Source organism: Diceros bicornis, chromosome 35 (genome assembly GCF_020826845.1).
Source record: "Diceros bicornis minor isolate mBicDic1 chromosome 35, mDicBic1.mat.cur, whole genome shotgun sequence".
NCBI classification, from domain to species: Eukaryota; Metazoa; Chordata; class Mammalia; order Perissodactyla; family Rhinocerotidae; genus Diceros; species Diceros bicornis.
This window is the reverse complement of record NC_080774.1, coordinates 21,521,328-22,626,246: the sequence shown is the minus strand read 5'-3', so window position 1 is coordinate 22,626,246 and position 1,104,919 is coordinate 21,521,328. Positions and strand designations below refer to the sequence as shown.

Genomic DNA, 1,104,919 nt, shown 5'->3' with positions numbered 1-1,104,919 from the left:
GAGGCGGAAGGCCAATCTGAGCCCCGATTCATCAGTGGTTTAAACCTTGCTTCAACCTGTCCCTGATTTGCAGTGGCCACCCAACCAGGAGTCACAAACTCAAACAATGCTCCAGGGGCCAGGCAGGGAATGTGACTGAGTGAGGTGGGCCAGATGCAAGCAAAAATAACCCAGCAAGTGAGATGATAAATGGCAAAAAGACCTCGGGCGGAAACACCCTTGGGACTAATGGCCTGGGAACACATGGCTTTCCAGAAGGCCTCTAGCACACATGCTGCTCTGGGGGACGTGAGCCTAGGATTCACAGATCTCCTGATTTGTTCAAAACAAGCAAAAATCCAGATATATTTGTAGTGTCTCCTGGTTTTTAAATGCTTACAATAGAGTTTAAAGATTTGTATTGCTGTGTGGGGCCAAATAAACACATCAACAGGTCATTTTTGGCCCAAAAGACACAGAAGAGAAGTTTGACAAAGTAGAAGCTGGTTGGACCTGGTCATAAAACTATCAGCTCTAGACTGTTAAGGTGGAGGAAGAGGAAGAAACTCCAAGATCTGAGAAGTATAAATACTGCACTATATAAAGGAGACAGTTGCGTGTGTGGGCAGTACCCTTGACCACAAGAGGCATCTGTCTTCAGGATGAAATATTTAATTGACATGGAAATGTAATCACATGTCTACTTGACCAAGAAATGCTGATAGTAGATGAGCGGTCATTAGAGCTTTGAAAGATAGGCAAGAGAGGCTGCTTAAAAGGTTGCATTGCTTATACTTTTATTTGAAGATAAAGAAAAAGGATTGAAAGAAAACAGTAGAAGAAAATAATAGCCAATAACCTGGTTTTGTCCAACTGTATGAAACAGGGTGGCTTAGCACAGAGGTGAGTTAATAGGAGAGAAGAAGGAGCTTGAGTGAGAATATAGAAATGTACACTCCATTCACACTGGGTGGAAGGCAACCTCAGTTTGCAGGGAGGTAGTAATGGACAGGAATTGTTGACTCAGCATCCCTTCCTATGGGTAACCCCCCCTTTCTGGCCCACATCATCTTGCTGGCACTGTCAGTCACAGAGTTCAGCTCCCCAACATATGTGGGCATGTGACCCAGAATAGCCAATCAGAGTACTCCACTCTCCTAGCTACAATGATTGGTTCAGAGGTAGGCATGTGACCAAAGCTGGGCCAATCAGAGTCTTCCCTGAAATTTGACCTGTTAGAAACTGGGAGAGAGACGGTTTGTCTTCCCCTGTGGGATCTCAAACTGTAAGGATTAGGTAAATTTAAACTCTGGCTATTTTCCCCAATCACATAGAAAATGCTGCTGTAGGAGAAGAAAGAGAAGCAGAGACAAGCTGAGATGAGACAAACAAGAAGAGAGAAGATATTTGCTGCATCCTTCAAGCCCCTGCATCTACCCCTATGACAAAAGACTCCTGACAAATACAACAGGAAAGCTGACTAGTTCAGTGACAGCTTCAGTGACAGTGGGGAGTAGACACACACACACACACACACACACACACCCCATAAAATGAAAGAAATGCTGAGATCGAGGTAGGTCAAGAAACCCAAATTTTGCTAAAAGCAATTGAGTCAAACATAGTTTCATTTTGAGTTCTTTAGTAACTATCCCCCCAAAATTTTTGCAAATCAAGAAAAGTGAAAAAGAATTCCAAAGCAAAAGATCTAAAATAAAGAAGTGTTCAGTATATTAATTAAGTGAATGGATGAATAAACGAATGAATGAAGCAGTAAATACTCAGACTAGAGTTCCCTCTCATATCAATTTGAGAACACTTAGAAGAAATAACTCACTATACGTAGAAGACAACAAAACTGTAATCTCCAAATATGACATAGACTTCAAAGAGGCTTTGCACTTGATTGCAGAAAGACACCTTAGAGATCATATAATATAGTTGTTGTTGTTTGCTTGACAGAGGAGAAAATCAGGACCTAGAACCCGCAAGCTAATAGATCAATACAAATTACACAGCACAGCCTTTCCCAGTCACCTATACCTTCTCATTTATACACAGGTGCATCTGGCAACGATTAAACACTGGGCACAGATGTGATGTGGAAGAAAGCTATCCCACAAGTTTGCTTTATTAGTTTGTGTGTTTGAGGCACTGATTTGCAGCAGTGCCACCTTCTCCTGTCCTGGTCAGCTAGAACCTTGAGGATCTTAGAAGACATAGCCACCAGGCTCAAAGGAGCTGACAATCCCTTCCCAAGAATAGCTGTGTGAATGACGTTACTTTCATCTCTCATACTTTTTTCCTTGCTCTGGGCATCTCCCCTGTTTCCATCTAAGACAGAAGAAAGATGAGAAAAATCAAGAAACAGGAACCTGAAATGAAACAACAATGAGAATGAGGTTTGAAAGATGCCAAAGAATTGATGATGCAGAGTGGGAACTGGGGCAACTCCTTTGGAGGACAATTGGGCAAAATCTATCAGAATTTAGAATTCATCCGCCCCTTGGATCAAACAAGCCCACTAGGGTAAACTTATTCTACAGATACTTTTACACCTGCATGCAAAGACTTATTTACAAGGGACCTTCATTTTAGCACTGTTCATAGAAGCCAAAGAGTGGAAACAACCTACATCCACCAATAGAGGATGAGTTATGGACAAGTGATACAATAGCCTAGATTTGATTTAAAATAATGCATTGGGGGAGGAAGTGTGGGTGGGGTTAGAGATAAAACAAGATTGGCCAGATGTTGTTAATTACTGAAGCTGGGTGTGGCATACATGGAACTCCTACATTCTCTCTTTTTATGTTCAAAATGTTCCATGATAAAATGTTTAAACATTTATTTTTATTATTTTTGTGTGTGTGTGAGGAAGATCAGCCCTGAGCTAATATCCGTGCTAATCCTCCTCTTTTCGCTGAGGAAGACCGGCTCTGAGCTAACATCTATTGCCAATCCTCCTCCTTTTTTTTTCCCCCAAAGCCCCAGTAGATAGTTCTGTGTCATAGTTGCACATCCTTCCAGTTGCTGTATGTGGGACGCAGCCTCAGCATGGCCGGAGAAGCGGTGCGTAGGTGCGCGCCCGGGATCCGAACCCGGGCCGCCAGTAGCGGAGCGTGCGCACTTAACCGCTAAGCCATGGGGCCGGCCCTGTTTAAACATTTACATTATGATATGTCCATTAACAGAATATTCTGCAACAGTTAAAAATGAAATAGGCCTATATGTGCTGATACAGCAGGAGTTCCAAGACATACTGCTACATACAAAACACAGGGTACATCATACAGCATACATGGTATTTTCCCAATTTATTTTTCTCTCTGAACTTCAGGTATATAGAATTAGATTAGTCATAGCAGACACATCATTGGTCCATGTATGGCCTGCTTTTATTTAATTACTTAGTTACTTTTAATAATGTAATGACACTCACGATCCCACCATCCAAAATGAAAACTAGGACCTTCCTTGAAAATAACCTACAGGCTATTGTACAATGACATGTACCACATTTTAAGAGAAGCACTACCTACAAGAGCAAAAACTTTGAAATAGCTCATCAACAGAATGACATAAACTCTGATAAATGATATATCCATGCAATGCAATATTATATAAGAGTGAAAATGAGTGAACTTCAATGACTCACAACAATATGGATGAATATTAGCAGTATATTAAGTGGAAAAAATAAAGAAAGGTCTCAAAAGATTATATTAATTATGATATTCTTTTATAAAGTTAAAAGAAATAAAATGAAAAAATAAAACTTTTAGCATTACATATAGATGCAAATAAAGTATAAAAAGAAAGCAAAGGATTCAAGATGAGGGATAACTAAAGTAGGGGAAGGCAGAGGCATGAGGTGGGGAAACTTATAGTTAGATATTCCCTTTTTTGCAAAACAAAAACATATTTTTTTTTTCCTGGAAAGTACAGAAGAAACTGTAATCAGAATTGCTTGGAAAATGGCAAATTGGAAGTCTGGGATGGGAGAGAGACTGACCACATTGAATCCTTGCTTTTAGGATAACAGAAATCCGATTCAGACTGCCTCAAGCAAAGAAAAAAGAATTAATGATTCACATAACTGTTTTCCTCTGTGATGTCATTTTTCTGTTTCTACACTGCAGCCCCTCTCTTCCAGGCTCATGTCGTTCATGAGGCCAGCACTCCCAGCGAGGAGAGAGTCTTTCCTCTGCCCTCCAACCCACCATGAGTTGATTTTCATTGGCCAGAGTGAGTTTACGTACACCTCATTGAACTAATCACTATGGCCAAGGGGGTGGAATATGCTGATTGACTAGATCTGGCTCATCTGCCATTCTCTGGAGCTGGGGACATAGGTCAGTCCCTTCCAACCACATGGACTGAGATTGGCTGATGACTGTTTCCCGTTAGGAGAGGGGGAGTGGATGCTGGGCAGGCAGAACCCACAAAAGCAAAAATAGATGTGGTACTCGCCTCCTCCGTCCCTGGCTCCGCACCCTTGGGTGGACAGGTGCTCCTCCCCCTGTTCCCGGGGCACCTTAAGCAGATCCCTTTTAGAATTTGGGTCATGTTGCACAACATTCGTCCATTTGTGTGTCTGTTTCTTCCTACTAGACCGATTAACTCCTTGAGGACAAGGACTACGCCTTTTGCTTAGGTAGGGAATCTCTGGCAAAATGCCTTACATACAGTTGGCACATGATAAATATTTGCTAAATGAATGAGTGGCTCTTCAGTCTATGCCAAAATAAAGTCCTGACAATCAAGGCTTTTCCTGATTGGGCCTCAAGCCATCCTTCCTGCCTCTTCTGCACCTTCCACAGCCTATAGGTCACACACACCAGGCCCTTTGCCACCTCTAAACCTTCGTCTTGCTATTCCCTTGGCCTGGCTGCCCTCCCCTCACACCCAAAGAGTTCATGATGGAGGGATCTGGAAAGGTTGGCCAACCAGTTTTCGGATCACAAGACCCTGCTGTTGAAACTTCTGTAATAGAAACCTTTTGACTAGTCTGCTCAGCTTCTCATCTCCACTTTTCTTAAAACTAATCCATACTCACCTGATACTGTTTGAACAAAAGGACTCACCTCTCTTCTTTGCTATAGTTGGTTCTCTGGCTGAAGAAGTCAGAACTGGGGTGCTAGAGGGTCCGGCCTGTGGCGTAGTGGTTAAGTTCGGCACGTTCTTCTTCGGCAGCCTGGGTTCGCGGGTTCGGATCCCAGAGCAGACCTACACCGCTCATCCGCCATGCTGTGGCAGCGACCCACATATAAAGTAGAGGAAGACTGGCACAGATGTTAGCTCAGGGCCAATCTTCCTCAGCAAAAAAAAAAAAAAAAGGGAAGACGAACTGGGGTGCTAGTAAGTTGATAGGTGAAGCTGGAGCCAGGAGAGCCTGGAAGGCTGATTCCTATCACGTGAGATGATAACAGCAACTTGTGTTTATTGAGCATCTATAATGTGCTAGGCACTGTGCCAAGGGCTTTGTGCATGTTACCTCCTTTGATCCTTACATGGGGACCATAGTGTCCCCATGTTATAGGTGGGGAAGTAGAGACAAGGTGGCTTCCCTGAGGTTGCAGAGGTAATAAATGGTGAGGCCAGAACTGGACCCAGCTCTGATGCTGACACCCTTGCTCTTAACCCCAAAATAGAGGGAAGAATAAAATAAATGCTCAGTGAGAAGTAGAGTTGGGAGCCTATGTAGTCCCAGAAAGAGAGAGAGAAGGGGACAGTGGTTGCCTTTCCTCCTGATGACTTTGCTGGTCCTGGCCTCTGTCTTTTAGGAGGCCCAGCTATGCTTACCATCCTGAGGTTCCTAAACATGCCCTGAACCCTAACAATTCATTCCTCTTTTTGCTAAAGCCAGCTCGGTTTTCCTTTACCACTGACGAGCTGTGTGGCCAGGGCAAGTCCTCTCCCTCTCTGGGCTTGGGTTTCCTGGTCTGTGGAATGTGGGCAATCCTCGCCCTACTTCAGAGGGTCGGGTTGAGGATTACATGAAATGCTGGATGGGCCGTGGAGGGCAGGGTGACTGGCACGTGGACGCTTATGATGGCTGCGAGCTCTGAGTCCCCTAGCTCTGAGCTGAGGGCAGATTCTGACTGTCTTTATGCATCTCTTCCCACAGCACCTGGCACTGTGACCGGCTTGTAGAAAGTGCTCAGCAAATGCTTGCGCTAGCCTACAGGAACCTTGAGTGGCAGCCACTCCTGATAAGCAGGACTTCTTAACTTCCGTGCAGCTCTCAAGTCCTGGTGCTGGAGATATGGCCTACACTCTTGTTTGTTTCTTCAGTGAGTTAATGATTTACCTCCAGTGTTTAATTTTGTTTAAACAGACATGACCCCATTGGTGTCCAAGGCTCTGTCCCCGCCAAAGCGGCCGGGGGATCAAAGAAGCCCAAAGACACAGGGAGCCCTCCCACTGCCCCGTCCCAGAATTGTCCTTTAGCCTGCTGGCATTTGCCTCTACACTGTTGCCCCCTTGGCGTTACTCACTCTGCCTTCAGCCATACTCTGGTTAGCTCTTAGCTTCTCTTTGAGATTAGTCTGTCTCTCTCCGGCCCACTGCAGTAGCTGGTGTCCACCCCCTCACTGCCTGGTGTTCATTGAGCCTCCCTGGGGTCCCCCCTACCTCTCTCCCCTGTAGATGAGGTATCTTAAGGTGTCTGGAGTGGATTCATTCATTCCAGTGAGGACATTGAGAACCAAGGGTCCTTCAAGTGTGGCCCTGTCACTCAACCCCCTCCATGACGGCTATCTCCCCGACTCTCAGACCTGGGGTAGTGTACTTGCCTCCTGGATGGGGGTTTGGACAGGTTTCATCCTGCCCCGCATCTCGTCTTCTCAGCCCTCCAGTCTCGGCTCCCTGTCCATCGGCTTCTCTGGCTCCCCACTCTAGCTTTCCACCTGTATTAGTCTCCTAGGGCTGCCATAACAAATTACCACAAACTCGGTGGCTTACAACGACAGAACTGTATCCTGTCACAGTTCTGGAGGTCAGAAGTCTGAAATCAAGGTGTCACCAGGACCATGCTCCCTCCAAAGACTCTAGGGGAGGATCGTTCCTTGACCGTCTCAGCTTCTGGTAGCTGCTGGAGTTCCTTGGCTTGTGGCTGCATCCCTCCTATCTCTGTCTCCATCTTCACACGGCCTTCTCCTGCTCTCTGTGTGCCTTTTCATCTTCTTTCTCTTATGAGGACACTTGTCATTGGATTTAGGGTCCACCAGGTAATCCAGGATGATCTCATCTTGAGATCCTTAACTTAATTACATTTGCAAAGACCCTTTTACCAAATAAGATCACATTTACAGATTCTGGATGGATATATCTTTTGGGGGGCCACCATTCAACCCACTACAACTAGTATTAATTTAGACCAGAAGAATATGGACGTGCCAGGTAGTAAGAATAAAATCAGTGAAAGCTTGGGGTAATAAAGAGCCTGGTCCGTGTGGCTGGAGCACAGGAGGATGGTGAGAGGTGAGGTGGGGGACTTGGGGGCAGTTCGTCCACCACCTAGTAGGCTGAGGCAAGGAGATTGGGGCTTCTCCTCATGGCCCTGGAGGGCCACAGAGGGTTTCAAGTAGGGGAATGACACTGGTCAATTGTCATCGATTATTGAACATCTGGTGAGCAGACAACTTGTTATCCAAATAGAAAAAATGGCAGAGGGGATCCTTGCATCACAACACACCCCAAAATCATTCCAAGAAGATTAAATTCCTCAACTTGAAAAGCAAAACTTCAAAAGGCAAAGATTGTTTTCACTTTGGAGTAGGAAAACATTTCTTAAACAAGTCACACTATAAAGGAAAAGTGACAAATTAAACTTTAAATCTTCTGTTAAACAAAGACACCATTAAAAAGAGAAAACACGAACCACAGATGGGAAGATTTTTGCAACATGTAATCAACAAAAGATCTGTATGGGGAAGACATAAAGAACATCTATAAATAAATAGGATAGAGATAAGCACCTAATAGAAAAGTGGGCAAAACATAACCAGGATAGCCACAGAATAGGCAATCTGAACAACCAATAAATGTATGAAGAAACTCACTTATAAACAGGGAGGAGGAAATTAAAACCACAACGAGATCCATTGCACAGCCATCAGATTGGCAAAAATCAAAAAGTCTGACAATACCAAGTGTTGATAAGGATATGGAGCCACGGGAACTCATGTCGCTGGGAGTGTGTAAGTTGCACGGTGGGTTTGGAAAGCAATTTCATAATATCTGGTAAACCGAAGATGTGTACCCCCAACAACCTCTCAGTTACGCTCCTTCATGCACACATCTGCAAAAACTCTTGCTCATGCACACAAGTAGGCGGGTCAAAAATGTTCAGCGAGCATTGTTTGTAAAAGCGAAAAATTGAGGAGAAAACGACCATCAACAGAGAATGGATAGATGTGGTACATTTGCTATGAAATAGCATAGAGTAAGTGAATGAATTATAGCTCCATGCATCAAGTTGGTTGATTCATAAATGCTAAATAAAACAGTGAAGAAGAACACATGCTGTATGATTTCATTCAAATAATGCAAAACAATACTACTTCTTCTTAGGGCATTCAGGTTGATATAATAAATTTATAAAGAAATACACGGCAATAATAAACATCAAGCTTGGGATAGTGTTTTCTTGGGGGAGAAGAAGTGAATGGAAATGGTGCAGAGGGGATTCTGCAGTTTGGGGGATGTTTTATTTCTTAAGCTGTGAGATGGGAACACAAGAGTTTATTGTATTATCCTTTATATCTTTTGGCATGTCAAATATTATATACTTTAAAAAGAGGTGATACCAAAGAAGATATGAATATAGCCAACAAGCACATGAGACAATTCTCAACATCATTAGCCATCAGGCAAAAGCAAGTAAAAATCACAATGAGATATTACTTCACACCCACTAGGATGGCCATGATTTAAAAAAAAAAATCTGTGAGGATGCAGAGAAATTCGAACACTCTACATTGCTGGTGGGAATGTAAAATGATGCAGCTGCTATGGAAAACAGTTTAGCAGTTCCTCAAAAAGTTAAACACGAAATTACCATACGATCCAGCAATTCTACTTCTAGATGTATACCCCAAAGAATTGAAAACAGGGACTTGAACACCAACATTCATAGCAGCATTATTCACAATAACCAAAAGGTGGAAACAACCCAAATGTCCAAATGTTTATCAACAGATGAATGGATAAACAAAATGTGATGTACAGGGGCAGGCCTTGTGCCATAGTGGTTAAGTCCAGCGTGCTCCACTTCGGTGGCCTGGGGATCACGGGCTTGGTTCCGGGGTGTGGACCTACACCACTCATCAAGCCATGCTGTGGTGATGACCCACACACAAAATAGAGGAAGACTGGCACAGGTGTTAACTCAGGACCAACCTTCCTCAAGCAAAAAAAAAAGAGAAGGACTGGCAACAGATGTTAGCTCAGGGCCAATCTTCCTCACCAAAAAGCAAAAAAAGAAAAAAGAAAAAAAATGTGGTGTATTTAAGGCTGAAAATATTATTCAGCCTTAAAAAGGAATGAAATGCTGATACATGCTACAACATGAACGAACTTGAAAATATCATGCTGAGTGAAATAAGCCAGACAAAAGGGACAAATATTATGTTATTCCACTTGTATAAAGTATCTAGAATAGACAAATTCACAGAGACAGAAAGGAGAATAGTGGTTACCAGGGACTGGGGGAGTTATCATTTAATGGGTACAGAGTTTCTGTCTGGGATGATGAAAAAAATCTCTGGAAATGGATAGTGATGACAGTTGCACAACATTGTGAATGTACTTAATGTCACTGAATTGTACACTTAAAAATGGTTAGAATGGTAAATTTTATGTTATGTGTGTTTTATCACAACAAAAATAAATAAATAAATTTTTATCACAGTAAAAATAAAATTCACCAAAAAAGTAAAAGAATGAAAAAAAGATATACCAAATAAATTCTAATTTGTATTAAATTAATTCGTATTAAATTTGTATTTAATCATGTATCTAATGATTAACATGTATCTAATTTGTATTAAATCGTGGTGATTGTATTAAAAAAAGACATTATAGCAAAGTGATGCACTGCTGAATCTAAGCTAGCTGTCACCAATATTTATTATATTTATATATTTAAAAAAATGAACTCTTAAAAGTAAACTGTGTCAGGAACACGCACATTATTTAGTAAACTTTTTATTGAAGGTTAACGTACTCACAGAGAAGTGCAAAAATCACAAGTGTACAGCTTGATGAATTTTTACAAAATGAACACATCTCTGTAATCAGCTACTAAATCAAGAAACAGAATGTTATCTTGCCCCCAAGAAGCCCTCTTAATATTTACTCCCAATGCCTACCTTCCCCCTAAGTGTAACCAGTATTCTGACCTTCGTAACCACAAATGAGTTTTGCCTGTTTTTCAACTTAATATAAATGGAATTATACGGCATATAGTTTTTTGAGTTAACACTTTTTTTGTGTGTGTGAGGAAGATCAGCCCTGAGCTAACATCCATGCTAATCCTCCTCTTTTTGCTGAGGAAGACCAGTTCTGAGCTAACATCTATTGCCAGTCCTCCTCCTTTTTTTCCCCAAAGCCCTAGTAGATAGTTGTATGTCATAGTTGCACATCCTGCTAGTTGCTGTGTGTGGGACACGGCTTCAGCATGGCCGGACAAGTGGTGCATCGGTGCGCACCCAGGATCTGAACCCGGGCCACCAGTAGCGGAGCGCGCTATTAACTGCTAAGCCACGGGGCTGGCCCTTGAGTTAACACTTTTAACTCAACATTACATTTATGGATTCATTCTACTGTGGCAGGTGATTTTAGTTCCTTCATTCTCATGGCTGTATAAAATCCCATTAGTGTGAATCTACCCCAATTTTTTATCCATTCTCCTGTTGATGGGGTTTGGGGCAGTTTTCAGGGTTTGCTATTACAAAGAGTGCTGCTATGAACACTCTAGTCCATGTCTTTTCGTGCATATATGTACACATTTCCATTGAGTGAATACCTAGGAGTGGAACTGTTGGGTCACAGAGTGTGTGTATATTGTTGACTCCAGTAAATACTGTCAAACAGTTTTCCAAAGTGGTTGTCCCAGTCATCACTCCTGCCAGAAGCGTATGAGAGTTCCAATCATTCCACATCCTCAACAATTGGTATTGTATGCCTTTTTCATCTTTTTTTTTGTGTGTGAGGAAGATCAGCCCTGAGGCTGCCTGAAGATCTGCCAATCCTCCTCTTTTTTTGCTGAGGAAGACTGGCCCTGGGCTAACATCCGTGCCCATCTTCCTCCACTTTATATGGGATGCCACCACAGCATGGCTTGCCAAGTGGTGCGTTGGTGCGCGCCCAGGATCCGAACCGGCGAACCCTGGGCCACCACAGCAGAGCGCGCGCACTTAACCGCCTGCGCCACGGGGCGGCCCCTGCCTTTTTCATCTTAACCAATCTGGTGGGTGTGTGGCATGCACATTTTTAAGACTCTTGAGTCATGTTGCCCAAATACACCTCTGGAAAGTTGCCCTAATTTACATTTCTGCCAGCAGTGCATGAGAGCTCAGAAATCTTGAGTTCCTTGACTAAGTTCAAGGTGATAAATATGTCCCCAAAGGGTCTCTACAAGAATCTATATCATGTTCCCTTGAAGTTGTATGATGCATTGTCCTTTGCAATGTACTTTCAGGTATATGATCTCATTTGACCCTCATAACCTGGGATAGGTAGAGCAGGTATAATTATCCCCATTTTACAGGTTGGGGGACTGAGGTTCTGATGTTCTGAGATGTTGAGTCACTCAGCTTGTAACGGGTGAGGCGAGGTACATAACCCAGGTCTTCTGACTTCTAGTCCAGCAATACTATTAACAGCACACATTTATTTCTACCCGTATTTAAATGGATGGTGGCTACATCATACAACGGGGATATCTTCCAGGAATGAAGTTCGAGTTAATTCCAAATTTACTTAGAAGAACCTGATCTTTGTGCCTAAATGTAGCCACATTCTGTACCTAGACCTGAAAATTCCAAGCGAAGTTCTCAAGGTCAAGGGCAAAGTTGAGTACATGCTCTCTTGCCTCTTAATTGCTTTGGAACGTGCTGATCAACCTCTCCATACACGTAAAGGCTTTTTGCTAAGTCAGTGGGCCAAAGCCTTACGTTCTTCAAACCTTGCTAAGCATTATAATCATGTAAAGCAGAAAACTTTTCTGTCTCTACCTAATGTACAAAGTCATTGAAACACTGACTCCAAACCACCCAGAACCAGCTTAAGCTGGTCAATACCGAGAGGTTTCTGCTATTAAAACTCCATTTCCATAGAAGGCTGGCACTGGGAAGAATTTTAGATCTAAGGTCAAAGAGACAGCAAAAAGGTTTCCCCCATGGGCCAACACTCACCAGCTGTTGTGTTGAAAAAGATTCTGAGGCTGTGTCTGGACTTGGCGGGAAAGGCTCCAACGTCACACAATGTGTCATTGGACAAGCTGGGACTTCACTGAAGGTCTCCTAGCATTCAGGCTCTGACTGTTCCTCTCTGTGCACAGACTCAGTGGACATTTCCACCACGTGCTGGTCTCATCCGGACATCATAGAAAGACAGTATTACTAAACTTTTCTCTTCCAAACAAAATCTCAGTCTACACTTCAGTTTTTCTCGTTTGGGGTGTCCATTTGTCATCCACAGGCAATTTATTACCTGCATGCTGTCTCTCCAACCGCATATGTGATCCATGACAGATAGAAAAGTGATGGATCCAAGATCTCACGGGTGATTCAGCCTTATTCCCTTTGGTGGAAGTCTGAGTCTCTAACCAGCTTGGTAGATAGCTCTGATTTGTGTGCTTAGGGTTTTGGAAGAGGTCAGGGAACCAAAGCAGAGAGCAATCATCTTTCTGCATCTAATAGCAAGAACTACAATAGCACAAAGTGTCCAATGTTCTGATTATATTGCCCCCTAGTGCTAGAAACAAGAACAACACACTAGATGAGTTGTAACATTTTCCAGTTGCAAATAATTGACCACAGAGATCTTAATTCAGTCAAAACCCTTTATTTCAAGTTCTTATAAGGACACTAACCCTATCAGATTAGTGAGTAAGTTGAGGAAGGCAAGGTCCACAGAGAGGAAGGAAATCACCAGAACATACGGCAACTTAGTAGTAAAGTTAGGACTCAAACCAAGACCTGAACTTCAAGCCCTCTATTCAGGACATTACCACAGAGTAACGAACTAAGAAATAATTTTCTTAAAAGAAGCAATGACCTAACATAGTACGTGCTATAAAACACATAGAAAAATGCACATAAAAAGTCTTTCTTCTTTTAGAATGTAAATTACTTTTTTGTGTTTGAGGAAGATCAGCCCTGAGCTAACACCCGATGCCAATCCTCCTCTTTTTGCTGAGGAAGATTGGCCCTGGGCTACCATCCATGCCCATCTTCCTCTACTTTATATGCGACGCCGCCAAAGCGTGGCTTGACAAGCGCGTCCAGGATCCGAACCTGTGAACGCGCCCAAGCAGAGCAAACGCACGTAACGGCTATGCCACTGGACCGGCCCCTAGAATGTAAATTACTTGGAGGCAGAAACTTTGGGTGATATACTGATTACCCTGAAGATTAAGAAATGGTAATGATAATGAAGATGGCCCTTACCGTCTATAGTGCTAGTCCCATGTGCCGGCCCCTGGGCTTGGCATCTGCGACCACCACCCCTTCCTCCTTCTTTCATTCATTCAACAAATACTCAGGGAACTCCTCCTCTGTGCCAGGCACTGCTATTGGTACTGGGGATGCCAAAGTAGCCAAAACAGAATCCCTACCCTCAGGGAGACTAGATTCCAATTGGGGGAGATGGATGACAAACAAGTCAATAACCAAACACATGGTATGTTGGTGTAATGGACTGAATGTTTATGTCCCCACAAAATCCATATGTTGAAGCCCTAAGACCCAGTGTGACTGTATTTGGAGATAGGGAATATAGGGAAGTGATTAAGGTTAAATGAGGTCATAAGGATGGGACCTTGATCTGATAGGATTAGTATCCGTATAAGAAGAGACACCAGAGAGCACTCATTTGCTCTCTCTGTCCCCAAGTGCACAAAGAGGTCATGTGAGCATACAGTGAGAAGGCGGCTTCATGCAAGCCAGGAAGAGAGCCCTCACTGGAAACCGAATCAGCCAGAACCTTGACCTTGGACTTCCCAGCCTCCAGAACTGTGAGAAAATTCATCTCTGCTGTCTAGGCCACCCAGTCTATGGTATTGCGTTATGGTAGCCTGAGCTGACTAAGCAGGTTGAGTAGGCATAATTAGCATGAAAAGAAATAAGGCAGGGCCATGGCATCAGGAGGGTGGGAGGCAATATGATGCTTCCAATAAAGTGGTGAGGAAAAGCCTCTCTGATGACATCTGAGGGTATAGCTCGAGGAATTTTTACATATATCACACTCATGTTCCATCTACCCCGATCAAGATATGAAACACTTCCAGCACCCCAGCATGTTCCCTTGTGTCCCCTGCCATCAGTACCCAACTAAGAGTAACCATTATTCTGACTTCCATCAGCACGGATTAATTTCATCTATTTTTGAACTTCATAATAGTGGAATCCTATAGCATATTGGTGGACATTTCGGTTGTTTCCAGTTTGAGGCTATTATGAATAAAGCTGCAAAGAACATTCTTGAATATATCCTTTGGTAAATATAGCACTCATTTCTGTTGGGTATATGCCCAGGTGTGGAATTGCTGGGTCATCGAGTATACATATGTTTAGGTTCAGTAACTACCGCCAAATATTTCTTCAAAGTGTTGGTATCAGTATGTGTTCCCACCAACAAAATAAGAGAACTCTAGTTGTTCCTCACCAATACTTTGTATGTCAGTCTTTTCAATTTTAGCTATTCTGGTGATTATGTCATGGTATCCCTTTATGGTTTTAATTTACATTTCTTTCATGAAAAAAAGATGTTGAGCAGCTTTTCAAATGTTTGTTGGTCATTTTAATATTCTTTTCTGTGAAATGTCTGTGCAAGTCTTTTGTCCATTTTTAAAATTGGGTTTTCTACCCACAGAGTGGGAGGAAATATGTGCAAATCACATAAAAGTGTCTAGTATCCAGAATATATAAAGAACTCATACAACTCAACAACAAAAAGACAAACAGCCCAAGTAAAAAATGGGTAAAGGACTTGAATAGATGTTACTTCAAACAAGATATACAAATGGCCAACAGGCACATGAAAAAATGTTCAATGTTAGTCATCAGGGAAACTCGAATCAAAACCACAATGAGATACCACTTCACACCCACTAGGATGGCCACTAAAACAAAAAAAGGAAAATAACAAGTATGGGCAAGAATGCAGAGAAATTGGAACCCTCATACACTGCTGGTGGGAATGTATAATGGTGTAGCCACAGTGGAAAACAGTTTGTCAGTTCCTCAATAAGTTAAACATAGAATTACCATATGACCCAGCAATTCCACACCAGGTATATTCCCAAAAGAACTGAAAATGTACATCCACACTTGTACAAAAACTTGTATACAAATATTCATAGCAACTCTATCAACAATAGTCAAAATGTGGAAACAATCCAAATATCCATCAACTGATGAATGGATAAATGAAATGTGGTATATCCATACAATAGAATATTATTCGGCCATAAAAAGGAATGAAGTACAACATGGATGAACCTTGAAAACATTATGCTAAATGAAAGAAGCCAGACACAAAAGGCCACATATTGTAAAATTCTATTTATATGAAATATCCAGAATGGACAAATCCATAGAGACAGAAAGCAGATTAGTGGTTCCCAGGGGATGAGGGGAGGGGGAACAGAGAGTGACTTCTTTTTTTTTTTTTTAATATAATTTTATTTATTTATTTTTTCCCCCAAAGCCCCAGTAGATAGTTCTGTGTCATAGCTGCACATCCTTCCAGTTGCTGTATGTGGGACACGGCCTCGGCATGGCCGGAGAAGCGGCGCATCGGTGTGCACCCGGGATCCGAACCCGGGCCGCCAGCAGCAGAGCGCGCGCACTTAACCGGCAAGCCACGGGGCCGGCCCGAGAGTGACTTCTTAATGGGAGCAGAGTTTCTATTTGGGGTGATGAAAAAGTTCTGGAATTAGATAGAGGTGATGGTTGCACAACATTGTGCATGCACTTAATGTCACTGAATTGCACACTTTAAAATTTACAATGGTAAATTTTATATGTATTTTACCACAATAAAAAAATTGGGTTGTCTGTCATTTCTTATGGATTTCTAAGAGTTCTTTATATATTCTGGATATGAGACTTTTGCCAGATATATCTTCTTCCTCTCTGTGTCTTACCTTTTCACTCTCTTAATGTTATCTTTTAATGAATGGAAGTTCTTGATTTTAATGACAGTGAATTCATCAATCGTTTCTTTTATAGTTAGTGTTCTTGATGTCCTACCTAAGAAATCTTTGCCCATTCCAAGGTCATGGAACATTCTCCTATGTTTTCTTCTAGATTTTTGATTTGTTTCAAATTTAAGTCTATGATCTCTCTCTAATTAAATTTGTGTACAGTGTGAAGTGTGAGTCAAGGTTCATTTTCTTCCATACAGAAATTAAATGCACCCAGATCATTTATTGGAAAGACCATCTTTTCCCACTGCACTGCAGTGTCACGTTTGTTATAAATCTGGTGACCATCTATGTGAGGGTCAGTCTCTGGACCTGTGTTCTATCTATTGGTCTGTTGCCCACCTTGCATCAGTACCACGTTGTCTAATTTGTTGTAGCTTTTTAGAAAGTCTCAAAGTCTGGCAGTGTAGGTCTTCCAGCTTTGTTCTTTTCTGATATTACCTTTGCTATTCTGGGTCTTTTGCATTTCCATATAAATTTCAGAATCAGTTTGCCAATTTACACACACACATGCACACACACACAAAACCTACTGGGATTTTGATTTGGGGATTATATTGAATCTATAGATCAGTTTGGGGAGAACTGATAGAGTCAAGAGGCCATCCTCAATCTTTCTTTCAGGGAAGCAGGGAAAGATTCTGCTCCATCAGGCTCAGCTGCCTCCCCGCAATCCCCTCCCCACTTTCCTGTCATCTGCAAGGTTCCATTAATGCTAATTTCTCCCAGGAATACTTGCTTCCTCCTCTGAACTGCCATAGAAAGCTCTCCACATCTTTCTAATGTATCTCAACAGTCCTACATTGTATTCAAGTCCTTTGGTTATCTTGTTGCGTATGAGCTTCTAGAGAACAAGGAACCACGACTGAGTCATTTAAGAGAAGGCAGGATAAGCAATATAACGAAGTGGGAAAGGTATAGACCAGGACAGTCCGATAGAACTTCTGTGATGATAGAAACGTGCTATATTTGCACTGTCCAATACAATGGCCGGTAGCCAGGTGCGTTGAGTACTTGAAATGTGGCAAGTGTGACTGAGGAACTGAATTTTTAAATATTCTTTCATTGTAATTAGTTAAATTTAAATAGCCTTCCGTGGCTGGTGGCCACCGTATTGGACAGCACAGGAATAGACTTTGGGGAATGCAACTGACCCCTAGCTCGACCACTCATAAGCTGTCACCAAGCCCTGTCCACTCTACTTCCTGAAGGTATTCCAAATCCATTGTCTCCTCCTTGTCCCAGTGCCACAGCCACAACCTGGCCCAGGTTATTTTCCTCCTGCTGCCACACTGATCTTTTAGACAAAAAATCTGATCCTGTCCCTTCTCTACTGAAAATACTTTAGTGCCCCCCGCTGACTAGAGCTGCTTCTCAAACCAGGAGCTAGTAACATATGCTTGGGGCTCCCTGAGTTCTCTACGTTAATTTTTTTTAAAATGTCAAACAGAAAAGTGGAAAGAACAGAATTCATTTAGAATTACAAATTATTAACCTTTTGCCCTATCTTTCTGTTTCGCTTTTGCCGAACCATTTGAAAGTAAGTTGTAGATATGAAAACATTTTGCTCCTAAACACTTCAAAATACATCTCCTAAGAATAAGGATATTTTCTTACATAACCACAATTTCATTATGTTTATGATCATCTTAATGTTTTGTTTTAATAATGTAATTAGACAAAATAGGCTAGATTATGCTGCAGTAAAAACAGCACCCCAAACCTCAGTGTCTCCTAACAATCAAAGTTTATTAGTATCTCATGCTATATATCTATTACATGTTGGTTGGTGCCTTGCTCCACGTCACCTCCCTCCAAAAGCCAGGATAATACCAAAGCAGCCCCCGTTTTGAATATTTCTGGTTGCCATGACAGAGGGAAATAGAGTCCTGAAAGGTCTCAGGCCAGCAATTAAATGCTGTGGCCCAGTTCACAACTCACTGGCCTATAGGTGTCGAGAAGTCAGAGAGGCAGAAATTTTGGTGAACAGAGTTAATGAGCACCACAGTGTCCAAGTTTCTGTTTGTGTTGGTGATCATCTTGGAGATAAGAGAGCACTTTCTCATGGGTTAATAAGAAGAGAACAGAATTGGACTTAATGCTTAAAATTTATGTTTGCATCAAGTGAAGGCTGGTGACATCCCAGCATGGTGTCCAATGGAAGGTTTCAGAGACCCGCCTTTTCTTCCACCCCATCCTCCTCCCTCTCCTGCTCCTAGTATTTCTACTACCCCTAATACAAGCTAAGCATTTGACATGAATTATTTCATTTCACTCTCCGTATGAGATAGGTATCATCACTACACCATTTTACTCTTGAGAAACTATGGCTCAGACAGGTGAAGTCATTTGTCCCAGGCACACAGCGAGTAAATAGTAGAACCCTGGGTCTACCTCAGGCAGCCTGACTCAAGAGCGCACACTACTAAGACCAGGTGTTGTAGATATTCAGACAGAGAAAAGTATGGGAAAACAGAGTCAGCCTGACCCACTGTCCTATAAGCAGATCAAACACAAAGAACTGGGTCATTGCAGTCAGCATCATCTGTCTGTTTTGAGTGGTAATTTAGTTTCAGCAAAACAACATGATCTGTCACATTAAATTGTTGATAATTGTGTTTGTTTTGTTTTGTTTTTGCTGAGAAAGATTCGCCCTGAGCTAATATCTGTTCCGATCTTCTTCTCTTTGCTTGAGGAAGATTTGCCCTAAGCTAACATCTGTGCCAATCCTCCTCTATTTTGTATGTGGGATGCTGCCACAGCATGGCCGCCAACAAGTGGCGTAGGTCCACGCCCAGGATCTGAATCCGCGAACCCGGGCTGCCGAAGTGGAGAGCACCAAACTTAACCACTAAGCCATGAGGCTGGCCCTGATAACTGTAATTTTTATTTGTAAATTTGTTTCTAGAGTTCTGTAAGGGTTCTATCCCTAGTGCTATGCATCTACATTACAATAAAAGTACTTTCAGTGAATACTATGTGGAGAGAGGGTCAGGAAGTTTTTTCCTTTAAAAAGGTCCATGTATACATTACTTGGGTTTGAGGAACAAAAGCCTCCAGAATAAATCTGAAGTTCCTAAGCAAGTCTTTGAAGGCTCTCAGTGATTTGGTCCCTGCACACATCTCCAGCCTCATCATGTCTATACTCCCTTTTCTCCAGTCCTCTGAACCACTTATAGCTCCTCGTCTTGTTTTCTCAAGCCTTGTTTAAGTTAGGAGTTGGTTTGGCTCCGTATAACAGAAAACCCAGCTTACAGTGGCTTAACCAAATAGGAGGCTTACTCCTCTCATGTAATAAGAAGTCCAGAAGTGGGCAGCCCAGGGCTTTAGGGTGGCTCCTTGATGCCAGAAAAGACCCCCACTCCATCTGTCATTCCTCACCCCCGCTGTGTGGCTGTCAGCCTTGGGCTCATCCCCTCATGGTCACAAGATGGCTGCTCCATCTCTAGCATCTTCTCTGCATTCCAGGCAAGGACAAGGGCAAAGAGCAAAAGACATGCCAGCTGAATCTGCCCCTTTTAAAATAGTTTATCCAAAAGCCCCTTTTAGCCTTTTTGTTTACATCTCATTGGCAAGATCTCTGTGATCTGTCCCGCGGCCTCTAAAAGTTCACTTACCTGCTGGTAGTGACTCTGTATCTCTCTGGTGAAATTGAGTAAATTAATAGGATTTCCACATCCTGGACTGCCTGCTTCTACCACAAAAACTTCCAAAAATACAGATGTGTCACTTCACCTTTTCTAAGAAACAGACACCAAGATGGGATTAGATGCACAAGAGATTTATGGGAGAAACACTGGGGATGATAAAGGGGAGGGGGCCAGAGACGTGATAAAGAAGGGGGAGCCTTTAGACCTTGATGCAGGTCTCACACCTGTGAGAGGGAGGAGAAGGAAGGAGGTTTGGTTAAGAAGAGTCTCAGATGTTTATGCAGTTCCAATAAAGTTTCAGTGAGGCCAGTGGGGAGCTCTTGAGCCAGAGTTGCCTGTTGTAGGCGGCCTGTGTCTCCTAGGAATGGGTCTGCACCAGTAGCCCCACTGTGCTCCTTCATCGGCTGGGAGGCCTTGGTGTGAACACGAATGCAGGGTAGGTTCAGAAGGGCAGCACGTTTTCATGACTGCCATACAACACACTACATTTCTGGATAAAAGGACTTGCGAAAATTCTCCCCCCACAGTGCCTGCAGAACCAAGTCCAGGGCTGGCCCTGTGGCTTAGCAGTCAAGTGCGCGCGCTCCGCTACTGGCGGCCCAGGTTAGGATCCCGGGCGCGCACCGACGCACCACTTCTCTGGCCATGCTGAGGCCACATCCCACATACAGCAACTAGAAGGATGTACAACTATGACATACAACTGTCTACTGGGGCTTTGGGGAAGAAAAAAAAGGAGGAGGATTGGCAATAGATGTTAGCTCAGAGCCAGTCTTCCTCAGCAAAAAGAGGAGGATTAGCATGGATGTTAGCTCAGGGCTGATCTTCCTCACAAAAAAAAAAAAAAAAAGAAAGCAAGTCCGAAGTTCAAACTCATATCCTGAACGTCCTGTATTCTTCTCCCCCACCACCCAGGGTAGAGGAGGGACTAACAACTACTGAGGGTCAAGTATGTGTTGGGGCTGTTCTGCGTGCTTTTTTACCCCATTTAGTCATCAAAGCAACTCAGCAAAGCAGTATTGCCTCACTGGCTTCATAGAGATGTGGTGGGTGGCTGAGCCTGGCTGCCTGGGGTGGGGGCAAGCTCGTAATTGGTGTTTTGGGCTTCTAGGGTGGGAAGTAGGTTCTTCCAAGACTTACCTAGTAGGGAACTCCACAAAAACAGGAAGGATCCATATACTGGGCAGGGAGAAAAAAAAAGAAAAGAAAGAGAAATCTCCCTCTACTTTTCCTGATCGGGACCCTTGCCCAGGAAGTGCTGCAGCTCTCTCCTTCGTGCCCACAATAGACCTGGTCCATGCCCTCATTGTGGCCCTGATCATACTGGTGACAACTGCCTAGACTCATCTTCCCTTTTTTTAACTCTTTGCTTATGTGCAAAGGATCCTTGTCATCATTTGTTCTTGTAGCTCTCTGAGCACTGGGGATCCAGTGGTAAAGGAGATGGACACTATCTCTGCCCTACCAGAGCTTCTGGTCTGGTGGAGAAGATGACAATAAAACACAAAGGATGCAGAGATGGGGTGTACAGAGTCCTGTGGGAGGACACAGCAGGTGAATGAAGCTGGGGCAAGGGGCAGAGTGAGTGTATTAAAGCCGATGCTAGCTCTATAGCTTTTATAGCTGGTGCTGCCTGTCTGGCATGCTCTCCCCTGTCTGCCCACCCCTTCCCACCTCCTGTGGTCCACGTAACACTCTCAATCACAATGCTCTGTCCTTCTGCCACCACCACCTTGCCAGGCATGTGATCCTGGCTGGCCAATCAGAACGCCCATCCCCATGCCCACAGGGATCGGTTAGGAATGGGAGTGGGAGCCCAGCAGGGCCATTCAAACTCTTCCCTGAGCTTTGATATAAGGGAATTGGGGGACAGGGGCTTCTCTTCCTTTCAGATTATAAGCTATAAATATAATGTAAACAGGAGCTGTTTCCCATTTTCCCAGACCACATGGAAAAAGCTACCTGAATAGGCAAGAATGAGGCTGATACACAAAGGGAAGTAAATAAAAATGGAGTGAAGGGAGAGCCATGGTGATATCTTTCGAGGCCCTGGATCCATTTGTACCTGAAGTCCACCTCTAGACTTTTTAGTTAATGTGAATCATTAACTTTTTTAAAGCTGGTTTAAGCAGTGTTCTGTCACTTGTTAACAAAATCATCTTGACTGATACACTGAACCTTTCATCTTGGATTTTTGGTGCTTAGCCCAGAGTAAGAAATTGATAAATATTTCTTTTTTTTTTTTTGTGAGGGAGATCAGCCCTGAGCTAACATCCGTGCTAATCTTCCTCTTTTTGCTGAGGAAGACCGGCTCTGAGCTAACATCTATTGCCAATCCTCCTCCTTTTTTCTCCTTCCCCAAAGCCCCAGAAGATAGTTGTATGTCATAGCTGCACATCCCTCTAGTTGCTGTATGTGGGACGCGGCCTCAGCATGGCTGGACAAGTGGTGCGTCAGTGCACGCCCGGGATGCGAACCAGGGCCGCCAGCAGCGGAGCGCGTGCACTTAACCACTAAGCCACGGGGCTGGCCCTGATAAATATTTCTTAGATGGATAGAGGTTATGGTGGATGTTGACATGAGCCAGTTTTCTTCCTCCATCCTGTTTTTCAACTTCTGAAGCCTAGTAATTGAAATCCTCAGTGAATAATTCCTAAATTCACTTCCTTTTTTTTTTACATTTTAATGTATTTATTTTTTCCAGCTTTATTGAGATATACAATTAGCCCTCCATATCCGTGGGTTCTGCATCTGCAGATTCAATGAACCAACCAACCTAAACCAATCCCTATGATGGTTGTGTCTGTACTGAACATGTACAGACCTTTTTTCTTGTCATTATTCCCTAAACAATACAGTATAACAACTATTTGCATAGTATTTAATTGTATTAGGTATTATAAGTAATCTAGAGATGATTTAAAGTATACGGGAGGAGGTGTGTAGGTTATATGCAAACATTACACGATTTTATATAAGGCATTTGAGCATCTGCATTTTTTGGTGGGGTGGGGAGCATCCTGGAACCAATCCCCTGTGGATACCCACGGATGACTATAATCGACGTAGAACATTGTGTAAGTTTCAGCGTACAACATGTTTTTTTGATTTCTGAAAAATATAGCCACACAACTATGGCTTTGTGGCAGCCTACAAGAGCTTTTTCATTAGGCACAGAGGACCATCTTAAGTAACAAATAAATTGTTTGTGCTTAAAAAAAAATTTTTTTTTCAAGATCCAAAATGTAGCCCCAGGATCTAAAATAATAAAAAGTACCATGATTGGGCACAGCTAGAGTCCAGATCTTGGCTTCTAATATCATTTTCCAAGTAAAGGAACCAGAGCTTCTTGGAGAAACGGCTGATTCCAGGACTGGGGCAGGAAATATACAAGATGAACCTGGAGCATCTTGTAGTGGCAAAAAGGTAAGGAAAGGCCCAACAACAACAAACATACTTTGATGGAGGTGTTTCCAAGGGTCACAGAGCTCCCAATGACCAAAGTTGGAACAATTTGATAAAATAATTATCATAATATAATAAATAACATAAATAAAGTAGTAGTGTTAGATTATAGCCCAAAGCATAAAATAAATACCAGTGAGTCGATACTGATATAAATAGTTATTGAATAAAGAAAGAAATAGGGGAGAAGAGATGAATCTCCCATGCAGAATAATTCCAAATAATCTGTGTAGCTACTCTGCCCTTAAGAAGGTGAAATATAACTCCTCACTCCTCAGGTGTGGGCTGTGCATAGTGATGCCCTTCCAAAGAAGACAGTATGGAAAAGCAGGGAAAAAGAGAAACATCATAGTGGAGAAAGCTGATATAGACAACCTCAGCCAGGTGATCAAGGTCAACAGCAACAGTGACAAGTCATGTCAGGGGTGTGTATCCTTAATAGGATATGATGAGAATGGGACTTTACCTCGGTAGTCTTCTTCCTAAAAACTCATAACTCTGGTCTAATCATCGGAAAAATATACCTGACCAGTACTCCTCAAAACTGTTAAGGTCAGGGGGCCGGCCCCATGGCTTAGCGGTTAAGTGCGCGCGCTCTGCTACTGGCGGCCCCGGTTTGGATCCCGGCCGTGCACAGACGACGCACCGCCTGTCCGGCCATGCTGAGGCCGCGTCCCACATACAGCAACTAGAAGCATGTGCAACTATGACACAACTATCTACTGGGGCTTTGGGGGAAAAAAGGAGGAGGATTGGCAATAGATGTTAGCTCAGAGCTGGTCTTCCTCAGCAAAAAGAGGAGGATTAGCATGGATGTTAGCTCAGGGCCAGTCTTCCTCACAAAAAAAAAGAAAGAAAGAAAACTGTAAGGTCAGGGGCCGGCCCTGTGGCCTAGTGGTTAAGCTTGGCGCACTCCACTTCAGCGGCCCAGGTTCATGGGTTTGGATCCTGGGTGCAGACCTATACCACTCGTCAGCCATGCTGTGGCGGTGACCCACATATAAAGTAGAGGAAGATTGGCATAGATGTTAGCTCAGGGCTAATCTTCCTCAGGGGGGCAAAAAAAACCTGTTAAGATCATCAAAGCAAGGAAAGTTTGAGAAATTGTCACAACCAAGAGGAGCCTAAGGAGACAGGACAACTTAATGTACTGTGGTATCCTGGATGAGATCCTGGAGCAGAAAAAGGACATTAGGTAAAAACCAAGGAAATCCGAATAAAGTATGGCCTTTAGTTAATTATAATCTATCAATATTGGTTCATTAATTGTAACAAATGTATCCTACTGATGTAAGCTGTTAATAAAGGAGGAAGTTGGGTGTGGGGTATATGGGAACTCTCTACTATCTCTGCAGTATTTTTTTGTGTATCTATCTTAAACTGTTCCAAAAAATTAAACATTTTTTAAAAAAATGTATCAGAGTTAGCAACAAACATATACAGAATGCTGTGAAGTTGTCACGGTAGTCACTGGCCGTAAGACCTCACCCCCTTTTCTTGAAGGCTAGTAAATTTGAAAAGGGGAGCTATGGAAAGCAGAGAGCTTGAGCTGACTGCTCAGGTGTTTCATGAGCAGGTTTAAAGGCCCCAAACAACCTCAGAGAAATGCAGGCTAAAGAGAGTTCAACAGCTTCCTTTTACTGTGACTGAAAATTTCAGTTCAACTTAAAAATACCGGGGCCGCCCAGTAGCACATCTTAAGTGCGCGCACTCTGCTTCGGCTGCCCGGGGATCACAGGTTTGGATCCGGGCCGCGCACCAACACACTGACGCACAGCTCGTCAGGCCATGCTGTGGCGGCGTCCCATATAAAGTAGAGGAAGATGGGCACGGATGTTAGCCCAGGGCCGATCATCCTCAGCAAAAAGAGGAGGATTGGCATCGGATGTTAGCTGAGGGCTAACCTTCCTCACAAAAAATAAAAATAAAAAATAAATAAATAAAAACACATAGTCTGTGGTAGCCCTGGCCAGCCCTGCTGCATTGAAACTTCAAGGAGGCCTAACAGAGCAGTGAGAAATAACATGCAGACGTGACTGGTAACTGAGGCACAGCAAGGAATTTTGAACATTTAACTCAGACATTAGGCTCACTTCACAGTGGCTGACATGGTCCATTTCTCACAATAAAAAGGGAAAAATGGTCCCCTAGCGTTCTAGACTCCTCTGATGAGGCACATCCCTCATCCCACTAGGAAAGCTGAGGGCACTGGACTTCAGGTGCACCTCTGAGGACCAGGGCCGGGGGGTATCTTCAATCTCAGGTATTTCCTTCACACAGCTCTTCAGTAGGTTCTGTAGAAAAACAAAGTGAAAATAATTTCAGCTGGGTCCAAGTCATCTGCCCCACCAGTCCTTGAACCCGGCCCTTGGGGCTCTGGCCTAGCTCATATTCTCACCCCGTTATGGGTGGTCACAGACTATAGATGAGGACAAGGGTGAGGAAATGGCTTGAAGGGTGAGGTACCCCTCCCAACATGTAGTAGGTCAGAAACAGTCACTTGATACTAGCAAGCCTGTCGCTTTTCACTTTATAAAGCAATTTGTCATACAGATGCTTTTAATTTTGATACAGTCAAATTTTAACAATCTTTTTCTTAATGGTTTGTACTTTTTGCATCTTATTTAAAAGATCCTTCTCCACCCTGATGCTCCAAATATATTCCTTAAATTTCTTCTAAAATTGTAAGGTTTCATTTTTCACATTTAGAGCTTTGATGCATCTGAGATTCATTTGTGGTCTGATGTGACGTAGGCAGCCAATTCTATTTTTTTCCATATGAATAATCTGTTGTCCCAACACCATCCCTTCCCCACTGACCTGCTCATCTGGTGTCTGGGTGAGTCAAAGTGGATCAATTCGGCCGACCCCGTGGAGGCCTGTTGGAGCAGCTGCCATCCTGGTCACCGAACATTGGCCTCACAGCCAGCACCTTAGAAACTGCAATGATGAAGGAAGACGCCTGTTACGGTTTTAGAAAAGCTGTGGTTTAAAACTGTAGAAACATTGTGGGCAGAGAGAGAAGAGCGGTACAAGGTCATAGTTATAGATCCAGGCTTTAGAGTCGGACAGACTTAGCATCAGATGCCAGGTTCCCTCTCAGACGTGTTTCCTCCTAGCGTTCTCCTAGGAACCCCTCCTCAGGAGCCCCTGCTCCGACCACATCCCCCCCAGCTCTTCCCTGGCTGCCTACCTGTGTGTCCTTCCCTGAGTCACAGATGGCTCAGGGGAGCCCTGGATAGAGGGAGCCCACTCTTAGGGGCTTAGGTTGTGTTCCCTAGAAGCAGAGACGGAGGCAGGTGAGGATTCTTGTGCTAGTGATTTATTGAGGGAGGGCCCTAGGGAGAGACCTGTGAGGGAGCGAGAGAAGCAGGACAGAGCCAGGGAAGAAGCCAAGCAAATATGTGCTTTCAAGAGAGGTCTAACCACAGCCTGATCCCACAGGGAGCTCTGGGGTGTTTATTACACGGCAGAGTTTGTCCCGCCTCGAGGCTAGGGAGCTGGGCTTTATGCCCCACCCTGTTAGTCAGTCATTGGCCATGGGCCACCAGGGCTGTGTGTGTCACCGCCCAGGCATCTTCTGGCAGGGCAGCTCCCATTAGCTAAAAGAATCCTCCAAAGAAGGATGGAGCCATGAGCTTTTAGCAGCCAACACCCAGAGCAGCTGGGAAGAGGGTGCACTGGCCTATGAAGAGGACCTGGGCAGGGGACCAACAGCACCCAGCGCAGAGACAAATCTCGCTGTACGCTGCAAGTCAGTGTGACTTAGGATGAAAGACTCTAAGCAAAGACTGAGGATGTGATGACTGGAAAGATTAGTGAACAATATGCGCTTGGCTACATCTTCACAAAGCTTCATCTGAGAATAATCTATTTTATTATTTAATGTTTATGTTATGCTGGTTTAATTAAATTGTCCTTTGGCTTTATTCTTTCTGATAACAAAATAAATCTATGTGCACTGTAAATTATTCAGATGCTAAAGTAAGTTATATCTTAGAAAGTAAAAGTTCCAGGGCTGGCCCAGTGGCCTAGTGGTTAAGTTCAGCGCACTCTGCTTCAGCGGCCCAGGTTCGGTTCCCGGGCACAGACCTATACCACTTGTCAGCGGCCATGCTGCGGTGGTGACCCACATACAAAATAGAGGAAGATTGGCACAGATGTTAGTGCAGAGTCAATCTTCCTCAGCAAAAAAAAAGAAAAGAAAAGAAAGTAAAAGTTCCTCATAATGTCATACAATCTCTTCCACAACCCCAACCTGATGTAACCACTGTTAAGAGTGGGAAGCATATTATCTTAGCTATTATCTGTGGAAGTCATTGTTTTGAAAAGTCTAGAAAGCAGAGGAGATCTCATGAAATCTGACCCACTAAGAACCTTTAGCAAATATACTAAATGGTAAATTTGAAAGCTCTCTTTCTGAGATGGGGAACGAAACAAAGACACCTGTTCTCCTCATAAATATTTACCATGGTCCTAAAGGCCTTAAGGCCTTAGGCCATGAAAGAAGGCAATAATTAAGGCACAAGGTTTGGATAGAAAGAAGTAAAACTGGCATTATTTAATAGCAACATGATTGTGCACATAGAGAGCCCAAATGAATCTAAAAATAAACTATTAGAATCAATAAGTTATTTTAGCAAGTTTGTTAGACAAGGTCAAAAAAAAATTAAAAAAAAACAAGCAACAGCTATAAAATTAAATGTAAAAAAGCACCATGAACAATAGCACCAAAAATTAAAATATCTAGGGGCCGGCCCAGTGGCGCAAGTGGTTAAGTGCGTGCGCTCCACTGCGGCAGCCCGGGGTTCGCCGGTTCGGATCCCGGGTGCACACCAACGCACCACTTGTTAAGCCATGCTGTGGCGGCGTCCCACATAGAGTGGAGGAAGATGGGCACGGATGTTAGCCCAGGGCCAGTCTTCCTCAGCAAAAAAGAGGAGGATTGGCATTGGATGTTAACTCAGGGTTGGTCCTCCTCACAAGAAAAAAAAAACAATTAAAATATCTAGAAATCAATATAAAAAAGTTGTGTACAATCTCTTGACAAAAAAACAAAACAAAACAATCCAAAAAACCGACAACCACTATAAAACATTATTGAGAAGAAGTGAAAGGTTTCTGAGACACTGCTCGGGCTTCTTATTGACTTAGGCCTGTTTGGGTGGGTTTCTGTTCCTTACTGGACTATGCCATCTTTCCATAAGCATTGAACAAATCAATAGCAAATGTTTGCTTGTCAGGAACAGTGGCAAATACACGACGTGCACACTTTCCTTTATCTTCAGAACAATCCTGTCCACTGTTCTCTCCATTGGACAAGAGGAAACTGAGGGTCAGAGAGTTTAGATAACTTGCCCAAAGTCACCCAGACAGCAAACTCTAACCCAGGCCTGCCTGACTCAGGAAACAGTGCTCAGAATCATGATTCAATGGCTGGAAACTCAATCTTCAGATTTACCATGAGACAATATTTTTAAGTCCAAGATTGTAGGAACGTTTATAAAATGAATTTCAAAAATAACACAAAATGGCAAAGGTTGACCCTCGTGTCAGAAACCCTGGTATGAGTTAACCGTTTTGGGGACTGTGGAATAGAATGGCCATCACTCGCAGGTGCAGTGAGGACAATTGGCCACTAGATGGCGCTGCAGCTCTTTGCGGCGTCATCACCAAGCGCCTCGGCCTGTTTGCTTATGTTGGCCAAAGCACAAAGAAAGAAAAGAAAGGAGAAAAATAAGCACAAAGCAGGGCATTTTTCAAAAGGCTTAGTGCATTCAATTTAAAAGACCATCCTATATTCTGAGATCATGTCCTTCCTACTTTCTTTGGGTGGTAATAGATGGTTGTTACTTGGCAAATATTCCTCTTTGGCAAAATTGACCTATCGTGGCACACCTCCCTACCCCCATTTTTTAAATAATCTTACTGAATTGTGAATTTTGAAAGTCTGGGATCAGTAAAGTACCAGCTTCCCATGAGAAATGGATCCAAGTCAAATTTCTTAATGTGGTTTAAAGATTCCCAGCCCTCCAAGCAGTGGCTCTTGACATAAACAAGCCAATGTGCCTGTGAAAGTTAAATACAGTCAGGATCATTATATTTGGAAGCTCTTCTTTTCTTTCTTTTTTTTTTGATAGTGAAATGAAAAGATGTTGATAAAAGAATCATGAAATCAAGGAAGCTCAGAGTCAGTAGGAATTTCCCAAGGGAAATACTGACATCAACTGTTAAATGGAGTGTCAGGAAGGTACAGACATGGGGAGTTGGTTCTAGAGAAAGTAAAGCAAGAAGTCTTGAGTACATCACAGGGCAAGGCACAATTGAGGGGTTGACCAGAAAGCTCAGACCTGCCAGGGACTGGGGATGGTCTGAACTGGAAGGGAGGGAACAAGGAAGAGGAATTGTGGATGAATGTAATCTTCTGTTTTACATTTAAAGGTGGCAAATGTCTGTGTCTCTGGGTGTGGCCAAAAGGCAGCAGGGCCCCGGGAATGCATGTAGAAGACCATCCAGTTATGGACATAGCCATTTGGTTTTTCTTTTCCTTAAGAACTCTTGAAATCTGAAACCCTCAGCTCAGCCTTACTTCCAGAAGTCTTCACTGACTCCTGCTGCCCACGCACACACGAAGCCAGCTGTCTGCTGCTGTTTCTTAGTGTTGCTTGAAATTCTACTTCAGCGTTTCCTTGGCTAATAATTTCCTCAGCTTGTGCCAGTCATGGTTCTAATTACTGTACACCTTGAATCTTTACAATATGAATAATCTTTCCCAAGTTCCAGTAAGGATCCTGAGACTTACAGAGATGTGGCAATTCTCTCAGGGTGACTTTCCCTCTTGGTCATGCCAGTGGATCCTGGGTTCTGCCCAGGTCAGGGCTCCAGGAACTGGGCTAGGCGTTGGTGGCCTGCAGCTGTGGGGTGTGGAGTATAGAGAAATTGGAGTCTGAGCCCTGGATAAGGAAAACCATGGAAAGTCCCAAGTGTCAAGTTTAGGGAGGTAGGTGTTGGGCAAGAGTTAGGTAGGAAGCCAAGATGGGCATCTGAGAACAAGCAAGACAAGCCAGTGATTTTGGGAAGCAGTGCTGGAAAGATTCTCAGAGATACAGGGCTTGAAGGGGAAGAGCGCTCCTGGGGGTGCCACTGTATGGTACTTGGAATCTATGACCTCAAATGGCAAACAGCAGCAAGAAAAGAGGCTTGCCCCAGCATCCTGGTTCCTCTAGGTGGCCCCAGGTGTTAGATACAGCTGGGAAGGTGGAGAAGAGTGTCCCCTGCTTGGGACAACTCTCCCTCAATGCTCCTATTTCTCTCCTCCCTCCTCCCTCCTCCCTCTAGGTGTTCTGAGCGCTAAAAGTACCCCAGGTTTTTTGAATAGGAAATAGGCATGCAAAGACTTCAGTAGGCATCCAATTTGATCATTCTAATTCTAGGTTTCCATTTTTTCAACTATATTTTAAGTAACATGCGCATATAGCTTGTTTTATTTTTAGTCAAGGCAGATTTAAAAGGCTTGCAACAAAATCCAGGTTGCCTACACCACCCCTCCCCTCTCCTCGGTCTTACTCTTCTGAGGGAACTTCTTTGCTGTTACTTCATGTTACATCATGTATTTATCTTCGTTTTTCTAAAGAATAACATTATATTGTTCTATCTTGATTATCAATCTTTGACTTCATTAATTGACTTCCAGATGAGAAATTAGTTCTCTTTTTACAACCACCCCACTTCCCCTCATTCTTCCAATATATTTTATGTCATCATTTTTATTAATGGAGTGCATTATTATGATTATGTAATTATTATTCACAGCTGAGACACATAGTTTATGATGATTAAGTTTTTTTTTAATAACTCTTTATTTTTCCTGCACTTAATTACTGCCTCTTGTTTTCATTTCCTTACTTGTCTCTGTATCTGTTGCTTTTTTTTTCCCCCCAAATACTTCTATGGATCTTTTTTTATTCCTATCTAGAGCCCTCCTGCTGCAGTGTAGACTGCTTGCTCTCATAGCCTGTGGCACAACCTTCCTGCTCAGATTCTCTTCACCCTCTCCTGTGTGGGAGTTCTTATTTCCTAGATCCCATGCCTTCCTCTTTCTTGGGATACTTTCTTATTTTCCTGAAGCACATCTGGCCTTTAGCTTCCTAAACATATGCAATGTACATTTTTAACAGTTTAATTTACACATAATTCACATACCATATAATTAACCCATTTAAAGTGTAAAATTTAATGATTTTTAGTATATTCACAGAGTTGTGAAACCATCACCCCAAAAAGAAACTCCATACTGTTTAGCCATTACCCCTCAACCCCTCTCACTACCCCCACCACTCCAGCCCTAGGCAACTACTAATCTACTTTCTGTCTCTATGGATTTGCCTGTTATGGACATTTCATATAAATGGAATCACACAATATGTGGTCCTTTGTAACTGACTTCTTTCACTTAGCATAATGTCCTCAAGGTTCATCCATGTTGTAGCATTGTTACCGAACCCAAACACAAGTTCGTTTACCTGGTGCATAGTATGGCCAATAAAGAAAAAAACTAAAACACCAGGTTTGTGGCAAGGAAAGAGGTTTACTATTATCGAAAGGCAGCCAGACGAGGAGGTGGGAGTTAGAACTCAGATCAACCTCCTCGAAAGGAAAAAGGTAGGGGTTTTTATCTGGGGTTTTAGGTAGGGGAGGGGGAGCATGTGGCTGTGCTGGTTGGCACCTTCCCACCAGCCTGTGTTTGACCTTAAAGACTGAATTTCTTTTCCCTTGACTGTCTGGACTTTTCTGATTAGTTTTCATCGTCAGCCTGCATTTGGCCTTGTGAGGCTGAACCTGGACGTCTGGACTTTGAATTCCTGGAGAAGACAGCTCACTCGTATACTAAGGAGGGACAGAAAGGCCTGGTTAGTTTTAGACAGCAGTTGATTATGCTGAATATGCACAGCTGCAGTTAGCAAAGCTTATCTCCAAGTTTTTTGCTCTAGGGAAAACTTTTTAACTTCTTCATGCATGGTTTCTCCATGTGTCAGAATTTCCTTCCTTCTAAAGGCTGAACAATATTCCATTGTATGTCTAGACAGCATTTTGTTTATCCATTCATTCATCAAGGGACACTTGGGTTGCTTCTATCTTTTGGCTATTTGTGAATAATGCTGCTATGAACATGGGTGTACCAACATCTCAAGTCCCTGCTTTCAATTCTTTTTATTGCCAAATAATATTCCATTGTGTAGATATACCACATTTTATTTATTCATTCATCAGTTGATGGACACTGTGTTGTCTCTACTTTTTGGCTATTATGACTAATGTTGCTATGAAAATTTGTGTACAAGTTTTTGTGTAGACATGTTTTCATTTCTCTTGGTTATATACCTAGGAGTAAAATTGCTGAGTCATATGGTAACTCCCTATGTTTCACATTTTAAGGAACTGACTGACCGTTTTCCAAAGCAGCTGCCCCATTGTACGTTCTTATCAGCAGTGTGTGGGGGATTGATCCCCATCTCTCCACATCCCTATCAGCACTTGTTATTATTTGTCTTTTTCATTACACACACCCTAGCGGGTGTGAAGTGGTAGCTAATTGTGGTTTCTATTTTCGTTTTCCTAATGACTAATGATGTTGAGCATCTTTCCATGTGCTTTTTAGCCATTTGTATATCTTCCTTGGAGAAATGTCTACTCAGATCCTTTACTCATTTTTAATTGGGTTGTCTTTTTATTATTGAATTGTAATAGTTTATATATTCTAAATACAAATCCCTTATCAGATATAGGACTTGCAAAAATTTTCTTCCATTCTGTGGGTTGACAAGATATATTTTTTGAGTCCTTGAATGTTTGAAGAAATTCTTTATTCCATCCTGACACCTGAGTAGTGGGTTTGGTAAGGTTGAGAAATCAAAGTTGAAAATCATTTTTCCTCAAAATTTGAAGACATTGCCCATGACTTCAAGATTTGAATGTTGTTGTTGAGAAATTCTACCCATTATGATTCCCAATCTATTGTATAGGATTGTTTTTCTTTCTAGAAATTGAGCATTCTCTCTTTATCCATGGTGTTGTAAATGCAACAGTGCCTTAGTGAGGTTCTTCTCATTTTCTGTGCTGAGTAGTTAGAAGATCCTCCTAACGTAGAGATTCAGGGCCCCTACTGGGGAATTTTTTTTTTTTTTTTGTATTGTTTCTTCAATAATTTCCTCTTTGTTTTCTCTGTTCTTTCTAACTGGAACTCCTATTAGTTGGATGTTGGGCCTCCCGGATTGAGCCGCCATTTTCCCTACTTTTTTCTCTCCTATTGTCCATCTCTTTTTTCTTTTTTTTTTTGGTGAGGAAAATTGTCCCTGAGCTAACATCTGTGCCAATCTTCCTCTATTTTTTGAATGTGAGAAGCCGCCTAGCATGGCTTGATGAGCAGTATATAGGTCCACGCCTGGGATCCAAACCTGCAAACCCTGGGCTGCTGAAGTAGAGCACTGGAACTTAACCACTATGCCACTGGGCCAGCCCCCATGTCTTTGTCTTTTTGTTCTACTTCCTAGGACATGGCTTTGTCTCTATCTTACAAACTTTCCATTATTTTATTTTTTAATTTCAACTATCATACTTCTTAATACCAAGAGCTCTTTTTTTTTTTTTTTCACAGCATCCTGTTCTGGTTTTGCGGATGCAATATTTTCTCTGTCTCTCTGAGGATAATAACTCTAGGTTGGGGTATTTGTTTATTGTTATTGTTGTTTTGTTCTCTCATACACTCTGCCTTGCTTCTGTTTTCTCGAGTCCTTTTATCTTTTCCTTTTGCTCTCAATCTTTCATATTGAAGATTTTCCTCAAATGTCTGGGGACCCTTGTCCATCAATTCAAAGTTAAGAGTAGGGGGACTAGAACCCTGACTGAAAGTTCTGTATTTGTGTGAGGGGCTTGTTAACCACTTGGTTTTCCCTGTAACATAATCAAGGGAAACCCTGTCTTTTTCATTTGAGGATCCCCAAAATGACAGAGCATATGGGTCATTTATCTGGGACAACTCAGTTTTTCTAGAGAAGAACCTCCAGTCTCCTGTTTGGGGATAAAGTTCCTGGAGATAAGAGAGAGAAAGAGACCTGGAAGTCTAAACACTGATTGTGCAGACTTTCAATTAATCCCTTTGTTCTTGGTTCTGAGTCTTATCTCCATCACCTGCCATGCCTGGGGTCCCTAAATCTGGAGACCCTTAGGCTCAATTTCTCCAGACTCTAAATTCAGCTCCACAGGTGATATTTCTAGAGAACCAACTGATGGATTCGAATCTGTTTGTCACCAGATATATCATTTCATTTTATCTCTTAATGATGACAAGACTTTCTATAATGCTTCAAACATAGGGTTGCCCAATTTAGCAAAGAAAAATACAGGATGATTGGTTAAATTTGAATTTCAGATCAACAATGCAATATCTGGGGTAATCTTTGTGTTAGTCAGCTTGGGCTGCCATAACAAAACACCATAGATGGAGTGGCTTAAACAACAGAAACTATGTTCTCACAGTTCTGGAGGCTAGGAGTCCAAGATCAAGGTGCTGGCTAATTCGGTTTCTGGCAGGAGCTCTCTTCCTGGCTTGCAGGCAGATGCCTTCTCATTTTCTTTACAGGGCATGGAGAGAAGAGAGAGCAAGCTCTCTGGCATCTCTTCTTATAAGGACACTAATGCGATCGGATCAAGGCACCACCCTGTTGCCCTCATTTAACCTTAATTACTTCCTCCAAGTACAGCCACACTGGGGGTTAGGGCTTCAACATATGAATTTGGGGCAGGGTGGGGGGTATGGACACACAAACATTCAGCTCATAACAATCATACACTAAAAATTATTTGTTGTTTGAAATTCAAATGTAACTGGATGTCCTGCATTTCCCTGGCAATCCTACTCACACAATTTATGCCCTTCACTGTGCTGGGCTCTGGGCATCAGCTGCCCACTCTGTCCTCATGGCAGTGCTGCTAGGGAGGGCTGTTATCATCCCTGCTCTTACCCCAGGAGGAAGCCATGCCTTGAGAGGTTAAGCAACTTTCCAAAGTCACACAGCTACCAAGTGGCTGAGGCAGATAGATGAGGCAAGAGTCAAACCGCTGAGGCGGGACGCAAATCCAGCGCCTCTGACGGCAAAGCAAGGCTGGTAACCGCTTCCTCAAAGTCCCTCTCCAGAGAGGGCTAAACCCATCGTCCTGCTTGGGACCAGGCTCCTTTAGCTCCAAGTACATAAAGTGCTCCGAGATGAAATTATGCCCAGAAGTGAGTAATAATGCAACCTCCTCCCCTCCGAAAACTGTATTCCTAAAACGAGCAATGAAGTAACAGAAAACAGTTCTTCAGGGCAACACATTGAAAAATGGATGACCCGACTCCAGGGAAACTTGTTAAATCAAATATTGCCGGGTCCTCTGCCTTTTTTCTAGGATGTTCACTTTTACTTTTTTTTAATTTAAAATTTTTTCCATTTTAATTATTTAATGAGTTATAATTAGCAGTGAATGAACAGATCTTAATGTACGATTCAATACTTTTCTGTTGTTGTTTGCTGAGAAAGGTTAACCCTGAGCTAACATCTGTTGCCAATCTTCCTTGTTTTTTGCTTGAGGAAGATCAGCCCTGAGCTATCATCTGTGGCGATCTTCCTCTACTTTTTATATGTGGGTCACCACCACAGTGTGGCTGATGAGTGATATAGGCCCACGCCCCGGATCTGAACCCACGAACCCGAACCCGGGCCGCTGAAGTGAAACACACCAAACTTAACCACGACACCACAGGGCCGGCCCCCAATTCAGTACCTTTTTGACAGTTGCATATACTCTGTAACAATTGCCCAAAACAAGATGTAGCATATTTCCATCACCGCAGAAAGTTCCCTTGTGCCCCTTCCCATCATGCCCTTTCCTCCCCCCACTGCAACCACTGTTCTGACTTCCATCACCATAGATTAGCCTATTCTCGGACTTCAGATAAGTAGATTAACACAGATCATACTCTTTTTTTTTCTGGCTTCTTGACTTAACACAATGCTTTGTTTCTGTTTTTTTTTTTGAGGGAGATTAGCTCTGAGCTAACATCTGATGCCAATCCTTCTTCTTCTTTTTTTTTTTTTTGCTGAGGAAGACTGGCCCTGGGCTAACATCCGTGCCCATCTTCCTCTACTTTACATGGGACGCCGCCACAGCATGGCTTGACAAGCGGTGCATCGGTGCACACCCGGGATCCGAACCTTCGAACCCTGGGCTGCTGCAGCGGAGCGCACGCACTTAACTGCCTTCGCCATGGGGCAGCACCTGTTTTGTTTTTGATTGAGGTTAAATTTACATAACATAAAAGTAATCATTTTAAAGTATACAATTGAGTGGCATTTAGTACACTCACAATGTTGTGAAACCACCAGCTCTCTCTAATTCCAAAACATTTTCCTCACTCCCCCAAAGGAGACCCGGTCCCCGGTAAACAGTCACTCTCCAGTTCTTCCTCATCCCCAGCGCCTGGCAACCACTCATCTGCTCTGTCTAACCTTTACTTTGTATGGTTCATCAGTTGTTAACTGTCTGGTAAAATCCCACAAGTAGAGAGGAATTACTAAAAAGGGCTCCAAAGAGGGGAAGGCTGGAGGACAGAAGCAACACTAGGTAACACAAAATTAAGCTGGATGATCAAGCCACGAAGAGGGACGGCAGTCCTAACCCCACCAAGATGAAGCCTACTCTTCCCCTCGAGCAGAAGGCTGCTCCACCGGCCTTGAAGGCTGCTCTGGTGCTATCTGCTTGAGTGGTGTTTCTTTTCTGATCAACAAAGTGCAATTCAGCGGCAATGTTGAAACAGAAAAGCCCCACAGCTGGCTCTTTCCACAAACGGCATGAAGACCAGAGTAAATGTTAACATCCTGGAAACGAAGCAGGTGTTTTAAATACAAGAATAGCAGGGCCGGCCCCGTGGCTTAGTGGTTAAGTGCACGAGCTCCACTGCTGATGGCCGCGGTTCGGATCCCGGCCGCGCACTGACACACCGCTTCTCCGGCCATGCTGAGGCCGCGTCCCACATACAGCAACTAGAAGATGCAGCTATGACATACAACTATCTACTGGGGCTTTGGGGAAAAAAAAAAAGGAGGAGGGTTGGCAATAGATGTTAGCTCAGAGCCGGTCTTCCTCAGCAAAAAGAGGAGGATTAGCACGGATGTTAGCTCAGGGCTGACCTTCCTCACACACACACAAAAAATAATTAAAAAACAAAGAATAGCAGCCACTGGGGAGAACTGTGACCACTTGCTAAGTAGTATCTACTCAGAATTCATTTGAAATCGTAACAGGGACGATTGATGACTTCTAGGTGCATTCTATCATTGGTCTTCTTGCTAGGTCTTTCTTTGCAGGGGATTTCTGGATAATTTCAGATGTTTTCTAACCATCTTCTTGCTCACCACCATACTCTTTTTTTTTTTTTTAAGATTTTATTTATTTATTTTCCCCCCAAGGCCCCAGTAGATAGTTGTATGTCATAGCTGCACATCCTTCTAGTTGCTGTATGTGGGACACAGCCCCAGCATGGCCGGAGAAGCGGTGTGTCGGTGCACACCCGGGATCCAAACCCAGGCCGCCAGCAGCGGAGCGCGCACACTTAACCGCTAAGCAACAGGGCTGGCCCCCTACCGTACTCTTAGCACCTAGCACCTAGTGTGATGCTTGGCGCATAGTAGGTGAACAATAAAAAATTCTGGAATGAATGAATGAACAAAGTCTCTGTGCTACTGATTGTAAAAGTGGAATCATAAATCATTGCATTTTAGATTCAGAGGAGAACTAGAGAGAAGGACCTCTCATCAGGGACTGTGCAAGGCCGTTTCTATACATTACCCCATTTAATCCTCACAATTACCTTAAAAGGTGTCACGATGCCAACTTTGCAGATGAGGAAACTGATGGTCCAAGAGGCACCCTGCTGTCTCCTAGAACACTGAGTTCAAACCTTTCACCGGGTAATTGAGGAAACACAGGCCCAAGGCAGTCAGGGGTCTTGACACAGGTGACAGAGCTAGCCTAGTTAGCAGCCTGATTAGAATGATCCCTGTTTCTAGAATGTCTGTTTCTAGCTGAAGGCATGATGTAATGATCCTAGAAGCAAAATGACCAGTTGTGTGTAAGGCATAGAAAGTTTCCAAAGCTAGAGTATTTGCTTCTGTGAGGTGGATCCTATTATTCTTGGATGAATGATAGGAAAACAGAGGCTCTGAAAAGTTAAGGTCTTGTCCTGGATCACAGAGTGTGTAAGTGGTGAAGCTCACACTTGAACCCAGACCACTGGATTTGACCCTCTGCATGCCTAACCACCGAACCACACTGCCCAAGGCAAACTGCCCCCTGAGGCCAGATTGGACCTCAGACGTCATGGAGTTGATTTCCTCCACTTCCAGATGAGGAACAGAGAAGTACAAGCATTAATAACGGCAGCACCAGGACCAGAGCTCCAGGCTCCTGGCTCCCAGCCCATGGGCACATTTTCCTGGTTGTCTCCCTGGGGACCTTGCACACTCTCCCTGGGCCTCCAGGTGCTATTTACTCAGCTAGGTGTGGGCTCTGCCTGGCTCCCAATCTGTTGTTTGCACAGTAAATGCCACCCAGGCCCCACTAGTCTATACCCCCAACCAAGGAATGGGAACAGAGACTGAAAGGATCATTCTTCTGCTGGTTTCAGACACCTTGACTTGAGTTTTCAGTTTCTATCGAACACAATGCAAATCACTTAATGTGGGGGTCGCCTCAGAAGCATCACGTCCTAAAAGCAGTGGGCCAGGCCTGGGTTCTTTCCATGCCTGTGCAACCTCCAGGGAACTGGGCAATGTCTGAAGTCACAGGGATCTAGGTTCGAATCCACTGACTAGTTCCACCACCGACTAGTTGCATCACCTTGGGTTTAACCTCTCAGAGCCTCATCTTCTTTCTCTGAGAAATGGAGCCAATCCCTACCTTGCAGGAATAAGAGAGAACAAATGCCAAGTGCTTTTGCACAGAGCCTGGCACACATCCCATGCTCATTTGTTAGCTATTGTTCCTCGTATTGACTTAGTTCACACACCCTCATGCTTGTTTCTTTGAAAATAAAGGGAGCTTTGGAGTAAGGAGAACAAAAACAAGGCTTAATGTTCTTTGCTACTCTGATTTGCTATTACCTGTCTTCTTCCTGGAAAAGGGTTCCAAGAACTTTTAGAAATAGAAGGTGAACAAACAAGGGAGATTTTAATTGGTAAAAACAGACGTGCAGATTCTTTCTTTCTCAGGGAGGCCACTGCCTGCTGCTGGAACCAAATCCACTCAATCAGTAATTTTCCCTCCCTGATCAATTTCCAAAGCGGTGCCTGTTCTTGAACCAGGATACGCACACAAAGACACTTACTAGAAGGGAGCTTTCAGGGCCTCCGGATTTCAGATTTCATCAGCTGCCCACTCTCCCTGGAGAGCCGGTGGGACCTGTCAAGCCAGCCGCCACAGCCACCAACGCCAGAAGGCAGGCGGAACATTTCAAGGTCTACCGGGCCTCTGGCTTGTGAGTTTTTAATTTGAGCGGGATACATTTGAGAAATGCCAAGGAGGAAACAGTGTGGATTTATGGTTGCCAAGCCAAGTGGGGTGCAGGAAAAAAACAAGATGAAGAGAAAAGGTCAGGTATCTCATGCAAAGTGAGGAGGCGGGACCGGTGCAGGGAGCACAGCCTCAGCTCTCCATTCCCAGCTCCTGACCTCAAGAGATAACCTCTCCCTGGGACTCCAGGGGAAAGCGACAGTACTGCCCACGCTCAGACACCCGGAAGTCCCTTCTGGCTGCTTTAGGGAAAGAGCCGGAGCAGGAAAGAGGGGGAGGGAGTAATTGTGCAGAATTTGAAATCAAACAAGGGCATGCAGCTGGGGTGGAGGTGGGGCTGGGGGCGGGGGAGATGGGGCGGTTGTCTCTCTTTTTCTCATATTTCTGCCTCTATTTTTTTTTAGAAAAGTTGTTAGTTGAAAGAGAAATATTAAGGAAATCTTGAAGGGGGCTGAGGATGAGGGTAGGAAAGGGACAAAGGATGTCCCAGGAGAGTTAAAATAAGTATACAGAAATCCAGAAGGATCTTTTTATCCACTTAGGCTTGTGTTAAAGATTGTAGCAGGTGTTAAAGATTGAATATACATTTTTGTGTTAGTTTCAGGTCTTTTTTAGCCCCAGGTGAACTATTACTGCTTTCTTGAGAGTCTATCTGAGGGGCCAGGTGGCATCTAGCTTCTCTAGCAGGGAGAAGAGGCTAGGGGAAAAGAAAAGCTAAGTCCTGTACAAACTCCTACTCATCCTTCAAGGCCCCTGCAAACATCCCCTCCTTTATGAAGCCTTCCCTGATGGCCCTTGCTCCTCGGTCCCACCACTAAGGGCTGGTTACAGTTACTGCATTGAAATGATTTCTGTGTCTCTCTTCTCTTCTAGATTCTGCTCCCCTAAGAGCAAGATAAAAGTAGCACAGAGTTCAGGATGAATGAATGACCCCAAATCAAGGTTTTTCTGGCTGTGGTTCTAATCATGATGCTGGAAATATCAGTTTAGTGCACGTGAACACCCAGCCCCTGGACAGACCAAGTTAAAAAAAAAACAATCACTGAATGCAAATGGTTGAGCACAGGTGAAGGGTGGAGATTTTTAGAGAACCTCAAGTCAGTACAAAGGCAAACTGTTCTCCCTCTCACACTGCTCCCTGGGGGTGTGTGGGGCACTTGGTTGATCAAGATTAGAAAACACTGTCTTCAATTTTTCCCCTAAAATTTGTAAGTCAAACTTAGACTAAGTCAAGCCATTTCTTGCAAGCCTGAACAAATTTGATTTTTCAAGCACTGATGAAACACTTTAATTGAGAAATGTTTATTCCCATCCAAAGATGTACCCAGGGCAGCTATTTTCTTTACCCATCTATGTGTTAACAGAAGGTAAAAAAATCAGACTCACAGACCCTCCAAGCTGTAAAGCCACCGAGTCAGCTGGAGGGTGAATCTAAAGGATCCCGTCTCCCCAGGATGTAGCTCTGAGATGTCAGAGAACCTGCGTTCCTTCCTTCAGCAGCTGCACCTGTCTCTGTACAGGGCTGCCCCCTGGGGGGGTGTCCGAGAGTCAGTGGGCATGTGCTCTGGTCACCTGCACACGTGGTTCCCACGCACCCAGGAGGCCGTTTGTGGGCAGGGAGGGCTCACGGGCAGGGGTTTGTTCCTGTTGCTATCATCCTTCTTTAGATTCCAAGGCAGAGCCTCCGCAAGTGAAGCAGTGGCTCAGACTGGGAGGGGCCGCCTCTGCTCTGGAGCCTGGAACTAAATGAAACAAGCTCCTTCTTGTGTTCCAGGCACTCTGCTAGGTTGCTTTCATGCCCATTCCCACCTTTTCTAGTAAAAACAAACAGCAACAACAAAAAAGGAAGTTCTTGACGAGGTTGCTGGTTTATTCCAGGTCATCCAGTGGAGCCGAGCGCCAACCTCCATCGGGCAGCTCCAGGTCAGCGGTTGGTGCACCACCTCTGAGCTCCCGAAAAGGCTGCAGGTCGATGCAGGGACAGACAACAAGTATTTTTGGAAACACATTGTGAGTCCTAAGGACTATAATAAATTCTATAATTCTGGAACTGTATGCTGGAAAACACAACTTATTTTCAAATGGAAGATGACCGTGTTCTGTATGAAATAGCAGGGTCCCATTTTTAAATTGCACATCTCAACTTCTTTCCCAGACTCCACAGCCTCACTCACCTGTTCTGTGCAGAGCAGCTCCCATAAGCCTCCAACCCCCGGTTAGGGCATAATCCAGGCCCTGCCCCTGGAATCTTGCTGTGGGTCACAGGTCTGTGTGCTCAGCAAATGTTTGCAGCCCTCTGCTGGGAATGTTATCCCAGGTCACACTGACAGGGCAGATCACTGGCAGCCTGTGGCCAGGTCTAGCCCACCCAGGGGTCAAGTATTCTTTGTTCTCAGGTTGGGGGAGGGGGTAATTGGGGAACACTCACCTGGTGTCCATTGCTATGACATTTTTCCTGCTTTGTAGACCCCATCCCTGCTTGTGACTGGTAATCACATTTTATACTTAGGCATATTTTAAAGACTTGGACTCTCCATTGTTCTGCTTAGCCTTCTGGGACCTGTCAAACTCCTGGCTACGAAGTATCAAAAGATGGAAGAAACGATGAGATTAACGGTAGACTAGGAAGAGCTTGGGAATGCCAGTTGGCATTAGGGTGGACTGCTGTTGGTAACAATAATACTTAACACGTATTACATGTTTTCTCTATGTCTCACACTGTGTGAAGTACATTATCTTGTTCAATATTCAATTCTCATTTTACTCATAAGGAAACTGAGGCTCAGAGAGGTTAAGGTTAACTTGTTCAAGGTTACCTACCTAGTACGTGTTAGAGCTGAAAACCCATCCTCTGTCCGTCCATCTAGTTCACAAGCCGAGGCCCCCAGTACCCAGGTTGTAATGACTGTTCTTACAGGGTCTGGAAGTGGAAGGAAGATGGATGGTCTCTGTCCCAGTGTTCTCTGAAGCAAATATAATTCTATTTCCTCCTCTGCTTCTGAAGCTTTTCTCTTCTCATATCCTTAGTCACAAAACCAGAGTTGAGACTATATTTTACCCAGCTAGCTCTTGGAACCACATAAATCCTGGCTGTTTTCATGGAAAAAAAAAAAAGTTTATGAGAGAACAGAAAAGGTAGAGTCTACTGTCTTTCCCCACATGAATATCAGATGCACAAGTCAGCTATAAATAAGAGAGGATTTTTTTTTTTTTAATATTGAGAGTCCCTAGGCCACTCTCAGGAAATCCAGTCTTCTATGAGCCAGGTAAAGGCAAGGCCATCTCACCAAGGCGGGAGGGATTCCGTTGCTGTTATTTTGGAATCAAAGCCTCAGAGTAGATCCGTGTCTGGGAAGGTTGAATGAGTAAATTCAGCTCTTCAAATAAACATCATTTACTGAAATTAGTCATGAAACATTTTGCAAAAATAGATGTACCCTACAGAGCTAAGTAATCAAAACCAAGGCAGAATCCTGGAACAGACAATGGGCATTAAGGGAAAAATTGGTGAAATCCAAATAAAGTCCAGAGTTTAGTTAATAGCAATGTGTCAGTGTTGGTTCTCAGTTTTGACAAATGTACTATTGGTAATGTAGGCTGAAACATTAGTGGTGGCTGGAACTGGGCGGGTGGGGAGCGTATGGGAATTCTCTACTGGCTTTGCAACTTTTCTGTAAATCTAAAATTATACCAAAGTAAAAAGTCTATTTAAATATTATCAACCCCAGTGAACTGATATTTATTCTTCTAGTATTAATGAAGGGGGCCCGCAGTGCTTAAATGTCTTTCAGGTAAGATAAAGCTTGCTTTTCTGGCCGCCTTTGAACCTTGGTGTAATAAAGGCACCAACGATGGCGAGTTCGCACCTTCTTTAGAGACAAGAACAAATGCAGAGCTGTTTACTGCTCTGGGTCAATGCCAAGTGAAAAGGAGAGACGTCCGGTATCTTTGCACTTTTCAAATGTATCTTTTCCTCTTGTTTTTGTGCCCTTTTAGGCCCTGTTTAATTTACCAGGCAAATGAACTGCAGGGTTTTGCAGAAGCCAAAGGAGTATTGAATTTCTTAGAACCCTAATACACACCAATGAATTCAGGAAGTGTTGCAACTCTTCTCCAGAAAGGGGTGGGCAGCCGCAGGATTGAAGGAAACATTCGTCAACACGACCGGGAGGATTTCCTGCCCACATGCTCTGTGTCTCAACGTTAATTAAACGTTTCATAAACGTCCTCCTTTAAAAATATATTCATAAAATTAAAAGCACTCGTCGTAGCAAACCAAACAACCTTCATCCATTTCTAGAGGGTAATGCAGCTCTGTGCACCCAGATTGGTTTCTTAGTTGTGACAAATGTACCACCGTCCTATAAAATGAGAACATTAGGGGAAACTGGACTGAGTGAGGGGCGTACATAGCACTTTCTGCAAGATTAAGATGCAACTTTGATTCCATTAGGGATACAAAAATATTGTATATTTTCGTATACAATTTACAATTTGTATACAATTTTGTTCTTCATTCTTTCCTGTATCATTTAAGAGTTTTTCATTTTTCCTCGTGAGGATATAAAAGTTGTCTCAGAATTTGTGCTTTCCTTTTCTATTTTCACTGGTGTTTAGAACTATGAGCAATGTAGTACTTTCTAGCTAGAATCTCCCTCTTTTTTTTTTTTAATATTCTGATTAAGCTATCATGCTTTATTTATTTATTTATTTATTTATTTATTTATTTTTCCCCCAAAGCCCCAGTAGATAGTTGTATGTCATAGCTGCACATCCTTCTAGTTGCTGCATGTGGGACGCAGCCTCAGCATGGCTGGAGAAGCGGTGCGTCGATGCGCGCCCGGGATCCGAACCCTGGCTGCCAGCAGCAGAGCGCACGCACCCAACGGCCAAGCCTTGGGGCCGGCCCTAGAATCTCCCTCTTGACTACAGTACGGGAGTCTGTAAAATACGATGCCAAGCGAAGGCGTGGGATACAGAAGTCTTTAACAGTGAGTGTCAAAATCATAGCATCAGGGAGCCAGAATTCCTGAATTCTATTCCCATTCTTCTCCTGAACCATTTTTAAATCCACTTAGTGAAGAAACAGGGGGCTACAAAGATGAGTCCGATGCAGTCCCTGCCTTCAAGGTGCTTACAGTCTCATACAGAGATCCAGGCAGGTGAACTTGTACTTCAAATGTCACCGGTGTTTTGCTGGAAGTCCGTGGAGGACTGCATCGGAACAAAGCAGGTGCAGAGTGGGGTGATGTTTGACGTAAGTTTAGAGAAGTGGTTCTCAAAGGGGGAGATCTTGACTCCCAAGGGACACTTGGCAATGTCTGGAGATAATTTTGGTTGTCATAACTTGCGGGGGAGGGTCATGTGCTACTGGCATCTAGAAGGTAGAAGCCTGAGATAATACTAAAATCCTGCAATGCACAGGACAGCCCCCCACAACAAAGAATTGCCCAGCCCCAAATGTTGATAATGCCGAGGTTGAGAAACTGTGGTTTAAACAGACAGATGAAGAGGGGTTTTCCGGGCAAACTCAGGGGAAAAGGACATTTCAGAAGAATGGTAGGACTGAAGTGTGGGACGGACAGATAAGTTAGAAAAGTAATCTATAGCCGTTAAGCTGATTATATTGTCCCTTTGAACCTCAATTTTCCCGGCCACAAAATAGTGATGCTGTAAAGCTAAATGACTCATCTCTTTTCCTGGTATCAGAAGTAAGTGCCACTGATAAAAATTATGTCCCTGGGACCCACCTACTTCCAGTTGCCCTACTCAAGCATACTTGTTCCTCAGTGACGCTAGTAGCCCAATCATGAGAAAAATAAAGACAATGTTTGGGAGATCTAACTTAGGGTAATGTTGTGGGCATAGTGCCTGTGAAAGTGAAGATTGTATTGTATGGTGTGTAAAAAGAACTCAGCCACCATGGTATTTATATTTTTTGCATAACTTGGGATCTGGAAGTGGGCAATCTAGAACTACAATGGGGCTAAATGGCCACTCCACGATGCCATCAGGAATCCAGACCCCTCCTGTCTTTCCCCTCTGACATCCTTAGCATGTGGCTTCCTTCCTCATGCTTGCAAGATGGCTGCTGAACCTTCTCAACCTTTTGAACTTTCATCAGCATTCCAGGCAAGAAGAGGTTAGGGGAGAGAGGGCAACAGACAAAAGGTGAAATGCACCCCAGTTGAGTCATTTAACAAACTTTCCTAGAATCTTCTCTGTCTAACACTTCCACTTATACTTTGGCTTGAACTGCATTACACAGCTATCCATAACTTCAAGGGAATCTGGAAGCTGACTGTTTTCAGCTGGGCACCTGAACAAAATTAATTTTTTTTAATAAGGAAGAAAAGTAGAATAGATGCTGTGTAGTAACTAGAAATATTGCCTAAGTGCCTTAAAATGAGTATATTCCAGGCTTTTGGAATGAGTCCAAGATAGACCAACCTTATGTTGAATTCTGCTTTCAAGAAAATGGTATTATCTAGAAATCTTCCAGGGTAATTTAAAAGATGTTCGGTCTTTTAAAGCATATTGCAGACAACCTAACAGTTCAATAATCATTTAAAAAATATTTACTGAAAGTCTAACATGTACTCAACACTATACGAAACACAGAAGACAAAAGAAGTATAACACATGTTTTTGTTTTTAAAGAGCTTGTTGAAATCCAGCTGGAAAAAACATACAACATAAGCAAATGGAAAGCCGGGTACCAAAGAAAGAGTTACACGGCAATCTGCAACAGTAATATAAGAAAGTAGTACCTTGTTGGTGGGAATGTAAAACGATAAAACCACTTTGGAAAACTGGCAGTTTCTAAAAAAGTTAAACATATGCCTACCACATGATCCTGCAATTTCACCAGTAGGTGTTTACCCAAGAGAAATGAAAATATAAAAATTTCTTTCACACACAGATTTCTACACCAATGCTCACAGTGGCTTTATTCACGAAAGCCAAAACTTGGAAACAATTCCATTTCTAAACCTAAAACACAATGGTTAATCTCACTCTTCAGGAGTAAAATGGAATCAAATTTCGTGAATGTTTCTTTTTTGAAAAAGGTATGTGTTCTTGATTGGGAGGAAAGTTCTCTATTAGATCAAACTTCTTAATTGTGCTATTTCAATCTTTTTTGTCTGCTCCATCTGCTGATTCTGAGACAGGTATATTCGTCTCTCCTTGTGATAGTGGATCTTGTGGATCTGTCATTTTCACCACTAACTTTCAGTTTTTGTTTTATACATTTCAAAATTATGTTACTATGTTTATAAAGATTTCTGACTGGTTAATTTGTACCTTTAATCAACATGAAACTCCCCTTCTTTGTCCTTGTTAATGCCTTTGCCTTACATTTTATTTTGTCTGATATTAACATTGCTGCATATGCTTTCTTTCTGTAAACATTTGCCTGGTAAGCCATTTTCCATTCTTTTTTTATTTTATTTTATTTATTTATTTATTTTTCCCCCAAAGCCCCAGTAGATAGTTGTATGCCATAGTTGCACATCCTTCCAGCTGCTGCATGTGGGACGCGGCCTCAGCATGGCCGGAGAAGTGGTACGTCAGTGTGCGCCTGGGATCCGAACCTGGGCCACCAGCAGCGGAGCGCGCGCACCCAACTGCTAAGCCACGGGGCCGGCCCGCCATTTTCCATTCTTATGCTGTTTTGTTTTATGTGTATCCCCTGTAAACAGTATATGGCTGGATATTGGATTTTTCACTCAACCAGAGCCTCTATCTTTTATGAAGAGAATATAATCCACTTATGATTATTTTTGATTTTTTATATATTTGGGCTCATTCCTACCATGTCATTTCATGTTTTCTTGTTACTCTGTTTCTTGTGCTTTCCCCTTTCTTTTTTTTTTTTTTTTTTTGCCGAGGAAGATTGGCCTTGAGCTAACATCTGTGTCTATCTTCCTCCGTTTTGTATGTGGGATGCCACCACAGCATAGCTTGATGAGCAGTGTGTAGGTCTGTGCCTGGGATTTGAACCTGTGAACCAAAGCGGAGGTCTCGAACTTAACCACTACGCCACTGGGCCAGTCCCCTCCCCTTTTCTTATATTTTCTGGAATGACCGTTTATTGTTCTCTGTTTGTCTCTCTCACTCTTCCTCTCACTCTTGTCCTCTCTTTCTCTCTTCTGATTATTTTGGTTCTATTCTTCTACTACAATGGACTTAAAGCTTCTTTGTTCACATGTTCCATAATTTAGTGAAACTATATACCCCACATACGTTTTAAATTTGAATCTAAAATTTCTCATCACAAGCTTAAATAGTTGCAAAAGATGTCATTTATAATGCAACTGGGAGTATTGGCACTTTAAAATAAAACTTTTGCATCATTCTTTTAAATGTGTTCAATGGAATCTAAATACCATAGTTATTTGCTATCCATCATCATACACTTTTATTTTATTTTATTTTTTTTAAGTAGATATTTATTTATGTTTTTTTTAACTTTTTTTTTTTTAACTTTACTTATTTTTTTCCCCCGAAGCCCCAGTAGATAGTTGTATGTCATAGCTGCACATCCTCCAGTTGCTGCACGTGGGATGTGGCCTCAGCATGGCCGGAGAAGCGGCACGTCGGTGCGCGCCTGGGACCCGAACCCGGGCCGCCAGCAGCAGAGCATGAGCACTCAACCACCAAGCCACGGAGCCAGCCCCATCATACACTTTTAAATATGAGTTGAGGATTTGGCCAAGAATGGCTGGCTGGGATGGGGGTTGGCATGTTCTGGGACTGAGGATTCAACTAGTCATTGCTAATAGATTGGTCACATACATTTGCATACATGAGAATTTAGAAAATAAGTAAGTATATTGAGGTTAATGGGAACCTGTTTTCCTATTGTCAGAGAACAGAGTTAAAATTATGAAAAGAGGAAAGTTAGACTAAACTCTTAGGTGTTGGATTGGAATTGGAGTTATTAGTGTGCGCTCATGAGTTTTTAATATACATAGATAGGTTGATATAAAAACAGGTGTAGACATACATACATCTATTTCTATATCTTTCTATGTATGTGGGTATGTATACACACACACATGAATACCTATTTTACTTCTATCCACTGAGAGGACCCAGAAGCAATGATACCCCAATAGCAATGGGCACACCTAGCGCCCAGATCTTTGTACTATATATCATTCTCCACTAAAATGAGCAGAGCTCCTTGGAGAAATGGCTTATTCCAGGGCTGGGCTGGGGAAAGAGTAGATGAATCTGGAATATCTTGTTGTACCAGAAAATAAGGAAGTGCTCAAAGAATGATTGGGACATGTCAGAAAGGACACATGTCAAAAAGAAGCTCCCACACATGCTACAACATGGATAACCTTGAAGACATTGTGCTAAGTGAAATAAGTCAGACACAAAAGGACACATATTGTGTGATCCCATTTACATGATGTACCTACAATAGGCAAATCCATAGAGACAGAAAGTAGAATAGAGGTAACTAGGGGCTGGGAGGATGGGGGAATGGAGAATTATTGTTTAAATGGGTACAGAGTTTCTGTTTGGGATGATGAAAAAGTTCTGGAGATGGATAGTAGTGATAGTTGTACAACAATGTGAATGTACTTAGTGTCACTGAATTGTACACCTAAAAATGGTTACAATGGTAAATATTATGTTATGTATATTTTATCACAATAAGAAAAAGGAGCAGGGCTCCCATTGGCCAAGTCTGAGACAGTCTGAGAATCAAAAGAAATAATGTAGTCATACATTTTTAACCCATTGAGTAAAACAGGACTCCATGAGTTGATACCAATATGAATAAATAAATAAGTAAGAAGGGGAAGTTCTACCGTACCACAGAATTCCAAGTAATAAATGCAGAAGGAATGATGGAATTAGGGAATCACTATTTGGAAATCATTAGGCAAGAATCATCAATGGATCCTAAAACTGGTGGGTAAAAGTATAATGAGGAACAAGGTAGGTAGATACCTCAAAATACTTATTATTAATAAGTACCACACTTAATTATTAACTTCACCGTGAAGAAACTTGGCAGATGCCATCTTAACCAATTGTTAAAAGTTAACATCACCAGTTTGAGACGAATCAACATCGTGTGCCGCCTGATATGCACTGAGAAAAACTAGCATCGCTTTTGTGGTTTTCCTGACACAAACACATAAATCGCTAGGTAACATCAGATAAATCCAAACTGAGGGACATTCTACAAAGTAATAGACCTGCACATTTTAAAAATGTCAAGGTCAGAAAAGACTGACAAAGTGTTCCCAACTGAAGGACACTAAAGAGACATGATAGTCACCATATGCAATGCTTGACCTTGGTCCAGATTCTGCACTATAAAGGACACTATTGGAACAATCAGCAAAGTTTGAACAGAGTTTGGGGATTAGATAGGGATATTGTATCTACATATATGCTAATTTCCTGATTTTGATGGTTGTACTACAGTTACGAGAATATTCCTTTGTTTTAGGAAATACACACTGAAGTATTTAAGAGTAATGGAGCATCATATATGCAACTTATTCATAAATGGTTCAGAAAAAATTGTGAATATATACGATATAGACACATACACACATACATAGAGAGAGAGATTGATATGGCAATGCAGTAGAAAGTTCATTGGGGAGTCTGAGGAAGGAGTCTGGGTGAAGAGCATGCTGGAACTCTGTATTATTCTTGCATCTTTTCTGTAAGTTTGAAATTATATCAAAATCAAAAGTTAAAAAAGTGTGCCAACAAGCTTCTTATTACAAACCAGAAAATTTACCTCATTTCTCTTTCTCTTTTAAGTTATATTTCCATTTTACTTTCTCTACAAACTTTTATCTCAATGTAATATAGTTTCATGCTTAAAAGTCTATTATTGATTACCTAATAGGCTACCTTGCAAAAAAAGTATATACATTTAAGTATTTAAAAACTTTCTTGGGCCGGCCCCGTGGCTTAGCGGTTAAGTGTGTGCGCTCCGCTGCTGGCGGCCGGGGTTCGGATCCCGGGCGCGCACCGACGCACCACTTCTCTGGCCATGCTGAGGCCGTGTCCCACATACAGCAACTAGAAGGATGTGCAGCTATGACATACAGCTATCTACTGGGGCTTTGGGGGAAAAAAAAAAGGAGGAGGATTGGCAATAGATGTTAGCTCAGAGCTGGTCTTCCTCAGCAAAAAGAGGAAGATTAGCATGGATGTTAGCTCAGGGCTGACCTTCCTCATACACACAAAAAAAATTACTGTATTGAACTCTCAGCTGACAACTCAATTTTGTCTTCCATCAATTTTATTGAAAACAAAGAATTAGAACCAATGGAGTTGGAAAGGATACTCAGTGATGAGGGTCATTTCCTTTTTCAACACCATCACCAGTAACTAGACCGGTTTATTTGTCTGGAGCCCAGAGGTGTTTTTTCCTCAGGGAAATGCACCTTGGGAAGATTAAGCGTGGGTGAGAAGAGGGTCTCCCCTCGGCAGAGTGCAAGAATGGGGACTGTGAAAAAGAGAGGTGGGAGAAAGAACCTGCTTCAGAGGCACAATTCTCAGGCATTTGGATCTTGGGAAAGAGATTTAGCCATGTACTCACACGTGGCTTGGAAAGTCTTTGTGTACCATTAACAGTACATGCACCCTAGTTCTAAAATCACTATTAGCATACCTATTTATTCTAACAGTGTCTACAATTAATTGTTATGCACACTTTTTCCCTGAATAAGGCAGGAACCTTGGCACGCACTCATTTCCCTCCTTCTTTCTCTACCTGTGCCATTGCCCACATCGAAATCATCTAGTCCAGCGCTGTGCAATAGAAATATAATGCAAGCCATGTGTGTAATTTAAAATTTTCTAGTAGCCAATTAAAAAAAGAAACAGGAAAAATTAATTAAAAAGTTTAACCAAAATATCAAACATACTACCCTTTCAACATATAATCAATATAAAAATGATCAATGAAATATTTTACATTATTTTTTTTATACTGTCTTCAAACCCAGTGTGTATTTCATGCTTGCAGTACATTTTAATTCAGACTAGCCACATTTCAAGTGTTCAATAGCCACACAAGGTTAGTGGCTATCATATTAGACAGAGCAGTCCTTGAATTTTAGTTTCAGGTGGTTACTGGGTTTTCTTTTGTTTTTTTACATTGACATTTATTTAGACTTAATGATCTATTGCTTCTCATCACTGTTTCCTGCATTTCACAAAGACTAAGAACATTGTATTTCATATATTTATAGCTCTTATCACAAATGTCTAATAAATGTTTTAAAATATTAATGGCACCTGATGCAAGAATTATCAGATTAATTTTACAGAGAGGATATGAAACTGTTCAAAGGTTTTGACTTGAGCAGTCGAGCCTTCATAGATAGCAATCTGCATTGAGTCCAATTACTGTTTTTGAGCATGATTTTAAATGTTTATCAAACATTTTGGCTGGGGGAGTCAATTTCAAATTCCATTTCTACTCCATTAACCAAGACCAAAATGCAATCCGTTGACCTTTTCTCCTCTGCCCCAGCATATTGTGCCTTCTCCACATGGTTACTCATTTATACCCTGCTGAACTAATAGGGGCCTCATGCATTTTCTTTTTATGTTAAATGATTTAAATTTCCTTTAGTTTCACTGGGATTTCTTACACAGTGCCAGACATTCTCTTGGCATTCACAAATGTTAACTTAATAAATAAAAGGTTGCATGACAATTACATGACTTTGCTCAGAACTTCTTACAGCTTTCCAAGGTCCTTTAATATAAACGTGTAGTTCTCAAACAGAAAGCACTCCAAAGATTTCTCCCAAAAGGTCCCAGAGGCCAGGAGTGAGTCTCCCACCCCTGGAGGTACATTAGGACCCACACAGCTCAAGGCTGATGTGAGTTAAAAAGGAGGCTGGCTTCTTTGTCCTGCAAAGTCTCTGATCACCCCCACCTCTTTTCCAATCCACAGAAGCAGTGTGTGCTCAGGTCACCCTGAGCTGGGCCAGCTCAGTTTAGATAAATAGTCACTGATTTCCCTCTGCCAGTTTGGAGCAAGAAAATGTATGTTAGGAGACTCACGACCCAGTCCTGGGAATAACAGAAACTGTTCCCCTTTAAAGGGCCTGTATATCAAGACACTGAATTGCTTTAGTTCCTTCTTCTCATCGTGTCCCCTTCCCACCAAAATATAATTGAAGAGCTAATTTGATTTAATAACACCAAAGAATTACCTAAAACCATGCTATCTTTTCACTTTTCGCGTATCTTCCAACCACCAGCTATGAGTTTTACTAATCTTTGTACCCCTAGAACCTAGAACAGAGCTAAACCTGGAGGAAGCAGTAACTACTTATTAAAGAAAGTATTGCTTTGTAATTCTAGGGAACTTAACATTTTGTAATTTCCTTCAAGAGAATGACCATGCCTGTGTGGGGTGTTTTCTCCGTTTTAATATCCGTGTGTCTAAACTGCTCCCTCGCCGCAGTCCGGAGGTCCCTCCTTCACAAGCGCCAGGTCCCCCACTGCGCCGCAACAGCCGGGCAGGAGCCTCGAACCTCCCGCGCGCGAGGGGTCTGAAGGTAAACCCCGGGACCTCCGTTTTTACAAGTGAAATTTTCTTTTCTCCTCACTAAAAAACAAACAAAAAAACAGTAGGCTTATATTATAAAGTTTAAAAATGCAAAGAAATTAAATTACATGTATTCCTACCACTCGGAGATAACATCTGTCGTTTATTAAGCCCTTTCTATGAGCTAAACCTAGTTTAAAATGCGCGATCTCATTTCCTAAACATTTTATTTCGCGGAATTTCTTCGCAGGCTTCTTTCTAACCCAAGGCCCGATTCGCGCTCCCTCTCGACTTTCCGCTCCGCTCGGAGCCCGAGGGGGCGCTGGAGATAAAATGCTGTCAGGCACAGGTGAAAATCTGTTACTCTCGGTAAAAACTCCCCAGTCTGGAAATCTCTCGGTTTGGAATTAAACTCTCGTTCTGGACGAAAATGCGTCAGCCGAGCGGGGGAAACCCTTGAGTTGAGGAAACTCCGCCTGGCTCCAGACCCTTGCTCATCAATCGGGGGCGCTCCCGGCTCTCCCACGCCCCGCCCCGCACAGCGCCGGGGGACGCCCACTGGTCGCCCTCGCCGAAAACGCCCCTGCATCCCTGCCGCGGACAGCCGCCGCCACGCTGGACGATCTGGCTCCGCCCCTCTGGGTGCGCAGGACCAATGGACGCCTAGATCGGCCGTGCGTCACGTCGCGCTGGCCAATCGCGGAGGGCCACGACCGTAGAAAGGCTGGGTGCCGCGGGGAGGGCCCGCTGGGCGGCGGCGGCGCGCACTCGCGTAGACGCTCTCGGACCATGGTGGTGGTGGCACCCGCGCAGAGCCCGGCCGCCGGCGCCCCCAAAGTGCTGCTGCTGTCCGGCCAGCCCGCCGCCGCCGCCGCCGCATCCCCGGTCGGCCGGGCTCTGCCGCTCATGGTGCCGGGCCAGCGAGGCGCCAGCCCGGAGGCGGCGAGCGGGGGGCCGCCCCAGGCGCGCAAGAGACAGCGCCTCACGCACCTGAGCCCCGAGGAGAAGGCGCTGCGGAGGTGGGCGAGAGTCGGGGCGCCGACCTGGAGGGCGAGAGGCCAGGGACTGGGACCGGATCTGAAACCGGGACAGGGAGCTGGGGTCATGCTCGGGCACCCTTGGCCTGGCCGGTCCGCTGCCAGCGTGGCGCGGGGCGGGGCGGGGCAGGAAGCCTGGACTGATCGGATCCACCGCGCTGGGTGGAGTCCAGGGCTGCCCAGGCCTTTTAAATTTTTTTCTCTTCTATCTCAGAGATGACCAGAGCTGGGTATGCGGGCGCCTGGGTTCCAGGCCGTCTTGCTGTGTGCCCACAAACCCGTCGTTCAGCTTCTGTAACTTGGGCTGTGACATGGAGTCGATTAGTTACTTCTTGGTTTACCTAGTTTTTTGGAGGGGCACGGAGCCGAAATGACAGCTATTGAAAGGGCTGCGACTCTGTAAGGCTCGTTAGACAAACTCAATCTCTGCGTCCTTAAAACGATGTCTACTTCGTGAGGTCGTTGGGGAGATTGAATGAGAAATGCCTAGTACGTAGTCCTCCGTAAATATTAGTTCTTTTATGATCCGTGTGCCTCTTGTGATTTATTAAGAGCTTCCTCTAGCAGACACGGGCCCAGCCACAGGGGTCTGCCTAGGATCTCAGCACTAGAGCGAAAGGCATCAGTCTCTCCCTTACTTGAGTTGCGTTTGGGGAGGGAGGGTTTATGTCATAGCATGATGGCAGCCTTCACTAGATTTAATCAGTACAGGTTGGACCCGGTTTGAGGGAATTGGAGTCAGGAAGCAAGGGGGGAGTTGAAAGAGGAGGAGGAAATTTCTTATGATGCAAGGTGAGTAGTGTTTTTGTCCAGCCCCCATGCTGTGGCCGGGGTGGATGATGCAATATGAGGGAAAATAAAGCAGGTCTTCAAGCTAGATTGACAGAAGGCTGTATTTTTTTGTCTTGTTTTGTCCAGGGGAGGAGCCTGAAGTACATTTTACCATTAGTCTGCCTTATCCTATAAATTAAAATGAAAGCACCAGCTGGCTAAGTTTTTAAATAAAGATATAAATAAGGTTTGAGATGACTCAGTGTGGTATATCCCTCTCTTTTCAGGAAACTGAAAAACAGAGTAGCAGCTCAGACTGCCAGAGACCGAAAAAAAGCTCGAATGAGTGAGCTGGAACAACAAGTGGTAGATTTGGAAGAAGAGGTAAAAGTACTTACAGCCAAATTCTTATCTTTTATCCGTTGTATATCTTTCCGTGGTGAATGTTCTGATGTTTGCTGCCCATCCCAAGTTGTTTCAGTAGCTTTAGAATACAATTCAACTTGTAATTAAAAGTTAAACTAATCTAAGTCAGGGTAGATAGGTAGTTGGTTAAGTGGTAAAGCTTGATGAGAGCAGAAGTGATTGACCCTCGAGCATTTGGTGCCAGATCTATCTCAGAGTTGGTGAATTACATTACAACAATGTCTATTGAGTTAGTGCTAAGAAATTAGTAAAAGCAGATAGGAAATCAGTGCTTAAACTTGAGACCCTTCCTGGCTTGGCCAAAAGTCCACTAACGGTTCCCTTCCCCTTCTAGGGTCCACTTGTTACCTAATCTTAAATTGTTGCCAGTTGCACATCTTGAATACATATGAATTATTTATATTGTTCTTTTTTTTTTTTTTTTAACATATTTTGGTTTTATGGTCCACCACTACCACTTTTGTTATTACCTGCCAGTTCAAGATAGGATTTATTTTTTATTTTATTTTATTATTTTTTTTGAGGAAGATCAGCCCTGAGCTAACACCCACACCAATCCTCCTCTTTTTGCTGAGGAAGACCGGCCCTGAGCTAACATCTATTGCCAATCCTCCTCCTTTTTTTCCCTTTTTCTCCCCGAAGCCCCAGCAGATAGTTGTATGTCATAGTTGCACATCCTTCTAGTTGCTGTATGTGGGACGCGGCCTCAGCATGGCCGGACATGAGGTGTGTGGGTACGCACCCGGGATCTGAACCCCAGCCGCCAGCAGCGGAGTGCACGCACTTAACCGCTAAGCCACAGGGCTGGCCGTCATCAGGTGTGTTCTTAAGTGAAAGAACTAGATGTTTTAATAGCCTCATGTGAACTTTCTTTCAGAACCAAAAACTGTTGCTAGAAAATCAGCTTTTACGAGAGAAAACTCATGGCCTTGTAGTTGAGAACCAAGAGTTAAGACAGCGCTTGGGGATGGATGCCCTGGGTACTGAAGAGGAGGCAGAGACCAAGGTAAGTCATCTCCTTTATTTGGTGCCATATTTGAGAACTGGTTCTAAGTGACATGATGGCTTTCCTTAATGACAGTTAATCATTTTTCAAGTGTGCAGTGAATAGTTCTAAGTCCTAATAATTAAAATAAGTTACATGGCTCTCTAAGAGCAAATATTAGCAAATGGCAACAGCCAACAGGAATTACCACGCCAGCATTAAGGAGAACCAGAATAAGAGAGCTGGTTAAATCTGACTTTGAATGCTACTAAAATTATAGTAGTTCTTCCAGGACTATGAATGAGTAGAGAAAGGATTCATTGTGATAGCGATGCCTCTCTGATAGAAGGGTGATGCGTGAGTTTTAATCTATGGATTATGGTAAATTCAATGCCAACACTTAAGTGGTCCTGGGCCTTATTACAATAAGGCACTTCTACTCTGTGAAGGTAATGTTCAGGACAAACTTAAAAAAAAATTACTATCCAAAAGGATTCTGGGCCTAAATCCACTATAGAACTTTATTACTTAGGAACATTATTATTAATGAGAATATGGTTAAGATGTTACTTAAGAACATTAGTCCTGCTTCAGTCTTTGCATGGGGAGGAAAAATGTTTCATTGCACAGAAAATCACAATGAAAAGTTAGTCTTACCTCCCTTTTCTCCTCTCTTCTTGAGGAAGACTCAAGAAAATGGAAATAAAGGTCAGGGAAAGATTTCAGCTCTCAAGAGTAGTTTTCTAGCTTTCCTGAAAGTCAAGAATCACAACTGCCTAGCAAGCATTTCCTTGGGGTCTCAGCTGTTGGAGCTGTTTATTCACTTTGGCTTTTCCTCCTAGGGGAATGGAACGAGGCCGGTGGCCGGGTCTGCTGAGTCCGCAGCACTCAGACTACGTGCACCTCTGCAGCAGGTGCAGGCCCAGTTGTCACCCCTCCAGAACATCTCCCCATGGATTCTGATGGCGTTGACTCTTCAGACTCTGAGGTAGGGATTATTTGGATTTACTAAAGTGCTGTATAGCTAGTTAATTCCATCTGTTTGATGCCTTAGCATCCCTAACCAGACAGATGAGGGCAGGAGAAGTTAGTTTTGGTTGGGTTAGAGGTGAACATCACCTACCTTCCTATTCCCAGATGATTTAGGACACAGAGTGAAGTGTAGACAAATGGGTCTGGGGGGTCCTGGAGATCATCCTGCAGCGTTATCCTATAGTGTAATGATTAATTTTCATTATGGAACCTAGTACTAAGTGTTCTAGGTAGACTCTCAGGTGCATTCTAATAGTTGGACTCTATTTAATTTTTGCCTCTTGCAGTCTGATATCCTGTTGGGCATTCTGTTCAACTTGGACCCAGTCATGTTCTTCAGATGTCCTTCCCCAGAATCGACCAGCCTGGAGCAGCTCCCAGAGGTCTACCCAGAAGAACCCAGTTCCTTACCGGCCTCCCCTTCTCCATCACTGGGGACGTCATCAGCCAAGCTGGAAGCCATTAATGAACTGATTCGTTTTGACCACGTATATACCAAGCCCCTAGTCTTAGAGATACCCTCTGAGACAGAGAGCCAAGCTAATGTGGTAGTGAAAATTGAGGAAGCACCCTTCAGCCCCTCAGAGAAGGATCACCCTGAATTCACTGTCTCAGTGAAGGAAGAACTTGTAGAAGATGACCTCATTCCAGAGCTGGGTATCTCAGATCTGCTTTCATCCAGCCACTGCCTGAAGCCATCTTCCTGCCTATTGGATGCTTATAGTGACTGTAGATATGAGGGCTCCTCTTCCCCCTTCAGCGACATGTCCTCTCTGCTTGGTGTAGACCATTCTTGGGAAGACACTTTTGCCAGTGAACTCTTTCCCCAGCTGATTAGTGTCTAAGGAGTGATCCAGTACTGTTGCCATTTTCCTTGACTATTACATTGCCTGGAGGATAGCAGAGAAGCCTGTCTGCTTCATTCAAAAAGCCAAAGTAGAGGGTGTACAGTCCTAGAGAATTCCTCTCAAGTATTTGTTTAAACCTCATTAGGTCACCCCAAGTATTGGTTTTTGACATTCAGCAGTCCAAGGTACTCAGATATATTACTATAATCCAGAATTCAAGCTTTTGAGGTTGTACCTTTATTTTAAGGGCAATAGTTTGCCCTAAAATACTTACATAAAGGTCATTGGACAAGTATCTTAGATGTGGAATTTATGAATGGCCCTTTATCATTTCTTTTCCCCCTTCTCAGCATCCCAGGCTTGCCTCCAATTTTAGGTCCTTTAGTTTGCTTCTGCAAGCAGAGAGAACACCTACCTGAGGGGGCTCCTTTTCCCTCATGTACGGTTCAAGTAAAGATCAAGAATCTTTTATAAAATTATAGAAATTTACTATGTAAATGCTTGATGGAATCTTTCCCTGCTAGTGTAACTTTTGGAAGGTGCTTTCTCCATTTATTTAAAACTACCCGTGCAATTAAAAAGTGCAATGCAGTGTCTTTGTTCTTTGATTTCCTTCTTGGGCCTTAAGTCTTAACTGTGTTCACTCTAGGTGTTTCACTGTTTGCTGTGGTAGTGATTTATCCAACTTCAGTGAGCATGCCACTTTTTAAAGTGACTGAAGGTTTTTTCCCCTTAATTACTGCCTGCTTCAACTCCTGGCTGCCATAAGTGATATAACCTACTCTTTGAGCAGTTAGACAGTTTTCTTCAGCCTAACCAATGTCACAGCTGGTAAGTGGCAGAGCTAGAGCTCTTAACTGTTTTGCTATACCACTGTTAGAGAAGGAGGTGCAATTATATATCAAAATTCTCTTATCATTATTATAGGGATTAAGACCATTTTCTAGTCTCAAAATCCCTGGGTTCAATTCTGCCACTGGTTAGCTGAGTAACCCTGGACATATAATATCACTTATTTCCTCATCTATAATGCGGCATAATAGTCAATATCTCTAAAGGTTGCTAGAGGATTCAAAGAGATGATGCATTATAAGCACCTAGTATATGCCAGGCACCATCCCAAGCACTCAAAAGTTAACTATTACCTCCTAAGCCACTTCAGAAGGGTTTTAATCTCTTACAGAGTTATATACACTCTCGAACTTGTTTCAAAAAGAATGAACCTGTTCAAGAAAAAATCCTAGAGACAATACAATCCCAAAACTAGAGACTTGATAACCTCATCCTTCATGGTGCATCTTTCCTTTGGGAATCCTCTTAACAAGATATTAAAGGACTTCCCTCATTTATAGAAATTATTTCACCTATGCCAGCATTCTATGCCGATATTTAAGACTACCTCTGGGGAGGTCACAGTGAATGAGTAGACAAAAGGAGGTGAAGAATCCCAAGCAGCAAGGCAAAGCAGACTATAGTTTCAGCCAAGTACAGGGAATGCCTTTGGTGTGACTGGAGGCAAGTCCACAAGCATACTTGAAGGCAAGACAGCCTAATATCCTTGGTTGCTGAAGCCAGAGCCCAATCCTAGTGCTTGGCAATACAAGCTTGCTTAAGCTCTTGAGTTTCCATATCCTAAATGTAAGGACAGCCTCCAGCTGTCCCCATGATTTAAAAACTGATCACCTTATTTTCTAGAACTGAAAACTTAAGCACTGAGAATCTATTTAGGGATTGTATAGGCAGATGTAATTACAGATGTATTTTAGCCTCCATCATAACAGAACAAGCAGCTGGAGATAGAGGCTAGAGTAATTTACATTCAGTGACATCACATGAAAGAGGCAGCTGTACTAACAGGAATAACACACAGGACCTACAGAACCTGTGTAGATGATGAGGGTTTTCATTTCCTGCACAGATGGGTGACAATTACTTAACACGGTGCTCAGCCTTGAGAAAACACCTGGTATTCAAGGACATTGTCATATTGAAACACTAAATTGAATGGTTAGAAATAAAAATCAAGATCTTTTTCTGCAAAACCAAAGCAAGATTTCTATTAAATGCAGAGGGTTGTCCATAACTGCGATTGAAACAATCAGATGACAGATGCCTGCACACCATATCCCTGGGCCTTGTAACACCAAAATGTGTGTGGTTCCTGGCTTCTCTACTAGGTATTCTTCTGGAGCAGACACAAAATAGGGACAGAACTGTAGGCAGAAGGTAATGCTGCCTCCTCCAGGAATATTGTATGGCATCAGTTAAATTCTAATCTTCTAAGAATTAAATCTTTACCCTGTGATTTCTGAAGTTCATTAAGGGGCAGGAAGACTGGCTTGTTTACCCCCTAATCAGTTGTTGGAAGACAATATCCTCGTCTTCCTAGAGCTGTAGTCTAACGCTGTGATATACACAAAACTATATACCCTCAAGAAGTTTAACATTACATTGCCTGAACCACACTTTATTGTAAAACCACTGGTCAAGTAGGAAGAACACTGGACCTGGTGAGTTGGATTATGATATTAAATTGTCACTATCTACTCAGGCTCTAGTTTCCAAACCTGTAAAATAGAGAAACGAGATAGCTTTGAGCTGCGATTTCCAAATTTTGGTGAAAAACAAAACAATACCCTGAGTTTTCTGTAATTGGAACCCAAACTTAATTCCACCTGCCCACAAATCAGGGATCCACGTTTATCAAACAATGGTTGTAAACACATAGGCAACACTGCCACCCAGTGATCTGTCAACTCTTAAGAAAGGAATGATCCTTTAACAGAACATCATGGAATTTTCCTATTCCCTATTTTTAAAGGTCTCAAATCTGTTAAAACAAAACGAAAACACAGAACTGTGAACTCTATATACCATTTCTAACTCCATATCTGAACCTTTTTGAAGACTCAACCACCATCACCATCTGAATACTGGCAATCATTCACCACTGCCAATCAATGCTATTGACAATAGCAGTGAACTGCTAAGTAGAGTGGAAAGCATTCTATGGGTTCTTTAATTTTTTTGTGAGGAAGATCAGCCCTGAGCTAACATCTATTGCCAAACCTCCTCCTTTTTTTTCCCCAAAGCCCCAGTAGACAGCTGTATGTCACAGCTGCACATCCCTCTAGTTGCTGTATGTGGGACGCGGCCTCAGCATGGCTGGAGAAGCGGTGCATGGGTGTGCGGCCGGGATCCGAACTCGGGCCGCCAGTAGCGGAGCGCATGCACTTAACCACTAAACCACGGGGCCGGTCCTCTATGGATTTTAGAATGGCAAAACATAGTCTGCCTATTTTGGAAATAGCTAATTCATTTATGAAACTTATTTTTAACCCAACATAATCATCTCTTCAGAATCAATTTAAGCCTTTCACTGATATGAATGCTGCTTCAAACACAATTCAGAAGAAAGCAAAGAGGTAGGTGATTTCATTTACTTAAGTGCAGGAATACAAATATCTCAAAAAGTCCAAAACACAAGTTTTATTGAAAACAATAAAATACAGAAACACCAGATTCTCATTTTAAAGTAAAATTGACAGTATATTCCAAAACTTCCCTAGTACTGCACCATTCTTGTCACTATCAGAAAAACAAAACCAAGTTCCAGATCCAAAATAATTAATGAAACTGCTGGTCAAAATTATTCTCACAGCTCTAGCCCTCATACTAGTTATTTTTCTAAATTTTATATTCACACCTTTTCAAGAATGAGTAGCAGCTGTTTTATTTTTTTAATTTGAGTAATTAATATTTGTGAGAACTGGACTTTCTTCATATTAATTAAAAAAAACAAAACCACACACACCCTACTCAAACTCAGAGAAAATATACATTTGTTCATTAAAGCTCACCTGCTTTAGATAATTTTTTCTCTTCACACATTAGCATAGTAAGCCAATGTTTGATCCATGCTGCAAAAGCTGTACAAAATGAAAAGACCTGTTAATTCCCTAGGGAAACCTTAAGGCGAAAGCAAAAGCCTTACACTACAAAAGGAAAACAAAGCAGAGGCGTGGGGACCGTGGAGACGGACGGCTCAGATGAATAAGCACCACAAGGATGAAGACAATTTTTGTACAAACATATGCAAGAAGGTAAAGTTCAAAAAGGAGCACTGGACATCTATTTTCCTGCAGAAATAATTATCGTGTCAGAGAAATTTGGATTTTAATGAACGGAATCTTAATTAACTCTCCTGTGTTTACCAGTGGTATCAGAGCCTTGTTTGGGGGCTCTTCTTTCCTCCTTTTCATTGCAGAGACCTTTGATCAAAGGCCTCCTCCACAATTACTATAGAAGACAATCAGTGTGTTTGGGTCCTTCTTTGGAAAGCTGTCACCTCCCCTTCCACACTAACACTGGGACTAACTCCAAATTCTAGGCAGTCACTTCATGTTTTTGAGTTGTACCAGAACAAATTTTTTAGCATGGAGATTTCTTTAAGGCTACAAACTTTACAAGTTGGTCCCATTAAACAATAACCTAAAGGCAGGAGTTTTTCAAACGGCATGAATCAAACACTTGCACATTTCAACAGAATACAGTTTACATTCATCTCTAAATCTGAGATTAAGAAACTATTAGCTGGTTTCCAACTGGTTTCAATACTGGTTTGAAGTTTGAATAATTTTACTGTGTAGACATTAAATATTTTGTTTAAATATTAAACATTAAATCATTTCCTGACTATCCAGACAGAAATAGCGAAAGCAGGAACAACAGACAGGAGAAGCAACAGTCCAATTAACAGACTTGTGACTTCTATGCCATCTGTAACAAAGGGAGGGATTTCAGCACAGGTTTCAAAAATGCCTGGGAGCTGGTTTCTAAAAAGTCACCTCTACTTGGCATTAGCTATTTTTTTTCTACACAAGGTATCCGATTCCTACAAAGGGGAAAGAAATCCAGAAAACAAAACAAAAAGAACTAAGGTGGCCTCCTGTTGTGTGATGAATGAGTGTTTAACAGTATTACCCTATTACACTCATTAGTTATAGTGGATATCCTGTAGCACTAAAGGAATTGTCATTTTACTTTGCACTACTGAGTCCTTGCCACACAGAAGAGCTCTTCCTGAGAAATAAAAAACTTCAACCCTGGTTATCCCCAAAGGACACCTTGAGCCTGGTGTAGGTCCTCAAAATAAAGATTTCCTGCTAGCAAGAAGCTATTCTCTACTTTTAGTCTTACTGCACAATAGTTGAAGCACCAGGCAAATTGGCTATTTCAATAAATCTCAATGTCACTTGCCCATATATTGTTAATTACTCAGTCATTGTTTTCTAAATTAACATTAAAAAATGTTACTGAAACACAACTGGGTTTATCAATTATGCAAGGGAAGCCAAGGAGCAACAGTAGCACAAGGCAAAAAAGTCTCAAAGGAAAACCCTTTTCTTTGTATTTTCATTGCATTTTCAGAGGCAAAGAAGTGAGCTACAATGCTACTGGCTCTTTAATCGAAATAGCTACACTGAATTGACAAGTAATATACAAGTTTCAGAGCCTCTGTTAAATTTCTTGGCAATAGGATTAAGCTACTGCTTTCTTCCCTCCTTCTCCCCAACCATATAGTCACCACCGTAAACAGAGCTCACATCTACAGAAGTTGTGACTCAGTAGTCAGGGTACAGTCATAGTAGGAGCAACCTTCCTTAATGCATCTTTTCCAACTCAAGTGTATGAACAGGCTCCAAGTATCTGAATGGTTTAGACAACATGACAGATGACTGAAGTCACCCTTACACATACAGCTTCTATACTTGCCTTTGCAGACTGTAATCTCACATTCCTTTAATAGGCCCCTTACAAAACTTCTTTTCCTCTGAGACAAGCTTCCTTGGCAAAAAGCTGAATTCAAGAAATGGCTACCCAAAATGAGAGTCCCACCCCAAATCACAGGTGGAGATATTATTACACCCGTTTCATAAAACTTTCAAGTCTCTATACTATACAAAAGTAGGCTCACGACTGAAGACATAAGCCTTCTAAAATTTGACAACTTTAGTGTAGAAATTGGTTTCTAGAGTTCCATCTCTTCTTCTGTGCAAGCAGCTGTCTCCAAACTATCGTAAACAGGCATCCCTGTTTGCTGAGGTTCCAAGAACAGTTCAGTTCTCTGAGGGAAGGCAGTGCCAGCAGCTGCATGCTTAGTTTGGCTCTCTCCTGTGTAGTTCTTAGCATTAGATGACGGCTTTGGCTTATCAGAAAGGAGTTCAGGGAGAGGTTTCCAGAGTACAAGCTCCATGGAAGGACGGCTCCTAAGACATAAAATATATATTTTTATCAAAAATTTTAGGATATGAAAATAAAAGATATATGTTGAAAAGCTAATGTTTGCTACCTAATATCTAGAGTTAAGAAGTGATGGCATCAAAAGGAGATTTTTGATAATCCAAATTAACCTTTAGAAAGGCCACTCAAATACATAGAATCTTACAGTTCTGCATGCACTTGTAACCAAACCAACAAGTTGTACTCATACTGTGATTAGAATATAAATATCCAATATGAAAAATAGAGGCCCTTAATTTAACATTTTTTTAAATTGTGGTTAATATTTGCAGATGTGGACTACTATCTTGTAGTAAACTATTATAAATGAAAATGAAACATTGGACAAACACATGAAAAGTATCTCGGTATGTCTTCTGCTTAGTAGAGCTATGAAGTATAACACTTTTTTCGGTAAGCCAAAATGATTATGTCGCCAAGGCCTGTGCCCGCCCCGGAGCCGTCCCTCATCTGGTAATGGTCTGATGATTTCTAGAGCCCAAAGGCAAGTAAGGCAAAATAAAACACAAACAATGAAGAATACCTCCCAAAGGCTAGCTTCTGGAAAACAACCAAGAGGAGAAAAGTGTTATATTTTAGGCTGGAGGACAATGTGACCTGCTTACTCTTGGCTAAACTATTTACCCACCCTCAGGGCTGGACAGTTAATTATAAGCTCAAGCTAGGGGGCTAATTCAAAATTCCATGACCTAACATCAAGCAGCAGCTGAACCCACTCTGGCGGCAATAATGGCGCATCACTGGGACTGGTGTCCTAAGAGAATTTTTCAGATATCTGACACATTAAGTCTCAAGTCTTTTCTAGACAACACCTAAATGGCACTTTATAACTTGCCTACTGTTTTACACAGTGGATAATGATGACCTGAGACCATCTAAACTCAAGGACCACAAGAATGACAGGGCTATCACTAGTTCTCATGTTGTTAGGCCCCGGGCTGCTTTGCTTTTTAGGTTCTTAAGTTTGCTTTCCAGTTTCCTCTCTTGTCCTCACACTATACTATCACTACTTGCTACTATGAGTTAGTTTGTTCTGCTTTCACTTGCTGTTTCTGTATTTCTACTCTGATGACCTAGGAGAGCAGATAACTGAGCTCATTAAACTGTGTCTAAAATAAGAGCAAAATGGCTCTTAGAGCTAAAGGCCTGAAGGGCTATACATTATGAGACAAGAACATGAGCTGTGGTTTGTGGCCTTTGTGATAACTATTTTGATGGCTGGGAGACTTTTGTTTGTTTCTTAGGTCTCAATGTTGTTCCGGGATAACTGAGAAAGCCAGGTAAACAAGAGGTTTTAAAACGTGGTTCCTGTAGCCTATCACAAGAATATAAGAGAATGGGCTCTTTCTTGCCAAACCTCCCATTCCCAAATATCAGACTATAGTGCATTTCAGGAATTCAAATGAATCCAGGGGTAAGTAGGCAAGGCAGCCACTAGTGTGTACTTCAAATGCCTGCTTGCACAGCCTTTTGCTCACCTCCAGTGAACTAAGAAAAGGTCTGTCTCCATCCTGGGCTAAATACAAAACCTACTATGCTCTCCCTTGGCTGGTGATCAGGAGATGAAGAGATGGTTAGGATAGGACAGGCAGTGTCTAGAGACACCAAGTTTTCCCTCCAAGATCATAATTAAACAGAAACCAGGAACCAAAGCTTACATGGACTCAATCATTTTCTTTGTAAAGACTTCATCAAATTCCCTCTTCAAACCTGTTTTCATGGTATCAGAAAGGACAAGACTGGGGAGATGGTTAATATTTCTGTCAGCTTCAACTTCTTCATCTTCATCAATTATCCTAAATAAAGGCAGCAAAAAACAGAAAAATTACTTAGTCAAGCTACTATATAGTTTAGTCATTGGACAAAATTTAAAAAATAAAAATGATAAAAGCAACAGGTGCTACAGCAAAAGATCAAATATGAGGCTATACCCTGAGTGAAAAAAGTATACACAGAAGAGTTATTCAACATTTCATTTAACAAAAGTTTTACATTAGATGCAATCAAATTCAAAGAACGTGTCCCTGAAAACTCCCATAAACCAAAAATTAGTATTCAGATAGTAAGTAAAAATATTTAGTACAGCTCTATGAGAAGAGCTTACTTTAATATTTATTTTTTTAAAGCTATTTTTTTTTAAATTTTTTATTTTATTTTTTCCCCCAAAGCCCCAGTAGATAGTTGTACGTCATAGATGCACATCCTTCTAGTTGCTGTACGTGGGACGCAGCCTCAGCATGGCCGGAGAAGCAGTGCGTCGGTGCACGCCCGGGATCTGAACCCGGGCCGCCAGCAGCAAAGCACGCGCACTTAACCGCTAAGCCACGGGGCCAGCCCTACTTTAATATTTAATGTGTACATTTTGAGCTCCCTGTTCTGCACAGTTTGAGATGCTGAGGACTGAAGTTATCACCAAATGACGGATTAGACTAGCAATGAAGAGTAGAGATGTTACATGAGAACAGCAACAAGCCAGCTATATACACTGCCCATTTACCTGTCCTCAATTTCCCGAAGCCTCCTTCGGGCAACTTCGCACTGTGGTTCTCCAGTTGTCTGATCCATTTCTTCACAAATAACATCTAACATGCCAGATGCAGAAAGGCCACTAGTGCATGGATTTACTCCTTGACCCTCTATTTCCTGATGTGCACAAAGAATCCAGTCATTAGGACCAGCACAGAGCCCTGCTTCAGTAAGCCTTTTCTTTCTTACTGGACAACTGGAAAAAAAAAAAAAAAATTCAATGAAAATCCTAATGTAAATGAAATACATATCATCCCTATTTTTAGGCAAATTGAAAAAAACTAATTTTTGACAGTATGTGATTACAAGATAGAAAATCATGTATTTTCTTTTCTCTCATTTTTACAGCCTCCTTGAGATGTTTTCTTCTACTGCTCTCTGCCAAATTAGGCTGCATCTACAAGATTTTGCCTTTTCAGATTAGAAGTGTTCAGTGTGGGAACTTAAAGTCATTCCTATTTATTTGAGTCTGGATAGGTCAAGTGGGAAGAAAAAAATCACAAAGCAGCAATTCAGTGCCAGCCATTTTTCGTCATACTGCTGCTGCTCCATTAAACTGGTCATACAGGCAAGTGGTCTGCACGCATCCTATATTCTCTTACAGAAAAAATATTTGCCTCATCAGGTCTCTTCCAAGTACTACAAGGTGCAGATGATATTGCTGATTTCTTGGTCCTCTCCCAAAATGTCCCACTGTCATTTGGCTCTATGAGTCCCTGACTAATAATGGGGTACACTTTTCTCTTACCTTGCAACTAAAACTATCTTCAATTCCTAGAAAAATTTATATTTCATAGACACCTTAGAGTTCATCAAATACAATTTATTTGTCGTGCAGATTTAGAAACTAGGACCTAGAAAAGCTAAAGTGCCCCTACAGAGTGTCACACAGAGTAGAGCTGCATGTTGGGCACCAGACCCCAGAGCTCCCGAATCCTACCTCTATGCCATTCTCACTAAAACCTCTATCCTGCTTAGGGAAGTTCGACTGTTCAAGCTCTTACCATGAACTAGTACCTGCAAACACTTATGACATGCCCAGTTTAGTTGAAAGCTGTCTGAAGCAAGTTAGACAACTGGCTCCGTTTTATTTAAACATTTAGACCAAAAGTACTTTATTGCCTGGGCATCAGCAAGTGCACTCGCAAAACCAGAACACAGCTCTGCAACCAAAAAAATTCATTAATGGCCACAATAGGTTCTGATTCTCTACACTGAGGGTCAAAGGAAGCAGCATGTGTTTTGTAAGGAGAAGTTTCTATTCCATGTTAAGACTACGAAAATCAACATTAAAGTCTGGCAATCTGACAAGTAATTATGCTCTCTTGAATCTAGATTTTTGATTGGAATTAACTATTAAATCATATGTTTAGTTTATAATTAGCTTTAATTCAAAGTATTAAGAATGCCTAGCTATACATCAAATATTTCTGTAACACTTGCATAGTTTTAAAGTATGTGATGTTTGGAAAGCAGAAGAAAAAGTTATACACATAAGAAACCAGCTAAGAAAGAGCCGAAATAAATCTAGAGGGGAACAGTTAATTTCCTAGCACACCTAACAATTCAACTATTTAACGTAACTGTGTCTAAGAGCTGGGTTCTGATCTCTGACCTCCAACATGATTTGGACTAAATTATTTCATGCTTGTAGGTCCATTTTGCAAATAATTAGAGATCAATGATGATTAAGTCCCAAAGAAAATGTGATATAAAATACTTCAAAGTACTGATAAGAGCTATGGAAGTGGCAGCTGGGAAGCACACTTCTGGGCATCAGACATCCAAATGTCAAGTCCCTCATCCTCACAGAGCTTCAATCTCTCCATCTGTAAATTATAGGTGGTTAACTTTTTAAGCCAATAGTTTTTACACTTCAAATTTTTTATTTTTAACACTGGAACTCTTTATTCAATAACCTCTTAAAGAGAACCCCAAAAGATAATAGCAAAGAGGTCCCTGGGTATCCACAGCAACCCCAAGGCAATAAAGAACATATTGTCTGGTCCAGTGGTTTTTAAACTAAGGCAACTTTCAGAGCCAGCCCTGGTGGCCTAGTGGTTAGGTTTGGCACGCTTCACTTTGGCGGCCTGGGTTCAGTTCCTGGGCACGGACCTACACCACTGTCTGTCAGTGGCCATGCTGTGGCAGTGGCTCACATACAAAAAGAGGAAGATTGGCAACAGATGTTAGCTCAAGGCGAATCTTCCTCAGCAAAACACAACAAAACAAAACACAAAGGCACCTTTCAAATCTACTGTCTTATTAGTCTATGTATCAACAAGGTTAGAAAATCCAAAGTTTCTGCTGGCCAAAAAAAATCAAACACAAAGCTAAAACACAAATGACCAATTTTGGAAAGACACGTATAACACACATCATAAACTGATTTCTTTAATAAATATTTCTTACAGATTAACAAGACCAATAAGCCAATAAAAAACCTGCAGAAACATGAACAATTCACACAAAATTAAACACAAATGGCTTAAATCAAAAGATGTTCAACATCACCTGTAATTCACAAAACACAAATTAAAACACTGATCTAATTTCTTTCAAACTATAAACTCTTACGCTCATAGAAGTACAATGAATTATTCATTATTTAATGAATAATTACAAAACATCCATGAAAGTAATATTCAAAATACAGACTGCTGCCAGCATCCCCAAATGATACTCTATTCCCTCCTCCCTACACATAAACACTGTCTTTTATGGATATTAGTAAAAAAAAAAAAAAAAAAATTATCACACGTGCAGATATGCATCCCTAAACAATGTTTAGTTTTGCCTGGTTTTGAACCTTACATTTAGGGAATTATACTGCATACATTCTTGTGACGTTTCTTTTGCTCATATTATGCTTATAAGACACATCCATGTTGACAGGTGTAATTCATTTTTTTTTTTGCTGAACAGAACTCCATTGTATGAATCTATAATTTACTTTATCCCTTTTACCATTGAGGGACATCTGGGTTGTTTCCAGTTTTGAGCTATTACCAGCAAGGATGCTATGAACTTTCTTGTACGTGTCTCCCAATGTCTGTGTGTACATACTCAAGAGGGGAACTGGTGGGTAAAAGGGTATGTGTGCCTTCAAATTATTAGATAATGCCAAACTGTTTTCCAAGTGCTTGTACTAATTTACATCCTCAGCCATACTGTGTGCGAGTTCCTGGTGTTCCACGACCGCTCCAATATCTGGTAGTAGAGTAAGTAGCTCACTGTACCTTTAATATACATTTCCCTAAAGACTGATGAGATTGAACATCTTTTCATCTGGCTGGTCATTTGGAAATCATCTTCCGGGAATTCTTTTACTCATCTTTCTCACAGACTGTCTATGAGATGCAACTTTTTACCTATCAAATAAGTCAAAAAGTTTGAAAATACAGCTCCGGTAAGATGCAGAAAGAGAAATTCCCACTGTTAAAAGAAATAAAAATTGGCAAAACTCTTGTTCAAAACTTAAAACGCATACACTGTTTTTTCTGTGTGTGAGGAAGATTAGCCCTGAGCTAACATCCGTGCCCATCTTCCTCTATATTATATGGGACGCCGCCATATCATGGTCTGACAAGCGGTGCGCCAGTGCACGCCCGGGGTCCGGGCCTGCGAACCCCGGGCCGCCGAAGCGGAGCGCGCGCGCACTTAACAGCTGCGCCACCGGCCGGCCCCTGAAATGCATACACTTTTAAGACCCAGCAATTCCCCATCGAGGAATCCATTCACCTACTTGCATAACGGTCATGGTTAGTAATAGCAAAACATTAGCAATGACTTAGAAATCCATCAATAGAAGACTGGTTAATTATCTATGCCTAGCCTTACAACAATTCCATTCAACTATTGAAAAGGAAATCAGGTAGAACTCTATGTGCCCACATGCAACAAGCTACAGGAAGTAAAATGAAAAGACCAATGTGTTACAGTGTGAACAGTATCTTCCTACTAATGTAAAAAACCAGAAGTATATACAGTCATAACCTCGTAGGTTTTCTGGTTATCTTCCAAAGGGGAACGGGCAACAGGTAAGAGGCGTGAGCTCTGGGGAGGACTGTGAGCACCGAGTGTAAGACTTCTCAATGTGCATCCTTTCGCACATTTGGAATTTTTACTTTGTGCATGTAATAATACTCACACGGCTCAAAATTCAAACGTTCAGAATTGGTTCTAGAGTGGAAAGTCTCCCTCTGACCTGCCAGCCACCCAGTTACTTTCCCTAAAAGGTAACCGCGTTGTCAGTTCCTTGCGCCTCCTTTCAGGGACACCTGTTTCACCTTCCCACTTAAAATAAGTAGTTGAGAATACAAAATAGCTTAAATTAAGTGACCATAAAGTGAATAAATGGCACCTGAAACTTACTCATCCTCCTCCTCCTCCTCCCGCTTGTGTTTCTTTCTACCGCGACCTGAAACACTGTTGAAACAAACAAAAATCAGTCAACTGAGAAACGGCCTGGGCTTGCGCTCGCGGCATCCGCTCTTTCTTGCTCCAATAACCTTGCCCACCCCACACGGACTAGCTGTCCCCGTCCTCGCCGAGTGAGACGGATACACAAGTCACAATGTCAGTCAGGTAAACGCTGCTGCTCCTGACACAACTAGAGGCTGAATCTCAACCTCTCCTTTGGTCCAGGTGGAGGGAGCTAAGGGTGGGGGCGCCTACGGCGGGCGAGCGTCCTCGGGCAGGCACTGCGCTGAGCACTCGACTCCCGCGCTCCCACTAGGAGGACCCAGCGCTGTCCCACTCCGCCGATGAGGAAACTGAGCGTCCGAGCGGCGCTGGAAGTTGTCAGCATCAGCGGCCGCGCCGCGGGGACATCCAGGCTCCGGGCGGCCGGGCTCCGATCCCCGCACGAGCCGGCGCGCCTGGGCAAGTCTCCTCACTTCCCGGAGGCGCCGGCCGGCCCAGGTGCGAGCCCGACTCGGCGGCTGCGCGCCCTCCGCCGGCTTACAGTTAACGTCTCTGGGGATCAGTTTCCTTACCGGTACACCGGGGCTGAGAGGGTCGTGGGGAGAGAGGTTAACGAGCCCGCTCGCCCGCCGCCCCGCGCCCGCCGGGCTCCTCACCGTCCGCGCGCCGCGCTCCCGCCGGCGCTGCTCGGGGCGGCGCGGGGTCCCGGCCGCGGGACAGGCTCGGCGCCGTCCGCCCCCGGCGGGAAGGCCCGGCCGGAGAAAGCCGGTGGCGGCTGCAGGAAGTCCGAGCTGCCGCTCAGGGGGAGGCCGCTGAAGGGCCGGCCAAGCGCGGCCATGGCCGGGGAGACGAGGAGGCTGCGCCCGCGTCCCCGGCCACCCGCGTCCCCAGACCCAGCAGCTGCGGCCACAGCGACTGCCAAGAGGCGCCCGCCTCCGAGCCCGCTCTCGACCCCACGTCACGCCTTCTAGAACCCTCCACCCCGGGCCGCCCAGGGGCACGCCGGGATTTGTTGTGTGTGGAGAGCTGCTGCCGCGAGGGATGCCGGGAGTTGCAGTCTTTGCAGACTACAAACAAGATGGCTGCCTCGGCCTAGCCGCGGGGCTTGAGGACGGCTCTGGTGGGCCTAGAACGTGACCAGGTTCGAATACTCACTCCGCAAGTTATGTAAACCTCCTTACCTCACTTTTCTCAGTAGTAAAACCCGATAATAACAGTACCTACTTCATAGAGTTGATGGGAGAAGTAAATGAATTAAATCATCTAGAGCCTTTAGAACACTGCTTGGCACATAGTACACACTCATTAAAGATCAGCTATTAATTCCTTCTATGTTTTAATATAAGTTGGTGATACCTTAGAGGGAACAGCGTGGAGGATCAGTGAAAACCTCAGAGCGCTTCTGAGAGGTACTGGTAAGCCTTCCAGCCTCTACCTGGGGCATCCAGCGATATAGGCTTGTCAGAAAGGCTAGCAAAGATGGTCGACTCCATTTTTCCCTTCTCAGGGTATACCCTCATTCAGTTTGAGTTGTTTATGCCAACATCAATGCCCTTCAGCCAAAAACCACCAAGAGCACACCTATAATTGAACAAAGATGGATTTACTGACTCTTTGCAGTGAGGGAGTATCTCAGTAAGAGGGTGTTAGAAAAGGCTTCTTATAGGATTTGGGAGTGTCTTAGGTGATTTGGGGGAAGGTTGAAGGAAGCAGGACTTTGCTCTGGAATTAATACTGTCAGGAAGCAGGGATAATTCTATGATTATTTTAGTCCATCTTTTCGAGAAGGTGGGAGGAATGAAGGGAGGCTAAACCTATAATTGGTAGGGAAGCAATAGTCCTTCCTACTAGCCAGGATAGGGGAATGTTTGGTCATTTTTGTGGTTTGGACAATGCTCACATTTTTGTCTTGTCTTCAGACATGAATATGAAGTGGTTTTTTTGTGTGTGTGTGTGTGTGAGAAAGATTAGCCCTGAGCTAATATCCATGCTAATCCACCTCTTTTTTTTTTTTTTTTTTGCTGAGGAAGACTGGCTCTGAGCTAACATCTATTGCCAATCCTCCTCCTCTGTTTTTCCCTATAGCCCCAGTAGATAGTTGTGTGTCATAGTTGCACATCCTTCTAGTTGCTGTATGTGGGACGCCACCTCAGCATGACCGGAGAAGCGGTGCGTCGGTGCGCGCCTGGGATCCGAACCCAGGCTGCCAGTAGCGGAGCACACGCACTTAACTGCTAAGCCACGGGGCCGGCCCAGAAGTGGTTTTGTTTTTATCTTGATCCATCGAAGTCACATCTTAGTCCCTGTTCGATACTGACATTCTGTGAAATTGTTTAATAGGAGGACACCAAGTGTTACCTGACAGTATAAGGCCAGTTTTAGCTGTCAGAAGATGCCTTTCTCTTTCTAACCAAAAACCTAAGCATCATCATTGATGTCTCTTTTTTGTTCAGCCCTGTATTTAATCAGTTAGCAAGTCCAATGGGCTTTACTTGTGACACGCTTCCAGATTCTCTTCATTTTTCTCCATCTCCGTTGCCCTCATTATGGTCTAAGAAAAAATGAATGAACCCCTTTTGCCTAATGTAATATAATAGATTAGGTTTAAGTTTTCTTTGTGGCATTTACAATCCATTTTTGCCTAAGTTAACGTCCCTTACTTACCTCAACTGGATATAAAAGATAGTCTCCTAGGTCATTTCAATCCAGAGTTGATGCTAATGAATGAGATGACTCCAGATGGGGGCTGGTCACGAGAAAGACTAACTATGTGATTAAAAGATTAGCGCTTTGAGCTAGCCCAGCCTCTAGGGAAGGGAGGGAGGCTGAAGCTTGAATTCAACTACTTGGCCAAACATTTCAGTTAATAATATTTACATAATAAAACCCCAGTAAAAACTCTGGACACCAAAACTCGGTGGCTTCCAAATTGGTGAACACATCAATGTGCTGGGAGGGTAATGTGCCCTGATTCCATGGGGAGAGGGCATGGAAGGTCTGCGTTCAGGACCCTCCCAGGTCTTGCACTATGTGTCTCTTCATTTGTATCCTTTAGCATACAATTGTAATCATAAATATAACTTTTTCTTGAATTCTGTGAATCATTCTATTGAATTGTTGAACGTAAGAGGGGTCATGGGAACCTCTTGGATTTATAGCCAGTCTAAGTATGGATGACCTGGGGACCCCATTTGAGGTTAGCATCTGAAATAAGGGCAATCTTTTTGTGTGTGTGAGGAAGATCAGCCCTGAGCTAACATCCATGCCAATCCTCCTCTTTTTGCTGAGGAAGACCGGCCCTGAGCTAACATCTATTGCCAATCCTCCTTTTTTTTTTCCCCTTCTTCTCCCCAAAGCCCCAGTAGATAGTTGTATGTCATAGCTGGCACATCCTTCTAGTTGCTTTAATGTGGATCTCCGCCTCAGCATGGCCGGACAAGCAGTGTGTCAGTGTGCGCCTGGGATCTGAACCTGGGCCGCCAACAGTGGAGCGCACGCACTTAACCGCTAAGCCACGGGCCGGCCCCTGAAATAAGGGCAATCTTGATGGACTTAAACCTGTGCCCTCAAACCTGTGGAGTCTGACGCTAACTGCAGGTGGTTAGCATCAGAATTACACTGCAGTATTGCACTGGTGTCAGAATAGCCAGGGACCCAGAATTAGCCAAACAATCTTTAAAAAGAAGAATGAAGTGGACTCAAACTTTCTGTGATGAGAAAAACAACTTTTGTTTTTCTGAGTTGCTGCCTAGGCATTCTACAGTATGATAACTCTGCTCACACCCCGAATCTGGACATTTAGGTAAGGACCTGAACTTAAGATTCCCGCCATAAGTTCCCACTTTGCTTTTCCTGGGGCACATTTTTAAATAACCACTTGGAGTTAAGCCCGAGAAAAGTTGGCGACCTCTGCCCCAACACCCTTATAAATAATAGGTGGTTGCTATGTGGCTCTCTATCTCCTGCTTGCTAGTGACCTGGGAAGGAGGACTGCCGTTATCCTGGCTCATTGTGCCAAGCAGTTCCCCCCTGCAACCCCCGGCCCGACTTCTGCGATTTGTGAGCAATAAATCTTTTGACTTTACTTCCTTTGTGTGGGCGTATTGAAACTGTGCCTTCAATCAAAATGACCCCATAAGTTTCACTTCTCCAAAGTGGGAGCTCAGATACTGAGGGAGCTACCTGCCGACCCAATGTGGGTGGCTTGTGCCTCCTCATTCAGCAGGTCATAATCTGCATATTCTGAATTCAGTACACTTGCTCCGGCTTCTCAACACACTTTCCAACTTCAAAACAGTGCAGTATTGGCATAAGGATAGACATATAGATCAATGGAATTGAATTACGCATTCCAAATATACCCTCACACTCATAATCAATTGATTTTTAACAAGGGTGCCAAGACGATTCATCGAAGGAAAGGAATAGACTTCAACAAATGATGTTGGACAATTGGATAGCCACATGCAAAAGAATGAGGTTGGACCCCTGTCTCACACCATATACAAAATTTAACTCAAAATGGATTATTGACCTAAAAATATAAAACTCTTAGAAGAAAATACAGGGGTAAATATTTGTGGCCTTGGGTTAGGTAATGGTTTCTTAGATATGACACCAAAAGCATATAAGAATAAAAGACAAGATTGATAAGTTGGGATTCATCAAAATTAAAAACTTTTGTGGTTCAAAGGATATCATCAAGAAAGCAAAAAGGGCCGGCCTCGTGGCTTAGCGCTTAAGTGTGCGCACTCTGCTGCTGGCGGCCTGGGTTCGGATCCCCGGTGCGCACCGAGGAACCGCTTCTCTGGCCATGCTGATGCCGTGTCCCACATACAGCAACTAGAAGGATGTGCAACCATGACATACAACTATCTACTGGGGCTTTGGGGGAAAAATAAATAAATTAAAAAAAAAAAAAAAAAGAAAGCAAAAAGATAACTCAAAAAATGGAAGAAAATATTTGCAAATCATATATCCAATACAGGACTTTTATCTAGAATATATTAAAAAAACTCTTACAACTCAATAATAAAAAGACAACTTACTTTTAAAAGGGGCAAAGGATGTGACTAGACATTTCTTCAAAAAAGATTGACAAATGGCTAGTAAATAACATGAAAATATGCTCAACATCATTAGTCAGAAATGCAAATCAAAACTACAATGAGATACTACCTTAACCGACTAGGATGGCTAAAATTAAAGACAGACAATAACAAGTGTTGACATGATGTGGAGAAATTGGAACATTCATACACTGCTAGTGAGATTGTAAATGGTACAACCACTTTGGAAAACAGTTTGGCAGTTCTCCACAGATTAAATGTAGAGGTACCATATGACCCAGCAATTCTACTCCTAGGCATACACCCAGGAAAAATGAAAATATATGTCCACACAAAAATGTGTACATTTATGCTAAGTGAAAGAAGCCAGTCACAAAAGACCATTTATTATATAGTTTCATTTATATGAAATGTCCAGACTAGACAAATCTACAGATTAGCATCTGCCTAGGGTAGGAAGTGGGGAGGGGACAGGGAGGATGGAGAGTGATTTCTAATGGGTACAAGATTTCTTTTTGAGGTGACAAAAGTATTCTAAAATTAGATCTTGGTGATGGTTGCAGAGCTCTGTAAATAGGCTTCAAACCACTGAATTGTACACTTTAGATGAGTGAACTTTAATGGTATATAAATTATATCTCAGTGCAACTTTGAAAAAACAAACCTGGTAGGAAGGTTGTGGGAGAGTCACTAACTCTCGCTCACCTCACACTCTCTCGGTGGTTTCTGACACCTACCAAAAGGAAGCGATAGCTATGCATGCATGACCAAGCTGGCTTAGGTCAGTTTGCAAGACAAACCACCTTGCCTGCTTCTGGTGTGTGCCATTTTTTTTTCTAACATATGCTGTGGGGGTTTGGTAACTATTGTGGGTAGCAGATATATAGGGGTTATAGTGAGGTTTCCTCTACTTCTCTGAGAATTTGAAGCTAAAGAGGCCAGACAAAATATAAAATATTACCATAATGAGGAAAGCAAACATATGCAAAAACAGCATGGAGAGTAATGAAGGCTCCTCAGCCAATACTGGCAGTATAATCGGTGGTTAGGACCACATTTTCCTTCTCTCTTTTTTTTATTGTGGTAAAATATACATAACATAAAATTTACCTTTTTAACCATTTTTAAGTGTGATTTTAAGTGTACAGTTCAGTGTCATAAAGCACATTCACATTGTTGTGCAACCATCACCGCCATCCACCTGCAGAACTTTTTCATCTTCCCAAACTGACACTCTGTACCAGGAGCACATTTTCTGAAATTAGGGACCTGAGTTTGATTTTTCCTCCAAACTATTATTACGTGAGCTTGGAAGAGCTACTTTGCCACTCAAAGCCTTCTCCATCTGTGAAATGGGGATGACAGTTCCTGCCTGAAAGGGCCAATTCGAGGGTTCAGTGGGAAGGGGAACGAGAAGTGCTTATAAAATGACTAATCACCAGGGGCGAGCCCGGTGGCGCAAGCGGTTAAGTGTGCGCTTTCCACTGAGGCGGCCCGGGGTTCGCTGGTTTGGATCCCAGGCGTGCACAGATGCACCGCTCGTCTAAGCCATGCTATGGCGGCGTCCTATATAAAGTGGAGGGAGATGGGCACGGATGTTAGCCCAGGGCTAGTCTTCCTCAGCAAAAAGAGGAGGATTGGCAGATGTTAGCTCAGGGCTGATCTTCCTCACAAAAAAAAAAAAGACTAACCACCAGATCTCTATTTCCTGCCCAGACATTTTTCCTCAGCTGCAGGCCATCCTCCAGTGGCCTATTGAACACCTATTGGAAGTCCCAAGGACACAAACACAACCTATCCAAAGCAGAGCTCAGCATCTCCTCAGTCCCCACCCCAAACTATAGCTCCTCTTCTTGGATCAAGGCCTGTCTATCCTCAATGCTCACACCAGGAATTTCAGATTCCTGAACTCAGCCGTCACCATGTCCAATGTTGCCAAGTCCTAATGGTCCCATCTCCTAGAATGCTCTTGAATCTGTCCACTTTTCCCCTTACCACAATGCTGCCTTAGTTCAGGAACCATCACCTCTTAACTCTACTGAAGACCCCACACACTCTCCCTTTCTCCTCCTGATCTAGTTGCCTCATTCTCAATATCATCTCTGCCACTTCCTCACTCCTACTCTCACTCATTGCACTAAGATTCTTCTTCACTTGCATGCCATTTCTCCTGCTTACCTATCTGAAAACACCAAATGCTTTCTTATTCTTCAAGACTTCGCTCATGGGATACTGCCTCCAGGAAGCTTCCATGATTCCACCCTAACCCTGGTCGAGGTTAGGGGCCTGCCCTCTCTGCTCCCATCTCATTCTATGCTTCTTATTTTTTTGTGTGTGTGTGAGAGCAAGACTAGCCCTGAGCTAACATCCGATGCCAATCCTCCTCTTTTTTGCTGAGGAAGCTTGGCCCTTCCTCTACTTTATATGGGACGCCACCACAGCATGGCTTAACAAGCGGTGTGTCGGTGAGCAGCCGGGATCTGAACCTGTGAACCCTCAGCCGCCAAAGTGGAGTGCGCACACTTAACCGCTGCGCCACTGGGCTGGCCCTGTGCTTCCTATTAATATTTGCCATGTGCAGGGCCAGGCTCTGCGCTAAGCACTTTGTGTGCATGATTTTATATCCTCTTCACTCCTGATGTCATATCTATACCTCCTCATTATTGAGAGTGGTGCTATGGTTATCCACATTTTACAGACGAGAAAACTGAAACCTAGAGAACTTAACTGTTCAAGGTCACACAGAGAGTAAGAGGAAGACCCAGATGTTAAACCCAGTTCTGACTCCAGGAAATCTGCAGTATCACAAATATAATTTGTAACTTAACTTCTTCCTTCCTGAGTCCACCAGGTGAGCTGTCTCTTTTTTTTTACCCTACTGCTCTCCCATCACCTCTTCTGCAAAGCCTATCCTGGTCCCTTCCCTTTTCCCCAGCTGACTTAGCTGTTTCTTGCTTGGTGCTTCCATGGATCCTGGCAATCCCAGGGAAATTTCCTGTTAAAATCCCAATTCCAGCTTCTCTTGAAAAAATCAGGAGATTGTCAACACAGCGTCTGAATCTGTCCATGGCAGCAATTACCAGACTTGAGTGGCATCTTCCCCCTCCTCCCCAGCTTTGAGATGGGGCATATGCTCTCCATTTCCTCAAAGACCTCACCCCTCTCCAATAGTATCCATTTCCATCACCATCACCCATGTGTATTTCCTGCCTGGAGGCCTTACCCTTCTGTACTCTGATGATTCATTTCTGAGTCTCTCTTGCCTCCTGACAGCAACCCTGCAAAGGAAAGATGGTGTTCTGTCTTTATTTTTTCATCTGGCCACCTCTGATATATCCAACATGTCACAAAAAGTGACAGAACCAAAGGAATTCTTTGTTAAACAAAGCTTTAGGTCCAAGTCTGTTGCAGCCATTTGTCACTTGCCATTGAACACACTAGGTGGCATGACTGCTTTGTTGACTCAGAGAGCAGCGCCTTTCTCTTTGCCGGGTGGCAGCCACAGAGACAGGAAACAGCCCTTTAGTAACGGAGGTGCCTTCCTCTCTGGTTATAGATTTTTTGTTCTGTAATCCCTTCACTAGGTTACACTGAGGGGACCTCTCGTTAGCTTCTGTGCGGAAACAAGTAACACAGCAGCCCTGAGATTGCATATCCTTAGAAAGACTGCATATCCTTAGAAAGACTGCATATCCTTAGAAAGACTGCATATCCTTAGAAAGATCTGCTGACAAAGTTGGCCTTTGGCTGGTGTCTGGGAATTAGGATTTGGGGAGAGTTTCCCTATTCCCAGAACTGATAAGAATGGCACACTGTGCCTACATTGCTTGTAGAAACAATGTAGTTTATGCTGAATACCTGATTTCCCTTCTGGGAGCCTGGAATTCTGGCACATGCTAGGCAAAGAGTACTTATGTGATCAGTGCCCAAGAAATATTTCGGGTACTGAGTCTCTAACGAGCTTCCCTTGCAGACAACATTTTCACGTGTTGTCACAACTTGTTGCTGGGGGAATGAAGCCTGTCCTGTGTGTCTCCATTGGGAGAGGACCCTTGGAAGCTTGTGCCTGGTTTCCATCAGACTTCACCCCAAGCGCCTTTTCCCTTTGTTGAGTTAGCTTTGGATCCTCTCGCTGTAATAAATCATGGCCATAGATAGTCTTGTGAGTTCTCCTAGTGAGTCACTGAACCTGGGGGTGGTCTTGGGGAACACCTGACACAGGTTCTCTCTGCCTGTCTAGATTCTACTCTCCCTCTTCCCTGAAGCCTTCTTCCCTGGTTACCACACCCAGAAGTGATCCCTCCCTATGCCCAGTGAAGCTGTACACACAGGCTTTGGAAACAGGGATTCGGATCAAATCCTGCCTCTGCCTGGCATGGTGCAGGCCCTGGTAAATGGCCCCTCTTGACTAATTGTTTGATCCCCTTGGCTGGCACTTAATCTGATGGGTTCAGCCTCCCTCAGAGTGCAGGCTTTGCAGAAAGACCTGGGTTTGAATTCCAGCTCTTGACTCTCTCACCTTCTGGGAGCTTGTTTCTTCTGTAAAACAAGTTGAATGGCGTTTAATTTGATGGAATCATGCAAAGTACTGCACATAGTGTCTAGCACACAATACCTGTGCAGCAAATGGAAACTGATTTTGTTTTGGTTATTGGTATAAAAGTCATCTCCCCAAATAAACAGGAAGCATCCAACTGTTCTGTGTATCTCTCTCAGGACCAGGGCCAAGTATTCTCTTACACAAAGTAGGTGCTTGAAACTTTGTTGAAAGGATAACATTTACTCTCCAGTAAAAGGCCTGATTTTGTTGCCAAAGTAAAAATAATACAAGTCATTATCATTTTAAAAATCACATTGGAGTGCTTACTATGTGCCATGTACTGTGCTAAGCAATTTGCAGAGATAATCTATTTCATTTCATCTTCACAATGAGATAGGTGAGATAGGTACTACTATTATTATCATTTTTAAAGTTGAGGAAATGAAGCTGAGCGCAATGGTGGACTCACAGCAAATAAGTGGCAGAGCTGGGATTCAAACTCAGGTCTTATCAGTCTGCTCAGGCTGATGATAAAATACCACAGACTGGCTGACTTAAACAACAGAAGTTAGTTTTCTCACGATCCGGAGGCGGGAAGTCCAAGACCAAGGTGCCAGCATGGTTGGTTTCAGTTTCTGTTGAGGAGTCGCTTCCTGGCTCATAGGTGGCTGCCTTCTCTCTGGCTTTCTCGCAGGGTCTTTCCCCAGTGCACAAGTACAGAGACAGAGAGCGAGGCAGCTCTCTGGTGTCTTTTCTCATAAGGACACTAATCCTATCGGATCAAGGCCCCATCCTTAATACCTCGTTTAACTTTAATTGCTTCCTCAGAGATACCATCTCCAAACACAGCCACACTGGGGGTTAGGGCTTCAACACACGAGTTTTGGGAGACACATCTAGTCCATAACACCAGGGCTGTCTGAGACCAGAGCCTGAGAAGAAATCATCACAAATTAGTCAAAACTTCTGATTTGTTCTGACACTATATTAGGAATTACGTGGGGAGGGAGGTGGGAGCTTAATTTGCTTCACTGGGTCAGAAACTTTAATCCAAATAGAGCTGCTAACCTTTCAGATGTCTAGAAGCACACCTCCCATCTGGCTTTGTCAGGGAACACTTGAAAGGGTTCCTGGATTTAGAAGTCAAGCTAAACTTGGAGTTTAGACTCAAAAGAAAAAAATTTGGAAGAGAGGGAAAAAAAAGTAATCCCACTGACTGACTCAGAAGCCATGACTCAGAAACCAAGTCTTTTTTATTTATCACTCAAGTCAGAAATGGTTTGTTGGGTGGCCCAGTGGCCTTTCCAGCTGATGGCAACAGGTAAGAGAAAGCTTCTTTGAAGTTCCTCCAAAGATGTCCTTTGAGGCAATGTTTATCTGATTTCTTTTTGTGGTCAGATTGTTTTGGTTCTGATTATTGTTCTGAAGAAGGAATGAAGATTGTCTACAGAAGTTTGTCAAACACTCCTTTCACCTCCTTTACATAAGTACCCAATTTAATTAGGACATTTGCTTCCATTCTAATTATTTACTTAAAGGACTCCTTGTGTGTTTTCAGACAAGTAACTCATTCTCCCTGTAAATTGTGAGGGGGTTGGAGATTGTACTGATATTCCTAAATACTATTAAGCCAGACAGCTGCTGTGGTTAATCTGTCTTTAGAAGATCCATAAATCCTAAAATGTTAACTAAGTATAACTGCATCAGGATTTACAAGATATAAATTCTAAGACAAAGACAAGGCAGGATGCAAAGGAGCTGCAGCTTTAAGCTCTAGGAGTAGTATTTAAACCTTGGTTCAGAACTCGGACTTTTTTCAACTATAAACAAGCAATTCTCTCCAAGAGTTTGAATGTTGTTTCTTGGAATTTTTTAATCACAATTTTCTATTTTAATCTTCCTTGATCCAGAGACTTAAAAAAAAAAAGTATTTTTTTCTGGAAATGAATCAAGAACTTAAACTGAATTTCCAAAGATCCAAAGAGGTGCATGGAAATCATGACAAGAGAGTGTCCACTGTCTAGAGAGAAATTAAAACGGCTCCACTCCACCAAGGTGGAGCCGAAAATGTGGTTTGTGTTTAATACTAGACCAATTCTTGATAACATTATCTACATTTTGAAATGTAGGCCAAAGAGACCCTTAGGAAGATTTGCAGGGTTACCAAACAAAATGCCCTGAAAGGCCACACTAAACAAGAGGACTATCTATTAGTGAAGGTCATGGCCTTAGAAAGAAGACGTGGCTCCAGGGCAGAGGTTGGCAAACTCATGGCCAAATCCAGCCCACTGCCCATTTTGTAAATAAAGTATTACAATGGCAGAGTTGAGTAGTTACAACAGAGGTGGTATGGCCCACAAAGCCTAAAATATTTACTTCTTGGCCCTTTGCAGAAAAAGTTTGCCCACCCGTACTCTAGGGCCTCAAGTTGGCCCCATCCGTACCTCCTCATCCATTGGCCTAGATGGGGTACATGGTGTATCAAGTATCACACAAAGAACTGACCATTCAAGCTCTGGCCAAGCTGTATTTCCAGCATGACAAACTTCGTCATCTGTTAATGCTTGAGCCACAGATTTAATTAAGATTATATAAGCAGTTAAAGCATATCTAGTCTCAATTAGCAGAAGCCAGAAAAGAAATATACAAGCACTTTATTTTTAAAACTTCAAAATTAGCAACAATTAGAGAGGAATCTTCTTTAACTTGATCTTTTCTTCTACATTTGAAAAGTATCTCATCTTTGTTAAAATTTCCTTGGCTTTTTCAAAATCATCTAAAATAAACAGAGACATTAATGTCAGGCTTCATTTCAAGCAAGAATAAAACCAACTCTATTGACCAAGGCAGCTGGATCAAAGCTGAGCTCCGGGCTCTGGAGGGCCAATTACTCAGTAAATGTGTGCGAGAGAGGGAGACCATCTGGATTGTTAAAGGGACGAAGGGATTAACCAAAAGGGGCAGAAGCATGCGTGTTTACAGGATTTAGACTTTAAACATGAGAAGCTGACCTTCTTCAGGCCAGTACCCACGTAATAAATGGGTGATGTTTTACGAGTTTTCCCTTATCGTACATGGTGGTCTAACCCTGAAGAGGACGTGGAAGCACTGGGTGCTTCCTCTGTGCCAGGTGCTGAGGTACAGAGCTGCCCTCAGGGGGCCTACGGTCTCTGAGAATGATGCCCTTGGACCAATGGTTCTCGACTGGGGGTGAGTTTGCGCGCACAGGGATGTTTGGCAATATCTGGAGACATTTCTGGTTGTCACAAGTGGGGAGGTGGTACTGACACCTAGTGGGTAGAGGCCAGGGATGCTGCTAAACATCCTACAGCATATAGGACAGCCCCCCACAACAAAGAATTATCTGGACCAAAATGTCGGCAGTGCCAGGTTGAGAAACCCTGACTTAGATATATGTAAAACTAAATAATATACTGTTATATTCATATATGGTTAAAACCATCAAGAAAAGCAAGAGAATGATTAATACAGACTTCAGGAGAGTGGTTACCACGGAAGGGGGATGCAATTGCAAAGGGCCTACTGGGGCTTGGAAGGCAGTGGTCATGTTCTATTTCTTTATTTTATTTATTTAATTTATAAAAATCATTTTAATTGTGGTAAAATACACATAACATAAAATTTATTATTGTAACCATTTTTAAGTGTAGGGTTCAGTGGCATTAAGTACACTTACATTGTTATGCTACCATTACCACCATTTAGCCACAGAACTCTTTTCATCCTGCAAAACTGAAACTCTGTACCTATTATGAAACAAGAATGAAACAATGAAACAATAACTCCCTATTCCTCTCTCCCTCCAGCCCCTGACTGCCACAATTATACTTTCTGTCTCTATGAATTTGACTACTCTTCAAATTTGACTACTACTTCCTCATATAAGTGGAATCATAAAGTATTTATCTTTTGGTGAGTAGCTTATTTCATTTAGCATAATGTCCTCAAAATTCATTCATGCTGTAGCATGTGTCAGAATTTCCTTCCTTTTTAAGGCTGAATAATATTCCATTGTATGGATATACCACATTTTGCTTATCCATTCAACTTTTGATGGACACTTGGGCTGATTCCACCTATTAGCTCGTGAAAAATTCTGAACACAGGTGCTACAAAAATTCTCTCCTTGACCAAATGCTAGCCAGGCTCCTCTGAGCCCACTTCTTGACTAGGCCTTGACCTAAAAAGACCTGAACAAACACAAACGTAGTTTCTAACAGCTCAATGCCACATCCCTAGGATGACTCTAGCCCCCCTTAAAATGCCTGCCTGAGAAAACTCAGGGCTGCCAAAAGAATTTACTGTTTATTCTAGCCACCTCCTGAAGACAGGCCCCCTGCCTCCCAGTGTCTGTGGGTAGACAGGAGCCTAACTTCAAGAACCACCAGTTAGCAAACCCAATTGGTTTCACATGGAGCCCCACCTCCTACTTGTAATTTTTCACTTCCCTGACTCTACTAAGCCCCTGAGCACCCCCTCTCTATTTCCTCATTGTCCCTTGAAAATGCCCAGTCACAAATAGGTTGAGTTCAGTTCACGTTGGACTCTTTTCCCTATTGCAATAGTTACTACTGATTAAAATCTGTCCTTAGCACTTTAACTAATGTCCGGCTTTGTTTATCTTTGATAGTTGTCTGGCACTGTGACTTGGATCTGGATCAGAAACACCATCAGGCCCTCGGAGGGACGTGACAAACAGACTTTTCAGCATGCATAGAGACCTCTGTCTCATCTCCAGTTTGCTTGCTTGTTTGGGTATCTGGTGTTGAGTCTAACTTCTGATCCAATTCTCCAGACATACGTCCCTACAGTGAGGACAGACTGAGATTCTTACCATTCTGAGTGTACTCTCTGAAGCTAGATTAGAGTCCCAGGCTTCTTTGGAAAGCTACCTCCTAGGCCAGAATTCTTCTTGGCTCCTTGCTTCTAGTGGCGATTGACTCTTGGGTTGGAAATTTTTTTTCCCTGGCTCCATGTGAAGCTTTTGTTCTACTTGATCCTGCTTCTTCCAGGGGAACTCAGTCAACTAAAATCTTCCTTCTCAAACTCCTGCTGACTGTGTGCCACCATGGTGCTCTGTTGGCTTCTTTTCTTGGTGGTATAACTTAGGAAAATTTGGAACTCCTATAGCTTCTTTGGGAAACTTAAAATCTCGCCAAGCTATCTCTTCTAACCTCTCTTTCCCATCACCTCCCCTCCTCCTTCCTCCATTTACCACCTTCCACCTTCCTTTCAGCTCCCTTGCATCCTTTGATATGTCCCCCTTCAAGCCCCTACCTCCTCCACCCCTCTGTCCACCCTGCCAAACCTTTCTCTTCCCACTCTCACCCTTTAGCTCCCTATAGTCACTGGAACTTTGGGCCCCCTGTCCCCCCTGGGGGTTCTCAAGGGACTCAGGTACCCCCAAAAGCAACCACCTGAAGCTGAAAAAGAAAAAAAAACTACTTGGAAACAGACATTTAGTCTACAGCCTCCATAAGATTATATATCAGGGCAAAAAAATAAAAAAATAAAACATCTTTAAGGTCTCTTCCACAAATATTGGTGGAAAGCATTAGCCCTCATATTGAGCAGGTAACCTTTAACTTCTTCCATCTGCTAAATACACAATTTGGATAAATATATAAAAGAGAGTAAAAATGAGAACCACATATATAAACTAGGGAGTTTTTTTGTTTGTTTGTTTTTGTTTTTTGTGAGGAAGATCGGCCCTGAGCTAACATCTGCCAATCGTCCTCTTTTCACTGAGGAAGACTGGCCCTGGGCTAACATCTGTGCCCATCTTCCTCCAGTTTATATGGGACGCCACCACAGCATGGCTTGACAAGCAGTGTGTCAGTGTGCGCCCAGGATCCGAACCGGTGAACTCTGGGCCGCCGCAGCAGAGTGCACGTACTTAACCACTTGCGCCACTGGGCGGGCCCCATAAACTGGTGAGTTTTTTAAAAAATTAATTAAAATTTTCCAGTTTTATTGAGATATAATTGACATATAACATTGTATTAGTTTTAGGTGTACAACACGATGATTTGATATGTGTATATATTGTGACATGATTACCACAATAAGTTTAGTTAACATCTATCAACCCACTTGAAGTGAATTTTATATTACTGTATTTATGTCTGATTTATGGCTAAAATTTTTAAATGAAAAGTGTAAGATCTGTATTTGCATCTATCTGTATGTGTATATCATATACACATACATACATAAACATATGATATTTCCCTACCCTTGGATGGTATTACCAACTTAATTTATAAAATCCCTTAAAGGAGTTGTATCCTAATTGATTTAGAGAGAAATAAGCACTTATATAAATTAAATATTCCTAAAACTTCCAGAAATATAGGAACCAACTAAAGTGTTTTTCAATCTCATGTAATTTGGGTAAATCTTTGGTAAATAAGACTAGTTTGACATTGTTGGTTTAATAAAACAGGTATGTCTTCAGAGTTGTCAACATTAAGTATAATGCAAGCATACATTTTTATTCTACTTGGGTTTACTAGTCAAATAACTAATATTTATCAGACGTTTAAGATTATAAAATGATAAATTTGATTTTATTGATATGATATTACTCAAATTAAATTATGACAAGTGTTATTTCAACAATAATTGTTTTATAATATGTTGTCTAAAAATTATTTCCAAAATCTTTTTGGTAACTTGGAACCTTAGAGTTAGCAAAGTTAAATAACAGATATTCATTAAATATCTAAATAATTTCTAAATAAGATAAAGTACTGAAACATTCATTATTAAGTATAAGTTTATATTCTTTTGGCTTCATATTTTTATATGGTACAGAGAGGCCAAAGATATTTGGGTCTGTTAAAAAACAGTTTCTTCTTGACACGTTAAAAATATTGTATTATAAAAAGCATATACTTCTGGAGATTATGAAATGGTATATTCATAAAATTTGCTAATCTGCTACAGAATACTGGTGTATCATAGTTTGCAATTTCTACTTCCTAGTTGTCTCTGTAAAATAAAAGTTACTAATGGTTAAAATTTATAATCAATATATATAGGAATAAAACTGCTAGAAACAATAAGAGTGAAGAAAAACAACTCTGTATACAAAGTATGGGAGAAAAGTAGGATGTGTTTTTATATGAAAAGTATGTAAGGAATGTAGGATGTGTTTTTGTTAAGATTAAAAAGGAGAGGGCTGGCCCCGTGGCTTAGCGGTTAAGTGCACGCGCTCCGCTGCTGGTGGCCCGGGTTCGGATCCCGGGCGCACACAGACGCACCACTTCTCCGGCCATGCTGAGGCCGCGTCCCACATACAGCAACTAGAAGGATGTGCAGCTATGACATACAACTATCTACTGGGGCTTTTGGAGAAAAAAAAAAATAAATAAATAAAATCATAACAGAAAAAAAAAAGATTAAAAAGGAGAGTAATTTTATCTTAAAGTAGAATGTGAAAGAAGGAAAGAATAGGGCAAAACCTGAATGGATACAGAAAGTTGTAGAGGGCCGGCCCCATGGCTTAGCGGTTGGGTGGGTGCGCTCCGCTGCTGGCGGCCCAGGTTCGGATCCTGGGCGCGCACCGACGCACCGGTTCTGCGGCCATGCTGAGGCCGTGTCCCACATACAGCAACTAGAAGGATGTGCAGCTATGACATACAACTATCTACTGGGGCTTTGGGGGAAAAATAAATAAATAAAATTATAAAAAAAAAAAAAAGAAAGTTGTAGAAAAGGAATTTTATATTGTGAAGTCAAAGCTGGTTAAGATTAAATGGATTTATATATAAGGTGTTTATTAAAAGTAAACTTTAAAACAATAGTGTATTGATACAAAACTAGTTTCGTTCTCTCTCTATTAAAATGACAAAGTTTCTTGGATCATTGGCCTGCTCTTAATAAAAGATTGTAAAAGGTTTTTCTTTACCTTTTGAGTAATCTGCCTAGGAAACATATATTCTGTGCCTTATCCAAATAATTTCCTGTGCTTCATGTTGTCTTTATCATGTCTTTGATTACTTAAGAGAACCAAGTCTTCTCACTGTTTTTTTTTTTTTTTTTTAATTTTTATTTATTTATTTTTTTCCCCAAAGCCCCAGTAGATAGTTGTATGTCATAGCTGCACATCCTTCTAGTTGCTGTATGTGGGACGCGGCCTCAGCATGGCCGGAGAAGCAGTGCGTCCGTGCGCGGCCGGGATTCGAACCCGGGCTGCCAGCAGCGGAGTGCACGCACTTAACCGCTAAGCCACGGGGCCGGCCCTTCTCACTGCTAAAAGAGCTAAGGTATTTTTTTTTTATGTTACCTCCTATATTTGCCTTTGAAATCTTTTATTATCACTGTGGTTAAATAGATAACTAAGTCTTATTTCACAATGACCTATGATCCTATTTATTTATATATTTATTTTTATAATTTTATTTATTTATTTATTTTTCCCTCAAAGCCCCAGTAGATAGCTGTATGTCATAGCTGCATATCCTTCTAGTTGCTGTATGTGGGACACGGCCTCAGCATGGCCAGACAAGCGGTGCATCGGTGCACGCCCGGGATCCGAACCCAGGCCGCCAGCAGCAGAGCGCGCGCACTTAACCGCTATGCCACGGGGCCGGCCCCTTATGATCCTATTTAATTAAATATTCAAACCTTTTGACATTTTTGACAACTTCTCCTAATCAAATTCTAAATAAAGTCTTCCTGACTTTGAAGTTTCCAAGAGGGCCCCTGGAAAACCTCAAAAGATTTATTCTCTCATCTTGTAAAAAGAGAGATATTAAATTATGTTTGGGGGCCGGCCCCGTGGCTTAGTGGTTAAGCGTGCGTGCTCCGCTAGTGGTGGCCCGGGTTCGGATCCCGGGCGCACCCGGGCGTGCACCGACGCACTGTTTGTCTGGCCATGCTGAGGCGGTGTCCCACATACAGCAACTAGAAGGATGTGCAACTATGACGTACAACTATCTACTGGGGCCTTGGGGAGAAAAAGGGGAAAAAAGGAGGAGGATTGGCAATAGATGTTAGCTCAGGGCCGGTCTTCCTCATCAAAAAGAAGAGGATTGGCATGGATGTTAGCTCAGGACTGATCTTCCTCACCAAAAAATAAAAAAAATAAAAATAAAAAAATAAATAAATAAAATGAATTTCTTTAAAAAAATAAAGTAATTAGGTTGATTTGAAATACTAAACTATAATGGAAGCTTTGTCAAAGAAGAGATACTTAGTCTTCCCTAGGTTATTTCTGTATGGGTAAAATGTTATTATTTCAGAAATCATATAGTTCCTAGAAATTTGTTAATGCCTTCACCATCCATGATATGTCCTGGTATAATGCTTTCAGCCCAGTTATTAATTCAAAATGTTAGATGTCACAGAAACAACCAAATTTCCTTGTCAATTATGTTATTTTTATAATGAACTCTCATCAGATCTTTAGCTATGGCCATTTTAACTCTTTTGCTATCCAGAGTTGTTGTTTTACTCTGATGTTTTCCTAAAAGTTCTTGCAATCAGCTAGAGGCCAGAGTACTTGTGTTCAACAAAAAGGGACTGTCGGTGAGACCTATGAAAAAGGTCAGGTACTCTGGGGTACAGGCTTCTGATGGCATTGCTTAAATAACTGACATCAAACCAACAGACTAAGTCAGAGTTTCCAAAACTAATGAAAAAGCCAGTGAGTTCATAAAACTGCTAACCCAAGATCAAACAGAACAAAATTAATTACATAAAATTGAGTAAAGTGATAAAGGATGATTATAATTTTTTATATTTTTTGTTCAAAATATTGCTGGCTCTTAAATGTTCTATTTTCAAGATATAAGAAAATCCCCTTCCATTTTCTCTTAAGCTATCTATGACTCATAACAATCTAGTAAATTATACTTTTGTAATTTTTACTTATAAAACATTTATCTTTTTCTCTTTTCCTGATCCTTCAAAAACTATTTTTGGAAACTATATTTGAGTATTCTTATTTTCATGGCAACAGTTATTTGTACAGGTTCAGTAAGAATCTGTCCTCTTTGCAATAGGACATAATTAAAAACATTGGTTATATTAGCAAAGTTTGGAATGGAGTGTCATATTTGAAAATGATGCATAAAATCAGATATGACCAGACAATTTTAAGAAACTAAGGTTGACTTTATGGAGCCAATGCTTACAAAACCCTCTTGAAAAAGCGAGCCTGGTATCTGACTTATAGGGTTCCCAGCCTTACAGGTGAGTAAGGAAGATCACTTCCTGGCAGGCCCAGGAAACAGGATATTTTGGAGACCTTGAGAAGAGGGGAATTCACCCAAATTATAGGTACTGCAGATGAAGACTGATGGAGAATTCTTGGCTTGACTTCCTAGTATTGAGAGGCTTTTAAAGTCCAATCTGAGATTCTTTTTTTTTTTGGAGAGGAAGATCAGCCCTGAGCTAACATCCATTGCTAATCTTCCTCATTTTGCTGAGGAAGATTAGCTCTGAGCTAACATCTGTGCCCATCTTCCTCTATTTTGTATGTGGGACGCCGCCACAGCGTGGCTTGATGAGTGGTGCGTAGGTCCGCGCCCAGGATCTGAACCTGCGAACCCTGGGCCACTGAAGCAGAGCACATGAACTTAACCACTACGCCACTGGGCTGGCCCCTTGAGATTCTTTATAAAAAGTTCCATAAAGAAAATGTAAAATGTCCTGTATGGCTGATTATCATTCTTGCTGCACTTATGTAAATAATCAGGCCAAATTTAATGAAAGTAAAATGATTTTGTAAACAAGAATAATCTTACTTTGATTATCTTTGATTAAAAAGATTGATTTTATTTATTTCAGTGGAACACCTTTGTGCGTTATTAGAATCCTGTTCAGTCTTTGAGGTTTTATTTCTCCCTATAAACTGAACTGGATCCTGCCAGCTTACACATTTTATCAGCCCTTACCAAATTCTCAATTCTTCTAGTTTCCTTCAATACCTGACTACAACTTTCCATATTGATGTTTCCAATTTTTCTCCCTCCCTCCTGACTTGGTGTCACTAAGAATTAAAACTTGACTGCCCAGACCCTTATTGGGACTGAGGTTGTCTGTCTTGTGGCTGCCCCTTTCCTCCAGGACCTGAAAAAGTCCCACAAGCTGAAGCCAGACAACTTGATATAAACTTCAAAGAACTCATCACCACAACAAATCATGTATGGGCAACCTTTGTGCCTGGAACTGCTGGCAGATGGGCTACTCAGAAAGTCCACCAGAACTCCTGCCTCTTCCATGCTCTGCTCTGGGAGAGAACCATGACTGTGACACTGATGTCTTTGCCATCACCACAAACATTCCAACTATAAACCAGGAAATCCATTAGATGGCCACTGCCGTCCTCATGCCACCCTCTAAAGATGCTTAAGAGTTCAATGTCTTCTCAAGTGGCTGCCCTCTCGACTTAGAAATGAGGTTTATAGTCTGCTCCAACCATTAACCTTTGTTTTTCTTTTTGTTTCCATAGATGCTCCTCATTAAATGCCTGATTGCTCACGTCATCCAGCAAATATCCTCTACTACCAAATCTCAACAGATGGTTCAGCTAGTCCTTAATAAACAACAGGCGATCGAATGAGAAATAGACTTATATTGCTCAAAGGAAAGAAGAATGTTTCTTTCTTACTGTGTGTTCCAGCTAACACCTGAAAATAGGGCCCCTGTCTCCAAGGCTCTGTGGGCGCGTCGAAGCCGAACTTCGATAAGCAACAATTAGCAAACCCAGATGGGTTTCACACACCAACCACTTCTTCCAGCTTTTGGTAATTTTTCACTTCCCTGACTCTATTGAGCCCTGCTCACCCTGCCTCCCTACTCCCTCATTCTCCCTTTAAAATGGACTCTTCTTCATTGCAATACTTATTACTGATTCAAACCTGTCCTTACCACTTTAACTAGTATCTGGCTTTATCTTTGACAGTGCATCTCTTGGAGTCCCTGCTGTCAATTCTTTAGGTATATACCCAGAAGTGGAATTGCTGGATTGTATGGTAATTCTATTTTTAATTTTTTGAGGAACTGCCATACTGTTTTCCATAGTGTCTGCACTATTTTACATTCCCAACAACAGTGCACAAGGGTTCCAACTTCTCCACATCCTTGCCAACGTTTGTTATTTTCTGGGGTTTTTTTTTTTTGATAGCACTCTTCTTAATAAGTGTGAGATGATATCTCATTGTGGTTTCAATTTTCATTTCCCTAATGGTTAGTGATGTAGAGCATCTTTTTATGTGCTTATTGGCCATTGGATGTCTTCTTTGCATGTTATATTTCTTAAGCTGAGTGGTGGGGACATGGGTGTTTGGTCTATTATTATTCTTTAAATCGTACTTATTTATTCTCTTGAAAAATTGTATTTCATAATTAAAAAAATAAAAGTATCCAAAGGTATAACAAGAGCTGGGGCTGGGCCCTGGTGGAACACAATCAAACCATCTTAGCCAGTGGGTTAGGGACACGGATTTCAGGCAGATATGTCAGGCTAGGTTCCTGTCTTTTCTGCTGTTAATTTATATTCCTCCACATCTTTTTAGAGACCCCCCACCGGCTACTTCTCTGAATTGACTCCTACAGTCCCTGCAAAGTAGGCAGCACACTGTATAAGCCTATCTCCTCGGCCTTAGGTGACTGGACTGGAAGGGACATCTGGCTCAAGCTGGGCCAATCAAATTCTCTCTCCCAGGAATCTAGAGTTGGGTCTAGGGGACTCTAGGCAGATGGTGAAAGGTCTTGTTCTTATAAGGTGACAGACCAAGGAAGACTAAGGAGTCATCCAGTGGAGGAGGCCACTTTGGAGCACTGTACACTAATAAGGAAGCAGATGGAACTGGTTTACAGAGAAGAGAGGAGGATGGAGTGGACTGCCAGGGGCACAGGTCTAGGACTGCAGTCTTGGTTCCAGACTGCTTTCAGGTTCCTAGCTTCTGTCCCTGGAAAGCTCTTATCACACTGTTCTATAATCATTGCAAGTTTTTCTCTGGGAGAGAGTCCTGATTGCTTATAATAACATCCCTTTATCTGGGCTAGTATGAGTGGCTTTCTGCTTCCTGCAATCAAATGATCCCTAAGCCAAAGGGTTAATATTTTCTTATTTAAGGGGTGGCAAAAGTCAAGCATGGTGAGAAAGGTTGTTCTTGCTTAAACATAGTTAGAAATAGATCTAGTCTCTTCAATCTGAGAGCCAGGAGCAGCAGGGACAAGGATGAACATTCCATATTTGTAATTCAGGCACAGCTCTGCCATGGACTTCTCCTGGGCTTTGCCAAATGTTGACTCTGCAGCCTTGCCCTTAGGATCTGCCTGTGTTGGCTTCAGCCCCCATCCCTCACCTTATCTTTTCCGACTTGCTAAAGAGGAATGGAAGCATTTCTCTCATCTAATCTTTCACTGGCATATCACTGTTTTTGGCACACAGCTAATTTCTCTAGTAAGACTGTGAATCCTGAAGGCAGAAATGTAGACTCATACATGTTTCATATCTCCCTATGTACCTATCATAGGATGGCTATAAAATAGATACTTATTGAATGGATGGTTCTACCTCAGTGTTTACAATTTCTTTCCATATTTAAAAAAGTCAAGAAATAAAGTACCTCGTTCAAAAGCTCTGGTCACATTGTCAGTCAATTCTTTCTGTTTAGCTGAAAGAGAAAACCATTATCTTAATTTTTCTGCTTAAATCGACTCATAATATGAAGACAACACTTTGTAATCATGCTGGTGTGAACACAACACAACAGGAAGCTTGGATTCAAGGATACGGCTTCATAACCTCTATCTCTACATGCCCCAGCACAGCAACTCCAGTTCAGGACAGCGCCGGCTGACTCCAGTCACACTCTTGTTTTTCTTTTTCTGTTTTTTAAGGCATTTTTTTTGCTGAGGAAGATTCACCCTGAGCTGACATCTGTTGCCAATCTTCCTTTTTTTTTTTTTGCTTGAGGAAGATTAGCCCTGAGATAACATCTGTGCCAGTCTTCCTCTACTTTGTAAGTGGGTCGCCACCACAGCATGGCTGACGAGTGGTGTAGGTCCGCGCCGCCTGGGATCCGAACCTGCAAACCTGGGCCACCGAAGTGGAGCGTGCCAAACTGAACTACTATGCCATGGGGCTGGCCCCTTGTTTTTCTACCCATGAAAGGTCTGAAGGGCAATCAACAAGGCTCATAAAATGGCTATAGAATCATTAAAAAAAACAGAAAAAAAGACAAGGAAATGCCTTGAATATCTCCACCAAGCAGTCTGAATCCTCCAGATCTCAGCAAGGAGAAAATTAACAAGCTGGGCTCGCCTATCAGCAGGGCATTACAGTGTTTCAGGCAACCACTACAAATTACACAGCCTCTCAGGAAATGAAACATTTAGATCATATTGTACCTTAAGAGAGAAGATGCCAGATGAAGTAAAGGAGCAGCTATCTCAGTTTCTGTTGTTTCCTCATTAGGAAATGAGGAATTTTACCATGAGGGCATTTTCTAGATATAAATGGTATCAATCATTTATATGGTACCTGTTTTCAGAGCACTTTCAGATACACTATATCCCCATTGTAGGCAATGGCACCTATTGGGGAACTGTCCTTGTGGTCACATGGTTGGTGAGTGGAGGAGGTGGGAACAGACCCCAAGTCTCCAGACTCCTAGACAGTGGTTGGAACTCGCTTCTCAGGTAGCAACGTGGTGTAGACAAAAGAACACTGGACTAGGAGTCTGGAGGCTCTGAAGTCCTGACCACAAAACTAACTAGCTCTATGCCCCAGAACATTCACTTAACCTGGGCCTCAGCAGGTACCTGTGGGGAAGAATTTAGGAATTAATCTAAGTGAGGGTTAGTGACCTGCTCAGAGTTGGATGTTTACTATAGGGCTAGAATAACCTCCACCATTGGCTGAGCACTTACTATGGGCCAGCCACTGTGTTAAGTGTTTTACATGCTTTATCTCATTTAATTTGATCCTTGCAACAACCAGTACTAACATTGTCTCCATTTTACAGATGAGGAAACTGAAGCTCAGAGGGGTGAAGTCACTAGCTCAAGGTCACACAGAAAGTTAGCGGCAGCGTTGGGACTGAACCCAAGTCTACCTCACAGCAGAGCTTCATGATCCTCTGCCTTTCAAAGCCGTGCAACTGGGACCTCTGATTGCAAATCCAGAGTTTCTCTTCTACCAATACCACCCAGACCTAACACTGTTGATAACATTCCCAGCTGACAGCGCTCCCACCACAGCTTCTATTTTATTGCTTTTAACTTCTTTGTTTGTTATTTATTCACTCATTTGATAAATATTTACTGATCCCGTTATAATCCAAGTACTATTCCATGTGCTGAGAATGAGGGAAGCAACAAGCAGACGCAATTTCTGCCTCTGCAGAACTTCTAGTCTAACAGGGTAGGCTGATATTGGTCAAATGATCTCACATAGAACAGTAAGGTTATAACTGTGATTAGTCCTACAAGAGACGGGTACCCAATGCCAAAAGGTATAGACAGAGAGGTTCTCTGAGGATTCTGAGGAAGCCATGATTTCCCCCAGATCTGATGGGAGGAAGAACTAACTAGATGGGATAGAGAAAAGGGTTTCAGGCAGAAGCAACAGTACGTACAAAAGCCCTGGGGCAGGAAGGTGCATGGTACAGATGAAGAACTGGAAGTAGCCCATGTGGCTAGAGTGGAAAGAGCAAATGGGAGGAAGCAGAGGCCACACCATGCAGGGCCTCATAAGCCATGCTAAAGAGTTTGGTCTTGGGGCTGGCCCCATGGCTTAGTGGTTAAGTGCATGTGCTCCGCTACTGGCAGCCCGGGATCAGATCCTGGGCGCGCAGCGATACACCGCTTGTCCGGCCATGCTGAGGCCGCGTCCCACATACAGCAACTAGAAGGATGTGCAACTATGTCATACAACTATCTACTGGGGCTTTGGGGAGAAAAAGGAGGAGGATTGGCAATACACGTTAGCTCAGGGCCAGTCTTCCTCTGCAAAAAGAGGAGGATTGGCATGGATGTTAGCTCAGGGCTGATCTTCCCCACAAAAAAAAAAAAAAAGAGTTTGGTCTTTAACCTGAGAGCAGTGGGTGCCACTTAAAGTTTTTAAGCAAGGCCAAGGGTGACATGATCAGATTTGGGTTTCAAAAAGATCACACAAGTGACAGTGTAGGAATATATTAGATTGAAGGTCCAGATAAACCAGTCTGGAGTTACTGCAGGTGTCCAGATGAGAGAGAATGGTAGCAAGGAACAGGTGATGGCAGTGAAAATGGATGGATGGATTTGAGACACATTTAGAAGGTCAGCTTTTCAAGACTTGGTGATGCACTGTCTATGGGGGTAAGGGAGAATAAGTTGTCAAAGATGCCTACTCACTGTTTTGGACTTGTGCAGCTGGATAGTGTCACTCACTCAGAAGCGAACATCAGAAGAGGCATAGATTATTTTTTTGAGGAGGGAGGGGAAATGTTCATGAATTCCATTTTGGACACACTGAGTTGGAATATATAAACTCCACAAAGGCATGGACCATGTCTTTCTTGTTCACTGCTTTATCCTTAGTGCCTGATCCATGGTAGCCCTGCTATAAATATTTGTGAAAGTGCATATGTACTTTCCGTGAAAGTGCGTACTATTGGAGTGAGAACCCTGAGGACTTTTCTCCATGGCACAGTTAATTTCATGCGTCAACATTTAGGCTATGGTGCCCAGCTGTTTGGTCAAACACTAGTCTAGATGTTGCTGTGAAGGTACTTTGTAGATGTGATTAACATTTACAATCAATTGATTTTAAATAAGGAGATCATCTTTGATCATGTGGGTGGGCCTCACCCAAGCAGTTGAAGGCATTAAGAGCAAAAACTGTTTCCTGGAGAAGGACTTCTGCCTCAAGACTAACATAGAAATCTTGCCTGAGTTTCTAGCCTGCTGGTCTGCCCTACATATTCTGGACTTGCTAGCCCTCATAATCATGTAAGCCAATTCCTTAAAATAAATTACTTTTTCTTTCTTTCTCCATCTCTCTCTCTCTCTATATATACCTACATACATATACACTATTGGTTCTGTTTCTCCGGAGAACCATGACTGAAACACTATGGAAAAAAGTGGAAAGCAAAGCAATCTGGGATCAGAAGACCAAGGTTTCAATCTTTGCTCTGTAATGTGACCTTGGGCATTTCCATGAACTTCTGAAGCCTATTTTTCTTGTCAGAGACAATGATGTTATCCAAATGTCATGGGTAGGAAGGAGGATTGCAATCTGCAAAACACTACTATATTCTTGGTTTAAGGCAGACTTCCAGAGACTTAGAGATGTTGCAAGTCTAACTTCCAGACAAAATTGGTTTCAGTATAACCAAGAACAAAATTACTCTCTGAATCATTATGATGACCAATATGTACTCTTTATATTCATTTTTCACTTAACTCCAGACATGTACTCATAATGGCAATAAAATGAATTTGGTGGTATTTTATCTTTTACCTCTGACAACAGATTCAATCTCTTTCATGGCAGCTTCACTTTGAGCTTCTGTGAGTTTCTCATTCATTTCCATTATTTCCATGAGGAAATGCCTGTCCATTTCATAATCTGTCCCTTCAGGAATCTGTACTCCATGGAGCTTTAGCTATTGGAGCACAAAGCAGGGAAAACATAAGTCATATATATATGTAAGGTATAAATATAACTTATTTGTATTTATTATAAATAATAAGGTTCAAGAAACTATGGTCAGAGTCATAAATCCTACTCACCCTTCAGAACAGAATACCATTCACAGGGAAAACTTGAACTGTCCTAATAATGAAAGCGAGGGTAGGGTGCTGGAAACTTGGGCTGAGACAGGAGTGCTAGGATGGGATCCCTCTCTGCTACCTGGAACTGTGTGACCCTAGGGGAGTCACTCCTCCATTTGGGAGGCTGAAATAGATATTTGCAAAGATTCTATTAAATCCTAAAATTCTAAGGTGCTCACCTCCCCCCAAAAATACTCCCAAATTACTCTTCCCTAAAAGCTATCACCATTCAAGCCTTGAAATTTATAGAAAATAGTTTTAAAAAATGCAATTGGCTAAGTAAGATTTACAGAGAATGCTCAGAGAAAACTATATTTGTATAACGTCTTTGAGGCTAAATATCTTTGGTCCCTGGACTAGCTTAGGTCTCAAGCACTCCTCTGCTGAACAGAGAGGAGCAGCGGTCCCACAGCATAATGGACACCAGGCAGTCACACATGGGAAATCACCTTACAAGGTATAGTCCCCTGCTCAGGGGTGCCAGAAGGGTCTTATAGGCATCATTCACCAGGGTTGAATGCTTCTCTGAGAAGTCCTTTTCAGTCTGTTAGTGGAGATAAAGAAAGTCTTATTACCAACCAAATCAGCCATTTTACATTCACAAACTGTTTCATAAAATACCGAGGTGCAGGCACCTAAGAAGTGGTCAGAGTAGAACTGGGGTGGGATGAGCTGTCTTTATTTTCAGCTGATGGGTTCTAATTCTGCTGGAAAGTTGGGTAAAAGCTGTGAGTGCAGGGCAGGTCCAGGGCCTGGCCGGCCTGGGTCAGCGTGTCCCAGGGTGGACCGGGTTGTCCAGCTCTGTCTCTGATTATCACATAACCACAAGGCCACTGCCACCCACCCGGTGTGCACATGTGTTTTGGTATCATTAGGAGTGGCCAATAGGCTACCTGAGACCTCTGGCTGAAGAAATCTGGGTGGACAAGACGCTGCAGTTGCTGGTACCTTTGCTGGAGCTTCGCAGTGTCAACTCTGAAGGAGCGGTTGCTGGAAGGAAATTGGGAGAAGAAATTTATGCATCAAATATTTATAGATTTGTATACTATGGCCCTGGTTCCTGTTCTCATGGGGAAGAGGCAATAAAATGTAGACAGAGATAATTTCAAAAAGTGGTAGGTGCTGAGGGAAAAGAGAATAGAGTCAGAGAGAGTGGTAGATGTGGTTGACAAAGAGATGACATTTGAGCTGAGACCCGAATGATGAGGAGTAATCAAAGACCAGAGCAAAGAGTCATGCATGCAGAGGGACCATGCAAAGGTGGGAACAAGTTTGGTACCTTGAAGAACTTAAAGGGTAGTGTTATTGCAGCCCATCATAAGTGCTCAGTGACTGGCGGGAGCAGATCCCAGAGCTAAAGGGAAGGGGCATTCCCGAATCCCACCCTATCTTTCCAAAGCCCAGGTCTCTTCATCTCTGTCTCCCACTTATATTTTAATCCAATCCCTTTCACTTTCTATTCCCAGAGCCTGCCCTCTCTGCCCACCTTTACCACCTCTCCAAGCTCCTCAACCTTCAGAAGAAAATGGGAAATAACCACTCCTTTCTCAGACCCTCTCCCTCCAATTCTCACTTTTCCCTTAGACTCCGCCTACAATGTTAGGTTTTCTGTGCTTTTACTCCCTTATTTTGGATAACACCTCAGTACCGCTTTCTTAAAAGTCTCAACCCAATTTTAATCATTCTGACCCTATCCCTCAAATCTCCCGTCTCCCGTCCCTTAGGCCCCGCCCCCAACTCATCTTTCCCTCAGGCCCCGCCTCCCAACTTCTCTTTCTCTCAGGTCCCGCCCCTCGAGTCTCCCTCCACTGAAGCTTCCATCCTTCAATTTCCCCTAACTTCATTCCCCGCCCCTCCAGTCCTGCCTCCACTCTTGTGTCTATCCCGCAAAGTTCCTTCCCTCAGGCCCGCCCCTCAATTTCCTCTCAGGACACATCCCATCCTCCATTTTCCCAGACCCCACCCCCAGCCCCTGCTCTCTAGGGCTCCGCCCACCTATCTAACCCATTCCTCCTCCCTGACGAGGCTGAGCAGCCCTCCCCTCTCGCACGCCAGCCCCCGACATCCCTCTCGCCCTGGCGCGTTTCCCGAAACCGCCTCCCGTACCAGTCCATGAGGCTGAAGTAGTCTCGAGTGGGGTCAGGTGGCTGCAGCGCGCGGCACTGCGGACAGAAGAACCCGTCCCCCCGCATGGAGCCCCCTGGGCCGCCGCAGTTCCAACACCTGGGGGAGTTGCTTCCCGCCAGCGATGCAGCATTGCAGCCCAGCGGTCTCCTTCCGAGAACCCCTGCTGGCCACAACCCCCACACCCGGAGCAAGGCCCCTGCCCTCCCGCCCCACATCTGGCTCGCGGCCTATCTCGCCGCGTTCACCCGTGGGGGGAAAAGGGGAAAGAGCGGCCGACTAGACTAATGATGTTGATTGGCTGGGGAGCTGAGGGGGCGGGATCACCCAGGGGAAAACTGGATTCTGAGTCCCGCTCTGCGTTTTAAACTACAACTCCCAGCAAGCCTTTAGGCTCCGCGCGGACGGTCACATCCGCTGCTCCTCATTGGTCCGGCGGCGGCGGAGGGGTGTTTTGATTGGCTGAGGGTGGAGTTCGTATCTGCTCGTTTAGCGCCACTCGGGTGGCTGCGGCTGCTGCGAGTGTGCGACTCCAGGTGGGCTCACGCGGTGAGTCATAGTGGGGAACTTCTCTTGGGTGTTTGGGGATTCGAATCCCGTCCTCAGGGTCTTAATGCGAGCTGAATTTCCCGAGCTTCCGCTTTGTTCGGTTTTTGAGGTCGGGCGGTGGGGAGAGGAATGCGTGGCGACTCTCTTCCTTCTTTGTAGATCAACCTCGAGGTGAAGTTCACTTCCCCTGTTACTTGCAAGCTGAAACTGGCCCGAACATACAGGATAATAAGGAATAAAGTTGTGCTCTTCAAAATCAGAGCGAAGTTGCTTTGTAAAGAGTTCTATAAATGTTAGTAATTCTTACCATACTTTAGGATCAATCTCGAAAATAACCTATTAAGAACCCACTCTTAGCTGCTAGGCGCTGCAGGAACTGGAAACACACTGAGGATGTAGGAGGATGCCCTGCGAATGTCCATGAGTAAGTGTGTGGATGGGGTGGCGGGGAACGGGTAGGAGAGCACCAATCCTCCTTGGGACTGAGTTTCTCTATTTGAAAAAAAAAATTGTGTTGCACTTGTAAGGGCTTTTCCGGCTGTCGGATTCTTTGGGACTGGAATTCTCTTCTCTCAATTATCAAGCGTTACTGGGGAAGGAGCTTTCATGCATCATCTCAGTTAATCCTCCAGATCTATCTACTTTTTTCAGATAAGGAAATGGGCACAGAAAGGTTGTGATCTACCTAAAGGTCATGCAAAGATTTGACTCAGGCATCTGACTCCAGACTTGTTTGCCTCTAACCACTCCATTATACATTCTCCTCATGGCTGAGGCCAGCGTGGTCCCGGTCCCGTGGACCCTTATTTATCATAAGCGATGATAGCAGCTACCATTTGACACACTGTCTACCGGTTTTCAGGGCGGAGAAATCTTGCTCGAAAAGCTGCAGAAGGACACAGCCGGCTTAGGTAGTAGAGCAGCAGGTCCCGGAGTGGCAGACTCAGCTCTGGCATCACCTTGCTGGTGTGCTTTAAGGAAAATTCATCAGGACCTTTGTATCTGCAAAGCTGTGTAAATGCAATCAGTGTGAGTAATGTTTACTATGTTCTCCTTGAGTAGTGTGAGTGTGGGGATCTGGAGGAAATGCACCTTTTTTTCCTTACATCAGATTAGGGATTTAAAGTTAGGGATTGAAGGTGACTTGACTCTAAATTCTGTTATCAGAGTTGAACTGTCCATCAAATGAATTCTAAAGCAAGGGTGGGAACCTACCTGTGTTACAGTCTCCTGTGACTCAAAGAATAGTTTCTGCAGGATTCTGTCATGCTGTGAGGCCAGTTAGGATGTTGATAAGTTGAGCCCCGTAATTACTTAGCATCACAAAGGGCTAGGTGGAGTTGTTTAGAGCAGTCTTCTTTGTATTCTGCCTCCTTAAGTGGCTCCGCTCTTAGGTAGGAGTCAAGGAATCTACAATGAACAACGGGACAGGAGTCCTACCCTCCAGGAACTGGCTTGGGGGAGAAGGGGCATCAGTGACATTTTATGTAAATGGCCACCCCTAGAGTGTCACAGGGAGTTAGAGTACAGTTTCTTGTTGCCCATCTTCTACCCCAGGCCACCTGACCCATCCCCTTCTTTCCCTTTCCAAAACATATAGGAAATTTAAGTGTAGTGTTGATTGTATTAATGACTGTTTTAAATTTCATTTCTAATTTTTTAAAATTGGGTGAATGTAAGCTGTTACAAGTCTCTCCCTCTCCCCAACTCAGTTTCATTGCTTTTTAGTTATCTATAGCCTTCAAATAATTTTTTGTTTCTTTTCCCTGTGGTTTGTGGCTGTCAGACAAAAAACTGATCCGGTGAAAGTGATGTGATGAATAACTCAGTCCAGAAGAACTATAGGTCTAGACTGTTAGAATTTTAAATTTTGCAGAGCATGCTTGCTCTGGATTTTTTTTTTTTTTTTGCCATTGTAGTATGCCCATCCTTCACTCTTGAACTTTAAGTCTTGTTCCTTGAAACTCACCTTATTGTTGGACACTTTCCTTGAGGTCGTGATGTCTCAGAAGAAGGATGTGGAGCATCAGCAGTCCCAGGGCAGTGGTGCCTGCTCACAGTCCCAAGGCAGCTTCTCGCAGCCCCCTGGGCTCTCCTCACAGACACAAGGCTCCTCTTCACAGTCCCAGGGCACGTCCAGCTCCTCCACCAGCACAGCGCCCACGTCCAGCCAGTCCTCGCACTCCAGCTCGGGGACAGTGAGCTCCTTAGACACAGTGTCCACTCAGGAACTCTATTCTATTCCCGAGGACCAAGAACCCGAGGAGCCTGTCCCTGCCCCTTGGGCTCGATTATGGGCCCTTCAGGATGGATTCTCCAATCTTGGTAAGACCCTTTGTTGTATAGTGTAATATTTTGTTCAGAAAAACAGTTAATGGAAAGTTGTTGCAACAGAAAGCTCAAGATGCTCCTGGAGTTCAAAGGTGATGAAAGGTGAAACCAGGGACGCAGTTTTGGGTAGCGCGTTGGCTCTTAGCTGCTGTGGATCCCCTTCATTTTTTCTTTTAACAAATATTAATTGGGGATCTGCAATGTGCTGTCCATCTGAGCATCTGAAGAGAGCTGTGGACCGTGTCCCTAGAAAAATGCAGATTCACTCAAATTTGCACATATTTACCATTTAATCACAAAAACTTCACCACTGAACCCCTGCTGTGGTATGCTGCAGCTTCAGAGCATCAGTTTTACACTTTCAGAATAGAGAAGGCTGTTTGATCACCACCTATTATTTGTTTTTATCTCCAAATAGGCAACCCTGCAGCTAAATACATTCATCCTCTCTGACACCTGGTTCCAGTAGTAAGGCATTGCTCTCAGCATGTTTTTTTTGTGTATGTGTGTGAGGAAGATCAGCCCTGAGCTAACATCCATGCCACCCAATCCTCTTTTTTTTTTTTTTCCTGAGGAAGACTGGCCCTAGGCTAACATCCATGCCCATCTTCCTCCACTTTATATGGGACGCCGCCACAGCATGGCCTGACAAGTGGTGCATTGGTGCACGCCTGGGATCCGAACCTGGGCCGCCAGCAGCGGAGCGCACGCACTTAACCACTACGCCAGGGGGCCGGCCCCTCAGCATGTTTTAAATAGCATTTTTTCTCCTTCTCTGATTAAATTAATCTCTTCATTTAAAAAAAATTTGAACTTGACATTAATGGAATAGAAAATAATAATGTAAAGAAATGAATGACTGATATACCATTTTGTACCTTGTCACTCACCTTTCCCTTTTATGTCATGTCTAACTTTGAAGACTTGAAAAAAACAGTAAAAAATGGAGAGATAATATAGCGACATTCATATGTGCAACTTTAAATTTAGATGTAAACATTCTAAGCTATTTACTCATTTAAGCCATATTTTTAAGATAGGCTTAGGGCTTTAGGCTTAGGTGAGTGGGAAACAGAAGTAGTGGGAAAGGGTGAAATGGGGTGCATCACCCTTAAAAGTGAGATTACATATAAAGAGGCTGATAAGGTGATCAGCATAAAGTAGATGCTCAATAAACAAGCTGTTTTATTATTGTTCTTATTGATTTACACCTATGTTTTCTTCTAAAATTTTATAGTTTTAGCTCTTACATTGATCCATTTTGAGTTGATTTTTGTATATGATATGAGATAGGGGTCCAAATTAATCCTTTTGCATGTGAATATCCAGTTGTCTGAGCACTATTTCTTGAAGAGAGTATTCTTTCACCATTTAATGTTCTTGGCACCCTTGTCAAAGATCATTTGACCATAAATGTGAAGGTTTAATTCTGGACTTTCAATTCTGTTCCATTGATCTATGTGTCTATCCTTATGTCAGTACCATAAAATCTTGATTACTGTAGCTTTGTAGTAAGTTTTGAAATCCAAAGTGAGTCCCGATTTGTTCTTCTTTTTCAGGATTGTTTTAACTATTTTGGGTCCTTTACATTTCCATATGAATTTTAGGATCAGCTTGTCACTTCCTGCAAAGAAGGCAGCTGGGATTTTGATAGGGATTACATTGAATCTGTAGATCAATTTGGGCAGTATTGCCATCTTAACAATAATTAAGTCTTCCAGTCTATGTACATGGGATGTCTTTCCATTTATTTAATTCTTCTCTAATTTCTTTCAGCGATGTTTTGTAGTTTTCATTGTACAGGTCTTGCACTTTAAAAAAATTTATTCCTAAGTATTTTTTTCATATCTTTTTTTTTGTGTGTGAGGAAGATCAGCCCTGAGCTAACATCCGCCAATCCTCTTCTTTTTGCTGAGGAAGACTGGCCCTGGGCTAACATCCGTGCCCATCTTCCTCCACTTCATATGGGATGCTGCCACAGCATGGCTTGCCAAGCGGTGCATCAGTGCATGCCCGGGATCCAAACCGGCGAACCCTGGGCCACTGCAGCGAAGTGCGCGCACTTAACCACTTGCACCACCGGGCCTGCCCCATATCTTTTTTGTATTGTGGTGAATATACATAGCATAAAATTTTGCCATTTTAATCATCTAAGTATACAGTTCAGTGGTGTTAAGTACATTCACAATGTTGTACAACCATCACCAGTATCTATTTCCAAAATTTTCCCTCTGATAGTTTCTTTCCTTTTTTTCCCCCTTGGCTTTATTGAGATATAATTGACATATTGTGTAAATTTAAGGCATACAATGTGTTGATTTGATACACTTACATATTACCATATGATTACCACTATGGTGTTAGCTAACACCTCCATCACATCACATAGTTACCGTTTCTTTTTTGTGGTGAGAACATTTAAGGTCTACTCTCTTAGCAACTTTTAAGTATATAATACGGTATTATTAACTATAATGACCATGCTGTACATTAGATCCCCAGCACTTAATCATCTTACAACTGGAAGTTTGTATTGTTTGACCAAAACCTCCCCATTTCTCCATCCCTAGCCCCTGGTAACCACCGCTCTACTCTCTGTTTCTATGAGTCTGGCTTTTATAGTTTCACATATAAGTGATGTTATACGGTATTTATCTTTCTCTGTCTGGCTTCTTTCAGTTAGAATAATGCCCTCAAATTTCATCCATGTTGCAAATGGCAGGATTTCCTTCATTCTCATGGCTGAATAATAGTCCGTTACATATATACCACATCTTTATCCATTCCTCTGTTGACAGACGCTTAGGTTGTTTCCATATCTTGGCTATTGTGGATAATGCTGCAGTGAACATGAGAGTGCAGATATTTCTCTCTTCCATATCCTATTTTCATTTCCTTTAGCTATATGCCCAGAAGTGGAATCATATGGCAGTTCTGTTTTTAATTTTCTGAGGAATCTTCATACGGTTTTTCATAGTGGCTGTACTTTACATTCCCACGAATGGTGCACAAGGGTTCCCTTTTCTCCACATCCCAGCCAACACTTATCATTTCTTGTCTTTTTGATGATAGCCATTCTAACAGGTGTGAAGTGTTATCTCATTGTGGTTTTGATTTGCATTTCCCTGATGATTAGTGATGTGGAGCACTTTTTCATGTACCTGCTGGTCTTCTTTGGAAAATGTCTATTCAGATCTTCTGCTTATTTTTTAATCATGTTGTTTGTTTTTTTGCTATTGAATTATATGAGTTTTTTATATATTTTGGATATTAACTCTTTATCAGATATATGATTTGCAAATATTTTCTCCCATTCCATAGGTTGCCTTTTCAATTTGTCAATTGCTTCTTTTGTTGTGCAGAAGCTTTTTAGTTCTATGTAGTCTTACTTATTAATTTGTGCTTTTGTTATTTGTACTTTTGGTGTGATATCTGAAAACTCGTTGCCAAGACCAATATCAGAAACTTGCTTCCTATGTTTTCTTCTAGGAATTTTATGGTTTCACTTATGTTTAAGTCGTTAATCCATTTTGAGTTAATTTGTGTGAGTGGTGTAAGATAGGGGTCCAATTTCATTCTTCTGCATGTGGTTATCCGGTTTTCTCAACACCATTTATTGAAGAGGGTATCCTTTCCCCATTAAGTTCCTGTAGTAATTTCTGACCTACTGTCTGTGTCTATGAATTTACCTATTCTGGATATTTCGTATAAGTGGAATTATAATATTTATCCTTTTGTGTCTGGCTTCTTTTACTTAGCATAATGTTTTCAGAGTTCATTCATGTTGCATCATGTATCAGAACTTTATTTCTTTTTGTGGCTGAATAATATTCCATCGTATGTATATAACACATTTTGTTTATCCATTCATCCGTTGATGGACACTTGGGTTCTTTCAACCTTTTGGCTATTGTGAATAATGCTGTTCTGAATGTTTGTGTACAGGTATCTGTTTGAGTCCCTGTTTTTAATTTTTTGGGTATATACCTAGGAGTAGAATTGCTAGATAATATGGTAATTCTGTGTTTAACTTTATAAGGAACCACCAAGCTCTTTTTCACAGCAGTTGCACCATTTTATAGTCCCACCAGCAATGTATGAGAGTTGCAATTTCTCCACATTTGACTACCATTTATTATCTGTCTTTTTGATTATAATCATCTTAGTAGGTATGAAGTATTATCTCATTGTGGTTTTGATTTGCATTTGCCTGATGGCTAATGATATTGAACATCTTTTCGTGTGCTTATCGGTCATTTTTATATTTTCTTTGGAGAAATATTTTCTCCCATTCTTTAAGTTGTTTTTTTCACTTTCTTGATGGTGTTCTTTGACACACACATTTTAAAGTTTAATTATGTCCAATTTCTCTATCTTTTCTTTTGTTGCCTGTGCTTATGGTTTCATATCTAAAAAAGCATTGCTTAACCCAAGGTTACAAAGCTGTGTCAGTATTTTTTCTTCATAGAGTTTTATAGTTTCAGCTCCTACAATTAGTCTTTGATTATGCTTTGGTTGATTTTTGTATATGGTGTGAGGTAAGGGTTTCAACTCTTATTATTTTGCATGTGGTTATCCGCTTATCCTAGAACCGTATGTTAAAAAGAGTATTCTTTCCACAATGAATTGTTTTGGCACCCTTTTTGAAAATCAGTTGACTGTAGGGCTGGCCCCGTGGCTTAGTGGTTAAGTGCACGCGCTCCGCTACTGGTGGCCCAGGTTTGGATCCCGGGCGCACACCGACGCACGGCTTCTCCAGCCATGCTGAGGCCGCAACTCACATACAGCAACTAGAAGGATGTGCAACTATGACATACAACTATCTACTGGGGCTTTGGGAAAAAAAAAAAGGAGGAGGATTGGCAATAGATGTTAGCTCAGAGCTGGTCTTCCTCAGCAAAAAGAGGAGGATTAGCATGGATGTTAGCTCAGAGCTGATCTTCCTCACAAAAAAAACAAAAGAAAAAGAAAATCAATTGACTGTAAACGTGAAGGTTTGTTTCTGATCTCTCAGTTCTTTCCCATTGATCTATATGTCTATCCTTATGCTGTACCACACTCTCTGGATTTTGGTAGCTTTGTAGTAGGTTTTGAAACTGCAGAATGTAAGTAAGTTCACTAACTCTGTACTTCATTTTCAAGATTATTTTGGGTATTCTGGGTCCTTGCATTTTCATAAGAACTTTAGTTTGAATTTGTTAATTTCTGCAAGAAGGCAGCTGGGATTTTGATACGGATTGTGTAAATTTGTAGTTTGGGAGTTTTGCTATCTTTTTTGTTGTTGTTGTTGTGAGGAAGATCAGCCCTGAGCTAACATCCATGCTAATCCTCCTGTTTTTTTTGCTGAGGCAGAACGGCTCTGAGCTAACATCTATTACCAATCCTCCTCCTTTTTTTCCCCCAAAGCCCCAGTAGATAGTTGTATGTCATAGTTGCAGATCCTTCTAGTTGCTGTATGTGGGACGTGGCCTCAGCATGGCCAGAGAAGCGGTGCATTGGTGTGCACCCAGGATCCGAACCCGGGCCACCAGTAGCGGAGCGCACGTGCTTAACTGCTAAGCCATGGGGCCGGCCCAGAGTTTTGCTATCTTAACAATGTTAAGTCTTCCCATTCATGAACATTTGTATAGGTCTTTAAAATTTTTTTCAACAATGTTTTGTAGTTTTTTTTTTTTTCCTGAGCTAACATCTGTTGCCAGTCTTCCCCTCTCTCTTTTTTTCCCTCCCCAAAGCCCCAGTACATAGTTGTCTATTCTACTTGTAAGTACTAGTTCTTCTATGTGAGCCGCTGCTACAGCATGGCTACTGACAGATGAGTGGTGTGGTTCCATGCCGGGAATCAAACCTGGGCCAATGAAGTGGAGCGTGCCAAATTTTAACCACTAGCCTATCAGGGCTGGCTCTGTTTTGTAGTTTTTAGAATATAAGATTTGCATTTCTTTTGTTAAATTTATTCCTAGGATTTTTATTCGTTTTGTGTTATTGTAGATGGAATTACTTCCTAATTTCATATTAGGTTTGTTCATTGCTAGTGTATAGAAATATAAGTGATTTTTGTATATTGATATTGTATCTTGTAATGTTGCTGAACTTTGTTTATTAGGTCTAATAGTTTTTAGGGGGTTCCTTAGGATTTTCTACATACAAGAGTTTTGTCATCTGTGAATAGAGATAGGTTTGCTTCTTCGTTTCCAATATGGATGCCTTCTATCTATCTATGTGTGTGTGTGTATATGTGTGTATGTAGCCTAATTCCCGTGGTTAGAACCTCTACTACGATAAATAGAAGTGGTAAGAGTGGACATCCTTATCTTGCTTCCGATGTTAGGGGGAAAACTTGCACTCTTTTTTGATTAAGTATGATGTTAGCTGTGGGTGTTTCATAAATGCCCTTTCTTGGGTTGAGGAAGTTTCCTCCTATTCCTAGTTTATTGAGTTTTTATTTTTTGATCATGAAGGGGTGTTGGATTTTGTCAAACATAATTCTGTTCTGTTTCTAGTCTGTTGAGATGATCTTGTGGTTTTTGTCCCATATTCTGTTGTTACTGCGTGTTACATTAATTAGTTTTCAGATGTTAAACCAACCATGCTTTCCCAGGTTAACTCTCACTTCGTCATGTATAATCTTTTTTATATGTTGCTGGATTCGGTTTGCTAGTAGTATTTTGTTGAGGATTTTTGCATCTATATTCATAAGGGGTATTGGTCTGTAGTTTTCTTGTGATATCTTTGTCTGTTTTTGGTATCAGGGTATTCCTGGCCTCATAGAATGAGTTGGGAAGGTTCCCTCCTCCTATGTTTCTTGGAAGAGTTTGAGAAGAATTGCTTTTAATTTTTTACTTGTTTCGTAGAGTTTAAAATGAAGCCATTTGAGGCTGGGTTTTTCTTTATAGGAAGTTCTTTGACACTAAATCAGTCTCTTGTCATTGGGTCTATTAAGATTTTCTATTTTTTCTTGTGTCAGTTTTGGTAGTTTGTGTCTTTCAAGGATTTGTCCATTTCATCTGTCATCTAATATTGTCATACCATTGTTCATAGTATTCTTTTTTTAATCCTTTTTATTTCTGTAAGATCAGTAGTAATTACCTTTCTTTCATTCCTGATTTTAGTAATTTGAATCTTCTCTCTTATTTCCTTAGTCAGTATTTTCAAAGGTTTGTCAATTTGTTGATCTTTTCAAAGAACCAACTTTTCGTTTCATTGATTTTCTTAATTGTTTTCCTATTCTCTATTTCGTTTGTTTTTGCTCTAATTTTTATTATTTCTTTCCTCTGCTTGCTTTAGATTTTATTTGCTCCTCTTTTCCAATGTCTTAAGGAAGGTTAGGTTCTTGACTTGAAATCTTTCTTCTTTTGTAACTTGGACATTTACAGCTATAAATTTCCCTCTAAGTAATGCTTTAGCTGCATGCCATAAATTTTGGAATATTATCTCTTCATTTCATTCATTTCAAAGTATTTTGTAATTTCCCTTGTGATTTTTTTCTTTGTCCTTTTGGTTATTTAGGAGTGTGCTGTTTAATTTCCACTTATATGGAAATTTACTAAATTTCTTTATGTTATAGAGTTCTAATTTCATTATGTTGTTGTTGGAGAACACATATTGTATGATACTTTTAAAGTTTATTGAGAGGGGGTTTCTTGGCCTGGCTTATGTTCTGTTCTGGAGAAGTTTCTTACATGCATTTGAGAAGAATGTGTATTTTCCTTTGTTGGGTGGAGTGTTGGGACTATCTTATTTAAATTTCAAAATAATCCTGTGAGTGAGTATTGTTATTCTTGTCTCCATTTTATAGAAGAGCAAACTGAGGCTTAGAGAGAAATTGATTAACTTGTCTATGGTCATACAGCCAGGAGTTGGTAGAGGCAGGATTAGAACCTATGACTTTCAGACTTTAAACCTGTGTTCTTAACCTGTAATTGGGAAAGAAATGAGTGTGGAGTAAGAAAGGTAACAAAATTAGCCACCAGAGGGGACTGTGGAACCCAAAAGAGGCTTGTTCCTGTTTAAAATGAGTGTAAGAGAGACTGGTAGAGAAAGAGATTAAAAATGCTTGAGTGGGAAGAAAATAAGGGTGAGAGTGTAGTGTCAGTTGAGGGGAACGGTGAGGGTGCTGCAGATAGACATGGCTTCAAGTCCTAGCTCTGTCCCTTACTAGCTGTGTGACCTCCGGCAAGTGATGTTATTTCTCTGACCCTCACAGTCCTCATCTGTAAAATGAGGAAATAATGTTAAAGAAAAGGCGAGGAAAATAGGCCAAAGGTTGAGATTGAATGGGATCAAAGGGAGAGATGGGTTAATTTTTCTCAGATGGCCTTAATTTTTTCAGTGATAGTAGGATCCTCTGAGAGGGAGGTCAGTGAGTTTGAACTTCAAGGAGGTCTGGAATCTCTGGCAAAGGAAGAGAACTTAACCAAGCTTTCAATTCATTTGCCAAAACCAATGTATCTGTTCCTCTCCTCCACACCCCCTCACGTGCACTCCCTTCTTCTCTACTGGGAGGAGCAGCCCATCTTTTCTTGTGTTCATACCCCTAATTGCCTCACTAAGAGCTTCTGGTTCCCTTGCCTCCTACCTTACTCTCTCTCTCGCTCTCCACACATCTGCCTGAGGCCTCTCCTAATGAGCAAAGGTCAGAGCGTGTCCTTCCATGGGCAGCTGCCCCTTGCATTCTCTGTCCACCACACTTGTTAGTGTCCTGAACTTTCCATGCCCTTCTTTTTCCCAACTGTCCCAGAAACTCCTGGTTTCTAGTAGAAATACCATGGTTCACTTATTCCTTCCCCTATTCCTAGATGCTTAGTTTGTTTCCAATTTTTACTCCTGCAAGCAAGACTCCAATGAATGTCCTTGTTGTTGTCTCCTTGGTCAGTTGGGCAAACATGTCTCGAGGGTAGAGCCTGAGTTGAATTGCTGGGTCATAGAGTAGGCATGGCTTTACTTTGTGATGGATACTCCCATATTGCCTTCCAAAGGGGCTGTTCAATCTATCCTTCCCGTCTTACCTCCTCCACGAAGCCTCCTTGATAGCCGTGGGCAGAGTTCCCTAAGCCTTGCATTTGTGTTTCCCCTGGACAGTCTACTTGCTGTATCGTTGTTTCTATGTTCATCTTCCCACTAGACTGCAGACTTTAAGTGATAGATTTACTTTAATTTTTTGAATAGGTTATATTTGTATTAGGTACAGAATTCAGAAGAGATGCAAGGTCTTCATCTGTCCTTCCCCCAACTACTTCCTAGTGTTGCTGATTTCTTTTGTAGTCTTCCAGAGATATTTGATGTGTATATAAGCAACTAAGTGTCTATGTGTACTTTTTCCCTTCATTTTATATACTAATTGTAATTCACAACACATTGCTTGCAACTTGCTTTTTCTACTTAACAGTGTATCTTAGATATCCTTCTATCAGAATATGAAGACCCTCATCTCTTTTTACAGATATATAAATTTATTGAACTAGCTCCTTAGTAAAGGACATTTAAGTTGTTTATAATCTTTTGCTATAAGGATAATGCTGTAGTGAATAACCTTGTACATATGTCCTTATTTAATACATATGATTCTGTCCTTTCTGGGCCAATGGGTAGTGCATTTGTAATTTTAAAAAATTGAGGTGAAATTCACATAACATAAAATTAATCATTTTAAAGTGAACAGTTAAGTGGCATTTAGTACATTCACAACATTGTGCAACCACTACCTCTGTCTAGTTCCAAAACATTTCCACTACACCAAAATAAAACCCTATATTCATTAAGCAGTTACTCCCCATTCCCCTCTCCTTCTGCCACCAATCTGCATTTCATTTCTATGGATTTAACTATTCTGGATATTTTATATAAATACCATCCAATATGTGGCCTTTTGTATCTAGTTTCTTTCATTTAGCATGTTTTCAAGATTCATCCATGCTGTAGAATGTATGAGTTGTAGTGTTTATGCCTTTTTATGGCTAAATAATATTCCATTGTATGTAAATACCACAATTTGTTCAGCCATTCATCCATTGAGGGACATTTGGGTTGTTTCCACCATTTGGCAGTTGTGAATAGTGCTGGTATGAACGCTCGTGTACAGGATTTGCTTGGGTACCTGTTTTCATTCTTTTGGCTATATTCCTAGGAGTGGAATTGCTGAGTGATTAGATGGTTCTATGTTTAACTGTTTGAGGAACCACAAACTGTTTCCCACAGTGGCTGTACCATTTTATATTCCCACCAGCAACGAATGAGGGTTCCAATTTCTTTGCATCCTTGCCAACACGTATTGTTTTTTTATTATAGCCATCTTTATGGGTGTGAAGTGGTTACATATATAATTTTGATAGATCTTGGCAAATTATCCTCCTTAGACGGTGTATAAATATATTCTTACTGGCAATGTATGAGAGTAACTGCTTCTTCAAACTTCTTGCCAACTCGGCGTAACATGACACTTTTTGATTTTTGTCAGTCTGATCATTAAAACATGGAATCTTACTGTATTTTTCGTTTTTAAAATTTCTTATATTGAGTTAGCGTGGCCATCCTTTCATATGTTTGAGCCATTTGTATTCTGTCTGTTGTAAATAGTCTCTTCATATCCTTTACCCCTTTTCTACTAGATTGTTTGTCTTTTATTTGTAGGAACTTGACAGATATTGGGGAAACTAGTCCTTTGTCTGTGATATGAGTTGTTAATATTTTCCCTACTCTGTCTTTCCCTGAATATTTACTTGCCCACCATATGCATTGTCGTAGGTGCTGGAGCTGTACACTTAAACAGGAGACCCAAGGCTGCCCTCCTGGAGTTTATGTTCTAACAGGGGAATGCGGGGAGACAATATACAAATAATCAAGATAATTTCCAATTATGGTCCATACTTAGAGGGAGACAAAGCAGGATGTCATTATGATAACAGGTGGGTGGTGAGGTGGGAGTCTGCTTATATAGAAAACTGAGTGGGAGATGTTAATTTGAGTCCAGACACAAGAGGCAAGATGGCCGTTCAAATAGCTGTGAAAGAGGAATGCAGAGGCCACAGGGCCTGTTGAGCCTGGCATATTTGGGGCAGTGAAAGGAGGCCAGTGGGCTGAGTGTAGTGAGCGGGGGGAGGGGTACAAGATGAGGCTGGAAGGGATCGGGGCCAGATCCTGAGCGTCTAGCCTGCCATCAGGAGGAGTGCAGATTTTGTACTAAGTATAATGGGAAGCCTCAGGAGGGTAATAAGTAGGAAGTTGTTATTATATCATAAGTATTTTTCCAAATCATTAAAACTTGTTTGAGAACATTTAATGACTGCTTGTTATTTCGTGGTTATGTGTAAACCATAATTTATTAAACTTGTTGGAAAATTTTGATTTTTTTTCCTCTCCTCATATTTAATCTTATAAAATCTTGATAAGCTAATCTATAATTTTGATTGCCTTCTTAGGCTATTTTCCTACAATAGATTTTATGAGCAATTTTTAAAGGTGTTTCATACATGAAATTCCTCAACCTTCTTGAGTGCTCTTTTGTGTTACAGACTGTGTTAATGACAGCTACTGGTTTGGGAGGGATAAAAGCTGTGAATATTGCTTTGACGAGCCACTGCTGAAAAAAACGGATAAATACCGGACTTACAGCAAGAAGCACTTTCGGATTTTCAGAGTAGGTGACAAATATCCATACATTTGGGAGAGCTGGTAATCTAGTCATCACTCTTAGATATCTTCCCACTATAACTCCCCACTGTTACAACTTTGAAATAAAATGTTCTCTGTTTTAGGAAATGGGTCCTAAAAACTCTTACATCGCATACATCGAAGATCACAGTGGGAATGGAACGTTTGTAAATAGAGAGCTTGTAGGGAAAGGGAGACGCCTTCCTTTGAATAACAATTCTGAAATCGCACTTTCAGTATGCAGTAATAAAGGTAATGTTATTATCTTATGGTTGCTGGAATTTTTTTCTTCCCATATTAAAGGAAAATTGACATGTGTCCTTGCAGAAGTATGGTTTGAGTAAGTAAAGTAAGTAGATTTGCATTCAAGATTCAGCTCAGTCCTAGTTGCATTTTTTAATTATGAAAAAGTTCTATCAAGGCAGATTTTCTAAGGTTTAATTGGTTTGATTAGTTTTATTTAAAGCCATATGCTGTCAATTGAATTATCATATTGCTTAAGAGAGTTCATAGTTCATTGATGGATACAGTTTATACCACGTCAGTCTTAGATATCTGTGAGTTGTTGTTTTAGGCCATTAATTCATTTCCCTCCCTCCATTTCTCATTCTTCCCTTTCTTCATTCCTTCCATTCATTCATTTCTGCACATATTTATTGAACTCCTGTTATATGCTAGGCAGTAGGCTATGGGTTTTTCTATAAGAATCTCAATTTAGACCTTCCACCTACTTAAATACCACCTGGTTATTCTGTGAAAGTGGAGATGTTTATTGTCATCATCAGGTATTGTTTTATAAGCATCCACTCCCAAAACTTCATGACTATCACATCTAAAATGAACAATTGTCATTCAGTGCAAAAAATTCAGTGCAGAAAAAATAAAAAAAAACACAGCATTAAATGTAGGTCACAGTGATTTTAAATCCTAGGACAAGAAAATACTCTTATTTCTTTGATTAAAAAAAACCCACAGAACTTCCCGAAACTATCTGAGAGTTGAATAACTTGGAAGGGTATGTGTGTGTATGTGTAGATAGCATCTTAAAAATATAGATTTCCACCGGTACTCTCCCACAGATCCTGATCCAGAAGTTCCAGGATCTAAAAAATCCTGCCTAGGTGATTCTCATGCAGCCAGACTTCAGACTGGCATCTGAGAACCATGGCTATACTGGGCATCCTGAAGCGCATTTTAGGATTGACTTAGTATTCCCTGTTTCTGACTATTTTGTTTTCTATCTGATAATTATAGTCAGGGCAGCTGCATAGGGTTTTGCTGTTTGAGAACATCTGGTCGAAGGGGCACCTGGCCCTGAAATTTTGACCTGTCCTCCGCTTGACAAGCTGTGTGCCACCTTCTTTTTTTTTTTTTTTTTTTTTGTTTGTGAGGAAGATCAGCCCTGAGCTAACATCCATGCTAATTCTCCTCTTTTTGCTGAGGAAGACTGGCTCTGAGCTAACATCTATTGCCAATCCTCCTCCTTTTTTTTCCCCAAAGCCCCAGTAGATAGTAGTATGTCATAGTTGCACATCCTTCTAGTTGCTGTATGTGGGATGCGGCCTCAGCATGGCCGGAGAAGCCGTGCGTCGGTGCGCACCCGGGATCCAAACCTGAGCCGCCAGTAGTGGAGCGCGCGCACTTAACCACTAAGCCACGGGGCCGGCCCCTGCCACCTTCTTCTAATTGGTCTATCCAAGGGGCACCTTTTCTAATTTGAACAAAGGTGTTATATGGGTTAAAGGTGGCCGTGATGAAAATAGATCAAACTGCTGTTCTACAGACTACATTCAGTCTACTGACATTTTATCAGGCATTTGCTATTATTTGTTCTTTAACATGAAAATCCAAATTTCTTTGAAAAGGTGGAATATCTGACTACACTGAGCCTATAATCCCATTACTTCAGGATTTGCAGGTGCTGAGTAGAGGCTGCCTCCTTCAGACGCGTGATGTGTTTTCTCCTTCAAGTCCCCACTGCTCCATGTTGTCTTAGACTCAACCCAGCCTTACCTGTGTTCATGACCTTCCAGCTTGTGTGGGCAACTGTGTCTGCAGCCCCTGAAGTAGGCCTTGACATTTGTGAGAAATACATTCCAGAGCCCTTCAAATTTCCACATTCTTGGATGCCACTGGAACGTCTAGGTTCATAAATATCCATAAGCATACAGGCATAGTTGTATCCCAGGTGGCCAGCAGATCTCATTCACTAGGCAAGCGTCTGCCTTGTGTGGACCAGCCTGGAGTGAAGCACAGGTGGCTCAGATTCGTGCCAGAGACTGGATCTCTGGGTTACTTCAGGGAGGTCAAAAGCTGTCACCTGAAATCTGGGAAACTCAAGGATCTTGACAAATTTCACTCCCTTTTAAGATATAGGTGGTTGCAAATTTACCATTGATGACTTTGTAGAACTGAAATGTTTGATAAGTGATTGCAGGCTTGGCCCAACACTATTAAATGAGTAGGTGTTTTTGTTTTTTTTTTTCTTTTTCCGAGATACAGCCCAAATAATGGAGAAATGAAGGAGAATTTTTTTCGAAAATGCTATTTATTTAACTTTACAAGTAGGTTCAAGATGGTTTGCACTATAACATACCAGATATGTAAAAGTATAAATGGCTAAAGAAGATAATACAAGAATGATGATCCTATGGTCTAATTTTTATTGCGATGTTTATTACTTGCTTACAATATTTTTTTCTAGACTCAAACTAATTGCTTTTTGGGCTTGTGCTAATCTGCATGGGTATTTTATAATAGTGCAATTGATTAATATTCTGAGGTCAGAGAATAAGACTAGCATTTATGTATGGATTTCCTGTACTATGTGAGAACGATGCTGTGTATTTCCATTAAAGAATGAAATTTGACAATCATCATTTTCCATGGGTTTCATGATATGTGTTAGCCTAGCTAAATAATTCCTTTAGGGTTAAATGTTAAATGTAATTAAAAACAATTGTTTTATATTCCATATACCATTTATCTTCTTTTTATTGAATGATTTAATGAGACCTATTTCTGCCTTTTTTTCCTTAGTTTTTGTATTTTTTGATCTGACTGTAGATGATCAGTCAGTTTATCCTAAGGAATTAAGAGATGAATACATCATGTCAAAAACTCTTGGAAGGTAATTTTCTTTTTTCTTATGGATATTGCACTTAATTTTTTTCTAAACATTTGTCATTGGTTAGTTTTCCATTCCTGTTTTTATAACATTTGTTATATATTCATAACATATTTGTAGGGCACCTATTTGTGATAGGTATGTTATTCATTTATTTGATAATGATCAATTGAATTGAATGGTTTTTCCTTAAAAATTTTATCTATGATAACTTCCTAAAAGCAGTTTTATTGAGATATAATTCACATACCATACAACTCACCCATTTAAGATGTACAATTCAGTGGTTTTTAATGTATTCACAGAGTTGTGAAATCTTTACCACGATCAATTTTAGAACATTTTCATTACCTTCCAAAAAGAAACATTTACTGCATTTCTGCCCTCTTCAGAATGAGTGACATCTTGGGAAGTGAAATGAAACTGACCATTGAATAGGGCCAAGTTCTGAAAATTTTTGGTTTCAGGACCCCTTACACTCTTAAAAATTACTGAAGACCCCAAAGAGCTTTTGTTCATGTGGCTTAAATCTATTGATATTTACTCTATTAGAAATTAAAATGGAGACATGTTAATAATACTTATTAATTCATTAAAAAATAAACTCACTCATGTTAAGATAAATAACATGTTTGTTTTTGAGGAAGATTGGCCCTGTGCTAACATCTGTTGCCAATCTTCTTTTTTCCTTTTTCTCCCCAAAGCCCCAGTACATAGTTGTGTATCGTAGTTGTAGAGTTGTAGTTCTTCTATATGGAACACCGCCTCAGCATGGCTTGATGAGCAGTGAGTAGGTGTGTGCCCAGGATCTGAACCAGTGAACCCTGGGCTGCTAAAGCAGAACATGCAAACTTAACTGCTATGCCACTGGACTGGCCCCGATAAATAACATTTTTTAATGAAAATAATTACTTAAAAAAAGATTAGTGAGGGGCTGGCCCAGTGGCGTAGTGGTTAAGTTTGCGTGCTCTGCTTCGGTGGCCCGGGGTTCACAGGTTCAGATCCTGGGCGTGGACCTACGCACCGATTATCAAGCCATGCTGTGGCAGGCATCCTACATATAAAGTAAAGGAAGATGGGCATGGATGTTAGCCTGAGGCCAATCTTCCTCAGCAAAAAGAGGAGGATTGGCAACAGATGTTAGCTCAGGGCTAATCTTTCTCACCAGAAAAAAAAAGATTAGTGAGAAGAGTAGCATTGTTTCACATTTTTGCAAATCTCTTTTTTGTTTTTGTTTTTGTTTTTGTGAGGAAGATCAGCCCTGAGCTAACATCCATGCCAATCCTCTTCTTTTTGTTGAGGAAGACTGGCCCTGGGCTAACATCCGTGTCCATCTTCCTCTACTTTATGTGGGACGCTGCCACAGCATGGCCTGACAAGCGGTGTGTCGGTGAGCGCTTGGGATCAGAACCCAGGCTGCCAGCAGCAGAGCGCGTGCACTTAACCGCTATGCCACGGGGCCGGCCCCTGCAAATCTCTTTGATGTCTGCTGGCTTACTAGAAGATGGCTAGATCCTGATATTTGCTTCTTCATTGAGTCTTTCACGATATCACATGTCATGTAGCCTCTGGAAAACTCTGTACACTCATGAGACAATAAGAATGAAAAAGGCAAATAATGTCTTAGTATTCTGAAAATAGTTTTGACTTTATGGACATCCTGAAAGGATCTTGGAGTCCTTTAGGCGTTGCCTGATCATACTTTGAGAACCACTTCCTTAGGGAAGGTGTTCAGGACACCTTTAGCACATTACACAATGTCCTTCACCCTCCTATCCCTCCCCCTCCCTAAAGGCTTTTCTATTTATTGACATTTTTGGAAATGTGAAAGTAGAAAATAATAGAAAGAAAGAATTACCCACATTCCTGCCATGTAGAATCAAGCACAGTGTACTCTTTTTTTTTTTTTTTTGGTGAGGAAGATCAGCCCTGAGCTAACATCCGATGCCAATCCTCCTCTTTTTTGCTGAGGAAGATTGGCCCTGAGCTAACATCCGTGCCCATCTTCCTCTACTTTATATGGGACGCCGCCACAGCATGGCTTGACGAGCAGTGCGTCGGTGCGCGGGCGGGATCCGAACCTGTGAACCCCGGGCCGCTGAAGCGGAGTGTGCACACTTAACCGCTGCGCCACTGGCCGGCCCCAAGCACAGTGTACTCTTTATCACCATCTATGGGAAATATTTTAGTTTATGGACATGAAATTCAGTAACTCATTGTGTTTCCATGTTTGCATTGGCTACATGGAAGCTTGCAGCAAATTTGTGCCTGCCCTTAAGAAATATATGGGACTCTTATGTTTTCTAAGGGAAGAGTCAACACAAATCCTTTAACTTTTAGCAGGTGACAGAAACTTAAATGAGTCAGGTAAGAAATTTACTGGCTCTTGTAACTGGGAAATTCAGCGGCACAGCTGACTTCAGGTGTGGCTGGACCAGGAGGCCTTTAGGGCTTTATTGCACTCTTTGGCTTTGTCTGTGGCTGGACCTAAGGGCTCCTGTAGTGTTGCCAGGGCTCTGGCTCCATCTCTGGATTCAGCTACTCTTTGTTGCCCTTCTATAGAATTGCTATCTCTGTGTGGCAGAAAAATGGCTTCCAGGAGCCCCACATTCATATTTTCTTTCTTCTAGAAACCATGGCAGAGAGAATTGTTTCTTTCCCAACATCAGCATTTGATTCCGGGGAAAACCCTGACGGGCTCAATTTTGATTACGTGTCCACCTCATGGTCCTAGGAGTGGGTACTATATTATTATAGACACTCCACCAAGAAGATTTCTCAGGCAAAAGGTGACTGTTATCTGCAGAAGGGGAATTGGAAAGTGTTTTGAGCAGATTAAAAAAAAATAATAGTTATATAGACCAATATCTTACACCATATACAAAAATTAAAAATAAAAAAAAAACCTAAATGTAACAGGTAAAACTATACACCTGTAAGAAGAAAACATAGGGACAACTCTTCATGACCTTAGATTTGGCAATGGTTTCTTAAATATGGCAGTAAAAGCACAAGCAACAAAAGAAAAAATAGATAAATTAGACTTCATCAAATTTAAAAACTTTTGTGTCAAAAGACACTATGAAGAGAGTAAAACACAACCACCAGAATGAGAGAAAATATTTGCAAATCATATGTCTGTTGAGGGTCTAGTATCCAGAATGAAGAACTCTTATAATTCAGCAACAGAAAGATAACCCAATTTAAAAATGGGCAAAGAGGGCCAGCCCCGTGGCTTAGTGGTTAAGTGCACGCGCTCCGCTGCTGGCGGCCTGGGTTCGGATCCCGGCGCGCACCGACGCACCACTTCTCTGGCCATGCTGAGGCCGTGTCCCACATACAGCAACTAGAAGGATGTGCAGCTATGACATACAACTATCTACTGGAGCTTTGGGGGAAAAAAATAAGTAAATAAAAATGGGCAAAGGATTTAAATAGACATTTCTCCAAAGAAGAGACACAAATAAAAACCAGATGAGAAGATGCTCAGCATCATTAGTCATTAGGGAAATGCAAATCAAAACCACAATGAGATACCACTACATACCCACTAGGATGGCCAAAATAAAGAAACAGAAAGTGACAAGTGTTTGTGAGGATGTGGAGAAATTGGAACTCCTATACACTGCTGGTGGGAATGTAAAATGGTACAGCCACTGTGAGAAATAGTTTGGTGTTTTCTCAAAAAGTTAAACATAGAATTACCATATGACCCAGCAATTCCCCTTGTAGGTGTATACTCTCCTAAATAGAAAACAGGTGTTCAAACAAAAACTTGTGCATGAATGTTCATTGCAGCTCTATTCACAATAGTCAAAAGGTGGAAACAACCCAGGTGTCTATCAACAAATGAATGAACAAAATGTGATATAGCCATACAATGGAATATTATTTAGCTATAAAAAGGAATGAAATACTAATACGTGTTACAGCATGGATGAACTTTGAAAACATGCTAAGTGAAAGATGCCAGAGACAAAGGCCACATATGGTATGATTCCATTGATAGAAGATAATTGGAATAGGCAAATCCATAGAGACAGAAAGCAGATTAGTGGTTGCCAGGGGCTGGGGGCAGGGTAGAATGTAGAGAATACTTACTAGGTATGGGGTTTCCATTTGGGCTGATGAAAAGTTCTGGAACTAGATAGAGGTGATGGTTGCACAACATTGTGGATGCACTTAATGCCGCTGAATTGTACACTTTAAAATGATTACAATGGTAAATTTTATGTTATGTGTATACACAATACACAATAAAGAAGATGTCTTGGCAAACTCTTCACCCCGCTCCCAAAACCCACAATAGTTATAAGTCTACTTCAGGCAGGTAATGAGTGATTGATACTCGAGTAGCCATTACTTTGGGCTGACCCAAACTTTGGAGAACAGAGCCTACGTAGGATTAACTGTACTGGTTGGCATCTTGGGTAGCATTCCTCCTCTATTATAGTATCCCGATTAATTGCAAATCTTTGAGAGCTTGCTGCAAGCAGATTAATTGTGTAATACTTTTGATTTCTTAGGTATTGTGATTTTATTTAGGGTGCAATTCATGGCATCAACTACTTATGCACTTCCTTTGAAGACAGAGAATAAGAAAGAGAAATGTATCAATGAAAGTAATTCATTTGCAGATACTGTTTACTGTTACTTGTTTCAGATGCTTATTTTTGACTAGGACTCTGTTCTATTTGATGTTTCTCTGACCTCTGGGATAAGTCATTTCTCTCTTATTTGTTCTTATCATCTTTCTGAGAATTTCACAATCTGGGGTGACAGTAAGACTTAAGTCTGTATCACTCAGCTCAACAAGTGGAATTTGGAGCTGACGCAGTGTTGTAAGGTCCACATTTACTTATGCCCATGACATTTTACATTGGTGAGGTTTTACTGTCTTCTCTGAAATCAGGGACAGTGGAAGGGTTGTAACTTGTAATAATTGAGGCCAGCTCAGAAGTGGTGGGTCTCATGATTAAAAACATTCTGACAATCAGTCACTTTCTCTCTTTTTCCATGTAGTGGTGCCTGTGGTGAGGTGAAGCTGGCTTTTGAGAGGAAAACATGTAAGAAAGTAGCCATAAAGATCATCAGCAAAAGGAAGTTTGCTATTGGCTCTGGGAGAGAGGCAGTAAGTACTTGTGTTTGTGGCTGCTCAGCTCTTCTTAACAACTTCTTCTTAACTTCCCCAAATAATTTTGGAGTGGTGAATGTCAGGAAGAAGTTCCTGCTCAGATATGTGAATTTGTATCAAAGAACATTGAAAAATTTTGAGTCTATTCAACTAATCTAGAAGCTTACTTATAGACAATTTGGTTACAAAAATATTTGGTTGTACATAATAATGTACACAGCAGGAAGTTTTTTTTTTTCTTCCAAGTTGTTACAAGATTGTTTTTACAATAAATGAAAGGAAATTAGGAAAAAAACATCCAGTTGTATCCCTGCCACTGTAACCCTACAGCTGTTTTCAGTTTTCTTTTTCCTTCTTTGTTCATAGGAATTCATGTTTTTAGATGATTGAAATCATACTGTATATACAATTTTGTATTCTGCTTTCTTTTCTTTTTTGTTTTTTGTGAGGAAGGTCAGCGCTGAGCTAACATCCACACCAATCCTCCTCTTTTTGCTGAGGAAGACCGGCCCTGAGCTAACATCTGTTGCCAATCCTCCTTTTTTTTTTTTTTCCCCCTTTTTCTCCCCAAAGCCCCAGTGGATAGTTGTATGTCATAGTTGCACATCCTTCTAGTTGCTGTATGTGGGATGCGGCCTCAGCATGGCCGGAGAAGCGGTGCGTCGGTGCACGCCCGGGATCCGAACCCGGGCCGCCAGTAGCAGAGCACGCGCACTTAACCGCTAAGCCACGGGGCCGGCCCCTGTATTCTGCTTTCTACATAAGCATTAATGCTTAAACTTTTCCCTAATATATCCTTTTTGATGATCGAGTCTTTATTTCATTATCATAATTTATTCAACCATTTCTCTGGTTGACCGTTTAGATAATTTCTAATTCTTTGTTCTTTCCGATAATGTGGCAATGAATATCTTAGTGTTTATAGATTTTTAAAATCTTAATTAAATTATCTTAACAGTCTCTTTATATCGTAGCCATTCATTTTATTACATTTTCTATAATACACACTTACACTGGAATGGCCAAGTGTACTGGTGTTTCAATACATAACCCAGCAAAGTAATGTAAAATATGGCCTGTAATCACGTTTTTCTTTGTGGCCAGCTGTTTCTGGCTATTATACTTTAACATTCCTTAAAGATCAATTTTTTTTCCCCAAGACAATGCCATTCTCACATGGCAAGAGGAATTTCCTGTCAGTGTTCACTTTGTTATAGATCTTTTCCCTTGTGATTCTGGATTTGTTTCCCATTTTGGAGGGAAGAAAATGCTTACCAGATTCTTAATGACTTGGAGCAAAATTTTCCTTCTTAATTTCATCCTTCAAATCATATTGGACCCTTTTAGAGCTCTCTATCATCTGAGTCCACCCTGACTTGGTAATGAGTTTAACGGCTTACAGGAAGAGGCAGGCTTTTAAAATTAAACATCTGGGTTTCTTAGCCGAAGTCCATTTTACATAAATATGTAATTCTATATCCTCTTTGCTTTGGAGGGTGTAACCCCTGAGGGTGAGTAACTCAAGTCATCCTTTTGGAATTGTAACGGAGAGCAACTTCAGTTCCCTGAATCTTCCTCTCCTTCGAGTCTCAGTAAATATGTCAGCCTGCAGTCAATTGGAACCTGTGTCTGCTCTATTATTAGAAATTTGACTTGACATTTTCTTTATACAGTTTAATTGAATAGCTCTTGTCTATGGTTTTTGTTTATTGTATCATTTTTATGAATATAAACAATTCCACAGCTAATGAGACAGGCAGATCTTACCAGGTAAGCATGAGAACAGTGGAAACACATTTATTTCTGGGTGTGGGAACTGGAGCAAGTGCTTCCTTTCTCTGAGTCTCAGTTGCTCCATCTGTAAAATGGGGATAATTATAGAACCCAGTTCGGTTGGGGATTATAAGTCTTGTGTGAGATGACCCTTTTAAATAAAGAGCTTGGCATAGGGCCTGATCATTTACTGAATGCTTACTGTTTGCCAAGCACTTTGCAGAGTGATTTTAGGTGAGTTATTTAATTTATTGACCTCTACACCTTGATTTCTCTGTATGAGTAGAGCTGGGTTTGGAACTCAGGCAGTTTTTACTCAACTGAGTTTAAGTATAAATATTTTCTAAATATTGGCTATTATTATTATTACTAATAAACGCTAATGTTATTTTATTTATCCAAGGATCCAGTTCTCAATGTTGAAACAGAAATAGAAATTTTGAAAAAGCTAAATCATGTAAGTATTGCTGTAAAATATGACCCATACTTAAATTCATTTATTAATTAAATGATAATTTATTAAATAATAAATTAAATTTATTAATTAAAATATAGGAGGAGTGCAAAGCATTTCAATATAATAAAGCTATTATTAACCTGGGTTCCTTAATTGTGTGTGTATATGTGTAAACGTGTGTGTGTTGAGCTGCCATTTAGCTGGGAAGAGCTTTACCCTGAAATTTTGAGAGAACAATACGATATAAAGATGTCATGACTAAATAATTATGTGATATTTCCACCGAATTAGTTTCTGGCCAAAAGACATAGTAAATCTCCTAAATATTATATCTCATAGGGGCTTGATCAACTGATTATGTTTGTGAAGACAAGGCTAAATTGGCAAATTTGGTTTAATTATACCTGAAGTTTTTTTTTTTGGTTTATTGTGGTAACATTGGTTTATAACATTGTGTAAATTTCAGGTGTACATCATTATACTTCTGTTTCTGCATGAATTACATCATATTCTCATGTTCACCACTCTAATACTAATTACATCACCATACACATGTGCCCAATTATCCCTTTCACCCTCCTCCCTCCCCCCATCCCCTCTGGTAACCACCAATTCAATCTCTGTCTCTATGTATTTGTTTGTTGTTATTATCTGCTACTTAATGTGAGATCATACGGTATTTGACCTTCTCCCTCTGACTTATTTCACTTTGCATAATACCCTCAATGTCCATCCATGTTGTCACAAATGGCTGGATTTCATCGTTTCTTATGGCTGAGTAGTATTCCATTGTGTATAAATACCACATCTTTATCCATTCGTCCCTTGATGGGCACTTAGGTTGCTTCCATGTCTCAGCTATTGTAAGTAATGCTGCAATGAACACAGGGGTGCATGTATCTTTACGCATTGGTGTTTTCACGTTCTTTGGATAAATACCCAGCAGTGGAATAGCTGGATCGTATGGTAGTTCTATCCTTAATTTTTTGAGGACTCTCCATACTGTTTTCCATACTGCTTTCCTGTGGTGTTATATGAGAATTTCAGCTCTTCTTTCCTTTCTATCCTTTTAAATAATACTACAGTGCATATTCAGTGTTTTCATTATTGTGACAATAACACATGTTCATGCAGAGCCAAGTATACTATGATCATAGGTAAGGAGCGGTGGAATTTGTTTGCTCTCAGCCTGACCCCCCTGGCCATATGTTCCGTGATCAAAATGTGGCTGGCAGAATCTACCCTCAGTGGGTGGTGTATCTGTTATTGATGTTGTTGGTAATAATCTGGGCAGCATATGAGTGTCTTCTGCGTGCCAGCTGCTATGCTGAGTGTTGGTCCTAGAAAGAGAACACTTGACTCCGCCCATGCAGTGCCTGGTGAAAGGAGACCCATGGTGGGTGTTAGTTTCCTCTCTCTGCCCTCCTGGAGCTCACAGCCTGGCACCAAGGCAGATACTAAAGATGCAGTGTAGGGTGGCACGGATTAGAACCACTGCAGGGAGTGTGGATGCATTCTGAGGGAGGCATTTGAGCTGGGGCTGGGTGCCTGAGGCCAAGTGTGCCCAGAGGGCTGGATCACCAGGCAGGAAGGTAGCTTGAGGAAAGGTGTGACACTGGGAAAGAGCACAGGGAGTGTGGGGTGGGTGGGGAGTTTTGTGGTCCAGAGAGGAGGATGCATGGGATCAGGAGCAGGAGATGAGGCTAGGTCATGAAGGGTTTGCTAATCCCTGCTGCGAAGTTAGATTTTAGCCTCTAGGCAGCAAGAAGCCAAGGATTTCTTTCTTGTCTTCCTGCCTGCCTGCCTTCTCTTCCTTCTTTTCCCTTCTTCTCACTCTCCTCCCTTTCCTCCTTTGAATATTTTTAAATTATATAATATTTAACACATGTAAAATAATAAATGTAAATTATAAAACAAATCGATAAAATGAATACCTTTGAACTTGCCATCCAACTTAAGAATGAGAACTTGGCCTTCCCGACCCTCTGGGCCAATGTCCCGAGTTTTGCTTTTCCTCTTGAGAGCTCTCACTACTTTTCCTTTTTTCCCTCTTTTAGCCTTGTATCATCAAGATTAAAGACTTTTTTGATGCTGAAGATTATTATATTGTTTTGGAATTGTAAGTAAAAGCTTTTAAATTTGTTTCCATTTAAATGTCTGTAAGACACCAAAGAATCTAATGCTGGCATGCATTTCTCATCCTGGGGACCCTCATCGGATGTATGTGTGTGTGGGGTTAGTATCAGTTCTAAAAGCCCTCCAGTGTTTCCAAAGGCAGGTGGCTGAGAGGATCCAGGCCCTGGATCTGAGGGCTGGGTTTGAATCTCGCTCTGTAAGTGACCGACTGACTGTAACTAACTGACTGACTGTAAGTGGGTTAGTTTACTTCACCTCTGAGTCTCATTTTCCTAGTCTTAAATGGGGAAGATAGTGATATCCCATGCACAGAGTTGTAAGGATTAGATGATATGAGGGATGAAAAGCCCCCAGCAGAGTACCTGGCACATATAGGTGCTTAACCACAGGTGGATGTTATTAGACTGAAACACTTGCCTGTAAGGGTGGACCTTTCTGCTCGGGATCACAGTACCAGGTTGCATGGTGACACCTGAGTATCTTTCAGGTGCTGGTGTACTTGCTGGTTTATTTCTGTGGCCGTAAAGGCCTGTCTTATTTGGTGTGACCAAAATCATTCTCTGTCTCATTCCCGGAAGAGGCCTGTCTTGATGTCTGTTCCTGCATAAATATGTAGTGTTTCTGGGAGTGGCTATTGTGGCACACAGGCAAAGCTTTGCTTCTGAGTGGCAAACAGTGGCTATGCAGGTGACCATTAAGATTATATACCAAACAATAGTCCCAGTCATAGCACCAGGGGAGACTGGACAGCCCTTGTGGTGGTTAAGGGAATATCTGTTGCTATTAAATAGGAGATTGTCACCTGACTGGATCTAGTTAAAACAGCTTAATAATAGTAATAATAATAATATGATAACAGTAACTGATACTAATTAAGCACTTGATATGAGCCAAGTACTGCTCTAAGCACTTTACATGGATTGACTTATGTAACCTTCTTAACAGTCATCCAGGTTACTTACAGGTTATGGGTGGGTCACTGTTTTTAGCCCCACTTTACAGAAGAGCAAACTGAAGCATAGAGGAATTGAATCACCTTATCAAGCAGCTACACTGTGCCAGGTGCTCTACCTACATCAGTTATCTCTTAATTTTTACAACAGCCATCAAGATAAGTGCTTTTTTTATTTTTATTTTTATTTTTTTCCCCCCCAAAGCCCCAGTAGATTGTTGTATGTCATAGCTGCACATCCTTCTAGTTGCTGTATGTGGGACTCGATCTCAGCATGGCCGGAGAAGCGGTACGTCGGTGCGCGCCCGGAATCTGAACCCGGGCCGCCAGCAGCGGAGTGCGCGCACTTAACCACCAAGCCACGGGGCCGGCCCAATAAGTGCTTTTTTAAGAAGGAAAGACAAACTCGGAGAGGTTGCATAAGTTTTCCAAAATCCCACAGCGGAGAAGTGTTGGAGCTGGGGCTCAGACCCCAGTTGTCTGATTGTAGCCTTCTGCTGGCTTCTCTGCACCAGTATCAGAATCACCTGGGGTGCACGATAAAATGGAAACTCCTGGTCCCTGCCTTCGATCTACTGAAACAGATTTTTAAAAGCTCCCCAAGTGTCTCCAGTGCCCACTGCACACTCCTTCCGTCTTTCCTTGTTCCTTAGTTTGCAACAGGGACATTGTCATTGTGGATGAGGGTTATTACCTCATTGCCTTTACAAATAGGAGTCAAGACTGAATAAAAATGGCAACTCTTTCTTGTCTTAATGAGTTTGTTTTGTGTTATCTTCCCTCCAAGTGAGTTTCCCTCTAGGAATGAATCCCCTGCTTTGCGTGTTTCAGGATGGAAGGAGGAGAGCTGTTTGACAGGGTCGTGGGGAATAAACGCCTGAAAGAAGCTACATGCAAACTGTATTTTTACCAGATGCTCCTGGCTGTACAGGTAAGAGAATTCCTCAATTCTTCTGACAACCTGCTTTCTTTTAGGTGAATTACTCCCTGGTGAGGCAGAAAGCAAGGGACTGTGGATGAAAACCCAGAAGCAGAGAGTCGGTGTGTTGTGTGTTCTGTTCTTGGCAAAAATGTCCCACCCCTGTGACTCAGATGAGAAAGTTCTTGCTGTGAAGCTTGAGAGAGAGTAAGAAAGGGAGTTAAAGAAATAAACACACCATTCCACATGTCCTCTCTTTAGCTTGGAGGTCTTTCTGGGGGGCGTTGACCTCTACTTCCACCTGATCCTTAAAGAAACCCCTCTTCCCTCACGGGGTGGGAGTGGAGCAGGTATGAGGGTGAGGCTGGCAAGTTGGGGTGGTTGTGACAGATGGACCCCTCCTCCATGGCACAGTACTAGATATTCCCCTACGTGGAGCGTCCTGTTAACGGCTCGTCCGCTGCCTTCTCTCTATTCCATGACAGTGTCGGGTGGAGGAACAGCAGGTGGCACCCTGCCCGCTTCGAGGAACATCACTCTTTCTCAAACCAAATTTGGCTGTGGCACTTGCCCAGCAAGATTTCTTCCCTTGAAAACCTGTTGCATGCAGGAAACAGTGATTGGAAGCAGCTCTTGTGTTGAGTGAGGATGGAGAGAGATTTTCCTGGGGCTGCTCCACCAGGATTTGCCTTCTCTGGGGGCTTCACCAGGTCCCTTTCCCAGTGGAAGTGTTTTGGAGGAATTTTTCCTCTAGGCCAGAGAGATTTCCAGAGAAAACTGAAGCCCATAAACACCTAACCAGTGCTTTACTCTCTTAATGGTTTATTCCCTCCCTTATATTATACCAAGTATATTAAGATGAATTGAGTGCAGATCAGTGGACCTGAGAATTTTTTTTCCTGAAGAAGTATGACTTAATGTATAAAGATGGACACACAAACATCAACCTTCTATTTCAGCCATAGTGGGCTGGCCCCGTGGCTTAGCGGTTGAGTGCTCACGCTCCACTACTGGCGGCCCGGGTTCGGATCCCAGGCGCGCACCAACGCACCGCTTGTCTGGCCATGCTGAGGCCGCATCCCACATGCAGCGACTGGAAGGATGTGCAACTATGACATACAACTATCTACTGGGGCTTTGGGGATAAAAAATAAATAAATAAAATTATTTCAGCCATAGAGTTTTCAAAGACTAAGTCAAGTCTTTGCATTGAGGAGTAGGTGAACTCTGGGTATTTAAACAGATAATTTACAAATATGTATTTTACAGATTCCCTTTAAAAATATTCTCAAGGATGGAATAACCAAATATATTAGTTTGGTGGAATTTTTATGGTTTCTTTAATATGGTCTCAAAATATTTTATATTACTTATTTACATTTTTATTATTGAAATTGACACCTGCCAATGTGAAGGGATGTTTAATATCTTGAAAAGTGAAATAAAAGGTTTACTGTCATAAGTTACCCTTTTCATTTTTCTATTCTTGAAAGAATTTCTTGAAAACAAATTTGTAAACACTAACCCCTACACCCAGTAGTTTCCTATGATTTTTGAGAATATGATTGAGAGTAACATGGCTTACAGTTTCACCCAGTTGTAATGTGTGTGTGTGTCTCTACTCATGTACCTCCTCCGTAAATCTAAGGGTCATACCTCCCTTTGTGTGTAGTACCTTCATGAAAATGGCATTATCCATCGGGACTTAAAGCCAGAGAATGTTCTACTCTCATCTCAAAAAGAGGACTGTCTTATAAAGGTAAGAAATTTATGTTCTGTGTGTGGCCACTCCAGTAGATTTCTGTTTAGAAACTGTTTTAATTCATCAGGTAAAAAGTAGGAGCATGAAAAGGGTTGAGAATTATTAGTTTTTTAAAAAGAATCATTTTTAAATTATTTTAGAGATCAGGTGGTATTGCTCCAAGCCAGATTCTAATGAGCATTTATTGACCTCCATTGTGTACTAGCCACTTCTGTGTTCGGAGGGAGGGAGGGGTCTAAATGGATGAGTGAATCACATCCCCTGTCTTCCCCTTCCCTATGTCTAAGGCAGTGCTTCCCAAGCCTGGCTTCTCTTCAGAATCACTGTTGATTCAATCAAATCAACGTTTAATTAATTTAATTAAAAAAAACCACGACACTTCAGATTCTCTGAAGGTGGCACTCAAGTCTAAGTATTTTTTCCAAGCTCCTCAGATATTCCAGTGTGCAGCCAAGGTTGAGAAACTGGGGTCTAAGAAGAACCATGCATTCCTAGTTAGAATCCTAGAGTGTCTGTGATAAGGAGTATAAACCTTTTGTAAGACTACAGACAACACAGATAAGTTGGGGAAAAACTTGGGCCTTCAGGCTCCTTGGCTCCGGAATTTTAATTTAAGTAAAAATAAATAACTTGCAGAGCTTAAAGCTATCTTACAAAGACATGAATTTTTTGATTTCAGATTAATGGCAGGCATGAACTATAGGATAGGAACTGATCTAGCATGCATATCTTTTTTATTTTATCGCATCATTAAAAATGATTCCCTTTTGTCCTTAATTTTAGATTACTGATTTTGGGCAGTCCAAGATTTTGGGGGAGACCTCCCTCATGAGAACTTTATGTGGTACCCCCACCTACTTGGCTCCTGAGGTTCTTAATTCCTTTGGGACTGCTGGATATAACCGTGCTGTGGACTGCTGGAGTTTAGGAGTTATTCTTTTTATTTGGTAAGAAAAGTTTTCATTGCTTCAGAGTCTGGGTGGAGGTAATTAGGTGAAATCAGATATATGTCCAGGTATAGAGAGGTTGTGTTTAATTTAGGTCACTTTTTTTGACCATCGATTTAAAGAAAAATCTAATTTTGCATTATGCTGAAAAAGAAATCTGTATATCCGAATGCCACTGAGAATGCCACTTGATTTCTTTTCCTTTCTCTCTCTACCAATATTAAGCCTTAGTGGGTATCCACCTTTCTCTGAGCATAAGACTCAAGTGTCACTGAAGGATCAGATCACCAGTGGAAAGTACAACTTCATTCCCGAAGTCTGGGCAGAGGTCTCAGAGAAGGGTATGGATACGAAAGGATTAAGAATTTGTGGTTTGCTAAAATGTTGTGTGTGCTGTGGTGGGAGTTCTTTTCAAATGGTATGATGTTTTCTCCTGTCAATTCGTTCTTATTTTCTGTTGTTAGTTTTGTATCATTTGAGAGGCAAAAGAAGCTGTTAAGAGTGTGGGCTCTGGAACCAGGCCCATCTAGGCTCATGTCCTGGGTCGGCTACTTCCCAGCTCTTTGACCTTAGGCAAGTTACTTAACCTCTCTGAGTCTCCATTTCCTTTCTAACAATACACCCCTAATTTTAAGGGTTTTTGTGAGGGTTAAGTGTACCATAACACAAGTGCCTGGCACCGATTTAAGTGTGTAAAATAATAAGTAACTTGTTAGTTATAGGATTTCCTTTAAGTAAGCATGTAAAAGCTAAATGTAGTTAGTTACTTTGTGTTTTAGAATTTAAAAGTGCAACTTGGTAATTCTCAAAGGAAAAAGTAGCCAGCTAAACCTAAATGTCAAATAATGCAACATGGAAGATTGTGCAAATGTCAGGGTGTCTAAAGAATGATATTGTTGCAATATGCAAGCTGGCCTGCACTTGTTGCTGGCTGTCAAGCTTTGCTTCCGCCAAGCCTGCAGTTCCGAGGAGACTTTCACTGGCTGAGCAACTTGCACCACCGATCTGTGGGTCTCTGGGAGAGCTGGCACAGCATCCTGAGCGTCTCAGAACTGGGTGGAAGTTCAGCTTTCATTAGTTTTGAATTTGAGTCCAATAACGAAAGAGGGAACAGAGAGCTAAGAGGTTGTGATGTGCGAGCAGGGAGAGACGGGGAGCACTGTGGTCATTCCTAGTGTTCTCAGAGCACTCGGACGAATAGAGAGTGAGGAGGATTAGGGGCCCTGCCCACCACGCCTGCTGACTCACAATGACCTCAGCCTCTCTCTCTTCTTTCTGGATGTTGGCCTATGATTCTGACATTCTTTAATTTTGCAGATTTAATATATCTATCCTTTTCACTGTGATTTGCCAATTTTTCTTATTGCTTTAGCTCTGGACCTTGTCAAGAAGTTGTTGATAGTGGATCCAAAGGCACGTTTTACGACAGAAGAAGCTTTAAGGCACCCGTGGCTTCAGGTGGGTATGGGGCAGTGCCTGCTAGCATGAAACATATGGGCAGCCCTGAACTGTGCCTGAGAGATGAGAAAGAAGATGGAAACACAGTGTTTGCTTTGTTGGGTCTGTTTAATGCATTTGTTTTAGATGGAGCTCTAGGTGTGTGGGTGTGTGTATGTGTGTATATGGGTGTGAGTGTGGGTGTGTCTTTGGATGCAACCTTTTCACCTTGACTTGTGGCTCTTGGATGGACAAGCTCCCTTTATGGCCTGTCCTGGTTCCACTTGGCTTCTTGAGTCTGCAGTTTGGCTGTGTTCCTTTGAGAGGTTGTTTTAGCATCAAACCTTTACCCCCAGCTGTGTCCTACTCTTCCCTCAAACCCCCCACCCCAAACAGGTAGGATGGGCTGCATTCCAGCCATCTTCAACCCTAAATCAGGGAAGCAAGGCAGGGAGGAGGACAGCCTCTCTGGGGGAGAAACAGCTATTTCTCAAGCCCAAGTGATTGAGTATAAAGGGTCCTCCTACTTGTTCGTGGTGAGTGAGCATGCTATTTGTGCAGACTGTTACCTGTGCCTTTCAAGTCTGCATTACCTCTCTGTCCCTACTGGGGGTTGTGGCTGCTGTTAGATTATGCGCTGACCTCACTGGAGCCGCCAGAGATGGAAGTCCTTTGTGGCTTTGCTGGGCTAATCTTTGGTTTTGGAATTAGCTTACAGTATCAGGCAGGTTTTCTTCTGACAGATGTCAGGTCTTCAATTATGTGCAGTTCCATTTGGCACAGCCATACCCTTTGCCATTAACTTTCATTTGGTGTCTTTCTTTCCTGTGAGGATGGGGACTTAACCAGGTAGCTTGACCTAGAGGCTGTTACTCTGGGGGATTACTGGTCCAGGAGCGCCTTGAGCCATCCAGTCTCAGCACTGTGCTTGTGGGACTCCGGGAAGACGGTCTTCATTTTTTCTCTCTTCCAACCCTCCACCTCTAACGGTTTTGCTCAGGTTGAGAACAACAAATCCTTCAAAGAAAAAAAAAAAGTAGATATATGTTTGGGATGTTGCCCTGGAAACAGCAGTCCCCCCAGAAGAAATCTGTCAGATGATTTAGCACATAATAGACCACACAGATTTGAAACAGCAGGACCCTGGAGAAAAGGAATTTGGAAACAAAGGGTGCCTTTGCATGGGGGAATTTAATTTTGATGAAAAATAAAAACATGCCTCTTGGCTCTTTTCATGTGCCCGAGTAGGGAAACTCGCGGGGGCCAGATGTGGAGGTAGAGGAGCTTGCCAGTTAGGTCTGGGAACAGGGTTTGCATCTGCCCGGAATTTAAACAAGTATAGCCTGTGTTTGTGGTATTTTTTGTCTCAAAAGAAAGCTGTTATTAACACTGAGGAAAAGGTGAAGTTCAGTGCTGCCACAGAGGTCTCACTTGAATACTCTTTTGTCCACATTTTGTTTTTGCAGCAAAAGGTGGAGCGAACATTGAGTGAGGACAAGGATGCAGATTGCCCACATAAATCATCTGCTAGTGATAGTTTAGCTCTTAGTTTGGGAAAATTCAGTGTTTTTGAAGAAACCAAATGGTTTTGTGGGTCTGGCACTGGACTGAGCATTTGGAATGTGAGTTCCAGTCTCTGTTTTGTCATTAACAGTTTCCAGTTTGGGAAGCATGCCTTATATCCACTTTTGGCCCCTTCTTCACTTCCTGAAATAGAGGGTTCCTTCCTGCTTGTCTTCGAGGCACATTACAATTTAATATTTTTGAATAGATTGTAGACATCTCAAAGGAAGGTTATTTGCAGATACACATTGCTGCCTGTGGTATGTAATGAGCTCCTTTTTCATATTATTGCTCATTGACTTGTTTTAAATGCAGGCCTAAATAGGGTTGAGGTCAGTTCTGTTTGTCTGCATTGAAGAGCTGCCACAAGGGGTGTTCCAGCATGGTTCCATTTCTTAGTGCATTCATTCCTTCAGAGGACAGTTAACGAGCTTGTGTGTCAAGCACTGTTAGGCACTGTGGATGCAAAGAGGAGTAAGATAAGCCCTTGCCTTGGGGTTCTGACAGTCTGGGTGGGGGCCAACCCCACCACTACTGACCACAGGCAGTATAGAACAGTGGGATATATGTAGTAATAGGGGTAGGTGCAGAGTATGGGGGATCCCCAGGATGAGATGGGGCCACTGCCCATGGGGCTGCAGGTACCCACAGGTTCACATAGTGTGAAGACTGTCTAAAGGCTGGGGACCTGGGGATAACATGGGTGTATTCGTTTGCTAGGGTTGCCATCATAAAGTACCACAGACTGGGTGACTTAAACAACAGAAATTTATTTTCTTGCAGTTCTGGAGGCTAGAAGTCCAATTTCAAGGTGTCGGCAGACTTTGCTTTTCCTGACGCCCCTTCCTTGCCTTGCAGGTTGGCTGCCTTCTCCCTGTGTCCTCACATGGTATTTTCTCTGTGCACTCACATCCCTAGTGTCTCCGTCTCTTCTTATGAGGATACTAGTCATATTGGATTAGGGCCCTGCCCTAATAATAGCCTTATTTTAACTTAGTTACCTCTTTAAGGACCCTGTTTCCAAATATAGTCACAGTCCTGGGGGTTAGGGCTTCAACTTATGAATTTGGAGGGGGAGACGGGGACCACAATTCGGCACGTAACAATAGGGCACAGCATTTTCAACATTGATTGAGTCCCTCTGATATGGAGGCCCCTGTGCCTATTACAGTGCCTGGCATCTAAGAGTGCTTGGGAAATGTTTGTTCACCAAGTAAATGAGAAAGGTGGGTGAGGTGGATAGGCAGGAAGGCACGGAGGGGATTTTCGGTGGAGGCTGTGAGCAGGTGTAGGAGGAAACTTTGAGAGCAGCACTGCACGAGAAGTGAGATCCTAAGGGAAATTGTGGAGTGGAATCCAGATGAACTTGGCGCTCTCAGAATGGGCAGTGGGGAGCTACACTGAGTGCAGAAACAGAGTGATGGAAGCAGCTGATTCTCTCCACTAGATAGAGAACAGGTGAATTAATCCTCGAGCACTGTAATTTTTTTATATCCATCAATTTGCTGAATGTTGGAGGCCTTCACTCCTACGTCTTCTCCCCCACCCACATAGTACACTTGGCTTAGTGGGAAGAGTGGGGTTGGGTGGGAAAGTAAATGGGGCTTTAAAATCAGGCCACTCTGGGTCTATATTCTGCACACGTTACTTTTGAGTGGCTGAGCTGGGCTTCCAAAGCTGGCTTCCTCAAAGCCCACAATCCTAGTCATGGATGCTTTACCTTTCTGAAGGTGGGGAGAGCTGCACCAGGTCACCTCTCAGGTCTCCCTGATGCAAATCTTTGAATCCTGCAGAAGTGGGTGTCCAGGGAGGTAGGAGTTACCCTCATGCACAGCTGGGCTGGGTGTACATGTGCTGCGCCCCCTTCTCCCCACCACCTCCCTCTCCAGCAGGAAGAAACATCTGTAATTCTATGGCCTGTTCACCTGTCCTCCTTTCTCATTAGACCCAAGCTCTGGGATATTGTGGGCTTGAAGTCCTTCTGGCAACTCGTATAGCACTTGCTGGGTGAATTTTCCTAGGGTGCTGGGTTGGTTTGTTAGGCTGGCCCCAGTTACTGGCCTCACTGTTATCGGGGAGAGGGGACCTCCTGGAGTCAGCCCCCAGAAAACTGAGCTGACTCCAGCCTCTGGCCTCCAGATTGCCATCCCTCAGGATCTGGGCTGCTGGTTCTGAAAGTCTTGACTGCTAAGGTCTGTGGTTCTTCCTGACTCACTGAGAGCTCTTAGGTATGTGGGTTTGGTTCAGCCAGTATTGACTGAGTCCTGACTGCTGATTAGACTACTCTGGGAAGGCAGAGGTGAGGAATGAACACCTTTCTCTTCTGGAGCTTCAGCAAGGGCATGCCTCTAAGTGGACAGACTGGACCTCTTTGTCCACTTCCCTGTTTCCAGGAGCATCCTAGCCCTGTCTTTCTAGGAGCTTTCTTTCCCTCAGACACAGCCTACTTATGTTTTTCATTTCTTCACAGGATGAGGACATGAAGAGAAAATTTCAGAATTTGCTTTCTGAAGAAAATAAGTCAACAGCTCTACCTGAGGTCCCAGCCCAGGTATTCTGGATGATGGTCATTAAATGTAGGCTAAGTTTACAGAGCTGATGAGCAACTATGATGAGTTTGATTAGTTTCTTTAGCAGCAATTGCTTAACATTTTTTTAGGATGAATGTAGCATATCCTTTGTTTCAGCTTGATCTGCTCTAGTACCCTTAGAAGATTTAATAATGAAGAGTATGTTTAATGCGTTAGAGAAGTACAGCTAGGGATTGTCAATCAAGAGGTCTCCTGCAAGGCAAGATTGGAAAACTGTATTAGAGGCTCAAATTTAAATTTGTTGAAAAATTTAAAATTTGGGTGAATGGTTGATGATTTATTGATTATAATTTTATTCCTCTAAAGTTCTTTGTAAGTATAAGTTAATATCTATTCATCTTGTCCTGTCTTCTGTTGGTGACTGATAACACTCCTCTTCCCACTGCCCCCTCGCAATTTTATAAATGGGAAAACAAAGACACAAAAAAGATTGTCTTCTCACAGAAGAGCAAGACTTGGGGCTCCCAGTGAGAGGTTTTGTAGTCCCTTTAAACGTCATCATTTGGGAAGAGGCGACCAAGAGGAGGCTGGTAATGCTGCTTACTTTTAATATACATCTTTGAATGGCTGGAAGCCATAAGGGAGAGAAATGCCAGTTTGATAAGCATGTCTGAGTCCTGGCAGGTGTGATGGGGATTCAGATGTCAATGAAGACACCAGTAATTCTTGGTACTAGAAGTTTCACATGAAATGCTCCAAATTTACTCCAAGCTTATTGGGAAACTTTGATAATCTTAAAGAAGCCAGTGGTTTTCTTTGAACATTTCTCTCTTTTCCTTTATTTCCAGCCTTCCACAAGTCGAAAGCGGCTTCTGGAAGGGGAAGCAGAGGATGCTGACACCACAAAGCGCCCAACTGTGTGCACTGCTGTCTCATGAACACTGGTTGAACGTGAAAGAAATGTACTTTCTTGAACCCTGCTGCCATTTGCTTTAAATTTTTTTTCTATAGTTTGTATTTTAATTATGGGAACAGTTCCTTTTCCATAATCATCGATATACAATTCAAAACCTAAAGGAAACTGGACTTTATGCTTCTGCTTGATGACCAGCTCTTTAGTTGCATGCCTTTTGTGTGTGTGTGTATTTGAAGTTGTTGTGTGCATTTCATCTGGCACTCTACCTTGGCCGTAAGCAGGCAGGTTTCTCTGGATGTATCCCTGATCTCAGCCTGGGCAAACCGCATACAAATTCTAAAGGCCTATTAGAAAGTTGCAGGAAAAGAGGCCCAGCAAAGTTGGGGTGAAGTTTGTAGAGACTGGCTGCCTGCCAAAGTCCCCATGAGACAGGAGGTACCTTGGTGCATATACCCCAGGCCAGTTTTCTCATCCTCACCTTCATAAAGATACAGATCCTGAAACCATGGGGCCAGATAAGTTGTAAAACGCAAAATTTTCCTGATTTTCGGAAGGGGACATGGCACATCAACTGTATTATGTGTAACACCCTGCAGAGTCCTATAACCAAATAGTTTAATATTTCTGCAGCAAATATTCACAGTAAAAGGGTGAGAGAAGAGTACAAGTAGCCTCATGTCAGTTCAGGTCAGTCTTTTCTGCTGAAGAGTTATAGATGACTCGCAGGTTTCAGAGCTGTTTGGATTTTGGAAATGCAGATAAGGCATGTGGGCACGTCATGTTGACCCAACAATGACCAGGGAGGCCCTAAGACCCTCTCTTGATTGGTATTGTCTAGTCGTCCCAGTGATTCTATGGGCTAGGTCCTCCAATCACCCTTATGTTATAGGTGAGGAATCCAGGCTGAAGGAGTAAGGTGACTTGTCCAGTGTCACACAGCTAGTAAGTGGCAGAGCTGGGACCCAACCCAGGTCTTTCTGACTCTAAAACTAATGTTCCTCATCTCCTCAGTCCCATATTCAATAAGACTCAGGGATGTTGACTCACACTGACAAAACTCGCAAGAGATTAATGTCTAAATGTTGAATGCCAGTGTGTTCAATTATTATGAGTGGGTACAGTCCCATGATCTGTGGAAGTTGGGACACCGTGGTGGCAAGGAACAGAGGCCCATTCAAAGTACTTCACGGAAAAGAGAATTTCTTTCAAGGTTACAGATGGCTGGGCCTGGGAGCCATCGGGAGCCCAGGCACTTGTAATGGCTGGCTCCTTTTGTCTCTTTCTACCCACTGATTTTGCTTCTCTTGTAAATTTTTCAGATGCCACTGGTGAGCTAGCCAGGGCAGGGTCAGGGGTACACAGCGTTGCCCCAGGCAGTGGGGGTGGTGGTTGGTAATTTCCATTAGAAGAGTGTGCAAGCATTCTGAGGCTTGGACGGTGGGGGTGGGGATAGATGGTGATTTAGGTGGTTTGTATATTTATAAGAATGAGGCTGAGATTGCCAAGTTAGATGGGTTTTAGTTCATTTGAATATTTAATGTGAAGGCTGTGGTTTCTTCGGGCATTTTTCCTTCTTGGGGCAGGGTCAGCCAGCCCTTCTCTGTTTCCAGAGCACTTTGTATTAGCTCCCTGTGATTATACCTTCCATGGTAGGCTGAATAATGGCCCCCAAAGATATCCTCATCCTAATTCTCAGAATTGATGAATGTGTTCTTTTACATGGCAAAAGAGACTTTGCAGATGTGATTAAGTTAAGGATCTTGAGATGGGAAGATTATCCTGTCTTATCCGGGTGGGCCCAATGTCATCACGATGTTCCTTTTAAGAGGGACACAGGAGGAGTCAGAGTCAGAAGAGATGGAGTGATATGCTTTGAAAATGGAGGAAGGGGCCACAAGCCAAGGAATATAAGCAGCTACCAGAAGCTGAAAAAAAGCAAGGAAATGGATTCTCCTCTCAGAGCCTCCTGAAGGAACCAGTCCTTTATACCTTGACTTTAGCCAAGTGAAACTGATTTCAGACTTCTGACCTAAGAGAATAAGAATTTAATAAGAGAATAAATTTGTGTTGTTTTAAGCCACCCAATTTGTGGAAATTTGTTACAGCAGCCATAGGAAACTAATACGCTCACCAATGGGGGGATGTCAGCTGCTGATTTGGGGCCACGCAGTATCCACTTTCTCTTCCTAACCTCACTCCTGTTTTCTTTTGGGGGGATCTTTTTCCCTATCCTATGAAGTCATGGCGGGAGGGGGAGATGGTAAAGCTAAGTGTCTGCCTGCCCCCCACTATGGAAGCTGAAGGGGGTCCTGAGAGGCCCTTCCTTGGCAGAGCTCATCCCATTGTCCACCCAGCTGGAGATGGGCACAGGATTTTGAAACATGGGCAAATGGAGCTGGGATGGCAACATTAGTGGTAGGAGGAATATTGTGCTAATCTGAGCTCTCTGCACTTCCTGACTTTGGCTTTGGACAAGTTACTTCAAATTGCTGAGATTTTATTTCCTTATCTGTAAAGTGGGTGCAGTAAGAGTACCAACCTCATGGGTGTTTGTGAGGATTCAATGGTGAAAGTCCCATTTAAAGTGCCTGGCGGGGCTGGCCCCATGAAGTGCGCGCACTCCGCTACAGGCAGCCTGGGTTCGGATCCTGGGCGCACACCAATGCACTGCTTCTCCGGCCATGCTGAGGCGGCGTCCCACATACAGCAACTAGAAGGATGTGCAACTATGACGTACAACTATCTACTGGGGCTTTGGAGAGAAAAAGGGAAAAAAAAAGGAGGAGGATTGGCAATAGATGTTAGCTCAGGGCCGCTCTTCCTCAGCAAAAAGAGGAGGATTGGCATGGATGTTAGCTCAGGGCTGATCTTCCTCACACACACAAAAATAAAATTAAAAAAAATAAAGTGCCTGGCACATGGTAAGGGATCCATCAATGTTGGCTTCCATCATTAAATGTGGGAGGGCCACACAAGTAGCCAGAGGGAGCCACAGAAAGTTCTTGAGCAGGGAAGTAACATCATCTCTTCATCTTTTTAGGGGGCACACAAGATGGGTGGATAATTGAGATGCTTTTGACAAAGAAGATTTGGGAAATGTCAGGCCTGGGGTGGGTGGGATGAGCCGAGGTGGAGGAGCATTTCCCAGTGGCTGAAGTAACCGCCACACCCCTTCTGAAGGACAGGCATGTTGCTCCATGTGGACCTGCTACGTGCCTTGATGGCGGTGCAGTGGACAGTTCTTTTTTGTGCCAGTCCTGCATACGATGCCTTTTGTGGTAATTGCATTCATATTTTCCTGGGAGAGGCATCCTTCCTTCCACTCACCCCCACCCCATGTCCTTGAGGGACTGACCTCACCCCCTTCCTAAAGGGGCTCCATATAGCCAGGTCTGGCCAGTCTTGCTGTGATTGGCTCAGGCAGGGGCACGTGACCCAAATGGGTGCAATGAAAGTCAACCCTGGGACTTTGGCTGGAACTACTGGGAAACAGCTCCTGCTTTCCCCATCAGATGTGAGCCAGGAGCTGTCTGGGACACTGGAGAGAACTGCACAAGAATGAAGTCATCACAGAGGGAAGTGGTGCTGAGAGAGTCGAAGAAGACTGAGGTCATTGTTTGAGCACCTGGATCTAGCTGTGCCTGAAGTGAGGTACCACCCCAGGACTTCTCAATATGTTCCCTTTTTTGTTTTACTCCAAGTTGAGTTGGTTTTTTGGTCACTTGTATCTGGAAAAGGCCAGACTAATAAATTCAACCATTTACAAACTCCAAGAGACCCCTAGAGACTCCTCTTTTTCTAGTAGGGAAAACATTTCTCTGCTGTTGTTTTTCTGCCAACTTTAGGGTTTTCAGAGAGGTTTGGGGCAGAGAATGGAAAGCGAAGATGCGGGAAGTAACAGTACCTCCAGTCAGAAGGTTGAATGAACCCTTCCCAGCTAATTACACCACAGGGCTTGGGAGCAGAGACCCTCTCATTAAACTTTTAGGAGTCTTGGAAGGATAGGGCAGGAATTATCCCAGCGAAGCTTGGAGAGGTTGGTGCTTGCCAGGTATTGTGCTCAGGGATGTACACACATCATCTGGAAACTCACCTCAATCCTGTGAGGTACTACTGCCACTCTCCCCTTTGCAGATGTAGAAATCAAGGCTCCCTGGCTCGGTCAAGGTTTCCCAGTTTGCAAGAGGTGGAGGTGAGACTTGAACCGAGATTTCCCTTCTCAAGTGCCCTTGGTTTTTAACCATTCAACAAAACTACTTAAGAGAACCCTCTTAAGTAAGTAATCACAGGATTACCAGTTGGAAAGTAGCAGGTGCAGTGTTGATACTGTAGCTGGATTATTTCATTGAGTCCTCCCAACATGCTTTAGTTGTCAGATATTCCTGATTAAGGAGAAACAGGCCCCTGGAGACCCGATCTTAATCACACAAAGGTTAATGCAGATGCGGGACTTGAACTCAGGTTCTCCACTGAGTCTGGCTCTCCCAGGGACATGGGCATTCACTGTGGCACTTACGCTCGCGCACGCGCTTGCACACCTCCACGACGGGGATCTCATCATTTTAGTGGCGTCCTTCCCCCGGCACTTCTTGGGTAATTCCCTCCTGGCCCAGACCCTCGCCCCAAGTCCGGCGTAGCGGGTGAAGCAAAAGGGGCAGTGCCAGGAAGGGGCGGAGGGGCCTGTCCGGGGGTCGTCCGCAGTGCGGCAGGCGGCGGCGCCGAGCCCTGAACTGCGAGCGCTGGGGCCAGGCTGGACGGGTGCGGAGGGGGTGGGCGCGACGCCGGGAACAGCGGCCGGCTCCGAAGGGCGCGAGGCAGGGCGCGCGTGCGCGGTGGGGGGGGGGAATCCGCGGCGGCGCGCGGGGAGCGGGCGCGGCGAGTGCGCGCGTGCGCGGTTTGGGGGGGTGGAGTGGGTTGCCGCGGCGGCGCGCGGCACGGCGGGAACATGGCGCGCGGGGTCGGCGCGCGCGCCTAGCTGGCGGGACCGTTAGCTCGAGGCGGACGCGGCCCGGGCCCCGCCGGGATGGAGCAGTCGCCGCCGCCGGCGCTCGAGCCAACCCCGGGGCCGACCCCGGCACGGAGCTGTAGGCGGCGGGAGCCCGAGTCGCCGCCGGCGCCGGCGCCGGTGAGTGCGTGACGGGCGCGGGCCGGGAGACTTTCTTTGTGAAACTCTGTCGGTGCGAGCCGGGCAGGGCCTCAGCGGCTGACGAGCGCCCGCCTGGCGGAATCCGCCCCGCCGTCTGGGTTCGAGCCTCGCCTCGCCCCGCTTGGCGGCGGGACCCAGTCTAACGCCTGCCCCGCTCAGTTTCCGCGGGGGTGTGGTAGACAGTCGGCGCCTAATGCGCTCGGCCCCTCCCCCTTGCCTTCGACCCCGACGGGGCGGCGGCTGCCACCGACCGGGGGCCCACCGGAGAGGTAGACCGCAGCCGCTGGGAGACAGGTGTCGGCGCAGCCCCGGGAGGCTCAGGTGCAGACAGCCCCAGGTGGAATCTCAGGGAGTGAGCTGTCCGTCCCCGGAAGGAAACAAGTCTGTCGGTGGCTCAGCACAGTGATTTTGGAATGCTTTAGACCCACCCCAGCTTCGTGGTGTGTGTGGGGTATCGGTCAGGGTGAAGGATGCTGAGCGCAATGGACTTCGGAGGTGTGGCTCTCGCTGGATGGGATGGGATGGCCTTGAGCGTTGGGCTCCCCAAACAGCCAGGGCATAGGAATAATCTGGAGCGCTTGAAAAAAATACAGGCGTCGTAACTCACCCCTCAGGCCCACGGACTCAGACTCTCCAAGGCATAGGAGCAGATTTTGAATTTTAACGAGCTCCCAAGTTGTTATGATCAGGCAAATTGGACAAGCACTATTTTAGAATAAGCTTCCTGTGAGCAGGGACGTGTTCTGTTTATAGCTCACCATGGCGTCCTGGTACCAGGCGCCGTGCTTGGCACATGGTAGATGGTCAGAAAATATTTGTAGGAAGGCTAGATGACTTAGGGAGTTTCCAAAATAGGACTTCTTGAGACATTTTCAGGAGTTTTTGAGATTCTCTCTCTCTCAGATTTACTGTGTAATGTGATTTTTCTCATGTCCCGACTTAACTTTTGTGACTGTTTATAATGCCATGTTTTCAGTATGTTCTAGGCAAAAGCAGGGTGTGCGTTGCTTAGTATAAACCATCAACTCTTGTATACCCTAGCTAGGTTAAAATTAATTCTGAAACAGAATTCTGCATAAAAAATGCGTGTTTGTTTCTCTTCATCATTTGGGGACACTAGGTTTATAGGATTTTGTTCTTTTGAGGTAGGTAAATATTTACATTTTCATCAAAGCAAATTTGAATTACTGTTCAGAAAAGTTGGCAATTTGCTTAAACCTCTGCATATTTGTAGTCTTTATGTAACATTTTGAAATTGAGATTTATGTTTAGTTCAGAGTCCATGCTAAAATAGAATTGTTTGAAAGTTATTTGATATTTCAGGGGCTGTTTTTTTTCACGTTGTTTTGAATTTCAATAGTTGATTTCATTTCAATAGTGTTTTTTTGTTGTCCACTGGATAAAATATGAATGTATGGGCAGACAACACTTTAGGAGTTGAGATTGCATCTGAAGAGGAAAAATTGAAAAATTAGGTGCCTTATTGTGTGTCATTTTTGTAGTTTATGTGGATGTCTTTCTTTAAATTGAGATATAATTGGTGTTAGTTTTAGCTGTACAACATAATGATTTTATATTTATATATATTGCAAGCATCCATCATCATACATACAAATTTTTTTCTTGAGATGAGAACTATTCTCTTAGCAACTTTCAAATATACAATACAGTGTTATTAACTATAGTCACCATGCTGTACATTACATTCCCATGACTCTTTTTTTGTATCTTTTAAAAAATAACAGCTTTGTTGAGAGATAATTCACCTACCATAAAATTAACCTCTTTAGTGTACAATTTCATTGTTTATAGTATATTCACTATATGCCCAACATCACCATTATCTACTTTTAGAGCATTTTCATCACCCTACAAAGAAATCTTGTGTCCATTAGCCTTTCGTGTAAGCCTATTTCCCAGCCCCCAGTAATAACTAACCTACTTTGTGTCTCTTATGAATTTAGCTATTCTGGACGTTTCACATAATGCAATCTTACAATATATAGGTTTTTGAGCTTCATCCGTTTGTAGCATGTATCGGTACTTCTTTCCTTTTTATTACCAAATAATGTTCTATTGAATGGATATACCACATTCTATTTATCCGTACATCCGTTGATAGACGTGAATTTTTTCTACTTTTTGGTTAATATGAATAATGCTGCTGTGAACATTTGTCTACAAGTTTTAGCGTGGACATATGTTTTCATTTCTCTTGGGCATATCCCAATTGCTCGGTTATATGGTAACTCTATTTTAATCTTTTGAGGAGTTGACAAACTTTCCTAAGGCACTGCATCTTTTTACATTCTCACAAGCAATGTATGAGGGTTCTAGTTTCTCCATATCCTCACCAGTACTTGTTATTTTCTGTCTTTAACTTTAGCCATCCTGGTAGGTATAAAATGGTCTTATTGCAATTTTGATTTGCATTCCTTGATGGCTAATGGTGTTCAGCATATTTTTTTGTGCTTATTGGCCATTTGTTTATCTTCTTTGGAGAAATGTCTGTTAAAATCCTTTGTCCATTTTTGGGGGGTCCATTTTTTAATTGGGTTATTTATCTTTTTATTATTGAGTTGTAGGTGTTCTTTAAATATTCTTGATCCTGAACCTTAATCAGATATATGATTTACAAATATTTTCTCCCATTGTGTAGGTTGTTTTTTCGCTTTTTGGATGATGTCCTTTATTGTAAAATAAGTTTTAATTGTGATGAGATCCAATTTATCTATTTTTTCTTTTGTTGCTCATGCTTTTGGTGTCATATCTAAGACTCCATTGCCAAGTCCAAGGTCGTGAAGATTTACCCCTGTGCTTTCTTCTAAGAGTTTTAAGTTTTTAGCCCTTATATTTAGGTTGTTGATCTATTTTGAGTTAATTTTTGTGTACAGTGAAAGTTAGTGGTTCTAATTCATTCTTTGGCATGTGGTGATCCAGTTTTCCAGCATTATATGTTGAAAAGACTATTCTTATCTCATTGAATGGTCTTTGAACCCTTATTGAAAATCAACTGACTATAAGTTAGGTTTTATTTCTGGACTATCAATTTTATTCTGATGTTTGTCTTTATGTTAGTACTACACTATTTGATTACCGTAGCTCTGTAATAGGTTTTGAAATTAAGTGTAAGTCCTGTAACTTTGTTCTTTTTCAAGACTGTTTTGGCTTTTCTGGGTCCCTTACATATGGATTTTAGGATTAGTTTATCAATGTCTGCCAAAGAGTAGCTGGGATTTTTTTAGGGATTGTGTTTAATCTGTCCTTTAAATGATGTTTTGTAGTTTTCAGGTCCAAATCTTGCACTTCATTCAAAAATTTATTCCTAACTATTGTATTCTATTTGATGCTGTTGTACACGGAACTGTTTTTACAATTTTATTTCATATTGTCATTGTTTATCACTAGTTCATTGCTAGTGTATAGAAGAAATACAGTTGAGTTTTTGCTATATCTTTTAATTTCATCATTTAGTGGTAGTCTGTTCCAATTTTCCGTTTCAAATCTTCCCCCCAAAGTAGTGAGGAAGAGTGGTCTTTGAAAGCTCAAGTATGGATGCAGATCTAGGTTCATATCTCTAAATTTTGGCTCTGCTACTTGCTAGTTATATGATTTTGACAAATCTTAGCTGTTATACATCTCAGTGTTCTCATATATTTAATGAGCAGCAATATCCATCCCAAAGAATTGTTAAATAAAAGAGAATATAGGTAGCTATTTAGAACAATGCCTTTGCATGTGGTAGGGATTTGATATTTGTTGTTTATCTTCTTCTGTTAATTAACTCCATTTAAAAGCAAGCCGAAAAACAAAAAGCAAACTAAAACACCAAACCAAAACAAAAATAACTAAAAAAAAACCCAAACCCCAAAACAAACAAACCTAAAACCACAGACAAGAAAAAAAAAAAAAAACCCACAAAGAAATAACCGCAAACAAAAACCTCAAACCTCTTCCTGTCCCCATCTCTTTTCTGTGACCCAAGAAATCCCTGTGAGTGCTTGAGGAACATTGAAAGACAAAGTCTCTCACACCACACAGTTGTAGTGTAAAAGCCTGCTAAATCTAGGCTGCTATATGGGATATTTGACCATGTTTATTAAAAACAATAAAAGTGTAACTCAAAGCTGTTTGTTTTTATCCCATAGTTATTAACGTGTTGTTCTTACGCTACTTATTTCTCCTAAAAGCAGAAGCAATATTTTTTCATTAAATTTGATGGTTATAATTCTTGTTTCTTTTGAATGATTGCTATTTTTTAAAAACTCTGTTAGAGACAAAGCCTGATGTTTGACCTTAATAGTACTTTTATTTTGGTGTCTCTTCAATAGCCAAAGTAGATCACTATTTTGTACGGGAAGAAACCAGAGACACAATATAATCCACATATGATGCATGGAACATATCATGTTCATTTAATGTGTATTTACTGTGAACCAAAGAAAATAATTGTTTACACTGTAAGTATTATTTTAACAATAAAAACTTACCTCCAAAATCACAACTATAATTAAATTTATAACCTACAAACCCACAGATTGATAACTCAGACATTTCTATAAGAAAATTTTAAAGTTGATCTTTATCTAAAAAGAAAAACTTTTATTAGAAAAGCTGCGCATGTGCATTGTATAAAATTAGAAAATATAAGACAAGCAAAAATACCCCCCCTAATATTACTAGTACAGTGGTTATGACTATTAATACCTTAATACATATCTTTGTGGAACTTTTTCTGTGCATCTTTCTATCTAACAGTATGTACACACATACAAATGTATGTAGGTATTTAAAATGAGATAAAACTGCACAAAATGTCTTTAATTTTTATTGTATTTAAAATCAGCTTTATTTAGGTATAATTTAAATACAATAAAATTTACCAATTTTAAGTGTGTAGTTTTATGAGTTCTGACAAACATATACAGTTGTGTAATCACCACCACAGTCTGTAGACGGAATAGAAGACTGTTTCTTTTTATTAATTGAGTACTACTCGATTATATGTGTCCTGCAATTCGTTATCTATTCACCAGCTTTTGGTGATTGTGAATAGAACTACTATGAACATTCACATACAAGTCTTTGTGTGTTTCATATATATATATTTAAGAATGGGATTGATGGGGCCAGCCCCGTGGCTTAGCAGTTAAGTGCGTGCACTCCGCTACTGGTGGCCGGGCTTCAGATCCCCTGTGCGCGAACCGAGGCACCACTTGTCCGGCCGTGCTGAGGCCGCGTCCCACATACAGCAACTAGAAGGATGCGCAACTATGGCATACAACTATCTACTGGGGCCTTGGGAAGAAAAAGGGAAAAAAAGGAGGAGAACTGGCAACAGATGTTAGCTCAGGGCCGGTCTTCCTCAGCAAAAAGAGGAGGATTGGCATGGATGTTAGCTCAGGGCTGATCTTCCACACACACACACACACACACACACACACACACACACACACACAAAAGAATGGGATTGATGGTTTGTATGGTAAACATATGTAGGTACTGTTTTGAAACCTGCTTTTTTTTCAGTCAACAATCCACCCCCCACTTTCCATTTAAGTTAATTTTCCTCTTATTAAATGCTCAGGCAATATTCACATTTTTTCCAGTCTATCCCAAAATGTTTTTTAAATCTGTTGTGTCAAAATCAGTATCAAATCCAGGATCATGCCTTAATTAATGTCACTTAAGTCTCTTTTAATCTAGCATGGTCCCTTTTTTCATGACACAGACTCCTTGAAGAGATCAAACCAGTTGTCCTGCAGAATGTCCTATTATCTGGATTTGTCTGGTAGCTTCTATGTGGTGTCATTTATCTTGTTCCTCTATTTCCTATAAACTGGAAGCTGTAGAAAAAGACTTCATGGATAAATATTTTTGGCTAGATTATATCATTGATAATGTCTACTTAATGTTGCAATATAAGGCTTGTTTTATCATTAGCATTTTCTTGCTGTTGAGAAAGGGAAAGCAGTGATAATGTCCCTCTATTCTATAAGTAGTGCTCAGAGACTAGTCCCTTTTACTAGATCAAAGTAGTACTGGGAGATTGAAAAGGCAGTAACAGTAACTAGAGAGTAGGACAGAAAAAGGAGGAAGTAGGTGTCAGTGTATGGCTCCAGTTGCCCTCCCTGTGACCACTACCCAAAACTGCCTTTTCCTCTTATGGTTATAGTTACCTCGAGGAGAAGATAGTTCAGTGTGAAGAACATGCATTATTTTAAATGATTAATAGTATAAATTTAACTTGCAATAATCTGAAATGTGATTTGTTGAGATTCTAGATGACAAATAGTTGATGATTTGTAATGAGGATGTGGTACTATTTGTGGATAAAGAACAGGATTGCTAAGAAATAGCAGGTGGTCTAAGTACCACAGCAAACCTGACTTTGTGTTGTGGTTTTGCAAGAATAAAAAAAAAGGTTAGCTGTGACTCAAAAATTAACTCAAAATGGATCAAAGACCTGAAGGTGAGACCTGAAACTATAAAACTCATAGAAGAAAATATAGGCAACACACTATTTGACATTGGGTTTAAAGGAATCTTTTCGGATGACATGCCTACCCAGACTAGGGAAACTAAAGAAAAAATAAACAAGTGGGACTTTATCAGACTAAAGAGCTTTTATAAGACAAATGAAATCAGAATCAAGATGAACAAACAACCAACCAGCTGGGAGAGAATATTTGCAAAACATACATCTGACAAGGGGTTGATCTCCATAATATATAAAGAACTCACACAATTGAACAACAAAAAAACAAACAACCCGATCAAAAAATGGGCAGAGGAAATGAACAGACACTTCTCCAAGGAAGATATACAGATGGCCAATAGGCACATGAAAAGATGCTCAACATCACTAATCATCAGGGAAATGCAAATAAAAACAACACTAAGATACCACCTCACGCCCGTTAGAATGGCTATAATCACCAAGACAAAAAACAACAAATGTTGGAGAGGATGTGGAGAAACAGGAACCCTCATACACAGCTGGTGGGAATGCAAATTGGTGCAGCCTCTATGGAAAACGGTATGGAGATTCCTCAAAGAATTAAAAATAGAGATGCCCTATGATCCAGCCATCCCACTACTGGGAATCTATCCAACGCACCTGAAATCAACAATCCAAAGAGGCTTATGCACCCCTATGTTCATTGCAGCATTATTCACCATAGCCAAGAAGTGGAAGCAACCTAAGTGTCCCTCGACTGACGATTGGATTAAGAAAATGTGGTATATATATACAATGGAATACTACTCAGCCATAAAAAAAGACAAAATCGTCCCATTTGCAACAACATGGATGGGCCTGGAGCGTATTATGTTAAGTGAAATAAGCCAGAAAGAGAAAGACAAACACTGTATGATCTCACTCATATGTGGAATATAAACAAACACATGGACAGAGAAAACTGGACTGTGGTTACCCGGGAAGTGGGGGTGGGGGGTGGGGGGTGGGCACAAGGGGTGAAGGGAGTCATATATGGGGTGAAGGACAAACAAAAATGTACAACCCAAAATCTCACAATGTTAGAAACCATTAAAATATCAATAAAAATGTAAAAAAAAAAAAAAAAAAAAAAAAAAAAAAAAAAAAAAGGTTAGCTGTGACTGTTACATCAGAGAAGGCATATTATTATATGTGGTTTCTTATTCCATGATTATATATTTGGCATTTCTATGCTATCACTGGCTAAGTTTGCCACAGTGGAAGTTCAAAAATTGCCATAGTAGTGTTTCAACTTACCGTGGACTTAGTTCGGAAAATGGTAGGAAAATTATCAGTATTCTTTGTACTTGCAGAATTGCATAAAGAATATCACTTTGATGAAGATGAAAATTACTAAGATTATTATTGTCCTCTAATGTCAGTCATCATAAAAAGAAAATCAAATTAACCTTGATACTTATATTTTGCCAAATCATGCATATAGAAAGCCATTGGTGCTCATTTTTAAGACACAAGAAAAAATAGTTTAGGAAGATGAGGAGGGGAAAGTAATGATAGAATAGATTAAAAGAAACAGATATATTGGAAAAGAATCCACAAAATATGCAGAAAGTAAAAGCAAGTGGAGATGGGAGGAGAGAAGAGGGTAATGATTAGATTTAAAGGACCAACATTCTAAAAAATATTACTAGAATCTCTATGTAACTAGGCCACTTTTCTTTCTTTTGTGATTGAACCCTGCAGCATCAGGTAAAGCTGGAATGGATTCAGTTCTTTGGGGCTGAAGGTATTTTTCTTGGTTATTTTGTTTTAGCAGTGGGACTGGGCAGTTTAAGGAATGTAGTTTTGTAGACTTTTTTTTTTTTAGGAAGATTGGCCCTGAGCTAACATCTGTTGCCAATATTCCTCCTTTTTTCCTTTTTTCTTCCCAAAGCCCCAGTAGATAGTTGTGTGTCATAGTTGCACATCCTTCTAGTTGATCTATGTGGGATGCCACCTCAGCATGGCTTGATGAGCCGTGCATAGGTCTGCGCCCAGGATCCGAACCGGCGAACCCGGGGCCACTGAAGCAGAGGGTGTGAACTTAACTGCTACGCCACCGGCCCCAGGAATGTAGTTTTAAAATAAGTCTAATCTTGACATCCCATGTTCATGGACCAAAAGACTTAACATTGTTAAGATGACAATACTCCCCCAAAGGATGTACAGATTAAGTGCAATCTCTATCAAAATCTCATCTGCCTTTTTTGCAGAAATCAACAAGCTGATCCTAAAATCCATATGGAAATGCAGGGTACCCAGAATAGCCAAGACAATCCTGAAAAAGAAGAACAAACTTAGAGGACTCAAACTTCCCAATTTCAAAATCTACTCTAAAGCTACAGTAATCGAGACAGTGTGGTACTGGCATAAGACTAACGTAGACCAATGGAATTGAGAGTCCAGAAGTAAACCCTCGTGTTTATGATCAATTGGTTCTCAACAATGGTGCAAAACCCATTCAATGGGGGAAAGAATGGTCTTCTTAACAGATGGTGCTGGACAACTGGATATCCACATGCAAAGGGATGAATTTGGATCCCTGTCTCACACCATACACAAAAATTAACTCAAAATGAATCAAAGACCTAAATGTAACAGAAAAAATGATAAAACCCTTATCAGAAGACACAAGAGTAAATCTTTGTGACCTCGGGTTAGGCAATGATTTCTTAAATATAATACCGAAATCAAAAGTAACAAAAGAAAAAGTAGATAATTGGACTTCATCAAAATTAAAAACTTTTGTGTGTCAAATGACAGCATCAAAAAAGTGAAAAGAAATCCCATATAATGGAAGAAAATATTTGCAAATCATATATATATGTGATAAGGGACTTGCATTGAAAATATGTAAAGGACTCTTTGTAACTCAATGATAGAAAGACAAACAACCCAATTAAAAAATGGACAAAGTACTTGAATAGACATTTCTCAGAGAATATATATATATATATTTACATACAAAAATGGCCAATAAGCACATGAAAAGGTATGCAACATCATTAGTCAAAACTACACCTACCAGGACAGCTAAAGTAAAAAAGACAATAACAAGTATTGGTGAGGGTGTGGAGAAATTGGAGCCCTCATACATTGCTAGTGGGAATGTAAAGTGGTGCAGCCATTTTGGAAAACAGTTTGGCAGTTGTTCAGAGTGCTAAACATAGAGCTGCCATATGGCCCAGTAATTCTACTCTTGGGGTATATACCCAAGAGAAATGAAAGTATTTGTCCATACAAAAACTTGTACATGCATGTTCATAGCAGCATTATTAATAATAGCCAAAAAGTGGAAACAACCCATAAATGCATTGACTAACTGTTGAGTGGATAAACAAAATGTGGTGTATTTGTATAATGGAATATTATTCAGCCATAAAAAGGAAGAAGTACTAATACATGATACAACACTGATAAACCTTGAAAACATTATTCTGAGTGAAAGAAACCAGTCACAAAAGATCACATATTGTATGATTCCATGTGTGTGAAATATTCAGCATAGGCAAATCTGTAGAGACAGAGAGTGGATTAATGTTTGCCAGGGACTTGGGGAGGCTGAGTGGGGAATGACTCCTAATGGGCATGGGGCTCCTTATGGGGTGATGGAAATATTAAAATTGTAATAGTTACAAAACTGTGAATAAATCAAAATCACTGAACTGTATACTTTAAATGGATGAATGTTATGGTATATGAAATATAGCTCATTAAAGATGTAAAAAAGAAAGTCAATTAGAAAATAAAAAGAATGTCTAATATTTTAAAATGTCATTAAAGATATTCTCCTAAAGTCTTTATTTGCCCCCCTCCTGTTTTTGTTTTCACTAATACGTATATGAGCAAGATTATACCTATCATCTAAGATGATCCTGTCGTCTGAGGCTGTTTTATGGAGTGACAAGCTAAATCCAAAAGCTAAAATAGTTAAAATAGAGTGTATGTGTATAAACAATTTCAAGCATATGGAAAAGTAGATTGAATCCAACAATAAACCCTTATATTCTCTCATTACTTTGATTTAATAATTATTACCCTTTTGCCAATAATTGGATATACTTTGAGAAATAGTTAAGATTTGTAGAATCTGTCTTTACATTTTCTAAAATAAAGTCAGTATTCACTATGCATTTATATAGAGAACACTTGAAATTAAGATGGATGAGAAAGTTTCTGTGAATTAAAAAATGTCATGTAAACATGTTAAGATGTCTGAACTTTGTTAGAATAATCAGGTCTGTAAGTTACAACATTTTTTAATGCAAACGTTATCCTTCATGTGCTTATGAGATTTCTGTGCCAAATTGTAGAACAGAGGAAACTGTCAGTTCCATAAGACTTTTCCTATGACTTGTCCTGTACTAGGAGCTTTGTTTCCCGATATTTCGTTAGTGCAGTTTGATGTTGAGGAATACATATTTAATAAGGCCAAGCACTTACGTTGGGATAGTACCTTTTATTTTGGAGTTAACAGGTCACAATATGGGTATATTCTCATTTCCCTCTCAGGAATTTGCATGTTACCAGTATGATTTTGGAATTCAGGCACCTTTATTGGACATTTGGCCTTGTGTGTAGTTTCTTATCATTGGGAAAAGTATATTACAGCGGATTGCACAATTTCCTGAGAGAGTACTGAAAAACACAGTCACAGTTGCTTTTGTTCTGTATGTAATGTTTTCGTATTGAGTGGTGTCTTGGATCCTTATGGTTTTAGCTTATGCAGAAACATGATTTTTGAAAGTTGCTCCACTGTCAAGTAATGCTCTTAAATTCATTGCTTCCTAATCTCCATAAAGATTATTAAAACTGTTTATAAAAATTGTTCAGGAAATTGGCTGTAAATTCCAAATATATTTTATAAAAAATAAAATTTTCAGGGCCCGGCCCAGTGGCGCAAGCGGTTAAGTGCACACGCTCTGCTGTGGCTGCCCCGGGTTCGCCGGTTCGGATCCCGGGCGTGCACAGATGCACCACTTGTCAAGCTATACTGTGGCGGCATCCCATATAAAGTGGAGGAAGATGGGCACGGATGTTAGCCCAGGGCCAGTCTTCCTCAGCAAAAAAAAGAGGAGGATTGGCAGATGTTAACCCAGGGCTGATCTTCCTCACAAAAAAATAAAAAAATAAAATAAAATTTTCATTAGGCATATTTGGAAGAACCGTGTAAATTATAGAGTACGTGGAAGCAATGTTCTTTCCATAAGTAGAGGGTCTGTTGGTTTCAGATTGCTATTGCTAACATATTGTGCTTCCTATGTGTCAGGCACTGTTATAAGTCCTTTATATATATTAACTCATTTAATCCTCACAACTACCCTATGAGGTGGGTACTGTTGTTATTCTTGTTTTACATATGAGGAAACGAGGTACATTGAGATTATTAAATAACTTGCTCAAGATCACACAGCTAGGAAGCCAAGTTGCCCTGGATTCTAATTTAGCAGTCTAGGTGTGGAGTCTACGTTCTTAACCATTGCCCTAGACTATCTTTGTTTTGAATGATCATTAAGCAAACAGTGATCAGTTATAACTATCTTTTGCTACTGAATGTTAGACTTATTGCAGGAAAGCAATACAGGCAGTTCCCTGGATATCTTGTTAAAATGTATTTTTTTTTTGGTGAGGAAGATTAGCCCCGAGCTAATGTCTGTTGCCAATCTTCTTCTTTTTGCTGAGGAAAATTGGTCCTGGGCTAACATCCATGCCCATCTTCCTCTACTATGTATGTGGGATGCCTGCCACAGTATGACTTGACTGGCGGTACCTAGGTCGGCGCCTGGGATTGGCACCTGCGAACCCTGGGCCGCTGAAGCGGAGCGTGGGAACTTAACCCCACTGGGCTGGCCCCAAAATGTAGTTTTTATCGTGCAGTTTATGGTTATGTTGACATAGTATTCTGGAATTTGAGTTTGTATAATGATGATAGAGCAAAGGGATGAGTATTTGATACTAAGTTTACTCTTGAATTTTACTATCTAGTCACTTTTTATCAAAGATAAAATTAACTACAATATAAGCAGTTTAATTTTTTAAGTATTTAAAGTTACAAAACTGTTATTAAACTAATATTTAATGTAGTACCTGACATAAATGTTTCTTGAGTGAATGAAGGGAATTAAACAAGATAATGAAGGAAAGTATTAAATGGAATGAGGCTATATAAAAACAATAGTTTTTAAGATAGTCAAGGAATGATTCTCATACGCATCTCTGAAATAAAAAGAATTATAAAATAAAGAAAATCACTGCTTGTATCTTCCTTGTTTATTGATGAAGGCGAATCAGTCTTTATAGTGAAAATTAAAAGTTGTTAACTAAAGACAAAGCGTATTAATACTCTAAGTCGTTTGTTGATTGAGAATTTTAGCCCAAGGCCAGGTGTGTGAAATAAATGTATAATTATAGCTTCCTGAAAAAAGTTTTTTGTTGTTGAAAAAAAGAGTATTCCAGAAATTTGTTCTTCATTTGAGTAGTCTTCATTTGAATTTCCTGTGAGGCTAAAATGTAGGTATTTACTTAATATTAATTTTCATACTATTTCTTATTCTTGAAGGAGTTGAAATAGCTGAATATCTGGAGATATTTTACGCTGCTGTTTTCTTTTTTGACTTGCTTATTTTTTATTGAGGTAACATTGGTTTATAACATTGTATAAATTTCAGGTGTTCATCATATTTCACTTTTTGTGTGGACTACATCATGTTCACTCCCCAAAGACTAATTACCATCCATCACTGTACGCATGTGTGCTTTTGCTCCTTTAACCCTTCCTCCTCCTCCCCTCCCCTCTGATAACCACCAATCTAATCTGTATATCTATGTGTGTGTTTGTCATTGTTTTTTATCTTCCACATATGAGTGAAATCACATGGTATTTGGCTTTCTCCAGTATTTGGCTTTCTCTGTCTGACTTGTCTTGGACCCTCGAGGTCCATCCATGTTGTCGCAAATGGCAAGATGAGATCTTTTTTTTTTGGTGAGGGAGATTGGCTGTGAGCTAACATCTCTGCCCATCTTCCTCTGTTTTGTATGTGGGCTGCTGCCACAGCGTGGCTTGATGAGCGGTGCGTAGGTCTGTGCCTGGGATCTGAATCTGTGAACTCTGGGCCACCAAAGTGGAGTGCACAGACTTAACCATTACACCACCGGGCTGGCCCTGAGATCTATTTTTTTTTATGGCTGAGTAGTATTCCATTGTGTATATATATGTGTGTGTGTGTGTGTGTGTGTGTGTGTGTGTGTATAATTTTCTTTATCCATTCATCCATTGATGGGCTCTTAGGTTGTTTCCAAGTCTTGGCTGTTGTGAATAATGCTGCAGTGAACATAGGAGTGCAGATATCTTTTCGAATTAGTGTTTTCATGCTCTTTGGATAAATAACCCAGACATGGAGTAGCTGGATCATATGGTAGTTCTATTCTTAATTTTTTGAGGACTCTCCATACTGTTTTTCATAGTGGCTGAGCATTCCCACCAGCAGTGTATGAAGATTCCCTTTTCTCCAGATCCTCTCCAACACTTGTTATTTCTTGTCGTTTTAATAATAGCCATTCTGATGGGCATAAGGTGATATCTCATTATAGTTTTTTTTGTGTGTGTATGAGGAAGATTAGCCCTAAGCTAACATCTGTTGCCAATCCTCCTCTTTTTGTTGAGGAAGATTGGCCCTGGGCTAACATCTGTGCCCATCTTTCTCTACTTTATATGTGGGATGCCTGCCGCAGCATGCCTTGATGAGTGGTGTGTAGGTGCGCACCTGAGATCCAAACCTGCGAACCCTAGGCTGCTGAAGTGGAGTACGCTAACTTAACCACTGTGCCAGCCAGCCAGGCCCTCATTATAGTTTTGATTTGCATTTCCCTAATAATTAGTGATGTTGAACATCTTTTCATGTGCACGTTGGCCATCTGTATATCTTTTTGGGAAAAAGGTCTGTTCAGATCTTTTGCCCATTTTTAAATTGAGTTGTTTATTTTTTTGTTGTTGAGTTGTATGAGTTCTTTATATATTTTGGATATTAACCCCTTATCAGATATATGATTTGCGAATATCTTCTCCTAATTGTTAGGTTGTCTTTTCATTTTGTTGATGGTTTCCTTTTCTGTGCAGAAGCTTTTTAGTTTGATGTAGTCTCATTTGTTTATTTTTCCTTTTGTTTCCCTTGCCTGAGGAAACATGATATTCAAAAAGATATTGCTAAGACCAACGTCAAAGAGTGTACTGCCTATGTTTTCTTCTAGGAGTTTTAATCGTTTTAGGTCTTACATTCAAGTCTTTAATCGATTTTGAGTTAATTTTTGTGTATGGTAAGATAATGGTCTACTTTCATTTTTTGCACGTGGCTGTCCAATTTTCCCAACACCATTTATTGAAGAGACTTTCCTTTCTCCATTGTATGCTCTTAGCTCCTTTGTCGAAAATTAGCTGTCCATAGATGTGCAGGTTTATTTCTGGGCTCTCGATTCTATTGCATTGATGTGTGTGTCTGTTTTTTGACAGTACCATGCTGTTTTGATTACTATAGCTTGTAGAGTAATTTGAATTCCGGGAGTGTGATACCTCCAGCTTTGTTCTTTTTTCTCAGGTTTGCTTTGGCTATTTGGATTCTTTTGTTGTTTGTACTCTGCTGTGTTTTAAGACCTGTTTGTTTGTGAACTCAAAGCTATTTAGAGAAGAATTTTAAGTTAAAGTTCTTTTTATCGTTTGTGAGAGGGTTGTAAACAGGTTAGCAAGTATAGACAAATATGATTACTTTTCTACTTTACAGTATGTATTTATTTCTAGGGCCGGCCCCGTGGCTTAGCAGTTAAGTGCGCGCGCTCCGCTGCTGGCGGCCCGGGTTCAATCCCGGGCGTGCACCGACACACCGCTTCTCCGGCCATGCTGAGGCCGCGTCCCACATACAGCAACTAGAAGGAAGTGCAGCTATGACATACAACTATCTACTGGGGCTTTGGGGGAAAAAAAATTAAAAAAAATTTATTTCTAGTTGAAGTTTGGAAGAGTTAGAATTACTTTACTAGTTAAAATTTTTTCAAACGTGCTTGGTTTCCCACTGTTGTCATAGTTTTTGATTGATTTTACAGAAGGAGTTGTCAAAGTGAATTTCTATCAATTTGACTCAAAAAATCTTTTTAAATTTTGTTTTTTCTTGTGTAGCACTTTATTACTTTTTGTACATAGTGACTTCAGATGCAGCAGTATTTTAACATTGACTTTTTGTAATCCTGAATCCTTAATCATGACACTAAAAACACATATCATTATGTTTAACAATACTGCAAGAAAGTAGAAAATACTTTTATTAAATTTCCATTTATACAAAGTTTGTGTGTAAAACATGTATTTACTATTAAGGATCAGGAACTCTTTTTAATTTTATATTCTCATTCCAGGATATTTTTGAGCTTCAGTCAATAGAAATAATAATTCATAAAATAAATTATACATATGTACTGTGAATTAACTTCCTTCTGATTTCTGAGTGGGACAATAGTTAACGTATTAGTTTTTATTTTGCTGTGTGGAAGATGATTTTGTTGCCTAATTTTCTGTGCATGTTATCCTGTATTGCTCAGGGCACCAGAAGTGTGTTGCCAGATTGGATGTTCTCAGCAGAGAGTCTTGAAAAATCACTCCCTGTGTGAGAACATGATGTTCCATATAGCTGCAAATCCAGATATGAACTTCAAAAAGCATGTAAGCTAGTTGTGTTCAACAAGTGTTGCTTTTCAAAGGCTGCCTTAAATTTAGAGAGAGTTGTGTGTATAGCACTATATGTGCACTATAGCATATGTAGTGGTCAAGGATAAGGTGTGTGGGATCTGCACCTTATTGTTCCATTTATAAGTAAGAATACGACCATTGCCTCCTTCACAGGGTTGTTGTGAGGATTAAATTAATTAATACGTGTATACTATCTAAAACAGTTCCAGGCACGTAGTAAGTGCTAAATAAATGTTAGGTGTGATTGTTGTTGTTACTATCATTGTTGTTATTACTCTTCAGAGTATCAGGTGATGATTGTGTTGGATACAGACTGATGCCATTGATTTTGATCCCCTGCAGAAAGTTGTAGATGATGATGATGATTATTTTTTTATGTGATAAGCTTTTTTTTGTTTTTTGAGGAAGATTGGCCCTGAGCTAACATCTGTTGCCAATCTTCCTCCTTTTTTCCTTTTTTCTCCCCAAAGCCCCAGTAGATAGTTGTATGTCATAGTTGTACATCCTTCTAGTTGCTCTGTTTGGGATGCCACCTCAGCATGGCTTGATGAGCGGTGCATAGGTCTATGCCCAGGATCTGAACTGGTGAACCCTGGGCCCCCGAAGCAGAACTCAAGAGCTTAAAACTGCTACGTCACCAGGCCAGCCCCCTAAAGTTGTAGATTATTAAACAGACAGTTTATATGACCTTAGAAAGTATTTTGCCAATTAAATTTTCTCTTAGTTCCACATCTGTCTTGTTTATTCTGCTGTGTAATCCTGGGGGCTGGGACTCTGCAAGCTACCTTTCTGCATTGCCAGCTGCTCCCTGTTTCGGTGGCAGATAGTGGGCAGTAAAGGACTAGAGGAGGAGGAGGGACTTGCTCTTTCTTTGCTTCCCGTGGCCTTTGTCTCTGATGTTCCTGTGAATGCCACCTTGACAACACTTCTTTATTTCAGTAGCAGCAGTACCTTCCTGTAGCAATTGCTGGATCCAGTTTGCAGTTTTTCCAGCACTAGAGGACCAGTTTGATCAAGCCTCTTTTGGGCACCACTAATACTACCTAGCCAGCACCCCGCTTCAGAGGTCTGCGAGGCCTCTCCTCAGAAATCAGAGACACAAGCACCAGCTGAGCAGTGCCTTTTCCTCAGAAGTCTGAGTTTAAGTTCCTTGGACCCCTCCTCTAAGCTTTTGTTAGCCTAGCCTTGGGCATGGTAGCTGCCTTCTGCAGTTGCTATCTCTATGATTCCTTAGAGTTCTGTTTTTGCCCCTTCAGCTATTTACCTAAAAACTTCATACTCAGTTAACACATCTTATACTAAGTTCTATCTGTTCAAATAACAGGTATGGTTCCTGTCTTCTGACTGAATCTTGAGTGATATAGATAGAGGCGATAAGGACTAGTAGCCAACCTAGGTTTGCTTAAGAACTTTGTCACCTTTTTTTTGGGGGAGAGTATTTCTAAGAAGACATAATGTATCTTTTTTTTTTTTTTTTTTTTGTGGGTGAGGAAGATCAGCCCTGAGCTAACATCCAATGCCAATCCTCCTCTTTTTGCTGAGGAACATTGGCCCTGGGCTAACATCCATGCCCATTTTCCTCTACTTTATATGGGATGCCTGCCACGGCATGGCTTGACAAGTGGTGTGTCAGTGCTTGCTCAGGATCCGAACCTGCGAACGCCTGGCCGCCAGAAGCGGAGCGCGTGAACTTAACCACTATGCCAGCGGGTGGCCCCTATTTTCTTTCTTTATCTCCAGTCCTTAGTAAATACCTGGCACAGAGTATATGTTCAATAATTGAATATATTGATAAATCAAGGCAAAATTAATCAATTATAAATGAGGTTGTGCATTTAGGTTCAAATACAACTGAACAAACCGTACATATGAGTATTTGCAGGAAAAAGTTTTGTGTTGTCTCTAAGCTGAACATGAACTGACTATACTCAGTCACTAAAAAGCTAATGAATGCAGTCTTAGTGTTCATTAATGAAAATACATAGTGTTGTAATCTTAGAAAGCTGCTGTTGATTCTCTTCCATTCTGAGTTTGAGTCCAATTTTAAGAACCATGTTTTGAGAAGAACATATTAGTTAACTAGAGAGCATCCTAAAAAGTGATTAGGTCATATGATGAACATCTGAGGGAATTTGAGGTATTTAGAGAGAAAACGTCACTTCCCTCTCCTCACCTAAAGATTTACTGGTTCACTGGGAATGGTTGAAGTGACAAATTTGTGGTAACTTATTTTCTTAAAGGATGTGCTAAGAAAACGCCTCACAGTGAGGGAAGGGAAAGGAAGGAGTAGGCATAATTTTTTTTTTGAAGCCCCTGAGCAGTTCCTGACCAGGCCATTCGTTAGCAGGGTCTCAGTTCTGGCAAGGCGTAAGCTGGCTTGGGTGTACATAATCCTTAATTAAGGACTTAGTAGATTGCTACTTTTCAGCCCTTACAAGTTACTGAGGGCACTTGGGCTTTTAAATGGAGAAGTGGTGAGAGAGCTACAGCTTATCAAATAGAAATGAGCAGGCACCCTGCCTAACTTATCTGACCAGCCCCTTTATAATGTACTCATTCATTCTCCTCTCCCCTCCCTTGCTCTTTCTCCCAAGTGAAAATGAAATGTTGCGAGGACAGAAGTTCAGACACAACAGTCCTAAGCCACAAATGCTGTAGAAGCATACAAGAGATATGCAAGTTGTGTACAATATCTGAAGGTAGAACCTGCTGCCCTACAACAGGGCACCAAACTCAGACCAACGGGTGGAAGTTTTAGGGAGGCAGGTTTAGGATGAAAAAAAAAAACTTTCTGGACAGCAAACAATAGGAAGTTGTATTTTCTGATGAGGGCTTGGAATGTAGGTATTCTGTGGTGTATCCTGAGGGCATATTTATACAATAGGGATCAAATGGACAAAAGTAAAGACACTGTCAGTTTCCTTTTTGCAGTATTGAGATGCTTAACCTGGTGTCTCAGCTGATTGAAGGACCATCCTGCTGGCCTACAGAACAGGTTGAGGGGGTACCTGAGGTCAAAACTAGTATTTTCTGAAGAAATATTTGTCTGTTTCAGCCCTGGAACAAATGATAATCTCAAAGTTCTGCAGTATAAAACCCGGCTAAGAAGATTTTGGTCTGAAAAATTTCTAAGCAGACATCCACGTTAACTACAGAACAAAATCTCACAAATATTTCAATGGACTTTTAGTCCTGTGTAACATAACTTCCCTTTGAACTTTCCAGGTCAGATTATTATGAAATGTTCCCTTCAATAACTAAATAAATAGACCAAGATTGTTGAGGTTTTAAATATGAACCTATTACTTTTTTTTTTTTTTTTTTGAGGAAGATCAGCCCTGTGCTGACATCTGCCAATCCTCCTCTTTTGCTGAGGAAGACTGGCCCTGGGCTAACATCTTCCTCCACTTTGTATGGGCCGCCGCCACAGCATGGCTTGCCAAGTGGTGTGTCGGTGTGCGTCCGGGATCCCAACCAGCACCCCGGCCACCACAGCAGAGCGCGCGCACTTAACCACTTGCGCCACCGGGCTGGCCCCTGAACCTATTACATTTTGAAAGATATCTGGCAAAAACAATAGAATAGTTGCTATTAAGACATTATTTCAGATAACAATTAGCAGAATTGATTAACCAGCATAACCTTTTATTCTCTGTAGCAAGGAAACTTCTACCAGATCACTGCTTCCTGCTGTTTTGTGGACTCCCAGGGCGCTCCATGCTTCAATTTACATGTATACCAAGAATTATCTGTAGACTAAGTAAATAAAATAACTTGTTTACTTACATGCTTCTGTTTTTTCAAATATGTATAGATACTGTTTTGATTCATGAAATATACATGTATTTAAAAGCAATACTGAATTCAGAGTAGCTAGCCTTTGCTGTTTATTTGTATTTTCTCAATTAGCTGTCTTAAAATGTACAGTTAAGAGATCAGAAAAAAGTTTTGATGCTTAAAAGGGGTCAAGAGACAAGAAAGTATTGGCCATGATTGATCTATATGAGAAGTTGGCCAACTTTTTCTACAAAGGACCAGTAAATATTTTTAGATAGTAAATATTTTAGGCTTTGTGGGTTGTACAGTCTCTGTTGCAACTATTAAACTCTGCCGTTATAGCAGAAGACAGGCAGTGGGCTGGATTTGACTCACACGCTGAAGTTTCCTAAGCCCTGATCTAGATCTTCTAAAAGTGCTTTCAAATTCTAAGAATTAACTTTAAAAAAATGGACGTGAGGGCTGGCCCCGTGGCTTAGCGGTTAAGTGCGTGCGCTCCGCTGCTGGCGGCCGGGGTTCAGATCCCGGTCGCGCACCGACACACCGCTTCTCCCGCCATGCTGAGGCCGCGTCCCACATACAGCAACTAGAAGGATGTGCAGCTATGACATACAACTATCTACTGGGGCCTTGGGGGGAAAATAAATAAAAATCTTTAAAAAAAAAAAATGGAGGTGAGAGGAGAGTTTAGGCTATAATCCTGTTTTATACCTCACAGAATACTTGTCAGGTGATCAAGGATCATTCCTGCCAACCATGATTCTTCCACTGGATTAAAATGTAGGTTTTGTAAGAGTACTGGGGACTGTGAAGTTCAGAGGCCTATACTTCTATACTTTTTTTCATGTGTGAGGAAGATCAGCCCTGAGCTAACATCCAATGCCAATCCTCCTCTTTTTGCTGAGGAAGATCAGCCCTGAGCTAACATCCAATGCCAGTCCTCCTCTTTTTGCTGAGGAAGATTGGCCCTGAGCTAACATCCATGCCCATCTTCCTCTACTTTATATGGGATGCTGCCATAGCATGGCTTGACAAGTGGTGAGTTGATGTATGCCTGGGATCCAAGCCTGTGAACCCCAGGCTGCCAAAGCAGAGCATGCGCACTTAACATCTGTGCCATTGGGCTGGCCCCCCTATACTTCTATACTTTGACCTAGGTTTTGCTACAGCCCAAAAAGGGGTTCATCTGCCTGCTGCAAGACATGCCACTAGTCAAGAGGCAAGGTGATAGGAGAGAAAGGGCTTTTTATTACAGCTTGCTAGCAAGAGGGAAGATGGCCAACTAATGTCTGAAAAAACCATCTTAAGGGGGTACAAAATCTTACAGCAGTTATATAGGCCGGTGGGTTATAAGGGAGAGGGTTAGGAATGTTGACCCTCTGGTGTTACAGATTGGGAGTCACCACACCAGATCTTTCATTTATTTATTTATTTTTTTGTGTGAGGAAGATCAGCCCTGAGCTAACATCTGTGCTAATCCTCCTCTTTTTGCTGAGGAAAACTGGCTCTGAGCTAACATCTATTGCCAATCCTCCTCCTTTTTTTTTTTTCCCCCAAAGCCCCAGTAGGTAGTTGTATGTCACCATTGCACACCCTTCTAGTTGCTATATGTGGAACGCGACCTCAGTATGGCCAGACAAGCGGTGCATTGGTGTGCGCCCGGGATCCAAACCCGGGCCGCCAGGAGCAGAGCGCACGCACTTAACCGCTAAGCCACAGGGCCGGCCCACACACCACGTCTTTCAGTTTTCATTGATGATGGCAGGCATCATCACATTACTAAGGAACTCAAAAAAACTTATCATCTTATTGCAGCTAGGAGGTACATGCACAAGAGGGGTCATAAAATCTAGAGAGCAGTTAGATCTCCTGGAGGGTGCATATCCAGCTGGGTTAGTTAGTCAGAGGTCATTCAAAGTTACAATAGGGTTTCTTTTCTACAATATGGCTTCCCTTATGTCCACCTTTTCTTGAGCCAGTATCAGTTTCACTCTCCCCTGAATGATGCTGAATACACAGAGAATTATATTTTCATTAATTATGCATTTCTAGGTTCCTGTTGGATTGAGTGTATTTATTTGTAGCACCTCTTCTAATTGTCTCATGGCAGGCTTCTTTTGATCACATTTATTTCAATAAAACATAGTTTATTTTCCTGATTCTAATGTACTTCACTTTGGGACTGTCAGGAAAAATTGTGAAAGAGTTGAAATGGACTTGGAAAGAGATTACTGGGTGTCTTCAATGGAAAACTAGGTTGTCTGGAATGCTGTGTATCCTTCTGGGTTATCTGATTCTGTGAAGTTTGCACCTTTCATTGTCTTTGAACTACTTTTTAGCCCTGTACATTGTAGATAATTAATAACAATGCAAATTATTCTTGTCCATAGATATGTAAATGATTCTTTCCAGGTGGAGGAACAATTGATTTCATTTTCCTCCCCTGAAAAGGCCAGTTTGCATCTATTTAGAAATTTATTTCACCATTTCTGATTGCCTATACATGTGTGGTACTTTGAATTAGCCTCAGAATTGGTTGTAATATTTTACTTGTTTACTCATTAATTATTAAGTTCAAGTCTTAGATGTGTGTTCATTTTATATTTGTATGAGAGTCGCGATTTTACCTTTATAAAAACAGATATTTTAAGAGGAACAGGTCCTTTAGTGGTTTTTATTTACTGGTTCACCTCTCAAAATGCCTATCAAAAAAGAAGAGTGTCAGGGCCGGCCCCGTGGTTTAGCGGTTAAGTGTGTGCGCTCCGCTACTGGCAGCCCGGGTTCGGATCCCAGGTGCGCACCGACTCACTGCTTCTTCAGCCATGCTGAGGCCGCGACCCCCATACAGCAACTAGAAGGATGTGCAGCTATGACATACAACTATCTACTGTGGCTTTGGGGAAAAAAATGGAGGAGGATTGGCAATAGATGTTAGCCCAGAGCCAGTCTTCCTCAGCAAAAAGAGGAGGATTAGCAGGGATGTTAGCTCAGGGCTGATCTTCCTCACAAAAAAAAAATTAAACAAGAGTGTCAAAGTACTAGTAAGTTCAGAGATCACTAATAGCCTCAGGAATTTCTATTTGTCATAATGTTACCGCCTAACGTGGGGCCTTCTGCTTGCTGGAGGACATGCCAATAGTCAAGAGGCAAAGTGGTAGGAGAAAATAGACTTTTAATTACAGCTTGCTAGCAAGAGGGAAGATGGCCGACTCATGTCCAAAAGAACCATCTTAAGGGGGCACGAAATCTAGCAGTTATATAGGCCATTGGGGTGTTGGGGAGGGGATTAGGAATGTTGACCTTCTGGTGTTACAGACTGGGAGTGCCACACCAGATCTTTCACTTTTCACTGATGATGGCTATCAGCATAGATTCTCTGTTCCAGGGTCATCACATTCCTAAGGAACTCAAAAAAGCAGTTACAGTCTTATCGCAGCTGGGAGGTACATGCACAAGCAGGGGTCGTAAAATCGACAGAGCAGTTAGATCTCCTGGAGGGTGCATATCCAGCTGGGTTAGTTTGTCAGAGGTCATTCAAAGTTACAAGAGAGTTTTTCTTTTCTACAATATGGCTTCCCTTATGTCAACCTTGTCTTGAGCCGGTTTCAATAATTGCTGAAAAATAATGCTTTTAAAGTTTAATGGCATGTGATAATATAAATTATTCATGAGCATGTGTTAAATGTTTAAGTTGCATGTGTTTGTAACTTGGTCGAATTTGAAATTTTAATAATTAATTTGACCTTGTGTATTTTGAATATTTGTTGTTTTGAGTAAACAAGCCAAACTATTTTCCACATTAGCCTTAAAAGAATGTAATTGATTGTTTACCTAATAAAATGATATTGACTTACTTATAACCATCTCAAGTGAATAGAACAGTGTAGAAATACAAAGTTATGGTTATCAGATATCCATATGGATAACCAGATATGGTGTAGTAAATCTCCAAATCAGAGTTTTTATTGAATGGTTCATGGTCTAGATTCTATTATTCACTGGCATGAAACTATGGGAATTAACAAGTTAATGCAGTTTGTGGCTGACTGACCTAGACTTTCTTAAAACAAAACAAACAAAACCTCAACAGGTTACAAAATCTATAAATTGGCAACTGGAATGTTTTTAAATGAGCAAAAAAGGGGGCCGGCCCCATGGCTTGGCGGTTGGGTGCTCGAGCTCCGCTACTGGTGGCCCAGGTTCGGATCCCAGATGCACACCTATGCACCGCTTGTCCGGCCATGCTGAGGCGGTGTCTCACATACGGCAACTAGAAGGATGTGCAACTATGACATACAACTATCTGCTGGGGCTTTGGGGAGAAAAAGGGGGAAAAAAAAAAGGAGGAAGATTGGCAATAGATGTTAGCTCAGGGCTGGTCTTCCTCAGCAAGAAGAGGAGGATTGGCATGGATGTTAGCTCAGGGCTGGTCTTCCTCACAAAATAAATAAATAAATAAATAAATAAATGAGGAAAAGTAATTTTGGACGTAGTTCTAGCATGGCTTATTCACGTTGCAAGAAAGAGACAGGCCTAGATAGTCTGTTAGCATTTCTTGAACTTTTTAGGGACAAAGTTCTGCCAGATCTTAATAGGTATTCTGGGACGTGAATAAAATATTATATTTTCAAATAATTCTGAGAGGAAAGGTAAGAGCATGGACTCAAGAGCCAGACTGCCTGGGTTTGAATCACAGCTCCGCTGCTTATTATCTTATGATTTTCACACTTTCCTTTTTTTTAAGGTTATTTAACCTTTCTGTGCGTCATTTTTTCATCTAAAAATGGGGAAAATAACAGTACCTACTTCATAGGGTTTTGTGAAGAGTAAATGGGTCAATATATGTAAAGCACTTAGAATAGTGCCAGGCACATATTAAGTGCTCAATAATTATTCTTATTTGGAACCACTGTATATTCTCTCTCTTTCTTGGAAACTCACAATATACATTAGCATATTAAAGGTTCTAAGGAAGGCTTACAGTAACCAAATCTGTTTTTTTCCAAATTATTTGAAAGTATTGGCAACTCTTGTTCTAGAATCACCTAAAAGAGGTTTCACATCTTAAGAAATAAATTTTTCAAAGATGTGAGTGAGGAATTTCCCCCAAATTATTTGCATTAATTTCCCCCAAATTGCCTGACAATAGAATACCTTTCAAGGACACCTCTTAAGATCTCTTCCAAAAGGAAGAGTTTGGAAAGTGTTCACTTAATTGCTCTAAGGACTGGGAATTTATTTTAAGGATAAACGGCAACTCTGCTTTAGTGTTGGGAGCTGATGACCTCTCATGGTGTATCTAGTACTCTTAGACTCTTGTATGAGTTTCTCAAAGTATCTTTATGATAGCCAACAAAGCTCTAAACTAGCTCTATCCAATAGAACTTTCTATGAAGATGGAAATGTTCGATATGTGCATTGTCTAATTTAGTAACCACTAGCTACCATGTGTGGCTACTGAGTACTTGCAGTGTGGCTAGTACATTTGAGGAACTGAATCTTTAATTTTATTTAATTTTAATTAAGTAAAATAAAAATTTAAATAGCCATGTATGGCTGGTGGCTACTGTATTGGATAGTGCAGCTTTAAACAGTTTGGGCCCTAGTTACCTCTGTGACCTCATATGCTTTTACTTTTCACCCTGTCCTCATCTACACTGGCCTCTGCTGTTCCGCAAACAAGCCTGGCCCATATTGCCTTTATTTTGTTTCCTCTAAATACCTAATTCCAACCTATTTCCATGGCCAATTTCTTTACCTTCTGATTTGTCACTCTTTGATCTGGAGGATCCCTGTTGGAGTTACTGGTCTGATCAGTTGGGGCCTGGTAGGAGGATTTTTTTCCCCTCTAGAAGCACGGAGCTTTACAAGGGGTAAAGAACTGCCTGAGTCACAGACGGAGCCTGTGTTTTTTTGGCAAGCAGCTTGTACTGTTACCCATTATATACAGATTTTATCTCCAACGCCTATGAGAGTTCCTGGTAGGTAATAGATAATCTTACTATGTTCTACCTAAGAAATCTTTGCCTAACCTAAATTCACAAAGCTTTTGCCCTGTTTTCTTCTAGAGGTTTTAGTTCTTATATTTATTACCCACTTGTTTTAATGTTTCTTTTTTTCCCTACTTTCTGGCTTTCTTTTGGATTAATCCAAAAAATTTTATTTTATTATTTTTCTATTAACTTGTTAATAATACAGTTTTTTACTCTTCATTTATGCTTCCCTTAGTGATTATGACATGCATCCTTGACTTAAATGGTCTAATAAAATTAATATTTTCATCACTTACCTGAGTCTGCTAGAACCTTGATACTTAAAGTGTGGTGTGTAGGCCAGGAACATTGGTATCATTAGGAGCTTGTTAGAAGGGCAGAATTTCAGACCCCAGCCTAAACCTGTTGAATCAGAACCTGCATTTTAACAAGATTTTCAGTTGCTTTATATGTACATTAAGATTTGAGAAACACTTTCTGAGGGAACTTTAGCTCCATTTATTACCTCCTGAATTTTGTGACATATCTATCTTAAACTTCACAAGACATTACAGTTATTATTCTGTATAGCTGATATTCATTTGTATTTATTCATATATTTACCCTTCCCAGTATTATTCCTTCCTTACTGCATTTCCATACTTCTAAGATAGTTTTCCTTCAGTGTTTCTTTTAGTGTAGGGCTACTGTTGATGAATTCCTTCAGTTTTTGTTTGAACAAATATTTATGTTTTAAAAAATTGAGATATAATTAACTCACTATAAAATTCACCACTTTAAGGTGTACAATTTAGTGGTTTTTAATATATTCACAACCATCACCACTATCTAATTACAGAATATTTCCATCACCCTCAAAATAAATCCAATTCTCATTAGGTGTCCCATTTCCCCCTACTTCTAGCTGCTGGCAACCGCTAATTTGCTTTCTGTCTCAATGGGTTTGCCTTTTGTGGACATTTAATATAAATGGAATCGTACAATATGTAGCCTTTTGTGTCTGACTTCTTTCACTTAACATAATATTTTAAAGGTTCATCCATGTTTTCATGTGTATCAGTATTTTATTCCTTTTTATGTTTCCATTGTATGGCTATGCCACATTTTGTTTAGTTATCAGTTAATAGACATTTGGGTTGCTGCAATGAGCATTCGTGTACAAGTTGTTGTGTAGCAATACATTTTCAATTCATTTGGGTAGATGCCTGGGAGTAGAATTGCTGGATCATGTGTTAACTCTATGTTTAACTTTTTGAGGTCCTGCCAAACTTTTCCACAGTGGCTGCACCATTTTAAATTCCACCAGCAATGTGTGATGGGTGATTCCTGTTTCAGCTTCATTTTTGAATAATATTTTCTCTGGGTATAGAACTTTAGGTTAGCTGCTATTTCAGCTTCGATCATTTCTTTTGAGTTCGCAGCTTGTAGCTCGTTTGAAGGTAATGTGTCTTTTTTCCCCCCCTCTGTCTGCTTTAACTTTGTTTTTGTTTTTTAGCAGTTTGGCTATGATGTATGTAGGTGTAGTTTTCTTTGTGATATTTTGGGGTTGGATGACCTTAAAGCAGTGGGTTCAATGTTGTGTGAGTTGATGTCTTTCATCAGTTTTAGAAAATTCTTGATCATGAAGTATTCAAATATCGCTTCTACTCCCTTCTCGGATTCCAATTATGTGTGTGTTATTACCTCTTGGACATGTTCTTTATGTCTCTTATGCACCTACCTTTTTTTTCCTTTTTCTTTTTCTTTTTAGGTATATTTCATTTTGGGTATTTTCTATGGACTTTTCTTTCAATTCATTAATTCTGTCATTTGTTGTGTCAAATCTTATAAACCCATCCACAGAGTTCTTAATTGCAGATATTACATATTTAGTTTTGAAATGTACATTGAATTCTTTATTATATAGTGAAATTCTCTGGTGAAAATTTTGTCTTATCAGTTTTGTTTATTTTTAAAATACACAAACTAATATATAGCCTTTGCTTATCCATGTGAGGCCTTCGTGTGAATTCAAAAAAGGTCCTATTCTCTAGACATAAGAATAGCTTGGTAAGTGGAGAGTGACTTTTTGAGATTTAGAAAGTAGTAGCCCCCTTCCTTGTGCAGCTCTGGGCCAGGGTGCACAGGCTGGTTTTTAGCTCTCTTTTGTCTTCTCATCTAGACACCCCTTAGAAAGTGAACAGATTCTACAACTATGCATGGATGCTCTGATATATAAAAGTAAGCTATGCTCTGTTTTCAGAATGATTTTTTTTCATATTTTGAGAAAAGGCAGTTTATGCATATAGTAAAATAGACAGTACAAAATTGAAAAATTGGTCTTCCTCCTACCCCTACCTTCCAGTCCTCAAACAACTCTTTTGAGGCAGTTACTCTACTGGTTTATATATTGTTGCTGGCATAATTAATTAATCCATGTATATTTGAGCATGTATGTACATATATGCATTATTTCCTTCCCACTTTTTCCTGGAAGATAACATAGTCTACATCTCTGTTCTGCATCTTGCTTTTTTTCTACCTTTCCATATCAGTGTATAAAATCTGCCTCATTCTTTTGGCTGGGTTTATAGTATCAATTATATGGATCTATTAAAACTAAACTATCTATTTTCCTATTGTGTAACATTTAGGTTATTTCTAGCCTCATGCTAATACAAATGATGCTGTTATGAATATCCTTATATATATTACTTTGTTTACATAGATAAATGTAGCTGTAGGATAAATTACCAGAAGTAGAAAAATTTTCTAGAATTCAAAGGATGTGTACTTCTTACATTTTTATAGATATTCTTAAATTGTTTTATAAAGAAATTATATCAGTTTACACTTGTACCAACAATGTATGAGTTAACTTTTTCTTTATCCCCTTACCATTAAAGTGTACTGATAATTTTTTTCCATTAGTATGAGAAGTGAAAAATGATATCTTGAGGTTTAATTTTCTTTTAAAATAACTGAAGTCACACATTAAAAAAAATGTGCCTAAAAGCCACATGGATTTCCTTTCTCATGATCTATCTGTGTATATCCTTTGTCCATTTTTTCCATTGGATTTTTTTCTTATTGATTTGTGGGAGATGTTTAAATAGTAAGAAAATTAGCCTTTTTTCTTTTGCTGAGGAAGATTCGCCTTGAGCTAACATCTGCTGCCAATCTTCCTCTTTTTGCTGAGGAAGATTTGCCCTGAGCTAACATCTGTTGCCAGTCTTCCTCTGTTTTGTATGTGAGCCACCACCACAGCATGGCCACTGACAGATGAGTGGTGTAGATCCATGCCCAGGAACTGAACCCAGGCCGCTGCAGTGGAGCACGCCAAACTTAACCACTAGGCCACTGGGGCTCGCCCCAAAATTAGCCTTTTATCGTGTGTTGTAAATCGTTTTTACTGATTTGTTTTTCATCTTTTTGCTTTTTTTAATCTATTTTTTCCATGCAGATATTTAAAATTTTTGTGTTGTCAAATTTATCAGTTTTTTAAATTACGTTTTTAGGTTTTGTGTTGTACTTAGAAAGGCCTTCTTCAGTTTACATGATAAAAAATTCTTCTGTTTCATTTTAGTAATTTTATAATTTTATTTGAAACATTTAATTCTTTGATTCATCTATAATTTTTTGTGTGTGTGTGAGAAAGATTAGCCCTGAGCTAACATCTGTTGCCAATCCTCCTCTTTTTGCTGAGGAAGATCGGCCCTGGGCTAACATCCATGCCCATCTTCTTTTACTTATATGTGAGACGTCTGCCACAGCATGGCTTGATAAGCAGTGAGTAGGTCCACACCCTGGATCCAAACCTGCAGACCCTGGGCTGCCGAGGCGGAGTGCATGAACTTAACCACTGCGCCATCAGGCCAGCTCCCCACCTATAATTTTTTTAGTATAAAAGATGATAAGTATTTTTCTATGTAATTTGAATAATCAAAATCTATAGCACAGCTGGAACTATGTTTAGTAATTGTATGTGGCCAAATATTCTGAGCCCATTTGGTCCATATGTTGTTGACACTCCCTCTACCCTTTTAAGATGAGTTTGTCAGAGGAAAATATCAACAATATTAATATATGTTGATATCCATAAATTGTACGTATATGAAATATATGAGGGAGGAAAGGAGGATATCAATCAATCTAATTAATGAGTAATTCAATATTTTATTTTCCTTTATCTCTTTAAGTAGTACTATTCACTCTAATAGTCTTTGAATTTAATATGGCCAGTTATTCCAAGTACTATATATATATAATCTGAGAAATACATGTAGAAGTCTTTTTTTTTCTGTCATGCCAAGTTTATCAGTTGCAGAGAAGATAGAGAAGGACTAGGGAAATTATATTCCTTTTTTTAACCATACACAAAAATTGCTATTTCTTAGCGTCCTAAGGACCACATTGTAACAAGTTGAGTAGACATGGCATATTTTGACAAATTAGAAGCTTCTGTGGACACAGAAGTGCATTTTTCTCTTATTTGTGGACATTTGATGGTGATAATGGTGTTCGAGTTCTCTTCTACTATTTATAATCTTTCTGCACTAGCCCCAACTTTTCCATGGTGTTTTTCTTTGCTCTCAGAGGGCTTATTTAATAGTTTACATCAGGGTTTCAAGCCATTTCTTGTCCAGCTGGATACTTCATTAAAAAGGTCCTTTGATCTCATAATGTATAGTATCTCCCCTCTCAGATTCACAATGTGTAAAATATTGTAATGTAATCTGAGACGTCTTCCACTAAAGAAGAAACCTATTTAATTTGTTCATCTCAGTATCCTGAGGACCTAGGTGTTCCTTGGAACATATTTTGGGAAATGTTACTTTATATTACTGTATATGTAGGTAATAGGCAGACCCTTTTTTTTCCTTCTTAATTTGATTCTTTTCTATGTGAGCATTGATCCAAAATTATTATTCTGAGAAGTAGGGAATACTGTAATAGTAGGATCTTGTCTTTTTCACTTTCAGGCTACATGTGAAATTAGCCATTTTACTTTTAAAGGCTATTATTGCTTATACCCCTGAATTTTCAAGTATAGAATTTGTTTCTATAACTTATGGCTGGCTAGTACTGCCCTTGAGTAGTGTCATGACAACTGTATTTTCTAAAATGAAATCAGTCTTATACATTGTCAATGTCTTACACATTGGTTGGATGATGTGGGTAAAATAATTAAAAATCAAGACTGTTCAGGAAAATCCTGGTTGTTTGGTAAATGTTACATAGTCCATTCACTTTCAAGCAGTATGGTTCATGATCATAATTTAAAACAAAACAAAACAAAGACACCAAAACTGACCAACATACATTATTGGTTAGCCACTTCCAGTATGAGGAAGTTGAGGGATATAACTTGGACACTGAAATTTGAAACTTCTAGGATATTTTAATGTTTCAGATTGTCCTGGAAATCTAGGACATGATATCCCTGTAAGCAGAGGAAAAATAGTGGTTGCCTATGTGAGAGATTAGATCTGCCTTTCTTCTTCCTCTCTGTGCAATTTATTCTTTTTAATGCAAATACCTCTGTGAGGAGTCTATTACTATTGTACGTGTTGGTGTGTTACATATCAGATTCTTCCTCTTTTGAATGGAGGGACTGGACTTAGTTTTAAAGGAAGACATGGGGAAGAAAATTACACTTTTTGTTTTAATTTCACTTAGGGTAAGCCTGCTTAGAATTGCAAACTTTCTCTCTTGATACTGCTGTCTTAAATTTCTTCCCTTGGGACTCTAATGCAGTTCATAATTTTCCTGTTTTAAAAATGAATAGCATTTGCCTCATTCACTTGCTTTGGTTTTAAAATCAGTGCTATAAAGTCTTAGAGAACTTAGTGATTTGGAAAATTCAACATCAAAAACTGCCTTAAATTGCCAAGATACAATTTACAGCAGACTTTTTTTCTTTTTAGTAATCTCCAAAACCTGGTGTTTGTCTTTGAAATTCCATGATAGTAGCCAAATTACAGTTAGCAAATTTGCCAGTCTAAAAAGATTCATTGGTACATTAAAATTTATTTTTTAAAAGTTTATTTTTTTATTTGAAAACTTAACATATGCTCATTGCCTAACAGTTGGATAAGAGAAAATTTTAAGAAAATACAAATAATCTATAATCTTATATCCATAGATAATTTAGCATAGTTAATATTTTGATCTTGTTCCTTTCATTATCTTTTTAAGTGCAACCATCAGTTGGTTTTTTTTTTTTTTTTAGGAAGCTTGGCCCTGCGCTAACATCTGTTGCCAGTCTTCGTCTTTTTTCTTTTTTCTCCCCAAAGCTCCAGTACATAGTTGTATATCATAGTTATAGAGTTGTAGCTCTTCTGTGTGGGACACCGCCTCAGCATGGCTTGATGAGCGGTGAGTAGGTCTGCAACCTGGATCCGAACTGGTGAACCCTGGGCCGCCGAAGCGGAACATGCGAACTTAACCACTCTGCCACCAGGCCGGCCCCTAAGTGCAACCATCTTAACATAGTTGAGATCATATTGTCTGTAGAGGTTGTATTTTGGCCTTTCCCTTAGTATAACTTTAAATTACCACGGACAAGCCTGAGTACAGTACTCTTTTGTGTTCATTCATTCTCTCAATCAAAAAATATATACATGTGTAAATATAAGTATGTATGTTTATAACTATATGTATATATATAAACCTACACATACAAATATATACATGTGTATTCAAGGCACTATGTTGGCTGCTTCTTGGAAAGTTTATTGTCTTTCAGGGCGCAAAGGTTAACTAGAGTACAAAGCAGACCATGAAGAATGTCCGTATTCTCTTGAAGTTCAGACAGGGAACCCCTCTGGAGTATCTGAACTTTGTCTCACAAAGTTTCTTTGTTTGTAGATTCCTCTCTTTGGTGCTAAGACTATTGGCCAGAGAAGTCCTGATGGACCAGTGCTGAGCAAAGCTGAATTTGTGGAGAAAGTTCGTCAGAGTAATCAGGCCTGTCATGATGGAGATTTCCACACAGCTATTGTTCTGTACAATGAAGCCCTGGCTGTTGACCCTCAGAACTGCATCTTATACAGCAATAGATCTGCAGCCTATATGAAAATCCAACAGTATGACAAGGCACTGGATGATGCAATCAAAGCTCGACTTCTTAATCCCAAATGGCCAAAGGTAGAAATTTCATTTACTTTCATAGAATCTTTTGTGCTGATTTCTTATTTTACTGTAACATTTTATTGTCTCAGTGCAGTTTTTAATTTTTTTTTTTTTCTGTGAGGAAGATTAGCCCTGAGTGAACATCTGTTGCCAATCCTCCTCTTTTTTCTGGGGAAGATTGGCCCTGGGCTAACATCCGTGCCCGTCTTCCTCTACTTTTTTTTAATATGTGGGATGCCTGCCACAACATGGCTTGATAAGTGGTGAGTAGGTCCGGGCCGGGGATCCAAACCTGTGAACCCTGGGCCACTGAAGTGGAGCGTGTGACCTTAGCCACTACGCCACCGAGCCGGCCTCCAGATATTAATATTTTAATATTATTTAAATATTTAATTTTTATTAGTATGAAGTACTAAATATTTAAATATTTAACATTTAAATATTAATTTTAATATTAGTTTATACTTCGGCAAAAAGTAGAATGGCTTCATTGAGCTGGTACACTAGTGAATGGTTTCCTTTTTTTGTGCATGTCCAAGTTTAATTCTTTTCCTGTATGTTTGAGATTTGAATTTTTTTGTCACTCAGCTTATTAATAGGATACATTCTAGTTATTTATATAGGTTTTGGACATTTTTTTTTTTCCACAGATGTTTTAGATGGAGTATGATCATCGTGTTTCTTTCTTTCAATTTAAAATAATGGATTTTATTTTCTGTTAGACTGCTTGCTTACAGAATAGTATTTAATCAGAGACACTTTTTTTCCTAATCTTTGTAATTATCTATATTCTCTTGAATAGTTTAAAGCTTGAGTTGTTATTTTTGTTTTGTATATGCTTTATTTTCAGTGTGCCTGTTCACTGCCTAACCCCCAGTTTATTTTAGAAATGATTTCTTAAGATGTGATTGAAGTATTTGAAATATTTTTTATTGAACCACAAAACCATTTGATCCCATTCTTGGCTTTCTGTTGGGTTAACAAAGGTTAATGTATATTTCCTAGAGACTTAAAAAAGAGTCTATCTTATTAATAATATATCATAATCATATTACTTTATACTTGAGCTCTCTAGGTGTTTTTGGCCTCATTCAGTGGAATTTCCAGTATTGGTGCTGCCTCATGAATTGTTTAGTGTTCTGCAGTTCCCTAAAGGATTTCTTTTATAACCATAATCATTATAAATTAAACAAAATCTGTTTTAAAAAATTGTGACACCGTTTGGGAGTTACAATATTGTTTTAAAGAACAGACCCAGGTTCAGATTCCTTCTCTTCTATTAATGACAGTATGGCTTTGGGTAAATCTCTTCACCTCTCTGGGGTTAAGATAAATGGGATAATAATACCTACTTGTAAGGTTATTTAAGAGTTAGGGATAATTTGTTACTTGTATGTAGTAGGTGTTTGGTATATAATAGCTATGATTGTAACATTTTTATTAAAGATTCAAATTAGTAAATTATTCTAGCAAGTCTTGGCGTGTCTTCCCTTTTTCTTTTCCCTTTCTTTAAAAAAGCCTGTGGTTGATGCAATGAGCCTGATAAGTATAAACAGCTTAATTTTCAAATTAAGTATCTCCGTTCCTTCCTTTTTTTGGATCCACTTATCTTGTGTCCTTACAGTTGTGAACGTCTTTAATCTTTTATCTTTTTCCTTTTTATATGTCATTTTCACTTTCTCTTGTCAACCTCTTGTGATTTTTGCACAAAAAATGGCTGAATAAGGTACACTTTTATGATTATAGATGAAAAATCAACATTTCAGGATAACTTCTATTAGGTTTTAGTTTCTGATTTTTTTCCCTTTATGATAGGTGAACTTATTGTATATTTACAATTTACATTAAGATTTCAGCTCCATATTTGGCTTTAAGCAAACTTAACTTAAAAACATCTAGAATTATATAAAATATAAGTTAGGGCTTATTATTGAAATCATGAAAGAGTCTTCCTATACAATATGATTCATAATAAAATTAATTTATAAAGAAATTTCCACTACTGCATAAAAATTTCATTTTGGGCCGGCCCCGTGGCTTAGCGGTTAAGTGCGCGTGCTCTGCTACTGGCGGCCCGGGTTCAGATCCCGGGCGCACACCAACACACTGCTTCTCTGGCCGTGCTGAGGCCGCATCCCACATACAGCAACTAGAAGCATGTGCAACTCTGACATGCAACTATCTCCTGGGGCTTTGGGGAAAAAAAAGGAGGAGGGTTGGCAATAGATGTTAGCTCAGAGCTGGTCTTCCTCAGCAAAAAGAGGAGGATTAGCATGGATGTTAGCTCAGGGCTGATCTTCCTCAAAAAAAAAAAAAAAAAAACTTCCACTACTGCATAAAAATGTTTCATTTTAGGGCCGGCCCCATGGCTTAGTGGTTAAGTGCATGCACTCCGCTGCTGGCGGCCCGGGTTCGGATCCCGGGCGTGCACTGATGCACCGCTTCTCCAGCCATGCTGAGGCCGCATCCCACATACAGCAACTAGAAGGATGTGCAGCTATGACATACAACTATCTACTGGGACTTCGGGGGGAAAATAAATAAATAAATAAAATCTTTAAAAAAAAAATAAAAAAAAAGTTTCATTTTATAAAAACTTGATTTTATACTTATTTTACTAGAAATATACTCATATGTAAAAGAAAGTTCACTAATACTTTCTTATCAAAAAGATATGTCTGGTGAAATTTCATCAATTCCTTTTTCTTTCAATTTTGACTTTTAAAATAATTTTTTATTGGGCCGGCCCCATGGCTTAGCAGTTAAGAGCGCGTGCTCCGTTACTGGCGGCCTGGGTTTGGATCCCGGGCGCACACTGACGCACCGCTTGTCCGGCCATGCTGAAGCTGCGTCCCACATACAGCAACTAGAAGGATGTGCAACTATGACATACAACTATCTACTGGGGCTTTGGGGGTCAAAAAAAAAAAAGGAGGAGCATTGGCAATAGATGTTAACTCAGAGCCGGTCTTCCTCAGCAAAAAGAGGAGGATTAGCATGGATGTTAGCTCAGGGCTGATCTTCCTCACACACACACACAAAAAAATTTATTTTTTCATTGATGTCTTAATAGTTTATAACATTGTGAAATTTTAGTTATACATTATTGTTTGTTATTGTTTGTCAGTCATCATACAAATGCCTCCCTTCACCCCTTGTGCCCACCTCCCAACCCCCTTGCCCCAGTAACCACCAAACAGTTCTCTCTGTCCGTGTGTTAGTTTATCTTCCACATATAAGTGAAATCATGCGGTGTTTGTCTTTCTCTCTCTGGCTTATTTTGCTTAACATAATACCCTTCAGGTCCATCCATGGTGTTGCAAATGGGACAATTTTGTCTTTTTTATGGCTGAGTAGTATTTCATCTTATATATATACACCACATCTTCTTTATCCAATCATCAGTCGAGGGACATGGGTTGCTTCTACTTCTTGGCTATAGTGAATAATGCTGTGATGAAAATAGGGGTGCATAAGCCTCTTTGGATTGTTGATTTCAGGTTCGTTGGGTAGATACCCAGTAGTGGGATAACTGGATCATAAGGTATTTCTATTTTTAATTTTTTGAGGTATCACCATCCTGTTTTCCATAGAGGCTGCGCCAGTTTGCATTCCCACCAGCAGTGAATTAGGGTGCTTGATTCTCCACAACCTCTCCAGCATTTGTTGTTTTTTGTCTTGGTGATTATAGCCATTCTAATGGGTATAAGGTGATATCTTAGTGTGGTTTTGATTTGCATTTCCCTGATTAGTAGTGATGTTGAACCTCTTTTCCTATGCCTATTGGCCATCTGTAATTTTCCTTGGGAAAGATCTGTTCATATCCTCTGCCCATTTTTTTGCTCAGGTTTTGTGTGTGTGTGTGTGTGTGTGTGTGTGTGTGTGTGTAAGACTGGCTCTGAGCTAACATCCATTGCCAGACCTCCTCTTTTTGCTGAGCAAGATTGGCCCTGGGCTAACATCGTGCCCATCTTACTCTACTTTGTATGGGATGCCAACACAGCATGGCTTGACAAGCAGTGCATTGGTCCGCGCCTAGGATCCGAACCTTTGAACCCTGGGCTGCTGAAGTGGAGCACGCAAACTTAACTGCTGTGCCACCAGTCCGTCTCCGGGTTGTTTTTCTGTTGTTCGTTGTATGAGTTCTTTATATGTTATGGAGATTAAGCCCTTGTCAGATATATGATTTGCAAATATTTTCTCCCAGCTGGTGGGTTGTCTATTCCTTCTGATCCTGGTTTCATTTGCCTTGTAGAAGCTCTTTAATCTGATGAAGTCCCACTTGTTTATTTTTTCTTTTGTTTCCGTTGTCTGAGTAGACATGGAATTCGAAAAGCTCCCTTTATGACTGATGTCAAATATATAGTGTACTGCCTATATTTTCTTCCAGGAGTTTTATAGTTTCAGGTCTCACCTTAAGGTCTTTGATCCATTTTGAGTTAATTTTTGTGTATGGTGAAAGAAGATGGTCCACTTTCATTCTTTTGCAAGTGGCTGTCCAGTTTTCCCAGCACCATTTATTGAAGAGACTTTTCTTTCTCCATTGTATGTTCTTAGCTCCTTTGTTGGAGATTAACTACCTGTAGATGTGTGGTTTTATTTCTGGACTTTCAGTTCTGTTCCATTGATCTGTGTGTCTGTTTTTTTACCAGTACCAAGCTGTTTTGATTACTATCGCTTTGTAGTGTATTTTGAAGTCAGGGATTGTGATGCCTCCAGCTTTGTTCTTTTTTCTCAGGATTACTTTAGCTGTTCGGGGTCTTTTGTTGCCCCATTTGTATTTTAGTATTTTTTGTTCTATTTCCATGAAGAATGTCATTGGGATTCTGATTGGGATTGCGTTGAATCTGTAGATTGCTTTAGGTAATACGGACATTTTAACTATATTTATTCTTCCAATCCATGTGCAAGGATGTTTTTCCATTTCTTTATGTCTTCATCGATTTCTTTCAGTAATGTCTTATACTTTTCATTGTGTAGGTCTTCCACTTCCTGGGTTAAATTTATTCCTAGATATTTTATTCTTTTTGTTGAGATTGTAAATGGGACCGTCTTTTTGAGTTCTCTTCCTGTTAGTTCGTTATTAGCATATGGAAATGCAACTGATTGTTGTAGGTTGATTTTGTACCCTGCAACTTTGCTGTAGTTGTTGATTATTTCTAATAGTTTTCCAATGGATTCTTTAGGGTTTTCTGTATATGAAATCATGTCATCTGCAAATAGTGAGAGCTTCACTTCTCCATTACCTATTTGGATTCCCTTTATTCCTTTTTCTTGCCTAATTGCTCTGGCCCAAACCTCCAGTACTATGTTGAATAAGAGTGGCTAGAGGGCTGGCCTGGTGGCACAGGCAGTTAAGTGCGCACACTCCACTGTGGCAGCCTGGGGTTCGCCGGTTCGGATCCCGGGCATGCACGGACGCACTGCTTGGCAAGCCATGCTGTGGCGGCGTCCCATATAAAGTGGAGGAAGGTGGGCACGGATGTTAGCCTAGGGCCAGTCTTCCTCAGCAAAAAAAGAGGAGGATTGGCAGATGTTAGCACAGGGCTGATCTCCTCACACACACAAAAAAAGAGTGGCAAGAGTGGGCACCCTTGTCTTGTTCCTGTTCTCAGAGGAATGGCTTCCAGTTTTTCCCCATTGAGTATGATGTTGGCTGTGGCTTTGTCGTATATGGCCTTTATTATGTTGAGGCACTTTCCTTCTATACCCATTTTGTTGAGAGTTTTTATCGTAAATGGATGTTGGATCTTGTCAAATGCCTTCGCTGCATCTATTGAGATGATCATGTGGTTTTTATTCCTCGTTTTGTTAATGTGGTGTGTCACATTCGTTGATTTGCGGATGTTCAACCATCCCTGTGTCCCCTGGTATAAATCCCTCTTGGTCATGGTGTATGATCTTTTTAACACAGTACAGTATTCGGTTTGCTGATATTTTGTTGAGGATTTTTGCATCTATGTTCATCAATGATATTGGCCTGTAATTTTCCTTCTTTGTATTGTCCTTGTCTGGCTTTGGTATCAGGGTGATGTTGGCCTTGTAGAATGTGTTAGGAAGTGTTCCATCTTCCTCTACTTTTTGGAATAGTTTGAGAAGGATAGATATTAAATCATCTTTGAATGTTTGGTAAAATTCTCTGGAGAAGCCATCTTGTCCTGGACTTTTATTTTTGGGGAGGTTTTTGATTACTGTTTCAATCTCTTTACTTGTGATTGCTCTATTCACATTCTCTGTTTCTTCTTGGTTCAGTTTTGGAAGGTTGTATGAGTCTAAGAATTTATCCATTTCTTGTAGATTGTCCAATTTGTTGCCATATAGTTTTTCATAGTATTCTCTTATAATCCTTTGTATGTCTGTGGTATCCACTGTCATTTCTCTACTTTCATTTCTAATTTTATTTATTTGAGCCTTATCTCTTTTTTTCTTAGTGAGTCTGGCTAAAGGTTTGTCAATTTTGTTTATCTTCTCAAAGAACCAACTCTTTGTTTCATTGATCCTTTCTACTGTTTTTTTTTTGTTTCAATTTCATTTATTTCTGCTCTAATTTTTATTATTTCTCTCCTTCTACTGACTTTGGGCTTTGTTTGTTCTTCTTTTTCTAGTTCTGTTAGGTGTAGTTTAAGGTTGCTTATTTGGAATTTTTCTTGTTTGTTAAGGTGGGCCTGTATTGCTATGAGTTGTCCTCTCAGGACCGCTTTTGCTGCATCCCATATGAGTTGGTGTGGCGTATTTTCATTTTCATTTGTCTCCAGATATTTTTTGATTTCTCCTTTAATTTCATCAGTGATCCATTGGTTGTTCAGTAGCATGTTGTTTGGTCTCCACATCTTTGTCACTTTCCCAGTTATTTTCTTGTAGTTGATTTCTAGTTTTATATCATTATGGTCACAAAAGACGCTTGTTATGATTTTAGTCTTCTTAAATTTATAGAGTCTTGCCTTGTTTCCCAACATATAGTCTATCCTTGAGAATGTTCCATGTGTGCTTGAGAAGAATTTGTAGTCTGCTGTTTTGGATGGAGTGCTCTGTATATATCTGTTAAGTCCATCTCATCTAGTTTTTTGTTTAAATCCACTATTTCCTTATTGACTTTTTATCTGGATGATCTAGCCATTGATGTAAGTGGGACGTTAAGATCCCCTACTATTATTGTGTTGTTGTTAATATCTCATTTTAGGTTTGTTAATATTTGCTTTATGTACTTTGGTGCTCCTGTGTTGGGTGCATGTATATTTATAATTGACATGTCTTCTTTGTGGAGTGTCCCTTTTACCATTATGTATTGCCCCCTTTGTCGCTCATTACCTGTTTTATCTTTTTTTTTTTTGTTTTGTGAGTAAGATCAGCCCTGAGCTAACATCCATGCCAATCCTCCTCTTTTTTTTTTGCTGAGGAAGACTGGCCCTGGGCTAACATTTGTGCCCATCTTCCTCTACTTTATATGGGATGCCGCCACAGCATGGCTCGACAAACAGTGCCTCGGTGCGCGCCCGGGATCCGAACCTGGGCCGCCAGCAGCGGAGCATGCGCGACTTAACCACTACGCCATGGGGCCGGCCCCACCTGTTTTATCTTGAAGTCTACTTTGCCTGATGTAAGTATGGCAACACCTGCTTTTGTTTGCCACTAGCTTGGAGTATTGTCTTCCATCCTTTCACTCTGAGTCTGTGTTTGTCTTTAGAGCTGAGATGTGTTTCCTGGAGGCAGCATATTGTTGGGTCTTGCTTTTTAATCCATTCCACCACTCTGTGTCTTTTGTTTGGAGAATGCAATCCGTTTACATTTAGAGTGATTATTGATATATGAGGGCTTACTGTTGCTATTTTGTCACTCATTTTCCGGTTCTTTTGCATTTCCTTTGTTTCTTGTCCCATGTGTTTCAGACTACCAATTCAGTTTGGTAGTTCTGTATCATGATTCTTTTAGTTTTCTATTTGTTTATCATATGTGACTCTGTTCTAATTACTTGTTTAGTGGTTACCATGAGGTTTGTATAAAAAAATCTCATGGGTGAGATAGTCCATTATCTGATGACCTCTTATTTCCTTAGACTAAGTCGATTTGATCCTTTTCCTCTTCCCCTTCTAAGTTATTATTGTCACAACTTATTCCATCTTGTGTTGTGAATGTGTGTTTAAAGTGATGAGGTTATACTTATTTTTGGTGTTTACTTCCCTTATTCTTTGATTTTTATAATTAAGTGTTTGCTAACCTATTCTGATAGAGAGCTGCAATGTTTTTGATTTTGTGTACCTATTTTTCTCCTTGCTCAAAGCTTTATATCCCCTTTCTCTCTTTTTTTCCAGGCATGTGGGCCTTCTTGAACATTTCTTGTAGTGGGGGGGGGGGTCTCATGGCAATGAACTCCCTTAGATTTTGTTTATCTGGGATAGTTATTATTTCTCCATCATATCTGAAGGATATTTTTGCTGGATAGAATATTCTTGGCTGAACGTTTTTCTCTTTCAGAATTTTTAATATAGCATTCCAGTCTCTCCTAGCCTGTAAAGTTTCTGTTGAGAAATCTGCTGAGAGCCTTATGGGAATTCCTTTGTACATTATTATTATTATTTTTTTGTCTAGCTGCTCTTAATATTGTTTGTCATTGACTTTTGCCAGCTTTACTAGTGTATGCCTTGGAGAGGGTCTTTTCATGTTGATATATTTAGGAGATCTATTGACTTCATTCACTGGTATTTCCAGCTGCTTCCCCAGATTTGGGAAGTTCTCAGCTATTATTTCCTTGAACAAGCTCTCTGCTCCTTTTTCCCTCTCTTCTCCCTCAGGAATACCTACAATCCTTATGTTGCATTTCCTAATGAGTCAGATATATCTTGGAGAGTTTCTTCACTTCTTTTTAGTCTCAGTTCTCTCTCCTCTTCTATGTGGAGCATTTCTGCATTCCTGTCCTCAATGCTAATTCTTTCCTCTATATTGTCAGCTCTGTTCTTTAAAGATTCCAGATTATCCTTTATCTCCTCCATTGTGTTTTTCATCTCTAACATTTCTGATTGGCTTTTCTTTATGGTTTCAGTCTCTTCTGTGAAGAAATTCCTGATTTCATTGAATTGTCTATCTGTATTTTCTTACAATTCATTGAGCTTTTTTCTGATAGCTATTTTGAATTCTCTGTTGTTTAGATTATAAATTTCTGTGCCTTCAGGATTGATTTCTGAGTGCTTGTCATTTCCCTTCTGGTCTGGAGATTTAATATATTTTTACATCATGCCTGCTGATGTTGGCTTGTTTTTCCTTATCCTAAAAATATGTGGTTGCAGTTTCCACCTGTTGCCACTGGGTGGGGGTCAAGAGCTGTGTATTCTGAGCCTGCTGCAATCTGCGGGCACTCTGGCTGACCAGCTGTGCTGAAGTGCTTGGCTTGCCTGCGGGGAGGGGCTCTCTTTCACCTGCCCGATCTCGGAGGCTTCTCGTTCTTCCCTCAAGTCTGTTCTCCTGGGGTGCTCAGATGTTGACGGCACCCCAGGAACAGTTCCGTCTCCTCCGTATGGGAATTTCCCACAGGCTGTGAGAGAACTTGGAGAGTGACAGTTTTCCTGCAGAGGGCCGCACCTCCCCCCTCTCTCTGTGGGAGCCGTGAGGACCCAGAGTGGCTGACTGAATGGAAGGGGGGAGGATTTCTCCTTACCTCTCCCCACTTCCTCCGGGGGTTCCAGCACCTTCACCTTCAGAAGTACAGCTGTGTGGGTCTCTCTCAGATGTTTTTTGTTTTGTGTGAGTGTCCTTTGTTGGTATCTGAATGTCTTTTTTGTTGTATCTTATTGAGGGAGAGTCTACGGGGAAAGCTCACTCTGCCATGATGCTGACATCATTCCTCCTTAATTTTCACTTTTTTTTTTTTTGTGAGGAAGATCAGCCCTGAGCTAACATCTGTGCCAATGCTCCTCTTTTTGCGAGAAAGACTGGCCCTGAGCTAACATCCCTGCCAATCTTCCTCCACTTTATGTGGGATGGCGCCACAGCATGGCCTGACAAGTGGTGTATCAGTGCGCGCCTGGATCTGAACCACCAACTGCTGCCAGGCCACCAACAGCGGAGTGGGCACACTTAACCAGTATGCCACGAGGCCGGACCCCTAATTTTCACTTTTTAAACTGACTTTTTCATTATAATCCTTTGCCTTTCTGGAATCTTTCTCTGAAATGTCATCCTTGTCTAGTTTGATGTGGGAAAATATACTTTTTCTAATTTTTATCTCTCTCTGTAAGTGTTAATTTTTTATGTAAAGATCCAAGGGCTTCAGAGATTGGATAGAGAGTCTTTTATTCACGTCTATTTTGTCTGAATGCAAGAATGATTTTGGTGTGAAACGGGCTGCAAAAGACATAAACAAAGCACTGTGAGAGCCCTCCAAAAAGCATAAGCCCAGTCCTATTACTAAATTGTGATACCTTATCTCCACCTGCCTCTTAGCTGTTGTCTATGTTCATTTTTTATGTGTGTCCTGTGTAAGAAATATTTGTCTTTCTCAAGATTATAAAGTTTTTCTTATGTTTTCTTGTAGAATTTTTATAGTTTTATAGTTCTTTTAGGTCTAAGATTAATTTTGAATTAATTTTAGGGTATGGGATGAGATAAGGGTCAAGGTTTATTTATTTTTTTTCCATATAGATAACCATGTTCCAGCAATATTTGTTGTATAGACTATTCTTTCCCAAAGAATTATCTTTGGCACCTTTGTCACAAACCATTTGACCATAAAAGTGTGGAGCTATTACTGGACTCTCTATTTTGTTCCATTGATCTATCTATCCTTATGCTCTATTCATACTGTCTGGTTTACCATGGCTTTATTGTATGTCTTGACATCAGATATTGTGAGTCTTCCAACTTTGTTCTTCTTTTTTTAGGTTTTTTTTTTGCTGTTCTCTGTCTTTGCATTTTTCTGTAATTTGTAGAATCAGCTTATCTATTTCTTCAAAAAGCCTACTGGGAAATTAGTGGAATTGCATTGAATTTTTAGAGCTATTTGGAGAGAATTGCCATCTTAACGTTATTGAGTCTTCCAATCCGTGAACATGGTATATCTCTTCATTTATTTAGTTTTTCTTTTATTTCCTTTTGCAACTCTTTGTAGTTTTCAGTGTTCAGTTCTTGCACAGCTTTTATTAAATTTATTCCTAAGTTTTTTTGTGTGTGTGAGAGAGATTAGCCCTGAGCTAACATCTGTTGCCAATCCTCTTTTTGCTGAGGAAGATTGGCCCTGGGCTAAAATCCGTGCCCATCTTCTTCTACTTTATATGTGGGATGCCTGCCACAGCATGGCTTGATAAGCAGTGAGTAGGTCCGTGCCCTGGATCCGATACCCATGAACCCTGGGCTGCTGAAGCAGAATGTGCGAACCCAACCACTGTGCCACTGGGCCTGCCCCGGTGTTTTGTTTTTTGTTGCTATTATAAATGAATATAAAATTTTTCATTGCTGGTCTATTGAAATACAATGTATTTTTGTACTTTATGTCATGTGACCCTGTTGAATTCACTTTTAAGTTCCAGTAGGGTTTTTTGCAGATCCCTTAGGGTTTTTTTTGTACACAATCATGTTGCTTGCAAGTAATGACAATTCTTTTTCCTTTCTTTTGCCATATGCATTTTATTTCTTTTTCTTGCTTCACAGTACTGGTTAGGCTATCCAGTACAATTTTGAATAGAAATGGTCATAGTGAACTTCCTTTACTCATTTCTGATCTGGCAAGGCATTGAGCTTTTCATTGTTGAGGATGATGCCCTTAATCAGGTGGAGGATGTTCCCTTAATTCCTATTATGATTGTGTGTTGAATTTTGTTTCATTTTTTTCTTCATCTCTTGAAATTATAATATTTTTTTTTCTCATTTAGTCTGTTAACGTGGTAAATTAAATTGATTTTGTTTTGGGATGTTAAGCCAACCTTGCATTCAGGGGAGAAATACCACTTAGTCATTATGTATTATCCTTTGTATATATTGTTGGATATGATTTGCTATAGATTTGTTAAGAATTTTTGCATCTATGTTTATGAGGGATATTGATCTATGTTTTCTTTTCTCATGATATCTTTGTCTGGTTTTGGTATCAGAGTGATACTGGCCTCATACAATGAGTTGTGAAGTGTTCCCTCTTTTGTATTTACTAAAAGAGTTTATATAGGATTGGCATTGTTTTTTCCTTAAGTATTTGGTGGGATTCACCACTTTACCTGGACTTTTCTTTGTGGGAAGGTTTTAATTGTGGATTTGATTTCTTTAATTGCTATAAGACCATTCAACTTTTCTAATTCTTCTTTGATTAGTTTTGGTATTTTGTTTCTTTCAATTAATTTTTACATTTAATCTGGGTTGCAAATTTATTGGCATAAAGTTGTTAAACATTCCCTTATTATCTTTTTAATTTTTGTAAGATCTATAGTGATGTCCTTTCTTTCTTTCTTGATATTGTTAATTTGTGTCTTCTCTCTTTTGTCTCCTTAGTCTGCCTAGAGGTTTATCAATTTTGTTGATCTTTCAAGATAATCCAGCTATTAGTGTCATTGATTTTCAATATTGTTGTATGTTTTCTCTTTTATCAATTTCTGCTCTTTATTATTTCCTTCTTTCTAATTATTTTACATTTAATTTGCTCTCCTTTTCATTTCTTAAGATGGGAATTATTTTATTCTAATTATTTTACATTTAATTTGCTCTCCTTTTCATTTCTTAAGATGGGAATTAGGCTATTCCCATCCAAATGGAATTGATTTTAAAGCTTTCTTCTTTTTTTAATATAAGCATATAAAGCTAAAATGTTCTCTCCTAGCACTGCTTTTGCTGCATTCCACAAATTCTGACATATTATATTTTCATTAACATTCAGTTCAGAAATTTTCTAATTTTTTTTTTTTTTGTGAGGAAGATCAGCCATGAGCTAACATCTATTGCCAATCCTCCTCCTTTTTTTTTCCCTTTTTCTCCCAAAGCCCCAGTAGATACTTGCATGTCATAGTTGCACATCCTTCTAGTTGCTGTATATGGGACGCAGCCTCAGCATGGCCGGGCAAGCGGTGTGTCGGTGCGCGCCCGGGATCCGAACCCGGGCCGCCAGTAGCAGAGCGCGCGCACTTAACCGCTAAGCCACAGGGCCGGCCCTCTAATTTTCTTTGTGAGTATTTCTTTTTTTTTTTTTTGTGAGGAAGATCAGCCCTGAGCTAACATCCATGCTAATCCTCCTCTTTTTGCTGAGGAAGACCGGCTCTGAGCTAACATCTATTGCCAATCCTCTTCCTTTTTTTTTATTTCTCCCCCAAAGCCCCAGTAGATGGTTGTATGTCATAGTTGCACATCCTTCTAGTTGCTGTATGTGGGATGCGGCCTCAGCATGGCCGGATAAGCGGTGCGTCAGTGCGTGCCCGGGATCTGAACCCGGGCCGCCAGTAGCGGAACGCGCGCACTTAACCACTAAGCCACGGGGCCGGCCTGTGTATTTCTTTAATCCATGTGTTTTTTTAAGTTTGTTGCTTACTTTCCTAATATTTGGGGGTTTTTTTAGTTATTGTTGATATCTGACTTTATTCCATTGTGATTAAAGAACATACTTGGCATGATATTAATGCTTTTAAATTTACTGAGGCTTATTTTATGGCCCAGCATATGGTTTATCCTGGTAACCCTACTATGAGCTCTTGAAAAGAATGTATCTTCTGCAGTTGTGAGGTGTAGTTCTACAGATATCAATTAAATCAAGGTGGTTGATAGTGTTGTTCATATCTTCTATGTCTTTGCTGACTTTTTTTTTGTCTAGTTAGTCCATCAACTGCTGAAATGAAGTTAAAATCTCCAACTAAGATTTTGGAGTTGGCTTTTTATCCCTTTAATATTGTCAATTTTTGCTTCATGTTTTTTCAAGTTCTGTTATTAGCACATACACTTCTCTTATTGTTAGGTCTTCTTGAAGAATTGATCCTTTTATCATTATGCAAGGTCCCTCTCTATCTTTGGTAGTAATTTTTGTCCTAAAATCTATTTTGTCTGATATTAATATGGCCACTCCAGCCGCCTTCTGCTTACTTTTTGTATTATGTATCTTTTTTTTTTTGGTGAGGAAGATTGGCCCTGAGCTAACATCTGTTGCTGATCTTCCTCTTTTTGCTGAGCCAGATTGGCTCTGGGCTAACATCTGTGCTAATCTTCCTCTATTTTCTATGTGGGATGCCACCACGGCATGGCTTGATGAGTGGTGCGTCAGTTCATGCCTGGGATTCGAACCTCAGAACCCTGGGCTGCCAAAGTGGAGTGCACAAACTTAACCGCTATGCCACCAGGCTTGGCCCTGTATCTTTTTCTGTACATATATTTTTATCTCTCTGGGCCTTTACATTTAAAATTCATCTCTTTGGGACTGCATCTAATTGGTCTTGCTTTTTAAATCAATTTTGTCAGTCTCTGCTTTTGATTGGAGTATTTGTCCATTAACATTTTTTTTTTTTGTGAGGAAGATCAGCCCTGAGCTAACATCTATGCTAATCCCCCTCTTTTTGCTGAGGAAGACCGGCTCTGGGCTAACGTCTGTTGCCAATCCTCCTCCTTTTTTTTTTTCCCCCTCAAAGCCCCAGTAGATAGTTGTATGTCATAGTTGCACCTCCTTCTAGTTGCTGTATGTGGGCCGCAGCCTCAGCATGGCCGGAGAAGCGGTGTGTCGGTGCGTGCCTGGGATCCGAACCCGGGCCGCCAGTAGCGGAGCGCACGCACTTAACCGCTAAGCCACGGGGCCGGCCCCATGTCCATTAACATTTAATGTAATTATTGATGCTGTTGATTTTTGCCTCTACCATTTTATTATTTCTGTGTCTTCTCTGTTTTTGTTCCTTTCTTACTCTTTCTTGCCATTTATTGGTTTATTTGAATACTTTTTGAGTTGCTTTCTTTTTTCTTTTCTTTTTTTTTTAATAACACTGAATATATGACTTGAATCTCACATCTGGATTTTTTTTTTTTTTGAGAAACATTCGCCCTGTGCTCACATCTGTTGCCAATCTTCCTGTTTTTCTTTTTTCTCCCTAAAGCCCCAGTACATAGTTGTATATCATAGTTGTGGAGTTGTAGCTCTTTTGTATGGGACATCACCTCAGCATGGCTTGATGAGTTGTGATGGTACCCAGGATCCGAACCAGTGAAACTCAGGCCGCTGAAGCAGAATGTGTGAACTTAACTGCTACGCCACTGGGCTGGCCCATGATTTTTTTTCTCTTGTTGTTGATGTTGTTGCTTTGCAGGTAATTTTCTTGGTTGGAATAGAACTGCATACTTTGTTTCTTGAGTTGTAGCTCCAGCTTCAGTACAAATATTTTGTCTTTAGTTGAACTGCTTTGAATTTGTTCCATAGATGTATAACTCAAGTGTTAGCCAAAGATGTGGGTAGACAGAATTTGAGTATCCCTTTTCTGTTTCTTTTCCTTCTGGGATCCCCTTCCTCTTCAGCCAAAGGCTGTGGTTTCTTGTGCTTCAGTATTCTGATTCCCCAGGCCCGAAAGACAGCACTCCTGTCACCCTCCTCACCACTCTGATTGCACCTCACCTCTGCCTCTTGAAAATGGGAGCTCACTTCACAGGTCTCTTCTTCCAAAATCTGCCTGCTTCTCTTCATTCTCCAGCGCTTTCAGGTAGCTTCTTTTTGAATGATGTCTAGATTTTAGAGTTGTTTTCTATGTGGGAGTGGGTCCACTAGGATCTTACTCAGTCGCTACTGGAAGCAAAAGTGACGTCTTTTCAGTGATCCAAGGTCCCTCATGGTCAGTGGATCCCCAATAAACCCATCTTGCCTCCTTGAACCCGTGGCTTTCTTGATGTTTTGAGTTCTCTCATTGGGGTCATTGTTCCCCAGTTATCAGGTCTCATACATTTAGGATATTTATCTCTTTTTCCTTTTTCATTCTTTGTATCAAATTGGTCAATAACTCCTCTGTACTCTTTCTTAAATGTATTCCATATATATCTTATGCAGTTTATTTCCACAGCAGTATTACAGTCCAGATTCTTATAGTTTCTTTCTTATTTTGTTGTGATAACTTTTTATTCTTAGAATGTTCTCATAAAAAACTTTCTGTTGTTCCTGTTACCATTTGGATTGATATTCAAGACTCTGCACAAGTGGTCACATTTCCCCCTTTATTTCTTGCTACTATGCTGACAAACTTGCTCTTCTTGTTGGTCCAGTCTTTTGCTTTTTCTTCTTCCTTCTTGTTTATGCCAAGCTCTGTGCCTGGAGTTTTCTCCCTTGCTCCCACTATTATTGGGCTAAGTAGGTCCAGTTCAACTCTTACCTTTCCCTGGAAGCTACATTGAGCTTTAATATATCATTCATTGTGTATTGTTAATTTCACTTAATTAATTCTTTATATTGTTATATAAACATGTCATTTGGGTGTATCTGAATTTTAAACTAGCTTGAAAATTCCTTAAAAGTTTGTCTTCTATTTATTTTATAGCCTAGACATTGCTGGGCACCTTTTTTTTTTTTTTAACCTCAGTGTCTAAATCAATGAGAAAATTAGGAGATGAAATTGTGCATTTTCTTCTTGAAGACTATTAAGGATGCAGACGTCACAGACCATAAACTTATCACCTTGATGGTTTAGAAGTTCTTGTTTATTGTTAGCTGAATTCCTCAATAGTTTTAGTTTACTTTTTAATCAGTTCTGGAAGGAATCTAACATTTCTTTCAAATATCCCACATTAAAACTTTCATATGTTTAGTGAGATAGCATAGTATAAGGGAAATAGCATATACAGGCAGTCCTTGCTTTGCATGATGGCACAGTACCATAGAAATGGCTGTGCAAGCTGCAAAATCTTTCAGTGTGATCTTGGTAACAGTTTAGATTGTTCTGTGGCCTTTAAAAGTTTTTGTCAAAACACTAAAAACTCTCTTACTATGGATTATAAATGTATAAGGAGTGGAAAAAATAATAAAACTAATATTTATTTAATACACTATGATTTAAAATGTTAGAAACATTGAGAATTTATTTTATTTTTCTGTAAAAAAGCTTATCTAGAGTTATTTGAACAGTGCTTGCTGCCTTCTGCTGATCATATAACTTACAGTACAGAGTGAGCATCTTTTCTATGCCTTGGCAAAGTGTCATACTCTGTTCTAATTTGGATCAGATTCCAACATTTTAACCTTTGTGCTTTTAGTTTTGTGAATTATCTCTGAGAATTCCTATAATTCCAATAATTTTGCTAGCATCACTTTCTCTGGAACATGTTCAGGCTTTTTGTCACAACTACTTTTCTATTTATGTTGTTAAGTTAATCTTTACTAAGTTCTTTTGCCTGAATTTCTTGAATGGTAGCTGTGTAAACATTCCCACGCCACCTGTTTCTTCTATAACTCCCTTTATGTTTGATTTGATTTTTACCTCCAGGATCATCACTTTTTATTTCTTTGCTGTATTCATCTGTGTTGGTCAATTCTTTTTTTTTTTTTTTGAGGAAGATTGGCCCTGTGCTAACATCTGTTGCCAATCTTCCTCTTTTTCTTTTGTCTTCCCAAAGCCCAAGCACATAGTTGTGTATCATAGTTGTAGAGTGTAGCTCTTCTATAGGGGACGCCACCTCAACATGGTTTGATGAGCAGTGAGTAGGTCCGCACCCAGGATCCGAACTGGTGAACCCCAGGCCGCCGAAGCGGAACACGTGAACTTAACTGCTATGCCACTGGGCCAGCCCCTGTTGGTCAATTCTGTCTTTCAAAAATCCATTTTTATAAAATGAGCACATGTGTTTATCATTGAGAGATAAGGAGGCAACACAACTACCTCTTTGCTGTTTGTATGTGAGCTGAATAACAGATGTGCAGTGACCAATCACTGACAGTCTTTGAAACGAGTGATGTGATTGGTCCCTAATCATGATGCACATCTCTTAATTACATAGCCACTGTGGACTAAAGAGCCAGCAGTGGAATTGTACTTTATGCAGTTACTCACAGTTAAAGTACTGTGGTAATTGAAATTTGAACTGTGTTATTAGAGAACTGGTGTTATTTAACTGTGGTAACTGAAATTCATGTGTATTGAAACAATATACCTGTGAAGTGAGGACTGCTGGTTCTTTGGAACTGGACCTACATGTTTTTCCCCCCACATATTGCTTCAATAAGCCTTAGTTTTCCCATTTGTAAACTGGGTTAATATCACAAGCCTTGAACCGTTGTATTGAGGATTAAAAAAATGTTAGTCACTTAGCACAGAGTTTTTCATATATAGGTTATTTAATATATGATAGTTATTAATGATGATGATCATCATCATGATGATGTTAGTAATTGTTCTGTATTTATACACATGTAGTTTTTAGTCAAACTACTCAGTTCTTTTTTGAGCATTTTTCTTCTGCTTATAATAATCTCAGTAATCTTCTGAATCCTTCTAATTTCTGCTCATCATTTTTTAAAGAGTGTGATGCCAAAATGGATAAAATATTCCATTAAGATATATATATGTAGGTAAAATTCAAATCAAACATAAAGGGAGTTATAGAAGAAATAGCTGACCATGGGAATGTTGACACAGCCACCTTTCAAGAGATTCAGTCAGAAAAACGATATATATTAAAAGAGAAGGGGAAGAATTATTTTTCATCACATATATAGCACATATGCTCTTTTGAATAACTTATCACATCCTATTCCTCTTTTATATGTATGCTCTATTTCATTTATTTCAATTCAATAAAAATCTATTAGACATTTACTATAGGCAAGCATAGTTCTGCTACTGTCTTCTCTGGTAACAGTATTTAGTTGATTTGTCTTTTTTTTAAATTTAGCGTATTGACTCTTCTTCATTGTTTTGGTATTCTCCATGATTAAAAAAAATGAAAAAAGAATGTAATGTTGATTTGTACTTGTATCTGCTAGCTTTTGCTCTGTAACAAATCACTCCAAAACTTAGTAGCTTAAAATGACAACTGTTTATTTAGCTCAAGATTTGTGTCATCAGCTGGGTGGCTCATCTGGTCTGTTCTGACCCAGCTTATTTCTGCTGGGCTTGCTTATATGTTCAAGGTTTGACTGCTGGTTGCATTATCTAAGACAGTCTCACTCACATTTCTGACAGTTGGTGTGCTGTTGGCCAGGGGAACAGCAGCAAACGGGCCAGGTATCTCTTATCATCCAGCAGGTTTTCCTGGGCCTCTTCACATGGCAGTTGTAGAATTCCAAGAACAGCAAGAGAGTGGAAGCACCAGTGCACAAGCCTTTTTGGAGTCCATTTGTACCACAATGCTGTTGTCCCATTGTCCAGCGAAAGGCATATGGCTAAGCCCAGAACCACTGTAGGAGGGGATTACCCAAGGGCAGATATAGAAAGAAAAGAATTTGTGGCGATCCTTGTAATTTACCTCAATATTCTTTGTCAGATCATATGCACAATATGGTACATATTCATGAACCCTCATTCCTAGAACATATCCCTTTTGAGTTGTATCTATTTTAGTTTGACTTCTTACCCTTTATATTTTTGTTCTGGAATTTTCTTGAATCACATCTTTCAGACGAGTCAGTTGTGAAGTAGTTACTGTCATTTTAGTGTGAATTATGAGTTGCAGAAATAGTTATGTTCTTCAAGGGTGCCATAGGAAGAGAAGCCCAAAGGAATGGTAGATTTTCATATGGTGTAACACTATGCAGGTATACCTCAAAGATATTGCAGATTCAGTTCCAGACCACTGCAATAACGTGAATATCGCAGTAAAATGAATCACACGAATTTTGGGGTTTCCCAGTGTATATAAAAGTTGTGTTGACACTACTGTAGTCTATTAAGTGTGCAATAGCATTATGTCTAGAAAAACAATATATGTACCTTAACTAAAAAATGCTTTACTGCTAAAAAATACTAACCATCATGTGAGCCTTTAGCAGTCATAATCTTTTTGCTAGTGGAGGGTCTTATAAAAAATGCAATATCTGCAAAGCGCAATAAAGTGAAGTGCAATGAAACAAGGTATGCCTGTATAGGGAAAGTTTCATAGTGGGATTTTCCTGTTAATTTTAAAGCACACCATAAATACCTCCTCTTTCTGCATGGATTTAAAGCTCTTCCCATATTCTCATTCATTGATTTTACCTGATGACAGAATCCTATCATCAGGTATAATATTTAATGACAGAGTATTATACTTTATCTGTCAGGTATTATACCTGGTGACAGAGTTATAGCTAAGAAAAAATTTTTTAAAGTGTCTTGGCCTCATGTTTCCTTTTAGTTTTACCTATATTATAATAGAAACAAAGTATAATAGCTCTTATTGAATGCTTATTTACCAAAGGATTGTCTGAATCTTTTTATTTGTGATATAAATTTTATACTCACAATAATCTTATGAAGTAGATATTATTATTATCCCAACTTTACAAAAAAGAACATTTATACTTAGAGATTAAATAAGTTGTCCAGGACATCCAGCTAGTAACTGGAAGAGTTGGACTTGAACTCATGTCTATCTAATTCTAAAGAATTTATGCTCAATCAGTATACTATACTACTTCGCTAGACAAAGGAGTCCATCAATTAAGAAATCTTTAGAGTTTAGAATTCTCTTGCAAGTTTTAACACTGATGTGTCCATATGATGTCGAAGAGACTATTTAATTTTAGTTTCCTGTGATATAAACCAGAATCTGGGATTGCAATTTACTTGCCTTTTACTTGTCATTACGAGTAAGCGAAGTGATTTAAAAGCCTGGAAGCTTAATAACAGAAATGCACAAAATGTTTTTAAGCTACATTTTTATAGATAATCTTAATATTGTGCATTCATTACATACTTTTTGGGTATATGTGCTTTTTATAATTTCAGTTCATTTCTTCAACAAGAAGTAAATTTATTTATTGAGGATTTCTATGTGCTAGGCACTGTTCTAAACCTTAGTGATTCAGCCAGGGACAAGGTGGAATAGAGTTACAACTAACATTCTGGTGGGGAGAAGCAGACAATAAGGTGGTAAATATACATGAAAATGTTTGAAAGTAATATGTGCTCTGAAGACAATTTAAAACAGACTAAAGAGAAGGAGAGTACTAAGAAAAGAGAATGATAGTTGTGGGAGAGTTGATGGCAGGAGAGGCTTCAGATGAGACCTGAAAGAACCAAATGTGAAGATCTGGGAAAAATGCGTTCTAGGCAGAGTAAACAGTGAGTGTGAACTTGGCTAATTGAAGAACGTTAGCACAAAGGCCAGTGGAGCACAGTGAGTAAGTGAATGAAAAGAAGAGGGTAGGAGATGAGGTTGCTGAAGTGGACAGGAGCCAGGTAATGTCGGGCCTTTTAAACCACTGTAAGGAGGTAATATTTTATTCAAACACTGGTGGGATGTCATTGGAAGATTTTAACTAGAGCGATGACATATTTGATTTATTGTCAATCTAGTTAAAGGTTATGAGTATGTTTAATTTCCACATAGTTGTGACTTTCCAAATTTCCCTCTGTTATTGATTTCAAATTTCATTCCATTGTTGGAGAACATACTTTGTATCATATCAATCCTTTTAACTTTATTGAGGCTTGCTTTATGGTCTTAACATATCATCTGTCCTCAAGAATGTTCCATGTGCCCTTGAGAAAAATGTGTATTCTGCTGTTGTTGGGTGGGGTGTTCTATAGATGTCCATTAGGTCTGGTTATATAGTATTGTTCAAGTCTTCTATTTCCTTGTTGATATGATGGATGGTCCTATTCAGTATTGATGTCTCCAACTATTTTGTTGAGTTTCCTATTTTTCGCTTCAATTCTGTCAGTTTTTGCTTCATGTATTCATGTATTTTACGGGCTTTGTGGTTTGGGTGCTGATATTTTTATGATTATTATGTCTTCCTGAAAGATTGATCCTTTTATCATTCCCAAACTCCTTCTTTGTCTCTGGTAACAATTTTTGTCTCAAAATCTATTTTTGTCTGATATTAATATAGCCACTCTGCCTCTCTTTTGGTTACTGCTTGCATGGTATATCTTTTTTGATACCTTTCCTTTCAACCTGTTTTTGAAACTAAAGTGAGTGTCTTGTAGACAGTATATAGTTACATCATGGTTTTTTTTTAATCCGTTCTGCCAATCGCTGTCCTTTGATTGTAGTGTCTTATCTGTTTGTATTTAATGTAACTGCTGATGAGTTAGGAGATATAGCTGCCTTTTTGTTTGTTTTCTGTATGTCGTCTTCTGTTCTCTTCCTACATTACTTCCTTCTTTTATGTTAAATATTTTCTAGTGTACCATTTAAATTCTCTTGTTGTTTCTTTTATTATATATTTTTTAATATTTTCTTGATGATTGCCCTAAGGATTATAACTAACATTTTAATGTAAAATAATATAGTTTGAATTTATATCAATTTAATTTCAGTAGTATACAAAAACTTTGCTCTGATATAGTTCCATTCCCTTCTCCTTCTTTTGTGCTACTATTGTCATACAAATTACATCTTTATACATTATAAGCCCATCAGCATAGTTTTATAATTATTGCTTTATGCCATTGTCTTTTAATCATACAATTTCTGTTTCTTTATTGATAGTCTCTATTTGGTGAGGCATTGAGCTCACACTTTCCTTTAATTTTTTAGACATGGTTTTCTTTAGTACTTTGAATGTGTTTATAGTAGCTGATTTAAAGTCTTGGTCTAGTAAGTCCAACATCTAGATTTCCTCAGGAACAATTTCTATTGCCTGCTTTTTTTTGCAGTGTATGGGCATACTTACCTATTTCTTTGTGTGTCTCATCATTTTTTGTTGAAAATTTGACATTTTGATATAATGTGGCAACTTTGAAAATCAGATCCCTCATCCTCCCCCCGCCCCGGGTTTTTTTGTTACTGTTTGTAGTTGCCTTTTGTGAGTTAGTGACTTTCTTGAACTAATTTTTTAAAGTCTATATTCTTAGTTATGTGCAGCCACTGAAGTCTGCTTGGTTAGCTTAGTGGTCAGCTATTGATTGGACAGAGATTCCTGAAATGTCTTGAACCAATAAGTCTCCTAGCCTTTGTTGAAGAGTTCGCATGTGTGTTGGGGCAACGTTCAACACTCTGGCAGTTTACAACTCTGTCTTAGCTTTCACTTCCTGCTTGTATAGAACCTCAAGTTGGGACAGAGGTGAGAGATTAGAGCATTCTGAGGGGTTTCTTCGGCATGTGCACATCCCTGCACATTCCTCTATTCCCAAGAATATTTTGGAGTTTTTCAAAGCACTCCTATGAACATCTCATTCTCTGGATTTTTCTTTTAAGCTTTTTCTTTAGCCTCTTGTTTACCCAACTTGTATTGCTGCTTCAGGCCGTTGTGATGTTAAGCAATTGACTATGATTTTATTTGACACATACCCTGGGGACACAGCTGTTTGCAGTGAGCCGTCCTGTGAATGGAGCTTTCTTAGGGAGCTGCCAGACAGGTCAAATAGTGGTAATTTTCTGGGGGTGGGGTGTTTTGGGGAGCTCCAAACCATGCTGATCCCTCCATTGGCTCCTAAGCTTCTGTTTTTCCACAGCTTGAGAGGCTGCTGGTTTTCATGTCTACCACTGAGCTGGGGAAATGGGATAAAAATAGTGTAAGGTAAAACCCCACAAACTTGCTGTTCTTTGAGATTCAGCAGTTTGTCTTGAAGAAACACTTCTTGTGTTGTTGTAAGTTGTTGATTAATTTCCAGCATTCTTAAAAAGTTGATTTTGACAAGTTTTGCTGGTGTTCTCATTGCTATTATGGAAGAGTAGAAATTTGGAGGTCCTTACTCTGCCATTTTGGAAGTGCTTTTCTATAATTTTATTTATGGTCAAATATAAAAAACCACTGTGAGGGAAATGGAAAGTAGGAGGATGAGAGCAGAAGCAGGCAGACTAGTGATGATGCTGACTTCGACTAGAGTAGTGGTGGTGGAAATGGAGAGAAGTTGAGGGACTTGGACATGCTTTGTAAAGATTTGCTGAACTTTATAACTGAAAGGCTCTCACTGATCCTCATATCAGTCATCTGTTATAGGTGGTGGTGTCTCTATTTTATAGGTGAGGTGAGGTTCAGGGAGATTTAAATAACTTGCCCAGAGTCATAGAGTAAGGAACTAATCAGACTTAGAAACTATTGACCTGACTCCAAATTTTCTTAACATCTGTGCATTCTGCCTCGTGACGTTAAAATCAAAGTTATGAGTCAAATATTAAATTCACAATAAATATTTACGATAAAATTGACTGTCTTCCTCACATAATTCTTTCAAATAATTTTATTCTTTTGTGAGGAAGATCAGCCCTGAGCTAACATCCATGCCAATCCTCCTCTTCTTGCTGAGGAAGACTGGCCCTGGGCTCACATCTGTGACTGTCTTCCTCCACTTTATATGGGACGCCACCACAGCACGGCCTGACAAGCGGTGCATCAGTGTGCACCCGGGATCCAAACCTGGGCCGCCAGTAGCGGAGCACACGCACTTAACTGCTATGCTGTGGGGCTGGCCCTATTGTTGTTTTTAATAAGAATTTAGTTACTCAGAAGCTTTTTGTAGGTAGTTGGAATGATAATCAGGAAAGGGGATTTTTCGTATTCAAGAATGTGACTCTTCTCTTAAATTTAAGTGAAACTCTATATTCTACCATAAGCAAAATCTATCACAGCCAGCTATTACTTCTTTTAATGTTACAGATTTCATTACCAAAACAAATGTTATTACCAATTTATGTTCGAGAATAAGTGGTTTCTTTTTTTTTAATATATAGGGCATTATTTCACATGTCTCAAACACAAGATTTTATGACAGGCTTGTTATTTGTATGTATTTGAAGCTATGTTTCAGGTGTTTTGGGTTAATCTGTAAGTTGCACATGCACACACACACATCTAATTTTTTAATTATAAAAATAACTCAAAATTGCTTTTGGGAAAATCTCAAACAATAAAAATATTCCTCCAATCTACTGCTCATCCCATTTCTCATCCCCCCCATTCCAGTCCTAGAGTTAACTGTTTTTATCCAATTTGAATATTTTTTGAGATCTATTGCAATATATCCACAACTCTGCACACACATATACCTACATATTTTTTTAAGAACAGGAATACTTTTTAAATGTTAGATTTGCAATGTATTTATTTTTCTCTGTTAATTTATACAGCTAATTATTTTTAGTAGCTATATAATATTACATATTATGAATATGCCAATTTAATATTTTTGATTTTTTATTTAAGAGGAAGATAAAAACCTATAATAAGAGATGAGGTAAAAGTGGTTGAAAGGTTTCGGTCTTTTCTTGGGTATATGTAAGAAGGCACAAAGTAGTCTTTGTTTCTTTGTTATTCAAGAAAAAACTCCAAACAAAAATATGCTTTCTGGTTGCCACTATTTGATTGATAGCTTTTTCTATTTGGTGTTGAAGTGAGTCTCTCTTAAACTCACTGGTCATTGTTTACTTATTTATACATTTAGTTTTTATTTTACTGTTGTTGATTTGAGATGAAAATCACAGTTTTTTACTGAGAGGAATTTTTCTCATAAATGTGAGCCTGAGGTAATGCAGAGTCCACAACATCTCCTTGGAAACCAGGCTTTTGTGGGATAGAACCAACTACTTTAAGATGGGTGCTTTGTCCTTAGGAAATGATCCAGGAAGTCTGTCAAGAAAGGAAGTCTTGCTGTAAAGGAAATTCAGGAAATGGGAGCTCAATTATTTAAATTCTCAGGTTTGTTTGTCATAATTCGTTTCAAGAATGTTCTAATGACCAAGTTATAAACATATGATAAGTAACAAGTTTCACTTCCAGCTCCCAGATGGTATATATTTATCACTAAGGAATGTGAATGCATTGTTCTAAATGAAGTGCAAGTTCTGTTGTCATTTGTACTTGACATTTGATTAAACTTTAAATATACGCTTTTGTGGGTGATAGTATTTAAAATGTATTAGGACACTCAACTTTTAAAGGTTTCTGTTTGTCTTGTCTCCTGTAATAAGTTTGGGAGCATTTGTTATGTTAAGGAAAAGAGAAGACTATCCTAGGGGTTTCCACAGTCATTTCATAAATGTATTTTTCAATAGTTTCAAAAAAAATTTCAGATTATAAGTTATGAAAGCAACTCCAGAAATAATGGCAAAGAAATAGTTTTTCCAAAAAATATTTTAAAATGATAAAATTGGTAGATTACCAATATATGAAATTAAAATTAATCTTTTTGGAAATTGAAGTATTACTTCTATGAAAATTGGAACATTCTTCTTATATTTGTGTTACTAGAGCAGCACTGGAAGTCATTGAATAAATCTAGTCATTAATTAAATTTAGTGATTTTTTTCTTACAGGAGATTGGCTAATATTTCAGAAGTGTTAATTATACTGTTTCAGTCTTGAAGAGGGCTATTAAAAGCATTATTTTTACATTATATTTTAAAAGTTACCTTGAGGTAACTTCCTAGAATGTTTATGTTATTACTTTCATTTGAATTCTCTGAAAGGAGTACCTTCCAATTTAATTTAAAGGGAATATTTTTTCTTGCTAGTTGAAGTTCAGTGAGGCTTTTAAGAACTGAAGTTAGAATTGTTTCATGTGTTTATTAGTTCAGATAATTTTTGACATGTACAATACTCTATTGTCAAAGCATTTCATTTATTTTTTTAACTTCTCATTTTGAAATAATTTCACGTTTATTAGTTTAGATATTTCTTTTTAAATATGTTACACTCCATTGTCAAAGCATCTATATATTTTATTTACTTATATATTTTTAATTTTCAAATAATGTGAAACATACAGAAAAGTTGTGAGTTTAGTTCAAAGACTTCTGTATAACCTTCATCTAGATCCCTCAATTGTTAATATTTTACCATACATATTTAGCTTATAATTCTCTCCTTACCTATTATTATTATTATCATTATTATTATTTTCTGAATCATTTGAGATTAAGTTGCAGACCTGATGTCTCATCATCCCTAAATCCTCCAGTATATACTGAGGACACTCTGATTTATAATTCTGATATATAACAGTACAATAATTAGAATCAAGACATTAACACTGATACAATACTGCTGTCCAATCCACAGACCCTATTCAGATTTCAATGATTGCCCCAGTAATATCTTTAATAGACACACTGGTCCAGGAGCAAGTGCCTGGCAAGAGGTATATTAGGAGTCTAGAGATAGACTTCAGTATCAGATCTGTACCACTTGCTCACATTACAGGGAACTTATTTGATTGACTGGATTTTGACCACTGTTGGTTTCCTAATTGTTACTGTTTTCTTGGTTTGTGCCCTGACCTTCGATCACTAAAATAATATATTCCTTATCCTTTGTTCTGGGCTGTCAGCCTTTGCCCATACTACCAAACCTGCAGCTCACTTCTACCAGTCTAGATTTTTTGTCTGACTCTTGATCCTAGTAGCCAGTTCAGCTCTCTTTTTATTTCTGTAGCATAATAATATGTAAGGGATAAGTAATATTTTTGTGCCCGTATCTACCATGCCAGATCCTCCTGTCAAGTGCCTTTTCTGTGTAAGAATGAGGTACATTATGAAACTTTTGGCATTCAGCATAATTTCATGTGTCACAGCCAGCATTAGGACTATGTGAAGCTGAATAGAGCTACACACCTAGAATTCTGTGTGTGTATGTGTGTAGATTATATTCTGCTGTGAATCTTGGGATAGGCAGAATGTGCTCTGGAATTATTTTGTATTATGCTCCTGCCTATAGGCACTGTAATCTTAGTCTGGTTGCCTCACATACAGAAGCTCCTCAGGTGGTAGCTTGTTATTTCACTAGGGAGTGAACTAACGAAATCATAGCCTACCATTTGGGATTGGTTGGCAACTCTTGGAATAGAATATTATAGACAGAATATTCACTGCTTGAGAATTAAATAGCTGATATTAGTATGATATAGGTTTGCATCAGTTTCTAAAAGTTGGAGGTCTGTTTCCTACAAGTAAGTTTATTATGATTCTAATCATTTAACAGAGAAGCTTTAAAGATATTCGAAAATAGGTATTTTAAGAGTTGGCTAGCTTGTAAGTAGTAGGTTTTCCAAGGAGAAGTTAGATTACAAGGTGGCATAAACTTCTGATTAAAAGTCATAATTTCATAATTTTTCTTAATGATAAAATACTAAATTCAGGTTTAAAGTCAGTTTGGATAAGGAATTTGTGTTATCTGAGAAGCAGTGATTTGATTTCTGGCAAGTACATTGGGAAAGGGAAATATTTTCAGTGCAATTCGCCTCTAGTACATGCATGAAGAATCCTTTATAAATCCATGTGACCATGCATTAAAAGCTGCAAATTGGAGTTGCTGTCAAGATGGCGGCGTAGGCGGACTCTAAATTCACCACCTCCCACGAATACAACAAATTCACAGCTACTCTTGGAACAATTACCCCAGAGAGAGAACTGAAAATTGAGTAAAAAGAACCCCTGTAACAAGGGACAGTCCTGACTAAGGTGGTAGAGGCAGAAATTCCTTTCTGGAGAGAAAAAAAGCCGTCTTCACAAGCCACAGTGCTTCACGGCCACCCGGGAGCAATCCAAAGGTACGCAGCCTTCCCTGGAGGAGTGGGGGACCTGAGCTGGGGAACGTTACTGCTATAAACATCTTTTGGTCCCAGCACAACCGAGATGAGTGTCATAATATCTGGCTTTGCTGGCTACTAACAACAACGAGGAATACCTCCAGAAAAGCTTTCGGATATAAGGAAAAAAAAGCTGGCTCTTAAAGGGCCCATGCAAAAATTCACTCATTTTGGAAAGCAACCTAAAATCACTGGAAAGAAAGTACACAGTCCTTTGTTGAAAAGAGACTCACCTGATATGCTCTGGGTGCATCTTGGTGAGAGATGAGACCTCTCCAGGGCCTGAGACATTGGTGGCAGCCATTATTGTGACCTAGTACAGGCGTGCTGACACAGACACTGGCAGACGCCATTGGAGTTCTTCCCCTGGCCTGCTAGCCCAGGGTCTGCCCCACCTACTGGAGCACCAATTTAATCCAGCTCAGCCAGGGCGGACAGCCCCCCCTAGGGCCTGGCCCCACCCAACAGCAAGCCCTTGGGCAGCTGGTGGGCCTGCATAGGCTGGGTGCCTGGATCCTCTGCAGCTGGGTGAGTGGGTCCACCTCTGTCGGGCAGGGCATGCATGAGGAGTGGGTGGAGTGTGTGGGGCTTCTGCAGTGGGGTGACTGGGTCTGCTTCAGGGGGTTGTGGCACATGCCTGTGGCAGGACTGTGTTGATGGGGTGTGTGGCCCTGGGGGCAGTGAAGCTTGTCAGCTGCAGAAGACTTGTGCTTCTCAAACAGCCACATAGGGGATCGGTCCCACCTTCCAAAGCCTGAAGGAATTGGGTGCTCCTGTGCCTGGGTCCAGCCCCACTCAGCTGCAATCCTGAGAGAGCTGACAAGAGCCTTGTAGGCCAGAGGCCTAGAGCAATTGTAAGCCCCTGAGCCTAACAATCAGCCATGCTGGGGGCCTACTCAGTTAAGAGAAAAACTGAAACAAGAAAGTGCCAACCTTGCAGCCAACTCTGCTGGGGCCCCCCCACTCCTGATCAAGTGACTGAAGGGTCCATAGCAGCCACACGCAGCTGAGCAATTCAACAAGCCGGCCAGGGGGACAGCCCAGCCTCCCTGGGCACCTGCAGCAAGAGCAGGCCTGCCACAACAGAAGGACACACGTAGCCCACAAAGGGGTCACTTCTAGAACATTTGGAACTGGTGAGAGGGAAGCTTGCTGCTAGGCCTCATAAGGCATCTCTTACATAAGGCCACCTCTCCAGATGTAGAGGTGTAGCTGACTTACCTAATACATAGATATAAGCACAGAGAAAGAGGCAAAGTGAGGAGGCAAAGGAATACATTCCAAATAAGGGAAGAGGACAAAACCCCAGAAAAAGAACTAAATGAAATAGACAGGAGCAATCTACCTTACAAAGAGTTCAAACAACAAGTCATAAGGATGCTCACTGATCTTGGGAGAAGAATGGATGAATTCAGTGAGAATGTCAACAAAGAATTGGAAAATATAAAAAAGAACCAATCAGAAATGAAGAATACAATACTGGAAGTGAAAAATTCACTAGAGGGACTCAAAACCAGAGTAGATGATACAGAAGAATGGATCAGTGAGCTAGAAGAAAGACTAGAGGAAATCACCCAAGCTGAACAGCTAAAAGACAAAAGAATTAAAAAGAATGAGGACAGTCTAAGGGACCTCTGGGACAACATCAAGTGCACTAACATCAGTATTATAGGTGTCCCAGAAGGAGAAGAGAGAGACAAAGGGGCAGAGAATCTATTTGAAGAAATAATAGCTGAAAACTTTCCTAACCTAAGGAATGAAACAGACACCCAGGTACAGGAAGCACAGAGAGCACCAAACAAGATAAACCCAAAGAGGTCCATGCCAAGACACACCATAATTAAAATGTCCAGAATTAAAGATAAAGAGAGAATCCTAAAAGCTGCAAGAGAAAGGCAACAAGTTACATACAAAGGAAACCCCATAAGGCTATCAGCTGTCTTCTCAGCATAAACCTTATAGGCTAGAAGAGAGTGGCACAATATATTTAAAGTGCTAAAAGGAAAAAACTTACAGCCAAGAATACTCTACCTGGCAACGTTATCATTCAGAATGGAAGGAGAGATAAAGAGTCCCAGACAAGCAAAAATTGAAGGAGTTTATCACCAAGAAACCAGTCCTACAAGAAATGCTAAAGGGACTTATTTAAGGGGGAAAGAGAAGACCACAAATAGGAAAAAATTATCTGTTTCCATGATAAGAGGGTAACAGATACAAACATACAAAAATGAGGTTAGATATGATATCAAAATCATAAAATGTGAGAGGAGGGGAATAAAAGAGTAGAGCTTTAAGAAAGAGGTCAAACTAAGGAGACCATCAACTTAATATAGATTGCTGTATACATAGGTTATTATATGTGAACCTCATGGTAGTCACAAACCAGAAACCTATAATAAATACACAAAAAACTAAGAGAAAGGAACCCAAACGTAATACTAAAGAAAGCCATCAAACCACAAGGGAAGAGAGAAAGAGAAGAAGAAAGGAACAGAGAAGAACTATTAAAACACCCAGAAAAAAAGTAACAAAATGGCAATAAGTACATACTTATCAATAGCTACTTTAAATGTCAGTGGACTAAATGCCGCAATCAAAAGGCATATGGTGTCTGACTAGATTGAAAAAATAGGACCTATATATATGCTGCATACAAGAGACACACTTCAGACCTAAAGACACTCACAAACTGAAAGTGAGGGGATGGAAAAAGATACTCCATGCAAATGGCAATGAAAGGAAAGCTGGGATAGCAATACTTATATTGGACAAAATAGACTTTATAACAAAAACTGTAACAGGAGACAAAGAAGGGCACTATGTGATGATCAAAGGAACAATCCAACAAGAGGATATAACGCTTGTAAATATCTATGCACCCAACATAGGAGCACCTAAATATATAAAGCAATTATTAACAGACATAGAAGGAGAAATAGACCGTAACACAATATAGTAGAGGACTTTAACACTCCACTTACATCAATGGATAGATCATCCAAACAGAAGATCAATAAGGAAACATTGTCCTTAAATGACACACTAGACCAGATGGACTTAGTTGATATATACAGAACATTCCATCCAAAAACCGAAGAATACACATTCTTTTCAAATGCACATGGAACATTCTCCAGGATAGATCACATTTTAGGCCTCAAAACAATTCTCAATAAATTTAAGAAGATTGAAATAATACCAAGCATCTTTTCTGAGCACAGCAGTATGAAACTAGAAATCAACTACAGGAGGAAAATCAGAAAAGCCTCAAATATGTAGAGATTAAACAAAATGCTACTGAACAACGATTGGGTCAAAGAAGAAATTAAAGGAGAAATCAAAAAAATACCTGGAGACAAATGAAAATATGATATGCCAGAATTTATGGGGTATAGCAAAAGCGATTCTAGGAGGGAAGTTTGTGGCAATACAGGCCTACCTCAACAAACAAGAAAAATCTCAAATAAACAATCTAACAGTGCACCTGAAGGAACTGGAAAAAAAGAATAAACAAAGCCCCAAATCAGTAGAAGGAGAGAAATAGTAAAAATCTGAATGGGGGGCCGGCCCGGTGGCACAAGCAGTTAAGTGCGCATGCTCCGCTGCGGTGGCCCAGGGTTCGCCAGTTCTGATCCTGGGCGCGCACCGACGCACTGCTTGTCGAGCCATGCTGTGGCGGCGTCCCATATAAAGTAGAGGAAGACGGGCACGGATGTTAGCTCAGGGCCAGTCTTCCTCAGAAAAAAAAAAAAAGAGGAGGATTGGCATCAGATGTTAGCTCAGGGCTGATCTTCCTCACACGCACAAAAAAATCTGAACAGAAATAAATGAAAGAGAGACTTAAAGAAAAATAGAAAAGATCAATGAAACCAAGAGCTGGTTCTTTGAAAAGATAAACAAAATTGACAAACTTTTAGCTAGACTTACCAAGAAAAAAAGAGAGAAGGCTCAAATAATAAAATCAGACATGAAAGAGGAGAAATTACAATGGACACCTCAGAAATACAAAAGGTTGTAAGAGAATACTATGAAAAGCTATATGCCAACAAATTGGATAATCTAGAAGAAATGGGTAATTACTTAGAATCATACAACCTTCCAAAACTGAATCAAGAAGAAATAGAGAATTTGAATAAACCAATCACCAGTAAAGAGATCAAAACAGTAATCAAAAATCTCCCAAAAAATAAAAGTCCAGGACTGGACGGCTTCCCTGGTGAATTCTACCAAACATTCAAAGAAGACTTAATACCTATCCTTCTCAAACTCTTCCAAAAAATTGAAGAGGAGGGGAAGCTTCCTAACTCATTCCCTGAAGCCAACATTACCCTGATACCAAAACCAGACAAGGGCAACACCAAAAAAGAAAATTACAGGCCAATATTACTGATGAACATTGATTCAAAAATCTTCAACAAAATACTAACAAATTGGATACAACAATACATTAAAAAGATCATACACTATGATCAAGTGGGATTTATTCCAGAGATACAGGGATAGTTCAACATCTGCAAATCAATGAATGTGATACACCACATTAACAAAATGAATAAAAATCACATGATCATCTCAATAGATGCAGAGAAAGCATTTGTCAAGATACAGCATCCATTTATAATAAAAACTCTGAATAAAATGGGTATAGAAGGAAAGTAACTGAACATAATAAAGGCCATATATGACAAACCCACAGCTAATATCATCCTCAATGGTGAAAAACTGAAAGTCATCCCTCTAAGAACAGGAACCAGAGAAGGATGCCCACTTTCACTACTCCTATTTAACATAGTACTGGAAGTCCTAGCCAGAGCAATCAGGCAAGAAAAAGAAATAAAAGGGATCCAAATTGGAAAGGAAGAAGTGAAACTGTCACTATTTGAAGATGACATGGTTTTATATACAGAAAACCCTAAAGAATCCACCAAAAACTTTTAGAAATAATAAATGAATATGGTAAAGTTCCAGGATGCAAAATCAGCATACAAAAATCAGTTGTGTTTCTATACACTAACAATGAAGTAGCAGAAAGGGAAATTAAGAATATAATCCCATTTACAATTGCAACAAAAAGAATAAAAGACCTAGGAATACATTTAACCAAAGAGGTGAAAGACCTGTACACTGGAAACTATAAAACATTGCTGAAAGAAATTGAAGATGACACAAAGAAATGGAAAGATATCCTGTGCTCTTGGATTGGAAGAATTAACATAGTTAAAATGTCCATACTTCCTAAAGCAATCTATAGATTCAACGCAATCCCTATCAAAGTTCCAACAACATTTTTCACAGAAATAGAACAAAGAATCCTAAAATTTATATGGAACAACAAAAGACCCCGAATAGCCAAAGGAATCTTGAGAAAAAAGAACAAAACTGGAGGTATCACACTCTCTGATTTCAAAATATACTACAAAGCTATAGTAACCAAAACAGCATGGTACTGGCACAAAAAATAGACACACAGATCAATGGAACAGAATCGAGAGCCTAGAAATAAACCCACACATCTATGGACAGCTAATTTTCGACAAGAGAGCCAAGACCATACAATGGAGAAAGGAAAGTCTCTTCAATAAATGATGCTGGGAAAACTGGACAGCCACATGCAAAAGAATGAAAGTAGACCATTATCTTACACCATACACAAAAATTAACTCCAAATGGAGTTAATGGGGCCCCTCATGGGAAGCAGCATGGAGCCACCACCTCACACAGCTCTTTCCAGGATGGAACACTGGCAGCTCCAGCCCCAGCCTGGGCCCCAACCTCTGTTCCAGCCCAGCCAGCCTTGGGCAGGACCACATGGGGAGATTTTGGGAGTTTATTACCCACACCTTCTATCTTGGGCACCCATACCATCACCTGGCCAGCCTTTGCTTCCGTCCCAGCTGTGTTCCCCTCTGGCATAGCCCCCACCTCTGGCTTTGGAGCTGCCACCTACATGCCCAGTGCTGTGACCAGTGCTGGGCCCAGCATTAGGCAGCAACAATCAACATTTGGCAGCACAAGCCAAGCGCCCTTCAGGTTGCGGGTCCTGGTAGTACATAAGGGCTTTGGGAGCAGAAAGGCTCTTTCAGATCTGATCTCTGCCTTTGTAGCACTTAGTATTACAACACAGACGAGTGGGGCCTTGACTACCACACACTGTTATGGGGGCAGCTCGGGCCTGAACACCTGGGGCCCCCCTCCCACAGCTCCCCCATGGTGACCACGGGACCCAGCACTAGGAAGAACCCTGGGTTTGGAGGCACTTCTGCCCCTTCCTTGAATCACATCCCCAGAGGCCTGCCCGGGAAGAGATGCCTTGCTTCCAGTTGAGGCCCCAGCACCACTGCCAGCAAGGTGCCTTTAGGGGCGTGTCCATCCCCACTTCCCCTGCTAGCAGCCCTGCCTCTGCAAGGGCACAGCAGGAGCAGCCTTGCTGTTTGGGACCCTTCATCCCCTGTTCCAGTGGTCACTGTCCTCAGGACACTAGACAGGGGCACTTGGCCCGTTTCCTTCCAGTCCTGGAGCAGCGGGGACACTCCCTGCCACCTACAGTTGACCATTCCCTTCTCCCCGTCTTCCTCCCAGAACCTTGTATCTTCCCCATAACTTATAATAAAGCCTTGTCCTTTTTCCTTTGGGGGGGGAAAAAAAAAGAGCTGTAAATTGTCGAGTGAAATGTGACTTGCCTTTGGTTTTATGAATTTCCCAGACTTGTGCGCCCTCTTGTGTTTAACTTATAAAGACTATTCTATGTTATGTGGCTTTCAGTAGTTTGAGGGGTTGAGTTGGTAATATGTGCATTTTTTGAAGAGATTAAAAATTTTCAATCATAATGATAAATATTCAATGCATATTTACCCAATCTCGTTATTATAAGAGGGAGGAATGATAAGTGTTTCCCTGGTTCTTTTCCCTACATTTATTTTCACATATTCCACATCAAATTTTATTATATTTAATTAATGCATTTATTGAGGTATGTGTCCTTGAACATAAATTATTTTTTAAAAGGCTAAGATGGTTTAATTATACTATTATTTTTATATGAAGGTTCTGTGGCTGTTGTAAGCTATGTTGGGTGATCAAGCTGTTAACTGCTTGGCACATTGCAGGCCTTCAATAAATATTTGTTGAAAGGAAGAATGGAAGTGTTATAACTGATGATTTGTATTTTCTTATTGACTGAAAGAATTGAAATTAGTTGGATAATTGCCAACTTGCTATATTCTGACAGACAGTTTGTTACTCTGGTTCTAAAGACACCTGAAGAACAAATGACTTTTGATCTTTGGGTCAGTATTTAATTGAAGTAGGATGTTTATACCTCATGGTACTTATAACCATATTAAAATCTCAATCTACAGCCTTCTTCTAATTGGAAAGGAACTAGGCCCCCCCTTATCTGGACCCTCCGTGGACTGAATTACTTGGATTGATTTTGTGGATCCCTTTAGAATCAGATCAACTTTGGTGCAGGTTTATGAGCCATTGTGCCAAACTGATTATAGAAGCTTAACAAATAATGTCATACACAAAGCATTCCATTCAAACGAGGGAGGAATTAAAAAAAGGTTTGTTACCAAAAAAAAAAGAGTTTGTTCCCCAAAGGTTCAGATTTTGAGAATGCCTTGCCTGCCTACTACATAATAGTAAAATCCTCTTGCATTTGATTTGTATAGGCAATTATAGGCTACATCATACAATTTAGAGATGGAGATAAAGGACTTTATATGGCTTTCTTGATTATATTCTCAAATTTAATACATCTTACCTTTTAAAGAGTGAGATGTAAGATTCTTCATGTAAATCCCACATAGTTCTGTAACTATATAGTGTCACAGAGAAGTAGTTTTGTTTTTGATTTGTGTTAATTTATCCTGTATAGAATCTTGTCTCTGCTTGTCATCTTGTAAGTTTCATTGAACAAGCATTTCACTGATAGTTTTTCAATCTACCAAATCACGATTCAAAAAGAAATGACTTTTGGAAAAAGTTACTTATATATACTTAGTATATTTTTCTAAAGATTTGCTGCTCTGTATCACGAATAACCACACCCATGATCCTGCCCCTTTTGTTCTTGATATATGTAGTATGTAGATTTATATTTTGATCTTTTAACTTTGTCTTCACCATTAGCAGATTTAAGAGAGTTCATTTTCTGTGCACCAAGTGGATGAAGGAAATCTTGCTACTTCTTCATATTCAGGATACTCTAAAAATGATTTGACAAATATTTAGTAAATAGTAATTGTATGTATAGCACCATGTCAACTATTCCTTGATTATAGGTAATACATTATTTGGATTTATCCTTAGATAATTTATATATATGTAGAAGTGTTTACAACTTTTACATTGCATTTACATTTATTATTTCATTTTTTTCCTTGTTTCAACTCTGTGAGGTCAACATGGTAGGCATTTTTATCCCTCTTTTTACGAAGAAAACATCTGGAGGGACCGTGACTTGAATTAATGAATTTGTAAATGAATTTGTGTATGTGGAAGTTCCTTTTAAAATATAAAAGGCTAAAAATATAAGAGAATTTTATTGTCTATTAGGCTACTCGTAAACTTAAGTGTTTATAAGTTCAATAGTCATGCTTCCTATGTACTATGTATTTTTCTATATATAATAGATCATATTGGGTAGTTGCCGTACTGCTAGTTGCCAGTAACTTTGCTTCTCTATAATTTTGTTAATATTCATGGTGGATTGGAAATAGTGTAGTGTGTATTATAATATAGTTCTCAGTCACTTCTCGTGTGTTCCTGCCTACGTATTGGAGGCAATTCTTAGCCCTTTCCACTATCCACATTTTGGTTTAGAAAACAGATGAAATTGTGTTTAAACAAAACCAAACTAAGTAAAATACCAACTCAAAAACTTGTATACATAGTTTCCTTTGTAGGGGCTGGGTACTGTTACAGTGTAATATTATCAGTTAAGAAACAGTGAGTGACATAGAAACACAAAGTAGAATGGTGGTTGCCAGGGGCTTGCAAGAGGGGAAACAGGGAGTAGTCCTTCAGTGGGTATAGAATTTCAGTTTTGCCAGATGAAAAAATTCTGGAGATCCGTTGCACAACAATGTGAATATACTTAACACTACTACACTGAACAATTAAAAATAGCTAAGATGGTAATTTTGTGTTGTGGTTTTTTTTACGGTAATTAAAAAAAATGCATTAAAAAGGTGGAAAATACACCAAGTTTAGCATATCAAATGTTTAGGAACCTGCTAGCTAGAATGAGCAAATGGTAATATTTTCTCTGCAGTGACTATTTGTGAGATTAAGTTTAACTGAATCTTGGTGTTATAGCTTGGGTTTAGCCTGGAGGCTTCTGCAGCCCTTATATCATCTCAGTTGCAATATAATCCTGCCTTTAATTTTTAGGCTATTGCTGTATTTGTTCAGTTAAAATGGTGAGAAATGTCCTGTCTTCTAAATGTATGTTACTTTTTTTGTTCTGGTTTCTCTGGTAAGAGGAAGAGATGTATTATGTTTAATGACACTTCCATACTTTCACTCAGGAACCTCCTTTCCAGATGTCTGTCTTGCGCTCATCATGAACTATTTGGAGATATCTTAGGCTTTGCAAAATTAATAAGTCATTAGCATAAGATCCTAGTATAGTCATCTATAATGTACAGTGGTTTATGCAGGAGTTCTTCAATTTCTTTCAATAATGACTGTCAAAATCTCATTATTCTAACTTCTATTAAAATGTTAGTAGACACTGCTGTTTTATCCTTTAGTCTGAAGATTTAATTATAAAATAACTTTTCACTAAAAAGTAATTTATTAAAACAGAAAGGCTGCCTAACCAGTAGCATAGTAATTTTCCTTTCTCAGTATTAATTTTCCTTTTAGCACTACCTACTACACAAATACAGCAATTCAAATTGGCAAATACATATTATGGAAGCTTAAATAACTTCCCATCTCACTTAGAATAAAATTCTTATCTTGACCCAAGAAAGCCCTGATCTGGCCCCTGCCTACCTCTCTGATTTCATCTTCTCTCACTCAATTATTGGCCCACTATACTCTAACCACAGTCTTTTTTTCCTGTTCCTTGAGTATTTGCATTTCTTGCCTACTTTGGGCCTTTTGCATTTGCCACCTGGAATTATCTTTTCCCCATGTAATTATGGTTGGATCATACTTACATTCAGATATCAGCTTGAATATCATTGCCTAATCTAATGTAACTACTTAGCCATCTATAGTCACGTTGTCCTAATTTAATTCTCTCTATAGCTCTTGTTACTACCTGATAGTTTTTTGTTGTTGTTGTTATTTGGTCATCTGCCTTTGCCTCCTAAAATGTATACTCCATGAGAGTAGGGAGGTTAGCTTTCTTTTTTACCACTGTATCCCCCATGTCCAGAACAGTGTCTGACTTGTAGTAAATGCTTAATAGTTGGACAAATGACTGAATGATTCATTGTCGTGTCTTGCTATGTGCTAGACACTGTGCAAAGTCCTGTGGAGGTACAGAGTTTAGTCACAGAGACTGACAATTCAATAACTATAATACAGAAGTGTTAAGTCTTATAATAGAAGGATCTATAAAAAGCTATGAGGCCACAGTTAAAACAGTAATTTCTCTTAGAGGTAGGTCATGGAGTATTAGAGATGAATTAATGTATTAGTGCTTCATATTTCACGTTAAACTGTCCTGCGGCACTTTGCTGATTAGTTACTAACTAGTTCTTGAATTTCTAATACTTCACTTACCCTTGCTATTTACTTTTCTGTAAAAAGATGGTGGTTATCTTGACCTCAAGAATATTGTGAAAATTAATCGTTTAATGTTGGCTAAGTGCTTTGAAAACGCAAAATGCTGTATAAGCCCTGATGTTCTTAATCATATTAACAACCTCTTTCTATAATTAAGTTTTATTATGTACTTTGGTCCCAATTATTCACATAGGAATACATATTACACTGTTTTGTTTTTTTTAAAGATTATTTAGGAAAGGCCTGCTTGTTATTTGACATGGGCCTTTTGCATTTTGTTTTTAGTAGAAAATAATATCTGTATTTTCTGTTTACGCCAGTGTTTTCTTAGAAGAGTAGTAATGTACTATCACCCCCAGGAGGCAGTAGTATACCAAGAAGATTGTGTGCTTAGGCAAGCTAAACAGCAATGCAAGTCTGCTAGTGATTAGTGACTTGATTTAACATGCAGAGACTTCCCTTCTTATTGATCAGATAGTGAAGGTTTCAACAGATATTTTAACTTTCCTTTTCCCGTAGTATTGTGTTATCTTACGTTTAAGAGTTTTTCCCTCCTCAAAGAGAAGATCCTATTTCACTACTTGGAATATAATGATATCTAGGGATTGTTATATACACAGGGGTACCTCACTTTATACTGTATTATACTATCCTATGCTATATTATAGGGTTTTTCTAAAACTTATGAATAGATTGGAATTTTCATAAGTTGAATCTTACTTTAAATTTATTTTGGCAATGAGTTTCAACTTTCGTTTCTGCCCTAAAGTACTAAGGGGTAGGATACACTTAAAATACTAACAGTAGCTTGCTGCTTCGGTGATTCTCAACTTTTGGCAATTTTTTTCCAGATCTTATAGGATTTCATGTTTCATTATCTAATTAAAAAGTCCTACTTCAGAGAGTTAGGGTTAACTGTCTTCACAGAATTAGGGTTAATGACTATCAAAAAAATATTATTCTTAATATTTTACCCCTGCATCCCATTTATCCTTCAGGACTTTTTTATATTAACATACCAGTAACAGTGTTTTCTAAAGTGTGGAAATTTTAAAGATTTTTAACAGTGAAGTAGTTGGGCATTTATAGGTTCTTTTTGGGGATCCCTCTGTGTGCTCCCATATACCCTACCCTTATCCCTACCCTAAGTATTGACTTATCACACTGTATTATAACTGACTGTTAGTTTGGTCTGATTCTCTAGACTGTGAGCTTCCTGAGGGTGGGGACTTTGTCTTGTTCACTTCTGTGTTCCAGGCCCAGTTTTGGTGCCTGGCACACATGGTAAGTGCTCAACAAGTATTGAAAATGAATGCTGGATTTGTGCAGACTGGAGATATTTTAAGTAAAGATACTTAGTGCGTAAACAGGAAGATGCCATTTACAAAGGTTTTCTGCTATGTGGGGGAGAGGGAGGAGGGAGTTGTTTTACACAGTGCATTGTGTCAGTGAAATTTTAGGAAATTCTGATTGGGAATACTGGTTTTAGAGGTTCCTGAAAGTACCAGTGGGCACTTAAAACTGGTTTTATTCCTCTGTGACAAAGATATGGAAGCTGACAGATAATATTTTTAGCAGGTGGTTTGGCACATTGTTTCATTGATTACTACTTCTTGGAAATAATATGAAGTTGATGAGAACGAGCATTTTAACTAATTTCAAAATAGATGTTGAGGCTTGATTTTAATGTTTTGCATTAACTTTTTTTTTTTTTTTAAACCACTTCTGTATAAAAGGCATTCTGTACTCTCTATGGTGATATGAAGGTGTGAAACCCCTATTCCCTCTGTGGTACTCTACCCTTACCGCTACACATGTATTTTCCTGATACTGATTTTAGAGTTAGCACGTGTGTAGTTTAGGCCACACTGTCAACTCAGGTAGTTTAAATAGATTAGCAGCATAACGCACTGTTCTTCTATTGTTTAATTCTAGAGATACAATCTTTGGCTAAAGCTTGATTGTACTTTTGCTTGCCTACAGTTATGATAATTACACCTTCATTACTATCATCTGTACTAACAACTACACAGCTTTATGTTACTTGGGTTCTTTTTTATTCTTTTTGTTTTCTGTCATCCAGAACATGAGGAAATGCTTTTAAAAATATTTGAAGCTCTAGGATGAGACTTCTCACTACAATTATTAATTTAGTTGTTTGGGGCTCATTTACAGAAAAGAGCAAGGAATATTTTTTCTCCCATTATGGTTTACAAGAATTGAGAAAACCAATTTTAAACAATTTAAAATTGTTTAAAAAAAAACACCCCTATTCTCTTTTTAATGCGTAAAGATACATGCACCCCTGTGTTCATTGCAGCGTTATTCACAATAGCCAAGACTTGGAAGCAACCTAAGTGCCCATCAAGGGACGAATGGATAAAGAAGATGTAGTATATATACACAATGGAATACTACTCAGCCATAAGAAACGATGAAATCCAGCCACTTGTGACAACATGGATGGGCATTGAGGGTATTATGCAAAGTGAAATAAGTCAGAGGGAGAAGGTCAAATACCGTATGACTTCCTTCATTAAGTAGTAGATAATAACAACAATAAACAAACACATAGAGACAGAGATTGGATTGGTGGTTACCAGAGGGGAAGGGAGGAGGGAGGAGGGTGAAAGGGATAATTCGGCACATGTGTGTGGTGATGGGTTGTAGTTAGTATTTGGGTGGTGAAAGTGATGTAATCTATGCAGAAATAGAAGTATAATGATGTACACCTGAAATTTATACAATGTTATAAACCAATGTTACTGCAATAAACAAAAAATTAAAAAAAACAAAAAATAAAACAAAACAAAACAAACAAAAAAAAAACCATATAGAAACCCTAAATTCTTTGGGAGAGAGATACTACCAGTTGGTAATGGCTTTGGTACTGGAAGTTAGGGAAAATATTCTAATGCTTCATTTTGCTAGGTTCCCTGGAATGTACATTGTAGGTTAAAAGGTTTAGTAAACTGTGGTAATTTACATAATCCCTGATTAAAATCCTCAATTTATTGATATTCCCAAATTATATTTCTGACTAGTCACCTACTTTCAGGGAATAAATGTTGAAATGTTCAATTTTATAATAAGGTTAAAAAAAAGAAAAAGCTATGATTCTCTTTGGGGATGAGAGAGAAAATTAGCTTATTAGCAATTAAAACATAGGGCCAGCCCGGTGGTGTAGTGGTTAAATTCGCGTGCTCTGCTTCTGCAGCCTGGGGTTCGCAGGTTTTGGATCCTGGGCATGGACCTGTGCACTGCTCATGAAGCCATGCTGTGGTGGTATCACACATACAAAATAAAGGAAGATGGGCACAGATATTAGCTCAGGGCTAATCTTCCTCAGCAAAAAGAGGAAGTAAATCCATAAAACTGGATTTACTTACAACAGTCCTTTTCAGGGAAAGTGTCATTAAGAATGTACAACAAGATTATTTAGATAAACTGGAAGATAGGGGAATGGTAGTGTTATCTTTTAGGACTTAGAAATGTTTGAGGTAAGAATTGGAGAGTCTTATTTCAGAATATCTCAATGCTACTTTATTTTCCTTAAGAGGTAAAAGAGAAATGAGAGCTAAGAAGGCTTGAGCATAGAATATACATAAATTAAGGATGATGCTCAATGAAAGATGCACAGTTGTTTTTTCTAGAATCTGAAAGCATGAGATTGATTATATAAACATATCTCATAAATTATTTTTGAAATGTTACTTAAAAAATCATTTACTTAGTGATTCTAGTCTTTGGAAGAGAATAACTAACCAAAACATTTGGTTAGCATCTCTGCACTGGCTAGTCCACCAAAACTACTCTTGAATCTCACTAATGACTATCCTTCTATTTCAAGCCCAGTAGATTTCTTTTTCCTCCTCCCTTTTTATCATCATTACAATATTGTTTACAATTAACTGCTTAATTCTTATGGAAACTTTTTCCTTCATTGGCTTTCAGGACATTGCACTCCCTTGATTCTCCTTTTTTGGTGTCTTTTTTGTTGTCTATAATCTGTTACTTTTTATCAAAAACCTCAGATCCCTTTCTTAGAATACAAGTAAGAATCACAGTTCCATTTGGGACAAAGCAGTTTTCTCAGGTGAAAATTTTTATTGATCATTGTCTGGGTAACTTAGCATAGCCGTCCACTCTTCTTAGATGCCTCTATATTTCCCAGAAACCCCTTCTCTATATCAATCTGGGTTAGATTTTGCCAGAGAAAGAAACTCATGTGAGATCTGGAAAGAGTAGAAGCCACCCTACTCTTCGGAGTTGGCTGGCGGCAGGTGTTAGATTCACAGGAGCTTTTGGGCAAGTGTTTGAGAATCACCTGCTTTCTTGCTGCAGCCCAAGACACACGGCAGAAGCATTCTCAAAGATGCTTGATAATTGCAGCAGTTTCCCAATCAGCTTTTGAGAACCCTGAAGGTCTTTAGCATCTGCTTCCCTGACTTTCCAAGGTGACTTCCCTGACATTCACTCCCTCATCTCTTCCAAAAATCACGTAAGCCCTAATTCCCAGATTAAAACTGTTATTCTTAAGATATTTTAAATGCCTCCGTTTTCTTTATCAATACCAAACTGTTAACAACTATACTGATATACATTAGGTATAGATATATAGATATTTATATATCTATCTATACATAGATAGATGTAAATATATAAAGATTATATATACATATATATGTATGGAAAAGGAGAGGTTTATACATTCATCAAAAACCCCGGTAAGGATACAAAACAATCTAGTAATAGCAGTTGCCTTTGGAGAGGGAAACTGGATGGCTAGAGGACAGGAATGGAAGGAATACTTATTTTTGACTCTATACTCTTTTGTACCTTCTTGAATTTCATATTATAAGCATGTGTCACCATTCAAAAATGAAGTAACTATTTAAAAGTTATATACCCACATAATTATTGTTTTATGCCCCTAAGAGCCCCACAGACCCAGAGGTTTTTGCTGTCTATGGTCATTTACTAGTTTTCCTGCTCAAACTTCTGTGCTATAAGGAGTAGTGGAGAAGGGAGGGGAAGAATGACTTCTCAGAAATGAGGTTTTAGGGGCCGGGCCAGTGGCACAACAGTTAAGTTCGCGCGCTCTGCTTTGGTGGCCCGGGGTTCACAGGTTCGGATCCTGGGCCCGGACTGATGCACCGCTTGTCAAGTCATGCTGTGGCAGCAGCCCATGTAAAGTAGAGGAAGATGGGCACAGATTTTAGCCCAGGGCCAATCTTCCTCAGCAAAAAGAGGAGGATTGGCAATGGATATTAACTCAGGGCTAATCTTCCTCACAAAGAAAAAAAAGAAAAGAAATGAGGTTTTATAGGGAAAAGATCAGCTATTAAGCTTAGTGATTTACGTAGTGATTCTAGTCTTTGGAAGAGAATAACTAACCAAAAGGCAGTTTCATAATATGAATGGACAGGTTTTCAAGAGCCCCAGGGGCAGCATGCAGACCCTGGGTTTAGGTATTCCCAGTCAATTTGTAAAGTTAGGAGTAAAAGTACGAAAGTCCGTCCAAAATAGAAGCTTTTTCTATGGCCTTGAGACAGAATGAAGTTTAGCCTAGTACCTTGTCTGCTAGTGGTGTTTGAGCGTCTTCAAGTTCAAGAAGGTATGTCATTTTTGTACTATTGTGCTAATGTCAGATCTGCTGGTATTTGTGCTAGATGCTAGGGAAGCAAAGAGAAAGAACAAAGTTGGGGAGATAGACATAAAGCCATGCCTTTTCTGTTTCAACTATTGTCATTTTTAAAAAGGCCTTTTCCACTAGTCTTTAACATGTTAATCACAGTGATTTTAAATTCCCTATTTGTTAGTTCTAATATCTGGGCTGATTGTGTTGGTTGCATTGTCTCTTGTCAGTGTGTTCTCTTTTCTTGTTTCTTTGTGTGTCTCATATATTTTGGTTGAAAGCAGATATTTTGTGTAGAACAGAAGACACTGAGGTCAATAGTATTTAATAGTATTTATGCCTGGAAATGGTCATGTCTCTTCTTTTGCTTGACTTTTCTCATAGGAGTTGTGTCAGGTTAGTCAGAAGCTGTGCTGAGTTTGGGTTTCGTTGTTGCTATCGTTATCCTCAGTCCACCACAGGCTTCTAATTATCTAGTGTTACCTTGTGCTCAGGTTGAGGCCTGTTTTACCAGAGACTTTTTCTCAAAGTCTGATCCACCCTCAGCTTTTTTTTGTACCTGCACCTCAGAGAGAGTCTCTTTCCACATTCTTGCCTCCCCCCCAGCAGTAGATCTACCACTATTTGTTACTCAGTGCCTCCTAACTTGGTATTTGGGGGCCAGGGAGGGAGTGTTTTCTGTTGTCCTGGTTCAGCCTCAGCCTTAGGCAGTTGCTGTTTTGGAGGCCTTCTCCGTGTTTGTGATCTAAGTTCTCCGTGTTTGTGATCTAAGTTCCATCAGAGGTAGAGGTAGGAGATGGTCTGGACCTAGAACATTTTCCTGTCTCTTCCCCCGCTCAGGTCTTTTTCTGATCCCCTCTCCCAGCTTCAGTCAGTTTATGGCTTTTGTTCTGTAGGGAAGAAGGATTCAGATGGGGCTTCAGGCTTTCCTTGGAACAGCTCTTGCTTCCCTCTCCTGGGCCTGCATACAAGGGAGGCCTTCTCTGGTTTCTCACACTTTCTCCACAGCACCAGGTAAGGTCTCTAGAGAAGAACCTGTGAGTGGGTACAAATTCTGCTTGTTCTGTGGCTCCCAGGGGTTCTACACTCTCATGCTAGCCCATACTTGGCTTTTAGCAATTTGTTAAAAATTTTAGCTGAACTTTTTTCTACCAGGTGCATAGCACCTGGTATCTGCTCCAGGTAAGCAAGTGCTCACTTCCTATTTCTCCTTGGAGGCATCTGTATTTCCTTAGATTTCAGGGTAGTTGTTTATCCTACAAACTCAGTTCTCTAATGCTTTCTAGAAAAGTTATGTTTGTTTAGATTATCCACTTTTTTCTTATTATAAGAGTGGGAGCAACTCTGTTTCCAGCTTTCTACATCCTAAATGGAAGCCAGGAATTATTTATGATGTTTTAAAATTTAAAATTTTGTTGTTATGATAACCAAGCTTAAATGACATTTAAAGATAAATTAGTCCTACTATTAATGACAGAAAGTATAATGCTTCATTACTGAAGTTTACAGCTTTATACGTACTTTAAATTATGTTTTACTCCTGGTAACATCATGTTTTTATAAGTATATATTTTTTCTACTTTAGGGAAAATCACTGCTACTTTAGAAATTTTAAAAATATTTGGCTTTATTCATTTAAATTAGGATTCTTTTACAGTTCAGAATTCAAGATAATAGATCTGAAAGATCTTTATAAAAAATTCAAGTTGTGGGGCCGGCCGTGTGGCTTAGCGGTTAAATGCGCGCGCTCCGCTGCTGGCGGCCCGGGTTCGGATCCTGGGCACGCACCAACACACCGCTTCTCCGGCCATGCTGAGGCCGCGTCCCACATACAGCAACTAGAAGGATGTGCAGCTATGACATGCAACTATCTACTGGGGCCTTGGGGGAAAAATAAATAAATAAATAAAAATTATAAAAAAAAAAAATTCAAGTTGTGGTACAAATGCATAGTTTTAGCATTATTAATTGTAAAATTATCAATTAAACACATTCAGTTTCCCCTAATTTGTAATAAGCCCAATGAAAGGTGATGCTTCATACCTTTGTATTATTTATGAAAAAATATATCTATGGTAAATTTTATGTTAAATGTATTTTAACCACAGTGAAAAAAATTGGAAAAAATATAGCTGAAAATTATATAGTTAGCAAAAGAATTTTGAACTCTCATAAGAAAACACTGACTTAAGCACTTTCTATATATGCTTTCAATGTGTCTTGTATCCAGCATTATTAGCTAAACATCATTATTCAAGTACTAATGATAAAAGAAGTACCTTTTCTAGTCTCAGGTCTATTCCTCCCTTTCTTCCCGTCATGGCTAGGTCAAACCATCATCTTAAACTTCTACTTTCATCTTCTCACACAAGGTCTTGCCTTCTCCTTTACAGGGAATATAGAGATTATCAGGTTTTAATTTCATCTATTTCCTGTCATCCCTAAACCCCTTGTACTATAAACATACATTCATTCACACTTACTTGATTTCTATCTTTCCATCTCAGAGGAAGTGATTTTCCTTTTCTCATCCAAGGTTAATATTTCTTGTCTAGACTCTGAGTTTCATTTCTACTTATCTTCCCCAGAGCCTTTTGCCGTCAATTACTCTATCACTCTGTTATATCTTGAGTCTTTCCACAGATTCTTTACTGCCTTAATCCTGCATTTCTCTTGTCAGTTCTACATTGACCTTGAAGAGAATGAATTTTGGCCTGAAAAAGACCCTAGTTTTATAATTCCAGCCCCACCAGAGTGTCCCTGGGAAAGTCACTTAGCCTTTCAGAGGCTTAATTTCTATAAAATGGAGATGAGGTTTACTACTACAAGTTTGTTTTGAGGATTAAGTAAAGTTAAATGGAGTAATCAACGTGAAGCTCCTTCTTTCAATTCTAGCGCATGATAAGTTCTCCATAACGTTTGCTCCTGACTTGCTTTCTTCCTTCAGAGCCAGACTTCATGAAAGAATGGTCTGTATTTGCAGTCTCTATTTCAAGTGAGGTTTACAACCCTCCTATTCTACTGTAACTTCTCTGTCTGAGATTACTAGTGATCTCCTAATTGCCAAATTCAGTGAGCACTTTTCAGACCTTGAGCATTTGCTTTTTCTTCCCACCCCCTAAAATCATACTCCCACAAAGCAAGCAGACAAAGCTTTCTAAAATGTAAATCCAACCTTTAAGTAACTGTCCATCATATGTAGGATAAAGTAAATCATTTTTGGTAGGAAAAAAAAAGCACTCTTGCTCTAGATCTCCGCTAATATGGTAGGTTACTAGTCATACGTAGCTATTTAAAATTAAATTCAAGTTAATTACAATTAAATAAAATATAAAAAGTCAATTCCTCAGTCACACTAGCCACATTTCAAGTGTTCAATAGCCACATGTGACTAATAGCTACCGTATTAGCTCAGTTATAGAATATTCTCATATATCACATAAAGTTTTATCAGACAGAGCTGATCTAGATTTGAGATATTTAAAAAAAAAGGGAGATAGATTGGCATTATACCAGCTGGGTTGGGCAAGGGAAGCAGAGGTGATGATGCTAGAGAGCTCATATTATTAACCTGCAGAGTCAAGGTTCCTGGGGAGAAGCTGGAGCTCCCTTGAAATGAGGAATACTTTGAAAGATCAGCAGAAGTGGTGGTGGTGTCAGGAGAGGCAGGAACTACTTCTGTCGTTATGTTGGACTATGGATGAGGAATAAAAGGAATCTCATTGATTATGTGAGAGAAAGAAATGGAATACTGCTGGAAATTTTGCTTTTTGCATCAGGTTGAGTGGTCATCTCAGAAGAAGAAAAATGGTGTTTACTTTTGTTATTAAGAGAAAAGAATAAATGATTGAGAAACAATTTCTTGGGATTGTAACCTTTTGATAAATGATACCTCAGACCTGATATTAACCCATATGTTTTTTGGCTTAAAGGAATTTTGCAAGTATTTAAGTGCTTTTGCTGAGCTGAAAGAGATATTTTTGTTCTTATATTCTATAAATAGTCATCTCCAGTCTTGAGATTTATTTTCTGTTCAGCTTATAGTCAAGAATGCTGACTGTTTTTTCCCCATCTGTATAAGTTATTAATGCTGTGATTTTTTTTAAGCTCCTGGATATTAAATGTTTTAAGTTCCCGAACTTCCACAAGACAGGGTCCATACTGAAGGAGGCAGCTGCAAAATGCAGATGCTGACAAGCAGAAAAACAAAGAGATTTTCACAAGGAATTGTGGGTATTTAACATAACTCTTTAGTTCACAGTTCAATAAAATCGTGTTGTTTCTATAGTACTACATTCTGTACTAACCTTCTGCTGTAGTGCACAGCTAATTTTAAGGAAGAAAGATGTGTTACATTTGTCATCTGCTTCGTATCCTGCATTTTAACTTGCAATCCTCAGAACACATGAACTCTACTGTTCCAGCACAATTTAATCTATTTAAAGTAGTTTTGTACACATTTGTAACTTTTACTTAATTATTGATGAGAAAACTTCAGTTTGTATTTTATCATGCTTATGAAAGTGAAAATGAATCACAAATTATAAGTGAAACTGACTTTTTATATACACTTGCTCTATTTTCTCGTTATGTCCTTTTAAAAATGATTTTGTAAAATGAGAATACTGAAATGCTGTAGAGGAAGAAAGGGAGAAGAGGTAGTTGCATTGCGAGGGTGGATAAAGGGGCAAGCATTGAGATCACTAGGCAACAGGCTGTGAGAAATGTAGCATTTCTCATTTGTGTCGTCATGTAACTATGGAGGAACCACCAAGAGAGCCTAACTTGGTATTTCTTTTTAATCAAGTCCAGCTGTTGGTCATGTGAACACACTCTTTCCTCTGGGTATTAAGGGTGTGTTTTCTCCTTTCCTATGGTATCTTAAATGGCTACTTACACATCACCTGGAATGTACTCCTGTGCTCTAGGAGCCCCTGTTACACTGGTCATTTTTCTTTATGAACCACAGGTAAAATGCTCACCCCAAGTTGCATATAAAAACTTTAGAACAAAGAATGTGACTTGACCACATAAGTATTTTTTTTTTTTTTAATGAATAGAGCTCTTGTTTTTAATTTGATGAGCAGGGAACTTTCCAACTCTAACCCTCTCTTTACAATCTGTCTTTAATTTGTGAAAAGATGCATTCCAATTTTTCAGACATAAAACTATTTAATGGATTTTTTTGGATTCGCTAGTTCTCTAGTCACGGGTTATCCTGAAATTCAACATATACCATTTCATAGATTTCAATCTCCTTTTCTCATTTTCACAATTACATTTACTACTTTGATATTAAAAAATAATTAGATGACATCTCACCTTAGTCCTCCTTAAATAATACGCAATTGCAGCTGTTAGAATGTTTTTATAGAGTGTTGCTACCAACCAGAACCTGAAAGAAATATGAAAGCATTTTCAACATCTTGGATCGTTTTGTTTATTTTACTTATCTTCTATGAGACACAATCTATGTGTAATTTTAAGGCTGCTCTGTGTTTAAACATGGAACTTTTTTATTCTACTATATCTTCTTGGTGGCACTAAGAAACAAATATTTTTTCCTCTGTTTTCTGGGATCTTTTTCTTTCCATCACCCCTTACTGTTTTAGCAAATACTTAAGACATTTTAAGTCCCAACAGACAATGGTCAGTTAATCATCTTTTAGGTCAATGTCATGTTTTTATTCATCCATTTTTATTTTATTTTATTTTTTTATGAGGAAGATTAGCCCTGAGCTAACATCTGATGCCAATTCTCCTCTTTTTTTGCTGAGGAAGATTGGCCCTGGGCTAACGTCCATGCCCCTCTTCCTCTACTTTATATGGGACACCGCCACAGCATGGCTTGACAAGCGGTGCGTCTGTGCATGCCCGGGATCCAAACCTGTAAACCTCAGGCCACTGAAGCGGAGCGTGCACACTTAACCGCTATGCCACGAGACCGGCTCCAATATTCATCCATTTTGATGAATGTAGGCATAGCTTGTTCATTTTCACTCCTTTATAGAATTCCATTGGCAACCATACTGCAGTTTATTTATATAGTTTCAGTATTTCTGTTTTTCCAGGTTTTAGCTATTATGAACAATGCTGCCATGAACATTCTGAGTGTTGCTATGAACGATTCTTTATGAAAGAGTTTCTGTTGGAGTTAAATTGCTGGGTTGCAGAGCATCACCTTTACTACATAATGCAAAATTGTTTTTCAAAGTTTGTTCCAATATACCCTGCCACCAGCAGGATAAATTTGAGAGTTTTATTGTTCCACATTCTTGCCAATACTTGGTTATCACAATTTAAATTGTTTGCCAGTTGGTTGAGTTGCAATGCATTTTTAACTACTTAACTAATACTATGGCTGAGTCTTGATTTGAAAGCACTATAAATTAATCCTTATTTCTTAAACATGTTCTTAAAAAGAATATGTCTTTTCTGAATTATTATAAATTCTAAATTCATGGTATCAAAATTGCTAAGATGCTATAGTAGAGAATTTGTGTAATTTCATGTTAAATTCATTTATCCAGATTGTTTCTCTCAATTAGAATAGATATCCAGGGCTTCAGTTATGATATTGGAATTTGAGTCTGGTAGAAGAGGTGGTGCCAAAGATTTACTCTGCACAGTTTTATTTTTCTTAGTTGGGCTACTGCCCAAAATTGCTTGTAGCTTCAGATACTTTGCTTTGAGTAGAAGGCATAAACATATTTTTGTGAGCATAGACCTATTCAGGACAAAAGCTTTCCTCAAATATTAATGCATATCATCATTTTGTATGTTGTACTTTAATCAAAGAGCAAATTAAAAGAATAGTCTAAATCTCATTTATACAGACAGAAAAAAATCCCAGCTTTAAAGTTTCCTGATTGATTTTTTATGTTTAGTTTTCATTTTTATCAAAGTTGTACGTATAACTGTTTTTTTTTTTTTTGTGAGGGAGATTTGCCCTGAGCTAACATCTGTTGCCAATCTTCCTCTTTTTTTGCTTGAGGAAGATCAGCCCTGAGCTAACATCTGTACCAGTCTTCCTCTATTTTATACGTGGGTCACCGCCACAGCATGGCTGATGAGTGGTGTAGGTCTGCACCCAGGATCTGAACCCACGAACCTGGGCTGCTGAAGCGGAACATGCCAAAGTTAACCACTATATGCCGTGGGGCCAGCCCCCATATAACTCTTTTAAAGACTCAAGGAACTCCTACACTCTCCTGCAATGCCTTGCCTCTCCTTACCCTCCCACAACCATCTAGCTTCTTCGCTCTTTAGAGGCAAAAAAAAGTCCAACTCTTAGCAGTTTGTTTTGTAATTTACCTCCCATATGCTTTTGCTTTTACCTTTTCTTTTCCTTTTTATTGTGATAAATATACATAACATAAAATCTACCATTTTAACCATTTTTAAATGTACAGTTCAGTGGCATTAAGTATATTCACAGTATTGTACAACCATCACCACTTTTGCTGTTACTACTACTTTTTTTTAAAAAAAATTAATTTATTTTTCAATTGACCTATAGTTGATATCTTTTGCTGTTACTTCTTTAAAAAAAATTTTTTTTAATTGAGGTCATACTGGTTTATAACATTATATAACTTTCAGGTGTATATCATTATATTTTGACTTCTATATAGACTGCGTCATGTTCACCATCAAAAGTCTAGTTGCCATCCATCACCGTACATGTGTCCCTTTACCCCTTTTTCCATTTCCCTTCCCCCTTCCCCCTCTGGTAACTAACAATCTGTGCTCTGTATCTATGTATTTGTTTATCTTCCACGTATGGGTTAAGTCATATGGTAATTGTCTTTGTCTGACTTATTTCGCTTAGCATAATACCGTCAAGGTCCATCCATGTTGTTGCAGATGGCAAGATTTATTCTGTTTTTATGGATGAGTAGTATTCCATTGTATGTATATACCATATATTCTTTATCCATTCATCTGTTGATGGGCACTTAGATTGCTTCCAAGTCTTGGCTATTGTGAATAATGCTGTAATGAACATAGAGGTGCATATGTCTTTTCAAATTAGTGTTTTTGTGTTCTTTGGATAAATATTCAGAAGTGGAATAACTGGATCATATGCTATTTCTATTTTTAATTTTTTGAGACATCTCCATACTATTTTTCACAGTGACTGCACCAATTTACATTCCCACAGGCAGTGTATGAGGGTTCCTTTTTCTCCACATCCTCTCCAATACTTGTTACTTCTCGTCTTGTTAATTATAGCCATTCTGATGTGAAGTGGTATCTCATTGTAGTTTTGATTAGCATTTCCCTAATAATTAGTGGTGTTGAACATCTTTTCATGTGCCTGTTGACCATCTGTATATCTTCTTTGGAAAAACGTCTGTTCATATCCTCTGCCTATTTTTTAATCAGGTTCTTCTTTTTTTTTTTGGCTGGGAAAGATTCACCCTGAGCTAACATCTGCTGCCAATCTTCCTCTCTCTGTTTTTTTGCCTCCCCAAAGTTCTAGTACATAGTTTTATATTCTAGTTCTAAGTTCTTCCAGTTCTTCTATGTGAGCTGTCACCACAGCATGGCTACTGACTGACGAGTGGTGAGGTTCCGTGCCTGGGAGCCGAACCCAGGCCGCAGGAGTGGAGCACGCTGAACTTTAACCACTAGGCCATCAGGGCTGGCTCAGATTGTTCATTTTTTTGTTGTTGAATTGTATGAGTTCTTTATATATTTTGGATATTAAGCTCTTATCAGATCTATGATTTGCAGATATTTTCCCCTAGGTGGTGGATTGTGCTTTTGTTTTGTTGATGGTTTCCTTTGCTGTGCAGAAGCTTTTTAGTGTTATGTGGTCCCATTTATTTAGTTTTTCTTTTGTTTCCCTTGCCTGAGGAGACATGATATTCAAAAAGATACCAAAGCGTATACTGCCTATGTTTTCTTCTAGGAGTTTTATGGTTTCAGATCTTACATTCAAGTCTTTAATCCATTTTGAGTTAATTTTTGCTGTTAGTTCTTAATTTTAAAGTATTATCTATTGTCTTCCTGAAATAAAAGATGAAGACTTAACTCTTTTTCCCCTTTCTGGAACATATGCACACTTCCTGTACTCCTATTCTCTCAATATAATTATATCATAAATTTATATAGATTAAGATTATTTATGTTAGTATTACTCTGAAAAGGCAATTCACAGCTGAATCCTTTGGTATGCTATGATTACTTTTCCTTTCTTGTAAAACTTTGTTTTCTCTTGAGTTGATAATAATCGTCCCCTAGTTTTTTCCTATGTTTTTATCACTAATTCATTCCCAAATTATCCCCTAATTCTCTAAATCTCCTCTCACTGCACTTCAAACACAAAGAGTGTTCAGTCAATTTCATCTTCTTGAGGACATCTCTTCTGACTGGTTTCAATTAGGACTGGTTGCTAAACATTGTTAGTGTAGCAAGGTTGAAAATTTCTCATCCTACATTCAAATACTCAAGGAAAATATAGCTTCTTTATTTTTTGTAATGGCTCCAGTCTTTCTCACAAGCATCTACCCAATCAGGTAGTGGTAGGTAAGGAGAGGGACAGGGTATTAGCTTAAACTTGCCAGCTAATGTCTATTTCATTAGGTAATTCAGCTTCTCTCAGGTATATGCTCTGTCTTTAAGATGTCCCGCCTCTCCTCTTTCCCCTGCTGTGCCTCAAGATGCTGTTTAAGTGCTGTTTAAGGCCCCCACCTAAGGGGAGTCCTTAGGTGATTTTGTGATGGTGGTAGAGAGTATCTTGGAATTGTGTATTGGTCACTGGTCTTCACTGATATCTGCTGTGAGTAGCTTCTCTAATCCTGTCCTGGACTGATTTGACTGTTTAGATGGTTTTTTTGTCCTTTGGGAGTGATATTTCCAGAGCTTATGAAACTCCTGGATCCTCTGTATGTAGGCCATGGGGAGCCAGGAGTATTGCCTCAAGCTCATTTTCTTGCTACCTTTCTCCGCTAAGGCTCTGTTGTTCCCCCTTCCAGACCACATTGCTCCAGAACCATCTTGCATGATGGTCTTCTCTCAGGGTTTCATGTGGGGAGCTAGACAAAAGCCTCCCACTACTTTTGATTTTTCCTTTGTTTACATATTAGGAGTGGAAAGGGTGGGCTTTCTCTTTTCTCCTAATGTTTGGAAGGTCCTTTATTTCATAGCTCTTTCTTTTGCAAAGTAGTATTTGTCACACCCCCTTGACTGTAGGTGTAATGGCAGATGGAGTATAGAGAGAGAAATTTGCCAATAAGGGAAAATCCAAAATATCCCTATTATATTAATTAATCATTTCATAATATAGCAGAAGAAATTTTGTCATCTTTTAAAATGATTTCAGCACTTCTGAATTTTTTACATCTTTAATAGTAAATATACTTTTCCAACTCTGAATCAACCATTCTCAGTCATGATTTGTGAGATGTAATTTCAAAACAAAATTTGAAACTAGTAAGCAGTTAGTAAAGAGCTATTTTTATATTCTTATGGCATTTCCAGAAGTTGGCTGAGATGTGCAGATTCCATTATAGCTGCTTTTCACGTGGGAACTCTTGGATCAGATCCAGTTCTTTGAAAGATGGATTATGTGAATATATGAGTGTGTTTTAAGAGTGTATCAAAATGTGTAATCAAGGAATCCCTTTTGATAGTGTTCTAGCAATCTAGGACTAACTACTCCAAGCACCATATCTTATTTATTCTTTAATAGTCATTCCAGGTATCATAAAGTATCTTCTTTGGTACATTTTGGAGCAATTTAATTTTGTATGGAAACTTTGGTCGATTAAAATTGTTCTTAATTTTCTTTTTCTGAAGATAGAGCATAGCTATATGTTACCCAGGCATATTGTTTCTCTTGTCTTCCCAGCTGAAGTGAGTAATAGTTGTTCTCTGCTGTGGATTATTAAGTTGTCAGCCTAGAGTACTGTACTATATATGAGTGAGCTTCATTGAATATAGCAGAGATCTTCACCTTTGGTGGGGGTCATATTCCTCTTTGAGAGTCTGATGAAAGCTATTGGTCACTTCTCTTCCTGTACCTTTGCCCCTAAATAGTACATAAACACATTTATTGCTACTTTAGTTTTTTGTATTGGAGTATAAATAATTTGTAGACCAGTGGTTCTCAAGATTGGTAGCAGAGGTGGGACGAGATAAGATGAATATGGGGCGAGAGATCAGAATGATATGGGGTATTTTGAGATTTATTCATGTCCTCTTATTTGCTTTGAGGTATTCTTATATACCTTGTTAGGTAGGTATGACTAGCTGTTGGAGAATCACAGCTCGAGTTAGCCACTATTCTTCATGCATTGTGTAGTATTGTTCAGATGTTCAGAGTGTCTGGGTGGAAAAAGAATAGAAAACTGTCTCATACAAAAATATAACCGTTGTTTCTAAGGTATTATGTCAATGTTATTTTAATGTAAAAATTAATAATGGTTACTTCTTTAAAAAATTGAAGTAAAACAAAATTAGGGAAATAATTAAGTCTGAATAGAGCATTAAACTTGCAGAGTAATCTTTGAAGTGGCATCTTGTAAGTTCTTTGACATTAGTTTGATTTCAACCTTAGGTTTTTGAAAAAACTATTTCAAAAATGTTACACTTAAAAAATGGAGGTGAAATTGACTTTATATAAAATTAACCTTTTTAAAGGGAACAATTCAGTGGGATTCGGTATATTTGAAATATTGTACATCCACCACCTCTATCTAGTTGTTCCAAAATATTTTTTCATCACCTCAAAAGGAAACCCCACACCTATTAAGCATTTGTTCCTCATTTGTCCCTCTCCTCAGCCCCTGTCAATCACCAATCTGCATTCTGTCTCTAAGGATTTACCAATTCTGGGTATTTCATATAGATAGAATCATACAATATGTGCTCTTTTTGTGTGGCTTCTTAGACTTAACGCAATGTTTTTGAGGTTCATCTACTTTGTGACATTTATTAGCACTTCATTCCTTTTTATTTCTGAATACTATTTCATTGTATGTATATATCATAATTTGTTTATTCATCCATTGATGGGCATTTGGGCTATTTCCATCTTTGACTATTGTGAATACTGCTGCTATAAACTTGTGTGTACATGCGTTTGTTTGAGTAGTGTTTTCATTTCTTCTTTTGTTTTTTTTTGTGAAGAAGATCAGCCCTGAGCTAACATCCATGCCAATCCTCTTCTTTTTGCTGAAGACGATTGGCCCTGGGCTAACATCTGTGCCTATCTTCCTCCACTTTATATGGGATGCCGCCACAGCATGGCCTGACAAGTGGTGCATCGATGTGTGCCCAGGATCCAAAGCCGGGCCACCAGCAGCAGGAGCACGTGCACTTGACTGCTACGCCACGGGGCCGGCCCTTGTTTTCATTTCTTTTAGGTATATATCTAGGTGTGGAATTGCTAGGTAAAAGGAGAAAACAGTTGGGCTGGCCCGGTGGCGCAAGCGGTTAAGTGCGCATACTCCGCTGCGGTGGCCCGGGGTTCACTGGCTTGGATCCCAGGCCCGCACGGACGCACTGCTTGGCAAGCCATGCTGTGGTGGCGTCCCATATAAAGTGGAGGAAGATGGGCACGGATGTTAGCCCAGGGCCAGTCTTCCTCAGCAATAAAAGAGGAGGATTGGCAGATGTTGGCATAGGGCTGATCTCCTCACAAAAAAAAAAAAAAAAAGAAGAAAACAATTGTTTCCTTCTTTACTCATACTCTTACAATGCCTCTAACATCCGATATATGGGTTTTTCACACCAAGCAGTTCTCTCATGGACACCAACTGGGTGTCCTACAGTTTAATTAAATTCTGACCCTACCTACCTGGAGTTAGTGTAGACTCCATAGGTTCAGGGATCAGTCCCACAAGAGTGCTCCCCCACTTCAGATACTAATTGCAAGTCCTAGGTTGTCACCTGTACTTCTGACTGAATATAAATTGAGGATTCTCACAACCCACTCCTTGGGTTTAATAATTTACTGGAATGGCTCACAGAACTCAGGAAAGTGCTTTACTTACTATTACCCATTTATTATAAAGGATACAATTCAGGAATAGCCAAATGGAAGAGACGCATAGGGCAAGAAGTGTGGGAAGGGGTGTGGAGCTTCCATGCCCTCTCTGGGCATGCCACCCTCCCAACACCTCAAAGTGTTCACCAACCCAAAAGCTCTCTGAACCCCTTTGGTTAAGTTTTTCCATGGAGGCTCCATTATGTAGACATGATTGATTAAATCATTGGCCATTGGTGATTGAACTCAATCTTCAGCTCTTCTCCCTTCCCCAGAAGTTGGGGGTGGGACTGAAAATTCCAACTCTCTAATCACATGGCTGGTTCCTCTGGAAACCAGTCCCCATCCTCTTAAGAGCCACCTCATTAGCATAAACTCAGGTATAGTTGAAAGGGGCTTATTATGTAACAAACATGCTCCTCTTACTCCTGTCACTCAGGGAATTCCAAGGGTTTTAGGAGCTCTGTGCCAGGAACTGGGGATGAAGACCAAATGTGTATTTTTTATTATATCACAACATCACAGTGGGTCATGTAGTAATTCTATGTTTAACTTTTTGAGGAAATGTCAGACTGTTTTCCACAGTGATTGCACCATTTTACATTCCTACTAACAATTTATGAGGGTTCTAATTTCTCCACACCCTCACTAACACCTATTTCCATTTTTTTGATTATATCCATTCTAGTGAGTGTGAAGTGGTACCTCATTGTGGTTTTGATTTGCATTTCGCTAATAACTAAAGATGTTGAACATTTTTTCATGTGCTTATTGGTGACTTGTATATCTTTGTATCAATCTTTGGTTTTGATGATAAGAATTGTTAAACACCTTGATTCACAAAGGTATATAGTAGCAAAGCAAATCATTTCAATCCATATTTACTTTGACGGGAATTACTTGCCTTATATCAAGGAATCCCAGAGATTTTCTAGACTTTTTTTTTTTTTGGTGGGGAAGATTAGCCCTGAGCTAACATCTGTTGCCAATCCTCCTCTTTTTGCTGAGGAGGATTGGCCCTGGGCTAACATCCGTGCCCATCTTCTTCTATTTTGTATGTGGGACGCCTGCCACAGCGTGGCTTGATAAGCGGTGCATATGTCCACACCCAGGATCCGAACCTGCAAACCCTGGGCCACCAAAGTGGAGCACACGAATGCAACCACTACGCCACCAGGCCGGCCCCAAGACTTTTGATTTACATGTATGTTATATTATTTGCTCTGCCCTTTAGCAAGGTCACAGCATCATTGACACTGTTTTCATTAGTAAGAAAAGGGTGACAAATATACATTTCCCATTTAAAGTCATTGAGCAAAAGAATTCTTTTAAAACATTCCTATAGATTTCTGTTGTCTTTCCTTGAAACACTTGCAAAGCCTTCCTCTGATGAGGTGATTGACTTTAGTGTCAGAAGACAAGACTTCTCTCGGGCTTTTGGGTAATCTTTGACACTAAGATTTGTGTGCTGGTTGGTCAGTTATTGTTTCTCAGCTCCAAATCTACATACAGAATATAAAAGATATTCTGTGATCCTGAAGATGGGACTTTGCAAACTACATTTTTTTTCAGCTGCTCCTTTCTTCCAGTGCAATAATATGATAATAATGAGGAAGTTGAAAGCATCATAAGCATAGATACAAAGTAGTCATTCCTATGGATGTCTTCTATGAAGCCATTTTTAATTAGCTTAAATGAAGGTGGCTATATTTCTTATTCTCTTCCCCACTTACTACATGATTCTATTTTCCATTGCAATTTTTTTTGCTTCATTATTAATATTTACTAAAAGTACTTAATTACTATGCTTATTAAGTATTTTAAAGGTGATCTAAGTGTCTAATTTACCCTTTTGTATGAGTATACATTTTAATGATTAATTCTGACATTCCATAATTATTTGAGTATCCCATATGTGCCAAGTATTGTGTTAGATACTAGAGGTATAATGATATACACTTTAGACATGCTTTCAAGGAATACTTGTTTTGACAGGGCAGACAACTACTGAGTAATTACTTCAGTAGCCAATACTTCAGCCAATACTTCATGATAGAGAAAAGGCAGGATAGTATAAGAGCATATGGCAAGGGGATTAAACATAGTTCACCTAGTTGAGTGAGTCAGGGGAAGCTTCTCTGAAGTAATATTTAAGATGAGACTTAAGAATGAGTATAGGTTAGCTAGATCTGAGGGGTAGAGGATATGGAAGAGTGTTCCAGGCTCAGCATTGAGAGAGTGTGTGAAGACAGTGGTTCCAGATGAGGCAGGAACCATATCACAATGGGTTTTATAACTCATGTTAAGTAGATTGGACTTTATTTAAAAGCCAATGGGAAACCATTGAGGGATTTTTAGCAGAGGAATGACATTATATTTAATAAATACCTACTGCATGTCAAATGCTGTTCTAGGTACTGGGATACAGAGGTAACATGGCAAAGTTCGTGCTTCCTGGAATTTGCCTTCTGATGCAAGAAAACGGACAGGCAAATAGTATACAGCATCATTTCAGGTAGTGATAAGTGCTATAGAAGAAACAAAGTAGATAAGGAGATAGAAAATGAAGGGGAGGTAGCAATTTTAGGTAGAGTGATCAGGAAAGTTCACCTTGAGGAGGTCGTCTGAGAAGGTCTCTCTGAGTAGACATTTGAGCAGAGATCTGAATGAAGTAAGGGAGTGAGTCAAATGAAGATCTGGGGAAAGAGTGTCCCAGGAAGAGAAAAGAGATAGTGAAAAGTACTTGGGTGGGAATGAGCTTCATATGTTGGAGGAACTGCAAGAAGTTTATGAGTGAGAAGATAAGTTAGGGATGAGGTCAGAGAGATATGAGGAATTTGAATGTGGGTTGTGAGAGAAAGAGAGGATGACTCCTAGGTCCTTGGCCTATGCAGCTGGGTGAATGCTGATGCCAGTTCTGAGATGCGAAGGATGGAAGGAGAAATAGGTATTTTCTGGAGGGGAGTAGTATTAAACCAAGAGTTCTGTTTTAGATGTTAGATTTGAGATTCCCCTTGGATATCTAAGTGGAGATGACAAGTAGGTATCTTGGCCTCTGGGAGAGGTCAATGCTCAAGTTATAAACTTGGGATTCATTAGCACATAGATGGTAATTAAAGCCATGATAAAACTTGTTGAAATCCTTAGAGAGTGTATATACAGAAGAAAGAAGGTCTGAGGACTGAGCCCTGTGGCACTTCAACATTCAGAATTTGGGAAGAGGTGGGCAGATCAGTAAAGAAGCCTGAGGAGCAGCAGCCGATGTGGTAAGAGAAAAAACTAGAGAACATCATAATCCTAGAAGTTAAGTAAAGGAGGGAATGATCCATTATATCAAATACTAAGAATATGTCCTGAAGAAAGACCACTTTGATTATAGTATGGATGATGGACTACAGAGAGGCAAGACTAGAAGTGGGGAAATAGAATGCTATTGTATCTACCCAGAAGAAAAATGATGAATAGTGCCTTAGACTGGGACAGTGGCAATTGGGATGGAGAGTTGTAGGCAAATTCAGGAGGCAGAATTAACAGACTTGATAATTGGGTATGGAGAACAGGCCATCTAAGTAGTAAATCTTTTCAGGATCACTATACACTTAGAAATAAGGAAACTGAAATTCTTCAGGAAATTCTGTTATTCAGACTTTGCAATATTTCTGACATGCTCTATCCTCATTACATGCCACATTAATGAACTCCACATTAATGAGGTTCTATATGATTAAAATACACCAAGGTTTTTGGTTTCTTAGTGATAGTTTACATCTTACCATGAAAATGAACTCTAAATGATGAATTACTTATAATAAATATTGAAGTGAGTCCATGATAGTTTCTCTGGAATTGTTTATCAGGTAAATGATGAGTGGATAAGAAAAAGACTTGGGGACTTTCAATTCTGGAAGAATAATAGACAAGTTAGGTTAAAGACCTTTCACTGAAAACCATTGAATAATGCATTGCTGGACTTGCAATTAAGGGAAATCTTACAATCCCCCTCAAGTGCAAAGCAAAGCAAAATAACAACAAAATAATCCAAACTAAAAACTGTGAACTAAAACAGGAACAGTGAAAGATAAGCACACATGAAAGGTTACCCTGGAAGTAAATGCCCATATCAGCACAGCAGTTGGGAGTCTAAGCCTTGGGCTGATGACAAGGTAAGAAAGCTGAATATGAGATTCGAGTTTTAAGCCAAGAACCATAGAAGGGAGCTAAAATGAGGCTGATAGAGCTCCGTGGTTCCTGGCAGAAGCAAATGCAAATTCTTTCTGAAGGAAAACATTCTTAATTTGCTCCCTAGGATACTCTCAGATTAAGATCAACCAGATATGAAGGTCACAATAAAAGATCACCACCCACACAAGGAAACAAGTCATTCTTAAGGGGTTGGCTGAAAAAACAGGCAACAGATTTTGACCCTCAAGGACTTCAGATATTGGAAGGATCAGGTATAGAATATTAAATAACTATGCATTAAATATTTAAAGAAATAAGAGATGGACTCACAAAAATGAGCAAGCAACAAGAGATTAACAAATATTATCAGGAAAATTTGAAAAATAACCAAATAGAATGTCTAGAAGTGAAAAATGTTGTTGTTGGAATAAAAGCCTCAATGACTTGAGTAAATAGCAAGTTAGATATAGCTCAAGAGAGAATTAATGAACTGGAAGATAGATTTGAAGAAATCACACAGAATGCAGCACAGAGGCAGAAAAATGGAATATATGACAGAGAGAGTAAAAGAAATAGAATAAGATATAGATCTAATCAGAATCCCAGAAAGTGAGACTAGAAAATGCAGGCGAGACAATATTTGAAGAGTTAACAGTTGAGAATTTTCTAGAATTATTGAGGGACTTGAATCTATAGATATTGGAAACACAGTATATACAAAGCAGAATAAATAAAAATAAATTCACACCTAAACACATTGTAGGTAAAACTGTATCTGGTATCCAGCCTCCAAGATGGTCTGCAATGGTTCTTTCCTTCTGATTGATTCTGAATGATTCTTGCATAGTTCCCTGTCATGCTTAATAGTGCTGATCTTTATAACCAATAGGATATTGTGCAAATGAGGGAGTGTGACTTCTAAGGCTAGGTCATGTAAGACATTGTGGTTTTCACCTTACTCATTCTTGGATCACTCACTCTGGGTTAAGCCAGCCACTATATTGTGAAAACACTCAAGCTGCCCGTGGAAAGGCCCAAATGGGGAAGAACTGAGGCCTCCTGCCAACAACTAGCATCAATTTGTGAGACATATAAGTGAGCTACCTTGGAAGTGGATCCTCCAGCCCTGGTCAAGCCTTCAGAGATTGTTTTTTTAACTGGAATTTTTCAAGATTATTGTATCAGGTTTTGACATTGGTGAAAGACAGAATGTGAGATGTGAGCTAAAGTGAACTGTTCTACCATTTTCCCTCTACTTAGGTAGCATAGGTGTCCAGATCTCTTCACATTTCACCAGCATTTCAGGCAGCTATGGTGTTCTATATTAGCGGATCATGGATCTAACTGGCCAATAGAAATGTAGAACATCCAATCTATTTTAAGTGAATGACTGCTGAATATACCCAAGGTTGTCCTTTGAAATAACTTAAAATAGCTCCATTGTGATTTTTTTGCTATTTTTTTATTTTTAATTTTTAATGCTGGGAATTGTAGGTAGAATTCTGTCAAGACTCATCAAATGCTTTGCTACAGTGCAAGTCCATTAGACCATTCCATTGATGTCCTTACACTATAAAATAGAATTTATGAAACATGAGTACTTTTTAATATTTCATTCTTCTCTTTTTATAGTTTTTCATAGAGCAAAATAATGTTAGAGGCCATTTTTTATATTAGCTTTGCTATGATACAAATGAGAAAAGTGCAGTCCTGATAGAAGCAGGGCATAGAAGCTTAATTAATCATTAACAGTGTTGGTTACAGAGAAAATACATTGCAGTTACAGTTGATTCCTGAACACCAAGTTATTTGAATAGATATATAGAATTCTTGTGATTGATGAAATAAACTAAAACAGTCTTATCTTTAAAGAATTGTAGCTTGAATAAGAAATAATGAAACCATACTAATGTAGATAAACCTTACTGACATTTTATACTTTTGAAGAGAAATGAAGTCTTAAGCTGCTTTGGCTAAATTTTCAAAATGAATTGTAGTCATAATTCTGACATTATAGCTCTCTGTCCCTAAGAAATTCTCTAAAAGAATTTACTGCCTACTTCTGCAAAATGTCAATAATACCATTTACCTCTTTTTTCAGGAATGTAGTGAGGATTAACTCTTTGGAAATGGAAAATGTTATCTGTTAAATTGTTATATCTCATCACTAGAAAATATCTTTTCACTGAACAACTATAGAGAAGATGGTTATCATTGATCTTAAGAATTTATCACACACATCATTGCACTAAAAATTATGGAAAATTAAAGTGCAGATCTTATGTGTGAGCAAAAGTAACTTCAAAACTTTGACTTCTTAAATATAGAAGTGTAGAGATTTGGGGTATGATAAAATCATTTACAATTGTGTTTTGTAAAATTAGTGATCTCTAGTCTTTAGATTGAGGAAAAGGGTTAAAGACCATCATCTCTACAGTTATTTTTCTCTTCCTATTAGCAAATCAAGCAATTTTTTGTTTTGCAAATGTGTTAACCATAATAAGCATATAACCACATAGCTCTTCTTTTGGAAAGGGGTCTGAACTACAAAATGCAGTTGTTATGTATTTTTAAATTTAAAGATGTTCTTGTTCAATTAATTGGCAAATATTTGATTACTTATAATATATTAACATTATACTAGGCACTTTGATAAGTACAAAAGAATTAAGATAGACTTAAAAACAAAAAGGGTAGACTCTAAATCCTTAGAGAATAGGACCATTTGTTTTTATTTTTGTATTCTTGGTACCTAGCACAGGGCCCAGCAACAGTAGTCATTTACGAAAGGTTAGTTGAATGACTAGATGAATGAGAAGAACTTGATGGTTGTCCTCTGGAAACTTAGAGTCCTTAGATATAACAAGATGAATATACAGAAAATCAGACTGAACAATAGGCAATAATCAATAATTATGTGCTAAACAACTAGAATTTAGAGGTATTAGAATCTGGAGGAAACACTAGAACAGTTTTCAAACATGATATTTGGAGTGCTATAATCAGAATTTGTAGTTACAAAGTCAGGTGAAGTCTTCTTGAAGAAAGTGTGACTTGAACAAGCCCTAACGGATTGTAGGAATTGGGTGTGAATATGCGAGGCATCATAGGTGAGGAGAATATCATGACTGCTATGGGGATGAGAAAATATGTTTTATGGGCCAGTGAGAAAAATTGCCTTATCGGAAAACAGTAAGCTGTAATCAAGTTGTATTGGTAGGTGGTGTTCAGACAGAAGAGTTTAGATTCCCAAGTGGCAGTTTTGCCATTCACCACCAAAACTGATCTGTGGAATGCTTCTAACCGTATCCATCTTCCGGTAGCCTGGCTGGCACACTGCCTCTCAGCTCTTTGCTCAGGTATTTTGAGAGATGCATACGTAGCAAGAAATGGTGCTGTTAGTATTAGTAAAGCTGCCCTGTGTGAAAGCTAGCAAACCAGCATGATTGCAAGCTTTCTAACTAATGATTCACGGTGATGTTAAAAAAAAAAAAAAATGTAACTTTAAATGGTGTGGGATAGGCCAGGCTTGCCTTATTATTCAGAGGTTACCATTGTGGTATGATATCAGGCTGGAAGGTCTCTCTGCTCACTCTATACCCTACTTCATTAACACCCTGAGATGCCAGAATCAATTGATTATTTCTTTGCCCACCGATAAAACACATATATTTTGAGAAGGGACCATCCTCAGCTTACTGTGAATGCATTTCTCAATCTTTCCCTAAGACCAGGATTTAATAGAAAGGTGAGTAGAAAGAGCGTAAGCTCAATGAATGCTGATGAAGTAGCAAAAATAGTAAGGGAGCATCACAGGATGAGGGACAAAGGGCAGAGAAGAGGCTTGAAGAACCAATGGGAAATTTCATCCACATTACAGTTTTGCTCAGAGCTTCAGCTGGAGATAGTTACAGATTGGTTTAATGTTATTGTAGGTGCTTGTAGTATATTAGTCAGTATTGAATTTAGTGATTGTATAGAACTGTACAGTATGGACTGGTAATGAGAAGAACTGAGTTTTCATTCTGCCCTTGCCTGTTAATTAGCTATATGATTTTTTAACAAATTTGTTCATTTTCCTTATTGAGGAAACTAGATTACGAGAAGCAAGTGAAGTAATCTTTGAGTTCTCTTTTAATCCTAACGTTTTGTGAATCTCTGTGGGCAATAGAACAACATAGCTGGGAATGAAATTCATGGATACATAAAATAAAACCCCTAACAATCGCAATCTGGATAAAAATACTTAATTGAGGGTTGTGTTTATGTTTTTAACAGAGTGAAGCTAACAATTGTTCACAGCGTATAGACTTTGTCTTTTACAAGCCAGAAGTATTTTTCTGTTGTACTGCTCAGTTCTTGGTTAGCTTTATTATATTTTTATTTTGATTATATAGTATATTTAAAAATTATACAGTTTATATGAGCTGTCCAGGTGCAAGCATTGTTGATTGATTTTAGCTCCTTAATAATTTTTATTGATCTAGTAGAAATAGACTGTAAATGCCTAAACATTGAGATATAGTAGCAATTTAATACTAAATACACCTCTTAACAGATACCTACTTATGAAATCTGTCTGATTTGGTAGAGCCTCCAGAATGCTGGTCCATGGTAGAATAGGTCTAGGATGCCCAATCTAGCTTTAGATGCCTCTGGTTGGATTCCTAGGAAGATATTTTGGTTGGGGACTGATAACTGAAGGCATAAGGCCAAATTTTTTTAACAAGTTATTTATTTATTTATTTATTTATTTGTGAGGAAGATCAGCCCTGAGCTAACATCCGTGCTAATCCTCCTCTTTTTGCTGAGGAAGACCGGCTCTGAGCTAACGTCTATTGCCAATCCTCCTCTTTTTCCCCCAAAGCCCCAGTAGATAGTTGTATGTCATAGTTACACATCCTTCTAGTTGCTGTTTGTGGGACGCGGCCTCAGCATGGCCGGAGAAGCGGTGCGTCGGTGCGCACCCGGGATCCGAGCCCGGGCCGCCAGTAGCGGAGCGCACGCACTTAACCGCTAAGCCACAGGCCAGCCCGGTATAAGGCCAAATTTATTAATTCTTTATGTTAGAGTCCAGCCTCTGCCCTCCTCCAGAGCAGAGTTCAATCCCCAGCTTTGCTTTGGGGCTACCTTGTCCTTCCAAGATGATCTGGGGCTAGGCTGGATCCCTTAGGGTGACCACAAATTGTGCTCCCCTCCCTCTGTAAATTGATGTCAAGGACATGGGTGCTGAGGTGGGGGAAGAAAATCAAATGTCACTTGATAGAGCCTTTGTCCTTTGTTAGACAATATTTAGATAATAATAAAAAACTAGTAAATCAGAATTATGTGACGAAAGAGTTCCAATAGAGAGCAGCAGTGTTGGGTGGTTAGAAGTAGAAAGATTAGAGACCTATAATTTTCCTATATAGTATTCTTGATGGAGTTATTGTAATGTTAAACTATGATTAAAGATGTCTTTACTTAAACACTGGCTAAAGATTAAATAATTTTAACTGTTTGCCCACTGTTAACACACATATCTTTAGAGAATGGTCTATGTTAAGCTTACTATGAATGAATTTCTCAGTCTTTCCCTAAGACCAGGATTTAATAGAGAATTGGGTAGAAAGAGCATAAACCCTGGTTTTGTACAGTTTAATTTTTTTTGGCTAGTGAGAGTTAAGTGATACATATCTCTAGAATTGTTTTATGATACTTTTCTTTAACACGCCTCAGCATTAAAATGTCCTTAAGAATATTGCATTATATCATAATAATCTGACTATGGAAGGAATGCAACCATATTACAGTTGAGTAAATTTTTCATGACTACAGCCCATGGATGTTAAATAAAAAATGATAGCTTCTTGGATTTGGTTGCAGTATAAAGTTGTGCCTCAGAATGCTAGATTCATAGACTAGAGGTGGGAAGACAACAGACAGGGCACTTAGCATGAGAGGCAGAAAATGTTTTGCATGCTTTCTAAGAGAGAGATGAGAATCTTGAGTGTAGTTTTGCATCATTTATTAATGATAGAACCACTTAGTTGAAATGAATTAAGTGTAGAGGCTTTTACTATTTCACCTTTGTCCATTCAACTGGTGTATAGGAGGATGGTTGATGATTAAATGAATCTTTGGCTGCATTTTAGCAGGGGGGACACTTATTTGGCAGTCCCAATCATTGGACAGCACAGCCATAGAAGGTTGTAGCATAACTGCCCATGTTCCACGTGTGTGTAGAACACATGGACACACGTGCACACATGGCCCAGAGAGAGAGAGACAGAGAGAGATCTGTCTTAAGACATCACTTTATTGAAGTATAATTTACATACAATAAAATGCATTCATTTTAAACATATATTTCAACAAATCTAACAAATATATGTCTGTATAATTAGATTTATATGTTTATCTTGACTGTGCAGTCAAGATATAGAACATTTCCATGACCTCAGAAAATTCCCTGTGCCCCTTCCCAGTCAGTCCATCCCTGTGCCTCCACCCAAGGCAACCACTGACCTGCTCGCTATCACTATAGATCAGATCTGTCTTTCTTAGAGTTTCATACTTATAGAATCATACAGAATGGACTCTTTTGTGTTTGCCTTCCTGGCTCAGCATAATATTTTTGAGATTCATCCATGTTGCTCTTATATCAGTAATTCATTCTTTTTTATTACTGAATAGTATTCTGTTGTGGTGTTCTAGACATACTACAATTTGTTTATCCATTCACTTGTTAATGGACCTTTGGGTTAGTTATATTTTTTGGTGTTATGAATAAAACTTCTGTGAACATTCAAGTACAAGTCTTTGTGTATACATAAGTTTTCATTTCTCTTGGGTAAACACCTACATGTAGAATTGCTGGTCACGTGGTAAGTTGATGTATAACTTTAAAGAAACCATCAAATTATTTGGCAAAGTGTTTATACCATTTTACACTCCCACCAGCAATGTAGAGTTTCAGTTGCTTGACATCCTTGTCAATACATGATATTGTCATCATTCTTTTTAGTTTTAGCTATTTGAATGGGTTTTTGGTGATATTTCATTGTGGTTTTAGTTTGCTTTACTCAGATTACTAATGTTGGGCATCTTTTCATGTGCTTACTGACCATTAGTGTATCTTCTTTTGTGAAGTGTCTCTTCAGCTTGTATGTGTTTTTTAATGGATTGTTTATATTCTTATTGATTAATAAGAATTCTCAGTATTTTCTGGATATATATATCTCTCTCTCTAAAAATATATATATGTCGTGAATATTTACTCCTGGTTTGAAGTTGACTTTTTCATTTTTTTAATTGAGATATAATTGACATATAACATTATATTAGTTTCAGGAGTACAACATAATGACTTGATATTTGTATATATTGTGAAATGATCACCACAATAAGTCTAGTTAACATCCATCACCACACAATTACAAATTTTTTGTGTGTGATGAGAACTTTTTAGATCTACTCTCTTAGCAACTTTCAAATATATAATACCTTGTTATTAACTACAGTCATCATGCTGTATATTATATCCCCATGACTTATTTATATTATAACTGAAAGTTTGTACCTTTTGACTACCTTCACCCATTTTGCCCACTTCCCATCCCCTGCCTCTGGCAACCAGCAGTCTGTTCTCTGTTACCTATGAGTTCTTTTATTTTTTTTTTTAGATTCAACATATAAGTGAGATCATACGGTGTTTGTCTTTCTCTGTCTGAATTTATTTCACTTAGCATAATGCCCTCAAGGTTCATCTGTGTTGTTGCAAATGGCAAGATTTTCTTCTTTTTTTATGGCTGAATAGTATTCCTGTATGTGTGTGTGTGTGTGTGTCTATATATGTATATATAATGTACGATGTTTTCTTTATCCATTCATCCATTGATGGATACTTAGGTTGCTTCCACGTGTTGTCTTTTGTAAACAATTCTGCAGTGAATGTGGGGGTGCATATATTTTTTTGAGTTGGTGCTTTCATTTCCTTTGGATAATACCCAGAAGTGGAATGGCTGGATCATATTGTAGGTCTATTTTTAATTTTTGTGGAGCTTCCATACTGTTGTCTATAGTGGCTGCACCAATTTATATTCCCACCATCAGTGCACAAGGGTTCCCTTTTTCCACATCCTCACCAACACTTATCTCTTGTCTTTTTGATAATAGCAATTCTAACAGGTTGAGGTGATATCTCATTGTGGTTTTGATTTACATTTCCCTCATGATTAGGGATATTGAGCACCTTTTCATATACTTGTTGACCATCTGTATGTCTTCTTTGGAAAAATGTCTATTCAGATCCTCTGCCCATTTTTTAATCGAAGTATTTGGCTTTTGCTATTGAGTTGTATGAGTTCTTTATATATTTGGGATATTAACCCCTTATCAGATATATGATTTGCACATATTTTCTCCCATTCGATAGGTTGCCTTTTCATTTTGTTGATGTGCCTTTTCGTTTTCCATTGCTGTGCAGAAGCTTTTTAGTTTGATATAGTCCCACTTGTTTATTTCTATGTTTGGTGTCAAATCTAAAAAATCCTGGCCAAAACCCATGTCAAGTAGGTTACCACCTATGTCTTCTTCTAGGAGTTTTATGATTTCAGGTCTTGTGTTCAAGTCTTTAATCTGTTTTGAGTTGATATTTGTGTATAGTGTAAAACAGTCATCCAGTTTCATTCTTTTGCATGTGGCTGTCCAGTTTTCCCAACACTATTTGTTGAAGAGACTTTCCTTTTCCCGTTGTATATTCTTGGTCCCTTTGTTGTAAATTAATTGACCTTATAAGACTGGATTTATTTCTGGGCTCTCTATTCGGTTCCATTGATCTGTGTGTCTGTTTTTATGCCAGTACCATACTGTTTTGATTACTATAGCTTTGTAATATACTTTGAAATCAGGAAGTGTGATGCCTCCAGCTTTGTTCTTCTTTCTCAAGATGGCTCTGGGCCAGCCCCGTGGCTTAGCGGTTAAGTGCGTGCACTCCGCTGCTGGCGGCCCGGGTTCAGATCCTGGGCGCGCACCGACGCACCGCTTCTCCGGCCATGCTGCGTCCCACGTACAGCAACTAAAAGGATGTGCATCTATGATGTACAACTATCTACTGGTGCTTTGGGGGAAAAAAATAAATAAATAAAATTATTAAAAAAAAAAAAAAGATGGCTTTGGCTATTTGGGGTCCTTTGTGGTTCCATAAAATTTTAAGATTGTTTGTTCTATTGCTGTGAAAAATGCCATTGGAATTTTGGTAGGGATTGTATTGAATTGAATCTGTAGATTGCTTTGAGTACTATGGACATTTTAACAATATTAATTCTTTCAGTCCATGAGCACGGAATATCTTTGCATTTATTTGTGTCTTTAATTTTAGTTTTTCATTTTCTTAACAATCTTTTGAAGGGAAGTTTTTAAATTTTGATAAGATCCAATTTATCAATATTTTCTTTTATGGAACATGTTTTTTTGTGTACTATCTGAAAAATCTTTGTCCACCCCAGGGTCGTGAAGATTTTCTCTTATGTTTTCTTCTAGAAGTAGCATAGTTTTCGCTTTTACTTTTAAGTCTATGATCAACGCTAGGTTAATTTTTGTGTATGGTACAGAGTATGGTTGACATTCGTTTTATTCCCCATGGATATTCTGGCACATTTGTCAAAAATCAGTTGACCATATATATAGGGTCTATTTCTGGATTCTCTATTCTCTGCCATTGATTTATTATATATCTATCCTTATGCAAATACCACACTATTTTAATTACTGTAGCTTTATAGTAAGTCTTGAAAGCAGGTAGTGTAAGTCCTCCAGCTTTGTTCTTCTCTTTCAGAATTGTTCTGACCAGCTTAGGGTCTTTGCATTTCCATATAAAATTTAAAATCATCTTATACAAAAAGTTTATTGGAATTTTTGTTATTGCATTGAATCTATAGATTAATATAGGTAGAACTGACATTTTAACAATATTGAGTCTTTCAATCTATGAATATGGTAGATTCCTTCATTTATATTGGTCTTAGTTAATTTCTTTCAACAATGTTTTATAATTTTCTTATACAGGTCTTGCACATATTTTGTTAAATTTATCTTTAAGTATTTAATGTTTTTTGGATGACATTGTGAATGATATTGTTTAAAAAATTTTAATTCCCTGCTATCTATTGCTAGTATAAGAAATACAGTTGATTTCTATATATTGACCTTCTATCTTGTGACCTTTCTAAATTCACTTATTGCGTCTACTAGGTTTTTGTTTGTTTGTAGATTCCTTAGGCTTTTTCTTGCCTTATTGTATTGGCCAGAATCTCCAGTACATTGTTAAAGAGAAGTGGTAATAATGTGTATCCTCGCTGTAGGGAGGAAGCATGTAATCTTTCACCTTTAAGTATCATGTTAACTGTAGGTTTTCCTATAGAAGCTCTATATCATGTTGAAAAAGTTCCATTCTAGTCCTAGTTTGATGAGAGTTTTTCAAAAAATCATGAATGGATCTTGAATGTTATCAAGTGCATTTTTACATCTATTGAATTGATCACATGGTTTTCTTTTTTAAATGAATGTGGTGTATTATATTGATTCATTTTCAAATGTTAAACCAATCATATGGGATATATTCCAGGAATGCAAGATTTATTTGAAAATAAATCTCACTTGGTCATGGTGTATTATTGTTTTTTAGATATTGTTGGATTTGAATTGCTAAAATTTTATTCAGAATTTTTTCATCTTTGTTCATGAGATATATTGGTTTGTAGTTTTCTTGTAATGTCTTTGTTTGCTTCCGATACCAGTATAATGCTGGCCTTATCAAAGGAGTTTGAGAGTGTTTTTCCCTTCCATCTTTTCTGAAAATGTTTATAGAGAATTGATATTTCTTATTTAAATATTTATTCATTTATTTTGTGAGGAAGATCAGCACTGAGCTAACATCCATGTCAATCTTCCTCTTTTTGCTGAAGACTGGCCCTGGGCTAACATCTGTGCCCATCTTCCTCCACTTTATATGGGACGCCGCCACAGCATGGCCTGACAAGCAGTGCATTGGTGCGGCCCAGGATCCGAACCCAGGCCACCAGCAGCAGAGCATGCGCACTTAACCGCTACGCCACAGGGCCGGCCCCTAAATATTTAATAGAGTTAGCCAGTGAATCTGTCTGGGCCTGGAGCTTTCTTCATGGGAAGGTTTTTAAATTACAAATTTAGTTGTTTTAATAGATATAAAGCTCTTCCAATTTTCAATTTCTTCTTGAATCGGTTTTGGTAATCTTGTCTCTCAAGGAATTTATCCATTTCCTTTAAGGTGTTCGATTTATTGGCATAAAATTGTTCACAGTATTCTCTTCTTATCCTTTGAATGTCTATGAGATTTGTAGTGGTGTCCTCTTTGCCATTCCTGATATTAATAATTTATGCCTTCTCTCTTTTTATCTTAATGAGCATTTTATCATTTTTATTCATTTTTTTTCAAAGAACAGCTTTTGGTTTAATTGATTTTCTTTTTAAATTTTATTAATATTTGTTCTTATTTTTATTATTCCTTCCTTCTACTTACTTTGAGTTTACTTTGCTCTTATTCTTCTATTATTGATTTTGGACTTGACTTCTTTTTTTTGTTTTTTTCTGGTGAGGAAGATTAGCCCTGAGCTAACATCTGTTGCCAATCCTCCTGTTTTTGCTGAGGAAGATTGGCCCTGGGCTAACATCCATGCCCATCTTCCTTTGGGCTTGACTCCTTTACTATCAGCATTTGAAGATATACATTTCCCTCCAAGCACTGCTTTAGCTGCATTCTACAAATTTTGATATGTTGTGTTTTTGTTTTCAACCAGTTCAAAAATATTTTCTATTATCCCTTGACCCATAGATAGTGTTTTAATTCAAATATTTCAAGATTTCTGTGATAGCCGTTTCTTACTGATATCTAATTTATTATTTTTAATAAACTTATTTATTAACTGTGGTAACATATACATAACATAAAATTTATTTTATGTTTTAACCACTTTTAAGTGTACCATTCAGTGGCATTAATTACATTCATATTGTTATGGAGCCGTCACCACCGTGCATCTCCAGAACATTTTTCATCTTACAAAACTAAAACTCTGTATCCATTAAACAATAACTCCCTATTCCAGAATACTGTTAAAAAAATATATATATATATTTTAAAAACACTTAAACATAGTTACAACAGCTTTTTATTTATTTGTTTGTTTATTTATTTAGTTAGTTATTATTTTAATTTTTTTTTGGTGAAGAAGATTGGCCTGAGCTAACATCTGTTGCCAATCTTCCTCTCTTTGCTTGAGGAGGATTGTCCCTGAGCTAACATCTATGCCAGTTTTCCTCTATTTTATATGTGGGACACTGCCACAGCATGACTTGATGAGTCGAGTGTAGGTCCACGCTGGGATCCAAACCTGTGAATCCTGGGCCACTGAAGCGGAGCACGCGAACTTAACCACTACGCCACTGGGCCAGCCTCAACAATAGCTTTTTAAATTTCCTTGTCTGCTAATTTCATCATCTCTTTCGTTTTGGGGTATTGTTTATTGATGAATTTTTCTTCTGTTATGTTTCACATTCACCTTTTTCATGTTTCTGGCATTTTTTGATTAGATTGTGGGCATCTTTAATGTTTTCCTGTTGTGTGTTTGGTTGTTGTCTTCCTTTGAAAAGTGTTTGGCTGTGTTCTAGCAGGCAGTTATTTATAGATCTGTGTAGCTGCCTCCTCTTTGGGAGTCTGCCTTGCCACCTTCAACTGCCTCAGTCTTCCTGAACTCTGACCTCTCACTCTCCTACTCAGCAAGACCTCTGTGCTTTGTTTTGGATTTCCCTCTGTGGCCTGTGCCTGTGCTCTGTGGCCCAGAATATTGCTAAGAGCAGAAGATCCTCTGAAGACAGAAAGCGGGGTAATCACAGGTCTCACCTCGTTTATTTCCCTTCTCTCAGGCATCACAGTTTTGTGCTATCTATTGTACAGAGTCTAAGAACAGTTGTTTCATATATTTTGTTCAGTTTTCTAGTTGTTGTGGCAGAGCATAAATGTGGTTTCTGTTACTCCATCATAGATGGAAGTGGAAGTCACCACTGGTTTTAATGTAGTTCATAACACTTTTGAGAGTGTGGTAAATAACATATAAATCTATCAAAGATTCATTCTGAGTACAAGTCTGTGAAGATAGTATGATCTTTTCTTGTTGCCTTTTAAGTAGTCTTCCCTAGTTTTATAGTATTGTACCAGAAGTAGAATGAATCAGCATAACATATAGAATGAAAACTGGATCTGGAACGATTCAGTCCCATTTTGCCACTGACTTGTGTGTCTTTAGACATATTCAAACTATTCAAATAACCCTTTCTTAGTGAAGGAAGCATGTTTGACAGACCTAAGACCAGTCTCCTGGGAATGCAGAAGAAGTGGGGGCACCAGTCCATACAGGAGGCCTGGAGTACGTGGTGTCCACATTGGTAGGGATGTGGCATTGGGAGGTTTATAGAAAACAAACCTCCAGGGAAAGGAGCAAGCAGAGGGGGTTGAGGTGCCAGTGTGGGCAGGAGGCTTGGAGTGTGCAGTATCTGTCCTCAGAGGGCTGCAGAAAGGTAATCATCAGGGGGAGCTGGGGGCTGTGAAATTGCTAAGGGACTGCATGTACTTAGCACTTGGCTGGGGCGGAGTGCCACCAGATGTCCTCATACTAACACCACTGATCCCCTGTGCAGCAGCCAGAAGAAATCTGGAGAGCTCCTTCCTCCTTCGATGGTCCTCTAGTGCACTCTACTGAGAAAGCTTGAAATATCATGTTGACTGTAAAAGAGAATTCCATCCATTATTGCAGAGCAGGTATTGAAGGGTGAATTTGGAGCTGAGAGACAATAAATTAATAACAAACTTATCCTCCAACTCCTCAGGCCAGTAAGACTGTGGCTTTCTGTTTGAGTTCTAGCTATTCTGCGCTGTGTGGACTGGGAGTATTCTCAGACAAAAAGTCATATACATACAGTTCTTGCCAAACTGCAATTCTCTTCTTTAAGGATTTGACTCCTATCCATCTTCTGTCTGATTTTCGTTGTTATTTTCCTTTAAATAGTTGTTTTTTATATTTTGTTCATCATTTATAATGTTTATAATGTTTATTTTGGGAGGGTCTATATAAGCTACTCTGCCATTACTGAAAGTGGAACCTGTATTTTTATTATGGAAAGAAAAATTTAAAGCTGTGAAAGATATTTATTAGAATAATTATATCTAACACATATTGAACATCTATCATGTATCAAATGAGATATGTTACTTTAATTCAACCTGAATACTAGGTAGTTATTATCTCTAGTAATTTTTCAGATCCAAGATATTGAAGTTCAGAGAGGTCCTTATTTTACTAAGATCATATGGCAGAGCTAATATTGGAGTGCAAATGTGTCCCACTCAACAGCGCATGTCCCATACTTACAGATATAAAAATAAGCACAACTTTGTTCATAGTGTTAGTATAAGAAGTCAAAAAAATGTTCTGTAATTATGTTTTGACTTGTCCATTATAATTCCAGTATCTTAAGTGTAAAAGTGGTATGCTGTCTCATTTTTGTGATGAATTCTTATGGTACATGGAGCATAGTAGCTTCTCAGTAGGTCTTTGCTAAATTGGATTTATTTCAATCTAAAAAGCCATACAAATATTTGTAAGTACCATGTTATGAAGTTATTAAATAAAAATACTTTTAGGTTTTTAAAAGGTGAGTTAATTCTTCTTAAATATGTATTTTGTTGGTTTTCAGACTTATTTTCATGTTCCCCTAAGGCTTTAATTAATATTCAGGATACAAGAATGAATTCTTTGTTATATTCATGGCACCTGCACAGACTGCATTTGTAATATTCATGTCTTCTTTTTTTGGAAACTTCATGAAACATAGATAATGACTATTTAAATGAAATTATTTATAAAAGAAAAAATGCATTCTGTTGTCTGTTTAAATTTTTTTCCTTTTCCCCAGTGATCTTTTTTTTTGTTTTTCTTGAGGAAGATTGGCCCGTGACCTAACATCTGTGCCCATCTTCCTCTATTTTGTATGTGGGACGCCGCCACAGCATGGCTTGATGCGTGGTGCGCAGGTCCACGCCCAGGATCTGAACCTGAGAACCCCGGGCTTCCGAAGCAGAGCGTGCGAACTTAACCACTGTACCACGAGGCTGGCCCCTCCCCAGTGATCCTTTAAATCATACATTTAAAAAAGACGTGAATGTGTTTCTACCTGAAAGATTTATACTAGAGAATAACTAATAAAAACAAAACTTTACATTAAAAGATTTTTTTAATATCAGCACATTTTATTTGTAGATCATAAAGATACATTAAATATAAAGGAAAATTACAAGTAATTTAACCCCCCAGCAATAAGCCTAATAAACATTTTTCCATCTGATATGTCCTGAACACTTTTTCATGGCTATAGAAATTTTTTTTTTTTTTTTTGCCTTGCTTTGTTTGCAGGTCTGTTTCCCTCTACCAGACCACATGCTTCATTTGGGAAAGAACCATATCTTATTTGTATTTATATCCCTGAGACGAATACAGTCCCTAACACATAGTAAGTGTTTAATAATTATTAAATAAATCAAAACTCAAGTAAAAATGGTTTCCTTTGATATTCTACTTTTATCAAATAAGAAAAAACTGATATCACAAAATCTATAGTATAGATTCAGATTATAAATGGTTAATGTCCTCTGAAAAAGTATGAAGATTTCCAAAAATTTTACACATACACACACACTCTCTCTTTCTCTCTCTCTCTTTTTTTTTATTTTATTTATTTTTTTAATTTTTTGTTTATTGCAGTAACATTGGTTTATAACATTGTAAAAATTTCAGGTGTACATCATTATACTTCTATTTCTGCATAGATTACATCATGTTCACCACCAAAATACTAATTACAACCCATCACCACACACATGTACCGAATTATCCCTTTCACCCTCCTCCCTCCCCCCTTCCCCTCTGGTAACCACCAGTCCAATCTCTGTCCCTATGTGTTTGTTTATTGTTGTTATTATCTACTAGTTAATGAAGGAAATCATACGGTATTTGACCTTCTCCCTCTGACTTATTTCACTTTGCATTATACCCTCAATGTCCATCCATGTTGTCACAAATGCCTGGATTTCATCGTTTCTTATGGCTGAGTAGTATTCCATTGTGTATATATACCACATCTTCTTTATCCATTCGTCCCTTGATGGGCACTTAGGTTGCTTCCAAGTCTTGGCTATTGTGAATAACGCTGCAATGAACACAGGGGTGCATGTACCTTTACAAATTGGTGTTTTCAAGTTCTTTGGATAAATACCCAACAGTGGAATAGCTGGATCATATGGTAGTTCTATCCTTGATTTTTTGAGGAATCTCCATACTGTTTTCTATAGTGGCTGCATCAGTTTGCACTCCCACCAGCAGTGTATGAGAGTTCCCTTCTCTCAACATCCTCTCTAACACATGTTGTTTCCTGTCTTGTTAATTATAGCCATTCTGACGGGCGTGAGGTGATATCTCATTGTAGTTTTGATTTGCATTTCCCTGATAGTTAGTGATTTTGAACATCTTTTCATGTGTCTGTTGGCCATCTGTATATCTTCTTTGGAGAAATGTCTGTTCAGGTCTTTTGCCCATTTTTTAATTGGGTTGGTAGTGTTTTTGTTGTTGAGATGCATGAGTTCTTTATATATTTTGGAGATTAAGCCCTTATCAGAAGTATGGTTTGCAAAGATCTTCTCCCAATTGTTAGGTTGTCTTTTCGTTTTGTTGATGGTTTCCTTTGCTGTGCAGAAGGTTTTTAGTTTGATGTAGTCCCATTTGTTTATTTTTTCTATTGTTTCTCTTGCCCAGTCAGACGTGGTGTTTGAAAAGATGTTGCTAAGACCGATGTCGAAGAGCGTACTGCCTATGTTTTCTTCTAGAAGTTTCACAGTTTCAGGTCTTACATTCAAGTCTTTAATCCATTTGGAGTTAATTTTTGTGTATGGTGTAAAGTAAGGGTCTACTTTCATTTTTTTGCATGTGGCTATCCAGTTTTCCCAACACCATTTGTTGAAGAGACTTTCTTTTCCCCATTGTATGTTCTTGGCTCCTTTGTCAAAGATTAGCTGTCCATAGATGTGTGGGTTTATTTCTGGGCTTTCGATTCTATTCCATTGATCTGTGTGTCTGTTTTTGTGCCAGTACCATGCTGTTTTGGTTACTATAGCTTTGTAGTATATTTTGAAATCAGGGAGTGTGATACCTCCAGCTTTGTTCTTTTTTCTCAGGATTCCTTTAGCTATTCGGAGTCTTTTGTTGTTCCATATAAATTTTAGGATTCTTTGTTCTATTTCTGTGAAAAATGTTGTTGGAACTTTGATAGGGATTGCATTGAATCTATAGATGGCTTTAGGAAGTATGGACATCTTAACTATGTTAATTCTTCCAATCCAAGAGCACGGAATATCTTTCCATTTCTTTGTGTCTTCTTCAATTTCTTTCAGAAATGTTTTATAGTTTTCCGTGTACAGATCTTTCACCTCTTTGGTTAAGTTTCTACCTGAAAGATTTATACTAGAGAATAACTAATAAAAACAAAACTTTAGATTAAAAAATTTTTTTAATATCAGCACATTTTATTTATAGATCATAAGGATACGTTAAATATAAAGGAAAATTACAAGTAATTTAACCCCCCAACAATAAGCCTAATAAACATTTTTCCATCTGATATGTCCTGAACACTTTTTCATGGCTATAGAAATTTTTGAAAAAGAAAAAAATTAAATACTATGTCATTGTATGCAGATATTATAATTTTATTATGATTTATTTAACTATTTTTCTATTTGGGGACATGAAGATTGCTTCCAGTTTTTCAACATTAAAATAATACTTATATGAATCTTTGCCTATGATTATTCCTTAGTATAAATTCCCAGAATTAGAATGACATGGTTAAAGAGTTATGATTTGTGTGGCCAATGATATGTAATTCCAAATTGCCTACCAAAAAGGTTATACTAATTTATATTTTCATCAGCAGCATGTAAGAGTGCTTATTTCACCATGACTTTGCCAATGCGGGAAGTTATAATTTAAAAAAAAACTTTATATTTTTGTGAGGTGAAGAATGGTTTCTTTGTCAATTTGCATTTCTTTGATTTCTAGTGAGAGTAACATTTTGCATATATATACTGGCTACTATTAATTCTTTGAAGGTAAAGTACTTACTCATATTCATTCATCACCCCTCCATGACTTTTTGGAATTTCAAACAGACTCTATTAAAAATAGTTCTTAATAAGTGTGAATTTTGATAAAATTGTGAATTATTGAGAATCTACTTTTTCATGCTTTTCCTCCTCCAGGTTTTCCTGCTACGTACTATTTTGCCTTCATATAGATTTTAAGAAGGCTGAGGAATGGCGCAAGCGGTTAAGTGCGCACGCTCCGCTGCAGCGGCCAGGGGTTCGCCGGTTCGGATCCCAGGCGCGCACCTACACACCACTTGTCAAGCCATGCCGTGGCGGCGTCCCATATAAAGTGGAGGAAGATGTGCATGGATGTTATCCCAGGGCGAGTCTTCCTCAGCAAAAAAAAAAAAAAAAGAGAAGGATTGTCAGATGTTAGCACAGGACTGATCTTTCTCCCAAAAAAAAAAAAAAGAAGGCTGAGGGAATGCAAACAAAAAGGAGGAAAAAGAGGGAAAATATGAGATAACCAATGTAAAGGTTTTGGTACTGTGCTTGGCATTTGCTAAGCACTTTATAAAAATCTTTAATATTGCCATTGCTATTATTGTTATTACCATTAAAACATACTTATTTTCTATTGGATTTCTTTAGGTCCCTACTTTTTCAGATTTTAGCTGTTTGGGTTCTGGAGTCATGCAGATCTGGCTTCAGTTCACTGCTTTAGTACTTATAGATGTGACTTTGAACAAATTCTAATCTCTCTGAGCCTTAGTTTCCACCTCTTTAAAATTAAAATAATAACATTTATCGCATAGGTTTCTTGTGAGGGATAAATGTAAAATTGAGTGTAATGTTTAACTCAGTGCTAGGGCATAGTAAGTGATCAATCAGTGCTCATATTTGAAAAGATATCTTTGATTTAACAGGTTAAATCTCACCAATTATATGTTTTCTTTCTTAAAGGATCTTGCTGAAAATCATGCTTCCATCACAGAAGTAACTTCAGTGGAGAGGATTTCAGACAGTGTGGCAGGTGGTAGCGGAAAGCTTTTTTGTTGTTGTTGTTGTTGAGGAAGATTGGCCCTAAAGCTAACATCTGTCGCCAGCTTCCTCTTTTTGCTTGAGGAAGAGCAGCCCTGAGCCAACATCTGTGCCAGCCCTCCTCTATTTTGTATGTGGGTTGCTGCCACAGCATGGTTTGATGAATGGTGTAGGTCCGTGTCCAGGATCTGAACCTGCAAACTTGGGCCTCTGAAGCAGAACATGCCAAACCCAACCCCTACGCCACCAGGCCACCCCGGAGAAAGCTTTTTTAGTAAGGAGTACCTTTTGTTGGGGAGGAGGAAGACTAAGGGAAATAATTATATTTTTCAAAAGAAAGAAGAGAATTCACTAATACAGAGAAAAATTTTGTATGAAAGTTCAGCTGTTCTTTTTTTTTTTCTCTATGTGTTTGTTTATTGTTGTTATTATCTACTACTTAATGAAGGAAGTCATACGGTATTTGACCTTCTCAAAGTTCAGCTATTCTTGAGCTTGAAGCCCTCACTTTCACAGCTGCCACTGTTGTGGTACATTTTGAATAATGAAAACATGTGCTCAACAATGACTGCATAAATTGATAAGAGAGGACAAAAAAACTATTAAATAATGGCATCATTAGCTTTTTATTTTCCTAAAGCAGATCCTTTAGGGAAGTGACTTACTAATGAAGCTAGAAAGGCTGATTTATCTTAATCTAGGTTCTGATATAATAGGTTATGACTAGTCTCCATAGTTCCCTGCCACATAGTATCTTGCAGGCTTAGAAGTTTTTATTGATAGTGGTTTCCAAAAGGCATAGGGAGACTGGCATATAAATAATATTTGGCTAGTTAATTCTCTTTCTCCTGAGACTCAATAGACTTTAGGCTTTGGTAAATTGTGAGGAACTGAAACAAATGAAAAATGGAGGGGCAAGGTCATCATCTCATTCCTTGTTAAATAATTATTAATATTGTCTTCTGTGTAATTTGTGTTTTGTGGCTTTCAGTTAAAGGCAACTTATCCAATACTTTGTGATTTTTTTGGCTTAAAAACTTACACTTTTATCTTATTCCTTAGATTTCTAATTTGCTATATTTATCAGCCATCCTTTTTAATTCTCTACTTTTCTGATGAGAAAATAATAAAAAATTAAAAACAGTTGTTCTTTTTTTCTCACTTGATCTAAATTGTTACTTAACCTAGGATAAATCGCTTAAGTGCTTCTTAAATTTTTCTATAAAAGTATCCCTAAAGACAGAGTTTATTACTACTACTTGGGAAGTTTGGCCAGAGCTGGCTGGGTGAGTTCTTTTTTAAACTTAGTGATTCATGTGAATTTTGCATTTTACTTATTCCATAACATATTGGTATTTGTTTTAATAACAGATGATTCAGACTACTTTCCAGTGAGAAAAATTGATACTGAAAAGATGCACCATATTTTTTTCTGTGGTTTGGGTTTCTTCACCATCACTCCGTTTGCCAAGAGGTTTCCAAATCAGTTTGGAGAGTACTGTCTTATAGAGTGTTGTTTCTGCCTTTTGGATAAAACCTAAATTAGATGGAGGGCCTGCTGAAAAGTTATAGGAGATCCTTTGCAAAGGCTTCATCCAGGTCTTGCTTGGATCGTATACAGGCTGGTTACCCTTTTTCTTAGCTCCTTTAAGTTCCTGAAAAGAATATGGTCATTTCAACAATAGACTTGGCATTGAACCGTGGCTCTGCTATTTTCTGTGCTAGCTGTGTGACTATGGATAAATCACCTAATCTTTCTGAGAGTCTGTATCCTTGTTTATAAAATGGGAGTAATGATGCAACTGATTCATCGGGCTATTTCAAGGCTAGATGAGACAACATATGTAAAGTGCCAAGCACATAGAAGGCTCTCAGATACTGACTTTCCCTCCTCGCCAGCCACCCCCCGGTCAGCCCCCCCTGACTTCTCTTTGAGAGCTTGAGAGAGCAGAACAACGAGGCAAGTTCTGCCTCGTTGAGGTGCCTGAAGGGTGGATTCCTGTGACTGCTCAGGCTGAGTGTTGGTGATCTCAGTATTATCTGGAAGAGTGTCCTCAGGCATCAGGCCAGCCCTTTCCCAGTGATGGTGGCAGCTGATTCAGGCTGTGCAGATATTTTTTTTAATGGAGTCACACCCTTTTTACTGAAAAATTTCTGTCAGTTGTAGTAAACACCCAGATAACCTGGCTTTCAGTAGCATGGAGTTGAAAGGAAGCAGACACACCAAGATTCAACTATGAGGTCTCCTGGCAAACAGTGGGAAGGCCCCAGTGTTTCTGAATTGTCTCCTCTTCACATTGTACCTGATTTGTTTTTGACATTCTTTTAGGCACTGGTGATACAGCAGTGAAAAAACAGAATCTGTGATTACAGAATTTTCATATTTAGATATTAGTTGAGAAGACAGACAATAGATAAAATAATATAGATTGTGATAAATGCTAAGAGGTAAATACACAGAGTATTAGAGAATAGCAGGAGAGACTGAATTTAGAAAGGATAGTTAGGAAAGACATTTCTGAGAAGATGGCTTTTAACATGAAACCTGGAAGGTAAGAAGCATCTAGCTTTGTGAGGAGCCCAGAGCACAAATGCTTTAAGGTAAGAGAAATTCTGTGTGTTCTCTGTACTCACAGAGGGGCTCCAGGTTACAGTGTAGTGCTTGAGGGGCACAGTGGTAGGAGATGAAATTCGACAGGTAGGCAGGAGCCAGAACATAGAGAAGCTTTATTTTAAGGGCAGTAGGAAGCCATTTGATTGGTTTAATTAGGGGAGTGACATGACCTGATTTGCATTTTTAAAAGGTCACTCTGGAAGCTGGGAGGAGAATAGATTGTAAGGGGGCCAAAAGTGGAAATGGGGAAATATGAGGCTACTCTAGCCTCTAAGGGTAATGTGGTGATATCTTGAACTTTGGTAGTAGCATTGAAGATGGAAAGAAGTGGAGGTATAGGAGATAAATTTTGGGGATAGCATCAACAGGACTTGCTAATGAAATGTGGTGTAAGGAAAAGAAAGAAGGCAAAGATGACTTTGAGGTTTCTGTCCTTAGTAACTGTTGGGGAGGAGCAGACTAGTGAGGGAGAGGGACGAAATAAAGAATTCTGTTTAGGACATGTTAAGTTTGAGATACCTCTAATAGACTCAAGAGGAGATATCAAATAGGCAGTTGGATATTTGAATCTGGAGCTCAGAGAAGAGGTCAGGGCCAGAGATAAAGAATAGGAATTATCAGCATATAAATGGTATTTTAAAGCCATGGGGTAGGATGAGATCACTATGGATCAGGTGTAGTTTAAGTAAGACAAGAGGGTTTGGTACTGAACCCTGTGGAACTCCTGCATTTAGAGATGGAGCTGAAGAGCCAGCAAAGGAGACTGAGAGGAAGCTGCCAGTGCAATAGGAGCAAAAGCAGGATAGTGTAGTGTCATCGAAGCTGAGAAAGACTACCGTTTCCGTGAAGGGTGACAGTCAAATGTGTCAAAGGCAAGTGAGAGGTTGAGTAAAATGATTTTAGAGAAGTGCCATTACATTTGGCAATAAGGAGGTACTGTTGGCTTTGGTAAGTGGTTTCAGTAGAATGGTGCTGCAAGACACTATATTCATGTGGGAGGAAGAGTGAAGGGGGGTTGAGAAAGTAGGGGGTTAACCAAGTTGGGGGACAGTATTTTAGGGGAAGTATAGCTGTGAAGAGAAGCAGAGAAATGGGGTGATATTTAGTATTTTACATGCCTAAGTATTGTGCCTGACTTTATCCCAAACCTGTGAAGGAGGCATTGAAGGGCACATTTTCTAAAGCTAAACTTCAAGCTAAAAATCAACTATACATAGGACTTGAACTTCAGTTTTAGCCTTGTTTGTCAGAACATGACAAATAATATCTTCTGCTGCAATCTTTTCTGTTCAAGTTATTCAGATTTTATTATTAACCAAGGGTATATGATACTGATTTGTTATTATAAACCTAACTGGATATTCAATTCCTCTGTGTTCTTATAGATTTTCTGTCTGCTTTGTCTGTCAGCCATTAAAAGAGGTAAAGTTTTCCACAATAATTGTGGATTTGTCTACTTTCCCCTTTTAGTTTTATCAATTTTTGCATTATATATTTTGATATGTCATTGGGTTGTTTTAGTCAGCTTTTGCTGCATAACAGACAATCTCAGAGATCTCTGTAGCATGTAAAAATAAACATTTATTTTTTGCTCATGGGTCTAGGGTTGACCGAATAGTTCTGCTCCAGGCTGCAGGTTGACTTCAGTTCTACTTCATGTGTTGTTTTGCAGCCCCTGCTAATGGGGTTAGGCTGTCTGGGATATTCTCTTCTTAAGGTAGATCAATGAACACGAGACTCAATCCAAACTGTGCAGACACATTTAAGGCCTCGACTTGTGTCGTGCTCACTGACAGTCCGTTGGCTGATGCTAGTAAAATGGCCAAGCCCAACATTAAAGAGAGTGGGGGAGAATACTTTTAGTGAGATGTAGAGGGAAATATATATTTGCTGAATAATAACCCAATTTATCATATGGGTGTATATAGATTTAGAATTGTGGTATCTTCTTGCTGGATTAACTTTTAAAATTACTACTATGAAATTTCTCTATCTCTAGTAATGCTATTTTTATTAAAGTCTGATACTCACGTAGCTATACCAGCCTTCTTTTGGTTTGTGTTTACATGTTAAATCCTTTTCTACTCTTGTACTTTTTATCTTTCTGTATCTTTATATTTAAAGTGTGTCTCTTGTAAGTCACATATTGAGTTTTGTTCCATTTTTTTCAATAAAAGCTTTATTGAGATATAATTTGCATACTACTATATCTTTTTAAAGTATGTGGCTCAGTGGTTTTTAGTATATTCACATAGTAATGCATACACCATCACTATCTAATTCCAGAACTTATTTATCATTCCAAAAAGAAATCCTATACCTATTAGCAGTCACTCCCCATATTCCCTACCCTGCTCAACCTCCTAGCCTCTGGTAACTACTAATCTATTTTCTGTCTGTATGGCTTTGCCTATTCTGGACATTTCATATAAATGGAATCATGCAATATCTGGTCTGTTGTGCTGGCTTCTTTCACTTAGATTGTTTTTTAGGCTCATCTATATCATAGCATGTATTAGTCTTTCATTCTTTTTTTAGTTTCTTTTTTCTTGCTCTGCTTCAATTAATTATTTCTGGTGGCCTACTTTTTAGTTCATCAATAATCTGCTGTTAAACTCATCTATTGAATCCTAATTTCAGTGGTTGTTTTTCAGTTCTATTACTTCAATTTTATATTTGTGGTATATTTTAATTCTCTGCTGAAATTCTCAATCTTTTTCTCAGTGTTTTCCATCTGTTTCTCCATTTTCATAAACATATGAATCATGGTACTATAAAAGTTCTTATTTGTTAACTCTACTTTCTGAATTGCCCGTGATTCTCTTGTTTGTTTTTTCTCTTGGTTGTCTGCCTTGTCTTTCTTGGCATATCTGATAAATTTTGATAGAAAGATAGACATTATGTATAAAAATTGCTGAGTCTACAAATAATGTTTTCTCTTGGAGAGGTTCTCTCTTTCTTCTCCTACGTAAGTAGAGTGGGGCTGATCACTTTAATCCAGAGACTGAGCTGAGGCTAGCCTTCTAGAATTTTCAACTGAGAACTCTGTTTGTTTGCCAGGGCTTCCTGCCTTGATGGGTTCTGAGCTCTAATTCTTGTCTCCTCAGCATTCTAAGACTACAGAAAACTTTTTCTTCCTTTTTGAAGGCTTTCTGTTTACCCTCTTGTCCTGCACTATTTGGCAAATGTCTTAAGGAGAAAGCTGGCTGTGTGTCAGGCTTAGTTCTCTACCTCTCCTTTCTCTCTGGGATCTTGGCCCCTCAAGTTTCTAATTTTGTTTTACTAGCCTCAGGAGACAAGCAAAAGCTCTGTTTGTTTCTATGTTTTCCAGAAGCAACCTTCTGTCTGGAGGAAAGCCTGGGTGGATTCTCAGCCTCTTGACCTTTGCCCAGAATTAGCAATGCCCCCAGGGAAAGAGGGACAGCAGAATATCTGCTCACCTCTCTGTTACTTTCTCTTCTCTGGAATCTTGGCTTCTCTAATACTAGTTGCTTTATCCGCTCTCTCTGATGCCTTTAAACATTAGTTTTGTTTTGTTTTGTTTTGTTTTGTTTGGTGAGGAAGATTGGCTCTGGGCTAGTATCTGTGCCAATCTTCCTCTATTTTGTATGTGGGATGCCGGCACAGCATGGCTTGACAAGCAGTGCGTTGGTGCGTGCTGGGATCTGAACCGGCGAACCCCGGGCCGCCGCAGCGGAGCGTGTGCACTTAACCGCTTGCACCACCGGGCTGGCCCCTAAAAAAATATATTATTTGGATTTTTTGGAATATTTTTGATGGGAGAGTTGGTCTGCCACAAACTACTCCATTCACTTGAAATCAGTAGTTTGACCTAACTGGATAATCTCATTGCTTTTGTTTATGAGTGAGTCAAGCAGTGTTGGTCAGAGAAACACACTAACTTTTATAGTTTACTCATTTCTATGCAGTTGACCCGTAGTTATTCACTGTAAGAAGGTGAAGTTTTGATATTAATTACTCCAAACCTTGGAGATGGAAATTTGTAAGATGTGTATAGGAGACACTAGTTTATGAAACTCTGTTATATAATTACAAAACACTTTCAAAGATTTCAGTTCATTTGGTTCTTTCAACTTTGTGAGGATAAACATTATTATCTTCTTCAATTTTCCAATTAAGAGTTAAGCTTGAAAAAACTATGACTTGTTTTCTATCTTTCATTTGCTGCTTTTGGGTAAAGTTAGGTCTCAAACCCAGATCACATGACCCCAAATCCAGTATTTTTTTTTAACCTGTATCCATTTGGAACTCTAGAAACTGGTTCTTGTGTAAATCAATTTGTCTTATTGCCTAATAGATTACTATAAAGTGTTATAACTGTAAAGTAGTGTGTAACTTACAGATATACACAAAGGATACACTTTCTCTTTCTCTTTAATTTGTCCTAAGTAGAACATAAGCTCACAAATAGTTCTGTTTTGCTTTAGCTGTGAACGCTTGAAAGTGATAAATTTTACTTCTATCTTTTCTGTTCTTCATCCTCTAGTTCAGTAAAATGACCAAAGCAAAACTGAAGTGCCAGAAGAGAAAGAAGACCTTTGAATAATTCACAGATAGAAGAGCTATTTTGTTCTATTCTTAACAGACCCAGATTACTGTGAAGGTTCCTGGGTCTGATTGTTAAAATATTTCAGTCACCCTCTCCTTTGTCAGCTGTCACTTATGCCATTATCAATGGTTTGCTTCTTGTTATACCTCCCACTTCTCTCTCTAATTGACCATTTTTGATCTGCTATTGCTCAGGAGACTAGATACCCAAGGGTGTCTTAAAAAATAAGAATACCATTTTAGGACTTTAGCTAAAAGTAGCTGGAGTAGCCTTTCTTTATTTTATAGATAATGAAATTGAGGTCCAGAGAACTTAAGTGCCTTGCCCAAGGCACACAGCTAGCTAGTTAACACAGGACAAGAAGAACTGAATCTTCTTTTCTGTGGACTATAGCATGATCTTCAATTTTTCCACCTTTTTTATTTTTTAGGCCCTGAATGAGGGCCTAGAAACCTTTAACGAGTAAAGCACATCATTCTGGAATGTTTAGGGACCTTTTTACTTCCTTCCTAAGTGATAGACAAAGTCTTCTAGACATGTGACTTCAATATAAGTTTGGTTTGTTTGTGTGTATGTGTTTGCACTTATTTGAGTTAACATACTAATTCTCAAAAACTTAAGTCTGTCATCTGTGATCTTAGAACAGTTGTTTGTTAACGTAAACCAGTTAACATCTCAGTTCACTGAAACCTGTGCAGCTGAAACCCTGTAGCAGTCTTCATTTTCACGAATCTGAAATTTCCATGCTAAAGCCAGAAAGAGCCAGTGATAGGAATATTTGAAGATTTATGCTAAGAATTGATGAGCATAATATATCTAATATTTACAGTAGATATGTCATAGATGCTTAATAAATGTTTCAAGAATCCTCTGTCTAAAAACTTCAGAAAAGAGAAAAATTGTTTAATAGTCACTTTGAATGAGTTCACATTTAATATATTATGAAGTATTGAAGCAATGTTGGGGAAGTAAAGAGTTGAAAGCTTTTTCTTCCTACAGTCCTAATTGGAATAGTCAGAATGTTGCTTTAATAAGTATTTAACAAGTATATTTAAGAATTTTAAATGACTTGACGAAGTTTTTGCAATTAGGATGACTTGTGGGACTCTAGGTTAACCTGGCTATTGGGAAGGGAAATTCTTGGTCTGATGGTTGAGTCATACTGTAGCTTGGCAACTTACAGGAGTTTCCTTACTACAAAGATAGCCTTGCCATTGTATACTGGACCTAACTGGAAGTTCACCGGCTATGATTCTATCCCCCCTAGGCTCTGCTTAGAGTTCTCTGTCTGTATTCCTTTTTGGGGTGGAGGGGAAGGTGGGAACTTGGCTGTCCTTTGTGGAAATTTTTCTTTTTCTCTTTAGATTGCTAATTTTGTTGGGTATGTCACGTCTTTAATGATGCTCTACTTTGCCTATAATTGGGCAAAAGCTGATTGGAAGGAACTCTTTAGCCACTTATTTACACTTGTTTTACAGTTTAGGACCCATCAATTTTTACCTTTGGGAAGGCAGGTAAAATCTCTTTGTTTTAGGGAACTGTTGTCCTCAAACACTGGACAGAATTTTAGAAATGGAATATATCAGGGAGTCCAGTAAATACTGGGAGTTGGGGAGTAATTTGAGTTACGTATATTTTAACCAAATAGGTAGTATACGTCTTTGATCTTAGTTAATAGATTTATCTTTACTTTTGGCTGTCAAAGAATGCTAGACGATTTCTGCTTTTATCCTGTTTACTTTCATGTTATAAAAACTATAGTTCTAGTCCCAATTTTCTCTGCTGACTAGTCCTTAGAGAACTTGTGCTTTATACTTTTTGTGTGTGTGTGTGTGTGTGTGAGGAGATCAGCCCTGAGCTAACATCTGATGCCAATCCTTCTCTTTTTGCTGAGGACTGGCCCTGGGCTAACATCCATGCCCTTCTTCCTCCACTTTATATGGGACGCCGCCACAGCATGGCTTGCCAAGCAGTGCGTTGGTGGGCGCCCGGGGGTACAAACCAGCGAACCCTGGGCCGCCGCAGGAGAGTGCGCACTTAACCACTTGCGCCACCGGGCTGGCCCCGTGCTTTATACTTTTATAGTAAGTCTCTTTAAATTTGGTCAGTTTGATATAGAGGAAAGCTTTAGAGTCAGAAACACTCAGTTTGACAACCTAGCTTTGCTAGTTACTAACTGTGCAACCCTGGGCAAGATATTTATTGTCTCTAAGCCCAAGTTCCTCAACTATAAAATGAGTTGTAGTAAGTGTTATCTATTTGCTAGAGTAGTGAGTTGTAGTGAGTATTATTGATAACATATGAAAATTATTCTATTTTCCTGGAGTGTGGCATATATTTTACAATTTAATCATTGATTTTTCAGAACCATTCTTGTCTTATATTTCTAAATAGACTTTGTTTTTTTGTGTGTGTGTGTGAGGAAGATTAGCCCTGAGCTAACATCCGATGCCAATCCTCCTCTTTTTGCTGAGGAAGATTAGCCCTGGACTAATACCCGTGCCCATCTTCCTCTATTTTCTATGGGCCGCCACCACAGCATGGCTTGACAAGCGGTGCATCAGTGTGCGCCCGCGATCCAATCTTGCGAACCCCGGGCTGCCAAAGTGGAGCTCGAGCACTTAGCTGCTACGCCACCGGGCTGGCCCCTGGATTTTGGTTTTGAAATGCATATGTAATTCTTAAGAAGCATCACAATGTCTAGTAGACATGCTCATGCCTCAGAAAATTCATAGCATTGCCATATTAGTTTACTATTTACATTAAAATATGTATAATAAAATCATCTCTTTTCCAAATCATGAATTCACTGAAATTTTCTTGGAAATGGAAATATGTTACTATCCATTTTTTTAAAAAGATGTAATAAGTTGGTTATATAATACCTGACTTCTTTTGTAATTTATGGAATTTCAGACCCCACTGCATATACATTGTACAGTGGTTAGGCTGTATCCCAGCCTCATGTGAGAAGGGCTAAACCAAGAGATGCTGATGCTTTTCAAAAGAGTGCTCTACTCTGTTGTATTGCCTAAAGATTAGGTTTCTTGATATTTGCCTTAAAACTGAATAGTTTGTGCTAAGAGCTCTGCTATTTGCTAAACTACCTCAGTAACTAGCATGCTGTGAGGCAAGACCCCACCTGAAATCTTTCAGCAATACCTTTTTACTTTAGTTTTCCTATACTTATATGTTTGGTTGTATATTATAGACCAATGAGAAAAAAAAATTTTGTGTGAGTAATGTTGCTTTTTCCTCCAGTTTTTTCACTGGCTTAAAAAATAATTAAGAAGGGCCTTTAATACCTCTTTCAAAGTAATTATCAACGTTTTTAACTATCTTGAAAGATCATAGAATCCATTATATAATCATTTTAAAACCTTTTAAGTGGAAATGTTTAAATTAGAAAAATCAGAATATTATTGAAAGCTTTTCTTTGATAGAAAAGCTGCTTTGATTTTTATTTCATAATCATTAGTTAAAAATTATCAGTTACACAAATTATGATTTACAACTAGCATAGTAATTTTCATCTATCTTCATAATAAAAATTCACTCTATAATCTCTTGCATAAAAAGTAAACAGCACCTGCCAGAGCACTGTAGCAATATGAGTCATCAAGTATGTATTCGCTTCACTATGCAAAACAGCAGTGAAAGAGTTAATAAAGCCTGACTACATTACAAGATTACAAAGGTTTTTATTTATTAGGGGATAGGGAGGGTATGGAATATATGGGATGAAACATTAATAACCTCTCCGTTCTGCAGGACCGACCTGTTGCTTTGGAACTACTCTCTCAGCCCCACAGGGACTGTGCAACTGTGTTTTGGTGGTCTATAGGAGAGGTTAGACTTGGCAAATGTAGTGGTGAATGATGTCATTGAATGCATACCATATGTATTGAGAGTCAGTGAATGCTATTCTCATTGCTGTGCACAGGCATATGTAAGTGTTGGAATGGAAAAATCATTTTTATGAAAATACAGAGAAGTAAAACAAGAATGTTCTGTACTGAGCCTGATCAAATCACCAGTAGCTGCCAAGTACGAATACTCCCTGTAAGGTTTTCTCTTCTTAATTCTCCAGCTTCCGGCCTTTTGTTGGCTCTCAAAGTAGACTATTCGGAAGGCCTTATTCAGCATGTTCTTTCTTTTGATATGATATGAACACCAAATGAAAGTTCCATTTTCTCTATTAAAGTAAAGCTAGGAGAGTATTTTAGTGTGCGTGGTTTGCAGCAGATGGAAATGATTAATTGATTTAGCTAACTTGCCACATTGTTCTCTTGTTCCCAGTAGAGCAGGGTTATCTGAGAGATTCGTACTCCTATCATTGTTCCACTCAATATATCAGAAAGGATATAATTATGTTTTAATTATTTTCATTACTGTTATTTAAGACGTTATGCTCTAATGGTACAGTAATGGATATGTGAAATAAATAAAGCAATTGATTCCTATTAGGAATTTATAGCCTATAAGACAGAAAAGAAGACTATGTGGAGATATAAAAATATGAAGTACCCAGTTATTTTATTCTTAAATTTTTATTAGCAAGACACAGTGTCCTTAGTAAAAGTTCAATTTCATTTTTCTTAAGCTTGAATATATGCCATTTTAAAATCTTAAACTCTTTTATATTATATACAAAGGCACCTCATATAACAAGCAATATTTTAAAATTATATAAAATAAAAGCAATATTTGCCCATTATAGGACATTAGAACATATAGTAAATATAAATAATAAAATGAAATATAACAGAATTCTGTTAACATTTTGATATATTTCCTTTTATATTTTTTCTTTATATGTACTCGTACATACATACATGAACATATTTATGTGTTTATAGACATGTATATTTTTATTTTTATAAAATTTGGAAACCCTCTGTAATGAACATTTTTTGACTATTTTTAATAGCGTATCATGAGATTTTCTTATGTCATTAAAATGTTTTTAGAAATCTCATTTTTAATGAGAAATGAGTTTTTGTTTTAAAAAGGAAATGCTACCTTCTGAACTATAAAAATTCAATATACCCTTCCATTTCAGCTACAAAAATTTAAACCAAGGAAGCAGTGGGTAAGATTAAATAGTGAGATGACTGAAGCTATCATTTGACATATTAACTCTCACATTGGCTCTTTTCATTCTGTATCAGGGTATGACTACTGTGGGTAAAAAGCAAGAGCTAATATCTTCCTGTCTTTGCATCAGAAAAAAGGGCTGGTTAATAACCAATACTTATTGTGTTGTCTTGAGTATGAGTATTGAAGAAAAATTTTCAGGTGAAAATATTAACAAAAGAAGCATAGTGTATAAAATTCATATGGAAAATTACTTTTTTTCTGTTAAAAAATTTTATTATGGAAATTTTTAAACATATCCAAAAGTAGAATAGTAATGAGCCTATATATATCAAAAATTCAAATTTATCAGCTCATAGACAATCTTATTTAACCTTTACGTCACCCTACCCTCTCCCACTAAGATTTTCTTGAGGCAAATAAAGACGTCACCCTACCCTCTTCCACTAGGATTTTCTTGAGGCAAATAAAGACATTATATCAGGAAAGATTGGCCCTGAGCCAACATCTGTTGCCTATCTTCCTCTATTTTGTATATGGGACGCCACCACAGCATGGCTTGATGAGTGGTGTGTAGGTCTGCGCCTGGGATCTGAGCATGCGAACCCTGGGCTGCCGTGGTGGAGCGCGCAAACTTAACCACTACAGCACTGGGCTGGCCCCTCAGGAAAGTATTTTTTATTAAGAGCATGTCTTCCTTCAGAGCTGGGAATGGACAACCCCAGAGGTTGACTGTTGTCAAGTGTGAGTCAGGTGTCAGAAAAATATTATGATGGAGAGAAACTGTAAAATCCATTTAGCAAACATTTACTGAGTGCCTATTATGTTGCAACACTGCACAGGTGCTGAGGATACAGATTTAAAAGACAGTGACCAGACCTTCTCAGAGTTCACTTTCTAGGAAGGATATATATATAAATACTACATAATTATAATACAGTAGAACAAGTGTGGAGTTTATATATATACACGTGTGTGTATGTATAGTATCCTATATATGTGTGTGTATAATATATATGTGTATATGTGTGTATGTATATGTGAGTATATATACATATGCACATATATGTATAAGATACTATAGAAATACATAGGAGAAGTATATAACCCAAGGTGTAAATTTGCATACGATTGATAACTACCCTTTGTGTATCTACCTTTTAGTTGTTTAGATACAATTTTTTAAGTCTTCTCATGAAGACTGTTCTCAGACAGAGATACATAAAAGAGGTTAATGAACAATTTGGTTTGTATTTATTACACAGCTGAGAGGGAAAATAGGTTTTTTCCTTTACCAAATTCATGATCAGATTACTGTGGAACACAAGAAAAGAAATGTATGTTGTTTTACTGCCAGGTTTATATTAAAGATTAAAGTCTGTAAATGTAGCAAATATAACAAATTATTGATTTACATGAGTCTATTGACTCAAGCGTAGTTGTGGGTGAATTGAAGAAGCTCATCTTTCCACTATTGATCCACACTTTAACCGGTATATTTGTTCGTGAGGCTGACTGCATAGGAAATGCTTCTTTCTGAAGCATGAATTACAGTGGTCCTGCCAGGCTTTCATGTGAGGTGGACAATTATTATGAAACTGGCAATCATTAGAGCAGTGCTTGGAATCTGTCACAGGCTGCCACTGACTGGAACTAATGACTACATATTAATTTTTGTCAGATAGTTCTATTATTTATTAGCATCTTGATAATCTGTAAGACTTTTTAAAGACCTTAGCTAATACTAATAAGATATTGCTAAAGACAACATTAGCTAAAATATAATGTGAAACATCCTTGCTGAGAATAATAATAGATTAACATTTTTATACAACATTTTAAGGTTGAGAGTTCACCATAAATGCCAACACTCAGTAAGGTAGCTTTTTCATTATCATCATTTCATAGATATGGAAACTGAAGCTTAATGATATTAAGTGACCTGTTCAAATTAGTAAGTTGTAAAGCTAGGGTTTGATCTCAGTTATTTATCAACAAATACTCACTTTGAGTCTGCTTATAAAAGGCACTAGGGATAAAGTTGTGAAAACTCATGGCTCTTATATCCTAAGGGAGAGCCAGATATTAAACTAATCAATCACAGGATTAATTATTTAATTACAATTATGATTAATAGTGTGAAGGAGTACAATGCAAAATGAGAGCATACCACAGGAAGACCTGACCTAGTCTGGAATTCTCTGGAGAAGTAATTCATCTGAATTCTGAAGAAAGTGGAGGAGGTGGGAGGAGTGTTCCAGGTAGGGGGAGCAGCACGAGCAGTAGTCTTGAGGTAGAAAGAATGTTGTTATATTGAGAAACTGAAATTAGGCAAGTGTGTTTAAAGCACAAAGAATGAGTGAAAAAGATGTCTGGTGAGGTAGTTAGGGGTCAGGGTCCAAATCTTATCCTTATTGAAAAATTCAGCAAATTGTTTAGTGCCTACCATCCATGAGGCAATGTGTAATGGAGTATGAAAGAATACAAACCTCCAATCTAAATTAGAAAATGCAAAAAGAAAAAAAAAAATGCTGCCAAAAGCCAGCTGTGGACTTTTATGGGTGTTGTGGTATTATGTTATCAATTTTTACTAATATAATATATATCCCAAACTGGTATATGCTTGCTTTTATCCTTGGTTTAAAAGATTAATCCCTTTCCTCTAACTTTTGTAAAAATTGGAGAAGATGTGCATTATCCAAGATTTCTACAATGACAGTCTTATTGTCAGAATCTTGTGGAAAGATCTTTAGAAGGACTTTTGGGTGCTACCTTTACATTTTCCTTTATAATTTCTTCAGAAAGGAGTCTGCATGATTCCTACTGTGTTGCCAGTCAGTAAGTGATATTTAGTGATATTGAGATCAGTTGAGGAGCATTTTCCAAGCTGCAGCTCTCTCAGATGCAGGGATAATGGGGATTAGGCTATATTAGATACTGGTGCTCCATTATAGAACCAGTGGTTATCTTTTAACTGGTTGTTATCAGATGGATTTTCAAGGCTGTAGTTATAGACCATCACCAAAAATAGTAATTCTTTCTATTCTGTTCCATTTGGGAAATATGTATGAGAGTACTATATTAACTATGTAAGTCTTAAAAGATTTGGTGAAAAAACATAATGCTTTTATAGCTACTAGAGGAAGCTTTTAGTACCAGTCAGCTCTTTAACTTAAAACATCAGAACACACTATAAAACCCAAAACTTAATGACATTTAAAAAATTCATTGCATCAAAAGAGAATAGATATAAAAAAGTGAGTAGGTAAGTGATGATATTAAACAAGTATATTTTCTAACATTGCATAGATTATGTAAAAAAGCGAAAAGAATAGCATAATGAAAATACTCTTGTCTCATCTATTTGCATTATCATGAAAATATGAAGTTTTGAAATTTACTTGGGAAAGAGCTACTCGGTAAGATTCTAATTTGTTTTTCAAAAATCTGGATCAACAAATAGGATTTCTTCAAACTTATATAAAGTTGTTCTTAGAGGAAATCTTGTTAAGAAGTAGAAATAGGAATAAATATTGTATATTTCAAACTGACTTTTATCAGCTCTGTAGTACAGACATTCTGAGATTCAAAATGTGAAGCTTCTTTCTACACAGGAGTGTGAAATATAAGCTATATGTGTTTTGAAGTAATGTCCTGATCTTATATTTATTTTGTATTCCTTATTACATCAGATATAGCAGCCTGCAATTTAAAAAAATGCCGTCTTCTCTTCTCCATTCCTACTGGTGCTACCTTAGTTCTGACCCACATTAACTTTAAAAAACTCCACTTTGTTTATGTGTAATATACACACAGAAAAGTGCAAAATCATGAGTGTACAAAAGTGAACATACCCATATAACCACCACTCAAATTGAAGAAATGGAATATTACCAGCGTCTTGGAAGCACCTTCTTTTGCTCCCTCCCAATCATTAGCCCCTCACTCCTCTCTAAAGGTAATCACTATCCTGATACCTAACATCATAGATTTTGACTTTTTTTTTATATGGAATCCAACAATATGCATTCTTTTGTGGCTTCTGTGTGTTCTGGCTCTTTTAGCTCTACAGTATGTTTGTGAGATTGACTTATGTTACATGTAACAGCAGTTTGTTCACTTTTATTGCTGTATATTCAACAATTTAATTTTCTATTGTTGGGTATTTGGATTGTTTCTAGGTTTTGGTTATTATGAATAATGATGCTATGATCCTTCTTGGGTGTATCTTTGAATGCACATGTATATACATTTCTGTTGGGTATATACCTGGGAATATAATTACTGGGTCATAGGATTAGTGTGTGTTCAATTATATAGGTAATGCCAAGCTGTTATACCAATTTGAACTCCTGCAAGCAGTTTATGAGACTTCCAGTTTTTTCACATCTTTGCTGACACTTGGTATTTTCAGTCTGTTTAATTTTAGCCATTCTAGTGATTGTGTAGCAATATCTCATTATGACTTTCATTTATGTTTCTTTCATGATTAAGGAAGTTGAACATCTTTGTTTACTGTCCATTTGGATATCCTAATTTGTGAAGTGCCTATTGACGTCTCTTGCTGATTTTTTATCTTTTTTTAAAATAATTTATAGAAAAGCTCTTTATATAATGTGGATACAAATTCTTGGTCAAGATATGCATTGCATATATTTTCTTGCACTCTGTGGTTTGTGTTTGCATTTTTCTAATGTTGTCTTTTGATAAACAGAAGTTCTTAATTTTAATGTAGTTTGGTGTACTATTCTTTTCCCTTATGGTAGTCCTTGTATCTTGCCTAAGAAATCTTTACCTACTTCAAGGTCATGAAGATATTCTCCTATGTTATATTCTAAAAGCTTTATTATTTTACCTTTTGCATTTAGATCTACAATTCACCTGAATTGATTTTTGTGTGAATGGTAAGAGGTAGGGGTAAAGTTTTATTTTTTTCCCAGTATGGATATTAATTGACCCAATACCATTTATTGAAAAGTCCATCCTTTCTCCACTGTTCTGCAGTGATACCATTGTCATAAATCCAATGTCCATGTAAATATGGGTCTGTTTCTGGATGCTGTATATTGTTTTATTAGTCTTTTTGTTTGTGTTTGCTTTAAAACTACACCATCTTAATTACTCTAGCTTTATGTCTCAATATTCAGCAGAATAAATGCTTGTATTTTGCTCTCCTTCTTCCAAGTTATCTTTGCATTTGGCTATTCTTTGCATTTCAGTATACATTTTAAAATTAGCTTGTCATTACCACATATGTGGGATTTTGGATTGAGATTGCATTGTGTCTATAATACATCAGCTTAGGGAGAATTAACATTTTTATAATAATGAATCTATGTCTGTAGGACCTGTAGTGATTGCCTCCCTTTTTATTCATAATGTTAATTATCTGAGCCTTCCTTCTGTATGTTTTTTTCTTTAGTCTTATAAATTTAATGAGTCTTTTCAAAGAATCAACTTTTGCTTTTGTAGATCATCTCTGTTGAATTTTCTGTATTAAGTTATTTTTAATTATTTTTTTATTTTTTCATTATTATTTCTTTCCTTCTACTTTCTTTGAGTTTAATTTCCTGGTTTTTTCTTCAGCTTCTTGAGAAGGATGCTTAGATTATTGATTTTTCAGTCTTTTCTTTTCATATATATGCATTTAAGGTTATATATTTTCCTCTGAGCCCAGCTTTAGTTGTATCCCACAAGCTTTGATATGTAGTACTTTAATTATTATTTATTTCAAAATATTCTGCTATCCTTTGTAATTATTTTGTTTTATCTATTTTTTAGGAGTTTATTGCTTAATTTCCAAACATATTCTGGTATCTTTTTGTTATTGCTTTCTAGCTTAATTGCATCATTGTCAGAGAAATAGTTTATATGACTGGAGTCTTTTGAAATTTATTGAGATTTGCTTTTTTGGCCTAGCCTATAGTTAATTTTTTAAAAAGTCAACTCTATTGAGGTATAATTTACATACAATAAAATACCTATTCTAAGCGTAAGTTTAATTAGTTATGACAAATGCATACACCCATGAAACTACCACCTCAATCAAGATATAAAACATTTCCATCATCCGAAAAGTTTCCTTGTACTCCTTTGCAGTAATCCCACTGGCATTACCCCTGGTCCCAAGCAACCACTGATTACTTTCACTGTGGATTAGTGACAATTATTTAATTGTTCTTGAATTTCATTTAAAAGGAATCATACAGAATGCATGTATGCTTTTGTATTCATCTTCTTTTACTCAGTATAATGTTTTTGAAATTTATATATTATTGCACATATATTGCACATAATTTGTTCCTTTTTATTACTGAGTAATATTCCATTATATGACTATATCACGATTAGTTTATCCGTTTACTTGTTGATGGATATTTGCGCTATGTCTAGTTTTTGACTATTATGAATGTACAATGAACATTGGTTTTTGTGTAGACATATGCTTTCATTTCTCTTGGGTAAATACCCACCAAACAACAACTCTCTGTTTCCCCCTCCCCCCAGCGCTGGCAACCACTATTCTATTTTCTGTGTCCATGATTTTGACTACTCTAAATATCTCATATAGGTAGAATCATTACAGTATTTGGCCTTTTGTGACTGGCTTATTTTACTCTGCAGGATATCTTTAAGGTTCTTCCATGTTGTAGCATGTGACAGGATTTCCTTCTTTTTTAAAGCTGAATAATATTTCATTGTATACATGTATGTACATGTGTATATATATGTGTGTGTAGATATATGTGTATATATGTGTGTGTGTCTGATTTATTTCACTTAGCATAATGCCCTCAAGGTCCACATCCATGTTGTCGCAGATGGCAGGATTTCCATTTTTTTTATGCCTGAATAATATTCCATTGCATATATATCAAACATTTTCTCTGTCCATTCATCTGTCAATGGACATTTGTGCTGCTTCCATCTTTTGGCTATTGTGAATAATGCTGCAATGAACATGGGTGTGCAAATATCTCTTCAAGATTCCACTTTCAATTCTTTTGAAGGTATATCCAGAAATAGGGTTGCTGGATCATATGGTAATTCTATTTTTAGCTTTTAAAGGAATCTCTATACTGTTTTCTATAGTGGCTACACCATTTTATATTCCCACTAGCACAGGATTCCATTTTCTCCACATCTCTGCCAAGACTTGTTTATTTTTTATTTTTTTGATAGTGGCCATCCTAACAGGTGTGAGGTGATATCTCATTGTGGTTTTGATTTGCATTTCCTTGATGATTAGTAGTGTTGAGCATTTTTTCATATACTTGTTGACCATTTGTATATCTCTTTGGAGAAATGTCTACTTAGGTCCTTTGCCCAGTTTTAAATCAGGTTACTTGTTTATTTTTGTTTTTGAGGTGTAAGAGTTCTTTATATATTGTGAACCTTAATTCCTTATCAGATATATGATTTGCAGTTATTCTCTCCAGTTCTGTAGATTGCCATTTCACTCTGTTGATTGTTCTCTTTAATGTGCAGAAGTTTTTAAGTTTTATAAATATATATTTATATATATAGTTCCATTTGTCTATTTTTGCTTTTGTTTCCTGTGCTTTTGGTGTCATATCCAAAAAATCATTGCCAAATCTAATGTCATGAAGCTTTTCCCCTGTGTTTTCTTCTCAAAGTTTTATAATTTTAGGTCCTAGATTTGGGTCTTTAATTCATTTTGAGTTATTTTTGTATGTGGTGTAAGTGTCCAGTTTCATTCTTTTGCATGTGGATATCCAGTTTTTCCAGCACCACTTGTAGAAGAGACTGTCCTTTCCCCATTGTGTGGTCTTGACAGGCTTGTCAAAGATCATTTGCCCATATAGGTGATGGTTTATTGCTGGGCTCTCTATTCTGTTCCATTCTTCTATATGTCTGTTTTTGTGCTAGTACCTCACTGTTTTAATTACTATAGCTTTGTAATATGTTTTGAAATCAGGAAATATGAGGCCTTCTTTGTTCTTTTTCAAGATTGTTTTGGAAATTAGAGGTTTCTTAATATTCCATAGGAATTTTAGGATTTTTTCCCTATTTCTGCAAAAGATGCCATTGGGATTTTGGTAGGGATTGTGTTGAATCTGTAGATTGCTTTGGGCAGTATGGACGTTTTAACAATATTAGGTCTTCCTATTTATGAATATGGGATGTCTCCATTTATTTCTGTCATTTTAAATTTCTTTTAGCAATGTTTTATAGTTTTCAATGTATAGATCTTTTGCCTCCTTGGTAAAATTTACTCCTGAGATTTCTTTTCTTTTTTTTTTTTGCTGAGGAAGATTAGCCCTGAGCTAACGTCTGTGCCAATCTGCTTCTATTTTTTTATATGTGGGTCACTGCCACAGCGTGGCTGACGATTGGTGTAGGTCTGTGCCTGGGATCTGAACCCAGGTCGCCAAAGTGGAACATGCTGAACTTAACCACTACGCCATGGGGCCAGCCCCTAAGATTTCTTTTTGATGCTATTATAAATGGGATTGTTTTCTTAATTTCCTTCTTGAATTGCTCACTGTTAGTGTATAGTAGCATATTTATTTATTTACATATTTTTGCTGAGGAAAATTCTCCTGAGCTAACATCCATTGCCGATCTTCCTCTTTTTTGTATGTGAGTCGCCACCACAGCATGGCCATTGACAGACAAGTGGTATAGGTCTGCACTCGGGAAGCCAACCTGGACCACCGAAGTGGAGCACGCTGAACTTAACCACTCGGCCACCAGGGCTGGCCCAAACATATTGATTTTTATGTGTTGATTTTGTATCCTGCAACTTTGCTGAATTCATTTATTAGTTCTAACATTTTTTTGCATGTGGAATCTTTAGAGTTTTCTACATATAATATGTCATCTGTGAACAGAGATAATTTTACTTCTTTCCAATTTGAATGTCTTTATTTCTTTTTCTTGCCTTATTGCTCTGGCTGGCACTTCAAGTACCATGTTGAAAAGAAGTGGCGAGAGTGGGCAACCTTGCCTTATTCTTGATATTAGATGGAAAGCTTTCATTTGTCACCAATGAGTATGACGCTAGTTGTGGGCTTTCCATATATAGCCTTTTTTATGTTGAGGTGTTTTCCTTCCATTCCTAGTTTGTTGAGTGTTTTTATCATGAAAGGGTGTTGAATTGTGCCACATGCTTTTTTTGCATCAATTGAAATGATCATGTGGTTTTTGTCCTTCATTCTGTTAACGTGTTTTACTACATTGATTGATTTGTGTATTTTGAGCCATCCTTGTATTCTACGGATAAATCCCACTTGGTCCTGGTGTATAATCCTTTCACATGCTGTTGAATTCAATTTGCTAGTATTTTGTTGAGTGTTCTTACATCAATTGATCTATAGTTTTCTTTTCTTGTAGTATCTTTGTCTGGCTTTGGTATCAGGGTAATGCTGGCCTCATAAAATGAGTTCGAAAGTGTCCTCCCCTCTTCAGTTTTTTGGAAGAGGTTGAGGAGGATTGCTTTAATTTTTCTTTAAATGTTTGTTAGAATTCTTCAGTGAAGCTTTTGTTAGCTGATTCAATCTCCTTACTAGTTATAGTTCTGTTCAGATTTTTAATTATTTTGTGATTCAGTCTTAGTAGGTTGTATGTTTCTAGGAATTGATCCATTCTTCTAAGTCATCCAATTTGTTGGCATATAACTGCTCATAATAGTCTCTGATAATCCTTTTATTTCTATGGCATCAGTTGTAATGTCTCCTATTTCACTTCGGATTTTAGTTATTTGAGTCTTCTCTCTTTTTTTCTTAAGTCTATCTAAGGTTTTTTCAATTTTGTTGAACTTTTTGAAAAACCAACTCTTAGTTTTGTTGAAATTTTCTATTATTTTTCTTTTCTCTGTTTCATTTATTTCTGCTCTAGTCTATTATTTCCTTACTTCTGCTAACTTTGGGTATAGTTTGTTCTTTTTCTAGTTTCTTTAGGTGTAAAGTTATGTTGTTTATTTGAGATCTTTCTTCTTTTTAAATTTAAATGTTTATTGCTATACACTTCCCTCTTAGTACTGCTTTCACTACATCCTATAATTTTTGATATGTTGTATTTTTATTTTCATTTATCTCAAGATATTTTCTAATTTCCCTTGTGATTTCTCCTTTGACCCATTGCCATTCTTTTAAATTTTATGTTAATGGTATCTTACTATGGTTTTTAACTTCCATTTCCCTGATGAATTAATAATATTATGCATCTTTTTCTGTGCTTATTGGTCGTTAGTATATTTACTTTTGTAAAGTATCTGTTTGAATTTTTCGCCCAATTTTTAATTGGCTTTCCCTCTTCTTATTAAATTAAAAAATGTATATTCTGGATACAAGTCCTTCATCAGGCATATGGATTGAAAATGTTTTCTCCTACTCTGTAGCTTGCCTTTTGATTTTCTTAATACCATCTTTCAAAGAACAAGAAGTTTTAAATTTTGGTGAAGTCTAATTTGTCACATATTTCTTTTATGATATGTACTTTGTATGTTATGTCCAGGCAATTTTTGTGTACTCAAAGATTGTGAATATTTTTTCCTAGGTGTTTTATAGTTTTAGTTTTTACATCTTGTCTATGATCACCTTTGAGTTAACTTTTTTGTATGGTGTGAGGTAAGTTTTGAGATAAATTTTTTTCCCATACAGATGTACAGTTGGTAAAGTATCATTGATTGAAAAACTATCTTTTCCCTCATTGAATTAACTTGGTAATTTTGTTGAAAATGCATTAACTGGGGGTCTATTTCTGAATTCTTTATTCTGTTCCTTTGATTTATACATGTATCATGACACCAGCATCACACTGTCTTGATTACTGTCTCTTTATGATAAGTCTTGAAGTTAGGGAGTGTGAGTCTGCCAACTTTGTTCCTCTTTTTCAAAACTGTTTTGGGTATTCTAGGTCCTTTGCATTTCCCTGTAAGTTTTAGAATCAGTTTATCAGGTTCTACAAAAAACCAGCTAGCATTTTTTTTTTTTTTTTTTGCTTGAGGTGGATTGTCCCTGAGCTGATATCTGTGCCAGTCTTCCTCTATTTTGTATGTGGCACACTGCCACAGCATGGCTTGATGATTGGTGTGTAGGTCCGTGCCCGGGATCTGAACCCCTGAACCCCGGGCCGCCGAAGCGGAGCTTGCGAACTCAACCATTATGCCACCAGGCCAGCCCACTAGCTAGCATTTTGATTAGACTATGTTGAATCTGTAGATAAATTTGGTGAGGACTGACATCTTAACAATACTAGATCTTTCAATCCATGCATGGTATATACTCCATTTATTTAAGTCTTCCTTAATTTTTCGTCATCATGGCATTCTAGACCCTTCATGATCTGACCTCTGCTAAAATTTTCAGCCCCAGTTCTTGCTATTCGTTGCCTCTAAATTCTTTTTCCACGTACACTGAACTGTTCACAGTTCCCTTCACACACCATGTTGTTTTACTCTTTGAGATTCATATGATTTCCTTACCTGGAACACCTTACATATCATGTATTCATACGATTAATAACAGGCCCCAGAGTCAGCCTGGGTTTGACTCCATCTACAGCTTTTAATATAGTACCTATCTCATGGTAGTTGCTCAATAAATGTTAGCTTTTAGAATGCTTATATTTCCTTTGTCCACTAGATTGTGAAATCCTTTAGAACAGTGACCATATTTATTCTTTCTTTTTTGTATATCCAGTGCCTCACACAATGCTTGGCATGTAGTAGATGCTCTACAAGTGTTTATTTATGAATTTTGCAAAAGGTCTAGAAATAGACACTGAGGAATATTTTCCAAAATGTTCAAATTTCACACCACTAAGAAATATTCCTCTGGCCTTTGAAATTTTATCAAATAAGATGCCCTATTTTTCATGTTTGCAAGCAAAGGAAAGAATAATGGAATAGTTGACATGTTTTTTTATTCCAACCACAGAGAGCAGTGCCTCAAGTGATCTGTTTCTAGTTTCTCTTCCTTCTGTCTCATTTTGTGAAATTGTTAACTAAAACTTTATTTTATTGTTTGTACAGCTTTATGGAACTCAAGTTATCAGGAATCATGCAGAAGATTGTTGTAACAAATAGAAATTGTTACTGCCAATGACAATTATGGGATTACTGTGATAAGGAATCGTCTATTATAAATGTTGAGGTTTCTGCATATTGTAGACTTTAATGTAATTAGCTGTGTCCTAGCAAGATTATGTATTATTGAAAAGATAAAACTCATCTGGATATTAAGGATAAATTGGACCTACTACTTCCACTGTTACCATTTTGTAATAATTTTCTCTTTGTAATGATGCATCCTTTTGTAAGAAAAGTATTTTTGAAAGATGATTACATGTATCTGACGTCACCTCTGAATTCGTAACTTCGTATTTTGTGAGCAAGCTCAATAAAGCCATATGGACATAATGATTAAAATAAATGATCTTAAACACACGGACAGTGGAATTCTAACAGCAAACGTGTGAATGGATGATATCAGACAAAGGCTGCAGCTGTCAGACAGCTCATGGTAGTGTTTTAGGTTAAGATGGTGATGGTTCCTTCTTGGAGACTCCTCTCACTTTTGCAGGCTCTCCAAAGGGTTAAACATTAGCACATCAATTGAAAAAAATATTTATTCAGTACTTACTATTTGTATTGTTTGGAAAAATATTAGAATTAAGTTACATTATTATTTTTTTCAGCCTTATTGAGATATAATTGACAATTAAAATTGTAAGATATTTAAAGTGTACATCATAGTGATTTGATATACATACACTTTGTGAAAGGATTCCCCCCATCTAGTTAATTAACACATCCATCACCTCACATACTTATTTATTTACTGTTGGTGAGAACATTTAAGTTCTATTCTCTTTGCAAATCTCAATTATGGCATACAGTGTTATGAACTATAGTCACTATGTTTTACATTAGATCCTCAGACTTGAAACATCTTATAGCTGAAAGTTTGTACCCTTTTCCCAGCCTCACTCTATTTCCCCCAACCCCTAGCTTCTGTTTCTTTTTTACTCTCTGTTTCTTTGAGCTTGCTTTTTTTTTTTCAATTCCACATATAAGTGATACCAAGCAGTATTTGTCTTTCTCTCACTGGCTTATTTCACTTAGCGTAATGCCCTCAGGGTTCATCCGTGTTGTCATGAGTGGCAGGATTTTCTTATTTCTCACGGCTGAATAATGTTCCATCACATATATATACACCACATTTTCTTTGCCCATTCATGCCTTGATAGACACTTAGGTTATTTCCATATCTTAGCTATTGTGAATAACGCTACAGTGAACATGGGAGTGCAGATCTCTCTTCAATATCCTGTTTTCCTTTTTTTTTTTTTTTTGATATATACCTAGAAGTGGGGTTTCTGGATCATATAGTAGTTCTATTTTTAATTTTTTGAGGAAGCTCCATACTGGTTTCCATAGAAGCTGCATCAATTTACATTTCCACCAACGGTGCACAAAGGTTCCCTTTTTCTACATCCTTACTAACACTTATCTCTTGTCTTTTTGATAATATTCATTCTAACAGGTATGAAGTGGTATCTCATTGTGGTTTTGATTTGCATTTCCCTGATGATTAGGGATGTTGAGCACCTTTTCATGTACCTGTTGGCCATCTGTATATCTTCTTTGGAAAAATGTCTATTCAGTTCCTCTGCCTATTTTTTAATTGGATTGTTTCGTTTTTTGCTATTGAGTTGTATGAGTTTTTTAATATATTTTGGATATTAACCCCTTATCAGATAGATGGTTTGCAGATATTTTCTCGCATTCAGTAGGTTGCCTTTTCATTTTGTTAATGGTTTCTTTTTTTTTTTAAATCAGTTTTATTTATTTATTTATTTTTTTGTGAGGAAGATCAACCCTGAGCTAACATCCATGCTAATCCTCCTCTTTTTACTGAGGAAGACTGGCTCTGAGCTAACATCTATTGCCAATCCTCTTCCTTTTTTTCCCCCCTCCAAAGCCCCAGTAGATAGTTGTATGTCATAGTTGCACATCCTTCTAGTTGCTGTATGTGGGACGCAGCCTCAGCATGGCCGGAGAAGCGGTGCGTCGGTGCGCGCCCGGGATCCGAACCTGGGCTGCCAGCAGCGGAGCGCACGCACTTAACTGCTAAGCCATGGGGCTGGCCCCTGTTAATGGTTTCTTTTGCTGTGAAGAAGCTTTTTAGTTTGATGTTTTTTTGATGTGGTCCCTAAGTTATATATATATAATGTGTATATATTTTCTGGTTCCAACAATATGTGTACTTTATTTTTTTACAGCTTTATACATATAACATTGTGTAAGTTTCAGGTGTACAACATGATTATTTGATATACGTATATATTGTGAAATGATAACATATGTTATATTTTCAAAATCAAAGTGTTGGACCCAGTGGGATGGCTGAAAAACAAAAAAGGCAGACAATAACAGGTATTTGTGATAATGTGGAAAAACCAGAACCCTCATACATTGCTGGTAGGATTGTAAAATGGTACAGCCACTTTGGAAAACAATTTGGCAATTCCTCAAAACATTAGAGAGTTACCATATGACCTAGCACTTCTACTCCTAGGGATATACCAAGGAATTGGAAATATGTCTACACAAAAACTTTTACAAGAATGTTCATAGCAGCATTATTCATAATAGCCAAAAAGTAGAAAAAAACCCGAATATCCATCAACTGATGAATGGATAGAAAAAAATGTGATATATCCGTACAATGGAATATTACTCAGCCATAAAAAGGAATGAAGTATTGTTACATGGTACAATATAGGTGAACCTTGAAAACATTATTCTAAGTGAAGGAACCAGACCACATATTTTATAATTCCATGTATGTGAAATGTCCACGATAGGCAAATCTGTAGACACAGGAAGTAGATTAGTGGTTTCTTGGAGCTGGGGGGAGGTGGAAATGGGGAGTTACTGCTAATGGGTATGGAGTTTCTTTTTAGGGTGAAAACAATTTAGAACATGAAAATGTTCTAAAATTGATTGCGGTAATGGATGTTAAACTCTGAGTATACTAAAACCACTGAATTATGTACTTTAAAAGGATGAATTTTATGGTGTGTGAATTATATCTCAATAAAGTTGTTATTAAAAAAATCGTGGTGTTGGAGTTTACCTAATAGGCTAATTTAGAATTGCAGTCTTCTATTATCCATGTATGATGTCTTCACAACTATATTTTAAGTTCTTTCAGGACAGGAGCCATGAATTTGTGCTTCCTTCTATTTCTAGGGCCTAGCAATCTCACTCTCTATTGTATTCTCTCTCTCTTTTTCTCTCTCTGTATATATATATACACATATACACACACACATATACACATATATACATGTATATCATATCTGATATATCTAAATATTATATAATTATATAATTATAATATCATAATCAGAGATATATCTAAATTATCATATATCACGATTTTAGTGATTTGAGTCTTCTCTGTTTTTTTCCTAGTCTAGCTAAAGTTTTGTCAATTTTGTTGATCTTTTCAAAAAACCGAATCTTAGTGTCATTAAATTTTTCTATTCCTTTTCTTTTCTGATGCTCTGATCTTTATTTCCTTCCTTCTGCTAACTTAGGGCTTAGTTTATTCTTTTTTTCTAGTTCCTTGAGGTGTAAAGTTGTTTATTTGAGATCTTTCTTTTTTCTTAATAAAGGCATTTATCACTTAAACTTTCCGCTTAGAACTGCTTTTGCAGCATCCCATAGGTTTTGGTATGTTGTGTTTCCATTTTCTTTTGTTTCAAGATATTTTTTGATGCTTTGTTGATTTCTTCTTTGATCCATCTTGGTAATAGATCAAGTTAATATGAGGATAGAAGATTGACTGTTGGATTCAGCAACATGGAGCTTACTAATGGCCTTCACAAGAGCAGATTCAGAGGGGTGGTGGGGGTGAAAGCCTGTTTTGCATGGGTTTGAGATATGATAGGAAGAGAAAATTGGTGATGATGAGTATATATTATGAATTAAATCCTCCAAATCTTCCCAGTTTTGTAAAACTTATATTAATATGTTTGGACACATGAGACAATTGAAAAATTTTATATTCTTGAATAAATCTGTTTGAGCCTTCTGATCTGCTCTAATTTAGATTAGTTGCTCCACAGCTATTGTATTGCGATAATCATTTACTGTTAACCAAGGGATACCTTTTATCCCTCTCTTATGTTTCATTTATTATTTTTTGGATCCCATATTATTATTTTTTGGATCACATATCATCTTCCCATCTTTTGTTTTGAAAGTGCACATTCTCTGTTTTTTTTCCTCTCTCCCCAAAGCCCCAGTACATGGTTATGTATCCTAGTTGTAAGTCATTCTAGTTCTTCTATGTGAGCTGCCACCATAGCATGGCAACTGACAGATGGGTGGTGTGGTTCCGCGACCAGGAAGCAAACCCAGGCCACCAAAGTGGTGAGCGCCGAACTTTAACCACTAGGCCATCAGGGCTGGCTCTCTCTAGGTGTTTTGTGAGAAATGAAACATGGGAAGAAAAATGTTAAACTGTTGCATGCATTGATGGAAATGTCTTTGTTTTAGTCTTACAACAGATGAATAGTTTGACTGGTTATAGTAGTCTAGGTTGGAAATTATTTTCCCCTCTGAATTTGAAGGAATCGATTCAGCCGTTGTCCTCTTCTCTTTTTGTTGTTGACAATTCTGATGCTGTTTAAAATCTTGATCCTTTATATGAAAACTTTCTTAGCTGTGGAAGCTTATAGAATCTTCTTTGTCTTCAGTGTGTTCTAGGGAGGATTTGTTTTCATCAATTGTTCAGGACCCTTGATGGGTAACTCCCAATCTAAAAACCTGTGTACTACAATTCTGGGAGATTTCTGTGAATGATTTCTTTAATGATTTCATTTTCATAGTTTTTTCTGTTCTCTTTTTCTTGAATTACTTTTATTCAGATATTGAATCTCATTAGCTAATCTTCTAATATTTTTTCTCTCTCATTTTCCACCTCTCTTGTTCCTTAATCTGTTTTCTGCAATATTTCTTCAACTTTATCATCCAACTCCTCTGTTCAGTTTTTTCATTTCTATCTTTTTTAAATTTTATTTCTAAGACCTTTGTTCTCTGATTATTCTCTTTTTTCTAGCATCCCATTCTTGTTTCATAAATGCAGTATTTTCTCATTTCTCAGAGGGTTTTATAGTTGTTTTGAAATTTTCTTCTTCAGTCTTTTTCTTCCAAGTTTCTTCTTTCCTCCTCTCCCCTTCCCTCCCTTCCCTCTGTATTTTACGTCTCTGTCTTTCAAATTCAGATGCTTTTTCTCAAATGTTAGATGATCTTTGAACTTTATCTAATATTTAACAGTGAGGTACTTGCTTGTCTTGGTTTTCTGGGGTTGTCACCACAGGGTGAGTAGCTGGGCTGTTTCCTTGAGAGGAACTTCTGATGCCAGTCTTTTTAGGTCTTTTCTCTTGAGCTTGTGAGTCTCTGTAGTGAAGACTATTTCAGTTTCTGGCCCAAAGTGTATTCTTTTGACTACCAGTGCTCTTGAAGTCAAGTTGGAGAAGGAAGTTAGAGAAGAAACTTAACATTCATCAGGTAACCTTTCAATTAATTCCCATTTTATGCAATATCCTACACTTAACTGTTCCTGGTGTCCCTCACATCAGAGACCCAATTCTTTAACCTCTCCAGGTGATAAATCTGTGCCATCTTCTGCTGGGATAGGGGCAGCAGTTATTAGATAGTTTGAAAATAGGTATCTTGGTTGTGGTGGGGTCTAACTGCTTTTTTAACTTTTCATGATGAAAATTTCAAGCATATACAAGTAGAGAACAATTTCCATGTACAGTTACTAGCTCATGGCCAATCTTTTTTAATCTGTTATTTAGAAGCAGTCCTGGACATTGTTATTTCATTAATAAATATTTCAGTCTGTATCTCTAAAGGAAAAAGACATTTTTAAAAAACAAGGAACATACCCACAACACCATCATCACACCTAAATGTAATTAACAGTAATTTCTCATTATTGTCAGATAGTTTCATCAGTGTTCAGATTTCCCTCATTGTTTCATTAGTGGTTCCCATTTCCACCCCATAGCATGTTTATTTGACTCACGATCTAAATTAAGGTCCATATGTTGCTGGCTATGTCTCTTAAGTCTCTTAATCTCTCTCTCTCTCTCTGTCTCTCTCTCTCTCTGTTGCTCTCATTCTCTCTCTCACTTTCTCTTTTTCTCTCTTGCATATGCCCTTGCTCTCTCTCACTCTCTAGCTCTCTCACTTTCTCTTTTACCTTACAAATTCTTGTTGAAGTAACAGGGTCAATTGTCATGTAGTTTTTCAGTCTGGACTTTGCTGATTGTATCCTTGTGCAATCTTTAACATGTTATGGTGTCTCTTCTATTTCCCAAAAACTGATGGTTGGATTTAGACGCTTCGTCAGACTCACTGTTGCAATTTTGTGTGTGTATGGGGTGGCAAGACTACTTCAGAAGTATTGCATACTTCTATCATGAGGCACTAATGTTTTGTTTTCTCTTTTTGTGTTGTTAGCAGCCACTGATGATCATTGCCTAGATCCTTAAATTAATTTGGTGTTGCAAAATGAAGGTACTCCAATTAATTTCATTCCATCTGCATTTATTAGCTAGAAAACTTCTATAAAGCAATCTTCCTCTCATTAGCTATTTGGTTACCTTTCATGTGGTTCCTATAGAAAGGCAGGATGACAGTTTCTTTCTCTTATTTTCCTGTTTTCACAGTAATGAATTGGTTCCTTCACATCCTCCAAAGGAGACCAATGAATTTTTTTTTCTTTTTTTCTTTTTAATCTCATCATGAACCCTTAGACTTAAATGGATTTGATGTGTGTCAGTCTGTTGCCATTATTATCCTTGTCAATGATCAATCTCTCGGCCTTGAAGCCTCTTCAGATTGGCTTCTGAGTCCTTTTGATGTGACTCTAATGGTCTTTGAAAGGTATCTTAATTTTTGGAATGACAAGGTGTTTTGGGCACATTTTTTACATTTTCTGCCTCAGACCTGGAATCAGCTGTTTCTTTAGGAAATTCTGTTCCTTTTTGGGGACGTGATATTTAGAAAGTACAGTCTATATTCTAGGGGCTAATTGCTTCTTAAACAGATATTTAATCAATCCTCCTATTTTTTGACCAATCTCCGCATCTTCTTTTAGAAGTACCCGGTGCTGTTGCTTCCGGAGCCTTTGGGAGATTCTTCAGTGTAAATTGATTGTTTCCTAGCTTTCTCTACTGTTGGCTTAACTTTCTTGGATCTGCTTAGTCAGTTATCACTTCATTGACTTTACAGGTTCCAAAATTATGTTGCTCTTTATTCTGTTCCTGGTTGGGGTTTTTGTGTGTGTGCGTGTGTGTTTTGTCCTTATGGGTTTATGACTTTAAATAAAATCTCTCATTTTAGGGGCCGGCCCGGTGGCGCAAGCGGTTGGGTGCGCGCGCTCCACTGCGGCGGCCCGGGGTTCGCTGGTTCGGATCCCGGGCGCGTACCGACGCACTGCTTTGGCAAGCTATGCTGTGGCGGTGTCCCACATAAAGTGGAGGAGGATGGGCACGGATGTTAGCCCAGGGCCGTCTTCCTCGGCAAAAAAAAGAGGAGGATTGGCGGATGTTAGCACAGGGCTGATGTCCTCACAAAAAAAAAAAAACCTCTCATTTTAGTTTTAGAGAATTTTTTTGTACTAAACACTTATGTTTAACCTGTTATCTTTAACGAGAAGCCATGCATTAACTTCTTAAAGCAATAGTTTAGCTATCTTGATTTCACCCTCTTCAAAGCTTATTAGGATATTTTCTTAAACCAAGGCAGTACTCTCCCTAAGAGAAACTCTTAAAAAATATCTTTTATCGCTTACCTTCAATAAGAAGAGGAAGAGATGGAAAGAGATGGGAGAGAGAGAAGCAAGGGGGCAGGAAGAAATGACAAGGCCGAGAATGTCATAGATCATTGCTAAGCTTAAGAGCTTGATGGTTTTATTGCCCATGTCTTAAAAAAAACCTTCTTGACTAAAAACAGCTTAAACTACTATATGATTGACTTACGTTTTAGGCAAAGAGGCATTGCCAGTGGTGTCAGAGGAATTTCTTTTCTTTTAAGTGCACAGTATATAATGGTGATTTTTATTTGACTTCTGTCTATTGTGGTGTGTCAACCGTTTTCATCTCTGGTTAGAGAAACATTAAGTTAGTGGGGTAAATTGCTTGGAAGAGTAGCGCCCTGGATAGCTGCGCCATTTACTCAGTTGATAAAGGAAGTCTAGTTTCCTGAAACAATGAATGCCTGAGGCTGTTGTCAAGCCCGCACTTCTCTGACACCATCTTATAGTTCTCCATTAAAGCCTAGCAGTGAAATTATTATATAAACTTTCAACTGCATTCGGTTCAGCATTTCTTTGTTTGTATTACTAATGGAGGTGCTTTTGAAGAGTTAAATTAAGTGTGTGTGGTGGCCCTTGGTGCTGTTTATCAATATTTCTGGTTGTCCTCGTTCTGGGCACATGGTATAGTCTGTACTTCCCTACTCACTTGAAGTTGGACATGGTCATATGACTTGCTCTGACCAAAAAGAATGTCAAGGAATCAGCACACAATTTGCCCTTTGCTATGTTCTCTTCCACTTGCCTTGTGACCTGCCTTGTTCCATATGGTAGAAGCTCTCGCAGCTTCTATCCCTGAGTGAGGAGTGTAAAGAGCAGAGCAATGGATATGTAGGGAGAGCAAGAAAAAAACTTTGTTACTTAAAGCCACAGGGCTTTGGGGGTTGTGTTGCTGTGATGTAACCTAGGCTTTCTTTGTGAAGGTAGACTTAGTTACTTAGAAAAATGTGCTACTGTTTCCCTTGATTCCTGCTTAGGCAATTAAGAGCAAAAAGATATAGATGATGGATTTTTAAAAAATTTTATGGCTATTTTAAAGTGTTTTCAGAGTGAGATTTTGAAGGAATACATTCTTCATATCCTTGATAGTTATAGTTTTATCATAGGACACAGAAATAAAGCTTTTGAATTCTGACCTTGTGTAAATATCTTTTAATGTAGAGATAAAATGTAGCTTTCTTTTTGGTAAAGCAATACGCTTGGAAGTTTAAGTCTGTTGTATTGTTTTTGCTATCTCTTGCTTATGGTGGCTTATTTCCTTAAATGGTTTAGTGATTTTTAAAAACAAATCATTAGGACATATTTATTTGAACGTAATCTGTGAGAATCCTAAAGGCCTAAATTGGGGATTGTTTATTTCAGGGAGGATTTGCATTTATTTCTGTCAGAAGCCAAGGATTCTATAGACTTGAGACCACTTGAGCAGCATTTGAGAGTCTTGGCTTAATTTCAGGGTGGGAGATTCTTTCATCCAGATTTAGTTCCTCCATGCCCCCCACTCTATTTCAGCTCATTGTTCCTTTTTCCCCCTTAGGGCTTTCCCTTACTTACTTGTAAACTCAGAAATACATTAAAATATATTTTTTATAGAATGTCCTGGATCTAGTTGCATGATGGAGGAAGAGGCTTGTTTTGTTTGCCAAGAGTAGTTCCTAAAACCATTGAGAGACATCATATATACTTGCAATGTTCATTCATAACGTACTATATTCCACTGATAATAATAAAATGTTGCATTCATGTAATGCAAGTTTACCAAGAGTTTTCACGTCTTATCTCATTTAATCTCCACAGCAACGAAGTATAAAAACCTTAAAAACAAAGGTAGGTATGTTTGTTATTAAAACTAGTCATTTCCAAGAATGAGATATTGGCTTTATAAATCATAATTAGGAAGGATATTTTGATATTAGTACTTATAGCAAAGTATCTCATTTGTTGTATTTTACTTTTTTCATTCAGCAACATAAAACATACAATGGATAAAGAAAGAATATAAATTGTATCTTTCATGATTATAATTAAGTCAATTACATATTCATATGGGTAAGCATTAGAAATAGATGTAGCAAAAATAAAAACACGTGATTTAAGATATTGGAATTCTGCAAGTTTTATTTATTTTATTCTAGTGTTATGATTATGATTTTGTACAGTTAATAAAAGACATCCAAAACCTATTCAAAGGGTATTAATCTCCTAGTTTTAATTAAAATCTGTATATACATTTATACAGAGAAAGAAATCTAAGATGAGGTGTGTGTGTGTATGTTTATATATCAAAATCTTAACCACTTGTTATCTCTGGGTGGTAGGATTTCAAGTGATTTTTAAAAATTTATTCTTTATATTTTTGTAATATCCAGTTTTTAAAAATAAGGGTAATGTATTACTTTTATAATTATAAAAAATGACAAAGCTATTTTCATTTTGAAAAAAATGCCCCATGTGCTATAAAAACTAGGGTTTGATTTAAAAATTTATCTTTTAATGGGGCTGAGGAAGAAAAAGCTTATGTGCAAGGAAAAAGAAATTTACAACGAATCTTTCTGTAAGTCTTACCTCTGTGATGAAAGGACATAAAAATTGAAGACTAAATTTCTCAACTAAATGTTGAGTGAGAGTCATTTGCCTTCAGAAGATCACGTAGTACACTTAAATTTTTGATCGTTCAACAGTAAATCTTAAACATTTAAGTAAATATTTGCCTGACTTGTGTAATTTATTAGAGGAATTAACATTTACTGAGAAAAGAGCCAGGTACTTTATATATATGATATTTAATGTCACAGCCATCTTTAATCTCACAACAATCCTACAGTGCTGGTGTATCCTTCATTTTGTACATTTGTGAAAATTGAGACTTGAGAGATTAAATAATGGGGCAAAGTCATTTACCTAGGAAGTGGAAGAATCAGAATTTAAACCCAGTTCTGAGGGATTTGAAGGGCTTCACTCTGTCCAGCGTGGCCTCCATGAAGAGTAGCCCCTTCCTGCTGTTTATCTTATTTGGTTTTGCTCTGTATTTATACCATTTCCATTTGGCACTTGGTTATTTCAGTGAAGGAAGATTGAAAAATACACATAAAAAGTTGATTAGTTGTAATTCTCCTAAGATTTGAGGGATTTCATCCTACCCCTGCTTTTTTGGCAGTTTGCAAATGGTTAAACTTGATGAAATACTAATGAAGAATTACAGAGTTATTTGTTTGACTTTGCCACTTGGGACACTTGGCAAATGAGACAATTCATCTCAGTATGCAGCTAGTCTCATTTCTTAAAGAAAATTAATTAATGCAGTTTGTCTTCCTCCCATATCTCTGATTATAGTCCTTTTATTATACCTTCACTTTCCTGCTTTACTTTTCTTCCCCAGAAATATCTGTTTTTCAAGGCTTCCTTGTTTCTTTCAACCTGATAAGTAAAAGCAATTTTCCTCAGTATGAGTGTATATTTGTAATTTTAGTACACTTTAGACAAGACAAAGACATTTGTACAATATCCCATAGGAAGAAAATTCCTTACTAAACAATTTCAAAGGCATCAACCCCTTTTAAAGTGATTTAATCAATTTTCTTTTATATTGTCTTTATAACTTTTTGTCTTCTTTTTGGCAAGATGGGTTAGTATTGTGTATATCATACCACAATTGTCTTCTAGCACAACAGCTCATTACTTAAATTTATTAATAACATAATTTTGCTCTTAATACTTTTGCATTTAAAAAAATACCTATGATTTGGGGCCCATATTTTAATGGTTTTTGAAGAACAGGGAGTTGTTTTCTATAATCTTAACAGTTATACCCAGAAATGTAATTTCTTTTCAGGAAATGGCTTGAGCAGTTTGTTACTCAGTCTCTTTGAAAATATTTTTTCTCTATTTTCACAGTGTGGGCTTCTCATTTTAAAGGTACAATGACTACATGCTCATTTTCTTTCTCTTTTGATATTCATCTGAAAAAGTGGGATTTCAGAAAATCTAGCTTTTAAATGACTTTTAACATTTTTCCCACCCCACAGACCCAGCAAGGCATCAGTTTGAAAAAAATAAGATTGTTATCAATCATCTACCACACCAATGTTGTATAAAAAAATTTTAATCGTGCTGGCGAGAACATGGAGAATTGGCATGAATATATTTAAAGCCGACAGAATAAGAAAAGATATGGGAAAGAAAGGATGGAAGTGAAGTTAATTAGGAATTAAGCAAATACCTCATGTTAAGAGAGCAGTTTGTATTTTTATACTAAAAGTAAATAAAGGCAATATAAAAGTCACTGTTGTAGATTATTCTCGTTTTCAGATGGGATATTGACTTCCATATAACTAAAAATGAAATGTAATGAAATGGCTTGAGTCAGTCGTGACCAGTTTAACAATGGAAGGATTTTATTTTTCCTAAGATTTGCTAGTCTTTTCTAATTTTCTCATCAGACTAGGTTTTAGAATTATTGGATCATTTTATTCACTCACAACCTTTTAAAAAAATGTTGACTCTATGTAGATTACAGAAATAGTATGCCATTATTTGCCTCTGTGATAGCTGATATCTGGCAGTTGAAGGAATGGTAACCTTTAAAATGAAATAACCCTGTCATAATATCATGGCAGAAAACTGACAGGATAGTAAAAATATACTGGACTTTGAGGAGCATTCTAGGGGGAGCAGTTTACAGATATTTTTATTAGGGAGATTTACAGATGCTGTGCTATTCGGTATACTTAGTGTCAAGCTGAGGAGACAGATCAGACACATAAATCATGTTTGAAGATTCTAGAAGGTTTTTTGTGTGTGTGTGTGTGAGGAAGATCAGCCCTGAGCTAACATCCATGCCAATCCTCCTCTTTTTGCTGAGGAAGAGGCCCTGAGCTAACATCTATTGCCAATCCTCCTCCTTTTTTTCCCCTTTTTCTCCCAAAGCCCCAGTAGATAGTTGTATGTTGTAGTTGCACATCCTTCTAGTTGCTGTATGTGGGACGCCGCCTCAGCGTGGCCCGACAAGTGGTGTGTCGGTTGGCACCCAGGATCCGAACCTGGGCCGCCAGTAGCGGAGTGTGCGCACTTAACTGCTAAGCCACCGGGCCGGCCCTCAAGATTCTGAGATAACCCAGAATAGTCTTCAGATTTCAGAGAATAGTTGTGAGGTTGGTCTGCTGTTTTTTTCAGTTCACCTTTTGCTTACTTACACCTCTTATTTATACTTTCATTGAATTATTTTGATGCAAATCTATATAGTTTTGTCATTTGATGTTGTTTTGGGGTTGGAGTTATGGAGGGTTTTCCTTTCTGGCCCCAGTCTATCATGAGTTAGTATACATGGGAGAGATCTTTGGTAGAGGACCTGGAGCAGGGGAAGAGGATAATTATAGAGTGAGACTTAAAGCATGAGTATAGGGAACATTTTTGAGGTTGTCTACCTCTGAGGCTTCCATGGAGGGATCGGAGGAGCTCCAAATATTGAAAATGACAAACCATGAGGTATGCCTGTTTTTACAAATAAGTTTGACATTCTGAAGTGCTAGAATCATAAAGCTTTTAATAAAACTTTGGGGATAATGTGTGCTGATTATAGCAGAGCTTTTGAAGAGCGAGGACAAAAGGCTATTACTTATCAGCCTTTATAAAGTTGAATTATATATTATGAAAAAAATATAACCTCATATTAACTATTTACCAATCCTGTTGTGAAGTAGTATATTTCATGTTACTTTTTTGTATGTGTTTAGTGAAACATTTCAAAATTTTTCACACTTCTTCAGTACCCTGTTAAATTTCATATTGGATCATGTACTTAATAGTAAGCTATAAACTCAATTTCTCCCTCTAGTAATTATGAATTAAGTTTATGCTGTACAGTTCTTCCATTGCTCAAAGATCCTTCTGGCATTGCCCTGGACCCCATAGCAGAGAAAACTATTCTAGCAGGTTACCCTGTTCTGATACCAAGTAATGATTAAGTAAGATTATGTCACAGCTATGACCTAAATAAACTTTTCGCTTACTTAAGTTTAGAAGAACCTCAAATTCTCTGAAAAGTCATGAGTTCAAATGGGTAAAATGGCAAGCTCTTTCTTAGAATATTCGTTTAGCTAATAGGTATACTTGCCTTGAGGAGGAATGTCTAGGTTCAAATTTCAGCTCTGCTACTTACTAGTTGTGTTACATTGGGCGAGTTACTTAAGCTCTTTTTGTTTAGATCCTACATCTGTAAAATGTGAATAATGATATTTCTTACCTCATTGAGTTGTTAGGAGTGTCAAATGAGATAATACATAAAGCATTTAGAGTAGGATCTGGTACATACTAAATGCTTAATAAATATTAATATAAGTATATATAATTAAGCATATTTTAAACACTTTAGAACAAAGTTTCCTTCATTAATTTTAATCATTATTTTTTGAGCACCTACAATATACAAGGTACTGTAGAAGTTCTCTGGAGATTGAAAGATGAATTAGACATAGATTCTGTCCTCAAATTGGTAGGGGATGTTCTAGTAATAATTTAGATTTGTAAAAAAATACTATATCCATAGATTCCTGTGTTCATTAACTTTTTTTGTGTGAGGAAGACTAGCCCTGAGCTAACATCCGTTGCCAATCTTCCTCTTTTTGCTGAGGAAGATTGGCCCTGGGCTAACATCCGTGCCCATCTTCCTCTACTTTATATGGGACGCCGCCACAGCATGGCTTGACAAGCAGTGCGTTGGTCTGTGCCCAGGATCAGAACCCTCAAACCCCAGGCCGCCAGAGTGGAGTGTGTGAACTTTACCGCTAGGCCACCTGCCTGCCCCCATTTATTCATTAATTTAATAAATATTTATCAAGTGTCTGCTATGCAATAGGGATTTTTTTAGGTACTTGGGATACAACAATAAACAAAACAAACCAGATTTCTGCTCTCAAAGAACTTATATTTTTGTGGGAGGAAGCTAGTGATAAATACACTAGAAAAATCATTCCAGATAGTGATAATGCTCTAAAGAAAATAAAGTGTTTGATGAGGTAGAGAGTGATTTGGTTTCATGAGGAAGTAACATTTAAACTGAGACTTGAATGACAAGATAGACTTAGCTACATAAAGATTTGAGGACAAAGATTCCTGATAGAGGAAACAACAAATAAAAAGACCCTGAGACAGAAATGAACTTAGTGTAGTTGAGGTACAGAAAGACCAGTGCACTGGAGCGCAGAGAGTGAAGAGTTATGATAGGAAATGGTGTCAGGGAGTTTGGTAGATACCAGACTGTGGGGTTTTGTAGTAGGATATGGCAAAACGTTTGGATTTTATTTAAGTGTAGTGGAAAACCCATTGAAGAGTTTTAAGCTTGGAAGTGCCATCATCTGATCAGTGATTTAAAAAGATTACTGTAGCTGCTGTATTATAGGTCATATAGGTCATATAGGACCTGTCAATTATAGGTCAGGAAGGGATATCAGTTGGGAGGTGAGTCCTATTGCAGTAGTTTAAAAGTGATGGTGATGACTTGAACAACAGAGAAGGAGAGACAAGGACAGATTCCAAATATTTTTTGGTTGCAGAGCTGGTAGGACTAGGTGATAGGATGGATATGGGGAGGAAGGAAAGATAAGAATCAAGGATGAATCCTAAGTTTTAGCCTTGAGTGATCAGTTGCATAGAGGTGCTACTTATTGTAATAGGCAGACTGGAAAAGGAACAGATATGGCAAGGAAAATATGAAATTGTATCTTATCTTTGTTAAAGTTGAGATGCTCTGAAACATCTAACTGCAAACGTTTTGGAGGCAATTGGATATAGGAGTCTGCACCTCAGTAGAGAGGTTAAGGCTCAAGATATAATTTGAGAGTCATAAGCATATAGCTGATAGGACTGAATGAAATCACCTGTGGAGAGAGTGTAGGTTGAAAATATGTTAAGACCCAGTATATTTCTGCAATGGAGAATTTTGTTCTAAATGATACGTTTGTGAAAAAAAAGAAAAGTCAATTAAATAGTTGATAAGATAGTTGTGAGTTTAGATTGAAGAAATAACATAGACAAGTTTTAGATGAAGAAACTTAAAAAAGTTGATTTAATTTTAGCCAAGATTTTGGGTTTTGTTTACGTCTTGGGTTTATTTATATGAATAAAATGTTAAGAACTTGAGTGAAGAATGGTATCTTTAGTAATATTGTTAAGATTTTTCACTATCGTAGTGGACTTGGAGTTATTCAGTCCTACCTGGGTTAGAATCCCACTTTTACTATGTGTATCTGTGTGATCTTTAACATTTACTTTATCTCTCTTAGTTTCTCAGGTAAAATGGGAATAAGGATGCTTAACATACTGGATATTTATTTCTCTCTATATATTCATATACATATATATGATATATATTATGTATATTTTGCCTAATTATACCAGGCATGTATAGGAACTCAAAAGAGAGCTTTCTGATATTCTGTGCTGAGCTTATAATTCTTTTTGTATATTACTACCCTTCAATATATATTATGTTGATCTTAGAGTTCCTTAGCAATTTAGATGGCGATCCTTGGTTTGGAGTGTAAACTTCTGATTTCTCACTTCATCTGTTTAAACTGGGGCTATTCTCTAAAGTAGGATTATAGATAGCTATTTTTTCACTCAACTAAATTGACTTAAAGACAGCCAAGGCACTATGTCATCACAGCTATGTCTGGGTTCCTTGAGCTACCTCTTAGAGGCTTCCACATGTACTACTCAAAATGTGTTTCTTAAACTTTAGACTGGAAGGGACCTTAGGCATCCCCTCTCCTCCCTCCAGCCCCCACACTTTCTGAAAATTGAGATCCAGAAAAGGTAACTGACTTGCCCAAGATGGTAGAGCAGGAAGTAGAACTGTAGTTCCTAACCCTTAGCCAAGTGTATTTGCCCCACATTTGGAGTTTAATACTTTAACTGAGTTATTCATAATTTGCTAGTTACATTCTTTTGAGAAATTGATGATTTGAGATTATAGAGACCTGACATTCCACAACATTTTATTTGATGATTACCTCTAACTGTAATCATATCAGAAACGTAGGTTTGTTGCCACAGGGCATACTGGTGATGAACAAAATTCACCAGATGAGTTTTATTTCGTGTTGTACAAAATAAATAGCAAGAATCTTTATATAAAGTTACTAGTCTGAATTGACATTCAGAAAAAAGTCACAAAGGGAACATTATCAAGCTGAAAAGATGAAAGTACTTTGGAAAAATGTCATATAAGAAATAATGATTCACGTCTTATACTGCAAAATACAGCTGAATTTACAAATCCCCATTATAGGGAGACATTTAATATTTCTACTTTATAGATTTAGTTTACATAATAGCATTGCAAAATGTTCATCTCTCTTAAAACCTCCACTAAATTTTCCTCCAAAATAATATATTTGAATGGAAGTTTCTGCAAAATTGACATATTTGACATATAAATTAATCCTTGGACTTAATTATGTTACTAGATTGGTTTTTCACTGGGAAATTGGCCCAATACATGTGTAAATTGTTTTCAAGATATGTATTGTACATTTTAAATCGTCGAATATTGCTCCAAGTTATTGAAGTAGTCACCAACATCAGAAACAAATTTAATGGATTAAACTAATTAAATATTATATGTTGACAGAAAAAGTAAGAAAGAGAAAAAATGTGCACGTAAGACATTTAATCATACCTGTTCAACCATTAATTTATAATAAAAACTCAGATTTGTATATGCAAAAAAAAAAAAAGAAATGTTTCATAAAAAATAATGTTTCACTGACTGTTGAGGTGTCTAAAAGTATTTAATGATCTCCTTTCATGTTGTTTATTTATCAGAGAGGCCTTTCCTGACCACTCTATATAAAATAGTACCCTCCCATAACTCTCTGTACCCTACTCTGCTTAATTTTTTCATATCACTTACTGCCATCTGACATGACATTGATGTTATACATTTACATATATAATTAGTGATTAACTTGTTTATTATTTTTCTTTCTTACTAGAATGTAAACTTCATGAGAGCAGAGACTTTATCTGGTACTTGGTTGGTGCTCAGGAATGCTTACTTGGCTGTGGAAAACAGTTTCACAGTTTATCAAAAAGTTAAATGTAGAATTACCGTTATGACTGCAATTTCACTCCTAGGTATATACTCAAAAGGATTGAAAACAAGTACTCAAATAAATACATGTACACACACATTCATAGCAGCACTATTCATAGTAGTCAATAGGTGAAAATGTCCATCAGTGGATGAATGGATAAACAAATTGTAGTACATTCATTCAATGAAATATTATTCAGCCACGAAAAAAATGAAGATCTGATGCATACTACAACATGGATGAACCTCAAAAACATTATGCTAAGTGCAAAAAGCTAGATGCAAAAGGTCACAGTGACCTTTTATATTATTCCATTTATATAAAATGTTCAGAATAGATAAATGCATAGAGACAGAATACAGGTTGATCGTTTCCAGGGGCTGAAGGAGAGGGAGGATGGGGAGAAACTGCTCAATGGGTATGGTGTTGTACTTTCAAGTGGTTGTATTTTGGAACTAGATAGAGGTGGTGGTTGCACAACATTGTGCAAGTACTAAATGCCACTGAATTGTTCACTTTAAAATGGTTAATTTTATGTTATGTGAATTTCCTCAGTAAATTATTTTTAAAGGTACTTGCTTGCTTACTGAATAATGAATGTGGTCAGTTTGTTTTGAGTGCCTGCTGTGTGTAGAGTATTGTGTATAAAACTGCCAATTACTAGTTCTGCCATCTGAGCAAAATGGGAGAGGGAACAAGCAATGATTAGACTAAAATTCTACATAAGTTTTTGATTTATATGGAAGGAGGAAAATACTTGATTGATGTGGAGCACACTTAGAAATAGTTCCTAAAAACTGATGTAACATGAGGGACAGAGCAGAATAAGATTGCTGGTGCATACAGAGTCACTGTAACTGTGACATTCACTTGTCAAGTTCAGAAATGCTAATTCTTTGGCTCTTTCCTTCCCATGAGACTGCCTGCCTGTATGACAGAGCTCATTTTACCTGCTCTTCCTTACTTGATCCTTATTGTGGATCCTCCGTTATAGCTGAAATCTTTCCAGCTTGGAGGTGCAGTGGAAGCACTGCAGCCCCAAACCACCCTTTAATTGGCTAGAAGTATCACTGTTGACTGACATGATCTTTCTTCCTAAGGGAATGAAGGAGGAGAACAGTATGAAGAAATTAATCCAAATTCTGTCTCAACATTTGAATCCACTCATTTTACCCCAGCAGCTAGAAAAGCTCGCCCTTATTCCAAATACATAGAACAAGTTTCCTCTTCCCATCCTTTCACTTAGTTTCATTCTGTAGCTTTGTTGGGCTCCACAATGATTGTCTGTCACATGCAGACTTGCTGCGTTTTGCTGATCAGAATCTAGATAAATTTGGATTATTGTAAATTATAACCAAGTGTCCAGACTTGGTGTTTTCCGTACTAAAATATTGCCTTTTGTGTATATTCTGTAATCACAAAGTGCTTTTTTTCCCCTTAATTTACCCATGTTCTCTTTTCTGTTTATATTCTCATGTGTTTAATTATTAGCAATGGTTTCTTTATTACATGCATCTTTCAAAATGGGGGGAATATCTAAGTGGTAAGCGTAAGGTTACTCTCAAATGTAGGTTGTAACTTATTTTCTATGAAAATTAATAATGAACAAACAAAATTTCTGTGGTATGTCACCTGTCACATAAGTGACAGAAATAAAAGTAAAAGAAGCATTTCATTCTTTTAAAAGTACCTGTCTTGAGATAGCTAGATTTTTATGTTGGGTACATTTTATAGATGTAATGCAATATATAACAAAGAATAGAATAACAGAGTATCATAGTGATTACGGGCACAGAGTTTTGGAATCAGACCTGAACTTGCATCCTTCTCTGCAATTTGTTGGTTGTGTGACCTTGGAGAAACCATTTATTTAACCTCAATAATCCTCAGTTTATCCATTTATAGAATGAGGATGATCAAGCTATCTCTCTGGTGTGTAAAGCTCTTTAAAAAAATGGGACCCAACATGTAGTCAGGAGTGATTATTCTTTTAAATTAATGATTTTGAAAATACAATAAGAAAATTTGCAAGGTAACTTCTGTTTTTGCAGCTGTGAACACTTGACTTCATTTTCTCTTTCTTGGTTTGCTTTCCTCCCTAACTATTCTCACCATTGTCTCATTTGATAGGAACAGTGTAAAAGCATAAAAAAGCATTAAAAGTAGGCTAATCCACGAATGAAATGCTCTTTCCTTGTCTAGAAACTCAGCTTTTGACTTGGTTCTTATGTATGTATGCAAATGAAACGCTGAAGAACTGTAGAAAGGACCTAAATAAAACATTGGTTTACCAATCATCAGATTGTTAGTATGCTGGAGAAATGTGCCAGACTGCTTTTGACAGAACCAAAATGAAAGGCTTTTTAAACACCATGCCAAATACTAATTAATTTTCTGAACATTTCAAGATTCCTACTGAGTTTATATTCCTAAGTCTTTCTGTAGAGTCTGTGACCTGATATTATTGCCAGAAAGTTGATGGTGAGGTCACAAGTGTAAAATTTTAGTTTTATGGCACAATAGTTGGCATAAAAGCTTAGGATCTATGTATAGCTTAGTTACATGAGACACAAGTGTCTGAAAAACAAGAGAAAGAAAATTGTTGGATATGTTTGCAAAAATTTCTCAACTCATTAAACAAGTGCTTTTAGAATGAATGCTTGTAGCAGCACTCTTGTTTCTCATATATAGCCTTTGTGAAATTGCTGTGATAATCATTGTGACTGACAGTTCACATCTGGAGACTTATCAAATCTGCATGTTGATAACCGCCATTTGGCTTTGCCTCATCTTCTGTAATATGAGCTTGCTTCTTGCCTTTTCTCTTTCCCTGGAATGAGATGCTCAGTCTGATAGGTAAAAACAGTATCTTTTTATAGTTTTATTTTTCAGTTCTTATATTATTCAATAAATATTTTAAAATATGAATGAGTTCCTTTTAATGGAAGCTTGGAGGGGAAGGGAAGAAAGAGAAGATAAGACGAGAGATTGGAATGAGTGTGGAGGAAAAGAGGAGAGAGGGAAAGGAAGAGAGAAATTGAGATTGGATGGCAGAATGCCCAAGATGAAGAGACTGGGGTTGTTGGGTATGGGGGTGGGGGAGAATGGGGAGGGAGAACAAGGTGATTATTTTTAGGTTAGTGTCAGTGGGAATTTACACACTTGTCATTTTAAGCTTTGAGATTCTGATGATCACCTGTTACCTACTGTCCTTTGAAAATGTTTATTAATTAATTATGATTCATCAGCTCTAATACTTAAGGCATTAGAGGTTTTATTCCAAATGAGGTAATCAGAGCAGCCTACTAGAATGGAAATTCTTAGATGCAACAGCAGTGATCACTGGTGTAAAATCATGTTAAGGTCAGATTTGCCATCCTCTTGTGATTAGATAGGTCTTTATAGTCAAAGAAAAGAAGCAGTTATGACCTTTTGTATGAGAGTTTATTGTGAGGATATTTGTGCGTAGCACTGAAAGTCACCCTAATGGAGTTTTACTCACGATGCAAACACTGGAAATGCAGTGGTTGTTATGGAGAAACCAGCCTGCTTGCAAAGTTTAACAACCTAAGCCAGAGTGGCTCTCCTCATTCCGTCTACTATTTGTCTGTCTGTGTATTTGAAAGTGAGACAATCTAATTGGGTCAGCTTGCCACTCTGCATTGAGTACTCCTTTTGGTTGTGGTTCTGTGAAGACATCTCAAAGGTGTTTCTTCTCCCTTGTACTTAGGCCACATACATTGCCTCAACTTGTGCATTTGAAACTCAGTTCAGTCAGCTGTGGTTTGATTTCTTTCTTTATTCTTTGAGCACCTACAATGAGCCAGATGTATACTAGGTGGTAAGAAATCAGAAGTGAGCAAGATAGGAAGTCCCCTGCCTCATGGAGTTTACATTTTGGGAGTGTGGAGGTGGTGAAACAGAAAATAGTCATTTTTGGTAGAGGGTGCTAATTTTTCACAAATAGAATAAAAGTGTCCATTTTCAAAACTGTCTTCCTAATGTGTTCTAAGTTAAAGTAATAGCTACCTCTTCATGTCTTCCTAATATATTAATTAGCAACGTTAGAGCAGATGTTGGCATAGGTATATTGGATGTGAGAATTCTGATAATGGGAAGTGGAGAAAAATAAGAATAAGGGGGTTATGCTAGGAAACTAATGAAGGCTAAGGGGTGGGTACTGCCAAAGTCTGGGCACCTATAAAGTACAGAAGATGTGGGTGCTGACCCAGGAGTATATGCAGAGTGCCAGTCTCTGAAACCATCTGGCTTAATGCATTTATATGAGCAAATTAGAGATGTAAATGTGACCGTGCAGGATTAATCACTCACTGTGCTGCTCTTTGCTAGTCTTAGTGCCAAATCACATTTCACATTTTTGGTACTCTGTATGATTTCTTTAGATTTATTACTTTTGTTTGGTACACCATCTTTTACACAGCATTAATGCTTTACAGTGGAATTTTTTGATGTCTATACCTGCAGCACGGAGGAAGGATCTCAAGGGGAAAGCATCTCTCAGCATTGTTTTGAATGCTGAAACAGAAAGCATCCACTCAGCATTGTGTTATTTCCTTTTACTGCTCAAATGCTACCTAAAATCCTTAGTAAATTTACTGCTGTCTCTAAGTTAAGAATGTCTTGGCATTCTCAGTAAAACTCTATATTTTCTGGCTTTTTTCTTTCTTTTTATCCCCCCAGCTTCATTGAGATATGATTGACTTATAACATTATGTAAGACACATATTGCAAAATTATTACCACCGTAGCTTTAGCAAACATCTCTATCATGTCACATAATTGCCATTTTTTGTTGTGAGAACATTTAAGATCTACTCTTATAGCAGCTTTCACGTATGTAATACAATATTATTGACTATACTCATCATGCTGTACATTAGATCCCAAGAACTTATTCATATTATAACTGAAAGTTTGTACTCTCTGTATTTTTCTAGTTGATATTCTTCATGCCAAGAGTTGGAAGAATTTTGAGTGAGAAAATATAAATTGACTCGCTTGAGGTCACAGCTTAAATCCTGGTGCTCAGAAACAATGAAATGTGATCATCACTATGGTGGAAATTGCTGTTTCCCAATATTCACTTCCTTTTCTTCCGTAGCAATAAACTCTACAATTATTAACTGGATCTTTGGCCACCCAGGATAAAGGCTACCTTTCCCAATCTCATAGTTAGGGTGTACTATTCATAAAACTAAATTCTGGCCAGTGGCATGTAATCGGAAGTGTCAAGTAAAATTTCTAGAACATATCATATAGAGAGGGATGTGCTTTTCTTCCTGTCTTTCTCCTTCCAACTGGCTAGAATGTGGATATGATTGCTATTGCTTAAGTAGCTATTCGGACTATAGTTGAAAGCTATGTGTTAAAGATGGGGGGAGGCAAGATTGGAGAATGGATCCTTGATGATAGAGGAGATGATATATCAGCCTTGGACTTTGGTCTGTGGATTTTGTTTATATTGGAGAAAATTAAACTTCTCTTAGTTAAGCCACTGTTATTTTGAGTTATCTAGTACCTGGAACTAAATCTAACCCTAATATAATCATGCCAAGATAAGACTTATTTTGTGCCTATTTTGAAGTTGGAGAATTGACAATTTCTAGAATTTAGATATATATTTTTAAAAATTAAAATTTAGCTTCCAGTTCCCTTCTCATTATCTATGTCTAACCTATTGTATTCCTACAATTTTCCTATATGTAGAGTTCACTCTAATAATTGTATTTCAGGAAGACAGCTGAAGAAAATAGTTTTCTCCCAAATCAGCAAAACCAGAGTCTATAAACCTAAGTCTGTAACCAGAAAGTGTAAATCTATGATGTTTTATAGTTCTGCTTATTATATATGATCATTGGACACAGAGGTGCAGAAATGCAGTAAGAAATTGAAGTTTTGGGGGAGTTTATAAAATGGAAAGCGTCTGGGGTGAAGTTTATAAAAGACCACAATATCAGGTCATTTCAGATTCTTTTGTGAGGTGAAATTTGGCTTGATATAAATGACTTCCAAGTGATAGTCTTCCTTCTGTTCTGGAAGAGGATATTAAAGCAGTGAGGAATGCTGTAGTTGAGTTAGGTGGATGTAAACATCCTGGGAGGGTCAACACTGGGTAAGTATCATCTCTTCCAATATTGAAAATGAAGTGATAACAGCAGGGAAACTTAGAGATAGTAGAAAAAGTAGAGATAAAATACAAGTCCTGATACTGAGAGAGAAAGAGGGTATTTCATTTTAAATTCTGTTCTAAAGAAGATACAAGTCTGAAGATTTTTTCCCTTCTGAAGTGAGCAAATGAAGACCAATAGAATCTCATCATGCTCTAATTTAGTCTTTTTCATAGATAGGAAAAACCTTTCCTAAAGAAAGTTGAAAAGTAAGCATCATCAAGAAATTACAAAATATATGCATGTAATCAGGAAAACAAAGATGCCGATATGATAAATTAGCATCTGGCTTCCTCACCAATCTTATGGGGGTACAAACATGACATGGCTTTATTTTCCTACAATCACTTCCTTCAACCATGCTCTGCCAAATCTCTCTTTCTGGGCAGATTCCAGATTCCATAACTTTCTGTGTGCTTTTGGGTATTAAAAAATTCACTCTGTTCTAGAGAAAACTGGACTGTGGTTACCAGGGCAGTGGGGGTGGGGGGTGGGCACAAGGGGTGAAGGGAGTCATGTATGTGGTGATGGACAAACAAAAATGTACAACCCAAAATTTCACAATGTTAGAAACCATTAAAACATCAATAAAAAAAAAATTCACTCTGTTCTAATTTAAAACTCCAATATTACATCAATTTAAAGTTCTTCCCTTCCCCTTTCTCCAGAGCCAGTGGCCTAGGCTTCATCAGGAAAACTTTTCTTCCCCATCTCTTCTGGGTGGCTAGCTCTTCTGGTGTATTAGAAGGAAGGAGATGGAAAGGGTTAAATGTCTCTCACTTGACTGATGCAGTTGTAGCTTACTCACTGTCGATTGTTGCAGTTTCTCTGGTTAACATTGGCAGGTGTCCAAATGCTAGTTCTCCTATGGAAGCACGTGTATGAATATATTGGAGGACCCTTTACGAGCTTCTCCATTGCAGTTTTTTAATATGAGAGACTAAGTTCTAGTTCTGTTTCTTCTAACCTCTCTCTGTGTCCACCTCTAGTGGTACACTCTAAAACCTCTTGTTGCTGGAATGCCTTTGCCTCCAGGCAGTCCTCTTGGGTGGGATACCAGCAAGATGTCCCAAGCCATCTTCTCTGGTATCTAAATTTTGGAAACTTGTGCGTCTTTGTCATGCCAAATGATGGGAATTTATGCCATTCTGCCTTTGCCCCCTTTCTGTTAGTTCTCTCAAATTAACAGGGCAGATCAACTATTTATTGTTTAGCCTAGTAGTTCTCAAAGTGTGGCCCCTAGACCAGGAGCATCAGCATCATCTGGAAATTTGTTAGACATGTAAATTCTTGGGCCTGCTGGGGCCCACTGATCTGTGTTCTAACATGTCAGAACAGCTGGTCTAACTGATTATCCAAATGGGGAATGAGATGTCAGTCTTCTCTTACTATGGGTACTCTCAATCTTAAGGATTAATTTTCTTGGAAGCCCCTAGCCCAACTTTGACTAGGGGTAGAGAAAGCCATAGGACTCCCCAGGTAACTTCTTGGAATTTCTGATGTTGTTGTTGTTACTGTATAAACTGGAAAGGTAGAGATGGGGAAAAGCAACAGCAGGAGGAGTATTATTTGGGGGTATTAGCTTATGCTATATTATGCTGGGGTAACAATCCCCCAATCTCAGTGGCTTGCAAGTACAAAAGTTTAGTTCTTACTCTCATTGCTTATTTACATTGGCTGCAGGTCAATTGCAGGCCTGCTCCACAACTTTTTTCTTTTAGGACCCAGACTGGGCTCAGCCCCTGTCTGAGACATGCCAGTCTCATGGCAGAGGAAAAAGAAGCATGATGGAACCATGTGATAGCTCTTAAAATTCTGTTCAGATGCAGTATATGCCACTTCTACTCACATTCTGTTGGCCAAAGCTCGTCATATCTCCAAGCCTGACATCACTGGAGCAGGAAGTATACTCATCTCAAAAAGAAGGATTCTTTTTGGATGGGCCAGGTAGAGAAGAGCAGTGACTATTTTGAACAAATAATACAACCTATCACAGTTGCTTAATAAATTGTAGCTATTATATTATTGTTAAAATATAGTTTCTACTTTCAAGAGATGATAGGAGAGGAAATACTAACTAATATGGAACTATCAGAGAACAACTAATACTAAACTATATACTCTAAGTATAATTATAACATAAGTTTAGAGAAGAGAAGATTTTGAGGCAAGCTGCATGGTGAATGATGGCTGTGATTAGCGTGGCAGGACATGAAAAGGGAGGGAGTTCTAGAATGGGGCAACAGATTAAGCCATGACGTGGATGGGAGTCAGCATAACTGATGGAAAGGACAGAGAAGAGACTACTTTTTATGGACTAAGGTGACCTGATTTTAGAGTCAGGGAGGATAGGGTTGGTGAGAGAGGGTGGGCCCAGATTTTGGAGGACCTCGAAAACCAAAGGAAAAAATTGTATTTGGTATTATAGGTAACAGGGTATTTTCTTTATCAGTTTTTAAGATAGACTCAGTAGAACCATATAGTCCAATGGAAAGAGAGAGCTAGATTGAGAATTTTAATGCTATTTCTGCCACTTATTAGCTATTTATCTTTAGATAAGTCAATGATCATTCATTCATTCAACAAATTATTTAGTATTACTGTATACTAGGTGCCATTGCAGGTAGTGGAGATATAAAGATGAAATTATAGAGATCCTGCTTTTAACAAAGTTTTAGGCAATTGGAAGATAACTACTGTAGAAAATGAAATAATGACAATAGACAAGGAGGCCACAATGAGGAACAAGCATGAGAGTGTGCCAGATACTCTTGAAGAGGCAGACCTTAGGTAAATAGATCCTACCGATAGGTCAATTAAGTTATTGTATTTTGAATATAATATAGCCATTTAAAGTTAGAGGAGGTAGCTCGTGAGATGTGCTACCTATTCTTTTGGGTGGAAAAGCAAGTTGTAGATCCATATGTAAAATATTATCTCATATGAGTTGGAAAAAATGTTTCTATATGCATAGAAGAGTTCAGGAAGTGATGGGGAGGACGAGTTTAAATTTTTATTTTATACTCTTCTATCTATTTGCATTTTTACCACAATATATTTTAACTTTATAATTAACACTAGTTAAACAAAAAAGCATTTCACCATAATCAGCCTTTGCCTATGACTTTATCTCTGGACTCAAACATCCTAATACTAAAACCTTCATGTTAGTATACTTCAACTCTGACCTGGCTTCTTTCATTTATTCAGCTTTTATCCTGATAATCCTAGTTGCTTCTCCTTTTAGAGTCTAAGCAAATGTCTATTCTTTTATTATAGACTCTGAGGTTCACTTCTGTTATTTGTTTTATTTTCAATTTTTTTTTATTGTGGTAAAATATATGTAACATAAAATTTACCATCATAACCATTTTTAAATGTATATTTCTTTGTATTTAACCCTTTTCCTCAATGAACATATTCTTCCACCTCCACAGTCTTCCTCCTCAGGACAAGCAACATTTTCTAAAAGGACAGGCTTGGAACTGATAGTTACAGTCAAGCCTGGGTATTTGAGAGCAGAGAACAATCCAGAATAGACACATACCAAAGATAAGAGCCAGATAGTAGGTCAAGTGTCAAGGTGTTCTTGAGGGCAAGAGCCAGGCATTGGTTCAGATTTCTGGGTATTCAGAGACAAGGAATAAAAAACTTTGATAAGGTATGGGCACCAAGGAATCAGGACTCAGGAGACTGAGGACAAAGGCAAGATAATTGCATTGTTAATACGGAGCAATAGCAGTAACAAGAAAGAAAAGAGACGGCTAATATACACTTTCTCCAAAAAAGCAGGAACCAGTCTTGGAGTATGGATGGGCCTGACTTGGAAGAGGGAAGCAGGTGGCACTTTGACCCTGTTTTGAGAGAAAGGTTGGAGAGCAAGGCAGTTTCTGTCAGATTCTATTCACCTTCTTTAGGCTCTCGATTAGAAAAAAGATTAGGATCTTTGGAGTAGGAATATAAAACTCCCAAACCAAACCACTTACCACTCCTACCCCCTCTGTCAAAACACACACTCACACCCACACCCACACCCACACATATGCACATACACACCTGCCTGCAGCTAGGAGACCTTTTGGGCTTTGAATGTGTGTTCAATAATCTTTTACTGGGATGCGTGATACATTAATGATCTGATAAAACTAGAATACACTATTATTCTGGTAAATATCTTAATACTGCCTTTCAGAAACTGACTTTAAAAAGAAGATTAAGCCTTTTATTCAGGAACATATCTTTTGATATTTCTGTCTTTATCAAATCCTCGTTTGTATTAGAACCTCTATTTCAGGGGAGATTATCAAGAAAGTTATTGAAAAACAAGTTTAGGTACATCTGAATTTTTCAAATTTTCTCACCCATTTCAGAGTGGTTTTTAGATATAAATTTGAAATGAGGTCCATACTACTTTCAAACTAAAATCTACTTTTTTAGATTTTGTATTTCCATTTGGATGAATTTGTTACCTTGTTTGTTTTATTTATTTTCATATCTCTAGAAATCCTCAAACATGGATTTCTTATTCACTTAGATATATTTTATTATTATTTTGAATTGTATTCTAGGCTTTTTGAAGTAAAACTTTTATACCTAGAAATCCAAATAAGTTGACTAAGATACTAGAAAAAATAAGAGTTCAATTAAATAAGTAATATTCCATTTAGCATTCCACCTAAGTTAGAAAGTATAATGGAAAAAAGAGGCACATTTATCAGAGCAAAAATTACTTAAGAATAATGTAAATAAGAACTATGTATGATTTTATATAATGAAAACAGTAAAAATAACTAAATTTTTCTTGAAATTTGACATGATTTGAAATTTATGTGGAAGAATGAATAGATTAGAATACAAAAGATTATTTTGAAAAACTAAAGCTAATGAAAGGAGATTAATCCTACAATATAATAACGCATACTTTTAAAAAGGCAATAATATGGGGCTGTCCCAGTGGCTAGTGGTTAAGTTTGTGTGCGCCACTTTCGGCGGCCCAGGGTTCGCAGGTTTGAATCACATGTGCGGACTGATGCACACCGCTTATCAAGCCAAGCTGTGGCGGCATCTCACATACAAAATAGAGGAAGATGGGCACAGATGTTAGCTCAGAGCAGATCTTCCTCAGCAAAAAGAGGAAGATTGGCAACAGATGTTAGCCCAGAGCCAATCTTCCTCACACACAAAAAAATAAATAAAGTAAAATAAAATAAAAAGGCAATCATTAAAACGGTATGATACTATTTGATTTGATTATTATAACAATTTAAAACTCCTACATAAGAATAGCTATTATAAGAAGCTAGAAATTTCGATGGACAACATGAGTTTTGGATTTTCAGATACGAAAATTGTGACTGTTACTTGTCATTAAGATATGACTATGCTTTAGGAAGCAGAGGGTTTTTGTTTGTTTGTTTTCTTTTTGCTGAGGAAGAGTCACCCTGAGCTAACATCTGTTGCCAGTCTTCCTCTATTTTGTATGTGGGTTGTCACCACACCACAGCATGGCCGCTGACAAGTGGTGTAGGTCTGCGCCTGGGAGCTGAACCTGGGCCAGCGAAGTGGAGCGTGCCGAATTTAACCACTAGGCCATGGGGCCGGCCTGGAGGTTCTTTTTGAACTTGGAACTGCTTTTGACACATAGAATAGTCACTATGTTTTAGGATTGGAATTTTCAAATTTTATCTTTAAAGTGGTGGTGCTAAAATTGGTGAGGATTATAAGAAACAACCTTTTCACCTACTTTTTTGGGGGGAGAGGGTGTTGAGAAAAGGTTTGTGCACAGGTTGTTGGTTTTTTTGAGTTTGTAGTCATGGATAAGATATATTATGCTAGCATATGTTGTTACAAAGATAGAGATTAGTTTCATGTTTATTTGGCCTTATTAAGCTTTGTTCTGTTTCATTGGCTCTAACGTGTCTAATAAGACACCATATAGAGCCACGATGTTCTTAGTAGAATGCTATGAAATATTGACATTTTATTATAAATTTCAAATGCGCTATAGACAATGATAATTATAGACATTGATTCTGTGGTACATACTTACAGTAAATTTATATCATCAGCACATGTCCATGAATAAACTAACCCATTCAACTAGGAATGTTGATCTGTTTTCTCAGCTTTTCATGCTGACGTTAGTTTGCTAATTGTTTATTTTTGTTGTCTGGTGCTGGAAGATAAGTCATAGCTCATGCCAAAGATTTAAAAAATTTATGAGAGGAAAAAGTTTTAAGAAGAGAGAATTATATATTAACTTAATGTTTTTGTGAATTGGGGAAAGCTGACCACATTTTTTTTTATAACAGCTTTATTGCGATATAATTCACATACCATAAAATTCACCCTTTTAAAGTGTACAATTCAGTGGTTTTTCATGTATTCACAAAGTTGTGCAACCACTATCCAACTCCAGAAGATTTTTATCTCCCTCAAAAGAAACCCTGTACCCATTTTCAGCCATTCTTCATTTCTCCCATCCCCTAGTCCCTGGCAACCACTAATTTACTTTTTGTCTCTATGGATTTGCCTCTTCTGTACATTTCACATAAATGGAATCATTCAACATGTGTTCACTTTCTTTTTTAGCAGCAGAATATCTGAATCCAAGTCTGGAAACACCAGCATTCCTATCAAAGCAAATAATTTGAGCAAAACCTCAGTTTTATTGCTAGACTGGATTTCACATCCTAGGAAGTGGGATGATACATGAAAGTGTAGATTTGATGGCAAATTCATCAACCCAATGAGGGAAACATTTCAAGGAGATGTTCTTTCGTTTAGAATTATTAGTGTTGCAAGAGGGAGGAATGCTTGGGAGAAATGTGAACAAGAAAACCCTTTACAATGCTAAATAAAAAAAGGAAAATAAAAATAATATTTGTACATTTCAGTTAAATCTTTCACCCTATTTCGGTAGTTTTTTGCTATTTGATTTTTGCCATTTACAGTATATAGTTAACCTGAGCTGCTAACATGGAAAGTTATCTTTGCACTATGTGCTATATGCAGAAAACTGCCAGTAATTTTGTTAGATAGTATAATTGATAAGAGTATTTTGTGGAGGTTGGATCTTCTGAATTATCTCCCATACAGGTCAGTTAGTAGTTGTCTTACATGTGCATTCAGAACTTAAATAGAAAATTCTTTATGATCTTAATTGCTGTTGCTTAATTTGGTAATCAGAGTGTCCACTGTCTGACCCATTCATATACTTTTGAAATAGGAAGAAAAAGCCCTCTTATGTTTTTATATGTATGGCCAGATAGACAGCACTTTAAAAATTAGCATATGAATGTTTTGACTATCTCACTTAAGACAGCCTGTCAGTTTGGCATCTCTGAGCCTGTTATTTCTGTGTCTTCCCTTTTTTCATTTTCATGTTTTGACAAATGAGATTGTACTTTTGACAAGTGATTTGTACTTCATCTAAGGATTTCAAAGTGTTTTCAATTTATTTATTAAACTATCTAAAGATCATTTTATCTACCAATTTTGGGGTAATGTAAGATTCCCCCTAATACAAATAAAAATAGAAAGTGATAGTACTGGAGTTCTTGCAATAAAAAACGTTATTGGACAATAATTATTTTTCAGAATAATTATTGCTTATTTTTCAGAAACTTATGTTTCTTTCAACTGAACATCTTTAGACTTAGGCCTGGATGTAGTACTGATTTAAGGGGAGTGGCCCCTTTTTGTGTTACTTGGGAGAGTGTATCTTTCAGAACCGAATCTATTTACGAGTATCCCTTGATAAATGAATGAATACCATGCTGAAAATTTTATTGCAAAAGAAAATTCTACGTATTTAATCTTATATGACCAACATTAAATTCACTCATTCATTCAATGAATATTTGAGTACCTGCTATGTGCTGGGAACTGTGAAAGTACTGGACTTATAGTGGTGTACAATACAGATAACCACTGCATAGAACTTATTGTCTGTTGGTTGACATAGAGATCAAATAAGTAAATAATGTAATTTCAAATTGTAATATGTAGTTTGAAGAAAACAAAGCAAAGTAATAGAATATATAGTGAATGTGGGGAGGGGAGTGAATTTTGGTCAGGAGGCTTTCCTGAGGCCTTGCTATTTGAAAAGAAATTTGAATATTGAGAAGGAAATACCTATTGTGGAGGAAGAGAATTCCAGGCAGACATAACTGTAACTGTCAAGGTCATGAAGAAAGCATAAGAAGGCAGGTCTGACCTCAGCACAGTTAAGGGAAAGTATGGTAAGAGATGAGGGTAAAAGGTAGAGGCTAGATCATGTGGGGCCTTGTAGGCCGTGGTAGAGGCTTTGTATTTTATTCTTTGTGCAAAGGGAAGCCTTAAATGGGTTTTAAACAGGGGAAATGGATGATCTGATTTGCATGATAGAAAGATCATCCTGGCTACCCGGAGAGACTGAATCACAGGAAGCAAAGTTGAAGCTACTGTAGTAGTCTAGTTGATATTAATGACATCTGTGACTAAAGAAGAAGGGGTAGAGGTGATGAGAAGCGGCAGGATTTGGATTAGAATTTGAGATAGAGAGCTGAGGACTTGCTAATGGATTAGATGTTGAAGGTGAGGAAAGGAGAGGAATCAAAGGTAATTAAAGTCTGAGCTGCTGGATGAATAGAGATGCCATTAATTGAGGTAAAATAAGACTGGCACAGCAACTGTTGTACCATGGGTGCCAGAGCTGGAGCCACCGCTGTTGGAGCTGGGTGCTGGATGTCACAATGAGCTCCACTGGCACTGATGACCATAGTAATTGGATGTTGCTGTGGCTACTGCCAGAGTAAATTCTCTTTTCACTATTCTTTGTGTCACTTGCTTCACATTCAAATTTCTGGCAAAGAACCAAGCCTAGGCATTGTTCTTCATGCTAGCTATCAGAAGGTAGGGGAAAGTAATTATCTAACGTTGTTGGTTTCTGTCATGAGAGAAGACTCAGATAACAGGGAATTTCCCCAAAACAGAGGATGGAAGTTTAGATACCAGGCAGCTGAAGAACCACCATTAAAAAGTGGCAGTTTTGTGAATATATTCCATTTGGTTGCTTATAAATTTATAATTATAGAGTTAGGCAACAAATGATTAGAGGGGCTTCAAATGGACCTCAAGAATAATATTTTATCTCTACTGATTTCCTTTTCTCATAGCCTATTTCTGCCCTGAGATTGGGAAGAGATCCACTTTTCCTGTGTTTCTTTTAATGATAGAGAAACATAGCCTCTTTTGGTTAAAAAAACACAAGTAAGTAAGCCTCTAGTTCAAACATCTTTCTTAAGTAAAAGTTATATATTAAAACACACACACACAATTACTAGCATTGCACACTCAAGAGTTCTTTTTTTTTTTTTTTAAAGATTTTAGTTATTTTTTCCCTCCAAAGCCCCAGTAGATTGTTGTATGTCATAGCTGCACATCCCTCCAGCTGCTGTATGAGGGACGCGGCCCCAGCATGGCCGGAGAAGTGGTGCGTCGGTGCGCGCCCGGGATCCAAACCCGGGCCGCCAGCAGCGGAGCGCATGCACTTAACCACTAAGCCACGGCGCCGGCCCTCAAGATTTCTTTAGGAAGGTTAATAAACCCAACAAGATCTAGGACTCAATGAGAAAGTCCAGCCTTCAATCGTTTTCCAATGACACTTATTAAAGTACATGGGTGCTAACCTGGAAATATTTTCATTGTCATCTCTTTAGCAAGCAATTAATCTTCTATCATAAGAATGCTATGACTGTGTTACATATTTTCTCATGTAAGTCAGATCAATGGACTCTAATATTTTGGGCTACAATCTTGTTACTTCTCTCTACCAGGTAGCCTTGCTCACAGAGCATGTATAATTTTGCTGCTATATAATTTACCAGTCTGGGAGAAATTTCAGCATATGTTGTTCAGCAAAGAGTGTTGAACTTTGTTCTGGCAGATAGTTGTTGCTTGTAGATTAAGTTTGCCTCTTTCGAGTTTTGTTTTTAAGCTTTGTTAGGGTGAGTTTAGAGTATATTTTACTCTAGGCCCGTTTATCCCTTCTATAAAGACATGACTTTGAGGAGTGATGTCAGCATCATGACAGTGTGAGTTGTTCCCTTTGTCTCTCCCCTCTAAGTTACAACCAATTGGATATTCATTGACCAGCAGAGGATTCCCTACCCAGCACAACAGGATGCATAAGAGATCCAGGCATCTATACAGCTGAAGGTGGGTAGACGGGACCCCTAGAAGGCAGTGGAACTAGAGGAGCAGCCCCCTCCCCCCTCCTGTGGCAGCAGCCATCCAGGGCATGGATCCCCACACTGGCCCACATGCCAGAGAGAAAACAGGCATGATTTGCTCCCTGCCCATCTCCCAGCACACTCAGCCTGCTCTACCGTGAGTGGCCCCAGCAGGGACGGAGAAGGTGGATTGGGTTACTCCCTGCCCATCTCCCAGCAGATCCAGTCTGCACACCCCCTTCCCCAGCAGTGGCCAGGTCTTTCCAACAGTGTGGATAGTATAGAAAACTTAGATTTTCATGGCTGGGGGCGGGGGGGATGGGGACGGCGCTCTAACCTGAGTTTTCAAAACACACTGGCTAGCGCCAGAGACCAGAGGCTGCATAGTGAGCAACAGCAAAAACCTCTCCCTGCTTAGCCCCTGCTCCCCCCTAGCAGTGGCAGGTGGAACTTGTGACCAGAGGCTTTAGGAACCACAGCTGAGTCAGTGACCCAGCCCCCAGTGGCAGCATCCCTGACACCAGCTCCACCAGCAGCAGGGGCTGCATACAATTCCCTGGGTCCCCAGGCTCCTGGCAGCGACAGAGACACCCATGAACCCAGCACCTCCAGCAGCAGTGCAACCAGTGCCCCAGACAACCCAGGAGCAGCAGTACAGGTGGTGCACAGGGCAGCAGCATCCTAGCCCATGGAGAACCTGCAGAGAGCCAGTGGAGGAACACAAGACCCAGGTGACCCTGGAAGCAGTAGAAGTGCTTGCAGCCTGGTGGCCCCGGTGGCGACACTTGAGACTAAAGAGAAGGCACCAGCAACCCTGGAGGCACAAGTGGCAGAAGGAGAGCACTGATGATGCCCTTGGCAGAAGCAGTAGAGGGTGGAAAGTGCAGGCTCTCGAATACAACCAGAAGCAGCACAGAATCAAAGTAACCAAAGCCGTACCCAAATAAGAAAGGTGGTTACTACCACAAATGCACTGGTAGAGGATCAGTTCATCAAACACCATGAAGAACTACAGGAACATGGCAGAACAAAAGGAGAAGGACAGCTCTCCAGAAACCAAACTTGAAGTCACAGAAGATTACAATCTAACTAACAGAGAATTCAAAATAGCTGTCATAAAGAAACTCAGGGAGTTACAAGAAAACTCAGCAAGACAGTTCAGTGAGCTCAGGAATAAAATTAATGAACAGAAGGAGTACTTCACCAAAGAGATTGAAACTCTGGAAAAAAAAAACAAACAGAAATTCTGGAGATGAAGAACACAATAAATGAGATGAAAAATAAGGTAGAAATCATTAAAAATAGAGCAGGCCATATGGAGGAGAGAATTAGTGAGCTTGAGGATAGAATCCTAGAAAGGAGTCAGGTGGAAGAGAGAACTAAGATTTTTAAAAAATGAAGAAATTCTTTGAGAAATATCTGACTCAACTAGGAAAAGTAACATAAGGATTATAGGCATCCCAGGAGAAGAGAGGATGAAGGAGCAGAGAGCTTATTCAAAGAAATAATAGTGGAGAACTTCCCAAACCTGGAAAAGGAACTGGACTTGCAAGTACGTGAAGCTAAAATTACCTCAGTACAAAAAGACCTTCTCCAAGGCATATAATATTAAAACTGTCAAAAGTCAATGACAAAGGAAAAATATTATAGCCAAGACAGGAAATAGCAAGTGCTGGAGAGGATGTGGAGAAAAGGGAACTCACATACGTGGCTGGTGGGAGTGCAAACTGGTGCAGCCACTATGGAAAACAGTATGGAGAGTCCTCAAAAAATTAAGAATAGAACTACTATACGATCCAGCAATTCCACTGCTGGGTGTTTATCCGAAGAACGTGAAAACATGAATGTATAAATATACATGCACCCCTGTGTTCATTGCAGCATTATTCACAATAGCCAAGACTTGGAAGCAACCTAGGTGCCCATCAAGGACGAATGGATAAAAAAGATGTGGTATATATATACAATGGAATACTACTCAGCTGTATAAAAGGATGAAATCTGGCCATTTGTGACAACATAGATGGACTTTGAGGGTATTATGCTAAGCAAAATAAGTATAAGGGAAAAAGTCAAATACCGTATGATCTCACTCATAAATAGAAGATAACAACAATAACAAACAAACACATAGAGACAGAGATTGGATTGGTGGTTACCAGAGGGGAAGTGGAGAGAGAAGAGGATGAAAGGGATGATTAGGCACATGTATATGGTGATGGCTTGCACTTAGTCTTTGGGTGGTAAACATGATGTAATCTACACAGAAATCAAAATATAATGATATACACCTGAAATTTATATAACATAATAATCCAGTGTTACCTCAATAAAAATAAGAAAAGAAAAAATATTAAGGGCAGCAAGGCAGATGAAAATAACCTACAGGCCTTCAGCAGGTTTCTCAGTAGAAACCCTACAGGCTAGGAGAGAGTGGAGTGATATATTCAAAATACTGAAAGACAAAAACTATCAGCCGAGAATACTCTATCTGGTGAAATTATCCTTCAGAAATGACAGAGAAATAAAAGCTTTCCCAGACAAACAAAAGCTGAGGGAGTTCATCGTCACTAGACCTGCCTTCCAAGAAATGTTGAAAGGAGCTCTCCTATCTGAAGCTAAAAAGCGAAGGTTTACAACACCTTGAGCAAGGAGATAAATAGACAAAATAAGAAAATTGCAGCCCTATCTCAGAATAGGTTAGTAAACACTTAATTATAACATAAAAGATACAGGGAAAGAAAGCATCAAAAATAAGTATAACCAATACAATTTCCTTACAAACTCACAACCCCAAAAAGAAGACTTTGTAATAACAAAAGCATAGAATGGGAAGAGGAAAGGAATGGAACCTGCATAGGCTAGTGGAGATAAGAGGCTATCAGAAAAAAGACTATCTCCTCTATGAGATCTTTTATATAAACCTCATGGTAACCACAAAACAAAAATTCAGAGCAGAGTCACAAAGCATAAATAAAGAGAAAATACAGAAAAGCATCACAGAAAACCACCAAACTGAAATGGCAGACAGAAATAAAAGGAAAAAGAAACAATGGAAATATAGGACAACTGGAAAACAAGAGAAAATGGCAGTATTAAGTCCTCATATATCAATAATCACTCTAAATGTAAATGGATTGAATTCTCCAATCAAAAGACACAGAGTGGCTAGATGGATTAAAAAGCAAGACCCAACAATATGCTGCCTCCAGGAAACACATCTCCTTAGAAGGCTCTAAAGACAAACAGAGGCTCAGAGTGAAAGGATGAAAGATGATGCTCCAAGCAAATGGCAAGCAAAAGAAAGTGGTGTAGCCATACTTGTATCAGACAAAACAGACTTCAAGATAAAAAAGATAACAAGAGACAAAGATAGGCGTTATATAATGGTAAAAGAGAGATTCCAACAAGAAGACATAACACTTATTAATATATATATATACACCTAAGACAGGAGCACCAAAGTATATAAAGCAACTATTAACAGACCAAAAGGGAGAAATTGCCAGCAACACAATAATAGTAGGGGACTTGAACACCCCACTTATGTCAATGGATAGATCATCCAGACAGAAAGTCAACAACAAAACAGTGGACTTAATTGAAACACTAGACCAGATGTACTTAATAGATATATATGTCATATATATATCTATAATGTGATATATATGTGTGTGTGTATGTGTGTATATATATACGTATATATATATATATATATATATATATATATATATATACGTATATATATTCTACTGTTTTGGGGGAGAATTTATATATATATATATATATATATATACGTATATATATATATACATACATATATATATATAAATTCTCCCCCATATATACGTATATATATATATACATACATATATATATATAAATTCTCCCCCAAAACAGTAGAATACACATTCTTCTCAAGTGCACGTGGAACATTCTCAAAGATAGACTATATGTTGGGAAACAAAGCAGGCCTTGATAAATTTAAGAAGATTGAAATCATATCAAGTATCTTTTCTGATCATAATGGTATGAAACTAGAAATCAAGTACAAGGAAAAAGCTGGGAAAGTCACAAATATGTGGAGACTAAACAACATGTTACTGAACAACCATTGGATCGGTGAAGTAATCAAAGAAGAAATCAAAAAATACCCAGAGGCCAGTGAAAATGAAAACATAACATACCAACTCTTATGGGTTGCAGCAAAAGCAGCACTAAGAGGGAAATTTATAGCAATATAGACCTCCTCAAGAAACAAGAAAAATCTCAAATAAGCAATCTTACATTACACCTAAAAGAACTAGAAAAAGAACACAACCCAATGTCAGTAGAAGGAAGGAAATAATAAAAATTAGAGCATAAATAAAAGAAATAGAGACTAAAAACACAATAGAAAGGATCAATGAAACTAAGAGCTGGTTCTTTGAGAAGATAAACAAAATTGACAAACTCTTAACCAAACTCACTAAGAAAAAAAGAAGTCTCAAATAAATAAAATCGGAAATTAAAGAGGAGAAATTACAATGGATACCAGAGAAACACAAAGGATTATAAAAGAATACTATGACAAGCTATATGTCAACAAATTGGATGACCTAGTAGAAATGGATAAATTCTTAGACTCATTCAACCTCCCAAAACTGAATCATAAGAAATAGAGAATATGAATAGACCAATCACATGTAAATAGATTGAAACAGTAATCAAAAACCTCCCAAAAACAAAAGTCCAGGTTCATCTCTGGTGAATTCTACTAAACATTCAAAGAAGGATAGGATAATACCTATCCTTCTCAAACTATTGCAAAATATTGAAGAGGACAGGTAGCTTCCTAACTCGTTCTATGAGGCCGACATTACCTTGATACCAAAACCAGACAAGGACAACACAAAAAAGGAAAATTACAGTCCAATATTGCTGATGAACATAGATGCAAAAATCCTCAACGAAATATTAGCCAATCGAGTACAACAATACATTAAAATGATTATACGCCACAATCAAGTGGGATTTATTCCAGGGATGCAGGGATGGTTCAACATCCACAAATCAATCAATGTGATGCACCACATTGAAAAAATAAAGAATAAAAATCACACAATGTCTCAATAGATACAGAGAAAGCATTTGGCTAGATCCAACATCCATTTATGATAAAAACTCTCAATAAAATTGGTATAGATGGAAAGTACCTCAACATAATAAAGTCTATGTGTGACAAACCCAGAGCCAACATCATATGCGATGATGAAAAACTGAAAGCTGTTCCTCTGAGAACAGGAACAAGACAAGGATGCCGACTCTCGCCACTGGTATTCAACATAGTACTGGAATACAGACAGAGTATTGCTTTTAGACAGAGCAATTAGGCAAGAAAAAGAAATAAAAGGGATCCAGATAGGAAAGGGAGAAGTAAAACTGTCACTGTTTGTGGACGACATGATTCTATATATGGAAAACTCTAAAGAATCCACAAAAAACCTATTAGAAACAATCAACGATACGGTAGAGTTGCAGGGTACAAAATCAACATACAAAAATCAGTTGCATTTCTGTACACTAATGATGAACTAGCAGAAAGAGAAATCAAGAATACAATCCCATTTACAATCGCAAGTAAAAGAATAAAATACCTAGGAATAAATTTAATCACTTTAATCGATTTAAGAGGAGGTGACAGACCTATACACTGAAAACTATAAGACATTGAAAGAGATTGAAGAAGACATAAAGAAATGGAAAGATATTCCATGCTCATAGATTGGGAGAATAAACATAGTTAAAGTGTCCATATTACCTAGAGCAATCTACAGATGCAATGCAATCCCAATCAGAATCCCAATGACATTGTTCATGGAAATAGAACAAAGAATCCTAAAATTTATATGGAACAACAAAAGGCCCCGAATTGCCAAAGTAATCCCAAGAACAAAAGAACAAAGCTGGAGTTATCACACTCCCTGACTTCAAAATACACTACAAAGCTATAGTAATCAGGGCCGGCCCCGTGGCTTAGTGGTTAAGTGCACGTGCTCCGCTGCTGGCAGCCTGGGTTTGGATCCCAGGCGCACACTGACGCACCGCTTCTCTGGCCATGCTGAGGCCGCTTCCCACATACAGCAACTAGAAGGATGTGCAGCTATGACATACAACTATCTACAGGGGCTTTGGGGGGAAAATAAATAAATAAATAATTTAAAAAAAAGCTATAGTAATCAAAACAGCATGGTGCTGGCAGAAAAATGGACACACAAATAATAGAACAGAATTGAAAGCCCAGAAATAAAACCACACATCTATGGATAGCTAATCTTTGACAAAGGAGCCAAGAACACACAATGGAGAAAAGAAATTCCCTTCAATAAATTGTGTTGAGAAAACTGGACAATCACGTGCAAAAGAATGAAAGTAGACCATTATCTTACACCATACACAAAAATGAACTCAAAGTGGATTAAAGACTTGAATGTAAGACCCGAAACCGTAAAACTCCTAGAAGAAAATATAGGCAGTACCCTCTTTCACATCAGTCTTAGCAGTGTCTTTTTGAATACCATGTCTACTCAGGCAAAGGAAACAAAAGAAAAAACAGACAAATGGGACTATATCAGAGTGAAAAGCTTCTGCAAGGCAAAGGAAACCATCAACAAAACAAAAAGACAACCCATCACCTTTGTGAAAGTATTTGCAAATTATATATCCAAGAAGGGGTTAATTTCCAAAATATGTAAAGAACTCATACAACTCAATAACAAAAAAATGAACAACCAATCAAAAAAGGAGCAGAGGATATGAACAGACATTTTTCCAAAGAAGATATACAGATGGCCAACAGGCACCTGACAAGATGACCAACGTCACTAATTATTAGGGAAATGCAAATCAAAACTACTACTATGAAATATCACCTCACACCCATCAGAATGGCTATAATTAACAAGACAAGAAATAAGTGTTGGAGAGGATATGGAGAAAAGGGAATCCTCATACATTGCTAGTGGGAATGCAAACTGGTGCAGCCACTATGGAAAACAGTATGGAGATTTTTCAAAAAATTAAAAATAGAAATACCATATGCTCCAGTTATTCCACTACTGAGTATTTATCCAAGGAACATGAAATCAATAATTCAAAAAGATATATGCACCCTTATGTTCATCACAGCATTATTTACAATAGCCAAGACATGGAAGCAACCCAAATGCCCATCAACAGATGAATGGATAAAGAAGATGTGGACGATGGAATACTACTCAGCCTTAAAAAAAACCCAAAATTGTGCCATTTGTGACAACGTGGATGGACCTTGAGGGTATTATGCTGAGTGAAATAAGTCAGACAGAGAAAGACAAATACTGTATGGCTTCACTCATATGTAGAAGATAAACACATAGATAAGAAGAACAGATTGGTGGTTACCAGGGGAGAAGGGGGTTGGGAGTGGGCGAAAGGGGTAAAGGGGTACATATGTCTGGTGACAGATAAAAACTACACTATTGGTGAACACGATGCAGTCTATACAGAAACTGAAATATAATGATGTACACCTGAAATTTACACAATATTGTAAGCCAATATGACCCCAATAAAATAATTAAAAAAAAAAAAGCCACATGACTTTTCTGAGGTCTCTACTGAATGTCCCAAGTGTTCCCTCCACTCTGGCTGGTTGGAACTTGAAAGTTTTCAGCCCTGGTGAGCTGTGGCAGTTCAGTTTATAGCTTCCTTTTTCCTAGCTTTGTGGAGTTTTGCCCTACATTGGGCAACTTTGTATTCAGCCAAAACTCAAGGAGACCTCTGTGTTGATACCTGGAGCACTTTGTCTGTGTAGCGCCCTTAGAGTTCGTCTTCTCCATTTCTCTACCCTAAATGTTCCGGCTACTTTGTTCTCCTCAAACTCTGATCTCTGTCTTCCCAACTTAGCAAGACCATTAAGCTCTGCTTGGGATGCCCTTCTTGCTCTGTGGTCCGGAAAGTGCCTCCAGGCAGAAAGCCAGGGTGATCATAGGGCTAACCTCATTTGTTTTGCTTCTCTCAAGGTTCATAGTACTGTGTTACCTGTTGTCTGAAACAGTATTTTCCTCATATTTTATCCAGTTTTCTAGTTATGTCAGGAGACATAACTCAGGAGAGTAACCCTGGTCCCAGTTGCTCTGTCATGAACAGAAGAAGTCTCATGAGAAAAATGATTATATCACTGAAACGCATGAGCATTAGTTCTGGCAGTTTGTGGCCCTTAAAATATAATCAACAAAAATCCATGATATTTTGAAGAAAGAGAAAAAAAATCACGGTTAGCACAGTAAAACAACAACAATACTAAGCAGATAGCGTTATATACAGGATATATTATGTGTGTGTATAATTACATACATAATTTAATCTTCCCAACAACCATATTTAGGTAAGTGCTATTATTATGTCCATTTAACAGAGCTGGAAATTGAGGAACAGAAAAATGAAGTAACACAAGGCTACACAGCTAGTATATGGTGGATCTAAGGTTTGAACCAGGCAGTATTGGCCAAATAAAAATTGCTGCCTCAGGAAACTGGGTAGTCTCCCACCCATCCCAACTGGGCAGTGAATTATGTTGTATTTAGAAGCATTGGGGCCGGCCCGGTGGTGTCTTGGTTGGGTTTGCATGCTCTGCTTCGGTGGCCTGGGGTTCGCGGGTTCAAATCCTGGGCGCAGACCAGCGCACCACTCATCAAGCCATGCTATGGCGGCCTCCCACATACAAAATGGAGGAGGATGGGCATGGATGTTGTTAGCTCAGAGCCCATCTTCTCCAGCAAAAAGAGGAAGATTGGCAACAGATGTTAGCTGAGGGCCAATCTTCCTCACCAAAAAAAAAAAAAAAAAGTAAAGCATTGCTCAAAATTCAGTTCTGTTCCCTCCCTCTCTTTCTTTTATCTTCTTGCTCTAAATTCCATCCCTGGAAGAATCTTTTTTTTTTTTTTTTTTAATAACCAAAAGCTTTATACATATCATTATGTGAATGACCCCCAAATCTCTTTATAGCTGTAGCTATATATCCTTAACTCCAGACCATACCTCCACCTACCTACTCCACATTCCTGGGTATCTTTTATCTCTGCCTCAGACTCTATAAGTCTCAAACTGAATTCGGTATCTACCTGTTCTTTCTGTGATCCATACCTCAGTTAGTGGGGTGTCTCTTTTTTCTAAAAGATGATGAAAAATTTTGGAATCGTCTTTAAATCCTTCTCTCTGTCCCTTTCATGCAACAGGTTCTTAGGACCTGTTTTACTTGTGAAATGTCTCTCAACAAGGTCCTTTTTCTGTTTCTGCTGCCCTAATTCAAGGCTTCTGCATCCCTTATCGATCTATTGCAACAGAAACTTATTTGGCCTTCCTGTCTTTATTGTTCTCCTATTCTTTCTGTCTTTCACAGTACTTCCAGAGTTAGCATAAAACTCAAATAGGTTTGCCAGTACCTTGATTAAAATCCCGTGCACTCATCATTGTATTCTAAGTCGGGAGTTAAGAACAAGGCTTTGGAATCTTAACAGTCTTGAATTTCCTTTCAACTACTTTCTAGCCAAGATACTTCAGGAATTTACTTAATTCTTTAGCTGTAATTTCCTCTTCTGTAAAATGGGCATAATAATAGTTCTTCTTCTTAAAGGTGTTAGGAAGAATAAAGGAAATAAAAAAATATATAAAACATTTTAATGCTTGGCACATAATCAATAAATGATGGTTATTATTATTGTTGTTAGGATAATAGCATTCACAGCCCTCTAACCTTAACTTCACTGCACCTTGCCTTGCGTTATAGGTTTCAGATCTTTTAGATGACTTGCTAATGTGTCCCACATTGTCATACCTCCATGTTTTGGCTCATGCTCTGTTCCTTCAATCTGGAACACTCCTCCAGAAATCCTTTCTCTGCTTGTTGAAAGAATACTGTGCCACCTCTGCTGTAAAATCTTTATCAGTTACCACAGTCAGAATTAATTGCTCTTTAGAGTTTCCATAATCTTAATGAGAGAATATGCTATTAGTTATTTCATTCTTCTAGCACTTAGCTTGCGTTAAGAGCTTGCGCTCTTAAGAGTCAGATGAATAGCAAGATCAGTAAGTGTTAGCTGCTATTTTTATTGATATTTTTATTAGTTGTGCACCTGTCTTCTCCTTCAAACTCCACCAGACTGCTATCTCCCTAAGGGCAAAAATCATCTGATTTTTGTCTCCGCTCACAGTGCCTAGTATAGTCCCTTGTATATAATGAGTACTCAGTCAATGTGTGTTGAATTTAAAGGATTGGCCTTCGGCCTCTCTGACACTGCCTGATAGTGGAAGGAAGTGAGGTGGGTAAGGTTAGAGGTGATCCTCTCTGGAGGTTGTGGAGCAGTTTCCCTCCCAAGGAATGGAAGCATAGTCCTCCATCAAGTTGGCTACGTGGCAGAATTCTTACTGTTACAAGTTATTTTAGTTTTCTTTTTTTTTTTTTATTTTTTAGCAACACATGGCCTTGATATTCTGAAAGCACCCAATGGTGTGAAATATCACTAATGAGGCAAAATTTTTTAATCTGAAATATACTTCTACCTTTGTCCCTTTACTTTCCTAATACCTCTTTAGATACTTGAAAATAATTTAGAAGTCTTCAGGAAAATTAATATATTTTCCAAATACTGTTTCACATTGAGCTTAATATTCTACTTCTAAACACAATAAATGTAAATAAGTATGAGGCTAGCTTTTTCAGGCATTTACCCTGTGATCAATGTCAGACATATCACTCCTTAGGAAGTCTTGAAGAAATTCACAACAATGAAAAAAGGTGTGTTTTCTCCATTCATTTCCTCTTTCTTGCTTTTGTTCAGATTTGAATAGACAAGTAGTTATTGAGGAAAATACTATTTTAATAGACTGTTTTACAGTATCTGCTTTTAAGGGAAGTGGTTTGCAAAGTGCTATCTTAAAAATGAAGGAGTTGTAAAAATGCCTTTTAATAGCTGCAGATCTGAGAAATTGTGTTCTCACTGTTTCATATTGGATCTTTGAAACACTAAACTAAATTACAACATTTCGAATTGTGTTAGCTTGGTAGCTCTATATAAATAATTCCTAATGGAGAAAGTGTATTGGTATAATGGTAATTCTATAAATATTTCAGGTATAATTACCAATTCAATTTGGATAAAGCAAAATAAATAAATAAATACACAAAGAAAAAATATAAGGTGATTTAAGATAGTATTTGTATTTAAAGGTTTCTAGGTAATGGTCCTCTATTGAGTGGTACCTATTAAGTGAAAGTTGAAACACTCACCAGACAGCAGGGGAAGAAATGCCATACAAATAAGTGACCCAAAGGATATACCTAAAAAATTGAAAACCAGTTTAAAGCCTTGTATCACTTTGAAGTTTTAGATTGATTCTGTCTTTCTATAGAAACATGAATATATGTTCTCTCTCCTTTCCTGATACTGTCCACTGTTTTCAGACCCACTCTCCTGCAATTTAAATAACTTTGTCTTTTATTAAGTCCAACAACATCTGAGCATGAGAGATTGCTCTTCAGTCCACAGACCAAGCATGGTATGCATATGGATTCACAAATGCCTTCAGAAAACCACCCCACAGATTAGGAACCACGTAGGTCCCTTAATTTACATATGGGAAAGTGAAGCCTTGAGTGGTTTAAGTCAGCAGTTACAAATTACGACTTGCAGATGGAATTTAGACCTACAGGCATGTTTTGTTTGGCCTGTTAGGATGCTTTAAATATTTGAGCAAGTAGTTAAAAATCAGGAAATTTTTAGCTTCTCATGAAAATTTAGAGAATCTGGCACCTTTGGACTGATATTCCTGCATGACATCAATCGACTAGAGTTATGTAGCAGCTACCTCTTTTGCATGATTCATGTAGTTCCAGGTTTACAATCCTCACAATTCCTTTTTGTCTTAAACCTGACTCTGTTTCACTTATTCACGTCACCTGCCTTGCCCTTCTGAAAATTTTTGTTATATAGCAAGTCAGAGGCAGAGTAGAAAGGAGTAACTTTTCTCTTGGGCCCCTAAGCAATTGTAGGTTCCTGCTCCCATCACTTAGGCATTGGTTTATAAGCCCTGGGTTCTAGCCCTTCCATTTGCCATTGACTTGCTGTGTGGCATTGACCAGGTCACTTAACCGCTCTGAATTTCAGTTTTGATATCTGTCAAATGGTCATAATAAGCATTTTAATCATGCACATAGTTTTAAAAAAATCTAAAGTGACATAAAAAACAGCCTCATGCATAGTTAATATTTTGTTATATATTAGATTGCTTAAAAATGCTGCTTCAACCCTGCCCTTTGCCTACTGTTAATACTTTCAATGCCCTGCATTCTACAGGATAAAGTACAAATTTCTTTGCCTTACAGTGTTCCTTACCATTTGGTTCCAACATACCTTGCCAAAGTATCTTTTACTTTGAATGGAATGGAATGGAATTTCACTCATTCACTATTCTTTTCTTTTTTCTGCCCCACCATTTATTCTTTTATCCCATAAATATTGAGCACCTCTGCTGTACCGGGCACTATTCTGGGCACTGGGAATTACAAAGCTGAACAAGACAAAGTCTCCGCCTCTAACATTCTCATACTTAAGCGTTATATTTTAGGCAGGTCAGTATTTTGTGTCTTGACTACATCTTACATATGCTTGCCTCCTTTACTCACACTATTCTCCTTTTTCTTTTTCTTTCATTGTTTCATTCAGTAAATATTTATTGATTGCTTATTGTGTCAGGCACTGTTCACTGGGTGTTGGTATTAGACCAAAGTCCCTGCTTCCTTGTAATTTATGTTCTTGTGGGATGAAAAAGACCTCACATAAATAAACAAATAAAATATATGTCATTAGGGCTATGAAGTAAAATGTAACAGGGTAAGGAAGATAGAAAGTAACAGTATGTGGGTCATGGTCCTGTTACTTTAGAAGGGATGGTGAGAGACAGCCTTTGTAATATATTTTAACAGAGTCCTGAAGGAACTGAGGGAAGGAGCCACGAGGGTATCTGGAGGAAGAGTGATTCATGCAGAGTGTGCAACAGATGTATGCTTGACATGTTCAAGGGACAGTGAGGGGGTCAAGATGGCAGGGGCTGAGAAGGGGAGTGGGAGAGGGGTAAGAAATGAGTTCCGAAAGGTAGAGGGGTCCAGATCCTGAATGGCATTACTGGCCATAGTAAGCACCTTGGCTTTTGGCTCTAGAATGAGTTGTATCTCCTCTAAATTTTTACTTCACGTTCCTTTGTGAAACCTTCCTTGACCATCCCTGTTTACAATGATTTCTCCTTCTGACTCTTGGAACACCTATTGACCACATAATTCATTTTTTGCTTAACTGACAGAGGCAATGCCTGGTTGTCTTCTTAGAGGTCTTCTGTTCTGTCCTAACTTCTTTGTAACTTCATCCAGCATAGGGACTTGGTCTTATACTTTTTTATCCTACATGATGCTTTGCACCTAGTTGGTACTTAATATATGTTTGTTTTGTGAGGCTCTGGCTTCAGATGTCAGCAGTAGGAATTTGCAAGCCATGTCTAAGAAAGAAGTGAAAGGACTCTGTGATAGATTAGATATAAGGAATGATGTTAAGGTTTTAGTTTGTGATCCTGGAAGAATAACAGTGTTGTGGGCAGATAAAGGAAATTTGGGAAGAGAAACTGATTTTGGGGTAGATTGATGAATTTGGTTTGGAATTTATTGAACTTTCCATGCTAGTAGAATATGCAGTTTAAGCTGTGCAGAATGATTTGGATATGTCAGAACATATATAGAGTATTGGTATTATTTGTGACTGCTGCCTGCAGTAAGTAATTTCAAGAGCAGGGACAGCCTCTCACTCATATTTCTAGTGCCTGGAACAGGGGCTGGTGAATAATAGGTGCTTAAGTCATAGGCACTGAATAGTTTTATTGAGATGAGAGGTAAGGTTGGTATGTAGCTATGATGCACATCATGTAAAGGGCATAGGGTCTGGAGTCAGGTCATCGTGGGTCTGAATTCCAGCCCCAGTACCTTCTATGTGTTGTGGTCTTGGTTGAGCAAGTGACCCCTCTGAATCTCATCTGGAAAAAGGAACAATAAAATCTTCCTTGCAGGGCTGTGAGATAATGAATGTAGGCATAGGTCCTGGCATAGAGTAGTGGGTTAAGAAATAGTACCTATGCATGCAGCTGTAATTGTTGATATTATTATTAAAAAGATAATGCTTTCATCATTGAATTTCAGACTCTTAGGCTTAGAAAAGATCTCAAGGGCGGCCCCGTGGCTTAGCGGCTAAGTGCGCTCACTCCACTACTGGCGGCCTGGGTGCGGACCCCGGGCGCGCACCGACGCACTGCTTGTCCGGCCATGCTGAGGCCACGTCCCACATACAGCAACTAGAAGGATGTGCAACTATGACATACAACTATCTACTGGGGCTTTGGGTGAAAAAAAAAAGGAGGAGGATTGGCAATAGATGTTAGCTCAGAGCAGGTCTTCCTCAGCAAAAAGAGGAGGATTAGCATGGATGTTAGCTCAGGGCTGATCTTCCTCACAAAAAAAACCAAAAGAAAAAAGAAAAGATCTCAAAAGTAAACCATTTCAGTTAACTATTTTGGGTATTTTAATGACATTTATAATCTGATATAGTGAGTGTCCAATCTGCATATAGTCACCCACATCACCCAATCCTACCACTGCATATAGAACTCTGAGAGTAATAAGTTAAATATTATTGGAACGTTACATCAGTTACTATTATTATGAACATTAGTTAATATTCTAGTAGCTTACACTATCCATTATATTCCCAGCTACCAAAATAGCCTCATAGAATAGGAGTTGATACATATGTTGGATGACAAATAATAGTAGAATTCCATAGTATTTTGTATTTGGAGATATATCTCCTTAAATAGGGTGGAATCATTTTACAGAAGATGAATGAAACTCAATCTCCACAGCAATTACTACGGTAATAAAATTAGCACTAAATTTAGAGAAGCAGAGTCTATTCTTGATTAAATTTTATCTTGTCAGATACCTCAAATTTTTTTTCTTCAAATCACATTAAGATTTTGCATCCTTACCCTCATACACAGCTGGTCGGAATGCAAACTGGTGCAGCCTCTATGGAAAACGGTATGGAGATTCCTCAAAGAATTAAAAATAGAGATGCCCTATGACCCAGCCATCCCACTACTGGGAATCTATCCAACGAACCTGAAATCAACAATCCAAAGAGGCTTATGCACCCCTATGTTCATTGCAGCATTATTCACCATAGCCAAGAAGTGGAAGCAACCTAGGTGTCCGTCGACTGACGATTGGATTAAGAAAATGTGGTGTATATATATACAATGGAATACTACTCAGCCATAAAAAAAGACAAAATCGTCCCATTTGCAACAACATGGATGGGCCTGGAGCGTATTATGTTAAGTGAAATAAGCCAGAAAGAGAAAGACAAACACTGTATGATCTCACTCATATGTGGAATATAAACCAACACATGGACAGAGAAAACTGTACTGTGGTTACCAGGGGCAGTGGGGGTGGGGGGTGGGCACAAGAGGTGAAGGGAGTCATATATATGGTGATGGACAAACAAAAATGCACAACCTAAAATGTCACAATGTTAAAAACCATTAAAACATCAATAAAAAAATAAATTAAAAAAAAGATTTTGTATCCTTTTGGCTAGGGTCCTTTCCTTTTCCTTTTTTTCTCTCGATATAACTCACAAATTTAGGTACCTCTTTTGAGATAGTTTCCTGATTTTGTAGATCTCTTCTGGCTCTGATTCCTTAGGAGCTGTTGGGTGCCTCAGAAACTGTATGTACTTTTTGCTTTGGAGTAGATGTCGTGGCACTAAGACCCAGAAACCGTTTGCTCTGTGTGGCTGGAGCTGGGCAGGCTGTGCTTGCACTGAAGGGAAGGAAGTCATTAGTGCAGACTGAGCTGTGGAGTTGGTTTCTTGCAGGATTTCCTTCCAGCCTTTCCCCACTAAGGTTCTTGGGAATTAAAAAAAAAAAATCTAAACACACAAACCAAGTTTTCCTATTTACAGTATTCAGGGAAGGTAGACATTTCGGGAAGGGCAGATCCTTTCCCCCAAGTTCCAAGAAGGAAGAGAAAACAGCGTAAAGAAGCTCTGATTACAGATCTTTGGAATTTTCTTTGCTAAATTTTACAAACGAGAAATACACCCAGAATTTTGGGAATTGCTCCAGGCTGCGCGTGAGGGTTTGATTGCTTGTCTAATCTTTTTTTGAGAAGAGGAGAATTCGCCAAAAGGCGTTTGGATGGCAGGAGCCCTGCTGGGTTTCTGCAGCAGCTCGTGTTCTCAGTCTCTTCTCTGAGGGAGGGTCTCTGCAGCCGGCGTGGAGACCCCTGCCGCAGGCTCCTTTTGCAGGCGCTGGCTGGAGGGGAAAATGACCCGCTCTGGCAGGAGTACGCTGGTTGTTGCTGGGACTTCCTAGCCCAGTGGGAAGTGTGTTCGTGGTTTGGGGATACTTTTCATTGAACTGAAGGCGAAAAGACTGGACTCTTTTGGGCTTTTTCCCTTCGCAGTGAATATGGGAAAGAATTAGGGGGTGGGAGGGAGGCAGCATGACTTGCAGTCGCCGCTGCCCTGCGTCTGCCCCCAGACCCCAGCCAGCATCTTGATGTTCCACGTATCGGCTGTACAAATATGATGAAATGGCAGCCCCGGAAGAAGGTAAGTGTCCCGGAGTGGGGACGGGGCCCTGATGCCCGACCAGGGGAGGGTGACAGGGGGCGGTTGCCCTCGGGTCCCTCCACCCCTTCTATAGTTTGCTGGGCCGGCCGGTCCAAGCAGCTCTGTCCCCTTAGGGACTTGCGCCCGTCCCTTAGGGATGAGTTACCAAGTCTGGTCTGCGTCCACTGGCCGCTTAAGTTTTTCCTTCTTGGTATGCCTGGACTCTCAGGGGTGACAGCTCAGAAAAACACCCATTTGCTTTAGAAGCCCTTTGGGGCCAGTGACACCATTAACTTTGCAGGAGCCAGCCAAGAGCTGCCAGGGTCCAAGAACTAGGTGGCGCCCCGCCTAGGGCGGGGAGGCATTTGAAGATGCACCCCAACACATTCCAGTGTCCCCGCAGGTGGGTGTTGTAGCACCTACTTTCCCAAGGGGTTAAAAGGCTGCCAGCCGCTGGCAGCCGCTTCCCCAGGGCCCCGCTGGGGGGCGAGCATCCCCAGCACAACCGCCCAGCAGCTGGTTCCCGGGCAGCAGGGCTGCGGGGCCTCCTTTCCCAGCGCCTGGGGCAGGGCCCAGGCTGGGCCTTCTGCCCGCGGGGCTCCTGGGCTGCCGCGTGGGCCCGCGCGAGTGCGCGCGCCGGCCATTGTGCACGGGTGTGTGTATGTGCGTGTCGGCGTGCACGGCGTGTGTGCATCGATCGTGGGGATGAGGGGGAGGGGGCACTTTGCTTTTTGCGAGATTATTTCCTAATATGGCTCCTTTGTTGAGAACTCAAGAAAAAAAAAATCCAGTGGTTCTATCAAAATAAATTGCTATTGGTCCCAGAAATAACGTTTCTAAATGTGGGACTGGTCGCTACCCCAGGACGTTCAGGGAGAAAGACAGCGTTCTTCAAGTTGTTGGTGACTGTAGGTTTGGCTAGGGCTCCTTTTTCTAACTTGTCTGACTGGTGCTGTTAGGGGAAGCCAGTAGTTCACTGCATAGCAGGACTTCCTTCCCCCCACCCCCCCCCTTCAAATACCTAATTTGGCCGTGGTTTTTATTGACATTCTTCTGAGGGAAAACATAGGGAACGGAATATGCTGTGCCCCTCCCCAGCCGTGACCTGTCTCTGTTAGCAGCTGCTTGATGTTTTACTTGAACTAGCTAACTGACTCTTTCTTTGTGGCGTGATGTGTGATACCGTGTTTTACATCAGAGCTGAAATAGAAATCATGTGTGAAATGCATGAGACTATATTGTGCATTTGTTTTATTGCTAGAGAATCTAACAAACTCTGCTTCAGTATAGCCTGGTAAATTGAAAGGTTTTCTTTGATATTTAATTGATACAATTTTGATCTCTGACACTGAGTCATTTCTACCTCATCCTGAAGTCAGAATCTCTCATATATTAGTTCTAATCATAGAGCTTCTTTCAATGAGATTGGTTTCATTTGTTTTAGTTGAGATCCATGTATCTCACCCCCACCCAATAAAAATCAAAGTTAGGATGAGGAAAACCCATAGAAGAAACCGTATAGTTAAGCAATTTAAACAATACTGTGGATTCCTAAAGCCCCCCCCATTTCTTCTATATTTGTAAATTGCATATTTATGAGTACTTTTAAGATGCCTGCAAACTATACATTCATAAATGTCTGTTTTTTCTATTTTACCCAATACGCAGTAACTCATGTGGTTATGTCTGTGGAAACCCCTCTGGGTACTGGTATTGCTTGAACCACGGAAGTATTATTCTTGGCAGTCAGGTGGATTTCTGGTCTCTGGAATATTCTGTTTCAAGTGTTAGGATTCACTCTGCAGTATTTACTCACTCTGTGATGCTTAAATTGCTATACCAGAAGGTTGTGTTTATTCACTGTATTCATAATCCCAAATCATCATGTTATAAGGGTCCAGATATAATTCTGCAGAGTTCATAGAACATTAAAAAATAAGCTGAGCCATCAAATACTGTATGATTATTTGGTAGTGGCTTGAGAACAATTCTTGCTTCTACGTTGGAAATGGAAGCTTCCTTGAAGAGACTCAGTATTCAACTCCAATAGGGCACCAGTAAGTCTTTGCAAAGATTAGGTTTATCTTCTTACTCTTGCAAGAATACTCACATGATCAGATCATTGCCATGGTTTCTGGCTAGGTCTGCTAACAAATTTATGGTGGTACAGTCACATGCTATGTGTTTTGCCAAACTGTTTCATGAAAACCACTTACGCTACAGATGAAAAGTGATACTGCGTTGATGTGATTTTAACAAAGCGAGGAAGATCATCCATAGAATGCTGCCCCAAGCAGCATTTGTCTATAGCTGGGCTTCATGACTGGGATTGGTTGGTAACTTGCTATCATGGTGCCCCATCAGCCACTACCAGTGTTGGCCTTTGTAAACTCTGGGCTCACTATAAGAGAATGACCATAGGTTTTAGGTTTCTTTGTTTCTGAGCATGCAGCTGGGGTACATGATTGAGGGGGGGATGTTCTTTACTCCTCTTTTCTCTGCTTACTTGCTGGGTTTAACTAAATACTAAAATTCAAGATGTGGGCTCTGGAGTATTCAATTAGAATCTGCTACCTTTTCACAAAGAAACCAGCAGAACATGATTAATCATATTCCACCCTCAGGACCAGTGAGGAGCTTAGGACCCAGTCTTCCAGAGCACAGTAGGCCTCTCACCAAGAGCCCTGTAATTACCCTAAAAAGCAAGATTCTGTGCAGCTGTGATCGCATTGTGGTAAGAATGGCATTTAATATCATGTAAGTAGCAGCTACCGTTTTTTAAGCACCTGCTCTAAGCTAGGCATCTCTATTTGCTCTAAATGCATTCATTTATTTCTTATCCAGTAAGGTGGTGGGTGTTAACAATTTGCATTTTACAGATAAGGAAACAGGTTTAGAGAGGTTAAATGAGCTATCCAGAGTCACATAGCATGGCAGGGTCAGAGCTAGAATTGGAGCAGGCCTTATTTACTTTAAGAGATGTATTCGTCACCATTGTACTTGGGAATTTTGATGACCAGGGCTCTTTATCCAAGAAAGATAAAGCCTGAGAGCTGAGATGATCCCCGTATATGAAGGTTAGCCATAGCTTTTCTCTCTTACTCTGGATATTAGCACCATGATCCTCTTCTTCCCTCTCCTTCTTCTTGAAGAAACACAGTGATTTTGTCTACTTCTGAATTCTTAGAGCATTTAAAATCTATGCCCTTTTAGGCTGATTGTCTTTTATTGATAGTAACCTTTTCTATCTCTTAATGTATATATCTTTATCTCTTTATGTATATATCCTGCTTCTCAATTACACTTCAAGCTTCTTGAGTTCAGGAACCATAGCTCACATCTCTTTTATGATGCTAAAGATAATATAGTTACTCAATATTTATTTGATGTAAAAGTAAATTAGAACTATTACTTGGTAAAACTATTTAGACTTCTTCTAAGAGGTGGTATGAACTTTAAATGTGAAAGGATTCACAATATTTCAGTTGATTCATAGATATTAGACTGTAGTGGATTATTAAAGAAAACCAGAATATTTTGCCACTCACTTCTAGTCTTTTGTAGACAATGTCAGGGAAGGGACAGCTACATTTTCTACAAAATCTCCATGGCAGTCGTCGTTAAGACATACTACGAGGCTCTGCGGATCAGGCTCCTGATCTAGTGTCACGATCCTTTTATTAATGTAACCTCATTGGCCTGGCAAAATACACTTTCCCCTGTTTTCACGTTAAGAGGCTGTTATGCAGCATATTATTTTTATCTTGTGTTTGCAGAAATGATAGTAATTAAAATGCTCATCTCATAGGAACATGGTTGTTTACAATTCTGAAGTGATTTCTGCTCTTTAAAATCCAAGGATTAGTATCAGATAACACTGTGTAAATAAGACTGCAGTCAAAACCTTCAGCAAAGCTACTGCTGATTGGATTTTTTCATTGCTTATCTAATGTTATTTTACTGTTCACACATAATAAAAGATCATTAATAGGAATATGTCACATAAGCTACATTAATTATGTCATTTGAGAATCATATGAGATATTTATCTTATTATACTTGTCACGTTAATATAATGTGAGTCTGGCTTCTTAAATGACTTCTCTGATGGAGCTTCATTTAAAAAGCTTGTTTGGAAGCTCACTTGTAAGATTCCATCCTGTAAATTTGTGTTTTGGAATACAGAAGAGTGTATTTTAAATCCCTGCACTTTCTCTGTGATTAGATATTTTGTTTCTGGATTAGAAAGCTAAGTCTCAAATTTTAATACAGCTATACTAAATTACTTAGTTACCTGCCTCAATGCTGTGCTAGTTGATATTATTATATTATTCATTTTGGGCCACGGTTTGATAGTATAAAATTAGACTTAAAAATAATCAAGCATTGTGGACAAAAGTAGTCATAAAGAGAAGTCTTAGAAGTTTCATGATAAAAGTCTTTCTGCAAGTCCATTCTATATATTTCCCAGATCAGTGCAACCTAGATACCCAGGTTTTGGTTCGGCAGTTCTCATGGCACATCATTTAATCTCTCACATCTGATACCCCACTGTTATAGTTTAGCACCTCGTTATCACTTGCTGGATCTATTGCAAGTGGCATCCTAATGATTTTTCTTTTTCTGGTCTCTTTTTTTCTTCTTATTCCTTCTAGAATAACTGTTAAAAAAAAATACATATCCGCTCACATTATTCACCTTCTTAAAACCCTGCTGTGTTTCTCTGTTGTTTAGTAGAGGTCTCCAACGTGGGGTAAGCACACCTTGAGCTAGGCGGTGTGCAAGAAAATGACTGGGTTATAGGGAAAATATGAGAATTCCTGTTTTTATGTATTTTTTAATCTAAAAGAATAAGAAATACATTAAGCTTTACTAATCTTTCAATACGGTTTGCCACTTGCACCCTCATTTGTTCAGAAGCCATATGGGGTTCTTAGTGGTGCCCACTCATTGTTTGTATCAGTCATTTGTTCACCATCAGTGTGTTGTGGTGTACTATAGTTTCCATAATAAAAGATCTTGCCTTAAGTGATTAATTTTATTAAAGAGAAGGAGAAAAAAGAAGAATGTAGTGTAGGTTGTATAGTGGTGGCGAGGACGGGCTTTGAAGCTAGGCTGCCTGAGTTTGAATTCCAGCTCAGCCTCTTTGTAGTTGTGTAGCCAAGTTACTTAACCTCTCTGTACTTCAGATGTCTCACCTATTTAATGTGAATGGCACCTAGCTCTTGGTGTAACTTTGAGAATATAATATACAATACTTACAAGGAGTGCCTGGCACATAAAATGTGCTTACTACATTTTTCCTCTTAGTATGATTGTACGCTACAACCCAGCTGGACGTGGCTCACCAGTATATTTGCATATACTCCTTTTGCCTAGAATGCCTTCTTCTCATGTTCTTTTTTTTTTTGTGAGACGATCAGCCCTGTACTAACATCTGCCAGTCCTCCTCTTTTTTTGCTGACGAAGACTGGCCCTGGGCTAACATTGTGCCCATCTTCCTCCAGTTTATGTGGGACGCCGCTACAGCGTGGCTTGCCAAGCAGTGCGTCGGTGCATGCCCGGGATCTGAACTGGCGAACCCCGGGCCGCTGCAGTGGAGGGCACGCACTTAACCACTTGCGCCACTGGGCCAGTCCCTCATGCTCTTCTTAACTCAGTTTCCTTTTGTCGCTGGTCATAGCTTAAGAACTAACTCAATCTTCTCCTCCTTAGTGAATCCTATATTTACTGGACACGGTTGGCCACACCCCCATTTGACCATACTTGTATGAGCCACAGTCATAGCCCTTTACTGTAACTGTCAGTATGTCCAGTGTAAGGATTTGAAGACATAGGCACAGAGTAGGAACTGAATGAGTGAATGTTTGAAAAAATGTATTTATGGAATGAGGTGGTCAATGATCTTCCACCAGTTGGCAAGATTCTCTGACTTGCCAGTTATTGAAAATGCCTAACTTGCAAGTTTATCTCTAACCATTTCTCACCATCTCAGAACATCATATTGACTATGAGTGAGGGTGAGCCATTAAAGGGATAATCTTAACTATGCACCTGTTAAAAATAAAGTCACAGTTATGAGGTAGTGGTTGCACAACATTGTGCATGCACTAAATGCAACTGAATTGTACACTTTAAAATTAATAAAATTAATTTTATGTTATATTAACTTCACCTCAATTGAAAAAAAAGAGGGGAAAAGTTACAGTTATTTGTAACACATCTCACAGCTATCACAAAATATCAGTGCAGCAACACTATGGTTGTAAACTGCCAGAGTAAATCTTTATTCCCTTCGGCCCTAAATATTTTTGATTTTGTAAAATTGGTAGGATATGGTCATCTATAGAAAACTACTTTTGGGAACATTTGAGAAGCTGGGAATGGTTGATAGACCTGATAAGAAGTGAAGGAAGCCAGTGATGAGGAAATCGGATTTGGCACCTTTACTGTTCAGGAGCTAGCCAGTAAACATTGCCAGTGTGAGAGGCTACGGAGTTTAATTGGTCCAACTTCAAGAAAGGGCACCAGCAGCCACCTTCACTTTGCTAGTCATTCACAGTGATGACATGCTGTGGAAGACACAGCAGAAGTAAGAGAAAACCTGAAATCCTGGCTGCCTCTGTCAGTTTTAGCTTCCACAGTGAATTCATTATATCATTAATGATAATGTATTTCTCAGCTTTAAGACTTTCCTTTTATTGATGTGCTAAAACCATATAGTTTTATTGAAAGCTATAAAAATTATATCATTTAACGGACATTTTTAAGATTTATATGAAGCTTTTCTCCTGAACTTTCTTGTTAGTTCCCCGCTTTAGGTTTTTGTAGCTAAGAGGAGTTTTCTCATATGATAGAGCCTTTTAACTATATTCCTTTTTCAGCACACTTAGTTGTTTTTTCTGTTAGAGTGCTCTGTCTTTGTTATTTTGAGTATTCTGTCCTTTTAGCATATATTTTAAGGAAAAACATAAAATTGTATCCTTTGACTTACACCTTCTGTGTAATAAGCTTAGCATTTGTGGAAAAGGTACATGAAATAAGCTTGATGGCAATTGTCAAAGCTGCACATAAGCTTTTTGCTAGTAGATGTCTCTCAGTTTGGACTATTAAAGGACTGAAATTTCTCTAGCTTATATCTGGTAAGCCAATGTCCATTCATGAATGCACTCATATTTCCAGCATTATTTAATTGTGGGAGGTAGTATTTTGGATTTACATCATGTTGGGGGACTGAGACTTGTGGAAGCACAGATATTGAGGCAGTTCTGAGTTAGAGAGCAGTTAATATTTTGAATAGGGTCAAAGTAGAGTTGGGAGCCAGGAAGTCATTGTGGGAACTCATTGTGTTTGGATACATACTCTCCCAAACATGCAATATACATAGACTTGAACCTAGAAAGGTAATAGTGGGGAGTAGGGAAGGAAGAAACCCACAAGGAAATGTTGTTGCACATCCTGGGATAACTTTGTTATATTCTGTGTTGGCATAACAACACTTATTAGATTAGAAATAGTTTTTTTTTTTGTATTGATAAATGATTTCTCATTTTGACTTGTCCAATGTAGGTGTTCCTTGTCTTAAGGAAAATCAAAATACAATATTTTGAATGGGCAAACAAATTGAATGCCAACTTGTTTTACATAACTAAAAACCTTGAATGTCCATTATATTTATCTGGATCATTACTTCATTGCTCTGACCATTTATTGTTAAGCATATTATAGATATATTTTTGTTGTTGTTGTTGTTGTTTTGCTGAGGAAGATTGGCCCTGAGCTAACGTCTGTGCCAGTCTTCCTCTATTTTGTATTTGGGTTGCCGCCACAGCATGGCCACTGACAAGTGGTGTAGGTCCATGCCCAAGAACCAAACCTGGGGCACCGAAGCGTAGTACCCTGAACTTTTAAGCCGTGGGGCCAGCCCCTATTTTTCATTATTTATAAATGAATGTAGAAGGAATGCACACACACATTTTCAGGATTCTGCTAAATTGTGGTGTCTATGAAAAGATGTAATGCTTAAGCCCATACCTATCAGATATTTTTGGAGCTGTGTTTGTGGAGTTGAGATTCTTAGGCATAAATAAGATTGTTATGTTTTTGAGAAGTAGAAAGAAAACGTCATAGTAAGTGACGGTGGATCCATGATCATTTTGGTGGACTTTGGGTCTTTATTACTTAATAGTTTTTTCCAACAGACAGTGGGCTGGAGAAAGAAAAGAGAAATGCAAGAAAGTGGGGATGAAATGAAAGAAAAGGGAAAATGCAAACTACTTTATTTTATTGTTAATAATTTTGGTAAAGATATTAGGTTGAGCCGTGTGAAATTGCGGATGTTTGACCATCTTTTACCTACAAAAATAGAAATTTACTATGGTTCAATTACTATTTGAGGGGTAAGGAATGGTGGTAATAAATATTGACATTAAGACTAAAATGTATTTGGGGGATTATTTATGAATTTTAATATTCCATAGTCACCGTGGTTTCCAGGGAAAATCCCTAGACTAATATTTAATTTCTCTGTGGTGCTCTTGTGAATTTCCTGTTAACTCAAACTTAATTCATTAACTGCTAGCGGTTGTTAAATTTCAACCAGTTTTTTGATGTGAAATTTTCTAAAATATATTACACATTTTCTGCCTTCTTAAACAAAAGGTACTGTGATTTAAACTTCTAGTGATTACTCAGGATTATTATCACAAACATGCATTATTCTACTTTGCTATAATATAGCAATACTATAGGAGCTTTTAAGGAATGTAGAATTATTTGTTCCTATATTGAATGACCCCAGATTGCTCTTTTGTTTCTTTTAAAGTAATTTCATGCTTTCTTTGTACAGTTTTTATCTTTCTTTCCATGTTGCGCAAAGCAATGCTGCTGTCATGTGCCTACCTCTTGCAATTCTGTTTTATATACTCGTTTCCTATCTGTGGTGGGTAAGACATGCTGCTAACTGAGCCTTAGCTTGTGACTGAGATTAAAGTAAGTAGATTCTGAATGAGGGTTTCTGTTAGGAGTGTATGAACTTTAGAGTGTGAACTGTGGCTTTGTGCTTTGACTGCTTAGAGTTTTTTGGTTTTTTTTTCAGTACTTTCTGGTTTTAGGTAGTTGAGGTGGTGAAATAAGTGGCCTTTTGATAAGTGAGATATTTATTATGCTATTGATTAGAGAGAGGTAGATTTTTGAGGATGCATGGTCACAGGGACTGAAATTTTGAATGATTTGATAAATTCCACTGTAGTTTTCCCTTTTCTAACTTTGCTTTGGTGTATCTGGCTTGGCATTTTTTTTTCAATAACTTGTTCAAATACATACAGTAAAAAACTATGGTGGAGGGAACTAGTATTAGTAGTTTATGTGAAGGGTAGACTGGATATCCTAGGGAGTATATGTGATTGCCTTTGAGAAGAAATGACCAAGGAATGTGGGATTCATTTAAATATTAGTTACATATTAATTAACCAAAACATGATTTTTTTAGTGACACAAATATTATTTATTTTGAACAACTCTTTTCATTTTAGCTTAGGCTCTTGCCAGAAAAGTATTTACGATACTGAGACTAAAACATTTTTAGAAATGAAAGGAACCTTAAGAACCATTTAATTTTATGGATTAGGAAGCAGAGTACCAGTAGGCTAAACTGGCCCCCTCGGAATCATGTAGCTGTTCAGAAACTGGCCCTACACCTGGGTACTTTAAGGTGAGGGCCATATCCACTGGGCTGTAGTGCTTCCACTTCTTCTCTAGAAGCTGGGAATTTAGGGTTGGGCTGGTATGTAAAAAAAGACAGTTACATAGATGGTATATTTTGAAGACACAAGAAATTTATTTACTTTCAGACACCTCCTCTGTGGCTTATTTTCCTCAAACTTCCTTTGTGCTAGTGCTTTAAAAACCCACGGTAAAATGCAAATATGATAGTAGCATTTCTTTGCTATTTGTTAGCTTTGCTGCTCTGTCACCTAGCAAGACATGCAGAAATTGGATTCTTATAACCTCTTGATGTAGCTGGTAGGGAGAGATTCATGAAAGATCAGGACCATAGTCACTGAGAAGCCTGGTTTGAGATGGATGATGAGATCACTTTGATGTGGACCCTGAGTAGCCAAGAAGCAGCATAAAGAGGTCTGTTTTGGGGGACAGGAGAAAAAGATAATTGAGAGTAGAAGTGGAGAAGAGGATATTGACCACAAACTTCACATACTTCATAATTTTAAGGGAGGAAGAGCTTTAGGTCAGAGTAGGTGACACAAAAGGATCACGAGTAAAGGAAGAAAAATTAATGGCTACTATCAATAAAGATAGAATAACTTATTTGAAAAGTAAACAGTTTACGTAGGTTTATACAAATATGAAATAGACCTCACTGATAAGTAAATCATATTGGAATGTACTTGTCACTGCTCTAATTATTTCTAATGATAGCTATGGTTCTCAAGAAATTTTAATGAACCATATAAATGCTATCCCATTTATAGTGGTCATGAAACAAACAATTTAGAAGAACTGAGCTATTATGGAACCAGTGTTTCCAGTAAATAACTATGACTGTGGGTAAATTATCTGTGTTAATTTGAACAGAACTCTCTGACATTATTTTTTAAAGTGAATCCATAATATATCTTTGCATTGCATCACACTGAATTAAGAATGTAAAGTTCCTGTAGCTAATTTTTAAATTATTATCAATCTATAGAATATACTGCTGACATTTAGAAGTTGATTAAAATAGGATAAAAATGTGAAGAAAGTGAGTAGATTTGTCTTTTTGTTTAAAATTTAAATGTGAAAATTCTAATTTTAAGAGATACCAGTTAAAGGAAGGATCTTAAATTATAGGTTATTGATTATGTGTAATTACATACTGCAAGTATAATTAATTTATACTGATCAAATAAGCTAGCAAAGATTAATAGGAACACAGGTTATAATCTCACCATGGATAAGTTTTAAACCCTAATACAGAAATGTACAATTTTTGGTTAAGGAGAACCAGATATTTGTTAGAGTTTAAAATATATATAATTTCGGGCCGGCCCCGTGGCTTAGTGGTTAAGTGTGCGTGCTCGGCTGCTGGTGGCCCGGGTTCGGATCCCGGGCGCACACTGACGCACTGTTTCTCCGGCCGTGCTGAGGCCGCGTCCCACATGCAGCAACTAGAAGGATGTGCAACTATGATGTACAACTATCTACTGGGGCTTTGGGGGAAAAAAATAAATAAATAAAATTAAAAAAAAACATTTAAAATATACATAATTTCTTAATGGATTCTGTAACCATTTTAGAGCCTGTTTCAATGATATGCTTCTAAATGGGGATAATTTTAAGAATCAAATTTGTTTTAAATGATCAAATTATTAAACATTTACTAAAGCTGTTAGAGATGCAAATATGAATAAAATACATTTTCTCTAGAAAAGAGGATAAGACAAGTGCACAAATACCTGAACTGTGAGGTGACATTTGTTAAGTATCACCAGAGAGAGTGGATAAAAGGAGAGGTTACTGCTGAGTTGGTGGAAGAAGGGGAAGAGTTTGGATTTTGGGATAGCAAGTAGACCAAGAAAGTCTGCATGGTGGAGTGGCATTTCAGCTAGACTTGGTGGGCTGATTTTCACTAGACGAAGATGAGGCTATTCCAGGCAACGAGAATAATGTAGGAAAAGGCAAGCTCTGAGCATGTTTTTACAACATGGTAAGGAATCCCAGTTTGGCTGGAGAATAGATTCAAATGCCAGCTGAAATCCAGACGTTAATTGGCCCCCAAAATGGTGAAATTAGGTTTTCACATGCTTATTCTCCTAATGCTCAGTGAGTAACTTGTTTTTCTCACACTTTCTTATTAAAGGAAAATGAAAAACTGAGTAGATTACAAATCATGGGATTTTATTTGGCTCTGCAAGGATTTTTATAAATACTACAGCAGCTGTTTACATGTTTTTCATGATTGCCGTATGCATATCAGAATGATTTTCCTCATTGTTTCATGCATAAGTCCACATTTGACTCAAGTTTATCTTTGAATGTTTGCCATTTTCGTTTTGTTTGTACTCCTTTGGGTAGTATTAGTTACGTGATGATAGGAATATCATAAATTTGAAATTCCAAGTCCTTCCAACCTCAGAATGGCATCTTTTTACTACACATACTATGTAGTACTGTTAAATAATCAGTTTGAGGTCTGTAGCACAAATCACAAAGCAACAATCTCTCCTATATTTCCAAATAAAGTATTTGAAGGAAATGATATTTGCAGGATGTGCTATAGTGGTAAATTTAGAGAGTACAAGATAATTACTTGTAAGTATGGCAATTTCTGTAAGGGAAATCATCTTAATTTGTTCCTACTAAGAAATAGAATTGCTCTACTCATAGCATTTGAATCTTTTTAGGAGATTAATGCTGTGTGCCTTCATTACTTTGAATGGACATTACAGCTTTTCACTCCATCTGAAATTACCCCTTTAATTCATGCTTCTGTTTGAATTTCTGTTAAATGCAATCCTCACTTTTAAAAAATCATATTCCAGAGCCCTTGTTGGAGAGAACTTATATGTCCATCCTAAGCAAATTTTAAAAGAATAGTACATCTGTGCTAGGAGAATAAACTTCCAAAGAAGTCATAGCCTGGATGGTGAAAATAGTCTTTAACTCATACTTGGAGCGTTCTCCTGTCATGCTGTTCCCTGAAGATTTTAAAACTTAGATGGCCTTTAGGCTGGTGGGTAATTGCTGTGGCTTAAAAGGAATGCTGTGTCTCTGGACATTTTTTTGAAGACAAAATTCTGACTACTTTTTTTTATTTTTAAGTATTATACCATCTGGGAAAGATAACTTGCATGTTATGAAAGAGAGAAAATGGAGTGGGAAGAATGGGTTTACACTAGAATATAATTAATTGGAAAGAATATTGAAAAACAAATGATGGACATATGTCTACATAGGTGACGAAGGTGCTAAATATAGAAAGGTAACTCATTGTTAGGCTATGATTGTCTACAAAAACAAAGGATTTCAGTCTTCCAGAGCTTGCTGGGGTAGCTTAAAAAATTCTGAGTTTTTCAATTAGCACCTATTTCTTCACATTATACAAGAATTTCTTTTGGCTGCAGTGAGTTGAGGCTGGTGCCCTAGTGCTAACATTTCTGACTCCCTTGATGCCAGGTACAACACTCAACAGCAATCAAAAGCCATGCTTGAGTATAGCAGCTTTTAGGTAGGATCAGGCAGAGCTAGTGAGATGCAAAAGCCACAAGACTTGAGGGTTGTTCTTTGATTTTGAAGTGTCCTGCTCCTTCTACTAAGGCCTAAACTTGTAGTCAAATTTGAGTGAATCGATTGAATATTATTTCAGTATACATTTATTGAGGGCCTATTATGTACCAGATGCTGGCTATTTTTATATCATAATGAGGAAGAAAAATGAGTAATGCTTAATGGTGACTCCATTATTTCAAAGTTTAGGATAGTTCAGTTTATCCCTGTGAATATTTGCTAAGTAAGTTAGTAATTACTGAATTTGAGAGAACCAACTAATTTAAACTATAAGCACTCTCATAATTTATGATGTATTAGACCTTGGGGGTGCATATTTAGATATAATATGATCCCCATTCTCAACAAGCTTACAGTCTAGACAGGAAGTCAGATGAGAAAATAAATTATTGCAATACAGTATGATAACAATGGTACCACATACAGGGTGCTATGGAAACACTGAAAAGCAGGAGAAAGAAGGAGGAAGAGGTGATGTGAGCTAAGCATTGGACTATGTGTAGAAGTTGTCTAGGTTAATAGCTACCATGTATTCCAGTAGTATAGACTTTCTCACCACTTATCCTTTCATTTTTATTACAGTGATTTTCAAAAGTAACTAAAGTAAGCTAATTTAAAAAGTGTTCACCATTCCTCAATCATTCTGATTTCATTTATTTCCATGTTTTCATACTGTTTTTCATAGCTTGATTTCCTCTTAAATACTTTTAGAAGCTAAATGTGGATTTCCGACGTATTCACCTTCAATTAGATTAGTTTTCACAGTTGGATTCTTAATAAAATGAGTGCTATCTTATACTCTCCCCCCCCCTTTTTTTTTACCTTATGGTATAATGCCCTTTTTTCCCCAATACTTTAATATACAGACCTTTTGAATACATTGTACCCATATTAATTTTTTTTAATTTGGGAAAGCAGTTCTTAAAGTATATTTTACTAGAGTCACTGAGGAGGAAAAAATTCTATGGTTAAATAAATTTGGAAGAGGTGTACGCACTGTCTCCCTTTTGGAGATACATTTGGCTTTGAGGGTTCTGAGAAGTCCTACAATTTAAAAAGGAAGAAAAGAGGGGAGGAGAAGAGAGACTTCTTTACCTTTATTCAACCAAATATTATGACCTCTTTTTTTTTTTAATAATATGAAAATATATGTGTTTTGGGAATTGCTTTCTTAACATATCTTTGTTTTCAGATTAGATATAAGAATTCATATACATAGTCAATATGGAAATATTCTTTTCTTCTTATGGCTGAAATTAATCAGAAGGAAATAACAGAAGAAAGAAAGTAAGAGAAGGCAAGAAAATGAGAAGACTATAGGTAGAGAGACATGAGAGAGAAATATTGGTAGCAGTAGAAAGGTAAAAAAAAACTTATAGAAGTTATAAAATGTTATTAAAATGTGACATAGTGAAATCCATTTTTCAGGTTCCTGGATTTAACATTTCTCCAGAGATATGAAAATATTATTAAGTGCCAAAGTATTTTTCTCACATTTAATTTTTTACAGTGCTTAAAACATTTCCCTACTGTTTTTCCTGAAAAATATTATGAGGGTTTCACTTTATGATTAAAGGACTAAAATTTTTAACAATATAAAGTTAGATAAGAGGGCATAGTTCCTTCAGGGAATTTCACAATTGGGAAAACATTTTTCCTTCCTGGCTTTTTAAGGGCAGCTAAGTTTGAGCTGGTATGAAAGGAATCTCTATATGTGATGCTGACTGTGATAGTGTGAACTGGAGTAGAGTGTCTTTAAGTCTCAAATGAAGGTATGAATTGTTCAATTGTTTGGTTACTTTTTTTGATGGAGTGCTATTATTCTTTTGGACCTCTACTAGGATAAAAGGCCATTTCTGAAATTGATTAAGGGGAGGTCAGGGAAAGCCATTGAGTCTGTCCACTCTGTTCTTGCCAGATAGCTTAGGTAAGAACAGGAATTGAGTTGGGAGGAGCATGCTCTAAGTCTTGTCAAAATATTCCAATTAGTTCTTTCTTGGTGCATCACCAAGTGGTCCGCTTACATCAAAGCAGCCTTAGGAAGTAGAAAGTAAGAAATGGGAAATTGTAGAGACCCTTTGGGGTTAGAATGTAGCTGCTTTAAGAATTAGAATGGCCTGATTACAACTCCTGGGGCAAACCAACTAACTATAGGAAGATAGATTTAGAAAACTGACTGTGTAAATCGGACTTTTAATTTGATTAATTAATAATTTTCTTTGCTTAGTTTTTTTAACCTTAGCATTGTAAGTCTTTTTGAAAATGTCATCAGCTGAACTGAAGAGAACCAAAGGAGGATTTTGTTATTGTTTTCCTCCACTCCCACTAGGTTCGGTCATTCATTGAACAAATATTTACCAAATGCCTATGAATTTTGATGAGGAAAGCAATACACCTCTTGGTCCCAGTGAGATGGTAGCAGCCACTGTCAAAGTGAGTGGACTCCAGGGAAAAATGAGACTGAGGAGATACTGTTGGGATCTGTTGTTTTAGTGAGGAAGTTGCTGTTACTGTCTCCAAAGTTTTTCTTCTCATTCCAACTTGCCCAAATTGAACTCATTCTTTGAGGCCTTACACAAGTCCACCTCTCCATGAGGCTCTTTGAGATCCGCCAAGTTGGAATTAATCCCTTCTTTCACTGCACTATTTTACCCTTTTTAGAGCAGTTATTGTAGTTTGATCAATTAATTGATTGATTAGTTCATTTGTTCAACATGTGTTTGTTACACACAATATATCAGCCATTCAACATATCAGGGAGGGGGCTGATGAGTAAGACTCCATCCTTGTCTTCAGTGAGCTAATTGTACATTGCTTATTGCTTGTTTATATTGGTTTCTCCCACCAGATCTTAAACCCCTAAAGAGCAGTGATGGCTCTTATTCATCCTCTCTTGTGTGCCCAGCACAGTGCCGGACTGAACAAGGTATTCAGCAAGTACCTTTGAATATACTGAAGTTGTTTTTGTATCTGACATACAGAACTGAAGATTCATGGATATTGCTCCATTATAGTTGAAATCTGTATAATAGGCTTATATTGGAGGAAACCAGAATTCTGACAGCTTATATTAAGTGACACATCCAGCTGTATTTAGTAAGTCAGTAACAGATGAATTCATATTCAGATACTTTTTATGTTAGTTTGCAAGCCACTGAGCTATTATGCCTTACTTTAGCTTATTTTAAATAAACCAAATAACTGAAGAACTATGTTTTAGAAATATAATTTGTAGTAGAAATAAAGGATTGGATCTTTGTTTATATGCACGATGATTTAGTAAGCAATAGAGTCAGATGTCAAAAGGCTTTTAGGTCACTGGTTGAGTAGCATTGTGGTTTATTATTTACCTTTTGCCTACCACAAATGTTCTTCTAATCCAAGAACCCAGAGTAAATGTTTGCTGAGAGTCTCTGCAATGCCTAAACAATGAAATATTCACATGCTTTAGTGGTAGCAAAATTGAACGGCAAACAGCTGCCAGCAGCCATTCCTTACTGATGTAATCCAGGAGGTTTGTGAAAGGGGAACATATGGATAGGGGCTAACTGGAAATTAGCAAAGATCTAAATGTTTGACTAAATGTGATTATAGTTTGGTATGGCAAAGCCCAGAGGTGAGAAATGACCTCATATCAAAGCCAAGTGGAGAGAGAGAACTTTACTGGAAACGGCTATGACACAAACACCTTTAGGTATGAGATGCTTTTACCTGAGACTATATTCAAAGGAAGTAGTTATCAGACTTATACTGTGGCCTGACTATTCAGGGGATAATACTTCAAAATGAACTTAAAAGGCACAATTCCTGCCAGGGTATGGTTGGGAAGCATATATTAATATTCAATTATAATACAGTGTTCTAAGTATTCTAATGGAAGTATGTACTTCAGATCACGGGAACTGAGAAAGGAACATGAGGGAAATAGAGAAGGTTTCTCGCACTTGAGGGAGGCATAGAGGGTTTGTTTCAGGCATGGCGTCACCATGGGCAAAGGCAGGAGGATGTGAAACAGTAGAACACATTTGTTTATTTCCTTAACTTGTTTATTGTGGGAGTGTAAAGTGTGATGGGCACGTAATTACTAAGAGCCTAATTTCCTATATTCCTTGATGTAAATAGTAGCAAAATATGATAAATAATCAGGAAAATGGATTTCCCTGGTTTTTAAAAGTATTTCCTAATGTTTAATGCAGCATCTGTTGTATGAGTGCAAGGACAACCTTTCATTGCATCTTTTTATGTGCAGTTATTTTATTAGGTATTCTTCCAAGTTATTTTGTAAGGTTTATTTTACATGAGTTAAGTATACCAAAGAACCTGGCATTTCCAGATACAACATTCAAGATCTGAATTGATCTAGTGATCACAAAGAGGGATGTAGAGATTTGTGAATTTGTGCCACCTGTGAGTTGCTTAGCTAACGAGTGAGCATAGCTGACTACCCAGCAACCTTATATTTAGCCGTTTTATAAATATAATCACATTTGGATTACTGCTAGTGGAATCTGACTTCTTCCTGCTATGCAGTGTCCACATCCCCCTCTTTATCCTGATGGCCTATGTGCTATACAGTGGCCATCATCAGCACTTGGAAGGAGCGTTGCTCTGGTTTTGCACAGACAGGTAAGGTTAACGTAGCTACTGTAATGATGTAACTTAATGGACTTGAGAGTATTTGCATGGCAGGATTTATTTTAATGGCATCAAAAATTACTTTCCCAGCATTTATAGAACCATCGAGGGTCTGAAAAGGGTTACCTAAAATTTTCAGTTATATTGTAGTGAATTTTTGGGGGGAAGCTATATGCTATGGTATCTTTTGCAAATTTGGGGAGTTAAAATGATCCAGAAATCTTTAGGAATATCAGGGATCTCTAGCAGTTTTTAAGTTTTTGGCTATTACTCTGGAATCTTTTTCATCTCAGATACATGGTATGTAGGATCTGTATTTCTTCATTAAAAAAACTGAACTATGCTTTCACTATTTTGAATGAAGAAGTAGGTGACTGGAAATAAGAAAATCGTATTTTGTATTATCCATTGATAGGAATTGTTAATAATGTTAACAGTACATTTAAAAAAAATATGTCATTGATTTTTAAAATAAAAATTAGACTTTTAGTGTTTATGAAATAAGGGCTTTCTGTCTGAGTTTTAAAATGCTTTTAAGCTTCTTATAGAAGAACTGATAAAATTTAACTTATTTAATGTTATTGAATGGCAAAAGATGCAGACTACATAGAATTTAGAGGTATATGTAGTTTTAAATCACAAGTGAAAAGATACGAGGATCAGTGTATGTGGTGTTGAGTTATGGGGTTCCAAAAAAGGCTTTTGACCGTTAACCTCTGAAACCCATCTATACATCTGCCCATTTGTATATAGACCCTCTTACTGTTTATCAAAGCCATTTAACAGGGAGGCCATTCAAGTATAAAGTGAGAGGAAGACAGCTTTCTTTTCATGTTTTTGAGCATTACATTATTACTATTATTGTGTCAAGTATAACATTTTGTGCTTTGCTGACTTAGGGATGCTTATATTCATTTACTCCTCCCCTTCCCTCTTAAAAATAATCACTGGAATTTTTTAAGAGAAATAGAACTGAAGACCATAACATCCCCATCAAATCTGTTTAAAGCTTATATTAGACCACATTTCTTACTCTTTGTGTGAGTGTGTGTGTGTGTTTTTTTCTTGACTAGGTATTTATTATAGCTCTTCTTGATTTGAAATAGCAACTTTAGGCATTTTGATAAATGCCTCAAACAGTTATATAATTTCATCAGTTCTTGTGTAAATGGTATTTCTTCTTTAAGCAGATAATCAGCCAAAAATTGATAATTATTGCCTATATATATGGAAAAAACATTCCAACCTCATTAGTTATCAGAGAAATATGATACAGCTTTTTTGGGCTCCTATTTCTTTTGATGAAATGCTTATTTGTAATTTTCTTCAAAAAGTCAGTAAATTACCATGTAAAATGGAATCAAAACAATTCTTTTTAAAGATCTCTTAGTTGTATTTTCCTAGATTGAGACAAATCAGTTTTCCAGGGTTGAAGTTTTATTTGTTTAATTTTGAAAGACAAAGTATCTGTTAAGCATGCTTTTGGATGTGTGCATATAAGGATGGAATAGAAGAGGATATTCCAGACTGCTTTTCTATAGTTAGCTGATATAGGACAAAAGGAAAGAAGAGGGTAGAAAGATTAAAAATTTGAGGTCATATAGTGTCTTTATAGATTGCTTTGTCAGGTAGACCAGAAATGTTGTGGCCTTTTCCTGAACACTTGGTTATTGGTCAATAATAGCACTAGCCTCTGCTGTTTGCAACTCTGTAGCAGAGTAAGGTCTCTCTGTACTTATACCATTTTAATTTATTAGGTTAGTCATAAATAGGATACATAGTTTTTGGATAAAATGTGGCATTATACATTTGAATATAAATTAATTTAAAATATAGGAAAAAGAGGGCAGATAGCTACTTTCTTTCCCAGATGTGTCTCAGCTAAAATTATGCTTAAAATGTTGCGTTTCTTTCAGCTGCTTGGGGAGAAAAAAAGAGATAGCCAGAAGGTCAAAGAGTTAAGGTGTGTGCTCTCTCTCTCAATCTCTCTCTCTCTCTATTTTTAAGTGTGATTTTGAGAATTACTGCAGCTGCAGAGAAGAGAAACCACTAGGAAAGTACTTAACTTTCACCTGGTGTTTGTATTTAGTAATTTCTAATTGGTATCAAAGTTGAAAAAAAATGAAACTATTTTTTCCAAGAGATACACTTGAGCTTTTGTATTATACTCATGCTTTTTTTTTTACTGCAACCCTACTTATTAGTTAATAGTGAATTAAAAATAGATTTTTAATATGGAGGAAGAGACATAGGCATGTTTATTACTCCAAGATGAGCAGTTAGTCATCCAGCCAAAAGCTTTCATCTGTCTTCTTTTAAAATTAAAACAAGATCTATTAGTCCTGTCAATCAGCAGTCATCTGGAGTGATGACAAGGGCTGTACAAACACCAGTAGCAGCTGCCAAAGAATCAAAGATGTAACTTTTCAGAATCAAGCTTTGCCTAATATGAAATAAATCAGCCTTTCATGATAAGATTGGTAACTCGGTTACTTTACTTCTATAAATTTATATCCTGTAGTATGGATTTTGAGAGATTTTCCTGTTTCTTATGATCATCTGTAGCTCTTTTTATTGAAAATGCATTGAGTCGCGCTCTCATTTTAGAGCTGCTACTAGGAAAACAGCATTCTAAGCTATCTGGATATTTATAATACTTGTAAGAAGTGAAACAGAGAGAAACTGAAGAAGGTTATGCTTAGAGAATGAAATTTTATTTAAAGTGAAATAAACAGTTTCTTTTGTCATGGTCAATTTGCTCATAAGTGAGTGCGCTGGTTTAAACAGAATGCCAACATACCATGCCTAGAAGGTGGTTGTTTTCTTATTTAGATTGTTGATTTGCTGTTTAACATCATGTTTTCAGCAAGAGTCCTAAATCAACAGTGTTTCTTAATAATGCCCTCAGACAGTAAGAAAAGACTAAAATTCTCTTCCAGTTTGTAAGTTTAGTTCAATTAAACAAATATGTGTGGAACATCTACTTTGAGCAAGGAATTAGATGCTGAAATAGGTACAAAGATTCAACAGATGAGGTTCCATCTATTAAAGAGGTTAACTTCTTGTTGGGGGACCAATGCAAACCTAATGTAATACAAGACAGAATATAAGAAACATATTCTAAAGTGCTGTGGAACCCAGGGGAGGGAACAATTCCTGTTGAGGTATCAGATAAGGCTTCTTGGAAGAAATAACATTTTAATTTGTCATGAAAAATGGGTAGAATTTCAACAAGTGGATATGAGGTGTGAAAGTATTTAAAAATAATGGTATTCATTTTTTTCAAGTAATGAGTTTGAAAGAGAGAATGTTACTACAATGAGAAATTATGTCTTTAGTTATACAGAATTCTTAGGTATGATTCCATGTTTAATAGAGGTTATTTAGCTTTTAGGTTCTTAAGAGAGACAAAATATTGAATAGAATGGTGATTCCTAAACCTGGCAGGTCATTATAATCTAGGCCTAAGAATCTTAAAAACTATATGATTCTGGATTCTGCTTCTAGAGAATCTGTCTCAGTAAATCTTGGATAGGGTTCAAGATCGTGATTTTAAGTTCTCTCTGATTCTGTCCCATCAGGTTAGGAAGATAATGTTCCTCGTGAGCTTTATTGCTCACTAAAAATACAACCTTCCTCCTCTCATTCCCAAGTTCCCAAATCAAAACAAAACAAATGGACATGTTTTAGTCTGCACTTAATTATTTGATCCTTGAAATTTCAATGTTCAAGTGGAATTGGAGTTTATTGTTAGCTATAGGCAAAGAGGTGCTCAATAAATATTTGTTGAATAGATAAAAATGTACTAAAAACTCTTAAGGTTGTATTGGAGAGTACTCCATAATAAATTCATTTAAGGGACTCACCTTTTTTTTTTGGGGTCTCTTCTCTCTGTGTTTGATCACAGTATATAATGCTCTTAGATTTTTGGAAAAGCCCTGCAGGTTCCTCGTGGCCCATGCTTTGAGCATCACTGATAGCTAAGTTCCTGTAACATTATGAAGGGCAGCTAGATAAAGCAAGTCATATTGCTGAAAATTTCTATAATTTTAAGCCTCTTTTGTAGCCTATATTTTTGCTTTTTCACTCAACCAAAAATCTGTTTTCTAGAGATTCTGAAAAGGGAATGTATACTGATGAGTATTTTGAAGTTCTAAGCAGTTCAACTGCTGTCATTGGGGGTTGAACTGTGCAATATATTTGATTTGTTATAGCTTCTTTATTCTACTCGCTCAGCATTTTCCTGGCAGTTAATTACACAGTGGCTTTAGGGTGCATTCCATAAGATGCTGAAGACATAGCTTCGCTGAAGTCTGACACACTTTCCTCCTTGGTTACATAGCTAATGGCCACTCTGGGATAATTAGTGAGAAGAAACTCCAATGGCCCAATTACTGTCTTCTCAAGGTTTTCCCTCTTAATTCTTCTTTGCTTAAATCTTGAAAGATTGCCTCCATTGTAGATAATACTTGTGTGCTGTTTAAAACTGTGTTTTCTTAGTTATAGTCAGGCAAAAGGTAAAAGATCTGTATTTTATGTGTTGGGAGTACTGTAAGAAGTTGATTGTATTTTGGAGAAACCATAGAGTAGTACCATTCAGAGTAAGAGATAGTTAATATTTTCAAAGCCACAGTAATTCCTGGGTTACGACTCATACTAACTGTCCTCATCTACGTAGTGAGAGGGCTTGAGGTTTTAGGCTCAGAGCTATTAGAGTTTCCATAGCTTTGCCTGATATGTAGACTAGTAATCAAATGTTGTGCCATTTTTCTGTCAGGAAGCTTGACTTGGGGTATTATAACTTACTAATGTAATGAAAATGCATGTGCATGTGCCTTGGTAATAAAACTATGTGAACATGTCTACCACAGTGTTTGGTAGGTAGATAGAATCTAAATCTTGTAAATTCCTGAGTAATCTAAGTCAGCCATATGTCGTCTGCCTTTTTAGAATTTCTTTCCAACATAGAACACAGTGATTTCATTCTTTTTCCTAAGGTCCATGTCAACATAAGGCACTTCTCATTGGAATTGTGCAAGCAAATGTCTGTTTCTGAATTTTGTCCAAACTGGGGGAAAAATTACTATGTTAAAAGAAACTTCTTTGAAAAATTGCTTTATGGAAAGTTATTAATATTATGGCTATGCTATGGATGTGTCATTTTCTATGAATGTGTTCTTCATATAGAGAAGGTGCTCAGTGAGTTTTTTTGATTGAATGAATGTAATGAAGTTTTATCATAAGAGTTCTAAATCTTTTCCTTCACTGCAGTCTTCCTGTTTAGTTCAAACGTTCCCAGCTCTCTTTGCAGAGAGTAAAGTATCTCTCTTTGAGATAGTAACATGCTATCTCACCCAGCCTTTTGTTTCAGTGTTGTGTGCTGTGCTTTCCCAAATGGCTAGTGAGGATTGGTAGCGTAATTTAAAACCTTGGAGTGATGAAACTGAGCCAAGCCACGTTGCTGAAGCTCACCCTAACTTGTCATGTTTTATTGAAGCAGTAAGATTGATGGACAAAAGAAAAGAATATTCTAGGAGTATAACAACAACAACAAGTTCTGTTTTACAGCCTGGGAAATCTTCCTCTGGTTTGTCTCCAGCAAAGTAAAAGTTCTTTGGGGCACGGAGGTGGGGAGAATTGTATTCAGTATGTGATTACCACATAATATTCAAATAATTTCCATTACTTCAGGTTGACACATGGAGGAGCAGAGCCTGCTGAGACTGTTCAGAATTCTACAGGAAATTGTAACTGTACCAGTATGATATTTTCCTCTAATATCCTTTCAATTAATACATATTTTTACTAAGAGGAAATCTTTCATAGGGTAAAGGAAAAATAATCAATACATAGAACATCGCGATCTAGTATACTGAAATTAATGGAACCCTAAGTGGAGAATAAGACCATTGAACATACTCCTTATAACTATTGAGACTGGCTTCTCTAATGTGTTTTTTAGTGTTCTGTACACTTGCAAAAAATCAGGCAATTTTTATAGAGTTTTCTTTCATAGATATGGAAATATTTAGGAAAAATCAAATTTTAATGTTGAAATGTTGGAACTTCTTTAAAAGAAAGCTTTTAAGTCCTTTTCCTTACTCAAGGAATTTTCCAGAAATTCTATGCCCTTTGTAAATATATATATTCTTAAACTTTTTATTGAAGGTTGGAAAATATATGCATTTGGTGTTTTAAAAATTTTTTTGAAATTATCTTGGCCCTTTTAATAAGTTGCATCATTATTTGGATTTTGCCCAGTTTAAAGGTTGAAGTGCCTGATAAAGCACCGAAGGAAGATTTACAACTGTAGTAGCATAAGCTTTTTTTCCAATAATGTGATCCTTTTGCTTTCATTGGAATAGTCAGCAAACTGAGGTTTGGTGGCATTCCTTCTGTGTCCTAGCTGTGTGATCATAGGCACATTATGTACTCATTCAGATCCTTAGGCTTCTTATCTGTAAAATTGGATAAGGAACTTTGCCTGTCTCAGAGCTCTGTTATGAGGATCTCAAGAGATAATATATGTGAAAGCATTTGGGAAACTGTAAAGCAATACATTATTATGATTACTGTGAAAGGGAGTTTCAAATCATATTTACCTTTTGGTCTCTGTGGTCTTTTGTAAATAAATCTGTATTAAACTTCTTTTTATTAATTTCAAAATGAGGTTTCACCATAGTTCTAGAGTCACCTTGAACATATGTTTTATTCTGTTTCAATAAAATGATATTTTCCCTTAAATCTGTACTATATATTTTTTCTAATAAAATTATAATTGCTTATCTGATGCCCCTAAAGGATTGTCTCCTCTTTTCTATAATTGTTTCTTCATTTAACATTTCTTTTATTTATCTGAAGGGAATTTCATTTTTCTGATATTGTCTTATTTTTTCTCTTGTCATTTTAAAGGAATGTGTTAATTAAACTCAGACCCAATACCAACCCTGGCACATGCAGCAGACCGTCCTCCCATTTGACATATTTTCCTTTATCATTTTCCTTTGTGATCTCAGAACCACTTTTCAATCCATCTGGCAGTGCTCATATTAGGCCAATTTTAATTAAGCTTGTGAATTAGACTCTGAGACCCTGTCTCAGATATTTTACTAGAGTACAGTTTTAGATCATTGGTTTGCCATAATTCAACAAATTATGCAATTAAAATATTAAAAGTAAATCGACCTGTCCAACCTGATTACATGTTTTTTAAAAGTTGTAAATATTGTACTGATTATTGCTTATTACTCCATTTATTTCAAAAGAAGATATTTCTTGAAGTTTCTATACAAAATTGGAAATTGAACTATACAGATTGTAAATTTATTGGACACTTAGCAGAATTTTGCTCTACTTTCGTTGCTTAGATCATTGCATATTCACTTTTCCTCTCTCAGGGACTAGCTTACATCCCTGTCCTGTCCTTCTCTCTTCAGTTCTAATGCCACCCCCCACCCCACCTCCCAGCCCCCCACCTACCCCACCCTCCACCCCCCACCCCCAGCTGCCCAATATGAATGTTTGGACAGACAACCTTGACTTTTGAGATACTTGTTCCTGTTCCATTCTGAGTGTCTACATTGTCCCTTCATCTCCAAAGCACATGCCTCTGGGTGGTATGTCTCCAGTGAGAATGTTTTTTCCACCATAGGCCAACTCTGCTGCAGTTTTCAACTCAGAACTAACTTCTCAATCCTGAGATACGTCTTAGTCTGACAAGAACATAACACATTGGACTCTCCCCACACTCTCCATCCCCTTACATTATTTTAGAGGGTTGCAGTTAACATCCCAGATGTTTCAAATATTCCTTCCTGCAGGCACTCCCCAGTTACAGTCTGATCAACTTCAGATTTACTCTTGCTCTCTAGAGAGCTATGCTGCATCTGTGCAGGGTGTTTGTTTCTGAAAGGTCATTTCCTGGTGTGAATTCCAACCAAAGGAGATCAAGCCAGAGAACAGCCTTTTTTCTCTTATGTACTCATTTTATTTGGAAGAGAAATTAAGGCTCCATTCAGATGTGCTGCATAGCACACAAAATTAAATGATGATGTGACATATTAATGACTTACAGACAGACAAAAATAAGTGAAAATAAGAATACGTAAGCTTATCTAAGCTTTGACGTGCGTCTAGGTTTCGTAATGAATTAAACAGAGCATTGTCTCTGAGTTTGAATTAGTCAGTAGTTTATTCTTCTCCTCATTTTTATAATATGCCCTTCAAAGCTTAAAGATAACATAGCTTTTCACTTCTCTGTTGGGTTTTATGTCATTTGGCTGTCATTGTACTTTGCTTTTGAACAACCCCAAAGCAGATAGTCCTCTTTCATTTATTCTGTTGATAGTATCATCATAAGTGTTATGGACCACAGCTCATGGGAATGATGGGGTGAAGTTACCCGGTTGTTTTGGAACCCTCAATCTTAGTTAAAATTTTCTGAAAACATAGATTTGTTTCTTTAGCATTCTAAATAATTTTGACAAGGTATTTTGAAGTTTAAGGGATTCCTCCTGCATTATACATTTAAAGTAAGTTTTCCTATACCAAAATTGATAACCCCTGTAGCAGCCTTCCAGGCTGCTTCTGGTAACAGTGTAAGTACTGGAGTTCATGGTAGCATTTCAGCTTTTATCTCTCAGTATTTCATGAAAATAAAATCCAATTCACATCGTTTTTCAGTAATACATCACATGCCCGGAAATAGTCTGATCTTAAAGGAATCATTAAGCATGTTAGTGCCTGGATTCTTTGTAGAAGCCCACCTGAAGGTGCTCCCAGGCATTAGAGATTAAATAATGCAGCAAGTGAGATGATTTTTTAAAAAGCTGACAACCAAGGGTTTAAATAAAATATTTTAAATTGAGAAAGTTTGCCTACAACTGTTTTATATTCCTGTCTACTTGCAGCCCACCTGCCCCATTTCCCTTGCCCATTCTGTTACCAAGCATCACCATTCCTAAATACAGAAAGAGAAAGTATTATAGAAAAACACAGGACATGCTAAAACTGTGAAATGAACAGAAGAGCTGTAGAGTAACAAGCTTTAACTCTGAGAGCAGAGCTGGCACTAAAGGAGCAGTAAAATTTTGTCAGGTGGAGGAAGGATGGGGGAAGGGTATATCTGGCACAGAATTGTGAAAACACCTGGAATATCTGGTAGGTGGAGAAAATCACTGTGGCAGGATCTTAATAAATTTGGTGAGAAATTATAAGGAGGCAAGGCAGGAAAGATAGATTGGGTCATACTGTGAAGGCCTTGTATGCCAAGATAAGGAGTTTTGGTTTTGTTTAGGAGCCAGTGCATTTTCCAAAGAACAAGGAACATTTTCCAAACTCGGCAGAGAACCATGATCATTTTTTCTCTCTCTTTGTGTCCCTGTCTCTCTCTGGCTACATGGTGGAAGATGAAGGAAAGGAGTAGCTGTGGAGAAGGGGTAGCAGGAAGACCTGTTAACTACCTGAGGCGCTTTGCCATAGTTCTAATCAAGGGGTAACAAAGCTGGACTAAGATGTTGATTCTGACAATCTGGCACGGCCTTCATTGATCTTTTACTTGACAGATCTTCAGACGTCTGAAGGCAATCTTTTGTCCTTTATCAAGGCATATATTTGAGGAACTTATGAAGTCCCACCTTCCCTCTCCTACTAGAACAGGGTATAAGGGTCAGTGACTTGTCAACCTACTTGTAGAACTTGCCTTACTATTCTCTTCTCATAACTTTTATGCAACTGTACTATTCTTATTACTTTGAAATTACAATGCTTTAAAATATTTGATTATTTTGAAATAACATTAGGGTGTAGGGTCTTTATTTTAGGAAACTCTGGCACGGTCTAGAACTTTTGGAGAGCAGGATCCTGGAAACTTGTGAGTTATGATTCTGTCTGCCAGATCTCAGACTGGCAACAAAGAACTTTGGTTTTGGTTGTTTCTCATATCTCTTTTAAGGAAAACTTAAACAATTCAGGTATTATATTTATTTTTGCTTGTATACTGCTACCTAGCAGTAGTTGTAGTTCCTACAGTGGTTGGAACTATTCATTTTTTAAGGCACCACTTTCACTGCCTTTGCAACCATGGAGATCATCAATAGTGAAAGCCATTAAACTGACATTATAACTGTTGCTGGGAAACTAGTACTCTCCTGCAGGCATCATTTGATCCTATGCCTTTTTGGTAGGTTATAGTTCTCATTTAGTTGTCAAGGAACATGGTGCTATCTTACAAGCACTGCTTTCTGATGAACTTTTGCAGGAGGGACATTGTTTTTTGCAGAACCTCTTTTTGAGGTTCTAAGGGTGGATAAGAATGATCTCCTGAACCAAAATTCTTTTCCAAGACTATGTTTTGGGAATGGACTATTGGGAGAAGCTTGCTTGTAGATTACTAAATATGATAAACGTGGCTGAACTGTGAGTGGGAATGCCTTCCCTTTAGAGTTGAATAACTGCAGTTACTCTTCCTGGCTCCAGATAGCTGGGATCTGCAAGTGTGGCTGTCATTGACTCTGCAGCTGGACTCAAGAGAAATTTTTAAGGGTGACAAATCATCATAAAAATATAATACTTTTATCTAAAATCTGTTAGAAGAATTTGATCTGGAGTTTTGCTTAATATGTTAAAAAAACACTAATGCCTTCTGAACAGATTTTTATTAGAATATGTAAAAATTTACTTGTAAAGCAAGAGTATTTAGTCCATCACTTTTGTTTTTTTTTTAAAACAAACTTGAAAATAAAGGAACTGAGTAAAAATTAAGGCTTATTCATAGCATATGCAAATTACTGTTTTGGAAATAGTCGTTCAGGTTATCTTTGTGTTTTATTTTAATTCTGTCCATGGTGAGAATTATTACTGAAAAAAGCTGTATGTTAAAGTTTCCATCATTAAAAAAGGAATTCTTTTCTTTCAAAAAGATTGAAAAAAAAAGAATTGTACCCTATATATTCACTTTATTTGCTAGTTCACTAAATTATATTTTTCTCTATTTGTAGGCATTTTATCTCTTTATCCTCACAAGTGTATCCTAAACTCTTCATTTAAACACTTTCTTGATTGTATCTCATTAAATTCCAGTTTTGTTATCCTCATACTGCTTTAGCCTCTCTTAGGCTCCTCCCGATCTGCTTGGCTACTGTCTCTTTTTGAATGACTTCATTCTTTCTGAATCTCAGACATCATCTGTTGATTACTAAGGTCTGTGCTTAGAAGTGACAATTTCCTCTTCTTTCTCACATTAATACTATCTGTGTTCCTTTTCACAATGAAGTGTTCACTAGAGTTCCATAATTTATTTTTACTCATTATTTAGCATGTTTATGGTAAACCATAAGTAACTTTAAGATGAATATAGATAAACTGGTGTATGCTCAGAATAGCCACCACAGCCAAGATAGTGAATGACAGGGGTGGCTTTTAAACTATTTCAAATGAGGAATGACAGAGGGAAATGGATATATTTAGTAGTAGGAAGGGGCATATAATAATTTCCTCAAGTATTTGAAGGATTATCACGTGGAAGAGGAATTAGCCATATTCTGCTTTGTCTTAAAAGGTGTGCAAGGGGTAAATTTGATGGTATATGAATTATATTAAAAAACAAATAGTGCAAGGACCAGTTGGTGGAAATGACAGGAACATAGTTTGGCTTGTTTCATTTAAGGGAGAAATTTCAAATAGTTAGAATGGTCTCAAATATGATGCTCTCCCTCTGGAAGTAGTGAGTTTTCCGTTACTGGAGATTCTCAACTATGTGCCATAGGGCTGCTGTTGATGAGATTTAGGCATCAGGTAGGAGGTTCAATTAGATGACCTCTGCACTGGGTTTCTTTGATTCTGAAAGATGCACTTTTTCTCAGCTCTTTAATAATATAGGAGTCAGTAAACAATAGACATGATTATGAGAATGACCTCTCTTTTAGTTTTAAGTTTAGAACCGTATCATTTAACAATTGTTATTTTTCTTCCCATGATTATTACCAATTTTTCACAGCAGGGGAAGGGTGGAGTGAAACTCCCACATCTTGAAGGGGGATATTGTATAAAATTGCAAGGAGGACAAGGAAGCAAGGATAAGAGTCATAAATTGCAGCTGGAAGCTTGGAACTGATTCCTTTACCCTGCAGTAGCTCAGGAAGGATTCGGCTCCAAGTTTAATGAATGATGAAACATGATCTGAAGAAATTCTATGCAAGAAATACTCTGTTGCCTGGTTCTTATGTGACTTCTAGTAACTGTACCTTCTGCTCTACATGAGAAGCAGCTCTCCTTATTCACCTTCTCTTTCAGAGTTTGAGGTGATAGTTCAGGATTCACTTGAAGAGCTCATTTTAATTGCAGGTTAATTTCTAACACATGTTGGTGGCCTGTGGTCACTGCAGAGCAGGTGTAGAAAAGCACGAGCTTTTAAAATAAAAGTTGGGACTTCTTCCTCAAAGTGTTTGCTGATTGTGTGTATTATGAAATAAAACGTTACCTTGAGAATCATGGAATCTTCCAGGTGGAAAGTACCTTAGAAGATACCTGATCCAATCTCCTTGTTCTTTCTGAGGAACTAAAACAACCCATTGGAAAATGATACTGGAAAGTTGTATGTTTGCCACATACAATAGTGATGTTTTAGAAACTTTCTTTATTATTATTTTTTAATCCTTTGCAACTTTTAGGAAGTCTGCTTCCTAGCATCTTATTAATTAAGTCTACCTTATAAAAATGTGTTTACAAAAAAAGAACAACAGAAACTAGCTGAGTTTACAGTAAGCCTTCCATAATGTAACCAAAATATAAGAGAGATTACTAATGTATAAAAGAGATTACTAAGAATTCACAAACATCTTTTGTGGAATACTGTTGTTGAATAGAACCAGGTGTAACTCTACCTGTCATTCTAAGAGTTAATTGACACCTTGTGGCCTTAACTTCTCTATCCAATTCACTTTCTTTAGACAAGATGTTGACTCTGTGGCATTCAGTTCAGTTCCTTGGGTTGTGTACTTGGCATTGTGCCAGATCCAATAGACTGGCCCTTTGGTCATTAAGCACCAATAGAAGTGATTGGCTGTGTGAGAAGTAGAAAAATAGAGGAGATAAGAAATTTGTCACTAGGGTGATTCAATCCTTGTATTCATTATATGTGCAAATCACAATACATATTGTACTGGAAAAATACTTAGACTAAAGATGTTATTGTACCTTGTAACGACTCTGAGTTTTTTTTTTTCTTGTAAAATAAGATTAGAGCTCTGAAAAATTTAATCAGTGAAGCAGTTAAGCAGATTACCAAGACACACCTACCTTGAACTTCAGCCTTATAGAGAATCAAAAGACATTGTGTCTTGTCCAAACACCAAAACCTTGTACAAAACACTGCTTGTGTGTGTGTGTGTGTATATAACAATTCTTTCATATTCCGAAACCTTGGAGCCCAGGGAGCCTGGGCATGCTCGACAGGCATATTGGGAAAGACCTTTGTTCATCACAGCCTTGGAGAAATACCAGGCACAGAATGCCATAAACCTTGGAAATTAAGATTACTGTGCCTGTGTTTGCTTTCCTTCCTCCTACTTTCTCCAGAAGTATCTTTGTCCCAGGTCTGGGAAAAGACTAGACAGAATAGAAGAGAACTGTATTACTTTTCTTCCTAATTAGGCCAGAAAATAGGTTAGAACAAATGAATTTACACTAGTGTGTCATTTTTTGATGTATTTGCTCTCAATATGCAGGTAGAGACTCACCTATGAGGTACCAAGAAGGATAGTGCTTATCCAGTTGCTAAAACATAAAATATGTTCCTTTTTAGTTGTTGCTTTTTAACACATCTCCATCTTGCTTCAGGCAGGCTGCCTACATACCTTTTTAACACAGGTTAAAATTTCTAGGGCATGTGCCTCCTCAGAGGGCCAAAACTGATGCTGTAAATATTTCTGTAAATTTGTTAACAGCATTTTCAAAGGTTTAAAGCATTTCCATGAATTAATAAGCTGAAAACAACCTCATTTCCAACAGGAAGTGAAGCATAGAATGGAACTCCATTATGAGTCCTGTTTCCTGTCTGAGGGAAGGGTCTAGTAGAGGTAGAGCACAGACTCACCCAGGTTAACCAGAAGACTAGAGTTAGACCTTGGGCTCCTCATGTTCTCATTAGGTCTTATGAGACTTTGAATTTTAGAGACTTGTTTCTGAGATAAAGCATTTCTTCCCAAAATTAGATGTTTACTAGTGCCAGGTTTTGAACTTGTAATGTAGCAGATGTTACCAAAGTTTCTGATTATCTTTCTGGGTGTCTCTAGGATTGTTTTGCTGGATCCCAGTGGAAAATGCATTTCTAGGCCCACAAGGCTGTTCATCTGCTACACAGCAGGGCCAAGCTCTTCCCCATCTGTCTCAATCATAGATTTCCCCCTGAAATTCAGGAAAACGTTTGCTGTGTTAAGTCATTAACAACTGTTTCAAAACAGTCTGATTTCTAACAGTTGGTGCATGTGGAGATACCTAATTAAAATAATTCCAGTCTCGTTAATAAGATAAGTGTGTTTTCTAGTTGCTATGGGATTATTGCTATCAAATACGAAGGATATGAGGCCTAGCAAGTGAATTTAGCTTGTATTCCAGTCCCTTTATCAATTTCTTTGTAATTTAAGAGTTTAAAACCTTATATTTTTTCTTATATTTTCATTTCAATGAATGGAAGAGGTAACTAGAGAAATGTTAGGGGCAGGAATACTAACAACAGACGCAGTACCTATGAATTACACAGGAGATTAGCTTCCCAGAGAAGTTCACAGAAATTGAAATGCTAGTACATGGTGAAATAGCCTCTTGTCTGAACTATCCACTATCACTGTCTTTTCCATGAGTTCCTCAACTGAAATTGATCTCTTCCTCCTCTGAACTCCCAGAGTGCTTTATCTATAGCCTACCTATGGTACTTTCTACTTTCTGCTGTAGCTATTTATATACACATGTTGTATAAATGCTTTTCCTTGAAGGCAGGCTCTGTGACTTACTACTCTCTTGTCTCCCGTGGAGCCTAGTGCAATGGCTTGCACGTTGTGGTTTACTCAGTAATGTTTGTTGAAAGATTGTCCAATAGAAGGAAGTAACATTTTACCATAGGCTCTAATCTATTTTATATGATTATATTCTAAGTCTTGAAAAGAGACTTAGAACCTATTCTTAGGTATATAGGGATATTTTTATTTATTTACTTCTTATTTATTTATTGGTGAGGAAGATTGTCTCTGAGCTAACATCTGTGCCAATCTTCCTCTATTTTTTTGTATGTGGGATGCTACCACAGCATGGCTTGATGAGCAGTGAGTAGGCTTGTGCCTGGGATCTGAACCCACAAACCCTGGACCACCGAAGTGGAGCACACGAGCTTAACCACTATGCCACTGGGCTGGCCCTAGAATGTTTTTATTTTTAAATCTCAAAAACACTGTTAAAATTATTAAAAAACTTTTGCATGCTGAATTTTATGAGAATTAACTGACATATGATCCTCTTAGAATCAACAAAATCATGCAGACTGAATACCAAGTATATAAAGTCTTCTTCAGGAAAACCCTATAAGAAGATAGAATTCTTTGTTAATTTTACAGAATTCAGAGCTATCACTGAAGTGTCCTGTCTTGACAACACACACAATTACATGGTAAACTAATGGGCAAACAGAAGAAAACTGCCATGCCTTTGAGGAGGTATTAGAAAGTCAAATATTTAATCAAGCCCTGCTTCCATCAGTCATTGGTCATTCTCAGCCCTGGATGAATCTGAAAACAAATTCTACCACTGCCGTCTGATACTTTCTGACCCTTGGTGGTGATCATTATCATCCTCACTTCCCCAGACCCCATCTGCCTTAAAGCTCTGCTCTCCCTAGGTAATTCTCAAAAAAAAAAAAAACATTGAGATTTTGGCAGCTAATGATAAGGCTATTGTTAATGGTCCTAGTAAGGAGTCGTGTAGGGACGCCTGAGAAGATAGTGAAAAAGAAAATCAGGGGTGGATAGGAGAGAGGTGATAGAGAAAATGACTGGAGAGAGGGAGGAAACTGGAGGTTAGGTGCTGGGATGCAGGCTGTGAGTGAGAAGCAGCAGAGGAGAGAACAGGATGGGCTGGCAGGTAGGTCGGTGTCTTGGAGAGGGTAACAAGTGTGTGTAGGAGACCACTGGTCCACATCTGCCAGTAGCATCATTTCCTTTTTGTGTGTATGTCTTAAAAACAATGCATATATTCTAGTTTTTTTCCATCTTATTCGTATTCAGGTTGTCTTTTTTTAGTGGTTGTGTGTCTTTTGCTTCTGGAGCCTGTCATTTTAGAAGCAAAGAGATCAAAAGCCAAGCCAGTCACATGAAGATGGAAGCTTGTTACTTCATCTTTTTGGGCAGGTGTTTCTTTACTTAACAAAATATGTCTGTCTTCCCTATTGCCTTTCCAGTTCTGACTGACCTCCTCAGACCTGTGGTGTGAATGGCTGTAGAGATTGTTTTCATGACGAAATGAGACCTGCCACTGCTTTGAACCACACAAAGCTGTTTACCTCTGATGGTAACAAGCCAAGTAAAATCTGTATAATGCTCTTCTGTAGCATCTTACATCTTATAGGTGAAGCAGAAGAAATGTGGCATTTGTGATACAGGATGCTATTTACAATCAAGAGACAGCTTTGATTGGCTGCCAGATATGTTGGAAGTAGAGGCCCGATTTAATGCTTCTTCTGAGGCACTTGGGTAAGGTAGCTGGAGGAAGGGCAAAATGGGCCTTCATGGAGACCGGTGACTCAGGAGAGTATCTGTATAAAGGGCCTAAAATAGGAGGTAACAAGAACAAATGTTAGCCAAGCTTTGACTTCAGAACCTGGCGTCATGTTTAACAAGGGATCAGGGCAATTGTCCACTTAATAAGTTGAACTGTCACTGTGGAATCCACCTGCCCATTCACTGCCACGTCACGCCCTTTTGGACCTTAGTAACACTAATATTGTAAGTGGGTAACAGCTTTGTTCATAACCAAATGATCTGTGGCTAAAACAGAATGTTTTGGGCCAGTTGTTTTCCCATGTGTTAGCCTTGTAGTGGTCATGTTGGGGATCTAGTGCCAATAGCAAAGAGCAATGATTGTATTCTGTGCTTTTTCTGGTACGTTTGGCATGAGTGCATTGGTAATCTTTTGTGTATGTCTCTTGGTTTGTTTAATGAACAGACTGATGTACAGTTAAAAGATATATATAAGCACAATATCTGTAACCTTTGAGATTAACTACTTCCCTAGGTTAAATTACCTTCTGGATACTGGGAGATTGTATAGAAGTTGTATAGACCTCTTACTAGTCTGTGACTCAGAAATAATTAGATTTATAATGAAAAGAACATCTCAAATCTTGGTTGTAAGCGCATGGAGGTAAAACTTTGAAATTCTTTTCCAGTTTCACAGATGGAGAAAAGTTGTCAACCCTAATAGTAATAATAGCTACCATTTACTGAGTGCCTCCTGCCTGTTAGGCACTGTGCTGACATCATTACCTACTTCACATCCTAACAATATGGCAAGACGGTTTTAAAATGACTTTTTACAGGGGAGGAAACCGAGTCTAAGAATGGGTCAGTAACTTGCTGACGATCGTGGATTTAGTAAGTAATGATCTGGGATTTGAACCTGGATCTGTCTGACACAGATGTGCTGCACAATTTCTACAGTTGTGTGCTTTAAGATGAAAAAAATTACAGACAGGCCTACGAAGAAGTAGTGACAAAACTTCTAAGGCATAGAAGCCCAGAAAGCAGAGCTTTTAACACATTATCAAAGATCACAAACCAACAACGTGTGATGATCAGAATGAATCATGGAGTGAGTTACTTAACTAACTAACATTCCAGGGTAATTTCAGGTAAAGGAAAGTATTAATAGCTCTTATTTTTGCATGTGCCACTGCAGGATTTTTAATGAACTGATTTTCTGTGCTTTAAAAATGACAATGCTTGTAAGCCCTGTGTCTCCTATCACCACATTAGGCATTATTCAGTGCAGACACCAGGAACTTATTTTTCTCCCTCATCTGTCTACCACTGCTACTGGAAACAGATGTTCCCCTAAGCCTACCATCCCAATACTTCCTCTGACAAGCTCATATAAAGTGGTGGTATTGTGTTTGCTCTTCCTACTCTAACATATCAGGGGTTAAACAGAAGGTTTCAGTCTCTAGTACATCAGCATTTCCACATAGATGTGCTCTTTGCGAGCCCATATTTAACAGTAATTAGTACTGAAATCAGACTTTAAATTTGGGCTAAGGATACTGGAACTTGACCAGTAAGCAGATGGGTGGGAGATGTTTTCTTTTTCCCCTAAGATAAGCGTCAATTTAAAAATCCTGTGTGTCAAACAAAGCAGCTATGAATTAAATGCACAGATCTTTTCCAACAAGTTGGTATTTAGGTTTGGCATTATGGATCAGTAAATTAACTGATTATGTCTGTGTTCTGCCATGAGTCTAGTGGTTTCGTTGGTTAACGGATGACCCTGATCTTCATTAGGAGACTTTAGCTCATGGAGCCATTGAGAGTATTATTTGAGCTGGGTCAAGTGATGTTAGTGGTGGTGGTGGTAGTGGTGGTGATGGTTCTTCTTCCTCTTCCTCCCCCTCTCCTCCTCTTCTTCCTCCTTCCCTCCCTCCCTTCTTCTCTCCCTTCCTTCCTTCTTCCTGCCCCCCACTACTACTTCTTTTTGTCTTAAGGACATTTTATGATTTAAAAATCCTATTGATATGCTAATAAAGGACAACATTAATTTGATAATAATTATCTTGACATTTAGGGATGTGTGACAGATGCATGTTCATTGCTCAGCATAGTGCTTTCCACATTGGGGGTTTCAACAAATACTTGGGAATGAATGAAGGAGTACAAATGTATTTCTGAATTTGACTTCTCTGAATTTCTTTTAGACACATTTAAAAGCTTTGTTTTGTATTTTTATTTTGGCCATATGACTTGAATAATCACTTAGTGAGCAATAGCCCTGTTACAGCTGCTAATCTAAGGAGATGCCTTTAGTGTAACAGCCAATTCATCCATTATATATTTGCTTTTCTCGCATTGGTTCTTTGACTATAATATGCCTTTGAATTTTGCCCTATGTTTCCCCTTTTATCTGGCCCTCTACCAGCCTAACCTTCTGCTTCTGTTTTAGGCTGGAAACTATTCTGTATTATCTTTTTTATCATACCTCCCTGATCCCCATTTTTCCTGCCTTTACTACCCCTCTTTTCTTTCTCAACTCAAATATAAACAAGAATTAAAGAAGCTGAAACATTAATTTAAAATAAGAATAAAACTTCTGATTTTTTCAATGTTTGATGAATGTGTATTTGTATTTTTTAAAATGTTTCGGAGCCTAAGAGTTGAAAAAGTTAAATTGGATCTTGTTGGATTTCTTATGTACACATACTTGTTTAGAATATAGAAGACTGAAATAGTAATACTAGAAATATATTAATAAGTGGCCTGGGGAGTTGGCACTACTGCTGTTACCATCTGGGCTATCCTAAATATTTTAGCCAATATTTATGAATTAAGTCACAAATTCATTTAGATCTTCTCAATCAGTCTGGATAATATGGCCTCTAACTTGAAAGTTCTATTTTTTTCCAGATTGAGGATGAGCTGCTTACTAACTCAAAGGTTTTTGCTTTGTATTAAGCTTTGTATGTGTATGATAAGGAAATGTTTCCAAGTGCAAGGTGGTGATTATTACTGCTGCTGCTGCTACTACTATTACTACTATATGTGACTATATGTATAATGGGGTTTAGGGACAAGTCCTGGCATTTTTTGAGATATTGAATAGAAGGACTTGAGCTATGCATATTGACACAGAAGAAGGCAGGTCATACCTGGCTTGAGAGAGAGAGCTTCAAGTAAAAACTGGTTGATGATGATTCTAGATTTGATGCTAATTTGGACAAACCAGCCGGGGTCCATCTGGGATATCTGAATTTGGTCTGGGTATTAGATGAGATGAAAACTTCTTGAAATGGAAAGGTGAAGGCTTTAAAAATCAGGTTGCAGAAGAGTATGTAGAATATAATGTTATTTTGATGAAAACATGTGTATGAGTATGTGTATATAGGGTAAAGGGAAAGATCTAATAGGATATATATCAAGATATTAACAGTGCTGATCTCTGGATGATGGGAATGTGAAATGTTTATTTAAAAATGTTTTGCTCATCTGTATTTTCTACAATGTGCTTGCTTCTATTATTATTATAGAAGGCTGTTTTGAAAATTGGCTTTTGAAGAGGAATATTTGGTAGAGTCTCCTTTTGGTTGTAGATGAGGATGGCTATTGGTGTGGGTCCAGGTGAGGTAAGACAAGGGGCCAAGTGCCTTGAAGGCTTAAATACAGTAACTTTGATTATACAAAACATCAAGAATAAAAAAACTTCTTATCTTTTAACTGATAGTATTTAAGATAAATTTATCAACTTGTGTGATTATGAGAAATTTACCTTTCTAATTATATTTTAGAGTGATAATAAAATCAGTTTTGATTCTCAGATTATACACATATTCTGGTGGAAAGAGCTCAGAAATGAGCTGGGTGGCTGGGGAAGCCAGTTTGGGATTTAAATTTTACAGAGATAATGCAGAGTTCATGGTATTAAGAGTTTGGCAGAAATCCCCAAGAGTTAAGAAATTTCAAACAAAGGCTGACAGGAGACAGTTGGCTGGAAAATGAAAAAGTCTGGCAGAGTTGAAGTGCATCATATATTAGGATCATCAGCAATGCAATGAATTTTCATTGCCAAATCACCAAAGTCAGAAATTTAAAAAAAAACAAAACCGTTTTGGTTTCTTTAGTCCATATTTAAGCTTAAAAAAATCACATTATATTTGAACAAGCTATTGCAGTCCTGTTTTTCTAAATTGGAGTAGGAAGAAAGATATAGAAACAATAAACCGGAAATTAGAAGAAGGAATAATGGCAAAAGGCTGGAGATACTCAGGTGGTAGGGAAGTCATGGTTACCCTGAGAAAAATATTATTGTGAAGCTGCACCTTACTTGGGAGGTAGGTTCTAAAATCAGTACCTAAAGTGAAAAATAGAATAGTCAAAAATACCTTGAAATATTCCATGTTAGAGATCAGTAAATTCAGTACAGCAAATCTTCCCTCCAGTGTTGGAACAAAGCAACATTTCTTTGGTTGAGCCCCAGATATACTTGGCTTGCATTTATGGGCCGTGACGTCTAGGGAAAAGTAATGCTTTATATGCTAGAACCACCCTCAGCATGGCGAAGTGTTCACACCATGAGAGGCTCATAGAAACTGAGGCTGACTGAAGGGAGAGCACATTCATCACCTCTCTCCATCTCTCCTGAGCACACATGTAGGGCCACTATAACCACTTGGGCTCCATAGTTCTCTAGATGACCATTTTAGGCACTTACCAGATGCTCTTTGGTTTGGAATAGGGTCGGGGGAGGTGCTCTAGCCTGAGAATATTTATACTGCACCTTACAATACCTGTGTTTCTGGAGCCATTTAGTCCTGGGGCAACTGGTGTCACCTTGACGATTGGGTCTGAAGTGGGCTCTCAGGGCATCCACTCTGGTCTAGGTGCCTTTAAGTTGTTCAGACCTGGCTGACAAATTCTGAGGATGTATGGGATTCTAGGGATTAATTTGGAGGCTACCTGAAACTTGGGATATATGCAGGGATCCTGGACTGAAAGCCTTCTGGAATGTTAAAGGAGTCTTTTCTAAAGTAAAATTCGTGTGACCTGGATTTCGTTTGTACAGTCTGAGAGGCTATATTTTATAGTAGAAAGAGCACTGAATGAGAGATAGAAAACATGGTTCCATACCACCTCTTATTTGCTTTATGTTTTTAATATGTCAATTAATATGTCAATATTTCTCAGCTTTTTATGTTTGTGGCACATTTTCTGATAGAGCTTTTGTGATGTAATTGAAGGGAATAAAATCTCAAACAGCACTAAACAAATCAGTAACAGTTCAAGAGTTACAGTTAGAGTATTACAGAGTCTTGGCGCCTGTAAAAGCATCCTTGGTTGGTATACTATTTACTAGGTCACTCTTTCCGCGCCGTTTTGTTCTTAGAGCTGTTCATTGCCTGACTTTTGTGCAAAGTATTTGTGGTTTCATTAAATACACTCTTTCTTTGGCACTAGCTTTGTGGTGTGTTACTCCTCTTGCCTCTTATTCATAGCAATTCTGTACTCTGAATTTGTGCTATTAAGAGGGGATAGTAAGAACTATCTTACCTACCTCAGGACTGTTATGAGGATCAGAGAGCTATAAAGGATGCAAAAGTTTTATAACACTTTTATGAAGTTATTTAGGGTTATAGAACTGTAAGGGATTGTTGTTTGTCTGCTTATCTCTTTGCCTTACTAGACAGTAAGATTATTGGAATGAGGGACTGGATTTTTTTTCTTTACTTTGTTCCCAGCGTGTGGCTAAATGTTTGGCATGTAAAAGATAGTCAATAAATATTCACTGAATTAAAATTTAAAGTTATTTTTATTCTTAATATTGGATTGGTTTGCCACACAGCCAACCTCCTCTGTGCAAAGTGCTATCAGTAATGCAGAGACCCAGCCGTGGACTGGTAGATCTCATCCTGTGTACAAAGGAACAAGGTGAGTATTTGGCACTTCTGGTGGGTTTGGATGGGGAGCAGGGACAAAAAGACAACCAGAGCTTTAGGTGCCCTCTTTTGAGAAGCATTTTTCCTAAATGTAGTCAGCTGGATTATCGCATGGCTGCTGTGTGCAAGTAGAGTGCTGCCGCATTTTGTTTAGTCTGGTTTGAGGTGTTCTGAGTGTTTGTTATTATTATAGTATGTCTATTGGAGGCTCTTCCACAGCCTTATAGATTTCATTTTCTTTAATTGGGATGGGAGGGAGAGAGAGAACAGCATTTACTTGGCATTCTTGCCTTTTAGAGCTGTGGGTTATTGATTCAGGGGCCTAGAATAGTAATGCTTGGAAGTAAAGGTTCCCTTGGGAGCACTGATGTTAAAGGGCAAAGGGAAAATGATTAGAATTTAAATCGCCAGACTCCACTGAATTTGTGGCTTCATTAAAAAAAGGAGGGAGGAGGAAATGATCTGGGCTGCTGCTGCAGGCTTTGTTTAACACTTGCATCCACAAACTGATAACTCAGAATTACAGCCTTTACAAGTTGAGCTATGTGGCCAAGTATGAACAGCCAGCCAGTGGACAGACTGCTTTTACTGCAAGACGTCATTTTGGGCCAAGTTCAGTTAGGGCCAATTAATTCTAGCAAAATATCTCTTATTTTCTAAGGGAGATTGTAACCTTTGGCTTTGGCTTTCTTTGAGCTAATGAAATCTCTTCTCTCCCTGTTTGTGGAACATGTAATCACCAAATTACACACATACTTTATTCTTTGATGTGTTACTCTTTAGAAATTCTACTTACTCTAAGTCAGGTTTTCCTTTTAGAGTATTTATCTGATACCTAGTATTGCTACTTTAAATAGTAAATTCTCTAGCTTGTCTATTAGCAGTGGAGAGCAATGAGGAATAATGGGAAGAACAATTAGACTGTAATGACAAATAGGTTCTGCCACCAAACAGCTGTGTGACCTTGGACAAATCACTTAACCTCTCTGAGCATTAATTCCTTTGTGTTTAAAGTCAAGGACTTGGATTAATGATTTCTGGGTTTCTTTGAACTTGGAAATTTTATCATTCTCTGAAGTAAAATGTAGTAGTCTAGTTAATCTTTCAGCCTTCATCTAATCAAAAAAAATCTATTTTCTTTTCAAATATATGGTTTCCTCATAGAGAGGCCCTGTAGTGTAGTGGTTAAGAGCTATGGAGCTAGAATGTCTGGGATGGAATCCTTGCTCTGCAATTTACTAGTTGATAGTTGATCTTGGCTATTATTTAATCTCCGTGCTTCAGTTTCCTCATCTATAAAATAGTGATATTAATAATGCCTATCTCCTAGGATTGGTAACGGTTGCATTACATAATAAATGTAAAGCACTTATTACAGTGCCTGATACTTACGTACTTAAAAAGCGTTACTATTAATTTGTTGTTTTCCCAATGAATTTGCTTGCCTTATGGTTCTACTTCAATAAATATTTAATGTATCATGTATTTTCTGAACACATCCCAATAGAGGGAGAAGGCTGCCAAAATTGTTTGGAGTTGCAGGGGAATGTCACCTTGGTGTTACAAACATGGAATAGTTTATAGGAAGAAAATAGAGAGTTACCTAAACTCAATACAGTTGCTAAATTAGCATATACGTTTCAGAAACCTGCAAAAATTTCCTATCAATGATATTCTGCCATGCTTCAATTTATTTCAAAATCTGTTTTTAAATCATTTTTTTAAGCTGTGAGAAGAGGCATCATGGTACTCAAGAATCAGCAGACCTGGAATTCTAGCATTGTGACCTTAGACCGGTCACTTCTTCACTGTGGGATTTAATTTTCTCGTGTGAAAATGAGGTAGTTGGAATATCTGATCTTTAAAGTACCTTCAAGGTGATATTTTAGAATTCTAGGATTTAGGGCCTATAAACATAACTTGAAGGTACTTTATTATTTGGCTGTATTAGCCATAGTTGTGAATATTTTTCAGATTCTAAGGAATATGAAATTTATCATTGCCTTTCCTGATTTTGCCTGCTTTGATGAAAGATAAGCCACAGTTCTATCCAAATGGTGATTAGGTCTTGGGTGCGTAGTGTTTCAAAATGTTGCTTTTGTTTGAAGATATTTTGTAATATAAATAATTTGGTTGAGCAGCATATGTCAGGGATGAAATAGCCCTACAAGGACATGGGGGTTGTTTACACAGGGTTTATATAAATACACAGTAACAACGAATATTGGGATTGTTGCTGTTTTCTGGCGCCCCACCCACCTCCCTCAAGAAGAAAGAAAGAGAGAAAGAGGAAGAGAGTAAGGAAGGAAGAAAGATTGACTTGCTCTTTTTTTAAAAAAGAAATTGTATATGGCAAATATTTGTGTGTGTTGCAGATTATTTTGCTGTGTCCATGAAAATATGCACATACATGTGCACATCTCTAAATTGGGTTAAAGGAGCGTCGTCAAGCCCGACAGGGGATATAGTATAATGTATTTCTGATCTCCAAGTTTTTGAATTGAAACTCAAGTCCCTGCTAGAGCACTTGAAATGAAAAAGTATGGAGGCTTTCACTTAAAATGGTATGTTGGTTATTTATCTTGTTGACAATACATAGATCATTTAAGCTGGTTCAGTAGGAGTCATAGTTACTGTTACAGCTCCAGTGTGTTTCTGACTATTCTGAGGAGGAGAGAGACAAAATATGAGCAACCAGGTACAATATAATATCCTGAAGGCTGCGCTATTGAAATGCTGTGTGTTCTACATGCTATAGGTTTCACAGAAACAAAGCAAATAACCACCCTCATTACAGATATTGGGCAGTAGCCCAAGCAGCTGTGAGAGTGAATAGGAAAACTGTTCCTGTTGTGTCTCGGCTTTTCCATTCATTTTGTCCAGAGGTTTAGTATCACCAAGCAGAGAGGTCACATGCTTATTGAGGTTTGAGAGTCAGACCGATATTGTTGCAGATTATCCCTTTTTTTAATAGTAAGTTGAATCTTGTATTAGCAGAGGCTGTTTAAGTAGTGATTTTGGTGTGATGAATAGAAACCTTCAGGGAAGGACTCCTTATGTGGGGTCGAGGGTTTTTAGGAATCCCAGAATTTGGATTTAAATTTAAAATCATTGAAACAATGGCAAAATAAAATGTTTTTAGTTGTTTTCAAAATTAAATGCAATAATCTTTAAGTGATATATTCAAGGCACTGTGCTAGTAACTTTGGATAATCAGGCATTTTAGTATAACATGATGTATGAATAGTCTACAAAATTGTACACTAAAAATTGGGCTTATGGAAAAAAATAGGGCTGGGTGTTGACTACTCAAAATCTATGTGACTTTGAATCATGGAACCAAAAAAACAATAGCTTGGACAGCCCAAGCAGGCAGCTTAGCTTGGGTGGAAGTTGCCGTAGATATTAAAAGTGTACTAAGAGAGAGTAAAAAATGCTGACTTGCAGAAATGTGAGCTAATGCGTTTGAAAGTGGAGTCCTGAGCCAGTGTGGTTGCCATTAAGGTGGGCACAGAAGGAAGTAAGACTTGCCCTGGGATGAGAACCAGAAATTATGCCTCTCTTAGCTTTGTGTACAGGCATTCACTTTTCATTTTCCTTAAGTAGAGCAAAAGGCCTTGTCTGTGTTGCAGCCTAGCTGAAGCCATCTTACTTTTCCTTCTGAAGGTTATAATTCTATTCTACTATTCCAGCTCTTCTTGCCTAAGAAAAAAATCACATATGAACCAATATGATTTCCATGTTCTATTTACATGACCTACGTGGTGCTATAGGAACATGTGTTAATAGCAGAACAGACTATAAAAGTGCAGAGTATAAACTCTGCCTACATAGATTTGATCATCTAGTTCAGAATATGAGAAATAAAGTTAAATTATGAAAGGATTAAAAATGGCTCAAGGAGGGGCCGGCCCGGTGGCGCAAGCGGTTAAGTGCGCGCGCTCCGCTGCGGCGGCCCGGGGTTCGCTGGTTCGGATCCCCGGGCGCGCACCGAAGTACTGCTTGGTAAGCCATGCTGTGGCGGCGTCCCATATAAAGTGGAGGAAGATAGGCACCGATGTTAGCCCAGGGCCGTCTTCCTCAGCAAAAAAAAAAAAAAAAGAGGAGGATTGGCGGATGTTAGCTCAGGGCTGATCTCCTCACAAAAAAAAAAAAAAAAAAAAATGGCTCAAGGAAATACTACAAGAAATGCCAAAATGCAGTATATGATTATCGTATGATTAATATAAATGTAATTTCTCTAGGAATTTAGATGTGGGGGAAGAGCTCTTCAGAAAGGAATGGTTGGGGACGGTTTAGGATAAGGTGGATCGTTGATTTTAGTTTCTTTTTCTAACCCTCTAACTTTCTGGGTGAAGCTAAATAAAAACATTTAACTTAATGCTTCTGAGGAGTTATACAGTTTTTAAGAGTCTATAGCTATTAGCTATTTAGTGTTCTCTCTCCCTCATACTTCTTCCCTTCTTCCCTTTCACTCCAAGGCATTTTTTAAAAAGGTCTCAAAGTAGAATACTTTATGGAGTCATAGTATGGAAAGAATAGTTATATCTGACTCAGTACCCATTCAAAGATAAATATTTTAGGGCATGGATCATTAGCTTTCTTTTCTAGTGTTGAGTAACTTGTGATTGTATAGGCAGGAAGTTCAATTCAACAGAGTTCTTCTGAATGCCAAGTATTGTATAGCACTGTGCTAATTGCTGAATAAGATGTGGTCCCTATCCATTAGGAAAGAGTAGGAAAACAGGCATAGATAAAGTAACATGAAAGTATAGGAGAAAGAGAGATAAATGCCAACTGGTAAAACTATGGATGTCTTCTTGTAAAAAATGAGATTTGAGCTGGGCTTAGAAGGATTGCAAGATTTTGGCAGACATACTGGAGGAGAAGAGTATTTTTGGCAGATGTGGAGCAAAGAATAGACATAGGAAAATGCTGAATGTGATCAGAAATCCTGAGTAGAGTTGTGGGTGGAGTAAAGTTTGCGTGGGGGCTAGTGGAGGGGGGTGTTTAGTAAAAGATGAAGTTGGAAAACTAGGTTGGAGCCAAATTGTGGAAGTCTTTGGATACCAAGCTGAAGAATTTGATTTATTCTATATATAGTGGTAAGTCAGTTAAAGTTTTGAGCCAGAGAATACATGATCAGACCTTGGAAAGGAAAAAAACCTCATAATAGAGTGCCTACTATGTACACTGCTACTAACATTATGTGATTTATATTCTTGTTTTAATTACTCCTCATAATAGTCCTGAAAAGTAGGTATTATGTGTATGGAGGGAGTATGTGGGAATTCTTTGTACCTTCTACTCAATTCTGCTGTGAACCTAAAACTGTTTTAAAAAATAGTCTATAATTTTTTTTTTTTGCTGTGGAAGATTCACCCCGAGCTAACATCCATTGCCAATCCTCCTCTTTTTGCTTGAGAAAGATTCACCCTGAGCTAACATCCGTGACAAATGTTCCTCTATTTTGTATGTAGGCTGCCACCACGGCATGGCCACCAGCCAGCGGTATAGGTCCATGCCTGGGAACTGAACCCAGGCCACCAAAGTGGAGTGCATCAAACTTAACCACTAGGCCACCAGGGCTGGCCCTACAAGTTTTTTTAAAAGTAGGTTTTATTATCTCCATTTTACAGATGAGCAAACTGAAACCCTAAAAATTTCAAATGATTTCTTCAAGGTCACATAGCTGGTAAATGACTGCTCAAGGAAAGTCTATACCTGTCTAATTTTTAAAGTCTGTCATCTTTCCGCTTAGGAAGTGCATTAAACAAGAGGCTGGATGCAGAAAGAGCAATGGTAAGCCTGTTGCAGAAGTTAGGTGATGGGGAGTTGAACTGGCAATGGTAATGGAAATGAAGACATGTGAAGAACTGTTATGGATGTAGATTTGAAAGAACTTAGTGTTCTTATAGTTGAAAGAACTATTAGACTAATAGAATGAGGGTAATAAAGGAGAGGAGGTATTGAAGACACACTGGGAGAATGTCTTCATTTGGTCACCAAATATTTAATGCACATCTACCATATACCTGATACTGATTTAGGCAATGGGGGTTCAGCACTGAACAAAACAAAGTTCCTGCTTTCATGGAGTCTATGTTCTAGTGTGAGAGAGAAAGACAGTACATAAATACGTTGGGATGGGCTATAAATTATCTTGGGTAGAATAGAAATGCATTTCTTAAGAAGTGCTGTATGAGCAGAGACCTAGAGAAAGCAGGGGAAAAAACCATGTGGCTTCTGGGAAGAAAAAGAGTAGTCTAGGCAGAGGGACCATCAAGAGTAAAGGCCCACAGGAGGGAATGTGCTTGTTGTACTCACAGAATAGGAAGGAGAACTAGTTGGCTGGACTGGAGGGAATGAAGGGCATAATGGTAGAAGATGAGGTCAAAGAGATTGTTGGGGGGAGGGCAGATCATGTAGGGTTTGAAGGCCATGATTTTACTCTAATAGGAGGTCATGAGACTGATTGGAAGACTTTTGTTGTAGTGCGGGCAAGAGAAAATGATAGCTTGGACCAAGGTGGTAGAGAGCGAGTGGTGAGAAGTGGTTGGGTTCTGGGTATTTTTTGGAAAGTAGGACTAACTGGATTTGCTGAAGGATTGGATATGGGGTAAGAGAGAAAGAATGGAGATAAGTTATTTGGCCTGAGCAACTGGTAGAATGGAGTTGTCATTTATTGAAAAAAGGGGAAAATGTAGATGAAGGAGGTTTGAGGGGAAGGGAGTTGGAATTAAGAGTTCAGTATTTTTTTGATGCCTATTTGACATCTAAGTGGAGATTTAAATGAGTACACATTTGGAATTCAGTGGAGATATAAATTTGAGAGTTGTAGGTTATAACTACGGTCAGTTACCCTGAAATCACAAACCATAAATGGAGATAGGTGAGGGGATGTGGACAATTTGGGATAAGCACATCTCTACTGTGGGCAGAGGAAAGTGTCTCAAACTCAACAGTGTCATTTCCATCAAAGAAAGCACATGAATAAAGCAATAGACATAATAGAGAAGAAGTCTGAAAACCAAGTATTAGGGACTTGAATATTTAGAAAAGACGATATGGTCAGAAACCAGGATAGGAAACCAAGAAGGAATGACCAGTGAACAAGTGACTACAACTGCTCTTTCTGCATCTAATCTCTTGTCTAATACACTTCCTAACTGGAAAGATGATAGACTTTAGAAGAATGGAAAGAGAATGGAGTCCTTAAGGCCAAAAGAGCAAAATGTTTCAAGGATGAAGAAGTGACAGGTCAAGTAAGATGAGATTGAGAATTATCAATGGATCTGACAGCACAGAGGTCACTGGTGATCTTGCTTAGAGAAGTTTTGGTGGAAAGGGTTTAGGAAAATGGGAGACAAGGTAGTGACAGAAAGAATAGCTAGCTTCCTGCGTTTTGAAGTTCTGTTATTAGGTGCATATACATTTATGATGATAATATCTTTCTGATGAATTTGCCCTTTTGTAATTATGAAATGTTCCTCTTTATCTTTGATTCTATTCTTTGTTTTGAAGTCTACTTTATCTGATATTAATATAGCCATTTGCTATAGCTACTTCAATATCAATTTGGTCTAGTTAGCTCTCATATTCATTTGATAAATAAGATTTTAAGTTGAAGGTATTTGCACAGTGATTAGGTTTGTTCTAATGTTGTGTATTCTAGCTCTCCTGTTCATTTGCTCATTTTCTTGTGTTGGATAGCTGATGAATTTAGGAACAGTTACCAAAGGTCAGGTCCATGGATAAGCCTGTCAAAGAATCAACTCTACTCTGTTATCTATACTTTGAAGATGGCACAAGGTGAATATCATATTTGCTGTGCCTCATTTATGTCAGAAACAGCTTTGTAGTTCAGGGAATACTCACCAGATGATGTGAAGAAAGTAGTTCAGAGCTCTTGCCAAGTCTAATAGAGAGTAATAAAATGCCTTGGTATGGATGTCATAATTGCTACTATGATACTGTAGATTAGTATATTCATATTTGTATCTTGAGGGAGAATGCAGAGAATTTACTTTAATTTGACATTTGGTTGGATTGAATGATGGTTTGCTTTATTTTTTTTGATAGTTTGGATCGTACCAGCAATCACGTTGCTTCATGACTACTGCGCTCATCCCTTAATAAGGCTCATGTTGCTGGTTACAATAGACTAATTAAGTTCTTCTATTGGATCTGGGCTGCTTCCACAATGCTTACTTTTTAGCTGTAAATTTGAATGTTGGGCTATGTATCTACTGCTGTCCATTTTATTCTTTAGCCAAATAATAAGGAATAGGCACTTCCTCTTCCAGTGCCTCCTGCCAGTGCACGTCAAATACCTCTTAGAATAGCATGGAGATCTAAGGGATGCTTAGTTTTTAATCCAATCTATTGAGGTATCAGAGAAATATATATTTTGAAATATAAATAGAGTATAATTTTTTAAGGAAAAAAATAGTCTTTAAATCTTGCAGTTTTCTTTGGCAGAAGAACAGTATTAACATCTGGTTACCAAACTGTGGTACCCTTAAGAGAATTGGAAGTGGTCCAATTTCCAATGAAATATTGGATTAAGTGACTTCACTTGAGTTTTTATTATTTTTAAGTACATTTTTAAACCTCTGTTCTCCCTGTAATTTGCAGTTTGCATTTAGTTGCAAGCAGTGATTTTAGTTTACATGATGAATCACTCTCTATACCAACATTTGTAGGATACCACAAAAAATATTGTCAGAGTGAAAATGCCAGGTTGCTAAACTGCAGCAGACAGGAAGGCACCATCTACTAATAAGGCAGCTTCGTCCTTGAATCCTTGTGTTGGAGGGAGGGAACTGATATCATTGGGCACTGTTCTTATACCAGGAGCTTTACATATTTTATCTCTTAGGCTCATTCATTCCTCACAACAATCTGCTGAATCAACAAGAGCAGATATTATAACTTCTGTTGCACTGGTTTGGAATCTTAGAGAGAAATTTGTGAGTTGCCTGAGACCACATAGCCAATCAGTAGTGGAGCTGGGACCAGTCACTAAATTCCTTATTTCTAGTCTATTCCTTCCATTGGGTTTCCTGATACTCTTTTTTGGAGAATGTGATGGTAGAGCTGTAAGAAACTTTAGTGGTTCATTTTTCCAGTTAGTTCAGCCTTCTCATCTAACATTGTCTCTTTCAACAATGTATATCCCCATAACAAGATGACTACTGTCCCACCCTGGAGGAATTCAGAGTAGGATAGGTAAGGCAGGCATGAAACAAATGCTAGCAGTGACATTTAACAGGTGTTGATTTCTGAGGGCCCAGAGAAGTTGTGATTCATGTAAACTTTCCCAGTGGCATAGTGGAAAAGCCAGGACTGAAGCACTCATCTGTAAAAATGGGGATAATAGGGGGCCGGCCCGGTGGCACAAGCGGTTGAGTGCGCGCGCTCCGCTGCGGCGGCCCGGGGTTCGCTGGTTCGGATCCCGGGCGCGCACCGACGCACTGCTTGGTAAGCCATGCTGTGGCGGCGTCCCATATAAAGTGGAGGAAGATGGGCACCGATGTTGGCCCAGGGCCGTCTTCCTCAGCGAAAGAAGAGGAGGATTGGCGGATGTTGGCTCAGGGCTGATCTCCTCACAAAAAAAAAAAAAAAAAAAAAAAAAAAAAATGGGGATAATAGTACATTCTTCTTAGGCTTGTTGTGAGGATTAAATGGATTATCAGACAATCCGTGTATAAAGTATTTAGAACAGTAGTACCTGGCACAGAGTAGCTGATCCAAACATATTAGTTTTAGTTTCATGCTTTTTCTACACCATAAAACTACCTCTCTAGATTGAAGTGGGTTAAGAAGGTCAAGAATTAAATACCTGTATCTCATGGACAGGAACAGTAAAGGAAAAAACATGCTCTTTCTTATGGAAATGTAACCAATAAATTATTACTCTTTTGCAGAAGGGATTGATTATAAGTGATTGGATTTCATGTAGCATACAGAATTACATAAACCAATCCTTTTAAGCATGTTCCTTATTCTTAGCTCCTCCTACGTTTCTTACGTACCTAGATCCCCACATTTGTTGGGTTAGTTTTGGGATTGTTTTACTGTCACATGTATCACAGCTTTGGGAAGGAGACATTTTTATTTTGTTATATATAGACCATGATTTTTATGCTGTGCCAGCAGTGTTTGATGACCTCATTGTCCTGTATACACCTGTTTAAAACAGACAAATCAAAATTGCTGCTCTCTCCTCTAAGTTAGACCTAAAATGTGCTCACTCTGGACTTGATTCACCTATATTAACAGTGAAACTTTTAACTGTGTTGGAAGTGATATGCTAGCCATGCTTTCTTCTTCTTTTTTTTTAACTTTTTATTTTGAAGTAATTTTAGACTTACAGAAAAGTTGCAAAAATAAAACAGAGAGTTCCTGTATACACTTCCTGTAGCTTTCTTTAATGTTAAAATTTTGAATAAGCATAGTATAATTATCAAAACTAATAAATTAACACAGGTACAATACTATTAACTAAATTACAGTCCATACAAATTTCACCAGTTTTTCCACTAATGTCCTTGTTCATTCTAGGATACAATCCAGGATCCCACATTTTATTTAACTGCCATATCTCCTTAAGTCACCTATAATATGTGACTTGTCCCTCTTGGTCTTTGTCAGTCTTTCCTTTAACATTTTTTGTAGTGCAGATCTGTTGCTGATGAATTCTTTCAGCTTAAAAAAAAAATCTTTTTATTTTATTTATTTTTAATTGTGGTAAAATACACATAACATAAAATTTACCATCTTAACTATTTTTAAGTGTACAGTTCCATAGTGTTGCGTGCATTCACATTGTTGTGCAATCAATCTCCATAAATTTTTTTATCTCGCAAAACTGATACTCCATACCTGTTAAACAACAGCTCCCCATTCCTGCCTTCCCCTATTGCCTGCCAGCCACCGTTCTACTTTGTGTCTCTAGGAATTTGCCTGCTCTAGGTAACTCATATAAGTGGAATCATACCATATTTGTCTTTGTGACAGGTTTATTTCACTTAGCATAATGTCCTCAGGGTTCATCTTTGTTGTAGCTTGAACCCATGTATCTATGTATCAGTGTTTCCTTTCTTTTTAAGGCAGAATAATATTCCATTGTATGTATATACCACATTTTGTTTATCCTTTCATCTATCCATAGAAACTGGGGTTGCTTCCACCTTTTGGTTATCGTGAATAATGCTGTTGTGAACACTGGTGTACAAATATCTGTTTGAGTCCTTGCTTTTAGTTCTTTTGGGTGTATACTCAGAAGTGGATGATACAGTAATTCTATTTTTAATTTTTTGAGGAACTACCATACTGTTTTTCATATCAACTTTTATAAGTCTGAAATGTCTTTTTTTTCCTGTGATATTTGAAAGATATTTTCACTAAGTGTAGAGATTTCTTTCAAAGATTTAAAGACGTTGCTCCGCTTGTCTCTCATGTATTGTTTCCAATGAGAAGTCTACTGTCATTCTTAGCTTCGTTTCTATGTAAAATCTTTATCTGGCTGGTTTTAAGATTTTTTTTCTTTATTAATGTTTAAGAAAATTTATCATGATGTGCCTTGTTGTAGTTTTTATTTTAAAAATAATAGTTTTTACTAAACCTGGAACTTTTTCAGTTCTTATTTCCTCAAACATGTTTTTCTGCCCTCTCCTCTCTCTCTTCTCCTTTGGAGACTCCGATTACACATACATTGGGCTGCTTGAAGTTGTTCACAGCTCACTGATGCTCTGTTGACACAGTGTTTAATTTTCAGTTGTTTCAACTGGTATGTCTTCAAATTTACTAATCTTTTCTTCAGTTTCTAATTTGCTGTTAATCCTGTTCTCTGTATTTTTTTAAATCTGAGACATTATGTTTTTATCTCTAGACCTCTGATTTGTGTCTTTTTAAAAATATCTTCTAGGTCTCTCCTTAAGATGATCATGTTTTTCTCTATTTTCCTGAACGTAGAATATTGTTATAATAACTCTTTTAATGTCCTTGCCTACTAATCTGTGTCATTTCTGGTTTTGTTTCAATTAATTTATTATTCTCCTCATTATAGGTTGTATTTTCCTGCTTATTTGCTTGCCTGATAATTTCTGATTGGATGTCAGACATTGTGAATTTTACTTTGTTGGATGCTAGGTATTCTGGTATTTACAAAACATTTTTTAACTTTGTTGTGGAGCTTTGTTGCCAGTAAGTTACTTGGAAATGGTTTGGTCCTTTTGAGACTTGCTTTTAACATTTGTTGTGTGGGACCAGAGCAGCCTTTAGAGTATGCTAACTTTGCTCCACTAAAGGCAACACCCTCTAGAATACTTCATGTCCTATGTATTGTGAGGGTTTTTTTTCACTCTAGCTGGTGAAAAGACTGTTTGTGGCCCTATGTGAGCTCTGGAGAGTGTTCCACCTGCTTCTTTCTGGTAGTTCTTTCCCCAGCCTTGGCTGGTTTTCTCACGTTGATGCGCTGATCAGTTCTCAGGTGAAGACTGAGGGTGGGGGGACCCTCTGAAGATGTCCACAGTTTTCTGTCAGTGCAGCTCTCCACTCTCTGGTATTCTGCCCACCATAGCCTCTTTGAGCCCCTCACTCTGTCTTCTCAACTAAGGGCAACTGCTGGGCTCTTCTTGGCTTCCCCTTCCCAGAGCTGCAGCCTAAAACTCTCTATGCAGTGGGCTTGGGTAATCATAGGGCTTAGCTCTTTCTTTGTCTTCTCTCAGGGATCATTGTCCTTTGCTGCCTCTTGTCCAATGTCTGAAAATTGTTATTTCTTATATATTTTTCCCAGTTTTTTAGTAGTTTAAGTAATTAGGTAGGTAAGTCTTGTCCCAGTTACTCCATCTTGCCTGGAGGCAGAATTTGAGCAAGTTATTTACTCTCCTTATGCTCTAGTTTACTCCTCTATAAAATGAAGATAATATTTATGGATTTGTGAGGATTGAATATGATAATATATATAAAGCACTTAGTACAGTTCCTGGCACATACTAAGCGCTCAGTAAATGTTAGTTGTTATTGTTATTGGCACCAAAAAGGGGAAAGAATGGCTTGAACCAGTCTGGGGAACTAGGATCATGAGCCTGTCTTTTTTATTCTGACTCACTTTCTCTGAATTATAAGTACTAAAAAGCAAGAGCTATTAGTGCAAGTGTTTTTCTCCCTACCCTTCTTTTCCCCTCCCCTCCTGTCTCCTCCTCTGTTTGTTTTTTACCAGGCCTAAAACATCATTCTTAATACCGTAATCAATGTAGATATAGTAACTTTCTCTGAAACCATTTTTTCTCCCAAAGTCGGAACAGTATGGTGAATAGGAGCACAGTCTGTAGAGTCAGAATTGGGTTGAAATCTTTGCTTTCCTTTTACTAATCTTTAACCAAGTTATTCTACCTGCCTAATCCTCAGTTGCCTTGTTTGTAAAATGGGGCAATACCACATACTTCATATGGAGAATTAAATGTTAATGTATATAAAGCCTTTTAGTAATGCCTGTCACATACTTAGAACTTAATAAATGGTGGCTATTAGCTTTGCTAGTAGTAAAGTTCACAAAGTTCACACCAGAGATCTAAAACTGAAATGGCCGTAGCTAACTCCAACTTTCTAGGCTATAGTTTCCTTTTAGTGGTCTTTTCTTTTTAATATACAACTTAATAATATTTGTACATCACTTTATAGTTTACAGAATGTATTCACATACATTATCTTATTTGATGTTTGAATCTTTGTCTCTGTTTTCCAGTGAGGAACCTGAGACTCAGAGAAGATAAGCAATAAAGTTAAGGCCAAACAGCTAGTAAATGACAGAGCCACAACTACATCAGTGATTTAGAGAACTCCTGTTTAACTGTTCTTTGTACTGTCCATGTTGGATCCTAGTGAAACATTTTATTTGTGTCTAGATTTACATACTGTATCATCAACAATGGATTTTATATTTTTTCAGGGCATGGATCATGAGGAGTCTTACTCTTTGTTTTGCCTAGTGACCAGCATTCAATGTATAGGTATTATTTACATGATATCTATGAAAAGAAAAACATATTTTTTCTTTTACTGTTTACTTTCCCAAAATGAGAATGATTATTGAGTAATTAATACATATTTATGTAGGAGACTGTTAAATGATAATTCTTTCTTCAAAATGTAGATGTGTAACTATACTCTTCAGAAATTTTAATTTTGAAAGCAAATATCCTCTATGTAGGTAAATTTACTGCATTTTCTTTTCAGGATAAAGCTTTTCTAGAATTACATCAAATGGAGCTGCTATTTGCCAGTTTCATGGAAGTTATAGTAATTCCTTTAGAAGATTCCATTTATAGATCAAATGTCTATGACTAAATATAATTACTTACAGCTAAATCTGATCAAAGCAGTAAGCTCAAAATAACTTATATGGAATTTAAAGCAAAGAAGAGAGGCAGGATGTTTCCAATGATGGACGTTTCCAATTGTTTCTTTTGAAAAATAGTCTTTATTTTGAAAAATGTCTGTGTTCCTCCACATTTGCTTTCAGAAAAAAACAAAATGAAACAAAACACAAAGCACTTTCAACTTTTATTTCATGGTTTTTGCCTATACTGTAGTATCCTTACAGAGAGAATTTGGGGGGGGGTGTTAATTATATGTTAATTACATGTCTGATTCATGGTAATTGATTATTTTTTCCCCCTTCTCTAGTATTAGAATAATTGTATTCTTTTAAGGAGGCTATTTTGACCAATTTTTGTTCTTTTATCTATACTGCTTCTAGATTTAGGCAGAGGATTGCTGTCACTTGTAGAAGCTGGTTTTGGTCAAATCATCCTGTAAACTTAGTATAGTTATTTGGTAGTAGTCTCATTTATTTCCTTAGCTACTGGTTATATACTTCATATGAAATTACCTATAAAACAAGCTTTATTTTTTTTTAACAAAGCACATTACTCTAGCTGATAAATCTACATCCCTCACTTTCATGATTAAAATATCTAGTGAGTGCAGATGTTAAACAGTGGTGTGTCTGAAGATATGATTGGAATCTATGGACTCTAATTTTCTTCATTCTCTCTTCTCTAATAGAAGGATTTTGTTAATAGCCCTGTAATGACCTAGGATGCTAAGTATCACTATGTAAGTAAAGCACCCTGAGCATTTAGGATCCTCTTGATTTGCTCATCTTTTACAAAACATTGGATGCCTAAAAGCAGTTAAACCTTTGTGTATCATATGAAAGAAGGGCTTCATAAAATAGCTGAAGAAGTTAAAATGGAAGTCAAACTCCAAAGTTCTTTGTGTTTTTTTTTAATTTGTAAAATAGGAATAAAACTTGCCTTGTATTTTGATCTTTTCTGCATGTGGACATCTAGCACTAGTAGGTGCTTGATAAATATTTGTTATTTGAATAAAGGAAAGGATCCAGTAAATAATATGAAAGTACTTCCAAAGTGTAAAGTTATCTTTCAGGGTGAGCTCACCAATATCCAGTGTTCTCACACTCTCTCTTTTATTTGCTCTCTGTGCTCTTCTACCCTGCTCTTGTGGTATTCTTCACCCCTCAGCCCTTTGATATATATTAGAACAAAAGAGAGGTTCAGCTAAATGCAAACTTCAGCTAGATACATAGACTGTTTGTTCTGGAGAACTTAGCTAACTCACATTTTACTGATGGAGGCATTTCTAGGTTTGGAAATGGCTTGTACAGGGTCATTTGGTCAGTCAGTATGGTCTATAGCTCTGTTCTCCTGACTTCAGTGTTTCCTTCTCTATAGCACAAATCTTGCGGCTTTTCCTACTTGAGATGTTTGCTAGCTAGGACATGTTGGCAGAGTGAGGAGTCACTGAGATTGATCAAGAGGGAGAAAGGAAAAGGAGAAGGAAAAGCTGACTATCAGCATCCAAGAATCCCCATTCTGGCCTTTTTGTTAGCAACAGTTATAATTTCCACCCTGTGTATAGAACAAAGAGCATAATCTTGGGAAAAACAGATATCAATGTCTTATACTTATCTTCTTCCCTTTTTAAAAAAATGAAAAATAGGACAAACTGTGAACAATAGGGAGGTGAGAGAAGCAACAGCTGGAAGAAGGTTCAAGGAATATGGCTGGGACTTGGGGAGGAAAAAACATTGCCATGTGGGTGAGTGAAATGCTGGAGTTTCAAAGTGGCAGTAATTTTACACTGAAAATCCTGTAATTATGTGCTTGACTGTTTAATAAAAACATCCTGTAGTGAAATTACTATATATTTACTCTGTATCTGAAATGCAGAATATCTTAAATACATGTGTCATCATGGGATGGGTGCTACATCTTAAATTTTTTAAAAAAGGAAATTAGATGTTTTTAGTAGCAGCTGCTCAGAAATTTTCCAACTATGAATGATCAATTCACAGTTACCTGATTAAATCTATCATTTGTCAGTCTTGAAGGTTTCCTGTTTTCTGAACTCTTGAAAGAAAATTTCTGTGGAAACAAATGGTTGTATTATTAACTTCTTAGATATGAACCTACTGTGAAAAAAACTGGTAGCAAGGGTGGTGTAGGGGTGGGGAGCCATAGCTGTCCATAGAGTTGTCCTGGTGGACAGAGAGAGCTGACAAGGCAGGGTATGAGTAAGGGGAGAGGGACGACAAACAGAATAATCAGCACAGAAAGGATACGTTTTGATTTACAGATAGTATTCAGGGGCCGGCCCTGTGGCTTAGTGGTTAAGTGCGCGTGCTCCGCTGCTGGGGGCCCGGGTTCGGATCCGGGCACGCACTGACGTACCACTTCTCTGGCCATGCTGAGGCCGCGTCCCACGTACAGCAACTAGAAGGATGTGCATCTATGACATACAACTATCTACTGGGGTTAGGGGGAAAAAATAAATAAATAAAATTAAAAAAAAAAAAAAGATAGTATTCAGCCTTAATGTAAAATGAAGCATAACTATGATTTCATCTCATGCTTACTATATATTCCTGTTAATCTTATGTGTATACTTTGAGCATCTATCCTTTAAACTTTTTACAAATAATAATTTTCACTATGCTTTGTGAATACCTTTTGAAGAAGGAGTTCCATATAAATGCTAAAAGCCAAAATCAACTTGTTCTATAGATTTTGTTTACTTCTGTAAATCTTTATTATACTTAAGAAAAGGAGACTTGCTAGTTGGTCATGTTGACGTTTTCTTTTAAAGCTAATGAGAGATACTTTAAATTAAGCATGAATCTTTGAAGAACCTGCCAGTTCATTTTTAAAACATGACCAGTTCTTGATGTATATGGACTGTATGAAGAAAAGATTCTTTCTATTTTAGCACCCCATATTTTCTTTTGAGTGATGTGTTACTAATCTAATTATAGTACTTGTTACAACTGATTACACAGAGAATAACTTTTTTCAAATATGTCTGTAGTTGATGTACCTTCATGATACAATTTGGATCTCCCCATCACCTTCTACCTTTCTAGAGGTTTATAAGCCCAGTGTTATTTGTGACCCATCAGAGTTACATATGGTGCTGTGAGATCCTATCTCTTGAATGAGAAAGTTATGTGTTAGATACAAACAAAACAACGATGACAACAAAAACCAACAGCTTTTTGGTACATTTACAAACAAATAAGTGCTTCGGTCTGCCCTTAAATGAAGCCCTTTTGTGTTGAAGATCTGAGAGTTCTCTAGCCTTGCTAGTCTCCCTTGCACTGTCTACTCAGAGGGAGCTCACCTGATAAGTAATACCCCTGATATGTAATACCCTGGCCCTGATAATGGGGCCAGATATATTGCCCTATTGGCTCATTTGCCCGGTGCCACCTTGGTTCATTTCTAGTCCCGGATCATCACTTGCTTTAGAGTACAATACTATTCTACTGTTGGCTTTTCAAATCTAAACTTTTAAGAAAAGAGCTGGGTGTTTTTTATTTTTTGTGTTGTTTTTTTTTTTCTTTTGCAAAAGTGGTTTAGGACAGGAAAGAAGCAGTGGATGGTCTAAGTAGTGACTCCTTGAAAAGCCCGACACCCTTTTAAGTCCTTGATTCAGATCTAAAGTACATTGGCTTACCACTGTAGTTTGAGAAAGTAATTGCAAGTGTATGCACCCTAGCCAGGACATGACTTCATTCTAGACTATTGGATCTCTTTCCCTTCTAATATTGTTTAAAAGTTATCTTTTTTAGAACATATATTTTTTTCAGGGCACATAGATGAAAAAGCTGAAGTATTGAAGGGTAATTATTTTTTTGGTGTATTTTTATAAACTCTTGAAATGGGTGTTGTTGAAAATTGTAAAGTCTTTTCACTCTTTTAAATGTTTTTGCACATTTCTGCACCTCTGCACCCCCCTCTGTTCTGTTTAAACACTCATCTTACTAGACAGAGTATTTACATGTTGTTGTGTACACATTCAAATGTAATTTCACAGTCGTAGTGCAGTGTCCTGTTACCATGACAGGATGGAAGCATTCTTTGTAGTTTTTCATTATTATAGTAAAAAATTTTAAAAATAAAACTGTTGTATATCACTAATCTTTTGCAGTCATGGAAAAAAATAAGGAACCAAATAAATTGTTTGGGTAGTTTAAGGGAAAACAAAATAAGGAAAATGAGCTACTTTATGGATATCAGATTTCTTATGGAGGTACCTGAAAAGTGTGGTCTCTACCAACTTACATATTCTATCCTTATCTACTTTATCATATGTAATCTTGTCACAAATATGGAAAACTACCTGAAAATGCAAACCTCAGATAGTGCCTTTGTTGTACTGTCTCACATATTCAGTTCTTTTGCAAAGAAGAATGAAAGCAGGGTAGAAATGAAATGATATGCTTTTTAAAAAACAGCTTTATTGAGATATAATTGACATACAGTAAACTGCACATATTTAAAGTGCAATTTGATAAGTTTTGACATACGTATATGCCATGAAACCATCATCACAATCAAGATGGTGAATATATCCACCCCCCAAAAAATGTTTCCTTGTACGTACCCTTTGTAGTTCCTCTCAGCAATGCCCTCCCTAGGCAACAACCAGTATCCTTTCTATAAATGAGTGTTTGCGTTTTGTAGATTTTTATATAAATGGAATCATACACTATGTACTTTTTGTTTCTGGCTTCTTTCACCCAGAGTAATTATTTTGAGAGTTATCCATGTTGTTGCATTTATCAATAGTTCATTCCTTTTTATTGTGGGGTGGTATTCCATTGTATGGATATACCACAATGTATTTATCCAGTCACCTGTTAGTGGACGTTTAGGTTGTTTCCAGTTTTTGGCTATTATAAATAAGGGTGCTATAAGAATTTGTGTACAAGTCTTTGTATGGATATATATTTCATTTCCTCATGGATAAATATCTAATAGTCGAATGGCTGGATCATATGGTAGGGGTATGTTTCACTTTTTAAGAAACTGCCAAACTGTTTTCGAAAATGGTTGTATCATTTTACATTCCCATTGTCAGTTTATGAGACTTCTAGTTTCTCCACATCCTTCACAACACTTGGTATGTGTGGTCAGTCTTTTTAATTTTAGTCATTTTAATAGGTGTGTAGTGGTATCTCATTATGGTTTTAATTTCCATTTCTCTAATGACTAATGATGTTGAACATCTTTTCATGTGTTTTTTGCCCTCCATATATCTTCTTTGGTCAACCAATTTTTTTTAATTGGATTGTTTTCTTATTGCTGAATTTTGAGAGCTCTTTTTGCCCTGAATATAAGTCTTTTATCAGATATATGCTTTGCAAAGATTTTCTTTCAGTGTCTGGCTTAACTTTTTATTCTTGTAATTGTCTTTTGAGGAGCAGCAGTTTTTAATTTTGATGAAGTCCATTTTTTCAGTTTGTTATTTCATAGATTGTGCTTTCAGTGCATATGTAAGAAATCTTTGCTTACTCCAAAATCACAAAGATTTTCTCCTATGTTTTCTTCTAGATGTTTTATAGTTTTAGATTTTATATTTCAGTCTATGGTTGATTTTTGTATATGGTGTGAGGTACAGATCCACATTCTCTCTTTTTTTTTTGGCATGTGGATATTCAGTTGTTCCAGCACCCTTTGTTGAAAAGGCTATCCTTTCTCCACTGCCTTGCCTTTCTGCCTTTGTCTAAAAACAATGCATTTTTCTTATTGTGCTCTTCTGCTTTTCAGCTGTGTTGTTCAGCACTGTGAAAACAAAAGGAGAACAGATAAAGACCAAACTCTTTGGAAAATAAACAAGACCTTTAATAATCTGGCCCCAGTTTAACTCTCCTTATTCATCTCCTGCCATAACTGGTCTCTTCCCATCTCCTCCTGTTTTACTGTGTGGAATTGCTCTCGATTCCCTGACTGCATGCAATTGTTCTCAGTTCCCTGACTGTGTCATTGGCTTTCATGCCTCTGTGCTTTTCTACAAGCTCTTCCCTCTGCCTGAGATATCCTTTCCCCAGTGAAGCATCAACTCCTTTGTTAATTTCATCCAACTGCTACCTCTGAGAAACCTCTCATTGCCTAAGCTAACTGCTCCCTTCTTTGTGTCACCAAAGCACTCTAGACAGACCTCTATTGAGTACTTATTACTTTCTATTGTGGTTATCTGTGTATCTGTCTTTCCTAACACACTGTGAGCTTCTAAGACGATAGCGATAGGGATCATGACTAATTCATCTTTGTATCCCAGTGGCTAGAATTCACTAAGTAAGAAAATATTAAAAGAATGGGTGATTGAGAGAAGAGAGAGGAATTTAGAAGCGAATATTTTAAGAGAAAAACTTGTTGAAAAGAAAATACATTGTATTTAGATTTGGTTTGCCTTTGTGGGCCAAATGTGATATGGGCTATAGGAAATTTTAGATAGCACTGCATATTTGTTCCTGGGTTTCTTTATTAACTTCACAGCCTTCTTGGTTGAAATTTGCTATTGTTTCTTTATACAGTTAAATGCAGTTAGTAAATGACAGAGGAAAATAACAGAAGACAGTAATCAAGAAAGGTATGTTGAGAATGGTATTTTCAACATATATACACGCAAAGGAAGGAGAAAGAAGTTGAACTAACAGCTGTTGAATTGTGGTACATGCTTTCCTTTTGGGTTCAAGTTTACATTGTATGTAGCACTTAATTATGTGCAAATCGATTGGTGTTTAATAAATATATGATTGATATTTGCCATAGTTATTGCTTTTAAGCCAATTGTGGTGAATGACATTCAATGCTACTGCCTTTTTACACACAGTTTTTAAAAATTCTTAATCCTGATGCAAGTGATTTAATTAGAAATGTCAGAGGGATCTAATTTGGTACTATTCACATTATATTACTCAGTAATATTTGGCAGGATTTCTAGTAGACAAATTCAAATTAAAAGGAGAAGTGGTTAGAAGTAATACACATACAAATATGCATGTGTACATGTGTTAATATCAACACATAGATTTCATTTTTTTCCTGTTTATGGGAATGGACTTCACCAAAAATAACCAAGAGTTGTGTTCTTCTAGCATTTGCAGAAACAGCCTCTAAACAGAAGCCCTGAGCCCATTAGCACTAATGAAAAGAGTCACTCAAGGGAATAAGATGGATGTCTTGTGTTTGCATGTGGTAATCTCATGTATGTTTTCTGCTACAAATAGTTTCCCAAAGCTTGCTTTTGTGTTTTTAGGTTCATGTGCCTTTTCCCTAGTAGCTAAGCTGTTAGGAATGACACTTACATTTCATTACTGTCAATCGTTTCATGATTTGAATTTCTTAATTTTGAATATCACCTAAATAAATCTATCACATCAGAGTTGTTCATGTGTGCTGCTGGTATTGAAAGATAATTAATGTTTCTGAGTTTCAGATTTAATATTGATGTCTTAGTGAGAAGGAGACCCTTGTACCTAGCTTTGAGAATGTTGGACTTTGTTTTAAAACAAAAAAATAGGTGTAGCTCAGAGGGTTTTTGGGGCAATGAAACTACTCTGTATGATATTATAATGGTGGATACATGTCATTATACATTTGTCCAAACCTGTAGAATATGTAACACCAAGAGTAAACCCTAATGTAAACTATGGACTTTGGGTGATAATGATGTGTAGGTTCATCAGTTGCAACAAATGTACCACTCTGGTAGAGGATGTTGATAATGGTGGAAGCTGTGTGTGTCAGGGGGTATATGGGAAATCTCGGTACCTTCCTCTCAATGTTGCTGTGAGACTGAAACTGCTCTAAAAAAAAAGTCTTTGAAAAAAACCAAACAAACAAACACAAGAAAATAACATTTTTTTAAAGCAGTGCCATCCCAATGTATATTTTACCAGTGTTTCAGAAAATATCAATTTTATGTAAAAATAACACAACCTTGATTAGTGTTTGAAACTAGCTTTATTGTAAGCTATCAAGGAAGAAGTTCACATGATCTCAGGCACTTTGTTCACAGTGTTCTGCCCAGGATCCCAGAGGAGGCTTCAGGCTCAGTTAAGCAGGTAGGATTCTAGAACATATGCTCGGTCTCCCTTGTCTGTTTGCATCTAAGCAGGCCCTTTTTAATCTGTTTTATATATTGGACTTCTGGTTAAGATTTTGTTTGAAGAAAGATATTGGCTGCTTTGGGATGATGATAGTGGCGATGAGGATGAGGATGAGGATAGAGAGGGAGGGGGAAGGGAAGAAGAGAAGAGGAGGAGGAGGAGGAGGAGGGAGAGAGAAGAGGAGAAAGAAAAGGAAAAGTAGAAGTAAATGTTTTGGGTCAGGGATCAGATGTTTCTGAAAAATACCTGACTCTGCTAGTTCCGTGTCATTTTAGGTAAATGACTTCTGAGCCTTGGTTTTCTTTTCTGTAAATGGCGGGGAGAGAGGGTTTAAAGTAGATGATCTCAAGGTGTATAGTATCTCTATAGTATCCTGTATATTGCTTGGGATAGGGGCAGCCTGAGCATATGCAAGTCAGAGCTCTCTGCCCTGGCCCTGCAGATTCACACCTCTGGGCCAAATGGTCTCGTGAAGAGACATCAGAGTCTGACATTGACAAGAGGCCATTCCAGTGTCTCAGAATTTCTCTGTGCTGAATGGCACCCAGTAGGCTAGCCTGTGGTGATCTATAAACATAGCTTCTCTGGTTACCAATGTGCATCTGCTTGACAGTTGCCAGGTAGCACGTTGGCTTACCATGAGACAGGTTCTGTTTCTTGGGATCTGCCCGTATACTACCAGTAGTTACATTCACTACAGGTGAATCCAAAAAGGATTTCCCCCCCCAGATGTCTTAGGCACTAAGAAAAACTCTGAAGCCTATACAGATGCATTTATTCTCTAACTCTAGTAAAATATGTCTCATATGAGGAAAAATGGACTATTAGGTTCTGGCTGGGTAGCTCTTTTCCTTGACCCAATCACTAAACCAAATTTGCTTGATCAATTCAAAATTGGATTTGAGAGGCTATCGCAGATGAACGTTGTTGTTTAAATGCGTGAGGTACATGATTGCAGTCATACAAGCCATTTTTTTTTCCTTGATATAATCCTGATATGACATCTAAGATAGCCACTAGGGATAATGGGAGAGATTTTTTTTTTTTAAGTCTTTTAGACTTCTTTACTTACTATTTAATTTTACTCATTCTAATCCATATTCTAGAATCCAGCCCATAGGCTCAAACCTGTTAGTAGTTAAAATTATACCAAAGTATTTTTACTGTTGTAGTGGGGTGTTCTTTTTAATGAAATAATCTGATTATTAGAGATATTATTATTGCTATCTCAGGAACTGATTTTGTTATATAGTTCAGTAATTTTCTAGAAGGTTAGAGGAACCAGGGTACTTCTCAGGTTAGATCCCATTCCATATTACTTAGAGAGCTGAAGACAGGAGATGTGAAGGCCACATAGAAAAGGGGAGAGCAGAATAGTAAACAAGGACGGAGTCAAGAATAAGAATCCATTGGGAACTGAATAGAAGCCACAAGCGAGGAGGGTCAGGAATCATAGCGGGACTCGTTCACTCACTGCCTGCAGCCCCTCGATTATAGGCGAGTGGGAACATGGGTACGTCAGGCTGGAGGCAGATAATTACTTCAAAATAGTAAGTTCTTTGGCATGAAATGTTTCATCTACTGAGTAGGAGAATGAATTTTGTGATATATGAGGATATTATTGGCTTAGGACAAAGCTTTCTTTCCTAATTGGAGGTGCTTTGTGGGCTCACTATTAGCATACCAGCTGATTCCTCTTGTGTTGCACTGCAAATTGCTGATTAACTGCTTTTATGTATGCAGAGCTGACAAGTTGCCTCATTTAGAAACAAACAGTAGTGCTCTAAGGAACTAGTCAGAAGTTCAAACTGACATTTAGAAATTGTAAACCCACAGACTTCATGACAAGTAATACTGTCAGTTTAAATTATAGCTTTTCTACCTAGACATAGGATAAAAAGAGCTAGTAATATAGCCTGTGACCAGTGTATTAGAGAGAAATTCTGCTCTAGTGAGCTGAGAGATTGGGCTATTTGGATCTAACATTCAGCTGCACTGCTTTTTCCTTGGATATTTTCTGGGTGATCAGCCAGTGTGAAGGGTTGACACTGCGAATGGTTGTAACAAATGCATGTTAGTTCAACCAAAAAAATGCTCTCTTCTTGCTTTCAGGGGAGTATTTTGAGTAACTGAATTAGAAAACAAATGAGTTAGAGTTCAGTTCTCAAAATACTTTATGTTAACATGAGGAAGTTTAGCGACAATTTCACTGTCTGAAAAGGCTAAATTATATAAAGTATGTGGAATGAGGGTAAGGAAGAGTCAGGTTGAAGAAGATAGCTCCATTCTTGATTTTGGTGTCTCCTAGCTAAGTATTTCCTCACCATCCCTGTTGCTATCTAGCTGGCATTTTGATGAACTTTCTCCCAATGAAATCAAGGAATCAGCTCTCTTGTAGTCAAAGTGTATTGTATTCCAGAGGTCTCACCTGCTGGCTCTGGAATCATTTGTAACTGCTGGTGATTGAGGGGGAAGGAGGGTCCAGATTGGTGAGTCAAGGTTCATATTGGATGTGGTACACTGGGAAAAAACGAGTTTTACACCTGTTATTTTTTCTTTCTTTCTTTTTTTTTTTTAGACTACATGTTTATATAAAACCATTTAATTCTAGAATATAAAAAATCAATTGAGTTTTAAAAAATCTGACTGGAATTGACAGAAATAATTTCCACCTAATGATTAAACCAGTGGCTCATGTAGAGAAATGGTCATGGTTCTAGTCCCCTCCCATCTGCCCTTTGCTTAGGAAGCATGTTACACTGGAAAGAATCCTGGACTTGGAGTCAGGAGGCATGGGTTTAACACCTGTCTTCTCTGTTTTAGGCAACACATTTTACCTTCTGAGTCAGTTTTTTCATCTGTAAAATGAGGATACCTATTAATCTCTATTTATAGGTTTATTGTGAGAATAAATTGGAATTAAAACTATTTTGTAGACTATGATGTTTTACGCAGATGTTAGGTGGTATTATTATGAGTATTATGTAGCATAGCCAGGACCAGCTTCGTGGGTATGCAACCAGTGCAGTTACATGAGATCTCACGCTCAGAAGGGGGTCCTGTGCTTGGAATTTAATGCGGTGTGGTCATCGTCTTGAAATTCTGAATAATTGTATCTTTGGATCTGTTTTATGTAAGTGAAGTCAGGTGGGAGAGTGGAGCATGTGCTGGGGGCATGGAGCTGGGGGCACGATTCAGCCTTTTGGCCCTTCTCACTTCCCTGTGGTGAATTCTCAGCTGCCCACTCCCCCGCCCCTGCCTAGAGACTGCTGCCACCTTCCACCCCTGCCAGGAACTTGGGTATGGGCACAGGAGGAGTGGGATTTGGTGTGTACCCTATACACCAAGTCATGGGTGGTGCCTGTGAGACTCTGCATTGTCCCACGAACATCTTCATGCCCTACGGAGTAGAGTATTAAGTAGCAACTAGAAATACACCATAACTTGTTTAGAGAGAGACCACAGAAAAAAAAGGAAAAAGTTCTTGTTCCTGCTTTTAAACAAGAGGCCCCGCATTTCATTTTGCGCTGGTCTCATAACCATAATTTGTGGCTGCCCCACAAAATATGTAACTGGGCCCAAGTATAGTAATTTTCAAACTATGCCTTTCAGAGCCCTAGAGATTTCGCTGGGTGCCTTCAAGGCCCCCATGAAAGAGGTAATAGTGACTTTGGCAAGAGCAGTTTGGTAGGGGTGGAGTAGGGAGTAGCCAGAGAGGAGCGTATGGAGGAGTGAGTGAAAGGTGAGGGTGTAGACAGCAATTGAAACAAACTTGTTCAAAAGACTGGCCTTGAAGAGTAGGGAACAGAGTGGTAGCTGGAGTGGGAGGTAAAATAGAGGGAAGGGTTCTTTGTTTTTTGTTTTTTTAAAGAGAACTGAGGGAGCCGGCCGGTGGTGCAAGCAGTTAAGTGCGTGCACTCCGCTGTGGAGCTTTGCAGGTTCGGATCCGAGGCGTGCACCAATGCACCGCTTGTCAAGCCACGCTGTGGCGGCGTCGCATATAAAGTAGAGGAAGATGGGCATGGATGTTAGCCCAGGGCCAGTCTTCCTCAGCAAATAAAAAAAAGAGGAGGATTGGCATCGGATGTTAGCTAAGGGCTGATCTTCCTCAGAAAAAAAAAAAATAAAGAAAAATGAAGAGAACTGAGCATATTTAAATGTTGGTAAGATGAAGTTAGTCGAGAGGGAAAAGTGAAATCTCATTTCCAAAATATTTACTGAAAATTTATTATATGGTTTTCGCTGTACATTCTTGAACCAAAGTTCAAAAGTTTTCATTTTCCAAAGCAGCAGAAGGTGCCTTAGATGCTATTCTTCATATCCAAATAGGGGAGGGCAGTGTGAGCCCCCTTAATGTGGCTTAGGGCCATCCATATTTGGCTGTCTTTTCAGCTGTCGTGGGTTGATGCTGGAGCAGAAGGCCACACAATCCGTTTTTCTTGACTCAGTAGTACAGCAGGGTGATCTTCTGCCCTTGCACACTATGTTTGGGTGTGAGGTCTGTTGGGCTTTTGAATACTCAGCCACGCAACATGCTGGGGACAGCTGTCATATTGGCTCCTTCAGGTATCTGGGATAGCTTTTGGCAGTGACTACTATTCTTTGACTCTCTAGGGAATTGGAACTAATTGGATCCTACTTGAATAGAATATTTATTAGAATTTGCAAGTAGCGAATAGGAGTATTTTCGATTACTATAGTTTTGTTTCTTTATCAGTAAAATAGGAGTAATAATCCCTACCCCAGAGATTGTTGAGAGAATTAAATGAGATAAGATATGTAAAATGCTTAGTACAGTATCTGGCACATGATTAGAGAGGGGCTTGACAAATATTAGTTTCCTTCTTCATTTCTCTCTCTCTTTTTTTTAAATTAAGTCTTGTCTGGATATACCTTTCTTGATGCAATAGAGATAGTCACAAAAATTATGTGCAAAATCAATTTAAAATTTTTAATTATGTTGGATGAAATTTCCATTGGAGGAAAGCTTTCAGTGATAATTCCTTTTTCAAAGGGGGAAAAATACTTTTGTAAAGAAAATATCTCCAATTTATTTTTTTTTAAATATTTTCCTCTATAGTGTTTATTTAAATAAAGGCAAGTAGATTTTAACCTCTATGGATCTCTCTTTTCTTATCTGTACAGTCAGGATAACAATAATAGATAGCATAGTGTTGTTATGAAGTTTATTTGAGAATGATGGGTAGCACATTTTAAGTGCTCAACAAATATTAGCAATAATTATTATTTTCTTCAACTGCATATTATTTTGAGATTAAGGATGCTATGTTTTTAAATATTTATACTCATATTTGCGATAGTAAAGTAGTATTGATTTTTTGTTTTTAAAGACGTTTAAGATATGTTAGTATATATCAATAATATTAGAAAGAGGCATACTCTGAGTCACACGCCAATTCTAGCTGTTTGTGTCTTTGTTGTGGTAAAATATACGTATCATAAAATTTATCATTTTCACCGTTTTTAAGTGTACAATCCAGTGGCATTAAGTACATTGACAATGTGCAAACATGACCACTCTCCAGTTCCAGAACTTTTTCATCACCCCAGACGGAAACTTTGTACTCATTAAACACTAACTCCCCATTCCTCCTTCTGCTGGCCCCTGGTAACCTCTGTTCTACTTTCTGCCTTTATGAATTTGTCTATTCTGGGTATATCATTTAAGTGAGATCATACAATATTTGTCTTTTTGTGGCTGGCTTATTTCATTTAGCATAATGTTTTCAAGGTTCAACCATGATGTAACATGTGTCAGAATTTTATTTCTTTGTATGGCTAAATAATCTTCCATTGTATGTATATACCACATTTTGTTTATCCATTCATCTGTTGGTGGACACTGGGTTATTTCTACCTGTTGGCTATTGTGAATAATTCTGCTATGAACATTGGCATATGAGTATCTCTTTGAGTCCCTGCTTTTCATTTTTTCGGGTATATACCTGGAAGTGGAATTGCTGAATCATATGGTAACTCAATGTTTAACTTTTGAGGGACTGTCAGAATGTTTTCCACAGCGGCTGCGTTCAATTCCTTCGCCTATTTTTATATTGGATTGTTTGTTTTTTAGTTGTTGATTATAGGAGTTATATATATTCTGGGTTATATATATTCTGGATATTAATCCCTTATCAGATATATGATTTGCAAATATTTTCTCCCATTCTGTAGGTTGTCTTTTCACTCTCTTGGTAGTGTCCTTTGTTACATAAAAGTGTTTAGTTTTGATGAGATCCAATTTGTCTATTTTTTTTTCTTTTGTTGCCTATGCTTTTGGTGTCATATCCACGAAAACACTACCAAATCCAATGTCATGAAGCTCTTCCCCTTTGCTTTCTTTTAAGAGTTTTATACTTTTAGGTCTTATGTTTAGATCTTTGATCCTTTCAAGTTAATTTTTGTATATGGTATAAGGTAAGGGTCCAACTTCATTCTTTTGCATGTGGATATCCGGTTTTCCCAGCACCATTTGTTGAAAAGACTGTCCTTTTCCCATTGAATGGTCTTGGCACCCTGATTGAAAATCAATTGGCCACATATGCAAAGATTTGTTTCTGGGCTCTGTGTTCTGTTCCATTGGTCTATGTCTGTCTTTATGCCATTATAACACTGTTTTGAATCCTGTAGCTTTGTAGTAAGTTTTGAAATCAGGAAGTATGAGTCCTCCAACTTTGTTCTTCTTTTACCAGATTTTTTTGGCTACTCGAGTCCCTTGAGATTCCATATAAATTTTAGGATGGGATTTTGTTCTATCTGCTTTTAATACATTCATTCATTTAAATTTTAAAAATGGCAGATTGAAAAAATTTGTGAGTACTCCCCAAAATAAAGTCCTTAAGGCTTCCTGTAGTTGCCAACATATAAGGCAATACAAAATAAACTAAATTGATCTATAATACTTTTTAAAATGATACTCTTAAGTGTACAGTGAGACTGTGATGTAATGCAATTGATCTTTATGTATAACTTTTAGGGATGCCTTATTATTTCAAAACTATATCAATATAGAGGCATTGTTATATAGTGATTAAGAGTATGGCTTTTGGAATCAGACACACCTTTGCTTGAATCCTGGCTCTGCCATTCACTACTTGTATGACTTTCGGCAAGTTACTTCTCTTTGAGCCTTAGTTTCCTTATCTGTAAAATGAAAATAATAATAGGGTTATTTTGAAAATTAAATGTAATAACATACAAGGATTTTAGCACGATGTCAGACACACTTAAATTCTCAAATAGTAAGATAGCTAAAGAAAATTTTGGGCTAATGTGCTTTCTTTTAAATGAGTTTCTCCTTTTGGGTGGATGTTTGATAATGGAGGAGTGGGCAGCTGGTGATCTATGTTCTGCCAGCTTTGTCTCTAACAAGCTGTGTGATTGAAGACGATTCTGGGCTGAGATTTTCTCATTTGTAAAATAAGGTCTCTTCTAGCTATAACTCTTCAGTTATGTCTTTCTCTCATTTTTCTCTCTATTCTCTCTGGAGCCCTTGTTAGATGTATTTTGCACTATGTTATTCTATCTTCCTTGTCTCAACTTCTTTTTCCTATATTTATCTCCTTGTCTGTCCTGCAGTTTGGGTGATTTCCTGGGATCAGTCTTCCTAGTCACTAATTATTAGCTGTGTATTGTTCAGGCTGCCTATTGAGGTCTTTACCCACCCCCCGCCAATATGGTCCCCCCCACTTTTTTATTTCTAGAATTTCTATTTGATTCTTTTTCAAATCTGCCTTGTCATTTTTCATATTGTCCTTTTTTTGTTGTTTTTTTTACCTTATTACTTCTCTTCCTTTCATCAGCTCCTTCAACATTTTAAACATTATTTTAACGTTTCCTTTAGTCTGTTGAATGATGCCTAACTCTTATGGTGCAGATTCTCCCATCTATGTCACCACTCTGAGTGGTTGATGGAGTTTTTCCAGTCCCTATTTCATAAGCAGACCTTGGCGACTCTTGGTTTTATTCAGTTAGTTCACGTCCACTGGGCAGCCTTCGTGAGGCCTGCAGCCTGGGCAGCTCTTGCTGAGGTGGCATCAGTGCATCCCTCCAGTGGCTGAAGCCTATGACTGATTCCAGTACTTGCTCTTCCTGGGAGCTTTATTGGCTTCAGCTCCTGCTCACCACTCTGTCTTTATTTCCTCTTTGTTTCTAGCTTTTGGGGTATTTCCCTTCCTTGGATTCAAGCTTGGGCATGTAGCCTAAAATTATTTTCGTATATTCTACCCATTCTGTGTTTTCAGATTAGGAACTGTGTCTTTCCACAGTAGCCCAGTACACCATTTTTGCCATATTGACTGGAAGCCTCTGCACATATCTAGACATGTACGTGTATATTTCCTTGTCTTATAAGTCTTTAGAATCTTTGATTAGACATCTCTTCTTTTTGCATCCCTAACATAGTACTTTGTACATAGTTGGTACTCAGTAACTAGCTGTTGAAATGAGTGAATGAATGAATGAGATCTAAGGCATTGGTTTCCAGTTTTGAAGTTTAATAGACCATTAGTGAAAATTTAAACTTTACTGTTGCTTAATTTTTGTTTTCTTTGGCCTTATTCTCTTTTTAAATGAACTACATAACCTATTTTAATTAAAGCAAACTGAATTAGAGGGTGGATCATGGAGGGGAGAATACCCAGAAACTAAAACACAGTAGAGAGTTCAAAACTGCATCAGGAACTAGTGATCCACAGAGGGAGGTAAATATCAATAAGTCACTGAAAGAAATTCTTAGAATCAGTGAAAAGCCCCCAGGGACCCTTCTGAAAGGAGAGAGCAGTGTTATCGGCTCCCCCTGTATCAACCATTTGTGTTTTTTCTTGAAATTCACCTCCTTATCTTTATAAGCAGACTTTGATAAAAGATTGCTGCCTAAGTAGTGTGTTTTTTCTTGACTTCTAAAGCTGCTTTAATTTTCTCATAAATACCAAGATAATCTCACTTAAACTAAGTGCCTCCTTCCATCTCAGGCAGAGCCTATTTTCCTGCTCTTCAGCTTGAGGAGGGTTAATGTTGGCTCTGAATGAACATCTGCTGGCCCCATATTGACACAGGAATAAATTATTCAGCATGTAGTATTTGGGAATTTAAAAGCTCCATGATGAATTCTACAAAACTATATTATGTCTCTGACATTCTAGGGTTTCATTATTTTGTCTTCAATTATTAACAAAGGCTTTTCACCTCTCAAAGCATATATGGAATTCTTCAGATCAAGTGAGCCCAAGGCTGAAACGATGGAAGACAATATTAAGACATGATGTTCTCCTTTTTGTTTCGGTATTATTTTTCTTTTTAGGTGGACTAAACAACCCTTTCTCTGCACATATAAAATTGAGATCTGTTGTGAGAGTGAGCTCTTTTGTTTGCAGGACACAGGTTGTCAGGAGACACTCGCTTTGTGCAGTGTTGCCTGTCCTTTCCTGACAGCTCTGGAGAAATGTTTCTTGAGGATTATAACAGTAATTCTCAAACTTCATTTACTGTAAAAAATTATCTGTTTCCTATGTATGTGTAGAATGGCTCATTAAAATCTAAATTCGAGCAAGAGGGTCTCCTAAATACCTCTTGAATCATATTCTGTTTCTCCACTGTCGGTGCATTAACTCCGGCCCTCTTTGTTTCTGACTGCATTGTTGTGATGGCTTCCCACTAACTCAGGGATTCGTAAGCGTGTGTGTGCACATGCATATGTGTGTGTGTGTGTGTGTGTGTGATGGACCCCTTTAACAGTCTAGTGGAGTGTATGTTTAGCAAAAAGACTGATTATAGAAATACAGTTCCATCCGTGAAGTCTTGTATAGCTCAAAGTGTGAAATATCTTCTAGTGTAACCTAATCCAGACCTCAAAAAATATTCCATCAAAGCTAAAACTTTCCATTCTTGTGATTAACCCCAAAGCAAATTTTTGGCGAGTTTGAGTAAAACACATAAAACCATGAAAAAGACAACTTTTTTTTTTTTGATCAACAGATAACTATTAGTACTTTAAAAAGACTAGAAACTAAGAATAACGATCCAGATTTTCTTATAGCATTAATTTATACACACAGTACATTCAGTTCCTTAAAATTGCTAGTAAATCTGCTAGATGCGTAGAATGTATAATAGGAAAGTAAGCTGAAATAGCTATGAGAAAATTGTACTTTATCTGGAATGCAGTTAATGTTTAAACTTGCCACTTGGGCACTGCTCTGATAGCCTTCTTTAGCTGCTATTTTATACACAGTGTGTGTAGGAAGGGACAAAGAAAAGTGAGAGATAATGGATCTGTTTCTCTCCAGTGCTTATGTCACTATCTGCTAATGAGTTAGATGTGAAAAGAAGTACATTTTTTCACTCTTTCAACCTTCTAGGTATGTGCTGGACAGGTATGCTGGTTTTGTACATGAAGATAATGTTACCATTCTCATCTTCAATGTTGCATAATTTGGGGTTAATGTTTTAGAAGTGTTGGGCACTCTGGGGGATTAATAGTAGTCCACTGGGATCATGTCATTTGTCTACTTTTTTTTATCAGCTTGCTAGTGGAAAGTTCATTCATATCTTTTCTGGGTTACTGTAAGAAATTATTTGTTTTCATATTTTGCCCCAAATGCATAATGGCATAAATTGTAATAATTGCTTACATTTGTATCTAACTGCTTATAGAACATTTTTGCTTATTTGATCTCATTTTATCTTCATAGTAACTTGTGACACAGGTATGTCAGAGATTATTTATCTCTGTTTCACAAAAGAGGAAACTGAGGCCCAGAGAGGTTGTGACTTGCCTAAGGTCACAGAGTAAGTAAATGGTAGAGTTGAGATGGGAACTCGGGCCTCTTGGCTTTTTTCCAGGGCTTTTTTCTATAACTCCAGTCGAAGAGGGCTGCTCTTTACTTTCTCTGCAGTATCCTTTTGTACTGCTCAGGCAGATGGATGGGCGTTTGTTCAGTCTTGGTAATGGACATGGATTATGTCCCCATCTGCTTTGTAGAAAATCAGCGACTATACTGAGCAATGTCCATTTAAAATATTAAATTGCATCAAAACTTATGACATTTAAAGTGCATTTACAATTTAGTTAAGATAACAATTTCATCTGTTTCTATGTAATTACAGAGGTTTTCAGTCACTTTAATTTAGCAGGCTGGAAAAATATGACCTCTGGTTACATGGCCTTTTCATTTCATTTCATTTTGTGTGTGTGTGTGTGTGTGTATGCGTATGCATGTGTAACTGATGAACTTGGGGAGATTTCATTACTTTCTGCTCTGCTTTTCCAAGGGCTCTAATTGTCTTTACTGCAACCTCCAAGCCTCCTCCTCCTGTCTGCTGACAGCTGTCGGGATTTCCACATGACATAGAGCAGCAGATTATTGATTTTGTTTTTTGTGTCAGGGCACTGTGTGTGTCACTTGAGGTGGTCTTGTGGGCATTTAGTTCATCAGTGATTATGCACAGGGCCCACTTTAGCTCGAGCTAGGAAGGAAATGTCAAACAGGAAAGGATTGGGACAGTTCTTTTAAGAGTGAACATCAGGGAATTTATACTAGAGAGAAACACTGAGCTGTCACTTCTTCAGCGTTTCACTTTGATTTCCACTTGGCATGTTTAAAGAGCCTGACATTTCGTTTCCCCGTGTTCACTTGAGCAGGGAGTATGGGATCAGAAGCCATCGATTGGTTAGCAGTAGTCTATAACTCTTAAGTAGCATTCGATCATGGATGGAAGCTCCAAATGTTTGGAAGTCAGCCCCCAAACAATTGGGTATATCTACAGCCTGTGGAGATCTGTCCTGTTCTAATTCAAACATGGGGAAGTTAGTCTAGTTCTACGAGGCTTTAGGGAAGCCTCACCTCCTCTCAGGGGAGAGCTAATTCCAAGGACTTGAGGAAATCTGTGGGCTTTATCTTGGGCTCAGATAACCTCTGGAGGCCTCCTAGGCTAGGCCTGTACGCCTGTACCTGGTACTCTCTGGGAGCCCCAGTGAGTACTGAATATTATCTCTTTCCTTTGGCCTCTCAGCTACATTCCCCTTTTTAAGGATGGGAGGCATGTGAGAGGACTTGAGGGCCACTGTGCATGTGAGTAAGGGCTGGAGGTGTATCTATTGCTTTCATATTTTCTTTTGACAACCTGAGACCACATCTATAAGTTCTGCGGTTATTCCTAGTATCTAAGGGAGTAATAGTTGTTTTCTTCTATAAATTTTACTCGAGAGGGAATCTTCTCCTATCATATCCCTCAAGTACTAGGTGGACCATCAGAAATCAAGGTACAGGTTCTAGACTAACTTGGAATAGTGGAAAGGCATGTACCTGGCTCTTTCCTGGTGGCTTCATACTCAAGTGTCAAGCCTGCTCTTGGTTTTCATTGGTCGATACCAATCTGATAGTTCTGAAGGGAGATGTCAAAACCCCATTGCTTTAAGTCCCTCTCTCAAAATGTGTGAGACGGGATAGGTGCTCTTCTCCCTGCTGCCCTTCTCAGTGGGCCTCATCTGCCCCAAATGGGTTGGGAGTGAATTTGAAGATCTGGGGCATTAGGTACTTTATGCACATACAGTGTTGCTTCTCAAGCTACCTGTGGTGAAACTCTATTAACAAAACTCTAGAGATGACATATGGGATTGAACGGAGTGCACTGTAAATCGAGAAGAGTGGTAAGTAGAAGGAACTGAAAGAGCATGTACTGTAGAGAAAAGGGCAGTGACTTTTGAGAGCTTTTTCTTTAAAATCTTTAGTTTGTTTCTACCCTGATTACCTCACTGAATATTTTTTGGTTTTTTTGCTTGTTTGTTTCTTGGCTTTAAAATTTTTTTTTCTTTTGGTTTCAATTGCTTTCTTTGCTGCTGTGCTATGCAGTGTGCTTGTCCAGTGCTCTCCCCCAGCTCCTACCCCATCTCCTGGTACAATGGATTGGGCATCTTTATTTTACCCTATTCTCTCCTTGCACCTCTTTCTCTAAATTATCTGCATTGTCTGTAAGTAAAAAGTCTTGTATGTTACAGAGATTGGCGATCTATGAAGTGTGTACCGAGGATGGCTATTTGGCAGTTTTCATGGATACTCAAGGAGGCTACGTCCACAAGTCCCACTCCTTGTCACTTGCAAGGGCTATTGTCAGCCACCTGCCCTAACAAGTGGTAGCTTTTGGATTTTTCCCTGATATTCTGTGGCCCATTGTCAACCAGCTTGGATCCTCCGTTCTCAGACTCTGGTGAGAGTTTGGAGCTGGTGTCACCCTTCCTGAGAAGTTTCCAATGCGCATAAAGTAGACCCAGTGTTTCAAACAAGAACTGTTGGCTAGCTCATGTCTTCATCCCCGGCTACTCAAGTTGCTGTTTCTAATCCAATCTGACACGTTAGAATGAAAGCAATGTAAAACTTTGGTACCCCATTTTGACAAGGTTGGCGATATCTGGTATAAAGAATGATGAACTATGAACTGACATATGGAGAGTTAGACAGACCTGAGTTCATGTTCCAAATCTGCCACCTATTATCTTATGGCTTTGGGCAATTTATTTACCCTTCTAAACCTTAAATTCTGCTCGGTAAAATGGGCTAATAGTGCCTATTTCAGAAGATTGTCGTAAAGATTAAAGATATCCTATATGAAAAGCATCCAGGGTAGTGCCTGATGTTTAAGTTTGTTTTGCTGTTTTCCACACAAACCATCCCTACCACCATATCTTATGCTGAAAATTTAATAAGAACTTATAGTTTTATAAGGCAGAATGAGTGAATCAGGTTAGTTATATGAAATAATTTTTTGCCTGTGAATGCTGACTTTTTTCCAAGAGAAGCTTTTAACATTGAATGAATTCCCAATTATTATTTTTTGTGTGTGTGAGGAGATCAGCTCTGTGCTAACATCTGCCAATCCTCCTCTTTTTTTGCTGAGGAAGACTGGCCCTGGGCTAACATCCGTGCCCATCTTCCTCCACTTTATATGGGACGCCGCCACAGCATGGCTTGCCAAGCAGTGCGTCGGTGCGTGCCTGGGATCCAAACCGGCGAACCCTGGGCCCCCGCAGCGGAGCGCGAGCACTTAACTGCTTGCAGCACCGGGCCGGCCCCCCAATTATTTTAATATTTAGAAAATTTTGTTTGAAGTGAAGATTATGGACTAAATAACTATTTAAGATCCCTTCAAGCCCTGTAGTTTTATGATTCTTTGTTGTTTTTGAAAAACCAATATAATATGCCTTTCTGAGTTTTAAGTTCTGATTTCTATGCAATAAAAGTCTTTGAAAAAAAGAATGAGCTTCATAAGAATTTTTTCTTGTTTATGTAACCAGAGCATTAGTATTTTTGTGATGATGTTTTCTCTTAAAAATAAAAACAACTAAAAACGAGTTTCTTTGCCAAACTCGCAAAGTTGCTTTGCCTTGGGCTCTGTGAGCAAGCTCGGGCAGATCCATAAAAGGTCATTGCAGGCACCTCTGCTAACTTAGTGTCCTTAGCTCTCTGAGAAGAGTGGGGCTGAGGGAAACAGGAGTACAGGAGGGCTGGGAAAGGAGATGGTTCTGGACTTGAGGATTCAATAGTCCCATGTACTGTATAAGGATTTTTAGGGGGTGATTATTAGCATTTTGGCAGCAGTTATTTTTTTTCCTTCCTGTGAGTTTTTATTTCAGGGGTCTAGCTTTGGAAGTTCTGTTAACCAGCACTTTATTGGCTGTAGTATGACATATTCCTTTGTGGTGCCAAATATTTGTGGCTTTTGTGGGTTTTTCTTTTTAATTTCAGTTCCTGTGATATTAAGACCGGCTGGTTAAAGTTATTTATTTTGAACAGAAACGTATTATGACTAAACTGTGCTGAGTAAATCTTCCTTCAGGGAGGTGGCATACTACAATGGAAAGAACAGGGACTTTGAAAGATAGATCTGAGCTTGAATCCCAACTCAATTGCTTAAGGAATATGTGTGATGTAGGGCAAGTTAGCCTCTCAGAGGCTCCTCTCCCTCACTGGAAAAAAGGAATTAATAATTCTTATATTTCAGGGTGGTTGAGAGCATTCAAGTGTCCTGTATGTAAAGATCTGTGCATGTTATACGCTCCTTTCTTCTCCTTCCTCTTCTTATTCATATAAGAAAATTCAAACTCTGATTTTAAATGGGGCCAGAGCCTTACCAGCTCTTGTGGAGATGAAAGGAGAGAAAAACTCTCCCTTCCTCCTCCTTATTGAGGTCAGGGAGATTCATTTTCTCACCCCTTTGGGAAACTTCCCTATCCCAATGGTGGGCTATATCTTATTTCATGTAGATTATAGAATTAGGATGATTATAAAATAACTTTGAGATAGGGACATAAATGGAGTACCTGTGTGGTTGTTAATTGTAATAATTCTCATCACTAATAATACCAGTCAGAAGAATGAATTTATTATTTTCGGTTATATTTCCTTTAAACATTCCAGATCTTTTGGTATGTTAGAGGGTCATTCCTACAATTTCCTTAATGCTTTCAGATTCTTGGGGTTGGCAGGTGGTATCGTAGTTCAATACTAGCAACAAGATTATTTGTCACGTGTTAATTCTTAAGCATGTGTCAGAAAGATCTTGATATCAGATTCTTTGGATTAGGAAGGAAAACTAAAGAAATGTTGAGATGAGATTATTTTAAAGAAAGAATGGTTGAATTTGCTGTTATTTTCTTGGTAATGTTGCTGTAGGGAGTATGTTTGATTATGCTCTCTGGTCAGTGGCTCTTCTTCAAGACACAGCTTGAAGGCACTTGTTTTGAATATAGTCTAATTTCTGAGTTGTGTTGTGAGACACCACACTAGATTGCTGGACCAGTGATCACGGGATTGGTATTGGTACATGTGTGGTTAGCACATTCTTTCACAGGCATAGACCAGACGCCAAATGACTAGTAGAATGATGAAGGCTGTTTTAAAATAGTAGACACTATTTGTTTCTATTGAATTTTATAACATAGCTAAAGAGGAATAGTGGATATATATACATAAGTGGTTATGTTCATATATAAACAATAGCATATAATTAATGTTAAAGTAAAGAATCTTTTTCTTTGTTCTTTCTGTAAACTCCCAAGGAAATTAAAAATACCAGAACACTGGGTTAATCCAAGTTTTTACTGTTCATATAATTTTTTAAATAGGTAGAAGCTAGTTTAATATCAGCATTTGAAAGCTGTAGAGCAGCTTTACTGGTGTGCAGAATACATAACTCAGTGCAAGTGTCACTGCAAACAGAACGGGCTCCCATAGGTGTTTATAGGTGTTTGCACATGTTCCAAATTAAATTATATTCATCTCCAGTGCCATGTTCTACAAATCTCACCAATAGGACTTACCTGTGCTCCATGAAAGTAATCCTTTGGAATTCTTGAATTAGACTGAGGACATTGCTATTCTTTTGTATCAGAAACCTTTCAAGACACACATGATCTTCCCATCAAGGTTTTTCTGTCTTATCTCTATTGTGTCTTTTTTTAATTCTAAATTTTAAAAACTTTGTGGATTATACATTTTGGAAGTTGTTCTGCTAGGTAAATCTATAAATTTTGTATACATTATTCATAAGGTATTGTATTTTTCCTTGGGTGTACATGTGTATGTTCCCTTCTGCCGCCAACTAGAAGTTGTCATAGTGAAAATGTTTCTTTTTGCTTAACATTTTTTGTGAGAATAGCTGGTTCTGTAGTAGAGAGACCAATGTGAATTAAAAGGTGTTTGGAATTTCCTCTCATGGGTCTAATAAAAATTTTAGTCTAGGTCTGTGTGTGTATGTTAATTTTTCACATTTACTTGAAAAATACTTTATGCTTTAAGCTATTCTATTTTCTCTTATCTGGCTAGTCTCTATTGTATAGTTATAATATGACCAATAGTTTGCTCTACAAATTAGATATGCTGCATGGATACACTTATTTGATAAAATTGTGGTATAACTTCAACTCTGAAATATCAATTTGATTGGATCTGTGTGAAAGATAAGTTCTTAACACAAGATTTTATATATATGCATGTGTATGTAATTTTATACACACTTTTGTGTGTATCATGCACACATACATATATAAAATCATAAGTGTCATGTAAATTAACTTCATCTTGCTTTGTCCACTTTTATCTATGAAAATTATGTAACCAAGTGACTATTTTAAGCCAAAAGAAGAGGTTAGAGAAATTTCAAGTTTTGTAAAATAATGTATGTCTGAATATATATCGGCAATATATAAGCTAAAATGAAAGTAATGATCTCTGGGTGATGGGATTAAAGGATGAGTTTACTTTAACTTTTGTTGTGCTTTTATATTTTTCCTAAATTTTCTAGAATGAACATGTATTCTTTAATTAGAATAATATAAATTTTTAAAATAAAATAAATGTAGTTTAAGTTTATTTGAAAGAAACATTTAAACTTATTTGTTCTACCTTTCAGTTGCGAAATGTCTTATTTAATAATGCAGTAAATATATTAGCATAAAGAACTTGAGTCCAAATTGCAAACTTGACTGTAAAATAATTTTTAAGTAATTTTACCTTTTTATTTCACCATCACATTAACATGTTAATTATATTCTGAGAACATAGTTTTTTAATCCAGACCGTATGCAGCAATTAGGTAATTTAACACAAAAACAATTTCAACTCTTATAAACCAAAGATAGATTACTTTTTATTACAGAATTTTTAAGTATGTCTAGAGTACAAGTACCTACCAAGATTTGCTAACATTAAAATGTCTTTATGATATAAGCTGAGCTAGTTCAAAATTGCAAAGTCCCATAAGAAGAGAATCAGGAAGTCTGACAAATTCCAAAAGAAACATGAAATTTACCCATGTTGTTATGACCTTGCAATTAATTGAGCAGCTTTTTTTTTTCCTCTGTTGTTTTGATGTATTGGTCTCCAGATGCCCACAATTCTTGTTTGCATTTATCTTTAATTCATCTTAATTAGCCAGTTGACAAAGGCAGTACTCTTTTGACCTTAGAGATAGATGCATCTTAGGCTCCTCAGGGCATTAGTCATCATTGGGAATGTTTTAGGCTTCCAAAAATGCTGCATGTTGTACTCTTTGGAGACTAAAATGTTTTCTCTTCCTGGTCAACTAGTTTAATTCAATATTTCAGGGTATATTTAATGCTGGAAAAAGGCATCTGAGCAATAAAAAATGTGGTATTTTCAGAGCATTCATTAACCTGTAAGATGTTATATTCTCCATTCTGGTCATTTTGTAGAGGACCTTGAATGTAGACCCTGTTTATTAGAGACTCTTGAATGCATAAATCAATTTTGACGTTTTCTTTGGTCTAATGATAATGTGACTTGTTAATAATTACTGTAGTAACTTCCAATTAATGAGAATTGTGACTTCAGATTAGGTTCCTTCTAATTAGTACTTTGTCATTTATATCATCAGAAAATAGTGTTTGCTGATCTGGAATTAAGGAAAGAGTTCCATTTGGCAATAGGTGGTTCATTAACACATGGAAAGAAATAGACTGGCTCACACCCTTCTTGCCAATTGCAAGTGTTTTTGTTGAAAGGAAAGGCTTACTCTGCTTTGTGTGGGGTTGGTTTTGGCATATTTCTTATCCAAAACTCTTATGTTAGGTTTTCTTTTTAGGAAAAAGATGTTTGAAAAGGAGACATACAAATGAAACTAAGTATGGTAATCATAAGGCTCCAAATGATAGTGAATGTGAAAGTATTAAGGAGAAATTTGGGATGCCTCAGCAGTTAGCCCCTCTATAAATAATTTAAAAAGATAGCATTTCATAGAATAGAATTTTAGAATGTTACAGTTGTAAAGAATCTTAAGAAATCACTTAACCCAACCCCTCATTTTAGAAATGATGGAACTGAGGCCCAGAGAGGGAAAGTAATTGAAATTCACATAGCCGGTCAGTAACAAGAAGGCTGGGACCAGCCAGAGGTTTCTTTACTCCCTGTCAAGTGTTCTAGTTCACTACCATATATTGTTACTGTCTTAATTACTGTACTATCTGGAAGATTAACCTAGTCTCAATGTTTTTCAAGAAATGTGATTATGATTGAACTAGAGGCTAGAAAGTACAGTGATTTATTTCTTTAGGTTTGTCAAAAGTTTGTTACAAAATTATGCCACAGAAATTTAACTTCTTTCACCATAATTAACATAGTAAGTGATGAATAAGTATACGAATTTTTAAATTTGGCATGTAAATGATTTTTAAATTAAATGTCATTTGGAATAAGGAGCCCAAATATACAACTTAAGAGATTTTCCTGGAAATAGGTGTAGCTACTACAGAAGTGTGGATAGAGACACGAGATGAGCATGTCACAATCGAATGTTGGCAGAACAATGAACACAACCTAGTTCATTTTCATATAGAAGTCACCCGCTAGCATCATAGGGCAAAGGGACATTTTTACCTCATTGCTTGAAATGCTTTCTCTGCTGTTGCAGTGTGAGACAAACAGCTGAAGGGATCAGGTTTTGAGTGGATACTGATGTTTCCAGACTATTTTAATTTCAAGTATACTGACATCTGTATACTAAATTATATCTATTTATGTTGAAATCTAGAGGCCTTCACTCTCAGGGGCGGATAAGTGAGACAGCAGGAAGAGATCAACTTTCTAAGCCTCCCTTTTTGTTTTTATTGCAAGGTGTTTTAACAGTTGTTACTTTTGTCCAGTTTAAAAAAAATATTCAAATTGTTTGAAATAAGCAAAAGAAAAGCTGAATGATTTGGAAATAGACTAAATTGAGCTCTTGTAATTCAAAGTCGTTTTATTTTTGTTTGCATTGACTCTGCTTATTGCGCTTAAATATTTCTTCAGGAAGGACCTCTTCTGGAATCTGTGCTCTCCCTGACAAATGAAATCAGTGTAAGCACTTGCTTGAATTTCAAACGCATGTTTTTTCCCATTTAAATTGCTGTTCTCTGCTATAGGAAGAGCTCATGAGAACCATCTATAGTTCATAAGGCTGGACCCTTACAGTGAAATTAGAGGCCATTAGAGCTATGGGTCTTGTTTCCAACTGAATTAGTTAACTGCCTGTTAAGGTTCAGAGCTTATTGACCAATAGGCATTTATTACCCTGGCCATAATGACACAATGATTTCCATTAAATTCCTGAGTTTATGGAAATAAGAAAGAGATCTTGCAACGAAAGTGGTTATTGGTTGCATTTAATTATTAGAATTAATTAGGCATTTAAATGGGGATATAAAGTATATTTTAAAAACAAGTATTTCTGTTTCATTGCTCTGAGCCAATTGTGCTGAAGGGAATAAAGATTTTGTTGTTGTTCTTTCTCGAAAGTACTGCTGGTTCTCTTGTTTCACAAAGTGTATACACTGAAATTGCTGAGCCATGTCTTCAGAGAGTACTTATCAATATTACAGGATATTTGGTAGTTTAACATTTGCTATTAATAATATTCAGGATAATTTTGAAAATAATCCACATGATTGGTATAGGATATTAAATGTACTCATCTATGAGCATAAGAAAATGATTTGTCTTTTTTTCAAGGACTTTTAATGTGAGAATTTCAGAACCTGTATTTCCATCACTTCTATATTTTTATTTAATTATAGTCAGTTTTATAATTAACAAGGGTTCTTTACACAAGATATCAATTAAATTAGGGGCGTTGTGCATCGTTTTTGAACTTGTGGTTAAAAATGTATCTTAGAAGCTAGTTAAAAGAACTTATTAAAAAATTAATGTATCCTGAAAGAAGGTGGAGAGAATGACAGATTGTGAAGTAGAACCTAGTTTTTAAGCTTTTGGGATTCTATCTATTACATTAAAAATTGATATGGGATCTGAATATTCATCTCTAAGACCATTTGAAATGATAAGCTGCAGAATTACAGCTATCTCTATAGAAGACTTGTTTGCAAGTGTCAGCCAACATTCCTTTCAAACAGTTTGAATTGGGTTTCTTAATTTGCTTTAGAAGTGTAGTTTCAGAAAGCTGATGCAGCCAAGTTTATTTGCATTTCCTCAGGACGGGATAAATCCACTTCATTGATATTAGTTTGGATAATTTCTCCCCAAGAGGCAGTGCATCTTTTTCAAACTCAAAGATTCAAGAGCATTATAGGTAAAACTTCCTAGGTTAAATTCCTATCTGTCCTAGCTGGGGAGCATGCTGAGCCACATAAAAGATGTAAATATGGATTTGATCTCTCTGGATTTCAGCATCTAAGGAAAGGAAGGAGGAGAGAACTAACATTTTGAAAGACACTGAGTTCAAGGAATGAACTTGGAAGTGGTCAGGATTACAAATTTAGGGAAAGCAGAATGAGAGAAGGTGTGTAGTGGGATGGAATTCTTTAGTTAATAAATATTTATTGGTGGATAGATTATATATCTGTGGTGGGCTATATGTATATAGATATGAATAGACAATGACTTGCCTTTGAAGAACTCGTTGTTTGTTTACTTGTTCGTTTGTTCATTGTTTCGCTTGTTCATTTGTTCATTCATTTGTTCATTCAGTTATCACTGGGTACTTACTCTGTGTCAGACACCACACTGGAGATACAAAGATGAAAAGGCATTGTCTCTGTACTGTCAGGAACATATTTCCGACATTCCCATTTGGGAGACGGAAAAAGTGTTCCCTTATAAATGTTGTTTTAAAGGACAGCTGCATGCTGTAGGAATGGAGACCTGGCTTCAGATCCAGACAGTTCTGGGTTTGAATCTCTGTTCTGTCACTTACAAGTTATTACCTTGGGCAAGTTAGGAAGGAAGACATAATAATTTACCTTCCAGGACTATTAAGACTAAATAACATTACTTGTATAAAAGTGCTTGTCACATCCTAACAAATATCAGATCCATTTCTTCTCCTTTCCTTAATATTGCTAGTCCTGTAACCCAGTGACATTTTGTATGAACTAGGTCATTGTGAACTGGCTGGATACTATAACTACCCTTTCTTTACAGCATAATTTTTTTTTTTATGGAAAAAATGCTTAAAACATTCTGAACAACTGACTTGAAAATGAACTTTTAGAAAACAATTCCTTTGTAAATTGGGGAAGACCTATATTCAGTTTTTACATGCACTTGTTCATATGTTGCTTTGAAACGATTTCTTTAATTATTTAATGTGCAGCTTTTATATAACTCCCCGGGTTGATTATATGCTTTCTGAAAGCTGAGATTAATTATCTCTTCTTATATACCCCTGTAGCACTGAATACTTTTATATATAGTAGGTAAAGAACACATTCTTGATAAAAGGTGAAACAGTTACAGAAAAAATGCTGAAGATGAATTTAATTAAAAATATGAAATTGTTTTGATTCTGCAATTTAAAACTTGTCAAGAAATAATACTATAAAATATTTCTAAAATTTTATTTATTTATTTTTTCCCCCCAAAGCCCCAGTAGATAGTTGTCTGTCATAGCTGCACATCCTTCTAGCTGCTGTATGTGGGACGCGGCCTCAGCATGGCCAGACAAGCGGTGCGTCGGTGCGCGCCCGGGATCCGAACCCCGGCCGCCAGCAGCGAAGCGCACGCACGTAACCGCTAAGACACGGGGCCGGCCCTATAAAATATTTCTATTTAAAAGTTTTATAGAGGGCCAGCCCCGTGGCTTAGCGGTTAAGTGTGCACGCTCCGATGCTGGCGGCCGGGGTTTGGATCCTGGGCGCACACCGACGCACCGCTTCTCAGGCCATGCTGAGGCTGTGTCCCGTATACAGCAGCTAGAAGGATGTGCAGCTATGACATACAACTATCTACTGGAGCTTTGGGGGAAAAATAAATAAATAAAACAATTTAAAAAAATGTTTAAAAAAAAAGTTTTCTAGAAAGAGAGTTGAAATGATAGAGGGAACAATATTAGCAATTTGTGATCTTTGGAAGAAGTGTGGAGTCGCGTCATTGCTGCACAAAAGGTACCTGTCAAATAACACACCAGAATTGTGTGGTGCAAGAGACCCTAACAGGTCAAAGAAGAGCATTAATCTGGAACTATTTAGCCAATCCAGGCACCAATTGTCAGTGACTATTACTCTTTGTGTACGATTACCGAGACCTAGATGTTTTAATAGTTATGCAGTTGTATTTGGTGGTTGTACTTGTTTTCAAATGATTTTGTAAAATATAGATAATCTCAGTGAGTAGGTAATTTTTAACACATTGATATTATACCTGAATAAAATTTCTGAACATTTCTCAATCAAAATAATTTATTATTAAGTTTCTAGTTATGTAGGAACTGCTATGTTATTCTGATGGCTTTTTTGAAAGAGAATTCATTTGCCCCATCTCTGCTGTTTCTTTTTTGGAATTGCTGTCAATTTCATAGGAATGTATCACCAATAGGACTATTATACTGATGAATGGAAGCTTCCTGGGCCTGTTGGCAGGCACTAAGTAGGCTCTAAGCAAACTGAAATTCATTGAATCTTAACAGGGCTATTAAGAAAAAAAAGTGCAAATTGTCAGGAGAAGAGAGATTTGTTCCTTAACATCATCACTTGACTCTTGGGTAAGAAATGTTAGGCAAGAAAGAGACTGTTTCAATTTGTCATCCTCTTGAGACCTCAAGATGTTATCTGCAGTGCTGAAATAAACCATTCCTTTCTATAAGCAGAGAAAATGAGAAAATGGTTTATGCCCAGATTGGTCCATTTAGTTAGGAGGACAGTCACATAAATAACTACCTAAGAAAACAAAAACAGAAAGAAAATGGGAAACCTGAATCTCTGGGATAGATCCTTTCAGGATTAAAGTCTTTGTAAATAGTATGTGCCAAACAGAACTGCCTGTTTAGGACAGCTGTTATGTGCTAAGAGGAAGACATTGTGAACTTTAACCTCGTTTTACCTTAGTTTTTTAGTCTATAAAATAGAAGCCATTCTCTTTTCATGTCTCGTAGGGGAAAGCTAGATTAACTCATGATTGAGAGAAAGCCCTGGCATCCAGGGGTTATAGAGATGTAATGAGCATGATAATGTAATTACTGAACATGTGTCAGCAGTATGATGTGACTATTTAGAAGTGCATAAGATCCCAGGATGTACACAGACAGAGAAACAACATATATCAACTGCACTTGTTGTCATCAAGTCCTGTTTATTTCATTTCTGTGATTTAGTTCTTTTTCTTTAAGGTCTTTCTATCTATCTGTCTACCTACCTATCTGTCTACCTACCTAGTGAGACAAGAGAATCTTTGGCAGTGAGTCATAGGACAGCAGAAAGAAAGTGGGAGGCAGCATGATGGAGGTGAAAGAGCATGAATTTTGGTATCAGTCCACCCTGATTGAATTTTTGCCCACTAGCTATACAACTTGAGCAAGTTTCTTTGCTTCTCTGAGGTTCCTCATTTTGAAAATGGGATAGTAATGCCTACTTTTCAAAGTTGTTATGGGAGCTAAATGACTCATCTCATGCCATTCTTTCCCAAAGTAGTGGCCTTCTTTGAATTCCATGAGCATACCACCCTCTGTCCAGTCGCAGGCCTTTGCACTCCTTCCTACAGTGCTCTTTCCTTAGCTGGCTTCTTACCATCCTTAACGCTTAGCTTAAATGGTACATTTTCTGGCATATTTTTAAATAAGGTATCTCTTCCCCATCAGTTATTCTTTATTACTATACATGTTTTGTTTCTTTATTGCACTTTCACAATTTATTTTATTTATTTTTTTACTGTGTATTTTTTTACTGCCTATCTCTTGCACTAGATACAAGCTTTAGGAGAGCAGGGTCAGTGTCTATCTGCTCTGCCTTGAATTTCACTGGCCACAGTGCCTAGCACAGAGCTAATCATGCAAATATTTGTTTAAATAATTAGTGAATGAATGTAAAGCACCTGGAAGAGTATTGGTAAATTAGGAGGCACTTAATGAATAGTAACTATTTTGGTTATTGTTAGTAATTGTCCGTCTGCTTATAAACATAGATGTCCACTCTTTCTCTGCTTCCTGCCTTAGAGCTCCAGGAGAGGGTAATGAACAGTAGAGCACCTGCGCATTTGCTGGGTGTCAGAGCCAAGAGGGAAAAGGGTTTCCTTTTCCTCTAATTAAAATACAATCAGTTCTTGTTATTCATGGTAGTTTTGTATAAAGTTGAGCGAATACTGAGTTAGCAAATACAGAACCATTGCTCCTAGGGAAAATACAGAGTTAGGTTCCTGCAAGTCTCTGGTCACAACATTTTAATCAAGGGGTCAACAAATAACCGTGTTTTATATGTGCTTCTGTTTAAATATACCTGAGTTAATATATATTATTGATTCATTAACAATGAATTCATCACCAACAGCATTATAAATCATACCTAAACAAACCTTATCTAACCCAGGTGTTTTCTCTGTAAATCACATCACAGCCTTCTTGAGCTTAGGAACACTTCAACACTACACTTAGGGAACATTTAAAACAGTGAAATTACCAATGAAAAGGATACTTGTTTCCATATGAGAGCTGAAACAAGAAGGCAAAGTGTCAACTTGTTTTACCTCAGCCGGAAACATGTGGATTGGGCAACTTCAATTTTTTGCTGCTCTGCACATGTCCTTGGATGAACGTGAAGTATTGATTTTGGGGTTACAAATAAATGTTAGCAAATAGGTGAATTCACAAATATAGAACCCATGAATAAAGAGATCAACTCTACATACTGCTATCTATTGTTTATATTTAATCTCATAACTTAAGTTTTTGGGCTTTGTTACTGTACAAAATTGGGGTTCTCCACCTGATGTGCATACAAAAAGCCAATTAATTACGGTATCAGCCTTTGGGAAAAGAGATCAGCTTTTATTCTGACATTGATCTGCAGGGAGAACAGGTGGTGTGTGCCCTCAGATCTGTCTCCCCAGTTGAGGATTTGGGGCAAAATTTAAGAGGTTAGGGAGAATAGGCTGGCATGCGGAAACACTGGTGGGACAGGTTTTCATTGGTGGGCTTCAAGGATTTATTGTAAGGTTTTAAACATTTATAACAGGGTTCTAAATATTTATGATGAGGTTCTGACCTTTTATGATGGGGTTCTAAACATTTTTGATGAGGTGGGGAAGGAATTTTAACACCGAATCTTCCTGAATGAGGGGACCCCTCGCTTCTGATGAGAGTCTGACTTTCAAATTCTGGTCATGTCCTGGTCTTTGGGTTCCATGGGAAGGAGGATCTTTGATTCCGAGGTCATTTCAGGTCACCATTTCTTCTTTCCCGAATGCCCTAGCTACATGACTTTGCAGATTTTCTGAAAGACAATTCTTAATCACTTTGTTGATAAGAGATGGGGTCTGTTCGAACTGGCTCTAAATTACAATAGGGCTTGCAGTGTGTGTTGTGTGTGTGTGTTTATACATGCTTTTCATTGAGATGCCCAAAGCAGCATTTTACTTTTAAAAATACTTTTAAATTTTTAAAAATCATCCACAGGGCTCACACCCTGAATTGATCTTTATAGATTTATCCCTTGACTTTATTTGGGTTGTAATTTGACCCAGTGTAGAGAAATTGGCAAATGGGCGAAATGCTAGTGATAAAAATCAGACTTGAAAAATAAAAAGTTATCCACTCACCCATTGAATGACATTTGGATTGTTCCCAGTTTGGGGAAATTATGAATAGAGCTGTGGTAAACATTCGTGTATAGGTTTTATGTAAACATACGTTATTTCTCTAGGATAAATACCTAGAAGTAGGATTGCTGGATCATATAGTATATCGGTATTTCACTTTTTAAGAAACTGGAAAACTACTTTCCAGAAGTTTGCATTCTACCAGCAGTGTATGAGTTCCAGTTTTTCTGTATCCTCACTAGCACTTGGTATTGTCATTGTTTTCTGTTTTTTTGCTGTTCAAGTAGGTGTACAGTGGTTTACTTCTCATTTCCCTAATGGCTAATGATGTTGCATGTGTTTATTCGCCATCTAAATATCCTCTCTGTTGAAGTGTGTGTTCAAATCTATTGCTCATTTTTTATTGGGTTCTTTGTTTTCTAACTCTTAAGTTTTCATAGTTTTTTGTATGTAAGGGATATTATAATAAAAGAAAGAGGGAGGGTGGGGAGAGAGTAAGGAAAAAAAAAGCAAAAAAAGGAAAAGGAAGAATCAATGGAAAAAAAAACCCTCTTTAAAATTTTGCAGATTAGCTCTGTGCTGGAGACTCCTTCAATTCTTAGCTAGGTCATTTACAACTTTGCCTTAAGCTTTCACTTCTTGCTTGCAGGGAGCCTAGAGATTAGTCAGAGGTGAAGGCTTGGGGTCTTCTCAGGTCTTCTGAGTGTGTATTCTGCCCTGGGCATGTGCATGGCTATCTGAATTTCCCAGTATACATGGGTACTTTTTAATGCCTTAATGTTTCAAAGAAACTCTTTCCAAAGAAACAGCTTTTCCTTCCAGATTTTTGGTGCTCCGTTGTATGCCTCAATACATTGAGGCATTGTATGCCTGTAATTTTTGGCCCCAGGTGACTGGGGGTTGTTCATTTGCGGTAAAATGTTTTTGAGCAATGCCTGCCACTTTTCTGCCCTGAGAGAATTCTGAGTTAGGTGAAACAAAGGCACGCACCTTGCATTAGTCCTTCAGATAGCCCTCAGATAGATTAGAATAGACAAACATAGTTATTTGAGAATAAGGTCTGCTTTGATCTCTCCGGAGCCAGTGAGCTGGTTCCCACACTGGGATTGTGGGCTGTTGGATTCAAGACTGTTACTGAGCCAGGGAGGAGGCTGGGGCAAGGCCATGTTAAAATGTCACAAATCGGGACCAGCCCGGTGGCATAGTGGTTAAGTTCGAGCACTCTGCTTCGGTGGCCTGAGGTTTGCAGGTTTGGATCCTGGGCGCGGACATACACACCACTCATCAAGCCATGCTATGTTAGCATCCCACATACAAAAAAAAAAAAAATAGAGGAAGATTGGCATAGATGTTAGCTCAGGGACAATCTTCCTCACAAAGAAAAAGAAATGTCAAAAATCTTTCCTACCATTTTTAAGTTGCCTTTTTCTTGGTTCAGCATTTGTTTTGTTGGTATAAACCTGGGATTGCGTTCCAAAGTTCTGACAAAGTTAATCCTGATAGTTTTTCTTGAGTTTTCAATGTTTGTTTAGAGGGATGGGCCATTTGAAGCTACCATTCTGCCATTTTTGCTCTGGTTCTTTCTTAGTGTTGTATTTAAGAACTTTGTCTAACCCTATTTCACAAATATTTTCTTCTAAAAGTTTTATAGTTTTACTTTTTCACATTTAAGTCTGTGGTCCAGTTTGAGGTAATTTTTGTATAAGGTGCAAAACATGGGTTGAGGTTTGTTTTTCTGCGTATGAATGTCCAATTGTTCCAACATCATTTGTTGAAAAGTATTTCCTTTCTTTTTTAATTCCCTTCCCAACTTTGTAAAAAAATTAGTTGTCCATATTTCTGTGCATCTATTTCTGGACTCTGTATTCTATTCTCTTGATATGTGTCTATTCCTTCACCAATACTGCACGGTATTGATTACTGTAATTTCAGAGGAAATTTTAAAATTGAGTTCTATGAGACCTCCAGCTTTTTCTTTTTCAAAATTGTTTTGAGTATTTTAGTTTCTTTATTCTTCTGTATAAATTTTTAGACTCAGCTCTCTATATGTACGAAAAATTCTTGTTTGATTTTGATTGAAATTGCATTAAATCTATTTGTGTTGGTTCAATTTGGGGAGAGTTGACATTGTAACTATATTTAGTCTTCCAATTCATGAACCTGGTGTGTTTCTTCATATATACAGGTCTTCACTGATTTCTTTTATGAGCATTTTGTAGTTTTCAACATACTCATCTTACATATATTTTGTTAGATTTACATCTAAATATTTTACTTTTTGGAGCTATTGTCAATGGTGTTATTTTTTAAAGTTCAATTTCTAGTTGTTCTTTGCTGTTATGAAATTTTATTTTTGCATGTTAACCTTGTACCCATTGACTTGACTAAATTCATTGATTAGCTATGGGAGCTTTTTTATATAATCCTTGGGATTGTTTATATAGATAATTACATTGGCTTCTATAAGGAACAGTTTTATTTCTTCTTTTCCAATTTGTTTGCCATCTAGCTATTTATTTATTTAGACATATTGCACTGCCACTTTTTCCTCTAGTATTATTTCTCTTGTCTCTGAAGAACTTCCTTTACCATTTCTTTGAGGTCTATGGGTAACATTTTCCTTTAGTTTTCCTTCATCTGACAATGTCTTTATTTCAGCATCATTCCTGAAGAGTGTTTTCCTGAAGGATTACAGAATTCTGAGTTTGCAGTTATTTTCTTTTAGCACTTTGAAAATGTCTTTCCACTGCTTTCTGGTCCCCGTGGTTTGTAATGAGAAATCTGCAGTCATTTGAATTGTTGTTTCCTGATGTGTAATATGGCACTTTTCTCTGGTTGCTTTCAAGATGTTTTTCTTTGTCTTTAGTTCTCAGTAGTTTGATTATGATGTTTCTAGGCATGGATTTCTTTGGATTAATCTTGTTTGAGGTTTGCTGACGTTCTTGAATCTGTAGGCATATGTCTTTCACAAAACATGGGAAATTCTCCATCATTATTCGTTTAAGTTTTGTTTTGTTCTTGTTTTTTTCTTTCTGCTCCATATTCTTTTATTGTCTCCTCCTGAGACTCCTATGACATGAATGTTAAACCCTTTGTTATTGCTCAACATATCCCTGAGACTCTGTTTGTTTTTGTTTTTCAATTATTTTTCTCTGTGTTGTTAAGATTGGGTAGTTTCTGTTGATCTATCTTTATTTTTTATTTTAATGTTTTATTTTTTTGTGAGGAAGATTGGCTCTGAGCTAACATCTGTGCCCATCTTCCTCTATTTTGCATATGGGACGCCGCCACACGTGGCTTGATGAGCAGTGCATCAGTCTGCGCCCAGGATTCAAACCTGCGAACCCCGGGCCACCAAAGCAGAGCACGTGTACTTAACCACTACGCCACTGGGCTGGCCCCTCTGCTGATCTATCTTTAAATTTACTGATCTTTTTTCTCTGTCATCTCCATTTTACTATTCAGCCCATTCCTAAGTAATTTACTTCAGTTATTGTATTATTATGTTTTAAATTTTTTATTTGGTTTTTCTTTATATCTTTTATTTCTTTGCTAAGAGTGTCTGTCTTCTCATTTGTTGCAAGAGTGTTTGTCTTTACCTCTTGCAATGTGGATACAATAGCTACTTTAAAGCCTTTGACAAGTTTAACTTCTGTGTCATCTCAGAGTTGGCGTCTCTTGATGGCCTTATTTTCTTGTGAGTTGAGATTTTTCTGGTTCTTCATAGGCCACATAATTTTGTTTATATCCTGGATGTTTTGGTATTATTCTTTGTATCTTGTTTACATTTTGAGAAGAATATAGTTTTTTATTGTTTTGTTTTTTTTGTTTTAATAAACAGTTTACCTGGTTAGGTTCAGGCTATAAGTCCCAACCCACATTTTGTGGACTTTGGTTCCAATGTCAGTCAAGTTTTCAGAGCCTTTGTAGTTCTACTAGGGCCTTTCTTTTGTATGTTATCACCCAGTGGCCAGTCTGAGAACTAATTGGTAGTCTATCCTATAGTTTAGTTGTCAAAGCCTTTGGTATGCTATTTAGGGTCAGATCCATACATGTCTTTATGGGATAGCTCTCATAAGCTCCCTCCTATGTCTGATCTCCCCAACACTTTCCAGCTCTCTGGCTGCCCCCCTCCCTTCCCATACTCTAGCCAAAAACTAGGACTTTAGTTTCCCTGCTCTGCCATGCATATCCTGTAATTATGTCTATATGAGGCATCTGAGGGAGCAGAGAGAGAGAAAAAAAGGATTAGGATTCATCCTGCACTCTTGGGACCATAGCTCCTGTGATCAGAGAGAAGAGTCCCCTTTCTCGGAATTTTAGATGCCTGCCCAGCAGCCACTGCTGTTGCCATCCCTGCCACTGCTGGCTTGTCTGGATTGTAGACTGGGCAAGAATGGAAAGAAGATTTAAAAACCAGGATTTTCTTCACTCTTTCTGACCCTTAGGAGTTCTTTCTTGCTTTTCTGACCAGAAGAAGAGGACTTTTCTTAGAATGCTTTCTGTTTGCACCCAGTGAGTACTTCCTCGTTTTGAACTGCCTTTGAATCCAAACTGGGCCATACCAGATGGGAAGGATAAACCAAACAAGCAGGAAACCCATTACTGGTTTGGTACTACTTTGAATTCTGGTCTCCTCCCTCAATTCATCTGCTACCATTTACTATTCAGAGTCCTCAGAGAGCTGTTCCATGAAGTCTTTCCAGGGCATGGTTGTATTCAGCAGGAAAGACTGGATGCTTACTGCATCTTCCCTAGAAATGGAACCCCTTCTCTTTTGAAAAGATGTAAAGTGTACTCTTATATTTTTGTTCCAGTAAGTATTGAAAGGCAAACATTTTTCTTATTTTTCATTGTGATTTATGGCACCCTGAGGTATATGTGCCAATGTAGAAAGATATAATACAGGAAGGGGAAAGAGGTAGGCTGTGAAGCTTATCATTTAGAAAAACATGTATGAAACATTTGTGCAAGTTTTTTGCGGGCATTTATTCTTGGCTTTCAGTCCTGCTCTGACACACTTGCTCATGTCATCCTGTTCGTGTCTGTCTCCCTAATACATATTCTTTTCTGGAGACTCTTACTGCTAGCTAGCAACTGAAGCATTTGACAAAGGTATAGGTTGTTAGTGGTTTAGGCAATATTTCTCAAACTTTGCTTTCTCAAATACCTGCAGTCAGAAGAGAGGGGCTGTTCTAAGGATTGGGGCTATAGGTGGAGTGGAGATGGGCATTTCTTTATGTTTTCGTTTTACTGGGAAAGATTTGCCCTGAGTTAACATCTGTTGCCAATCTTCCTTTTTTTTTCCTCCGCAAAGCCCCAGTACATAGTTGTATATTCTAGTTGTAAGTCCTTCTAGTTCTTCTATGTGATCCGCTGCCACAGCAGTGGCTACTGACAGACGAGTGGTATGGTTCCGTGCCCAGGAACCGAACCCGGGCTGCCAAGCAGAGCGCGCCAAACTTTAACCGCTAGGCCATGAGAGCTGGTTCTATGTTTTCTTTTTTAAAAAATTGTGTGAACTCTTCATTTTTTTCTATAATTTTTCATATAAAAATAATTCTCCATTGATTGTAAAAAAGTACCTCTGTGGTGCAGGATGTTGATAGCGTGGGAGGTTGTGCGTTTGACAGAACAGTGGTTATATGGGAATTCTCTGTAGTTTTCCGTCAATTTTGCTGTGAATCTAGAACTTCTCTAAAAATAGTTTATTAATTTAAAAGATTCTCTTTCAGAAACTTAAAATAAATTTGACATTTCAGGAGGTGTGTTATGCCCTTCTCTGCTATGAACTCCCATTTGAATTGCAATTTGATGAGAAAAGCAAGAGTTGATCAGCAAGATGAGAAAGATCAAGGAGTGAGTCACTAATGGTGGAATTTCTTGTCAAAGAAGCCTTATGTAGAACTCCTATATTCCAATATATAGCATTTATGGCAATAATTTGTGATAGACTGCTTTCTGGAGGGAGTAGATTCCCATTAATCTGGCATGGTTTGGGTATAGCTGCATAATAGTAGGCAAAATGCTAAGTGTTTTTTTCAATAATTAGTGAGAATTCAGAATCCTTTAATTCCCACATTATTGGCTTCAGTGTTTTTCCGAATCCATCATTCTCTCCGCCCACCATTATTTTTTTCCATTTTGTTTCTGGTCTTACCACGTTCTCCAGGACCAGGCTGTGTGTAAAGGCACACGTGCTCTGTGTTTCAGGGTAGGGGGAGGATTGGTAGGGCAGGGGCATAGAACTCATGCTAAAGCCAGATGATTTCTTGGGGAATGTTCAGGAAATTCCCTGGTTTTCTACTTGGCATAACTTTACACTCCTCCTATGCCACACCCATAGAGTGAAGGCACAAGATATGGAAACTTCAGAATTATTGCTCTAGGGGACTTCAGACTTCTTTCATCATTTCTTTTTAAAGCTTGGAAGAGCACCTCCAGATGATGGTACATACATTTTATAATCTGACATAAACTTTAACATTGGGAATCTCTCCAGTGCTAGAAAGTGACACCTATTAGTTATTTAACTCCTGGTTATCATTTCATCTTTTCTTTATCTTCTTATCAAATTTCTAATTCTTTTTAAAATATGTTACCTTAACACTTTTGATATAATTAGTTTAAAATTAATTTTGGGAAAAGAAATAGCTGATATGATATGAAACGATCAGGATTGAGAGCAGATTTCCTTTAGAAATTGATATTAAACGTACCAAAAGCCAATGCTGGAGAGAAAAACAATTCACAGCTGCAAATTTGGTTAGAACATTATGTTTAGGCCATTTGGGCCTGTGACTCTGGGTTACAAAGTAAATAATGGTAGTTTTCTTAAATAGCCTCCAATCTCTTGCATGTGCTTTCAGCATACAGTAAGACAGACTGGTAAAAAAATAGAAGTGTTATTTTCTGGAGAGATAGGAATGATTACTCCCAGCTGAGCAGGTAAAACACATTGCCACATGAAGAATGTGTTCTTTGCTGATTTTCAAGGTTTTATTTATTTTTGTTTTTAAGATAAAGTGTCAGCAAATAGAAGCAAGAGAAAATTCACTTGAAAATGTCAGAAAATAAAAGAAGAATAGCAAATTGTATTGCAGGTAAAAGTCCATTTTAGCCAGCAAACAAATAAGCGTTGGCTAAGAAGCTTGCTGATGGCTCCTTTTGTTTCTCTTTGATTTAAAGCTTCATGCCTGTAATCTAATTAACATCGAACTGAGTTGCAAGTACAGTGGCTTGTTTGGTTCAATAATAATACATTAATATGAAAGGTTAATGAAATGAATTTTCCCTCCATCCAATTCATTAAAAATTGTTCTACAATCAACGTTTGCTAATGGAATAGAAATTAAATATTCATGTTCATAAATTTTCTGTGTCATTTCTGATTTTCCTTCATTTCTGCCTCCATAGGTTGAATTTTGCAAGTACAAGAACTCTCAGACAAAAAGCTTGATTTAGAGGTTAATTGCACATCATTAATTCTTTTATCAAAGCAGTAGTGTGGAATAGTGGAAAAAGAAAGAGTTTGGGAGCAGGTTTGTCTCACTTTGTTGCTGTATGATTTGGGGCAAGTTTCATAACCACCTCTTTTGTACCATAGTCATTATAAGAATTTCTTGCAGGTATTGTGAAGGTTAGTGATAAACTATGGAAAGCACTGAGCACAGTGTCTGGCACAAAGTAGCAGTTCAACAAATGATAACTATAAAAGGTTTTGGAAAATAAAACACCTACATATATGCAGTAAAACTTACAATAATTTATAGTGGCAGGACTGATATGGTCAGAATGGGCTCTTGTTAATTCTAAATGTCTAATTCTAGGTGTCAGCCTGGGGCCTCAGAACATCTTGTAGTAGTTGTAATAATCAATGTATCAGGATGAAGTCTCTGAGAGGAAGGACTGTTTCATGTTTCTATAGACAGATTTTTGGTCATCTATTTTCTGCCACTCTTTCTTCTTTTCCACCTAGGCCAAAGGACCTTATTTAACCTGCATATGATGTTTTTCCCAAATAAGGAATTTGCTAGACAATTGAAGCTTACTCACTCAACTGCCAAAGTGTAAACATTTTTAAAACCAATTTTGGTTTAAAAATTTCCCTGAAACGTATTACCTACCTTACAGGCTTTTGAAACAGAAGATGTCAAACATAAGTTAACTATTTCCTTAATAACTCAAGGTGATCATTATGATCATTAATTTTTGTTTGGTGCCTAATTTTCGTTAGCCCCTCATCTGCTAGTGATTTCTAGTCTGTGAGCTGGTGAAGCAGATGAGCCACTTGATTGAATTGCAAATGCCAAATTGAGAGTATCACAGTTAGTGATAAATTCACTCTGTTCAATTTTTTAAAAAGTACCTACTTTTTATAAAGTTTTTTTTTTTAAATTTTTTGTTTTTTGCAGTAACATTGGTTTATGACATTGTAAAAATTTCAGGTGTACATCATTGTACTTCTCTTTCTGCATAGATTACATCATGTTCACCACCAAAATACTAATTACAACCCATCACCACACACATGTACCGAATTATCCCTTTCACCCTCCTCCCTCCCCGCTTCCCCTCTGGTAACCACCAATCCAATCTCTGTCCCTATGTATTTGTTTATTGTTGTTATTATCTACTACTTAATGAAGGAAATCATACGGTATTTGACCTTCTCCCTCTGACTTATTTCACTTTGCATTATACCCTCAATGTCCATCCATGTTGTCACAAATGCCTGGATTTCATCGTTTCTTATGGCTGAGTAGTATTCCATTGTGTATATATACCACAGCTTCTTTATCCATTCGTCCCTTGGTGGGCACTTAGGTTGTATCCAAGTCTTGGCTATTGTGAATAACGCTGCAATGAACACAGGGGTGCATGTACCTTTACAAATTGGTGTTTTCAAGTTCTTTGGATAAATACCCAACAGTGGAATAGCTGGATCATATGGTAGTTCTATCCTTGATTTTTTGAGGAATCTCCATACCGCTTTCCATAGTGGCTGCACCAGTTTGCACTCCCACCAGCAGTGTATGAGAGTTCCCTTCTCTCCACATCCTCTCCAACACATGTTGTTTCCTGTCTTGTTAATTATAGCCATTCTGACGGGCGTGAGGTGATATCTCATTGTAGTTTTGATTTGCATTTCCCTGATAGTTAGTGATTTTGAACATCTTTTCATGTGTCTGTTGGCCATCTGTATATCTTCTTTGGAGAAATGTCTGTTCAGGTCTTTTGCCCATTTTTTAATTGGGTTGGTAGTGTTTTTGTTGTTGAGATGCATGAGTTCTTTATATATTTTGGAGATTAAGCCCTTATCAGAAGTATGGTTTGCAAAGATCTTCTCCCAATTGTTAGGTTGTCTTTTCGTTTTGTTGATGGTTTCCTTTGCTGTGCAGAAGCTTTTTAGTTTGATGTAGTCCCGTTTGTTTATTTTTTCTATTGTTTCTCTTGCCCGGTCAGACGTGGTGTTTGAAAAGATGTTGCTAAGACCAATGTCGAAGAGCGTACTGCCTATGTTTTCTTCTAGAAGTTTCACAGTTTCAGGTCTTACATTCAAGTCTTTAATCCATTTGGAGTTAATTTTTGTGTATGGTGTAAGGTAAGGGTCTACTTTCATTTTTTTGCATATGGCTATCCGGTTTTCCCAACACCATTTGTTAAAGAGACTTTCTTTTCCCCATTGTATGTTCTTGGCTCTTTTGTCAAAGATTAGCTGTCCATAGATGTGTGGGTTTATTTCTGGGCTTTCGATTCTATTCCATTGATCTGTGTGTCTGTTTTTGTGCCAGTACCATGCTGTTTTGGTTACTATAGCTTTGTAGTATATTTTGAAATCAGGGAGTGTGATACCTCCAGCTTTGTTCTTTTTTCTCAGGATTCCTTTAGCTATTTGGGGTCTTTTGTTGTTCCATATAAATTTTAGGATTCTTTGTTCTATTTCTGTGAAAAATGTTGTTGGAACTTTGATAGGGATTGCATTGAATCTATAGATGGCTTTAGGAAGTATGGACATCTTAACTATGTTAATTCTTCCAATCCAAGAGCACAGAATATCTTTCCATTTCTTTGTGTCTTCTTCAATTTCTTTCAGAAATGTTTTATAGTTTTCGGTGTACAGATCTTTCACCTCTTTGGTTAAGTTTATTCCTAGGTATTTTATTCTTTTTGTTGCAATTGTAAATGGGATGGTATTCTTAATTTCTCTTTCTGCTACTTCGTTGTTAGTGTACAGAAATGCAACAGATTTTTGTATGTTGATTTTGTATCCTGCAACTTTACCATATTCGTTTATTACTTCTAAAAGTTTTCTGGTGGATTCTTTAGGGTTTTCTATATATAAAATCATGTCATCTGCAAATAGTGACAGTTTCACTTCTTCCTTTCCCATTTGGATCCCTTTTATTTCTTTCTCTTGCCTGATTGCTCTGGCTAGGACTTCCAGTACTGTGTTAAATAGGAGTGGTGACAGTGGGCATCCTTGTCTGGTTCCTGTTCTTAGAGGGATGGCTTTCAGTTTTTCACCATTGAGGATGATATTAGCTGTGGGTTTCTCATCTATGGTCTTTATTATGTTGAGGTACTTTCCTTCTATACCCATTTTATTCAGAGTTTTTATCATAAATGGATGCTGTATCTTGTCAAATGCTTTCTCTGCATCTATTGAGATGATCATGTGATTTTTATTCTTCATTTTATTAATGTGGTGTATTACGTTGATTGATTTGCGAATGTTAAACCATCCCTGCACCCCTGGAATAAATCCCACTTGATCATGGTGTATAATCTTTTTAACATATTGTTGTATGCGATTTGCTAGTAAAGTTTTATATTTCTTATGTGATATCATTAGCAACCATCATTACAACTCTTTGAGGACATCATTATCATCCTCTCTATAAATGGAAATGGAACATGAAGTTTGGTGAAGTTAAGTGCCTTGGCCAAAGGCACACAGCTAAAAAGTAATCAGGACAGGATTCTAGTGTCAGCCTTATGAGTCCTTTCTCCTCTATGTCAGCTGCCTTGGGAGTAAGGCACGTAGCTTTAGTTCAGAGCTTTTGTAGTAGTTATTCACTTGTTTAGTATATCCCCTTTAACTTTCTTTCCCAATTTAGATTTGTGTTTAGGGGTTTATTAGAGGAAGACCAAACTGGAGAACTGTACTGTCCAATACAGTAGCTACTAGCCACTTGTGGCTGTTTAAATTTACACTAATTAAAATGAAATAAAATTTAAAATTTAGTTTTTAGTCACACTAACCACATTTCAAGTGCTCAATGGCCACATGTAGCTGGCTAGAGGCTACTATTGTTAGACAGTGCAGAGAACAGTTCCATCATTGCAGAAAGTTCTATTAATTTCTCTCTTGTTCTAAAGGAAACATTCATGACAAATACATAACAAAAATAATTTGCATTATGTATCCATACAGGTGCCTATTTGATGCAAGAAGGTGAAAACTTATTGAGACATGTGTCCTGTGCCTTCATTTTTATATGTCACATTTTTATGTGACATATTGTATAATTTATAATATATAATAAATTTTATAGTAGAGAATATGTGTATAGTATTTACATTTTGCTCTTATGATGGTTATATGTTTTAAGTAATACAAGCAGTCTTTTATTTTCCCATGTAATGCATTCTTGAAAAAGTATATGAAAGCCAAATATGTAAAATATCAAATATTAATATATTAAACAAAAGATTGACATGTTCAGCAAGTGAAGAGTGTTAATTCCTAGAGAACCAAAAAATAAATTCTCAAATCATGCCTTTCCTTTTAAAAATCATTTTTTATATGTTTTCTAATTTTGTTTTTTTCCATCACAGCTGAACATAGTTGCTTTGTGTACATTCAGTGATGTTAAAGTTTTTCTACTTTTGGCATCCTGTGTTATTTTCATTTTTGACCCAATTATGTTAAATTATAGATTAATGCTATTGTTTTTTAAGAACTAGAATCAACATTTCTATTTTCCCCATTTCTACTCATTTTAAAATAAAAACATTAAAGGAAAATTCAGTAAAATGGTTATGTAATTTACAAACATTGTTGAAAAAGATGGTGATGATGTGGTAGGAGGTGTATCACCATGTTATAGTTAGAGATGTTTATTCCTCAGAAGATGTAAAAAAGTTCAAATTCAAACAGTGAAAGACAGGTTAGGAACATTAAAATATGACATTTGAAAGTACAGATTAAATAGAAGGCAGAATATTTGTGAATGCTTGAACTAAGTAATGGATTATGTATTGTACCCATAAGTAAACAAAGAATTTTACATACCATTACATATATTTGTTCTATATTTTATGTTATAAATATACACATGTATCTATGAGCATAGTAGTTTACCTTATCACTCATTTGAGCCACGGGAGAGTAGGATGTGAGGCCATTATTGAGTTCAGTGATGTTTTCGAATTATGAACCAGGAATGGAATGCTTAAAGGTCCTTCATTGCTTCCCAGAGGTATTTGGAGTAGCGTACTGTTTCACATGTTTAGTCTTTGAATGTTTTTACTTTAACCCTGTCTTAGTCCATTTGGACTACAACAAAATATCATAGACTGTGTGGCTTAAACAACAAACTTTTATTTCTCGCAGTTCTGGAGGCTGGGAAGTCCAAGATCAAGGTGACAGCAGATTTGGTGTTTGGTGAGGTCCTGGTTAACAGATGGCTGTCTTCTTGCTATGTCCTCATGTGGGAGAAGGGAAGAGGGAGCTCTCTGGGGTCTCTTATAAGGGCACTAATCCCAGTCATGAGGGCTTCACTCTCATGACCTAATCACCTCCGAAAAGCCTCACTTCCAGATACTATCACATTGGGGATTAGGTTTCAACATATTAATTTTGGAGGGACACAAACATTGAGTCTATGGTAAACTCTCTGAGGTGAGAGGAATGGCCACTTAATAAAGAGCAAATACTAACAATTCTAGCAACAGAGCCTAAATACTTTGGTCATTAGTTACATTTTTATTACGGCAGAACTATTACAAACCCTTACTATTAGTAAGCAGTTACTGCAGGTAGCAGTCAAGACATTTCTAGCTTTTTTAAAAAAATTATTTTATTGAGGTCATATTGGCTTATAATATGGTGTAAATTTCAGGTGTACATTATTATATTTCACTTTCTGTATAGACTGCATTGTGTTCACCACCAATAATCTAATTTTTATCCATCACCATACATATGTGCCCCTTTACCCCTTTTGTCCTCCTGCCACCCCCTTCCCCTCGGTAACCACTAATCTGTTCTCTTTATCTGTGTTTGTTTATCTTCCACATATGAGTGAAATCATACATTTGTCTTTCTCAAGACATTTATAGCTTTTTATATTCTTCCCTCTAGACTGTGAGCACCTCAAGGATATGAGTCCTGTCTTTGTTTCTTTTTATTTGTGGTACACATCACAGTGCCTGGCGCTGTAGATTTTAGAGAATGTTAATTGAAGGAAGGAAGGATGGAATGAAAACTTATTCTTGTAACCCAGTTCTATTTCTATTATTTGTGAGGTTATTTAGTAGCATGTTTGGAATAATCACTGAGGGCTCTTTGTGGTGAACAACAAAAAATAAATGAATGACTGCAATATTTGAAAATCTAGGCATCCCACCTTTAGTCGAGTGTATTACCTAGCTCTCTATAAGTTTCTCTTCTTGGCTGAAGCTTCAGATTAAAACTCTTGTTCTTGGGGTGTAGATGCTCCCAATAGTCGATACATGTTGCTCTTCCTCCTCTGCCTGCTACATAACCAGTGACCAGAATGTGGGGGGATACAGTGTTTGAGGTTGGCTGGGCACCAAGTGTTCAACGTTTCTTCATAGGCCCCACCCTCTCTTGGCATGCTGCACCTATACTACCTCTACTTAATCCTTAGTGATCAAAATTTGCCCCTTTCCCAGATGAAGCAACTTCCTGTGAAACCTGTGATGGTCAATAAGAGAAAAATTAGGAGCAGGAACCAGAAGGGGAGAAACAGGTTGGCTACAGCAGATCACATTGATTTTCTTGAATCTTTGGTAAACAGCTGTGAATCTCAGCACTTTTTGACCTTTACTTTGAAAGAGGCTGGCAGGGGGTCCTATCGGTGGCTGCTACATCTCCTGAGACTTGATAATACCAATTTCTTTTAGTCAAGTGGTTCTGATTTTGTCTGGGAGGCTTACAGCAGTGAGTTTCCCAGTTGCCAACAATGTTTTGTGGAGCAAGGGGAGGAGTGCATGAAGCAGTGATAGGAATTGAATAATATATTGAATAATAAAATATTTATTGGACTTCCCTTATATTCTGTTAGTCTGTAATTATGTGTTCTCACTATGATTCTTTTCTCATTAACAAAATAGCTAATTTTATTGAGTACTTACACTATGTCAGGCACTGTGCTGAATTGTGTTTATTCTATCACAGTAACCCACAATCTAGGTTTTGTCATCATCAACTTGAACTCCATAGTGGCATATCTCTCAGAGAAGTATAGATAACTAATTTTTATTCAACAGCTGTTTGTACATGCAATGAATATTGCCTGCAAAGAAGTTGGGAGAGCCTCACTCTGTGAGTTTGGAACAGGGTGTGTCAGAGCTTGACTCATTATGCTTGACAGGGATACAACTCTAAGCTTTTAACTGAGAAAATCTTATAAAGTTGGATCCGGGGTTCTGGAAGGGATAAGGGAGGACCAAGGGAGATTTTGAGGCTTCTCTCCTCTACCTCTTTTCAAAATCTTCTTCTGAAGAAAGGAAGCCAAGATCATGGGCAGCATGGTCCAGTCCTACTTATCTAATTTCTGAGTGCCCTAAGAAAACAAAACACGCACATTCTTATTGAACTGCTGTGTGAACTTAATACCATAACTTGCATTTAACACTGGACTTTCCCTACTCAGAAGTAGATAGATCATACTTTTCAGTGATTCATTTGGCAGACAGGGAAATTGGTTGTTCTCTCAGTGAAGTAATGAAAGATAAAGTTTTGCTTTAAATATGCAAGAAGTTATCAAAATTCATTGAGACTGATGTAAGATTTTTGGTTTTTTTCCCCGTTTTATTGAGATGTAATTGACTTACAGTACTGTATAAGTTTAAGGTGTACAGCATAATAATTTGACTTACATATCTTGTGAAATGATTACTATAATAGATTTTTGTTTCTTAAAATATGTACTTGAAATCAATAACTACAGCTATTTTTTTCTCCGTCCATAAATAATAATTATAGTTTATAGGTATTTAGCATATTTATATGTAAGTATATATGTATATAAATATATACATATTTTATATATGTATATATTTATATACAATTTATACACATATATACTTATATACTTATGTATGTGTATAAATAAATATAAATTTTTTTTCATTTAGCGTTAATATAGAATTTCTAGAATTATGTAAACTATAGTTATTTTTGGTTGCATATGGTATGTATTGCCTCTGGATTATAGAAATCACCTAAAATGTGGAATGAAACGGGTAGTGAAAAATGTCTGTAAGCACGTTAAAGATTAAAACAATGGCTGAGTCCAGTGAAAGGAAGTGATCTTATGAATTAGTAATGAGAGTGCATTTACAGGTTATTGTCTTACTGGGGTCTGAGTTTTAACGGCTGCTGGTAGTTTAAACTAATAGAAGTCTGAATAGCCCATAATAATCTGAGTATTCATTCTGTTTATGGATTGTTTCTTAATAGAAACACTGAATAGTATTGCCTTCCTTAAATTACTTCGAAGGATAGTTATAAAAATGAAAAAAGATAAGGTAAGTAAATATGTTTTGTAGACATGAAAGGTGCGCTCTCTCACTCTGTGTGTGTGTGCATAATATAAAATTATAAAATTATGTATTAATATTAAGTTTATTGAGTAGTAGTTTGAGGAGTTGTTTAAAACTTCATTTAGATCCCATGAATAGAATTTGTGACAATTTCAAAGTACATTGGACTGAAAAAGTTAAATATGTGTTATAAACATATAGTATTGTAAGAGCATTTAAGTTAAATAGATTAAGTATTTCAGAAACAGATGTTGTCATATAAACAGTGAATGCATTAATATGTCCTTTTTATGTATTATTTAATCAGGTACGAGGTCCATTGCTGGTTATGTACTAGTAACACTTTGTTCATTTACTTGTTTTTACTCTGTGTGCTTGAAAACAAACTGCATGTTCTTAAGACTATTCTTAAACTTAAATATTTTAGTAATTTTCTGGCCCTTTCTATAATTGGCTGGAAGGAAGGGTGTTTTCCTATAATCACAGCTGATAATAATAGTTTTTAAACTAATCCAGTTAAAGAATACAAAGGGCAACAATCTTATTTTGTTTTTAAGCAAAGCACACATATTTTAGATAACAGCTTTTAAATATTATGTCTGAATCACCACATTAAAGGTAGCCATGTTATGTTACTCATTATTAAAATTGTCAATAATAATCACACATTGATTTTTCCCTTTAATTATGTAAAAGGAGAAATATAAAATAAGTGGAATTTGAGTGTCTCTCATTTATCTTGCACAGTACCAGATACTTTGGTGAGATGTAAAGAAATCTCCAAGCCCTTATCTTTGAGAAGCTTATACTATTAAAGGTTGGATAAAAATATCTTAAAAATCATCAAAAGACAGTAAATGTAATGTGTGAATAAATGCCCAAGAATGTAATAAAATTAATATGTGTTCTAGAAGTGAAGAGAGTGAAAGTTTTAAATATAATTTGCCTGAAAGAAGTATGCTTACATTTTATGATGTGGGAAGAAATCAAATTTGATTACGAACGGTTCACTAGGTTTTTGAACGAAGACCATTTCAGTCTCAGTTGCTGACCTGTTGTTCTAATCAGGAATCACTGTCAGCCTTGTTGGAGGGTAGTGTATAAGTAAAACGTGCATTATCTTTTCTTTATTTCCAGGCATACTTCCGACAGGGTGTTGCCCTCCAGTACCTCGGACGTCATGCCGATGCCCTGGCAGCTTTTGCATCTGGACTGGCTCAGGACCCCAAGAGTCTCCAGCTTCTGGTGGGGATGGTAGAAGCTGCCATGAAATCTCCCATGAGAGGTAAATATGATAAAAGTATTTGGCCCAACACTAATTTATTTCTTTCTTTTTGTGAGGAAGATCGACCCTGAGCTAACATCTGCCAATCCTCCCCCTTTTTTTTGCTGAGGAAGACTGGCCCTGAGCTAACATCCATGCCCATCTTCCTCCACTTTATATGGGACGCCGCCACAGCATGGATTGACAAGCAGTGCATCGGTGCGTGCCCGGGATCAAACCTGCGAACCCCAGGCCGCTGCAGCGGAGTGCGCGCGCTTAACCGCTTGTGCCACGGGGCTGGTCCCAACACTAATTTAAAGTAGGACATTTCTAGCCTCCAAAGACTTTAGACTCAGGCATTGAGAATTGATAGGTTATCAGATTTGCTAAGATTGGATATTTTAGACAAAGAAAGATGAAGAATCACTGTCAATAGCTGACGTTAATGAGGCAGAATAGGATGGTGGTAAGGCCAGTGGCCTGGAAGTTTGTGGACCTAGATTATAGTTTGGAATTTTTCACTAACTAAGTATATGACCGTGGGTAAATGAATTGACTTCTCTGGATTTTAGGGTTATCTAAAGAATCCTTAAGTTTTTTGTAGTTCTAAGATTCTGTGCCTCTAAACCACAACACCTCTAGTAGTAAACTTATTTACTCAGTTGGACCAATATGCCATCTAGAAATAATCAAATAAGAGAAGACATTAGACATTTCATGAAAGGAAATATGGATCTAACTGTAGGCTATGTCTAACATTTTTCAAAGGAGCATTAAAACATTATGTTGATTTAAAAGTAAAGAGAGCGAAGCAGACACACTAGTTTACATGGTTTTCTCCTGTTACACTTCTATTTTATACCAACTGGTATTCTGGAAAAACAGTGGATTGAAACTGGTACTGTGGAGGTTGGAGGAGTTCTAAGGCCCAAGACAGATTGGTTTCACTTTGAGGAACATTAATTTTTGAGTCATGAGCTCTTGGGAAGATAGGGCTGAAAGTGTACACCAATTGTCATCTTTGCAGAGTGATGGAGACACTAAGGCAGATTGATGGCAAATAGTAGACAGCTAATAATGTTCTGTATTAATTAGATTATGTCAAGCAGAACTCTGTTTTTGTTTCTGAAATGGTACATTTTTTAATGAACCTAAAAATTTTGATGGCAGTATTATTGGACATTTTATCTAGTTTTGAAAATGTTTGCAGCATTAGATAGTTTTAATATACTAACTAGTGTGGTACTTGGCTCAAAATATATGCTAAGTAAAAGTTTGGTGAACTAAATGGGACTCATGATCTCTGGGCAATTCATAGCTATAAAAAATATTTTCCTGAAAATTGAAGATTTCACGTTTTAGAAAAAAGTGGTAAGGAAACCTCTCTTTATGTGAGTTTATAATCCCAAACAAAGCTGAGTCTTTGCAGCAGGAACCTAATGGCTTCTCCCAGTGGGGGCCTTGCTGTTAATAAACTCTGACTTAGAGCAGATGCGCTTTGGAGCTCCAGGGCCTGGGGGGGAAATGGACAACAAGAAAAATCAATCTGTCTCTCCTTTCCATTCTTCTAGTATTTTCTTGTTCTCTCCTTATACCCCTCCACGAGTAACTTCTATGGAACATTTTTTGTTTAGTTCATGAAGATATCACTTCTTTATTCTGAGATGTTTCTGCTGCTGCCTTAGAATATAGGAGTGAATGTGTTGAGATCAGCAGAATCATGCTTACCGTTTTGCCTTTGAAGAAATTTGTTTAGATAAATGTAAGGAGGTCTTCCCTGCACTGCGAGAAATAGCGCAGCGCTGCTGTCACCCTTAGGTTTTTGTGTGCCATGTTCTTTCCCATCTTATACCGAGTGACCTAAGGCTGACCCTGGAGAAAGCTGCATCTTGCAGGTGCCTGGAGCGCTTCAATATTTTCTTTTCTGTCCTTAAGGCAATTTAATTTATCTCGTTTATTTTTAGCATTGCCTTTACTGCTTTATCTATTCCAGGTGGGCTTTTCTTATCGACATTTTATAAGAGACTATTGCTTTGCATGGTGTTGTTCTGTGCATCATCTCACATCTTAATGACCTCTCTTTTTGTCATATGGTTGTAATTCACAAAATCTGTCACCATTTGCTGCCCATTTTTTCCCCACTGTTTATTTTAGCCTCCTGCAGCTTTCTAAGTTTCTGCCATTGTTGTGTAGCTATGCAGTCTGTGTCACTTTACATACAGGTCTGATCTATTATGTCAGTTGTTTTTGTTTTGTAATTCTTAGCTGCACTAGAGAAAGCTCCCTAGTCCAGGTGCGTCTGTAAACAAACAAAGCTCCCAAGATGTGCACAGTGATCCTGTGGTTTGGCCTTTTTTGGAAGTTTCAAGATTTCATTTGTTTTTTAAAGGTAGGGCCAATTATATTAATATACCCTTGTTCCGAAGTAAATATATTATATTTGTCTATATTAAAACTTACTTGATTTTTTATGGTGTTGTTGCCTATATTGCTAACTGAACTAAGTCTGTTTTACTTTATTTTTATGATTTCACTCTTGGTCACCAACCAGATATCAAACTGTTTCTCCTGTGGATATACTTACATCATTATATGTAATGTATTTCCTTTAAATCATTAATGAAAATATAAAAACAAGTATAAATATAAAATGATACTCTCTTTTTCATGACTCCTGAAGTTATCCTTTTACTATTTTCCATTTCTCCTTTTTAGATAGTCTATTAGCAATGTCAGTTCATTGTATCTTATAAATGTTTATGCAAATTTGGATGGTGTACTACTGCCAACCACAGATTTAATAATATAATTACAAAGTGAGATTGAGTTTACCTTTATTTGTGCCTCTAAAGATGCCAAGGCTGCTTCTTGCTCAGGGTTCTCTTGTGTATATTTTCTCTCTTTCCGTTAATTTGGTAATCTAAAGACTATTACATTTATGGGCTATCACCTGTTGTGGTGTTTCTACCAGCTCCAGAGGATCCAGGGAAGCTGATTTTATGAAGTGCTGTTGGAAAATGGCTGTTGAATGTAGTATTAGTTTTTCTCTCAGGGTCAAGTTGGGGCTCACCTTTTATTTGCCTAATTGTCCATCCTCAGTGAACAGTTTCCCTCTGATTCTCTTTTAGGTGGCAGTCACTTTTCACAAGAGGCCTGTTTCTGATATGTTATGTTAGAAAAAATAGACTTTTCCCCCCAAAAGACTGGAATGTAATTCTAGTGCTATTTGCTGTTCTATTGACTGAACAAGTTTGCTTCCTTTCTCTATACCTCAGTCCTTATCTGTAAAAGGGAAATGATAATATCTACCTCCTAATGTTGTTCTGAGAATCAAGAACTAGAATGTGAAGGCAGGCACCTTGTAGGACGCCTTCCCCTCTGCAGTGTGATGCCCTTCTCACTGAGGAGTAGAAGCAGCAGCAGTATTAATCCTGCTCTTGTGTTGAGGGCAGGCACAGTGTTGTGGGTGTGGAATGAACACTGCACAGTGCATGTGGTCCTCTTGCTGAGTGATCACTGAAGAACTTCCTCTCAGGCTTCAGTGCCAGGAAAAGCTGTGTTTCTCCTGAGAATTGATGTGTTTTTATCTAAAAGGTCTGGGAATTTTTAAAGTGATCCTTTATCCTTTTACTTTGTCCTCTATGAACTGTAGAGCCCAGTGTCCTGGTCACCTTTAGGAAGTGTGGCAGGGCTTACAGTCTGCCTCTCTGTATGTTGAGTTTTATTGTCTTACCTTTACTTTCTGCTCACTCTGACTTCTGTGTGTTCCACCTTATTTCTATAGAAGGCCTTATTTCTCTAGAAGGAATGAAGTAGAATATAAATAAATACACAATGAAACCCAGAAAAATGTGAAGTGGCTTAGACAAAGTGCTAAACATGTCAGTTGTTTTTATTTTCATTTCTTGAGGAGGGTTACATTTTCCTTTTAGTACAAATCAAAAGTTGTTTTTTTAATTGTGGTAAAATATATGTAACATCAAATTGACCATTTTAACCACTTTTTTTTTTTTTGCTGAGGAAGGTTCTCCCTGAGCTAACATCCACTGCCAATCTTCCTCTTTTTCACATGAGCTACCACCACAGCATGGCCACTGACAGACGAGTGGTGTACGTCCATGCCCAGGAACCGAACCTGGACCGCCAAAGCAGAGTGCACTGAACTTAACCACTAGGCAACTGGGGCTGGCCCTAACCAGTTTTTAGTTATACAATTCAGTGGCGATTAGTACATTTACAATGTTATGCAGCCATCATCATTATCCATCTCCAGAACTTTTTCATCTTCCCAAAGTGACTCTCTGTACCCATTAAACAAAACCCCCCTATTTCCCCTCCCCTCTGCTCCTGGCAACTATCATGCTATTTTTTGTCTCTATGCATTTGACTATTTTACGTACCTTATATAAGTGGAATTATGCAATATTTGTCCTTTTGTGACAAATCCAATGATTTTTAATTTAGTTTTCTCTTTAACAAGTTAGCCTAAGAAAACGTGAAAACAGAAATTAAGTAAATATTATGAACCTTACCTGTAAATTTGTTTTTTGGGGAGTAATTGGATTTATTTTATCCTCATAATACTTTGCTTACCTTTTTACCTTGTCAGTAGTTGCTGTCCCCTGTTTGGATCCCTGTGTTGGAGATTCATTCCAGGATTGTTTCTCCCAGTCTTCTGGATTTGTGATTCAGTACTATATTTTAGTGATGTATCCAAGAATAATTGGTAGTGATATCACTTGGTTTTTAGGAAAGTTGAAGCCTTTTTAGTCATGTGTGCTAGGGAAATGTTATATGGATAACTTGGAAGGCTTCAGAATGTCTTCATAGTGCCTTAGACAGATTGAGCTCTGTAAAGATGTTAGTTACCTTGAAGGTGATCCATAGGAGACAGTCAGTAGGGTATCATTCCTTTGGAATAAGGCATTATGCATGTTAAATGCATTTCCTCCTCACATTCTATAATTTTTTTTTTTTTTTTTTTTTTTTTAGTGAGGGAGATCAGCCCTGAGCTAATATCCGTGCTATTCCTCCTCTTTTTGCTGAGGAAGACCGGCTCTGAGCTAACATCTATTGCCAATCCTCCTCCTTTTTTTTCTTCCCCAAAGCCCCAGTAGATAGTTGTATGTCATAATTGCACGTCCTTCCAGTTGCTGTATGTGGGACACGGCCTCAGCACGGCCGGAGAAGCGGTGCGTCAGTGCACGCCCGGGATCCGAACCCAGGCCACCAGCAGCGGAGCGCGTGCACCCAACTGCCAAGCCACCGGGGCGGCCCCTCTGTAATTTTTTAAATTCTAAATATGTCTGAAATTTATCCCTCATTCTGCATCTGTTTTGTCATTGCAAATATAAGACTTTGGTTTTCCTGGCTTTATCTCTTCCAATTCAGTCCATGCTTTGTTTGCTTCCAGAATGAACTTTCTAAAATGTAAGTCTGATTTGTCGTTCTATTATTCATAGTTCTGCATTTTCCCCATTGCCTACAGATAGAGGCCAACCTCCCTAGTATAAGAGATCTTGCCTCTCTTTTATTCTTATGTCCAAGGTACTCCCAGCTAAAATTACCTGCGGTTCCCAGAAAACACTGGTTTCTCCTATCTCCAGTTTCTATTCAGATATCACTTCCTCTGGAAAGCATTCCCAGACCTACCTGGGTAGAGTTAGTACCTTTCTCCTTTGGGGTCCCATAGCACATCCTACCAATGCTAAGAACTCTGGATTGAAAGTTGTATCATTATTTTATATATTACTAAGAAAGAAGAAAATGCTATTGATTAAGTGATGACCATTTTTTCTTATCACTTTTTATTTTATATAAACTGAAAGAGCTCTCTTAGGCCCATTTAGACATAGAAGTGACAAACCAATGTGAGGCACCATCAAGTTCAGAGATATTAAATCCCAAATTCAGAGATGTTAATATGTGAATAGATGTGCATCTCAAAACTGATGAAATATAGTATATCTCTTAGCTGAGTGTGATTGTTTATTATTAGTCTCTACTACATTCCTACAACCTCTTCAAGTGTCAGGAAATTGACTTTGTTCATCTTAAATTCTTAAAGTCTTTACATTTTGAAAGCGTTCATAACTGGTGTTCAATGAATGTTGCGAAGTGCCTTTACATTCTTATGGAGTTGGTTTGACATTGGCTATTTCATGTATTATGCATAGTTTCTAGAAAGAAAAACATCTTAACATCTACAGGCTGCCAAAATGTTGTTCCACCTAGCCTGATAAAATCACAAAATTAGACCCTTTGCTAACAGCCTAAGTTTACTCTAGAATAGGAATTAGAATCATAGAATAGTAGAGTTGGAGACAATCTTAGAGATCACCTAATCCAGCCTATATATTTTTTATGCATTAAAAAAAACTTGTCTTACCACTTTATTCATCAAAAGCGTATACAACTACTAACCAGAGCTTCTGATTAGTGAGCGTGGACCAATGCAACCTAATTACAGCCAAAAGCAGAGAAATTTGATATTGTAAAATTTTTTACATTACATAATGTGAAATGGACTTTTGTGTGTATGTATCTGTGCATATGCATATATTTATACATATATGTACATAAATATATAGAGATATATACGTATCTATAACACGTATAGATAGATTTATATAACCATCACCACAATCACAGTCTATACATTTGACAAAATGAGGAGACTAAGGCTTATTTGGCTTTGGAATCCAGGTCTCTTTATCCTTCTCTAGTGTTCTCTTCATTATTCCACATCAGCTTCCTTCCCTATAGATATTCTTTGGTCTGTTCATGCTGACCTGTTCGTCATATGCTATCATTCCATGTACCTGTGTTCTCCTGGCGCCTTTCACTATGACAGACCTTCTGCCTGAAATACTCTCCACGCTCAGGAATAAAGCAAAGGCTTGTCTAAGTCCTACCCTTTCTTCGGGAAATCCAGTTCTGCTTCCATGAAGCTTTCTGATTATCCTTGATAATCACTCCCTTTTCCAAACTCTTAGAATATGTACTTATATTAGCTTGCATTATAATTTATATTTTAATTTATTTATATTCTCTTTCCTGTATATGACAAATGGAAATTTGATCTTTTATCTCTTGTTCCTTCAATTTCATTTTTATTTGGTGAAAATTTGTACAGTTGAAGATTTCTTTTTCTTTTGAGAGTCTTCCAGGTATTTCCCTCAGTCCACTAACTGTGACAATGTTCTTTCTTCTTTCTATTGTTGTGTAGTTGTAGAGGCTCAGTTAGGTGGCTCTTTTTTTGAACTTAGCTATGGTTGCTATGGTTAAAAAAATCACCAGCTGGGGGCTGGCCCGGTGGCATAGCAGTTAAGTTTGCGCGCTCTGCTTCGGTGGCCCGGGGTTCGCAGGTTCGGATCCTGAGCGCAGACCGATGCACTGCTTGTCAAGCCATGCTGTGGCGGCATCCCATATAAAGTAGAGGAAGGTGGGCATGGATGTTAGCCCAGGGCCAGTCTTCCTCAGTAAAAAGAAGAGGATTGGCAACAGATGTTCGCTTAGGGCTCATCTTCCTCACACAAAAAAAAAAAGAATCACCAGCTGAAGCATAGTATCTTTGCTGGCCATCAGTCATTTTGGTCTGTTAGTATCTGAACACTCTTCCTGTGTTTTGGGAATTCCCTATCTTATACTTCTGCCTCCTGCCTTCCACTATAAAAGCTGAAAACATCAGATCCTAGTTTTCCCGTCCTCCTTTGCAGGCGGGACCCCACCTTTGAATCAGGAGCTAAAGGTTCAAAGAAGAAAGGATAGCACAAAATTTGTTGAGGTGGTGGTGAGTGGTGACAGTGACATCCATTTCCACAGGTGGCATTCAGTAGCGGTGGAGGCAGCACTGCAAGCTGTGGTGTCCTGTGTTTAGTCGCGGCAGTTATGTTGCCTTCACCACAAAGCTTTTATGGCATGATTTTGACTATAAGTCAGGAGGCCTGGTTTTCCACCCTTCCCAGTAGCTACTTAGCGCATTTCTTTTCTACTTAAAACCGGGCAAGATTCGTTTCTTTTGTAAAAACTAAGAATTTTGCTTGGTGTGGTATCATGGAGCCTGGACTTAGAGCCCTGCAATGGGTTCTTGTCTTGGCTCTGTCCCAAACTGTGTGACCTTGGGTGAATCACTTAAATACTCAGATTCTTCGTTTCTAAAATAAGGGTATTTTCAAGGCCTTTTCAGCTCTAAAATTCTATTATTTTTGCTTCTGCTAATTGGCCGATGGTATGCTAATGTGATCATCATTGGCTGCCAAACCCATCAGCGGGTACCACAAAAATTCTGCTCACAGTTATTTCAATGTGCCATTGTTCTTTTCTATTCTAGCCATTCCTTGGTTCTTGTGCCTGTATTCAACCTTATTGGTTAGCTAGTGTTTACTGGCACGATGCACTGCTTGCATCTTGACAGCTGTAAAAATGTTCTTTGTTCTCTGTTTTGTGATCTGATTGAAGGGAAAAATGCTTTAGGCGCCAATAGGTTTTGAGCTTTCCGTGGTAATGTTGATTCAGATGAGAGCTCCTTAGTGGAGAGTTGAGATTTGAAGTCATAAATTGTAAAAATTACATTTTAATGCAGTACTGTTGAGAGATTCAAGATTTAAAGAGACTAGCCTTTTTTTTTTTTTTTTTAACATATGCACAGTGAACAACTAACGTGAAATAGTTTTTCAGGAAAGCTAACAAATGCATTGTAAGTGCTACCTCATTGTAGGGTTAGAGGCCACCCGCATTCAAACTTAGCTTCAAAAGGAAAGAATCTTCCTTGTGGCTTCCTGACTCCTACTCTATGTACTTTTTAAACACTGTATGAAAGTAAAATGAGATCAATATTAATTTTGTCTTCCATCTTACCTTAGTAAACTCAGATGATTTCTTTATGGTTTTGTTTGTCACCACAACAAAAATTGATGATATTTTTTATTTGGTCACACTGGTCTCAGAAGCAGCGATGGACACTGGATTGCCAGTGAGGATGACGGGTATTTTGCTGGGAGAGCTTCTTTTATTGCATCTTCTAGGGAAAAAGGTGGATAGAGTTTATTAATCAGTCATTCAGATTCATGTTTAACAAACATTTATTGAACGCCAGGTGTGTTAGGGACTTTCACTTAGGTGGCAATGGCAAGTTCTTTCTTTTGTGCCCACATTGTGCCAATTGCTATGGAGTTATAATAAAATATTAAACAGTCCCTACAGCAGTCTTCAGATTTAGCTGGGAAAATATTTTTAAAATTAAAACACGTGGAACAATTTTAAAATAGTTAAGGTCCAAACTGTGCAATACTAACAATAAAAATGCAGCAGAAGTTTAGATACAAAGATTAATGTGGGCTTGAGGACCCAGGGATACTATACAGTGGAGATGGGACTTGAGGGATGTGTTGTAATATTTTGAGAGGACGACAGGACAGAGATGGGAGAACCTTTCAGGCAAAGTGGTGTGTCATGATCAAAGAAAGAGCAGAAGGGAGGATGAGTTAGGCATACGTATGCAAGAGTGAAGAGAGGGAAATTGCTGGACTGAGGTTGGTGTTACAGAGTCACATGCATAAGTGGACAGTGAGGGTAGTGCTGGATTAAAGGTTGAAGAGTTAGTACTTGAAGTAGGCCATAAAATGGTATGATAAACATTTGTTTCTAGAGCATATTAGAAAAGATTCTTTTGTGTATCATCCTACATTCTCTTGTTTTCTTTTGTTTTCCTTCAGACTCCCTCGAGCCCACTTATCAGCAGCTTCAGAAAATGAAACTGGACAAGAGTCCCTTTGTGGTCGTGTCTGTGGTTGGGCAGGAACTCCTGACAGCTGGCCATCATGGGGCCTCTGTGGTTGTCTTAGAAGCCGCTCTGAAGATTGGCACCTGCAGCCTCAAACTGAGAGGTTCCGTTTTCTCTGCCCTGAGCAGTGCTTACTGGTCTCTTGGAAATACAGAGAAGAGCACTGGATACATGCAGCAGGACTTGGATGTGGCCAAGACCTTAGGTAGAGTGATGCTTTTCTCCTTTATTTCACTACAGAAAGGAAATAAAGAAAGCTGATTAACCTGTTTGAATGGGAATAACATATGCAATGAAAAGTGAGTGTGTCTCTAGAACATTCTCTGTTTTGGAGTATTCAGTTCTTTAGGGCTTTTCATATAACAAGATACCAAGGCTCCCAAAAGGCCAAGCAATGTGGGTTAACATATTCATTACCCTCCTCAGAGATTTGGGCTCACAGATTTGATATCTCAAATGATAGTATTGGTGGGTGAATCTTTCATCTTAATTTTAATTTTTGCCTACATTAGAATACCTCATCATTTTGTCAAAGGAGACAGTATAGTGCAGTGGTTAAAAGCGTGGACTGTGGAGCCAGACGGTTCAGTTTAGAATTCAGGCTCTGCCACTTACTGGCTGTGTGACCTTCAGCATGTCACCTAACCTCTTTGTGCTGCCATTTCCTCATTTGTAGAATAAGTGTGACTTATGATTATGCTTGTCAGTGTCATTATGTTATAATTGTCATCATATTATGATTGTCAATGATTATTCAAGGATTTGCAGGATTGCAGTAATAGAAGAGATATGGTTAATCTACCATTAGCGTACTTGTAAAGAAGCAACATAGTATAGTAGGTTTGGAGTCAAATGACTGAACCAACAAGCTGATGGTTGTTCAGAACCAAAGGTCGTTAGCAGAGCAATGAGGTGGCTCAAACAGCAGCTGGTTTGTGTCAAGGTCTTTAACCTCTCATTTCCAGGACACCTATGTCTCTGGCTACAGTTGTATTTTATAACAACAATAACAGTTGTTCTCCAGAGATTTAAGTTCTGGGCCATAACTTCCTGCATAGAGTCTTGTAGAAGAAAATAACTTTTCTAAAAGAAGGCGAGTGAAATCTTAGCTAGTAAATCTGTGGCTCTTAGATTAAGATAGGCATTATATATTATAAATAATGCTATAACTTAGAGAAATTTTATCTCTTTTTTTTTAAAATCCAATTCAGGTGACCAGACAGGAGAATGCCGAGCTCATGGGAATTTGGGCTCTGCATTCTTCTCCAAAGGAAATTACCGGGAGGCTCTCACTAACCACAGGCATCAGTTGGTGCTCGCCATGAAACTCAAGGATCGAGAGGTAGGAAGTTTACCTGTGGACCAAACCTTTTTTTTGAAACATCGAGTCTTTTTTGTTGTTCAAAATATTTTAGGTACCTTAAAATATTACTTTCAGGAGTTGATAATCATTACTTCTATCTTTCATCAACAATCAGGTGTTGGATGTCTACCACATATACGCTGTGGGGATTTAGAGATAAATAAGACAGGGTCCCTGACCTCAGGATCTAACAGCTTGATCAGATATGTTGTTCTTATTCTCTTCAAATGTGCTGTAGAGTCGACATATGTAAAATTAGCAAAAAGCTATAGCGTCATGATATATTTATTAAAATAAATAAGCACACTTTATGCTTTATTTGAGATGCAATATTATTACTGCAAACTGTTCACATTGTTTGTTTGGTGGATTTTTAACTCGGATGATAGAAGTATTAAGTCTAACTGAGAGACCTGAATTGTAATGATAAAGGAATATCATTCTAGTCTTTATTAGAGAAATGAAATGTAATATTCTCGGAGACTTGATATCCAGGAGATGTGGCATGATGAGCAAGTGTCTGCAGAGTGGAAAGAAGGTGGCATTTGGGGTGAGAAAGACCCAGGTTTGAATCACTCTTCCAGTACTTCCTAGTGCTGGGATCTTGGGGAGGTTATTACTTAACTCCTCTTTGCCTCTGTTTTCTTGTTCAGAAAATGATGATTCTGTTTAGTCCATATACTGTTGTGATAAGGTTAGAAATAATATACGTAAATACCTAGCATGGTACCTGGAATTCCATAAATGGTAGCTTGTAACATAGTATTATTAATAAGGAAGAGAAGGTTAATAGCAGAGGCAACAATAAATTTATGAATCAGTCTATGTGTTGGGAAATATATTTAGTTACATTTATATCTCAGAATTTCACTATGGGACATCATAGAGATTAATTATATTATTTAAATGATCCAGCATCTTCAATTCTCTAGAACATGGTCAGGCACTAGGAAGGAATTGAGGAAGAAAAAAGCCTTTGCTCCAGTGACCTGCTGGAATCTCCCATTTGGAAGGCTGGACTTCTACAAAGTCTCTTTCATCCATGGGTGTCAGAAAAAAGCCTTTGAAAACTACCAAAATAGACCATTCAAGGGTCATAGACTTTTGGCAATTTTATTCTCAAGAGAGTTGCCTAAATACTTTTCTCTTTGCCTACCTACTCTTAGTTTACAAACAATTCTTGTTTTCTTCTTCTTTTTTTGGTAAAGAAGATTGTCCCTGAGCTAACATCTGTGCCAATCTTCTTCTATTGTGTATGTGGGACACCGCCACAGCATGGCTTGATGAGCAGTGTGTAGGTCCGCGCCCAGGATCCGAACCTGCGAACCCCGGCCACTGAAGTGGAGTGTGTGAACCCAACCACTACACCACCAGGCTGGCCTCTACAAACAATTCATATAAGCCAGATGATCTGACTTTTTGATGTTAAGAAAGTGAAAAGAGGGATCAGACTTCTAGAGGCAGATGTACTGATGGCATTAAGAAGTGAGAGTCAGGTTTAAGAACTCAAACTGCATGGTTGTCTAGATAGGGCCATTTAGTGAAAGGGACAGATAAGCTATAAATATGCCAAGAGTTGTATTTATATTCTATTTCCCTAACCTTTGGGATGTATATATTATCCAATTAGTGGATAGGGTAGAAGGACTTTTACTTTTTTTTTCTTTTTTTGGTGAGGAAGATTGGCCTCTCAGCTAACATCTGTTGCCACTCTTCCTCTTTTTGCTGAGGAAGATTGTCCCAGAGCTAACAGCTGTGCCCATATCCCTCTATTTGGTATGTGGAACACCTGCCACAGCAAGCTTGACCAGCAGTGCATAGGTCCATGCCTGGGATCTGAACCTGCGAACCCCAGGCTGCCAAAGCGAAACACGTGAACTTTACCACTACACCACCAGGCCAGCCCCAGGACTTTTAATTAGGGGTATAGGATTGTCATATGTATTAAAAAGTAGAAGTGAAATTTTTCGGCATTCCTTCTTCTCAATAGTGTAATTTTCTATAGCCTGTGTTATGTGAATTTTATAAACCTTTGTTGTATAAGTTATTAAGAAATCATTGAATTATAAGGTTAGAAGGGACCTTGAGATAATACTGGTACCAGTTCCCTCCCCAAAACCTTCCCATCTTAGAGTTGCCCCCTACTGCAGACACCCTCTCTCCCCCTTCCATTGGCCTCTGCTTAACCACTACCACAGTAGTTCTCAAGCCTACCTATTGGGAAATCCTCCTTATGTATAAGGGAGAGACCCTGAGACTGATTTTTAAACCTATTTTCTTCTTCCACTCTGGGGGTAGACAGAGAATGTCCAGCTACCATAATTAATGGTCTGTGGCCTTCCTTTTTCTAAATTGAAAAATCTCATTCATTTTCTCCTCAAAGTTTCTGACTATCAAACCTTTAATAATTTTTACAACCCTCTTGCGGCTATTCCCCTTTCACTCTGACCCCCAGGTTGCCAGTTGGCCATAGCTTGACCACAGCAGAAGCCTCATTCTGGAGCGTTCTGCTGTCTAACCCATGCTCCTGCTCTGTGTTGCTGAAGCATATTATTTATCTGATTTCTAGATTAACCCATAGAATTTCTCTTTTCTCTCCCAGTATGTCTCTTCTGTTGTGTTTACCTCTGGCATTATAGTGTACCATTCATTTTCTTGAGAAATTTATTTTTTTACCATTTCTCTTAATTTTTAAGGTTGTATTTGAGTGCTGCTTCTTGCCTGTCTGCAATTAACTGGAAATCTTTATTCCCATATCCCTGAAAGCAGCCACCAATTGTTAAGACTGGAGTTAATACTGATTTAGAACTTAAAGGAATACAGTCGTGAGTCATTTAACGATGGGAATACGTTCTAGAAATGCATCATTAGGTGATTTCATTGTTGGGTGAACATCATGGAGTGTATTTTCACAAACCTAAATGGTACAGCCTACTACATACCTAGGCTATATAGTACTAATCTTCAGGGACCACTGTCGTCTATGTGGTTTGTCTTCACTGAAACATCGTTATGTGGTGCATGACTGTATACAAAATGTCTAAAGGGAACTATTGCAATGATATGTATTTCATTTAGGTTCAGAGTTTTAGCTGGCCAGTCTTCTGGGATTTAGTTCAGTGCAGTGTGACGTCTGCTCACGAAGCACCTAACGTGTGGAGCACTGGCTGAGGGTTCAGGGTGTAGGCAGTGGATGTGGCTTCACTCTCCTTGAGGGACTTATGGTCTCTTTGAGACAGAGTTTTAACACAACAAAAATATTAAAACACTGAGCAATACATGATGAATGTTCTCTTAATCGCTTCCAAGATTCTGAAATTCCAGAGGAGACAAAGACTGGTATAGACTTGAGGAAGCTTCATGAAACAGGTGGAACTCAAGCTGGCCCCTGAGTGAGATGTAGAAATTGGTGTATGGAGTACTAAAACCGGGCCGGCATTTCAGTCATGTTTTGCTGAGTGATGAGATAGTTCATACCGTTAGCGAAGATTAGATATTTTCTACTATCCTATTCAGTATACTCACAGACTCTTGGTTTATTTAAAAGGTAATATTTATTAGTTTTATCCAGTTACATAAGAAATACATGAAAATAACCAACCGTTAAGCCTACCATCCTATTAATATTTTCTGAGTATAATCTTTTGGCCATATATGCAATTATAATTGTTTATATCTAGTCAAACAAAAATTGAAATCCTTTTGTAGTACTGTTTTATAACTTGTTTTTTCGTATAAATATCTGCTACAAGTCCCATATCATTATTCTTTTAAAAAATGTAGGATATTCTTGTTTCCCCTTCCCCCTGAAAATGAACTTTAAAATCATTTTGCCAAATTTTGAAGATTCTTCCATTGGGGTTTTTATTGGAAGTGTATTAAATTTACATGTCAATTATGGATAAATTTATGTCTTTTCAATAGTTGATCTTCTATTCAGGAGCCTGGTCTGTTCCTCCATTTAGTCTTTTATGCCCCTTGCTGATCTACACTTTTGGGGAGATTTTTTCCTAGATATTTAATGTTTCTCCTTGGAAATGGGTTATTTTTTCCAATGTGTGTGTTTTTTTTTTAAACTAGTTATGGCTGGCATACAGGAAAGGTATTTATTTTGCATGTTTTGTAATTGGCCATGTGAAACTTCTCCCATTATAGCTCATAATTTTTTGTTGATTCCTTTGTATTTTCTTGTAATGCAAATAACGATAATTTTGTGCATTTCTTTCCTTATACCCCTACGTTTTTGTTTTTTTATCTCTTAATTGTTGTGCTGGTTAGAACTTTGAGAACTCTCTCAAAAAGCACTCATATACTCTTAAGTATAAAAAGTTCAGAGAATGTACTTTTTTATGATTATCCTACTCTTACATTGTTATCTGTGACATCAAATTGTACTTGGTTTCCCTTTTGCATTATTTTGATGTTGAAATAAAATACAGGAAACTGCCTTTTGAAGCAAAAATTAACTACTGTGAATGCTATGACTGGTGAGGATATTAAGCTGCATCTTTCTGCCTCTTACAACTTTGGCTATATATACATTTTAAGATTTTCCCAACTAGCAAAATAGCAGCCTGAAACCTCTTTGTCCACTTACCTTAAAAAGCAATAAGTTTTTCTTTTATACAATTACTTTCAGATACTAGGGAAGGTGATAGCTTCTCCACAGGATTTTTCGTTCTAACTAAACTTCTATCTGCTTTAATGGTTTCAAAATTAACTTCAGGTGCCCACAGAGCCCTTCCTGTGAGCTAATATTAATTGTCAGAAGAGTACGTAAATTATATTGTATTAGAGCTGTTGTTCTCTATTCAGGGAATCTGATATGCAAATATGCTAATGACTCTGAAGTTTTTTTATCAGTCTGATTTCTCTCTTGAATTTCATATTTCTTTATCCAACTGCCTCCTGGACACCCAGTGTGCCTGACTTAGCCCTCAATCTATGCCTACTTCTGCATTCACCATTTGTCCTATTGCCCAAGCCACCTCACTGTCATGTTTGGTTTGTTACTGGGTTCTCTTCTTTCTATAGTAGAAATTACATTTCTGGCTTCTCCCTTCTGCTGCACCGTCTTTTGCCTGGACTGTTGCTGTAGCCTCCTCTCACAACTTTCCACGCTTTTTAACAGACAGTCTCCTACAAGCAAAGGAGAGAGGATGTCTACTTCTTGGATCTATGAGCATAACCTGAAGTTGCTGCCATAAGTAGATAATTTCTTTCAAGTACAGTATAGTGGTTGAGAGTGTGAATTTAGATGTTAGACAAACTTGGGCTTGAACTTTGGCTTTGCCACTTATTACCGTGTGACGCTGAAAATTATATAACTCTTCTAAGTGTGATGGACATGTGAGTTGTTTCCAACTTTTGGCTGTTATGAAAAAGCTGCTATAAACATTATTGTATGTATATCGTTTGATAAACATCAACACTTATATCTGTTAAGTGTTTGGTCATACATATGTTTAGATTATTAGATTTTTATCAGCTTTCCAAAGTAATTATATCAGGTTATATCACCAGCAATGTAAGGGATTGTTAAACTTTAGTAAAAAATAAATTAAAAGTTGAAGGAAAGGTATATGAAAACACAAATGTTTGAGTAAATAACTCTGTATATATAGTTACATGGAGGAAGCGATTCTAGTAGTAACTACTTTGTTTATTGTTGTGAGAATTAAATGAGTTAGTTCATATAAAATACTTGATTAGCACAGTGCCTGAGACATCAAAAGGACTCAAAAAGGTGCCACTATTATTATTGGCATTATCATGGTCATCGTCATTTACATAATTCACATGAATGTTGCATGTGCTTATGTAATATCAGTGTTTATTTTAGTGTAAAACTGTTTTCCCCCAGATATTCAAGTAAACTGGACACTCCTGGAAAAAGTGCTATTCATTTTGTTAGGTAGCTTTGCATACCTCTTGTCACATTGGAGTATGTAAATATTCTAATTTGTGAAATCTGTTTTAACTCTGCCCTGATTCTAGTTTATTCTCTATTCAATCCGTGGCCTGCAGAGCTCTTTGAGTTACCTTCTAAAATTTAGTTCTAATCTTATACCTTCCTGCTTAAAAGCCTTTGGCAGATTTCTCTTGCCTCCAGGATTAAGTCCAAACCCCTTCATAACCTTTTCCCATTACTTGTCTTCAATTACTCTGTATGTCATACACCTTATAATCTGTTCATACAAGTCTACTTGCTGTACTTTGTTAAACATGCTTTATACTTTACCCTCTGTATCTTTACTTATTCTGGTTCCTCTGCGTAGAAGGCCCAATCTTTGATCCCTCAGCAATGTTTTCCTTATTCAGGTTTAGTTGAATTGTCTCTGCCTCACTAAAGCTCTCTTTCTCAATTTCTATCCTTTCTGCTCAATATCATATAAATGTTGGTGAAGCCTAATTTACCAGTGCTTTTTATTTTTTAATAGTTAGTGCCTTTTGAGTCCTATTTGAGAAAACATTTGTGTATGCCAAGGTCATGAAGATATTCTCCCACGAGGCTTTATTGTTTTTTTTTTTTTTAAAGATTTTATTTATTTATTTTTTTCCCCCAAAGCCCCAGCAGATAGTTGTATGTCATAGCTGCACATCCCTCTAGTTGCTGTATGTGGGACGCGGCCTCAGCATGGCCGGAGAAGCAGTGCGTCGGTGCACGCCCGGGATCCGAACCCGGGGCGCCAGCAGCGGAGCGTGTGCACTTAACCGCTAAGCCACGGGGCCGGCCCAGAAGCTTTATTGTTTTACCTTTTGCGTTTAGGTCTACTGCCACGTAAAATTTACTTTTGTGTTTGGTTTGGGCTGGGGATCAAAGTTCAGTTCTTTTCTCTGTGTGGATACCCAGTTGACCCAGCACCATATATTCACAAGACTGCACAGTGTGCTTTTTTTGTTGTAAGTCGGGTATAAGGTATGTAAGGACTCTCTATTCTGTGCTATTGATCTGTTTGTCTATTTTTATGCCAGTAGCATATTGCCTAATTACTGTAGCTTTTTAATGAGTCTAAAACTCTGATCATGTAATTCTTGTAGCTTTGTTTTTCTTCAAGATTGCTTTGGCTGTTCCAGATTCTTTATATTCATTTATATGTAAATATATATAAAAACATATATATTTTAGACTTAGCTTATAATTTCCTCTTCCTTCACTCAAACATCTTCTGGGAGTTTTGATTGGGATAGTGTTGAATCTATAAATATATTTGAATCTTATAATTCAAGAGCATAGTATAGTTCTCCATTTGTTTAGACCTCGTAAAATCTCTTCTAGCAACGTTTTATAGTTTTTAATGTAGAACTATTGCGTATCTTTCTTTAATTTTATGCTTAGGTTTTTGTGTGTGTGTGTGTGTGTGTGTGCATGCACACATGCATGTACTATTGTAAATGGTATTTTTAAATTTTCTGTTTTCCTAGTTCTCCTCCTCTACCCAGATACTCAACAACCATTGGAATAGGTTTACTTGCTCAGCCATCTGTATTCCCGTAATACTTTTTTTTTATTGTTGTATTTTTACTATTACATAAGTAATATGAGTTAGTTATTGATGTAAAGGATTAAAACACTATCCTTTCCAGAAGTAACCACTGTTACCAATTTGAAGTGTATCCTCCTAAACCTACATTGTCCACTATGGTAGCCACTACCACATGTGGCTGTTGATCATTTAAAATAGGAGTAGTTTGAAATGTAAAATACACACTGGACTTTGAGGACTTAGAATGAAAGAAAGAATGTAAAGTATCTCATTACTAAGTTTGTATATTGATTACATTATGATGACATTATTTTGGATACATTGGATTAAATGAATATGTTATTAAAACTAATTTCACTTTTCTTGTTTTTCATTTTTATGTGGTTACTAGAAAGTTTAAATTGTTATATTTGTGTTAGCATGGCTCTAGCCCATTTTCTATTATGGTTTTATTTTTCATAAGTGGAAATACTATACTGTTTTCCAAATGTTTTTTTCACTTATTAGTTTTGAACCTCTTTTTATGTCAGCATATACAGATCAACCACATTCTTTTGAACTTCTGTGTAGTGATATGTATTATGGATGTACCATTCATCTGCTGATGGAGTGTTCAGGGAAGTTTTTTTTTTTCCTTTTACAAACATGGTTGCAGTAAAAAAGACCTTGTATAAGTCTCTTTATATACATTTAGGACTAGAGTAATGTCTGACAAGTGGACTCGCTGGGTCAGCAGCTATTATACACCTTTCAAATTAAAAGATTTGCCCAAATTGCTCACCATAAGCACTTGATATCAATCTTTTAGATTTTTTTTCAAATTGATTGGCAAACCATAGACCTTGGTGATACCTCAGTTATAGCACTTATCATTTATTTATTTCTAATGGTGGTCTTCTCCCCACTATATAACTGGCACTTTCTGGAGGGAAAGAAGAATAGCTTATTTATATTGATAATCTCATTCATTCATTCAACACATGTTACTTGGGTGCTTACTGTGTGCCAGGTGCTATGAGGCCTTTGGGTATAAAGATAAACATGCCATTGTTCTTGCCCTCAAGGAGCTCAAATTTTCTGGCAAACCTCCCGTAGTGTTCTAGTCCAGTGTTGGTAAAAGCTTATCGCTTGGAGGAAAAACATTGAGGGTTACGGTAGGTCAAGAGTACTCTCCTCTCCTTGGTTCTTTTGAATGGTGGTCTTGGTTTTACTTAGAGCTGGAGAAGAAGCCTTATGAAACCCAGTAACAAATGCCAACTAAGTTTACTCATCTTTTCTTTTCTGCAATTACTTTGCTGTCAGTAACTAAACTCTAAAATTCACATTCAGTAGGGATATTTTTTATGTTCTGATAATGCCTCCCACATAAAAGATCTTTTAAAATGAAATTTTATTCCTTGTGATTTTGAAGATTAAAAGTATATCATAATCGTTATCAATTTATGACACCTGTGGGTTCACAGGAACAGTTACTGACCCCCAAAAAAGGCTGCTTGATTTTGTGAGAAGATTGAGCCTTCTGGATTTCCTTTAGGATGTAGCTACAGGAAATTAATTAGATGATTTTTGATGACATCATCCTGACCACAGTACTTTCTCTGAAAACAATGCTATTTTTCTTGGACCTTTTTGCAGACATTTTCTACACCATGTATATTAGTATATTAGTAGTGCTAATATGAAATCCACACAAAAGTTTGTGGGGGGGCGGTGTGTGAGAGAGCGAGACAGAGACCGAGACCGAGAGAAAGAATGTAGTGAGGTAATTATTTTACTTCCAGTAGTACAGGAGAGTGGGTTAAAAGGTAAAAAACATTCCATTTTAGCAGAGAACTATATCCTCAGTGGGAGTGTTAAGTTCGGGAGGGGAATGCTTGGCAACCTTTTCAGTGGTGTGTATCCTATAGGCTTTTGAGAAACAAATAAGATTGTTAAGCTGTAACTCTTCAAATCACTGAAGATTGTAGAACTTGGAAAGTAGACACTTGCAAAGAATGGTGAAAGGACATCAATTTCTTGATTGTGCTCTTTGTACGTTGCCTTATAAATCAGCTGAGCCAGACCTTTTGGGCCTGTCATGAGTTATGCAAAGCTCTTTTTCTCCTACTGGTAAAATAGTTATTACCTCTAAAGAAATTGCACACCCAGTGAATATGTGTGTATGTGTGTGTAATGTATATCTTTGCAAATCATTCTGCTCTCAGCTATTCCATTTTTTCCAACTGTATTTTTTCAAGTTCTAATTTATCATCACTCCACCTATTATATTTTTGTTTGTCCTCTTCCAGCCGTAGCATTTTATAGTCTCTTCCTCTGCAGAGTAAAAAAAACTTCAGACTAAGAATTGGAAGATCTAAGTTTGAATCCTGGTTTTACCACCAGTGGCCATATATCATGGGCAGATCTCTTCTGGAAGCTCTCTTGGTTGCTGGTTCACCATCTGTAAATAGAAAGACCGGATCAGATGATCTTTAGAGCCATACTGCCCAACACAGTAGCCCTTAGCTGCATGTAGTTGTTTTAAATTAAATTAATTAGAATTAAAGTAAAAAATTCAGTTCCCCAGTCACGATAACCACATTTTAAGTACTCAATAGCCTGTGTGCCTAGTGGCTACCATATTGGACAGCACAGAAAAAAATTTCTAGTATCTCAGAAAGTTCTGTTGAATAGTGCTACTAGAGTCTCTTATAGCTCCAATCTTTAAATTAATCAGAAGACAAAAAGTACATCAGTGTGAATCATAGAACACCTTCATTTTTCCATAGTACCTGCTGTTTATAGTAGAATCATCTGTATTCTCTGTAGATACACAGGGAAAGAGGGAAACTTCTGCTTCTAATAATGGCAAAGTAGCTTACATCAGTCCAGCCACATATAACAATTATAAACTCTGGGCAAAATATAAAATAAACAACTATGTGAATGTGCTGGAGAATGACCAAAAGCAGGCATAAATTAGAGGAGAATTAACATTTGGAAGAAAGGAATAACACTAGATGAATTTGCTGTTTTTAATATCTTTTTTTTTTGCCAGAGGGCCAGCACCAGCCTCATAGAGCTACTAAAACTTATTTAGAAACCTGTAGTCTTATTGGTTGTGCAGTCAAAAAACAGAGTTTGGGCTCACAACAGCAACCAGAAAGTGAGGAGGAAATCTTGGAAAGGAGAGAGTTACCTAGAAGAACCCCAAAATCTATATATAAATTCTGACCATATCTCTGGGTAACCCCTGACATAAGCATGGGAGGGCAGATTCCAAGCAACTCGGCTAAGGCTGAAAGAACTGAATAGAATTTCAGCTGCTGTTCACTTCAGGGGTAATAGTTTGGTGTTTGAGTTCATCAGGGTTAACTGCCTGCAAAAACAAAAAAATTTATACTCTATAGAATAATATAACAAAGTCTCAAGTGTCTACAATGTATCATTCACAATGTCCAGGATATATTACAAAATTATTAGACACATAAAGAAACAGGAAAATATGATTCCTGAAGAGAAAGGCATTTGATGAGACCAAACCCAAGATGACCCAGAGGTTGGAATTAATAGATAGAGGTTTTTAAATAGTTGTTATAACTATGTTCAAATATGGAAAGTAAAATATGCTCATAATGAATGAATAGATAGAAAATCTCAATAGAGAAATAGAAACTATCAGAAAGTAAAATGGAAATTTTAGCACTAAAAATATATCTGAAATAAAAATGTTCACAGGATGGTTTTAACAGAGTAGTGGAGATGCCAGAGAAAGAGACATGAACTTGAAGATAGGTCAATGGAAATGATCTAATCTGAAAATCAGAGAGAAAATAGATTGAAAAGAATTAACAGAGCCTCAGTGTCTTGTGAGACAATATCCAAGAGTCTTACATATGTATAATTATATATGTGTTGCAGAAAGGCAAGATAAAATAACGGAAAAAAGAATATTTGTAGAAAGGAGCTAAAATTTCCCTAAATTTAGTAAAAATAAATATATAAATTTACAGATTCTGAAAATCCAGCTAACCTCAAGTAGAATAAATACAAAGGAAACCACACCTATGCACTTTGTATTCAAACTGCTGTAAACCAATTATAAAGAGAAAATCTTGCAAGTAACAAGGGAAAAATGACACATTACAAAGAGAAGGAGCAACAATACAAATTATGGTTGATTTCTTATGAGAAATAATGGAATCCAGAAGACAGTGAAACAAAGTTTTCAAAAGTGCTGAAAGAAAAAATAATGCTGCCAACCCAGAATTTAGTAACCAGCAAAAATAATTTTTAAGAATGAAAGCAAACTAAAGACACTTTCAGATAAATGAAAACCGAGAAAATTATCAACAGACCTGCACTGAATGCTAAGGGAAAAATTTCAGGCTCATAGAAAATGATATCAAATGGAAACTCAGATCTTCAGGGAAAGAGGAATAGCACCAGAAATAATAAATATGTTGGTACATATAAAAGACTACTTTTATTTATTTATTTATTTGTGAGGAAGATTAGCCCTGAGCTAACATCCGATGCCAATCCTCCGCTTTTTTGCTGAGGAACATTGGCTCTGGGCTAACATCTGTGCTGATCTTCCTCTACTTTATGTGGGATGCCACCACAGCATGGCTTGACAAGCGGTGGGTCAGTGAGCGCCTGGGATCCAAACCTGCAAACCCTGGGCCACTGAAGCGGAGTGCACGCACTTAACTGCTACGCCACCGTGCCAGCCCCCTGACTACTTTTACTTTTTTTCCTCATATTTCTTTAATCTGCATTATGACTGCTTAAAGCAAAAAATAGAACATTAAGTTATAGGATATATAGCATACATGGATGTAATATATTTGATTCTCATAGATTGTTGTTGAAAATGTGAAATGGTACAATCACTTTAGAAAAAGGTCACTGACCCTGTTGGTCCAGCAAGTGCACTCCTAGATATTTACCCCAGAGAATTGAAAACATGAGTCCGCGAAATGACTTGTACAAGAATGTTTGTAGCAGTTTTATTCATGATAGCAAAATATGAGAATAGCCCAAGTGTTCCTCAATGGAAGCATGGATATATAAACTGCTTTATAGTTGTAAAATACATGCGGCAACATGAATAAATCTCAAAAACATAAGATTGTGTTAGAGATGTCAAACGCAAAAGAAAACGTACTTTATGATTCCATTACCAACAAGTTCTAGAACAAGCAAAACTAATCTGTGGTGAAAACAGTGAGATCGCTGGATGCCTTTGGGAGCAGAAGTAGGGGCAGAGAGTGGCCGGGAAGGGATATGAATGGACTTTCTAGGGTGATGGGAACGTTTTATCTCTTAATGTACATTTGGTTTCCCTGGGTGTATGCATTTGTCAAAACTTATCAGATGGTAACATTTAAAACTTATGTATTTCACTATATGTAAAGTTTTTATAAAAATGTAAATATTGAACTCTAGTTAGTGATACACATGTTGTAGTATTTAGGGGGAAAGTATACTAATGTCTGAAACTTACTTCAATTATATCAAAAAACAGATGGATTGATGAAAAAATGTATAGATGTGTAATAAAGCACATTTAGCAAAAGCACAGTTAATAAAATATTGGTAATTGCAGAATCTTAATATGAATATATAGATATTCGCTGTATAATTCTTTAAGGTTTTCTGTATCTTTGTAATTTTCACCATAAAATGTTAGAAAAAAAAATAGAGGATTTGTTGGTGAAAGAGGGATGAGCAGTAATCCTAGTGATCAGACCTCTTGGTGAGAGCTGACACATGTGGAATAAATTTCACTGGATGCCCCTGTCTCTGCCCCCTCCATGCTGAGAAAACAAAACCATACCACGACTCCCGTTTTCCTTCCTGGCTGTACATACACAGCATATCCTGGAACGACATCCAGCAAAATATTCATATACAGGTGAAACTAGGTTCAACTAAATGTCAGAAATTGGTGAATTGCACATGAGCCTCATAGGGCAGTTTGGATGGTATGAGTGGAAGGAGGGAGTGGCAGTCTCATCTTCTCTGCTTTAGTGAAGGTGAGAGTTCTCGCCTTAATTGCATGGCCAGTGGCCTTTTCTTATAGCATTGGCTGTGGCGAGCCACCTCTTCCTTGCAAAAATGGTGGTAGAATGGGGCAGAGAGTAAGATATAGGTCCCATGGAAAAAGTACTTTATGCAAGTTAATAGAAATCACTAGAGCCAACCCTCCCATTTTATCCTGAGAAATAGGAAGCTTGTAGAAATGAAGTGACTTGCCCAAGATCGACAGTGAATTGCTTCAATTTGTTATATTTGAGAATAATTTTCTTATGTCATTAATGTGGCACTTTACTTCTAAAGATTCTAAATTAGTCATATTTTCTCTGTAATGATACAATTTGTAGAATGTTAATGAAGTCCTAGTCATTTAAAATAGTGATTATCAGTGATAATGAATTATTACATGTATGTGATTAATGTTTACCATTTACAAATAAATTTCTTATTTTCTTATACATTATTTCATGTTATTCTCACAAAAACCTAGAGCATGTATTTGGCTTTCAGGAATGGATTTTTGTGTGGTGATTTCCCAGAGAGACAGGCTCCCTGGGCTATACCAGAAGCCTTTTGCTTGGTTTCGCATGTGCTGCCCTTTTTAGGGACTGTGAACTGAACCCAGAGGTAAGAGATGTGAGCATAAAGAGTCCAAATTAAAGGACTCAGAAACAGAATCTTGACATATTGGAGACTGCAGCATTATCCAGGGATGGAGAGGAGTTTGAGTGCTGTTGTTCCTAAGGATACTGATGACGATCTGTAATGCTGAGACGCTGTCATTCCAGTATGATGGGTGGCAGGCTGCCCTGATAGAACAGCTGCTGGATTAACTTGCACTTCCTTGATTTTAACTTTGGATTTATCTATTCTGGGGACCATGGAAACTTGGAGAAACTGAAGCCAATTAGTGGTATTATTTCTGTTTTGTAGATGAGAAAATTAAGGCTTAAGGAGGATGGGTGATTTTTCTTTAGGCCACACAGCTAGTAAGTGTTAGAATCATGATTTTGGAAAACAGTATAAAATATGTTCTGCTAGCTACTTGGAACAGAATTTTTGGTATAAATCATTAATCCTTGCTGAAATTAAATTTATCCTGTGTGTCCAGTTTTTAAAAAGATAATTTCCAAAACAAAAACCATAATTTCGTACAGTCCATTCTAATTTTGTAAGAACATCACTGAGATTGGTTTAATTTTATGTCATTGTGGGTTAGAACAATTAAAATCTGATGAGAATAGATTGTAAGAACAATACCCTTCCCATCCAGTGCTACAGATGATCCAAATTAGGAATCCTTTCTTATTTTCAATTTTAGTTCACTATCGGGAAAAAAGTCTGTTTTCAAAGCAGTAATCAGAATCTTTTATTCTCCCTGAATAAAAGCACTTTCCTCTAATTACCATAAAACACGTATGAATCTCAAAAGTTCTCCTTTTCTACAGAGAAATCACATCCCAAAGAAATCACCATTGAATTGCTTATTGCTCTTATTCCTTAATTCACATTCTTCTGCAGACTCACTGACCAGGTGTCCATTGGTTTCTGGGGGTATGTTAAAGCATGTCTTTGAGCTTTTCCTGGAAGATAGAGGTTGAGAGTGCCAAGAATCTTCAAAATGTTTTTTTACCATTTCAGTCACTGTTAACACTTTAGTTATTAATCAGTTAATTAAACTGATTCTATTTAGAATTTGTTATAATTGGTTAAGCCTAAATTTTTACCTTTTAACTATCTTTTAAGAGGTTTTACTAGGCAAACTAAGAAGCTAAAATGATTACAGAATGAATAAAAATCCTCAAGACAATAAGCATTCCCAATTCTCCAGAAATATTAGGCATATAAAGAATTAACTATGCTGATCAGAATTTATAAGCAGAATGTGGTTAAGATCAAATAGACTCTGGTAGAGTCCTCACTCTGACACTTATCTAGTTGTATGACCTTGAGTAAGTTACTTCAACTTCTTTAAACCTCAGTCTCATAATCCATAAAATAGGGGTAATATGCAATAAAGTATTTAGCACAGTGTTTAGCATAGAGCATGTGGTTGGTTGGTAGATGTTAGCTGCCACAAGAGTTGCTGCCACCATCCTTGTCATTTTCGTCATCCTCCTCTAGCCATGAAAGCTATTAGAGCAGCTAGTTACCATGTATACTTGACAGTATCGTAACTCTACCTGTTTATCTAGTCAAAACTTATTACTAATTCAGATCCCCCTCTCTCATGAATCCAAATCAGTGAGGTACTTATTTTTCCTTTGCTATATAATTTTACTCTATTACTTGATCCCAGTGGCTTAGGCTAGCCAAATTTGAGTGTTGATACATTTGAAGTATCCGTATAATAAAAATAGTGATGACAGTCCCTATTTTGTTGATCTCTTAGCTATCTATAAAACCATCCTCTAAAGCCTGTCACTTTCTGTATACCAATTACTTTACTTGTTATAGTCCAATGCTACTTCAACTAGGGGATCAGAATTGCTTGGCCAGCCTTTCTAAACCAAACCTACCAGCTCCCACCTTATACCCTATCTACTGATTCAGTGTCCTCACCATCTCGATATTATAATGGAGTGGATAGTTTGAAAAAAAATATTTTTTTTAACTTCCTCTTTTCTCACAACAGGGTAAATACCCATTACTTTCCTCTACTGCAGAATAGCTTTAGTGTCTCCAAAAAGCAGCTGGAATGCCTTCTTTCATAAAAGAGAGGACAAAAAAGGCATTTTCATATATTATTTCTACCAGTGACTGTCTTTTCCAAGGCTCAGCAGAGTCTGATAGGAGTTTCCTTTACTAAATTACTGGAATGGAAGAATATCCAATACCTATAAAGCTTGGACTTGGTTTCTGGTTCCTAACATCGTTCAGTTTTAAAGCCACCTTCACTGCATATGCGATCCTGTAAGAAAATGATTAGGAAAAAAACAACTGCCAAATCAATAAGATTGCTTTGTTAACAGTCTGTATCACAAACTGTGTGCTGATTTTATTGTTTTAGGCAAACTCATGGTGATGGTGGGAATTTACTTTAAGCGCCCTATTTTTGTTCCAAGCGAAATATACATGAGGTAGGAAAGGGCTTTGCTAAAGCTTTTACACAAGACTGATGGATTTTCTGAAAGTTGCTTTAGAAATGTAGAATTTCTTATAACACATATGTAATGCAGCCTGAATAGTCCATCCTATTTTAAAGTTCTCATTTTTCTAGTGATTGCTAAATGTTCACTCTATCACAAAGGGACCCTTACTGTGAGGTTCAAGATACTGTATTTATTTTCTTGATCCATCCTATCAGAGTACTCATTTCCTAATGCATCCTTACCAGCATCTTTCCTGCAATCCATATTCTTTTGTTGTTGTTGTTGTTACTCTTAATAAACAATTCTTTCCCTCTTGTCTTAGATTCTTTTTTGTTTGTTTGTTTTTGTGAGGAAGATTAGCCCTGAGCTAACATCTGTTGCCAATCCTCCTCTTCTTGCCGAGGAAGACTGGCCCTGGGCTAACATCCATGCCCATCTTCCTCCAGTTTACATGTGGGACGCCTGCCACAGCATGGCTCTGTAAGCAGTGTGTGGGTCAGCGCCCGGGATCCAAACCCACGAACCTTGGGCTGCCGAAGCGGAGCACAGGAACCCAACCACTACACTACCGGGCTGGCCGCTAGATTCTTTTTGTTTTGCTTGTCTTTAAAATTTGTTCCTCATAGAAACAAATGTCTTATGTGATCAAGTTCCCATCCTGGCCCTCCATGCCTTAGTCATTTCATAATCTCTAGATGAACTATAAGTTTAAGCTCCTATTTCTGAGACTGTCTCATTCCTGAGAGTCTTTTGAACCCAAAGAAGGGGTAGCTGGAAGATATATTGAGCAGTGAGTCGAAAGGAGGAGAGAAGTTGTGTATGAATCATTTGTGAAATGAATTTGTGATTTAAGGACTGCTGTTATACATTAATGTGTGTATATGTTTAAATAAACTTTTATTGAAGTATAACATACACAGAAAAGTGCACAAATCATTTTTAAAAATGAATTTTCACAAAGTGAACATACTTGTCTAACCTCTACTCAGATCAGGAATTAGAATGTTACCAGCAACCCAGGAGTCTGGTTCTTGTCTCCTTCCAGTATTAACCACTCCCAAAGGGTAATAGTGTAGGTTAGTTTTTCCTATTTTTGAACTTTATACAAATGGATTTATATGGTATATCCTCGTTTGTGCTTGGCTTCTTTTGCTCAACATTATGTTTGTTAGATTCATTATTGTTGATGCCTGTAGCAGTAGTCCCTGTATTCTCATTTCTATATAGTATTCTATTATATGAAAATATACACTATTTATTCATTTTGGTTTCCATTTTTTCTGTTGAAAACTCTGTCTCAGTGTTATTGTTGATCCTTTAAAAATGTCTTTTTTCCTTCTCTTCTTGCTTTTTCTTTTTGTCTTTGGTTTTTAGCACTTTTACTATGAAATTGCCTACATGTGGTTTGCTTTGAATTTATTCTGAGTTTCACTGAGCTTCTTAAACTTGCAGCTTGATGCTTTCATCAATATTGAAGCATTCTTAGCTATCATCTCTTCAAATATTGCTTCTACCCCATTTTTTCTGTCCTGCTATTCTAGGACTCCAAGTGAATGTAAGTTATACCTTTTCACCATGTTCTATTTGTGTCTTAATGCTTTACACTGTATTTTCCATTCTTTTTATCTCTTAGTGTGTCAGCCTAGATATTTTTTAACTATCCTGTTTTCTAGATCACAAATATTCTCTCTTTATCTATGTCTAACTTTCTATTAAGCCTATATATCACGTTCTTAATTTGTCATTTTATTTTTCCAGAATATCAATTTGGTTTTTTACAGATTCTAGTTCTCTGTTGAAATTCTCCATCTTATCATCTTTTCTTTAACGTATTAATCACAATTATTTTAAATTCCATGTCTAATAATTCATGAGTTTGTTTCTATTTTTTCTCTTGGTCCTATTTTTGTTGTTCTTGGTTCAATTTTTTATTGAATGCTCGCCATTGTTTATGAAAATAGTAAGAGATTTCAGTGATATTATCTTCCTCCAGATAGAGTTTTCTTTAATATGTGGTAGGCATTTAGAGCAGGAGTAGATCATCTTAATCCAGTCACGAATGAGGTATTTCAGAGCTGGGTTTCAGTCCAATCAGTTTCTGGTTCAACTTTACTTCTAGGCTTGAGTACTTCAGTAGTCCCCACTTTAAGCCTGAGGTACTTATCAGGCCCCACCACCATGGTGGGCTCTGAATTTCAATTTTTATCTTACCAGTACCGTGGGAATACCATTAACATGATTTATTGTAATTACTTTCCACTACTCTTCTCCTCTTCTAGGTGTGTGCTAGTTATAAAATAGTGACTATCTTGATGGTAAAGATGGCTCAGGCTCTTGAGCTCGCTTCTCTGTAATAGTGGTCAAATTCCAAGTTCTTTGGTAGTCTTTAACTTCAGGTTTTATCTCCCTAGTCTCATGTAATTGCTGGAAGCTCTGCTAAGTTTCTGTGCTTCATAGTAGCCACTTTATGCTTGACCTCTCAACCTTTTTCCCATGACTCTTTTCAATTGGAAAATTTCTCCAGCGGATGTCAGGCTCACCTCAATGAATTTCTCTTTGTCCAGGATCTTGGTCCCTTAAGTCTTGAATGCCTTAATACCACTCCAGTGCCTTTAAGGGGATTTTTTTTGAGTCCAGTTTTTTTCAAGTTGCTCTTGGCGGATGAGTTCTGCTGCCTAAAACTAGTTTGTCATAGCTGGAAGTAGTTTACTGTGTGCTTTTTACTAATGAATATTTGACTCCTGATGTTTATTTATTTAGAATTACAACTTTTGGATCAGATAAAGATCTTAAAGAGCACCTTGCCCTCATTTTATAGCTGAGACAGTGAGGGCCCTGAGACAGAGAGACCTATCCAAGGACATACAGCCCATTAGTGGCTGTTCTCATATCAGGGACTCCCAACTTCTAGTCGATTGGGTTTTATACTGCATCACTGGTAATGTAGTTGTGTCTTCTACTCACTTACTGAGGTCATAAACCATGTCTAACCAGCATTCTATAAAATCAACTCAACCTTGACTTGAGTGATGATAGTGCTCTGATGGACTTCATATTATGAGAAAAGAGCTTATATTTTGAAGTTGTGATAATATTGTGAAGTTGTAGGCACATCCATGAAGCCCTATCTATACTATTTAATATGCCCACATTTAAGATTCTGAAGTTCTTTTTTCCCCTTTTATTAGACTCTACGTGTAAGATGAGTTTTTTTCCATCTAGAGAGGATAATTCATAAAGAACATTACTAGATTATGCCCATCTGTAGTGCTATAGAGATGTATTTATTAACTAGAATAGCTCAGCTCAGCAGCTGTGCCAGAGAAGAATAAGCTATATATAACTATGGAATCACATACAGTCAAAGGGTGCTAAACCAAAGCATATTGTTTTGGACTTTTGCAATTTACTTTCAGAATGTTTGGATAATCTTAATCTTACTTCTTTTATCAGTCAAATTGATAGCTTCTCGTACAAGGGGTAAACTTATTTGTAAATTCAGAGGATACACTGTAGAATGAATGGAGCTGACTCTGGCTAAAGAGTTTCATCTGGTTTATGGATCCCATAGAGGAGCCATTGACAGTGGCTTTTTGGTAACATAGCTGGTTTCTCATGCTGTTCAAGGATGTATAAAGTAGCATCTGGGTTGCCTATCTGTTTGCCCTTTAGTTTTTGTGTTAGGAAAAGTGAAACATAGGTAATGGAAATAGGTAAATAGCAAAGGACATTAATGGGGAGTAAATATTGCTTAACATTTGACCTCTGTACATATGAAAGCTACTTTAAAGTGTTTTGGGTTTTTTTTAATGACAGACTATAATCTGCACTTGATGACAGTCTGGAAAAGAATTCTAGTGTTGCTTTGGGCTCTCAGCTTCTCCAGACAAAGTACATTTGTTAGGCAATGTCTGATCCAGGGATTATTACTATTTAATAGTATTGCCAGAGCCATAATTTTATGTGCTTGTGACTTTTCTCCTCTGTCTCTATTTTGTTTCAGAATGAATGTAACTCTGAAGAGTAACATGTCCAATATTTGCTCTCTTTTTTGATGTAGTTTTAGGATTCAGATGCTTCCTCGCTGTGTCTCTTTTTGTCTTTTGCTTTTTTCACAAAAATTAAAGGAATAATAAATGAAGATAGTTAAGGTAAGGAACAGGAAGTAGATCAGTGATTCCTTTGAATCCACGCCCGGGGACATGTAGGAATTCTAGAAACATAGAATTTTAGAGGTGGAAAGGACTTAGGGAGATCATCTGTAGCACTCTTATAGTTTTATAGATGAAGAAACCAAGGTGCATAGGTTGTCTATGTAGTTGATTAGGAGTAGATTTGGAACTAGTCTGCAGGCATTCTGACTCCCAACTCAATGTTCTTATCATCGGTCCCTGCATGTGTTTTCTTCCAACTTAAAGTCAGGGTGCTTTGGTGTTTTGTGCAGCTTGGGCTGTATCTTGAGTTTTTTCCCCCTTGTCTGATTATAGAGATTGATTGGGGTGGTACAGATTGGGTCCAGGGCATTTAGTTGTTACTTTGCTATGTGAGAGCTCTGCTTATCTCAGTTATTAAAAGTAAGCTTCTAAGAAAAGTACATGGTTCCCCCTCATTTCATAAATGTCTTTCTTTATCCCAGTAAACCATCCTTGAAAACTACTCTCGGGGCCGGCCCCGTGGCTTAGCGGTTAAGTGCGCGTGCTCTGCTACTGACGGCCCGAGTTCGGATCCTGGGCGCGCACCGACCCACTGCTTCTCCGGCCATGCTGAGGCCGCGTCCCACATACAGCAACTAGAAGGATGTGCAACTATGACATACAGCTATCTACTGGGGCTTTGGGGGTAAAAAAAAAAAAGGAGGAGGATTGGCAATAGATGTTAGCTCAGAGCTGGTCTTCCGCAGCAAAAAGAGGAGGATTAGCATGGATGTTAGCTCAGGGCTGATCTTCCTCACAAAAAAAAAAAACTACTCTGCTTCTCTAAATTTTTTTTCTGACTAGCATAAATTCAGAACCAGTCTGCTGAAAGCTTGTATCCCAAAGTTGTATGTAAAATGACGTGAAGTGAATTGGGCATTTCGTCATTCAAGGGCGTGTTCACATCGTGAGCTGTTTTATTGTGTTACAGAAATCAATATTGGTACATTATGCAAGAAGTCAAAAACTCATTCCCCAAGACAATGTTGTTAAATGTAGCTAAATAGGTCTGGCTAGAATGGGTAATGTTCAAAAATAACTTTAGAGAACAAAACTGGGAAGAGTGTTGAGAGACCACAAGGACTTGAAAGAAGAAATTAAAAGGAAAAATGAAGAGAGAAGAGCAATGTGTTTCTCATCGGGCAGAGTTCCCCTGAGGGACCCTGTATGCAAATACTTTTTGACGTTGCATTTGAATCTTTAGCTTTCAAAGGCCACTGATACCACAGAGACCCAACAGTGTGTAATGGTTCCTTCATCTCCTGGGCCTCTAGACGCCTCCTATTACAACCCCACATTTAAAAATAGCAGGGAAATAAGGGAAAATCATAAACTAGCTATAATAAAATTAGTGCTTGCGTGAAAGACTATTGCCAGAGAACAGCTTTTAGAAGGCCCAGTGCTGCCAGAAGGCCGCTGGGTGTTGGCAGTATTTAAGCATTCACTGGCCAGCATGTTGAGAGCTGAATTAGGCGTTTTATTAAAGATAGAATATCTTTTCTTCATGATCATGAATGTAAAGAGGTTTTTTTTTTAAGTAGTAGAAAAATGGATCAGAAAAAAATAGATTGTCATAATAAATAAATGTGTTACTCTTCTTACCAAAATAAGTGGAAATTAAATAACTTTGGCTGAAGAAGAAATATTACTACTGCTTTCCTCAAAAAGACTGATTAAGTGAAGGGTGTCTAAGAGCTAACATCTAAGAAACCGGATGTCTAGATAAGGAACATCATTACTGCTAACAAGAAACCAACTCTTCCTTAATCTGTAAAAGGGAGAAAAAGTAGGAATTAGATGTGAAGGTATGGTGAGGATCATTGCATTTCCTATTAAATGCGTACTTGTAGAAGATCTGGAATTCTCATTACGACTTGAAAGGAAAACTGATTCTCTCTCAGAATCTGATATTTTCAAACTAGTATGTCACAGAGCCTGCTCTGGTTCAATGGTTCTTGCTACTAAGTGTGCATTACCGTGGCAATTGGCTTTCGTTCTCACATATATCATTAACATAGATGAGTCTTGAAGTCAGTCCGCCTTCAAGGATGTGTTTCAGTGACCTGGATGAAAAGATTTTTTACCTAACCTCGTGAATCAGTCTTTTAAAAGGACTTTTATTGGCACACACCCCACCCTGTCTCTGCTGTTGAACTTGTAGTACTCCTTTCCTTCGACCACTGCAGGCAGTAGTCTGGATCATGTTTCTCTGCAATATTCTTGTTTCTAGCAGCCTTGGAAAGAATGAGTTGGAGGATTTCAGTACTAATACTGTTATGAGGACTATTCGAGTGAGAAGCTTGGTTAAATCTAAAAAGTTGGATCAGCATACAAAGGTTTCATTTTAAGTAAACTCTTTACTAGGTCTGCAGGGGCCAGACCATTAATCTGGTTCATATACTCCGTTTGCTTTTAATCTCTTGAGTGTGCAGAGTATGCATCTACATTCTAAATGGACAAAAAAGAGCCTATTCTTGATGGCACACTAGGCTTTGACATGCCCTTTAGGTTTAAATAAGATAAAATACTAATATTAGACTTTGAAAATGTTAGTAAAAGGATTTCTCTGCAGCTGACCAGCTCTATTCCCAAAGGACTTGATTTCTGTCCTGTACTATAGTACAGGAATGTGGGATGTAAGTCATTTTAGAGAGATTGCAACAACAGTTACGAAAACCTTGAGCAAAGACATCTGAATTTAGAAACACTGTAATTGATGATATTGGCCTTAATATGTCTAGAAAATGCCCACTTTTGATTAGGTACTGCAGATTTAATTCATATGTGGTGATTGGACAAGAGGATTAATAGTACTAGGTTAGTTTACATGATGATCTTCCTCTGAGGAACTCAAAATATTTTGTATATCTTAGCACATTCAGTACTATGACTCTCAGACATCCATGTTTTATTCTGGTTCTACTTTATTTCTCTTGGTTACAGAAAGAATTGCACATAGGTAAAGGATCACAAGAAAGCAATGACTTGGGTCCTCCTCCCACCAAATTTCAGAAACAGATATTTTGACTTACCTTGTTCGCATTTGCTAAGTGTGATTTGCCCTGGCATCTGGCTGTTTTAGTGTCCTGGCTATTAAAAGGAATGGATTTCCCAGCTTATAAAGTTTCTTCTAGATTGATATGCCAAGATTAGACTCTTGAATACTGAAGAAGCCTTTCCGGGAAATAGGAATAGAAATTCAGCTGCTTTTTCTTCTCACTAGAAACCAGTGTCTCTGTGTAGTTAGGCAACTGGCTTCTTTCACAGTGTAGAATAAGAAATCACAGAAATTGGAAATAGGAAAATACTGGAGGTCATTTAGCCCAATGTTTCATACAATACCCTGCTATTCCCCACAAGCACCTAGGAAGTCAACTATTACACAAGGTAATTTTCTCAAATGGCTATAATCTTAGCAACTCAATATCCTTAGTGCCTTCTGATTTTGAGTTTAAAAGTAGTATAATAGAAAGGTCCCATATTTGATGCAACTCTGATTAAAGTCTGACTGTTTACAAACGTCTGAAGGACAGTAATTTCCCAAACTCTCATACAAACACACACAACTCATGTCATTGTTGAGATGCTGTCATGTCATCATTCTGATGGAGTCTAGGCTTTTATAGGGTTAGTGAGTAAACAATTTTCACGTGCCTTAATAATCATGTGTATCAGTTTTTTGTTGCAATAGTAATGCTGTATGACAAAACAACCACAAAACCTCAGTGGCATAAACAATACACATTTATATTTGCTTACATACTTCTGATCAGAGCTAGGTTCAGTGGGGCTTACTTACATGTCTGCAGTGAGCTGAAGTCAACTAGGCAGTTGCTAGGCAGTTTCCCTGATCTTGCCCAGCCTCTGTCACATATCTGAGACTTCCCCTGGGACAACTGTTCTGAGCAGGCTCTGTTCCATGTTTCTCATCATCCATCAGGTCACTCTCGGATGTTCTTATGATAAAAGCAGAGGAGCAAATGCTTTACAAGCTTCTGTTGTATCACATTTGCTAACATCATATTGGCCTAAGAAAATGAATTTGGCTGGGTGCAGAGTCCACACTACATCCTTACTGGGAGGAGTGAAGAATTGGGGCTATTAATGCAATTGTGGTGGCTTAATTATCTGATAAATGAGCATGACTGAAAATGATACACCCAGATTACAAAAACCTTAATATGTATTGTTTTCAATGTCATTCCTTTTGAGGAAGTAAAAAACCTATTGTCCATGTCTTCAGAAGGAAGAACGGGATAAAGGATGACTAGGAACAGTTTACCTGGCATTTTCATATTTTTTTCCATTTAATCCCCACAAAAACCTACAAGAAGAACTTTTTTAATAACTCTAATAATTATTGTTGTCCCTGAAATATTTGAGCTTTCTCACTTCTATCTGGGTGCTGTTGAAGGAATGTTGAGGAGATAACTTTTAAAGGCCATTTTCTACCCTTAGATTTTTATGATTCAGTGGTTATTGCATAGTTTTTCTATGTCTCATTTACTATGTTATCTTGGCCAAAGGACTTTGACTTTTTGTTTCAACATCACTCTTTCTAATATTTGTCTTGTGCCAAGAATTTTAAGTATGTAAGTTGTATAGGTCAATCATCAGCAACCTAGCACAGAAGATGATTTTTGAGTAGTGCTGCTAGTCATTTGGCAAAACCATGGTGTAATAACAATAGCTACTGTTTACTACGCCTCTCTTGGGCCCCACGGGATACGTGCAGTATCTCCTTTATTCCTTACAGTAAGCCACAGAAGTAGGGAATATTATCTCCGCTTTGCAGATGTGGAAACTGAGGTGCCTTCTTTGAGGGAACATTTCAGCACGTGATCTGATACCCACCTCTTCTCATTTCTTCCTTCCACAAAGACTGATTGGGAGGGAGTGAATTAATGAGCACTGATAAGCCATTTGAAAAGCTGTAGTTACTTGTTCCTCACATAGGCAGAAAAATCACAGGATGGATGCATGGTATGCATGACCCCACAAAAGACATTTGCTTGAAACTACAATTGAGCAATCCATCAGTCTTACAGTTCCATTAATTGTGTAATTTGTGCAGGTTGCTAATAATAATAATTTCCCCAAACCACATTAAAAAAAACAATGGGCACAGGATACATAAATGTATGTTAATCACTTTATTTTTTCCAGGCTATTTGTGAAATATCTGTTGCAGATTCTAATTTACAAATACTATATATTTACATATTGGCTTATATCCAAGGAGCTCATGGAGAAAGTAGATTTATCTTGTTGAAATTGCCATTTTTGTAGGTCAAAAAAAATAGAATATTGGTAGTTTCATATGGTTTAATCTAGTATTCAGTACCATTATCTGCAAGGGAAAATGAGGAATCACTCAGAAATCACTAGAGTTATATCTTCACCCTAGACCTTGCTCTTAAACTTCAAACCCATATTTCAGACTTCCTTCCCTGCAGTTCTACTAGTGTGTGTCATAGGCATCTTCAGTTCATCCAGTCTAAACTCAAGCTCTTCATCTCCTCTCCCTCCCATGTGGTCTTTCTGATTCTCCTGGCTCCCATGATGCCCAGTGCAGAAACCTGACGCTCATTTTAGTGTCTCACGTTCTCCACAGCCAAGGCAGTCTTCAGGCCCTATCCAAGGTGACACACACTCACGTATGTGTTTATATGTATCATACATGTGTAATATATGAGATATATATGTATCTATCTCTTTTAAATATCCTTTCTTCTTTTTCCCAGGAGACCCTCATGGAGACCCTCATCATCTTCCCCTGAACACATTTAAAATCTGTTCTGTGTTGTTCCACAAATGATGGAAGGGACAACAATCGCTGAGTTGGTCTTTCTGTCTCCCCACTCCCTCCTTTTGACCTATTCTCCCTAAGACTTCACAGCAGAATTTCAAAGTGCAAATCTAAACACAGCATTCCCCTGTATCAACTCCACCAGTGACTCACTGTAGCTCACAAATCAAAGTCTAAACTCATTAGCCCTGGCCCTTCATGAGTCAGCTCCTAATTACCTTTCCACTACCGTTTATTACCACTCTGTTTGTGAACCCTATCACTAGCCTGGCTAACCTCCTACTCCTTTTGTCCTGAGATCAAACTTTAAATCAAGCTTCATCCTCTCTGGTCAGCTTTCTCTAAATGCTGCATCAACATAATCTCTTGCCAGGTAGACTCCAAGGAAGGTTTAATGAAAGGATGTTATGTACCCCAGGTTCACTAATCTATCAACATCACCCCATTAAGAATACAGAGCACTACATTCATTTGTTTTGCTCCACATGTATATAAGAATTGACACAGGAACCTATTGAATAGTGTAGATATAGGAAAGTAGGATGATTATATGAAATAAAAGGCACACTGCATCTGTATGAAATTGTCCCAGTTCAGAATTGAATGTTTATTATTAAAGAAAAAGTAATGTACATATTGCTGATTTTTTTTTTTTGCTTGCTATTCATTTTTGTTTAACTAGACGGAAGACATTTATTTTGGATTATTGTATATAATGAATTGTAATATGTGAAGCACAAATGTAATAGAGTTTTATTATTTAAGAAAAATTTTTTATTGAGGTATAATTGACGTATAACATTATATTAGTTTCAGATGTACAACATATGATTCAGTATTTGTATATATTGTGAAATGATCACCACAATAAGTCTAGTTAACATCCACCACCATACAGTTACAAATTTTTTTTCTTGTGATGAGAACTTTTAAGATTTGTTCTCTTAGCAACTTTCAAATATGCAATACGGTATTATTAACTATAGTCATCATGCTGTACATTACATCCCCAGGACTTATTTTTATTTTATAACTGGAAGTTATAAAATAACTTCTCTGTATCTATGAGCTCTTTTTTTCCTTAGATTCCACATATAAATGAGATCATATGGTATTTGTCTTTCTCTGTCTGACTTATTTCACTTAGCATAATGCCTTCATGGTCCATTCATATTGTTGCAAATGGTAAGATTTCATTATTTTTTATGGCGGAATAATATTCCATTGTGTGTGCGTGTGTGTGTGTGTATTATATAGATAGCACATCTTGTTTATCCATTCATCCATTGATGGATACTTGGGTTGTTTTTGTATCTTGAGGGTGCATATATCTTTTCAAATTAGTGTTTTCATGTTCTTCAGATCAATACCCAGAAGTGGAATTACTGGATCATAGGTAGTTCTATTTTTAATTTTTTAGGAAACCTCCATACTATTTTCCATAGTGGCTGCACCAATTTACATTCCTACCAACAGTGCACAAAGTTTCCCTTTTATCTACATCCTTACCAACACGTTGTTTGTTGTCCTTTTGATAATAGCCATTCTAACAGGTGTGGCTAATATTTGGCCAGTCCCTGCCTTATGGCTTAACTGAGTGATTTGTATATAATACATGACTCCTCAGAATCCTTATCAGATATCTCATTGTGGTTTTGATTTGTGTTTCCCCGATGGTTAGTGATGTTGAGCATCTTTTCATGTACCTGTTGACCATTTGTATATCTTCTTTGGAAAATGCCTATTCAGATATTCTGCCCATTTTTAAATTGGATTGTTTGTTTTTTTGCTATTGAGTTGTACGAGTAGAGTTTTAGTATTTTAAAAAACTTGAGTTAGCTACTCAACCTCTCTAAACCTGTGTTTGCTCATCTGTAAAATGGGGATAAAAACAGAAAATGCTTCTTAGGGATATTAAACAGATTAAATGCACGTAATAATTTAACATCATGCATAGTACATAGTAAGGATGTAATAGACGTTAGCCATTATTATTGTTTATCTGTTGATACCAGAAACTGTCTTATTTATCTCTTCTTCATCTCATTCAACATCTAACGTAAAGCTTCACCATGAAAGCCTATTCTGCGGCTTCCTTAAAAACCACTTTGTACATCTTAACCCTGATTCTGGAATTCTTCCAGACCACCCTCTCTGCCTGCCTGCCCTCCTCTTCCTTGTCTTTGCCAGTCCTAACTCCTGACCCACTCCTCCCTCCTACCCCTTATTTAGGCTCTGTAGTTTGGCTCCTGCCCTGCCCCTAGTATGTTCACTGGTCAACCATATTGGTCCTCTAGTGGTCTCATGAGGGGCTGACTTCTGGTAGTCATTCTCAGGTCTCATGAACAACCCCTCCCCATGAGGAAAGCCCTGGTTCTTCAGTGCCAGTTGGGGCTTGTGGGATGACAAATTTGTCATCTTTACCTGCCCTTAGGACAGAACAATCAGACTCCTCAGGCTAATATTTGGCCAATACCTGCCTTAGGGCTTAACTGAGTGATTTGTGTATAATACATGACCCCTTGGAATAGCAAATAGCAGTCTTATGCCTGTATCTGACAGTCTTGGTCCCTTCATTAAGACTGATTTTATTTTATACATATTTTTTAATTTTAAGAGGGAAATCTCATAGTTCATTGTATCAGAGATGAAGCTATAGAAATAGACTGTGTATATTAAATTTCGGTGACAGAGATATTGTGGACATACGAGACTTATTTGAGATACTTTGATGTGAATAAGACAAGATCAAAGAAGCAAATTGAGTAATGAATATATTGCTGTGAAAAATGTAACTTTGATTTAGCCCTGCTGCAGTGTGGAAAACTCTATTTTTCTAGTTTAGTGGCTCAGAACTATTGTTTGCATAAAGTCTAATTTACAAAGTTGGTAGCTGAGATAAACATTTGTGTCAGATACAAATGGCTGCAGGGTTGTGTTTGTTGTAATAGTTCAAGCGGTAGGACTATTCTTATGTGACAAACAAGAGCCACTGAGGGGTCTCTGCTCCAACTGATGACCTTAATTTTGATTTTGCCTAGTATCACTGTGTGTTTAGGGAGATTTTAGCCTTAATTTTGCTTCCAAGTACTCCTAATTTCCTTCTCTTTCTTATTATTTCACTGTAGCAAGAGAGAAAGGATAGACATCTAAAGCCTAAAGTTGTTTCCTCTGTTTTTCATAACAAATTTTGTTGAGCTTGTGTAATATTAGTTTAGTTAGGAGTCTTCCATTAAAATGTTTGTACGATGACAGATGGCAACTAGACTTTTGGTGGTGAACACGATGTAGTCTATACAGAAGTTGAAATAGAATGATGTACCCCTGAAATTTATATAACATTATAAACCAATGTAACCTGAATAAAAAAATGTTTCTGATACAGAATCTTAGAATATTAGATCTCAAAGGACCTTAAAGATCATCTAGCTCAGTGTTTTCTGACTGGGTTCTGAACTGTATTCTATAAGATGTTAGAAGGTATTCCAATAATAAAGGGTTCTATGTGCATAGTAGGTGTATGATTTTCTTGTTAGTGCCATTGAGTCAATTCCAACTCCTAGTGACCCTTTGTATAGCAGAGTGGAACCCTGTCTGGTCTTTTTTTGTGCCGTCCTCTCATCTTCCAGAGCTATAACAGATAATGCTCTGTAGCTATTCATAGTGTTTTCATAGCCAATTTTTTCAGAAGTAGGTGGCCAGGTCCTTCTTCCTAGTCTTAGTCTGGAAGCTCTGCTGAAACCTGTCCACCGTAGATGACCCTGCTGGTATTTGAAATACCAGTGGCATAGCTTTCAGCATTACAGCAACATGCAGCTGCCACAGTATGACAACCGACAGATGAGAGACGGGTGCTGTGCTTCCCTGATAGGGAAACAAACCTGAACTGTGGTGGTGAGAGTGCAAAATCTTAACCATTAGACCACCAGGGCTAGCTGGTATATGATATCCAAGGTTAAAAAGTAAGCTTAGTAGGCTTCCTTCTGCAGGAGTACTCAGAGCTTTAAATGTGCTAAGGTACTTCGTTAATAATATAGGGATTAAGTAGGGAGGGTTAGTTAAGTAGGGAGGGTGACTCAAATTTATTTGCATTTTTTATGTGAACACCTACTAACATCTATCAGAAGGATCCAGTTAAAATAGTAAGACAGAGTATGCCTCTCTGCTACTCAAAATCATCAAAATAGGTTCCCATCTCACACAGAATAAAAGCCAGGATCCTTACAGTGTCCTCCAAGACTCTTCAAGGCCTGATCTCCTGTCTCTCTCTAACCTCCTCCTTTGCTACTCCCTATCCTGCTCCAGGCACACTGGACTTTCTCAGTGAGGCCTGCTTGGATCATCCTGTTGCCAGTATTCCCTATCCCCCTTCCTGCTCTATTTTTCTTCATAGCATGCAATGTCTTCTACTATATTAACTATATTATTGCCTTATTTAGTTTTTTTATCGTCTGTTTCCTCCTACTAGAATGTTATTCTATGACGACAGAATTTTTTGTGTATTTTGTTCTCTGTTGTATTCCCAGCCTCTAGAATACTGCTTTATACATAGTAGATATTCAATAACTATTTGTTGAATGAGCTAATTGTCCTTGGGAGAAATCAAGAGTCTACTTTAGATATTAGACTGATATTCCAGAGGCTAGGAACAAAGGTACAGATTTTTACTGCCTCCATCCCCACTAGGCCAGGCAGGGGAGCAGAGGCACAAGCAGAGCAGGAGGATCCCCTCTAGAAAGTCTCTATAGAGGAAAGAGGAGTCATATTATGATCTTGTACAGTGAATGTGGTGACAGTTTCCTTCTCAAGACCGGGGTGAGAAGGGGACATAGGAGGAAATTTGGAATGATACTTCTGAAATAGGAGTAGGTGATGGTGCTCATCTTACTGTGCTATACTCTCCTGTAATTATAACCAGTGTCACATGGAGGGACAAGGACAGCCCTCTTGTGTGACCTGACAGTGAACCCTTAGTCTAGAGCTGAACTGGTCCTGAGTTCCAGAAACACATGTTTACAAGATGCCACATCATGCCAAACAAGTTATACAAGGAAGAGATTCATTTTTGGGATTCTCTTTTTCCAGTGACAGATTTTATTGTTGTTGTTTTGTTTTGTTTTTGCAAAGCTTGTTCGTTTGGTTTCTGGATTTTGATAATTTCACCTTTTATTTTCCAAATCTATCATGTTAAAAATGAGTTCCTTTTTTGTCTTTCAAAAAACAATAGAAGGCTAGGTTGGAGACTTGGTACTATAATGATAATTCTAGTTCTTTCCCCAAAGAAATAGAAGTTTTATTTTTTACCTATCTGGTTTGTTGGGATTCCTTTCTACTATCATATATTTATCAAAAAGAAATAGGAGAAAAACTTTTAGCCCCATTCTTTTCCAAATGGGTAAAATACACCACTTGTGTTCCATTAGCTAAAAATAATGGATACAGTACTGTCCTGGAGAGTTAGTTCAAAATTTGTCCTGTTTAATGCAAAATGTTATGTTACAAAATTACAACTATTAGTTTTCCACTTCTTCCACTCCTGCTTCATAAAAAGAAAATTGTTTAGAGGTATGTTTATGTCCTGTGAGATTCTGCTCTAGGACATGCGATTGCCCTAAACAAAGCGCAGGCTTCACTAGTTCCTGATAAATTATTATGTCTTCCTCATCTGTTCCTGTCTTTTCTCTGAAGCGTTCATCCGCAAGAACACAGCATTAACTGAAAATACCAGAATCGTGGGAAGGCATTTTTCTGATAAATGCATTGACAGTTGATTTGTTGTGAATAGAGGAAAACCTCAGGAGTAGAGGGTTTGGGGCTGAAACTGACTTTCTGCCTCTACTGCCGGACAGTGTCTCCTTCTGCCCTTTTCCCCTGTCCTTGTGATTTCCTCTGAGGGAAATCATGTGACCGTCACCATAGTTTTTAGTGTCAAATATATGTGTCTTTAAAACGTGGCACAACACTTTTAAAGGCAAATAGTGGAGTAGTTTCATCTGACATTTCCATTATAGCTACTCTTAGTGGATTCTAGACATCATACATAAAGGTGGCTAGCTGATTCTTTTTAAAAAAAAAATCATGATGCAAACCCATTGAGCTGTCTTTTCATATTTGATGCTCCATCCATTGAACACACAACACATTTTTTCTTAGAAATGTGATTTGAGCTGAGGATATCTACAATAGTCTAGACTAGATTTTTCTAGCATTTATCTTATATTTTAGAAATGCAGCCATTTCTCATAGTTTTGTGACCTAAGTATTTCTGAACTAACATCGGTTACTTTATCTCTAGTTCTCTGTGTCTAAACCAAAAAAAACAAAATGTTTAAATTGCTACCATTATTGCAGTTACTGTCAAGTTGTTGCTTTATGTAGAAGTGAAAATTGTATTTTCAGACTTTGTATACACTGTTTATTTTTGCATCTTAAAAGTTTTATTAAATCCATTTTTATTCATCATTAAATATTTAATGAGCACCCATTATGGGCTAGGCACAGTGTATGATGACTTCAATACAAAGATGAACAAGATCCACTACCTGCCTTTGAAGAGCTCACAGTCCAGAGAGAAAGGAAAATAGGTAAACAGGGAAATTACAGCAATTAGAGCAATAATAAGTCGCTTCAAAAGAGCTATTGCATGTCCATGGTATGTGCACATCTATTACATTTACCAATTGCTCCCCCTAAATAATGGACAACCAGATTGCCTTCAGCTTCCCACCACCACAGCAGTGCTTTGAAGATCACCTTTGTTCCCTTCTGGACCTGTGTGAGAATTTCTTTGGAATATATACTCGGGTGGAAGTGTGAGGTCATAGTATATTTAACCAAAAACTGCCAGGTTCTTTTCTGGAGTGGATGTATCAGTCTGTAGCTCCACAAATGTGTTCCTGTGTCCCACATCTCAGTCAACACTTGACATTCTTCAACATTCTAATTTTTGTTGGTCTAAGAAGTGTAACATGCTTCCTCATTGTTGTTTTGTTTTTTTTTTTTTGTGAGGAGATCAGCCCTGAGCTAACATCCGCCAATCCTCCTCTTTTTTTTTGCTGAGGAAGACGGCCCTGGGCTAACATCGGTCCCCATCTTCCTCCACTTTATATGGGACGCCGCCACAGCATGGCTCACCAAGCAGTGCGTCAGTGCGCGCCCGGGATCCAAACCAGCGAACCCCGGGCCGCCGCAGCGGAGCGCGCGCACCTAACCGCTTGCGCCACCGGGCCGGCCCCCTCATTGTTGTTTTAATTTGCATTTGTTTTGTTACTAACAAATTTGAGCATCTACTTATATTCTTGTTAGCATTTGAGTTCCGTCTTCTATAAATTGTTAGCCATTTTTGTTGTTGTTTTGGGGTTCTGTCCTGTTGATTTGCAGGCATTTTTCATATGCTCTAGAGTGCAGGTCACTTGCCAGTTTTAGACATTGCAAATGTCTTCTCTTATTGCTATCTTTGTTGTTAGTGAGTTTGTGTAATTATTTGTATATTTTATGCATTTTATCCTCATTTTATAAAAATAAGTGAGAAATCTAAATATAAAAGTGCTAATACTAGCAAAAAGATATGTAGGTCTCATAAACTAGTACAATTGCGATAAAGATGGAAAATTATTGGCTCTGCCCAAAATAGTACATCTTTATGCTAAGTTTGACTTTCTTTGACTTCTGGTAAATGAAAGAAAAGAATAAGACTAAAGAACATGCGTAAAATGCTGAAAATATATCTTTGAAGATCCTATCTATCAGCTTGGATGTAATTGTAGAACAAGAACTTCTCTTATAACATGAAATTCCATTGTTTGACCTGTGCCCATTCAGCCTTTGTAAACATTTTCAAGAACAAATTACCCACCAAAAGTAGGGCACAGCTCTATCTGAGAGACTAGTTACAAGGGCATTGCTAAGTAACGTCCACCACTTTAGGGCATTGACTAATTCCAAATGTAGTATGTTTATAAAATTATATTTGGTTTCTGCTAATGAAGGTGGATGATAGGAGGACTAAAAAAGAGTATAGAGGGCAAGTATATTATTATTTGGGGAAAAATTTGGGAGCCTTTTACTCAGTGGTTTCTAATTAGTATAAAGAAAGGAAGTAGGTTTTCTATGAGGATAGTGGGGGTAAAAATCAACTACGACTTTCCATAAGATTTGCTTGAAGAGCTTCGGAAGGTGAATAAACAATACGTAGTTCCTCTTTTCTGTCTGGAGCTCTTATGTTAAACCTCTTTCTCTTCACCATCAGCCTTATGAATATCTTCAGGTCTCTCCTACCTTAGGGAAAAAATTCCTTCGACCTTGTGTCCCTTCTTAGTTACTGTGCTATTTCTTTATCATCAATGTGAGACACATTTCTCAAAAACATAATCTACACCTGGTACTGACACTTCATGACTTTCTAGTCACTTTTCCTTTTTTTTTAAATCTCTTTAATCATTTAAAAATATTTATTTTATATACTTTTCTAAATTATTCCCATTTCAGACAGGACAGGCTAGGTTATCCTGCAATAATAACCAACCAAAAAATCTCAGTGGTTTAGAACAACAAAGGTGCATATTTTGTTTACACTATATGTTGTTTGTAGCTCATCAGAGAGTCTCTGTTCATTGTAGTCACTCAGAGACCCAGAGTGAGAGATTAACCACCATCTTGAGCATCACTGGTTGCCATATCAGAGTGTAAGAGATCTCACACTGGAACTGACACATGTTGCTCACCTACAAGGTGGCCAAGAGGTGCAATCTTACGTTCCCAGAAGGCAAAGGGCTGGAAGTATTTGGTGTTAGCACTAATGACAACTGCAGTTATAGTATGTCACGTTTTGGGGGTGCTAATTCTCAAATTTATCGTTTTGTGACTCTTTCTTGGTGAATGGCTTTCTTGTGTGTTCTATGCATTTTACAAATTGTGAGATAATCTTTATTGGGAGTGATTATGGAAGAGTTCCTACAGATTGGCTTTGGATTTGCTTCTGCTGAAGAAACTCAGGAGTTTCCCTGGTCTAAGACTTGTTCTTAATGTTGATTTCTTGCTTTGAGATTCCATATAATTTGGGGGGTTTAAATTCAGACTCCACAGCTCTGTATCACACAGGCCTGGGGTTTTAATTTGTCACTGGATACGATGTTTCTATACAGAAGACAGATGACAAGGTTTCTTGTGTCTTCCAGGAATAGTTTTTCTAGTCCCCTTTTCGTGGAGGAAGAAGGCCTTTTCAGGTCCTTGCTTTGTACAAGAGTATCACTTCTGGTTCTCTGCCTTCTAGGAGCCTAAGGTCAGGTTTCCTCCCCATTCAGGTATTATTCCTCATCCAATGGCCCCTAGGCCACTGCTCTATTGGCTCCTATTCTTAATATCTTGGTTTTGAGTTCCCTCTGTGTTTCTAGCACCTGGGGGATTTTAACATGTCATTATATCTGCCATTTCTATGTGTTTTACTGCAAGGAGGTTCACATCTAGGCTTCAGTTACTCTTCAGCCGTTATAGTATGTCTTTTCTTCCCCTAATAAACAGAACCTCTTTTTCAGTGGTTCCTGATTGACTTCCGTTGTATCAAATCCCAGGGATACTTTTCAGCCTCTTATCTTACCAGACTTTTTCTGTAGATTCAGTATTCTTGAATACTGAAATATTCTTCTTTCTTGGCTTTTCTCTTCTGATCCTTTTAGAACTTTGTATTTCTTCACTTTCATTCCTGGGCTTTCCCAAATATATCCACTCACCAAATGTTGATGTTCTTCAAGTTTATTTTTCTCTATATTCTCTCTTTGTATGATCCCATATATTTTCATGATTATAACTATTACCAAAAATGTATTTCAGGCTTTGCCCTTTCCTTTCCTCATATATTCAGTGGCCTGCTACACATATGCATTTAGATACCCCAAACTAAACTTATGTAAACTTGGACTCATTACTTTCCCCTCCAAACTCACGTCTTTCCATGAATTCCTGATATTACTTAATGATACTGTCATTTTCCTGGTCACTCAAACAGAAACCCTGGCCTTTCATCCTAGATTCCTCCTCTTCCTCATTGAGTCAGATACCAAGCATTGCTGTTTTAGCTCCTAAATACTTTAAAAATTGGTATTCTCCTGTCTTTCTCTATTACCATACATAGTTAAGGTCATCTTCATTCATTCATTTGTTCATACAACAAGTATATATTAGATACCTACTGTGTGCCAGGTACGGTGTGCTAGGTGCTATGGTTACAGTGTTGACTAAGATAGCAAAGTCCCTGCCCCATGGAGCTTTTATTCGCATGTTGGAGATAATGAACAAATAAATATATGGTATATAATATGATGTTAGAAAGCAATAAGTAACTGCATTGCAATGACATTTTGTTGTTACCTAGTGATGATTTAGGTAATTTGCAGCTTTAGATTTTTGGAATGTGAATAAAATATCTCTTGAAGATTCAATCTATAATTAAAGTAAGTGCAAGAAAATGTCATACTATGTCTATTTCTCTGAGTTTTAGATATGCAAAACATAAATTTACTTAAAGTAGTTTGGAAGTCTAAATAATTGTTTCCATTACATTATTGAAATGTATTCCTTTAAAAAATCATTTGATTATATAGATAATATGGTGGCTCTTTCTTTAGGCTGTATTTAGAAAATTTCTTAGAAGTGGAAATATATACTCCCTCTCAAGAGTGTTTATAACTTTCTTATTTATTTATTTCTTTGTCTTTTTTTTCTTTTTCTTTTTTTTATTGTTAGGAAGATCGGCCCAGAGCTAACATCTGCCAATCCTCCTCTTTTTGCTGAGGAAGACTGGCCGTGGGCTAACATCCATGCTCATCTTCCTCCACTTTATATGGGACGCCACCACAGCATGGCTTGCCAAGCAGTGCGTCGGTGCACGCCCGGGATCTGAACAGGCGAACCCCGGGCCGCCGCAGCAGAGCATGCCCACTTAACTGCTTGCGCCACCGGGCCGGCCCCTATTTATTTATTTTTTTGTTTGAGGAAGATTGGCCCTGAGCTAATGTCTGTTGCCAGTCTTCCTCTTTTTGCTGAGGAAGATTGGCCCTGAGCTAACATCCATGCCCACCCTCCTCTATTTTTTGTGTGTGAGATGCCGCCACAGCATGGCTTGATGAGTAGTGCATAGGTCTGTGCCTGGGATTCGAACCTGTGAACCCTGGGCCACTGAAACAGAGTGGGCAAACTTAACCACTGCGCCACTGAGTTGGCCCTCAATTTTCTTTTTATTTAATATTTTGTTTTTTAGTCCATTCTTTGAAATATCTATTTTAACTTTTTGTAGGTGTTTTTAAAATGATGTGACTTTTTCCAGAAAACAAAAACAACAATACACTATAGCTATTGAGTGAGTGAGCACAGGAGTACTCAAACCCTGTCTTGGCATTTAACAGGAAGAGTGTATATCTGGGTATCTTTATACCCACATTATGCTGTTCTTTGGCTTGCTCCAGTTGTTGATGAATCAGTCAACATGTTTCTAAAGCCAGTAGATGAACTATGTAGTTAATAACTCCTGTTGGGGAGGGGCAGAGGGGCAGAACATTGATCTGGGCTTGTTGGGTGAGTTAACTACATCACATCTGTCCCCATAGTCAGGTTCTGCCAGAGGATGGTGCCAGGTCGTTTGTAGCCTTTGAGCACAAACCTGAGTCTTTCCCCTAGTGTCCACATCTTTAAAAGACTCCAGCAGTAATGATGGAGATGAGCCTGGCAGTCTGAAATGAGAAAAAAAGATCCCATCATCCAACTTATTGCAAATAAACAGCTTCTCTCTGGTTTCAGCTGTTTCATTTAGATAAATGCTTCTAGGAAGATGAGACAACACCATTTGCATTTAGGGGTTTAATCATGGCGGTTACAGCTTAACTATCTGGCTTCATTTTTGTAGAAACATATACCATCATCTGCCTCTTCCCCTCCTTTCTTGATCTTGCGGCCGTTCTCAACTCAGTACATTTCAGAGTACTGAGTACTGGCATACAAAATAGCAGATGTGACAAGTTAAAAACAATGATTGGAGACTTCATTATATTTCTCACAGTGATATACTGGAGCTCTGTTTTTGTTAGGGATGTTAACCAATGGCTGTTGCTACTCCTGGGTAATGGGACAGGAGATGTTGAAAATCTGTTGGAATTGCCCAATCAAATGAGTTGGAGCAAAAGATAGAAATGAAATTATTCCATATTGGCCCAGGGCTGTTCTGGAAAGAGAGTTGTAGTGTGTTACCATGTAGCCCTCTCATGTGCACACATTATAATACTAAATAATTTTGTGGCTATTTCTGAGTGTGTCCTCACTGCATATAATACAATTTAATTTTCTCTTCTAAAAAAACATTAGTAACTGAGTGGAGAATGTCTTACAGCTAGCTGACATGGCTAACAACCAGTTGTTTTGGGGATCTAGGATAAATGCTCATGATCCTGATTTGTGTTTGTTTTGCTTTTAATCACATTGAATATGGAATACTGAGAAAAAGAAAGAGAGAGAAATTTTCTGATACAGAATTTTTTTAATGACTAGTGGAATGGAACTACCCTATCTCATTGCCCTTTTAATGTTTTGTTTTGTTTTTTTTTTTTTGAGGAAGATCAGCCCTGAGCTAACATTCATGCTAATCCTCCTCCTTTTTGCTGAGGAAGACCGGCTCTGAGCTAACATCTATTGCCATTCCTCCTCCTTTTTTTCCCCAAAGCCCCAGTAGATAGTTGTATGTCATAGATGCACATCCTTCTAGTTGCTGTATGTGGGACGCGGCCTCAGCATGGCCGGAGAAGCGGTGCGTGGGTGCGCGCCCAGGATCCGAACCTGGGCTGCCAGTAGCGGAGTGCACGCACTTAACCGCTAAGCCACGGGGTCGGCCCCCTTTTAATGTTTTAAAGCATACATTTTCTCATATTTTCATATCATTTGTTAGGATAAATATTACCATTCCATACATGAGACTGCGAAACATGGCTCAAAATAAGTTAAATAAAGTGGTTAAGATTGCTCAATTAATTACTAACCATATGCCACCATACATTTGTAAATCACTTTACATTTTAGTTAGTAATTCATACATGTTATATTTTTGTTTCTCCCAATAGTGTCAGAGTCAGGTATGGAGTCCAGCTCTCTCATTTCTATTTCTGTGGCTATTCCTCTCAACCTCGTGTTAGCAAACTTTTTTGGTAAAGAGCCAGATGGTAAATACTTGAGGTTTTTTGGGCCAGACAGTTGCAATTATGCAACTCTGCCGTTGTAGCATGAAAACAAACGTAGATAATAAATAAATGGGCATGGCTGTGTTCCAATAAAACTTTATTTACAAACATAGGTGGTGGGTGGGATTTGGCCAACCCTTTCTCTAAACCAGTAGCTTCTAAACTTCTCCTCACTAAAGGGCCTTTTATGGTTCCCATCTGTGACTCCTTCCAGTCCCCCATATTTTGAAAGTTGGGCTTTCAAACAAACTCAATATTGAGTAATAATGAGTTCACTCTCTCATTTTTAAATTAATGCCAATCAAAACTTGTTATGACCATGTTTCTTTTCTTTTTTTCTTTTTGTTTTTTTATGGCCATGTTTCTTAAAAGCTGTGACCATTGAGTCAGATATATTGCCTTGTATACCCAGAGTCTAATTTCCTGTCAAGGGCACAGCCACCTAGACGATGACTTGAAAGTTAGATAATGATATAGCTCAAGCCCTGGGCTATTTGACTACCTCCTCCTTTAGCTTCTGTAGTCTGTTATGTGCCAACCACAGAAAGGGCCCCTGTTGCCATTAGGTTCTGGGAATAATCCCCTGATGTCTGCATCTGTAGGCTTTCATCCCAGCCAGTCTCTCAGTCTGTATGCAGCCTCTCCCAACTAACTTAACCCCAAAAATTGCTTCCAAAGATTACCCTCAATATTATTTGGATGGCATAATCATTTCCTTAGTGGGTAAGCACCTTTTTAGAATTATGTATAGAAATATAGAAGTGATGCAAACCCAAGTATTAATATTTTTGTGTTAGAGAATATGTACTTTTAAAGTTTAAGAGAATTTGGCCTGTTAGATTAATGGGTCAGCCTTGTGACTCTTAATGTATGTAATTGAGTGATTAGATTTATGATTTTGAGTTAGAGTTCTAAGTTTGTAAACAATATTGGAATATTTTAGAGAGCCCAAGAATGATCGTATTTGAACATTTATTCATAAGAATTACCTATATTCTCTGAAATGGCTTATCAGTCACATAACTAGAAAACTTAAAAAGAGAACTGAGTATATTAAATTTATAAATGTAGTTTAAAGCATTTAAGTGAGTTTAAGTTAATGTTATAATAGTCTCTCTTTAAAAGTGACGATATAAAGAGAATAATAAGAAAACTAAGCTTGAAATCTTAAGAGTGAAGGAGAATTTTGAATTTTGAAATAGAGCAAATGGATAAATAAACCAAAGAATGCCTGAATAGTCTTTTCTGTTTGTGTCTTCTAGGACATTAAAAAGAAAAACCTCACACTGAAGTGATCAGTGTGAGTAATCATTGTGACTGTACTATGCTGATGGAATTCCAGGCACAGCAAAGAAACGTGACATTTTAGTTAGATTGCACAGTTTACAGTTTCCTAGAGGCTTTTGAAATACTGAAAATGGTTTATGAATCTCCATGACTGTCTTCCAGAACCATGATTTGCCAGTTACCTACAAGAGACATGTCTCTTATGTGTAGAATTAACTTCTTAGTTGAGTGTTAATTGAAATGTTACATTTAAGTGGCTGAGAGTCCTCATTTTAATCACGACAAGAGGAGTGAAACCTCAGAGATCCTGCTCTGAGGAACAGTGAATTAGTCTCAACATGAAATAGCCAGTCAGTGGCTGGTTTTTAGGCCTGACCTCTGAGGTAATGTCTCAGAACTGAGTTTTCAATAAAATAGATAAAGAATTTTTATTAAGTTTCCTGAGCTGGAAACACATCCATCCTCTTATTTTGCTGGACAATGTGTTTACCATTAAGGGTCTGCCTGTCTCAGTGAGAGCTCAAGGCAGCCGCGGAGGGCATGCAACCCTGCCACAGGAGGAAGTGAAGCTTGGCTGAATCCCGGTTGCATTACAAGTCCTGGTGGAGGTGCTGCCCTTTTGCCCTTGTCCTTGGGAAATTCATCAGTTTCTAGAGCTACTAGAGAATGCAAGACATTATCTCATTCAGCCCTCTGACTCCAAGTAGGAGTTCACTTAAATTATCTCTGGCAAAGGAGAATGTCTTCATGTATTACTTGTATAATTCAAAAATAATTTTAAAGATGTATTTTTTTTAAAAAAATTACCTGTGGGAGATTTTGTTCTACCTGCTCCTAAGATCTGCAGGGATGGTGAGTCACCTTGCTGCCCTATGAGAAGTACTGATGATAAAGATAGTTAGAGCTTATATATATTGAGCATTTTCTGTGTGCCAGATACCGAAGTAAAAACTTCCTATGCATTCACTTAATCCTCACAGCGACCTGGTGGGGCAGATGCTGTTCTTGTCCTCATTTTACAAGTGAGAAAACCCAGGGTTAGGGCTCCCAAGTGTGGAACTGGGATTTGAAACCTGGGTTTGTCTCATTTCAAAAGCTGTGCTCTTAACCTCTGTGTTATTCTGTCTTTCCCGGTTATGGTACTTACTTTGTCCTCTTATTGTGTTTTTCTTCTGGGAATAAATTATTAGGCTATATAAAGAATTATATAATACAGTGCAGATTGAAGGATTTGGGGGATTAAGGAATTGATGTTATTCTGTGAGTCCTACCTATTATTAATTGACATGTACAGTATTTATGCTTGGAAGGACATACAGTATTTACTCACATGGTAAAGCTGGTATAAAAGGAAACAGTTTGTGTAGATCTGCATTTTCTCCCTTTGCTAAATACCCCATACTGCTTTAAGTTTTAGTTTATTTTTACTATGTGGAAGAGTGGAGAAGCTAGACTAGTGAATTATCAAGCCCTCGTGGAAAGAGTTAGGAAACAAATGGGCAGAACTCTAATTTGAAATAAGAGTGTGGACTTTTATTCTTGGCCCCATGGATTAGAGGCCCTATAGGTTTATAAGGTACTTTGGGTAGGATTCTTTCTCTCTCCCTAAGTAAACATCAGTGGAGAACAAACTCTAGTGTGGCTTAAATGAGCATGCATTATGAAGGACAGAGCTGCAACCAGAAAGGTAGAATCATATTCCAAGTCTTTCCTCCTCTTTAATAACATTGAACTGAAAAAAAAATTATCTATTTATTTGGGTGGTGCATATAGTACGGTATACATTGGTTGTCTTCACAATATTTTTATAGTTGGCAGTGTTGAGAGTTGTGTTCTGTTCTGCATTCTAATATCTTCCTTAATTAAAGAGCACCTCTGGAATTAACTCTCATTTTTCCATAGCAAATAAGAGCCTGAGAAAGAGGTAGAGATTAAAGTAAGTTCAACCCCCAGCCTGGCCCCTGGTTTCCAGGCTGGCTACAGTGAGAACTGTCAGGGAGATAGATGGGGGCTCTAAGGTTTCCTGGAGTTTTCAGCCATGTGTGGGCACCACATGTGGTGTGTTCAGTGAATACAAATACAAGAACACATGCTGTTTCCATTAGGGACACTTCAGACCCCTCTCTGTCCCCAGCCTTACTGCAGAGTTGAATGGGTCATTTATCATAGGCCACTTACTGATACTGACTGGTGCTCAGGCCCTGCTGCAAATAAGCAGAGAACAGTGTGACAGTTCTTTTAGAATGTTTATCATACAATGGTATTATTTCTTAATAACTCACAAATTCGTTTGCAAGGAAGAAACGTTTCATTAGCTGCTTCTAGACGGGAATGTATTTAAAATGCAAATCTGACCATGTATCTACCTTGCTTAAACCTTTCAATGACTTATGATAGTCAAAATCATTCAAGACTGGTTCCGCCTTCTCGGCAGCCTCCTCCCCTTTGATTGCCTCTAGAAGGCTGAACTGTTGTTAGCTCTCCACATATATCATACAATTTTTGGCTTTCTCTTGACATCTGCTTCTTTGTTCCTTTTAACAAGGCCTTTCTCTGCCTTCTTTGTCAAGGTAAAGCGTTCTCATTTTATAAGACTTACGTCAGATATCACCTCCCTCAGCAAGCCTTCCCTATTTCTCTTCCCCTAGTCTGAATTTGGCGTCCCCCTCTGTGTTCAGAAAATGGTGAGATGTCATCTGTCATAGGTAAGCTCTTATCTCATTGTATTGAAACCATGTTTTTGTCTCTGTCTCACAGTGTGAGCAGCCTGAAGCCTGGCTTGTCTGTTTTCTCACCCACCCTCAGGTGCCCAGCCCAGTGCCTTGAGCAGTGCAGAGGCAGCCACTAGTGATTCTTGAACTGAGTTAAACTGCCTTGTAAGCAACTCTGAGCTTTACTCAGGCACAGTCACATATGATTCTCATTATATTCCTTATCCCAGTGCCTTACACACCCACACTATGAGAAAGTGCATACTGAAGAACTGGCCGGCAGTGTGACTCCCTCAATTTTCCATGATTGAAGAGTCCAGATATACAAACCGTGCAATCTGTTTTCCTTCGTGAGTGTTGTCACTAGAGACATTCTTTATTGAGTGTTGTCCCTGGCAGTCCTAGCAGGCACCTAACAGCTGCATCATCATTGTTTACACTTAGGAAAAAAGTAGTATCTTAGAAAGAGTGCCTGGTATCTTGATGATCTTAATCATTTCCCTGTTTTATTTGGCATAGCTGCCCAGGGTCGGACAGATCTTGTCCTCAACCAGGGCTCTAGTAAAGTTTCTCACTGCTTCAGTGTATGATTGCATACTGTTTACTTTCAAGAAATGCATTTTCTTCCTAACCAGGTGCTTGGATGTGTGCAGAACAATTTAAAAACCGTTTTCATTGAAGTATAGCATATACTCGCCTTTTATTCTGCCTTATTATTTTTACTAGGTTGCCGTGCTTGGTCTTCCTTCTTCTTGTCATTTCTTCAAGAGGCACATAGCATGATGGGAATAACAGGAGTTTTGAAGTCCAAGACCTGGGGTGAAAGCTGAACTTCACCACGTACTAGATTGTGATTGGCCTGTGGCTTAACCCCTTTGAGCCTTAGTTTTCTCATTTGAAAATGAGGATAGTTCCTATGTCATTAGGTTCGTGGGAGGAGTCCATGAGATAATTTATACATATAAAGTATAAATACTTGGTCACTGTGATCATTACCACATGCAACTATGCTAGGGTCTTTGTGGGATATAAAATACTGACACATGAAACAAGTAAGTAGCAATATAAGATATTATATGAAAAGTGGCAAGATTAGCTCCTCAAAGAGTCACAGAATGTTAAAGACCGGAAAAGAGCCTTAGAGACTATCTAGTCTAATCCCCCCCCGAAAACAGAGTTTAAGTTCTGACTATATTTATTAACTGTATCATCTCAGGTTCGGCTTCCTTATCTATAAAACAGAGAAAATCATTAATATGTACCCCTTTACTTTACTAAGGATGAAATGGAGTCATTACTGTGTGCTAGCTGTAATTGTTAATAAGAGCTACATAATCTTCCTACTGCATTTTGGTTTTATGTTAAATATAGTTGGAAGTCTATGATATTTTTCTCCATCATGAAGCAAGGAAAATTGTTAAAATAGTTATTCAGTTTTCATGCATCTGTTAAAGAAAATTTCTGCTTCTAAACGTTATCAAAACCCCAAAGGGAAGCTACTGTTCCCTGCCATTTGTGAATGTAAGCATGACTTCTGAAAAACAACTTTCCACAATATAAAAATGAAGGTCTGGCCTGGTTTTTCTCTCTTCATTCTGTTCTAGTAAGCTCTAAGGGCATCCGAATGATAACTGCTTTCTCTCTTAATACATAATGTCTCCACTTAAACTTATCTTGCTTGTAGACATGACACAAGGAACATCAAGGCTGGGTGCTCTCAGTAGACCTCCTCTAGGTGTATGTGGACGGTCAGCTAGATCACTTTCACTTCACTGAGCTGTGAAATTGACACCAAATTGTGCCATTAGCTTGTTTCTGAAGGGTATGTTGTGCTGGATGTTCTCTTCTTGCTTGCACGGTGCATGAAAAAAGATGACAAGATTAAAATTTCCCATAAATGAACATGAGTGAGGAAATTTAGATGTAATTTGTTGTGAATTAAAAACATTGAATAATGTATCAAGAGCCCCTGGAAGCAGAGGTGCTGAGAATTCAGAGCAGGCATTTAGTACTTGGGGAAAAGAAAATGTAGAGCTTTAGGTTTTTCTTTTGAAGCTTTCTCAGATTTTCATTTGCCTTCTTTATACCCTGCTAGCAAGAAGACAATCTTAACAATCAAGTCATTTGGTAGCACTTGGCTATCTGTTCACTGATTTAGGTGTAGTGGTGTGTTTACGTGAGTCTTTTTTCTCTTCATAGTTAAATCATTCTTTGCCTACCTTTTGATTAGAAAATTGAGATAAATTATTTCTTAGTAAAATCTTTCCCCTATATTTGAAAGGAGGTGAAGGATAACTGTAAATGTAGTGGTTGGAAGAGATTTCTCTGAGTGGAATCCATGTCGTCCTTGTGAAAGCATTCTGCATGGGAAAGCAGGGGCTGGTCTCCATCTAGCTTTTGTGCTTTCCCTTCACTCTTTTCCCTGATACCCACTTAGCTCACTCTCTCACCTCCTCTAGGCTTTTACTCAAACCTACCCCAACCCTGCCTATCTCCCTTCCCTGCTGTATTTTCCCCTCAGAACTTATCACTAACTTATTGCCATGTTGATTGCTTCTTGGCATGTATATATTTCACATTTTAACATCTCTGAGATTGGGATGTGTCTGATAATCAATGACATCTTAGATTCTGAAAAATAAATATGTGTATTAGTTTATTTTCTTTATTGTCTTTTTCTCACCTCTAGAATGTAAGCTCCATGCGGGCAAAGATTTCTGTTTGTTTTGCATTCTGTATCTCCAGTGCCTATAACAGTGCCTGTCACTTAATAGGTACTCAATAAATATTTGTTGAATGAATTGAATGAACTATGTTCAACGGATTTAGGGGAAGAACTATTCTGCATTTACTCCTCTATCCTTGTCTTATCCCCCACTCCTATTTACCTTTATCTTAGCCTGCTTGTCTTCTCTGTGCCAGAGGACACTCACATTTTATCTGGCCCACATCCCACTTTATATAGCTTGTGAGGTTACTACAGCAGTGAGCTGAAGTGTACAGTGGATATCTGTTTCCCATTCCCTATAACTCAAGCCTAAAACTAAGAATTTCCCTGCTGGCTAAGATCTTATTTTGTCTAGCTCTTTAGTCTATAGTCTGTAATCTGTAGTTATGATGGGAGCATCTGAACTCACACTGGATTAGGGCAGTGCTTTTCAAACTCTCTGTCTAAGAATCAGTCATAAATTTTCAATCCATCACAAATTGACACATTTGTAAAATACAAAAAAGAAAGTGAAAACAAAACAGAAAAATAAAATTAAAACAAGACAGATATATAAGCCCCAATTTTTTAATTATTAGATAAAATAGACATAAAATTACTCTGCCAAATTGGTAAAAATATTTCTAAATAGTTACTCTCAATTTCAGTACCTATCTCATTGCAGACTAGTAACAAAGAGTTTGCAGATTAGCACCAGTCTATGGACCACAGTTTGAGAAGCACTGTGAAGGGTATGATTGCCAAATTTGATGTCAGTTCGATTTTATCATGTCATCTAAAATGAATCTGCTTATTATTACTTCTGCCTTTTATAGAATATTGGTCAGAGATGTTAAGTAAAGTTGAAACTTTCCTAACCCAATCAGCACCAGTAATTGATTGGTTAATGGAAAAAGTCATTTAGAATAGAAATCATAACAAGGATACATACATATCCAGAGATATTATTCAGCTAAAACAAACATGAGAAAACACTGACCCAGCAACCTTAAGATGTAGAACCAATGCCTTTTCTTTAATGCAGGCCTTAGAGTTCAGCAGAGTTGTTTTTCATAAACCATAGCCATTTACAATTTCAGTTTCTTCAAAGAGATGAAAGAATTCAGTGCATCATTTACAGAGAAATCTGAATGCAGGACCGCTTTAGATTTTTAAAAATATTTTATAGTTAACCTTTATTAAATTCACCTCAAATTCAGTGTCTTTCTAAAGTATTCAGTGTTGTTTTTTGAGAAGCAATAGCTTTGTTTTTGCACTCATAGTTCACCAGTTTACCTTACTTAATTACTGTAATAAATGAATGTGACATAAACTGACTTGGGAGCAATCATAACAGACTCTTGGTAAGTGTACCACTCCCTTAGGAGGAGTAAAGGTGCCGGGGAATACTGGAGAGTAGATGGCGGTCAGAGGTGTTCCTGTGCTATGGCACTGCACAGTGTGTTCTACAGAGAGAATGGAAAGCAGGGGCTATCTGTGCGTTGGTATGAAGATCCCTAAAAATAGTTTCTGCTATGCCTTTTGTTAATCAATACTTTCTTTTTTATCTTCAAAGTACCACTTTTAAGCTTCTACTGGTACTTCTAGAATTCTGTTGAATGAATCTGTTTTCAGCCATCTTATTTATGATTATAAATGCTTCATTCATATCACCACTTAGCTTTTTTTACTTACAAAAGAGCCTGGTCTTTTTAGTGTATAACCACGTGACCTATCCCAATCCTTTGATTATTTTATTTCCCTTTCTCTAGTTTCATGATCACTTTCTTACATTGTTATAACGAAACTACTCTAAGTCCTGTGCCTGAAACATGACAGGAGAGGAAGCCCATTTTTTGTAACTTTTAATTTTTATATAATTCCAAACTTACAAAAAAGTTGTAAGAGTAGTACAAAGAACTCTCCTGTGCCCTTTACCCAGCCTCAGTCATTGTTTTGACTCACTTGGTTTATCATATTTTCTCTCTCTCCGTATATTTTTTTATCTTGAACCTTTTGAGAGCAAATTATAGACATTTACCTTTTATCTCTAAACACTTTAATTTATATTTACTGAGAATAAGGTCATTTTTTCACACAGCCATAGTGGATTTATCAAATTCAAAAAATCTACATTGATTCAATACTACTATTAAATCCACAGCTCATACTCAAATTTTGTGGGTTTTGTCCCAATAACATTTGATCTGGCTGTTTTTTTCCTGGTCCAGGATGGAATCCAGGATTATACATTGCATTTAGTTTTCATGTCTTCTTTGTCCTCCTTTAATCTGGATAGTTCTTTAGCCTTTGTCTTTCATGACCTTGACACTTCAAAGAGTACAGGCCATTTCTTTTGTAGAATTTCCTTCAGTTTGGGTTTGTCTGATGTTTCCTCATGATTAGATTCTGGTTATGCATTTGGTGGACAGGAATCCCACAGAAGTGGTGCTGATTTTTCTCAGTGCATCTTCTCAAGGGCCACATGGCATTGGGTGCCTCATTCCTGGGGAAGTGAACTTTGATCACTTATTTCAGGTGGGTTCTGCAAGATTTCTCCACTGTGAAGTTACTTTTTTCTTTATAATTTCCAGGTAATTTGTAGGGAGACACTTTGAGACTAGACTCACGTATATTTCCTGTTTATTCCTTCTATTTTTGTTAGTTGACATTTTACCAGAAAGAAGAGCTTTCCCTTTTCCCCTTTTTATTTATTCATTTATATCAGTATGGTCTCATGGATTCTTATATTTTTATAATTTTTATTTATTTATTTTTTCCCCCAAAGCCCCAGTAGATAGTTGTATGTCATAGCTGCATATCCTTCTAGTTGCTGCATGTGGGACGCGGCCTCAGCATGGCCAGAGAAGTGGTGCGTTGGTGCGCGCCCGGGATCCGAACCCGGGCTGCCAGCAGCAGAGCGCACGCACTTAACCGCTAAGCCATGGGGCCGGCCCAGATTCTTATATTTTTAATTTGCTAAATGGGTTAAAAGTCTGTTTCTATTGTTACTTAATTTGATTTGATGCTCAAATTGTCCCAGACTTGGGAGCCCTTTTAAGCTGATTCAGATGTCCTTTTGACATGTCTCCATTATTTTTTGAGTATTTTTTTTACTTTCTGGTGCAACAAGATGTTCCAGGCTCATGATCTATTTTCACTGCCCAAGTACTAGAATCAGCTATTTCTCCAGTTATGCCTGGTTCCTTTTAGAGAGGAATGGTTTTAGAAATCAAGATCTCAACTCTGGTTGTGCACATTGCGAATGAGTTATCAATATTCCTCTCTGTAAACTAAACTTGGGGAAAAAAATATGTGTGTATAGAATATCTATATCTCTCTATATCTCTCTCTATATATGTTTGTGTGTATAAAGATGTATACATATATATATATGTTATATATGCCCATATATATGTGTATATATACATACGTATATAATATATACATATACATGTATAGCTGTTTCTACATTTAACTGTATTAAAAATCACGAGGCCCTACAGTTATTCCCAGTTCCAATCCAAACCATAACAGACTTCATTCTAGTCTTCCTCCTTTCTGTATTTGTAATTCCCTTCTTTGGTTGTAAGAAACCTGACTTCTGTTATCCTCAATATATTTTCTCAGTCCTTTAATATACAGAAAGTTGTTTCAGAAGTACTAATCCATACCACTATGAAAAACAAACTCCCTAACTGGAGTTCAATATTTGTTTAGAGTTGTTATTGTCTTCCCCTGGGGCACATAATCAGAAATCCAAAAGTTTGATTCACAAGTTTCTTGGGTTAGTTCCCATTCTTTAATATAATTATGTTGTTCATTTGAAATACAGTTAGATTTATTTGTTTCTGCCATATAGTGAATAGAATTCAGGGATGCTGCTAAACATCCTACAAAACACAGGATAGCCCCCACAAACAGTTATTTATCTGTGAATGTCAATAGTGCCAACGTTGAGAAACCCTGGTCTATGAGCAGTGAGAGGTGATGAGGGCGTGGGGGGTAGGTCTCAGGAAGATTAGCTTCTCCTTAAAGGCAATTACTTCCTGAGAGGCTGTTATAGGCTCTTAAGCAAGGGGAGACTTAACCTTTGGGGGCTGAAGGTCCTCAGCTTCATCAGAATATGCCCATATGTCTCTGTCCTTTTTTTCAGGGTCCCATTCCTTTTTCCCTGATCTTCCCTATGAGAGCCTGGTAGAATTCTTGGAGGAAAACCTGCATGAGGGTAGTAACTCATCTATGTCTATGTTCCCTAGGAGCTTTATGCTATTATGCTAGACCATACTAGGCCTTTAGCAGTTTGTTAAAAAATTTTAGTTTACTCTTCTTACTGGCTTTTAGGGTGTTTGGCAGCATCTGTCTCAGGTAAACAAATGCTCAGGTCCTGTTTCTCTCTGCAGTTCCTTGTCTCTTTCTAGATTTCAGGTTAGTTGTCTGTCCTGTAACCTCCATTGTCTGATCAGTTCAAGAAAAGACATTAATTTGTACTTTGTCCAGTTTTTTTCCTATTGTAGGACTGAGTGATACACTTTCCACTTTTCTACATTTCTGAGCTGAAATCAGAAGGCACTAGCCACATTTTAAGTTCTCAATAGCCACATAGGCTATTGGCTACCATATTGGACAGAAGAGATTATAGAATATTTCTATCATTGCAGAAAGTTCTGTTGTACAGGATTGTGTTAGATAGAAAGGAAATTGGAGAGACAAAAAGGAAAGAAAAAGAATAAAAATTCTGCTTTGGTCATAATGGAATAACTAGGGGTAGTTTAGACCTTCCACTGTAAACAACTAGAACACTGGCGAATATTCATGAAAAAAACTGTTTTCAGACATTGAACAAATAATAAAGGCCTGTGAAGCCTACAGTTATCCTGGTTCTACCTAGAGGCACTTTAGAGGTCATGGTGCAGGGAATGGAACTCAAGCGGAGCACAATGGTCTCACTGAGTGCATGAAAAATACATCATAGTTTGAGGAGTCTGAACTATCTAGAATTTGTGGAACAGAGACAGGAAGGGATGACCAAGAGAAAGACCTCCAGAAATCAAGGGAACATACGGATCCCTTTGAGTCTTTGGATGAATACTAAGCTGTATTTCCATAAGGTTGGTTTCTATGAAGCTAGACAAAAGTAATTACTGGGACAAAAACAACTACTTGGAAGCTGTATTGAACAACCAGCAGAGAGGGCTGGCCCTGTGGCTTAGCGGTTAAGTGCACGCGCTCCGCTGCTGGCGGCCCGGGGTTCGATCCCGGGTGCGCACTGACACACCGCTTCTCCGGCCATGCTGAGGCTGTGTCCCACATACAGCAACTAGAAGGCTGTGCAACTATGACATACAACTATCTACTGGGGCTTTGGGGGGAAAATAAATAATAAATTAAAAAAAAAAACAAAACAACCAGCAGAGTTACTACCAAGCTGGACTGGAAGGACCTTGTTGAACACCCAGGGCATTTAGTAGAGACCCTAAAAAGACTAGGAGTAGGACTAAACATCCCCAGTACAGGCTATGCTGGACCCTTTCTAACAAACTTGAAAAGAAGTCTCAAAGTAAACCAATCAGCAAATAAGTGATACAGATGATGGAGTTAACAAACAAGTGCTTTAAAACAGATATTATAAGTATGTTCAAGGCTTTAAAAGAAAACATTTGATATAATGAAGAGAGAAATGGAAGCTATCAGAAAGAACCAGAAGAAACTTCTATATTGGAAAAATACAATATTGAAAATGAAAAATTACTAGATGGGCTTAATAACAGATTAGACACAGCTGAAGAAAAGATCAAAGAACTTAAAGATGGAACAATAGAATCCATCTAAACTGAAGAAAAGTAGAAAAGGCCAAAGAAAACAAATAGAACCTCAGAGGTCCATTGGACATGTCAAGTGGTCTGTCATACGTGTAACTGAATTCCCGGAATAGAGCATACAAATATTGAAGAAATAATTACCAAGGACTTTCCTAATAGTTTGAAAATTATACAGCCAGGAAATCAATGAACCCCATCCATGCAGGATAAACATAAAATAAACCACACCAAGGTACACCATAATCAAACTGTTGAAAGCAAATGATAAAGAGAATGTCTGAAGAGCAGCCAGAGAAAAAGATATTACATACAAGGAACAAAGATAAGAATGGTTGCTGACTTCTCCTTAGAAGCAATACAAGCCAAAAAAACAATAGAATGACATCTTTGAAGTGTTAAAAGAAAAAACAGTCACCTTAGAATTCTATATGTAACAATAATATACATCAAATATGAAGATGAAATAAAGACGTTTTCAGACAAACAAAAGCTGAGAAAAGCTGTTGCTAGCAGACTTGCAGTAGAGAAGCGTTACAGGAAGTGTTTCAGGTAGAAGGAAAATGGTACCAGAGAGAAACTTGGATCTACACAAAGGAAAGAGGAGAGCTTAAAATGCAACTATGCGTATAAATATAAATGACTTTTCCCCTCATTTTTTCATTTTTTAAAGATATAACTGACTGTAAAGCAGAAATAATAGCAGTGTATTGTGGAGCTTATAACATGTTGAAGTAAAATTTATTACAATAATAGCTCAGAGGACAAAAGAGGAAAATGAAAGTATACTGTTGTAAAGTTCTCACATTATACACAAAACAGTGTAATATTGTTTAAAGGTAGACTGTCATAAGTTAAAGATGTATACTATAAACCCTAGCAGCCTTTCTCAACTGGAGTTCCTCTTCTCAACTACAGAACACAGAAAATTATTTGAGTGACTGTTGTCTCAATTCTCCTAAGGATGGAAGGTAATTAGTGCCATTCTGTGATGCATAGGAGAAGAGTTAAATCATTACATACAGTGGATGCCTTAGGGCGTTAGGGCTTAGTTCTGCAACAGAATCCCACCCAGTTGAAGAGGGCTGTGAGAGCAATCACTGGGAAGGGAGGAGAGGGAGTGGGAGAAGGAGAGGTGGAAAAGAGGAAGGGAAAGGGAGAGAACTAATGGGCCAACAGAAGAGGTAAAATGAAATTCTAAAAACTCTCTTGGTCCAGAAGAAGGCAGGATAAAAAGGAGGAAAAGGAACAAAGGAGAGATGGAAGTTCCAGGTTTTAGTCAATCATCCAGATTGTCAGAGCCACTCCCAGTTGCTTGAGCTCGGTGAACTTCCATGATTAAATTTGTCCTGCATTACATTCCTTTCACCTTAAAATCATTAAGATCAATTCTTATAAATAGTCCTCAGGTTTCTGTTGATATGAATGGTAAAATCTTGTCATTCTACTGGTGTTTGGTACCTCCTCACGTGTCATACTTTTTGTACCTGACCCCTTGGAGCTGCCAAGACTTGAAACTAGTTATTGGCCTAGAACAATTGTTCTCAACTGGAGGCAATTTTGCCCCCAAGAGGACATCTGGCCATGTCTGGAGACATTTTTGGCTGTCACTAGTGGGGGTGGGGTGCTACCGGAATCTAGTGGATAGAAGTCAGGGATGCTGCTAAGCATCCCACAGTGCATAGGACATTCCCACACAACAAACAATTATTCAGCCCAAAATGTCAATAGTGCCACGATTTAGAAGCCCTGGTTTAGAAGCAACAAGAGGTGATGGGGGTGGGATCAGGTCTCAAGGAAGATTAGCATCTTCTTCAAGGCAGTTGCTTCAGGAAAGGCTATTCATTATAGATTATCAGGAAAGGGAAGACTAACACTTGGGAGTTTGAGGTCCTCAGTTTCGTCAGTATATGCCTGTATGTCTTTATCCTTTTTTTCAGGGTCCAATTCCTTCCCAGTCAGTGCCATAATTAGTTTTCAGAAATCTTAAACCTGGCTTCAGAAAATAAGGGCTTCTTTCAGGACAGTCATAGAAGCTTTCTGATTCCTTATCCTGACCTTGGGCTGGGAATTTAAAGTGCTGAGCTCATAATTTTCTTTCTTCAAGTTCTCCACCATGCATAGAAGCAACTAACCAAGCCTACTACAGTCTTTATATTTCTATTTCCACTAATATGTACCATGGCAGCAGCTTCTCAGTCACCCAAGGTCTTGCCCTTTATTGGCACTTGACTTGGGGTGACTATAGGTAATACTTTTATAATCTGTTTTGCTGCTATATGCCATGCACTATCAGTATCTCAGTTAACATTGGCAACCGAGTCACTAATGCCTTTAAGTATAGTCAGATCAGAGACCCAATTCTCAAGTTTTCCTTCATTCTGTTACCTTGGAACTCCATTTCCAAGACCAATAGATTTATCAGTCATGCAAGCAAATCCACTATGAGTGTTAGGGGATAAGGGATTTAATATAGAAATTAGACCTTACACAAATGTGAGAGTAGCTAAGGAAATGAAGGTCTAGAAGCGGGGTTTGGAGGATCAGTGGAAAAATTGCTAATCTGTCCCCCTGAAGCACTAGCACAGGTGGACAAGTTGGAGCTTGCAGAGGAATCTAAGAAGTTGAGCATGTTGAGCTGCTGGAGTTGAATTATGAAGGGGGAGTTCATGGATGGGTCTGTGGGGAAGCTGTTGCCTCTGTGTAACTATTGCTAGACATCTGGGGATAGACCTGGGACTGCTATTGGCCAAACAAGACCAGCAGTTAGGAAGAAAACCTGGATGTGGAGCAGAGGAAGACGAGCTGAAACATACTAGGCACCTCTCTATCTGTTCACCATCATATTAGACCATGAAAACTCTCAGAGACTAATAACTGCTGCTTCACTTCGACCTCCAAAATTTCTCACAACTTCCTTTTTTGGCCTACTGTATCTATCCTGGAACCATACAAGGAAGGAGATTCTAGGAAATGTAGTTCCGAGCTTAACCAAGTTAACAATGGAGCTATCAAATGGTTTCAGTTTTTACATTTTTATCTATGATCCATTTTGAGTTTATTCTTGTGTATGGTCTGAGGTATGGATCTAATTTTATCTTTTTCCAAAGGCTATCCAGTTTTCCCCATCAACATTAATGAAAAAATGCATCTCTGCCTCAGTGCCTTGAAATGCTACCATTATCGTATTATAAATTTCCTTATGTACTTGCATCTATTCTGAACTTTGTATTCTGTTCTGTTGTCCATTTGTCTATTCAGGTGCCACTACCACATTATCTTCTCCTAGAGACTTTTACTATGTTTTCATATCTGATAGGGCTAGTCTTCCTTTATAGCTGGAAAGCCCGTATTTAAATGCCACTTGTATCTCACTTTAGTTAGAACCTCACTTAAATCAGTGTCTCACCTTGAATATTAGGAGTTATTAATGGAAAGGAAAAGTTTGCGATTTAGAGGCCAATTAATTTTGCCTCTGATTACTGTGGGGTTTCAGTGGGGGTGAAGCTTCTTTCCTGTATGGAGTTGAGTGAAGGCAATAGACCAGACATCAAGTGCTAGTACAAATGTTACTTCCTTCCCTGGTCTCTCAGTCTTGCCTATTTTAGAACTAAAAAAACCCCCCAAAAATGAAAAAAAAACCAACAAAAAAAAAATCAAACCAGTGAGGATATCATGAGGATGACTGGAGGAGCAGTAAAGTCTGGACTAAGAGAAAGAGATCTGGGGACTAGTGGTGGCTTTAACACTGACTCTTTGTGACCCTGGGAAAGTTGCTTCATCTCTTTGGGTTTTGGTTTCCCATCTGCCGTATGAGTGGGCCAGATTAAACACCTCAGTCTTTTCTTTTCTAATATGACTAAACCTTATAATATTGTGTAGCAAAAAAGCCTCAGAGGAGAAGCACTTGTAATACATACTAGCCCCTTCCTTGGAGATAATGTAAAAGATCATAATTCAAGTTGGAAGTAATCATTGGCTGATTGTCTATCCGTGAGATATATTTTAAGAGCTTATTATGTATAAGTTCACAACTCCACTGGAACAGTTTGGCATTGTAGTTCTAATTTAGAAGTAAATTGTATTTTTTGGGTGCTTTCCTAGCACGTCTCTTGGAGTTCAGGGATTTTATTTATTCACCTCTTTGTTTCGCTGTATGTGAATAAACACTTCAAGGGATCTCAGCCTCTCCCTAATTCTGTATAGTCTTAAATTAGAAGATGAGGGTAGCATAATAGAAAATGGAGTTTGGGGTCCTGGTGAATTCCCTTTTCCCTAAGAGTTTTGGCAAATTCTTCCATTGTCAGTTAGCCAGTGATGTATTAGGCTGTAGAGTGCACATTAGTTATGTATGGCTCCTTGTGCACTTGTAACAAATACGACACATGGCTTTGAGTGGTGTGATATATTGCTGGTGAATTTTTAATGTCTGAACAATACTTAGAATACATATGTTCAACTAGGGAATCAACCCCTGGGTTGTTTTTTATTATCATTTTATTTTTCACTATTTCACTACTTGTATAATGGACAAATAGTCACATATTAAACAATATGGCAATATTCTGGAAGAGTATATAAATAGTACATTAATAAAAATGTGTGCATTTTGTGAGGTGTAGGGACATCTCCTTATAATGAAGGAAAATTAAAATGATTAAAATATAAGCATAATTATGTGATATATATGGTACAATTTAAAAGAAGTCAAATATGATAAAAATTATCCCAAACTCAAATATAAATTAATTGGGAGCGCTTTAGACTACTCTTTCTACCAGTGTACATGATTTTCTCCAAATTATCGCTGAAGAAAATCCAGAATTTTAATGCTCAATTAATATTGTATTAATTATTTTGAGGCGATAAAGAAAATATAATTCAAAATTAAAACGGAAATTTTTAAAAAAACTACATAACCATTGTAATGTCATCAAAGGAACCCTAAATAAAAGAAAGAAAAAACATTTAGTCATAAACCTGGAAGAAACATTAGTCAAATTATTTTATCTGTTCACACTACTTTTCTGTCTTGAGCCACATACAGGAAATCAGTCCTAGCTCTACCACTCAACTGATTATTTAATTACACTGAGTCTCAGTTCAGTTGTGAAATGAAGATTGTACTCGGGTTCTTTTGATTTCAAGAAACACAAATTTGTGAAAAGCACATTAAGAAAAAGGGAGTTTATTATGAGGGTACGGGTTCCCTGGAATGTAAACTCCAGTAAGGATCACCAGCTTTCTCTGTCCAGTGGGCTGATGAGTGTCTCTCTCTCCCTTGAGATCTCTACTGCTCTCTCAGAATCGTTCTGTCATCATTTGGCCTTGCCATGAGTGCCCATGCCCCCAAGGCTGCCTCATGAGGTCTCTCTCTTTATGCATCCTTCCAGTTTTAGCTTTACTCTTAATTGCTTGATTCTCTTAATATTTATTAAATTCCCAAAAGTGGATTAATCCAATTGGTTAGAGCTCTTTTTTCATTCCAGACCGCAAAACAGGTCATTGGTCATCCAATGGATTGGCTGTCTTTCAGTCAGATGCCCATGTCTAGTTCAATCAGCTATGATGGGGTGGTTGAAGTACTGTAGTACTCAACATGGCCACCTATGGCTCTCAGCGGTGGCTGGGATGAAGAAGCGGTTTCCCTTAAAAAGGCCTTGTGGCTGGCATTCCCCATTATTGGCTTGTCTCATATAAGAAAACATACCTGACTTACGTGGTTATAGGTTAATACTTTAAAAAATGATTCATGGCTGCCAATTCTCTGCTGGATACTTTCTCAGACATTATGAACTACTGTGGCCCCTAGGTGCATAAGTCTAGAATAAGTATTTAAGCCTTGCATCAAATCAGAAAGAAAACTTTCCTTAAATTTTCAAGCTATTGATTGATACTTTGTTTCATATAAATAAATTAAACAATTTTCCATTGTTTCTTTGCTATTATTATCAAAGCTGGGATTAATATATGGTTAGAAGGGTAAGTGACCTGACGGTTGACTTCTTTGATTCCTTGGAACAACAAATATCTTCCTTCCAGACATTTATTTTCATAGACTTTCCTAATGGCCATGCCTGGTCTGTTAGAGCTGAGTTCCTGATGGCTCTTGCATAGCCTCTTCCTATCAGCCATGTGTAAACTGCTAACATTCCATGACCCGCCACAGGACTTGTAAACCAAACAGAACCCAGAGCTGTTCCCAGCTGTGATCTACAGACACCAGCCCCTCTTGTATTGGGTTTATTTTGTGATTCTAGGAGGAGTTAGAAGAGTTATAGATATAAGCTGTGCGTTTTGACCTCTATAAGATTTGGAATTAAAATTTAGAAATAGGACTCTAGGCTCATTCTCCTGCCGTGTGTTCAAAACACAGATTCAGATGTTATGATCTTCTCTTTGAGTTTCCTTAGCTCCTGTATGAAAGTACTTATCATATTAAATGGCCATTTGTTTTACATATCTATCTCCTCCTATAGGCTGTTGGTTCCTCAAGTGCAGAGCTCATGTTTAATTCATCAGTGCATTCTCCTCCCCACCCCCACCCTCCTGCCTATCTCTAGCACAATAATGTACATGCTAGGATCTGTAGTCAGCATTTGTGGCATGAACAAGTTGTTGAAAGAAAAGCTAGAGATATTAACTTTAGAACATACCTAAATAAGAGCAAATAGAAAGATCACCAATGTTATGTACTAATATTTATTATAATTCACACCTGTAAAATACTTGATACATATTTTACCAGTACAAGCTTCCCACGTAGGCACACATCTCTCTTAACGTAAACATTTTTGCCTGAAACTAACACAAAGAATTGAGTAATGAGGTTTGACTTCTTCTGAGGTCATTCCTCTTGGCTGAGGGGGATTAGAATCCTGGGATTGGGACGAAAGAGAGCTCAATAGTTTACAGTTATGGGAAACTTTTCCTGCCCATAAAGAAAATATTTTGGTTCAACTCACTCTTTTTTTTTTTTAGGGAAGGGAAGAGCCAGTGAAAGACTCAGTCTGCTCTTATTTTTTTTTTTTTTATTTATTTATTTTTTCCCCAAAGCCCCAGTAGATAGTTGTATGTCATAGTTGCACATCCTTCTAGTTCCTGTATATGGGACGCGGCCTCAGCGTCGCCGGAGAAGCGGTGCGTCGGTACGCGCCCAGCATCGAACCCGGGCCACCAGCAGCGGAGCGCGCGCACTTAACGGCTAAGCCACAGGGCCTGGCCCCAACTCACTCTTGACTTAATGTTCAGACTCTTCCCAGCTGGCACTATAGGGTATACTTCCAAGGCAAAATATCCCATTTCTTCTGAACTTTCCCAGCCTCTCTCTGTCCCAAAACATTAGTGTAATATGAGAAAAGCCCCTGGCATGTAAAGGAAATGCTGTGGAAGAATCCTTTGAAGAATCTTCTATGATGTCCAGGTATCACTTCAGAATAAGAGGGTTGTTTTCTTTTCTGAGCAATGAAAAGACAAAGAACTTCCACCTGGTGCAAAGGTGCAATCTTAGGTTGCAGTCACCTGTGAGTGGATTGTAATAAGTCTTGTCTGGATCTCTTGAGTTAGGTTTAATAACCTGCAGAAAACTTCAGCAGGATCAATAAGCCTTTTACAGCCAAGAGAACTCGATGCGTACTGCTGCCTATCTGCAAGAAATTCTGCCTCGGCCTACCTGCAAAGGGCCTTTTCGTGTCCAGGGATATTTGCTTTCACTCTTTGGCTGTCTCTCTTGTACATCATACTGCCACTTGGGCTGATGTGACCATTGCAAGTAGAAAAAGAGCCTGCATTTTTCTTTCTTACCTTTCACAGTAGAAGTGATGCCAGTCAGAATCTGCTGTTGCAGGATGCACGCTACTACCTCAATGGCTTTTTCCATTCTTTCATTTCCAACTGGTGTCAGCTGGTGACCAGGCTGGAGAGCAGGTTCCCACTCTTTGAATAGTCTGTCTGGAGCCCAGACACATTATGTATGTATCCTATTTATTACCACATCATGAGGCAGTCATTAGAAATAGAATTTTGCCCTTTTTTAGATTTTTTTAAAAATTTAAGCATCTCAAAATGTTTTGTAGAACTGTAATTCTCAAAATCCTCTCATTGAGAAAGGAAAACATCATCATTTATATCTGGTGGAAAAGGAAATTTTTGAGAAGTTATGTTGTGTCTAACCCAGAGAGCTCAGAATAAGGCTTCAGAATTATTGCTATCCACCCTGGATGATCGTTCTTAACTCCTGATTCATAAACTTGTAGAATGGAAGGGGCTGGGTGGGGATAAGCTTTCATGACTAGCAGCCCTTAGGAAAGGACTTTTTGCCTTCCACCCTACTAACCTATAACATTGTTTTGAAGACCCCTGGACTTTAGTTATACAATCTCAAATAAATGGTGAGGAGAATAAGAAAATAGTGAAATTAGTTCAATCTGGAATATTCAAATAAGCTAGTTTGTTCCATATTTATTTGTCTACATTAAAATAGGGCTACCAGGTAGAATGGAATAGTTTTAGAGTTGGCTTTTGCTGGGAACAGTTGATAGTTGATAGTAGTTCATTACGGTAGCTGTTAAAAGTTAATCATCTTCTTTTTTTTTTTTTTAAGATTTTATTTATTTATTTTTTTCCCCCATAGCCCCAGCAGATAGTTGTATGTCATAGCTGCACATCCCTCTAGTTGCTGTATGTGGGACGCAGCCTCAGCATGGCCGGAGAAGCGGTGCGTCGGTGCACGCCCGGGATCCGAACCCGGGCCGCCAGCAGCGGAGCGCGTGCACTTAACCACTAAGCCACCGGGCCGGCCCTAATCATCTTCTTAATCCACTTTGTCCTCCCTTATTTTAGCTAGCTTAGCTTAATTTTTTGGTTTGTGTTTTAAAGCCAAATGGTAGGCTTGTTTGTTTTTTGTGTGATTTTTTTTTTTTTTTTTGGTGAGGAAGATTGGCCCTGAGCTAACGTCTGTGCCAATCTTCCTCTATTTTGTATGTGGGACACCACCATAGCATGGCTTGATGAGCAGTGTGTAGGTCCACGCCCAGGATTCGAACTTGCGAACCCTGGGCCACTGAAGTGGAGCATGTGAACTTAACCACTGTGCCCCTGGGCTGGCCCCCTTTTGTGTGATTTTTAAAGGCAGTAGATAATCTATTCAAGACATACAAGATTAGCTATTTTTTCCTTTGAAACTAACTTTATTATTTTATTGAGGGGTTGTTTTTATTTTTATTTTATTTAGGGTTTGTTTTTTTTTTTTTGTGAGGAAGATCAGCCCTGAGCTAACATCCATGCCAATCCTCCTCTTTTTTGCTGAGGAAGAACAGCTCTGAGCTAACATCTATTGCCAATCCTCCTCCTTTTTTTCCCCAAAGCCCCACTAGATAGTTGCATGTCACAGTTGCACGTCCTTCCAGTTGCTGTATGTGGGATGCGGCCTCAGCATGGCTGGAGAAGCGGTGCGTCGGTGCACGCCCAGGATCCAAACCCGGGCCGCCAGTAGTGGAGTGCGCGCTCTTAACCACCAAGCCACGGCGCCGGCTCTCCCCAGTTTATTTTTTAATTTTATTGAGGTCATAATAGTTTATAATGTTGTGAAATTTCAGTTGTACATTATTTGTCAGTCACTATATAAATGTGCCCCTATACCCCTTATGCCTCCCCCCAACCTTGCCCTTCCCCTCTGGTAACCACTAATCTGTTCTCTTTGTCTGTGTGTTAGTTTATCTTCCACGTATGAGTGAAATCATATGGTGTTTGTCTTTCTCTGTCTGGCTTATTTTGCTTAACATAATACCTTCAAGATGCATCCATGTTGTTGCGAACGGGACAGTTTTGTATTTTTTTGTGGCTGAGTAGTATTCCATTGTGTATATATAAATATATATATGTATACACCACATCTTTTTTATCTAATCATCAGTTCGTGGGCAATTGGATTGCTTCCATGTCTTGGCTATTGTGAATAATGCTGCAATGAACATAGGAGTGCCTAAGTCTCTTTGAATTGTTGATTTCAAGTTCTTTGGATAAATACCCAGTAGTGGGATAGCTGGGTCGTATGGTATTTCTACTTTTAATTTTTTGAGAATCTCCATACTATTTTCCATAGTGGCTGCACCAGTTTGCATTCCCACCAGCAGTGTATGAAGGTTCCCTTTTCTCCACATCCTCTCCAACATTTATTTTTTGTCTTAGTGATTATAGCCATTCTAACAGCTATAAGGTGATATCTAAGTATAGTTTTGATTTGCATTTCTCTGATGATTAGTGATGCTGAACATCAAATGCCTATTGGCCATCTGTATGTCTTTTTTGGAAAAATGTCTCTTCATATCCTCTGCCCAATTTTTGATCTGGTTGTTTGCTTTTTGTTGTTGAGTTGTGGGAGTTCTTTATATATTTTGGAGATTAACCCTTGTTGGATATATAATTTGCAAATATTTTCTCCCAGTTGGTGGGTTGTCTTTTCGTTTTGTTCCTTGTTTCCTTTGCCTTACAGAAGCTCTTTAGTCTGATGAAGTTTATTGTTTTTACTTTTAAACAATCTTGGAAATATTTATATTACATTTGTTTATTTAAATACAATTTTAAAAGTAGTTTCTACCAATAGAGGGGCCTTCACTATCTTAGTGTTACTCTTTTCAGATCTGAGGTATAGTCTGAGCATGTGTACTTTTTTAAATTTATTTTTTATTGTGGTAAGACATAACTTAAAATTTACCATTTTAACCATTTTTAAGTGTACACTTCAGTGGCTTTAAGTTCATTCACATTGTTGTACAACTGTCACCACCATCCATCTCCAGAACTTGTTCATCTTCCCAACTTAAACTCTGTACCCTTTAAACACTAACTCTTCATTCCCCTCCCCACCACCCTCTCAGCCCCTGGTGACCACCATTCTACTTTGTGTCTCTCTCTCTATATATAGATATATAGATATCTCTTATAAGGAAATCATATAATATTCGTCCTTTTGTGTCTGCCTTTTTTCACATAGCATGTCTTCAAGATTCATCCATGTAGTAGCATGTGTCAGAATTTCCTGTCTTTTTAAAACTGAATAATATACCATTGTATGTATATACCACATTTTGTTTATCCTTTTATCTGTGATGGACACTTGGGTTGCTTTTACCTTTTGGCTGTTTACTAATGCTACTATGAACATGGCTATACAAATATTTATTTGGGTCCCTGCTTTCAATTCTTTTTGGGTCCATACCCAGAAGTAGAATTGCTGAGTCATGGTAATTCTGTGTTTAAGTTTTCGACGAATCTCCACACAGATCTTCCTTGACTTATAATGAGGTTACGTCCTGATAAACCTGTTGTAAGTTGAAAATGCATTTAATACAACTAACCCACTGAACATCATAGCTTATTCTAGCCTACCTTAAACATGCTCAGAACACTTACATTAGCCTACAGTTGAGAAAAATCATCTAACACAAAGTCTATTTTATGATAAAGTGTTGACTATCTCATGTAATGTATTGAATACTGTACTGAAAGTGAAAAACAGAATGGTCATATGGGTACAGCATGGTTATAAATTTATCGGTTGTTTGCCCTTGTGACTGCACGGCTGACTGGAAACTGCGGCTCGCTGCCACTGCCCAGCATCATGAGAGAATATCGTTCTGCATATTGCTAACCTAGAAAAAGATCAAAATTCAAAATTTGAAGTATGGTTTCTACTGAATGCATATCACTTTTGCACCATCATAAAGTTGAAAAATCATAAGTTGAACCAGTGTAAGTCGGGGACTGTCTGTACCGTTTTCCACAGCTGCTGCACTGTTTTACATTCCCACCAGCAGTGCATAAGGGTTCCAATTTCTCCGCATCCTCACCAACACTTGTTATTTTCTTTCTTTCTTATTTTTTTAAACATATAATAGCATTGTAATGGGTATGAAGAGGTATCTCATGGTGATTTTGATTTGCATTTCCCTAATGACTGTGATGTTGAGCATCTTTTCCTGTACTTACTGGTCATTTATATATCTTCTTTGGAGAAATGTCTGTTCAAGTCCTTTGCCTATTTTTGAATTGGATTCTTTTTGTTGTTGTTGAGTTGTAGGAGTTCTTTGTATATTCTGAATATCAATCCCTTATCAGGTATATTATTTGCAAATATTTTCTCCCATTCCATGTGTTGTCTTTTCACTCTTTTGATAGTGTTTTTTGCACAAAAGTTTTTAATTTTGATGAAGTTCAGTTTTTCTATTTTTCTTCTGTTGCTTGTGCTTTTGGTGTCATATTCAAGAAACCACTGCCAAATGCAAGGTCATGAAGATTTTTCCCTACGTTTTCTTCTAAGAGGTTTATAGTTTTAGCTCTTTGATTTAGGTCTTTGATCCATTTTGAGTGAATTTTGTATATGGTGTAATGTAAGGCTCCAACTTCATTCCTTTGCATGTGGATATACAGTTTCCCAGCACTATTTGTTGAAATATATGAGTTTGAGAAATATTGAATGGTTTTGGCACTCTGGTGGAAAATCTATTGGCCATATATGTGAGGGTTTATTTTTGGGCTCTCTATTCTGTTTCATTGGTCTATATATCTGTCTTCATGCCAGTACCACACTGTTTTGATTACTGTATCTTCATATAAGTCTTGAAATTAGGAGGTATGAGTTCTCCAACTTTGTTTTTCCTTTTCAAGATTATTTTGGCTATTTAGAGTCCCTTGAGATTTTGTGTGAATTTTAGGATGGATTTTTCTATTTCTGCAAAAAATGCCATTGAGGTTTTGTAGAAATTGCATTGAATCTGTAGATCATTTTGGGTAGTATTGTTATCTTAACAATATTATGTCTTTCAGTCCATGAACATGGAATGTCTTTCCTTTTATTTATGTCGTCTTTAATTTATTTTGGCAATATTTTGTAGTTTTCAGTGTACAAGTCTTTTGTCTCCTTGGTTAAATTTATTCATTTATTCAATTTATATTTATCATTTTTAAAGTTATTTTTATTCTTTTTCATGCTGTTGTAAATGGAATTGTTTTCTTGAGTTCCTTTTCAGATTGTTCGTTGTTAGTGTATAGTAATGCAACTGGTTTGAGCATGTACATTTTTGAAAAGCTTTTTAGAGAGTTCTGATGCATGTCTTTGGTTAGGCACCCTGCTCCTAGGCCTCTTCAAACTCCCCAGTGTGATTTGGACTAGAAATGGTTTAAATTTAATTTCTGCCACTTACCCATTTACTGACTATGACCTTGGATATTTCCTCAGCATTAAAATGGGAATTATGCTATTGATCATCCAGGGTTGTTATAAGCGTTAAATGAGACAACTGTATATACTACTGGAATTTAGTAACCTCTTAACAAATATTAGCATTCATTCTGTTTGTTTATTTATTTAAAAAATTTTTATTTCACTGTTGTTCCTAAATAGGTAATGCTTTGAAGTGAGTTTTAAGGCCAACTGGAAGTTAGGTGAAAGAAGAGTGTTTTGGCAGAAGTAGCACCATGTATGAAGACATGGAGGTGTACAAAGGTTTGCCATGTTGAGTAACTACATAGTGATTAAGAACATGGGCTGTGCTATTAGGTATATTTGGATTTAAATTCCAGCTCCTCTGCTTCTTCACTCTGTGTCACTGGGTCAGTCATTGAGCCTTTCTGACATGAGTCAAAAAAGAATTCAAAATGGAAATTAGTAAGTATTCTGAACTGAATGAAAAAACAGCATATCAAAATTTGTAGGATACTGCTAAAGCAGCACTTAAGGGGACATTCATAGCAGTCAATGGCTACATTATCAAAGGAAAAGGGTCTCAAATCAATGACTCCAGCTCCTGTATTAAGAAACTACAAAAAGAAGAGCAAGTTAAACCCAAAGTAAGCAGAAGAAAGGAAATAATAAAGATCACATCAGAAATCAATGAAATTTAAAAAAGAAAAAAATACAGAAAATCAATAAACTCCAAAGCTACTACTTTGAGAAAATCAATAAAATTTATGCTCTAGCTAGACTGATCAGGAAAAAAACAGTGAAGACACAAATTACCAATATCAGGAATGAAATAGAGGATATCACTACAAATATTAAAAAGATAATAAGGGGATATTATGATTTATGCCAGTTTATGCCAATAAATCTGACAACTTAGATGGAATGGACAAATTCCTTGAAACATAAAAACTGCCAAAGCTCACTCAAGAATAAATGCATGACCTGTTTAGCCCTGTATTTACTAAAGAAATAGAATTAATAAATTGGACTTCATCAAAATAAAAACTTCTGCTCTTTAAAAGAAACCATTGAGAGGATAAAAAGAAAACAAACAACACAATTTAAAAATTGGAAAAAGAGTTGAACAGACACTTAATCAAAGAATGGCAGTGAATGGCAAAAACAACATAAAAAGGTGCTCAACATCAATAGTTTTTAGGGAAATGCAAATTTAAACCACAACAAACAACCCTACATACCTATTAGAATGGCTAAAATTAAAAAGACTGACTGTGCCAAGTTTTGGTGAGGATGTGGATGGACTGGAACTTCTATACACTGCTGCTGAGAATGTAAAATTGTACCACCACTTTGGAAAACAGTTTGGCAGTTTCCTGAAAATTTAAACACATACCTATCATATGACCCAACCATTTTACTCCTAGGTATTTACTCTAGAGAAAAGAAGGCATATGTCCACACAAAGACTTGTATGTGAACATTCATAGCAGCTTTATAAGTAATAGCTCAAAAACTGGAAATAACCCAAATGTCCATCAACAAGTGAATGGATAAACAAATTGTGGTTATATTCAAACAATGGAATTCTTCTCACTAATAAAAAGGAACAAACTATTGATACATGCAACAACATGAATAAATCTCAAAACAATTATGTTGAGTGAAGAAGCACCCCCGCCCCCAAAAAAAGTACATACTGTATGATTCCACCTGTATGAAACTCCAGAAAGCAAATCAGTAGTTGCCTAGGGATGGGGGCAAATGAGGTAGGGGGAAGGTAGGGAATACAAAGGAGGAGGAGGAAACTTTTGGGAGTAATGGGATATGTTCATCATATTGCCTGTCATGATGGTTTCACAGGTATATGCATATGTCAAAACTTATCGAGTTGTACACTTCAAATATATTCTATTTATTTTATGTCAATTATCTCAGTAATTGCATGCTATTTTGAATTATCTGTGCAATTCTACCATTCTTCAGATCATTATTATACTTTCTTTTCATATTTATGTTATTGTTCATCCATAGCAGAAAAGTTAATTTATCTCAATTTGAAGAGTTGATTGGAGACATTTCCCCAGGTAGAAGCAGGAATGAGTAACTTGAGATCATGGAATGAAACTTTGAGGCACTCTTGTTTTTCTGTCAGATATGGCATAGTTGTGAGGTTTATTTTGAGATCATTAATGGGCAGACTGTGTAGTTTAAGGAGCATGGGGTTTGGAGGCAAAGAACTTGTGCTTTGCCGTTTACCAGTTCTTACTAACATTGGATAAGTTTGTTACCTCTGAGCCATAGTTACACATTGCAAGGTTGAGGGTAATCGTGCACACATTTTAATCAGGAATCAATTGTTTTAAGTGAAAAACCTCCTTAAACTAGTTTAAGCAAAAAAGGAAATGTAATCACAGTATATAGAGGTATCTAATGAATTCTGGGGCAGGAAGTTCAGCTGAAGCTTCAGGAGGGACTGGAACCAAGGTGAGGTCACTCTCTCATATTTGCCTCTCATCAGGCATTCCCTCTCTCCCTTCTTCTCCCTCTTGCTCTCTCCCTCCCTCCCTAGTTCAGAACCTTCTGTTTCCCTGTGCGCATTGGCCAGATACACAGCCATCTTGAACCTAGCCCTACATTAGTTTCTAGCTCCCAGAATTGATTGCTAGCTCCTAGTTTTCAGCAGAAACTCTCTAGAGTCCCTGAGGCCTGATAACAGATTCTCAGAAGAGGTCATCTGACTTGCTCAGCTGGGGTCTGGGGTCCATTGAGGTATAATGAGCTGTGGCTGGAAGGGTGGAGTCATGTAGCCCACTCACCAGGGGCTTTGAGAACAGATTATTGAAAAGGGCTACATAAGACAAGCATGTTGAATACTACCTGTGCTCTAGAACCTTGGTACTCCATGGACCAGCAACATCAGCATCACTTGGGAGCTGGTGAGAAATGCAGAATCTCAGGCCCTGCCCCATTCACTGTATTTTAACATGACCTCAGGTGATGCACATGCACGCTCAAGAATCAGGATTTCTCCACCTCTGCATTGACATATGGGGCTGGATCATTCTTTGTGGTGGGTGGCTTTCCTGTGCCTTTTAGGATGTTTAGAAGCACCCTTGACTTCTATCCACTAGTTGCCAATAGCAACCCTCACCCCTACCCCAGCTGACAACCAAACATGTTTCCAGACCTTGCCCAGATGTGCCCTAGAGGAACATCGCCCTGGTTGAGAACCACTGCTATAGAGGATTAAAAGAAATAACTTGAAAAGTGTTTTATAAACTATTAATATCTATAAATATTAGTCAGTCTGATGAGATTTTCCCTTCAAAAGCCAAAGGCCATGTAAAAGGGTAGGTTTAATATCAGGATTTTGGTGAATTTTTATTTCTTTATAATGTTAGGTTTTGTAACATTTTTGTACACTTTCTTGCATTAATTTAGAAAGCCATTTCTTTTCATTTTCCATTTTTCTGATATAGTGGTAAAATGTTTATTCACATAGATATCATGTACACATAAATCTTAAACTTAGCCACTTGTTTAATTGTATTTGTTTTCTATAAAATACCTCTTGTCATTTAACAGTGAGATTTTTTTCAAAGAAATCTCTTTGGGAAGTTCAAGCTCTAACCATTCAGGAAGTTCCACTGCTGTGGCCAACTGTGGAGATGTAAAAACAGATCAAATCCAGTTCAAATAATTAAGTTCTAATGCACAGATGTTTGAGGCTTATGGAAATGGATCATAAAAGCCAAAATCATTATAATAGCTTTACTTAAACTTTTAACAATGAACAGTGAGAGTAAATATTTTCTCAATTGCAATTTATTTTTTTGGAGAGGTAAGCCAAGCATGCTTTCCAAAGGGACTTCATTGGCTTCACCTAATGTGGTTTAAAACTTCCTTTTTTTACATCCTTAATTTCTTACTTATGCTACTATATAAATTCTGTTCTTGGAGGAAAGGGTCTATTGTAGTAATGGCATTGAGCAAGCTCTCAATAAATATGTGTGAAATGGAAAGAAGGAAGGACCAAAGATCAAGCAGCAAGCCGTGATGGTGCAGGAGATGCTGGCTCTTGCCAACTCTCTCCATGGAATGCACCTGCTGTGTTCAGTGTTGTGCTGAGAGCATCTTGACAGAAGGGTCTTCCTGTTCCTGGACATGTTCTCTCCACAGGTCTGAGTCTAAGGACATATTAAGCAAATTAGTTCTTTTTTTGTCAGCGTATCTAATGCTTGTCCCTCATTATAAATGGAGTTCTTTCATTGTTGTAGGCCAAAGGGCCATTTTTAAAATATGGATCTACGCATATTTTAAAATAAAAGGAAAATATGTGTGCATAATTTGTTCCCATTTCCAGGGTTTAATATTCATGTTAAGAGGCCGAAAAGGGATCATGCAGATTAGCTGAGACCTTATTTCCAGTCACTCCTTGTTGGGGTCATCTTGAGCATTAACAATCAGATTTGAAGAATTTATTTCAACTTAAAATCTTTCGTCATAGAAAAGAATTGACTGATACTGTCGTGCATATCTGAGGATGATGAATAGCCCTTTTCTTGCCCAATAGAATGTGGGTAGCTTCAGAACACTTCTTAGTGCTGAACTCAATAGCCAGCCTCAGAAATAGTCATTGCTGTGTCTGTGATCCAGCTTTGTGCTTGTACATTAGGTTTAGTCATTAAAATCTCACATGCAAGGGCAGAAGGAGGGCATTCTCCCATGCAGAATGAATTTTGAAGAGAAAATACTTGCAGTGTAGCTTCAGACACTAAAGATACCAAGTGCCAAGGCTTATGTTTTTCTTGTCAGCAGAGGGAGAGGGACTTAAAATCACCTTCGGGTCATGTGGATTTTCTGGGTTACCCACAATGGCAGCCATGAACTACGCTTGAGATTTTCTCTCTTTTGAAAACATGTGGGTGTTTTGTTCTGCTTTATCTCTCACATCTGGTGATCAGAGCTCAGGGTCAACAGGGGAAATGTCTGACTGTGCACGCAGATTTGCAGTTTGTCCATAAAAGATTTAGTGCTGTTTTTTCAGCCCTCTATGTCAGGCTTCAACTGCATTAATGCTCATTAAAGAGCAGCAGTTATGTGAACCCAGGCATATACACAGAGCTCCCATCAATATTGCAAGAAGCGGGTGTGTAGCAGGGGGATGAGGTGGTGTCAGTGAGGGTGAGAGAAGAGAATTAGGCTCCTAAGGCAAGATCAATAAAATAGGATTTAATTGCTTCCTGGGTTTGTTGTTTCAATAATTTTTATTGAATAATCATGAGATGCCAGCCACTATTCCAGGTGCGAAGGATACAAAGTTGAATGGATAGATGGAGCCTTTTCCCTCTCATACCCATAGTCTTTTAGGGTAAAGACACACCAAGTAAACAATCATAACTTGGTAAGTGCTACAGTAAAGGCCTGGACAGTGGGCAGATTTCACAGAGAAAGTAACGTTTGGACTAGGTCCTGAAAAATAAGAAATTCCCCAGATGGAGAGGGAGGAGATAGGGCACTCCAGGCAGAGTGAACAGAAGGTAAGTCTCAGAGGCATGCAAGTTCATGCTACATTCAGGACATGGCAGGCTGTTCCAGTGGTTTCAATCTAAGGAGTATCAACATGAAAGGGAGACAAGACTAGATGGGCAGATTGAGGCTGGACTGTGGTGGCGTTCATACCATATTATGGATTTAGACTCTACCCAGTGTCCTAAGCAGTGGCAAACTATCAAAGCCAGTTCCTGCCTTCTCTTGCTTAGCTCCCAATACCGATACGGTAAAGTTCAGCCTCACTTGTCAGTCCCTGACCAGGTCAGTCTCTGGAGCAAAGGTGGTTCTGGGTTATTAGCCAGTGGAATGTAGAATTAGTCTTGCTGCTAAACTGTGGTATGCCCAGACACTCACAAGCTCCCTGAACTCTGTAACTGGACTCTCACTGTATTCTTGTTCACCCGGTCCTTGTGACTGGGCTTTTGCTTAGTTTTCTGATTAGCTTTCCAATTCCCAGAACTAGAGCTTGCTTCAGGCTTCTGCTTCCTTGGCTAGAGCCCAGACACTGAGTCTATCTCTTATCAGTCCTCCTTCTGGATCCTAGATTCTTTTTTCCATAATCCAGCTGCTCGCTGGGATCCTGCTCCAACTAACAGCTTTCCTGGAGCCACACCATTGTCACCTACTTATGGTGAGTGCCTTGTTAACTCTTACAGTTATATCCAACCCACCAAATCAGACCTTCTTATACAGCAGTACTATCACAGTTTCTCATCAGGATTTGTTTCACATCTATGAATATAAATTTATATTAATAATAGGCCTATACCCCTCTTTCTCCAAAACTGTCAAACTTGTTAATTCTTCTCACCCTAATCTTGGCTCTTCTCAACTTCTTCCTATTCCCACTAGCCACATTGCATGCTCCAACATATCTGTGATAAACATACTGTTAAGATGGTCCCCATGATTCCTGCTTCCTGGTTTTCATGCCCTTGTATGATTGCCCTCTCCTTGAGTGTGGGCAGGACCTGTGACTTGCTTCTAACTGATAGAATATAGTAAAAGTGACAGAATGTACATGATTATGTGTACATGTGACTGTGTTATATAAGATTGTCGCGCCTCTCTTCCTGGACTCTCTCCCTTGTGGGCTGTGAGGAAGCAAGTATCCACGTAGGGGAACTCCATGTGGTAAAGAACTGCAGGTGGCCTTGAGGAGCTGAGGGCAGTCTCACTGACAGCCAACAGAAAATCGAAGCTCTCAGTCCTACAACCACAAGGAATCAAACACTGCCAACAACCAGAGGAACAGGGAAGCAGATCCTTCCCCAGCTGAGTCCCCAAATGAGAACCCAGGCCTGGTGGACACCCTGATTGCAGGCTTGCAGAGGACCCAGCTAAGCTGTGCCGGGACTCCTGCCTCACAGAACTGTGAGATAATAAATGTGTGTTATTTTAAGCTACTAAGTCTGTGGTAATTTTGTTATGCAGCAATACATAACTAATACAATGTCTCAGTGGAGCAAAACAAGATACAGCAATTAGAATATCTGTTCTGGTTAGATACTTGCCATCTGGTAATTAGATGTGTAATTGTGCTTTATTAAACATTTTTTTCTCTCTTCTACTAACATTTGTAAGGAAATGGGAAATTTTTATTTTCTACAAGGAACTGGTTCATCACCTTAATTGTTTCATTCTTGAAACAGGTGTCCTAGATAAAGGACACCAGATGGGATCCAGCACCTGGAGTAGGAAAACTCTAAAATCACAGAGATTATGTTGAGTGCAGCCTTGTGTGTAGCAGAGAACAAAGGAAAAACAAATGAGTTCTTTTTTTAAGATTTTATTTATTTTTTTTTTCCCTCAAAGCCCCAGCAGATAGTTGTATGTCATAGCTGCACATCCCTCTAGTTGCTGTATGTGGGACGCGGCCTCAGCATGGCCGGAGAAGCGGTGCGTCGGTGCACGCCCGGGATCCGAACCCGGGCCGCCAGCAGCGGAGCGCGTGCACTTAACTGCTAAGCCACCGGGCCGGCCCAACAAATAAGTTCTTAAAGATTTTCTTGCAAGTGTTGGTGTCAGTAGTGTCTGAAGTGTAGTAATTAAATGGTTCAGGATGAGTATTTACCATCACTTTTGAAACTCAGACAGTTTACAAATGTTTACTGACAGAAAATATTAACATTTGTCCAAAGCATTTTAAAATCTCTTGGTCTCAGAATTGTGTTAGATTAATCTGTTATTTATGCATCATTCCCATGGTAATTTTCCCATTTATTGTTAGTTCTTCTGATCTTCAATCATTTTACCTCTCTTGGCTTTTGCCTATGTGCAAAAATGGGATAATCTTCATTTTATGTAGAGGAAAGAGAGTTAAAAATAACATTTTATGAATACCTACTGAATACTTTGTCACTCGTTTCACATCTCATGTGATCTTCACAGTAGGTCTAGGAAATGGGGTTATTTTAAAATCTTTATTATGTTAAGTGAGCAAACTAAGGCCAGAGAGGTTAAGTAATGTGCCCAAAAGTACACAGCTAGTAAGTCTCAGAGACAGAACTTAAATCCTAATGACTTCATTACTGTCTTTCCTCTATACCAGCAGTTCTCAAATTCTTGTCTCTGGACCCCTGGGGTCCCTGATATCCTTTCAGAGAATCCATGAGGTCAAAATTATTTTCATAATAACTCTGAGATGTTCTGACTGGGCAAGAGAAACAATAGAAAAAATAAACAAATGAGACTACATCAAACTAAAAAGCTTCTGTAGAGCAAAGGAAACCATCAACAAAACGAAAAGACAGCCTAACAGTTGGGAGAAGATATTTGCAAACCATACATCTGATAAGGGGTTAATCTCAAAAATATATAAAGAACTCATGCATCTCAACAACAAAAAAACTAACAACCCAATTAAAAAATGAGCAAAAGACCTGAACAGACATTTCTCCAAAGAAGATATACAGATGGCCAACAGGCACATGAAAAGATATTCAACATCATTAACTATCAGGGAAATGCAAATCAAAACTACAATGAGATATCACCTCACGCCCATCAGAATGGCTATAATTAACAAGACAGGAAACAACAAGTGTTGGAGAGGATGTGGAGAGAAGGGAGCTCTCATACACTGCTGGTGGGAGTGCAAACTGGTGCAGCCACTATGGAAAACAGTATGGAGATTCCTCAGAAAATTAAGGATAGAACTACCATACGATCCAGCTATTCCACTGCTGGGTATTTATCCAAAGAACTTGAAAACACCAATGTGTAAAGATACATGCACCCCTGTGTTCATTGCAGCGTTATTCACAATAGCCAAGACTTGGAAGCAACGTAAGTGCCCATCAAGGGACGAATGGATAAAGAAGATGTGGTATATATACACAATGGAATACTGCTTAGCCATAAGAAATGATGAAATCCAGCCATTTGTGACAACATGGATGGACATTGAGGGTATTATGCAAAGTGAAATAAGTCAGAGGGAGAAGGTCAAATACCGTATGATCTCACTCATTAAGTAGCAGATAATAACAACAACAAACAAACACAGAGACAGAGATTGGATTGGTGGTTACCAGAGGGGAAGGGGGGAGGGGGGAGGGCAAAAAGGATAATTCGGCACATGTGTGTGGTGATGGGTTGTAATTAGTATTTGGGTGGTGAACATGAGAACATGATGTAATCCATGCAGAAATAGAAGTATAATGATGTACACCTGAAATTTATACAATGTTATAAACCAATGTTACTGCAATAAACAAAAAATTTTTTAAAAATACTAAGATGTTATTTGTGTATGTGTGTGTGTGTTTTCTGTGCTGATATTTGCACTGATGGTACAAGGGCAATGGTGAGAAAAACTGCTGGCACCTTGGCATGAATCTGGGCAGTAGCACCAAACTGTATGAGAAATCATTATATTCTTCACTGCCATAAGCTTGCAATTAAAAGAAAAAAAAAGCCAGTTTCACTTAAGAATGTCCTCAACGAAGCAATGAAAACCATTAATTTTATAGAAACTCAACCCTTGAGCACATGTCTTTCTAATATTCTGTGTGACTAAATGAGTAGTGTGTATAAATCACCTCTGCTGCATACCAACCAAAGTACTGTGGTTGTCTCAGAGAAAAGCACTGTGCAGTTGTTTGAGTTGTGAGCTAAGCTGCTGTTTTTTTCATGGAACACATTTTTTACTTGAAAGAATGACTAATAGAAAAGCTGTGATTATCCAGGCTTGAGTATATAGAGAGATTTTATAAAAAATGAGTGAGTGAAAAAAAAATCAACAAATGAGGCCGTTACTTCAAGGAAAATTGTATTTGTTGCCAATTCAAGGTTTTAAGGAAAAGTTAGAATTTTGGAAAACTTGTATTTACCACTGTGACTATGGACTTGACAACTTCCCAATACCTAAAGATTTTTCTGATGAGATTGATGGTGAGTTTTTGATGAAATGTGTCAACATTTGGAAGATCTGTGGACTCAGTGAACAATATTTTCCAAGTAACCAATGCATGATGTTACAAAGTCGTGAGTAGCTAAAAGATCCATTTCCAAAAAAAAAAAAAAGATCCATTCAAAGTGCAAGATAGACCAATGTATTTTAATGTAACAGAGTACAAAAATTTCGTTGATGTAGTCTCAGATTCCACGTTGCAGCTAACCTTTAAAAAATTATCACTTGTCAAGTTTTGTTATAGTATTAAGGAATAATATCCACAATTATCCCTTTTCCAATTACATATCTGTGTGATGCTGGATTTTATTCATATATTTCAATCCAAACAACACATTGCAACAGATTGAATATAGAAACATGTAAAACTCCAGCTGCTTCTATTAAGCAAACATTAAAGATTTTTAAAAATATAAAGTTGGGCCGGCCCCGTGGCTTGGCGGTTAGGTGCATGCGCTCCGCTGCTGGCGGCCCGGGTTCGGATCCCGGGCGCGCACTGATGCACCGCTTCTCTGGCCATGCTGGGGCCGGGTCCCACATGCAGCGGCTGGAAGGATGACATGCAACTATCTACTGGGGCTGTGGGGGGAAAATAAATAAATAAAATTATAAAAAAATAAAAAATAAAAATATAAAGTGATACTACTCTTTCTGTTATTTTGTTATTGTTTTAGGAGATACAGTTGCTTTTCATAAAAAAAATGTGTTGTTTATATTAACCTATAATGGCTTTATAATTTTTAATGGCTAATATTTAAAATTTTTCACAATTTTGATTTCTCATATGTTAAATATTGATATGTAAAAGCCACATAAACAAAAGTTCTTTAGTGTTGTACTTGTTAAGAGTATGAAGGGGTCCTGAGACTGAAAAATGTTTTTAGAACTGATGCTTTATACTGTGTTGTTTCGTGTATTTACATGTCTATTCTGAAACTAAATGAAATGTTATAAGCAAACTAATTTGGCACTAAGGCACTTTAAAGATGCGTAGTCCTGTCACCAATAATGATGAGCCTGTTTCACCGTTATTCTAATTATTAGCCTTGATTTTGCTGTTGAGAAAGAAATGTCCTGATATTAGGAGATTATATACAATTACCACTTTCCTCCATCACCACATTTCCTTTTTTACTAAATAGAATCCATAAATTAGACATGACATGGTTGAACTGATATAAATAAGTGTGTGGTGAAATTCGTGTCTAAATTTATTGTTAGGTCGTTTGTAGATTTTTCTGGCAAGTTATACTCACTTTTAATGGTGCAAAACTATAGACTGTTTTACTGACCAATTTATGTAGGTTGCAGTCAAACTTGCCATTGAAATAATTCCTTAGCCTTGCAGTCTGGAAGCAATATAAATTGGGGTTGTTAATTACTCTTTTTCCATCTTTCTTGTATAGTAGAGTGGTTCTTGGGACCACAGTTTTGGGCTGATGTCTATCTTGTGTAGTCATTAACACTTGGCTGTTAGAAGCAATGAGTTCTCTGACTTGGACCGTTTAATGACACCTAATGAACATGCTAGAACTGACAATAGGAAAGCTCTGGCCTATATAGGAGGGTATTTAGTATTTTCTCTACACTCGAGCTAAATGTATTCATCACATGAAGTTTATTATTGAAAATAATATTTACTGGTGTCAACATCTTTAGTGGACCTCAGGATCAATAATGACTGAGGTGTTGCTGGACCTTTGTGGGAGCTGTCAATATTCTTTCTTCCTTAGTGACTGCCTCCTGTCCTGTTTTTCTTTTTTACCTTTCCCTCATATGTAAATGAGGCCATGTAAGGCATATAAATTCAGCTCAGTAGGATTATGTGTGGCTAAGATGACATAAATACAATCTATTCCTTACTACACCCCACTTTACAACACACAATTCTCGTCTTACCACATATCTCACTCCAAATACTTAATGGCTAAAGGAGAGTTAGACTCATTAATGAGTTTATGCACCCAAGGCTCAGTCCAGGCTCGCCTCCTCTCTGAAGGCTTTTCTGACTTTCTCTTTACCCCCACTCACTGAACCTGGTCCAAGATGAATTGATTACTCCTTCCTGTATGCCCTGACTATATGAACTTTTTTCCAAATCAGCTATGATAATGCCAGCTCTCCATACTGCACTCTAAACTCTTCAGCAACAGGGACCATGTCTCATTTATTCATTTTACAAATGTTGAGTGCCTCTCTCTGTTAGAGTTGCTGTGCCGGGTGCTGAGGATGCAGCAGTGACCCGAAGGGCCTCTCCTCTCAGAACTTAGCCATGTGTGTCCCCAACGCCTAGCCCCACAGGGTCTGCTATATAGTAAGGGCTTAAAAAAAATGTCTATTGAATGTTATGATGCTTTTCATTCATAGTATTTTCTGGTATTTAAGTTTTTAGCCAGTCACAATTGAATGAGCCTGTACTCTGTGCAATTCTGGCTTTTTTTCTTTCTGGTTCCAAGGTACCTTCTGTATGTAAGAGTAAGAAAAGTTAATAAAAACATGTCTTATGTTTGCACTATGTCTAATGATTAACAAATCTTCCACAGAGTTGTCCCTCGGTATCTAGGGGAGATTGATTCCAGGATCCCTGCGATACCAAAATCTACGGATGCTCAATTCCCCCATATAAAATGGTGTAGTATTTGCATATAACCTACCCACATCCTCTCGTATACTTGAAATCATCTCCAGATTACTTATAATACCTAATACACTGTAAATGCTATGTAAATAGTTGTTATACTGTATTGTTTAGGGAACAATGACAAGAAAAAAACGTCTGTACATGTTCAGTACAGACGCAACCGTCGTAGGTGTTTTGATACACGGTTGATTGAATCTGCAGACGTGGAACCTGCAGATACGGAGGGCCGACTGTACTTCTTATTTCATTTGATTCTTATAGTATCCCTAAGATAAGTAGAGAAGATGGCTTTATTCCTATTTTGCACATGGTCACTAGTATCCTAGTCTTCTGATTCAACCCCGACATACCTACGCTCAGAAACATACCCTCACACACACGCATGCCTGCTTTAAAATAATTTTAGAGATTTGTCAACTTGAGATAGCCTTGCTTTTGTTTCTTTGGAGATAAAGTCCATAGTGAGCCATGATTGTAGGGAAGAAAATTAATCTCCCAATAAGGAGACAGGAACAAAGAGGGCAGGGGAGGCATTATTTTTCACAGAAAACCCAATTACTGTGATCCATCATTGGAACCTTTAGCTTCCTTTTGTAGTGTGTGAAGTGGTAGCACAGTGGTAGCAGTCATGAATGAACATGGTGTTTCAGTGTTAGAAGGCACCGCATAGACCATCTGATCCAGTCTCCTTTTTTACAGCTAAGGAGACTGAAGTACAGAGAAGTGAAATGATTTATCTCAAGTCTCTCAGCTAGTTTAGTGGTAGCCAGTCTGTAGATCACTTGATATGAAAATATGAAACTAGGAGAGCAGTGGTCTCTTGTTGTATGCTAAGTCTGTTTAATAGGGCTGTGTGTCTGAGAAACCTTTTAATTCAACTGACCTATTTTGAGTCAGTGGCTATAAAGTAATTTTCCTTGGCAGGTCCCAGATGATTCTCATGAGCAATTGCTCTTCTGAATGATTGGAGATTGACCCTCTAGTATGTAGAGGATAAGCACCTTCAGTCTAAAATTTGAGCACACAATTTTCTGACAGACCTTTTCCCAGAGGCTGTAATTGGTTTCAGGTCTATCAAGTCTTAGAGTGAGTTCCATGTGTTGACTACAGCCTTTCTGCATCTTTGAAGGTTTGAAAAAAAAATTTTTTTTTTTGCTTAGAGGTTAAAATACTGTATTTTAGAAGACCAAGGATTATTATAACTTGAATTCATAGGATATTAATTTATGTATAAAAAGGCAAGTTACCACTGTCTTAAGTGTGGACTATAGCCCTGCCTGGTAAACTAGGGAAGGTCATATGTTGGTGTGTGGCTATTTTTGTTCCTGAATTTCTAGAGTCTTTGAACTTCTTTGTTTTCTGGCTTGTGACACAGAAAAGTTAGTAGTTCAGGCTCAGAGCTGGGACTTGAACCTGGTTCTTCTGATTCCTCTCGTGCAGTGCTCTTTTCACCCACCCATCCTGTAAGTGTCTAGCAATTCCAGCAGTCTCTGCAATTCTTTGTTTTAGTCACATGTTATATGGATGAAGAGCTTAATGTAGTCTGGGCTTTTGTGACCAGGCCTGGTGAAGGAGGATAATGAGAACCACAGCAAAGCACCATTAGGCTTGACTAATACTAGGTTACTTTGTCTTTAGTCATTAAGAAATTGTGATCTGTGGATGTCAGTGTGTGCTTATTGGGAAATCGGTGGGTCCTTTATTCATTTAGCAAATATTTAAGCACCTTGTAGCATTTTAGGCAGGTTACAGAATGGAGGGAAGAGACTGCACACACCTACTACACTCACACACCTACTACAAGTTCTTGATTCATTGCGTCATGTATAAGGATTTGTAGAAGCAAGGTGACTACGCAGAGTAGTTACAGGTGCAGCATAGTGTTTCTCTTGCACATTGGTTGTCTACAGGGTACACAGCTTCCCGAGACAATCTCCATGCACGTTAAATTCTGCCAGGTTGAGTACCTCCTACTCCACACTCCGCCCCTTTTTTTTTTTTTACTGTTATACTTTGTCTGTCTGTCTCTCTATCTATGAATCTATCTGTCATCTATCTATATATGTTAAACCACTTTGTTGAGATATGATTGACATACACAAAGCTGTATGTATTTAATATACACAACTTGATGAGTCACACCCTTTTATTTTCAGGGTTTCCTCACTGTTCTAGAAGAGCTTATACTTGCAGTATATGTGCTTCATTTAAGTACATGTTTGCAAACATAGGGCGCTCCTGGGTCTTCCAGCAGGCTCAGCGTGAGCAAGTCCTTGATGGAGAGAAAATAGAGAACATTCCTATGTATCCTGAACCACGTCTCTGCCTTCAGCTTTTCAGTGCCTCTGAAGTCCACCCTTTGATGTTGATATTGATGGTTCTAATGCTGAGTTTAGAAAAATCTTTTTCTTCTGTATACCTGTGTTCTAGGCACTCTGCCATGGGTTTACATGGTTAAGAATCTACAGGGGCAGGTATTGTTGGCCTCATTTTATAGCCTGGATAAACTGAGTCCCAGGGTGATAAATAACTTGCCTGACTGGGTCCAGCCCGGTGGTGTAGTGGTTAAGTGCACGTGCTCCGCTGCGGTGGCCCGGGGTTCACAGGTTTGGATCCCGGGCGTGCACCGATGCACCGCTTGTCAGGCCATGCTGTGGTGGCGTCCCATATAAAGTAGAGGAAGATGGGCACGGATGTTTGCCCAGGGCCGGTCTTCCTCAGGAAAAAGAAGAGGATTGGCATCGGATGTTAGCTCAGGGCTAATCTTCCTCACACACACAAAAAAAGAATAATAATAACTTGCCTGAGGTCGTGCATATTAAGTAGTAGAGCCAAGATTCATTTCCACATCTTTCTGACTCCAAAGGTGGCCCCTTGTCCTTTTCTGTATACCCTATAGCCAAGGATAGTGTTTCAGGGTTAGTGTTTTCTGAGTCCTTTTGTGTTCCTCTAGTGGAATGCTACAGTGATTTTTAGGTGAATTAACCCATAGTGATTATACTATAGCACAGCAGTAAAGAACTATTTATTGAAGGCCTGTTTTTTGTGCCCCTTTTACAGCTACTCTGCCCCCGCGAAATCAAGTGGCATCCTCTTCAAAGGGCTTAGTGGCTTGTTAGTTATTTGCATTCAGAATTTTCTCCTTAAGGATACTACATTCAACTCGTACATAACCTCAGTAATAGAAAATCTCCAACTGGGACAGTCTAAGTATCATTTACATTTGGAGGATTGTCCCAGATTCACCTTCCTAATGACATTTTATATTATCCAGTGTTGAAACGTTAGAATGAATTTTTTGTCCTGAATAGTCCTTCTCTTTGTCCTTCAAGTTTTGTTGCCTTCGCCCCTCCCCCTTTTCTGCCCAGAGGACAGACTTTTCCCCATTATCTGTAACAACATGAGTCAGTTGCACTTAAATTACTTTTGAGTGGCTATTTCTTACAATAGTGCTGAGTAAAGTACTAATGAGGATGGCAACAAGAAGGTAGTGTGGCTCCCAGGGTAGAAATGTGTCAGTTTTCTTTTTCTGGTTTCCCGGTAGCCAGAATCCAGTGACTTTTCAAACCCCTGATGAGAGGACCTCTCTTTTGTTTATGAAGCTCTAGTGCTATATAAGGGAAAATGCAGCTCCCAGGTATTAAATGACTTAACAGAGAAAATACTAATCAGAACTCATCTACTTCAAGGGACATATTAACCAGATTTGTATATCAGCAGAGTAGGCTAAATTTTCTTTTATGGCCTAATGTCTGAGCAATACGATAAACTAAGTTCTGTTGCACTAGCTCTGGACACTTAACTGCTGCTTGGGCTAGCACAAATACTGTAATTAGCATCTAATGTTATTAAAGTTGAAAGATGATTAGAAAGTGGACACATTTTGTTACTTCTCCGTAGATTTAAACAACAAAAGATCTGGAGGTGCTGTATGACCATAACTTGTGTCAGAGTTCACAGTGAACGAATATGTTATACAAAGAAATCTGAGGAGGGTAGAGCATTTGTTAACCAAAATCTTCTTAGGTTTTTCCCTTCTTTCTGTAAATGCATATATTTATCATCACTTACCAATCTGTGATCATGGGTTTTTGTATTTCAATTAGCAATTACCGAGTATCTCACAGCTGACCCAATGCGTAATTAGACTAATCATGGGAGTAGATTTTGCAAGCTGGCTTCCCAGGGACTTAGGTGGAATTTTAAAGTAATATTTTACTTTAGATCCTAGGACTCGAACCTTTCCCTTTCCCAATTTCCAGTAATGCCCCCCTCTTTTTTGACATCCCATGGCTATGTAGGGGTTTGTGCACAGTCTGCAGTAACCCTCTTCTACTCATCAGATACTTAAACCTTAGCATGAATCAGTAAGGGGGAAAATCAATGTTATTTCATGAAAATCAATGTGCTACTTCTTCCAAGGGGTTATTTCCATTTAAGCCTGATCTCTAATGGTGAAATAAATGATTTTGTGGCTTGTTAAAGGAATTCATGCATGGAGAAAGGAAGGGGATTTGGGCTTATGTGAGCTCCTTCCCTGATCTAGGAAATCATACCTTCACCTCAGATTTGGCCCTGCTCTCAAAAGTTTAATTTGAATGTATGTATCCCATCAGATGTTTTATTCTGTTGTTCATTTAACATCTTTGTCATTGAAAATTCTCATTAAGTTTGTCCCAGCCAAATAGGTCAATCATTGACCTGTCTGATATTTTCTTATGTTAATCTCAATTCTCTCAGTCCTTTGGAAACCACTAGATGGAAGTGTCATTTTATTAAAATTTAATATCAACTTGACCCTGGAGTGTGGGCAGCTGGGCAGAATTATCATCAGGTGTAAATTCTAGTCTGGGCTTTAGGTTCATATGATCTTTTTTGGTCTTGTCACATGTGTTAATTACTGTGCTGTACCACCTTGAACAGAGATTCTGAGAAAAGTGAGTCTTAGAAATTTGAGGCTATTTATAAGGAAAAAATATCCAGATCTACTATGGAGCAGTAAATGAGATTGATTAGAGTCATTTCTGTGTGTGTTTCTAGCATTAAAATAAAAGAGCATCTCTTCATCTTCACTATATTCCTTGAAAAGGTTTAAACCCTTTTTATTTCCTGTTTCAGTCTAAGAAGAAGCAAAGAAACATAAAACACTACAGGTAATATTTCACAAGGATCCTTATGATGAAGATAAGGCTGATAGTGAGTTGGTTGTATGCTCTCCACTAAGATCATATTTTACCTGGAACACATATTAGTTTTTGGCATTTGATCTGAAATCCAAGAGACTAAATAAATAATAAACAGTTTTAAGAGAAGGAGTAGGGAAAATGCAAGTAATAAAGTAGTATTTACTGCTACCAGGAGTCCTCATCGTTTAGACACTTAATTTTCTTTGAATAAGAGCATAGATACATAGCTTTGTTTTTCTAGTGTTCCCTGTAGTGTCTAGCATTTATGAATATTTAATAAATTTTTATCATAATTAATATCCCAGATGGATTGGAATTTTCTCTGGGGGATGGAAGGACTAGAGGCCTAGGAACCTTGGGACAGATTAAGTGTGTTTTTTATGAGTTACTGTTTGTCTGTGTCTGAGGGCATCCTGATTTACTTATTCATTGTGTTCCTTGCCTCAAGCTCAGGTCTGTGTGGCAGGGTAGTCATTTTGCGGAGTGATGAGAGTCAGGCTAAGTGTTTTTCATGTTGGACACATGGAGTGGGTAGAGCATGGGCTTCAGAGTTAGACAGACCTGGATTTGAATTATAGTTCTACTGCTGGCTGGAAAATGGGGACAGTTCCACTTCTCATGCAGGGTTAATATGAGAATGAAACTAATGCATATAAAGGATCAGGCATGGCAGAGGCTCCCAATATTGGCTATTACTGATATCCTTTAGACAGAGATATTAAGTCTATGTGGACATCAGTGTAAGCAGGTTGGCCTGCTCACAGTGGTAGTTATAGTTGGCATATCGGCTAATGTCCCATCACAGTGTACCAAGTACTAATAGTTATCGAGTTCAATTCAGCACATCCTCAATGAGCACTTCTGAATCCTATGAGAGAAGTGAGTAGGATGTCTTTCCCTGGAAGAGCTTGCAGTTTAATGAGGGCTATTTAGGGCTAGCTACTTGCTGAGTTCTGTGCAACAGGCACATGCTCTGGCCGTCAGAAGAGAGAGAGGGCCGGCCTGGTGGTGTAGTGGTTAAGTTTGCGTGCTCCACTTTGGCAGCCCGGGGTTCGCAGTTTCAGATCCTGGGTGCAGACTGACACACCACTTGTCAAGCCATGCTGTGGTGGCGTCCCACATACAAAATAGAGGAAGATGGGCACAGATGTTAGCTTAGAGCCAGTCTTCCTCAGCAAAAAAAAAAGGAAGATTGGCAACAGATGTTAGCTAAGGGCCAATATTCCTCACCAAGGAAAAAAAAAAAGGAGAGAGAGATATTACCCCTTTCAGGGAGGGGGAAGTCAGGGTGAATTTCATGAAAGAGTTGGTAGTTGAGAGAAATCGTGAAGAATGGGTGAAGATTTGACAGGCAGAGGTAGCTGTGAGAAGTGGGCTCAATGTATTAAAAATAAGACAATGAATTAACGTATTTTTTTTCGAGAATAACATAATCAGAAAAGCTTTTGAAGGCACAATATCAGTCTCCTTGTGACAGGTGAGGTAGAGATGACATAAACAGCAGTGCTTCTGCAGGTATCAGTCCTGAGCCCGAGTTTAGCATCTTTATTGAAAACGCAGGTGAATGCTCATTAAATTTATGGATAACACAGAATTGTAGTGGCATGGGTTAATCCACAGGGAGGTGGGCAGGAGAAGGTGCTAGGGGTAGGGGATAGGACTAGGCTTTAAAAGACTTCTGCAAGTTGGACTCTTGATCACAGTCATACAGAATGGCATTCAGTAAGATCACAGAAGTAGCAGTTTAATTCTGCCATTAAAACAAACAAGCCAAACCCAGCTGGATAGGGGAATACATGAAAATTTACAGAGACTTGTCCTAGAAATTATCACACCTCCTGGTATAAGAGCATAGGCAGGCACTGGGGACCTTGGAGCCATTGTAACATAGGATTCCTGAGCAAGTGTGAAGAACTTTTACAGATTACAATTAAAATAGCTATTATTCATTGAGTATATACTATTTTATTGTGACAAATAATGGTTAACATTTATTGAATATTTGCTTAACGGCAGGCCTAAAGATAGATATTATCTTATGCCTCCCAGTAGCCTTACAGGGGAGCTGTTTATCCCCATTTTACAAATCAAGAAACTGGAGCTCTGAAAGGTTTGTAACTTGCTTGAGGGCCTAAGTGAAAAAGCTGCAATGCCTACTTAGCCATCCCAGAGTCTGTGCTTGCCTCTCTTTACCACATTGTCTTCCACCAAAAAATACAAATATGTGCAAATCAGTGTAGAGAATCAAATCTGCAGAATGATATGTGCTGTATGTTATCATTTATATAAAATTTGAAAACATACAAAACCATAATTTTTATGGATTCATAATATACAGTAATAGTATTAAATGTGTATGGGAGTGGTAAACACCAGATTCAGGACAATGGTTACTCTGGAAAGGGAAGGAGTGGGTGAGCTTTATCTGTAATGTTTATTTTCCTTAAAAAAGAAAAGAAAAAATCTGAGGCAAATATGGGACAATGTTAAGATTTGTTAAAACTGGGTCAAGGGTATTCATTATATTTTTTCATACTTTTCTCTGAAGATTTCAAAAACTTAAAAAGAAAACCAGTCCTCAATTACCAGATAGAAAGCTTTGGTGGCACTCAAATTGGGAGGAGGGAAAAGCTAGACGATGCATGCACCGCTGAAGTCCCTCTTGGACAGCTACAAAAGTCTCTGGTTCTCTGATGACCAAGCTCCCTGGTAGTTGGACATCTTTATAGCTTTATAAATCTAAGATACAAATGATGATGCAAAGAAAATTCTTCTCCCTATCCTTGTTTCTCTTGTTTTTAAACTATTGAATAAAAGCAGGATTTTGAAGTTCGTGAATTGATTGAGGTATTTTGAAAAGAGCCAGGGCTCTGTGAAGTCAGACTGACCAAGGTCTGAATCCCAGCCCTGCCACTTGACAACTGTGAGACTGAGGACAAGTTACCAAACCTCTCGGAGCCTCTACTACTTCTGTGAAATGAGGAAAACACGACCCATAGGATTGTCATGGGAGTTAGAAGTGAAATGTGTAAAGAGTTGAGCACATAGTAGGTACTCGTAGTAGATTATTTCATTTGGCCTCTGAAGCTCTATACAAATAATAATGCCATTCAATTCTATGTCCTAAATATTTCTTGTATCTGCCCACTTCTCTCTAATCCCAAGGCCATCACCCCTGTTCTGGCTACATTCGTGTCTCACCTGGACTTGATCAACAGCCTCTTAACTGATCATCTGTGTCCGTGCTAGCTCCTCGCCAAGTTTTTTGCTTACCTGACGTCAGATCTTACAGAAACCCAAATCAGACCACACCTGTCCTTGCTTTTTTCAGCCTTTCATGCCCCCTGTTCGGTGCTCCCCGGGTTGTCCCTGCCATCCTCTCTCTCCTTCTTTCTCACTGTTCTCAGTTGCATTCCATGACTCACCCATACTGAGCTTTTTCAGTAGCTTGAAAATTCCATACTCTCTTGCCTCTTGCTTCTTGTCCTCCTCCCCCTGTACCTTGCCCCGCCTCACCTTTCTAATTCTTAATGCATTCTTCAGGCTTCATTCTTCCCTCCTCTTTTTTTATTAAAGTATAATTGACATATAACATTATATTAGTTTCAGGTGTACAACATAATGATTCGATATTTGTATATATTGTGAAACGATCACCACAATAAGTCTAGTTAACATCCATCACCACACATAGTTACAAAATTTTTTTTCTCATGTTGAGAACTTTTAAGATCTACTCTCTTAGCAACTTTCAAATATGCAATACAGTATTATTAACTATAGTCACCATGCTGTACATTACGTCCCCATGACTTATTTTATAACTGGAAGTTTGTACCTTTTGACTCCCTTCACTCGTTTTGCCCCCCAACTCCTCCTCCCACCGCTGACAACCACCAATCTGTTCTCTGTGTCTGTGACTTCAGTTTTGTTTTTTGGTCTTTTTTTTTTTGGATTCTACATATAAGTGAGATCATACAGCATTTGTCATTCTCGATCTGATTTATTTCACTTAGCGTAACACTTTCAAGGTCCGTTCATGTTGTGGCAAATGGCAAGATTTCCCTCTTTTTTATGGCTAAATAATATTCCTCTGTGTGTGTGTGTGTGTGTGTGTGTGTGTGTAAAAAACACATATACACATTGTGCATGTATGTGCATGTACACAAACACATACATAGCACATTTTCTTTATCTATTCATCCATCTATAGACAGGTTGTTTCCATATCTTGGCTGTTGTAAATAATGCTGCAATGAACCTGGGGGTGCATATATCTTTTTGAGTTAGTGTTTTTGGTTTTTTTGGCTAAATACTCAGAAGTGGAATTGCTGGATCATATGGTAGTTCTATTTTTAACTTTTTGAGGAACCTCCATACTGTTTTCCATAGTGGCTGCACCAATTTACATTTCCACCAACAGTGCGCAAGGGTTCCCTTTTCTCCACATCCTTGGCAACTGTTATTTCTTGTCTTTTTGATAATAGCCATTCTAACAGGTGTGAGGTGATATATCATTGAGGTTTTTTTTTTTTTTTTTTTGATTTTTATTGATATTTTAATGGTTTCTAACATTGTGAAATTTTGGGTTGTACGTTTTTGTTTGTCCATCACCCCATGTATGACTCCCTTCACCCCTTGTGCCCACCCCCCACCCCCACTTCCCGGGTAACCACAGTCCAGTTTTCTCTGTCCATGTGTTGGTTTATATTCCACATATGAGTGAGATCATACAGTGTTTGTCTTTCTCTTTCTGGCTTATTTCACTTAACATAATACGCTCCAGGCCCATCCATGTTGTTGCAAATGGGACGATTTTGTCTTTTTTTATGGCTGAGTAGTATTCCATTGTATATATATACCACATTTTCTTAATCCAATCGTCAGTCGAGGGACACTTAGGTTGCTTCCACTTCTTGGCTATGGTGAATAATGCTGCAATGAACATAGGGGTGCATAAGCCTCTTTGGATTGTTGATTTCAGGTGCGTTGGATAGATTCCCAGTAGTGGGATGGCTGGATCATAGGGCATCTCTATTTTTAATTCTTTGAGGAATCTCCATACCGTTTTCCATAGAGGCTGCACCAATTTGCATTCCCACCAGCTGTGTATGAGGGTTCCTGTTTCTCCACATCCTCTCCAACATTTGTTGTTTTTTGTCTTGGTGATTATAGCCATTCTGACGGGCGTGAGGTGGTATCTTAGTGTTGTTTTGATTTGCATTTCCCTGATGATTAGTGATGTTGAGCATCTTTTCATGTGCCTATTGGCCATCTGTATATCTTCCTTGGAGAAGTGTCTGTTCATTTCCTCTGCCCATTTTTTGATCGGGTTGTTTGTTTTTTTGTTGTTCAATTGTGTGAGTTCTTTATATATTATGGAGATCAACCCCTTGTCAGATGTATGTTTTGCAAATATTCTCTCCCAGCTGGTTGGTTGTTTGTTCATCTTGATTCTGATTTCATTTGTCTTATAAAAGCTCTTTAGTCTGATAAACTCCCACTTGTTTATTTTTTCTTTAGTTTCCCTAGTCTGGGTAGGCATGTCATCCGAAAAGATTCCTTTAAACCCAATGTCAAATAGTGTGTTGCCTATATTTTCTTCTATGAGTTTTATAGTTTCAGGTCTCACCTTCAGGTCTTTGATCCATTTTGAGTTAATTTTTGTGTATGGCGATAGCACATGGTCCACTTTCATTCTTTTGCATGTGGATGTCCAGTTTTCCCAACACCATTTATTGAAGAGACTTTCCTTTCTCCATTGCGTGTCCTTAGCACCTTTGTCGAAAATTAGCTGTCCGTATATGTGTGGTTTTATTTCTGGGCTTTCAATTCTGTTCCATTGATCTGTGTGTCTGTTTTTGTACCAGTACCATGCTGTTTTGATTACTATTGCTTTGTAGTATGTTTTGAAGTCAGGAATTGTGATGCCTCCTGCTTTGTTCTTTTTCTTTAGGATTTCTTTAGCTATTCGGGGTCTTTTGTTGCCCCATATAAATTTTAGTATTCTTTTTTCTATTTCTGTGAAGAATGTCATTGGGATTCTGATTGGGATTGCATTGAATCTGTAGATTGCTTTAGGTAATATAGACATTTTAACTATGTTTATTCTTCCAATCCACGTGCATGGGATATCTTTCCATTTCTTTATGTCATCGTAGATTTCCCTCAATAATGTCTTGTAGTTCTCATTGTATAGGTCCTTCACCTCCTTGGTAAGATTTATTCCTAGGTATTTTATTCTTTTTGATGCAATTGTAAATGGTATTATCTTTTTGAGCTCTCTTTCTGTTAGTTCATTATTAACATATAGAAATGCAACTGATTTTTGTAGATTGATTTTGTACCCTGCAACTTTGCTGTAGTTGTTGATTGTTTCTAACAGTTTTCCAACAGATTCTTTAGGGTTTTCTATATATACAATCATGTCATCTGCAAATAGTGAGAGTTTCACTTCTTCGTTACCTATTTGGATTCCTTTTATTCCTTTTTCTTGCCTAATTGCTCTGGCCAAAACCTCCAGTACTATGTTGAACAGGAGTGGTGAGAGTGGGCAGCCCTGCCTCGTTCCTGTTCTCAGAGGAATGGCTTTCAGTCTTTCCCCGTTGAGTATGATGTTAGCTGTGGGTTTGTCATATATGGCCTTTATTATGTTGAGGTACTTTCCTTCTATTCCCATTTTATTGAGAGTTTTTATCATAAATGGATGTTGTATCTTGTCAAATGCCTTCTCTGCGTCTATTGAGACGATCATGTGGTTTTTATTCTTTGTTTTGTTGATGTGATGTATCACGTTGATTGATTTGCGGATGTTGAACCATCCCTGCGTCTCTGGTATAAATCCCACTTGATCATGGTGTATGATCTTTTTAATATATTGTTGTATTCGGTTTGCCAATATTTTGTTGAGGATTTTTGCATCAATGTTCATCAGCGATATTGGCCTGTAATTTTCTTTCTTTGTATTGTCTTTGTCTGGTTTCAGTATCAGGGTGATGTTGGCCTCATAGAATGATTCAGGAAGTGTTCCATCTTCCTCTATTTTTTGGAATAGTTTGAGGAGGATGGGTATTAAATCTTCTTTGAATGTTTGGTAAAATTCACTGGAGAAGCCATCTGGTCCTGGACTTTTATTTTTTGGGAGGTTTTTGATTACTATTTCAATCTCTTTACTTGTGATTGGTCTATTCAGATTCTCCATTTCTTCTTGGTTCAATTTTGGGAGGTTGTATAAGTCTAAGAATTTATCCATTTCTTCTAGATTGTCCAATTTGTTGGCATATAATTTCTCATAGTATTCTCTTATAATCCTCTGTATTTCCATGGTATCCGTTGTAATTTCTCCTCTTTCATTTCTAATTTTATTTACTTGAGCCTTTTCTCTTTTTTTCTTAGTTAGCCTGGCTAAGGGTTTGTCTATTTTGTTTATCTTCTCGAAGAACCAACTCTTTGTTTCATTAATCCTTTCTACTGTTTTTTTGGTCTCAGTATCATTTATTTCTGCTCTGATTTTTATTATTTCTCTCCTTCTGCTGGCTTTGGGCTTTGTTTGTTCTTCTTTTTCTAGTTCTGTTAGGTGTAATTTAAGGTTGCCTATTAGGGCTTTTTCTTGTTTGTTAAGGTGGGCTTGTATCGCTATGAGTTTCCCTCTCAGGACCGCTTTTGCTGCGTCCCATATGGTTTGATATGGCATGTTATCATTTTCGTTTGTTTCCAGATAGTTTTTGATTTCTCCTTTAATTTCATCAATGATCCATTGGTTGTTCAGTAGCATGTTGTTTAATCTCCACATTTTGGTCACTTTCCCAGTTTTTTTTTCCTGGTTCATTTCCAGTTTCATAGCCTTATGGTCTGAAAAGATGCTTGTTATGATTTCAATCCTCTTAAATTTATTGAGGCTTGCTTTGTTTCCCAACATATGGTCTATCCTAGAGAATGTTCCATGCGCGCTTGAGAAGAATGTGTAGTCAGCTGTTTTTGGGTGGAGTGCTCTGTATATGTCTACTAGGTCCATCTCGTCCAGTTTTTCATTTAAGTCTAATATTTCTTTATTAACTTTTTGTCTGGATGATCTATCCATTGCTGTAAGTGGGGTGTTAAGATCCCCTACTATTATTGTGTTGTTGTTGATTTCTCCTTTTAGGTTTGTTAATAGTTGTTTTATGTACATTGGTGCTCCTATGTTGGGTGCATATATATTTATAAGTGATATGTCTTCTTGATGGAGTGTCCCTTTTATCATTATATATTTCCCTTCTTTGTCTTTCTTAACCTGTTTTATCTTGAAGTCTACTTTGTCTGATATGAGTATGGCAACACCTGCTTTCTTTTGTTTGCCATTAGCTTGGAGTATTGTCTTCCATCCTTTCACTCTGAGCCTGTGCTTGTCTTTAGTGCTAAGATGTGTTTCCTGAAGGCAGCATATTGTTGGGTCTTGCTTTTTAATCCATCCTGCCACTCTGTATCTTTTGATTGGAGAGTTCAATCCATTTACATTTAGGGTAATTATTGAAATATGAGGGTTGAATGTTGCTGTTTTGTCACTTATTTTCTGGTTCTTTTGCATTTCCTTTGTTTCTTGTCCCATTTGTTTTGGACTGCCAATTCAGTTTGGTTGTTCTGTCTTATGATTCTTCTAGTTTTCTCTTTGTTTATCATATGTGGTTTTAATTTGATTATTTGTTTAGTGGTTACCTTGAGGTTTGGGTGAAAAATCTTCTGTATGAGATAGTCCATTATCTGATAGCCTCCTATTTCCTTATACTAAGTCAATTCAGTCACTTTCCTCTTCCCCTTCTAAGTTGCTCTTGTTATACCTTATTCTATCTTGTGTTGTGGCTGTGTGTTTACAGTGATGAGGTTAAATTTATTTTTGGTGAATTTCTTCCTTTGATCTTTGAGTTTAGTATTTAAGTGGTCGCTAACCTATTCCGGTAAAGATCTACTATTTCTCTGATTTTGTCTACCTACTTTTCTCCTTACTCCGAGCTTTGTGTTCCCTTTCTCTTCTTGTTTTCAGGCCTGAGGGCCTTCTTGAGTATTTCTTGTAGTGGCGGTCTCGTGGCCATGAACTCCCTTAGCTTTTGTTTATCTGGGAGAGTTACTATTTCTCCATCATATTTGAAGGATATTTTTGCTGGATAGAGTATTCTTGGCTGAAAGTTTTTGTCTTTTAGTATTTTGAATATATCATTCCAGTCTCTTCTAGCCTGAAAAGTTTCTGTTGAGAAATCCGCTGAGAGCCTGATGGGAGTTCCTTTGTACGTTATTTTTTGTTTTTGTCTAGCTGCCCTTAATATTGTTTCTTTGTCATTGACCCTGGCTAGCCTTACCACTAGGTGTCGTGGTGAAGGCCTTTGTCTGTTAATATATATAGGAGTCCTGTTGGCTTCGCTTACTGGTATTTCCTGCTCCTTCCCCAGATTTGGGAAATTTTCAGCTATTATTTCCTTGAATAGGCTCTCTGTTCCTCTTTCCCTCTCCTCTCCCTCAGGAATACCTATAATTCTTATGTTACATTTTCTAATAGAGTCCGATATTTCTCGGAGTCTTTCTTCATTTCTTTTTAGTCTTAGTTCTCTCTCTTCTTCCATCTGGAGTATATCTGTATTCCTATCCTCTAAAGTACTAATTCTTTCCTCCATATTGTCAGCTCTGTTCTTTAAAGATTCCAGATTCTCCTTTATCTCCTCCATTGTGTTCTTCATCTCCATCAGCCCTGATAGGTTTTTCTTTATGATTTCAATCTCTTTTGTGAAGAAACTCCTAATCTCATTTAATTGTTTGTCTGTGTTGTCTCGTATTTCGTTGAGTGTTTTTATGATAGCTATTTTGAAATCTCTGTCATTTAGTTTATGGATTTCTGTGTCTTCGGGGTTGATTTCTGGGTGCTTGTCATTTTGTTTCTGGTCTGGTGATTTCATATATTTTTGCATTGTGGTTCCTGTGTTGGTTTTGATTTTCCTCATCCTGGAAGTCTCTGGTTGCAATTTCCACCTGCCGCCACTGTGTGGTGGTAAAGGGCTGTGTAGTCTAAGCCCCCTGCGCTCTGCCCCCGTTTTTCTGCTGCGATCCGCAGTTTTGTTTTGTTTTGTTTTGTTTCTTTTCCCCACTGCGATCCACGGGTCCAGTCCAGTTTATTCAGGTCTGCCTCGGACCGCTAGATCTGGTCGAGCTGCAGACTCTGGGTTGTGGGGAGGGGGGAGCTCTCTCTTTTGCCCTCTGGGTCCCTGACGTGGGAGGCTTCTCGTTTGCCCCTCTTTATCCGCTCTCTGGGTTGCTCAGATGTTGATGGTAGCCCTGTGGCTCCTCTGAGCCCTCTGTGCGGGAGTTTCCCACTGGCTGAGAACGCCCGAAGAGCTACAGTTTCCTGCCGAGGGCCGCCCCTCCCCCCTCTCTGGGAGCCGCGCGGACCGGATCGCTGATCTGATGGGGAGGGAGCGGAGTTCTCCTTACCTCTCCCCACTTCCTCCGGGGACCCAGCACGTTCCGCTCTCAGATGTGCGGCAGTGTGGATCCCTCCGCTCCAGCTTTTGACTGTCTGGGATTCCGTTGTTGGTCTGTGGCTGTTACTTTTGTTGTATTTTGTGGGGGAAGAATTCACGGGAAAGCTCACTCTGCCATGATGCTGACGTCACTCTCTCCATATCATTGAGGTTTTGATTTGCATTTCCCTGTTGGTTAGTGTTGTTGAGCACCTTTTCATATACCTGTTGGCCCAGGTATATGAAATAATACATAAGATTTATTTTAAATCTTAGTTTCTCTTCATTTTTTATTATATGAAATAATAAATAAGATTTATTTTAAACCTTAGTTTCTCTGGGAGACCTTTGCTGATCCCTACCAGAGGTTAAGTCTTGCTGTTTTCACCGCATCTCCTGTACTTCCCCAGTCTTCATCAAACCCTGTATTGTAATTTCTTGTTTGAAGTTTGTGCTCGATGCTAGCCTCACACTCTTCATGAAAGCAGAATGCATCATGGTCATTGTTATATCCCCAGCCTAGCTGGCAGATAATAGGTGCTCAAAAAATGTTGGTTTGGTTGTTTGAATAAATGAATTTTGAGATTGATCAGATGCTACTCCTGTACTTTACTCACTGTATGCCTTTTAGTTAAATGACCTGACTGACCCTCAGTTTTCTAACCTGCCAAGTGAGATAACACCATCCAACTCTAGCGTGTTGTGAGTCGCAAGTGAGCCAATGTACATAAACTGCCTGGCACATAGTTGATACTGAATGAATACTATTTTTCCTTCATAAATGGATAAGTCAAAAGATGGAGGTTTTCCAAGAAATATAACTGTACTTTTTAAAAATAAAAACAAAAAATATTACTTATATATATAGTAACATACGATATAACTTTGTACTTGTAAATCAGGTGGAGCAAATCTCTGAGAACCTATTATCAGCTGCTTATCTCAGCATAGTTTGTAATCTTTCTCCTACCTAGTGGCGGCCCCAGGCCATTTCCAGCCTTCTCACCAGCAACTCTGTTTATATTGTTCCTTAATTGCTAGTTGGAGATGGAGTGTTCAAGACTGTATTACACTGTTTGTTTGTTCCGCATTCTGGGCCCTAACTGTCCTCCCGTGGCTCTTAAATGCTCAGAGGACCTGTCTTCCTGGCCCTGCAATGCTAAACCCAGTTCTAAACTATTCTTTCCCAAACCTGGTGTCTGATCTCTGTGGCTAGGATTTTGAACTGCCTTGTAAAGGGGAGCCAGGTACCAATACTATCTCTAACCCCATTTGGTCCTGATTTATTCCTTTGGGACTATTCTTTTTAATTCAGGATTAATAGGAGTAGGATTTTAGAAAAGCAAATAAAACTTTTTTGAATTGTAAATTAGTACATGCTGCTGTAGAAAATTTGGAAAGCAATCATCAAAAAGGCAAACAAAAATGATGTCATCTCATTTCCCATCTGCAAGAGCTGTTAACATTTTGTTTTTTTTTTCAGTCTTTATTTTCTTCAGAAAAAGTTCATTTTATTTTTAATTTTCTAAAGCAATATTTATAGACAAGTTATATAGAAAACAAATGTCATCTGTAGTTTCATGACTCAGATAATTACTGTTAATATTTTTGTATATTTTATTTCTGACTATTTAAGGTAAAATAGATTCTAATGGTACATTTTTTAAACATTACAGATAAAATGAATGTACCCTTTCTTCCTCCCCCATCCCTCCCCCTCATCCTCCCAGAGTAACACTTTTGTCTGTTTAATTAAGTGTGTCCTTCCTAAGGAGCTGGGCCAGGGGGCAGAGCAGGGGGCAGTTATTGGCATCTAGAGGGTAAAGGCTAGGAATGCTGCTAAACATCCTCCAAGGCATAGGACACCCCCCACCCCCACCCCAACAAAGAACTATCTGGTCCAAAATGACAATAGTGCCACTGTTGAGAAAGCCTCTTCCAGATCTTGTTCTGTGAATACCCACACATATACACATACACACACAATTTAGTTTTATGCTTTTGAAATGTAAGTGTAATGCTTTTTAATGTAATACTTTATTGTTCTGCCTCTTACTTTTCGCTCTTAACAATATGCCTTAGAGATATCTCCAACTCAGTTTATATAGTTCTACCTTGTTTCTTTCATGCATGGTATTGTATTATATGGATTTTCCGTAGTATATTAAATCAGTCCCCCGTATGATTATTTAGGCTATTTCCAATATTTTTTATTATCTTTGTATCTGTTTCTTTATGTGTATTTCTCTAGAGAACATATTTAGAAGTAAAATTCTGGATTGCAGGGTGTTACTCTCATTTCTGGGAATATGTAAAAAAAAAAACAGATTGAGATTGCATTATATATACAATGTGTTAAACCACTCTTCTTATTTAACTTGATATCATGACTCTGACAGACACTGAACTATTGGTTTATCAAATCTATTTTCTCTTTTTTCTGTACCCAAGACTACACTACATTTCCCAGCCTCCTTTACAGTTAGTGGTGGCCTGTGACACAGTTCTAGACGTTAGAATGTGAGCAGAAATAATTTTTGTTACTTCTAGGTCTGGCCCATAAAAAACTCCCAGTCATGATTATGCATGATTATCACTCTTTTCCCAACTGCTAGGTGGACATTGACGCTAAGGGTGACTTTGGAAGCTACAGAGTGAAGATGGCAGAACTGCTGGCAGCTGGGATCTCTGGATGCCTGCGTGGAACAGGGCCCTGTCTCCACCCCATTCTGCCTCTGCCAATCTGGCACCACCTTGGACTGTTTCATGAGCAAGAAATAAACTTTTTTGTGTGTTAAGTCAGTGAAATTTTGGTGTTCATTGCAGCAGCTAGCATTATCCTAGTTAATAGAGTGAACGTTTTTTTTTTGTTTCATTGAATGTTTTGAAAACACCTTGTAAAATAACTATATGGTATATCATAATATGGTTATGCCATACTTTATTTAACCATTCTGCTATTACTGAGCATTTAACATGTTTACAATTTTTTATTATAATGTTGTGACAACTTATCTACAAAAATCTTCATCCAACTTTCTCATTATTTTGTTTGTATAGAGCAATGGTTCTCAACTGGGAAAGATTTTTCCCCCTAGGGGACATTTGACAATGTCTAGAGACCTGTTTGTCACAACTTGGTGAGGGAGGTGCCACTGGCATCCAGTGGCTTGAGGTCCTGGATGCTGCTAAACATCTTACAAGGCACAACAAAGAATGATCTAGCCCAAAATGTCAATAGTGTCAAAGTCAAAAATTCCTAGTCTTGAGTCTAGAAGGAAAATAACTGCATTAAAGGATATTTATAGGACTTTTGATTTATTCTGTCACGTTGCTTTTCAGAAAGGCTTCACCAATTTATATTCTTACCAACAGTGCGTGAGAGTACCCATGTCACTCCAGTCTCACCAATACTGTGAGCTTTTTTTTAAATTATTTTTTTACACTTTGCTAGTTGAAAGTTGAAGTAGAATCTTGTTTTCTTTTGTGTTCCCTTAATTACTAATAAGGATGAATTTTTCCATGTTTGATTGTTTTTATACATTCTGTTGGTGAATTGTATGTTCTTTTATCTCTTAGTTTTGCAAATATTTTTTTCAGGAATTTTTTTGCCATTTAATTTCCTTTTGATGTTTGCCATGTTTGTTTTTTTTTGTTTTGTTTTTTTTTGTGTGAGGAAGATCAGCCCTGTGCTAACATCTGCCAATCCTCCTAATTTTTCTGAGGAAGAGTGGCCCTTGGCTAACATCCGTGCCCATCTTCCTCCACTTTATATGGGACGTTGCCACAGCACAGCTTGCCAAGCGGTGCATCGGTGCGTGCCCGGGATCCGAACCGGCGAACCCCGGGCCGCCACAGCGGAGCACGTGCACTTAACTGCTTGCGCCACCGGGCCTGCCCCTGCCATGTTTTTGACATAAAGAAATTAAAATTTTTCTATAGTTATATCTATTGATTTTATTCCGTGTGATTTCTATTGTTTTTAGGTTTAGAAAGTCCTTCCCGGGCCGGCCCCGTGGCTTAGCGGTTAAGTGCGTGCGCTCCGCTGCTGGCGGCCCGGGTTCAGATCCCGGGCGCGCACCGAAGCACCGCTTCTCCGGCCATGCTGAGGCCGCGTCCCACATACAGCAACCAGAAGGATGTGCAGCTGTGACATACAACCATCTACTGGGGCTTTGGGGGGAAAAAAAATAAATAAATAAAATTATAGAAAGTCCTTCCCCATTCAGAGATTAAGTAATCACCTGTACTTGCTTCTAGTTTTGTGTGTTTTATTTTTTATGTTGAACCTTTCTTTTATCTGTCTGATATTTATTTTGAAGAACTGTATGTTTTTAACCAATTGTTCAATATCCATTTGCTTGATAATCCTTTATTTCTCCATTGATCCTATAACTAGGATTTTTGAAGAAGCTTTTAGCATAATTTGAAAAAATAAACTTGCACTGAAACATGTTTCTTATGATTAAAAATTTAACACAAATATGAACCATGGCCGGGAAGCAGGAAATGAAGTGAATGTTTAGAGAACAACAAATATGCCAGGAGAGAGATGATAGTAAAAAGAAGGTTGGAATCACATGGTGAAAATCATTACTTCCCAAGCCTAGGGGTTGGATTAGTATGCATTGGGAAGTCATCAAAGGTTTTAAGCAAAAGGATGGCCTAATCAGAGCTACGCTTGAGGGAAATTAATAGAGTAGTAGAATGGAGGGGATAGAGGCCAGACTACCTGTTAAGAGGTTGTTAAAGCAATGCAGATGAGAGAGAAAGAGGCCCAGAGTGGGAAGGGTCTAAAGTAAGAACAGGGGTCTCAAAAAGCAGATGCCCAGAGGAGCCAGGCACTACTGCATATGAATGAAGTGTTTGGATGTGGGGGTGGTGAGGTCTGTGAGGAACTTGAAAATGCATGCATATACTGTCTAATGGGGACAGCCACTATTTAGGTAGGTGGATTTTCCTATGTGGGAACATGGGTCAGTGTTGTCAGGTCTGTGTTTTCGTTCTTAGGGAAGTTGAAAACCTGGATTTTTATGTGAGATTTCCTAATGAAAAAAAAACCCCACACATTATGTGAACCAAATATGTTTGCTGGCCACCATGTGCTACATTAGACATACTTCACAGGTAGATCAAGTAGGACTTGCCCATCATTGGATATAGGGGAAAAAGGAGATTTAGAGGAATCAAGATAACCTCAGAGAAGGTGATACGGTCCAGTGGTACATGTGGCAGCCACTATAGCACAGCTCGTTCTTGTAATTGGAATGATTGGGCTTGAATCCTAGCTCTGTAACTTACTAATTGGATGGCCTTGGGCAAGTCACTTCATCTCTTACCTGTGAATGAGGGTGATAATAGTATCTATCTCATAGGATTGTTCTGAAGATTAAATGTGTTAATAAATGTAAAATGCTTAGGCCAGTGCCTAACACCGAGTGCTCTGATAGTAGGTGATAATTATTATTTTAAGTAGTTATTAGAGTGAACACTGCAGTTGAGAGAATAGGTTGTGGGCACAGCCAGCTTGGGGTTGAATCTCTTGACACTTTTCAGCTGTGTGCCCATGGGTGCATTACTTCACATCTCTATGCCTCATCTTTAAAATGGGGAATAACAATACCATTCTAATTCTGTTGCTTATAAAAGGCCCAGCACAATGGTCTAGTAATAATTGGATTTGTTGAGTCCTCTTGAAACTACTTAGGCTTCTTAATGAGAAAAGCAAAGCCGAGTGCTCCACCCAGGTAATTAACTGTGATTGTGATGACTTTTTTTTTTTTTCCTTCCCTTTTAAAATTCTCCCTTTGCTTTAGCTCTTCATCAGCAAGACTCTGTGGTTAAGGTTACAGATGAGTTTGTATCAGAAGGTACCCTCCCAGCTCTCCATTCCAATAAGTGGGCCTCACCTCCATCCTCACTACTGTTGCTATGGTTCAGGCCCTTATAACTTCTTCCATACTTTGTCACTCAACTCCTAACCCACCTCCCTTGCCTCCAGTCACGCCCCTGCCACAGTCCATCCTTCACACTGCCCCAGTGATCTTCCTGTATTGCAAAACTGGAATTAATTATTACTTTAGTTTTTGTTGTTGCTATGGTTTTGCTTGCTTTTCTATGTGCCAGTCACTAACATAAGACTTTCCAACTGAACTATGAAACTCCTTTCTAGAGTGCCAAACATATCAAGTAATCTATACTTTTCATTTTTTTCTGGAGAAATCCTTCTTACAAGCCTTTGTGTCCTGCTCCAAACTTGACTAGTTGTTCTGTAGGCCCCTGCACAGCTGCCGTTCTGAGACTTCCCTTCCCTGTGATCCTGAGAATTCCCTTTGCCTCTTCCGTGTCTTGTAGCCTCTGTTTCCTGAATTGCATCTTTTTTTCCTTTGGTTTACACCCATATGTTGCTGAAAAACACCCTCATTGGTTCCCTGAGAAAACATGCATGATAAAGTTGTTGAGACTTTGAATGTCTCAAAATTCTTTAATTCTACCCTTAACCTTGATTGATAGTTTGGCTAGAAATAGAATCTAGATTGGAATGCTATTCTCCTAGAATTTTGACAACATTTGGTCCACTGTCTTTTAGCTTTCTTTCTTTCTTTTTTGTGAGGAAGATCAGCCTGTGCTAACAGCTGCTAATCCTCCTCTTTTTTTTGCTGAGAAAGACTGGCCCTGGGCTAACATCTGTGCCCATCTTCCTTCACTTTATATGGGATGCTGCCACAGCATGGCTTGCAAAGCGGTGCGTCTGTGCGTGCCTGGGATCCGAACCGGCGAACCCCGGGCCGCCACACTGGAGCGCGCGCACTTAACCGCGGGCGCCACCGGGCCAGCCCCTGTCTTTTACCTTTCAATTGCTGTTGAGAAGCCAAATGCTACTCTGATTCCTAATTATTTGTATATTAGCAGATTTTTCTCTCTGGAATATTTTGAGATCTTTTCTTTATCCCTGTTGTCCTAAAATTTCATAGGGGGTCTTTTTTTCTTCTTCTTCATTGTCTGGAATCTCATGTGTTTAATTTCTAGGAAGTTTTCTTTTAAAAAAATTTTAACAGGTTAGTCAGATGTTAGGCTTCTTGAGTTGATCCTCTAATTGTGTTATCTGTTGTTCTCCTTCTTTTCTATTTCTTTGTTTTTTTTAAATCCTACTTCCTGTGAAGTAATAGTCTTCTTCAATTTGTTCTACCTCCTGTGCTATTTTCTGCTGTCAATTCAAAATTTGAAGACCTCCCCCTTGTTCTCTGAATGTTTTTTTTTATGGCACTCAACAGATTCATGGCTGCAGTATGTTATTTTATGTCCCTGAAGACTTTATATTTTTTTGAAAGGTTTTTTTTTCCCTCCTTTCATTGTATCTGTTCCCTCTTAAGTTCCTTTCTTTTGTTTGTTCTTTTTGGTCACTGTCTTTCAAGTTAGAGGTTTCCTCAAATGTCTGGTAATCTTTGGCTGACTGCTTACATAGGGATGAGGCACCAAAAACTGATTAGAGCCTCTGTATGGTTGGGTGGGTCATGTGCACAGATGGATTTCAATGCAGGTTGAAAAGACAGTGAGTTTTTTTATTTGAGGAATCCCCTCATGTTAGTATGTGCACATCTTTTCTTTGGACCAATTTCCCCAGAAATTTCCAGTCTGCTGCCAGAAGATATACAGGTAGCTGCCAGCATAATAGAAACTGAGCAGAGCAAAGAGGCTTGTAATGTGGAGAGGGGTGCCCGGTGAGGCGAATCTCACTGTTCGGAATGCAGATTTTCACTGATCTGCCTATTTTTAGTGTAGCATTTCATTTCTATCTTCATCTCTAAACAACTGCAGAAAGTAGGCTTCCATCTTTTGCCAGATTGGGGGAGCATTTCTAGGGTCTAATTGCTTCTTATACGAGCTTATACCCCATCCTCTGTTTGAGCCATGAACCCCTTCCACTTAACGTCAGAAGCCTTAGTGCTCAGTTCCTGCTTCTTTCCAGTATTCTACAGCTGGACTCAGCATCCCTCCTTTCAGGCAGTTTGGTTTCCGTTTTCCCTGTCCTACTAAATCAGTTACCATTCATCCATCTGCCTTCCATCTTCCAAAATTTTGTGGGCATGTCTTATCTGCTGGCATCTTTCTCAACCTTTTTGTTACATGGGCTTACGCTTTTTTTGTTTTTTTTAAAATTCTTTCACTGTTGTTTTAATGGGGTTTATGACAGAAATTGAGAAACTTGGGGGTTTCCATTTGCCCTAGTCACCCAGAGGTCTATTGAACTTACTTTTTTCCAGTCTGTCTCATTCTAAGCTGTGAGTGACTCTGCAGCAGAGGCCTGGTCTCATTTATCTTTATATTTCCAGGGCCTAGGACATAGTAGGCACTCAAATGTTTGTTAAATGAACAAGTGAATAAATAAATTTTAACTATTCTTTTTTAATTTTGCAAGGCATTCGTTTTCTTGATGTTTCTTGAAGCAAAGTGCCTTCAGTGCCAGTCTAGATTCTGGCATTGTGGCAAGGCAGGTCTCCATTGAATGCAGCTGGTATTCACAGTTGCTCAAGTTACTTAGAATTCCCATTGGGCATTGTTATGCAGAGGATTTTATTAAGGATCCAATGATGAATATATCTCCCAGACTCTTACTACCAACCCCCTGAAGCACATCCTTGATGCCCCCAGCTGACTTAATCACCACATTGCTCTCAAGTACCCAACACATGTTTAATGCACTACTCTGGTTTTGCCTCTGATGGCACCCATGAGAAGTGTGAGGACCACTATTTATCTTGTTAGAGAGAAGACGTTGGGAGAAGCATCCCAGGGGAAAATGTAACTCACTTGGGCACATCTGGATTCTGCTGTAAAAGACTGGCAAATCCCTGACTGGAACCTGGAGTGAGGTTGTGGATAGTGGCCTCTGCCTTCTGGTTCAGCAAGTTCAATTTTGTTACACTGAAAATTAGGGTGAAAAAAGAAATCGATATTCTGTCTTTTTGACAACTCATTGAATGCAAACCAAGGTACTGAGTTTCTTTTAAACTAAATTCAAATTGTCACACTTTCACATTTATGAAAAACTGTCTCTGATAGATTAATGTTTTAGTGCTGTTTTTTCACTTCTTCCATCCTTTGTTTTGCGTCCCTTCAATATGTAAGAGGTTAATCTTAACCCTTATGCTCAGTTAATGACGCTCTCTATTCAGCATTTCTACCTATTTTTCTTAGATTCCAGGCACTTAAGCAAGCAGAGTGAAGTCACTACCAGTTGAGTAATCTTAGAACTTGAGAAGCAAAACTTTATTTATCTTCCTGTTTTCTCTTTTATTTACTTCCTCTCTCCTCCTCTTCTGAACTCTAGAAGTAGGTAAAATATGCTTTAGGTGTAATCAGATATGATACAACATGTACTTTATTATGGGGAAAATGTGCTGCTACTTTCTTGGGAAGAAGCCAGAGCAGGAAGAGGCTGTATTCCACCCTCATCTGGAAGAGGGCATCATCAGAAGTGTCATCACTCGCTACTTCACCTTCTCCCTTCCTCTGCTTCCTCTCTGTAACAGTGACCGAATCGTCACCGTTTACTAGGAGCAAGGTAAACCAATCCATTCCTAATCCCAGATTTTTTTTTTCAGAAAGAGACTTCTGAGGTATCCGTAAAACTACATAATTTCCAGCAATCTCTATTTAATACTGTGGTACTTTGAATGGAACCTTCTGGAAATGGACTCTGCCATTTTAGGAATTGGGCTAATTCTTCCTTCCTATTAAGCTCTCATCACACGTACATTACTAAGGTACATTTATACGGTCCTGCCTGAACTCACAGCCCAACACCACTCTTGAAAACCATCTCTAATCCTAAATGGAATAAACTTAAACCTGAATCATAGGGCCGGCCCCTTGGCTTAGCGGTTAAGTGCGCGTGCTCCGCTACTGGCGGCCCAGGTTCGGATCCCAGGCGCACACCGATGCACCGCTTCTCCGGCCATGCTGAGGCCGCGTCCCACATACGGCAGCTAGAAGGATGTGCAACTATGACATACAACTATCTACTAGGGCTTTGGGGAAAAAAAAAAAAGGAGGAGGATTGGCAATAGATGTTAGCTCAGAGCCAGTCTTCCTCAGCAAAAAGAGGAGGATTAGCACGGATGTTAGCTCAGGGCTGATCTTGCTCACAAAAAAACAAACAAACAAACAAACCCTGAATCATAACCCATCTTCTCAATGTCTGTAATTACAGATATTTGGGAGCAGCTTTCTGGGATTTTTCAGGCATACCAGACACATTAACCAGTCCTAGACTTGGCACATTCTCTAAACTTTTCACTTCATATCTCTGCATTTATATATAATCCTGAGGATAATATTAATCAAATAAAATAAATCTCTTTTTAGACTCGTGGATAGATTGGCAAACTTGAAGACATCCAAAGGTGGTTTTTACGTCTGGGGGGAGGGAGTAAAAAATTGTACTCAAAAAGCAACAGTGTGTAGATTGTTGCAGGTTTTTTCTTCCTCAGTCTTAATAAAATTCTCTATCTGCATCCAGTTTGTGATTCAGCTTGACAATAGCCATTTTTATTAAATATTGCAAATTAGAAACACCTGCCTGCTAAGCTATTCTAAGCACCTAATTGTAAATAGCAATAATAGAGAGTCCTTTTCAGAGCAAATGCCCTTGCTTTCTTCCTCAATTTTTGTCTGGGATTTCTGGAGGAGGCAATGCATTATGATGGAAATACTCAGATTTGCAGTCAGGTAGGGATTTAGATTTAAATCCCAACCTTGCTGTTTATTAGTTATTTGATTTTGGACCAGTTGGTTAATATTGTCTGTTTCCTTATCTGCAAAATGAAGGTAAAAAGTCCTAGTTCATAGGGCCTGGTGGGGATTTGGGATAATGTAAATAAAGCACCTGATATATCATAATTCATTGACTCTAAGATGCACATTTTTTCACATTTTAGTATTTCTGAAATCAGAATGATCTTACAATCAATAAGTAAGCATACTATCATTATTTAATTGCAACATTATTAATCCTTTATTTGTGGTATGTATGGTAAAGTGCTTCTTAAATTGATGGCAACTTTGATTTGATGAAATACGGTATGCCTGGCTCTCAATGAATAGTAGTCATACTTATTATTATGATATATTATATTTTTTCTAAGAAAGATTTTAATGGTACCCAGAAAGAATCTGTATTTTACTAATTTTCGTAGACTCTAACTTGGGGTACCATTATAATTCTTAGGAAAAATGGTTTTATAGCAAAAATAATAGTGGTTGCTCTTTATTTCATGTCTCGTGTGAACAATGCAAAGGTAAAAGGGAGGAAATTTCATAAGACTTAGCAAGAATGTGACTGATTGGATGAAGAGCAGCAGATAGAGGAACAAGGACAGATATAAGGGGCCATGAGTTCTGTGCAGACAGATACCAAGGTGGCAACCAAGAAACACCTATGTCTATGGATCCCATATTGTTGCAGCTGTTGGAAAGTTTTAGTGCACCAGAATTTTGCTTCCAGAGAACTAGAGGTTGAGAGTTATTGGTACTGCACATTCATTCTGGCATTCTTAACTTGGAGGATGGAGTTTTCTTCTTTTATATCCTTGCGTAGACTGGAAGTCCCAAGTTTGGTGCTTCAAGTGTTTGTTGAGCGCCTGCTATGTGGTAAGCATTATGCTAGACTCTGAAGTTACAGAGATGAATAAGACAACTCTTGGCTTCAAGAAGCCACCAGTCTGACTTATTTCATGCTATGCTCCTCTTCCCTTCACCCATATCTTTTCTTATTGCTTTAATAGAAAATATATGAATCATTCTTTTTGTTTTAGAACATGTTTCCTTTGAAACTTTAGTATATTTTCTGGTATTCACTTTCATCCAAAACAAGCAGACCACTGAAAAACAAATTTAAAAACTAACGTGATGAAGAATTTGATGACACTTGTAATTAGAAATTTTATCTATCAGTGTAACCTATATTTAATGTCAGTTTGGATATTTTTATAGTAAGCTAATATTTAAAAAAAATAATTTAGAATCTTAATTAAAAATTTAGTTTTTCTTTTTGTGTGTGTGTGTGTGTGTGTGTGAGGAAGATAGGCCCTGAGCTAACATCTGCCAATCCTCCTCTTTTTGCTGAGGAAGACTGGCCCTGGGCTAATATCCATGCCCATCTTCCTCTACTTTATATGGGATGCCGCCCCAGCATGGCCTGATAAGTGGTGTGCTGGTGCGTGCCCGTGATCTGAACCGGCGAACCCCAGGCCGCCGCAGCGGAGCGCGCACACTTAACCACTTGCGCCACCAGGCTGGCCCCAAAAATTTAGTTTTTCTTTAGTGGATATATTTTGTTCCTTTTTTAGATCTTGGTGTAATGTCTTCTTTCTTTGGGGATTCCCCAAAAGGAATGTCTATGTGCTTGCGTGCCCAAATAATTTCTGTGCAAAAGGAACAGTGACAAATGCCACACAAGGGAAATGACATTTTCAGGTTTTTAAATTAATATAATGAGAGAGGGGAAGGAAGGCACTAATATAGTGTGTTTAAATTTTAAATAAATGTATAAAACATATTAAATGAGTATAAATATATGACTTTAAAATTACTTACTTTACTCAGTTTTATTGGTTTTTAGCATCTATAATAACAGCTAGCAGTAATTGAATACTTGCTATGTTCCAGGCACAATTCTAAGGTCTTTAAATGTATGCTTATAACAATCCCATGAGATAGATGTCGTTACCCCCACTTTATAGATAAGGAAACAAGGACAGAGAGAGTCAGTAACTTCCTTAAGGGAACATAGCCAACAGAGACAGGATTCAAACCTAGACAGTTCTAATCACTATATTATCCTGGAATTGCTAAGTCCATTATTATTCAGGAGAATCACTAGCTTTTAGAAAAGTTACTAAAGTTTTATTCAAGTTGTTAAAGTTTGCCATTGAATTTGTCACTGAATAGCTAGCTGGCTTGGATTTTAGAGACAAAAGCAGTATGTATTTAGAATATTTTACAAACTTCATCTGTTAACATTGTCACATTAATTTTAAAGATAATATTTATTACTTAAAACTGTCAGAAATTAATTCTAAGTGTATCTCATATATAAGTAATTGGCATTAAAAACCATTAAATAAAAACTAGTGTAATTATAATTTCAGGAGTCTAATGAAGCTGGTCTTGGTTGCTGCTGAATATGAGGGCCAAAAGACAGGGAAAAAAATCAATGATAATTCTGAGCTTTTGATTGGTTGTTGTAGGAAATAGTGATAGTATTCACTTCTTTTTCTAATCACAGAAGTCACAAGAGTAAGGGAGAATTGGAAAAGGCAATGAAGGCTTGAGTTTGAGGTGACTGTGAGATGGCACAATGGAATGCTGGCAAAGCAGAGTGAAGAGGATACCAGCTGGGAGCCTGAAGACTTGGGCTCTAGTCCTGACTTTGGTGATTATTAGCAGGCTGACCTTCGGCCAAGGTACTTGAGATCTCTTGGCCTTAGTTTCTATAGCTAAGGACATTGAGGAGTGGTTTTCAAACTCTGCTCTAAAGATCCTACAGGGTGCCACAGATTCTCTTAGAGGTGCTTGGGGAGAAAAGAGGAACCTAGTCTAAGTTAACCTAAACAACTATACTTTTAATCACACGAATCACACGTATTTGTAATTTGGTTTGAACAAAGTTTGAAAACTGGTGAATTAGGTGATCTTTAAGGCCTTATCCAGCTCTAAAATTCTCTGTCTCTTGTTCTGAAATCTGAGTTTGGTATCATCCAATGGGGATAAAAATTGATTCTGCCAGCATGAGTGAAAGTATAGAGAGCTGAGATTGTGGGCCATTTATTCCTGAACAGTTAGAAGCTGCAAATTTCAGAAGGTCTCAGCCTGCATTCGGACCTGTCCTTTATAGTGGAGGGCCGTAACATACTCCTTCATGGATAGTAGCAGAAGTTCTCTCCTTAATTTCCTAGCATCTCTCCAGGATCCTTGAGGACTCTTTTCCATCCAATTGACAGATTTCTTGTTTAAATTGTTATCTGCTGGCCCCTGCAAATAAGCTCTCCTTTTCTTGGGCTTTCTTCCTTCCTAGAAATGTCTCCTCTGCCTCTTGTATGTGCACTTGCACACATATGTGTTTTCCATCTCTTTCCCTCTCCAAATTTATCCATTATATCCTGCCCAGCCAAACCCAGATTTTATGATTCAGTGTAAATACTGTCTTCAAAGGATGATTGACTACATTCCAACCCCCTACAGAGCAATGTTTTATAGCTCACTAAAATTCAGGTTGGCTGGCAAGTGTGGAATGGAACAGTTTTGATTGGGACTAAAACAGCATTATGATAGAATATGTCTCCTTACCCATGTCAAATTATTACATAAGAAACTTGAGTGAACTATGTCATTAAAAACTCATCTGAGATTAGGTTATCTGCCTGCCACTCCCTCAAATAAAACCGAAGATGTAGTGAAACTGAGAGTGGGAAATAAGTTTCCAAAAATAATCTTAACTGATTATTTTAAGTGAGTGAGGGAATTTACTTCCAAGCAAACTCAACTCCCTAATAGAACAACTAAGTCTCTAGGACTTTTACTTGATCATCTTTTTATGGCCAAAGAGCTATGTAGAATGGAGTCTTTTGTAAAAAACTTCCTAGATGGATAGCATGTGGCTACAGTGGAAGGTGTTAGGATGTAAAGGAGGCAGGAGAGCCCTTAAATAACCTGGAGATGTTAGGGAGCAACATTTCTTTCCTCTGATGTTCAGCATCAGCCTCACCATTTGCAGTCCTTCACAAGGAAGAAGCATGCACTCCTCCATTGGCTGCAACTTGGCAGTTACTTGTATTGCATCAAGTTTACATGGAGCATCAAATTTTTTAAAAAACGAAATCATTATAAATTCTGGCAGTTTTTATGTTATAATTAAAATGTCTAAGAGGATACCTCTGGGAAACTAAATGCAGTTTTACTATTTATAGAGCCAGGAGAGGTAGTGTTTCTTGCCAACTTTCATATCTTATGACCTATAAATTGCTCTTAATAGCTAATCTGTCATCCCAGCTTCTCATACAAGAAAGCTTGTTTCCTTATTAATCCGTTAATTTGCATCTGCAAAGGACATTTACAAATTCTTGGTTTGAAAACATTGCTGTATTAATGCTGGGCATTATAAATAATTTATCACCTGTGACAGCAACTCTTAGGTCTAGGTAATAGATCTTTCTGTTGTATTATTCTTCTAACCCTAATATAATTTTGATAAAAATATTTATTATGAAGGCTCGTCTGGCCCCACAGTATTAGAAAAGGCTGACAGGTTACCATGGAGAAGCTGTAACTATCACTAACCACTCTCTAAGCTCATAATAATAGATTCAAAACAATTCTTCCAGCTATGGTATAGTACATGGTAGAAGGAATTCAGATGTGCACAAATCACTCTCTTACATTTTCTGTAACAACTGCAAAATATTCCTCCAACTCTAGGTTTAGGCATTGGGACAGACTGATTAGATTGATTATAATAAACCTGATACCAATTATTGAGCATGTACAGTATGAAAATGATTTAAGACTATTAAAGACCATGTAATTAAAATTTTCCGTGTTTGTGTGGTATTTAAGTCTCTTCTTCAGGCTGTGAGTTCACAATCCTTAGATATACCATTTCAGGAAGGTTTCTCCCTACCAAGATCTTTAATATTCAGCTATTTTTTTGTTTGTGTTTTGTTGATTTATTTTTTTCTCTATTTTAATCCAAGAAGGATTTCTAGGAGGAGGAAACAAAACATGAAAGGGAAGAAATCAGAGTAATGAGAGGATTAGGGTCATATCCCAGGCTGAAGCCAGGGCAGAGTTTGCACATATTATGGGATTCTATCTGACTGTTAAAGGGAGGCTCTGCGTGAAGCCATAAGCTTCCTGGTGATCCATACAAAAAGGTAAATTTGACTACTTATAGGATTCACATTTTTCTTAAGATAAAACCATAGCAGCTGCTTGTTAGAAGCATTGACATCTGAAAGAAATTGTTCCATTGGTCCTTATAAAGATGACATTGGGTGATATCATGGATAATGTCCTCAGCAATATAAATTATGAATTTTTTGGATTTTCTTTGTCCAGTTGGTTTTGTGTGACTGTTGAGTGAGCAACTCTAGACATTCATGACCATCATCCAACCTTTAATACAGAATTACTTTATCAGCTTAGTTGCTGATTAAGGGTAGATTTTCAGGCTATAGTACACACATTAAATAGGGAGTGTATGTCATTTAAAACTGCAGGAAGTGTATAGACCCCACAGGACATGATGCAATTTTCTGTTTCTACAGGTCTATATTTGGGTGATTATTGACTCCCCCTAAATAGGCCTGCAATTTGGATAAATTACTACTAGGTAGACCTTTTTATCTGGGTTAATACAAGTTGTTAAAGATTAGCTAAATTTCTGATTATTGATTTATGCTCAGTATTGTATTGGTCAGGCTAGGGTAGGTCATGCTGCAATAACAATAAATCCCCAAATCTCAGTGGCTTAAAACAACAAAGGTTTACTTTTTGTGCCCACTCTGTATTCATTACAGGTCAGCCAGGGCTCTATTCTACATTGCCATAATTCTCACTTGAAGTTCAATGCTGATGGAGCAGTGTATAGCAAAGAGAAGAGAGAATGTTGTGAAGCATGCACTGGTTCCTAAACCTTTACCTGAATGTGATCACATTATTGGCCAAAGCAGGTCACATAGCTACTCACACCTGACTTCATGCTGGCAGGGATGTGTGATCTTACCTGCCTGGAAGGAGATAAGCCTAAGGAGATCATATTTGTGAACAGCCCTAAAACTACCCTAAATATCATTAGTGCTTAAAATATATCTTATTGTATTCTAATTAGTCATTATTTTAGTTAAGCATTTTGTTGTTGTTGTTATTACTGAGTACATGAAAGTACAAATCTGATGATATCGGTCCCCTACTTACACCTATGGCTGTTATTGCCCCTGGATAGATTCTGAATTCTTCATTAGAGGCTAAACTATGTGTCGTCAAATGAGCATGAGAGCTAGAGTATGATGTATGTGAATCTGACCTCTGGCTTTGCTATTAATTGTGTACTTTTAGGCATGTCGCTTTATTTCTTTGAGTCTAGTTTTATCTCACAAATGGATACAGTGATAATAACACATTTAGGAGGGTTGTTATAATGATCAAATGAGACAACATACGTGGATAATGCTTTAGATTTTACAAATTGATGGACAGACAGAACTTATCCAAACCTACCTTTCCAGACTCCGCTCCAGCCACTACCCCTACTCCTAGGTCTAGATGGCTTCTTGCTCTCTAATCATTAAACATTCTGTTATACTTCATGCCTTTCTCGTGCTGTTTCCATTTCCTAGAATTCCTACTCCCCAAATAAGGAAAACTCCAATTTATTTATTTTTTAATTAATAGATATCATTTTTTAGAGCAGTTTTAGATTTACAGTAAATTAAGCAGATAGTATAGAGAGTTGCCATATACCTTCTTTCTTCCCCACTCAGTTTCCCCTATTATTAAACATTTTGCATTAGTGTAGTACATTTGTTACAATTGACAAACCAATATTGATATATTATTATTAACTAAAGTTCATAGTTAACATTAGAGTTCACTCTTCATGTTGTAGAGCCTATGGGTTTTGACAAATGTGTAATGTCATACATCCACCATTATAGTATCATGCAGAGTAGTTTCACTGCCCTAAAAATCTCCTGTGCTGTACCTGTTCATCCTTACCCTCTCTGCAACCACTGATCTTTTTATTTTCTCTATAGTTTTGCCTTTTCCAGAATGTCGTCTAGTTGGAATCATACAATATGTAGCCTTTTCAGACTGGCTTCTTTCATTAAGCAATATACATTTAAGGTTCCCTTCCTGTCTCTTTGTGGCTCGATAGATCATTTCTTCTTAGTGCTGAATAATGTTCCATTGTAAGAATGTACGTTTATTTATCCATTCACCTACTGAAAGACATCTTAGTTGTTTCTAGTTTTTAGCAATGATGAATAAAGGTGTTACAAACGTTCATCTGCAGGTTTTTATATGGACATAAGTTTTCATTTCATTAAGGGAAATACCTGGGAGCACGGTTGCTGGATCATATGGCAAGAATATGTTTAGTTTTGTAAGAAACTACCCAACCATCTTCCAAAGTGGCTGTTTGATTTTGCATTTCCGCCAGCAATAAATGAGAGTTCCTGTTGCTCCGCATTCTTGCCAGAATTTGGTATTGTCAGTTTTTTGGATTTTAGCCATTCTAATAGATGTGTAGTGATATCTCATTGTTGTTTTAATTTGCAGTTCCTGGTGACATGTGATGTGGAATATCTTTTTGTCTGCTTATTTGAGGTATCAGTTCAGATCTTTTGCCCATTTTTAAATTGAGTTGTTTTCTTATTGTTGGGTTTTGAGATGTTTATTGTGTATTTTGAACACAAGTCCTTTGTCGAATATGTGTTTTGCAGATATTTTCTCCCAGCCTATGGCTTGTCTTTTCATTCTTTTCACAGTGTCTTTTGCAGAGCACAGTTTTTAATTTTAATGAACTCCACTTTATTGATTTTTTCTTTCATGGATCATGGCTTCGGTGTTATATCTAAAAACTCATTGCCAAACCCCAGGTCCCCTAGAAGTTTTCTTATGTTATCTTCTGGGAGTTTTATAGTTTTGCATTTTACATTTAAGTCTGTGATCCATTTTGAGTTAATTTGTGTGAAAGGTGTAAGATCTGTGTCTACATTCACTTTTTTTGCATGTGGATGTCCAGTTTTTCCAGCAACATTTGTTGAAAAGACTATCCTTTCTCCATTGAGTTACCTTTGCTCCTTTGTCAAAAATTAGTTAACTATGTTTATGTGAGTCTAGAGGATTTTCTTGAGTACATGAATGAATGAACAAATGAACCAATCAACCAAGAGACCCAAAACACTCCAATGTCTGTGTAAACTTTGACCACTTGAAGTAAAGTGCTTTTACCAACATTACATGTTGGATATACCAATGATTCTAAAATGCCCCTGGGAAAAGGGTAAATTTTCTTATGCCTGCATTTGAAGAAGAGTAATATGAGTAATATGCTTCAGCATATGAAGATGATAATACTTCCCCCACCATCAGTGGGGCAAGCTTCTTGTGTTATCTTTTTAGTTGTGGTGACATAACTTCATGTTCTATTTTCTGGTCATCTTCTACCACCTCTATGAAATGAATAAAGCTAAGTGTTATCTTGTTGGGGTAGAAAGAAAAACTAAAATCTAAAATTTTTTAAGCATCTTCTGTGTGCCAAGGACTGAACCAGGCTCTTTACAAGTACTACCTTATTTAGTACCTGTTGAGGCACTGTGAGGTATTAATATTCCCATTTTACAGATGAAGACACTGAGGCTCAGAGATGTTGCATAACTTGCACAATTCACATAGTTTGTCATTTGAACCCATGCATGCCTATTTCCAGAGACAGTTTCCAGACAATCCAGAGACTGTCCCTACTCTTCTACATTCCTCTGCCTCTTGGGTTGTAGGTGGTTAATCCAGGACCTTGGGTTTGTGGGCACTGAACTGGCAGGGAATAGAAGGTGTGTGTGGATTTTGGCAGTAAAGAAGAAAAGCTATATTTCTGGTACTAGCTACAAGTACATTTCCCCTTTTTTTAAACTACATGTAATAGTCAGCAGTTATATAGACTATTCTCTTTATGTGCATTTAATCCTCCCACAAAATAGAACTCTTATGAAAAATACATACAATAGCTAGATGTGAAGGAAAACATGTTTAAGTCTTCAAAATAATGCTTAATGGTAGTGTCATCAATGTGGTTCTAGTTTGGGTAGTTTAAACTTTCTGTATTTTGTGTCTCAAACTAAAAGTGCTTAAAGGTGGTCTGAAAAAATATGAGCAGATTTCCTACTCTAGCTCCATGTCCCATGAAACTGACGTGTCAGATGTAGTTCTTCTGCAAGTATTTGGGTCACAGAGCAAGGGGTGATGACTCCCGTGTGCTAAGTCTACAGCTGGAAATTATGCTTTGGCAAGTACATGAGTAATTTATATCTTGTAAAAAGAGAAAAGTATTATCTTATTCCAACCAGATAGTTTGTTAGCATAAGCGTTTGTGTGCATTTTAGTATTCAAATACAAATGTTCCAAAATGTTTCCACTGTGGGAAGCAGCTGCTGCTATTCTAGCACAAAAATCTCAAAGAGATTAATATACAAAGGCAGTGTGAACCTTAGTGACAAACGCAGCATCTGCTTGAGGTGGGTCCTGTGATTCCCAATAGATAGTGGGTCTTCAGATTCTTGTTAACAGCCTGAAACCATGTTTCAGATCTAAGCTTATTCTACAGGAACAGGAACAAAGACAAGTCGTTAATTTGTAATTCACTTAGCTGATAAATATCATCACATGTTATTTTCCCAGGGGCTGTAAAACACTGGACTTTATTTCCTGTGTCAACTGATAGGAATATAGATGTTTGGTCACAATGACTGATGTTTTCAGTTGCTATTAGTAGCTTCTGCTTGGTAGCAGAGCTCAGCCCAACCAGCTAGCAGTCATAAAACATCCATCCACACCTTAGTGATGCATTCACAGAGACTTTACAGTTTACTCAGGATACTCACATGCCCTGCTTTATCTGATCCCATCCTAGTCCTGGGAATTATGTACACTATCATTATCAGCACAATTTACAAATAAAGAAAACACAGGTGAAGAAGTGAAATGACTTATCAGGGTTACACAGCCTGGGCCTCTGACTCTAAATCCTATTCCATTCTTATACTACATCAAGCTGCCTCTCTCATTTCAGAGGCTCTGATGTGAACTTCATAAATTGTGTCATCCTTTCTAGAGATGCTGGTTTCCAGGATACCCGCTGTGAAGAGTCCCAGCCTGACAACACTGCCTGGTAACTGGAGGGTGCCAAGAAAAGCTAATCCAGTAGTCCTTCTCTCTTTCTCCCACACCTCAGAGGGGAAATTCTTAAATACTCCCTTTCCTTATGTTTGGAGAGCTTCAGCAAATGAGCTCCTGTGTCTCCCTGGCATTTAGAGAAATGAAGAACCAGAAGCAGAAGATTCCAGGGCCATCATTTGGAGTTGCCATAAACCAGAAGTCCCGAAGAACGGTGACGCCTGGGGTGTTACGCCAGCCCCAGGCCTTATACATCTATCCCCTGCAGTGTTCGAGGGCTCATTGCCTCCAACCACATCTATTATTTGGGATTATCTGTGAATTATTTATCGTTTACACATTTGACAGATGCTCATGGCTGAGTTTGAAAACAGTCAGTTCCGAGCTTACTGCTTGGGCCTAGAACATCTGTCTGGAAAATTGAGGCTCAGAGAAGTTAAGTTTCTAAGTAAAGGGCAGTGCAGTTTTGAACCAAGTGTGTTGGATTCTAAGTTACACTAGCTCCATAGTGAAAGAGCCATGTGTTTTACTTTGAGGGCAACAAAGATTTGTGGGTGGGAGGGTTTGTGGACTGTGTCCTGCTTCCTAGCCAGGCTTTGGTAGAGAAGAACCCCAGAGAGTGAGGTGAGGAGGGCCAACTACAGAACTGGGGGAAGGAGGCTGAGTCCCTGGGCCTGTAGCAAAGGAGGAGAAGGAGATTGTCAGGCGAAGGGAGGGGAGTTGTGACCTGTAGAAAGGCCCACGTACAATGTGCTGACATGAAATCCTAACCTCCAGTCTTGAAGTGGCTCCCAAAGTGGGACCCTGAGGCCAGTGCACGTCCAAGTGGCATGTTCTTTGGTGGCATCATTGTTGCTTCTGCCAGAATCACACTGCTACAGCATTGTGACTTTCATGGAATTGTTTCTGCTCTCTACCACTCAGAAAAAAAACAGTAAATTTCTGAGTATTATTTCCTCTCTATTTTTCTAAATCTTTTTGTTGAAACATCTGTGAAATGATAAAAAGCAACTTAAAACGATATGGAACCCTTTGCAAATACATAATTTGCAAGCATCGTAAAGATGGTCAGTGTCTCAGTTATTTTGATCAAGAACTGTGATTTCACAGGCAAAGAAATAGGGTAGCAAATCACTCACATCCATAAAATATTAATAAAAGTGTTCTGAAATGCACAGACATAGAACACATCTCATAAAGAAATTCTCCAGGTGGGACGGCCGTCCCTCGCTGTTATTCGCTAGCCTGGAGGTCCTCATGAAGATCACTTACCTACTTGTGACAGAGCGCACCCTTTGTTCTGCCAGAATCACATGTGCATGTGAGGAAGAGGAAGCATCATGAAGAAAGGGGGCTTCATGGCTCTAGCTGTAGGTACAGTATGAAGGAGAGGAAGGGTAGGCAAGCCTCCAAATTGTAGAATGACAAAGCCTAGAGTAACTTCCGTTTTATATCTCTGCAAAGGGTTTAGACACTAAAGACTAGAATCTAAGACTCTATGCACTTGGTAAGATTCTGGAACCTATGTAACATCTCCTTTGTTATTTTTGTTGTCCCTATTTGGTTAATTATTCTGTCATTAAGACCTTTAAGACAAAAAGAGCTCGTGTACTTTTCTTTAGATAAGAAATGCATGAGTGGCAAGCAGTGTGAGGGGACTAGGAAGATAGCATCTTTCTGCACAGAGGCTGGAGTCAGAAGAGCCTCTAAGCAAGAACAGCAAAGCTGGAAGAGCCAGTTCAGGTCTGAAAAGAGGTGGTGAGGCCCAGTGGAGACCACTCCATTCACCCATTGTTTTCCTCTAAACATCCAAATCTAAGCCCTCCACAGTAACCAGCACTGATGAAGTCATATTGAGGGAACAAAGATAAGAGAACAGGACCCTCCGGTAGTCCTGGGTCACAAAATTATCAATCATCATTCTAAACATCTCCCTTACCATTTGTTTTGAGAGAAGACAAGACTAGAGAAATGCCCAGGAGTGCAAAGAGCCAAGCATGGATTTCTCCTATGAATCTCCTATGCTATATCATATAAAGTAATTAATTTTGCTTTTCTTCAACATTTTCTTATACTACCGAGGTTAATAGCTATTAAAAGAGATATAATAATATTAGAAATGTCAATAAGTCTTTAAACTAACATGAAGGTTCTATGGAACACAACATGTTTCTATGAGATTAGGTGTTGAAAGTTACTGATTAATTATACCATTGCTGTTTGGATGTGCTCTTTTTCAGTTCTACATAGGTCTGTGGACCACTGATAGAAACACGTTAGGGATTGGATTGGATGGTTACAGGCAAACTCTGTAACAATTCATCTGCTGAAACAAACAAAAGCCATTTTCTGATGTGCTTTCATTTCTCTGCCTTATCCTTTCTCTCCAGGCAGCTTCATCAGCCTTGAGCAGTCTGGGCCACGTGTACACAGCCATTGGAGACTACCCTAATGCACTGGCCAGTCACAAACAGTGTGTTCTTCTCGCCAAGCAATCCAAAGATGAGCTTTCCGAAGCCCGAGAACTTGGCAACATGGGAGCTGTGTATATTGCTATGGGTGACTTTGAGAATGCCGTGCAGTGCCATGAGCAGCATCTGAAGATAGCCAAGGACCTGGGGAACAAGCGAGAAGAAGCCCGAGCCTACAGCAACCTGGGCAGTGCTTATCACTACAGGAGGAACTTTGACAAGGCCATGTCTTACCACAACTACGTGCTAGAGCTGGCACAGGAGTTGATGGAGAAGGCCATTGAGATGCGGGCCTATGCTGGCCTGGGCCATGCTGCCCGCTGCATGCAGGATTTGGAGAGGGCGAAACAGTACCATGAGCAGCAGCTGGGCATTGCTGAGGATCTCAAGGACCGGGCTGCAGAGGGGCGAGCATCTTCCAATCTGGGTAAGGACAGGATTGCTTCAAAGATGCAGGGTCAATGCCATGGGCTGGAAATAAGCTGGAGTAGCCTGCTGTCTTTTACTGGACTCAGTATGTTTATATTCAAAAGAATCTCCTCATTGCGTGTGTTGTATATTTCCTTCAGATATATTTCCTTGGAGCCTGCCTACTCTAAATCACACGATCCTTCCTGTCATCACAGTGCTCTAAGGATTAGAACTCTGAAATACTGGAAAAACAAAACACCCCAACCTTTTAATCTGTCTAGAGAGAAGAGCGACCAGATTTATCTAATTAGAGAGAAGGGGACTGAAATGAAGATATAAAGCTTTGTTTGGTTTAAATGAAAGAGAAGCTGCTAGGAGGTCATCAATGGAAGAGAATTTGAGAGGATTTTTGTTTAAAAGGATTTCTTTACTTGTTGACTTTAACCTCACAGGAAATGTATTTTTTCCTCAAAAGTATGTGTATTCACAAATGATATTGATAGTTTTAGTATAAATGCAAAATTATTTTTTGAAAGATCTATTTAAGTAAGATAGATTTGCAGTCACTGTTTTGATAGTACTTGGTTATAGTGAAGACATTTATAAATTTGGGGGAATTTATATGTAATGGTAAGAGACAAAAAGTATGTAACTGGCTACTTTTTAGAAGATATTGTTGTCTTGTCTCTGTACCCAAACAGATGTGGGTACATAATAAATGCAAGGAACAGATGTGTTTAGAAGTATAGGCTGAACTCATTCCTGTGTCTGGAGCCCCATGGTTTGTTCTATGTCCACAGGGACTCAAGGTGGGTAGAGGACAAGAAGAAGGTGACTTGATTGGTATTAGTGTGTGCTTATCAGATATTAGTAGCAGCAGAATGTAAAACTTAGCCCCCTTTTCTTATATAACCTACAAAACCAAGACACCCCCATCTCTATTTATATAATTTGAGCACTGCTCCTCCCCTCTGCTCTACTTCTCCTTATTGTAACCATATGTTTTGTGAATATGGTTGTTAGAAAAAGTCTGGCAAATCTCTGGAGCTTACTCTGAAGATGGTATTGAGATCTGAATGAGAGTCTAGACAGTCTGATAAGAACCATAGAAATAAGCTCTTTGTATTATATATTCATTCAACAGATTATAAGTATTTACTGAATCATTACTATGTGCTAAATCCTGGAATAGTTGCCTTAAGGGATAGAGAAGTTAACAAAAATCCTTGCCCTTAAAGAGCTTATAATTTAGTTGGGAAAATAAGACTAATACATAGGACAACAGTGGCCTCTGTATAAGACAGTGTCGTCAGTGCTGTTGTGTTGCCATGAAATTCCTAGAAGGGAAACCCTGAGGGCTGGGAATAGCCTGGAAAGCTTTTTGGAGGAGATTAGACCCAGGTTGACCTTGAAGAATAGTAAGATTTGGCCAGGAATGGGATGGCATTGATGGCAAGAAATATGTGAAAGAAGGTATGAGATGCAATAGGTTGGAGTATCTGAAGGATGGTGGTATGATTAGCCTCCAGGAGTGTGCTAGAGGATGGTAGAAGATTAGTATGAAAACTAGGCAAGGGATGTGCAAATGAACAGAACTCATGAAGGTTTTGAAATGTAGGAGTAAGAAGATAGACTAGATATTTAAGGAAGACAAGTCAAGCACTGGCACGTAAAATAGATTCGAGGGCTTGGAGCCTGGGGTTTAGATGGCCATGCATATTGGGCTGTTCAGATTTTCTCTAGCGTCTTGTGTCAGTTTTGATAAGTTTTATTTCCAAAGACTTTGTTCATTTTATCTGTTATTGAATTTATTGGCATGAAGTTCTTAATAATATTTCCTTATTTTCCTTTTAATGCGTATAGGATGTATGGTGATATGCTCTCTTTCATTTCTGTTATTGGTAGTTTGTGTTTTGCACATGCCCCCCACCCCACCCCTTTTCTGGATCATTCTAGCTAGAGATTTATCAATTTGCTTGATCTTTTAAAGAACCAACTTTTGCTTTCGTTAATTTTTTCTATTGCTTATCTGCTTTCTATTTCATTTATTTCTGATCTCATTTTTATCATTTTCTTCTTTGGGTCCTCTTTCTAGCTTCTCAAAGTCGAACCTTGGTCTTTGGTTTTAGACTTCTTTTTTCTAATACAGGCATTTAAAAATATAAAATTTTCTCTAAATACTGCTTTAGCTGCATCCAATAATTTTGATGTAGTATGTTTTTACCTTCATTGAATTTAAAATGTTTTCTAAAATCATTTGTGATTTCCCTTTAACCCCTGTGTTGTTTAGAAGTATTGTTTAATTTTAAAATATTTGGGATTTTCCTAGATAGTTTATTGTTATCAAATTCTGGTTTATTTCATTGTGGTCAGAGAACATACTTTTTAGGATTTTAACAGATGTAATGGTCTATAGATGTCAAGTAGGTCAAGGTAGTTAATGGTGTTGTTCAGATCATCTTTGTCTTTTTTGGTCTATATGCTTTGTCAGTTGCTAAGAATGACGTTGTTAAAATCTCCAACTATTATTGTGGACTTGTCTGTTTCTCCATTTAATTCTGTGAAGCATGGCTTCATGTGCTTTGAAGCTCTCTCATTGAGTGAATATTTGTTTATGATTGTTTTGTCTTCCTGACAGATTGGCCCTTTTTATCATTCTGAAAGGTCCCTTTTTTATCATTGATCGTATATTTTCGTCTTGAAGTCTACTCTGTCTAGTATAAATATACCCACTCCTACCTTCTTATGCTTACTGTTTGTGTGGTCCACCTTTTTCTGTCTATTTACTTTATATTTCTCTGTGTCTTTATAGTTAATTAACTATAATATCTAGTTATGTCTTGCTTCTTTATTGATTTTGACAATTATGGCCTTTTAATTAGAAAATTTTGTCCATTTAACATTTAATGTAATTATTGGTATTGTTGGATTTAGGTCTGTCATTTTACTGTTGATTTTCTGTTTGTCCCATTTATATTTTGTTCTCTGGTCTTCCTTTCCTGCCCTCTATGGGTTAATTTAATCATATAGATTTGTCCATTTGCTTTTTAGTTCTACCTTTTTGCATTATTTTTTAGTCGTTGATCTAAGGATTATATTATATATTTTTAACTTTTCAAAGTCTACTTTAAGCTAATATTGTACCACTTCCTGTAAAATACAAGTACCTTACAACCTTATAGGTCTGTTTACAACCCATGCCCTGTACTTTATGCTCTAGTTGTCACATATATTATTACACCTATAGTCTTTTAAAATTCCACAAGATAGTGTTATTTTTTTTGTTTGTTTTATGTAGTCATCTTAAAGAATTATGAGGAAAAATATTGTTTTCGGTTTATCTGCTTATTTATCATTTCTGGTACTTGCATTCATTCCTAAAGCTCTGAGTTTCCATCTGGTGTCATTTCCTTTCAGCTTAAAGAAATTCATGTAGCATTTCTTATAATGTAGGTCTGCTAGTGATACATTCTTTTCATTTTTGTTTCTTTTAAAATGTCTGTATTTCACCTTCATTCTTGAAGGATATTTTTGCAGGATACAGAATTCTAGATTGATAGACGTTGTTTTTTTTTTCCTTTCTTTCAGCAGTTTAAAGTAGCCTTTCCAGGCCCCCATTATTTCTGATAAGATGTCGGTGAAATTAATGATCTGTGTGGCACGTGCTAATTTTTTCTTGACTGCTTTCAAGATTTCCTCTAACTTTGGTTTCCAACAGTTTAACTATGATATGCCTAAATGTGGCTTTCTTTGTATTTTTCCTTCCTCTGGTACTTTGAGATTTTGAATCTGCAGATATCTTTCCCTAATTTAGGGAATTTTTACCGCTTATTTTTTCAAATATTTCTTCTTGCCCATTCCCTCTCTCCTCTATGTATGAGACTCTGCATTATTTTAGACCTTTTAATATTGTCCTATATATTACTGAGGCTCTGTTCATGTTTTTCTTCTTTTTTTCTCTGTGTTCTTCAGATTTGAAAATTTCTGTTAATCTGCCTTCAAGTTCACTACCTCTTTCTTCTGTCATCTCCAACCTGCTGTTAAACCCATCCAGTGATGCAGAGTTTGGGATTCCCCAAGACTGCTCTCACTTCTGACATCAGCTGCAAGCAGGGGTCCCCAAAACCACACTTAGGTTTAATAATTCACTAGAAGGACTCACAGAATTCACTGAAAGCTGTTATACTCACAGTAATGGTTTGATACAATGAAAGGATACAGATTAAAATCATCCAAGGGAAGAGGCACATGGGGCAGAGTCCAGGAGAGTTCTAAGCATGAAGCTTCCAGTTGTCTTCTCCCACTGTAGTTCATGGACAGTGCTAACTCCTCCAAGCAATGATATCAGACAATATGCACAAAGTATTGTCACCTAAAGAGACTCACTTGAGCCTTGGTGTCCAAAGTTTTTATTGGACCTTGGTTACATAGATATGGTTGACAACCTGCATGAGTGACCTTAGTTTCCAGCCCTTCTGGAGGTTGAGCTGAAAGCCCCCACCATAAATTACATTGTTAGCATTGACTATCTGGCATGGCCGATACCCTCAAGGAAACGAAGACACTCTTTAGCAGAACATTCTAAGGGCTTGGAGATTGCCTCTCAGAGCCAAGGACAAAGGCCAGATCTCTCTTGGGGCAAGGTTAATTCTTTACTGCATAAGTGAATTTCTTATTTCAGATATATATTGTAGTTTTTAGCTCTAGAATTTCCATTTGATTCTTTTAATTAACATTTCAGTTTTTCTGCTAAGATTTATGTGTTTATTCATTACATGTATAATTTCCTTTACAAAGCTGGGCCTAGTTATTACAAAAGCTTTTAAAACCTTGTTTGCTAATTCCATGTGGGTCATCTCAGAGTGAGACTGTATTGATTACCTGTTGTTGATATTGTTGTTTTGTAACAGCTTGATTGAGATAAATTTTACATACCATACAATTTACCCATTTAAAGTGTATAATTCAGTGAGTTTTAGTATAGTCACAGAATTGTGCATTGATTGCCTTTTGTTTTGAGTGTTAGTCACATTTTAATGTTTCTTTCTATATCCAGTAATATGGGATTGTATCCAACATTATGAGTGATACTTTACAGAGACTCTGGATTCTGATATATTTCTCTCAACAGTATTGATTTTCTTGTTGATGTTGTTTTACCAGTTAACTTGGCTTAATTCAAGCTCCAAATTCAGTCTTCCCTATGGTGGGTGGCAGCTGAAATCTCTGTTGAAGTCTTTTAGCTTTAACTGGGCCACTTAGATTCAGCCTTGCACATGTACATTTCAGGAGTTAGACAGAGATTTGTGTAGAATTTATACTCAGAATTCAAGGCTCCCCACTGTGGCTCTCTCTGGGATTTTTCCTCTAGTTCTTCAAGCCAGTAAGACTGTCTGTTTCTATCTGAGTTTTAGCCTTGCCACACGGCGCTAATTGGAGCTTGCCCCCTCCTCACCCCTCCAAAAATGCCCTCTAGCATTTCAAAAATGGAAAACTTACCCAAAGACATTCTCTTCTTCAAAGAGTCAACTTCAGCCTCCCTGCGGTTTCTCACTGCTTTTGGTTGCACTCTAGTGCTTTTAGGTAGATTCCTCTCCTTGCCTCTTCCATGCCCACCCGCCTGCCTGCCCCTGCCCCTCTGCCAGACTTTATACTTGTTATCTATAGGAGCGTTGGTCTGAAAGGAGCTACTCCTCCGTTACTGGAAGTAGAACTCCTCCTATTCATTTTTAAACCATTACAATTTGACTTGCACCTTTTGTCTCCTGAAAAAGATCAATAGTGGCTGAGTAGAGAGATCTTTTGACAGTTCTAAATTTCCCTAATCAGTTCAGCATTTGGTATGTTCTACTAACTTTTCCTTGAAATTCTCTCCTCTTCTAGTTTCTGTGAAGCACCACTGTCCTGATTTTCTTCTTGGCTGCTATATCTGTGCCTTCTTCATTGACTTTTCTTGTCCCCTTTTTAAAAAAATGAACAATTTTGAAAAGTTAAAAAAGGAGGACTTATTTTTGTAAAAAAATTCTACAGTACAAAAGTGTATGAAAAGTCCACTCCCTTATATAATTACCTTCCCCTGTGCCACTCCTCAGAGTTAACTACTGTTAACAATTTGGGTAGACTCTTTCCAGACCTTTTTACTATGTACATAAACACATGGGCAGTACAACAATATATTTAATTTATACATGTGTGTACAGCTTGTTCCTTTTTTTCAAAACTTGGATCATAATATATATATACGTTTCTGCAGCCTTCTTTTTCTATTCCACCTTCTCTCTTAGGCTTCTCTTTGTGTCATTATTCAGATAGCCTACACTATTTGTAATGGCTCCTTTCCATTGTATTACCATTTGTTAAATGTGGAAGTTCTTGTGTTTTGTTCCTTGATTATTTTCTGTTCTTTTTTTTTTTTATATCTAGAAAGTAGCTTATTTGGGAAAGAAAGGGAAATGTTCATTAATTGATTTGTTCACTTATTTATTTTTTTGCTCAACAAATATTTATTGAACTTATCTATGTGATAGGCGCTATGAGACCTTTTGATGAATAAAACAAGAAACCAATGTATTTCCTGCCCCCATGGAGCTTATGGTTTTTCATTTAACAAGCATATATTAAGACCTGCACTGTGCCACATGTTTATATTCATTTTCATATTTAATCCTCTCCACAAACCTATGAACTCAAAAATAATAATTAGTTTTAGATATGAGAAAATCATGGCCTAGGTAGGTTAAAAAAACTTGATCCATTTAGTCTCAAGAGACCCATAGCATAAAAGACTCATTAAAATCTCATAAAATGATGCTTGGCCTCTTTTCTTCTATGTTTTCAAACTATTCTGGGAGTCACTTGAAGGAGTAAAAATTTGGTAGCAATTCTGGTGAGTATACGTCATTCCTCTTATTTACAGTGCAGCAAAATGATGGTCATCAGAAATGGTGACTCTTAGCTGTTCTAATTCTAGGATTTAAGAAATATCACCTAAATAACTTTTATAAAAATCATATTTAAAAATTAAATTCTGGCAATCTGAATCAAAAAACTCTGAATGCCCAAGGAAAGGTGGAACAATATTACATATTATCTGTATAATATACACACATATTGCTCCTTAATTATATATTATTCCTGAATAGATTTTATAAATTAAATCATTACTATGAACACATGTAAAACTTAGTATCCTACAAAAATCTTATAATAAATTTCTTTTGAAGAGAAAAAATTCTATGGTATGGCAATCACTCACTTTTATCTGTTTTTCACATTTCAATTTTTATATGTTGGGTTTTCTTTAGATGGGAGAGGCCTAGTTTTACAGGTAAAATGTTTATAATATTGTAAGTAGTAATTAATTTACACTTATTGGGTGTTTTTCTTTGGAAATCCACAGTATCATTTACGGGCCGTATTCAAAATAACCGATCAAGATGTCAAAGGGTCTATGAGACCTCACATAGAAGTTCTTGGTATAGCAATGTGATTCCATTATACTTGTATTTTACAGTACTTGTTTGTCCTTCTAATGGCCCTGTAAGGTAAATTGTTATTCCTGTTCACTGTTGAGGATTCAGAGATTAATGAATGTTTATGACTCACCCAAGACTATAGAGGAAGAGGCAGAGTTGAGGCTAGACTTCAGGTCTCGCATTCCATGTCCACAGATCCTTCCGTGAGGAAACATTCCCTCTAGAATAGTGGATTGCAGTGGGAGCCATACTAGGATTACCTGATCTAGGGCTAAAAGCCAAAGATGATGCTGCTTCTGCACCCACCCCCAGCCTCCATACACAGGAAGATGAAAAAGAGGGACCACCACTAGAAAGGTTATAGGCCATCTTGAACAGTGGTCTCTGATTGTGCCCAGGTACAAGACAGCAAGCATTCTAGAGAAGTGTAGGCACCATCAGGATGGAACAGCCCTTTCTTCTCTTTTCCTAGAGAAGCTATTGTCTGTTGATTACTTGCATTGATCTAGACATTTTGCATACATTATTTCATTTCATCCTCACTACAAAGCTGTGCGGTAGGCATAGAAGTAAAGGTATTGGCCCAAATTTATACAGTTTATAAGCAGCAGAGGCAAGATCCAAACCCAGGTCTGCATGCTGTCTTCTACTACAGCCCACAGGCTCCTATGAGACCTACATGTTTATTGAAGAGTTAGTTCTTCTGCTTGAGAAGCATAGATGAGACTACACAGATTGTGAAAATCTAATAGTGTCCACGATAGAGGAAGCCAAACCACACACCTCTGCTTTTCATTCAAAGCAGTTCCTATTAAGGGTCATGAAAATATAAATACAAAAAAAAAAAAAATGTGTCCCACAGCCTGAAACAGCTTTTTCTAGACATCTAAAAGAAAGGAACAAGAATGTGCTTTTCCTGTTTGAAAGGAGAAATGAGAAATGGAGAGCATCAACCAAAGCAGGATATTTTTCTGATCAAGCCTCAGAGGACTCCCAGCAAATGATTCAGACCCTCGTTAAGGTTATGACATGCACATCCTGTGCTGTGCCCCACACCTATCAGTGCCTAATAAATATTAATAATATTTATTCTCTCCTTTAGGTCAAGATTTGTCACCCTGCTTGTCTAGACATTGCTATTTAAAAGGAGCTGTGATTTGCTTATAGATACAGCGTGTCTGTAAACATGCGAGCAGAGGCAGACAGGGCAGTAAATCTTGGTCAGAGCTGCACTTTGGACTGTTGCAGGAGAGGCTGCAAAAGTGTTGTTGGAATAATGAAGTGGATGCTTACTGCCAGGTCCCAGAGTTCTGTCTCCAGCAGGCAGAGTCTAGCAGTAAATTAGCTTATGTTTCAGCTTGGCAGTTGGCACTTGGTTCATTTGTAGATGCTAATTGTAATCTAATGTTATCAGCAGCAGGTAATTGAAATGGGCTTGATGAATTACTTAATTTCTTTTAATAGCTGAGTCTTCAAGAACTGAATAAAGAAGATAAGGTGATCAGGAGGAAAATACAACAGCTCTATCTTTCTAATTAGTGCTTGGAGGTTTTTTCTTCTTTACACAAATGATTATGAACATGTGAGGCTGAATAGGTTTATGTGTCAAAAGCCCCCATGGGGGCATTTCCCATTAGGCAGCCCAGTCCTGAGCATTGATAACACTTCTGTTAGAGCTTCAGAAAGGAACGATTCACTGATCGCTTTGGAGAACATTGACTTTTGAACATAATTTTGTTTTCCCAGACTTAGATGGGCACTGCCGGCTGGGGGTACTGCCACTTTGGCACTCACCCTACCTTCAGCCCCTCTTCTGCGGCTGTCTTCTGTGAGAAGTGCTACCTGGCACCGTACAGGGAGCAGAGGAGCCGCACAATGATGTTATTCATTGGCTCCTGCCACCCATACCTGGCACTAGCACCTCCCACACCTGCCTGTCCCTATGTCTTTCCATCTGTAGCAGCTCCTGTGTAGCCCTTTGCTTTGCCAGCAATGGTGGGTACAGATGTGACCCTGGGTCCTGCCATCTGTGCTGGACACTGCATACAGGACCTATGCCATGTGACTGTGATGAGCTTTGGGGTCTTTCTTCTGGAATCATTTGGCTCTGCTTTTCATCTCACGTTCACTCCTTAAGGAATCCATCTGTTTTGGGGTGACTTTGGAGGAATTTACTTTTGACTGATTTTTTTGAGAAAATCAAAATAACAGCAGAAAATGTAGAGCATTAGAATCAGGACTCTTAGATAGACATTGGGAGATGATATAGCAAGTGATTACTCAGATCACCTCTGTGGTTCTCCTTCATGGTAAGTTCTATTTAAAGACAGCTTATTGTTAAGGGCGAAGATTCCAGGTCTCTAAGCCACCAGCATGACTGTGATAGTGACTGCCTTTGATGGTAAATGCATTGCAGGGATTCTGGCAATGTTCTACTTTTTGATCTGAGTGGCAGTTACATCATGCTTACTTTGTAAAAATTGATTGAGTTGTGTGCTTAAGATCTTTATACCTTTCTGACCATATGTTATACTTTAAGATTTATTTTAAAAACATGTTGCATTCTGGGGGCAGAGTAGAATTGGAATGGCACACGTTTCATGATCCCATCCATGCCCATGGCTTTCACCATCACACACCACCTCCCAAACCCAGACCTCACTTCTGACTGAGACATCTATCTACTCCTGCTTCCTAGACACCTCCATCTGCCCCAAACAGGCCTCTCTCCAAGTCTGTGATTTCACATTGTGTATCCCCTATTTCTGAGAATGGGAACACAATCTCATTGTCCAACCTAGAAATCTCAAAGTTGTGCTGGGATCCCTGCCTCCTTCCCTCACAGCCTAGATCTAGTTGGTCAAAAGTCCTGAGAATTCCGCCTCTCCAAGCAAGTTCTCTGCAGGGCTGTGTTTTCAGCCTCCCGTCATCTCTTACCTGGATTATTGCAACAGCTCCCTCCATACTGGTCTCCGAGATTCTCCTTCAGTTCGTTTTCCACATTGCTTCTATGGGAACCCTCTCAAAATCCCAACTGTCATGATCATTTCTATACTTAAAACCCTATAGTAGTTCCCCATTACCTTCAGGATGAAGTCCAAAATCCTTGCCCTGGTGTGAGATAATAGAAAATAAATATATCGGTTTCTGCCCCCAGTTCCTGGCATACATCTCCTAAAACCCTTGTAATTTCCTAATTGATAAGAACACTAGGAGCATCTCTTGTTCTAATATTTGTCTTTGACCACGTCCCTGACCAAGTCCTAAAACTCTTGTAAATTCCTAAGTGATTAGAGCACTAAAAGCATCTTTTATTTTAATGAGGCGACTCTGGGTGGACTCCTGGATGGCTCCTGGATGGGGGCTAGTCACCAGAAAGACCAAGCCATGATTAGATGCTTGGAATTTTCAGCCCCACCCCTTATCCCCCAGAGAGGAGAGACAGGCTGGAAATGGAGTTAATAATTGATCATGCCTATGTGAGGAAGCTCCATAAAATCCCAATAGTAGGGGGTTTAAAGAGGTTCCAGACTGGCGAATACATCCACCCTGGGAGGGTGACACACTCCCACTACATGGGGACAGAAGCTCCTGTGCTTCCCTCCTGAGTTCTGTGAGCTGTTCTAGCAAATAAATCAAATCTGAGAAGGAAGCCATGGGAACTTCCAATCTGTAGCCCGTCGGTCAGAAGCACAGGTGATACCCTGAGCTTGCAGCTGGCATCTGAAGTGTGTGAGGGTGGCAGTCTTGTGGGACTGAGCCCTTACCTGTAGGATCTGACGCTATCTCCGAGTCGATATTGAAAGAATTGAGTTGAGTTGTAGGACACCCAGCAGGTGTCAGAGACTCACTTGTTGTTGTGGGTAAAACCCCGCACACCTTTGGTGACCAGAAGTGTCAGAAGTGAAGTGTTCTGTGTGAATAGTAAAGGATACTCACAGGAGAGAAACACAGTAGGGAAGAACTGGGTTTTTCTTTTCTTGACACCTGGCATATATATTTTCAACAACTCTCAATGTTGAAAAAGTGTTATTGAGCACCTACTATGTGCCAGAAACTATGCCAGTGGCTGTTTGGGAGACAAAACAGGCATTTTAAGTGCTTGAAGGAAATATACTTACTGATTTCAGAAAGTATTACTTGGAGTATAATTTTAATTGAGGGAGGGTGTCAGAAAACTTGTCTCTGAGGAACCGGCCTCAATTTATCTTACTAATGCCACTTTCTGCCACTCTCATTCCTCACACTCACTGTTTTCCAATCCTCTGAGCTCTTTTACTCCTCTGTGACTTTCTTCATGCCATTTCTTCTGCCCTGAGTATCTTTCTCCTTCTGTCAAGTCTGTGAAGTCTTACTTATTCGTTCATACTTCAATCAAATGTCACATTACCCTTAAGCCTCTGAGGCTCCTCCAGGAAATTTAGTGTTCATCTGTGTTCCCCTAACGTTTTGCACATGGCACTTATTAAGTATTATAATTGTTTACCAACTACATCATAAATATCAAGAATGGGCAGGATATGTATCTTAGCTTTTTTGTGGCCTTATTACCTAGTGGGTAATACTTGGTCCACTGTGGGTACACCGTATATATATATATATGTATCTTGAATGGATGAAGGATGATGAGAGCCAAACACTATGGAAAATGCAAGGAGCTAATGACTGGAGTCTAGAGTTAAAATAATTACTTACCTCTTTTATATTTACTGTGTTTATCCTTTTGTGCCTTACTGCTTTCTTTAAGCCCAGGTATCATTCCTGCTGCTTCTGATCCTGTAGCCCAGGGAGACTAATCCTGGGGAACGATGTACAGTTTCTGTACATTTTATATTGGACCTTCTCATTCTCATTGGTGTAAATGATCTTTAAAACTCTTTACTGCTCTAAAAAGCTGAAATTCTATGCTTTTTCCATGGAAAGACAATGTATATAGAAGCTGAAACTTGATTCCTAAAGTCTTTTAAATGAACCAGAAATATAATCAGCTTGAAAAATAGTTAAAACCTGCAGGCAGTGATTAGGTTTTATGGTGCCATTTTAATTTTACTCCTTACAGTTAGTAGGAATACTGAATGGAGCAGATTTTTCTCCTTCTTTTACATAGTCCTTTGCCCTATAGCTAAATGAGGCAGTCTGATTAGCAGGATAACTAAATAATATATTAACTTTTTGGATCTTTATCCAGGAAGTTTACAAAGCATGGCTAAAATGAGGCCCTTTGTGCAGGTTTGAAGAACCCTAATATTGATTACTTTTGGACAAGAAAATCACTAGGGTATCACACAGTTTCTTCATTTAAGTTCATGAACTTAATAGTCTATTCTCCTCTGCATTTAACATTTAGCCTTAGGAAACTGATGCTAGCTTCACTTTTTAAGTATTTAAATAACAGGTTCCATATAGAGTATATGAAGGCCTTTGTAATCTCTCCAATACACCTTTGAAGTGGCATAGAAGTCATGATAATAATAAAAGGAATGACACTTATGGACTGCTTCCAGTGTGCTAACACTGTATTTGCTGTAGCTTCTTATGCAGTGTTTCATTATCATTTAAAAATTCAGAAAGATAGGGCTTATTATTCCCATTTAGAAATGAAAAATCTAAAGAACAGAGAGGTTAAGTTGTCAGAGGTCCCACAGCAAGTGTGTGGCAGAGCTGGGTTTTGAGCCCAGAACTGTCTGAATCTAAAGTCAATGCTCTTTATACTATGTCACACTGCCTTTCTAAAGAGAATGGCTAAAATTATTTAGGAAAGAGCTAAAGCTCTTGCATTTTTAAGTAAGTAGGACAGTTTGACATTGTAACTGGAAAAAACTGGGATTTGAGCATTGCTCTTTACTCAGCTTCTTTTCATTCTCATTCACTCATCCCCGTTTCATACATGGTACACATAAGTACACCTGCAGACTGAATAAGGGCAGAAGCGGGGCTGCTCATATGCCACAACCTGAACTCTCCTCTCTTTTCCAGCATGAAATTCACCAGAGGCTCAAGGATTTAAGATTCTCTTCAGCATAATTAGTAATTTCATGGTGCCTTCAAAAAGTAGCTTTCACCGAGAACCATTTTCAGCATGTTGTTCCAGAAATTCTTCTTAAGGCTCTGACACAGCAGAAAATGCATTTATTGAATTGGATTAAAGCTGGAATGCAACTTTTAGTTGGTATTGCTGACTCAGCCTGTCCCCACTTGACTTTCAAACAGCTTTGTTAGCTCCTGAGTACAAGATCTCAGTTTTCATTGGATTTCAACAAGTGGTCCTTTCTGCCTTCCTTTGAAGAGTTAAGTTACTCTGGGAAGTGAACGCTTTCATTTTCTGGTAAAAATTGCGTTGGTGCCATTTAAAATGTTTCCAAGAGCAATTAAAAAGTGAAGGAAATGCTTTGTTGTTATGTGTCCAATTGCTTGTAAAGCAAGCCCTCATCAGAATAGCCCCAGTGGCAAAAAAAGTAACAGATTTGTGTTCTTGAGCCAGAATGTCAGAGTTGGCCACTTATTTGAAACAACAGCAATTCTGTAATTGCATTTCTCTGAATCAAATGGAAGGTCCCTTCAAATCTATTATCTAATACTGAATAGGACGAAGACAGCTTATAACATGGCCCAGCTGTTGGAGTGCTCTGGAGGGAGATATAATATGCTCTGTGACTCAGTAAGCAGAAGGTAATGGACTAAAAGTTATCAAGCCCCTCACAACAAGGAGATCTGGAGTTTAACCAGAAATTTCAGACTGTCAGCCTTAACAAAACAGATGGTGTTCTCCAGTTCGCGGCACCATCCGGTGAGCTGGCATGTCTGCCTTGACAACTAGTGGTACTTCTTAAATGCCTGGTGGAGAAAGACATCCTCTTTGTCATCAGTGAAGAACTCACACTACTCTGTGTGTGACAAAGGGAATAAGAAGCACCTACGCGCTAAATCCTTTACTGAACACTTTTATGATCTTTCTCTCCTATTTCCTTGCTGCCCTCAGGGGCTGTGGCTTTCGGCATAAGAATCCTGTTGGACTGTTCTTTTTCCTTCTCCTGGTACCATAGAAACCACTCAGATCATGTGTGGACATCTCTCCATTTTGATCGCTAAGAAGCCCCATTCACAAATAGCTCACCTTCACTGCCAATCTTATGGGCTTTTACAGTGTTGTATAGCTAGAGTGACTATGTAATTTATCACTAGGACCGTCCCAGACACCACCAGGATATAGGATATAGAGTCACCCTACATCTAGCACATTTGTGAAGAACCTGACTGCTGGAGTCAGGTGGCCTGGCTTTGAATCCCAGCTATACCACGTACTGGCTTTGTGACCTTGGATGAGGTGCTTAATTGCTCTCTCTACCTCAGTTTCTTCATCTGTGAAATAGGCATAATTTTAACACCCATCTCACAGGATGGCTGTGAGAATTAAGTGAGTTAATATGTGTAAAGCCATTAGAACAATGCCTGGCACATAATAAACACTCAAAAATGTTTTAATCACTGTCATCATCGTAGTTTTATATCATGTGTGGGAAGAGTACAGCATTTGTTAATGCAAAACTAAGATGCTAAAAAAAAAAGGTGAAAATGCTACTGATATACGTAACATTTCTTACCCTTCAGAATATTCTGAAAGTTGAAAGTGGTTATCAGGGGTCAGCAGTACCTGTTGTTGTTTGATCTCTTCATCTCTTGTTTTCCCAGCTTTATTGAGATATAATTGACATATAACATTGTGTAAGTTTGAGGTGTACTATTTATTTGATATATGTATATATTGCAAAATGCTTTACCACAGTTAGTTAACACATCCTTCACCTCCCATAATTACCATTTTGTTTTTGTTGTTGTTGTTATTGTTATTGTTATGGTGATATCATTAAAGCCCTACTCTCATAGCAAGTTTCAAGTATACAGTACAGTGTTGTTAACTATAGTCGCCATGTTCTACATTAGATCCCCCAAATTTATTCGTCTTATAACTGAAGGTTTGTACCCTTGGACTGTACCCTTGGACCAATGTGTTCCCATTTTCTCCACCCCTCAGCTCCTGGCAACCACCAGTATATTCTCTGTTTCTATGAGTTTAATGTTTTTAGATTCCACAGATGAGTGCGATTATACAGTATTTATCTTTCTCTGTCTGACATTTCACTTAGCATAATGCCCTCAAGGTCCATCCATGTTGTCGCAAAGGGCAGGATTTCCTTTTTTATGGCTGAATAACATTCCATTGTGTGCATATGTGTGTGTGTGTGTGTGTGTGTGTGTGTGTGTGTGTGTATTCATTCCTCATATATATGTTCCTTATATATTTTGGATGTTAACCTTTTATGAGATACATGGTTTGCAAATATTTTTTCCTATTCCATAGGTTGCCTTTTCATTTTGTTGATTGTTTCTTTTGATGCATAGAAGCTTATTAAGTTGATGTAGCACCACTTGTTGATTTTTGCTTTTATTTATGCTTTTAGTGTCATATCCAAAAAAATTATATATATATATATATATGTAACATTTTCTTTATCCATTCATCCATCAGTGGACACTTAGGTTATTCCATGTCTTGGCTATTGTGAATAATGTTGCAGTGAACATGGGAGTGCAGATATCTCTTTGATATAGTAATTTCACCTTTTTCAGATATATACCCAGAAGTGGGATTTCTGGATCATATGGTAGTTCTATTTTTTTTTTTTTTTTTGTGAGGAGGACCAGCCCTGAGCTAACATCCAATGCCAATCCTCCTCTTTTTTACTGAGGAAGACTGGCCCTGGGCTAACATCCATGCCCATCTTCCTCCACTTTATATGGGACGCTGCCACAGCATGGCTTAACAAGCGGTGTGTCGGTGTGCACCCGGGATCCGAACCGGCGAACCCCGGGCCGCCGCAGCAGAACATGCACACTTAACTGCTTGCGCCACCGGGCTGGCCCTATTTTTAATTTTTTGAGGAACCTGCATACTGTTTTCCACAGTAGCTGTACCAGTTTATATTCCCACCAATGGTGCATCAGGGTTCCCCTTTTCTCTACATCCTTGCCAGCATTTGTTGTCTCTTATCCTTTTGATAATAGCCATGCTAACAGGTGTGTAATGGTATCTCACTGTGGTTTTGATTTACATTTCCCTGATGATTAGTGATGTTGAGCACTTTTCATGTATTTGTTGATCATTTGTATGTCCTCTTTGGGAAAATGTCAAGTCCTTTGCCCATTTTTAAATCAAATTGTTTGTTTCTTTGCTATTGAGTGTATGAGTTCCTTATATAATTTGGTTATTAACCTCTTATCAGATATATGGTTTGCAAATATTTTTTCCCATTCCATAGGTTGCCTTTTCATTTTGATTGTTTCTTTTGCTGTATAGAAGCTTATCAAGTTGATGTAGTACTATTTGTTGATTTTTGCTTTTGTTGTTTATGCTTTTAGTGTCATATCCAAAAAATTCATCGCCGAGACTGATGTCAAGGAGCTTTTTCCCTATTTTTTTTTAGGAGTTTTACGGTTTCCAATCTTACATTTAAATCCTTAATCCACTTCCTCTTAATTTTTGTAAGTAGTATAAGATAGGGGTCCAATTTCATTTTTTTGCATGTGAATATCCAGTTTTCCCAGCACTATTTATTGAAGAGACTGTCGTTTCCCCATTGAGTATTTTTGGTTCTCTTGCCAAATATTAGTTAATCATATATGCATGGGTTTATTTCTGGGCTCTTGATTCTATTCCATTGGTCTATGTCTGTTTTTATGCCAGTATCATACTATTTTGATTACTGTAGCTTTGTAACATAGTTTGAAATGAGAAAATGTGATGTCTCCTGCTTTGTTTTTTTCTCAGGATTGCTTTGGCCATTTGGGGTTTTTTTGTGGTTCCAGGTGAATTTTAGGATTGTTTTTTCTATTTCTGTGAAAGATGTCATTTGAATTTTGATAGGGATTACATTGACTCTCTAGATAACTTTGGGTAGTATGGACATTTTTAACAATATTAATTCTTCCAATCCATGAGCACATGATATCTTTCCATTTGTTTGTGTCTTCTTCAATTTCTTTCTTTTTTTTTTTTTTGGTGAAGAAGATTCGCTCTGAGCTAACATCTGTTGACAGTTTTCCTCTTTTTTTGCTTGAAGAAGATTAGCCCTGAGCTAACATCTGTGCCAGTCTTCCTCTAATTTGTGTGTGGGTCGCTGCTACAGCATGGCTTGACAAGTGATGTAGGCCTGTGTCCAGGATCCGAGTCCATGAACCCAGGCTGCCAAAGCAATGCACACCGGACTTAACCACTACACCTCAGGGCCAGCCCCTTCTTCAGTTTCTTTTATCAATGTTTTATAGTTTTCAGTATATAGATCTTTCATGTCCTTGGTTATTTATTCCTAAGTATTTTATTGTTTTTGATGCTATCGTAAATGGGATTGTTGTATTTCTTTTTCAGATAGTTCTTTGTGTGTAGAAATGCAACTGATTTTTGTATGTTGATTTTGTATCCTAAAACTATACTGAATTTGTTTATTAGGTTTAAAAGTTTATTAGGTTTTGGTGGAGTCTTTAGGATTTTCCGTATGCAAGATCATGTCATCAGGAAACAGATAATTTTACTTCTTTTTTCTGATTTGGATGCCTTTTATTTCTTTTTCTTGCCTAATTGCTCTGGCTAGGACTTGTTGAATAGGGGAGGTGAGAGTGGGCACCCTTGTCTTGTTCCTGATCTCAGTGGGAAAGCTTTCCACCTTTCGCCATTGAGTATGATGTTAGCTGTGGGCTTATCGTATATAGCCTTTATTATGTTGAAGTATGTTCCTTCTATACAGTATTCCCTCCTTATCTGCAGGGGATACATTCCAAGACTCCCAGTGGATGCTTGACTCTATGGATAGTACTGAACCCCATATATACTATGTTTTTTCCTATACATACATACCCATGATAAAGTTTAATTTATAAATTAGGCACAGTAAGAGATTAACAACAATAACTAATAATAAAATAGAACAATTATAACGATATACTATAGTAAAAGTTATGGTAGATCTTAGCAACCTCAGCATACAATTTTTTTTCTTTCCTTATTAAGTTGAGAACTTGCACCTTTTCACCTGAAGGAAGTACTTTTCGGCTTCTCTGGCATATACAAGTTGCCAGCATCACTACTCCTGTGCTTTGGGGCCATTATTAAGTAAAATAAGGGTTACTTGAAGACAAGCACTGTGATACCATGACAGTCTATTTGATGACTGAGACAGCTACTAAGTGGCTAATGGGCAGATAGCATATACAGCATGGATATGTTGGACAAAGGGACGATTCATGTCTCGGGTGGGACAGAGTGGGACAGTGCTGAAAGTTCATCATGCTACTCAGAATGGTGTGCAATTTAAAACTTATGACTTGTTTATTTCTGGAATTTTCCATTTAATATTTTCAGACTGCAGTTGACCACAGGTAAGTTAAATCGCAGAAAGCGAAACCATGGATCAGGAGGGACTACTATATCCAATTTGTTGGGAGTTTTTATCATGAAAGGGTGTTGAATTTTGTCAAATACTGTATCTACATCTACTGAGATGCTCATATGATTTTTGTCTTTCATTCTATTAATGTATCACATTTATTGATTTGCATATGTTGAGCCATCCTTGCATCCTGGAGATATATCCCACTTGATCATGGTGTATGATCCTTGTAATGTGCTATTGGATTTGGTTTGCTAGTATTTTGTTGAGAATTTTTGCATCAAGTTCATCGGGGATATTGACCTGTGGTTTTCTTTTCTTATGGTATCCTTATCTTGCTTTGGTACCAGGGTAATGCTGACCTTGTAAAATGAGTTTGGGACTGTTCCCTCCTCTTCAATTTTTTGGAAGAGTTGGAGAAAAACTGGCATTAATTATTCTTTAAATGTTTGGTAGAATTGACCAGTGAAGTCTTCTGGTGCTGGGCTTTTCTTTATTGGGAGGTTTTTGATTACTGATTCAGTATCCTTGTTATTATTCTGTTCAGATTTTCTGATTTCTTCATGATTCAGTCTTAGTAGGTTGCATGTTTCTAGGAATTTATTAATTTCTTCTAGGTTGTCCAATTTGTTGGTGTATAATTGTTCATAGTAGCCTCTCATGATCCTTTGTATTTCTGTGGTATCAGTTGTGATGTCTCCTTTTTATTTATAATTTTATTTATCTGGATCCTCTCCCTTTTTTCTCGATAAGTATAGCTAAAGGTCTGTCAATTTTGTTTATCTTTTCAAAAAACCAACTCTTAGTTTTGCTGATCTTTTCTATTTTCTATTTCATTTGTTTCTCTTATGATGTTTGTTATCTCCCTCCTTCTGCTAACTTGGTTTAACTTGGTCTTAGTTGTTCTTGTTTTCCTAGTTCCTTGAGGTGTAAAATCAGGTTGTTTATTTGAGATCTTTCTTTTTTCTTAATGTAGGTGCTTATCACTATAAACTTCCCTCTTAGAACTGCTTTTGCAGTGTTCCATAGGTTTTGTTATGTTGTGCTGCATTTTCATTTGTTTCAAAATATTTTTTAATTTTCTTTTTGATTTCTTCTTTGACCAGTTGGTTTTTCAGGAGTGTGTTGTTTAATTTCCACATATTGATGAATTTTCCAGTTTTCCTCCTGTTACTGATTTTTAGTTTCATACCACTGTGGTCAGAAAAGATACTTGGTATAACTTCAGTCTTTTAAAATTTGCTGAGGCTTGTTTTGTGACTGATCTATCCTGGAGAATGTTTCATGTGTGCTTGAGAAGAATGTGTATTCTGCTGCTGTTGGATGGAATGTTCTGTATATGTCTGTTAAGTCCATTTGGTCTAAAGTTTTATTTAAGTTCAATGTTATCTTACTGATTTCTAGTTGAGATATCTATTCATTGTTGAAAGTGGGGTGTTGAAGTCTCCTACTTTTGTTGTATTATTGTCTATGACTCCCTTCGGATCTGTTAGTATTTGTAATTAAGGTGCTTGTATGTTGGGTGCATGTGTATTTACAATTGTTATGTCTTCTTGATGAATTGACCCCTTTATCATTATATAATGACCTTCTTTGTCTCTTGTTAAAGTTTTTTACTTAAAGTCTATTTTTTTGATATAAGTATAGCTACCCCGGCATCTTTTGGTTTCCATTGTGTGGAATATCTTCCTCCATCCCTTCACTTTGAGCCTATATGTGTCCTTGAAGCTGAAGTGAGTCTCTTGTAGGCAGCATATAATTGGTCTTGTTTTTTCTTTAGCCATTCAACCAGTGTATGCCTTTTGGTTGGAGACTTTAATGCATTTACATTTTGGCGTGTTCTCCCATGGCTGCACAGTCTCTCTGGTTGTGTGCATTGAAGTGGAGGCCAGTGATGGGGGTCAGCCCAGGGGCGCCCTGGTGGACAGCTGGAGGGGCTAGCCCTGAGTGTGTGCACAGTGGTGGGAGTCAGCTGTAGGGGTCTAGGCTGACGTCACACTTGCACAGCTGCAGAGGCCTGGGCTGCCTTCCCTGTGCAGTTCCCAGGCTCCAGCAAGGGAGTGAGGAGGCACTCAGGTGGGTGGCGTTAGCAAACACAAATACCTGTGGGGTGAAAGCCAGTGAAATCTGCTGGTGGTCCATGGTAGCTGTGCTGGCTGTTGGTTTCTTCAGTGGTGAAAGCACTAGAGTTGTCTACAGAGCAGGTCACTGGGAACCATGGGCACTGCATGGCTGATACTGGTAGCCTCTGCTTTTCTTCGTTATTCCTAGCTTTCTTTGTACATCTCAGCTTTGCCAGTTTCTGTGTGGGGTGAAACTGAGTGAAGTAGATCTTTCATGTGGTGCACCAGAAGGGTGGAGAAGCTAGTTGCTCACTCTGCTTTTTCATTCTCAGCAAAAGAAACTCTTTCTAGCTGGAGAGTTCCCCCTTGGTACTGAGCAATGCCGGCTTGGGAAATGGGATGATGCGGGCAAACTGAAGCTGTTCTTCCTTCCCTTTTTGTGTGATTATTCTCAAGTTTTTTGTTCCAATGTGTGGCTGAAATTTCTGAATTGGACTCCAGAACTCTCTCACAGCTATTTTTATTCACGGAAAGCTGTCTAATTGTTGATCTTTGGAGAGGGACAGAGGCTGGGGTCTCCTGCTCTACCATCTTGGTGATGTCACTCCTACTTCTGATCACTTCATCTCTTACTGACAAACTCTGTTGTCACTGGCTGACAGCTTTCTGACAAGAAACATTTCAAATGAAAGAGACCCATAAAAAATATCCAAATCAAAACATGAACTAGGGAGAATTCACCCCAGATTCTAACTTGGCCACCACAGTTCACAGATCTTTGGAGTAAGGCAATCAGTTTTAGATACCAAGACAGGAAATGGACCAGCCCAGTGGCATAGAGGTTAAGTGCACGTGCTCCGCTTCAGTGACCAGGGGTTCGCAGGTTCGGATCCCGGGCATGGACCGACACACTGCTTGTCAAACCATGCTGTGGCGGCGTCCCATATAAAGTAGAGGAAGATAGGCACGGATGTTAGCCCAGGGCCAATCTTCCCCAGCAAAAAGAGGAGGATTGGCAACAGATGTTAGCTCAGGGCTTATCTTCCTCAAAAAAAAAAAAAGGAAAAACTCAAGCAGGTATGATAAGCTAGTGTTCTGGGGCTCAGAGATGGCTGGACTGGGAGTTAGACATTCAAGGGCTCCAAACTGAGCTCTGAGCCTTACCTTTTGCAAGTCACTTCCCGTTGCTGGGCCTGTTTTCTCTGACACGCAACAACAACAAAAAAAGCCGTATAATTTATTTCTTCTTTACAAGATGGTAATTAGGCTCAAAATGAGAATGTGAAAATGCTTTGATGACTTTTAGGTACTAAACAAGTAAGAGTCACATCGATATGACTCTACTGAGAACCTAGAAGTTAGTGTGTTTTTTGCTTAGTTTTTCCCCTGTAAGATAAAGGTAATCCTGTGGCAGAAACTTGAAGAAGGATATTTTTCCGTGAGGCCACAGCAAGTGATGGGCAGGGCGTGGCTTTGAAGTGAGGGGAACCTGGGCTCAGCCCACTTCATAGGTGTACACTTTTGCATTACTTAACCTTTCTCAGGTTCCACCCTGAGGTGTTGTGAGGAGACACCCCCTCCTCTAAGAAGCTTTCTCAAATCCGTGTCGGTGCTCTTCTGCACCCTTGCAGTGCTCTGTATCTCACAGGCAGGGAGCATGTTTCTTGCTGCCCTGTGTAGTTGGCTTCCTTGTTTGTCTCTCCCTTCAGACTGCAAGCCCCTGGAGAAGCTGCAGGCTCCCTGTCTGATGCATTTGTATTCCTAATGCTTAGCTCTCTGCTTGTTAATCTTTGATGCCAAGTGAATTGATGAGTAGTGCTTAGCACATAGCAAGCACTCAGTAAATGGTACTGCTGTTACGATGCTCTGAGAGATTTGTCTCTTTTAAAATAAGGTTACAGATGTCTCCACTCATCTCAATTAGTTGGATATTAAAATGCAGACTTGGGTAAGGAATGACCATAGCACAGCAATTTTGGCTTTCCAGAAGGTTTTTGCCAAAGAAAGACAGCAACTGCCACTTGTTTTGTAATGGTAAACCCAGATTTTTGAAACTCTGACCAGAGATCTCAGATTATAGTCTTGAAAGAACTTGAAGGTGTACCTGGTAGATTTTCAAACCATCTTCCACTATTAAGCTGGTAAAGCCACAGCTTCCTGGGATTCTCAGAGGGAAGGGAGACTATGGCATCCAAGAGACAGAAAACCTGAGCCTTGGTGTCAGACAAGCCTGGGTTTGAATCATAGCTCTGCCATTTATGAACTATGTGGCCTTGGGAAGTTATATAAACCCTTCCAACTTCAATTTCCTCATCTGTAAAATGGAGTTAAGAATAGAACCTCCAGGGTGGGTGTGGGGGTGCAGCTCTCATGAGGAGTAACCGAAACAACATATGTGAAGCACTTTGCATGATGCCTGGCACACAGTGCAGGCTCAGGAAATCATGGCTGGTATTGTGCTGAGACCTCCCGCCGCCTTTTCCTTCTTTCTTCTGTACTCCCCTTCCCTCCTCCTCTGAGTGATGTCAAAGCTCTGGGGAAATTTAAAGAAGTTCTTCTTTGTAGACAACTTGAAGATTCCTGACCTAGACAGATGATTGGAGCTAGTTCCTCTTGTGCTGTGGGATTTGCTAAAAGAAAAGTTTCCTCCTATGCTGGTGGAAAAAATAACTTTCTTCCCTTATATGGTTTTAATTTGTACTGAGCCCCTTTTTCCTGTTTTTTGACATTTAGACCTTCTATGTGATCTTAAAAAGCATTTTGTTTTCTTCTAAATATGTTTGTAATAATTACAGAAGCAGTGGTGTGCTCGTAAAGTACATCCTGGACTTTTAGTCCATCTGTCTGCTAGGGCCTTCCTCCCTCTACCTTCTCTGTTTGCCCTCATTTAGGAAGAAGGGAGTTGTACTAAATGTTGTTAAATAATAGCAGTCATGTTTAAGAAACATATTTACCTATCTTTGTTCTTACACTCATTGTTCCTTTTGGGATATATACACACACACACATAAATACATATATACATAACATACCAGTACTTTCCAACACAAAGTTATACTTGAAAAGAAAGAATTCTTGGAGTCAAACTGGGAATAGTTGCTAAGCATGGTACATCTGGCTTTTCAGTTCCTTATTTTATTTCTAAAGTATTTCAATCGTTTGTTCTCTTTGACCTTTTCTGACTATGAGCCTTGACCCACAGAAGATGGTTTTATAATTTCATTCATTTGTCTATTTATCCATTCACCCATTCTTCCACCCATTCATCCATCTATCTGTCCATCAAATAATTTTTGAACACCTACCATGCTTGAAGCATCATTCTGCAAGACAAAATTCAGTGGGTTGGGAGTCAGGAGATGGGGGTTTTAGTTCCAGCTCTGCCGTTAACTCAGTTTCCACAGAGAGGAGAAATGACTTACTCCGGATACTTGGTGATGCAGAGCACTTTCTCCATCTGACATTTTATAATACATCCCAGCAGAAATTTCGACCACTACCCGGGTGCCATGGTTGAAGGAATTTCACACCCCTTGAAAATCATGAAAAAGGCATAGATGGGTCCGTTATACATTTAGGCACTTTAATTTGTGTCAACATTTAAGCTTTCTTCAAAAAGCTCAGTTTATTCTGAGGAATCTCGTGGTGGTGGTGGTGTTTATGAATGACAGCATGCCCATCATATAATTTTTGGCTTGTCTGATGGTTTCCAAAATGTTACATTTTCATTTTGTGAAACCATGAACAACCATGGACAAGGAACGTCAGAAAAGTCCAACCCTGATTTTTCTTCTTTGCTTTTCCTTTGTTCTGTTTTTATGGCTCCAGTAACAGGAATTTTATTACAGCAGTTTGTGTCCTCAGCTCTTTTGCTGAGGCTCTGCATAATTTATGATCTAGATTCCAAAATGTTAGTGAATTGCTCCACCAGAAATAATGGAATGTGACAGCAATGGATTTCACATTCTTGGCCCAAATGTTTGTGTCTGTGGTTTACAAGTCATTTCAGAGCACAATTGCTACATTGCTCAAGCTGTTACTGAGAATGAATTCTGACAAAAGAAGCGAATTTGGGTAATTATAAAAACACAAAGTGGGTCTGTGCAACAGTATTCTACTTATGGGTATCAGGAAGAAGAGCATATGCCCCCCAACCTGCCACCCTCCCACAGACATGGTTCCCCGCTCTATTCTAGGCCACACTGCTGAGTATTAGGTATGTGGTTTAGATCTCAGAGTATCTGTTATGTGAAAGGTATACATGATTGGTGAATCAACATTTATCAGACACTTTTCCTGCCTGAATAAAATCGGTGTGTGCCCTCATGATATACCCTTGGAGGCATCATTTTTTTTTCAAGTTTTATTTCCCGGAGTGAATGCCTGATGAGATAGTGAATAAGTCTCACATAAACCCAGATGACCCAAAAGCCCCAGAAACTGTTTACTTCCTTTTTGTTGAAATGCATTTTTATTAGGTATATCTCCCAACAATTTCAGAAAGATCTGGAAATAGAGCCTACTTTAAATGCAAGATCATTTAAATTACCAAAAATCGCAGTTTCTTCAGAAGTACTAAAGTAAAGAGACTGTTTTTATGTAATAAATGAATCCTTGCTCCCATGTTGATGTGGCTTTTGTTGATGAGTCAGAAGAGGTTCAGTGGTTATGGAATTAACTGTATAAAGGGTCTGGGAGGTTTGTTTGGTATTAAATTGTCCTTTGTATGGCAAAAATAAGATAAAAAATCATCTCACCAAATTCTTGGACTCTTCATGAAAAGAGTCCTGGATATTAATGCTTGTAATAGAGCTGACAGAAATGACACAATTGCACTGTGGACAAGAGCAGGCTGCTACAATTGTAAGGACATCCTCCAAGTTCTAGGACACAGCTGCTCTTTCCTCTTGGTAAAAATATTGATGAGTTGTCTCCACAAGCAATATGAACCTTTACTCCATGATCATACCGCCCAGAGTATGGACAGAATCATGAACTAGAATGTGTAAGTATGTATGTATGTACGTATCTGCTTTCTTATACCCTCCAGTGAGAAGTGATGAAAAACACTTAGGACTTTTTATTCGTTTATTTAATATTTAGTGAGCGTCATGTCTCAGGTACTATTCTAGGCATTGGAGGAAAAACAGTGAAAAAAATAAAATCACTGCTTCACTTACATTCTAGTACAGGAGATGTGTTCTTAAACAAATAAGTGTTAGGAAGGAAAATAAAGCTGGAGAAAGGATAGAAAAAGACAGTGAGTGGGTGGAGAGGAAGGAGGGAGTCAGGGAGCTGGCTGGGATATTTTAGCTGATGAGGTCAAGGAAGGCCTCTGTGAGGAGGTAACTGAGCAGAGACCTGAATGCAGCACAGAGTGAACTTCAGAATGAGCCAAACTTGGGTTTGAATTCCATCATTGTAACTTACTTGCTGTTGGACCTCTCTGAATCAGTTTTACCATCTGTTAAAGTACAGTTAATAAAACCCTGCTTGTATGTATGTAGTTGGTGTTTATTGATATTCTTCCCCCTCCTCCTCTTTTTCTTTTGCATTTAAAAATTAAATACAGCTTTATATTCTCTGACTATGCTGGTTAACCCAGAGTTTACAATATTTACAGTAACAATGTTTTCCAAGTAAAAATTTAAGACTCAAGAATCTGATCTGAAAAAAATACTTATTTCTGATGTATGAGCTTATTTATATGACTAAATATCCAAGGAAGTTATAAAAATTAGTTATAGTTAATTATACATTTAATTAATCTTTACCTTTATTGATAAGAAGAAGATTACATGAAATTGGCCATTTCTAGAAAGTTCAGGCCCATGGGTACCTTAACTATGTTAAATGCCTGCAGTCTCATAAAACTCTTTTGGGGAGTCCAGAAGTCAATTTTAACAGATGGAGATCTTAACTTCTTGGAACTTTACATGGGACAGTGGGTGGCATGAATGTTGACCTAAGAGGAAAGTGACAGAAAATTTCTACAGTTAAGAGTTTCTAATGTAGTGTGTTCCAGAGACTGTGATCTGAGTGGGATTGATGTGGACAGCATTACTGTCAGTTCACAGTAACATTAAAAGCTCCTTTAGAGAAAGAGTCCGCTGGGGCCTTATTAGTTCTAGAGCCACTAGCTGCTCTGGGGAGAGCTTCACAGGCACAGCAGCCTCAAGGCTATGTCTGTTTTACATCAAGTTCCTCTCAGGGAACAGTACAGCACACAGCTCTGTCCTGGCAAGACTTCCGGCTGAAGGAGCCCCTGAATCCAGAGCATTCAGTCATCCTGGTCATCATTGCAATACTCTGTATTTGTACAGTGCTTTATGAATCATTTCATTTTGTCCCCATTAACAACCCTAGAGAATCAGGGCAGACCCTCTTGACCTGATGGACTAGGAGTTCACATGTCCAAGAGCACCCAGGAAGCCAGGACTATACCCAGACCCAAGCCCATAAGCAAGTTTCCCCTGGACCACCATCCTGGGGAGGACCACTTTCCGTAGCACGAGAGCTGCTGACCTGTGGGAGATCCTTCCACAGAAATCCTCTGGGTGGTTATAGTTGGTGCTGTGATCCTGGTCATTTGTGTGAAATAAGCCAGGAGAGGAGAGAAAGGAGGTTTGGCTCAGGGCCTGAAACCAAAGAGAACCATGCAGGGAGAGATGGCACCTAAGAGGGGAAAGATCCTTTCCGTGGAACATTAGGGTCACAGATTTTAGAGCTAGAGAGGGGCTGTAGTGATTGTATAATACAGTCCCCTTAATGTTTAGGAAAACAAAACAAAACAAAACCACAACTCAGAGAAGTTGAGGGATTTATATCACAGAGCTGGTTCATGGCTAAGCAGTGTGACGGCATAATGTTTCTAATGTCCAGGGAAACAGGTTTCTTAGTATTTTCCTTCCTCATATCAGGCTTATTCTCCTTAATCTCCCTCCTGCAATAGAAAGCCGTTTAATTTTTGACAGTGTTATATTTTAAAATTGTTCATCTAGTGCTCATGGTTCCTAAAAGCAGTCCTGATTAAAATGTCTTTAGTTGAAATAAGAGCAGTGATTAAGGCCATCTTATCCTTGTTACTGTGGATTTATCCTCCTTACCATCATCTCCTTGATTTGTGAATGTACTACAGAAATGGAGCCCACTGGGTACTGGAGGCAATTGCTCATTTCATATAACCATGTTTTATTTTCTGTTGTTTCGTGTATCAAAATGTGTTCTTATTTCTTTCTACGTCTCTCCTCCCGTCTAGGCTGTGAGTTCCTTGAAGGCCTGGTGCCAGGCCTTTTGAGTCTGTGGATTGCATCCCCTAGCACAATGTATGACCCTCAGGAGGCATTCATTAAATGTGTTTGTTTTGGTAGCGTGTGTATACTGCCTTTCCCTCAATCCCCTCAACTCCACCCCATCTCCTTTCTTACCCATCCGCCTAGCTCAGGATGAAAGCAGTTGTTCTGTAATCCTAATAGTTAACAGACAGGAAAATTTGGAGCCTCATGATTCATGCTTGTGTTTGTCTTTGTAAGTATCTATGTTTTGAGAACTAGTGGTCATTGTTATTCTTTGTGCATCTTAACTGTCCTCTATTTTTGTTTGTATCTTTGAGTTCAGTTCAACGATATTGATTTCCTTTTAATGGAATAGAAGCCACCTCAGATCTTTCCTGCATATTGAGTTAAGTTTTGGTGTTTCAGAGGGGCAACGCCACCTGGTGATTAAGAGCTCAGGCTGTGGAGTCAGAGGGAGACAGGGTCTCATATCCTGCCTGTGGGGTTATCTCTAGGCCAGTTGTTTGGCCTTGATAAACCTCAGGATTTTCCCAAACTATTAAAGCCAGAGCTGCATTGACCAAATCAGTATCATTGCAATTCTAAACAGCAACATGTTCCTGGATTGTTTTCTTTTTCATTCATCCGTGCAGATGGAGACATGGGCTTCTGCCAGAGTAGGCATCTTGATGGTGATACTGGGTAGGAGGAAAGCTACAGAATCTCACACTTTCAACTCTCTTATTTTATTAGTTATTAAAGCTTCCCTTGTGCAAATACTCATAAACATTTGTGCAGTGTTTTTAAAAATTTGTGGCAGAAAGATTTATTGGAGCATTTGAAGACTTTTGGATCTCATTTCCCAAGAGTCTAACAGTACATCCCTTTACCCATTATTAAACATTTATGAAAGCAAAGAGTTCTAACAGCTTTTGACAATATCCTGCACTTATAATGATTTTTGTGTCAGACATCTGTTTGCTTTAGACTCTGGCTTGTTAATGCTATAGTTCATTCCACAGACTGAGTTAGAAAGTGTTTAAGGAGTGTGATGGTTTTAAAATATATCCACAAATTCATTGACACTCCTCCCTTCAAAAAGTAGAACCTAATTCTCCTTCCCTTGAATGTGGGCTAGACTTAGTGACTCCCTTCTAACCAATAGAATATGACAGAAATGATGCTGTGTGACTTCTGAGTCGAAGTCATAAAAAAGATACAGCTTCTGCTTGGCTCTCTCCCTCTTGTATCATTTGCTCTGGGGGAAGTCAACTGCCATCTTGTGAGAATGCTCAAATTTAACCTACTGGTGGAAGATAGAAATGGGTATTCCCCCTCCACACTAAGAGAGGGCCTCCAAGAGAACTACTCATAGCATTTGAGGTACCTGCAGGAATGGGAGTCACATTCTTCAGACAGATGTCTGATTATGTAGTGAACTTGGTGGTCTGCTCCCTGTACCTCCCGAGAAGGAGAGGAGAAAGGTGAAGATAGGGGCTAGTAGTGGAGAACAGGCACTTCTCTATTTGGCAAGTCAAGCATACACAAATTTCTATGGACCAAAGAGTATAGAAGTTGGCTTGAGACAAGTCTCTAGAACCCTTCCCGAGAGGGCTGCCTCTGGGTGAGGAATCCCAGCAGCACAAGGCTGTGGAGTGTCACTCTATGGATGAGATCTAAAAGAGAGTTCCCACATGAGGGAATTATGCAATGGGTAGATCTCCCCCAGGGGTTCCAAAGAACTTATACCAGACCCTCACAAATGGGACCAGCATTTGGATGCCAGCTTAAAGGCAGCATCAGTAGCCAGTCTTGGGCAAAAAGCTAGCAACAGCCAAGAGAATACTGGTTAAGTAAGAGTCACCTGTCCCTTTCCGTGCCCCCTAGGCCAACATACTGGAGGAGTAAGGAGAAGAGAGAATTAGTTCTCTACTAGTGGTTTTCCAGTAGAACTTTGACAGACCTTCCTCTGTGTGCTTATGGTTAAGCAACCTAAGTTTCCCGTCTTTGTTGCCAAGGATGTGTTACTACTTCTAGCCAATAAAATGTGAGGCCATGGAAAGTACATATGCACTTCTCCAGTGTTTGTTTTCCTGCCACAGCCACTGAGGTGGTGGGTGTGCAGAGCAGAGCCTCCTGCTGACTCACCTTGGACATGCAGAGCGAGCAAGAAACAGACATGTGGTAACTCTCTGAGACTAGAGTGTTCTTTGTGACAGCATAACCAAGCCTACCCTGATTAATACAAGCAGGGGCACGGAAATGGAATGCCCTCATGTTAGATGTTTCCCTGGACATCTGGAGCTCAGTTGAGAAGTCAGGTTTTGAATTTGAGGTCTGTGCAGCCTGAGTCCAGCCTCAGACAGCAGTGCTGCTCTAAGCATGGGCCAGTGCCAGTCTGTGAACTATGTATTCCATGAGAAGACACGGAGAGAAAGCAAGAGTAAACATTTCAAAAGTTTATAGAAATTGGGCATTGCTGTGATATTTTATTGCATTTTACAATAGTATTAGTCTGCAATAGATTGTAAAAAGCAAAAAAACCCCAACTGGGCCTTCACCAAGATAGTTTGAGAAGCACTGCTTTATAGTATATTCAAATCAATCTTAGATATAGTTAAAAGAGAAATCAATTTGGAATTATTTCTTCTTTGTATATATTCCATATATCCATTCTGTTTCTCAGGCTTCTTAATCTTTCTTTTGAAATGACTCTAACATAATAACAATATCAGAAACCACCAGATGTAAATGCCCATATTTTCTCCCCTTCACTTTCAAACTTGGCTCCACCTCTTTATTACTCTTCCTCTCAGGTTCTCCTTCCTCAGCTCCCATTTACTTTTCACCCACTATAAGTCTGGCTTCTTCTCCTACCGCTCTTTTAAATTTCTTTTGCTGAAGTCTCCAGTGATCTTCTAAATGTCAGATCTGTCAGCCTCTCCTTATACTTCATTTACTTGAACTCCCTGTCCTGTCTGCTACTCCTGACAACCCTTCCTGGAATTCCTTCTTCACTTGGCTTCTAGAGTGCCTTTTAGCCTGGGGGCTTTACTTCTCAACAACTCCGCTTAGCAACAAGTGGATATAAATCATTAGGAGTGTAAAGCTTTTGAAATTTAGTTCATTGATGGATTTAAGAAACCAGTGTGCTTATTTTGTAAAGAATCCTTTTATAATGTAAGCATTTCCTTAGTTATAAATGGTGTTAGTTTTTTATTATGTTGGTTTTTTTTTAAGGAAATAATACTGGAAATCAAACACACACAAAGTAACATGAGCTGATTCACTCTTAATTTCTCTTCATCCTAAAGCATTAAGAAACTATGTCTTCATTTTAAGACATTTCAATTTCATTTAATTTACTCCACTCATCATTTACTGAGTGCTTTCTGTTGGTTAAGCACTGGGCACATTAATTCTTTGTTAGAGAGGTGAAATGATTTGCTCAAGATTGCATCACTAATTTCCACTTCTAGGAAAATGGAATAGACGTACTTTCCCTATTTCTCCCACTAAGGTAGAACTGAAAAATCTAGTCATTATATATAAAACAAATATAAGAAGACACAGAAAGGGCCGGCCCCGTGGCTTAGCGGTTAAGTGCGCGCGCTCCGCTGCTGGCGGCCCGGGTTCGGATCCCGAGCGCGCACCGATGCACGGCTTCTCCGGCCATGCTGAGGCCGCGTCCCACATACAGCAACTAGAAGGATGTGCAGCTATGGCATACAACTATCTACTGGGGCTTTGGGGGAAGAAAGAAAGAAAGAGAGAGAGAAAGAGAGAGATAGAGAGAGAGAGAGAGAGAGAGAAAGAAAAAGAAAGAAAGAAAGAAAAGAAAAGAAAGAAGACACGGAAAGGTAGAGAGAACAAGGCAGAAGACACAGAAAGGTAGAGAGAACAAGGCAGACGAGCTAGGAGGATCCAAAACAACAATATGATGGTGAGTTCCCTGGGTCTTCTTTTTGCTTCATGTATCCCAGACTGGACATTGGAGAAGCCAGCAACCTGGAAACACCAATGGGTGCAAACCAGAAAAAAAAAATCCTGAGAAAACTTACTGTCTAGCCAAAGGATCAGTCTACCAAGACAGAAAACTTTTGGGCAATCTGCTCTACTCTAGCCAAATGCCACAGAAAGAATGGAGGCTCCACCTCCACCAGCAAAGGCTGAGTGGAGAGCCTAAACTTTTACCCTTGCCAGGCTGTAATGAGGCACCCCAACCCACCTGCTAGGGTAGTGCCAGAGAAGGCCACATGAGAAGCTAGAACTTTCATCCTTGCCAGGTAAAACTTTCATCCTTGCCAAGTAAAACTTTCACCCGCTCAACTCGGTAACAGTGGAAACCACTTGCGGAGCCTCAACCTCCATGATTGTTACCTGGTGGTAACAGTGCACTCTTCCTTCTCCTTCCTGGGGTGGTACCAGAGGAGACATAGTAGAGAGTCAAGACTTTCATCACCAATCAGTGGTAATGAGGCCATTAATCCCACACCCCATGTCAGTGGGGAACACGTGATGAGCCTGGACTTCCACACCCACCCAGCAGTAATGACATACCCCTCCCATCTCCTCTCTGAAGGCTTATTGAAAAGTCAGGACTTTCACCATCTCTCAGTAGTAACAAGGCCACCCTCTCCCATGGTGTCAGTGGAGACCATATGGGCAGTAGTAATGAGGTGACCCTACTCCTCCCAGCCAGGGTGATATCAGTAGAGGCCTGAACTTCCACCCCCACCCAGCAAATAAGAAATGCCTCCTCGATACCCTCAACTACAACTAAAAATCCTGGACGTTATATATAACAAAAATAAAAATACTAAGAAAGATAGAGAGAAAATAGACCAGCTAGGGACTTCAGGGCCTAAAGAATGACATGGTAATGAGCTCCCTGGTAGTTAGTTCCCTCAACAGAGACTAAATGGAGAGACCTGGACTTCCACCCCACCTGGCAGTGACAAGGTATTACCCTCCCTTCATCCACCAGAGTGATATCAGAGGAGACCTGTAGCACACAAGATTAAAACAGATCCAGAATCTTAAATTGTAAATATCCCAAAAGACTAGGTTTCAGTTGAAACTCACTCATCATACCAAGAACCAGGAAGATCTCAAACTTAATGAGAGAAGACAATCAGTAGACGCTAACACCAAGACAACGCAGATGTTAGAATTATCTAAGAAAGATTTTAAACCAAACATCACAAAAATGCTTCAAAGAGTAATTATGAACATACTTGAAACAAGTGGAAAAAAATGAAAAGCCTCAGCAAAGAAATAGAAGGTATAGAGAAGAACCAAATGGAAATTTTAGAACTGAAAAATACAATAACGGAAATAAAAAGCTCAACAGATGGGCTCGACAGCAGAATGGAAAGGACAAAGGAAAGAATCAATGAACCTGAAAATAGAACAATAGAAATTATTCAGTCTGAGCAACAGAGAGAAAATAGACTGGGAAAAAAATGAATAGAGCCTTGGGGACATGTGGGACTATAATGAAAGATCCCACATTTGTGTCATTTGTGTCCCAGAAAGAGGAAAAATGGGCAAAAAGAATATGAAGAAATAGTGGCTGAACGTTTCCCCAAACTGGCAAGAAACATAAACCAACAGATTCAAGAAGCTGAGCAAACTCCAATAGGGCAAACCCAAAGAAGTCTACACCAAGACACGTTATAGTCAAACTTCAGAAAACTAAAGACAAAGAAAAACATCTTGAAAACAACCAGAGAGAAACAATGCATTACTTACAGGGGAAAAACAATTTGGATGACAGTGGAATTATCAGAAACCACAGAAGCCAGAGGAAGTGGCACAACATTTTTCAAATCCTGAAAGAATTATTTCAACCCAGAATTCTATAACCAGTGAAAAATGGAAATTAATACATTCTCAGTTGAAGGAAAACTAAGAGAATTTGTCACCAGCAGACCTAATCTAAAAAAATGGCTAAAGGAAGTGTTCTTAACAAAAAGGAAATGCTAAAAGAAGAAATTTTGTAACATCAGGAAGGAAGAACATAGTAAGAGCAAAAGTATAGGTAAATACAATGGGCTATCCTATCAGCAAGAATATATAGAAGAACTCAGCAACACCATCAGCCAACAGTATCTAATTAACATTTATGGAACATCCCACCCAACAACAGCAGAATACACATTCTTTTCAAGCTCCCACAAAACATATATCAAGGTAGACCATATCCTGGGTTATAAAACAAACTTCAACAAATGTAAAATAATTGAAATCAGAGTGTGTTCTCTGACCATAATGGCATCAAACTAGAAATCAATAACAGAAAGATAGAAAATCTCCAAACACTTGGAAACTAAATACAGTTTTTTTTTGTTTGCTGAGGAATATTCACCCTGAGCTGACATCGTTGCCAATCTTCCTCTTTTTTGCTTGAGGAAGTTTTGCCCTGAACTAACATCTGTGCCAATCTTCCTCTATTTTATATGTGAGTTGCCGCCACAGCATGGCCGCCAACGAGTGGTTTAGGTCCATACCGGGGAACCTAACCCAGGCTGCTGAAGTAGAGTGTGCCGATCTTAACCACTAAGCCATGGGGGGCTAGCCCCTAAACACATTTTTATTTTTATTTTTTTGTGAGGAAGATCAGCCCTGAGCTAACATCTGTGCTAATCCTCCTCTCTTTTTTATGCTGAGGAAGACCGGCTCTGAGCTAACATCTATTGCCAATCCTCCTTCTTTTTTTTTTTCCCCCAAAGCCCCAGTAGATAGTTGTATGTCATAGTTGCACGTCCTTCTAGTTGCTGTATGTGGGACACGGCCTCAGCATGGCGGGAGAAGTGGTGTGTCGGTGTGCGCCTGGGATCTGATCCCGGGCTGCCAGTAGCGGAGCACACGCACTTAACTGCTAAGCCACGGGGCCGGCCCCCTAAACACACTTTTAAATGACAAGTAGGTTAAAGATAGAGTCTTAAGGAAACTGAAAAAATACATTGAACTGAATGAAAATGAAAATAAAACATATCACAGTTTGTGGGAATTAAATAAAATAATGCTGAGAGGGAAATTTATAGCGCTAAATGTTTACATTAGACAAGAGGAAAAATCTCAAATCAAAAATCTAAGTTCCCACATGAAGAAACTAGAAAAGGAAAAGCAAGATAAACCCAAAGCAAGCCAAAGGAAGGAAATAATAAAGGTAAGAGCAGAAATCAATGAAATTGAAAATAGAAAAACAATAGAGAAGAATCAATAAAAGTAAGAGCTGGTTGTTTGAAAAGATCAATAAAATTGGCAAGCTTGTAGCAACACTGACAGAGAAAAATAGAAGACACAAATTACTAATATTGGGAATGAAACGGAATATTATTATAGACCCTGCAGACACCGAAAGGATAAGGAAATACTATGGTACACACATAATACACACATAAATTTGATAACTTACATAAAATGGACTAATTCCTTGAAAAGTACAAACTACCACACTTACCCAATGTGTACTAGATAATTTGAATAGTCCTATAACTACTAAGGAAATTGAATTCCTCATTAAAAATCTTCCCAAAAGGGCTGGCCCAGTGGCATAGCAGTTAAGTGCTCGCACTCCACTGCAGCGGCCCGGGGTTTGGATCCCGGGCGCTTGCTGACGCACCACTTATCAAGCCATGCTGTGGTGGCGTCCCATATAAAGGAGAGGAAGGTGGGCACGGATGTTAGCCCAGGGCCAGTCTTCCTCAGCAAAAAGAGGAGGATTGGCGACAGATGTTAGCTCAGGGCTAATCTTCCTCACAAAAAAAAACAAACAAACGTCTTCCCAAAAAGAAATCTCCAAGCCTAGATGGTTTCACTGGAGGACTCTACTGAACATTTAAGGAAGAATTAACACCAATTCTGCAATCTCTTCCAGAAAATGAAAGAGGAGGGAACACTTTCCAACTCATTCTATGAAGCCACTATTACCCTGATACCAAATCAAGCAAAGACATTTTTAAAAAATTTGTATATATATACAGATATATATAATGAATATAGATGCAAAACTATTAACGAAATATCAGCCAATAGAATTCTTCAACATATAAAAGGAATTATACACCACGACCCTCTGAGTTTATACCAGGAATGCAAGACTGACTCAATATTTAGAAATCAGTCAGTGTAAGCCACCATATTAACAGGCTTAAGAAGAAAAATCACATGATCATATTAATCAATGCAGAATGGAAAAATAAAAACAAAAACAAAAATATCTGACAATACCAAATGCTAATGAGGATGCAGAGCAATAGGAACTCACATACTTTGCTGGTGGGAATGCAAAATGGTACAGCTGCTCTGAAAAACGGACTCATCATATGACCCAGCAATCTCATTCCTAGATATTTACCCTAGGGAAATAAAGTCTCCATACTATCTTTGCAACTTGCTATGAAAGCAGAATTATTTCAAAGTAAAAGATTAAAAAAAAGAGAAAGATCACAGAGCCAGCTAAGGTCACGGCCAGGACTGAGAACAAGGGCTTTTTGCTCTTATCAAAAGCTTGGTTACCATTCTGAACTCGCAAGAAACTTAACTGATTTTGCTCTTGCAGTCTCAAAATGCCAAATCTGGATGGCAAAACTGGTGAACTCCTTTAATTCCTCTACCTACTTAACTTCCAGAGGCGTTTGGAGCCATTTTCAAGAACCACTGGTATATTCCATAGTTCACTGTATTTGTATTTGCTGAAGAGTTTGAGACAGCCTCTGCCCTTTGGTGCAGTTAGCTTGTGAATCACCTGAATCACTGAATCAAGCTGTCAGTGGTGTATTTCCGAACATTGTTAGAGTCATGTTAGAAAATCAGATTATTAGTGTATCTCAGCATTAAAAGGATCTTAGAACCATGGAATGTTAGAACTGGAAAAGCTTTTTATAAAATATTATTCAGTCTAACACCTTCACTTTACTGATAAGAAAACTTATGTTTTGGGAGGTTTATTGCCTAACCTGAGATCACACAACAGATTCATGGCGAAGCCAAGAGGAAAACACATTTCTCCTGGCTGTTAGTATGTTTCTGTGCCATAATGAGGGTCCTGCTGAAGTCACCAGGCTGAGAATTGTGCTTATAAAGTATATTGAGACCACTGGATGAACGGTTGTGAATGCCTCTCACTATTCAATATTTCCATCTCAAAAGGTTTGCCTTATTAAAATATGTAATTTTATAGAGCAGCAAATCAAATGGCACGTGATGCCTTCTACCGTGCTACCCTCAGGGATATATATCTGTAGCGTTCACACATTGGACTCCAAAAGCCCAACTTTTGCAGTTGATTTTTTCATATCTTCTCATTTCCTTCTTTTTTTTTTTTTTTTTTAAACCTGCCTTGGCATACCTGCCGCTGATCTCTTTTCGCTCTCAGCCCAGAAATCGCTCCCGAGGACTGACTTCCAGTCCTCCTCTTGCAACCCACCTGAGGCAGAATGCAGTAGTCCTCATTTTCTAGTTTACTTATGAAAGCCCATTTACAGGTGGAGAAACAGAGGCTGGGAGAGGACGAATGACTGACCTATCACTTGAGGTCACAGCTCAAAATCAGTTCGTCCTGGAAGCCCTGTCTCTTGTCCCAGAAGGGTTAGGCATCTTCTGTGGACTCTCACAGTGCGCTATGTGACCTCCATTAGAGCGCACATCACTTTTTTTTTTAACTGACTTGGTCTAGATCGGTCTTTCCATCAGACTGGGAGCTGCTTGAGAGCAGTAATGGGGTCTGACTCCTCTCTGTGTCCCCAGAATCGGGCAGCAGGGTCTGGTATATAATAGGTGCTTTTTTTTTTTTTTTTGAGGTAACCATAATATACAAGCTATTTTTTTAATTGATGTTTTAATAGTTTTTAACATTGTGAAATTTTGGGTTGTACATTTTTGTTTGTCCATCACCCTATATATGACTCCCTTCACCCCTTGTGCCCACCCCCCACCCCCCACCCCCATTGCGCCTGGTAACCACAATACCGTTTTCTCTGTCCATGTGTTGGTTTATATTCCACATATGAGTGAGATCATACAATGTTTGTCTTTCTCTTTCTGGCTTATTTCACTTAACATAATATGCTCCAGGCCCATCCATGTTGTTGCAAATGGATGATTTTGTCTTTTTTTATGGCTGAGTAGTATTCCATTGTATATATATACCACATTTTCTTAATCCAGTCGTCAGTCGAGGGACACTTAGATTGCTTCCCCTTCTTGGCTATGGTGAATAATGCTGCAATGAACATAGGGGTGCATAAGCCTCTTTGGATTGTTGATTTCAGGTTCGTTGAATAGATACCCAGTAGTGGGATGGCTGGGTCATAGGGCATCTCTATTTTTAATTCTTTGAGGAATCTCCATACCGTTTTCCATAGAGGCTGCACCAGTTTGCATTCCCACCAGCTGTGTATGAGGGTTCCTGTTTCTCCATATCCTCTCCAACACTTGTTGTTTTTTGTCTTGGTGATTATAGCCATTCTAATGGGCATGAGGTGATATCTTAGTGTTGTTTTGATTTGCATTTCCCTGATGATTAGTGATGTTGAACATCTTTTCATGTGCCTATTGGCCATCTGTATATCTTCTTTGGAGAAGTATCTGTTAGTTTCCTCTGCCCATTTTTTGATCGGGTTGTTTGTTTTTTTGTTGTTCAGTTATGTGAGTTCTTTATATATTATGGAGATCAACCCCTTGTCAGATGTATGTTTTGCAAATATTCTCTCCCAGCTGTTGGGTTGTCTGTTCATCTTGATTCTGGTTTTGTTTGTCTTATAGAGGCTCTTTAATCTGATAAAGTCCCATTTGTTTATTTTTTCTTTAGTTTCCCTAGTCTGGGTAGGCATGTCATCTGAAAAGATTCCTTTATGACCAATGTCAAATAGTGTGTTGCCTATATTTTCTTCTATGAGTTTTATAGTTTCAGGTCTCACCTTCAGGTCTTTGATCCATTTTGAGTTAATTTTTGTGAATGGCGATAGCACATGGTCCACTTTCATTCTTTTGCATGTGGCTGTCCAGTTTTCCCAACACCATTTATTGAAGAGACTTTCCTTTCTCCATTGTATGTTCTTAGCACCTTTGTTGAAAATTAGCTGTCCGTATATGTGTGGTTTTATATCTGGGCTTTCAATTCTGTTCCATTGATCTGTGTGTCTGTTTTTGTACCAGTACCATGCTGTTTTGATTACTATTGCTTTGTAGTATGTTTTGAAGTCAGGGATTGTGATGCCTCCTGCTTTGTTCTTTTTTCTTAGGATTGCTTTAGCTATTTGGGGTCTTTTGTTGCCCCATATAAATTTTAGTATTCTTTTTTCTATTTCCGTGAAGAATGTCATTGGGATTCTGATTGGGATTGCATTGAATCTGTAGATTGCTTTAGGTAATATAGACATTTTAACTATGTTTATTCTTCCAATCCACGTGCATGGGATATCCTTCCATTTCTTTATGTCATCATCGATTTCTTTCAATAATGTCTTGTAGTTCTCATTGTATAGGTCATTCCCCTCCTTGGTAAGATTTATTCCTAGGTATTTTATTCTTTTTGATGCAATTGTAAATGGTATTATCTTTTTGAGCTCTCTTTCTGTTAGTTCATTATTAACATATAGAAATGCAACTGATTTTTGTAGATTGATTTTGTACCCTGCAACTTTGCTGTAGTTGTTGATTATTTCTAATAGTTTTCCAACGGATTCTTTAGGGTTTTCTATATTAAAATCATATCATCTGCAAATAGTGAGTTTCACTTCTTCGTTACCTATTTGGATTCCTTTTATTCCTTTTTCTTGCCTGGCCAATTGCTCTGGCCAAAACCTCCAGTACTATGTTGAACAGGAGTGGTGAGAGTGGGCAGCCCTGCCTCATTCCTGTTCTCAGAGGAATGTCTTTCAGTCTTTCCCCGTTGAGTATGATGTTGGCTGTGAGTTTGTCATAAATAGCCTTTATTATGTTGAGGTACTTTCCTTCTGTTCCCATTTTGTTGAGAGTTTTTATCATAAATGGATGTTGTATCTTGTCAAATGCCTTCTCTGCGTCTATTGAGATGACCATGTGGTTTTTATTCTTTGTTTTGTTGATGTGATGTATCACGTTGATTGATTTGCGGATGTTGAACCATCCCTGCGTCCCTGGTATAAATCCCACTTGATTATGGTTTATGATCTTTTTAATGTATTGCGGTATTTGGTTTGCCAATATTTTGTTGAGGATTTTTGCATCTATGTTCATCAGCGATATTGGCCTGTAATTTTCTTTCTTTGTATTGTCTTTGTCTGGCTTTGGTATCAGGGTGATGCTGGCCTCGTAGAATGATTTAGGAAGTGTTCCATCTTCCTCTATTTTTTGGAATAGTTTGAGAAGGATGGGTATTAAATCTTCTTTGAATGTTTGGTAAAATTCACCGGAGAAGCCATCTAGTCCTGGACTTTTATTTTTTGGGAGGTTTTTGATTATTATTTCAATCTCTTTACTTGTGATTGGTCTATTCAGATTCTCCATTTCTTCTTGGTTCAGTTTTGGAAGGTTGTATGAGTCTAAGAATTTATCCGTTTCTTCTAGATTGTCCAATTTGTTGGCATATAATTTCTCATAGTATTCTCTTATAATCCTCTGTATTTCCATGGTATCCATTGTAATTTCTCCTCTTTCATTTCTAATTTTATTTACTTGATCCTTTTCTCTTTTTTTCTTAGTAAGCCTGGCTAAGGGTTTGTTGATTTTGTTTATCTTCTCAAAGAATCAACTCTTTGTTTCATTAATCCTTTCTACTGTTTTTTTGGTCTCAATTTCGTTTATTTCTGCTCTGATTTTTATTATTTATCTCCTTCTGCTGACTTTGGGCTTTGTTTGTTCTTCTTTTTCTAGTTCTGTTAGGTGTAATGTAAGGTTGCTTATTTGGGCTTTTTCTTGTTTGTTAAGGTGGGCTTGTATTGCTATGAGTTTCCCTCTCAGGACCGCTTTTGCTGCATCCCATATGGTTTTGTATGGCATATTTTCATTTTTGTTTGTTTCCAGATAGCTTTTGATTTCTCCTTTAATTTCATCAATGATCCATTGGTTGTTCAGTAGCATGTTGTTTAATCTCCACATTTTTGTCACTTTCCAGTTTCATAGCATTATGGTCTGAAAAGATGCTTGTTATGATTTCAATCTTCTTAAATTTATTGAGGCTTGCTTTGTTTCCCAACATATGGTCTATCCTTGAGAATGTTCCATGCACACTTGAGAAGAATGTGTAGTCAGCTGTTTTTGGATGGAGTGCTCTGTATATGTCTACTAGGTCCATCTCGTCCAGTTTTTCATTAAGTCTACTATTTCTTTATTGACTTTTTGTCTGGATGATCTATCCATTGATGTAAGTGGGGTATTAAGATCCCCTACTATTATTATGTTATTGTTAATGTCTCCTTTTAGGTTTGTTAATAGTTGCTTTATGTACATTTGTGCTCCTATGTTGGGTGCATATATATTTACAAGTGATATGTCTTCTTGGTGGAGTGTCCCTTTTATCATTATATATTTCCCTTTTTTGTCTTTCTTAACCTGCTTTATCTTGAAGTCTACTTTGTCTGATATGAGTATGGCAACACCTGCTTTCTTTTGTTTGCCATTAGCTTGGAGTATTGTCTTCCATCCTTTCTCTCTGAGCCTGTGCTTGTCTTTAGTGCTGAGATGTGTTTCCTGGAGGCAGCATGTTGTCGGGTCTTGCTTTTTAATCCATCCTGCCACTCTGTATCTTTTGATTGGAGAGTTCAATCCATTTACATTTAGGGTAATTATTGATACATGAGGGCTTAATGTTGCTGTTTTGTCACTTATTTTCTGGTTCTTTTGCGTTTCCTTTGTTTCTTGTCCCATTTGTTTTGGACTGCCAATTCAGTTTGGTTGTTCTGTCTTATGACTCTTCTAGTTTTCTCTTTGTTTATCATTGCAGTTTTGTTTTGGTTATTTGTTTAGTGGTTACCTTGAGGTTTGTGTAAAAAATCTTGTGTATGAGATATTCCATTATCTGATGGCCACCTATTTCCTTATACTAAGTCAATTCAATCACTTTCCTCTTCCCCTTCTAAGTCGTTCTTGTTATACCTTATTCTGTCTTGTGTTGTGGCTGTGTGTTTACAGTGATGAGGTTAAATTTATTTTTGGTGAATTCCTTCCTTTGATCTTTGATTTTAGTATTTAAGTGGTTGCTAACCTATTCCGGTAAAGATCTACTATTTTTCTGAGTTTATCTACCTATTTTTCTCCTTGCTCCAAGCTTTGTATTCCCTTTCTCTTCTTTTTTTCAGGCCTGAGGGCCTTCTTGAGTATTTCTTGTAGTGGGGGGTCTCGTGGCCATGAACTCCCTTAGCTTTTGTTTATCTGGGAGAGTTACTATTTCTCCATCATATTTGAAGGATATTTTTGCTGGATAGAGTATTCTTGGCTGAAAGTTTTTGTCTTTCAGTATTTTGAATATATCATTCCAGTCTCTCCTAGCCTGTAAAGTTTCTGTTGAGAAATCTGCTGAGAGCCTGATGGGAGTTCCTTCGTACGTTATTTTTTGTTTTTGTTTAGCTGCCCTTAATATTGTTTCTTTGTCATTGACTCTGGCTAACCTTACCACTAGGTGTCGTGGAGAGGGCCTTTGCCTGTTGATATATTTAGGTGACCTGTTGGCTTCGCTTACTGGTATTTCCTGCTCCTTCCCCAGATTTGGGAAATTCTCAGCTATTATTTCCTTGAATAGGCTCTCTGTTCCTCTTTCCCTCTCTTCTCCCTCAGGAATACCTATAATTCTTATGTTACATTTCCTAGTAGAGTCAGATATTTCTCGGAGACTTTCTTCATTTCTTTTTAGTCTTAGTTCTCTCTCCTCTTCCGTCTGGAGCATATCTGTATTCCTATCCTCTAAAATGCTAATTCTTTTCTTCATATTGTCAGCTCTGTTCTTTAAAGATTCCAGATTTTCCTTTGTCTCCTCCATTGCGTTCTTCATCTCCATCAGCACTGATTGGTTTTTCTTTATGATTTCAATCTCTTTTGTGAAGAAACTCCTAATCTCATTGAATTGTTTGTATGTGTTGTCTCATATTTCGTTGAGTGTTTTTATGATAGCTATTTTGAAATCTCTGTTGTTTAGATTATGGATTTCTGTGTCTTCAGGGTTGGTTTCTGGGTGCTTGTCATTTTCCTTCTGGTCTGGTGATTTCATGTATCTTTGCATTGTGGTTCCTGTGTTGGCTTTGTTTTTCCTCATCCTGGAAATCTCTGGTTGCAATTTCCACCCGCTGCCACTGTGTGGTGGTAAAGGGCTGTGTAATCTAAGCCCCCTGCGCTCTGCCGCAGTTTTTCCGCTGCGATCCGCAGGTCGGATCTCTTGGTCTGGTCTGGTTGGCTGAGCTGCAGGTCCAGTTTGCGGGGTCGGGGGGGTGGTATCTCTTTTTTGCCCTCTGGGTCCCTGGCCTGGGGGACTTCTTGTTCGCCCCCCCTCGTTATCCGCTCTCTGGGGTGCTCAGATGTTGATGGTAGCCCTGTGGCTCTTCTGAGTCCTCTGTGTGGGAGTTTCCCACTGGCTGAGAGAGCCTGAAGAGCTACATTTCCCCACAGGGGCCGCCCCTCCCCCCTCTCTGGGAGCCGCGAGGACCCAGATCGCTGATCTGATGGGGAGGGAGAGGAGTTCTCCTTACCTCTCCCCACTTCCTCTGGGGGCCCAGCATGTTCCACTCTCAGATGTGCGGCAGTGTGGATCTTTCCGATCTAGCTTTTCACTGTCTGGGATTCCATTGTTGGTCTGTCACTGTTCCTTTTGTTGTATCTTATCGGGGGAAGAGTTCACGGGAAAGCTCACTCCACCGTGATGCTGACGTCACTCTCCCTTCTTTTGTTTTTTTATTGCATATAGCTGAACATTTTTCCTTTTCCCTTGAGTGTGACCCTTGGAGGCTGTGGTCACTGAGATGTCACAACACTAATGGTTTGCCTCTAGCTTACTTGGCACAATGGCCACAAATTTCTGAAATCAAAATTTCTGAATCTTTTAAATAATGAATAATGTCTTCCCCCAGTGCTGTTTTAGAGATTAGTCCAGGGACAGAAGAAAATAATCAGAACAAGCAATTGAATATTTAGTGCCATATACTAAAAATTATAATAGCTACCATTTATTGAGCATTGATTCTGTACTAGGCATCATGCTAAGCTCTTAAGTGCATCTCACTTAATCCTTAGAGTCCTTTGTAGTAGGTGTTATCACCATTTTATGGATGAGGAAACTGAGGCTTAGAGGGGGTGAGCAATTTACTCAAGGTCACAGAGTTAGTACATGGTAGATATATATCTCTCATAAAATTGATCAGGGAACTGAGCTTCAGCCAAAAAATATTTACCTTAGAAAACTTTTTTGTTTTTTTAGCTTAGAAACAGACTCAAGCCTCTCAACGTAATATCAAATTATTTGATAAATCTTTCAAATAAAAAGGGCTTTATTGGATTTTTTTACTCACAGTCCTCGCCTGGACACCTCCAGCGCCTAGCACTGAGTTACATACTTATATAGCAGGCACCACAAGTGTTTGTTTGTTGGGCGTCCTGGCTATTGCTATTGTTATCCAAAAGCACCCAAAGGCTTGCTCCTCTCTGGTAACAGATAAAGTTGTGTCCCCCAAGAAAGCAAGAAAACAGAATCCATAGGGCTGGAGGAACTTCTGTAGAAATGATCACTAATTGAGGTGATCCAATCCATTCATGTAGAAAAATGAAAATCCAGATTTTCCAAAAGACAAAGTAGACTTTCAAGAATGGTTTTCAAAATTATCTTACATAGAAACCTTAACTAGCCAGCTGTCTTTCTGCATCTAAAATAGGGTTTAATTCACCCAGAAGTTTTACATGCCCAGTTTTTTAAAGGACGTTATTTATATGTAAAGCTGGATACATATCTATAAAACAAAAATTGCACTATCATTCTAGTAGGGTGCACACAGGACTAAGATTATTATGCTAAAACAAAACTATTGACGTTGTTGACAAACACTATTGTCATTTGAATGTAAAACTAGGGAAGTTTCTGAAGCATCGCAGAGGCAGTTAATGTTATTTTCCTAAAGTAGAGGAAGAGGCCCAAAGCTCCTTGTAGGTTGTAATGGATCTTCTGCTTTTCCTCAGGAGCAAACAAAGGGAGAAATATCTTTAATTCTTGGGGAAAAGGAGGGCAAGCAGGTTTCCATACTTGTGATTCAGATGTGTGTTCATTAAGTTGAATCAGATGTTGACTAATGGCAAAAAGGAAAGGCTATAAGGTGAAAAACAGTGAGCTTAAACCTTCAGATTTTTCGTATAGAATCTCTGATTTAGACTTGTTTCTTTATAGGTGTTAAACTTGCTATAAAGTCTCTCAAAATAAAAACATTTTGAAGATTCAAGAGAATAGGTAATATGATGATATTTCCCAGAAGTATGTAAAGGAAGTATTAGTAGTGCTTTACTTCTGTTAAGAGCCTTACCATTTGCAGTCTTGGTACTCGAAGTGGATCAGTAGCGTCTCATCTCCTGGGAGCTCATTAGACATGCAGACACGCAGCCCCACCTCAGACCTAGGAAATCAGCTTCTGTATGTTAACGAGCTCCCCTGTGATTCTTACACACATTAAGGTTTGAGAAGCCTTGGTCTGCAGAGTACTTGTATGTGCATCATCTCCCTTGCCAGCGTAGCATGAACACAGGAGAAAGTCATATTGACCTTCCCACACCCAGGAATCATTTCCCCTGAGGTGAGGGAGATACTGATAATGATAGCCACTATGCGCCAGTCACTCTGCACATTGATCATAGTCACTCCACCCTGACTGCACCCCATCAGGGAGGTATTATTAGCTCCATTTTACAGTTGAGGAAAATGAAGCTCAAGAGGGTAAATAACTCTCCCAAGATCACACAGCCAAGAAATGCTAGAGCCTGGACAGTTCCCTGATCTCAGAGCCTCTGCTCTTTTCAAGTATTTAAGAACATGCTAGAATAAGAAGGGGACTTCAGCCTTGGCTGCATTTTAGAATTGCCTGAGGAACATTACAAAACACTGATGCCCACTGTCTTAGTGTGTTCGGGCTGCTATAACAAAACACCACAGACTGGGTGGCTTACAAGCAGCGGAAATGTATTGCTTACCGTTCTTGGAGGCTGGAAGTCTGAGATGAGGGTGCCAGCAATGTCGAGTAAGGTTGGGTGACCCCCTTCTGGATCATGGCAGTAGGGGCTAGAGATCTCTCTGGAGCCTCTTTTATTAGAGCACTACTCCCATTCATGAAGGCTCTATTCTTATGACCTAATCACCTCCCAAAGGTCCCTACCTGCTAAAATCATCAGCTTTGGGGGTTAGGATTTCAACATATGAATGTTGTGGGGATACAAACATTCAGACCATACCACACATCCTCAGAGATTCTGATTTAATTGGTCTGGGAACTGGGCCTGGCGTTGGGATTTGTAAAAGCTCCCAGGATGATTCTAATGTGTACCCCAAGGTTAAGACCCAGTGATTTACACAGACTGGCTAAATGTCTCTCTGTTTGGCACTGTTAACAGGACCTCCATCAGGAATAGCTCATCTGCCTTGGTTCACTTGTTGCACAGCTAGACTTCAAGATTGCTGGCACTGACGATGCCAGAGTAGTGGCATAAATACCTAAATCATTTGGTGTATTATTACATGCAAGAATCACATTGTGTTCAGGGAGAAAGAAATTGATTATGGCCATCCAGATCTGGCTAAATGTCTAAAGGCAGATAGGCATCTTTTGCCATCTTTATGATGAGTATAGTTCTCTTACCTTACTCCTTCCGCAGCCTGGTCCTCATCTCCAAGCACCATTTACTTAACATCTTGTGTGTAGGTCTGCAAGTGGGTCACAGTATAGGGCAAAGAAATGTTGAAAATAGATACCAAAGTTTTAATCCTCCCTCATCATTTGGTGACAAGAATTGGCTGTGTGCTTTACATATGTATTTCATTTAATCCTCACCTTACCCTATTTCTCAGGTGCACAAAATGAGGTTCAGAGGAAGTGAGTAATTTGCTGGAGCTGCGATTCAACTCAAAATAATGCCAAACAGCTCATGTTCTTTTCTCTTTGCCACACTTTCTAATAGGAAGAAGGGTCTAGCCTTAGAGAGTCAATCCCTGGGAATTCAAGTTAGTTCAACAAAGACTTTTGAAGGCTCTGATGTGAGCCAGACACTGAGCTAAGTTCCAGGGCTCTAGAAATGAAGAAGGTAAAGTCCTTTGCTTCATGGAGCTCCCAATCTTGAAGGACAGACAAATGACTAGAGCAGCATTGTCCAACAGAAAGATAATGTGGGCCACATATGTCATTTAAATTTTTCTAGTGGCCACATTTTCAAAGGTAAAGGTGAAACTAATTTCAATAATATATTTTATTTAACTCAATACATAAAAAAATCATCATTTCAACATGTAATCAATATGAAAATGAATGACATATTTTACCTTCTTCTTTTCATACTAAGTCTTTGAAGTCCTGAGTGTATTTTGTATTATAATACGTCTCAATTTGGACTAGCCACGTTTCTAGTGCTCAGTAGCCACATGTGGCCAGTGGCTACCGTACTGGACAATACACATCTAGAGAAACATTGAGGAAAGCCTATCTTGGTTGTTCTTGGAGGAGCTGGAGTTAGGGGAGATTGGTTGTTTATTGCTCCCATTTTCTACTTTAAAAAGTACCTAAAAGCCTTACCCTGGGGTAAGTGTAATGCTATATTCTTTACGCTGTATCTCTGTACTCAAGGAAATAATGCAGTATGCTTCTTAGAGACCCTCCATTGTAAATGCTCTTATATATCAAAATTTCAGCAAAATGACTGATTTCAACTCTTGACAGAGAACATTTCCTAGCCCAGCCAAGAAAAGTTACCTCTGTCTCCCGGGCCTGGTGACCTACTGGTTCTTCCTGTCAGTAACAGATGTTTTTAATAGGGCTTGACTTTGTAGTGATTATAGTTACATCAAACCTTTTAAGAATCAATCTAAACAATGTTTCACTTTATTAGAATATTGGCTAGATCGCACACTGTGCTATAGAATCCCTCTTCCAGGAGATATGGATAAGGCTATCTTTCTGTGATCAAATCATTTGGGATACTAGATCCCCTCCCAGGAAATTCATCCTGCATATTAGCATATGAAAGGTTCTGAGAAGTCCTGTATTAACTTTGTTTAACCCAGTGTTTCACACTCACTTGAGCATGGAAGACACATGTGTCTCAAGGCATCTATTAGCATCTCATGGGACACAGCTGCCTATGGAGCAAGGTTTGGAAAACATAGAACTAGATGATTATTTTGCTATGACCCTATATTTACATAATGGCAGCCTTTCCCACTAGAAGGGTAAGGCCTAGCACCTCTGCTTTTTCAATCTAAATTTACATAGTACAGACTAAAGAGTGACTGACTCTTCGGGCCAACAGATCTTGAGAATTGCCATTATTTCAGTGGAAATACTGTCTTTGCACCTCCTTAGACTGAAGTCACTGTATTTAAGTGAACCGTTGTAGACAGCAGGATTTGAAGAGGAATGTGGAGCATGGATTAACCTCAGATACCATGAGAGGCTGGAACTGCTGCCCAAGACTGGGTTACAAAACACTGGAAACCCATAGTCCTCCATGGTCAAGCCCAACTATAGTTACATTTGTGATTTTGATCAATCTGAATGGTACATCCAGGGTGCAGCCCAATAATTAGATTAAACAATTTCAAGATTAGGTTATTTCATTGCATTAAGGAAAGGCAACTTGTTCTTTTGGGGAACCATGCTTGTCCTTCACTGGCAACCCCTGGCACCATGTAGTTTAAGAGCCGTTATCAGGATAGGATGTTCATTGCTTCAGAAACTGGGGGACTCTGGTCAGTGTAGAAACCACTCAGTGCTGTAGTAAATCATTTCACATCTGCTTGGACGGAGAGCCAAACTCATTCTTCCCACTCTTCTCCAATCCGCTTTAGGACCAAGTATTCTCTCTTGTTTCATGTGTTGTTTTTTGCCTTAGGGGTACAATGTCTTTCAGTAATAGAGAATATAGTGACTTTGCTGCTTTCTAATTTCCCTTTCCCCAGATCCTCTAAGGATTGTAGATGGGTATGTGCAGTCTCTAAGCCCCCAGTGTGGTATTTTTTTTCTTCTAATTTATGCAAATGCCTCATAAGAGAAAACTCATCCTTTTGTCTCTTACCCGGTTTTTTGTAATGAGTTATGCAACATTTTTTAAATTTAATGGATGAGTATGTTTAAAACATTTGTGAACTACTTACGAATGTATTTTTATGCTGAGTAAATTTTATTAATGACTTTTAAAAAAGTCACCGTTAAGCCAATTAACTTGTCTTACTAATGATTGGTGACAATTCTTTTTTCAAATAGACCTTTATGAACTACTGCAGATAAGAAGCACATGATAAAGAGAAATATGAATCCTCTGCTGTCAGCCTACACAGTATTGATCTGTACTGTGTAGTGTTTTGTGTTACCAAAGTTCAAGGTGTAAAAGCATTCTTTATTCTTTTTCTCCCCCCAGTTAAAAGAGCCTTTGGCAGCATCAGTACTCATTAGACTGAGCAGCTAGCAGCCAAGGGCCTTTGTGTATTGTTTGTCAGCGCCCCCATTCCTATACCTGTTACCCTATGCTGTGATTGTACCTCCCTCACCAAGTCGTGAGCAGGAACCTTGTGTTCATCATCTCTTAGTCCCGATGCCCACTTCAGCACTACAGTAAATGTTTGCTGAAAGAATGATAAAGGCCTTTTAGCAAATTATGTCCAAGCCAACAGAGATTAATAAATCAAGTTATTTTTTACTCTGGAGGGCTCACAGGACCTGATCCTAAGGAGATGAGATAGGAAACAGATACATACTAACAGTAGCCAGCTGTCTGACTTAGGGTAGGTTGCTCCCCTTCTTTATACCTCAATTTCTCCATCTGGAAAATGAATGATTAATAACTTTGCATCCCTCTGAGTAATACTATAAAGATAAAGGGAAGATAGAGATGAGAGCATGGTGAGCTCTTTGGAGATGTGATCTATGTAACACTCAGTCACTGTAATTGCCACTGTTATTATTTCTCTAGGTATGCAGTGTATTCAGTTTACTCCTTTGAAGAACATAGAAGAGAGCTAGCTGGAGTGGAGGGTTTATACTGGTGAGACATTGAAGATGAAGTTGGTTACGCAGTTTAGAATCCATCCAGTTTAGAATCCATCTTTTCAGTATTGGGGAACCTATGGAACTTTGTCCTGAAGAATTACCTCCCCCAACCCCCATTTCAAGTTGACGAAGTGAAAGCCTGAGACAACTGGAAACCCATGACTAGATCTCAGGTGTGCAATCTAGACATGACTTAAAAATCAATGGGCATAGATAGTGCCTCCCCAAATTCCACTGTGTCTACCTACATCCTGCTCACAGAAGCCTTGGTTTATTGCCCAGATGCCATTAAATGCTATCAAATATACTGGTTAAGAGCTTGAACTTTAGAATCAGACTGCCTGGGTTCAAATCCCAGCTTGCTACTTTCTAGTTGTGTGGCCTTGGGCAAGTTCCTTAACCTCTCTGTGACTCATCTGGAACATGAGGATAGTTATAGTACTTAACTCATATGCTCCTGTGACAATTACATTAACACATGTAAAATGCCTAGAACAGTGCCTGGCACATAGTATGTCCTCTATAATTGTAGCTGTTAAAATGGATATTATCATGCCCTGGAAATTGAGCTAGGCACTATAGCCATCATCTGTTATCTGGCTATAAATCTGAGACTGGGATTTGGTACACGGAGAATGGGGCTGACTCTATTGGAGCACAAACCAGGTACTTTATTTATGAGTAAATATTAGATACACCTTGCTTTATTTGAAGGTCAAACAGGAAAAAAAATAGAGATCAATGAAAAAGTGCTGCAGAATAAGGGAGAAGCAGCGCTGATTCTCAGAAGGTAAAAAAAATATTATTTATTATAGGAACTAAGAGAACAGTTTACACAAGTTTGGCATCCTTAGCAGATGCAAAAAGACAAGAAATAGGAGTGGAAAATCATAAAGAGAAAGCAGGTTGTTATGGGAAAAAAATGATCAGATGAAAAAGAAGATGGGTAATAGAAGGAACAATTGCAAGAAATGTAAAAATGTAAAATCTGCAGTAAAGGTAGAATTGAGCACAGTTGATACAGGGGAAACTGAATCCATGAAATAGAGAATAAGCTGTATTAGAATATACAGGAAAAGAACAAAGAGATGAAGACAAGAATTAGGAAGTGTTAGTATAGGGAGTGAGGGTCTTCTTTTTCTCATCTTGTTCCCACTTTTCAGTTGTCTGGTGTGTTGTAAAGTGGCTTCTGCTACCAACAGAAGTTTGAACCTGCCATGTACCTGTCAACTGCCCTTCTTTGTCTCCTTGACCAATACCAGAAAATGTGTTTCTTTTGCCACATCCTACACCCCCCGTTTCGAATGGAATTTCTTGTCCAGTGTGATACCCCCGAAGGCCATAACTGATGTAGTTCTGTCCCAGTACTTCCTAAGAATGGCTTAGTTATTTTACACTGTGAAAACAATATCAGAAGAGCTACTGAACTAAAAACATTTTTTTATTCTACAGACCAGAGCTGTAGAGAGCAACATAATGACCATTTTTATAACCAAGAAACTTGAGATGATTATCTACATTCTTTAAACCCATATTGAATGATCTAATTCTAAGCAAAGACCTAATGGCAGATATCTGTCATCAAATCCTTTTTATTATTATCTTCCTTTAAGAACCTGGTCTTGTTTTAATTATGTTTAAAAATCAATACATATAATATGATCTCAATAATATAAACAAAACAGTCCACACCAACACAAAAACAGATTGTCGGGACTGATGCTAAAACATTAGCAGTGATTACCTCTGACAGTCATGAAGTAAGATAGAGTTTTTTTGTGTTTCATATTTTCCACATTGAAATATAGTAACAGTAATCCTTTGGCTAAGAAACAGAAAGTCTGATTTATAATGACTTAAACAAATAAGGGCTTATTTTTCTCACAAAACAATAAGTGTGATGCACCTGACCTTTGTTCAGAGATTATGGATAACAGGGCCTATTACTCTGCAATTCTGTTGGCCTTTTTCTCTTGCTAGTTCTTTATGCCTCATAGTCACACCATGGCTGCTGCAGCTCCAGGCATCATGACTTGTTCAAATCAGGAGAAGCAGGAGATGCTGAGCCAGCTGCTTCTGTATCCTTTAATCAGAAAAGCAAGAGCTTGCCCTAAAATGCCAGCAGACTTCTGCTTTTGTCCACTGACCACAATAGTGTCATAACCAACCCTGGCTTCGGGGAGGCTGGGAAAGTGAATAGTTAGCTTTTCAGCCCCATAGCCAGAGGCAGCAAGGGAGAAGGAGGAAGTTGGAAATAAGTGTTGGCTGAGCCAAACTTTGCTGTCTGCCAGAAGCATTTTTTAACATGTATTATTTTTATAATTGAAAAAAATATTTTTGAGATTATGTTCAATTTTGATCTATTATAGAATCTCAATAATGTAAAAATATGCACACCAGAAGGACAAAAAGAAAACCACAGAAGCATTAAAGTTGTCTGCTCTGGGTCAGAATACCACTAATGGTATTCTGCATTAGCATTCCTGTACATGATGAGAAGGGGAGAGATTGGGTGGTTCCTTTATTTGTATGTGCATGGAAGAAGTGGTTGGCTGCAGATAGGAGTATAGACGGACAGGTGACTGGTCTGGCAGGACACACAGACAGGAATCTACCCCTTCCTGATGTAGCAGGATTGAGGTGTGTCAAGAACTAACAAGTGTTTTGGAAAGCCCGAGTTCAGGTGATTTCTACAGGTTTCTCTGATCCTATGAGTCTACCACTCGAATAAAGGAGGTAAATGAGGTTTCAGATTTAAAGCCGTTCACAAGAGCTTTCTAGGAAGATGTGTTTAAATATAATCTCTGTGATATGCCTAAATGCCTAAATGAGCCAGCCTCAAGAGCCTCTAATTTCCTAAGTAAATCCCTCTCAATTAAACAGAAAGGGAAGAAAAACTAAAAGCAGGAAATGGATTCACAATTTCAATCCCATTTTGCTCTTTTCCATGTTTTTGACGTTGCCCTAACCAAAAGTCCATGTACTAAGAGAAAAATGAGCAGAATATATGAATCACTTGTTTTAATAGCATTATGCTTAATCTAGCTAGAACACTTCATACAATCATAGAGTTTGAGTTTTCTATCCAGTGTGAATTTTTTAAACGAAGCTTTTCAGACCCGATTGCCTTGGGAAAGCAGATTTCATAATTTGCTCTCCAGCCTTGCTGGAAAATCCATCTGCTTTGCAATTGAATTTGCAAAGTGAAATGGTTTTGACGGGCTGTTCTTTTGGCCAGCTCTTCTGCTCCTCCTCCCTTTCCCTGTCTGTTTCCAGGGCTCCCTGTTGGTCTGGGCAGACCGTGCCATCCTCTGATCCTCTCTGGGCTGATGGAATGATGCGGTCCTGGGGGATGGGCTTTGTCCTCACCCCAAATTGCACAGCTAAATTCTGCAGCAGTTGCTGCTTCACACCTTCAGAGGGGCAAAGTAACCCAGGGGAAAAGTGCTGGGCTGGGGCAGCGGGCCTGAGTTCAGGTCCTCGCTCTGTAACTTAGTGACCATGTGGCTTTTGTGTCTTCAAATGCAGACTCGGCCACCCTGCCTTTGTTGTAGAGTCAAACAAGATAAGGGAAACCCGAGGACTTTGACAACTGTCAACTGCCATAAATTGTTAGATTTAATTCTGCTCCACAATTCAACAAGCATTTTTGGAAACACTGAGCTTTAGGTTATCTGAGGAATATCCATTAGGTAGTTAGATTTATGAGACTAACCTTTAGGAGAGATCTCTGAACTGGAGTTGTGTATTTGGGAGTCATATAGTTGGTTCTTGGTGTCATGGTATTGAATGAGATCACAAAGGAGAATTTTGTATATTGTTGTCATTATTGTTACTGCTGCTGCTATTTTTATTATTTAATATAATAATAATAATTATTATTATTATAATAAATAAGGGTTCCCCTCTCCCTTATTATCATAATGAAATTGGGAGGAAGCCCATATATAGGTGTTTTTAAATTTATCTAACTGAATGAATTACATTTCACAGGTAAGAAGCTAGTGAAGGTAATCAGTCAGTAAGCCAGATTTTAAAATTAAGGTTTCCACTTTCTCAGTCTTTTGCTTAAATTATTGGATACCAGCCCAAAGACTTCTCAATTAATTAGCTTTGATGATTTATTTTAACAACTTCAACTGGATGACAGCACAGAAATGAAATATTTTTTTCAGATTATTAATTAGTGCCAGGGTATAAAATCACCTTAGAGAATCTAGTGTTTCTCAGTGTGGTCCATTGGCATTTGGGGGTGGGCTTTTCATTGTGCAAGACTTTCTCATGTGGTGCAGGCCGTTTAGTACCCCTGACCCCACATACAACCTGCCAGTGTGGGTCCTCAGATTTTTTGACAACCAAAAATGCCCCACCGCATTTCCAAATGCCCTTGAGGGGCCTCCTCTCCTACATGCACACACTGAGACACTTAAGAAAATGGGCCCCATTCTCACACCACATGCAGAGCTTGGAGCCTGTAATTTTTTACTGTCCTTAGATGAGATGATCTGGTATTAACTTCCCTTTGGTGTACTCGCTTTGGAAATATGATGGCGTCTAAGACTTAGAGTGAATTGCACTCTATAGTAAAATAATGCTAGAGGGAGTGGCATATTTTGATTTTGTTATCTGTAATATTGAGGACTATGGTAATTGAAGCTGTTTGGAATAGTACCAATACCCTAGAAAATGGAGAATCGCACCTTGGCATTCACTGCTTTATTTGATCTTCAGAATAGCCATCTGATATAGATGAAAACTTGAGGCCAGGAGAAGTAGTAACTCTCCTAAGAGCACGAGACAGTGAAGTGATAGAGCCAGGAATAGGGAACTTCCAATTCTAGTCACAGTGCCGTTCCACCATAAAGCACTATCTCTAAGTAACTAGCATTTCTGGGTTATTAAAGCTGGTAGAATAGGGCCCACAAAACAAATTGCAGCCAAGTCGAGAAGTGGCAGGCTAACGGGGTAAGCAGATTACTGAGGCAAAGTCAGCTAAGCATGCAACAGATGTAAAAGGGGTTTTGATTGCTTACTTGTTTATAACTTGTTTCATTCCATAAAGGATTTTACTTAGCTTACAATATCAAATGATGATACAATAGAAATAGAAAATCAAGATCAGGCAAATAGAAGTAGGAAACCAAGATCAGGGAGAAGAGCCCAAACACGCAACCTATAAAGGCTAACATAGTTGTTATAGTAGAGTTTCATGTTTGAGTCGGAGCTTCCTAGTGGCCAAAGCAAAAAGAGAAACACATAATTCTCATTACCCAAAGATGAGCATAGAATCCATCAGGGAAAATAAAGCTGAATTCTAAAAGAAATTTCTCGAGAGAGATTTTATATAAGGGATTCTGGTAACAAAATTTATAGTATCAATAACATTTTAACAGCAAAGATAATAGATTTCAGTGTGCTTTTTCTAATAGCAAACTTGAATCAACAACAAATCAACTAATCCTAGAGTATTAAGATTAAACTTCAATTCACTGAAGCCTATTCTTTGTGGGTGCAAGGTGATTTGGTTTAAGTTTATAAATTTTAGTGGTCTCTCTTGATCCAGAGCTAGAATTTAGAACATCCAGAGGTGTGGATGACTCAAAAGCCCCTTAGGAAATTCCTATTAGTAGGCGTCTCTCCTCTCACACAGGCTTTGTTAGGCCAGTTTGAAATTGTAAGTTATGACAGGGCTTAGAGGGTTGATATTGGATGGCACATTCATCAGGATATAGTAGGGTCTGGTGCAGTAACAGCAGCTCGCAAATCTTGGTGGCCCCAAACAACAAAGTATTATATTTTTACACAGCCTACCACAGTTTCACATAACCCTCAGGCGCAACTCACTAATCCAGGCCTGCCATGGCTCCATCTTCCTGTAGGAGCACCATCTAGAACACACAGCTTCCGCAGTCAGTGAGGCAGGGGATGAGAGAGCATGGAATATTATACTCCAGCTCTTAAACGTTTCTGTCTGGAAGTAACGCATTGCTTTACTCACATTTCATTGGGCAAAGCAAGTCACTTGGCCATGCCTAACTTCTCCTGAGTAGGGAAATACATGTCTGGATGTGGACGAGAACCAGAGAGAAGGGAACATTAGTAAAGTCTACCACAGATGGGAGAGAAAGGCAGTGCAAGCAAACCGAATGGGATGAGAAAGTCAGGCATACAAGGCAGGCTGGGATTGAGTGGAAGGGCGAGTGGGGTTGCTTCGTGGCTGACATAGCGTAGGGAGCATGGGGCAGGAATGGCTGGGTTGGAGCTGGATCTGGGAAGCTTGTAAATGCCATTTTAATTGGTCTACACTTTACTCTGCAGGCCAGAGGGACCTTCAGAAGGTGCTCCAGGGAGGTGGGACTGGTCCAGTTTTTAGAGGCTCAGCTCAAGGGATGGGCAGAAGCAGCTATCTCTGTATTTCAGTGATTCTACCCCAGGTCTTGAATCAAACGAAATGTTTGTTTCATATTGAAACTATCTCCCTGTAACATTCTCTGCATTGTTAACTTACGAGGGTGCCTTTCACCTCTTATTGTGATCCAGAATGAAAACCAGGCACACTTTGCCTTTTCCAAACAGTGACTAATGGCGGAGCTTGGCCAGGCAGGCCCAGCATATTTTTCACTCTGCTCTGGGCTTCCCACCAAGTTCTTTCAGAGTGGCCTGGCCACAGCCGTTAGGGATGACTGTGCCTAGCACTTCCTACCTCGTCATCCATCTCTGGAACGCCCCTCTCCAGCCAGCTCCTTTTTAATAGGTTTAATTATTGCTTCCCCTACTTCACGGCCCAATTAATCTTCCCCACTGCCTCAGGATTTACAGCCGTACAGGCCCAGGGAATTTCTGAGCTATTCACCTGCAGTCTTGGTTTTTAACTATCTGAGGGAAGTAGGAAGTGGGCCATGTATGAAAGCAGTGAAATATCTGTGGGCTCCAGTGGGATCCAGGCTGGCTTCTTGTCACTGCCATTTAGCCCAGGCCTGTGGGACACTGGCAGGAGGGGACTACAGAGGAACTGACTCTGCCTCTGTTCAGCCTAAAGGGAGGTTTGAGGGCCAGGGATTAGCAATTAGGACCTCTGTGTTTTTCTTTCAACTGCATTTTATTTCCTCCAAGTTTGGTTATAAGATGAATACGTTCTGGGGATCTAATGTACAGCATGGTAGCTGTAGTTAATAATACTTATTGTATACTTGAAATTTGCTAAAAGAGTAGATCTTAAGCATTCTTACCACAAAAAGATGATGGATGTGTTAATTAACTTGCTTGTGGTAATCATTTCACAGTGTAGACGTATATCAAATCACCACATTGTATGCTTTAAATACATACAATTTTATTTGTCAATTATATCTCAGTAAAGCTGGGGGGAAAAAGACAGGTTGTTTCCATTGGAGTGTGTTTGTGGGAGGGAGAGGTGGCACGTGCAAGGATTTCCTTGGCCTTATTATAGCGGGCTCCTCAGAATTGAAAGAGAAGGGAAGGGCAATTGGGATCTGGGACAGAAGTGCCGCTGAATTCACAATGTCACTGAAGACATCCTAAATTGCTGTTGAAGCAAAAGAAGATAACAGGCTCTTAACTTCACTTATCCTTTGGAGGAACAGGAGGAGCCTAGTGGGTTTGGTAGAAAAAGTAGACAGATGTAATTAAGATAAGTGATGGCAGAAGAGACACGTGATGGCCCAAGAGTTCTCCAGAGGTGATGCCCACACAGATGCTTATATCTGCCTCCTCCTACTACATTCCTGAGGCTCTTAGGATTTTCTGGTCTCTATATATACTTCTCTGCTCTAGATACAGATTTAGCCAGACCGTCACTCTGTTCTTATATAGCTTCCACAAGGTTGGTTTGCCACGACAGTATACTAATGTTAATGAGGAAGAAATGGGTACAAAATCATGACCGCCTTTCACTAGAAGGCATTCCAGCTTCATTTCAGAAGGGGAGCGGGTGAAAGAGCATGGACTCCTGAGTCAGAAGAACCTAGGTTCCAGTATCAGTCCTGCCATTTAAAGCTGTATGGGCCCGAGTAAGTTTTTGAACCTTCTGGATCTCTGAGACCACAGTATTGACCTCGCAGGATTGTTTTGAGGTGTGAATGAGATCATCAAGTAGAGAGCTGGCACAAGTTCTCAGGAAAAGTTTACCTACCAGGAAGGTGCTTGTAGCTGAAATCATATGATAAGTAATTTTGGAATTATCTGCCATTTAAAAATATCTGTACCTTTGCTGTCCTCCACTGGCAAAAATAATGGAGACTTGTCTCCAGGTACGTAAATAGTAACCTGAAAATGAGTTAGATGAAACATCCGGTTGGTTGCATATCTAACACAGAGCAGTTTGCTCTCTTGCCTTTGATTCCAGCCGTCTGTTTACTAACCAGGTCTATCCTGTCCTCCTCACCCCAAGCTTTGAGACATTTTAGGTATAATGTAGAAGAACTCTATGTGGAAATTTGAGAAGGAGAGGATCCAGGGAAGCTAAAGATGTCTAGAGTTGGAATAATGGGTCCCCTGGAGAAACTGGGGCCACTTCTCCTGCTGAGGAGGAGGATTGAGAGAAGCAGTTGAGAATATGCAGTGCTGTTTCTGTGAGCAGGTTTTCTCAGCTGTTTTTACCATCCCCTCCCACCCTTCCTGTTTGATAGACAACATATCATCCAATCTTTTAAGATCATTTGAAATTAAAGGTAAGACTAAATATCATGACTATAAATAAATCAAGGCAATGGGACAAAGCACTGTGTTGTTTTCAGTCTACACATGTCCTCCTTTCAGACTGGAGAAGGATATGGAGGCTGGTATAGCTGTGGAGGCTGGTGACCGGCTGATTTCTTTTTCTACTGAGGTCCCAAAGACAGAAAAATGAACTTAAACATCCACATGAGGACTTAGCTATGAGGAAGAGTTTCCTGATGCAAAAGGGGCTACAGAAGAATGTGCAGTACAGATCTCTCTGCATATCTTTATTATTTGATTAACTTTCTGTTATGGAAATTTTCTCTCTCTCTCTCTCACGTGCGCGCGCGCACACACACACACACACACACACACACACACACACAGAATAGTATAATGAACCTCCACATACTTGTAACCCAGTTATCAACATTTTGCTAATCTTTTTTCATCTATTTTCCTAAATATACACATGTTTACCTTTTTCCCCCCTGCTGGAGTATTTTTAAAGCAAACCATAGACACCATGTCATTTCATCTGTAAATACTTGCATAAGTATTTCTAACAGATGAGAACTTTTCTTTCTTTTTTTTTTTTTGTGAGGAAGATTAGCCCTGAGCTAACATCTGTTGCCAATCCTCCTCTTTTTGCTGAGGAAGACGGGCCCTGGGCTAACACCCGTGCCCATCTTCCTCCACTTTATACAGGACGCTGCCACAGCATGGCTTGACAAGTGGTGCGTCGGTGTGCGCCTGGGATACAAACCCTGGGCCGCCACAGTGGAGCACGTGCACTTAACCTCTACGCCACCGGGCCAGCCCCCAGATGAGAACTTTTTAAAGCACAGCTACTATCCCGTGTCACACCTAGTGAGACTAATACCAGTCCCTTCATGTCTCCTTCATATCTTGAAGGCAGATGGGCTAGTGCAGCTGAGGGCATATGTGGATTGAAATTCCCTCCTTCAGCTCTGTCACTAACTCACTTCCTCTCACTGGGCCTTGGTCATGTCATTTATAAAGTGAGCCTCTTCCAGTTCCCAAATCTCATGTTTCTTCTGAGAATAGCTGGTGATTTGGCTAGGATGGAGCAGAACTCAACCTGTTTGAAAGCAGGGGGAAAGAATAGATGAGCTCTTAAAGCCTCGTTTGGATTGTGCACTATTAGTAATCAGAACAACACTATTTTCAATAAATGAGAAGAGTGCTTCCATTTTTTGTGGAGGTACACTGAGACCCTACTTTCAAGGAATTCACAAAGAAAAGGCAGCCAGAAGTCATTGCTAAAATGCTAAATGTTCTAGTTTCAGTAGAAATTCTTCTGCTTGGCTTGTCCTGTTCACACCTCCTTTGGTCTTTGCTGGTAATGGTTAATAATAAAAGCAAATGCATTGAGCATTTACTATGTCCCAGGCATTGTGCTAGCTTCTCATAAGCATGATCTCCTTGGCCTCACAACAGCTCTTTGAAGTAGGTATTATTATTTCCATGGCAATGACCATTCTGGATGCATAGGTGGAGGCCTACCATGGTGATGTATAAATTCATAACCGTGTCTTCTTTCTCTGTATGCCGATGTGAGAACTCAGCTTTGTGAGGATCTTCTGCCCCACTAATCTTCATTTAATTCCCCTCCCTGCAGCACGTTGTCACCTTGCACGCCCCTGCTGACAGGCCCTCTGTAAGTCTTCATCTGAATGACGGCCCTGGAAAATCAAGCTGTGGTCTCGAAAGGGGAGGAGGATCTTCAGATTATCTCCTCAGCATGTGCATTCACTCTGCTGGCAGCTCTCAGGGCCGCTTTTCTGTTGCCTCAACAAAGAGAAAGCCTGCCAAGGGGTGTAATGTTCCGTTCAAAATTCTCCAGGCTGGCAGCAGCTGGGACAGTAGAGACACAGGGCAGATGAAAAAATTCCTGTCTCAGCCAGACCCATCTCCTCTTACCCTTGCCTGTGTCCAGAAGTCTTTGTTTTGAGAATCTTCCTATGATTCTTTATAGACCCTTGGAAGTGTCAGATGAGGAGGAAGAGCGAGAGAAAAGGGGCATGCATGGGCAAGCTGGCTGGGGGTCAGATTGTTTTGCCATAACCAGCAGGCAGTTTCTTTCCCAAATCATTGAACCCTGGGTAGCCATTATCATTCCAACTGCTCCCTATTAACTAGGCCAGACTCTTAAGGCCATGAGAGTAAGAGACAGAGAATTTCTTTTCCTTTCTCTCACTCTCTAAATACTACTCATACCATATTTAGATAGCATGCTATAGTTTACAAAGCTTATTGATATATACTGTTATGTTTCTCATACTCTCATACTATTTCTTTGAGATGATTATAACCTGGCCTTATTAATAAGAAAATAGAAAACATCAAAAAGTTTTTAATTAAAAAAAAGAAAAGTGGGCCGGCCCCATGGCATGACGGTTGAGTGCACGCGCTCCGCTGCTGGTGGCCCGGGTTTGGATCCCGGGCACGCGCCGATGCACCACTTGTCAGGCCATGCTGTGGCGGCGTCCCATATAAAGTGGAGGAAGATGGGCATGGATGTTGGCCTTGGGGCCAGTCTTCCTCAGCAAAAAGAGGAGGATTGGCATGGATGTTAGCTCAGGGCAGATCTTCCTCACAAAAAACAAAACAAAACAAAAAAAAGAGGCATGAGGAGACAAAAAAAAAAAAAAAGAAAGGCTCAGAGAAATAAAGTAATCGTCTCAAAGATACTCAGCTGAATGAGGTGGAAGCCAGTCTTGTAAAACAGGACTTCTGGCTTAAAGTTCTGTGCCTTTTCCATTATAGTGTGCCCTCCAGATACTTAGCCCGCTTCCTGTAGGATTGGGGTAAGTAGGGAGGGTGGGAGGCTAGCAAGGAGACCTGTGTCTTGGTGTACGGAGCCTGCAAAAAACCTGAGCTTCCTCAATTGCCTTCTCTAAAAGTCTCACTCTGCTTGCTTCCTCTTAACATCATCTTAGCAACAAACTAGTGATCATATTGGCTTAAAAATCATTGCAATGAAATCCAAAATCTGTGGGGAAAAATCAGTGCAAAGGCATCACTGTGGGAGACAGTGCTCAGAGAGAGGGGCAGGCACTCCTGCTGCCCTCCCCAGCTCTGGCTCTGTTCATAGCTATGGACTCATGGCTGGGCAGATATTTTGACCCTCATTTTAGAAATGCAGAAGCTGAGGAGAGAGGGAGTAAATGATTCATTTCCTCTAAGGATACCTGGAAAATTTAAATCTAAAAGTTTTCTCTTTAGGTAAAAGCAGTTTAGGGATACAGGCCAAATCCAGGTCTTTAGAACTGAAATGTTTCTGTCACTAATAATTTTGCCCCAGTAAAAGGGTTCCAGGTGATGCTAAGGTATTGCCTCTTGGGCAGCTGAGAGTTTCTCACCTTGAGATAGGTTCTGAAAAACTCTGATCCTTCCAGCTAGGATGCCAGTGGCATCTCCAACCCAGGGAAGTGACCAGACCCAATCCCAGGGAATATTACTTCTCTTATTGGATCAGAGTTTCAAAAATACTTTCAGTAATTTTTAAACCAAGTGTTATGTATTCACCATAGGAAAAAAACACTTAAAATACAGATAAGCAAAAAGAAAAAAACTGTAATTTCACCACCCAAAGATTACTACTGTTAACATTTAAATAAATTTTATGCTCTGTGTATGTATAGATGTAAACATATATGTATAGACACACATCATATTAATATTTTTATTAAAATGTGCTGCTTTATGACCATATATCCCACTAATGTTATAATTTTTCCCATGTCAATACGTAAACTTCTACTTCACCATTTTTAATGTCACCATGTTATTCCATTTTATAGAGTACCATGATTTACTTAGTTATTTTTAAATTTTGAAATGGTTTACTCATACAAGAAAATACATAAAAGAATTACCATAGTTTATTTAATCTCTACCACCTTGAGAATCCTCTTTCCTGGAAGCATTTAGTAATTTCAGTCACTAATATTTGAATTTCACTTTAATTTACAATGCACTTGCACATACATTATTTCATTTGATCCTCACTACTACCTTCTAAGGTTGATATCAAGATTATTGCTTTCCTCATTTTATAGATGGACTAAACAAGGCTCAGAGAGGCTAAAGGATTCATCCAGTACCCTAAGTCCAGCTACTGTCAAAGAAATGGCTGGGCCCAGAGATAGGTGCCACTGCTGTGGCAGGGCAGACCTCCACCGTGGGGGGCGTGGGGGGAGTCAGCACCAGAAGAGCGGCCCTGATGTGCTCCTCTCTCCCTCCTCACTTCAGCATCTGTCATGTGTACTGACATTATTTGTTTCATGTCTCTCTTCCTTATGACCCTGTGTGCTGTCTGAGGGCAGATTTGTGTCTTCGTTTTTCTCTCTACCCCTGCTGCCCACCACAAGGCTTAGTATACAATAGGTGCTCAGTTAATGTTTGCTGGGTCAGTGTGTAAGTGAATGGATGGATGCATGAATGAATGAATGGTGTCATAGAGATAAGCAAATTGCAGAGGCAGGATTTTGACAGCTTTCTTTCTCAATGACTCTATTTTCAGTTAAGACATTTTAACAAGAACCTATCTTGGTGTTTTTGAGTTTTTGTACTTCTGCAGGTTTTGGTCACCACTGCAAAGCTCACGCATTGATGCGTAGAAAACCGTGTTCAGAAGCAAGAGCAAGGAGAAACCTGTTTGTATACTAGATTCCCTCTGCCCTTTCCAGTGCTCCCCGCCGCCCCCACCCAGCGCCAAGTGGGATGAACCAGGCTCTCCTCAAAGGCACCTCCCAAGTTACTTTTATGATAGGAACTACTTTATATTTATGATATATCTCATTTTAAACTGCTTGTAAAAACAATAGCTTAGCTTAGCAGCTGTAGCGTAGTTTATGAGGGTTGTTTGAAGTACTGTTATTGTTGACTGTAAAAGATATATAGTAGAATTACAAGAAATTCTGGTACAAAAATCATTCAAATCCCATCACCTAACAAGGCAACTATTTTTATTTTTGCGTAATCCTCTCAGTCCTGTCCATGTGTACACATTTATTTTCACAGTTATTGTCACAGGGAGCATGCAGCATTGTTTTCTGCTTCCTACACTTAACATTATTGTGGGCCGGCCCCGTGGCTTAGCGGTTAAGTGCGCGCGCTCCGCTGCTGGCGGCCCGGGTTCGGATCCCGGGCGTGCACTGACACACCGCTTCTCCGGCCATGCTGAGGCCGCGTCCCACATACAGCAACTGGAAGGATGTGCAGCTATGACATATAACTATGTGCTGGGGCTTTGGGGGAAAAAATAAATAAATAAATAAAATTATAACATTATTGTAAGAAGTTTTTTCCCCATTTTTCTGCATAGACTTCATAATTATCTTTTTAATGACTGCATAATCCTCTACTGAGTTGATATACCAAAATGTGCTTATACAGTCCCCTAGTGTTTGCCGTTTACGATGTTTCTGATTTTCCGCTAATCTATCATGCTGCGGTGAAGATTGTTATGCATACAGCTCTTGCATTTGTCAAATGATTTCCTTAGAAGACGTTCCCATGAGTGGGATGGCAGGGTCTGAGCAGGACTGTGTTTGTGCTTCTTGCCCTGCTGCTCCTTCACAGGCTGTTCCAGCTTCTGTCCAGCAGTTGACGTCTTGACCAATTTCAAGGCAACCTCATCAATGTAGGGTGTTGTTTAAATTTTTTGCTTGCTAATTTAGTAGAAGTAAATGGTACTTCAGGGTTGTTTTATTTTACATTTCTTTGATTATTAAAAGAAATTAGCATTTCCCCTGAGGTTACTCTCTGTATTTCCTTGCACGTGAGTTGTCTGCTCACACTTACTGTTCTTTGCCTATTTCAGTAAATTGAGGTCTTGATTTTTTTAAATCAAGTGAAATCTTTACACACTATTGAATTTTTTCATATATGTTTCATATATTTTCCAGTATTGTGTTTGCCTTTTAATTTTAGATATGTATTTGTAGTATAAACTTATTTTTGTAATCAAATCTGTCAATGTTTGTTTTCTGTTGCTTCGAAGCTTAGAAAGCTATCCCCCCTCTGGAGAGCTGATAAATATTTAATTCTACCTTCTGTTATTTTAAATTCTTTAATTCATCTGGATTGTATATGAGTATAAATTGAGTTGCAAATTACGTTTTCTTCCAAATTGCTAATCAGTTATTCCAACCTTTTTCTGTTCTTTTATTCTCTTTCTTAGGAATCATACACCAGATGAAAGGCGATTATGATACCGCACTGAAACTCCACAAGACCCACCTGTGCATCGCCCAGGAGCTGAGTGATTACGCTGCCCAGGGCCGTGCCTATGGGAATATGGGCAATGCCTACAATGCTCTGGGCATGTATGACCAGGCAGTCAAGTACCACCGGCAGGAGCTGCAGATCTCCATGGAAGTGAATGACCGTGCCTCGCAAGCATCCACACATGGGAACCTTGCTGTGGCCTACCAGGCCCTGGGTGCCCATGACCGGGCCCTGCAGCACTATCAGAACCACCTGAACATCGCCCGGGAGCTGCGTGACATCCAGAGTGAGGCTCGGGCCCTCAGCAACCTGGGCAACTTCCACTGCTCTCGCGGAGAGTACGTCCACGCTGCCCCCTATTATGAACAGTACCTCCGGCTTGCTCCTGACCTTCAAGACATGGAAGGAGAAGGGAAGGTCTGCCACAATCTTGGCTATGCCCATTACTGCCTTGGAAATTACCAGGAGGCAGTGAAGTACTATGAGCAGGATCTGGCATTAGCCAAAGACCTTCATGACAAATTGAGCCAAGCAAAAGCTTACTGCAACTTGGGCCTAGCATTCAAGGCTCTGCTGAATTTCCACAAAGCTGAAGAGTGTCAAAAGTACCTACTGTCCCTAGCCCAGTCCCTGAATAATTCCCAGGCTAAATTTCGAGCCCTAGGGAACCTGGGCGATATATTCATCTGTAAAAAGGATGTAAATGGTGCAATAAAATTCTATGAGCAGCAGCTGGGCTTAGCTCACCATGTAAAGGACAGAAGACTGGAGGCCAGTGCATACGCAGCCCTGGGCACTGCATACCGAATGATCCAGAAATATGACAAGGCCTTGGGTTATCACACGCAGGAACTGGAGGTATATCAGGAGCTGAGTGACTTGCCGGGGGAGTGCAGAGCTCACGGGCACTTGGCTGCCGTCTACATGGCCCTTGGGAAATATACAATGGCATTCAAGTGTTATGAAGAGCAGCTGGATCTAGGGCAGAAGCTGAAGGATCCAAGTCTGGAAGCCCAGGTCTATGGCAACATGGGCATCACAAAGATGAACATGAATGTGATGGAAGAAGCCATCGGCTACTTTGAGCAGCAGTTGGCCATGCTGCAGCAGCTAAGTGGAAACGAGTCTGTGCTTGACAGGGGCCGGGCCTACGGCAACCTGGGAGATTGCTACGAGGCCCTGGGTGACTATGAGGAAGCTATCAAGTACTATGAACAATATTTATCTGTTGCCCAGAGTCTGAATCGCATGCAAGACCAAGCCAAGGCTTACCGGGGCCTGGGAAATGGACACAGGTAAAAATGACAGAGGACAAATGTGGTTGATAAACCTGCACAAAGAGCAGTTGTGACAGTAATGCAACTTAATGTCTGCATGGCAGCTTATTAACTATGAAGCATTTTCATACATATCTAATTTGGATCCTCCATTGATACTGTGAATTTAGCAGGGGATATTATTACCCTTATGTTATGGAGGAAGACACTAAGGCCCAGAGAGGTTACTTTAATGTCCAAGATTATACAGCTAAGTCAAACCCAGAGCTCTCGGACTCCAAGTGCAATGCCTTTTTGACTACTTCATAATGAGCAGGAGAAAAAATAGGAATGGGGGGTGCGCCAGCCTGGTGGTATAGTGGTTAAGTCTGCGCGCTCCTCTTCTGGTGGTCCGGGATTTGCAGGTTTGAATCGCGGGCGTGGACCTGTGCACCACTCATCAAGCCATGTGTGGTGCATCCCATATACAAAAGTAGAGGAAGATGGGCACAGATGTTAGCTCAGGGCTAGTCTCCCTCAGCAAAAAGAGGAGGATTGGCAATAGATGTTAGCTCAGAGCCAGTCTTCCTCACACACACAAAAAAATAATAGGAATGGGAAAGATGACTGAATCAATTTAACTGATCTTTTCTGAATGCCTCCTACATTATATGAATATGCTTATTAATACAACGTCCATGCCTACCAATTACTTGGACCGCATTTTGTTGCTTTTAGGGAAAGCCACCTGTTAATGGCCAGAGTGAAGAAACATACTATCATCATGCTAGGCACCTTGCATAGATATCTTACTTAATATGTTTAGCAATCCTGTATTACTCTTCATTTATTATCGTCTGGTATGGGATGTGGGATTTATCATCATCCAGACACTGAGGCTCAGGGAAAAGAATTCATGTGCCCCACACAACTGGTTTGGTCTTCTGCCAAAATCTATGCTCTTCCTACTTTTATCATGCCATCTCTTAGCAGCACAAAAAGACACACTATTGGCCAAGGTGATGCTTCCCTTCTGAACGTGGGGGACCCAAGAAGGTGTCTGCAGAATATATGGCCTCTCCAGATAGGCAGGGGATTAGGGCTCCTGGAGTGGAGGAAGGGCAAGGGTCAAACTAAATCATCGCCCATAGAGTGCTCTGAGAAGCTCAGGGTGAAAGATTTATGGCCATTGTAAAGTGATTTCAAAAACATAGTCTAAGCGGTAGTGGAAATTGGGAGGCCCGAAGAACCAAACAGTTCACTCGCTATCATTGTGCCTATTAATATATTTTATGTTTCCTCTGGGGTGTATATCCCATTGAATCGCAAGCTCTTGGGAAGGTCACTAAGGGATGACTTTTGAATTGCTTTCCAGATTATGAAATTCCCCTGCATCTCACTCTAAGGGCACATGATAGATTTTAGCTAGAAGAGGAGTTAAGAGCTTCAATAGTAAGTGACAGTGACAAATGCTTTTCATTTTCTCAGGGGCTTTAGCATGTCTGCACCTGCACAAAATAATATCATTGCTTTTCTGTCTACATCCCCACAGGGCAATGGGGAGCTTGCAGCAAGCCCTTGTGTGCTTTGAAAAGAGGCTCGTGGTCGCCCATGAGCTTGGGGAGGCCTTTAATAAAGCCCAGGCCTATGGAGAGCTGGGAAGTCTGCACAGCCAATTAGGGAATTACGAACAAGCCATTTCCTGCCTTGAACGCCAGCTGAACATCGCTAGAGAGATGAAAGACCGAGCTCTTGAAAGTGATGCGGCCTGTGGCCTAGGAGGCGTTTACCAGCAGATGGGGGAATATGATACAGCCCTGCAGTACCACCAGCTTGATCTTCAGATAGCTGAGGAAACCAACAACCCCACATGCCAGGGCAGAGCCTATGGGAACCTGGGCCTGACGTATGAATCCCTGGGCACCTTCGAGAGGGCTGTGGTCTATCAAGAACAGCACTTGAGCATCGCTGCACAGATGAATGACTTGGTGGCCAAGACGGTGTCGTATAGTAGCCTTGGAAGGACCCATCATGCTTTGCAGAACTATTCCCAGGCAGTCATGTACTTACAAGAAGGTAAGTGAGAAGGTCCGTCATGATCTGTCAGTCTACTCTGAGATGGAGTTCAGAGTCTACTCGGAAGGAAGTATGCACAATTTGAGTGGCCATCTCTGCTTGGAGTGAGGATCTCAGAGGCCACATCATCAGTTCAACTCCAAAACCATAGTGTCTCCCACTGAGTGTTCTTTAATAGTACAGAAGTGTTCCATTGTCCAGAATGCATTACCCAGGTTGTCTTACTCTGCTAGCCAGCTGCCCAAAGAGCTGATATCATCCTTGCTTTTCAGAGCCCTCTACTGAGTGAATAACATATTCTCACGCAAGATGAATCAAGTGAGATCTAATCATATAAAATTTAAGGGTCTGAATCAGAGGAAAATGACCATCTGTTCCAAGCCCTGTTGTCGTTCCAGAAAATATCTAAACTGTGTCAAAACTATGTGGAAGTCAATTTTGATGTGGCCGTTGAGGTCTAATCCAGAAGCATAAGTCTGAGGGTCATTCAAGCAGTTGACCAGGCTTCCTTCCCAGTGCTTATTACCCACAGTGCTTGGGCTGATGCCATGGTCATCTTGTTCCAGGCAAGCCCAGAAAGTGACTGCTCCTCCCCCTCCTCTCTCCTCCCCCTCCCCTCTCCTCCCCCTCCCCTCTCCTCCCCCTCCCCTCTCCTCCCCCTCCCCGTCCCTCTTCTCCTCCCCCCTCCCCCTCCATCAGGTTCAGCACAGTCAGTCCTTGGATGCTTGCTTCCTCGTGAAGCAGATGTGTTTACCTTCCACCTCTTTACACTGGGATGGGGCTTTCTACTCTGGAAAGCATTCCCCTCACCTGAGCACATTGCATCCTCCCATCCTGGGAGGGGAAAATGGCAGATGTGATATTCTAGGCTCACTAGTAAAAGGAAATGGTTGCTGATTTCATGCAAAAACTCTCATTTATGGTTTCCAAGTGTTTTTGCATATATAGTTTATTTGATCGGGTTTACTTCTCACAGTAGCCTTGAGAGGTGTATCTTTTTTATTCTCATTGGCAGCTAAGTGACCTGAGGTTCAGAGAATACTGTAGCTTGATCCTGATCATGTGGTCAGGAAGTGGTGGAGTGGGGCTTAGCCCAGGTTTTCTGACCCCAGAAACCACTCAAGACCCTGTGTGGAGTTGTTTCTAACCTTGCAAGAACAGAGCAGGGTTGGGGCAGTCGTATCCCTATTACTCCTGAGCCCCAGCTGGGAAGCCGGGAGAGAGAGAAGCAGGAAGCAAAGTAGAGAATGGGCCAGGGGCTGATGGTTCACTGTCCTCCTTTGCACAGACCAGGAATTGCTCTGGCCTGCAGGCTGAGAGGCTACTGAGAGGCTGGGAGCCACTTCCCAGACCTTATTTGGCCCACTCAATGGGAGCTCTGCCTCAATGTATTAAATATGAGAGTTGGCTTTTGGTTTTCTGAAACTTGACTATGGTAAAATTCCAACAGACTGGGGGCGATTTTCAGTTGAATTTGTGAAAACTATTAAATTTAGGCCCAGCATATGCCTTTCAGCTGTGTTCTTTCGTACTTCTTGATATCTTGTTTCCATGAAGCATCTGCTTTCCCTGAGACATTGTAACATACTTCTATATTTATGGACAACTCTCAATTTCATTTTTATTGTTTCTTGTAATTTAAGTCTTGCAGAGATCTAAATTCTTATTGTGGCATCTCCACGGTGCCTGCTTCGTGGTTGTGCTTCATCAGAGAGCCTGGTGTGCCCCATGGACCAAACCAGATGCCTCGTCTCAGGATCTGTTACAGGTGCAGGACACCTGGAAGGCCCTTTCTGAGTGCTCTGAGTTGGGTCTGCAGCCTCTTGCAAGGAGGGAACAGTTCAGTCAGAAACCATCTCAGTGCTCTCTCTCTCCTGCCTTTCAGAGGAGGCTGAAGATCAGCATCACTCTGCCCCAGTGCAAAGAATCTCACAGGTGGGGCCTTGTCTGAGTCTTTTGAACAAGCTCTCCAGGTGATTTGTATAGACACCCCTGGTTAAAGCCACTAGTCTCATCCAGCTTTTTCTCTTTTCGCAAATGAAGAAAGGGATCCTGGAGGGATTTAGTGACTGACCTGGAGTTTTGCAACTAGTTTCAGGCAAACCAGGCTCCAGGAGAGCTGGATGAGCAGATCAGATTCCTAAGCGGCAGAAGCCGATAGAAGCTGGGGCAGGACAGATACCATGTCTGTCCAATGGGCTTTTAACTCTTTATTGTTGAGCCTATGACTATGGGCCAGGGAGTATCCTACATGCTGGGGATCCAGCAGGGAACAAAGCACAGGTTAGGGGGCTACCGCAATGATTTTTACTTCTGACTCACAGACCCAGACCTAGCAGGGATAGCCATATTGAAGAATGGATATAGTTAGCTCATTGAGGATTAAAACAACCAGTATCCTGGTTTTCACCCAAGAATCATCTTCTTTCATTTGTGTTCCTATTCTGTGAGGTATTTTAAAATGTGACTAATATGCAAGTATTATTTTTGTTACCCAGTGACATGATTTAAACTTAAAATGCTATTTCTAAGTTTTCTGAGTTATGTGCACTTTGAAATGCATACTATTTTACAAGCTTGAACCTGAGTATCGCTTTTATTAGCCTCTCAACTGACTCAGTTTCTTTACAGAAGTCTGAAATTGCATGGGCCCAGCATGCTCAGAGGCAGGTTCCCATCCACCTTGAATTAGATTAGAAAAAGGAAGGCCTTCCTTTGTGTGTGCAAGTATAGTGTGGGAACCTTCATGCTGTCTTCTGTACAAGCTACTCCTATGTACAGAGAGCAAGATAAAGAGAGCAAAGTGCTGCTGAGAACTGCTTAGTGGCCAGTACAATAAACTATTGCCCTCAGATTTGGCTCCCACAAAGCCCTGGGGGTTGCTGGTGTCCTGAAATCCAGAAGCTTGCTGTGGGTAAGTGACCCACACTGCAGGTACCTATCTGAAGGCCATTAGAATGAGGACAGTCCCATTTAAGGCTTTTTGACTTATAGTAACACTTGTTCTGCAAGCCCACTGAGGCACATCAAAGTCTCAGCCTTAAAGGAAAAGCAGATTGGACATGAAATGTGTCAGTGGCATCAGTAACAGAAGGCAGGTCAGGCAGTGTGAGCATGCTGCTTTTGGGAGGACATCAGATGTGTCTCCCATCAACCCTGATAGGATGCAGTGCACATGAGATAGGAAAAAGTATTAGCTTGGCTTCTGTACTTGACTATGGAACTGTCAGGAAAAGCTTTTGCCAGCCAAAGGATTGGATTAGGTAAATGTATAGGCCAGAAGTTTTCATTTGCAAAGCTAGAGATTTCACATGTGGGAGGGCGGCCAGGTTAGGTTCTATTCGTTGCAATGTTTCTGCCTGTCCTGCAAACCTGTCTCCTGCTGCTAGCCATCGCCTGAGCTCTTGCTGGGGCATCTTGAAGTGTCCCAGAAAGGTCAGTACCAACACAGAATTTGAAGAGAATGCTTACTCTGCCCTGGCTGATTCTACTCTTGCCCTCTATTTTATCTACCTGTGTAGTTAACATTCTTTATATACAGCTGAGGCAGAATTACCCCCCAGGACTCCCTGGCAGGATGGAATTGTCTGTCTTCTATGTGTCCTTAAAATTTCTCTCTCTGGTTTCAGGCTTAAGGTTAGCTGAGCAACTGGGCCGAAGAGAAGATGAAGCCAAAATTCGCCATGGTCTTGGCCTCTCCCTTTGGGCTAGTGGGAACCTGGAGGAGGCCCAACATCAGGTGATCAGGATAACCCCTGTCCCCAGTGGATTTTCTTTCTAGAAGCATGGAAGACCTTGGGATTACTATCCTAGTAGTGATGACATTTGCCAAAAGGTGCTGCCCTCTACTCTTGGGTTAATGTACAGGATTTCCAGCCTGTACCAGCCTAGAAGTATTGAACCATAGTAAAATTCTTGCTCACTTGTGTGATAGATTTCTCATTAATGTCTTTGGAGTTCTTGTACTATTAATGTGCTGCTTTTCCTCATTAAAACTTAATATGAAACTACATACATTTTATGATAGAAATAAGTAATCTAAGAATTCATAGTTATTGGATTTAATGTCTTTGTAGGTTTCTAGTTATTGTATCAATAGATAGTGCTCTCTCTCACACACACACAGTTCATGTTTCTGCATATATATAAATAGTTGAAGAGAAGCCCGCTCTCATGCTGCCTCTGGAGATTAGAAAGATCCCTTGAGTTATGAGTTCCTCTGTCAGGTTAAGGGAGTTGTGAGATGGCGTCATCTAAAATCACACAATCACCCACTTTAGGCAGCATGTGAGTAACTACTGCAGAGGGCATTGTGCTAGGCAAAGGGGGTGGAGGATAAGTGAATCAAGGCTCCTATCCGAGTGCTCACAGGAACTGAGGACATGATGTGACTGAATTTGTACCATAGCATCCTGGAATTCTATGGTATTTTACTGTACTTTTCTTACTGTACTTTTTAAACTATTAAAGGCAATTTAAAGAATTCTCTAATTTCCTGGTTTTAAAAATTAAAATTTGTATTGATATAGTGATTTACAATTTTCAGAGTGCTTTCACTCACTGAATTTATTGCTCAAATAACCGTGTAAGGTAGAATGAAAACCATCCCCTTTATAGAGAAGAAACTGAGGCTCTGAATCTTGCTGAAAGTCACACAGCAAATTAGTGGTAGAGTTAGGAATGCATTCGTCTCTCCTAGTCTAAGTCTCTTAGTGTTAGAATTCTATTTTTTAAATTTGCATGAACTTAAAATTTGGTACTATTTCCAGCATATAAATATCAGAGAAAAGTCTTGTGGTCTCACTGATAGAGAAACCCATTAGAGCAGCAGGACAGTGTCTCCTTAGGAATGTCGAGTGTCCGGTCCTGTGGGTGTCCCTGTGAGTGGGCGTGGCTCCTGTGAAGCTTGTCTAGCGAAGACCTGACCCTGGGGCACTGCTGTGGAGAGCAGCTTTTGGTTTGGCTGAACCACCTGCAAAAAGCTATCTTCCTCCTGCGAGTGTGGCTGCCTTCATCTCATTTCCCCCCCAGCCTCGTCCGTTTCCAGCCTGCCTCCACCACACCTGTTCTCACTCCAGTCCTTCAGCACCGTGAGGCACGGGGTTGTGAGTTACGGTTGCTTGATGATGAGAGGCTTTTTGTTTGTTTTAATTAAAATCAGTGCTTGGTTGGATTAATAGCTGATTTTTTTTTCAATTTTCAAACTATAAGTCTATAAGCGCTGTCTTCTAGATCCTTTTATCTGTCAAAAATTGATTACCTAAGCCATAATTTACTGGGTATGATCTGATGCCTTTTCAGCTCTACAAAGACCTACATGGAAATCAATATTCATCCTTTCAAACCTTTTAGGACAATTTTTAGGTTGTATACCAAGATATGAGCAAAAGTTGTCTTCAGTCAGTGAATGGCTGGACAGTAGTTTCTGGGGAATGGATAACGTACGTTCTTTGTCCCCTACTTGCAGCTCTACAGGGCATCGGCCTTGTTTGAAACGATCCGACACGAGGCACAGCTGAGCACAGACTACAAACTCTCCCTCTTTGACCTGCAGACATCATCCTACCAGGCCTTGCAGCGGGTGCTCGTCAGCCTAGGTAAGAGCAGCTGGGGTTCCCACTTTGTGCCCGTGCATCTAAGTTGTTGAGTGATTGCTGTGATGAAGTGTGATTTGTTGTTACAACAGACGGTGAAGCCACAACCACAATCCAGCCCTTGAACATTAGTTCGTTTATTCAACAAATATTTGTATGTGCCGAGTGCCAGCCCTAGGGATTAAAGTCTAGAAGGCCTGATTCCTGCCTTCAAGAAGCTCTTAGCCTGTCAAGAGACGGAGGTCAACGAGTGCAGTATGATGTGGTTGGCGCCGGGGTAAAGGAAACTCAGGTGCTCTGGAAAGAAAGCAGCTTGCAGGCAGACCCAGGAGCCAGGGAAGGTGTCCCGGAGACAGGGATGCTTGAACCAGGTGTTCCCCCACCCCCATTCCCTCTCGCCATTAATACCTACGGGGGGAGGTACCTGAGAAGACACCCAGCCTCTTCCCTATTTCCTCTGCCACACGTCTTTTAATGTGGCTATCTAGTAAATGTTTTTACTATCTGCCCTCTAGGCCTAGGCATAGTCAGTGATAATTCTCCCAGGCGTGTGGCACTGCATTGCACAGGGCAGCATGCATCTTCCCTCACCTGGGCCTTAACTGTTGCAGCCACCCTATTCAAGCTCCCCTGTCCTCCCTCTCTCCTCAGGCCTGTCCATCTCTGCAGACCATTTTCCTCAACCTAGAACTTGGGTTTAGGAGGTATCCATTGGAACAAACAATGTCTTTGAAGTTGGATGTTGTGGCCTTGTCAATAACCTGTCCTTTGCTGTATGTGTATGAATACTCAAACTTCCACTTGAAAAATGCATCTATTAAATGTCCTCATTGCCTGGGATTACAATTTATTATCTATTATAATCACAGTGTTAAGTCTGTAGCACTTTGGGGCCAATTTTCCAACGTGAACAGAAATCGTCCCTGCTGTTCCTGTTAATAACTCAATAGAGTAAAAGAAGACATTTGCATACACACGTATAAATCCCCACTTTCTACTGATACTTGAACTGCAGGAAGCAAGGCGTACTTGAAGTGCTGTCAGAGCTGTAGCATGTGGTCTCCTGCCTCTGCCCACTCTCTCTTTGGACCTTAGTTCTAGTAACTTTTCCGTGTTTATATTTAAGACGCAAACAAATCCCTGCACTGTGTTCTTTCAGCATGTCTAAACAACCCTCACTTAAAAGTATGTTGCTTTATGTTTTTGTGCTCTCATATTTGTCCATTAGCTTTTAAACTAGATTACAGACTGGTCTTTTAGACAAAGTGGGATTAGAAATTGGATTCAAGACTGAGGAAAAGCTTGAAAGAGAGAAGCAATTTCAAAAAACTAAAAACCTCAGAGCTTTAAACCCTTTGCCCATGGAGACTAGAAGAGCACAGAAGTGTATGGGAGCCCGGAATGAAATGAGGTATCAGCTCTAACAATAATCACCTGTTTTATATATGGTGTTTTTGGATAACACCTACCGTAACTGAGGCATCTTCACTTACAGTGAAGGCTTACAATGGGCTTTACCATAGCCCATTGAAATAGGCAGGACAACTACAAGGATCCCTCTTTTTGAATGAAAGGGGGAAGGGCACACCCAGCAGAGGGACCAGCATGTGTTAAGGCACAGAGGTATAATTTGGGGGGAAATGTGGAAATGGGGCTGGACAATGTGATGCATAGAGGGGCTGCATTGAGAAGAAATAGACCGATGGTCCAGAGCAAACCAGAGAGCAAAACATCATGTCCAAGGAGCCAAGTGAATGGGCTCAGAAGTCAGGAGGCCAGGGAGCAACTCAGGATGTGGAATAGAGAGCAGGCAGGGCTAAGGATGAATGCTCTGAATAAAGACAGCTCTCTTGTGATGTGGCTGCAAGAGAGGGGAAGGCCCGATGCTTAGGGTGCCATGGAATCTGAAAATGTGGGGTTTATAAGAGTGGACACTGCACCTGTCATCTGAGGCAAGGGGTTGAATTTTAAGCAGTGTCCAAGAGTCTGCCACACATTGGAGTGCAGAGGCAGTGAGGTTTTTGCCCAGAATTTCTGTACTGGATGGCCCTCTCTGAGTAAGCTCACCCCCCATGCACTGCTCAGCCTATCCCTTATCTCCTAGGCCATCATGATGAAGCCCTGGCTGTGGCAGAAAGAGGACGGACAAGGGCATTTGCTGATCTTCTGGTCGAACGACAAACAGGACAGCAGGACTCCGACCCCTACTCCCCGGTTACTATCGATCAGATCTTAGAGATGGTTAATGGCCAGAGGGGACTAGTGCTTTACTATTCCCTGGCGGCGGGCTACCTATACAGCTGGTTGCTTGCTCCTGGGGCAGGTAAGATCTCTTTGCGTGGGCACAGGGCAATTAAGACACTAGACTGTGCAAGTCTAATGAATAGAAGTAGAAGAGGTGCATTACCATGGATCAGATTAAGGAGCTGATGTCAGCTTTCAGCAAAGGCGGTTATTCCATGGTGGGGCATTCAATTAATAAAACAGCCCAGCTTTCTCATTCCCCCAAGAAATCACTGCTCCCCTTGCCGTGAATGTGGAAGCATTTATCAAGGAAGACTAAGAGCAGGAGGATTAATTTCACCAGCAGCCCTATTTTTAGGCAGCCGTTGTTCATTAGCTAATAAAGTGATGACTGCAAAGTCCTAACACGTTCTTTCTAGATATGATTTAATAATTGTGACCCTTTGTCATGGTAAAGTTAAAGAGACTAAAATGATAATGGCAGTTCTATCACAGTATATAAATGAAGTCTTATGCTTGAAATTTCTGAGTTTAGCAGAACCCATTTTTAACCAGTTCTCTTATAAATCTATTTCAGAAGTAAAAATCCCCTTTGATTAAATCGGCATTAAATGTTCAGGCTGTAACAGTTTTACTAAATACAGAACAACTAATTAGCTGTTAGGACCATATTTTTTGCGTAATAAAATACTGATGGCTTTACCATGCTGGAGACACACCAGATCCAATTAGAGTTTATTGGTTGGGGAAGTGGATCTTATAATTGGGAATCTTGAAGAATGGGGCTTCTTGAATATCTGTAAGCCAATTTCAAAAAGTTCAACTGCCAGGGAGAATTGACAAGATTTTCTTGATTATGTTTCTGTCCCTTTGATTTAAAAAAAAAAAAAATGATGGCTGGATGACAGCTCTCAGATGCTTCTTGGGTTCAGAATACTCATGCTTATACATTCTATGCCTCTGCATTATTTTTTGTAATCTTTTCCCCTTAATTCCATATTTTTTTATGGGCTTTCCATAAAAAACATTCTTACTTCTGACCTTTTTATGCTAACGATTTTAAGTTGTGATGTACATGGTGATGTGGTAAGTGTCAGCCACAATGGACTGAATCCCTGTGTATCCCAGGCTGCAGAGGGGCGCTAATACCCAGGAGGACACGTTTGATGATGGAGGTATCAAGTTCTTTCTCTCTGCGGTTGTTACATTTTGGGGACGTGATGTGACAGGTGCTATATCCAAATCCCGGTAATAATGAGCCGTGTATAATGAGGCTCCTATTGTTTCTCTTTTCGTTCCTCTTTGCTCTTAATGAGACTGAAGCTTTCACTGGGGCTCTAATCCAATCAGAGACGACCAGCATTTTCCAGAGCTGACACACCTCATTACCATTTGAGAAGATGTCCTATGTTTATTGCCAGAAAACCACTGTGGATTGCCTGTTTCATTCAGCCATCATTTTTTGCTCCTTTAATCCATTAATGACCATTGACCAGTTAGTCTTATTTAAAAATAATTTAAAATGTTTTTATCTGGCCTTTATACTACATATTTATTGCAGTTTGCTTTTCTGGAATGAAAGGTCTTTGAGTTTCCACTTGGCTAGTTATATTTTTGTTCAGGATTTCGGTTTCTTGGGAGAATATACGTTGGCATGCTCATGCGCTATTCCTGAAAGGAAACTTTCCTAGTTGGTGCCTCTGAGAAGCATCTGTTTTGAAATATATGTGAAGTGGTCATCATTCCAGGAGCTTCTGAATATATCATCAAAAACGAAAGCCCTATCTTGAATTCCCTGGTTTCAAGCACCAAACTTGATGGTGAAAGTTGTAAAAAGGGGACTGACCACACTTCTTAAAGCCCTCCTGAGACCTTGGATTTCAAGATTTCTTCACGTGGTTTGGAGAATGGCATGCTTGTCAAAGAGGTCACAAAGCACTTGGCATTGCTGTCCCCTACCCTCCACCTTTCCCTCCCCCAACCCCAATTGTGTATAATGTTGGCTGTGCCTGTGCTGTTTCAGGAATTCTGAAGTTTCACGAACACTACCTGGGTGATAACACAGTGGAAAACTCCAGTGACTTCCAGGCTAGTAGCAGTGCAACCCTTCCAACAGCCACCAGCTCAGCCCTGGAGCAGCACATCACCAGTGTGCGGGAGGCCCTGGGGGTGGAGTCTTACTACTCAAGGTAAGTAACACAATGTTGCCAATCCCATCTTCACATACAATCTCAGGGGTTTTTTAAATTGTTTATTCTTTTGTAAACATCCTATTTGAGCTAATGGAAGAAATCTTTTGGAATTCACACTTTTGTTCTTAGTCTATTCACAGTTGCTGCAGCGGAAACAAATATGTGTCTCTGGAGTGCAAACCCCTTAGTGGGATGTCTTGATTCTTTTTGGTAATTTCCTTTCAGACAAGGAAGGGCCTCATCAGAGATACCCGTTTTCTGAGGAGAGTTTGTAGAACTTTTAAATGTAGACATGACTTTGAATTTAATATACCAGCTAATTAAAACTGATGATTTTTTTGGTTATAAACAGATTTGTAATGAGTTTGTTTGTACTATGGCTGAACGCCTGTGTGAGAGAGTAATTTAGCACCAGTGACAGGATCTGTGCACAGATCTGTGCATTGAGGGGCTGAAGTGAAGGAAATTGAAGTCCCAATATCAAAAATAGAGAAGAGAAGTGCTTCTTGCAAAGACTGTATGCTTATGGCAACATTTTATCATGATTGACTATTTTACATACGGAAAATAGTTTCCACAAGCATCCTGTTTCTGGGGAAAGTCGAAAGAAGAGGATCCCTTCCAGCTGGGTCATAGCCAGATTTCCCAGGCATCTCAGTCCTATATCTAGTGGTTAACAAGTATCGAGAAGATCCGTATGTCAGAGAATCTGCTGTGTTAGCTGTTGTCAGGCCCCAAGCACATCTGCTTGGTCTCTTGAATGATTTAATCTGTAATCATGATAATCCTAAGATATCACTGAGATTTCTTTAGAGATGCTTAACCCAGACTCTTGAGTGTGTGGTAGTCATTGCCAGAAGCTGGATTGATCTTTGAGGTGCTTATGAAGTCAGGGACTAGTTCTTAGATGAAAAATAATCATTGGATAATGTAATGTCAAGACTGGAAGGGGCTGTAGTGGTCATCTAGTCCAACTCTTTTATTTAACAGAAGCCAGCAATGCATAGGACTTGCTGACAGCCAAGTTAGTGTCAGAGCCAAGATCAAAACAATCTAGATCTCACCCAGACTCCAGGCCAGTGCTTGTTCTGTTTTTAATTATCAAAATTAATATCATACTTTGAGAAAATATCAGAAGCATGTAAGAATGTCATCTCTAGCTTCTGTTTGTATGAAGTATGAACAGGCTTCAGCCACATGCACACATTGTTGTCTTATTTCTCCCATGACTGCTGTGCATCCTGGAGCATCCCTGTCCTTACCCCTGGGGAGTAGTGTGGCAATTACCAGGGCTTGACAGTGTGGTAACCCCCAAGAACTTGAAAGTAAGGCTACTCCCTGAGATTTAATTATAAGTGACCGTAAAATAGATTAGGCCAGAGGTATATGAAGCTGCTTCAGCAGAATAAAGGCACACAGCCTAGTCTGATTAAACCATAACCTGACCAAAGATACTGCATATCCAGAGCGAGTGTTAGAGGAGAACGGCTAGCAGTAGAAACACAGAAAAAGGGAGAGTAAGCAGGGCAGACTTTGGCAGTGCCCATTTCTGACACTGTTAGGGAGAGAGAATCTTGACTAAGGAACTCGAGTCCCGTTGGAAGGCCACTCCCATGGCGGACTTGCAGTCATCATGCTGTCTTATCTTTCTCACCCTCCCTCCCTTCCACAAATATTTGAGTGCCTACTATGTACTGTGCACACTAGAAATTAGGGATAGAGTGGTGAATAAGGCAGGCATAGCTTCTGCTGTCAGGGAACTGAAAGATGGTTAACAACAGAGCATATAAAATCTTTTGACTAAAATCATTGTAAGTGCTTAAATGAAAATGCAGAGTGTAATGAAAATGTATAAGCGGGGGTGGGGAAACTTACACTGGGAGTTGGGGAGGCTACCTTGAGGAGGGGATATTTGAGCTGAGCTCAGAAGGATGAGGAGAAATAAACTAGATGAAGACCACCCCAGGCAGTATGCGCAAAGGCCTTCAGTAACCCACAGTAGAGAAAACCTCTCAGGTTGTCGTCCTGCCTTCCCTTATTTAGGTTCCATGCTTCTTGTCAAACTTTCTGATTATCCTGTGATTTCTCATGTAAATCTAGTTGCAGATATAAAATGTGCATAACAAACTGGCTTTCTGGTTTGTACAACTCTGCGAGCTTGGTTAATGTAAGTGGTCTCTGAGGAGGCAAAGCTTCTTTGAGCACATTAACAGCATCAGATTTTCAAGCTTGTAAGGTCACAGTCCAGAGCTTGAACTGAGATGAGATCGTGAAGGGGCCCAGATGTGCGACACTTGCTCTTTGAAACCTCTGCACCTGCAGAGATGGTTTCTTTGTGCTAGCTCCCTTACAGCAATGTGGTGGCCACACCCAGGTCATCTCAGTTCAAACCAACCATTGATAGAGCTCAGCCTATGTGAAAATACAGATTTCACTTGATCTCAGTTTTCATGTATGTAGATTAAAATTCATCATAAGAAGGAAAGGGGTTACCCTTTGACTCTTCCCAGTGCCCTTCCTCATTGGGCACAATGGTTTAACTTCAAACACTTGTGCCTAAGCAGTTCTTTTATATGATACTGAAGGTTGAGTAATTCTGCTTCCAGGTGCCTTTGAATTGAAAAAATGCCTCTTGGGTTATAGTTCAGCTCTTCATCAATGGCAGGGAGAGAGGAAGGACTGTAACTTGCTCATGTTCCTCACATTAATCTTTTCCCCTCTGCCCTATACAGAAAGCTAACAAGTTAAGACGAGTCCTTAGGGATCTCTAGGACTTGGGGTGGTTTGATGCTCAGCATGACTTTGTTGGGCTGCCCTCAGTAGCTTCGATCCCCACTTTGGACTGCCAGAAATAAGGTCTTTCCTGCTGCTTTGGACTAGTCTTATTAGAAATTTATTCATATTTTGTAAGCTTAAACTCAAGTTCTTCATTATGATATTAAAATTGAACACTTTCACTAAAGTGCTTTGAATTTACTAGATTGGAGTTTTTGTGAGACTCTGATTTCTGCTTCACAGTTTCATGAAAACAGTGAAAAAAATATCAATGACAGATAAGTTATTTTTCATCTATAAAATTAGTAAATATTTTTAAAGCCATAATGCTTACTGATGGTAAGGATGCAGTGAATGAGCAGTCTCATATGCTCGGACATAACTTGGTTTGGCCTTTCAAAAAATAATTTTCCAGTAGTATTAAAAGTCTTCAGGGGCCAGCCCCATGGCATAGTGGTTAAGTTTGGTGTGCTCCGCTTCGGTGGCCCGGGTTCACAGCTTTGGATCCCAGGCACGGACCTACACCACTCATCACATGCAAAATAGAGGAAGATTGTCACAGATGTTAGCTCAGGGCTAATCTTCCTCAAGCCAAAAAAAAAGAAGAAGATTGGCAACAGATGTTAGCTCAGGGCGACTCTTCCTCAGAAAAAAATAAAAACCTAAAGGTCCACCATAATTGTCAAATTATTTTATGTCTATCCAATATAATATTATGTTGCAATTAAATTATGTTTATGGAATATTTTTAACCTCATAAGCAAATGTTTGTGACAAAATATTAAGTGAAAAAAGATACAGAATTATGTATATAGCATAATTTAGATTTTGTAATATATACAAAAGATAGGTATAGAACTATTATAAATATTCCTATGAATACATCTTTACTCCATTTCTAAAGTGAGAATTTTTGAGTCAAAAGGTATGAACATTTTGAAGATTTTTAATACTACTGGCAAATTATTTTTAGAAAGGCCAAACCAATGAAAATTAAGAAAAAATTCTTCGAAGAAAATAGGCCATAGTGTTAGTGGTAATTATAGGTGGATGGCGGAATTATAGACGCTTGGTCTTTTATTCTTTATACTTTTCTTTATTTTCACAATGGACATTTATTACTTTTAAAACCAGAAATAAATAGCCATGAGCAAACAACTCTGTCATTCAAAAGGAGAAAAGAGACCTTTCTGTAATTGCAGTTTACAGAGAATAAAATCCAAGTTTTAGAGCCTGGCACCATGATCTCGCTCTAGGAAGGCATTCTGGGTTTATTTTCCATCCTTGTCTCTCGGTAAACACCATGCCCCAACCACCACACCTTCTTCTCTGTTCTCTAAATGTGCCCTGTGACTTCTCCCCCCCACCCTCGAGTTCAGGCATCTCTAACCTCTGGATCTGTAGGTGCAGCTGCCTGCTAAACATCTGTGCCTGGGTGTCTTCCAAGCATCTCTGGTCTAAAATATCTAAAGCTCAACACTTAAGTTTCCCCATTTCTCCCTCAAATCAATCAACGTAATACATTAATAGAATGAAGGACAAAGAGCACATGATCATATCAATAGATGCAGAAAAGGCACTTGATAAAATTTAACACCCTTTCATGATAAAAACACTCAACAAACTAGGAAAAGAAGGACATTACCTCCTCATAATAAAGGCCATACGTGAAAAGCTCATAGCTAACATCATACTCAATGGTGAAAACTGAAAGCTTTCCCTCTGAGATCAGAAACAAGGCAAGGATGCCTTCTTTTGCCATTTCTATTTAACATAGTACTGAAAGTCCTAGCCAGAGCAATTAGGCAAGAAAAAAGAAAGAAAAGGCATCTAAATTGCAAAGGAAGAAGTAAAATTATACCTGTTTGCGGATGACATGATATTATATGAAAAAACCCTAAAGATTCCGCACACCAAGAAAACTCTGTTAGGTTAATAAGTGAATTCAGCAAAGTTGAGGATATAAAATCAACACATAAAAGTTGGTTGCATTTCATACACTAACAATGAATAACCCAAGAAGGAAATTAAGAAAACAATCTCATTTACAGTAATATCAAAAAGAATAAAATACTTAGGAATAAATTTAACCAAGGAGGCAAAAGACTTGTATACTGAAAACTTCCAGACATTGCTGAAAGAAATTAAAGATACAAATAAATGAAAAGACATTCCATGTTCATTAATTGGAAAATCTAATATTGTTAAAATGTCCATACGACCCAAAGCAGTCTACAGATTTAATGCAATTCCTATCAAAATCCCAATGGCATTTTTTGCAAAAATAGAACAAAACCATCTTAAAATTCATATGGAATCTCAAAGGACCCCCGAATAGCCAAAACAATCTTGAGAAAGAAAAACAAAGCTAGAGGCCTCACACTTCCTGATTTTAAAACATATCACAAAGCTATAGTAATCAAAACAGTGAGATACTGGCACAAAGACAGATACGTAAACTAAAGGAACAGAATAGAAAACCCAGAAATAAACCTTCACATATATGGTAAAATGATCTTTGACAAGAGTGCCAAGGCTAGTTATTGGGGAAAGGATAGTCTCTTCAGGAAATGGTGTTGGGAAAACTGGATATCCACATGCAAAAGAGTGAAGTTAGACTCTTGTCTTACACCATATATAAAAGTTAACTCAAAAATGAGTTGAAAACCTAAACATAAGACTTGAAACTATAAAACTCCTGGAAGAAAACATAGGAGGAAAGCTTCGTGACATTGGATTTGGCAGTGATTTCTTGGCTATGACACCAGAAGCACAGGTAACAAAAGCAAAATTAAAACAAGTGGGACTACATCAGACTTAAAGTTTTCTGCACAGCAAAGGAAACAAACAGGGCCGCCCCAGTGGTGTAGCGGTTAAGTGCACGCGCTCCGCTGCAGTGGCCTGGGGTTCGGATCCTGGGCGCGCACTGACGCACCACTTGTCAAGCCATGCTGTGGCAGCGTCCCATATAAAGTGGCGGAAGATGGGCACGGATGTTAGCCCAGGGCCAGTCTTCCTCAGCAAAAAGAGGAGGATTGGCGACAGATGTTAGCTCAGGGCTAATCTTCCTCACACACGCACAAAAAAGGAAGGAAACCAACAAAAGAGTGAGAAGGCAGCCTATAGGATGGGAGAAGATATTTTCAAACAGTGTATCTGACAAGGGGTTAATATTTAGAATATATAAAGAACTCCTACTACTTAACAACAAAAAACCAAATAATCCAATTCGAAAATGGGTAAAGAACTTGAATTTCTCCAAGAAGATATACACAAATGGCCAACAAGCACATGAGAAGATTCTCAATATCACTAATCATCAGGGAAATGCAAATCAAAATCACAATGAGATATCACCTCACACTTGTTAGGATGGCCATTATCAAAAGAAGCAGAAAATAACCAATGTTGGTGAGGATATGGAGAAATTGGAACTCTTGTGTGTTGTTGGTGGGACAGTAAAACGCTGCAGCCACTATGGAAAACACTATGGAGGTATGTTTTTTACCACAATAAAAAAATTTTTTTAAAAAGTATAAAAAACGTTTTGAATCCACCCACTTCTGTCTCCACCACCACAAGCGCAGTGCGGGTCCCCATCATCTCTGTCCTGAACCACTGCTGCTGCTCCTCTCTGACTTCTCTGCTCCCTCTCCCTCTCACGGCCTTCCAGTGCCTTTCAGCCAGAGTGATCTTTCAAAGATGTATTTGAGACTATGTTTCCTTGCTCTTCTACCCATCACAAAGCACCCCAGACACACTTAATCCCTGCAAAGGTTCTGATGGTCTTTAAACTCCAGCTCACGTGCCCTACGCTGGCCTGTAAGCCCGTGTGATCTAGCCTCCGTCTGCCCCTTGAATGGCACCTCTAGTCCTTCTCCAGCTTGGCATCTCCCTGTGCCCCACCCTCCCAGCCTCCTTTCACCTCCTAGGATATACCAAGGGCTTTCCCACTTAAAGCTTTGCACATACCCTTCCTTCTCTCTGTAAAGTTCTGCCCACTACTTTTGGTATGGCTGGTTCCTTCTCATCCTTCAAATTCCTGCTTAAATGTTACCTCCCTAGAAAGGCCTTCTGAAGCTCCATTGTCAGGTTCATTCATCTCTTCATACCCAGTTCCTAGGGCAGACCTGCAATATAGCAGATACTTAATAAACGTTTGAGTGAAAAAATGTTTGACTGACTCTCTGAATGAAGTCCTTCTGCCTTCTGCCTGGACTTGTCCTTCTCCTTCTCCTGTAGATAGTCTAAATTTTCTACAGTGAAAATTGTTTTTATAGTCAAATGCATTTTTTTATTACAAAACACTGATTAATTTAGATCGCACCAATTCATAAATGCTGATGACTCCAGTTGGTTCCAGACTGATAACAAGTGGCAAATGTTAACAAGTCTGACAATGCCAAGTGTTGGAGGAGATGTGGGTCCACAAAATATACGTGGCTGATGAGAGAGTAAATTGGCATAAACACATCAGAATACAATTTGGCATTACCTTCTTTATAAATTTTGTTATTTATTTATTTTTGTGAGGAGATCAGCCCTGTGCTAACATCTGCCAATCCTCTTTTTTTTTGCTGAGGAAGACTGGCCCTGGGCTAACATCCGTGCCCATCTTCCTCCACTTTATATGGGACACCGCCACAGCATGGCTTGCCAAGCAGTGCGTCGGTGTGCCACCGGGATCCGAACCAGCGAACCCTGGGCCGCCGCAGCGCGCGCACACTTAACCGCTTGCGCCACCAGGCCGGCCCCTTGGCATTACCTTCTGAAGCTGAGTATTCACATACCCTTTCTCCCAGGTGTAATATACAAGAGAGGCTCTGGTACATGAGCAAGAATGTTCGGAGCCATACTGTAAGCAGTAGCAAAATCCTGGAAACACCCGCATGCCATCAGTGAGAGAGTGGATGAGTAAATGGTGGTGTAGTTCCAAATGGAGTATTAGGCAGCAGTCAAAAAGAGATGAGCCATAGTGAACCCAGAGATGAGGCTAAATCTTAGAAATATAATATTAAGTGAAAAAAGTAGGTCCTAAAATACTACCTCAGCATGACATCCTTTTAATAGAGTAAAAAAACAACTAAAAGTAAAATACGCTTTTAGGAATACAGCTAGATGCCATAAAACTTATATAGAAAGGACAGGCAGGCAGTGAAGGTCATGGGATTTGGGATGGTACTTGCCTCAGGCTGGGGAGGCAGGGGATGGGCTCTGTGGGAGGTAACAGATGATTAGATGTGTGTTATCCTCTGGCTTTTGTTTTGGGTGGTGGTTTTGTGAGCACTTCTTACATTATTAAAAATTACTAAATAAATAAATGAAAGCAGGCTGTACATGGATCAATGATGAAAGGGTGTCATGAACCAAAGATTATGATTAATCCAATCCCAAAGAGATTCCCCCCACTCCCCCAAAAAGAGAAAAAAGCAGAATTTTTCAAGCAAATGAATTGCAAAAGCAAGGTTGCAACTAGGACGTATTTAATGGATGTCAATGGAAAATTGATAGACTGATTTAAATTATTTGTATCTGTTCTTTTAAGCAAGTACCCAAGCACTGGTCATTGCTACATCATTAGCTTATTTTAAGTTACAGCAGGTCTTTGAAAGTTTAAAATTATCTTTACACTATTTTCTTTTATTTTTATTATTATTTTTGTGTGTGAGGAAGATTGGCTCTGAGCTAACATCTGTGCCCATCTTCCTCTGCTTTGTATGTGGGATGCCACCACAGCATGGCCTGATGAGCAGTGTGTCAGTCTGCACCTGAGATTCGAACCTGCGAACCCCAGGCTGCTGAAGTGGAGTGTGTGAACCTAACCACTACACCACCGGGCCTGCCCCCAACAATGTTTTCTGGTTCTGGCTTTTTGCTGATTGAGGCTGACCTACCAATTAATCCAAACTATTAAGGTTTTATTTTACAAATCAAATATTTTTTCTTACCCCAAATCCTTTCCAGAATTCTATGGAGTAAAAGTGGATATTATATTTTTGGGTATTTATTTTGTCCCAATTTCATTCTAAAATAAGGTAGTACCATTTTGAAAGTATTTTATGAGCGTGTAGTCCGTGCCAGAGCTGGTAATGAGCCTGGAGACACATGCATGAATTATAGCTGGGCTTCTGGGCCTTACAGTAGCTCACAGTGTGGAACCTGCAACAAATGTGTAAATTATTCATCTACCATGTGTGAAATGTTATGATAAAGGTCTAAACAAAGAAGGCTGAGCCTGGTTCTGCCTACCTGGGGGCAAGGCAGTGGTTCAAGAGGCTTCCGGGGAGGTGATATTTGAGTTTGGCCCTGCAGAGTGAGGGAAGAAAGATCATTCTAGGCAGAGAAGTTCCTTGCTGGGCAAGGGCATGGAGGAAGGAAAGGGCCCAAGGCCTTCAGATGATGGATGGTGGTTGCAAGAAGGAGACAACCTGTCCTTTGCTGCAGGAATTGTAGTCTTCTACGTCACAGTCACTCAGCTGCTGCCTCCTGAGTCTCACCTCTTTCTTGCAAGATCCGAAATTGGGCTCTCTCTCTGACAGGGTGGGTTTGTCTGGCTGAGTCTCTTATGTCCTGTCTTCTTGAGACATGGCTGGGTTCCAAAAGGCAGGCCTTATCTATGAAGTGACTCACTCAGACTCAGCTACATCTGTTTGAGAAAAGAAAGATGATGCCAGGTTAGGGATTAGAACACTGAAGAGACAGCTGCAGAAATGAGTGGAGCACACTGTAGACTCTGGTCTTATGCCCCTGATTCCCGAATTTGGATTCCTTCCAAAAGGCTGAGTACAAAATGAGTTCAGAAGGCTTCGGTAAGCTTCTTAGCATAAGTCAGCAGCTTAGCAAGGAGGATAAGTGTAGTTGGTCTTCTCGTATAACCTCTGAAATAGCCTAAATTGAATCCCCCTTTGTATTTCTCATGAACTTTTTTAAAAGCAAAATTCTTGAAATTGTTAGATATGTGGTTTTTTTTTTCGTTATACACGGGAGGGGTAATCTAGTGAATGGTAGAATCAGCCTAAAGATAGAAAGCAGAGAGCAGCGATTCAGGGAAAACCATTATGTACCTCTCGTTTGGCACGTGTGGGGGCTTGGAACTGTGAATGGCCTGGGCTTCTCTGGGCCAGGGGCTGACACTTCTGCACCTGGGCCACAGGGCGGGGGCCAATTTGGTAGATGCCATGAAGACCTGGGAGGGGCACTATTGGACACCAGACATTTCTCCTTTATCTCTCTGTCCCGGATCCTTTGTTCACAGTCCCAAAGCTTGGAACCGCATTCCTGCTAGAACAAGGGCCCCAGGGAGAGGAGGTGGGGCGAATCCATTGACCAATCCAGACATTCAAATGCTTCCCTCTCAGTTCCACGTTAACCGTTGGCTGGCTGTTGCCATATCCAATTTTGTAAACATTCTTTGAACTAATCAAATCTCAATATTCCTGACTGTATATCCTGCCCTTTGCCCCAGTGACACTCCCTGGCCTTTTCTTTCTGATTGATTCTGTGAAGCTTTATCTAACAATCAATATTTAAGACATTTAATATATAACTCTTGACTTATCTTGCTTTGGGAAAATAACCCCAGTGTAACCACCAAGTTCCTCTTTCAACCAGTTAAAATAGGCATTGTTTTTCATCCCGTTTGTATTTTTATGACTTGAGCACAGTGGTAGGAGGCCCTGGAGGGGTGCTGTCCATAAAGGAGCACATTTTGCTGTGTCAGATCCACAACTCACACTGTACTCGTTGGATTTTCCTCCAAAATACTATGTAGCACCTCAAAATTTCAGACTTATAAACACAAACATGAATTTCTTGCTCTGGGTCTGCGGGCCTACTAGAGTGGTTCTGCTTTAGGCTGCCTCTTGCGCTTAGGTCCCTGTGTTTCATCTTTCTGTGACCAGTGGTGACCATACAAGACTATTCTCATAGCAGAAGTCAAGATTGCAGGAGACCAAGGAAAACAATCATGCACATTTAAAGCTTGGCTCACCTCTTGTCCACTCACGTTCCATTGGCTAAAGCAAGTCACGCCCCAAGCATCAATGGGGTGGGAGTATCTCTCCCCCACAGAGTGAATATGTACTGAACAGTAACACAGTTTACCACTCACACCTACCCATGAAGACCTGGAGAGAAGGAAGGATGATTTTCACTCAGGCCTTAAGCTCCTGTTCCCTTCAGCATCTGTTGGTTGACCATTTGTCTGCTTATATCTCTCTCCCCTCAACACTGCACACACACACCCAGGTGTGGATGAGGCTCTGCAAGCACTCCTTCATCTCCTCTGATGGCTTCTCATCTTCCTCTTCCTCTGCAACTATGGGCATTTCCCCTCACTCACACTTGGTTATTGGACTTTCTCTTGGAAACGTAATCTTCCTCACAGACACAGATCTACATCCTTGGCCCATGTCTCACTTGATTTCTAGGCTTGACCTTCCTGCTGTAGACAAGCAGCTCCCCTGGAATTCACCTCAAGCTCAGCACATCCAAAATCATATCTTTTCTCAGGCAGCTTCCCAATAGGGCATACCTTTATTCTCAATTTTTCTCATTTATTTTAAAGCCTCCATCTTTTCTCCTCAAGTTCCTTAGTTTTGAGACCTTTGAATCATTTGTACTTAAATTTCCCTTTCCTTTATTGCTGTTGATTTAATCAGTCACTAAACACTGGCTGATCTTACCCGTTTGCTTTCTGCTTCCTCTTCTCTCCTGCTTTCACCCTTTCTTCTCTCCTGCTCTGGGCCAGGCTCTTCCAAGCACATGCCCACGTCACCAGCCTGGGCTTCCTGCCTCCTCCGCCTCCTCCAGTGCTTCTGACCTGAAGCATAGCCTACAGAGAATGTTGGTGGTCAAGGAGTGCCTGGAGATGAAGTTGGTCATTCCATTCAGCCTGTCCCACTCCACCTCCTGGTGTCAACGCTCGTTCCAATAGGGGCCAGATTCTTCCCCCTGCCACCTCCACACCACACAGATTCCTACGAGTTTGCATTTGCTTTCTGCTTCTGCCAGCGTCGGATCCCCGGAGTTCTATGCCATGGGGCATTGCTTTTCCTACAAGTCTTAAGCACACATTGAAGGCAAGAATTGCTTACACAAGTGTGTAGAAGCCACAATGGGGGAAGGTATTAAGGAGATTGGACCAAGTAGAGGATACCTGCTGTAGAGCTGACCCACCCATGCTTTTCCCGTTTTCTCCCCCCCCAATCAGGATTTAGAAAAGTCTGGGCACACTCCCTAGAACTCTGATGTATACTTGTTGGTTAACTAGAAATAAATCATACAAATTAATTCATTCCCAATGATGATGTCCCTGAATGCCATGTGGTCATGTCTTATCTCTATATTACCAACTCTTAACCGTGCCTAGTACCTAAGAGGCCCTCAGTGAATGTTCACTGGATGAGTGGATGATTGAAAGAGTGAAAGAACAAACTGATAGGGGCTAGGGAGCACCTTTTCTGAACACACGGTCAATATAGCATCATTAATATATGGTCAGCGTGTCATCATTAACATAGTAAAGCATGACACGAGTGATAACATGTGTTTCATAGTTATTGCTCCAGCCTTTTTCTTCCCACTTGCACCCCTGTGAAGTACTGTGAAAGCACAATATTATCCTGGATGCTCACAGAAGTGCGTTTACCCAGATCAGGTAGTTAATGCAGACCTTGAACTAACATCCACGTTACAAAACTTGACCTGTAGGCCATCAATGGAAACTCCTCTGATTCCCAGTAACACATTAAACTCATTGTGGCTTCCAAAGTAATGCGATGTTCTTTCCTGGCTTTTGACAGGCTTATGCTGATGCAGTGAGGAGCCACTGCTAATAAGCAGGGAGAGGCAGAATTGCTTTAAGGATCTGTCGCTTCCAAAAACATATTGTCTGATGGAGACAAAGTTATCGTCATAGACTTGTCTTTTTCTGTAGTCCTGTGCTGGCTACATGTCTCCCTGCTAATTAGAGACATCAGGAGATAACGCTTCATTTTCTGGTGGCCCTCATAAAAGCTTCCTGCTTTTAGGAAGAACTGAGTACCTTCCCATCTCCAGAGATAGCCCATAGCTGTCGTGCACTTGTTTCCCTCCCCTGCTTCAACACAGGGGCCTTCCTCAAGCGTGTTGCTGATGTGGACTTCAGTTCATTTCCTGCGTCCTCATCGCCAGTCTCACAGGTGGATCAAGCAACAGTGGATGCTTCCACCTGAAATCAGAAGTTATATTGACATATCCTGTCCATGAAAGGATATAGCCATGGGTTGGCTTTCAGACTGTGCTGTAAATTAATATATACACTTATTAATTTAGACTGATGAGGTTGAAACTGTATGCATCATGTATTGATTATCACCTCAAGGTTGGAGACAGCCTTTCTTGTGAAGATTAAATGGAAAGACTGAGTGATACATGACATTGATTTTCTTTCCTTTAGCTATCCACTGCAAACCGTTTCCTCTTTCTTTTGGACTTGTTTCTTAATGATGCTTTGGGTGCCACATCCCTGTAGAAAACTTAGGAAATCTCTTTGGGGTTGTTTCAAAAAAAGCTATTTGTTACTCTGGGTAGTTTTGCTATTGTGGATTTCCACTGTTTTCTTCTATCTCAGCACCTTGTATGTTTCCTTTTTGGTGTCCTTAATCACAGTATTATTTATTGTGTGGGATTTATTTTGTGATGTCTCTCTCTCCCGCTGGACTAGAGGTCCATTGAGGGTGGGGATTGGGTCTGTCTGTTTTACCATCAGTACAATACCTGAAACGTGGTTGGCTGTCAGGGAATAGTTACTGAATGACTAAAAGAAATGTGCCTACCTTTTTTTCCATATAAACACCATCTATTCATAATTATGTTAAAGCTGAAGCTAGGAAAGTTTCCGATTAGTGCTAGAATTTGTCTGGCTATGTACAAGAAAAAACTATTTCCAAAGAAGGACACAGAATGAGCTCACTGGGCTAACACCAGAGTGAAATGAAAAAGAACAAGGAGAGAGAGTGTGTGTGTATGTGTATGTGCGTACAAGCTTTCAGTCAAGCATAAGCGAAGGCTTCGTTGTGTGTTTCTTCTTGTCTGTTTTTTCCTACTTTGCTTCACTGTTGAGTTTTAAGCCCTAGAGATAAAAATTCAGCGTGGTTTATAGTGAGTAAGGACTTTGGATTATGGTATTTTTGAATGTTGGAAATAGCTAAGTTTAAAAGAGATAGAGGGGGCCAACTCAGTGGCGTAGTAGTTAAGTTCGCACACTCTGCTTCGGTGGCCCGGTGTTCGCAGGTTCGGATCCTGGGCGTGGACCTACACACCGCTCGTTAAGCCATACTGTGGCGGCATCCCACATACAAAATGGAGGAAGATTGGCACAGATGTTAGCTCAGGGACAGTCTTCCTCAACCAAAAAGAGGAAGATTGGCAATGGATGTTAGCCCAGGGCCAATCTTCCTCACCAAAAAAAGTAATAATAAAATAAAAGAGAGAGAGAATTATAGTTGGAAGAAAGTTACAAGGAAGAAAAAAGCTATTTGTCTAACTTAGCTTTGAAAATGAGTCAAATAGACAAGAGAAACCAGATTCTGTGAAATATGAGTCATTTCGGTTTCCCATGGCAGATAGGATTTCTCAGTAGATGTATACAACTTTGATTTCATCTTACAGTACTAAACAATATTAATAAACTGCATAAGATGCGTAAGAGATGCATGAGATGCCTTATTGGGTGCTCTGTTATGCTGAGTTAATGCTTCATGTTTTAACTCTGACTCCCTATTAGAACCTCTCAACTTGCTTCTTTTTGGACAAAGAAGACAGAAATGGCCTCTGTTGGCCCTTTTCCATGTGCCAGACACAGGTTTACAAACTCACTAGATGTTTGCGTCATAGTCTGAGGCCATGATTGTGGTCCCCGTTTTACATAGCAGAAAGCTGAAACTCAGAGCCATTCTGTGAGTTATCAAGGCTTCACAGCTGGTTAAATGATGGCACTAGAATTCAAAGGTGGGCTTTAGAAAGAAAGGGCTTCTCAAAAACAAAGAGCGCCTCCTGGGGCTCTAGAATTGCATTTTCAAATGATTTTTTTCGCAAATGAGAAAAAGACTGATAGAAAATGACTCCTTCACTGCCTTTCCAAACTTTTGCTGTCCCTTTGGAGATTTCAGTAGACTTTTCTCTTCCCCTTCTGGAAACTTCCATTGAGTCTCCAAGTACTGGGTATTTTCCTGTCTGACTGGCCTCCGCAGTAAAATGGAGGAAAGAAAAATGTAGAAAAATATACAAGATGAAAAAGTAGAGAAACATTCTGTCAGAGTGTGATGCATCATTGAAATGATTTTGCTGTGGTGAGTTTGAGAGCAAGGAGAATGGTTTCTCATTGAGAAATGAAAGTCTTTTGGCTTAAAGAATATTTTCAAAAAATAAATCTTTCATTACCGTAGGTATTTCTTAAAATGAAAATAGTCCATATCAAGCCATATCATGAAAGAAAGAATTCACCAGTCCTTGAGAATTTACCTATTTTCCATTCAAACATTAAAGTGATCATTTAATCTTACGTACAGTTCCCTGAACTTTCCCTAAATAATTGCTTTGGTGATTTTAGCTCAACCTTGAAACACACTTGGATCTGATGTATATTTGACTTCATTTGAAAGAGAGAAGCAATTTTAAAGAAAGAGACTCCACAGGTTTAAACCCTGTGCCCACAGGGACAAGAAGAGAGGAAAGGAGAGAAGTAAATGTGTGGGAGCCCAGAATAGAATGAAGTACCAGCTTTAATAATAATAATACCACCCGTTATATATGCAGTGCTTTATATAGTGTCTGTCAGGCGTCTTCACATACAGTGCCTCAGGTAATCTTTACAGTAGCCCTTTGAGATAGGCAGGATGACTGTTAGGTTGAGATAAGGAAATTGAATCTCAAAGACTGACTTATCCGAGGTCACACAGCCGAAGAATCAAGTTAGAACTTGAACCCAGGCCTCCAGGCTCCCATCTACTGCTCTTTCCACCAAGCCATTTGTATCTCTTAAGGCAAGTATTTACTTTGGATAAGCTCTTGTTAGATTTGCCAAGGCTCATGCAAAGTCTCTGTAATGGAGCTTTTCCTATGTTTGAGACATGTAGGCGTTGCCTAGGGGTTATAACAGTATTTATAGAAATGGAATTTGAGCTGCAATAATGAAGTTCTGAATTATTTTCTGTGTAACACTAAGCTTTCAGATGAGCTAAATTTAAGTCAATAGTATATGGATAAACTGGTCTACTTAACTTCTACATAGCTTGGGCATGTGAGTTCCAGGATAAGTCTGAAGCTGCTTAAATCAAAGTGGGATAAGAAACAGGTAGCAAAGAAGAAATAAATAAGATGTCACTTAGTGTGATGTAACTGGTTAAAAGAACAGCTGTGAGGTGTTTGGAACGAATATAGCATGGACAATTTTAGAAGCATTTTTCCAAGTGGCTTAGTCTTGTGTCTAAATAAAGTTTGAAATCTTTTATCTATTCTTTTAACTGTTTATTCATTCAGCAGCTATTTTCTGAGTATCCCCATAGCACCATTCACTGTGCTGGGCCCCAAGAATTCAGAGAGAAGACACATTTCCTGTCCTTGAGGAGCTCACAGACCAGTAGGTTTGTGGGTGTCATAAATAGAGACAGAGCACAGGTGTAAGTTTCACAAAGGTCCGGCATTCATCTTTTGATGAGCACCAAGTTTACATGCCCCCCAAATTTTCAGATCTTTTATTTTCTTGCAGTTGGAATTTTCAGTATTATAAGAGATATTACGGCCAGGCTAATTTATGAGAAACCTAATTATAGAGACATTCATTCAGCAAACATTTGTCAAATGCATACTATGTGACTGGTCCTTTGCTGGGTATTGGGGTTACAGAGATGAAACCAATAGATTTCCTGCCATAAGGGGTTCTCAGTCTAATAGGAGAGAAACAATAAACAAATACACCCAATCCAGACTCTGCCGCTTACTAGCTGCGTGACCTTTTGCAAGCAATTTAATCTCGTGGAGTTTTTGTAACAATAAACTGATAATGCCTGACAAGCAGTAGGGTAAAGCTGGGCACATAAGAAGGCTTCATGTAGTTGCCAGTGTCAGTTATTATGAGAGAAGTGGGAGATGCACACAGAGGGGCCACTTGTGCCTCGGGGATGGCTCAGTCAGGAGAGGCTTCCTGGAGGGGGTGCTGCTTGAGCTGCATCAGAGATGCAGTGGGTTTTTGCCATGCCAGCAAGGCAGTGTGAGACCAGGTGGAGGGCACAGGACAAGCTGAGGCATGGGAGAGACAGCTGCCACATTTAGGGAGATGCTGGGAGGGTAGCACAGTTGGAATATAAAGCACAGGGAGAGCTTGGACCTAAATCCTCCTAGAAACAGGCTGGAGAGGTGCAAAGGGGCTAGATGCTATGTGGCCTTGGAGAGAGGTGTCGCCCTGCAACCAGAGGCAAGAGGTTTGCATTTGAGAAAGACACAGGGTCCAAATTGTCCAATGAAAACTCAAGATCATTTTGCCTTGTTCTTTCTGAGGCTTTTGGGTTGAAGATTCTACATGGTCTGTTATTTTAAGGAAAAAAGAGAACCATTTTAAAAACCTGCTGGACAGTTCAAAGTCGTGTTGAGCATCTGCCTTTAAGCAAGAAATATTGTGCATACAAGGAGGGGAGGCTCGCTTACTAGTTCTCGGGAAAACTAGAAAATTAATATTCTGATTTGGTCCGGGAAATACTGCAAGAGTAAGCCAAGTATAAAATATGTACATTTCCTAGTAATGTCTTTGATTGAGTTGGCAGAAAATTACCTATTTGGGATAAATGTTCTGGGGGACAGGCAAGATTTTAGCTGTGCACAGTCCAAACCAAAATCCCTTCTCCTTAAACCCACCTGACACGGCCAGGGCCTGACTCAGTGACAACCTACAATCTGAAATGGTATCCAATTCTCTTTTTACCCTATTTTCTTTTAGAATTAAAATTGAATACTTTTGTCGTGATGTCAGTAAAAATAAATAAAAAAGAAAACAGTAGAAAGAAATGGTCTCCTTTTTTTGAAGGGTGGACGAGGCCGAGACACTTGAGCTGTCTTTGAATACTGCAGCAGCAGAGCTGTCAAAGGAGCTTGCTGGCCCTCAGTTTAACCATAGAAAACATGTTTTCTTATATTATTTTGGCCTTATAGGGTGTTTTCTTAACCGAAAAATGATCACAGTTAGCATGCCTGACCCTTGGTGGCCCGATCATTTTATGAAGAAGAATAATGTTGTTATGGCAGAGCAGTCTGGAAAGAATGTCAGCTCGCTTAGGTTCAAGATTCTCAGTGACCTCGGAGCACAAACTAGGTCGGTGGAGAAAGAAGAATTGAGGGCTAAGTATGTAGATTGTGAACTGTGGCAGAGTAACTAGCACTTTCTTCGGCATCCATGGGTTTTTCACTTCCTTCTTTGGAAGAATCTCATCTTGGTGGGAAGTATAATTACCCTTGCGTATGCCACTTTGGGAAGAGAACGTGTGTCCATAATCACTGAAAGGAAATACCCTAGCGTGGTAAGAGTCTGTCCTGGCTGGCCTAATGAGGTTTAGCAGCTGCTGCCAGGATACTTTGCAAGGGGGGTGGCCTAGCTGGAATACCAGAGGCATTGTTGGTTTCTGGATGCGATAGGGAAGGCCACACATTCCTATGTCTAATGTATCAACATGATGCATTGATGCACTGATAGCTCTCTTGTAGGCACTCTTATTCATTCACTATTTGTGTTTTATTTTATTTTTTGAATAAGTGGTACTTGCATATGGCACAAAATTCAAGGATTCAAAAGAGAAAATGGTGAACAGTCTCCCTCCTATCTCTTGTTCTTACCACCTAATTCTCCTTGGAGTTGCCAATGTTACAGTTTCCTAGTTTCCAGAGGAAATTTCACCCATTTACTCTTATATATCTGTCTTCTTGCTTCTTGAGGGCAGCAGTAGCATTTGACAATAGGTGTGGTAAAACTCTTTTGCAACCTTAGTCCTGAACATAGAGCTGATGCTGAAAGTATGAAGTTGTTTGGCGGAGAGGTGCAATTAGGCCTCTTTACAGTAAAATACTAATTTTACTTGATGTTTTGTAGTAGTAAAATATTTTTATTCCATGTCTCATTTTACCCTTATTACCATCTAGAAAATAGATAAGAGCAGGTATTATTATTCCCATTTTACAGTTCATAAAACTAAGGTGAAGAGAAGGTAAGTGCCTTCCATTACATCTTACAGCTAATCAGGGGCAGAATTAGACTAGAAATGTTCTACTGATTCCTTTTGTGTTCACACTTCTGTTCTGTGTCGCAAGACTCGGTGTAGGGGGATTCTCCATTACTGTATATTTTGACTTGTAAATGGAATCTGTTCTGATTTTAGAAATGCCTTTGTCTCTTGCCTTCAATAAAATATTGGAAGAAGCAATATTATGAAGGGGTGTTAAAGACCTGTACTAAGAAAAGTATGTCATTATAACTAATCTCTGAGCCCATCTGTGTGCTAGGCGTTGTGCTAGGTGCTTTATGTATGCCACTTACTGTCACACAACCTTATGAAGTGGATAGTATGAACTCATTTTACGGTTGAGGAAAGTGAGGCACGGGGAGATGAAGTAGACTACCAGTGGTTACACAACTTGAGAATGGTGGAGCTGGAATTCACACCCAGATCTGTGCCTGTTTCTGCCAAGCAGTGCTGCCTCCCCAGACTGGGTGAGCAGAGCAGAAACGGTTATTATCTCCACAATACAGATAGTTTACTTATTTAAAGATCCAGCAAATACACATGGGTCTTGATTATTAGCAGTTATTAAAAGACAATAAAAATTCAAGTGTCAAACTCTGTTAAAAATACCATAGAATATTAAAGAAGCAAAAGCTTGCTTTCTGCTTTCAGGATGTTACCATCAAGTTGAAGGCATAGAAGTAACACAAATAAGCTTCAGAACATAAATAACATGATCAGAAAACCACACTCGGAAACATAGAATCAGAGAGATTTGAAGTTAGAGAGGCCCGGGAGGTTATTTAGAGACTCCATCCAAGCCTGAAGTCATCCTTTTCCCTCCGATTTGTGTGTCGGTGAGACCACCAGCCTCCCAAGACACCAAAGCCATGGACATGGAGTTCTAGTACATTCCTTCCACTCCTTCATCTCCAGTCTTCTGAGGAGCAGCCTTGCAAACTAAATTTAAAGTGATCCTCAATATTGCGCCCCTCCCTTATCCACAGAAAGAGTAATAAGCCCACGTCAGTTCTTTCACATCCATCCCCAGCCCTGCCAACTACGCTTCTCCTAGTTCATATCCTGTCAAATCTGGGCTAAAAAAGACACCAAACCAGATTTCAGGCTCTGTGCAATCCAGGGCAACAAACTCTCTGCAGGCACGAGAACCCTCCCAAACCACAGCTCTCCTGCTGCTCCTCTGAGGAAGGCTGCACTGACTTATTTCTGCATGGATCCCCACTTCAGCTCTTACTGCGCCTCCCCACCACTCTGCTGGGCTTCTCGCCATCTCCTCACAGACCAAGTTCACATGCCTACCTCTTGACTTTTGCCTGTGGTGGTGTCTTTATCCAGATGCCTTCCCACCAAGGGCACTGCACTGTGTTGTTTGTGTCAGTGGGGAGTTAGAGTCAACCTGAGCATCCCTCACTGGTAGAGAGGGTATGTAAAACGTGGTGGAAGCACACCACGATGTGTTATGCGTCAATAAAGATTGCAGTGGTTCCACTTCCAGTATGGTAAATAGGCTCCTTCCTGGACAGTCCTCCCACGAATCACAACTGAAATCTTGGGGAAAAAATACCAACTACCTGAGGATACTAGAGATTGAACAAAAGCAAACAGATTTTGGAGAGGTGTCAAAACACGGAAGAAGGGAATGGCACAGAGTATGTTTCCCATTTGTATGGCTTTTAGCCTAAGGTCAAACCACAGTCAGCAGCCACATTTGGCATTTAAATTCCAGTGGAAAACTACAGCCATTCTGGTCTGAAGAACTGGATGATAGTGTTCAGGGCTACCGCAGCCTGGGTGTATAAACTCTGCCCAAATCTATGGATGACCTGAACTGCAGCAGGGACAGAGTCTAGCTAAAGATAGGAGAACTGAACTGAGATTTGCAGTGCCACTCAAGAGACAGAATTTTCCATTTGAATCCAATCAAGTTAATTGCCTGCTTTAAAAAAAAACAAAATCAGTACTCTTTAGAGGAATATAACAGAATTCATATCATACCTTTCTTTTTTTGCTGGGAAAGATTCGCCCTGAGCTAATGTCTGTTGCCAATCTTCCTCTTTTTGTTTTTTTTTGTCCTGCCCAAAGCCCACCCCAGTACATAGTTGTATATTCTAGTTGTAAGTCCTTCTAGTTCTTCTATGTGAGCTGCCACCACAGCATGGCCACTGACAGACAGGTGGTGTGATTCTGTGCCCGGGAACTGAACCCAGGCAACTGAAGCGGTGAGAGTGTCAAACTGTAACCACTAGGCCAGCAGGGATGGTTCTGCATCATAACTTTCATAATGTCCTGTTTACACTGAAAAACTATTTCACATACAAATAATCAGGAAAATATGCCTCAATTTTGAGAGAAAAGAGAGTCAACTGATATCAACCCTGAGATGACTCAGATGTTGCATTAGTGGACAAGGATTATCAAGGCATTTGTAACTATGTTCAATGAACTATGCTCACAATGAATGAAAATACAAGACAGAATAATATAGTATATAAATATACATTATAAAGTGTATTTCAAATATATAGAAAATAAAATATAATTCAGCAGAGAACTAGGAACTTTAAAAAAGAACACAATGAAAATTCTAAGGCTGAAAAATGCAATATCTAAAATTAAAAATTCACTGGGTGGGCTTAAAAACAGAATGGAATTGACAAAAGAAAGAGTGAACTTGAAGATAGGTCAGTAGAGAGTATCTAATCTTAAGAGAGAAAAAAAGATTGGAAAAAAAAATAGAAAGCCTCACAGATCTGTGGGACAATATCAAAAGATCAACATGCATGTAATTAGGGTCCAAGGGAGAAAAGAGAGAGAGAATGAGGTAGAAAAAGTATTTGAAGAAAAAATGGCCAGAACATTCCCAAATTTGGTGAAAGACATACATTTGAAAATTCAAGAATCTCGGAGAACTCCAAGCAAAATAAATAAGGAAAAGGCCATGCCTTGGCACATCAGAGCAAAACTTTTGTAAATAAGATAGAGAAAATTCTGAAAGCAGCTAGAGCCAATCAACACATTAGAAGGAAGGGAGCAGTGCGGGTGATGTGGATTTCTCATCAGAAAGGATGGAGGGCAGAAGACAGCAGTATGACGTCTTTAAAATATTGAGAGAAGAAACTGTCAATCAGAATTCTGTGAACAGAGAAAGAATCTTTTGAGGATGAAGGCAAAATAAAGATATTTTCAGATTAAAAAAAAAAAATCTGAAGGTAATTGAGCATCAGAAGACCCGAACTACAGGTACGGTCTTAGCGCAAGAAGTGCTAAAAGAAGTTCTTCAAGTTGAAAGGAAATACTGGGTGGAAACTTGGACCTTCAGGAAGAAATAAAGAACATCAGAAATGGAAAATAAATGAGTAAAAACAAAAGACTAGTTTTCCCTTATTTTTTTAAAGTACATATTGTAGTACTTTATATGTATAAAGTACATAAAATATATATCACAACTATACAATAGAGTTGGAAGTAGTGTTAAATGGACCAAATGGTTGCAAAGTTTCTACTTTTTTTTTTTTTTTTTTTTTTTGCTGGGAAACATTCGCCCTGAGTTAACATCTGTTGCCAATCTTCCTCTTTTTTTTTCCCTCTCCCCAAAGCCCCAGTACATAGTTGTAGATTCTAGTTGTAAGTCCCTCTAGTTCTTCTATGTGAGCTGCTACCACAGCATGGCTACTAACAGACAAGTGGTGTGGTTCCGTGCCCGGGAGTGAACCCAGGCTGCCGAAGTGGAGCACGCTGAACTGGAACCAGTAGGCCGTCAGCGCTGGCTCAAGGTTTCTACTTTTTTGTGTGTGAGGAAGATTAGCCCTGAGCTAACATCCGTTACCAATCTTCCTCTTTTTGCTGAAGAAGATTGGCCCTGAGCTAACATCTGTGCCCATCTTCCTCCACTTCATATGTGAGATGCCTGCTACAGCATGGCTTGATGAGTGGTGTGTATGTCTGCGCCCGGGATCCGAACCTGCAAACCCCAGGCCACCAAAGTGAAGCATGCAAACTTAACCACTACACCACCAGGCTGGCCCCAAGGTTTTTACTTTTTTACTTGAAATTATATTTTAACAAGTTAAGAATGTATGTTGTAATTCCTAGAACAGCCATTTTAAAAAACAGAATGATGTATATAGCTAAAAAGCCAATATAAATTAAAATGGAATTCTAGAAAACATTCAAATAATCCAAAAGGAGGTAGAAAAGGAGAAAGAGGGGGGAAAAAAACCCACAAGGAATAAACAGAAAATAATAAAATGGTGGAATTAAGTCCAACATATTAGTACTTTCATTAATTATTAAGGAATTAAATACCCCAATTAAAGGACAGACATTGTAAATGGATTTTTTAAAAAGCAGAAGCGGGGCCGGCCTGGTGGCGCAAGCAGTTAAGTGCACACGCTCCACTGCGGCAGCCCAGGGTTCGCCGGTTCGGATCCCGGGCACACACCGACGCACTGCTTGGCAAGCCATGCTGTGGCGGCGTCCCATATAAAGTGGAGGAAGATGAGCATGGATGTTAGCCAGGGCCAGCCTTCCTCAGCAAAAAAAAAAAAAAAAGAGGAGGATTGGCAGATGTTAGCACAGGGCTGATCTTCCTTACACACACACAAAAAATAAATAAATAAATAAGAAAAATAAAAAGCAGAACCAAAATATCTGTTATTTACAGATAGATTGAAAGTAAGTGCATGGAAAAATATATATCATGCAAACAGTAAGTGTAAAGAAGACTGGAGTGCCTTCAATCAGATAAAATAGACTGCAGGATAGATTATTACCAAAGATACAGAGGGACATTTCTTAATGATAAAAAGATCAATTCACCCAAAATATATGAAAGCCATAAATGTACTTTTGCCTAATGAAAAGTTTTCAAATTACGTGATACAAAATTTTATAGAATTAAAGGGAGAAACAGACTTTTCTGTAGTTGTATTTGGTGATTTTTTTTTTTCTTTCAGGGAAAGATTCACCCTGAGCTAATGTCTGTTGCCAATCTTCCTCCTTTTTTTTTCTCCCCAAAGCCCCAGTCATGGTTGTATGTCCTAGTTGTAAGTCATTCTAGTTCTTCTATGTGAGCCACCACCACAGCATGGCAACTGACATAGACGGGTGCTGTGGTTCCGTGACTGGGAAACGAATCCGGGCTGCTGAAGCGGTGAGTGCTGAACTTTAACCACTAGGCCATCAGGGCTGGCCCTGTGTTTGGTGATTTTAATATCACTCTTTATTGATAGAACAATTAGAATTTGATAGAACAATTAGAAAATAACAAAAACCAGTAAAACATAGATGATACGAAAACACCATCAACCACTTTGACCTAAGTATGTTTATAGAACGCTACATCCCCAAACTGAAGCATATTCTTTTCAAGTGCCCATGGTTCATTCAACAAGATAGACCTTAAAACAAATCTCAATAAATTAAAAATGATTGAAATACTATAGATATGTGGTCTGACCTTAGATATTTGGAAATTAAACACACATCTAAATAATCCATATGTCAAAGAAGAAAACAGAAAGGAAATTTAAAAATATTTCTAATAAATGATAATGAAAATCAACACATAAAAATTTGTGATATGTAGCTAAACATACATAGAGGGAAATTTATAGCTTTAAATCTTTATATTAGAAAAAGAGAAAGATGTAAAATCAATCACCTAAGTTTACACTTGAAGCTAGAAAAAGAAGAGCACAGTAAACCCAAAGTTAAGTAGAAAGAAGGAAATGATAAGGATAAAAGCAGAATTAATGAAAAAAACCAGAAAAACAATATAGAAAAATTCTCAAAGCTCAAAGTTGCTTCTTTGAAAAGAGCAAACAATAGATAAACCCCTAGTGAGACTGGCTAAGAAAAGAACAGATAGGGGGCCAGGCTGGTGGCATAGTGGTTAAGTTTACACACTACACATAGGTGGCCTGGGGTTTGCAGGTTCCGATCCTGGGTGCGGACCTACACACTGCTTATCAAGCAATGCTGTGGCAGGTGTCCCACATAACATAGAGGAAGATGGGCACAGATGTTAGCTCAGGGAACATCTTCCTCAAGCAAAAAGAGGAAGATTGGCAACAGATGTTAGCTCAGGGCCAATATTCGTCACCAGAAAAAAAAGAAGAATAATAAGAAGAGATAGAACACGAATTATGAATGTTAGAGCTGAAAGAAGCATTATTGCTACAGATCTTATGGACATTAAAAGAATAAGAGAATATTATGAACAACAACTTTGTACCAATAAATTCGGCAACTGAGATGAAATGGAAAAATTTCTTGAAGATGCATTTTACCAAAACCAGCACTAGATAAAACAAACTTTGACTAGCCTTATACCTATTAGAGAAATTTAGTTCATTAAAAAACTTTTTAACAAGAACAACAAACTCACTTAAAGCCTGGATGGTTTCACTGATGAATTCTATCAAATAGTTAAGAACAAACCCCCAATTTTACACACACTCTCTTAGAAAATAGAAGAGGAGGAAATGCTTTCCCACTTATACTATGAGGCCAAAATAATCTTAATACCAAAACCTGACAATGATATTGGAAAAAAAGGAAATTACCGATGAATATCCCTCATGAACGTAGGTGAAAAAATATTTAGGATAATATTAGCGTGTCAAATATAGCATGACCAAGTAGAGTTTATCCCAGGAATGCAAGGTTGGTTTCACGTTCAAAAATCAGTCAATATACTTTACTATACTAACATATTGGAAGACTTAATATTGTTAAGATGTCAACTCTCCCCAGATTATTTATTAGTTCAACACTATATCAGTTATAATCCCCAAAGTGTTAAGCTGTTCTAAAACTTATATGGAAGTACAAAGCACCTAGAACAGAGGTTTGCAAACCATGGTCTGGATCAGCTGCAGTTTTGTAAATAAACTTTTATTGGAACACGGCCACACCCATTTGTTTACATGTTGTCTATGACTGCTTTCATGCTACGATAGCAGTGTTGAGTAGTTATGACAGACAATATATGGCCATGTGGCCCTGGAAAAAAAAAAAAGAAAAAAAGTTTGCTGACCCTTGACCTAGAATATCCAAAGCAATACTGAGAAAGGAAAACAAAGTTCGAGAACTTACTCTACCTGACGCCAAGACTTACTATAAAGCTATAGTACTCAAGACAGTGTGGTACATAAGAATTTACAAGAAGGTCAATGGAGCAGAATAGAGAGCCCAGAAATAGACCCACAGTTATATGGTCGCTTAATTTTTAACAAAGATACCAAAGCAATCCAATGGGAGAGAGGAAAGTCTTTTCAACAAATGGTGCTGGAACAACTGGGTATTTCTACGGGAAAAAAACGAGCCTCAACCCTTACCTCATACCAAACACAAAAATCCATTCAAGATGGATCATAGACTTAAATGTAATAGCTAAAACTATAAAGCTCTTAGAGGAAACCCTGGGAGAGTATCTTCCTGACTTAGGGGTAGACAGGTCGTAGAAAACAGTAGCCATAAAAGAAAAAACTTATAAAGTATTCATCACAATTTAAAACTCAGGCTCCTCAAAAGATATCATGAAGAAAATGAATAGGCAAGCCACAAATCATATATCTGACAAAAGACTGGTAAAGAACTCCCACAACTCAATAATAAAATAGCAAACAGTCCAATTTATTTTATTTTTTTTTAATTTTATTTATTTATTTATTTTTCCCCCAAAGCCCCAGTAGACAATTGTACGTCATAGCTGCACATCCTTCTAGTTACTGTATGTGGGACTCAGCCTCAGCATGGCCGGAGAAGCGGTGCGTCGGTGCGCGCCTGGGATCCGGGCCCAGGCCGCCAGCAGCGGAGCTCGCGCACTTAACCGCTAAGCCACGGGGCCGGCCCAACAAACAGTCCAATTTAAAAATGGGTAAAGATTTGAACATACAATTCCTGAAAAAAGTTATGTGAATGACAGTGTACACATCAAAACAATATTTAACATCATTTCCATCATCAAGAAATGTAGTTTAAACCACGAGAAGATACCACTACATTCCCATGAGAATGGATAATATTTAAAAGACTGACAACACAAATGTTGGTGAGGATGGAGAGCAACAGGAACACTCATGTATTATTGGAGTGACTATAAATATATAATCACTCTGGAAAAAGTTCTAACAGTTTTTATGAAACTAAACATATACCTACTCTATGGGCCAGTTGTTTCACTTCTAGCTGTTTACCCAAGAGAAATGAAAATGTGTGTTCACAAAAAGAATTCTACATGAGTGTTACTAGCAACTTTATTCATGATATCCCCAAACTAGAAACAGCTTAGGTGTCTATCAACAGGAAAAAGATTAAACAAACTGTGCTATAGTCATACAATCGAATGGTGCTCAGCAAAAAAAGTAACAAAATGCAAATACGAACAACAGCATGGATGAATCTCAAAAACACTTTGCCGAGTGAAAGGAGCCTTATACAGAAGAGTATATACTGTATGATTTCATTAAATGAAGTTCTACAACTTTAATTAATTAATCTATGGTGGAAAAAAATCAGAACATTAGTTGCCTCTGGAGTGGTGACATGACAAGTGCATGGCTTTGTCAAAACTCACTGAATGTACATTAAGATTTGTGTAGTTCATTTTATGTAATTTTTATTTTTTACTGTATGTAAATTTTACATTAAAACCTGTAAAAAAATATTGTACTCTAGCTAATAATATGCCTTCTGAAGTATTTAGGGGAACTTTAATTGAAGTCTGTAAATTTACTTTGAATTGCATCTAAAATGCAAAATGAATTGGTGGACGGGAAGAGAAAAGAATAGTTAGATAAATACGTGATAAAGCAATTTTACTAAAATGTTAATGATAGAATCTAGGCAATAAGTATCTGGGTATTCACTATAAAATTCTTTCAAACTTTTTATATGTTTAATTTTTTCAAAATAAAATTTTGGGAAAACTTAGAATTGCAGCATGAACATATGGATCTTAAAAATATAGTGGAAAAATAAGAAAGAGGATGAAATATATAATACAATATCATTTACTTGATTAAAATACCTATGTCCAGATTTGGGGGGAGAAATTCAGGCAAAATGATATACAATAAACACACTAGAACAGTTGCCAATAGGGAAAGGAATATGAATGAGGTCTAGGGATGACAATATGAGTGACAGTTGGGTATTGGATCTATAGGCCTTGCATGGACAAATGGTAATGGGGAGAGAGGGAGGGAGGGTGCCTGGGTGGATGGAAAAGCATTAAAATTAGCTAGATCTTGGCCTCACTAGTTATTAACTATGCCATTTTAGGCAAGTTGTTCAACATTCTTTAGACTTTTCACATCTATAAAATGGGCATTATGATCTCTGCCTCACAGAGTTGTTGTGAGCCTTAAAACTAAATAATGTCCAGGAAGTTCCTAATACAGCCCTTAATCTACAGTAGATATTCAGCAAAGGTCTATTCTTCTTTTTTCCTTTTCTTTCTACTCGTCTAAATCCTCGGTGTCCTTCAAGGGGCTTACATTCTCTAACTACAACACCATGCCTCTTTTTCCTGTTTTTTAAAGAGTCTTAGCATTTGCAACCCATTCCATTTTATCCCATTTTATCTCACACATGTGTAGAGTTGCTTTGTGTGTATCTATCTTATCTCTTCCACTACCCATTCCATAGTTTTTTGAGGGCTCAGAGTGTAGCTTTGAGTGTCCCTCTGCCCAGTTGTCACCGGTATTGTTGTGTAGTTACTTGTGTGTCTCTCCCCTGACCAGAAGGGCAGAGATAGTGTCTGTATTACTCTCTATTTTGTCTCCATGTGGAAGGGACTAAGCACATATTTGATGAATGAATGAAAGAATAGACCTGTTTTTCACTGCTCTTTCCACTCAGCGCTGTCTAATAAGCACATTGATTTATCATTGCTTTTAGCTACTGCCAGACTTGCTGAACTTGTTCAAACACAGATGCAGTGCTGTGAGCCCCACTCAGATCTGCTGCAGGATATTGTTTCAGAAACACATTGGACTCAAAGACAAGGACCCTCTCTTTACTGTGGGTGCTCTCTCAGCTAGTCTGTTAAACTATGGATAGCATTTTAAAGCTGGAAGTGATCTTAGATTTTATGCCATCAGACCTGCGAATGCTAAAAGTTAGATAAAAGGATCTGGATCTTCAAAACCAATTGGGATTAGTTAGAGAGATTGCCTTCATGGAGGTGGTAAATATCAAGCAGAATTTATTGGTGAGGAGAGAGGTGGGTTGTATAAAGAGAGGGTGGAACATTGCAAGGGTGTAGAGTGACATGAGCTGGGTGTTGGTGATGGCAGCAGATATGTGCCAGAGGGGAGCCCTCCGTGGAGTGTTGGCTGCACATCAGGATAATCACATGACATAAAGGGGACAAGATGGTGAGTGGATAAGTTGGAAAGCCATCATCATTCCCTCTCTACTCTGTCCTTTGCAACCTCCTTATCTCATCCTTGATTAGGTCCTGACCTCCTCTTCTTTTTATCTAGGCCAAAGACAGGCGCAAACCCTAATTTTCAAATGAAATCCAAATGACACATCTGGAACCCTATATTTCAGCCTGGAAATGTTGGTTTTGCGTTGTGTTTGGCACAGATAGTAGCCAGCTGAGATAGCCCAAAGCCCAAGAGGGACCTTTGGAACAGCCTCAGCCTGATATTTCCTTGCCTTCAAATCAATCCAAGCTACTCATTAGGAGGCCTCCTTTCAGCAAGCAGTCTGCTATGAGTGGGACCATCCTGGGATCACCATAGTCTTCCCTTTGGTCCAGCTCATCATTCCCTCTCCATTCCTGCTTTCACCACATTTATGGATCCTGAAAGACAGCTGAGGAAACCAGCCTCCTTGCTTTCTCTCCTGGAGGGCCAGATACCCAGCATATGTGCCCCTTCTTCCCCTAAAGTGATCCCTATGCTATTTTTCTAACCCAGATCTTCCCCTTTGACTGAGTCAATGTACTCGGGGTTTATTTAAGCCTTCCTTTGGCTAACAAGCATCAGGATGCATTTATATTTAAAAGAAGAATTGTTTATTCTAAAAATCTTAAAAGCAAAAGTGTCCATTAGCAGGCTTTACTTTTTGCTCCAAATGATGCCAACAAGCACTTTCTTTGGGTAAAAACTTTCTCTCCCGAAGAGTTTGCTTTTTTCTTTCCTAGGAATTCTTGGCCTGTTCTTCCTTTTCTTTTCTCTAATCATTAAAAAGGAAAAAAGAAATGTAGCTGCCCCAGTAACTACTTTCCTGGATTCCAGGGCCCCTGGAATATGTGCAGTCAAGGGCAAGCAATCTGTGAAACTCGTTCAGAGTTAAGCAGAGAGAGACCATAGTTCAGGGTTTTAGGGATTCCATTTAACGGGCAACAGCATTTCTCCATTGAACATTGCTTCACAATTTACGCGATAAAAATAGCTCTGGAGAAATCTAAGCTGTTATTACCCTTGCTCTTTGAATTTGGATTTTCCAATATTCCATCCTGAGTCTTAATGATGCAGATTATTGCAATTTGTCACTTCTCGTGATGCAAATAGTAAATCTTGGATTCAGAGGTAGCAATTCTCCTACCCTATCCTATCTTGAATGAAAACTACTTTTCTTAACTTGATTTTTCAGCAGCCATTATCAAGTTATGCTTCTTTAAGGTTAAAAAAAAAAAAAAGACCACTAGCAGAATAATTTGGATCCATGTAGATTCTGTGTAGATGCCCAGTGGGAGAAGAGGCCATCCTGCGTCCAGAGGGACGATGGATAAAGCCTCTGCCTCACATGGCTCACTAAGGCCTGGTTTTCCATCCTGACACAGCAGAAGTCGTTTCATTCTTTGCATTTCTTTGTGACCAGCATGCCGATACATTCACCGAGCCATGTAGACAGTCTCTCTAGCACCAACAGCTTTTATTCCCGCTCCTACCCTGCTGTAAACCTGGAAACAAATATTTAGCTGGCAGTGGAGTGCCATCTACATGAGTGCTCTCCCTCTGGGGGTCTGCTGCACACACAGCGCCTGGCTGGTGCTTTCACGTCGCACAGGACATATAATATATTTACATCTTGCGTAACCATAGAAACCTGTTGTGTCGGAGAAGACTTTGTGATTTTGCTGCTCTCCGGAAAGAGATGAATAAAGCCACAGGGCAACCTGCCACCTCTTGCTTACTTTGTAATCCTTTAGCAATTAAGACTGCAGAACATATTTACTATAATTTTCACATCTGTAGACATTTTGTAGATTATTGAATATACATAAGGAAATAAAAACACTTGAGACATTATTTTAGAAGCCCCATAGCCAACTCAATCTTTTTTTTATAACTTACACAATTTGTACGTCATTAATTATTTTTGAAAATGGCTGGTCTTTTTTTCTGCGGTAGAGTTTTCTTTAGAAAATCCTTGCATAAGGAATTCATACATTTTGTTATGCTGGCTATACAAGAGGGCTCTGGAAAGAACACCACTTTGGGAGTTGGGAAGAGTTGAATGTAAACCCAGTTTAAATCTGGGCTGTTCCACTTACTGGCTGAGCTTCCTGGGGCAAATGACTGAATCTTGCAGAGCTTTCAGGGGCTTTTAACAAAAAACTATGACATGAGAATAATAATATCTACCTTGGTGGATCATTGTGACGAAAGCAATAATATAGGGCAAATACCTGGCACATGATAAAGGGTCACTATATAGTACTGTTATCATTTCTATTAACTTTCGTGTCTTTTGATCTAATATGGAATGTACCACAAGTATATATTCTGATGCTTGAAAAGCTTGTTTTGTTTAGCACATATATGGTACTTCATACTTATCAAAGGCTTTACAAATATTTATTAATTATAAAACCCCCAAGGGAGCTGAGGAATACAAATTCCATCTCTTTTCCGATTAATTCTGCACCTTTCCATTTGGCGAATACATGTGTTTCAGGGCTTTTAATAGAGCAAGGAACCCCCTTGGCTCTTTTGTCTGTGCCTTGGATTGTTTAAAGAAATTATCCACAATGTCATAGAAGCTCCGATTTAGCAGCTAGATGACTTGGGCGACCCCTGCTGGCTGGCTACAAGATCAGGAATGCCCACCAAGCCAAAAGCTGCACCCTCAGCCCCAGGCTCTGTATAAATTAGCTGTGGACTGTGTGGACTATGGGTGGTAGGCTATAATCATGGCTGCGAAGGCATGGAGTTTACTCTTATTGTTATTATTTTCTTTATTATTGTTATTTAAATGGTGGTATTAGAATGCAGGGGACGTTTCCCACTAGCTAATAACCATTTAAGTTGCATTTGGGGGCTTTCGTGACTTGACAACAGCTTTTCAAAATCTCGAGCTGTTAAACCCCCTACTGGGTTAATGTGGCAGAAAAAGACAAGAACGACACCAGCCAGCGGGTTTTTGTACAGTGCTGTGTCGCAAGCATCTGGAATAGAGAAGGGGAAACGGATCCTTTTAGAAAATCCAATTAGAGAGAGAAGGAAATATGCTTTGCTGAGAGAGAGAGAGTGAGAGAGAGAAACAGAAACAGGTTCTCCCCCAGAGGTAACAGACTTCAATATTAACAAAGGAAAATCCTATATTACTTTGACTTATTTCAGAAAACCAGTGTTTCTGGATATCTTCTCAGGAAACAAACACTGCAAGTGAACAGGGAACTGTTTTCACCCAAAGTTCAATGTAAACAATAACAAATATGACTATTCAAAAAACATCACAGAGATAGGGGAAATCAAAGACTTTTCATGATTTCTCTCAGAGCATAGGAGTCACATCCCCACCCCTCCCCACCCCCCCATACACACACACACTCTCATTTCTCTGTTTTAATTAAACGGTCTTACAAAAGATCTAGGGAATAGGGAGTGATTTTAGAAGTCACCTCTAGCTTTTAGGGACTATACCTCTCGTGAAAAATAACTCCCTCCCTCCCCACAGCCTTTGCCTAGCATTGAGTCACACCTCAACTTTTTCTGTTAAGTGGTCTCCTTATCCAGACCAAACAGACTCAGTTTGGTAGCTCTTGGTGACATTATTTGTATAGATATTTCAAATGTGTGCAATTTACCTAGATTTAGAGGATTATAAATAAAACTACCACACAGCCCCTCCAGTTTTCCTCATTAAGGGGATCACATTGTATTAGAATATGCATTTTCATTATGACATATTAGGGCTAGTTGCATTTATCACAGCTCTGAGGGCATTCTCACAGCGTTCCATGGAGGTCTAGCTGCAGGACTCTCGTTACAAGCAGGCACAGTAGGAGCTTTGCTGTAATATTCTCATTATCCAAAACCCTCATCTCTTTTTCGTTTGTTAAAGGGGTCATTTGGCTTTTTAATGTAACTTGTATTAGTGCAGTTGTAGGAAACAAAAATCTTTAAACACTGATGCAGGCAGGTCTCTTTCTAACAGCTAGTAAAAGGTATGCCCGTACTCCATACTTTACCTTCATGCCACTCAAATCCCTCCATGTATAAATGCTCCTAAATAATATGTAGTGTGTACGTCATGTATGCAAATGTTCCTTCCAGAGACCTTCTTGGCTTTTAGTGGGCAAGGAAAATGAACCTCATGGTGATCTTTGAAGACCATTTTCAGTTATAATAGCTTGTGTTTTCCACAGAAACATAGAGTCAAATGAAATTTAAAAGCATGCGTAGCATATAGGAGCTGTGCTGCTGCTAAGAGGGCTCAGGTAATGGAACCACCTCAGTGACCTTGGGGGTTCTCAGTCCCTGACTGCCTTTGGAAAACATGTCCCTGGATCAGGCAGCTTGTGAGCCCTTCTAGGCTGGAATGGAGGTATGGGAAGGCACAGGCCTGAATTCAAGCTCACCTGGCTCTCAGGCCCAGTTCTGCTGCTTAATACTGGTGGGGCCTGGGACAAGTGCCTGAACTCCTCTGAGTCTCCCTCTAAGCATCTTTAACAAAGATGTGATCTGCCCCCCAGCTGTGCTACAAGGATTAATGCGAGAAGGGCCCTGGCACTCAGTTATTGGCTTCAGCTGTTATTAATAACATGTCTCAACTCTATTGCCCTTTGGATTTGGAATTGAGGGCCCTACAGATGAGAAGGGCTACCTTATTTTAGATGCCCATGGGAAGAGCCCAGAGCTACTCACCTGATAGAATGCTTTGTCTGTACACACCCTCACTTACTCTCACACGACATACCCCTCACAGGACACACTCCTCACACGTACAGCTCTCACGTGACATGCTCGGTTCACATAGTAACACACTCACACACACCCCTCACACGACATGCACACTACACACACTCATGTCATGCCCTCCCTACCACACTCTAGACACTCCCACCCTCACAAATGCACAAACTTACCTCTTCACACTATGCATACATGCATACATACTTACATGCCCCATGTTGAAGTGAAGCAGGGCCATCGAGAGCCCTTAGAGAGTCCCCAACCAAGGTGAGGAAAGGAACAGCCAAAGCTTGTTCTAGAGAATGCCATGGATTTGGGACCAGCCTCCAGGGGCACAGCATCCACCAGTGTTCCAGAAATCTGGCCCAAAACCCAGCCATGCTTAAAAAAAAAAATCCTTTCTGTAACAATTCCCCCTTTCTTTGGTCACCTCATAGGAAGAAAGTTCAAGATTCTAGGAAGGGTATGGCAGACAGGCATTTTACAGTTGCTGTGAAGCCACAGTTTACTTAAAGGTGCACATTTTGTTTTTCCAGTGACTAGTTTGGTTCTCCTGGAAGGGGACTGAGGCTAACCTATGTGGTGGGGCTGTTTGCAGTAAACCCATTTCATAGCTGTATTGGTGGTGCAGTGCTGGTGCTGAGGGGCGTCTTCCAAGTGCTGTGATGATCCCTCGGAGTCCTTATGCAGCCATCCAACCTGTGCTGAGCTCTGCCCCGTGCTAGGCCTTGTGAGGACCAGGGACATGTGAGAAAGGGCCCCTGCTTCCACACCTGTCCATCCAAGGAGGGGGTAAAGATGAGCTGGCTGCAAGGCCCCTTATGACCAGAACTTAGGAGTTGTTCACTTGGAGGTGTGCAGAGGAAGGAGAGCTTACTTTTGGACAGGGGTGTTCAGGGGAAGCTTTCTACAGAAGGCATCTGAGCTGGTTTTGAGGGAGAGGCATAATTTCCACATGTATAGGCAGGTCAGGGTTGATGTAGAGGGGAGGCCAGGTTGAGGCATGGCCAAAGCAAAGCTGAGAGGTGGCACATTGCAAGGTGTGTTCATGAAATGGAGAGTACCCTGGTTTGGATGGAGCAGGCTTGTCTCAGGCAGTGGTGGGAGACAAGAATTGAAGGGTGGACTGGTGCTAGATGACAGTGGTCTTGAACACCACGCTTCTGCACCCTGTCTTCTGAGACAGCATCTGTGGCACTCATGCAGCTAATGCCTAATCAGGGTGCTGGTTTTAGAAAGATTAGCCTGACAATATTTATGTATTTTAGCTTAATGCTACCTCTATCCTTTTGCTTTAGCTGTTTCCTGCCCCAAAATACCCTACTCCCTCATCCCCAACTGCCCCTGCTCTAGATCATCGCTCGTCTAAGTTCCACTGCCTCTGAGAGGACATAAAGGGTCTTCTTTGACTATAAGTTGCTCCTGCAGGGCAGGAGCCCTGCAGCCCCTGTGTCCTTCTGCCTCAGATGCTTTGCAGCTCTTGGCTTCTGGTAGAGTCACATCTGTCTTCATTTCAGCTCCCCTCCTGGGCTGGGAGCTTCTAGGGGCACGTATTCTTACACTGTGTAGGATCTCTCATAGCATCTTGCACTTTGCAGGCCCTCCAGAGTATCTGGGTGAAGGAGTACACTCTATTCGGGACTATGTGTTTTTGACTTTTCAGCTCCCTCACCTTCATTTCTCAGAGACCAGGAATCCAATCATTCATGGGTTTACCCAGGCAGAAAAAAATCTCCCACATAGGCAAGTGTGGCTGCCTGCCCTAGAGTCTTGTTGCACAGGATGGTGGCTCTGAGTGCAGGGCCCCATTTTGGGGAGTGGGAAGGAGCAAGGCAGTTGTCTCCTCAATTTTGAGCAAAAGCGTTACTCTAGGAAAGAACCCAGGAGGAGGATAAAGATGCCTCCTTTGCTCCACACCTAAAGGCAGTATGGTTTCCTGAACCAGAAGAGAAGACAGCCCAGGACAGACTTTTGTTATCAAATAAATTATAAGGCTACTTAAGTTCCTCTTCCCACTAACCTGAATGTGGTCATATGCAGCAGCCAGGGTTTGTCCCATTATGGCCAAGGAGAAGAGAACGTTATACTCATCTGGGCCTACTTTGGGCTGTAAGCCTGCGGAGAGTGAGGGGGCATGCCTACCTCCTCTGCTGCTATCGCAAGGGGTAGAGGGAGGGCAGATAAGGAGATAGGACTGTTCCTGCTTGGCTAGGTGACTTTGGGAACTTTGGGTCTGGAAGATGGTAAAGTAGAATCTTGCTTTTTGTGGGCCCATCGTAGGCTCTTTGGAGGTGCCCTGCAGCTTGCTGGATCTAGGTGGGTGCACTTCTAGTCCTCTATCATTCTTCTGCAGGCTCCCTTGAGACACTTTCTCAGCCCTTGGCATCTGGTGGTGCACCTCTCCTGACCTCTCCAGATGGTCTTTGTGGACAGAACTCGAGATGAGTCATGACAGCTCTCCCCTCCCTGTGGACCACATCTGGTCACAGGAAACACTCTGGCATCCCTGATTCCAGCAAACTCCAGCAGTGCAGGCTGGTCCCTCCCCATCCAAGCAGGGTCAAAGGTGGGACAGTGAGAACCCACTCAGCAAGGGTCAGGCTCCAGTCCTCCCAGTCTCTCTCCCGCCTTCAGGGTGCACATTTCCAAGCTCTCTAGTGGTACCCCCTTGAAAACACATCCACCAGGCTTGAGCTAGGAGAGGTGCCCTTCACTCCTTGTCCAAAAGGGTGCAATGAGGACTCACCGTATGGGGGTAGCTTTCTCCAAGGAACTCTCTTCACCAGTCTCCTCACTCCCTTCTCTCTGGTCCCTGTCAGACCCCTGATCTGGCTGAGGACCAAGCATCCTGTGTCAGGTTCTCAGCCATTTCCTGTGTGCATCTGCACATGGGGAACTGAAGAGGAGCACCTGTCCCTTTAGTGGCTGGCGTTTATTGTACTGGCGTCTCAGTTAAAAAGGTCTCATTCTGACATTCTGTTCCCTAGACACACACATACAAACACACACACACAGAGCTGTCATACAGGCTTCTCTATTCATAGAGTGGGAGCAATGTTCACTTGGTGGGAGGACAGAGGGACTTTTACGTTTCACTTGCTTACCGTTTTTTGAACCAATTTAAATATTTACAGCAAGTATATTTTACTTCTAGAGTTAAAAGAAAGTAACCAAGATTAAGTCATCATACTATTTTTTTCTAGCTTTTGGTGTTTTCACCAAGGAAAGCACATATTGCTGCTTAATATTGGTATGGCTAAAAATTCCATTAGGTTCTTAAAATAACAACACCATGATAACTTTCATCTGTTCAGTCTGCCTTTTACAAAGAGCTTCACTTATGCTATCATTTGGTGCTCAAAGCAATCCTGTGTAGTTTGGATGACTTTCTTTTCTGGATGTATCTGGGCATGTGAGTGTGTTTCATTCTCATACCACACAAACATGTATTCACAGAATTGGAAAAAGAGAACTGTCCATTGAGTGCATTGAGTGCCTGCTAGGTTCCACTAGGTGCTATCCGTCCATCATTTAATCAGTCCTATAATTATCCCTACTGTACTTACAAAGAAGAGAGGCTTACTTGCCTAGGTGACACAGGTAGCAGGTAGTGACCAGGAGGGATGGGATTCAGACCTATATCTCCCAGACTCCAGGGCTTTGGCTCTTTCCGCTGCACACACGGTGTCCATCTGGGCTGAATTGGGCCTTATTGATGTGACAAAACCAAATCGATGGTAAAGAGGGTTCGAGAGCCACATTGTCAGGGGAAAACTCCATTGCCAACACTTTCTCAGCAAAGGTTTCAAAAATGAGACCAAGTAATGGGGCCTTCCAATTGATTACAGTCTTTCTCTCTTCGTGCACACAGGCTATTGAGCTAGCGGAAGTGAAACCTTCTTATTTGTTTGATCACTGTGTTTACTGAAGGAAGAAAAGCTAGGAACAAAAACCCCTGTGTTCCTCCTCTTAACACTTAAGTACAGACTAGATAATTCCAGGCCACAAGATAAGCAGGGTACTCACAAAATGCTTCCGAGTTAAAATTGCACACTTGTCCTGGATCCCAAAGGCCAGGAGGCTATTTTTTTTTTTTTTTAATTCAAATGATCCTCTTAAGGCGTTTCAGAAGAGGCCTTTTATTATCAGTTTAACAACCACGGCACATATCAGAACTTATTGATTGATCAGTTGAGTGTCTGTGTTTGTGTATTCCTGGCAGGTAAATATAGTCGTTTGTCTTCAGACCAAGAGAAGGTTTGTTCTATAAATAGTAACTGTTAGATAATAGTGTGCATTACAATCTTGAGATGATCCAGAGAAAAGCAATTTCTAGAGTGATATACAGGAGCAAGGAATTAAATCTAGTTTCATCCAAATGTAAGCATTTCTAGAGAGATAAGTGACTGACAGTGGCTTTGAATTTCCAATAAGACGGTAACACACCCAGGCAGTGTTGACAGTGAATGCTAGAGGGGACACACCACTAATGTGGCTTTGCCTTCAGAGTCCGTGCTTTGTGCTACATTCCCTCTGGTAGTGAAGTCTAGAATACGATATGAGTGGCCTCACTGAGAGGGGTTTTCTGAGAAGAGCCTTCACATTGCCCCTGTTCTCATGGATGATTCTAGTACATCTTTCTCTGCTGTGCAGCTCACACTCTTCCTACCCAGTGAATCTTACTGGCCTACTCTCCTGTGTGCCCACAAGTCTGAATGATGCCAGAGCAACTTGGGCAGCTGTGGCACCGGCTCTCTGCAGTAAGGCCACACAGGTCTCTGCGGATACCTCTGAGCCCTCTCCTCCTCTCAAAACTTTGCTTAAACCAAAGAGGGGGGTTTATAATAAGGTTTTGGGGATGAGGAGTCCCATGAAACCCAAGAACTAGAAAGCTGTGGGGAGCCCCTGGGCTGCACAGGGCAATCTGGTTCTCACTGCTCAGCTGCTCCAGTTTGCACCTCCTACTGCAGACCTCCAGTTTGCAATCGGAGGTACAAAGTGCTCTCTGCTCCTGGTCCCAGAGTGGGAAAATGGACGCTTTAAGCAGCTCCTGTGCTCACACACAGCCTGCAGTCTACATAGAAGTCATACTCAGCTCTCCCTGAATTCCAATGCACAAATTTTGGGGAAAGAAATCTGATTGGCCCAGCTTAGGGCAGATGTCCGCCTCTGGTCCAGTCAGTGGTGGGAGTCATCAGGTATAAACTTGGCACTGAGAACTCTCCCCTGTAACTCTGTGGATCAGGGAGGCAGTTTCTAAAAGTAGAATCTTTATGATCAGAGCAGATACACCAAAGCTGTCTATTACAGCACCACCTTCTCCTGTCCTGAAGGTATAGCCTATTTTCCTGCTTTCAGACCTCACATCAGCATCTCTTTTTCTTGGGCTCTTCTCCTGTGTGAGATAACCTGTGGACTAGGATGCTTTTTCTCCAGTTCCCCCTTTCCTTGCTATCCCTAAAAGTAAGCCCCAGGCTCTTTTCATCTTAAAGGTTTACTTATAATCACTGTGAAAAAACAGACAGGGACTAGCAAGTAATTCACATGGGAAAATTTCAAAGGTCTCAGAAATCTTGAGTTCGCAAAGTCCCGTGTCTTTAGTTTCTGGGGCTCGTGCTAAGTGGCTTCTGGGATAATGGGTCTTTTCAGCTGTTGGCAGACTGGCCACGCAAAACCCAGTAAATACCTGTGGTACTTGTCATCTGCACATCTTTTCATATCTCCAAAACATCCTCTGTCACCTGGCTCTGGAATCCTGTAACATGGGGTGCTGGCGCAGTCAAGCCTGGTCTCTCGTAATCAGGAAGCCCAAAACAGTTATACGCAGTGGCAACAAATAAACTAACTCTTGCTTCCTCAAGTTTTGTCAATTATAAAGAAGTCTTTGCTTTGAAAGAAGGAGCATTTTCTTGCCCTTGATCTAATTCCATTGGGCATGGGGCTAGTGGTGTAGGAGCTACCTCACCACCCTGTGCATCAGAAACTGAAGATGGGGCTTTTCATCCATCATTTCTAGCTTCAGGGTTGCAAGGGTTGGTCTTTGGCAAATAACTGGTTATCAGTGCAAAAGGAGCCTAGAAATGGGGATGGGGGAATGAAGAAAGAATGAGTTAGCAAAGGGATGTTGAGACATAAATAAAAGTGTGCCTTTTATTTATGTGTGGAGCTTCAGTGGCAGCTGTCAGAGGGGTGATGGAAAGTGTGTATTTGGAGAGATCAGGAGGCCACGCTTGCAAATGGGAACCTTCTCTGGAGCCTCTTGCCAAGCCCTGTCCCTGAGAACAGGATGAGCTCTGGCACGGCTCTGTGGCACTTGATTCATGGGCCATTTCTATCTCTCCGGGGAATGCCGCGTGTGAACAGCATTTTGGAGCCTGCCTCTGGTGACGGCATGATTTATATTCCCCAGAGCAGGCAGGTGCTGGGCTTCTTGCAGGGCTCCAGGAGCAGATGCTGGTAGGGCAGGTGGGCACCATGGAGAAGCTACTGCCCACCTGGTAGACTCTCCAGCTTCTTTCTCAGCCCCTCGCCAGGGCCCATGCTGCCATCCTGCACTTAGGCCAGCTTGTACTGACTTTAACCTTTTGCTGTCACTGTTCTCTGTGACTGAGATGATCTAAACCTCAACCTTCCACCCAACTCCGTGCAGGGGGCTGGTGCAGAGTCCAGCCAGAACTCTGGCTGGTGGGCAAGTGCCAAGTCAGGGGCCTGGAGCAAGAACAGAGACATCTACCCTCCCCCAGGGGTCCAGGAGTAGAAAGAACCAGGGAGGCAAGTCTGAGCCAGAATCCTTAGGCCTCGAGAGCCACAGGGAAGGGGAGATAGAGTGTGGTAGTCAGACCCAGAGGGCAGGACAGGTAGGCAGGCCAAAGTGTCCAAAACTGGGTCAATAGGACTGGAATGTGAGCAGAGTGCGGAGAAAAGAGAGGCATGTGATGCATCCCCAGCTTGCCAGTGCTGGGCAGCTGAGTGGGTCAGTGCCCTCCTTCTCTGCTCCTCCTGCCTTGCCACCCAGCTCACATCCCTTCTCTCCCTCAAGGCCTTCTGGTCTCCGCGTTATTGAACTGTAACTACTGAACTGTGACTACTAGTTTTGTCTGCAAAGCCAGCCCTTTTTTTGCTGTTCCTTTTGTTTCAGATCATGGCCATCAGAAGAATGGCCAAAATCAGGCCATGAGTTCAAGTGCTCCAGGGGCTCTTTCTGTACAACCACTGGCTGTTTATTCATTCATAGTCAGTTCATAGTCAGTTTCTCTCTTTCTTTCTCTCTCTTGTTCTCTCTCTCTTCCATCCCTCGCTGATGATTCAATCTCTCTCTATATATACATGTACACACACCACTATGTAATAACTTTTTGTGTGTGTTGCAGGGATTAGTCTAGCCCCTTTTCTGAGCTTCTCAGGGCAGAGGCTGTCTTCATTTGGAGTAATCCCAGTACCAGCTAAGGGCCTGGCACACGTGAGTCGCACAATGAATGTTTTTGAGGGCTGGTCGGCCTGATGGCCAGATGGATGAATGAGTAGCACCAAGTTTATCTTACTTTTCTGAATCCCTCTCAGGATTTGGTAATAGTAGGATTTCTTTTATTTTTTTAAGTTAACTTACAGTGTGTATCAGTCAGGATCAAAGCAGGAGCAAGAAACCACACAGTAATCTGAACAGGGATAGTTTTAAGATAAAGAATTGTTAACTATAGCAGAGATTAGAGTAAAAAGAGATTGGCTAGTAAAAGTATTCCAAAGAATACAGGAATAGCAGATATAAGGAGCAGCCACTACCCCTGAGGGTTGAGATAGAGTGCCCAAGGAAGAGGGCCCCCACCCCCACCAAGGGCTGAGATCTGGACCTTGTTGGAGAGGGCACTGCCATGGCTCACTCTGTGTCAGAGAAGTTGCTGTGACACCACACCAGTGGAACTTGCTGGAAATCCGCCCTCATAATTTGCTGGAAATACACTCTCTAGGGTGCTATAGAAAGCTATTCACATGGAGATGTCTCACTCCACTACAGAACCACCCAGGGGGTCATTACCAGGGGAAGTTAATGGCCACTGGGGGCTGCTGGCTGCCATGCACTGCAAAAGTGGGGTTGTGGAGAAACCACCCAAGCTGCAGGATCTGGGTACTGGGCAAGCTATGTGCACTGCAGGAGCTGAACACTGGAGAAACCGCCTGTGGCAGGAGCCAGATGCTAGAGACGCTGCTTGCCCTGCAGGAGCTGGACACTGGAGAAGCTACCCACGCAGCAGAAGCTAGGTGCTGGAGGAGCTGCATGTGCTTCAGGAGCCTGCTGAATGAAGCACACTAGAACCAGGAAGGCAAAACCCCCGGCTCTTGCATGTCTCTCCAGTGCCTCTCTACTGACAAAGCTCAAACTGCCAGCTGGCAGAGGAAAAATATTTAAAGGGCCATAATCCATTATGTTAGAGCAGGCAATGAAGGATGAATTTGGAGCATAGAGGCAATAAATGGATAACTGGCACACAGTAAAATTTATTCTTTTGGTGTACAGGTCTATGAATTTTAATACATGTATAGATTTGTGTGGCCACCACCACGATCAGGATAGAAAATAGTTCTGTCACCCCAAATAACTCCATCTTTTTATAGTCATTCCCTTCACCTCCCTCTACACCTACCTCTGGCAACCACTAATCAGTTCTCTGTCACTATAGTCTTTTCTTTTTGACAACATCATATGAATAGAATCATACAGTACATAACCTTTTAACACTGGCTTCTTTCACACATTCTAAAGTTTTTGAGTCTTCCAAGTTGTTGACTGTATCAATGGTTCATTCCTCTTTGTTACTGAGTATTCCGTTGTATGGATGTACCACAGTTTGCTTATCCACTCACTCCCTGAAGGCCCTTTGAGTTGGTTCCAGTTTGGGCAGTTATGGCTAGAACTGCTATAAACCTTCACTGATAGGTTTTATGTAACACAAGTTTTCATTGCTTTAGGGTAAATAAATTTATCTCTTTAGGAGTGGAATTGCTAGGACATATGGTAAATATATATTTCACTTTATAAGAAACTGCAAAGTATTTTCCAGAATGACTATACCATTTTGCATCCTCCCCCACCAGCAGTATATAAGAGTTCTAGTCGATTTGTCTTGCCAGCACCTGATATTGTCAGCATTTTAAAATTTGAGCCATTCAAATAGATGTGTAGTGGTATCTTGTCATGGTTTTAATTTGCATTTCTCTAATGGCTAATGACATTGAACATTTCTTCATGTGCTTATTTGCCATTCTTATATTCTCTTTGGTGAAGTGACTGTTCAAGTCTGTTGCCCATTTTTTAAATTGAGTTGTATGTTTTCTTATAGTTGAGTTTGAAAGTTCTTTACGTATTCTGGATACAAGTCCTTTAACAGATATGTCGTTTGCAAATATTTTTTCTCAGTTTATAGCTTGTCTTTTTTTTCTCTCAACAGTGTCTTTCACAGAGTATAAGTTTTCAATTTTTATGACATCAGTTTTATCAATTATGTCTTTATGGATCATGCTTTTGGTGAGATGTCTAAGAAATCTATCAGTAGTTCCATGTCACAAAAATTTCCTCCTAAAAGTTTTATAGTTTTACATTTTTATATTTAGATCTGTGATTCATTTTGAGTTAATTTTTGTATAAGGTGTGAGGTTTAGTTCGAGGTTTATTTTTTTCCACGTGGCTATCGAGTTGTTCCCAAGCCATTTACTGAAAAAGCTATCCTTCCTCTATTAAATTATCCTCTCCCCTTTGTCAAAAGTTGATTGGCCAGATTCAGGTGGGCCTATTTTTGGACTCTATTCTATTCTGCTGATCTATGCATCTATCCCTTTACCAATACCACACTGTCTTTGTTACTGTAGCTTTGTAATTAGTCTTAAAATCTGGCAGTGTCATTCCTCCAACTTTATTCTACTTCTTCAAAATTGTTTTCCCTGCTCTAGTTCATTTGCCTTTTCATATAAATTTTAGAATCAGCTTCTCTGTAGCTACAAAACTGTCTTGAGATTTTGATTGGAATTCTGTTAAACTTGTAGATCAAGTTGGGAAAAATTGCTGTCTTTATTATGTTGAGTCTTAAAATCCATGAACATGGTATGTCTCTCTATTTATTTAAATCTTCTTTGATTTCTTTCATCAGTATTTTGTAGTTTTCAGCATACAGATCTTGTGTATGTTTTGTTAGATTTATATCTAAGTATTTCATTTTTAGAGCAATTATGATTGGGGTCATTTTTAAAATTTCAGTTTGCAATTGTTTGTTGCTAGTATATAGAAATATTGACTTTCTGTGTGTTGATCTTGTATCCTACAACCTTGTGAAACTCCCTTAATGGTGCTAGGAGTCTTTTTGTATATTCCTTGGCATTTTTTACATAGACAGTTATGTCTTCTATGAATAGCCAGTTTCTTTTCTTCCTTTCTAATCTGTATGCCTTTTATTTTCTTCTCTTGCCTTTTTGCACTGGCTAAGACTTCCAGTACTGTGTGAGCTAACATACTTACCTTGTTCCCAAGGTAAGCATTCAGTCTTTCATCATTAAATTTGATATTAGCTGTAGACTTGTTGTAGCTGTGCTTTATCAAGTTAATGAAATTCTCTTTCATATTCCTGGTTTGCAAGTTTTTGTCATGAATTGGTGTTGGATTTTGTCAAATACTTTTCTGCATCAATTCATATAAACATGTATCTTTTTCTTTAGTCAGTTAGTGTGGTGGAATATATTGATTTATTTTTCAAATACTGAACAAGCCTTACATTCCTGGAATAACCCTACCCCCCTTTGACTGTGGTGCGTTATTCTTTTTATATGTTGCTGAATTCTATTTAGTAATACTTTGTTAATGATTTTCATGTCTGTTTTCATTTGTAGAATATTGGTCGGTTGGGTTTTTCCCCCATGTTATCTTTGTCTGCTTTTGGTATCAGTGTAATATAGGCTTCATAAAATGAGTTGGGAAGTGTTCTTTCTTCTAGTTCCTGGGAGAGGTTGTGTAGAATTAGTATTATTTCTTCTTTAAATGTTTGTCAGAGCCTGGACTGACAGCCCTCAACTGCCTTCCAAGTTCAAGGCCCTCCACCATTCTCTCCTCCTCTTCTTCCACTCTTCTGCTTAAGCTCAGCTGGGCTGGGCTGTTGCCTTGGCCATAAATAGCCCCCACACTATCTTGTCTCCACATCTTGCTCATACCATTCCATCTGTGTGGAAGCATCCTCCCCCACCCCCCCAGTGTCTTCCTGTCAAAGTTCTAGCCTTCAAAATACCTCTCAGATGCAGCTAATTCCAGAAAAGCTTTTTTGCCCTCCCTATCCTGGTTATAGGCTGATGCCCTCCTTGTGCTCCTTAATCTACCTTAGCCAGTAATCACTAGTCATACTAGATTGTAAGTGCCTTGAAGGCACGTGTAGCCTGCCTGTTTAGCCTCTGCAGTTCTTGCACATAGGTCCCACTGAGTAATCATTGTTGAATAGAAGGGAATGGAATCAGGGCCTGTGGTGATCATCCTAGGTAATGTGCCATCTCTAGAAAGTCTCTCAGAGAAATAGGAGGGGGTGATTGTGATTTGAGGACCACCAGTGGCAGGGCACTCTTGGGACCCCTGCTATATAGATGAGGCTTGTTTTGTAAATGGGAGATTCCCTTATCTGTGACATCGCCTGTTTGTTTTTCCCTTCAGTGTTAATACTTTGAAGGGTCACGAAATAGGAAACAACCCCATTAAGCATGAGATTCTGAAGGCTCAGTCAGCAGCCGACAGCAAGAGTGGAACTGCAAGATAATGGAGGCCGATACCGCTTCCAGCCGATTCTTTTCTCCTTTGCAAAGCGCTGAATGACAAGCAGATTTCTCAGCTCCAAGCAGGCAGTCACATTCAGATGATAAATGTGTCCCTGGACAGAGGAGCTTGTTGAGTGATATTTACCAGGGTCTCTGTGAAGGGCCCTCAGCTCCCAAGGGAGGATTTCAAGCCTTCAGCTGCTCGCTTGTTCAGCTGAGGCTCGTGGGGCAGTGAGAGGAATGAAACTTCACTCCCTGCTTTCTAGTGGGATGGAAGCCATGGTGATTTGTTTAGGTGCTCAGAAGTTTCCTGGTTTCTCTTGCTTCCTGTGTTGACTCCCTCTCTCCCCTAGTCAAACCCCAGCAGAGAGAGGCTTGAAATGTGTGAGAAGTTTAGAGCCTCAGAGGGGGTGGGACGGGGAAGTCAGTGCCAGAGACCTAGGCTGGGCTCAGTCCTGGCTGTACCACTTAGTGCTCCTTGGCCCAGTTCCTCGGCTTCTCCAAACCTGTCTCCTCAGAAATAAGGCAGGGGCCGGCCATGCGGCTTAGCGGTTAAGTGGGCACGCTCCGCTGCTGGCGGCCCAGGTTCGGATCCTGGGCACGCACCGACGCACCACTTCTCTGGCCATGCTGAGGCGGCATCCCGCATACAGCAACTAGAAGGATGTGCAACTATGACATACAACTATCTACTGGGGCTTTGGGGAAAAAAAGGAGGAGGATTGGCAATAGATGTTAGCTCAGAGCCGGTCTTCCTCAGCAAAAAGAGGAGGATTGGCATGGATGTTAGCTCAGGGCTGATCTCCCTCACAAAAAAATTTAAAAAATAAAATAAAAAGAAATAAGATGGATATGATAAGAGCTACCTCACAGGGTTGTTGTACATATAAATTAAATCTGTGTAAAAATACTTTGTATGTTATAAAATGCTCTCTGGCATAAGTCATTTATTCATTGAGCAGTTCCTCGTTGCACACTTACTGCATGCCAAGTGCTGTGCTGGGTTTGTAGGGCCATTTCCAGATTGTGTGGGCCAGGAAGAAAAGCAGGCTAATGGCCTTTACCAGCCATCAGCGTGGTTCTGGGGTGAAGGCGAGTGGCTGTCCCAGAAATTGTCCCTCTGTGCTATCCCTGAAGACTGTTCCATTCTCAACACTTCTCTAGGGCTTCAGCTCTTGGGAACCTTTCCCAGTGACTGGGCCTTTTCGGGCCTGCTGCAAGGAACATGGCTGAGTCAGGATTCTGGTGCTTAATTATCAAGTATGCTAGTCTGGGTTCTCCAGAGAAACAGAACCAGTAGGACACGTGCGTGAGCGCGCACACACATACAGATTTATTGTAAGGAATCAGCTCACATGGTTAGGGAGGCTGAGAAGTCCCCCTACTGAGAAGTTGCAGTCGGCAACCTGGAGACCTAGGAGAGCCAAGTCCAAGTCTGAAGGCAGGAGAAGACTGATGTCCCAGCTTGCAGACAGTCAGGTAGAGAGAGAATCTTCTCTTACTCCGCCTTTTTGTTCTATTCAGGTCCTCAATGGCTTGGATGGGGCCCATCCACACTGGGGAGGACGGTTTGCTTTCCTCAGTCTATTGATTCGGATGTTAATCTCATCCAGAAACACCCTCACTGACACACGCAGAATAATATTTTACCAACTGTCTGGGCACCCCAGGGCCCAGTCAAGTTGACACAAAAAATTTACCATCACGCTAGGGTTGACGTTCATGTAGAGCATTCAAGTTTACCAGGCAGCCTCACACGCTGTGTCTCATTTGGCTCCATAATGACCCACTGAAGGGGTCATTACCCTTCTCTGTTATGAAATCCTGGTGTTTGAAGCAGGTCATGTTGACCTGAAACCCAAATCTCAATGTACCGAGCCTCTTCCCTCTGGGCGACTGGAAGTCTGTCCCTTTCCAGATCCCACTTCTCCAGCACGTGAAAGCCTTGTGCATCAGTGAGTCTGTCTTCTGCCTCCAGTGCCCTGGTGCTTTCCACTCTTCCACACTGGACCTTAGTCAGCAGGAAACTTTGAACAAAGTTGTCGTATGGACTGAGCGTTATCTGTGGACTAGATGTCACTCGGCATTTCCACAAAGTCTGAACATAATTATCATGCCAAAGGAAGGTGGACACTTGGTATAGAGATCTGCTTTTGCCAAGATTGTGAGGTGTGGTAGATTGTGAGGTGTGGTGAGGACTGGGAGGAGGACGGCCGCAGGTGGGCAGTGCTCCCTCGGACGTGTTTGCTCCCGTTGCGTCTGTCTTGGTCTCATCGGGCCACAGTGCACGGCTTTTACGTTTAATAAGCCTTTTGTCATTTTAATCATGCTGATGAATCAACGCACTCCTGAGTATTTCTGTTTATTTAAAACCCATTGTGAGATGATCTATTACAGTCTGTCATAGGGGAAATATGAATTTATTAATTCAAAAATTGTACCATCCTCGTGCTGAGCTTAGAAAATGGGCTTCAATCAGCAACGTTTTTCAAGCCTGCATTTCAAACAGTGCCTGCTCTGCCTGGCATTGCAGCCACTTGTATGCATGTCTGTCTCCTCGTCTGGAAAATGCCTTTTTGGGCTGTGTGTCCCCAAGACCTAGCATGGTGCCTGGCACGTGGTAGGTACTTAGTTACTGTTTCTGGAATGGAATGGACTGGAACTCATGCTGGGAGGATTGCCACATAGCCACGCTCACCTGAGCTTTACTCTGGATAGGTACCCAGTCAGCCCACCACAGACACAGCTAATGTGCTGTTCTTTCAGTAGAAAGTTGTTGAACAGCTAATGCGTGTCAGGCATGTGCTGGATGCAAGGAGTGCAATACTGGTTCAGGCACAGCTCCTCCCTGTAGAGAGTTCACAGCCGAGTGGGGGTGACAGCCAGAAACAACCAACCAGAGTGCATTTTGGGAAGCAATGGACAAAAGAGGGAAGATGGTTGTGAGGACACCAAGGAGGACGCAGGGTAATGCTGGCTTCAGGAGGCACTCAGGACCAGGGGTTCGTTGGGCAGTGAAACGGCACAGAACCTCAGAGCAGACTTTCGTAGCTCAGCACTCCCTCTCTCTGATTGGCTTTCTCTGCAATTTTTACTTCAGGGCCTGTGCCAGCAGCGAGACGGAGAGTGAAGCTGGAGACATCATGGACCAGCAGTTTGAAGAAATGAACAACAAGCTCAACTCAGTTACTGACCCCACTGGCTTTCTGCGGATGGTTCGCCGCAATAACCTCTTTAACAGGTGCGTGTGGGCTCTGTCGCCCAGGCCCATTGCAGTGCAAGGTGTCCTGACCACAGATGATGTGCTTTTGGCGGATATTCCTTCAGCTGGTTGGGCTTTTGGCCCATGTCGTGTGTTTGCAGAAGCGAGCGTGATGCTATCATGGCCCCATGCTCCTCAGGGCCTTGGCATCAACAGCAGCACCTCCAGGTCAAGTGAGAAAACAGGCTTGTTCAAGTGACAGGCTTGATGTGACAATCTGCATTTGGCTGGGTTGGGAGGCCCAGGCGATGGTTGGCCTCTTCTTCACATAGTCTCAGAGCTGACTTCAAACACTAGGCAGACACCAGACCGAGTAGCTTCACATACTTCTTTGCCAGCTTCTGCTGGTAACTCATGGGCCAGGTACCTGTGCTGACCTTCCTGGCCTGAGATCAAGGGAGGCCAGGGAGGTGGGGATGCTGGCATTGCTGGAGAGAGAGCTGGTCCAGACCCAGGCCCACTCGTCTACCCTGAGACCCCATCTCCCTATTACTTGACCAAATAGGCCTTCACAGCTTTGAGATGAGTCAAGGTTGGAATTGCCAACCAACACACCCCTGCATCTTTTTATCAGAGGTAATGGCCGAACTGCAACCAGATAAACAGGGGCAGATGGTTGGGATTGAGGGGCACCTGTCCTGCTGTCATTTGGTTGCCTAGCAACAACCCAGGAGTCACATTTACGTAGACCTTTCCAGAAAGACATCCTGCATTCTCTCAGGTCCTTGCCACAGCCCGAGGGCCTGACTCTAAAGGGCAGCAGGTTGAGCCTGGAACACAGGAGGGAAGTGACTGTGCTCTGGGTGGAGGCAGCCTCTACCTGGTGGCCCTGCTGTGTGGGCATTGTGTGCCCTGTCTGTTCCTACTCCAGGCCCTGGTTTCCTCTCATTATTGTGCTGTCAGGGTGACAAACTTGTGTTTACTTTCCCAGGGGTGAGCTGAATGGGCCAGGAGCCAAGGGCCAAGGATGTAGGAACTGGTAGCTTGGTTAAAAGGAGGCCAGAACTTCAAGTCGGATCACCCCCCATCCTTCTTCTGCCCTGCCTCCTTGGCAGGTGTCCCTCGTGGCTTTTAGTTTTATGTAGAGACACGGCCAGGTATGAGGAGGCACGGGATCAGGCCTGGGCTCCCGTCCTCCTTGGCCAGCTTCGCAGCCTATGAGGCAGTGGATTCTCAACACTTCCAGGTGATGTGATCGTGGTTGTAAACTAGAGTGTGAAGAGCTCAGGGCTCAGGTTCTAGCCTTGCTGCTTGCCAGCTATGCGACCCTGGGCAGGCGATTTCCACCACTGTCAGCCTGTTTCCTCATCGCTGAAATGGGGACAAGCTTCTTACTTTGCAGGGTTCCCTTAACCTGGGAATTAAAGGGGCTAATATATAAATAACACACTGACAGGCTTCTTAATGCATAGAAGGCACCGTACAAAAGAGGAGGATTGGCAGATGTTAGCTCGGGGCCGATCTTCCTCATAAAAAAAAAAAGAAAAAAAAAAGTACTTTGGGCCGGCCCTGTGGCTTAGCAGTTAAGTGCGCGTGCTCCACTCCTGGCGGCCCAGGTTTGGATCCCGGGCGTGCACCGACGCACCTCTTCTCCGGCCATGCTGAGGCTGCGTCCCACATACAGCAACTAGAAGGATGTGGAACTATGACATACAACTATCTGCTGGGGCTTTGGGGAAAAAAAAGGGGAGGATTGGCAATAGATGTTAGCTCAGAGCCGGTCTTCCTCAGCAAAAAGAGGAGGATTAGCACGGATGTTAGCTCGGCTGATCTTCCTCACAAAAAAAAAAAAAAAAGAAGGCACCGTACACATGGTAGCTTTCTAGTGTTTTGAGTAAAGTGGGAAGGACAATGCTAAACTTGAATTCATATGATAACGTTGGTGGATAAACTTTGGAAGGGATGAAATTTCTATGGACCTGTGCAACAGTGTTGGCCTCCTTGGGTTGTGGCCTCACCTGCCCTTCCTCTTCCCATCCCACCTCATGTCTTTCACGTGAGAGAGTGCCAAAGGCAGGCTGGCAGGTGTCCATGGCCCACCTGATCCCAGGGGGGCCAGCAGTCAGGAGCTGCTCCTCTGGGGCCTCTGGCACTACAGTAAGAAAGAGGTCAAACCAGGTGTAGCTGAGGTCCTAGCTTATCATCCCTGGATGGGAGCTGGTGTGAATTTTGAATCATGGAGTTGCTCATTTTGAGAAAATGGTTGTGGTCCTTCCTAACGGCTCTGAGATAGGTCCTATGAGCATGATACTATAGATTAATTCATTGGTTCGTTTAGACAATGCAATCTGTGCCCGTAGCCAGGCTGAGGACTGGGCCAGCCCCAAGGCTGGATGGGGAGCAGCAAGACCTACAGCACTGGAGCCCAGGCCTCGCTGCCTGGCTGCTCTGCACCCTTCCAATTGTGACCTTCTAGAGGCTTCTAAGGGCAGATTGGATGAGGGGAAACAGCCTGCATTCTTTCAGCTTCAGTGCTGTGAAACGTAAGACCCAGGACAGGTTGCCACTGCGTGTACTCTCTGCCACTTCCCGACGAGCCCAGGAAGAGGGGGGCTCTGGCCTCCATCAGAGGGGAGCAGAGCTATGGGAGGGAACCACAAAGGCAAAGGTATCCTTGTCAGTTAGAACGTCCCGGGCCCTCACAAACTTCTAGTCCAGCCTCGCATCTCACAGCTGAGGGACACACACAGGCTGGGGAGGTGGAGACCTGCCAACTGCCCTGCCAGCCTGGGCCTTCTCACCTCGAGGCATGCCAAGTGTGCTGCCCTGCCCTGCCCTGCCGTGGGGTCCCAGGCCTCCCTCTCTGCCCCTTTCATGTCCAGGGATCTTGGCTAGGAGGTGGGCTGGTTTATCACTGAATGGAACGGCTAAGAAGCAGCTTTTCTGCAGACTGCTGATAGTGACTAGGGCTTGCAGAGCACCCATCCCCTGGAGCCCGCAGAGGTGAAGTGGAGGCAGCCATGTGCATAGGGCCTTGTGCGCGCTGGAGCAGCACCAGCTCCCTTCTGCGGGCTCTCCAGCTCAGTGATTCATGGTTCCTTGGCCCTTCTGTTCCGGGTGGTTTGCTGGACTGGTTTGGTGATGAGGCTGCTGTAGCTGATACGAGTCAGTGACACTTGGCTTCAGAGCTTTCTCTCTTGCCACTGTAGGACTTGTCTTTGTTCTGCCTTTGTTTTTGAGGTCTCCCCAACCACTATTTTTCTTCTTGCCTGTGCACTTAGGTAGAAAATGCATTTGTCAAGCCCAGGGCAGGTACCACTAGTGAGGAAAAACAAGGTTTCTTCTCTTGTTTAGCACCTTGACCCTAGATGGTTCCCACAGGGGAAAGCAGCAATCCTCGGAGAGGCCTCTGCCTCTCATCCTGCAGAATGCTTGGGAAGTTATGTTGAGGGCTGGAAGGCCAGTGTGTGTGTGTATGTGTGTGTGAATGTGTGTGTGTGTGTGTGGGTGGCTGAACCTGGGAGCAGTCAGTAGTTCACATTTGCTGCAGAAAAGAGGGAGAAGAACGAGACAGACTTTCAACCGCACCTGGATTCTAGGTCCCAGAGAGGTGTCTCGGCATTGAAGGTGCACCCATCCAGAATCAATTAGGAACAGTATCCCAGAGAAATGTTCTGACTTATGTTCCCACTGCTGGTGCAACATGCATCCTCAGTCTTTACTTTTCCCCGTTATGGCTATATGTGTGATGTGATGTGGAGAGGGGCTTTCCTGTCACCCAGAGATTAGTGGCTAGAGCCAAAACAGAGGACAAAGAAGTGTTAAGTCTCCCCATTCTAAAGAGAGGTGCCACAATGGGCCCAAAGCCCTCCCTCAGGTCTCTGTGACCTTGAACTAGCGCCCTAGAGACACACACCACACCTCTAACAGAAGACTGGGTGAAAGAATCGGCAAGTGACACTCCTTGGCCTGGTGGCGCTCCTCCAAGAGAATCAATCACAAAGATTTGGGGTCCTGCAAGAAAAGGAGAGAGGCATCACCATCCCATGGCACCAGCCTCCTATGACTGTGGGGCAGGGAGAGAAGAGGCTAAAGAGAAGGGCCAAGCAAGAGTGGGCCCACCACAGTATGGTCTGCATGCCCACCACTAGTGTGGCACAGACATGTAGCTTTCTCAATGGGTGGGTCACGTGGGCTCTGCCTCTTGCTGATTCCCCACCCAGGAGGCTGCCTACTGGGCAGAGGGCCTCAGCAGCAAGAGTTATGAGGTATGCAGCCAGTGGCAGGACTAAGGGGACAGGGGAGCCAGAGCTGGTGCCCTGAGTTGGAGGGTAGACGGGGAAGCCCTCAGAAGCCAGGGAAACACATGGAGGGACATCAGCAGCACTTGCCCTCTCCCACTGCCCTCAAGGCCAGAGAGTCAGGTCTTGACAGTCGGGAGGGAGGAGTGCTCCCAGAGCCCGCCCTGCCCCTCAAATCCGTGAGCAAAAGCCTGGTCTGCAGTGGAGGCAGAAGGTGATGAGGTGTACTCTGCATAGGAGGCGGGGGGCCACTTCCGCCCAGGATTCCTAAAGGCATGGGGAAGAGCAATGACTGGAGAGAAATAAGTGTCCCCACAAGGTCAGCCTAGTCAGTAAGCTGGAGACTGTGCAAACCTGTGTCCGTCTCTGCATTCATGTTGTGCAGGCGTCTGCATGGGTGTATGGTTATGGTTCTTTCTAAACATCTGCGTAGGCTGCCCTGAGGCAGCCTGCAGCAGTGCCACAGAAGTCCACTGTAGACTGGGAGGTGTTCTGTTTATGTATTCCTAGGTCTGGGCAGTTTTCTGTAATGAGGCACATAGTAGGGGGAAGAAACCTTGGGCTCTGGGCCCAGACAGACCTGGATTTGAAAACTGGCTCTACCTTTTATTAGGGAGTGACCTTGAGTCTTTTATTTTTTCATCTGGAAAATGGGGGTGATAATGCCTATTGATAGCGTTGTCATCTTGGGTCTGAGGTTTCCCTGGCACCAAAGGCCTTTTATTGGGGGGTGAATCAACCACTTTTTGAATCAAATCTCCACTCCGAAACCTGATTGGATAGCTCAGTGCTGCTTCCCCTTGCTACCTCTCTCTGGCTACCAGATACCAGAAAGACTTTGAATAAATGCAGAATGATGACCCAATTGGATATCAGTTACAGCCACAGCTCTGGCCTTGAGTCCTGAGGTTCCATACTCAGCTTCCAGCTGGTATCAGCCCAGCTGTTTTCTGCCTGGCCCTGGCCCTGCCCTGGCCCTGGCCCTGAGCCAGACCTACTGGCTCAGAATCTACCTTATGACAAAGTCCCCAGGTGCTTCATGTGGAAGTAAAATTGGAGAAGTGCTGCTCCACCTTTCCTGAAGCTAGCCCCCAGTGTTCCTAAGGGCCCTGAGCTCAGAGCCCTCCAGGCCCTCTCCTCCTGCATCCCCCATAGCCCTTATGCCACCTCCACCTGCCATGATCTCACACCCCAAATGCAATTTGCTTGGCTTGCCGCCAAGACGTGCCAGGTCAAGCCTGTAATGTGTCCGGCCTCCATCCCTCTGTCTTTTCCCATTGCCATGACCATTCTTGAAACTCACTCTCCTGAAATTGCCGTTTAATGTGATCCTAGGAGCAAGTCACAAGGTCGCCGATGCTTAGCGAGGTTACTGCCCAAGTCTCCCAACTTGTCGGTGCAGAGCTGGGCTTGGCCCCCGCCAGCTGAGGCGCCGTTGCCTGTGCTGCTCTTGTCACTGCCTGCCTGGCCAGCAGGTTGCTGGTCTGGCCATCCTGTGCTGGCTAGAGCACAGTCCTGATTGCTCGCTCTCTCGCTCAGGGTCCCAGGGGCTCCCAGTGGAGTCGAGGTGAAGTGGCAGAGGTTGGCATTTGAGTCCTAACAGTCTGGCCCTGCCATCCTTCCTGCCTCTTGGTCCATTCTCCCCTTACCCTCTGTCCTAACCTAAAGGGACCATGGACCTGCCTTTTCCTACCTCAGGGCCTTGGCTTGGGCAAAGAGGGCTTTTCCCTGAGGTCCCTTCTCAAACAGCCCCTTTCCTGAATCTGACTTGGATCGCCCTAACTGAAAATAGTTTTCACCTTCTCAGAATTCCCTAGCACTTTATCTGTCAGATAAGGAGCCACTGCCTTTTGCCTTGCATTTTAGTTACCTGTGTCCATGCCCTCTCACCTCCCAGGCTGCACCCTCGCCCAAGGCCGGATCCTGTCTGATTTCTCTCTGCATCTCCCAAGGTGCCTGGCCCTGTGCTTGATGTTAAGTAGTGCAGGTGCTTGCTCATTTATGGAAGGAAGGAGAGTAGGTCGGCTGCTCAAGATTGAGACAGACATTACATAACAACGACAGTGCTGATGATGGTGATAGTGGTGACCATCTGCTGGTTACTTACCAAGAACCCAACGCTGTGCTAAGTGCTTTACATATATTATCTTCGTCCCTGCAACAGCCACAAGGGGTGCTATTGTAACCCCTTTTTAAAGGTAAGGACACTGAGGCTCAGAGAGGTTAAATTAGTTGCCCAGGGTCACACAGCTAGTAAGTGACAGAGCCAGCATTAGGATCCAGGTCTGTCAGTCTCCAGAGACGGTGTTCTAGCCCCCCAGATCCACACTTGTCTAACACCCCTGCCAAATGATCACTGACCTTTGCTTGAACTCCCCCAGTGACAGGGAGCTCAGTACCTCCTGTGGGAGTGCATTCTGTCTTTGGACAACACTGGCTAATACAGCTCTGGAGGTTCTTTATGAGCCAGTGAGTGAGACTCCACAGGTTTGTTTGGGAGTGGAGACAGACTTGGACCCACAAATTGCCTATGGGTACAAAGCCCTTTGGAAAGGTCTTGATGTATTGATGGGCATGCATCAGCTGTGCAGGCCACCACACACAGGGTCATCTTTTCTTCTCTCCTTCCCTGAGACGGGGATAAATGAGCAGGTGCCTGCATCCACTTGATAAGCCTGTCCCCCGCTGACTGCCCAGCTCGGCCCATCTGTCCTGAGCCCTGAATGGGTCAGCAGGTAAAGCCTATGCAAGGCTGGCCTAGGCATCAGGTTTTTCCAAGGCAACCATCTCCAGGCTTGGCCGGGAAGCCTCATGCACATTACAGCAAAGAGCAGATGGCCATAGCAAAGTGCTCCAAGTGGGCAGAGGCCGTGGCTCCTATGGGAGGGAGGGCCCAGGTCCTCTTTGTGGACACGTGTGCCACAACCCTTGACCTAGGCCGTGAACCTGCCCACAAACCCAACATTCCTGGGAGAGCCCAAGAGCAAGAGGAGGGAAACCACATGCAGCCCAGACTCATCCCTGGGCTTGAGAGGAGCCAGCGTCGCTGGAAGAGCAGGTGTCCCTGCCTGAGCCCACCCAGCCTCGTGGCTCTTCTCCTGAGGAGGGAGCCAGACCCAGTGAGCCAGGCACTTGGTAATTAAGGAGGTGAGCAGGCAGAAAGTGCCGACAGCTTATTGAATAAGTACTTAAAACGCAGCATTTGACAGCCTTCATCTCCCAGAGGAGACAGCTCTTCGTGTGAGGATGTTCATGGTGGAGAGTCACTCAATGGTATCAGAGTCCTTTTTTAAATTGAATTGAAGCATCTCTGGCAACTTGAATATAATGGATTTGCCAGTTAATTTTTTGATTGGTGCCTTAAAACCCAGGTACTTGTTCAAATCTCAGGACAGCTCCTCTCCCTCAGGAGACCAGTTCAGAGTTCAGAGCCCCAGAGGGGACTTGGGAGCATCCTGGTCAGGGCTCAGGGCAGCGAGAAGGAACCAAATGGTGTTACAGGCAGCAGACCCTGGTGGAGCAGGAGCTCTGCTCACTGTCTGCCGGGTGCTCCCCAAAGCAATCCTGGCTGTGGGCAGGAACCCCACTGAGAGAGGTGGAGGGACTCTCTGGTCTCAGGGGAGCAGAGGCAGGACATCGCCCAGCCCAGGACAGGCAGCCTGGCTCACCCCTGCCACTGTGAGTGCAGAGAGGAGGCCACTCGAACTGGCCCGTGGAAAGTGACAGTGTGTGATAAAGACATCCAGAGAAGATGAAGAGCCCTGTGCCTGAGCAGAGGGGGAAATTCGTGGCTGAGAAAAGGCAGCCACACCTAGAATGAGCTCACTGCCACAGGGAAGCAGCCTCCTTCCTTGTTCCTGCCCCCTGCACAACCCTGACCTGGGGCAAGGTCCTGCTTGCAGAGGGCCCTGGAAACTGCTGCTCTGTGCAGTGTCTGCCATCCCGGGGGAGAGGGCGCACTCCAGATGAGAGTTCAGGGCCTGAGGTCGTGACAGCACTAGACCTCAGACTCGCCAGAGAACAAAGGACCCCCAGGCTGCAGGCTTCCTGTTGCCTGGCTACATTGAGGAGGAGGGCCCTGCCCCTGACATCACGGCCTCTACCTACAATCTCTGTTTACTCATCTGTAGCATTGAAGGGGCTGGGGGGGCAAGGTGAGATGTGCCTTGCAGTGAGGATTCCAGTGGTCGCAGCCCAGACATGGCCTACCCCAGAAGATGCCCCAGATGGGTCAGTTTCCTCCTCTCCTGGCCCTTCCAGGGATCCTAAAAACGTCATGGCCAGATGTACCCTGAGGTGAGTGTTCCTGGCTCAGCTTATTCCATGGCCCTGTGTCCAGACAGTCAGACAGCGGAGGCCCCAAGTGCCTGGTGGGAATGGAGAGCAGAGGGATAGGACATGGAGAGGTGGGAAAGGAGAAGACACTCCAAGGCGGCCTCACCCTCCCTCTTGCCTTCAATCTTGAAACCACATACGTGCACACTCACTGTGCCTCTCAGGCCTTGCTTGGTCCTCATGAGACTGTAAGATCCAGGAGAACAAGAACCAAATCTCCCTGTTCCCTGATGTCTCCTCACAGTCATCCTGGGCCAGCTACCTGGGAGGCACGCATTGCCTGAGGGAGGGAACCCCAACATTTCTCCTTGGTACCTGCCTCTGGGTCAAAGTGCGTGTGGGGTAAGCTGCAGCCAGCCTGATTATAGGCAGCTCTGGTCTCTTGCGATTCTTTGGGGTTGCACCAAGCTCTAGGTTGCTGGCTCCTCCCTCCATGCCATAGAGACAGGGGAGATGGAATCATGGGGCCAGGACGGCTCCGACCATCCCTGGAGTCTTCAGGCTGGGCCGGGGGCCTGTCCTTAGTCTCAACTGAGAAGGAGTCGAGCCCCTGCTCCCTGTTTCCTCCTGCTCATTTAGCTCTCCATCTTTGAATGTGAAAGCCTGCGACACCAGTGTGTGTGTGTTGGGGTGGGGGACTTTCCATGCCCTGCTGTCTGCACAGTGACCTAACTCCCCTCCTTAAACATCAGTGTGCGTGAGCTCGAGAGAGTCTGAGCGCACAGGTCTTCTGCAGGCCCATCCCAGTTATAAATCTCCCTGCCTGGGGAATAGATCTCTTCATCCCTGAGGGGAGATTCATGAGCAGCAAGTGCTGCCCAGGCCGCCTGGTGTTTGTCATCATTCTAGAGACATAAACTACACCCCGATGCCTCTTCCCTCCTCAGTAGGGCTTCACATATCATCTCGTGGCTCTGCATTCTGTCCATGAGAGACCAGGTGGCTCCCTGCTTGCCTGCCAGCCTCCCCTCACCCTGAATACGTGCTCGCTCCCTCTCTTTTTCCTGCCACCACGTAAACAGCCATGCTGCAGGGAAATCAAATATTTCTCCGGAAGTAGATTAATAAGCACAATCTGAGGAATGAGCTAATAAAGACGGTATGGTGGGAGAAAATCCTCTCTTCCGTGAGCTAGGCTGTCAGTCAGCCCCACAGGGGTCCCTGGCAGTAAAATGGACAGGCCTCGAGGAAAGCAAGCCAGTGCCACCTGCTGGAGGCGTGTGGCGGTGCATCTGTGAACCCCGGGAGCCCAGCCCTACCTCACCGCTCCCACAAAGCAGAGGCCGCCTCTGTCAGCTCCACCTTTATGGACCCAGCAGTGGGGAGGGCAGAAGTCAGGGCAAGTCTACAGGTTGCTCAGCGTGTCCTGAAGGCTGGGAAGGCGCAGTGAAAACCTCTCCCCTGCAAGGTGGGAGACCTGGCCCCTGCCCTGCCCGGTGCCCAGTGCAGGTTTCTTGCCCTCTCTGAACCTTGGCTCCTTGTCTGTAAAGGAAGAGCAACCCCGCCTCGTAGAGCCCTGAGAGGGTGACGTGGATGTGGCAGGCCTGGCAGGTGCCTAAATAGGTAGCGCAGCCCCTCTTGCAGCTCAGACTCCTGCCACCTGGGAAGCATTTCCACTTCCGTCAAAGCTCCCATTCTGATAAGTGGAAAGCACCATTCTCTCATCTTAGAGTCCAGATTGCTGAGACAGAGAGAAGTCAGCCAGGCAGAAAGGCCCTGCAGAAATCAAAGCGGTAAGGTAACCGATGGCCCGCCATCAGGGACCCCCACCCCACCTTGTGGCCTCTCCTTCACAGTGCTATGGATGCACCAGGCCATCGTGACGGTGCCAGGAAGGAGGCAGATGTGCCTGCAAGGAGGACGGTAGGGAGCAGATCATCCCACACACCTGTTCACACCTGTCAGCCACTGTTGCCTGGGGGCTCAGAGCCCAGGGCACCTGCTGCCATTGGGCTGGGACGCTGAGATACTGACCACGGACGTGTGCATCAGTGGTGCCAACTCTCCTGGGCAGATTATGGCACTTGAAGGCTGCACTCCCACCCCAGTGCTCACATAGGGCGAGCACGGGGAGGGCTGTGGGGGTTATGGTGGTGTCTTGCCGGTCAGCAGAGGGGTTAAAAGAGCCACCACAGTTTTGATGGCTGCCTAGATTGAGTAGATTTTCAATTTTTTTAAACTAGAAGAGAGCTACAAGGACTTTAGTCCAACCCTTTCATTTTACTCTTTTTTTTTTTTTTGGTGAGGAAGATTGGCCCTGAGCTAACATTTTTGCCAATCTTCCTCTATTTTTTATATGTGGGACACCGCCACAGCATGGCTTGACGAGTGGTGTATGTCTGCGCCCAGGAACCGAACCACAAACCCAGGCCGCCCAAGTGGAGCATGCTGAACTTAACCCCTATGCCACTAGGCTAGTTTCTCATTTTACTCTTTTACAAGGAAAAGAGAGGAGTAGAAAAGTTACATGCTTTGCCAGAGTCACACCGCCTGTGGGTGACAGAGGCAGCCTGGCAGTCCTGTTACATTGTCAACATGCCCAGGCTCAGGGCTAAGGAGCTGACTGCTTGGCTGTTTTGAATTATTGACTACGTCTTTATGCAGATCCCTAGGCAAACGTGCCCCAGTAAATAGCTGTATAGGTCACTGTAAATGTGGCAGTAAAACAGAAGCAAGGCACGAGAGGGAGCTCGTTGATTGCAGTCTGCACAAGGCGGCTGTGGCACCTTGTCTACTAATTGTGGAGGTGAGAAAACTGCTGGCCCAGGGTGGGGCTGCATCCTGCCTCGGGGTCCCCGCCTGAGACCCTCCTCACACCTGCACCTCAGGAGGGCTCCGGCATTAGCTTTGTTGTCCTGCCCTCTGATTCTCTGCCTCTGGGGCTCTTGTCCCTGGGAACAGCTCTCAGTGGGGATCAGCACGTGCCCCTGCTGTCGAGACAGTGAGGCGCCGGGGCTGCCAGTGTGCAGAAACCGGACTGCAGCTCCCGCCTGAAGAGCTGCTGCAGAAGAGGTGTCAGCGCGAAGCAGAGAGGCAGGCCAGGGAAGGCCACTGCCTCGGGGCTCAGGGGTAGCTCGCAACAAATGCTTCCCTCTCGGGGAAAAAAGTCTTGAATGGACTTATTTTGACCTCAAACTATGGTTTCAGGTTGGTTGTTGTTTTGTTTTTTTAACCACCGAGTATTTTCTGGGCTTTTGTTTTCACTTTGAAAAGAATATTTATTTCTAGGGACAGGTGCCCTCTACTAAGCACGCATCAGAGGCGTGATCTCAGGGGCTTCCTACCTGACCCGTGTAAGAAGCTGTGTGGCCAGGTCCAGGTGCACCCACCCAGGCTGGGCTGGCCGGGGTCAGTGCCCAGGAACTATTGCTCCAGAGACGGTTCATCTATGACCTGCCAGGCCTCGAGAGAGGCCAGGGTGGGAGGCTGAGAGCCAGCACTCATGTGGCATCCAGGGACAGAAGTCAGCAAGTATAGATGGGGTACAGGTGGGCTTGACAGCCTGGGAGAGAACAGGGCAATGTCAGATGCCATAGGCGGGGTGGCTCGGCCGAGGCTCAAATCCAGGGACTCCACTGGTGGGTCTGCGTGCCCTAGGGTGCCCTGACACCCTGCCAGGGCCTGGTTATTGAAGAATCTGCACTGCCTGGAAACATACAGATGCCCAGAGAGGGTATCTCAGGAAACCTCTGCAGAGTAAACAGGTGCCTTGATCACTGTATGTTTACCAGCTCTGGCCAGACATCTGACTGGCTTTGCAACTGAAGCTGGCTAGGGCTGAGGGTAGGGTGTCACATGGCTGCTCTGCAAAGCCCAGCCCTGGAGACCAGCAGGAAGGTTCTCAGGGAAGGGTGTAGACAGCCTTCCTCTGATCATCCCTAGGAAGGAATTAGCCTCGGGTGGGGGGAGCTTCTTGTTCAGGCAAGCCTGGTGTTTAAAGAGGTGGGCTGGCCTCCCCCACAGGCCTCGTGTCCTCCCCACAGCATAACCCTGGGGCCCCAGGCCCACCTAGCCCTCTTACCCTCCAGCCTGCAGCCCCGACTCTTCGTCCACCTGCCCCCCACACTCACTGTCCCAAGCACCCCAGTCTCCATTCCCAACGTCCGTGCCTGTCTCTACATAGTTCCCTTGCCTTGGAATGGCCTTCTCCACCTTGTCCACAGGCGGGCTAACTCCAGCTTCTCCCTCGTGCCCACATTAAGTGGCCCTCTCCCAGAAAGCCCTGCCTCGGCTCTGCCTGACCAGCAGCTCGTCAGGGGCTTGTGCCTCGGTGTTTTCTCGCAGCCCTGCACAGGGACCTGCGGCCTGGTCCCTCTATGGACCTGCGTGCCTGGCACATCGTGGGCAGTGATGCATGTGGAATGGATTAGTGTTGTTGGGCCCCTTTAGGTGCCTCTGGCACTGCATGGGGTTCAATAAAAAGACACCACTGCCACTGTGCTTGTGCTCCAGAAGCCTCAGCCTGTCTCCCACCCCTGCCCAGGCCTCGGTCGCACTTTCCCATCAGCTAAGACTCTCAACACCTTTCAGGTTCTGGACGCTTTGCAGCCATCCTCTCCAATCCTGACACTCCTTGCCTGTGGGCAGTATTTCCCCTTTCTGCAGATGCAGAAAGTGAGTCCCAGAGGGTGAGTGACCTGCCCCAGGCTGGGATTCACACCCAGCAGGTCTGTCCGCCACACACTTCCCCACCTCCCTCCAGACATTTTCCTCTTTTGAATTGCCCTTCCCTGGCGCTTCCTTGCCATGCTGCTTCCAGAAACCAGGGAGCAGCTCACACTGCCAGCAGGGTGCCCTGCCCAGGCTTCCATGGCCTGTCCAGCCTGACGGCCTGTGCCCTCAGACTCCCCTCACCAGGGAGGAGTCAGACGGGCCAGGTGTGTGGTTCTAATTTTTTGGAGTAAGTAGCGTGCTTTGGGCCGGCTGGAAGGGGCGCCCTATGCCCTCCCGTGCCACTTGGATTATGCTGGTCTCCTTGTACCCCAGAGGGGAGCTCGTGGGGATGCTCTTTTCCCAGAAGCTTTTTAGTTCAGAGCCTTGGGGTTTGTGGAGCGCCCCATCAGTCACCCTGAGGACCTGCAGTCACAGCATTGTCTGGGGACATGGCACTCCCACTGGACGTCTGCTGCTTCATGAGACTCAGGTGCCCCAAATGGGGTTGCAAACCGCAGTCCAGGCAGACACACGTCTAGGGAGTGAAACGAGAGGTGCACAGCCAGACGGCGCTGAGCAGTCCTGCTGCCACCCCATAGTGCTGTCTTGACGGCAGCACGGGCTCTCTAGGCAGGGATCCTCGTCCGCACACACCCAGGCCCATGTGTAGGAACACACAGTGCCGTGACAGACACTGCATGTCATGCCAGAACGTGTCCTCTGGAGAGCAATTTGGTACTCTCCTCCAGGGGAGTGTTGCTCTTTGCGGGTATTCTGTGGAATTATGTGAGCCTCTGAGTGTCACTCCAGGGTCATCTGTGCTTCACTGGCTCTGACGGCAAAGACACGCCACGGCCCCAGCGCTTCTAATTGCATGTTTCCTGAGTGAGCTAGACGGAGGAGTGGGTGTGAGCGGGCTCTCAGGCCCTCTAAGTCCTCTGCTCTTTCTTCTCTCGCAGAGAGCAGGATGGTGGGCCAAGGGTGCTCACAGCTTGGCTTGGCACGACCCTAGAATTTAGGTCAAGCGGGACGTTGCTGAGAACACTGAGAAGGGTCGGGGAAGGCAGGGGGCAGAAGCCCATACCGGGAAAACACAAAGGAATCTTTCAAATCATTTCTCTTAATGGTCATGGACCCTGGCCTGGCCCAGGAGGGAAAGCCACCTTCTGGTTTTTATTTAGGTAACAACCAAGGAGCTGCCACTGCCAGCAGCCCAGAGTGCTTACCAAAGCTCGGTGGTGTATCCAGCGTAAGACCTGGTCTCTATCCTTAAGCGTCCTTGAATACATAGCAGAAGCTCCCAAACTGTGCACAATGTTAAATCAAGGTTGAGAGACCACTGACATCCAACAGTCATGTGGACAACATCACCAGAGGCTGTGCTGAGGCCACAGTGGCCGGGCTGAGGAGCAGGTTCTGAGAAACGCATGGGGTTTGTATTGGTCCTGGTCCCTGCATTGGAAATGGGTTTATTTCCCCTGCCTGTTGCCTCTTCTGCTCACCTGTGTGGTTTGTCCTCTGTAGGTCCCCAGGGCCTACAACAGTACCTGGCAGGCAGCCGGTGCTTAGGAAACGTTTTCTAAATTAATGAATGAATCAGTGAATGTTCTCATCCTGTGTTGAGATGGTGAGACTTGGGGTCCTTGGGGTTGAAAATATCATCCTTACTAATAAAACTTTGCCTGGGAACATTGCAACGTAAATTAAAAAGCAAAACAGAAGCCTGCAGCCCACTCTGCAGGGGCTGCCTGGTCAGCACTCCCCAGTGTCCACCTGATGGGGGCCTTTGGGCCTTGTGCTGTGCTGGGCTCAGGTGGGTGCCTAGTGGTGACCTGAGCCCAAGTTGGGGCCAACACGCTCCTTGTCTTGTCCGTGGCTCCTGCCCCGTAGAGTAAGTGACCTTGGGGCACTGTCCTCCTTGTCAGTTTGGTGGCTGCCACTGATTCTAATGGTCCTCACCTCTGTCTGCACACAGCCACTCCACACAAGGATGTAATTAAATCCTTTGAGCAGCTCTTTGGAACATTTGATTATGCAGAAAAACTCCGTAGAAATGTAAGCTGTTGTGTGCAGCTGGTTTACCCTGCGGTTTCTGTCAGTGCTCACTGTTCTGTGAAAATTACCTGAAAGGGAGGAAAAGGGGGTGAAGTCGGGAGGGAGGCCAGGCCAGGCCCTGCAGTGCAGCCTCTGACCTGCCATTTCCAGGAACTGGAGCACTCTGGGGTGAGCAGCGAGTCCCCGCCTGTTCTGCGTGTACGCTGGTTAATCCCTCGGCCCTTCTCTCCCCAGGAGCTGCCAGAGCATGACGAGCTTGGTCAGCAACACCATGTCGCCAATCAAGGACGGGACCTCCTCTCTTCCCAGGAGGCAGAGCTCATTCGCCAGGTCCCCGCTCCGTGCTCTGTACGACCTGCTCATAGCGCCCATGGAAGGGGTAAGTGCCTCCCAGAGGCATCTAGGCGTCAGAACGCATCATTTACTGGTCAGTGCCCACGTGCAGGTTTTCCAGAACACGAGTCCTCTCTGTCTAGCTTCTCAGTCAGCATGTGGAAGTTAGAGTAGACACACATTCTTGGCTGGCTGCTGGTTAGTAGATGAGGCCCTGAGCCTCAAGTTGGTAGATTCAGGTTCAAGTCCTAGCTCTGCTCCTTACTACTGGGGTAAATTCAGCCTCCGCTACCCCAGGGACAAAATGAAATGATACTCCCTTCCCAGGTTGCTCGTCAGACTCTGGGAGGCTCAGGGAGGCGCAGGGCTGTGCTCGTCTCAGCAGTTGTCAGTAGGAACCACACCGTCAGTGTGGGCCTCCAGCAGGCACCCCGGGGGACACTGTGGCTCTGCCTCACCCTGCTGGGAGTGCTTCCCTACTCTCCACCTCTCATTTGAAAGTCTTGCCTGAGCAACTTCAAGCCAGGGCTGTGCTTGCTGATGAGACCAGATCCTGTGGCCTTGCCCTTGTCGGGAGTCACTGACTCCATCACAGACACCCTTGCACTTGTGATTTCTCTAGAAGGTTGAGAGTGGCAGCTGATAGGTTTTTGTGGCCTTGGTCTTTGCACATCATTTTCCAGTCCAGACACTGCTCTCTGACTGGGTGGAGGATGCCGAAGGGCTCAGGGGTCTTCGTGAATCTGAAGGGCGAGCCCATCAGATACCTTTGAATATGACTGTGTGTTAGTCAGCTCCGGCTGCTGTAACAAAATACCACAGCCTGAGTGGCTTGACAACAGACATTTGTCTCTTACGGTTCTGGAGACTGCAAGTCCCAGATCAGGGGGCCAACATGGTCAGTTTCTTGGTGAGGGCTCTCTTCTTAGCTTGCAGACAGTCACCTTCTCACTGTGTCCTCAGATGGCAGAGAGAGAGAGACAGCTCTAGTCTCTTGTCTCTTCCTTTTCTTCAAAGGGCACTAATCCCATCATGGGGGTCCTGCCCTCATGACCTCATCTAAGCTCTATTATCTCCCAAAGGCCCCACCTCCAAATACCATCACACTAGGGGTTGGGGCTTCAACATATGGATCTGGGGAGGCACACATATTCAGTCCATAACAGACCCCTAGGAGATCCTGGGGTACCTGCAGCAAGTGGAGGCTGTGCTTTGCGGGGGCCCGGCGCTCAGGCGGGGAGAGCTGTGATTGATGGGCTCTGCGAGCAGGCAGCAAGCCGGCCTGTGTACCTTCTAGTGGCTGCCTGCAGCCGGGTAGGAGATTTGTCTCTCATGTTGTAGCAGCTCTTTCTTCCGCTTCAGCCAACTGATAGAGGTGAAGCATATCCTCAGGAAACCACACCTTGACGGTGATTCCTTCGTCCCCAGGAAATGCCTATGCATTTCCCTGCCTGGCCTTCCAAGGATATGTCTCAACTTGCCTCGTATTTTTCAGGAGGCTGCACTCCTGCCAGTGCCCTCTGGACTTCCCTCACTCGGGGAGATGGGGGTGGTGGAAAGCACAGAGCCTTTGGGACCCTGCAGGCTGAACCCGCATCTGGCACTGCCCTTTCCTGGTTGGGTGATCCTGGCCAAGCTGCTTCCTTCTCCTCCTTGAGAACCTATGTCCTCATTAGAAAATGAGGACGATGAACGTGTTGGGTTAGAGCAGGGAGGGAGTAGATGGATGTGGAAAGCATGCCAGGCAGCGGCGAGTGCGCACCCGGAGCGTGGTGGCTGCTGTGCCTGGATATCTGCCTCCAAGATGGAGGTCTGAGTCGCTACCACCATCCTGCTGAGCCTTCCCTCCCCCAGGGCCTCCGGTCCCTCAGCACAGCAGCCTAGCCCTGTCTCTCCTTCCCTGCAGTACACTTGGCTGTCCTCTCCTTCTTAGGATTATTATCCTCTCAGTGTCCTCCTTTTAATGGGGGACAAGCCTACAGAGAGCACTCTGGCTCGGAGCATCTCAGATGCCATAATAACTTAGCCTGATTTATGTGCCATATCTCAGGGAAGAAATGCACACCTAAATCCTTAGGCTGACTTCTCAAGTTTTCTTTACTGCCATCAGCCATCATGCAGTCTATTTCAGTGACTCACCCCCAACCCCTGCTCTTGCCCTGAGCTCTGCATTTCACGTTGATCCTCTGGCTCCTCTGAAGGCTACTTGGACCCTCCATTCTTTCACTCACTTGGGCCTTCTGAGTCCCTTTGCATTTCCTCTTTTGCATTCAGGTCCCAGATTACTTGATCCATGAGTTTTGAATTGGCTGGTGGAGAGGTGGGGAGGACGGAGGGAGCCGAAGGCAAAGACGGAGACTCGCTATGACCCAGCATGGCACTCGGAGACTCAGGTCATCTGGAGCTGGCGAGCTCCTCTCCTCTCTCTGGCCCAGCTCAAGTGTCCCCTCCTCTTTGAATTCTTCCTTTCCCTCTTCTCTCCACTGCCCTGCAGCCTTCATCCCCCCTCTGCTGCCAGGCCCCATGTGTCCCCGATGTCTTTCATGACACCCGAGATTTCACTGGACTCACTTAGCTCCTAGCATGCCTCTTGTTCTCTCCCTTGCTGCCCACCTCACACTCCCTGAAGGCAAGGACAGTCCCTTATCTCTGTGTCTCTGGCAGCTGGCACAGGGCTTGGTACATATTGGCACTCAGTAAAGTATATGAATGGTACATGCTCCAAAGCTGCATTTGCTTTTTGGGTCTAGTTTGGCATAGAAAGCAGAAGACCCAAGGCAGAAATCAGCTAATGGATTTTCCGTGGCCCCTCTTGTGTGGCCCCTGGGAGCTTTCTGAGAGATTATGCAGCAGAAGGAAGGGGCTAGGCCCGCTCTCGAGCAGCTTTGAATCTGGTCAGCCCCCTGACCTTGCCAGCCAGCATGGTGCCAGGTTTCTGGCTTATTTCAGAGTTGGATCACGAGGCCAGGCAACATGCCTGCAGGGGACCCATACCCAGGTGTTGTTTCACTGGCTGATGCTGCCCCGGTGGCTGGGAAGGGGCTCTGTCATCAGGCAGAAATCCTCTAGGTGGAGAGCAGCACGAAGAGGAAGCTGGGGTAGGGAGAGGCGGCTCCTCCCTCCATCTGTAGGAGTGCTTCCACCCAGGAGAGAAGCTGCTACAGCACCACGAGTCATCCTTAAAGGGGATTCTGTGAGTTTATAAAATCTGCACTGTGTTTTGTAGATAGTTTTTCTCCCTGAGGTCTTTCCCCTGTGATTTAAAGAATAAAAATATACCAATGGGATTAGTGGTAGCTCGTGTCTGGACATCTGTGTTCCTCCAGGGGTGCTAGGAAGGGGAAGATTTATGGACTTGAGCCTTAAACAAGATAGAACAATGATCGTAATCATGCCTTTATAAAGAGTTAACCAAGGAAGGGAGAAAGCCCTGCCGCCAGACACGTGTGACAGCGTCCTGAAGGCTGCAGTGGCCCCTCTGCCTTCAGGAGCTACGCTGTATGAACAGATGCAACAGAGCCCCGTGCGCTCAGCTGCAGGAGTGGTCTAACCTCGAAGTGAGACGCTTATTTCGAAAGCATATCCTTAGTTCCTGATATTAAAACTATTCTCTTTTGTGACGGAGGTGTTTGAACATAGTGAAGGAGTTTGGCTGCCTCAGATGAGACATAGAGTGAAACCTTTCAAAGGCTGTTAAAGTAAATGATCAGAGCGAGAGCTTTTCCTTGTCTAAGGTGATCCATTGTGTCTCAGTAAAAACACTCAACTGAAAAGTTGGAATCTAATCAGGAGTCCCTTCCATCCCCCGTTTCATCTGTTCGTTCAACGAGTATTTATTGACTTGTGCAGGGCACACGTTGTCCTGGACCCGGAGGAGACGGCTGAGAAGTGGGCAGCAGTCCTGTATCTGATGCTCACAGACTGTGCTAAGGTGGAGTAGGCCGCCAGGGCCAGAGGCTGGTGGGCTGCACAGAGCTCCGGGAGGTCCAGGTGGAGGAGGAGGCCTGGATCATCCTCCAGCTTCCCAAGGCAAGCACACCCATCCTGCTCCAGTGGCCACTAGGGGGCGACACAGCACCGTCAGCCCGCTGCCAGACAGAGCCAGACCCTTCTCCACATTTTCAATGAAAATACAAATCAAAAGCGAAAGTCCAAGATTATGAGTCACTGACACTTCAAGACTAAAACGATTAGCCTCTTCACATGGGCCTTATAATTATTTGAACAACTGCCTTTGTTTAGCCGCAGTCCTGTTGCTAAGGGACTAGGTCAGACAATATGAAAAGTGGAACAGAATAATATTTTACCGTAGGCTTGCACCAGTATTTGATTTAATTTGGCTTAAGGGAAGCGCTGTCGTGGCTCTTTCCTGGGACCACGCTGCCCTTGGCTGTCAGGATGGCGCGAGCACGTCCACTTCTCTGAGGAAGACCCACTTACATCTGCACGTGAGCCATCAGCAAACATTAAGTCAATGCCTGTCTGATACCCAAAGGAGAAAGTGTCACCAAAGAAGTGTTGCAAGTGTTTGGTGTGAAAGGGAATGGGACCCTGTTTGTGTCCATGGATTTGTTTTTTTGTGTGTGAAGATTAGCCCTAAGCTAACATCTGATGCCAATCCTCCTCTTTTTGCTGAGGAAGATTGGCCCTGCACTAACATCTGTGCCCATCTTCCTCTACTTTATGTGGGATGCCACCACAGCATGGCTTGACAAGCATGCGTCGGTGCGCACCTGGAATCCGAACCTGCAAACCCTGGGCCACCGAAGCAGAGTGCGCGCATTTAACCACTGCGCCACCGGGCCGGCCCCCTCCATGGATTTGCTTTTAATCAAATTAGAGTGAAGGACAGTAACCCATGCCTGTGAACCTGGCTCTCTCTGCTTGTGGTGAAAGACAGATCCTGGACCAGCCTTGTCCTCACAGTGGGAACACACACAACCATGCGCCAGCCACGGTGTCCTGGGGGCTGTGGGGCTGCTCTCCTGAGTCTGCTCGCTCTCTCACGTCCCACTGCGCTCCCTCAGTTTGCAGACGGGGGTTTCATCCAAAGCCAGGAACCAGATTTAGAACAGGAAATTCCCTAGGATTTGGTCAAATCACTCTTTAAAGGTCCAGATTTGGGGACTTTCAGGATCCTTGGAGTTTGGACTCATTCTAGTTATAGTCTCTGTCATCCGTTTCATTATTTCCCTTAATTTAAATTTCCTGTTTCCTATATTTGCAGTCTTAAAAATCAAGGACAGGTAGCAAGAGTGAATGACTTTGATCAGAAAGAAAAGGACCCCTTGTCCACCTCTGCTCTTGATTAATGAGACTACCTGTGTAAGTGGAGTTACCTGTTTCAGGACCCTAGAAACTTACTCACAACTTGCTGTTCATGTCGTTAGGTTGGTAAACTGCCTTCCTAAACACGGGAGCTCCAGAAATTCACCCAAGACCTCTCATCTAAGAACCGCAAGGCAGGAGTCTGGCTCTGCCAAGGGCTCAGCCGTAAGGAGAGCTTGGCTTTGGCTGGCTCGTGACTGTAATTACTGCTCCGGGGGAAAATGACTCGTGCAAAATCAAGTAGCGTGATAAACCAGCTTACCCTAGAACCGATGCCCTGGGAGATGAGACTGACCGATCAGATGGCTGTTTTCTAAATAGATTGGAGGGTGTGGAGATAGCCAGGGAATATCGTCCACAGAAACAGTCAGACCTACACTCCAGAATGTGGAAGGAGCATGAGGCCCTTGAGACTGGCGTGCGTGCTCGGGGCTGGCAGCCCCACCGCCAGGCTGTCTAATTGATTTCTGATTGAGACATCTGTAGTGATATTCAAATGAGGACAGACGTCACCCAAGGACGGCAACCATTTCCACAACTGATTAGGAGAAGGAAAAATTGAGGCAATTATTCGCAAGCTGTCTGTGCCACTGGAACGGATGGTGAGAACACCCAGACTAATCAGCGAGTTCCCGCGTGGTAAGTGGTGTTCTCACCTGGGTCAGCGCTGTTGAGTGAGAGGCATCTGGGTTCTGGCTCTGTGCAGCAGCCGTCTCAGCCCTACCCGGGGCAGGTTCCGGGTAAGCTGAGGCACTCCTGCCTCTGAGGGTTTCGGGGCTTATTTTAACCAGGCCAGCCAAGAGATGGAGGGTCCCTACCGCACGCAGGCTCCTGCAGCATGAGCAGACCTTTTGGCTGATTTGACTGAGGCTGGACCCTGGGGTCAGGCAGGCCCCTCTGGCTCTTGCTGGCCATTGGTCATGTTTCTCCAGCACCTGAATTCCTCACCCCTCCCCCTTCTTAGGTTCTTCAGGCAAACCAGTGGTTTGTTATTTAGTTGGCCAAAGAACACAATTGAGCAAGTTGAATTTTTACTGTTGCATTTCGTTGGAGTACAGTGTCTATGATCTTGGTAGATCTTAGTCATGGTTTGAGGGTTATTTCCAACAGGTATGTGATATTTGCTGAAACTAGATAACCTATCCGTGACACTAAGATTTCTCAGAAGTATCACAGAAAAGATTCCTCTACCTTAAAAAGTTGTTTGATCAACTCACTCAATCAAAAATGTGAGTCAAGGGAAAAACCTAATCCTGTACCTGGTTCTGGGGTATCCAGGTTCCCAGCAGTTCTTTGCTTGTGGAATCCTTGTTGTAGACAGTAAAGTCCGCTTTACCCTAAATCTAATCAGCCCAAAAGCTCACAGACCCAGGAGTTTTCTTTCTCTCCCCCATGGTGACCAGGGATGTTTATTCCCCTGCCCTGTGATGCTGTGAAACTCTGAGAGGCCTCCTGTGTCCTCCTGTGAAAATGAAACTCCCCAAGTATGGAGGGTGTAGGCTGATGCTTTGAACCCTGGTGATGTGCATGGAGCACATGGTTCTTAAGCCAGAAGTCAGGACACATGTAACATCACATTTGATTTCAGTGCTTTCTGAACAGTTCAGAAGCCCTGGTCACCATGAGTAGATATAGGAGATCCCCACTGACCAAAACGGTGATCAAATCAGAGTTCACCACCCAAGCGAACATTCGAGATCTGTGGGGTTGCCTGGGAGAACGACAGACGCAGAAACCTGACTTCAGGGTAACTGCTTGGTGGCGGATTTCACAGGTGTCAGGTGTTGTGGACACTCAGTAAACAGCTGTGGATGATGGCAGTGGTGACCTGAGGATGAGAGGGATGGTGGTGACATCGGTCTCTCTTAGTCCCTGGGCTAAAATCTGGAGCTGGATGCTTATAAATGGATGTTTATAAACACTGGAGGGAAAGGGAGTGAGTTGAACTGGCAAAATGATGGAGACCCAGGGGAAAAGAATAGTATAAATAATAGGGCCTGTGTTCACCTTATTTCAAGCACCTGAAGACAGTGGTGAATTTACATTTGACCAGTATATACCAGTGCCCTGGGGGTGCCAGGCATGGTGCCCCACACACTGCTACAGCTAGCTTTGCCCCACAGGCCTGTGAGGTAACGGACGTGAGTGCTGTCTTGTGGGTTTGGCAACTGAGGTACTGGGAGGTGAGTGTCTTGTCGACATGCTCGGAACCATCCCCCACCCCTAACCCTCACCACGCACCCCGCGATCTGGCAATTCCAGGTCAGCGAGTGCTCCCAACACAGCCGGATGACCCAGACCCCATGGCAAAGGCCTCTCCCTGGAATGCACCTTCCCTTCCTGGTCACTAGACAAGGCTTTCCAACCTTTCAAGCCCAGCTAGACAGAGTCTGAGTCTGGTCACACAGTAGGTTAACCAGGGGAAGTTTAAGATCAAGATTTATTCCCTTGCTAAAGGAGTAACTCTAAGGTAGAAGGAAATTCTGTATGGTTCTCTTGGGCTGAGGGGGCAAACTCAAGAAAGAACAAACTCTGAAGAAGGTGGGGTCCAGCCCCCCGCAGAGCAAAGACGTTTGCTGGTTTGGCCAGACCGCAGCCAGTCTAGAGTTACTGGGCCAGCAACAGGCCACCCTCCGAGTGCAGGCAGGAGGCCAGGCAGTGAGCTGCCCATGGCAAGGGTGAGTGGGAGTCCAGGCATCCCAGGGGACAGGAGGCCTGCGGAGTGCACGGATTGCCGGGGCCTGGTTTCCGTGCAGAGAGGGCTGTGGGAAGGTTATCTCCAGGCCCAGAGTGCAAGGTCGCAGAGGGCCCACGTTCTGGGCTTCCCTGGATGTCCTCACACATGCACTGCAGACTTAGGCTGGCAGGAGAGCCCCATGCAGTGCCCCTCAGTGCCCTCCATTGAGGATGCGCCCCACTGTGCTCACGGGACAGAGCTGGCTGTGGGAATGCAGCCTATCGCCGGAGCAGGTGTTGACCCGGCGTCGGGAGCTGGGAGCAATGTAAACTGATAACAGCTGCCCAGAGCCACCACCAGGATGCCCACTGCCCGCCCCTTCTAAAGAACTCTCCCTTGGCAAAGACTGGGCTTGAGCCACATCCGCTCACTGCCAGGACTCCCTCCTGGGGCACCCCGTCTCTCCCCACTCCATCCCGGGGCGTGGCCCGCAGTGAGCTCTCCAGTGTATTTGCTGCCTGGACTCGCACTGCGACGGGTGGGGTCCCAGTCCAGCGGTGAGAGTGAAGGGTGCCCCTGGGGGAAGAGACAGATTTTAGTACACCTGGCCTCCTTGTCTTGTTCCACTTCAAAGATCCATTTCTAGAAACTGTAGAGGTCAGAAAGTCCGAGTCTGTGCTGGAATTGTTGGGACTCTGTTAGTTGCAAGTGTCGGGCTGATGCTAAGCCCTTTTATCTTTCAAACCCAGAACATAAGAAGCCAACAAATACCCTTTCTAGACTGACACACGGAGGCGCAGAGGCGCATTTCCTTGAATCGTCTCTTCTTTTCCATCTAACAGATGACACATAATTTGGATAGAGACATCACTTTGTTTTCTGTTCTCAAGTTCACATTGGATTATAGCTAATCTTTCAGTACAAGGACAATGCTTGTATATCCTAGAGGCAGAATTCAGACGACAGTTTCCAGGGTATCTTTTCCAACATGTTCCGATCAGTTTTGCCAGTGCCTTTTAACTGGAATTGTCAGTCTGCCGTGTGACCTGTCTGCTCACAAGCCGGTCTGCTGTCACCCACCTCCTTCCAGACTGCCCGGACAGGGGTCCCATTTGGCGCCAGCTTAGTACCAGCGATGAGGCACTGTCCTGGGAGGACCAGACCTATGAATTAGGATATGCAGTTCAGAGAACAGTCTCCCAATCTCTGAGGCTAGAATTTCAGAGGCTTTTCTCTCTCCTCACCACTAAGGTCACTCTTCACCAAGTCCTGGCAAGTCTCCTTGTCCCCTTCTCTCGGTGTGCGTCTCCTTGTCTGTATTAGCGTGCACGGCCCCATCTCCTGTGATGCAAGCTGCCTCTGAGTGCTTCATTGGAGGTTCCTCAGCAGAGGACACATGGCAGGTCCGTGCAGCATATAAGAGCCACACCTTCTTGCCTGACCTGGGGGCCCTCCACAGTCTGGCTCCCATGTCCCTCTCCAGCTTTGCCCTCCGTTTATCCCACAGGCCTCTTCTGCCTAGTCTGGGCCTTCCCTAGCCCTCACATGCCAGGGCAGCCTTCTAGCGGGGTGCAGCCTCCCAGTGGGTTCTAGCCTCACGTCCCAGGTCAGCGCTCCCACCCTCTGCAGCTGACATTTTAGACTTCTGTGATGCTGTTATGTTTATACTGTCTCACTCAGTAACGGCTTCTTGTGTACATTTTATTTTTCTGAGCACATGATTGTAAGCTCACAAGTAGGGACTTAGAGTTAGCGGAGTCCCTGCAAAGACATTCTACCGGTGACCCCGTTCTCTAAACAGCTTCCAGCCTCAGTGTTACGCCTCTTACCTTGCCCAGCACTCCTTGATTTGCCTGCGATATAGGTGCTGTCATGACCAGGGATTTGTCCGAGAGTGGTGTGTGTTCTGATGACATCAGTGACATTTGGGATGACACCTAACAGAGGTTTATTGGGGTTTGAGCCCCGGCAGCAGAGTCCATGCAAGGATGGGGCTGGCATCTCATCCAGACAATGCCTGGTGACCCTGGACCAGCTGAGGATGGGTCCAGTTTTGCACATGGCAGGTGGCCCAAGCCCCCACGTTGCCCACATGTCGGGCAGCAGGGCTCTCGCTGAGCAGCCAGCGGTTGTCACTGTCACAGCTGCTGACCCATCAGCAAGGTCAGGGCACCATCAGCCCAGCCGCTCCGATCCAGCTCCCAGGTCCACTTGGCACACTGCAGCAGCCGGTGTGCTGACCTCCAGAGCAGCCTCCCGGTGCCACCTCCGCCTGCTTAGCCAGGCAGGGGCTCAGTGTAGCCCACAGTGGGGACAGGAGGCCCAGGAGCTGACGGCTGGTGTGGAGCACGGCTGTGGGTGCCCAGCCCTCCCCACCTCCCTGTGCCAACCCTGAAACTCATCACAGACAGCACTGGGCTTGCTGTGACACACCCCACTTTTTCATTTCTGGGTTGTACAGCAATTTTTTTATCCCTTCTGGGAAAATAGCTCTTAAAGCAAACAAGAAGAAAACTGACCTAATAATTTTTATTTCTGCTTTTTTTAGATGCATCTAGAACTTAAAAAACAAAACCCACAGGGCGTTTGTACAGACTGAGTGTCCTGCCAGGCACTTGTCACTTTGGGTTAGCTGAGTTCCTTCTGCCACTCTCAGCCAAGCGCCCGCAGCAGTGCGTCAGACGGATTAGGCGTGCACATTCGCTCCTCTGGAGCACAGCGGCGCCCTGGCGGGCGCTCTGCTTGGTTGACAGGAGGGTGAGGGCCAGGGGAGCCTGGCTGTGACTCTCCCTCAGAGCCAGCGCCGTCCCTGAGGCTCAGGGCTGGGCCAGCGCCCCGGGCACACGGTGCTCGCACACGGGTCCCCCCGGGACGTTCTCCCCCTGCAGGCTCCTGGCAGCCTCTCCTTGAGTGCCAGCAGCAGCTTCTGTTTCATCTCTTTATTTACGCTCAGCCTGTGTCTAGGCCAGTTCTCACAATTGTTGCCTACTTATTTTATCAAAATTCATATGGCCTTAGTCTCCATCAGCAATTCTTTTGGAAAGAAATGTGTCTGTAGGGAGTGGGAGTGAGGAGGCGTCTGTCTGTCTGCTGTGGTCTGCGTGCGCCCCTCCCTCAGGCCCTTGAGCCGGGCCTCTCCAGAGTGGTGGGTGTCACATCAGTGCGTTGGATTTCCTGGCAGCCCCAGGGGAGCGGGTGGGGGCAGCACCCACAGAACCCGGGGCCAAGGGGCCATCCTCTCCTCAGAGGAGGAGCACAGAGGCCCGGAGGTCATGGGAGGTCCCAGAATGAGGAGCCCTTCTCCTCCAGGGGGTGGCATCCAGTTCCCAAACCTTCTGTCCACACTCTGGTTTTCTAGCATATTGCCCATTGAAATGGACAACACGTCCCACTCCAGCTGAGTTCTCACTGCTGTTGTGAGAGGAGTCATGCCTGCACTGCTCTTAGGGTCTCTGCCACACTGCACCCCCTGCCCTGGTCCTTGGGGCACAGCATGACTCGCAGAGCTCTTTCTGTTCAACTGCACTTTGCATTAATTCCCTGCCTCCTATAGAAACATCTGGATCTACTGGGATCTACTGGATCTCCTTATCTTTGTGGGACATCCCCCTCCAGTGCTGGTGACCCTGGTCTCCTGCCTGCTCTGTGGACTTGAAGAGACTGTCCTCTAACCTCCTCCTTGGGGCCTGTGAGGCAGGCAGAAGCCCCCTCTTGGTGGTGCTCCCACAGGCAGCGCCCCAACCCATCACCCACCCTCCCGCGCGGACCCTTTGGATCTGCCAGGTCCTTCCTGGGCATGTTTCGGTCCATTGCTCAGGACTGGCCTGGCGTGTGCAAGCCCCACCCTGTCGGGCCCTGTGTCAGCGCTCCGTGCTTGCTCTGCAGGGCCTGATGCACTCCAGCGGCCCCGTCGGCCGGCACCGGCAGCTCATCCTGGTTCTGGAGGGGGAGCTCTACCTCATCCCTTTCGCCCTCCTGAAGGGAAGCTCCTCCAATGAGTACCTCTACGAGCGCTTCGCCCTCATCGCCGTCCCTTCCATCCGCTCCCTCAGCCCACAGTCCAAGGTAAGGCTCACAGCACGCTTGTGGGGGCCTTGCTCTTGGGGTCCTCGAGGCACGGTCTCTCTGGCCAAACTGGGCTACCAAGGGATAGGATGTGAACTCTTCAGAATGTTAATTCTACAGCTTGCAGCTGGGTAGGATGAATTTAGATCTGTCCCGAGGTAGGGGGACAGCCCTCCTGACCCCTGACAGTTCTTTGCTGCCTCAAAAAGCCAAGATTTGTGTCATTTCTCTCTAAATTTCTTTGCTGTGACATCAGGGTTGTGAGCTACATGAAGGTACTAAGTCAGGCTTGAGGGCGGGCCAAGTATCCGAGGAAGCTGGTTACCCACCGTCAAGCATGACCCCAGTGAGGTACAGCCATCGCCACGCTCACCCCACCCTCGAGCTGACCACTGACTGGGCGCCAAGTCTGCCAGCAGAGGGGCCACAGGCGGGGATGGCAGACAAATAAGATTAGTGTCAAGTGGGAAAGAGTCCCACAGGCCAACTAAGAACTGAAAACAAATGAGGCGGCTTGCAGGGAATAGGCGGGGATCTGAGTCTCATTCAGCAAAAACTCAGCATGGGAAGAAACATTTGAAAATCAAGAGGGCGACAGTGGGCCATCCACAGAGGCACGGGTCTACCCCACAGCTACCCTAGGCCCTGCCCATCTCATGAGAGAGCCTTTTGAGCAACCCTGAATCCTCTTCTGCGTCTCCAAACGCGCTCAGAGACCCTGAAACCCTGGCTTCCTTCTGACCTCTCACGGCCCCCGGCGCTCCCCACCCACCTGGCACTGCCCTTGCAGCATCCGCACCTGCCCCAGGCGCAGGAGGGGCAGGAACTGCTCCGTCATCAAACTTGAAAATGCCCTCATGCTGCAAGCTGCTCTCAGAGCCCCTCAGGCCACCAGGTGGGGCTCGGTCACAAGGGCCTCCTCACAGTGGGAGCCAGTGGTTTAGGAACCAGGCCCCAAGCCCTGGGTGTGGGTGCCACCTACGGGACCTGCTTCGGCCTCCATTGACCTTGGTCATTGGCATGGTTCAAACCAAGTCAGTTTCTGCCTCACAGGGTCTTAGAGATCTTAGTTTTGACTGTTTTTGTTGCCGAATTGTACCGTTCTCATGGGAGAGAATTAGTTCAAAGTGAAAAATGATTTTCTCTGAGTTTTTCCCATGTCTGTGGTTGACTGTGAAACCCAGACGCAGAGCGAGCTGGCCTCATCGGGCGCGGTCCCGCACACGGGGTCGGCTCACGGCGCCTGCTGCAGGAGCACCCTGGGGATCAGTGATGGCCCGTGTGAAGGGAGCCTTGTGTTGATGACAACAGTAAGCTGGCTGTTTGCCAACTTCACCAGGGAATGGAAGAGTCCCGTCTCCTGACAGGCTCCTGAGTTTAAGGTGTCACCAAGCAGAGGCACCAAAAAGTTATTTTGAAATAATTTGATACTTGATCTTTCCCAAAAAGCATCAAAAGGCACCATGGGGGAAAATCAGAACTTTGTTAGACTTCTTTATGCTGATTTTATAATTCAATGATGTTTTTATTTTGCAGTGCGTAAAGCAGAAGGGAACACTCATCTTTTCAGTATGTAGTGCCTCTAAAGGGCTTAATTTGCCCTGTCTCCCCTGAGATTGACTTGCTTTTTGCACAGTTTAAACACAGTCAGCCCTGCAAGCCCTGACTCATAGGAGTGGGTTTCCCCTTCCCTAGGAACACACAGGGAGGTCTGTGGGAGTGAAAGACTCGGGGCAGGCTGACCGCACAGACCCTCACCTCCTCCACATTCCATCCCCTCAGTGCCTCCTCCCGCAGGCCTCCCCGGGGCTTGACAAACAGGAAGGGTCCTTGCTACCGTCCAGTCCTGGTTATTTTCCAGAGCTTGTCATAGCAGGTGTGCTTCTCAGTAAGACGTGCACTCGTGTCAGAAAGGTGTTGAGAATTAGAGTGGACAAGGTTACTGGGAGAACGGGTGGAGTCAAGCTAGACCCAGCCCTGACCACAGAGCTGGCCGTCCTTATGCTCTGGAGAAGCCCACTGTGCAGCCAGCCGCTGCCGGGCAGCCTGGCCACTGTCTGACGGGCAGTCTGCTTGTCTCTCTTCCCCTCCTAGTCGCACCTGAGGAAGAACCCACCCACGTACTCCAGCTCCACATCCATGGCGGCTGTCATTGGCAACCCCAAGCTCCCGTCAGCAGTGATGGACAGGTGGCTGTGGGGACCAATGCCATCGGCCGAGGAGGAGGCCTACATGGTGTCAGAGCTGCTGGGCTGCCAGCCCTTGGTGGGCAGTGTGGCCACCAAAGAGAGAGTCATGAGTGCCCTGACCCAAGCCGAGTGCGTCCACTTTGCCACCCACATCTCTTGGAAGCTGTCGGCCTTGGTCCTCACGCCCAGCGTGGATGGCAACCCTGCCAGCAGCAAGAGCTCCTTCGGCCACCCCTACACAATCCCTGAGTCCCTGCGGGTACAGGACGACGCCAGCGATGGGGAGAGCATCTCGGACTGCCCGCCCCTGCAGGAGCTGCTGCTCACGGCCGCTGACGTCCTGGACCTGCGCCTTCCCGTGAAGCTGGTGGTCCTCGGCTCCTCTCAGGAGTCCACTGGCAAGGTCACAGCCGACGGGCTCATTGCGCTGACTCGGGCCTTCCTGGCTGCTGGTGCACAGTGTGTCCTTGTGTCTCTGTGGCCTGTGCCCGTGGCTGCTTCCAAGATGTTTCTCCACGCCTTCTACTCGTCCCTGCTGAATGGCCTGAAAACCAGCGCTGCCCTGGGGGAGGCCATGAAGGTGGTGCAGAGCAGCAAGGCCTTCTCGCACCCCTCCAACTGGGCAGGTAGGAGTGCGGGCTGCCAGCTGGCGCCTCTGTCAGTGGGCCTCGGGGGTTGATCCTCACAGCCCCCTGGTGGGATAGGGAGGGCAGAAGGGGGCACTGGGGAAAGGCAGCCTGGGAAGATTCAGGGAGAGAGCCTCATTTGCTGAGACTCTTGCCTTCTGCCAAATCAGTCTTTTATTCCTATGGTATTAAAATAGTCTTTTTGACCAGGGAGCAGCAGAACCGTTTGCCATTGGAATATGAATATAAAACGCCTCTGAAGGTTCGTGTGCACTGGATGACCCATTTTATGGCACCCTCTGTAAAATCCCGACTGTGGGAAAGAGCAGTGTTGTAGAGAGACCCTAGGTTTGATCATCAGAAGACTTGGGTTTGCTCCATGTCCAGGCTGTGTAATCTGAGACAGGTTACTTAGACTCTCTGAAGCTCAGTGTCCTCAGTGATAACAAGGGGATGACAGAGGTGGTGCTGATGATACCTGTCATATTTGAGATGATCTGTGAGGAGTGGGTTGAATGTCCTGCCGTGCGTGAGGTAGTACATGTTCTGAAGGGCTGACAGCACGTGCTCTGAGTGGGCCTGCTGCAGGGGCACAGAGAGTCTGGGGGTGGAAGGAGGATGTTTCCTGTGACATCTGGTCACAGAAGGCGGCAAAGGACTCTGCCTCTCAGCTCCGTGTGATGACCTATGTCCCCCGGGGTCCCTGTGGGCCCTCCCTGACTGGCCTCAACCCACAGACTCCAAACCCAACTCCAAGCAGTTCTCCCACCCAGCCTCGCACCAGCCAGGGCTGTCTTGCTGACAGCCTCATGGTCCTTCAGTCTGCGGTGTTCTCTCAGAATTGGCCCCTAACATGCCCAGGACACTCCAGAGCAAAGGGAAAGTCCCACCACTGCCGTCACAATGGTACCGACCCATCAAGCAGAGTGTCTTAAACCTTGAGAAACAGAGGAACACCAAAAATACTATCTTCAAATGCTCACATTTTATTGTTTTAATGGCAAAAAATGTACCATGTATATATTTAACAATTTGGAACAAAACGGCATTCACTTTACTCTTCCTCTCAAAATTAATCCAGCTGACACGTGCCGATATTGCTGGTGTCATTTCTCAAAGGGAGGCAGGCCCTGAAGTGGAGCCTCGGCGTTCCCAGGCCCAGGTGGCCCGCAAACGCTGAGCCTGCAGGGGCTGGCCCCACACGGCCGTGTGCGGGTGCCAGGTGGATGAGCCCTGTTGTTGGGAAATGGAAGCATTTGTCTACTTCACAAACACAACACAGCTGTGGTGTTTTTCAGACAGGTTCAAGAACATTCAGTTGGTCCAACAGGCCTATTCTTGGGGGCCCTCACCTCGTGGCCATCCCGTCGTCCTGCGAGGTGGAGGGTGGGCAGGACGGAGGGTTTGGGCCTGGCTGTGTTGCTCAACTGCTTCTGCTGTCAGGAGATGCAGAAATCGGAGGCCGTGCTGGGGGTTGCCACCGTTGTTGTCTGTACTCTCTATGCTCCCGGCAATGAGAAGGGGCTGTGGGCCCTGCGGACTCCCACAGAATGTACTGCAGGGTTTGTGGGAACCCGGCCCCTGGCCTTGGCCATTTATCCTGACAGGGCCCCTTGCCTCTCTGTGCGGGACCCCCCTCCCTGTCTTCCCAACGTGCTTACGGATGTGGTATGTTTCTCCTTGTTTAGTTTTAGTGACAGACAATATAAAAGTCACAGCTTTGTTCTGGGGAAAACGATGTTTAATGATGCTGTCCTGTTACCCTTGGCTCACTCATTCTCTTAGAAAACCCTTTCCCTCCATTATTTGGGGCAGGGTGGTCCTAAAGTTGCTTGCTGGCTTGAGGAGAATGCTCCGGCGGTGCCTCCCCCAGGCCCTGCTTACGGAAGTGGACGCTGGGAAGCGAGCCACGCGGTGGGAAGAGGGACGGGAGCCGGCGGACGCGTGGGTCTTCCCCAGCCCCGCTGTTTGCTCTTTCTTTCGGCTGGAGGGGCACCTCCTCCTGCCGCCTTGTCTGGTGGCCCCAAGGGGGAGCTGAGCACACCTGCCCCTCTGTCCCTGGGCATGTTCCAAACAGACACAGATGAATTTTAGGGAAAACAAGGCAGATCGTTCCTTGAGATGGTGGCGTCAGCCCTGGGACCACAGCCTTTCCTGCCTTTGATCGGGCGCAGTGGGACAGCCGAGGCACTTTCCTGAGCAACTGTCCCTGCACAACAGCGCTCTCCACTGTCTGAGCGGTTAAACAGTGTCAATTCTTAAAAGAGAAGGCACAAAAGGGCGCCAAACTGTCCCCAGTGAGTTAGACGGCCCACAGTCCCGCCGGTGGAGCAGTGTCCTGGGCAGGCCCTCTGTTTCCGGAGGGGGGGGGGGGGGTAGCTGAGGCACGCATGCGCTGTAGAGACCAGCCAGGGCTGGGAGCCGGCGGGGCCGGGGGTCCCCAGCTGCCCGGCCGAGGTGAGGCCGGCTCTGAGGTGCCCTCCTGTGCTCTCCACAGGGTTCATGCTCATCGGGAGTGATGTCAAGCTGAACAGTCCCTCGTCGCTCATTGGCCAGGCCCTCACAGAGATCCTACAGCACCCGGAGCGTGCACGGGATGCCCTGCGAGTGCTGCTGCACCTGGTAAGGAGGTGGCCCTCCCCCACGCTGCCCTGTGGAGCACGTTGCCCACGAGAGCCCGCTGAAAGTGCACGAGGAGAAGGGGCAGGCTGAAGGGTTTCCATAGCATCAGGGGACAGGAGCAGGTGGAGGGGACGTTGTTTCCAGAGGTCCAAGGGTTGAACCAGTCAGGCTGAGAGGTGAGCAAAATGTGTGGTGTCATACAGATGGCTGCAGCCATTGCCAAGACCTTGGGGGAGGGGGCGCTGAGGAGTGACCTAGAGCAGAGGGCCACACCACAGCTGTTTCTGGGCTGTGTGGCTTTGGGCAAGTAACTTGGGCTCTCTGAGCCTCAGTTTCCTCCTCTGGAAGGGGATAAGACTAACTCTTCAAGGTTATCATGAGGGTTAGAGAAAAGGTGAGTAGCTGGCACACAATAGAGTTCTAGTAGCAGAGAGATGGCACTTTATGATCAGATGACCCTGGCCTTCCTCTAAACTCAGCTGGAAGAGTCCAAGCCTGACCCTGCCCTTGGCCTGCCTCGACCTTTGTAGGGGCCTGGGCGAGACTGCAAATGGAGGCCCCACCCATTGTCTACACATTTAAAAGTTATAAATCAGGCCAAGAAACAGTGACATAAAACTTGTTCCATGCTTCCACCTTGATAACCTGGAGGGCAGTTTCAAATAATTTAGAATTCTTAGCCTCCTTGGAGTTCTGTGCCAGAAAGACCAGGCTCGCATGGGTGGACAGCCCACGCCACACCCAGCCTCGATGCAAACGCTGCCCCACGGCCACCTCGCGGGACAGAGGTGCATGAACCGTGGCTCTGTCCGTGCTCAGGAGGGAGGACCCAGGGAAGAGTTCTCTCCAGGCCCTGGGGGTGGGCTGGGAGCTTTGAGTGGGGATTTCAGAGTCTGGGGGCTGGTGTTCAGGCGGGCATGTCCCCTTGGTGGGGCAAACTTATTGCCCCATGGGCCTGGGGTGGTGGCTCTCGGTGCCCTCCTGGTGACAGATCCGTCACATACATTTCTTAAGCTTAGGGTCTGCCTGAGGAAAGCGTTCACAGGCCTGAAAGAACTCAGTGTGTGGACAAGTAAGAATGCCGGAACCTGAGCCCGCGAACAGCTCTCGGGTCTGACAGGAGGTAGCCCACGCCGCCTGCTACAGGGTGGATGTGCACACGGGCGTGGAGAGTCTGGGCAGACTGTCTCCACTGCTCTAACCCTGGGCCTGGAAACTGCACAGAGCCTGTAAGCTGCTCAGCACTAGGATCCTTCTCAGGTCCCTGCCATCTCCAGAGTGACCCTTTTTCCTGCTGCAGCCCCGACTGCTCTTCTTAGGTAACTGAACTGCCCTCTCTACCCATGTGACTTTCCCAGGCCAGGCCATGGAGCAAGAGCCAGGCCTCTCAGCTGCTCCCCATTCGGCCTTGAGGGTTTTCTCTTCTTTCTTGGCTTCATCTTCTTGGGTGAGTTCAGGGGCCACAGGTCAAGTTCACCAGCCCTTACCTCCTAACTACCCTGGGTGCCCCTTGACCCCAGTGGGCAGTGTGTCTCTAAGGCCCTTCCAGCCCATTGGGCAGCCAGGTGGCTGGTCATCTGTCCTGCCCAGGAATGCTCATTTCCTCCTGTCTGTGGTGTCAGTCCCCAGCATCCTGGGGTTTTACTGTAAGAAAAGTCTCAGGTGACATCTTGGACGACTCTTCTGCTCCTCCAGTGATGGTGCACGTGCCCCAGGGCATGCGATATCTCAGGATGGACTGAGGTCTCCCCTAGAGAGAGAAAACTGCCAGGGGAAGGCCTGAGGCTGTTGGGAGTGCTGTGGAATGCTCACCGGGGAGAGTTAAAATAGTAGTTACTTAGATGAATTCACAGGCACTGGTTTAGGCCCTGGAAGGTGAGAGGGGCACTTGAAGATGGAGGGGGGTATAGGCTGTGGAGGCCAGCGATGTGGGATGAAGGATGAATTGGAGGTACGGGGGCAGAGGGACATTGCCAGCCAAGGTCCCGTGATGGGCACTGCTTGGTTGGTGTGAAGTGTATGGGGCAGTGAAGGGGGTCTTGAAGGCCTGAGGGTTTATCCTAGTAATGGGGAGCTATACGTGGTTTGGGGCAGGCACCTGACCTGAGGTGGTTTTCAGACCACTTTAGTGTCTGTGGAGCAGAGCCTGGAGCGGGAGGAAGTGGGTTAGGAAGGGACAGAATTCTTCCGAGTCGCACCAGCCCTTGCTGGCTCTGATGGTAACATCTTTCCCTTTGCACCCTCCCTTGCAAGAAGCTAGACCGTTGCCACAGCGTCACGCTCCTCAGGCCTGGGCACGCCCAGGTGGCAGAAGTCAGCCCTGCACTGGCTTCACACATGCGGCTTTGTGTTCCCCCAAAGCCACTGGGAGAGAAACCAGAGCTGGCTCCTGAGCAGAGCGGCGCCTCACCCCGCGCCCCCTCGCCCTTCCAGGTGGAGAAGTCCCTGCAGCGCATTCAGAACGGGCAGCGCAACGCCATGTACACATCCCAGCAGAGTGTGGAGAACAAAGTGGGCGGCATCCCCGGCTGGCAGGCCCTCCTCACCGCTGTGGGCTTCCGGCTGGACCCCCCCGCCAGCGGCCTGCCTGCGGCCGTCTTCTTCCCGACCTCCGACCCGGGCGACCGGCTCCAGCAGTGCAGCAGCACCCTCCAGTCCCTGCTGGGTGAGCCTCGCGCACGGGCTGCGCACCGGGGCCTGGCTGACAGCAGGGGCACCGTAGTTGGTGGCTGTGGTCCCTGTAGGCAGGAGCCCGCTGGGTCTCATAGCTAGGAAGGAGCGAGAGTGTCCTGAGGAATGGCAAGGACTCCCCCACGCAGAGCTCTCCTGACTTGGAGGAAACGAGTGCTCCTGACTTGATCTCTCGATCTGTAATGGCAGGGCATCGTCTGCCCAGCAGGGCCCTGCGCTGGCCCTGCCTCTTCCCGGGGTGACAAGAGGCAAGGCTGGGCAAACAGGAGCTGCTACTAGCACTTAATCAGCAGCTTCGGATCTGACAGAGCCGTGTGGCCAACCCCAGGGTGAAGCGGGGTGCAGATGCTCAGGGCTGCCCTTTGTGCTTCATGCGGGGAGGGGTGATGCTGCCTGAGTGACTGACACGGGGTCCTGGGAAAGTGGCCGTGCACCTGCAGCAGGGCCAGAACTGGCCCCCGCCTCCACCTGCCTTTCTGGAGACCCTTCTCTCCTTCTCCAAGTCAGACATGGATGCACACGTCTGGCTGTTCTGAGCTTTTGAAAATGCCACCAATGCTGAGCGTTTCGGGCTCTTTCCCCTGGGAAGGCAGCAGGACTGGACGTGCGGAGGCCCCTCTGGATAACGCCTGCCTCCCTCTTCTTGGTTTAGGTCTGCCCAACCCTGCCCTCCAGGCCCTCTGCAAGCTCATCACTGCCTCCGAGACGGGGGAGCAGCTTATCAGCCGGGTGAGTTGAGCCGGTACAGCTGAGCCCAGGCCTAAGGGCTGTGCCAAAGGCAGGGTGATTTGGGCCCTAAATCGGAACCTGCAAGTAATGCGATCTCATTGCTCTCTCAGCCTTTGTGATTAGAAAGAAAAGGCAAGGGTTGGGAGTAAGAGCACAACCCTCCCCAGCATGTGCTGGGCACAGAGTGAGGCGAGTTCTTGCAGCGTCCTCTCTGGGCGCTGAGTCCCAAGAGCATTAGGGCCCTCAGAGGACACTTAAGGGGCCCTTGTCACCTGTAGTCTCAGGGCATTTCCTGATTTCTCCATTCAGTGGCCTCCTGTACCTTGTCATCCCCACCCACCATCTTTTTCAGCTGACAAGCATTACAGCCACCTCCCCTAAGCCAGAGGTGTAGGGCCAGCCCGCCAGGATGGCTACAGGTGTTCCAATACTTATTCTCAGGTCAAAGTGTGAACTCTACCTGGAACAACATAGCCACTGAGGCACAGCGGTGAACATGAAGTCAACTCTAATGCCGGATGCGGCTTAGCAGGTTTTTAAAAATGTGCTTTCTTTTAGAAGAATGTGGATCTAATTCAGCAATGTGGAGGATTCTAACTCTTAGTATCCTGTAGGCCCTTCCCAACTTGGCCACAGACTTCTGATCTTCCTACTGGCCAGTGAGGGTCTAGAACAAGCCGCAGGGTGACAGCTGTGTGTGGGAGGCCTTCTGGATATCGTAGCAACCCCTGAAAAGTGCAGAGCAGTTTTCTCTGGTCATCTTGGAGTGTAATAATTGAAAAAATAATATACATTGTTATTAGATGTTTATCAGTAGGTTTTATTTTAAGCAGAACTACTTCTATGTGGAAATAAAGCTGCTCCATCTAGGATTAACCTCTGGAAATCTGAATGGTGTCTGCAGCCTCCACCTACCTGGGGTTGTTTCCAGCCCAGATACGGAACACAGCACAGTGATCTGGCCCCTTCATTGAGTTCCTGCTCATTTTGTAACAAGTGTGTTACATCTGTTGAATAGCATCAGGAAGACACTTCTAGAACGTTGCATATTAAAGCATCCTGAACCCACGAGGGCTAGAAGCCTGTGCTCTACAAAAAGAAAGCTAGAATTACATGTGCAGGGCAAGGCTAAGAGTCCACAAAGCCAGTTGCTGAATTTCTTGCTTTTGGTAGCAGCACAAAGACTTTCTGCCTGATATTCTGCCTGGCCCCAGGGAAGTGTCCTGCTGCCCCCAGCAGCCAGTGGATGGTGGACATTTCACTCTGGAACCGTAGACTTTGGTTTACAGAGTGGCCTATACATGCCCGCTGTGCCCCTTCCCCACATGAGTCTGGCCTGCCCTGCTCCTCCCCTAGTGAGGAAGGGCAGGGCCTGGCTGACCCTGACCCCGAGCGCATCTGGCTTGGGTGTGGCTGTTCGTTTTCCTGCGTGTCCCTGCTGACTCTTGCTCCTCTCCCCTCCCAGTCAAAGCCGCGGGCCTGGTGTGGCGCTTCCTAAAGCAGTGATCAGCTCGTGTTGCATAACAACCTGTGCTTGAGTCTAAACTCTCTTCTCTCTCTCTCTTTCTTTCTTTGTCTTATAACTGCTGGCCGAAGGCTGTTAAAAATATGGTTGGAATGGTGAGTACTACTTTAAGTAGCAACTGTCGTCAGGTGAGCCCCTCGACCCGCCCACCCCCGAGTCCCCCTCGGCACGCTCTGAGCTCAGTGCGCACGTGCTGTCTCTCGGAGCTGTATGCACATGCCAACCTGTGCTCAGGGCTGGGGTGACCCGTGCCGCTGGCTCAGGCGGTCTGCCCCCTTCCTCTGCTCTGGCTCCCCCTTTCTGCTCCGCCCTTCTTGTGTTCTTGATTTGACCTTTCAAGTCCCATTGGAACAGCAGGGGCAGAAGCAACTTTAAGTGAGCGACACTCTGTGAACCCACACAAGACCCCTGAGTAGAGTTCACAGACCCAGGAAATCTGAAACCCCACGGGCACTTGAGTGGGTTATGTGGGCTCTTCCTCGAGTGCTGAGGCTCTAGAATATAACGTTGGATTCCTCTTCACCATTTACCTCAAGATCATAAAGATGACTTAAAGAGGGAGACGACCAGTCCTATAACCCACCCGTCTTCTAGACCCTGAGCCCCTCTCCCGCACTTAGTAGCCCCATGTACGGCAAGTGTGCGTGAAGGAGGATGTGAGGCTGGAAGCAGAAGCCCTGCTCTGGGCCGGCCCGCAACCTTGAACACCCCCTGCCCCTTGAGCTTCCCACAGAGAGGACAAGACAATAGGCATGAAGGCACTGTAAAAAGAATTTCAGATGCTATGTACATGTAAGGGCATTAGCGATGACACTAACAGGTGACACAAGAATAACTTGGGGACAAATCTGAGGCGGGCCAGAGGGGAAGGAGACACTGGGAAGGAGTGAGAGCTCATGCTGTTCTCCCTCACTCAGCTCCACCAGGTGCTGGTTCAGCTGCAGGCCGGCGAGAAGGAGCAGGACTTTGCATCGGCTCCCATTCAGGTCTCCATCAGCGTCCAGCTCTGGCGGCTCCCGGGATGTCACGAATTCCTGGCGGCTCTAGGTAGGACAGAGCGGCCTTGATTAAGTGGTTTCTTTAGTTCCATTTTTTAAAAATCTCTTTTTCTCCTAGTTTCTGTTGGGTAAAGTTGGTAGACTCTTAGGGATCTTAGTGTTTTCTTAGGTATTTTATTACTTAAAAATAGTTAATGATTCTAGTGCTTTGGCACAATTCCCAAATGGCCCTCCAGCATTGTCGCATTTCCCCTGTGTTAATGATTTCATCGCTCTCATTTGTAGTCATCAACTTAATAGGAATCTTCTAGATTCCAGTCTTGTTGGGAGTCAAGCCATGATTGAAAGGTAAAGAAAAGAAAGTCATAAAATAATGGTTTCAGTGTTGGTCTCTCTCATTGGCTAGTGGCAGAAAAAAATACTACTGAAACCACCTTTGATTTGACTGTGGAGACCTAGAACTGCACATAACAGCAGGATCCTTGTTCAGTCCAGGACACGTCCTTTTTCAACACTGGAACACAGCTGAGGCAGCTCCTGACATAATTCCACTTACTTACAACAGGTGCATTTGTTGATAAAACTCCACAAGAGGCTGTGAGCGCCCTCCTCCTGCCCCACTAAGTGCCTGTGTGACTTGCTTGGGAGCCATTCACTCCACAAGCTATTTTTTGAACACCTGTTATATGCCAGGCAATGTTCCGGGCACTGGGGATGCAGCAGTGAGCAAAGGACAGGAAGCCCTGCCCTCTAAGAGTCTTCACTCTAGTGGGGAAGACAAGCAGACGCAGTGAATACCTGATCTAAGGGGAGCACGTGACAGACAAAAGCATCAGGGTCACGGTGATTGGCTGCAGCGTGGGGGGCAGGCCCAGAGAGCCTGTGCGTGTCTTCAGGACGAAGGATCCAAGCAAGGGGAAGAGCCATCAGTGAGCCTGGGCATGAGGCCCGCACAGTGGTGCAGAGGGCGCAGGGGCAGTGAGGCAGGGGTGGGGCAGACCTGTGGCCGCCAGGCCAGGGGAAGGCCTCTGGTTTCTAAGCCGAGGGAGTGGGCAGTCTTGGGAGGATGACGCAGCCTGAATTCACTGTGACGGGCAACAGCCCCAGACACGGCCGGGCAGCAGGTCCTTACACAGGAACTGTCCTTCTGCTTGTGGAGCCTGGAGAGCCAGTACTGGGCCATCTTTTCTACCCAGTTTTGTAGGTGACCTTCCCCAGCCCACCTCGACCTAGGGCTGGCTCCACTTGTTTTTGAGGGCAAAGAGGGAAACCCACAAAGCCTGCAGGGGCTCCAAATCCCCTGGGCGTAGACGCTCTGACATCCTTTACAATTTGTACTATTTGCTTGTTTTCTGGACTTAAAGCTTAGTCTTCTTGGTGTAAACGTAGTAAATTTATATCCAAATAAATGTAGTGGGGCCGGCCCCGTGGCTTGGCAGTTAAGTGCGTGCGCTCCGCTACTGGCAGCCCGGGGTTCGGATCCCGGGCGCGCACTGAGGCACCGCTTCTCCGGCCATGCTGAGGCTGCGTCCCACATACAGCAACTAGAAGGGTGTGCAACTATGACATACAACTATCTACTGGGGCTTTGGGGAGAAAAAGGGAAAAAAGGAGGAGGATTGGCATGGATGTTAGTTCAGGGCTGATCTTCCTCAAAAATAAATAAATAAATAAATGTAGTAGTAGCAAATACAGCAAGAGTCAGAAAGGCCAAGTCCATGCCCAGGATGAATCTCTTTTCTCTTCTGTGACAGGCTGTAGAGTCAGCCTTGGGGCAGTGACACAGGACACAGGTGAGGCAAGAAGATGAAGTCTTTATAAAGGAAAAGCAAAGCTCTCTTCCTCGTGTAGGGCCTAAGCCACCCTCGGGTGTGGGTGTGACGGAGCCAGCCCTCCTCACTCGAGAAGCAGATGTTTTCTGTGCCCCTTTGCCCGTATGCCGTATCATGAGCTCTCTCTGGTGTTGGGCTTGTGGGTGATTTTCACTGATGTTTACTGCTTCTCTGTACTTTCCAAATCCCACTGATACTCAAGGAGCAAGTCAGTATACACATACACTCTTTAAATCCTTTGGACTGAGATTGGCGGAGAAGAGTCTCTGCAGGCTGGGCCTCTGGAGAAGTGGTCCTCACTCTGAGGGCTCCAAGGCTCAGAGAAACACCTGGTGTCCAGCCCTCGACAAGAATCACACACCATCACAACCTGTGACAGGGCTGTCGGTTATCTAGAGGACTCGGTGCTACTGAAGCAACCAGTTCAAACCATTTTGACACAAGTAGAGGTTTCTAACTAAAACATTACATTTATATTATTAGTTGTTTTTAAATGCTAAGTTGTCTGACACCTTCCTGCTGCTTTCAGGGACTGTACTTTCGAATTCAGAGAGGAAAATATTCCACAGCAACCAGAATGCCGAATGGCTCCTTCAGTAAAGCTCATTCACAAAGGAATGACAGTATCAGACCAACATCAGAATCCCTGCGTAAGAGTGAAGTACAGACAGACAGACCTATCTCTCCTTTGATGACTACTCTCCGTCATGATGCACGGCATGCTGACCACAGCAGCACTGTGTATCACGGACCTTGTCACTGGAATGTCGTGACATCAGTGCAGGGAGAGGGCCTGGTGTCACAGGGGCCTGCCCCCTGGGCCTTTAGCACCAAGCATTTGCACTGTTTCAGGCTGAGCTCGGTGATCTGCTGAGGAGGCTGAGTGAAGACTTTCAGTGCTGAGGGCTCTTCGGGGCCCTGCATTCTCGCTGGGTGGTGCCTGTCTGGGGACACAGTCCTTGGCCACCATGTCTGTGTCTGGCTTCTTCCTCCTGTGCGCCTCCTGGGGAGATGTGTGTCGGGTGCCTCTGTAATGTCTCTTAGTGAGTCTAAGTGCTGTGGCAACAGCTCGTTAGCCAGCCTCTTGCTTAGGAGGCTCATGCCCTTCGTTGTACCTGCTCCAAGTCTCATTAGAACTGCTAGACTCGGGAGCAGCCCTCCTAGGCTATGGCAGAGCAGAGTGGAGTTCTCGCAGGGTGGGTCAGCCAAGAAAGCATTCTCCATCATGGCAGAGAGCTCATTTCAGAGCCCTCGGCGGCAGACACTGGCCACGCATGAAGACGCCGCCCTTGCCCTTGAGAAGCATCCACCTTCCCGTGCACCAGCTGTAAATATTGGACCCAGTGCCGAATGGAGTGGCCAATCTCTGTCCTGGCCAGTCTTCTTCACGTGGATTGTTCTGCATAAGAATGCAGAAAACAACAGAAGTTAATGAGCCTTCCTAATCCCGACCCTCTGCTCTCGAGAACGTAGTTCAGGGCAGGAAAGCAGGTCTCTGCAGGGACCGAGGGGATTGCGTCCGTCCACACACGCATGAGGGGCAGCCCCAGGGAGGGCGCTTGCTGAGGGGCCTGCGGGGGTTCCCGTGAGACTGTAGGAGGAGCCTCCCAGCTCTCATCCTTTTCAGGATATGGAATCTTCCCTGAGGAAGCAGGTGTTTATGTTCTTTGTTCCTCTAGGTTTTGATCTCTGCGAAGTTGGTCAGGAGGAAGTAATCCTGAAAACCGGGAAACAAGCCAATCGCCGAACCATGCACTTCGCGCTCCAGTCCCTGCTCGCGCTCTTCGGTAAGCGCTCCAGGCCGCTCTCCGCACACACCCCTGGGGGCAGACCCGGCTATGTTTTGGGAAGGGGAAAAATGAAGACACATTTTTTCTGTATGTGTTAGGGACTGTTCAAGAGCAGTAAAGAAAAACTCCCTGCTCTCATGGAGCTGACAATTAAATACATGAAGTAGATTAGACGAGGTGCTGCCAGGTACTCCAGAGAAACAAACAGAGTAGGGACTAGAAAGTGAGAGGGGGCAGCAGAGCAGACGGAACTAGGGAGGAGGGGTGCCCGGGTCACTCGGCCTGGTAGGAAGTTTCCCGCACCCCAGGGGGCACACCTGCCTGCCTGCTGTCCTCTGAGGGCCAGCTGGCTGCGTCTGAAGACAAAGTGCTGGCGTGGATGGTGGCCATGATTTGAAGGCAGAACCAACAGGATCTGCTGAAGAACGTATGTCAGAAAGAGATCAAGGTGATACTCTGTTCTTTGGAACAACTGCCAGAATGGGACTGCCTTTTGCTGAGACCTTGCAAGTGGCAGGAGGAAAGGGTTGGAGTTCCATCTTGGACATGTTCAGTTTTGAAATATCCATTACACCCTCCAGAGGCAGCTGATTAGACAAGTTTGGAGTTCAGGGCGAGGCCTGCATAGAGATCTAAAGGTGCACACAGGTCCGAGGGGAAGAGGACTATGTCCTGTGGCACTCTGGGCCTCGAAGCTCACAAAGATGAGGGGGCCTGGAAGGAGCCATCGGTGAGGGCAGGGTGGGAGTGACGATGCAGAACTGAGCAGTGAACACTGGATTGGGCAGCATGGTATCATCGGTGACGTTGACAAGACTGGGAAGGACAGAAGCCTGGGCGGAGTGGCTTAGGAGAAGGTGGGAGGGGAGGCAGTGTGGCGAGAGTGTAAATGCCTCCCTAGGAGGTTGCTAGAATGTAGAGCGATGGGGCTGTAGCTGGTAGGGATGGTGGGTGGGTGTTTAGGACAGGGAACATCCCAGATGGCCTGCAGGCCCTGGCCCCAGTGCCAGCAGGAGGCAGACGTGGGGTCCCGTGATACAGGGAGCAGAGTGGGGCCCAGTGCGGTGGGGGGTCTGCAGCGTGTGGACTGTGAGCTCTCCTAGGGTGTTTTTGTCCCTATGTAAGATTTACTTTTTCCAACAGGACCATGTTTTTCAGGATTATAAGATGAATTCAAGTTGTATATAAGTAGCACTTGCATAATTCTTTGCTAGCTTCTATGCATATAAGGATGCTTATGATTTTGAAAGAAAAATCAAAACCATATAGAATTCTAATTGCCCTCTGGGCACATATGTTTTGTCTTAGATTCTACTGAGCTGCCCAAGCGCCTCAGCCTTGACAGCTCGTCCTCCCTGGAGTCTCTGGCCTCGGCCCAGTCTGTCTCCAATGCCCTGCCCTTGGGCTACCAGCACCCTCCCTTCTCTCCCACGGGTGCAGAGAGTGTCGCCTCAGACGCCATCTCCGTCTACAGTCTGAGCTCCATTGCCTCTTCAATGAGCTTCGTCTCCAAGCCCGAGGGGGGGTCAGAAGGTGGGGGCACCCGAGGACGGCAGGACTATGACCGGTCTAAGAATGCTTACCCACAGCGATCCACCCTGCCTCGAAGCCAGCTGTCCCCCCAGACCCGCCCTGCAGGCAGCAAAGACGAAGAAGAATATGAAGGGTTTTCCATCATCAGCACTGAGCCTTTGGCGGCCTACCAAGAAAATAGAAAGATGCGCTTCTCACCAGATCACAAACTGTCGCGGGTCGGGACAGCTGGAGGGGGGAAAGTTTCAGTGAGCTCCAAGGGGAGCATAAGCACTCCAAATTCTCCAGTTAAAATGACTCTGATTCCCAGCCCAAACTCACCCTTCCAAAAGGTGGGAAAACTAGCAAGTTCAGATACGGGAGAATCAGACCAGTCTAGCACAGAAACAGATAGTACCGTGAAATCCCAAGAAGAAAGCAACCCAAAGCTTGATCCACAAGAGTTGGCCCAGAAAATTCTAGAGGAGACACAAAGTCATCTCATCGCGGTGGAGCGTCTTCAGAGGGGCAGCGGTCAGACCAGCAAGAGTAATAATCCAGAAGATGGTATTTCCATGCCAAGTAGTGCTGCTGTCTTCAGAGCATCAGAAACAAGTGCGTTCAGCAGGCCTGCCCTCTCCCATCAGAAGAGTCAGCCGTCGCCAGTTACTGCTAAACCAAAGCCCCCAGCCAGAAGCTCATCGCTCCCCAAGGTGAGTTCAGGATACAGCAGCCCCACTGCCTCGGAGGCGTCCGTCAAAGACAGCCCAAGCCAGCACAGTGGCCGGCCATCGCCCGGCTCCGACTCCCAGACTTCTCTGACCGACCAGCCTCTCTTTAAACTGAAGTATCCCAGCTCTCCTTACAGTGCTCACATTTCCAAATCACCAAGGAACATGTCCCCGAGCTCAGGCCATCAGTCTCCTGCTGGTAGTGCACCATCCCCAGCTCTCTCCTATTCCTCAGCTGGTTCTGCTCGCTCGAGCCCAGCTGATGCTCCCGACATAGACAAACTGAAAATGGCAGCTATTGATGAAAAGGTGCAGGCTGTCCATAACCTGAAGATGTTTTGGCAGAGCACACCCCAGCATTCCACAGGACCCATGAAAATATTCCGAGGGGCCCCGGGAACGATGACTTCCAAAAGAGATGTCCTCAGTCTGTTAAATTTGTCACCTCGGCACAACAAGAAGGAGGAGGGAGTAGACAAGCTTGAACTTAAGGAGCTGTCTTTGCAGCAACATGGAGAAAAGCCACAAAAAGCCCCTCCCAATGGACACTGGCGTACTGAGACCACCACGCTGAGCACGCTGCCACTGCCCGCAGGCCCTCCTGCTACAGCAACCACGCGCCCTTTGAGACTTCCTTCTGGAAATGGCTACAAGTTTTTATCCCCAGGAAGATTTTTTCCTTCCTCCAAATGCTGAAGCATCTTTTATACCCACTGACTCAGAGTGCAGCCCGAAGAGAGGATCTCGGCATCCACTCAGCCGACTCCCTGGTCCGAGTGCAGTCACCCCACTCAGCCACCAGCCACCTCATGATAGGTGTGCTTTCCAGGCACGGGGCACCACCATGCCAGACGCCACCACACACACGCTGGCGGCTCCTCTGGGACACTGGGCCAGATTCACCAAAAGCCAGGACTTCTGTGGGGTTGGTACAGGAGGCTCATGGAATTTTCTACACACTTCACCAAATGTTTACCTTTGAACTCCCTGCTTCTCATCTTTGATGTGATTCTTCAACAGGATTTTTGTACAAAAATGGTCATGGTTTTAGGGTGGGGAGAGGAAAGGGAGCACATATTTTGCTAGGAGGTATATATGCAGTACCTTTTATACACAGAAATAGAGCTTTTTTAAGCCTTTCAGATGCTGGTTGGGGGTGGGCTATATAAAATCTAAGTTGAATTCTACATAAAAGTGTTATATTAGCCAAAAACAGAGTAATGGTTTTAAAAATGCCAATGATTTGTAATTGTAGCAATTTTGGTGTCCTGATCTTGTAACATCGCAGTAGCTGCAGTAACTCACGTCTGCACAGCTTCCGTCCTGAACTCTGCTCTGCCCCCTGGGCCTCTGCAGATGTCCTTGGGGCCACACTGTCAGCCAAACTTGAATTTTCTTCAAAAATTTATCTAACTCTTATCCAGGCATTTTAGAACTATGCAATTGTGATTTAAAATGCAACTTTGTGCTTTTAAAACATTATTGACCTTTTTTGTATGTGGATAAACAACTTGGTTTTATTATCAATAGTACTTTGCTTTTATAGCTATTATTTTTAAAAGCTCAAAAAAGTTTTTTAAAATGTCAAATTTTGAATAGTCATCAACAAGTAATTATCCAGTTTGAGGGGGAAGGTTGAAATTATTCAGTTTCCTTATAAGCAAAAAAAAAAAAAAAAAAAAAAATCCCATGCTAACTAGATTTAACGAGAATCTGGCCTTCCAGCCCCTATTTGCTTCACTAGCTGCTTAATTTTATTCTCTTTTCCCAACTCCAGGCCTCTAAAACCTCTTCTATCTAAATCTGTTGCCAGGTTCCCACAGCCCAACTCCCCCTCTCTGTGAGCTGCATATGGAGCCTCATCTTAGCTGTGAGCAGTGCTCCTTGATCCTGTGGTCTGAAGGACAAGCCCTCCCCTCCCGCAGAAGACTCGAATGTCCACAGCCTGAGAAGCAGGGGGCTTGTGCTGGGATTACACCCAAGTTACTGCTGAACAGGGAAACATATCCCTGAAAGAGCTGTCATAGAAAACAAAGGCGCACTCTTCCCGTCACTATGACAGTACGCTGAAATTCTTGCCAGCTGAGATGAGACAAAAGAATAGTCTGGGTAGGGGTAGTGGTAACCATTAACTTATTTCAGTAAAGAAATGAAATGGTGAAAATCATATTAGTACTAAGTTTAGTTGGAGAATTTAAATCAGCCTCTTTTTGATAATTCTAAAATTAAAATCCTGCCATCCTCACTCATGAAAGCAAACAAGAAGGATGTCCATTCTAACTCTGATCCCAACATTGGAAGAGAAATACTTTATAAAGAAGCAAGTAGTTATGAGGCGGTCCTTATGTCAGTAGGGAAAAAATTCAATGGTAATAAAAGTACCAGTGTAGCAAATGAAAACCTTTTACAGCACTGTGCATTTAGATAGCAAAATCAGGTCCTCAGCAACGAGAAATAAACCTCACAGTCAATTTCTGAATCCATATGTAGATAGTTAGGCTGCTCCTTTCTCAGCAAATCTCAGCCTCTTTCCTAAGTGCCAAGGAGCCCTGGGGGTGAGGCCTGGGGTGTGTGCTCCATCGTGAGGATGAGGGTGTGGCCCCATCTGCCCACCTCCAGTGCACAGCCTCCGCCGCCCAGACCGCTTCCCGTGGTTACCAAGCCAGCTAGGAGGACTAACCTACTGTGGTTTTAGTCCCAGATACATTGTTGTTTTAGGTTTCATGTTGAAAAGCCAAATGGTATATGTGGTTTTTTATTTTGTCCTAGATACAAGCTTCAATGAAGGAAAGCAAAGATGATGAAATAATAGGACCAATCTAAAAATCACTGTAGAGTTGCCGCTTCTTTATGTTTACTGTCAGTCTTGGTGATAAGTGAATTTTTCAGGCTACACTGAAAAAAATATGCACTTAAAAATTATGTGAGATTGTATAATTCACAGATTTCTTTGTACAGATCAGGGGTTGGCAAACTATGATCCATAGGCTAAATCTGGTCAGAGGCCTGGTTTTTACAGCCATGAGCTAGGAATAGATTTTACACTTTAGTTATATAAGTACCTACATAATATTCTTGACTTTGCCTCTTGGCCCACAGAGCCTAAAATATCTAATACCTGGCCTTTTAAGAACAAGTTTGCTGACTCCTGGCATAGATGCCAGAAAACACAATTAGAATAATGTTTTTGTTTCTACAGTTTAGGGACAGTGAGTGTCGGGTTGTGGATAAGATTGATTGGCGTGATGGGAACCCTGAGCCATGTGGACAGAAGGAAATGACTCCTGCATAATCCCTTGGCTCTTTGCCCCATTTGGAAGGAATCAATGGATGTGGGTAAAATTTACAAAAATAGTTTTTCCTCATCATAGGCAGATAGAATTGGATGTATTTCTTTTTCAGCTCAGGAAACTGGAATCTCCTGCCCCTACTCTACTCCATCAGATGCAAATACACTGAACACAAGCAATAAAATCTCCCTCTCCTGGAAACCTTGGTATGACCACAAAGCAAGGTAGTAGACTATCTTAATCCTCACCAGTGAACTACTCAACTACTTTGCTGATTTTAAGTAAGTCAAAATACCAAGACAAAATTAGCTACTAAAACTTATATTTTGATCTACATTAGTGTTTAGTAAAATGGAAAAATTCTCACCTTCATCCCGTTTGAAAAAATCCATGGTCCACACTGATACTTGCTGGGTCTCAGCAGGAGACAAGGCACTGCACACGCCGTCCTCGTCCTGCTCTGGTCTCTCCAGGTGAATCTCGGCAGTGATCGTGGTAGCAAGTCCCCCTCTGGTGCCTGTCCCACACTTCTCGCCACAAGGAGAACTGTCACTTTGCTAGTTTCAGTTCAGATTGGAAAAAAGACCACACAATAATCTGGTTTGCTTGTAGTAAGTAGGCAGAAAGTGAAACTTGTATAATTTTCATCACATATTTTGTTGTTTTATCTAAAATGATTGTACATGTGGTTTGTGAACTGGGCCCTTATTTGTGCCAGATCCTTCAAAGATGTTCCATGTAAGGACACATGCGGTCGCTTCTCCCCTCCTCAGACGCTGTCCCACTTGGCACTCACACCCCTTGTATGCAGTGTCAGCCACCTTTGGCCTATGTGGACTTTTTTTGTAAATTACACAGTTTCCAGATGGCATTAAACTTTTTATATTATGAAATTTACCATGTAAAAAGAACTTCATATTTTTATTGAGATTGCTAAGGCACTTGGCCTTCCTTTGTGATTTCAGTGTCTATTAAAGCATGAGTTCCCTCGGTTTTAAGTGCAGTATCTGAATCACTTTCTATACACATTCCACACTTTCTAGATTTCTTTGCAGTACACAGAGTGTCACATGTCATTAATGCACACGTATCTCTCTGGAGTTTATCCTTATAAATACACTGCAGCCTCACCTCAGCCAGAAGAGCCTGAGAAAGTGCACGACAGCCAGCCTGCACACAGGTGTCTCCAGCCCCGAGGCACCAGGTACCTGTGGGTCATGGTGATGGAGACGCTGAATGCTTCTTATCTTCTGTGATCAGAGTTGGAGGACCAGAAAATTCTACAGTCGTAGAGACAAAAAGAGTTCATTACCACCAGATCCCTGTATCAAAAGAAACTTCCAAAGGAAGTATTTCAGAAAGAAGGAAAACAATCCTACATGGAGAAGTCTGAGAAGTATGAAGACTAGTGAACAAAGAACCAGGTAAATGTGAATAAATGGAAAGAAACATTGATTGGTTTTATAAAGAGTAATGTCTCATTTGGGTAGCAATAAAAATTAAAACACTAGACAGTAAGATGTAAAGACAGCAGTTAAAGTGTTATAGATTGGGAAGAGAAGGAAGTAGATTATGTTTAGAGTAACTTAAATATGCAAAATCACACGCACAAAAAACAGAGTTATACTTCCAAAGTAGTTAGTGGAGAAGAAATAAGTAAATTTTTAAAAACTTGGTTGATCTAAAGGAATAGAAAAAGGCGGGAACAACAACAAAAGCCATTTTAAACTCAGGACAAATATAAAATAAAGAAAAATTACCAGTAATCATTATAAATGTAAGTGAACTAAACTTAATTAAAAAGGAGATTGACAGACAATGGCAATATGCTACATGCTCTTTTAAAGAACTACGTGCTGTTTGAAAAAACAACTACCAAAGCATAAGGGACCCAAATGGTTGACAGTACAAGGATCAGCAAAATAGTTATTAAAGTAAAAGGCCCTAATAAAAACAAAGATTACCTATTTTCTAATGTTTAAAAAACTTAGCAGAAAGGCAAAATTCTAAATTTGTATCCAGCTAACCATATAGCTTCAAAATTCATCACATAAAAATTGGCGGAACTACAAGTTTGAAAAACTACACTGTCATAGTGGGAGATTTTACCCTCATAACTGAGAGATCAAGCATACAGAAATTTGTGTCTAAAGCATATTGTAGCTTTAGACAATTCAGCAAAAAGGCTTATGAAATGGAGGGGAGAGAACCTGGTCTCCAATAACAGATCTACATTTTTTGGGGTTTTTTTGGTGAGGAAGATTGCCCCTGAGCTAACATCTGTGCCACTCTATTTTTTTTTTCCTGTGGGATGCCACCATAGCATGGCATGACGAGCGGTGTGTAGGTCCATGCCCAGGATCCAAACCTGTGAACCCCAGGTTCGCCAAAGCACGCGAACTTAACCACTACGCCACCGGGCGGGCCCCTGGATCTACATTCTTCACAAGCACACATGGACTATTTCATGAAAACAGACCATGTACAGGCCACACAGCAAGTCTCAGCAAACACTGAGGAATCAGTGTCATTGCCACCATTTCTGCTTACATGCTACTTTCAGGAAATACATAAATTATATAATAGCTTAATAATAAAATTAATTTAAAATTCCATAAAAATGAGTGGGATGCAGTTAAAGTGGCATTTAAAAGAAAAATTCATAGCCTTAAGTGTTGTTTATATTCAAGGGTAATATTCAAAATACGTAACTGCATGGGCCCCAGCCAACAAGGAGGGGCCTGTCCTGAGCAGCCAGTGCCACGATACTAGTGCACACTGGCGGGTATTAGGACAGAAGAATAACCATTGAGCCAGGTGGCCAATCCCAGAAGTCAGCAAAAGAATAAGAAACCCAACGAGAAAAGAAGGGAGGGAATAAGAAGTCAGAAATTAATAAAAGACGACAACATAGAAGATCAAGAAGGGCAAAGTTTGCCAAAAAGACAAAAATACACTAATTTCTGGAAAGGTTGATCATGTGTATGCATGTGTCTGTGTGTGAGAGAGAGAGAGACAGACAGAGCAAAGGAAAGGGAAGAAAAAGTGGGGATAGCTAAAGATGCAGCAGAGATTAAAAAATAAAACACTGAACAATTTTATGCCAATATATGTGAAAATGCAAAATAACTCCTGATATGGTTTAGGCATACATACATAGTTGAGGCACAGAGAAATGCAGGAGAGGGGCCGGCCCCGTGGCGTAGCTGTTAAGTGTGCGCACTCCGCCGCTGGCGGCCCGGGTGTGGATTCCGGGCGTGCACCAACACACCGCTTGTCCGGCCATGCTGTGGTGGCGTCCCATATAAAGTGGAGGAAGATGGGCATAGATGTTAGCCCAGGGCCAGTCTTCCTCAGCAAAAAGAGGAGGATTGGCATGGATGTTAGCTCAGGGCTGATCATCCTCATCAAAAAAAAAAAAAAAAAAAATGCAGGAGAGTGGTACCATTGTTGGGGAGGGAAGTGATGGAATTAAGATCGGGAGCGTATATAAGTGACTTCAACTACAAAGCACTGTCACATACAACTCTACCTGGTCATATATAGGAACTGTGTCACAGTGAATTTAAGAAGGAGTGAAAAGTATTATTAGCAACTATACAACAATAAATTTGATTATATAAACTTCTTTACAAAAAAAGTATTAAAAGTTCTGATGCAAGAAGGAAAAAAAACAAAGAAACCAAAAGTCCATAAAACTACAGTGGTAGGGCCGGCCCTGTGGCTCGGTGGTTAAATGCGCGCGCTCCGCTGCTGGCGGCCCGGGTTCGGATCCCAGGCGTGCACCAATGCACCGCTTCTCCGGCCATGCTGAGGCCGCGTCCCACATGCAGCAACTAGAAGGATGTGCAGCTATGACATACAACAATCTGCTGGGGCTTTGGGGGGAAAAATAAATAAATAAATAAAATCTTAAAAAAAAAAAACAAAACTACAGTGGTAATCACAACTCCTTGGCCTTGATGCAACGCTCCAAAAATGCAGGCACAGATGGTTTTACATGTTATTTCACCAAACTTTGAGGGGCCAGCTAATCTCTATCTTTTCAAATTGTTTTAAGAAAATATAAAAATAAGATATTCAAATTACTTCATGATGCTATTTTTTTTTTTTTTGCAAGGCAGATCGGCCCTGAGCTAACGCCAATCCTCCTCTTTTTTTGCTGAGGAAGACTGGCCCTGGGCTAACATCCATGCCCACCTTCCTCCACTTTATATGGGGCGCTGCCACAGCATGGCCTGACAAGCGGTGCGTCGGTGCGGCCCGGGATCCGAACCGGCGAACCCCGGGCCGCCGCAGAGGAGCGTGCACACCCAACCGCTTGCGCCACCAGGCCGGCCCCCATGATGCTATTCTTAATTCTAAGATCAAAAGACAGAATAAGAAGAGAAAAACGTTAGGCCCATTTCATTTATGAACTTAGACATAGCAATCTTAAATAAAATATTGGCCATTAAATCCCTGTATTTTTAAAACTAGGAAAACACAGATTGAAAGTGGATCTATGTGTTGGTTACTGGAGTGTTAGTCTTTGCTGATGAACGCACACGGCGTTCCTAAGGGGCTGGAGCTCTACACATTCATATACAGAAAAACAATAAGCATTAAACTGTGGAGAACATTACTACCCTGAGAACTATGAATTCAATGGTTTACGCTGTAACTAGACAAGAAGCAAATCTAGTATACTCCTATTACAAGAACAACGAAATACGTATGTCAATGTAAAGGAAATTCCAAGCAGTTCTACCATTTCTTAACGAACAATGTAAGAACTATACCCTGCTATTACTGTTCAAGTAGAAACTGACTTTAGGACAATAATCTATTGAGCAAATGTAAGGACGAAAGGTTAACACAGCACTATGCAAGGATTTGTGAGCACAATAGCGTGGTCCCTGTTACCTCAGGAAATACAATTTATGTTCTCCGTTACTGCTGAAGAATTTGCATATCCAGTGGCGGAATACATGTTCTGTTGACGCGTCCCTGAAGGAGAGAATGGCCCTACTGAACGTTTGGTTGTGCTCGAGGCCCTCGACTGACAGCTAATACAAAAGACAGGTACAGCAGGACTGCTCTTCGCTGCTGTGGCTGCTTTCTAATAGTAGTATTCTAATGCTTTATTTATAGTCGCTTTGTTTTGTTGTTTTGAATCTCAGAACTTCTGGACAGGGACCGCAGCTTGGTACCTTTCTCAATTTAAAGTCTTCTTCAACTTTCCCGATGAGTATGCATGCTTACAGCCTCTAATAATACTAAATAATGGCAAACAGCAGGGAGCTGACAGGCTAATGCTGCATCCGCTCCAGCAAATGAGGCTGAAACATCTGGATCCAAACACATTAAAGGGACATGTTGGCATTAAGGAAACATTTTGCCTCTCAAATGAATTTACATCCAATCTCAAGATATTTATTAAATTTGTAGCAACTGTTCATTTGGGCTTCAGGGAACAATAATATTCTTAAAGATATAAATATTCTCAATATATTGATATTAAATAAAAAGTTTTAAAATTCTATAGTAACTTTAAATCCCAGTAGCAGAACTCAAAGTCTACCCTTTTAGTTAATTGGGACAGGTAAATGAATTTGAATTCTGATCTGCCTGGAAGTATTTTGCTAAAAGTCTGATTTTTTTTCATATACCAAGCTTTCTGAAGTATAGTCATTTTCTTTTTGAACCAAAAATGCAAAAGTAAAATAAAATTGATACGTAATTAAGAAAAAAAAAGAGGCAGTTCTTATCTATCATTTCAAAAGTCACTCACTCCACAAATATTTGCTGAGGGTTTGTTGTGATAAATAGAATGTGGCCAATAAAAAATAAACAAGCAGAAAGTTAAAATAGGTATTAAAAAGTCCATAAAGTAAAGCCTGTGTACTTCACTTAATTAGATGCCATTCTCTCCAGTATTACACACAATTCGAACAGCTTGATGAATCAAAATGCCAATCACTGTTCCCTCCCCCCTACCCCCACACACAAGAACTGCCTCGGCCCAGTCCCCATGGAAGGACCCTACTCTCCTGGCTGTGGCTGACCAGGCCAGAGGGGACAACCAATCCTGTGAATCCTATGAGAGCTCAGAACCCGAGGAAAAGTCCCTGCAATCAGCGTCCTTTTCACGTGAATTCAACCCAGGAAACCTTGACTAGATCAGGTCTTTGCAGCTGCCAAAAGGTAATGGCGGAAAGTGAGGCCGTGGGGCGAGCATGGTCACGGGCAGGCCGGAGGTGCAGAGGGCAAAACTGTGAGTGAGCGGGGGAAGCCGGCAGCAGAGAGGAGAATAGGACAGGTGCGCAGGCATCGTGAGAGAGACAGAGAGGTCCCGGCCACTCCACAGTCCCTCCTTCAGTCATTCTCCACTTGGCGTAACTTCAATGGGACTCTTGTTTCCTTTCCATTTAATGGCCTTAATTGTGACTGAACACATGGCCTAATAGAAGCAAGTTAGACGTGGAGCACGAAGGAAGGCAAACTGAAGACAGAAATGACAGCAAGGGAATACAGTTACAGATGTGTGGTTTTGGACGCTTGGGTGTAAATGAATAATAGACTCAATTAAAAGAGAAGTCCTATGTCCCTTCTTAGGATGTATGCTCTGCCTGCCCTCTTCATATCGTGGGTGGAGCTGTCTGGGCCCCTCTCCACAGCCAAGGCCTCCACGTGCCAGACCCACTCTCGCTTCCTCCTAGAGGCCGGCCCGTCAGTCACGCTCCTCTCTCTCCTGCATCGTCAGACTTCTACAGTTGACTCACTCCTATCAGCATATGAACATGCTGCAGTCTCTCCAGTTCAACCCCATGTCCCCATCCAGTGTCACCAATTCCACCCCGCCTCTTCTCTCTCGAACCACACTCTCAAGTTTCTGCCCCAACACAAGATCAATAACTCCATCCATGTTGCAAAATCTAGTGGTCAAGTCTTAGTTCTGTGCAATGCAGTACAAAGGATACAGCATCACTTACAAGGTGTCTTCAAATAAAAGTTTAATCCGCATTTAATTAAGCTTTTAAATATATACAAAGTTATATACGTACATATATAACTTTTCATTTACTGTAAATTATAATAGAACAGAGGTTATCAGCACGAGTTACGTGACACCGTGAGAAAACAATGAGGCCAATCCAGAAGGTGCCCCCGCGCCCCCAGTCTACACACTGCTTTTCAATACAGCGTTCTGCAGTCATGAAAGTCCGTGCTGTCCAGTGCCATAGCCACTAGGCACAGGTGGCTACTGAACAACTGAAGTATGGTGAGCATGACCGAGGAGCTGAAGTTTCATTCTAATATAATTTTAATTTATTTATATGTATAGGGGGCTTGTCTGGTCTCTTAAGCCAATATTATGAAGAAAAAGCAGAAGCTAGGTACTCTTCAAGAATAAAAGAATTTTAAATAAGAGACATCACAACCAAATGTGAATACAATTGTATTTCTATATGCTAGGAACAAACGCTGGAAAACAAAATTGAAACCAATTCTGTTTATCATTATGTCAACAAATATAAAATAATTGATTAAAACACATTGAACTATATAGTAAAAATGGGTGCAGTTCATAACATGTAGATTATACCTCAATAAAGTTGATAAAAAAATACTTAGAATAAATTTAACAAAAGACAAGACTTCTACATTGAAAACTATAAAACACTGCTGAGAAAAATTAAAGACGACATAAATGGAGAGAGATACTATGTTCAGGGGGGGAGTACTCAGTACTGTTAAGATGTTAATTCTCCCCAAATTTATCTATAGAGTCAACGCTTTTGCAACCAAAATATTGGCAGGGAAAAAATCTTTAGCAGACTTTTTATTAGAAACTGACAAGTTAAATCTAAAACTTGTTTAGAAATGCAAAGAATCTAGAAAAGTCAAAACAAACTTGAAAAAGAAAAGTTGACCTCATGACTTACTTTAAAGCTACGGTGAGTAAGACTATGTGGTTTTGGCATATAAGCAGGTCCATCAGTAGAGTCCAGAAATATACTGAGAGAAAAGAGCCCAGACACATATGGTTAACTGATTTTTAATAAGGGGTGCCCAGGTAATTCCACAGAGGAAAGGACCGTATTTTCAATATATGGTACCAAAGCAACTACATATCATTTAGGGGAAAAAAACCTCAACAATTACCTCATACTATACACAAAAACTAATTCAAGATGGTTCATAGACCTAGACTTAAAAGCTGAAATTATAAAGCCTCACACATAGGAGAACATCTCTTTGACCTTGAGTCAGGCAAAGATTTCTTAAGCTACAAAAAGCACTAACCACAAAAGAAAAAGTAAATAAGTTGGAATGTACCAAAATGAAAACCTTCTGCTCTTCAAAAGACACCACTAAGAAGATGAAAAGGCCAGCACAGCCTAGAAGAACGTATTTGTGGTACTTCTTCATGGTACCTTTATCCGACAAGAGACCCGTCTCTGGAGCATATATATAAAACACCTGCAACTCCATAACAAAACACCAAACAATAAGAGGCAAAAGATTTGAACACAAACTTCACAAAGGAAGATATATAAATTATCAATAAACACATGAAAATGTGCTCCAAATCATTAGTCATCAGGGAACGCAAAATAAAATCACACTGGAAAAACACTTCCCACCTTTAGAATGGCTGAATTAAAAAAACTGACTATCTGGGGCTGGCCCCATGGCGTAGTGGTTGAGTTTGGCACCTTCCACTTCGGTGGCCTGGGTGTGTGGGTTCAGATCCCAAGCGGGGACCTACACCACTCGTCAGCCACACTGTGGTGGCGACCCACATATAAAGTAGAGACAGATTGGCACAGATGTTAGCTTAGGGCCAATCTTCCTCAAGCAAAAAACGACGAAGATTGGCACAGATGTTAGCTCAGGGCTAATCTTCCTCAGCAACAAAAAAAAGATTGACCATACCAAACGTTGGTGAGTATACAGAACAACTAGAACTCTCATACCTTGTTAGTGGGAGTGTAAAATGATACAACCATTTTGGAAAACTGTGTGGCAGTTTCTTATAAACCTTAACATACACTCACCCAATTCTATGTCTAAGTATTTGCCCGTGAGAAATGAAAACAGATGCTCACAAAGAGACTCATACAAGAATGTTCATAGTAGCTTTATTCATAGTAGCCCCAAACTGGAAAAAAACCCAAATGGCTATCAGCAGGTGAATGGATAAACAAATTCTGGTATGGTCATACAATGGAATACTATGCAACAATAAGAAGGAACGAGCTGACACATGCAACAACTTGAGTGAATACCAGAAACATTGTGTTGAGCAAAAGAAGTCAAACACAGAAAGGTTCATACTTTATGATTCCATTTATATTAAGTCCTAGAATAGTCAAACCAATTTATGGTGCTAGAATCAAGAGTGGTTGCCTCTGGGAGGAAAAGGAGATTAACTGAAAAGGGGCATGGCAGAACTTTCTAGGGTGATGGAACTGTTCTATATCTTGACTGGAGCGTGTACATTTGTCAAAACTCATCAAACTGTACCCTTATACACATGTTGTTGTGTGTAAATTACATAAAAAGCCCCAGAAGGGGTTTTGGGGGGGTGGTTTGGAGTAGAAATTAATAAGCTGATTCTAAATTTTATATGGAATTGCAAAGGGGCCAAGAATATCCAAGGCAGTCTAGACAAAGAACACGGCTGGAGAAGTTCCACTGCCAGAAATTAAGCTCTGTTGTGGGATTGGTGCAAGGATAGACAAATAGATGAAAGAAACACAACATAAAGTTCATAAACAGACCCACACGCCTGATTTATAACAAAGATGACACTGCAGTGCAGTGGAGAAAGGACAGACTTCTCAGTAAATGGAGCTGTGGCTATTGGATACACATATTTTTAAAAATCAATCTTGACATCTACATACCATACACAAAAATAAATTCTGATGGATTGGACATCTAAATTTAAAAGGTAAAACTGAAAGGCAGAAAATCCAGGGAAAATATTTAGAAGAAAACACAAGAGGTTATCTCCATCACGTTAAGGTAGGCAAATGTTTCTTGAACAGGATATAAAATGCAGTAACTACAAAGAAAATATCTGATAAACTGGACTATCAACTATAGAATGAATACATTAACAGTGGTGCATTCACACAGTGGAATACTATATGGCAACCACGTGTAACAACATGGATGAACATCTCAAACGAGAAGTTGAGCAAAAGAAGCCAGACAGAATAGAGTATATACCATACGTTTCCATTTACATCAAGTTCAAAAACTAGCAAAATAAATTTATGTGAAAACTTAGGATATCGTTTAGTCTTGTGGTGGTAGACTGGTTCTCTCTTACCTGGACAGGTTCACTTCGTAAAAATTCATCATCTTGGGCCGGCCCCGTGGCTTAGTGGTTAAGTGCGCGTGCTCCGCTGCTGGCGGCCCGGGTTCAATCCCGGGCGCGCACCGAAGCACCGCTTGTCCGGCCATGCTGAGGCTGCGTCCCACATACAGCAACTAGAAGGATGTGCAGCTATGACACACAACTATCTACTGGGGCTTTGGGGGAACAAAAGGAGGAGGATTGGCAATAGATGTTAGCTCAGAGCCGGTCTTCCTCAGCAAAAAGAGGAAGATTAGCATGGATGTTAGCTCAGGGCTGATCTTCCTCACACACACACACAAAAAATTCATCATCTTGTACAATTATGAGTTGTGTACTTTTCTGTATGTGTGTGATACATCAATATGTATAATGTTAAAAAAAACCAACCTGACTTTTCTCCCCAGTCTTGTCTCCTCTGAAGTCTCCTACATCTCAAATGGCAACTCCAGCCAGTTGTTCAAGACAAAACCAATAAAGCCGTGCTCAACTTCTTCCTCTCTCACACATGCCACGTACGATCATTGCAAACCTGCTGGCTCTGTCACCTGCCATCCACTGCGGCCCCGTCGTCACTCGCCTGGACTACTGTAATGGTCTCTGCACTGGTCTCTCCTGCTCCCACCCTATTCCCTCCAGTCTGTTCTCCACATGGCAGCCACAGCAACTGTTTTAAAACATACGTCCTCTCACCTTATCTGTTTGCTCCAAAGCCCTTCTAATGCCCGTGAAGCTCTCTGCAATCCGGCCCTACCACTCTCCTCCCTGTTCACTCCACTCCAGCCACAGAGGCCTCCTTGCTGCTTCCTGGACGTGCCTAACATGCTCCTGCCTCAGAGCCTTTGCACCTGCTGCTCTGTCTGATATCCACGTGGCTTGCTCACTCACTCCCTTCAGGTTTCTGCTCTAATGTCACCCCCAGAGGCCTTCCCTGACAATTTTATTTTAAAAAGCACCCTTGCAATCATGTGCTATCCCCTTTTCTCCAGCTTTAGTTTTCCTCACAGTTATTATTACATGATAAAATATTAAATAATAATTAGTTTGCTGTTTGTAAGCCCCATTAAAACAGGTATTTTTTGTTTTGTTCACAACTACATTCGGCCCTCGGTATCTTCTTCGGGTTCCACACCTGCGGAGTCAACCAACCACAGACTGAAAGGCCTACAGTGTTGCGTCTATACTGAACAGGCACAGACTTTTTTGCTTGTCATTATTCCCTCAACAATACAGTATAACAACTATTTACACAGCATTTACATTGTAGTAGGTATCATAAGTAATCTAGGGATGATTTAAAGCATACGGGAAGATGTGGGGAGGTTATATGCAAATACTACACCATTTTACATAAGGGACTTGAGCATCTGCGGATTTTGGTATCGAGGGGACGACTGGAACCAATCCCTGGGGATACCGAGGGCCAACTGTACATCCCCACCACCTGGAATAGTGCCTAGCACGTATTTTTCACTGAGTGTTGTTGAATTACTAAATATAATGAAAGAGACACAGGACCTTCATGTAGAAAATCGTAAACTTTATTGAAAGACATTAAAAAGAAAGAGGGATCATATTCATGGATAGGAAGCCCGAATATCATAAAAGGTCAATCATCCCAAAATTAGTCTGAAAATTAAGTGTAAGTCCAATTAAAATCCTGAATTTTTCATAACATTCAACGAGATCAACTTAAAGTTCATACGGCAATACAAAGGACTCAGAATAGCCCTGACAATATGAGAAAGGGCGGGTGTGTGTGTGTGCGCGCGCGTGCGCGCGGGCACAGGGAGGAGGACTGTTCTGCCATCTAATGGGTCTAATGACTAAGAGTCTGTGCCAGAATGCCTGTGGCACTTCCTACCCTCACGCCCCTTCTCTACTCTCCTTTCACTCACAGGCTGGATGTCCAGAAGCTACGTTTCCCCGGACCCCACCGGCAGGTTTCTGGTCAGATTCTCAATGCAAGGCACTCACATAAAAATTTGAGGGCGAAAGAGAAGTATATTTTTGCTCCTTTGTCAGGGATGGGCAGATGCATGATGGACTGTAGCAGGTGTGAGATTTTGTAGCATCCTTCAGGTGTTTTTGTAAATCACCAGTATTGGTGACAACTGATTACTTCTAGAGATTTTCTGTGGTTTCTGCACCTTCCTGACTCCCTGAGAGTCAGTGGCAAGCCTGAGAGGTAGCAGTCAGTCCCTTCCTGTACCTTTATTCCTCCAGTCCTGCCACTGGCTTTGTGAGCACCCGGTTCTCCATACTGAGTCTGTTCTGGCTTGAAATACAGTGGTTTGTTCTCCTGACGGGACCCTGGCTGAAGGAAAGGTCATGGTATATAAGGTAGTGTGGTAACGATTAGCACAGAAATAGACAACCAGACGAATGAAAGAAAGCTCAGAATTAAGACTCATGCATATACGGAAACTTGATATTTACAGAAGTGAAACTGCAGATCAGTTTCACAGATAGTTCATGGATCAAAATATGAACTCTTCAACAAATATCACTGGAACCCATTTCAAAAGAAACAAAATAATAAACTGGATCCCTACTTCTTACCATACACAAAAATCAATTCCAGGTGAATTAAAGCCTTAATTGTGAAAAATAACTTTTTATAAGCTTTACAGAAGAATATTCTTATGATTTCAAAGTGAGAAAATATTTTTTAAATAAGACACACACACACAAAAACATAAACCACAAAGGATGCATCAAAAAGCATCTTAAGCTCTTTCCCTCCTCTTTTCCCTCCACAAACATTCAGAACAAAAGCCTGCGGTAGTTCTGAGCAAGGCAGGTATTCACACAGGAGGAGGAACACAGCAGCCCAGGAAGGGATAAGCGAGTCAGATCAGGGTGAGGAGGGCATCTTTGAGCAATGCGGACGACGGTGCAGGGTGTCAGAGCGTAGGCAGAGTGAGGCGGATGTCCACACGGAAGAGTGGTGATGCTGGCCCCGTGCGGGGTACTGGGGCCTGAATGGGGGAGGGGAGCATCCACCCAGGTCAGTGGCAGCAGTGGCAATAGGGATGTGTTACATCCAGTGGGACTGATGAAATACACAAATATACTGAGGATAATGGGAGGCAGCTTTCCCACTGTTGGAGAAGGAGTTACAAATATAGCAAACTAGAATGAACCCTCTATAGTGCTGGATTGGAATTAGAGGTATTGATGTCAATTCATTGTTTACACCTATCGACTGACTGATCAATCGATTGATAGATAGATAGATATATTCCCTAGCTCTGACTGGAAGGGCCTGGCAGCAGCAACACCTCAGTAGGAATGAAAACACCTAACAGATCTTGGCTTCTGAACACCATTCTCCGTTAAAAGGAACCAGGGCTCCCTGGAAAATGGCTGACTCCAGGGGTGGAACATCTTGTGTATCAGAAAGTTAAAAAGCCCTGAGAGAAGGTTTAGGACATGTCAAAAGTGCACAGGTGACAACCTGAAGGGGCTCCCACTGGCAAAATCAGGTACAATTTGAATATCAAAATAAATAATGTTAGTAACAAAATATAATCCATTGAGTAAAACAGGAAACCACGAGTCCATACTGATATAAGTAAATGAATAAATTGAAAGTTTGATGAGGAACAAGATAGTTTCCACCTGTATAAATGTTTGTTATTTATTTTACTTTTTAAGATTTTCCATTTTACTCCTTATCATGCTCATGCTTTCTTCTACATTCTGGAACACATAAAGTATACTTATAATTGCTGTTTTAATGTCCTTGTTTCTTTAATTCTATCATCTGTGACATTTCTTGTCAGTTTTGAATGAGTTTTCTCCTTCTTAAGGGTATTTTCCTACTTTGCATCCCTGGTAATTTCGGTTAGAGGCTGGACATTGTAACTTTTACATTGTGGGGTGCAGGAGTTTTGGGGGGAGCGTATTCCTTTAAATATTTTTGTGCTTTGTTCTGGGACATGGTTAAGTTATCTGGAAACAGTTTGATCCTCTAGGGGCTTGCTTGTAAACTTTGTTAGATTAGCAGCAGAGCAGCCTGTAGCCCGAGGCTAATTCAGCTCCACCACAGAGGTGACTGCCTTCTGAGAATTCTACCCGGTGCTGAGTATTATGAGGTTTCTCCACTCTGGCTGTTCCCATCGCTGTGAGCTCCACAAATTGTCTGTCTGTTCGTTTTGGTGGTTCTATGCCCAGACTCACAAATGTGCTGAAGACTCGAGTAGAAAGAACCCGTTGCAGATCTCCAGAGCTCGCTGTCTGCTGCCCTCTCCTCTCTCATACTCTGTCCTGTCAATTCTAGTCTCGCTGACCTCCCCAAACCCTCAACCTCAACTCACAGAGACTCGAGCTTATACGAGTTCCCCCTCCCTGTGATAAGGCCTGGAAACTCTCTCCAGGCCCAAGCTGGGGCAATCATGGGGCTCATCTCATTTGAGGGGTCAATATCCAGCATGGCCTAGGATCCGCTGTAAAGAAACAACTGTTTCCCTATTGTCAGATTTTTGTTATTGTTTGAGACTGCAGCGGTAAGTCTGGACCCCGTTATTCCATCAGGGCTGGAAGGAGATGTGGAGAATGCGATATTCACATTGCTTCAAAGTACTTCTCCACAAAATATTTACCAATTACATAGAGACAACGAGTAACTTTACATAGAGAAGCCTGGCAGACATCATTTTAATGAAGCTACCAAAATAATCATCATCAGAAATGGGTCAAACTGGAATCATGTGCCATTTTATAAGAAAGATCCTCATGGGATGCTCTGAGAACATCACAGCATTAATTCTGTAATATTCCTGGCAAAGATGTACAACCTGAATCCAGTCATGAGGAAACATCAGACAAACTCAAATTGAAAGACACGCTATAACACAGCTGGTTTGTGAACTGTATAAACATTTTGGAAAATAATTTAACAACAACTACGAAAGATATTTATACCCTAAGACTCAGCAATTTAAATACTAAGTACATATTCTAGAAAAACTCATACATGTGAACAAGAAGAGACCTGTGGGAATGTCCATCATGGTATTATTACAGCACAATGTTAAAATCAACTTAAATACCCACCAAGAAGAAAATGACGAAATGTGTAGCAATGAAAAAGAATGAACTAGAACTACACATACCAACAATGAGTCAACAATGCGTAAAATATCTATTGCAGATATGCATGGAAAGTATAATAGCAAATGTACAGCGTGGGTATGGAGAAGAGAATACAATCCAGGAGGAATACACTAGCAGTTTCAATTGTATTTATAATGTTTTATTTCCTAGGATAGATGGTAGATGCATGGGTTTTCACTGCTATTCTCTTTACCTTTCCAAAAATTTTTTATTAGAAAATATTACTAATCTAAGTTGAAAATTTTCCATTCAAAGTGGTTAAACTAAAAACATTGCCAAAATAGTTTTATTTTAGCATAGCACTGGATTTCTGAAAAAGTACACTCATAAGGAAGTTCTGTGCAGGTAACATCAGATCAACTTTCATTGTATTAACAAAGAGTTTCCAAACATTCAGCTAATTTTGACAGTGTAGCCAGGCTATCAGCTTCATCTGGAACCTGACCAAGTTGATAATCAGTCCAGATTTGAGCAACTGATAAAGCTTTAACACATCTTGAAAGACTGGATGGAATGGCCATTATCAGTCACCACTGACTAGTAATAATTACTTAGGCTATTTGCCACGTAGTTGTAGACAGCTATACATACTCAACTTTATCAAAGAAAATTAGCTTAGCAACCAAAAGTTGTATTTTTAATCAGGAGCCGTGCACACACATCAGATGAGTGTACAGGAAAAGAGAACATTTTGGAGTCTAAAGTTTTCCGTCGGAGGTAACAGAGTAGAACTGTTTCTTTCCTAGTCTTTGGGCAAAAACAACTGCTCCAGAAGGGAAAAATTCCTTTAGGTTGGCTATGTAGGCTAAAGAATGGTTACTTTGATTTTAATCTAAAAAAATCAGTAAAAGTGATTTGTGTACAGGGTTCTAAAGATGCCAATGACTTCACAACTCATTGACTAGATGCCAGATTGTTTTCTGAGATCATCCCAATTCCCAACCCTCTATACCCCATTCCTGCCTAGGTCCTGACACACACACAATTGCATATATGACTTTTCAAACTTTCAGACTTCACAGAAGGACGCTGCGGTTTCTACAGAAGGATGTGGTTTTGATACATCTTCCTGGCCATACAAGAGCATCTGGCATTTAGCATATTCTTTTTGAAGAATAAGTTGCATACAATGGCTTTTTTCTTTGAAAATTTGTAATCAAAGAATTCTTTTGAAAGAAAACCCACACGCAATAAGATGTGTATAATGCTTTCCATAAATTATGAAAAACCTGTTTTTATATGTATATCAATTTGGATATTCTTGTCAAAATAATGCATGCATAAACACATATATTCTTCAACTTCCAATAAGGTTTTGAGACGCTCTAATAATAAAAGTACAGAATAAAATCCATAAAAACAAAAATAAGAGTCAAGTAATGAGGAAGTAAAGGAAGAAATAAGTGAGTTTCTTACACTAGAGGGTTTTATCAGATGGTGGTCTGTGATCATTCACTTAGGTCCTGCCATAGGCTCCCCCCAAGGGCTCCTCTAAGTAGGGATGGTCTAGACAAACAAGCATAGCTCGGCGCTCTTCTCACTTCTGAGAAACTCTAGGTCCACACCAGCGACAAGTGACATCCACTCCCTGCACTCAAGAGACTTGGCCTGTGGCCCACACCCTGCTCCTTCTCAAGACTTCCACCAAACGCCCCGGGCATCAAGGAAGGATCAAGTGACTCCGCTCACACAAAGGGCCAGAGCCCTTAATGTTGCTCTGTTACATTTTTTTCATCTTTCTTTTTAATGACTAAAAAGACTTTCCGGATGCCTTTCAGAAAATATACCTGGGGAGTCCCTGAATCCTTGAGCCCACAGACTAGTCACTAACCCACCGAGGAAGTCTCACCACAGCCAAGTTCTGCTGGTCCCAGGCGTGCACTAAGCACTGGACATCTGCTATGAGCTTGAGGATCAAAAGGTTACTCAACATTTCCCACTTACTACTTTCTGGATATTCTGTTCTGGCTTTTTCCTTTCTCCCTTGCTGTGCTCTGAACTCCAGGCAGAGGATTTTATGTTTATTGTAGAATGAACTGATGAAGAGAAATGGTGGAACCAAGAGGGCTTTCTGTTAACGAGACTCATAAACTTTAATGGTTTATTACCCTGAAAGACATCCAATTACCACAACTCTAATATCTTGCCAATCTTGTATTAAAAAGTTTTTTAAAGGGCAAAATGCCAATGAATAATATCTCCACTTTTCACTTTCTGAAAATTAAGCTGAACCTTAAAATCATATCATGAAAGTAAAATTTTTAATTCATCAGGATTAGAATATGGTTAACAGATAAACAAATGTTTCCCTACTTTTGTTTTCCAGATAGGCTTAGAATTCCTCTTTCAGAGCATCATATAGAATAATTTGCCAAGAAGAACATTCTGCATAACTTAAGGAAACCTCCAGGATATTCTAAATTTCTTAACTTGAGACGCACTATGGATTTGCTGGCCCAGTCTCCACAGCTCACGTAAAGCAGAAATCTTATACTTAGATTGAGAATTTTTCCTCAATTGATCATGAAAGAGATAACATTGACCTTCGAAGTAATAATATACTCCATTTTGTGAATCAAATTATGTTTATAAATGCATATTCAGAAAGATAAAATATAACCAAATCAAAATGATGTTACCTTAAATCTTATTTTTATCAACTCACTAATTCTAATATTGTAATTACGCCTGAAAGTTCACAATAGAAAACTATTATATTTTTCTTTAAAACTTCTGTAGCAGAATCAGACACAAAGTCGTGGTTCCAGAGATTGGATTTATCACGACCAAATAAAAGAAATTTGGCATTTCCCTCAATATTACCTAAAGAATAAAAATCTAAATTTTGAATTATTTACAGATTACATTTTTAACACAGTAAACTAGCCTACAGAATTGGCACCCCCTATTAACACCTAACAGAATTGTTTCTCATTTTGAAGATATTATTTTTAAACACGCCAAGTTTAGAATTACAAATATCCAGACTCCTTAAAGAGGGAAAACAAAAATACACATTTTAGGGTGGGAAAAGTTTCACTGAGCTTCTGTCTTATCAAACTAGATGTCATGAAAGTAGGTTTCATTTTCCACTAAAGATGGAACTTTGAGTGGAGGAAAACAGGGTCTTGTATATGCTCTTCTTAAAACTAACTCTGCGGGCTGGCCCTCTGGCTTAGCGGTTAAGTGCACGTGCTCCGCTACTGGCGGCCCAGGTTCGGATCCCAGGTGCGCACCAACGCACCGCTTCTCCGGCCACGCTGAGGCCACGTCCCACATACAGCAACTAGAAGGATGTGCACCTATGACATACATCTACTGGGGCTTTGGGGGAAAAAAAAAGGGAGGAGGATTGGCAATAGATGTTAGCTCAGAGCCGGTCTTCCTCAGCAAAAAGAGGAGGATTGGTGTGAATGTTAGCTCAGGGCTGATCTTCCTCACAAAAAAGAAAAAAAAAGCATAAAAAAAAAACTAACTCTGGAAAAAATAAGTACACTATTTGCAAATAAGATATAAAATTACAGAGAAGAAAGGAAAAATCACCCCAAATCCCACCATCACTTACATAAAACTACCTTTAACATTTGCTGAATATCCTTTCAAGCATTTTTTTTATTGTGGTAAAATATACATAAAATTTACCATTTTAATCATTTTTAAATGTACAACTCAGAGGCATTAGGTACATGCATAATGTGCAACTGTCACCACTACACATCAGACACACCACTACAGAATTCTTTCATCATCCCAAAGAGAAACTGTACCCATTTGTTATGGGTTGAATTGGGCCCTCAAAAAAGTGATGTTGAAGTGCTAACCCCCGTACCTCGGAATATGACCTTATTTGGAAACAGGGTCTTTACAGAGGTAACGAGGTTAAGATGAGGTCAACGGGGTGGGATCTAATCTCATATGACTGTCCTTAGAAGGGAAATTTGGATGCAAACACAGACACGCACAGAAGGAAAACACCATGTGAAGATGGAAGACTGGAGTATGCATCTACAGGTCAAGGAACACCAAAGACTGCCAGCGAATGACCAGAAGCCGGGAAGAGGCAAGGAAGGATTCCCCTCCCGGTTTCAGAGGGAGCATGGCTTTGCCGACACCTTGATTTTGGACTTCTAGCCTCCAGAACAGAGATAAAAAATTTCTGTTTTTTAAGCCACCCAGTTTGTGGTACTTTGTTATGGCAGCCCTAGGAAATGAATACACCATTAAACAATAACTCTCCTTCTCCCCTACTCTGACCCCTGGTAACCTATATTCTACTTTCTGTCACTATGAATTTGCTATTCTAGGTACCTCATATAAGTAGAATCATATAAGATTCCTCTTTTTGTGTCTGGCTTATTTCCTTTGGCATGTTTTCAAGGATCATCTATGTTGTAGCATGCATCAAAATTTCATTCATTTTTAGGGACAATATTCCATTGTATGTATATATCACATTTTGTTTATCCATTCATCTGTTGATGGACGCTAGGGTTATTTCCACCTTGTGGCTCCTGTGAACAATGCTGCTATGAACACTCACATACAAGCATCTGTCTGAGTCTCTACTTTCAGTTCTTTCGGGCATACACCTAGGAGTGGGATTGCTGGGCATGACGTTCCATTGATTGCTCTGGTGAATCGTGCTTTGGGGCATACCTAAGAACCACTGCCTAACTGAAAGTCAGAAAGACTTTCTCCTACTATGTTTTCTTCCAGAAGTTTTATAGTTAGCTCTGACATTTAGGCCTATGAGTGATTCATTTGGAATTAACTGTAGTGTATGTGTTAAGGGTCTAAGTTCTTTTTTCTTTCCTTTTCCTTTTTTTTGCATATGGATATCCAATTGGTCCACCACCATATGTTGGAAAGACTAGCTTTTCCCCATTGAATTGCCTGGTCAGCTTTATCAAAATACCACATGGTTCTGGCCAACACAGAGTAACAGTGACCACACTTACCATCCTGCCTGAAACCAGAGAACAGACAAAATATATGAAACAATAGTTTTCAGGACACTAGATATTAGGCAATAAAGATCACTGACCCTGAGAGACAGGAAACAAAACAAAACACAGCTCTCCACCTGTCCTAGCTTACCACCCTGATGGAGTTTCCAGGACATGGTACAGGTAGGGGAACCTAGTCGAGTTTGTGGACTCCTCAAGTTGAGGAGACACAGCTGAGGATGCAGGAAGAACAAGACGACTAGTTTGCAGGAGAGAAAACCAGCAAAGAGAGCTTCACAGAGAGACCTCTGAAGATGTGCAGTCACCCGTGAGTCTTCAGCTGAGTAATGCCCAGCACACGCATGTGAAGAAGCTACCCAAAGCCTGCGATCACACAGGATCAAGAAGGATCAAGAAAAGTGCCTGTTCCCACCAGCCAGCCAGATTCATGATTCAGGAGGCACTGGGGAGAGTAAACAAAAGGATGCTGCCTCAGTAGTGGCAAGAATCAGCTTAAGGCTGACCACTGCTCTGGTCCTGCCTATCAAATCTCAAAAGCAAGACCCAAAAGGTTTAAACTGCTGCCAAGTAATTTAACTGTATCCCAGAACAAAGCTCAAGAATATGTTAGGAATACAAAAATATTCAGCACCCAAAAATGTAAAATTCATTGTCTGGCATCCAGCAAAAATAACCAGGCATGCTAATTTACATGAAATTATGACCTATAATGGGAAGAAAATCATCCCTGTCTTTTTTCCATTCAGTCTTTCATCATTAAGATTTAACTGTAGGTTTTTTGAAGATGCCTTAATTACATTGAAGATGCCTTTATTATGTTGAAGATGCTTTTATTATGTTGAAGAAATTCCCTTCCATTCCTAATTTGTTGAGAATTTTTATCAAAAATGAGTGTTGGATTCTGTCAAATGATTTTTCTGTATCTGAGATGATCATATTTTTCCCCTTAATTCTATTAACATGGTGACTCACGTTAATTGATTTTTTAACAACAGCTTTATTCAGATATAATTCACATAACATGCAATTCACCCATTTAAAATATACAATTCAATAGCTTTTGGTATATTCACCGAGTTGTGCAACCATCACCACAATTTTGGGACATTTTCACCACCCAAAAAGAAATTCTATACCCATGAACATTCATGCCCCATTTTCCCCAGGCCCTGGGCAGCCGACAATCTATTTTCTGTCTCTATGACTTTGCCTATTCTGGACATTTTGTATAAATGGAATCACACAATACATGGTCCTTTGTAACTGGATTCTTTCACTTAGCATGTTTTCAAAGCTCATCTATGTTGCATCCATGTATCAGTACTCCATTTCTTTTTATTGCAGAATAATATTCCATTGTATGGATATACCACATTTTATTTATCCATTCATCAGTTGAAGGACATTTATTTCCACTTTTTGACTATTGTGACTAGTGACGCTATGAACATTTGTATACATGTTTTTATGTGGATGTATATTTTCATTTCTCTTGGAAATTATACGTAGGAGAGAAATTGCTGGCCATATAGTAAAACTATGTTTAATTAACATTTTGAGGATTATGCCAGACTGTTTTCCAAAGTGGTTGTACCATTTTACATTCCTACCGACAGTGTATGAGGTTTCCCATTTCTCCACATCCCCACCACCACTTATGATCTGTTGTTTTGATTACAGCCTTTCTAGTGGGCGTGAAGTAACACTGTAGTTTTCATTTACATTTCCTTGATGGCTAATGACATGGAGCATCTTTTCATATGCTTACTGGCCATTTATATATCCCTTGGAGAAATGTCTATTGAGATTCTTTGCCTATTTTTTATTTGGGTTGTCTTTTCATTATTGAATTGTAGGAGTACTTTATTTATCCTAGATACAAACCCCTTATCAAATATATGACATACAAGTAGTTTCTCCAACTCTGTACGTTGTCTTTCAGTTTCTTGATGATGTCTTTTGAAGCACAGAAGTTTTAATTTAGATGATGTTCAATGTATTTTTTTTCTTTTGTTGCTTGTGCTTTTGGTATCATCTACGAAGCCACTGCTCAATCCAGGTCACAATGATTTTATGCCTAAGTTTTCTTCTAAGTTTTACAGTTTTAGCTAACATTTAGGTCTTTAATCCATTTTTAGTTAATTTTTGTATATAACAGGGGGCCCAAATTCATTCTTTTGCATTCTTATCTTGGCACCCTTGTTGAAAATCAATTGACCACAGATGTGTGGGTTTATTTATGGACTCTCAATTATATTCCATTGGTCTATATAATGGAAAAACCTCTGTTTTTTCCTTTCTGCATAGGGAAAAATCCAGTTCTTCCCTACTGTGTTTTTCTCCTGTGAGTCTCCCTTGATACTTATGTAAAACACTTCACTTCTGACACTTCTGGTCACCAAATGTGTGGGGTTTTCCCCACAACAAGAAGCAAGTCTCTGAGACCAGCTGGGTGTCCTACAATTTAACTCAATTTTGACACTAACCATCCGGAGACAGCGTCAGATCCCACAGTAAGGGCTCAGGCCCACAAGACTGCTTCCCCCACTTCAGACGCCAGTCACAAGCTCAGGTTATCACCTGTGCTTCTGACCGACCAGCTATAGATTGGAGCGTCTAGATTGGACTAGCGTCACTAGTCACAATAGTCAATGACCCCCTCCCTCAGGTTTGATTCATTTGCTAGAGCAGCTCACAGAACTCAGGGAAACACTTGCTTACATTTACCCGTTTATTAAAGGATATGATAGAGGATACAGATTAACAGCCAGATGAAGAGACACACAGGGCTAGGTCTGGAAGGGTCCTGAGCGCAGGAGCTTCTGCCCCCGTGGAGTTGGGGTGTGTCACCCTCCCGGTGTGTATGTGGTGGCCAACCTGGCAGCTCTCTGAACCCTGTACTTCTGGGGTTTTATGGAGGCTTCATCACAGAGGCATGACTGATCATTAACTCCATCTTCAGCTCCTTCTCCCTTCTCAAGAGAACTGGAGTCAGGGAGGGAAATTCCCAGCTTCTCATCATGACTTGTCTTTCTAATGACCAGCTGTCATCTAGGAGCCATGCAGGAGCCCACCCAGAACTGCCTCATCAGAACAAAAGATACTCCTGTCACCCAGGAAATTACATGGGTTTCAGGAGCCTTGTGTTAGGAACCAGGGTCAAAGGCCGAATATTAGGATAAAAGGTGCTCCTGTACTCTTATCATCTAGGAAATGATAAGGGTTTTAGGAACTTCGTACCAGAAACTGAGAGCAGAGACCAATATATAAATATTTTTTATTATCTCACAGTCTATATGTCTTATGTTCTTGCCAATCACACATTGCTTTGATTACTGTAACTTTGTAGAAAGTTTTGAAATCAGGATCCGTGAGTCCTCCCAACGCTATTCTTTTTCAAGACTGGTTTGGCTATTCTGGATCCCTTGAATTTCCATATGAATGTTAGATCAACTTGTCAACTTCTGTAGAGAAGTCAATTGGGATTTTGATAGAAACTGAACCAAATCTGTAGATCAATTTACAGAGTACTGCCATCTTAAAAGTATTAGGTCTTCTGATCCATGAACATAGAGTGTCTTTCCATATATTTAGGTCCTCTGTTAACAACTCAATAGCGAAAAAAAAACGATGGAGTTTCCTCAAAAAACTAGCAATAGAACTACCTATTATTTTTCTATTAAAAATAGAACTACCATATCATCCAGCAAGTCCACTTCTGGGTATACATCCGAAGGAAATGAAATCACTATGTCAAAGAGATATCTGCACCCCCTTGTTCACTGCAGTTATTTACAATAGCCAAGACATGGAAACAACCGGAGTGTCCATCAACAGATGAATGGATAAAGCAAATGTGGTATATATATAGATCCAGCCATAAAAAAGAAGGAAATTCTGCCATTTGTGACAACATGGATGGGCCACGAGGGCATAATGCTAAGTGAAATAAATCAGACAGAGAAAGACAGATACTGTATGATCTCACTTACATGTGTGATCTGAAAAAAAAAACAACCACAAAACAAAAAAACCAAACTCATAGAAAAAGAAATCAGATTTGTGGTTACCAGACGTGGGGTGTAGAAGGTAAGCATATGGAGGAAGGTGGTCAAAAGGTGCAAACTATCAGTTATGAGACAAATAAGTACTGAGGATGTAATGTACAACATGGTGATATAGTTAACACTGCTGTATCACATATTTGAAAGTTGTTAAGAGAATAGATCGTAAAAGTTCTTTTTTTTTTTTTTTTATTGATATTTTAATGGTTTCTAACATTGTGAAATTTTGGGTTGTACATTTTTCTTTGTCCATCACCCCATATATGACTCCCTTCACCCCTTGTGCCCACCCCCCACCCCCACTTCCCGGGTAACCACAGTCCAGTTTTCTCTGTCCATGTGTTGGTTTATATTCCACATATGAGTGAGATCATACAGTGTTTGTCTTTCTCTTTCTGGCTTATTTCACTTAACATAATACGCTCCAGGCCCATCCATGTTGTTGCAAATGGGACGATTTTGTCTTTTTTTATGGCTGAGTAGTATTCCATTGTATACATATACCACATTTTCTTAATCCAATCGTCAGTCGAGGGACACTTAGGTTGCTTCCACTTCTTGGCTATGGTGAATAATGCTGCAATGAACATAGGGGTGCATAAGCCTCTTTGGATTGTTGATTTCAGGTGCATTGGATAGATTCCCAGTAGTGGGATGGCTGGATCATAGGGCATCTCTATTTTTAATTCTTTGAGGACTCTCCATACCGTTTTCCATAGAGGCTGCACCAATTTGCATTCCCACCAGCTGTGTATGAGGGTTCCTGTTTCTCCACATCCTCTCCAACATTTGTTGTTTTTTGTCTTGGTGATTATAGCCATTCTAACGGGCGTGAGGTGGTATCTTAGTGTTGTTTTGATTTGCATTTCCCTGATGATTAGTGATGTTGAACATCTTTTCATGTGCCTATTGGCCATCTGTATATCTTCCTTGGAGAAGTGTCTGTTCATTTCCTCTGCCCATTTTTTGATCGGGTTGTTTGTTTTTTTGTTGTTCAATTGTGTGAGTTCTTTATATATTATGGAGATCAACCCCTTGTCAGATGTATGTTTTGCAAATATTCTCTCCCAGCTGGTTGGTTGTTTGTTCATCTTGATTCTGGTTTCATTTGTCTTATAAAAGCTCTTTAGTCTGATAAAGTCCCACTTGTTTATTTTTTCTTTAGTTTCCCTAGTCTGGGTAGGCATGTCATCCGAAAAGATTCCTTTAAACCCAATGTCAAATAGTGTGTTGCCTATATTTTCTTCTATGAGTTTTATAGTTTCAGGTCTCACCTTCAGGTCTTTGATCCATTTTGAGTTAATTTTTGTGAATGGCGATAGCACATGGTCCACTTTCATTCTTTTGCATGTGGCTGTCCAGTTTTCCCAACACCATTTATTGAAGAGACTTTCCTTTCTCCATTGCATGTCCTTAGCACCTTTGTCGAAAATTAGCTGTCCGTATATGTGTGGTTTTATTTCTGGGCTTTCAATTCTGTTCCATTGATCTGTGTGTCTGTTTTTGTACCAGTACCATGCTGTTTTGATTACTATTGCTTTGTAGTATGTTTTGAAGTCAGGAATTGTGATGCCTCCTGCTTTGTTCTTTTTCTTTAGGATTTCTTTAGCTATTCGGGGTCTTTTGTTGCCCCATATAAATTTTAGTATTCTTTTTTCTATTTCTGTGAAGAATGTCATTGGGATTCTGATTGGGATTGCATTGAATCTGTAGATTGCTTTAGGTAATATAGACATTTTAACTATGTTTATTCTTCCAACCCACGTGCATGGGATATCTTTCCATTTCTTTATGTCATCGTAGATTTCCCTCAATAATGTCTTGTAGTTCTCATTGTATAGGTCCTTCACCTCCTTGGTAAGAGTTATTCCTAGGTATTTTATTCTTTTTGATGCAATTGTAAATGGTATTATCTTTTTGAGCTCTCTTTCTGTTAGTTCATTATTAGCATATAGAAATGCAACTGATTTTTGTAGATTGATTTTGTACCCTGCAACTTTGCTGTAGTTGTTGATTGTTTCTAACAGTTTTCCAACAGATTCTTTAGAGTTTTCTATATATACAATCATGTCATCTGCAAATAGTGAGAGTTTCACTTCTTCGTTACCTATTTGGATTCCTTTTATTCCTTTTTCTTGCCTAATTGCTCTGGCCAAAACCTCCAGTACTATGTTGAACAGGAGTGGTGAGAGTGGGCAGCCCTGCCTCGTTCCTGTTCTCAGAGGAATGGCTTTCAGTCTTTCCCCGTTGAGTATGATGTTAGCTGTGGGTTTGTCATATATGGCCTTTATTATGTTGAGGTACTTTCCTTCTATTCCCATTTTATTGAGAGTTTTTATCATAAATGGATGTTGTATCTTGTCAAATGCCTTCTCTGCGTCTATTGAGACGATCATGTGGTTTTTATTCTGTGTTTTGTTGATGTGATGTATCACGTTGATTGATTTGCGGATGTTGAACCATCCCTGCGTCTCTGGTATAAATCCCACTTGATCATGGTGTATGATCTTTTTAATATATTGTTGTATTCGGTTTGCCAATATATATATATATATATATATATTTTTTTTTTTTTTATTGATATTTTAATGGTTTCTAACATTGTGAAATTTTGGGTTGTACATTTTTGTTTGTCCATCACCCCATATATGACTCCCTTCACCCCTTGTGCCCACCCCCCACCCCCACTTCCCGGGTAACCACAGTCCAGTTTTCTCTGTCCATGTGTTGGTTTATATTCCACATATGAGTGAGATCATACAGTGTTTGTCTTTCTCTTTCTGGCTTATTTCACTTAACATAATACGCTCCAGGCCCATCCATGTTGTTGCAAATGGGACGATTTTGTCTTTTTTTATGGCTGAGTAGTATTCCATTGTATATATATACCACATTTTCTTAATCCAATCGTCAGTCGAGGGACACTTAGGTTGCTTCCACTTCTTGGCTATGGTGAATAATGCTGCAATGAACATAGGGGTGCATAAGCCTCTTTGGATTGTTGATTTCAGGTGCGTTGGATAGATTCCCAGTAGTGGGATGGCTGGATCATAGGGCATCTCTATTTTTAATTCTTTGAGGAATCTCCATACCGTTTTCCATAGAGGCTGCACCAATTTGCATTCCCACCAACTGTGTATGAGGGTTCCTGTTTCTCCACATCCTCTCCAACATTTGTTGTTTTTTGTCTTGGTGATTATAGCCATTCTAACGGGCGTGAGGTGGTATCTTAGTGTTGTTTTGATTTGCATTTCCCTGATGATTAGTGATGTTGAGCATCTTTTCATGTGCCTATTGGCCATCTGTATATCTTCCTTGGAGAAGTGTCTGTTCATTTCCTTTGCCCATTTTTTGATCGGGTTGTTTGTTTTTTTGTTGTTCAATTGTGTGAGTTCTTTATATATTATGGAGATCAACCCCTTGTCAGATGTATGTTTTGCAAATATTCTCTCCCAGCTGGTTGGTTGTTTGTTCATCTTGATTCTGATTTCATTTGTCTTATAAAAGCTCTTTAGTCTGATAAAGTCCCACTTGTTTATTTTTTCTTTAGTTTCCCTAGTCTGGGTAGGCATGTCATCCGAAAAGATTCCTTTAAACCCAATGTCAAATAGTGTGTTGCCTATATTTTCTTCTATGAGTTTTATAGTTTCAGGTCTCACCTTCAGGTCTTTGATCCATTTTGAGTTAATTTTTGTGAATGGCGATAGCACATGGTCCACTTTCATTCTTTTGCATGTGGATGTCCAGTTTTCCCAACACCATTTATTGAAGAGACTTTCCTTTCTCCATTGCATGTCCTTAGCACCTTTGTCGAAAATTAGCTGTCCGTATATGTGTGGTTTTATTTCTGGGCTTTCAATTCTGTTCCATTGATCTGTGTGTCTGTTTTTGTACCAGTACCATGCTGTTTTGATTACTATTGCTTTGTAGTATGTTTTGAAGTCAGGAATTGTGATGCCTCCTGCTTTGTTCTTTTTCTTTAGGATTTCTTTAGCTATTCGGGGTCTTTTGTTGCCCCATATAAATTTTAGTATTCTTTTTTCTATTTCTGTGAAGAATGTCATTGGGATTCTGATTGGGATTGCATTGAATCTGTAGATTGCTTTAGGTAATATAGACATTTTAACTATGTTTATTCTTCCAATCCACGTGCATGGGATATCTTTCCATTTCTTTATGTCATCGTAGATTTCCCTCAATAATGTCTTGTAGTTCTCATTGTATAGGTCCTTCACCTCCTTGGTAAGATTTATTCCTAGGTATTTTATTCTTTTTGATGCAATTGTAAATGGTATTATCTTTTTGAGCTCTCTTTCTGTTAGTTCATTATTAGCATATAGAAATGCAACTGATTTTTGTAGATTGATTTTGTACCCTGCAACTTTGCTGTAGTTGTTGATTGTTTCTAACAGTTTTCCAACAGATTCTTTAGGGTTTTCTATATATACAATCATGTCATCTGCAAATAGTGAGAGTTTCACTTCTTCGTTACCTATTTGGATTCCTTTTATTCCTTTTTCTTGCCTAATTGCTCTGGCCAAAACCTCCAGTACTATGTTGAACAGGAGTGGTGAGAGTGGGCAGCCCTGCCTCGTTCCTGTTCTCAGAGGAATGGCTTTCAGTCTTTCCCCGTTGAGTATGATGTTAGCTGTGGGTTTGTCATATATGGCCTTTATTATGTTGAGGTACTTTCCTTCTATTCCCATTTTATTGAGAGTTTTTATCATAAATGGATGTTGTATCTTGTCAAATGCCTTCTCTGCGTCTATTGAGATGATCATGTGGTTTTTATTCTTTGTTTTGTTGATGTGATGTATCACGTTGATTGATTTGCGGATGTTGAACCATCCCTGCGTCTCTGGTATAAATCCCACTTGATCATGGTGTATTATCTTTTTAATATATTGTTGTATTCGGTTTGCCAATATTTTGTTGAGGATTTTTGCATCAATGTTCATCAGCGATATTGGCCTGTAATTTTCTTTCTTTGTATTGTCTTTGTCTGGTTTCGGTATCAGGGTGATGTTGGCCTCATAGAATGATTCAGGTAGTGTTCCATCTTCCTCTATTTTTTGGAATAGTTTGAGGAGGATGGGTATTAAATCTTCTTTGAATGTTTGGTAAAATTCACTGGAGAAGCCATCTGGTCCTGGACTTTTATTTTTTGGGAGGTTTTTGATTACTATTTCAATCTCTTTACTTGTGATTGGTCTATTCAGATTCTCCATTTCTTCTTGGTTCAATTTTGGGAGGTTGTATAAGTCTAAGAATTTATCCATTTCTTCTAGATTGTCCAATTTGTTGGCATATAATTTCTCATAGTATTCTCTTATAATCCTCTGTATTTCCATGGTATCCGTTGTAATTTCTCCTCTTTCATTTCTAATTTTATTTACTTGAGCCTTTTCTCTTTTTTTCTTAGTTAGCCTGGCTAAGGGTTTGTCTATTTTGTTTATCTTCTCGAAGAACCAACTCTTTGTTTCATTAATCCTTTCTACTGTTTTTTTGGTCTCAATATCATTTATTTCTGCTCTGATTTTTATTATTTCTCTCCTTCTGCTGGCTTTGGGCTTTGTTTGTTCTTCTTTATCTAGTTCTGTTAGGTGTAATTTAAGGTTGCCTATTAGGGCTTTTTCTTGTTTGTTAAGGTGGGCTTGTATCGCTATGAGTTTCCCTCTCAGGACCGCTTTTGCTGCGTCCCATATGGTTTGATATGGCATGTTATCATTTTCGTTTGTTTCCAGATAGTTTTTGATTTCTCCTTTAATTTCATCAATGATCCATTGGTTGTTCAGTAGCATGTTGTTTAATCTCCACATTTTTGTCACTTTCCCAGTTTTTTTTTCCTGGTTCATTTCCAGTTTCATAGCCTTATGGTCTGAAAAGATGCTTGTTATGATTTCAATCTTCTTAAATTTATTGAGGCTTGCTTTGTTTCCCAACATATGGTCTATCCTAGAGAATGTTCCATGCGCGCTTGAGAAGAATGTGTAGTCAGCTGTTTTTGGGTGGAGTGCTCTGTATATGTCTACTAGGTCCATCTCGTCCAGTTTTTCATTTAAGTCTAATATTTCTTTATTAACTTTTTGTCTGGATGATCTATCCATTGCTGTAAGTGGGGTGTTAAGATCCCCTACTATTATTGTGTTGTTGTTGATTTCTCCTTTTAGGTTTGTTAATAGTTGTTTTATGTACATTGGTGCTCCTATGTTGGGTGCATATATATTTATAAGTGATATGTCTTCTTGATGGAGTGTCCCTTTTATCATTACATATTTCCCTTCTTTGTCTTTCTTAACCTGTTTTATCTTGAAGTCTACTTTGTCTGATATGAGTATGGCAACACCTGCTTTCTTTTGTTTGCCATTAGCTTGGAGTATTGTCTTCCATCCTTTCACTCTGAGCCTGTGCTTGTCTTTAGTGCTAAGATGTGTTTCCTGAAGGCAGCATATTGTTGGGTCTTGCTTTTTAATCCATCCTGCCACTCTGTATCTTTTGATTGGAGAGTTCAATCCATTTACATTTAGGGTAATTATTGAAATATGAGGGTTGAATGTTGCTGTTTTGTCACTTATTTTCTGGTTCTTTTGCATTTCCTTTGTTTCTTGTCCCATTTGTTTTGGACTGCCAATTCAGTTTGGTTGTTCTGTCTTATGATTCTTCTAGTTTTCTCTTTGTTTATCATATGTGGTTTTAATTTGATTATTTGTTTAGTGGTTACCTTGAGGTTTGGGCGAAAAATCTTCTGTATGAGATAGTCCATTATCTGATAGCCTCCTATTTCCTTATACTAAGTCAATTCAGTCACTTTCCTCTTCCCCTTCTAAGTTGCTCTTGTTATACCTTATTCTATCTTGTGTTGTGGCTGTGTGTTTACAGTGATGAGGTTAAATTTATTTTTGGTGAATTTCTTCCTTTGATCTTTGAGTTTAGTATTTAAGTGGTTGCTAACCTATTCCGGTAAAGATCTACTATTTCTCTGATTTTGTCTACCTACTTTTCTCCTTACTCCAAGCTTTGTGTTCCCTTTCTCTTCTTGTTTTCAGGCCTGAGGGCCTTCTTGAGTATTTCTTGTAGTGGGGGTCTCGTGGCCATGAACTCCCTTAGCTTTTGTTTATCTGGGAGAGTTACTATTTCTCCATCATATTTGAAGGATATTTTTGCTGGATAGAGTATTCTTGGCTGAAAGTTTTTGTCTTTTAGTATTTTGAATATATCATTCCAGTCTCTTCTAGCCTGAAAAGTTTCTGTTGAGAAATCCGCTGAGAGCCTGATGGGAGTTCCTTTGTACGTTATTTTTTGTTTTTGTCTAGCTGCCCTTAATATTGTTTCTTTGTCGTTGACCCTGGCTAGCCTTACCACTAGGTGTCGTGGTGAAGGCCTTTGTCTGTTAATATATATAGGAGTCCTGTTGGCTTCGCTTACTGGTATTTCCTGCTCCTTCCCCAGATTTGGGAAATTTTCAGCTATTATTTCCTTGAATAGGCTCTCTGTTCCTCTTTCCCTCTCCTCTCCCTCAGGGATACCTATAATTCTTATGTTACATTTTCTAATAGAGTCCGATATTTCTCGGAGTCTTTCTTCATTTCTTTTTAGTCTTAGTTCTCTCTCTTCTTCCATCTGGAGTATATCTGTATTCCTATCCTCTAAAGTACTAATTCTTTCCTCCATATTGTCAGCTCTGTTCTTTAAAGATTCCAGATTCTCCTTTATCTCCTCCATTGTGTTCTTCATCTCCATCAGCCCTGATAGGTTTTTCTTTATGATTTCAATCTCTTTTGTGAAGAAACTCCTAATCTCATTTAATTGTTTGTCTGTGTTGTCTCGTATTTCGTTGAGTGTTTTTATGATAGCTATTTTGAAGTCTCTGTCATTTAGTTTATGGATTTCTGTGTCTTCGGAGTTGATTTCTGGGTGCTTGTCATTTTGTTTCTGGTCTGGTGATTTCATATATTTTTGCATTGTGGTTCCTGTGTTGGTTTTGATTTTCCTCATCCTGGAAGTCTCTGGTTGCAATTTCCACCTGCCGCCACTGTCTGGTGGTAAAGGGCTGTGTAGTCTAAGCCCCCTGCGCTCTGCCCCAGTTTTTCTGCTGCGATCCGCAGTTTTGTTTTGTTTTGTTTTGTTTCTTTTCCCCACTGCGATCCACGGGTCCAGTCCAGTTTATTCAGGTCTGCCTCGGACCGCTAGATCTGGTCGAGCTGCAGACTCCGGGTTGTGGGGAGGGGGGAGCTCTCTCTTTTGCCCTCTGGGTCCCTGACGTGGGAGGCTTCTCGTTTGCCCCTCTTTATCCGCTCTCTGGGTTGCTCAGATGTTGATGGTAGCCCTGTGGCTCCTCTGAGCCCTCTGTGCGGGAGTTTCCCACTGGCTGAGAGAGCCCGAAGAGCTACAGTTTCCCGCTGAGGGCCGCCCCTCCCCCCTCTCTGGGAGCCGCGCGGACCGGATCGCTGATCTGATGGGGAGGGAGCGGAGTTCTCCTTACCTCTCCCCACTTCCTCCGGGGGCCCAGCACGTTCCGCTCTCAGACGTGCGGCAGTGTGGATCCCTCCGCTCCAGCTTTTCACTGTCTGGGATTCCGTTGTTGGTCCGTGGCTGTTACTTTTGTTGTATCTTGTGGGGGAAGAATTCACGGGAAAGCTCACTCCGCCATGATGCTGACGTCACTCCCCCGTAAAAGTTCTTATCACAAGGAAAAAATATTTTTTCTTTCTTTTTTTGCTATCCATATGAGACGATGGATGTATGGTAATCACTTTGCAAAATATGTAAGTCAAGTCATTATGCTGCACACCTTAAACTTATACAGTGCTCTATGTGAATCATATCTCAATAAAACTCAAAGAAAAAATAAAAAAATAAGTCAAAGCAAACTAGAAAATAAATTTAATCATTCCAGTTCCCCTCCTTAACAAAAGAAAAAGCATGTGGTCTCTTGTAAAAAAAAAAAATCCACAAATTATGAAAGAAATTTAACATCATGAAAATAAAAAACTTCCATATAGGGGGAAAAAAAACCACCCACCAAAAGCAAACTCAAAACACAACTGATAAAAAGGGGGAAATAGCTGTAACTTGTATCACAAAGGACTAATTTCTCTAATATATAAGACCAGCAACTTGATAGAAAACCAACCAAAGGATAAAACTAAAATAAGATCATTTTGGTAAAAATCCCCACACTTGGTTAACACATTTTGTTGGCAAGCCTGAGGGGAAACTCACTCTCATACATCAGTGGTAAGAGTGTAAATTGGCACAATCCCTATTGATGGCAATTTGTTAATACTCTTCAAAATTAAACATGGACCTTTCATTTTACTCAGCAATTCTAATTCTTGGAATTTATCCTACAGATATATTGCACACATGTGAAATGGTTTTGCCTCGCAGCAGTTTGTAATAGCAAAATAGTAAAAAATCTTAATGTTCATCAGAAGGAGAGTAGTTACATAATAAATTATGGACCCAGTGGAATATACTCTGAGGCTGTTAAAAAAAAAAACTTTTTTAATACAAATTCAAAAAAAACCCAAATCCTACAAAGTGGCTTCCCTTCATGTACTGATAGGTAAAGGTCTCTGAGATATCGTAAGTGAAGAAAATAAAGTATGGAACAGTGTGTAGAGGAGGCATAAATTGGTGTAAAAGGAGGAAGGGGAAAATTTTTCATTTCTATATATACATTAAACAAAATCTCCATAGCATACCCAACCAACCAACCAACAGCAGCAGTCTTATTTTGTGGCATGAGGCGGGACCTAGACAGCCAAAGAGGAGACCTGTAGAAATGGAACTGCTAGGTCAATGGATAAATGCATAGGTAATTTTGTTCGATATTGCCAAATTCCCCTGTATAAGGGTGGTACCATTTTGCACTACCACCAGTTAGGTATGAGAGTGCCCGTTTCTCCACAACATCACCAACAGCGTTGCAAAGTTTTTGGTTTCTTGCTAAGCTGTTAAGTCAAAAATGATACCATAGTGTGGTTTTGTTTGTTTTTAAATTCAACTTTGTTGAGGTGTAATTTACATAAAATGACATGCACCTTTTTTGGGTGTACTGTCTCATGAGTTTTGATAAACACATGTTTGTGTAACACCACCACAACGAAACTAACTACAGAGCGTTTTCATCACCCCGAACAACTCCTTGATGTCCCATCCCACCACCCTACTCCCTGACCACCCATGATCTGATTTCTGTCCCTACAGCTTGGCCTTTTCCAGAATGTCATACAAATGTAATCACAGTACGAAGCCTTTGTGTCTGGCATCTTTCACTTAGCACAGTATTGGCATCTATAGTTTGTTCCTTCCTATTGCTAAGTAGTACTTCATTGTATCACATCATAGTGTGGTTTTAATTTGAACTTCACTTGTTATGAGTGGCGTTGAGCATCTTAATGTTCAAATGCCATTTGACGTTCTTTCCTGTGAACTGAATGTTCAAATTTCTGCCCAGTCTTTTACTGGGTTTCTGATCTTCTCATTTTTTGAGAGCTCCTTCTATATTAATGAGATTAGCCTCTTGTGAAATAGGTTGCAAATACTATTTCTCAGTTTGCTATTGACTTGATAGTCAATAGCAATAGTTTTGGTAGGCAAACGCTCTTTAATTTTTATGTAGGTAATTATCAATCTTTTCTTTAATATTAAAGTAAGATTAAGAGAAAGTCTTTTGACACTACCAGGTTATAAATTAATTCATCTGTTTTTGTCTTCTAGCTCTTGTATGGTTTCATTTTTTACATTACATGTCTGGCCTATTTGATTTTGTTCTGGTGTATGGTGTGAGGTTTAGATCCTATATTATCTTTTTCCAAAGTGCTATCCAATGATCTCAACTCTACTAAAAAGTCCGTCTTTTCCCCAGTGATTTGAGGTGGTGATATCCATATTCCAAATCTCCATAAGTATGTTAAGTCTATTTTTGGAGTTTCTGTTCTGTTCCATTGATTTGTCCATAAGGTTACCACACCACACTCTTTTAATTGTAGGCTTTAGAGTATGTTTCAATACTCAGTAGGGCTAGTCACACTCCACTCACTGCTCTCTTTTTTGGGGATTTCCTGACTATTCTTGCTTGTTTATTTTTCCACATAAATTTTATAATTAATATTTGTCTCCTCGAAAAAAACCTTATCGATATTTTTATTGGGATTGTGTTTGTTTTTTAATATGGGGAGAAACAGACATCTCTGTGATATCAAAACATCCTTTTCAAGAACACAGAATATCTTTCCATCTGTTTGTGTCTACATTTGTGTATTTCAGGAATGTCATAAAGTTGTCTTCATATAACTTTTAAACATTTGCCTTAACTTCATCCCTGGGTACTTTTTTTTTTTTATTACTATTGAAAATGAGAATTTCGCTTTATTGTATCTTCTAGGTGGTTACTGTTTGTATTCACGTGAAGGTTAAAGATTTTTGTATGTTAATTTGAAGAAAATACACTTTCAACTGTATAACTTATAGTAATTTGATTTCAAACTAGATTAAAAATTGTGGGATTCAAAAGCATTTTACATTTGAGTTCAAAGCAAGTTTAGAATTTTGGTTTTGTTCTCTGTAGAAAGTACTCACATCACAAAATTCTTCTAAACTAACTGTATATTTAATAATCTCAGGACGAAGCAAAGGACAAAATAAACCTAAAAGATACAGCTAGACATCTTTTCTTCAAGATGGTCTTTTGAGGTTAGGATTAATGCAAATAGAGGAGAATGCTTATATTAGGATCTGTTTGGAGAAAGACTTTAGAAGTGAGCATGTTAATATAGTCACTTTTTACCATGAAATGGACTTAAAATTAGTGGAGAGAAAGAAACACTCAGTGTTTCTCCCATGTGACAGAGATACTAATAAAGATATTTGAATTAAGATCTTTCTGAAGATAAGCTGACACACTCTGCTTGAAAATTATACTAATATTTAATCTAAAAACATTTTCATCTATTATATTAGATTCACTATAGACCAGTCACAGAAATGAGGACTCAGAATTCCAACGGAAAAAATCATAACACATGAAACAACAAAGACATGTCATATAAGTTCACTGTTCACACACACAACAGCAACAGTTTTACTATGTATCCATTTTTATAAGGTAGAACATGTTTTCAATGGCTATGATTTTGTATTATTATCAACAATAAAAGATTAGTTTTTTTTTCCTCTTCTCCAACCTTGTTTGGTTTAACTTCACAGGTGTGCCATCAAGGCACTGCAGTGTCGCAATACAGGCTCAGTGATGATGTACTGCTTCCTAAACGACTTTGATGACAAATCTCTTAAAATCTGACACTGTTTCAAAATAGTATAGATTCGGGAATCTCTCTCTTGCCACCGCTTAACCTTATCAGAAGTGAATTGTAAGAAAAATTAGAGAAACCAGAAAACTTATTTATGAATGGCAAGGAAAGAACTCAAAAGTCACTGCACTACTCTAGTTTAACAGAATATTCCCTCTAGCGCCAAGTCTTACCTCTAACAGATAAGTAAGAGGCTTCTACACGAGTGAAAACAAAAAATGCAATTACATTTTATTGCAAGAAATTTGGAAAACGTATTTTTAACAAAGTTAGCTACTCAAAAGTGTTACCTTAGGCTGTCTCTTAATAGCTCCTTTTCACAAGTGTGAAATTTAATGAAGGCAACAGCATTTACAAGCAAGACCAAAATGGTATCTTAATTACTAGCTGCATTTTCTTAGGCAACAAGAGATTAAATGGAAAGAGAAATTAGTTTTACAAATGGCATCATACATCTCTATATTACCCACTCCCCCATCAAGTCACAGATGGTTACGTATCGTGAACTTCCTAACATTGTAGGCAATTTTCTTTTCCTTGGGCACACCCAAATCCATCACTACTCTAAAATATATATTACTTTTGAATCATTTACAAGGACTGAGGATGTTTATCATTAACGATTTAACATTTACTGACCACAAGAAATGATCTTTTCTCTTATTGGGCTCTACATGAGCATGAAATTTAAGACTTGTTGAAACTACTGGCCCTGTAAGTTTGCAGTGTACTCACTACACACAGTTTGGAGGAATACCGTGACCTGACCTAACTAACTCTAATAAAGGGTTCGTGGTCCAGTTACTACTGCCAAATCTAACAGCCAAACCTGGGGTAAAGTCATGGCTAACGTTACTGCTGCCTGTCATGTAATTCACGTGTTAAAACAGGGACTCATGAGGTCCCACGTGGGATTGCTCTCCTCAGATGAGTGTCTATAAAACTCATGCATTAAAAAGAGCCCAGAGATTTTGCTTTTAATCATAGCTGAGTAACTCCTATTAGAATAATAATTCCAGATAGAACAACTACAAACTCTAGACAAAATATTAAAAAAACAACTACCTCAAAGCACTGGAGAGCAATCAAAAGCTGGAAGATTCTATAGTGGAGAGTTAAGCACTTGGGTTGAGTTTTCCATGTTCTTTTTGTTCTTTTTGTTTTTTTTGTGAGGAAGATCAGCCCTGAGCTGACATCCATGCCAATCCTCCTCTTTTTGCTGAGGAAGACTGGCCCTGGGCTAACATCTGTGCCCATCTTCCTCCACTTTATATGGGACACTGCCACAGCATGACCTGACAAGAGGTGCATCAGTGCGCGCCCGGGATCCGAACACTGACCGCCAGCAGTGGAGCACACGCACTTAGCCACTACACCACGGGGCTGGCCCCGAGTTTTCCATTTTCTACTTTGGGCAGGCCCCAATCTGTGCCATGCCAAGAGGCTAAAACTCAGATAAAAAATCTATGGTCTTAGCTTCTTGTCCCAGAAGAAGGATTTTAGGGCAAATGCAGCAGCTGATGAGGAGGAAAATGCTACCAAGAAGAGAGCAAGAGAGGAGTATCCCCAATTGTCTTTATAAACACTGCCCAAATCTATGGCTACCCCTTGAAGCACACATGTGGAAAGCAGACTCAAAGTAGCCCAGATAAGGCCAACAGAACCAAACAAAAATTTCAGCTGCTGCCCACTGTGTAAGAGCTAAGAGTCTCCAGTTCCAGTTCAGCCAACCTAATGGCCTGATTTCTAAAAAAGAAGAACTCTATACTCTTAGGAGGAACATAACAGAATCCAAAGTCTTTAGAATACAGCATTCATAATGTCCAGGATAGAATCCAAATATACTTCACATAAGTAGAAACAGGAAAATGTGAAACATACTCAGAGACATTAAATGGAGACTGACCTTGAGAGGACCCCAGGTGTTGAAATATACATATAAGGACTTTAGAGCAGCTATTACAACTAGTTCAAGGACATTAAGGAGAATATGCTTGTAAGGAATGAAAAGATAAACTCAGCAGAGAAAGAGAAACTACACAAAAGGACTAAATGGACATTTTAGATTTGAAAATTACAATACCTGAAATAAAAAATTTCACTGGATAGGCTAACAGCAGTTTGAAGATAATAGAAGGATATATGAAACTTGAAGAGACATCAATAGAAATTAGGCAATATTTAGACAGAAAAAAATATTTTAACACATGAACAGAGCCTCAGGGACTAGAGGGACCACAAAAAGGTATCACATGTATATAACTAGATTTCTAGAAGGAGAGAAAATACAAAAGAAAAATATGTGAAACCATGAATAATGGCCAAAAGCTGACTCAATATGGTGAAAGACATAAACTCATGAAAAGCTCAGCAAACATCAAGAAAGATAAATACGAAGAAAAATATGCCTAGGTACAGCCACAATCAAAGTGATGAAAACCAAAATTAAAGAGGAAAATCTTGAAAGCAGTCAGAGGCAAAAAAAGAAAACCACATTACACACAAGGAAATAATGAATGATTCAAAATGTCTGCTAACTTCTCATCAGAAACAAAAAGGCCAGAAGAGATAATGGAACAGTATCTTTAAAGTTCTAAAACAATAAAAAATAATAAACCTAGATTTCCTAACAAAGAGGAATAGTTAAAAAGCAGAAACGAAAGAACAAAAAACAAAGGAGATAAACATCAATGATATCAATAATTACATTAACTGTTAGTAGACTAAACATTCCAAAAAGCAAGACTCAGCTAAATACTGTCTGTGAGAGATATACTTTAAACACAGAGACACAAATAGGTAGAATGTAAATGGATGGACAGTCATACAATTGAAAAATACAGAAGTATGAATGAGATGAATGGAATGGTTTTTAATATCAGATAATGTAGATTTCAAGGTAAAAAATATTACCAGAGATAAAGAGAAACATTTTATGATGATAACAGGTTCAATTCATCAGCAAGACGTAACAATCATAATGTGTATCTACAGATTAACAATTGAAATTGAACATTTAAAAGTAGTGATAGCATCCAAAAACATAAAATGCTTAAGGATAAATTTAATAAGACATGTTTCAGACCTTTACACTGAAAAGTATAAAATGCTGCCAACAGATTTTAAAGAAGACCTAAGAAATTGAAGATATACTCTGTTCATGGACTGGAAACCTCAATACTGTTAAGATGTCAATTCTCCCCAAATTGATTAATTCAATCCAATTCCACTCAAAAGCCCAGCAGGTTTTTTTTTCATAGAAATTGGCAAGCTCTTCCTAAAATTTATACAGAAATTGATGGTCAAAATAATTCTGAAAAAAAACAAAGATGGGGGACTGATTTTAAGACTTACTATAAACTCACAATAATCAAAGCTGTGTGTTACTGGAGTAAGGATAAACAGATGAGAGTGGAACAACTGAATATACGTACACACACACACAAAAAAAGAACCTCAACCCTTACCTCACACCACAGACAAAAATTTATTTGAAAAGGACTGATGACCTAAATAAAACAACTAAAACTACAAAACTTCTAAGAAGAAAACGTAGGAGAAAAATCTTTGCAACTTTGGGGTAGGAAAAGATTTCTTAGATGAGACACAAAAAGCATGAACCGTAACACCTAAAAAACTGATACATTGGTTTCATCAAAATTTAAAACTTTTGTTCTTTAAAACAATGCCATAAGTAAAAAATACATTAAGTACATTATACATGTATCAGACAAAGAACATGTATCCAGAATATATATATTTTTAAATCTTACAACTCAATTCAAGACAAAAAATAACCCAATTAAAAAATGGGTAAAATAATGGATTGAAGACTTGAATGTAAGCCCTGAAATCATAAAACTCCTAGAAGAAAACATAGGTGGTAAGCTCCTTGATACCAGTCTTGGTGATGATTTTTTGGATTTGACATCAAAAGCAAAGGCAGCAAAAGCAAAAATAGACAAGTGGGACTACATCAAACTAAAAAGCTTCTGCACAGCAAAGAAAACCATCAACAAAATGAAAAGGCAACCTACAGAATGGGAGGAAATATTTGCAAATCATATATCTGATAAGGGGATTAATATCCAAAATATATAAAGAACTCATACAACTCAATAGCAGAAAAAAAAATCCAATTAAACAATGGGCAGAGGATCAGAGTAGACATTTTTCCAAAGACAACATACAGACGGCCAACAAGCACATCAAAAGGTGCTCAACATCCCTAATCATCAGAGAAATGCAAATCAAAACCACAATGAGGTATCACCTCACAACTGTTAGAATGGCCACTATCAAAAAGACAAGAAATAACAAGTGTTGAAGAGGATGTGGCGAAAAGGGAACCCTTGTACACTGTTGGTGGGAATGTAAATTGGTGCAGCCATTATGGAAAATAGTATGGAGATTCCTCAGAAAATTAAAAATAGAACTACCATATCATCCAGCAAGTCCACCTCTGGATATTTATCCAAAGAAAATGAAAACACTAACTCAAAAAGGTATCTGCTCCTCTGTATTCATTGCAGCATTAGGTATAATATTCAAGACATGGAAGCAACCTAAGTGTCCATCAATGGATGAATGGATAAAGAAAACATGGTGTGTTTTCTTTGGAATGGAATGGAACAATGGAATATTATTCAGCCTTAAAAAAGAAGGAAATCTTGCCATTTGCAGTAACATGGATGGACCTCGAGGGCATTATGCGAAGTGAAATAAGTCAGACAAAAAAAGGCAAACACTGTATGATCTCACTTGTATGTGGAATCTAAAAAGAAAAAGAAAACGAGCTCATAGATACAGAGAACAGATTGATGGTTGCCACAGGTGACGGGGGGCGTGGGCAAAACTGGTAAAGAGGGTCAAAAGGTATAAACTTCCAGTTATAAAATAAATAAGTTATGGGGATGTAATGGTGACTATTGTAATAATACTGTATTGCACATTTGAAAGTTGCTAAGAGAGTAGATCTTAACAGTTCTCATCACAAGAAAAAAAAATTTTTAACTATGGTGATGGATGTTAAATAGACTTATTGTGGTGATCATTTTGCAATATATACAAATATGGAATCATTATGTTGTACACCTGAAACTAATATAAAGTTATATGTCAATTATAATTATCTCAATTTTAAAAAATGGGTAAAAGATTTGAACAGATAATTCACAAATGAAGATATACGAATGGCCAGCAAATACATCAGTCATCAGAGAAATCCAAATTAAAGCTACAAGGAGATAACATTATCCATCCACCAGAATGGCTACAATTAAGATTGAGACCAAAGTTGATGGGTTTATGCAGCAACCAGAACCCTCATGTATTTGTGGTGGGAGCATAAAATGACACGAGCACTTTTGAAAACTATTTGGCAGTTTCTTACTACAAGCAATTCCACATCTAAGTATATATACAATAGAAATTAGTACAAAAGTCACTAAAAGATTAGTGTCACTATTTGTAATAGTCAAAAACTAGAAACAACTCATGACTATTAACAGTAAAATGGCTAAACAGTGCATATTCCTATAATGAAATACTCTACAGTAATGAGAATGAACACACAGTCATGGATAAATCTCACATAGTGCTGAGCAAAAGCAGCTAGACACAACAGAATGCTTATTATTCCATTTATGTAAAAGTTCAAAACAATGAAAAACTGATCTATCATGACATACAATGAGAGAGTGATTAGCTTTGGATGGTAAATACTGAGAGGGGCTACAAGGGAGACTTCTGGGGTTCTGGTAGTGTTCTACGGTATTTATTTATCTGGGTGTGGTTACGTGATTTATTATTAAAAATTCACCAAGCAATGAACTTGATGATTTTTTGCACTTTTCTGTATGCATGTTATATTTTAATAAAAATTTTCCTTAAAAAACCAGAGAGGAAAGATGTATCTCCTACAAAGGACCAGAAATTAAACAACTAACTTCTTTACTTCAACAATGAGAGCTAGAGACAGGGCAATGGTATCTTAAACATGCCAAGAAAAAACAAATCTCAACCTAGAATTTTATATCAAAGTATTTTTTAAGAATGAAGACAAAATACAGACATTTTCAGACCAAAAAAACCATAATTTACCACCAACAGACCCTCATTAAGGTAAATTTTAGAAGATGAATTTCAGGCAAAAGTAAAATTATCCAAGATGGAAGGGCTGAGATGCAAAAGGGAATGATGAGCAAATATACTGATAAATATTTGGGCAAATCTAAATAAATACTGATTGTATAAAACAGGTACAAAAATGTGTGCTTTGTAAGAGAAAAATAGAATGGGACCAACATAAAATCCAGTATATTGTTTAAACTCTTGTTCAAAGTCAGACCATTCTACAGTCCTTGAATTGTTTATGAGGAGAGTAAAAATATCGCTTCACTTTAAACTTTAAACATGCATGTTATAGGGACGGCCCGGTGGCCCAAGTGGTTAAGTGTCCGTGCTCCACTGCTGGCGGCCCCAGGGTTCGCCGGTTCAGATCACGGGCGCGCACTGATGCACGGCTTGTCGAGCCATGCTCTGGTGGCGTCCCATATAAAGTGGAGGAAAATGGGCACGGATGTTAGCCCAGGACCAGTCTTCCTCAGCAAAAAGAAGAGGACTGGCATCAGATGTTAGCTCAGGGCTAACCTTCCTCACAAAAAAACCCCCAAAAAACAACAAAAAAGTGCATGTTATAAAAGCTAGGATAATAATGGAAAGAATAGACAAAAGCATATAAATTCCAAAAAAGTAGATGAGCAAAACTGAATAAGGGGGGAAAATCTCTTCAATCAAAAAGATGACAAGGGGGAATAAAAAGAATACAAATAGTGAGATGAACCTAAAATTGTTGAAATAAATCTGTAATGAATGAAATGGACAAACGCATCAGTTAAAAGACAGAGTATCAGAATGTATAAAAACAACAGAATATTAATGTTAAGCAAACAAACAATCTGGCTATAATCTGTTAACAAGAGCCATGCATAAACATAAGGTCAGGTTGAAAGCCAGGGGATGGAAAACAATAACATTTACAAGAGAAATTACATGATGTCTTGCATTTGCTTTAAAATATTAAAAGAGGGGTCAGCCCCGCGGCTTAGCAGTTAAGTGCGCGCGCTCCGCTACTGGTGGCCCGGGTTCAGATCCCAGGCGCGCACCGATGCACCGCTTCTCCGGCCATGCTGAGGCTGCATCCCACATACAGCAACTAGAAGGATGTGCAACTATGACATGCAACTATCTACTGGGGCTTTGGGGGGAAAAAATAAATAAATAAATAAATAAATAAACTATTAAAAGAAATAAATTGGGGATAAAGAGTAGATGAAACAAGAATGCCAGATTGATAACTGTTGAAGGCAGGTGATGGACACATGGAAATTCATTACACTCTTCCAATTTTGCATATGGTAAAATTACTTTTGTAATAATAAACGAGTTTAAAAAGACAGAAAAACATACCCCAGGAGAACACCAACTGAAAGTAACTTGGTATAGCTATATGAACATCAGATGAATGGTAAAGCGCTGCTACAGGGTCAGTACATATAACAAGAGTGACAGTTCACCTGAAAGATGTGAAAGTTCTATTTTTTATGCACCTAATAAAATAGCCTCAAAAGTATATGGCAAAAAATCGAAAGAACTACAAGGAGAAAAAAATATATCAATCACTATAATGGAAAATTTTAACACATCTCTTTCAGTAATTGTTGGGTCAAACACACACACACACACACACACACACAAATCACTAAGGAGTTAGAAGATTTGAACAATGCAATAAATAAACTTAGCCTAATAATCCAAAAACTGGAGAAAACAGATTTTTCAAGAACAGGACCTTTACACTCAAAATTAGAAATGAAAGGAGAGACATTATAACTGATACTATAGAAACACATAGAGGGGCCGGACCCTGTGGCGTAGTGGTTAAGTGCTCACGCTCCACTGCTGGCGGCCTGAGTTCGGATCCAGGGCACGCACCGATGCACCACTTGTCAGGCCGTGCTGTGACGGCATCCCACATAAAGTGGAGGAAGATGGGCATGGATGTTAGCTCAGGGCCAGTCTTCCTCAGCAAAAAGAGGAGGATTGGCGTGGATGTTAGCTCAGGGCTGATCCTCCTCACAAAAAATAAATAAATAAATAAATAAACACATAGAATCATAAGAGACTACTATGAATAATTATATGCCAACAAATTACATAACCTAGAAGAAATGGATACGTTTGTAGAAACACACAACCTAACAAAGACCAAAGCAGGAAGAAATAGAAAATCTGAACAGACCAATAACAAGTAAAGAAGTTGAATCAGTAATCAAAAAACTCTCAACACAGATCTATCTCCTGGACCAGATGGCTTCACTGGAGAATTCCACCAAACAGTTAAAGAAGAATTAACACCAATCCTCCTCAAACTCTTCCAAAATATCAAAGAGGAGGGAACACTTCCAAACTCATCCTATTAGGCCAGCATTACTTTGATACCAAAACCAGATAAGGATACTACAAGAAAAGAAAACTATAGGCCAATATCCCTGAATACAGATGCAAAATTCTCAACAAAATATTAGCAAACCAAATTCAAGAACATATTAAAAGAACTATACACCATGACCAAGTCGGATTTATACCTGGGATGCAACGATGGTTCAACATATGCAAATCAATAAGTGCAATACATCACATCAATAAAATAAAAAATTACATGATCATCTCAATAGATGCAGAAAAAGCATTTGAAATACAAATACAACATCCTTTCAATAATAAAAAGCCTTAGCAGACTAGGTATAGAAGGAACACACCTAAACATAAGAAAGGCCACATACTACAAACCCACAGCTAACACTACACTCGACAGAAATTGAAAGCATTTCTCCTAAGGTTAGGAACATGGCAAGGATGCCCACTTTCACCTATTCAATGTAATACTGGAAGTCCAGGCTAGAGCAATTAGGAAAGACAAAGAAATAACAGGCATCCAAATCAGAAAGGAAGAAGCAAAATTGTTGTTATCTGCTGATGATATGATCCTGTATTTAGAAAATCCCAAAGAATTAGTCAAAAAACTGTTGGAATTAATCAATGATTTCAGTAAAGTGGTAGCATACAAAATCAACATACAAAAATCAATTCCATTCCTTTACATTAATGTTGAAGCATCCAAAAAAGAAATAAAGAAAACCAACCCATTCACAACAGCCTCGAAAACAATAAAATACTTAGGAATAAATTTAACTAAGGAAGTGAAAGATCTGTACAATGAAAACTATAAAACTTTGTTGAAAGAAATTGAACAAGATACAAACAAATGGAAAGACATTCCATGTTCATATACTGGAAGAATTAATATTATTAAAACAACCATACTACCCAAAGCCATCTACAGATCCAATGCAATCCCCACCAAAATACCAAAGGCATTCCTCACAGAAATAGAAGAAACAATCCTAAAATTTGTGTGGAACCACAAAAGACCCTGAGTAGCCAAAGCAATCCTGAGAAAAAAGAACAAAGCTGGAAGCATCACACTTCCAGATTTCAAACTATAATACAAAGCCATAGTAATAAAAACAGTGTGGTACTGCCACAAAAATAGACACACTGACCAATGGAACAGAATAGAGAGCCCAAAATTAAACCTCAGCATATATGGTCAACTAATATTCGACAAGGGAGCCAAGAATATCCAATGGGCATTCCCAATGGGGAAAGGATAGTCTCTTCAACAAATGGTGCTGGGAAAACTGGAGAAACACATGCAGAACAATGAAATTGGACCCCTATCTCACACCACTCACAAAAATTAACTCAAAATAGATCAAAGACTTAAATATAAGACCTGATACCATAAGACTCCTAGAAGAAAATGCAGGAAAGAAGTTCATTGACATTGGTCTTGGGAATAATTTTTTGGGCATGACACCAAAAGCACAAACAACAAAAGAAAAAAATTAACAAATGGGACTACATCACACTGAAGAGCTTCTGCACAGCAAAAGAAATAATTAACAAAAGGAAAAGATAATCTACAGGATGAGAGAAAATTTTCGCAAACCATATACCAGATAAGGGGTTAATATTCAAAATATGTAAAGAATTCAGTCAACTCAATAACAAAAAAAAACCAAACAATCCAATTAAAAAAAGGGGTAGAATAACTAAATAGACATTTCTCCAAAGAGGACATCAAAAGGGCCAACAGACACATGAAAAGATACTCAACATCACTAACCTTCAGGGAAATGCAAATCAAAACCACAATGAGCTATCACCTCACACCTTGTTAGAATGGATGTCAAGAAGACAAGAGACAACAGCTGCTGGCGAGGATGTGGTGAAAAGGGAACCCTTATACTTTGTTGGTGGGAATGTAAATTGGTTCAACCACTATGGAGAACTATATGGAGGTTCCTGAAAAAATTAAAAATAGATCTACCATACAATCTAGCAATTCTACTTCTGGGTGTATACCCAAAGGAAATGAAAACAGGATTTTTACAAGATATATGCACTCCCATGTTTATTGCAGCAGTGTTCACAATAGCAAAGATATGGGAACAACCCAAATGCCCATCAATGAATGAATGGATAAAAAAGATATGGCACATATACACAATGGAAAATTATTTAGCCATCAGAAAGGAAGATATCCTCCCATTTGCAACAACATGGATAGACCTTGAGAACACTATGCTAAGTGAGATAAGTCAGACAGAGAAAGACAAGTACTGTATGATATCACTTACATGTATGTGGAATCTAAAAAAGGTGAACCTGTAAAAGACAGAGAGTAAAATGGTAGTTACCAGGGGGTGAGAGGGGGATCAGAGTGATGGTGTTTAAGGCTACAAACTTACAATGAGTAGTAAATAAGACATAGAGATCTAATGCACAGTATAATGAATATAGACAATAATATTGTACTATTATGTCATGTGATAAATATTGCTACATCAGCAATCATATTACAATATATAAATGTATGAAAGTAACATGTTGTACACCTTAAACTTACACAATGTTACATGTCAAATTTATTCAATAAAAAAAAATAAGATGTTTACAAAAATGTCACACATATAGAGAACCTGGAAAAAAATTTGATATACATCAGAGGTAGCATATATGTCAGAGGAAAGACTTAAACAAATGATGCTAAGATTATTTGTTATCTATATGGGAAAAAAAACATGGGATCCCTACACCTCATACCACATACAAAAACTAAGTCCATGTAGACTAAAGACCCAAATGTAAAGTGTGAAACTTTAAAACTTTTAGAATATAGAATAACTTTATCACCTCTGGATAGAGAAGTGTATTATTTTTGAATAATACACTAATAGCTTAATCTATAATAATTCAGGATGGTGAATCTTCAGAGAGGAGGCATGAAATAGGAGAGATGGAGATGCAATCATATAGGTATACACGGGGGCTTCAACTTCACTGGCAATGTTTTATTTATCAGCTGGCAGGCACACAGATGTTCACTATATTTCATATGTCAGAAGTATTTTACAAGGAATTCTTAAATGTAAGAAAAAATAGAACAAACCCTTGTCTATATTACAGCAATATATACTATGACAACAGTTCAATCATAAGATTAAGGATTACGGTGAACCGAATTAGACAGTATCTATGCAAATGGAAAAGAAAAAGATGTGAACAACTTGACAAAAAAATTCCTAGTTAGAGGAAAAAGGAAGTGGGAGAAATTAAGAACATATCTGCAGATATGGAGCCTAACAGAATGAGTGGAAAACCAGTCTTTGTATAGTACCTACTGTACGTTATATGCTTTAAAAAAGTCTTCCACTTAATTTTATGAAAACTCTTTAAATTATATATTATTTTATCACAGATAGGACTCAGTTATTATAAATGGTACAGCCAGAGTTTTCCTGGCTCCAAAGCCAATATTCTTTCCATTAACAACATGCTGGCAGTAACAGAAATGGTCCAGAGGGGAAGCTAGCACACATGCATATATGTGGATGATCATCAAATAGTCCTTAAAAGACGTTTGCACACAACAAAAATTATATGGTCTCTGGGTACAGTAGTGGTAGTTGCCTCACTCAGATCTAGTTATAGAACGGGCCTTCCTTAACCAAATATTCACAAGATTATGGTGGTTATTCAACACAGCACAGTTCTGCAGAAAAAACATTAACATTAAACTTCTCAAGCTACTATTTTAAGTATCATTTGCCCTTCTTCGTAAAGTACTACCTGAATCTCATGATACTACTAGTTTTCTTCTTAAGCCACATTCTGCCATCAAGTATGAAATGGGGAAAATTCAACATCCATTTCAACAATAACAAACATTTCCCTCAGGAAAATATTGAATGATCTGAATCCTTTTTCACAGATGTCTGCCTATGTCACTAAGTATCATCAGTGTCTAGAATACACGAGGGCTTCAAAAAATGCTTCCTGAATGGAAGAATGAAAAAGTAAATGAAAGCACGAATGCAAAACATTACACTGGTCTCCCTGCCTTCACTCTAGCTTGCTAAGATGCCCCAGGGGATTCTAAGTGGTATCTCTCTTCTAAGTTGGGAAAACCTGAAGCAGGTATTTCCAAGGCCCCTTAAAGCTCTTAAAATTCTAAGATCTTTAAGTCAGTATATTTTAAAACATACACTTCAATCAAACAATTTAGCAACAAAAATTCTGATTCCTTTAAATTATAAAAATAATGAAATTGAAAATTTATAAAATTTGGTGGAAGACAACTATAAGCAGGATGGAGAAGGAGAAACATAAGATAAAGTTCTTTACTGGGAACCAGGATTTTCAGTGTTGAGGAAAGGAGATAAATATATAAAAGAGATTAAGTAAAAACTCTCTGGTCCTGGATTTGAGTTAGTATTACATTAGTTAGCATAAATTTATGACGTACTTTATCTTTAAAAAAGCTATTTTTATTATTTATTTTTTTGTTTTTATTTTTAATTATTTTACTGAGGTCACATTAGTTTATAACATTGTGTAAATTTCAGGCATACATCATTATATTTTGGCTTCTAGATAGACTGCCTCGTGTTCACAACCAAAAGTCTAGTTTCCATCCATCAACATATATATGTGCCCCTTTACCCCTTTTGCTCTCCTCCCACCCCCTTCCCCTCTGGTAACCAATCTATTCTCCCTGTTTATCTTTCACATGGGTGAAATTATACAGTATTTGTCTTTCTGTCTGACTTATTTCGCTTAGCATAATAGGTCCACCCACACTGTTGCAAATGGCACGATTTCGTCTTTTTTTATGGCTGAGTGGTAGTCCATTGTACATACATACCACATCTTCTTTTATCCATTCATCCACTGAACCCTCATACACTGCTGGCGGGAATGCAAACTGGTGCAGCCACTATGGAAAACAGTATGGAGATTTCTCAAAAAATTAAAAATAGAAATACCATATGATCCAGCTATTCCACTTCTGGGTATTTATCCAAAGAACATGAAAACACAAATGCATAAAGATATATGCACCTCTATGTTCACTGCAGCATTACTCACAATAGCTGAGACTTGGAAGCAACTCAAGTACCCAATGAATGGATAAAAAAAAAAGTTATTTTTATATTTATATAACTTATAACTTGTTTGCTTGGATAGAACACCTATTTAAAACAAAATTTTAAATTATATATTTAGATGATATGAAAATTTTATTTACATTTGTGTTTGTCATATTTAAATGACATATATTTAAGCATTATCTATATATTTAAATGCACAAAATTTTTTTAGCTCTAGCTACCACACGGCCTAAAAACAATGACCAACCCATTAGCCATGACATACCTAGCACAAGATTGTGCTCTGGAAATACTATTTGCCACTAAAAGAAACTAAGGTTTCTTGGCAAAATGACAGATTCCAGTCTGGGGCAGCAGAAAATGTACAAGATCAGTCTTTTCATGCTAGATTTTGTCACACCAGATACCAAAGAAACTATCAAAGACTACTAGGAACACATCAAAAGGACTCAGGGGATGACTTGAAGAAGCTGGATTGGCCAAAGATAAAACAGTCTGAGCAATAATGATAAGAATAGTAAATGAAATAGAAATCAGTTCTTCAAATTTGTTCAAATCGACACCAAAAAATAGTAATTGATCACTGTTACAGGATGATAGGAAACTAATTCTCATTTTGAAAACCGATTTAAAAAAAGGGACAAAAATTAGGGTTTTATTCTTCCTTTCCTATATAAATTATACCACTAGATGTATAGAAGTAGTCCAGCCAACTGGACAACTGTCCAACTGGACAACTGGATACAACCTAGGTGGCTACCAACAGGAGACAAGTTAATAAATTATAGTGCAGTACAATGGAATTATCATGCACCTATAAAAAATGAAGCAGCCCAAAGTGATCTACAGATTCAATACAATCCCTATCAAAATCCCAATGACTTTTTTGCAGAAATAGAAAAACCTATCCTAAAATTCATATGGAATTTCAAGGGATCCTGAATAGCAAAAACTATCTTGAAATAGAAGAACAAAGCTGGGGGACTCACACTTCCTGATTTCAAAACTTACTGCCAACCCAAGGTAATCAAAACAGTGTGGTACTGGCATAAAGACAGACACATAGACCAAGGGGATAGAACAGAGAGCCCAGAAAGAAACCCTTGCATATATGGTCAACTGATTTTTGGTAAGGGTGCCAAGACCATTCAATGGGGAAAGGACAGTCTTTTCAACACATGGTGCTGGAAAAACTGGATATCCACATGCAAAAGAATGAAGTTGGACCCTACCTAACACCATATACAACAATTAACTCAAAATGGACCAAAGACCTAAACGTAACAGTTAAAACGATAAAACTCTTGGGGCCGGCCAGTGGTGCAGCGGTTAAGTGCACACGCTCCACTGCGGCGGCACGGGGTTCGCAGGTTTGGATCCCAGGAGCGCAACAACGCACCGCTCGTCAAGCCATGCTGTGGCGGCGTCCCATATAAAGTAGAGGAAGATGGGCACGGATGTTAGCCCAGGGCCAGTCTTGCTCAGCAAAAAAAGGAGGATTGGCATCGGTTGTTAGCTCAGGGCTAATCTTCCTCACAAAAAAATAAAAAATAATAATTAAAAAAACCTATAAAACTCTTAGAAGAAAACACAGGGCAAAAGCTTTATGACCTTGGATTTAACAATGACTTCCTAGATATGGCACCAAAAACACAGGCAATAAAAGAAAAAATAAACTGGACTTCATGGAAATTAAAAAATTTTGTGCATCAAAAGACAGTATCAACAAGAGACTTATCAACTGTGGTAAGAATGCAACTCAGCATGGGAGAAAATACTTGCAAATCGTATATCTGATAAGGGATTAATATTCAGAATATACAGAAAACTTCTAAAGTCAACAATAACAAAAAAATACCTGGTTTGAAAATGGGCAAAGGACGTGAATAGATATTTCTCCAAAGAAGATATACAAATGGCCAATAAGCACATGAAAAGATCCTCAATATCACTGATCATTAGGGAAATGCAAATCGGAATTACAATGAGATAGCCTCTCACACCCATTAGGATGGCTACTATCAAAAAAACAGAAAAAGGCAGGCCTGGTGGCACAGTGGTTAAGTGCGCGCACCCCGTTTCGGTGGCCCAGGGTTCACAGGTTTGGATCCCTGGTGCACACCAACGCACCGCTTGTCAAGCCACGCTGTGGCGGCATCCCATATAAAGTAGAGGAAGACGGGCACGGACATTAGCCCAGGGCCAATCTTCCTCAGCAAAAAGAGGAGGATTAGCATCGGATGTCAGCTCAGGGCTGATCTTCCTCACCAAAAAAACCCCAAAAAATAACAAGTGTTGATGAGGATATGGAGACACTGGAACTCTTGTGCATTATTGGTGGAAACGTAAAACGGTACAGTGGCTACGGAAAACAATATAGCAGTTCCTCAAAAAATTAAAAATAGCATTACCATATGATCCAGCAATTTCATTTCTGGGTATATACACAAAAGAATTGAAAACAGGGTCTTGAAGAGATATTTGTACACCCTTATTCATAGCAGCATGTTTCACAATAGCCAAAGGTGAAAGCAACCCAAGTGTCCATCGATGGATGAATGAATAAGCAAAATGTGGTACATACACACGATGGAATATTATTCAGTCTTAAAAAGGAAGGAAATTCTGACATGCCACAATATGAACCTTGAAGATATTTTGCTAAGTGAAATAAGCCAGTCACAAAAAGACAAATATTGAATGATTCCATTTATACTTAAAGTAGTCACAATCAAAGAGACAGAAAGAAGAATGGTGGTTGCCAGGGACTGGCTGGGGAAAGGGGTCAACAGAGTTATTGTTTAATGGGTATAGAATTTCAATTTTATGAGATGAAAAGAGCTATGGAGATGGATACACAACATCATGAATATATTTAATACTGAACTGTACACCTAAAAATGGCTAAGACGGTAAATTTTAGGTGTATTTTACCACAATAAAAAAAAAGAGGAAAGAAAACTTTTTTGAAATGGATCTCAGACTGAAATGTAAAAGGTAAAACTTTAAAACTTCTAGAAGAAAACACAGTAAAATAAAATCTTTGTGACTTTGGGGTAGGCAAAGATTTCCTGGGTGGACACAAAAAGCATTAATCATAAAAGAAAAAAACTGATAACCTGGACTTCCTCACAACTTAAAATTGCTGTTTGAGATATACCATCAAGAAAATGAAGAGGCAAGCTGCTGACTGGGAGAAAATATTGGCAACATACACATCTGAGAAAGGACTTACACCTAGAACATATAAAAAACTATTATGACTCAATAATAAAAAGACAAACCAATTTAAAAGTGGGCAAAAGATTTGAACAGATACTCCAGAAAAGATGTACAAATGGACAATAAGCACATGAAAAAGTACTCAACATCATTAGTCTTCAGGAGAATGCAAATTAAACTACAATGAGATACCACAACATAGCCACTAAAATGGCTAAAATGTGTTGAGAGGGACATGGAGTAACTGGACTCGCATACATTGCTGGTGGGAATGTAAAATGGTGCACCTACTTTGCAAATCTATTTGGCAGTTTCTCCTAGAGTTAAACGTATACTTGACTTACAATCCAAGAGAAAATTTCCCAAGAGAAATGAAAACATATATCTACAGAAACACTTCTGCACAAATATTCCCAGTAACTTATTTCTAATGGCCAAACACTGGGAAGAACTCAAAAGTCCATCAACAAGTAAACGGATAAACAAAATCTGATATATCCATACAAGGGAATATCATTCAGCAATGAAAAGGACCGAACTACACACAACACTGACGAATCTCAAAAACTTTATCCTGAGTGAAAGAAGCCAGATACGAAAAAGTGCATATTATATGATTCAATGATAAGAAACCCTTATCTTAACCCTTTATCTTAAAAAGGCAAGCCTAATTTACAGTCACAGAAAGCAGTTCCATGTATGCTGGGGCTGGGAGTGGCAGAGGACTGACAGGGAAGGGGCACAAGGAAACCTTTCAGAGCGATGGAAATGTCATGTATCTTGACTGCAGTAAGGATTACCAGAAGTATATATTTCACAAAACTCTTCAAACTGTACACTTAAGATAGGTGCATTTTATTGCATGTAAATTATAGCTCAGCAAAGTCGATTAACATCTGCACATGAGAAGACATAAACAAGATTTCTCCTTTATAAAAGAGAGATAATAATAGTACCTACTTTATACGTGCCGTGATGAGTAAATGGGTTAGGGTTAGGGTTAGCATCAGGTCATGTGAAACACTCACGGCCTGGCATATAATAAAAACTCAAAAAATGTTAGTGGGATAAAATTTTCTTAAAGGTAAATAACTCTGCACAACAGAGTCACTATAAACCAGTAGTTCTCAATCAGGGGCAATTTTGTCCCCCAGGGGACACTGGGCAATGTCTGGAGACATTTTTAATGGTCCTGACTAGAGGGGTGCCCCTGGCATCTAGTGGATAGAGGCCAGGGATGCTGCTGAGCGTCCTACAATGCACAGGACAGTCTCCACACCAAAGAACTATCTGACCCAAAATGTCAACGCTGCAGGCGTCGAGAAACCCTGCTGTAAGCAAAGTGACACAACAATCCACAGATGGAAAGAAAATACATCAAGTGCACATAATCAACACGGAATTCAAATTCAAAATGGCTATATATATCTTCTGCAAATCAAAAAGAAAAAAAGAAAACCAATAGGAAAATGAGCAAAAATAAGAACATGACCAGTAAACATGAAAAGATCCCCATCCTGCAGGGAAATGCAAAGTGAATATGTGAGATAGCGTTTTAAAACCAATAGAGGCAAAAATGAAAAATTCTGAAAACACCAAATGTTAGTGACAATACAAAAGAACAGAAATCTGTATTATGCTCTGCAGGTGAAAGGGTAAACTATTATAGCCATATATGACACATACATGAATGTATGTACACACATATGCATTCTTATTCTTGCATTAGGATGAATAGTGATTGATAGTATTTTATCCCTAGGGATGAAGGAAGCGGGATGAAGAGGAACTTAATTATATCTTAATTCAAATTACTGTTCTGCTCTCTGAAAGGTGTAACCTTTTATTTTTTATTTAAAAAATTTTTTTTATTTTATTTAATTTTCCCCCAAAGCCCCAGTAGATAGTTGTATGTCATAGCTGCACATCCTTCTAGTTGCTGTATGTGGGACGCAGCCTCAGCTTGGCCGGAGAAGCGGTGCGTCGGTGCGCGCCTGGGATCCGAACCCGGGCAGCCAGTAGCGGAGCGCCTGCACTTAACCGCTAAGCCACGGGGCTGGCCCAGGTGTAACCTTTTAAACGACTCCCATTCATTGAACACTTATTACATACCAGGTAATGCATAAGATAGATGCTTCATATATTTTATTCCTCACAAAAAATCTATGTAGTAGATATTAGTAGTTCCTTTTTATAAATGAATTAAATTGTGTCCTTGTGAGATTAAACAATTTACCCAGGGTACATAGCCAGCAAGCAGCAGAGCCAGGATTTAGGCCAAGAGCTTTCTAGTGCAAAGCCCAACCCTGTCTCTCCCATGGTGGTACAATATTATGATCTATGTCCTAACGTTTGACAAAATTAAAGCATTCTTGGAAATATTTCTAGTTTTCATAGAAATAGTCTCAATCAAGATAATTCTGGAATGAAGAGATGTTAAAGAAAACAGAATGGCAAGATGCAGAGTACGCAAGGCAAATGAAAGGTACAGACCTCTCCCCCAGAAATATGTATACAGATGTGAAATTGTGAACGTAATTTCAGTGGTTCACAGATTCCCTGGGAGCACCCACGAAAAAGGCTTTGGATCCCAGGTTAACAACGGCCGTTTTAGGAAAAAAGGCCAAATTCAATTATATTTGAAGGACCAAATTTCTTTGACCAGAGTTGTTCTTTATTAACGCGTGCATAAAATAAGTGTCCCCAACATTGTGTTCAGAAATCTTTTGGTTTGCCTCAGTAAAATCTACCATCATTCTTACTGTAATGAGCTCTTAGCTTCAGAACTGTATACAAGAGAAGTAACGAGACTGGTGGTTATATGAGGCTTGCAGAGTTAGGTAAATTCAACTGGACATCTAGTGTGTGAAAGTGACCTTTGTTAAGGGTAGAAAGTTATTTCAAGGAATATGAGACATGAGGTTTAAAAAGAGTTTGAATCTTTTCTACATCCAGAGACGATTACTACTAAGTTATATCCCTTATTTGCCAAAATACACAAGATTCAATACCATTAGTGTGAAAACAAGAAAACGCCACACAATCCCTTAGTTTATTTTTTTCATGTGTGATTGTCTTTTCCTTTATATGTCCTTCTTTCTCATTTTGAGGTGATGGTTCATGTCTTTCCCACTCCCTAGTCCTCTTCAATATTCCCTCATTCTGCCATTTTTATCTCTTTTTTTTTTATAAAGATTTATTTTTTTCTCCCCAAAGCCCCAGTAGACAGTTGTATGTCATAGCTGCACATCCTTTTAGTTGCTGTATGTGGGACTCGGCCTCAGGATGGACGGAGAAGGGGTGCCTCGGTACGCGCCCGGGATCCGAACCTGGGCCACCAGCATCGGAGCACGCGCACTTAACCACCAAGCCACGGGGCCGGCCCTGCCACTTTTATCTCTTAAGCAGATGTAATGTAATTACTCAGTTTAGTTATATAGATTTCATGTTTTCTACCCACGTAGCTAATTTTGTATGTTTTCTTTCCCTCAAGAAATACATCTAAACTGGTTGCTTTCTTAACCTATCCCTGTGGTTTTCAACTGAGGGTTCTAATATGAATCTTCAGATGGGAAAAGGAGACAATGTCCCTACTGTACCTTGTTCAGTTATGCTCCATCCAGCACACTGTCTCATTTATTTTACAAACATCTCAACACTGAGCAACTGTGCTATGCAGACAGTGGAATTAGTGAACACTTGTGGCAAGACTTCAGAAGTTACAGAAATGATCTGCAACGTCCTAATTTTTCTTAATGATTAATAAAGTATGTCAACCACAAATTTACCCATGTTTTTAAAGCTATTTACAATTTCAGCCTGCATAACATTTGGGGAGAAACCACGACATAAAACGGACTAATTATTAGTTTGGCAATTAACATTACGTCCTTGGACCTTCAAGAACATGTAATTAGTATATAGGTGTATGGCATTCCAATCTGTGGTTTCTCTGTGCATCTCTCTAAGTATCTTCTCGATTTTGACCGTATCTCCTTCTTTCCATAACTGAGAACAACTACGTGTCATAAAGGTTGTCCGCGTGCCTCAACTTTTTGTTTATTTCTATCTAGAAAAAAGTCAGTGTAGTGGCAAAACCGGACTTTGAAGTTATTAAAACCTGGATTTGAAACCTGGTTCTGTAAACACGCCAGCTGAGCGATTTTTGCACAAGTCCCTCAACCCGGTTCTCTGAACCTCGTTTTTTTCCCTTTCTAAAGCATGCGACAGCACCTATCTCACCACGTGGTTCTAAGCGCGAAATGAGATCAAGCACCTCCATTACCTAGCACAGCACTTGGCATACAACAGGCGCCCCAACAAGCGAAGCTATTCCCAGTTTCTAAGCTCCCCGCGAGGCAGCGCGGGGACGCCTCGCCCCCGCAGGCTGGGCTGTTCACAACAGGAGACAAACGCGGCCTCCGGAGAGTCCTTCCCTGGGCTCCTGCGCCGCCGCCTCATCTTCTTTTACGTTATTCACAGACTATCACTTACCACTATGCCCAATTCCCATTTGTTTCCAAGGGAGGACGGGGAATGTGTCTATCTTGTTTCCAGACGTTTCCCTAGCGCCTAGAACCGTGCCTGGCATAGAGTAAGACGGACCCCTGAGTGACCCCACAGAGTAAGCGAGCGACCATCCTGAGGTCCACGCTTCGGCTCCCGGGCGGGGGCCGGCGTGTGGGTGGCAGCGCTACGTCGGCCCGGAACAGGTCCCTTCCCCGGGTCTCACGGGCGAGCACCTTTGCCCCCCGGGGCACTTGGTCGCGAGCGTCGGACGCTCCTCCCGGCGGGTCACAGCAGCCACGGGGCTCTGGACTCTGCGGCGGGGGGCTGTGGGCGTCGGCCCTCGCCAGGTGAGCAATGGTCAGGCGGCGGCTCCCCCGCGGCTTCTGGAACCTGCCCGGGGGGCCGTGAGCCAGGTGAACGTCCTCCCGCGGAATCTGCGCAGGTCCCAGGACCCTGCGCGTCGGCCTCTCCGACCCCTCAGAAGTCTTTCACGTGGACTTCAGAAGTAGGGTGTCCGTCAAGAAGGCGAGCCTCCTCTCAAAAGCAGGGAGAGACAGTTTAGTCCTGGTCACCGAAAAACAACTTCCAAGGAGGACGCGCACTGCAGACACGCCCCGAGGGGACCTGACTGGAGGGAGGGGACCTGGAGGGAGGAGCCCTTGGAAAGCGACGAGCGAGCGCGCACCACGTCTGCGCAGCCGCAGTAGAAGGCGTACGCGTCCCAGACGGCCGCGCAGCCGCAGTGGAGTCCTCGTGCGCCCAGGGTGGGGCGCGGCACTGGGGCGGAGCTAGCCCCTCTCGCGCGCTGACGCGACGGCTCGCGGCGGAAGGGTGTGGACGCGCAGGCGCCGTGGTGGCTCGGAGGATCGGGGGCGGGGCTGCGCAGGCGCCCTGAGAGGCGGTAGCGGTGGTGGCGGCGGCGGCGGCGGTGCTAGTGGCGGCACTTGTGAGGGGGTTCCGGGAAGATGGTGCTGATTAAGGAATTGTGAGTGGGTCGGTGGGCGCGAGCGAGGCTCCGGGGCGGCGGTGGTGAGAGATGCATTCATTGAGAAGTGGCGGAATATGCCTAAGAAGGAGGGACACCCGGACCGGCCGCTCCCTGCGCGCGCCCCCTCCCCCCGGCTCGCGCCCCCGGCCCTCTCGAGGCCCTTCCCCAGCGCGCTTCCGGCCCACCCCAAGCCCGCGAGCCTTGCGGTGGTCACACTGCTGTCCTCTGCCCTGGGGCGGAGGCGGCTGGGTCCCGGCCTGAGCGCGTGGCTCGGGAAGGCGCGGCCGGGAGTTTCCGCTGGGACCCGCCTTCCCCCCGGCCTCCCACCCCCAGTCTGAGTCTCGGCCCACCCCCAGGCCCGAGGGTGGGGGAGACGCGGTGGGTCTGACTGTGATTTTGTCGTCTGGGGTAGAGCCCGCCTGTAGCCGCGGGAGATGGGCTTGCCAGGTGAAGGCAGCTCCGGTGTCGGGACTCGGGGTGGGACGTAGGCGCTCTGAAGTTCCTGCGGGAGCCGGGAGTCAACAACCCCTGCGCTCCGCCGGGCGGCTCAGTTAACAGGAGGGTCCTGTCTGCTCGGAGTCTCAGTTTCCACGTCTTTAAGATGGGGTGACACTCTGGGCTCCACCTACTTCGCGGGGTGGAGGTGAGGAGTTGGCAGTGTGTGGTCTGTCAAATAGAAGGGTTTCCAGGCGCTTGAGACCGGCGAAGTGATTTTGTTGAAAAGTTACGGCGTTTCCCACCGGCAAGGATTGGGAATATCGCAGGAAATCTGATTGGCGGTGAATGTTCAGCTGTCACAGCTGATTCGTGTCGTCAGCATCCCTTGGGCCACTAGGGATTTCGAGTCTGGCCCGTTCTTTGGTTTTTCAAATGCTCTTTTCATTTTAAATTCTTAAAAGTTTTGGCTTAATTTGGCTGTTTCCAGACACTTTATTTTTAGTGTTGGTTCTCACAGTTTTTTTAAAAAGTCACTCCTGTGGCTTCTCTGCTTAAAACTCTCCAAAGACTCCCTATCTCCCTAAGAATAAAAGCCAAGGTCTTTACAACCGCCTATGAGATCTTACACTATTTTCTTTACTGCACTGAGCTCATTTACTACCCTTCCCTTGTCCATTCCAAGCTCACAAGCTTCCTTGCTGTTCCTCCACTACTCCAGGAAAGAAGCTCAGTTGAAAGCTTTTCTGCTTGCTGTTCCATCTGCCTAAAGTGCTTTTCCCTCATCTCACTAACTCGCTTTCTTCCTTCTGGTCTTTGCTTAAATATCACCTTCTTAGAGAATCCCTCTCTGAACACCTAATTGCAACCCCTACCATTTGGAATTTGCCTTCCTGGATTTATTATTCTCCGTAGCAATTATCACCATCTAACATGCAACACAATATTATTTTTTCTGTCTTACTAGATGTATTCTTTCACTACATGTAAGCTCCGTGAATTTGTCTATTTTGCTCACTCCCATGTCCCCAGCTCTTAGCATAGTACCTGGCACGTAGTAAGTGCTCAATAAGTATTTGTTAACTAAATTAATGAAAAGTTGTAATTTTATTCAGTGACAAGGATCCTGATAAAAGAGACATTTTCAGTTACAGCTTATTTATAGTATTGAACTTTGGATTTATATAAAACTTTTCTTCCAAGTTGTTTATACACCGTATCATGCAAGTGTTATCTCATTCGTTACTCTGACATCTTTGTAATGTAGGTAGGTGGCAGATATTAAGACAAATGGAGGAAATAAGACAGAAGAAAATAGACTTGGCCCAAGTCACATTAGCAGAACTGATTTTAGATCACAGATCTAGTCATTTTTCTTTTATTAGAGTTATTTCCGCCCTCCTAAAATGTGAATTAAGTGTTCAGTAGATCTCTTTGACGGTTATGTGAGAAGTATTAAGGTAACTTGTGGAAAGCAATTCCCACTGGGAATTTACACACTGTGCTTTTTGTGAATCATTACTTCCATTATAAAAATTTAGATGCACCAAGGTAACATGTTGAAATATGCCCAAAGTGTAATTTTTTTGCTAAAGAGTTAAAATTACATTTCTTGTTCACTCCTCGTGTATGTCTCCCCTAGACGTTTTTTTCCTCCTAGACTTTTTGAAGGCAGAGGATGTTTCTTATTTTATTTAAGTATTGCCAGTGTCTAGTCTAGCACACTGTAAGTACTCAGTGTTGTTGAAGGAAAAGATGATTCTTCGTACTCACAAGTCAACTTTCTAAAATTGTTTTTGGTCAGGAGCAATGAATAGGTCATTCCTATGTGAAGAGGTTGGTCAACTGTGAAATACTTTGGCAAATATTGTCTTAAAAAATGCCGTCTATTTTTGACATGAATTGAAAGGTTGGAAATGACTTTTCAGGGTGGAGAGTTCCCTTCAGGTTGTTCCTTAAGCAACAGATGAAGTTGCTGTTCAAGTCCTGGTTTCAAAGAACTACTTGCTAGTTCCATTTGGAAAATGAGCTCCATGAGGATTTACAGAGAAGTTTGAAAATTTTCAAGGCTGAAAAGTTGAACACTACTTTTAGAATAATAATAGATGAAAGCCTGTCTGTTGCTTTTCTCTTTTACTTTTTATTAGTCAAATCTTGAAGAAGTTACTTGACTCATCATTCATTCAGAATATCTTAATCAGTCACTTTCCTTTTGTGAAATAAATTTCCTCTGTCAGTGTTATATAAAAATAAAGATCTTCCTGCTGGTGAGTAGTTGTTAAAATTACTCAGCAGTGATTCTTTGGTTTTGTGAAGGTTCAGGAAGTCTTTAACTCTTTCCTCTCTCTACCTTCCTTCCATTTCCTCTGCAGCCCATCCTTTTGGTTCAGGCCTTTGTAAACCCTTGTCCAGCCTCCCGAAAGATGGCTTTTCCACACTCTCCTGCTTCTCAACGTTTTTAAACACCTACAAATGACTTCCTCAGGTTAGCTGCAGTTATGCTCCTAACCTATATTGTTGTCTATAGACATCTTCCTATGTCCAAAATAGGCTCCCGACCTATATGTTAGTCTTCCCCTGACCACTGCACTCCCTTCATCTCAGTTTATTTTCTGGTACTGAGACAATGAGCAAGTTAGTGTGTACCCTGAGGAGACAGCTAAAATGATTAGATATAGAAGTACTTTGTATAACAAGTTTATTCTCCATGAGAATAGATATTAGCAGCCATTGTGACTTTGAGACTGTTCATTGTCTGTAGATGACCATTTTCAGAAAGACAAAGAAGGATGAGTGACAACCCCCCCAGGAGGTCAAGGAGGAGGGAATAACAGGAGACGTGTCTTATACATGTTGGAGATTAAGGTGATATGAGCCTTCAAACAGAGATGTTTGAGAGAGAGAGAAGTAGGTGGAAAGTGCAGCTGAAGAGAAGTTCGAATGAGGAAAACTATTGGGGATTTTCTGTAAAATGAAAATGAAGGTGACCGCTGAGATTTTTGTCTCTCTCCTTATAATAGAAAGGGTTAAAATAAATTTTGAATGGCACTACTGTGATAGCTTAATGATTAGGAGAGAAAAGCCTGAGAAGGACCCAGCCAAAAAAAAAAAAAGTTGCTGTCTTGGACACTAGCTGTTATCATGAGACAGTTGATATTCAGGGATGGCCTTGGTTTTCAGAGTTTATGGTGGAAATAACTGAAGGTATTTCCCTATAAAAAATCTGCAGATAAAATGCAATATTCTGATATAAAATAATTCACCATAATACTCTTTTTTGGAATTCATCTTCAGGAGCATTATGCCTCCATATAGATCCTTTTGTATGTCTGATAATAACCTTGCTTGGACAAGATGAAGCATACTAACCTTATATTGAATCTACCCTGGAGGGGGTTATATTTATAAGTTTCAAGGTATTTCCATGGTAAAGTTTCTTCTAATTAAGTCTAAAGGACCCTTGACTTGTTTTTCTTTTAATAAAATAGACAAATAATTGGGTAGTGGGGAACAATTTTCGGAAGCATTCATTCATGAGATTCAGACGTATTCTGTGAGAAGTATAATAAGAACAAAATGCATAGTATATAGATGGAGAAGGAAACCATACTAAAAACTTCATGAGGGCAACCCGACCAGAAAGTCCCCAAATAATACATTCGGTACGCTGCAAGTTCCAGTGATGAGTTTTCTTTTGTTCCTTTACTCCTCACGAGAGTCTCTGAACTGTGTTTTTAGGGTCCTGGTACAGTCACTGCTAAATGTGAGTGATTTTTGAGAGCCAGGAGTGGTAGTTTTATTTCCCCAGTTTAAAAACCCTTATGTAGAGCTGTAGACATTGCAAAGACCCTCTTCCATAAATGACTTGTACTATGCTATCATTGGGTTTATTTTTTTTTATAATTTTTATTTATTTATTTATTTTTCCCCCAAAGCCCCAGTAGATAGTTGTATGTCATAGCTGCACATCGTTCTAGTTGCTGTATGTGGGACACGGCCTCAGCATGGCGGGAGAAGCGGTGTGTCAGTGCGTGCCCGGGATCCGAACCTGGGCCGCCAGTAGTGGAGCGCGCACACTTAACCGCTAAGCCATGGGGCCGGCCCTATCATTGGGTTTAAAGTAAAAACTCTTTTAAGCGTAGAGATCTGTGTTTTAAAGCTATTTCGTATGTAACATATGTTCTTTTTTCTTTTGTCTTTTTAGCCGTGTGGTTTTGCCATGTTCTGTTCAGGAGGTAAGTCTTGCTCGCTTGTGTATTATTTTATTGATATAGTTTATTTTGGTATGTTAATCTAAAGTCATATTTTCATTGTATTCATTTACCTTTACATTCCAGTTTATGTGACAAAGTGAATTATGGTCTGTTACAGATAATTAATTGTAAATGAATTTCTGTTACACTGCGTCGTTTTGGAAGGGTCTAAAGAATGTAGTTTAACTTCTTGTCCAGTGCAGGAATTCTGTCTGCAATATCCCAGAGAAAGGAGGTTCCAGCCTCAACTTAAGCACTTTAAGGTTATGTAACTTGCTGCTTAGAGAAGCAGCCTCCTTTGCTGTTGGATATTTGAGCATTTGTCTTTACTTTAAACCAAAATCTGCTTTCCTATAATGTTTGACTGTTGTTTACAGTTCCTTCCACTTGAGCAATGGGAAATAAGCCTGTTCTGTCTTGCATATGGCAACCCTTCAGGTTTTCTTTTGGCAGTTTTCTCTCCTCCCCCAAGCCTTTTTGTTCCATCTTCTCTACGTGAGGTCACAAGGTTAAACATTCCAGGCCTGTTCATTTGGCCTAATATAACATGACCTCTAGACTTCCTCACCAGCTGGTCTCACTACTGCATGTGTTGTAGTTGTAGCTCTCAACTGAAAACAGTATTCCAGATGTGGTCTGACCATCATGCAACTGGGAGAGATTATTGTTTCCCTTCATCTGCACATGGTCCGGAGATACATGACCCATTCAGAACTTGCGTGTCCTGCAGTGGTAGCTATCTGTAGTGTAGCCAAGAATGAGGATAAAAGCAGAGAAGGCTTCTGAGAAATCAAGACATGGAGCAAAACCCCTAAAGACGTCTGGGTCCTTCTGTAACTTGCACACAGTTTGCGCTTGCTCAGTTATCTGGTTTTCTTAGAGCTGACAGTAGATTAGAAGCAGTGAGTTGGAAGTGGGACAAAACAAACTGATAACCTAAGAAGTGACAGCTGACAGAAGACAGAAAGAAAAGAAATAAAATGCAGGAACTAAAATGAATAGCTGTCTGACACTGTTTAATGTAGGCTTGAACACAGCCGTATATATCTCAGTAGTGCCTGAGGTTTCACTGCATTAAAACACTCAAGACAAGCCAGGCACCCCTATTCTCTACTTGTACAGTTTATTTGTTTGAACCTAAAGGTGGAAATTAACATTTGTTTTTGTTAAATTTTTTCTTTTGGTTTCAGCTAGTTGGATCAACTTGTTGAAGTCTTTCTGAGTCTTGGTATTGTCACCTAAAATAATCTCAGCGTTTTGTTATACTCAGACTTAATAAACATGCCTCCTGTCTCTATTTAAGTTATTCTTAAAAATGAGAATGAAAGCCTAGTAGCATGCCACAGAATAGCAGTCCATTAATAACATTTTTTGGATACTGTTGTTTAGTTGTTTCTGTGTCAATTTTTGTTACTCTGGTCCTGACCAAGATCAAATTTTTGACTTAGAGACAATCCTATTTTTAAGGTATGACAGTATTGAAAAGTACATTTTGAAGGGCTTAAGGATTGTAGCATTACTGGACTAAGCCTAGTGTTGTATCATGAAAACCAAAAGAAGAAATACAGCCCTCTCTACATTCTAAAACCCTACAGAAACTTGTTTTTGATGCATTTAAGAAATGTGTTTGCTTCTAGCTTCCTAATCCTTCCAGACTGAGTGTGTGTGTGTCTGTGTTTAAATTAACCTGCAAGATGGTGGCATAGTCCCATGGACATTTTAGATGGGAATATTTACTGAGCTTACAACTATACCTATTTTTTGTCCCTGAAATAAACTGTTAGTTTTGAATTACAGTCCTCCCTCAGTTTCCTCAGGGGATTGGTTCCAGGTATCCCGAGGATACCAAAATCTGGGGGCTCAAGTCCCTTGTATAAAATGACATAGTATTTGCATATAACCTACGCACATCCTCCTGTATAGTTTAAATCATCCCTAGATTACTTATAATACCTAGTACAATGTAAATGCTATGTAAATAGTTGTTATACTGCATTGTTTAGGGCATAATGACAAGAAAAACAAGTCTGTACGTGTTCAGTACAGATGTAACCATCATAGGCCTTTCAATCTGGGGTTGGCTCAGTGGGTACGGAGGGCCAACTGTATTAGTTTTTAGAGGTAGCTTTTCTTTGAAAATATGCTTATAAAAAAGAAAAATGTTTCTTCAGGCTGTCTTCCTTGGGAGGAAAAAAATTTAACCAAATTTGAAGAGATTGGAGATAGTGCCATGTTGAGTCACTAGAATAAATTAGAACACAAGAACTTTGCTTTTTATCATTTGTTGGAACTGTTAGTGACTCCAGATTGGCCTAGAACAATACTGCCCACTCACAGGTATTGGTTCAGGCCACTGAGAATTCTGGTTCACTCTAAAATGAAATAGAAACCACTGTCAGCAGTTTCTGGCTTTTTATGGTAATACTTGTGTATTTATAATACGTTAAAAATAGTTTCTGTGCACTAGAAACTTCACAGTTAACAGTTCTGGTCCTAGGCACCCAATGCTATTTGTGTACAGGTGGACAAGGGCCAGATTGGGCATGTCATATAAGTCATGAGTGAAAAGACCCTAGAGGTCTACTGAAATTTGGACTGTAATGGTTCTTTGTATTTTCAGGCTTTTATTATTATGCTTTATATCTCTCCTCTTTATTATTGAGAATGGTATTCTGGTTGCTCAGCGTTCTTAATTGGCAAGGTGACAATTGTATTCCTGCCATACCTTCTTCAGAATTTTGTAAAATTAAATGAGATACGATAGATGTGAAAATGCTTTGGAAAATACAAATGTGTGTTTATTATTCAAAAAGTTGAACCAAGTGTCAAGATGTTTTCTTGGTAAGTAGATAGTACGTATTAAAGCACCAGAGCTTTTGAAACTAGCAGTTTTCTTGAATACTGGAAATCTTGTAGAGTTTCTTGAAGCTGTATGATCATCTGTTTGCCTTCCTAAACATAGTTCTAATTTAAGTCATGTTTTCGTATAGAACATATGTGCTGAGTGGTTTGGATATGCTTTTCTACATCATCTGTAGTAAATTCCTGCAGAGGAAGTGTCTGCAGTGACTACTGACTGACTGAGACTCTGTGCTCTTTGAAATTTCAGTATCAGGTTGGGCAGCTTTACTCTGTTGCAGAAGCTAGTAAGAATGAGACTGGTGGTGGAGAAGGAATTGAAGTCTTAAAGAATGAACCTTATGAGAAGGATGGAGAAAAGGGACAGTATACACACAAAATTTATCACCTAAAGAGGTAAGCAGGGTTCACATTTGATGCTTAGTAATTATATTCAGTAATTATGCTTAACTACCCAGCTTGCTTATTAAACTGGTAACTACCTAACTTACTAGGTGTGCTGAGGTACTTTTTAAATTTCAGTGTGACAATGTATTGCATTTTAATTTTTTGAAAGAATGCCCCCCCCTTTATTGGTTACTTTCAAATTATAAAAGTAATATATCTGCTTATAAAAACATTCAAACAACAGAGGAGATTGTAAAATAAAAACTTAGTCCCCTCTTACCATCACATATCCATAACCCTGGCAGAGAAATACTAGAAATGGTTTAAAGTTTATTCTTCTAGATCATTTTCTATACATATTCAAATAAATTTTAAAAAACAAACATAGAAAGAGATATATCCCTTATATCATTTTTTGTTTTCTTCAAAAGAGTTTTTTGTTTACTGTATTTTTTTTTTTTTTTTTTTTTTTTTTTTTTTTTTTTTTTTTTTTTTTTTTGTGAGGCGATCAGCCCTGTGCTAACATCCGCCAATCGTCCTCTTTTTTTGCTGAGGAAGACGGCCCTGGGCTAACATCTGTGCCCATCTTCCTCCACTTTATATGGGACGCCGCCACAGCATGGCTTGCCAAGCAGTGCGTCGGTGCACGCCCGGGATCCGAACCAGCGAACCCCGGGCCGCCGCAGCGGAGCGCGCGCACTTAACCGCTTGCGCCACCGGGCCGGCCCCTTTTTTTTTTTTTTTTTTTTTTTTTTTTGTGAGGAGATCAGCCCTGAGCTAACATCTGCCAATCCTCCTCTTTTTTTTTTTTTTTTTTTTTGCTGAGGAAGACGGCCCTGGGCTAACATCGGTGCCCATCTTCCTCCACTTTATATGGGATGCCGCCACAGCATGGCTTACCAAGCAGTGCGTCGGTGCGCGCCCGGGATCCGAACCAGCGAACCCCGGGCCGCCGCAGCGGAGCGCGCGCACTTAACCGCTTGCGCCACCGGGCCGGCCCCTGTTTACTGTATTTTTTTATGCAATGATATATCATGAACATCCTTCCATGTTATTATTTAATGTCCATGTTGTTCTTTTTAAAGCTGAGTAAAATTTCTTAGTGTGGAGGTAGCATAGTTTACTTAACCATTCTCTAAATAAGTCAATTAAAGCGTGTCAAGTATTTTCCTTTTTGTCTGTTACAAATAATATTTCTGTGAACATGGTTGTATGTAAGTCAGTCTTCATGCCTTATTTACTATTTCTCTAGGAGAAATTCAGAAGAGTAGGGTTGCTGAAAGGACATGGCTCATTTTACATTTTGATAGTACTGCCAGATGGCCCTCCAAGAGTTTAATAGTGTTCATTTTCTCATATTTTTCTCTTTTTAGTTTTTGCCAATTTGATATGCAGAAGAGAGTCTCCTGTTTAAATTTGCATTTCTTCATTAGTGAAGTTGAATGTCTTTATGTTAACTGACCATTTGAATTTCTCGTGTGAGTTTGCTGTTCAAATCCTGTGTTCATTGTTTTTATCTCTCTGGTTTGTAGCAGGTCTTTTGCACATTTTCCTAAGTTTGGCAGTCTAATCTCTATCTTTGGCATAAATATTTTAAAATAGAAAATGCATACCAATATTTGTCTAAGGGCAAAAGACCAGTAATGGTTTTTGAGAGTCCGTTTTGTCAACAGTCTCCCTAGTTTATTAAAGGTAGAAGGGAATCTTTGCTCTTCTCTTGCCTTTATTCTCTTCATATTGAAACAAATAACACCCATGTTTGGTAGAGCTCCTTAAAGTTGTAAATGAGCTGAGATGATCACTATTTTTTATATTTTCTCAGTGTAAGACTACTGCTTGGTTTATAGTGATGCATGAATATAAAGTAGGTTATCACTTTCTGGAACCTTAAATTTTATTGTTATTTTCTCTTAGAACACAGCATTTCTTTGCTTCCGTTGCAGGTTTAAATGAAGGCAGTAACTGATCAATCAATTATCCATAGAGACTATCTTATTAATGGTTTCTATTAATTTGTTAGCACCCAAAGTATAACTAAAAAATGTGTCAGTTGAGAGAAAATTTTGGCATTCTAGATGGTATAATCTGTGTAGTATTTATAGTATTGAATTTACTTATGTATATTCAGCTTTCTTTTTCTAGCATTTTACATTTACTCATTAATTGAATTTTACCAATACATAAAACTCCCTTCATTATAAACATTCAACTCTCTCTGTGGGGTTCTAAAATAAACCAAAAAGTTTGATATATAAAATTTTCTGTTGGTCTGTCATGTCCCTATGTGAATAAACTTGAAATAGATTCAAGATATCCTTCATTTGAAAACTAAGAGTTGAAATATTGGGGAAATAATTGATAATTGTTCCATGGAAAAGACCAGTTGCTAAATATGTACGTAAATATAAATATGTTATATAAGTTTCTAAAAAAATTAATCAGAAAAAAGCCTAGAAAGAGCTTCATTAAAATGTTAAGAATATTTTTCCTTTGGTGGTGGGATTATAGGTGATTTAAAATTTTTTTTATTCTTACTTATTTTCATTTTATGAGGGGAAAAAAGAGTGCTAAATATTATTTTTGAAACGTCTGATTTAGGTGACAGTCCAGCCATAAATAATCTCTTAAGTTGAAGAGGGCTCTATAAATATGGTTAGTGCAAGAGATATTCTTGTTCTGGAGAGCTTGTTTGGGGATGAGGTTCAGAGTTCCTTTCAGGCTACTACTTCAGCATTAAATAAAGGAAAACCTTGGCTCTCTGGAAGGCCAGCCTTCCAGCTCGCTGAGGCTTCTGGAACAGCTTCTTGATTCCTAGAAGGAGCGGACATCATCCCAGACAGTACCCTTTGGTTTCACTCTTTCCTGGACTCATTTACTCCTCGTTGCGGTCCTGAGAAATAGGCAGTGTGCACATGGTACGTAAGAAGACACTAAGGTGCCTGCTTACCCAGTGACACAGCTCATAAGTGGCAGAAAGGTGACTGAGACCTGGATTCTCTGATTTCTAATCCTGTGTTCTTTTGGTCACAAACTAGTAGTCCCAGGCACCTGACAACAAGCACTCAGAACCTGATGAGCACAGGTGTCCATGAGAAGGGAGGGAGGATCTGATTGGATGGTGAGGGCTATTTGATGCCCATAGAAGGCTGGCCTTGTCACACAAAGATGGCATCTGTGGATGAAAGCACGGAGAGGCATGAGACAGGAAAGGAAAAAAGGAAAGAGGGTGGCAGTAATGGATCTCAGGCAGTTTGGCAGATAACAGCCACTCTGACAGTAATGAAAAACAACGAAAAACCTGTCCATTAGTAAAGACAAAACAAGGACCAGCTCTTGCTGTGGTGGACTCGGGGTGGGAGATGGGAGGGGGTGGGGTGGTAGGAAACAGTCATGGGGCAAGGGCAGTCAGATGCCTACACTCAAAGTCATCAGTGTCGTACTGAAGGCACATTAGCCACAGGATAACTAACCATATTATGGAAGGGCAAGGAGTCCTTTAGTATTAAGTGCTGAGGCCCTCACTGTGCCATAGGAAAGACTGCAGTCAAGGCACAGGGCTGGTGGGGCAGACGCATCAGACTTTAGTATCCCATAAGGGCATCAGTTCAGCATGCTGAAGACATACTCACAGTCTCTAGTGAGTTTTAGAGCTCTCTTCTGAGGAAGTTAGATTTGTGTCCAGTAATAATATGTTCCCTTTTCCAGTATTTAATCCATTGGGTAACCTATAGTGCTCTATGCACTGTCACTATATAGCATCGGTAGAATTGCAGCCTTGGCAAACTTGGCTGACTAAGGCCATCAACCCCTTATTTTACATTTGAGGTACTTGAAATTCTGAGGTCCTCTTTACCCACTGTCATTAAGGTCTCTGGATTCCCTGGCCAGTATGCTTTCACATTTCAGCAAAATACTTCTTGGTAAGATATACACACTTATCTCAACCAGAAGATTGAGAAATGATCTTGGCAAGGTATTAAAAAATCCAAAATTTAGTCACCATCGCAAGGGACATTTCAAATGCCTGGTTTCCTTGAATCTCAGATAGTAATCTTTTTATGAGATAATGAGATTCTTCCCTTTTTTTTTTTTTTTTTTTTTTTGTGGTGAGGAAGATCAGCCTGAGCTAACATCTGCCAATCCTCCTCTTTTTTTGCTGAGGAAGACTGGCCCTGGGCTAACATCCGTGCCCGTCTTCTTCCACTTTATATGGGACGCCCCCACAGCATGGCTTGCCAAGCAGTGCCTTGGTGCGCACCCGGGACCCGAACCGGCGAACCCCGGACCACCTCAGCGGAGCGCGCGCACTTAACCACTTGTGCCACTGGGCCGACCCCCATCTTCCCATATTTTTTGATAACTTATAGTGAGTAGTGGCCCATGGTAGTTGTAAACAGAAGGTCTAGTACTTACTGTATTCTTACTGTGTGCTGGTCACTGTAAATGCTCTGGGTGGGAGCTCATTCGTTCCCCACAGCAGCCTTTTCTAGTGATAGAACTAAGGTCCAGAAAGGTTTAAGTACCTCGCCCCTGTGTCACTGCTGTTTAGTGGCAGAGATAGACTCTGAACCCAGGCAGCATTGTGACTCTAGAACCTGCCTTCTTAAGTCACTTTCCTCTACTGCTGAGCCCTGTGGGAGAGTTAGAATATTTCCTGAAGTGAACTCCAAAGGAGTTTACAGAGAAATTCTTCCAAAACCATGGATTTCACCATATCCCATTTTCTTATAAGTCTGTAAAGTCTCAAGTCTTCCATAATAAAGTTGAACTTTTACAGGGTGCTCAAGATTATCAACATATTCCTAATTGTATAACTCTGTCTGGAATAAAAACCCTTGGCTCTAAGCAAGCCACTCTCTTCCTTGTCCTCCACAAGGGACCTGTTCAACCCCTTAGGCTCTTTGCTTCTTCTGATGTTAGGTTGCTCATAACCTGCTCAGTTTCCTGAGCACAGCTCACATCTGTCCTGTGCAGAGGCATTTCCTGACTACTTTTATTCTGCCCTCAACTCTATCACTTTTTGTCACTTCTCATTTTGACACCTAATCATGTATATACATATGAGGACATGTTTGTCTTATTGACACCATAAAAGTTTGAGTATGTTTCCTTAAGTTGTTTAGTATACACTTAATAGTGGATGCTGGGGAGGGAAAACAGAATTTATTGGGCAAAGAATTTTGAAGCAAGGCCAGGAAATGTGTTGAACGTTTTGAGATGGTATTTCAGAGAAAAACTTACAGATCTCCTCAGACCTGATAGGAACACACTGACCAATCCTTTTGTTGTTTGTTTTCTTTCCCTTCTTGGGGAAAATCAGCTTTACTCTTTTTTTTATTCTTCATAAGCATTGTACGTACCTTCACCGAGTTCTGTCAGTCCTGGACGATGGAGAATTTGTGACGCTTTGCCAACTCCCGGATGGCTCTGTTCCCCCAAGATTGAAACAGCAGAGATTTAATTGAAAATCATTGTAAAGTATCATGTGGTTCAAGTTAAGAGCTCATTTCTGTAAGCAAAAAGAGTCATTTGCCAGGAACTAAAGTTCGTGTTTAAAAATGAGAAGTTCAAATCATCTGAGAATGCAAAGATTGGTTATATATGATGATTCACATTCAGAGAGCATCTTTGAATAAGTGTAAGTAAGAAATGAATAAATATCAGCCAAATACAGTAACTTTTTCTTGAGTCTAGAATTAGCCAACACGTAATTTTTTCTTTGTATTTAGTTCTGAGTCTTAAATTTTGCATAAAGTTTTTCAAGTCGAGTGATCCTATTCTAGAAGACTATCAGAAATATTTCTGAAATATATTGTTTCCTCTTTATGGTATATTTCATTTCTTTTGTTATGTGAAAAATATTTCTGTCTCTATCTTTTTTTATAATTATCGAAAACTTTAGAGTCTTGTTATATCTCCTGGAAGTTAGCTAATTTGTATCTGGTTATTTTATTCCTTTCCCACAAGTCAGAGGATTTTAAGTCATTCTTCCCCTTATATTTTTCCCCTTATATTCTCCGTCTCTTCTTTCTTCCATCTCCATCACCGCTACGTTAATGCAAGTTACCATTATCTCTCTCTCTTGAACTTCTCCAGTCACCTGTAGTCTGATCTCTTGCTCTCCATTCTTTTGGCTGTTATAAATAATGCTGCTATGAATATTTGTGTACAAGTGTCTGCCTGGACGTATGTTTTTATTTCTCTTGAATATACAGTCATGTATTGCTTATGATGGGGATATGTTCTGAGAAGTGCATTGTTAGGCATTTTTGTCATTGTGTGAACATCATAGAGTGTACTTACACAGACCTAGATAGTGTAACCTGTATAGTCTTGTATGTGGTCTGTCATTGACCGAAACGTTGTTATGTGGCACATAACTATACGTGTGTGTGTATATGTATTTATATATATATATACACACACACACCTACAGTTGGAATTGCTGGATTGTATGGTACCTCCTCACTTTTTGAAGAGCTGCCAGACTGTTTCCAAAGCAACTCCACCGTTTTACATCCTCACCAACAGTGTATGAAGGCTCCAATTTCTCCACATCCTTGCCAGCACTTGTTATTTTCAGAGTTTTTAAAAAATTATTTTATTGAGGTCATATTGGCTTATAACATGGTATAACTTTCAGGTGTACATTATTATATATCAGTTTCTGTATAGACTGCATTGTGTTCACCACCAGTAGTCTATAGTTTTTATCCGTTACTATGTATATGTGCCCCTTTACCGCTTTCGCCCTCCCCCCACTGCCTTCTGCTCTGGTAACCACGAATCTTTGAGGGTTTTTTTTAATAGTAGCCATCCTAATGTGTGTGAGGTGGTATTTTATGGTTTTGACTTGCATTCACCTGCTAGTTAATGATGTTGAACATCTTTTCATATGCTTATTGGTAATTTGTAGATCTTCTTTGGAGAAATATCTGTTCAAATCTTTTACCTCTTGCTTAATTGGGTTGTCTTTTTGTTATTGTCAGAGTTTATTTTTATTTATTTATTTATTTTTTTTGTGAGGAAGATCAGCCCTGAGCTAACATCCATGCCAATCATCCTCTTTCTTTTTTTTTTTTTGCTGAGGAAGGCTGGCCCTGGGCTAACATCCGTGCCCATCTTCCTCCACTTTATATGGAACGCTGGCACAGCATGGCCTGACAAGCGGTGCGTCGGTGCGCGCCCGGGATCCGAACCCGCGCCGCCAGCAGTGGAGCACGTGCACTTAACCGCTACGCCACGGGGACGGCCCCTATTGTCAGAGTTTATATATTCTGGATGCTAGCCCCCTATCAGATACATGATTTGCAATTTTCCCCCCCATTCTGTGAGTTGTCTTTTTACTTTCTTGGTGGTGTCCTTTGAAACTTAGAAAGTTTATAATTTTGGTAAAGTCCAATTTACCTGTTTTTTCTTTTGTGGTTTATGCTTTTAGTGTCATTTCTCAGAAATCATTGCCCAATCCAAGGTCACAAAGATTTACATCTGTGTTTTCTTCTAAGAATTTTATAGTTTTAGCTCTTACCTTTAGATCTTTGATGCATTTTGAGTTAATATTTGCTGCCATCCATTCTTACCCACTCAATTTTCCACGCAAAGCCAGAATAATCTTAAAACTTAAATCAGGTTGTGTTATTCCCCTTCTTAAAGCCTTCAGTAGCTTCCCATCATACAAAGGAGAAAATCCAAACTCTTTGGCCTGTGAGATGGGCCCCAGTGTGAGCTTTCTGCCCCTGCCCATCTCACCGTCCTCATCTTGTTCAGCTCTCTTCCTTGTTCACTAGAGTCTAGCCGTGCTGCAGGCCTCAGAATGGCCCAAGCAGGCCCAGTCTTTTGCTATGTTAGGACCTTTGGTCATGCTGTTCCCTCTGCCTGCTGTGGTATCCTGTGTGGCTGGCCCTCCACACCTCAGGTCACGTTGTAATGTCGCTTCCGCAGTGATGCCTTCCTGAGCGCCCTTCCCCTGGGTACTCACCTGCCTATTGCCCTGTCCCTTAACTTCGCAGCACTTCAAGAGAGTTAATTCTCTTTGCCTTTTGTTGTTTACTGGTCTGTTTTCTGCTTCCCTTCCTGCAAAGTGAGCTTTGGGTAGGAATTGTCCCTCTTTGCACACCATTATTTACACAGCACCTGGCACAGTGGACACTTAGCAGGTATTGAATGAATGATTTAATGAATGAGGTGCCTGATGTATTTAAGGTATATTTCAGTTGATTATAAAATAAAAGATTACTTGCTTTGTTTGTGGCAAATTAGTCTGGTCTTCAAATTCTTCGCTGTGTTTTTTGATGTTTATCCACAGTAGGATAGAGAAGGATGGAAAAATGGAACTTTGAACAGTTTTGTTCATTTTGTTTACAGGTAGGTGTAAACATTTCACGGGAGAAGTGCAGTTTGAAATGATTTGCCAAGGTATTATTTATCTCAGGAGCAGGATTTTAAAAAAAAGAATGCTCCTAGATCAGAAGTTGTTCAGTGTACACTATGGTCATTTATTATGTATTTTAAACCATATAAGCCTTTTGTTTTCCTAGACCACTGTGACAAAGTTGTCTTACCTTGAAACAAACAGGTTCACAACCATTGTTATATTGAGGTTAGATGTTAATATTGTCTCCTCTCAACACAATTGATAAAACACTTGAGTTGAATTTTACCCTGAAGGTAAATATTCTCGATGTGCATTCAGTGTTGGGTGGGGGAATGGCTGTGTGTATTGGCAAAGAAACCTTTGTGCTCTCGGACATTATGCTATGGCTGACGTTTAACTCTTGAACAGCTGAAATCTAGAAGTGTTTACCTTGAGGTAAGCACTGTCCTGAGTGTTGGTTTATCGTGAGAGAACAACATTTTGTGAATAGTTTGAGAGAATAAGAGGAGGGATGTCCTTTTCATATGTTTGTATTTGATGGCTTAGCTCCATTTTATTAATTCAGTTAATATTTGTCCCTTTTCTGAGACTCTCTAAGCTTCCAAAACAGAATTTCCTGCATTTTACTGAAGTGATTTCTTAAGTGACACCGAGGTGGAAAAACGATGTATATGCTTTCAATTATATATAAATGGCACACTTGAACTGCATTGTTAGGAATATATTAGTTGCATTAATGAAAATTCCTCTCCTTTAAAGTAGAATTGAAATTTAATTTTATTTATTCCATTTATGCATTTTCCTCGTTTAGTCAATTACTTAGATTCATTGAGGAGAAATGTGTTTGTTAACGTTCTCATGTTAAACGTAAAAAGCCAGTAAAATTAGAAACAAAACTAGCTCAAAGGTTTGGTCATTCTTAACTAAGTCAAAACAAAATGAATTGTTGGAATTCACATGGTGGAAAAAGCATCCTAGAAATAAGATAATAGACATTTGGGAGCAAGATGAAGAAATATTAAAACGTTCTTGTAGGTTTGGCTCTTGCTGGCCTCTAATGACTGCCAGTTTTCTTCTGTTTGGGTCAGCAAATTTTAGAACTTCTGATGAATAGTAAAGTTTTTAGAATATTGGGCACTATAGGAATAAATAGGTTAGTTAAAATGTTTCTGAGCTGATACACAGCTGTTTTTCTCTTGCCTTTTTTTCCTAAATTGATCCAATGAACCATTTATAGATCTCTCTGTGATACCCCCTCAGATGGATAGGTAATCTTATAGCTTATAGTAAAAAAGTTACACGTGTATGTCACATTATACCCTGATTAGACCTCTCCCACATTTAAAGAGATGTTGGTTCCAGTTTTCTACCAGTGGAAGAAATAATTTGGACTGCTACATGTCCTTTGACTTTGATGTGATATTATTTTCAGTTAATCTGGCTTCATTTTTCTGAAGTTATACCCCTTTGCATGAATCTTGCCAAGATTTGGAAAGCGTAAGTGCTCAGAGAATTAGCCCTCCTTCGTTATTACCTTTTAAGGATGTTAAAGTCCTGCTTCATTGTTATCTTTTCAGGCACTGGTAGATCCCTCTGTGCCCTTGGAGTCTTGCCGGCACCACCATCGGTAGTAGTAGCACTTCAGCTTTTCTTTGCCAGTGATTCAATTTGCTGCGATAGTGGGTGCTGCAGACCGTGTGCCCACTCTGGTGTGCTGAGGCGACAGTGAAAGAGCTGTCTACACTACCTCTTCTGTAGCTGCACGGCTCTCTGGCTGGGGTGGGGTTCCTCACATTGACCTTGCTTAGCCTCCAGAATTCAGCATAGGAACCTCTCTGGTCAACTGCTCAATCTTATTATGGGGCCGGAAGTCCTCTCTGGGTCTCAAGTTGTCTTAGTTTGTTTTTTCTCTTAGTTTAGGAAATTAAGTTGTGCTTAAAGATTCTCAAAGAAGCAGCTCTGATGTAAAAATATATATGTAGGGCTTGAAGTGGGAGGATATAGTTTTGACACACAGTTATTTAGCCCCTAAATTCTGGTTATATGAAATAATGAATTAATGTTTACCTCACATTGTTATTAGGGGGTTCAAGTGAAGAAAGGCTTGTGAAACTACCCAGCTCCCTGTCAGCTTATAATTAAAAAGCAGTAACTACCATTTATTAAGCTCTCATTGTACTGTGCAATGTGCTAAACATGTTACAGATATTATCTGATTGAATCCTTTCCATAACCCTGCAGAGTAGGTAATATGAACTCTGTTCAACACATGAGAAAGTTCAGAGAGCCAACTAATATGCCCAAGGTCACACAGCTTTTAAGTGGTAATGTTGGGATTTGAATCCAATCTGTGTGAAAAGCCAGTGCATGTAAAACTGCTTCCTTTACAGTAGGCTTGAATCAGTAAAAATGGTAATTTCATTTGCATTTCTTTGAAGGCTGGTAAGACTGATTTCTCCATTTGTTTGTTAACCAGTACGTTTTCTATTTGTAATGTGTGGACTTCCTTTGCCCATTTGTCTGTTGGGATCTTTCTTGATTATCTTATGAATTTGCACAAGCTCATCATGTATTAATTATGTGTTTAACCCTTTTCCTCTGACCATACTTCAGGCAGCAAGTAACATGCATCTTCCAAATCTACAAAATTTTGTACTTGGGTATGTTTTAATATCTCATTTTCTACATGGATCCTTGACATTGTCATTTTTTTTTTAGGTTTATTCTATAAAATGTATTAAAAGATTTTTATTCAGAGATACACCCTTATTCTGGAGTGTCTTTTTCTCTGTTGAGAAACAGTGTGGTGTAGTCTAACTACCTGAGAGAACTTCTGTGTTGTATTATGCACAGGTTGAACAGCTTCAGTTACCTCTTAGATTTCACATTGGGGGAGTAGATCAGAAGCCCATAAGAGAATTAAAAAAGAAATCCTCTTTATGGTTAAACATATTCTTAATCATTTTGTTGTTTTTACGTTAATTTTGCACTTGATTACTTTGGGATTGAAAATAAAACTGTTGATAAGTCTTGAACATGAGTTCATTAAGCTTAGAACGTAATCACCTTTGATTACAGTACTCTCTGAAGCAGTCTGATAGATGCCAGTCAAGCATTGGTGGTACTGTTGAAGATATATCCAATATTTCTCTCCTCACAGCAAAGTTCCTGCATTTGTGCGGATGATTGCTCCTGAGGGCTCCTTGGTGTTCCACGAGAAAGCCTGGAATGCATATCCCTACTGTAGAACAAGTAAGCCTGGTCCCAGCAGCTGTCCCCCGCCCCCCACCCCCCGCTGCTGATTAGGAGAGGGACTCCTGTTGCTGTCGCCTTTGAGAAGGGTAACACCAAGCAAGGCCTTCTGTGGGTTCTCTGGTCATCACTGCGCCAGCTATGGCAGAGGAAAGGCTGCATCGTGTTCCTCCCCCCACACCTTTGTGAGGGGCACACGTTCATTCTCAGATGACGGCCACCTTGAGGTCCTTGCTGACGAGCAGGCTCCAGGGGCAAGCAAATGAAAGGAATACAGAAACCTTAAAGACAGGTCATCCGCACTCACAAGTGTCTTTTGGTGTGGTTTCAACAGTATGTTACTTATATTGCCGCATAGTAAGGGGAGGGGTATGACAGACTTCTGAAACAATTTGTTTGCTAAATTAGCCTTGGAAATGATGTTTTGCTTTTGTGACATTATTCCTTTCACTGTTGTTTTAAAATTAGATTGTCGACTCCGTAATCTAAAGTATCCTATAGTGTCCTTTGTGTAGAAGCTGTGTTTTGCAGACATAAACTACTAAATGTTCTGTGTTTTCAGGTAGTTGAAGCTATGTGACGTTAAATATTATGACAGATTATTTTGACTCTGATTAATATTCTGAAATTTTTCCCCTTCTATTACCTGCCTGTCCATTATGCCTCAGTTGTAACGGTGAGTAAAACTATTTTTGTGTCACGTACTCTTCATCTTTAAACTTTGCTTTATATAGTAATTATTTGTAACTATTCCTTGCTTTTTTAATTAAAACTGCCCACCGTTGCATGGCTTCTCCTCTGTGCTCCTTCCACCAGCCCGCACTCCACCACATGTTCCCAGTGTTAATGGACTCTTTCCAGCCTTGTCTCAGAATCTGCCTGTTGGCCTTATTTTGCCTCTGCTACTTCCTTTGAATGCCAGATTTGCTCACCAAACCTCACAGCTTCTTTAATATTCACCCTGTATGCTGCATGACAAGTAGGGTTGTTTAAATTATTTAAAAGCATGCAGCATTTGGTTTGCCTGACAAGTCTATAAAAATAGGTAGCTAATGATTCTTTGTCACTTGAGGATCAGACTTCCTGTAGAGTCAAAGCATGGACGCTTATGCTGGGGAAGGCTTCTGCAGATATGAGCCCCAAAGAACCGGTGAAAGATCACTGTCATTTTGCTGTTGTGTTTTCTGCAGAATGAATATATGAAAGATGATTTCTTCATTAAAATTGAAACATGGCACAAACCAGACTTGGGAACATTAGAAAATGTAAGTTTCAACTCTGCACTTTCAGTGCAGAAGGCCCTGGAAATGGGAATACTGTAGTCCATTTCGCCATCACCAAAGTGATACCACCTGCATTAGACTAGGACCTGGCCACACCAGGATGTGTCAGATAGCGGTGAGGCAAGCAAGCAACCAGTAAAAAAAATGGGCTTTCCCCACCTGTCCCTTTGCGTTGGCCCGTGAGTGGACGTTGGTGAGGTTGCTGTTTTTATCAGCAACTCTCTTCATCTGGCACAGGGAGAGCATAGATAAACAAAATTCACAGATAATCCCTAAACCAATTTTAGCCATGAATTTTAGATTTTTTTTTCATCTTTTTGTCTCTGTGTATTTGGCAGAGATGCTCTACATAGCGAAATTGATTGCTTTAATTTTCACCTCCATTCCACTTTGCTGGGATGTGGGTTGGTGTTAGAGAAATGGCCAAAAGGCAGGAGGGATTAGGTACTTTGAATAATTTACAAAAATGTTGACAAGCTCCTGACTTTTACAAGTTGATGCACATTTATCCCTGAAGTAAGTTTCAAGAAAGTCAGGTAGGACTCAGTGTAATCATTAACTTTTGGTAAGGTTTGTCAGTGAACTTGGGAGCGCATCTGGTATAGGTTGATGCCCTTGGCTCAGTAGTTCTCAAAAGTGTGGACCAGCAGCCGCATCTTTTAACTTGTTAGAAATGCAAATTCTCAGGCCCCACCCCATACCTACTGAATAGAATCTCTGGGAATGGGGCCCAGCAATCTCTTGTTTCTGGTGCGTGCTCCAGTGTGAGAACTACTGTTCCAACCTTACGATATGCTCTTATAGGAGAGTGAGTTAATGGTAATTGTGGTAGATTCTGTTCTTACTATGCTTTTATGTTATTAGTGCCAATTAATAGAACTTTTGAATTATAATTTGTAGCATTTGACTTGTTTTTCTTTCAGGTGATCATTTAACCTTTCATGTTATTTTTTTCATAGTAACTCTAAAATTTAGAGTCTAAATGAGATGATTTGGTATGCTTTAGTCTGTGTATGATTTAATCTGCCATTTTTAGCTTTCAAATGGGCATATCTTTGGCAGTTTTTAAACAATTCTTAATTGGTTCATAGATGGAGTTTCAGAAATAAATGATTGAACAAGAGGTAGGGAGGAGTTGACATCATACTGAAACTGAGTAGCTTTAGCATAATCAAATTCAGGAGAGATTTAGACCATACAGTACAGCTCTTTGAAATCTAATTATGATGTCACCTCAGATTTGTCTAGGATTTGGAGGTTACAAGGACTTTGTGATGTATCATTTGGGTTAAGCATAGGTCAGGTACATTTTGTTACATAAATTATCTCTAAGAACTACCAGAAAATAATGGTGACAGATTTCTGTTAATTTGGCAGCATCCTCACCTCCCCTACTTGTTATTTGGGGTTGCAAGGGGTAACAAAAGATTTCTAGACCCCTTAAGACTTCAGACAGCTAATTTAATGAGATAGCAATTTGGATTTTTTATTCCTTACAGTGTACTCTGAGAAACTCAAGATAAGGATTATATAAAGTGTAATAGTTTTGCCCAACAAGAATAGTCTATAGTTTGTTTCATTTCTCTTTGTCATTTGTAGGTACACGGTTTAGATCCAAACACCTGGAAAACTGTTGAAGTTGTCCACATAGATATTGCAGATCGAAGTCAAGTTGAACCAGCAGTAAGTACTACATACTATTCGATGACATTTTAACCTGTTGCCTCTTACATCTAAACATCATTTTCTTTCTTTCATTGTGGCCTATATTTCTACACAGAAGTGAGCCTGGGGCTTGGGTCTGAGTCTGTGCAGCAAAACACCCGAGAGCAGGAGAAGTGATTTATTTTCTGTGTGGATTTCACCTGTGCACAAGTGATCCCTTTAAGAAATCTCAGTGTATCTGAGATATATATAGGTTTGTTTTCATTGGGGGAAGAAAATAACATTATTTTACAAAAGAATTCTCCCTTGAGCTTCTTTAAATAAACTTATACTTCTAAAGTGTGATTAAGAAAGCGAAAATTTAATTTACATGTAAATTTTCAGTAACTCTGGTAGGCCTAAAGTTGTCATTTGTGGAAAGTGGATGATGGTAAAACATCTCAATTTAACAGTTCTGTAGCTTTCTCTTTTGAGTCTTACTAGATGTAAATATATTGTACTCTAGGCTTTTGACTTAAAAAAGATTTTTTTCCCTAAAGACCTTTGTTCTCCCCTTACTCTCCCACATTAAGACCTGTTTATTACTTTGCTGTGGTTTGTAAATATTAACTCAGTTTTTTCTTATATTATGCTGAGTGCTGCTTTGGTTTTGCAGGACACAGTTGTGGACTGTTTACATGTTAAGACAACCAGCGCCTCTCTTCCTCTTGCTAGTGTGGAGAGCTAAAGCTTTGGAATAAGAGGGGCACCCTTCAGCCCTGTGGCATAGTAGTTAAGCTCAGTGTGCTCTGCTTCGGCAGCCCAGGTGTGCGGGTCGAATCCCGGGCACAGACCTACACCACTCGTTAGCCATGCTGTGGCAGCGACCCACATATAAAGTGGAGGAAGGTTGGCACAGATGTTAGCTCAGGGCTACTCTTCCTCAGGAAAAAGAAAAAAAAAAGAGTGGCACACTTGTTTTATCATGGTAAAGTGTAGCATGTTCAGTCAGCATTTCATTTCTTAGCCCTTTGATTTCATTTTTGGTGCCTGTTCACTGAACTTGAGCTGTGTTGTAAGCTGAACAGAGAGAACCCAAACACTAACTGTGTGGTTTTGCTGTTGAAATTTAAAGGTAAACCTAAAACAAAGGTCCCCGACCTTTTCTGAGAAATCACCGGGATTGGGACTGCCGGCAGTGACCCTCTGCTTGGCTGGGTCCTGTTCTCTAGGGCCCCTTCCCTGATTAGAAGTGTGAGCACCAACGGGACCCTTGTCAGAGAAGTTCTTAAATTTTAGTTGTGCTGTGATTTGAAGTTATTTCAATTTTAGGGATATTTCCACCTTTGAAATTATATAGGATTTCTTTTATCCTTAAAAGTAAATGTGTGTTCTGTTTTAAAAACAGTATTCAAATGTCTGTTTTGGGCTTTTATTTTTCTTGGTATCTTTTCCAGCTGTGATTTTCTGTGTGAAAGAATGATAACAGGAAGAAAAGTCATTGGGAGTGAGTAAACGAATGAGTGGGTTAATGGCTAGGTCAGGATAGCTTACATGCCTAGAGCAGCAGGTCACAAGGTGACACCGAGCAGCAGTATGGCACACCGGGATGGGGTGCCCCCCAGAGGGCATTCACATTACCTGTCAGGATTTGGAAAAGTGCTGGCCAAACAAAATGGTCAGATCTGTGGCTCGTAGGTTTGCATTCCGTATTGTTCTCTAGCAGAGTACAAGGCACCTTCAGTTTTGCTGGAGGCATAAGGTTAGTTCTTTGTTCTTGTCCTCAGGCTAAAAGGGGCCCTCAGTCAGTGTTTTCAGGTGTGAATGTGAGTGGAAAGAACAGTTAAGGCAGATTGTGCAGGAGCCATGCAGGCCCTTGTTCCCATACCTTCCACCGCAGCCTAGCCTTCGGAGGGGAGAGAAGGCACTGCTGGCCTCGAGGAGGCGTGACCGCAGCACTTGAGATAGATGCTCCAGTGGAAGGCATTGCACATGCCACACCTGTTCTCTGTGTAGACCCGTGTTTGAGGTGGACAGATAGTGAAAGAGAGAGTGGATTGGGCCCAAATGAGAAGGGTTTGCATTGTGAGTACATGTAGCTGTGACTGAGAACATACATTCTGAAACTAGATTGGCTTCAGATTCGAATTCTGAGGTTCTGCCACCTGCTGGCTATTAAGTCTTGGACAGGTTACTTAACCCCTCTGTGCCTGTTCTATGTTGTGTGAAGTGACAGGATTAAATGTGAGCACCTAGAGCAGTCCCTCGTTTAACACATGTTCACCACTATTGTCACTATTGTGAGCAGGAGTTCTGAGAATCTTTGTTCACATCAAGCGTTGTTTGGGGAGTGAATAAATGTTCGTGTTTGTGATTTTGTTTTCCAGTGTTCGTACTTCCTGTTTCCTGAGTTACATTTTAGAGATTAGTAAGATACAACTTTATTTTAAAGATTACTGAATTCACGGTACCTATTTATTTCTAGTACATAAAATTTACCATTGTGACCATTTTAAAACGTACAGTTCAGTGACAGTTAGTACATTCACAGTCTTGTACAACCCTCACCACTGTCTAGTTCCAGAACATTTTCATCACCCCAAGAGGACACCCTGTACCCATTAACAATCACTGCCTTCTATTCCCTCCCCCAACCTTTGGCTACCAGTAATCTGTTTTCTGTCTCTATGGATTTATCTATTCTGGATATTTCATATAAATGGAATTATAACATTATGTGGCCTTCTGTGTCTGGCTTCTTTTACTTTAGCATGTTTTCAGGGTTCATCCACGTTGTAGCGTGTGTCGGTACTTTATTCCTTTTTATGGCTGAATAATAGTTTGGTGTATGAATGTACCACATTTTGTTTATCCATTCATCTATTGATGGACATTTGGGTTGTTTCCACCTTTTGGCCATTGTGAATAGTGCTGCTGTGAACATTTGTGTCACAGTAGCATTTTGTCTGTGTGTATTCCTCAGTTGTAGTTTTATCATTTGTACTCAAGAGTACAACTGATATCATGTAGGGATTCTTAGACCTTTTGACATTAAAAAAGGAATCGCCAGGGGCCAGCCCGGTGACATAGTGGTTAAGTTTGCACGTTCTGCTTCAGTGGCCCGGGGGTCATGGGTTCAGATCCCAGGTGCAGACCTACACACTCCTCATCAAGCCACGCTGTGGTGGTGTCCCATATGCAAAATAGAGGAAGATGCGCACAGATGTTAGCTCAGGGCCAATCTTCCTCAGCAAAAAAAGGAAGATTGGCAACGGGTGTTACCTCATGGCCAATCTTCCTCACCCCCCCAAAAAAAAGGAACCCCGACATGCACATTTTCTGCTGTAAAAGCAGGGAGGGGAACTCTGTGGTGGGAGGTGAGGATGTCCTTAACAGTCTTTAAGCGTGGGGGTGAGGCGCAGAGCATTAAGCTGCCGGTGGATGTGTGAAGGCTGGATGTGGAAGGGAGAGTTGTGAGGCTTGGCACCCGTTCCAGCAAGGAGGTAGGTAAGAGACCTAGTGGGGCAGGGACTCTGGGTCTGCCCTTTTCTTCTGTGCATCCTCATCTGTCCACTCTTCCAGCACAGACAGTTGCTCTGACACCTGACATGCTTTAGGTTCCACCCCATCTGTTTGGCCTTGATTAGCTTCTACTGCAAACACCTGGACTACCTGGCCATCCTTACTTCTTAACAGATCCAATTTGGTTTTCTGTTGAGTTTATTCATCTGATTCTGCTCTTTTATGTTCCTCGAAAATTCTACTCCACAGCATTGGGAAAAAGGAAGCTTAAGAATGCATTTGCAGTTCTGAAATGGCAGCGTTGTCATATCAATAACAGGTATTGAGTGCCTGCTCAGTCTGTGCTGCTGATGTTGCCCTGCAGTAGCTAAGATTGGTGCAGTACCCTTGAGGCTGACAGTCTGGGGGAGACAGGCCTGGTACAGTGAAGTAGTTAACAAATGGCAGAGGCTTAAGCATGGTCCAAAGTGCTGTAGGATTTCAGAGAAAAGAACAAACGATCTGTGAGAACAAAAGTCTGAAAAGACTGAATGGAAGAGTCATAACGTGAAGATGAGTAGGATTTTGATGGGTGGAGCAGTCCACCCCTCATTACACTTTTCCCTCTTACCCTCATTGCTCTGACATATTATACTTTTGTTTGTTTTTCTCTCTCTCTCTTCCAAATAGAAATTGTACTTCAGAGGGAAGAATCTTGGTACTATTAACTGTTGTCTCCCCAGCTCCTAGAACAGTGCCTGAGATATGGTAGGTAGCCAGTGAATGCGTGTTAAATGAATGAAAGAATTGCAGGCAAGTGGACTAGAAGTGAAGGCACAGGTGTGTTAGCCAATGCTGACATAAAAGTTGGAATAGCTTATAGAATTGAAGGGGACCTTAGCTACCTAGGCCTTATTGCTTTCATATTGTGCTTTGTATAATGCTGAGTTTCTTGGAGCACACTCTGGTTGTCAGGATGGAGTGACTAGAACATGGGGCTGAGGAGTTCCCTCTGTCCCCCATCCTAGCACAGTCTACTTGTCTGAGGTTGGGCTTCACTGTGAGGTCTACTTTGAACACACAGTTCTGCAACTACAGAAAGCTTGGTTTCGGGGCTAACCTCCCTGTTTTACAAGTGAGGGAACTAAAGCCCAGATAAACTAGTTCCTCTCAAGGTCATTATCTGATGCCCAAAGTGGAAATTCTAACTCTCAATCCAGTGTTCTTTCCACTGACTCCTGATTCCTTCCGAGTTAAGGCCCTGCTTTGTCACTCTTCGAGCTGCCACTTGAGCACTGTCTCCCTCTCCTCAAACTGTTCTGCCACTGCCCATGTCCTTTGCATTCCTGTCCCGGTGCGCTGCTTGTTCTGGCCTCCCTTCCGGAACTCCTTCCTCTCTGTCCAAAGCTTGTGTGTCCTGCAGGATCTAGGGCAGATTCCATTCCCCCAGGAGGATTTCACCCACGTTGGAATCAGTCTTCCTCTCCGCTGAATTTCAGCTTATGTTCACGCTGATGTGTCTTGAGTTCTCTGTGTTCAGGAGCCCATCCCCTTTTCACAGAGTGGGTACTTCGTAAATATTTGCCGCGTGAGCCTGATGAGCTTGAGGGTAATGATGAAACTAACCTCTGTGAGTTAACTTGATAACACCTGGGCTGTCAAGGAGTGAGGAAACACGCACTCACGTGCATTGCCTGTGGGAGTGTAAATTGGTGTAGCCTGTGAAACAGAATTACAAATATATATACCCTTTGACCCAGCAAAATTCCACTTCTGGGAATTGATCTCATTCAGTGTGAAGTGAAAAATGTTATAAACAAGACTGGAAACAGTCGGAAGTCTAAATGTTTCTTCATCAATGGAGAACTGATTAAAAACATTATGCTTCACCCATATGATGAAGTTCAGTGCAGTCATGAAAAGGAAGTGAGTTCTATTTGTTCTGATAGGGAATCCTTTCCCAGATGATGTGGAGGGAAAGAGCTAGAGTATGGGTAATACGCTTCCATCTATAATATTGTAAAAGGGAGAAACGTATATCTGTATGCGAGAATTTGCTTGCTTATGTATAGATGGTCAAGAAGAATGCTTCAGACCGCGGTAATAGTGATTCCTTGGAGAACTGGGAGCCGGGTGGCTGGGGGTTGGGGTGGAATAGTTGAGGTCTGGCAGAGATGTGCACGAGAGACTAGGGGGATGTCCTCTTCTCACTAAGTGTATCGGTTTTCTATTGCTGCACGTCAAATCACCACACATTTAGTGGCTAAGTAATATAACCTAATCAAAGAAATGACTTTGCCATCACCATTGCCATAGTCTGTTGGTTAGAAGCAAGTCACAGGTTCCATCTGTACTCAGAGGAGGAGATTATACAAGATTGTGGCTCATTGTGGGGGTCGTTTTAGGGTTTGTCTGCGGTGCAGGTGATCAGTTCTAAAACGAGCTCTTCAAGGGTTAAAGTGACGCTGGAATTGGGAGCTTGGTTCCTATGAAGGGGCCGAGAAGGTGGGTTTCCGTAGGGAGGCCTTCTGAAGGTGTGGTAATCTCTTAAGGTTCAGACTGGGGCGCCTTAACTCCTGGAGGTTTTAGTCTCAATCTGACTTAACTCATTGATTTTCATTTTGTTTTTAATGAACTCTGGTTTTTCTCGAATGAGCTAATTTTTTAAAAACTTCTTAAATGGTTGAATTTCTTTCCTGCATATTACTTGCTTTAAAAGAAATAAAAACAGTTAATTAGTGGTTTTGAGAGGCTAACTGGCAAAGTCTCCTCCCGAATCAGGACGAATGTGAAATAGTTGGGAGTTCAAGAAACCAAGAAGTTGAAAATGAAGCTTGAATCTTTGAACTCCACCTGGTGGGAGTTTTCTGTCACTGCAGGTGGATTTAATACAAACACAGCCCTAAACGTTGTAATTCAGAGTGACTGTTGATTACTTTTAGGATTTAACTCTCTCTGCTGGGTTGCTGGTGTCAGGCGGCTTGTATACTGCTCTCATAGACTTGCTGTTTTTTGGTCGTGCTTATGAACTGTGCTTCGCCATGTAGAGAACGGATGTGATTACACCCACAGTGTAACTGAATACTCGGGTGGATGCTTTGACATGTGTACATAATCGAAGGGTGACATTGTCACAATAAATCTAGGAACAAGGATTTATTGTAAAAATCTAGCTGTGTGACCCAGGGTCACAGAGTAATTTGCTACAGAAATCATATATATTTAAATATTGGGTTATTCAGGTTTTTTGTTGATGTCTTATGGGAATTCTGTGTAGGACTGTTACTATTGCCACTATTCTATGATTTTCTAGGAGATATATATCATTGCCTAATGAAACAAGCTGAGCAGTCTGGGATTTCTGCATAAATGTCCCCACCCAATTTCTTTTGGCCACCATACAAAACAGATTTCTTGTTTCATGGTAAAAAGGTGTTGTAGCCAAGTGTTAAGGTGTTATATCCTTTAAGAAAGAAGGCTCTTTCTGCTTGGCATTCCAGCAGAACACACCCCCACACCTCTTCCATTGCGACACCCTCCTGTCCTCTCCCCCATTTTAAATCTAGCCCAGCCATCACTCATGAAGAACCTTCCTTGGTAAACTGAGTACCCCTTAGGGGCCTAGACTGCATTGTACTCATCATCTCTGTGTTTCCAGGACCTAGCAAGATGCTCACTATTGACCCTGACGTGGAGTGAGCTTTTTGATAAAGGTTTGGTGGGTCAAAGAGAATTTCTAGATTTTTTTCCGCTGTGGTGTTAAAAAAAAAAAAAAAGGAAAAGAAACAAAAAGACAGTTTGGAGGAATTGAAGTTTGTGTCGTTCAAATAGTAAATAAACAAAATGCTACTTGAGTTCCTTCTTTACTAATCCTATATGGTGAAGTATGTATGATGTGCCTTCAATTCTAAAAATTCTGTTGTTTCTGAATGGTTAAATACCTTTCTGTCAGATTAAAAAGTGTTTTAGTTAGATGAAATTGTAATATGACTCAAAGTATCCAGTGTAAAACACCAGAATATAAATTTGAAAGTTTTTTTAATTTCTGAAGTTGTCGTTGATACGTGACCACAATAAAAAGTTGAGAATTCTTTAAATGTCCTGATGAAATGCACATGCATATCCTCAACTCATTTCCAGAATATACACAAATGAGTCAGCTAACATCTGCTTCTGCTTTTTTTTAAGGTATAAGTTTGAATCTGGCCCCTTTTAATCATCTCCAGCACTTTGTCTAAGTAGCTTTCCATGATTTGTATACAAAAGTCACTTCCCAGGAGAGGAAGACTCTTTAAAGTGTAAGCCGAAGTGTACACACTATTAACATCAGAGAGACCTTCGTTTTTGGAAGCAATTTGAAAGAAAATGAGCATGGTTTAAAAAAAAGAAAGAAAGAAAGAAAGAAATTGGAACCACATTTTTAGGTATTTATGTGTAACCAGAAAGGATTGTATCAGCCTTCCTCTGTAGTGTATGCTACTTCTGTAGTACATGCCGTGAGAATTTATTTTTATAATTTCCAAGGGTTTTTTTTTAGTAGCTATAATGTTGAATTCAAAATTTTAAGGCTCACAGGTCTAAAAATGATACAGCTTAACATCCATCCAACTGTTTTTTAGATGTAAGTAATAAGCAAACATTAATAATATGCAAGTATTAAATTGTTTGGCAGATGTAGTTTAAGAATATAGATCTATTCCATATTAAAATTCAGTAAGTTTAAAGGGCATGAATTTTTTTCCCTCGTGTTTCAGCATGTCAGAGTGTATTAATTTGTGGGCGAGAGATTTTTTCCAAATGAGGCATTTTAATACCAAGAGTTGCCCAGTTTTGTAACTGTGGTATTGTTTCACTGAAGATGGTATTCCTAAAAGAGACACAAGTTAGAAACTTGTGTACCATATTGTTTCTGGGTCACAGAAAGGATGTGCAGGGTATGCTCTAATTGATAGATTCCTTCATGGGGACTTCCCCACAGAGCTTGGAGGGGCCCTTTTAATGGGTGTGACCTAGTAAGCGTGTGTTCTTAAGATAAAACTCAGATTTCGTTCATATCTCGTCCTTCTTTTTCTCCCTTTTAACCCCCTCCACGCCAATTGTTACTCCATGCCCCTCGTCCTTACCTGCTGTTGACGCAAATAATCCATGATCAATCTATAAATCAAAATTGGGGTGAGTTTGTTATGAGCCATGTTTGAGGACTATAGCCTGGGGCCTTCTTCCAAGGAAGGAAGGGCACGAAAGAAGTGGGGTGTACAGAGTGGTTATATACCGTCTTGGAACAAGGAGCATACATCACATATGACAGGAATATCTCTTTTATTGCTGTCACGAGATGCTTAGCTGGCATGGCAGATTCGTGGTCAACAGGTCAGTGGTCACAAGGTGAACACAGCAGGTTGGTAATTAATCCTTGGTTTCCAGGAAGAGATGCTTATCCTTAAAGAAATGTTGATATGAGGGGAAGTTACATCCCTATCTTTAAGGGCATCATTCTTGTCTTTGGGACATAATAAATGTTTAAAGCAGATATACAATGCATGCCTAACAGGCCACATCAGGCCCTTTTGGAAAAACAAGGTCAGGCCAAATTAGTTTTACACCAATGGCCTCCTCATATACTCCAATATATCCTGTTGCTCTTTGTTTATTTATCACTGCCCCTGAGTATAATTGCCATGTCATGTTTGCCCCAAGTCTCCATCCTTTTTTCCCTTTCTTCCCCATTTGCAAATGTCCCTCCTGGGGAGTGATGAGGAGCAGTGTCTCACACTGTGGCCTCAGAGTGCTACAGCCTTCCTGCAGTGGTATGTGCCCCGAGTAGCCAAACTTCCCTTTCTGGGCTGTGGTCCTTGAGTCATCGCTGCTGCTGTACTCTCGACTGCTCTGTGCCACCTCCTTCCAGCAGAACACTTCTGAGGAGCTTTCTCAGCGTGAGCTCCTGTGAGCAAAGTAAAGCTGTGGCTCTATTCACTAGTCACAGTTCTTTTTCTTGATACCCCAGAGGACATAGGCACTCCAATGTGAGAAGATAGGGCTACTGATAAAGCTCATCTTCCCTTGCAGTCCCTGGAATCCCTTCTGCTCAGTCCAGCTCACTTAGCCTCTCCCCTCCTTGTTTGGTCTCATTTGGAGAGCACCTGCCCCATGGCCATGAGACAGGCCTGTACATGTGTGAATTCCAGTTGTGGGCTGAATCTGTCCACTGGTCCACTTCTGTGAATATTCCTTGGAAACTGAGGTTCTTTTTAGGGCCCCTGAGGGGGCATTGTGGCTAACTCCTGAACTTGCCTCTCAGAGCCTTAGCTAGGACTCAGGCCAAAAGCCCCCTTCCATTTAAGGAAGTCGGCCCCTGGGCAGCTTGTTAGAAGTGCAAATTCCGGGTGGAGGGAGGGGGAATTGGAGGAAGGTGGTCAAAAGGTGCAAACTACCAGTTATAAGATAAATAAGTTCTAGGGATATAAGGTACAACGTGATGACTATAGTTAACACTGCTGTATGATATATAGGAAAGTAAAAAGAGAGTAAATCCTAAGCGTTCTCACCGCAAGGAGAAAATTTTTTCTTTTTTTTTTTTTAATATTGTACAGTCATGTGTTGCTTAATGACAAGGATACGTTCTGAGAAATGCGTAGTTAGGTGATTTTGTCATTGTGAACCATCATGGAATGTACTTACACAAACCTAGATGGTATAGCCCACTATACTCCTAGGCTATAATGGTACTGATGTTACGGGACCACCATGGTACATGCGGTCTGTTAATATGTGGTCCATCATTGACCGAAAGGTCGTTACGTCGTGCATGACTATATCCCTTATGAGATGATGGGTGTTAGCTGAGCCTGTTGTGGTAATCATTTCACAGTATATGTAAATCAAACCATCATGCTGTACACCTTAAATTTATACAGTGATGTATGTAGATTACATCTCAGACGTGGGAAAAAAAGAAATGAACACTCTGAGCCCCCTCCTCAGTCAGAATCTTCGCACTGGGGCTCTGGGCTCTGTTTAGCTCTCCAGGTGACTCCTGCCCATGCTCATGCTCGGGAAGTGCTCTAGTACGCTGTTAGTGGTGAAGACTGTAGAGTGGGCGCCTTCTAGGATTTTGGAAGCAGAAGGAATCTCAGTTGGAGGCTGTGGTCCAGAACATTGACCCCAGCTGTTATTTTTACTGTTAATGAGAGTGAGCCTGTGGAGGTGCTGTAACTTTTCCCCGGGCCACGTAACCAGTGGAAGGGGAGCCAAGACTAAAAGTGGGGCTGCTGGCTTATTTTTGTCTTTCTAGAACATCTTCTCAGTATATGATGTTCCTTCCTTTGCAGTGTGGTGATTAAGAGCATTCTTAATTTATTTAAAGCAAACAAGCAACCACCTGCTCTTCTGTCCATCTTCCCTAGTCTGCCAAAATGCCAGTTTTCATCAGGGGCCTTGGTCACCTCCTCCTGTAACTGCTGAACTCGGGCATATTTTGACATTTGCGTGTGTGCGATGGAATAGAGGATTGGAGACCTCAAGATGTCTTTTGGTGTGGGTACTTAGAGAAAACATCCCTCCTACATGTTCTTGTATGTTCATTTAGCAAGCATTTATTGGAACTCTGCTGTTTGCTCTGCTTTGGTATTGTAAATACTTTTCCAGATAAAGTAGTAATGTATCTGTCTGAAGAGAGTGCAAGATTCCTAATGTGTTCTTAGAAACACATTAAGGTGTTTCTAAGTGACTTGGAGTTAGTTTGTGCCAGTTGTTGCTTGTGTAATAGGGCAGTTCTGAGCGCCCCTCCACCAAAGAGATTTTCTGTCGCTGCTGATGCAGACCATTCATTGCTGGGCTCCAGCCTGCAGCCAGGGTTGGGCTCCAAAGGCTGACCAGAGCTGGCAGGTTTGGAGTTTTGCACGTGTAATTGCATATCAAAAGACAGTAATGGGATTGTTGGGCTCATCTACACTGCTCGTCTAAGCCACTTGTAGAGCTCCCAGGATAATCTTTTTAAGGGTTGTGATGTCAAAGAAAAGGAAGTGGTTGTTATTTATTTATTTTTTTATTTTAATGTATTTTTTTTCCTCCAAAGCCCCAGTAGTTAGTTGTACGTCATAGTTGCACATCCTTCTAGTTGCTGTACGTGGGACGCGGCCTCAGCATGGCGGGAGAAGCGGCGCGTCGGTGCGCTACCGGGATCCGGACCCAGGCCGCCAGCAGCAGAGCGCACGCACTTAACCGCTAAGCCACGGGGCCGGCCCAAGGAAGTGGTTTTTAAAGTTTGTGCTTTTTGCTTGTTCTTTCTAGTGTTGACCAATTTGTTCTTTGGTTATGGTCCATTTGTTTGGTGCGTATGTTTTGATAGGCAGAACAAGGTCTCATCTTAGTTGAGAGCAGAAATATGCTCAGCAGTACCAGATTTTCTGAAATTCCAGTTGCCTTTGGAAATGAACATATAAGACTTGCTTTTTCATGCATTTTAGCTGTTTTCATTTTGAATGCACCATTCCATTAGTTAAGTGTTGAACAATCCAGCACTTTTTAATTGTTTTAAACCATGAGTGTGTATTGTTTTAAAGTTACTGCTCTTTTTAAAGATAGTTTTTCCTAAATGTCAGCCTTGGAAAGCTGGTGAAACTTGGTTTAATTTATTTAGGCATGTAAGTTTTGGTCACACCTTTAAGCAGTGCTTGTTTCTTATGCTCTGGGAAAGAGTCGGGCGTATCTTTTCTTTTGATCAGGCATTCTGTGAGACAGTGCCCAGATGTTATACATTTAAGTAGATAGTCTTGGCAACATACACTTTACTGCACTGCCTGTAGAAAAAATTTCATAATTTTAAAGAAATGTAAGAATCGTAAAATATGTTTCTAAGTCTTTATAAGATTAATTTTTTCTTTTTAAAATTAAAAACATGATGAAATCTGGCTGGAAAAAGTTAAATATTAGATTAGACCATGTGAAATTGTTAATATTTGTCAGCTTTTGAGCTACAAAAGTGACGTTTTTGGGGGTCAACTGAATAGATCTTCTGAGTTGACGTTTAGGAGATGACAACCCTAAATGGCCAGCACTGACCGTGCTCTGGCCGTCACTCCAGTTCGCTCGCTCTCACAGCTTTTGGAAAGCTCCTGCATTTTAGATGTTACTTTGTTCCAACTGTTGCCTCTTACTTCCTAAGAAGGGCGTTCTGCTTCTCAGAGCTGTGCAGTGGCTACTCAGTTCTTTAGCCCTGAAAAGAGCTTTTGTTTATTAGAAGTCTGTGGCTGAGATCCAGCAAGTCTGAGGAGAGGCTGTGGTTGCCAAATGCTTCTTCGGTGGTTCTCCTTGGCGTGAACAGACACTCGATCTGGTAGAGTACCTCTTCCTTTTGCCATTAAAGTTAACCTAGACATTCATTTCTATCGAAAAGTTTGTGACTTATCTCTTTGTAGCTTAGCTCCGAAAGCTCTTTGTTAAAGTGTGTCATAACGAGGAGGCGCAAGTTGTGCCCCAGCTCCTGACTTGTGAAGTGGCCTCCTTGAACTCAGGAGAGAACAGAACAACTCAAATACAACGTTCGAGGTAGCAGGGATTTTGCTTTTGCTTAAGAAATTTCCTCTTGTCAAATGCTCGTCTCATCTCGCCTCTGCTATGCGGTGAAGCAAACCATTGTCAAGATATTTTTTGTAGTAAGTTATAGAGGTATTTTCCCCGTCCTCAAAGAAGATATAAATAAATGTTAGCATGGTTCTTATTAAAAAGAAACGTAAAAATGTTTCCCACTTTATTCTGCTGCCCTACATGGTCAAGTCCTTTTGGAACACTTGTAAGATTTGCATCCAGTGGTGGATTTAGAGAATGTCCCCCGTGTATTTGAAGGAAGGCAGAGTTGGATGGTGGTGCCCTCTTGTGGGAAAATAACATATTGCTAATTTCGTGCTTGCTTAAATCTTAGCAAGGGTTTTTAAATTTCTCTTAAAAATCTGCTTGGACGAGCGTATTTTGCACAAAATACTTTTTCACTAGAACCCATTATTAACTTAGTGGCTATTTCTAGTCTCTTCCATGTTTTAAAAGTAAAAACGGGGTGCGGGGAGGGTAGTGGAGGGTGCAAAGTAGAATTGCTCTAGTTCTTGGGTAGGGAAAAAATTCTTTAGTCAGAGTTAGAAAATGTTTTTTTGAGCAGCTAATGGCAGACGTTTTTAAATAAATTAGCATAAACAGCTCCAAGTCGAGTTTTTAAAGTGTATTTCTTATAAAAGCCCTTTTCAGCAATGTAAACTCTCTTAGGGAAGGTTCTCTAGGGAGCAAAGATCCTGTAAGGTACTTGAGTCTTATCAACTGATAAAAGTGTAAATCACATCACATATTTGCGGTAAAGTATCTGGGTGGCCTGGTGTCGACAGAGCAGTGTCTTAGTCCCAGCTCTTCTGCTGAGCAGTGGTAGACTTGGGCAAGGAATTTCACTTCCCACCCCCAGTGGTGATGGTAGTACCTTTGTTCCAAGGTTGTGAGAGTTAACTGGGAGAATGTTCATGTGCCTGGCACGTAAATAAGTTCTCCAAAAATAGCAAGAATGATGCTGCTTATCAGATTTTGCTCTTGCTGAAAAAAAAAAAAGTTTAATTTTTTTCCACAGTTATTTCCTATTTATACTAATGGGTTAAATGGAGTCCTGGGACGTAGGAGCAGCTGTCTCTGAAGGCCAGATCATGAACCAAAGTGGACATTTTACTGGACAGGGCTCACCCTCTGAATTTTTCAATAGGATGTTTCCCCCTGTTTTAGTTTAAGGAAGTTGATGTAATATGTTCTGTGATCTGCTGTCATTTAAGAAAATAAATGCATTTTGTATTAAAACTTTCCTATACATATTACTTACATTTCAGGCATATGCAATTTAATTTTTAATTTATACAATGTTTAACAAGCACCTTTCCGACTTGTTAATATGTTAAAATTTATTTCATTGGTGTCAAGAATTTAAAATATCTTTTTGTTTTTTTTTTTTTAGAAAGAGAAAGGATTTTGTGTTTTTTTTTGAGGAAGATTGGCCCTGAGCTAACGTCTGTTGCCAGTCTTCCTCCTTTTTTTAATTTCTTTTTCCTCCCCAAAGCTATAGTACATAGTTGTATATCCTAGTTGTAGATCCTTCTAGTTCTTCTCTGTGGGACACCACCTCAGCATGGCTTGATGAGCAGTGAGTAGGTCCGGGCCCAGGATCTGAACCGGGGAACCCTGGGCTGCTGAAACAGAATGCGCAAACGTAACCACTATGCCACCAGGCCGGCTCCTAAAATATCTTCATTTTTAAATGTTATTGTAAATATAATGTTACAGTAACAAATATATTATATATGTGTGCATGAAACACAGGCCCACTTACCTTGAGGGGAGGCTGAGGAGTACCCACAAGCCCTGGGCTCTGTAAGAACTCCCTTTCCCACCCTCAAAGGGCTTGCTCCTTTTCCCCTCATCTGCCCATCTCATCTGGAGCACAACTATTTGGTTTTCCTGCTGAGTTGTAGGATACAGAGTCTGTCACGTCAGGCTTTTGGTTGTAACTTCTTTTCATAGCTGAAATTCTGATTTTCTCTTTCTCTCTCTATTAATTTGTAACTTTGCAAAGGATTTGGGGGTCTGCCTTCATAAACATGACAGTGTTGGTGGTCTCTGGCTCTGATTTGGATGAGATGTGAAAGAATGGAAGAGGCGATTAGCCTAGCAGTGCTCAAGGCTGTGGCCACCTTTTAGCACAGAGCTCTCTTGACAGCCCCTGCCCCCCTTCCCTGTCCGCCACGCTCACCCTTACCCCAGGTCTCTAGGCAAGGTCTCTGTGAGATTTGAAAGATTACAAAAAAGTATTCTGTTTGGGCATGTAGGTTTGACTGCATTTCTCAGTTCTCAATGCAGTTGTTTAAAAATTCAGCTTTTAGGATTTGTTGGTGGAAAGCCAGTAAGGATTAATGAGAGGGCTGAATTAGAGAATATTTTTGTTCCTCTGAGGTACATTCAATAACAGAAACTAGGCCAACAAGTTATTGACAATTAGTGGTCCGTTGGGAATCTGCTTTAATGAATAGATAAGAATGATTTGTAATTAGCATAATAATTATATGCAAATGAATGCTTCTGAATTGCTCTAAAACACTTCTGAACTGTTTAAACAGCCCTCCTGAGATCTTGTTACTCTATTAATTTGTGTAGCAAATCTTTTTTCATAGATCACGCAAAGATAAACTTCAGTCCAGCCCCTGTCCAAATTATTATGAATTCCAAGGTAGTAGGACCTGAATTAATGAGATTTACTTATACTATATTAATGGTACTCTGTGGGAACCTGAAAGGGTGAGGAGTCGCTGGGGAGATGTAATTAAAAATAGAGAAGAAAGCTGCTTATTTGAAAATAACTGTTGAAATGAGTTTCTTAAACAAGTTAGTAAATGTTATTTCTCTTTACACCTTTGTTACTTGCTATTGCAAAATGTAATGCAAACATTTCTTTAATGAGCTTTCCCTTTGGAGTCTGGCTTGAATGGTGTCCGCTCCAGTTAGTTATGCACTGCGGTCAGTGGTGATAGGATCCAGGGACTCCCTGTTTTCTAAGTGCCACAGTACTGAAAATGCAGGGAGTGCTAATAAATGAGGTTTGTTACTTATCTTCATATTTAATTCAGCTTTTTCCCCAACCTGGTCTTTACTTTTAGGATGTGATTAGAGGAAATAAGCTTTGCTAAGTCGAGCGGCAGTACCCGTGCATTTTAAACTTAGTGGTTATCTTTGAGCTATTTGAATAGGCACCTAATTAATCATCTTATGCTAAAGGAAAGCATTTTACAGCAGGCTGCAGGAGCCTAGTATTTCTCTCACGTTTTTACGTTTACCCTGTAGAGTTGTTTCTCTTTGGGCGAGGGCGGGGTAGTGGTGCTCTTTTCTAAGCAGGTGTCCAGGAGTTGCTAATGCTTGTGGTTTGGGCACTCTTTCCCTAGTTTACATTTAGCCTCACCTGTGGTAACCCATGCATGGTTCTTTCAGCAGTTTCTGGTGTCTGGAGCTCATCTAGATTTTTCCACAAGCTGTCAAGAAACTCCTACCAGCCTACCCCCCACTCCTTCTCACTTCCCCATTCATAATCATGAGTTAAATCTGGGCTCAAGGACGTTTAGGTTGGCTCACTGCAGATTTTGCACTTGCATTTTGGGGGACAGCCTCTGTGCTAAAAGATTCATAAAACTAATATTCTTTGTCTTCAAAATGAATCTGGTTTCTGTTGAGGTAGCACAACTTTTGTATTCCGGTGACAGAAAACAGTTATTTATAAGAATTTAATGAATATATTCTGTGGCTCCAGTGTGGAGACTCAGTAATCCATTTATTTACCATATTATATTTTATTTGTTCTCCAAAGGGTGTCTTGACTTTCACTCGCCTCTGGTTTTTTTTTGTGCTTAAGTAAGTGTTTTCAATTAAATAGAGTTGTATTGACACTCATCTGAGTCTACCTATGCTGATCCCATTGTGTTTTTCTGTTGTTTGGGCGCTAGTATTGGTGGAGTGATCAGTGTCTAGGGACATTACATCTAACCTGATAATGATGGTTTTACTAAGCCCTTATCCTGGCCAGGCCTCTGGGCATTATACAGATAATTAAAATTTGATCATAAAAAATTTTAAACACAGTGCACCTTAGCAATAAGATTTTTCTGCTTTTAAACATGATTTTAAAAATACATTTCCTTGGCCTAGTGAATTTGCTTGCTTTTTTTCCCAAGGATTACAGAAAGTGCATAGCAAATTCAGCCTTCAGAATACCCAGGAGCTGAAGACTCAAGTAGGCTACAGCTGTCTTCACCCACAGTGTTCTGAAAGAACTAATGAGATGAGAAGTCTGCAGCTGGTGGCAAGCACAATAAACCATGAGCCAAGGGCTTCTCTTCATCAGAGCCTCCCCTTTCCCCATGGGATCCCAAAGGAGACAGAATACTAACAAAGCCAGCAGGCTGTCTCATTCCACACTATTGCTCATTTGCAGCTATAATTGGTAGCTGAGGTTGCATTCTGTATGCTGAAACTGTCATACATGAAGGAATATATTTGTTCATTGTGATACGGATATAAATAGGCCAGTTTTCAAATACAGCAAGACCAAACTAGATACCCAAAAATAAAATGGTAGCAAAGAAGATACTGTTCAAAAAATTAAATGTTTGTTATAGAGATACAAAACTGAGGTTGTTAAAACTACACCTGCTTCCTGCTTTTTAGTATCTTGCTGCTTAGTTCAACTGATTAAACATTTACGTATTCAAGCCAACATAAAAAAGCACAAAAATTCCTAGGTTTTGACAAGATGCATTATCCTCATCTGTCAAGGTTAAGGTGCTATTGTTAATAATTGGGTTTTGTTACATTTTCAGTATACCTTTAATGTTTGCTGCTTTGTATGCAAGAGAAAAAAGCAGAGAAGAAAAACTTAGCTCTGGAGATATATGTGTATATATGTAGGTATAATATTTTATATGCACACATTCGTGCCTTATAGGAAAATCCATTTGGTATCTCTGCTGCTGCTTGGTGTTTTGAAATGTGTTTTGCTTATCTGGCATTTGTGGACACCCTTCTGCCATCCTCCTATATGGTGTTCTAGAGTGAGCCCAGGACAGAGGCTAAGAGCTTGTGTTGAAGTCCTGGGGTAGGTGAGCCATACCACCTCCTTGATGGACTGTGGTTTCCTCATCTGTAAAATGATGTGGCTTGGATGGTCTTCAAGGTTCCTTTCATCTCTATAAATCTGTGAATCCGTAGTTCAGAAAACTATCTCAGTGAACAACTAGCACTAATAGTGAAGGCTCAGAAATACACTTTCTGGGGGCCAGCCCCGTGGCGTAGCGGTTAAGTGCGCACACTCCACTGCTGGTGGCCCAGGTTCAGGTCCCGGGTGCACACCGACGCACCGCTTGTCAGGCCATGCTGTGGCGGCGTCCCATATAAAGTGGAGGAAGATCGGCACGAATGTTAGCCCAGGGCCAGTCTTCCTCAGCAAAAAAGAGGAAGATTGGCATGGATGTTAGCTCAGGGCTGATCTTCCTCACAAAAAAAAAAAAAAAAAGAAATACACTTTCTGGAACAGTGTAGTAGTTGGGTCCAGAGTGGAGAAGTTTTAAAGTGTTGTTCCATGTTCTTCAGTTAATTATTAAATCGGTGTCAAATAGATATTGTGAATGCCTGAAGTTGATGCCCTGGTCTGGAGCTGGGTTGGGAAGGAGGAGTGTTGTCAAGGAAGTCCATCTAATCCATCCCCTCCCATTTTCACCTTCACTGGTGCCATCGTTGTGCTTAGGCCCATCTCTTGGGGCGAGTCACCCCCTTAATTAATTTACTCCTACATGAGAATGATTTATGCTGGCCACACTTTAGACCAAGCTCACTTAATTAATTCTTAAATTAGTTGTTTCTTGGTTTATGTACTACCCTTATATACCGTCAGCAGTTTTTTTCCTTTAGCCTTACTGATATTTGTGTACACGTTGTTTTGTGGATTTTCTTTTTTCTTTCTCTCGTGGAGTGGGCAAGTTTAGAATCCACAGAAGTAGTTCTGCAGATGAGGTTCTGCAGGAACCTCATCAATTTTAAGATCCCTCCCCACTGTTTTTCCCTTCATATTTTAATATATTCAAAATCAGGATTTGTCTTCCACTTATGGCATATTTTATTGGCTGTTTTCCTTCTTAATGGTATTTAAAATAATGGAGCATCCTCTAGCTGACAGTCTTTTAGATTCAGGAAATGTGGTATTTACTGTTTGGCTCATGCTGGGCTCCATAATATCTCAAGATTTTGTAAAAATTAAAAAAAAAAAGACTTCAGTATCGTGCCCACAGTGAGGTCACACCCCAGTTAGGAAAAAAGAAAAAGAATTTTTCCCTCAAATGAGATGAACTGTTAAACACTGCCCAGGCCACTGGGCATTATATAGATAATTTAGATTTAATCATAAAAAATTTAACACCATGCACCTTAGCAATAAGATTTTTCTGCTTTTAAACATGATTTTAAAACTCGTTTTAAAAATACATTTCCTTGGCTGGTGTCAGTTGGTTTTGATTCTGACTATAATTCTACCTTCCGTTCTCTGTTGGCAGTTAACGTATACTCCCTGGGGTTTCAGTTACCTTTCCTTTGTTTGCCTCTTTTCCTTTCTCCAGCTAGACTGACTTCCTAGGAGCCAGAACCAAGTGTAGGTTCTCCTTACGTCCTCAGGCCCCTTGGACTACCTCTTGGTATCCTGTGCGCTATTCTACATGGTGGCTGTTCAGTAAATAGACTGATTGAGGGTGATGACGTCAAAAGTGATTATTCGATATGATGTTAAATATTTTCAATTTTAGACAGCGTGACGTTGTCTCTGGGTTTTAGTTCCAAGCCTCTGACCTAAAAGAAAATGTTTTATGGAGGTAGATGATTATTTCTGTTAGCAGGATAGCTGATTTTTGACTGTGAATCCAGGTCTTGAGACCACCTGTGCAGTTGATTCTTTCCTCAGTCAGTAGTGAAGTTGTTAACGTTTAGAGACCGGTCTGAGTTGAAGTTTTAAGGATTCCCGTTAGCTGGCAGTGGTTCAACTCTCTGCTGACTCGCCCAGACACGTGAAGTAACTGCAGTTGTCCGGCTCCTGGAGTCGGCTCACCTCGGTCATCTTTCCTGGGTGATGCTGACTGGCCTAGTGCCCTCCGTCATCTTTCCTGGGTGATGCTGACTGGCCTAGTGCCTATGGCCACACCACTTTGCATGTTTTAAAGCAGTGAGACCCACTGTGGCCAGCTGACTTTGCTTGTGTGATAATTTTAGCCCATTATTGGGCCGTTTTGTAGCTTCGTAGAAGGCAACAGGCTTCAAGTCTAGGGTCACATGTTTACCCGATTATCTTTCTTTAAAGTTTCGTTTTCTACCTGAACCTCACATAATTTGTTGATAGCTTTCTCTTTGGGAATTATTAACATGTCATATGCATTTACTGAGTAACTGTTGTCTTGATTGGCCGCTTCTTGGCCTGTTTTGTTTGATTTGTTGAAAGTTTGTGTTATACTTATGCATATGTTCAGTGCTTGCGCTGCCCTTATCTCTAGAAAATAATTTTTCGTATTTGACTTGTCTGGACATTTTTCCCAAAATATGTGGTCCTTCCATGAATGCTATGAAGGACCCCTGGTTTAGAAATTCTACTCAGGAAGGCAAAGGCTCTCCCTTTGTTGTATATTTTCATCTGACCTCTGTTCATTGTTACTGTTACAACTCATTTCTTTTTTTAAATCTGGATTTTAGCTCTTCAAAAGTAATTTTTTATTTTTATCTGTAGATGACAAAAGACTTTTTGTAAAACAGGATTAAAAAGATTTACTCCTTTCATTTCCTTCATTCTATCAGGAAGTGGCAATTAAGGAAAACAGAGAATTACACACACTAGAATCTTACATGTAACCTAAATTTTAGGACTGTTCCCTATGGCATGGTATAACTGAAGTAGTCCCATTATGGAGTCATAAACCCCTTCCTCACTTCTTTTGATAATGAGAGGCTGACATGAATATAATCCCTCTTCCGTGAGGAAGCCACTGTATGTGTACCCTATGGCTCTCTGTGGACAAGGGTTTGGAGAGGCTGGCCTCCTGATTGAGGTGTCTACCACCGACCCAGCTGCGGAAGAGATCGGGGGATGCCGCAGAATTAGTTCTGATCTATGTTCCTGGTCACAGTAGTTGCTCTCTAGTGGTTGTTAGAGTCCAATGTCGTCATCTGTGGGAATTGTCAAAACTGAGATGGTATGTTCTATTTCTTAAATGTGATTATACATTTATCAAAATGCTGAAACTATGGAAAAATGTTGGAAGATTAGTTCTTGGACATAGCTATCCAGTAACTAGTCATGGTGGACTGCTAGTCAAGACTTTTATTACTTTTTATTATATAGTTGTTTTGCCTCAAGATAAAAGTTTAAAGCAGAGAACCAAACTGAAAATTTAATGTCGTATAGAAGCGTTTTCCTACTTTTATGCAAAAGCACAGTAAACCTAATCGGTTTCTGTCATGTGTTTTAGTAGCTGTAAAGAGCTGTTCTGGCAAGGTGAAAGAATTTTCTCTGGTTTTCTTCTCTGCCTCTCACTTTGTTTTGCTTTGCAGGACTACAAAGCTGATGAAGACCCAGCATTATTCCAGTCAGTCAAGACCAAAAGAGGCCCTTTGGGACCCAACTGGAAGGTACTGGTTGCTGACCTTTCTGACAGGCAGAGTCTTGGCAACAGAACACTTGACAGGTCCTCAGTCTAGAAGAGCTGATGACGTTTAAGTGAAAAATAGAAATGGCACAAAAACAGTTTTATTTGCGATAAGGACTTAACAGCCAGTTGCAGTTGCCCAGCAAGTCTGTGCTGTGTTAACAAACAGAACGTAGCTGGACTGTCACTTTCAGCACAATGCAGTTCTGATAACTCTTAAAAGAGACAAGTGATTTAGTCTTTGGGGATTGTAATGTTCTCTTCTGAGACTTGAAGCAGTACAAAAATCCATATTAAATGAAAGTTTATAGTTTAAATTTAGTCTTAGTAAAAACTGAACAAGTTCCCCTCACTCAAGCTCATGTTCCTGGCCTTTTAAAGTAGTTATATTTTGAAAAGCAGGACACCAGAAAACAATTTTGATGGCAAGTAGTTGTTTTCTAATAAAGAACACATCTTTACTTTATTCATGGAAGTAAGAAAAGCAATGTTAAGGTAATAATTTAAATTGCTATGAAATATAATGCATTTTAAAGACATCTGCTAAACTAATGACAAACCCTTAAAGACGGCTTAATGTGTTGATAGCAAGTTATTACAGCTAATTTGACAGAAGAGGAGCATAACAACCTAAACATGCCCAGAGCAGATTTTCCACCAACAGGATTTTACTTGGTAACCAATCTGTTTATGCTGCAGCCAGTTACAGATCATCGATAAATGATGTCTAGGTGCTAGTTGTTGTTTGCATATAGAGGATTACTCTAACAGCCCCACAAATAATCCATTGGGTGGTTCTCCATGAGTGTCAGACTGTTTTGTGGACTGTCTTGCACGTCAGTTAAAATGAAGAATGAGTCTGACTTTCTTTGAGAAGAAATGATTCATAATTACTTTATTTTCACATTTGTTCTCTGGGTAGAGTTCAGTTCAAAATTCTCCCAGTTTAATGGCCATGACTAGAGACTTTTTAACTTAATACCCAGAAAGTGATACGTGTCACTTATAAATTAAGGAACAAATTCATTATGCATGATCTAAATGTACTCTCATAGATTAAAAAACTTTCCCCTTTTGCACATTTCTAGCTTTGGACTTTAGAACTCACCCTGAGTTAGAGGAGAAGGCTTTCTCCTTGAGATTTGCCCCTGGCCTAAAGGGGAGTGCCGTGCTGGAGCAGCGGACGGGGGCTCTTCTAAGTTGCCTGTCTTCTGAAAGGCCATCTTGCTCCAATAAGTACTGACTCTAGCTGATGATACTTTTACAGGGAAAGGGGAGCTGTGAGGTTGAGACTTGGAGGTGAATTAAATATTTAATTTTCTTCAGATTATCAGTTTTTCGAGTATAAAGTTGAGAAGGCAATGCTACATCATGTGGTGGACTGTTACATTTGGGCTCAAATCCTTCCTGTAGAAACTCCTAACTCAGTTTTTAACAGGCAGCAAAAGTAGTTTGACAATGACTTCCACCTGATTTCCAACCTTTTAAGAACTTGAAATATGATTTTTATTTCTTTTTTATTTATGATTTTTACCTTTTTAACTAATGTTGCTTTGTCTTTTATTATCAATTAATGATTATTTAAAATTCTGAAATAGGTTTAGTTTTTAGTAATGTGAATTTTACATTTTTTCAGGTTTCAGTATAGCCGTCTTTCCCCCCATTCTGTTGTGTGTGTATATTGTTATTTCTCTGGGAGAATGCTGGCTGTTAGTGATACCCTTCTGCCCATTTGCCTAGTGGTTGTTAACTTTAGCCAAATGATGGTGTTTGCAGCTCTTCTTACAAATCTAGTTACTGCTTAACTGAATTTCAGCGAATTCTCAGAAATAACTAAAGTAATCAAGAATAATTAAACTATCTACTTACTACTATGAAGAAAAACAGAGAGTAAGAAGGACGACTAGCTGGTAATACAACATACATAAAAATAGAAACCTATGGACTGACTTAATCTTACCAGCATCTCCTATATCTCCAGCCCTGTTTGTCAGTAACTACTCATCATGGCTCTGAAGGCAGCACTGGGGAAGGGGTGGTGGTTGGAGATTTCCATACTTCTGAAATATGAGAGTAGGGAAGAAATACATGATAATTAGGGCAAAAAGAAGAAGAAATCTTGTTCTGGACTCTCTTACCCGGGATTGTATGTAGGAATGCTCCTGTGTAAGTGCTGCCTGGTTGTCCAACAGCCACTCTGCACACCTTCCATGCCCCTCAGCAGAAGCTCACCTTACCAGTGCAGATTCCAAAGTATATTCACAGCTAAGTGTGAACCCCATGATCTCTGTGGAACACTTCCTTACCTATCCCACAGTGGCATTTTCCTTCTGAATTACTGCGGTATTGACTGCTTCTCTGCACCAGACTGGATGGGGGGAACCCTCTCCCTTGGGGCCAGACACTACACAAGGTCGTATTTAATCTTCACCACCTTCCTGTGGGGTAAGTGCGACTGCTTCATTTTATAGATGAGCAACTTGGCCGTGGAAACACGGATAGTAGTTGTAGGAGAAACAGCAGAATGCCTACCGTTCTTGGAGCACCTGCTGTAGTGCTGGTCACAGAGTTACGTATGGTGTGGAGAGGTGGCGGATTCTGGCTCTCAGTCCAGTGACTTGCAGATCACCAGTCTGTGCCTTTGATGCCCTGTTGCATCACGACGGTTGTGTGGCTCTCTGTATTCACGGTATCCGCCAGAATTTGATAGTTCTTGTTAATACCAGGCATCCATTTCCGGTGGTCAGGGAATCTGTAGGTAACAGTGGCACTAAGGGAGATCCATTAAAAACCCATCGTTACTCTGTCACAAGTTGTGACTTAAATAACTTAACCCTAACTCTGAGTGTTGGTTTCCACATCTCTAAAATGGGAATAATATTAGTAACCTCAGAAGGTTGTTGTAAGGACTAAATGAAGTAATGATGTTGTTCCCAGCACAAGAAGTGCACAATAAGTGGTAGCTCTTATCATTGTTGTCATGCTTTTGTCTTTGAGAATAAAAAGCCTTCATCATCTCTTAGGGTTGATGAGATCTATAAATATGCTACCCTATTTCTGACACAGTTATTCCTTTTCTCTCTCTAGTATCCAGGGGTTCCCCTGGTTCTAGTATCTGGGGGTTGACAAACACGTCTTGGTTCACCTGTCCTTACCCCTGTGGTTGTGTGTGTCTAACGAGTGCTTGACCGGGCTCAGCCGTAAAGCAGAGGCCACACAGTTTAGAGAACCTTTGCTAGCAGGGGATCTTTGGGTTGCTAAGGAGTAGATTTTCATATTTTCCACATTTGTTAAGAAGGCAGACCTTTTTTTTCGCCTATGGTATGATACATACCTTTTATTTTTTAAAAGCTACACACCTAGAGATGCAGGCTTTAGTAGTTGTATTCATTTTCCCTCTGAAAAGAGAGTTTTTTAAATCTGAGCACATGAATTATGTTTTCCTATTTAGGTTCAACACTTGATTAAGTAACTGTGCATAGTGACAGGAGCGCGATTTATAGCCTGATAAAGATTTTTGCTTCAAGGCAAAATTTTGCGTTTCTCACGGATGTAAATATCTTGCTTCTTTATAGCACTGCACATGCATGTGTGTGTGTACATGTTTTGGTTCATTTTGTGTTTTGGGAACTTTGTGTGTGGTGTGATGTTGGTAAGACTACCTATTCTGATGTTTTATCAAAAACAGTTTACATGTGGATTCATTTAGCTTTCAGTTTGCCACCTCTGATCTGGTGAGGAGTTGTCATTTTAACAAATTCAAACACTGCCTTTGAAGATTATGGTGTCATTTTTATCCTATGGCAAGGCCTCATTTCTTTCTTCACTTAATCCAGACACCACATGAAGACTTAAACTTTTGTGTTTACATATATATGATAATTAATACTTAGGCTTGTAAAGGGCTTTGTAAGAGGCTTTACCAAAGCATCTGGCCCTTACAGTGCTTGACATGTCTCACAAGACTCAGCCAGTGTCTGACCGTTGAGGTAGAAGGGGATCAGGTCAAATAAAGAACTTGATCCAAAAGTCATGGTGACTTTTATATTATCTTTATATATATATATAATCATAACGCTTTTATCGTTCATAAAAGCTCATAAAAGATCATAACGCATGTCCTATTAGTTAACTCCTGTCTGAGCAAAAGCTCTGGCAGTTAAAGCTTGGCCTTTCAAAACAGTCTGTCATACCATTTACCTGCTCAGTCATGCTTTAGACTGATTTTAGAATTACCATAGAGGACGTCCTGGGTCCTCCAAGCCAGTGGAAGGCAGCCATCTTTGTGGATTATAGGGATGCTAATCTGTTTCCTTTCGTGCTACCAAGACTCCTTTCTCCTCCCACCTCACATCTGTGAAAAGGTGGTAGCCTTGGTTGTCAGTGGCCTAAAGTAAAGATACCACAAGGTTCTGTTGGCCGGGGGTGAGAAGAATAGAAGTGGGAGATGAGGGAGAATTTGAAACCCAGCTATGGAAATCTGAGATAGAGGCTGGCAGGAAAGTGGCCCAGAGTCCTCCAGAGGCTAATGAGCAGTGCCCTTTACAGATAGCCACCTGAGGAGAAGGACTGAGGATGCTCTCATGTGTCTGCATCTAGACGTGGCTGTGAGTCTCAGGAGGGCTGTGAAGGCATTTTAAAACACATTCCCTTCCTGTCATCTCATGTTTGAAACCCTATAGTAAGTGGCATAAAGAGGTGAATAATTAGTTTCTGGTTAGACCATATTGTGGATTATAGGTAATAAAGCAGACCTTAAAACATGGCTGATTTTTTTGAGTGCTTGGTTTGGCAGCTAGGTTTTTAATTTAGTATAAAAAATAGTATTTTACACTTAGTTTGTATTAATTATGCGACTCCTGCAGAGGACACCAAAGAAGCTGTTCCCTGTCTTTGAAACTAAGTGCCCCGGGAGCAGTACATGATTAGTTTTAGCCTTATCTTGGATACTGAAGGCCTCTGTTCTCAGGCAGAGCCAAAGGACTCAGGCGTGGATGCATGGAGTGTCTTACTCAGGTTCGAGAAGTAATTTGACAGGACGGGCCTCTTGTGGAGTGTCTAACTGACACTGTCAGGGACATAAACATTTCCTCATGACTTGCAGGGTGAGCTTGTGATGTCACTGGTAGAGTAATTGGACGCAGGCCTGAAGCACATGTCATAGTTCTGATTAGTGAAATGGGTGTGAGCTACAAAAATACTAAGTTTGGAGACATGGAAAATGTGACTGATCATCCTCTCACAGGCAGTAAGCTTTACTGTCTTGATTTCACTTTGCCTATTTTTGTGAAATTCGTTTAACCTACAATTAGTTTAATCTTCTGAACTTTATCTCATGTTTACTTCTTCCATTTAACATTTTGCATTTGCCAAACCAGGTAGGAATCTCCTGCCTCTGAACTCAGCTGAAGTCCTCTATCGATGACCTTCTCATGGCGCTGGGTGTGTCTCGTGTCAGGGTGGTGGTTTTTGTGTGCATTCTGTCTTCTTCAGACCCTACCTCCTCTGTCCCCCATTACTGACTGAATTTTCAGCCATAGGCTGTCTGACTTAACCTTGATATGCGGCAGTGCCTAGCACAGAGGTTTGCTCATAGTAGATGTAATAGATATATGCTGTTGTAGATCCTTACCTGCTCAAAGTAGATAGTTAAGTTTTTGCTGAATACAAGTTAACTGTCTTAAGCCAAATAAAAATCAATCAAATGTTAAGACTTGCCATCTACTTACAAAGAATATAATGTCCAATGTAGGTCTGTCCAAATGGCTACCAAAATCTAAACAAAATGGAAGGAATGAAGAGTATGATGAGTTGGCGAACTGGGTTTTGCTTGAAATTTCAGTACACATACTCCACATATGTTCTGGAATCTCCTATTGATATTTACTGATGCATGCACTGGCAACCGCACCAGCAGTGCATTTATTTTTAACTTTCTTAGTAAAATCTGGGTTGGAATCTTACATTACAAAATCAACGCTGAAATTGAGCATTCAGATTGCCTAAAATTGAAAAATTAAAATATGAAGAGAGTGTGATCTTAAAGAAACTGCTTTGTCCTTGAAAAGTATTACCTCTGCTTAAGTGTAGTGTATACCTGTTCTATCTTCACCCCAGCACATTTTAAATAGGAAGACTGTGCAGAGTTGACGTGCAGCGTGAGACTGTGAGAGGACTACAGTTTTAGAAAATGAATTCCCAGAATACATTTGTGTTTTTTTTCTTTTAATTCTCTTTTACATTTGTATATGTTTGTTTGTCACAGATAGAAAAAACTAGTTCTTGTGGATAACATGGGCTGATTGCTCACCATTCCAGTTAAACACACTGCGTTTTGTTTACTCGTGTTGTGTGGCTCCAGTATGCATTACTCCCCCTTAGGCCTCGTCCACATGCCTCAGCGTAACTTAATATGTGTCGTTAAATTAAAAACATGATTTGAGTGTAGGGGTTTCATTTATAGTTAGAAACATGAAATGTAAGGAATTCAGTGAATACACAAAGTATTTAAATACAGTTTTGGAAACATTTCACAACTAGCTAGTGCTTGCTGTGTTACAGATGAAACTTAAATTATGTAGAATGAGTCATAATTTGGAGTTCTTCTGTTAGTCCACGACTTTAATTTTATAGAATTTCTGGTTGTTCTTGTCTTTTGGTAACCAGCCGTTCTTTAGCTTTTATATGCAATTGTTCTTTTACATTTTTTATGCTTTAATCTATATAAAACTTGTATTTATCAGCAAAATAAGTTTATTTACTCTTAGATTAGGAAAGAGATAATCCTCTTTTGCCTTAGTTTAGGAAATGTTAGATTTGTGCTGGATTGGACTCATGTGTGAATTATCTAAATTCAGATTTTGGCTTTTCTTGCTTTGGGATTATTTTTTCAGCTGATGAAGAAGAATCAGAAAACATTTGTATTGTGTGAGGCCAAAGAGGAGACTTTGCTGTGCCCCAGCAGTGAGCTTCCTGAGGCCTGGGCAGACAAGCTGCTGTCGGGATCTGTGGATCCTAGAACACTGCTCTGAGTGTGAGGTCCCAAATATTTGTCCCATTGAGATTTTTCACATTTTAAAAGTTACACATTTTTTCTCAGAAATATCTCTGATAACCGTGAAGAGTTGATCGTATTTTACTCTGCATTTATACATCATTTCTGCTGTAGAAGTTTAATATTAGGAAAAACTAAATACGGACTGGACTAAAGTTATATAGTAAAGACCTTAATTCAGCTTTTAGCTTGATTTTGTTTAGCTTTGATTTATTAAACATCAGAAAGAAAAGAGACAGGAAAACATTTAGATTGTTTATGGTCAAAAAAGAATGAAGATTTGAAATAGCACCCAGATAATTTAGGGCAAAGTAAATCTTTGTCCTAAAATACTCAGCTGGGGGCAGAAACTTTTTTATAGTCTATTTTTTAAGCATGTTAGGTTTTTTTCTGATTATAAAATGATATGTATATATATATATATATATATTTTTTTTTTTTTTTTTTGCTGAGGAAGACTGTCTCTGAGCTAACATCTATTGCCAGTCCTCCTCTTTTTTTTCCCAAAGCCCCAGTAGATAGTTGTATGTCATAGTTGCACATCCTTCTAGTTGCTGTATGTGGGACGCCGCCTCAGCATGGCCAGAGAAGCGGTGCGTCGGTGCACGCCCGGGATCCGAACCTGGGCCACCAGTAGCTGAGCGTGTGCACTTAACTGCTAAGCCACAGGGCCGGCCCCCGTGATGTTTATTTTTAAGTTTTGAAATAAAGAATTGTACACAGAAGAAAATAAAAATCAATTTTTAATTAATCACCATTTAATTACTGCTATTATATTTCCTGATTCATGTAGTTTATTGTGTTACAAATGTTTATACCATACTTAGATACCTATTTATATTCATATAATGCTTTTTTTTTTTTCCATGTTGTTAACTGTTCTTTGAAAAGATGGTTTTTAATGGCTGTGTGCTTAGTATTAGTAGCCCATTGTTTGGAAGGCCTGTGAGGTATTTCACCACTCTAAGAAGTCCAGGTTTTTGCCGTTATAAATAAATCTACGGTGTTGTTACTTTCTCACCTGATGAATTGGAAAACATTTGTGAAAGTGGAATTACCAGGTTAAAGGGCATATAGTATACATGGGATGTGAACAGCTTTAGGACTTTAATTACATAGTGTTAGATTCCACCCCAGAAAGATGGTGCCAAGAGGACTCCTTTGGCTTTTACTTACTACAGCTAGGCAATTTCACTATTTTCTGTTTCACCATTATGTGTGGAGACTTTTTAAGCCATTTCCTTAATTTAAGTATTAGTTTTAAGACCATAGCTTAAATTAAGAAGTGAATTACAGGGGCTGGCCCCGTGGCTTAGCGGTTAAGTGCGCGCGCTCCGCTTCTGGTGGCCCGGGTTCGGATCCCAGGCACGCACCGACGCACCGCTTCTCCGGCCATGCTGGGGCTGCGTCCCACATGCAGCAGCTAGAGGGATGTGCAGCTATGACATACAACTATCTACTGGGGCTTTGGGGGGAAAAATAAATAAATAAATAAAATTACAAAGTGGTTGTACATTTAAAAAAAAAAAGAAGTGAATTATGTAAGTCATTTTTAGAATTGGATGAAACCTCAAATATCACGTATATATTCATAATAATAATTGAAGAAAAAATACATAGCTTCTATGTTCTCAGCTTTCTCCTGGGAATATTTGAGATTATGTTTCTGAAAGTCACCTCTGTGCCTCACACTGTGAGGTTTTGATACTGTGGAGAGTTAGGCCAAGAAATAAAGGCATCAGGCTGTTGGTTTACTTGTTTGTTTTTTAATTGGTTTACATATTCTTCCATAAACTTTTTTTTTTTTTTTAACAATTACTTGTATGTTGGATGGAAAACACAAAGCAGATTGCGACTGAATATGCATTTTAGATCTGGGGAAGATGGCTTAGAGAATTGGTTCTTTTTTGTCTTATCACTTATAGTTTTGAAACTAAATTTTATAGACTAGTGTTACTTTATAATTTACCAGTAGTACCTTGATTGATTTGAGCAGCCTGCCAGAGTCACTAAAGAGAATGTGAGAAACAAACTTAGGTAATTGTTGAAGTCGCATGTGTTTGCTCTGTTTTTGGAGCCCAAGTATAGGCATGTTTGTATTAAATTTAGCTTACTCTTTAATTAGAACCATGCTTCATCCTGCTTTCTTTATAAAATAGTAGGAGAATTCTGAAGAGTTGGTGTGTTACTAGAAACACCCAGGTTTTCTTTTAACACAAGATGTCCAGTGATTTGGAGTTTCCGAACGAAGCTGTCAGCAACCCATTATTAATAGGACCTTGGAATGTTCCACCTGGAAGGTATCTTAGGGCTCATCAGTGGTGCGTCTGAGGTTCTCAGCCATGGAGGAAATTCAGCGTGGGGTATTTTGTTAAGCCCAGGCATATTATGGAATAAAATGCCAAATGATAGAAAGTTTTAAGACAAGCCATTGGATGTCAAGGACATGTGCTTACCACCTGCAGCCCTGGGCCAGCCTGCCCCTTGAGGAGCTGAGTTCACTCACCCCTGCTTTTAGTGTCACGTCAGTGGGTGGTGGAAAGCTCTGATAGAGCCTAGCCTTTCCTTTTAGTGATGGAGAAGCGAGGCCCAGAGGGGTTAAGGATCCTGCCCACCTTACATAGAAAGGGAGCTGCAACCCAAGTCCTCTTACTCCTAGTCTAGTGCTACTGCTGGGTAGGTGTATTTCACAAGTTGGAGTACTGTATTCTACATATACCCAAATTGTGTTTCATATGAAGATTTTCAGTGACACTCATTGGATAGAGAGTACCTCAACACTGGCTTGTTGCTTATTGAAAAAATGATCTGTGAAAGACCAGCCTTGTCATTATTTCAATAAGGCTTTGTGCTCAGAAGCTAGCTCTGTCCTGTGGAAGGCTGGTTGACTGCTCTTACACACACCAGAGCCCAGCTTAAGTGCATGGGGCCTGCAGGTCAAGGAGCGGGGGAGAGGGAGTTGCAAATAGATTATTTTATCCCGGCCACAGTGTCCACAACAGAAGAGTATCCTTTCTGATAGAGACTATTGGCACCAAGGGTAGTGGTTTTATCGTTATTTATGTACGTAATTACTCTCCTCTCTACCAGCCACTTTTGTGTTCTCTGACAACACCTAGCATGGGCTGGGTTGTAAATGGTACCTACTTAATACTAGCTGAATTAAACTTGTTCATAAAGTAAGAGGTTGTGTGTGTGTGTGTGTGTGTGTACGTGTGTACATACACATCCATGCTGAATTTTCACATTGGTACTCTGTTTTATGGGAAGGAAATCATGGAGAAATAGAGCTAAGCCAGCCAAGTTCTTCTGTTGACATAGAACTCACCTACAGAAGGACAGTTTGCTGTACATAATGTTTTTATTTAAACGCTCGTATATTACCTCATTGATTTAACCCATGTACCAGGTCATTATTCATAAGATGAGGTGTTATTACAGAAGAGATTTTCTGAGAAAAGTTGATCAGTCATGCAGGATTCTTCAGACCTTTGAGTCCTATTAATAATACCAAAAGAGAAATTTTTCATATATCCTTAGAATTCACTGGAAACTGGAGCATTATTGAGGGTTTGGGGAAAAAAATGTGGTCTATTTGTATGATGGCATAAATGAAGAATAATCTTGAGGTTTTAGAATAAGACCTAGAAATTCATCATTTTTTGAATTTATATGTAGCTGAATGGAAAGAATATTTGCTCACACACAACGAGCTTATTGAAAGTGGAATGTGTGAGTGAGTTGAAGCTGACAAGAAGTGACAGTGGCACACAGTGTGACTGATGCCGGCATTGTCATGTCTTGAGTGCTGTGTGAAGCTGAGCACGATGGTGAAGAAGGGAGGAACCTGTGTAAAAGTCTGCTTTAAATTTTCACTCAGTACTTAGTTTTTATAAAAAGGGTGCCCATGATGTTGCACATGACTTTCTACACTTTTGAGACACTTTATTTAAAATTGCTTTGCAAATTTAAAGAGGTAAATAAGACTGTCTGAAAGAGTAAGAGAGGGAGAGAACTAATATGTATTAAGCCCCTGAGTCCCACCAGCTGAGCACGGAGCATGCTCTGCCTTCTTTAGTCCTTACAGCAGTCCTGAGATGTAGCTGTCATCCTGTAAGCACACCAGCATTGGGGCTGAGAGTTTACAGAGTGGCCTTTCCTTAGACCACACCTGCAGTCGCCTCTGCCGTCTGTGTTTCTTTGATCAGAGTACCTGCCTTCTGTGCCAGGCTGTGAGCTCCTGAGCAGGCCGTGTCTACACTAGCTCCCTGCTGTGAGCCCAGCCCAGGCTCCCTTCCGGGTCAGCTCAGGAGTGTTGGTCTCCTGCACACACCACCCTGGAAGAACCATAATGCTAAGGGGGTTCATAGTGAGAACCCTGAGGTGTGCTGCAAGCCCCTGGTTCACCCCCACTCACCCCTTCTGCCCAGATAAACACGCTAGTACGTGTACTGAGCTTGCTAAGACAGAAGCCTGCACTGAGTGTCATAGAAATTGTCCGTAATATTATAGGTTGGAATCCCTCCCACCCAATTTTTATAATGAAAAATTTCAAAACCAGTCAAAAACCTGAAAGAATAGAACAGTGAACACCTCCACTTAGAGTCAGCGGTTAACACTTTGCCATATTTATTTTCCCCTTTCGTCTTCTCCTTTGTCCTCCTTCCCTCCCTTTCTCTCCACACAAACCCGTATTTTTAGTGTTTTTTGTTTTGTTTTGGCTGAACCTAAAAATTGAGTGAATTTTTATACTCTGATCCTAGGGTGACGTAATCTGAGGATCTAAATTCTAATTGCTTTTTTATGTTTTCTTCTGAAAGTAAATTGCAGGCTATATTTTCTCTCTTTTAATACAGATAGTCCCCCCACCTCTCTTCTTTGCTCTGTTTTTTGTTTTGTTTTGTTTTTTTAAATATTTTCCCTTTTTTACCATAACAACTCTTGGTTTGATTCCCTTACTACACCATTTTAACTATGAGGTGTAATCATTTGTGGAAATCAGAGTCCGGATGTATGGGATTTGCCTTCGAATACTTGATAATTATAGATCATTTTTGCTGCTGCTTCCTTTTCATGTCCTCCTCCTATTGAAAATACGTCAGTTAATAAACAGCCCCTCCACTTGCTGAGGTTTAAAGACATAGAAGACAACTAAACTTCCTCACCGTTTTTTATTGTGCCTTCCCATGTCCACAGCAGGAATGCAGTAATGGTGTTATGAGGACCTTTATGTGTTAAAGGCTCGCTATTGATAGGATGTGAATAGAATTTGGTATTTAATATGAAATCTGAATAGTGTAATTTGAGGCAGAGCAATGCGCCTGTTAAACTGTAGAGCTGGGAAGTAACTTTGTACAAGCAGGGTTTGCAGCAGTGGAGTACTGCTGCTCTTGCTGAAATGATTTTGAGTTTCCAAATACCTGAATTAAACACATGAGATTGTAATTTTCTTCACGTATGTCTGTGATGTCGTTACACAAGTCAGTTTTAATCAAAACATAAATATTTAAGTCACAATTTCTCCTTTTCAATTTTCCTCATCTAGAAGGAGCTGGCAAACAACCCTGACTGTCCTCAGATGTGTGCCTATAAGCTGGTGACCATTAAATTCAAGTGGTGGGGACTGCAAAGCAAAGTAGAAAACTTCATTCAGAAGGTAAAATCTGTCCAGAATGTGGTGACTAAAATTTAGGCTAAGATTGGAGGTAGCTGTTAATGGGATATTTTCTCTAACACCTTTTTTTTCCTTTATGAGGTGAAAATTGTTCTCCCTATATAATTCTTCTCTGCCCTTCTTTTTCTCCCTAGAAACAGCAAACACAAAGGCCAGCGGAGGTTTTAAGGGGCTGTCTTTGGGGAAGAGCATAGTGGTTTTCTTCCAAAGCACTTTCCTGATGGCTTGCCCAGCTCTTCTGTAGAGAGCCCTTTCCACATAAAGCATGTCCCCAAGAGGCCCTGGTGTCCCGGTGTTGGCCAGAGGGAGAGGCCAGGCTCTGTCCCAGCTCAGCTGGATGCCCCCTCAGCCCCTCAAGCCCCCTGAAGCCCCTTTCTTGTGTACCTGGCACTTTCTTGTCGGGTGTCTTCTTTAGAGGTCCTCACTGAGAATCCTTACACTCTGAACCCAGAGTGACATAATCTGAGGATCGAAATACATTCTGATGACCTCTTTTTTATGTCTTCTTTATTAAATTGAAAGTAACGTGGGCAATTTAATCTAGAAAGGGGAGAATTGCAGTTGTATAAATACACATTGTAAACACATAAGGAATATGCAGAGTTTCTTCAAGCTTTACTTTCCTTGTAGTGTGAATGTTTATTCCATTATCATTATAAAGAAGCCCCTGTTGGGGCCGCCCCGTGGCTTAGCGGTTAAGTGCATGCGCTCCGCTACAGGTGGCCCGGGTTCGGATCCGGGGTGCGCACCGACGCACCGCTTCTCCGGCCATGCTGAGGCCGCGTCCCACATACAGCAACTAGAAGGATGTGCAGCTGTGACATACAACTATCTACTGGGGCTTTGGGGGAAAATAAATAAATAAATAAAATTATCAAAAAAAAAAAAAAGCCCCTGTTGTATCTCCACACCCACAACCAGTTGTGTCTGAGTTTCACCGTAAACTGTAACTGCTCCAACATTTTTTTAAAAAGGGTCGTAAAGTGCTGGAAACTTTGATGGTTCTTGAGCCTGCTTGCAGTTGGCCCACAGTAGGCACTCTGTAAATATTGGCTTCCTTTCTTCCTCTTGGATCATAGTAATAGATAACCAGTCCAGTTCTGATAAATGGAAGTCACACATGTAATTGATGAAGTCCCTTCTGTTCATGGAAAAAAATGTAAACTCTGAACATTGTCCAAAAGTACTAAAGTACTCACTGTTGAGTGCACTTTTCTCTCTTCTTGGGAAAGTTTAGTAAAACTTTAATAATCCATCAGTTAAAATCACTAATTATATACATGGTTTTACACTATACATACATATATATAGTGGCAGTAACATTAGAGTACAAAAATTAATGGAGAGTTTGTAATAATTCTTAATGCAATAAAACACCTTAGTGCAAAGAACCTAGGACTCTCTTCTTTCAGTACATTATTTTATTCCACCTCGGTATTCCTTTGGATTTCAGAGAAGTTAAGAATGACAATGTGTAGGTTTTTTTTTTAAAGATTTTATTTATTTATTTTTTCTCCCCAAAGCCCCAGTAGATAGTTGTATGTCATAGCTGCACATCCTTCTAGTTGCTGTATGTGGGACGCGGCCTCAGCATGGCCGGAGAAGCGGTGCGTCGGTGCACGCCCAGGATCCGAACCCAGGCCGCCAGCAGCGGAGCGTGCAAACGTAACTGCTAAGCCACGGGGCTGGCCCCGACAATGTATAGTTTTAAAGCAGAAGAAATTGAGTTGACTTTTGGTCATTGATATTTAGAAAAAGGTAAAAATAAATCAGGTTCAGCAGGAGTTTATGTTGGATCAGAATGTACACACTACACTTTTTTTGTTTGTTTCTACTAGGAGAGATTGTTTCACATTTCACTGGGAAATTTTTGTTTTGTTGTACAAAACGATAATAGGATGGAATTAAGATTTCTACTAATCGACATAGAGTGGTCTTTTCAAACCAAGTATATGTAGATTTCATGGGTTAATTGGGGCACATAAAGTTGGTGTCATTAATCTTAGGTTTTTACCGTCTTATACTACTTTTTTCTTTGTTTTAAAAGCAAGAGAAAAGGATATTTACAAACTTTCATCGCCAGCTTTTTTGTTGGATTGACAAGTGGATTGATCTAACAATGGAAGACATTAGGAGAATGGAAGATGAAACTCAGAAAGAACTAGAAACAGTAAGACTTCCTGTTCTGTGGAAATTCTCTAATTTTCCCTTTCTAAAACTGTGTATGTGCTCAGTAAGTGTAAACGTGGAATTAAGAAGAGTGTTATTAAAAGCTATTCCCTAATCTGTATACCCTCATCAAAATCGAGTTTCTTAGACACTAATATCCCTTCTCATGTTCTCATTTCTCTTTTGTTGCACATCTTTCATGAAAGTAGACTAGTGCTTTCTTGGTCTAGAATTTGTTGCCTGTAAAATGCCCACTGGTTTTGTATTCTTTTTCATGCATCAGCTCTCTGTGCTGGTACCTGGTTCTCATTCCTTTTAGACGCTCACTTTATCAGACCAAATTGCTTTTGGCTCATTTTGTTATCACAGTAAGTTGTTAATGTTAGCGCAGTAAGTCCTAGGTCCCTCTTCTGCAGAAAAGATAAGCCTAGTGATATTGTCACTGATTCCAGAAGTGCCTCCTCCTCCCACAGCTAGCAGTGAATCCTTATTCCTTCATAAGCCTTAGGCGGAAGTTCAGGTGATCCTCGGGTGGAGGTCAGCATGCCTCGTTTCAAAGTTAAGCCACCAGGGAGCAGGCCCTGCGGTGCGTTAGCACCCCCTTTCTCCCAGGGACAGAGTCTTCCCTGACTTCTCTTCCACATGTCTGGTTTTGCTTTTGCTCTGGGCTACGCTTCTTTTCAGTTGAGAGTAAGGCCCCACGGGGGAAATGAACTCAAGGAATGTACAGGATAGGCTAGTGGTTTCCATGCAGTCATCCAGAGTCCTGCCAGCAGTCCCAGTGTTGGAAGCCCTGCAGGCGAGAGTGTTTGACGAACGCCTGTGTGTGAGGCAGGAACTCCATTTAATCACCGGCGAATGGCAGCAAATCAGGTTCTTTGGCACAGAAGGAAATCTATTTGTCTGGCACAAAGCATCGTGAAGAATCTGTGTTTAAAATTGCTTACTTTTGGTGATTACGGCAGATCTGCTTCTAATTAGCTTTATACAAACCTTCTGAGAGGACTAGGACATATTTTCTTTATAAGGCAATAAAATGTTTTAACCTTATCTTATACATAAAGTAAACTTTAGGCAGTCTCCAACTTATGAATGGATTTTGTTCCAAAAGTTTTTAAGTTGATTTTTTGAAATTTGGAACATGTTTTTCCATAGAGACAGCATTATAAATGGGGGTTTGGTTTCTAGGCCAGCCGATGGAAGCCTGTTTGACTTCAGTCTCTCATACTAATAGTGTGACTGAGTTCTGGATCTTTGGGAGTAGGGTGATAGGATGGTAAGCATGGAAGACCCTTATTTTTAGGTTGGCCTCAGGCAAAATATTTAAACAGGTGAGAGTAAGTCATGGGTGCTTCCTACCTCTCTTTCCATTCCTCTCTCCCACTTCTGGCTTCCCTTTCTCAAGAGTCAGATGCCCTTCTCTCAGATGCACCACCGGCCAGTTTTAGTTCCTTTTTTCCTGCCTTCCTGCTTTCCCCTCCAGCTGCTCCAGGCTCCAGAGATACCTGCCCGCTCTGCCTCCAGCCCCTCAGAGCAGCTGCTCTCCGCTGAAGATTAAACAGAAAGCAGCATGATTACACTTATTCTCACTAAGCTCATGGTGCAGCCTTGGCATCTCCAAAAAGAATTTGCCAACACCAAGATAAAAGAGAGACTTAGCTTTGTTGGTTGGAACTCTCAGCATGGAAGCTTTCTTTTGGTTTTGATTTTTATGCTGAAGGCCTGTCCATAACATGAGGAAGACAGGTCGTGGTTGAAGGGTGGTGAATGGAGCCCTCCCTTGTTTGGGCTCTGAACCCCTTGGACAGAACTTGGCTGAGAGCTCTTCCTCCCCCAGGGGAGTGCTCTTACTTCCCTCACAAGTTCTCAGTCTCATGATACCTGAACGCTGAACGGTCCCAATGTCAGCACGATGAGAGCCCTGACGAGGAGGTGGCAGTGGGCCTGCAGGCTCAGCTGCCGCTCCATGCAAGTCAGGTGTCCATGAGTTGGGAATTGCACTTGAAAAGAAGGTGTAAGATAGACAGGTAGTTACACAGAAGCCCAGTTTATTAGGAAATGCCATCATCATTGTACCCACATGGCTCAGACTGACTGATTCTCTCATGAACTTGGTAGAAATCTGTCGTTGGTTCAGGGTTGGGCTACATGACAGTTTCTTTGTTAAATATTTCAAAAACATTTCAAGACACATTTCAGCGTTAAGTGCTGATCATTTTAATGTTAAACCCCATCTGGGTTATTTTGCTCTGGGTCACTGGGGAGTGCTTTATCCCACATGCATTGCTGCTGTTCTGAGTCTTAACGGTTGGTTTGTGAGCATCTTCAGAATCTGGGCAGTGTCATGCCTGCAGGCCAAAGCGCCTACCCAGAGAACATCCGCCTCCTGAAGAGGCTTAGCATTCTCAAGTCCTCCTCACCATGGAGGAATTTCCCCTGTTCTTGAGGTCCTGTTTCCCTGACACCTGGTGATAGAATTTGATACATTGTAATTCTTTTCTTAATTCGCAAATATTTTAAGAATTGGATTTCTTTCAAATGGGTTTTGGCCCTGTAGAGAAGGAACAGCATCTTGAGAGGTTAGGCATGAGAGGAATGCTCCTGCCTGTCTGTAATCCTGCAGAGAAATCCTGGGGTCAGGCCCAGCCACTGAAGGAGTACTTTGGGCAAACGTTATGCCTGTTTGTTCTCAACTGGCACTTCTGTGGGGGGTGGGGAGGGAAGGATGAGTTTTAGAAATGTATTTATTGCATTTGTTCCTTTTTTCTCACATTCTTTTCTTAATTTTCTCATTGAGTTTTTTAATTGTCTGTAGGCTGTTGGTATGAGTGTCTGTCCTTCCTGATGCATCCTTATGTCCTTCATTGTTTCTCATGTATTGTTCCTGTGCTCCTTTGTTCTTCCTTTCATCCTCCCTCTTTTCAGTAAACTTCTCATCGGGAACTCTGAGGGACCCTGGTCTCAGAAGCAGCAGAGGTGACCACACCTCTTGGCTTCCTGTCTGGTCTAGGGACTATGAGGAGATGAACAGGACCATCGGGGCATTTTCTCACATTATATTGGTGAACAGTTTATTTATCCTGGACTATCTTTGATAATTTCGCGTCATCAGTCTGCAGGCTTTTGTTTTCTAGATTCAAAAATAGATACCATTTTTTGTGCTATGTAAGAAAAGCCTTTTGCAAGATTTTCTTTGGACCGAGATTGCTTGCGGGGCCTCAGAACTTCCTTCTCAGTGTGGATATGGTTATCAACAGGCAACGGTCTCCCCAGTCTCTTCTAGGTCTTTTTCTCCCTCGCTTACTAACCCAACTTAGAGTCTGTGATTTTAGCAGCTCATGATTTTATTTTACATTTAGATGCGTAAGAAGGGTTCCGTCCGAGGCACGTCGGCCGCTGATGTCTAGATGAGTCCCCGTAGGGTCAGAGACAATAATCAAACTGTGTAAGTGAAGACCTGGGTAAAAGAAATGTTTAAAAACCAATGCCTTTTTGGTAATGGGTAGTTACCTTGCTAAGCAGAGACTATGTGGTTTAATTTTTAGAATTTGAGATAAGCATTTTGGCAATTGACAGTGAACACTTGCGTTACTATTCTGTAAGAATCTTCTCTGTGGAACAGGCTGTATTTAGTAGTCCTGAGCTATTTCTTAGTGTTAGAGGTTAGAAGCCGGCTGCGAAGTGCACATATTGTCATGTAGCACTGTCCTGGAAGCCAGCTGAGTTTCAGCGATAGCCGTTAATTGACCTGTTTCTTAGTAGGACCATTTGTGGTTAGTTAAGGAAATATGTAAAGGCATTTTAAGTCAAACAAAGATCCTTCATCCCATACCATAAGGGCCAACCTCAATAATTCATTTTAATTGAAAAAGTTTTTTGAACACCAGAAAGTCTTCCTTCATGTTGAATCTTCAGTTATCTTTACAGTTAGCTTTCATATGTGTAAATACACTTGGGGTTTCATTTACAGTGTAAAACATTTCCATGATCTTATTTCTCTGACACAAATTTATATGCCCAGATAAGAGATTTTCCTTGAGGGGAAAAAGCCTCAGAATCTACCCCACATATTGAAACCAGTGTGAGGAACCAGAAATCGACAGTACACTCATCATTTGTTACTATTGAACTATGATGTTTACTGAGGAAGAGAACAAGATGGAACACTCTTACCACTCCGCCACTAGTCTCTGCCCTCTTAGTGCGCTACCTGCTCTTTCCTTATTGCGCACGGGAGAAATGACGTGTTCAGTCCTGAAGGGTAGGAGTTGTACCAAGTCAGGATGAGCTCTGCCAGGATTCCTCCACAGCCCATTCTTTAAATTCAGTGTTCATTTGTAAAATATTATGTGATCGTTACTTTTCTTAAGTTCTAAATTGCTGTGATTTATTTCTGCTTCTAATTGATTTTCCCTTTGATGAAACAATGTTATGCTACTAATAAGACCAAAATCTTTGACAGATTAAATTTTTAATCTTTAAAATGCAGTAGTTGGGGTACATTTTCTGCTAAACGTTTTGCTACATGGAGGATTTTTTTCTGGAGAATGTGTGTGACAAGCTACTGTCTAGCATTTTTTGTGTCTCTGTATTTTAACACATTGCACTGTCTTTTGATTTTCTTACAGTTACGTAATCAAGGTCAAGTGAGGGGAACAAGTGCAGCCAGTGATGAGTGAAGAAGAATCTGACCAGTATCTTGCAGTGTTGACAGTTCCCAGACGTGTGCGTGTGACTCTATCCTCACACGCACAGGTCCCCAACCACATGTATATATATGTTGGTGTGTGTGTGTCTGTAGCTGTATATAAAACGCATGTAGAGCTACAGACACCGTACACACACTTGTGTATATATGTACATACAAACATACTGAAGGGATTAGTACAATTTCTCCAAGTACTGTACCTATCTTCAGCAAGAATGCAAAAGAAAATATTTTCAATATATATACCTGGAACAGATTTTAATAATTATCAGAGTAATACCATTAATGGACAAACTGACTGCGATGTAATACTAGCTGGTATGTTTCATAAATGTCAAGTTGTGGACCAATATATATATAGCCTTTTATTATGTTTCTGTTCTTTTAAATCAGTCTCATATAAATCTTATTTTAGTCCCATAAGCAACAGACTCCCACAGAAAAATTTATTCAAAATCTTTTGGTATTCCAATGAATCTGGAATGTAAACTTCGAATGTATTTATAAGGATTTATTTCTGGACAGTCATTATCTTACAGCTTAATTGGACAATATCTGTTAGTAAGAAGTAAAGTTACAGGGCAGTTTTTACTTGTTTGCCCTGAGGGGAAATACCGTTTTTAAAAAAAATTTCCGGTTTTTATTGGATTTTTGTATTTTAAATTTCAAGTATTTTTCTACATCAGACCTAGCAAAAATGGAGATGATGGTTTGTGATTTATAATAAAAACTATACAATTTTCAGGCTTCTGTTAGGCAAACAAAGAAATTGATGAAGAAATTAATAGCATCGTAGGCTGTTTAGAAAAATTGGAAGTATAGCACTTGCATGGAGTCTTGCTTCTGAAATGACTGTTTTCTGAAATTACAGCTTGGAAACTATGCAAATGATCTAGATTCCTCACAGCTTACATGGTAGAATATAGCTAGTGATGATGTGTTGCTCTTTTCATGTTGAAATACACTTGAAGGGGGGAGATGCTGACTTTGAGATAGGAAGAATTCAAGAGGCAGCGTGAGGCTTGCCTGCACTCAGGCAAAAGGCCTTGCTGAGGGGCCAGTGCACCTCCACCCGCTCAGATGTGCTCTCAAGTAGGACATGATTGGAACGTATCCTGAATAAGCATCATGCAAATGCTGGTTAGAGGCTGCTGCCACTTTTTTTCTTTGTTTTTAAAGAAAGGAACAATAGCTAGGTAAGATTTTCATCAGCTTTCTCTGTCCGAATCCAGCGTTCCTCTTGTCAGTCCCGGAAGCTGGAATAGAATGATGTTGTTGAAGCCTTCACGTCACAAACTGTCTTCTTTAACCTCTCGTCCCTCTTACAACACGCCAGGCCCTGTAGTCACATCACATTAGTAATCTGATTTGCTGACACTCCTGCCCTCCCTGATCCTCGTTTTCCCACATGTCTCGTGTCCCCACTGAAGTGATTGCAGTGACTCAGACAAGGGTGTTTGGGATCACTGCTGCAGTGCGGGTCCTGTGATCCTCTGCTCCACGCCCCACGTTGCGTACGTCCTCTGTGCACTCAGGATCAAGACTGATGTTTACTCTCTGGGCACTGCTGTGAGATAGGTTGTCAGCGCATAATCATTGTCTGCAAAGTATTTGACGCGGGGAAGATTGCTGATTTTGTGAAGTAAAGAGTCTAGCCCTCTCCTTTTAATGAACTTAACTCTCACTGCATCTGTAGCATCATTGGGAGCTTGGGCACACATGGAAATGAGAGCCCGGCGCATGGATTTTAATGTTTTTCTAACGACTGTGGAGATTTGAGGGAATGTGTGGTGAATGTAAAATATCTAGTTTACTTGGCAGTCTCTTGTGTAAATTACAGTAAAACAAAGTAAATGAAATTTAAACAAAAAATAAATTTGATCACAAAATGCCACTTGTGTGCTTGAGTGGTTGTTCCCCTGATGCCACATCTAATTCAGAACACTGCAGACCGCTTCTCTGCTGTCTTTTCAGGAATTCTCTAATTTGCAGCACTACCACTTCGGGAAAAATAAAGAAAAAATGGTGTTTTATTTTTTATTGCAAACTCCTGTTCTTGAAATGCGCCTGTGCCACGTTAAGTTGTTACGTTTGGTTTCTTAAATAATTTTCTGCTCTAAAGGCCAAGCAGTAAACTAAAGAAGGATTATTAGCCTCAGAGGTTTTTTAAAAATTATTTGTAAAGGGGAAAAATACGGAAAACCCACAGCACTTTTAAAAGCACTCAGTAGGGATTTTGCCATTAGATTTTGATTGTTTCAAGATTGTGGGTTTTTGGTTTGGGGCTTTGTCATCTTTCTCCAGCCTACTGTTTTTGGATGTGTAACAACTGTTTTCTCATGGTTCCAACTTCATATTCTAGAGCTGCTCAACCTTTGGAGAGGTGGCCAGCGATATGGATGGATTTAATATATAATGTTCTATTTCCGGAGCATTCTTTTGTTTGTTTTTCTGAGGTAGTTTTCGTAGTGTTTTGTCTCAGACATCATGTTTGCGGTCACGTTGACAGGTTGTCGCTCATGCATTCAGCAATCTGAGCACTTGAGGCCCAGCACTCAGGTCTCGCTGGAGGCACCAGGATGGAATAAAAGCAGTGCACAGTCCAGTGTGGGAGACAGACATAGGAACAGGTAAATTACAGCTCAGTGTGATAAGTATCGTTGGTTGAGAGATCTTAGACGTGGTCCATGTTGTACAGATGAGAAAGCAGAAGTCCAGGCCATGGGCAGCTGGGCCCCAAGGAGCCCAGGGTGCCGGCTCTGGGTGGGCACCGGCCACATTGGGCTGGGGTCAGGCACACCCCTCCCGGCCCCTCGCTGAGTCCCGGCCTCCTTGTCTGGGTGGAGGCCACGATGCCCAGCTGTAGAGCGTTCAGGATCAGTTGAGACGTTGTCTCCTCTAGCGTATGGTGCCCCCTCTTCAGTGTGAGTTCTCCCTCTTGATTCTCTTCCTTTACCAAACTGCCTTCTGGTTGATGTCAAGTCACTGCGGACCTAACACCTGGCTTCTGAAGGGCTCACCTCTCTCTGCCCTCTTCAACTTGCTAAGCCATGAAGTTTCACAGCCTGACTTCCTCCTGAAAATCTTGTCTCTGAGGAAGTAAGATAGCTTCCCTAAGTAGTTTTGTCCATCTCAGCAGCTGACTTAAGGGGTCGGTGTGGAATTCTCTGTTGTTGACCATTAGGAAGGAGAATGTTCTGACTGTTCTTAGACCCTCAGATCTGATATCATGAAAGCCACTGAATTTTGAGGTTGAGTTGTGGGTACAAAACTGATTTTTTCAAGTTACCCTCAGTGGCAGTTTTAGAGTTTGGGACTTCACATGATTGGGAGGGAGGGAAAGGGCCAGGGGACAGGTTAAAGATTGTCCCACTGAGCATGGGGCCTCTGCTGCCTACAGGGGGTGCTTCTTAGGAACCCTGCCAGCATCATTTGGGGTTATGTTTTCTGACTTAGAAATATTAAGCAACAGTAGGTCCCTTCAAAACCAGTTCTTCAACCAGATTGGACTGGGAAAAGGAGAAACTGCAGAGACTCTAAAGCTGCCTCTCACAAAAGTTCCAAGCCCCTGCTAAGTGTTTAAAGCAGTGCTCAGTACTTTGGGACGCCTGGCACTTGAATGGCCATCCTTTTCTTCCTTCTGCAAATACCATGTTGAAAGACACTTGAATTGTTTGAAGGGAATTCAGAACTGATTTTGTTTGCTTCCCACACTCCCTCAAGATCACTTGCAGTCCCCAGAGGGGCTTGTATGAGGAAGCACTGCTTCATGACCCCCTCATGCATTTCTCTTCTGTTGAGTTCAGTCATGAATTAAAACTTGCGGTGGATGAAAAAAGAGCATCTCCTCCGTTCTAGCCAGGCTCTTCTCATCAACTGTGTCTTAGGAGTTCCCATCTCTTGAGTGTTGTGTTATGCTAGGGCTCCTGGTCTGAAAAACTTCAGCTAATGTAAACCAGAGGTGCTCAACCCCAACTGCACCTTAGAGTCACATGGGGAGCCTTTAAAAAAATAAGTTGCCCACCAGTTGCCTTTCTATGACTTGGGTTCCATGCGCCCTGTTTTCAAAGGACAGGAAAGAGAGCTAAGAGAATTCTCACCCTCTTCCTGAAGATAATTGAGAAGACCACCCTCTTGGAAAGCCAAGCACCCCCTCCACACAGCCTGCCTTAGCCTGGAGAGATCTCCTCGGCAACCGTCCTCACCCCTCATCTGGCTCTTACAGACTCCATGCTGCCTTGGTTAATAGATGTTGTCATCTCTTATATGTCTGTGTGTTTTGCATCCCAAGTTAGCTTGAGAACTCCTCACGGGCAGGAGTCACAGTGGTACCCCAAAGTCGCCTCCCTTGATGGAAACTTTGGAACTGCTTTTGCCCACAGCAGCTACCGGCCTACCCTGTGCAAGGCCCCTTTTGAGTCCTGGGGTTAGAGGGGAGGGGAGTAAAACCAAAAAAATCAGTAAGATCTAATTTCTGCCCTCCGAGAATTAATGCCCGACAGCCAGCTGTAGCAGGAGGGAGTAATTCTGATCGCTGACAGTCCAGAGTACGATGAGAGAACAGAGGAGGGAGCTCCAGCTCTGCATTCCTCCTCGCTCTCCAGACATGTGAACCAGACTCTTCAAACTAAAGGAATCTAAAACCAAACTCGTAGTCTTGCCTCCTTTCCCCGAGATGTGCTGGCTTCTCCCGTCAGCTAACTGCATCACTGGCTGTGCTGCCCAAGCCAGACATTCTCGATCACTGAGTCTCAACAAGTGCCCCTCAATGCCTGTGAAATCCTGCTCCTCTTGTGTGTCCTGGTCCAAGCCGTGCTCTGCTGAGCCATCCTCTCATCTAGGGTGGAGTTCTGCAGACTTTCTGTAAAAGGGTAGACAACAGTAAATATTTGAGGCTTTATAGGCTGTGCGGTCTATAACAGCTATTCAGCTCTGCCCTTGTAATGTAGAAACAGCCATAGACAATACGTAAATGAATGAGCGTGTCTGTTTCGATAAAACTTTATTCACACAAACAGGTAGCGGGCCAGATTGGCTAGTGAGGCCATAGTTTGCCAAGTCCTGGTCTAGAGATGGATAACCTTAATCAGGCTCTGCCAGAGGTAATTTTCCAGAACACCCCTGATGGTGCTGCGCCCTGCTTGAACGCCTGCATGGCTCCCTGAGGCCCCAAAGATCGGGGCAGCCGTAGCTGATGACAGGGAGAGCCTCGTTCTGCAGTTTGTAAAGTGGAGCCGATGTACTCCTCCACCTCGTGGCCGTCGGAGGTTCTGATGTGGATGAAAGGGACTGAGCTGGTCTCTCTGCTGCCCATAGCACAGAGGTTGTCCATAGAAAGGGCTCTAAGCGTAAGGAGATGGTTGCTGTAGTTTGCCATCAGATCCCCAACCAATACTAGCCGAAAGCTGAAGGGTAGAGCTGTGATGTGCTAGCACAGCTGTTGATGTATGGAAGACGATGATAACGCTGGTTAGCTACACTCAGTTGGCATATTTTACTTCAGTGACGTCTGTTGTCCAGAAAATACCATCTGTGGCTGTTAAACTAAATGCTATACTTGTGGAAAAGCTCATGGATGTCCTATATATTTTCCACGATTGAAATTTGGCCCTCTAGGTACCATGGCTAAGATGTTAATGTGAGCTTGGCTTCATGACTCTTGGTGGGGCACAGTAAGGCCAGGCCTTTGCCTGGAAAATCGGTCCAGAGTTTCCCTGAGTCATTGACGCTTGACCTGGGGTCAAATCGGTTTACTCCTTGAATTCTGAGAAGCAGTAAAGCACCGTGACTTGCCTCTGCCTCGTTGATCCCTTATATATTCTGACACCACCTGCTAATCAGGCGATAGCAGAATTGCCTTGCACTCCAGACTGAGGGAGCTTCATGGAGTGGAACGGAGGAGTGGCTTACAGTGTTTATTAATGTATGTGCTCAACAAAAGCTTCGCCCCTGGGCATCCCGTTGCACGCCGGCTCCCTACAGCCTGGAATACTGATGGCGTGTTCTCTCAGAGCTACTTCCACTTTCCCGTGGCCCGGGAAGCCCTGAAACAACTGAGCTCACCAAGAGGTACTGTGAGTGCTTCCCAGCCACGGTGTTCGTCCCCGTCACTCCAAACATGTCATTCCCAGAGAGGCGCTGTGTAGGACGAGAGACTTCTCCCAAGGAAGGACTTCTCCAAGGAAGGCCGGAGCGGGGCTTAGATCAGGATCAGAACAGCCACGCACAGACATCATTTACATCAGGGGTTGGCGAACTTCCTGTAAAGGGCAATGTAATATTTTGGGCTTCGTGAACCCTACAGTCTGAGTTGCAACTACTCGACTCTGCCTTTGTAGCATGAAAGTGGCCATTCTGTAAACAAATGGGTGTGGTCGTGTTCCAGTAAAACTTGATTTATACAAACAGATGGTGGGCTGAATTTGTCCCAAGGGCCACAGGTTGCCAATCCCTGCTTTAGATTCTTCCCCCCAAACAGCCAACACTTACTAGCACTTGCTGTGTGTCAGGCACTATTCTAAGCACAACACATAAATGGCCTCATTTAATCTTTACAATCACCCGATGAGGTAGGTGCTATCAACCCCCCTTCTACAAATGAGGAAACTGAGGCCCAGATAAGCGTAATTTTGCTGGGTCATATTACCAAAAGCTGCAGAACCAGGGTTATAATCCAGAGGGCTGCTCCAGAGTCGCACATAACGACTGCCCATCCCACCTCCCTGTCTTTCAGAACCACGAAGTTCCATGCCTGTGGCATTTACTAAGGGTCGATGTAAGGAGCCATAATGATAAAAATTCTCTTGAGGATGCCCAGATAAAAATTCTCTTGAGGATGCCCGATGTTCTTAAACACCATTTAGGAGCCAACTTCTGTGACTGATCTTCCCAGAGCTCAGAGCCAAGAAAACATTTCTTCGGACGGTGTTGAATTTCCCCCTCGGTCTTGGTGTCAGGCAGGAAACTCCCATGTTGCATTTTACGTCAACTGAGGCAACCTCTTTGGGGGGGTGGTTACTGATATAACTCCTTCACTCCCCTCCCCTCCCAGGCCCCACTTCGCACCCCTCGTACTGGGTTTCTGTGATGGCGTCGTGAGATCTGAGGGTTTGTGGTTCTCTGTATCCATCCCTCATATGTAAGCCACCCCAAAGTACTTGGTGGGGGGGGAGGTTTAGTAATAATTCTGAAATGTATGTGGAAACACAAACAGTCTGCTCCATCAAGGTGAGAGATCAGGAGAACTGCCGTCACCTCAGCTGCAGGAAATCTCTGGGCCTGTGCACATCTGGAAGGAAGCCACCAAGGTGGTTTTGTTAGCGTGGTGGGATTGTGGGTAGTTTTTTCTCCCCAGAATCGTTTGCAGTGTTTCACTTTACGAGAGAATCTTATTTAGAACTATTTTTGTCACAACCCAGGCCTTGAGAACACTTCCCGGCACACGAGTGCCCCCAGTGCCTTCTAGCACTGGGGGTGAGATTTTTTGGTTCGGCATCTGGTGGCCCATGAGCTCACCCACTTCTCCGGGCGCGTGCCAGAAAGCAGTCGGGGGGATCTCGGGATGCCTCCCAGCCCCTCCCAACCCGACAGGCTCAGATTTTCCACTTGTGCGATTGAGGTCAGTCAGCGCCTGCATTCCGGCTGGCGGGCTCCCCGCTCATGCGAGCGCCAGGCCTCGAGCCCGGCTTCTCCCGCTTGCCTGGAATTCAGCCCCCTTGCTGCTGCTCTCCATCCCCGGGCTGTGTGCGCCCCACGGCACCCAGGATCCTGTGGGGGCTCCATGGGTGATGGGTGGTCTGGCCCAGCCCTGGCTCTGGGCCACCACGATGAGGCAGCGGCTCCTGTGTTGGCTCCTGCCTTTGTGTGAGCGGGGAGGAGTTGTCTGGCCAGCCGAGGAACAGTGGGATTACTGTTGCTTACAAAGAGCTTCATTCCCTTCCTTGTCGGCCCACGAGAGAATGGTGAGCTCGGCAGCCGTGACCGCTGCCATTGGGTTTTACAAATGGTCGCTGCCGCTGTCTCTCTCGGAGAGGCCATGCTGGACACGGGGGCTCTGCATCAGACACCTGCGTTCCCAGCCTGCCACGTCCACTTACTGAGCAACGGGCCAGCTGCTAAGTCTCGGCCCCCCTGAGTCTCTGTGTCCTGCCGGTGGAGATTGGGGTAATAACATCAACACAGAATGTGGCCGTGAGACAAGTAACATATAAGTGATGCGTGACAATCTCTCCGGCACCGACTTGCCCTTGGTTGGTCTACTAATCAACCAGGGTGAGTGGCCATCCCGGTTCGCCCAGGATGGAGGGATTACTGGGAGGCTGGACTTCGGGTGCTGAAACCAGGGTAGTCCTGGGCAAACTGGGACAGTTGGTCACCTCATTTTCAGCCCCAAATGTCAGCATTCTTTAAGCCAGCAGCTTTCATTGAAAAACAAATACAAAAGCTAAACCAACATTGTATAGGAAACAGACAACCTTGTTTTGTAGCCCACTGTGCCCCAAACCAACTGCCTACACCCTTCCTTCCAGCCCTAGCAGGGCACAAGAGGTTTCAGGGTGGGGAGCCAGGTCATGGGGATGCCGGTCTCTGAGGAGGTGCTGGCCGGGAGGGCCCGGCAGCCCTTGGCTCAGGCAGGACAACTCATTCAGGAGAGAGTGAGTCCCTCCTCCACCCAGGCGGCCTCTGCTATAGCTCACGTTCCTCCCTGACACTGGGGAGCAGGGAGTTCTCACACTTCCCTATCCTTGAGGAAACGGGCACACAGAGGTCACGAAGCTGCCCTCAGCTGAAGAGAGCCAGCGTTTCCTGCAGCCCAGGCCTCTCTCCCAAAGGAAGGCGGATCAGGTCATTCCAGCTCTGCTGTCAGGACCGAGACGGACCTCCTCGCTGTGCCCGAGAGGCCCTGCGTGTCGGCCCGGCCACCCTCTCCATCCCCTCACCTCCGTGCCCCCTCCTCGCTCGCCTTGTTCCAGGTTCTCCTGAGACCGAAGACCACAGTGTCCTTTAGGCTGGGAGCACTTTTCCTCCCCTGTTCATCCTTCAACCTCAGCCCAGGGCCACCTGGTTGAAGTCAGCTCCCCTGACCTCTCAACTAGGCCAGCATCCCTCTTGGCCACTGCCACCTGAGCCAGGTGGGGAGCTCCGCGAAGGCAGGTGCCAGGAGCGCTATGGCACTCACCATTGTAGGCTCAGGGCCTGCCCGCTGCCTGCCTCGGAGTAGTCCACGCTCCACAGGTCTGTTCTGCGTGAGTGGAGCAGAGAGGCCCCAGATTTAACCTCTCTCCTCCTGTGCCTTCCCTGCCGAGCAGCCAGGCAGTCTCCTTTAAGCACCAACTCTTAACCGTGCCCCCAACCCTGCCTGCACTGCGGCCGAGGCCCCATCCCGGTTAGAGCCGCTCTACCTCCATCCCTTCCCATCCTTGGTGAGAAAATATTTGTGTTTTATGACTAACTCAGCTCCTCATTTCTCTTGCGTTATCTTAATGAATTAACTGGGTCCCCATCGCTCCCCCGGCCCCCCGCAGTTTATGAGCTGTACAGCAATATCTGCGATCTTAGTCAACCCCACGCAGTTGTTGTGCTGGTTCCTATTACAGTAATTGGCATAAACTTTATTCTTTTGCAGAGAGATTTTTTTGGCCCGCTGAGACTGCATAACCATCTGCCATAAATTGAGACTAGTACGGCTTATTTTGGTGAATGCAAAATTGGATCCCATTCTTTACTCTGTGGCTTGATTCAACTTCCAGATGGTTAATCCACATGAAGTAATAGGAATGCACCACAGCTCTGCTTAGCTGAAGATGGAGACGTAATATTTATTTGCTGATGTGGAGGCCTCCGAACACTGCCCTGTCGGGACGTCAATATATAACACAGCAGCCCCCAAAATGTCAGCTTGTTCCGCAGGACTGACAGCGTCCCTCCGAGCTGCCATGGGGGACCCCCGGATGTCATTTTTTTTTTTTTTTTTGTCTGCCCTTGACCTAATCTCAAGAGGTTTTGTTCTCTCCTAGGCTGTTTCTTATCAGCTCTGTCTGCCTATGTAGCTGGCTTCGCATCTGCTTTGACTTTAGTGCCTGTGACATTTTCATTAATACTTCTCCAAGGTTGAGCCTTTATTCCAAATATCTCGGAGCTCACAGAAGCCGAGGCTCAGCTGTGCCCAGCTGGGGGCTGCTGGGAAATTTGGCCCGGCGGTATCGACAGGCTCGGATGTCTCCACCCAGTTGGGTTAATGAACCCGTTTTCGCTTTTGCCTCTCCTCGCACTGGCCTGCCACGCTGGGAATGCTCTGAAAGAGATCTAGGTCAGCCGCATTGGGGCCTTCACTCCCGGGAGTGTGGACTGCCCCCTCTGTGTGGATACCCACCCTGGCCAGCCGTCCTTGCCCTTGCAAACTCTCCCGGGACTCCAGAACCTGGCCACATTTCCCCACCTACCCCCAGGAGGACTGGGACTCAGGGCTTTCCGTCTGTGCCCATGGGACCCCATGGACCACCTGAATTTGAATTGCCTGGGGAGCGTATTAAAAATGCGGACTCCTGGGGCTGGCTCGGGGGGCCTAATGGTTAGGGTCAGCACACTCTGCTTTGGTGGCCCGAGTTTGCAGGTTTGGATCCCGGGTGTGGACCTACACCACTCGTCAAGCCATGCTGTGGCAGTGACCCACATACAAAATAGAGGAGGATTGGCACAGATGTTAGCTCAGGGCCACTCTTCCTCACCAAAAAAAAAAATGCAGCCTCCTGGACTGAGGGGGCCCAACCGTCCTGGTTGGTCCTGATTTTAGCACTGGTAGTCCTGCCTCCTGGGGAACCCCTCAGATTGGCAAATGGGGACAATTGGTCACTCTACCTGGGCCCTATCCTAGACCCCAGAATGAGAACCTCCAAGGGCTCAGGCCTAGGGATCTGCATTGTGATCAGTTCCCATGGGTGATTCTGATGAGCCCTTAAACTTGGGAACCAGGGCAGGAAGCCACCAGTGCCCTTAGGGCCCAGGCTCTCTTCCCCGTGTGCCTGGCACCCAGTGCACTTATAGAACGCTTTGCATGAATTGAGCACACAATCGTTGCCATCATATTGACTTACGTAGAAAGTTTGCTTCCCTCCACTGTGAGCTCCTCGAGGGAAGGCTCGGCCCAGTTCCCTCCTGCATCCTCCGGTCCCAGCTCCGTGCCTGGCCTACAGTCGACACTCCAGCAGACTGACAAGGAATACTTAGATACAAACGAATATTCACGGTAGGGAAAGTGACCCGGACCTGTTTTTCACATACTTTTCCAATGTTCTGGGCTGGACTCCATTAGAAATTAGATCAAGGAAATTCTATTGAGGGCAGGAATTAGATCTCGGAGAGTTTTTTTTTTTTTTCTTTTGTGAGGAAGATCAGCCCTGCTAATCCTCCTCTTTTTGCTGAGGAGGACTGGCTCTGAGCTAACATCTATTGCCAATCCTCCTCCTTTTTTTTTTCCCCAAGGCTCCAGTAGATAGTTGTATGTCATAGCTGCACATCCTTCTAGTTGCTGTATGTGGGGCGCGGCCTCAGCATGGCCGGTGAAGTGATGTGTTGGTGCACGCCCGGGATCCTAACCCGGGCTGCCAGTAGCGGAGCGCGCGCACTTAACCGCTAAGCCACAGGGCCGGCCCAGATTTCGGAGAGTTTTTAAAGGGGGTGAAAACCCTGAAAGTTCCAAGATGGAACAAATAAGGAATTCAATCTAAGAAATTCTAAGATGGAATGGACTGGAATCGTGAACATTTTCAGATGGAATTGCACGTTCTTCCTGAATCATCACGGGAGCTTCTGCAGGCAGAGGGAGCAAGAAGAGGCGGACGCCTTGTTCCTGAGCATTGAATCCCGGCATCCCTTAGTGCTTTCAGCTGTGTCGTCTGCAGCTCCCCGGGTAGTGGCAGCTGTGTGTCAAGATGGACCCCAATGTCAGGTCTCTGGGCCAGGTGGTGGGGACCAGGGAGCCCAGACAACAGGCTCACCCACGAGGGAGGAGTGGGAGCTGGTGTCTAGCCCGGCAGGTTCCCAACCCACAGTCCTGCACTCCTCAGCCTGGACAGGGCTCAGCCGGGTGATGGCTGTCTCCTGTCACCTGAGCACAGCCCCAGCTTTACCCCAAGTGGCCCTGTTGCGTGGAGGGTTGTTGCCTCCTCCGAGTTTAGTTTTCTCGTCTGTACAATAGACATGGAAAGCTTCTCCTCTTCTCTGGATTGTGGCTTTAACAGAAAGGATTCTGTGGCACAAAAAGAAAGGATTATTGGCGTGGGTTTCATCTGTCTGTGAAAACGCTGAGGTTGACCCAGGATCCTGGTCCCACACCTGCTCATGATCATCTTGTTGCCAAGAAGCAGCGGACACGAGTCGTGGAATCTGCAACTGCAGAAAGGAGCCCCAGTGACGACCTTAACAAGGGGTGGGACCTGCTGGCTTGAACCCACTAGCTGCAGTGGCTGTGGGCATGCTTGTTCAAGTGCAGAGAGTGCAGCCCCAGCGACAGGCAGCGGCGGAGGGGGCCCTGGGCACGGCCGAGCAGGAGGCCCCGCTCCTGACGGGGTCGAGAGCGCCCCTCACGCCCCACGTCGGGTCCCGTCGGCTCTACTTTCAGAATACCTCCAGAGTCCGACGCTTCTCAGCCTGTCCATCACAGCCATCCTGACCCAGCCCGGCCACCATCCTCTCTCCCTGGACTGCTGCTCAAGACCTTCCTAGCTGGCCCTTTCTCCTCCCACGGAGGAGCCAGAGGGCTTCTTCTAAGTATCAAACGCGTCACATCCCTCCTCTGCTCAGAGTCGTCCCATGTAGCTCAGAGTGCAGTGCGGATCCCTTCCCGGGACCCACTGGACCTCCTCTCTGTCCCCACCCCTTCCAACCCTCCCCACCCTCCCTCCACTCCAGCCACACTGGCCCCTGCTGGCCACTTCTCCCACACTCCAGGCAAGTCACCTCAGGACCTTTACACTGGCTGCTCCCACCACCTGGAACACCTCTGCCAGAGCCCCTCACAGCTCCCTCCCTTGCCTCACTAAGACCCCCGAATGTCCCCTGTTCAGGGGCACCTTCCCAGGCCACCTTATGTAAAACAGACCCTCCCCGATCTGTCATAGCTCTTTATTCTTCACGGCCCTCATCACTACCTGCGTTGTGTGTGTGTGCACGTGTGTGTGTGTTGCTTGTCTCTCCCCACTGGACCAGAACTTCTGCGAGAGCCAATTTGACCCCCTCCTCAGTGCCTAGAACCAGGCGTGGTTTGTACCGGGTGCTCAGTAAGCATTTGCAAATGACATACCTGTGACGTCTCTCCCACGTTAGAATAGGCTGGCGACCCTCAGTGAACCACACGGCAGTTGCAAAGATCGCAATATAACCAAACAGGGCTGTCCAAATGCAATAATGGCCATTAGCGTCTGCACCCCAGAGCGGCGATTCTGGAGCGTTCTGTGTAATTGGAGCACAATGAAGCATGTGGCAGTGCTTCCACCAGCCTGTAGAGCTCATTCTGAGCCTCCTCGACGTGGGTTCTGGTTTTTTTCTTTTTCCCTGTAACAATAAACCTGGACCCACCATCGGGCGGGCCCCGTGGTCTGGATCAGAGGGGAATACTGGAGAATGAGACTTGTGCTAACAGGATTTAATCCCGAGACACTGGGCTATACATCCAGTGGCGATTTCCTGGATTTTGCAGCCAACATAAATAACACAAGAGGATTCCCGCGGCGTGACGTGAGGTGCGTCCTGCTGGTCCAGGGCAGGAACCTGCCCAGCCTGGGCTGCTGTTCGTGGACCAGGCAGGTCTCCCCGATGGAATCAGCAAAGCTGCACCCCGCTCCCCCTCCCCCACCACTCACTGGCCTCGCTCACTGTCCAGGAGGACCAGGCACCGTGCAAAGCGTTCTCAGGGTGAGGAGGGCTTGGAGGCCAACAGCAGAGATGAGAATTGACACATATTTGGCACCCAATTCAGCCGTGTAGTGAAATTCCTTTTCTGTATGTGCAAATCATGTCTTTCCAACTGGACTGTGAACCCCGTGGGGTAAGGTCTGCATTTTAGACAGCTGGCTTGTAGAAACTTGGAAGTCAGCTGTGGCACCTCATTTTTGTAGATGAGATCACTAAAGAAGTTGAGCTGTTTAGTAGGGCGGGTTAGAAATAACTTACATGTCCATCTGTGGGGAAATGGACAGATAAAATGAGATAGTCGCAAATGGAATATTATACAGGAGTGAAAAGGAGTGAGCTACCTCTACACTTACCAGCAAGGATGAGTCTTGGAAATTAACATTGCTGGAAAAAAGCTGCCAGTGAGCCACAGGGCACGATGTCACTTGTGTTCATTTGAAAACCACCCACCCAAGGCAGTGTTGTTGCTGTTCCTAGATACGTAAATACGTACGTAAAGGGGTGGCAGGGGTCCCGACAGGATGAAACCACTTTAAATATGCAGTGGCCCGCGTCTGAGGGACTGGGGACGGGAATAGACTGATGTTGAGTGTCTGTCTAGACTGATGATACTGAGCCGCTCATGGATGAGTGTCCTTGAGGGAGTCAGTTCATTTCTGTGCACCTGCCACTCAAAAACAAATAAGTCAGGCTCCCAGCGTCTCCCAGCCTGTGGTGGCACAGTGTGTGGGTGTCAGGAGCCACAGTCTGCCTCCTCAGGGGGTCCTCAGGAAATGCCTGTTCAATCCACGGGCCTTCTGCCTTCATGAAGCCAGTGTACTAGGAGAGCTTCCTCGGCCAACAAGAGATCCTCTACTGACTCCTGAAGCGAGAGTCTACGCCCCAGTACTAGTGCATGCCCCCCTCCCCGGGAGAGTCTGTCCATCCCTTGGTGCACGGAACGTCGTCGTGTCTGCTTGTTCTCGCTGTTGTACCTGCTGTTTCTGCGGTTCCGTCTGCTTGTTCTTCCCGAGGGAGTCTGGCCCAGCTGTGGCACGCCCGTCCTCAGGGTGCTCTTTGTTGTTCCTCCGTCTTTCACAACCAAAGGTCTTCTTTGGTTCTTTCTTCTTCTTCTTTTTTATTCAACCCACTTGTCTTGAATAGCTTCTCTGAGCAGTTCGCTCTGCTGGGTGGGATCCAGAAGTCAATGCGAGATAGTTCCTCTCCTCACCGGACTTCAAATGCAATACATCCCCTTCTCCGGGCAGGTCAACTATCGTAAGGCAAGGCCAGGGGTGGAGGGACAGGGATGCCCAAAGGGAGAGGTTTGTTCCAAGCAGGAACTGTCATCAAGGCCGGTGAGAACCAGGCGTGCGTGCAGAGGAGGGCGGGCAGAAGGGAAAGGGAAGTGGAGACCAGGTTTGTGAGGAATGGTGGAAGGGCCTGGAAGTCTGTGTTCCATTTCAGAGAGAGGGGCTCTCTCTGCCTGTCTGCAGCCCTCAAGGATCCAGTAATGTGGGTTCGGGGGAAGGAGGGCCCCAGCTGGGAGTCCACACAGGTTGAGACAATTAGGGGGATAATTTGGGCTGACTCATCCTGGTGGAGGCCCGGAGGAGGGGGTTCGGTGGGTGGGGACCCCGTCAGCATAATTGCTTCAGACTTCTGCTTCTCTCTGACCTGGCAGTCAAGTCAGTTAATCCAAGGCTTCACGAGGGCCGCGTCTCCTCCTGCAGCGTGGTATTAACAGCAAAATCTGCCTGAACCTGACAGCAGGGTGACCCGGGGAGGACCCCGTCCCAGGGCGGGAAGCAGGGAACATAAAGGGAAAAACAGGCAAATTATATCCTTGCCCCTAGCCTCAATGCCTCCGACTGGAAAACAGGAAGAAGGCCATATTCCATCAATTCTAAGAAGTCCTTTTTCTCTCTCTTGCATTTTAATATCTCTAAAGTTGGGATGTGCTTTACAACTGCTGGTGTCTTAGATTTGGTGAAATATGGTGATAAAATGAGGAAACGAGACGAATCACTGCCGTTTGTGGAGTGCTGACTCCATGCCAGGCACTGCTTCCGAGAACTTGACAGTTCGATCCCTCAACAACCCTCTGAAAGGGATACTGACTTCATGCCCATTCTGTGGATGAAAAATCAAGATTTCAAGGGTGAGTCACACGCCCCGGGTTCCACAGCCAGTGAGCAGGGGAGGCAGAATCTGGGGAGGTGGTTTTTGACGCTTACCCAGGCACATGTGCTTGAAACGATAGCCTATGCAAGTTTTCAGCTCGTGCCTGATGCATAGCGGCTGTTCGATTGTTCCTACCCTTCCGGGCTGTCTCTGTTCAGAGCAGAGCACCGCCAGGCATGTGGAGGTTCCAGAAATGCTTGCTGCCTGCCAGACTGGCTGGGTGGCCAAGCTTCCTGTCATCAATGCCCCACCCGCATCTCCCCGCCCACCCCGGAGGTCACCTGCAGGCAGCCTCTGCGCCCTCTGGCCTGGTGAGCGGGCAGGCTGGCTGGGGGAGCTGGAGAGTGAACGCCCCCACTCCCGCCCCAGGAGCAGCCTTCAGCCAGAGCAGGAAGGGCGTTGCGGGATAAATACCCCAGCTCCCTCGTCCCTCGGGTGGGGCAGCCCCAGTGTGATCCACACAGTCTCCTGAGGTCCCAGCAGAAACGCACCCAGTTGCCCACAGTGGTACCTCGCTTCTCAATGCAGCCTTTATTGGCTCTCCTCCCCTCTCCACCCCCACTCCCCACTCTACGTCCTGGATCACCTGCCAGACAAGGTGGGTGCCCCCAAATCCTTGCCTTGGGGTCTGCTCTTGGGGGAACCCAGATTGAGTGTGCCTAGATGCCAGCCACGGTGGGGGGTGTCCAAAGAATGGAGTGACAGTACAGGAGACCCACAAGGAGGACAAGGGGGCCAGCCCTGAGATAACCCACAGCAAGATGCTGACGGCCGCCAAGAGTGCACCCAGCTCTGCAGCGAGAGGTTGTTCAGCCCATGGATGTGCCGAGGCTGCAGACAGAGGCACAGCGGCAAGGAGACGAGGAACCCAACGTGAATCCCTCGCCCGCTTCTGCAGGGCGAGGCCTGTGCTGCCCTGACACTTGCTTAGATGCTGATACTGCGGAAACTGGGCTGGGAGCCACGCCCACCTGGATCCAGATCCCAGCTCTGCAGTCCCCCGGCTCTGTGACCTTGGACGGGTCACACGCCCTGTCTGAGCCTCACTTTTCTCGTCTGTACCATGGGGGTAATAAAGGTCCCCGTGTCATGGTTGCTGAGAGGACTCATTGAAATAATGCGATTAAAGAGCCTCACGCAGAGCCAGGCACAGAACAACCCACCTCGGTCGACTGCCGACGTCGGGAACTTCCAGCATCTGAGTGTCCTTTTCTTTCAACTGTGAAGTGGGTTGGAAATGCCCTCACCATGCAAGTATTGTAAGGATTTAAAGGGATTATGTACTAGAAGCTCAGAGTCAGTGTGCAGTGGAATGTCAGCTGGAAGCACTGTGATAGGAGTTAACCAAAATTTATTTTATTCCCTGGACACTCTCTATGCTCCTGCCACACTGACCTTCTTGGGTCCCACCACAGGGCCTTTGCACATGCTGTTTCTGTTGCTTGGAGTACTGTTCCCACCTTGCCTTGCTTTGTTACCTCCTCCCACCTTCAGCTTTTAGCCTGTGTGGCACTTCCTCAGGGAAGACCTCCGTGACCCCACATTCTCATGGCATCGTGTACCCCTCCTTGCCATTGTTCCAGCTCTATAGCTTCATGTGCTTGTCGAATGTTGCCTCTCTCTTTAGACTATAAGCTCCAGGAGGGCAGGGGCTGCGTCTTTGTTGCTCACAATGCCTTCCCTTCCTCCATGCACAGAATCTGACATACAGTCGATGCTCAATAAATGTTTGCTGAGTGAATGTCTGAAGAGGGGGCTGGTGTCTAAAGAAAACCCCTGAGGGAGCGTCGCAAAAGCACAGCATTTGGAGCGGGGGTGGGTGAGGGAAGATAGCTGTGTTAGTTTCAGCCATCTAGCCCAGGCTGGAGGAAAGGGGCGTGTTCAAGGCCAGACGAGCCTGCGTTCAAAGCCCAGCTCTGGCTCTCACAAGCTCTGTGGCGTGGCCCACATATGAGCTTCGGGGTCCTCATCTGGGAAACAGGAGAAAACACGATCTCAGTGAGTTGTCACGGGGAGTGAATAAGATAATATAAGCACATGGCCTCGCAGAGCCAGCTCTGTCCTCAGACAGAAGTTACGCCTTCCACTGCCCTTAAGGGAAGGGGCTCCTTCCACAGCGCATGTTGCTCTAGAATTCTCCACGGAGCGCAGAGCCTGGGATGCGCTGCGCTCATGAGGCCGTCGCCTGCCGCGAAGTCCTAATTGCTGGGTCACATTTAATTGCGCTCTGAAGAGCAGATGGCCGCGCCGGGCCGCTCTGACGCTCGCTCTGTTTGCTCGGCGGGCGGTGCCACCCGGCGGGCGCGGGGCCTTTGTCCCGAGAGCCGCGCTGGAGCCAGGCTGCGGCAGCGTGGACGTCTTGCAGGCGACTCCTGTCTGTCGCGGAGGCTCCCGTTGGGTCTCGTTCCCTCTGGGTCTGCGATGGGGGCCTTGAGTCTTAGAGGGGCCAGCGAGGGTACGGGGATGGTCGGCGAGGTGAAGAAAAGGCCCTGAGGCAGGAGTTAGTCTCCAGCTCTCAGGGGGGCTGCGGAAGGTGCAGGCCAGGCGGGGACAGCAAACAGGCCCACGCGGGGCTCAGCGCCCGGCTGGGGGTCAGCTGCCCCGCCCGGCCCGGCAGCCGCCACGTGCAAACGGCTTCACCTGCCTGGGCCTCGCTTTCCTCACCTCTAGAATGGGAACAATAGTACCTACAGGAGGCAGGGATACAACTGTAAAGAAACTTGAAAAACAACCCTAGTGCTGCCCCTCCGACCTCACAGCTCTTTCCCTCCTTGCACATTCCCGCAGCATCCTGTCTGCGAACGCTTAGCTCCTGGGGCTGCAGACCGAGTGTGCATTCTGCTTTTTCTAACCTCCTGTTGGATCACAACTCCCCACGTCTCTATGTGCTTGTCATAGTTCACGTTTTTGATGGTTGCTGAATTGTCCGTTGTCGCGGGGTCTCAGGTGTAACTAAAGCACGCTCACTCACACGCACACACCCATACACACACCCATATACACAAACACACACACACAATCTTTGCCACCTGTGAGGTGTTCTGATTGCTCCTAGATTTCCACCATGATAGAAAACCCTAGAATGAACATCTTCATATGGATAATTGGTTTTTGCTGCTCTTGAATTCTCTCCTAAGGATGAATTGCAAAGTGGGGGATCCCTGGATCGTGCTCTGTAATTTTGCCAGTTTGGGGAGATTAAGGAGGGCATTTCCTGCAGGGCTGTCAGCAAAGATTGCCTTGGGTGGCAGTGAGCCTCCTGCGCCTGGAGGTGTGTAAGACAGTTGGGACAGCCATCCATGGATCTGACGACTATTTGTCTGGCCTCACAGTGTGCCAGGTCTGTGTTGGGTGCCAAGGACACAGGCGACACGGTCCCCACCTTCCTGGAGCTCACGGCCCAGGGGAGGAGATGGAGAGGTAAGAGATAGGGACCTCGGAGCGCACGCTGTGCTGTGTAGTGAGGGGGGTGCTCGGGGCTGTTTGCTCCCTGTCTCGTGCTGCGAGGACCCCACTGCAGGCAGCCACAGCCCTGCATGGCAGGATGAATTGTGTGTGGGTGACGGTTCACGGTAGTACCCACGCCTCACTGGACCTCAGCTCCACCAACCTGCAGCCCTTCACGTGCGAGGCGTGATTTGTTTTGGGGGCTTCCAGGCCCTGTTCAATCCTGACCCTAGACTAGAGGTTGCCTGAGGCCTCCCCCTTTTTGATATTTACCTGCAGAATTATTAGATATTGAGATGGGGCTTGCAAGAGGGCAACTTCTAGAGTCACTTCTTAAATTTCTGAGGATCAATGGACAGCTTCTCTGGGCTATTTCCAGGGAGTGTGCATAACCCCCACCCTGCAGGGGCCACATTGCGAACCACTGGTCTTAGCGGTTGCCTGAAGGAAGTCTGGAGACCTGACTGCTCTTGGCTTGCTGTGTGACTTTCCACCAGTGACTTCACCTCTCTGTTTCCACTTCAGGGAAATGGCGATGGTAATCTGTGGGCTCCTGCTGGGCCCTTTGCTCCCTCTGCTTCATGGCCCATGATTCAGGCTCCTAGAAAGAGAATCCAGATTTTCCTTTGGGGACCACTCTCCCTCCCATCTCAGACTGTGGATTTGGGATGGAGCTGACCCCACTCCCTAACTCCAGGTGTGGGCGTTGATGTGGACCTGGCCAATGGGACCGCTGTGGTTGGCTGAGGGAGGGGCCTATCAGAGCCAGCAAGTGGCAGCACTAGGACTTTGGCCGAAAGTACTGTTAATAGGCATTCTCTTTCTGGTGGGGCTGCTAAGCCTCAGGGGGCAAGCCTTGAGCTTCCGGGGGCTATCTTATCATCAGAGAGAGAGAGTCTGTCTGGAAAGACGCCAGAACAGAGCCAAGACATGGAGAGAGACTGGTTTCTAAATTGAGCACCTGGATGCAGCCATGCCTGAAGCTAACATCAATTATGTGAGTCAATGAATTTCCATCTTTGCATCAGTTAGTGTGAGTAGGGTTTCTTTCACTTTCTTCCTAACTGTTCTGTTGCCTCTTGTCACACCCCTTCCAACATAACTGCTGCAGAGGAGCTGGAATCATTTTTCTAAAGAACAAATTTGACCTTGTCTGTACTGTTTAAACTCTCCCATGGCTCCCCAGTGCCATTAGGATAAAGTCCAAATTCTTTAGCCTGGCGTTCAAGCCCTCCAGACCTGGAACTATCAACAGCAGCCTCCTCTCCTGCTCTGTCCCTCGAGGACGGTATGTTCAGCTACACACTCACTGGTCGCCATACCTTTGTGTCCTGCCTCATGCTGTTCCCTCAGCTTGAATGCCTGTCCCCATTGAACTCACCCTTCCATGCTCAGTTCCAAGGCCATTCCCGGGAGAGCTTGGCTGAGTTTTGCACATTGAAATTACTTGCTCATAGAATCCCTGGGAGCATGTCTTATACACACAGGCCCCCCGACTACTGAGTTGGACTCTCCGAGCTGGGGCCCAGGGATCTCTGATTTGAATAAGAGCTCCTGACCTCCCGCGCGTCTGCTGTCTGACTCCCTGCTCTGGTCTGTGAAATGTGTGTGATCTACCTAAACAGCTGGGAGAACAGAGTGTGACAATATTTATCTAAAGCCCGAGCGTGGCCAGGGGCGCTTAGCAGACACTCTGTGACAGTCGTGATGGTCATCCTTATTACTCTGTCTTGTAGGGTGACCAACTGTCCCCGTCTGCCCTGGACTCAGAGGTTTCCTTCAATGTGAGGCTTTCAGTGTTAAAACCAGGAAGGTCTCGGGCAAGTCAGGATGGGCTGGGCGCCCTACATCTCTTGCTTTCTTTTCCCCGGATCAAAGATCTTGCTGGCCTGCCTTGGGCTCGCTGGCCAGTGGGAGTCACTCAATCTGGGGCCCCAACAGAAGGGCTGGAAAACTCAGTGAACAAAAGCGCAGACGGTCTTTGAGAATATTAAGAATCGGTGTTTTTCTTCCAGGAGACGTGCGATGTGGTCTGCATGCTGCTTTTCAGCCCACTGAAGGGCTCGCGTGGTGACCTCCCCTGCCCCTCGTTCCCTGGCCTCTCGGCCTCGCCCACGTGTCCGATGGGCCGAGAAAGCCGCGTTGGCCAGACTCTGGCTTGAGTTTCTGAGTTCTTGCTGCTCCAAACTATACATCTAAACATTCCCTCCGTTAGAGTCTTGGGGATTTTTTTTTCTGCATCGAGTTCCTGGATTTATTTTGAGCCAAACGGCTCCCCACCCAAACTCCTCTGCCTCCTTTTGAAACCCAAGGCCACGTCCAACCTCGCAGGCCCAAACCGCGCTTACATAACCCTCTGTGACACTAAGTGTTTGTGAGGCCAGCCGGAGGGGGCCCGGGCCGCCCGCCCCGGAGCACAGGGGACATGTTGTCCTGCAAAATGGTGCTGTTTGGGGTGTGTGCGTGCGCGTGTGTGTTTTTCCTCCTGAAATTCAAAAACAGCTCCTTTTGCTCAAGCTGTCAGAAAGGAGAAGAGGAAGAAGAAGAAGAAAGTCTGCAGTAATTCCAGCGTTGGGCCCGGATCAAGAATTGCAAACGCTAAGAGAATATTTTCCAAAGTTATGAGGCGAGGAGGAGTCGCGGAGTTCCGGGACGGGGGAGGCTGGCCTTGTGTAGTTTCCAGGGGCCCTGTCTCCTGGTGGTTGGGTCCTCAGTGGGGAGGGGGCTTTCCTCTGAGCATCACAGCTCACAAGGATCTGGTCCCTACTATGTGCCAGCCTTTCTGATTTCTTCCTCACAGATTCTCTGATTATTCCCAGTTACCGAGCAGGAAGATCAAGTTTGGAGAAGCTGAAGGGACATAGCCGAGGTCCGTTTACTGACGACTGGAGAGCAGGGAACCCCCAAAGTCCGGGCAGCCACCACTGCAGGATGCTGGACGTGAGCACCTACTGTGCGCGGATAGGCGCGTTTTCATCTTCCATGGCCTCCTTGCTGAGCATCTAGCCCGGACTTAGCTTTCGGGTGCACACCAGCCCTCCGAAGGCGGCAGTTGGTGTTTCCACGGGGAGAGTTACCTGTGGGAGAGTGGCGCCTGTAGCCACACCGCACTGTTCGCACAGATGGGCCTGTGACAAGTGCTCCCGAAACTACTTCTTTGATGGAGAAATCTGAGGCCTGGGATCAGGCCCAAAGGGTGATCAACTCAGAATCTGCCTCCATGAAACGGGCTGAAGAGAGAAAGGAGCAGCCGTTGGTTGAACACCTACTATGTGCATTATGGCCCTTGTCTGGTGTAATTCTTGCAACAACTTCTGAAGCCAGGGGCTGCCCTGTAGACCCACTTTAGAGCCTGCGAGAGTGGGCTCCGAGAGGGAAAGAGATTGCCCAAGGACACACAGCCAGGAAGCAGTGGAGCTGGAATGGAAGCCGGGTTCACCTAGTCTGCGGAAGTGTCCCCAGTGTTCACTCTGTCGGGGGGGGGGCCCTGGCGATGTAGAGGTGAGGGAGACACACTTCCTGTCCATAAGGCATCTAACTGGAGAGATGGGCCAGTGACTTTACCAGATGATGGGACTGGGGTGGGGATAGCACAGGGGGCCAGGAGAGCCCACAGGAGCTCCCTGGACAGTCAGGGAAGGCTTCTCGGAGGCGGTGATCATCTACACTGAGGGTTCCATGGTGGCAGAGGTGGCATTGTCCTGATGACCACCGGGTCCCCAGCATGGTGCCTGGGGCATTGTAGGCGCCCAAAATGTACGCACTGAATCACTGAACAAGTGGAAGTTATTCAAGGTAAGAGGAAATAGCTGTGATAGACAGAATGATGGCCCCCACAGGTGTCCACGTCCTAATCCCTGTGAATATGTTTCCTTGCACGGCAAAGGGGCTGTGCAGATGTGGTTAAGGATCTTGAGATGGGGGGACTATCCTGGATTACCTGGGGCCGGGGGTAGCGTGATCGTATGATCCCTTCAAAGCCGTGAACCTTCCCCATCTCTGTTCAGAGGGAGATGTGACTGTGGAGGAAGTCAGAGAGATGCAGTGTTGCTGGGCTTGGAAGAGGGAAGAAGGAGGGCGATGAGCCAAGGAATGCGGCAGCCTCTAGAAGCTGAAAGAGGCAAGCAAACGGAATCTCCCCTAGAGCTTCCAGAAGGAAGTATCTTAATTTTAGCCCAGCGAGACCATAACCTCCAGAACTGTGGAGACTTCTAATCTCCAGAACTATAAAATAAAAATTTGTGTTGTTTTAAGCCGTTAAGTTTGTGGTAATTTGTTACAGCAGCAACGGGAAACTAACACAGCGGAAGAGAGATCCAGGCAGAGGAACAGCATGTGCAAAGGCCTGGAGGTGAGAAAGAACACGCAGAGCCAGCGGGAGTCCCCCAGGCTGGTGTGCCCGCTGCGACTCCCTGCCTCCACTTACCGGGACAGATTGCCGGTGAGCTAGGTGGGCACTCAGCAGCACAGGCAGGCCTCTGAAGGCTCCTCTCGGTCCTGCATATGTGCACCCTTAGCCCTGTGAGGTGTGCACGCCGAGGGCAGTAGGAGGAGATACACAGACGAGAACAAAGATGCTCAGAGAGGTGCAGTGACTTGCCCGAGGGCACCCAGCACGTTGGGCAGAGCTCAGCTGGGACCCGTGTCTTCTGACGCTCCTTCTTGCCCCCATGCCACCTCTTACCCTAAAGCGGAGTGACATAGTTTTTTTATTGTAGTGAAATACACATGACATAAAACGATCATTTTAACCATTTTAAAGTGAACAACTCAGTGGCATTTAGTACATTCACAATGTTGTGCACCCACCACCTGTAACTAGTTCCACAACATTTTCACACCAAAAGGAAACCCCGTACCTATTAGCAGTCACCCCCTGTTCCCCCTCCCCCAGCTCCTGACAACCACGAATCTGCTCTCTGTCTCTCCGGATTATTCTGGACGTTCTGTATAAATGGAACCACACAATACGTGACCTTGTTGTGTCTGGCTTCTTTCACTCAGCATAACATCTTTCAGGTCCATTCGTGTTGTAGCAGCATCAGAACTTCATTCCTTTTTATGGCCGAATAATATTCCGCTGTATGGGTAGACCACATTTTGTTTATCCATTCATCCGTTGATGGACTTTTGGGTTGTTTCCACCCTTCGCCTATTGTGAATAGTGCTGCTATGAACATTCGTGTACAAGTTTTTGTTAGAACACCTGTTTTTCATTTTTTGGGGTACATACCTTGGGGTGGAATTGCTGGGTCATATGGGTGACCCTATGTTTAACTTACTGAGGAATCCACAGGTTTAAGTTGTGCCAGCATAGGATCTGGTGCACTGTGGAAGGTCAGTAAATGTTTGCAGACATCTACACTGATTTATGAAATTCCGAGCTGCCCAGGCACTGTTTTTAAGGCCAGGCTGCGGCAGGGACCAAGGCAGACACGGCCTTCATCCTCATGGACCGTCTGGGAAGCACATGCACATGATGTATCCCTGCGGCGGCACTGAGATATGTGATAGTGGGGCTTCAACTGGGAGGTGACGTTCAGGTGAGCTGTGACAGTGAGGGAGAGCCATCAGCTGGGAAAGAAGGATGGCGGGAGAATTCCAGGCAGAGGGGACAGCGTTGCGATGGCATGTAAGCTGGAGAGAGCTTTCCATGTCACCCAAACTCATCCCTTTTCATCAAAAGGGAGAAACTAAGGTCCTGAGAAGAGAAGGGACGGGGCTTCTCTTGTGGCTAAGCTTATTATGGCTGAAGTTCAAATTCCAGCCAGTGTCCACATCAGCTACTGATCGAAGCTTGAGAGAGGAGCCTGGCTGGTTGTAAGAGAACAGAGGGGCCTCGATGTGTCATCCCCCGAGTCCTCCTGGCGAGCGTGTGGATGTGTGTGCGTGTGCACACATGTGTATATGCATGTGCACGTGTGTGTGGAGTGCACAGTGCACACTCTTCCTCTGTAGGCCTGTCACCTGCTGCAGAGTTGACCCCTGGCCCTCGCTCCTGTAAATGGCCTTCTCTTAAACTCGCATCACGTCCCCCCACTCTGAGATCCTGCTGGGACAGGCCCGGAGTAAGCTCTCTTATAAATAAACACAGAGAGTCTTTTCAGATGCTCGCGATGCACAGGACCCCGATCCGAGGAGGAAAGTCAGAAGCAATGACCAGAATGGGCACAAAGTCTCAAGTCATGGTTTGATTTTGCACTAAAAAGATCATTCAGTGGCTAACGGGATTTGGTGGCTAAAAAGATCATTCAGTGTGTTAACTCAAGGCAAATCTTCCTCAAGCAAAAAGAGGAAGGTTGGCAACGGATGTTAGCTCGGGGTCAATCTTCCTCAGCTGAAAAAAAAAAAAAAAAGATCATTCAGTGGCGGTATACACAGCAAAGGGTGGGGAGTTGATGGCAACTTTTCATTTGAACATCTTCTTTTCTGGAGATGTCCCTTCTCTCTGAGGAGGTGACTGTGACATGGGTGGACACTGCTGAGGTCCAGGCAGAGCACGGTTCGAGGTCTGCCAGAGCCCTTCCCGAATTGTGGGACTGGCCAGGTCACTCACCTCTGACTCTTGGCTCCCTGCTCTATAAAAGGGACCAAAGAGTGGTTTTGAAGATAAAGGTAACATAAAAAGAGCTGCTGCCATTCACTTGGGGTCAAACTCTTTAAATATGTCATCTTATTGGGTTCTCACAATAGCTGTGTGAAGGTAGGGGAAACTGAGGCACAGAGATTAAATTAATTTCTTTTATTGTGGTAAAACTCACATAACATAAATTCACCATTTTAACCATTTTAGAGTGTATAAATCAGTACCATTTAGTAAATTCACCATGTTGTATAACCACCACCTCTAGTTCCAAAATGTTTTCATCACCCCAAAAAGAAATCCCATACCCGTTAGCAGTCACTCGCCCTTCCCCTCTCCTCTGAGCACCAGGCAACCACGAATCTGCTTTCTGTTTCTATGGATTCGCCTCTTCCGGATGTTTCATATAAATGGAATCATACACTAGGTGACCTTTGGTGTCTGGCTTTTTCACTTAGCTTAATGTGTTCAAGGTTCATCCATATTGTAGCGTGTGTCAGTATTTCATTCTTTTTTATTGCTGAATAATATTCCATTATATGACTACATCACATTTTGTTTATCCATTCCTTCATTGATGGACATTGGGTTGTTTCTACTTTTTGGCTATGATGAATAATGCTGCTATGAACATTCATGTCCTAGTTTTTGTTGGAATGCCTGCTGTCAGTTCTCTTGGGTATATACCTAGGAGTGCTGGGTCGTATGGAAATTCTAAGTTTAACTTATCGAGGAACCTGAGTTCACTTTTAACTTGCCCTCGGTCACATAGCTTGTGAAAATCAAGTAGAGCTAGCTGAGGTTTCTGATTCAGGTCCAAGTTCTTCGCCACAGTGCTCCCCTGATGCTGAGGCGTATGGAAGGGTCTGCCTGCTGTAGGCCACTGCCAGCCCTGAAGAGCTGGAGGCGCTCATGAGTGAAACTGAAGGAAGGAACAGGGTGTGTCTGAGGTCCGCTGGCCGTCGGATGTTCCTCCTGGGTGACCAGTAGGGTGAAGCTCAGAGGTGGGAATGTACTCCACGTCTGTGGCCGTCAACGGCATGAAGAGGGCACACAGGAGGCAGTTTAGAAGATCCAATAGACCCTGTTCCACTCTCGCTGTTGTTTGGAACAGCACCTCCCTAGACCTCCGTTTTCCCATCCATAGAATGGAACTGCTGTCTAAACCTCTCCAAGTGTTGAGCACTGGAAGTGACACGCACAGGCGGGCTGGCACCTGTTAAGGGCTCCGTAAATCACAGCTGGTGTCGTTGTTACAATGGCTGTTAGGATTATTTCTCCTTGGAGACTTTCCAGCCCAGGTCCAAGGCCCATGTCTGCCCTGAGCTAATCCTGCTCCTGATAAGAAAGTGCGGAAGCAGATTCCATTGAAACGATCACCCCCAGATCTGAAACATGTTCTGTAAACAATTTCTGAACTGTTTCTCAGCGCGAGCTCCCCTGCATTGCTAATATCCTTAGGGATTTAAAAAAATATATTTGTGACAAAGAGGCCTTTGTCTGCTGGGCTGGGCCGCCTGGCGGGGATATTACCTGAAACCTGAGATACAGACACTGGCCACAAACCTGCCGCGTTGTGCCCCAGCCGCTGCCGCGGTGAGGCGGCTGGATTAAATTGGGCCTTTTGTCGGGGCGGGAATGCCACCAGCCACATGACACAGAGGGGCCTTACCCTGCAGGGGTCGACAACCCCCTTCCCCGGAGTGCCCTGGCCTTGTGATCCCTCAAGGCACCCTGGGGAGGGGACGAGCTCCGCCCCTGGTTTCCAGATGAGTATCGGGCAAGGGACTCGGCCAAGCTCACCCGACATGTGAATGCCACAGCTAGGATTTGAACTCCGATCTGAACACAAGCCCTGCGCTCCTCTGTGGGACCAGGCATTGGGTTTTAGGTCCTATCATTCAGCAAATGTATGTTGAGTACCTACTGTGGGTAGTCCCTGTTCCAGGCACCATGCATCCAGCAATGAATGAGACAGAAACATTGGCTCATTGGTTCATTCATTCATCCATTCATTCAACTACTGTTTATTGAGCTCCTACTATATGTCAGGCACTGGAGAACCAAAAGAGGAGCTGTCCAGCAGGTAATTCACTTTATAATTCACACATCTCATCTCATGCCGTGTGGCACAGACCCAGAGCTCCAGGAAGCAGCCATGTTTCTAGCTTTTTCCCTGTTGCTTTCTCAGTGCCCAGTGCCACACCTGGCTCATAGCAGGTTGCTTCAAAAAGTAGTAACTTTATGCACACGTATGTTCACAGCAGCCCCATTCACAAAAACCAAAAGCTGGAAAAAACCAAAAGCTGGATGAACGAAGAAACAATATGTGGTCCAGCCATACAACGGAATATCATGCAGCCATGAAAAGGAATGAAGGGCTCATACGTGTGACAATGTGGATGAACCTCAAAAACATTACACTAAGGGAAAGAAGCCTGGTGCAAAGGTCATATATTGTATGATTCCATTTATATGAAATGTCCAGAATAGGCAAATCCAGAGAGATGGAAAGCAGATTGAGGGTTGCCAGAGGCTACGAGGAGAATAGGGAGTGACTGCTTAATGAATACAGGATTTCCTTTTGACGTGATGAAAATGTTTGGCATTAGACAAAAGTGGTGGTTGTACAACGTTGTGAATATACTAATTGTTACTGAACTGTTTACTTTAAAATGGTGAATTTTATATGTGAATTTCACCTCCATTACACAAACAAAAAAAAAGAAGTGACTTTCACGGTGACTCTGTGGGGAGAGGATTTCGACTGCTCCATTCTGCAGATGAGGAAGTCGAGGCTCTGGGAGGGTGCCGGGCTAGCTGGGTGCACAGGGGCTGGCCCGCGGTCTCCCGGCGGCCCAGGCCTGGCTTCCACATACCCCCTGCAGTGGCCTTGAAAGAGGTTTGGCATTGCCCCCCGAGGGCTAGTGTCAAGCCCTCTTTGTGGTTCTCCCACTGGCCCAAGGTCAGGGTGAGTGTGCGGTTCTGTGGGAAACTCGTCTTAGCAACAAAGACCCCAGGGAGGTCTGGGGGGAGCTTGTCCAACCAAGTTGAAGGGCCTGTTGTTACGGAAACATATTTCCATGGGGCAGGGTGAACGACGTCCTCAGCTGCCTTCACATGTGCCTTGAACTGCTGGGAGACCCCCGAACCTCGTGCCTGGGGATTCACATTTCTCCGGACGTCGCAGGCGTGATGGAGGCACGTCTGCAGCGCGATGTGCAGAAAGAACGCAGCCCCTTCCCACTGTTCCTTCCTGGGCTGCCCCGGGGGAGTGCAGGACTGACCCCAGCGCTCCGGCCGCCTGCAGGGCAAAACGAGATTCTGCAGAACTTCAAGAACTTCTTGGGCATCGTCTTCGGTTGGAGGAGTTGTGCTGACATTCTCCTTCTGGAGGGTGGCGGAAGGGGGTTCTGATTTTCTGGGTCTTAACAATTTCACAATCAGGGGTCCGGAGATCTGGATCTAGCCCAGGTGGGGAGTTTCTGACTTGCCGGCTGATCCCCAGAAGTCCTTTCAACTCTAAACTGCACCTTCCTCATTGTGCCATGTCTTGGCCAGAGCATTAGAAGGATCTAGAAAGAAGAGCGTGGTCTTAGCCGGTTCTTTTAGCCCGTGCCACATGCTATAGAAATACTATTGTCACCACTCAGACCCAGCCCTCATCCTCTCCAGGCCAAACTATTGCACACAGATTTTTAAAAAGTTTTCATATTTGTTTCATTTTCTGTGACTCTAAAGCTGTAAGGTTTACAGTATATTTTTCTGGCTTGAGTTACCATTATAGTTATCATTGGCATACAATGGATCAAAATAACAGAAATGGATTACACATATTTTTAAAATTAGCATAAAATATTTATGATATATAATTATAAAAGAACTCCATTTTATGAAATAATTATTAACTATTTGGGGAAATATATCCCATAATGAGGTGAATCACGATCAAACTTTTCCTCTGCCTTGAAAAAATAAATGTATTTGCTGCTAGAACCTAAGCAGTCTGCGGTTAGCTTCTTAATTTTTATTTTTCTGTTCATTGGTGGTAGAAGCTATGAAAAGTTGTGTATGATGGAATGCAGATTGACTGTAACCAGGACGAAATGCTTTGTGATATTATTCAGTAAAATATATTTTAACACCTAGTTGAATAACACACACTGAATTTGGACGCAATTGTGTAAAATTTTTACCCATGGGTTTTATCCAGTGTATCTTGGAAAAGCTGATATTCCTGCAAAATATTCTAGTTGATTTAGGAGAACCAGAGTGTACTGAGTGGAATGGTGTACCCAAATTCACGTTCACTTGGAGCCTGTGAATGTGATCTTATTTGGGACTAGGGTCTTTGTAGTTAAGATGTGGTCATATGGGATTAGGGTGGGCCCTACGTCTAATAGGACTGGTGTCCTTATAGTGAGAGGGAAATTTGAATACAGACACACGCAAGGAAAAAGCCGTGTGAAGATGGGGGCAGAGATCGGGGTGACGTGTCTACAAGCCCAGGGACACCGAGGGCTGCTGGGGTCCCCCAGAAGCCGGAAGAGGCCAGGAGAGATTCTCCCCTAGAGCCTTCGGAGAGAGCATGGCCCTGCCGACACCTTGATTTTGGACTGCTATCCTCCAGAACTGCAAGAGAATAAATTTCTGTTGTTTTAAGCCACCCAGTTTGTGGTACTCTGTTACGGCAGCCCTAGGGGTCGCCACCTCTCTTGCTTCAGCTGCTCAAAGATGATTTTTTTCCACCTGGTGACATGACATAGGGATGACTATTGAGACTGGTGGGAAGGAATGGCTTGGGTTAAGAAGAAGGAAGGAAGGAAGGAGAGAGGGAGGGAGGGAGAGAGGGAGGGAAAGACTGGTTTATGTAACACCGTAAATCTGATCTTGAGGGCGTCAGCTCTGTGAGGGGTGGGGGCTTGTCAGCTGTATTCAGTGTTATGTCTCCAGAGCCGAGAACTGAGCCAGACAAAGAGTGCCCCGTGGTGGACGCTGAATGCATATTAATTTGTTGAACGAATGAATGAGTATCACTGCACCTTCATCTTCAAAGGCTTCCTCTGGTCAACAAGTCCTGCAGGCCTGGCCTGTCTCCACCTCTGGCCTCGCTGGTCTTCCTCATTTCTTGAACTTTCCATGCTGCTTCCTGCCTCAGGGCCTTTGTATATGCCGTTCCCTCTGCCTGAAGCACCATTTCTCTCTCCCTTTTTTTAACCAAGTTAATTCCTGTTTGTTCACCCTGTGCCCCAGTTTTCATCAGTCTTTTGTTGTGGGCTCTTACTGTCTTCTCCTTCAGAGCCTTCAGGCCTTGATCTCTCTAATCCTATGCTGTTCCTGTCATCTCCCTCTGCGCCGGGGGCCCCTTGAAAGCTGGGACCATGTCTGTTTTAACTCATCATCGTATTCCTTGCACGTGGAACGTAGTAGGTGCTCACTTAAAGTCTGTTGACATGAACTGTCTTTTGCAGGAGTACTAACCTGGTTCCCTCCTGTCTCTTGGCCTCAGTTTCCCCAACTGCAGGGGCTCATGAGAACCCAGCTTGCGTGGTTCCCCGGGAAGTCACGCCATGTCTGGCTCAGGGGTAGTCTCCGTGTGTAGTTAGGGCTATGTCCGACCCTCTCAAGGGGAAGGAGCTATGGGCATGGAAGGGATCTTTCTTGCTCTTTCGTTCAGACAGTGGGTGTCCTGAAGGCAGATTCTGGGTCGGTTGGGGCCAGGAGGGGCTTGTGCCTTCCTGCCTCCCCACCAGCAACACTGGGTTGCCCCCACTCCTCCATGCTGCCTGCCTCCCTCCACTTGCCTCACCTCTGCCTCCCCGCCAGCCAGTGCATCGACGACACACACTTGCCATTCCTTTATGCAAACTGGAGCCGGGACCAGGCTTCCCATCCAGTCCTCAAAACAGGAAACTGGGAGCCATCTGGGGCTCTTCCCTGTTGGCTTGCTGTTTCTCTGCCTGGAACGCCCACCCCTGCTTCTCCTGCAACACTCTGCTCGGATGTCACCTCCTCCAGGAGGCCTGCCCTGACTGCTTTCCCCCCCAGCCTGTCTTTGCTCCTGCAGGCCCAGAGCTTCCCCTATCCACTCAGTTCCCGCGTTTCTCTCCCCAGCCAGGGCAGGGCTGGTCGGGTGCACGGTAGGGCCCCCGCAGCCTCGTGGGATGAGGAAGAACTTGACTCCTCTCAAGGCCTGGGTGCTGCGACCTCATGCCCCCCATAGGGCGACAGGAGGCAGCAGAGAGGCCAGGTTCAGAGTCAGACAGAACTCTCTGGCCTCAGTCTTCTTGTCCACACAGTGGGTGCTGGGAGGATTTGATGAAATAAAGATCCATAAAGAAAAAGATCCGGGACCCGCTTGTCTGGCTCAGCTTTTAATCCCCAGGGCTGCGCAGAGCAGGTGCTCAAACATTTGTTGAATGAATGAGTCGATGTTTATAAAGCACTTATCCTGGCATAGAGCAGGTGCCCAATAAATTACCGTGGCTATTGTTATTATTATTATTAATGGGAAATGGAGGCCCAGAGAGGTGCAGTGCCTTGCCTGAGCTCACACAGCGTGTGGGTGGCGGAGCTGAGACTTGCAATCAGGGCGAATCCAAATCTGGGACTCCTCGACTCCCTACATCCTGACTATTTCTAAAAAGTACCGAGTGCCCACTCTGTGCCAGGCTCTGAGCTTGGCACCTTAAGGGGCAGAGATGAATGAGATGCAGCCCCCGCCCTGACGAGCCTGTGGTCCGGTTCTGGCGATCGTCAGATAAACGTGAGTTAGACCAGAGGGAAAACTTGCTGAGCACTGAGAGTCGCGCCCAAAGGGGCCTGGGAACAGAGAGAGGGGGACGTCACTCTGCCCGGGGTCAGGGCAGGCTTCTGAGGATCCGTAACCCCGGAGCACAGTGTTTTTCAAAATTAGTTAACCTTGACCCAAAGTCTGAAATATATTTTACACAAACACTAACACACACAAATGAAACAAAAGTTTCACCAGATAACTCTTACTTGTATACTTACTTGGAGAGGTTAAGGTGGTTTTTTGTATTGTGGTAAAATATACATAACACCAAATTTACCATTTTAACCATTTCTAAGTGTACAGTTCAGTGGCACTATGTATATTAAATTTTTCATCACCCCAAACAGAAGCTCTGGGCCCATTAAACAGTAACTCCCCATTGCCTCCTCCCCACCCCGGCCCTGGGAACCTCTGTCCTACATTCTGTCTATGGCTTTGCCTCTTCAGTTCCCTCATGTAAGTGGAATCAGACGATATTTGTCCTTCTGTGTCTGGCTTGTTTCACTTAGCATAACGTTTTCAAGGTTCATCCATGTGGTAGCACATGTCAGAGTTTCAGTTCTTTTTGTGGCTGGTTAATACTCCATTGTATGCGTATACCACACTCCCTAAATGGATTTTTAATCTATTAATTGGTCACAACCTGCAGGTTGAAAAGCACTAAGTGGGGCTTTGTAGGATGAATAGGAGTTTATTGGGCCCAGAAGGGCAAGTAACAGTGAGACCAGAGAGGAAGACAGAACAGGGAAGACTGGACTGAAAGGGCCCTTGCTGGTCGGCAAAACTCTTGGGCTTGATCTAATTAGCAATGCTGCTCCAGACCCCCAACCTTGCCACTTTCTCTGGCTGGCACAATGTCTTCATTCATTCATTCAGCAAATTTGTATCGAGCACGTACATGGTACCAGCAAACAGCAGGGACCCAGAAACAGACAGAGCCCCAGTCCGCCTGGGGCTCACTATCGAGTGGGGTGGACAGAGATTCATTAAATGATCCCACGAGCTAAAGATACTGGATGTCACACTACCTGGCCCTCAGGCGGGAGAGCATCTTGAAGTCGGCTTCTCTCGGGCGAGGGGCCGGGGAGGATTTCCCCAAGGATGCGGCAGCTGAGCTGAGGGAGGGCAGAGCCTTCACTGGGCAGGAAGGAGCCTCCAGCTGTGGTCACAGCACCTGTGAAGGCCTGGAGGGGAGAAGGCGAGTAAGGGCCAGGGTGGCTCAGCTGGGGAGACGAGATGGGCATAGCGAGGTCTCCAGGCCCAGGAATTTGATCTTAATTCCCAAATGATGAGATCCACGCACATGTCTTAAGGATGCAGGTGGGGGTGGGCTAGGGAGGAGGGACGCGTGTGAGCTGATTTGATCGGATTGAGATCCTGGCTGCTGTCTAGGTGGGGAGGTGGTGGCCAGGCCCAGGGGATGGAGCAGAGAGGGATTTCCACAGGACCCGGGGATGGACAGGATCAATGCGTGTGTGCGTGTGCACTCGAGTGCGTGTGTTGCACACATGTGCAGGCGCCCTTGGTGAGTGTCTGAGTCGGGTCAGCTCCTCCAGGCTTCCCTCCCTCCTCCTGAGACGCCCCGGGAGAAGGAGTGGCCATGACACCGATGCAGGAGGGGGTCCAGTGCCCGGTGGCCGTCCCTCCCTCACAGCCCCACCTTTGGAGCGTCACAGGGCCCCGCACGTCCCGGCCCTGCTCTCTCCCGGCTCCGCGTGATTTAAGAGGCATTTTCCTTCTGGGTGATATAGATTCCACAACGCCGCATCCATCTCCTCGGCGTGGTGAGGCCAGCCTGTCTGAGTTATAGCAGATTGCTTTCTGCGTGCGCAAGGGGGGCCGAGGGCACAGCTCTGCTCTCTCTGCTCCCCGGGCCTGGAACATTTGAGCAAACATTCCTGGCTGCTTTGGAAGTTGCCAAACCCAGATGAGCTCATCCGAGCCAGAGGTGGGGGCAGCCGGTGGCTGGAGCCTGCCCGGACCTCCAGGTGGCCGGGTGGCAAATGTCAGAGGCGGCTGGGCCTCAGCTGGGGAGGAGGCAGCCAGGGTGGGGTGGGCGCTGCATGGCTGGGGCCTGGCCCTGAGGACCCTGGGTGGGTGCGCCCGCACGCTGCCCCTCCTTGGAGCTGGCAGTGTGTTGGTGTTGCAAGCCCTCTGGATCAAGCTGGGAGCCTGGGGACGGCGCAGCCAGGGTCTGCGAGGGAGCAGATGTGGACCAGCACCTCATCAATCCTTCTCGGGGCCGCCCTATGGGAGCCGGGCCCGCCCTGCAGGGGCCTCCTCCCGCAGTAGCGCTGTTTATTGAGTGTTAACTATGTGCTAAGTGCTCTGTGGGGGCTCACCCCCCTGCCCCCACAACCCTGGGAACTATTATTCTCCCCATTTGACAGATGAGTAAACTGAGGCTCAGAGAGGTAAAGCGACGACGAGTGGCTGAGCTTGAGGCCGACCCTATTCACCCCTAGGCCACCTTGGCCTACACGAAACAGGGTTCCGAGGAAGAGCTGTTCAGGTTGTCACAGGCCAAACGGTGATAATTTGTGAACTTTTCCAAGGATCTGACTCAAATATGCACATTACTTACTCTCTCTGGGCTCTATTTCCTCATCCGGGTGGCAAGGGGCATTCAGAGCCCACCAGCCCACGGTCCGCTTTGCAGCCTGAGTGGTAGGGGTGGGGCAGGGGTGTCTGAGCCTCCCCTGGGGGGTTCTGGGCCCTTTGGGCACAGACTCTGATTTCAGAGGAGCTCTCCCCACGCTCCTTCCCAAAGCGGTGTACTTTCCTCGAAGTTCCCTTCTGTAAAATGGGCACATTCATACCCCCGTCGAGGGCTGGTGTGAGAGTTAGAAATAATCTAGGGAGAGGACTCAGTGTGGAGGCCAGCACATGGGGAGCGCTCAAAACTGGAGCCCACTTCCCCCGAACTGTGAGTTGCCAGAGGGGCCCCGCCCCCATTTCCTACATTGGGGCTGACCCTTCCAGAAGCTCCACAGAGGAAGCCTCCATCCTTATAACCCCCTCTACCCACCTCCTAGGGGAGATTCGAGACTGTGACGCTTAACCCACATCATTTCATTCCATCCTCACAAATGCCCTTTGACCTAGGTACTGCCGGGAACTTTCACAGACAGCGAAACTGAGGCACGGGGAGAGGAATGACCTGTTCAAGGTCAGAGATCGCAGATCTGCGTGAGGCTCTGAGCCATGCCAGCCTGCCCCTCTGTGGTGGGAAATGAAGAGAGAGAGTACAGCACTGAGTAGACAGGGACTTACCTGGCACAGCCCGTGGCTGTCGCTGCTGCTGCTGCCACAGAACACGGCTTCAGACTCCAGCTGCACGTGCGGCTTCTTCCTGGGACACAGGTCCTCAGCTCCAGGGGCTTCAGGGCCAAGTCTGGGTGACCTCCTCCTCGCCTCGGGGCGGGTTCTCCAGTCCCCCCCACCCCAGTGGAGACACCACCGCGGGGAGCAGCCTTCCCCAGCGGGGAGGGGCGGGGATGGGGGAACGACGGGCTGGCGATGTGATTGGCAAGGCTTTGGCTGGTCTGAAGTTTTCCCATCATATGTGCTTGTTCGGTTCCGTTCATGAAGCTGGCTTGCCAGCTAGATTCTCGGTGGTAATGAGCCTGCATTGCTGATTGTTGCAGGCAGAGAAAACCTTCGGTGGGGGAAGGGGGAGGAAATCACGCTAAAGAGGTTTGTTGAATAATTATGAAACCTGCCGGACTTTTGCGTTTTCTGACTAATTGTGTAGCCCGTGATGCTTTACATGCGATCCTGTTTTTTTTCCTGCTGAATGGGAACTTTTTCGAGGGGAGGCTGGACCGGGCCCTGGAGTTGCCGGGGCCTCAGTTCCAGCCGGTAGGGCTGGTTTGAGTTATTTTGGGACCGGGCCTGGGTTCAGCACACTCCGCTTAGAGAATGGAAAATAGAAGCTCATAGCTGGATGCCGTCAGGGGAGGAGAAATGTAGAAATGTAGATTGAGAGGCTGGTGAAATAGCGTTAGGATCCTGGTCCGAGTTTGAGACCAGGCCCTGCCGTGTACACGCTGTGTGGCCTCCAGCAAGTTTCCAAGGATGATGAAGGCAACGGCCTCCTAGGATTGCTGACAAGATTAAATGACGTCTAGGGGAGTTTCTGGGCTCAGAAAAGGGGCAGCTTTTATCAATGTGGCTATTCACACTTGCAGGCGGCGCTCGGGTCTCTGAGCCCCCAGGTCCCAGCTAAGCATGCTGTGCGCAGTTTAGATGTTGGTGCTGGCTCGGAGCTAGACTCATGAAAAAGGAGTGTGCCCAAGGGGAGGCTGGGTAGCCAACGAGAGCCTGACGCTGGAAGCAGCTTGCAGAGCCTCGGCCCCCGTGTGTCTGGGTGCCTGGGAAGCTGAAATGCCCTGTGGTGGCCAGCGTTCTTTTCCTGTGCAGGTGGTCCTGCCCGGCTGGGCGAACTGGGAAGCAGCCACTTCTGTTCCAGGCAGCGTTCAAGGGGAAGTTGAGTGGCTCCCTCATCTTGAAACTCTGTGGTCAGGCCCTGGAGCCTCTGGGAAGCGGGGGGGTACAGGAACGAGTGGAGAGAGCAGAGAAGGAGGGAACCCCTCCCCAGGCTGGGAGTCTCCAGGGACAGGGGAAGGGGAGTTTCCCAGGCTCCGCCGTGCCCCTCCCCAGCTGCCCTCCAGGGCTCAGACCCCGGCTCAAGCCACATAGATGGGGGACCAATACACGGGCTAATGGCGGGGTCAGGCCAGGCCTGGTGTGAGTCTCACTCTGCCTCTCACTTCCTGGATGACCTGGTGCAAATCCCTTCACCTCTCTGTGCCTCAATTTCTTCCCTTATAAAAATGGGAAAAATAACAGAACCCACCTCACAGGGTAGCCATATAATAGTATAATATCTGATAATATGATACTATTGCATATTACATATTATATATAATATACATATTATATAGCGTGGGCTGGGTGCTTTCCCACACTTTGGCCTCCCTGACACCCTCGGAGACAGGCATTATTACAGACCCAGAAACTGAAGATCCAGTTCCCGTCTCGCCCAGGGTCACGTGGTCAGGGCGTGGCGTGTCATCTAGCTGGCTTGTCCACGCCCCTCAGCCTCCCCCAGCGGAGCGACAGGTGGGAATTCCGTCTCACCTGGAAGCAGCATCTGTGGTCGCTGAGGCAGAAGGGGACCCTCGTCTGTGCCAACAGCCCGGAGGTGGGCGAGCCAGCCAGTCCTGCCTCGCTCTGTGCTGGCTGGGGACAAACTCAGGACTTTCTCTCTCCCAGGCCCTGTTTCCAGGAAAACCAGTAAAGACGGCTTCTGGGGCTACCTTGAAAAGCCGTGGAAGGGGAGACCCTGAAGTCTTCAAGGACATTTTTATACTCGCCTCTGACTGTGTCACTTGGCTTTGCTTAAAACTCTTTCATGGCTCCCCAGAACGACACCCAAACTTCCCCATCTGCCTTTGTGGTCCTCCTGATCTGGGTCCTGCAGACCTCTAGAGCTACAGACCCTGCCCCTCTCTTGTCTTACTCTAAAGAGTGCTGTCCGAACCTTTCCACACCCCGTCTAACCTGATTCCTCAGCTTGGGAAGTCTTTCAGCCCTAGTCTGGTTGTTAAACACCTGTTCTACCTTCAAAACCCCTTTCTGGGAGCACTTCTCTATTATCCCTCTCTCTCAGTACAGTTATTTTATCCCTTATAGTGTGTAATGTAGTCCTTTTCTTATTGAATGTTAGATTCCCTTTGATCTGGTTTGAGGGCTTGGACTGGATCTTCTACTTTTTTCTGAGTTCATAGCCTGAGCCCTGGTACAGAGTAGGCACTCAATATGTATTTATTCAATGCACAGAGAGGAGAGACTCCAAAAGATATCAGGCATCATGCATAGAGAGAGGGAGGGGATGCTGTTACTTAGCAACCGGCAGCCTGTGGCTACATACATGAGGGTCTTGTCCCTTCCAACCTCTAGCCAGCTCCTAGAGGCCAGCCATAGCTGGGCCTCCCCTGGAGGCTTCAGCCTGGGGTGCTCCTTGGACAGATGCTGGGTGTGTACCTATTTGCACTAGCACGGTGTGGGGTGAGGGAGGTCGAGGTGACCAATTAGGGCAGACATCCTTTCTCTCAAGGACTGGTGGTGGGGCGAGGCTGGTTGTCACTGTTCTCCACCTCCCTGGATCCAGACCCGGAAGAAATAACAATGATCACAATAGTCATAAGAGAGGCTGCCAGCTAATGACGTCCTGCCATCGCCACGCTCTGTGCCCCTTTTTAAATGTCGTCTCTAATCCTTATGCTCTGTGTGGACTGGCTCAGAGCGGGGAAGTATTTTGTCTAAGGTCGCCCAGCTCCTAAGTGTGAAGACAAGATTGGAATCTGGGTCCATAATGCCACAGCTCACCCCTTTCTCCACTGACTCGTGAAAGGGAGTCATTCTGTGGCCCCTGTACCCTAGGGTGTGTCAGTTCCCCTCCAGGCCTCCTTGGGGACTCTGCCTGTGGGAGGGACTAGCTCTGCTGCGATTCCAGTGAGTTTCCAAGCTCTGAAGGGCATGGGGGTGAGGGGGCAGAAGGCTGAAGATATCAGTGTGTGTGTGCTAGTTTCTCACGTTTGTGTGATGGAAAGACACACAGAGAAGCATACTAATCATAACCACAATAATATTAATAATAATCGTAGTGGCGGTCACGATAAAGGTGGCTACCATTTCTTGGCATTTACATGTTCCCCGCACTGTGCTAGTCAGTGCGTTTCCTGGACCATCACCTTCAGGCAGAGCAGGCTGTGGTCAAGACCCAGGCCTCGGGGTCAGGCGGATTGGATGGCAATCCCAGCTCCCCGTTCTCGGACTTTGAGAAAGTCACTTGACCCGTCTGAGGCTCCACGTCCTCATCTGTCAAATGAGCTCCGAGTCCTGACCTTGTGGGGTTGGGTCGCTGCAGGGATGCAATGGGCCCCTGGATGTGAAGGACAAGCCCGACACAGAGGGGGCCTTCAACACCCGGTAGCCCCGTGGCAGACATGTCCACGACGGAGGTGTGTGGAGTGTGCATGCCTGTGTTGGTGTGGGGGCCTGGAGGCTGTGTGCAGGCTGTGTGTCTGCAGAGTGAGGGGTGTTGAGTGCCGGTTGTTTTATGGGGTGAGGGGTTCACTAGTGGAGGTCTCCTTTCGGACTGGAGCTGGCTGGCTGGTTCGGGGATGCCAGGCTCTCAGGCCCCAGCGGGGAGGGTTCTGGGGAGCCATTCCAGGCAGCTCCCTGCTTGTCACCAGCTCCAAGCATCCCTCTTCAGCTCTGGGGCTCCAGTCCAGCTGTGTCTCCTCCCTCCTCCGCCTAGGAGGCCCCCTCAGACTGGAGCCAGGACTCTCAGTGCCCCTGGGTGGGGGGGTGCTGCTGGAGGAAGGAGATGAGGAAGAGAAAGGCCCTAGGATGGGACCCTGCGGCTGCTGCTGCTCCAAGCTCTGTGCCGGCGGCAGGGACTCTGAATTCGTCTGAGCGCTAGGGGGCAATGTGTCTGTTCCAAAGAAACCGCAGGCCCTGGCAGGCGGAGTGCACACACAGGCATATGCAGGGGCGCCCATGCCGTGGAGGCACACACACTGGGGCATCCACGGGCACAGATGGGCACAGGCAGTGGCACACACCCTCACACTCGCAGAGAAAACAGACACACGTGGTGTGAGGCAGTCGCGCACACACGTAGGTTCAAACTCAGGCAGGCATACACACAGGGGTAGGGGGACAGACAGCGCACCTCCCCCAGGGACACACCCAGAGACACAGGAATGCACGCATACACAGGCAAGTCCACAAACACACGCAGATGCCCTGCCACCCCCACACAGGCGGAGACCCAAAGGCAGGCACACGCTACACACCCACACAACATTCGTCGTGTTAGGGAAAGGTGACCCAGACACACATCCTGAGCAGAAACACAGCCGGGCCCAAACACACTCTCCTTTCAGACACTCACACACCTTGTAGACTTAACTTTTGGAAACAGCCCCAGAAAAATACTCCCACACCCCCCTCCCTGGAGCACACAGAATTATTCCACAGGAAACCTGCCCAGGTGTTCAGGGGACCCCCACCCAGCCCCGTGTGAAGTCATGCCTCAGCCGAGGGCACCCCCCAACGGGGGTCTCCCCAGACTGCAGGTCTGCGAGCCGTTCTTCCCACTGCCCTGGCCCATCCAGGGCTCCGGGCAGGTCCCAACTTCCCGTTTCCTCCAGACACACATGGAGACAGAAGGTTCCTCACATCGGTGCCTCCGGAGACACCCAGAACCCAGAACGGACCGCTCTGGAGCAGGTATGTGACCAGGTGTCATGGGCTTCTCACAAGCCTTTGCCCACACAGGGGCCTCCTCTTGGAAACCATCCCCCCTACTGGTCCCCTTCCTGCCCAGAAGGGTGCCCATGCTCTGGCCTGGGGCCCTGGGAGGGTGGGCTCACTGGAGGCCTACCCAGGCTCTTTATGTCTTTGTGCCGAAATCAGCCAAGCCCCCGTCTTTTCTCCAGCCCTCACTTCCCTGTCACTTTGCTAAGTAATAATTTCCATGTCCAATTCCATTTCTTTTCTAGTTCTGAAACCTCTGAGCTATCAGCAAGAGGATAGTTCACATGAAAACTAATTACACAAAATCAATATTTAATCACAGACCAACAACCTGATCCTGCAGAAAAATCCTTTTAAAACTCCACCGCCCTGTACAAATACTTCTTCCTGATGCTTATTTATGGACCCCATTTTTGGTGGGGGTAATTTTCATTTTTAATTTCAAACAGAAAAAATATCTGTAGACGTTCACACCAGCGAGGTCCCAGGAAGGGCCTTAGATCTGAGCTGGCTCCCGCTCTCTGAGTTTTAAAGTTGCAGGTTTTTATTGTTTTTTTTTTTTTTTTTAATTCTTGTTTGGGGCAGGGGTGTTATTTTTTTCGGGAGTCCCTCCAGACTCTGCTTCCTGCCTCCCCTTGACCTCAGTTGAGCCCATTTTCCTGGCATTTTGATTCTGGAACACCCCAGCCTCTGCCTTCCCAGCAGCGACCCCAGGGAGCAATGAATCCGCGAGCAATGAATCCGCGTGCACGACGTGGTAACTTTTTAACTCCCGCCCGCGATAGTGGAGTGCTTAATCTGAGGTTTTTAAATAAAAAGGGCTCAGGGGTTGGTTTTATTATAACGTTTATTTCATTTCAGATTTCATGGGCAATTTAGCAAACGCTAGACAGACTCCGGCGATAAACACTTTCTTTTGTGGGGGGAAAAGGCATTTTTATACACCATGCTTAATTTTATTTAGATCAAATAGCAATACCAGGGCACTTCAAAAAAGTTCTTTTTTTCTCCCCTTCTCCTAAGAACACTGGTCTGGTAGCAAAATCGCCTCGTGCTATTTTATGGCAAGGAAAACGAAAGACCTTCTCCCCCTTCCTCCCCTACACACACTTTAGGGAGGAAAACACACACACACACACACACACACACACACACACACACACGCAGGCACACAGAATAAACACCTCCTCTACCCTCCATCACCTCCAACTCCCAACTTCTAATTGCAAGATAGATTTCAGCCTCAGTAGGGATCAGGAAGATCTAAACATTTTAACTAAGATTATTGGGATAAATATTTCATAAAGAGCAGGGCAGATATTAAATTACTCCTATTGATTTTAGTATCACAACCCAATTCCGTTCCTTGGCCTCTTCAGTTTAATTGATCTCTTAAGGAGGCCAACCTTGCGCCCGCAGAGGGCCTGGGCCTTGGCCGGGATGCTCAGAGTAGGGTGCTCTGTCCGCGCGTGCGTCCTTGGCGCGAGGGTCTTCTCCGGGTTCCCAGCTGCCTCGCCGCTCTGGCGCTGGTCTCATCTGATGTGCCCCCAATAAAGTGGCCGAGTGGTCATGGCTCCTCCTGGCGGAAGCCAGCGACTGAGAACCGGGAACCCCAGACAGTGGGGATAGGGAACAATTGTGCGCGCCCTAGTGAGGGAGAAGCGAGCAAACGCCCGGGTCGTTCGAGGAGAACCCTAACTTCGGGGTTCCCTGTCTGCTTTCACCTCCAGGAAAATCTGAGGGCCAGCTAACTTGGGCGCCACTAGTAAGCAGACAGCGGCGGAGAGTCGAGGGTTCGCCCCAGAGCTGAAGCGCAGCCGTCACTTAGAGACTTTCCGTGGCGAGTCCGGGAGCTTTGCCTGGCGACCCCATTGTCTGCGCGCCCCGCACCGCTTACCGCCCACCTCCCCGCCCCCTGCCCACCCCGCAGGTCTCGCTTCAGTTGGGGGTGGGGAGTTGGGAACTGTGTAAGTAAAGGGGTGAACAAAGCCAGCTCCCGCCATTCTCCGCCAGCACCCTCTCCAGCCCGCCGCGCCAGGAGGCCAGGGCGCGCCCCCAGCGCACTGGCGCCGGACCCCGAGGCGAGACCGACGCGAGGGACCCAGGAGCTGGCGAAGTGCGGGTTCGTGGCGGGGGCCTCAGCAGCCGGCACCCAGGACCACCTTAAGAGCGAGCCCCGCCCCGGACCCGGAGCTCGGGCTGCGCTGATTGGTGCAAATGTAATGGCTGAAATTGATTGCTGAAATGCAAAACTTGTTGCTGCTTCTCCCGGCGTTGGGCGAGAGGCAGACACAGAGAGGGGAGCCGAGACCCTCGGAACGCCCCACGCAGAGCCCCCCCGCCAGCCAGGAGAGGGGTGCGCGGACCCCCCAGAGGTGCCCCCGCCCCCCCAATCCGGGCTCCGAGAGCACAGCCGGACCGCCTTAGCCTGCTTGCCCAGCGTGGCCCCCCAACCCGCGTACGCCCCCCTGCCCAGGTCCGAGGGGGACTCGCGAAGCACCTCGGCGCGGAGGCAGGGAACCTGAACCTTGGAGCCACCCAACCCCTCGTCTCGCTGCCCGTCCGCGCCTGGAACGGGGCGCGGAGACCTCCGCGAACTCAGAGACCGAACAGCGGAAGACAGAAGCGGCAGGCAGCGGACGTGGCCGCGAAGCGGCGCGCCGGGGTGCAGCGCACCCGCCGCGGAGCAGGGGAGCCGCGCCTTCCCCCAGCCCTCCGCTCCAACCCCGGGCGCCCGCCGCCTCCCCAGCTGCGCTGAGCCCTCGGCTCGGGGGCGGGCACCGGTGATGCCGAGCGGAGCCTCCAGTCCTCCGACCCGCTGAAGAAGCAGTAGCCGCTTGCTCGGGGCCGACGGGGACTGTGCGACCGGATCGTGCTTGGAGGAGGCTTGGGTTGCGGAGCGCGGGGACTCCGGGGGGAGGGGGGAGGGACCGCTCTATCCGTGCCCCGGCGCCAGCCACCGCTTTGAAGGGTCTCCCTGCCCGGCCCTTTAGCAGCTCCGCCACGGACTCCGGGAGGCTTCCGGCGGCGTCCTGGGGCTCCCCACCCGATCCGATCGGACTTAAGAAGGTGATCGCTCTGCTCTCCCTCCCTCTTCCCGCCTCCTTTCCCCCACTTAACTTTTTGTCTCCACTCGTCCGCAGCTCCGTCCCCTCTCCGCAAACCCGCCCGCGGCTGTGCCAAGCCCCCGGGGCATGGGCCCCCCAACACGGCTCCTGGAGGCCCCGCGGCGCCGCAAGATGTGAGAGGCCCGCGTGGGGCAGAGCCAGAGCTTCGGGAGAGGAGCAGATAGCCCCCAGCCTCCACAGGCCAGGCGAGGTGGCGGTGCGCGCTGCGCCCCCGCCGTGCTGAGCGTCCCGGAGCGTCCAACCCAGGGCCGGAACGAGTAGCTGGCCGGAGGCGCGCCGCGGAGAGCAGGCTGTCATGCCCTATTGATCCCCCCGCCCCCCGCCAAGTATGTTTGGGCTGGACCAATTCGAGCCCCAGATCAACAGCAGGAACGCTGGCCAGGGCGAGAGGAACTTTAACGAGGCCGGACTAAGCATGAACGCCCACTTTAAGGCCCCGGCTTTCCACGCGGGGGGACCCCCTGGTCCGGTGGACCCTGCCATGAGCGCGCTAGGCGAGCCCCCGATCTTGGGCATGAACATGGAGCCTTACGGCTTCCACGCGCGCGGCCACTCGGAGTTGCACGCGGGGGGGCTGCAGGCGCAGCCAGTACACGGATTCTTTGGAGGCCAGCAGCCGCACCACGGCCACCCAGGAGGCCATCACCCCCACCAGCATCACTCCCACTTCGGGGGCAACTTCGGCGGCCCGGACCCAGGGGCCTCATGCCTGCACGGGGGTCGCTTGCTCGGCTACGGCGGCGCCGGCGGCGGCCTGGGCAGCCAGCCGCCCTTCGCCGAGGGTTACGATCACATGGCAGAGAGCCAGGGGCCTGAGAGCTTCGGCCCGCAGCGACCCGGGAACCTTCCGGACTTCCACAGTTCGGGCGCCTCGGGCCACGCCGTGCCTGCCCCATGCTTGCCGCTGGACCAGAGCCCTAACCGAGCCGCCTCCTTCCACGGCCTACCCGCCTCCAGCGGCTCCGATTCCCACAGTCTGGAGCCCCGGAGGGTGGCGAACCAAGGAGCCGTCGACTCGCTGGAATACAATTACCCGGGCGACGCGCCCTCAGGACATTTCGACATGTTTTCGCCCTCCGATGCCGAGGGGCAGCTGCCTCATTATGCGGCTGGTCGCCAGGTTCCCGGGGGCTCTTTCCCGGGTGCCTCGTCCATGCCCAGAGCTGCAGGCATGGTGGGCTTGTCCAAAATGCACGCCCAGCAACAGCAGCAGCAGCAGCAGCAGCAGCAGCAGCAGCACGGCGTGTTCTTCGAGAGGTTCGGCGGGGCCCGCAAGATGCCCGTGGGTCTGGAGCCTGGAGTGGGCTCCAGGCACCCGTTAATGCAGCCTCCTCAGCAGGCCCCGCCGCCCCCTCAGCAGCAGCCCCCGCAGCAGCCCCCGCAGCCGCAGGCGCAGCCGCCGCCGCCTGGGCTTCTGGTCCGACAAAATTCGTGCCCGCCTGCGCTCCCGCGGCCCCAGCAGGGCGAGGCGGGCACGCCCAGCGGCGGCCTGCAGGACGGGGGCCCCATGCTGCCCAGCCAACACGCGCAGTTCGAGTACCCCATCCACCGGCTGGAGAACCGGAGCATGCACCCTTATTCCGAGCCTGTGTTTAACATGCAGCACCCCCCTCCGCAGCAGGCGCCCAACCAGCGCCTGCAGCATTTCGACGCACCCCCCTACATGAATGTGGCCAAGAGGCCGCGCTTTGACTTCCCGGGCAGCGCGGGCGTGGACCGCTGCGCTTCGTGGAACGGCAGCATGCATAACGGCGCTCTGGACAACCACCTCTCGCCCTCCGCCTATTCGGGCCTACCCGGCGAGTTCACGCCGCCTGTGCCCGACAGCTTCCCCTCGGGGCCACCCCTGCAGCATCCGGCCCCGGACCACCAGTCCCTGCAGCAGCAGCAGCAGCAGCAGCAGCAGCAGCAGCAGCAGCAGCAGCAACAGCAGCAGCAGCAGCAGCGCCAAAACGCGGCCCTCATGATTAAGCAGATGGCGTCGCGGAATCAGCAGCAGCGGCTGCGCCAGCCCAGTCTGGCCCAGCTAGGCCACCCCGGGGACGTGGGCCAGGGCAGCTTGGTGCACGGCGGCCCGGTGGGCGGCTTGGCCCAGCCGAACTTTGAGCGTGAAAGCGGCGCCGCGGGCGCGGGGCGACTGGGCACCTTCGAGCAGCAGGCGCCGCACTTGGCGCAGGAGAGCGCGTGGTTCCCAGGGCCGCATCCACCGCCAGGTGACCTGCTGCCCCGCAGGATGGGCGGCTCGGGCCTGCCCGCTGACTGCGGCCCTCACGACCCCGGGCTGGCACCGCCCCCTCCGCCGGGCGGCTCAGGGGTGCTCTTCCGGGGCCCTCTGCAGGAGCCGCTGAGGATGCCCGGAGAGGGCCACGTGCCCGCGCTGCCCTCCCCTGGCCTGCAGTTCGGGGGCAGCCTGGCCAGCCTGGGCCAACTGCAGTCGCCCGGGGCTGGGGTGGGGCTGCCCAGCGCTCCCTCCGAGCGCCGGCCCCCGCCGCCGGATTTCACCGCGCCCGCGCTCGCGGGCCAGCCTGGTTTCCCGTTCGGCACGGCAAATCGGCAGGCCACGCCGCACAGCGGCCCAGGCGTGAACTCGCCCCCGAGCACGGGTGGGGGCGGCGGCAGCACGGGCGGCGGCGGCGGCGGCGGCGGGGGCGCCTACCCGCCGCAGCCTGATTTCCAACCGAGCCAGCGGGCCTCGGCCAGTAAGCTGGGCGCGCTCTCACTCGGCTCCTTCAACAAGCCCAGCTCCAAGGACAACCTGTTCGGCCAGAGCTGCCTGGCTGCGCTCTCCACCGCCTGCCAGAACATGATTGCCAGCCTCGGGGCCCCCAACCTCAACGTGACCTTCAACAAGAAGAACCCGCCCGAGGGCAAGAGGAAATTGAGCCAGAACGAGACCGAAGGTGCGACTGTGGCCGGCAACCCAGGCTCGGATTACTTCCCCGGAGGGACTGCTCCTGGGGCCCCAGGGCCCGGAGGCCCGTCGGGGACCAGCAGCAGCTCCAAAGCCTCGGGGCCGCCCAACCCGCCCGCCCAGGGGGACGGCACCAGCCTCTCCCCAAACTACACCCTGGAATCAACGACGGGGAACGACGGCAAGCCGGTCCCCGGGGGCGGCGGCCGGGGACGGGGTCGCAGAAAAAGGGACAGTGGTCACGTGAGCCCCGGGACCTTCTTCGACAAGTACTCGGCAGCGCCGGACAGCGGGGGCGCGCCTGGGGTGAGCCCAGGGCAGCAGCAGGCGCCAGGCGCAGCCGTCGGGGGAAGCTCCACTGGCGATGCGCGCGGGGCGCCGACGCCTCATGAGAAAGCGCTCACATCGCCATCGTGGGGGAAGGGGGCCGAGTTGCTCCTGGGGGACCAGCCAGACCTCATGGCGTCCCTGGACGGCGGGGCCAAGTCGGACGGTAGCTCCCCGCACGTGGGCGAGTTCGCCTCGGACGAAGTCAGCACGAGCTACCCGAACGAGGACGAGGTGTCTTCCAGCTCCGACAACCCCCCGGCCCTGGCCAAAGCGAGTAGGAGCCCTCTGGTGACAGGCTCGCCCAAACTCCCTCCCCGTGGGGTGGTCGCCGGGGAACACGGACCGAAGGCAACCCCGCTTGGCCTGGGCATCTTGTCTACCTCTACCTCGACCCCTGACAGCTATGGCGGCGGCGGCGGCGCGGGCCATCCGGGCACGCCGGGCCTGGAGCAGGTCCGGACCCCGACCAGCAGCAGCGGTGCACCGCCACCCGACGAGATCCACCCCCTGGAGATCCTCCAGGCACAGATCCAGCTGCAGAGGCAGCAGTTCAGCATCTCTGAGGACCAGCCCCTGGGGCTCAAGGGTGGCAAGAAGGGGGAGTGTGCCGTCGGGGCCTCTGGCGCGCAGAATGGCGACAGCGAGCTGGGCAGCTGCTGCTCTGAGGCCGTCAAGAGCGCCATGAGCACGATCGACCTGGACTCGCTGATGGCAGAGCACAGCGCCACCTGGTACATGCCTGCTGACAAGGCCTTGGTGGACAGCTCGGACGACGACAAGACGCTGGCGCCCTGGGAGAAGACCAAACCCCAGAACCCCAACAGCAAAGAAGGTATATGCACTCTTTCCCTGTCCCCTTCTGACCCCTGGAGAGCCGCCCACCCCATTGCAGGCCTCAGCCTCCCAGGCCTTGAAGGCTTCATAAAAGAAGGAGGTCCCTAGAGGTTAGGAGAGCACAGGGCTGCCAGGTAGATTCTAGTTCCGCAGGGTGATAAGAACCCAGATGGCATTCCTTTGGGGATTATTGTAGAGTCCCCCCTCCTCAAGTTTTAGCTGAGTTGCTGGTTGCTCAGAGGACCAAGTCCCTTTCCTTTCACACTAGACCCTTCCTCACCCTCAACATTCAGGCTGGTTCCACTTTTTAGGAGTTGTGTCCCCCCCCCTTCCTGGCAGGACACCTGGGAAGTTGTGTTAATGCCTCTGCATCTTCTCCTAGTCAGCCAACCTCCAGCTTGAGTTCCCTTTGGTGTGCCAGCATCTTGAGAAAAGAAAGTTACCAGCTCTGGTGTCGGCAGGCAGCATCACGCAGAGGCAATGCCTAATTTGACATTTGTTCCTAATGAATAGCTGTTTTGTCTCTTCTTAACTATTAGAGTTTCATTGAAAAACTGGAGACCTGTCGGGGTGGTAAGAGACAGGCTGCCTTTTCAGGGTGCATCTCCTTGACATTTGGTGGGGGGGCTGGGGTTGGGGTGGAGTCTGCTTGGCAGAGACCAGACCACTCAGCCAGGGCATCATTTGGGTATGGGGATATGGATATATATTCTTAAGACACAAAGGACCCGCGTTTGTCAATATCTCGCCTGGCTTTGGTGACAGATGTCCGGTCCCTGCTCTCGTTTGCATTCTGAGCACTCCCTCCCTGCCAGGCCTAGAGGCCTTTAAGGTGGTGGGATAGGGGTTAGGAAATGGACCGCCATGGCAGTTCAAGTCATAACAGTTTTTTAACCTAAAGATGACAGGGCTGCAGTAGATATCCACTTTATTTTATTGGGGCTTTTTTTTTTTTTAATCCCCACAGATAATGGCTTCTTAAAATTAGGTAGCATCATTTTTTTTTTCCATTCCTACCTTTTTCTTTTCAACCCTAGTTGAAGCCCCTTGGTTTCACCAGGCGGAATATTACCATGGAGCCAGTGGCTGGCGATTTAACCTTGTGTTGTAAAAAATCCGTCTCCGGATTCTTGCCCTCTCCTAGAGTTCTTTTCCTCTGACTTGGTTTTTCTCCTCCCCACATCCTGCCATCTCTTGACTCTGGGTTTGAGGTGAGCGTAGGTTTTGGGAGAATGGGATGGGGGTGGGCGGAGGGAGGAGGAGGAGGAGGGGAGGCGCAGCTGGCAGGAGTTGGGTGGCTCAGAACTCGGGGCTTTCTCCGCGGCGCCCCAGTCCTGAGTAGCTTAACCGCTTGGGTTTTCTAATTCATGAATGCGTCCGCGCTGCTTTTCTCTTTGTTCGCCCACTGCCCAGCCCCGGGACGCGGCTCTCTCATTTGAAGCCGCGTGTTTAGCATGCACAGCAGACGCTGCGGCCAGCATCAGCATTCTCCAGGCTTCTCCCAGGCAAGGCCATAAATTGGTTAGTTTGGGACCCTCCACTTCTTCTCCTCGCCGCCCCCCTCCTTTTGAAAATGGAGTTGGACACAGCATCCTGCTTGCTCGGCCCCCCTTCTCTTTTATTTTCTTGTACACAACATCTCGGTCCCGCGATCAATAGCTGGTTAGCACAAATCCCGGCCCCTGTCACTCTTACCTGGCTTGGCCTGGCTGCCCCTCCCCCTCCCCCTGCTCCCATCCCCCCAGTAATTAAGAACATATTGGCCAAAATGGGGTGAGAAAAGTTTAAAAAAAAAACCCGATTTAGAGAATTAATAAAGAAAAACCAGTAGCACTTTGCCTGCGAGTCTTTTGGAGGGCCTTAGACTTAGGGGGAGAGGAATTGAGTGGTTTTAATGAGATTTTTTTTTTTTAAGGTGTGGCACCACTCCTTTCCCCGTCCAACTAATTTTCCTTTACAGGAAAAAAATAGCAGGCTGTGAATGAAGAAATGTCGTTAAAGAAATGTTTTGTTTTGTTTGTTTCATTATCACAGTCAGAGGAGGGAAAATATGTTTCTGGAGACAGATGCTAGGCACTTTAAGGTTGATTTCCCCTGTAAGCTGAACGCCGCCCTCCCCTGCCCAGGGGAGGACGGGGACTTCCTTCAGGCACCGGGTTGCCGGGCTGGCCGCCTGAGAAGCCTCGGCAGGGACATCCACTTGACCTCTTTTGTTTTCCACTCTGTGATGTGGGAAGGACAGTTTCCTAGATAAAGCCCCGAATTGAGGTCACTCGCAGCTTCTGTAGCCTTGGGGCTGCTAGTTAAGGCTTTATAAGGTATCTGCATCCGATTTCTGCTCCCTTACTGGTAGTAAATAAGGATGATTAAACTTTTCATTATGATAACACCCCACAGTTCCATCTGTACATGTTGTATAAATAGGTACACAGAGCCTTCAACAGGCCCCCGAGTCCCCTGGCTGAAATTCAGAGTGAAGTGTGCCACTTCAAAACAGACTTAAAAAAATTTTTTAAGTAAAACATTCTGGTTTTCCTTAAGCGCAGGCCCACGGTCCCATCAGCCAGGAAGCAGTGGTGTCTCGAGCCTTTGAATGTTCCTTCTCTAGGTTCCAGCCCTAGCAAGCACTTTCTTTCACCTCCCACCCCCCCCCTTCAGGCAAAGCTCATTTTTGTAATGATATTTTATTTTGTCACGCCATAAAACACACCAGTACTAATGTGATTAAATATTAACACCGTTTCTGAAATTCTTCGCTCCGATGACAAAATACTAGTCGGTATTTAACAAAATGATCCGTGCTCGGATTGGAGAGAACGGATAAGTCTTCAGAACTGCACAAGCCGTGTAGCCACTGGGACGTGCCCAGATTGTCTTATGGGGTTTAGATGTCCTTTGGAGGGGAGGGGATTTGACTGGCAAGTTGCAGTTGTCGAAAAGTCTAGGCCAGAATCACATGTGATTATGATGTTTTTACAGGAAAGTGAGCCTTTCCAGATTATGCTTCCTCTGACTTCTTAATCAACCCACCCAACAACTTTTATGTAATGAAACTCTCCATCTCATCATGAGATTCTGTTTGCACAAAGTGGAGTGGGGGAAGGGTGAGGTAGTGCAAAGAAAAAAAAAAACAGCCTGAGTTTGGGCCTATTCAGACATCTATTACATCAGTGAGGATTACATAAATTTGAAATTAGTTTGCAGAATCGTCCACCTATGTTTGTAATAGGTGTGTGGCTATGGAGGAATTTCAAAAGAGATAGAGAAGGAGAGATAATGATAGATTGTAGATAAAGGATATTAAGTCTGAAAAAGTGTGTTTTCCCCTCTCCTGCCCCTTACAATCTTCAAAACTTGAATTAACCGTATTCTGCAATGAATTTATCCTTGCCAAACTTCCATTCTGTTGGTTGCTCTCTATCTTGAAGTCCAGAGCAGTCTAGAAACGCTCTTTCACACACGTTGAAACGGGAGAGGTCTCTGTATGTGCTCTGCATGCAATCCAGCCCATTTTGGATGTATGATGTTTTTACAGTGATGCGGGAGAAATTTTTGGAATTTCATGCTTCTCTCAGTGTTCCAATTGGAATACAGTGAGTCAGTGCTGAGAAATACTAGGCAGGCAGGATTTGAACATTGAATTTCCTTAGATGTGGGGCAGGCTTGAGGGAGGAGAGGGCATCCTAGTGCTGCTTTCCTGAGTCGTTCTCCCCACTCCCCATGCCGTGGAGAGAATTTTGAAGGCTCATTCAAACTTGTTTTGGGAAGGCAAGGAGCCTTGCCTTCCCGTTTCCTCGAGAAATCACCCAGCCCGGGCTGCGTGCCTTCCTGTGACTTCTGCGCCTCCGGAAGATGTAACCCAAAACTTCGCAGGTGTTGATCAGGAGTAATGTAAACAGAGAGGAGCCCACTTTGTGCAGCTGAGGGTAGGGCCTGCCCCGCTCCCTGGCTGGTCCCGGACACACTGCTGCTGTTCTCTGGTGCTTGTTTAATATTTCATGGCTGTAATAAACCTGTCTTTGCCCGCCTCCCGACATAAAATCCCAGCCTAGCTCACATCTACAATTATACATTTCTACTAAATATTAATAAGAGACAAGGATGTTTTAAGGGGCTGAAGCTTATCGGTATTGAACTTGTCATGGTTTCTGCCCCTGGATTATTCTGGCTGTTTTGATTTTAAATAGCCGCTGCCTTCTAATATGTAATATATACTTATATATCCTTATATATATAAATATAGACAATTTTTTGTAGATTGAAGGCCATTCCTCAAGGATAGCTTTCTTTCACATAAATTCATTTAGATTTCTTTCGAGGCCCCTTCAGACCGGAAGTAAGACACTGTTGAAATGTGCTTCTGTTTTATTGAGGTTTCTAGGAAAGGATCGAGGGTTGGTTAATCTAATTTCTCTTCTAGCAATGAAATTCTATGATTCCTGATATGATTTTGTTTGCCTGACAGAGGTATTTAAATTTCCACAAAGAATCTTAATAGACCCTGAACATACGGCTGCCCTCGCCAAGAAGTTACTTGATACCCTCTGCTGATATAAAATATACATCTTTAATAAACAGTACGGGAGGACCAGGTGAAATTAGAGGAGGGAAATTCTTCCCACTCTGGAAGAGCAAACTTGAGTGTATCCCTGGGATTTCACAGGCTCTCCCAAACTCACTCCATGCTGGAAGATTTAGCAAAATCACCTTTCTCTCCACTTGAGTGACAATGACATCGGGTGGTGTTCTCTGCTCTTTGCCGAGAGCACTGAGGAGGTAAACACTCCTAGTAAGGAATACTATATTTACCTCTGTTTGGTTAATTTTAGAGATTAAAAGGCTATAGCTTTATGTAATAGGATCAAATGTCCGGAGAGTGTATGTGGGCAAGCAGGCGTCCCAAACACATTACAACATAAGGCACCAAACCCTCTCATGCCAGAGGGCACCTGGGTCTCCAGGGGCCCCCTGTGACCAGTGGGTGCACCTTATAGCCTTCCCTCCCTGCACCTTGCTTGTTCTACCCAAGCCTTCAGTCTGGAGGGGCCGGAATAACCCAGCTTCATGATTTTGACTCAAGTCAGGGTTTTGACGTGCTGAGCGCTATGTTTGTTTCAGGACAATGTCTATTTTTAGGCATGTCTTGGGTGGACAGCTTTGAGTGTGGGTTTTGATTGCTAGTGGTGGAGATGTTGATATATACATGAGCGCGTGATTGAGAAGAGAGACATTTGGGGGAAAATTTTGAAGTTTCCTCGGCTTCTCGCACACGGTGGAGCCAAATGAAGTGGTCTTGGGGTGGGCTTGAAAGAGCACGGCCGAGGTGGGTGTCGGGTCTGGGTCTCTCTGTAGCTCACGGGAGGAAAGTGGGGGCCCACGCAATTCGGATGTGAAGGAGCGCCCCTCTCTATCCCCCTCACCCCACCCTGGCATACACACATATGCATATGCATGGCCAAGAGTATTTCCACCAGATCATCCGGGTACTCCTCCACTTTATCCTTAATCTGCTCTCCTAAGGCGAGTGGGGAAAGAAGCTAAACCTTCCGTCTCAATGGCCTTGGCTGACAGGTTCTGATTCTGTAAAGGGCTGAATGAGCACAGGTCCTAAAAATAGAGGGAGGACTCTGAAGATCCTAATTACGAAATCTCGGCCTCCCGGGCCTCCCGGGCTGTGGGTGACTTTGATCTGGAGTATTTTGGTAGCAGACGCACGTCGCCCCTCGCTGGGTTTCGTGCGTGAGTGTGCGTGGAGGTGTCTCTCTGGCTGAGTCCAGCTGACACCACTCTCCAGCCAGGAGAGGAATCTTTGAATCAGCGCCCCCCCCCCCCCCCCGCTCCCTGTCTCCCCTTTCCACTTGTGGGAAGTGGACGCTGCTTCTCGTTTATGGAAATTCCTCTCCTTTATTGTAATCTTTTGGTACCCACGACGTGGCGAGGACGACGCTGGGCTTTCGAATTAGTCACAGCCTGGTCTTCAGGGACCCTCTGTGTCCTGATGCACAACAGCTCAGCCGACTGTCCCCAGCTGAGTGACACTTGGGCCCCGAGAAACCGTGAATGGGACCCGAAGGAAGAGATGGTTCTGGGACCCTGGCACATTTTGTCGATGGGTCACCGAGTGCAGAAATTGCCCTGATCATTTTTGACGATGTGACCACACACACATCCAACAGGCAGCCTCATCTGAGCCCTCAGGTACTTTAGGGTGGCAGTGAGAACACACCCTGTGGGTGTGCACTTCAGGGAGCTAAAACACCAAACTTATTCTGTGACCGGGATGGAAAAGCAGAGTTAAGTTGAATTGACTTGAGTGAGGAAGGGTGTTTGAGAGACATCCTTCTCTGGGGGTGTGATCATTATAGGACGCGGAGGCCTGCTTTGTTTGCTGGTCTGCATTTTAATCAGCGGCCTCTGAGGTTAGGGAAGCAAGTGGAGGGTCTGCTCCCAACATGGTGTTTGCCCAGAAAGAACATGGGGCGGGGGCAGCGGAGAAACTGCTACAGTTTTCCCCGAATCTTGAAATCCAAGGACCTGTTTCTAACCCATTCCGGATAGCTTCAAGTTTGGGCCCTACAAGGCCACGTTGGGTTGGCACCCATGGTCCCTACGGAGTGCAGGTCCGTCGTAGCCACAGTGTCCCCAATTCTCATTCTCCCTCTTTGCTGAGAAAGCTGGTGGGTTTTCGTAATCACCGCTTCCTTGAGAAGCTGGATCAGAGAGAGAACTTTATAGCGATCGTGTGCATATCCTTTCACGATTTATACATCATGGTATGGACCCAAATGCCCTTTAAACATGAAGCAATTGAATTTAACAGTTTGGAGGTCTGGGTGCGTTCATGAGAACAAATTGGCTCTCTCTGAATGTCCCAGAAGGAACATCTTACATGGAATAGACTTGTCCAAAAAAGGGGAAAAGCCCTCAATAAACATCCCAACACAGACTCCCATTGTTAGGGGAAAGCAGGTTTTTATGTTCTGATCTTTAAAGCTCAAGGGTCCAGTGAACTCAGCTCATCCAGCTTCCCCTGGTAGGACCGGCTGTGTGACCGCTAGCCTCCGCCTTCCTTCCCATCCTCGACCTCCCTGTGGAAGATCTTGGACTCCTCATGAAATGTCTGGCCCTGGGATTCCGTTCCTTCGAGCGGTCTCTGCTTTTCTGGGCTGTGGTCTGACTTAGCCGAGCTAGTGTTTGGTTTGGGTGAAGGTTGGTGTGCTGGACAAGAGGTTAGGGAACCAGGGAGACCCTCTGTCAAAGGCACACTTGGCGCCCATTCCCACGGATGATCTTTGGAAAATCAAGTGCTTTGAAGACACTCGGGAGGGAACCAGGTCTTGCTTTAATCCTGCACGTCTCAAAAACTATCTCGGCAGTTACTCAGAAATAGACGGCTGTTGTCACGCCGTCGGAGGCAATGCCAGCTTTGGCGCTGAGGCCCTTCGCGGCCTTTTCCCCTGCAGCCTGTCTCATGAGAACTACGTGGCCCAGAGAGGCGTTGGATTCTGAGGATTTAAAATTAGTTTTTCCTTCTCATTGCTGATAATAATTTAAAAGGTGTTTGGGCACACAGATGTCATTTGATCTTAAAGCTTGGGGTCAAAAACCTCACTGAAGTGACACGGTCTCAGGCCTCTGTGACGCAGCTGGCTTTGCGTGGTGTGCCCGGGGATATCCGTCTGCCCCGAAGTTGAGGGCCCCGGTGTGGTGATCCTGGTCGTGTTTGGGAGCTCCCAGAACGTGAGGTGACAGTTAATGAGTGAACCCCTCCATACACGCACTTGCACATGCATGCACACTTGCATACGTGCACACACAGACACACACAGACACAGACACACAGACACACACACTGTCCTCCCTGTTCATCCAGGGCAGGCCAAGATGTCAAAAAGATATGACCCATTTTAGTTACCGTGAAGCCGCGTTTTCAGACGCCCTTGGATCTTGGAACACAAGCATTGTTGAATGATTGGCAAGACCACCAGGAATAAAATACTTCTGAGGGACCATCTGATGATCAGAGAGGGGGTGGGGGCATCTGCAGAAAACATAGCCTGCTTTGAAATCCCCAAAGCTCAGCCTTGCAGAGAAAGCGCGGGTTGGAGGAGAATTCACTGAGAGGGAAGCGGGTTCTACCCTGGCCGCATGGGCTGTTTGAAAAGTCCTTGAAAATGGTAGGGCCCGAGCCCTGATGTGGATGCTCTGCCCTGCTTTCCCATGAGCTGGAAGGCAGAGAGGGAACACCCCTAGTTAGGAAGACTGGATGGAGATTGGGGTGCAGTTTATTTTCTCGGGGGGTGGGTAGTAGAGGGATGGATGGAGGCGGGAGAAATGCATCTGTATGAGTCAAAATATAATTTACTGATACTTGGGGTTCAGGAGTGGAAAATAATTTATAAGTGTGGAAGTCATGTATACAGCACCTCCTGGGCGAGACTGGGGGTGAGTGAATTGCTTGGGGGCCAGTGTCGGCCATCGCACAGGACGGAAAGTTCTTGACCGAGCTCTCCCTGCTGGGCCTGGGGCTTCCACATGACTGCAGATGTGTGGGGGAAATAGGTGTGGAGGACCCAGCCTGGGACTGAGGACCGCATCATGGGTCTGTTAGCAATCAGGGCCCCTTTCTGTTTAGTTAGTGGCGGAGGCAGGCATGTGGGGCTGGCGGGGATGAAGACCCAGACAGGCCCCGGGTGGGTCAGGCCCTCTTAATGTGACTGTGGCCAACTTCTCCTGCAGAGGAGCCGGCCCCGTGAGGCCTTGTGCAGATGCATCGAGTTTTGCAAGTGTGCCCATATCTTTCCATAAAAGAGGGACGATGGGGGTGGGAAGAAGGAGAGACCTTTCCCCTGGTGACCCTGCGAGGTGACCACTGAGGCGTCCCTCCCAGCACGGAGCCCCTCCAGGGATATTCTTGGCTTTCGCAGACCTTGCAGGCAAGTCCCACTGCCTTGAAAGGCAAGCAGTGCCCTCCCACACAATATATGTATTTTTTCTTTTTCTGAATGGTAGGCAAAAAGCGAATGAAACTAAGGGATGAAGTCAGCAAGAGGAAGGTTTCCCTGACTTGAGATAAGCCAAGTGTGGAAAGGAGCTGGAGAAATTAGAGTCTCCTCTTTCCTCCCCTTCTGGGGACCCCTGGGCCAGCCCTCAGCAGCCCTGAGTGCTTTTGTAGTGAGGCCTAATTGGCTCAAAACAGACTGACCGTTTTCATCCCCTGCAATGTAACTGTTGGTGGTTGTTTAGAATTTGAGGGAAGGGAGCCTGTGGACCAAAATTTGGCTTTTTTAAACAGCAGCAATTTCACGATCCTTATGCCGTGACTATTTCTAAATTGTCTGGGCATAAAGCTTTGGAGGCCTTTGGCTGGTTTCTGCTCGTGTGCGTGCACGCTCGCACACACACCCACTCACGCACACACACAGACACACATAGGCCTGAGAAGTCCTAATAAGAAATGAAAAAAATAGGTATTCTTTTTTTCCTCAAGAAGAAGCTCATACAAAGTTTTGGCCCCGTTCAGTTTTAAGTAGAAGCTTATTGATCTCAGTGTGGTCAATTTTTGCCGAATTTGTAATCCTGTTAGGCCTCTGGGAGAGGCATGATTAATTTACTTGTACATTTCACTATTTGGGGGCAGTTTAGTTAATAAGCATTTATTTTATGCTCGGTGTGTGTGAAGCATTTTGCTGGGATTACAATTGTGTGTGTGTGTGTGTGTGTGTGTGTGTGTGTGTGTGAGCTAATGGGCCTGCTCACCCATCACGGAATAAAGAGAGAGGTTGCAGTTCCCGCCACCTCCCCAGGACAGAGAGAGGACGAGTGGCCCCTTCAGCCATCACTTCTTGAGGAAGGTGGAGGAAAAGCCCAGTCATCCAGCATACCCAGCCTCCCAGAGCCTTGGAGACAGCCCAAGAACATGGGCTTTCTTCTCCTGCCTTGGTCCCCGGAAAGTTTCAGAGCATAAATTCTTAATTGACTGGGAGCTGAGCACCGACACGGAGACGAGTTAGGAATCTTCAGCCTCTTCGGAGCACCTTCCTTGCTGCTGCTTGACAAATGGTGGTGCTGGGGTGTGTGTGTAACTTTTAGAGAAACGCATGGTTTGACTTCCAAAGAAGGAAGGGAAAGTACGCATAAGCCTTGAAAGCTGGGAAAAGAAAAAACAGAGCAAAACAGCCTGCAGCTTTGGCCTCTCCGAACACTGAGTCTCCAAAGGGGAACGTGTGTCATTTTGATGGTGCAGGCTCTTCAGCCGGGCGTCTCTGGGTAACCCCCACTTCCTCCCTCGGCTCCCCCACACTCTTCCTATCTCTCTGCTTCCAGATGATGGGTTAAAATTCCACTTCTATTTTTTTTTTTTAGAAAGACACGTTTTGATCATAACCATTTCAGAGCAAAGGCTTTCCCGAGCACCCCCACCCCCCATTTGCTTAATTCCCTGCACATCAGTTTCCACCGAGCCCTCGCCTGTGCAGAGCCAGGGCCGGACCGAGTATTTTCGGCTCCGAGCCAGCCTGAAATGAACTCGAGTCGCTGAGGAAACAGGCATTTGGAGAGATGAGGATACAATTTCTTTTTTTATGTGGGCCCGTTAAAGTCTAATGGACATTGGTGCCTGGCCTTAAATTTGGAGAGGGTCTTTATCTGACCCTTAAAACCAGAGTCGTTTCCTGTAATTACGACACTCTAGGCCAGACCACTAAATCTTCCAGAAGTTCGTCTGGAAGACGGTGGCGGTGGGGGTGGGAGGGACCGAGGGGCACACCTGTTACCTGTATCAGCTATAATTATGACATTTCTGGACTCCTGGTTTGAAAGGAAGAATTTATGGGCCCAGCCATGCCGGAAGAGAGCGGCCCGAGGCGTTCTGGCTCCTGGCAGCGAAATCGCAGGGCCCCACGCTCGGTGCCCATCACAGCCCCTGCGTTCCCTTAATGAATTAATTTAGCTCCCGACATTTGGTATTAAATAGTTATTTTGGGAATCCAAGAGAGAAAGAGCTGAAAGAGCTAGAAGACTTTTTTTTAACTTTTTGGAAAAAAGAAAAAGTGTTGCTTTTCGAAGTTGGAGAGGTCCAGGCGTGCGCTGTTGTGGGGGCGGACACGTTTGGTGGGACGTGGCAGAATGTGGCAAAGCGGCCTGGCGCCTTCCCCGCCTGGGTTTTTGCTTGTCTATGGAGGGGGTTTTTCCCTTGTTAAGTATGGTGGAAGCCACGACACCCAAACTCCATGCAATTTGTTTGGAAGTGTTGTTTAGATTACTCTCACTTTTTCAAATTGAGAGAAACTTAGTTTAATGGGAAAATAGCAGTATTACTATCTTGATGTGTTTGCTTTCACATTTAAAAAGAGTTTTTTTTTCATCTCCTGAATTGCATCCTTTCCTTGTTTGATGCAAACCTGTGAGTGTGTGTGTGATACCAGCGCACTGTGAGTGTGTGTGTGATACCAGCGCACGCATCTGGACACACGCAGGCAGTTGAATGGTTGCAATCGTGCAACCAAAAATCAGTTGCAATTTTACAGCTGGCTGAAGGGACCCAGAGCATTTGCTTTTAACTTAAACCATCTTGTCCCTTCCTCCCCCATCAGCACACCACTCCCAACACCCCCCCGACCCCAGCGATATTTATTTCTTCCTTACAAAAGGAAAGCCGGGCCTGTTTGCTGAGGTTCCTGTTGGAATAGGTTTTCAGGAGTTGTGTTAAATGTGTTTGAGGGCGATTTCAGCCCTCAGCCTGGTCGTCCTAGTACTAATGGTAGCAGGGCCTATTATAGAGAGGCAAAGAATATAGTAAATGGCTTATGCAGAAAAACCATTTAGATAAAAATGCAATTTTCCCTTCTGCAGAGAGTGCTAAGAATTAATAGCACATTCTTTCTAAATGGGTATTTTTATATTATATTTTTCTCCTAATGAAATTCTTTTCCCAAACAAGAGCATGTTTCATTTTAAACTTTGGAGTGAAATGGATCTGTTTTTAAGCCTGCACAAACTGGTATCCCACTTGCCAACAGGCCCCTTCCCTCTCTACTCTGAGCCCAAGATTTTGAAGTTAGATCCTGCAGAGCATGGAGATGGCGGTTCTGTCTCTTCCCTGTCCACGTTAAGGCCGGGAACAGGGAGAGGGCTGGGTTTGCCCACAATTTGGTTATTTCTTCCTTCTTCCTGGGGTGAGTTTGAGGGTGTTTGGTGGTTTCAACAAATTGAGAAACTGGTCCTGAAGTTTGAGCTGTTTGTGCTGGGCGCCCTCACCCCCTCTGGGTAGGATGCTCGCCTCTCTTGCCCAAGGAATTTCCCATCATCCTCTTGGTGCATCCGTTTCTGCCTTTTTCACTACTACAAGGGAGACCTGGGTGCCCCCATGCCTGCTCCTGATTACGTGGCAGCTGTGAAAGAGGATGCTTTTAGCTTCCAAGCATCCACTGAGGGATGGTTCTGTGGGCAAGCTCTCCCCCAGGGCCTATGTGGCCATTTGGGGAGGAGAGGAAATTCAGAACTTCTTAGAAGGCTGCCTTCATGCATTCCAGCAGAAGTCTGTGGCAGCATCGTTGTGGAAAGTCCTTGAAAGCTTATTGTGCTGGCTGCCATGGGCCAGTGTCTGCTGACCAAATTTTTCCTGCCTTGGGTGTTTATATGTGGAGATACAGGATAGACTTGCGTTGGCAATTTAGATGTCCAGAGGCGACAGCGGTTGAAGCTGCAGGGTTGCGGTAGATGGACATTCCAGAAACACATGCTTGTAGTTTTCACTATTGAAGTGGCATTAAGGTGAAAGTTTAGCTAACATTTTAGAATGGGAGAGAACTCCCATTTTTGTGCCCCTTCCCCACAACATTTTCCAGCTGAGAGATCTAAGACCCAGAGAGGGCAAGTACCTCAGCCAAGGTCACACAGCACAGCTGCAGAACAAGGGTTGGACCATCGCTGACCCTCAGCTTTGGCCTTCTCTTACTACTTCTTGACCCCCTCACCTGGGAGCTAGGATCTGATTGTGCCTGGCTATGACTTGTGCAGACCAGGGCCGGGGTCTTACCAGAAAGCACGATGACACGCGTTCCGGATGACAGCAGCACTTGTTCCCCTTCCTCTTACGGAGGGGGACATTGTATAGGAGACAGTTCTTGACTTGGGGAAGCCACAGGAGCACCGGATCCTGCCAGACGGGTGGCCTAGTTCAGGCCTGGCCCTTCACTCTTCTGAGCTGTGTGACTTTAGCCACTTCAGTGCTGCCAGCTTGGTCTCCTCCTACAATTGGAAAAAGGAAAAAAAAAAATAGTGCTGACCTCAAAGAAGTATAGTGAGGACTAAATAGCATGATTTTAGCTAAACAGGACTAAATAGGGTGATTATAATAATATGTTAAGAGCACAGACTCTGGAGCCAGGCAACCTGGGTTCAAACCCCAGCAACGCCACTTCCTAGCTGTGTGATCTTAGGTAGGCTGCTCAACCTCTCTGTGCCTCCATTTTCTCATGGGTGAAAGGGCATAATACTAGTTCCTACCTGCTGGGACTCAGAGGATTTGGTGAGTTAATATATACATGAGTAGATACTCAGGAGACCACCCCATACACAGAAAGCACTGTGCTGGCACCAGCTTTTATTGACCACCTGCTGTATACCAGCTGTTGCATATGTACTGTCATATGACCCTTCGAAGTGCAGGGTGGTGGTGCTGCTCTGGTCTGTCCCGCCTTAGGGGTGAGGAAATGAATCACAGAGGGGCTGTGTGACTCATCCTCGGCTGTCGAGTGGTGCCAGCTGGAGGGGAACCATGCCAGGCTGCACATCAGACACTTAGCACAGGGCCTGGCCTGGGGCTTGCTCAGTAGATGTTACCGTGTCACAGGGCAGGGCTGGGCAGCAGCAATCTCAGGCCTCACTGTCGGACCCTCTCCTTGTGCGGAGCGGTCAGACCCCGTGTGGCCCTTGCTGTGCTGACCCCAGCTGGTGGGGTTGGCCGTGGTCGGGCCCAGGTGGCTGGCGGCGGGATGGCAGGACCGTGGTCCTTTTCTTCCACCTGACAGCTCTCCCGGTGCGCTGGAGGACCAGTTCCCTGGTCCGCGTGAGTGATGGTCAGCCTTCTGGTTGAAGGAATTCGTGAGATGAGCCGGTCCCCGGCCTCTGAGCACTTTGCCAGGAGCCCATGCCAGCCATAAACAACCTGGGAGTTGGCAATAGAAGAATTAAACCCTGTGTCTGGCACCCCAGGTGGGGCCTCAGGAACCTGGCAGGATTGGGCTGAACAGCGAGAGCGAGAGCGAGAGCGAGAGCGAGCTACTGAGCTTGGAAGTGATTGAGCATCTCTGCCCCAGGTGAGGGTGGGAGCGTTTAGGAGTCACAGGCCTGGGTTCAAATCCCAGCTCTGCTACTCATGTGCTGTGTGGCCTTGGGCTGGTGGGTCACCTCTCTGAGTCCCGGTTTGCTCACGCGCAGCACAGGTGTAATCCCCGTGCCCTTCTCAGAAGGTTGATGAGCCCTGTGCCCTGGGCTTTGGGATCAGCCGGAGGGGAGTCATTGTCTGTTCCCACACTGGACCCTTTGCCAAGTCACGGCAGCTCTCCCAGCCTCAGTGTCCTTGGCTGCAAACTGGGGAGAGTAACACCCCTCTCTGAGGGCCCTGGCTGTGGTCCTCACCTGGGGACTATGTGACCCCCCCCCCACGGGGACACTTGGCAATGTCTGGAGACATTTTTGGTTGTCACAACTCCAGGGAGGGAGGGTGCTCCCTGCATCTCAAGGCTGGAGACCGGGGATGCTACTAAACGTTGTACAATGCACAGGACCGTCCTTGTCCCCATCCTCCCCAACGAGGAATTATCCAGCCCCAGACGTCAAAAGTGCCAGGTTGAGAAACCTGAACTACAGTGACAGGTTGAGGTTGGGCTCAAAATAATACTCAGAACATGGCAGTAAAGTCTGAATTCAAAAGCGCCTGGAGTATTTATTCATTCAACAAACACATATCAGGCATGTACCACGTGGCAACGCTGTTCTAGGTGCTGGGGTGCAGTGGGACCCAGACAGACAGAAGCCCCTGCCCTCACGGAGTTTACCTTCTTGGGGAGGGGACAGCTCGACAGACAGACAACATGCAAGAAGGATGTCACAGAGTGGGGGCTGGAACAGAGAATTAGATGAAGGGGACGTACGTGCATGAGAGTTTCTAGACTCTGGGCCACCAGGGAAGCCTCCGTGAGGTGGTGACAGTTAAGCTGAGACTTGAATGATGAGAAGGAGCCAGCCAGGGGTGTGCTGGTAACTTTCAACAACCAGCTCTCTGGGGGAGGCGGGGAGAAGCTCCTCTTTGTAGCGTTTACTGATTCCCCTGGTGAAAATTCTCCCGCCGCAGCCGACCTCCAGCTACCAACGTGAGTCAGCTGTCAACCGGCTTGCACAATCCCTGAATCTTTAACAACAGGTCCCCATACCCTGGAGCCAGCGTGTCAAGCTGTGCAGGAAGGGTGTTCCAGGCAAGGGGACAGCGGATGTGGGAGCCCTGAGCCCGGGCTGAGCTGGCAGGGTCCAGGAACGGGGAGGGGCGCATGTCGGGGGAGAGATGGTCCAGGCAGGCAGGGGCCGGACCGCTCAGGGCTCGTCTTCATGGTCAAGTCAGGAGGGTGGGTTTGATTCCAAGAGTGCTGGGGAGCCAAGGGAGGCTGTTGAGTGCGGGAGGGATGGGATCTGACAGCACATAGTAGGTGCGCAATTCATGGGAGTTGCATCTGAGCCCAAAGTGTCCGAGAAATGTCTGTTTCCCTTCTCTTCCTTCACGCCTGGCTCCTTCCCAGGAGGCAGAAACTCTCTTCCAGCAGTTTGGCAGCAGCCAGGCCACAGGTTGGGGCCGGGGGTGTCCGCACCCTCCCCAAGGACAGAGCAGCTCAGGCCCCAAGGGAAGTGCTCAGCAGGTGGGGGGCGTGGGGGATGTCCGTCCGCTCTTGATCTGGGCAGGCCACGATTTACGTCCCGGCCCCAGGAGACTTCATTTCCTTCTTTCCCAGGCATTGTTCTCCAGGTCTGGCAGAGGTCACCCGGACAGGAAGGTGCGGGCCCAGCTGGGGCCACCTCGAGAAGGCGCAGAGGGCTGAGCCTCTGGGTGACCTGGGCCGGGCGTCCATCTTCTGGAAACTTTTCTTTGGCCTTCCTCCCTGACTCTCTGAGTTGCAAAGGAATCGTAACAGGCTGTAGTCATGGAGCGCCAATCATAACAAGCCCCATTTTATGGATGAGAAAACTGAGGCTCAGAGAGGCCAAGTGACCTGCCCAAGGTCTCCCAGCTGGGGGGCGGGGCAGAGTGCGGATTCACACGTGGGCCTGTCTGACGTGGGAGCCCGTGCTTGGAACCACTAAGGACGAGACGGGAAGTTGATTTCCCACCAACAGATGCTTGAAATAAAAATCGACTCCCAGTCTCCCACTGACCATTCAAATCTTCCCCATCTGTTCCCCACAGGTGAAGGGGCAGTGGTCAGAGCCCCAGGCCTGGGGGCCAGGAGGTGACAGTGTGATTGGGGCAAGGCCATGCAACCTCGCTGAGCCTCGGTCTGCCTGTCTGTTGAATGGATCAATTCTGGTATCTCCTGGGACCCCTGTGAGCGGGGAGCATCTGCCTGTGTATCATTTACCTTCTTTCTCTGTTCCCTGCACCATGCAGGAACCGTAGCTGTGAACAAAACAGACACCATGCTGGCTGGGAGAGGGAATTACTAGTAAACATCTGATAAAAAAGACAACTGCATTAATGTTCCCTAGGAAATTGGCCATTGTAAGGAGAGAGTGTCTGGGGTGGGCCCAGGGTGGCCGAGTGGCTCTGACGTATGAGTTGAAACCAGAATGAAGACACAGTGGCAGAAGACACAGGGCACCTGGCCCTGGCTTGGCGGCCAGTAGGTGCCCAGTGATTGAATGAATGAAGGAAGGGGCTTTGTCAGCTGCAGGGGCGCATCCCTGCCTGGTCCCAGGGCTAGGGGGTGAGGGCCACCCCAGTACTCCTGAGACTGAGGAGGGGTGATGGGGGTTTCCTCCAGAGGGGCTGGGGTGGGGCTGGTTCAGTGTCCAGGATCCCAGCTCCCATCTCTGCAGGGGTGAGTAGGGAAGGGAGGGGGACCTGGGCATGGGAATTCCTCATCCAGCCCTGCTCGACCCCTCTCTCCATCCCAACACTGGTCCTCGCCAGCCCCTCCCTTCTGTGGGTTGTGCCGGCCTGAGCCCCATCGGCCCAGGGTCACAGCCCCTGTCCCGCCCGCGGCTGTTACAGGCGTCAGGGCCCGCCCGAACACGGGGGTCTGTAAGAGGATGACCGCATTTCCTCCACTAGTCACCCGATCGCTGGCCAGTGGAGCTGGCTTTTACGCCCCAGACCTCGGGGAGGAGGACAGCAGAGGAAGTCTGGGCTGCAGCCCTAGCGGCTCTGCCTCCCCCTGGACCTCGGTTTCCTCATCTATTTTTGGGTTAAACAGGGTCATGGTGAGGATTATGGGAGGTAACGAAAAGCACTCAGCCCAGCGTCTGGCACATCACAGAGGTCACCAAACCTTGACATAAGTACAGCTGCTTTCCACCTCCTGGGCAGGAGGACTCGGGGACCTGCGAGAGGAGTGAGCTGCAGAAGGCAGAGGGGCGGCCGCCCCCTTACGGGATCGCTCACCCCCCAGGGGGCTGTGACAAATTTGCCTGCAGAGTTTTGGACGGTGATCTTGGGTGCCGTGGAGGGTAGGGATGGTTGGCAGAAATTCCCCAGATGGGTAGATGTTTTAGAATGCAAGTCAGTGAGAAAATGGATCCGAGATAGAAATCGTGCATTTTCTGGAGACCCTGCGAGTTGTCAATACCCTGGCTCCGCAGACCCACTTCTTAGATCCTCTGTTTGTGTAGGGTTTGGAAAATCAGTCCCTTGATAGTGTTAGGAAACTTTTCTAGAAATCATGACAACAATGCTAATAATATGTAAAAGAATATTAATCACACCTTCTACTCTGTATATAGACGGTGACTTGTTCTCCATGGCACTTACCAGACAAACCGTGTGTAGCCCTTAAAATCTGTGCCTGGCTGGTAGGAACCCCTGTAATGATTACCTGCTACTTTGTCATTGGCCTGGGTCACCGACTTGGGACAGTAAAGACGTGTACCCCATAGGACTTTTCTTCTTGCCTCTGTGTCTCCTCAAATCCATTTGACAGGGAGCACTCCCATTTGCTGGAGATTTCTTCTCGATTTTGCTTTTGGAAAGAAATCTCTTCTGATTCTCTGCCTCGAGCATCAATTTATGGCTTAATCAAACAGAGGTGGGGTGGTGAAGAGGGTGCGTAGGGAGCAAAATCCTCTCTGCCCAGGATGGGGTACATCCCTTTCCGCCTTGTATTTTAAAGACCCATGCAAAAACTCTCTGCAGGCCTGGGGGACAGAAAATATCCCCGGCTGTGCTTCCCCAGGTGTTTGCTCCGGCTCCCCCTCTCCCACCGTCTCCCCCTCCTCTTTTTCCTTCTGTCTCTTTCACTCCTGGAACAATCGTCCGGGCCAGCTCCTTTGGGCTCCTCCACATTCCCTGCCCAAAACAAAAACCATTCTTAACCCCAGATGACCAGGCCTGCAGCCGTTTTGTCTGGTATGTGGCGGCTGCCTGGGGTGGGGTGGGGGGGCGTGCATGCTTCCAATTTATATTCCGACGTGCCAGCTTCAGGGGGAGCAGAGGCTGGGGGAGAAAAGGCCTCAAGGAGCGGGGAGTCCAGAACCACCAGATTTCAAGAGAGGAGAGAGACAGTGAGGGAAGGATGCTAGCTCGGGGGTCGGAGGCCAGCCCGGGGCACCAGCGCATTCTGGGTCAGGCCAGGCCTGCCGTGCCCACCCCCTGCCCCCCGACTTGTGACCACCTTGTGGACTTTAGGTTTTCCTCTGTATTCTATTTGGTTATTATTATTTTTTAATGAGGTCAGCCTGAAAATCCATCTGCCTGGGCCTGCCTAGGTTTGAAGGCAATTAAACTGGAGACTAACCTCTTAATTAGGGTTTCGCTGTGTAAATCTCATTTGATAAATTCCTTATCATCTCTGGCTTTAACTACAGTGCAGCCTCGAGAGGGGATTGAGCCTCCCCTGGGACCCCTAAGTGAATCCCCCCCAGAGAGGCCGCCTGCTCTGCACACGGGGCTCCGCCAGCCCCAGCCTCCCCCAGGAAGGGCTGGGAGAGAGGCCCCTTTCAGGGTTAATTAATCAGAAAATGTAGCGGTGCCGGTGGTTCTGGAGAATTCGTCTGCCACCTTTTCATTCTCCTGTTCCCCCTTCTGCCTCCTTTCTAGGTCTTTCTTTTTTTTAAAAAAAAATTGTTTTTGGGTGAACTGAACTCTGCTCAAGGAAATCTACAGCCCCCCTTGCCTGGTCTCTCCCCCCACTTCTCCCCAACCTGTTTGTGCGGATGGTGAAATTTTTTTCCTTCCCTTTTTTAAATGCAAGTGCGGCTGGGAGTGGAAATGTCAGGGGTCAGGCTTCAGGCAGCGGGGAGCAGGGGGGCAGCCTCAGCTGCTGTCTTTGCCTTTCGGGAGAAAGCAGAGCTGAGGTTAACCCTTTGGAGCCCAGCCTCTGCCTGTTGGTTGGACGCTGCTTACTCTCTCCACTAGAGGCAGGGGACTTGGTCATCCTTTTTCAGGGTTTGAGGCTAAAAACCACTTCCGTGGTGGCGGGGGAGGGTGCAGGGGGAGGGCCGGGGGCAGTCACGGGGGGTCCCTTAGAAGAATGTCGAGTTGGACTTGTGGTCCATCAGCGTGTACTGAGCACCTGAGGTTGCTGGGGACGGGGTTCCAGATGCCACCCATGTAGACGGGGTCGGTGGGCCAGGCCTGGCCACATTCACTGCTTCAACCTCGTCAGCATCCCAGGAGACGTCCCGCTTAACAGATGGGGAAACGGAGGCCCAGGAGGCATGGTGCGTGCTGAGTCTCCCAGCTGGCGACAGGTAGCAGTGGGATTGGGGCCTGGCTCTCCCTGTTCCCAACCCTTGATTCCCGTGTCCCAGAGTCCCCCGGGTCCAGTAAGAGGAGTGGCCTGACTCAAGGATGGCGTTTGGATTCCTTAGGCCGCTCTGTAGCCATTGACATGGCAGGGGGGCCAGTTGGAGAGCCGAGGACGGCTACTTCTGTTGACCCATTTGACAGATGAGCAGGGTGAGGTGCAGAGAGTTTAGGACCTGCCTGTGGGTGTGGCTGGGAGGTGGTAAAGCCGGATCTGCCCCCCATCTTTCTGCCCACTGGGCCAGGCTGCCCTTCAGCATGGGCATGCTGCCCGTGCATGGAAACAGAGAAACAGTGCAGAGCTTGTGCCTCTTGCCCTCCGGGTCTCCAAAACCTGTGGGGTTACCCAGGCCATGGCGAGATGGACGGTCTGTGAAATGGGGCTCAGGAGGATGTGCATGTGGCCGGGGTGCTGTCAGGGTGACATGGGGTCTGGTCTGCCAGTGGCTTAGGTAGCACATGGGGCCCAGATGGCAGTGACCACAAATGTTATCCCCAAACCTCGGTTCCCTCGTCTGTGAAGAGAGGATGACAGCAGTGTCAGCCCCATGGAGTTCCATGTGGAGGGGCTATACCCGTTCGTACACATAAGGCCATATGATCAGGGACTCACATCTGGTAAGCTTCAACATGCATTAAATTTGTTATTATTTATTCCTAATCATGGAGGAAAAAAATGTAGGCACCAACGAAGTGCCAAAGGGAAGAAGGCCCATGTTACGATCAGCACCTCTTGGGTAGCCAGGGGGGTGAGGGCTCCCAGTGGGAGCCAGTAAGAGCTGGGAGTGGGGGGCTCCGCCCTAGCCCAGCTCGAGGGGTTGATCTTGGAACCGGGCTGTGTGGCTCTGAGCAAGTCACCTTATCTCTCTGTGCTTTGGTGCTGGGGAGGGAGTGCCACCTTGGGCGGCAGTGGGATGAGTCTGGACCCTGCGTCTGCAGGGGGAACAGAGGAAGGTTTGTTTCAAGGCTTTGCCTGTAATTGGGCAGTGGCTTTGGGCTCCACCCTGCTGGCTGGGCCTCAGTTTCCCTGTCTGGAATGAGGAAGCTGCAGTGAAGCTTAGAGGAAGCAATACACCCAGATATGTTTTGCAGCCTCTAGGAAAGCTGTTTCGGCATCAAGGATTATTATTAGAGTAATAGAAAGTGGGATCATTTCTCTGCAGAGTGGAGGAAAATCTGAGCACATGCAGCACCTGGCAGCTGCAGGTCTGTTCAGGGGTCCATTTGCTTGGTGTCTGCCCCCAAGAGGGCACCATGGGGTTAGTGAGAGAGAGTCACGTAGGTAAAAGGACCAAGATGATGTTGGGGGGCCTGGGTCTGAATCTCGGCGGCCTCTTTTGTTATATGGTCTCGAGTGAGTCACGTTGTTACTCTGTGCCTCAATTTTCTCATCTATAAAATGGGCCTTGTAGGGTGGTTGTGAGGACTAAGTGAAGTGAGGCATTCGAGGTGCCAGCCTGGGCTCTTGCACGATGCCATGTGCTTGGCCCCTGGTCACCAGTCACCGTGACAACTACTCAGGCTGAGCTGAGCCTGGAAATGTCTTTGGAGCCACCTGAAGCGGAACTTGAATTCTCCCCTCGCCTGCCCGTGCCTCCCTTCCTCCCTCCCTCTGAAACCAAAGCCCAGCATCTGTTTCCCCAGGAGCTGTTTAATATTCTGCCGCGGTAAAATGAACTCATTGGAGCCTCCCGAAAACAGCTGAATGAACCCCGGGCGCCCGGCGGCCTTTCAGAGCGGCTCCAGGCCCCCTCGGGCCTCGGGGAGGCTGGCAACAGCAGCAGCTGCGGGAGAGGGGCCCCTTTTTCTTCTTGGTGCCCCAGGGGAGCCTGTGCCCCCAAATGGAGCTCCTGGAGGGCTGGATGGGGGGCTGGCGCCTGAGGAGGGGAGGCCTGTTTGAGGCCTCATTTGTACTTCTTGGCTCAGAGGTTCTGTGTGTGGGGCCTCCTTGGGGAGGCCGAGAAAGCTAGGCCTTCCCCAAATTCTTCTCCTGATCCTCCCCCAACCCAGCCTCAAGCTGGGCCCAGCAGAGGCAGGAGGCCCAGCCTGCAGGCAGCCCCACTTGATGGTGATGGTGATGGTGATGGTGATGGTGAAGATAAGATAGTAGCATCTATTGAGCACTTGCTGAGTACCAAACACTGTGTTAAGCATGTCATCTGCGCTGTTTTATTGACTCTTCGAAACCACTGGGGCAGTTGACTATCCTAATTCCCATTTGACATATGAGGAAACTGAGGCCCAAGAGGTGAGCTGGCTTGTCCAAGATCATGCAGCTAGGAAGTGGCCAAGGAGGGCTTCAGCCAGGGCCGGGCTCTCTCCTTGATGGCAAAAGCCGTCTATCCTTTGGGACCCAGTGGCCTCCTCTGTAAATGGGAGGTGGTCTGACACGCCCACCTGCAGGATGTTCCCGAGACTGTGACGTCATGCCGAGGAAAGTCCACGTAGGCACACAGTCGGAGCTCACTGGAGGGCTGGCTGTTATCTTCACTTGATCACTTCATGAAGCCTGTGGCCTCTTCAGTACAAATTTCGGTGCCCTCCTCCTCCTCCCCACCCCAGTTGCTCCTGCGTGCCTCAATATCACCCCACCCCGGCTCTCTCAGAAAGCGAATGGTAACAAAGTGTTTCCAGGTAGAAGCCGAATTAATTTCACGTAATTATCTCCAATAAAATTAAATATTACTTGCAATTAGTCTTGGGCAATTTCTCTACTGGGAGGCACTGGAGCAGTGGGGTGAAGACGGGCTGAGCGGGCGCCCGCTGGGCCTGGCGCTGGGTCTGGTGGGGCTGGGGTGAGCTGCCCCTGAATGTCCCCGTCACCAGGACCTACACTTACAGCAGTGATTTCTCCCCAAGGCAGAGAGCGCTGGGGGGGAGGACACACACAGCCCCTTTCCTCTTTTTTTATGTCTGAGCAGCCTCAGCAAGTAGCGTTGGGCTTGGTTTTTCCAGCAGGTGGCCTGACCCGTGTCTTGTCCCACAACCTCTCAGGAAGACCCCAATCGTCGACCTCCACAACTGGAGTCCAAGGTTTAGTATCTTCTCCCCAGGGTTCAAATCCCAGCAACACCACTTCCCAGCTGTGGGACTTTGGCCAAATCACCTCCTTTCTCTGAGCCTCAGTTTTTCTCATCTGTAAAATGGGAGTATTGTTGACCATTGAATGAGTTAATGCAGGAGTCGGCAAGCTTTTTCTGTGAAGGATCAGATGGTAAATATTTTGGGCTTTGCAGGCCTCGAAGTCTCTGTCATATCCACCCACCCCTGCCTGCGTCTGCAAGAGCAGCCACACTGCGCACATGAATGGGCGTGGCTGTGTTCCGATAAAACTTTATTTATGGGCACTGGTCTTTAGACTTCATGTAATCTTCATTTGTCATGAAATATTATTTTTTTGATGTTTTTCAACCATTAAAAAATGTAAAAAGGGAAATTCTTAGCTCCTAGGCTGCAAAAAAATCCAAAACCCAAAATCAGGTGGTGGGTTGAATTTGGTGGGTGGGCTGCACTTTGCCGACCCTCGAGTTAATACACGGAAAGTGCTTGGCACAGCGCTCGGCGCAGAGAAACTGCGCAATACACGGAACCGATTACTGTTATTATTTCGTGGACTCGAAATACCTTTTATGGGTTTATTTAAGAGTAAGTTAAAGTAGGTTTGTACTGTGAAGTAGGGATAATGATGATAAGCATCCTTTTTTTACTGTTTATGCAGCATCTTTACATTTTTATATGTTCTTTGATCAAGGCAGGAGCTGTTACCCCACTGCAGGGAGACCAGGGCCCAGAGAGGGAAAGTGCCTTGTCCAAGGTCACACAGCTGGGAAAAGGCAGAGGTGGGACCTGAGCCCACGTGGTTCTCTGCCTGGCCCAGGGCCTGCCTGGGCCGCCTCCTGATGCCAGTTATCAATATCAGATTATGATGGCCACGTGGTGACTGTGTGGCCTTGGGTCTCCCAGTCTCCCTTCACTCATCATCTGGAGAATGGGGATAATAATGCGTACGTTGTAGGTTGTCATGAGCATAAAGGAAGGTACTGGTGAAACCTGAGGCTTGGGGCCGGCCGCGTAGCAGGTGATCAATAAATTGGCATCATTGCTATTATTGCAATTATCATCATCGTTCTTCTTCGTCTTCAGTCACTGCATTTCCGGGATTGTGAACTTCGACTATCCACAGTTTTGATGGGGGAGATGTGAGGGGGAGAACAGGAGGCAGGAGACGTGAGTTTTAATCCTGGCATGGCCTGGCCCCGTCGGCTGACCTTGGGAGAGTCACTTGATTTCATTGGGCCCCAGGTTCTTCCTCTGTAATTGGACTGGGTCAGATTTACAGACTCAAAGTCAAGTGCTAATCGGGATTGATTAGCTCTGGCTACCTGGAGCGTTGTGTTGGGAAGGACTCTGAGGCTGTGTCTGGGTTCCATGGGAGGGAATGCTGGGATCGATGAGCAATGTCTGCCGTGGGCTCAAGAGGAAACACCTTTCGGTGGGGCTTGCCTTTTGTTAGGAAACTAGTTGGCATGGGAGCCGCTGACACAGATCGGGAGAGACTTTATAGATGATGCGTCCAGACCAGTGCAGTCCAGTAGAACTTTCTGAGATGATAGAGATGCCCTGGGTCTGCAGTGTCCAGTACAGTAAGCACTAGCCACAGACGGTTGTTGAACATGTGAAATGTGGTTAGTTGTGAATGAGGAATTGATTTTTAAATTTTATTTAATTTTACATTTAAAATTAAAAAGCCGCCTGGGACAAGTGGCTACCGTGTTGGACAGCCCAGTTCTAGATTCGTAGAGCCCCTGAGCTTACAGAGGCCCCCAGATCATCGACTTGTTACATCCTGAGCGTGCCATGAACTCCAGGTGGGTCGTCGGGGGAAAGCCTGTTGCTTAGCAACAGACACGGGAGAGCGCAGCCTCCAGGCAGCTAGAAACCACCTCTGCAAGAGTTTTGCTCAGGTGGGTGAGCTCTGCACGGCAGCTTCTGCACCGCTCGCCTTCCTGGGGGCCCGGTTCCCCAAGGCTCAGACCCTCAGTGGGCGAGGCTTGGCCTGGACCAGACGCCCCCTCAGATGGCACGTACGCCAGCCTCTCCTCCCCCTGTGGCACCCCAAGAAACAGGCAGGTGCTGCCAGAGGCAGAGTGGGCGGGCCGAGAGGGAAGGCAGGGTGACGGGCCTTTGGGAGAGTGGGAATCATTTTTTATTCTTTCCTTCCCTCCTTCCCTCACCCTTTCTCCCTCCCTCTCTTTCTGGTGTGGGGCAAAAGTAGAAACGCCTTTGGAAACGGACTTGGCTTCATCCTGCCTTGGTGGCTCCCTGGCTGTGTGGTGTTGGGCAAGTCACCCTACCTCTCTGAACCCGTTTCTGCGTCCTTTAAAAAAGAATAACATGTGTACATACAACCAGCCAAACAAAAACCCAACGTCAAACACTTAAAAAAAAAAAAAAGGAATAACAGCTCCTCCCTCCGAGGGTGAACAGGGTGACCCGATGCAGTGATATACACGAAACGTTTAGAATGGTGTCTGGAATGTGGTTCCCTTCCCTGGAAAAGAAGGAGAAAGAGAGACGGCGTCAGAGCATTGGCGGGTAGTTTAACTGATTCTCATGCCTGGCGTCAACTTAAAATTCACCCCAGAGGTTATCCCTGTTGGTCCAGGCTCAGGGTCAGTAGGCAGGAAGCGTGGCTGGGTGGGGTGCTGGTTGGGAGAGGGGCCTCCCTGGGTCGTCATCCCCGGGCAGGAGGAAATGGCTGGCATTTGCCAGCTGACCTCTTGAGTATTTCTTTCCATGAAGGGACCCGCATCTTGTGGCTTCCTCACTCGCCACAGGGTCTAAAGTAAATTGGGAGAATTCTAACCTCCTGACTTGGAAGGAAGTTTGTAGGCGTTGGGGTTCTGCAGAGTAAGTGGATGCATTTCCTCCCTTTCTGGATAGTCTGTGAGAGAGGGTGGCCCTCTCGGTAAGTTTGGGCGAAGGGCTGTGGGCAAACCTCCTAAGGACATCTTGTTTCATTGGCACCCAGGAAGCCTTGAACAGTTCTTGTTGAGGTCTGTCTGGAAGCCCAGGCGATGTGATTTGTCTTCCTTATTTTAGTGATTCTTTAGGGTTTGTTCCTGCCCACAGGAATTGATGCAATCAGCACATATTGGTTGAAGGCCTACTATGTGCCAGGTGCTAGGGCTACAGTGATGAATAGGGGAGACAAGGTCCTCGATTTCATAGAACTCACAGTCTAGGGGCTGTGGCAGAGAATAGGGCAATTATGAGAATTCAGGGTTAGCACCAGGTGTTACAGTATGGTGGGCATTGGAGCCCATCGAGGGGCTTGGAGAGACCTACCTAAGGAAGAAGGATATGGAAGAGTTACTTATGTGAAGGGAGAAGTTACAGTCATGGTCCAGGAAGAGGGGGGAGCAGGCAGGAGTAGTATTGCCACCACTTGGTGACAGCGTACTGCCAACTCCATTGTCAAACCTTCTGAATGAGGACAGGACTGAGTGCTGGCTTGGGCAGGCAGGCCAGAATCCTCTGATCCGGTCACACTTCTGCCCCTGACTTCCTCCTCTCTGGCCTCAGTTTCCCCAGTGTACAGCACCAGCCAGCCCAGTCTTCCTAGGGCCCAGTTCTACCTTCCTCAGAAGACCACAGGGACCAGGGGCTGTGACCTGTGCCACGGAAGGTGAGGCACTGTATCTTAATCCTGCTTCTTCATACCTGAGACAGAGGCCAAAGCCAGAAAATCCTTCCAAGAGGTGGGGTGTGGGTGTTGCAAAATGTGTTGCATCTGGGGAAAATCTGACTGAAGGTGGGGCTGGGGTTGACCTAGTCACCTACCCCCCCACCCTTGTGCCTGCCCTTTCCCACACTCCCCGCCTGGAAGGAATGTGGTATCCCCCACCTTCCCCTCAGAGCCCATACCCTACGCTCCCAGCTCAACCTCAGAGATGTACTCTGGGCATTGCAGGCCCAGTGGGAACACATGGGGCCAAGCCAGTCCCCTCTCCCACCTCCAAGGTACAGATTAGCCAACATTTCCCATCAGCCCACAGCATTCGGGATAGAGAACACCTACGTGGGTGGCCTCTTTAGGTCACAGAGTCACAGGCCTGGCAGCTGGGGCTCCTGCTGCTTACAAAGGGGATGGCAGCCCAGAGAGGGCAAGTGACGCATCTGAAGTCACACAGCCAGCTTCTGGCAGAGTGGGGCCTCAGTTTCCTGGAGTAGGGGAGGAGCGCGCAGCCTGGAGGGATAGCAAGTTGGGGGCTATTTGTGGCAGGCACACCCCTTCCCATAAAGCCGAGGCTAGACCTGCTGGAACCCTTGGGAGGTGAGAGCTGAGGAGCGGCGTGCCAGCCACCGGGCAACCGGGGAGCTTCATTCCCTGTTGTTTTGATGGGAGTGACCAACCGGCTCCTTCCGAGCCCAGACCAGCTTCTACTGGTCTACACATCTGTCTCCTCCAGGCCAGGCAGGCGCCCCGGAGTGGTTAAGAAGATACAGGCTCTGGGATCACACAGCCCCAGGTTCGAATCCCTGCTCCACGTTCTAGCTGTGTGACCTTGGCCCTCAGAGGGCCGTCAAGGGGATAAATGAGACCAGCCAGTGAGAAGACCCCGGGCCAGCCCAGGGGTGATGCTCTGCCCACTGCTGTCCACGCAACCCCGCTTGCCTGGCCTGTCACCGTGCTCTTTGCCCATCACTCTGTCCTTCCCCGAGTCGAGGCTGAGCTGTGACAGCGTCCCTGGAGGCCATGCAGGAGTGGGTGCTGGGGGGCCGCCCATCTCCTCTGGCCTGACGTGGCTGACTCCCTCTGCCTCGGAGAGCCCGCCTTTCTCCTCTTGTGTTGCATTTGTGGACACGTTCTGGAATGGCTTTTTTTATTCAACTCTGCCATTGTAGCATGAAAACAGCCAGAGGCAAAATGTCAGCGTATGAACGTGGCTGTGTTCCAATAAAACTTTATTTACAAAATCAGGCGGTGGGTGGCATTTGACCCACGGGCCGTGGTTTGCCGACCCTGGCAGGTTCTTCATCTGTGAAATGGGGCTAAGAGAATAGAAGCTGCCCTCCAGGGTTGTGGTGAGGAATTAGTGAGTTTAAAAGAATGAACACGCGATAGATGTCAACTCTAATTGTTGTCTGTTACTGTTAATATTATCATGTCATTCTCCCAGCAGCCCTCCCAGTAGGTGTATGGCCTCATTTCACAGATGGGGAAACTGAGGCTCAGAGAGATCAAGTGACTTGCCCCCTATCCTTCTGCTCACCATTGGATGACGTGGGACACATCTCCGCCCCTCTTCGTGCCTTGGTTTCCCCTCGTGTACCCTCAGAGAGGATCCATTGGTGTAAATGCACAGGGCACGATGATCACATCCATTGTTGGGGGGGGTGGGGGCACAGAGAGCTGGAGTCGCTTTCAGGGCCATCAGCTGGGACGTGGCAGGGCTAGGAGGACTGGAGCTGGGTTTCTCGGGGACCCGGGTTACAGGCCTCTGACTCAGAAGCTGCCAAGGAGGAACGGCCGGCCAAGTTCGACCAGCGCTCTCTCAGAGCACCATTCCCATGGGGTGGGATCCGCTCCCCCAACTTGCTCAGAGGTGGGGAGCACAAAGGACCGTGTCCCCAACGAGGGAGTGTGTTTCTGAGTCAGGTGTCCTACACCGAGGCCGGAATGGATAGGGTGCAAGCCTCTAACTAATTTTGACAGATTCCCGATGCCCCTCCCCTGCTCTAAATCTTTCCTTGGCTCCCCTTTGCTCGCAGGAACAAAGCCAAACTCCTTCCTGGGGCCTCCATGACTTCATTTGACCTTTGCAGCCTCCTCTTCCTCCCTGTCCCCCTCAGGACCCAAATCAGGGTCCCTGGGCTGGCCTCTTGTTCCTCTGAAACAGTCAGACCCCGTAAAGCTTTATACTCATCCTTAAGTCCCCCTAGCACGTCCTCTCCTTTGCTAAGTCTTCCCAGATCCCCACCGGGCCCCAGGGGCCCACGACACAGGGCAGCCTTTCGCTCCGACAGCGCCTGTGCTGTCCTGCAGGTGCGTTTTACCAGAACATCCCTCCACCAGGCTGGGAGCTCTGTGTTGGGGTGGCCTCTCTGAGCCCAGCGCCCAGCGCCCAGCACACAGCGGGGAGCACACGTTTGGTTGGGATGCGTTCACCCACTGCCACGCTGTATGTCCCGAGGGCTCCCTCGCACAGGCTGCCCCAGGCCTGGGTTTGCGGAAATGATTATGGGACAGGATACCAAGCATCTCCTGGGTACTGGGCATTTCATCCCCCTCTCTGCAAGGTGGGAATGACCAAACTCATTGTCTGGGTGAGGAAACGGAGACTCAGGGAGTCACAGGGGCTGATCCAGGGTTGCACAGCCCGGGAGCGACAGGGTTGACGTTTGAACCCAAGCCTCTGTCTGCACGGCCCTTCCTCGGGGACGCAGCAGCGCTGTGGGAAGTTGCCACCTGCAGCCCCGCCCACCCGACACGGAAGATCACACAGCTCCCGCAGACCCGTGGATGGCTGAGCAGGGCAGATGCCCCCAAGAACTTCCACCCAAACCATTGGCACTTTGAAAACTTATTTTGTAAGATTCAGACTCGTCACTGGTCTTTCCTCCACTGGGCTGAAAGCAATGAAGTTCTAAATCAACAGAAATGCATGTGGACATTTGCCTTATTTTATAAAAATAATTCTTGAATGGCTTACCGCCTACCAGGCAGAGGGCTGGGAGCTCAGTAAGGTGTCTAGCCTGGGGTTAGGTTGCCCTGGTGTACAGGTGAGGATGCTGGGGCTCAGAGAGGGACAGTGTCCTGCCCAGGGCCACCCAGCAATGGGGCCAATGGCATGGCGGTGAATTGCGGGTGGGAAGGGGAGAAAACAGAGAGTGGGAAGGGCTGTGCTGGAGACAGGGCTAGAGAGAATCTCAAATGCAATAATCATTCTAGAAATATTAAGAGCAGCTACTATTTCTTGGGGCATCCTTGGTGCCTGGCAGTGTGCTAAGGCTTTGCTGGCATTAGCCCTGGACCCTCCCCATGGCCCTGTGAGGATAATACTGTCTCCATCCCCATTTCATGGATGAGAAAACTGAGACTCAGAGGAGTCAATGTTCCCAAAGCTGAGGCTGAAATCCGCTGCTCTGGACTCGCCCTGTAGTGCTCTCCCCACACATGCTCCCTTGCTGCACCACCACGGCCACTGTCAGGAGGAAGGTGCGGGCTGAGGGGTCGGCCCGCAGCCCCCCAGCCTGTCACATCTCAGTAGCACGCAGGCCAGGAGTAGCCCAGGGGTGCGCAGGGCCGCATCTGTCACAGGTCACTGGCTGCGTGGCCGGAGGCGCCAGGAGACGGCGCCCAATTGGAGGCACTCAGGCCCTGTCCTTCCTGTGGACTCTGGGCCTCAGATGCCACCCCGGCTCCTCCTTCGAGGCTGGGGAAGGTCCCTGGAACTCAGCCCCCACCACATTCCCAGGCCCGCCCCCGGCTCTAGGCAGCCTGATCCCCGCCATGCCCTTGCTGCTTCGCCTCAGCGGAGCCCTCGGCCAGTTCTCAATCTAAATGACAGCTGCCCTCAGCCAAGTCAACTCCAATTAGTTTCCGAAGGCTTCCAGGGGCCTGGCCGAGCCTCTCACCAGACGGAGCTGCCCCAGTGGCTGGCGAGGCCCCTTCCTCACCCTTGTGGGGCCTGGGAAGGTGGGGCCTCACAGGGCCCCTCCGGATCATCGATGGGGGCCCTCCCTGGCTCTCAAAAGCCCCCGTGCATGCCACGTGCTACCCCCCATCCGCCGGGGCTGGTGTGGGGACTCTCAGGCAGCGTCCAGAGAGAAAGCATGGAAGGGGCTTCGGGTTTCATCCTTGGCTGCTGTGTCACCTCTGCTGTCGTTTGCATCCATCTGTGAGTGTTAGGGCCCTTTCCCCAAAATTGAGAGTGTTGATCTGAGAGAGAGGGAGAGAGGGAGAGGGAGACAGACAGAGAGGGAGAGAGAGAACTCGAGGGGAGTGGCAGGGAGAGAGAGATGGGAAGACAGAAGGAGGGAGAGGCAGTACCTGGCACTTTGGCTGGGACATTTTACTTCTTCATGTGACTTTGATGAAACCACACACTTTGGCATCAGACAGACCTGGGAGTGACCCTGGCCCTGCCACTGGCAGCTGTGTGACCGTAGGCCAGTGACATCCCCTCCCTGAACCTCAGTTTTGTCCCCTGTAAAGTAGGCTGGAGCATCAGGCTCTGTCTTCCTGGGTGTTGGGGTGATCGGATGAGATAGGCTGAGACCCGACCCGTGGGGGACCTGAGGCCAGTGTCTCTTAGTGTCCCTCACTTTGGGAGGGCTCCTGCCCCACCCTCCTGCCTAGATTGAAGGTAAAATCTGATTGCCCCAAAGGGATAGCAAGAGTCAGGGGGTTGTGCATCCACTCACTACCATTCATTTTAGAGGGGACCAAATAGGCCCAGAGAGGGGAAATGACTTGCCCGAGGTCACACAGCCAGCAGGTAAAGAGCTGGGATGAGAATGTGAGTCATTCATTTAAATATTTAACACATCCTTATGGGGTGCCTGCCGTGTGCCAGGGGGCAGAGAGACAGCTGGTAGCCACGTGGGCGTGTCTGCCCTCAGGTCTCCAAGCCAGGCTCCTCTGATCTGCACTGGAGGGATTGTTATCCCTCTACAGATGGGGAAACCGAGGCTCAGCAAGTTGAGCTTGCCCAGGGCCATGGAGCTGGTGAGGAGCAGAGTTGAGATTCACATGGCAGTGGGATTTGAATCTAGGCTTCTGAGCCCAGAGTTGGGGCCCCCCAAAGCTGCCGAGAGTGGGGACGGCGTGGAGCGGGGTTTGGGGTTTTCTGTTTTCCTGCTTGGCTGGTGGCTGTGTAGACCCTCTTTGTGCCCCCTGACATCTGGCTTAGACGTGCTGTTCCTGCCCTGAGCCCAGAGCCGGTGAGTCGGGGACCCCATCTCCCTCCACGGAGGAGGGGATACGGTCCAGGGGCTGAGCATGGACAGGCAGGCAGATGGGGTCCTCCTTGGGGCTGTGGGGCTCTGCAGAAGGATTCCAGTTGGGCATGGGGGCCAATTCCACTGGGCCGGGTCCCCCACATCCCCAGTGGCGGGTTCTTGGAGACGGGCCTTAGTGCTGCTTTAAAAAGGCTTGCGACTTTGCTTACCTCTGGGCAAGACTCTGCACTCCTGGGACTTGCGTCTGCTCTGATAGCTGCTGGCCATTCCCGAGCCCCCACCGTATGCCAGGCGCGATGGAACTTGATGTAACGTGGCGGGGAGCTGGGTGCCGTCCTCATCCCGTTGCGTCGAGAAGGAGCTGCGGCTCTGAGAGGGAAAGTGACTTGCCCAGGGTCAGCCTGCTGGGAAAAGTGCTAGGAACCGAGATACGGACTTGGTCATCTGATTCTTGGGTCCCCCCGCTGTCTTCCATCTTTGGCATCCTGTTGCCGAGGGGCCCTGATCTCAGGACCCCCCCTGCCAGGGTGGATGTGTCAGTGCTTCCCTGCAGCCAGCTTGGCGGTAGCTTGCAGTGTCATTAGCGTTATGGTGGCTGGGGGTGGGTGTGCCATCTGCGAGCAGGGAAGGGGGTCACGTCCCTCGGAGTAGGGCCTTGGAGAAACATTGCCACGAGGCTGACAGCCAGGTAGGATGGTAGGAGTCAGCAGGGGTGAGGCGGGGAGGGTGTTCTCGGCAGAGGAAACATCAGGAGCAGAGGCGTGGAGGTGGGAAGGATCAGGGCTGCGCTGAGGGACTGCGTGGCTAGGGTACTGAGAGATGAGGGTGGAGGCCCAAGAGAGAAGCAGGCCAGGTCACGCCAAGCTGGGGACTTTATCTTGGGGGCACTGGGGAGCCAGGGAAGGTTTGAGTGGGGGAGGGGCCTGCCCTGATTGGTGCTTCAGGCAGCTCATGCGGCTCACAGGGGAAAGTGGGCTTGGGGGCCAGCGTGGAAGCGGAGAGAGCACTAAGGTGGCTGCCGCAGGCCAGAGACAGTGGCGGCCTGAACCAGAGTGGGGGCAAGGGGGAGGGGAGAGGTAGGCGGCTTTTGGAGCAGCCTCTTCTCTCCCAGGTGCCTGGACTCTGGAGCATGGCGAAGAGGGAAGAGCACCACTTGATGCCCAGAGCTAGCGTGGGTGCGATGCCCAGCCTGTCTCAGGAGCTAGGAGAGTCTGGGGGGCCACAGATGCGTTGGGGGCCCTCAGGGCCTGCAGGGCTGCAAGACTGAGGCGCTGAGAGGAGGTGGCCTGGTTCTGTGGCTCCCAGGCCTGCCTGTGCTTCCAGGCCCAGCAGCCCAGCCCCCCAGATGAGTGGCAGCTGCGACAGACACCAGCATCCCCAGCCCCCCAGCCAGGTCCAAATAAAGGAAAAACCAAAATACGCTTCCCTTTGTCGGAATCCGGTGAGGATGAGTCGGTCGAGAGTCATTCGCTATTGTATTGTGGGGCCCACACTGCTCCTTACATAAGGTTTGAGTTCAAAATACGCCTGGAATTCTAATTCGCCTGCTCTGCCGGGGATCACAGGCCGGGCCCCTGTCAGCCTCGGTGGGGCAGGCCCCGGCACCCAGGGGGATGAAGATACTGCCCCCTGGCACGTGGCACTACCAGCTCTGGCTCTCTCCAAAGCCCAGGGCTGGGAAAGAACAGTAAGTGTGATCAACCTAAGAACAGCTAACTGTTTTTGAGGCTCATCGTGTGCTCAAGACATCACCATGCTATCTGCTTAATCCTCCAGCAGCCTGTGAAGTGGGTTCCCCTTTTCCACCCTGGGCGAACACCTGTCCCAGGCCACACTGTGGAGTAGCATCCAGGGAGCCCTGGATCTGGACGCTATTTGGAGCCCACCCTTGACCCCCACGGCCTCCTCCCCCATACTGCTGGCTTTCCCTGCGGTGGGCGGGAACTTTTCGGAGGGTTCCAGGACAGCACTTCAGCTGCCCCCTCAGAGCTCACGATGCCTGAGCGTGTGGCTCACCCAGACGGGAACCCGGTCCTGGGGCTTTTGCATGCAGAGCCAGGTGATAACAAGGCCTGTTTTGCTGCCTTTAAAAAAGAAAGAAAACTGCCCCCTGCGTGGGCGGCATCTCCAGAAGTGCAATTAACAACGCCATGTCCCCAGGTTAACAAGTGCGCATCTGTTCCCTTCTCCCTTCTCCCCGCTATGGCCAGCAAAAGGGTCCCTCTGCCGTCCCCGTCCCCGTCAGCACTCCGGCCAGCCGTCCGGGCCCTGCGGGTCCCCACGCGCCTGCCGTCTGGTCAGCAGCGGAGGGTGGTCCTGGTGTTGGCGGAGCGCGCTCTGTCTTGGCAGCCTGCTAAGCACTTTCCATGGATCATTTCACTTAATCCTCGCAACTGCCTCCGTGGCGGCCAGTCCTATTATTTCCCCCATTTTCTAGGACTGAGGCTCTGGGAGCTGAAGGGACGTGCGCAAAAGTCCCCCGCTCCACAAATGGTAGGCGCCGTCCTCGTCGAATCCTGCGAGAGAAATGGATTACATTCCTTATCCACGCCGTCGCTGTCTTGGCTCCAGCTCGCGGTCCCCGCCTTCCCTTGGTGGAACTGACTGTCCCGCTGCGGACTGAGGAGCGCAGAAGACAGCAGCGGACGCGGCGTCGCGTGCGCGGGGGCGACATTTTACATTGCCGAGGGGCGGGACCTAGATGCTGTGATACAGAGCGGCGCCAGAAACGGCGGAGTAGAAGCTGTGGCGGCGGGGAGCGGGTGGCGGGAAGGGGTGGAGGGGTCAGCGAGGACTTCTGCACGTGAAGAAAGGGCGGGAGAGAGCGGGGCGCCCCAGCTCCAGGCCCTGGCCACCCCCCCCGCGGGGGACTGAGATGGTCCGTTCTGGCCAATGGCGGGATGTCTTTAAAAGCTGCCCTGCAGTCCCGCCTCGCCGGGCCGGCCGCCATCCGCCCGCGTGAACCGGCAGGTCCGCTCCTCGGCCGCTGTGCCGCCTGCACGCCGTGAGGCGCACTCGGGGCTATGCGTTTTGAGTTGGTGATACCTCTGCCTCAGGGACTGACCCCCGCGCCCCCCATGCGCATCGTCCTTAGCTCTTTCTCCTGTATGGTGCCCCGAGCTGCTCCGAGCGGGGCCGTCAGGAATCTCCATCCCCAAGTTACAGATGGGGAAACTGAGGCTCTGCAGCTGGGGGCCAGCTGCCCAGGTACGGGGGATCTGGGATTCTGCCTCGGCCTGACCCGCTGAGAATCCTGGGTTAAAAAGAGAGGCCGGTCCCAAAGCTGGTGACCCGGCCTCGGGTGACCCTTGAGCAGCTCCCTGCCCCTGGAACCTCAGTCTTCCCATCTGTCAAATAGGGATGAGGGTCACTTCACCGTCAGTGCACGAGCTCCAGCTGAGCGCCTGCTGTGTGCGAGGCGCTGCGCCGGGCAGACCAGACGTGCGCCTCCCCCAGGCAGCCAGGGTCTGATGGGGTCCCGTCCCCCACGCAGCCAGGGTCTGATGGGGTCCCGTCCCCCCCGCAGCCAGGGTCTGATGGGGTCCCGTCCCCCACGCAGCCAGGGTCTGATGGGGGAGGGCGACAGCTCACAAGTGGAAAACATGACGACACCCATCGGGTTCCGCAGTGTCTGCCAGTGCCGGGCGCTGAGTAACTCCAGGGTCACCCCCAACCCCTGGAGCTCGGTGAGGGGGCGGCTTTATCTCTGGGTCCTGGCGTGGGGGCCGGTATGCCGGCCCCCTCGAGGAGCCGGGACCGAGGGCCTCTCCCACGCTAGGCAAGCTCTGACTCGAGGCGGCTTCCGTGGGACTAATTTATGGCAGCTGCTCGGCAGCTCGGGGAGCCGCGGTCCTAGGGCGTGTTGGGTCCCCCCAGCTGGAATGAATCCGGCGGGAGGATGAGTTTGGTCGTGCTGGGGTTGTCAAGAACTGAAGAATAATATTCTCTCTGAAAGATATTCCTGGTGGATACGAGCCTCGCTTGCTCCTATAGGCAGAGGCTGGGGAATCCACGTGCTCTGTGATGTGGGGCAAGCCCCTCACCCTCTCTGAGCCCCAGGTGCCCCCCTAAAGTGGGGAGAAGGGTCTGCCAGCTGCTGAGTTTGGATAATACACCGCGGTGTTCAGCTGAGCCTGGCACAGCCTCATTAATTCCACCCCAAGTAAGAAGAGTAGCTGTCTCTGGTGCATGGCGTGCTTACGAGTCGTCTGTAGCTTGGAAATAAGGCATCTTTAGGAAATTTGGCTATTTGAGTCAGTCTGGAACCATCACCCAGCAAACCCAGCTTCTAGAAAAGTCGCCAAGTGTGCTCCATCTCAGCCTGCAACTCAGGAAGCTCCGACTCCCCTTCACCTTCCTGGTGCAGCAGCCACAGAGCAAGGGAGCCGGCTGGGAGGGCGGGCCTCGGTCTGGTTTCTCTTTAGCCGTGCAAACTTCGGCGAGGGGCCTCGGTTTCCTATCTGTAAAGTGGGCACAAGCATGGCTGTGTCAGCTCCTTGAGATAATGTGTGTAAAGTGAGGTAAGGAACCCCTTTAGAATTCGTCTCTGTCTCTCCCTCTGGCAGATGCTACGCCTCCCCCTCGTCCATATCTCGCCATGCTTGGAACAAAATTCCTTCTGGGGGTATTAAGCAGCGGGGTGTCACTGGGAGCAAGGCAGGCGTGGGCTCAAAAGCAGAGGCGTGGGGGCTGTGCGTCGGCATTGCTGGAATCCAGGGCCTGCCGTGTGCGAGGGCACCCTGCATCTGACGTCTGCAGCTTCCTGGGGTACCTTCTCCCCGGGGAGCCCCGGGTGTGGCGTTAGTGGCGTCCCAGCTGCACTGTATGAAGCAGCTTTGAAACCCCAAGCTCAGAGCTGCAGCTTCCCCTTCTGTGAAATGGGGCAAAGACCCCAATTTCCCCGGGCGGGAATGTGCCCCTCTGGCCAGTCCCAAGGAGAGGACAAGGCTTGGGGGCTTCTAGATGGCTGCAAGGACCCCTCACCTCCTGAGCTCCCAGATACTAATGACAGCCCTGTCGGGGGATCGCTGTAGATGCCAGACCATGACGAGACCCTGAGGGAGATGACATCACCCTCACCAATGAGGAACTGAAGCTCAGAGAGGGCAAGTGGCAGACCCCCGGCCACACAGCGGTGGGGCTGGGATTCGAGCCCCGGTCTGTGACTCCGAAATGACTGTGCTGTGACACCGTCTCCTGGCCTCACCCTCAGCTCCAGGAGGAGGATGAAGACAGTGTCTGCCTTGTTTCCAGCTGGATCCGCAGGGCCAGTGCCACTCCTGGCACATCTAGGGACCCCATAGAGGCTTGTTAATGGAATGAATGAGGGAAGGAGCAAAGGAGATGGTATTCGTCCCCAGCCCCTCCCAGCATGCAGGTCCCAAAGCTGGGTGTCTCTGGGGCCCCAGGGTGGGGACCCCAAACCTGGTTGTCACAGCCTGGTCTGGGCTGCCTAGACCCATCCTTCTGGGAGGATTTTCTTTGCAGGCCGTGGCTCAGCTCCCGGGGGAGGCCTCCCCTTAATCCCAGAGGGCAGATGGGTGGGGTAGCTCCTGCCTGGCACAGGGCCCTGCTGGGCTGCACAGTGTGCTGAGGCGGGCGGGCCGGTCGTGGAGTTCAGTATCTGGGTGTGCTCCCTCGGCTGGATCTGGGTGCCCACTCCCAACTTCAGCTTTTCTCACTTATACTGAGTCAGAAATTCACCACCAGCCCATCTTCAAACCCAACTCTGCCCCTTCCTGGCTGTGTGACCTTGGGCAGGTCACCTCTCCTCTCTGAGAGTCAGGCTCTAGGAAAGAGAAATAATGAGAATATTCATTAACATAGAGCAGGTCTCAGAACAGAACCAATGGTCACTTGGCAGCTGTAAATTAGAAGTCCTCCAAAATGACTGCTCCATTCCTTCCTTGCCTCAGAACTCCCAGTTCATGCTCTCTTCTAGTCTAATTCATACTAAGGTGTGAATGGTTGTCAAACTGCCTTTCCCCTCATGCGTGTCTAACCCAGACATCGCTGTGATCTGTGGTTTTTTGGTACTTTATGATTGAGTGGGAAGGAAACTGAGGGTTCATCGAGAGTGTAGAAGAGGAATAGACTCCTCACCCCTATCACCCAAAGTCCTTTCATATAGCAGCCGGGGATGGGCAAAGGGCGCTGGTCTTGTTTGAGAGTCTAGACTTAGTCTTTGCTGCTCTGAGCAGTTTGGCACTGTTTAAGGAAGTTCCCAACACATAGTAGGCCCTTAGCATCTGTCTGTCTGGAGGATGACAAGAGAATGGGCTGTGTTCTGGACCTGGACAATCCTCCCCTCCACCCTTTCACTGCATCTGGCGAACTCCTACACATCCTTCAATGCCCAGTTTAGATGCCTCTCCTCCAGGAAGCCTTCCCAACTTCCTTCAGGTCCAGTTAATCTTTTGGGAACTCTAGTCCATTAGAGATGGGCAAACCCTGAGTTTATCCTGCCCAACTCTCCTATTTCCCAAGGGGGAAAACTGAGCCCTAGCAGGGGGCCTTCCCTTGGCTGAGCCTCACAGCCAAGTCAGAGGCGACAGCTGGGGGATTTGAACCAACCTTCTCTAGAGCCCCTCAGAGCATCTTCAGGCACAGAAAGAGGGCCTGGACCCCTGCTCCCCCCATTAGGGCCTCCCGCAGAGCCTAACAGCTAACATCCTCTCTTGCTTCTGTCTCCACAGCCCACGACCTCCCCGCAAACAAGGCCTCGGCAACCCAGTCTGGCAGCCATTTGCAGTGCCTGTCTGTCCACTGCACGGACGACGTGGGCGACGCCAAGGCCCGAGCCTCCGTGCCCACCTGGCGCTCCCTGCACTCCGACATTTCCAACAGATTCGGGACTTTCGTGGCCGCCCTAACTTGAATTGACAAGAAATGCCCCTCCCCCACCAGGCCCTTCCCTCCCCCCTCTCTCCCCCCCTCCTCCGACCCCCACCCCCCTGTTAATTTGCAAGGGCCACTATTGCTGAGTGGATGATTTTTTTCCTAGGTTGGTACCTGCTTAGTGGCATATGGACCGGAAAGGGTTAATTTAAAGGGGAAAAAAAAAAAACCTCAAAAAATTTTTTTAAAAAAGAAACTCGTCTGCCACGGTATGTTACCAGTGTTAACCCCTTCTGCAGTTAGCAAACTTTTGCTTAAGCCTTTTTCCTGCTAGATAATTCCCCATTTTTCGGTAATCTTGGCATACATTTTTTAGATGACCTCTTTCCTTGTTTAATTTTCATGCTGCTGTGTGCCCAAGTATTGTTATTTCATAATAAGACAAGAATTGCTTTCCTTTTTTATTCTCTTTTATTCTTGTTCCTTTTCTCCCCTCCTCCCCACCCCTGCTTTTTTTTTTTTTTTTTTCCCCTTTTGCTTTGTTCACTGCTTATTAAAATGGAAATCCTGGAGAATAGTAGTTCTGGAATATTGCCGGGTGAAAGTCGAATTGTCATCACAATATTATATATTGACACCCAACTGTCATCAGGCAGGCAGGAGCCAAACAATTAATGCCCCCCTTAGGTATTCTGCCGGGGATTTTGTTTTGTCTGTTCCCTAAGAAAACAGAGATATATATTTGGGCTCCTGCAAACACACGCTCAGCCTTGGGCTCCGTTCTCGCTTCTGCGGGAAGCTGCCGCTCTCTGCAACGGAGGTGATGACGTGTCCAGCCCGCTCTGTGGGAAGGAGCCGGAATGTTCCACAGTGCTGTTTTCTCTCCTTTTCTGGGCCTCTGCGCAGACGCCTGGGCTCTGAATTTTCACGCCGTGCTAAGCAGCCCTGGTCCGCCTGGGGGACGGTGCCTCTGCCCAGCTTGCTGGGTGTCTGGGGGCTCCAGGCTTTGGCCGTGCAGCAACCAGGCCGGCTGGGTCTTGGGTGCTGGAGTTGGGGAGGAGCAGTTCTCAGCTCTCGGCCTTTCTGGACAGCTCTTCCCAGCCAGGCGTCCCCGGGGAAGGAGGAGGGCACTGGCTCTCCTCCACCTCTTCCATTTGGTCCCCGCTCTCCATCTATTTTCCCGCCTCAACCTGGGCCGCCCCCCCATCCCTGGGAGGGACGAGGCTTTTGCCAGCATTTTTGGGGGCGTCTTTCAGCGAAGGAGCCTCCAGGCCCAGCCTGCCAAGCCAGCCTTCTCTGAGCCTGGGTGTATTTCTTTGCAGGGGTTTGCAGGCTCCTGAGGGCTAGAGGAGGGCGAAAGGGGATATAACTAATGACTTTGATTCCTGAGCCTTTTTCTTAACTCCGGAATTTTTTTCCCCTTTGGATTTCATCTCACCTTGTTGCAGAACTAGAGCCACATCCCGCGCGTCTCACGGAGGAATGACTTTGAGCAGAGAGGAGGGGGCGGCTGGGCGAGCAGGGCAGTGGAGAGCGGGGCTCCTGGACTAGCCTCTTACCTGGTTCTCCCAAGGTGGTGGTCACAGGCGTCCAGGGTTGGCAGGGCAGCCACCTCGGTGATGGGCTTGTATGACTCGTGGGGGTGGTGGGGGCACCCAGATTCCAGGGTGGGCCAGACAAGAAGTGACTAACATCACTTCACCCCAACTCTTCTCTTTTATTTCAGCTTCTGTTACTGATCGTGTCTTACCAAATGTTCCGTTTTGAGCCTCTCACCCTCTCCCCGACCCCAGGTCCCCAGAGTTTGCAGTCCTGGCTTTTTTTAGCAGTGACCTGAGGGCTTTGGGCTCACCCCACAACACCCACCTTGTTTATTTCAAAGAACTTTTCAGCAAATGGAGAAGAGCGTCCAGAAAACTCCCCCCCTTTCCCCTCCCTCCTCCTTTTCTTTCCTTCGGCCGGCCCTTTGGGCTCGGGTCCGAGTCTGGACCGTCCGAGGTTCCTGCCTGGGCCGTCTGACCGGGAGCCGACCCCGGCAGGCACAAGCAGGTGGTGTGAATTTATCAGCGGGGAGGTGTGAGCCGACTCACTTCCTGTGTTCTGCCACCAGAGGAAAGAAAAGGGGGGGAGTGTTCCCCCTGCCCCAGGCTGCAAGAGAAACAGCCGAGTCTGAGCGAAACCTCGTGCCCCCTCTGCATCTGCAGTGTACAGCTGTTTGAGAGCTTCATCATTTCATTTTTGAAACAGGAATAATTTCTCCTTAATTGCTTAAGGCCGGGGAGCCAAAAGCATCTTGACTTCTGTCTTTGACCTTCCCTGCGTCGAGTCCATCAACACTCGGCCATCAGCTCATGGTCCCAGCCACCTCGGAAACCCCTGAAGTTTGAAAATTTCTCGCTCCCCACGACCCCAGAATGGAACAACTTTACAAATAGCCTTAAGCAAAAGGATGTTATTTCATTAAATTGGGTTGAATGGAAGGAATAGAAGCAAATTAAAAACACAGCCAATCCGCGGAGACTCCAAACACTGGTAATCGGTACTACAGAGCAAACTCTTCGGGAAAGAAAACGAAAATGTTCTTGCACATGTAAAATATGAAAACTTAACTCTGCTGTGTGTTAGGCAATCCTGTAATCTTTTTTGACTCTTAAAACAAATTCATTTCTGAAATGCTTGGTTGGAAGACTGTGACAATAGCTCATGAAATTGAGTGTTATTTTTTTCTTTCTTTTTTAAAAAAAAATATGTAAAGTGCAGTCTTCTGTATTCATGCATATTGTATATACCTGTATATGTTTTCCTGAGCAGCTAAATAACAATAAATATGACGTTAATGGTGACGGTGGTCCATTTGTGGGCAGGGCTTGCTTTTTTCCCTGCCCCTTCCCCTTTCTCCATAGGTCTCTTTAAATTCCATGGGGGTGGGAGTATAGGTCTGGATGCCGTAGTGTGTGTGGGTGTGTGGGTGTGCGCGCGCGTGCGTCTGTTGATGCTGTTCTAAGTTGGGGCATCTCAGGATTTCTCTACTCGGCACTACTGACACTTGGGCTGGATCATTCTTTGTGATGGAGGTTGTCCTGCGCATTGTAGGGTGTTGAGCAGCGTCCCTGGCCTCTACCCACCAGATGCCAGTAGCACCTCTCCCTCCCGCCCCCTCCCCTGTGACAACCCAAAATGTCTCCAAACATTGCCCAGTGTCCCCTGCAGGGTGTGACTCCCCCGGGCTGAGAACCACTGATATCTGATTAGTGGAGGAGGAAGGAGGGGAGGGGAGACCACCCAGGCGGCTGAGCTGTGTGATGGTTATTCTCTTGGGTTCCAGCGCTCGATTTCAGATCCCAGTAAGCTTTGTAACCTTCTGCAAGTTACATAGCGTCTCAGCTCCTGCTTTTCCTCATCTGTGAAATGGGTCTAACTTATGGGGTTGTTAGAGGAGACAATGTGTGTGCATGCAGGAGGGCTCCATGTGCATAAATTGCTAGCATTGTGCCACCATCAGAGCAGGGCACGGCCGACAGCGTTTTGGATTCTGGCCGAGCTGGGCTGGATGCTGCTTCCTCCACTTACAGCCATGGCCGCGGGCAAGTGTTTTAACCCCCGTCTCCATTTTCGTGTCTCTAAAATGGAGCAAACAACATCTGGCTTGAAGGTGACTGCGAGCACCAGCCCTGTTCCAGGCCCTGTAAGAGCTCTGGCTGTCCTGTGGGCCACCCTCTGGGCGGCAGCTTCACTGTTGGCACTTGCAGCCTCAGACTTGAGGTCATTGAAGAACCTTAGTCTGCAAAGGGGGAAATGAGGGGAAGAGATAGCAGGTAAATTGACAGTTAAAAGCGATGGGAATATGCCTAATAACCCATGGCAGTATGAGAAATGAATGTCACTCTGGGAGATGCATGAATCCCATGTAGGTCATGTCCAAGTGGGGTTTTCAAGGATGAGTAGGAGTTCATCCTCTTCATCCTGGCATATAAATTGACCTAATTTGGCAGAAATTTTGTTGCATTTCTTCCTTTTTAAAGTTTTCTTTATATATGTGGCATATTTGTCAGAATATAAAGTTTTAAGGATGAGGTCTCTATATTCACTTTAATTTGGAGGAGCTTAAAAATCTCTTTAACCTTTAAAGGTCTCCAGCTCAAAGTGACAGTGGTATATGATCATGTTCAGCACCCCAGGAAGGGAAGGAAGGTGAAAGAATGGTGAGCATTGGGTGTGGGCATCTCGGAGACTTCAGGTTGGTGTGAAATGAATGAATGAGTGAGTGAATGGATCCATGTCTCAGAGCACCCAAAACCCAAAAGGACCTCAGACTGGCCTGTCGTTGGGGGCAGGTAGGAACACGTGACATGGGGGCTGCAGCATCGGTGCATGCTGGCCCCGGGGAGGGCCAGGGGAGGGCTGCAGAAGCAGCTGGTCCATCTTGCAGGGTGGCCTTTCCGTGTTGACAGAGAACATCATCTTCGCCAGCTGTCCCGCCGCACCCCTCCGAGTGGCTGCCTCCTCCACCCAGCATTGACAATTCCAGAAGGCTGGGGGGCTGTCTCACGGGAGCGGGTGGAGGAGGAGCCAGGTGGACCCTCTGCCCTTCAGGAGCTGGTGGGAGTGCAAAGGAGGACTCCCCATCCCACTTTGTTTTAAAAAGATTAGAACAAGATCCCAAGACCAGAGTGAAGTGTGGATTTCCCGGATCCCCGACAGGGGATTAGCAGGGAGGACCCCACCCGGGGCCCCACACTCGACCGCAGAAGACACGGAGGGTGTGGGAGACGCCAAGTTTTTGCCCCCAGACCAGGCTGCCCTGACCTGGAAGCGATTGGGGGTGAGTACCAAATTCTGCTACTACAACACAGTGTGATAGGATGGGAATAAGACCCCAATTCTGCAATTCTAGCATCTCCTGACGACGTGCCCCAGGAACCTCGGGAGAATTTGTTTTCATTGAGATAAATTTATATAACACAAAATTCACCATTTTAATGATTTCAATGTGTATAATTCAGTGGCTTTTAGTATATTCACAATGTTGTGCAACCATCATGCTATCCAATTCTAGAACATTCTTATCACCCAAAAAAAGAAACTCTGTACCCATTTTCAGTCAATTCCAATTACCCCCTCCTTCCAGCCTCTGGCAACCACTAATTTACTTTCTGTGTCTATGGCTTTGCCTATTCTGGACATTTCATATGAATGGAATCATATAATATGTCAGCTTTTTTGTCAGACTATTTTACTTAGCATAATGCTTTCAAGGTTCACTCCTTTTTATGGAGAAATACTATTCCACTGTACAACTATACCACATTTTGTTTGTCTATTTACCAGTTGATGGAAATTACGGTTGTTTTCACCTTTTGACTATTATATTTATATACATAATGTTGCTCTGAACGTTCACGTACAAATTTTTGTGTGAATGTACATTTTCAGTTCTCTTAGGTATATATCCAGGAGTGGAATTTCCTGGTCAGACGGTAACTCTGTGTTTAAGTTTTTGAGGAACTGCCAAATCATTTCCCACAGCAGCTGCACCATTTTACATCTTGGAAGGAGTTTTTTGTTTATTTCACCCACTATTCCTCACCTCCCCCTTTTTCACGGTTTAAAAACTGAGGTATAATTTTTATACAATGAAATGCACAGATCTTAAGAGTATAATCTGATGTGTTTTCACAAATGTCTACACCTGTGTACCCCAAACCTCTATCAAGATTATAACAGGACAAGCTCCCCAGAAAGTTCCCTTCTGCCTCATTCCAGTCAACAGCCCACCCGTCGACAAGTTTTGCCCATTCTTGTGCCTCGAATGTCATAGAAATGGAATCACACAGCCTGTGCTCTTTGGGGTGTTTCCCGCTGTATCATGCTGTTGAGGTTGCATGAGTCAACAGTTCATTCCTCCTATTCATTCACCTGTTGATATGCATTTGAGCTGTTTCCAGCTTTTGGTTTCTAGAAGTAAAACTCCTAAGAACATTTGTGTACAAGTTTTTGTGCAGACTTAGGCTTTTATTTTCATATAGGAGGTTTATGTCTCCTTTCTTAAGAAACTGCCAAATCATTTGTCAAAGTGGTTGTACCACTTTGCATTCCCAGTGGTAGTGTATGAGAGTTCCATTCCTTCTAACGTCTTTGCCAACACTTAATATGATCTGCCTTTTTAACTTAGCCATTCTAGTGTATATACAGTGCTATCTCATTGTGGTTATAATTTGTACTCCCCTAATAATGTTGGGTATATTTTCATGTGTTTATTTTCTAGCTGTGTATCTTCTTTGGTGAAGTGTCTGTTAAAATCTTTTGCCCAATTTTTTTTTATTAGGTTGTCTGTCTTTTTATTATTGAATTCTAAGAGTTCTTTCTATATTGCAGATACAAGCCCCTTCTCTGTGTGTTGCAAATATTTTCTCCCAGTCTGTGGCTTTTTTCATGGTGTCTTCTGAAGTGCTAAAAATTTTAAAATTTCACAAGTTTCACAAAGTCCATTTTATCAAGTTTCTTTTTATGGCGAGAGCTGTCTGTGTCTTCCCTAGGGTCATGCTTTCTTCTAGTAGCTTCATGGTTTTATGTTTTGCCTTCATGTTGAGCTCTGCGATATATTTTGATTTAGGTTTGCATATGATATGAGGCAAAGGTAAGAGTTCTTTATTCCCAGAATATCCAGCCATCCCAGGACCATGGGTTGAAGACATTTCCATTCCTTCCTTAGGTTGCTTTGGCATCCTTGTCGAAAGTCATTTGACCGTGTATGTGGGCATCTAGTTGTCCAACTTTTGCCACATGGACAGATTTTAAGCTGGGGTCGCATTGGAATTTTGGTGTGCTCCCTCTGGAGAATGGACAAGAGAGGGAAACTAGAAGAAAGATACAGTGTGTCCTACTGTAATCCTGAAATAAACACCCTGAAAACACAGCAATGTCACCATTGCCTGATGACCTGAGACCGTCTGTGTTTGTTGGAAAATGAGATGGGCACGTTTGCGAGAGGCGTTAAAGACCTAGTAGCGCTGAGCAGAGACTTTCTCCTTGTAGCAATAGAAAGGCTTGCAGAGAGTTGAAAAAGGAGTGACTTCATTGCTAGGAGGTTGGGAATTGCTCAAGGCTGTGTTTACGCACCTCACGTGCCACCCCGCACCATCCTTTCCAAAACCATTGCTCCATCTCTCCATTTTACAGATGAAGAAACGGAGGCTCAGAATGTCCGGTGTCTTGCCCAAGGTCACGCAGTAAGTTAGTAACAGAGCCAGGGCCCACACCAAATGCCCTTCTTCCCCGCCTCCCCCCGCTAACTGTCCCTCGTCCCGAGCCCCAGCTCCAGGGTAACTGGAGGGGAGGGCAGCTCAAGAAGGAGGAAGTTTGTTTTGTCCATGTCAGTGTCCACAGCAGCTGGCCCGGGGCCTGGCACACGGTAGGTTTTCACTAGATTTGGGTCAAATAAAAGGGGCTGTTGGTGGTCTTCCCCACCTGTGGCTGCTGAGGTTAATGGTAGAGAATGGGGCTTGTGTCTGGGGGTGAGAGCTGATTGCTCAGACTCTGACTCCAACTGGGGCTGCTCACGGCTGTGCTCACAAAAACAGGTCATGAGTGAACCCTGTTACAGAGACTAATATGGCTGGGGAAGGCAATAGGGGGTGACTGGGTTGCTGAGGGATGTCTCCCTGAAGAGGGCCAGGGGAAGAGACTGAGAAAGTGGGGGAGCGAGCCAAGCAGATATCAGACAGAGAGAACAGCACGTGCAAAGGCCCTGTGGTGGGAGCATCTTCGGCATAGTGGAGGAACAGCAAGGTGGCCATAATGATAATGATTCCACTGGGCCCAAACTCTGGAAGGGGCTTCCGGAATCCAGTCCCCATCCTCTGAACCTCTTACTCTGGTGCATTTGAAGACAAAAGCTGAAATAAGCCTCCAGCATCCTCTTTGTCTCCCCACTCTCTCCCGGGACCCCAATGTCCCCTTGAGTTTCTCTATCTTGATCCTGACCCCACCTGCTCCCTTATCACCTGGGCCTGGCCCATCTCTCAGGTTCGCTGCATCTCTGGCTGCCCTCAAAGCCTGTTGAGTGTCAGCCATTCGCCTCATTTTATTTTGCTGAGGGAGGTAACATGAGGCTCTGTGTGTGCAGAGGCTGCCAGGCCCGCCAGGGTCGGGCATGCAGGGAAGGGGACACCTGGAGGTGCCAGGGAACGGCTGTGGTGCCCCCCACTGGAGCTGGGCGCTCCACTTCATCTACGGATGGTTTGGGGTTTCCAGTATCAGTTCTGGCTTGCTGGGACAGAGAGGGGCTTGTGAATAATGTTGCTGCTGCCGACACTGACTGCCATGCATTGAGCACATGCCCAGAGACTTCCTGGGCATCAACTATAGCTCACGCTTCTTGTGCCCATTTTCTGGGATTAGAACCCACGTCTGCCTGACTCCCCATGCAAAACTCTGCCTGCTGCTCTGCAGCCACCAGAAGGCCCTGGTCCAGCAGGGCGGGGCATGCGGTGAGGTCTGAACAGACTGTGTGAGGAGGCCAGGGCTGAGTGAGTCCCCTCTCTGGGCCTTAGTTTCCCCATCTGAAAAGTGGGCTTAAACCAGCCTCTGCCTCGGGTACCTCCCAAGGCAAGGCTCCCCCAAGAGACAGATGGGAAGGGGGAAAGTTGAAAACGGTGAACTCCCGCGGGGGGTGGGGACACCCTTGCTATTTTCAGAACCTGTGCAGCCCAGGGTTCTTGATCACCTACTGTATACCAAGTGCTGGCTGGCCACTCAACCTGCACGTTCCGCGCTCAGACAGCTGCAGGAGGCAGCGCCTCGGGATCCTTCCTGGTTCATGGATGGGGAAACTGAGGCTCGGGGACGTGCCGTCTGTGGGCCAACGTCACCCAGGAGGTGAGTGGCTGGTCAGAGGCACATTTGGGAAGCGCAGAGCTCTGAGCCTGTGGGCTGGCAAGGGTCATCTTCCTCTACTTGTCCCTTTTCTAGGGATCTGAGCAAACAGGGTAACCTCAACCCTCCCAGCAAGGCCCTGTGGGTCTTTCTAGGGAGGGCGGGGACCCAGGAGGAACCGAACCTGGGTCTGGCAGCAGCCCCTTGTTGCCCAGGCAGGAGCGTCAGCCTTATTCTGTGATGTGGGAGGGGGCAGGGAGAAGGTGGGGGCTGGGTGGCAGATGACCCACCAGCTCCAAATCCTGCTCACTGGCTGCTGGCTGCTCTCTGAGCCTCAGTGTCCTCATCTGCAAAATGCGGCCAATTTTAGCACCTCCAGCACAGAGACGTGGGGATTACATGCAGTAAGAGGGCTTTGCACAGGGGCCACTCTGAGCAGACGGTCAGTACACATCAGCTGCTGTTGGTGGTAGAATTAACCATTATGTGCCTCAGTTTTCCCTTGTGCAAAAGGGAGGTACTGAAAAAACGATAATAGGAAACACTGTGTGATGCTTGCTGCGTGCAGGGGCCTTAGACCGATGAGTTATATTAACAGCACATGGGGCAGGCTCGATATGAGCCCCATTTTCCAGAGAAGGAAGTTGAGACACGGAAAGGTGAAGCCACTTGGCCGAGGTCGCCTGGGCAGCTGGTGGCAGCTTCCCCTCCGGGGGCCATGAGGAGTCAAACACGCTCGGCACAAGGCTAGGCCGGGCCAGCCCCACTGGGTGATACAAATGAGGCTCAGAGAGGCAGAGCCTCTTACCTGAGGCCACACAGCGTGCCAGCGGCAGAGCCTGGCCCAGTTTGGGTCTTTCAGTTTCAAGGGGCCGTTTTTTTTTTTTTCCGCTCTCCTCGCTCTGTTCTGTGCCCGCACGCAGTAACCGCTGGAGAAATGCTCCGTTCCCTGCTCAGGGCAGGTCCCAGCGGAATCTCCTCCCATCCTTTTGGCTGTTGCTGGCTAAGGAGGCGGGATGGAGAGGCTAGAGGGGCAGAGGCTCCTGACTTTTGTGCCTCCCCTAGGGTGCTCCCAGGAGGGCAGCGTAGGGGCTGAGGGCTGGGCCAGAAGGGGCTCCTGGCAGCCTCCCCACCTGCCCTCCAGGTGGGAGGCCCCGCTCCTCCAGCCCCTCCTCTTGGGGCTGGAGCCCTGCAGGTCTGGCCGGTGGGGTGGGGGCTGGACTGGGAGCTGGGGGGGACCGCCCAGATCAGTGCCACTGTGCACTGTGGCTGCCGCCTTTGTCCCCACCGTTATAGCCCCTCCTGACAGGCTGGAGTAGCCTGACCCCAGGAGAATCTCACAAGCAGGAGCACATTCTTCCTGGCCGTGCCTCCGGAGCCCCCTCCAGCCGCCCCAGGCGGCCCCCACTCCTCCAGCCTTTGTCACAAGGAGGCACCCTCAGGAGCTCTGAGCCCATCGGAGGACAAAGGGCTCATTGAGGCCCTGAGGCCAGCCAGAGGGGGAGGGGAAGGGCGTAGGGCAGAGGGACTGCAAGAGTGACAAGGCTGGAGCCCCCAGGGACCGGGTTCAAATCCTGCTGCTGCTACACCAATCCCGCACGGCCCTGAGGACCTTGCCTCTGGGAGCCTCGATTTACCCACCTGTGAGATGGGGTGAACAAGGGATGATGAGAGTCCATGGTGGCTGGTTATTGCCTGTAACTGTTATCTTTATAATGCACGGAGTTGACTATTGTTAATATAGGTACCAAGGCTGCCATCTTGCATGGAACCCCTGGGGCCGGCTATGTTTCCAAATCTGGAATTTGGGAGAACTTTCAGGAAGGTGGGCAAGGTAGGGCTTATACCACGTGCTCAGTGACACCTCCAGGGGGCTGCAATCAAATATGGGGAACCATCAAAATATTCTCATTAGGTGGGATAAAGACCTCCAGGCACACAAATTTGAGAAGAACTTTCGGTTTTTAGAGTCTTTTTGGATTTCAGGATTGCACATAATAGAGTGTAATCCTTTATTGCTATCATTCATTCATTCACTCATTCATTCATTTAGCAAATATTTAGGGAGCATCTGCTATGTGCCAGACACTGCTTCAGGCTCCGGGGCCCCAGTGGGGAACAGAGCAAAGCCCCTGCCCCACGGAGTTCACACTGGGGCGTGTGGGTGATGCCTACACCCGCGTCTACACATACCCGGGGGTTTGTGGAGTCAGCAAACCTTGTTTACAGATGCGGAAGCCAGTGTCCTCCACTCGTAGCACTCGTGTTTTCTTAGGATCTTCCCCTGTACTGTGTTAAATGGGGATGTGGGCTGGGATGGGGATGGGCTTCTAAAGCGGACACCACAGCCAAGACCAGCTTGACGATGAGGGAACTGGCCTGGACCATGAGCTGACTCACGACTGGGGCCCAGAGTTGCCAGGCGGGACCTGCGTGGCCAGTGTCCCCCAGAGCCTGGCCCCCCTGGGGCTGGGGGCGCTGGAGTGTCGGATGGGCCTGGGCTCGAATCCTACCGCACTCCCTGCTGGCCAAGTGTGCCCTTAGGCAAGGCAGATTGCATCTGGCCTCCATTTCCTCAGCTGTAAAATGGGCTCAGGGAGCCCTTTGGAGCTTCTAGAAGGACTGAATTCCTGAGCTGCTGGATGTGGAAGGCACCTGAAGCAGCTTAAGTTCAGAAACAAAGTGGCTTTTCTTTCTGGGGTTTGGAGCAGGGTTTCCCCCTTCGGTGAGCAGCTGCACACTTGAGGCAGGGGGCAGGGGGCCATTAAAAGACCCCAGAGGGGGCTGGCCCCCAGAGGGGGCGTAGTGGTTAAGTTTGTGCACCGCTCTGCTTCGGTGGCCCGGGGTTCACAGGTTCGAATCCTGGGTGTGGACCGATGCACCACACATCAAGCCATGCTGCGGTGGCATCCCACATACAAAATAGAGGAAGATGGGCATAGCTGTTAGCTCAGGACCAATCTTCCTCAACAAAAAGAGAAAGATTAGCAACAGATGTTAGCCCAGGACCAGTCTTCCTCATCAAAAAAAAAACACAAAAAAACCCAGAGGTACAAGGCCCCATCCAGACCCTCTGACCTGAGCCTCCTGACGTGGGGTCTGGAATGCTGACTTCTGGGCCAGATGGTGAACCTCGGGTTGACAGAAGCCCTCAACTGCCCAGCGGCCTCATCCGGGTGACTGCTGACCCCTTGTAGCGGGAGGAGGGTGAGTGGCAGGCCAGCTGGGGACGGGGACGAAGGACCGAGGGCCGTGGCCGTGAGCTCAGACTCAGCTGCGCTGGCCCTCTCACCAGTTCAGGGCAGCTCGGCTACATAATCTGCGAGGCCCAGAGCAAAATGAAAACGCAGGCCCTGTTCAGAAAAGCAAGAGTACACACTCGAGTGTAAAGCTTTTCCCTTTCTTCCACGGTCTCTTCTTCAACTTGTCCTGGTGTTTTTTATTTGCTATTTAATACGGCTCTAAGTAAAGAAAGATTAAACTTTTAAATTATTAGCAGGAATTTCACCACTCATCTGCATGTTTTTGCCAGTTTTAAGTGCAAATATAAGAACATTTAATTTATGTGCAGAATCATCAGAGTGACGTGGTTCGTATTTGTAGTTGGCACAGGCATACGTAGTTCGTTTTAACCAGAACAGTGGCAACATTGCTCAGAATGCGCTCCTCTGTTTTTATTTCACTTCTTGACACAATCTGCCCACACTCTCCCCTCGGCTGAAAGGAAGAGGGATTAGGGGTTGTCCTGTCTTTCCCTTCCTTCTAAGTCATCCTTCTCAGCATCAGTAAACATGAATCCGAAAGGGTACCGTAGGGTTCCTTGGTTGTCGGTGTTTCTTAGAGGGCCTTCTTTCTGCGTGTGAAGTTCGGGGGAAAGGGGGGCCTCTGGGGGCTGTCAGCACCCCTACTTGCTCAATCTTAGATGCAAACTGCTTACCTTTACTGGATCTGCATCTCGCGGAACTGCCGTGCACGGTGGGTCCGCTGGAGGTCTGTGCTCACGAGCGTCGCGAAAGCTGCACGGGAGGGAACCTGGCAGCGAGAAACAGCAGCAGCCGCGCGCGCTGCGCGGGCCCGTCTGCTCATGCGCATGCGCCGTTGTCCCGTAGGGCTTAACTCACAAAGCACAGGTTCGAGGATAAAGCTACTAAGAATTTTAAGACGGTGACAGCCAAACCTTAAACCAAGCGCGGGGCCCCTGTGAGTGTGGGGTCCCGCGGACCGTACAAGTCATGCACTCAGGCAGCTGGCCCTGTTCCAGGGCACTGCTTCCCTTGCAGATGGGGAAACTGAGGTCCAGGGCCGCTGATGAGGTCGGAGATGGCCAGACTAGGATCTCCCTGGACCTCGGGTTCCTCGTGATTGGATGGAGATCAGGTTTGCCTCATGAGGATGGGGTGCCGGCGAGGAACAGAAGTGGGATGAGTTTACAGAGGCCAATTATGGCCCTGACTCCTGCAGGTCAAACACTGGCTTATTTATTCATTCCACAGACGTTAGCTAACTATTTACTATGTGCTGGGCAAGACTGACCTGATCCTGGTTCTCGAGGGACTTCCAATCTGGTGGACAGGGCTCTCTATTCCAAGCCTCGACACACTGTCTAGAAGCTTCCAGACCAGAGGCCACGACTCTGATCCCCCCCCCCCCCCCCCCCCCCCCCCCCGCGATAAGCAGAGGGTGGGACTTGTGACATCAGACTGAGGGGTCGTGGGAGACAAGCTGTGAATGTACTAAGAGTTTCAACAGCCAGAGAAAGGGCGTTCCAGGAGGAGGGCACAGCCTGGGCAAAGGCTCAGCGGTGAGAAAGTGTTTCAGGGGAAAACTGGCAACGCCCAGAACCTGGAGGAGGAGAGGTGAAGGCGAAGATGCAGGTCTGAGCCGGAGGCCCCAGAGGAGATACTCAGGGGTCACGTGACCCCAAATCCCATCACCCACCCGCTCAATTCTTGGGCCCGGCCCCCAGCTGAGATTTCTCCTTGGAACTTGGCTCTGCACGGAGCTGAAGGATTTTCTTTCTTTCTTTCTTCCTTTCTTTCTTTCCTTCCTCCCTCCCTGCTTTCTTTCTTTCTTTCCTCTTTCTTTCTTTCCTCCTCCCTCCACCCGCCCTCTCTTTCTCCCTCCCTCCCTCCCTTCCTCCCTTCCTCCCTTCCTCCCTTCCTTCTTTCCTTCCTTCCCAGGCATGGGACGTAGAAGTTCCTCAGTCGAGTCCCCACATGAAAACATCAGCTGCTTTGTGTATGCAGCTCTCTGTGTGTCCAGCCCTGTGCCAAGCCTGGGCGTCTTCTCACCAAATCCTCTGTCATTTTAGAGATGAGGAAACTGAGCTCAGAGAGCCAGAGCGCCTCCCCTAAAGTTTTTGCGAATGGGGGAACTGGATTTAAGGCCAGGCCATTGGAAGCTCACCCATGGACCCTGAACCACCAGGCCACACTGCTGCAGGCCTGTATGCTCACATCTCCCTGTTCTTTCTGCCTTCATTACCTCTTTTTCTCCCACCTGGTAAACTCCTACTCATCCTTCAGAACCCTGCTGAAATGGCCTTTTCTTTCTTTCTTCCAGTCTCCAAGGAAGGAACATTCCATTTCTCCATCCCACAAATATTTGAGTACCTCTATGTCCCAGGCATGCTGCTAGGTCCTAGTGAAACACTGATGAATAAACTAAGCCAGTTCTGCCAATTACCAAGTAAACACAAACTGATACATTGTTACTAGCTGTGAAAACAGTTATGAAGGACATGAACTGGGTGCTTTAATAAAGAATAATAAGTTGGGATTACTATGTATTGGGTGATCAGAGAAGTTCATTTGAAGAGGTGAGACTTGAAAATGACTTCCAGGCAGAGGACTTGGTAGTGCAAAGGCCCTGAGGCAGGAAGATCTGGATATGTGCAAAGAACAGCAAGGAGGCCAGTGTGGCTAGATGAGAAAGAGAGAGGACAGGGTGGTAGGAGACGAGCCAATGAGGCAGGCAAGCTTTGCTTAGAGTAGTTGCCTAAGGCACTAAGGTGTTGGCATCTCTGCCTCCCTCCTAGGGAGGAGGGATCAGATCAAATCCTTGAGGCATCCCCAGAGCAGGGCCTGACATCCAGGAGACGTGCAGCTGAGGTGGTTTGAGGCAGTCGTGGGTCGGTAGGCAGGTGACAGGCAGCTCCCTCCTTTCCTCTACTCAGGAAGGAGGCTGGGCCCTCCCCACTTGGCTGGCTCCTCTGGAACACCCACGTGCGGGGCACAGAGGGTCACCTGGGTGGGGGGGACATGAGGGGGGCTGACATAGGACCCAGGAGGGGCCCAGGGCGGCACTGTTTTGGGAGCCAGGCACCATCTGCAGCTCATTTTCCTGTGTCATTTGCATTTTCTCTGAAATCATTTTTTTAAGGTTCCAGGCAAACGCTCTGTCACGAAGGCTACGGCTTTAAAGGAGCATCAGGGGAGCTGATGGGCATCGGGTGTGGCCCCTCCAGGCCTCTGGCCTCCCTGAGCTCCCTCTCCAACCCCTCTCCTGCCCGAGGCAACTGGGCTCTGGGAGAGGAATGGATAAGAGCCGTGAGTCATGCACAACCAGTATTTGTGGAGGCCCCCGTGCCAGGCTCCGTGCTCAGGAGCACCGTCCAGTCTCCACGAGGGCCCGGGGGAGGGGAGGGCATCAACTGCCCTGAGGCTCAGAGCGTGCTCACAGCCAGCAGTGCAGAAGCTCCCAGCAGACTTGCAGGGCAGCTCCTGTTCTCACGTTAAGGATGGGTGGGTCTGCCAGATGGAATACAGGTCTGCCAGATTCACAGGCTGCCGTCTCCCTGCTGAGGACAGAAGGTTCTCTGAGGTCCTCTAGTAAAATCAACCGTTGTAGCGTCGAGGAAATGAAGTCCTTCAAACAGACAGGAAAGGGTGGGGGCAGGCTTCGAACCAGGAATGTCTGCTTCAGAGAAGGACAAATGATGTAACTTCGGCCATAAAAAAGGGGAACCCTGAAAGGGTAGGGCTGGCTCTGCTCGGAGAGGACGGTGGGGGAGCTAGGCTCCTGCATGAAGCAGCCCCTGGCAAGTCCTACCTGCCAGTGTGACTCGAAAGGTGGGGAGCACTCCCCTCAGGGGGACTTGAGATAAATAGTTTTGAATTCCCTAGTGAGACTCCTATTTCCTTCCAGTTCCTCTCATGACATCAAGGAAAGACTCCTGTTGGGGCTAATGTGTCTTTAACACTTCTCGCCAGCTCTTACTCGTCTCCGTTTTTAACGGAGAAGCCCAGAGCCTTCTGCAGGTCATGCTGCCAAGCTGGAATTTAGTGGTGGTTTTGTCAAGAAGGAGCCATTTGAGCTGAGCCCAGAAGGGTCACTGGAAGTTTGACAGGGAACAGGGAGGAGCATTCGGGCTGAGGGAACAGTTGGGCATAGTCCTGGAGGCATGGGGAAGCGTGGCGTATTTGGGTTTGCTGTGATGGGGACTGTAGGGTGTGGGTGACAATGTGGGGAGGGGTCCGAGGGGGAAGGGCCCCAGTGCCATACAAAAGGAATTTGTCCTGTGGGTGATGGGGGTCGTGAAAGGGTTTTGAGCAGGCGCAGGGGTTTTGGAGGGAGCGAGTCTAGAGGCAGGTGGGTAGTAAAGAGACTGTACCAGTGCTTTGAGCTAAAGATGATGGTGACCTGGAGGAGGATGGTGGCTTTGGGGATGAAGACACCAGTGCTGGCCTGACCACTAGGCTTTACCTAATGGTGGTGGTGATGATGATGGTGATGATAACGGTAATGATGTGGTGATAATAATGGGATGATGAGATGGGGATGATGGTGGTGGTGGTGACGGTGCTAGTGGTGCTTGTGATGATGATGGTGGTGGTGATGGTGATGACGGTAATGATGATGGTGATGGTGGTGGTGATGATGGTTCTGTTGATGAAGATGATGAAGATGGTAATGATTGTAATGATGGTGATGGTGATGACGGTAATGATGATGGTGATGGTGGTGGTGATGATAGTGGTGATGGTGGTGCTGTTGATAAAGATGATGATGGTGGTAATGATTGTAATGAAGTTGAGGTGCCTATGGTGGTGGCGGTGGTGGTGATGATGGTCATGAGGATGATGGTGTGACGATAGTGGTGGTAACAGCATAAATAATAGTATCAACAGGGCCCGGCCCTGTGGTGCAGCGGTTAAGTTCGTGCGTTCCGCTTCAGCGGCCCTGGGTTCGCCGGTTCAGATCCTGGGCATGTACCTACTCACTGCTCATCAAGCCATGCTGAGGTGGCATCCCATATAGAAGAGCTACAACTCTACAACTATGATACACAACTAGGTACTGGGGCTTTGGGGAGAAAAAGGAACAAAGGGGAAGATTGGCAACAGATGTTAGCACAGGGCCAATCTTCCTCAAAAAAAAAAAAGATTGACAAATGAATGTCAATTTATATGTTTAAAAATAAAATACTATCAAGTAACATTTACTTTTATATTCCTCATCTCTTCGTTATTATTAAGCCACTCTCCCATGGGATTGACACCATTTTTGCCCCCGTTTTTCAGGTAAGGAAACTGAGGCTTGCCCATGTTCACCCAGCTAAAGAATGGCAAAGGGGAGATAGGGCGCCAGGCTGGCCGAACAACTGAGCACTGAGCTCTGGACCCTGTGCCTCCTGCTTCCAGGCAGCAGGTGGGAGCGGCTGTGGCTCAGCCTTCCCCCACGCCCAGGGCACTGAAAGAGCCGGTTTCTCTCCACCTCGGCCTTTGTCCTGCTCTGACCCTATGGGTTTAGACTTTGAAGGCGCCGGCCACACCTTTGGCGGGAGGCTTGTCATCCCCTTGGCACTGGTGGCTGTGCTCTGGTCCTCGGGGAAGGAGGAGACGCCTTTCCACAGCCCGCAGCACTCTTGTGCCAAACCCTGGCCCGGGTGAGATGAGTGTGGAGGAATTTGGTCCATATGGATCCAATTTCTCTTGGAATACACAGCAAATGATGCTGGACAAAGGCAGGCTGCCTTGGCCGGACCTAAAATATGTGGGTGATTGCTTTCGGGATGTTTGACAACTCCAAGACTCAGCGGGATGGGCCGGGAGCACTGGGCTATGGCAGCTGGTCCGAGCGTGAGCAACTGAATGCCACAGCTCATCCTGTGAGCATGCCAGGGACACATAGACGGGGACCAGGATGCAGGGGCGTTTGGCCAGGCTGGGCGAGGTGCTGAGCAGGGCTGCCCAGGCACAACAGACTCTTCCCTCCGGGAGACACAGTACAGCATAGTGTCACGAGTGAGGTTTTATTTTCCTGCTGCATGACCCGAGTGAATCTCTTGACCTCACTTAGACTTAAGGGTCCCTCTCTGTCAAGTGGGGCAAGCCGAATTGAAGAATATTGAGCAGAACAGAGCATTTTGTTTTTTCCAAATTCCCTTGCTTCCAGACATCTGTTCCTCCTCTTCTCAACATGTGCTTCTGATGGGGGCTGCCAATTGTAATGCCCCACCCTCTGACTGCAGTGATTGGTCTAAAGATGGGCATGTGACCCACACTGGGCCAATCAGAGCCCTTCCTTGGGATTTTTGCTCTTGGGCTGGATGAAGACAACTCCTTCTCCTCCACAGAGGCAAGCCCTGAGCTGTCTACGACTGTGTCCCCCCCCCCCCCCCCCGTAGAGAGGCTGGTCTGGGAGAAAGAAGGTCAGTGACCAGTAAAGAGAGAAGCAGATGATGACAAAGGAAATGTCCAGGTGAGGTTGGCATCCTGGCATCCTGCCTTGCAGAATTTTTGGTGACAAGAGCCAAGAATGTCTCCTGTTTTGCTTAAGCTTATTGGACTCATGTTTCTGTCCCATACCACTAAAATAGCGTTGATAAATGCCAGCCTTTCCTGGCTTCCAAGGCGTCTCTATGGTTCATTACCATCATTGTTCCTCAGAGCCACTCTCTGAGATGGGTATTAATATTCCTGTTTACAGATATTAATAATCATAATCACTCCGATTTCCCAAGAACTCAATACTGTGCCAGCCACTGAGCTAAGCCTCATGTAGGAATTATTTTATTCCATCCTACAATACCCTTGGAGGTAGTGTTTATTAATATCCCCATTTCTCAGATAAGGAAATGGGGTGCTGAGGGTTCAAAAGACTCACTCCAAACCAGATAGCTGGCCAGTGGCAGAGCCAGAATTCAAACTCAGGTCAAGTTTTCAACCCATTTGTTGCTGGTCTGTGAGGGTGGTGTTGACGAGGGCGAGCAAAGATGTATTGAGCACCTACTGTGTGGCCATCACTTCAAATACATCGTCTCTTTTAGTTCTCATGATGGCCCTGGGATACTGTTTTTATCTAAACTTACAAAACTATTAAACTATTGTTTATACAAAATAGTATCCTACTTTGCAAATGAGGAAATAGAGGCTTAGAGAGGTTGATGACTTTCCAAATAGCACATGGCTGGGATACGGCAGAGCCAGAATGCTGTGCTGTTCCAAAGCTGGGGCACAGAAATTCTATGCCGTCGTGTGTCGCTTAATGACAGGGAGACATTCTGAGAAATGCATCGTTAGGCAATTTTGTCGTTGTGTGAACATCACTGAGTGTGTGTACACAGACTTAGATGGTACAGCCTACTACACACCTAGGCTATATGGTACTAATCTCATGGGACCACTGACGTCCATGCAGTCCGTCGTTGACCGAAACGTCGTTATGCGGCACATGACTGTACTGTGGGGCTGGAGGTGTTAGATGGAATGACCAAGACTTCACTCCTTCTTCCCTGCCCCTTCCCCTATCTATGCCTCTTCACATGTGGCTTTGTAGCTCCTTCCATCGAAGGGTGGAGTCTATTTCCTATCCCTTGAATCAGGGTTTGGCCATATGACTTGTGTTAGCCAATAGAATGTGCTAGAAATGTCACTATGCCAGGGCTTTAAAGAGCGTTTGCGCGCTCTGCTCTTCGTTGGACCCCTGCCCAGCTGCCTGAGAGTAAGCCTGGGGTGGCATCCTGGAGGATGAGAGGCACGTGGAGCAGAACCGAGTTGCTGAGGCCAGCCTAGATCAGCCAACAGCCAGCTGAGCCCCTGACATGAGAGGGATCCCAGCCAAGACTAACAGGGCCACCTGACCAGCCACTCTAGATGTGAGAGCAATGAATGCTTAGCATCGGATGCTGTGGAGGTTAGGTCATCATTTTGTCATGCAGATTTAATGTGACAAAGGGAACAGGGAAGGAAGGGTGTTTTCCTTAAGCCATCTCTGGCTGTGCCTACTTTTCTAGATGCCATCACGAAGGACCACGAGATGCCATCTTCATGCATCCCTTACACCCACCCTTTTGGCAGCTGAGAAGGTGTGACACAGGTTTCTAGAGCTGTGCTTACGTGCCTGCAATTAAACAGCAGAGCTGACTCAGACGGCTTGTCCCGCCTGCCTACCCCGCTCAGAGTGGAATGCGTGGGAGTTGAGTAATTGTATTGTTTATTGCACTAAATGGAACATTAATCAGGCAGCTGGGAGGTGCCCAGGCTGTCCCACAGGCCATGCTCTCTGCTGAGTGTCTTGATGGGAAGTGGACACTCGCTGGACCTGCATGGCGGACATGGGGATTCCAACTCCAGCCTGCCAGATGCTGCCCCCCAACCCAATGCCTTTTTGGTCTTCCTGTGTTATGGGTCCCATTTTACAGATGGGAAACTGAGGCCCAGAGAGCTCAAATCACTCATTCATTCAAGCTCACCCAGCAAGGAAGGGAGAGGGAGAGGCCTTGAACTCAGGTGCGCTTGTGTGCAGAGCCAGGCTATGAGCAATACCAGCTCGGGCTCCGCTGGACCACCAGCCGGCCCCCTGATGGCTGCTGGCATCCTTTCTCAGCCCCTCTGAGCCCTGGAGGAGAGAGAACGAAGCTGGCAGATGTCACTGATCACCGAGACGGTTTGCCTCAAGCCGCAGGAAGACTCTGGAGCCCCGGGCGTCGGGAAATCTCCTGGAAGTTGCCAGGAGTTGGCTCAGGGTGGCGAGGAGGAGGTGGCGCCGATGGGCGCAGCTCTGCGAAGAGCTGGTGACTTTCCGCCTCACTCCTGCGAGTGGGAGGGGGTGTCTCTCTTCCCTGCACCTCGTGACAAGGTGACTATTTTTAAACCCCTCTTTTTATAGTTAAAACGTGTTCATGTCAAAGCCACCACGTAAGGCACACCTCAGGCATCCTGGAAGTGACGTTCAGGAGGACAGGCCCGGGGAGAGGCAGCCTGGGGTGGGGGTCCGCTGAGTCACCCGCTCTTCCTCGCCTCTCCTGCTCCTCTGTCCCTGGGAGCCGTCTTGTGGGGAGTTTCCTAGGGACAGAGATAGTGGCCCCACCCAGAACTGACCATCCAATCCATCCTCCAGCTGGGGTGCCAGGCGCCCCTTCCTCCCTCCACTGAGCACCGAAGGCTGATGGTGCGGCCCTCCTTTCTGGCCCCAGGATGACCGCACCCCCTCCCATCCAGCACCGCCCCCCCCCCCCCCCCCCCCCCCCGCCACGGCTAGCGTGCTCTTCTTAAAGACCAAATGCCATCACGGCTCTCCCCTGATCAAAACCCTTCCCTGGTTCCGCTCCCCACTGCCCACGAAATAAAGTCCCTCCACCTCCAAACCCCCACCCCCACCCCCACCTCCCCGCCGGTGCCCTGATCCTGCCCGTAAAATAAGACAGTGGACCGAGGAGAAAGCACAGGTAGACCAGCCAGCTGGATGATGGAGCTGGAGTGGGGGTTTCCTTGCTGCCTGGATGGGACTTGGCGAGCAGCTTACCTGGGGGTTTTCAAACTGTTTCTCGGGACCTTGAGTTCCTGAGAGCATGGAGGCCCCAGCAGAGCCCTCACTCATTCTGTTTCTTTCCCCCTAACTTTCATGGATCTTTCCCAGAAGATTTTATTAGAAAGAAATGTTCTGCAGCTAAAAAGAAAAATAAAATGTTTGAAAACCTTAAGTTTTCAAGTCAGACTGCATATGTTCAAATCTCTGCTCAGCTACTGAGCTGTGTGACTTTGGGCAAATTACTTAACTTCTCTGAACCTCTTTTCTTCATGTGGAATGGGAATAATAATCATACCTACCTCACAGTTGTTTTGAAGAATGTGATCTGTTGTATTTGCCAAAGATGGTGACCACAGCAGCATTTCCCACCCCTCAGGCCCTTGTGGAATCTCACCAGTCCCTCATCGAGAGGTGAAGTCTAAGTCCCCTCCCCTTGAACCTGGGTGGGCATCTGTGATTGCCTCGACCAGCAGAGTGCAGTGGAGGTGATGCTGTGACTTCCGGGGCTAGGTCATGAGAAGGCCGTGCACTGGTGCCTGGTCCTCTTGGGATGCTCATCTTGGAACCCGGCCGCCATGTTGTGAGGAAACCCAAGCAGCCCGTGGAGAGGCATGGAGACCCCCAGTGTACAGCCCCAGTTGAGCTCCCAGCCAATGGCTAGGACCCACCTTCCCAGCCACGGGAGTGAACTTTTGGAAGCCGGTCCTTCACTCTGTGGTGGATCTGCCTCAACTGCGGCTGTGTGGAGCAGAGGTGAGCTAGTCCTGCTGAGTCCCATGAAAATTACAGACTCATAAGCAAACTAAAAGATTGTTATTGCTTTAGGGCACAAAGTTTTGGGGTGATCTGTTACGTAGCAGTATGTTACCAGAACAATGACTAGGTGAGCTATTGCCCCTAGGGGGTTTAGCCCAGGACTACGTGCATTGTGAGCTCTTATTACACAGGAGAAATCGAGCACAGAGACAGCGGTGGCTTGGCCCAAGGTCACACACCTGCTGGGCTTGTTTTCCACCTACTCTTGTGCTGCTTCTCTGCATGGAGGTGGTGAGGACGTGACATCCCAGGGCTGGGGCTCTAACGTCTCTCCCCAGAGACTTAACTTGCGCCCAATCCTCAGAGCAGTGTTTCTCAGCCAGGCTTGGTCCCTCGAGACAGGTTGGCTGCAAGTCATCTTCTCCCGCATCCTCCCTCATGGGCCTGCTATGGCTGCCCCAGGGAGGTAGGGCCAAGCGGTTCAGCTGGGCATTGGCAAGTGAAGGGCCCCGGAGGCGGGGAGCGGGGCATCTCCTGGCACCAGCCCCTGCTTCCTGTCTGCCTGCGGCTCGTCCTCCAGCGGGAGTTGCTATGAGAAAGGCTCTGGGTGACTTTTTCCTCCCAGCATTAATAATACTGTTAATTAAGCGGCCAAGAGAAGAACACGGCTGGCGCCAATGACAGGACAATGGTCTGAAAAGGGAACAGAGAGACGCGTCCACAGCTTCCCAGGCAGGGCTTTCAAAAGAGCAGCTGTGGGAGCAGGCGGGCGGGAACAGAAGGGACCACGTCGCCAGAGTGGCGATCACGGCACAGATGAGCCTGTGCCAGCTGCCCAGCTGCGCTCCTCCCTGGCACCCCTCCCTGCCCAGCTGGATGAGAGCTTCTCTGGGGTTTCTGGAGAGGCTGGGCAAAGCAGGCAGCCAGAGGGCACCAGCTGGTCCACAGAGACTCCTCATGGGACCTTCTGCTTCCGTTTCCTCCTCCACAAAATAGGTAGGTTGAACTGAATCCTGTTTCTTATATGTCAGTCTTGATTGGAGGTGGCTGCTTGGGATGTCGACTTGGGAATTTAGATGCCAAATCAATGCTGCGTGGAAAAGCATGTGGGGATTGATTAGTGATGTCTGCCACGGGTGTGGGATTGGCAATTTGGGGCCTGAGTGCTATCCATGGATTGGATCTCCAAGGCCCATTCATTCATCCAATAAGTAGTTAAAAAAAACAGCCACTAAGTGCAAGTCTTCCCCTTTTTTCCTCATCTATACAATGGGTGCCCAGGGGGGAGAATGATCTTTTCTCTGGGATACAGAGATAAAGAAGGTGGGAAGAACTTTCTTTAAGTAGGAAAGGCTAAGAAAGAGGATATGTCAGGAGAGACAAGAAGGAAATCTTGGTCTCTGCATATCACGTTAAACCAGGAGTTGGCAAACTACAACACTACAACCCATAGGTCAGTAAATAAAGTGTTATTGGAACACGGCCATGTGCATTCATTTGTGTATTGTCTGTGGCTGCGGTTGTGCTGGAAGTGATGGGGAGCAGAGACTAAAGTAGTTACAGTCTGGCCCTTTACAGAGAAATTCTGCCTGCCTCTGCTTTCTCCTTTCCAAGGCACTTTCCCACTCATCATCGCAGTGGCTCCCTGCCAACCCTCTGTGTTTTTTTTTTTTTTTTTTTGTGAGGAAGATCAGCCCTGAGCTAACATCCATGCTAATCCTCCTCTTTTTGCTGAGGAAGACCGGCTCTGAGCTAACATCTATTGCCAATCCTCCTCCTTTTTTCCCCCCAAAGCCCCAGTAGGTAGTTGTATGTCATAGTTGCACATCCTTCTAGTTGCTGTATGTGGGACGTGGCCTCAGCATGGCTGGAGAAGCAGAGCGTCGGTGCGCGCCCGGGATCCGAACCTGGGCCGCCAGGAACGGAGCACGCGCGCTTAACCGCTAAGCCAGGGGGCCCGCCCCAACCCTCTGTGTTTTGCAGGGCAGATGTCATTAACTCCCATTTTCAGAGGAGGAAACTAGAGCCTGGCCACAGGAGGCAAGGCCTTGAACTTGAGATCCTTGCCCTCCTTCTCCCCGTGCCTCTGATCTAACTCCAAAGGCTGCTGATCCTGCTCCTGAAATCTCTCACATCAGTCCCGGCCCCCAGCATCACTCACCTGAGCAATTCTAACAGCCTCCCGGATTTCTCCTACATGACCCTATAGTGGCTGGAGAGCTTTTTCTTAAACCCAGATTTAATCAGGCCATTCCCCTGCTCAAAGCCCTCTCGTGGCTCCCCAGCGCCCCAATCCAAAGCCCGAACTCCTTAGTGTCCATGGTCTGTAAGGCCCCTGCTGCCTTTGGGGCCTTCCCGGTCCATGCCTGCTCTGGGCACTTCACTCCCCTGCTCCTTCTGCCTGGAACTGCCCTCCACCCCCTTACACATCATTTCTCCTCCTCTGTTGAGGCTCAATCAGTCCGCAAACAAACCCAAGGAAGCCTTCTCTGCTCCCTCCCCATGTCCAGCCAGGTCAGCCCTCTGCCCCTGCTCCCCTAGACGCCCTCCCCCTCCTCGCTGTTCACGCTAGCTGGCAGCTGCCCGCCCATTTGCATGTCTTTCCTTTCAGACCCGGCACTTGGTGAAGGCAGGGCCTGTGTGTTATTCGCCCCAGCACAGGCCTAGCATCCAGCAGGCATCCACTAAATGCACTCACAGCCTGACTACCTTGCTGGTTGGAGCTTGCTCTCAGCCCTCGAACCCCAGCCCCCAATGTTGGCCTCATGGAGAAGTGACCGGCACCTGAATACCCCTGGGGCTCCCACTCCCCTTCTCCCTGTGGCTGTCCAGGGCCTGAATGGCTGGCAGCTGTGAGTTTGCCAGGCAGAGATCACGGAAGCTCGGGACCTCATTATTTTTGGCGTCCGTCTTGTCCCCGGAGCATCTTCGGTGGGGAAGAACAGCTCAACGGGAAAACGCTCCGACAGACATTCCCCCTTTAACACACTTTGCTCATGCCCAGAATGGGGCCCCACAATCCATTTCAAAGCATTTGTAATGGGCAGAGAGAGGGGCAGCCCCACCCTCAGACACGCTGAGCAGAGATGCCATCTGTGTCAGCCCCCCACTCAGAGAGACGGACCAAGTATGTTCCGATGGAGGAGAGGGGCTGCGGGGGGACTCAGGCCAGGACGGAGACCTGGCTGCAGTCAGAAGGGCAGCCTTGGAGAGCCTGGCACCCTTCCCTGGAAGTGGACAGAGAAAGACAGGAAGAATTGTAACGCAGGCCAGCGAGGACTGAGAGGGGCGGGTGGGGAGGGTTTGCAGGGGGAGAGCACAGCCCGAGCAAGAGCTGGGGGGCAGGAAACTGACCAGCTCGAATGTAAGCTCTGTCGATGCAGGGATCACATCTGTATCACCCCCATTGTAATCTCCAGAGTTAGCCTAGTGCCCGGCACACAGTAGGTGCTCAATAAATATGGGGGGTGGGTGGGAAGATGGATGCTTTATTGCTCCCACAGGGCTTTTCTAAGTCAGCCCTGGAGCTGTGTGAGCCTGGGCAGGTCACTTACCTCTTTGTGATTCAGTTTCCCCATTGGCAAGGTGAAAATGACATTCTCAGACCCCTGTGACAGACAGCTGTTGTTTCTGCCTGCCCGGCACCCAGCCTCGCTTCTAGGATCAGCACGCTGACTCTCCCTCGGGATCATCCCCCAGCTCCTCCAGTCTGTGAAGTCGAGGGAGACTCACCCCGTTCCCCAGCTCTTTCAAGGGCCCGTGACCCAGGCGCGACCAGTCAAAGCACTTCGTCCCCTGCTCTCGTGATTGGTTCAGGAACATGATATCAGTGATGGACAGACGGCCTCGTCCATTGCTAGTCACCCCTGGAGGCCAGGGACCCTGCCTGCCCCTGAGATGTGCAGAAAAGATGGAGAGGTGTTCCACTCACTACTCATTCATTCATCCACAAGCATTTATTGAGTGCCTACTGTGTGCCAGTATTAGGCACACAGGGGTGAATGAGAACACGTCCCAGCCTTTCCCACCCCTCATTCCCCACTCCCCACTGCCCACCCAGGAGCCCACAGACTACTGGGAAAGATCATGTTCATGGAGAAGCATACGGTGCTTCAAAAGAGGGACATGTGGAGTGATGAGAGTGTGTATCAGGGAGGGCTTCCCTGAGGAAGTGGCAGCTGAAAGCTCAAGTGGGTGAAGAGCATAAGGGAGAAGCATTCTGGGAGAAGGGAATAGCATGTGCAAAGGACCCGAGGGGAGAGGAGGCAGAAGCCCTCTGACAGGTTGAATAGAGATCAGTGTGGCAGGGGCTTTGAGAGGGATGGGGTGAGTCGGCCATGGGAAGGAGGGTAATGGGGCCACGGGGAGCCACCAAAGAATTTAAGCAGGGCAGTGACAGGGTCTGATTCGAGTTCAGAGAGATCCTCCTGACTCTGTGAGGAGAAAGGCCTGGGGGTGGCGTGCAGTGGCACAGGGAGGCAGCTGTGCCATCCAGACGGAGAGGACGGTGCCTGGCGTAGGGAGCGGGCAGGGGCATGGGGAGGAGGAGCTGAGAGATTGGAGAGAAGTTTGGGCGGTGAAGAGGAAGGGTGCAGGTGCGGGCCGCGGGAGGGTGCCAAACACGACCGCTGACCTGAGGCCCCGGATACACAGCAGGCACTCCCTCCCAGCCCCCTAACACCTCCCTCAGACCTCCCTCACACATGCACGTGCACACGCTCACACCTCACTCACACGTGTTCTCACATGCCCTTACTCAGTCCTGTAGCCGTCAGTGTGGCCCGGGTTCTGCTGCAGTAACGAGCAGCCCCACACCTCAGCACTGCAGAGCATCAGGGGCTGGTCTCCTGCTCGCGCTCCGGCTCCGTTGTGGCTGAGTGAGGACCTGGCTGGCGGTGCAGGCTCCCTCCTGAGCTCACGGCAGAGGAGGAGAGACAGAGGACCCGGCCCTGGCCCCGACAGCTCCACCCGAAAGTGACACACAGCATTCGCACCTCCTATTGGTCAGAGCAAGTCACATGGTCGTGCGGGACCATAGGGAAGTGTGATCCTTCTGCAGGGAGGGCCAATGCACCCACCCGTGCTCACCAGGACCCCTGCACTAACACACGCATGCCCACCACCCCACTCACAGCGCTGTCCACCCTCCCACCCGTGCCCGGCACACCCGTTCTCAGCCACACACTCTGTTCACGCTCACACCCTCAGTTACACACATGTGCTCATCCCTCCCGCTCGTAAACACACTCCCTCAGAGCTGCCCTCATCTGCACGCTCACTTTCTCACTGCCCCACACACTCACACACGCACTTTTACCTTCGCACACGTTCCCACCCTCAACCTGGTCCACACCTACCTCCACCCACACTCACAATAGCTCTCAGACACAATCATGCACACTTGCGCCTTCAAATGTACACCCCTCCAGTCACGCCCCTGCACACACTCGCACACACGCGCCTGCAGTCGCGTCTTCTGTACACACACACCTCACACTTGAATGCTCATGTACAGGAGCACACACAGCCATCAGGCCATTGGCTCCCTCCCAGATGACATGCTCTCGTGGCCTCCTGCTCTCCGAGCTGAGTGTCCAGCTCTGTCCCCTTGAGCCTACTGGTGCCACACCTCGAAGGTGTGCAGGTGGGCCTGTGCGAAGTCTCGCTCAGCGGGAAGGTGCCGCCCCCCTACCCGTGCTGGTACCCAGAGCCTTGTCCCCTTCCCCCACCCCCAGGAGCCTTGATGCTGCGGTGCCTCCATAATTGGCAGCGCAGGGCGGATCCATCAGCCTCTGTGCCCACGGGCCATGGGAAACGCAATTAACAGAGTCTGGGCTGCGTTAATTGCGCCGGTGAGGAATTCCAAACAACCTCACTTGCAACTTCCCTTCTGAGTCGGTCCCTGAGTCGGTCTTCGCCTCTGTGTAGCACGGGGAGACTGAGAACAGCTGCAGAGGGGGATTCACGCCGAGCAGGAGCGGCAGACCCAGGCCCAGGCTCCAGCTGGCAGACGGACCTCCTGTCTGTCGTCATGGGAGGGAGGGGAGGTCACGGAGGCAGGGGGAGGAGAGACTGCCCTCCTCCAGGAAGTCTTCCTGGATTGCCACAGCCCCCTCCAGCAGCCTCTGGAATCTCCCCACTTCCCAGTTCAGCTCGTGGCCTCCTGCCTCGGTGGTTTGAGGTTGTTTTAGGTGGATTTACTCTTCTGTGGTCACAGGCCTTGTCCACACGCCCCTTCAAGGAGTCTGTCGCCTATTGTTACTGTTATTGCTGTTGCTTTTATTTACCTCTGTCCTCAATCTAGTCAAGGCCTTGGGGCAGTGGGTTTTGTGCGTTCACCTTATTTGTGAAATAGGGGTCCCTTTGTTGTGAACTTTTTAAAAGCTCGTGTCTGAGGAAATAAAAAACCAAATCATTTTGGCTCTCTTAATGGCACTAAGAAAGGTTATCACTGAAAATATTTTGAGCTTCTTAACCTCTGGCACATGAAGCTCTAATTAAAAAAAAAGAAGGAAAGGAAAACTGCAAAAAGTTTTGAAGTCGCCTCGTGCATGTGTCTGAACCTCCGATCCCTGGCCCATTCCTGCCCGTCTTATCCTAGAGCCTGAATCGCAGAGAAACCCACCCTAAGGCTGACTTCTTGCTCCCTTCCCAAGCATCTCTCAGGCAGAAAGGTCAGAGAAGGCCCAGTGGGTGAGGAGATCTTTGGCAGGATGGGTTTTGCAGGACGAGTAGGAGTTCAACAGATGGAGAAAGGGACTGGGAAAGGGCCTCTCAGGCAGAAGGAACAGCACATACAAAGGTGAGGCGGTAAGAGGTAGCGAGCCACACTCTGGGGAAGGTGGATACAGCATGGCAGATGCAACTGGACACCAGAGGGGCCAGAACTTGAGGGGAGTGGAAAGTTTGGTCTGTAGTCTGAGGGCACTAGGGAGCCAAGGCAGGGCTTATGCAGAGGGTGGTATGATCAGATCTGCATGTTAGGAAGATCCCTGTGGCTCCGAAGGAGGTGAGCGGGTCTGGAGGGAGGGAGACTGGAGTCCAGCAAAAGCTCAGTGGGCAGGCTGCTCCTGGGGTCCAAGGGAGAGATGGGGGTGGCCTGGCTGGGGTGCGGGCAGAGGGCTGGAGAGGACGGGAGTGCTCGAGTCCTGTTTAGGAGCTTCAACTCCCATCAGGGCACAGCACACACCCTGCACCTTTGCCTGCCTTCTATTTACGCCTCCAGGCCTTTGCTCCTGCTGTTCCCTCTGCCAGGAATGCCCTTCCCCACTTTGTCTGCCAAGGACATTCCTACTTATCTGTGAGACCCAGCTCAGGTCTCTTTCCAGGAAGTCTTTCCGGTCCAGCTTCTCCCCACAGGCCGAATTGCCCCCCACCCCCATCCTCATGCGTGTCCATCACTTGGACCACGTCGTGGCCCCGAGGAGAGGCCGAGGACTCCTCTTCCTCGTCTCCACTTCCATTCCGCACACGGGCCCCTGGTGCGCGCCGGCACCCAGCCGCTGGCTGGGGAACGTTTGCTGAACGGACACACGCGTGTGAGAGGAAGCTCAGACTGTCTGTCCCAGCCTCCTGGAACCCCTCCGTCGTGGGATGCTCGGGAGCGGGCACAGGTACGTGTATGCGTGTGTGCCGTGTGCGGGCAGCCTGAAGTGCGCGTTTCCACACACGTGAAATGGGGCGCGTGTGCACCCGGGAGGGGAGCAGAGTATGGTGCGTCTCCGTGGGGTGGGCGGCACACGTGTGTGGTCGCGAGCGTGTCAGGAGCTGGGCACAAGTGCGTGGGCCGTGTGGGGGACGTGGAGGGCGTCTGGAGTCACAGGTGCATTGGGCTTGCGTGGGTTCTGCTCTGTCCTGTGCTTTCTGCCAGCGCGTCTCGAACACGACTGTGCCCCTGCATCCTGGCGGCGGGGGGCTGCTGACAGGCAGCTCTGCGTGCAGCGTGGGGGCCCGAGTGTCTGCATTTCTAACCGTCTCCTGGACGCTGCCGGTGCTGCTGCTCTGTGCACCACACTTGGCATTGCCCGGCTGCTGGCACCCAGGAAGGGCCGGGGACCCTATAGCTCACCCAGCCAGGCAGCTCTCGGACGGGACCCCCGGCCTCTGCCCCAGCTCTGGAGGCTGCCTCAGCCCTGACAGCTCCCCGGCTCCCACGGGGCCCCCATTCTCTGCCAGCCCCTGTTTTACAGGCTCTGTGAGGGCGGCTCTGGCATCGAGGGGCGTCAGCGGGTGGGTTTAATGTGCCCGGGCGATTCTCACAGCTCAGGTGCCAGCAGCTGTAACTCACCCACTAAATTACGGCCATAAATTTCCTCGAAGAGATGCGTCCCCAGGCAGGCGGGTGGGTTGCCGCTGGTATCATTGAGCAGAGTTCAGCTTCTGTCCTTACTAAACGCGAGCTCGGGCCTGTGCAGGGCCAGGCTGGCCCGGAGGCCCGGGCCCCACGGCCCCAGGTGCCTGCTGTCCCTGGGCGTGAGGGTGGCGGGACGGGCAGCCCCTGGTGACACGGGCAGGGGAGGCGGGCTCTGCTGTGTGCGTGTGTGTAGAGCGGGGAGAACCAGGAGGCTGTGTTCTGAGCATCAATCCTGATCCTGCTTGTGGTGGGTGCAATGGCGGTCTCCTGAAAAGATGTCCCCTGTTAACCATGAATGTGACTATTGGGTAAAAGAGTCTTTGCAGTTGCAATTAAGTTAAGAATCTCCAGATGAGAGTGGGCCCTAAATCCAATGACAAGTGTCCTTAGACGAAGGAGGAAAAATGACACAGAGGGAAAGGCCGTGTGAAGACAGAAGGAGAGATGAGGGTGGTGCGGCCACAAGCCGAGGAATGCTGGTGCCACCAGAGGCTGCAAGAGGCAAGAAACAGATTCTCCCCAGAGCCTTCGGCCTGGCCCACACCTTGGTTTCAGACTTTTGGCTTCCAGAACTGGGAGAGGACGAGTTTCTGTTGTCGTAAGCCACCAAGCTTGTGGTCATTTGCCACAGCAGACACAGGAACCTACTATGTGACTTTGGGCAAGTCCCTCAGCCTCTCTGAGCCTCAGTCTCCTCCTCTGGCAGATGGGGTTCATGTCATGCCCTCCTCTCAGGCTACACAGAGGGCACAGTTAGACGACACCTATAAAATGCCCTTCACAGCCTGTGATGGGCAGCCGGGACGCTTACAGGACGTGGCCGTGGGCAGAGTGGGTCACTGGGTGTGAGGTGCACCAACGGAGACCCTGCTTGCAAAGGGCTTTTGTAAACTGTGAAGGGGGGAGTGGTTGTTAATGACAAGCAGGCCGTGGAGCTGGCAGCCCCCACGTGCCCCAAGAGCGCCCCTCTGCCGGGGCCTTCCCCATGTCTACCATTCACCTTCCACTTGGCCAGTTTTCCCAGTTTCACTTTCAGCAACGCTCACATTTGTTCAGTGCTTTTCTTTATATCAAGTCGTTCTTTCCACTTAAAGGAGTGAATTTAGAAAGGCCCATGCATGCTGCCGGAGTAAACGGGCATGCGTTTCCCTTGTCTTAAATAGACGGTGCCCTTAAACCAAATGCCATGAAAACAGAGCAGAGGGATTTCGTGAGCTTCCAGCCGGAGGCCGTGGACTGTGGGGGGGCTCTGAGCCCGAGGCCTGCTTGTCTTTTGTTAAAAAGGGAGGTAGCCCAAGGGGAGGCGTTAAAGACACGTCAGCACCAAACCGAGACTTTCCTCTTGTGACTAATCAGGAAGGTGATCAGAAAGGAGACTATGTTTCATCAGGGTTCTTAACGCTGGGTCTGTGGATCCTCCTAGGACCATCTCTCAGGGCGTATCCCCCAGACTGTGAGAAACCAGGCTCTAGTCCTCCCCGCACCCCCCAACACTTGTCTCTTCCTCCTGGAACCCTGGGGCCAGGGCAGGGGGTGGGGTGGACTCAGCCAAGGCCATGGTTGAGAGCACGATCCGGGTCTTTTGACTCCTAATCCAGTGCTCTTTCTCCTGTACTAGACAACCTTGCTGTTGCTTTAAAGACACCTTCAGGCAACACGTTGCTTTATCCCAAGTGGGTGAGACTAACGGTGGGGTTTTAGGTGCTGGGGGGCAGACAAGTCACTCCTCACATGCAGCAGCCTCAGAACAGAGCCAGCCCCGATGAGAGGTGAGGACCAGGGTGCCAAGGGCGGGGCCCAGCACTTCACCTCTTGGAACCTCAGCTTGTCTACCTGTCAGATGGGTATGACCATCCCATCCTTGAAGGATCGTGGAGCGGCTCAGCTGTGACAAGTGGGCCGTGCCTCCCTGGGCACCCGGGGCAGGCACGGGCAGGGTGCCCACCGTCAGCACGGCCCTCGGGGCTCAAGGCCGTCATCGTGGTGGGCGGGACCTGGGCCTGGGCTGGGCTCCCTGTGTCAGTGAGTGTGAGTGAGCAGCACGGGTTTGGTGGATTTGCAAGTTTCTGAGGTTGGCGCAGAAGTAGGAAGCCCCTGCCTGTCCCTGGGGGCTCAAGGGGGCTGGGGCCCGAGATGTGGGCAGCAGTTAGAGCCAAACGTCCCTGGTGGTTTGTGCGGCTGCAGAAGGAGCCCTGGCAGGGGGCAGGGGCAGTGTTCCAGCGTTTCAGCTCCATTCCAGACCCGTCACTTCTCCACGTGGGCCTCGCTTTGCTCATCCGTGAAATGGGGATAACTAGTCATCAGACATGATGATACTCACTCAGTTACAACACTGACTGAGCCCGTCCTCTGTGCAGAGTCAGACACTGGAAGAGATGGAGAATAATAAGCCCACGTCTGAATCGTCACATTAGGCGACATGAGTGAGAAATGCCGGGAACCCTGAAGTGGGTCGTGAGGAGGTGACCTGGTCTCACAGCCAAGATGGTGCAAGACCATGGGGGCGTCTAAGAGATCCTGGGCCTGGAGTCTGGAACCCCAGGCAGGTCAGGGGTCAGCACTGATCTGATGTCAACTTTGGGAGTCGTTCTAAACTCCCCTAAAAGGGGAGGGGGGAAGGGACAAATGATCTCGGGGGTTGAGAGTGAACTTCGAGACCCCTCCAGCCTGCTCCCCACAAACCACACCTTGAGGTCCTTACAATGTCATGGGAACAGTGCTCGTTGTCTCCGCTTTCTGTAGAGGGTGGAGAACCCGGGCTTGTTACTGATCTGAGACAGGGGGCTGGCAATGCCCCTGGGGCTTCTAGATGGGGCCCCCAGCCCCTCTCTAACCGGCGCCCACCCCAGGCCCTCCTGGCTGCCACCCCAGCTGCCGAGCAGGACCCTCCTGGGCGGCGTACAGGGATGTGGTGTTCAACCACAGAGATCCTCCAAGGGGGAGGGTGGTTCTCCCTGCAATCCTCTCTCAGACCCTCCGTCTACACCGAGGAGAAAGTCTCGATTTGATGCTGATATGTCCGTAATGCCCCTCTAGCCCCGGCCGACCTCCCTTTACGGCAAAGAAGGGAAGGCAACCTCCGGCTCAGCTGTAGGCAAACAGTAGTGCTGGCTGTCTGGGATTGAGTGACATCCTTCTGTTTTCATTGTGTTTCTTTTTCTTTTTCTTTTTTTTTTCAGGGCCTGTTATATTGCTTTTCCAGTTTTTGGTAACGAGGATATAAAGTTTCCTTGCAAAATAAATTTAAGTGAACGAATTTGAAGAAAACATAACATCCAGACACTGTTCCTTCAGGTGCCACATGGATAAAGCTGGACTCAGGAAGATGGGGCTGGAGTATGGGAACCACTGTCCTGGGCGGTGGGAGCCCTTGCAGGTCTGTGAGCAGAAGAGGGATCACCCATGACTGTTTCCCTGGAGGTGCTGGGGACCCCGAGTCAGGCCCAGGCCTGTCCTGAGTCCATGAGGCCCCAGGCCCTGAACTTCCATGGTGATGGAGAAATATCGAGAGACAATAAGGCGGTGAACCGTGGCCGAGGGTTTATGAGGCGGCCATGCTCTGATGGTCGAAAGTTAGGGAAAATGTATTTATTACAACACTTTTCATGGGCAAGTTATCATTTTGTCAAACTTTATTAGAGGGACTAATTAATGGGTTGTAAAAAGTACTAGTGCGTGGCCGGGGAAAGAGCTGGTCCCCGGGACATTGGCAGCCCCAGGATTTACGACCCCTCGGTTCCCCATTTATTAATGCAGAGAAGGCACGTGGAGCGCGTTATATATGGGTCGGTGCAGAGCCGCCCCCTCCCCCGAGGCTGGGGGGCCTGGGGGGTGCAGGGGGGGCTCCAGCCACTGCCTTCTGGGGAAGGTGGGGAGGCAGGTGGAGAGGGGCAGGGACCTGGGCTAGGAGGGGGACACCTGGCTGCATGACCTTGGATGACATTTTCCTCTCTGAGCCCCAGTTTCTCATCTGTGCACCTCAGGGCAGATGAGAGGAGCCAAGAAGATCCAGAGTAGGAACATGACTTGTAAACTGTAAAGCGCTCTGCAATATGAGGCCAGCTGCGGCACGATGGTGTGGTCAAATGGAGGAAGGTCAGGCAGAGGTCAAGAATGCCCCGGATGGAGCCCCACTCTACGGCAGAGGCCGGGCAAATCCTTCTCTTGCTGCATTCCCCCAATCCATGCTCTTCCCCCCGCCCTTTGCATGGAGGCTCCATCTCATCTCTAAGCTCTCAGTTCAGGGGCTTCCTCCTCCAGGCAGCCCTCCCTGACTGCTGCACATGCTGCACTCTCTACATGGTTCTCAGTTCATTTCTCCCATGCTCTGCGCAACCTTTATTATCTAGTGATTGGTTTGCTTACCTGGGTATTGTCTGCCTCCCCCACGTGATAATAGAGCAGGGACTGTGTCCATCATGTGCCCCGCTCTGTCCGTGAGGATCAATGGATGTTTGCTGAGAGGATGAGGGAGGACGTGTGGACGTAAAGGCTGGGACATGGGACCATGAAGGGCACAGGCAAGGAAGTGACAGAAAGCCACTCCCTGGGCAGTGACCACAGTAGGCACTCAATAAATGCAGGTCACTGCGTGGGAGGGTGGATTGGGGCCCCAGGCAGCAGCAGGGACAACTGGGGGTCAACCTTCTGACACAAGCCCCCTCTGTCTAGGCCACAAGTTGTGGGGGCGGCTCAGCTGGCTTCCTGAGAGGAGGAGTCCTCCCACCCTCTGTGTAGACGACACCCAGGGGCCTTGCGTGAGGACCCACATCTTTATATGCTGTTTCTCAAAGTCCCCCTTATTGCAAACAGTCTAAACGGGAGTGTGGGGGAGGCTACAAATACTGACGGCAGAAACTGACCCAGGTTAGGAATCAGGGAGGATCGGAAAGTTCTAGAGCGGTGGGTTCAAATCCTGACTCCCCTACTTACCAGCTTGAAACCCTGGGCACGTCACTCGACACTCAGCCTGGGTTTCCCCATCTGTGGAGTGGGGATGCTAAAGGTACACACCTCCCCGGGCTGGTGCCGGGATTGGAGATGACGTCTGGGAAGCCCGAGCACCAGGAGGCCCTCGGGACGGGGTGCCCTGTCCTGTCCTGCCTCAGTCTTGGCCGGGCCGAGGGCAGGAGGCGGGAGCCCCAGCTACTCTCGGGCTCAGATTTCACCTGTGCCGAGCCTCGTGACTTCTGTGAGGACAACTGGCCCTGGCTGGGGACAAGTTCTCCTTTTGGTGTCTTGACCGGTGTGGTATGAGGTGAGCGAGTGCTAATCTGGCAGGGACCGCTCTGTGGGTCAGGGGGAGGACAGGAGAGGAGGGTGGCTCTGAGGAGTGAATGATCCGTGGTCTGCGTTTCTACTTGTCGCCTTTTCCCCCAGCAGGGGACTGATGCACTCAGGTGTCACCCTCACTCCCCCCAGGTGGGGGCTGCCACTGCTCTGGCCTCCCAGGCTGCCGTGAGGGGTGGCCGGTCGCTTCTCCCTCCCTGTACATCTCCTGTGTGGAGCTTCATGCCTCGCTTGTGTCCTCGTCCCCACGGTGCTGGGAGGTTGGCGTGATGACCCCATTCTCCAGTTGAGGAAACCGAGGCTCAGGAGTTTAAGGTGTGTGGCTGAAAAGGACTTCCGGTTCTGGGTGCTGGCGGACTGTGAGGGTGTAAGGCACAATGGGGGAGAGGGACCCAGAGTGACAGACCGGGATCAGACAGACTCAGCACGGAGGGACTTCCTGGAGAAGGGGACATTTTAGCTGGGCACTGAGCATGAATTCTCCAGGGACAGAAAGAGGGGAACGATGCTCCAGGCAGAGGGACCAGCAGGTGCAAAGGTGCAGAGGATGCACAGGAACCGTTGGCTGGTCTGGTGAGGCTGGAATGAGGAGCGAGAGCTGGGCTATGGAGGAGATGAGGCCCAACGATGAGCTGACCCAAGGAAAGCTGGTACGTTTACTGGAAGGAGCCAGAGTTCTCCTTCAGAGCATATAAGAGAACCAGGGCAGGGCAGGGCACATTCTACCCAAATGGCAACCAAGTGCGTGGTGTGGCGGCCACAAATTCTTTCTTACACAGTATGTGGTTATCGCCACTATCCTGACTTGTTTAGTGTTGTTTCGAGTGGTTTAGTACTTTTGACAGGCTGGCGGAGGATTCTAGCTTATGAGAGCGTGCCAGAGACATTCAAAGGTTGTGAGCAGCTGCCCGTGCGTAGGAAGGGGAGGCAGGGTTATTTGGGGGGAAAGGCCCAGATGCCCACAGATGCCAAGATGAGGATGCATCTACTTCAAGCATCTCTGATGGCAGGCTCCAATTTTGCTCAAAGCTTTCTTTGGGCCTCCTGTTGTTTAGAGTCAGACCCCAAACTTCTGCCCTATCCGCCAGGCCCTGGGGGCCCGGGGCCTGCCCACCTCTCCCTCCTGCATGCTCTGCTCTGGCCACGCCCCTCCTTACTCTTTCTGTTTTTTCTCACGCCCAGCCCTCAAAGCCTAGCACGTGTATGGCGCACAGGTATGCTGATGGGGCGAGCAAATCTTGGCAGGTCCCGGGGAGTGCTTTGCAGGCAAGTCTCATTGAACTGTCACAGCCGCCCTGCAGGATGGCGGAGAGGAGCGGGACCAGGCCCTGCCAAGGATGCACAGCCAGGAGGAGGGTTCGGAGCGTGTCTGTCGTCTCTTCCAATGGAACCACCTGGCTCACGCGACTCATCTGAGGTTACACGATGGGGTGAGGCTCGGACTTTATGACCACGTCCCCGCCTTGAATCCAGACCCCAGGGTCCCTGTCTTCGTCTATTTGTTCAGCAGTTTGGAGAACGGTATTTTCCTACACTCCTCACCCCGAGCCTTCCAGGTGCCACCCAGCGGGAGCTGTGACTAGGATGGGGAAGGCTCTTCCCAGGTGCTGCCGTGTAGACGGGGCACAGAGTGAGGGTGCCCATGCCAACTTGAGGCCTGGGATGTGGGGGTGGCTGGGCCCTTAGTCCAGCTGCCCCAGCCCCTCGGCTCACCCTCCTCCTCTCTTCTCTCCTTCTAGAGACGTCAGGAATCTTCCCAGCACTTCCCTTTGGGCCTCTGAGATTCCAGCTGTGGCCGGCCGCTGGGCTTGGGACCCACTGTGGGGCAGGGGTGTAGGGTGAGCCTTCAGGCCTCTCAGACTCACAGCCAAGGAGGGGAAGCTGTATGTGTCAGCAAACATTGGGCACCTACTGTGTGCCAGGCATTGGGGAACGGAGAGGAGTGGACAGGGTTCCTGCCCCAGGGTGGGGGCCAAGACACCCAAGTCAGTAAGTGCCAGAGGAGATGGTCAGCGGGGCTCGGGAGGGCTGTCCAAGAAAGAGAAAGTAAGGAAGACCTAGAGTGGTCCAGCTTGAGGTGAGCCTGGAAAGATGAGCCATTGTTTTCCAGATGCACAAAAGGAGTTCCAGGTGGGTGCACAGCCTGGACAAAGGCACCGAGATGGAAAGCCGCCTGGTGCCTCCAGGAGACTTCCCCAAGAGTCCACGGGGAACCAGTGGCAGAGTTGGCCGCTCTCCGGGGGCCCCTCCCCAGGAGCTGGGGTGACCCTCCTGGGTGGCTTTGTCCTATCCACAGAGTTCCAGAAGCCTGGTCTCCACAGGTGCTGGTTGCCAGGAGCACATTTAATCCATTTGGGAGAACAAACGCCCCCAGAATATTTTGGCGCCTCCGTTATTTGCATGCAAACCGAGGCCGCTGATTGTAGCAGGAACTTGGGCTCTGTTAAAGCAGCCTCCCAGGACTAGTTAGGAAGCTGTTGGCAGTGTGAGCGCCTCGCGCCTTCCGGAGGATGCTCTACTTTCTCTAAAAAGCTGATTTACTCAGTCAGCCACTTGATGAACATTTATCCCGCGTGCCTAGCACGCCAGGCCCTCTGCCGGGCTCCAGAGACAACGGTGCCTCAGCCGGACCTGCCCCCCCTCGGCGGGGCTGACAGGCCCAGGGGGAAGACACTGAGTTACAGCTGAGATGGGTGCTAGGAGGGCAGAGGAGGGGAGTGATGAGAGCCAAAACAGGGCAGGAGGCAACTTGGTTTGAGTTGCTCGGAGGTAAAGACTCAAAGGCAAGTGATTTGCTTCAGAGATGATTCTAGAAAAACACCTGAAGAGGAGGAGGGCAGTGAGGCAGGGAGGGGTAGGCAGCTCATACAGGGCACGTGAATCAGTTACCCTGTGCTTCAGTTCCAGCCTGGGGGGACCTCGGGGGACCATGCCGAACACGCCCCTCAGAGTTGGGCCCCCTGTGGGGAGAGGGAGCTGGGGTGTTCATACACCGACCCCCAGAGCCATGAGGTCCCCAGCACTTCCCATGTGCCTTCTGCAGGTCCAGAGAAACCCGCAGGTAAGTGACGCTGGGGCTGGCGGCTGCACTCCCTGGGGAACAGAGATGCTCAGGTCTGAGGAATACAGGGCGGGGGCACTGTGTGAGTTTCTTGTTGCCGCTGTAACAAATTACCACATGCTCAGTGGCTTGAAACAACACACATTTATTCCCTTACAGATCTGGAGGTCAGAAGTTCTAAAACTAAGGTGTCGACAGTGTTGAAAAACAAAATTCAACTGAATTAATTTTAAAGGTCTTTTTGGCTTTGCTCAGTGATTCATGAACCGGGTATCATCCTATCTAGGAGACAGAAAGGAGCTCCGAGGAGCTGTACAAAATGGAAGACTTTATGGGCAGAAGGGAGGAGGAATAAGAATGTTCTAGGCAAGAAAGTGGGTTGGTTATGGCAAGATCACTTTCCTTTAGCGGATGGCGGGGGTCCAACAGGCGGATTCTTAACTAGTGCTGATCAGGTGATTCCTGATGGACTGGTTTAAGATTCCATTTCTGGGAGAGCAGACACTGTGATTAAGTCTCAGGTTGGTGACATGGGGCTTAGCATTAGCAGCTCCTTTTTGGGCCTGTTCTCTTGTTTTTAATAATAGAGATTACTTCTTCTGGAGGCTCCAGGGAGAGAATCCACGTCCTTGCCTTCTCTCGCTTTTAGAAGCCACCTCTGTGTTCCTTGGCTGGTGGCCCCATCCTTCATCTTTAAGACCAGCAATGTAGTATCTTCCCATATCTCTGTTTGTCATCACATTGCCTTTTTTAACTCTGACCTTCCTGCCTCCGTCTTATAAGGACCCTTGTGATGACATGGACCCACCCAGATAATCCAGGATGATCTTCCCATCTCTAGATCCTTAATTTAATCACATCTGCAAAGTCCCTATTGCCAGGTAAGGTCACATATTCACAGGTTCTGGGGATTAGGGTGTGGGCACCTTTGGGGACCACTATTCTGTCTCCCACAGGCACCCACAGCACCTGTTCTAGGCAGGTGCAGGGAGGCTCCCAAGGGCAAGGGCATTTAGGCTGAATCTGAAGATTGAAAAGGAGTTTCCATGTGGAGGGAAAAGTTACCTGGCACTGGCTGTGCCTCTGTGCATGTGGCCTGAGCTGGTGTGTTTGCTGGCCTGGCAAGAGGCTAGTGTGAACAGAGCAGAGTGAGCAGAGGTGGGGGGGGCAGTGGGTGATGACATGGGACTGGCCAGGGGGGACCAGGTCACCCAGGAACCTGTAGTTTATCCTGAGCAAGTGGGAAACCTTTGGAACATTTCAAACAAGAGAGTAATGTGAGTTGCATTTTGGGAAGATTACTCTGGCTGTGGCTGGAGGATGGGCTGGTGGGGTCAGCAGAAGAGCCAGGAGAGTTGTGTTCTGAGCAAGGCCTGGGATGTATTCTGGCCAGAGGAGGGACTGGGGATGGAGAAAGGTGGTGGGTCTTGAGGAATATTTAAGAGGTAGAAACTAGGAGACTGGAGATGGATTGATGCCAGCAGAAGAATTAAAGTAGGACTTCTGTTCTGTTGCAGGCAATTTGGGGGCATGGACCCCAACTATGGATTTTAGATGAATCACCATATATGAAAATATCCTTGGCAAATGGGAAGGATCCCAACTCTGTTCAATGGAGCATCACCAGGGCCAGCGGCCCCAGACAGAGCTGGCGGGGGTGGAGGAGAGAGCAGTCTTGGAGGTGGGGGCCAGGGCTACAAGAGCTAGCTTTTCTCCCTCCCTCTTTCCCCATCTCCCTCCTGTCTTCCTTCTTTTCTTCCTTTTCAACCCAAATACCTCTTATTTTAAAACAGAAAGAGGAAAGCAGTATAAGCTCATTACTCTAAGAAACTCAGCCTGCCTTAGACGTGTATTAGGCAGAAAGCCACAGTCTGGTTCTACTCCGTCCCTCCATTACTGCTCTTCAAAGACAACCACTGCTATCAATTCCTCCTGTGTCTTCCCAGGCATTTTTGTCATGATTTGTTTTCTCATATGTTTTATAATTTTGGATTGCGAGCTCATCTTTGGCATGGCCGTAGCCGTGGGAATCCTGGGTGCTGTGGCTGAGGGTGTGTCTGGTACCCTCCAGGGAGATTCAGCATTTGCTTCTGTCTGGTTTGCCACAATATCATCATCCCTGGTCTCAGTTTGCAGGCTCTCTTCTGTGCAGGAGGTATGAATTTAAACTCCAAATCAGTGTGATCATAGGTCCATGGTTCAAATTCTTAAGGGAACATTTTTTCCTTACTCAGAGTCCAAGCCAAGAGAGAAAAAACTTGTTGCTGCCCTTTGCCTGCACACTGCGTTTTCTCCCTACTTTATTCTTCCATTGAGAATATTGCCCTTTGGGGCTCCTGGTTTTAGGCAGGGGTCTCAGTCTCAATGCTTCTCCTTTGGAAGACCTCCTGGGTGTGTATCCTAGCCTTGCCACTCAATAAAGTTGTGACCCTGGGGCATTCACTACTGAACTTTTCTGAGCCTTAGTTTCCTCATTGGGGATGATAATGGTTCCTACATCATAAAATTTTTGCAAGGGTTAAGTGAGGCAATAAATGTGACTACCTAAAATAGAGTGTATTAAGCTCTCGACAAATGCTGGCAATGATAATACATGTCCTTTTGTTTTTACACAAATGGGAGCATAGGAGCCTCATTGTTCTGCATCCTGCTTTTTCTGCAGATTGCTCTGTATCAGCCCCAAAAGCTCCAGGCCGTTCTTTTTAACAGCTGCATAGTACTCCCTCACATGATCGCACCAGTTTATTTTACTCGTGCCCTATCAGTAGGCATTTCGGAGGTTTCCGGTTTTTTGCTCTGACCAATGATACTATGATGAGCGTCCTGTACATCCATCTTCACTGTTCATTCATTCCGCTTTACCTCCACATCAAGTCCATGAAGTGGGATTGCTGGCTGAAAGTAAAGCCTCTTTCAGAGATAATTTCCCTCCATCTTCATTTCTTTACCCCCTTCCCTGACAGAGACTCAGGGAACCTGAGGGGAAATGTACAACAAGGGCTCTGAAAGTTGCATGCATGAACATTTCACCTTCTCTCCTGTCTTATTTTTTTCTACAGTGAAAGATATCTTGATTAGACAGTAATTAAGAGTATTTTGGACAGCACGAGGCACTAACAGCCTCCCAGGTGCTTTGTAGGTGCCACGGCTGCCAAGAAGAAAGTTTATTTAGCATCATAACAGGCTCCATGGATGCCAAGTCTGCCTTCAGCCATGGCACTGTTACACCGGTGGATGGAAACAGGGTCATGGCCTCAATGCCTGCTGGACAGGGCGACGGAGGCAGCCCTGTGTGTAAGGCACTAGGTTGGGAGCCAGACAACTCTGGGTTCTAAGCCAGTCACTGTCACTTGCTAGTTGTGTGTCCAGGGGCAAGTTATGGACCTCCGGAGAGCCTCCATGTCCTCGCTTGTAAGTCAGGGCTTGTCATGTCAACTTCCGTGGGTTCTGGGAGGCCGTGGAGTGCAGCAATTAAGACTGTGAACTCTGGGTTCTAAGCCAGCCACTTCCACTCACTAGCTGATGACTCTGGGCAGGTTTCTGGATGTTTCTGAGTCTCAGTTTCCTCATCAATAATCTGGGAATACTAATAATCCTATGAGCCCAGCTTATAGAATTGTGGTTAAGATAAGAAATATGTGCAAAGGAATCAGCCCAGTGCTGGGCACAAATGAAACGCTCAAAAAATGAGTGCCTTGTATTATCGGTATTAGAAGTTGGCTGAGTATTAAAAGAGATGACGTATATACAACTGAAAAAAATACGTATAATGTATACGTAATAGTTAAAGGAATGCCAGCTGAGTTAACAGATAGAATTGATGCTTGCGTGGTTGAACACAATGAAAGTTCATGTCCCACTAATGTCACAGCCCACTGCTGGCATTGCTGGTTGGGGGACCCTTCTCCATGCAGTGATTCAACCACCCAGGCTCCTTCTATCTTGTGACTCTACCATCTTCAACATGTGGCTTGGAGTCCACTCCATCCAGCTGGCAGATGGGGAAAGAAAGGATGAGGAGACACACCCACTTGTTAACCACATCCGTCCCCGAAGCGAGCCATCACTTCCTCTCACAGTCTATTGGTTGGAGATCATCACATGACCCCACCTAGATGCAAGGGGTGCTGGGAAATGTAGTCCCTGGCTAATCAACCACTTCCCAGCAATAACTCTATGGAAAGAGATATGGAAAAAGCAAGAATCCTTGGTGGTCACCTCTTGTAGCCCAGCACGCTTAGTTCCAGGGGGTGACCTGGAAATGGCCTGAGAGTGGGATAGTCCTGCCCAAAGTCATGCAGTGGGTTGGAGCTGGGGGTATTTCAGGAGTGTGTCTCCCTTCCTTGAACCCAGGGTGATGTTGGTGCTGGAACCACCATCATCCGCTAGACACAGTAATGGAGCAATGATTCCCAGTGGAGCCTACAGGACACAGATCACCCTTGTGACACACTTGCCCCCCTAAGCAGCCCTGACAGAGCGTTTTTATTATTGCCATCACCTATGTCACCAATGTGGAAACTGAGGCACAGCATGGCTACATGCCTTGCCCAGGGTATCACAGCAGGGCAGGGACAGACCCAGGACTTGAGTCAGATCTGGAGGTGACATACAGTCATCTTGGAGGCCGGGTCACAGCAGAGGGTCCCACATTCAGGGCTGGAGCTGGGGACCCTCCACCTCCCCCAGCCGATTTCAGACCCCTAGGCCAGCTGGACAAGGCTGGGCTCCTATGAACCTGCATAAACAAACCAGCGGAAGAACAAAGAAGAATGGTTGTTCTTTCTAGACCCTCTAGTTTGTTCTTCAAGCAGGTTAAACATACCCTGCAACCCTGCCGACCCTCTTCACTGGCTCCGTAAGCCCTGGGGTGGCTGTCGTGGGCACTTCTGTACACCCGGCACTTAACTCAGAGCCAGACGTGCCACGGGGCTGGCGTGCGTGTAGCTGTGGACTGTGGAGGTTACTCAGAGCCCTCACCTAGGTGCCGGCCCTTTTCTCAATCCTCGCATCGTGCTGGGGGGCAAGTTTTGTGGATACGCCCACTTAGCAGACGGGGAAACGGAGGCACTTCTGCGGCTCCTCGTTGATCAAGCCAGCCTGCCTGCTCGTCCCTCACCCCCTCTGCTGCCTCGTGCTGCCCGGGCTGGCTGGGTCCTGCAGCACTAGGACTGGACGGGGCATGGGCCAGCCTGCTAGCAGAGACCACGTGACACGAGGGAGAACCTTCCTTCGCTTGGGCCGCCCAAGCTTCCTTGGCCCTTGTCCCAAGTCACAAGGGCCTCAAAAGTGACCTCTAGGCATCTATAATTAGGCCTTGCCTGGAGTCAGGGGTGCCGGATCTTCCGTTTCAGCTAACGTTGGCCGAGCACGCACCGTGCCGCAGGCTCTGTGCTAAGCCCTTTACACCCCGGCTCTGCCCCTCGCTACGAGCCCTGGCAGATGCATCAGCCTCGCCATTTTTCAACAAGAGAGATTGACCCAGGAGATCTCTCAGCTGGGAGGGAACAGAATTTGAACCCAGATCCCTGCAGCTGCACCCCCCACCCCAGTCCCCCCGGGCACTGTCAATGAACGGTAGCTCCACCTTTCCAGATCAAAGCAGGGTTTCAACTGAGCAGGCAGAGAAGAGGCGTCCTGGGCACTGGGCACTGACTGTTTTCACGTGCCTTTCCCTCTGCTTGGAGTGTCCCTCACCCAGATCTGTACGTGTCTGGCTCCTTCCGCTCCATTGGGTTTCTGTGTAATTGTCACCTCCTCCAGGAAGCCTTCCCTGACCACACCTGCTCCCAATCTGCAGTTATTTTCTTCTTTGAACTGATCTCCAGGTGGAATGATCTTCACCCGTTTATCGCACATTTAACTAGACATGAACTCCATGAAGCTGGAACCTTGGCGGGGGGAGGGGAAAGGGGGGCAGTTAACGGCGCTGAGCATGGAGGTCTCCCAGACTCCAATGCCCACTTTGTCAAGTGACTGACTGACTGAGGGAAAGTGCTCCTCAGGGGCAAGAGGCCACCAGGATGGATGAGCAGGTGAATGTGTGCGGGGACAGAGCGTCAGGCCACCTGTGTGCCCTGAGTGGGGCCTCCTCCAGCTGTGGGGGGACAAGGAGCAGGATCCCGCTTCCTGGGAGAGGGAGTCTGGGCCATGAGCAATGGGATGCCTAGGGCAGCCAGGTCCAGGTCTGGGACAGAGCGGCCTCTCTGCCCCACCTTACTCAGGCATGTCAGACGCTGGTAGCCCCTGGAGCAGAGCTGGTTCCTGGACTGCAGCCGGGGTGTCCTGATGAGTCCCTGTCTTTGTCGGGACTGGCTTCAGGGACCTAGAGGTGGGGCAGCTGAAGGTGAGAAATGAGTGGGACCCGAGGGTAAGGAAAGAGGGGCGTTTGTCGTGATTTAGCCAGGCTGCCCCTTTTCCTAAGGCCTGACACCTCCATCAGGAAAGATTGTGGAAGGAATCAATGAAGGGGCGGTCCTAGGCAGACCCCAAAGTCTTTTTTCTTTAACAAACACGAGATGCTCAGCACTCGGTTCAGAGTGCTTTTCAAGGACTAATGCATCTTATTCTCATAACAACCTATGAGTTGGGCCCTGTCATTAACCCCATTTTACAGAGAAGGAAACTGAGGCACAGAGAGGGGAAGTGACTTCCCCAAAGTCACACAGCTGGAACTGAAATTTGAACCCTGCCTCTGGCTCTAGAACTATGCTTTTAGCTCTCCACTCTGCTGCTCGACTGGGTCTAAAATACTCTGACTCTGAGATTAAAAGGCAGCACTTTGAGCTGGACTTTTCCACAAGTGAATTCTTACTCAGACACCCAGAATGAAAAATATAGAAGATGGGAGCCGCCCTGGCCCGAGGGGGAATTGGAGTCTGGGAGACCCCCGTGCTCAGCCCGTTACCCTTGGCCTCCCGCCGCCGCCGCCAGGGTTCCAGCTCCGAGTCCAGCCTCCTATCTGCTTCTCTCAAGGAGTCCCACATTCCTAAAAGCCAGAAACAGGCGGATTTAACCTTTCGGTTGCTGTTGTTGTTAAACGTTTTCTTAGCCCCAGAACCCTTACAAATAACACAGGTCTGGGGGAAGGGGGTTGTGGGTAAGAGAGCCCCCAGCCTCTTCCCCCCTTGGAGGCATCTGAAGCCCCAGAGGGGTCCCGTGGTGTAAGACTGTGCTCAGGAATCCTACAATCCTCTGACATTCTAAGACCTTCTATCTCCCTAAGACAGGCTAACATTCTGAAGATTTTTTTAAATTGAGAGACAATTCGTATACGGTAAAATGCACACATATTACATGTTACCCCCATATCACCACCACCCGAATCAAGATACGAAATGTTTCCAGCCCCTGACAGCTCCTACCTGCCCCTTTCTAGTGTTCTAACTGTTTCTAACCTTCTGAGATCCTTAAGTTTTCTGGAGAAACTGCTAAAGTAGGAATCAGCAAACGATGGCCCGTGGGCCCAAACCGGCCCACCACTTGTTTTTGTAAATAAAGTTTTATTAGAACACAGCCACGCTCATTTATGTACATTTTGTGTATTAGCTGCTTTTTCTCTACAGAAAAAGTGTGTCGAGCCCTGTTCCAAAGCAGAACTTTCTTTGATGACAGACTACTGCCGGCCTGTGCTCTCCAATATGGCAGCCACGAGCCACAGGTGGCTACTGAGCCGGGACTGGAAATGTGGATCACTGGACTGAAGAACTGAATTTTTAATTTTATCTAATGAAAATTAATTTACATTTAAATAGCCTGCTGGGGTCCCAGTGCTAAAGGGTCCCAAGACAGGGGTACTAAAGATTCCCGAGAGAGAGCAACATTCTGAGAAGGGACACAGATGTGTCCCCTACGTGGGTCTCCCGGAAGTGGCCCCACGATCTCAGGCCAGCAGCTTTGGGGTTAACGATGAGGCAGCCTGGGACTGCTGGTATTTTCTCCAAAGATGTTGTTTGTATTGATAGATTTTTGGATGATGTCCTAGCATTAAAAAAGAGAGAGAGAGAGAGAAAAAAAAAAGAAAAAGAAAAAAAAAATCAATGCTCTGCTGATTGTAGCAGGAAGGGCAGTGGATTGGTGAAAAGCTGCAGCCGTGTATTGGGAAATAGATTTTTCTGCCCTCCAGACATTAGCTTGAAATTCTTTGAAATGAGGGACCACAATCTGTGTCAGAAATGAAAGATTAAGGAGGTTAATATGCTGGGCCTCCCTCCTCCTTTTTGATTTCCACGTCCCGGGTGCCCTTGGCCCCCCGAGGAAGAGCAGAGACCGCCGCCACACTCCACCCGTGCCCCCTTCCCCCACTCCTCTGGGGGCTTGTGAGGGGCACACGCCCCCGTCACCTGCTCCTGGGGCAGATCAGCCAAGAGGGAGAGCCCGGCGGGCCTTTGTTCCTGGTGGGGGACTCAGGGCCTCCGGATCTGGCGGCCTTCTCTCTGGGGGTGCTTTCCTGGGGGCTGGTGGCCGGGCCCTCGTCCCATTCCTGGATCATCACAGACCTGCAGGGTCCCTGGGCTGCTGCGAGCCCCGGGGAAGCCCTGCGCCGAGGACACTGCCTCCCGGACCCCCCATTTCATGCATTACAGATCTGCGTGCATGATATGAAACCCAAATGTGTGAAAACTCAGCAATAAGCTTGTATGTTACAGAGAGGTGAGGATTTACCCCGGGAGAGCTAAACTGTATTTTAAAATCCCTTAGTGGACCATGTTTAGGTGAAGTCGTTGATAGTCCTTTTCCAGAATTTTACGTGTCCACTTAGTTAGCTCTTTCCCTTCACAGCTGAACACACAGCCGGCCGCCTTTCAGCCCAGCAGGCAGCTGGTGGGGGCGGAAGGCGTGCCGCTTCTGGCCTGCTCCCTGGGTCTCCTTCTCCGTCCAGGCTTACGAGACGCGGCCTTCTCAGCCCTCAGACAGACCCTTCGGGGTGCCCGCTCTTCACTCATCCGGAGAATCACTTTACAAAGTCAGGAGCAATGTGAGATCAACCAGTCGCACAGAAGGCTCCCCAGAGCAGCCGCACGGGGAGAGAGAGGTCCGAGGGACACCGCTTGGGGACTTGGGCCCTTTAGGGGGACCCAGGGCCCCACCAGACAAGGCGGCCACATAGCTACACGTGGGAAAGGCTCAGCGATGGGGTGACAAGTGGGGGCCTGGGACCGGGTGACTCCATCGGGGGATCCAGACGCAGGAGGCGCCGAGTCCAGCCTCACTCTCCACCCCATCCCATAACCTGCAGCCACCCATTCTCCCCTGCGGTTGCTCTCCCCGTCCAGCGGGCCCCCCGGTCCAGGGAGGCTGCGGCAGCTTTGCGGGGGGAGGAGCAGACTGTGGGAGCTCAGGCTGGAACTCCCGCTTCAGGCTGGTCCTGGGCGCCCCCAGGAAGAGGGGTCTGTCCAGGGGCACATTCCCACGGCAGATGCGCCCTGGGGCGGACAGAGGGTGCGTGCCCTGAGATAGAGATCGGAGAGAGCGGGCCAGAGGGCGTCTCCCCGACCCCTCCCCCCCACAGGCCAGGCCGAGCCCCCGGGGCTCTCTGAGTAGCTCTGGCACCTTCTCTGTAGCACAGACCACTTGCAGGTTTTCTTCTGTAGCGGCCCTTCCCGGGTGGCGTCCGTCTCCCTCCAGGCTGGCAGCTCCCCGAGAGCGAGGCTGGTGTCTGTTCCCACCCCCACGTTGCCTCTCGGGCTCTGTCTATCTTGTTCTTTGCCGTGTTCCCAGAACCCAGCGAAGGGCAGGGGCATGTGATAGATGTTAGGCGGATGAGTGAACGCATGAGTCACCGTGGAGGGTGCAGAAGGGAACGCCAGCCATTAATGTAGCGCTTACTGTGTACCAGGCACTGTTCTGGGCTCTTTCCTGTACTAACCGCCAGGGAAGCTAAGAGCACAGAAAAAGGGACTCAGCCGATGCTTCCTGATGCCCGGAGCTGAACTCCACAGGGCCCTGGAGGGACCCCAGAGCTCCCCGCATCGCCCAGGCCTGCTGCATCCCAGGTGGAGCCCACTATGAGGTCATCCGAGCAAAGGGACTCAGTTCTCCCTCGCTCTGCAGGAGGGGGAGCTGATCCCTGCAGACCCCTCTCGGGAGACCCCAGCAGGCCCAGGAGCTCTGTCTGTTCCTTGGGCTTCACACGTCAGCTGGAGCCCTGGCCGTCTGTCATTCGGGCAGTGTGGATGGAACAGGACAGGTAGCCACTGGCGTCGGATTTCCTGGACCACCAGGACTTGGGACTTTCGAGGGGGTATTGAACTGGAAGGTATGTGAAAGATCATTCATTCATTCATTCATTCACTCTATGGCAGAGACGGGCCAGCTATTCACTAAACCCAGTTCCCTTTCTTCCAAGGCACACAAATAGACCACGTTTCCCAGCCTCCTTCACACTCAGCTGCAGCCAGATGACTGAGTTCTGGCTAATAGAACATGGGCAGAGGCGACAAAAGCCACACGTAGGCCTGGCCCCTCACTTCCCCGCACCCCCAAATCCTCCACTCTCTTTCTCCATCTCCCAATTGAAGGCACTTGACTCTGAGATCCCAGAGGAGGGAGGAGCCACAAAATGGAAGGAGCCTGGGCCCTTGGGTGGCTGCCCACCGATCCAGAACACCATGTGGTCCTCACAGGAAGAGAACAAAATCACTGTGTTAAACCACTGGCCTAGGGGCTCACCTGTCACAGCTTCCAGGGTTGTCTCAACTAGCACAGCGCATTCTGCAAATACTCGCTGTGCGCCAGGCACCGGGCTAAGATGGGAGATTTAGTGATGTCCAGGCAGACTAGGTCCCTGCCCTGGGGAGCTTCCCTTCTAGTTGAAGAGACAGTGAATAAACAAATAGGATTATTTCAGACAGTGGCGAGTACAATACAGAAAAAGAAAGCAAGGTAATGGTGGAGAGAGGGATGGAGGCGGGAGGTGATTTTTTTAGGGAGTCAGGGAAAGTTTCCTTGAGAAGGGAGTATAACATCTGTCCTGAGATTTGAAGGCTGGCCATGCCAAGAGCTGCAGGAAGGGCATTCCAGGTAGGGAGAACAGCATGAGCAAAGGCCCTGAGGTGGGAAGAGATAGGAGGCCAGGGGGCTGGAGGGAAGTGGGGAGTGGGAAGAGATGGGTTTGGAGAGGGAGGTGGGAGTCAGATCAGCAGAACCACAGAGAGCACAGAAAGAAATTGGGATGCTAGCTGAGAGTATTTTAATCAATTTATGAGCCATGCATTGTGCTAAACGTGGAACATAAAATGATGAGCACAGATGGATGCTGTCCAATTCTCCTGGTGCTCAGGTTCTAGGTAACTGACTGCCCATCTGATACTTGAATCCTCTCTCGAGTGTCTCTGCCAAGCTGCCTTTGCTTGTATGCCTCCCATGACTGGGAGCTCACCACCTAAAGAGGCAGGCCATTGCATTTCTACATGGTTCACCCCCTTCTGTCTTATGGGAGCAGGGCAGTTACTGTCTGCCAGGCATCAGGGACACAAAGGAGAATAAAACAGGCGCTTGCAGGCAAGTAGCTCATAGTCTTTTTGAAAAGGTGAGATATGCTCAGATCTCATGCAGCATATTATTATCATGCTATAATATTAATTCATAAGTGCCAGGTTGCTTAAAACATGCAGAAGGAAGGAAATAGAGGAACCATTCTCATTTGGTCAAACCAAGGAGGGCGTCATGGAGGAAGAGGCATTTCAGCTGACCAGAGGACCCAGATGAGGTGGGGTGGGGTGGGGTGGGGGCTCCTCCCCAGGAGGGACGGTGGGCTTACACACTGGCTCGGGGTGAGTCTGGCTCTGTGTGGGAACTGTGCTCAAGTGGATGCTTCGATATATTAACCAATGTCTCCTTCTCTCCCCCGCAAACTCCCTGCATTTTAGGCAGCCACAGGGCATTCCGTATTTTCTGCCTCAGGGATGCTTGTAACAGCAAAAGAAGAATAAAAAAGAGTCAAGTTTGTGGTTTTTGGATTTCAAAAGTCTGTTTTAAGTCACTAGAATCTGGCTTTTGAGCCTCAATAGTGTAAGTCTTGAAGGATCCAGGGCACAAAATTTAGAACATAACAGACAACGTGGACGACTGTTCAGTCAAAGGCGGTTATTGTTCTCCTGGAAGAAAGGGCGGTTCCTGGGCTGGGGCAGAGGGAGGGTCCAGGAGATGAGACCACCCCATAAGGGCAGTGGGAAACTGGCCTGGCAAGCATGAGGCATGGGCCTGTAGATGAGCACATTTTCTTTTAAGAGGATGTGAAGCTTGACTAGAGTGAAAAAAGCAACGGCTAATAGCTCACAAATGTCCTGTTACGTGAGTCTGGGCATTTGTTCCCACCTCTTGCGAACCTTGCTGCTCATCAGAATTTTCTCATGTCAGTCCAGGGCATACTGGAGAGATCTTCTGTCTTCTGCTGGGTTTGCTAAGCTACCCTGAGGGGAGAGCCTGTCTGAGAACAAAGTCAATCAAAAGGAAAGTTGACTTGACAGGTAGCAACTTATACAATGTTATATGTCCATTATATCCCAATAAAACTGGAAAAGAAATCTTTTTTTTTTTTTTTTTGTTGAGGAAGATTGACCCTTGAGCTAACATCTGTGCCAATCTTCTTCCATTTTGTATGTGGGTTGCTACCATAGCATGGCTTGATGAGTGGTGTACGTCCAAGCCCAGGATCTGAACCTGTGAACCTGGGCCACTGAAGCAGAGTGTGCCCAACTTAACCACTATGCCACCAGGCCAGCCCAGAAATAAATTGAAAAAAAAAAGAAAAAAGAGACAGGCAGCTTCTTATCACCATTGTTGAGACCCTGGATCCAGCCATACCTGAAGTTGTAGCTTCAAGAATTTTTCAGGTATGTGAGCAAACACATTATTGCTCTTGTTTGCTTGTTTCTTAAGCTACTGTAGTTGGGTATCTGTCACTTGCAACCAGGAGTCCTGATAATACCATCCAGCAGTAGGGAGAGGAGGGGAGATGACCACGTATTGATTGAGTCAGGCAGGACCCATTCTCTTTCAAGTCTCCCCTCAACTCTGTGAACGGGGGAGCTCTCTCATTTTACAGACGAGATGGCGGAAACCCAGAGAAGGCATGCAACAAGCCCAGGCCTTGTGGCACAGCAGTAGCACGGCCAAGGTCTGAACACGGCTCTGCTCTATAATTCAGATCCACGCCGTGCTCCATGTGCTCCTCCTGTGGGCTGCCCTGCAGCCGATGCCGCAGAGAGATGGGAGAAGAGAGGCGTCCGGGGCGCGCGCAGAGTCTCGGAAGTGAGCCTTGAGGCGGAGCGAGCCGCGCGCGCATCTGGATCGGAGCGGAGCAGATGGCCCGTCCGACTCCGCCACGTCGTGTAAGTTTATGGCGCCGGTCGGCAGGTTCTCCTCCCTGCTGCGTTTATAGGGATGTCTTCGGGATTTCCTTCTTGATATACGAGAGAGGCTCGGTCGGCTGGGGCCCCTCCATCCCAGGGTAATCTGTGAGTAAATCACTGCAAACCAGGGGCGCGTGTGTGTGCCGGGCGCGCCCTGCCCTGCTTTGGGATAAATCTTCTGAGTAACGTGCTAACACGTGTGACCCTGGGGACCAACCAGCGTGAAAAGGTCAAGTATAAGGGTCAAAAGGGAGCTTGTCCCTTGCTCCCGCTCTGGACCAGGAGACAGAGCGGGAAGAAGATGGCAGGAGAGTGTATTGGTTTCCTAGGGCTGCCTTAACAAATTGGGGGGCAGAAAGCAACAGGAATTAATTCTCTTACGGTTCTGGAGGCTAGAAGTCCGAAATCGAGGTGTCCACAGGGATATGCTCCCTCTGAAGGCTCTAGGGGAGAATCCTTCTTTGCTTCTTGCAGCTTCTGGGGGCTGCTGGCAAACCTTGGGGTTCCTTGGCTTGTAGACGCATCACTCCAATCTCTGCCCCTGTTGTCACCAGGTGCTCCCCTGGTGTGTTTCTCTCTCTGTATCCAAATCTCCCTCTCCTTTCTCTTGTAAAGACACAGATCACCACATAAGGGCCCATTCTACCCAGTATGACCTCATCTTAACTTGATTACATCTGCAAAGACCCTATTTCCAAATAGAGTCACATTCAGAGGTTTTGGGTGGATGTGAATTTTGGGGGACACTATTCAGCCCAGTACAGAGGATGACAGGGCAGTTCTTGCATGAAGGAGGGGCCTGTCTGGAGGTGGGAGGGGCTTCAGAATGTGCACATGCCCCTTTGGGGGATTTCTTTAAGATAACAAATCTCAGCAGCCTCTGTTCCCCCTGACAAATAGTGGGGTCTCTGCAGGGCCTGTGTCGGCTGAATGAAAGCATTCTCTATAACCCAGCAACTCCGCTCCTAGGAACATCCCCACTAGAAATGAGTCCTGTGGTCATCAGAAGACGTGCACTAGAATGTTCACAGCACAATTATTCATTTTGGCTGAAAACTGGAAATTACCAAACGCCTATCTTTGGTAGATTGAAAAACAGCCACAAATCTTTGCAGCTCATCCTATTGAGAGGCAGAGTATTTCTTCTCCCCTTGAATCCGGGCTGGTCTTGTAATTTGCTGTGGCCAGTAGAATGTGGCAGAAGTGATGTGCGCTGGTTTCAAGCTCAGGCTTCAAGAGGCCCTTTGCTTCTTGGAACTCTTTGGTCACCGTGTGATACATCCAGGCTAGGGGACTGGAGGAAGAGAGATGGGCGGAGCAGAGAGAAGCTCTCCCAGCTGATCCAGCCAGCCCCAGCCCCAGACGGCGGACACGTGAGCAAGCCCTGCTGAGATCAGGCCAGCCCAGCCCAAACTAGAAGACCACCCAGCTGGTTCCAGTCCAGATCGACCATCAGAAGCATGTCCTAAATACATGGCTATTGCTTTAAGGCACTAAGCTTTGGGATACTTTGTTACCCAGCAATAGCTAAGTGATGCATCACCCAGAGTAAGATGGATCCATTGTGGTACAGTCGCACAATGGAATAACATGCAGCAGGAGAATGAATGAGTTACTGCTGCACACAGCAGGGTGAATCTCAGATAACCTGCTGAGGGAAAGAAGCTCAACACAGCCAAGTGCATTCTGTATGATTCCATTAATACAAATGGTACAGAAATCGGGGAAAGTAATCTATGGTGAAGTAAGTCAGGATGGGGCTTACCCTTGGGAGCTAGTGACCGGGAGAGGGCATAGGAGGGGACTTCCAGGGGCTGGTTATACAGGTATGTTCAAGTACGATGTGTGCATTTTTGTGCATGTAGGTTGTGCTTGAGTAGAGATTAAAAAATGTCAGGTTTGGTTTTTTTCTCATTGCCGGAAAGCCAGTGGGATTGCATCGTCTGCGGAGGACGGGTGTGTGAGGGGAAAATCACGTAGAGTCAAAACGCCCTTGAAAATTCCTTGGGAAGCTGTCACGTTGGAGCCAACTGCCATTTCTCAATAAATCCAGTGCAGCCAGTTTTTCCTCTCGCATTGGGACAGGTCACTATTTCTCCCGTCAGACTCCAGATGAAGTAGAGGCTGAGTTCGGGGGTCACGCGTCCCGACTCTTGTAGGGAGCCACAGGAGCCGGGGGCTCACACCCAGAGATGCGCGGGACCGGAGGCGAGGGCTCGGCTCGGAGCAGGCCCCCTTCAAAACCAGGAGTGCGAGGAGTTCCCCCATCCTATAATCCCCCCTTTGGAGGGGGAGCAAATGTATTTAGTTAAGTTGACCTTAAATAAATTTAACTCAGTTCAGTTAAATTCATGTATGATGCGAGGTAAGTGTATTAATGAAAGATTTAACTCTTGATCAACCAAATGTTCTTCACCTATAATCCCAACACTCCCTGTGCCATCCGGAACATCAGGGTTGCATCAGAAAACCTGAATTGTCGTCCTAATGTGATCCCAGGCGGGTCACCTCATCTTGCTGGGCCTCAGTATCCTCATCTGTAAATGCAGGGGGTCGGACTTGGATAAAATGGGTACCCTCTGCCACTTCGAGAGCCTGCGATTCTAAGCCACCCTTTGGGAGATAAAAATACCCCAAGACCCAGGTCCTAAGGGCTGCCACAGACTTTCCTGTGACCCTGGGCCAGTGCTCCCTTCCCTGCCCTGTCTCGCCGTCTGTGCAATGGCGGCTCAGTCCCGTGGTTTTCTTTCCGCAGGCACTGAGCAGAGACGGGGCCAGGGCTGCAGAAGAGAATGTGATCGCCAGGGCCAGGAAGGAGGGATTGTCTGGAATAAAGACAGCAGCCGTGCTCTGCTCTGCAAGATGGGAGCCGGAGGTGCAGGCATCGTGCTGGAAGCTTCGGGGTGGGGGCAGGGACGGGGCAACTTCTCCAGCAGCTCGGCTTTCTCCTTAGCCCAACGTTCCTTTCCTGAACTCGTGAGGCAGCCCAGCCCTGGCTGGAGAGTGTACTGCAGGTGGACCCGGGGGCCAGCAACACTGAGAGAACAAGCGTGGAAGGGAGAGAGAAAGAGAAGGACAGACGGACGCAGGGCCAAGAGAGAAAGACCGTCATACAGGGAGAATTTTATTCATACAACAAATATTTATTGACACCTACTGGGCACTAGATGCTCTGCTTGAGGCAGAGAGAGAGAAGAGAAACAGAGCCAGAGCCCGAGAGAGATGAGAATAGACAGAGAACAGACAGAAAGAGACAAAGAGAAAAACTAAGATGTATTTCATTCATTCATTTCACAAACATTCACTGAGCCGCTACTTTGTGTTAGAGTCAGGTTCAGAGAGAGAGAGAGAGAGAGGGAGGGAGGGAGGGAGAGAGAGGGAGAGAGGGAGGGAGGGAGGGAGAGAGAGGGAGAGAGGGAGGGAGGGAGGAAGAGAGGGAGGGAGGGAGGAAGCGAGGGAGGGAGAGAGAGGGAGAGAGGGAGGGAGGGAGGGAGGAAGAGAGGGAGAGAGGGAGGAAGCGAGGGAGGGAGAGAGAGAGAGAGAGGGAGGGAGGGAGGGAGAGAGAGGGAGAGAGGGAGGGAGGGAGGGAGAGAGGGAGGGAGGAGGGAGAGAGGGAGGGAGGGAGGGAGAGAGAGAGAGGAAGGGAGGGAGGTAGGGAGGGAGGGAGAGGGAGTAGGGAGCCTGGTAGGTGGCACCTGTAGCTGGGCAGAGCCTCCTTGGTTACAGGAGAAGGTTATGGAAACACACACGGAATCAGGTCCTACTCACCTGCCACCCCTCACCTTCCACCCTCGGGCCCTCACCTGGGGCTGGGTGGGCAGCACAGGGGGTCCCCGGCTGGCTGCTCACCACAAGTGTCTGGAAGCCCCTCAAAGGAACTACAGATCCCTGGAGCCCAACTCTGGCAATTTGGCTTGAGGGTTGTTGACCGGGGCCTGGGAATCCGCATTTTAGCAGCTGCTGCCTCCCTGGGCTCAGTGGGCCTGGGAGTCCAGGTGCTGGGCACGTGTCCCTGGGGGGCCTCTCCCGGGGCTCCCGCTGCTGTCACAGCCACACACGTCCTTTTGCAAACACACCCGGCCCGTGATTGATTCTCCGCCGTCCCCTCACAGCCCAGCGGGGCTGATTGAATGGCCGACGCCTGCCCGCACACCCTGCTGGAGCCACTTCCCTGCCCTCTGCCCCGGAAGTCGTTTGTTTGTTTTTAGACACAGTCTTTATGTCCAGCTGAGAGGCCACCGGCCTCCCCGGAGCCGCCCATCCCGGCTGGAGCCAGTCTGCAGATTGTCCTGGGGCCGGGGCGCTGCTGCGGGGACCTTGATGCCGAGGCTGGACTGGCGGGGCGTGGTGGCCCAGGTGGGGCCGCTCACCCTCGGGGGTCACTCTGTGAGCCCAGGGAGGACACCCCGGGCTTCCTGCACTGGGGCAGCCCTAGACGTATCTGGATGTGTGTCCAGTGTGAAGTCACGTTCATCCACCTTTACACCGTGAGCAGCTCCTGGGCTGGCCTCTCTCCCTCCCCCTTCCTCCCTTCCTATAAACACTATTTATTTAGTATCCACCATCAGCCAGGGCTCGGAGCTCCACTGCCTTCGTCTCTCCACCCATGTGAGTGAATCCACGGGCAGCCTTTTGTTGTTCAAGGACCAGGCTCTGCAATTCACCAGATTTGGGCTCGAATCCTGGGCTCGTCCTTCCCCCTGCCTCAGTTTCCTAATCTACTCAATGGGAATAATAAAGCCAGCTGGAAGGGTGGCTGGGAGAGTTCCCAATATCCTGGACAAGAAAGAAATGCCTGGAACATAGAAGGTGCTCAGAACCTCTTCCTTTCTCCCTCCCACCTCATCCTCATCTCTCTTGGTCTCTATCCCCTGGCCTCCCTGCCAACCTGGACCTGTGCTATAGAGAAGGAAACACTGCACCAGGAGTCTAGAACCCTGGGTTCCCCTTCTCACTTTGCTGTACTCTGCTCTGTGACCTTGGGCAAATATCTATCCCTCTCTCGTCTGCCCAGATCATCTCAAAGGCCCTTTCTCATGCTGTGTGCCCAGGTTGTGAGTTCCTGGGGCCACCAGACTGAGTTTCCCCTTTCTGTGTGCTTTCTACCTCGCCTGGTACACAGTAGGTGCTCCGGGAATGAACTTGGAAATGAGGTGAGTGGTTCAGCAATGTCTAGGCACCAAATTGTGCCGATCTGATTGGAGGGCTCTGGCTGTCAGAATGGAGCTCACTCTCCTGGGAGAGCTGGGCCTGGGGGGTGGGGAGGAGGGGAGGTTCTTACTTCACTGGAAACCCTGCAGCCTCAGCCTTCACCACTGGTGAGGCAAAAATGGGGATGGGGTGTGATTAGAGGGCCAGTCTGGCTTTAGAGACCCACAGTCCCCTGGTGGGCTGGAGAGACAACTGGCCCTGTCCTTGTCTCCCCTCCCAGTGGCCTCATCCCACCTCTTTACTTCCTTCCCTCCTTTCTGGGACTAGCAGGTCCAGGAAACAGGGCCCCACACACTCACCTGTTACTTTACCCTCCCGTCCATCCATCCACCCACCCATCCACCCACCCATCCATCCACCCACCCATCCACTCACCCATCCATCCACCCAGCCATCCGTTCACCGATATACCCACCCATCCACCCACCCATCCACTCACCCATCCACCCATCCATCCACCCACCCATCCACCTATCCATCCATCCATCTACCTATCCATACATCCATCCATCTACACACCCATCCACCCACCCATCCACCCATCTATCCACCCACCCATCCACCCACCCATCCATCTACCCATTCATCCATCTACCTATCCATACATCCATCCATCTACACACCCATCTACCCACCCATCCATCCACCCACCCATCTGTTCACCCATATACCCACCCATCCACCCACCCATCCACCCACCCATCCACCGATCCATCCACCCACCCATCCATCTACCCATTCATCCATCTACCTATCCATACATCCATCCATCTACACACCCATCTACCCACCCATCCTTCCACCTGCCTATCTGTTCACCCATATACCCACCCATCCATCCACCCACCCATCCACCCACCCATCCATCTACCCATTCATCCATCTACCTATCCGTACATCCATCCATCTACACACCCATCTACCCACCCATCCATCCACCCATCCACCCATTTACCCATCTACCCATCCATCCACCCATCCCTCCATCCATCCATCTACCCACCCATCCATCCACCCGCTCACCCATCTACCCATCCATCCATCCATCCATTCACCCATTCACCCATCTACCCACCTATCCATCCATCCACCCACCCACCCATCTATTCATCCATCCATCTACCCATCCATCCATCCATCCACCTATCCATCTACTCATCTACCTACCCATCTATCCACCCACTCACACACCCCGCAAGCACAGTTGTGGTTTTGCCCTTAAAGGGCTGTGAGCCTGGTGGGGGTGACAGCGGTCAGTGGGCGGTGATAATTTGGGGTGTTGGGGGCTGTGGTGGGGACACACAGGGCATGTGGGAGCCCACAGGAGGCTCCTAAATCAGCTTGGAGTGGCAGCTGTCAGGGCAAGCTGCCTGGAGAAGGGAGTGTTTAGGGAAACACCTGCAGGAGTCAACTGAGGGGAAGCGTTTCAGGCAGAGGGAACAGCGCATGCAAAGCTCTGAGAGTGTCTCTCTAAGGAGCCAAAAGCAGGTCAGAAACGGCTGGACATGGGAAACCAGTAACAGCAGCAACAACAACAACCATAATCGCTTTTCCCAAATGCGTTATCTCACTGAGCCCTCCTGGGCATCCACCCGGTTTATAGGCAAGGGAACAGAGGCCTGGAGAGGTGGAGACTCGCCCACGGCCCCGGGGCTGTGTGAGCCCGGCTTCCTCACCAGACAGACAGCCCAGCTCCATGGGGGCAGGAGAGGCAGGGTGGAAGGCTTCCTCCCTGAGCTCCCCTGGGCTGGGCCCGAGGCCCTGGGAGGCCTCGTGGGTGGGGGCGGAGCGTGGGAAGCTGTAAACTGGTTTGGGGCGGTGGGGCTTTCCTGTCGCTGCCGGTGGCCCCCGCCTTTGTCCTCATGTGTCACTGAGGAATGTGGCCACAGGCTGGATAAAGGCAGCTTTGTTCAGAGCCTCGGGAGGGGGTAGGGTGAGAGGAAGGAGCTCGGCCAGGAAAGGGTTACCGTCCCTCCCTCGTGGCTGGCCCTGCCGGCCTCAGGTCTAGGCAGGAAGCACCTATGCCCTGTGGACACTCACATCCTCTGCTGTGCCCTTCCTGCACTTCCTGACCCAGGGCGAGTAGCTTCCCTTTCTCTGAGCCTCAGTTTCCACATCTGGGTAATGGGAATCATAGCCAACCCCTATGGAGGGTTTTGAGGCTCCAGCCAGATAAGCCATCTGGTGGACTGCGTCTACAAGGCCTGTTGATGAATGAGAAAAAGGCAGCCCAGAGAGGTAAAGCGACTTGCCCAAGGTCACACAGCTGGACCTTGAAGTGGGAATGAAGTCAGGCCCTTGCCGAGGGTGGGTGGGCGGGGAGGCGGACACCTGTTTGTCTCCATCTGCAAGCAGCTGGGCCCTGGGGCCTTTGCCTTAGTGAGGTACAGTGACGGGGACACCTGCCAGGGTGCACTTGCTCGTGGAAGCCTCAGAGGGTGGGCACTGGGCTTGCCCTTGGTCGCCACTGACCCCCAGTCGCCGGCACAAGGTGGGCACTACAGCCCAGTGGTGAAAGCCACAGCCTCTGTGTGACCTCCGGCTGGTCCCACTCCCCTCTGTCTCAGTGTCCCCCTCTGTGAAATGGACGTAACGGGGGCACACGGCACAGGGCTGTGGGGGAAGTTCAGGAGATAATGCACAGAGTCAGCTCAGGACCTGGCACGGGCCAGTGGGATTAGTGGGACAGTGGATATCGGCTTGCTGGCTGCACAAAGGATTTTCTCAAGGTCACGGCCGCGTGGAGCTTGGAGCAGCCTGGGGCTCCTCCTGGCTCTTCCTGCCCAGGAAGGAAGGGTGTGAGCCCCGAGGAGCTGCGGTCCTGGGTGGGGCGGTCACAAGGAGGTGCAGCAGGCAGCGCGAGCCCTTCTGGGAGGAGGTGACATGGCCCCGGCCCCCTCCTCACGGTGACGGACGTGGACGGACGACGGGGCACGGCTGAGCACGCTTAGTCACGGCCCAGATATGACCTTGGCCCCGGGGGCGGCCACCTCTGTGTTGCTCCCTCCCAGCAGCTGCAGCCAATCCCAGTGGAGCCGAGACCTCACTTTGCTCAGTGTGCGGGTCTGAGCCCACTCCCTTTGGACGCAGGAAGAAATGGACGCCCAGACGGGGACAGCTATTAACCCAAAGCCCCACAGCAAGGGACAAAGTCGTTCACTCATTCATCACTCACTCATTCATCAACTTGGCAAAGGAGCAGTTAAGTCCTTCAAGAAGGGTACTCCCGGGGGCTGGCCCAGTGGCATAGTGGTTAGGTTTTCTCGCTCCACTTTGGCGGCCCGGGGTTTGCTGTTTCAGATCCCAGGTGTGGACCTACACACTGCTCATCAAGCCATGCTGTGGCAGCGTCCCACATACAAAATAGAAGAAGATGGGCACGGATGCTAGCTCAGGGCCAATCTTCCTCACCAAAAAAAAAAAAAAAAAAAGAAGGGCATTCCTGGACGCAGGCCTGGCTTGTGCAAAGGCACGGAGGAGAAGTCCTATGACGGTTAAGGGTATGGGAGCTGGAGCTGGTCTGTGGGGTCAAATCCTGGCTCTGCCACTTGCCGTGTGACCTCGAGCAAGTGAATGAACTGCTCTGTGCCTCCGTTTCCTCACCTGTAAGTTGAAGATATTCATAGTGCTTATGTCATGGGACGAGTCTGAGGATGACAGTGAGATCATCCATGTAGGGCGCTTAGTGTGGGGCCTGGTACACAGTAGGTGCTCAATACACGTGGGCTGTGAAGAGGGTGGGAGAACAAAGGACACGTAGAACTTGGGAACTGCCAGCCAGCGGTTGGTAGGGGCTGTCTGGAGCCCAGAGTGGGAGGTCGTGGCTCAGTTTGGAAGCTTGGGGCACCACGGAAGGAGTCGTGTGGTTTGACGCGGCTGTGAGGTGAGTTGGGGGCGGGGGAAGTGTAGACCAGAGGCCGGCAGGTCAGGAGGGGACCATCCAGGGGAGCAATATTGGGGGACTGGGCTGAAGCAGAGGCAGCGGCAGGGAAGAGAAGGAGGCAGAAAGACTTGGTGCTGTCTGAGGAGAAGGGGTGTCGTCCAGGACAGCTGCCCCGGCTTCTGATGGAGCCGAGGAGCCGCGGAGGGAAAGGGGAGAGTGAGCACTTGACTAGAGCGGGGAGCCCTCCGGGCGGCCTCCTAGGTGCCCAGCGAGGCCTCAGAGGGATCAGCACCCCCAGGGCTGGCTACATAATTTGCAAAATCAACATGCGGGGCTCCTTGTTCAAAAAGCAGGAAAAAGCAAAAAAGGTACTAAAATAGGAAGCTCTTTCCTTTCTTCTGGGCATCTTGTCTGCTCACGTGCACTCCATCATCCCATTGGATTTCACTTCAAAACACAGGTTCAAAGATAAAATTATTAAGGATTTCAAGACGGCAAACAGCAAAACGTTCAAGCCGGCGCAGAGCCCTTCTGACTGCGGAGGTCGCACGCCCGTTAAGCTGATGCTGACTGTGCCCATTTTATAGATGAGAAAACTGGGGCTCCCGGCGGTGAAATGCCGGGGACTAGAGCCCTGGTATCCTCACCAATTCCAGAGCGGCCTATATTCCTCCTCATCTGTGTCTTCTCATATCTAATTTCTGTTTACTAGACTCCTGAGGCGGCTTGCAGTAAAACACAGGAGCTGCTAATGTGGGCACAAAGAGAGGCAACATTGCCCAGCGGGAGGACCTGGCCTAGGAGCTGTGTGACCTTGGGCAGGCCAGGCAAACTCTCTGCGCCCACGATCTCTCGGCAGAGACAGGCTCAGAGCCCAGAACTCCTGCCCAGCCCCGACAAGGCTTGTCCGCCCCCACCATCCCCCTCCGTGTCTGAGGCTTGAGGCTTGAAGCAGTCATAAAAAATATAAACCGCAGTCCCCCAATGTGCTTGCCGGCTTCTCATGCCTTATTTGTTTTGGCCGCTAAGGAGACTAATAAATGGCTTGCCACTTGACGTAATCATTAAGGGCTCCACTGAGCTGTGGGCAGAGTTTCCTCCCCTCTTAGGCCGGGCCCGGGGCGCCCAGCCACCGAGGGTGGCAGTGATGGATGGTGTCATCACGGGGCTTGCCCAGGGGGGCGTGTGGGCGGTGGGCGGGCGTGACTTTCTCCTGCGGGCTCCCGGGCTATTCATTATGGCAGGGGGAGCTGATGTGCGGGGATGACGGCCGCTTCCTAGGGGAGCTGGGCCAGGGTGTATGGAAGGCTAGTGTTGGGTGCAAGGAGTCAAGTGACAAACAGAAATAAACAGATGAAAGGAGAAAAGGGTAATCTCGGGAGGTGATCCAAAAATACACATTAAAACATATTTTTTTAAGTGATAAAATTGGTAAAAATTTTTAAAAATTTAATTAAAAAAATGTGATAAATTGAATAATTTTTCTCAATTCTCTGGCCCTCCCTGTATCTAGACCTTGAGCAATGTGGCTTTGCAGAGACGGAGTCTGTTTCCCACCCACTGAATCAGGGCTCGGTCACGTGACTTGTGTTGGCCAATAGAATGTGGCAGATGTGACGCTGTGCCCGTTCTGAGCCTAGGCCGTAAGGGGCCTCACAGCTTCGCTTGCTCCCTTGGAACCCTGTGTTTGTCATGAGAACAAGCCTGAAGGAGGATGAGAGACCACATTGAGCAGAGCTCAGCCCCAGACACGTGAGAGACCCCCATCAAGATCAATAAAGCCACAACCAAAGATGCATAAGATCTGCCTAACTGACCTGGAGACACATGAGCAATAATGAATGTTTCAGGCCATCGAGTTTTGTGGTGATTTGTTACACAGCGATAGCTAACTGATACAAATCAGAATACCCAGTATTGGTGACTCTGTGGGTAAACAGGCTTTCTCATATATAAGCCGCAGGAAGTCAGTTTGCTACAATTTTGCATTTCCATTGAAGTAACTAAAAGATGAAAATGCTTTATAAATGCAGAGTGGTATTATGATTTTGTGGGCCTCAGTATCTTTATCTGGAAAATGGGGGTAATAGTACCCATCCCACAGGGTTATTGTGGGCATTCAATGACTGGGTTCCATCACAACATTTGGCACTTAAAAAAATGCCCCCAAAGTGACTGTCCCCTTCTCTCTGAGCACATCATGGAGGCAACACACTCAGGGAAGCATGTGTTTGGTCTCAGCTTTGGGGATTAATTGTTTTGGAAATCCTAACACATCTGTTTCCTGTGGACAAAGATTTATCCACAAAGATGTCCATTGCAGCATTGTTTATAGTAAACAAATGGAAACAAACAAAATAACCAACTAAAGAAATCATTGTTGCTTATTTTGCTGTTTATCATTCACTAATTTTTCCTAATATTGCTTAAGTAAATTAAGATATAGCTATGTACTGAAATGCAGTTCAGCCACGAAAATCAGGTTTTAGAAGAGATTTTACTGACATTAAAATGTTCAGGCTGTTAAATGAAAAAAAAATCAGATTACAAAATACAATTATAATGTGATCCTAACTCTTGTAAAATATTGTTTTAGCTCTCTTTCTCTCTAAATCTGTGCAGAGAGAAATATCTGGAAGGAATTAACCCCAAATATTGTCTGGCTTTGTCCCTGATGGGTGGGGGCTATGTGTTTCTTTTTCATCTTCTTCATATTAATGCATTTATTTTGAGTTTCTTCTGTGCCAGGTGCCTTATTAAATGCATCCATCTGGGGTGACCTTTAGTTCTCACGATGAGCCTTAGAGGTGGGTACTAGAACTGTCCGCATCTCACAGATGGCAACATCAAGGTTGAGAGGAGCTTGGCGAATGTGAGTTAAAGTGAGCCAATGAGTGCATGCATGAATGAATGAATGAATGAAACCAGAAGCCTGTGACCCAGATGAGGAGGGGTCTGGAGACCTCAAATGAGAAACAGTAAAGTCTCAGGCGTGGTCGTCTCTGCCACCAGTCAGCTACACTCTCTGATGTCCCCCCATTCGTGCTTGTTTCTTCCTTTGCTTAGAAAAGACCAGAGTCCCTCCTGCCGTCTTACTCAGTTTCCTCGCTGCTTTTTCCAGACCAGGAGGAACCTGAGAAATGATCTAGCCCTACTTCTTGGTTAATTTTTAGAGGTTTTTTTTTTTTGAATAACCTTTTCATTCTGACGAACAAAGAACTATTCATTGCGGACAATTAAACAATGATAAAAGGATGAAGGAGCAGACCTCCCTACCTCCCATATTTCTACCATGAGAATGATCGAGGTTGGCATTTGGGTGTTTCCTCCCGTACTTTTAGCCCTCCGTGTTTCTCTCGACATGGTCGCATCACGCTGGCTGCAGTCTCCTAACCCGCTAGTTTTACGAGGCGTCACTAAACGTCCGTGTGGAAGTAAACACAGCCGTGGGGTATTCCAGTGTGTGGGGGCCCCGATCCACGTCCCCAGGCCCTGGGGTCTGAGGAACCCCGTGGTTTTGTAGGGAAGGGTGGCAAAGGAGGGCACCTGGGGTCCCAGCCCCCCCCTCTGAGTCCAAACAGCTCCACATCTAGCTGCTTTAGATATCGGGGGGCCACCCACAATTTTGATCAAAAAGGAGAACCCTCTGCTTCAAGAAAGTTCAGCCTATCTTCTAGAGAGGAGGTGTGATCTGTTCAGAGTCCCCCAACAAATCAGGGCCAGACCCAGGGCAGGGACCCAGGCCACCGGCCTTGTGTGTCTTTTGGACAATCATTAGTGGGCACCATCTGTATGCCAGGACCTGTATGGGGCCCTGAGGAATCAGTGCTGAAGCAGACAGACCCGGCCCTGCTCTCCTGAAGCTTCCATGCCAGATGATGGTCGTCAGGGAGATGATCACACAGCGGCAGTTTGTGACTGGAGCGATTGGAGATGAAGGCAGTGGAGGCGGAGAGGGGTGGAGCGCGGGGAGAGATGCTCTCTCTGGGGGCTGAGCTTAAGGGAGGGATGGAGTCTTGAGCGGGCTGGAGGGACCTGCAAGGGCACAGGCCTGGAGGCTGGGCTTGGCGTGAGCGAAGGAAGGGCAGGAGGAGACAGTGGGTGGGGGAGGCGTTGGGGGGAGAGGGGGTGGCCAGAGTTCAGAGAGCTGGGCAGGGCCAGGGCACACAGTCTTGAAGGCCGGGATAAGAGGTGAGCAGAGGGTTTTAAGCAGGGGAGGGACGTGACTGGATCCACATCCTAAAAGGTCACTGGCTGCCGTGGGGCTGCGGCTGGTGGCCTGCCGAGGCCCTGCAAGTCCAGCCTCCTGGCGCGTGGCTCTGATCCGACCCTCCCCACCCCCTGGAGCTGATGGGTGGGTCCATCCTCTCGGCCACAGGCCAAGGCCCCTTTACACCTTGGTGGTGGGGGTCTGGGACCACCTGCCCTCACTGCAGGGAGACGGGAACAGCAAATCCCTCCCCTGTCCTCGCCAAGGGCCCGCCTGCCCTGCAAGGCCGCAGTGTCACCCCTGCTCTGGGCATCACCCAGAGCCAGGCAGGCCATATCAACCTCCCAGCGACCCTCTGACCTCAGTGTCATGGCAGAAGGAGGCCTGATGACCACAACTCGCTGGGTACCTAGTTGAGGCCAGAACCTAGGCCAAGTGCCTTCCTCTCAGCCCCTCCAGCTCACCCCTGCCCCACGTGCATGGATTCAACGACACTCAGGCTGTGAAGTCACCTGCCCAGGCTCACAGAGCCCATCAGGGGGCAGCTGGCCATGTGCCCCACCCGGGGCTCTGCTTCTCAGCCCGCAAGGGGATGCACACCATTGGTTAGAGGAAGGGAGATGGGGCACTGTGTTCTCACCAGTGGGAACAGTGTATGCCAAGTCCTAGACAGGACAGTGTGTAAATATGTGGGTGCTTTTTAATAACTTCTTTATTGAGATATAATTCACAGACCATACAATTCACCGATTTCAAGGGTACAATTCAAGGGCTTTTAGTATATTCAAGAATTGTGCAACCATCACCACAATAAATATTGGAACACTTTCATCACCTCTAAAAGAAACTCTGTACCCTTAGCTCTCACCCCCCAGTTCCTCCATCCTCCCAGCCCTAGGCAACCAGAAATCTACTCTATAGATTGGCCTATTCTGGACATTTCATATAAATGAAACCATGCAACATGGAGTCTTTTCAAGGTTCACTCATGTCGTAGCACATATCAGTCCTCCATTCCTTTTCATGGCTGAATAATATTCCATCGTATGGATGTACCACATTCTCTTTACCATTGATTGGTAGATGGACATTTGGATTGTTCCCATCTTTTGACTATTATGAATACTGCTGCTGTGAACATGTGTGTACGTTTCTGTATGTCCATGTGTGTTCATTACTCCCGGGTGTATCTCCAGGAGAGGAATTGCTGGGTCAGATGGTAACTCTAGGTTTAACTTTTTGGGGACCTGCCAGATTGTTTTCTGAAATACGTGTTTTTAAAAATAGTGAATGTGTGTGTGTGTGCTTGAGTATATGTGCACAAACACTTGTATTTGTGCGTGTCAGGTATGTAAACACATTTGTATATGTGTCTGAGTGTTAAATTGTCCTTAAATAGTAGCTATTGTGATGGTTTTTATTCTACTTGTAGAGGGAGGTGGGTGGGCATTCCTGGCAGGGGAATCAGAATGGGCAAAAGCTGGGAGGTAGGAGCGAGAGAAGTGAGTTCTGTCTTTGGAAAGTGCTGGAGAGCGGCTGGGTCCACAGCAAGCCCCCATCTCTTCTTTCCACCCTCCCAGCCAGGGCCCCAATCCACAGCCTCTCATGCAAATCATTTGCAAATCTCCCCCCTCCCATCAGCCCCGCAGCACCCAGAGGAGTGGGAAATATTCTCGTTTGGGTCCTTCCCTTCATTAATTTCTGAGCCGTAGTACATTACTCATGGATAATTAAGAGTGAGCTATTAATACAACATTTAATATTCAAGTGCAGCGGAGAGGAGAGAACTATAAGTCACAGAATCCTATTCGACAAGACATTGCAGTTTAGCGAGGAGATATTTTTTTCGCCTTCCAGATGCTCAGGACTGCTTGCATCAAAATGGGGGCCTGAGAACTTCAGTTATTGATAGAATGTGACTAGGACCTTAAATCACGGGAAATCCATTGCAAGGGCCCAGTGGAGACGGCCGGGCAGTAATTACACCCAGACGTGTAAGCGTGTCCATGGGGCATGTCCAGAGAGAGGGGCCGGCCCGGCCCGGCCATCCCGCGGCTGGCAGGGGATTGATGGCGAGGAGGTGGGGCAGAGGCAGAGACAAAGGAAGAAACGTGGAACTGTGACTGTTCGTCACACCAGGGACAGGGGAGAGGACGGAGTGTGGAGCAGCTGCATGCTGGCCGCTCGCAAACCGTGCTCTTCCGGGCTGGAGGCGAAGGCCGCCCGGGCTGCCCCAGCCCTCTCCACGTGACCCTGACAACAAGGATCCTCCTGCGTTTCAGCCTCATGCATCCCCAGGGCCTGACGCAGAAAAGGAGCTCAATTAACATCTTGGAGTTCCTTGAGGCCTCAGTTTCCAAAGCCGTGAAATGGGCTCTCCGTGGAACAATCTCTGAGAGCCACTTCCCACCTTCCTCTGCCTTGAGGGGGTAAGTGCGTGTGGCACGTGGGGGTCACTTAAATGCCAGCGGCTGTCAGTCACGGAGGCCGAGTGGTACGTGTGGATGGCAGACCTGGTCACATCCCGGGCCTGCTGCTCACCAGCTGTGTGGGGAGTCCCATCGACCTCACGGGGGTCCGCCTGCCTGTCTGTAAGGCGGGGACAAGTTGTCCTGGGGCTGTCCGCAGTGAACGCACGAGGAGGGCTTCACACTTCGTGAGCGCTTGGTAGGAGGTACCCGCTGCCGGTGTGCGGTTGGTGGTGTGGCAGCGGCTTTGGCTGCGGGATCAAGTGGCCCAGGGAGTGGGGGTGGGGTGGTCGGTGGGGGGAGGTGGGCCTGCGCCATGAGCTGGGCGCTTCCCTGTGGGTTGTCTGAGTCTCACACCCCACCCGCAGGGCACAGCTCCTCCCTCCATTTTACGGGTGGGGCCGAGGAGGCCCAGAGACTTTGAGGAACTTGCTCAAAGCCGCCCAGCAGAGCCCAGTTCTGGGACTCCTGGATCTCTGTCTCTGCGGCCTGTGCTATGTGCTCTCCCTGGGGACCCAGGGGAGCGCTTGCTGGGTGGGTGGGGATGTGGCGGTTACAAGCTGGGGCTCAGAGTCAGACTAGACTCCAGTTTTGCTCTGCGTGATCCTGGGCATGTTATTCTGTCCTACCACTCAGGTCTCTCGTCTTGAAGTGGGAATAACCAAATGAGAAACCACCTGCTGGGGTTGCTCTGAAGAGCAAACGAAGCAGCGTTCTCCAGGCTGTTGTCGAGCCCGTGGGAATCACTCAACATACCTCAGCACTGGGAATAATCCGTGCGCCCATTTCACAGATGAGAACACTGAGGTTCACAGAAGCAAAGCAACCCTCAAGGTCGTTAAGTAGTAGGACTGTGTTTGAGGCCAGAGCTGTCTGAATCCAAAGTGAGCCTTATTACACCCCGGGCATTATTAGATTAGCTAATGTAATAATAACAGCATTATTATTATTGATGTCGTCTCCTGCTGACCCCTGGGGAGGTGCCCTCTCCCCATCACACTCAGAACTGTTGGTGGGGAGCCTCAGGGGTTTCTCGGGGTGGGCCTGCTGGTGGGGGCAAACCTTGAGCAGCAGGAACACAGATGGGCAGAGCAGGCCCCTCTCCAGCCCCACCCTGGCCCTCCCCTCCCCTGGCCTGGGGCAGTAAGAGGGATCTGCCACTGGTCTTCCTTTCTCTGCCCACCACAGGCCTGACAAATGGGCTGTCACCTACTTCCTTGCTTCCTTGTGCCTCGGGGGCCTCCGCAGGCCTCAACGCCTGCCCCGGCCATTGCAGGAGGCAGAGGGTGCACCTTGGCCCCTGGGGGCTGGGGAGTGCTGATGGGGCTGAGAGGACTGGGGAGTTCACCAGAAGCTGCCTTTCCCTCTGCTCTGACTCCAGAGAAACGGTTTTGGATGAAAGAAGGATTTGGCAGAGAGGATGGAACCTTAGGTACCAGGGTCTTACACTCTTATAATAAATATTGGAATTTCCGAGTCAGAGATGAGGCACTGCTCAGCTAGGGGGTCCTAACCCCACCCGCGTTAGTATTTGGAGCTTGTTTGATGTTGCCTTGGTTGAGCTTCAAAATATCTGTAGCCTCTTGGTCTGATGACGAAACCGAGTCCCAGAGCCTGCCACGGTGTGCCCAGGCTGCACCGCACGTGGTTGGCAACTGACCACTGGATGGCGGTCACCTGCAGCCGCTGAGCTGGGACAGCATCTCAGGGTGCCTGACTCCTTGTCCAGTGCTCTCCTGCTCTCGTGGATGGCTCACCTTGTGGAAAGCTGGGGAAAACTGATTTTCAAATGGGCTACCCAGGCCTGGCAATGTGGCAACCAGGATATAAATGGGCCCCCTGCCTAGGGTGCTAGTGGGGTGAGTTTTAATTCATATGTGAAATGAGAAGCTGTGTGTGCAGGCGTGAGCTGGGGGCACTCACTGGAGGAACTGGGGAGGGAGCTGTTCCAGGACCCTCTGAGCCTACACAGGCGCCCTCTGGCTCTCACTGGAGGGTGGAGAATTAAAATTATATAACCCTTCTCTCAGTTATGGTGGCCATATTTGAAAACGGCTGTTGGGGGTGATGGCCAGATTTATTGTTGGCTGATAACTGTGACATAATCATGGAATTATGATGCTGGGCTAAATTATGCAGCGGGCTAATAAAATTTCTAGATTTTTCTACTGAGTTCCCCAGAGGGAAAGAGAACATGACAAGAGGAAGAGAAATTTGAGTAGGTGGAAGGACCCAGACGCAGTCCAGCCCCTCATTTTACAGAGGAGGAAATGGAAGGCCAGGCCCTTCTCAGCAAGACCCTCTGCAGAGGGAGAGCCCAGATATTCTGTGAGCTTCATGAAGGTGGCGATCACGCCTGCCTCCATCCCCATGATAGTCCCAGGGCCCAGCCTGGGCCTCAGTGCAGATGCCTCAGAAAAGCTTGTTGAGTGAATAGAGGAATAAGAAAAGGATGTTAGGCTTCCCTATCCACCCATCCACCCACCCATCTACCTATGGATTGAATGTTTGCGTCCCCCCCAAATTCAGATATTGAAGCCTTAACCCTCGGTGTGGCTGTATTTAGAGATGGCGCCTATAAGGAAGTAATTAAGGTGAAATGAGGTCATAAGAGTGGGGTCCTGATCCAATAGGATTGGTGTCCTTATAAGAAGAGGCACCAGAGCTCTCTCTCTCTCCCGTGTACACACAGAGGAAAGGCCCTGTGAGGGTGCAGTGAGAAGGCAGCCATCTACAAGTCAGGAAGGGAGGCCCCACCAGAAACTGAATCAGCTGGAACCTTGATCTTAGACTTCTAGCTTCCAGAACTGTGAGAAAATAAATTTCTGTTGTTTAAGCCACCCAGTCTATGGTATGTTTTTTCATGGCAGCCTGAACTGACTAATACACCTTTCATTCCACTTTGCCCTTCCTTCTTTCCTTTATTCCTTTTTTCCTTCCTTCTTTCCTTTCACCCATCCATCCTTCCATCCTTCCATCATTTCATCCATCCATCCATCCACCCATCCACCCATCCATCCTTCCATCCTTCCATCCATCCATCCATCCTTCCATCATTTCATCCACCCATCCACACATCCATCATCCATCCATCCATCCATCCTTCCATCCTTCCATCATTTCATCCATCCATCCATCATCCATTTATCCATCCATACATCATCCTTCCTCCCTCCCTCCCTTCCTCCTTTCCTCCCTTATCTCCTTCAACTCATTCACCCATCCTTCTGCCCCATCCTTCCTTCTACCCACCCTCATCCATCCCACCCTGGCACTGCTGGAGAGAGTCTTTGCTGCGCTCACACCCTCACCCTGCACCCTGTACCACAGCATTACCCAGAGCACATCAGAGCCTGCTCTTGGGCCTCTCAGCCCAGGGCTCGGAGAGGACACCTCTGTGTGCTTCCCATCCATGGCGCCTTCCTACGGCAGCCTCTCTTACTCAGTTGGTACACAGGAAAACCTTGTTAAGTCGGACCAAACTTACCCTTCAAATCTGATAAAAAATCCAACCAGCCATGTGTTTGTACCGTGAAGTAACAAAGAGAAAATTAATTTTATTTACATAAATAGCAATGATTAAACCCCAACAGCTGTCCAGGTCTCTCATGCTGCAGAGGCCGGAGCAGTCTGGGAGGCCTTCCCCAGGGGAGCCTGGCCTGGAGAAGCCAGGTACCTGGGAGAAGGGCCCCCAAGGGGGGCTTGTGGAGAATTCCCAGCAGCCTCTCCCACCTGCTCTACTGCGGCCCAGCCCAGGCCAGCTCCATGCAAATCACCCGGAGCCTCGTTTGCATACCCACCAGCTCATTTCCATATCCCCCAGCTCTGGGTGGCTCGGCTGCCACAGGCCTGGCTGACAGCAGCCCCTTTTGTTTTCACATGCCATCCAGGGAGTTGCTCCTTCATCCTTCGAATTGGAAAAAAAAAGAAAGAAAGCGAGAAGAAAGCAAAGGGAAGGGGGGAAACCCTCAAGACAAAGAGACAGGCACCATCTGGGCAAGAGGAAGAGACTGCCGCTGTCTGGACTTGGACTCTGGGGGAAGCAGGCGACAGAGGGACAGGGCCTCGGGGCTGGCTGGAGAAGGAGATCTTAGACCCCGCAGAACTGGCTTGAGGCCCAGCCTCGTCATTTACTTGGCTCTGGCATCCTTGGCAGGTGACCGTGGGGCTCGTGCCTCTGTTTCCCCATCTGGGAAACGGCAGCCTCTCACCAGCGTGTGGACGTTGCCCGGCACGTAGCAGCCCCCAGCTCCTGCTCCTGCGTCTGCCCCTGCCACAGACCCCTGGCCGTGGAGGGGCTGCGAGGTACGAGCAGGCGGTGCTGCCCGGCACACTCGTGTCTGTGGGACCGGCCATTGTCCACCTGGCTCTGCCCTGCCCCTTCCTGTCTCTGTGCCTCAGTTTCCCCCAGATGGTAGGGCATCCAGGGGCTGGTTCCCTTTAGTTCTCCCCTCCTTCCGCTGTTTAGCGAACAGTAACAGAAGCCAACGTATGTAGTGATGACAATGATGAAGATGAGGATGCTGATGGTGATGATATGAATCTTAATGGGGCTGTGAGAGACAGCCCAGCCTCGGCCAAGCTCTGTACCCGGGTTCTCTCGTTTTATCCCCATAACCACCCACTGGGCCGGGTTCACCACCATCTCCATTTCACAGACAAGGGCATGGAGGTCCTAACCTGAGGCCTCAGCCTGTGCTTCTGCAGGCAAAGCTGTCACCTCCTGCCCCCTCCCCTCCCCTCCCCACCAGGAAGGGCTGGAGCCACATCCTTGCCCACAGAGCAGCCCCCGGGTCCCCCTGCAGTGCCTTGGTGGAGGGGGTGGCACTCTGGCAGTGCCAAGGGTCGGGGGCTGGCAGTTGCCCTACCTCGGCTAGGTTGGCCTTGCCCAGAGGACCCCTCCTTGAGGCAGGACGGGCCTGGGGCTTGGTGGGCAAGGAGTTGGAGTGCCTTGTGGGTGGGGGAAGGGTACAAATGTCTGATGGTGCACTGTGTCCCTGGTCCTGTGATCCCTCCAATCCCTGATCCTGACTCCAACTCTAAAGCTATCTGCCCCTCACCCTCAAATTTCTTTCCTCTTCCAGGTTCCTAGATGAGTCAATGTGGTGCAAAAGCCCTGTGGTCCACATACACTGGGGTCTTTCTCCCTCCCGTTCTCACACATTCAGTTGCATTGTGTGTGTGTATGTGTCCATCCCACAACCAGGAAAAACACACTTCAGTGCATACATGTGTGTATTCATGTAGGTGCCAGGAACCTTGTGTCTCCATGGTGTTTAAGAACATGGATGCTGCCAGCCCTCCTGGGTTCAAATCCCGACTCCGCTAGTTGCCCGATGTGTGGCTTCAAGCAAGCCACTTAGCCTCAGTTGCCCCATCTGTAAAACGGGGATGAGAACAGTCCTTAGCCTTGCTTTGGGAATTGAATGAGTAACCCACCTATAACTACGAAGGCTGGTATTTGGCTCATAGTAATCTCTCTATAAGAGTTAGCTATGATGATGGCGTGTGTGCGTGTGTGTGTGTGAGTGTGTGTGTCAGTGGGTGTAGCGGATTGGGTCCAGAATCTCATGGGAGCGGGCACATATGTTGCACTCATCACACATGCATGTTCCCACGTGCCCACATGGGCGAGTGTACACATGTATGCAGGCACACGTGGGCAGGCCTGTATTATATGGGCCTGTGTGCATTGCACGTGAAATCTGCATTCACGATGAGTAGGTCAAACCCAGCAGACAAGAGACACTTATAAGGTATGGGTCTGTGCTTGCTCTGAACATTTCCTATCAGTGTTCATGATTCATACCTGAATTTGTGTGGAAGGGTTTGTAGGGATATATAACTTGCTCCTTCTGCAGGAAGTATTAATATTTGCCTCAACGGCTTCTAAAGAGGGTCTTCTCTCTCTCTCTTTCCTTCCATCTTGGAATCAGGAACAATGACCCCCAGGCAGTAACCAGAGAGTGGCTCCCATGACCAAGGTGGGCTGGCAAAGCCTCTGGGCGGGCTGGTAACTCTCCTGCTGTCTGCAAGGCTGGCTTTGGGAGCCTCTCTCCGGGCCCACCTGGGAACTACCTCTCTCTGCTGTACTCACAGGGCCTGAGGAGGCGTCTGAAGCTCTCCTCTTGGCCCCAGGCCTTCCCCTAAGTGTTTTGACTCTGGCCCGAGGATCACATTGCAGTTTTAAATTTAGCAACATGCAAAGCCTTGTGTAACCCTGGACGATTCATCTTTCCCACCCTGGCTCCTGTGTGGGATCTGGGGACCTCTCAGAACCTTTTTGGAAGGGAGAGAATTGGAATGATCAGGAAGGGGATCGGAGGGGCAAGAGACCCTCAAGTTCCTGTCAGATCCCTCCTCGAAACACATTCCATTTCTTAATCATTCCTCTCTGTCCGCAAGCCTCTGGGCCCCCCGGCCACTTGCCTCTTGGTCGAGAAGCTGATGCCAAGACAGGAGCCTTTAGTTAGAAGCCATAAGATGCGGGTTTGAGACCTGGCCCACCTCAGACTCTCTCTGCAACCTGGGCTAGACCCTTTGGCTCTGCGGACCTCGATTTTCCCACCCATCCAATGGGCTTTTACTTCCTCCCCGTCTTGTCCCTGTGGGTGGAGTGAAGATGAACCAGGTGGGAGGGTGTCTGTGATCTGTGACTATGACTTCTCTTGAGTTTCCCTAGAAGCCTTAGCTCTAGAACTTTTTGTTGATTAATCTGTTGCTGGGGAGGCTGTTGCTGGGGAGGCTGTTGCTGGGGGTCCCTGAGGGGTCTTCATTGTTCCCTTGGAGCCTGGCACATAGAAGGTGCCAGGTGAGTGGTGGTCAAACAGATGACACCTTCCAGGGGTGATAATTTCTGAGATGTGGCCGCCCAAGGTCACACAGCCTGAGAGGGCCAGCTGGTGGCTTTCTCTCCGCTGTGAGGGCACATACCCTGGGGGTGACACAGGCCACCGCAGCCCTGCGTGTGCCCGTCCAGCAGGAGGAGGGTGAGGGATTAGCACCCCGGGGCACACGGCCACTCGAGGAGGCCGCCTGCTCCCTGGGAGCCCTGGCGCGGCCATCATCGGGCCAGCTGGTCTTGGGGAGGAGGGGGGAGAACCTGACACCCTTGAACACTTGGTCCTGTCACTCCCAGGGGATTTGGTGAGTAACCTGGTCGGGTACATTCTGTGCTGGGCGCTGGGAGGTGGGAGAGTTGCTACATTTTTTGTGCGTCCTGCACAGTGCCATGCGCATAGGAGGGACTCCATAAATATTTTTGTACAAATAAATAAACAGGAGAACTCTTGATCTCCCCACCTAAAATCTCAACCAGTCTTCCCCAGCTCAAACGATGTTCTCATCATGCTCTCAAAACCTAAATCCAGAAACCTGGGGGTCACCCTCACTTCTTCCCATTGGTTCACCCTCCATGTGCCACTCATCTCTAAGACCTGACAAGTCTCCCTCCAGATGTACCCAAACCCACCATGGCCCTCTCTCCCCCTCACCGCTGTGTCTCACCTGGCTCCGCCTCTCGCTCCCACCACCCTCTCCTCCGCCAGGAACATCGTGATAGTGGCACAGTGTAAGTGGTCATGTCAGTCTTCCGCTCAAAACCCGAGCCTTTTAAAATCAAATGCGAACTCTGCCAGGAGCGCCCTCCTCTTCTCCGTATTCACAAGGCTCTCAGTTCTGCTCCTTAAATGTGCCAAGTTCAAGTAGGTTCCCACTTCAGGCCTTTGCTTAAGCTGTTCATTCTTCTTTGTGTTCTCAGGGCTGGTTTCTTCTTGTCTGGCAGGTCTCACCAGGATTTGAAGCTTTGTTCTTATCTCCTTATGGTTCTTTCTTACAGTCACTATCTTGATTTTAAGTTATAGGGACATGTCTGGGACAGGATTGGGAGGAAGAAGGTGGGGGATGGTTAGAGTGATTTGGAAGGAGGAGAGAGGCACTCTTTACTAGGATGGGCTATTTGCCATGTAGTCATCCATTAAGCTATCCTCCCTTTCTCCTTGTCTTTGACCCACCCACCCACTCACACATCCATCTACCCACCCATCCATCCATCCACTCACCCATCCATCCACTCATCCATCCGTCCATCCATCCATCCACCCATCCATCCATCCACCATCCATCCATCTGCCCATCCACCCATCCATCCATCCATCCATCCACCCATCCATCCACCCATCCATCCATCCATCCATCCACCATCCATCCATCCATCCTTCCATCCACCTATCCATCCATCCATCCACCATCCATCCATCCATCCATCCACTCATCCATCCATCCATCCATCCACCCATCCACCCATCCATCCATCCACCATCCATCCACCATCCATCCATCCATCCACCCATCCATCCATCCATCCACCCATCCATCCATCCATCCACCATCCATCCATCCATCCACCATCCATCCACCATCCATCCATCCACCATCCATCCACCATCCATCCATCCACCCATCCATCCACCCACCCATCCATCCATCCATCCACCCATCCATCCATCCACCATCCATCCATCCATCCATCCACCCACCCACCTACTCATCCATCCATCCATCTGCCCATCCACCCACCCATCCATCCATCCATCCGCCCACCCATCCATCCATCCACTCATCCATCCGTCCATCCATCCATCCATCCATCCATCCATCCATCCATCCATCCATTCGTCCATTCACCCACCCACTCACCCAATCTTTATTAAGCTCTTTTCATTTGACCTGGCCGAGACATATAATCTTAATGGATCTCAGTTCTCTTTTCTTTAGAACGGAACAAACATACCTACCTTATAGGGTTGCTATGAGGACCACACAAGACTGTGTGTGCATGGTTCCTAAGGCATGCCTGGCACAGAGGAGGGGCTCAGCCAACATTTCTCTCAGAAGTCCTGGCATCAGCATCTGGATTTGGAAAACAGGCATATACCCCTTTCTCTAGCCCGTGTGCTTGTCAAGCTCCCACCTCATTTTCCCTCAGCAAGCTCCTTCCTAGAGGGCTCTGTCATATCGCACCATGCCTGTGGAAGGGGGGAGAGGAGCTGCTGCCCAGGTGTCCCCCAGTGGTGGGGAGGGGGTGGGCATGAGAGCAACTGTCCCCTGGCCCTGGGGAAGGACAGGGAGGGGAGGGCTCATGAGGGGCCAGGCTGGGTGTGGATGTGGGCGCCTTCTCTCTTCCCTGGATCTCTCCTCACCTCTCTTTCTCTCCTTCTCACTCCCTTCTCTCTTCTCTTTCTTTTCCCTTCCCTTCAATTCTCTTCTCTCTGTCTTCCCAGCTCTCACTCTCTGTCTTTCTCTGTGTCTGTCTCTCTCTTCCTCTCGCTCTCTCAGCATCAGCCCGAAGACCTGCTTCTGTTGGTCTCGGTCCTGGCTGCCTCCTAGAATCACACAGTAACGGCCACATTCTTAGAATCTTGGCGTAACCGCACCTCACCTCTGAGCCACAGGGGGCCTTAGGAAGAGAGAACAACGGTGTCAGAGAACCACAGAGTCAAGACTCCTGGGATCTAAGCTGCCTAGAATCCAGAATTGGGGTTCATTGACTCTTGGACACCAACAGAACATTGGGATCATGGGATTCTAGAATCGCAGAGAAAGGACTACTTGGGGCTGGCTCCACAAGTTTTCAATACTCCATCCCTGTGTCGCCACCACCTTCATTTAACAAATATTGACTATGTGCCGAGCACCCAAGTTCTAGGCCACTTGGGATAAACCCATGAACCAAGCAGGTAAAAATCCCTGCCCTCTGGACTTGGCCCCAGAGAGGAGGTGATGACAACATGTGACCAGCTGTGGTGTCAGTTTAGGAGGTAAGGGCCGCAGATTTGTGGCGTAATTCAGTACCACCTGCATTTTTTACTTAATATTTTTCTTTAAGTTGACTCACTTTAAACACACATATATCTTTAAAAGGAAGCTTTATGTTACTGAAAATAATGGGAAACCAATGTCAGTGGCTGCCAACAGAAGGTGTCTCCGTGGAAACACAACGCTGTAACCAGGGACCCGACTTGATGTTGTTTCTTGCCCCTTCTCTGGGACCTCAGGGGGTCCGCATCCCCTTTGTCGTGAAGGGGAATTGGCAGGTGTTGGAGCAGCCAGAGAGAGGTGGCAGTGAGGATATAAAGAGGACGGAAAAGAAAAAAATGCTCTTTACACACCCCCTCCATGAACCACTGAAATCCTCAGGCCTGGCCTCAGCCGGCCTCTCCCGGCCCCTAATTAGCTGTGTGACATCCAGCACGTCATCTAACCTCTTCGAGCCTCAGCTTCCCCATCTGGAAACAGGGGCCTGATGAACGTGTCTTCCTCCTGGGGCCGTTGTAGGGGTTAATTAAAGTCAGTGCTCCAGGTAGGCTGAAGGCTTAAAGGGTTAGTACCCTCCTCTCCGTTCCTGGCCCATCTGGACAGCTGCTCCAGGCTGCTTGGGGGCGGGTCCCCAGGCTGGCCCCTCCTGGACCACCCCCACCCTCTATGTCTTCTCCTTCTCCTCCTGATCTATCTGGGCCCGGTGGGAGCGCTCAGGGAGCCTCCTCTGGGCTGAGCCCTCTGGGGCAGCAGCTCGGGGCAGTTTGAGGGCCTGCAGCTCCTCCCGCCTCATTCCCCCAGCAGCACGGCTCTCACCCGCCCCGCCGTATTTCATGCCCGTGGAGATTTAGGGTCCCACCATTTTCCTGTAGGGAAATCGGGAAGAGGGGAATTTTAATGCAGTTTTATCAGATATATCACCTGGCTTCCTTGGCTGGGGAGTTACAGGTGTGGTTGGACAAGGGCTCGGAACAGGCGGTAAACTCCTATGTCTTTGTTCCCTGCAGGAAGGAGCTGTGGGCCGTGCAGACCCCGGGGAGGCTCCAGTTCAGATGGCTTTGAATATCCGTGTCGAGACCTTCCAAAGGATCCTGGGACTCATCCAGGTGTGACGGGTGTGGTTCACTCCCTCATTCATTCATTCATTCATTCAATGGGTATTTAACCAGGGCCTGCCCTGGGCCTAGCACTGGCGATACAGTTACAAACAGAACCTGGTTCCTGCCTCCCGCAGCTCACAATCCGCAAGCGGCAGGCTTTGTCTCAGGAAGCACAGTGTGCTGTGAGAGCCCCAAGGGGCACAGGCTGGGAAGTCCGGGAGGGCTGCCTGGTGGTGGAGGTGGGGGGCGTATAAGCTGAGTCATTGAAGGACCAGGAAGAGCCGTCCGGGGCTGGTGGCTGGGAGTGGGGAGAGGGAAGAAGGAGCGGAGGGAACAGCGTGTGCAAAGAGCCTGGGGTGGGGAGAGGAAGGGGAGCAGAGCAGCGGGGGGCTGTGGGGGATGACGCTGGGGAGCAGGAGGCAAGCACTGTGTCCTGAGGCCTTGGGGGCCCTGCTCAGCCGTGAGGAGGGGGTCTGGAGGCTCAGAGTGGCCATGGGGAGACGAGCGAGGAGCTGCTGCAGTGTCCAGGAGAGACGGGGGCTGGGATGGAGAGGAGCAGACAGACCCAGAAAACATTACGGGAAGGGACCCACAGGACCTGGCCACGGGGCAGAGGGGGTCTGGTTGGCGGGCGTGAGGCGGGCACGGGACCTCGACCTCAGACCATCAGGGGAGCGTGGGGCGCGGGCGAGTCCACGGTCTGGGCCCGGGCTCTTCGCGTTTGTGTTTCTCGGGCTACCCTGATTCAGAGATGAAAAATCTCTTTTGTGCCAGACCGGCGGACTCACCGCGGCCCTCAGGGACCCCACCTCCCGTCTCCTTTTCCCACCCACCGGAGCAAGGGCTGCCCTTGCAGAACAGTCTCCCCCTCCCAGCTCCCAGGGGGTGTCGGGGTGCGCGGGTGTCCACGGGGGGGCAGAGGTGACAGAGGGGGTGGCCTGTCTCCATTCTCTCAGGCCCCTCTCTGGTTTCATCTGGGCTCTGTGGTGTTTCCTCTGTGTTTCTCTCTGCGTTGCTAACTCGCCCCCTTTCGCGCATATTTGCATCTTTTCCTTGCTCCCTCCCTCCCTCCCTCCTTTCCTTCCAGTCAATACGTATTTACTGAGAGCCCGCTATGGTCCAGGCCTGTTCTAGGCACCGGGGATACAGCACAGAACTAATCAGGCGAAGATCCCTGACCTCGCAGAGCTGACGCTCCAGTAGAAGAAAGACCAACGACAAACAAATAGGTTAAGATATGGAATATGCCAGATACTGAAAAATAAAGCAGAGAGGGCTCGAAGGAGTGTTGGGGTGGTCACTTCTGTGAGGAGAGCGCTCTCCTGAATTGCTTATGTCTTTCCCACGCCCGGTCTTCACTGCCTACGTGGGAATCCACAAATGGTACGCGGCGTGGCTTGGCATGTTTTAAAACTTTCTATAAATGCAAGCATCCCATATGTATATTCCGTGATTGCGTTCTTGGCTTGACATCCTCGTTTGAGACTGATCCTTGTTGATACGTGACGCTCCAGTTGACACGCTGTCACCGCGATAGACTATTCCGCAGTGTGAATATGTCACCGCTCATTGAGTCACCCTCCTGGTGACGGACATTTAGGTTGTTTCCAATTTTTTTTTCTCTTGCCACCCAAGCTGTAGGAACTTTCTTGTACCAGTTGACACCCCCGGCCTCCAGTATTTCCTCCAAGAAAAGCACCTGGCGACAGAAAACCAATAATATCTGTCAAAGTGCTCGCCGTGCTCCACAATGACGAGAATGAGGGTGAGAAAAAACAGCTCCAGGGTACCGAGTGCCTACTTCATCCGGGGCCCTTCCAAGCACATCCAAACCCGTCACCTCTTTTTCATCCTCACACTCTGTGATGCAGACCCCGGCATGGATCTCATGTAACAGATATAGGTGTGAAGACCAGAGAGGTTAAGCAGCTTCCCCAAGGCCACCCAGCTGGAATGCAAACCGAGACTGTCTGTGCTTAACCACTGTCCTGCACTGCCTTGTCCCCCTCTCTCCGTCACTGTCCTTCACATCCCTCAAATGCCCCCAGCTTGGTCCTAACTCTGAGCATCTGCACCAGCTGTTCCTTCTGTCCAGAATGTTCTTCCAGTCTCATCTCCCATGCTGCCTCTCAAGACCCTTCCTAGACTCTTTACTCTTTTTCCTTCCCAGCATTCACTCCCAGTATAATGAACTAGTCACTGGGTGACGGTTTGTCTGTGAGTTCTGTTGGGCGGTCCTTGATCTTGTTCGTGTCTGCATCCTTAGCGCCTAACGCTGCCACGACGTGCAGTAGATGCTCAGTAAGTAACGCTTCGACACAGTGCTTCCCCTGTGCCAGGCCCTGGGCTGAGTGCTTTACAGACATGATCCCGTTTCATCTCACAATTCTCTGCTGAAGCTGGGGGGTGGTCCTCATCTTGCAGGCGAGGAGGAGGAGGCGGCTCAGCACATTAAGTAACTTGCCTGGGGTCACCCCCCAAGGGCAAGCGGAGGTGGGATCTGAAACCAGGTCTGCCCCGCTAACCTCACCACTGCCTTCACTCATCTCCCGGACACCTGAGCATCACAGGATTCACACATCGGAGCTCAGAGATGACACCTTCATTTCACAAAAGGGGAAACTGAGGCCCAGAGTGGGACCAAGATTTGCCCAGGGTCACACAGAGAGTTGGCAGCAAGCAAGGCCAAGCTCCCATCATCTCCTGGGCTCCCAGGCCCCTGGCCACACTGGCTCCAGCTCCACTGTCCCATCAGCATGAGGGTGACGTGTGTCACATCTCTCTCTCCACACTGGGGGCTGGTGGCTGGGGACATGGCCGACAAGGTGAAGCTTGGTGGCAGAGTGCAAGAGGCATGGATCTGAGACGTGTCTGTCCCTGCGGCTGGACGCTCAAGGAGGCTCCATTATTCAGGTCATCAGGCTGAAGCCACCAGGCGGGGGAGGGGCCCCCGCTGCAGCCGGGATGGTCAGCTGGCTGGGCTGCAGGGGGCCGCAGGGCCCCGGGAGCTGTCACCGCTGACTGATGGATGGGGACAGCTTCCAGTCGCCGGCCATCCCCGCCACGAGCCCCGTGGCCATCTCTGTGGCCGCCCACACTGGCCTCCCGCCCGGCGCCTGCCTTTGAACGTCCACAGGGCCTTTTGTTCCCGCAGCGGGGGCTGGGCAGCCATGCTGAGGGGCCCCTTTCAGAGGAAGGAGCCGCCTGCTGGGCCTCCCCCTGCCCTCGCCCCCAACTGCGTTCCTCTAATTACCTGTATGCAGGAGGGGCCGGCTGAGGGGTCCAGCTGAGCTGTCAGGAATCTGCTCAGAGTGGGGGGTGGTGGTGGCCAGGAAATTCCAGCCCCCAGATCACAGATGGGAAACTGAGGCCCAGAGAGGGCAACAGCCTTGCTCAAGGTCACACAGCGAGTTAGAGGTAGGGCTCGGGCCGGATCCAGGGGCGTTTGGATTCCCCACGGTAAGGCGCGGGAAGGACACTGGTGCTTAATATGTTTTAAACACCAATTACGTGCCAGGCACTTGGCACCCACTGTCTTCTTGAATTAGACAGACCTGTTTCAGGTTCCCAACTCTGCATCCTCAGGCAGGTTCATTTCCTTCTCTGAGCCCCGGTTTCTTCATCCATGAAATACACTTATTTTTTGAGCACCTCGTATATTCAGGACCATGAGGCGACATAAATCAGACACAGTCTCTAACCCCGAGGAGCTCTCCACCAAGTAGGGGACAGACGAGCCAGTCAAAAGCCCAGCGCACGAGAGAAGTGCTGTGGTGGGTGGGCAGAAGCAGGGGTGGGACCTCAGGCGGCCCCCAACCAGCCTGGACCTGGGGAGTCTCCACGGAGGGCACACGCCTGACGATTTTATCCAGAGAGCACCGGGGAGCCGTGCACGGGCTCCAAGAGCTTGGAGCTGATCTCCCCAGGTTCGAGGAGCTGAGGCAGAGGCAGGGGTGGCCACAAGTCTCCTGCAAAGGCCCAGCTGGGAGGTGACCAGGCCCGGGCCCAGTCCCTCCATCTTCACACAGGCGGGGCTCCGAGCCGGGGCCCGCGGGCTCTCTGTGCATCCGCAGTTTGGCGGTTCCTCCAAAAGCCACACACAGATTTACCACATGACCCAGCAAGTCCCCTCCTAGATGTACATCCAAAGGACTGTCAACAGGGGCTTGAACAGATGCTTGTCCACCCACGTTCACAGCAGCGTTATTCACAGCAGCAAAAGGCAGAAACAGCCCAATGTCCATCACAGATGAAGGGATAAACCAAATGTGGTCCATCGGTACAGCGGAATAGTATTCAGCCTTAAAATGGAATGAAGTGGCGATATGTGCTACAGCGTGGATGAACCTTGAAAACATCAAGTGAAAGAAGCCAGACAGAAAAGGACAAATATTGTGGGATTCCACTTACGTGAAATGTCTACAATAGGCACGTTCATAGAGACAGAAAGTAGAAGGGAGGGTCACAGGAGGTGGGGGGAGGAGGGGAGGGGGAGTTACAGTTTAATGAGGACAGAGTTTCTGTTTGGGGTGATGAAAAAGTTTTGGAAGTAGTGGTGATGGTTGTAAGACATTATGAACGTACTTAGTGCTACTGAGTTGTCCACTTAAAAATGTTTAAAATGGCAAGGTTTATGTTATATATATTTTACCACAATTAAAAAAATGAATCATATACCAAAACCCACTGGATTTATACTTTAAATGGGTGAATTGTGTGGTGTGTGAATTATATCTAATAAAGCTGTTAAAAACGAAATGGGTGGAAACCATGTTGGGGGTCCCCGAGCTCCCAGTGGAATGAGAAGAAAGGGAACTCGCCCTTGGGGCACAAAGGCCACGGTGTGCTCAGCTGGGCAAATGATGGCCGGCCGCGTCGGGCCCCTCCTTGTGGATATATAATATTCCCAGAGCCTCTTGAGAGAGTGCAGCCCCGCTCCTGTGGTGACATGCTCTGTGCCCTTTGGCAAGTCACACAACCTCTCTGGGCCTCAGTTTCCTCATCTGTACATCAATCCTATTTGCTGAGGGCTGGCTGTGTGCTGGGCAGAGGGTCAGGTACTTGCTCTGCATAGTCTCTGAGTCTTCACCCTATTCCAGAGGAGAACACGGAGGCCCAGAGAGGGTGGGAGACTTGCCCGGGTCTCCCAGCAGAGCAGCGGCTGAGCCAGCCTCAGAACCTGGTCTGGGGCCGGCCCAGAGTCTGCCTCAGCCCCCTCTCCCATTGGATCCCCTGCCAGCCCCCCTTTCCCTCCCCTCTGCTCCCTCCTGAGCTGGTCACGGATTTTGTTCCTTCTGCAAATGATCTCCATGTGTCAGGGATTGGGTTTCCCCTCGTCTGGCCCCGTCCCTCTTGGGACCGGGGCCCCCCACGGTCTGATGCAGCGGGCGGGGCCTCTCCGGCAGCTCCATTGCTCATTCTGACCCCAGGATGGGGCCCGGGCGGGCCGGGCCGGGCATCTGGTTTACCGATCAGAGCAGGGGCTTGTTTCGGTTTCAGTGACCCATGGAGCCCCCGGAGGGGGAGAGAGCAGACCGGCTAACGGGGTGCAGTGAGGCAGCAGGGGGGTGGAGAGAGCTGGAATGGAGCAAACAAATCCAGGAGCGTGAATGGGGGAATCTGTAGCAGAGAAAACACACTCACACACACACACACACACTCACGCATGCACCGATGACAAAGATCCCCTCCACACACCTATTTGCAGACCTCCGGCATCCTTAGCTCCAGCCATCCAAAGGGCTTGCTCTTCTCCACGCATGCGGCGTGTTGTCCGACCTCTGCACCTTTGCCTAGGCTGGTTTCGCCACCCGGAATGCCCTTCCTGCAAATGCTAATCCTGCCATTTCCAATGCCCAGGCATCTGGGGACCCTTCCCTGGTCCCCACCTCCACCCCATTGTTGGCGGGGCCCTCTCCCTCTCAGACCCGTGGGCGGTGTAGGGGCAGCGGACGCCTCTGCTCTGCGCCTGTGTGAACACTCTGTGATCTTGGGCGAAAGTCCCTTCACTCCCTCCAGTTTCTGGAGCCTCACCTGTAAAAAGGCAGCTCTATACCCCTGCCTCACTGGATTCTCGTGACAACCCTACTACGACTGCCTGCATTTCGAGGATGCGGAAAGAGAGTTCAGAAAGGTTAGTCGTTAGCCCAGGGTCACCCAGCTTGTTGGGAGGAGCCCGGATTAAATTCCAGCACCTCTGCTTTCCCCTTTCTGTTGTCGAGAACTGCCAGCCTGGGGGTCAGGGAGGCCCCGGCCACTGCCAACTGGCCCCTTGCTGCCCCGTGGCTCCCCCTTGATTGTCACTCTGACAGTGGCATGTGACTTACTAGGGCCCATTTGGTCCCTGCGCAGTGGGAGGCCTTGGGCACCCCCAGCCCCTCTGGGCCTGAGGCCCCTCGTCTGCCAGCAGAGAGGCATATTCCCCCTCGCTTCACCAGACACCCCATGCTGAGAGGCAGACTGGGCGGGAAGAGGTGTTCCTACTTCTCAGAAGGGCAAACTGAGGCTCAGAGAGGCCAGTGGCCTTTCTAAGGAGCCACAGCCAGGCCAGGGTAGGGCTGGGATTCGAACCTAGGCTTTTGGCTTTGGCTGTCAACCCCAGACTGCCTTCTCCCTCCACCCGGTGGGTATGAACCAAGCCCCGAGGGAGCTGTGCATCTCACTCACCCCCACTCATCCTGGCCTCAGGGGGCCCATCAGAGCAGACATTAGGGAAGGTTTGGAGGGGTGACCTGGGAGAGAAAGTCTCACTGGGGACTCGGGGCTCCACGGACCCTTCTGCCCAACTCCCAAGCGGGATGGCCGCTCTATTTCATCCATCCAATGGGCGTCCTATTAGTACCTGCCTTGCCGGTGGTCCTGAGGATGAAAATGAATTAGCGGTGAAACGTATCCAGTGTTAAGGCCTTGTAAGTGTCGACTCTCACCGACATTATTCATCATCAGCTTCTCGTGGCGTTGGTTACATGCTGCGGCTGCCCTTTTAGCAAAAATCTCGTTCATTGTCACAGGACTCGGGGTTGAGCTGGGCTATGACACCGGCCGTGGCCTCTCCAAGCCTCAGTTTCTGCATCTGTGAAGTGGGGAGGATGCCCCAGCCTCACTGCTCTTTTGCAACCTCAGAGTCTCAAGCTATTCGGAGCCCCCAGATGACAAGCTGACGCAGCCCACACGCCTCCTCCACCCCGTCTCTGTCCCGGAGACACATCAGAGGCTAAAATGAGACCTGACGTCAGGGGGAGCCTGTCCCCGGCTGCTGCCCCGTTCAGCCCAGCCCCTCGGGGGCTCAGCGCTCCCGGCACGGCCGGATTCTGAAGTGACCGTCGGCAGGTGGGTGCCGGGCTGAGCTGTCTCCAACCTCCGAGGGGTTTTAGGACACAGATTCCCTGCCCTGCCCTCGAGAGGCAGAGTGAGCGGCCTGAGGTGGGGCCTGGAAATCTGCTTTTTACAAGGCTCCCAGGTGGTTCTATGGCCAGCCAGCATTGCGTGTCTGCCTCCCACCACCCCCGACACTGACTTGTGCTCGTTTATTCACACTTCTCTCTCCCTTGGAGCAGCACTGGGAGCCTCTGAGCGCAGGGCTGGGCCTGAGTTACCTCTGCCTGTCTGAGCCAATGCTGGGTGGGGTGAATGAATGAATGAATGAAGGAAGGAAGGAGTGGTTATCCAGCTCACCAGAGAATTCTGGACTTTCCTTGCCCCCAACAGTGGGGAGAACTTTGGGGCCGATCTTCCCCTTGACACCCGAGCTCAGTTTGGAGGCACGAGGAGGCATTTTCTAGATTACTTGGGGTCCCCTCCTCCAGGCAGTCTTCCCTGATGCCCTCCCCACCTGCTCTGCCCCCTGACCCCTGGGCTTCCCTCACTCATCCCTCTCCCCAGCGCCCACTGCAGGCCTGGCATAGAGTAGTAATCAGTAACTATTGAATGACCAAACAGATGAATGAATGAAGGACCCACATGACTGAATCCCATCCTGGCTTTGCCTTCCAATGTGGGCAGTCTTGGAAATGCCCCCTTCCCTCTGGCCACGCCCCCCTACTTTTTCTTTGCTCCAGTCCTGTTGCATTTTTTGGAATTCTTGGCACTTTCTCCAGCCCCCAAGCATTTGCCAGTGCTGTTACTTCTACTTGAAGCTCCCTCCCCCAGCTAATTCTTCCTCCTCCTCCTCCTCCTCCTCCACATCAGGGCATCAGTGCCTCAGCTGTGAGTGTCCTGATTGTCCCCACAGAGCCCCATGTTCTAATTGAAGACGCTATCTTCCTGCTTGAAGTGTGAGCTCCTTGAGGCAGAGGCCATGTTGACTTCAGCTCTGGATCTCTGGCCCCTAAGTGAGCTGAGAGTGTTTGTTGAATGAATGCACAACCTTGTTGAAAAACCTCAACTGTGGCTTTTTAAATGTTGGTTCTAAACCCCAGTGTGGCTGGAGGACCTGGGCTGGGGCCCCTTGGAGGTGGGTGAGTCCTGAGGGATGCAGGTGCGGCTCTGGGGCAGGGCCGTTGAGCCTGGGAATGCCGGTCCAGCAGCCTGGGACCAGAGACCATTTGTCCACGAAGCCGTGGCTCCTTGACCTGAGGCTGCACCGACACCCCCAGAGGCTGAGCTGCCCACCCCTTCCAGAGCTCAGAGAGGGACTGAACTGGCCAGAGGCCACACAGCAAGGGGTGTGGAAGCAGTGGGCCAGCTTGCTGAGTGTGGCCCCAAAGCCATGCTGGAGAGAGAGTTGTGGGCCCCTCCATACAGGACCTGGAGGAGGAAAGGGAAGCAGCACCCAGGAAAGCGCTTGGTAACTTTACAGACCTGTGGGGATGTCGGGTTATTATCATCATCAAGACGAGCGGCTGCCACTGCCAGGAATGGCCTGGCCCATCTTCCTGAGTGATGATGATGGTGATGATGGTGATGATGGTGATGATGGTGATGATGATGGTGATGATGGTGATGGTCATGATGATGGTGATGATGATGGTGACGATGATGATGACGATGATGATGATGACGATGATGGTGACAATCATGATGGTGATGATGTTGATGATGATGGTGATGATGATGGTGATTATGATGGTGACGACGATGATGGTGATGATGGTGATGGTGATAGTGATGGTGATGATGGTGATGATGATGGTGGTGGTGATGATGGTGATGGTGATGATGGTGATGGTGATGGTGATGATGATGGTGATGGTGATGGTGATGATGGTGGTGATGATGGTGATGATGGTGATGGTGATGGTGACAATGATGACGATGATGATGATGACGGTGACGATGACGGTGACGATGATGATGGTGATGATGGCGATGATGATGGTGACGATGATGATGGTGACGATGATGATGGTGACGATGGTGATGATGGTGATGATGGTGATGGTGATGATGGTGATGATGATGGTGATGGTGATGGTGACGATGATGATGGTATATCAACTGTTTAGAATCCGTGAGTCCCTGGCCTAGTGCTGAGTGCTGGTGAGATGGAGAAAAAGAATAACACACCACCACACTTACCGAGCATCTGCAATGTGTCAGGCACTCTCCTAATTGCACTTCCTATATTTACTCATTTAATCCTCTTGATAACCCATTTTACAGACACTGCAACAGAGTGGCTGAGGGAGTCTCTTGAGGTCACAGAGCTGGTAGGGGGCAGAGGTCAGATTTGACTCAGGGCCCCTGTGCTCTTGAGTGTGACAATATGTGGCATCTGGGTCAGCCATGGTTCGTGCATCGAGGAGGTGGGGCCCATGACACTAAACTCTCAAGCTCCTGCAGCTCCCAGCCCTTTCACGATGACAGGTGCATGTCTTCCTGTCTTCTTTCACACTTGTGCAATCAACGAACATCTATTGAGCACCTCCTCTGAGCTGGGACAGTTCTCAGCACTGGGATACAGCTGTGACAAGTGGGCCCCATGCAGGGAGAGGACGACCTGGGAGCTTGGTTACACTCTGGGATGTGCTCTGAAGGGGAAGACCAGGTACATGGGATACTTGCCCTGTTGTGTTCTGCTGTTTTGTGGGAGATCAGGGGAGGCCTCCCAGAGTAAGAGAAGTTTCACTGGAGACCTGAAGGAGGAACAGGAGTTGGGAGGGAGCTGGCAAAACTGCAGAAGCCAGGAGGACTGGACAAGCTCCCACGGGGCTGGATTCGGGTTTGTCCCACCCCCACGCCTTCCCTTGGTCTGTTCCTTTGTCTGCCTCACTTTTTGCTCCTCTGCTCTGGCTCCCACTTACTCTCCAGGTCTCGGCTCAGACATCGTCTTCTCTGGGGAGCGGGGTTGGTGGCCTCCTCTAGGCCCTGATGGGTACTGTGCCACCTGAATTGCTCACTAGGCTCTGAGTTCCCTGAGGGCCGGGCTGGGTCTGGTCACCCTGCTGGCCCCCACCAGGGCAAAGGGGATGCCCAGCGAGTGTTTGCTGGATAAATGAGGGAATGAGTAAAACCACTCCCTGCCTGTCTTTGCTGAGGGCGAAGGCTGCAGACACTGGTCCCCGGGAGACCACAGACACAATCCGTTTCCGCCTCCCAATGGCCTCACCCTGGGAATTTACCCAGACCCCGCTGATGACCCCACATGGACCAACACGGCGTGGGGCAGGGGACTGGATCCCGTCACTCAGGGGCAGGAGGGAGGTCTCACCAACAGAGGTGAGGGTACCCCCAAGGAGTCAGTTGCTTTTGATTCGATTTTTGTTCTCAGCCTTTTGACAACATCTTCCAGGACACAAACATAAGTCCCCATACAGACACACAGACACGGACACACACATGGTCACACACGCATACATGCAGGTGGACACACACAGACACACACACGGACACACACTGCTGTGCCCCCAAGCAGGACGGCCACTATACGGTTCCTCCCCAGACCACTGGGTCTGCCCTGTGGTTCTCACACTTTTCCACCCGGGCTGTGGATAGAATAGGCTGACAGCAGCTACCTGCCTCACAAGGTTATGGTGGGGACTCAATGAGAAAAAGTTACGAAGGCCCAGCTTCGTGCCGGCTCCTAGTAGATGCTCAGCGCGCGGGGTGGGGCGGGAGTCACCGGCGTCTGCAGCCCTGGAGGACCCCGTGCCCCGGAGGGCCTGCGCTTGTTTCATGCTCCCTGTCACCGTCTTGCAATTCTTAACAACTTCTGAACACAGACCTCACAATATCATTTTGCACGGGCCCTGCAAATTCCGTAGCAGGGCTGCGTGTTCCCGGGGAACAGGCAGCCCTGGGAAGCACGAGGGAGAGTCTATGTGAACCCAGACTTCTGTGGGGGTTGTTTGGAAGGCGACGAGGCCAGAAGGGTGCAGAATGCCAGGCTCAGAGGCTGTGGGCTGGACAACCCCGGGGGCCCAGCAGGAAGCTCCTGACTGGTTTGCAACAAGCATCAGCGTGGATCCAGAGCACGGAAGGGTGGATTCAGACGAAAGCAAGGAGGATGTGGACCTGGGACCCCTGCCACCCAGTCCTGACTTCCCCACTGCCTCTGACGAGCAGCTGCACCTCGCTGGGCCTCTGTTGTCCCTATTTCTGCAGTGGGCACTGACGACGGGCTGGTCTGAAGGGTCGCGCCCTGTCCCTGCTCTGGCCGTCCTGCTCCCCAGTCCAGACACTGAGGCCTGACGACATCTAGATCACGAATCTGGCCTCAGCATCTCCTGGGGATCAGCTGGCCGGCCGGTCGGGGGCCGTTATCTGGCTCGGAGCAGGTGGAGGCCGCGAGCTCCAGGCCTGCTGGCCGCCTGGTTTGTATTTTTAACACCCGGCTCTCGGGCGGTGACAAGGTGTCTGCTAAGTGAGGTAATAGGCAATTGAGTGGGTTCCGCTTTGCCGAGGGCCCTCATAAATCACGGCTGTCAGGGGCCTGTGTCACGGTCTAGGGCAGCAGCCGCGCGTCGGCAATTAGCCCGCCTGCGCCGAGTGGCGGGACCACAGCCCGCTCGGCTGGCACCTCGGCCCTGGCAGGGCCCTAGGGGGGCTTCAGCTCCCACCCCCCTCTCTCTGTCCTCCCAGCAACCTCCTTCCGGCCTGGCTTCAGACAGACAAGGAGGGGCTGACACGGTGCAGGACCAGCCCCCAGGGTGGCAGCAGCCTTGCTGCTCAGGAGGCCGTGGGGTGACCTCGGCAGTGTCTTCCTCTCTCTGGGCCTCAGTTTCCTCGTCTGTAAAGTGGGTGAGACAATTCCTGCTTGAGAACTAACGAGTGGAAGTGACAAGGAGGCAGATGCCTCAACACAGGAACGTGTTCTGTGATGATGATGATGAAGATGATGATGATGACAAACACTTTGATGGTGCCTGCTCTGTGCCAGGCACTATTCCTCCCCACCTCCCTTCCCTGGTTCCAAAGCTTTCTTTTTTTGGCCATGGGGAGAGACACACAACAGCCTGAATAGCGTTAATGGCAGTAACTGAGGCAGAGGGGCGCTCCTGTGATCACCAAAAATCCAATGAGGTCGAAACTCCCATTTTACAGACGAGAAAACCGAGGCCCTGCTGGGTTCCTAACACAGCTGGAATGGTGAGAGGCAAGTCTGGAAGAGGCAGCCTGGCTTCCGAGTCCTGGCACGTCGCCTGTGTGGCTCAACTGGCCAACACTGCAACCTGGCACTTCGGAAGGGAGTGAGCTCTCCGTCTGGTGAGGAGTGTAGGCAGCAGCTGGGCAGATCTCTCACGGGATATTGGGGGAAGGGTGAGTCCTGTATCAGGAGGGAGAGGGAGATGGACCCTCTCTGAGGTCTCAGCTGTTGGGCCTGGGGGTGCTGATGGGGAAACTGAGGCCAGAGACGGTGAGGAACTTGCCCAAGGTCACACAGCCAGTTGGTAGCAGGTGTGAGCTTAAAGCCTGCTAGAGTCCCTTGGGTTGGGTTCGATTCAATTCCACAAATGTCGTTGCACTGGGCACCTGACATATAAAATTCATCCCCAAAGGGCACCAGACCCTCAGGCAATCTAAGTTCCTTTCTGTCCACGGGGCAGCGTTCTCCTCAAGGCCTGGTTTTTACCTGGTCTGGGCAACCCCACTTGGCAGCTCAGGCCTGACCCTTGGCGTCTCCCAGCCTCACTCTGCTCATCTGTGAAATGGGCTCTTGTCTGTAACCGCCCCACGGGGCTGTGGGGTGTCAAGGAGGTGGGTGGGGAGGGCTCTGGCATATTTCTGGGTGGTGTCATTGTAGGTGATTTTTAGTTTATTCCTTTTACATCACTCTGTTTTTCCAAATTTGCTTTTCACCAGGAGCGGGGCAAGGAAGCTCCCACAGCAGGTGGCTGAGGCCTGAGGCCCGTCCGGGCGGGTGCTCCTGGGCCTGGAGTCTCCAGGGGAAACAGAGCCCTCAGGTTCTTTCTTAGATACACACGCTTGCCCGAAGGGAGAAAAAGATGCCACATGGACACACACTCACGCACACACACTCACGCACAATCCCTCGCAGTCCCCACACCCCCCTCCCCGCATGCCACCCTCCGCGGTTCCAAAGCTTCCATCCGTGCTCCCCGGGTGGCGGGAGTCGGGTGGGGGCTCAGACAGCGCACAAGGCAGAGTGGAGCTCCGCCCCAGCCCCGGCCTCCCCATGACCCCCAGATGGCAACCCTGTGACTGCCGCCAGCCCCTCCCCGTCCGTGCCCCTGCCAGCCTGGCCAACCTTTGTGATGGGGAAGGGAGCAGGGGGTGCTCCAGAAGATTCTTCAAAGAAAGCTGCTGGCCCCGTCTCTGCACGCTGCATTGAGAGCCCTGGAGGGGCTGCCCTGGGGGGCCGGGACGGTCAGAACCGGGGCCGCAGGGGGCGTCAGGTGGTTTGGAGGGATGAAAGATGCTCCAGTTGGGGGGGACACGTGGACCCCAGCAGAGCAGTATTTCTTGAATATTTCTGCCTCTTTTGGGGCCCAAACACCTAAGTCCAGCCTCCAAGTTCGTCCAGGCCCACCAGGTGCACGGGCCTCTGCCGGCCCGACTCTGTCCATCCCCTGGCCGGGCAGCCCTGGGTGGGGGTGGGGGCAGAGGGCCCTGGAGACCGCCATCTGCATGGCCGTCTTGGTGGCCTGGCCTCCCTGGGGGTCACTGGGGCTGGATCGATGGCGGGCCCAGCTGCCCAGCGGCGCCCCATTAGGAGCCCGGCCTGGCCTGGCTGTAATTGATTACACTGGGGCGTCTGTGGGCCCAGGTGGCAGGGCCCGGGCCGCCTCTGGCTCCCTCAAGGCACGGCCCGGCTGGGGACAGGAGCGGGGAAGAAAGGCGGCATGGGGTGGGGGCATCTGGGAGCCCCAATTAAGCCACGAGTGGCGCGGCCCAGGCTTCCCCTAATTTGGTTTGGGATAATGAGCTGGGGAAATTGGCTCCTCTCTGCCTGGAGCTGAAGCCCCATCTGGGCAGGGCCCTGGTAATCCCTCTTCAGTCCCCGCCCTGTGGACTGAGGGGCTGGCGTGAAGCAGGCTCCTCTGCCGGGCACCGCTCTCTACAGTGTGCAAACGCTTTCTCCCTTGTGCTGTCAATGGCGCCTGCCCGGGGGAAGTTGTTACCATTGCAGCCCCATTTTACAGACGGCCCAACTGAGGCCCAGAGAGGGGACATGGAGGAGTCCCAGTTGACTCCTTGGCCCAGACCTTCTCATACACATGCGCCTTTTTCTATCCGAGATGTTTTTTGGTGTTTAGGGTTGGCAGATGAGCAAATAAAAACACAGGACACCCAGCTAAATTTGAATTTCAGACAAACAATGAATAACATTTATTATCAGTATACCTCACGCAATGTTTGGCACATACTTACACTAAAGAAGCGATTTGTTCTGTATTTTATCTGGCAGCACTATCCACCTTTCTTAAGGGCCATGGGAGAGTCCAGGGGTTTGCGTGGGAACAAACTCTGGAGCCAATCAGACTTGGGTTCAGACTGGTTTGGGTGCCTTCTTCCTGTGTGGTTGTGGTGGGCAGAATAACGCCCTCCCCATCCCCCCGCCCCGACCCCAGGACGTCCACGTCCTGATCCCTGGAAGCTGTAATATGTTCCCCCACACGGCAGAAGAGGCTCTGAAATGAAGGATCTGGAGATGGGGAGGTTATCCTGGGTTATCGGAGGGCCCAGCGTCACCCGAGGGTCCTTATAAGAGGGAGGTGGGAGGGTCAGTCAGAGAAGGAGAGGTCGTGAGGGAAGCAGGGTCGGCGCGATGTGCTTTGAAGATGGAGGAAGGAGCCAGGAGCCAAGGAATGCAGGGACCTCTAGAAGCTGGAAAAGGCAAGGAAATGGATTCTCTCCTGCAGCTTCCAGAAGGAACGCAGCCCTGCTGACTCCTTGAGCCCCATAAGACTCGTTTTGGAATTCTCACCTCCAGAACTGTAATACATTTTCAGTCACAAAATTTGTGGTGATACAGCAGCGACAGAAAACTAATGCGGTGGCCTTGGGAAAGTTGCTTACGCCCTCGGGGCCTCTGTGTTCCCATCTGTAGAATGGGGACGATCCTCCTTTCCACACGGAGCTAATGTGAGGTTTCTCCAGGGCAGAGCAGCCAGACAGTCCCCTTGGCGGTGGTTATTGTGAAGCCCCAGTGGGGTTCTGAGGGCCCAGCTGCAGCCTCCTTCCCCCAGCATCTCGCTCAGCCCAGCGGGAAGCATCTTCAGATGCTCAGAGGGAGCCAAGAGCAGACTCTGCCTTTCTGGGGGATGAGCTGGGCTCTAACTCCGGAGGACAGGGCTCTGAGCACCTCCAAAAGCTGTTCTTCAGAGACAGGAGCATGGATACTGTGGTCTTGACGGACCCCTAACTCTGCGATTCCCAGCTGTGTGACTTTGGGTAAATCGGTCACATTTCTGTGCCTCAGTTTCCCTAACGGCTCAGGACACATCCACCTCCCGGGGCCCCTCTGAGGATGGAGTGAAATACAGTCACAGCCCACAGGTGGGAGGCACCCGGGAGGCGACCAGAGAGCACTAGTTCTCGTGGACTCGGGGTTGCTCCCATTTCACAGATGAGGAAACTGAGGTCGGAGAGGACTTGCTGAAGGTTGTAGAGTGCATGGTTCCCAGGCCCTGGACTGGACCCTGGGCCTCCCGAGGCAGCCCTGTGTGTTCTTGTTTGACCGGCCGCTCCCCTTTGCTGTTGGTCGGGGGCTCTGAGGGTATTTTAAAGCTCTGGGGTGCAAGTTTGCCAGGAGCATAAAGGAGGAGCACATCCTATATCAGACTGGAGGGCCCAGCTCTGAGACATGCCCAACGACCTGCACGTGGGCATCCAGGTGACGGGTCACCAAGCGGTCCCAGGAAGTGGGGCTCTCACTCTGACGAGGGCCAGCTGTGCTCATGTCGCGCCCCACATCCTCCTCGGGAGGGACTTCAGAGCCAGGAGTGAGCCGGCCATGCTCCAGCCCTGCTGGCCTGGACCTGCCTCCTCCCGGGCCAGCCTCTCTCTCTCCTCCGATGGATTTGATCAGAGACCTCCCGGCCTCTCCGAGATGCAGATCCCAGAGGCCATCCCTTCCCCCCAAGAACACCCACCATGCTCCTGTGGTGGGTGGGTGGTGGGCATCCTGGTTCACAGATGGAGAAATGAAGGCTAGGAGTGGTGAAGGCACTTGCCCAGGGCCACGAAGCTAGACGTGGAGGAGGAAATGGGACCCAGGACTTGTGGGTGTGCCCCCAAACGTTCCACTCTCCCCTCACCAGGAAGGACGAATGGTCTGGTAACTGCAAGGGAGGGCTCTGATGCCACACTGCCTGGGTGGGTTCAAATCTCTTTCCTGCTTTGCACAAGCTGTGTGACCTCAGGCAAGTCAGCTAGCCTCTCTGAGCCTCACTTTCCTCATCTGCAAAATGGGACTGATGATAATTGTACTTACCTTGACAATGTTCGGGGAGATTAAACAAGCTGATAGAAGTGGAATGCTAGGAATGGGGCCTGACATGAAAGAAACTTCCCTTAAGCACTGATATCCTTGTATTTATTTCACAGTGAGAGGCATACACTGCTGGTGAGACAGGGGTGGCAGTTATATGGCACATCGGGCATGACATTAAGTGACATCAGACCCCAGAGGGTCTCCCCTTTTAAATTCCCATTTGAGTTACTGTTGAGCCGAACATCTCAGGCGGGAGCTACTCTGGCCCTTACCCCTACCTGATGCTTCTCATCTTCCTTTTTAACCAAAAGGGACCAGGCTGCAGGCTGGAGATGTGGCAGGCCACGGCAGGCGGCTGAAACTTAGCGACACATTTTCACTGGGCTCATTTTTATGGTTACTTTTATTTTGTGACAACTGATACTGATTTCCCATTTATGAGGCTGATTCCAAACTAACTTGAAGAATATGGGCTTGTCCTGGAGGAAGGAAATATGCCCTCAAGTCCCTCTGCCCGGATGGGAGGGCCTCTTGGCTCGCATCCCGTGTGATACAAGAGAGAAGGCTGGAGAGGGAATTGTCAAAGACATTTAAAAAAGTGGGATGGTAGAGGAAGATGGACATGGATGTTAGCTCAGGGCCAGTCTTCCTTGGCAAAAAAAAAAAAAAAAGAGGAGGATTGGCATCAGATGTTAGCTTAGGGCTGATCTTCCTCACACGCACACACAAAAAAGACTGGGATGAAAAATCTCTTTTCATGTAATAGCTGTCCTTCTGGGACTTGGTGTCCCTAAATATATAAGGTATGGACGATCATCTTATGAGCTGACCACACTTTCGAGAACACAGTGCTGTGTTCCAGAAACACTGGGGCGACTTGAATCTCCAAAGCCGTCTAGAGAAAGAAAATTGTCCCTATTGTAGTGATGGGCTTCCTTGCCTGTCCCCTCTCTCCCCACCTCCTGCCTCTGAGGAAATGGTCTTTAATCGCGCCTTCAACATCTTGGGAACTATATCTACTTCTGTTTCTTAAGACGAAGAAACTCCTTATCTTTCTCCTTTCTAGCCTCAATAAGTGCAGTCCGTCTGGGCACCCTCCTGCCCTGCTGAAAGTCCGTGTTGGTACAATTTTTTGGAAGGCATTTGGCAGCAGACATCTAAAACATTATATAGAAATATAATTTATTTATCTCTCTGCTCAGTCATCTCACTTTCAGGGCTCCATCTTTATGAAATAAATGATCACCAGGGCACATAAAAATTCAGCTATAAAAGGATGTTCATTTCAGCAAACACGTAGAAGCAACCTAACTGCCCAACCATTGGGGATTGGTTAAATGAATAACGCTGCATCCCCACAATGGAATATCCTATGGCAAGCCTGTGAACAGGATGCCACAGAAGAATGTCAGCTCCACGGGCGCAAGGGTTTTGTCCATCCACTTGTTTTTTCCCTGCTGTATCTCTGGGATCTAGGTCAGTGCCTGGCATACAGTAGGTGATCAATAAAAATTTGTTGGTGGGTGAGTGAATGAATGAATGCTTAACAACATGGAAAGATCCTCTTACTATTGCCAAATTATCCATGTTATCCCATTTCCTGTAAATATGCATAATGTACATACGCAGAAAAAGTTTAAAGGCAATAAAATGATCAGCTCGGTGATTTCCAGACTTGCTGATTTTCCTTCCTGACTTTTCAGTTATAAGTATTTTCTGAAATTTATACAATAAATGTATTATACCTGAAATAAGAAATAGCAATGCAAATTATTTCTTTATGAAACTTTGAAATGCATGCGGGATGGAGACAATGCAGCCCTCCGACCCTTTTGATGAAAAAGTCTCTACCGCGTAGATTCAAAGTTGTCTAATTTGAAGAGCTCACAGCTTCCAAAATTCTGAGATCTCAGCTCCTGAGAACATGTGGTTCAAAGCCCCAGGAGCCACAGGTCCCTGCCGTCCGGCCCCAGGTTTATGCTCTGCCAGCCAGTTCAAAGCTCCATGACCAAGATGTCAAGTCTGGAATTTTAATCCATGACAAAGCGGGAGAATTTCTCACGTTTCAGTGTGGAAATCCTGGACCTTGAGCACCAAGGAGCCTGGCCGCCCCAGCCACCCCAGTCAGGATAGAGCGTCCAGGATCCAAGAGGATGGGGTTGATTACCTGGCCTGATTCTCCAAAGGCTGGGGTGGGGGCAAAGACCCCTGATGTCCTCAAGGGCCCTCCAGGACCCACAGAAGAAGATGGAAGAAAATGCTCAGAGGACGGAGTTAAACCTGATAATGGCCGAGAGTACTTCGTAGAAAAACAAACAGAATTTCAGACAAAGGGGAAGGGAGGTGGGAGGTTGAGGGGGTCTGAGGGAGAGAGGGGCACCCCCTGACTCTACCCCATGCGAAGGAGGCTTTCTCCATTTGTGAGTAAAATCAGCAACACCAGACAGACTACAAATTGCTACAAAACAAGAAAAATCCCTGTCACTGCCTTTTTATTCTTTCCTTTCTCTGTACCTTCTCCCCCGTCTTGGGATTTGAACATACTCAGGTAAAAAACGCCGGGGTGTCTCGTCACTCATGTTTATCTCGGCCATGTGGGTCCCATCATGGGCCTTCGTAGGAAATCCTCCAGGGCCATCGGGACGGTACGCACCCGTGTTAGGAACCTCCCAGGCCTCCCCAGGCCACACCACCGCCTCGTGACAATTCTTGGGCCGACCCGCAGTGAGCCTGTGGTCCTCGGTCACAGAGGGCGGCTACGTCTATTATAGCGCAGACTGTGAATTTAGGCCCAGGAGCCGGGTTGGGATGGTAAGGCGTGACTTGGGGATGGAGCCCTGCACTCAAGGATGGGCGAAGGTCACCTCTGTGTGCGGCCCGGCCCAGGAATGCTCACCCGCCCTCCCCTCGGGAAGAACCACGGATGTGCCACTCCAGGGGGCAGCAGCCTGTGGGCAGGACACCCGGTGACCCCTCCCAGCATCCTCCAGCAGGCCCTGGAGTCCTGGGCTCAGCAGGGTGCTTGGGAAGACACCCGCCCTCCCCGCCAGGGGACCTCTGACCCTTCCCCTCCAGCGCCGGGCCCCCTTCCGCCCCCCGGGGCTGGGGCAGGAGGCAGCACCCAAACTTGCTTGTTAAGTTTCCGCAGCGCTGGGGGGCCTGTGTTCTTGGGGTGACGCCCACACGATGGAGGAAAACTCTTCGTTTCTCTTCAGGAACCAGGAAGTTCATCCTTAACACCTTAAGAAAACCAGCCTCGGAGAAGCTGAGGTTCTACCGTGTCTCCTTGAAGAAACACCCGTTTCCTTTCACGCTCTCCCCTCCGCTTCCATTCTGCCTGGTTTGGTCCTGCAGGTTCCAACGTTCTTCTTTCTAGCCATGCCACTGCTGATTCAAGCAAAATCTTCAGGACCCCAGAGATGAGCAGACGAGAAGGGCTGACCTGGCTGGGGAGGGGTGGGGGGCCTCGAACCCCCTGCTCTGCTTTCTCCCACCACAGCGGTGCTGGAGGGCCTTCCTGAAACCCCCAGGGCTCCATGGAGGACAGTTTGAAAACCACCAGCGGGAACTCCGGCTCCTCCGTCTGGGATTCGGAGCTGGTCTGAGTGCCAGCTCTGCCCTGGCCTTGCTGTGTGAACCAGCTCCTTTCCTCTCCGGGCCTCAGTTTCCCCACTTTTTACAGAACTTCAATGTTCAGAGGAGCCAAGTTGAAAAACAAGCCCCCCAGCCGACAGTAAGGAAAATGGGAAGCCCAGAAAGGCACTCCTCCTGCCCGGGGGCACACAGCTTTCTCCTGAGGCAGAAAAGATCCCAGCCCAATAATCAAGGCCACTCCCGGAACCGAGGGGAGTCGCCACCTTGTTCCAGGCAGGTGCCCTCCCTGGTGCCATCACCCAGAGGGATGGGGCAGGCCAGACGTGCACACCCAGCCCCGCTCCCCCGAAGCCCCAAGGCTGGGCTTTCCCATCTGGAAGGAGCGGCTCTGTCCGGGTATTTATGGGGAGCAGCCCTCCCTGGCGTGCTGATGTTCTGCGTGGCCAGAACGCCTTCCCGCTATGCCGGGGTTAGACAGTAACTCCTTCTTTGGGATGTAACGGTGTGAAGACCAGGCTCTCGGGGAAGGTGGAACGGCCGCTGGGCCCTAACCCCGCGTCTGTGGCAGAGCCGGGCACCGGGAAGGGCTGCAGGCTTGGCGATGAGACCCGCCCCTGCCCTGCCCTGCCCGGGGTTCTGGTGGATGGGAACCTCCTCCTCCTCACTGGGGTTGGAAGCAGGAGGCAGCTTCTTTTTCCCGGTGACAACGAAGCGTTGGGAGCCCCCATCAGGTGGGGGGCGAGGGGCTTTCCCTCTCTGATCTTCGGGATGCTCGTTTCTAAAACTGGAGTAATGGTAAAGCGCTCAGCAGGTGCCAGCACACAGTAGGTGCTCAGGGCGCCACAGCGACAATGATTACCGTTATTGTTGCTATTATTATCATGAAGTGTAGTTGGACAGGACACACTCACTGCCTCCAAGAAGTTCGTGGAGGAATTGGGGAGAGGGGAGGATTAGCGGTCTGAGTGATGGGCGCTTGGGATACGGGACGGGGCGGCCGGGGGAAGGAGCTGGGAGGCAAGGAAGGCGCTGCAGGCAGAGGGCACAGCCTGGGCAAAGGCTTGGCAGGGAAGCAGATCACGGTTTCTTCCAGAGCGGAAGGAAGCTCAAGGCTGGGACACCACGCGTGGGGGGCAGTGGCGAGAGGCGAGACCGGGGCGCCCTCAGAGTCCCTGTCGTGCTCGACCCCGTGAGCCACAGCAAAGGGGTGTGCAGTCTCCCCGAAGATTTGCATGTGAGGCTCCGGAAGGCACCTTTACCCCAAAGGACAATTGCCAGTCGCGGGCTTACTGGCGTGGATGAGCCACGGCGGCTGCCCTCTGGGATCCGATCCTGGGGCCAGAGCAGGGGACAGTGACACAATGTGTGATCAAGCGGGTCTTTCCAGCAGCCTCTGCGGTTAGGGGTGCAGGAGGCCCAGGGGAGAGGCTCGAAAATCCAGGTCAAGTGACGCGGTTATTGCTAAGTGGGGAGCAGAGCGTGGCCCCTCGATCCTGACCGTGGTTAACGTGCCAGTTAAGTATAGCTGTAACTGGGAGCAGCTGTGAGGGGATCCACTGGCTCCACTGAACGTCGGCAACCGGGGGTCCGGCTTGGCGAGGTGGCCGGCAGCGGGGGTCCCAAGGATGGTTGCGGGGTGGGTGACAGGGCAGGAATCAGCCGTGGGAGGCCCGTTCTGCTGGGGTCCAGAAAGGGAGGGTGGGGCCAACCCAAAGGGGTGGAGACCTGGCCCTGGGAAGCGGGATGTAGCCCCTCCCAGGGTGGGGGTCCAGGGGCGTTAGTGGAAAGGACCCCCACGTGCACACGGGGATTTTCACTTTGCAAAGCGCCTCCTGGGTCCTCAGCACAGCGTGGTGGCTGTCTGGGCTCTGAAACCAGAGGTTCCGGCTCAGGTCCCTCCACCCCTTGAGAGCTAGCTGACCTCGGAAAAGTCCTCCTTCCCTCCGAGTACACTTCTCACCTGTAAAATGGGTTTGTCACCCTACCACCTGCTCTTACTGGCGAGGGCACAGGCTAGGAGGCGGGCAGAGTGCCCTCAGGGCTGGTGCCCCAGAAAAACCGGCTGCATGGTAAAATGCTGATGACGACTCTGAGCGATGTCTCGCTCTCCACCTGGCCTGGGGAGTGGTGGCTCTGAGGCCAAGACGCAGCAGCTAAGGTGGGGAATCGTTGATGGATTCGTTCCACTGATATTCCTGGGGGCTGACGAGGGGCAGGCCCTGTGTCCACTGGGGACACAGGCAAGACAGAGCTCTGGCCCCACCCACAAGCAGAGCTCTCCTTCCCTGGCGCCTCCAAGGCCCCACACTGCTGACTCCTCCCCACCAGAGACCGCCTCTGCCCTGGAGCCCTGCCTCCCCGTCGCTCCTCTTCTGCTTCCTCTGTGAGCTCTTCTTTCCGTCTCATAGACGGGAGCTCCAGCGCTCAGCCCAGGCGCTCTTCCTTCTCCCTCTTGCCTACCTCGTCTCCCACTCCCCACATCCACTTCCTCCAAGGGGGTGGCCTTTTCCTGCCTCAGGGCCTTTGCATCTGCTGCCCACTTCCAGGGCTTGATGTCCATCCTCTATTAACATTTCTCCAACCTCCATTTCCATCCCAGATGCACTCGTTTATTCATTCACTCACAATGGTTTGTTGCTGAAATATTGTCGCTGTAATGTAAGCTCCATCGTGCAGGAGCTTTGTCCTGCTCCCCACCCTCTCCACAGTCCCTGGAACAGGGCTGGCAGCCGGTAGACCAGAACCACACTTGCTAAATGAACGGATGAATCCTGAGCCTCATAAGGGAGAACTCACTGCCTCAAACCGTAACGGACACACCCTCAACCCCTGGAGAGAGGAGACCAAAATCTCCTGGTCTGAGCCCAAAATCACATGCAGAGGAGCTGGAAAGGTCCCTCAAAAGTCATCCGGCCCATCCCTTTCTCCCCCATTTAACAGATGAAGAAACTGAGGCCCCGAGCATCAAGTGACTTGCCGAAAGTCACATGGGAATGCAGTGGCCGGGCGGGGCTCCCAGAACGGGGCTCTGGCCTCTGGTCCAGGAGAGCGTGGGGTCCGGGCGGCGCCAGAGGCGTTCCCACGGCAGCCAGCCCTGTCGTCTTTCTGTCACCTTACATAATGGCAGGCAGGTAATAACCACTCAGTCTCCGCCGTCTCCTCGCATAACAGGTAGGAAAATGAATTCAAATGTCATTTGCTACAATAAAAAAAAGTATTCTTAGTGCTTGCGGCGTGCAGCGGGGCTGAGGCGAGGGCGAGGCGCCTTCTCAATGAGTCACCTGGGGATGCGCGAGCGAGGGGATCTCGATTATTCCACGGACGTCAGCTGATGGAGCGTAATCACCGAGGTGATTTTTATAGGCGAAGACCACGGATGTGTGCGTGCGCAAAGGTGAGCGGGGTCAGGCGCGCATGTGGGTGCGTGGGCACGTACACCCGTGCGTGCGTGTGCACGTGGACCCGGGGGAGGGTGAGTGGGTTTGTGCAGGCATGCATCTATGCGTGCCTCTATGCGTGCATGAGCATGCGTGTGACACGCACAGATCTGGGCATGGAGTGACGTGTGCACCCCGCGGACAGCCCCATGAAGACAGGGCGACCCACATACAAAATAGAGGAGATTGGCAATGGATGTTAGCTCAAGGCCAATCTTCCTTAAGCAAAAAGAGGAAGATTGGTGGCAGATGTTAGTTCGGGGTAAATCTTCCTCAGCAAAACCAAAAACCAAACAAACAAAATAAAAACAACCCAGTGGCTCCCCATCGTACCCAGATTGAAACCCCAAATCCTCCTGACCTTCAGTCAGGACCTTCAAGGCCCTGAGTGAGCTGGGACCTGCCTACCTCATCTCCCACTGCCCCACCCCCTTTTCCCTCTTCAATTCTTCCAAGACAGTGGCCTTTTCCTGCCTCAGGGCCTTTGCACCTGCTGTCCCCTCTGCTCTCAATAGAGCCTGCTTAAATACAGCACCTCCCCTGGGAGCCCTTCCCGGTCCACTCTCTAATCTCCATGCCCCGCCTTCCCCGTCCCATTTTCTCTCACACAACTTTGGGTCCTCAGGACATTTGTCACCATCCTGAGGATCTCATGCATCAGTTTACCTGCTAGACCGTAAGTTCTGGAGGGCACTGCTGTGTCTGTTTGATTGCACAGAGGATCGCAAGCCACCAGCCCAGCCCTGGGCGCATGGCAGGTACCTACCAAATGTCAGCCAACGGCACGTGGGTGGGCACGTGTGGGCGTCCTCCCGGGGGAAGGCGAGGCCAGAGCTACCAGTCTGTTGAGCCAGAGAGAACCACGCTTCCAGAACGCCATCCTTCTTCCCAACGTCGCCCTTACCTGCACCCCCTCCGCGCTGTTTCTTACTTCATTTGTTTAAAGGATTCTCTTTTCATTTCAGTAGGAAACTTTCTGTCACTATTTTGAATTGAAAACTTGCCATAAATGAAAACTCACTATTGAGTTAGAAACACAAGCGTCTTTCCGGGCCAGCTGGCCGCGGCGGCTTGCCCCGAGGCTCGGGGCCCAGTCTTGCTGGACGTGTAGGACACGGCAGCACCCGGGTGAGGCTCTCTCTGTGCTTGATCAGGAGAGCTGGAAGAGAACCACGAGGGCTTGTGCCACCCCAATGTTCAATGGCATTTGTCCCGCCGTCTGTGGACGGCCCCCAGCCCACTCTGTGGCATCCGCTTTCCTGCCCAGAACTTCCCGGTCCCTGGGAAGGAGCTGAGCACTTTTCCCGTCCCTCCGGGTCACCACTTGCCATCCCTCAGAATCCCTGCATCACACTCCAGGAGGCAACTCTGGGTCCGGAGGGCCGCACTGGGGGCCAGTGGCTTCCACGCGTGGGGCCTCAGTTTTCCCTTCTGGCCAATGGGGACGCACGACTGCCTGGCGCTCGAGCAGCTGTGAGGATGCAGCGGGATCCCAGAGGACGAGCCCTCACGCCCGGCGGAGGCCTTGGCTGCAGGCTTTCCTGAGCCCCAGCCGCTTCCCGGGACAGTATGGAATTTCCATTTTTCGGTCTTTGTCTGCAAGCGAGAAGCATGGGCCTCTTTACATAATTTTCATTCCATGAGGCCGGAAAGGGGGTCTGCGCAGGTGTTTTCGGGAGGAAGGAGGGGGAGCTGGGAGCCCCGGGGCAGCTGTCATGGGCAAGAGGCCAGATGTGTCTGCTTTTCAGAAGGACAGAGGCAAAGGCGTGTGGCGGCATGACCGAGCGCCTACTGTCTACTCGTTTGTGCACTAAGCTGCCACTCCTTCCGACAACCCACAAGGCAGACACCGCTGACACCCGTTTTACAGATTCGAAAACGGAGACTCAGAGAGAGAAGGCGTGTGCCCGAGGACACGCAGCGGGAAGTGGCAGAGCCGGGATTTGGACGTGGGTCTGCGTGGCTCTGAATTTGTGACCTTAACCACTGTGCTTTCAGCCTTCTTTTCAAACAACAACGCTACGCACAGGAATAATAATACCCCTTCCATGTGAAGAGCTCTCCCTGGCCCGCAGAGGGCTTTGGGAACACGAGGGAGGCCCAGAGAGACAGGGCGACTTGTCCAGGGTCACACAGCATTTCTGGGCCCCCCACCTCGCAGCCCCTCAGTCCCGCAGCAGCCGGCTGTCACTGCCCTGTTGCCCCTCTGTCTTTTCCTGAGAAGCAAGTCCAGCGGGACCAGCAGGGCGGTAATTCCTCAGCACCCAGGAACTCGGGGAACGCTTGTTTCTGAGCCCCCTGCCCACCCATGCTGTCGAGAGCCCAGGTCATTGTGACAGGCTGGAGATGTCATTGTCCCCAGAGGAAGCATCTGGCAGGGAATTCACTGCTCTGATCTAGGGCTCTGTTTCCTCTGTCCATAGAGGGACTTAGGTCTCGGGAGGGAGGAGGCAGGAGAATTTAGGATGAAATCCAGGGGTGTCCGGACTCTAAAGCCAAGGGTTCCACCGGGCCCTGCTGCTCAGTGGCCACTCTGCTTTCAGAGACGAAGCCGTGCCTCCCTCCCTCTCGGGCCCCCGGCCCCCCTTGCCCTCTGTCTGCACCTCCTCTCCCCACTGTCTGCCAGTCTCTCTCCGCCTCTCTCTCTCCCACTCTCTGTGTCTCTGCTTCTCTCTATGTCTCTGTCCCTGTCTGTCTCTCTTTCTGTCTGTTTCTTTGCTTTACTTCAAATCCTGTGTGTTTTACCCCAAAGGATGGGATAGGAAAACAGCTGTGAAAGGACACAAATAATGCAGTTTTTTTTTTTTTTTGGTGGTGGTGGGGGAAGGACTCAACGGGAAAAGAACCCATAACAAACAAAATAAACATTGTACGAACTGAGTAAAAGATAAGAAAAAGGGAAACTCTTAAGACAGTTTAAAAAAATTAAAAATAAACTGAAATTCAGCTCCCTTTTCCCTCTTAAACCAGTTCTGAGGCCAGTTCTTTGGCCTCTTCTGAGCCCAGGTCGTTGTCTGAGAAATGGGAGAAAGACCGGCCCCACCCGGCTGGTGGGGGAGATGCTCAGGAGAAGGCCCCTGGGGGGGCCTCATCCATCCCATGAGCGGGTGCTCATGGGATGGTTTCCGCTGTGTGTCCTTGGACAGGTTGCTTGCCCTCTCTGAGCCTTAGTTTCCTCACTTGCAAAATGACGACAGGTTCCAAGTCTTGGCCCCTCCTGACTCTGGAACCTGGTAGAGGTGGGGGGAAGGGAGAGGGGATAATGAGGTTCACAGAAGCCAAGCTGGGGGTGGGGAGCTGGGAGAGGGGGAGCTGGGAGGGGGAGGGGACAGCTGCTGAACCTTCCTGGCCAGGGTGGGGCAGGGGCTCCTGACAGGCAGCTCTGGGCGCCTCTCCCCAGGCCCCAGTCCTGGGTTCAAATCCCGGCCCCATCGCTGACTCCCATGTGCGACTCCCCTGCCCTCACTGGCTCCACTCGGGTCACACGCGTGTCTCCTCCTTGCTCATCTTCAGAACCTGCCCGCCTCCTTCCTACCTCTCTGCTCTAGCTGTTCCCTCCGCCTGGAACATTCCACCCACCACTCTGCTTCAGCTGTTTCCAAGATTCCCTCAACTCCCCAATCTAAGTCAAGGTCCACCCATCCTCTCCTCGGTGCTCTTCTTCCAGAGGGAGCCTCTACGTGGGTTACGACTGTGGTGGCCGTTACAGTCGATGGGACAGCAGGTGCTCCGTTAACAGTCCTGACGACTGTGTGTCCTCCTCCGGGGTGCCCACCAGGCTTGGGCTCCATGCCGAAGAATAAGAACAGAAGGTGTTGAGCTCTCCAGGATTCCCAGGATGACACCAGGCGGGGAGCCTAGCAGGTCACTGCCCAGGGGGCCCCTCATCCCCAAAAGGCACCTGCTCCACACAGGACCCCGTGCACAGAGGAGGGAGCAGTTTGAATTCTCATCTCAGCTCCACCGGTCAGACTTTGTGATTCCACTTTTCCAGATGCGGAAGCAGAGGCTGCATCCAGGAGGTCAGATTTCTGCTCCAGCCCCCAGCCAGGAAGTGGCAAGGCAGGGCCTGGAACCAGGTCCCATCGAGGGGACAGCCTCAGGAAGTTCATGCCACCATCTGGTCCAGTGCCCGCCGCAGTATCCTAGGTGATCCTGCGCTCAGAGAGCTGAAGCGGCTGGCCCAAGGTCACAGAGCGGGGCGCTGGGGGTCCTGGCTAGAGCCCACAAGCCCCCACCGCAGGGGCCGGGACTGAGCCGGCCGAGATTCCTCCAGGCGGCCCCCGTCCACCCTCCGCGCTCGCACGCATCCAGGGGCGCGGGCCCGCATTCCAGCGCCACAGTCAACAAGGGGCCGCGAGTCCCTCAAGCACCCATCCGGCGGCGGCGCGCGGGGGGCGCGCGGGGGGCGGAGCGCCCGTCAATCAGCCCGACGGGCTGACCACCGGCCACCGTGCCCGGACAGCGCCGCCCTCGGATGTCCACTGGCTCGTGTGGCCAGTTCCCAGCCCGCCGGCCTCCCGGGCTCTCCAGTCTCTGACTTTTCTCTCTCTCCTTGTGCCCCGGCCCCACTCCGTCCCCCCACCACTGTCAGCCTGGTCCAAGGCGACCCCCACGTCCTGCTTGCTCTCCGTGGCCCCTGGGCATGCGCCCCAGCTCCACTTCCCCGACGGTTAGAGCCACCCAGGATCAGGGTTCTCATTCCCCCGCGAGTTCTTGGGTGCCTCAGTTTCCGCCTCTGTGAAATGGGGATAACACAAGAACCCCCACGTCGGGATCATGGGCTAATGCGTGAACAGGCCAGGCAGTGCCCAGGATGCAAACCCCCGGAAACAGGAGTTCTGCCCGCTCTCCCAGCCCACATGTGGCCACAGCCAGCACTTGCAACACGTGCATGCCCCCCTCCCCAGAACAGTCCCCTGATTTTTCTCTGCATGAAACCCTGCCCATGCTCTTCACATGCCCACGTGTGCCGGGTACACAGGTGTCATGAACACAGTCACAAATGCATCATGCACACACATGTCTATACGTGTCAGAGGCACATGTGCAACCTGTTATCTATGCAAATCATAGTTTGGAGAGGAGGTGCACCTGGCAGAGGAAACAGCATGTGCAAAGGCCCTGTGGTGGGAGGGAACAGGTGTGCTCAGGGACTAAAAGAGGCAATTGTGGCTGCTGTGGCCACCTTCCTGTTTTCCCTAGAGGGAGCTCAGATGACAGGCAATTTTGTAACCTATGGCAGAGTGTGACTTAGTCTCGCACAATCTTGCCAAGTAAGGGCTTCTGAGATCCAGCTCTTTCAGCACACCTCCACCCTTCCTTTAACCACAGAGTTTTAGCCTCTCCTAATTCAGCCCCTCTTCCCCTGCCCCACAGAAGAGCTCAGGTCTCCGTGGCCCAGCCCAGGGACCTCAGTTCTGGTGAGACCTGAGCTGAGGAAGGGCGGGCCAGGAGGGAGGAGGCCAGCCATAAATTTCCAGAGAGTTCCCGCTGGCAACTCTCTGCCTGCTCTCAGAGGCCATAAAATTTTACTAGAGCAAGAGCTGCTGCCCATCAGGGGAACCATGCAGGATTAGCGCACGCCAAAGCGTCAGCCCTCCGTGCCTCAGTCACCTCCCAGGCTGCCCCACCCCAGGGCTTGTCCATTCTGCTTGCTTTCCTAAGAGACTCAGGACTGGCCACCATCTGCTCAGGGCAGAGAACTTTACAGTTTAGGAAGTAATTCCCACTAGCCTCACGAAGAATCTTCCCAACCTCCCAGAGAGCTGGCGGGGCAGAGTCACCATGCTCATTTAGCAAAGGAGGGAACAGGCTCAGAGAGGGTGACTCCACTGACCAAGGCTACACAGTGGATTAACTTGAGATGGTAAACTTGAATCTAGGACTCCTGAGTCCTATAGCAAAAGAGTATTTTTTCTTCTTGGTTTCTCTTTTTATGCATCCACTCAGCCATTCACTCATCCACCCATTCTTCTTTCCAACTATCCTTCCATCCACTCTCCTATCCATCCATCCATCCATCCATCCATCCATCCATCCATCCATCCATCCATCCACTCTCCTATCCATCCATCTGTCCACCCATCCATCCATCCACCCAACCATCCATCCATCCACCCATCCATCCATCCACCCAACCATCTATCCATCCATCCATCCACTCTCCTATCCATCCATCCCTCCATCCATCCATCCATCCATCCATCCATCCATCCATCCATCCATCCATCCATCCACTCTCCTATCCATCCATCCATCCATCCATCCATCCATCCATCCATCCATCCATCCATGCATCCTTCCATCCTTCCGTCCATCCATCCATCCATCCATCCATCCATCCATCCATCCATCCATCCACTCTCCTATCCTTCCATCCATCCATCCATCCATCCATCCATCCATCCATCCATCCATCCACTCTCCTATCCATCCATCCATCCATCCATCCATCCATCCATCCATCCATCCATGCATCCTTCCATCCATCCATCCATCCATCCATCCATCCATCCATCCATCCACCCACCCACCCACCCATCCATCCACTCTACTATCCTTCCACCCATCCATCCATCCATCCATCCATCCACTCTCCTATCCATCCATCCATCCATCCATCCATCCATCCATCCATCCATCCATGCATCCTTCCATCCATCCATCCATCCATCCATCCACCCACCCATCCATCCATCCACCCACCCACCCATCCATCCATCCATCCACTCTCCTATCCTTCCATCCATCCATCCATCCATCCATCCATCCATCCACCCACCCACTCTCCTATCCATCCATCCATCCATCCATCCATCTATCCATCCATCCATCCATCCATCCATCCACTCTCCTATCCATCCATCCATCCATCCATCCATCCATCCATCCATCCATCCATGCATCCTTCCATCCATCCATCCATCCACTCTCCTATCCATCCATCCATCCATGCATCCTTCCATCCACTCTTCTATCCATCCTTCCATCTATCCATCCATCCACTCTCCTATCCTTCCTTCCATCCATCCATCATCCATCCTTCCATCCACTCTTCTATCTATCCATCCATCCATCTATCCATCCATCTATACTCCTATCTATCTATCCATCCATCCATCCATCCATCCATCCATCCATCCTTCCATCCATCTATCCATCCACTCTTCTATCCATCCATCCACCCAATAAATATTTGTGAAGCACCGACTATATGCAAGGCACAGAGGTAAATGAAACACAGCCCTGCCCTCAAGGAAACAGACAAATGGTGATGAGGGAAAAAGTCAGCACACACTCTAAGGACCCCACTGTGCACAGAGCAGCCTGCGGATGCTGAGAATGGGAGCAAACACAGTGACGATGGAGTGAGCATCATCTCCCACTGCTCTAATGCTCCCTTCCGTCGAAGGCTCCCTGTGTGCCAGCAAATGTGAGAAGTCTCTCATGGTCTGCCACAGAGCTGACACATGAGCCTACTCTGGCCGGGCCTGACATGGTTGATCTAATTTATTGACCGTCTCAGTGGTCTGGGTATTGAGACTCTTGTCTGGGCAACAGGGAACTGAGGCTGGTGGAATGGGGCAGTTGAGGGGTGCAGCGGGAGCCAGATGGGGTGTGCGGGGCTCAGTCCCAAGGTGGCCGAGGAGCGGAGGCTTCTGGGAAGGGCTTGCGGTGGGCGTGGGGCAGGTTCAGCCTGGCTGCAGCCGGCACAGGAAACACCTTTGCCTGGCAAACAGGAAGGTCGTTGCCATCTGAGCCTCGGGGTGCATGGGTGCTGGGGGAGAGGGGCCCAGAATAGTTCCTGCCCTCCCTCTGCCCCCTGCCCCCTCCTGGCCCCTGCCAGCCGTTCCGCAGCCCCCACCCCTGGGGCCCACAGCTGGGGACCTTCACCAGCGAGGCCGCTTCCTCTGAGCCTCCCGCAGCCCTGAGCCCGCAGAAGGGACCAGAGGCTCAGCGGGGAAGTGGCTGACCCTGTGTGAACTTGCCAGCCAGTGGTGACTCCTCGATTAAACCTAGGCTCCCAGCTCCAGAGCTGTTTCAGGGTCTGGTGGTGGGGAGAAGAATGAGGGGCTTTTAGAGGTCCTCCCTCCCTCTGCAAAGCTGCCATCTGAACAGATCTAGGTCCCCCTTTTGTGGGGGCTCCCAGCCCTCGTCCCTACACCCCGTTTCCCCAGGGCACTGCAGGGAGCAGCCAGTGACAGACCCTTTCTAGGTACTTCGAAGGCCCTTCCTAAATGCAGGCAGCTCCGATGGGGGATTTCTGGCACAGTGTTCGGTGACACAACCGTGTGTGTGTGTGTGTGTGTGTGTGTGAGAGAGACCGTGGCTCTGACAAACTCTGAGTCCCACCCCTCTGAACCTCGTCTCCCCTCCCCACCACGCAACGCTGGTGCGGGGATGGGAAGGCTGAGAGGGGCCTGGGAGGCCGGCACACTGACCACCACCCCAGGCTGTCCTCTGGGTGTTGGGAACCTGACCTGCTGTGTGATCTTGGGCAGAACACACACCCTCTCTGGGCCTCATGGCAGCACTGAAACGGACACCAGTTAGGAGTCTCTTCCTGCTCTTGAATTTTCTGATTTGATTTCAAGCTTCCTTTACGCTCACATTCTATGAGTTTATTACGTGAATATTCTAAGATCCTCTGATTCTCAGACTCGGCCTTTCCAGAACTTTCTCAACTATGTTGTCTCTGACTTGTGCACAAGTGAGTGTTCTGAGAGGCACTGCAGGGTGGCTGGTGACACCCAGGGTCACACTCAGAGGTGTCCCTCCACTTCAGCCTTGCTTCTGCACCCCCAAAGTTGTTGGCACTGTGACTTGTCAGTCAGCAGAGCTCCTGTGAGAAAATGCCTCTGCTGTGACTGAGGGGAAACCGTATTCCTTCCTTCCATCCTCCTCTCCCTCCTTTACATGCGCTTCCTCATTTCTTCCCTCCTTTAGCCAATCATTTATTCATTTGACAAACACAACACAGAAACAACCTCACCGGCAATATGTAGGGTTTCACATCAGACAACGTAAAAATGAGCCAGGATGCTTTTTCAACAAGCTGTGATGTATCAGAAAGGGCGGGTTCTTTGAAATCATCCAGATCACTTAAAATCCCTGCGTCACGACTTCCAGGCTGTGCGAGCTTGGGCAATTGCTTCACCTTTCTGGGCCTCGGTTTCCTCATCTAACAAATGGGGATAATGGTGCCCACCGTGCTCCCTTCCCTGCCTGCTGGGGGAGTGGTGGTGGTTCTGGTGGTGTTTCTCCTCTAGGGGAGAGTGGGCCCTGGTGAGACGCGGCAGCCAGGACTACTATTTTGGCGGGGAGACTAGGCGTCAACTGGGAACGGGAGCATCCTGGGAGCCCAGCGAGGGGTCTGAGGGTGCAGGAGGCACCTTGGCCCCCGGTCCAGCCTCAAAGGCCGGTGTGGGTGTGAACGGCGGAGCTCCTGCACCGCAGACGCCGCGAAGCTGGGCGTGAAATCTGGGCGCACGCGGCGCGGGGAAGCGAGGGCTGGGCGGTCGGGGCCGTCCTTTGATGTGCTTTTGGGGTGTGTAATTAACTGTAACTGCAATATCATTTGATCTCTTATGTGGAAAATCAAATTGCGTTGTGTCAGACGGAGTAAACACACACCGGCCGTCTCAGCGCGAGGGCGGCCCCAGCCCCCTCCCCTCCGACCCCGCCCCACCCCCGGCCGCGGTGGAAACACAATTCTCGCCTTTTCAACTTTTTCCCTTTGTCTGGTTGTGAAAGGCCCCATTGTCCTGGGGGAAGGGGCGGGCGGGGGCTGGGGCCCGAGCGGAGGGGCTGGGAGGGGGGCCCCGCCCACAGAGGGGGCAGGGGCTCAGGGGCGTCGCCTTGGGAGCCCCGCGTCCCTGTCCCCGTCCCTGGGTGACCTTGGGCAGAGCGCGTCAGCTCTCTGAGCCCTTTTCTTACTTGGGAAATGAGGATGACCTTCTCATCGGGTGGAAGGCACCTTAATCTTGGCACATTCTGTTCCACTGGCCTAGGATGTCGCGCCCCCCCCCCCCCCCAGTTGACACTCTTATCCATGTCAGGGCTCAGCTCAGACATCCCTTATTTTTAGGGGGGACCTTGGCTGACTCATCTGAACATAGCTCCTAAGGGTTTCTATGCCCCCTCCCCCTGCTTCCCCCATTTTCCCTCCCATCAGGGCCCTCCCCCATGCACTTACTTATCCTGTATCTGCCTTACCCTCTGCACTGTGAGCTCTTATCCTTTCGGCAGGGTCCCAGTGCCTGGAACAGCACCAGGCACAGAGTAGGTGCTTGGGAAGCGGTCGCTGCAATTACGCCCTGCAAACTCGGGCTCCCCTGGCCCAGCCTGTCCGTGCTCACGGGCCCCCTGGAAGAAGCTTCACCAGTCCCCACAGGGAACTCTGGTGCTGGAGTGGGAATCAGAGCCGACCAAGTGGAAACACTGAGAGCTGGGCCTGGGCCAAATCGAACATCCGGGAATTAAAAAAACAAACAGAAAAAGAGAAACCACAATTATTGTCTGAACCTGTGATATTTACCTGACTGGGAGACGAGATGATTTTGCAGAGTGGGCCTGATTTTGCAGAGTGGGCCGCTCTGCTGCTGCCAGCTGGTCGGCCTCCCGGGGGGCGGGGGCTTCTGGCTGCCCCAGGCAGAAAGGCAGAGAAAGAGCCAGGAGAGGAGCCCCGACTCCAGGACTCTCACTGTACACCTGGGGAAACTGAGGCCAGCCAGAGGACAGCTTCCAAAGGTCACACGGTGGTGGGGGGTGGGGGGGACAGAGCCCAGAACGGTTTCCGTGTCCTGACATCTAAACCGGCACTCGTTCTCCTAAGAAAAACACCAGCAAAAACAATAAAAGCTTTTGTTGAACGCATACTACGTTCCAGATCCTGGGCCAAAGGCTTTCCACCAGCTACTTTTTTCATCTCTATTTTATAGAGGCTACATTATGGCTTTCATGGGCCCCTTTCTCCATGAAAAAAATACCAAAAATTATATTTTATGACCATGTTGGTATAAAGATGAATATATTAATTTTATATCCTAAAACTTTATCTTCAAAAAGTTCTTTTTTTTCCCTTCTGATTTTACAAGAAATTAAAACATTTTCAAAGCCCCCAAAACTCTCGTGGGCCCTCGGATCTATGATGACCGTGCCTGATGGATAAGCTGGTTCTGTGCGGAGGAGAAACCGAGGCACAGGGGGGAAACTAAGGCTCAAAGAGGTAAGGCCACTAGCTCAGGGCCTCACAACCCGTTAACAAAGGAGCTGGAAAAACCAAGGTCCAGTGTGTGTGTGTGTGTGTGTGTGTGTGTGTGTGTGTGTGTTGGGGAGGGAGGGGTGCCAGATTCCTCCTGCAAAGTGTGGGGCAGCCCTGCTGGCCCCCGCTCTGCTGTCCCCCTGTTCTCTGCAGGCTGGGCTGTAGCCATGCTGGCTGGTGTCCAGTGTCTGTGAGGGCCGTGAAGTCCACACAGTGGCACAATCCCACTGTCCCCAAGAAGCCAGTTCAGAGGCCTCCCATTCTCGGTTTCTGCAGTTTCGGGAACTCCCGCCCCTGCTCCAACTGTTCAGTGGGGGGCCTGGGCCAAAAGCCGTTAGTGGGACCCCTTAGCTCGGCCCCTCCCTGCCTTGGTCCCTGGAGGTCAGGACTTCTGGACTTCCCAGGGGCTGGACCACCTGACCAGGGCCGGGAGAGAGGCTGCTGTTGGCACCAAGGGCATCGCACAGCCCCAATCAAGCAGTGAGACAGCGACCCCCTTCTAGTTCTCCCTCAGCCTCCTGGTAACTCCTGGTGAATTCCAGCGTCTCAACTGGGTGCTAATGTGTCTCGCACACTTCTCTCTAAGGCTTGCTAATCCCCTTTGCAAAGCCTTGGGGGCAGGAAGGCGATGTGTTTGTCTCTAAGTTAGCAGCACTGTTTTTCTTCATTTCTGTGGTTCCTTTTTCTTTATGATATACACTGCTGGTTTTCCATTTAAGGTGGGGATACAAAGTTTCTTTTTAAAATAAGTTTAAGTAAAAGGAGGAGGTCAAATTAGAGAAAAATACTAAGCAGTTCATCACAGAGAAGGACGGACAGGGCAGAAATCACGCTGGAGGCACACACACCAGTGAAGTTTGGAAAAGCCACTGGAGGCCACAAACACATCCTTGCTGATTGGACTTGGGGGCTCAGAGAGGGGCAGCGACTTGCCCGAGGTCACACAGCAAGTGCTTGGCAATTAGAAAGGACTCAAACACAGGTCTTCGTGACTCCAAAGCCTATGCTTTTGTTTCAGGGGTCATTCACATTTGGAGTGGGGTCAGGACCCTCTTGGTGGACTGTTCCTTCAAGAAAACTTGTGACTATGTGGGCACGATTTTGCTACAATTTCAGGGGTGTGGCGATTTAGGCTCAGACCTCCTATTCTGCATACACTCTGCCATGTTTCCCCCATTATCCCTGTCTGACGACAGATATTTCCCCTGGCTGTGACTCCATGTCTCTCTTGAATACATTCACAGTACCCCAGTCGTCCAGCCAGCCCCTTTCTCTAAGGACCACCATGAATGCAGGAGCAGCTAGAGGTGGTAGGGGGACACGTGTCCCTGTCATGTGTCCCCATGGCCCCAGAGGACGGTGCAGGGAGACAGGTCTCCCTCAGTGGAAGGAAGCTGGTTCTCACACTCAGAGCTGTTCTAGCCGGGCTGCCTGGCCAGAGAGTGAGCTCTCCATCCCTGGAAGCAAGCAAGCAGAGGCTGGGGGGCTTGTGGCTGGAATTCTCATCCTGGGAGTGAGACTGTCTCTAAGGCTTCTCCTTTAAGAGACACATTCCCAGCATGTCCACGGGGTTGGTGAACACATCTCGGGCACTGGGATCAGGGAGGGCGGGGTTGGAGCCCATCTCTGCCATGCTCCACCTCCCCTCCACTTACCTGGCGTGATTTTTCTTCCTAGTGCTCATCACTACTGCATTATTTTATATGCTGTTCTAGTATCGCTGCTGTTAACAAACCACCCCATTACTCAGTGGCTTACCACAGCAGCAATCATTTATGTGGCTCGTGAATCTGTCATTTGAGTGGGGCTCAGCAGAGATGGCTCCTCTCTGCCCCAAGGGGCATCAGCTGTGACGGTTGGACTGGGGACTAGAAGATTCACTTCCAAGCCAGCTCCCTCCACGGCTGACAAGTTGGCCGTTGTCTGGGAACAGTGTTTCCTCTCCACGTGGGTCTCGCCTCGAGCTGCCTGGGCCTCCTCACAGGATGGAGGCTGGCGCCCCAGAGGGCACGGTCGAAGCACGTGATGCTGTCACGACCCCGCCTTGGAAGTAACACAGCAACACTTCAGCCATCCCCTGCCGGTCAGGCCGTCACAGAGCCCAGTTTCAAGGAGAAGGGACACAGGCTCCCCCTCTTGAGCGTGAGAGACAGGAGGTACTGTTGCGGCATCTTCAGAAAATATAATCTACTCCGTACGTCTGCTGGCTTCTTTGTTACCACCTGTCTCGTGAGCACAGGGACCTTGTCTTATTCATTGCTATATTCCCAGCTTCTGGAAAGTACCTGGCAAACAGTAGGTGCTCAATATGTGTTTGTTGAATACATAAATAGAGAGATGGATGAAAAAGAGACAGAGATAGGAAAACACAGGAAAGCACAGAAAGAGGGAGAGAGAGACGGAGACCCAATACACAGAGAGAGACGGAGACCCAATACACAGAGAGAGACGGAGACCCAATACACAGAGAGAGACAGAGACCAGGAGAGAGACAGAGACTTGGTGAGACAGGCGAGGGCCTGGCAGAGGGGCAGCTGATGTCCAGCTAGCTTGAAGGCAGGCAGACCTGGGGGGCTCCGGCCAGCCTACCATGGGGAGGTGGGAGTGGGGCGGATTCGGGGGTCTGCAGCCTGTGAGCTGGGGCGGCGCCGGCCCAGGAGGGGTCACGGTCAAGGTGAAGGAAGCCTGCGTCCAGCACGGGCGGGCGGGACAGCCAGGGCTCGCGGCCAGCTGGGGCCCAATGTGGCCGGGGTGGCGGGTGCAGGCAGCCCCCCTCCGCCAGCAATCTCCCTGCAGCAGAAGCGCGGCAACCAAGAGTAATGAAACAGAGGAATGTCGGTGACATTCTTCTAAAGAGGAAAAATGTGGAGTTTCGAGTCAAGCTGAAAGACTTATTGGGTTCGCAGCGAGGCTAGCGCTGACTTTGAGAACAAACTGCTGGACATGGGGCACGATCGAGTCCCCGAAACGTTCACTCTCGGCCGTGCGCCGCCACTGTTTTGACTACATTGTTCCCATTGATTTCCCTCCAATTCCTCAGAAACGGAGACGCCGACACTCTGGGGATCGTCATCGCCGATGCTGAGCAGGGTCCTCACCGACTGGGCCAGGAACCGGGGGGCAGAAGGGGCTGGTGGGCCCTGCCCTCCCACCTGGGGCTAACTGATAAAACCGAGAGCAGTGGTTCACCCAGCATTTTCCGTTCTCCCAGTGAGAGTGTTTTTTCTCTCTCTCTTGTCACAGACTGTCTTTTCTGACCCTCACAGCAACTCCAGGAGGCTCAGAGCGCTAAAGGGACTCCCTCAAGGTGGCACAGTCAGCCAGTGTCAGGGGCCCTGCGCAGGCCCCGGTCCCCTGGGTCTCAGGCCGCTGGGCCTGCAATCAGCCTCTGGTTGGCAGAGGTCTCTGGTTACCTGAGAGCGTCCCGGGTGTCTTCTGGGTTTAGGCATGGCTTCCAGAAGCTGCATTTAACACCCTCCGACCCCTTTCCCACTGCACATGCGCATTCTGTGGGCCTTCATTTACCGAGTCACCCCGCCAACTTGGTTTTCAACTCACTCGGTTTTGTTCTGGAGCATCTGCTGTGTGTTTAGCTGTGGACGACTCACGGCTCAAACTCAGTGCGTCCCAAGGTGACCCGCCCACCCTCCCCCTCCTCTGGGGTCACTTATCCCGTGAATAGCAGGGCCACCTCCGTCTTTCTAGGAGGCCCCCTTGACTCCTCTCTCCCCCTCACTCCCAGACGCTACCATCCCCAAGGCCTTGAGAATTTACCCTCCAGATTTCTCTCGAATCCATCTGCCTCTCCACACCCCCTCTGCCGCCACCCCATTGAGGCCACCATCTTTGACGACTGCAGTGGCCTCCCCCACGCCATTCTTGCCCCCACAGCCCATCTTCCACACAGTGGCCAGAGGCACCTCTTCAAAATGCAGCCCACTCCCTGCTTGAAATGCTTCTGCTAGTTTCTCAGGATGCTTGGGGTCTGGATCCTGCCCACCAGCCGACCCTCACTTCTCCAGGCCCCGCCCACCCCAGCCCCGCCCTCACTTCTCCAGGCCCCGCCCACCACCCGGCCCTCACTTCTCCAGACCCCCAACCACCATCCACCCCTGCCCCACTTCTCCAGGCCCCGCCCACCTCCATCCCACCCCCCGCTTCTCCAGGCCCCGCCCACCTCAGCCCCGCCCCACCCGCCCACTTCTCCAGGCCCCGCCCCCTCCAGCCCCACCCCACTTCTCCAGCATCCCCCTCAACTGCCCAAGTCCCACCTTCATGATCAAGCCACCTTCAATTTCGCAAGTCTTCTCTTTTCTTTAGTACCTCAACCTGCACACGCCGCGTCTTCTGCCCGGAAAGCCACAATATATTGAAATGCCCTGCTCTCCTGTCCTTCTGGCCCCTGCTGTGAGCTCCTTAGAGACAGGCCTGGGCGTTACCCGTTTGTGCCTCCCCAGCACCCACCACACACCTTAGCACATCGCAGGGGCTGGGAGCGCGTTCACTGAACGACTGGATGACTCCAGCCTATTGGTCAACCGAGTCCTCAGAAGAGGTCGTCTCCAGCACTGGGGGCTTACCCAGGTGCATGGTGCGTTCCAGCGGTCTGGAGATCCAGCCCTGTGGAGTCATGGTGCCCAACTGTGCAGAGACAGTCTTAGGGGCTGGGGAGAAAGGGGGGCTCGCCATCCGGCAGCTGGGAGCATCTGGTTGTTCAGGGAAGTTTCTCAGACAATGGCGGTTTGAGTCTTGTTTGGGGGACAGGGAAGGGAGTCTTGATGGGACAGGCAGCCTTTGGAAGGTGTGGTGGCTTGTGCAAAGGCACTGAGGCTTGAAAAGGCAATCGCCCCAGGCTGGGAGGAGGGGGATATCCAACACTGAGGTTGTTGAAGCCAAGACCAGTGCAGTATCCAAAAGTGAGGCTCTCAGAGATGGAGGGACCATACAAACACCAAACCCAATGCACCATTTACATGGGGACACTGAGGCCAGGGGCAGGGGATTTGCCCACAGCCACACAGCAGAGCCTGATTGACAGCCAGGACCCCCGGCTCTGAGTCCAGCTCCTCTCATTCGGGAACAGGTCTGCGGTGCATTCTGAGTTGGAAATGGAAGGCTCTTGGCCTGCAGAGAAGCATCTGGGGGCGAAGAGGGAGATGTCAGCCCTCAGACCCGTCCAGGTCCCCCCGATTTTACTTGAAGGTGGGGTCACAGAAGCACAGAGGAAGCGAGCTGCCATCTCTGGGGAAAAACGTCTGGGGCAGAACGCTGGGACTAGGCAGGAGAACAAGGGAGCAAGGGGAGGTGACCCTTGCAAGTATCTAGGTCACCTCTCCTGCCGGCAGCTGCCCAGCATGCTGGCCATGGCCCAGAGGACGGGAGGCCACCAGGTTGAAGAAGCACTTTTGTTCTGATCCCGTTCCAGCCGTGTCCAGAAGGACGGGGTGGCGCGGCCGTCTGGCCCGTTCATCAGCTGAGGTCCCTATATAATAATAGTAACAATAAATAATAGACGCTACCATCGATGGAACTTTTCCCCTAAGCCTGGCACTGCGCATTGCCAGTCTTACTTCATTTAATCCTCAGCAGTTAGGAACCTGGGATTCTCCCCAATTCACAGACGAGGAAACCGAGGTTCAGTTCTCTGGGTTCAAACCCAGCTCTGCTGGCTTCAGAGCTCTGAGGGATTAAAGTCCGAGTGTCCCGGGTCGTCCCAGGGTCTGGCTCAGTGTTCCACCTGCAGGTCCGTGTTGGGAGCAGACCGGCCGAGCTTCTCTTGGAGCGTGTCTGGGCTCCTCGGTTCTGTGGTCTAAGGATGCTGACGAGGCACAGGATCTGCCCCAGATGCCTGGTCTAGGGGGAAGACAAGGCTGCCGATCAGGCATCATATAGGACATCCCCAGGAATGCCTTCCCGAGCCGCCCCCACTGCACCCCAGGGCTGGACGCTCTGCCCCTCCCTCGCAGCTCTGGCCCACAAGGGTTTGCAGGGTGCTTGTTCCTCTCATTAGATTTCAAACTCGTGAAGACCTAGACCACATCCTTAGCACAATCCTGGTCCTCATAGGTCCTCCCTCAATGTTTATTTAATATTGTAAAACAAACACACACACAACAGAGTAAGACAGGATGTGTAATGAAATGAACCAGGATATATAATGAGAGGATTACAAGCAAGAAAGTGCTTTGAAAGAATTATTATTTTATACATTTTACACAAGTGAGCCATGTTCATTATAGACATACTAGAAAATCATGATTAAAAAAAATCACCTTCCCCAGTAGCCACTGTTACTATTTTGGTAAATAACCTGTCATACTTTTTAAGCCATATGCAGGGATGTCCCATTGCTTGATTGCAGTGGGCATGATTCATATCGTATTCTGAGTGACTACAGTTGTCCAGTGCACAGCCTGGGCAACAGTGTATGGCAACCCTGGGTATGTATATGTCTGTCGGTGTTTATTCTTTATAGAAATGACACCAAGCTACGTATACTATTTGAAAATTTGCATTTCTCACTAAAAAACACTGTGATCATCTTTTGTGTTAAATATCTTATTTTTAAACCTTTTAAAAATAATTTAACTTATTAGGCTATTTTCAATTTTATTCCATTTAAAACAATACCATGATGAACATGCTTTGGGGGCATTTGTCCATTTAAGTTCTTGGGATAAATTCTAGGAATTCTGAGCAAGAGGATATTTAATGTTTAAGGCATTTGATACAAACTGCCAAACTGTTCTAGGAAATTTTCATCAACAATGCAAGAAAGAAAAGGCCAGTATAAGCTTGATAAAATGGTGGAAAGAGGAACAAGAGAGGGGATGATGGGTATTTGATCTGCTTGGGGTCTGCAGAGAAGGCTTTCTGTTTCTTTAGGATGTTGAGAGAGGAGCAGTCTGTCGGCGAGGGCTCAGCCTCCTGGCCTGCAGTAATAAAGCCACAGCATCCCAGCCTGCACCCTAGACTCTGCTCTGAATCTCCACTTGCCTTAGAGCATGTCATTTCCCTCTCTGCAGCCTAGTTTCTCTCCTTATAAACCTGCAAGATTGGACTGAATGTGGAAGGGTAAATAAGATCATCTTGTGATCGATTGGTAATGCCTGCCTTGGAGGGCTGCGCTGAGATTGCCAAGCTGGCCATCTAGGCAGGAAAGAGTGCTGTGATCAATTAATAATGCCTGCCACGGGTGTGGGAAGGGAGGGGATGGCACCTCAGTCACGTATTTGCTATTCCTGGACTAGACACTTAGAGGCTATTAAACCTCTGGAAAGACAGGGAATTTTTCCTGATACCTTGTTCCTCATAGATGTCTAGATTTGGAGGATCGCTTTCTCGAGTTAGCCAAGTGCTCCCACCCTGCTCTGTCTCCTTCTGGGTGTATTGCAATGGAGCTAAGAGGCAAATGACATCCAGTTTCTCTCTCTTGACCCCAATCTGCATCTCATGACATCGTCTTCAGGCTGCAGAGAGAGGATTGGGGAATTCCCGTGATTTCAGTATTCCACTCAGTTTTTATCATTTTAAGGTTCATGCGTTTCTAATTGTTGTGAATACCATGGCAAAATTAATCGTTCTATGGTTGGTTTATTACATTTAGTAAAATTATGTGCATGCAGTGTTTGCCAAGAGAAGACGCGGCAGGCTCCTTAATCATGTAAAGATGATAATTTAGTTGTTACACTTGTTGAAATGATGGGATTAATTTTTAAAAAGTTTGCAAACTGGAGGAGAAATGTAAAACATTAATTTAGTTAGACAAGCAAGCCGACAACTGACAAATTCTTTCAGCCAAACCTGGTAGTGGAGATGCCGCGGACCCAGTGGCGGGGGGACTCATCAAGGAGGCATAGGAACTTTCAAGGAATTGGGAGTGTAATAACGGAGCATGCTGTGTGATTGTGGGGAGCCACTTTCCTTCTCTGGGCCTTCATTTTTTTTTCTATACAATATGACTAGATGCGTGGTTTTCAAATCATGTCCTGCAGACCCCTAGGGTTTCGGAAAATGTCTTCGGGGCTAAAAAAAGGCAGATGGGCTGAGGTTTCGGCAGACTGGACATCAGCTTTGGGGAGCCTGTTTGGATTCCTTTTTTGGGTGTTGGTATCCTGATTTTACCTTGGGGGATCTCTCTGCCCTCTTGTCATCAGTTCGTGTAGTTCTGGAGGGGTTAACCCACCCCCTGGCTGAGCCAATGAACCGTCAGAGCCAATGAATTTTTTTCCTAGCACTTTTGCTGGAACTATCTAGAATGAGCCTCCTTCTTTCCTTGGGTGTGGCTGAGCCAGGTGGATGGGAGACTAGAGCTTTGGGGTCCGTCTTGGTCATGATTTGGGAAAAGCCTGGCTGACAATGAAGCCAATGCAAAGGCAGGTAGAACCCAATACAAAACAGATTCCCAATGTCATCTTTCCAGCTCCTGGATCCAGCCATACCTGATGCCTTGGACTTTTCAGTTATATGAGCCTATAATTTTGTTTTTTTTGCTTCATCAATTATGAGTTTCTGTAACTTACAACCAAAAGAATCCCAACAAATGTGGTCTCTCATCCCACCTCAACTGGAGCTGAGCTATGATTATCCGTTTTATACTTGGGCATTCCATTTTAAAAGTTTGTTTGAACAAAGGATTCTGTTACTGGAAAGTAGGACTAAGATTAGATGATTCCTAAGGGCCCTTTAGCTGTGGCATCCTGTGTCTCTGTGGGTGATGACAGAGGTGTGTGTCCATGGTGGTATGAATTAGGTGTGGGCACACACAGAGGAAGGACTCGAGGTCAATTTCACAGAGAAGGCACCATGTGAAGTGGATCTTGAAGGATGTGTAGGAGTTCTCCAGAGGGAAGGAGGAAGCAGATGGGCTTCCAGGCAGAGGGAACAGCATGCGCAGAGGGCCTGGAGGTTAAAGACTGGAAGGCATTTGGGGAAGGCTGGACGATCCGGTGTGACTCAAGTAGGGGATCTGTGGGTGGTGAGAGGGTGGGGACTTGAGGAAATGCGGTGGAGAAACAAGTGGGAGCCCATTGTGAAGGGCTTTGAATGTCAGCATGAAAAGTGGACTGTGGCTGACGGGCAGCGGGCAGCCATGGCAGGTTCTTGAGCAGGAGAGGAGCAGGGTCCGTCGAGGGCTGGTTGCCGGGAACAGGACAGACTATGGGAGGGAAATCAATCTCCCCGGCGGCTTTGCCTGAGATTTCTGGTCCTTCTCTCTGAGGCAGGAGGAGAGGAGGGCCAGACTTTCAGCTCCAGAGGGATCCCAGGTCCGCACAGCCCGCATTCCAGAGCCGCTGGGCCTCCTCATTCCCAGCCCTGGAATCTGAGCACTATTTTGAGGATGGGGGCTTGGGAGGCCGCGTGGGGGGGGGGGGGGGGCGGAAAGCTGGGAGGGTGGGGAAGGAATTCTCCACTCCGCTGGCTCCAGTTAACCGGGCGTGATTTACGGGGCTGTTGTCCTGTTTCCCAGAGGAAACCAATCTTTTCCCACCACATTGCAGACTGGGTTTGAATCGAAGGATATTATGAAAATTCTTCCACGTTTTGAGGGGCCTGGATGGTCCCTTCCTCCGAAATCCACCAGATGAGCCGTGTTACATTATACTTCAGGGGCCTTTCCCCACGCTGTTCCATCTTCCCAGCTTTCTCCTGCCCGAGGGTAATAGTAACAACCACAACAGCAGGAGACCCGGCAGCCACGACAGCAGCTGTGAATGCGTGTTGCGTGCCTACTATGCGCAGGCGCAGTGTAAGTGCATTATGTGCACTTTCTCATGAAGTTCCCTCCACCACTGGATGAGGTAGAGGCTTTTAGTGCACTCAGTTTGGAGATAAGGGGGCCCAGAGAGACGAAGTAGTTTGCCGAAGGCCCATCCCCGGGAAGAGGAGGAGGCAGGATTCGAACCCAGGGCTGTCTGGGACCAGACAGGCCTTGGATCTGGGGAGGCCTGGCTGGGCATCTGTGGCCGGGAATCTGGGAGAGGGGAAGAGCGAGAGGAAGGGCGAGATGAACCAGAGAGGTGAGAGAGGAAGAACGGCAGAGGGAAACTGTGTCACGTCTTGTCGGGCCTGATTGAGAGAGTTTGAGGAGGAGCAGAGTCGTTTGCGAAGTGTCCAGGTACAAAGCAAAAGGAAAAGACAGAGCTGGAAGGGGAGGACGTGGGGGCTCTGGGTCGAGATGAAGGTGAACAGGTGACCCATACTGGATGAGAGAGAGATGGGGTGCAGCGAGCTGGGGGTCCCAGGGGCCCCGGTCTGGGAGGGGTGGCGGGCGTGGTGCCCGACACCAGGGCTTCCCAAGGAGCCCCCCGCCGCGTCAGCCTCCTGACCTGTGTTATCGCCAGAGAGGGGCCTGGAGTCACAGACGCCTGGGGCCTTTTACGGGCGCACCTTGACCCAGGCGCAGCTTTAACACAGAGAAGCCGCAAGGCAGCGAAATGGGGTGTTGGGGAGAAATTACTGCATTTAAACAAATTAGCAATTTGCAGGGCGCCACGGCAGTGTGGTCTGGGTACCAGGCAGAGCCAGCCGCAGTCTGCCTTCAGCTCTGTTCACGCGTCTCCACCACCGAGCGTCCGAGCTCACTGTGGGCACTGTCCAAATCAAGCTGGCATCTGAGGCCCTTTGGGCTGGGAGGTGGGGCGTGTATCAGATGGTCACCTGACCACCCGTCCCCGATGGGCCCAGACATGTGCCCTAGGAGGAAGGTACTTTATGATCCCCACTTTGCAGACGGGGAAACTGAGGTTCCAGGAGCTGAAGAGAAGGGCCTGAGATTCTGGCCCTGCTTACGCATCACCCTACCCTGTGCAGGATCCCGCCCCAGCTGAGGTGGGTTCAGGAACACGCGGAGGCAGGGGCGTGGCTGACATGACCGTTCAGGCCGTCCTGTCTGCAGGCCGGCTGGGCGACCCTGGGCAATGCTGGCCCCGAGCTGACGGGGTTGTGCAAACAGCGGCACATCTCCCTCCCCTTCCCCGAGGGACCCCGGGTCCGGGGAGGCAGCGTCAGTGCAGACAAGGTGAGTTGGCCAGGCGGGTCTGAGCTAGTGTCCAGAGCAGCCAGAAGGGCAGTCACAGGGGCAGGGACAGGGGCTGCGCTCCCACTCTGCGCCCGGCGCAGAGCTGGGCTCTTGCTTAATTATCCCCTCGAATCCCATAACATCCCACTGAAGTGAGACCAATATCCCCATTTTACAGGGTAAAGAGACTAAGGCTCAGAGAGGTCAAATGACTGCCCAGAGATGCACAGCAGGGAGCCGCAGGGCTGGGGCACGAACGTGGGGCTCTCTCTCCCTTCAGTCTCTGCCTTCCTTGGTCCTGAGGCCGCCTGTTGACGCCCCTCACCAGCCCTCTAGCATCTGCCTCTTAGGGACCCGAGAGCAGAGCAGAGCTCCTGACAGGGGCAGCGACGAGAGTGACCAGCTCAGGCTGCATTTACATAACACGCCCTCGCCCAGCCTGGCCCAAATCAAAGCACGTGATTTATGCAGAAACAAGCCAGCGTGTGGGTTTAATCCTGAGGCCGCGATGACCGCGGCGTCGGCCTGATTTGTGAGGCTGTCATCATTTTATATGAAAATCACTGCCTGAGAATATCCGGTCCTCCGGGATTGACAGAGCCGGGCCGCTGGCTCCAGAGGCATCGAGAGAAAAAGCGAGTCCCATTTGTCGGCCTCTGGGGGTTGTGGTTGAGGCTGCCCGGGGACGGCGGGAGATGCCCACACAGGGAGACCCACCGCCTTCTGGGAGCGCGTGTACGTGTGCATGCACCCTCCACAGCACACGCGCGTGCACACACTGCAGGCATGCATACACACGTGTGAAGTGCACGGTCACACACACACGTGCACTTATGCTTACACCAGCCGCAGTGCATGCACACACTCTGCACACATGTGCACGTCACGGGCATGCCCACGTGTGCATCCACGTGCGCTGACACACACACACATGTGCACGGGGATGCACCCAGTCACACTCGTGTGTGACTATGTATCACCCAGCCTTAGTGCATGCGTGTGTTTGTACAAACACGCACAAGCACACACAGCAGGTGTGTCTACATGTCCACACACATGCACACACGTACCCAAACACACGTGTACACTCAAACCTGTGTATCCACACTGCTGGCATGCCCCGACACACACTCACGGGGGCTCATGGATGTGTTTGCACACACACATATCCTCTGATACGTGTACACACTCAGACACGTGTACAATCTCACGCCACACCCACGGCCCCAGCCCACGCTCCCCATCCACAGCTGGCCCACAGGCATGGAGAGACTCAGAGTGGGGAGGCACAGGGACCTGGGGTGACTCCTGGCTCTTCCCCTTCCTAGCCATGTGGCTTTGGGTAGATATTTAACTCTCTGGGCCTCAGTTTCCCCGTCTGTCCAAAGGGTGACATGAGAGCCGGCTGCATAAGACGGTGGCTGTATCATTAAGGAAGGCATCATCCGGGAAGAGCCTGGTACACAGTAGGGCTGAGGACATGGTGGCTCTTAGAAGCAGTGGCTGCGTCACCAGGAGTCGTGACTCTGGATGGTGTTGCTGCTTCTCACTTTGTTGTTCAGGCCTGATCAGGTCTCTCTTCTGTCGCCAGGTGCACCCCACACTCCAACTACCTGGAACGCTTTCTAGTTCCCTGAGCCTAGTAGGACTTTCAGGCCTCCCGGGTTTTAACCATGACGTTCCCACTGCCTGGAATGCCCTTCCCTTACATCTCTCCAGAAAACTCCTACTCATTCTGCAAAACGCAGCCTGGGGGTCCTCTCCTCGAGGAGGGCTTCCATGAACATACCCCTCCCCATGCTCTCCTACCTTCTCCTCTGCCCGTCTCCCCCCCGTCAATCTTCAGCGCCTGGAAGGCCGTCATTACTCACCCAGTCACACTCTTTCATAAGAGATTAGCAAACGACTCTCCGGTTCTCGGGACAGGGCTCTTTGCACGTCACTGAATGACGGGACTAATGACAGTAGCGGGGACACCAGCTGCCGCGGGCCGGGCCTGTGCCACACACAGCACCTCCACCATCGTGGAAGATGCCCCGCCAACTCCATGAGGTCGCATGTCTCGTTATCCCACTTTACAGACAAGCAGGATGAGGCACGGAGAGGGGAGCTGAGGGGTCCAGGGTCACCTGACGGCGAGGAGCTGAGCTGGGTACCTGCTGGGCTGCAGCGTTTGAGTCTCAGCTGCCTCCCAGTGGGGATACGTAGACAGCGGACCGACCAGTGAATGAATGAATGAGTGACAGCCTGGATGAATGAATGAAGTGACGAATAGGCAGATGCAGAAACCTATGGCCTTCACCCCTCAACCACACATGGGTTGCCCCATGACAAGGTCCCTCAATGCCACCAGCCCCAAGGCAGATGCTGCAGCCCCCTCCCGGCCAGGTGGCCCCAGGGTCCCTGGGCGGCCTCGATTTCCTGACGAGCCCCGTCCCTCTCCCAAATGACCGCTCCTCTTGCTTCGTCGGGATGCAGGTGGACTCCGGGCCACAGCCGTCTGGGGACGTGGACGCTGGCTCCTCAGTCCTGGCGGGCACACTGACGCAGGTCGCCAGGGCCCCATGAGCAGGGACAGGCCAGGCGTCACCCGTGCCCAGCCCTCCCGCAGCTGATGGACAGGGAGGCATCCCCGAGGGTTAACCTCTGGGCCACGGCCCGCAGCTTCCTCCTGATCCGCCACGAGAGGCCGTAGCGCAGCGGGAGCCCGCCGCGTGGGCCCGTAAGTCACGCGGGGAAGGCAGGGGGGTATTTTGACTACGGAGTCATAAGCTCCAGGATTGGGGTCCGTGCGTGCCATCCTGACAGACAAATTGGTTGGAATTCAATTGTCTGTGACAAGAGGGCCGATTTCCCCACCCGGGACCGCCTGGCTCACGGGCGGAGGGTCGGGAGGCTGGCATTAGTCCGGGTCCTGCCAGCTGCCGGCACGGTGCCTTCCCCAGCTCCGCACACGCCCGCCGGCGCCCGGCTCCAGGCCAGGGGGGCCCCGTGCGCGCAAAGATGGGAGAGCGCACGGGCCCACGGGGCTGCCCCGAGAGAGGGACTCGCCACTCGGCTGCTGGCTTGCTGTGTGACCTTGGGCAAATCTTTTCCCTCTCTGGGCCTCAGTCTGTCTAGTTTAAAATGTAAGCCTTCATTGTCTCTCTCTTTTTCCTTCCTTCTCTCCTTCCTCCGGTCCTCCCTCCCTCCTTCTTTCCCTCCCTCCCTCCCTCCCTTCCTTCCTTCATTCCTTCCTTCTTCCTTTCTCCTCCCCCTCTCCCTCCTTTCCTCTCCACCTACAGATCTCTATGAAATCCCTCTGTGTCATACATGGGGCTGGGTGCTAAGTGTATGGAAAGACTTAATAGGGGTCCTAGCCCTCCAGGCAAGCACCCATTCACACATTCACTCATTCAACCAGTATTCACTTAGGGCCGACTTTGTGCCTGGAGCCGGTAGATGGCAGGGACATGGGAAGGCCCGGCCTTTGTCCTCCTGGCGCTCCTGGCTCATGGAGAGATATTAACCAAACCAACCCCGGCACAGTCTCGGTTCCAGAGTGTGCCGGGTGCCTACGGAGTGAAGGCACACAGAGAAAAGGCTGGGGTCCCCCGGAGAGGGGGCTGAGGGAAGATGCAGAGGAGGGGACGTTTAGGCTGAGTGGCTGTGAGTTTGAGGTGCAGAGCATCCTGGGAGGAGTGCAGAGACTAGGACCACCAAGGCTCCCGGGGCTGCCGTGGCTGTCCCGGGATTTCCGGGGGCGAGGGAGTCTTGTCTCTGCCTCCTTGGCCACCCCAGCCTGTCTCCGGCTGCCTGGACCTCGGCCCACCTGAGAAGTTCACACTTCAGCACGGTGGAAAGATTCACACTTTCTCCTGGGCTTCCTCGTCGGCCTGACCCTCCTGTCACATCTCAGAATACGACAGATACCTCAGGAAGCAGAACAAATACCACAGGGAGCACAAGGCAGGCGTAGGGCATGGTGCAGGGACGAGGGACAGCCTGGGAAGGCCCCGCGGGATGGTGGGGTGGGAGTGAGGAGGCTGCGGGGCTGGGGGATTCGCCCACCAGGGCCTCAGTTTCTGCATCTGTGGAATGGGAGCACGGCCGACTGGGTGGTCCCTCTCACCTCTAATAATCTGCGACTGCTGAGTAGGATTAAATAAAGGTCCTGGGCAGGTTTGACTTCTAGAATCAGCAGAGGGAGGGGTTCTGAGCCGGGCCTCGTATCCCACAAGCCCTGTCTGAATCTGGCTCTGCCTCCCCCCGGGCTGGTTGACCGAGCTGCTCCAAACCCTTGTGTACCTCCAAGCCTCAGTTGATCTCATCTGTGAAATGGGCACAGTCTACCAACCATGAAGTGTCATCGTGGAGGTGAAACAAAAGGACGCAGCGTTTGCCAAATGGGGGGGGGGGTCTGCATTTCACCGGTGAGCGGGACAGGAGATGAGCCAGGTTCCCATTTTCCAGAGTTACGTATCTGTTTTCATATATATGGGATACAAATCGAAGGAGCGCATCCGACCAGTGGTTTCATGGATGTTATCGCTTCCGTTGAGGCTGAGGCTGAGGCTGAAAACACAGTGAGTCAATTAAAAATAAAGAGAAATAGATGGTTAGGAGGGGGATTTGGAGGGGGCCGAATGGTGAGAGGTTCTGAGGGAGCCCATGTAAAGAACCCACCACCAGGCAGGGCTTGGCGAGGCCTCCAGGGTGGGCTGTGGCTGCGAGATTATGAAGACGGTGACTTTTGCTGTTGAGCTGGCCGTCTCCTGTGTTATTGGGGAATGCCAGCTGCTCTGATTGCATTGCTGTGTGGCCTTAGGCAAGGCCCTCCCCTCTCTGGGCGGGGGCTCACCCACTTGGAGATCTCGGTGGACTACCATGCCCTGTGACGGCCTGTGGCTCCTGGCCCATCCCCTTTGTGCCGAGGTCATGAGTGATAAGGCCTCGTGGAGGCACCCTCCGTCCCCAAGCTCTCGGGAAGCTTCTGGAGTAAATAGCCAGGCAGAGGCAGCCATAGGAGCATCTGATTAGACCCTGGCAGGGCCTGGCCTCCACCTCCCAGCCAGAGGAGACGTGGACACAGCCCTGCTCCTGCCAAACCCGGGTGATTTATGGAGCTGCCCCAAAGGCCACGCTGTTTGCACTTTTCAGCTTGGGAGGCCGGGAGGCTGGGAGGGCACGGGGAAGAGGGCGTTTAATGAGGCGAGTAAATATTAGGTGAGCGGTGGTGATGGCCACGGGCTGGAGGCTGCGCGGGGGGCGTCTCCCGGCTGGGAAGCATGAAGGGTCCCGACTGTGTCTGGGGCCTATGCGGCTGCTTCAACTCTGGGCCCCCACACTCCGGGGTATGTGTCTGTGCAAAGAACTCACCCGAGATGGGAGAGACTAAGCCTCAAACGGCTTTGCCGGAACCAAATTCACATCTTGTTCTCCTCCGAGGAGCGGCCTGGAATGCAGGAGAAGGCCAGGCTTAGGGGTCAGAGTCTGGGTTCAAATCCTGCCTCACCAGCTGTGTGATATTGGGCACCGTATCCTGCCACTCTGAACCTCAGTTTCCTCCTCTGTAAACTGGAATGAATCAGGTGCAGCTGAGAGTCTAGAAGGGGGGCCAGCCTTGGAGGGAGGTGACTGCACTCGGCAAGAACGACACGCAGCAGAGCAGAGAAGAGCAACCCCAGGGCTGCCCAAGGATGAAGCCAGGGAGTCAGCTCGTGATGCTCCCCCATGCCTGGTAAACAGTAGGCGCTCACTAGCGTCAGCTCATGCCTGGTCTTGAGGCTTGAGAAATCTCTCTCAGGGATCCTCAAATAGAGGCCACGATATGATATATCTGCAAGGAAGGGCATCCCAGGTGGAGGGAACAGCATGTGTGAAGGCCTAGAGGAGGAGCAGAATCTGGGCTTGATCAGGAAACCACGACACGTCCAGGTGACAGAAGGACAGCGCAGGCAGTGAGGCTGGGGACACCCAAGAGAGTGAGTGGGACAGGACAGGGGCGGGCATGGTCAGATTAGTTTTCTTTCTCTTCAATTTTTTTGTTGAATTCCTTTAGATAACACCCCCGTTTGTCATTTTATATACCTGCATAAATGTCATGTCCCCCATGAGTTTCTTTAGCGCTGACAGCTTTATTTCCTTTTTTCCTTTTCCCTCGGCTTCCTCCACCCCCTCCTCCCACCTCAGACCACCATCCCAAACCAGGTCACCCCAGGTAACAACCTCGTCTTAATTCTCCCGTAATCCCCATCCCTGTCGCCAGGGCCATATCACAATCAGACACGTGCAAACACTAGGTGAAGTTCTGTGACTTCCTTTCGCAGACCTGGACCCCATGCACACACTCTTCTCCACCTCGCTGTTCCCACCCGCGTCTCTGGGTGATCTCCTGAGCTGATGTGTGTGGCTCTGCTCCCTCCTGCCGCGGGCTGTGTCACCTTCCAGGGCACGGCCGCACCCTCCTGCCTTCGCTCTTCCCTCCCTGAGGGCGGTTGTCTAGCTTCATCTTCCTGAGTTTTCACTACAAACGACACTGCAGGAAACAGTCTGGAGCACGCGGCCCGAAGTGCCGTGCGTTTGTTTCCACGGGAGAGACTCCCAGGAGGGGGATTTGCCTGGCCCTGAGGTAGATTTTACATTTTCTGGGATGTAGCACAATCACTTTTCTAAAGGCTGTAACACTTTACCTCTCTGGCAGCCGTGATCGAGAGGGCGTTTTCTCCCCAGTCTAGTGGGGCCGGGGATCTGGGTTTTCTAAGGCTCTTTCTGGCTGCAGAAGGGGGAATGGGCTAGAGGGTGAGATGCCCGGATTCAATCGATCGTTTGATTGATATCTGCCAGATTGTCAGCTCCATGAGGGTAGAGGCTGGTCTATCTTGACCAGCCTTGGATCCTCCTGTAGTAGGATATACCTACTCAGTGGCGCTCAGGGAATACTGGTTGAATGAAAGGAGGCATGGTGGGTGGGTAGATGGATGGGTGGGTGGGTAGGTAGCTGGATGGATGGATGGCTGGATGGCTGGATGGCTAGGTGGATGGATGGTTGGATGGATACTTGGATGGATGGATGGATGGATGGATGGCTAGATGGATGGATGATGGATGGATGTATGGATGTATGGATGTACGGATGGACGGGTGGATGGATAGATAGATGGATGGGAGCATGGCTATATGGACGGATGGTTGGATGGATAGATGGATGGATGGATGTATGGATGTATGGACGGACAGGTGGATGGATGGATGCATGGATGGATGGATGGATAGAAGGATGGATGGATAGATGGCTGGCTGGCTGGCTGGCTGGACAGATGATAGGTGGATGGGTAGATGGATGGATGGATGGATGGATGGATGGATAAATGGATGGATGGGTGGATGGATGGATGGGTGGATGGATGGATTGGTGGATGGATAAATGGATGGATGGATGGGTAGATAGGTGGATGGGTGGATGGATGGATGGATAGATGAATGGATGGATAGGTGAATGGGTGGGTGGATGGATGGATGGGTGGATGGATGGATGGGTGGATGGATGGGTGGATACAGAGAGACCGCCATGATTTCTGGGGGCTTCTGTCTTTCTCCAGTCCTGAGTGGGAACAAATAAAAAAATTAATTAGTTATCACCTCCTCCCCTCACATTCAGGAAATGACAGCAGGACAAGCTCTTGGCAGGGAGCCGGGAAGATGTGTCTCTGAGAGGAGAATTGATGCACAGCTGTGGAGACTATGGATGGGGTGACTTGGTTCACTGTGCCCTGCGCTGGCTTGAGACTCCTGGGGTGGAGCATTGAGCAGCCTCATCCCTGGAGCCCCATGCCCCCCAGCAGAGGGAGGGCTGCTGAGGGTCGGAGATGAGGCTTTCCGTGGCTGGAGGGCCCTGCTGTGGGACGAGAGGTTGGAGAGATGCTGCTTCTCAAGATTTGGTAAGAGTAACCGACATTTACTGTGTGAAAGGGGCCGTACCTTACACACATCTCATCACGTCCACAACAACTCCATGGGCAGCTACCCTTATTATTGCCGTGTCAGAGATGAGGAAATGGGGGCTCAGAGAGGTTGGGTCACTGGTCTGAGGTCACCCAGCGAGGACGTGAGGAGCTGACCAAGCATCAGCCACTGCTTTTCTCCGCTGCTCTTCACTGCTTCTCTAAGGCCTGCCCAGCGGCGTCCCACCCCTGCAAGAACAAGTCCAAACTCCTCCCCTCCACACCTGCCTACTCGGCAGCCCCAGGTAACCCTCCCCAGAGGGCCAGGCAGCTGCAGTCTCTTCCTGCCTCCTCTGCCCTCCAGAGGTGTGTGCTGGGGGGAATGTGGCCGTGGAACGAGAAGACGCATGTTCTAGTTCTGCCTCTGCTATCTCCCAGCCTCAGTGTCCCCATCTGCAAACTGGGTTCGTATCTGTCCTTGCAAAGGCGCTGTGGGGAGCTGCGAGGTCGCCATGTTCTTGCAAAGGATGTTATCATCCCCGATCTGACCCGTGGAGGGTCTCTCTCTCCCGCCCTGCCGGGCTTTGAATCTGGCTCTGGAACGCTCAGGGTCACCTCTGCGATGGCCCCACAAGACATGACAATGAGACTGTGACCCCCCACTTCACTCCCTGCCTTTCTCCCGGACCACGCACTCAGCCCTCCCTGCCGCCACCTGCTCTACCGTCCTGACTCTGATCTTGTCTCCTGCTTGTGTGCTTTTGGCCTGATCTTCCCTTGGACTCGACACCCAGGCGTCCCTTCTCCCACTGCCGTTGGCTGCCGTGACTACATACTCTTTCCAGAACCAGCCTCACCTAACTGAGACTTAAACACCTAGGGAGGGATGCTCCCCCACATGTTCACTCCAGCCTCATTCATTCATTCATTCATTCATTCATTTGCTAAATATCTATTGAGGGTCTACTGTGTGCCAGGCACTGTCCTAGGAACTAGGGACATAGCAATAAAAACACTCACATAATTCTCATGGAATTTATATTTTTCAACAAAGGTATAAAAACATGAAAACTTTATAAAGGCACCGGGGCATTTTTCAGCCTCTGTTCAGTGGTTCCAAGAGGTGGCTGGATGAGTAGGGGCTGATTAAGCTCAATATTAAACAGATTTGTCTGTACCTGAAATGGCAGTGAGCTCCCTGTCACTGGAGGTGTGCAAGCAGATCCTAGACAACTCATTGACGTGGCTCCTGGCATCAGTGACGGGGTTGGGCCAGGGGACTCTTGAGGCTCCTCCAAGCTCTGGGTGTCTGTGACTATGGGCTGGACGCTAGCCAGGATCCCCTCCCGTGGAATTGCCCCAAGCTTGATGGCTCCGAGCCCGTTTGCGCTCAGGCATCCTCGCTCCCAGCGTCACACTGGCTTCTGGCTCCTCAAGCCTGTCGGGTTCTGTCAGGCACCCCCCATCCTCGGGCGAGGAAGGACCCCTCCCCGCCCACCTCCTCCTGCGCCCGTCCTGTTTATGAGGCTGTTGCCTGGGGTTGCTGGGGGAACGCTGGATCCGTGCCCCACTCTGAGCCCACCGACTTCTGGCCCTTTCCACGCTCTGGACACAGCAGCTGCTCCTGTCTCCCGTTTGGGGGGGCTCCATGGGTGGAAACCCTTCGACGGGGGTGTTTGCAAGCACCCTGAGCCCACAGATTCCAGGTTTTTCTCTGCAGCTCCAGCTAGGGGCCTGCCTCTCTGGCTACGTAGGGTGGAGTAGAAACCCAGGCTCTGCAGCCTGGCCGTCTGGGTTCGAATCCTGCCCCCATCGGCTGCTGCCGTAATCTTCCCCGTGGAGATGTTCGGCCCAGAGCGTCTGTCTGAGTCCTGACAAAGCTTTCACCTCTCTGGGGAAGCCCTCTCCGGATGTGGGAACAGAGCCCGCCGTGCCTGACCCGACATTTCCACCCTAGTGGGTTCCTCTTTGATTCCTGGCAGAAGGCTGGTGTCATGGTGACCAACGGTTATTCCCTGAGACCCCCCCAACATCCCCATCACTTCCCTCCCGCCCGTCACCTGACCCTGTGCCTGACGCGGGGCTGGCGTCCAGGAGGCCTTGTCCTTCTAGAGCCCCCTCCCTCCAGACCCTGCGCGACCCCCACCCCCAGTGGGACAGAGAGATCTACCAAGAGCCCCGGACTGGGGGGTGAGGGACCTGAGCACCACCCCTCTTTACTAAACATTAGCTTTTCGTGGGTCACATCCCTTCTCTGCACCTCAGTTTCCTGTCCAAGCTTTGGGTTAGGTCAAGTCAGTGATTTTAGAGAATCCTTTTTCTTTTTTTTTTCCTTTCATCTGCAGGAACATTCTTCCCTCAAATGAATCTTAGGCAGAATGGTATGAAGAAGAGTGACAGACCAGGACATGGGTGGGGATCTAGAAAATTCTTCCATGGAGACAAAGGCAGAGTTAGGGGCTGGTGAGGAAAGAGGCCGAACAGGCCAGACTTAGGATCCCCTCCCCAGGCCCCTTGTCACATCAAGACGCCCCTGTCCCCGTGCAGTCCCTCAGGCTCCTGTCCTCCGTTTAGAGACAATTGATTAGTGAAGCTCGTTCCACGAAGGTGAACGGCTTTGCACTGGAGCGGGGGCCTCCCAGAGACCCTCAGCCGAGAGCCCACTAAGGGGGCTCGCAGACGGCCGGCGACGAGAGCAGCTCCCTCCAGCGCGTGCAGCACATCTTGTTTATACTGGGAGCGTTTCTGACTTCACAAGGAGAGTATTTTGGGAGAGACAGTCTCCCCACATCTGGATCGGGGTGGGGACCAGCTGTTGCTCCGCTCTGCGTTCACGCTGCCGTCACGCGTGGGGACGGGCCGCCGAGGGCGGGGAGGGGGCTGAGGCGGGAGGAATTCTCTCCCCCCACAGCCTTCTGTGTGTCCTCTGTTCTCCTTGGAAGGTTCTGGACTTGGCAGCAGGCCCTGGGGGGCTCAGGCCCAAGGGCCTGGGGTGGGATGCCGACTCTCACTGGCTCACGGTGGGGCCCTGGGAACGGCTTCCCCTGTTGAGCCCCGTCGTCTGTGTGATGGGGGCGACTCATGCAACCACCTGGCACGGAGCAGGGAAGGTGAACTGAGACCCCGTACTGAGACACTGAGGGGTCAACAGTGTCCTGGGGGAACGCACACAGTGACCCACACGTGGGAGGCCCCTTCTGGACTCCAGCCGGTGGGTTTAGTGCTGGAGCATCTTTCTCTGATACACACGCTCTCTCAGCACACACGACATGGACACATATCCGTGTTGAGACGGACACAGACACGGATGCACCCACACACACTAGCACAGGAGCACGCAGCCTGCCCCACACACGGGGACACACACACACGCACATGCCCACACTCAGTTCAATTCAGCCCAATGAGTACATTATGAGCAAGTTGTGCCAGGCAGCTTGCCCCCTCTGAGAAAGGCAGACAAGGGCCACGTCCTCCTGGAACATGTTGTCTAATGGGGGAGGCAGACGCTTCAGTGAGCCCAAAACAAACCACACGGAACAAAATCGTTCAGATCGGGGAAGGCCCGTGGTGGAAATAACCGGGGTGTGATGGTGGGGGTCTGTCGGGGGTGTGTGTGTGGGATTACCATCAAGTGGGGATCGTGCCTGATCCCCAGGTTCCTTCCCTGCCCCGGGCAACAAGGCCATACTGAAATCATGAAGCATGACGAGGAGCTGGTCCTGGGAAGATCTGGGGGCAGAATGTTCCAGGAGAGGAAACCTCAAGGGCAAAAGTCGTGAGGAGTGGGGAGACGGTGGGACAGAGTGGGTGGAGACGAGGCCACTGAGGGTGACGAGGCAGCCCGTCTAGGGTCCTGCGGCCATGACGTGGGGTTCAGATTTTCTTCTTCGTGTGATAGGAACCATTGGGGGTTGTGGGCCTAGAACCTTCTCAAAGATGTTCAAAGACCTCCACATCCTCTCATGTGACCCCTGCACACCCGTCTGCATGGTACATTCGGGCGCACACATGATCCACTCTAGAGTCCACACACGTGAGTACCGCTGGGGCACCGGCATGCGTGTACCCGCTGCAGATGCAGATACCCACAGGGCACACCCATGCACGGCGCCTGCCGGGGCACACGCAGCCCTCCAGCCTGCCCCTGGCATGTTGACGTGGCAGAAGCAGCCAGGAGGTGATGAACTCCCGGCCTGCCTAGCGCCCCCATTCTGGAGCTCCCAGGGCTGGGGCGAGGGCAGGACCCAGGGGGGTCCTGGTCGGGGAAGTCGAGGGGCAGCCTTGGCTGGGGGTCAAGGCTGACTTCAGTGATGGGCCGCCTGATGCATGCTGTTTCTGCGAAGGGCGTTGCTCTTTGAGGGGCAGAGGGCAGAGCCAGGAGGAGCAGCGCAATGGAGAGGTCCAGAGTGGCTTTTCATTCCCCCTTGGGCCTCAGTTTCCTCATCTGTAAAATGAGCGGGGGAACCTGGCACCCACTAAAGGCCACCACACCCCGAGGATGTGACGCTAGAATAGTGTGCGATTCTGACCTAAGCCCTGCAGCAGATTCCAGGCAGGAGAGTCCGCCCAGCAGGAAGCAGTCAAGGAAGGCTTCCTGGAGGAGGAGCGCTAGAGCCACCCTGCTTAGCCCACTCCTGCTAAGAGATGCAGAGTCTCTTCAGGGAGTCTGCATCAGGGCACAGGCAGGACGCCGGGCCACCTTCACGTGCATACGTGTGCAGTCTCACACACGGGGAACTCAGCAAGGTTGATAGGATTACCCCCATTTTACAGATGAGGAAACTGAGGCTCAGGTCTCATGGCCGAAGTCAAAGAGCTGGAAAGGTGGAGCCAAGTTAGGAAGGCCAAGTCCTCTGCCCGATTCGCAGGAGCCCCCAGGGTCCCCATCTCCAAGGAGTTTCCCTCTCATCCTTCCCCACTTCTAGCCCCATCTCCTTCAGTCCAACCCCGAGCCCTGTGTAAGCGACAGTGACTCCCTTTGAAAGGCAGGATTGGAGTCAATATGGACAGAATGAGGGCCCAGTGCCCATCAGATGGAGGTGGAACCCCCAGCGTTTCTCTCTCGAGCTCAGCCCCAGTGGGTCCCTCCACCCCAAGGTGAGGCCCCTCGCATGGGCAGGGGCTGAGCAGTCACGCCGTCTGTCTGGTTGCGGCTGAGGGCGGTGCACAGCCGTGTCCCCAGCGGGGAGGATGCAGGGAGTGTGGAGGACAAGGGTCACCACACTCCAGCTCCTGGGCCTACACGGGCGGGTCTCCAGCCTTCTTCACGCCCTGCTCTACGTGGCTCTGGGGACAGCCTGCACGCTGGACCCACGGGCTCGGTTCACGTCCTGGCTTGGCCCTTCCCGGAGCCCTGTCCCTTCTCCGAGCTGCTCAGCTGTGACACGGGGGTGAGGAAGAGCGTCTGCCTCGACGCAGGGCTTTGCCGGCCCCCTCACCCTGCCGTCCTCTGGGTCTGGAGTCAGGTAAGTGCTCCACGAACACCCACCGAAAGCGTGAACCTTGGAGCTGTTGCGAGGGTTAAATCAGATAGAACACGTACAGGGCCTGACACACAGTAGCCGCTTAAGAAATGATCATTGCCAGATTCACATAAAGTGCTTGCAACAGTGTCTGGAAAATGATGATGCAATTAACGGTAACATGGAAGCTTACTATTACTTAGTTGGACTACGGTTGGAATTCTGGAATAAGAATCATTACACAGGGCGTCTGATGTACGCCGGGCTCATGTCAAGTCCTTTATAAGCCTCCTTCTCAGGAAATCTCTTCTCACAGCCCGGGAGGGGCACTTTATCACCCCTATTTCACTGAGGAGCAAACTGAGGCTCAGAGATGCAATGACTCGCTCCTAATTTCGAAGCTAGGAAAGGGAGAAGCCAGATTCTCACTGAGTTCCTCTGCAGAATACCCGGGCAGGTTTCCCCTCCTTGGTCCTTCCCGGGCGGTCTCAACGGTTCTGCCCCGTTAGTTACCAAGGTCCTCTTCGGCTCCACTTGACGCTGATTCCCTTGAGAAAGCTCTCAGCCTCAGCCTTAGCAACAATATCCACGACTTCCCAGGTTGAAAGTGGGGATATTTTTAACACATATTAAAATAAATATTTCAGAATTACCAAAAAAAAAAATGTTTTTTTGCCTGTGTGCCACCTACTGCCATCTCTTGGCCACTGTTGTGTTTAAAACCCAATTTTGGGACTTGTGGGTCCAGTTCAACTGTCTTATTTCACGGTGGGGCCCAGAGAGGTTCAGTGGTTTGCCCAAGGCCACACAGCAAGCACAGCTCAGGCCTCTTGACTCTCAGGCCTGGGGGCATCTCTTGCCCCTCAAACAATTGCGTGCATCACGAGAGGCAAAGCTCCCCCAGGGGTGGGCCCTGCCTGATTCTGGAATGAGAGCAGGCCGAGCTTCTCAGACACCATCTTTGTTAATCCTCAGAGGCCTCTTTGTGGGCATGCCTTCTTGCTCTCATTTTAAAGTTGAGGGAACTGGGGCTCAGAGAGGTAAAGCAACTCTTCAGAGGACACACAGCCAGTAAGGAGAGCAGCAGGGATTTGAACCCCAGACCCGGGTGTCGTGCAGCAGAGAGTGTGGCTAATGGTACGTGGACCCAGCAGAAGGGACGGCGCCGCCCGGGGCGGTGATGCGGTGGACACAGGCCAGCTGGGAGCCTTCAGTTTCGGGGCCGACCAACCCCCTGTGCTCCCCAGCCTGAGACGTAGGTGCTGCGGTACCCTCGTGCTTTCTGGAAGAGATTTAGATCTCGAGGCCCGCGCCGCAGCAGACGTGCTGCATATTTTTAACTCGGGGAAGAACGTCCCAGCCTTTCAGAGCCTCCGCCAGCCGTCCCTCCCCGGGACCCGGAGCGCAGCCTGCTTCCTGCCTCCAGTAGCCTCTCCTCTTCTCCCGGCCCCAGCAGCCCCGTCTTCTCAAGTCGAGACGGCAAAAGGTCTTGGGAATTTTCGTAAAACTCCTAAACCTGGCTGCGAGCCAAAGGGAACGGGCTCTGAAAAGGCTGATGCCGTCTGGGAGATGATAGAAATATGGCATTCCCGCGGCAGGCCCTTCCCGAACGGACGGGGGGCGGCGGCAGGCCCGATGGCCCGATCTCTGCAGCCCAGAGACACAGCTGGCAGGAAAATGAGACGAATAATTGTCACCAGTTATGCAGCTTTTGCTGTGGGCCAGCGTTAACCGGTCGTCACGTGTTATCTCAGCAAAGCCACCAAGTTGGAGGAGGGTGGGTGTTGTTGCCAGGGGCCATCTTCTCAGATGAAGAAGGGGAGGCTCAGAGAGGTGTGGTGACTGGCCTAAGGTCACACAGCCGGGAAGTGGTGGGGCTGGAATTTGAGCCCAGTCTTTACCGTTGTCACCACTATGCACGCCTAGACACATGCGCACCCAGCGGTACACACACAAGCACACGTGGACACAATACACCCATGCACACAAACACATGGACACACCCACCTGCATGCACACGCACTCGCACACTCATTCCGAGACCCCGCACGGCGGTGCTCACCTGGCTCCCTGGAGCAGGGCCAGGACTCCGGCCCTCGGACCCTGGGACATCAGCTTCCTTCCGCCCCCTCCCTGCCTCCCCCAGATGTTTGCTGTGGCGCCTGCCAGCCGGCCAGATGTGCTGACGCCCCGGGACGTCTCAGAGACCCAGAGACTGAGGGGGTGGCCAGATTGCCCCCAGATGTCTCCCCGGCACCGAGTCCAAGCCCAGGCCCAGAGGAGCCAGGCCCTCGAAAGGGACCCCTTGCCCTGCGAGGTCACCCCCGGGCTCTCATCACGCGGGGGCAGCAGCCTGGGGGGCTAAGCTTTGTGCTCCAATAGGAGCCACTGTGGGCCCTGGGACCGAGCCTCTGCCTTCTCTGAGCCTCAGTTTCCACATCTGCACAATGGGGACAGCACGGCCAGCTTGGCCTCACGAGGGTGTCATGGGGACCGTCGACACTTAGAATGGAAAGGAATCTCAAAGATCTCTTAGTTCCCAATTTGCAGGTGGGAAAACTGAGGCCCGCAATCACACTGTGAGCTGCTTGCAAAATGGGCTCGGACACCAATCCTACAAATCTCGACGGGATAACATTTTTTGTAGAACTGACCTGGCTCCTCCCGCGACAACGTGTAAGAGAACACAGGAATGAAAAGACTGCTCCGTCTTCTTGCTAGCGGGCCTGTTCTAACGTTTCCTTTTTGCCCCAAGACATTTTTCTCAAGGATTACTGAGCAGCAAGTTGGAATTTCTCTGAAAAGCGTCCAACTGGCCCCAGTACTAACGCCCTCGATGTAACACTGGCCTCTCCCCAGACCCCGGGCTTTGCTCCGCTTCTCCCCAGGCTCTCCCATCCCGTTGTGGGATTTCAAAGCCTTAGGATCAAGGGTGGGGACGTGAGGACCACCGAGCTGTGTGCTGACACGACCATGTGCCCCATGCGAGGCGGGCCCTCTCCTCTCAAGGAGGCAGCAGGGAGGCCGAATAGCACAGTGTCAGGAGTGCGGGCTCAGCTCAAACCCTGGCCGAGCCTCTCCCCAGCTGGGTGACCTTGGGCACATCGCTTGACGTCTCTGAGCCTCAGTTTTCTCATCTGTACACTGGGGATGACCACATATCGTGGGGCTTAACAGGAATAACAGATGTGCGGCGCTCAGCAGAGCTGGCGTAGGAAGCTCTTGGCTGGTGTGAGCGGCCTTGGACATGAGGCTTGTTTTCCAGAGAGACAAAAGGACACGCCCGAGGTGGCCCAGCTCAGGAGGAGCGGCTGGTCAGAGCCCGGGGCCGGCTGACCCACGGCGTGGCTCTGCTGCAGCCAGCCCGCTGGGTGACGTGCCGTGTCCTTCCAGGCCTTCCCTCTGGAACAGACCTCAGTTTCTGTGCAGACACCGCACTCTCCCTTCCCAATTTCTTTTCTCAGCCAGAAACCTCTGTGACTCCTCTCTGTGCCGCTCGCTCAGGCTCAGACCTATAAAAAGCCGGCAGGGCTGTTATTTTAAGGGCTGTCACTGCGTTTCCCTCCAAGAGTCCCCGCTGGAATTGGCCTCTGGTTCCCATGGCTGGTGACAGAACTCTGAGCCGGCTTTCAAGGGCAAGGAACAGACAGACGGTGCCGCCAGGATGGGGAGTAAATTTATACTCCGAGGGGGGGCAGCCCCGCGGCCCTTCCTGTCCTCCCTCTCTCCTCCTTCAGCAGCCTGCACACCTACTGTGTGCTCCCTGGGCCTCCCAGATTATCCTTACAGATGAGGAAGCCACGGCTCAGAGAGGGACAGCGCTTTGCCCAAGGCCGCACAGCACAAGAGCGAACGATTCTCCCAGACACCCAGCTCCGAACCCCCTTCCCGGCCGCCTCTTTCCCGTGTCCACTGCCTCTTGTCCTCTCCCCACACTCTTCCTTGTCTTCCCCTCCTGGCATTCTTTTCCTTCTCCCTCTTCCCTGCTGCTCCCTGTCCTCCTCTCTTCTGGTGGGTTCTTTCTCCAGAAGTCTTCTGGCCGCACCTGCCTTTCCTGTCCTGACCATCACCGTGAGAGTACCGGACACACATGGAGTGAGGACATGTCCGCATTTTGAACTTTTCCTGTATCCCAAGCCGCCAGCTAAGGCCGCCCGCCGTGTGCACAGCGTCCTCCAGGAACCCTAGGAGGTGGGCACGTTATTGTGCCACCTCACGGGCAAGGCCGGGGGCGCCCAGAGGAGGAAGTCGCGAAGCTGGGGCCCCACACTGCACCTCCATGTTGTGTTAGATGCACCCCCCTCAACAAGCACATTTTAAAAATTAAAGTTTAACTTACCGACTCTCAAGGGTGCAAAGTTTCAGTGAGTGCTCGGTGCATTTTTACAGATGAACGCTGCCCATCACCAAACATAGCCTGTCCCCAACACCTGGAAAGTTCCCTCGTGACCCCTCCCGGTGGACACTGAGTCCACGATCTTTACCCCAAGCTGTGGCCCCAGCCATATGTGGGCTGGAGTCCCTATCGCGTCACCTCCAGCAAGTTGCTTCACCTCCCCAGCCTCAGTTTCCCCATCTGTAAAATGGAGCTGCTATCCTGTCCCTCATAAGACGGGGACAGAGAAACCCCGCCCTAGGTTACACACACCCACAGAAGAGTGGGGCTTATCGCCCACATTATGAATACGCAGAGCCTCGGCCCGGCTCCCCCAGTGGTCCAGGAGGCGGATGTCCCCATCGCGCCCCATCCCTCTCTGAGTCCGAGGCCCCAGCCTGAGAAGAGCCCCGGAGCCGGGCCTGCGTCCCGGGGGAAATGAGGCACGGCGGCCTCTGACCCCAGCCCTGGCCGACCCCAGCCCGCAGCCTGCGCGAGCCTGACCCCTCCCCAACGCCGGCCGGGTCGGAGGCTGCGCCCGCCCGCGCCCATTCATGTATTTTGTATTATAAAATGACTGCGGTCGCCATGGCAACATAAAAGGAGCCGATCTCATTACTGGGGCCCGGACACATTATTTTCTCCAAGGAATTTCTTCTTTTCATTATTTCTCTCCAAAGGTCAGTTATCCTCTCAGGCGGGGCGGGGGGCGCGGGGGGCGGCCCGCGAAAGGTGAGCCGGATTCATGGCAGAATTCCCCTGGCGGAATTTACAATCATTTTGCCTTTTTCCCTGCTCTTACGCTGGTGGAGAGATTTTTTTTGCAGCCTAGCGGTTCACTTTAACCCCTGCAGCCCTGGCAGGCAGCTGTGCAGGCAGCAGAGGGGCTGTCCCCGCTGGGCCGCCCTGGGAACCCCACCCTCTCTGTGCCTCCTCCGCATGGTCACCTGAGGTCATCGGGTTTTATGTTCTGAGGGCAGGGGAGTCTGGGCTGTGTCCCATTTGCCATGGAGGATTGGGGGGCTCAGAGACAATTTGCTTTTTCTCTTAGTCCTCCCACTGTGAAAAACATCCCCTTCAAAATTCAGTACCAGTAATGATAACAATAATTCATATTGCTTGTTTGGTATAGTGATTAAGAATTTGGTTCTGGGGTCAGACAGGCCTGGGTTCAAATCCTGGCTCTGCCACTTTTAGGCTGTGTGACCTTGGGCACTGGCTCTACCTCTCTGAGCCTGGTCTCTAAAACAAGCCTCACACTGGTCTCTACCTCCCAGGGAGGGAGGGAGATATGTCTGTAAATCACGGGGCGGAGTACCTGGCACCCAGGAAACAAGAAATATTGGCAATTATTGATCTTCAGGTTATGTCTCTGTGCCAGGTACTGTGTGTATCAGTTATCTATTGCTGTGTAACAAACAAATCACCCAAGGTTTAGTCACTTGAAGCAATAATAATCGTTTATTATCTTTCACAGTTTCTGTGCATCAGGAATGTGGGAATAGCTGCATTGGGTGTCCTGGCTCAAAATTTCTCTTCTTGCAGCCAGATGTCTGGGGCTGTCATCATCTGGGGTCTTGAGCGGGACTGGAAGACCTAATTCCAAGGTGGCTCCCTTGGGGCTGGCTGTGGGTCAGGGGCCTCAGTTCCTGGGTCTCCGCCTGGGCTATCCTCAGGGCTGCTCGAGCATCCTCACAGCATGGTGGCTGGCTTACCCCAGAAGTGGTCCGGGACAGCAAGGTGGAAGCTACGAGGGTTTAACTATCTCTTTCACATAGATGAGCTCATTGAATCTTCACAATGAAGGTTTGCGGCTGATCCCCACTTTACAGAGGGGGAAACTGAGGCTCAGAGAAGGAAAACGACTTGCCCAAGGCTTGGAGTCTTGGAGACTGTCCAATCTGAGGCCAGGTCTGAATCCTTTCTCCTCGACCTGCTTCTCGCGGACCGGGTACCCAGGCTGGTCAGACTCTGCGGTCTGAAGGGCTGGAGGTCTGCTGGCAAGAGAAACCTCCGGACAGCCTGAGCCTGCGTTGCAGCTGGTCGGGGCAGAGCGGCGCACAGACACGCAACAAGGGAAGCCAGTCAAAACACTCCGCCCGACGAAGCCAGTGGAAGAGTGTGTTTGTGAAACTGACTGCATTGTTGTTGACAGGCAAATGTCTATATTACACGGCAACAAATGGCTAGAAGATGCAAAAGCGCAGTCAATCATCAGGGACTTTTTTCTCCTCTTTTAAAAAAGAAGAGCTCTCTTAGCACCAAACAGGATGAGTGATGTTTGCATCGTGTTTGCAGATCTCTCTCCCTGATCTAGCAAGTTCCGGGGGCGCAGTGTGGAGACCCAGGCGCAGCCCAAGTCCTTTTGAACCAAACAGGGGGGAGGGTTGTGAGGGTCTTTCAGGAAGCGGGGAATTCCTGATGGAAGGAGGGCTGTCCTGAGATGTACCGATGCTCAGGGGGAGAGAAGGAGACCTGGGGGGGAGGGGTGCCAGAACACCAGCTCCGTGGTCAGCAACTTACTTCTTGGCCCAGTTTGGCTCCGAATTTCCGGCTGACTTTGAGAAATGCAACACTCCTCAAACGCTGCTGCTGAGAATGCAGATACCCAGGCCCCAGCCCTGGAGAATCTGATTCAGCAGGCTGGGGAGGGGCCTGGGTATCTGACTTTCAAATATCTGTCTACCCCTACCCAAAACACTGACACAGGTGTTTCTGGGACCACTCTGAACAAGCACATGGTGAGGAGGAAAGACCCCATGCCCACTGTTTCCTTGGCCCAACACACTTCTGGCCATGCTTCTGGGCCCACCGGGGCTGTGTCTCCAGGAGGCCACCTCTGACCCCCTCTTTCATAGGACAGGGCACACTTGTAATGATCTTGGGCCCTAGCTCATTTTTTCTGGCTCAGTCTCTCAGCCATGTAAGGGATGTCTGATGTTTGCTCCTTCTGCCCAAAATCATTCCTTCAAACTTGGAAGCCATCGGTTCATTCATTCACTTATTCATTTGACAAGTCTTTTTGAGCACCTACTGCGTGACAGGGGCTGGGATACAGCAGTACTGAGACAGGCCTGGTAATCCCTGCTCCCATGGAATCCACAGTCCAGTCAGGGAGACAAATGAGTAAATATCTGGAAGGTGTGAGTATCCCCAAAGGAATAAACAAGGGGCTTAGATGGAGAATGAAGGGGGTCTACTTTATGCTGGAGAGCTGGTCAGGGAAGACCTCTCTGAGGATAGGACTTTTGGTTTGAGATCCAAAGATGAGAGGAGGCTGGTCACATGAAAAGTGGAGGAATGCCATTCCAGATAGGGAGAACAGCATGTACAAAGGTTCTGGGGAAGGTGAGAGCTAGGAGTGTCCAAGGCATGGGCAGAAGGCCAGTGTGGCTGGAGTGGAGTGGTGAAGGGCGGACAGCATGGGATGGTCAGCAAAGTTTGGATACAGCTACAGCAAAGTTTGGATTGCATTCTGAGTCCAATGGGAAGCATCTGGAGGGTGTTATGGTTAGAGGTTAAAGAGCCCACAGGAGACCATTCTTTGGGCCAGATCTCTATCCTTTGGCAGGTAAAGTATCATCATTTTACCCATTTCCTGGGAAACTTCTAGTAAATGTGGCCATCACTACTGCTATGACTTAGACCTCAGATGCCACCTCCTCCAGGAAGCCCTCCTTGCTTCTGCTCTGGCAGCTTCATATATACCTCCACCAAAGCATTCACGATGGATACATGAATATACCGCAATACACCAGTACATGCTCAGAATTGTCCCCAATGCCCGTTTCGCTGGATGGCAGACTCCTGAGGGCTCAGCCTCATCTCACATCTCTGTCTCCTCAGAAGGCTCCTTAACCCCCAGTGCCTCAGTTTCCCCTTATGGCAGGTAAGGAAGAGCAGTCTTAGCCAAGGTGGGTTGCTGTGGGTTGCTGTGATGACTGGGTGGTGCATGCTCAGAAACAGCTCACCACAGTGCGTGGTACCCAGTGATGCTAATAGGTGTGGGTTGCGCTTCTTATATACTCAGAGGATGTTTGTTGCATAAAGGTTCTGGGGCAGCCCCACTGCCCCCACTGCCCCACCACCCCGCCCCTGATGGAAGGTTGGCTCACCAAACCCTCCAGCATTGGCTGGGATGTGTTTAGGTTTGTTCTCTGCCTGCTCTTTCAACTTCTCGGCTTTGACGCTGGCAGGCTGCACTCACACACTTTGGAGATCCACGTGGGGCTCTGCGGCGTCCTGGCCCTTGTGGTGAAACAGCTAAAGAGCTGGGGGAGGGTCCAGGCAGGAAGCAAAGGACGCCTGGGGCTTTTCCCTGGTCGAAAGTACAGGATGACAGTTCCTCTGGGCGGGGACAGGGGCTGCAGGACATTTAGCCCTGGATGTGATGTCTGGAGCTGGGGTCCCTCTGTCCCTCCATTAGACAAACATCCACTGAGCACTGATGGTGTCTGGCACTGGGGACCCAGCGGCGAACGAGACGGACGCTGTCCCTGACCTCGCAGAGCTGATGCTCCTTACAGGATGGGAAAGGAGCCAGTGTTTTGTGAGCACCTACTGTGTGCTGAGAACTTCTCCTGCGTGATTGTCATGCTTGTAACCACCCAACGTTGGTTTGATTGCCGCGCTTTCCAGATACCAACACGTGAGGTTCAGAGAGGGAAAGTCAGTTGCCCAGGGTCACTAGCTCAAGGAGGGCCACCCTGGAATTCGGACCCAGCCTGTCTGATTCTCCTGCCCCCCCTTCTGTAGACTAGACCATCCAACGTGGAAGTTGTCACTCTTCCCCCTGTGGTGACCCGATTCCTGACCTGGGCCTCCCTGAAGACAGGACCTGTGTCTTCTCTAACCTCGTTACCCACAGATCCCACATGTTGCCGAATGGGTGGCAAGGACATAGCATAAGGCTGTCAAACAACCAATTCTAGCTTCTGCCCCCTTTTGGGCACTGGTTAACTCACCTCTCCCAGGAAGCCTGCCCTGATTGCCCCAATCATGGAGACCTCACCTTCCTCTCATTGACCCCAAAGGTCATCTGTATCACCATCCTCTTCCTCTTCCCCTTCCCTCCCCCTCCTCTAACTGGCAAATATTAATTAAGCCCCTGCTGGGGTGAAATGTGCAGTGGTAAAGGGTATAATGTCCGGGTTAGGA

At 43.0% G+C, this 1,104,919-nt stretch overlaps 7 protein-coding genes and 1 long non-coding RNA gene across 23 annotated transcripts; 5 read left to right on the top strand and 3 right to left on the bottom strand.

Moving 5' to 3' along the window:
* The first annotated feature begins 54,458 nt into the window (after positions 1–54,458).
* Positions 54,459–59,385, top strand: XBP1 (X-box binding protein 1). The gene is given in 6 exon segments (XM_058531694.1): positions 54,459–54,714; positions 55,791–55,887; positions 56,807–56,935; positions 57,757–57,816; positions 57,819–57,902; positions 58,234–59,385. Coding segments are annotated over 6 exon segments (1,158 nt in total). The 5' UTR covers positions 54,459–54,484; the 3' UTR covers positions 58,792–59,385.
* A 2,883-nt stretch (positions 59,386–62,268) lies between these two features.
* Positions 62,269–80,378, bottom strand: CCDC117 (coiled-coil domain containing 117). Of its 2 annotated transcripts, none has more exons than XM_058531696.1 (5): positions 80,341–80,378; positions 71,998–72,051; positions 67,595–67,819; positions 66,756–66,893; positions 62,269–65,063 (listed from the first exon to the last, which is right to left on the bottom strand). In XM_058531696.1, exons 1-5 carry the CDS (start codon positions 80,361–80,363, stop codon positions 64,826–64,828), a joined length of 678 nt encoding a protein of 225 aa, XP_058387679.1. In that variant the 5' UTR covers positions 80,364–80,378; the 3' UTR covers positions 62,269–64,825. The 2 variants fall into 2 exon arrangements, with proteins under 2 accessions (XP_058387679.1, XP_058387678.1); XM_058531695.1 differs by lacking the exon at positions 80,341–80,378 and adding an exon at positions 72,705–72,992.
* A 3,915-nt stretch (positions 80,379–84,293) lies between these two features.
* HSCB (HscB mitochondrial iron-sulfur cluster cochaperone) lies at positions 84,294–101,816 on the bottom strand. Of its 6 annotated transcripts, XM_058531698.1 has the most exons (6): positions 101,566–101,816; positions 100,353–100,449; positions 99,914–100,003; positions 99,146–99,290; positions 95,265–95,312; positions 84,294–84,433 (listed from the first exon to the last, which is right to left on the bottom strand). In XM_058531698.1, exons 1-6 carry the CDS (start codon positions 101,799–101,801, stop codon positions 84,342–84,344), a joined length of 708 nt encoding a protein of 235 aa, XP_058387681.1. In that variant the 5' UTR covers positions 101,802–101,816; the 3' UTR covers positions 84,294–84,341. The 6 variants fall into 6 exon arrangements, with proteins under 6 accessions (XP_058387681.1, XP_058387682.1, XP_058387683.1 ...); XM_058531699.1 differs by lacking the exon at positions 95,265–95,312; XM_058531700.1 differs by lacking the exon at positions 99,146–99,290.
* Positions 101,817–102,045: 229 nt separating this feature from the next.
* On the top strand, positions 102,046–139,933 carry CHEK2 (checkpoint kinase 2). 7 transcript variants are annotated; one of them, XM_058531687.1, is made up of 16 exons: positions 102,046–102,132; positions 102,490–102,556; positions 102,995–104,457; positions 115,971–116,095; positions 116,214–116,361; positions 119,149–119,239; positions 124,259–124,367; positions 126,547–126,600; positions 128,658–128,719; positions 130,520–130,619; positions 132,280–132,366; positions 133,153–133,316; positions 133,542–133,657; positions 134,689–134,774; positions 138,787–138,867; positions 139,696–139,933. In XM_058531687.1, exons 3-16 carry the CDS (start codon positions 104,133–104,135, stop codon positions 139,783–139,785), a joined length of 1,638 nt encoding a protein of 545 aa, XP_058387670.1. In that variant the 5' UTR covers positions 102,046–102,132; positions 102,490–102,556; positions 102,995–104,132; the 3' UTR covers positions 139,786–139,933. The 7 variants fall into 7 exon arrangements, with proteins under 7 accessions (XP_058387670.1, XP_058387672.1, XP_058387673.1 ...); XM_058531686.1 differs by lacking the exon at positions 102,046–102,132 and having other exon boundaries at positions 102,158–102,556; positions 102,995–103,161; positions 104,127–104,457; XM_058531689.1 differs by lacking the exon at positions 102,490–102,556 and having other exon boundaries at positions 102,058–102,132.
* Positions 139,934–144,734: 4,801 nt separating this feature from the next.
* TTC28 (tetratricopeptide repeat domain 28) lies at positions 144,735–744,759 on the top strand. 3 transcript variants are annotated; one of them, XM_058531683.1, is made up of 23 exons: positions 144,735–144,888; positions 177,761–178,039; positions 441,368–441,515; positions 451,211–451,483; positions 452,490–452,620; positions 569,809–570,316; positions 635,646–636,987; positions 638,501–639,024; positions 642,654–642,763; positions 644,492–644,621; positions 646,723–646,941; positions 648,886–649,051; positions 698,137–698,277; positions 713,817–713,961; positions 725,806–725,985; positions 728,080–728,800; positions 731,298–731,422; positions 733,856–734,087; positions 734,766–734,842; positions 736,439–736,462; positions 737,285–737,414; positions 740,877–740,984; positions 742,296–744,759. In XM_058531683.1, exons 1-23 carry the CDS (start codon positions 144,787–144,789, stop codon positions 743,924–743,926), a joined length of 7,446 nt encoding a protein of 2,481 aa, XP_058387666.1. In that variant the 5' UTR covers positions 144,735–144,786; the 3' UTR covers positions 743,927–744,759. The 3 variants fall into 3 exon arrangements, with proteins under 3 accessions (XP_058387666.1, XP_058387667.1, XP_058387668.1); XM_058531684.1 differs by lacking the exon at positions 736,439–736,462; XM_058531685.1 differs by lacking the exons at positions 144,735–144,888; positions 177,761–178,039 and adding an exon at positions 334,040–334,797.
* LOC131398305 (uncharacterized) lies at positions 737,127–747,900 on the bottom strand. The gene is made up of 3 exons (XR_009216859.1): positions 747,652–747,900; positions 746,888–747,077; positions 737,127–737,410 (listed from the first exon to the last, which is right to left on the bottom strand). It is a non-coding gene; the product is annotated as an uncharacterized LOC131398305 (long non-coding RNA).
* A 57,660-nt stretch (positions 747,901–805,560) lies between these two features.
* Positions 805,561–871,365, top strand: PITPNB (phosphatidylinositol transfer protein beta). Of its 2 annotated transcripts, XM_058531681.1 has the most exons (12): positions 805,561–805,639; positions 810,282–810,312; positions 813,440–813,585; positions 825,111–825,202; positions 825,871–825,878; positions 826,393–826,467; positions 828,085–828,168; positions 849,772–849,849; positions 862,466–862,576; positions 864,642–864,764; positions 868,123–868,208; positions 869,392–871,365. In XM_058531681.1, the coding sequence occupies exons 1-11, from the start codon at positions 805,620–805,622 to the stop codon at positions 868,168–868,170; spliced, it is 816 nt and encodes a 271-aa protein (XP_058387664.1). In that variant the 5' UTR covers positions 805,561–805,619; the 3' UTR covers positions 868,171–868,208; positions 869,392–871,365. The 2 variants fall into 2 exon arrangements, with proteins under 2 accessions (XP_058387664.1, XP_058387663.1); XM_058531680.1 differs by lacking the exon at positions 868,123–868,208.
* Positions 871,366–913,355: 41,990 nt separating this feature from the next.
* MN1 (MN1 proto-oncogene, transcriptional regulator) lies at positions 913,356–959,549 on the top strand. Its single transcript, XM_058531679.1, has 3 exons — positions 913,356–917,903; positions 956,579–958,293; positions 958,447–959,549. Exons 1-2 carry the CDS (start codon positions 914,159–914,161, stop codon positions 956,758–956,760), a joined length of 3,927 nt encoding a protein of 1,308 aa, XP_058387662.1. The 5' UTR covers positions 913,356–914,158; the 3' UTR covers positions 956,761–958,293; positions 958,447–959,549.
* Positions 959,550–1,104,919: the final 145,370 nt, after the last annotated feature.

Coding starts and splice junctions, on each gene's coding strand:
- CHEK2 (XM_058531687.1), top strand. CDS start 104,133: ATGTCTCAGAAGAAGGATGTGGAGCATCAGCAGTCCCAGGGCAGTGGT. Junction 116,096..116,213: donor AGCACTTTCGGATTTTCAGA/GTAGGTGACAAA, acceptor TCTCTGTTTTAG/GAAATGGGTCCTAAAAACTC. Junction 132,367..133,152: donor AAGAGGACTGTCTTATAAAG/GTAAGAAATTTA, acceptor CCTTAATTTTAG/ATTACTGATTTTGGGCAGTC.
- MN1 (XM_058531679.1), top strand. CDS start 914,159: ATGTTTGGGCTGGACCAATTCGAGCCCCAGATCAACAGCAGGAACGCT. Junction 917,904..956,578: donor GAACCCCAACAGCAAAGAAG/GTATATGCACTC, acceptor CTGTCTCCACAG/CCCACGACCTCCCCGCAAAC.
- HSCB (XM_058531698.1), bottom strand. CDS start 101,801: ATGTGGGGCGGGAGGGCAGGGGCCTTGCTCCGGGTGTGGGGGTTGTGG. Junction 100,004..100,352: donor TCTTCAGCCAGAGGTCTCAG/GTAGCCTATTGG, acceptor CTCCACTAACAG/ACTGAAAAGGACTTCTCAGA. Junction 95,313..99,145: donor GATTGAATCTGTTGTCAGAG/GTAAAAGATAAA, acceptor TTTCTCTTTCAG/CTAAACAGAAAGAATTGACT.
- TTC28 (XM_058531683.1), top strand. CDS start 144,787: ATGGAGCAGTCGCCGCCGCCGGCGCTCGAGCCAACCCCGGGGCCGACC. Junction 570,317..635,645: donor GCGAGCATCTTCCAATCTGG/GTAAGGACAGGA, acceptor TCTCTTTCTTAG/GAATCATACACCAGATGAAA. Junction 725,986..728,079: donor CCCTCAGCCCACAGTCCAAG/GTAAGGCTCACA, acceptor TTCCCCTCCTAG/TCGCACCTGAGGAAGAACCC.
- PITPNB (XM_058531680.1), top strand. CDS start 805,620: ATGGTGCTGATTAAGGAATT. Junction 826,468..828,084: donor ACTTGGGAACATTAGAAAAT/GTAAGTTTCAAC, acceptor TGTCATTTGTAG/GTACACGGTTTAGATCCAAA. Junction 864,765..869,391: donor CTCAGAAAGAACTAGAAACA/GTAAGACTTCCT, acceptor ATTTTCTTACAG/TTACGTAATCAAGGTCAAGT.
- CCDC117 (XM_058531695.1), bottom strand. CDS start 72,886: ATGGCCGCGCTTGGCCGGCCCTTCAGCGGCCTCCCCCTGAGCGGCAGC. Junction 67,820..71,997: donor GAGGAGGAGGAGGAGGATGA/GTAAGTTTCAGG, acceptor TTTTTTTTCCAG/TTGTCCAGTAAGAAAGAAAA. Junction 66,894..67,594: donor CTTCGGGAAATTGAGGACAG/GTAAATGGGCAG, acceptor GCCTTTATTTAG/GATAATTGATGAAGATGAAG.